The sequence below is a fragment of the Tasmannia lanceolata genome, unplaced genomic scaffold (genome assembly GCF_043159265.1).
Source record: "Tasmannia lanceolata isolate RefF3 unplaced genomic scaffold, GAP_Taslan_0.1 ptg000008l, whole genome shotgun sequence".
Lineage (NCBI taxonomy): Eukaryota > Viridiplantae > Streptophyta > Magnoliopsida > Canellales > Winteraceae > Tasmannia > Tasmannia lanceolata.
The window spans coordinates 43,891,054-45,044,486 of NW_027518685.1; the positions used below are offsets into that span (position 1 = coordinate 43,891,054).

Here is a 1,153,433-nt window from a genome sequence, read left to right on the forward strand (position 1 = left end):
TCAACGAGCATTTAGCCAAGTTTTGGGATAAGAATGAGTGAGTATTGGATCTTAGATTTAGTTGATGAAAGATGGATATTGAAAAAATAAAGAGTTTCTTATTTTAGAAACTTTATAAAATATCAATCTTTTAAACTTAGTAAATCGTAAAGATGGTGTCAATGAGCTTTTTGCTTACTTCTGAGATGAGGATGTGATGGTATTGAATCTTAGATTTAGTTGATGATGGATAGAGATTGAAAAAATAGAAAGTTTGTTATTGTAGAAAGCTTAAAAAACATCCATCTTTTAGACATATGAGACCCTAGAGACGGTGTCAATGAGCCTTTAGCCATGTTTTGGGATGAGGATGAGAGGGTATTGAATCTTAGATTTAGTTGATTAATGATGGAGATTGTAAAAATAGAAAGTTTCTTATTTTAGAAACTTTATCAAACATCCATCTTTTAGACATAAGAAACCCTAGAGAAGATATCAACGAGCATTTAGCCAAGTTTTGGGATAAGAATGAGTGGGTATTGGATCTTAGATTTAGTTGATGAATGATGGATATTGAAAAAATAGAGTCTCCTATTTTAGAAACTTTATAAAATATTAATCTTTTAAACGTAGTAAATCGTAAAGATGGTGTTAAGGAGCTTTTTGCTTAGTTTTGAGATGAGGATGCGATGAGATTGAATCTTAGAATTAGTTGATGATGGATAGAGATTGAAAAAATTGAAAGTTTCTTATTTTAGAAACTTTATAAAACAAACATCTTTCAGATATAAGAAAACCAAGATATGCTGTCAAGGTGCTTTTGTTGGTAGAGATTGAAAAACAGAAAGTTCCTTATTTTAGAAACTTTATAAAACATCCACCTTTTAGACATAGGAAACACTATTGATGGTGTCCATGAGGTTTTAGCCAAGTTTTGAGATTATGATTAGATGGTATTGAATATTAGATTTTGTTGATCAAGGATAGAGAATGTAAAATAGAAAGTTTCTTATTTTAGTAACTTTATAAAACATTCATCTTTTAGACATAGGAAACCCCATAGATGGTGTGAAGGAGCTTTTTACAAAGTTTTGAGGAGGGGATGAGATGATATTGAATCTTAGATTTAGTTGATGAAGGATGGAGATTGAAAAATTGGAAAGTTTCTTATTTTTGAAACTTTATAAGACATCAATAATTTAGACATAGTAAACCCAAAAGATGGTGTCGATTAGCTTTTAGCCAAGTTTTGAGATGTGGATGAGATGGTATTGAATTTTAGAATTAGTTTATAAAGGATGGAGATTGAAAAAATAGAAAGTTTCTTATTTTAGAAACTTTACAAAACATTCATCTTTTAGACATAGGAAACCCTATATACGGTGTCAAGGAACTTTTAGCTGAGTTTTGAGATGAGGATGAGATGATATTGAATCTTAGATTTAGTTGATGAATAATAGAGATTCAAAAAATAGATGGTTTCTTATTTTAGAAACTTTGTAAGACATCTATCTTTTAGCAAAGGAAACCTTAGGGATGGTGCGAAGGAGCTTTTAGCCAAGTTTTGAGATGAGGATTAGATGGTATGAATCTTAGATTTAGTTGATAAAGGATAGAGATTGAAAAAGTAGAAAGTTTGTTATTGTAGAGAGCTTAAACAACATCCATCTTTTAGACATATGAGACCCTAGAGACGGTGTAATTGAGCTTTTAGCCATGTTTTGGGGTTGAGGATGAGAGGGTATTGTATCTTAGATTTAGTTGATTAATGATGGAGATTGTAAAAATAGAAAGTTTCTTATTTTAGAAACTTTATCAAACATCCATCTTTTAGACATAAGAAACCCTAGAGATGATATCAACGAGCATTTAGCCAAGTTTTGGGATAAGAATGAGTGAGTATTGGATCTTAGATTTTGTTGATGAATGATGGATATTGAAAAAATAGAGAGTTTCATATTTTAGAAACTTTATAAAATATCAATCTTTTAAACTTAGAAATCGTAAAGATGGTGTCAAGGAGCTTTTTGCTTACATCTGAGATGAGGATGCGATGGTACTGAATCTTAGATTTAGTTGATGATGGATAGAGATTGAAAAAATAGAAAGTTTGTTATTGTAGAAAGCTTAAAAAACATCCATCTTTTAGACATATGAGACCCTAGAGACGGTGTCAATGAGCCTTTAGCCATGTTTTGGGATGAGGATGAGAGGGTATTGAATCTTAGATTTAGTTGATTAATGATGGAGATTGTAAAAATAGAAAGTTTCTTATTTTAGAAACTTTATCAAACATCCATCTTTTAAACATAAGAAACCCTAGAGAAGATATCAACGAGCATTTAGCCAAGTTTTGGGATAAGAATGAGTGGGTATTGGATCTTAGATTTAGTTGATGAATGATGGATATTGAAAAAATAGAGTCTTATTTTAGAAAGTTTACAAAACATCCATCTTTTAGACATAGGGAACACTATAGATGGTGTCCATGAGGTTTTAGCCAAGTTTTGAGATTATGATTAATTGGTATTGAATATTAGATTTTGTTGATCAAGGATAGAGATTGTAAAATAGAAAGTTTCTTATTTTAGTAACTTTATAAAACATCCATCTTTTAGAGATAGGAAACCCCATAGATGGTGTCAATGAGCTTTTTGCAAAGTTTTGAGGTGGGGATGAGATGATATTGAATCTTAGATTTGTTTGATGAAGGATGGAGATTGAAAAATTAGAAAGTTTCTTACTTTTGAAACTTTATAAGACATCAATATTTTAAATATAGGAAACTCAAAAGATGGTGTCGAAGAGCTTTTAGCCAAGTTTTGAGATGTGGATGAGATGGTATTGAATTTTAGAATTAGTTTATAAACGATGGAGATTTAAAAAATAGAAAGTTTCTTATTTTAGAAACTTTACAAAACATCCATCTCTTAGACATAGGAAACCCTATATATGGTGTCAAGAAACTTTTAGCTGAGTTTTGAGATGAGGATGAGATGATATTGAATTTTAGATTTAGTTGATGAAGAATAGAGATTTAAAAAATATATGGTTTCTTAGTTTAGAAACTTTGTAAGACATCAATCTTTTAGCAAAGGAAACCTTAGGGATGGTGTCAAGGAGCTTTTAGCCAAGTTTTGAGATGAGGATGAGATGGTATTCAATCTTAGATTTAGTTGATAAAGGATAGAAATTTAAAAAATAGAAAGTTTGTTATTGTAGAAAGCTTAAAAAACATCCATCTTTTAGACATATGAGACCCTAAAGACGGTGTCAATGAGCTTTTAGCCATGTTTTGGGATGAGGATGAGAGGGTATTGAATCTTAGATTTAGTTGATTAATGATGGAGATTGTAAAAATAGAAAGTTTCTTACTTTAGAAACTTTATCAAACATCCATCTTTTAGACATAAGAAACCCTAGAGAAGATATCAACGAGCATTTAGCCAAGTTTTGGGATAAGAATGAGTGGGTATTGAATCTTAGATTTAGTTGATGAATGATGAATATTGAAAAAATAGAGAGTTTTTTATTTTAGAAACTTTATAAAATATCAATCTTTTAAACTTAGTAAATCGTAAAGATGGTGTCAAGGAGCTTTTTGCTTAGTTCTGAGATGACGATGCGATGGTATTGAATCTTAGATTTAGTTGATGATGGATAGAGATTGAAAAAATAGAAAGTTTCTTATTTTAGAAACTTTATAAAACAAACATCTTTCAGATATAAGAAAACCAAGATATCCTGTCAAGGTGCTTTTATTGATAGAGATTGAAAAACAGAAAGTTTCTTATTTTAGAAACTTTATATAACATCCACATTTTAGACATAGGGAACACTATAGATGGTGTCCATGAGGTTTTAGCCAAGTTTTGAGATTATGATTAGATGGTATTGAATATTAGATTTTGTTGATCAAGGATAGAGATTGTAAAATAGAAACTTTCTTATTTTAGTAACTTTATAAAACATCCATCTTTTAGACATAGGAAACCCCATAGACGGTGTGAAGGAGCCTTTTGCAAAGTTTTGAGGTGGTGATGAGTTGATATTGAATCTTAGATTTAGTTGATGAAGGATGGAGATTGAAAAATTAGAAAGTTTCTTATTTTTGAAACTTTATAAGACATCAATATTTTAGACATAAGAAACCCAAAAGATGGTGTCGAGGAGCTTTTAGCCAAGTTTTGAGATGTCGATGAGATGGTATTGAATTTTAGAATTAGTTTATAAAGGATGGAGATTGAAAAATTAGAAAGTTTCTTATTTTAGAAACTTTACAAAACATCCATCTCTTAGACATAGGAAACCCTATATATGGTGTCAAGGAACTTTTAGCTGAGTTTTGAGATGATGATGAGATGATATTGAATCTTAGATTTAATTGATGAAGAATAGAGATTTAAAAAATAGATGTTTTCTTATTTTAGAAACTTTGTAAGACATCTATCTTTTAGCAAATGAAACCTTAGGGATGGTGCCAAGGAGCTTTTAGCCAAGTTTTGAGATGAGGATGAGATGGTATGGAATCATAGATTTAGTTGATAAAGGATATAGATTGAAAAAATAGAAAGTTTTTTATTTAAGAAAGCTTAAAAAACATCAATCTTTTAGACATATGAGACCCTAGAGACGGTGTCATTGAGCTTTTAGCCATGTTATGGGATGATGATGAGAGGGTATTGAATCTTAGATTTAGTTTATTAATGATGGAGATTGTAAAAATAGAAAGTTTCTTATTTTAGAAACTTTGTAAAACATCCATCTTTTAGACATAAGAAACCCTAGAGATGATATCAACGAGCATTTAGCCAACTTTTGGGATAAGAATCAGTGGGTATTGGATCTTAGATTTAGTTGATGAATGATGGATATTAAAAAGATAGAGAGTTTCTTATTGTAGAAACTTTATAAAATATCCATCTTTTAAACTTGGTAAGTCGTAAAGATGGTGTTAAGGAGCTTTTTGCTTAGTTCTGAGATGAGGATGCGATGATATTGAATCTTAGATTTAGTTGATGATGGATAGAGATTGAAAAAATAGAAAGTTTCTTATTTTAGAAACTTTATAAAATAAACATCTTTCAGATATAAGAAAACCAAGATATGATGTCAAGGTGCTTTTGTTGATAGAGATTGAAAAACAGAAAGTTCCTTATTTTAGAAACTTTATAAAACATCCACCTTTTAGGCATAGGGAACCCTATAGATGGTGTCCATGAGGTTTTAGCCAAGTTTTGAAATTATGATTAGATGGTATTGAATATTAGATTTTCTTGATCAAGGATAGAGATTGTAAAATAGAAAGTTTCTTATTTTAGTAACTTTATAAAACGTCCATCTTTTAGACATAGGAAACCCCATATATGGTGTGAAGGAGCTTTTTGCAAAGTTTTGAGGTGGGGATGATATGATATTGAATCTTAGATTTAGTTGATAAAGGATGGAGATTGAAAAATTAGAAAGTTTCATATTTTTGAAACTTTATAAGAAATCAATGATTTAGACATAGGAAACCCAAAAGATGATGTCGAGGAGCTTTTAGCCAAGTTTTGAGATGTGGATGAGATGGTACTGAATTTTAGAATTAGTTTATAAATGATGGAGATTGAAAAAATAGAAAGTTTCTTATTTTAGAAACTTTACAAAATATCCATCTTTTAGACATTAGAAACACTATATATGGTGTCAATGAACTTTTAGCTGAGTTTTGAGATGAGGATGAGATGATATTGAATCTTAGATTTAGTCGATGAAGAATAGAGATTTAAAAAATAGATGGTTTCTTATTTTAGAAACTTTGTAAGACATCTATCTTTTAGCAAAGGAAACCCTAGGGATGGTGCCAAGGAGCTTTTAGCCAAGTTTTGAGATGAGGATGAGATGGTATTTAATCTTAGATTTAGTTGATAAAGGATAGAGATTGAAAAAATAGAAAGTTTGTTATTGTAGAAAGCTTAAAAAACATCCAACGTTTAGACATATGAGACCCTAGAGACGGTGTCAATGAGCTTTTAGCCATGTTTTGGGATGAGGATGAGAGGGTATTGAATCTTAGATTTAGTTGATTAATGATGGAGATTGTAAAAATAGAAAGTTTCTTATTTTAGAAACTTTATCAAACATCCATCTTTTAGACATAAGAAACCCTAGAGATGATATTAACGAGCATTTAGCTAAGTTTTGGGATAAGAATGAGTGGGTATTGGATCTTAGATTTAGTTGATGAATGATGGATATTGAAAAAATAGAGAGTTTCTTATTTTAGAAACTTTATAAAATATCAATCTTTTAAACTTAGTAAATCATAAAGATGGTGTCAAGGAGCTTTTTGCTTATTTCTGAGATGATGATGCGATTGTATTGAATCTTAGATTTAGTTGATGATGGATAGAGATTGAAAAAATAGAAAGTTTCTTATTTTAGAAACTTTATAAAACAAACATCTTTCAGATATAAGAAAACCAAGATATGCTGTCAAGGTGCTTTTGTTGATAGAGATTGAAAAACAAAAAGTTTCTTATGTTAGAAACTTTATAAAACATCCACCTTTTAGACATAGGGAACACTATAGATGGTGTCCATGACGTTTTAGCCAAGTTTTGAGATTATTATTAGATGGTATTGAATATTAGATTTTGTTGATCAAGGATAGAGATTGTAAAATAGGAAGTTTCTTATTTTAGTAACTTTATAAAACATCCATCTTTTAGACATAGGAAACCCCATAGATGGTGTCAAGGAGCGTTTTGCAAAGTTTTGAGGTCGGGATGAGATGATATTGACTCTTAAATTTAGTTGATGAATGATGGAGATTGAAAAATTAGAAAGTTTCTTATTTTTGAAACTTTATAAGACATCAATAGTTTAGACAGAGAAAACCCAAAAGATGGTGTCGTGGAGCTTTTAGCCAAGTTTTGAGATGTGGATGAGATGGTATTGAATTTTGGAATTAGTTTATAAAGGATGGAGATTGAAAAAATAGAAAGTTTCTTATTTTAGAAACATTACAAAACATCCATCTTTTAGACATAGGAAACCCTATATATGGTGTCAATGAACTTCTAGCTGAGTTTTGAGATGAGGATGAGATGATATTGAATCTTAGATTTAGTTGTTGAAGAATAGAGATTCAAAAAATAGATGGTTTCTTATTTTAGAAACTTTGTAAGACATCCATCTTTTAGCTAAGGAAACCTTATGGATGGTGCTAAGGAGCTTTTAGCCAAGTTTTGAGATGAGGATGAGATGGTATTGAATCTTAGATTTAGTTGATAAAGGATAGAGATTGAAAAAATTGAAAGTTTGTTATTGTAGAAAGCTTAAAAAACATCCATCTTTTAGACATATGAGACCCTAGAGACGGTGTCAATGAGCTTTTAGCCATGTTTTGAGATGACGATGAGAGGGTATTGAATCTTAGATTTAGTTGATTAATGATGGAGATTGTAAAAATAGAAAGTTTCTTATTTTAGAAACTTTATCAAACATCCATCTTTTAGACATAAGAAACCCTAGAGATGATATCAACGATCATTTAGCCAAGTTTTGGGATAAGAATGAGTGGGTATCGGATCTTAGATTTAGTTGATGAATGATGGATATTGAAAAAATAGAGAGTTTCTTATTTTAGAAACTTTATAAAATATCAATCTTTTAAACTTAGTAAATCGTAAAGATGGTGTCAAGGAGCTTTTTGCTTAGTTCAGAGATTAGGATGCGATGGTATTGAATCTTAGATTTAGTTGATGATAGATAGAGATTGAAAAAATAGAAAGTTTCTTATTTTAGAAACTTTATAAAACAAACATCTTTCAGATATAAGAAAACCAAGATATGCTGTCAAGGTGCTTTTGTTGACAGAGATTGAACAACAGAAAGTTTCTTATTTTAGAAACTTTATAAAACATCCACCTTTTACACATCGGGAACACTATAGATGGTGTCCATGAGGTTTTAGCCAAGTTTTGAGATTACGATTAGATGGTATTTAATATTAGATTTTGTTGATCAAGGATAGAGATTGTAAAATAGAAAGATTCTTATTTCAGTAACTTTATAAAACATCCATCTTTTAGACATAGGAAACCCCATAGACGGTGTCATGGAGCTTTTTGCAAAGTTTTGAGGTGGGGATGAGATGATATTGAATCTTAGATTTAGTTGATGAATGATGGATATTGAAAAATTAGAAAGTTTCTTATTTTTGAAACTTTATAAGACATCAATATTTTAGACATAGGAAACCCAAAAGATGGTGTCGAGAAGCTTTTTGCCAAGTTTTGAGATGTGGATGAGATGGTATTGAATTTTAGAATTAGTTTATAAAGGATGGAGATTGAAAAAATAGAAAATTTCTTATTTTAGAAACTTTACAAAACATCCATCTTTTAGACATAGGAAACCCTATATATGGTGTCAAGGAACTTTTAGCTGAGTTTTGAGATGAGGATGAGATGATATTGAATCTTAGATTTAGTTGATGAAGAATAGAGATTTAAAAAATAGATGGTTTCTTATTTTAGAAACTTTGTAAGACATCTATCTTTTAGCAAAGGAAACCCTAAGGATGGTGCGAAGCAGCTTTTAGCCAAGTTTTGAGATGAGGATGAGATGGTATGGAATCTTAGATTTAGTTGATAAATGATAGAGATTGAAAAAATAGAAAGTTTGTTATTGTACAAAGCTTAAAAAACATCCATCTTTTAGACATATGAGACCCTAGAGACGGTGTCAAAGAGCTTTTAGCCATGTTTTGAGATGAGTTTGAGAGGGTATTGAATCTTAGATTTAGGTGATAATGATAGAGATTGTAAAAATAGAAAGTTTCTTATTTTAGAAACTTTATCAAACATCCATCTTTTAGACATAAGAAACCCTAGAGATGATATCAACGAGCATTTAGCCAAGTTTTGGGATAAGAATGAGTGGGTATTGGATCTTAGATTTAGTTGATGAATGATGGATATTGAAAAAATATAGAGTTTCTTATTTTAGAAACTTTATAAAATATCAATCTTTTAAACTTAGTAAATCGTAAAGATGGTGTCAAGGAGCTTTTTGCTTAGTTATGAGATTAGGATGCGATGGAATTGAATCTTAGATTTAGTTGATGATGGATAGAGATTGAAAAAATAGAAAGTTTCTTATTTTAGAAACTTTATAAAACAAACATCTTTCAGATATAAGAAAACCAAGATATGCTGTCAAGGTGCTTTTGTTGATAGAGATTGAAAAATAAAAAGTTTCTTATTTTAGAAACTTTATAAAACATCCACCTTTAAGACATAGGGAACACTATAGATGGTGTCAATGAGGTTTTAGCCAAGTTTTGAGATTAAGATTAGATGGTATTGTATATTAGATTTTGTTGATCAAGGATAGAGATTGTAAAATAGAAAGTTTCTTATTTTAGTAACTTTATAAAACATCCATCTTCTATACATAGGAAACCCCATAGACGATGTCAATGAGCTTTTTGCAAAGTTTTGAGGTGGTGATGAGATGATATTGAATCTTAGATTTAGTTGATGAATGATGGATATTGAAAAATTAGAAAGTTTCTTATTTTTGAAACTTTATAAGACATCAATATTTTAGACATAGGAAACCCAAAAGATGGTGTCGAGAAGCTTTTTGCCAAGTTTTGAGATGTAGATGAGATGGTATTGAATTTTAGAATTAGTTTATAAAGGATGGAGATTGAAAAAATAGAAAGTTTCTTATTTTAGAAACTTTACAAAACATCCATCTTTTAGACATAGGAAACCCTATATATGGTGTCAAGGAACTTTTAGCTGAGTTTTGAGATGAGGATGAGATGATATTGAATCTTAGATTTAGTTGATGAAGAATAGAGATTTAAAAAATAGATGGTTTCTTATTTTAGAAACTTTGTAAGACATCTATCTTTTAGCAAAGGAAACCCTAAGGATGGTGCGAAGCAGCTTTTAGCCAAGTTTTGAGATGAGGATGAGATGGTATGGAATCTTAGATTTAGTTGATAAATGATAGAGATTGAAAAAATAGAAAGTTTGTTATTGTACAAAGCTTAAAAAACATCCATCTTTTAGACATATGAGACCCTAGAGACGGTGTCAAAGAGCTTTTAGCCATGTTTTGAGATGAGTTTGAGAGGGTATTGAATCTTAGATTTAGTTGATTAATGATAGAGATTGTAAAAATAGAAAGTTTCTTATTTTAGAAACTTTATCAAACATCCATCTTTTAGACATAAGAAACCCTAGAGATGATATCAACGAGCATTTAGCCAAGTTTTGGGATAAGAATGAGTGGGTATTGGATCTTAGATTTAGTTGATGAATGATGGATATTGAAAAAATATAGAGTTTCTTATTTTAGAAACTTTATAAAATATCAATCTTTTAAACTTAGTAAATCGTAAAGATGGTGTCAATGAGCTTTTTGCTTACTTCTGAGATGAGGATGTGATGGTATTGAATCTTAGATTTAGTTGATGATGGATAGAGATTGAAAAAATAGAAAGTTTGTTATTGTAGAAAGCTTAAAAAACATCCATCTTTTAGACATATGAGACCCTAGAGACGGTGTCAATGAGCCTTTAGCCATGTTTTGGGATGAGGATGAGAGGGTATTGAATCTTAGATTTAGTTGATTAATGATGGAGATTGTAAAAATAGAAAGTTTCTTATTTTAGAAACTTTATCAAACATCCATCTTTTAGACATAAGAAACCCTAGAGAAGATATCAACGAGCATTTAGCCAAGTTTTGGGATAAGAATGAGTGGGTATTGGATCTTAGATTTAGTTGATGAATGATGGATATTGAAAAAATAGAGTCTCCTATTTTAGAAACTTTATAAAATATTAATCTTTTAAACGTAGTAAATCGTAAAGATGGTGTTAAGGAGCTTTTTGCTTAGTTTTGAGATGAGGATGCGATGAGATTGAATCTTAGAATTAGTTGATGATGGATAGAGATTGAAAAAATTGAAAGTTTCTTATTTTAGAAACTTTATAAAACAAACATCTTTCAGATATAAGAAAACCAAGATATGCTGTCAAGGTGCTTTTGTTGGTAGAGATTGAAAAACAGAAAGTTCCTTATTTTAGAAACTTTATAAAACATCCACCTTTTAGACATAGGAAACACTATTGATGGTGTCCATGAGGTTTTAGCCAAGTTTTGAGATTATGATTAGATGGTATTGAATATTAGATTTTGTTGATTAAGGATAGAGATTGTAAAATAGAAAGTTTCTTATTTTAGTAACTTTATAAAACATTCATCTTTTAGACATAGGAAACCCCATAGATGGTGTGAAGGAGCTTTTTACAAAGTTTTGAGGTGGGGATGAGATGATATTGAATCTTAGATTTAGTTGATGAAGGATGGAGATTGAAAAATTGGAAAGTTTCTTATTTTTGAAACTTTATAAGACATCAATAATTTAGACATAGGAAACCCAAAAGATGGTGTCGAGGAGCTTTTAGCGAAGTTTTGAGATGTGGATGAGATGGTATTGAATTTTAGAATTAGTTTATAAAGGATGGAGATTGAAAAAATAGAAAGTTTCTTATTTTAGAAACTTTACAAAACATCCATCTTTTAGACATAAGAAACCCTATATATGGTGTCAAGGAACTTTTAGCTGAATTTTGAGATGAGGATGAGATGATATTGAAATCTTAGATTTAGTTGATGAAGAATAGAGATTTAAAAAATAGATGATTTCTTATTTTAGAAACTTTGTAAGACATCTATCTTTTAGCAAAGGAAACCTTAGGGATGGTGTGAAGGAGCTTTTAGCCAAGTTTTGAGATGAGGATGAGATGGTAATGAATTTTAGATTTAGTTGATAATGGATAGAGATTGAAAAAATAGAAAATTTGTTTTTATAGAAAGCTTAAAAAACATTCATCTTTTAGACATATGAGACCCTAGATACGGTGTCAATGAGCTTTTAGCCATGTTTTGGGATGAGGATGAGAGGGTATTGAATCTTAGATTTAGTTGATTAAGGATGTAGATTGTAAAAATAGAAAGTTTCTTATTTTAGATACTTTATCAAACATCCATCTTTTAGACATAAGAAATCCTAGAGATGATATTAACGAGCATTTAGCCAAGTTTTGGGATAAGAATGAGTGGGTATTGGATCTTAGATTTATTTGATGAATTATGGATATTGAAAAAATAGAGAGTTTCTTATTTTATAAACTTTATAAAATATCAATCTTTTAAACTTAGTAAATCGTAAAGATGATGTCAAGGAGCTTTGCTTAGTTCTGAGATGATGATGCGATGGTATTGAATCTTAGATTTAGTTGATGATGGATAGATATTGAAAAAATAGAAAGTTTCTTATTTTAGAAACTTTATAAAACAAACATCTTTCAGATATAAGAAAATCAAGATATGCTGTCAAGGTGCTTTTGTTGATAGAGATTGAAAAACAGAAAGTTTCTTATTTTAGAAACTTTATATAACATCCACCTTTTAGACATAGGGAAGACTATAGATGGTGTCCATGAGGTTTTATCCAAGTTTTGAGATTATGATTAGATGGTATTTAATATTAGATTTTGTTAATCAAGGATAGAGATTGTAAAATAAAAAGTTTCTTATTTTAGTAACTTTATAAAACATCCATCTTTTAGAGATAGGAAACCCCATAGATGGTGTGAAGGAGCTTTTTGCAAAGTTTTGAGGTGGGAATGAGATGATATTGAATCTTAGATTTAGTTGATGAAGGATGGAGATTGAAAAATTAGAAAGTTTCTTATTTTTGAAACTTTATAAGACATCAATAATTTAGACATAGTAAACCCAAAAGATGGTGACGAGGAGCTTTTAGCCAAGTTTTGAGATGTGGATGAGATGGTATTAAATTTTAGAATTAGTTTATAAAGGATGGAGATTGAAAAAATAAAAAGTTTCTTATTTTAGAAACTTTACAAAACATCCATCTTTTAGACATAAAAAACCCTATATATTGTGTCAAGGAGCTTTTAGCTGAGTTTTGTGATGAGGATGAGATGATATTGAATCTTAGATTTAGTTGATGAAGAATAGAGATTCAAAAAATAGATGGTTTCTTATTTAAGAAATTTTGTAAGACATCTATCTTTTAGCTAAGTTTTGAGATGAGGATGAGATGGTATGAATCTTAGATTTAGTTGATAAAGGATAGAGATTGAAAAAGTAGAAAGTTTGTTATTGTAGAAAGCTTAAAAAACATCCATCTTTTAGACATATGAGAACCTAGAGACGGTGTCAATGAGCTTTTAGCCATGTTTTGGGATGAGGATGAGAGGGTATTGAATCTTAGATTTAGTTAATTAATGATGGAGATTGTAAAAAAAAAAGTTTCTTATTTTAGAAACTTTATCAAACATCCATCTTTTAGACATAAGAAACCGTAGAGATGATATCAACGAGCATTTAGCCAAGTTTTGGAATAAGAATGAGTGAGTATTAGATCTTAGATTTAGTTGATGAAAGATGGATATTGAAAAAATAGAGAGTTTCTTATATTAGAAACTTTATAAAATATCAATCTTTTAAACTTAGTAAATCGTAAAGATGGTGTCAAGGAGCTTTTTGCTTAGTTCTGAGATGAGGATGCGATGGTATTGAATCTTACATTTAGTTGATGATGGATAGAGATTGAAAAAATAGAAAGTTTCATATTATAAAAACTTTATAAAATATCAATCTTTTAAACTTAGTAAATCGTAAAGATGATGTCAAGGAGCTTTTTGCTTAGTTCTGAGATGAGGATGCGATGGTAATGAATCTTACATTTAGTTGATGATGAATAGAGATTGAAAAAATAGAAAGTTTCTTATTTTAGAAACTTTATAAAACAAACATCTTTCAGATATAAAGAAAACCAAGATATGTTGTGAAAGTGCTTTTGTTGATAGAGATTGAAAATCAGAAAGTTTCTTATTTTAGAAACTTTATAAAACATCCACCTTTTAGACATAGGGACACTATAGATGGTGTCCATGTGGTTTTAGCCAAGTTTTGAGATTATGATTGAATGGTATTGTATATTAGATTTTGTTGATCAAGGATAGAGATTGTAAAATAGAAAGTTTCTTATTTTAGTAACTTTATAAAACATCCATCTTCTAGACATAGGAAACCCCATATATGGTGTCAAGGAGCTTTTTACAAAGTTTTGAGGTGGTGATGAGATGATATTGAATCTTAGATTTAGTTGATGAATGATGGAGATTAAAAAATTAGAAAGTTTCTTATTTTTGAAACTTTATAAGACATCAATATTTTAGACATAGGAAACCCAAAAGATGGTGTCGAAGAGCTTTTAGCCAAGTTTTGAGATGTGGATGAGATGGTATTGAATTTTAGAATTAGTTTATAAAGGATGGACATTGAAAAACTAGAAAGTTTCTTATTTTAGAAACTTTACAAAACATCCATCTTTTAGACATAGGAAACCCTATATACGGTGTCAAGGAACTTTTAGCTGAGTTTTGAGATGAGGATGAGATGATATTGAATCTTAGATTTAGTTGATGAAGAATAGAGATTCAAAAAATAGATGGTTTCTTATTTTAGAAACTTTGTAAGACATCTATCTTTTAGCAAAGGAAACCTTAGGGATGGTGCGAAGGAGCTTTTAGCCAAGTTTTGAGATGAGGATTAGATGGTATGAATCTTAGATTTAGTTGATAAAGGATAGAGATTGAAAAAGTAGAAAGTTTGTTATTGTAGAGAGCTTAAAAAACATCCATCTTTTAGACATATGAGACCCTAGAGACGGTGTAATTGAGCTTTTAGCCATGTTTTGGGATGAGGATGAGAGGGTATTGTATCTTAGATTTAGTTGATTAATGATGGAGATTGTAAAAATAGAAAGTTTCTTATTTTAGAAACTTTATCAAACATCCATCTTTTAGCCATAAGAAACCCTAGAGATGATATCAACGAGCATTTAGCCAAGTTTTGGGATAAGAATGAGTGAGTATTGGATCTTAGATTTTGTTGATGAATGATGGATATTGAAAAAATAGAGAGTTTCTTATTTTAGAAACTTTATAAAATATCAATCTTTTAAAATTAGAAATCGTAAAGATGGTGTCAAGGAGCTTTTTGCTTACATCTGAGATGAGGATGCGATGGTACTGAATCTTAGATTTAGTTGATGATGGATAGAGATTGAAAAAATAGAAAGTTTGTTATTATAGAAAGCTTAAAAAACATCCATCTTTTAGACATATGAGACCCTAGAGACGGTGTCAATGAGCCTTTAGCCATGTTTTGGGATGAGGATGAGAGGGTATTGAATCTTAGATTTAGTTGATTAATGATGGAGATTGTAAAAATAGAAAGTTTCTTATTTTAGAAACTTTATCAAACATTCATCTTTTAAACATAAGAAACCCTAGAGAGGATATCAACGAGCATTTAGCCAAGTTTTGGGATAAGAATGAGTGGGTATTGGATCTTAGATTTAGTTGATGAATGATGGATATTGAAAAAATAGAGTCTTATTTTAGAAAGTTTACAAAACATCCATCTTTTAGACATAGGGAACACTATAGATGGTGTCCATGAGGTTTTAGCCAAGTTTTGAGATTATGATTAGATGGTATTGAATATTAGATTTTGTTGATCAAGGATAGAGATTGTAAAATAGAAAGTTTCTTATTTTAGTAACTTTATAAAACATCCAACTTTTAGAGATAGGAAACCCCATAGATGGTGTCAATGAGCTTTTTGCAAAGTTTTGAGGTGGGGATGAGATGATATTGAATCTTAGATTTTGTTGATGAAGGATGGAGATTGAAAAATTAGAAAGTATCTTACTTTTGAAACTTTATAAAACATCAATATTTTAAACATAGGAAACTCAAAAGATGGTGTCGAAGAGCTTTTAGCCAAGTTTTGAGATGTGGATGAGATGGTATTGAATTTTAGAATTAGTTTATAAACGATGGAGATTTAAAAAATAGAAAGTTTCTTATTTTAGAAACTTTACAAAACATCCATCTCTTAGACATAGGAAACCCTATATATGGTGTCAAGAAACTTTTAGCTGAGTTTTGAGATGAGGATGAGATGATATTGAATTTTAGATTTAGTTGATGAAGAATAGAGATTTAAAAAATATATGGTTTCTTATTTTAGAAACTTTGTAAGACATCAATCTTTTAGCAAAGGAAACCTTAGGGATGGTGTCAAGGAGCTTTTAGCCAAGATTTGAGATGAGGATGAGATGGTATTGAATCTTAGATTTAGTTGATAAAGGATAGAGATTGAAATAATAGAAAGTTTGTTATTGTAGAAAGCTTAAAAAACATCCATCTTTTAGACATATGAGACCCTAAAGACGGTGTCAATGAGCTTTTAGCCATGTTTTGGGATGAGGATGAGAGGGTATTGAATCTTAGATTTAGTTGATTAATGATGGAGATTGTAAAAATAGAAAGTTTCTTACTTTAGAAACTTTATCAAACATCCATCTTTTAGACATAAGAAACCATAGAGAAGATATCAACGAGCATTTAGGCAAGTTTTGGGATAAGAATGAGTGGGTATTGAATCTTAGATTTAGTTGATGAATGATGAATATTGAAAAAATAAAGAGTTTCTTATTTTAGAAACTTTATAAAATATCAATCTTTTAAACTTAGTAAATCGTAAAGATGGTGTCAAGGAGCTTTTTGCTTAGTTCTGAGATGACGATGTGATGGTATTGAATCTTAGATTTAGTTGATGATGGATAGAGATTGAAAAAATAGAAAGTTTCTTATTTTAGAAACTTTATAAAACAAACATCTTTCAGATATAAGAAAACCAAGATATCCTGTTAAGGTGCTTTTATTGATAGAGATTGAAAAACAGAAAGTTTCTTATTTTAGAAACTTTATATAACATCCACCTTTTAGACATAGGGAACACTATAGATGGTGTCAATGAGGTTTTAGCCAAGTTTTGAGATTATGATTAGATAGTATTGAATATTAGATTTTGTTGATCAAGGATAGAGATTGTAAAATAGAAACTTTCTTATTTTAGTAACTTTATAAAAAATCCATCTTTTAGACATAGGAAACCCCATAGACGGTGTGAAGGAGCCTTTTGCAAAGTTTTGAGGTGGTGATGAGTTGATATTGAATCTTAGATTTAGTTGATGAAGGATGGAGATTGAAAAATTAGAAAGTTTCTTATTTTTGAAACTTTATAAGACATCAATATTTTAGACATAAGAAACCCAAAAGATGGTGTCGAGGAGCTTTTAGCCAAGTTTTGAGATGTCGATGAGATGGTATTGAATTTTAGAATTAGTTTATAAAGGATGGAGATTGAAAAATTAGAAAGTTTCTTATTTTAGAAACTTTACAAAACATCCATCTCTTAGACATAGGAAACCCTATATATGGTGTCAAGGAACTTTTAGCTGAGTTTTGAGATGATGATGAGATGATATTGAATCTTAGATTTAATTGATGAAGAATAGAGATTTAAAAAATAGATGTTTTCTTATTTTAGAAACTTTGTAAGATATCTATCTTTTAGCAAATGAAACCTTAGGGATGGTGCCAAGGAGCTTTTAGCCAAGTTTTGAGATGAGGATGAGATGGTATGGAATCATAGATTTAGTTGATAAAGGATTTAGATTGAAAAAATAGAAAGTTTTTTATTTAAGAAAGCTTAAAAAACATCCATCTTTTAGACATATGAGACCCTAGAGACGGTGTCATTGAGCTTTTAGCCATGTTATGGGATGATGATGAGAGGGTATTGAATCTTAGATTTAGTTGATTAATGATGGAGATTGTAAAAATAGAAAGTTTCTTATTTTAGAAACTTTGTAAAACATCCATCTTTTAGACATAAGAAACCCTAGAGATGATATCAACGAGCATTTAGCCAACTTTTGGGATAAGAATCAGTGGGTATTGGATCTTAGATTTAGTTGATGAATGATGGATATTAAAAAAATAGAGAGTTTCTTATTGTAGAAACTTTATAAAATATCCATCTTTTAAACTTGGTAAGTCGTAAAGATGGTGTCAAGGAGCTTTTTGCTTAGTTCTGAGATGAGGATGCGATGATATTGAATCTTAGATTTAGTTGATGATGGATAGAGATTGAAAAAATAGAAAGTTTCTTATTTTAGAAACTTTATAAAATAAACATCTTTCAGATATAAGAAAACCAAGATATGTTGTCAAGGTGCTTTTGTTGATAGAGATTGAAAAACAGAAAGTTCCTTATTTTAGAAACTTTATAAAACATCCATCTTTTAGACATAGGAAACCCCATATATGGTGTGAAGGAGCTTTTTGCAAAGTTTTGAGGTGGGGGTGAGATGATATTGAATCTTAGATTTAGTTGATAAAGGATGGAGATTGAAAAATTAGAAAGTTTCATATTTTTGAAACTTTATAAGAAATCAATGTTTTAGACATAGGAAACCCAAAAGATGATGTCGAGGAGCTTTTAGCCAAGTTTTGAGATGTGGATGAGATGGTACTGAATTTTAGAATTAGTTTATAAATGATGGAGATTGAAAAAATAGAAAGTTTCTTATTTTAGAAACTTTACAAAATATCCATCTTTTAGACATTAGAAACACTATATATGGTGTCAATGAACTTTTAGCTGAGTTTTGAGATGAGGATGAGATGATATTGAATCTTAGATTTAGTCGATGAAGAATAGAGATTTAAAAAATAGATGGTTTCTTATTTTAGAAACTTTGTAAGACATCTATCTTTTAGCAAAGGAAACCCTATGGATGGTGCCAAGGAGCTTTTAGCCAAGTTTTGAGATGAGGATGAGATGGTATTGAATCTTAGATTTAGTTGATAAAGGATAGAGATTGAAAAAATAGAAAGTTTGTTATTGTAGAAAGCTTAAAAAACATCCATCTTTTAGACATATGAGACCCTAAAGACGGTGTCAATGAGCTTTTAGCCGTGTTTTGGGATGAGGATGAGAGGGTATTGAATCTTAGATTTAGTTGATTAATGATGGAGATTGTAAAAATAGAAAGTTTCTTATTTTAGAAACTTTATCAAACATCCATCTTTTAGACATAAGAAACCCTAGAGATGATATTAACGAGCATTTAGCTAAGTTTTGGGATAAGAATGAGTGGGTATTGGATCTTAGATTTAGTTGATGAATGATGGATATTGAAAAAATAGAGAGTTTCTTATTTTAGAAACTTTATAAAATATCAATCTTTTAAACTTAGTAATTCATAAAGATGGTGTCAAGGAGCTTTTTGCTTATTTCTGAGATGATGATGCGATTGTATTGAATCTTAGATTTAGTGTATGATGGATAGAGATTGAAAAAATAGAAAGTTTCTTATTTTAGAAACTTTATAAAACAAACATCTTTCAGATATAAGAAAACCAAGATATGCTGTCAAGGTGCTTTTGTTGATAGAGATTGAAAAACAGAAAGTTTCTTATGTTAGAAACTTTATAAAACATCCACCTTTTAGACATAGGGAACACTATAGATGGTGTCCATGACGTTTTAGCCAAGTTTTGATATTATTATTAGATGGTATTGAATATTAGATTTTGTTGATCAAGGATAGAGATTGTAAAATAGGAAGTTTCTTATTTTAGTAACTTTATAAAACATCCATCTTTTAGACATAGGAAACCCCATAGATGGTGTCAAGGAGCGTTTTGCAAAGTTTTGAGGTCGGGATGAGATGATATTGACTCTTAAATTTAGTTGATGAATGATAGAGATTGAAAAATTAGAAAGTTTCTTATTTTTGAAACTTTATAAGACATCAATAGTTTAGACAGAGGAAACCCAAAAGATGGTGTCGTGGAGCTTTTAGCCAAGTTTTGAGATGTGGATGAGATGGTATTGAATTTTAGAATTAGTTTATAAAGGATGGAGATTGAAAAAATAGAAAGTTTCTTATTTTAGAAACATTACAAAACATCCATCTTTTAGACATAGGAAACCCTATATATGGTGTCAAGGAACTTCTAGCTGAGTTTTGAGATGAGGATGAGATGATATTGAATCTTAGATTTAGTTGTTGAAGAATAGAGATTCAAAAAATAGATGGTTTCTTATTTTAGAAACTTTGTAAGACATCTATCTTTTAGCTAAGGAAACCTTATGGATGGTGCTAAGGAGCTTTTAGCCAAGTTTTGAGATGAGGATGAGATGGTATTGAATCTTAGATTTAGTTGATAAAGGATAGAGATTGAAAAAATTGAAAGTTTGTTATTGTAGAAAGCTTAAAAAACATCCATCTTTTAGACATATGAGACCCTAGAGGCGGTGTCAATGAGCTTTTAGCCATGTTTTGAGATGACGATGAGAGGGTATTGAATCTTAGATTTAGTTGATTAATGATGGAGATTGTAAAAATAGAAAGTTTCTTATTTTAGAAACTTTATCAAACATCCATCTTTTAGACATAAGAAACCCTAGAGATGATATCAACGATCATTTAGCCAAGTTTTGGGATAAGAATGAGTGGGTATCGGATCTTAGATTTAGTTGATGAATGATGGATATTGAAAAAATAGAGAGTTTCTTATTTTAGAAACTTTATAAAATATCAATCTTTTAAACTTAGTAAATCGTAAAGATGGTGTCAAGGAGCTTTTTGCTTAGTTCAGAGATTAGGATGCGATGGTATTGAATCTTAGATTTAGTTGATGATAGATAGAGATTGAAAAAATAGAAAGTTTCTTATTTTAGAAACTTTATAAAACAAACATCTTTCAGATATAAGAAAACCAAGATATGCTGTCAATGTGCTTTTGTTGACAGAGATTGAACAACAGAAAGTTTCTTATTTTAGAGACTTTATAAAACATCCACCTTTTACACATCGGGAACACTATAGATGGTGTCCATGAGGTTTTAGCCAAGTTTTGAGATTATGATTAGATGGTATTGAATATTAGATTTTGTTGATCAAGGATAGAGATTGTAAAATAGAAAGTTTCTTATTTTAGTAACTTTATACAACATCCATCTTTTAGACATAGGAAACCCCATAGATGGTGTCAAGGAGCGTTTTGCAAAGTTTTGAGGTGAGGGTGAGATGATATTGACTCTTAGATTTAGTTGATGAATGATGGAGATTGAAAAATTAGAAAGTTTCTTATTTTTGAAACTTTACAAGACATCAATATTTTAGATATAGGAAACCCAAAAGATGGTGTCGAGGAGCTTTTAGCCAATTTTGAGATGTGGATGAGATGGTATTGAATTTTAAAATTAGTTTATAAAGGATGGAGATTGAAAAAATAGAAAGTTTCTTATTTTAGAAACTTTACAAAATATCCATCTTTTAGACATAGGAAACCCTATATATGGTGTCAAGGAACTTTTAGCTGAGTTTTGAGATGAGGATGAGATGATATTGAATCTTAGATTTAGTTGTTGAAGAATAGAGATTCAAAAAATAGATGGTTTCTTATTTTAGAAACTTTGTAAGACATCTATCTTTTAGCAAAGGAAACCTTATGGATGGTGCTAAGGAGGTTTTAGCCAAGTTTTGAGATGCGGATGAGATGGTAATGAATCTTAGATTTAGTTGATAAAGGATAGAGATTGAAAAAATAGAAAGTTTGTTATTGTAGAAAGCTTAAAAAACATCCATCTTTTAGACATATGAGACCCTAAAGACGGTGTCGATGAGCTTTTAGCCATGTTTTGGGATGAGGATGAGAGGGTATTGAATCAAGGATTTAGATGATTAATGATGGAGATTGTAAAAAAATAAAAAGTTTCTTACTTTAGAAACTTTATCAAACATCCATCTTTTAGACATAAGAAACCCTAGAGATGATATCAATGAGCATTTAGCCAAGTTTTGGGATAAGAATGAGTGGGTATTGGATCTTAGATTTAGTTGATGAATGATGGATATTGAAAAAATAGAGAGTTTCTTATTTTAGAAACTTTATAAAATATCAATCTTTTAAACTTAGTAAATCGTAAAGATGGTGTCAAGGAGCTTTTTTCTTACTTCTGAGATGAGGATGCGATGGTATTGAATCTTAGATTTTGTTGATGATGGATAGAGATTGAAAAAATAGAAAGTTTCTTATTTTTGAAACTTTATAAAACAAACATCTTTCAGATATAAGAAAACCAAGATATGCTGTCAAGGTGCTTTTGTTGATAGAGATTGAAAAATAGAAAGTTTTTTATTTTAGAAACTTTATAAAACATCCACCTTTTAGACATAGGGAGCACTATAGATGGTGTTCATGAGGTTTTAGCCAAGTTTTGAGATTATGATTAGATGGTATTGAATATTAGATTTTGTTAATCAAGGATAAAGATTGTAAAATAGAAAGTTTCTTATTTTAGTAACTTTATAAAACATTCATCTTTTAGACATAGGAAACCCCATAGATGGTGTCAATGAGCTTTTTGTAAAGTTTTGAGGTGGGGATGAGATGATATTGAATCTTAGATTTAGTTGATGAAGGATGGAGATTGAAAAATTAGAAAGTTTCTTATTTTTGAAACTTTATAAGACATCAATATTTTAGACATAAGAAACCCAAAAGATGGTGTCGAGGAGCTTTTAGCCAAGTTTTGTGATGTGGATGAGATGGTATTGAATTTTAGAATTAGTTTATAAAGGATGGAGATTGAAAAAATAGAAAGTTTCTTATTTTAGAAACTTTACAAAACATCCATCTTTTAGACATAGGAAACCCTATATATGGTGTCAAGGAACTTTTAGCTGAGTTTTGAGATGAGGATGAGATGATATTGAATCTTAGATTTAGTTGATGAAGAATAGAGATTTAAAAAATAGATGGTTTCTTATTTTAGAAACTTTGTAAGACATCTATCTTTTAGCAAAGGAAACCTTAGGGATGGTGCTAAGGAGCTTTTAGCTAAGTTTTGAGATGAGGATGAGATGATATTGAATCTTAGATTGAGTTGATAAATGATAGAGATTGGAAAAATAGAAAGTTTGTTATTGTAGAAAGCTTAAAAAACATCCATCTTTTAGACATATGAGACCCTAGAGACGGTGTCAATGAGCTTTTAGCCATGTTTTGGGATGAGGATGAGAGGGTATTGAATCTTAGATTTAGTTGATTAATGATGGAGATTGTAAAAATAGAAAGTTTTTTATTTTAGAAACTTTATAAAACATCTACCTTTTAGACATAGGGAACACTATAGATGGTGTCCATGAGGTTTTAGCCAAGTTTTGAGATTATGATTAGATGGTATTGAATATTAGATTTTATTGATCAATGATAGAGATTGTAAAATAGAAAGTTTCTTATTTTAGTAACTTTATAAAACATCCATCTTTTAGACATAGGAAACCCCATAGATGGTGTAAAGGAGCTTTTTGCAAAGTTTTGAGATGGGGATGAGATGATATTGAATCTTAGATTTAGTTGATGAAAGATGGAGATTGAAAAATTAGAAAGTTTCTGTGGACCCCGATCCGAGGACTGTGCCGAGGGAACGTGTCCCTAACACCCTCCTCTAGATCTCCACAACGTGAAGGAGAGCTCTGCCAAGGAGCTCTCGAAACGGATGCCACCCTCATAGCATAGCATGAGTGGCGATATAAAAAGAAAGAGATACATCCTGATCCGGAGCCAGGGCTCGAAACCAAGATATATCTAAAAATAACTCAGAGTCGCCATCCATGGACACGCCATGGAACCAAAAACAAATGCTCTGTTTACAATGGATAACCAGAGATACAAAAGGTACGTGCCTGATGACGAATGGAGAAGGTCCGAAGAGCGCCCCCAATTCGCCCGAGTGCGAACACTTGGTCTCTTATGCCATTTTTCATTAACTTCGAAGAAGTTTGGGTAAAAAATCATGTGAAATGGGAACAAATATCCCCGAGTGAACGTCTACCTAATCATGCATGACTCGGAGATGAAATAATAAACACACATAAAGTAAGATAAAAGATGTGCCCCCTAATCACAACTAGGTTATGAGTGACATACCTAACTGGTGTCTAAGTTCTGGTGGGCAAGCACATGCATGCTACAGCTAAAGGTATAGGATCTGCGCATGAAAGTAAGAAAACATAGCAAAACACACAACATAACAAAACAACAAATCCTAAAACTCTAAACGATTTAGCCCGAGTCCTCGGATGGTCTCTCTCTGCAAGTTTCTCTTCCCTTCTCTCTGCTATGGCCGGAGTCCCGGAGGAAATAGAGAAAAAAGACAAGAAAAAGACGGTGGTGGTTGGTGGTCTTCAGAGAATTAGGGGTTGAAACAGAGGGTAAAAACGGTGGGGGTTGGTGGTCTTCAGAGAATTAGGGGTTGAAACAGAGGGTAAAAACGGTGGTGGCGGTCGGTGGCTAGAGGCGGCTAGAGGTGGTTGGAGAAGAAGCTTCTCTTCTTCTTCTTCCCCCTTGTTCTGCTATCCCACTCTCTGCAAACCCTTTTGCTAAAAAAGAAAAGGCCGATGGGAGGAGATGATGGGGATGGAAGAAAATGGGTTTTGGAGGTGGCTGTGGTAGTGGTGGAGGGTAGCGGTGACAGAGGAATGGGAGACGGGTTTGGGAGATTCTGGGTAGAAAATGAGATGGGTTTGACGGGAAGAAGACGGTCGGAGATGATGGGTATTGGCCGGAGTCCGATGGATTTGAAGAGGGTTTGAGAGATGAGATGGTGGTGGGTGGTGAAGAAAGATAAGAAGAGGCTCTTTAATGGAGGTGGGTTTGAGAGTGGCTGCCGGAGATGGTGGCTAGTGGAGGAGGTGATGGGGGTTTACAGAGATGGGTTTTGGGAGGTAAAAAATGAAGAAAAGATGGGTTTGATGGGAAGAAGATGGTCGGAGATGGGTTTGGATATTAGGGGAAATGGTCGGAGCTCCGATGGGGTTGCCGGAGAAGAAGCACTCTCCCTCTCTCTCTTTTCTACGAAAATGAGGCGCCCCTCAAAACCCTAATCGGCTGGCTTTTAATAAGCAAGGCGATAAATTTCGCCCCCCCCCTTTTTCCTCTAGGACAGCCCACTCTTAGCATATTTTATGTACCCTTTGACACACGGGGGGGGGGGGGGTGCCCAAGGAGAAAGCGAGAAATGATGTATTTGATACCCCCAAACCCTCCAGGACAGCTCCCTCGGCAAATTTAAGACAGATATTATTCTATAAGAGGCGGCCCGAGTAGAAAAATAGGGGGAAAAAATTTGCAAAAATATCTTCTTTTGAAAAAAAGATCACAACCATCCAAATCGCCTTTTTATTCAATGGTGAGGATTTGGAGCTCTCCAACCACCTAGGAAGCTTCCAGGAAGCTTCCCAAGATTCTCCCATAACCAATTCTGTTGTACATTAATCCGCATACCCCCTGTTTCTGCCCGGACAACCCATTACAGAAAATTTGAACTGGTTTTCTGGATTCCTGGGCACCCCCGCTTCTGGCGGAATCGCCACCCTTATTCTTACACTACACTGCTCCACAAATGCCGTCCGTTTGCTAGGCAAACCACGACGGATTTTGATGAAATTTTATGGGGATTCTAGTGGGACCCTAAGCTAACCTAGGGCACAATTTGGGACCTTAGAACACTAGTTTATTAGGACAATTATTTAAAATAAAACATGAAAGGGTTTGGTCAAAATGGGGTGTCTACAGTTTCTTATTTTTGAAACTTTATAAGACATCACTATTTTAGACATAGGAAACCCAAAAGATGGTGTCGAGGAGCTTTTAGCCAAGTTTTGAGATGTGGATGAGATGGTATTGAATTTTAGAATTAGTTTATAAAGGATGGAGATTGAAAAAATAGAAAGTTTCTTATTTTAGAAACTTTACAAAACATCCATCTTTTAGGCATAGGAAACCCTATATATGGTGTCAAGGAACTTTTAGCTGAGTTTTGAGATGAGGATGAGATGATATTGAATCTTAGATTTAGTTGATGAAGAATAGAGATTTAAAAAATAGATGGTTTCTTATTTTAGAAACTTTGTAAGACATCTATCTTTTAGCAAAGGAAACCTTAGGGATGGTGTCAAGGGGCTTTTAGCCAAGTTTTGAGATGAGGATGAGATGGTATTGAATCTTAGATTTAGTTGATAAAGGATAGAGATTGAAAAAATCGAGAGTTTGTTATTGTAGAAAGCTTAAAAAACATCCATCTTTTAGACATATGAGACCCTAGAGACGGTGTCAATGAGCTTTCAGCCATATTTTGGGATGAGGATGAGAGGGTATTGAGTCTTAGATTTAGTTGATTAATGATGGAGTTTGTAAAAATAGAAAGTTTCTTATTTTAGAAACTTTATCAAACATCCATCTTTTAGACATAAGAAACCCTAGAGATGATATCAACGAGCATTTAGCCAAGTTTTGGGATAAGATGGAGTGGGTATTGGATCTTAGATTTAGTTGATGAATGATGGATATTGAAAAAATAGAGAGTTTCTTATTTTAGAAACTTTATAAAATATCAATCTTTTAAACTTAGTAAGTCGTAAAGATGGTGTCAAGGAGCTTTTTGCTTAGTTCTGAGATGAGGATGCGATGGTATTGAATCTTAGATTTAGTTGATGATAGATAGAGATTGAAAAAATAGAAAGTTTCTTATTTTAGAAACTTTATAAAACAAACATCTTTTAGATATAAGAAAACCAAGATATGCTGTCAAAGTGGTTTTGTTGATAGAGATTGAAAAACAGAAAGTTTCTTATTTTAGAAACTTTATAAAACATCCACCTTTTAGACATAGGAAACACTATAGATGGTGTCCATGAGGTTTTAGCCAAGTATTGAGATTATGATTAGATGGTATTTAATATTAGATTTTGTTGATCAAGGATAGAGATTGTAAAATAGAAAGTTTCTTATTTCAGTAACTTTATAAAACATCCATCTTTTAGACATATGAAACCCCATAGACGGTGTCATGGAACTTTTTGCGAAGTTTTGAGGTGGGGATGAGATGATATTGAATCTTAGATTTAGTTGATGAATGATGGATATTGAAAAATTAGAAAGTTTCTTATTTTTGAAACTTTATAAGACATCAATATTTTAGACATAGGAAACCCAAAAGATGGTGTCGAGAAGCTTTTTGCCAAGTTTTGAGATGTGGATGAGATGGTATTGAATTTTAGAATTAGTTTATATAGGATGGAGATTGAAAAAATAGAAAGTTTCTTATTTTAGAAACTTTACAAAACATCCATCTTTTAGACATAGGAAACCCTATATATGGTGTCAAGGAACTTTTAGCTGAGTTTTGAGATGAGGATGAGATGATATTGAATCTTAGATTTAGTTGATGAAGAATAGAGATTTAAAAAATAGATGGTTTCTTATTTTAGAAACTTTGTAAGACATCTATCTTTTAGCAAAGAAAACCCTAAGGATGGTGCGAAGCAGCTTTTAGCCAAGTTTTGAGATGAGGATGAGATGGTATGGAATCTTAGATTTAGTTGATAAATGATAGAGATTGAAAAAATAGAAAGTTTGTTATTGTACAAAGCTTAAAAAACATCCATCTTTTAGACATATGAGACCCTAGAGACGGTGTCAAAGAGCTTTTAGCCATGTTTTGAGATGAGTTTGAGAGGGTATTGAATCTTAGATTTAGTTGATTAATGATAGAGATTGTAAAAATAGAAAGTTTCTTATTTTAGAAACTTTATCAAACATCCATCTTTTAGACATAAGAAACCCTAGAGATGATATCAACGAGCATTTAGCCAACTTTTGGGATAAGAATGAGTGGGTATTGGATCTTAGATTTAGTTGATGAATGATGGATATTGAAAAAATATAGAGTTTCTTATTTTAGAAACTTTATAAAATATCAATCTTTTAAACTTAGTAAATCGTAAAAATGGTGTCAATGAGCTTTTTGCTTAGTTCTGAGATGAGGATGTGATGGTATTGAATCTTAGATTTAGTTGGTGATGGATAGAGATTGAAAAAATAGGAAGTTTCTTATTTTAGAAACTTTATAAAACAAACATCTTTCAGATATAAGAAAACCAAGATATGCTGTCAAGGTGCTTTTGTTGATAGAGATTGAAAAACAGAAAGTTTCTTATTTTAGAAACTTTATAAAACATCCACCTTTTAGACATAGGGAACACTATAGATGGTGTCCATGAGGTTTTAGCCAAGTTTTGAGATTATGATTAGATGGTATTGAATATTAGATATTGTTGATCAAGGATAGAGATTGTAAAATAGAAAGTTTCTTATTTCAGTAACTTTATAAAACATCCATCTTTTAGACATAAGAAACCCCATAGACGTTGTCATTGAGCTTTTTGCAAAGTTTTGAGGTGGGGATGAGATGATATTGAATCTTAGATTTAGTTGATGAAGGATGGAGATTGAAAAATTAGAAAGTTTCTTATTTTTGAAACTTTATAAGACATCAATATTTTAGACATAGGAAACCCAAAAGATGGTGTCGAGGAGCTTTTTGCCAAGTTTTGAGATGTGGATGAGTTGGTATTGAATTTTAGAATTAGTTTATAAAGGATGGAGATTGAAAAAATAGAAAGTTTCTTATTTTAGAAACTTTACAAAACATCCATCTTTTAGACATAGGAAACCCTATATATGGTGTCAAGGAACTTTTAGCTGAGTTTTGAAATGAGGATGAGATGATATTGAATCTTAGATTTAGTTGATGAAGAATAGAGATTTAAAAAATAGACGGTTTCTTATTTTAGAAACTTTGTAAGACATCTATCTTTTAGCAAAGGAAATCTTAGGGATGGTGTCAATGGGCTTTTAGCCAAGTTTTGAGATGAGGATGAGATGGTATTGAATCTTAGATTTAGTTGATAAAGGATTGAGATTGAAAAAATCGAAAGTTTATTATTGTACAAAGCTTAAAAACATCCATCTTTTAGACATATGAGACCCTAGAGACGGTGTCAATGAGCTTTTAGCCATATTTTGAGATGAGGATGAGAGGGTATTGAATCTTAGATTTAGTTGATTAATGATGGAGTTTGTAAAAATAGAAAGTTTCTTATTTTTGAAACTTTATCAAACATCCATCTTTTAGACATAAGAAACCCTAGAGATGATATCAACGAGCATTTTGCCAAGTTTTGGGATAAGAATGAGTGGGTATTGGATCTTAGATTTAGTTGATGAATGATGGATATTGAAAAAATAAAGAGTTTCTTATTTTATAAACTTTATAAAATATCAATCATTTAAACTTAGTAAATCGTAAAGATGGTGTCAAGGAGCTTTTTGCTTAGTTCTGAGATGAGGATGTGATGGTATTGAATCTTAAATTTAGTTGATGATGGATAGAGATTGAAAAAATAGAAAGTTTCTTATTTTAGAAACTTTATAAAACAAACATCTTTCAGATATAAGATAACCAAGATATGCTGTCAAGGTGCTTTTGTTGATAGAGATTGAAAAACAGAAAGTTTCTTATTTTAGAAACTTTATAAAACATCCACTTTTTAGACATAGGAAACACTATAGATGGTGTCCATGAGGTTTTAGCCAAGTTTTGAGATTATGATTAGATGGTATTGAATATTAGATTTTGTTAATTAAGGATAGAGATTGTAAAATAGAAAGTTTCTTATTTTAGTAACTTTATAAAACATCCATCTTTTAGACATAGGAAACCCCATAGACGGTGTCATGGAGCTTTTTGCAAAGTTTTGAGGTGGTGATGAGATGATATTGAATCTTAGATTTAGTTGATTAATGATGGAGATTGAAAAATTAGAAAGTTTCTTATTTTTGAAACTTTATAAGACATCAATATTTTAGACATAAGAAACCCAAAAGATGGTGTCGAGGAGCTTTTTGCCAAGTTTTGAGATGTGGATGAGATGGTATTGAATTTTAGAATTTGTTTATAAAGGATGGAGATTGAAAAAATAGAAAGTTTCTTATTTTAGAAACTTTACAAAACATCCATCTTTTAGACATAGGAAACCCTATATATGGTGTCAAGGAACTTTTAGCTGAGTTTTGAGTTGAGGATGACATGATATTGAATCTTAAATTTAGTTGATGAAGAATAGAGATTTAAAAAATAGATGGTTTCTTATTTTAGAAACATTGTAAGACATCTATCTTTTAGCAAAATAAACCCTAAGGATGGTGCCAAGGAGCTTTTAGCCATGTTTTGAGATGAGGATGAGTGGTATGGAATCTTAGATTTAGTTGATAAAGGATAGAGATTGAAAAAATAGAAAGTTTGTTATTGTACAAAGCTTAAAAAACATCAATCTTTTAGACATATGAGACCCTAGAGACGGTGTTAATGAGCTTTTAGCCATGTTTTGAGATGAGGATGAGAGGGTATTGAATCTTAGATGTAGTTGATTAATGATTGAGTTTGTAAAAATAGAAAGTTTCTTATTTTAGAAACTTTATCAAACATCCATCTTTTAGACATAAGAAACCCTAGAGATGATATCAACGAGCATTTAGCCAAGTTTTGGGATAAGAATGAGTGGGTATTGGATCTTAGATTTAGTTGATGAATGATGGATATTGAAAAAATAAAGAGTTTCTTATTTTATAAACTTTATAAAATATCAATCTTTTAAACTTAGTAAATCGTAAAGATGGTGTCAAGGCGCTTTTTGCTTAGTTCTGAGATGAGGATGTGATGGTATTGAATCTTAAATTTAGTTGATGATGGATAGAGATTGAAAAAATAGAAAGTTTCTTATTTTAGAAACTTTATAAAACAAACATCTTTCAGATATAAGATAACCAAGATATGCTGTCAAGGTGCTTTTGTTGATAGAGATTGAAAAACAGAAAGTTTCTTATTTTAGAAACTTTATAAAACATCCACCTTTTAGACATAGGGAACACTATAGATGGTGTCCATGAGGTTTTAGCCAAGTTTTGAGATTATGATTAGATGGTATTGAATATTAAATTTTGTTAATCAAGGATAGAGATTGTAAAATAGAAAGTTTCTTATTTTAGTAAATTTATAAAACATCCATCTTTTAGACATAGGAAACCCCATAGACGGTGTCATGGAGCTTTTTGCAAAGTTTTGAGGTGGTGATGAGATGATATTGAATCTTAGATTTAGTTGAAGAATGATGGAGATTGAAAAATTAGAAAGTTTCTTATTTTTGAAACTTTATAAGACATCAATATTTTAGACATAAGAAACCCAAAAGATGGTGTCGAGGAGCTTTTTGCCAAGTTTTGTGATGTGGATGAGATGGTATTGAATTTTAGAATTAGTTTATAAAGGATGGAGATTGAAAAAATAGAAAGTTTCTTATTTTAGAAACTTTACAAAACATCCATCTTTTAGACATAGGAAACCCTATATATGGTGTCAAGGAACTTTTAGCTGAGTTTTCAGATGAGGATGAGATGATATTGAATCATAAATTTAGTTGATGAAGAATAGAGATTTAAAAAATAGATGGTTTCTTATATTAGAAACTTTGTAAGATATCTATCTTTTAGCAAAATAAACCCTAAGGATGGTGCCAAGGAGCTTTTAGCCATGTTTTGAGATGAGGATGAGTGGTATGGAATCTTAGATTTAGTTGATAAAGGATAGAGATTGAAAAAATAGAAAGTTTGTTATTGTACAAAGCTTAAAAAACATCAATCTTTTAGACATATGAGACCCTAGAGACGGTGTCAATGAGCTTTTTAGCCATGTTTTGAGATGAGGATGAGAGGGTATTGAATCTTAGATTTAGTTGATTAATGATGGAGTTTGTAAAAATAGAAAGTTTCTTATTTTAGAAACTTTATCAAACATCCATCTTTTAGACATAAGAAACCCTAGAGATGATATCAACGAGCATTTAGCTAAGTTTTGGGATAAGAATGAGTGGGTATTGGATCTTAGATTTAGTTGATGAATGATGGATATTGAAAAAATAGAGAGTTTCTTATTTTAGAAACTTTATAAAATATCAATCTTTTAAAATTAGTAAGTCGTAAAGATGGTGTCTAGGAGCTTTTTGCTTAGTTCTGAGATGAGGATGCGATGGTATTGAGTCTTAGATTTACTTGATGATGGATAGAGATTGAAAAAATAGAAAGTTTCTTATTTTAGAAACTTTATAAAACAAACATCTTTTAGATATAAGAAAACCAAGATATGCTGTCAAAGTGGTTTTGTTGATAGAGATTGAAAAACAGAAAGTTTCTTATTTTAGAAACTTTATAAAACATCCACCTTTTAGACATAGGAAACACTATAGATGGTGTCCATGAGGTTTTAGCCAAGTTTTGAGATTATGATTAGATGGTATTTAATATTAGATTTTGTTGATCAAGGATAGAGATTGTAAAATAGAAAGTTTCTTATTTCAGTAACTTTATAAAACATCCATCTTTTAGACATAGGAAACCCCATAGACGGTGTCATGGAGCTTTTTGCAAAGTTTTGAGGTGGGGATGAGATGATATTGAATCTTAGATTTAGTTGATGAAGGATGGAGATTGAAAAATTAGAAAGTTTCTTATTTTTGAAACTTTATAAGACATCAATATTTTAGACATAGGAAACCCAAAAGATGGTGTCGAGAAGCTTTTTGCCAAGTTTTGAGATGTGGATGAGATGATATTGAATTTTAGAATTAGTTTATAAAGGATGGAGATTGAAAAAATAGAAAGTTTCTTATTTTAGAAACTTTACAAAACATCCATCTTTTAGACATAGGAAACCCTATATATGGTGTCAAGGAACTTTTAGCTGAGTTTTGAGATGAGGATGAGATTATATTGAATCTTAAATTTAGTTGATGAAGAATAGAGATTTAAATAATAGATGGTTTCTTATTTTAGAAACTTTGTAAGACATCTATCTTTTAGCAAAAGAAACCCTAAGGATGGTGCCAAGGAGCTTTTAGCCATGTTTTGAGATGAGGATGAGATGGTATGGAATCTTAGATTTAGTTGATAAAGGATAGAGATTGAAAAAATAGAAAGTTTGTTATTGTACAAAGCTTAAAAAACATCAATCTTTTAGACATATGAGACCCTAGAGACGGTGTCAATGAGATTTTAGCCATGTTTTGAGATGAGGATGAGAGGGTATTGAATCTTAGATTTAGTTGATTAATGATGGAGATTGTAAAAATAGAAAGTTCCTTATGTTAGAAACTTTATCAAACATCCATCTTTTAGACATAAGAAACCCTAGAGATGATATCAACGAGCATTTAGCCAAGTTTTGGGATAAGAATGAGTGGGTATTGGATCTTAGATTTAGTTGATGAATGATGGATATTGAAATAATACAGAGTTTCTTATTTTAGAAACTTTATAAAATATCAATCTTTTAAACTTAGTAAGTCGTAAAGATGGTGTCAAGGAGCTTTTTGCTTAGTTCTGAGATGAGGATGCGATGGTATTGAATCTTAGATTTAGTTGATGATGGATAGAGATTGAAAAAATAGAAAGTTTCTTATTTTAGAAACTTTATAAAACAAACATCTTTCAGATATAAGAAAACCAAGATATGCTGTCAAGGTGCTTTTGTTGATAGAGATTGAAAAACAGAAAGTTTCTTATTTTAGAAACTTTATAAAACATCCACCTTTTAGACATAGGGAACACTATAGATGGTGTCCATGACGTTTTAGCCAAGTTTTGAGATTATGATTAGATGGTATTGAATATTAGATTTTGTTAATCAAGGATAGAGATTGTAAAATAGAAAGTTTCTTATTTTAGTAACTTTATAAAACATCCATCTTTTAGACATAGGAAACCCCATAGACGGTGTCATGGAGCTTTTTGCAAAGTTTTAAGGTGGTGATGAGATGATATTGAATCTTAGATTTAGTTGATGAATGATGGAGATTGGAAAATTAGAAAGTTTCGTATTTTTGAAACTTTATAAGACATCGATATTTTAGACATAAGAAACCCAAAAGATGGTGTCGAGGAGCTTTTTGCCAAGTTTTGAGATGTGGATGAGATGGTATTGAATTTTAGAATTAGTTTATAAAGGATGGAGATTGAAAAAATAGAAAGTTTCTTATTTTAGAAACTTTACAAAACATCCATCTTTTAGACATAGGAAACCCTATATATGGTGTCAAGGAACTTTTAGCTGGGTTTTGAGATGAGGATGAGATGATATTGAATCTTAAATTTAGTTGATGAAGAATAGAAATTTAAAAAATAGATGATTTCCTATTTTAGAAACTTTGTAAGACATCTATCTTTTAGCAAAAGAAACCCTAAGGATGGTGCCAAGGAGCTTTTAGCCATGTTTTGAGATGAGGATGAGATGGTATGGAATCTTAGATTTAGTTGATAAAGGATAGAGATTGAAAGAATAGAAAGTTTGTTATTGTACAAAGCTTAAAAAACATCAATCTTTTAGACATATGAGACCCTAGAGACGGTGTCAATGAGCTTTTAGCTATGTTTTGAGATGAGGATGAGAGGGTATTGAATCTTAGATTTAGTTGATTAATGATGGAGATTGTAAAAATAGAAAGTTCCTTATGTTAGAAACTTTATCAAACATCCATCTTTTAGACATAAGAAACCCTAGAGATGATATCAACGAGCATTTAGCCAAGTTTTGGGATAAGAATGAGTGGGTATTGGATCTTAGATTTAGTTGATGAATGATGGATATTGAAAAAATAGATAGTTTCTTATTTTAGAAACTTTATAAAATATCAATCTTTTAAACTTAGTAAGTCGTAAAGATGGTGTCAAGGAGCTTTTTGCTTAGTTCTGAGATGAGGATGCGATGGTATTGAATCTTAGATTTAGTTGATGATGGATAGAGATTGAAAAAATAGAAAGTTTCTTATTTTAGAAACTTTATAAAACAAACATCTTTCAGATATAAGAAAACCAAGATATGCTGTCAAGGTGCTTTTGTTGATAGATATTGAAAAACAGAAAGTTTCTTATTTTAGAAACTTTATAAAACATCCACCTTTTAGACATAGGGAACACTATAGATGGTGTCCAGGAGGTTTTAGCCAAGTTTTGAGATTATGATTAGATGGTATTGAATATTTGATTTTGTTGATCAAGGATAGATATTGTAAAATAGAAAGTTTCTTATTTTAGAAACTTTATAAAGCATCCATCTTTTAGACATAGGAAACCCCATAGATTGTGTCAAGGAGTTTTTTGCAAAGTTTTGAGGTGGGGATGAGATGATATTGAATCATAGATTTACTTGATGAAGGATGGAGATTGAAAAATTAGAAAGTTTCGTATTTTTGAAACTTTATAAGACATCAATATTTTAGACATAGGAAACCCAAAAGATGGTGTCGAGGAGCTTTTAGCCAAGTTTTGAGATGTGGATGAGATGGTATTGAATTTTAGAATTAGTTTATAAAGGATGGAGATTGAAAAAATAGAAAGTTTGTTATTGTACAAAAAACATCCATCTTTTAGACATATGAGACCCTAGAGACGGTGTCAAAGAGCTTTTAGCCATGTTTTGAGATGAGTTTGAGAGGGTATTGAATCTTAGATTTAGTTGATTAATGATAGAGATTGTAAAAATAGAAAGTTTCTTATTTTAGAAACTTTATCAAACATCCATCTTTTAGACATAAGAAACTCTAGAGATGATATCAACGAGCATTTAGCCAAGTTTTGGGATAAGAATGAGTGGGTATTGGATCTTAGATTTAGTTGATGAATGATGGATATTGAAAAAATAGATAGTTTCTTATTTTAGAAACTTTATAAAATATCAATCTTTTAAACTTAGTAAGTCGTAAAGATGGTGTCAAGGAGCTTTTTGCTTAGTTCTGAGATGAGGATGCGATGGTATTGAATCTTAGATTTAGTTGATGATGGATAGAGATTGAAAAAATAGAAAGTTTCTTATTTTAGAAACTTTATAAAACAAACATCTTTCAGATATAAGAAAACCAAGATATGCTGTCAAGGTGCTTTTGTTGATAGATATTGAAAAACAGAAAGTTTCTTATTTTAGAAACTTTATAAAACATCCACCTTTTAGACATAGGGAACACTATAGATGGTGTCCAGGAGGTTTTAGCCAAGTTTTGATATTATGATTAGATGGTATTGAATATTTGATTTTGTTGATCAAGGATAGAGATTGTAAAATAGAAAGTTTCTTATTTTAGAAACTTTATAAAGCATCCATCTTTTAGACATAGGAAACCCCATAGATTGTGTCAAGGAGTTTTTTGCAAAGTTTTGAGATAGGGATGAGATGATATTGAATCTTAGATTTAGTTGATGAAGGATGGAGATTGAAAAATTAGAAAGTTTCTTATTTTTGAAACTTTATAAGACATCAATATTTTAGAAATAGGAAAACCAAAAGATGGTGTCGAGGAGCTTTTAGCCAAGTTTTGAGATGTGGATGAGATGGTATTGAATTTTAGAATTAGTTTATAAAGGATGGAGATTGAAAAAATAGAAAGTTTGTTATTGTACAAAAAACATCCATCTTTTAGACATATGAGACCCTAGAGACGGTGTCAAAGAGCTTTTAGCCATGTTTTGAGATGAGTTTGAGAGGGTATTGAATCTTAGATTTAGTTGATTAATGATAGAGATTGTAAAAATAGAAAGTTTCTTATTTTAGAAACTTTATCAAACATCCATCTTTTAGACATAAGAAACTCTAGAGATGATATCAACGAGCATTTAGCCAAGTTTTGGGATAAGAATGAGTGGGTATTGGATCTTAGATTTAGTAGATGAATGATGGATATTGAAAAATATAGAGTTTTTTATTTTAGAAACTTTATAAAATATCAATCTTTTAAACTTAGTAAATCGTAAAGATGGTGTCAAGGAGCTTTTTGCTTAGTTTTGAGATGAGGATGTGATGGTATTGAATCTTAAATTTAGTTGATGATGGATAGAGATTGAAAAAATAGAAAGTTTCTTATTTTAGAAACTTTATAAAACAAACATCTTTCAGATATAAGAAAACCAAGATATGCTGTCAAGGTGCTTTTGTTGAAAGAGATTGAAAAACAGAAAGTTTCTTATTTTAGAAACTTTATAAAACATCCACCTTTTAGACATAGGGAACACTATAGATGGTGTCCATGACGTTTTAGCCAAGTTTTGAGATTATGATTAGATGGTATTGAATATTAGATTTTGTTAAATTAGGATAGAGATTGTAAAATAGAAAGTTTCTTATTTCAGTAACTTTATAAAACATCCATCTTTTAGACATAGGAAACCCCATAGACGGTGTCATGGAGCTTTTTGCAAAGTTTTGAGGTGGTTATGAGATGATATTGAATCTTAGATTTAGTTGATGAATGATGGAGATTGAAAAATTAGAAAGTTTCTTATTTTTGAAACTTTATAAGACATCAATATTTTAGACATAAGAAACCCAAAAGATGGTGTCGAGGAGCTTTTTGCCAAGTTTTGAGATGTGGATGAGATGGTATTGAATTTTAGAATTAGTTTATAAAGGACGGAGATTGAAAAAATAGAAAGTTTCTTATTTTAGAAACTTTACAAAACATTAATCTTTTAGACATAGGAAACCCTATATATGGTGTCAAGGAACTTTTAGCTGAGTTTTGAGATGAGGATGAGATGATATTGAATCTTAAATTTAGTTGATGAAGAATAGAGATTTAAAAAATAGATGGTTTCTTATTTTAGAAACTTTGTAAGACATCTATCTTTTAGCAAAAGAAACCCTAAGGATGGTGCCAAGGAGCTTTTAGCCATGTTTTGAGATGAGGATGAGATGGTATGGAATCTTAGATTTAGTTGATAAAGGATAGAGATTAAAAAAATAGAAAGTTTGTTATTGTACAAAGCTTAAAAAACATCAATCTTTTAGACATATGAGACCCTAGAGACGGTGTCAATGAGATTTTAGCCATGTTTTGAGATGAGGATGAGAGGGTATTGAATCTTAGATTTAGTTGATTAATGATGGAGATTGTAAAAATAGAAAGTTCCTTATGTTAGAAACTTTATCAAACATCCATCTTTTAGACATAAGAAACCCTAGAGATGATATCAACGAGCATTTAGCCAAGTTTTGGGATAAGAATGAGTGGGTATTGGATCTTAGATTTAGTTGATGAATGATGGATATTGAAAAAATACAGAGTTTCTTATTTTAGAAACTTTATAAAATATCAATCTTTTAAACTTAGTAAGTCGTAAAGATGGTGTCAAGGAGCTTTTTGCTTAGTTCTGAGATGAGGATGCGATGGTATTGAATCTTAGATTTAGTTGATGATGGATAGAGATTGAAAAAATAGAAAGTTTCTTATTTTAGAAACTTTATAAAACAAACATCTTTCAGATATAAGAAAACCAAGATATGCTGTCAAGGTGCTTTTGTTGATAGAGATTGAAAAACAGAAAGTTTCTTATTTTAGAAACTTTATAAAACATCCACCTTTTAGACATAGGGAACACTATAGATGGTGTCCATGACGTTTTAGCCAAGTTTTGAGATTATGATTAGATGGTATTGAATATTAGATTTTGTTAATCAAGGATAGAGATTGTAAAATAGAAAGTTTCTTATTTTAGTAACTTTATAAAACATCCATCTTTTAGACATAGGAAACCCCATAGACGGTGTCATGGAGCTTTTTGCAAAGTTTTAAGGTGGTGATGAGATGATATTGAATCTTAGATTTAGTTGATGAATGATGGAGATTGGAAAATTAGAAAGTTTCGTATTTTTGAAACTTTATAAGACATCAATATTTTAGACATAAGAAACCCAAAAGATGGTGTCGAGGAGCTTTTTGCCAAGTTTTGAGATGTGGATGAGATGGTATTGAATTTTAGAATTAGTTTATAAAGGATGGAGATTGAAAAAATAGAAAGTTTCTTATTTTAGAAACTTTACAAAACATCGATCTTTTAGACATAGGAAACCCTATATATGGTGTCAAGGAACTTTTAGCTGGGTTTTGAGATGATGATGAGATGATATTGAATCTTAAATTTAGTTGATGAAGAATAGAGATTTAAAACATAGATGGTTTCTTATTTTAGAAACTTTGTAAGACATCTATCTTTTAGCAAAAGAAACCCTAAGGATGGTGCCAAGGAGCTTTTAGCCATGTTTTGAGATGAGGATGAGATAGTATGGAATCTTAGATTTAGTTGATAAAGGATAGAGATTGAAAAAATAGAAAGTTTGTTATTGTACAAAGCTTAAAAAACATTAATCTTTTAGACATATGAGACCCTAGAGACGGTGTCAATGAGCTTTTAGCTATGTTTTGAGATGAGGATGAGAGGGTATTGAATCTTAGATTTAGTTGATTAATGATGGAGATTGTAAAAATAGAAAGTTCCTTATGTTAGAAACTTTATCAAACATCCATCTTTTAGACATAAGAAACCCTAGAGATGATATCAACGAGCATTTAGCCAAGTTTTGGGATAAGAATGAGTGGGTATTGGATCTTAGATTTAGTTGATGAATGATGGATATTGAAAAAATAGATAGTTTCTTATTTTAGAAACTTTATAAAATATCAATCTTTTAAACTTAGTAAGTCGTAAAGATGGTGTCAAGGAGCTTTTTGCTTAGTTCTGAGATGAGGATGCGATGGTATTGAATCTTAGATTTAGTTGATGATGGATAGAGATTGAAAAAATAGAAAGTTTCTTATTTTAGAAAGTTTATAAAACAAACATCTTTCAGATATAAGAAAACCAAGATATGCTGTCAAGGTGCTTTTGTTGATAGAGATTGAAAAACAGAAAGTTTCTTATTTTAGAAACTTTATAAAACATCCACCTTTTAGACATAGGGAACACTATAGATGGTGTCCAGGAGGTTTTAGCCAAGTTTTGAGATTATGATTAGATGGTATTGAATATTTGATTTTGTTGATCAAGGATAGAGATTGTAAAATAGAAAGTTTCTTATTTTAGTAACTTTATAAAGCATCCATCTTTTAGACATAGGAAACCCCATAGATTGTGTCAAGGAGTTTTTTGCAAAGTTTTGAGGTGGGGATGAGATGATATTGAATCATAGATTTAGTTGATGAAGGATGGAGATTGAAAAATTAGAAAGTTTCGTATTTTTGAAACTTTATAAGACATCAATATTTTAGACATAAGAAACCCAAAAGATGGTGTCGAGGAGCTTTTTGCCAAGTTTTGTGATGTGGATGAGATGGTATTGAATTTTAGAATTAGTTTATAAAGGATGGAGATTGAAAAAATAGAAAGTTTCTTATTTTAGAAACTTTACAAAACATCGATCTTTTAGACATAGGAAACCCTATATATGGTGTCAAGGAACTTTTAGCTGGGTTTTGAGATGATGATGAGATGATATTGAATCTTAAATTTAGTTGATGAAGAATAGAGATTTAAAAAATAGATGGTTTCTTATATTAGAAACTTTGTAAGACATCTATCTTTTAGCAAAATAAACCCTAAGGATGGTGCCAAGGAGCTTTTAGCCATGTTTTGAGATGAGGATGAGTGGTATGGAATCTTAGATTTAGTTGATAAAGGATAGAGATTGAAAAAATAGAAAGTTTGTTATTGTACAAAGCTTAAAAAACATCAATCTTTTAGACATATGAGACCCTAGAGACGGTGTCAATGAGCTTTTTAGCCATGTTTTGAGATGAGGATGAGAGGGTATTGAATCTTAGATTTAGTTGATTAATGATGGAGTTTGTAAAAATAGAAAGTTTCTTATTTTAGAAACTTTATCAAACATCCATCTTTTAGACATAAGAAACCCTAGAGATGATATCAACGAGCATTTAGCTAAGTTTTGGGATAAGAATGAGTGGGTATTGGATCTTAGATTTAGTTGATGAATGATGGATATTGAAAAAATAGAGAGTTTCTTATTTTAGAAACTTTATAAAATATCAATCTTTTAAACTTAGTAAGTCGTAAAGATGGTGTCTAGGAGCTTTTTGCTTAGTTCTGAGATGAGGATGCGATTGTATTGAATCTTAGATTTACTTGATGATGGATAGAGATTGAAAAAATAGAAAGTTTCTTATTTTAGAAACTTTATAAAACAAACATCTTTTAGATATAAGAAAACCAAGATATGCTGTCAAAGTGGTTTTGTTGATAGAGATTGAAAAACAGAAAGTTTCTTATTTTAGAAACTTTATAAAACATCCACCTTTTAGACATAGGAAACACTATAGATGGTGTCCATGAGGTTTTAGCCAAGTTTTGAGATTATGATTAGATGGTATTTAATATTAGATTTTGTTGATCAAGGATAGAGATTGTAAAATAGAAAGTTTCTTTTTTCAGTAACTTTATAAAACATCCATCTTTTAGACATAGGAAACCCCATAGACGGTGTCATGGAGCTTTTTGCAAAGTTTTGAGGTGGGGATGAGATGATATTGAATCTTAGATTTAGTTGATGAAGGATGGAGATTGAAAAATTAGAAAGTTTCTTATTTTTGAAACTTTATGACATCAATATTTTAGACATAGGAAACCCAAAAGATGGTGTCGAGAAGCTTTTTGCCAAGTTTTGAGATGTGGATGAGATGATATTGAATTTTAGAATTAGTTTATAAAGGATGGAGATTGAAAAAATAGAAAGTTTCTTATTTTAGAAACTTTACAAAACATCCATCTTTTAGACATAGGAAACCCTATATATGGTGTCAAGGAACTTTTAGCTGAGTTTTGAGATGAGGATGAGATTATATTGAATCTTAAATTTAGTTGATGAAGAATAGAGATTTAAATAATAGATGGTTTCTTATTTTAGAAACTTTGTAAGACATCTATCTTTTAGCAAAAGAAACCCTAAGGATGGTGCCAAGGAGCTTTTAGCCATGTTTTGAGATGAGGATGAGATGGTATGGAATCTTAGATTTAGTTGATAAAGGATAGAGATTGAAAAAATAGAAAGTTTGTTATTGTACAAAGCTTAAAAAACATCAATCTTTTAGACATATGAGACCCTAGAGACGGTGTCAATGAGATTTTAGCCATGTTTTGAGATGAGGATGAGAGGGTATTGAATCTTAGATTTAGTTGATTAATGATGGAGATTGTAAAAATAGAAAGTTCCTTATGTTAGAAACTTTATCAAACATCCATCTTTTAGACATAAGAAACCCTAGAGAAGATATCAACGAGCATTTAGCCAAGTTTTGGGATAAGAATGAGTGGGTATTGGATCTTAGATTTAGTTGATGAATGATGGATTTTGAAAAAATACAGAGTTTCTTATTTTAGAAACTTTATAAAATATCAATCTTTTAAACTTAGTAAGTCGTAAAGATGGTGTCAAGGAGCTTTTTGCTTAGTTCTGAGATGAGGATGCGATGGTATTGAATCTTAGATTTAGTTGATGATGGATAGAGATTGAAAAAATAGAAAGTTTCTTATTTTAGAAACTTTATAAAACAAACATCTTTCAGATATAAGAAAACCAAGATATGCTGTCAAGGTGCTTTTGTTGATAGAGATTGAAAAACAGAAAGTTTCTTATTTTAGAAACTTTATAAAACATCCACCTTTTAGACATAGGGAACACTATAGATGGTGTCCATGACGTTTTAGCCAAGTTTTGAGATTATGATTAGATGGTATTGAATATTAGATTTTGTTAATCAAGGATAGAGATTGTAAAATAGAAAGTTTCTTATTTTAGTAACTTTATAAAACATCCATCTTTTAGACATAGGAAACCCCATAGACGGTGTCATGGAGCTTTTTGCAAAGTTTTAAGGTGGTGATGAGATGATATTGAATCTTAGATTTAGTTGATGAATGATGGAGATTGGAAAATTAGAAAGTTTCGTATTTTTGAAACTTTATAAGACATCGATATTTTAGACATAAGAAACCCAAAAGATGGTGTCGAGGAGCTTTTTGCCAAGTTTTGAGATGTGGATGAGATGGTATTGAATTTTAGAATTAGTTTATAAAGGATGGAGATTGAAAAAATAGAAAGTTTCTTATTTTAGAAACTTTACAAAACATCCATCTTTTAGACATAAGAAACCCTATATATGGTGTCAAGGAACTTTTAGCTGGGTTTTGAGATGAGGATGAGATGATATTGAATCTTAAATTTAGTTGATGAAGAATAGAGATTTAAAAAATAGATGGTTTCTTATTTTAGAAACTTTGTAAGACATCTATCTTTTAGCAAAAGAAACCCTAAGGATGGTGCCAAGGAGCTTTTAGCCATGTTTTGAGATGAGGATGAGATGGTATGGAATCTTAGATTTAGTTGATAAAGGATAGAGATTGAAAAAATAGAAAGTTTGTTATTGTACAAAGCTTAAAAAACATCAATCTTTTAGACATATGAGACCCTAGAGACGGTGTCAATGAGCTTTTAGCTATGTTTTGAGATGAGGATGAGAGGGTATTGAATCTTAGATTTAGTTGATTAATGATGGAGATTGTAAAAATAGAAAGTTCCTTATGTTAGAAACTTTATCAAACATCCATCTTTTAGACATAAGAAACCCTAGAGATGTTATCAACGAGCATTTAGCCAAGTTTTGGGATAAGAATGAGTGGGTATTGGATCTTAGATTTAGTTGATGAATGATGGATATTGAAAAAATAGATAGTTTCTTATTTTAGAAACTTTATAAAATATCAATCTTTTAAACTTAGTAAGTCGTAAAGATGGTGTCAAGGAGCTTTTTGCTTAGTTCTGAGATGAGGATGCGATGGTATTGAATCTTAGATTTAGTTGATGATGGATAGAGATTGAAAAAATAGAAAGTTTCTTATTTTAGAAACTTTATAAAACAAACATCTTTCAGATATAAGAAAACCAAGATATGCTGTCAAGGTGCTTTTGTTGATAGATATTGAAAAACAGAAAGTTTCTTATTTTAGAAACTTTATAAAACATCCACCTTTTAGACATAGGGAACACTATAGATGGTGTCCAGGAGGTTTTAGCCAAGTTTTGAGATTATGATTAGATGGTATTGAATATTTGATTTTGTTGATCAAGGATAGAGATTGTAAAATAGAAAGTTTCTTATTTTAGAAACTTTATAAAGCATCCATCTTTTAGACATAGGAAACCCCATAGATTGTGTCAAGGAGTTTTTTGCAAAGTTTTGAGGTGGGGATGAGATGATATTGAATCATAGATTTAGTTGATGAAGGATGGAGATTGAAAAATTAGAAAGTTTCGTATTTTTGAAACTTTATAAGACATCAATATTTTAGACATAGGAAACCAAAAAGATGGTGTCGAGGAGCTTTTAGCCAAGTTTTGAGATGTGGATGAGATGGTATTGAATTTTAGAATTAGTTTATAAAGGATGGAGATTGAAAAAATAGAAAGTTTGTTATTGTACAAAAAACATCCATCTTTTAGACATATGAGACCCTAGAGACGGTGTCAAAGAGCTTTTAGCCATGTTTTGAGATGAGTTTGAGAGGGTATTGAATCTTAGATTTAGTTGATTAATGATAGAGATTGTAAAAATAGAAAGTTTCTTATTTTAGAAACTTTATCAAACATCCATCTTTTAGACATAAGAAACTCTAGAGATGATATCAACGAGCATTTAGCCAAGTTTTGGGATAAGAATGAGTGGGTATTGGATCTTAGATTTAGTAGATGAATGATGGATATTGAAAAATATAGAGTTTTTTATTTTAGAAACTTTATAAAATATCAATCTTTTAAACTTAGTAAATCGTAAAGATGGTGTCAAGGAGCTTTTTGCTTAGTTCTGAGATGAGGATGTGATGTTATTGAATCTTAAATTTAGTTGATGATGGATAGAGATTGAAAAAATAGAAAGTTTCTTATTTTAGAAACTTTATAAAACAAACATCTTTCAGATATAAGAAAACCAAGATATGCTGTCAAGGTGCTTTTGTTGAAAGAGATTGAAAAACAGAAAGTTTCTTATTTTAGAAACTTTATAAAACATCCACCTTTTAGACATAGGGAACACTATAGATGGTGTCCATGACGTTTTAGCCAAGTTTTGAGATTATGATTAGATGGTATTGAATATTAGATTTTGTTAAATTAGGATAGAGATTGTAAAATAGAAAGTTTCTTATTTCAGTAACTTTATAAAACATCCATCTTTTAGACATAGGAAACCCCATAGACGGTGTCATGGAGCTTTTTGCAAAGTTTTGAGGTGGTTATGAGATGATATTGAATCTTAGATTTAGTTGATGAATGATGGAGATTGAAAAATTAGAAAGTTTCTTATTTTTGAAACTTTATAAGACATCAATATTTTAGACTTAAGAAACCCAAAAGATGGTGTCGAGGAGCTTTTTGCCAAGTTTTGAGATGTGGATGAGATGGTATTGAAATTTAGAATTAGTTTATAAAGGACGGAGATTGAAAAAATAGAAAGTTTCTTATTTTAGAAACTTTACAAAACATTAATCTTTTAGACATAGGAAACCCTATATATGGTGTCAAGGAACTTTTAGCTGAGTTTTGAGATGAGGATGAGATGATATTGAATCTTAAATTTAGTTGATGAAGAATAGAGATTTAAAAAATAGATGGTTTCTTATTTTAGAAACTTTGTAAGACATCTATCTTTTAGCAAAAGAAACCCTAAGGATGGTGCCAAGGAGCTTTTAGCCATGTTTTGAGATGAGGATGAGATGGTATGGAATCTTAGATTTAGTTGATAAAGGATAGAGATTGAAAAAATAGAAAGTTTGTTATTGTACAAAGCTTAAAAAACATCAATCTTTTAGACATATGAGACCCTAGAGACGGTGTCAATGAGATTTTAGCCATGTTTTGAGATGAGGATGAGAGGGTATTGAATCTTAGATTTAGTTGATTAATGATGGAGATTGTAAAAATAGAAAGTTCCTTATGTTAGAAACTTTATCAAACATCCATCTTTTAGAAATAAGAAACCCTAGAGATGATATCAACGAGCATTTAGCCAAGTTTTGGGATAAGAATGACTGGGTATTGGATCTTAGATTTAGTTGATGAATGATGGATATTGAAAAAATACAGAGTTTCTTATTTTAGAAACTTTATAAAATATCAATCTTTTAAACTTAGTAAGTTGTAAAGATGGTGTCAAGGAGCTTTTTGCTTAGTTCTGGGATGAGGATGCGATGGTATTGAATCTTAGATTTAGTTGATGATGGTTAGAGATTGAAAAAATAGAAAGTTTCTTATTTTAGAAACTTTATAAAACAAACATCTTTCAGATATAAGAAAACCAAGATATGCTGTCAAGGTGCTTTTGTTGATAGAGATTGAAAAACAGAAAGTTTCTTATTTTAGAAACTTTATAAAACATCCACCTTTTAGACATAGGGAACACTATAGATGGTGTCCATGACGTTTTAGCCAAGTTTTGAGATTATGATTAGATGGTATTGAATATTAGATTTTGTTAATCAAGGATAGAGATTGTAAAATAGAAAGTTTCTTATTTTAGTAACTTTATAAAACATCCATCTTTTAGACATAGGAAACCCCATAGACGGTGTCATGGAGCTTTTTGCAAAGTTTTAAGGTGGTGATGAGATGATATTGAATCTTAGATTTAGTTGATGAATGATGGAGATTGGAAAATTAGAAAGTTTTGTATTTTTGAAACTTTATAAGACATCAATATTTTAGACATAAGAAACCCAAAAGATGGTGTCGAGGAGCTTTTTGCCAAGTTTTGAGATGTGGATGAGATGGTATTGAATTTTAGAATTAGTTTATAAAGGATGGAGATTGAAAAAATAGAAAGTTTCTTATTTTAGAAACTTTACAAAACATCGATCTTTTAGACATAGGAAACCCTATATATGGTGTCAAGAAACTTTTAGCTGGGTTTTGAGATGATGATGAGATGATATTGAATCTTAAATTTAGTTGATGAAGAATAGAGATTTAAAAAATAGATGGTTTCTTATTTTAGAAACTTTGTAAGACATCTATCTTTTAGCAAAAGAAACCCTAAGGATGGTGCCAAGGAGCTTTTAGCCATGTTTTGAGATGAGGATGAGATGGTATGGAATCTTAGATTTAGTTGATAAAGGATAGAGATTGAAAAAATAGAAAGTTTGTTATTGTACAAAGCTTAAAAAACATTAATCTTTTAGACATATGAGACCCTAGAGACGGTGTCAATGAGCTTTTAGCTATGTTTTGAGATGAGGATGAGAGGGTATTGAATCTTAGATTTAGTTGATTAATGATGGAGATTGTAAAAATAGAAAGTTCCTTATGTTAGAAACTTTATCAAACATCCATCTTTTAGACATAAGAAACCCTAGAGATGATATCAACGAGCATTTAGCCAAGTTTTGGGATAAGAATGAGTGGGTATTGGATCTTAGATTTAGTTGATGAATGATGGATATTGAAAAAATAGATAGTTTCTTATTTTAGAAACTTTATAAAATATCAATCTTTTAAACTTAGTAAGTCGTAAAGATGGTGTCAAGGAGCTTTTTGCTTAGTTCTGAGATGAGGATGCGATGGTATTGAATCTTAGATTTAGTTGATGATGGATAGAGATTGAAAAAATAGAAAGTTTCTTATTTTAGAAACTTTATAAAACAAACATCTTTCAGATATAAGAAAACCAAGATATGCTGTCAAGGTGCTTTTGTTGATAGAGATTGAAAAACAGAAAGTTTCTTATTTTAGAAACTTTATAAAACATCCACCTTTTAGACATAGGGAACACTATAGATGGTGTCCAGGAGGTTTTAGCCAAGTTTTGAGATTATGATTAGATGGTATTGAATATTTGATTTTGTTGATCAAGGATAGAGATTGTAAAATAGAAAGTTTCTTATTTTAGAAACTTTATAAAGCATCCATCTTTTAGACATAGGAAACCCCATAGATTGTGTCAAGGAGTTTTTTGCAAAGTTTTGAGGTGGGGATGAGATGATATTGAATCATAGATTTAGTTGATGAAGGATGGAGATTGAAAAATTAGAAAGTTTCGTATTTTTGAAACTTTATAAGACATCAATATTTTAGACATAGGAAACCCAAAAGATGGTGTCGAGGAGCTTTTAGCCAAGTTTTGAGATGTGGATGAGATGGTATTGAATTTTAGAATTAGATTATAAAGGATGGAGATTGAAAAAATAGAAAGTTTCTTATTTTAGAAACTTTACAAAACATCCATCTTTTAGACATAGGAAACTCTATATATGGTGTCAAGGAACTTTTAGCTGAGTTTTGAGATGAGGATGAGATGATATTGAATCTTAGATTTAGTCGAAGAAGAATATAGATTTAAAAAATAGATGGTTTCTTATTTTAGAAACTATGTAAGACATCTCTATCTTTTAGCAAAGGAAATCTTAGGGTTGGTGTCAAGGGGCTTTTAGCCATGTTTTGAGATGAGGATGAGATGGTATTGAATCTTAGATTTAGTTGATAAAGGATTGAGATTGAAAAAATAGAAAGTTTGTTATTGTAGAAAGCTTAAAAAACATCCATCTTTTAGACATATGAGACCCTAGAGACGGTGTCAATGAGCTTTTAGCCATGTTTTGGGATGAGGATGAGAGGGTATTGAATCTTAGATTTAGTTGATTAATGATGGAGATTGTAAAAAATAGAAAGTTTCTTATTTTAGAAACTTTATCAAACATCCATCTTTTAGACATAAGAAACCCTAGAGATGATATCAACGAGCATTTAGCCAAGTTTTGGGATACGAATGAGTGGGTATTGGATCTTAGATTTAGTTGATGAATGATTGATATTGAAAAAATAGAGAGTTTCTTATTTTAGAAACTTTATAAAATATCAATCTTTTAAACTTAGTAAGTCGTAAAGATGGTGTCAAGGAGCTTTTTGCTTAGTTCTGAGATGAGGATGCGATGGTATTGAATCTTAGATTTAGTTGATGATGGATAGAGATTGAAAAAATAAAAAGTTTCTTATTTTAGAAACTTTATAAAACAAACATCTTTCAGATATAAGAAAACCAAGATATGCTGTCAAGGTGCTTTTGTTGATAGAGATTGAAAAACAGAAAGTTTCTTATTTTAGAAACTTTATAAAACATCCACCTTTTAGACATAGGGAACACTATAGATGGTGTCCAGGAGGTTTTAGCCAAGTTTTGAGATTATGATTAGATGGTATTGAATATTTGATTTTGTTGATCAAGGATAGAGATTGTAAAATAGAAAGTTTCTTATTTTAGAAACTTTACAAAACATCCATCTTTTAGACATAGGAAACCCTATATATGGTGTCAAGGAACTTTTAGCTGAGTTTTGAGATGAGGATGACATGATATTGAATCTTAAATTTAGTTGATGAAGAATAGAGATTTAAAAAATAGATGGTTTCTTATTTTAGAAACTTTGTAAGACATCTATCTTTTAGCAAAAGAAACCCTAAGGATGGTGCCAAGGAGCTTTTAGCCATGTTTTGAGATGAGGATGAGATGGTATGGAATCTTAGATTTAGTTGATAAAGGATAGAGATTGAAAAAATAGAAAGTTTGTTATTGTACAAAGCTTAAAAAACATCAATCTTTTAGACATATGAGACCCTAGAGACGGTGTCAATGAGATTTTAGCCATGTTTTGAGATGAGGATGAGAGGGTATTGAATCTTAGATTTAGTTGATTAATGATGGAGATTGTAAAAATAGAAAGTACCTTATGTTAGAAACTTTATCAAACATCCATCTTTTAGACATAAGAAACCCTAGAGAAGATATCAACGAGCATTTAGCCAAGTTTTGGGATAAGAATGAGTGGGTATTGGATCTTAGATTTAGTTGATGAATGATTGATATTGAAAAAATACAGAGTTTCTTATTTTAGAAACTTTATAAAATATCAATCTTTTAAACTTAGTAAGTCGTAAAGATGGTGTCAAGGAGCTTTTTGCTTAGTTCTGAGATGAGGATGCGATGGTATTGAATCTTAGATTTAGTTGATGATGGATAGAGATTGAAAAAATAGAAAGTTTCTTATTTTAGAAACTTTATAAAACAAACATCTTTCAGATATAAGAAAACCAAGATATGCTGTCAAGGTGCTTTTGTTGATAGAGATTGAAAAACAGAAAGTTTCTTATTTTAGAAACTTTATAAAACATCCACCTTTTAGACATAGGGAACACTATAGATGGTGTCCATGACGTTTTAGCCAAGTTTTGAGATTATGATTAGATGGTATTGAATATTAGATTTTGTTAATCAAGGATAGAGATTGTAAAATAGAAAGTTTCTTATTTTAGTAACTTTATAAAACATCCATCTTTTAGACATAGGAAACCCCATAGACGGTGTCATGGAGCTTTTTGCAAAGTTTTAAGGTGGTGATGAGATGATATTGAATCTTAGATTTAGTTGATGAATGATGGAGATTGGAAAATTAGAAAGTTTCGTATTTTTGAAACTTTATAAGACATCGATATTTTAGACATAAGAAACCCAAAAGATGGTGTCGAGGAGTTTTTTGCCAAGTTTTGAGATGTGGATGAGATGGTATTGAATTTTAGAATTAGTTTATAAAGGATGGAGATTGAAAAAATAGAAAGTTTCTTATTTTAGAAACTTTACAAAACATCCATCTTTTAGACATAGGAAACCCTATATATGGTGTCAAGGAACTTTTAGCTGGGTTTTGAGATGAGGATGAGATGATATTGAATCTTAAATTTAGTTGATGAAGAATAGAGATTTAAAAAATAGATGGTTTCTTATTTTAGAAACTTTGTAAGACATCTATCTTTTAGCAAAAGAAACCCTAAGGATGGTGCCAAGGAGCTTTTAGCCATGTTTTGAGATGAGGATGAGATGGTATGGAATCTTAGATTTAGTTGATAAAGGATAGAGATTGAAAAAGTAGAAAGTTTGTTATTGTACAAAGCTTAAAAAACATCAATCTTTTAGACATATGAGACCCTAGAGACGGTGTCAATGAGCTTTTAGCTATGTTTTGAGATGAGGATGAGAGGGTATTGAATCTTAGATTTAGTTGATTAATGATGGAGATTGTAAAAATAGAAAGTTCCTTATGTTAGAAACTTTATCAAACATCCATCTTTTAGACATAAGAAACCCTAGAGATGATATCAACGAGCATTTAGTTGATGAATGATTGATATTGAAAAAATAGAGAGTTTCTTATTTTAGAAACTTTATAAAATATCAATCTTTTAAACTTAGTAAGTCGTAAAGATGGTGTCAAGGAGCTTTTTGCTTAGTTCTGAGATGAGGATGCGATGGTATTGAATCTTAGATTTAGTTGATGATGGATAGAGATTGAAAAAATAAAAAGTTTCTTATTTTAGAAACTTTATAAAACAAAATCTTTCAGATATAAGAAAACCAAGATATGCTGTCAAGGTGCTTTTGTTGATAGAGATTGAAAAACAGAAAGTTTCTTATTTTAGAAACTTTATAAAACATCCACCTTTTAGACATAGGGAACACTATAGATGGTGTCCAGGAGGTTTTAGCCAAGTTTTGAGATTATGATTAGATGGTATTGAATATTTGATTTTGTTGATCAAGGATAGAGATTGTAAAATAGAAAGTTTTTTATTTTAGAAACTTTATAAAACATCCATCTTTTAGACATAAGAAACCCCATAGATGGTGTCAAGGAGCTTTTTGTAAAGTTTTAAGGTAGTGATGAGATGATATTGAATCTTAGATTTAGTTGATGAAGGATGGAGATTGAAAAATTAGAAAGTTTCGTATTTTTGAAACTTTATAAGACATCAATATTTTAGACATAGGAACCCAAAAGATGGTGTCGAGGAGCATTTAGCCAAGTTTTGAGATGTGTATGATATGGTATTGAATTTTAGAATTAGTTTATAAAGGATGGAGATTGAAAAAATAGAAAGTTTCTTATTTTAGAAACTTTACAAAACATCCATCTTTTAGACATAGGAAACCCTATATATGGTGTCAAGAAACTTTTAGTTGAGTTTTGAGATGAGGATGAGATGATATTGAATCTTAGATTTAGTTGATGAAGAATGGAGATTTAAAAAGTAGATGGTTTCTTATTTTAGAAACTTTGTAAGACATCTATCTTTTAGCAAAGGAAACCTTAGGGATGGTGTAAAGGGGCTTTTAGCCAAGTTTTGAGACAAAGATGAGATGGTATTGAATCTTAGATTTAGTTGATAAAGGATTGAGATTGAAAAAATAGAAAGTTTGTTATTGTAGAAAGGTTAAAAAACATTCATCTTTTAGACATATGAGACCCTAGAGACGGTGTCAATGAGCTTTTAGCAATGTTTAGGGATGAGAATGAGAGGGTATTGAATCTTATATTTAGTTGAATAATGATGGAGATTGTAAAAATAGAAAGTTTCTTGTTTTAGAAACTTTATCAAACATCCATCTTTTAGACATAAGAAACCCTAGAGATGATATGAACGAGCATTTAGCCAAGTTTTGGGATAAGAATGAGTGGGTATTGAATCTTAGATTTAGTTGATGAATAATGGATATTGAAAAAATAGAGAGTTTCTTATTTTAGAAACTTTATAAAATATCAATCTTTTAAACTTAGTAAATCGTAAAGATGGTGTCAAGGAGCTTTTTGCTTACTTCTGAGATGAGGATGCGAATGGTATTGAATCTTAGATTTAGTTGATGATGGATTGAGATTGAAAAAATAGAAAGTTTCTTATTTTAGAAACTTTTATAAAACAAACATCTTTTAGATATAAGAAAACCAAGATATGCTGTCCAGGTGCTTTTGTTGATAGAGATTGAAAAACAGAAAGTTTCTTATTTTAGAAACTTTATAAAACATCCACCTTTTAGACGTAGGGAACACTATAGATGGCATCCTTGAGGTTGTAGCCAAGTTTGGAGATTATGATTAGATGGTATTGAATATTAGATTTTGTTGATCAGGGATAGAGATTGTAAAATACAAAGTTTCTTATTTTAGTAACTATATAAAACATACTTCTTTTAGACATAGGAAACCCCATAGATGGTGTCAAGGAGCTTTTTGCAAAGTTTTGAGGTGAGGATGAGATGATATTGAATCTTAGATTTAGTTGATGAAGGATGGAGATTGAAAAATTAGAAAGTTTCGTATTTTTGAAACTTTATAAGTCATCAATATTTTAGACATAGGAAACCCAAAAGATGGTGTCGAGGAGCTTTTAGCCAAGTTTTGAGATGTGGATGAGATGGTATTGAATTTTAGAATTAGTTTATAAAGGATAGAGATTGAAAAAATAGAAAGTTTCTTATTTTATAAACTTTACAAAACATCCATCTTTTAGACATTGGAAACCCTATATATGGTGTCAAGGAACTTTTAGCTGAGTTTTGAGATGAGGATGAGATGATATTGAATCTGAGATTTAGTTGATGAAGAATAGAGATTTAAAAATAGATGGTCTAATTTTTGAAACTTTGTAAGACATCTATCTTTCAGCAAAGAAAACCTTAGGGATGGTGTCAAGGGGCTTTTAGCCAAGTTTTGAGATGGGGATGAGATGGTATTGAATCTTAGATTTAGTTGATAAAGGATAGATATTGAAAAAATAAAAAGTTTGTTACTGTAGAAAGCTTAAAAAAACATCAATCTTTTAGACATATGAGACCCTAGAGACGGTGTTAATGAGCTTTTAGCCATGTTTTGAGATGAGAATGAGAGGGTATTGAATCTTAGATTTAGTTGATTAATGATGGACATTGTAAAAATAGAAAGTTTCTTATTTTAGAAACTTTATCAAACATCCATCTTTTAGACATAAGAAACCCTAGAGATGATATGAACGAGCATTTAGCCAAGTTTTGGGATAAGAATGAGTGGGTATTGAATCTTTGATTTAGTTGATCACTGATGGATATTGAAAAAATAGAGAGTTTCTTATTTTAGAAACTTTATAAAATATCAATATTTTAAACTTAGTAAATCGTAAAGATGGTGGCAATGAGCTTTTTGCTTAGTTCTGAGATGAGGTTGTGATGGTATTGAATCTTAGATTTAGTTGATGATGGATATAGATTGAAAATATAGAAAGCTATTTTAGAAATGGTATTTTAGAATCTTTATAAAACAAACATCTTTCAGATATAAGAAAACCAAGATATGCTGTCAAGGTGCTTTTATTGATAGAGATTGAAAAACAGAAAGTTTCTTATTTTAGAAACTTTATAAAACATCCACCTTTTAGACATAGGGAACACTATAGATGGTGTCCAAGAGGTTTTAGCCAAGTTTTGAGATTATGATTAGATGGTATTGAATATTTGATTTTGTTGATCAAGGATAGAGATTGTAAAATAGAAAGTTTCTTATTTTAGTAACTTTATAAAACATCCATCTTTTAGATATATGAAACCCCATAGATTGTGTCAAGGAGCTTTTTGCAAAGTTTTGAGGTGGGGATGAGATGATATTAAATCATAGATTTAGTTGATGAAGGATGGAGATTGAAAAATTAGAAAGTTTCGTATTTTTGAAACTTTATAAGACATCAATATTTTAGACATAGGAAACCCAAAAGATGTCGAGGAGCTTTTAGCTAAGTTTTGAGATGTGGATGAGATTGTATTGAATTTTAGAATTAGTTTATAAATGATGGAGATTGAAAAAATAGAAAGTTTCTTATTTTAGAAACTTTACAAAACATCCATCTTTTAGACATTGGAAACCCTATATATGGTGTCAAGGAACTTTTAGCTGAATTTTGAGATGAGGATGAGATGATATTGAATCTTAGATTTAGTTGATGAAGAATAGAGATTTAAAAAAGAGATGGTTTCTTATTTTAGAAACTTTATAAGACAACTATCTTTTAGCAAAGGAAACCTTAGGGATGGTGTAAAGGGGCTTTTAGCCATGTTTTGAGATTAGGATGAGATGGTATTGAATCTTAGATTTAGTTGATAAAGGATAGAGATTGAAAAAATAGAAAGTTTGTTATTGTTGAAAGCTTAAAAAACATCCATCTTTTAGACATATGAGACCCTAGAGACGGTGTTAATGAGCTTTTAGCAATGTTTTGGGATGAGGATGAGAGGGTATTGAATCTTAGATTTAGTTGATTAATGATGGAGATTGTAAAAATAGAAAGTTTCTTGTTTTAGAAACTTTATCAAACATCCATCTTTTAGACATAAGAAACCCTAGAGATGATATGAACGAGCATTTAGCCAAGTTTTGGGATAAGAATGAGTGGGTATTGAATCTTAGATTTAGTTGATGAATAATGGATATTGAAAAAATAGAGAGTTTCTAATTTTAGAAACTTTATAAAATATCAATCTTTTAAATTTAGTAAATCGTAAAGATGGTGTTAAGGAGCTTTTTGCTTAGTTCTGAGATGAGGATGCGATGGTATTGAATCTTAGATTTAGTTGATGATGGATAGAGATTGAAAAAATAGAAAGTTTCTTATTTTAGAAACTTTATAAAACAAACATCTTTTAGCTATAAGAAAACCAAGATATGCTGTGAAGGTGCTTTTGTTGATAGAGATTGAAAAATAGAAAGTTTCTTATTTTAGAAACTTTATAAAACATCCACCTTTTAGACATAGGAAACACTATAGATGGTGTCAATGAGCTTTTAGCCAAGTTTTGAGATTATGATTAGATGGTATTGAATATTAGATTTTGTTGATCAAGGATAGAGATTGTAAGATAGAAAGTTTCTTATTTTAGTAACTATATAAAACATCCATCTTTGAGACGTAGGATACCCCATAGATGGTGTCAAGGAGCTTTTTGCAAAGTTTTGAGGTCGGGATGAGATGATATTAAATCTTAGATTTAGTTGATGAAGGATGGAGATTGAAATATTAGAAAGTTTCTTATTTTTGAAACTATATAAGACATCAATATTTTAAACATAGGAAACGCAAAAGATGGTGTCGAGGAGCTTTTAGCCAAGTTTTGAGAAGTGGATGAGATGGTATTGTATTTCAGAATTAGTTTATAAAGGATGGAGATTGAAAAAATAGAAAGTTTCTTATTTTAGAAACTTTACAAAACATCCATCTTTTAGACATAGGAAACCCTATATATGGTGTGAAGGAACTTTTAGCTGATTTTTGAGATGAGGATGAGATGGTATTGAATCTTAGATTCAGTTGATAAAGGATAGAGATTGAAAAAATAGAAAGTTTTTTATTGTAGAAAGCTTAAAAAACATCCATCTTTTAGACATATGAGACCCTAGAGACAGTGTCAATGGGCTTTTAGCCATGTTTTGGGATGAGGATGAGAGGGTATTGAATCTTAGATTTAGTTGATTAATGATGGAGATTTTAAAATTAAAAGTTTCTTATTTAGAAACTTTATCAAACATCCATCTTTTAGACATAAGAAACCCTAGAGATGATATGAACGAGCATTTAGCCAAGTTTTGGGATAAGAATGAGTGGGTATTGAATCTTAGATTTAGTTGATGAATGATGGATATTGAAAAAATAGAGAGTTTCTTATTTTAGAAACTTTATAAAATATCAATCTTTTAAACTTAGTAAATCGTAAAGATGGTGTCAAGGAGCTTTTTGCTTAGTTCTGAGATGAGGATGCGATGGTATTGAATCTTAGATTTAGTTGATGATGGATAGTGATTGAAAAAATAGAAAGTTTCTTATTTTAGAAACTTTATAAAACAAACATCTTTTCGATATAAGAAAACCATGATATGCTGTCAAGGTGCTTTTGTTGGTAGAGATTGAAATACAGAAAGTTTCTTATTTTAGAAACTTTATAAAACATCCACCTTTTAGACATAGGAAACACTATCGACGGTGTCCATGAGGTTTTAGCTAAGTTTTGAGATTATGATTAGAGAGTATTGAATATTCCATTTTGTTGACCAAGGATAGAGATTGTAAAATAGAAAGTTTCTAATTTTAGTAACTTTATAAAACATCCATCTCTTAGACATAGGAAACCCCATAGATGGTGTCAAGGAGCTTTTTGCAAAGTTTTGAGGTCGGGATGAGATGATATTAAATCTTAGATTTAGTTGATGAATGATGGAGATTGAAATATTAGAAAGTTTCTTATTTTTGAAACTTTATAAGACATCAATATTTTAGACATAGGAAACGCAAAAGATGGTGTCGAGGAGCTTTTAGCCAAGTTTTGAGAAGTGGATGAGATGGTATTGTATTTTAGAATTAGTTTATAAAGGATGGAGATTGAAAAAATAGAAAGTTTCTTCTTTTAGAAACTTTCCAAAAACATCCATCTTTTAGACATAGGAAACCCTATATATGGTGTGAAGGAACTTTTAGCTGAGTTTTGAGATAAGGATGAGATGATATTGAATCTATGATTTAGTTGATGAAGAATAGAGATTTAAAAAATAGATGGTTTCTTATTTTAGAAACTTTGTAAGACATCTATCTTTTACCAAAGGAAACCTTAAGGATGGTGTTAAGGAGCTTTTCGCCAAGTTTTGAGATTCGGATGCGTATTGAATCTTAGATTCAGTTGATAAAGGATAGAGATTGAAAAAACAGAAAGTTTGTTATTGTAGAAAGCTTAAAAAACATCCATCTTTTAGACATATGAGACCCTAGAGACGGTGTTAATGAGCTTTTAGCAATGTTTTGGGATGAGGATGAGAGGGTATTGAATCTTAGATTTAGTTGATTAATGATGGGGATTGTAAAAATAGAAAGTTTCTTGTTTTAGAAATTTATCAAACATCCATCTTTTAGACATAAGAAACCCTAGAGATGATATGACGAGCATTTATCCCAGTTTTGGGATAAGAATGAGTGGGTATTGAATCTTAGATTTAGTTGATGAATAATGGATATTGAAAAAATAGAGAGTTTCTTATTTTAGAAACTTTATAAAATATCAATCTTTTAAACTTGTAAATCGTAAAGATGGTGTCAAGGAGCTTTTTCCTTAGTTCTGAGATGAGGATGCGATGGTATTGAATCTTAGATTTAGTTGATGATGGATAGAGATTGAAAAAATTGAAAGTTTCTTATTTTAGAAACTTTATAAAACAAACATCTTTTAGCTATAAGAAAACTAAGATATGCTGTCAAGGTGCTTTTGTTGATAGAGATTGAAAAATAGAAAGTTTCTTATTTTAGAAACTTTATAAAACATCCACCTTTTAGACATAGGAAACACTATAGATGGTGTCAATGAGCTTTTAGCCAAGTTTTGAGATTATGATTAGATGGTATTGAATATTAGATTTTGTTGATCAAGGATAGAGATTGTAAGATAGAAAGTTTCTTATTTTAGTAACTATATAAAACATCCATCTTTGAGACGTAGGATACCCCATAGATGGTGTCAAGGAGCTTTTTGCAAAGTTTTGAGGTCGGGATGAGATGATATTAAATCTTAGATTTAGTTGATGAAGGATGGAGATTGAAATATTAGAAAGTTTCTTATTTTTGAAACTATATAAGACATCAATATTTTAAACATAGGAAACGCAAAAGATGGTGTCGAGGAGCTTTTAGCCAAGTTTTGAGAAGTGGATGAGATGGTATTGTATTTCAGAATTAGTTTATAAAGGATGGAGATTGAAAAAATAGAAAGTTTCTTATTTTAGAAACTTTACAAAACATCCATCTTTTAGACATAGGAAACCCTATATATGGTGTGAAGGAACTTTTAGCTGAGTTTTGAGATGAGGATGAGATGGTATTGAATCTTAGATTCAGTTGATAAAGGATAGAGATTGAAAAAATAGAAAGTTTTTTATTGTAGAAAGCTTAAAAAACATCCATCTTTTAGACATATGAGACCCTAGAGACGGTGTCAATGGGCTTATAGCCATGTTTTGGGATGAGGATGAGAGGGTATTGAATCTTAGATTTAGTTGATTAATGATGGAGATTTTAAAATTAAAAGTTTCTTATTTTAGAAACTTTATCAAACATCCATCTTTTAGACATAAGAAACCCTAGAGATGATATCAACGAGCATTTAGCCAAGTTTTGGGATAAGAATGAGTGGGTATTGAATCTTAGATTTAGTTGATGAATGATGGATATTGAAAAAATAGAGAGTTTCTTATTTTAGAAACTTTATAAAATATCAATCTTTTAAACTTAGTAAATCGTAAAGATGGTGTCAAGGAGCTTTTTGCTTAGTTCTGAGATGAGGATGCGATGGTATTGAATCTTAGATTTAGTTGATGATGGATAGAGATTGAAAAAATAGAAAGTTTCTTATTTTAGAAACTTTATAAAACAAACATCTTTTCGATATAAGAAAACCATGATATGCTGTCAAGGTGCTTTTGTTGGTAGAGATTGAAATACAGAAAGTTTCTTATTTTAGAAACTTTATAAAACATCCACCTTTTAGACATAGGAAACACTATAGATGGTGTCCATGGGGTTGTAGCCAAGTGTGGAGATTATGATTAGATGGTATTGAATATTAGATTTTGTTGATCAGGGATAGAGATTGTAAAATAGAAAGTTTCTTATTTTAGTAACTTTATAAAACATCCATCTTTTAGACATAGGAAACCCCATAGATGGTGTCAATGAGCTTTTTGCAAAGTTTTGAGGAGGGGATGAGATGAAGGATGGAGATTTAAAAATTAGAAAGTTTCGTATTTTTGGAACTTTATAAGACATCAATATTTTAGAGATAAGAAACCCAAAAGATGGTGTCGATGAGCATATAGCCAAGTTTTGAGATGTGGATGAGATGGTATTGAATTTTAGAATTAGTTTATAAAGGATAGAGATTGAAAAAATAGAAAGTTTCTTATTTTATAAACTTTACAAAACATCCATCTCTTAGACATAAGAAACCCTATATATGGTGTCAAGGAACTTTTAGCTGAGTTTTGAGATGAGGATGAGATGATATTGAATCTGAGATTTAGTTGATGAAGAATAGAGATTTAAAAAATAGATGGTTTCTTATTTTAGAAACTTTGTAAGACATCTATCTTTTTCTTAAAGGAAACCTTAGGGATGGTGTCAAGCAGCTTTTAGCCAAGTTTTGAGATAAGGATGAGATGGTATTGAATCTTAGATTTAGTTGGTAAAGGATAGAGATTTAAAAAATAGAAAGTTTGTTATTGTAGAAAGCTTAAAAAACATCCATCTTTTAGACATATGAGACCCTAGAGACGGTGTCAATGAGCTTTTAGCCATGTTTTGGGATGAGGATGAGAGGGTATTGAATCTTAGATTTAGTTGATTAATGATGGAGATTGTAAAAATAGAAAGTTTCTTATCTTAGAAACTTTATCAAACTTCCATCTTTTAGACATAAGAAACCCTAGAGATGATATCAACGACCATTTAGCCAAGTTTTGGGATAAGAATGAGTGGGTATTGAATCTCAGATTTAGCTGATGAATGATGGATATTGAAAAAATAGAGAGTTTCTTATTTTAGAAACTTTATAAAATATCAATCCTTTAAACTTAGTAAATCGTAAAGATGGTGTCAAGCAGCTTTTTTCTTAGTTCTGAGATGAGGATGCGATGGTATTGAATCTTAGATTTAGTTGATGATGGATAGAGATTGAAAAAATAGAAAGCTTATTATTTTAGAAACTTATAAAACAAACATCTTTCAGATATAAGAAAACCAAGATATGCTGTCAATGTGCTTTTGTTGATAGAGATTAAAATATAGAAAGTTTCTTATTTTAGAAACTTTATAAAACATCCACCTTTCAGACATAGGGAACACTATAGATGGTGTCCATGAGGTTTTAGCCAATTGAGATTATAATTAGATGGTATTGAATATTAGATTTTGTTGATCATGGATAGAGATTGTAAAATAGAAAGTTTCTTATTTTAGTAACTTTATAAAACATCCATCTTTTACACATAGGAAACCCCATAGATGCTGTCAAGGAGCTTTTTGCAAAGTTTGAGGTGGGGATGAGATGATATTGAATCTTAGATTTAGTTGACGAAGGATGGAGATTGAAAAATTAGAAAGTTTCTTATTTTTGAAACTTTATAAGACATCAATATTTTAGACATAGGAAACCCAAAAGATGGTGTCGAGGAGCTTTTAGCTAAGTTTTGAGATGTGGATGAGATGGTATTGAATTTTAGAATTAGTTTATAAAGGATGGAGATTGAAAAAATAGAAAGTTTCTTATTTTAGAAACTTTACAAAACATCCATCTTTTAGACATAGGAAACCTTATATATGGTGTCAAGGAACTTTTAGCTTTGGTTTGAGATGAGGATAAGATGATATTGAATCTTAGATTTAGTTGATGAAGAATAGAGATTTAAAAATTAGATTGTTTGTTCTTTTATAAACTTTGTAAGACATCTATCTTTTAGCAAAGGAAACCTTTGGGATGGTGTCAAGGAGCCTTTAGCCAAGTTTTGAGATGAGGATGAGATACTATTGAATCTTAGATTTAGTTGATAAGGGATAGAGATTGAAAAAGTAGAAAGTTTGTTATTGTAGAAAGCTTAAAAAACATCCATCTTTTAGACATATGAGACCCTAGAGACGGTGTCAATGAGCTTTTAGCATTGTTTTGGGATGTGGATGAGAGGGTATTGAATCTTAGATTTAGTTGATTAATGATTGAGATTTTAAAAATAGAAAGTTTCTTATTTTAGAAACTTTATCAAACATCAATCTTTTAGACATAAGAAACCCTAGAGATGATATCAACGAGCATTTAGCCAACTTTTGGGATAAGAATGAGTGGGTATTGAATCTCAGATTTTGTTGATGAATGATGGATATTGAAAAAATAGAGAGTTTCATATTTTAGAAACTTTATAAAATATCAATCTTTTAAACTTAGAAAATCGTAAAGATGGTGTCAAGGAGCTTTTTGCTTAGTTCTGAGAAGATGATGCGATGGTATTGAATCTTAGATTTAGTTGATGATGGATAGAGATTGAAAAAATAGAAAGCTTCTTATTTTAGAAACTTTATAAAACAAACATCTTTCAGATATAAGAAAACCAAGATATGCTGTCAATGTGCTTTTGTTGATAGAGATTAAAAAACAGAAAGTTTCTTATTTTAGAAACTTTATAAAACATCAACCTTTGAGACATAGGGAACACTATAGATGGTGTCCATGAGGTTTTAGCCAATTGAGATTATAATTAGATGGTATTGAATATTAGATTTTGTTGATCATGGATAGAGATTGTAAAATAGAAAGTTTCTTATTTTAGTAACTTTATAAAACATCTATCTTTTACACATAGGAAACCCCATAGATGCTGTCAAGGAGCTTTTTGCAAAGTTTTGAGGTGGGGATGAGATGATATTGAATCTTAGATTTAGTTGATGAAGGATGGAGATTGAAAAATTAGAAAGTTTCTTATTTTTGAAACTTTATAAGACTTCAATATTTTAGACATAGTGAACCCAAAAGATGGTGTCGATGAGCTTTTAGCCAAGTTTTGAGATGTGGATGAGATGGAATTGAATTTTAGAATTAGTTTATAAAGGATGGAGATTGAAAAAATAGAAAGTTTCTTATTTTAGAAACTTTACAAAACATCCATCTTTTAGACATAGGAAACCCTATATATGGTGTGAAGGAACTTTTAGCTGAGTTTTGAGATGAGGATGAGATGGTATTGAATCTTAGATTTAGTTGATGAAGAATAGAGATTTAAAAAATAGATGGTTTCTTAATTTAGAAACTTTGTAAGACATCTATCTTTTAGCAAAGGAAACCTTAGGGATGGTGCCAAGGAGCTATTAACCAAGTTTTGAGATGAGGATGAGATGGTATTGAATCTTAGATTTAGTTGGTAAAGGATAGAGATTGAAAAAATAGAAAGTTTGTTATTGTAGAAAGCTTAAAAAACATCCGTCTTTTAGACATATGAGACCCTAGAGACGGTGTCAATGAGCTTTTAGCCATGTTTTGGGATGAGGATGAGAGGGTATTGAATCTTAGATTTAGTTGATTAATGATGGAGATTGTAAAAAAATAGAAAATTTCTTATTTTATAAACTTTATCAAACATACATCTTTTAGACATAAGAAACCCTAGATATGATATCAACGAGCATTTAGCCAAGTTTTGGGATAAGAATGAGTGGGTATTAGATCTTAGATTTAGTTGATTAATGATGGATATTGAAAAAATAGAGAGTTTCTTATTTTAGAAACTTTATAAAATATCAATTTTTTAAACTTAGTAAATCTTAAAGATGGTGTCAATGAGCTTTTTGCTTAGTTATGAGATGAGGATGCGATGGTATTGAATCTTAGATTTTGTTGATGATGGATAGAGATTGAAAAAATAGAAAGTTTCTTATTTTAGAAACTTTATAAAATAAACATCTTTCAGATATAAGAAAACCAAGATATGCTGTCAAGGTGCTATTGTTGATAGAGATTGAAAATCAGAAAGTTTCTTATTTTAGAAACTTTATAAAACATCCACCTTTTAGACATAGGGAACACTATAGATGGTGTCAATGAGGTTTTAGCCAAGTTTTGAGATTATGATTAGATGGTATTGAATATTAGATTTTGTTGATCAAGGATAGAGATTGTAAAATAGAAAGTTTTTATTTTAGTAACTTTATAAAACATCCATCTTTTAGACGTAGGAAACCCCATAGATGGTGTTAAGGAGCTTTTGCAAAGTTTTGAGGGGAGGATGAGATGATATTGAATCTTAGATTTACTTGATGAAGGATGGAGATTGAAAAATTAGAAAGTTTCTTATTTTTGAAACTTTATAAGACATCAATATTTTAGACATAGGAAACCCAAAAGATGGTGTCGAGGAGCTTTTAGCCAAGTTTTGAGATGTGGATGAGATGGTATTGAATTTTAGAATTAGTTTATAAAGGATGGAGATTGAAAAAATAGAATGTTTCTTATTTTAGAAACTTTACAAAACATCCATCTTTTAGACATAGGATACCCTATATATGTGTCAATGAACTTTTAGCTGAGTTTTGAGATGAGGATGAGATGATATTGAATCTTAGATTTAGTTGATGAAGAATAGAGATTTAGAAAATAGATGGCTTCTTATTTTAGAAACTTTGTAAGACATCTATCTTTTAGCAAAGGAAACCTTAGGGATGGTGTCAAGGAGCTTTTAGCCAAGTTTGGAGATGAGGATGAGATGGTATTGAATCTTAGATTTAGTTGATAAATGATAGAGATTGAAAAAATAGAAAGTTTGTTATTGTAGAAAGCTTAAAAAACATCCATCTTTTAGACATATGAGACCTTAGAGACGGTGTCAATGAGCTTTTAGCCATGTTTTGGGATGAGGATGAGAGGATATTGAATCTTAGATTTAGTTGATTAAAGATGGAGATTGTAAAAAATTGAAAGTTTCTTATTTTAGAAACTTTATCAAACATCCATCTTTTAGACATAAGAAACCCTAGAGATGATATCAACGAGCATTTAGCCAAGTTTTGGGATAAGAATGAGTGGGTATTGGATCTCAGATTTGGTTGATTAATGATGGATATTGAAAAAATAGAGAGTTTCTTATTTTAGAAACTTTATAAAATATCAATCTTTTAAACATAGTAAATCGTAAAGATGGTGTCAAGGAGCTTTTTCCTTACTTCTGAGATTATGATGCGATGGTATTGAATCTTAGTTTTAGTTGATGATGGATAGAGATTGAAAAAAAATAAAGTTTCTTATTTTAGAAACTTTATAAAACAAGCATCTTTCAGATATTATAAAACCAAGATATGCTGTCAAGGTGCTTTTGTTGATAGAGATTGAAAAACAGAAAGTTTCTTATTTTAGAAACTTTACAAAACATCCACCTTTTAGACATACGGAACACTATAGATGGTGTCCATGAGGTTTTAGCCAAGTTTTGAGATTATGATTAGATCGTATTGAATATTAGATTCTGTTGATCAAGGATAGAGATTGCAAAATAGAAAGTTTCTTATTTTAGTAACTTTATAAAACATCCATCTTTTAGACATAGGAAACCCCATAGATGGTGTCAAGGAGCTTATGGAAAGTTTTGAGGTGGGGATAAGATGATATTGAATCTTAGATGTAGTTGATGAAGGATGGAGATTGAAAAATTAGAAAGTTTCTTATTTTTGAAACTTTATAAGACATCAATATTTTAGACATAGGAAACCCAAAAGATGGTGTCGAGGAGCTTTTAGCCAAGTTTTGAGATGTGGATGTGATGGTATTGAATTTTAGAATTAGTTTATAAAGGATGGAGATTGAAAAAATAGAATGTTTCTTATTTTAGAAACTTTACAAAACATCCATCTTTTAGAAATAGGAAACCCTATATATGGTGTCAAGGAACTTTTAGCTGAGTTTTGAGATGAGGATGAGATGATATTGAATCTTAGATTTCGTTGATGAAGAATAGAGATTTAAAAAATAGATGGTTTCTTATTTTAGAAACATTGTAAGACATCTATCTTTTAGCAAAGGAAACCTTAGGGATGGTGTAAAGGAGCTTTTAGCCAAGTTTTGAGATGAGGATGAGATGGTATTGAATCTTAGATTTAGTTGATAAATGATAGATATTGAAAAAATAGAAAGTTTGTTATTGTAGAAAGCTTAAAAAACATCCATCTTTTAGACATATGAGACTCTAGAGACGGTGTCAATGAGCTTTTAGCCATGTTTTGGGATGAGGATGAGAGGGTATTGAATCTTAGATTTAGTTGATTAATGATGGAGATTGTAAAAATAGAAAGTTTCTTATTTTAGAAACTTTATCAAACATCCATCTTTTAGACATAAGAAACCCTAGAGATTATATTAACGAACATTTAGCCAAGTTTTGGGATAAGAATGAGTGGGTATTGGATCTTAGATTTAGTTGATGAATAATGGATATTGAAAAAATTGAGATTTCTAATTTTAGAAACTTTATCAAACATCTATCTTTTAGACATAAGAAACCTTAGAGATGATATCAACGAGCATTTAGCCAAGTTTTGGTATAAGAATGACTGGGTATTGGATCTTAGATTTAGTTGGTGAATGATGGATATTGAAAAAACAGAGAGTTTCTTATTTTAGAAACTTTATAAAATATCAATCTTTTAAACTTAGTAAATCGTAAAGATGGTGTCAAGGAGCTTTTTGCTTAGTTCTGAGATGATGATGCGATGGTATTGAATCTTAGATTTAGTTGATGATGGATAGAGATTGAAAAAATAGAAAGTTTCTTATTTTAGAAACTTTATAAAACAAACATCTTTCAGATATAAGAAAACCAAGATATGCTGTCAAGGTGCTTTTGTTGATAGAGATTGAAAATAAGAAAGTTTCTTATTTTAGAAACTTTATAAAACATGCACCTTTTAGACATAAGGAACACTATAGATGGTGTTCGTGAGGTTTTAGCCAATTGAGATTATGATTAGATGGTATTGAATATTAGCTTTTGTTGATCAAGGATAGAGATTGTAAAATAGAAAGTTTCTTATTTTAGTAACTTTATAAAACATCAATCTTTTACACATAGGAAACCCCATAGATGCTGTCAAGGAGCTTTTTGCAAAGTTTTGAGGTGGGGATGTGATGATATTGAATCTTAGATTTAGTTGATGAAGGATGGAGATTCAAAAATTAGAAAGTTTCTTATTTTTGAAACTTTATAAGACATCAATATTTTAGACATAGGAAACCCAAAAGATGGTGTCGAGGAGCTTTTAGCCAAGTTTTGAGATGTGGATGAGATGGTATTGAATTTTAGAATTAGTTTATAAAGAATGGAGATTGAAAAAATAGAAAGTTTCTTATTTTAGAAACTTTACAAAACATCCATCTTTTAGACATAGAAAACCCTATATATGGTGTCAAGGAACTTTTAGCTGAGTTTTGAGATGAGGATGAGATGATATTAAATCTTAGATTTAGTTGATGAAGAATAGAGATTTAAAAAATAGATGGTTTCTTATTTTAGAAACTTTGTAAGACATCTATCTTTTAGCAAAGGAAACCTTAGGGATGGTGTCAAGGAGCTTTTCGCCAAGTTTTGAGAAGAGGATGAGATGGTATTGAATATTAGATTTAGTTGATAAAGGATAGAGATTGAAAAAATAGAAAGTTTGTTATTGTAGAAAGCTTAAAAAATGTCCATCTTTTAGACATATGAGACCCTAGAGACGGTGTCAATTAGGGGTGGTCAGAACCGAACCAGAACCGAAGAACCGAACCGGAACCGAAGAACCGAACCGGAACCGAACTGTAAAAAAATATTTTTGGTCCGGTTCGGTTCCACTGATGAAGAACCGAAAAATTTCGGTTCGGTTCCGGGTCTAATGTTCTCGGTTCGGTTCCGGAACCGAAGAACCGAACTTTGAATATATATATATACATATATATATAATATTTTTATATTTCTTTTATACATATACTTAATAATACAAATTACTTATAATATTAATAAGTAATAATTAATACTATTCTTATAATAAGAAAGTAACTTATATTATAACTTTAATTAAAAGTTTTTATAAATTATAATTAATAATTAATAATTACCCATTAGAACCGAAGAACCGAACCGGACCGAACCGATTATGTTCGGTCCGGTTCGGTTCGGTCCTACTGTGTAGTACGGTTCGGTTCGGTTCTTACGGTTCATGGATCCGAGAACCGAGAACCGAAAAAAAATAAACCGAGAACCGAGAACCGAACCGATTGGCCACCCCTAGTGTCAATGAGCTTTTAGCCATGTTTTGGGATGAGGATGAGAGGGTATTGAATCTTAGATTTAGTTGATTAATGATGGAGATTGTAAAAATAGAAAGTTTCTTATTTTAGAAACTTTATCAAACATCCATCCTTTAGACATAAGAAACCCTAGAGATGATATCAACGAGCATTTAGCCAAGTTTTGGGATAAGAATGAATGAGTATTGGATCTTAGATTTAGTTGATGAATGATGGATATCAAAAAAATAGAGAATTTCTTATTTTAGAAACTTTATAAAATATCAATCTTTTAAACTTAGTAAGTCGTAAAGATGGTGTAAAGGAGCTTTTTGCTTACTTCTGAGATGAGGATGCGATGGTATTGAATCTTAGATTTAGTTGATGATGGATAGAGATTGAAAAAATAGAAAGTTTCTTATTTTAGAAACTTTATAAAACAAACATCTTTCAGATATAAGAAAACCAAGATATGCTGTCAAAGTGCTTTTGTTGATAGAGATGGTTATAATAAGAAATTAACTTATATTATAACTTTAATTAAAAGTTTTTATAAATTATAATTAATAATTAATAATTACCCATTAGAACAGCAGAACCGAACCGGACCGAACCGATTATGTTCGGTCCGGTTCGGTTCGGTTCTACTGTGTAGTACGGTTCGGTTCGGTTCTTACGGTTCATGGATCCGAGAACCGAGAACCGAAAAAAAATAAACCGAGAACCGAACCGGTTGGCTACCCCAAGTGTCAATGAGCTTTTAGCCATGTTTTGGGATGAGGATGAGAGGGTATTGAATCTTAGATTTAGTTGATTAATGATGGAGATTGTAAAAATAGAAAGTTTCTTATTTTAGAAACTTTATCAAACATCCATCCTTTAGACATAAGAAACCCTAGAGATGATATCAACGAGCATTTAGCCAAGTTTTTGGATAAGAATGAATGAGTATTGGATCTTAGATTTAGTTGATGAATGATGGATATCGAAAAAATAGAGAATTTCTTATTTTAGAAACTTTATAAAATATCAATCTTTTAAACTTAGTAAGTCGTAAAGATGGTGTAATGGAGCTTTTTGCTTAGTTCTGAGATGAGGATGTGATGGTATTGAATCTTAGATTTAGTTGATGATGGATAGAGATTGAAAAAATAGAAAGTTTCTTATTTTAGAAACTTTATAAAACAAACATCTTTCAGATATAAGAAAACCAAGATATGCTGTCAAGGTGCTTTTGTTGATAGAGATTGAAAAACGGAAAGTTTCTTATTTTAGAAACTTTATAAAACATCCACATTTTAGACATAGGGAACACTATAAATGGTGTCCATGAGGTTTTAGCCAAGTTTTGAGATTATGATTAGATGGTATTTAATATTAGATTTTGTTGATCAAGGATAGAGATTGTAAAATAGAAAGTTTCTTATTTTAGTAACTTTATAAAACATCCATCTTTTAGACATAAGAAACCCCATATACGGTGTCAAGGAGCTTTTTGCAAAGTTTTGAGGTGGTGATGAGATGATATTGAATCTTAGATTTAGTTGATGAAAGATGGAGATTGAAAAATTAGAAAGTTTCTTATTTTTGAAACTTTATAAGACATCAATATTTTAGACATAAGAAACCCAAACGATGGTGTCGAGGAGCTTTTAGCCAAGTTTTGAGATGTGGATGATGAGATGGTATTGAATTTTAGAATTAGTTTATAAAGGATGGAGATTGAAAAAATAGAAAGTTTCTTATTTTAGAAACTTTACAAAACATCCATCTTTTAGACATAGGAAACCCTATATATGGTGTTAAGGAACTTTTAGCTGAGTTTTGAGATGAGGATGAGATGATATTGAATCTTAGATTTAGTTGATGAAGAATAGAGATTTAAAAAATAGATGGTTTCTTATTTTAGAAACTTTGTAAGACATCTATCTTTTAGCAAAGGAAACCTTAGGGATGGTGTCAAGGGGCTTTTAGCCAAGTTTTGAGATGAGGATGAGATGGTATTGAATCTTAGATTTAGTTGACAAAGGATAGAGATTGAAAAAATAGAAAGTTTGTTATTGTAGAAAGCTTAAAAAATATCCATCTTTTAGACATATGAGACCCTAGAGACGGTGTCAATGGGCTTTTAGCCATGTTTTGGGATGAGGATGAGAGGGTATTGAATCTTAGAATTAGTTGATTAATGATGGAGATTGTAAAAATAGAAAGTTTCTTATTTTAGAAACTTTATCAAACATCCATCTTTTAGACATAAGAAACCCTAGAGATGATATCAACGAGCATTTAGCCAAGTTTTGGGATAAGAATGAGTGGGTATTGGATCTTAGATTTAGTTGATGAATGATGGATATTGAAAAAATAGAGAGTTTCTTATTTTCGAAACTTTATAAAATATCAATCTTTTAAACTTAGTAAATCGTAAAAATGGTGTCAATGAGCTTTTTGCTTAGTTCTGAGATGAGGATGCGATGGTATTGAATCTTAGATTTAGTTGATGATGGATAGAGATTGAAAAAATAGAAAGTTTCTTATTTTAGAAACTTTATAAAACAAACATCCTTCAGATATAAGAAAACCAAGATATGCTGTCAAGGTGCTTTTGTTGGTAGATATTGAAAAACAGAAAGTTTCTTATTTTAGAAACTTTATAAAACATCCACCTTTTAGACATAGGAAACACTATAGATGGTGTCCATGAGGTTTTAGCCAAGTTTTGAGATTATGATTAGATGGTATTGAATATTAGATTTTGTTGATCAAGGATAGAGATTGTAAAATAGAAAGTTTCTTACTTTAGTAACTTTATAAAACATCCATCTTTTAGACATAAGAAACCCCATAGATTGTGTTAAGGAGCTTTTTGCAAAGTTTTGAGGTGGGGATGAGATGATATTGAATCTTAGATTTAGTTGATGAAGGATGGAGATTGAAAAATTAGAAAGTTTCTTATTTTTCAAACTTTATAAGACATCAATATTTTAGACATAAGAAACCCAAAAGATGGTGTTGACGATCTTTTTGCCAAGTTTTGAGATGTGGATGAGATGGTATTGAATTTTAGAATTAGTTTATAAAGGATGGAGATTGAAAAAATAGAAAGTTTCTTATTTTAGAAACTTTACAAAACATCCATCTTTTAGACATAGAAAACCCTATATATGGTGTCTAGGAACTTTTAGCTGAGTTTTGAGATGAGGATGAGATGATATTGAATCTTAGATTTAGTTGATGAAGAATAGAGATTTAAAAAATAGAAGGTTTCTTATTTTAGAAACTTTGTAAGACATCTATCTTTTAGCAAAGGAAACCTTAGGGATGGTGTTTAAGGGGCTTTTAGCCAAGTTTTGAGATGAGGATGAGATGGTATTGAATCTTAGATTTAGTTGATAAATGATAGAGATTGAAAAAATTGAAGGTTTGTTATTGTAGAAAGCTTAAAAAACATCCATCTTTATATGAGACCCTAGAGACGGTGTCAATGGGCTTTTAGCCATGTTTTGGGATGAGGATGAGAGGGTATTGAATCTTAGATTTAGTTGATTAATGATGGAGATTGTAAAAATAGAAAGTTTCTTAGTTTAGAAACTTTATCAAACATCCATCTTTTAGACATAAGAAACCCTAGAGATCATATCAACGAGCATTTAGCCAAGTTTTGGGATAAGAATGAGTGAGTATTGGATCTTAGATTTAGTTGATGAATGATGGATATTGAAAAAATAGAGAGTTTCTTATTTTAGAAACTTTATAAAATATCAATCTTTTAAACTTAGTAAATCGTAAAGATGGTGTCAAGGAGCTTTTTGCTTAGTTCTGACATGACGATGCGATGGTATTGAATCTTAGATTTAGTTGATGATAGATAGAGTTTGAAAAAATAGAAAGTTTCTTATTTTAGAAATTTTATAAAACAAACATCTTTCAGATATAAGAAAACCAAGATATCCTGTTAAGGTGCTTTTGTTGATAGAGATTGAAAAACAGAAAGTTCCTTATTTTAGAAACTTTATAAAACATCCACCTTTTAGACATAGGGAACACTATAGATGATGTCCATGAGGTTTTAGCGAAGTTTTGAGATTATGATTAGATGGTATTGAATATTAGAGTTTGTTGATCAAGGATAGAGATTGTAAAATAGAAAGTTTCTTATTTTAGTAACTTTATAAAACATCCATCTTTTAGACATAGGAAACCCCATAGACGGTGTCAAGGAGCTTTTTGCAAAGTTTTTAGGTGGGGATGAGATGATATTGAATCTTAGAGTTAGTTGGTGAAGGATGGAGATTGAAAAATTAGAAAGTTTCTTATTTTTGAAACTTTATAAGACATCAATAATTTAGACATAAGAAACCCAAAAGATGGTGTCGAGTAGCTTTTAGCCAAGTTTTGAGATGTGGATGAGATGGTATTAAATTTTAGAATTAGTTTATAAAGGATGGGGATTGAAAAAATAGAAAGTTTCTTATTTTAGAAACTTTACAAAACATCCATCTTTTAGACATAGAAAACCCTATATATGGTGTCTAGGAACTTTTAGGTGAGTTTTGAGATGAGTATGAGATGATATTGAATCTTAGATTTAGTTGCTGAAGAATAGAGATTTAAAAAATAGATGGTTTCTTATTTTAGAAACTTTGTAAGACATCTATCTTTTAGCAAAGGAAACCTTAGGGATGGTGTCAAGGGGCTTTTAGCCAAGTTTTGAGATGAGGATGAGATGGTATTGAATCTTAGATTTAGTTGATAAATGATATAGATTGAAAAAATAGAAAGTTTGTTATTGTAGAAAGCTTAAAAAACATCCATCTTTATATGAGACCCTAGAGACGGTGTCAATGGGCTTTTAGCCAATTTTTGGGATGAGGATGAGAGGGTATTGAATCTTAGATTTAGTTGATGAATGATGGAGATTGTAAAAATAGAAAGTTTCTTAGTTTAGAAACTTTATCAAACATCCATCTTTTAGACATAAGAAACCTTAGAGATCATATCAACGAGCATTTAGCCAAGTTTTGGGATAAGAATGAGTGGGTATTGGATCTTAGATTTAGTTGATGAATGATGGATATTGAAAAAATAGAGAGTTTCTTATTTTACAAACTTTATAAAATATCAATCTTATAAACTTAGTAAATCGTAAAGATGGTGTCAAGGAGCTTTTTGCTTAGTTCTGAGATGAGTATGCGATGGTATTGAATCTTAGATTTAGTTGATAATGGATAGAGATTGAAAAAATAGAAAGTTTCTTATTTTAGAAACTTTATAAAACAAACATCTTTCAGATATAAGAAAACCAAGATATGCTGTTAAGGTGCTTTTGTTGATAGAGATTGAAAAACAGAAAGTTCCTTATTTTAGAAACTTTATAAAACATCCACCTTTTAGACATAGGGAACACTATAGATGGTGTCCATGAGGTTTTAGCGAAGTTTTGAGATTATGATTAGCTGGTATTGAATATTAGAGTTTGTTGATCAAGGATAGAGATTGTAAAATAGAAAGTTTCTTATTTTAGTAACTTTATAAAACATCCATCTTTTAGACATAGGATACCTCATAGATGGTGTGAAGGAGCTTTTTGCAAAGTTTTGAGGTGGGGATGAGATGATATTGAATCTTAGATTTAGTTGATGAAGGATGGAGATTGAAAAATTAGAAAGTTTCTTATTTTTGAAACTTTATAAGACATCAATAATTTAGACATAGGAAACCCAAAAGATGGTGTCGATGAGCTTTTAGCCAAGTTTTGAGATGTGGATGAGATGGTATTGAATTTTAGAATTAGTTTATAAAGGATGGGAATTGAAAAAATAGAAAGTTTCTTATTTTAGAAACTTTACAAAACATCCATCTTTTAAACATAGGAAACCCTATATATGGTATCAAGGAACTTTTAGCTGAGTTTTGAGATGAGGATGAGATGATATTGAATCTTAGATTTACTTGATGAAGAATAGAGATTTAAAAAATAGATGGTTTCTTATTTTAGAAACTTTGTAAGACATCTATCTTTTAGCAAAGGAAACCTTAGTGATGGTGTCAAGGAGCTTTTAGCTAAGTTTTGAGATGAGGATGAGATGGTATTGAATCTTAGATTTAGTTGATAAAGGATAGAGATTGAAAAAATAGAAAGTTTGTTTTTGTAGAAAGCTTACAAAACATCCATCTTTTAGACATATTAGACCCTAGAGACGGTGTAAATGACCTTTTAGCCATGTTTTGGGATGAGGATGAGAGGGTATTGAATCTTAGATTTAGTTGATTAATGATGGAGATTGTAAAAATAGAAAGTTTCTTAGTTTAGAAACTTTATCAAACATCCATCTTTTAGACATAAGAAACCCTAGAGATGATATCAACGAGCATTTAGCCAAGTTTTGGGATAAGAATGAGTGGGTATTGAATCTTAGATTTAGTTGATGAATAATGGATATTGAAAAAATAGAGAGTTTCTTATTTTAGAAACTTTATAAAATATCAATCTTTTAAACTTAGTAAATCGTAAAGATGGTGTCAAGGAGCTTTTTGCTTAGTTCTGAGATGAGGATGCGATGGTATTGAATCTTAGATTTAGTTGATGATGGATAGAGATTGAAAAAGTAGAAAGTTTCTTATTTTAGAAACTTTATAAAACAAACATTTTTAGATATAAGAAAACTAAGATATGCTGTCAAGGTTCTTTTGTTGATAGAGATTGAAAAACAGAAAGTTTCTTATTTTAGAAACTTTATATAACATCCACCTTTTAGACATAGGAAACACTATAGATGGTGTCCATGAGCTTTTAGCATAGTTTTGAGATTTTGATTAGATGGTATTGAATATTAGATTTTATTGATCAAGGATAGAGATTGTAAAATAGAAAGTTTCTTATTTTAGTAACTTTATAAAACATCCATCTTTTGGACATAGGAAACCCCATAGATGGTGTCAAGGAGCGTTTTGCAAAGTTTTGAGGTGAGGATGAGATGATATTGAATTTTAGATTTAGTTGATGAAGGATGGAGATTGAAAAATTAGAAAGTCTCTTATTTTTGAAACTTTATAAGACATCAATATTTTAGACATAGGAAACCCAAAATATGGTGTCGAGGAGCTTTTAGCCAAGTTTTGAGATGGGGATGAGATGGTATTAAATTTTAGAATTAGTTTATAAAGGATGGAGATTGAAAAAATAGAAAGTTTCTTATTTTAGAAACTTTACAAAACATCCATCTCTTAGACATAGGAAACCCTATATATGTAGTCAAGGAACTTTTAGCCGAGTTTTGAGATGAGGATCAGATGATATTGAATCTTAGATTTAGTTGAGGAAGAATAGAGATTTAAAAAATAGAAGGTTTCTTATTTTAGAAACTTTGTAAGACATCTATCTTTTAAACATAGGAAACCCTATATATGGTCTCAAGGAACTTTTAGCTGAGTTTTGAGATGAGGATGAGATGATATTGAATCTTAGATTTAGTTGATGAAGAATAAAGATTTAAAAAATAAATGGTTTCTTATTTTAGAAACTTTGTAAGACATCTATCTTTTAGCAAAGGAAACCTTAGGGATGGTGTCAAGGAGCTTTTAGCCAAGTTTTGAGATGATGATGAGATGGTATTGAATCTTAGATTTAGTTGATAAAGGATAGAGATTGAAAAAATAGAAAGTTTGTTATTGTAGAAAGCTTAAAAAACATCCATCTTTTAGACATATTTGACCCTAGAGACGGTGTCAATGAGCTTTTAGCCATGTTTTGGGATGAGGATGAGAGGGTATTGAATCTTAGATTTAGTTGATCAAAGATGGAGATTGAAAAATTAGAAAGTTTCTTATTTTTGAAACTTTATAAGACATCAATATTTTAGACATAAGAAACCCAAACGATGGTGTCGAGGAGCTTTTAGCCAAGTTTTGAGATGTGGATGATGAGATGGTATTGAATTTTAGAATTAGTTTATAAAGGATGGAGATTGAAAAAATAGAAAGTTTCTTATTTTAGAAACTTTACAAAACATCCATCTTTTAGACATAGGAAACCCTATATATGGTGTCAAGGAACTTTTAGCTGAGTTTTGAGATGAGGATGAGATGATATTGAATCTTAGATTTAGTTGATGAAGAATAGAGATTTAAAAAATAGATGGTTTCTTATTTTAGAAACTTTGTAAGACATCTATCTTTTAGCAAAGGAAACCTTAGGGATGGTGTCAAGGGGCTTTTAGCCAAGTTTTGAGATGAGGATGAGATGGTATTGAATCTTAGATTTAGTTGACAAAGGATAGAGATTGAAAAAATAGAAAGTTTGTTATTGTAGAAAGCTTAAAAAACATCCATCTTTTAGACATATGAGACCCTAGAGACGGTGTCAATGGGCTTTTAGCCATGTTTTGGGATGAGGATGAGAGGGTATTGAATCTTAGAATTAGTTGATTAATGATGGAGATTGTAAAAATAGAAAGTTTCTTATTTTAGAAACTTTATCAAACATCCATCTTTTAGACATAAGAAACCCTAGAGATGATATCAACGAGCATTTAGCCAAGTTTTGGGATAAGAATGAGTGGGTATTGGATCTTAGATTTAGTTGATGAATGATGGATATTGAAAAAATAGAGAGTTTCTTATTTTAGAAACTTTATAAAATATCAATCTTTTAAACTTAGTAAATCGTAAATATGGTGTCAATGAGCTTTTTGCTTAGTTCTGAGATGAGGATGCGATGGTATTGAATCTTAGATTTAGTTGATGATGGATAGAGATTGAAAAAATAGAAAGTTTCTTATTTTAGAAACTTTATAAAACAAACATTTTTCATATATAAGAAAACCAAGATATGCTGTCAAGGTGCTTTTGTTGGTAGATATTGAAAAACAGAAAGTTTCTTATTTTAGAAACTTTATAAAACATCCACCTTTTAGACATAGGAAACACTATAGATGGTGTCCATGAGGTTTTAGCCAAGTTTTGAGATTATGATTAGATGGTATTGAATATTAGATTTTGTTGATCAAGGATAGAGATTGTAAAATAGAAAGTTTCTTACTTTAGTAACTTTATAAAACATCCATCTTTTAGACATAGGAAACCCCATAGATTGTGTTAAGGAGCTTTTTGCAAAGTTTTGAGGTGGGGATGAGATGATATTGAATCTTAGATTTAGTTGATTAAGGATGGAGATTGAAAAATTAGAAAGTTTCTTATTTTTCAAACTTTATAAGACATCAATATTTTAGACATAAGAAACCCAAAAGATGGTGTTGACGATCTTTTAGCCAAGTTTTGAGATGTGGATGAGATGGTATTGAATTTTAGAATTAGTTTATAAAGGATGGAGATTGAAAAAATAGAAAGTTTCTTATTTTAGAAACTTTACAAAACATCCATCTTTTAGACATAGAAAACCCTATATATGGTGTCTAGGAACTTTTAGCTGAGTTTTGAGATGAGGATGAGATGATATTGAATCTTAGATTTAGTTGATGAAGAATAGAGATTTAAAAAATAGAAGGTTTCTTATTTTAGAAACTTTGTAAGACATCTATCTTTTAGCAAAGGAAACCTTAGGGATGGTGTTTAAGGGGCTTTTAGCCAAGTTTTGAGATGAGGATGAGATGGTATTGAATCTTAGATTTAGTTGATAAATGATAGAGATTGAAAAAATTGAAGGTTTGTTATTGTAGAAAGCTTAAAAAACATCCATCTTTATATGAGACCCTAGAGACGGTGTCAATGGGCTTTTAGCCATGTTTTGGGATGAGGATGAGAGGGTATTGAATCTTAAATTTAGTTGATTAATGATGGAGATTGTAAAAATAGAAAGTTTCTTAGTTTAGAAACTTTATCAAACATCCATCTTTTAGACATAAGAAACCCTAGAGATCATATCAACGAGCATTTAGCCAAGTTTTGGGATAAGAATGAGTGAGTATTGGATCTTAGATTTAGTTGATGAATGATGGATATTGAAAAAATAGAGAGTTTCTTATTTTAGAAACTTTATAAAATATCAATCTTTTAAACTTAGTAAATCGTAAAGATGGTGTCAAGGAGCTTTTTGCTTAGTTCTGACATGACGATGCGATGGTATTGAATCTTAGATTTAGTTGATGATAGATAGAGTTTGAAAAAATAGAAAGTTTCTTATTTTAGAAATTTTATAAAACAAACATCTTTCAGATATAAGAAAACCAAGATATCCTGTTAAGGTGCTTTTGTTGATAGAGATTGAAAAACAGAAAGTTCCTTATTTTAGAAACTTTATAAAACATCCACCTTTTAGACATAGGGAACACTATAGATGGTGTCCATGAGGTTTTAGCGAAGTTTTGAGATTATGATTAGATGGTATTGAATATTAGAGTTTGTTGATCAAGGATAGAGATTGTAAAATAGAAAGTTTCTTATTTTAGTAACTTTATAAAACATCCATCTTTTAGACATAGGAAACCCCATAGACGGTGTCAAGGAGCTTTTTGCAAAGTTTTTAGGTGGGGATGAGATGATATTGAATCTTAGAGTTAGTTGGTGAAGGATGGAGATTGAAAAATTAGAAAGTTTCTTATTTTTGAAACTTTATAAGACATCAATAATTTAGACATAAGAAACCCAAAAGATGGTGTCGAGTAGCTTTTAGCCAAGTTTTGAGATGTGGATGAGATGGTATTAAATTTTAGAATTAGTTTATAAAGGATGGGGATTGAAAAAATAGAAAGTTTCTTATTTTAGAAACTTTACAAAACATCCATCTTTTAGACATAGAAAACCCTATATATGGTGTCTAGGAACTTTTAGGTGAGTTTTGAGATGAGTATGAGATGATATTGAATCTTAGATTTAGTTGCTGAAGAATAGAGATTTAAAAAATAGATGGTTTCTTATTTTAGAAACTTTGTAAGACATCTATCTTTTAGCAAAGGAAACCTTAGGGATGGTGTCAAGGGGCTTTTAGCCAAGTTTTGAGATGAGGATGAGATGGTATTGAATCTTAGATTTAGTTGATAAATGATAGAGATTGAAAAAATAGAAAGTTTGTTATTGTAGAAAGCTTAAAAAACATCCATCTTTATATGAGACCCTAGAGACGGTGTCAATGGGCTTTTAGCCATGTTTTGGGATGAGGATGAGAGGGTATTGAATCTTAGATTTAGTTGATGAATGATGGAGATTGTAAAAATAGAAAGTTTCTTAGTTTAGAAACTTTATCAAACATCCATCTTTTAGACATAAGAAACCCTAGAGATCATATCAACGAGCATTTAGCCAAGTTTTGGGATAAGAATGAGTGGGTATTGGATCTTAGATTTAGTTGATGAATGATGGATATTGAAAAAATAGAGAGTTTCTTATTTTACAAACTTTATAAAATATCAATCTTTTAAACTTAGTAAATCGTAAAGATGGTGTCAAGGAGCTTTTTGCTTAGTTCTGAGATGAGTATGCGATGGTATTGAATCATAGATTTAGTTGATGATGGATAGAGATTGAAAAAATAGAAAGTTTCTTATTTTAGAAACTTTATAAAACAAACATCTTTCAGATATAAGAAAACCAAGATATGCTGTTAAGGTGCTTTTGTTGATAGAGATTGAAAAACAGAAAGTTCCTTATTTTAGAAACTTTATAAAACATCCACCTTTTAGACATAGGGAACACTATAGATGGTGTCCATGAGGTTTTAGCGAAGTTTTGAGATTATGATTAGATGGTATTGAATATTAGAGTTTGTTGATCAAGGATAGAGATTGTAAAATAGAAAGTTTCTTATTTTAGTAACTTTATAAAACATCCATCTTTTAGACATAGGATACCTCATAGATGGTGTGAAGGAGCTTTTTGCAAAGTTTTGAGGTGGGGATGAGATGATATTGAATCTTAGATTTAGTTGATGAAAGATGGAGATTGAAAAATTAGAAAGTTTCTTATTTTTGAAACTTTATAAGACATCAATAATTTAGACATAGGAAACCCAAAAGATGGTGTCGATGAGCTTTTAGCCAAGTTTTGAGATGTGGATGAGATGGTATTGAATTTTAGAATTAGTTTATAAAGGATGGGAATTGAAAAAATAGAAAGTTTCTTATTTTAGAAACTTTACAAAACATCCATCTTTTAAACATAGGAAACCCTATATATGGTATCAAGGAACTTTTAGCTGAGTTTTGAGATGAGGATGAGATGATATTGAATCTTAGATTTACTTGATGAAGAATAGAGATTTAAAAAATAGATGGTTTCTTATTTTAGAAACTTTGTAAGACATCTATCTTTTAGCAAAGGAAACCTTAGTGATGGTGTCAAGGAGCTTTTAGCTAAGTTTTGAGATGAGGATGAGATGGTATTGAATCTTAGATTTAGTTGATAAAGGATAGAGATTGAAAAAATAGAAAGTTTGTTATTGTATAAAGCTTACAAAACATCCATCTTTTAGACATATTAGACCCTAGAGACGGTGTAAATGAGCTTTTAGCCATGTTTTGGGATGAGGATGAGAGGGTATTGAATCTTAGATTTAGTTGATTAATGATGGAGATTGTAAAAATAGAAAGTTTCTTAGTTTAGAAACTTTATCAAACATCCATCTTTTAGACATAAGAAACCCTAGAGATGATATCAACGAGCATTTAGCCAAGTTTTGGGATAAGAATGAGTGGGTATTGAATCTTAGATTTAGTTGATGAATAATGGATATTGAAAAAATAGAGAGTTTCTTATTTTAGAAACTTTATAAAATATCAATCTTTTAAACTTAGTAAATCGTAAAGATGGTGTCAAGGAGCTTTTTGCTTAGTTCTGAGATGAGGATGCGATGGTATTGAATCTTAGATTTAGTTGATGATGGATAGAGATTGAAAAAGTAGAAAGTTTCTTATTTTAGAAACTTTATAAAACAAACATTTTTAGATATAAGAAAACTAAGATATGCTGTCAAGGTTCTTTTGTTGATAGAGATTGAAAAACAGAAAGTTTCTTATTTTAGAAACTTTATATAACATCCACCTTTTAGACATAGGAAACACTATAGATGGTGTCCATGAGCTTTTAGCATAGTTTTGAGATTTTGATTAGATGGTATTGAATATTAGATTTTATTGATCAAGGATAGAGATTGTAAAATAGAAAGTTTCTTCTTTTAGTAACTTTATAAAACATCCATCTTTTGGACATAGGAAACCCCATAGATGGTGTCAAGGAGCGTTTTGCAAAGTTTTGAGGTGGGGATGAGATGATATTGAATTTTAGATTTAGTTGATGAAGGATGGAGATTGAAAAATTAGAAAGTCTCTTATTTTTGAAACTTTATAAGGCATCAATATTTTAGACATAGGAAACCCAAAATATGGTGTCGAGGAGCTTTTAGCCAAGTTTTGAGATGGGGATGAGATGGTATTAAATTTTAGAATTAGTTTATAAAGGATGGAGATTGAAAAAATAGGAAGTTTCTTATTTTAGAAACTTTACAAAACATCCATCTCTTAGACATAGGAAACCCTATATATGTAGTCAAGGAACTTTTAGCTGAGTTTTGAGATGAGGATCAGATGATATTGAATCTGAGATTTAGTTGAGGAAGAATAGAGATTTAAAAAATAGAAGGTTTCTTATTTTAGAAACTTTGTAAGACATCTATCTTTTAAACATAGGAAACCCTATATATGGTATCAAGGAACTTTTAGCTGAGTTTTGAGATGAGGATGAGATGATATTGAATCTTAGATTTAGTTGATGAAGAATAAAGATTTAAAAAATAAATGGTTTCTTATTTTAGAAACTTTGTAAGACATCTATCTTTTAGCAAAGGAAACCTTAGGGATGGTGTCAAGGAGCTTTTAGCCAAGTTTTGAGATGAGGATGAGATGGTATTGAATCTTAGATTTAGTTGATAAAGGATAGAGATTGAAAAAATAGAAAGTTTGTTATTGTAGAAAGCTTAAAAAACATCCATCTTTTAGACATATTTGACCCTAGAGACGGTGTCAATGAGCTTTTAGCCATGTTTTGGGATGAGGATGAGAGGGTATTGAATCTTAGATTTAGTTGATTAATGATGGAGATTGTAAAAATAGAAAGTTTCTTAGTTTAGAAACTTTATCAAACATCCATCTTTGAGACATAAGAAACCCTAGAGATGATATCAACGAGCATTTAGCCAAGTTTTGGGATAAGAATGAGTGGGTATTGAATCTTAGATTTAGTTGATGAATAATGGATATTGAAAAAATAGAGAGTTTCTTATTTTAGAAACTTTATAAAATATCAATCTTTTAAACTTAGTAAATCGTAAAGATGGTGTCAAGGAGCTTTTTGCTTAGTTCTGAGATGAGGATGCGATGGTATTGAATCTTAGATTTAGTTGATGATGGATAGAGATTGAAAAAGTAGAAAGTTTCTTATTTTAGAAACTTTATAAAACAAACATTTTTAGATATAAGAAAACTAAGATATGCTGTCAAGGTTCTTTTGTTGATAGAGATTGAAAAACAGAAAGTTTCTTATTTTAGAAACTTTATATAACATCCACCTTTTAGACATAGGAAACACTATAGATGGTGTCCATGAGCTTTTAGCCTAATTTTGAGATTATGATTAGATGGTATTGAATATTAGATTTTATTAATCAAGGATAGAGATTGTAAAATAGAAAGTTTCTTATTTTAGTAACTTTATAAAACATCCATTTTTTAGACATAAGAAACCCCATAAATGGTGTCAAGGAGCGTTTTGCAAAGTTTTGAGGTGGGGATGAGATGATATTGAATTTTAGATTTAGTTGATGAAGGATGGAGATTGAAAAATTAGAAAGTCTCTTATTTTTGAAACTTTATAAGACATCAATATTTTAGACATAGGAAACCCAAAATATGGTGTCGAGGAGCTTTTAGCCAAGTTTTGAGATGGGGATGAGATGGTATTAAATTTTAGAATTAGTTTATAAAGGATGGAGATTGAAAAAATAGAAAGTTTCTTATTTTAGAAACTTTACAAAATATCCATCTTTTTGACATAGGAAACCCTATATATGGTGTCAAGGAACTTTTAGCTGAGTTTTGAGATGAGGATGAGATGATATTGAATCTTAGATTTAGTTGATGAAGAATAGAGATTTAAAAAATAGATGGTTTATTAATTTAGAAACTTTGTAAGACATCTATCTTTTAGCAAAGAAAACCTTAGGGATGGTGTCAAGGAGCTTTTAGCCAAGTTTTGAGATGAGGATGAGATGGTATTGAATCTTAGATTTAGTTGATAAAGGGTAGAGATTGAAAAAATAGAAAGTTTGTTATTGTAGATAGCTTAAAAAACATCCATCTTTTCGACATATGAGACCGTAGGGACGGTGTCAATGAGCTTTTAGCCATGTTTTGGGATGAGGATGAGAGGGTATTGAATCTTAGATTTCGTTGATTAATGATGGAGATTGTAAAAATAGAAAGTTTCTTATTTTAGAAACTTTATCAAACATCCATCTTTTAGACATAAGAAACCCCAGATATGATATCAACGAGCATTTAGCCAAGTTTTGGGATAAGAATGAGTGGGTATTGAATCTTAGATTTAGTTGATGAATGATGGATATTGAAAAAATAGAGAGTTTCTTATTTTAGAAACTTCATAAAATATCAATCTTTTAAACTTAGTAAATCGTAAAGATGGTGTGAAGGAGCTTTTTGCTTATTTCTGAGATGAGGATGCGATGGAATTGAATCTTAGATTTAGTTGATGATGGAAAGAGATTGAAAAAATAGAAAGTTTCTTATTTTAGAAACTTTATAAAACAAACATCTTTTAGATATAAGAAAACCAAGATATGCAGTCAAGGTGCTTTTGTTGATAGAGATTGAAAAATAGAAAGTTTCTTATTTTAGAAACTTTATAAAACATCCACCTTTTAGACATAGGAAACACTATTGATGGTGCCTATGAGCTTTTAGCCAAGTTTTGAGATTATGATTAGATGGTATTGAATATTAGATTTTGTTGATCAAGGATAGAGATTGTAAAATAGAAACTTTCTTACTTTAGTAACTTTATAAAACATCCATCTTTTAGACATAAGAAACCCCATAGATGGTGTCAAGGAGCTTTTTCCAAAGTTTTGAGGTGGAGCTGAGATGATATTGAATCTTAGATTTAGTTGATGAAGGATGGAGATTGAAAAATTAGAAAGTTTCTTTTTTTTTTAAACTTTATAAGACATCAATATTTTAGACATAGGTAACCCAAAAGATGGTGTCGAGGAGCTTTTAGCCAAGTTTTGAGATGTGGATGAGATGGTATTGAATTTTAGAATTAGTTTATAAAGGATGGAGATTGAAAAAATAGAAAGTTTCTTATTTTAGAAACTTTACAAAACATCCATCTTTTAGACATAGGAAACCCTATATATGGTGTCAAGGAACTTTTAGCTGAGTTTTGAGATGAGGATCAGATGATATTGAATCTTAGAATTAGTTGATGAAGAATTGAGATTTAAAAAATAGATGGTTTCTTATTTTAGAAACTTTGTAAGACATCTATCTTTTAACAAAGGAAACCTTAGGGATGGTGTCAAGGAGATTTTAGCCAAGTTTTGAGATGAGGATGAGATGGTATTGAATCTTAGATTTAGTTGATAAAGGATAGAGATTCAAAAAAATAGAAAGTTTGTTATTGTAGAAAGCTTAAAAAACATCAATCTTTTAGACATATGAGACCCTAGAGACGGTGTCAATGAGCTTTTAGGCATGTTTTGGGATGAGGATGAGAGGGTATTGAATCTTAGATTTAGTTGATTAATGATGGAGATTGTAAAAATAGAAAGTTTCTTATTTTAGAAACTTTATCAAACATCCATCTTTGAGACATAAGAAACCCTAGAGCTGATATCAACGAGCATTTAGCCAAGTTTTGGGATAAGAATGAGTGGGTATTGAATCTTAGATTTAGTTGATGAATGATGGATATTGAAAAAATAGAGAGTTTCTTATTTTAGAAACTTTATAAAATATCAATCTTTTAAACTTAGTAAATCGTAAAGATGGTGTCAAGGAGCTTTTTGCTTAGTTCTGAGATGAGGATGCGATGGTTTTGAATCTTAGATTTAGTTGATGATGGATAGAGATTGAAAAAGTAGAAAGTTTCTTATTTTAGAAACTTTATAAAACAAACATCTTTTAGATATAAGAAAACCAAGATATGCTGTCAAGGTTCTGTTGTTGATAGAGATTGAAAAACAGAAAGTTTCTTATTTTAGAAACTTTATATAACATCCACCTTTTAGACATAGGAAACACTATAGATGGTGTCCATGAGCTTTTAGCATAGTTTTAAGATTATGATTAGATGGTATTGAATATTAGATTTTATTGATCAAGGATAGAGATTGTAAAATAGAAAGTTTCTTATTTTAGGAACTTTATAAAATATCCATCTTTTAGAAATAGGAAAACCCATAGATGGTGTCAAGGAGCGTTTTGCAAAGTTTTGAGGTGGGGATGAGATGATATTGAATTTTAGATTTAGTTGATGAAGGATGGAGATTGAAAAATTAGAAAGTTTCTTATTTTTGAAACTTTATAAGACATCAATATTTTAGACATAGGAAACCCTATATATGGTGTCAAGGAACTTTTAGCTGAGTTTTGAGATGAGGATGAGATGATATTGAATCTTAGATTTAGTTGATAAAGAATAGAGATTTAAAAAATAGATGGTTTCTTATTTTAGAAACTTTGTAAGACATCTATCTTTTAGCAAAGGAAACCTTAGGGATGGTGTCAAGGAGCTTTTAGCCAAGTTTTGATATGAGGATGAGATGGTATTGAATCTTAGATTTAGTTGATAAAGGATAGAGATTGAAAAAATAGAAAGTTTGTTATTGTAGAAAGCTTAAAAAACATCCATCTTTTAGACATATGAGACCCTAGAGACGGTGTCAATGAGCTTTTAGCCATGTTTTGGGATGAGGATGAGAGCGTATTGAATCTTAGATTTAGTTGATTAATGATGGAGATTGTAAAAATAGAAAGTTTCTTATTTTAGAAAATTTATCAAACATCCATATTTGAGACATAAGAAACCCTAGAGATGATATCAACGAGCATTTAGCCAAGTTTTGGGATAAGAATGAGTGAGTATTGAATCTTAGATTTAGTTGATGAATGATGGATATTGAAAAAATAGAGAGTTTCTTATTTTAGAAACTTTATAAAATATCAATCTTTTAAACATAGTAAATCGTAAAGATGGTGTGAAGGAGCTTTTTGGTTATTTCTGAGATTAGTATGCGATGGTATTGAATCTTAGATTTAGTTGATAATGGACAGAGATTGAAAAAATAGAAAGTTTCTTATTTTAAAAAGTTTATAAAACAACATCTTTTAGAAATAAGAACACCAAGATATGCTGTAAAGGTGCTTTTGTTGATAGAGATTGAATAACAGAAAGTTTCTTACTTTAGAAACATTATAAAACGTCCACCTTTTAGACATAGGAGACACTATAGATGGTGTACATCAGGTTTTAGCCAAGTTTTGAGATTATGATTAGATGGTATTGAATATTAGATTTTGTTGATCACGGATAGAGATTGTAAAGTAGAAAGTTTCTTATTTTAGTAACTTTATAAAACATCCATCTTTTAGACATATGAAACCCCATAGATGGTGTCAAAGAGCTTTTTGCAAAGTTTTGAGGTGGGGATGAGATGATATTGAATCTTAGATTTAGTTGATTAAGGATGGAGATTGAAAAATTAGGAAGTTTCTTATTTTTGAAACTTTATAAGACATCAATATTTTAGACATAGGAAACCCAAAAGATGGTGCCGAAGAGCTTTTAGCCAAGTTTTGAGAATTGGATGAGATGGTATTGAATTTTAGAATTAGTTTATAAAAGATGGAGATTGAAAAATAGAAAGTTTCTTATTTTAGAAACTTTACAAAACATCCATCTTTTAGACATAGGAAACCCTATATATGGGGTCAAGGAACTTTTAGCTGAGTTTTGAGATGAGGATGAGATGATATTGAATCTTAGATTTAGTTGATGAAGAATAGAGATTTAAAAAATAGATGGTTTCTTATTTTATAAACTTTGTAAAACATCTATCTTTTAACAAAGGAAACCTTAGGGATGGTGTCATGGAGCTTCTAGCCAAGTTTTGATATTAGGATTAGATGGTATTGAATCTTTGATTCAGTTGATAAACGATAGAGATTGAAAAAATAGAAAGTTTGTTATTGTAGAAAGCTAAAAAAACATCCATCTTTTAGACATATGAGACCCTAGAGACGGTGTCAATGAGCTTTTAGCCATGTTTTGGGATGAGGATGAGAGCGTATTGAATCTTAGATTTGGTTGATTAATGATGGAGATTGTAAAAATAGAAAGTTTCTTATTTTAGAAACTTTATCAAACATCCATCTTTTAGACCTAAGAAACCCTAGAGATGATATCAACGAGGATTGAGCCATGTTTTAGGATAAGAATGAGTGGGTATTGAATCTTAGATTTAGTTGATGAATGATGGATATTGAAAAAATAGAGAGTTTCTTATTTTAGAAACTTTATAAAATATCAATCTTTTAAACTTAGTAAATCGTAAAGATGGTGTGAAGGAGCTTTTTGCTTAGTTCTGAGATGAGGATGCGATGGTATTGAATCTTAGATTTAGTTGAAGTTGGATAGAGATTGAAAAAATAGAAAGTTTCTTATTTTAGAAACTTTATAAAACAAACATCTTTTAGATAAAAGAAAACCAAGATATGCTGTCAAGGTGCTTTTGTTGGTAGAGATTGAAAAACAGAAAGTTTTTTATTTTAGAAACTTTATAAAACATCCACCTTTTAGACATAGGAAACACTATACATGGTGTCCATGAGGTTTTAGCCATGTTTTGAGATTATGATTAGATGGTATTGAATATTAGATTTTGTTGATCAAGGATAGAGATTGTAAAATAGAAAGTTTCTTACTTTGGAAACTTTATAAAACATCCATCTTTTAGACATAGGAAACCCCATAGATGGTGTAAAGGAGCTTTTTGCAAAGTTTTGAGGTGGGGATGAGATGATGTTGAATCTTAGATTTAGTTGATTTAGGATGGAGTTTGAAAAATTAGAAAGTTTCTTATTTTTTAAACTTTATAAGACATTAATATTTTAGACATAGGAAACGCAAAAGATGGTGTCGAGGAGCTTTTAGCCAAGTTTTGAGATGTGGATGAGATGGTATTGAATTTTAGAATTAGTTTATAAAGGATGGAGATTGAAAAAATAGAAAGTTTTTTATTTTAGAAACTTTACAAAACATCCATCTTTTAGACATAGGCAACCCTATATATGGTGTCAAAGAACTTTTAGCTGAGTTTTGAGATGAGGATGAGATGATGTTGAATCTTAGATTTAGTTGATGAAGAATAGAGGTCTAAAAAATAGATGGTTTCTTATTTTAAAAACTTTGTAAGACATCTATCTTTTAGCAAAGGGAACCTTAGGGATGGTGTCAAGGAGCTGTTAGCCAAGTTTTGAGATGAGGATGACATGGTTTTGAATCTTAGATTTAGTTGATAAAGGATAGAGATTGAAAAAATAGAAAGTTTGTTATTGTAGAAAGCTTAAAAAACACCAATCTTTTAGACATATGAGACCCTACAGACGGTGTCAATGAGCTTTTAGCCATGTTTTGGGATGAGGATGAGAGGGTTTTGAATCTTAGATTTAGTTGATTAATGATGGAGATTGTAAAAATAAAAAGTTTCTTATTTTAGAAACTTTATCAAACATCCATCTTTTAGACATAAGAAACCCTATAGATGATATCAACGAGCATTTAGCCAAGTTTTGGGATAAGACTGAGTTAGTATTGAATCTTAGATTTAGTTAATGAATGATGGATATTTAAAAAATAGAGAGTTTCTTATTTTAGAAACTTTATAAAATATCAATCTTTTAAACTTAGTAAATCGTAAAGATGGTGTGAAGGAGCTTTTTGCTTAGTTCTGAGATGAGGATGCGATGGTATTGAATCTTAGATTTAGTTGATGATGGATAGAGATTGAAAAAATAGAAAGTTTCTTATTTTAGAAACTTTATAAAACAAACATCTTTTAGATAAAAAAAAACCAAGATATACTGTCAAGGTTCTTTTGTTGATAGAGATTGAAAAACAGAAAGTTTCTTATTTTACAAACTTTATAAAACATCCACCTTTTAGACTTAAGAAACACTATAGATGGTGTTCATGAGCTTTTAGCCAAGTTTTGAGGTTATGATTAGATGGTATTGAATATTAGATTTTGTTGATCAAGGATAGAGATTGTAAAATAGAAACTTTCTTATTTTAGTAACTTTATAAAACATCCATCTTTTAGACATAGGAAACCCCATAGATGTTGTCAAGGAGCGTTTTGCAAAGTTTTGAGGTGGGGATGAGATGATATTGAATCTTAGATTTAGTTGATGAATGATGGAGATTGAAAAATTAGAAAGTTTCTTATTTTTGAAACTTTATAAGACATCAATATTTTAGACATAAGAAACCCAAAAGATGGTGTCGAAGAGCTTTTAGCCAAGTTTTGAGATGTGGAGTATATGGTATTGAATTTTAGAATTAGTTTATAAAGGATGGAGAGTGAAAAAATAGAAAGTTTCTTATTTTAGAAACTTTAGAAAACATCCATCTTTTTGACATAGGAAACCCTATATATGGTGTCAATGAACTTTTAGCTGACTTTTGAGATGAGGATGAGATGATATTGAATCTTAGATTTAGTTGATGAAGAATAGAGATTTAAAAAATATATGGTTTCTTATTTTAGAAACTTTGTAAGACATCTATCTTTTAGCAAAGGAAACCTTAGGGATGGTGTTAAGGAGCTCTTAGCCAACTTTTGAGATGAGGATGACATGGTATTGAATCTTAGATTTAGTTGATAAAGGATAGAGATTGAAAAAATATAAAGTTTGTTATTGTAGAAAGCTTAAAAAACATCCATCTTTTAGACATATGAGACCCTAGAGACGGTGTCAATGAGCTTTTAGCCATGTTTTGGGATGAGGATGAGAGGGTATTGAATCTTAGATTTAGTTGATTAATGATGGAGATTGTAAAAATAAAAAGTTTCTTATTTTAGAAACTTTATCAAACATCCATCTTTGAGACATAAGAAACCCTAGAGATGATATCAACGAGCATTTAGTCAAGTTTTGGGATAAGAATGAGTGAGTATTGAATCTTAGATTTAGTTGATGAATGATGGATATTGAAAAAATAGAGAGTTTCTTATTTTAGAAACTTTATAAAATATCAATCTTTTAAACTTAGTAAATCGTAAAGATGGTGTAAAGGAGCTTTTTGCTTATTTCTGAGATGAGTATGCGATGGTATTGAATCTTAGATTTAGTTGATAATGGACAGAGATTGAAAAAATAGAAAGATTCTTATTTTAAAAACTCTATAAAACAAACATCTTTTAGAAATAAGAAAACCAAGATATGCTGTAAAGGTGCTTTTGTTGATAGAGATTGAAAAACAGAAAGTTTCTTATTTTAGAAACTTTATAAAACGTCCACCTTTTAGACATAGGAAACACTATAGATGGTGTACATCAGGTTTTAGCCAAGTTTTGAGATTATGATTAGATGGTATTGAATATGAGATTTTGTTGATCACGGATAGAGATTGTAAAGTCAAAAGTTTCTTATTTTAGTAACTTTATAAAACATCAATCTTTTAGACATAGGAAACCCCATAGATGTTGTCAAGGAGCGTTTTGCAAAGTTTTGAGGTGGGGATGAGATGATATTGAATCTTAGATTTAGTTGATGAAGGATGGAGATTGAAAAATCAGAAAGTTTCTTATTTTTGAAACTTTATAAGACATCAATATTTTAGACATAGGAAACCCAAAAGATGGTGTCGAACAGCTTTTAGCCAAGTTTTGAGATGTGGATGAGATGATATTGAATTTTAGAATTAGTTTATAAAGGATGAAGACTGAAAAAATAGAAAGTTTCTTATTTTAGAAACTTTACAAAACATCCATCTTTTAGACATAGGAAACCTTATATATGGTGTCAATGAACTTTTAGCTGACTTTTGAGATGAGGATGAGATGATATTGAATCTTACATTTAGTTGATGAAGAATAGAGATTTAAAAAATAGATGGTTTCTTATTTTAGAAACTTTGTAAGACATCTATCTTTTAGCAAAGGAAACCTTAGGGATGGTGTCAAGGAGCTCTTAGCCAACTTTTGAGATGAGGATGAGATGGTATTGAATCTTAGATTTAGTTGATAAAGGATAGAGATTGAAAAAATAGAAAGTTTGTTATTGTAGAAAGCTTAAAAAACATCTATCTTTTAGACATATGAGACCCTAGAGACGGTGTCAATGAGCTTTTAGCCATGTTTTGGGATGAGGATGAGAGGGTATTGAATCTTAGATTTACTTGATTAATGATGGAGATTGTAAAAATAAAAAGTTTCTTATTTTAGAAACTTTATCAAACATCCATCTTTGAGACATAAGAAACCCTACAGATGATATCAACGAGCATTTAGCCAAGTTTTGGGATAAGAATGAGTGAGTATTGAATCTTAGATTTAGTTGATGAATGATAGATATTGAAAAAATAGAGAGTTTCTTATTTTAGAAACTTTATAAAATATCAATCTTTTAAACTTAGTAAATCGTAAAGATAGTGTGAAGGAGCTTTTTGCTTATTTCTGAGATGAGTATGCGATGATATTGAATCTTAGATTTAGTTGATAATGGACAGAGATTGAAAAAATAGAAAGTTTCTTATTTTAAAAACTTTATAAAACAAACATCTTTTAGAAATAAGAAAACCAAGATATGCTGTAAAGGTGCTTTTGTTGATAGAGATTGAAAAACGGAAAGTTTCTTATTTTAGAAACTTTATAAAACGTCCACCTTTTAGACATAGGAAATACTATAGATGGTGTCCATAAGCTTTTTGCCAAGTTTTGAGATTATGATTAGATGGTATTGTATATTAGATTTTATTGAGCAAGGATAGAGATTGTAAAAATGAAAGTTTCTTACTATAGTAACTTTATAAAACATCCATCTTTTAGAAATAGGAAACCCCATAGATGGTGTGAAGGAGCTTTTTGCAAAGTTTTGAGGTGGGGATGAGATGATATTGAATCTTAGATTCAGTTGATGAAGGATGGATATTGAAAATTTTGAAAGTTTCTTATTTTTGAAACTTTATAAGACATCAATATTTTAGACATAGGAAACCCAAAAGATGGTGTCGAGGAGCTTTTAGCCAAGTTTTGAGATGTGGATGAGATGGTATTGAATTTTAGAATTAGTTTATAAAGGATGAAGACTGAAAAAATAGAAAGTTTCTTATTTTAGAAACTTTACAAAACATCCATCTTTTAGACATAGGAAACCTTATATATGGTGTCAATGAACTTTTAGCTGACTTTTGAGATGAGGATGAGATGATATTGAATCTTAGATTTAGTTGATGAAGAATAGAGATTTAAAAAATAGATGGTTTCTTATTTTAGAAACTTTGTAAGACATCTATCTTTTAGCAAAGGAAACCTTAGGGATGGTGTCAAGGAGCTCTTAGCCAACTTTTGAGATGAGGATGAGATGGTATTGAATCTTAGATTTAGTTGATAAAGGATAGAGATTGAAAAAATAGAAAGTTTGTTATTGTAGAAAGCTTAAAAAACATCTATCTTTTAGACATATGAGACCCTAGAGACGGTGTCAATGAGCTTTTAGCCATGTTTTGGGATGAGGATGAGAGGGTATTGAATCTTAGATTTACTTGATTAATGATGGAGATTGTAAAAATAAAAAGTTTCTTATTTTAGAAACTTTATCAAACATCCATCTTTGAGACATAAGAAACCCTACAGATGATATCAACGAGCATTTAGCCAAGTTTTGGGATAAGAATGAGTGAGTATTGAATCTTAGATTTAGTTGATGAATGATAGATATTGAAAAAATAGAGAGTTTCTTATTTTAGAAACTTTATAAAATATCAATCTTTTAAACTTAGTAAATCGTAAAGATAGTGTGAAGGAGCTTTTTGCTTATTTCTGAGATGAGTATGCGATGATATTGAATCTTAGATTTAGTTGATAATGGACAAAGATTGAAAAAATAGAAAGTTTCTTATTTTAAAAACTTTATAAAACAAACATCTTTTAGAAATAAGAAAACCAAGATATGCTGTAAAGGTGCTTTTGTTGATAGAGATTGAAAAACAGAAAGTTTCTTATTTTAGAAACTTTATAAAACGTCCACCTTTTAGACATAGGAAATACTATAGATGGTGTCCATGAGCTTTTTGCCAAGTTTTGAGATTATGATTAGATGGTATTGTATATTAGATTTTATTGATCAAGGATAGAGATTGTAAAAAAGAAAGTTTCTTACTTTAGTAACTTTATAAAACATCCATCTTTTAGAAATAGGAAACCCCATAGATGGTGTGAAGGAGCTTTTTGCAAAGTTTTGAGGTGGGGATGAGATGATATTGAATCTTAGATTCAGTTGATGAAGGATGGATATTGAAAATTTTGAAAGTTTCTTATTTTTGAAACTTTATAAGACATCAATATTTTAGACATAGGAAACCCAAAAGATGGTGTCGAGGAGCTTTTAGCCAAGTTTTGAGATGTGGATGAGATGGTATTGAATTTTAGAATTAGTTTATAAAGGATGGAGATTGAAAAAATAGAAAGTTTTTTATTTTAGAAACTTTACAAAACATCCATCTTTTAGACATAGGAAACCCTATATATGGTGTCAAGGAACTTTTAGCTGAGTTTTGAGATGAGGTTGAGATGATATTGAATCTTAGAGTTAGTTGATAAAGAATAGAGATTTAAAAAATAGATGGTTTCTTATTTTAGAAACTTTGTAAGACATCTATCTTTTAACAAAGGAAACCTTAGGGATGGTGTCATGGAGCTTCTAGCCAAGTTTTGATATTAGGATTAGATGGTATTGAATCTTTGATTCAGTTGATAAACGATAGAGATTGAAAAAATAGAAAGTTTGTTATTGTAGAAAGCTAAAAAAACATCCATCTTTTAGACATATGAGACCCTAGAGACGGTGTCAATGAGCTTTTAGCCATGTTTTGGGATGAGGATGAGAGCGTATTGAATCTTAGATTTGGTTGATTAATGATGGAGATTGTAAAAATAGAAAGTTTCTTATTTTAGAAACTTTATCAAACATCCATCTTTTAGACCTAAGAAACCCTAGAGATGATATCAACGAGGATTGAGCCATGTTTTAGGATAAGAATGAGTGGGTATTGAATCTTAGATTTAGTTGATGAATGATGGATATTGAAAAAATAGAGAGTTTCTTATTTTAGAAACTTTATAAAATATCAATCTTTTAAACTTAGTAAATCGTAAAGATGGTGTGAAGGAGCTTTTTGCTTAGTTCTGAGATGAGGATGCGATGGTATTGAATCTTAGATTTAGTTGAAGTTGGATAGAGATTGAAAAAATAGAAAGTTTCTTATTTTAGAAACTTTATAAAACAAACATCTTTTAGATAAAAGAAAACCAAGATATGCTGTCAAGGTGCTTTTGTTGGTAGAGATTGAAAAACAGAAAGTTTTTTATTTTAGAAACTTTATAAAACATCCACCTTTTAGACATAGGAAACACTATACATGGTGTCCATGAGGTTTTAGCCATGTTTTGAGATTATGATTAGATGGTATTGAATATTAGATTTTGTTGATCAAGGATAGAGATTGTAAAATAGAAAGTTTCTTACTTTGGAAACTTTATAAAACATCCATCTTTTAGACATAGGAAACCCCATAGATGGTGTAAAGGAGCTTTTTGCAAAGTTTTGAGGTGGGGATGAGATGATGTTGAATCTTAGATTTAGTTGATTTAGGATGGAGTTTGAAAAATTAGAAAGTTTCTTATTTTTTAAACTTTATAAGACATTAATATTTTAGACATAGGAAACGCAAAAGATGGTGTCGATGAGCTTTTAGCCAAGTTTTGAGATGTGGATGAGATGGTATTGAATTTTAGAATTAGTTTATAAAGGATGGAGATTTAAAAAATAGAAAGTTTCTTATTTTACAAACTTTAGGGATCGTGTCAAGGAGCTTTTAGCCAAGTTTTGAGATGAGGATGACATGGTTTTGAATCTTAGATTTAGTTGATAAAGGATAGAGATTAAAAAAATAGAAAGTTTGTTATTGTAGAAAGTTTAAAAAACATCAATCTTTTAGACATATGAGACCCTAGAGACGGTGTCAATGAGCTTTTAGCCATGTTTTGGGATGAGAATGAGAGGGTATTGAATCTTAGATTTAGTTGATTAATGATGGAGATTGTAAAAATAAAAAGTTTCTTATTTTAGAAACTTTATCAAACATCCATCTTTTAGACATAAGAAACCCTAGAGATTATATCAACGAGCATTTAGCCAAGTTTTGGGATAAGAATGAGTGAGTATTGAATCTTAGATTTAGTTAATGAATGATGGATATTGAAAAAATAGAGAGTTTCTTATTTTAGAAACTTTATAAAATATCAATCTTTTAAACTTAGTAAATCGTAAAGATGGTGTGAAGGAGCTTTTTGCTTATTTCTGAGATGAGGATGCGATGGTATTCAATCTTAGATTTAGTTGATGATAGACACAGATTGAAAAAATAGAAAGTTTCCTATTTTAGAAACTTTATAAAACAAACATCTTTTAGATATAAGAAAACCAAGATATGCTACCAAGGTGCTTTTGTTGATAGAGATTGAAAAACAGAAAGTTTCTTACTTTAGAAACTTTATAAAAGGTCCACCTTTTAGACATAGGAAACACTATAGATGGTGTACATCAGGTTTTAGCCAAGTTTTGAGATTATGATTAGATGGTATTGAATATTAGATTTTGTTGATCACGGATAGAGATTGTAAAGAGCTTTTAGACATAGGAAACCCCATAGATGGTGTCAAAGAGCTTTTTGCAAAGTTTTGAGGTGGGGATGAGATGATATTGAATCTTAGATTTAGTTGATTAAGGATGGAGATTGAAAAATTAGAAAGTTTCTTAGTTTTGAAACTTTATAAGACATCAATATTTTAGACATAGGAAACCCAAAAGATGGTGCCGAAGAGCTTTTAGCCAAGTTTTGAGATGTGATTGAGATGGTATGGAATTTTAGAATTAATTTATAAAGGATGGGATTGAAAAAATAGAAAGTTTCTTATTTTAGAAACTTTACAAAACATCCCGCTTTTAGACATAGGAAACCCTATATATGGTGTCAAGGAACTTTTAGCTGAGTTTTGAGATGAGGATGAGATGATATTGAATCTTACATTTAGTTGATGAAGAATAGAGATTTAAAAAATAGATGGTTTCTTATTTTAGAAACTTTGTAAGACATCTATCTTTTAACAAAGGAAACCTTAGGGATGGTGTCAAGGAGCTTCTAGCCAAGTTTTGATATTAGGATGAGATGGTATTGAATCTTAGATTCAGTTGATAAAGGATAGAGATTGAAAAAATAGAAAGTTTGTTATTGTAGAAAGCTAAAAAAACATCCATCTTTTAGACATATGAGACCCTAGAGACGGTGTCAATGAGCTTTTAGCCATGTTTTGGGATGAGGATGAGAGCGTATTGAATCTTAGATTTGGTTGATTAAGGATGGAGATTGTAAAAATAGAAAGTTTCTTATTTTAGAAACTTTATCAAACATCCATCTTTTAGACCTAAGAAACCGTAGAGATGATATCAACGAGGATTTAGCCAAGTTTTTGGGATAAGAATGAGTGGGTATTGAATCTTATATTTAGTTGATGAATGATGGATATTGAAAAAATAGAGAGTTTCTTATTTTAGAAACTTTATAAAATATCAATCTTTTAAACTTAGTAAATCGTAAAGATGGTGTGAAGGAGCTTTTTGCTTAGTTCTGAGATGAGGATGCGATGGTATTGAATCTTAGATTTAGTTGATGATGGATGGAGATTGAAAAAATAGAAAGTTTCTTATTTTAGAAACTTTATAAAACAAACTTCTTTTAGATAAAAGAAAACCAAGATATACTGTCAGGGTTCTTTTGTTGATAGAGATTGAAAAACAGAAAGTTTCTTATTTTACAAACTTTATAAAACATCCACCTTTTAGACTTAAGAAATACTATAGATGGTGTCCATGAGCTTTTAGCCAAGTTTTGAGATTTTGATTAGATGGTATTGAATATTAGATTTTGTTGATCAAGAATAGAGATTGTAAAATAGAAAGTTTCTTATTTTAGTAACTTTATAAAACATCCATCTTTTAGACTTAGGAAACCCCATAAATGGTGTTAAGGAGCTTTTTGCAAAGTTTTCAGGTGGGGATGAGATGATATTGAATCTTAGATTTAGTTGATGAAGGATGGAGATTGAAAAATTAGAAAGTTTCTTATTTTTGAAACTTTATAAGACATCAATATTTTAGACATAGGAAACCCAAAAGATGTTGTCGAGGAGCTTTTAGCCAAGTTTTGAGATGTGGATGGGATGGTATTGAATTTTAGAATTAGTTTATAAAGGATGGAGATTGAAAAAATATAAAGTTTCTTATTTTAGAAACTTTACAAAACATCCATCTTTTAGACATAAGAAACCCTATATATGGTCTGAAGGAACTTTTAGCTGAGTTTTGAGATGAGAATGAGATGATATTTAATCTTAGATTTAGTTGATGAAGAATAGAGATTTAAAAAGTAGATGGTTTCTTATTTTAGAAACTTTGTAAGATATCTATCTTTTAGCAAAGGAAACCTTAGGGATGGTGCCAAGGAGCTTTTAGCCAAGTTTTGAGATGAGGATGAGATGGTATTTAATCCTAGATTTAGTTGATAAAGGATAGAGATTGAAAAAATAGAAAGTTTGTTATTGTAGAAAGCTTAAAAAACATCCAACTTTTAGACATATGAGACCCTAGAGACGGTGTCAATGATCTTTTAGCCATGTTTTGGGATAAGGATGAGAGGGTATTGAATCTTAGATTTAGTTGATTAATGATAGAGATTGTAAAAATAGAAAATTTCTTATTTTAGAAACTTTATCTAAAATCCATCTTTTAGACATAAGAAACCGAAGAGATGATATCAACGAGCATTTAGCCAAGTTTTGGGATAGGAAATCTCATAGATGGTGTCAAGGAGCTTTTTGCAAAGTTTTTGAGGTGGGGATGAGATGATATTTAATCTTAGATTTAGTTGATGAACGATGGAGATTGAAAAATTAGAAAGTTTCTTATTTTTGAAACTTTATAAGACATCAATATTTTAGACATAGGAAACCCAAAAGATGGTGTCGAGGAGCTTTTAGCCAAGTTTTGAGATGTGGATGAGATGGTATTGAATTTTAGAATTAGTTTATAAAGGATGGAGATTGAAAAAATAGAAAGTTTCTTATTTTAGAAACTTTACAAAACATCCGTCTTTTAGACATAGAAAATTCTATATATGGTGTCAAGGAAATTTAGCTGAGTTTTGAGATGAGGATGAGATGATATTGAATCTTAGATTTAGTTGATGAAGGATGGAGATTGAAAACTTAGAAAGTTTCTTATTTTTGAAACTTTATAAGACATCAATATTTTAGCCATAGGAAACCCAAAAGATGGTGTCGAGGAGCTTTTAGCCAAGTTTTGAGATGTGGATGAGATGGTATTGAATTTTAGAATTAGTTTATAAAGGATGGAGATTGAAAAAATAGAAAGTTTCTTATTTTTGAAACTTTACAAAACATCCATCTTTTAGACATAGAAAACCCAATATATGGTGTCAAGGAAATTTAGCTGAGTTTTGAGATGAGGATGAGATGATGTTGAATCTTAGATTTAGTTGATGAAGAATAGAGGTCTAAAAAATAGATGGTTTCTTATTTTAAAAACTTTGTAAGACATCTATCTTTTAGCAAAGGAAACCTTAGGGATGGTGTCAAGAAGCTTTGAGTTAAGTTTTGAGATGAGGATGAGATGGTATTGAATCTTAGATTTAGTTGATAGAGGATAGAGATTGAAAAAATAAAAAGTTTGTTATTGTAGAAAGCTTAAAAAACATCCATCTTCTAGACATATGAGACCGTAGAGACGGTGTCAATGAGCTTTTAGCCATGTTTTGGGATGAGGATGAGACGGTATTGAATCTTCGATTTAGTTGGTTAATGATGAGGATTGTAAAAATAGAAAGTTTCTTATTTTAGAAACTTTATCAAACATCCATCTTTTAGACATAAGAAACCCTAGAGATGATATCAACGAGCATTTAGCCAAGTTTTGGGATAAGAATGAGTGGGTAATTGGATCTTAGATTTAGTTGATGAATGATGGATATTGAAAAAATAGAGAGTTTCTTATTTTAGAAACTTTATAAAATATCAATCTTTTAAACTTAGTACATCGTAAAGATGGTGTGAAGGAGCTTTTTGCTTAGTTCTAAGATGATGATGCGATGGTATTGAATCTTAGATTTAGTTGACGATGGATAGAGATTGAAAAAATAGAAAGTTTCTTATTTTAGAAACTTTATAAAACAAAAATCTTTCAGATATAAGAAAACCAAGATATGCTTTCAAGGTGGTTTTGTTGATAGAGATTGAAAAACAAAAAGTTTCTTATTTTAGAAACTTTATAAAACATCCACCTTTTAGACATAGGGAACACAATTGATGGTGTCCATGAGGTTTTAGCCAAGTTTTGAGATTATGATTAGATGGTATTGAATATTAGATTTTGTTGATAAACGATAGAGATTGTAAAATAGAAAGTTTCGTATTTTAGTAACTTTATAAAACATCCATCTTTTAGACATAGGAAACCCCATAGACGGTGTCAATGAGCTTTTTGCAAAGTTTTGAGGTGGTGATGAGATGATATTGAATCTTAGATTTAGTTGATGAAGGATGAAGATTGAAAAATTAGAAAGTTTCTTATTTTTGAAACTTTATAAGACATCAATATTTTAGACAAAAGAAACCCAAAAGATGGTGTCGAGGAGCTTTTAGCCAAGTTTTGAGATGTGGATGAGATGGTATTGAATTTTAGAATTAGTTTATAAAGGATGGAGATTGAAAAAATAGAAAGTTTCTTATTTTAAAAACTTTACAAAACATCCATCTTTTAGACATAGAAAACCCTATATATGGTGTCAAGGAAATTTAGCTGAGTTTTGAGATTAGGATGAGATGATATTCAATCTTAGATTTAGTTGATGAAGAATAGAGATTTAAAAAATAGATGGTTTCTTATTTTAGAAACTTTGTAAGACATCTATCTTTTAGCAAAGGAAACCTTAGGGATGGTGTCAAGAAGCTTTTAGCCAAGTTTTGAGATGAGGATTAGATGGTATTGCATCTTAGATTTAGTTGATAAAGGATAGAGATTGAAAAAATAGAAAGTTTGTTATTGTAGAAAGCTTAAAAAACATCCATCTTTTAGACATATGAGACTCTAGAGACGGTGTCAATGAGCTTTTAGCTATGTTTTGGGATGAGGATGAGAGGGTATTGAATCTTAGATTTAGTTGATTAATGATGGAGATTGTAAAAATAGAAAGTTTCTTATTTTAGAAACTTTATCAAAAATCCATCTTTTAGATATAAGAAACCCTAGAGATGATATCAACGAGCATTTAGCCAAGTTTTGGGATAAGAATGAGTGGGTATTGGATCTTAGATTTAGGTGATGAATGATGGATATTGAAAAAATAGAGAGTTTATTATTTTAGAAACTTTATAAAATATCAATCTTTTAAACTTAGTAAATCGTAAAGATGGTGTGAAGGAGCTTTTTTCTTAGTTCTAAGATGATGATGCGATGGTATTGAATCTTAGATTTAGTTGACGATAGATAGAGATTGAAAAAATAGAAAGTTTCTTATTTTAGAAACTTTATAAAACAAAAATCTTTCAGATATAAGAAAACCAAGATATGCTTTCAAGGTGGTTTTGTTGATAGAGATTGAAAAATAAAAAGTTTCTTATTTTAGAAACTTTCTAAAACATCCACCTTTTAGACATAGGGAACACAATTGATGGTGTACATGAGGTTTTAGCCAAGTTTTGAGATTATGATTAGATGGTATTGATTATTAGATTTTGTTGATAAACGATAGAGATTGTAAAATAGAAAGTTTCGTATTTTAGTAACTTTATAAAACATCCATCTTTTAGACATAAGAAACCCCATAGACGGTGTTAATGAGCTTTTTGCAAAGTTTTGAGGTGGTGATGAGATGATATTGAATCTTAGATTTAGTTGATGAAGGATGGAGATTAAAAAATTAGAAAGTTTCTTATTTTTGAAACTTTATAAGACATCAATATTTTAGACAAAAGAAACCCAAAAGATGCTGTCGAGGAGCTTTTAGCCAAGTTTTGAGATGTGGATGAGATGGTATTGAATTTTAGAATTAGTTTATAAAGGATGGAGATTGAAAAAATAGAAAGTTTCTTATTTTAGAAACTTTACAAAGCATCCATCTTTTAGACATAGAAAACCCTATATATGGTGTAAAGGAAATTTAGCTGAGTTTTGAGATGAGGATGAGATGATATTGAATCTTAGATTCAGTTGATGAAGAATAGAGATTTAAAAAATAGATGGTTTCTTATTTTAGAAACTTTGTAAGACATCTATCTTTTAGCAAAGGAAACCTTAGGGATGGTGTCAAGAAGCTTTTAGCCAAGTTTTGAGATGAGGATGAGATGGTATTGAATCTTAGATTTAATTTATAAAGGATAGATATTGAAAAAATAGAAAGTTTCTTATTTTAGAAACTTTATAAAATATCAATCTTTTAAACTTAGTAAATCGTAAAGATGGTGTCAAGGAGCTTTTTGCATAGTTATGAGATGATGATGCGATGGTATTGAATCTTAAATTTAGTTGATGATGGATAGAGATTGAAAAAATAGAAAGTTTCTTATTTTAGAAACTTTATAAAACTAACATCTTTGAGATATAAGAAAACCAAGATATGCTGTCAAGGTGCTTTTGTTGATAGAGATTGAAAAACAGAAAGTTTCTTATTTTAGAAACTTTATAAAACATACACCTTTTAAACATAGGGAACACTATAGATGGTGTACATGAGGTTTTAGTCAAGTTTTGAGATTATGATTAGATGGTATTGAATATTAGATTTTGTTGATCAACGATAGAGATTGTAAAATAGAAAGTTTCGTATTTTAGTAACTTTATAAAACATCCATATTTTAGACATAGGAAACCCCATAGACGCTGTCAATGAGCTTTTTGCAAAGTTTTGAGGTGGTGATGAGATGATACTGAATCTTAGATTTAGTTGATGAAGGATGGAGATTGAAAAATTAGAAAGTTTCTTATTTTTGAAACTTTATAAGACATCAATATTTTAGACAAAAGAAACCCAAAAGATGGTGTCGAGGAGCTTTCAGCCAAGTTTTGAGATGTGGATGAGATGGTATTGAATTTTAGAATTAGTTTATAAAGGATGGATATTGAAAAAATAGAAAGTTTCTTATTTTAGAAACTTTACAAAACATCCATCTTTTAGACATTGAAAACCCTATATATGGTGTCAAGGAACTTTTAGCTGTGTTTTGAGATGAGGATGAGATGATATTGAATCTTAGATTTAGTTGATGAAGAATAGAGATTTAAAAAATAGATGGTTTCTTATTTTAGAAACTTTGTAAGACATCTATCTTTTAGCAAAGGAAACCTTAGGGATGGTGTCAAGGAGCTTTTAGCCAAGTTTTGAGATGAGGATGAGATGGTATTGATTCTTAGATTTAGTTGATAAAGGATAGAGATTGAAAAAATAGAAAGTTTGTTATTGTAGAAAGCTTAAAAAACATCAATCTTTTAGACATATGAGACCCTAGAGACGGTGTTAATGAGATTTTAGCCATGTTTTGGGATGAGGATGAGAGGGTATTGAAAATTAGATTTAGTTGATTAATGATGGAGATTGTAAAAATAGAAAGTTTCTTATTTTAGAAACTTTATCAAACATCAATCTTTTAGACATAAGAAACCCTAGAGATGATATCAACGAGCATTTAGCCAAGTTTTGGGATAAGAATGAGTGGGTATTGGATCTTAGATTTAGGTGATGAATGATGGATATTGAAAAAATAGAGAGTTTCTTATTTTAGAAACTTTATAAAATATCAATCTTTTAAACTTAGTAAATCGTAAAGATGGTGTCAAGGAGCTTTTTGCTTAGTTTTAAGATGATGATGCGATGGTATTGAATCTTAGATTTAGTTGATGATGGATAGAGATTGAAAAAATAGAAAAGTTTCTTATTTTAGAAACTTTATAAAACAAACATCTTTCAGATATAAGAAAACCAAGATATGCTGTCAAGGTGCTTTTGTTGATAGAGATTGAAAAACAGAAAGTTTCTTATTTTAGAAACTTTATAAAACATCCACCTTTTAGACATAGGGAACACTATAGATGGTGTCCATGAGGTTTTAGCCAAGTTTTGAGATTATGATTAGATGGTATTGAATATTAGATTTTGTTGATCAACGACAGAGATTGTAAAATAGAAAGTTTCTTATTTTAGTAACTTTATAAAACATCCACCTTTTAGACATAGGAAACCCCATAGACGGTGTGAAGGAGCTTTTTGCAAAGTTTTGAGGTGGTGATAAGATGATATTGAATCTTAGATTTAGTTGATGAAGGATGGAGATTGAAAAATTAGAAAGTTTCTTATTTTTGAAACTTTATAAGACATCAATATTTTAGACATAGGAAAACCCAAAAGATGGTGTCGATGAGCTTTTAGCCAAGTTTTGAGATGTGGATGAGATGGTATTGAATTTTAGAATTATTTTATAAAGGATGGAGATTGAAAAAATAGAAAGGTTCTTATTTTAGAAACTTTACAAAACATCCATCTTTTAGACAAAGAAAACCCTATGTATGGTGTCAAGGAAATTTAGCTGAGTTTTGAGATGAGGATGAGATGATATTGAATCTTAGATTTAGTTGATGAAGAATAGAGATTTTAAAAATAGATGGTTTCTTATTTTAGAAACTTTGTAAGACATCTATCTTTTAGCAAAGGAAACCTTAGGGATGGTGTCAAGAAGCTTTTAGCCAAGTTTTGAGATGAGGATGAGATGGTATAGAATCTTAGATTTAGTTGATAAAGGATAGAGATTGAAAAAATAGAAAGTTTGTTATTGTAGAAAGTTTAAAAAACATCCATCTTTTAGACATATGAGAACCTAGGGATGGTGTCAATGAGCTTTTAGCCATGTTTTGGGATGAGGATGAGAGGGTATTGAATCTTAGATTTAGTTGATTAATGGAGATTGTAAAAATAGAAAGTTTCTTATTTTAGAAACTTTATCAAACATCCATCTTTTAGACATAAGAAACCCTAGAGATGATATCAACGAGCATTTAGCCAAGGTTTGGGATAAGAATGAGTGGGTATTGGATCTTAGATTTAGTTGATGAATGATGGATATTGAAAAAATAGAGAGTTTCTTATTTTAGAAACTTTATAAAATATCAATCTTTTAAATTTAGTAAATCGTAAAGATTGTGTCAAGGAGCTTTTTGCTTAGTTCTGAGATGATGATGCGATGGTATTGAATCTTAGATTTAGTTGATGATGGATAGAGATTGAAAAAATAGAAAGTTTCTTATTTTAGAAACTTTATAAAACAAACCTCTTTCAGATATAAGAAAACCAAGATATGCTGTCAAGGTGCTTTTGTTGATAGAGATTGAAAAACAAAAAGTTTCTTATTTTAGAAACTTTATAAAACATCCACCTTTTAGACATAGGGAACACTATAGATGGTGTCCATGAGGTTTTAGCCAAGTTTTGAGATTATGATTAGATGGTATTGAATATTAGATTTTGTTGATCAAAGATAGAGATTGTAAAATAGAAAGTTTCCTATTTTAGTAACTTTATAAAACATCCATCTTTTAGACATAGGAAATCCCATAGAAGGTGTCAAGGATCTTTTTGCAAAGTTTTTGAGGTGGGGATGAGATGATATTTAATCTTAGATTTAGTTGATGAACGATGGAGATTGAAAAATTTGAAAGTTTGTTATTTTTGAAACTTTATAAGACATCAATATTTTAGACATAGGAAACCCAAAAGATGGTGTCGATGAGCTTTTAGCCAAGTTTTGAGATGTGGATGAGATGGTATTGAATTTTAGAATTAGTTTATAAAGGATGGAGATTGAAAAAATAGATAGTTTCTTATTTTAGAAACTTTACAAAACATCCATCTTTTAGACATAGAAAACCCTATATATGGTGTCAAGGAAATTCAGCTGAGTTTTGAGATGAGGATGAGATGATATTGAATCTTAGATTTAGTTGATGAAGAATAGAGATTTAAAAAATACATGGTTTCTTATTGTAGAAACTTTGTAAGACATCTATCTTTTAGCAAAGGAAACCTTAGGGATGGTGTCAAGAAGCTTTTAGCCAAGTTTTGAGATGAGGATGAGATGGTATTGAATCTTAGATTTAATTTATAAAGGATAGAGATTGAAAAAATAGAAAGTTTGTATTGTAGAAAGCTTAAAAAACATCCATCTTTTAGACATATATGAGACCCTAGAGACGGTGTCAATGAGCTTTTAGCCATGTTTTGGGATGAGGATGAGAGGGTATTGAATCTTAGATTTAGTTGATTAATGATGGAGATTGTAAAAATAGAAAGTTTCTTATTTTAGAATCTTTATCAAAAATCCATCTTTTAGACATAAGAAACCCAAGAGATGATATCATCGAGCCTTTAGCCAAGTTTTGGGATAAGAATGAGTGGGTATTGGATCTTAGATTTAATTGATGAATGATGGATATTGAAAAAATAGAGAGTTTCTTATTTTAGAAACTTTATAAAATATCAATTTTTTAAACTTAGTAAATCGTAAAAATGGTGTAAAGGAGCTTTTTGCTTAGTTCTGAGATGATGATGCGATGGTATTGAATCTTAGATTTAGTTGATGATAGATAGAGATTGAAAAAATAGAAAGTTTCTTATTTTAGAAACTTTATAAAACAAACATCTTTCAGATATAAGAAAACCAAGATATGCTGTCAAGGTGCTTTTGTTGATAGAGATTGAAAAACAGAAAGTTTCTTATTTTAGAAACTTTATAAAACAACCACCTTTTAGACATAGGGAAGACTATAGATGGTGTCCATGAGGTTTTAGCCAAGTTTTGAGATTATGATTAGATGGTATTTAATATTAGATTTTGTTAATCAACGATAGCGATTGTAAAATAGAAAGTTTCTTATTTTAGTAACTTTATAAAACATCCATCTTTTAGATATAGGAAACCCCATAGACGGTGTCAAAGAGCTTTTTGCAAAGTTTTGAGGTAGTGATCAGATGATATTGAATCTTAGATTTAGTTGATGAAGGATGGAGATTGAAAAATTAGAAAGTTTCTTATTTTTGAAACTTTATAAGACATCAATATTTTAGACATAGGAAACCCAAAAGATGGTGTCGATGAGCTTTTAGCCAAGTTTTGAGATGTGGATCAGATGGTATTGAATTTTAGAATTAGTTTAGAAATGATGGAGATTGAAAAAATAGAAAGTTTCTTATTTTAGAAACTTTATAAAACATCCATCTTTTAGACATAGAAAACCCTATATATGGTGTCAAGGAAATTTTGCTGAGTTTTGAGATGAGGAAGAGATGATATTGAATCTTAGATTTAGTTGATGAAGAATAGAGATTGAAAAAATAGAAAGTTTGTTATTGTAGAAAGCTTAAAAAACATCCATCTTTTAGACATATGAGACCCTAGAGACGGTGTCAATGAGCTTTTAGCCATGTTTTGGGATGAGGATGAGAGGGTATTGAATCTTAGATTTAGTTGATTAATGATGGAGATTGTAAATATAGAAAGTTTCTTATTTTAGAAACTTTATCAAACATCCATCTTTTAGACATAAGAAACCCAAGAGATGATATCAACGAGTATTTAGCAAAGTTTTGGGATAAGAATGAGTGGGTATTGGATCTTAGATTTAGTTGATGAATGATGGATATTGAAAAAATAGAGAGTTTCTTATTTTAGAAACTTTATAAAATATCAATCTTTTAAACTTAATAAGTCGTAAAGATGGTGTTAAGGAGCTTTTTGCCTAGTTCTGAGATGATGATGCGATGGTATTGAATCTTAGATTTAGTTGATGATGGATAGAGATTGAAAAAATAGAAAGTTTCTTATTTTAGAAACTTTATAAAACAAACATCTTTCAGATATAAGAAAACCAAGATATGCTGTCAAGGTGCTTTTGTTGATAGAGATTGAAAAACAGAAAGTTTCTTATTTTAGAAACTTTATAAAACATCCACCTTTTAGACATAAGGAACACTATAGATGGTGTCCATGAGGTTTTAGCCAAGTTTTGAGATTATGATTAGATGGTATTGAATATTAGATTTTGTTGATCAACGATAGAGATTGTAAAATAGAAAGTTTCTTATTTTAGTAACTTTATAAAACATCCATCTTTTAGACATAGGAAACCCCATAGACGGTGTCAAGGAGCTTTTTGCAAAGTTTTGAGGTGGTGATGTGATGATATTAAATCTTAGATTTAGTTGATAAAGGATGGAGATTGAAAAATTAGAAAGTTTCTTATTTTTGAAACTTTATAAGACATCATTATTTTAGACATAGGAAACCCAAAAGATGGTGTCGAGGAGCTTTTAGCCAAGTTTTGAGATGTGGATGAGATGGTATTGAATTTTAGAATTAGTTTATAAAGGATGGAGATTAAAAAAATAGAAAGTTTCTTATTTTAAAAACTTTACAAAACATCCATCTTTTAAACGTAGAAAACCCTATATATGGTGTCAAGGAAATTTAGCTGAGTTATGAGATGAGGATGAGATGATATTGAATCTTAGATTTAGTTGATGAAAAATAGAGATTTAAATAATAGATGGTTTCTTATTTTAGAAACTTTGTAAGACATCTATCTTTTAGCAAAGGAAACCTTAGGGATGGTGTCAAGAAGCTTTTAGCCAAGTTTTGAGATGAGGATGAGATGGTATTGAATCTTAGATTTAGTTGATCAAGGATAGAGATTGAAAAAATAGAAAGTTTGTTATTGTAGAAAGCTTAAAAAACATCCATCTTTTATACATATGAGACCCTAGAGACGGTGTCAATGGGCTTTTAGCCATGTTTTGGGATGAGGATGAGTGGGTATTGAATCTTAGATTTAGTTGATTAATGATGGAGATTGTAAACATAGAAAGTTTCTTATTTTAGAAACTTTATCAAAAATCCATCTTTTAGACATAAGAAACCCTAGAGATGATATCAACGAGTATTTAGCCAAGTTTTGGGATAAGAATGAGTGGGTATTGGATCTTAGATTTAGTTTATAAATGATGGATATTGAAAAAATAGAGAGTTTCTTATTTTAGAAACTTTGTAAAATATCAATCTTTTAAACTTAGTAAATCGTAAAGATGGTGTGAAGGAGCTTTTTGCTTAGTTCTAAGATGATGATGCGATGGTATTGAATCTTAGATTTAGTTGACGATGGATAGAGATTGAAAAAATAGAAAGTTTCTTATTTTAGAAACTTTATAAAACAAACATCTTTCAGATATAAGAAAACCAAGATATGCTTTCAAGGTGGTTTTGTTGATAGAGATTGAAAAACAAAAAGTTTCTTATTTTAAAAACTTTATAAAACATCCACCTTTTAGACATAGGGAACACTATAGATGGTGTCCATGAGGTTTTAGCGAAGTTTAGAGATTATGATTAGATGGTATTGAATATTAGATTTTGTTGATCAATGATAGAGATTGTAAAATAGAAAGTTTCTTATTTTAGTAACTTTATAAAACATCCATCTTTTAGACATATGAAACCTCATAGACGGTGTCAAGGAGCTTTTTGTAAAGTTTTGAGGTGGTGATGAGATGATATTGAATCTTAAATTTAGTTGATGAAAGATGGAGATTGAAAAATTAGAAAGTTCCTTATTTTTGAAACTATATAAGACATCAATATTTTAGACATAGGAAACCCAAAAGATGGTGTCGAGGAGCTTTTAGCTAAGGTTTGAGATGTGGATGAGATGGTAATGAATTTTAGAATTAATTTATAAAGGATGGAGATTGAAAAACTAGAAAGTTTCTTATTTTAGAAACTTTACAAAACATCCATCATTTAGACATAGGAAACCCTATATACAGTGTCAAGGAACTTTTAGCTGAGTTTTGAGATGAGGATGAGATGATATTGAATCTTAGATTTAGTTGATGAAGAATAGAGATTCAAAAAATAGATGGTTTCTTAATTTAGAAAGTTTGTAAGACATCTATCTTTTAGCAAAGGAAACCTTAGGGATGGTGCGAAGTAGCTTTTAGCCAAGTTTTGAGATGAGGATGAGATGGGATGAATCGTAGATTTAGTTGATAAAGGATAGAGATTGAAAAAGTAGAAAGTTTGTTATTGTAGAGAGCTTAAAAAACATCCAACTTTTAGACATATGAGACCCTAGAGACGGTGTAAATGAGCTTTTAGCCATGTTTTGGGATGAGGATGAGAGGGTATTGAATCTTAGATTTAGTTGATTAATGATGGAGATTGTAAACATAGAAAGTTTCTTATTTTAGAAACTTTATCAAAAATCCATCTTTTAGACATAAGAAACCCTAGAGATGATATCAACGAGTATTTAGCCAAGTTTTGGGATAAGAATGAGTGAGTATTGGATCTTAGATTTAGTTGATGAATGATAGATATTGAAAAAATAGTGAGTTTCTTATTTTAGAAAATTTATAAAATATCAATCTTTTAAACTTAGTAAATCGTAAAGATGGTGTCAAGGAGCTTTTTGCTTACTTCTGAGTTGAAGATGTGATGGTATTGAATCTTAGATTTAGTTGGTGATGGATAGAGATTGAAAAAATAGAAAGTTTTTTATTTTAGAAACTTTATAAAACAAACATCTTTCAGATATAAAGAAAACCAAGATATGCTGTCAAGGTGCTTTTGTTGATAGAGATTGAAAAACAAAAAGTTTCTTATTTTAGAAACTTTATAAAACATCTACCTTTTAGACATAGGGAACACTATAGATGGTGTCCATGAGGTTTTAGCCAAGTTTTGAGATTATGATTAGATGGTATTGAATATTAGATTTTGTTGATCAAGGATAGAGATTGTAAAATAGGAAGTTTCCTATTTTAGTAACTTTATAAAACATCCATCTTTTAGACATAGGAAACCCCATTAATGGTGTTAAGGAGCGTTTTGCAAAGTTTTGAGGTGGGGATGAGAGGATATTGAATCTTAGATTTAGTTGATAAACGATGGAGATTGAAAAATTAGAAAGTTTCTTATTTTTGAAACTTTATAAGACATCAATATTTTAGACATAGGAAACCCAAAAGAGGGTGTCAAGGAGCTTTTAGCCAAGTTCTGAGATGTGGATGAGATGGTATTGAATTTTAGAATTAGTTTATAAAGGATGGAGATTGAAAAAATAGAAAGTTTCTTATTTTAGAAACTTTACAAAACATCCATCTTTTAGACATAGAAAACCCTATATATGGTGTCAAGGAAATTTAGCTGAGTTTTGAGTTGAGGATGAGATGATATTGAATCTTAGATTTAGTTGATGAAGAATAGAGATTTAAAAAATAGATGGTTTCTTATTTTAGAAACTTTGTAAGACATCTATCTTTTAGCAAAGGAAACCTTAGGGATGGTGTCAAGAAGCTTTTAGCCAAGTTTTGAGATTAGGATGAGATGGTATTGAATCTTAGATTTAGTTGATAAAGGATAGAGATTGAAAAAATAGAAAGTTTGTTATTGTAGAAAGCTTAAAAAACATCCATCTTTTAGACATATGAGACCCTAGGGATGGTGTCAATGAGCTTTTAGCCATGTTTTGGGATGAGGATGAGAGGGTATTGAATCTTAGATTTAGTTGATTAATGGAGATTGTAAAAATAGAAAGTTTCTTATTTTAGAAACTTTATCAAACATCCATCTTTTAGACATAAGAAACCCTAGAGATGATATCAACGAGCATTTAGCCAAGGTTTGGGATAAGAATGAGTGGGTATTTGATCTTAGATTTAGGTGATGAATGATGGATATTGAAAAAATAGAGAGTTTCTTATTTTAGAAACTTTATAAAATATCAATCTTTTAAACTTAGTAAATCGTAAAGATGGTGTTAAGGAGCTTTTTGCTTAGTTTTAAGATGATGATGCGATGGTATTGAATCTTAGATTTAGTTGATGATGGATAGAGATTGAAAAAATAGAAAAGTTTCTTATTTTAGAAACTTTATAAAACAAACATCTTTCAGATATAAGAAAACCAAGATATGCTGTCAAGATGCTTTTGTAGATAGAGATTGAAAAACAGAAAGTTTCTTATTTTAGAAACTTTATAAAACATCCACCTTTTAGACATAGGGAACACTATAGATGGTGTCCATGAGGTTTTAGCCAAGTTTTGAGATTATGATTAGATGGTATTGAATATTAGATTTTGTTGATCAACGACAGAGATTGTAAAATAGAAAGTTTCTTATTTTAGTAACTTTATAAAACATCCACCTTTTAGACATAGGAAACCCCATAGACGGTGTGAAGGAGCTTTTTGCAAAGTTTTGAGGTGGTGATGAGATGATATTGAATCTTAGATTTAGTTGATGAAGGATGGAGATTGAAAAATTAGAAAGTTTCTTATTTTTGAAACTTTATAAGACATCAATATTTTAGACATAGGAAAACCCAAAAGATGGTGTCGATGAGCTTTTAGCCAAGTTTTGAGATGTGGATGAGATGGTATTGAATTTTAGAATTATTTTATAAAGGATGGAGATTGAAAAAATAGAAAGGTTCTTATTTTAGAAACTTTACAAAACATCCATCTTTTAGACAAAGAAAACCCTATGTATGGTGTCAAGGAAATTTAGCTGAGTTTTGAGATGAGGATGAGATGATATTGAATCTTAGATTTAGTTGATGAAGAATAGAGATTTTAAAAATAGATGGTTTCTTATTTTAGAAACTTTGTAAGACATCTATCTTTTAGCAAAGGAAACCTTAGGGATGGTGTCAAGAAGCTTTTAGCCAAGTTTTGAGATGAGGATGAGATGGTATAGAATCTTAGATTTAGTTGATAAAGGATAGAGATTGAAAAAATAGAAAGTTTGTTATTGTAGAAAGTTTAAAAAACATCCATCTTTTAGACATATGAGAACCTAGGGATGGTGTCAATGAGCTTTTAGCCATGTTTTGGGATGAGGATGAGAGGGTATTGAATCTTAGATTTAGTTGATTAATGGAGATTGTAAAAATAGAAAGTTTCTTATTTTAGAAACTTTATCAAACATCCATCTTTTAGACATAAGAAACCCTAGAGATGATATCAACGAGCATTTAGCCAAGGTTTGGGATAAGAATGAGTGGGTATTGGATCTTAGATTTAGGTGATGAATGATGGATATTGAAAAAATAGAGAGTTTCTTATTTTAGAAACTTTATAAAATATCAATCTTTTAAATTTACTAAATCGTAAAGATGGTGTCAAGGAGCTTTTTGCTTAGTTCTAAGATGATGATGCGATGGAATTAAATCTTAGATTTAGTTGATGATGGAAAGAGATTGAAAAAATCGAAAGTTTCTTATTTTAGAAACTTTATAAAACAAACATCTTTCAGATATAAGAAAACCAAGATATGCTGTCAAGGTGCTTTTGTTGATAGAGATTGAAAAACAGAAAGTTTCTTATTTTAGAAACTTTATAAAACATCCACCTTTTAGACATAGGGAACACTATAGATGGTGTCCATGAGGTTTTAGCCAAGTTTTGAGATTATGATTAGATGGTATTAAATATTAGATTTTGTTGATCAACGACAGAGATTGTAAAATAGAAAGTTTCTTATTTTAGTAACTTTATAAAACATCCACCTTTTAGACATAGGAAACCCCATAGACGGTGTGAAGGAGCTTTTTGCAAAGTTTTGAGGTGGTGATGAGATGATATTGAATCTTAGATTTAGTTGATGAAGGATGGAGATTGAAAAATTAGAAAGTTTCTTATTTTTGAAACTTTATAAGACATCAATATTTTAGACATAGGAAAACCCAAAAGATGGTGTCGAGGAGCTTTTAGCCAAGTTTTGAGATGTGGATGAGATGGTATTGAATTTTAGAATTAGTTTAGAAAGGATGGAGATTGAAAAAATAGAAAGGTTCTTATTTTAGAAACTTTACAAAACATCCATCTTTTAGACATAGAAAACCCTATATATGGTGTCAAGGAAATTTAGCTGAGTTTTGAGATTAGGATGAGATGATATTGAATCTTAGATTTAGTTGATGAAGAATAGAGATTTAAAAAATAGATGGTTTCTTATTTTAGAAACTTTGTAAGACATCTATCTTTTAGCAAAGGAAACCTTAGGGATGGTGGCAAGAAGCTTTTAGCCAAGTTTTGAGATGAGGATGAGATGGTATTGAATCTTAGATTTAGTTGATAAAGGATAGAGATTGAAAAAATAGAAAGTTTGTTATTGTAGAAAGCTTAAAAAACATCCATCTTTTAGACATATGAGACCCTAGGGACGGTGTCAATGAGCTTTTAGCCATGTTTTGGGATGAGGATGAGACGGTATTGAATCTTAGATTTAGTTGATTAATGATGGAGATTGTAAAAATAGAAAGTTTCTTATTTTAGAAACTTTATCAAACATCCATCTTTTAGACATAAGAAACCCTAGAGATGATATCAACGAGCATTTAGCCAAGGTTTGGGATAAGAATGAGTGGGTATTGGATCTTAGATTTAGGTGATGAATGATGGATATTGAAAAAATAGTGAGTTTCTTATTTTAGAAACTTTATAAAATATCAATCTTTTCAACTTAGTAAATCGTAAAGATGGTGTGAAGGAGCTTTTTCCTTAGTTCTTAGATGATGATGCGATGGTATTGAATCTTAGATTTAGTTGACGATGGATACAGATTGAAAAAATAGAAAGTTTCTTATTTTAGAAACTTTATAAAACAAATTTCTTTCAGATATAAGAAAACCAAGATATGCTTTCAAGGTGGTTTTGTTGATAGAGATTGAAAAACAAAAAGTTTCTTATTTTAAAAACTTTATAAAACATCCACCTTTTAGACATAGGGAACACTATAGATGGTGTCCATGAGGTTTTAGCCAAGTTTAGAGATTATGATTAGATGGTATTGAATATTAGATTTTGTTGATCAATGATAGAGATTGTAAAATAGAAAGTTTCTTATTTTAGTAACTTTGTAAAACATCCATCTTTTAGACATATGAAACCCCATAGATGGTGTCAAGGAGCTTTTTGCAAAGTTTTGAGGTGGTGATGAGATCATTTTGAGTCTTAGATTTAGTTGATGAAGGATGGAGATTGAAAAATTAGAAAGTTTCTTATTTTTGAAACTTTATAAGGCATCAATATTTTAGACAAAAGAAACCCAAAAGATGCTGTCGAGCAGCTGTTAGCCAAGTTTTGAGATGTGGATGAGATGGTATTGAATTTTAGAATTAGTTTATAAAGGATGGAGATTGAAAAAATAGAAAGTTTCTTATTTTAGAAACTTTACAAAACATCCATCTTTTAGACATAGAAAACCCTATATATGAGGTCAAGGAAATTTAGCTGAGTTTTGAGATGAGGATGAGATGATATTGAATCTTAGATTTAGTTGATGAAGAATAGAGATTTAAAAAATATATGGTTTTTATTTTAGAAACTTTGTAAGACATCTATCTTTTAGCAAAGGAAACTTAGGGATGGTGTCAAGAAGCTTTTAGCCAAGTTTTGAGATGATGATGAGATGGTATTGAATCTTAGATTTAGTTCATAAAGGATACAGATTGAAAAAATAGAAAGTTTGTTATTGTAGAAAGCTTAAAAAACATCCATCTTTTAGACATATGAGACTCTAGAGACGGTGTGAATGAGCTTTTAGCCATGTTTTGGGATGAGGATGAGAGGGTATTGAATCTTAGATTTAGTTGATTAATGATGGAGATTGTAAAAATAGAAAGTTTCTTATTTTAGAAACTTTATCAAAAATCCATCTTTTAGACATAAGAAACCCTAGAGATGATATCAACGAGCATTTAGCCAAGTTTTGGGATAAGAATGAGTGGGTATTGGATCTTAGATTTAGTTGATAAATGATGGATATTGAAAAAATAGAGAGTTTCTTATTTTAGAAACTTTATAAAATGTCAATCTTTTCAACTTAGTAAATCGTAAAGATGGTGTGAAGGAGCTTTTTGCTTAGTTCTAAGATGATGATGCGATGGTATTGAATCTTAGATTTAGTTGACGATGGATAGAGATTGAAAAAATAGAAAGTTTCTTATTTTAGAAACTTTATAAAACAAACATCTTTCAGATATAAGAAAACCAAGATATGCTTTCAAGGTGGTTTTGTTGATAGAGATTGAAAAACACAAAGTTTCTTATTTTAGAAACTTTATAAAACATCCACCTTTTAGACATAGGGAACACTATAGCTGGTGTCCATGAGGTTTTAGCCAAGTTTAGAGATGGTATGGAATCTTAGATTTAGGTGATAAAGGATAGAGATTTAAAAAATAGAAAGTTTGTTATTGTAGAGAGCTTAAAAAACATCCATCTTTTGGACATATGAGACCCTAGAGACGGTGTAAATGAGCTTTTAGCCATGTTTTGGGATGAGGATGAGAGGGTATTGAATCTTAGATTTAGTTGATTAATGATGGAGATTGTAAAAATAAAAAGTTTCTTATTTTAGAAACATTATCAAAAATCCATCTTTTATACATAAGAAACCCTAGAGATGATATCAACGAGCATTTAGCCAAGTTTTGGGATAAGAATGAGTGGGTATTGGATCTTAGATTTAGTTGATGAATGATGGATATTGAAAAAATAGAGAGTTCCTTATTTTAGAAACTTTATAAAATATCAATCTTTTAAACTTAGTAAATCGTAAAGATGGTGTGAAGGAGCTTTTTTCTTAGTTCTAAGATGATGATGCGATGGTATTGAATCTTAGATTTAGTTGACGATGGATAGAGATTGAAAAAATAGAAAGTTTCTTATTTTAGAAACTTTATAAAACAAAAATCTTTCAGATATAAGAAAACCAAGATATGCTTTCAAGGTGGTTTTGTTGATAGAGATTGAAAAACAAAAAGTTTCTTATTTTAGAAACTTTATAAAACATCCACCTTTTAGACATAGGGAACACAATTGATGGTGTCCATGAGGTTTTAGCCAAGTTTTGAGATTATGATTGGATGGTATTGAATATTAGATTTTGTTGATAAACGATAGAGATTGTAAAATAGAAAGTTTCGTATTTTAGTAACTTTATAAAACATCCATCTTTTAGACATAGGAAACCCCATAGACGGTGTCAATGAGCTTTTTGCAAAGTTTTGAGGTGGTGATGAGATGATATTGAATCTTAGATTTAGTTGATGAAGGATGGAGATTGAAAAATTAGAAAGTTTCTTATTTTTGAAACTTTATAAGACATCAATATTTTAGACAAAAGAAACCCAAAAGATGCTGTCGAGGAGCTTTTAGCCAAGTTTTGAGATGTGGATGAGATGGTATTGAATTTTAGAATTAGTTTATAAAAGATGGAGATTGAAAAAATAGAAAGTTTCTTATTTTAGAAACTTTACAAAACATCCATCTTTTAGACATAGAAAACCCTATATATGGTGTCAAGGAAATTTAGCTGAGTTTTGAGATGAGGATGAGATGATATTAAATCTTAGATTTAGTTGATGAAGAATAGAGATTTAAAAAATAGATGGTTTCTTATTTTAGAAACTTTGTAAGACATCTATCTTTTAGCAAAGGAAACTTTAGGGATGGTGTCAAGAAGCTTTTAGCCAAGTTTTGAGATGAGGATGAGATGGTATTGAATCTTAGATTTAGTTGATAAATGATAGAGATTGAAAAAATAGAAAGTTTCTTATTTTAGAAATTTTATAAAATATCAATCTTTTAAACTTAGTAAATCGTAAAGATTGTGTCAAGGAGCTTTTTGCTTAGTTCTGAGATGATGATGCGATGGTATTGAATCTTAAATTTAGTTGATGATGGATAGAGATTGAAAAAATAGAAAGTTTCTTATTTTAGAAATTTTATAAAATATCAATCTTTTAAATTTAGTAAATCGTAAAGATTGTGTCAAGGAGCTTTTTGCTTAGTTCTGAGATGATGATGCGATGGTATTGAATCTTAGATTTAGTTGATAAATGATAGAGATTGAAAAACAGAAAGTTTCTTATTTTAGAAACTTTATAAAACATACACATTTTAGACATAGGGAACACTATAGATGGTGTCCATGAGGTTTTAGTCAAGTTTTGAGATTATGATTAGATGGTATTGAATATTAGATTTTGTTGATCAACGATAGAGATTGTAAAATAGAAAGTTTCGTATTTTAGTAACTTTATAAAACATCCATCTTTTAGACATCGGAAACCCTATAGACGGTGTCAATGAGCTTTTTGCAAAGTTTTGAGGGGGTGATGAGATAATATTGAATCTTAGATTTAGTTGATGAAGGATGGAGATTGAAAAATTAGAAAGTTTCTTATTTTTGAAACTTTATAAGACATCAATATTTTACACAAAAGAAACCCAAAAGATGGTGTCGAAGAGCTTTTAGCCAAGTTTTGAGATGTGGATGAGATGGTATTGAATTTTAGAATTAATTTATAAAGGATGGAGATTGAAAAACAAGAAAGTTTCTTATTTTAGAAACTTTACAAAACATCCATCTTTTAGACATAGGAAACCCTATATACGGTGTCAAGGAACTTTTAGTTGAGTTTTGAGATGAGGATGAGATGATATTGAATCTTAGATTTAGTTGATGAAGAATATAGATTCAAAAAATAGATGGTTTCTTATTTTAGAAACTTTGCAAGACATCTATCTTTTAGCAAAGGAAACCTTAGGGATGAGGATGAGATGGGATGAATCTTAGATTTAGTTGATAAAGGATAGAGATTGAAAAAGTAGAAAGTTTGTTATTGTAGAGAGCTTAAAAAACATCCATCTTTTGGACATATGAGACCCTAGAGAATGTGTAAATGAGCTTTTAGCCATGTTTTGGGATGAGGATGAGAGGGTATTGAATGTTAGATTTAGTTGATTAATGATGGAGATTGTAAAAATAGAAAGTTTCTTATTTTAGAAACTTTATCAAACATCCATCTTTTAGATATAAAAAACCCTATAGATGATATCAACGAGCATTTAGCCAAGTTTTGGGATAAGAATGAGTGAGTATTGGATCTTAGATTTAGTTGATGAATGATGGATATTGAAAAAATAGAGAGTTTCTTATTTTAGAAACTTTATAAAATATCAATCTTTTAAACTTAGTAAATCGTAAAGATGGTGTCAAGGAGCTTTTTGCTTACTTCTGAGATGAGGATGCGATGGTATTGAATCTTAGATTTAGTTGATGATGGATAGAGATTGAAAAAATGGAAAGTTTTTTATTTTAGAAACTTTATAAAGCAAACATCTTTCAGATATAAAGAAAACCAAGATATGCTGTCAAGGTGCTTTTGTTGATAGAGATTGAAAAATAAAAAGTTTCTTATTTTAGAAACTTTATAAAACATCCACCTTTTAGACATAGGGAACACTATAGATGGTGTCCATGAGGTTTTAGCCAAGTTTTGAGATTATGATTAGATGGTATTGAATATTAGATTTTGTTGATCAAGGATAGAGATTGTAAAATAGAAAGTTTCATATTTTAGTAACTTTATAAAACATCAATCTTTTAGACATAGGAAACCCCATAGATGGTGTTAAGGAGCCTTTTTTAAAGTTTTGAGGTGGGGATGAGATGATATTGAATCTTAGATTTAGTTGATGAAGTATGGAGATTGAAAAATTAGAAAGTTTCTTATTTTTGAAACAGTATAAGACATCAATATTTTAGACATAGGAAACCCAAAAGATGGTGTCGATGAGCTTTTAGCCAAGTTTTGAGATGCGGATGAGATGGTATTGAATTTTTGAATTAGTTTATAAAGGATGGAGATTGAAAAACTAGAAAATTTCTTATTTTAGAAACTTTACAAAACATCCATCTTTTAGACATAGGAAACCCTATATATGGTGTCAAGGAACTTTTAGCTGAGTTTTGAGATGAGGATGAGATGATATTGAATCTTAGATTTAGTTGATGAAGAATAGAGATTTAAAAAAAAGATGGTTTCTTATTTTAGAAACTATGTAAGACATCTATCTTTTAGCAAAAGAAACCTTAGGGATGGTGTCAAGGGGCTTTTAGCCAAGTTTTAAGATGAGGATGAGATGGTATTGAATCTTAGATTGAGTTGATAAAGGATGGAGATTGAAAAAATAGAAAGTTTGTTATTGTAGAAAGCTTAAAAAACATCCATCTTTTAGACATATGAGACCCTAGAGACGGTGTCAATAAGCTTTTAGCCATGTTTTGGGATGAGGATGAGAGGGTGTTGAATCTTAGATTTAGTTGATTAATGATGGAGATTGTAAAAAAAGAAAGTTTCTTATTTTAGAAACTTTATCAAACATCCATCTTTTAGACATAAGAAACCCTAGAGATGATATCAACGAGCATTTAGCCAAGGTTTGGGATAAGAATGAGTAGGTATTGGATCTTAGATTTAGGTGATGAATGATGGATATTGAAAAAATAGAGAGTTTCTTATTTTAGAAACTTTATAAAATATCAATCTTTTAAACTTAGTAAATCGTAAAGATGGTGTCAAGGAGCTTTTTGCTTAGTTCTGAGATGATGATGCGATGATATTGAATCTTAAATTTAGTTGATGATGGATAGAGATTGAAAAAATAGAAAGTTTCTTATTTTAGAAACTTTATAAAACAAACATCTTTCAGATATAAGAAAACCAAGATATGCTGTCAAGGTGCTTTTGTTGATAGAGATTGAAAAACAGAAAGTTTCTTATTTTAGAAACTTTATAAAACAACCACCTTTTAGACATAGGGAACACTATAGATGGTGTCCATGAGGTTTTAGCCAAGTTTTGAGATTATGATTAGATGGTATTGAATATTAGATTTTGTTGATCAACGATAGAGATTGTAAAATAGAAAGTTTCGTATTTTAGTAACTTTATAAAACATCCATCTTTTAGACATAGGAAACCACATAGACGGTGTCAATGAGCTTTTTGTAAAGTTTTGAGGTGGTGATGAGATGATATTGAATCTTAGATTTAGTTGATGTAGGATGGAGATTGAAAAATTAGAAAGTTTCATATTTTTGAAACTTTATAAGACATCAATATTTTAGACATAGGAAACCCAAAAGATGGTGTCGAGGAGCTTTTAGCCAAGATTTGATATTTAGATGAGATGGTATTGAATTTTAGAATTAGTTTATAAAGGATGGAGAATGAAAAACTAGAAAATTTCTTATTTTAGAAACTTTACAAAACATTCATCTTTTAGACATAGGAAACCCTATATATGGTGTCAATGAACTTTTAGCTGAGTTTTGAGATGAGGATGAGATGATATTGAATCTTAGATTTAGTTGATGAAGAATAGAGATTTAAAAAAAAGATGGTTTCTTATTTTAGAAACTATGTAAGACATCTATCTTTTAGCAAAAGAAACCTTAGGGATGGTGTCAAGGGGCTTTTAGCCAAGTTTTAAGATGAGGATGAGATGGTATTGAATCTTAGATTGAGTTGATAAAGGATGGAGATTGAAAAAATAGAAAGTTTGTTATTGTAGAAAGCTTAAAAAACATCCATCTCTTAGACATATGAGGCCCTAGAGACGGTGTAAATAAGCTTTTAGCCATGTTTTGGGATGAGGATGAGAGGGTTTTGAATCTTAGATTTAGTTGATTAATGATGGAGATTGTAAAAATAGAAAGTTAATTATTTTAGAAACTTTATCAAACATCCATCTTTTAGACATAAGAAACCTTAGAGATGATATCAACAAGCATTTAGCCAAGTTTTGGTATAAGAATGAGTGGGTATTGGATCTTAGATTTAATTGATGAATGATGGATATTAAAAAAATAGAAAGTCTCTTATTTTAGAAACTTTATAAAATATTAATCTTTTAAACATAGTAAATCGTAAAGATGGTGTCAAGGAGCTTTTTGCTTAGTTCTGAGATGAGGATACGATTGTATTGAATTTTAGATTTAGTTGATGATGGATAGAGATTGAAAAAATAGAAAGTTTCTTATTTTAGAAACTTTATAAAACAAACATCTTTCAGATATAAGAAAACCAAGATATGCTGTCAAGGTGCTTTTGTTGATAGAGATTGAAAAACAGAAAGTTTCTTATTTTAGAAACTTTATAAAACATCCACCTTTTAGACATAGGGTACACTATAGATGGTGTGCATGAGGTTTTAGCTAAGTTTTGAGATTATGATTAGATGGTATTGAATATTAGATTTTGTTGATCAATGATAGAGATTGTAAAATAGAAAGTTTCTTATTTTAGTAACTTTATAAAACATCCATCTTTTAGACATAAGAAATTCCTTAGATGGTGTCAAGGAGCTTTTTGCAAAGTTTTGTGGTGAGGATGAGATGATATTGAATCTTAGATTTAGTTGATGAAGTATGGAGATTGAAAAATTAGAAAGTTTCTTATTTTTGAAACAGTATAAGACATCAATATTTTAGACATAGGAAACCCAAAAGATGGTGTCGATGAGCTTTTAGCCAAGTTTTGAGATGCGGATGAGATGGTATTGAATTTTTGAATTAGTTTATAAAGGATGGAGATTGAAAAACTAGAAAATTTCTTATTTTAGAAACTTTACAAAACATCCATCTTTTAGACATAGGAAACCCTATATATGGTGTCAAGGAACTTTTAGCTGAGTTTTGAGATGAGGATGAGATGATATTGAATCTTAGATTTAGTTGATGAAGAATAGAGATTTAAAAAAAAGATGGTTTCTTATTTTAGAAACTATGTAAGACATCTATCTTTTAGCAAAAGAAACCTTAGGGATGGTGTCAAGGGGCTTTTAGCCAAGTTTTAAGATGAGGATGAGATGGTATTGAATCTTAGATTGAGTTGATAAAGGATGGAGATTGAAAAAATAGAAAGTTTGTTATTGTAGAAAGCTTAAAAAACATCCATCTCTTAGACATATGAGGCCCTAGAGACGGTGTCAATAAGCTTTTAGCCATGTTTTGGGATGAGGATGAGAGGGTTTTGAATCTTAGATTTAGTTGATTAATGATGGAGATTGTAAAAATAGAAAGTTAATTATTTTAGAAACTTTATCAAATATCAATCTTTTAGACATAAGAAACCCTAGAGATGATATCAACGAGCATTTAGCCAAGTTTTGGGATAAGAATGAGTGAGTATTGGATCTTAGATTTAGTTGATTAATGATGGATATTGAAAAAATAGAGAGTTTCTTATTTTAGAAACTATATACAATATTAATCTTTTAAACTTAGTAAATCGTAAAGATGGTGTCAAGGAGCTTTTTGCTTAGATCTGAAATGAGGATGCAATGGTATTGAATCTTAGATTTAGTTGATGATGGATAGAGATTGAAAAAATAGAAAGTTTCTTATTTTAGAAACTTTATAAAACAAACATCTTTCAGATATAAGAAAACCAAGATATGCTGTCAAGGTGCTTTTGTTGATAGAGATTGAAAAACAGAAAGTTCCTTATTTTAGAAACTTTATAAAACATCCACCTTTTAGACATAGGGAACACTATAGATGATGTCCATGAGGTTTTAGCGAAGTTTTGAGATTATGATTAGATGGTATTGAATATTAGAGTTTGTTGATCAAGGATAGAGATTGTAAAATAAAAAGTTTCTTATCTTAGTAACTTTATAAAACTTCCATCTTTTAGACATAGGAAACCCCATAGATGGTGTCAAGGAGCTTTTTGGAAACTTTTGAGTTGGGGATGAGATGATATTGAATCTTAGATTTAGTTGATGAAGGATGGAGATTGAAAAATTAGAAAGTTTCTTAGTTTTGAAACTTTATAAGACATCAATATTTTAGACATACGAAACCCAAAAGATGGTGTCGAGATGCTTTTAGTCAAGTGTTGAGATGAGGATGAGATGATATTGAATCTTAGATTTAGTTGATAAAGAATAGAGATTTAAAAAATAGATGGTTTCTTATTTTAGAAACTTTATAAGACATCTATCTTTTAGCAAAGGAAACCTTAGAGATGGTGTCAAGGAGCTTTTAGCTAAGTTTTGAGATGAGGATGAGATGGTATTGAATCTTAGATTTAGTTGATAAAGGATAGAGATTGAAAAAATAGAAAGTTTGTTATTGTAGAAAGCTTAAAAAACATCCATCTTTTAGACATATGAGACCCTAGAGACGGTGTCAATGAGCTTTTAGCCATGTTTTGGGTTGAGGATGAGAGGGTATTGAATCTTAGATTTAGTTGATTAATGATGGAGATTGTAAAAATAGAAAGTTCTTTGTAGAAACTTTATCAAACATCCATCTTTTAGACATAAGAAACCCTAGAGATGATATCAACGAGCATTTAGCCAAGTTTTGGGATAAGAATGAGTGGGTATTGGATCTTAGATTTAGTTGATGAATGATGGATATTGAAAAAATAGATAGTTTCTTATTTTAGAAACTTTATAAGATATTAATCTTTTAAACTTAGTACATCGTAAAGATGGTGTCAAGGAGCTTTTTGCTTAGATCTGAAATGAGGATGCAATGATATTGAATCTTAGATTTAGTTGATGATGGATAGAGATTGAAAAAATAGAAAGTTTCTTATTTTAGAAACTTTATAAAACAAACATCTTTCAGATATAAGAAAACCAAGATATGCTGTCAAGGTGCTTTTGTTGATAGAGATTGAAAAATAGAAAGTTCCTTATTTTAGAAACTTTATAAAACATCCACCTTTTAGACATAGGAAACACTATAGATGGTGTCCATGAGGTTTTAGCGAAGTTTTGAGATTATGATTAGATGGTATTGAATATTAGAGTTTGTTGATCAAGGATAGAGATTGTAAAATAGAAAGTTTCTTATTTTAGTAACTTTATAAAACATCCATCTTTTAGACGTAGGAAACCCCATAGATGGTGTCAAGGAGCTTTTTGCAAAGTTTTGAGGTGGGGATGAGATGATATTGAATCTTAGATTTAGTTGATGAAGGATGGAGATTGAAAAATTAGAAAGTTTCTTATTTTTGAAACTTTATAAGACATCAATATATTAGACATAGGAAACCCAAAAGATGGTGTCGAGGAGCTTTTAGTCAAGTTTTGAGATGTGGATGAGATGGTATTGAATTTTAGAATTAGTTTATAAAAGATGGAGATTGAAAAAATTGAAAGTTTCTTATTTTAGAAACTTTACAAAACATCCATCTTTTAGACATAGGAAGCCCTATATATGGTGTCAAGGAACTTTTAGCTGAGTTTTGAGATGAGGATGAGATGATATTGTATCTTAGATTTAGTTGATGAATAATAGAGATTTAAAAAATAGATGGTTTCTTATTTTAGAAACTTTGTAAGACATCTATCTTTTAGCAAAGGAAACCTTAGGGATGGTGTCAATGGGCTTTTAGCCAAGTTTTGAGATGAGGATGAGATGGTATTGAATCTTAGATTTAGTTGATAAAGGATTGAGATTGAAAAAATAGAAAGTTTGTTATTGTAGAAAGTTTAAAAAACATCCATCTTTTAGACATATAAGACCCTAGATACGGTGTCAATGAGCTTTTAGCCATGTTTTGGGATGAGGATGAGAGGGTATTGAATCTTAGAGTTAGTTGATTAATGCTGGAGATTGTAAAAATAGAAAGTTTCTTATTTTAGAATCTTTATCAAACATCCATCTTTTAGACATAAGAAACCCTAGAGATGATATCAACGAGCATTTAGCCAAGTTTTGGGATAAGAATGAGTTGGTATTAGATCTTAGATTTAGTTGATGAATGATGGATATTGAAAAAATAGAGAGTTTCTTATTTTAGAAACTTTATAAAATATCAATCTTTTAAACTTAGTAAATTGTAAAGATGGTGTCAAGGAGCTTTTTGCTTAGTTCTGAGATGATGATGCGATGGTATTGAATCTTAGATTTAGTTGATGATGGATAGAGATTGAAAAAATAAAAAGTTTCTTATTTTAGAAAATTTATAAAACAAACATCTTTCAGATATAAGAAAACCAAGATATGTTGTCATGGTGCTTTTGTTGATAGAGATTGAAAAACAGAAAGTTTCTTGTTTTAGAAACTTTATAAAACGTCCACCTTTTAGATATAGGGAACATTATATATGGTGTCCATGAGGTTTTAGCCAAGTTTTGACATTATGATTAGATGGTATTGAATATTAGATTTTGTTGATTAAGGATAGAAATTGTAAAATAAAAAGTTTCTTATTTTAATAACTTTATAAAACATCCATCTTTTAGATATAGGAAACCCCGTAGACGGTGTCAAGGAGCTTTTTGCAAAGTTTTAAGGTGGTGATGAGATGATATTGAATCTTAGATTTAGTTGATGAAGGATGGAGATTGAAAAATTAGAAAGTTTCTTATTTTTGAAACTTTAGAAGACATCAATATTTTAGACATAGGAAACCCATAAGATGGTGTCGAGGAGATTTTAGCCAAATTTTGAGATGTAGATGAGATGGTATTGAATTTTAGAATTAGTTTATAAAGGATGGAGATTGGAAAAATAGAAAGTTTCTTATTTTAGAAACTTTACAAAACATCCATCTTTTAGACATATGAAACCCTATATATGGTGTCAAGGAACTTTTAGCTGAGTTTTGAGATTAGGATGAGATAATATTGAATCTTAGATTTAGTTGATGAAGAATAGAGATTTATAAAATATATGTTTTCTTATTTTAGTACCTTTGTAAGACATCTATCTTTTAGCAAAGGAAACCTTAGGGATGGTGCTAAGGAGCTTTTTGCCAAATTTTGAGATGAGGATGAGATGGTATTGAATCTTAGATTTAGTTGATAAAGGATAGAGATTGAAAAAATAGAAAGTTTGTTATTGTAGAAAGCTTTAAAAACATCCATCTTTTAGACATATGAGACCCTAGAGACGGTGTCAATGAGCTTTTAGCCATGTTTTGGGATGAGGATGAGAGGGTATTGAATCTTAGATTTAGTTGATTAATGATGGAGATTGTAAAAATAGAAAGTTTCTTTGTAGAAACTTAATGAAACATCAATCTTTTAGACATAAGAAACCCTAGAGATGATATCAACGAGCATTTATCCAAGTTTTGGGATAAGAATGAGTGGGTATTGTATCTTAGATTTAGTTGGTGAATAATGGATATTGAAAAAATAGAGAGTTTCTTAGTTTAGAAACTTTATAAAATATCAATCTTTTAAACTTAGTAAATCGTAAAGATGGTGTCAATGAGCTTTTTCCTTAGTTCTGAGATGATGATGCGATGGTATTGAATCTTAGATTTAGTTGATGATGGATAGAGATTGAAAAAATAGAAAGTTTCTTATTTTAGAAACTTTGTAAAACAAACCACTTTCAGATATAAGAAAACCAAGATATGTTGTCAAGGTGCTTTTGTTGATAGAGATTGAAAAACAGAAAGTTTCTTATTTTAGAAACTTTATAAAACGTCCACCTTTTAGATATAGGGAACATTATAGATGGTGTCCATGAGGTTTTAGCCAAGTTTTGAGATTATGATTAGATGGTATTGAATATTAGATTTTGTTGATCAAAGATAGAGATTGTAAAATAGAAAGTTTCCTATTTTAGTAACTTTATAAAACATCCATCTTTTTGACATAGGAAACCCCATAGAAGGTGTCAAGGAGCTTTTTGCAAAGTTTTGAGGTGGTGATGAGATGATATTGAATCTTAGATTTAGTTGATGAAGGATGGAGATTGAAAAATTAGAAAGTTTCTTATTTTTGAAACTTTATAAGACATCAATATTTTAGACATAGGAAACCCAAAAGATGGTGTCGAGGAGCTTTTAGCCAAGTTTTGATATGTGGATGAGATGGTATTGAATTTTAGAATTAGTTTATAGAGGATGGAGATTGAAAAAATAGAAAGTTTCTTATTTTAGAAACTTTACAAAACATCCATCTCTTAGACATTGGAAACCCTATATATGGTGTCAAGGAACTTTTAGCTGAGTTTTGAGATGAGGATGAGATGATATTGAATCTTAGATTTAGTTGATGAAGAATAGAGATTTAAAAAATAAATGGTTTCTTATTTTAGAAACTTTGTAAGACATCTATCTTTTAGCAAAACAAACTTTAGGGATGGTGCCAAGGAGCTTTTAGCCAAGTTTTGAGATGGTATGGAATCTTAGATTTAGGTGATAAAGGATAGAGATTTAAAAAATAGAAAGTTTGTTATTGTAGAAAGCTTAAAAAACATCCATCTTTTAGACATATGAGACCCTAGAGACGGTGTCAATGAGCTTTTACCCATGTTTTGGGATGAGGATGAGAGGGTATTGAATCTTAGATTTAGTTGATTAATGATGGAGTTTGTAAAAATAGAAAGTTTCTTATTTTAGATACTTTATCAAACATCCATCTTTTAGACATAAGAAACCCTAGAGATGATATCAACGAGCATTTAGCCAAGTTTTGGGATAAGAATGAGTGGGTATTGAATCTTAGATTTAGTTGATGAATGATGGATATTGAAAAAATAGAGAGTTTCTTATTTTAGAAACTTTATAAAATATCAATCTTATAAACTTAGTAAATCGTAAAGATGGTGTCAAGGTGCTTTTTGCTTAGTTCTGAGCTGAGGATGCGATGGCATTGAATCTTAGATTTAGTTGATGATGGATAGAGATTGAAAAAATAGGAAACCCTATATATCATGTTAAGGAACTTTTAGCTGAGTTTTGAGATGAGGATGAGATGATATTGAATCTTAGATTTAGTTGATGAAGAATAGAGATTTAAAAAATAGATGGTTTCTTATATTAGAAACTTTGTAAGACATCTATCTTTTAGCAAAGGAAACCATAGGGATGATGTAACGGGGCTTTTAGCCAAGTTTTGAGATGAGGATGAGATGGTATTGAATCTTAGATTTAGTTGATGAAGAATAGAGATTTAGAAAATAGATGGTTTCTTATATTAGAAACTTTGTAAGACATCTATCTTTTAGCAAAGGAAACCATAGGGATGATGTAACGGGGCTTTTAGCCAAGTTTTGAGATGAGGATGAGATGGTATTGAATCTTAGATTTAGTTGATAAAGGATAGTGATTGAAAAAATAATAAGTTTGTTATTGTAGAAAGCTTAAAAAATATCTAACTTTTAGACATATGAGACCCTAGAGACGGTGTCAATGAGCTTTTAGCCATGTTTTGGAATGAGGATGAGAGGGTATTGAATCTTAGATTTAGTTGATTAATGATAGAGATTGTAGAAATAGAAAGTTTCTTATTTTAGAAACTTTATCAAACATCTATCTTTTAGACATAAGAAACCCTAGAGATGATATCAACGAGCATTTAGCCAAGTTTTGGGATAAGAATGAGTGGGTATTGGTCTTAGATTTAGTTGATTAATAATGGATACTGAAAAAATAGAGAGTTTCTTATTTTAGAAACTTTATAAAATATCAATCTTTTTAACTTAGTAAATCGTAAAGATGGTGTCAAGGAGCTTTTTGGTTAGTTTTGAGATGATGATGCGATGGTATTGAATCTTAGATTTAGTTGATGATGGATAGATATTGAAAAAATAGAAAGTTTCTTCTTTTAGAAACTTTATAAAACAAACATCTTTCAGATATAAGAAAACAAAGATATGCTGTTAAGGTGCTTTTGTTGATAGAGATTGAAAAACAGAAAGTTTCTTATTTTAGAAACTTTATAAAACATCCGCCTTTTAGACATAGGGAACACTATAGATGGTGTCCATGAGGTTTTAGCCAAGTTTTGAGATTATGATTAGATGGTATTGAATATTAGATTTTGTTGATTAAGGATAGAGATTGTAAAATAGAAAGTTTCTTATTTTAGTAACTTTATGAAACATCCATCTTTTAGACATAGGAAACCCCATAGATGGTGTCAAGGAGCTTTTTGCAAAGTTTTGAGGTGGGGATGAGATGATATTAAATCTTAGATTTAGTTGATGAAGGATGGAGATTGAAAAATTAGAAAGTTTCTTATTATTAAACTTTATAAGACATCAATATTTTAGACATAGGAAACCCAAAAGATGGTGTCGAGGAGCTTTTAGCCAAGTTTTGAGATGTGAATGGGATTGTATTGAATTTTAGAATTAGTTGATGATGGATAGAGATTGAAAAAATAGAAAGTTTCTTATTTTAGAAACTTTATAAAACAAACATCTTTCAGATATATGAAAACCAAGATATGCTATCAAAGTGCTTTTGTTGATAAAGATTGACAAACAGAAAGTTCCGTATTTTAGAAACTTTATAAAACATCCACCTTTTAGACATAGGGAACACTATAGATGGTGTCCATGAGGTTTTAGCCAAGTTTTGAGATTATGATTAGATGGTATTGAATATTAGATTTTGTTGATCAAGGATAGAGATTGTAAAATAGAAAGTTTCTTATTTTAGTAACTTTATTAAACATCCATCTTTTAGACATAGGAAACCCCATAGATGGTGTCAAGGAGCTTTTTGCAAAGTTTTGAGGTGTGGATGAGATGATATTGAATCTTAGATTTAGTTGATGAATGATTGAGATTGAAAAATTAGAAAGTTTCTTATTTTTGAAACTTTATAAGAAATCAATATTTTAGACATAGGAAACCCAAAAGATAGTGTCGAGGAGTTTTAGCAAAGTTTTGAGATGTGGATGAGATGGTATTGAATTTTAGAATTAGTTTATAAAGGATGGAGATTGAAAAAATAGAAAGTTTCTTATTTTAGAAACTTTACAAAACAACCATCTCTTAGACATAGGAAACCCTATATATCGTGTTAAGGAACTTTTAGCTGAGTTTTGAGATGAGGATGAGATGATATTGAATCTTAGATTTAGTTGATGAAGAATAGAGATTTAAAAAATAGATGGTTTCTTATTTTAGAAACTTTGTAAGACATCTATCTTTTAGCAAAGAAAACCTTAGGGATGGTGCCAAGGAGGTTTTAGCCAAGTTTTGAGATGAGGATGAGATGGTATGGAATCTTAGATTTAGTTGATAAAGGATAGAGATTGAAAAAATACAAAGTTTGTTATTTAAGAAAGCTTAAAAAACATCCATCTTTTAGACATATGACACCCTAGAGACGGTGTCAATGAGATTTTAGCCATGTTTTGGGATGAGGATGAGAGGGTATTGAATCTTAGATGTAGTTGATTAATGATGGAGATTGTAAAAATAGAAAGTTTCTTATTTTAGAAACTTTATAAAACCAACATCTTTCAGATATAAGAAAACCAAGATATGCTGTGAAGGTGCTTTTGTTGATAGAGATTGAAAAACAGAAAGTACTTATTTTAGAAACTTTATAAAACATCCACCTTTTAAACATAGGGAACCCTATAGATGGTGTCCATGAGGTTTTAGCCAAGTTTTGAGATTATGATTAGTTGGTATTAAATATTAGATTTTGTTGATCAATGATAGAGATTGTAAAATAGAAAGTTTCTTATTTTAGTAACTTTATAATTATAAAACGTCCATCATTTAGACATAGGAAACCCCATAGATGGTGTGAAGGAGCTTTTTGCAAAGTTTTGAGGTGGGGATGAGATGATATTGAATCTTAGATTTAGTTGAAGAATGATGGAGATTGAAAAATTAGAAAGTTTCTTATTTTTGAAATTTTATAAGAAATCAATATTTTAGACATAGGAAACCCAAAAGATGGTGTCGAGGAGCTTTTAGCCATGTTTTGAGATGTGGATGAGATGGTATTGAATTTTAGAATTAGGTTATAAAGGATGGAGATTGAAAAAATAAAAAGTTTCTTATTTTAGAAACTTTACAAAATATTCAACTTTTAGACATTGGAAACCTTATATATGGTGTCAAGGAACTTGTAGCTGAGTTTTGAGATGAGGATGAGATGATATTGAATCTTAGATTTAGTTGATGAAGAATAGAGATTTAAAAAATAGATGGTTTCTTATTTTAGAAACTTTGTAAGACATCTATCTTTTAGCAAAGGAAACCCTAGGGATGGTGCCAAGGAGCTTTTAGCCAAGTTTTGAGATGAGGATGAGATGGTATTTAATCTTAGATTTAGTTGATAAAGGATAGAGATTGAAAAAATAGAAAGTTTGTTATTGTAGGAAGCTTAAAAAACATCCAACTTTTAGACCTATGAGACCCTAGAGACGTTGTCAATGAGCTTTTAGCCATGTTTTGGGATGAGGATGAGAGGGTATTGTATCTTAGATTTAGTTGATTAATGATGGAGATTGTAAAAACATAAAGTTTCTTATTTTAGAAACTTTATCAAACATCCATGTTTTAGACATAAGAAACCCTAGAGATGATATCAACGAGCATTTAGCTAAGTTTTGGGATAAGAATGAGTGGTTATTGGATCTTAGATTTAGTTGATGAATATGGATATTGAAAAAATAGGGAGTTTCTTATTTTAGAAACTTTATAAAATATCAATCTTTTAAACTTAGTAAATCATAAAGATGGTGTCAAGGAGCTTTTTGCTTAGTTCTGAGATGATGATGCGATGGTATTTAATCTTAGATTTAGTTGATGATGGATAGATATTGAAAAAATAGAAAGTTTCTTATTTTAGAAACTTTATATAACAAACATCTTTCAGATATAAGAAAACCAAGATATGCTGTCAAGGTGCTTTTGTTGATAGAGATTGAAAAACAGAAAGTTTCTTATGTTAGAAACTTTATAAAACATCCACCTTTTAGACATAGGGAACACTATAGATGGTGGCCATGACGTTTTAGCCAAGTTTTGAGATTATGATTAGATGGTATTGAATATTAGATTTTGTTGATCAAGGGTAGAGATTGTAAAATAGAAAGTTTCTTACTTTAGTAACTTTATAAAACATCCATCTTTTAGACATAGGAAACCCCATAAACGGTGTCAAGGAGCTTTTTGCAAAGTTTTGAGGTGGTGATGAGATGATATTGAATCTTAGATTTAGTTGATGAAGGATGGAGATTGAAAAATTAGAAAGTTTCTTATTTTTGAAACTTTATAAGACATCAATATTTTAGACATAGGAAACCAAAAGATGGTGTCGAGGAGCTTTTAGCCAAGTTTTGAGATGTGGATGAGATGGTATTGAATTTTAGACTTAGTTTATAAAGGATGGAGATTGAATAAATAGAAAGTTTCTTATTTTAGAAACTTTAGAAAACATCCATCTTTTAGACATAGGAAACCCTATATATGGTGTCAAGGAACTTTTAGCTGAGTTTTGAGATGAGGATGATATGATATTGAATCTTAGATTTAGTTGATGAGAATAGAGATTTAAAAAATAGATGGTTTCTTATTTTAGAAACTTTATAAGACATCTATCTTTTAGCAAAGGAAACCTTAGGGATGGTGCCAAGGAGCTTTTAGCCAAGTTTTGAGATGATGATGAGATGGTATGGAATCTTAGATTTAGTTGATAAAGGATAGATATTGAAAAAATAGAAAGTTTGTTATTGTAGAAAGCTTAAAAAACATCCATCTTTTAGACATATGAGACCCTAGAGACAGTGTCAATGAGCTTTTTGCCATGTTTTGAGATGAGGGTGAGAGGGTATTGAATCTTAGATTTAGTTGATTAATGATGGAGATTGTAAAAATAGAAAGTTTCTTATGTTAGAAACTTTATCAAACATCCATCTTTTAGACATAAGAAACCCTAGAGATGATATCAACGAGCATTTAGCCAAGTTTTGGGATAAGAATGAGTGGGTATTGAATCTTAGATTTAGTTGATGAATGATGGATATTGAAAAAATAGAGAGTTTCTTATTTTAGAAACTTTATAAAATATCAATCTTTTAAACTTAGTAAATCGTAAAGATGGTGTCAAGGAGCTTTTTGCTTAGTTTTGAGATGAGGATACGATGGTATTGAATCTTAGATTTAGTTGATGATGGATAGAGATTGGAAAAATAGAAAGTTTCTTATTTTAGAAACTTTATAAAACAAACATCTTTCAGATATAAGAAAACCAAGATATGCTGTCAAGGTGCTTTTGTCGATAGAGATTGAAAAACAGAAAGTTTCTTATTTTTGAAACTTTATAAAACATCCACCTTTTACACATAGGGAACACTATAGATGGTGTCCATGAGGTTTTAGCCAAGTTTTGAGATTATGATTGGATGGTATTGAATATTAGATTTTGTTGATCAAGGATAGAGATTGTAAAATAGAAAGTTTCTTATTTTAGAAACTTTACAAAACATCCATCTTTTAGACATAGGAAACCCTATATATGGTGTCAAGGAACTTTTAGCTGAGTTTTAAGATGAGGATGAGATGATATTGAATCTTATATTTAGTTGATGAAGATTAGAGATTCAAAAAATTGATGGTTTCTTATTTTAGAAACTTTGTAAGACATCTATCTTTTAGCAAAGGAAACCTTAGGGATGGGGCTAAGGAGCTTTTAGCCAAGTTTTGAGATGAGGATGAGATGGTATTGAAACTTAGATTTAGTTGATAAAGGATAGAGATTGAAAAAATAGAAAGTTTGTTATTGTAGAAAGCTTAAAAAACATCCATCTTTTAGACATATGAGACCCTAGAGACGGTGTCAATGAGCTTTTAGCCATGTTTTGGGATGAGGATGAGAGGGTATTGAATCTTAGATTTAGTTGATTAATGATGGAGATTGTAAAAAAATAGAAAGTTTCTTATTTTAGAAACTTTATCAAACATCCATGTTTTAGACATAAGAAACCCTAGAGATGATATTAACGAGCATTTAGCCAAGTTTTGGGATAAGAATGAGTGGGTATTGGATCTTAGATTTAGTTGATGAATGATGGATATTGTAAAAATAGAGAGTTTCTTATTTTAGAAACTTTATAAAATATCAATGAGCTTTTTGCTTACTTCTGAGATGAGGATGCGATGGTATTGAATCTTAGATTTAGTTGATGATGGATAGAGATTGAAAAAATAGAAAGTTTCTTATTTTAGAAAGTTTATAAAACAAACATCTTTCAGATATAAGAAAACCAAGATATGCTGTCAAGGTGCTTTTGTTGATAGAGATTGAAAAACAGAAAGTTTCTTATTTTAGAAACTTTATAAAACATCCACCTTTTACACATAGGGAACACTATAGATGGTGTCCATGAGGTTTTAGCTAAGTTTTGAGATTATGATTAGATGGTATTGAATATTAGATTTTGTTGATCGAGGATAGAGATTGTAAAATAGAAAGTTTCTTATTTTAGTAACTTTATAAAACATCAATCTTTTAGACATAGGAAACCCCATAGATGGTGTCAAGGAGCTTTTTGTAAAGTTTTGAGTTGGGGATGAGATGATATTGAATCTTAGATTTAGTTGATGAAGGATGGAGATTGAAAAATTAGAAAGTTTCTTATTTTTAAAACTTTATAAGAAATCAATATTTTAGATATAGGAAACCCAAAAGATGGTGTCGAGGAGCTTTTTTAGCCAAGTTTTGAGATGTGGATGAGATGGTATTGAATTTTAGAATTAGTTTATAAAGGATGGAGATTGAAAAAATAGAAAGTTTCTTATTTTAGAAACTTTACAAAACATCCATCTTTTAGACATAGGAAACCCTATATATGGTGTCAAGGAACTTTTAGCTGAGTTTTGAGATGAGGATGAGATGATATTGAATCAAGATTTAGTTGATGAAGAATAGAGATTTAAAAAATAGATGGTTTCTTATTTTAGAAACTTTGTAAGACGTATATCTTTTAGCAAAAGGAAACCTTAGGGATGGTGCTAAGGAGCTTTTAGCCAAGTTTTGAGATGAGGATGAGATGGTATTGAATCTTAGATTTAGTTGATAAAGGATAGAGATTGGAAAAATAAAAAGTTTGTTATTGTAGAAAGCTTAAAAAACATCCATCTTTTAGACATGTGAGACCCTAGAGACGGTGTCAATGAGCTTTTAGCCATGTTTTGGGATGAGGATGAGAGGGTATTGAATCTTAGATTTAGTTGATTAATGATGGAGATTGTAAAAATAGAAAGTTTCTTATTTTAGAAACTTTATAAAACATCCACCTTTTAGACATAGGGAACACTATAGATGGTGTCCATGAGGTTTTAGCCATGTTTTGAGATTATGATTAGATGGTATTGAATATTAGATTTTGTTGATTAAGGGTAGAGATTGTAAAATAGAAAGTTTCTTATTTTAGTAACTTTATAAAACATCCATCTTTTAGACATAGGAAACCCCATAGATGGTGTCAAGGAGCTTTTTGCAAAGTTTTGAGGTGGGGATGAGATGATATTGAATCTTAGATTTAGTTGATGAAGGATGGAGATTGAAAAATTAGAAAGTTTCTGTGGACCCCGATCCGAGGAGTGTGCCGAGGGAACGTGTCCCTAACACCCTCATCTAGATCTCCACAACGTGAAGGAGAGCTCTGCCAAGGAACTCTCGAAATGGATGCCACCCTCATAGCATAGCATGAGTGACGATATAAAAAGAAAGAGATACATCCTTATCCGGAGCCAGGGCTCGAAACCAAGATACATCTAAAAATAACTCAGAGTCGCCATCCATGGACACGCCATGGAACAAAAAACAAATGCTCTGTTTACAATGGATAACCAGAGATACAAAAGGTTCGTGCCTGGTGACGAATGGAGAAGGTCCGAAGAGCGCCCCCAATTCGCCCGAGTGCGAACACTTGGTCTCTTATGCCATTTTTCATTAACTTCGAAGAAGTTTGGGTAAAAAATCATGTGAAATGGGAACAAATATCCCCGAGTGAACGTCTACCTAATCATGCATGACTCGGGGATAAAATAATAAACACACATAAAGTAAGATAAAAGATGTGCCGCCTAATCACAACTAGGTTATGAGTGACATACCTAACTGGTGTCTAAGTTCTGGTGGGCAAGCACATGCATGCTACAGCTAAAGGTATAGGATCTGCGCATGAAAGTAAGAGAACATAGCAAAACACACAACATAACAAAACAACAAATCCTAAGACTCTAAACGATTTAGCCCGAGTCCTCGGATGGTCTGATGTTCATCCAAAGAAGCCTACGTATCCCCGCCTCCACGAGAATCAAGGCAACGTAGTTCTTCGCGCCTATTCTAAGCTAGGATGCCTAGGATACCTAGACCTCTATCTTAGACTCGATCTAAAAGACCGGACTAGTTATTAAAAGCTTCTTGTACGATTATTTAAATTCCAGTGAATTGTGAATTTTAGGACACCCTATATGCCCTAACTAAATGCTAGTTAGCCCTAAGCTAATGCAAGTGGTTCCTACAACCTATGTGTAACTAGGCTGTGTGTCCTAAGGAAAACAATGGGATCACTAACGCATCCTAGACCTAGTCATCAGTCGGCGATGTGAATCGCCAACTGACCGGACGGAGGCGCTCCTATAACTCTAGGACAAACCCCTAACTCTAAAACAAACACAAACAAGCACACAACAAATCCAAGACAAACTCCTAACTCTAAAACTCTCTATCTAGGACAAACTCCTAACTCTAGAGGAAGATCTTGTTGAAAACAAAGTTTTGAAGAAAAAAGGTTAAAGCATTTATTTACAAAGTTTGGCTGGACTTGGGATATGTATCCCAAGCTGCACTACGTACCTCGTGGAAGAGGATCAAGCCAACGTAGTTCGAAAATCGAACTCTCCTAACTAAAACCTAACACTTCAAATGATTTAACGGTTTTAATATTTTTCAAATGTTTTTGATATTTTAAAAGTTTTCAAATGTTTTTGAGTTTCATATTTCTAATTTTTTTGAGTTTTCAAATATTCCAATACTTTTGGACCTTAAAATGTTTTCAATCTTAAAAGGAACACGCAAGAACACATAAGCATAACCACAAACTAGGGCAAAGCCCTAAATCCAAAGGGGAAACCCCGAACAAGCAACAAACGCCTCAAAGAGACAAACCACAACACGCGAAGAAGTGCCCCAAGAACAGAGAAAAACAATCTAAGATCCCAAGCAGGGAAGGCTCTAATAAGACTGAGTTAGTCTCGAATGGAAAAACTCCTAACTAATGACACCAGGGAGGGAGTACAAATGAGTCGGAGACTCTAATAACACTACCAAGAATGGAGTAAAAATGAGTCAAAGACTCGCTAGAAGAAAGGGATATGAGTCAAAGACTCTAACAATACCAACTAAAAGGATAAATGAGTCAAGGACTCTCTAAAAGAAATGGAAACACGAGTCAAAGACTCCAATAACACCAACTAAAGGATAAATGAGTCAAAGACTCTCTAAAAGAAAAAGAAACATGAGTCAAAGACTCCACTAATACCAACTAAAGGATAAATGAGTCAGAGACTCCCTAAAAGAAAAGGAACAAGAATTTGCACATATGGCAGAGGTAAAACACCCAGCCGGGCCGGACAGCTACTTAGCCCTAGGGTGCAACAAATGTGCGCCCAGTACCCCATAAGGGTAGGAGTATGAAGCCAAGCCGAGTAGGGTGTTCTCCCAAAAACCAAACGACGCACAAAGAGGAGAACTAGCGAGAGAATGAGACCGGGCGGGTCTCCTAAACACACACAAAGATGGGCTCAAAGTAACCTTATCATTGCCCTTGCAAGGGGTAAGCAAGGCTAAGACAACTAATTGACCAAATTGGTCTCTAATTAACAGAGGAACAAATTGAGGTGCAACCTCAGAGAGGATTCTACAAATGAGGCCAAGCAGGCATTCTAAAGGCTAATTACTTACAAAGCCAAGACAGATGACTCCCTAATAACATCAATAAAGATCAAATGAGTCAAAGACTCCCCTGATAACATCACCACACAAACGAATGATTCAAAGGCTCTCTAAATGAGGCAAGGCATGCCTCCTATGGGTACACCATTTATCAAAATCAAAGCAACCTCCTTGAGGTTAAGCTAAAAATGAGGCTCGCCTCCAAAGGAGGATTTTCTAATGAGACAGAATATGCCTCCTAGTATTGGTTCTAGTATCTAAAGAAGTCTAGAAGACTGCGCTAGTCCACCAAGAGAGCAGAAAAGAGCTACTAGGCAATCTCAAATTCCATTCAATTCTTATATAAACAAATCAAGTACTAAGCAAAGAAAGACTTATAACTAAAGAGTACACAACCTGTAATAATAGCAATCATAGCATGATAAACAACATTAATTAGCCCAGACCAGCCGCTAGGTAGCCTAATGAAGTAAAAATAATATCAAACACTTCAAAGCCAACCACAAACCCCAATACGGGGACTCCAATGAAATCAGATGATGCCAAAGTAATCATCTGATTTCCTACACGTATAATATTTCTACAAACCGCCTTGAAATCAGACGATATTCGTGTCAAGGACATCGAATAGTGCAAATCATCTGATTTCCTCCTTCAATTAAACAATTTATTTTAAAATAGAAAATATGTATGATAAGCTTTCAAGATAGTCTCACCTGAACAGTCCATTCATCTTCAGAACCTAACTCAAAACTTAACATAAAAGAAGAATCTTAAATTTTCAACAAATTATACAAATGCATGCAATGATATTTCTGATTTTTATGAATTTTGGTGCATAACAGGGGGCATCAACTTGTGCAGATTCAAGTGCGAAAAACGGTGAGCCACAAAACACAAAGACGGGCTCCAAGTAACCTTATCATTGCCCAGAGAAGGGTTCTTTTTTTTTTTAAATGGTTAAAAGAAATCCAAAAGGTTGGGTAGGCCTACTAAACAAAAGAGGGGAGCACTACTTGGATTGAGGGAGTCCCCTAAGGATGGGCTTGGGCTAGCGCCTTCATCGCCCATCCCTACAAACTCATCTATATCTCTCACCAGCTCATCTCAAATAACCCCACCCAAATCTGATCCTAGGTAGTCTAATTCCTCACCCCTATCTTTTAGCCACCTTTGATAACCTGATTTGTCTATGAACTGGTGACGAAAGGCTGGTTCTAGGGGGGCACGACAATAGTAAAGGATGCATGAAACATAATCTTCACAACAATAAAGGTAGCCCAGCAAGATGGATTTTTAACATTATGTGACTTATCCAAAATCCTCAATGCATAACATAACAGCAATATTCCATGATCCACTACTATTACTAAAGAAGCTCCTAAACATATATAACAAGGGAAAAACGTCGAACAGTTAGAACTGTTAGAACTCAACCCACACCCTCACTTTCATTGGATTCCTGCCTCAAATGATTGGATGAACACAAAGCTCCAAAGTGACACGGTTATCACTATCTCCTACCAGCATGGAATGAGGGATTGAAATTTATAGTCTGAATGCATAATGACCCAAATAATGTGTGAGAAAATCTCAAAGTAGAATTTCTTATAAAAATGTAGCTGTACATGCATTAGCTTATTAAACCAAATCAAAATGTGTCACGCTAATTCAGTGTAATTCATCAAACCGAATTATATAATATTAGAAATGAGCGACCCTGCCAAAGGAACCAACTATGACCAGGATCCACAAAACACTAATCATCTACAAAATACCAATCGATTTATACCTCTATCTCACACCTCAAACATGATAATTTGTATCATTTCTAATCAATTTGGCATATTATCATTTTTATAAGGGATAAAAGAAAATGAACTCGAACCCGCCTGGATGCCAATGCATCAACACATAAATCAAACACCCTGTCATTTAGACACTAAAGGCATTCTAAAAAGTAAGAACGAAATGCATACCCTGCAACCCTATGTTCTAACAACACTAAATTCATCCATGCAACTTTGGCTATACTTTCTTTGGTATTTTAGATGCCCAGGGACTTAGATAAAAAACATGAGAAGCCATATATATATATATATATATATATATATATATATATATATATACAAAAGGTGCAATTAGATCTGGATAGAAACAGAACTAACAACAAAATAACATATCTAACATATTCCAAATCAAGTGATGAATGAACCAAATAATGCTAAGAACCCCAATGGGAAATTCTTCAACACAGAGGTTATCTCATTGACAAACAACCTGAGTTTCACTATCAAAAATACCAAGAAGAGACAGTAATCACAGGAGTTAGCATGAAATTCATCATCAAGTGCTCCAAGGAATCACTAATCGTAAGGATTGAAAGCAGAATTAGAGATCACTACCTGAAGGAAGCTTTTAATTTGAGATATCCCTCACGTATTCAATAAGCTGCCGGTTCTACCTCTAGGAAGGAGATGGGAATTTGAGAAGAGGGTCGGATCTGAGATGGGGTGGAAGAAGATAAGTTTTGATGGGTGGGCTGGAGGAACGAGGGGATGAAAATGGGTTTTAAGGGTTTGAAAGAGTGGAGATGAGAGGTGGCTGGGATATTGGATCTGATGTTGGTGGTCGGAGTTGGGATATTGGCTGGAGAAGGTGGGGTATCGGCCGGATAGTGGAGATGGAGGAAATGAAACGGGTTTTTGGGTTTTGGATTTTGCAGGGAAATGGGTTTGGGGGAAAAGTGACCGACCAGAATTAGTAGGGATGGGGGTAGGAATGAAGTGGGTTTGGTCGGAGATGGTGGAGGAGAGAAGATTAACCGGCAGATGGATTTGCAAAGAAATGGAAAGGGGTTGCAGATGGTGGAGGTAGCGTGAATCTCGGATTCCGGTGAGGTTTGCCGGAGATGGAGGTGGAGCTCGGATTCCGGTGGCTTACCAGAGATGAGGAATGGCCGGGGAGATGACAACTCCTTCTCCTTCTCTCTCTCTCTGCAAGTTTCTCTTCCCTTCTCTCTGCTATGGCCGGAGTCACCGGAGGAAATAGAGAAAAAAGACAAGAAAAAGACGGTGGTGGTTGGTGGTCTTCAGAGAATTAGGGGTTGAAACAGAGGGTAAAAACGGTGGTGGTTGGTGGTCTTCAGAGAATTAGGGGTTGAAACAGAGGGTAAAAACGGTGGTGGCGGTCGGTGGTGGCGGTCGGTGGCTAGAGGCGGCTAGAGGTGGTTGGAGAAGAAGCTTCTCTTCTTCTTCTTCCCCCTTGTTCTGCTATCCCACTCTCTGCAAACCCTTTTGCTAAAAAAGAAAAGGCTGATGGGAGGAGATGATGGGGATGGAGGAAAATGGGTTTTGGAGGTGGCTGTGGTAGTGGTGGAGGGTAGCGGTGACAGAGGAATGGGAGACGGGTTTGAGAGATTTTGGGTAGAAAATGAGATGGGTTTGACGGGAAGAAGACGGTCGGAGATGATGGGTATTGGCCGGAGTCCGATGGATTTGAAGAGGGTTTGAGAGATGAGATGGTGGTGGGTGGTGAAGAAAGATAAGAAGAGGCTCTTTAATGGAGGTGGGTTTGGGAGTGGCTGCCGGAGATGGTGGCTAGTGGAGGAGGTGATGGGGGTTTACAGAGATGGATTTTGGGAGGTAAAAAATGAAGAAAAGATGGGTTTGATGGGAAGAAGATGGTCGGAGATGGGTTTGGATATTAGGGGAAATGGTTGGAGCTCCGATGGGGTTGCCGGAGAAGAAGCACTCTCCCTCTCTCTCTTTTCTACGAAAATGAGGCGCCCCTCAAAACCCTAATCTGCTGGCTTTTAATAAGCAAGGCGATAAATTTCGACCCCCCCCTTTTTCCTCTAGGACAGCCCACTCTTAGCATATTTTATGTACCCTTTGACACATGGGGTGGGGGGGGGGTGCCCAAGGAGAAAGCGAGAAATGATGTATTTGATACCCCCAAACCCTCCAGGACAGCTCCCTCGGCAAATTTAAGACAGATATTATTCTATAAGAGGCGGCCCAAGTAGAAAAATAGGGGGAAAAAATTTGCAAAAATATCTTCTTTTGAAAAAAAGATCACAACCATCCAAATCGCCTTTTTATTCAATGGTGAGGATTTGGAGCTCTCCAACCACCTAGGAAGCTTCCAGGAAGCTTCCCAAGATTCTCCCATAACCAATTCTGTTGTACATTAATCCGCATACCCCCTGTTTCTGCCCGGACAACCCATTACAGAAAATTTGAACTGGTTTTCTAGATTCCTGGGCACCCCCGCTTCTGGCTGAATCGTCACCCTTATTCCTACACTACACTGCTCCACAAATGCCGTCCGTTTGCTAGGCAAACCACAACGGATTTTGATGAAATTTTATGGGGAATCTAGTGGGACCCTAAGCTAACCTAGGGCACAATTTGGGACCTTAGAACACTAGTTTATTAGGACAATTATTTAAAATAAAACATGAAAGGGTTCGGTCAAAATGGGGTGTCTACAGTTTCTTATTTTTGAAACTTTATAAGACATCAATATTTTAGACATAGGAAACCCAAAAGATTGTGTTGAGGAGCTTTTAGCCAAGTTTTGAGATGTGGATGAGATGGTATTGAATTTTAGAATTAGTTTATAAACGAAGGAGATTGAAAAAATAGAAAGTTTCTTATTTTAGAAACTTTATAAAACATCCATCTTTTAGACATAGGAAACCCTATATATGGTGTCAAGGAACTTTTAGCTGAGTTTTGAGATGAGGATAAGATGATATTGAATCTTAGATTTAGTTGATGAAGAATAGAGATTTAAAAAATAGATAGTTTCTTATTTAAGAAACTTTGTAAGACATCTATCTTTTAGCAAAGGAAACCTTAGGGATGGTGTCAAGGGGCTTTTAGCCAAGTTTTGAGATGAGGATGAGATGGTATTGAATCTTAGATTTAGTTGATAAAGGATAGAGATTGAAAAAATAGAAAGTTTGGTATTGTAGAAAGCTTAAAAAACATCCATCTTTTAGACATATGAGACCCTAGAGACGGTGTCAATGAGCTTTTAGCCATATTTTGGGATGAGGATGAGAGGGTATTGAATCTTAGATTTAGTTGATTAATGATGGAGATTGTAAAAATAGAAAGTTTTTTATTTTAGAAACTTTATCAAACACCCATCTTTTAGACATAAGAAACCCTAGAGATGATATCAACGAGCATTTAGCCAAGTTTTGGGATAAGAATGAGTGGGTATTGGATCTTAGATTTAGTTGATGAATGATGGATATTGAAAAAATAGAGAGTTTCTTATTTTAGAAACTTTATAAAATATCAATCTTTTAAACTTAGTAAGTCGTAAAGATGGTGTCAAGGAGCTTTTTGCTTAGTTCTGAGATGAGGATGCGATGGTATTGAATCTTAGATTCAGTTGATGATTGATAGAGATTGAAAAAATAGAAAGTTTCTTATTTTAGAAACTTTATAAAACAAACATTTTTCAGATATAAGAAAACCAAGATATGCTGTCAAGGTGCTTTTGTTGATAGAGATTGAAAAACAGAAAGTTTCTTATTTTAGAAACTTTATAAAACATCCACTTTTACACATAGGGAACACTATAGATAGTGTCCATGAGGTTTTAGCCAAGTTTTGAGATTATGATTTGATGGTATTGAATATTAGATTTTGTTGATCAATGATAGAGATTGTAAAATAGAAAGTTTCTTCTTTTAGTAACTTTATAAAACATCCATCTTTTAGACATAGGAAACCCCATAGATGGTGTCAAGGAGCTTTTTGCAAAGTTTTGAGGTGGGGATGAGATGATATTGAATCTTAGATTTAGTTGATGAAAGATGGAGATTGAAAAATTAGAAAGTTTCTTATTTTTGAAACATTATAAGACATCAATAGTTTAGACATAAGAAACCCAAAAGATGGTGTCGATGAGCTTTTAGCCAAGTTTTGAGATGTGGATGAGATGGTATTGAATTTTAGAATTAGTTTATAAAAGATGGAGATTGAAAAAATAGAAAGTTTCTTATTTTAGAAACTTTACAAAACATCCATCTTTTAGACATAGGAAACCCTATATATGGTGTCAAGGAACTTTTAGCTGAGTTTTGAGATGAGGATAAGATGATATTGAATCTTAGATTTAGTTTATGAAGAATAGAGATTTAAAAAATAGATAGTTTCTTATTTTAGAAACTTTGTAAGACATTTATCTTTTAGCAAAGGAAACCTTAGGGATGGTGTCAAGGGGCTTTTAGCCAAGTTTTGAGATGAGGATGAGATGGTATTAAATCTTAGATTTAGTTGATAAAGGATAGAGATTGAAAAAATAGAAAGTTTGTTATTGTAGAAAGCTTAAAAAACATCCATCTTTTAGACATATGAGACCCTAGAGACGGTGTCAATGAGCTTTTAGCCATATTTTGGGATGAGGATGAGAGGGTATTGAATCTTAGATTTAGTTGATTAATGATGGAGATTGTAAAAATAGAAAGTTTCTTATTTTAGAAACTTTATCAAACATCCATCTTTTAGACATAAGAAACCCTAGAGATGATATCAACGAGCATTTAGCCAAGTTTTGGGATAAGAATGAGTGGGTATTGGATCTTAGATTTAGTTGATGAATGATGGATATTGAAAAAATAGAGAGTTTCTTATTTTAGAAACGTTATAAAATATCAATCTTTTAAACTTAGTAAGTCGTAAAGATGGTGTCAATGAGCTTTTTGCTTAGTTCTGAGATGAGGATGCGATGGTATTGAATCTTAGATTTAGTTGATGATGGATAGAGATTGAAAAAATAGAAAGTTTCTTATTTTAGAAACTTTATAAAACAAACATTTTTCAGATATAAGAAAACCAAGATATGCTGTCAAGGCGCTTTTGTTGATAGAGATTGAAAAACAGAAAGTTTCTTATTTTAGAAACTTTATAAAACATCCACCTTTTACACATAGGGAACACTATAGATAGTGTCCATGAGGTTTTAGCCAAGTTTTGAGATTATGATTAGATGGTATTGAATATTAGATTTTGTTGATCAAGGATAGAGATTGTAAAATAGAATGTTTCTTCTTTTAGTAACTTTATAAAACATCCATCTTTTATACATAGGAAACCCCATAGATGTTGTCAAGGAGCTTTTTGCAAAGTTTTGAGGTCGGGATAAGATGATATTTAATCTTAGATTTAGTTGATGAAAGATGGAGATTGAAAAATTAGAAAGTTTCTTATTTTTGAAACATTATAAGACATCAATATTTTAGGCATAGGAAACCCAAAAGATTGTGTCGAGCCGCTTTTAGCTAAGTTTTGAGATGTAGATGAGATGGTATTGAATTTTAGAATTAGTTTATAAACGAAGGAGATTGAAAAAATAGAAAGTTTCTTATTTTAGAAACTTTACAAAACATCCATCTTTTAGACATAGGAAACCCTATATATGGTGTCAAGGAACTTTTAGCTGAGTTTTGAGATGAGGATAAGATGATATTGAATATTAGATTTAGTTGATGAAGAATAGAGATTTAAAAAATAGATAGTTTCTTATTTTAGAAACTTTGTAAGACATTTATCTTTTAGCAAAGGAAACCTTAGGGATGGTGTCAAGGGGCTTTTAGCCAAGTTTTGAGATGAGGATGAGATGGTATTGAATCTTAGATTTAGTTGATAAAGGATAGAGATTGAAAAAATAGAAAGTTTGTTATTGTAGAAAGCTTAAAAAACATCCATCTTTTTGACATATGAGACCCTAGAGACGGTGTCAATGAGCTTTTAGCCATATTTTGGGATGAGGATGAGAGGGTATTGAATCTTAGATTTAGTTGATTAATGATGGAGATTGTAAAAATAGAAAGTTTCTTATTTTAGAAACTTTATCAAACATCCATCTTTTAGACATAAGAAACCCTATAGATGATATCAACGAGCATTTAGCCAAATTTTTGGGATAAGAATGGGTGGGTATTGAATCTTAGATTTAGTTGATGAATGATGGATATTGAAAAAATAGTGAGTTTCTTATTTTAGAAACTTTATAAAACATCCACCTTTTACACATAGGGAACACTATAGATAGTGTCCATGAGGTTTTAGCCAAGTTTTGAGATTATGATTAGATGGTATTGAATATTAGATTTTGTTGATCAAGGATAGAGATTGTAAAATAGAAAGTTTCTTCTTTTAGTAACTTTATAAAACATCCATCTTTTAGACATAGGAAACCCCATAGATGGTGTCAAGGAGCTTTTTGCAAAGTTTTGAGGTGGGGATGAGATGATATTGAATCTTAGATTTAGTTGATGAAAGATGGAGATTGAAAAATTAGAAAGTTTCTTATTTTTGAAACATTATAAGACATCAATAGTTTAGACATAAGAAACCCAAAAGATGGTGTCGATGAGCTTTTAGCCAAGTTTTGAGATGTGGATGAGATGGTATTGAATTTTAGAATTAGTTTATGAAAGATGGAGATTGAAAAAATAGAAAGTTTCTTATTTTAGAAACTTTACAAAACATCCATCTTTTAGACGTAGGAAACCCTATATATGGTGTCAAGGAACTTTTAGCTGAGTTTTGAGATGAGGATGAGATGATATTGAATCTTACATTTAGTTGATTAAGAATCGAGATTCAAAAAATAGATGGTTTCTTATTTTAGAAACTTTGTAAGACATCTATCTTTTAGCAAAGGAAACCTTAGGGATGGTGCTATGGAGCTTTTAGCCAAGTTTTGAGATGAGGATGAGATGGTATTGAATCTTAGATTTAGTTGATAAAGAATAGAGATTGAAAAAACAGAAAGTTTCTTATTGTAGAAAGCTTAAAAAACATCCATCTTTTAGACATATGAGACCCTATAGACGGTGTCAATAAGTTTTTAGCCATGTTTTGGGATGAGGATGAGAGGGTATTGAATCTTAGATTTAGTTGATTAATGATGGAGATTTTAAAAATAGAAAGTTTCTTATTTTAGAAACTTTATCAAACATCCATCTTTTAGACATAAGAAACCCTAGAGATGATATCAACGAGCATTTACCCAAGTTTTGGGATAAGAATGAGTGGGTATTGGATCTTAGATTTAGTTGATGAATGATGGATATTGAAAAAATAGAGAGTTTCTTATTTTAGAAACTTTATAAAATATCAATCTTTTAAACTTAGTAAATCGTAAAGATGGTGTCAAGGAGCTTTTTGTTTACTTCTGAGATGAGGATGCGATGGTATTGAATCTTAGATTTAGTTGATGATGGATAGAGATTGAAAAAATAGAAAGTTTCTTATTTTAGAAACTTTATAAAACAAACATCATTCAGATATAAGAAAACCAAGATATGCTGTCAAGGTGCTTTTGTTGATAGAGATTGAAAAACAGAAAGTTTCTTATTTTAGAAACTTTAAAAAACATACACCTTTTAGACATAGGGAACACTATAGATGGTGTCCAGGAGGTTTTAGCCAAGTTTTGAGATTATGATTATATGGTATTGAATATTTGATTTTGTTGATCAAGGATAGAGATTATAAAATAGAAAGTTTCTTCTTTTACTAACTTTATAAAACATCCATCTTTTAGACATAGGAAACCCCATAGATGGTGTCAATGAGCTTTTTGCAAAGTTTTGAGGTGGGGATGAGATGATATCGAATCTTAGATTTAGTTGATGAAGGATGGAGATTGAAAAATTAGAAAGTTTCTTATTTTTGAAACTTTATAAGACATCAATATTTTATACATAGGAAACCAAAAAGATGGTGTCGAAGAGCTTTTAGCCAAGTTTTGAGATGTGGATGAGATGGTATTGAATTTTAGATTTAGTTGATAAAGGATAGAGATTGAAAAAATAGAAAGTTTGTTATTGTAGAAAGCTTAAAAAACATCCATCTTTTAGACATATGAGACCCTAGAGACGGTGTCAATGAGCTTTTAGCAATGTTTTGGAATGAGGATGAGAGGATATTGAATCTTAGATTTAGTTGATGACTGATGGATATTGAAAAAATAGAGAGTTTCTTGTTTTAGAAACTTTATAAAATATCAATCTTTTAAACTTAGTAAATCGTAAAGATGGTGTCAAGGAGCTTTTTGCTTATTTCTGAGATGAGGATGCGATGGTATTGAATCTTAGATTTAGTTGATGATGGATAGAGATTGAAAAAATAGAAAGTTTCTTATTTTAGAAACTTTATAAAACAAACACATTCAGATATAAGAAAACCAAGATATGCTGTCAAGTTGCTTTTGTTGATAGAGATTGAAAAACAGAAAGTTTCTTATTTTAGAAACTTTTTAAAACATCCACCTTTTAGACATAGGGAACACTATAGATGGTGTCCAGGAGGTTTTAGCCAAGTTTTGAGATTATGATTAGATGGTATTGGATATTTGATTTTGTTGATCGAGGATAGAGATTGTAAAATAGAAAGTTTGTTATTTTAGTAACTTTATAAAACATCCATCATTTAGACATAAGAAACCCCATAGATGGTGTCAAGGAGCTTTTTGCAAAGTTTTGAGATGGGGATGAGATGATATTGAATCTTAGATTTAGTTGATGAAGGATGGAGATTGAAAAATTAGAAAGTTTCTTATTTTTGAAACATTATAAGACATCAATATTTTATACATAAGAAACCCAAAAGATGGTGTCGAGGAGCTTTTAGCCAAGTTTTGAGATGTGGATGAGATGGTATTGAATTTTAGAATTAGTTTATAAAGGATGGAGATTGAAAAAATAGAAAGTTTGTATTTGTAGAAAGCTTAAAAAACATCCATCTTTTAGACATATGAGACCCTAGACACGGTGTCAATGTGCTTTTAGCCATGTTTTGGGATGAGGATGAGAGGGTATTGAATCTTAGATTTAGTTGATTAATGATTGAGATTGTAAAAAAATAGAAAGTTTCTTATTTTAGAAACTTTATCAAACATCCATCTTTAAGACATAAGAAACCCTAGAGATGATATCAACGAGCATTTAGCCAAGTTTTGGGATAAGAATGATTGGGTATTGGATCTTAGATTTAGTTGATGAATGATGGATATTGAAAAAATAGAGAGTTTCTTATTTTAGAAACTTTATAAATTCTCAATCTTTTAAACTTAGTAAGTCGTAAAGATGGTGTCAAGGAGCTTTTTGCTTACTTCTGAGATGAGGATGCGATGGTATTGAATCTTAGATTTAGTTGATGATGGATAGAGATTGAAAAAATAGAAAGTTTCTTATTTTAGAAACTTTATAAAACAAACATCTTTTAGATATAAGAAAACCAAGATATGCTGTCAAGGTGCTTTCGTTGATAGAGATTGAAAAACAGAAAGTTTCTTATTTTAGAAACTTGATAAAACATCCACCTTTTAGACATAGGAAACACCATAGATGGTGTCCATGAGGTTTTAGCCAAGTTTTGAGATTATGATTAGATGGTATTGAATATTAGATTTTGTTGATCAATGATAGAGATTGTAAAATAGAAAGTTTCTTATTTTAGTAACTTTATAAAACATCCATCATTTAGACATAGGAAACCCCATAGATGGTGTAAATTAGCTTTTTGCAAAATTTTGAGGTGGGATGAGATGATATTGAATCTTAGATTTAGTTGATTAAGTATGGAGATTGAAAAATTAGAAAGTTTCTTATTTTTGAAACTTTATAAGACATCAATATTTTAGACATAGAAAACCCAAAAGATGGTGTCGAGGAGCTTTTAGCCAAGTTTTGAGATGTTGATGAGATGGTATTGAATTTTAGAATTAGTTCATAAAGGATGGAGATTGAAAAAATAGAAAGTTTCTTATTTTAGAAACTTTACAAAACATCCATCTTTTAGACATAGGAAACCCTATATATGGTGTTAAAGAACTTTTTGCTGAGTTTTGAGATGAGGATGAGATGATATTGAATCTTAGATTTAGTTGATGAAGATTAAAGATTTAAAAACTAGGTGGTTTCTATCTTTTAGCAAAGGAAACTCTAGGGATGGTGTCAAGGAGCTTTTAGCCAAGTTTTGAGATGAGGATGAGATGGTTTTGAATCTTAGATTTAGTTGATAAAGGATAGAGATTGAAAAAATTGAAAGTTTGTTATTGTTGAAAGCTTAAAAAATATCCATCTTTCTGACATATGCGACCCTAAGGACGGTGTCAATGAGCTTTTAGCCATGTTTTGGGATGAGGATGAGAGGGTATTGAATCTTAGATTTAGTTGATTAATGATGGACATTGTAAAAATAGAAAGCTTCTTATTTTAGAAACTTGATCAAACATCCATCTTTTAGACATAAGAAACCCTAGAGATGATATCAACGAGCATTTAGCCAAATTTTTGGGATAAGAATGAGTGGGTATTGAATCTTAGATTTAGTTGATTAATGATGGGTAATGAAAAAATATTGAGTTTCTTATTTTAGAAACTTTATAAAATATCAATCTTTTAAACCTAGTAAATCGTAAAGATGGTGTGAAGGAGCTTTTTGCTTAGTTCTGAGATGAGGATGCGATTGTATTGAATCTTAGATTTAGTTGATGATGGATAGAGATTGAAAAAATAGAAAGTTTCTTATTTTAGAAACTTTATAAAACAAACATTTTTCAGATATAAGAAAACCAAGATATGCTGTCAAGGTGCTTTTGTTGATAGAGATTGAAAAATAGAAAGTTTCTTATTTTAGAAACTTTATAAAACATCCACCTTTTACACATAGGGAACACTATAGATAGTGTCCATGAGGTTTTAGCCAAGTTTTGAGATTATGATTAGATGGTATTGAATATTAGATTTTGTTGATCAAGGATAGAGATTGTAAAATAGAAAGTTTCTTCTTTTAGTAACTTTATAAAACATCCATCTTTTAGACATAGGAAACCCCATAGATGGTGTCAAGGAGCTTTTTGCAAAGTTTTGAGGTGGGGATGAGATGATATTGAATCTTAGATTTAGTTCATGAAAGATGGAGATTGAAAAATTAGAAAGTTTCTTATTTTTGAAACATTATAAGACATCAATAGTTTAGACATAGGAAACCCAAAAGATGGTGTCGATGAGCTTTTAGCCAAGTTTTGAGATGTGGATGAGATGGTATTGAATCTTAGATTTAGTTGATAAAGGATAGAGATTGAAAAAATAAAAAGTTTGTTATTGTAGAAAGCTTAAAAAACATCCATCTTTTAGACATATGAGACCCTAGAGACGGTGTCAATGGGGTTTTAGCAATGTTTTGGGATGAGGATGAGAGGGTATTGAATCTTAGATTTAGTTGATGAATGATGGATATTGAAAAAATAGAGAGTTTCTTATTTTAGAAACTTTATAAAATATCAATCTTTTAAACTTAGTAAATCGTAAAGATGGTGTCAAGGAGCTTTTTGCTTACTTCTGAAATGAGGATGCGATGGTATTGAATAGAGATTGAAAAACAGAAAGTTTCTTATTTTAGAAACTTTATAAAACAAACACATTCAGATATAAGAAAACCAAGATATGCTGTCAAGTTGCTTTTGTTGATAGAGATTGAAAAACAGAAAGTTTTTTATTTTAGAAACTTTTTAAAACATCCACCTTTTAGACATAGGGAACACTATAGATGGTGTCCAGGAGGTTTTAGCCAAGTTTTGAGATTATTATTAGATGGTATTGGATATTTGATTTTGTTGATCGAGGATAGAGATTGTAAAATAGAAAGTTTCTTATTTTAGTAACTTTATAAAACATCCATCATTTAGACATAAGAAACCACATAAATGGTGTCAAGGAGCTTTTTGCAAAGTTTTGAGGTGGGGATGAGATGATATTGAATCTTAGATTTAGTTGAAGAAGGATGGAGATTGAAAAATTAGAAAGTTTCTTATTTTTGAAACTTTATAAGACATCAATATTTTATACATAGGAATCCCAAAAGATGGTGTCGAGGAGCTTTTAGCCAAGTTTTGAGATGAGGATGAGATGGTATTGAATCTTAGATTTAGTTGATAAAGGATATATATTGAAAAAATAGAAAGTTTGTTATTGTAGAAAGGTTAAAAAAATCCATCTTTTAGACATATGAGACCCTAGAGACGGTGTCAATAAGCTTTTAGCCGTGTTTTGGGATGAGGATGAGAGGGTATTGAATCTTAGATTTAGTTGATTAATAATGGAGATTGTAAAAAAATAGAAAGTTTCTTATTTTAGAAACTTTATCAAACATCCATCTTTTAGACATAAAAAACCCTAGAGATGATATCAACGAGCATTTAGCCAAGTTTTGGGATAAGAATTAGTAGGTATTGGATCTTAGATTTAGTTGATAAATGATGGATATTTAAAAAATAGAGAGTTTCTTATTTTAGAAACTTTATAAATTATCAATCTTTTAAACTTAGTAAGTCGTAAAGATGGTGTAAAGGAGCTTTTTGCTTAGTTCTGAGATGAGGATGCGATGGTATTGAATCTTAGATTTAGTTGATGATTGATAGAGATTGAAAAAATAGAAAGTTTCTTATTTTAGAAATTTTATAAAACAAACATCTTTTAGATATAAGAAAACCAAGATATGCTGTCAAGGTGCTTTCGTTGATAGAGATTGAAAAACAGAAAGTTTCTTATTTTAGAAACTTTATAAAACATCCATCTTTTAGACATAGGAAACCCCATAGATGGTGTCAATGAGCTTTTTGCAAAGTTTTGAGGTGGGGATGAGATGATATTGAATCTTAGATTTAGTTGATGAACTATGGAGATTGAAAAATTAGAAAGTTTCTTATTTTTGAAACTTTATAAGACATCAATATTTTAGACATAGGAAACCCAAAAGATTGTGTCGAGGAGCTTTTAGCCAAGTTTTGAGATGTTGATGAGATGGTATTGAATTTTAGAATTAGTTTATAAAGGATGGAGATTGAAAAAATAGAAAGTTTCTTATTTTAGAAAATTTACAAAACATCCATCTTTTAGACATAGGAAACCCTATATATGGTGTCAAGGAACTTTTAGCTGAGTTTTGAGATGAGGATGAGATGATATCGAATCTTAGATTTAGTTGATGAAGATTAAAGATTTAAAAAATAGATGGTTTCTTATTTTAGAAACTTTGTAAGACATCTATCTTTTAGCAAAGGAAACCTTAAGGATGGTGTCAAGGAGCTTTTAGCCAAGTTTTGAGATGAGGATGAGATGGTATTGAATCTTAGATTTAGTTGATAAAGGATAGAGATTGAAAAAATTGAAAGTTTGTTATTGTTGAAAGCTTAAAAAATATCCATCTTTTATACATATGAGACCCTAAGGACGGTGTCAATGAGCTTTTAGCCATGTTTTGGGATGAGGATGAGAGAGTATTGAATCTTAGATTTAGTTGATTAATGATGGAGATTGTAAAAATAGAAAGTTTCTTATTTTAGAAACTTTATCAAACATCCATCTCTTAGACGTAAGAAACCCTAGAGATGATATCAACGAGCATTTAGCCAAGTTTTGGGATAAGAATGAGTGGGTATTGAGTCTTAGATTTAGTTGGTGAATGATGGATATTGAAAAAATAGAGAGTTTCTTATTTTAGAAACTTTATAAAATATCAATCTTTTAAACTTAGTAAATCGTAAAGATGGTGTAAAGGAGCTTTTTGGTTAGTTCTGAGATGAGGATGCGATGGTATTGAATCTTAGATTTAGTTGATGATGGATAGAGATTGAAAAAATAGAAAAGTTCATATTTTAGGAACTTTATAAAACAAACATCTTTTAGATATAAGAAAATCAAGATATGCTGTTAAGGTGCTTTTGTTGATAGAGATTGAAAAACAGAAAGTTTCTTATTTTAGAAACTTTATAAAACATCCACCTTTTAGACATAGGAAACACTATAGATGGTATCCATGAGGTTTTAGCCAAGTTTTCAGATTTTGATTAGATTGTATTAAATATTAGATTTTGTTGATCAAGGATAGAGATTGTAAAATAGAAAGTTTCTTATTTTAATAACTTTATAAAACATCCATCTTTTAGACATAGGAAACCCCATAGATAGTGTCAATGAGCTTTTTGCAAAGTTTTGAGGTGGGGATGAGATGATATTGAATCTTAGATTTAGTTGATGAAGGATGGAGATTGAAAAATTAAAAAGTTTATTATTTTTGAAACTTTATAAGACATCAATATTTTAGACATAAGAAACCCAAAAGATGGTGTCGAGGAGCTTTTAGCCATGTTTTGAGATGTGGATGAGATGGTATTGAATTTTAGAATTAGTTTATAAAGGATGGAGATTGAAAAAATAGAAAGTTTCTTATTTTAGAAACTTTACAAAACATCCATCTTTTAGACATAGGAAACCCTATATATGGTGTCAAGGAACTTTTAGCTGAGTTTTGAGATAAGGAAGAGATGATATTGAATCTTATATTTAGTTGATTAAGAATCGAGATTCAAAAAATTGATGATTTCTTATTTTAGAAACTTTGTAAGACATCTATCTTTTAGCAAAGGAAACCCTAGGGATGGTGCTAAGGAGCTTTTAGCCAAGTTTTGAGATGGGGATGAGATGGTATTGAATCTTAGATTTAGTTGATAAAGGATAGAGATTGAAAAAATAAAAAGTTTGTTATTGTAGAAAGCTTAAAAAACATCCATCTTTTAGACATATGAGACCCTAGAGACGGTGTCAATGAGGTTTTAGCAATGTTTTGGGTTGAGGATGAGAGGGTATTGAATCTTAGATTTAGTTGATGAATGATGGATATTGAAAAAATAGAGAGTTTCTTATTTTAGAAACTTTATAAAATATCAATCTTTTAAACTTAGTAAATCGTAAAGATGGTGTCAAGGAGCTTTTTGCTTACTTCTGAAATGAGGATGCCATGGTATTGAATATTAGATTTAGTTGATGATGGATAGAGATTGAAAAAATAGAAAGTTTCTTATTTTAGAAACTTTATAAAACAAACACATTCAGATATAAGAAAACCAAGATATGCTGTCAAGTTGCTTTTGTTGATAGAGATTGAAAAACAGAAAGTTTCTTATTTTAGAAACTTTTTAAAACATCCACCTTTTAGTCATAGGGAACACTATAGATGGTGTCCAGGAGGTTTTAGCCAATTTTTGAGATTATTATTAGATGGTATTGGATATTTGATTTTGTTGATCGAGGATAGAGATTGTAAAATAAAAAGTTTCTTATTTTAGTAACTTTATAAAACATCCATCATTTAGACATAAGAAACCACATAAATGGTGTCAAGGAGCTTTTTGCAAAGTTTTGAGGTGGGGATGAGATGATATTGAATCTTAGATTTAGTTGATGAATGATGGAGATTGAAAAATTAGAAAGTTTCTTATTTTTGAAACTTTATAAGACATCAATATTTTATACATAGGAAACCCAAAAGATGGTGTCGATGAGCTTTTAGCCAAGTTTTGAGATGTGGATGAGATGGTATTGAATTTTAGAATTAGTTTATAAAGGATGGAGATTGAAAAGATAGAAAGTTTCTTATTTTAGAAACTTTACAAAACATCCATCTTTTAGACATAGGAAACCCTATATATGGTGTCAAGGAACTTTTAGCTGAGATTTGAGATGAGGATGAGATGATATTGAATCTTAGACTTAGTTGATGAAGAATAGAGATTTAAAAAATAGATTGTTTCTTATTTTAGAAACTTTGTAAGACATCTATCTTTTAGCAAAGGAAACCTTAGGGATGGTGTCAAGGGGCTTTTAGCCAATTTTTGAGATGAGGATGAGATGGTATTGAATCTTAGATTTAGTTGATGAAGGATATATATTGAAAAAATAGAAAGTTTGTTATTGTAGAAAGGTTAAAAAAATCCATCTTTAGACATATGAGACCCTAGAAACGGTGTCAATAAGCTTTTAGCCATGTTTTGGGATGAGGATGAGAGGGTATTGAATCTTAGATTTAGTTGATTAATGATGGAGATTGTAAAAAAATAGAAAGTTTCTTATTTTAGAAACTTTATCAAACATCCATCTTTTAGACATAAGAAACCCTAGAGATGATATCAACGAGCATTTAGCCAAGTTTTGAGATAAGAATTAGTAGGTGTTGGATCTTAGATTTAGTTGATGAATGATGGATATTGAAAAAATAGAGAGTTTCTTATTTTAGAAACTTTATAAATTATCAATCTTTTAAACTTAGTAAGTCGTAAAGATGGTGTCAAGGAGCTTTTTGCTTAGTTCTGAGATGAGGATGCGATGGTATTGAATCTTAGATTTAGTTGAGGATTGATAGAGATTGAAAAAATATAAAGTTTCTTATTTTAGAAATTTTATAAAACAAACATCTTTTAGATATAAGAAAACCAAGATATGCTGTCAAGGTGCTTTCGTTGATAGAGATTGAAAAACAGAAAGTTTCTTATTTTAGAAACTTGATAAAACATCCACCTTTTAGACATAGGAAACACCATAGATGGTGTCCATGAGGTTTTAGCCAAGTTTTGAGATTATGATTAGATGGTATTGAATATTAGAGTTTGTTGATCAAGGATAGAGATTGTAAAATAGAAAGTTTCTTATTTTAGTAACTTTATAAAACATCCATCTTTTAGACATAGGAAACCCCATAGATGGTGTCAATGAGCTTTTTGCAAAGTTTTGAGGTGGGGATGAGATGATATTGAATCTTAGATTTAGTTGATGAAGTAAGGAGATTGAAAAATTAGAAAGTTTCTTATTTTTGAAACTTTATAAGACATCAATATTTTAGACATAGGAAACCCAAAAGATGGTGTCGAGGAGCTTTTAGCCAAGTTTTGAGATGTTGATGAGATGGTATTGAATTTTAGAATTAGTTTAGAAAGGATGGAGATTCAAAAAATAGAAAGTTTCTTATTTTAGAAACTTTACAAAACATCCATCTTTTAGACATAGGAAACCCTATATATGGTGTCAAGGAACTTTTAGCTGAGTTTTGAGATGAGGATGAGATGATATCGAATCTTAGATTTAGTTGATGAAGATTAAAGATTTAAAAAATAGATGGTTTCTTATTTTAGAAACTTTGTAAGACATCTATCTTTTAGCAAAGGAAACCTTAGGGATGGTGTCAAGGAGCTTTTAGCCAAGTTTTGAGATGAGGATGAGATGGTATTGAATCTTAGATTTAGTTGATAAAGGATAGAGATTGAAAAAATTGAAAGATTGTTATTGTTGAAAGCTTAAAAAATATCCTTCTTTTATACATATGAGACCCTAAGGACGGTGTCAATGAGGTTTTAGCCATGTTTTGGGATGAGGATGAGAGAGTATTGAATCTTAGATTTAGTTGATTAATGATGGAGATTGTAAAAATAGAAAGTTTCTTATTTTAGAAACTTTATCAAACATCCATCTCTTAGAAGTAAGAAACCCTAGAGATGATATCAACGAGCATTTAGCCAAGTTTTGGGATAAGAATGAGTGGGTATTGAATCTTAGATTTAGTTGGTGAATGATGGATATTGAAAAAATAGAGAGTTTCTTATTTTAGAAACTTTATAAAATATCAATCTTTTAAACTTAGTAAATCGTAAAGATGGTGTCAAGGAGCTTTTTGGTTAGTTCTGAGATGAGGATGCGATGGTATTGAATATTAGATTTAGTTGATGATGGATAGAGATTGAAAAAATAGAAAGGTTCTTATTTTAGAAACTTTATAAAACAAACATCGTTTAGATATAAGAAAATCAAGATATGCTGTCAAGGTGCTTTTGTTGATAGAGATTGAAAAATAGAAAGTTTCTTATTTTTGAAACTTTATAAAACATCCACCTTTTAGACATAGGAAACACTATAGATGGTGTCCATGAGGTTTTAGCCAAGTTTTTAGATTTTGATTAGATTGTATTAAATATTAGATTTTGTTGATCAAGGATAGAGATTGTAAAATAGAAAGTTTCTTATTTTAGTAACTTTATAAAACATCCATCTTTTAGACATAGGAAACCCCATAGATAGTGTCAAGGAGCTTTTTGCAAAGTTTTGAGGTGGGGATGAGATGATATTGAATCTTAGATTTAGTTGATGAAGGATGGAGATTGAAAAATTTGAAAGTTTCTTATTTTTGAAACTTTATAAGACATCAATATTTTAGACATAAGAAAACCAAAAGATGGTGTCGAGGAGCTTTTAGCCATGTTTTGAGATGTGGATGAGATGGTATTGTATTTTAGAATTAGTTTATAAATGATGGAGATTGAAAAAATAGAAAGTTTCTTATTTTAGAAACTTTATCAAACATCCATCTTTTGGACATAAGAAACCCTAGAGATGATATCAACGTGCATTTAGCCAGGTTTTGGAATAAGAATGAGTGGGTATTGAATCCCAGATTTAGTTGATGAATGATGGATATTGAAAAAATAGAGAGTTTCTTATTTTAGAAACTTTATAAAATATCAATCTTTTAAACTTAGTAAATCGTAAATATGGTGTCAAGGAGCTTTTTGCTTAGTTCTGAGATGAGGATGCGATGGTATTGAATCTTAGATTTAGTTGATTATTGATAGATATTGAAAAAATAGAAAGTTTCTTATTTTAGAAACTTTATAAAACAAACATCTTTCAGATATAAGAAAACCAAGTTATGCAGTCAAGGTGCTTTTGTTGATAGAGATTGAAAAACAGAAAGTTTCTTATTTTAGAAACTTTATAAAACATCCACCTTTTAGACATAGGGAACACTATAGATGGTGTCCATGAGGTTTTAGCCAAGTTTTGAGATTATGATTAGATGGTATTGAATATTAGATTTTGTTGATCAAGGATAGAGATTGTAAAATAGAAAGTTTCTTATTTTAGTAACTTTATAAAACATCCATCTTTTAGACATAAGAAACCCCATAGATGGTGTTAAGGAGCTTTTTGCAAAGTTTTGAGGTGGGGATAAGATGATATTGAATCTTAGATTTAGTTGATGAAAGATGGAGATTGAAAATTTTGAAAGTTTCTTACTTTTGAAATTTTATAAGACATCAATATTTTAGACATAGGAAACCCAAAAGATGGTGTCGAGGAACTTTTAGCCAAGTTTTGAGATGTGGATGATATGGTATTGAATTTTAGAATTAGTTTATAAAGGATGGAGATTGAAAAAATAGAAAGTTTCTTATTTTAGAAACTTTACAAAACATCCATCTTTTAGACATAGGAAGCCCTATATATAGTGTCAAGGAACTTTTAGCTGAGTTTTGAGATGAGGATGAGATGATATTGAATCTTAGATTTAGTTGATGAAGAATAGTGATTTAAAAAATAGATGGTTTCTTATTTTAGAAACTTTGTAAGACATCTATCTTTTAGCAAAGGAAACCTTAGGGATGGTGTCAAGGAGCTTTTAGCCAAGTTTTGAGATGAGGATGAGATGGTATTGAATCTTCGATTTAGTTGATAAAGGATAGAGATTGAAAAAATAGAAAGTTTATTATTGTAGAAAGCTTAAAAAACATCCATCTTTTAGACATATGAGACCCTAGAGACGGTGTCAATGAGCTTTTAGCCATGTTTTGGGATGAGGATGAGAGGGTATTGAATCTTAGATTTAGTTGATTAATGATGGAAATTGTAAAAATAGAAAGTTTCTTATTTTAGAAACTTTATCAAACATCCATCTTTTGGACATAAGAAACCCTAGAGATGATATCAACGTGCATTTAGCCAGGTTTAGGGATAAGAATGAGTGGGTATTGAATCCCAGATTTAGTTGATGAATGATGGATATTGAAAAAATAGAGAGTTTCTTATTTTAGAAACTTCATAAAATATCAATCTTTTAAACTTAGTAAATCGTAAATATGGTGTGAAGGAGCTTTTTGCTTAGTTCTGAGATGAGGATGCGATGGTATTGAATCTTAGATTTAGTTGATTATTGATAGATATTGAAAAAATAGAAAGTTTCTTATTTTAGAAACTTTATAAAACAAACATCTTTCAGATATAAGAAAACCAAGTTATGCAGTCAAGGTGCTTTTGTTGATAGAGATTGAAAAACAGAAAGTTTCTTATTTTAGAAACTTTATAAAACATCCACCTTTTAGACATAGGGAACACTATAGATGGTGTCCATGAGGTTTTAGCCAAGTTTTGAGATTATGATTAGATGGTATTGAATATTAGATTTTGTTGATCAAGGATAGAGATTGTAAAATAGAAAGTTTCTTATTTTAGTAACTTTATAAAACATCCATCTTTTAGACATAGGAAACCACATAGATGGTGTCAAGGAGCTTTCTGCAAAGTTTTGAGGTGGCGATGAGATGATATTAAATCTTAGATTTAGTTGATGAAGGATGGAGATTGAAAAATTAGAAAGTTTCTTATTTATGAAACTTTATAAGACATCAATATTTTAGACATAGGAAAGTCAAAAGATGGTGTCGAGGAGCTTTTAGCCAAGTTTTGAGATGTTGATGAGATGGTATTGAATTTTAGAATTAGTTTATAAAGGATGGAGATTGAAAAAATAGAAAGTTTCTTATTTTAGAAACTTTAGAAAACATCAATCTTTTAGACATAGGAAACCTTATATATGGTGTCAAGGAATTATGGTTGAGTTTTCAGATGAGGATGAGATGATATTGAATCTTAGATTTAGTTGATTAAGAATCGAGATTCAAAAAGTAGATGGTTTCTTATTTTAGAAACTTTGTAAGACATCTATCTTTTAGCAAAGGAAACTTTAGGGATGGTGCTAAGGAGCTTTTAGCCAAGTTTTGAGATGAGGATGAGATGGTATTGAATCTTAGATTTAGTTGATAAAGGATAGAGATTGAAAAAATAGAAAGTTTGTTATTTTAGAAAGCTTAAAAAACATCAATCTTTTAGACATATGAGACCCTAGAGACGCTGTATTTTGGGATGAGGATGAGAGGGTATTGAATCTTAGAGTTAGTAGATTAATGATGGAGATTGTAAAAATAGAAAGTTTCTTATTTTAGAAACATTATCAAACATCCATCTCTTCGACGTAAGAAACCCTAGAGATGATATTAACAAGCATTTAGCCAAGTTTTGGGATAAGAATGAGTGGGTATTGAATCTTAGATTTAGTTGATGAATGATGGATATTGAAAAAATAGAGAGTTTCTTATTTTAGAAACTTTATAAAATATCAATCTTTTAAACTTAGTAAATCGTAAAGATGGTGTCAAGGAGCTTTTTGGTTAGTTCTGAGATGAGGATGCGATGGTATTGAATCTTAGATTTAGTTGATGATGCATAGAGATTGAAAAAATAGAAAGTTTCTTATTTTAGAAACTTTATAAAACAAACATCTTTCAGATATAAGAAAACCAAGAATTGCTGTCAAGGTGCTTTTGCTGATAGAGATTGAAAAACAGAAAGTTTCTAAAACATCCACCTTTTAGACATGGGGAACACTATAGATGCTGTTAATGAGGTTTTAGCCAAGTTTTGAGATTATGATTAGATGGTATTGAATATTTGATTTTGTTGATCACGGATAGAGATTGTAAAATAGAAAGTTTCTTAATTTAGTAACTTTATAAAAACATCCATCTTTTAGGCATAGGAAACCCCATAGATGGTGTGTCAAGGAGCTTTTTGCAAAGTTTTGAGGTAGGGTTGAGATGATATTGAATCTTAGATTTAGTTGATGAAGGATGGAGATTGAAAAATTACAAAGTTTCTTATTTTTGAAATTTTATAAGATATCAATATTTTAGACATAGGAAACCCAAAAGATGGTGTCGAGGAGCTTTTAGCCAAGTTTTGAGATGTTGATGAGATGGTATTGAATTTTAGAATTAGTTTATAAAGGATGGAGATTGAAAAAATAGAAAGTTTCTTATTTTAGAAACTTTAGAAAACATCAATCTTTTAGACATATGAAACCCTATATATGGTGTCAAGAAACTTTTAGCTGAGTTTTGAGATGAGGATGAGATGATATTGAATCTTAGATTTAGTTGATGAAGAATGGATATTTAAAAAATAGATGGTTTCTTATTTTAGAAACTTTGTAAAACATCTATCTTTTAGCAAAGGAAACCTTAGGGATGGTGTTAAGGAGCTTTTAGCCAAGTTTTGAGATGAGGATGAGATGGTATTGAATCTTAGAGTTAGTTGATAAAGGATAGAGATTGAAAAAATAGAAAGTTTATTATTGTAGAAAGCTTAAAAAACATCCATCTTTTAGACATATGAGACCCTAGAGACGGTGTCAATGAGCTTTTAGCCATGTTTTGGGATGAGGATGAGAGGGTATTGAATCTTAGATTTAGTTGATTAATGATGGAGATTGTAAAAATAGAAAGTTTCTTATTTTAAAAACTTTATCAAACATCCATCTTTTAGACATTAGAAACCCTAGAGATGATATTAACGAGCATTTAGCCAAGTTTTGGGATAAGAATGAGTGGGTATTGAATCTTAGATTTAGTTGATGATTGATGGATATTGAAAAAATAGAGAGTTTCTTATTTTAGAAACTTTATAAAATACCAATCTTTTAACTTAGTAAATCGTAAAGATGGTGTCAAGGAGCTTTTTGCTTAGTTCTGAGATGATGATGCGATGGTATTGAATCTTAGATTTAGTTGATGATGGATAGAGATTGAAAAAATAGAAAGTTTCTTATTTTAGAAACTTTATAAAACAAACATCTTTCAGATATTATAAAACCAAGATATGATGTCAAGGTGCTTTTGTTGATAGAGATTGAAAAATAGGAAGTTTCTAATTTTAGAAACTTTATAAGACATCCACCTTTTAGACATAGGGAACACTATAGATGGTGTCCATGAGGTTTTAGCCAAGTTTTGAGATTATGATTAGATGGTATTGAATATTAGATTCTGTTGATCAGGGATAGAGATTGTAAAATAGAAAGTTTCTTATTTTAGTAACTTTATAAAACATCCATCTTTTAGACATAAGAAACCCCATAGATAGTGTTAAGGAGCTTTTTGCAAAGTTTTGAGGTGGGGATAAGATGATATTGAATCTTAGATTTAGTTGATGAAGGATGGAGATTGAAAAATTAGAAAGTTTCTTACTTTTGAAATTTTATAAGACATCAATATTTTAGACATAAAAAACCCAAAAGATGGTGTCGAGAAACTTTTAGCCAAGTTTTGAGATGTGGATGAGATGGTATTGAATTTTAGAATTAGTTTATAAAGGATGGAGATTGAAAAAATAGAAAGTTTCTTATTTTAGAAACTTTACAAAACATCCATCTTTTAGACATAGGAAGCCCTATATATGGTGTCAAGGAACTTTTAGCTGAGATTTGAGATGAGGATGAGATGATATTGAATCTTAGATTTAGTTGATGAAGAATAGTGATTTAAAAAATAGATGGTTTCTTATTTTAGAAACTTTGTAGGACATCTATCTTTTAGCAAAGGAAACCTTAGGGATGGTGTCAAGGAGCTTTTAGCCAAGTTTTGAGATGAGGATGAGATGGTATTGAATCTTCGATTTAGTTGATAAAGGATAGAGATTGAAAAAATAGAAAGTTTATTATTGTAGAAAGCTTAAAAAACATCCATCTTTTAGACATATGAGACCCTAGAGACGGTGTCAATGAGCTTTTAGCCATGTTTTGGGATGAGGATGAGAGGGTATTGAATCTTAGATTTAGTTGAATAATGATGGAGATTGTAAAAATAGAAAGTTTCTTATTTTAGAAACTTTATCAAACATCCATCTTTTAGACATAAGAAACCCTAGAGATGATATCAACGTGCATTTAGCCAGGTTTTGGGATAAGAATGAGTGGGTATTGAATCCCAGATTTAGTTGATGAATGATGGATATTGAAAAAATAGAGAGTTTCTTATTTTAGAAACTTTATAAAATATCAATCTTTTAAACTTAGTAAATCGTAAATATGGTGTGAAGGAGCTTTTTGCTTAATTCTGTGATGAGGATGCGATGGTATTGAATCTTAGATTTAGTTGACTATTGATAGATATTGAAAAAATAGAAAGTTTCTTATTTTAGAAACTTTATAAAACAAACAACTTTCATATATAAGAAAACCAAGTTATGCAGTCAAGGTGCTTTTGTTGATAGAGATTGAAAAACAGAAAGTTTCTTATTTTAGAAACTTTATAAAACATCCACCTTTTAGACATAGGGAACACTATAGATGGTGTCCATGAGGTTTTAGCCAAGTTTTGAGATTATGATTAGATGGTATTGAATATTAGATTTTGTTGATCAAGGATAGAGATTGTAAAATAGAAAGTTTCTTATTTTAATAACTTTATAAAACATCCATCTTTTAGACATAGGAAACCCCATATATGGTGCGAAGGAGCTTTTTGCAAAGTTTTGAGGTGGGGATAAGATGATATTGAATCTTAGATTTAGTTGATGAAGGATGGAGATTGGAAAAATAGAATGTTTCTTATTTTAGAAACTTTACAAAACATCCATCTTTTATACATAGGAAACCCTATATATGGTGTCAAGGAACTTTTAGCTGAGTTTTGAGATGATGATGAGATGATATTGAATCTTAGATTTAGTTGATGAAGAATAGAGATTTAAAAAATAGATGGTTTCTTATTTTAGAAACTTTGTAAAACATCTATCTTTTAGCAAAGGAAACCTTAGGGATAGTGTCAAGGAGCTTTTAGCCAAGTTTTGAGATAAGGATGAGATGGTATTGAATCTTAGATTTAGTTGATAAAGAATAGAGATTGAAAAAACAGAAAGTTTATTATTGTAGAAAGCTTAAAAAACATCCATCTTTTAGACATATGAGACCCTATAGACGGTGTCAATAAGTTTTTAGCCATGTTTTGGGATGAGGATGAGAGGGTATTGAATCTTAGATTTAGTTGATTAATGATGGAGATTTTAAAAATAGAAAGTTTCTTATTTTAGAAACTTTATCAAACATCCATCTTTTAGACATAAGAAACCCTAGAGATGATATCAACGAGCATTTACCCAAGTTTTGGGATAAGAATGAGTGGGTATTGAATCTTAGATTTAGTTGATGATTGATGGATATTGAAAAAATAGAGAGTTTCTTATTTTAGAAACTTTGTAAAATACCAATCTTTTAACTTAGTAAATCGTAAAGATGGTGTCAAGGAGCTTTTTGCTTAGTTCTGAGATGATGATGCGATGGTATTGAATCTTAGATTTAGTTGATGATGGATAGAGATTGAAAAAATAGAAAGTTTCTTATTTTAGAAACTTTATAAAACAAACATCTTTCAGATATTATAAAACCAAGATATGATGTCAAGGTGCTTTTGTTGATAGAGATTGAAAAATAGGAAGTTTCTAATTTTAGAAACTTTATAAGACATCCACCTTTTAGACATAGGGAACACTATAGATGGTGTCAATGAGGTTTTAGCCAAGTTTTGAGATTATGATTAGATGGTATTGAATATTAGATTCTGTTGATCAGGGATAGAGATTGTAAAATAGAAAGTTTCTTATTTTAGTAACTTTATAAAACATCCATCTTTTAGACATAAGAAACCCCATAGATGGTGTTAAGGAGCTTTTTGCAAAGTTTTGACGTGGGGATAAGATGATATTGAATCTTAGATTTAGTTGATGAAGGATGGAGATTGAAAAATTAGAAAGTTTCTTACTTTTGAAATTTTATAAGACATCAATATTTTAGACATAGGAAACCCAAAAGATGGTGTCGAGAAACATTTAGCCAAGTTTTGAGATGTGGATGAGATGGTATTGAATTTTAGAATTAGTTTATAAAGGATGGAGATTGAAAAAATAGAAAGTTTCTTATTTTAGAAACTTTACAAAACATCCATCTTTTAGACATAGGAAGCCCTATATATGGTGTCAAGGAACTTTTAGCTGAGTTTTGAGATGAGGATGAGATGATATTGAATCTTAGATTTAGTTGATGAAGAATAGTGATTTAAAAAATAGATGGTTTCTTATTTTAGAAACTTTGTAAGACATCTATCTTTTAGCAAAGGAAACCTTAGGGATGGTGTCAAGGAGCTTTTAGCCAAGTTTTGAGATGAGGATGAGATGGTATTGAATCTTCGATTTAGTTGATAAAGGATAGAGATTGAAAAAATAGAAAGTTTATTATTGTAGAAAGCTTAAAAAACATCCATCTTTTAGACATATGAGACCCTAGAGACGGTGTCAATGAGCTTTTAGCCATGTTTTGGGATGAGGATGAGAGGGTATTGAATCTTAGATTTAGTTGATTAATGATGGAGATTGTAAAAATAGAAAGTTTCTTATTTTAGAAACTTTATCAAACATCCATCTTTTGGACGTAAGAAACCCTAGAGATGATATCAACGTGCATTTAGCCAGGTATTGGGATAAGAATGAGTGGGTATTGAATCCCAGATTTAGTTGATGAATGATGGATATTGAAAAAATAGAGAGTTTCTTATTTTAGAAACTTTATAAAATATCAATCTTTTAAACTTAGTAAATCGTAAATATGGTGTGAAGGAGCTTTTTGCTTAGTTCTGAGATGAGGATGCAATGGTATTGAATCTTAGATTTAGTTGATTATTGATAGATATTGAAAAAATAGAAAGTTTCTTATTTTAGAAACTTTATAAAACAAACATCTTTCATATATAAGAAAACCAAGTTATGCAGTCAAGGTGCTTTTGTTGATAGAGATTGAAAAACAGAAAGTTTCTTATTTTAGAAACTTTATAAAACATCCACCTTTTAGACATAGGGAACACTATAGATGGTGTCCATGAGGTTTTAGCCAAGTTTTGAGATTATGATTAGATGGTATTGAATATTAGATTTTGTTGATCAAGGATAGAGATTGTAAAATAGAAAGTTTCTTATTTTAGTAACTTTATAAAACATCCATCTTTTAGACATAGGAAACCACATAGATGGTGTCAAGGAGCTTTCTGCAAAGTTTTGAGGTGAGGATGAGATGATATTGAATCTTAGATTTAGTTGATGAATGATGGAGATTGAAAAATTACAAAGTTTCTTATTTTTGAAACTTTATAAGACATCAATATTTTAGACATAGGAAACACAAAAGATGGTGTCGAGGAGCTTTTAGCCATGTTTTGAGATGTGGATGAGCTGATATTGAATTTTAGAATTAGTTTATAAAGGATGGAGATTGAAAAAATAGAAAGTTTCTTATTTTAGAAACTTTACAAACCATCCATCTTTTAGACATAGGAAACCCTATATATGGTGTCAAGGAATTATGGTTGAGTTTTGAGATGAGGATGAGATGACATTGAATCTTAGATTTAGTTGCTTAAGAATCGAGATTCAAAAAGTAGATGGTTTCTTATTTTAGAAACTTTGTAAGACATCTATCTTTTAGCAAAGGAAACCTTAGGGATGGTGCTAAGGAGCTTTTAGCCAAGTTTTGAGATGAGGATGAGATGGTTTTGAATCTTAGATTTAGTTGATAAAGGATAGAGATTGAAAAAATAGAAAGTTTGTTATTCTAGAAAGCTTAAAAAACATCAATCTTTTAGACATATGAGACCCTAGAGACGCTGTATTTTGGGATGAGGATGAGAGGGTATTGAATCTTAGAGTTAGTTGATTAATGATGGAGATTGTAAAAATAGAAAGTTTCTTATTTTAGAAACTTTATCAAACAACCATCTCTTCGACGTAAGAAACCCTAGAGATGATATCAACGAGCATTTAGCCAAGTTTTGGGATAAGAATGAGTGGGTATTGAATCTTAGATTTAGTTGATGAATGATGGATATTGAAAAAATAGAGAGTTTCTTATTTTAGAAACTTTATAAAATATCAATCTTTTAAACTTAGTAAATCGTAAAGATGGTGTCAAGGAGCTTTTTGCAAAGTTTTGAGGTGGGGTTGAGATGATATTGAATCTTAGATTTAGTTGATGAAGGATGGAGATTGAAAAATTACAAAGTTTCTTATTTTTGAAACTTTATAAGATATCAATATTTTAGACATAGGAAACCCAAAAGATGGTGTCGAGGAGCTTTTAGCCAAGTTTTGAGATGTGCATGAGATGGTATTGAATTTTTGAATTACTTTATAAAGGATGGAGATTGAAAAAATAGAAAGTCTCTTATTTTAGAAACTTTACAAAACATCCATCTTTTAGACATAGGAAACCCTATATATGGTGTAAATGAACTTTTAGCTGAGTTTTGAGATTAGGATGAGATGATATTGAATCATAGATTTAGTTGATGAAGAATAGAGATTTAAAAAATAGATGGTTTCTTATGTTAGAAACTTTGTAAGACATCTATCTTTTAGCAAAGGAAACCTTAGGGATGGTGTGAAGGGGCTTTTAGCCAAGTTTTGAGATGAGGATGAGATGGTATTGAATCTTAAATTTAGTTGATAAAGGATAGAGATTGAAAAAATAGAAAGTTTGTTATTGTAGAAAGCTTAAAAAACATCCATCTTTTAGACATATGAGAGCCTAGAGACGGTGTCAATGAGCTTTTAGCCATGATTTGGGATGAGGATGAGAGGGTATTGAATCTTAGATTTAGTTGATTAATGATGGAGATTGTAAATATAAAATGTTTCTTATTTTAGAAACTTTATCAAACATCCATCTCTTAGACATAGGAAACCCTAGAGATGATATCAACCAGCATTTAGCCAAGTTTTGGGATAAGAATGAGTGGGTATTGAATCTTAGATTTAGTTGATGAGTGATGGATAATGAAAAAATAGAGAGTTTCTTATTTTAGAAACTTTATAAAATATCAATATTTTAAACTTAGTAAATTGTAAAGATGGTGTCAAGGAGCTTTTTGCTTAGTTCTGAGATTAAGATGCGATGGTATTGAATCTTAGATTTAGTTGATGATGGATAGAGATTGAAAAAATAGAAAGTTTCTTATTTTAGAAACTTTATAAAACAAACATCTTTCAGATATAAGAAAACCAAGTTTTGCTGTCAAGGTGCTTTTGTTGATAGAGATTGAAAAACAGAAATTTTCTTATTTTAGAAACTTTATAAAACATCCACCTTTTAGACATAGGGAACACTATAGATGGTGTTCATGAGGTTTTAGCCAAGTTTTGAGATTATGATTAGATCGTATTGAATATTTGATTCTGTTGATCAAGGATAGAGATTGTAAAATATAAAGTTTCTTATTTTAGTAACTTTATAAAACATCCATCTTTTAGACATAGGAAACCCCATAGATGGTGTCAAGGAGCTTTTTGCAAAGTTTTAAGGTGGGGATTAGATGATATTGAATCTTAAATTTAGTTGGTGAAGGATGGAGATTGAAATATTTGAAAGTTTCTTATTTTTAAAACTTTATAAGACATCAATATTTTAGACATAGGAAACCCAAAAGATGGTGTCGAGGAGCTTTTAGCCAAGTTATGAGATGTAGATGAGATGGTATTGAATTTTAGAATTAGTTTATAAAGGATGGAGATTGAAAAAATAGAAAGTTTCTTATTTTAGAAACTTTACAAAACATCAATCTTTTAGACATAGGAAACCCTATATATGGTGTCAAGAAACTTTTAGCTGAGTTTTGAGATGGGGATGAGATGATATTGAATCTTAGATTTAGTTGATGAAGAATAGAGATTTTAAAAATAGATAGTTTCTTATTTTAGAAACTTTGTAAGACATCTATCTTTTAGCAAAGGAAACCATAGGGATGGTGTCAAGGGGCTTTTAGCCAAGTTTTGAGATGAGGATGAGATGGGATTGAATCTTAGATTTAGTTGATAAAGGATAGAGATTGAAAAAATAAAAAGTTTGTTATGGTAGAAAGCATAAAAAACATCCATCTTTTAGACATATGAGACCCTAGAGACGGTGTCAATGAGCTTTTAGCCATGTTTTGGGATGATGATGAGAGGGTATTGAATCTTATATTTAGTTGATTAATGATGGAGATTGTAAAAATAGAAAGTTTCTTATTTTAAAAACTTTATCAAACATCCATCTTTTAGACATTAGAAACCCTAGAGATGATATTAACGAGCATTTAGCCAAGTTTTGGGATAAGAATGAGTGGGTATTGAATCTTAGATTTAGTTGATGAATAATGGATATTGAAAAAATAGAGAGTTTCTTATTTTAGAAACTTTAAAAAATATCAATCTTTTAAACTTAGTAAATCGTAAAGATGGTGTCAAGGAGCTTTTTGCTTAGTTCTGAGATGATGATGCGATTGTATTGAATCTTAGATTTAGTTGATGATTGATAGATATTGAAAAAATAGAAAGTTTCTTATTTTAGAAACTTTATAAAACAAACATCTTTCAGATATAAGAAAACCAAGTTATGCTGTCAAGGTGCTTTTGTTGATAGAGATTGAAAAACAGAAAGTTTCTTATTTTAGAAACTTTATAAAACATCCACCTTTTAGACATAGGGAACACTATAGATGGTGTTCATGAGGTTTTAGCCAAGTTTTGAGATTATGATTAGATCGTATTGAATATTTGATTCTGTTGATCAAGGATAGAGATTGTAAAATATAAAGTTTCTTATTTTAGTAACTTTATAAAACATTCATCTTTTAGACATAGGAAACCCCATAGATGGTGTCAAGGAGCTTTTTGCAAAGTTTTAAGGTGGGGATAAGATGATATTGAATCTTAAATTTAGTTGGTGAAGGATGGAGATTGAAATATTTGAAAGTTTCTTATTTTTAAAACTTTATAAGACATCAATATTTTAGACATAGGAAACCCAAAAGATGGTGTCGAGGAGCTTTTAGCCAAGTTTTGAGATGTGGATGAGATGGTATTGAATTTTAGAATTAGTTTTTAAAGGATGGAAATTGAAAAAATAGTAAGTTTCTTATTTTAGAAACTTTAAAAAATATCCATCTTTTAGACATAAGAAACCCTATATATGGTGTCAAGGAACTTTTAGCTGAGTTTTGAGATGAGGATGAGATGATATTGAATCTTAGATTTAGTTGATGAAGAATAGAGATTTAAAAAATAAATGGTTTCTTATTTTAGATACTTTGTAAGACATCTATCTTTTAGCAAAGGAAACCTTACGGATGGTGTCAAGGAGCTTTTAGCAAAGTTTTGAGATGATGATGAGATGATATTGAATCTTAGATTTAGTTGATAAATGATAGAGATTGAAAAAATAGAAAGTTTATTATTGTAGAAAGCTTAAAAAACATCCATCTTTTAGACATATGAGACCTTAGAGACGGTGTCAATGAGCTTTTAGCCATGTTTTGGGATGAGGATGAGAGGGTATTGAATCTTAGATTTAGTTGATTAATGATGGAGATTGTAAAAATAGAAAGTTTCTTATTTTAGAAACTTTATTAAACATCCATCTTTTGGACATAAGAAACCCTAGAGATGATATCAACGTGCATTTAGCCAAGTTTTGGGATAAGAATGAGTGGGTATTGAATCCCAGATTTAGTTGATAAATGATGGATATTGAAAAAGTAGAGAGTTTCTTATTTTAGAAACTTTATAAAATATCAATCTTTTAAACTTAGTAAATCGTAAAGATAGTATCAAGGAGCTTTTTGCTTAGTTCTGAGATGAGGATGCGATGGTATTGAATCTTAGATTTAGTTGATGATTGATAGAGATTGAAAAAATAGAAAGTTTCTTATTTTAGAAACTTTATAAAACAATCTTTCAGATATAAGAAAACCAAGATATGCTGTCAAGGTGCTTTTGTTGATAGAGTTTGAAAAACAGAAAGTTTCTTATTTTAGAAACTTTATAAAACATCCACCTTTTAGACATAGAGAACACTGTAGATGGTGTCCATGAGGTTTTAGCCAAGTTTTGAGATTATGATTAGATGGTATTGAATATTAGATTCTGTTGATCAAGGATAGATATTGTAAAATAGAAAGTTTCTTATTTTAGTAACTTTATAAAACATCCATCTTTTAGACATAGGAAACCCCATAGATGGTGTGAAGGAGTTTTTGCAAAGTTTTGAGGTAGGGATAAGATGATATTGAATCTTAGATTTAGTTGATGAAGGATGGAGATTGAAAAATTAGAAAGTTTCTTATTTTTGAAACTTTATAAGACATCAATATTTTAGACATAGGAAACCCAAAAGATGGTGTCGAGGAGCTTTTAGCCAAATTTTGAGATGTTGATGAAATGGTATTGAATTTTAGAATTAGTTTATAAAGGATGGAGATTGAAAAAATAGAATGTTTCTTATTTTAGAAACTTTACAAAACATCCATCTTTAAGACATAGGAAACCCTATATATGGTGTCAAGGAACTTTTAGCTGAGTTTTGAGATGAGGATGAGATGATATTGAATCTTAGATTTAGTTGATGAAGAATGGAAATTTAAAAAATAGATGGTTTCTTATTTTAGAAACTTTGTAAGACATCTATCTTTTAGCAAAGGAAACCTTAGGGATGGTGTCAAGGAGCTTTTAGCCAAGTTTTGAGATGAGGATGAGATGGTATTGAATCTTAGATTTAGTTGATAAAGGATAGAGATTGAAAAAATAGAAAGTTTATTATTGTAGAAAGCTTAAAAAACATCCATCTTTTAGACATATGAGACCCTAGAGACGGTGTCAATGAGCTTTTAGCCATGTTTTGGGATGAGGATGAGAGGGTATTGAATCTTAGATTTAGTTGATTAATGATGGAGATTGTAAAAATAGAAAGTTTCTTATTTTAGAAACTTTATCAAACATCAATCTTTTGGACATAAGAAACCCTATAGATGATATCAACGTGCATTTAGCCAAGTTTTGGGATAAGAATGAGTGGGTATTGAATCCCAGATTTAGTTGATGAATGATGGATATTTAAAAAATAGAGAGTTTCTTTTTTTAGAAACTTTATAAAATATCAATCTTTTAAACTTAGTAAATCGTAAATATGGTGTCAAGGAGCTTTTTGCTTAGTTCTGAGATGATGATGCGATGGTATTAAATCTTAGATTTAGTTGGTGATGGATAGAGATTGAAAAAATAGAAAGCTTCTTATTTTAGAAACTTTATAAAACAAACATCTTTCAGATTTAAGAAAACCAAGATATGCTGTCAAGGTGCTTTTGTTGATAGAGATTGAAAAACAGAAAGTTTCTTATTTTAGAAACTTTATAAAACATCCACCTTTTAGACATAGGGAACACTATAGATGGTGTCCATGAGGTTTTAGCCAAGTTTTGAGATTATGATTAGATGGTATTGAATATTAGATTTTGTTGATCAAGGATAGAGATTGTAAAATATAAAGTTTCTTATTTTAGTAACTTTATAAAGCAACCATCTTTTAGATATAGGAAACCCCATAGATGGTGTCAAGGAGCTTTTTCCAAAGTTTTGAGGTGGGGATGAGATGATATTGAATCTTAGATTTAGTTGAAGAAGGATGGAGATTGAAAAATTAGAAAGTTTCTTATTTTTGAAACTTTAAAAGACATTAATATTTTAGACATAGGAAATCCAAAAGATGGTGTCGATGAGCTTTTAGCCAAGTTTTGAGATGTGGATGAGATGGTATTGAATTTTAGAATTAGTTTATAAAGGATGGAGATTGAAAAAATAGAAAGTTTCTTATTTTAGTAACTTTATAAAACAACCCCTTTTAGACATAGGAAACCCCATAGATGGTGTCAAGGAGCTTTTTGCAAAGTTTTGAGGTGGGGATGAGATGATATTGAATCTTAGATTTAGTTGATGAAGAATAGTGATTTAAAAAATAGATGGTTTCTTATTTTAGAAACTTTGTAAGACATCTATCTTTTAGCAAAGGAAACCTTAGGGATGGTGTCTAGGAGCTTTTAGCCAAGTTTTGAGATGAGGATGAGATGGTATTGAATCTTAGATTTAGTTGATAAAGGATAGAGATTGAAAAAATAGAAAGTTTAATTATTGTAGAAAGCTTAAAAAACATCCATCTTTTAGACATATGAGACCCTAGAGACGGTGTCAATGAGCTTTTAGCCATGTTTTGGGATGAGGATGAGAGGGTATTGAATCTTAGATTTAGTTGATTAATTATGGAGATTGTAAAAATAGAAAGTTTCTTATTTTCGAAACTTTATCAAACATCAATCTTTTGGACATAAGAAACCCTAGAGATGATATCAACGTGCATTTAGCCAAGTTTTGGGATAAGAATGAGTGGGTATTGAATCCCAGATTTAGTTGACGAATGATTGATATTGAAAAAATAGAGAGTTTCTTATTTTATAAACTTTATAAAATATCAATCTTTTAAACTTAGTAAATCGTAAAGATGGTGTCAAGGAGCTTTTTGCTTAGTTCTGAGATGAGGATGCGATGGTATTGAATCTTAGATTTAGTTGATGATGGATAGAGATTGAAAAAATATAAAGTTTCTTATTTTAGAAACTTTATAAAACAAACATCTTTCCGATATAAGAAAACCAAGATATGCTGTCAAGGTGCTTTTGTTGATAGAAATTGAAAAACAGAAAGTTTCTTATTTTAGAAACTTTATAAAACATCCACCTTTTAGACATAAGGAACACTATAGATGGTGTCCATGAGGTTTTAGCCAAGTTTTGAGATTATGATTAGATGGTATTGAATATTAGATTCTGTTGATCAAGGATAGAGATTGTAAAAAACCCCATAGATGGTGTCAAGGAGCTTTTTGCAAAGTTTTGAGGTGGGGATAAGATGGTATTGAACCTTACATTTAGTTGATGAAGGATGGAGATTGAAAAATTAGAAAGTTTCTTATTTTTGAAACTTTATAAGACATCAATATTTTAGACATAGGAAACCTAAAAGGTGGTGTCGAGGAACTTTTAGCCAAGTTTTGAGATGTGGATGAGATGGTGTTGAATTTTAGAATTAGTTTATAAAGGATGGAAATTGAAAAAATAGAATGTTTCTTATTTTAGAAACGTTACAAAACATCCATCTTTTAGACATAGGAAACCCTATATATGGTGTTAAGGAACTTTTAGCTGAGTTTTGAGATGAGGATGAGATGATATTGAATCTTAGATTTAGTTGATGAAGAATAGAAATTTAAAAAATAGATGGTTTCTTATTTTAGAAACTTTGTAAGACATCTATCTTTTAGCAAAGGAAACCTTAGGGATGGTGTCAAGGAGCTTTTAGCCAAGTTTTGAGATGAGGATGAGATGATATTGAATCTTAGATTTAGTTGATAAAGAATAGGGATTCAAAAAATAGAAAGTTTCTTAGTATAGAAAGCTTAAAAAACATCCATCTTTTAGACATATGAGACCCTAGAGACGGTGTCAATAACTTTTAGCCTTGTTTTGGGATGAGGGTGAAAGGGTATTGAATCTTAGATTTAGTTGATTAATGATGGAGATTTTAAAAATAGAAAGTTTCTTATTTTAGAAACTTTATGAAACATCCATCTTTTAGACATAAGAAACCCTAGAGATGATATCAACGAGGATTTACCCAAGTTTTGGGATAAGAATGAGTGGGTATTGAATCTTAGATTTAGTTGATGATTGATGGATATTGAAAAAATAGAGAGTTTCTTATTTTAGAAACTTTATAAAATACCAATCTTTTAAACTTAGTAAATCGTAAAGATGGTGTCAAGGAGCTTTTTGCTTAGTTCTGAGATGATGATGCGATGGTATTGAATCCTACATTTAGTTGATGATGGATAGAGATTGAAAAAATAGAAAGTTTCTTATTTTAGAAACTTTTTAAAACAAACATCCTTCAGATATTATAAAACCAAGATATGCTGTCAAGGTGCTTTTGTTGATAGAGATTGAAAAACAGGAAGTTTCTTATTTTAGAAACTTTATAAAACATCCACCTTTTAGACATAGGGAACACTATAGATGGTGTCAATAAGGTTTTAGCCAAGTTTTGAGATTATGATTAGATGGTATTGAATATTAGATTTTGTTGATCAAGGATAGAGATTGTAAAATAGAAAGTTTCTTATTTTAGTAACTTTATAAAGCAACCATCTTTTAGGCATAGGAAACCCCATAGATGGTGTCAAGGAGCTTTTTGCAAAGTTTTGAGGTGGGGATGAGATGATACTGAATCTTAGATTTAGTTGATGAAAGATGGAGATTGAAAAATTAGAAAGTTTCTTATTTTTGAAACTTTATAAGACATCAATATTTTAGACATAGGAAACCCAAAAGATGGTGTCGAGGAGCTTTTAGCCAAGTTTTGAGATGTAGATGAGATGGTATTGAATTTTAGAATTAGTTTATAAAGGATGGAGATTGAAAAAATAGAAAGTTTCTTATTTTAGAAACTTTACAAAACATCCATCTTTTAGACATAGTAAACCCTATATATGGTGTCAAGGAACTTTTAGCTGAGTTTTGAGATGAGGATGAGATGATATTGAATCTTAGATTTAGTTGATGAAGAATGGAGATTTAAAAAATAGATGGTTTCTTATTTTAGAAACTTTGTAAGACATCTATCTTTTAGCAAAGGAAACCTTAGGGATGGTGTTAAGGAGCTTTTAGCCAAGTTTTGAGATGAGGATGAGATGGTATTGAATCTTAGATTTAGTTGATAAAGGATAGAGATTGAAAAAATAGAAAGTTTATTATTGTAGAAAGCTTAAAAAACATCCATCTTTTAGACATATGAGACCCTAGAGACGGTGTCAATGAGCTTTTAGCCTTGTTTTGGGATGAGGATGAGAGGGTATTGAATCTTAGATTTAGTTGATTAATGATGGAGATTGTAAAAATAGAAAGTTTCTTATTTTAGAAACTTTATCAAACATCAATCTTTTGGACATAAGAAACCCTAGAGATGATATCAACGTGCATTTAGCCAAGTTTTGGGATAAGAATGAGTGGGTATTGAATCCCAGATTTAGTTGATGAATGATGGATATTTAAAAAATAGAGAGTTTCTTTTTTTAGAAACTTTATAAAATATCAATCTTTTAAACTTAGTAAATCGTAAATATGGTGTCAAGGAGCTTTTTGCTTAGTTCTGAGATGATGATGCGATGGTATTAAATCTTAGATTTAGTTGGTGATGGATAGAGATTGAAAAAATAGAAAGCTTCTTATTTTAAAAACTTTATAAAACAAACATCTTTCAGATTTAAGAAAACCAAGATATGCTGTCAAGGTGCTTTTGTTGATAGAGATTGAAAAACAGAAAGTTTCTTATTTTAGAAACTTTATAAAACATCCACCTTTTAGACATAGGGAACACTATAGATGGTGTCCATGAGGTTTTAGCCAAGTTTTGAGATTATGATTATATGGTATTGAATATTAGATTTTGTTGATCAAGGATAGAGATTGTAAAATATAAAGTTTCTTATTTTAGTAACTTTATAAAGCAATAATCTTTTAGACATAGGAAACCCCATAGATGGTGTCAAGGAGCTTTTTACAAAGTTTTGAGGTGGGGATGAGATGATATTGAATCTTAGATTTAGTTGATGAAGGATGGAGATTGAAAAATTAGAAAGTTTCTTATTTTTGAAACTTTATAAGATATCAATATTTTAGACATAGGAAACCCAAAAGATGGTGTCGAGGAACTTTTAGCCAAGTTTTGAGATGTGGATGAGATGGTATTGAATTTTAGAATTAGTTTATAAAGGATGGAGATTGAAAAAATAGAAAGTTTCTTATTTTAAAAACTTTACAAAACATCCATCTTTTAGACATAGGAAACCCTATATATGGTGTCAAGGAACTTTTAGCTGAGTTTTGAGATGAGGATGAGATGATATTGAATCTTAGATTTAGTTGATGAAGAATGGAGATTTAAAAAATAGATGGTTTCTTATTTTAGAAACTTTGTAAGACATCTATCATTTAGCAAAGGAAACCTTAGGGATGGTGTTAAGGAGCTTTTAGCCAAGTTTTGAGATGAGGATGAGATGGTATTGAATCTTAGAGTTAGTTGCTAAAGGATAGAGATTGAAAAAATAGAAAGTTTATTATTGTAGAAAGCTTAAAAAACATCCATCTTTTAGACATATGAGACGCTAGAGACGGTGTCAATGAGCTTTTAGCCATGTTTTGGGATGAGGATGAGAGGGTATTGAATCTTAGATTTAGTTGATTAATGATGGAGATTGTAAAAATAGAAAGTTTAATATTTTAGAAACTTTATCAAACATCCATCTTTTAGACATAAGAAACCCTAGAGATGATATCAACGAGCATTTAGCCAAGTTTTGGGATAAGAATGAGTGGGTATTGAATCTCAGATTTAGTTGATTAGTGATGGATATTGAGAGAGTTTCTTATTTTAGAAACTTTATAAAATATCAATCTTTTAAACTTAGTAAATCGTAAAGATGGTGTGAAGGAGCTTTTTGCTTAGTTCTGAGATGAGGATGCGATGGTATTGAATCTTAAATTTAGTTGATGATGGATAGAGATTGAAAAAATAGAAAGTTTCTTATTTTAGAAACTTTATAAAACAAACATCTTTCAGATATAAAGAAACCAAGATATGCTGTCAAGGTGCTTTTGTTGATAGAGATTGAAAAACAGAAAGTTTCTTATTTTAGAAACTTTATAAAACATCCACCTTTTAGACATAGGAAACACTATAAATGGTGTCCATGTGGTTTTAGCCAAGTTTTGAGATTATGATTAGATGGTATTGAATATTAGATTTTGTTGTTCAAGGATAGAGATTGTAAAATAAAAAGTTTCTTATTTTAGTAACTTTATAAAACAACCATCTTTTAGACATAGGAAACCCCATAGATGGTGTCAAGGAGCTTTTCGCAAAGTTTTGAGGTGGGGATGAGATGATATTGAATCTTAGATTTGGTTGATGAAGGATGGAGATTGAAAAATTAGAAAGTTTCTTATTTTTGAAACTTTATAAGACATTAATATTTTAGACATAGGAAACCCAAAACATGGTGTCGAGGAGCTTTTAGCCAAGTTTTGAGATGTGGATGAGATGGTATTGAATTTTAGAATTAGTTTATAAATGATGGAGATTGAAAAAATAGAAAGTTTCTTATTTTAGAAACTTTACAAAACATCCTTCTTTTAGACATAGGAAACCCTATATATGGTATCAAGGAACTTTTAGCTGAGTTTTGAGACGAGGATGAGATGATATTTAATCTTAGATTTAGTTGATGAAGAATAGAGATTTAAAAAATAAATGGTTTCTTATTTTAGAAACTTTGTAAGACATCTATCTTTTAGCAAAGGAAACCTTAGGGATGGTGTCAAGGAGCTTTTAGCCAAGTTTTGAGATGAGGATGAGATGGTATTGAATCTTAGATTTAGTTGATTAATGATGAAGATTGTAAAAATATAAAGTTTCTTATTTCAGAAACTTTATCAAACATCCATCTTTTAGACATAAGAAACCCTAGAGATGATATCAACGAGCATTTAGCCAAGTTTTGGGATAAGAATGAGTGGGTATTGAATCTCAGATTTAGTTGATTACTGATGGATATTGAGAGAGTTTCTTATTTTAGAAACTTTATAAAGTATCAATCTTTTAAACTTAGTAAATCGAAAAGATGGTGTCAATGAGCTTTATGCATAGTTCTGAGATGAGGATGCGTTGGTATTGAATCTTAGATTTAGTTGATGATGGATAGAGATTGAAAAAATAGAAAGTTTCTTATTTTAGAAACTTTATAAAACAAACATATTTCAGACATAAAGAAACCAAGATATGCTGTCAAGGTGCTTTTGTTGATAGAGATTGAAAAACAGAAAGTTTCTTATTTTAGAAACTTTATAAAACATCCACCTTTTAGACATATGGAACACTATAGATGGTGTCCATGAGGTTTTAGCCAAGTTTTGAGATTATGATTAGATGGTATTGAATATTAGATTTTGTTGATCAAGGATAAATATTGTAAAATAGAAAGTTTCTTATTTTAGTAACTTTATAAAACAACCATCTTTTAGACATAGGAAACCCCATAGATGGTGTCAAGGAGCTTTTTGCAAAGTTTTGAGGTGGGGATGAGATGCTATTGAATCTCAGATTTAGTTGATGAAGAATAGAGATTTAAAAAATAGATGGTTTCTTATTTTAGAAACTTTGTAAGACATCTATCTTTTAGCAAAGGAAACCTTAGGGATGGTGTCTAGGAGCTTTTAGCCAAGTTTTGAGATGATGATGAGATGGTATTGAATCTTAGATTTAGTTGATAAAGGATAGATATTGAAAAAATAGAAAGTTTATTATTGTAGAAAGCTTAAAAAACATCCATCTTTTAGACATATGAGACCCTAGAGACGGTGTCAATGAGCTTTTAGCCTTGTTTTGGGATGGGGATGAGAGGGTATTGAATCTTAGATTTAGTTGATTAATTATGGAGATTGTAAAAATAGAAAGTTTCTTATTTTAGAAACTTTAACAAACATCATTCTTTTGGACATAAGAAACCCTAGAGATGATATCAACGTGCATTTAGCCAAGTTTTGGGATAAGAATGAGTGGGTATTGAATCCCAGATTTAGTTGATGAATGATGGATATTGAAAAAATAGAGAGTTTCTTATTTTATAAACTTTATAAAATATCAATCTTTTAAACTTAGTAAATCGTAAAGATGGTGTGAAGGAGCTTTTTGCTTAGTTCTGAGATGAGGATGCGAAGGTATTGAATCTTAGATTTAGTTGATGATGGATAGAGATTGAAAAAATAGAAAGTTTCTTATTTTAGAAACTTTATAAAACAAACATCTTTCCGATATAAGAAAACCAAGATATGCTGTCAAGGTGCTTTTGTTGATAGAAATTGAAAAACAGAAAGTTTCTTATTTTAGAAACTTTATAAAACATCCACCTTTTAGACATAAGGAACACTATAGATGGTGTCCATCAGGTTTTAGCCAAGTTTTGAGATTATGATTAGATGGTATTGAATATTAGATTCTGTTGATGAAGGATAGAGATTGTAAAAAACCCCATAGATGGTGTCAAGGAGCTTTTTGCAAAGTTTTGAGGTGGGGATAAGATGATATTGAACCTTAGATTTAGTTGATTAAGGATGGAGATTGAAAAATTAGAAAGTTTCTTATTTTTGAAAGTTTATAAGACATCAATATTTTAGACATAGGAAATCCAAAAGGTGGTGTCGAGGAACTTTTAGCCAATTTTTGAGATGTGGATGAGATGGTACTGAATTTTAGAATTAGTTTATAAAGGATGGAGATTGAAAAAATAGAATGTTTCTGTGGACCCCGATCCGGAGAGGACGAGTGCGGTGAGGGACGCGAGGTCCCCACAGCAATCCTCTAAGATCTCCACAATGTGAAGGAGAGCTCTGCCAAGGAACTCTCGAAACGGATGCCACCCTCACAGCATAGCACGAGTGGCGATACAAAACGAATGAGATACATCCTGATCAGGAGCCAGGGCTCGAAACCGAGATGTACCTAAAAAGAACTCAGAGTCGCCATCCATGGATAGGCCATGGAACCCTAAAATCAAATCCTCTGTGCAATGGATAACCAGAAATATATATGGGTTCGTGCCTGGTTACGAATGGGGAAGGTCTGAGAGCACCCCCAATTCGCCCGAGTGCAAGCACTTGGTCTCTTATGCCATTTTCATTAATTCCAAAGAAGTTTGAGTAAAAATCATGTGAAATGGGAACAATCCTCAGGAATCGTCTACCTAAGCATGCATTTCCTGAGAATGGAGAAATAAACACGTAAAATGAAATGAAAAATGTGTCACCTAAGCAAAGCTAGGTTATGAGTGACATGCCTAATGGGTGTCTAAGTTTCTGGTGGACACGCACATGCAAGCTACAACCAAAGGTATAGTATCAGTACAAGAAAGTAAGAAAACATATCAAAACATGAGACACAAATCTATGCTATGTATGACGGGACAAGACAAGTCCTAACTCTAATGCAGGACTGGACTCGGACCAGAATGGCCATCCATCCTAGCTGCACTACGTATCCCGGCCTCGGGAAGAATCGGAGCCCACGTAGTTCGATGCCCTATTCAAAATTATGATGCCTAAGACACCTAGACCTCTATCCTAGACTCGATCTAAAAGACCGGACTAGTTATTAAAGCTTCTTGAACTATTATTTAAATTCCAATGAATGGTGGATTTTAGGACATCCTATATGCCCTAACTAAATGCAGATTGATTAGCCTTAAGCTAATGCAGGTGGTTCCTACAATCCTATGTGTAACTAGGCCGTGCAACCTAATGAAAACCACGGGATGACTATATGCCTAGTCTAGCCATCGGTTCGACTAAATGTCTAACCGATCGACTCGAGGCCTCCTAACTCTAGGGACACTCACACGACAGGACATACCATATCAATACAAATCAAGACAAACTCCTAACTCTAGAACACAACCTAAACAGCTAGGACATACTCCTAACTCTAGAGGAAGATCTTTTTGAAAATGGTTTGAATATTTTTGTAACTTTGAAAGATTTAAAATTTTTATTTTTAAAGGTTTGGCTGGACTTGGGATGTGGATCCCAAGCTGCACTACGTACCTCGTGGAAGAGGATCAAGCCAACGTAGTTCGAAACGAACTCTCTACCTATCAAACACTTACGGCAAATCAACTATGCTCTAATAATACTATTATAAGAGCAAATGAGTCAAAGACTCTCTAATGACAGTAACTGGAGAATAAATGAGTCAAAGACTCTCTAATAAAAGCGACTAAAGGATAAACGAGTCAAAGACTCTCTAATAAGAGCAACTGATAACACTGAAATGAGATAACGAAGTCAAAGACTCTCTAATAATACTGCAAATAAAACAGATGAGTCAAAGACTCTCTAAAAACGGAAACACGAGTCAAAGACTCCAATGACACCAACTAAAAGATAAATGAGTCAAAGACTCTCTAAAGGAAAAGAAACACGAGTCAAAGACTCCACTAACATTAACTAAAGGATTAATGAGTAAAGACTCTCTAAAAGAGATGAAAAACACGAGTCAAAGACTCCACTAACACCAACTAAAGGATATATGAGTCAAAGACTCTCTAAAGGAAAAGAAATACGAGTCAAAGACTCCACTAACACTAACTAAAGGATAAATGAGTCAAAGACTCTCTAAAAGAGATGAAAATACGAGTCAAAGACTCCACTAACACCAACTAAAGGATATATGAGTCAAAGACTCTCTAAAGGAAAAGAAATACGAGTCAAAGACTCCACTAACACCAACTAAAGGATAAATGAGTCAAAGACTCTCTAAAAGAGATGAAAATACGAGTCAAAGACTCCACTAACACCAACTAAAGGATAAATGAGTCAAAGACTCTCTAAAAGAGATGAAAACACGAGTCAAAGACTCCACTAACACCCACTAAAGGATATATGAGTCAAAGACTCTCTAAAGGAAAAGAAAACACGAGTCAAAGACTCCACTGACAACAGCTAAAGACAGATGAGTCAAAAGACTCTCTAAAAGATATGGAAACGCGATCGAATCATATAATAGAAGATTGAAAATCTGTGATCAAGATGAGATGAGATAGCATAAGATTGCTTTCAACGGATGGATCATGAATGACTAATCCTATGAGATCTTTGGAAATGAATGGGATTTACATCCTAATCCCAAAGGAAAAGTTTTTTAATCTTCGCACATTTTATCAGTGTTACCTGAAGGCATCAACCCTAACCATAATCTAGCGGAGTGGAGAAAGGATCTCGACTCATGACTTTGTTTGTGTACCTAGGACCGATCGTAGCCATTGGAAGATGGACTACGGCCTAATCTAGACACAAATGGGTAGGATATCCTAAACTAGGCTCACACACGTGATGCACATGTGTTCGTATACTACATGCATGTGTGGGTTAATCTAGGGGTAAGGCCAAGAGTTCCCTTAGCGCGAATCCATGTTCGATATACTGTACCAGTGTCCGGCGTATCAGTACGTGAACAAGAGATCCGTTTACGTACCATAAAGGTACTAGGCTAAGGGTGGAATGCTTCTCTAGCACAGAGGCACCAGGTGATGAAATCCCAGTCAACCATGCTAGAAAACACTCCGGGTTCCTAAAATAGGACGTGTGTGCATGTGAGATGCAGGGGTTTAGATGCAAGTGATGTAAGTGTGTGCAATAAGTTCGCGCAATCTATGATGCCTTCAGGTTTTGTTAGATTAAGTTTGAGTAAATGTGATTTTATCAATTTTAATTTCGAATGTTCAAAATCACTTGGTAGTAATTAATTTCGAATTTTCAATGGATTGTATCAATTTTAAGCATATGAATGATTTTACAAGTGAAATTATTGCAAACGAATTCGAAATGAGTTGAAATTTCTACAGCAGCAAGATGGGAATGTATGTAGCTTAATAGATGAGTTTTGCAGATTTTTACATTAAATTCATATTTAATCTTGATTTAACAATTAAATGACCAGATTGCCAAATTAACACAGAAACTACAAGAAATAGACATATAAATTCTATGAAATTTCTACAGAAATAAGATATCAATAAAATGAGCATGCGGTGAGAATTTCATAAATTATAAAGACTATTTACTACCGATTTCGGATTTTACAATTTTCAGACCAGATTAAGAATTAACACTACATCCCATATGAAAACAGATCCAAATCACTCGAAAATTTTACAGTAACAAGAAATATGGAAGATAAGACTACTGTAAAAATTTTAAGAATTTTAAGGGTGATTTGATGTCAGTAACAAGTCTCACAAAATCTGATAATTTTCAAAGAAAGCATTAAATAATATACCAAATAAACTCCAAAAATCCTTAAAAATTCATGGTAAAATGAATCAGTACCATATTAATTTCCCACGAAATTGCATTAAATTTGGAATCTGTTTGGTATATAATTTAATTTTTCTTCGTCAAAAGATGTTTTTTTGAAGAGTTTTCTATTTTTAAAACACAATTTGCGGAAAAAATCAGAAAAATTCGGAAAAATACAGAAATATTTTGAGAAAAATGCACCTACCTGTGGTGAAGATCTTGCCGCCGCCGATCCGATCCGATCCGCCGTCTTTCGCTTTCTCTTAGAGGGAAGGATTGGGAGGTGATTGGGAGAGATAATGGAAGAAGAATATAGGGAAAGGGATTGGAGGGAGTGATTGGAAGAGATAATGGAAGAGAAAAAGATAATGGAAGATAAATCTCTCCCTCTTTTTCCTCTTTTTTATGGATGGGAAGGAAGATATATATAGGGAGAGAAAGAGAGAGAGAGAGATGTGTTGGTGGAGAGCTCATCATGTTGTCCCTCTTAGTGGAGAATCCATCATCATTCTTCTTAGTGGAGGGCCCATCATGTTTCTTAGTGGAGAATCCATCATCATTCTTCTTAGTGGAGGGCCCATCATGTTTCTTAGTGGAGAATCCATCATCATTCTTCTTAGTGGAGGGCCCATCATGTTTCTTAGTGGAGAATCCATCATCATTCTTCTTAGTGGAGGGCCCATCATGTTTCTTAGTGGAGAATCCATCATCATTCTTCTTAGTGGAGGGCCCATCATGTTTCTTTAGTGGAGAATCCATCATTATTGTTCTTCATAAGAGGCCTCACAAGAGGCCCTACTGAGGCCCCACAATGTGGGCCCCACAACGCGGGCCCCACAACGTGGGCCCCACAATGTGGGCCCTCGGTTGATTCGAATTTTAAACAAATGTTCAATGCGGGCCCACCAAACGGGTCCAAATTCTCCCTCGCTTGGATTCTTATGAATAATCTCTCTCAACCTCTCACGGAAAAATGCGAAACATGGCGGAAATGATCGGATGGGGTTTCTCCCAAGCATAGCGAACTTGGGTCCGGTCAAAATGGGGTGTCTACAGATGCCCCTCTTTGGCAGAGCGTGTGCAACACGCGAATGGCAAAGCTGAATAGACGACACATTTTGACTGACCCGAAAACAAAGCCAATTTTTGGGTTTTCAGTTTTAAAACGATATTCACAAAGATAAAACTCTACCAACAATAGGGAGATAGCCTCTCACTGACTCTTAACTCTGTAACTAAGACATCTCAAAGAGATAGTCTCTCCCTAATACTCATGACTCAACTATCTAAACTAGTTAACAAAAGACGAACGAACGATTGCAAAAAACACAAACACACATTTTTTTTTATCAGGCTAAGCCAAAGTAAACATAACAATTGCTCAAAGAGCATCAACCAAACAAACAAAATAATCATTTTAATTACTCAAAGAGTTTCCATTTTTTTTATATCAGGCTAAGCCAAAGTAAACATAACAATTGCTCAAAGAGCACAAACCAAACAAACAAACCAATCACTTCAATTACTCAAAGAGCTTTCATTTTTTTTCTTTCTTAGAAACCACGTTGCAATTTGTCTAAGACAAGCACAAACTCAAACACTTAAAGAGTTTTTCCTTTTTAGAAACCTGCAAAAATAGGCCAAAGACCAATGTATTGAAACTCGTCCAAAACACGTTCAAAACCAAACACTCAAAGAGTTTTTCCTTTTTAGAAACCTGCAAAAATAGGCCAAAGACCAATGTATTGAAACTCGTCCAAAACAAGTTCAAAACCAAACACTCAAAGAGTTTTTCCTTTTTAGAAACCTGCAAAAATAGGCCAAAGACCAATGTATTGAAACTCGTCCAAAACAAGTTCAAAACCAAACACTCAAAGAGTTTTTTTCTTTTTAGAAACCTGCAAAAATAGGCCAAAGACCAATGTATTGAAACTCGTCCAAAACAAGTTCAAAACCAAACACTCAAAGAGTTTTTTTTTTTTTTTTTTTTTAAATCATGCCGATCAGTCAAAGACTCGACCAATTATTAGGGTAATCGAATATTTAAGCTAAACTCAAACTTCTAATACCCGAGGCGAGACTAAGTCTCAAGCCCAGCGATAGTTATACAGATCATTGCTGAAAATAAATCTGTGTAACTATCCGAGTAACTCTGACTCCTCTCTTTCAAGGTAGCGAATCACTCCGGATCACGCGGTTCTGCTAAACAGTTTCACGTAAATCCAAATTCGTAGGTCCTGCTAAACAGTCCCCTACAAACCTCTTCGCAGATACACATGACTCCTAACACGTTAGGAAGCTGCACATTGCGGGACGATGATTAGGTAAGTCACCACTTGACATTACACTACTAATCATCTGGGTACTAAGTACCAGAGGCGAGACTAAGTCTCAAGCCTAGTGATAGTTATACAGATCATTACTGAAAATAAATCTGTTTAACTATCCGAGTAACTCTGACTCCTCTCTTTCAAGGTAGCGAATCACTCCGGATCACGCGGTTCTGCTAAACAGTTCCACATAAACCCAAATTCGTAGGTCCTGCTAAACAGTCCCCTACAAACCTCTTCGCAGATACACATGACTCCTAACTCGTTAAGAAGCTGCACATTGCGGAACGATGATTAGGTAAGTCACTACTTGACATTACACTACTAATCATCGGGGTACTAAATACCCGGGAGAAGGAAGAAAAGACCAATCCGTGTAACACAGGATCGGAAATATTTTCCTTATTAAAACATTTCAACAAGACCAAACCGTGTAACACAGGTTCGATAATTTCCATCTCTATTAAAATCTTTCAAAAGGACCAAACCGTGTAACACAGGTTCGGTAATTTCTATCTCTGTTAAAAACTTTCAAAACGACCAAACTGTGTAACACAGGTTCGGTAATTTCAAACTCTGTTAAAATCTTTCAAAAAGACCAAACCGCGTAACGCAAGTTCGGTAATTTCAAACTCTGTTAAAATCTTTCAAAAGGAATGAAGAATTTACCATCTTTGATCGATTTCACTAATGGGCCAGTCATCTCTTACCAAGAATAACTAGGAGCGCATGATCTTTGCTGAAAGCAAAACTCAAATAGATTGATGAGATTTTCAGGTGCTGACTCTCTTTAACAGGTGAGAAGCATTTTGATGAGGTTTGAAGGATGCAGGAGTAGATTTTATACTCCGCTGGGAATTAAAGTTTCTGAAACTGACTCCAAAAGAAACAATTGGATCAAGGAATTCAACTCAAAGAGCATGTTCAAGCTTCTCTGCTTTCTATTTGCTAAGAATAGATATCCCAGTTATCATTGTGTAATATCTTTTATGACGTAAGTCATAAAAGATGCCCCTAGTATGATGTGCTTCCATGACAAAGTCTTAAGAAGGCAAAAGCAAGGTAAGTAGAAAAAATTTGAGTTTGCATGGGTTCTTTCTTTGGTATAGTGGTAAAACCATCTCCACAAAGGCTGAATGTAAGAATTCTTCATTTTGCTCAGTGCTTGAGGCTTTGATGTTTCAGGCAGGTCTGAATAACAAATCTCTTGCCCTTCTTTGATTCTTAAACCAGGATCTACTTTGAATTTTCTTTTCACTTTGGAAGGTATACACCCATTCTCTCCAGTGCCAAACACTTTTGATTCTAAAAGAAAAACAATGATAAACCAGAAACAGATTTCTGATGACTCTTTCAAAGAAGACTTACAATATTCAAGGGACTTGACTAAATTTTGATTCACCCTTAGATAAAATGTGTTATTTTGTTATGGTAAGGTTAGCCACTCTTAGAGCACTCTCAAAAACTATGTCAAGATGACCTAATTTCCTCCATCGGGATCTCCGTCATGGTTGTTACCCCTTTCGGATTGCTCGGTCTTAATGCCCCTAGTTTAAAAAGGTGTCAAAATAAGTCTCGCTGACACTACTCGGATTCCAGGATTCTGCCCTGTGCAGAGGTGGCTTCTCCGTCTCCCTGATTTCTCTCTTCAAAAGAAGTCATAACTTTTGCTTTCCAAGCTTTCAGTCTGAAAGACCACTTATCTCAACTTTTGCTTGTACTCAAACTTGGGAATTCTACGTAACTGAGGAACTCCTTCTGCTTCTATTCAACTCAACTGTTCATGGGAAGTCTTTGCCCTTGACTGGATTACCTCTTTAAGTTTTCAATCCAGCAGACCACTACCCTGACTTTTTGCATAAGCTAACTCTTTTGGCTGTTAACTTAGCAAATGTATATCTCTAGGCCGCCCTTTCGGGTTTTCAACCTAGTGGGTCTTCAGACTCTCATTCTTTTCTTTCTGTTTTTCTTTTCATTCGCCTCGAACCTTTGCTTGTTTCACCAGAAGGACTTTCTAGGTGGGCTTGGGTTCGAAAGGGTTGAATACCTAAGGTTCTAAAGATTTGAACCGAATCTGGTCTAGCCAGACTACCTACGTACCCCAAAGATGGAGGATCAGATCCGCGTAGTTCGCTTTGGGATTTTTCAAAGAATGGTTTAGCATTTAGCTTCAAAATTTTCAAAGGGGATTTTATCCCAAGGTTTGACCGAACTTGAATTAATCAAGTTGCCTACGTACCCCTGAAGAGGTGGGGATCAGGTCCGACGTAGTTCGGGTGCATAAATGCCCCGGGTTTATAATGTGTTTGAAAAGAAGTTGTTTTAATTTTGCTTTTGGCCCAAAGGGTTTACAAATGGATTTTAAAACATTAGGATTTTGGCTATAAAAGCTCAAACGATCAAGGATGGCCTCCTGATGTATTTGATGTACAAGCCCTTTTGTTTAAGGTTCAAAGCCTTTGAAATTTTTTTTTTTGAGGAGTCTGGTGGTTTTCTGGCAAAACTTCAACCACTGTGCTCCACTCCCGTCTCAAAGATCTTGAATTTATGCTCAAGATTCCACAACTCTGTCTGAAAATCTTCTCTCAATATCTCATCAGCTCCACAGGATGCCTGACGCTTATCTCTTTAAAATTTTATTCCTCAACTGGATGTCTAAAGCAGATGAAGTCTTGCTTTGATCAACGACAGGGCATTCCCCTGGTTTATCCTTTATAGGATCAAGCAAAACTACCTCAAACCCCTCTAAACAGGTTTATCAATTCTTTGCGCTCCTTAGGAGATAAAGTTTTTCCAATCCATCCATCCCGAGTTTCGGATTTCGATACCACTATCAATGGATTTGATTTCTTCTTTAAGTGGCTATGCTCGACGCTCTTCCTCTCGTTCGACCATCTTTCAGATCTCGAGGTGAATTTCGTCTGCATTCTCATCCGAGAAGGGGGTCTTTAGTTGTTTAAACATTAGATCTAAGAGTGAATCATAGAGTATCAAAGATACGAAATCAACAATTTTATTGAATTGAGGACTGTAAGTACATTGATGATTTTTGACACACCTCGAAGGGCTCTTCATCAGTCCTGATAGAAAACAGAATACTGACTCTGTATAAGAAAGATTGACAGACATGACTTCATTTTCTTTTTTTTTTAACATCTACGTAACTGAACTTTTTCAACTTAGAGAGAAGAAAGTTGATGTACACTCAATGAAAGACAAATCTAAAGATACAGGACACTTCTTCAAAGGTAGTGAACTGACACTGAAAGCTTATAGGTGATACACCTTTCCTCATGATAATGATAACTATAAAGTTCAATCCCGGAGTAGAAATCACAGAAAAGGCAACAAAAGGCTTATGTTGACAATGTGGGTAAAACAATAGACTGCCTGGATCAAGTATGATTAGAAATAGTCAGTCTTTAGAAAAAATGGTCTTTCGCTAAACATAGACTCTTGACTTGGAAGCACACACACTAGATCAATAGTCATGGGATAAAGATTCTGAACAAACAGAGAAAAGAGTAATCTTGAAATACACCAAAGGGTATTTTATTCTAAAAATCAAAGAAATATTGTCTATGAATGTCAAAGCGAAATAGACAGTGATATTATGACCTACATCAACAGGGTTTCAATGAATTCTCAATCCACACCTTGAAGTCTCATTTGAGTATAACTGCTCTTCTTTTTGGGAATGAAAGAGTCAGGAACGATAAACATCCATAATCAAAATAAATTTCGATCTCAGCAATGATCATGCACTCAAAGAATACAGGTAAGATCAAACTTTTCCATTAATGATTTCGATATGATCCAAGGGTAAAAGATATATGATAGGTAAACATGGATCAAAAAATCAATGGCTCAGATAATAGACCATGGCCATAAGAATGACAAAAGTAGGGTCAAAGACCAGATCTAAAATCTGAATGATGGATATCAACAACTGTACGATCAATATGAGATGAAATGATAGACCATGGTCATAAGGACAGCAAACGAGCTATCGGCCAGATCTCAAGACAAACAGGTTGACAAATAAGGATCTAATCCTACTAAATGATGTATACATGAGAATCAAGACAAGGCAGACTGACTCCAAAGGATAGCAATCATGCTTAACATACTTTTGGATAAAATCCAGCAGCATAACGGCTATACGAGGAGGTCAAGGTCCAGACTAAGTAAACTGACTCTAAAGAGTAGCCGTCATGCTCAAAATGTTCTGGATAAAATCCGGCAGCATAACGACTATACAAGGGATCACCCTAGCTCAATCGAAAGGTATGAATAACGGTTACTAGAGAAGGGTGATCAACAGATGGACTAACCAAAGGTGAGAATATACAACAATGGGTCAAACCCTATAATCAACAGATCAAGGGCTAAACTCGGCCAAGGTAATGACGGTCAAAATCCACTGACTAGATCTAGATCTAAATTCGGAATGGATATAACCGACTGAAAGGAATAAGGAATCTCTGACTAAGAGGAGAACCATAATATACATAATCAGTATATATAAGTAAATACACATACACACAAATCCTAACCAGGGGCACCAGCCCTAATTCTAATCTAACGGAGTCAAGGAAGTCTCGACTCAAGACAGACTGGTGAGTGTACTAGGACAGTGTTGTAGCAATGTAAAAATGAGCTACCCTAGTCTACAAATGGGGCAAAGCTCCTCTAGGCTCCACATGTGTAAGCAACAGATGTTCGACCCTATATGAATGCAATATACACACGGGTACTCCCTAGTTGGGCTTCACTAGGTCAGTAAGTATATATATAATATATATAAAACAAAGTAGGGCTCCGGACTCAATCTAATGGGTACTATGCGTATGAAACATACTTAATATGCTGCAGCGCTGGCGCATAGCTTGGAAATAGATTCAACAGTACCATCAGGATGTAATAACATCCCAGTCAGGCACGCATTGAATCTATCCCATGGAGCCAATAATGAAAAACAATGAAAAATAAATTAAAAAAAAAAATAAAAAATAAAAAAAATGACAATGCATGATGTGCAGTGTGTGAATCCTTTGTTTTAATTACGCACCTACCTGGTGCCCCTGGATTCTAACGATAGAGTTCCCATTTAAAATGATTTTAGCTCAAATTTCTCCAAAGTTAATAAAAATGGCATTTTTAAAGAGTTAGGCAATGCTTCAAGAACTCCCCAGCAGAGTCGCCAGCCTGTGGACCCCGATCCGGAGAGGATACGAGTGCGGTGAGGGACGCGAGGTCCCCACAGCAATCCTCTAAGATCTCCACAATGTGAAGGAGAGCTCTGCCAAGGAACTCTCGAAACGGATGCCACCCTCACAGCATAGCACGAGTGGCGATACAAAACGAATGAGATACATCCTGATCAGGAGCCAGGGCTCGAAACCGAGATGTACCTAAAAAGAACTCAGAGTCGCCATCCATGGATAGGCCATGGAACCCTAAAATCAAATCCTCTGTGCAATGGATAACCAGAAATATATATGGGTTCGTGCCTGGTTACGAATGGGGAAGGTCTGAGAGCACCCCCAATTCGCCCGAGTGCAAGCACTTGGTCTCTTATGCCATTTTCATTAATTCCAAAGAAGTTTGAGTAAAAATCATGTGAAATGGGAACAATCCTCAGGAATCGTCTACCTAAGCATGCATTTCCTGAGAATGGAGAAATAAACACGTAAAATGAAATGAAAAATGTGTCACCTAAGCAAAGCTAGGTTATGAGTGACATGCCTAATGGGTGTCTAAGTTTCTGGTGGACACGCACATGCAAGCTACAACCAAAGGTATAGTATCAGTACAAGAAAGTAAGAAAACATATCAAAACATGAGACACAAATCTATGCTATGTATGACGGGACAAGACAAGTCCTAACTCTAATGCAGGACTGGACTCGGACCAGAATGGCCATCCATCCTAGCTGCACTACGTATCCCGGCCTCGGGAAGAATCGGAGCCCACGTAGTTCGATGCCCTATTCAAAATTATGATGCCTAAGACACCTAGACCTCTATCCTAGACTCGATCTAAAAGACCGGACTAGTTATTAAAGCTTCTTGAACTATTATTTAAATTCCAATGAATGGTGGATTTTAGGACATCCTATATGCCCTAACTAAATGCAGATTGATTAGCCTTAAGCTAATGCAGGTGGTTCCTACAATCCTATGTGTAACTAGGCCGTGCAACCTAATGAAAACCACGGGATGACTATATGCCTAGTCTAGCCATCGGTTCGACTAAATGTCTAACCGATCGACTCGAGGCCTCCTAACTCTAGGGACACTCACACGACAGGACATACCATATCAATACAAATCAAGACAAACTCCTAACTCTAGAACACAACCTAAACAGCTAGGACATACTCCTAACTCTAGAGGAAGATCTTTTTGAAAATGGTTTGAATATTTTTGTAACTTTGAAAGATTTAAAATTTTTATTTTTAAAGGTTTGGCTGGACTTGGGATGTGGATCCCAAGCTGCACTACGTACCTCGTGGAAGAGGATCAAGCCAACGTAGTTCGAAACGAACTCTCTACCTATCAAACACTTACGGCAAATCAACTATGCTCTAATAATACTATTATAAGAGCAAATGAGTCAAAGACTCTCTAATGACAGTAACTGGAGAATAAATGAGTCAAAGACTCTCTAATAAAAGCGACTAAAGGATAAACGAGTCAAAGACTCTCTAATAAGAGCAACTGATAACACTGAAATGAGATAACGAAGTCAAAGACTCTCTAATAATACTGCAAATAAAACAGATGAGTCAAAGACTCTCTAAAAACGGAAACACGAGTCAAAGACTCCAATGACACCAACTAAAAGATAAATGAGTCAAAGACTCTCTAAAGGAAAAGAAACACGAGTCAAAGACTCCACTAACATTAACTAAAGGATTAATGAGTAAAGACTCTCTAAAAGAGATGAAAAACACGAGTCAAAGACTCCACTAACACCAACTAAAGGATATATGAGTCAAAGACTCTCTAAAGGAAAAGAAATACGAGTCAAAGACTCCACTAACACTAACTAAAGGATAAATGAGTCAAAGACTCTCTAAAAGAGATGAAAATACGAGTCAAAGACTCCACTAACACCAACTAAAGGATATATGAGTCAAAGACTCTCTAAAGGAAAAGAAATACGAGTCAAAGACTCCACTAACACCAACTAAAGGATAAATGAGTCAAAGACTCTCTAAAAGAGATGAAAATACGAGTCAAAGACTCCACTAACACCAACTAAAGGATAAATGAGTCAAAGACTCTCTAAAAGAGATGAAAACACGAGTCAAAGACTCCACTAACACCCACTAAAGGATATATGAGTCAAAGACTCTCTAAAGGAAAAGAAAACACGAGTCAAAGACTCCACTGACAACAGCTAAAGACAGATGAGTCAAAAGACTCTCTAAAAGATATGGAAACGCGATCGAATCATATAATAGAAGATTGAAAATCTGTGATCAAGATGAGATGAGATAGCATAAGATTGCTTTCAACGGATGGATCATGAATGACTAATCCTATGAGATCTTTGGAAATGAATGGGATTTACATCCTAATCCCAAAGGAAAAGTTTTTTAATCTTCGCACATTTTATCAGTGTTACCTGAAGGCATCAACCCTAACCATAATCTAGCGGAGTGGAGAAAGGATCTCGACTCATGACTTTGTTTGTGTACCTAGGACCGATCGTAGCCATTGGAAGATGGACTACGGCCTAATCTAGACACAAATGGGTAGGATATCCTAAACTAGGCTCACACACGTGATGCACATGTGTTCGTATACTACATGCATGTGTGGGTTAATCTAGGGGTAAGGCCAAGAGTTCCCTTAGCGCGAATCCATGTTCGATATACTGTACCAGTGTCCGGCGTATCAGTACGTGAACAAGAGATCCGTTTACGTACCATAAAGGTACTAGGCTAAGGGTGGAATGCTTCTCTAGCACAGAGGCACCAGGTGATGAAATCCCAGTCAACCATGCTAGAAAACACTCCGGGTTCCTAAAATAGGACGTGTGTGCATGTGAGATGCAGGGGTTTAGATGCAAGTGATGTAAGTGTGTGCAATAAGTTCGCGCAATCTATGATGCCTTCAGGTTTTGTTAGATTAAGTTTGAGTAAATGTGATTTTATCAATTTTAATTTCGAATGTTCAAAATCACTTGGTAGTAATTAATTTCGAATTTTCAATGGATTGTATCAATTTTAAGCATATGAATGATTTTACAAGTGAAATTATTGCAAACGAATTCGAAATGAGTTGAAATTTCTACAGCAGCAAGATGGGAATGTATGTAGCTTAATAGATGAGTTTTGCAGATTTTTACATTAAATTCATATTTAATCTTGATTTAACAATTAAATGACCAGATTGCCAAATTAACACAGAAACTACAAGAAATAGACATATAAATTCTATGAAATTTCTACAGAAATAAGATATCAATAAAATGAGCATGCGGTGAGAATTTCATAAATTATAAAGACTATTTACTACCGATTTCGGATTTTACAATTTTCAGACCAGATTAAGAATTAACACTACATCCCATATGAAAACAGATCCAAATCACTCGAAAATTTTACAGTAACAAGAAATATGGAAGATAAGACTACTGTAAAAATTTTAAGAATTTTAAGGGTGATTTGATGTCAGTAACAAGTCTCACAAAATCTGATAATTTTCAAAGAAAGCATTAAATAATATACCAAATAAACTCCAAAAATCCTTAAAAATTCATGGTAAAATGAATCAGTACCATATTAATTTCCCACCAAATTGCATTAAATTTGGAATCTGTTTGGTATATAATTTAATTTTTCTTCGTCAAAAGATGTTTTTTTGAAGAGTTTTCTATTTTTAAAACACAATTTGCGGAAAAAATCAGAAAAATTCGGAAAAATACAGAAATATTTTGAGAAAAATGCACCTACCTGTGGTGAAGATCTTGCCGCCGCCGATCCGATCCGATCCGCCGTCTTTCGCTTTCTCTTAGAGGGAAGGATTGGGAGGTGATTGGGAGAGATAATGGAAGAAGAATATAGGGAAAGGGATTGGAGGGAGTGATTGGAAGAGATAATGGAAGAGAAAAAGATAATGGAAGATAAATCTCTCCCTCTTTTTCCTCTTTTTTATGGATGGGAAGGAAGATATATATAGGGAGAGAAAGAGAGAGAGAGAGATGTGTTGGTGGAGAGCTCATCATGTTGTCCCTCTTAGTGGAGAATCCATCATCATTCTTCTTAGTGGAGGGCCCATCATGTTTCTTAGTGGAGAATCCATCATCATTCTTCTTAGTGGAGGGCCCATCATGTTTCTTAGTGGAGAATCCATCATCATTCTTCTTAGTGGAGGGCCCATCATGTTTCTTAGTGGAGAATCCATCATCATTCTTCTTAGTGGAGGGCCCATCATGTTTCTTAGTGGAGAATCCATCATCATTCTTCTTAGTGGAGGGCCCATCATGTTTCTTTAGTGGAGAATCCATCATTATTGTTCTTCATAAGAGGCCTCACAAGAGGCCCTACTGAGGCCCCACAATGTGGGCCCCACAACGCGGGCCCCACAACGTGGGCCCCACAATGTGGGCCCTCGGTTGATTCGAATTTTAAACAAATGTTCAATGCGGGCCCACCAAACGGGTCCAAATTCTCCCTCGCTTGGATTCTTATGAATAATCTCTCTCAACCTCTCACGGAAAAATGCGAAACATGGCGGAAATGATCGGATGGGGTTTCTCCCAAGCATAGCGAACTTGGGTCCGGTCAAAATGGGGTGTCTACAGTTTCTTATTTTAGAAACGTTACAAAACATTCATGTTTTAGACATAGGAAACCCTATATATGGTGTTAAGGAACTTTTAGCTGAGTTTTGAGATGATATTGAATCTTAGATTTAGTTGATGAAGAATAGAGATTTAAAAAATAGATGGTTTGTTATTTTAGAAACTTTGTAAGACATCTATCTTTTAGCAAAGGAAACCTTAGGGATGGTGTCAAGGAGCTTTTAGCCAAGTTTTGAGATGAGGAGAGATGGTATTGAATCTTAGATTTAGTTGATAAAGAATAGAGATTGAAAAAATAGAAAGTTTCTAATTATAGAAAGCTTAAAAACATCCATCTTTTAGACATATGAGACCCTAGAGACGGTGTCAATAACTTTTAGCCATGTTTTGGGATGAGGGTGAAAGGGTATTGAATCTTAGATTTAGTTGATTAATGATGGAGATTTTAAAAATAGAAAGTTTCTTATTTTAGAAACTTTATGAAACATCCATCTTTTAGACATAAGAAACCCTAGAGATGATATCAACGAGGATTTACCCAAGTTTTGGGATAAGAATGAGTGGGTATTGAATCTTAGATTTAGTTGATGATTGATGGATATTGAAAAAATAGAGAGTTTCTTATTTTCGAAACTTTATAAAATACCAATCTTTTAAACTTAGTAAATCGTAAAGATGGTGTCAAGGAGCTTTTTGCTTAGTTCTGAGATGATGATGCGATGGTATTGAATCCTACATTTAGTTGATGATGGATAGAGATTGAAAAAATAGAAAGTTTCTTATTTTAGAAACTTTATAAAACAAACATCTTTCAGATATTATAAAACCAAGATATGCTGTCAAGGTGCTTTTGTTGATAGAGATTGAAAAACAGGAAGTTTCTTATTTTAGAAACTTTATAAAACATCCACCTTTTAGACATAGGGAACACTATAGATGGTGTCCATGAGGTTTTAGCCAAGTTTTGAGATTATGATTAGATGGTATTGAATATTAGATTCTGTTGATCAAGGATAGAGATTGTAAAATAGAAAGTTTCTTATTTTAGTAACTTTATAAAACATCCAACTTTTAGACATAAGAAACCCCATAGATGGTGTCAAGGAGCTTTTTGCAAAGTTTTGAGGTGGGGATAAGATGATATTGAATCTTAGATTTAGTTGATGAAGGATGGAGATTGAAAAATTAGAAAGTTTCTTACTTTTGAAACTTTATAAGACATCAATATTTTAGACATAGGAAACCCAAAAGATGGTGTCGAGGAGCTTTTAGCCAAGTTTTCAGATGAGGATGAGATGGTATTGAATTTTAGAATTAGTTTATAAAGGATGGAGATTGAAAAAATAGAAAGTTTCTTATTTTAGAAACTTTACAAAACATCCATCTTTTAGACATAGGAAACCCTATATATGGTGTTAAGGAACTTTTAGCTGAGTTTTGAGATGGGGATGATATGATATTGAATCTTAGATTTAGTTGATGAAGAATAGAGATTTAAAAAATAGATGGTTTCTTATTTTAGAAACTTTGTAAGACATCTATCTTTTAGCGAAGGAAACCTTAGGGATGGTGTCAAGGAGCTTTTAGCCAAGTTTTGAGATGAGGATGAGATGGTATTGAATCTTAGATTTAGTTGATAAAGGATAGAGATTGAAAAAATAGAAAGTTTGTTATTGTAGAAAGCTTCAAAAACATCCATCTTTTAGACATATGAGACCCTAGAGACGGTGTCAATGAACTTTTAGCCATGTTTTGCGATGAGGATGAGAGGGTATTGAATCTTAGATTTAGTTGATTAATGATGGAAATTGTAAAAATAGAAAGTTTCTTATTTTAGAAACTTTATCAAACATCCATCTTTTAAACATAAGAAACCTTAGAGATGATATCAACGAGCATTTAGCCAACTTTTAGGATAAGAATGAGTGGGTATTGAATCTCAGATTTAGTTGATGAATGATGGATATTGAAAAAATAGAGCGTTTCTTATTTTAGAAACTTTATAAAATATCAATCTTTTAAACTTAGTAAATCGTAAAGATGGTGTCAATGAGCTTTTTGCTTAGTTATGAGATGATGATGCGATGGTATTGAATCTTAGATTTAGTTGATGATGGATAGAGATTGAAAAAATAGAAAGTTTCTTATTTTAGAAACTTTATAAAACAAACATCTTTCAGATATAAGAAAACCAAGATATGCTGTCAAAGTGCTTTTGTTGATAGAGATTGAAAAACAGAAAGTTTGTTATTTTAGAAACTTTATAAAATATCCACCTTTTAGACATAGGGAACACTATAGATGGTGTCCATGAGATTTTAGCCAATTGAGATTATAATTAGATGGTATTGAATATTAGATTTTGTTGATCAAGGATAGAGATTGTAAAATAGAAAGTTTCTTATTTTAGTATCTTTATAAAACATTTTTCTTTTACACATAGGAAACCCCATAGAGGCTGTCAAGGAGCTTTTTGCAAAGTTTTGAGGTGGGGATTGAGATGATATTGAATCTTAGATTTAGTTGATGAAGGATGGAGATTGAAAAATTAGAAAGTTTCTTATTATTCAAACTTTATAAGACTTCAATATTTTAGACATAGGACACCCAAAAGATGGTGGCGAGATTTTAGAAACTTTATAAAACATCCACCTTTTAGACATAGGGAACACTATAGATGGTGTCCATGAGGTTTTAGCCAAGTTTTGAGATTATAATTAGATGGTATTGAATATTAGATTCTGTTGATCAAGGATAGAGATTGTAAAATAGAAAGTTTCTTATTTTAGTAACTTTATAAAACATCCATCTTTTAGACATAGGAAACCTCATAGATGGTGTAAGGAGCTTTTTGCAAAGTTTTGAGGTACGGATAAGATGATATTGAATCTTAGATTTAGTTGATGAAGGATGGAGATTGAAAAATTTGAAAGTTTCTTATTTTTGAAACTTTATAAGACATCAATATTTTAGACATGGGAAACCCAGAAGATTGTGTCGAGGAGCTTTTAGCCAAGTTTTGAGATGTGGATGAGATGATATTGAATTTTAGAATTAGTTTATAAAGGATGGAGATTGAAAAAATAGAAAGTTTCTTATTTTAGAAACTTTACAAAACATTCATCTTTTAGACATAAGAAACCCTATATATGGTGTCAAGGAACTTTTAGCTGAGTTTTGAGATGAGGATGAGATGATATTGAATCTTAGATTTAGTTGATGAAGAATACAGATTTAAAAAATAGATGGTTTCTTATTTTAGAAACATTGTAAGACATATGAGATTGTATTGAATGGCTAAAAGCTCCTTCACACCATCCCTAAGGTTTCCTTTGCTAAAAGAACATCCATCTTTTAGACATATGAGGATGAGATTGTATTGAATCTTAGATTTAGTTGATAAAGAATAGAGATTGAAAAAATAGAAAGTTTCTTATTGTAGAAAGCTTAAAAAACATCCATCTTTTAGACATATGAAACCCTGTAGACGGTGTCAATAAGCTTTTAGCCATGTTTTGGGATGAGGATGAGAGGGTATTGAATCTTAGATTTAGTTGATTAATGATGGAGATTTTAAAAATAGAAAGTTTCTTATTTTAAAAACTTTATCAAACATCCATCTTTTAGACATAAGAAACCCTAGAGATGATATCAATGAGCATTTACCCAAGTTTTGGGACAAGAATGAGTGGGTATTGAATCTTAGATTTAGTTGATGATTGATAGATATTGAAAAAATAGGGAGTTTCTTATTTTAGAAACTTTATAAAATACCAATCTTTTAACTTAGTAAATCGTAAAGATGATGTCAAGGAGCTTTTTGCTTAGTTCTGAGAAGATGATGCGATGGTATTGAATCTTAGATTTAGTTGATGATGGATAGAGATTGAAAAAATAGAAAGTTTCTTATTTTAGAAACTTTATAAAACAAACATCTTTCAGATATTATAAAACCAAGATATGCTGTCAAGGTGCTTTTGTTGATAGATATTGAAAAACAGGAAGTTTCTTATTTTAGAAACTTTATAAGACATTCACCTTTTAAACATAGGGAACACTATAGATGGTGTCCATGAGGTTTTAGCCAAGTTTTGAGATTATGATTAGATGGTATTGAATATTAGATTCTGTTGATCAAGGATAGAGTTTGTAAAATAGAAAGTTTCTTATCTTAGTAACTTTATAAAACATCAATCTTTTAGACATAAGAAACCCCATAGATGGTGTCAAGGAGCTTTTTGCAAAGTTTTGAGGTGGGGATATGATGAGATTGAATCTTAGATCTAGTTGATGAAAGATGGAGATTGAAAAATTAGAAAGTTTCTTACTTTTGAAATTTTATAAGACATCAATATTTTAGACATAGGAAACCCAAAAGATGGTGTCGAGGAGCTTTTAGCAAAGTTTTGAGATGTGGATGAGATGGTATTGAATTTTAGAATTAGTTTATAAAGGATGGAGATTGAAAAAATAGAAAGTTTCTTATTTTAGAAACTTTACAAAACATCCATCTTTTAGACATAGGAAACCCTATATATGGTGTCAAGGAACTTTTAGCTGAGTTTTGAGATGAGGATGAGATGATATTGAATCTTAGATTTAGTTGATGAAGAATGGAGATTTAAAAAATAGATGGTTTCTTATTTTAGAAACTTTGTAAGACATCTATCTTTTAGCAAAGGAAACCTTAGGGATGGTGTCAAGGAGCTTCTAGCCAAGTTTTGAGATGAGGATCAGATGGTATTGAATCTTAGATTTAGTTGATAAAAGATAGAGATTGAAAAAATAGAAAGTTTGTTATTGTAGAAAGCTTAAAAAACATCCATCTTTTAGACATATGAGACCCTAGACACGGTGTCAATGAGCTTTTAGCCATGTTTTGGGATGAGGATGAGAGGGTATTGAATCTTAGATTTAGTTGATTAATGATGGAGATTGTAAAAATAGAAAGTTTCTTATTTTAGAAACTTTATCAAACATCCATCTTTTGGACATAAGAAACCCTAGAGATGATATCAACGTGCATTTAGCCAAGTTTTGGGATAAGAATGAGTGGGTATTGAATCCCAGATTTAGTTGATGAATGATGGATACTGAAAAAATAGAGAGTTTCTTATTTTAGAAACTTTATAAAATATCAATCTTTTAAACTTAGTAAATCGTAAATATGGTGTCAAGGAGCTTTTTGCTTAGTTCTGAGATGAGGATGCGATGGTATGGAATCTTAGATTTAGTTGATGATGGATAGAGATTGGAAAAATAGAAAGCTTCTTATTTTAGAAACTTTATAAAACAAACATCTTTCAGATTTAAGAAAACCAAGATATGCTGTCAAGGTGCTTTTGTTGATAGAGATTGAAAAACAGAAAGTTTCTTATTTTAGAAACTTTATAAAACATCCACCTTTTAGACATAGGGAACACTATTGATGGTGTCCATGAGGTTTTAGCCAAGTTTTGAGATTATGATTAGATGGTATTGAATATTAGATTTTGTTGATCAAGGATAGAGATTGTAAAATAGAAAGTTTCTTATTTTAGTAACTTTATAAAACAACCATCTTTTAGACATAGGAAACCCCATAGATGGTGTCAAGGAGCTTTTTGCAAAGTTTTGAGGTGGGGATGAGATGATATTGAATCTTAGATTTAGTTGATGAAGGTTGGAGATTGAAAAATTAGAAAGTTTCTTATTTTTGAAACTTTATAAGACATCAATATTTTAGACATAGGAAACCCAAAAGATTGTGTCGAGGAGCTTTTAGCCAAGTTTTGAGATGTGAATGAGATGGTATTGAATTTTAGAATTAGTTTATAAAGGATGGAGATTGAAAAAATAGAAAGTTTCTTATTTTAGAAACTTTACAAAACATCCATCTTTTAGACATAAGAAACCCTATATATGGTGTCAAGGAACTTTTAGCTGAGATTTGAGATGAGGATGAGATGATATTGAATCTTAGATTTAGTTGATGAATAATAGAGATTTAAAAAATAGTTGGTTTCTTATTTTAGAAACTTTGTAAGACATCTATCTTTTAGCAAAGGAAACCTTAGGGATGGTGTGAAGGAGCTTTTAGCCAAGTTTTGAGATGAGGATGAGATGGTATTGAATCTTAGATTTAGTTGATAAAGAATAGAAATTGAAAAAATAGAAAGTTTATTATTGTAGAAAGCTTAAAAAACATCCATCTTTTAGACATATGAGACCCTAGAGACGGTGTTAATGAGCTTTTAGCCATGTTTTGGGATGAGGATGAGAGGGTATTGAATCTTAGATTTAGTTGATTAATGATGGAGATTGTAAAAATAGAAAGTTTCTTATTTTAGAAACTTTATCAAACATCCATCTTTTGGACATAAGAAACCCTAGAGATGATATCAACGTGCATTTAGCCAAGTTTTGGGATAAGAATGAGTGGGTATTGAATCCCAGATTTAGTTGATGAATGATGGATATTGAAAAAATAGAGAGTTTCTTAGTTTAGAAACTTTATAAAATATCAATCTTTTAAACTTAGTAAATCATAAATATGGTGTCAAGGAGCTTTTTGCTTAGTTCTGAGATGAGGATGCGATGGTATGGAATCTTAGATTTAGTTGATGATGGATAGAGATTGAAAAAATAGAAAGCTTCTTATTTTAGAAACTTTATAAAACAAACATCTTTCAGATTTAAGAAAACCAAGATATGCTGTCAAGGTGCTTTTGTTGATAGAGATTGAAAAACAGAAAGTTTCTTATTTTAGAAACTTTATAAAACATCCACTTTTTAGACATAGGGAACACTATAGATGGTGTCAATGAGGTTTTAGCAAAGTTTTGAGATTATGATTAGATGGTATTGAATATTAGATTTTGTTGATCAAGGATAGAGATTGAAAAATATAAAGTTTCTTATTTTAGTAACTTTATAAAACAACCATCTTTTAGACATAGGAAACCCCATAGATGGTGTCAAGGAGCTCTTTGCAAAGTTTTGAGGTGGGGATGAGATGATATTGAATCTTAGATTTAGTTGATGAAGGATTGAGATTGAAAAATTAGAAAGATTCTTATTTTTGAAACTTTATAAGACATCAATATTTTAGACATAAGAAACCCAAAAGATGGTGTCGAGGAGCTTTTAGCCAAGTTTTGAGATGTGGATGAGATGGTATTGAATTTTAGAATTAGTTTATAAAGGATGGAGATTGAAAAAATAGAAAGTTTCTTATTTTAGAAACTTCACAAAACATCCATCTTTTAGACATAGGAAACCCTATATATGGTGTCAAGGAACTTTTAGCTGAGTTTTGAGATGAGGATGAGATGATATTGAATCTTAGATTTCGTTGATGAAGAATAGAGATTTAAAAAATAGATGTTTTCTTATTTTAGAAACTTTGTAAGACATCTATCTTTTAGCAAAGAAAACCTTAGGGATGGTGTCAAGGAGCTTTTAGCCAAGTTTTGAGATGAGGATGATATGGTATTGAATCTTAGATTTAGTTGATAAAGGATAGAGATTGAAAAAATAGAAAGTTTGTTATTGTAGAAAGCTTAAAAAACATCAATCTTTTAGACATATAAGACCCTAGAGACGGTGTCAATGAGCTTTTAGCCATGTTTTGGGATGAGGATGAGAGGGTATTGAATCTTAGATTTAGTTGATTAAAGATGGAGATTGTAAAAATAGAAAGTTTCATATTTTTGAAACTTTATCAAACATCCATCTTTTAGACATAAGAAACGCTAGAGATGATATCAACGAGCATTTAGCCAAGTTTTGGGATAAGAATGAGTGGGTATTGAATCTCAGATTTAGTTGATTAGTGATGGATTTTGATAGAGTTTCTTATTTTAGAAACTTTATAAAATATCAATCTTTTAAACTTAGTAAATCGTAAAGATGGTGTCAAGGAGCTTTCTGCTTAGTTCTGAGATGAGGATGCGATGGTATTGAATCTTAGATTTAGTTGATGATGGATAGAGATTGAAAAAATAGAAAGTTTCTTATTTTAGAAACTTTATAAAACAAACATCTTTCAGATTTAAGAAAACCAAGATATGCTGTCAAGGTGCTTTTGTTGATAGAGATTGAAAAACAAAAAGTTTCTTATTTTAGAAACTTTATAAAACATCCACCTTTTAGACATAGGGAACACTATAGATGGTGTCCATGAGGTTTTAGCCAAGTTTTGAGATTATGATTAGATGGTATTGAATATTAGATTTTGTTGATCAAGGATAGAGATTGTAAAATAGAAAGTTTCTTATTTTAGTAACTTTATAAAACAACCATCTTTTAGACATAGGAAACCCCATAGATGGTGTCAAGGAGCTTTTTGCAAAGTTTTGAGGTGGGGATAAGATGATATTGAATCTTAGATTTAGTTGATGAAGGGTGGAGATTGAAAAATTAGAAAGTTTGTTATTTTTGAAACTTTATAAGACATTAATATTTTAGACATAGGAAACCCAAAAGATGGTGTCGATGAGCTTTTAGCCAAGTTTTGAGATGTGGATGAGATGGTAATGAATTTTAGAATTAGTATATAAAGGATGGAGATTGAAAAAATAGAAAGTTTCTTATTTTAGAAACTTTATAAAACATCCACCTTTTAGACATAGGGAACACTATAGATGGTGTCGATGAGGTTTTAGCCAAGTTTTGAGATTATGATTAGATGGTATTTAATATTAGATTCTGTTAATCAAGGATAGAGATTGTAAAATAGAAAGTTTCTTATTTTAGTAACTTTATAAAACATCCATCTTTTACACATAAGAAACCCCATAGATGGTGTCAAGGAGCTTTTTGCAAAGTTTTGAGGTGGGGATAAGATGATATTGAATCTTAGATTTAGTTGATGAAGGATGGAGATTGGAAAATTAGAAAGTTTGTTATTTTTGAAACTTTATATGACTTCAATATTTTAGGCATAGGAAACCCAAAAGATGGTGTCGAGGAGATTTTAGCGAAGTTTTGAGATGTGGATGAGATGGTATTGAATTTTAGAATTAGTTTATAAAGGATAGAGATTGAAAAAACAGAAAGTTTCCTATTTTAGAAACTTTACAAAACATCCATCTTTTAGACATAGGAAACCCTATACATGGTGTCAAGGAACTTTTAGCTGAGTTTTGAGATGAGGATGAGATGGTATTGAATCTTAGATTTAGTTGATGAATAATAGAGATTTAAAAAATAGATGATTTCTTATTTTAGAAACTTTGTAAGACATCTATCTTTTAGCAAAGGAAACCTTAGGGATGGTGCCAAGGAGCTTTTAACCAAGTTTTGAGATGAGGATGAGATGCTATTGAATCTTAGATTTAGTTGGTAAAGGATAGAGATTAAAAAATAGAAAGCTTGTTATTGTAGAAAGCTTAAAAAACATCCATCTTTTAGACATATGAGACCCTAGAGACGGTGTTAATGAGCTTTTAGCCATGTTTTGGGATGAGGATGAGAGGGTATTAAATCTTAGATTAAGTTGATTAATGATGGAAATTCTAAAAATAGAAAGTTTCTTATTTTAGAAACTTTATCAAACATCCATCTTTTGGACATAAGAAACCCTAGATATGATATCAACGTGCATTTAGCCAAGTTTTGGGATAAGAATGAGTGGGTATTGAATCCCAGATTTAGTTGATGAATGATGGATATTGAAAAAATAGAGAGTTTCTTATTTTAGAAACTTTATAAAATATCAATCTTTTAAACTTAGTAAATCGTAAATATGGTGTCAAGGAGCTTTTTGCTTAGTTCTGAGATGAGGATGCGATGGTATGGAATCTTAGATTTAGTTGATGATGGATAGAGATTGAAAAAATAGAAAGCTTCTTATTTTAGAAACTTTATAAAACAAACATCTTTCAGATTTAAGAAAACCAAGATATGCTGTGAAGGTGCTTTTGTTGATAGAGATTGAAAAAAAGAAACTTTCTTATTTTAGAAACTTTATAAAACATCCACCTTTTAGACATAGGGAACACTTATAGATGGTGTCAATGAGGTTTTAGACAAGTTTTGAGATTATGATTAGATGGTATTGAATATTAGATTCTGTTGATCAAGGATAGAGATTGTAAAATAGAAAGTTTCTTATTTTAGTAACTTTATAAAACATCCATCTTTTAGAGATAGGAAACCCCATAGATGGTGTCAAGGAACTTTTTGCAAAGTTTTGAGGTAGGGATAAGATGATATTGAATCTTAGATTTAGTTGATGAAGGATGGAGATTGAAAAATTAGAAAGTTTCTTACTTTTGAAACTTTATAAGACATCAATATTTTAGACATAGGAAACCCAAAAGATGGTGTCGAGGAGCTTTTAGCCAAGTTTTGAGATGTGGATGAGATGGTATTGAATTTTAGAATTAGTTTATAAAGGATGGAGATTGAAAAAATAGAAAGTTTCTTATTTTAGAACTTTACAAAACATCCATCTTTTAGACATATGAAACCCTATATATGGTGTCAAGGAACTTTTAGCTGAGTTTTGAGATGAGGATGAGATGATATTGAATCTTAGATTTAGTTGATGAAGAATAGAGATTTATAAAATAAATGGTTTCTTATTTTAGAAACTTTGTAAGACATCTATCTTTTAGCAAAGAAAACCTTAGGGATGGTGTCAAGGAGCTTTTAGCCAAGTTTTGAGATGAGGATGAGATGGTATTGAATCTTAGATTTAGTTGATAAAGGATAGAGATTGAAAAAATAGAAAGTTTGTTATTGGAGAAAGCTTTAAAAACATCCATCTTTTAGACATATGAGACCCTAGAGACGGTGTCAATGAGCTTTTAGCCATGTTTTGCGATGAGGATGAGAGGGTATTGAATCTTAGATTTAGTTGATTAATGATGGAGATTGTAAAAATAGAGCGTTTCTTATTTTAGAAACTTTATAAAATATCAATCTTTTACACTTCGTAAATCGTAAAGATGGTGTCAAGGAGCTTTTTGCTTAGTTCTGAGATGAGGATGCGATGGTATTGAATCTTAGATTTAGTTGATGATGGATAGAGATTGAAAAAATAGAAAGTTTCTTATTTTAGAAACTTTACAAAACAAACATCTTTCAGATATAAGAAATCCAAGATATGCTGTCAAGGTGCTTTTGTTGATAGAGATTGAAAAAAAGAAAGTTTCTTATTTTAGAAACTTTATAAAACATCCACCTTTTAGACATAGGGAACACTTATAGATGGTGTCAATGAGGTTTTAGACAAGTTTTGAGATTATGATTAGATGGTATTGAATATTAGATTCTGTTGAACAAGGATAGAGATTGTAAAATAGAAAGTTTCTTATTTTAGTAACTTTATAAAACATCCATCTTTTAGAGATAGGAAACCCCATAAATGGTGTCAGGGAGCTTTTTGCAAAGTTTTGAGGTAGGAATAAGATGATATTGAATCTTAGATTTAGTTGATAAAGGATGGAGATTGAAAAATTAGAAAGTTTCTTACTTTTGAAACTTTATAAGACATCAATATTTTAGACATAGGAAACCCAAAAGATGGTGTCGAGGAGCTTTTAGCCAAGTTTTGAGATGTGGATGAGATGGTATTGAATTTTAGAATTAGTTTATAAAGGATGGAGATTGAAAAAATAGAAAGTTTCTTATTTTAGAAACTTTACAAAACATCCATCTTTTAGACATAGGAAACCCTATATATGGTGTCAAGGAACTTTTAGCAGAGTTTTGAGATGAGGATGAGATGATATTGAATCTTAGATTTAGTTGATGAAGAATGGAGATTTAAAAAATAGATGGTTTCTTATTTTAGAAACTTTGTAAGACATCTATCTTTTAGCAAAGGAAACCTTAGGGATGGTGTCAAGGAGCTTCTAGCCAAGTTTTGAGATGAGGATCAGATGGTATTGAATCTTAGATTTAGTTGATAAAAGATAGAGATTGAAAAAATAGAAAGTTTGTTATTGTAGAAAGCTTAAAAAACATCCATCTTTTAGACATATGAGACCCTAGACACGGTGTCAATGAGCTTTTAGCCATGTTTTGGGATGAGGATGAGAGGGTATTGAATCTTAGATTTAGTTGATTAATGATGGAGATTGTAAAAATAGAAAGTTTCTTATTTTAGAAACTTTATCAAACATCCATCTTTTGGACATAAGAAACCCTAGAGATGATATCAACGTGCATTTAGCCAAGTTTTGGGATAAGAATGAGTGGGTATTGAATCCCAGATTTAGTTGATGAATGATGGATACTGAAAAAATAGAGAGTTTCTTATTTTAGAAACTTTATAAAATATCAATCTTTTAAACTTAGTAAATCGTAAATATGGTGTCAAGGAGCTTTTTGCTTAGTTCTGAGATGAGGATGCGATGGTATGGAATCTTAGATTTAGTTGATGATGGATAGAGATTGGAAAAATAGAAAGCTTCTTATTTTAGAAACTTTATAAAACAAACATCTTTCAGATTTAAGAAAACTAAGATATGCTGTCAAGGTGCTTTTGTTGATAGAGATTGAAAAACAGAAAGTTTCTTATTTTAGAAACTTTATAAAACATCCACCTTTTAGACATAGGGAACACTATTGATGGTGTCCATGAGGTTTTAGCCAAGTTTTGAGATTATGATTAGATGGTATTGAATATTAGATTTTGTTGATCAAGGATAGAGATTGTAAAATAGAAAGTTTCTTATTTTAGTAACTTTATAAAACAACCATCTTTTAGACATAGGAAACCCCATAGATGGTGTCAAGGAGCTTTTTGCAAAGTTTTGAGGTGGGGATGAGATGATATTGAATCTTAGATTTAGTTGATGAAGGTTGGAGATTGAAAAATTAGAAAGTTTCTTATTTTTGAAACTTTATAAGACATCAATATTTTAGACATAGGAAACCCAAAAGATTGTGTCGAGGAGCTTTTAGCCAAGTTTTGAGATGTGAATGAGATGGTATTGAATTTTAGAATTAGTTTATAAAGGATGGAGATTGAAAAAATAGAAAGTTTCTTATTTTAGAAACTTTACAAAACATCCATCTTTTAGACATAAGAAACCCTATATATGGTGTCAAGGAACTTTTAGCTGAGATTTGAGATGAGGATGAGATGATATTGAATCTTAGATTTAGTTGATGAATAATAGAGATTTAAAAAATAGTTGGTTTCTTATTTTAGAAACTTTGTAAGACATCTATCTTTTAGCAAAGGAAACCTTAGGGATGGTGTGAAGGAGCTTTTAGCCAAGTTTTGAGATGAGGATGAGATGGTATTGAATCTTAGATTTAGTTGATAAAGAATAGAAATTGAAAAAATAGAAAGTTTATTATTGTAGAAAGCTTAAAAAACATCCATCTTTTAGACATATGAGACCCTAGAGACGGTGTTAATGAGCTTTTAGCCATGTTTTGGGATGAGGATGAGAGGGTATTGAATCTTAGATTTAGTTGATTAATGATGGAGATTGTAAAAATAGAAAGTTTCTTATTTTAGAAACTTTATCAAACATCCATCTTTTGGACATAAGAAACCCTAGAGATGATATCAACGTGCATTTAGCCAAGTTTTGGGATAAGAATGAGTGGGTATTGAATCCCAGATTTAGTTGATGAATGATGGATATTGAAAAAATAGAGAGTTTCTTAGTTTAGAAACTTTATAAAATATCAATCTTTTAAACTTAGTAAATCATAAATATGGTGTCAAGGAGCTTTTTGCTTAGTTCTGAGATGAGGATGCGATGGTATGGAATCTTAGATTTAGTTGATGATGGATAGAGATTGAAAAAATAGAAAGCTTCTTATTTTAGAAACTTTATAAAACAAACATCTTTCAGATTTAAGAAAACCAAGATATGCTGTCAAGGTGCTTTTGTTGATAGAGATTGAAAAACAGAAAGTTTCTTATTTTAGAAACTTTATAAAACATCCACTTTTTAGACATAGGGAACACTATAGATGGTGTCAATGAGGTTTTAGCAAAGTTTTGAGATTATGATTAGATGGTATTGAATATTAGATTTTGTTGATCAAGGATAGAGATTGAAAAATATAAAGTTTCTTATTTTAGTAACTTTATAAAACAACCATCTTTTAGACATAGGAAACCCCATAGATGGTGTCAAGGAGCTCTTTGCAAAGTTTTGAGGTGGGGATGAGATGATATTGAATCTTAGATTTAGTTGATGAAGGATTGAGATTGAAAAATTAGAAAGATTCTTATTTTTGAAACTTTATAAGACATCAATATTTTAGACATAAGAAACCCAAAAGATGGTGTCGAGGAGCTTTTAGCCAAGTTTTGAGATGTGGATGAGATGGTATTGAATTTTAGAATTAGTTTATAAAGGATGGAGATTGAAAAAATAGAAAGTTTCTTATTTTAGAAACTTCACAAAACATCCATCTTTTAGACATAGGAAACCCTATATATGGTGTCAAGGAACTTTTAGCTGAGTTTTGAGATGAGGATGAGATGATATTGAATCTTAGATTTAGTTGATGAAGAATAGAGATTTAAAAAATAGATGTTTTCTTATTTTAGAAACTTTGTAAGACATCTATCTTTTAGCAAAGAAAACCTTAGGGATGGTGTCAAGGAGCTTTTAGCCAAGTTTTGAGATGAGGATGATATGGTATTGAATCTTAGATTTAGTTGATAAAGGATAGAGATTGAAAAAATAGAAAGTTTGTTATTGTAGAAAGCTTAAAAAACATCAATCTTTTAGACATATAAGACCCTAGAGACGGTGTCAATGAGCTTTTAGCCATGTTTTGGGATGAGGATGAGAGGGTATTGAATCTTAGATTTAGTTGATTAAAGATGGAGATTGTAAAAATAGAAAGTTTCATATTTTTGAAACTTTATCAAACATCCATCTTTTACACATAAGAAACGCTAGAGATGATATCAACGAGCATTTAGCCAAGTTTTGGGATAAGAATGAGTGGGTATTGAATCTCAGATTTAGTTGATTAGTGATGGATTTTGATAGAGTTTCTTATTTTAGAAACTTTATAAAATATCAATCTTTTAAACTTAGTAAATCGTAAAGATGGTGTCAAGGAGCTTTCTGCTTAGTTCTGAGATGAGGATGCGATGGTATTGAATCTTAGATTTAGTTGATGATGGATAGAGATTGAAAAAATAGAAAGTTTCTTATTTTAGAAACTTTATAAAACAAACATCTTTCAGATTTAAGAAAACCAAGATATGCTGTCAAGGTGCTTTTGTTGATAGAGATTGAAAAACAAAAAGTTTCTTATTTTAGAAACTTTATAAAACATCCACCTTTTAGACATAGGGAACACTATAGATGGTGTCCATGAGGTTTTAGCCAAGTTTTGAGATTATGATTAGATGGTATTGAATATTAGATTTTGTTGATCAAGGATAGAGATTGTAAAATAGAAAGTTTCTTATTTTAGTAACTTTATAAAACAACCATCTTTTAGACATAGGAAACCCCATAGATGGTGTCAAGGAGCTTTTTGCAAAGTTTTGAGGTGGGGATAAGATGATATTGAATCTTAGATTTAGTTGATGAAGGGTGGAGATTGAAAAATTAGAAAGTTTGTTATTTTTGAAACTTTATAAGACATTAATATTTTAGACATAGGAAACCCAAAAGATGGTGTCGATGAGCTTTTAGCCAAGTTTTGAGATGTGGATGAGATGGTAATGAATTTTAGAATTAGTATATAAAGGATGGAGATTGAAAAAATAGAAAGTTTCTTATTTTAGAAACTTTATAAAACATCCACCTTTTAGACATAGGGAACACTATAGATGGTGTCGATGAGGTTTTAGCCAAGTTTTGAGATTATGATTAGATGGTATTTAATATTAGATTCTGTTAATCAAGGATAGAGATTGTAAAATAGAAAGTTTCTTATTTTAGTAACTTTATAAAACATCCATCTTTTACACATAAGAAACCCCATAGATGGTGTCAAGGAGCTTTTTGCAAAGTTTTGAGGTGGGGATAAGATGATATTGAATCTTAGATTTAGTTGATGAAGGATGGAGATTGGAAAATTAGAAAGTTTGTTATTTTTGAAACTTTATATGACTTCAATATTTTAGGCATAGGAAACCCAAAAGATGGTGTCGAGGAGATTTTAGCGAAGTTTTGAGATGTGGATGAGATGGTATTGAATTTTAGAATTAGTTTATAAAGGATAGAGATTGAAAAAACAGAAAGTTTCCTATTTTAGAAACTTTACAAAACATCCATCTTTTAGACATAGGAAACCCTATATATGGTGTCAAGGAACTTTTAGCTGAGTTTTGAGATGAGGATGAGATGGTATTGAATCTTAGATTTAGTTGATGAATAATAGAGATTTAAAAAATAGATGATTTCTTATTTTAGAAACTTTGTAAGACATCTATCTTTTAGCAAAGGAAACCTTAGGGATGGTGCCAAGGAGCTTTTAACCAAGTTTTGAGATGAGGATGAGATGCTATTGAATCTTAGATTTAGTTGGTAAAGGATAGAGATTAAAAAATAGAAAGCTTGTTATTGTAGAAAGCTTAAAAAACATCCATCTTTTAGACATATGAGACCCTAGAGACGGTGTTAATGAGCTTTTAGCCATGTTTTGGGATGAGGATGAGAGGGTATTAAATCTTAGATTAAGTTGATTAATGATGGAAATTCTAAAAATAGAAAGTTTCTTATTTTAGAAACTTTATCAAACATCCATCTTTTGGACATAAGAAACCCTAGATATGATATCAACGTGCATTTAGCCAAGTTTTGGGATAAGAATGAGTGGGTATTGAATCCCAGATTTAGTTGATGAATGATGGATATTGAAAAAATAGAGAGTTTCTTATTTTAGAAACTTTATAAAATATCAATCTTTTAAACTTAGTAAATCGTAAATATGGTGTCAAGGAGCTTTTTGCTTAGTTCTGAGATGAGGATGCGATGGTATGGAATCTTAGATTTAGTTGATGATGGATAGAGATTGAAAAAATAGAAAGCTTCTTATTTTAGAAACTTTATAAAACAAACATCTTTCAGATTTAAGAAAACCAAGATGCATGTGAAGGTGCTTTTGTTGATAGAGATTGAAAAAAAGAAACTTTCTTATTTTAGAAACTTTATAAAACATCCACCTTTTAGACATAGGGAACACTTATAGATGGTGTCAATGAGGTTTTAGACAAGTTTTGAGATTATGATTAGATGGTATTGAATATTAGATTCTGTTGATCAAGGATAGAGATTGTAAAATAGAAAGTTTCTTATTTTAGTAACTTTATAAAACATCCATCTTTTAGAGATAGGAAACCCCATAGATGGTGTCAAGGAACTTTTTGCAAAGTTTTGAGGTAGGGATAAGATGATATTGAATCTTAGATTTAGTTGATGAAGGATGGAGATTGAAAAATTAGAAAGTTTCTTACTTTTGAAACTTTATAAGACATCAATATTTTAGACATAGGAAACCCAAAAGATGGTGTCGAGGAGCTTTTAGCCAAGTTTTGAGATGTGGATGAGATGGTATTGAATTTTAGAATTAGTTTATAAAGGATGGAGATTGAAAAAATAGAAAGTTTCTTATTTTAGAAACTTTACAAAACATCCATCTTTTAGACATATGAAACCCTATATATGGTGTCAAGGAACTTTTAGCTGAGTTTTGAGATGAGGATGAGATGATATTGAATCTTAGATTTAGTTGATGAAGAATAGAGATTTATAAAATAAATGGTTTCTTATTTTAGAAACTTTGTAAGACATCTATCTTTTAGCAAAGAAAACCTTAGGGATGGTGTCAAGGAGCTTTTAGCCAAGTTTTGAGATGAGGATGAGATGGTATTGAATCTTAGATTTAGTTGATAAAGGATAGAGATTGAAAAAATAGAAAGTTTGTTATTGGAGAAAGCTTTAAAAACATCCATCTTTTAGACATATGAGACCCTAGAGACGGTGTCAATGAGCTTTTAGCCATGTTTTGCGATGAGGATGAGAGGGTATTGAATCTTAGATTTAGTTGATTAATGATGGAAATTGTAAAAATAGAAAGTTTCTTATTTTAGAAACTTTATCAAACATCCATCTTTTAGACATCAGAAACCCTAGAGATGATATCAACGAGCATTTAGCCAAGTTTTGGGATAAGAATGAGTAGGTATTGGATCTTAGATTTAGTTGATGAATGATGGATATTGAAAAAATAGAGAGTTTCTTATTTTAGAAACTTTATAAAATATCAATCTTTTAAACTTAGTAAATCATAAAGATGGTGTCAAGGAGCTTTTTGCTTAGTTCTGAGATGAGGATGCGATGGTATTGAATTTTAGAATTAGTTTATAAAGGATAGAGATTGAAAAAATAGAAAATTTCTTATTTTAGAAACTTTACAAAACATCCATCTTTTAGACATAGGAAACCCTATATATGGTGTCAAGGAACTTTTAGCTGAGTTTTGAGATGAGGATGAGATGGTATTGAATCTTAGATTTAGTTGATGAAGATTAGAGATTTAAAAAATAGATGGTTTCTTATTTTAGAAACTTTGTAAGACATCTATCTTTTAGCAAAGGAAACCTTAGGGATGGTGCCAAGGAGCTTTTAACCAAGTTTTGAGATGAGGATGAGATGCTATTGAATCTTAGATTTTGTTGGTAAAGGATAGAGATTAAAAAATAGAAAATTTGTTATTGTAGAAAGCTTAAAAAACATCCATCTTTTAGACATATGAGACCCTAGAAACGGTGTCAATGAGCTTTTAGCCATGTTTTGCGGTGAGGATGAGAGGGTGTTGAATCTTAGATTTAGTTGATTAATGATGGAAATTGTAAAAATAGAAAGTTTCTTATTTTAGAAACTTGATCAAACATCCATCTTTTAGACATAAGAAACACTGGAGATGATATCAACGTGCATTTAGCCAAGTTTTGGGATAAGAATGAGTGGGTATTGAATCACAGATTTAGTTGATGAATGATGGATATTGAAAAGATAGAGAGTTTCTTATTTTAGGAACTTTATAAAATATCAATCTTTTAAACTTAGTAAATCGTAAAGATGGTGTCAAGGAGCTTTTTGCTTAGTTCTGAGATGAGGATGCGATGGTATTGAATCTTAGATTTAGTTGATGATGGATAGAGATTGAAAAAATAGAAAGTTTCTTATTTTACAAACTTTACAAAACAAACATCTTTCAGATATAAGAAAACCAAGATATGCTGTCAAGGTGCTTTTGTTGATAGAGATTGAAAAAAAGAAAGTTTCTTATTTTAGAAACTTTATAAAACATCCACCTTTTAGACATGGGAAACACTTATAGATGGTGTCCATGAGGTTTTAGACAAGTTTTGAGATTATGATTAGATGGTATTGAATATTAGATTCTGTTGATCAAGGATAGAGATTGTAAAATAGAAAGTTTCTTATTTTAGTAACTTTTTAAAACAACCATCTTTTAGAGATAGGAAACCCCATAGATGGTGTCAAGGAGCTTTTTGCAAAGTTTTGAGGTGGGGATAAGATGATATTGAATCTTAGATTTAGTTGATGAAGGATGGAGATTGAAAAATTAGAAAGTTTCTTACTTTTGAAACTTTATAAGACATCAATATTTTAGACATAGGAAACCCAAAAGATGGTGTCGAGGAGCTTTTAGCCAAGTTTTGAGATGTGGATGAGATGGTATTGAATTTTAGAATTAGTTTATAAAGGATGGAGATTGAAAAAATAGAAAGTTTCTTATTTTAGAAACTTTACAAAACATCCATCTTTTAGACATATGAAACCCTATATATGGTGTCAAGGTACTTTTAGCTGAGTTTTGAGATGAGGATGAGATGATATTGAATCTTAGATTTAGTTGATGAAGAATAGTGATTTAAAAAATATATGGTTTCTTATTTTAGAAACTTTGTAAGACATCTATCTTTTAGCAAAGAAAACCTTAGGGATGGTGTCAAGGAGCTTTTAGCCAAGTTTTGAGATGAGGATGAGATGGTATTGAATCTTAGATTTAGTTGATAAACGATAGAGATTGAAAAAATAGAAAGTTTGTTATTGTAGAAAGCTTTAAAAACATCCATCTTTGAGACATATGAGACCTTAGAGACGGTCTCAATGAGCTTTTAGCCATGTTTTGCGATGAGGATGAGAGGGTATTGAATCTTAGATTTAGTTGATTAATGATGGAAATTGTAAAAATAGAAAGTTTCTTATTTTAGAAACATTATCAAACATCCATCTTTTAGACATAAGAAACCCTAGAGATGATATCAACTTGCGTTTAGCCAAGTTTTGGGATAAGAATGAGTGGGTATTGAATCACAGATTTAGTTGATGAATGATGGATATTGAAAAAATAAAGCGTTTCTTATTTTAGAAACTTTATAAAATATCAATCTTTTACACTTAGTAAATCGTAAAGATGGTGTCAAGGAGCTTTTTGCTTAGTTATGAGATGATGATGCGATGGTATTGAATCTTAGATTTAGTTGATGATGGATAGAGATTGAAAAAATAGAAAGTTTCTTATTTTAGAAACTTTATAAAACAAACATCTTTCAGATATAAGAAAACCAAGATATGCTGTCAAGGTGCTTTTGTTGATAGAGATTGAAAAACAGAAAGTTTGTTATTTTACAAACTTTATAAAATATCCACCTTTTACACATAGGGAACACTATAGATGGTGTCTATGAGGTTTTAGCCAATTGAGATTATAATTAGATGGTATTGAATATTAGATTTTGTTGATCAAGGATTGAGATTGTAAAATAGAAAGTTTCTTATTTTAGTATCTTTATAAAACATCCATCTTTTACACATAGGAAACCCCATAGATGCTGTCAAAGAGCTTTTTGCAAAGTTTTGAGGTGTGGATGAGATGATATTGAATCTTAGATTTAGTTGATGAAGGATGGAGATTGGAAAATTAGAAAGTTTGTTATTTTTGAAACTTTATATGACTTCAATATTTTAGGCATAGGAAACCCAAAAGATGGTGTCGAGGAGCTTTTAGCCAAGTTTTGAGATGTGGATGAGACGGTATTGAATTTTAGAATTAGTTTATAAAGGATAGAGATTGAAAAAATAGAAAATTTCTTATTTTAGAAACTTTACAAACATCGATCTTTTAGACATAGGAAACCCTATATATGGTGTCAAGGAAGTTTTAGCTGAGTTTTGAGATTAGGATGAGATGGTATTGAATCTTAGATTTAGTTGATGAAGATTAGAGATTTAAAAAATAGATGGTTTCTTATTTTAGAAACTTTGTAACACATCTATCTTTTAGGAAAGGAAACCTTAGGGATGGTGCCAAGAAGCTTTTAACCAAGTTTTGAGAAGAGGATGAGATGCTATTGAATCTTAGATTTAGTTGGTAAAGGATAGAGATTAAAAAATAGAAAATTTGTTATTGTAGAAAGCTTAAAAAACATCCATCTTTTAGACATATGAGACCCTAGAGACGGTGTCAATGAGCTTTTAGCCATGTTTTGGGATGAGGATGAGAGGGTATTTAATCTTAGATTTAGTTGATTAATGATGGAGATTGTAAAAATAGAAAGTTTCTTATTTTAGAAACTTTATCAAATATCCATCTTTTGGATATAAGAAACCCTAGAGATGATATCAACGCGCATTTAGCAAAGTTTTGGGATAAGAATGAGTGGGTATTGAATCACAGATTTAGTTGATTAATGATGGATATTGAAAAGATAGAGAGTTTCTTATTTTAGAAACTTTATAAAATATCAATCTTTTAAACTTAGTAAATCGTAAAGATGGTGTCAAGGAGCATTTTGCTTAGTTCTGAGATGAGGATGCGATGGTATTGAATTTTAGAATTAGTTTATAAAGGATAGAGATTGAAAAAATAGAAAATTTCTTATTTTAGAAACTTTATAAGACATCAATATTTTAGACATACGAAACCCAAAAGATGGTGTCGAGGATCTTTTAGCCAAGTATTGAGATGTGGATGAGATGGTATTGAATTTTAGAATTAGTTTATAAATGATGGAGATTGAAAAAATAGAATGTTTCTTATTTTAGAAACTTTACAAAACATCCATCTTTTAGACATAAGAAACCCTATATATGGTGTCAAGGAACTTTTAGCTGAGTTATGAGATGAGGATGAGATGATATTGAATCTTAGATTTAGTTGATGAAGAATAGAGATTTAAAAAATAGAAGGTTTCTTATTTTAGAAACTTTGTAAGACATCTATCTTTTAGCAAAGAAAACCTTAGGGATGGTGTCAAGGAGCTTTTAGCCAAGTATTGAGATGAGGATGAGATGGTATTGAATCTTAGATTTAGTTGATAAAGGATAGAGATTGAAAAAATAGAAAGTTTGTTATTGTAGAAAGCTTTAAAAACATCCATCTTTTAGACATATGAGACCCTAGAGACGGTGTCAATGAGCTTTTAGCCATGTTTTGCAGTGAGGATGAGAGGGTATTGAATCTTAGATTTAGTTGATTAATGATGGAAATTGTAAAAATAGAAAGTTTCTTATTTTAGAAACTTTATCAAACATCCATCTTTTAGACATAAGAAACCCTGGAGATGATATCAACGTGCATTTAGCCAAGTTTTGGGATAAGAATGAGTGGGTATTAGATCTTAGATTTAGTTGATGAATGATGGATATTGAAAAAATAGAGAGTTTCTTATTTTAGAAACTTTATAAAATATCAATCTTTTAAACTTAGTAAATCGTAAAGATGGTGTCAAGGAGCTTTTTGCTTAGTTCTGAGATGAGGATGCGATGGTATTGAATCTTAGATTTAGTTGATGATGGATAGAGATTGAAAAAATAGAAAGTTTCTTATTTTAGAAACTTTACAAACCAAACATCTTTCAGATATAAGAAAACCAAGATATGCTGTCAAGGTGCTTTTGTTGATAGAGATTGAAAAAAACAAAGTTTCTTATTTTAGAAACTTTATAAAACATCCACCTTTTAGACATAGGGAACACTTATAGATGGTGTCCATGAGGTTTTAGACAAGTTTTGAGATTATGATTAGATGGTATTGAATATTAGATTCTGTTGATCAAGGATAGAGATTGTAAAATAGAAAGTTTCTTATTTTAGTAACTTTATAAAACATCAATCTTTTAGAGATAGGAAACCAAATAGATGGTGTCAAGGAGCTTTTTGCAAAGTTTTGAGGTAGGGATAAGATGATATTGAATCTTAGATTTAGTTGATGAAGGAAGGAGATTGAAAAATTAGAAAGTTTCTTATTTTTGAAATTTTATAAGACATCAATATTTTAGACATAGGAAACCCAAAAGATGGTGTCGAGGATCTTTTAGCCAAGTATTGAGATGTGGATGAGATGGTATTGAATTTTAGAATTAGTTTATAAAGGATGGAGATTGAAAAAATAGAAAGTTTCTTATTTTAGAAACTTTACAAAACATCCATCTTTTAGACATAGGAAACCCTATATATGGTGTCAAGGAACTTTTAGCTGAGTTTTGAGATTAGGATGAGATGATATTGAATCTTAGATTTAGTTGATGAAGAATAGAGATTTAAAAAATAGATGGTTTCTTATTTTAGAAACTTTGTAAGACATCTATCTTTTAGCAAAGAAAACCTTAGGGATGGTGTCAAGGAGCTTTTAGCCAAGTTTTGAGATTAGGATGAGATGGTATTGAATCTTTGATTTAGTTGATAAAAGATAGAGATTGAAAAAATAGAAAGTTTGTTATTGTAGAAAGCTTTAAAAACATCCATCTTTTAGACATATGAGACCCTAGAGACGGTGTCAATGAGCTTTTAGCCATGTTTTGCGATGAGGATGAGAGGGTATTGAATCTTAGATTTAGTTGATTAATGATGGAAATTGTAAAAATAGAAAGTTTCTTATTTTAGAAACTTTATCAAACATCCATCTTTTAAACATAAGAAACACTGGAGATGATATCAACGTGCATTTAGCCAAGTTTTGGGATAAGAATGAGTGGGTATTGAATCACAGATTTAGTTGATGAATGATGGATATTGAAAAGATAGAGAGTTTCTTATTTTAGGAACTTTATAAAATATCAATTTTTTAAACTTAGTAAATCGTAAAGATGGTGTCAAGGAGCTTTTTGCTTAGTTCTGAGATGAGGATGCGATGGTATTGAATCTTAGATTTAGTTGATTATGGATAGAGATTGAAAAAATAGAAAGTTTCTTATTTTAGAAACTTTACAAAACAAACATCTTTCAGATATAAGAAAACCAAGATATGCTGTCAAGGTGCTTTTGTTGATAGAGATTGAAAAAAACAAAGTTTCTTATTTTAGAAACTTTATAAAACATCCACCTTTTAGACATAGGGAACACTTATAGATGGTGTCCATGAGGTGTTAGACAAGTTTTGAGATTATGATTAGATGGTATTGAATATTAGATTATGTTGATCAAGGATAGAGATTGTAAAATAGAAAGTTTCTTATTTTAGTAACTTTATAAAACATCCATCTTTTAGAGATAGGAAACCCCATAGATGGTGTCAAGGAGCTTTTTGCAAAGTTTTGAGGTAGGGATAAGATGATATTGAATCTTAGATTTAGTTGATGAAGGATGGAGATTGAAAAATTAGAAAGTTTCTTACTATTGAAACTTTATAAGAAATCAATATTTTAGACATAGGAAATTCAAAAGATGGTGTCGAGGAGCTTTTAGCCAAGTTTTGAGATGTGGATGAGATGGTATTGAATTTTAGAATTAGTTTATAAAGGATGGAGATTGAAAAAATAGAAAGTTTCTTATTTTAAAAACTTTACAAAACATCCATCTTTTAGACATAGGAAACCTTATATATGGTGTCAAGGAACTTTTAACTGAGTTTTGAGATGAGGATGAGATGATATTGAATCTTAGATTTAGTTGATGAAGAATAGAGATTTAAAAAATAGATGGTTTCTTATTTTAGAAACTTTGTAAGACATCTATCTTTTAGCAAAGAAAACCTTAGGGATGGTGTGAAGGAGCTTTTAGCCAAGTTTTGAGATGAGGATGAGATGGTATTGAATCTTAGATTTAGTTGATAAAAGATAGAGATTGAAAAAATAGAAAGTTTGTTATTGTAGAAAGCTTTAAAAACATCCATCTTTTAGACATATGAGACCCTAGAGACGGTGTCAATGAGCTTTTAGCCATGTTTTGCGATGAGGATGAGAGGGTATTGAATCTTAGATTTAGTTGATTAATGATGGAAATTGTAAAAATAGAAAGTTTCTTATTTTAGAAACTTTATCAAACATCCATCTTTTAGACATAAGAAACACTGGAGATGATATCAACGTGCATTTAGCCAAGTTTTGGGATAAGAATGAGTGGGTATTGAATCACAGATTTAGTTGATGAATGATGGATATTGAAAAGATAGAGAGTTTCTTATTTTAGGAACTTTATAAAATATCAATCTTTTAAACTTAGTAAATCGTAAAGATGGTGTCAATGAGCTTTTTGCTTAGTTCTGAGATGAGGATGCGATGGTATTGAATCTTAGATTTAGTTGATGATGGATAGAGATTGAAAAAATAGAAAGTTTCTTATTTTAGAAACTTTACAAACCAAACATCTTTCAGATATAAGAAAACCAAGATATGCTGTCAAGGTGCTTTTGTTGATAGAGATTGAAAAAAACAAAGTTTCTTATTTTAGAAACTTTATAAAACATCCACCTTTTAGACGTAGGGAACACTTATAGATGGTGTCCATGAGGTTTTAGACAAGTTTTGAGATTATGATTAGATGGTATTGAATATTAGATTCTGTTGATCAAGGATAGAGATTGTAAAATAGAAAGTTTCTTATTTTAGTAACTTTATAAAACATCCATCTTTTAGAGATAGGAAACCCAATAGATGGTGTCAAGGAGCTTTTTGCAAAGTTTTGAGGTAGGGATAAGATGATATTGAATCTTAGATTTAGTTGATGAAGGAAGGAGATTGAAAAATTAGAAAGTTTCTTATTTTTGAAATTTTATAAGACATCAATATTTTAGACATAGGAAACCCAAAAGATGGTGTCGAGGATCTTTTAGCCAAGTATTGAGATGTGGATGAGATGGTATTGAATTTTAGAATTAGTTTATAAAGGATGGAGATTGAAAAAATAGAAAGTTTCTTATTTTAGAAACTTTACAAAACATCCATCTTTTAGACATAGGAAACCCTATATATGGTGTCAAGGAACTTTTAGCTGAGTTTTGAGATTAGGATGAGATGATATTGAATCTTAGATTTAGTTGATGAAGAATAGAGATTTAAAAAATAGATGGTTTCTTATTTTAGAAACTTTGTAAGACATCTATCTTTTAGCAAAGAAAACCTTAGGGATGGTGTCAAGGAGCTTTTAGCCAAGTTTTGAGATTAGGCTGAGATGGTATTGAATCTTAGATTTAGTTGATAAAAGATAGAGATTGAAAAAATAGAAAGTTTGTTATTGTAGAAAGCTTTAAAAACATCCATCTTTTAGACATATGAGACCCTAGAGACGGTGTCAATGAGCTTTTAGCCATGTTTTGCGATGAGGATGAGAGGGTATTGAATCTTAGATTTAGTTGATTAATGATGGAAATTGTAAAAATAGAAAGTTTCTTATTTTAGAAACTTTATCAAACATCCATCTTTTAGACATAAGAAACACTGGAGATGATATCAACGTGCATTTAGCCAAGTTTTGGGATAAGAATGAGTGGGTATTGAATCACAGATTTAGTTGATGAATGATGGATATTGAAAAGATAGAGAGTTTCTTATTTTAGGAACTTTATAAAATATCAATTTTTTAAACTTAGTAAATCGTAAAGATGGTGTCAAGGAGCTTTTTGCTTAGTTCTGAGATGAGGATGCGATGGTATTGAATCTTAGATTTAGTTGATGATGGATAGAGATTGAAAAAATAGAAAGTTTCTTATTTTAGAAACTTTTCAAAACAAACATCTTTCAGATATAAGAAAACGAAGATATGCTGTCAAGGTGCTTTTGTTGATAGAGATTGAAAAAAACAAAGTTTCTTATTTTAGAAACTTTATAAAACATCCACCTTTTAGACATAGGGAACACTTATAGATGGTGTCCATGAGGTGTTAGACAAGTTTTGAGATTATGATTAGATGGTATTGAATATTAGATTCTGTTGATCAAGGATAGAGATTGTAAAATAGAAAGTTTCTTATTTTAGTAACTTTATAAAACATCCATCTTTTAGAGATAGGAAACCCCATAGATGGTGTCAATGAGCTTTTTGCAAAGTTTTGAGGTAGGGATAAGATGATATTGAATCTTAGATTTAGTTGATGAAGGATGGAGATTGAAAAATTAGAAAGTTTCTTACTTTTGAAACTTTATAAGAAATCAATATTTTAGACATAGGAAATCCAAAAGATGGTGTCGAGGAGCTTTTAGCCAAGTTTGGAGATGTGGATGAGATGGTATTGAATTTTAGAATTAGTTTATAAAGGATGGAGATTGAAAAAATAGAAAGTTTCTTATTTTAAAAACTTTACAAAACATCCATCTTTTAGACATAGGAAACCTTATATATGGTGTCAAGGAACTTTTAACTGAGTTTTGAGATGAGGATGAGATGATATTGAATCTTAGATTTAGTTGATGAAGAATAGAGATTTAAAAAATAGATGGTTTCTTATTTTAGAAACTTTGTAAGACATCTATCTTTTAGCAAAGAAAACCTTAGGGATGGTGTGAAGGAGCTTTTAGCCAAGTTTGGAGATGAAGATGAGATGGTATTGAATCTTAGATTTAGTTGATAAAAGATAGAGATTGAAAAAATAGAAAGTTTGTTATTGTAGAAAGCTTTAAAAACATCCATCTTTTAGACATATGAGACCCTAGAGACGGTGTCAATGAGCTTTTAGCCATGTTTTGCGATGAGGATGAGAGGGTATTGAATCTTAGATTTAGTTGATTAATGATGGAAATTGTAAAAATAGAAAGTTTCTTATTTTAGAAACTTTATCAAACATCCATCTTTTAGACATAAGAAACACTGGAGATGATATCAACGTGCATTTAGCCAAGTTTTGGGATAAGAATGAGTGGGTATTGAATCACAGATTTAGTTGATGAATGATGGATATTGAAAAGATAGAGAGTTTCTTATTTTAGGAACTTTATAAAATATCAATCTTTTAAACTTAGTAAATCGTAAAGATGGTGTCAAGGAGCTTTTTGCTTAGTTCTGAGATGAGGATGCGATGGTATTGAATCTTAGATTTAGTTGATGATGGATAGAGATTGAAAAAATAGAAAGTTTCTTATTTTAGAAACTTTACAAAACAAACATCTTTCAGATATAAGAAAACCAAGATATGCTGTCAAGTTGCTTTTGTTGATAGAGATTGAAAAAACAAAGTTTCTTATTTTAGAAACTTTATAAAACGTCCACCTTTTAGACATAGGGAACACTTATAGATGGTGTCCATGAGGTTTTAGACAAGTTTTGAGATTATGATTAGATGGTATTGAATATTAGATTCTGCTAATCAAGGATAGAGATTGTAAAATAGAAAGTTTCTTATTTTAGTAACTTTATAAAACATCCATCTTTTAGAGATAGGAAACCCCATAGATGGTGTCAAGGAGCTTTTTGCAAAGTTTTGAGGTAGGGATAAGATGATATTGAATCTTAGATTTAGTTGATGAAGGATGGAGATTGAAAAATTAGAAAGTTTCTTACTTTTGAAACTTTATAAGACATCAATATTTTAGACATAAGAAACCCAAAAGATGGTGTCGAGGAGCTTTTAGCCAAGTTTTGAGATGTGGATGAGATGGTATTGAATTTTAGAATTAGTTTATAAAGGGTGGAGATTGAAAAAATAGAAAGTTTCTTATTTTAGAAACTTTACAAAACATCCATCTTTTAGACATAGGAAACCCTATATATGGTGTTAAGGAACTTTTAGCTGAGTTTTGAGATGGGGATGATATGATATTGAATCTTAGATTTAGTTGATGAAGAATAGAGATTTAAAAAATATATGGTTTCTTATTTTAGAAACTTTGTAAGACATCTATCTTTTAGCGAAGGAAACCTTAGGGATGGTGTCAAGGAGCTTTTAGCCAAGTTTTGAGATGAGGATGAGATGGTATTGAATCTTAGATTTAGTTGATAAAGGATAGAGATTGAAAAAATAGAAAGTTTGTTATTGTAGAAAGCTTCAAAAACATCCATCTTTTAGACATATGAGACCCTAGAGACGGTGTCAATGAACTTTTAGCCATGTTTTGCGATGAGGATGAGAGGGTATTGAATCTTAGATTTAGTTGATTAATGATGGAAATTGTAAAAATAGAAAGTTTCTTATTTTAGAAACTTTATCAAACATCCATCTTTTAAACATAAGAAACCTTAGAGATGATATCAACGAGCATTTAGCCAACTTTTAGGATAAGAATGAGTGGGTATTGAATCTCAGATTTAGTTGATGAATGATGGATATTGAAAAAATAGAGCGTTTCTTATTTTAGAAACTTTATAAAATATCAATCTTTTAAACTTAGTAAATCGTAAAGATGGTGTCAATGAGCTTTTTGCTTAGTTATGAGATGATGATGCGATGGTATTGAATCTTAGATTTAGTTGATGATGGATAGAGATTGAAAAAATAGAAAGTTTCTTATTTTAGAAACTTTATAAAACAAACATCTTTCAGATATAAGAAAACCAAGATATGCTGTCAAAGTGCTTTTGTTGATAGAGATTGAAAAACAGAAAGTTTGTTATTTTAGAAACTTTATAAAATATCCACCTTTTAGACATAGCGAACACTATAGATGGTGTCCATGAGGTTTTAGCCAATTGAGATTATAATTAGATGGTATTGAATATTAGATTTTGTTGATCAATGATAGAGATTGTAAAATAGAAAGTTTCTTATTTTAGTATCTTTATAAAACATTTTTCTTTTACACATAGGAAACCCCATAGAGGCTGTCAAGGAGCTTTTTGCAAAGTTTTGAGGTGGGGATTGAGATGATATTGAATCTTAGATTTAGTTGATGAAGGATGGAGATTGAAAAATTAGAAAGTTTCTTATTATTCAAACTTTATAAGACTTCAATATTTTAGACATAGGACACCCAAAAGATGGTGGCGAGATTTTAGAAACTTTATAAAACATCCACCTTTTAGACATAGGGAACACTATAGATGGTGTCCATGAGGTTTTAGCCAAGTTTTGAGATTATGATTAGATGGTATTGAATATTAGATTCTGTTGATCAAGGATAGAGATTGTAAAATAGAAAGTTTCTTATTTTAGTAACTTTATAAAACATCCATCTTTTAGACATAGGAAACCTCATAGATGGTGTAAGGAGCTTTTTGCAAAGTTTTGAGGTAGGGATAAGATGATATTGAATCTTAGATTTAGTTGATGAAGGATGGAGATTGAAAAATTTGAAAGTTTCTTATTTTTGAAACTTTATAAGACATCAATATTTTAGACATGGGAAACCCAGAAGATTGTGTCGAGGAGCTTTTAGCCAAGTTTTGAGATGTGGATGAGATGGTATTGAATTTTAGAATTAGTTTATAAAGGATGGAGATTGAAAAAATAGAAAGTTTCTTATTTTAGAAACTTTACAAAACATTCATCTTTTAGACATAAGAAACCCTATATATGGTGTCAAGGAACTTTTAGCTGAGTTTTGAGATGAGGATGAGATGATATTGAATCTTAGATTTAGTTGATGAAGAATGGAGATTTAAAAAATAGATGGTTTCTTATTTTAGAAACTTTGTAAGACATCTATCTTTTAGCAAAGGAAACCTTAGGGATGGTGTCAAGGAGCTTTTAGCCAAGTTTTGAGATGAGGATGAGATGGTATTGAATTTTAGATTTAGTTGATAAAGGATAGAGATTGAAAAAATAGAAAGTTTATTATTGTAGAAAGCTTAAAAAAAATCCATCTTTTAGACATATGAGACCCTAGAGACGGTGTCAATGAGCTTTTAGCAATGTTTTGGGATGAGGATGAGAGGGTATTGAATCTTAGATTTAGTTGATTAATGATGGAGATTGTAAAAATAGAAAGTTTCTTATTTTAGAAACTTTATCAAACATCCATCTTTTGGACATAAGAAACCCTAGAGATGATATCAACGTGCATTTAGCCAAGTTTTGGGATAAGAATGAGTGGGTATTGAATCCCAGATTTAGTTGATGAATGATGGATATTGAAAAAATAGAGAGTTTCTTATTTTAGAAACTTTATAAAATATCAATCTTTTAAACTTAGTAAATCGTAAATATAGTGTCAAGGAGCTTTTTGCTCAGTTCTGAGATGAGGATGCGATGGTATGGAATCTTAGATTTAGTTGATGATGGATAAAGATTGAAAAAATAGAAAGCTTCTTATTTTAGAAACTTTATAAAACAAAATCTTTCAGATTTAAGAAAACCAAGATATGCTGTGAAGGTGCTTTTGTTGATAGAGATTGAAAAACAGAAAGTTTCTTATTTTAGAAACTTTATAAAACATCCACCTTTTAGACATAGGGAACACTATAGATGGTGTCCATGAGGTTTTAGCCAAGTTTTGAGATTACGATTAGATGGTATTGAATATTAGATTTTGTTGATCAAGGATAGAGATTGTAAAATAGAAAGTTTCTTATTTTAGTAACTTTATAAAACAACCATCTTTTAGACATAGGAAACCCCATAGATGGTGTCAAGGAGCTTTTTGCAAAGTTTTGAGGTGGGGATGAGATGATATTGAATCTTAGATTTAGTTGATGAAGGATGGAGATTGAAAAATTAGAAAGTTTCTTCTTTTTGAAACTTTATAAGACATCAATATTTTAGACATAGGAAACCCAAAAGATGGTGTCGAGGAGCTTTTAGCCAAGTTTTGAGATGTGGATGAGATGGTATTGAATTTTAGAATTAGTTTATAAAGGATGGAGATTGAAAAAATAGAAAGTTTCTTATTTTAGAAACTTTACAAAACATCCATCTTTTACACATAAGAAACCCTATATATGGTGTCAAGGAACTTTTAGCTGAGTTTTGAGATGAGGATGAGATGATATTGAATCTTAGATTTAGTTGATAAAGAATAGAGATTTAAAAAATAGTTAGTTTCTTATTTTAGAAACTTTGTAAGACATCTATCTTTTAGCAAAGGAAACCTTAGGGATGGTGTGAAGGAGCTTTTAGCCAAGTTTTGAGATGAGGATGAGATGCTATTAAATCTTAGATTTAGTTGATAAAGAATAGAGATTGAAAAAATAGAAAGTTTCTTATTGTAGAAAGCTTAAAAAACATGCATCTTTTAGACATATGAGACCCTGTAGACGCTGTCAATAAGCTTTTAGCCATGTTTTAGGATGAGGATGAGAGGGTATTGAATCTTAGATTTAGTTGATTAATTATGGAGATTTTAAAAATAGAAAGTTTCTTATTTTAGAAACTTTATCAAACATCCATCTTTTAGACATAAGAAACCCTAGAGATGATATCAACGAGCATTTACCCAAGTTTTGGGGCAAGAATAAGTGGGTATTGAATCTTAGATTTAGTTGATGATTGATAGATATTGAAAAAATAGAGAGTTTCTTATTTTAGAAACTTTATAAAATACCAATCTTTTAACTTAGTAAATCGTAAAGATGATGTCAAGGAGCTTTTTGCTTAGTTCTGAGAAGATGATGCGATGGTATTGAATCTTAGATTTAGTTGATGATGGATAGATATTGAAAAATAGAAAGTTTCTTATTTTAGAAACTTTATAAAACAAACATCTTTCAGACATTATAAAACCAAGATATGCTGTCAAGGTGCTTTTGTTGATAGAGATTGAAAAACAGGAAGTTTCTTATTTTAGAAACTTTATAAGACATCCACCTTTTAGACATAGGGAACACTATAGATGGTGCCCATGAGGTTTTAGCCAAGTTTTGAGATTATGATTAGATGGTATTGAATATTAGATTCTGTTGATCAAGGATAGAGATTGTAAAATAGAAAGTTTCTTATTTTAGTAACTTTATAAAACATCCATCTTTTAGAGATAGGAAACCCAATAGATGGTGTCAAGGAGCTTTTTGCAAAGTTTTGAGGTAGGGATAAGATGATATTGAATCTTAGATTTAGTTGATGAAGGAAGGAGATTGAAAAATTAGAAAGTTTCTTATTTTTGAAATTTTATAAGACATCAATATTTTAGACATACGAAACCCAAAAGATGGTGTCGATGATCTTTTAGCCAAGTATTGAGATGTGGATGAGATGGTATTGAATTTTAGAATTAGTTTATAAAGGATGGAGATTGAAAAAATAGAAAGTTTCTTTTTTTAGAAACTTTACAAAACATCCATCTTTTAGACATATGAAACCCTATATATGGTGTCAAGGAACTTTTAGCTGAGTTTTGAGATGAGGATCAGATGATATTGAATCTTAGATTTAGTTGATAAAGAATAGAGATTTAAAAAATAGATGGTTTCTTATTTTAGAAACTTTGTGAGACATCTATCTTTTAGCAAAGAAAACCTTAGGGATGGTGTCAATGAGCTTTTAGCCAAGTTTTGAGATGAGGATGAGATGGTATTGAATCTTAGATTTAGTTGATAAAGGATAGAGATTGAAAAAATAGAAAGTTTGTTATTGTAGAAAGCTTTAAAAACATCCACCTTTGAGACATATGAGACCCTAGAGACGGTGTCAATGAGCTTTTAGCCATGTTTTGCGATGAGGATGAGAGGGTATTGAATCTTAGATTTAGTTGATTAATGATGGAAATTGTAAAAATAGAAAGTTTCTTATTTTAGAAACTTTATCAAACATCCATCTTTTAGACATAAGAAACCCTGGAGATGATATCAACGTGCATTTAGCCAAGTTTTGGGATAAGAATGAGTGGGTATTGAATCACAGATTTAGTTGATGAATGATGGATATTGAAAAAATAGAGCGTTTCTTATTTTAGAAACTTTATAAAATATCAATCTTTTACACTTAGTAAATCGTAAAGATGGTGTCAAGGAGCTTTTTGCTTAGTTATGAGATGATGATGCGATGGTATTGAATCTTAGATTTAGTTGATGATTGATAGAGATTGAAAAAATAGAAAGTTTCTTATTTTAGAAACTTTATAAAACAAACATCTTTCAGATATAAGAAAACCAAGATATGCTGTCAAGGTGCTTTTGTTGATAGATATTGAAAAACAGAAAGTTTGTTATTTTAGAAACTTTATAAAATATCCACCTTTTAGACATAGGGAACACTATAGATGGTGTCTATGAGGTTTTAGCCAATTGAGATTATAATTAGATGGTATTGAATATTAGATTTTGTTGATCAAGGATTGAGATTGTAAAATAGAAAGTTTCTTATTTTAGTATCTTTATAAAACATCCATCTTTTACACATAGGAAACCCCATAGATGCTGTCAATGAGCTTTTTGCAAAGTTTTGAGGTGGGGATGAGATGATATTGAATCTTAGATTTAGTTGATGAAGGATGGAGATTGGAAAATTAGAAAGTTTGTTATTTTTGAAACTTTATATGACTTCAATATTTTAGGCATAGGAAACCCAAAAGATAGTGTCGAGGAGCTTTTAGCCAAGTTTTGAGATGTGGATGAGATGGTATTGAATTTTAGAATTAGTTTATAAAGGATAGAGATTGAAAAAATAGAAAGTTTCTTATTTTAGAAACTTTACAAAACATCCATCTTTTAGACATAGGAAACCCTATATATGGTGTCAAGGAAGTTTTAGCTGAGTTTTGAGATGAGGATGAGATGGTATTGAATCTTAGATTTAGTTGATGAAGATTAGAGATTTAAAAAATAGATGGTTTCTTATTTTAGAAACTTTGTAAGACATTTATCTTTTAGCAAAGGAAACCTTTGGGATGGTGCCAAGGAGCTTTTAACCAAGTTTTGAGATGAGGATGAGATGCTATTGAATCTTAGATTTAGTTGGTAAAGGATAGAGATTAAAAAATAGAAAATTTGTTATTGTAGAAAGCTTAAAAAACATCCATCTTTTAGACATATGAGACCCTAGAGACGGTGTCAATGAGCTTTTAGCCATGTTTTGGGATGAGGATGAGAGGGTATTGAATCTTAGATTTAGTTGATTAATGATGGAGATTGTAAAAATAGAAAGTTTCTTATTTTAGAAACTTTATCAAACATCCATCTTTTGGACATAAGAAACCCTAGAGATGATATCAACGTGCATTTAGCAAAGTTTTGGGATAAGAATGAGTGGGCAATAATCACAGATTTAGTTGATGAATGATGGATATTGAAAAGATAGAGAGTTTCTTATTTTAGGAACTTTATAAAATATCAATCTTTTAAACTTAGTAAATCGTAAAGATGGTGTCAAGGAGCTTTTTGCTTAGTTCTGAGATGAGGATGCGATGGTATTGAATCTTAGATTTAGTTGATGATGGATAGAGATTGAAAAAATAGAAAGTTTCTTATTTTAGAAACTTTACAAAACAAACATCTTTCAGATATAAGAAAACCAAGATATGCTGTCAACGTGCTTTTGTTGATAGAGATTGAAAAAAACAAAGTTTCTTATTTTAGAAACTTTATAAAACATCCACCTTTTAGACATAGGGAACACTTATAGATGGTGTCCATGAGGTTTTAGACAAGTTTTGAGATTATGATTAGATGGTATTGAATATTAGATTCTGCTGATCAAGGATAGAGATTGTAAAATAGAAAGTTTCTTATTTTAGTAACTTTATAAAACATCCATCTTTTAGAGATAGGAAACCCCATAGATGGTGTCAAGGAGCTTTTTGCAAAGTTTTGAGGTAGGGATAAGATGATATTGAATCTTAGATTTAGTTGATGAAGGATGGAGATTGAAAAATTAGAAAGTTTCTTACTTTTGAAACTTTATAAGACATCAATATTTTAGACATAGGAAACCCAAAAGATGGTGTCGAGGAGCTTTTAGCCAAGTTTTGAGATGTGGATGAGATGGTATTGAATTTTAGAATTAGTTTATAAAGGATGGAGATTGAAAAAATAGAAAGTTTCTATTTTAGAAACTTTACAAAACATCCATCTTTTAGACATATGAAACCCTATATATGGTGTCAAGGAACTTTTGGCTGAGTTTTGAGATGAGGATGAGATGATATTGAATCTTAGATTTAGTTGATGAAGAATAGAGATTTAAAAAATAGATGGTTTCTTATTTTAGAAACTTTGTAAGACATCTATCTTTTAGCAAAGAAAACCTTAGGGATGGTGTCAAGGAGCTTTTAGCCAAGTTTTGAGATGAGGATGAGATGGTATTGAATCTTAGATTTAGTTGATAAAGGATAGAGATTGAAAAAATAGAAAGTTTGTTATTGTAGAAAGCTTTAAAAACATCCATCTTTTAGACATATGAGACCCTAGAGACGGTGTCAATGAGCTTTTAGCCATGTTTTGCGGTGAGGATGAGAGGGTATTGAATCTTAGGTTTAGTTGATTAATGATGGAAATTGTAAAAATAGAAAGTTTCTTATTTTAGAAACTTTATCAAACATCCATCTTTTAGACATAAGAAACCCTGGAGATGATATCAACGTGCATTTAGCCAAGTTTTGGGATAAGAATGAGTGGGTATTGAAGCACAGATTTAGTTGATGAATGATGGATATTGAAAAAATAGAGCGTTTCTTATTTTAGAAACTTTATAAAATATCAATCTTTTACACTTAGTAAATCGTAAAGATGGTGTTAAGGAGCTTTTTGCTTAGTTATGAGATGATGATGCGATGGTATTGAATCTTAGATTTAGTTGATAATGGATAGAGATTGAAAAAATAGAAAGTTTCTTATTTTAGAAACTTTATAAAACAAACATCTTTCAGATATAAGAAAACCAAGATATGCTGTCAAGGTGCTTTTGTTGATAGATATTGAAAAACAGAAAGTTTGTTATTTTAGAAACTTTATAAAATATCCACCTTTTAGACATAGGGAACACTATAGATGGTGTCTATGAGGTTTTAGCCAATTGAGATTATAATTAGATGGTATTGAATATTAGATTTTGTTTATCAAGGATTGAGATTGTAAAATAGAAAGTTTCTTATTTTAGTATCTTTATAAAACATCCATCTTTTACACATAGGAAACCCCATAGATGCTGTCAATGAGCTTTTTGCAAAGTTTTGAGGTGGGGATGAGATGATATTGAATCTTAGATTTAGTTGATGAAGGATGGAGATTGGAAAATTAGAAAGTTTGTTATTTTTGAAACTTTATGACTTCAATATTTTAGGCATAGGAAACCCAAAAGATGGTGTCGAGGAGCTTTTAGCCAAGTTTTGAGATGTGGATGAGATGGTATTGAATTTTAGAATTAGTTTATAAAGGATAGATATTGAAAAAATAGAAAGTTTCTTATTTTAGAAACTTTACAAAACATCTATCTTTTAGACATAGGAAACCCTATATATGGTGTCAAGGAAGTTTTAGCTGAGTTTTGAGATGAGGATTAGATGGTATTGAATCTTAGATTTAGTTGATGAAGATTAGAGATTTAAAAAATAGATGGTTTCTTATTTTAGAAACTTTGTAAGACATCTATCTTTTAGCAAAGGAAACCTTAGGGATGGTGCCAAGGAGCTTTTAACCAAGTTTTGAGATGAGGATGAGATGCTATTGAATCTTAGATTTAGTTGGTAAAGGATAGAGATTAAAAAATAGAAAATTTGTTATTGTAGAAAGCTTAAAAAACATCCATCTTTTAGACATATGAGACCCTAGAGACGATGTCAATGAGCTTTTAGCCATGTTTTGGGATGAGGATGAGAGGGTATTGAATCTTAGATTTAGTTGATTAATGATGGATATTGAAAAGATAGAGAGTTTCTTATTTTAGAAACTTTATAAAATATCAATCTTTTAAACTTAGTAAATCGTAAAGATGGTGTCAAGGAGCTTTTTGCTTAGTTCTGAGATGAGGATGCGATGGTATTGAATCTTAGATTTAGTTGATGATGGATAGAGATTGAAAAAATAGAAAGTTTCTTATTTTAGAAACTTTACAAAACAAACATCTTTCAGATATAAGAAAACCAAGATATGCTGTCAAGGTGCTTTTGTTGATAGAGATTGAAAAAAACAAAGTTTCTTATTTTAGAAACTTTATAAAATATCCACCTTTTAGACATAGGGAACACTTATAGATGGTGTCCATGAGGTTTTAGACAAGTTTTGAGATTATGATTAGATGGTATTGAATATTAGATTCTGTTGATCAAGGATAGAGATTGTAAAATAGAAAGTTTCTTATTTTAGTAACTTTATAAAACATCCATCTTTTAGAGATAGGAAACCCAATAGATGGTGTCAAGGAGCTTTTTGCAAAGTTTTGAGGTAGGGATAAGATGATATTGAATCTTAGATTTAGTTGATGAAGGAAGGAGATTGAAAAATTAGAAAGTTTCTTATTTTTGAAATTTTATAAGACATCAATATTTTAGACATAGGAAACCCAAAAGATGGTGTCGAGGATCTTTTAGCCAAGTATTGAGATGTGGATGAGATGGTATTGAATTTTAGAATTAGTTTATAAAGGATGGAGATTGAAAAAATAGAAAGTTTCTTATTTTAGAAACTTTACAAAACATCCATCTTTTAGACATAGGAAACCCTATATATGGTGTCAAGGAACTTTTAGGTGAGTTTTGAGATTAGGATGAGATGATATTGAATCTTAGATTTAGTTGATGAAGAATAGAGATTTAAAAAATAGATGGTTTCTTATTTTAGAAACTTTGTAAGACATCTATCTTTTAGCAAAGAAAACCTTAGGGATGGTGTCAAGGAGCTTTTAGCCAAGTTTTGAGATTAGGATGAGATGGTATTGAATCTTAGATTTAGTTGATAAAAGATAGAGATTGAAAAAATAGAAAGTTTGTTATTGTAGAAAGCTTTAAAAACATCCATCTTTTAGACATATGAGACCCTAGAGACGGTGTCAATGAGCTTTTAGCCATGTTTTGCGATGAGGATGAAAGGGTATTGAATCTTAGATTTAGTTGATTAATGATGGAAATTGTAAAAATAGAAAGTTTCTTATTTTAGAAACTTTATCAAACATCCATCTTTTAGACATAAGAAACACTGGAGATGATATCAACGTGCATTTAGCCAAGTTTTGGGATAAGAATGAGTGGGTATTGAATCACAGATTTAGTTGATGAATGATGGATATTGAAAAGATAGAGAGTTTCTTATTTTAGGAACTTTATAAAATATCAATCTTTTAAACTTAGTAAATCGTAAAGATGGTGTCAAGGAGCTTTTTGCTTAGTTCTGAGATGAGGATGCGATGGTATTGAATCTTAGATTTAGTTGATGATGGATAGAGATTGAAAAAATAGAAAGTTTCTTATTTTAGAAACTTTACAAAACAAACATCTTTCGGATATAAGAAAACCAAGATATGCTGTCAAGGTGCTTTTGTTGATAGAGATTGAAAAAAAGAAAGTTTCTTATTTTAGAAACTTTATAAAACATCCACCTTTTAGACATAGGGAACACTTATAGATGGTGTCCATGAGGTGTTAGACAAGTTTTGAGATTATGATTAGATGGTATTGAATATTAGATTCTGTTGATCAAGGATAGAGATTGTAAAATAGAAAGTTTCTTATTTTAGTAACTTTATAAAACATCCATCTTTTAGAGATAGGAAACCCCATAGATGGTGTCAAGGAGCTTTTTGCAAAGTTTTGAGGTAGGGATAAGATGATATTGAATCTTAGATTTAGTTGATGAAGGATGGAGATTGAAAAATTAGAAAGTTTCTTACTTTTGAAACTTTATAAGACATCAATATTTTAGACATAGAAAATCCAAAAGATGGTGTCGAGGAGCTTTTAGCCAAGTTTTGAGATGTGGATGAGATGGTATTGAATTTTAGAATTAGTTTATAAAGGATGGAGATTGAAAAAATAGAAAGTTTCTTATTTTAAAAACTTTACAAAACATCCATCTTTTAGACATATGAAACCTTATATATGGTGTCAAGGAACTTTTAGCTGAGTTTTGAGATGAGGATGAGATGATATTGAATCTTAGATTTAGTTGATGAAGAATAGAGATTTAAAAAATAGATGGTTTCTTATTTTAGAAACTTTGTAAGACATCTATCTTTTAGCAAAGAAAACCTTAGGGATGGTGTCAAGGAGCTTTTAGCCAAGTTTTGAGATGAGGATGAGATGGTATTGAATCTTAGATTTAGTTGATAAAGGATAGAGATTGAAAAAATAGAAAGTTTGTTATTGTAGAAAGCTTTAAAAACATCCATCTTTGAGACATATGAGACCCTAGAGACGGTGTCAATGAGCTTTTAGCCATGTTTTGCGATGAGGATGAGAGGGTATTGAATCTTAGATTTAGTTGATTAATGATGGAAATTGTAAAAATAGAAAGTTTCTTATTTTAGAAACTTTATAAAACAAACATCTTTCAGATATTATAAAACCAAGATATGCTTTCAAGGTGCTTTTGTTGATAGAGATTGAAAAACAGGAAGTTTCTTATTTTAGAAACTTTATAAGACATCCACCTTTTAGACATAGGGAACACTATAGATGGTGCCCATGAGGTTTTAGCCAAGTTTTGAGATTATGATTAGATGGTATTGAATATTAGATTCTGTTGATCAAGGATAGAGATTGTAAAATAGAAAGTTTCTTATTTTAGTAACTTTATAAAACATCCATCTTTTAGAGATAGGAAACCCAATAGATGGTGTCAAGGAGCTTTTTGCAAAGTTTTGAGGTAGGGATAAGATGATATTGAATCTTAGATTTAGTTGATGAAGGAAGGAGATTGAAAAATTAGAAAGTTTCTTATTTTTGAAATTTTATAAGACATCAATATTTTAGACATAGGAAACCCAAAAGATGGTGTCGAGGATCTTTTAGCCAAGTATTGAGATGTGGATGAGATGGTATTGAATTTTAGAATTAGTTTATAAAGGATGGAGATTGAAAAAATAGAAAGTTTCTTTTTTTAGAAACTTTACAAAACATCCATCTTTTAGACATATGAAACCCTATATATGGTGTCAAGGAACTTTTAGCTGAGTTTTGAGATGAGGATGAGATGATATTGAATCTTAGATTTAGTTGATAAAGAATAGAGATTTAAATAATAGATGGTTTCTTATTTTAGAAACTTTGTTAGACATCTATCTTTTAGCAAAGAAAACCTTAGGGATGGTGTCAATGAGCTTTTAGCCAAGTTTTGAGATGAGGATGAGATGGTATTGAATCTTAGATTTAGTTGATAAAGGATAGAGATTGAAAAAATAGAAAGTTTGTTATTGTAGAAAGCTTTAAAAACATCCACCTTTGAGACATATGAGACCCTAGAGACGGTGTCAATGAGCTTTTAGCCATGTTTTGCGATGAGGATGAGAGGGTATTGAATCTTAGATTTAGTTGATTAATGATGGAAATTGTAAAAATAGAAAGTTTCTTATTTTAGAAACTTTATCAAACATCCATCTTTTAGACATAAGAAACCCTGGAGATGATATCAACGTGCATTTAGCCAAGTTTTGGGATAAGAATGAGTGGGTATTGAATCACAGATTTAGTTGATGAATGATGGATATTGAAAAAATAGAGCGTTTCTTATTTTAGAAACTTTATAAAATATCAATCTTTTACACTTAGTAAATCGTAAAGATGGTGTCAAGGAGCTTTTTGCTTAGTTATGAGATGATGATGCGATGGTATTGAATCTTAGATTTAGTTGATGATTGATAGAGATTGAAAAAATAGAAAGTTTCTTATTTTAGAAACTTTATAAAACAAACATCTTTCAGATATAAGAAAACCAAGATATGCTGTCAAGGTGCTTTTGTTGATAGATATTGAAAAACAGAAAGTTTGTTATTTTAGAAACTTTATAAAATATCCACCTTTTAGACATAGGGAACACTATAGATGGTGTCTATGAGGTTTTAGCCAATTGAGATTATAATTAGATGGTATTGAATATTAGATTTTGTTGATCAAGGATTGAGATTGTAAAATAGAAAGTTTCTTATTTTAGTATCTTTATAAAACATCCATCTTTTACACATAGGAAACCCCATAGATGCTGTCAATGAGCTTTTTGCAAAGTTTTGAGGTGGGGATGAGATGATATTGAATCTTAGATTTAGTTGATGAAGGATGGAGATTGGAAAATTAGAAAGTTTGTTATTTTTGAAACTTTATATGACTTCAATATTTTAGGCATAGGAAACCCAAAAGATAGTGTCGAGGAGCTTTTAGCCAAGTTTTGAGATGTGGATGAGATGGTATTGAATTTTAGAATTAGTTTATAAAGGATAGAGATTGAAAAAATAGAAAGTTTCTTATTTTAGAAACTTTACAAAACATCCATCTTTTAGACATAGGAAACCCTATATATGGTGTCAAGGAAGTTTTAGCTGAGTTTTGAGATGAGGATGAGATGGTATTGAATCTTAGATTTAGTTGATGAAGATTAGAGATTTAAAAAATAGATGGTTTCTTATTTTAGAAACTTTGTAAGACATCTATCTTTTAGCAAAGGAAACCTTAGGGATGGTGCCAAGGAGCTTTTAACCAAGTTTTGAGATGAGGATGAGATGCTATTGAATCTTAGATTTAGTTGGTAAAGGATAGAGATTAAAAAATAGAAAATTTGTTATTGTAGAAAGCTTAAAAAACATCCATCTTTTAGACATATGAGACCCTAGAGACGGTGTCAATGAGCTTTTAGCCATGTTTTGGGATGAGGATGAGAGGGTATTGAATCTTAGATTTAGTTGATTAATGATGGAGATTGTAAAAATAGAAAGTTTCTTATTTTAGAAACTTTATCAAACATCCATCTTTTGGACATAAGAAACCCTAGAGATGATATCAACGTGCATTTAGCAAAGTTTTGGGATAAGAATGAGTGGGCAATAATCACAGATTTAGTTGATGAATGATGGATATTGAAAAGATAGAGAGTTTCTTATTTTAGGAACTTTATAAAATATCAATCTTTTAAACTTAGTAAATCGTAAAGATGGTGTCAAGGAGCTTTTTGCTTAGTTCTGAGATGAGGATGCGATGGTATTGAATCTTAGATTTAGTTGATGATGGATAGAGATTGAAAAAATAGAAAGTTTCTTATTTTAGAAACTTTACAAAACAAACATCTTTCAGATATAAGAAAACCAAGATATGCTGTCAACGTGCTTTTGTTGATAGAGATTGAAAAAAACAAAGTTTCTTATTTTAGAAACTTTATAAAACATCCACCTTTTAGACATAGGGAACACTTATAGATGGTGTCCATGAGGTTTTAGACAAGTTTTGAGATTATGATTAGATGGTATTGAATATTAGATTCTGCTGATCAAGGATAGAGATTGTAAAATAGAAAGTTTCTTATTTTAGTAACTTTATAAAACATCCATCTTTTAGAGATAGGAAACCCCATAGATGGTGTCAAGGAGCTTTTTGCAAAGTTTTGAGGTAGGGATAAGATGATATTGAATCTTAGATTTAGTTGATGAAGGATGGAGATTGAAAAATTAGAAAGTTTCTTACTTTTGAAACTTTATAAGACATCAATATTTTAGACATAGGAAACCCAAAAGATGGTGTCGAGGAGCTTTTAGCCAAGTTTTGAGATGTGGATGAGATGGTATTGAATTTTAGAATTAGTTTATAAAGGATGGAGATTGAAAAAATAGAAAGTTTCTATTTTAGAAACTTTACAAAACATCCATCTTTTAGACATATGAAACCCTATATATGGTGTCAAGGAACTTTTAGCTGAGTTTTGAGATGAGGATGAGATGATATTGAATCTTAGATTTAGTTGATGAAGAATAGAGATTTAAAAAATAGATGGTTTCTTATTTTAGAAACTTTGTAAGACATCTATCTTTTAGCAAAGAAAACCTTAGGGATGGTGTCAAGGAGCTTTTAGCCAAGTTTTGAGATGAGGATGAGATGGTATTGAATCTTAGATTTAGTTGATAAAGGATAGAGATTGAAAAAATAGAAAGTTTGTTATTGTAGAAAGCTTTAAAAACATCCATCTTTTAGACATATGAGACCCTAGAGACGGTGTCAATGAGCTTTTAGCCATGTTTTGCGGTGAGGATGAGAGGGTATTGAATCTTAGGTTTAGTTGATTAATGATGGAAATTGTAAAAATAGAAAGTTTCTTATTTTAGAAACTTTATCAAACATCCATCTTTTAGACATAAGAAACCCTGGAGATGATATCAACGTGCATTTAGCCAAGTTTTGGGATAAGAATGAGTGGGTATTGAAGCACAGATTTAGTTGATGAATGATGGATATTGAAAAAATAGAGCGTTTCTTATTTTAGAAACTTTATAAAATATCAATCTTTTACACTTAGTAAATCGTAAAGATGGTGTTAAGGAGCTTTTTGCTTAGTTATGAGATGATGATGCGATGGTATTGAATCTTAGATTTAGTTGATAATGGATAGAGATTGAAAAAATAGAAAGTTTCTTATTTTAGAAACTTTATAAAACAAACATCTTTCAGATATAAGAAAACCAAGATATGCTGTCAAGGTGCTTTTGTTGATAGATATTGAAAAACAGAAAGTTTGTTATTTTAGAAACTTTATAAAATATCCACCTTTTAGACATAGGGAACACTATAGATGGTGTCTATGAGGTTTTAGCCAATTGAGATTATAATTAGATGGTATTGAATATTAGATTTTGTTTATCAAGGATTGAGATTGTAAAATAGAAAGTTTCTTATTTTAGTATCTTTATAAAACATCCATCTTTTACACATAGGAAACCCCATAGATGCTGTCAATGAGCTTTTTGCAAAGTTTTGAGGTGGGGATGAGATGATATTGAATCTTAGATTTAGTTGATGAAGGATGGAGATTGGAAAATTAGAAAGTTTGTTATTTTTGAAACTTTATGACTTCAATATTTTAGGCATAGGAAACCCAAAAGATGGTGTCCAGGAGCTTTTAGCCAAGTTTTGAGATGTGGATGAGATGGTATTGAATTTTAGAATTAGTTTATAAAGGATAGATATTGAAAAAATAGAAAGTTTCTTATTTTAGAAACTTTACAAAACATCTATCTTTTAGACATAGGAAACCCTATATATGGTGTCAAGGAAGTTTTAGCTGAGTTTTGAGATGAGGATGAGATGGTATTGAATCTTAGATTTAGTTGATGAAGATTAGAGATTTAAAAAATAGATGGTTTCTTATTTTAGAAACTTTGTAAGACATCTATCTTTTAGCAAAGGAAACCTTAGGGATGGTGCCAAGGAGCTTTTAACCAAGTTTTGAGATGAGGATGAGATGCTATTGAATCTTAGATTTAGTTGGTAAAGGATAGAGATTAAAAAATAGAAAATTTGTTATTGTAGAAAGCTTAAAAAACATCCATCTTTTAGACATATGAGACCCTAGAGACGGTGTCAATGAGCTTTTAGCCATGTTTTGGGATGAGGATGAGAGGGTATTGAATCTTAGATTTAGTTGATTAATGATGGAAATTGTAAAAATAGAAAGTTTCTTATTTTAGAAACTTTATCAAACATCCATCTTTTGGACATAAGAAACCCTAGAGATGATATCAACGTGCATTTAGCAAAGTTTTGGGATAAGAATGAGTGGGTATTGAATCACAGATTTAGTTGATGAATGATGGATATTGAAAAGATAGAGAGTTTCTTATTTTAGAAACTTTATAAAATATCAATCTTTTAAACTTAGTAAATCGTAAAGATGGTGTCAAGGAGCTTTTTGCTTAGTTCTGAGATGAGGATGCGATGGTATTGAATCTTAGATTTAGTTGATGATGGATGGAGATTGAAAAAATAGAAAGTTTCTTATTTTAGAAACTTTACAAAACAAACATCTTTCAGATATAAGAAAACCAAGATATGCTGTCAAGGTGCTTTTGTTGATAGAGATTGAAAAAAACAAAGTTTCTTATTTTAGAAACTTTATAAAATATCCACCTTTTAGACATAGGGAACACTTATAGATGGTGTCCATGAGGTTTTAGACAAGTTTTGAGATTATGATTAGATGGTATTGAATATTAGATTCTGTTGATCAAGGATAGAGATTGTAAAATAGAAAGTTTCTTATTTTAGTAACTTTATAAAACATCCATCTTTTAGAGATAGGAAACCCAATAGATGGTGTCAAGGAGCTTTTTGCAAAGTTTTGAGGTAGGGATAAGATGATATTGAATCTTAGATTTAGTTGATGAAGGAAGGAGATTGAAAAATTAGAAAGTTTCTTATTTTTGAAATTTTATAAGACATCAATATTTTAGACATAGGAAACCCAAAAGATGGTGTCGAGGATCTTTTAGCCAAGTATTGAGATGTGGATGAGATGGTATTGAATTTTAGAATTAGTTTATAAAGGATGGAGATTGAAAAAATAGAAAGTTTCTTATTTTAGAAACTTTACAAAACATCCATCTTTTAGACATAGGAAACCCTATATATGGTGTCAAGGAACTTTTAGCTGAGTTTTGAGATTAGGATGAGATGATATTGAATCTTAGATTTAGTTGATGAAGAATAGAGATTTAAAAAATAGATGGTTTCTTATTTTAGAAACTTTGTAAGACATCTATCTTTTAGCAAAGAAAACCTTAGGGATGGTGTCAAGGAGCTTTTAGCCAAGTTTTGAGATTAGGATGAGATGGTATTGAATCTTAGATTTAGTTGATAAAAGATAGAGATTGAAAAAATAGAAAGTTTGTTATTGTAGAAAGCTTTAAAAACATCCATCTTTTAGACATATGAGACCCTAGAGACGGTGTCAATGAGCTTTTAGCCATGTTTTGCGATGAGGATGAGAGGGTATTGAATCTTAGATTTAGTTGATTAATGATGGAAATTGTAAAAATAGAAAGTTTCTTATTTTAGAAACTTTATCAAACATCCATCTTTTAGACATAAGAAACACTGGAGATGATATCAACGTGCATTTAGCCAAGTTTTGGGATAAGAATGAGTGGGTATTGAATCACAGATTTAGTTGATGAATGATGGATATTGAAAAGATAGAGAGTTTCTTATTTTAGGAACTTTATAAAATATCAATCTTTTAAACTTAGTAAATCGTAAAGATGGTGTCAAGGAGCTTTTTGCTTAGTTCTGAGATGAGGATGCGATGGTATTGAATCTTAGATTTAGTTGATGATGGATAGAGATTGAAAAAATAGAAAGTTTCTTATTTTAGAAACTTTACAAAACAAACATCTTTCGGATATAAGAAAACCAAGATATGCTGTCAAGGTGCTTTTGTTGATAGAGATTGAAAAAAAGAAAGTTTCTTATTTTAGAAACTTTATAAAACATCCACCTTTTAGACATAGGGAACACTTATAGATGGTGTCCATGAGGTGTTAGACAAGTTTTGAGATTATGATTAGATGGTATTGAATATTAGATTCTGTTGATCAAGGATAGAGATTGTAAAATAGAAAGTTTCTTATTTTAGTAACTTTATAAAACATCCATCTTTTAGAGATAGGAAACCCCATAGATGGTGTCAAGGAGCTTTTTGCAAAGTTTTGAGGTAGGGATAAGATGATATTGAATCTTAGATTTAGTTGATGAAGGATGGAGATTGAAAAATTAGAAAGTTTCTTACTTTTGAAACTTTATAAGACATCAATATTTTAGACATAGGAAATCCAAAAGATGGTGTCGAGGAGCTTTTAGCCAAGTTTTGAGATGTGGATGAGATGGTATTGAATTTTAGAATTAGTTTATAAAGGATGGAGATTGAAAAAATAGAAAGTTTCTTATTTTAAAAACTTTACAAAACATCCATCTTTTAGACATATGAAACCTTATATATGGTGTCAAGGAACTTTTAGCTGAGTTTTGAGATGAGGATGAGATGATATTGAATCTTAGATTTAGTTGATGAAGAATAGAGATTTAAAAAATAGATGGTTTCTTATTTTAGAAACTTTGTAAGACATCTATCTTTTAGCAAAGAAAACCTTAGGGATGGTGTCAAGGAGCTTTTAGCCAAGTTTTGAGATGAGGATGAGATGGTATTGAATCTTAGATTTAGTTGATAAAAGATATAGATTGAAAAAATAGAAAGTTTGTTATTGTAGAAAGCTTTAAAAACATCCATCTTTGAGACATATGAGACCCTAGAGACGGTGTCAATGAGCTTTTAGCCATGTTTTGCGATGAGGATGAGAGGGTATTGAATCTTAGATTTAGTTGATTAATGATGGAAATTGTAAAAATAGAAAGTTTCTTATTTTAGAAACTTTATCAAACATCCATCTTTAGATATAAGAAACCCTGGAGATGATATCAACGTGGATTTAGCCAAGTTTTGGGATAAGAATGAGTGGGTATTGAATCACAGATTTAGTTGATGAATGATGGATATTGAAAAAATAGAGCGTTTCTTATTTTAGAAACTTTATAAAATATCAATCTTTTACACTTAGTAAATCGTAAAGATGGTGTCAAGGAGCTTTTTGCTTAGTTATGAGATGATGATGCGATTGTATTGAATCTTAGATTTAGTTGATGATGGATAGAGATTGAAAAAATAGAAAGTTTCTTATTTTAGAAACTTTATAAAACAAACATCTTTCAGATATAAGAAAACCAAGATATGCTGTCAAGGTGCTTTTGTTGATAGATATTGAAAAACAGAAAGTTTGTTATTTTAGAAACTTTATAAAATATCCACCTTTTAGACATAAGGAACACTATAGATGGTGTCTATGAGGTTTTAGCCAATTGAGATTATAATTAGATGGTATTGAATATTAGATTTTGTTGATCAAGGATTGAGATTGTAAAATAGAAAGTTTCTTATTTTAGTATCTTTATAAAACATCCATCTTTTACACATAGGAAACCCCATAGATGCTGCCAATGAGCTTTTTGCAAAGTTTTGAGGTGGGGATGAGATGATATTGAATCTTAGATTTAGTTGATGAAGGATGGAGATTAGAAAATTAAAAATTTTGTTATTTTTGAAACTTTATATGACTTCAATATTTTAGGCATAGGAAACCCAAAAGATGGTGTCGAGGAGCTTTTAGCCAAGTTTTGAGATGTGGATGAGATGGTATTGAATTTTAGAATTAGTTTATAAAGGATAGAGATTGAAAAAATAGAAAGTTTCTTATTTTAGAAACTTTACAAAACATCCATCTTTTAGACATAGGAAACCCTATATATGGTGTCAAGGAAGTTTTAGCTGAGTTTTGAGATGAGGATGAGATGGTATTGAATCTTAGATTTAGTTGATGAAGATTAGAGATTTAAAAAATAGATGGTTTCTTATTTTAGAAACTTTGTAAGACATCTATCTTTTAGCAAAGGAAACCTTAGGGATGGTGCCAAGGAGCTTTTAACCAAGTTTTGAGATGAGGATGAGATGCTATTGAATCTTAGATTTAGTTGGTAAAGGATAGAGATTAAAAAATAGAAAATTTGTTATTGTAGAAAGCTTAAAAACCATCCATCTTTTAGACATATGAGACCCTAGAGACGGTGTCAATGGGCTTTTAGCCATGTTTTGGGATGAGGATGAGAGGGTATTGAATCTTAGATTTAGTTGATTAATGATGGAGATTGTAAAAATAGAAAGTTTCTTATTTTAGAAACTTTATCAAACATCCATCTTTTGGACATAAGAAACCCTAGAGATGATATCAACGTGCATTTAGCAAAGTTTTGGGATAAGAATGAGTGGGCAATAATCACAGATTTAGTTGATGAATGATGGATATTGAAAAGATAGAGAGTTTCTTATTTTAGAAACTTTATAAAATATCAATCTTTTAAACTTAGTAAATCGTAAAGATGGTGTCAAGGAGCTTTTTGCTTAGTTCTGAGATGAGGATGCGATGGTATTGAATCTTAGATTTAGTTGATGATAGATAGAGATTGAAAAAATAGAAAGTTTTTTATTTTAGAAACTTCACAAAACAAACATCTTTCAGATATAAGAAAACCAAGATATGCTGTCAAGGTGCTTTTGTTGATAGAGATTGAAAAAAACAAAGTTTCTTATTTTAGAAACTTTATAAAACATCCACCTTTTAGACATAGGGAACACTTATAGATGGTGTCCATGAGGTTTTAGACAAGTTTTGAGATTATGATTAGATGGTATTGAATATTAGATTCTGTTGATCAAGGATAGAGATTGTAAAATAGAAAGTTTCTTATTTTAGTAACTTTATAAAACATCCATCTTTTAGAGATAGGAAACCCAATAGATGGTGTCAAGGAGCTTTTTGCAAAGTTTTGAGGTACGGATAAGATGATATTGAATCTTAGATTTAGTTGATGAAGGATGGAGATTGAAAAATTAGAAAGTTTCTTATTTTTGAAACTTTATAAGACATCAATATTTTAGACATAGGAAACCCAAAAGATGGTGTCGAGGATCTTTTAGCCAAGTATTGAGATGTGGATGAGATGGTATTGAATTTTAGAATTAGTTTATAAAGGATGGAGATTGAAAAAATAGAAAGTTTCTTATTTTAGAAACTTTACAAAACATCCATCTTTTAGACATAGGAAACCCTATATATGGTGTCAAGGAACTTTTAGCTGAGTTTTGAGATTAGGATGAGATGATATTGAATCTTAGATTTAGTTGATGAAGAATAGAGATTTAAAAAATAGATGGTTTCTTATTTTAGAAACTTTGTAAGACATTTATCTTTTAGCAAAGAAAACCTTAGGGATGGTGTCAAGGAGCTTTTAGCCAAGTTTTGAGATGAGGATGAGATGGTATTGAATCTTAGATTTAGTTGATAAAAGATAGAGATTGAAAAAATAGAAAGTTTGTTATTGTAGAAAGGTTTAAAAACATCCATCTTTTAGACATATGAGACCCTAGAGACGGTGTCAATGAGCTTTTAGCCATGTTTTGCGCTGAGGATGAGAGGGTATTGAATCTTAGATTTAGTTGATTAATGATGGAAATTGAAAAATAGAAAGTTTCTTATTTTAGAAACTTTATCAAACATCCGTCTTTTAGACATAAGAAACACTGGAGATGATATCAACGTGCATTTAGCCAAGTTTTGGGATAAGAATGAGTGGGTATTGAATCACAGATTTAGTTGATGAATGATGGATATTGAAAAGATAGAGAGTTTCTTATTTTAGGAACTTTATAAAATATCAATCTTTTAAACTTAGTAAATCGTAAAGATGGTGTCAAGGAGCTTTTTGCTTAGTTCTGAGATGAGGATGCGATGGTATTGAATCTTAGATTTAGTTGATGATGGATAGAGATTGAAAAAATAGAAAGTTTCTTATTTTAGAAACTTTACAAAACAAACATCTTTCAGATATAAGAAAACCAAGATATGCTGTCAAGGTGCTTTTGTTGATAGAGATTGAAAAAAAGAAAGTTTCTTATTTTAGAAACTTTATAAAACATCCACCTTTTAGACATAGGGAACACTTATAGATGGTGTCCATGAGGTTTTAGACAAGTTTTGAGATTATGATTAGATGGTATTGAATATTAGATTCTGTTGATCAAGGATAGAGATTGTAAAATAGAAAGTTTCTTATTTTAGTAACTTTATAAAACATCCATCTTTTAGAGATAGGAAACCCCATAGATGGTGGTGTCAAGGAGTTTTTTGCAAAGTTTTGAGGTAGGGATAAGATGATATTGAATCTTAGACTTAGTTGATGAAGGATGGAGATTGAAAAATTAGAAAGTTTCTTACTTTTGAAACTTTATAAGACATCAATATTTTAGACATAAGAAACCCAAAAGATGGTGTCGAGGAGCTTTTAGCCAAGTTTTGAGATGTGGATGAGATGGTATTGAATTTTAGAATTAGTTTATAAAGGATGGAGATTGAAAAAATAGAAAGTTTCTTATTTTAGAAACTTTACAAAACATCCATCTTTTAGACATATGAAACCTTATATATGGTGTCAAGGAACTTTTAGCTGAGTTTTGAGATGAGGATGAGATGATATTGAATCTTAGATTTAGTTGATCAAGAATATAGATTTAAAAAATAGATGGTTTCTTATTTTAGAAACTTTGTAAGACATCTATCTTTTAGCAAAGAAAACCTTAGGGATGGTGTCAAGGAGCTTTTAGCCAAGTTTTGAGATGAGGATGAGATGGTATTGAATCTTAGATTTAGTTGATAAAGGATAGAGATTGAAAAAATAGAAAGTTTGTTATTGTAGAAAGCTTTAAAAACATCCATCTTTGAGCATATGAGACCCTAGAGACGGTGTCAATGAGCTTTTAGCCATGTTTTGCGATGAGGATGAGAGGGTATTGAATCTTAGATTTAGTTGATTAATGATGGAAATTGTAAAAATAGAAAGTTTCTCATTTTAGAAACTTTATCAAACATCCATCTTTTAGGCATAAGAAACCCTGGAGATGATATCAACGTGCATTTAGCCAAGTTTTGGGATAAGAATGAGTGGGTATTGAATCACAGATTTAGTTGATGAATGATGGATATTGAAAAAATAGAGCGTTTCTTATTTTAGAAACTTTATAAAATATCAATCTTTTACACTTAGTAAATCGTAAAGATGGTGTCAAGGAGCTTTTTGCTTAGTTATGAGATGATGATGCGATGGTATTGAATCTTAGATTTAGTTGATGATGGATAGAGATTGAAAAAATAGAAAGTTTCTTATTTTAGAAACTTTATAAAACAAACATCTTTCAGATATAAGAAAACCAAGATATGCTGTCAAGGTGCTTTTGCTGATAGAGATTGAAAAACAGAAAGTTTGTTATTTTAGAAACTTTATAAAATATCCACCTTTTACACATAGGGAACACTATAGATGGTGTCTATGAGGTTTTAGCCAATTGAGATTATAATTAGATGGTATTGAATATTAGATTTTGTTGATAAAGGATTGAGATTGTAAAATAGAAAGTTTCTTATTTTAGTATCTTTATAAAACATCCATCTTTTACACATAGGAAACCCCATAGATGCTGTCAAGGAGCTTTTTGCAAAGTTTTGAGGTGTGGATGAGATGATATTGAATCTTAGATTTAGTTGATGAAGGATGGAGATTGGAAAATTAGAAAGTTTGTTATTTTTGAAACTTTATATGACTTCAATATTTTGGGCATAGGAAACCCAAAAGATGGTGTCGAGGAGCTTTTAGCCAAGTTTTGAGATGTGGATGAGACGGTATTGAATTTTAGAATTAGTTTATAAAGGATAGAGATTGAAAAAATAGAAAATTTCTTATTTTAGAAACTTTACAAACATCGATCTTTTAGACATAGGAAACCCTATATATGGTGTCAAGGAAGTTTTAGCTGAGTTTTGAGATGAGGATGAGATGGTATTGAATCTTAGATTTAGTTGATGAAGATTAGAGATTTAAAAAATAGATGGTTTCTTATTTTTGAAACTTTGTAACACATCTATCTTTTAGGAAAGGAAACCTTAGGGATGGTGCCAAGAAGCTTTTAACCAAGTTTTGAGAAGAGGATGAGATGCTATTGAATCTTAGATTTAGTTGGTAAAGGATAGAGATTAAAAAATAGAAAATTTGTTATTGTAGAAAGCTTAAAAAACATCCATCTTTTAGACATATGAGACCCTAGAGACGGTGTCAATGAGCTTTTAGCCATGTTTTGGGATGAGGATGAGAGGGTATTGAATCTTAGATTTAGTTGATTAATGATGGAGATTGTAAAAATAGAAAGTTTCTTATTTTAGAAACTTTATCAAACATCCATCTTTTGGATATAAGAAACCCTAGAGATGATATCAACGCGCATTTAGCAAAGTTTTGGGATAAGAATGAGTGGGTATTGAATCACAGATTTAGTTGATGAATGATGGATATTGAAAAGATAGAGAGTTTCTTATTTTAGAAACTTTATAAAATATCAATCTTTTAAACTTAGTAAATCGTAAAGATGGTGTCAAGGAGCATTTTGCTTAGTTCTGAGATGAGGATGCGATGGTATTGAATCTTAGATTTAGTTGATGATGGATAGAGATTGAAAAAATAGAAAGTTTCTTATTTTAGAAACTTTACAAAACAAACATCTTTCAGATATAAGAAAACCAAGATATGCTGTCAAGGTGCTTTTGTTGATAGAGATTGAAAAAAAAAAGGTTTCTTATTTTAGAAACTTTAGAAAACATCAACCTTTTAGACATAGGGAACACTTATAGATGGTGTCCATGAGGTTTTAGACAAGTTTTGAGATTATGATTAGATGGTATTGAATATTAGATTCTGTTGATCAAGGATAGAGATTGTAAAATAGAAAGTTTCTTATTTTAGTAACTTTATAAAACATCCATCTTTTAGAGATAGGAAACCCCATAGATGGTGTCAAGGAGCTTTTTGCAAAGTTTTGAGATAGGGATAAGATGATATTGAATCTTAGATTTAGTTGATGAAGGATGGAGATTGAAAAATTAGAAAGTTTCTTATTTTTGAAACTTTATAAGACATCAATATTTTAGACATACGAAACCCAAAAGATGGTGTCGAGGATCTTTTAGCCAAGTATTGAGATGTGGATGAGATGGTATTGAATTTTAGAATTAGTTTATAAATGATGGAGATTGAAAAAATAGAATGTTTCTTATTTTAGAAACTTTACAAAACATCCATCTTTTAGACATAGGAAACCCTATATATGGTGTCAAGGAACTTTTAGCTGAGTTATGAGATGAGGATGAGATGATATTGAATCTTAGATTTAGTTGATGAAGAATAGAGATTTAAAAAATAGAAGGTTTCTTATTTTAGAAACTTTGTAAGACATCTATCTTTTAGCAAAGAAAACCTTAGGGATGGTGTGAAGGAGCTTTTAGCCAAGTTTTGAGATGAGGATGAGATGGTATTGAATCTTAGATTTAGTTGATAAAGGATAGAGATTGAAAAAATAGAAAGTTTGTTATTGTAGAAAGCTTTAAAAACATCCATCTTTTAGACATATGAGACCCTAGAGACGGTGTCAATGAGCTTTTAGCCATGTTTTGCGGTGAGGATGAGAGGGTATTGAATCTTAGATTTAGTTGATTAATGATGGAAATTATAAAAATAGAAAGTTTCTTATTTTAGAAACTTTATCAAACATCCATCTTTAAGACATAAGAAACCCTGGAGATGATATCAACGTGCATTTAGCCAAGTTTTGGGATAAGAATGAGTGGGTATTAGATCTTAGATTTAGTTGATGAATGATGGATATTGAAAAAATAGAGAGTTTCTTATTTTAGAAACTTTATAAAATATCAATCTTTTAAACTTAGTAAATCGTAAAGATGGTGTCAAGGAGCTTTTTGCTTAGTTCTGAGATGAGGATGCGATGGTATTGAATCTTAGATTTAGTTGATGATAGATAGAGATTGAAAAAATAGAAAGTTTTTTATTTTAGAAACTTTACAAAACAAACATCTTTCAGATATAAGAAAACCAAGATATGCTGTCAAGGTGCTTTTGTTGATAGAGATTGAAAAAAACAAAGTTTCTTATTTTAGAAACTTTATAAAACATCCACCTTTTAGACATAGGGAACACTTATAGATGGTGTCCATGAGGTTTTAGACAAGTTTTGAGATTATGATTAGATGGTATTGAATATTAGATTCTGTTGATCAAGGATAGAGATTGTAAAATAGAAAGTTTCTTATTTTAGTAACTTTATAAAACATCCATCTTTTAGAGATAGGAAACCCAATAGATGGTGTCAAGGAGCTTTTTGCAAAGTTTTGAGGTACGGATAAGATGATATTGAATCTTAGATTTAGTTGATGAAGGATGGAGATTGAAAAATTAGAAAGTTTCTTATTTTTGAAACTTTATAAGACATCAATATTTTAGACATAGGAAACCCAAAAGATGGTGTCGAGGATCTTTTAGCCAAGTATTGAGATGTGGATGAGATGGTATTGAATTTTAGAATTAGTTTATAAAGGATGGAGATTGAAAAAATAGAAAGTTTCTTATTTTAGAAACTTTACAAAACATCCATCTTTTAGACATAGGAAACCCTATATATGGTGTCAAGGAACTTTTAGCTGAGTTTTGAGATTAGGATGAGATGATATTGAATCTTAGATTTAGTTGATGAAGAATAGAGATTTAAAAAATAGATGGTTTCTTATTTTAGAAACTTTGTAAGACATCTATCTTTTAGCAAAGAAAACCTTAGGGATGGTGTCAAGGAGCTTTTAGCCAAGTTTTGAGATTAGGATGAGATGGTATTGAATCTTAGATTTAGTTGATAAAAGATAGAGATTGAAAAAATAGAAAGTTTGTTATTGTAGAAAGCTTTAAAAACATCCATCTTTTAGACATATGAGACCCTAGAGACGGTGTCAATGAGCTTTTAGCCATGTTTTGCGATGAGGATGAGAGGGTATTGAATCTTAGATTTAGTTGATTAATGATGGAAATTGTAAAAATAGAAAGTTTCTTATTTTAGAAACTTTATCAAACATCCATCTTTTAGACATAAGAAACACTGGAGATGATATCAACGTGCATTTAGCCAAGTTTTGGGATAAGAATGAGTCGGTATTGAATCACAGATTTAGTTGATGAATGATGGATATTGAAAAGATAGAGAGTTTCTTATTTTAGGAACTTTATAAAATATCAATTTTTTAAACTTAGTAAATCGTAAAGATGGTGTCAAGGAGCTTTTTGCTTAGTTCTGAGATGAGGATGCGATGGTATTGAATCTTAGATTTAGTTGATGATGGATAGAGATTGAAAAAATAGAAAGTTTCTTATTTTAGAAACTTTACAAAACAAACATCTTTCAGATATAAGAAAACCAAGATATGCTGTCAAGGTGCTTTTGTTGATAGAGATTGAAAAAAAGAAAGTTTCTTATTTTAGAAACTTTATAAAACATCCACCTTTTAGACATAGGGAACACTTATAGATGGTGTCCATGAGGTGTTAGACAAGTTTTGAGATTATGATTAGATGGTATTGAATATTAGATTCTGTTGATCAAGGATAGAGATTGTAAAATAGAAAGTTTCTTATTTTAGTAACTTTATAAAACATCCATCTTTTAGAGATAGGAAACCCCATAGATGGTGTCAAGGAGCTTTTTGCAAAGTTTTGAGGTAGGGATAAGATGATATTGAATCTTAGATTTAGTTGATGAAGGATGGAGATTGAAAAATTAGAAAGTTTCTTACTTTTGAAACTTTATAAGACATCAATATTTTAGACATAGGAAACCCAAAAGATGGTGTCGAGGATCTTTTAGCCAAGTATTGAGATGTGGATGAGATGGTATTGAATTTTAGAATTAGTTTATAAAGGATGGAGATTGAAAAAATAGAAAGTTTCTTATTTTAAAAACTTTACAAAACATCCATCTTTTAGACATATGAAACCTTATATATGGTGTCAAGGAACTTTTAGCTGAGTTTTGAGATGAGGATGAGATGATATTGAATCAGAGATTTAGTTGATGAAGAATAGAGATTTAAAAAATAGATGGTTTCTTATTTTAGAAACTTTGTAAGACATCTATCTTTTAGCAAAGAAAACCTTAGGGATGGTGTCAAGGAGCTTTTAGCCAAGTTTTGAGATGAGGATGAGATGGTATTGAATCTTAGATTTAGTTGATAAAGGATAGAGATTGAAAAAATAGAAAGTTTGTTATTGTAGAAAGCTTTAAAAACATCCATCTTTGAGACATATGAGACCCTAGAGACGGTGTCAATGAGCTTTTAGCCATGTTTTGCGATGAGGATGAGAGGGTATTGAATCTTAGATTTAGTTGATTAATGATGGAAATTGTAAAAATAGAAAGTTTCTTATTTTAGAAACTTTATCAAACATCCATCTTTAGACATAAGAAACCCTGGAGATGATATCAACGTGGATTTAGCCAAGTTTTGGGATAAGAATGAGTGGTTATTGAATCACAAATTTAGTTGATGAATGATGGATATTGAAAAAATAGAGCGTTTCTTATTTTAGAAACTTTATAAAATATCAATCTTTTACACTTAGTAAATCGTAAAGATGGTGTCAAGGAGCTTTTTGCTTAGTTATGAGATGATGATGCGATGGTATTGAATCTTAGATTTAGTTGATGATGGATAGAGATTGAAAAAATAGAAAGTTTCTTATTTTAGAAACTTTATAAAACAAACATCTTTCAGATATAAGAAAACCAAGATATGCTGTCAAGGTGCTTTGGTGATAGATATTGAAAAACAGAAAGTTTGTTATTTTAGAAACTTTATAAAATATCCACCTTTTAGACATAGGGAACACTATAGATGGTGTCTATGAGGTTTTAGCCAATTGAGATTATAATTAGATGGTATTGAATATTAGATTTTGTTGATCAAGGATTGAGATTGTAAAATGGAAAGTTTCTTATTTTAGTATCTTTACAAAACATCCATCTTTTACACATAGGAAACCCCATAGATGCTGCCAATGAGCTTTTTGCAAAGTTTTGAGGTGGGGATGAGATGATATTGAATCTTAGATTTAGTTGATGAAGGATGGAGATTGGAAAATTAGAAAGTTTGTTATTTTTGAAACTATATATGACTTCAATATTTTAGGCATAAGAAACCCAAAAGATGGTGTCGAGGAGCTTTTACCCAAGTTTTGAGATGTGGATGAGATGGTATTGAATTTTAGAATTAGTTTATAAAGGATAGAGATTGAAAAAATAGAAAGTTTCTTATTTTAGAAACTTTACAAAACATCCATCTTTTAGACATAGGAAACCCTATATATGGTGTCAAGGAAGTTTTAGCTGAGTTTTGAGATGAGGATGAGATGGTATTGAATCTTAGATTTAGTTGATGAAGATTAGAGATTTAAAAAATAGATGGTTTCTTATTTTAGAAACTTTGTAAGACATCTATCTTTTAGCAAAGGAAACCTTAGGGATGGTGCCAAGGAGCTTTTAACCAAGTTTTGAGATGAGGATGAGATGCTATTGAATCTTAGATTTAGTTGGTAAAGGATAGAGATTAAAAAATAGAAAATTTGTTATTGTAGAAAGCTTAAAAAACATCCATCTTTTAGACATATGAGACCCTAGAGACGGTGTCAATGAGCTTTTAGCCATGTTTTGGGATGAGGATGAGAGGGTATTGAATCTTAGATTTAGTTGATTAATGATGGAGATTGTAAAAATAGAAAGTTTCTTATTTTAGAAACTTTATCAAACATCCATCTTTTGGACATAAGAAACCCTAGAGATGATATCAACGTGCATTTAGCAAAGTTTTGGGATAAGAATGAGTGGGCAATAATCACAGATTTAGTTGATGAATGATGGATATTGAAAAGATAGAGAGTTTCTTATTTTAGAAACTTTATAAAATATCAATCTTTTAAACTTAGTAAATCGTAAAGATGGTGTCAAGGAGCTTTTTGCTTAGTTCTGAGATGAGGATGCGATGGTATTGAATCTTAGATTTAGTTGATGATAGATAGAGATTGAAAAAATAGAAAGTTTTTTATTTTAGAAACTTTACAAAACAAACATCTTTCAGATATAAGAAAACCAAGATATGCTGTCAAGGTGCTTTTGTTGATAGAGATTGAAAAAAACAAAGTTTCTTATTTTAGAAACTTTATAAAACATCCACCTTTTAGACATAGGGAACACTTATAGATGGTGTCCATGAGGTTTTAGACAAGTTTTGAGATTATGATTAGATGGTATTGAATATTAGATTCTGTTGATCAAGGATAGAGATTGTAAAATAGAAAGTTTCTTATTTTAGTAACTTTATAAAACATCCATCTTTTAGAGATAGGAAACCCAATAGATGGTGTCAAGGAGCTTTTTGCAAAGTTTTGAGGTACGGATAAGATGATATTGAATCTTAGATTTAGTTGATGAAGGATGGAGATTGAAAAATTAGAAAGTTTCTTATTTTTGAAACTTTATAAGACATCAATATTTTAGACATAAGAAACCCAAAAGATGGTGTCGAGGATCTTTTAGCCAAGTATTGAGATGTGGATGAGATGGTATTGAATTTTAGAATTAGTTTATAAAGGATGGAGATTGAAAAAATAGAAAGTTTCTTATTTTAGAAACTTTACAAAACATCCATCTTTTAGACATAGGAAACTCTATATATGGTGTCAAGGAACTTTTAGCTGAGTTTTGAGATTAGGATGAGATGATATTGAATCTTAGATTTAGTTGATGAAGAATAGAGATTTAAAAAATAGATGGTTTCTTATTTTAGAAACTTTGTAAGACATCTATCTTTTAGCAAAGAAAACCTTAGGGATGGTGTCAAGGAGCTTTTAGCCAAGTTTTGAGATGAGGATGAGATGGTATTGAATCTTAGATTTAGTTGATAAAAGATAGAGATTGAAAAAATAGAAAGTTTGTTATTGTAGAAAGCTTTAAAAACATCCATCTTTTAGACATATGAGACCCTAGAGACGGTGTCAATGAGCTTTTAGCCATGTTTTGCGCTGAGGATGAGAGGGTATTGAATCTTAGAATTAGTTGATTAATGATGGAAATTGTAAAAATAGAAAGTTTCTTATTTTAGAAACTTTATCAAACATCCATCTTTTAGACATAAGAAACACTGGAGATGATATCAACGTGCATTTAGCCAAGTTTTGGGATAAGAATGAGTGGGTATTGAATCACAGATTTAGTTGATGAATGATGGATATTGAAAAGATAGAGAGTTTCTTATTTTAGGAACTTTATAAAATATCAATCTTTTAAACTTAGTAAATCGTAAAGATGGTGTCAAGGAGCTTTTTGCTTAGTTCTGAGATGAGGATGTGATGGTATTGAATCTTAGATTTAGTTGATGATGGATAGAGATTGAAAAAATAGAAAGTTTCTTATTTTAGAAACTTTACAAAACAAACATCTTTCAGATATAAGAAAACCAAGATATGCTGTCAAGGTGCTTTTGTTGATATATATTGAAAAAAAGAAAGTTTCTTATTTTAGAAACTTTATAAAACATCCACCTTTTAGACATAGGGAACACTTATAGATGGTGTCCATGAGGTTTTAGACAAGTTTTGAGATTATGATTAGATGGTATTGAATATTAGATTCTGTTGATCAAGGATAGAGATTGTAAAATCGAAAGTTTCTTATTTTACTAACTTTATAAAACATCCATCTTTTAGAGATAGGAAACCCCATAGATGGTGGTGTCAAGGAGCTTTTTGCAAAGTTTTGAGGTAGGGATAAGATGATATTGAATCTTAGATTTAGTTGATGAAGGATGGAGATTGAAAAATTAGAAAGTTTCTTACTTTTGAAACTTTATAAGACATCAATATTTTAGACATAGGAAACCCAAAAGATGGTGTCGAGGAGCTTTTAGCCAAGTTTTGAGATGTGGATGAGATGGTATTGAATTTTAGAATTAGTTTATAAAGGATGGAGATTGAAAAAATAGAAAGTTTCTTATTTTAGAAACTTTACAAAACATCCATCTTTTAGACATATGAAACCTTATATATGGTGTCAAGGAACTTTTAGCTGAGTTTTGAGATGAGGATGAGATGATATTGAATCTTAGATTTAGTTGATCAAGAATAGAGATTTAAAAAATAGATGGTTTCTTATTTTAGAAACTTTGTAAGACATCTATCTTTTAGCAAAGAAAACCTTAGGGATGGTGTCAAGGAGCTTTTAGCCAAGTTTTGAGATGAGGATGAGATGGTATTGAATCTTAGATTTAGTTGATAAAGGATAGAGATTGAAAAAATAGAAAGTTTGTTATTGTAGAAAGCTTTAAAAACATCCATCTTTGAGACATATGAGACCCTAGAGACGGTGTCAATGAGCTTTTAGCCATGTTTTGCGATGAGGATGAGAGGGTATTGAATCTTAGATTTAGTTGATTAATGATGGAAATTGTAAAAATAGAAAGTTTCTCATTTTAGAAACTTTATCAAACATCCATCTTTTAGACATAAGAAACCCTGGAGATGATATCAACGTGCATTTAGCCAAGTTTTGGGATAAGAATGAGTGGGTATTGAATCACAGATTTAGTTGATGAATGATGGATATTGAAAAAATAGAGCGTTTCTTATTTTAGAAACTTTATAAAATATCAATCTTTTTACACTTAGTAAATCGTAAAGATGGTGTCAAGGAGCTTTTTGCTTAGTTATGAGATGATGATGCGATAGTATTGAATTTTAGATTTAGTTGATGATGGATAGAGATTGAAAAAATAGAAAGTTTCTTATTTTAGAAACTTTATAAAACAAACATCTTTCAGATATAAGAAAACCAAGATATGCTGTCAAGGTGCTTTTGCTGATAGAGATTGAAAAACAGAAAGTTTGTTATTTTAGAAACTTTATAAAATATCCACCTTTTACACATAGGGAACACTATAGATGGTGTCTATGAGGTTTTAGCCAATTGAGATTATAATTAGATGGTATTGAATATTAGATTTTGTTGATCAAGGATTGAGATTGTAAAATAGAAAGTTTCTTATTTTAGTATCTTTATAAAACATCCATCTTTTACACATAGGAAACCCCATAGATGCTGTCAAGGAGCTTTTTGCAAAGTTTTGAGGTGTGGATGAGATGATATTGAATCTTAGATTTAGTTGATAAAGGATGGAGATTGGAAAATTAGAAAGTTTGTTATTTTTGAAACTTTATATGACTTCAATATTTTAGGCATAGGAAACCCAAAAGATGGTGTCGAGGAGCTTTTAGCCAAGTTTTGAGATGTGGATGAGACGGTATTGAATTTTAGAATTAGTTTATAAAGGATAGAGATTGAAAAAATAGAAAATTTCTTATTTTAGAAACTTTACAAACATCGATCTTTTAGACATAGGAAACCCTATATATGGTGTCAAGGAAGTTTTAGCTGAGTTTTGAGATGAGGATGAGATGGTATTGAATCTTAGATTTAGTTGATGAAGATTAGAGATTTAAAAAATAGATGGTTTCTTATTTTTGAAACTTTGTAACACATCTATCTTTTAGGAAAGGAAACCTTAGGGATGGTGCCAAGAAGCTTTTAACCAAGTTTTGAGAAGAGGATGAGATGCTATTGAATCTTAGATTTAGTTGGTAAAGGATAGAGATTAAAAAATAGAAAATTTGTTATTGTAGAAAGCTTAAAAAACATCCATCTTTTAGACATATGAGACCCTAGAGACGGTGTCAATGAGCTTTTAGCCATGTTTTGGGATGAGGATGAGAGGGTATTGAATCTTAGATTTAGTTGATTAATGATGGAGATTGTAAAAATAGAAAGTTTCTTATTTTAGAAACTTTATCAAACATCCATCTTTTGGATATAAGAAACCCTAGAGATGATATCAACGCGCATTTAGCAAAGTTTTGGGATAAGAATGAGTGGGTATTGAATCACAGATTTAGTTGATGAATGATGGATATTGAAAAGATAGAGAGTTTCTTATTTTAGAAACTTTATAAAATATCAATCTTTTAAACTTAGTAAATCGTAAAGATGGTGTCAAGGAGCATTTTGCTTAGTTCTGAGATGAGGATGCGATGGTATTGAATCTTAGATTTAGTTGATGATGGATAGAGATTGAAAAAATAGAAAGTTTCTTATTTTAGAAACTTTACAAAACAAACATCTTTCAGATATAAGAAAACCAAGATATGCTGTCAAGGTGCTTTTGTTGATAGAGATTGAAAAAAAAAAGGTTTCTTATTTTAGAAACTTTAGAAAACATCAACCTTTTAGACATAGGGAACACTTATAGATGGTGTCCATGAGGTTTTAGACAAGTTTTGAGATTATGATTAGATGGTATTGAATATTAGATTCTGTTGATCAAGGATAGAGATTGTAAAATAGAAAGTTTCTTATTTTAGTAACTTTATAAAACATCCATCTTTTAGAGATAGGAAACCCCATAGATGGTGTCAAGGAGCTTTTTGCAAAGTTTTGAGATAGGGATAAGATGATATTGAATCTTAGATTTAGTTGATGAAGGATGGAGATTGAAAAATTAGAAAGTTTCTTATTTTTGAAACTTTATAAGACATCAATATTTTAGACATACGAAACCCAAAAGATGGTGTCGAGGATCTTTTAGCCAAGTATTGAGATGTGGATGAGATGGTATTGAATTTTAGAATTAGTTTATAAATGATGGAGATTGAAAAAATAGAATATTTCTTATTTTAGAAACTTTACAAAACATCCATCTTTTAGACATAGGAAACCCTATATATGGTGTCAAGGAACTTTTAGCTGAGTTATGAGATGAGGATGAGATGATATTGAATCTTAGATTTAGTTGATGAAGAATAGAGATTTAAAAAATAGAAGGTTTCTTATTTTAGAAACTTTGTAAGACATCTATCTTTTAGCAAAGAAAACCTTAGGGATGGTGTGAAGGAGCTTTTAGCCAAGTTTTGAGATGAGGATGAGATGGTATTGAATCTTAGATTTAGTTGATAAAGGATAGAGATTGAAAAAATAGAAAGTTTGTTATTGTAGAAAGCTTTAAAAACATCCATCTTTTAGACATATGAGACCCTAGAGACGGTGTCAATGAGCTTTTAGCCATGTTTTGCGGTGAGGATGAGAGGGTATTGAATCTTAGATTTAGTTGATTAATGATGGAAATTGTAAAAATAGAAAGTTTCTTATTTTAGAAACTTTATCAAACATCCATCTTTAAGACATAAGAAACCCTGGAGATGATATCAACGTGCATTTAGCCAAGTTTTGGGATAAGAATGAGTGGGTATTAGATCTTAGATTTAGTTGATGAATGATGGATATTGAAAAAATAGAGAGTTTCTTATTTTAGAAACTTTATAAAATATCAATCTTTTAAACTTAGTAAATCGTAAAGATGGTGTTAAGGAGCTTTTTGCTTAGTTCTGAGATGAGGATGCGATGGTATTGAATCTTAGATTTAGTTGATGATAGATAGAGATTGAAAAAATAGAAAGTTTTTTATTTTAGAAACTTTACAAAACAAACATCTTTCAGATATAAGAAAACCAAGATATGCTGTCAAGGTGCTTTTGTTGATAGAGATTGAAAAAAACAAAGTTTCTTATTTTAGAAACTTTATAAAACATCCACCTTTTAGACATAGGGAACACTTATAGATGGTGTCCATGAGGTTTTAGACAAGTTTTGAGATTATGATTAGATGGTATTGAATATTAGATTCTGTTGATCAAGGATAGAGATTGTAAAATAGAAAGTTTCTTATTTTAGTAACTTTATAAAACATCCATCTTTTAGAGATAGGAAACCCAATAGATGGTGTCAAGGAGCTTTTTGCAAAGTTTTGAGGTACGGATAAGATGATATTGAATCTTAGATTTAGTTGATGAAGGATGGAGATTGAAAAATTAGAAAGTTTCTTATTTTTGAAACTTTATAAGACATCAATATTTTAGACATAGGAAACCCAAAAGATGGTGTCGAGGATCTTTTAGCCAAGTATTGAGATGTGGATGAGATGGTATTGAATTTTAGAATTAGTTTATAAAGGATGGAGATTGAAAAAATAGAAAGTTTCTTATTTTAGAAACTTTACAAAACATCCATCTTTTAGACATAGGAAACCCTATATATGGTGTCAAGGAACTTTTAGCTGAGTTTTGAGATTAGGATGAGATGATATTGAATCTTAGATTTAGTTGATGAAGAATAGAGATTTAAAAAATAGATGGTTTCTTATTTTAGAAACTTTGTAAGACATCTATCTTTTAGCAAAGAAAACCTTAGGGATGGTGTCAAGGAGCTTTTAGCCAAGTTTTGAGATTAGGATGAGATGGTATTGAATCTTAGATTTAGTTGATAAAAGATAGAGATTGAAAAAATAGAAAGTTTGTTATTGTAGAAAGCTTTAAAAACATCCATCTTTTAGACATATGAGACCCTAGAGACGGTGTCAATGAGCTTTTAGCCATGTTTTGCGATGAGGATGAGAGGGTATTGAATCTTAGATTTAGTTGATTAATGATGGAAATTGTAAAAATAGAAAGTTTCTTATTTTAGAAACTTTATCAAACATCCATCTTTTAGACATAAGAAACACTGGAGATGATATCAACGTGCATTTAGCCAAGTTTTGGGATAAGAATGAGTCGGTATTGAATCACAGATTTAGTTGATGAATGATGGATATTGAAAAGATAGAGAGTTTCTTATTTTAGGAACTTTATAAAATATCAATTTTTTAAACTTAGTAAATCGTAAAGATGGTGTCAAGGAGCTTTTTGCTTAGTTCTGAGATGAGGATGCGATGGTATTGAATCTTAGATTTAGTTGATGATGGATAGAGATTGAAAAAATAGAAAGTTTCTTATTTTAGAAACTTTACAAAACAAACATCTTTCAGATATAAGAAAACCAAGATATGCTGTCAAGGTGCTTTTGTTGATAGAGATTGAAAAAAAGAAAGTTTCTTATTTTAGAAACTTTATAAAACATCCACCTTTTAGACATAGGGAACACTTATAGATGGTGTCCATGAGGTGTTAGACAAGTTTTGAGATTATGATTAGATGGTATTGAATATTAGATTCTGTTGATCAAGGATAGAGATTGTAAAATAGAAAGTTTCTTATTTTAGTAACTTTATAAAACATCCATCTTTTAGAGATAGGAAACCCCATAGATGGTGTCAAGGAGCTTTTTGCAAAGTTTTGAGGTAGGGATAAGATGATATTGAATCTTAGATTTAGTTGATGAAGGATGGAGATTGAAAAATTAGAAAGTTTCTTACTTTTGAAACTTTATAAGACATCAATATTTTAGACATAGGAAACCCAAAAGATGGTGTCGAGGATCTTTTAGCCAAGTATTGAGATGTGGATGAGATGGTATTGAATTTTAGAATTAGTTTATAAAGGATGGAGATTGAAAAAATAGAAAGTTTCTTATTTTAAAAACTTTACAAAACATCCATCTTTTAGACATATGAAACCTTATATATGGTGTCAAGGAACTTTTAGCTGAGTTTTGAGATGAGGATGAGATGATATTGAATCAGAGATTTAGTTGATGAAGAATAGAGATTTAAAAAATAGATGGTTTCTTATTTTAGAAACTTTGTAAGACATCTATCTTTTAGCAAAGAAAACCTTAGGGATGGTGTCAAGGAGCTTTTAGCCAAGTTTTGAGATGAGGATGAGATGGTATTGAATCTTAGATTTAGTTGATAAAGGATAGAGATTGAAAAAATAGAAAGTTTGTTATTGTAGAAAGCTTTAAAAACATCCATCTTTGAGACATATGAGACCCTAGAGACGGTGTCAATGAGCTTTTAGCCATGTTTTGCGATGAGGATGAGAGGGTATTGAATCTTAGATTTAGTTGATTAATGATGGAAATTGTAAAAATAGAAAGTTTCTTATTTTAGAAACTTTATCAAACATCCATCTTTAGACATAAGAAACCCTGGAGATGATATCAACGTGGATTTAGCCAAGTTTTGGGATAAGAATGAGTGGTTATTGAATCACAAATTTAGTTGATGAATGATGGATATTGAAAAAATAGAGCGTTTCTTATTTTAGAAACTTTATAAAATATCAATCTTTTACACTTAGTAAATCGTAAAGATGGTGTCAAGGAGCTTTTTGCTTAGTTATGAGATGATGATGCGATGGTATTGAATCTTAGATTTAGTTGATGATGGATAGAGATTGAAAAAATAGAAAGTTTCTTATTTTAGAAACTTTATAAAACAAACATCTTTCAGATATAAGAAAACCAAGATATGCTGTCAAGGTGCTTTGGTGATAGATATTGAAAAACAGAAAGTTTGTTATTTTAGAAACTTTATAAAATATCCACCTTTTAGACATAGGGAACACTATAGATGGTGTCTATGAGGTTTTAGCCAATTGAGATTATAATTAGATGGTATTGAATATTAGATTTTGTTGATCAAGGATTGAGATTGTAAAATGGAAAGTTTCTTATTTTAGTATCTTTACAAAACATCCATCTTTTACACATAGGAAACCCCATAGATGCTGCCAATGAGCTTTTTGCAAAGTTTTGAGGTGGGGATGAGATGATATTGAATCTTAGATTTAGTTGATGAAGGATGGAGATTGGAAAATTAGAAAGTTTGTTATTTTTGAAACTATATATGACTTCAATATTTTAGGCATAAGAAACCCAAAAGATGGTGTCGAGGAGCTTTTACCCAAGTTTTGAGATGTGGATGAGATGGTATTGAATTTTAGAATTAGTTTATAAAGGATAGAGATTGAAAAAATAGAAAGTTTCTTATTTTAGAAACTTTACAAAACATCCATCTTTTAGACATAGGAAACCCTATATATGGTGTCAAGGAAGTTTTAGCTGAGTTTTGAGATGAGGATGAGATGGTATTGAATCTTAGATTTAGTTGATGAAGATTAGAGATTTAAAAAATAGATGGTTTCTTATTTTAGAAACTTTGTAAGACATCTATCTTTTAGCAAAGGAAACCTTAGGGATGGTGCCAAGGAGCTTTTAACCAAGTTTTGAGATGAGGATGAGATGCTATTGAATCTTAGATTTAGTTGGTAAAGGATAGAGATTAAAAAATAGAAAATTTGTTATTGTAGAAAGCTTAAAAAACATCCATCTTTTAGACATATGAGACCCTAGAGACGGTGTCAATGAGCTTTTAGCCATGTTTTGGGATGAGGATGAGAGGGTATTGAATCTTAGATTTAGTTGATTAATGATGGAGATTGTAAAAATAGAAAGTTTCTTATTTTAGAAACTTTATCAAACATCCATCTTTTGGACATAAGAAACCCTAGAGATGATATCAACGTGCATTTAGCAAAGTTTTGGGATAAGAATGAGTGGGCAATAATCACAGATTTAGTTGATGAATGATGGATATTGAAAAGATAGAGAGTTTCTTATTTTAGAAACTTTATAAAATATCAATCTTTTAAACTTAGTAAATCGTAAAGATGGTGTCAAGGAGCTTTTTGCTTAGTTCTGAGATGAGGATGCGATGGTATTGAATCTTAGATTTAGTTGATGATAGATAGAGATTGAAAAAATAGAAAGTTTTTTATTTTAGAAACTTTACAAAACAAACATCTTTCAGATATAAGAAAACCAAGATATGCTGTCAAGGTGCTTTTGTTGATAGAGATTGAAAAAAACAAAGTTTCTTATTTTAGAAACTTTATAAAACATCCACCTTTTAGACATAGGGAACACTTATAGATGGTGTCCATGAGGTTTTAGACAAGTTTTGAGATTATGATTAGATGGTATTGAATATTAGATTCTGTTGATCAAGGATAGAGATTGTAAAATAGAAAGTTTCTTATTTTAGTAACTTTATAAAACATCCATCTTTTAGAGATAGGAAACCCAATAGATGGTGTCAAGGAGCTTTTTGCAAAGTTTTGAGGTACGGATAAGATGATATTGAATCTTAGATTTAGTTGATGAAGGATGGAGATTGAAAAATTAGAAAGTTTCTTATTTTTGAAACTTTATAAGACATCAATATTTTAGACATAAGAAACCCAAAAGATGGTGTCGAGGATCTTTTAGCCAAGTATTGAGATGTGGATGAGATGGTATTGAATTTTAGAATTAGTTTATAAAGGATGGAGATTGAAAAAATAGAAAGTTTCTTATTTTAGAAACTTTACAAAACATCCATCTTTTAGACATAGGAAACTCTATATATGGTGTCAAGGAACTTTTAGCTGAGTTTTGAGATTAGGAGGAGATGATATTGAATCTTAGATTTAGTTGATGAAGAATAGAGATTTAAAAAATAGATGGTTTCTTATTTTAGAAACTTTGTAAGACATCTATCTTTTAGCAAAGAAAACCTTAGGGATGGTGTCAAGGAGCTTTTAGCCAAGTTTTGAGATGAGGATGAGATGGTATTGAATCTTAGATTTAGTTGATAAAAGATAGAGATTGAAAAAATAGAAAGTTTGTTATTGTAGAAAGCTTTAAAAACATCCATCTTTTAGACATATGAGACCCTAGAGACGGTGTCAATGAGCTTTTAGCCATGTTTTGCGCTGAGGATGAGAGGGTATTGAATCTTAGAATTAGTTGATTAATGATGGAAATTGTAAAAATAGAAAGTTTCTTATTTTAGAAACTTTATCAAACATCCATCTTTTAGACATAAGAAACACTGGAGATGATATCAACGTGCATTTAGCCAAGTTTTGGGATAAGAATGAGTGGGTATTGAATCACAGATTTAGTTGATGAATGATGGATATTGAAAAGATAGAGAGTTTCTTATTTTAGGAACTTTATAAAATATCAATCTTTTAAACTTAGTAAATCGTAAAGATGGTGTCAAGGAGCTTTTTGCTTAGTTCTGAGATGAGGATGTGATGGTATTGAATCTTAGATTTAGTTGATGATGGATAGAGATTGAAAAAATAGAAAGTTTCTTATTTTAGAAACTTTACAAAACAAACATCTTTCAGATATAAGAAAACCAAGATATGCTGTCAAGGTGCTTTTGTTGATATAGATTGAAAAAAAGAAAGTTTCTTATTTTAGAAACTTTATAAAACATCCACCTTTTAGACATAGGGAACACTTATAGATGGTGTCCATGAGGTTTTAGACAAGTTTTGAGATTATGATTAGATGGTATTGAATATTAGATTCTGTTGATCAAGGATAGAGATTGTAAAATCGAAAGTTTCTTATTTTACTAACTTTATAAAACATCCATCTTTTAGAGATAGGAAACCCCATAGATGGTGGTGTCAAGGAGCTTTTTGCAAAGTTTTGAGGTAGGGATAAGATGATATTGAATCTTAGATTTAGTTGATGAAGGATGGAGATTGAAAAATTAGAAAGTTTCTTACTTTTGAAACTTTATAAGACATCAATATTTTAGACATAGGAAACCCAAAAGATGGTGTCGAGGAGCTTTTAGCCAAGTTTTGAGATGTGGATGAGATGGTATTGAATTTTAGAATTAGTTTATAAAGGATGGAGATTGAAAAAATAGAAAGTTTCTTATTTTAGAAACTTTACAAAACATCCATCTTTTAGACATATGAAACCTTATATATGGTGTCAAGGAACTTTTAGCTGAGTTTTGAGATGAGGATGAGATGATATTGAATCTTAGATTTAGTTGATCAAGAATAGAGATTTAAAAAATAGATGGTTTCTTATTTTAGAAACTTTGTAAGACATCTATCTTTTAGCAAAGAAAACCTTAGGGATGGTGTCAAGGAGCTTTTAGCCAAGTTTTGAGATGAGGATGAGATGGTATTGAATCTTAGATTTAGTTGATAAAGGATAGAGATTGAAAAAATAGAAAGTTTGTTATTGTAGAAAGCTTTAAAAACATCCATCTTTGAGACATATGAGACCCTAGAGACGGTGTCAATGAGCTTTTAGCCATGTTTTGCGATGAGGATGAGAGGGTATTGAATCTTAGATTTAGTTGATTAATGATGGAAATTGTAAAAATAGAAAGTTTCTCATTTTAGAAACTTTATCAAACATCCATCTTTTAGACATAAGAAACCCTGGAGATGATATCAACGTGCATTTAGCCAAGTTTTGGGATAAGAATGAGTGGGTATTGAATCACAGATTTAGTTGATGAATGATGGATATTGAAAAAATAGAGCGTTTCTTATTTTAGAAACTTTATAAAATATCAATCTTTTTACACTTAGTAAATCGTAAAGATGGTGTCAAGGAGCTTTTTGCTTAGTTATGAGATGATGATGCGATAGTATTGAATTTTAGATTTAGTTGATGATGGATAGAGATTGAAAAAATAGAAAGTTTCTTATTTTAGAAACTTTATAAAACAAACATCTTTCAGATATAAGAAAACCAAGATATGCTGTCAAGGTGCTTTTGCTGATAGAGATTGAAAAACAGAAAGTTTGTTATTTTAGAAACTTTATAAAATATCCACCTTTTACACATAGGGAACACTATAGATGGTGTCTATGAGGTTTTAGCCAATTGAGATTATAATTAGATGGTATTGAATATTAGATTTTGTTGATCAAGGATTGAGATTGTAAAATAGAAAGTTTCTTATTTTAGTATCTTTATAAAACATCCATCTTTTACACATAGGAAACCCCATAGATGCTGTCAAGGAGCTTTTTGCAAAGTTTTGAGGTGTGGATGAGATGATATTGAATCTTAGATTTAGTTGATAAAGGATGGAGATTGGAAAATTAGAAAGTTTGTTATTTTTGAAACTTTATATGACTTCAATATTTTAGGCATAGGAAACCCAAAAGATGGTGTCGAGGAGCTTTTAGCCAAGTTTTGAGATGTGGATGAGACGGTATTGAATTTTAGAATTAGTTTATAAAGGATAGAGATTGAAAAAATAGAAAATTTCTTATTTTAGAAACTTTACAAAACATCGATCTTTTAGACATAGGAAACCCTATATATGGTGTCAAGGAAGTTTTAGCTGAGTTTTGAGATGAGGATGAGATGGTATTGAATCTTAGATTTAGTTGATGAAGATTAGAGATTTAAAAAATAGATGGTTTCTTATTTTAGAAACTTTGTAACACATCTATCTTTTAGGAAAGGAAACCTTAGGGATGGTGCCAAGAAGCTTTTAACCAAGTTTTGAGAAGAGGATGAGATGCTATTGAATCTTAGATTTAGTTGGTAAAGGATAGAGATTAAAAAATAGAAAATTTGTTATTGTAGAAAGCTTAAAAAACATCCATCTTTTAGACATATGAGACCCTAGAGACGGTGTCAATGAGCTTTTAGCCATGTTTTGGGATGAGGATGAGAGGGTATTGAATCTTAGATTTAGTTGATTAATGATGGAGATTGTAAAAATAGAAAGGTTGTTATTTTAGAAACTTTATCAAACATCCATCTTTTGGACATAAGAAACCCTAGAGATGATATCAACGCGCATTTAGCAAAGTTTTGGGATAAGAATGAGTGGGTATTGAATCACAGATTTAGTTGATGAATGATGGATATTGAAAAGATAGAGAGTTTCTTATTTTAGAAACTTTATAAAATATCAATCTTTTAAACTTAGTAAATCGTAAAGATGGTGTCAAGGAGCATTTTGCTTAGTTCTGAGATGAGGCTGCGATGGTATTGAATCTTAGATTTAGTTGATGATGGATAGAGATTGAAAAAATAGAAAGTTTCTTATTTTAGAAACTTTACAAAACAAACATCTTTCAGATATAAGAAAACCAAGATATGCTGTCAAGGTGCTTTTGTTGATAGAGATTGAAAAAAAAAAAGGTTTCTTATTTTAGAAACTTTAGAAAACATCAACCTTTTAGACATAGGGAACACTTATAGATGGTGTCCATGAGGTTTTAGACAAGTTTTGAGATTATGATTAGATGGTATTGAATATTAGATTCTGTTGATCAAGGATAGAGATTGTAAAATAGAAAGTTTCTTATTTTAGTAACTTTATAAAACATCCATCTTTTAGAGATAGGAAACCCCATAGATGGTGTCAAGGAGCTTTTTGCAAAGTTTTGAGATATGGAGAAGATGATATTGAATCTTAGATTTAGTTGATGAAGGATGGAGATTGAAAAATTAGAAAGTTTCTTATTTTTGAAACTTTATAAGACATCAATATTTTAGACATACGAAACCCAAAAGATGGTGTCGAGGATCTTTTAGCCAAGTATTGAGATGTGGATGAGATGGTATTGAATTTTAGAATTAGTTTATAAATGATGGAGATTGAAAAAATAGAATGTTTCTTATTTTAGAAACTTTACAAAACATCCATCTTTTAGACATAGGAAACCCTATATATGGTGTCAAGGAACTTTTAGCTGAGTTTTGAGATGAGGATGAGATGATATTGAATCTTAGATTTAGTTGATGAAGAATAGAGATTTAAAAAATAGATGGTTTCTTATTTTAGAAACTTTGTAAGACATCTATCTTTTAGCAAAGAAAACCTTAGGGATGGTGTCAAGGAGCTTTTAGCCAAGTTTTGAGATGAGGATGAGATGGTATTGAATCTTAGATTTAGTTGATAAAGGATAGAGATTGAAAAAATAGAAAGTTTGTTATTGTAGAAAGCTTTAAAAACATCCATCTTTTAGACATATGAGACCCTAGAGACGGTGTCAATGTGCTTTTAGCCATGTTTTGCGGTGAGGATGAGAGGGTATTGAATCTTAGATTTAGTTGATAAAGGATAGAGATTGAAAAAATAGAAAGTTTGTTATTGTAGAAAGCTTTAAAAACATCCATCTTTTAGACATATGAGACCCTAGAGACGGTGTCAATGTGCTTTTAGCCATGTTTTGCGGTGAGGATGAGAGGGTATTGAATCTTAGATTTAGTTGATTAATGATGGAAATTGTAAAAATAGAAAGTTTCTTATTTTAGAAACTTTATCAAACATCCATCTTTTAGACATAAGAAACCCTGGAGATGATATCAACGTGCATTTAGCCAAGTTTTGGGATAAGAATGAGTGGGTATTGAATCACAGATTTAGTTGATGAATGATGGATATTGAAAAAATAGAGCGTTTCTTATTTTAGAAACTTTATAAAATATCAATCTTTTACACTTAGTAAATCGTAAAGATGGTGTCAAGGAGCTTTTTGCTTAGTTATGAGATGATGATGGGATGGTATTGAATCTTAGATTTAGTTGATGATGGATAGAGATTGAAAAAATAGAAAGTTTCTTATTTTAGAAACTTTATAAAACAAACATCTTTCAGATATAAGAAAACCAAGATATGCTGTCAAGGTGCTTTTGTTGATAGATATTGAAAAACAGAAAGTTTGTTATTTTAGAAACTTTATAAAATATCCACCTTTTAGACATAGGGAACACTATAGATGGTGTCTATGAGGTTTTAGCCAATTGAGATTATAATTAGATGGTATTGAATATTAGATTTTGTTGATCAAGGATTGAGATTGTAAAATAGAAAGTTTCTTATTTTAGTATCTTTATAAAACATCCATCTTTTACACATAGGAAACCCCATAGATGCTGTCAAGGAGCTTTTTGCAAAGTTTTGAGGTGGGGATGAGATGATATTGAATCTTAGATTTAGTTGATGAAGGATGGAGATTGGAAAATTAGAAAGTTTGTTATTTTTGAAACTTTATATGACTTCAATATTTTAGGCATAGGAAACCCAAAAGATGGTGTCGAGGAGCTTTTAGCCAAGTTTTGAGATGTGGATGAAAAAATAGAAAATTTCTTATTTTAGAAACTTTACAAAACATCAATCTTTTAGACATAGGAAACCCTATATATGGTGTCAAGGAACTTTTAGCTGAGTTTTGAGATGAGGATAAGATGGTATTGAATCTTAGATTTAGTTGATGAAGATTAGAGATTTAAAAAATAGATGGTTTCTTATTTTAGAAACTTTGTAAGACATTTATCTTTTAGCAAAGGAAACCTTAGGGATGGTGCCAAGGAGCTTTTAACCAAGTTTTGAGATGAGGATGAGATGCTATTGAATCTTAGATTTAGTTGGTAAAGGATAGAGATTAAAAAATAGAAAATTTGTTATTGTAGAAAGCTTAAAAAACATCCATCTTTTAGACATATGAGAACCTAGAGACGGTGTCAATGAGCTTTTAGCCATGTTTTGGGATGAGGATGAGAGGGTATTGAATCTTAGATTTAGTTGATTAATGATGGAGATTGTAAAAATAGAAAGTTTCTTATTTTAGAAACTTTATCAAACATCCATCTTTTGGACATAAGAAACCCTAGAGATGATATCAACGTGCATTTAGCAAAGTTTTGGTATAAGAATGAGTGGGCAATAATCACAGATTTAGTTGATGAATGATGGATATTGAAAAGATAGAGAGTTTCTTATTTTAGAAACTTTATAAAATATCAATCTTTTAAACTTAGTAAATCGTAAAGATGGTGTCAAGGAGCTTTTTGCTTAGTTCTGAGATGAGGATGCGATGCTATTGAATCTTAGATTTAGTTGATTATGGATAGAGATTGAAAAAATAGAAAGTTTCTTATTTTAGAAACTTTACAAAATAAACATCTTTCAGATATAATAAAACCAAGATATGCTGTCAAGGTGCTTTTGTTTATAGAGATTGAAAAAAACAATGTTTCTTCTTTTAGAAACTTTATAAAACATCCACCTTTTAGACATAGGGAACACTTATAGATGGTGTCCATGAGGTTTTAGACAAGTTTTGAGATTATGATTAGATGGTATTGAATATTAGATTCTGTTGATCAAGGATAGAGATTGTAAAATAGAAAGTTTCTTATTTTAGTAACTTTATAAAACATCAATCTTTTAGAGATAGGAAACCCAATAGATGGTGTCAAGGAGCTTTTTGCAAAGTTTTGAGGTAGGGATAAGATGATATTGAATCTTAGATTTAGTTGATGAAGGATGGAGATTGAAAAATTAGAAAGTTTCTTATTTTTGAAACTTTATAAGACATCAATATTTTAGACATAGGAAACCCAAAAGATGGTGTCGAGGATCTTTTAGCCAAGTATTGAGATGTGGATGAGATGGTATTGAATTTTAGAATTAGTTTATAAAGGATAGAGATTGAAAAAATATAAAATTTCTTATTTTAGAAACTTTACAAAACATCCATCTTTTACACATAGGAAACCCTATATATGGTGTCAAGGAACTTTTAGCTGAGTTTTGAGATGAGGATGAGATGGTATTGAATCTTAGATTAAGTTGATGAAGAATAGAGATTTAAAAAATAGATGGTTTCTTATTTTAGAAACTTTGTAAGACATCTACTTTTAGCAAAGGAAACTTTAGGGATGGTGCCAAGGAGCTTTTAGCCAAGTTTTGAGATGAGGATGAGATGGGATTTAATCTTAGATTTAGTTGATAAAGGATAGAGATTGAAAAAATAGAAAGTTTGTTATTGTTGAAAGCTTAAAAAACATCCAACTTTTAGACATATGAGACCCTAGAGACGGTGTCAATGAGCTTTTAGCCATGTTTTGGGATGAGGATGAGAGGGTATTGAATCTTAGATTTAGTTGATTAATGTTGGAGATTGTAAAAATAGAAAGTTTCTTATTTTAGAAACTTTATCAAACATCCATCTTTTAGACATAAGAAACCCTAGAGATGATATCAACGAGCATTTAGCCAAGTTTTGGGATAAGAATGAGTGGGTATTGAATCTTAGATTTAGTTGATGAATGATGGATATTGAAAAAATAGAGAGTTTCTTATTTTAGAAACTTTATAAAATATCAATCTTTTAAACTTAGTAAATCGTAAAGATGGTGTGAGGAGCTTTTTGCTTAGTTCTGAGATGATGATGCGATGATATTGAATTTTAGATTTAGTTGATGATAGATAGAGATTGAAAAATAGAAAGTTTCTTATTTTAGAAACTTTATAAAACAAACATCTTTTAGATATAAGAAAACCAAGATATGCTGTCAAGGTGCTTTTGTTGATAGAGATTAAAAAACAGAAAGTTTCTTATTTTAGAAACTTTATAAAACATCCACCTTTTAGACATAGGGAACACTATAGATGGAGTCCATGAGGTTTTAGCCAAGTTTTGAGATTATTATTAGATTGTATTGAATATTAGATTTTGTTGATCAAGGATAGAGATTGTAAAATAGAAAGTTTCCTATTTTAGTAACTTTATAAAACATCTATCTTTTAGACATAGGAAACCCCATATATGGTGTCAAGGAGCTTTTTGCAATGTTTTGAGGTGGGGATGAGATGATATTGAATCTTAGATTTAGTTGATGAAGGATGGAGATTGAAAAATTAGAAAGTTTCTTATTTTTGAAACTTTATAAGACATCAATATTTTAGACATAGGAAACCCAAAAGATGGTGTCGAGGAGCTTTTAGCCAAGTTTGGAGATGTGGATGAGATGGTATTGAATTTTAGAATTAGTTTATAAAGGATGGAGATTGAAAAAATAGAAAGTTTCTTATTTTAGAAACTTTACAAAACATCCATCTTTTAGACATAGAAAACCCTATATATGGTGTCAAGAAAATTTAGCTGATTTTGAGATGAGGATGAGATGATATTGAATCTTAGATTTAGTTGATGAAGAATTGAGATTTAAAAAATAGATGGTTTCTTATTTTAGAAACTTTGTAAGACATCTATCTTTTAGCAAAGGAAACCTTAGGGATGGTGTCAAGAAGCTTTTAGCCAAGTTTTGAGATGAGGATGAGATGGTATTGAATCTTAGATTTAGTTGATAACGGATAGAGATTGAAAAAATAAAAAGTTTGTTATTGTAGAAAGCTTAAAAAATATCCATCTTTTAGACATATGAGACCCTAGAGACGGTGTCAATGAGCTTTTAGCCATGTTTTGGGATGAGGATGAGAGGGTATTGAATCTTAGATTTAGTTGATTAATGATGGAGATTGTTAAAATAAAAAGTTTCTTATTTTAGAAACTTTATCAAACATCCATCTTTTGGACATAAGAAACCCTAGAGATGATATCAACGCGCATTTAGCAAAGTTTTGGGATAAGAATGAGTGGGTATTGAATCACAGATTTAGTTGATGAATGATGGATATTGAAAAGATAGAGAGTTTCTTATTTTAGAAACTTTATAAAATATCAATCTTTTAAACTTAGTAAATCGTAAAGATGGTGTCAAGGAGCATTTTGCTTAGTTCTGAGATGAGGATGCGATGGTATTGAATCTTAGATTTAGTTGATGATGGCTAGAGATTGAAAAAATAGAAAGTTTCTTATTTTAGAAACTTTACAAAACAAACATCTTTCAGATATAAGAAAACCAAGATATGCTGTCAAGGTGCTTTTGTTGATAGAGATTGAAAACAAAAAGCTTTCTTATTTTAGAAACTTTAGAAAACATCAACCTTTTAGACATAGGGAACACTTATAGATGGTGTCCATGAGGTTTTAGACAAGTTTTGAGATTATGATTAGATTGTATTGAATATTAGATTCTGTTGATCAAGGATAGAGATTGTAAAATAGAAAGTTTCTTATTTTAGTACCTTTATAAAACATCCATCTTTTAGGGATAGGAAACCCCATAGATGGTGTCAAGGAGCTTTTTGCAAAGTTTTGAGATAGGGATAAGATGATATTGAATCTTAGATTTAGTTGATGAAGGATGGAGATTGAAAAATTAGAAAGTTTCTTATTTTTGAAACTTTATAAGACATCAATATTTTAGACATACGAAACCCAAAAGATGGTGTCGAGGATCTTTTAGCCAAGTATTGAGATGTGGATGAGATGGTATTGAATTTTAGAATTAGTTTATAAATGATGGAGATTGAAGAAATAGAATGTTTCTTATTTTAGAAACTTTACAAAACATCCATCTTTTAAACATAGGAAACCCTATATATGGTGTCAAGGAACTTTTAGCTGAGTTTTGAGATGAGGATGAGATGATATTGAATCTTAGATTTAGTTGATGAAGATTAGAGATTTAAAAAATAGATGGTTTCTTATTTTAGAAACTTTGTAACACATCTATCTTTTAGCAAAGGAAACCTTAGGGATGGTGCCAAGAAGCTTTTAACCAAGTTTTGAGATGAGGATGAGATGCTATTGAATCTTAGATTTAGTTGGTAAAAGATAGAGATTAAAAAATAGAAAATTTGTTATTGTAGAAAGCTTAAAAAACATCCATCTTTTAGACATATGAGACCCTAGAGACGGTGTCAATGAGCTTTTAGCCATGTTTTGGGATGAGGATGAGAGGGTATTGAATCTTAGATTTAGTTGATTAATGATGGAGATTGTAAAAATAGAAAGTTTCTTATTTTAGAAACTTAATCAAACATCAATCTTTTGGACATAAGAAACCCTAGAGATGATATCAACGCGCATTTAGCAAAGTTTTGGGATAAGAATGAGTGGGTATTGAATCACATATTTAGTTGATGAATGATGGATATTGAAAAGATAGAGAGTTTCTTATTTTAGAAACTTTATAAAATATCAATCTTTTAAACTTAGTAAATCGTAAAGATGGTGTCAAGGAGCATTTTGCTTAGTTCTGAGATGAGGATGCGATGGTATTGAATCTTAGATTTAGTTGATGATGGATAGAGATTGAAAAAATAGAAAGTTTCTTATTTTAGAAACTTTACAAAACAAACATCTTTCAGATATAAGAAATCCAAGATATGCTGTCAAGGTGCTTTTGTTGATAGAGATTGAAAAACAGAAAGTTCCTTATTTTAGAAACTTTATAAAACATCCACCTTTTAGACATAGGGAACACTATAGATGGTGTCCATGAGGTTTTAGCCAAGTTTTGAGATTATGATTCGATGGTATTGAATATTAGATTCTGTTGATCAAGGATAGAGATTGTAAAATAGAAAGTTTCTTATTTTAGTAACTTTATAAAACATCCATCTTTTAGACATAGGAAACCCCATAGACGGTCTCAAGGAGCTTTTTGCAAAGTTTTGAGGTGGTGATTAGATGACATTGAATCTTAGATTTAGTTGATGAAGGATGGTGATTGAAAAATTAGAAAGTTCCTTATTTTTGAAACTTTATAAGACATCAATATTTTAGACATAGGAAACCCAAAAGATGGTGTCGAGGAGCTTTTAGCCAAGTTTTGAGATGTGGATGAGATGTTATTGAATTTTAGAATTAGTTTATAAAGGATGGAGATTGAAAAAATAGAAAGTTTCTTATTTTAGAAACTTTACATAACATCCATCTTTTAGATATAGGAAACCCTATATATGGTGTCAAGGAACTTTTAGCGGAGTTTTGAGATGAGGATGAGATGATATTGAATCTTAGATTTAGTTGATGAAGAATAGAGATTTAAAAAATAGATGGTTTCTTATTTTAGAAACTTTGTAAGACATCTATCTTTTAGCAAAGGAAACCTTAGGGATGGTGCCAAGGAGCTTTTAGCCAAGTTTTGAGATGAGGATGAGATGGTGTTTAATCTTAGATTTAGTTGATAAAGGATAGAGATTGAAAAAATAGAAAGTTTGTTATTGTTGAAAGCTTAAAAAATATCCAACTTTTAGACATATGAGACCCTAGAGACGGTGTCAATGTGCTTTTAGCCATGTTTTGGGATGAGGATGAGAGGGTATTGAATCTTAGATTTAGTTGATTAATGATGGAGATTGTAAAAATAGAAAGTTTCTTATTTTAGAAACTTTATCTAAAATCTATCTTTTAGACATAAGAAACTTTAGAGATGATATCAACGAGCATTTAGGTAAGTTTTGGGATAAGAATGAGTGGGCATTGGATCTTAGATTTAGTTGATGAATGATGGATATTGAAAAAATAGAGTGTTTCTTATTTTAGAAACTTTATAAAATATCAATCTTTTAAACTTAGTAAATCGTAAAGATGGTGTCAATGAGCTTTTTGCTTAGTTCTGAGATGAGGTTGCGATGGTATTGAATCTTAGATTTAGTTGATGATGGATAGAGATTGAAAAACAGAAAGTTCCTTATTTTAGAAACTTTATAAAACATCCACCTTTTAGACATAGGGAATACTATAGATGGTGTCCATGAGGTTTTAGCCAAGTTTTGAGATTATAATTAGATGGTATTGAATATTAGATTCTGTTGATCAAGGCTAGAGATTGTAAAATAGAAAGTTTCTTATTTTAGTAACTTTATAAAACATCCATCTTTTAGAGATAGGAAACCTCATAGATGGTGTCAAGGAGCTTTTTGCATAGTTTTGAGGTAGGGATAAGATGATATTGAATCTTAGATTTAGTTGATGAAGGATGGAGATTGAAAAATTAGAAACTTTCTTATTTTTGAAACTTTATAAGACATCAATATTTTAGACATACGAAACCCAAAAGATGGTGTCGAGGAGCTTTTAGCCAAGTTTTGAGATGTGGATGAGATGGTATTGAATTTTACAATTAGTTTATAAAGGATGGAGATTGAAAAAATAGAAAGTTTCTTATTTTAGAAACTTTACAAAACATCCATCTTTTAGACATAGGAAACCCTATATATGGTGTCAAGGAACTTTTAGCTGAGTTTTGAGATGAGGATGAGATGATATTGAATCTTAGATTTAGTTGATGAAGAATAGAGATTTAAAAAATAGATGGTTTCTTATTTTAGAAACTTTGTAAGACATCTATCTTTTAGCAAAGAAAACCTTAGGGATGGTGTCAAGGAGCTTTTAGCTAAGTTTTGAGATGAGGATGAGATGGTATTGAATCTTAGATTTAGTTGATAAAGGATAGAGATTGAAAAAATAGAAAGTTTGTTATTGTAGAAAACTTAAAAAACATCCATCTTTTAGACATATGAGACCCTAGAGACGGTGTCAATGAGCTTTTAGCCATGTTTTGGGATGAGGATGAGAGGGTATTGAATCTTAGATTTAGTTGATTAATGATGGAGATTGTAAAAATAGAAAGTTTCTTATTTTAGAAACTTTATCAAACATCCATCTTTTGGACATAAGAAACCCTAGAGATGATATCAACGTGCATTTAGCAAAGTTTTGGGATAAGAATGAGTGGGCAATAATCACAGATTTAGTTGATGAATGATGGATATTGAAAAGATAGAGAGTTTCTTATTTTAGAAACTTTATAAAATATCAATATTTTAAACTTAGTATCGTAAAGATGGTGTCAAGGAGCTTTTTGCTTAGTTCTGAGATGATGATGCGATGGTATTGAATCTTAGATTTAGTTGATGATGGATCGAGATTGAAAAAATAGAAAGCTTCTTATTTTAGAAACTTTATAAAACAAACATCTTTCAGATATAAGAAAACCAAGATATGCTGTCAAGGTGCTTTTGTTGATAGATATTGAAAAACAGAAAGTTTCTTATTTTAGAAACTTTATAAACCATCCACCTTTTAGACATAAGGAACGCTATAGATGGTGTCCATGAGGTTTTAGCCAAGTTTTGAGATTATGATTAGATGGTATTGAATATTAGATTTTGTTGATCAAGGATAGAGATTGTAAAATACAAAGTTTCTTATTTTAGTAACTTTATAAAACATCCATCTTTTAGACATAGGAAACCCCAGCTTTTTGCAAAGTTTTGAGATGGTGATGAGATGATATTGAATCTTAGATTTAGTTGATGAAGGATGGAGATTGAAAAATTAGAAAGTTTCTTATTTTTGAAACTTTATAAGACATCAATATTTTAGACATAGGAAACCCAAAAGATGGTGTCGAGGAGCTTTTAGCCAAGTTTTGAGATGTGGATGAGATGGTATTGAATTTTAGAATTAGTTTATAAAGGATGGAGATTGAAAAAATAGAAAGTTTCTTATTTTAGAAACTTTACAAAACATCCATCTTTTAGGCATAGGAAACCCTATATATGGTGTCAAGGAACTTTTAGCTGAGTTTTGAAATGAGGATGAGATGATATTGAATCTTATATTTAGTTGATGAAGAATAGAGATTTAAAAAATAGATGGTTTCTTTTTTTAGAAACTTTGTAAGACATCTATCTTTTAGCAAACGAAACCTTAGGGATGGTGCGAAGGAGCTTTTAGCCAAGTTTTGAGATGCGGATGAGATGGTATTTAATCTTAGATTTAGTTGATAAAGGATAGAGATTTAAAAAATAGAAAGTTTGTTATTGTTGAAAGCTTAAAAAACATCCAACTTTTAGACATATGAGACCCTAGAGACGGTGTCAATGAGCTTTTAGCCATGTTTTGGGATGAGGATGAGAGGGTATTGAATCTTAGATTTAGTTGATTAATGTTGGAGATTGTAAAAATAGAAAGTTTCTTATTTTAGAAACTTTATCAAACATCCATCTTTTAGACATAAGAAACCCTAGAGATGATACCAACGAGCATTTAGCCAAGTTTTGGGTTAAGAATGAGTGAGTATTGGATCTTAGATTTAGTTGATGAATGATGGATATTGAAAAAATAGAGAGTTTCTTATTTTAGAAACTTTATAAAATATCAATCTTTTAAACTTAGTAAATCGTAAAGATGGTGTTTAGGAGCTTTTTGCTTAGTTCTAAGATGATGATGAGATGGTATTGAATCTTAGATTTAGTTGATGATAGATAGAGATTGAAAAAATAGAAAGTTTCTTATTTTAGAAACTTTATAAAACAAACATCTTTCAGATATAAGAAAACCAAGATATGCTGTCAAGGTGCTTTTGTTGATAGAGATTGAAAAACAGAAGGTTTCTTATTTTAGAAACTTTATAAAACATCCACCTTTTAGACATAGGGAACACTATAGATGGTGTCCATGAGGTTTTAGCCAAGTTTTGAGATTATGATTAGATGGTATTGTATATTAGATTTTGTTGATCAAGGATAGAGATTGTAAAATAGAAAGTTTCTTATTTTAGTAACTTTATAAAACATCAATCTTTTAGACATAGGAAACCCCATAGATGTTGTCAAGGAGCTTTTTGCAAAGTTTTGAGGTGGGGATGAGATGATATTGAATCTTATATTAAGTTGATGAAGGATGAATATTGAAAAATTAGAAAGTTTCTTATTTTTGAAACTTTATAAGAAATCAATATTTTAGACATAGGAAACCCAAAAGATGGTGTCGAGGAGCTTTTAGCCAAGTTTTGAGATGTGGATGAGATGATATTGAATTTTAGAATTAGTTTATAAAGGATGGAGATTGAAAAAAATAGAAAGTTTCTTGTTTTAGAAACTTTACAAAACATCCATCTTTTAGACATAGGAAATCCTATATATGGTGCCAAGGAACTTTTAGCTGAGTTTTGAGATGAGGATGAGATGATATTGAATCTTAGATTTAGTTGATGAAGAATAGAGATTTAAAAAATAGATGGTTTCTTGTTTTAGAAACTTTGTAAGACATATATCTTTTAGCAAAGGAAAGCTTAGGGTTGCTATCAAGGAGCTTTTAGCAATGTTTTGAGATGAGGATGAGATGGTATTGAATCTTAGATTTAGTTGATACAGGATAGAGATTGAAAAAATAGAAAGTTTGTTATTGTAGAAAGCTTAAAAAACATCCATCTTTTAGACATATGAGACCCTAGAGACGGTGAATGAGCTTTTAGCCATGTTTTGGGATGAGGATGAGAGGGTATTGAATCTTAGATTTAGTTGATTAATGATGTAGATTGTAAAAATAGAAAGTTTCTTATTTTAGAAACTTTATCAAGCATCCATCTTTTAGACATAAGAAACCCTAGAGATGATATCAACGAGCATTTAGCCAAGTTTTGGGATAAGAATGAGTGGGTTTTGGATCTTAGATTTAGTTGATGAATGATGGATATTGAAAAAATAGAGAGTTTCTTCTTTTAGAAACTTTATAAAATATCAATCTTTTAAACTTAGTAAATCGTAAAGATGGTGTCAATGAGCTTTTTGCTTAGTTTAGAGATGATGATGCGATGGTATTGAATCTTAGATTTAGTTGATGATGGATAGAGATTGAAAAAATAAAAAGTTTCTTATTTTAGAAACTTTATAAAACAAACATATTTCAGATATAAGAAAACTAAGGTATGCTGTCAAGGTGCTTTTGTTGATAGAGATTGAAAAACAGAAAGTTTCTTATTTTAGAAACTTTATAAAACATCCACCTTTTAGAGATAGGGAACACTATAGATGGTGTCCATGAGGTTTTAGCCAAGTTTTGAGATTATGATTAGATGGTATTGAATATTAGATTTTGTTGATCAAGGATAGAGATTGTAAAATAGAAAGTTTCTTATTTTAGTAACTTTATAAAACATCCATCTTTTAGACATAGGAAACCCCATAGATGGTGTGAAGGAACTTTTTGCAAAGTTTTGAGGTGGGGATGAGATGATATTGAATCTTAGATTTGGTTGATGAACGATGGAGATTGAAAATTAGAAAGTTTCTTATTTTTCAAACTTTATAAGACATCAATATTTTAGACATAGGAAACCCAAAAGATGGTGTCGAGGAGCTTTTAGCCAAGTTTTGAGATGTGGATGAGATGGTATTGAATTTTAGAATTAGTTTATCAAGGATGGAGATTGAAAAAATAGAAAGTTTCTTATTTTAGAAACTTTACAAAATATCCATCTTTTAGACCTAGAAAACCCTATATATGGTGTCTAGGAACTTTTAGGTGAGTTTGAGATGAGGATGAGATGATATTGAATCTTAGATTTAGTTGATGAAGAATTGAGATTTAAAAAATAGATGGTTTCTTATTTTAGAAACTTTGTAAGACATCTATCTTTTAGCAAAGGAAACCTTAGGGATGGTGTTAAGGGGCTTTTAGCCAAGTTTTGAGATGAGGATGAGATGGTATTGAATCTTAGATTTAGTTGATAAAGGATAGAGATTGAAAAAATAGAAAGTTTGTTATTGTAGAAAGCTTTAAAAACATCTATATTTTAAACATATGAGACCCTAGAGACGGTGTCAATGTGCTTTTAGCCATGTTTTGGGATAAGGATGAGAGGGTATTGAATCCTAGATTTATTTGATTAATGATGGAGATTGTAAAAATAGAAAGTTTCTTATTTTAGAAACTTTATAAAACATCAATCTTTTAGACATAAGAAACCCTAGAGATGATATCAACGAGCATTTAGCCAAGTTTTTGGATAAGATTGAGTGGGTATTGAATCTTAGATTTAGTTGATGAATGATGGATATTGAAAAAATAGAGAGTTTCTTATTTTAGAAACTTTATAAAATATAAATCTTTTAAACTTAGTAAATCGTAAAGATTGTGTGAAGGAGCTTTTTGCTTAGTTCTGAGATGAGGATGCGATGGAATTGAATCTTATATTTAGTTGATGATGGATAGCGATTGAAAAAATAGAAAGTTTCTTATGTTAGAAACTTTATAAAACAAACATCCTTCAGATATAAGAAAACCAAGATATGCTGTCAAGGTGGTTTTGTTGGTAGAGATTGAAAAACAGAAAGTTTCTTATTTTAGAAACTTTATAAAACATCCACCTTTTAGACATAAGAAACACTACAGATGGTGTCCACGAGGTTTTAGCCAAGTTTTGAGATTATGATTAGATGGTATTGAATATTAGATTTTATTGATCAATGATAGAGATTGTAAAATAGAAAGTTTCTTATTTTAGTAACTTTATAAAACATCCATCTTTTAGACATAGGAAACCCCATAGATGTTGTCAAGGAGCTTTTTGCAAAGTTTTGAGGTGGGGATGAGATGATATTGAATCTTAGATTTAGTTGATGAAGGATGAATATTGAAAAATTAGAAAGTTTCTTATTTTTTAAACTTTATAAGAAATCAATATTTTAGACATAGGAAACCCAAAAGATGGTGTCCAGGAGCTTTTAGCCAAGTTTTGAGATGTGGATGAGATGGTATTGAATTTTAGAATTAGTTTATAAAGGATGGATATTGAAAAAATAGAAAGTTTCTTATTTTAGAAACTTTACAAAAATCCATCTTTTAAATATAGGAAACCCTATATATGGTGCAAAGTTTTGAGGTGGGGATGAGATGATATTGAATCTTAGATTTAGTTGATGAAGAATAGAGATTTAAAAAATAGATGGTTTCTTATTTTAGAAACTTTGTAAGACATCTATCTTTTAGCAAACGAAACCTTAGGGTTGCTATCAAGGCGCTTTTTGCCAAGTTTTGAGATGAGGATGAGATGGTATTGAATCTTAGATTTAGTTGATAAAGGATAGAGATTGAAAAAATAGATAGTTTGTTATTGTAGAAAGCTTAAAAAACATCCATCTTTTAGACATATGAGACCCTACAGACGGTGTCAATGAGCTTTTAGCCATGTTTTGGGATGAGGATGAGAGGGTATTGAATCTTAGATTTAGTTGATTAATGATGTAGATTGTAAAAATAGAAAGTTTCTTATTTTAGAAACTTTATCAAACATCCATCTTTTAGACATAAGAAACCCTAGAGATGATATCAACGAGCATTTAACCAAGTTTTGGGATAAAAATGAGTGGGTATTGGATCTTAGATTTAGTTGATGAATGATGGATATTGAAAAAATAGAGAGTTTCTTATTTTAGAAACTTTATAAAATATCAATCTTTTAAACTTAGTAAATCGTAAATATGGTGTGAAGGAGCTTTTTGCTTAGTTCTAAGATGATGATGCGATGGTATTGAATCTTAGATTTAGTTGATGATGGATAGAGATTGAAAAAATAGAAAGTTTCTTATTTTAGAAACTTTATAAAACAAACATCTTTCTGATATAAGAAAACTAAGGTATGCTGTCAAGGTGCTTTTGTTGATAGAGATTGAAAAACAGAAAGTTTCTTATTTTAGAAACTTTATAAAACATCCACTTTTTAGATATATGGAACACTATAGATGGTGTCAATGAGGTTTTAGCTAAGTTTTGAGATTATGATTAGATGGTATTGAATATTAGATTTTGTTGATCAAGGATAGAGATTGTAAAATAGAAAGTTTCTTATTTTAGTAACTTTATAAAACATCCATCTTTCAGACATAGGAAACCCCATAGATGGTGTGAAGGAGCTTTTTGCAAAGTTTTGAGGTGGGGATGAGATGATATTGAATATTAGATTTGGTTGATGAACGATGGAGATTGAAAAATTAGAAAGTTTCTTATTTTTCAAACTTTATAAGACATCAATATTTTAGACATATGAAACCCAAAAGATGGTGTCGAGGAGCTTTTAGCCAGGTTTTGAGATGTGGATGAGATGGTATTGAATTTTAGAATTAGTTTATAAAGGATGGAGATTGAAAAAATATAAAGTTTCATATTTTAGAAACTTTACAAAACATCCATCTTTTAGACATAGAAAACCCTATATATGGTGTCTAGGAACTTTTAGCTGAGTTTTGAGATGAGGATGAGATGATATTGAATCTTAGATTTAGTTGATGAAGAATTGAGATTTAAAAAATAGATGGTTTCTTATTTTAGAAACTTTGTAAGACATCTATCTTTTAGCAAAGGAAACCTTAGGGATGGTGTCAAGAAGCTTTTAGCCAAGTTTTGAGATGTGGATGAGATGGTATTGAATCTTAGATTTAGTTTATAAAGGATAGAGATTGAAAAAATAGAAAGTTTGTTATTGTAGAAAGCTTAAAAAACATCCATCTTTTAGACATATGAGACCCTAGAGACGGTGTCAATGAGCTTTTAGCCATGTTTTGGGATGAGTATGAGAGGGTATTGAATCTTAGATTTAGTTGATTAATGATTGAGATTGTAAAAATAGAAAGTTTCTTATTTTAGAAACTTTATCAAACATCCATCTTTTAGACATAAGAAACCCTAGAGATATCAACGAGCATTTACCCAAGTTTTGGGATAAGAATGAGTGGCAATGATCTTAGATTTAGTTGATGAATGATGGATATTGAAAAAATAGAGAGTTTCTTATTTTAGAAACTTTATAAAATATCAATCTTTTAAACTTAGTAAATCGTAAAAATTGTGTGAAGGAGCTTTTTGCTTAGTTCTGAGATGATGATGCGATGGTATTGAATCTTAGATTTAGTTGATGATGTATCGAGATTGAAAAAATAGAAAGTTTCTTATTTTAGAAACTTTATAAAACAAAGATCTTTCAGATATAAGAAAACCAAGATATGCTGTCAAGGTGCTTTTGTTGATAGAGATTGAAAAACAGAAAGTTTCTTATTTTAAAAACTTTATAAAACATCCACCTTTTAGACATAGGAAACACTATAGATGGTGTCCATGAGGTTTTAGCCAAGTTTTGAGATTATGATTAGATGGTATTTAATATTAGATTTTGCTGATCAATGATAGAGATTGTAAAATAGAAAGTTTCTTATTTTAGTAACTTTATAAAACATCCATCTTTTAGACATAAGAAACCCCATAGACGGTATCAATGAGCTTTTTGCAAAGTTTTGAGGTGGTGATGAGATGATATTGAATCTTAGATTTAGTTGATGAAGGATGGAGATTGAAAAATTAGAAAGTTTCTTATTTTCGAAACTTTATAAGACATCAATATTTTAGACATAGTAAACCCAAAAGATGGTGTCGAGGAGCTTTTAGCCAAGTTTTGAGATGTAGATGAGATGGTATTGAATTTTAGAATTAGTTTATAAATGATGGAAATTGAAAAAATTGAAAGTTTCTTTTTTTAGAAACTTTACAAAACATCCATCTTTTAGACATAGGAAACCCTATATATGGTGTCAAGGACCTTTTAGCTGAGTTTTGAGATGAGGATGAGATGATATTGAATCTTAGATTTAGTGGATGAAGAATAGAGATTTAAAAAATAGATGGTTTCTTATTTTGAAACTTTGTAAGACATCTATCTTTTTGCAAAGGAAACCATAGGGATGGTGTCAAGGGGCTTTTAGCCAAGTTTTGAGATGAGGATGAGATGGTATTGAATCTTAGATTTAGTTGATAAAGGATAGAGATTGAGAAAATAGAAAGTTTGTTATTATAGAAAGCTTAAAAAACATCCATCTTTTAGACATATGAGACCCTAGAGACGGTGTCAATGAGCTTTTAGCCATGTTTTGGGATGAGGATGAGAGGGTATTGAATCTTAGATTTAGTTGATTAATGATGGAGATTGTAAAAATAGTAAGTTTCTTATTTTAGAAACTTTATCAAACATCCATCTTTTAGACATAAGAAACCCTAAAGATGATATCAACGAGCATTTAGCCAAGTTTTTGGATAAGAATGAGTTGGTATTGAATCTTAGATTTAGTTGATGAATGATGGATATTGAAAAAATAGAGAGTTTCTTATTTTAGAAACTTTATAAAATATCAATCTTATAAACATAGTAAATCGTAAAGATGGTGTGAAGGAGCTTTTTGCTTAGTTCTGAGATGAGGATGCGATGGTATTGAATCTTAGATTTAGTTGATGATGGATAGAGATTGAAAAAATAGAAAGTTTCTTATCTTAGAAACTTTATAAAACAAACATCTTTCATTTATAAGAAAACCAAGATATGCTGTGAAGGTGCTTTTGTTGATAGAGATTGAAAAATAGAAAGTTCCTTATTTTAGAAACTTTATAAAACATCCACCTTTTCGACATAGGGAACACTATAGATGGTGTCCATAAGGTATTAGCGAAGTTTTGAGATTATGATTATATGATATTTAATATTAGAGTTTGTTGATCAAGGATAGAGATTGTAAAATAGAAAGTTTCTTATTTTAGTAACTTAATAAAACATCCATCTTTTAGACATAGGATACCCCATAGATGGTGTCAAGAAGCTTTTTGCAAAGTTTTGAGGTGGGGATGATATGATATTGAATCTTAGATTTAGTTGCTGAATGATGGAGATTGACAAATTAGAAAGTTTCTTATTTTTGAAACTTTATAAGACATCAATATTTTAGACATAGGAAACCCAAAAGATGGTGTCGAGGAGCTTTTAGCCAAGTTTTGAGATGTGGATGAGATGGTATTGAATTTTAGAATTAGTTTATAAGGGACGGAGATTGAAAAAATAGAAAGTTTCTTATTTTAGAAACTTTACAAAACATCCATCTTTTAGACATAGGAAACCCTATATATGGTGTCAAGGATCTTTTAGCTGAGTTTTGAGATGAGGATGAGATGATATTGAATCTTAGATTTAGTTGATGAAGAATAGAGATTTAAAAAATAGATGGTTTCTTGTTTTAGAAACTTTGTAAGACATATATCTTTTAGCAAAGGAAAGCTTAGGGTTTTGCTATCAAGGAGCTTTTAGCAATGTTTTGAGATGAGGATGAGATGGTATTGAATCTTAGATTTAGTTGATACAGGATAGAGATTGAAAAAATAGAAAGTTTGTTATTGTAGAAAGCTTAAAAAACATCCATCTTTTAGACATATGAGACCCTAGAGACGGTGAATGAGCTTTTAGCCATGTTTTGGGATGAGGATGAGAGGGTATTGAATCTTAGATTTAGTTGATTAATGATGTAGATTGTAAAAATAGAAAGTTTCTTATTTTAGAAACTTTATCAAGCATCCATCTTTTAGACATAAGAAACCCTAGAGATGATATCAACGAGCATTTAGCCAAGTTTTGGGATAAGAATGAGTGGGTTTTGGATCTTAGATTTAGTTGATGAATGATGGATATTGAAAAAATAGAGAGTTTCTTCTTTTAGAAACTTTATAAAATATCAATCTTTTAAACTTAGTAAATCGTAAAGATGGTGTCAATGAGCTTTTTGCTTAGTTTAGAGATGATGATGCGATGGTATTGAATCTTAGATTTAGTTGATGATGGATAGAGATTGAAAAAATAAAAAGTTTCTTATTTTAGAAACTTTATAAAACAAACATATTTCAGATATAAGAAAACTAAGGTATGCTGTCAAGGTGCTTTTGTTGATAGAGATTGAAAAACAGAAAGTTTCTTATTTTAGAAACTTTATAAAACATCCACCTTTTAGAGATAGGGAACACTATAGATGGTGTCCATGAGGTTTTAGCCAAGTTTTGAGATTATGATTAGATGGTATTGAATATTAGATTTTGTTGATCAAGGATAGAGATTGTAAAATAGAAAGTTTCTTATTTTAGTAACTTTATAAAACATCCATCTTTTAGACATAGGAAACCCCATAGATGGTGTGAAGGAACTTTTTGCAAAGTTTTGAGGTGGGGATGAGATGATATTGAATCTTAGATTTGGTTGATGAACGATGGAGATTGAAAATTAGAAAGTTTCTTATTTTTCAAACTTTATAAGACATCAATATTTTAGACATAGGAAACCCAAAAGATGGTGTCGAGGAGCTTTTAGCCAAGTTTTGAGATGTGGATGAGATGGTATTGAATTTTAGAATTAGTTTATCAAGGATGGAGATTGAAAAAATAGAAAGTTTCTTATTTTAGAAACTTTACAAAATATCCATCTTTTAGACCTAGAAAACCCTATATATGGTGTCTAGGAACTTTTAGGTGAGTTTGAGATGAGGATGAGATGATATTGAATCTTAGATTTAGTTGATGAAGAATTGAGATTTAAAAAATAGATGGTTTCTTATTTTAGAAACTTTGTAAGACATCTATCTTTTAGCAAAGGAAACCTTAGGGATGGTGTTAAGGGGCTTTTAGCCAAGTTTTGAGATGAGGATGAGATGGTATTGAATCTTAGATTTAGTTGATAAAGGATAGAGATTGAAAAAATAGAAAGTTTGTTATTGTAGAAAGCTTTAAAAACATCTATATTTTAGACATATGAGACCCTAGAGACGGTGTCAATGTGCTTTTAGCCATGTTTTGGGATAAGGATGAGAGGGTATTGAATCCTAGATTTATTTGATTAATGATGGAGATTGTAAAAATAGAAAGTTTCTTATTTTAGAAACTTTATAAAACATCAATCTTTTAGACATAAGAAACCCTAGAGATGATATCAACGAGCATTTAGCCAAGTTTTTGGATAAGATTGAGTGGGTATTGAATCTTAGATTTAGTTGATGAATGATGGATATTGAAAAAATAGAGAGTTTCTTATTTTAGAAACTTTATAAAATATAAATCTTTTAAACTTAGTAAATCGTAAAGATTGTGTGAAGGAGCTTTTTGCTTAGTTCTGAGATGAGGATGCGATGGAATTGAATCTTATATTTAGTTGATGATGGATAGCGATTGAAAAAATAGAAAGTTTCTTATGTTAGAAACTTTATAAAACAAACATCCTTCAGATATAAGAAAACCAAGATATGCTGTCAAGGTGGTTTTGTTGGTAGAGATTGAAAAACAGAAAGTTTCTTATTTTAGAAACTTTATAAAACATCCACCTTTTAGACATAAGAAACACTACAGATGGTGTCCACGAGGTTTTAGCCAAGTTTTGAGATTATGATTAGATGGTATTGAATATTAGATTTTATTGATCAATGATAGAGATTGTAAAATAGAAAGTTTCTTATTTTAGTAACTTTATAAAACATCCATCTTTTAGACATAGGAAACCCCATAGATGTTGTCAAGGAGCTTTTTGCAAAGTTTTGAGGTGGGGATGAGATGATATTGAATCTTAGATTTAGTTGATGAAGGATGAATATTGAAAAATTAGAAAGTTTCTTATTTTTTAAACTTTATAAGAAATCAATATTTTAGACATAGGAAACCCAAAAGATGGTGTCCAGGAGCTTTTAGCCAAGTTTTGAGATGTGGATGAGATGGTATTGAATTTTAGAATTAGTTTATAAAGGATGGATATTGAAAAAATAGAAAGTTTCTTATTTTAGAAACTTTACAAAAATCCATCTTTTAAATATAGGAAACCCTATATATGGTGCAAAGTTTTGAGGTGGGGATGAGATGATATTGAATCTTAGATTTAGTTGATGAAGAATAGAGATTTAAAAAATAGATGGTTTCTTATTTTAGAAACTTTGTAAGACATCTATCTTTTAGCAAACGAAACCTTAGGGTTGCTATCAAGGCGCTTTTTGCCAAGTTTTGAGATGAGGATGAGATGGTATTGAATCTTAGATTTAGTTGATAAAGGATAGAGATTGAAAAAATAGATAGTTTGTTATTGTAGAAAGCTTAAAAAACATCCATCTTTTAGACATATGAGACCCTACAGACGGTGTCAATGAGCTTTTAGCCATGTTTTGGGATGAGGATGAGAGGGTATTGAATCTTAGATTTAGTTGATTAATGATGTAGATTGTAAAAATAGAAAGTTTCTTATTTTAGAAACTTTATCAAACATCCATCTTTTAGACATAAGAAACCCTAGAGATGATATCAACGAGCATTTAACCAAGTTTTGGGATAAAAATGAGTGGGTATTGGATCTTAGATTTAGTTGATGAATGATGGATATTGAAAAAATAGAGAGTTTCTTATTTTAGAAACTTTATAAAATATCAATCTTTTAAACTTAGTAAATCGTAAATATGGTGTGAAGGAGCTTTTTGCTTAGTTCTAAGATGATGATGCGATGGTATTGAATCTTAGATTTAGTTGATGATGGATAGAGATTGAAAAAATAGAAAGTTTCTTATTTTAGAAACTTTATAAAACAAACATCTTTCTGATATAAGAAAACTAAGGTATGCTGTCAAGGTGCTTTTGTTGATAGAGATTGAAAAACAGAAAGTTTCTTATTTTAGAAACTTTATAAAACATCCACTTTTTAGATATATGGAACACTATAGATGGTGTCCATGAGGTTTTAGCTAAGTTTTGAGATTATGATTAGATGGTATTGAATATTAGATTTTGTTGATCAAGGATAGAGATTGTAAAATAGAAAGTTTCTTATTTTAGTAACTTTATAAAACATCCATCTTTCAGACATAGGAAACCCCATAGATGGTGTGAAGGAGCTTTTTGCAAAGTTTTGAGGTGGGGATGAGATGATATTGAATATTAGATTTGGTTGATGAACGATGGAGATTGAAAAATTAGAAAGTTTCTTATTCTTCAAACTTTATAAGACATCAATATTTTAGACATATGAAACCCAAAAGATGGTGTCGAGGAGCTTTTAGCCAGGTTTTGAGATGTGGATGAGATGGTATTGAATTTTAGAATTAGTTTATAAAGGATGGAGATTGAAAAAATATAAAGTTTCTTATTTTAGAAACTTTACAAAACATCCATCTTTTAGACATAGAAAACCCTATATATGGTGTCTAGGAACTTTTAGCTGAGTTTTGAGATGAGGATGAGATGATATTGAATCTTAGATTTAGTTGATGAAGAATTGAGATTTAAAAAATAGATGGTTTCTTATTTTAGAAACTTTGTAAGACATCTATCTTTTAGCAAAGGAAACCTTAGGGATGGTGTCAAGAAGCTTTTAGCCAAGTTTTGAGATGTGGATGAGATGGTATTGAATCTTAGATTTAGTTTATAAAGGATAGAGATTGAAAAAATAGAAAGTTTGTTATTGTAGAAAGCTTAAAAAACATCCATCTTTTAGACATATGAGACCCTAGAGACGGTGTCAATGAGCTTTTAGCCATGTTTTGGGATGAGTATGAGAGGGTATTGAATCTTAGATTTAGTTGATTAATGATTGAGATTGTAAAAGTAGAAAGTTTCTTATTTTAGAAACTTTATCAAACATCCATCTTTTAGACATAAGAAACCCTAGAGATATCAACGAGCATTTACCCAAGTTTTGGGATAAGAATGAGTGGCAATGATCTTAGATTTAGTTGATGAATGATGGATATTGAAAAAATAGAGAGTTTCTTATTTTAGAAACTTTATAAAATATCAATCTTTTAAACTTAGTAAATCGTAAAAATTGTGTGAAGGAGCTTTTTGCTTAGTTCTGAGATGATGATGCGATGGTATTGAATCTTAGATTTAGTTGATGATGTATCGAGATTGAAAAAATAGAAAGTTTCTTATTTTAGAAACTTTATAAAACAAAGATCTTTCAGATATAAGAAAACCAAGATATGCTGTCAAGGTGCTTTTGTTGATAGAGATTGAAAAACAGAAAGTTTCTTATTTTAAAAACTTTATAAAACATCCACCTTTTAGACATAGGAAACACTATAGATGGTGTCCATGAGGTTTTAGCCAAGTTTTGAGATTATGATTAGATGGTATTTAATATTAGATTTTGCTGATCAATGATAGAGATTGTAAAATAGAAAGTTTCTTATTTTAGTAACTTTATAAAACATCCATCTTTTAGACATAAGAAACCCCATAGACGGTATCAATGAGCTTTTTGCAAAGTTTTGAGGTGGTGATGAGATGATATTGAATCTTAGATTTAGTTGATGAAGGATGGAGATTGAAAAATTAGAAAGTTTCTTATTTTCGAAACTTTATAAGACATCAATATTTTAGACATAGTAAACCCAAAAGATGGTGTCGAGGAGCTTTTAGCCAAGTTTTGAGATGTAGATGAGATGGTATTGAATTTTAGAATTAGTTTATAAATGATGGAGATTGAAAAAATTGAAAGTTTCTTTTTTTAGAAACTTTACAAAACATCCATCTTTTAGACATAGGAAACCCTATATATGGTGTCAAGGACCTTTTAGCTGAGTTTTGAGATGAGGATGAGATGATATTGAATCTTAGATTTAGTGGATGAAGAATAGAGATTTAAAAAATAGATGGTTTCTTATTTTGAAACTTTGTAAGACATCTATCTTTTTGCAAAGGAAACCATAGGGATGGTGTCAAGGGGCTTTTAGCCAAGTTTTGAGATGAGGATGAGATGGTATTGAATCTTAGATTTAGTTGATAAAGGATAGAGATTGAGAAAATAGAAAGTTTGTTATTATAGAAAGCTTAAAAAACATCCATCTTTTAGACATATGAGACCCTAGAGACGGTGTCAATGAGCTTTTAGCCATGTTTTGGGATGAGGATGAGAGGGTATTGAATCTTAGATTTAGTTGATTAATGATGGAGATTGTAAAAATAGTAAGTTTCTTATTTTAGAAACTTTATCAAACATCCATCTTTTAGACATAAGAAACCCTAAAGATGATATCAACGAGCATTTAGCCAAGTTTTTGGATAAGAATGAGTGGGTATTGAATCTTAGATTTAGTTGATGAATGATGGATATTGAAAAAATAGAGAGTTTCTTATTTTAGAAACTTTATAAAATATCAATCTTATAAACATAGTAAATCGTAAAGATGGTGTGAAGGAGCTTTTTGCTTAGTTCTGAGATGAGGATGCGATGGTATTGAATCTTAGATTTAGTTGATGATGGATAGAGATTGAAAAAATAGAAAGTTTCTTATCTTAGAAACTTTATAAAACAAACATCTTTCATTTATAAGAAAACCAAGATATGCTGTGAAGGTGCTTTTGTTGATAGAGATTGAAAAATAGAAAGTTCCTTATTTTAGAAACTTTATAAAACATCCACCTTTTCGACATAGGGAACACTATAGATGGTGTCCATGAGGTATTAGCGAAGTTTTGAGATTATGATTATATGATATTTAATATTAGAGTTTGTTGATCAAGGATAGAGATTGTAAAATAGAAAGTTTCTTATTTTAGTAACTTAATAAAACATCCATCTTTTAGACATAGGATACCCCATAGATGGTGTCAAGAAGCTTTTTGCAAAGTTTTGAGGTGGGGATGATATGATATTGAATCTTAGATTTAGTTGCTGAATGATGGAGATTGACAAATTAGAAAGTTTCTTATTTTTGAAACTTTATAAGACATCAATATTTTAGACATAGGAAACCCAAAAGATGGTGTCGAGGAGCTTTTAGCCAAGTTTTGAGATGTGGATGAGATGGTATTGAATTTTAGAATTAGTTTATAAGGGACGGAGATTGAAAAAATAGAAAGTTTCTTATTTTAGAAACTTTACAAAACATCCATCTTTTAGACATAGGAAACCCTATATATGGTGTCAAGGATCTTTTAGCTGAGTTTTGAGATGAGGATGAGATGATATTGAATCTTAGATTTAGTTGATGAAGAATAGAGATTTAAAAAATAGATGGTTTCTTATTTTAGAAACTTTGTAAGACATCTATCTTTTAGCAAAGGAAACCTTAGGGATGGTGTTAAGGAGCTTTTAGCCAAGTTTTGAGATGAGGATGAGATGGTATTGAATCTTAGAGTTAGTTGATAAAGGATAGAGATTGAAAAAATAGAAAGTTTGTTATTGTAGAAAGCTTAAAAAACATCCATCTTTTAGACATATGAGACCCTAGAGACGGTGTTAATGAGCTTTTAGCCATTTTTTGGGATGAGGATGAGAGGGTATTGAATCTAAGATTTAGTTGATTAATGATGGAGATTGTAAAAATAGAAAGTTTCTTATTTTAGAAACTTTATCAAACATCCATCTTTTAGAAATAAGAAACCCTAGAGATGATATCAACGAGCATTTAGCCAAGTTTTGGGATAAGAATGAGTGGGTATTGGATCTTAGATTTAGTTGATGAATGATGGATATTGAAAAAATAGAGAGTTTCTTATTTTAGAAACTTTATAAAATATCAATCTTTTAAACTTAGTAAATCGTAAATATGGTGTCAAGGAGCTTTTTGCTTAGTTCTGAGATGATGATGCGATGGTATTGAATCTTAGATTTAGTTGATGATGGATAGAGATTGAAAAAATAGAAAGTTTCTTATTTTAGAAACTTTATAAAACAAACATCTTTCTGATATAAGAAAACTAAGGTATGCTGTCAAGGTGCTTTTGTGGATAGAGATTGAAAAACAGAAAGTTTCTTATTTTAGAAACTTTATAAAACATCCACCTTTTACATATATGGAACACTATAGATGGTGTCAATGAGGTTTTAGCCAAGTTTTGAGATTATGATTAGATGGTATTGAATATTAGATTTTGTTGATCAAGGATAGAGATTGTAAGATAGAAAGTTTCTTATTTTAGTAACTTTATAAAACATCAATCTTTCAGACATAGGAAACCCCATAGATGGTGTGAAGGAGCTTTTTGCAAAGTTTTGAGGTGGGGATGAGATGATATTGAATCTTAGATTTGGTTGATGAACGATGGAGATTGAAAAATTAGAAAGTTTCTTATTTTTCAAACTTTATAAGACATCAATATTTTAGACATATGAAACCCAAAAGATGGTGTCGAGGAGCTTTTAGCCAAGTTTTGAGATGTTGATGAGATGGTATTGAATTTTAGAATTAGTTTATAAGGGACGGAGATTGAAAAAATATAAAGTTTCTTATTTTAGAAACTTTACAAAACATCCATCTTTTAGACATAGGAAACCCTATATATGGTGTCAAGGAACTTTTAGCTGAGTTTTGAGATGAGGATGAGATGATATTGAATCTTAGATTTAGTTGATGAAGAATAGAGATTTAAAAAATAGATGGTTTCTTATTTTAGAAACTTTGTAAGATATCTATCTTTAAGCAAAGGAAATCTTAGGGATGGTGTTAAGGAGCTTTTAGCCAAGTTTTGAGATGAGGATGAGATGGTATTGAATCTTAGATTTAGTTGATAAAGGATAGAGATTGAAAAAATAGAAAGTTTGTTATTGTAGAAAGCTTAAAAAACATCCATCTTTTAGACATATGAGACCCTAGAGACGGTGTTAATGTGCTTTTAGCCATGTTTTGGGATGAGGATGAGAGGGTATTGAATCTTAGATTTAGTTGATTAATGATGGAGATTGTAAAAATAGAAAGTTTCTTATTTTTGAAACTTTATCAAACATCCATCTTTTAGATATAAGAAACCCTAGAGATGATATCAACGAGCATTTAGCCAAGTTTTGGGATAAGAATGAGTGGGTATTGAATCTTAGATTTAGTTGATGAATGATGGATACTGAAAAAATAGAGAGTTTCTTATTTTAGAAACTTTATAAAATATCAATCTTTTAAACTTAGTAAATCGTAAAGATGGTGTCAAGGACCTTTTTGCTTAGTTCGGAGATGAGGATGCGATGGTATTGAATCTTAGATTTAGTTGATGATGGATAGATATTGAAAAAATAGAAAGTTTCTTATCTTAGAAACTTTATAAAACAAACATCTTTCAGATATAAGAAAACCAAGATATGCTGTCAAGGTGCTTTTGTTGATAGAGATTGAAAAACAGAAAGTTTCTTATTTTAGAAACTTTATAAAACATCCACCTTTTAGACATAGGGAACACTATAGATGGTGTGCATGAGGTTTTAGCCAAGTTTTGAGATTATGATTAGATGGTAGTTAAAATTAGATTTTGTTGATCAATGATAGAGATTGTAAAATAGAAAGTTTCTTATTTTAGTAACTTTATAAAACATCAATCTTTTAGACATAGGAAATCCCATAGATGGTGTTAAGGAGCTTTTTGCAAACTTTTGAGGTGAGGATGAGATGATATTGAATCTTAGATTTAGTTGATGAAGGATGGACATTGAAAAATTAGAAAGTTTCTTATTTTTGAAACTATATAAGACATCAATATTTTAGACATAGGAAACCCAAAAGATGGTGTCGATGAGCTTTTAGCCAAGTTTTGAGATGTGGATGAGATGGTATTGAATTTTAGAATTAGTTTATAAATGATGGAGTTTGAAAAAATAGAAAGTTTCTTATTTTAGAAACATTACAAAACATCCATCTTTTAGACATAGGAAACCCTATATATGGTGTCAAGGAACTTTTAGCTGAGTTTTGAGATGAGGATGAGATGATATTGAATCTTAGATTTAGTTGATGAAGAATATAGATTTAAAAAATAGATGGTTTCTTATTTTAGAAACTTTGTAAGACATCTATCTTTTAGTAAAGGAAACCTTAGGGATGGTGCCAAGGAGCTTTTAACCAAGTTTTGAGATGAGGATGAGATGGTATTGAATCTTAGATTTAGTTGTTAAAGGATATAGATTGAAAAAATAGAAAGTTTGTTATTGTAGAAAGCTTAAAAAACATCCATCTTTTAGACATATGAGACCCTAGAGACGGTGTCAATGAGCTTTTAGCCATGTTTTGAGGTGAGGATGAGAGGGTATTGAATCTTAGATTTAGTTGATTAATGATGGAGATTGTAAAAATAGAACGTTTCTTATTTTTGAAACTTTATCAAACATCCATATTTTAGACATAAGAAACCCTAGAGATGATATCAACGAACATTTAGCCAAGTTTTGGGATAAGAATGAGTGGGTAATGAATCTTAGATTTAGTTGATGAATGATGGATATTCAAAAAATAGTGTGTTTCTTATTTTAGAAACTTTATAAAATGTCAATCTTTTAAACTTAGTAAATCGTAAAGATGGTGTCAGGGAGCTTTTTGCTTAGTTCTGAGATGAGGATGCGATGGTATTGAATCTTAGATTTAGTTGATGATGGATAGAGATTGAAAAAATAGAAAGTTTCTTATTTTAGAAACTTTATAAAACAAACATCTTTCAGATATAAGAAAACCAAGATATGCTGTCAAGGTGCTTTTGTTGATAGAGATTGAAAAACAGAAAGTTTCTTATTTTAGAAACTTTATAAAACATCCACATTTTAGACATAGGGAACACTATAGATGGTGTCCATGAGGTTTTAGCCAAGTTTTGAGATTATGATTAGATGGTATTCAATATTAGATTTTGTTGATCAAGGATAGAGATTGTAAAATAGAAAGTTTCTTATTTTAGAAACTTTATAAAACATCCATCTTTTAGACATAGGAAACCCCATAAATGGTGTCAAGGAGCTTTTTTCAAAGTTTTCAGGTGGGGATGAGATGATATTGAATCTTAGATTTAGTTGATGAAGGATGGAGATTGAAAAATTAGAAAGTTTCTTATTTATGAAACTTTATAAGACATCAATATTTTAGACATAGGAAACCCAAAAGATGGTGTCGAGGAGCTTTTAGCCAAGTTTTGAGATGTAGATGAGATGGTATTGAATTTTAGAATTAGTTTATAAAGGATGTACATTGAAAAAATAGAAAGTTTCTTATTTTAGAAACTTTACAAAACATCCATATTTTAGACATAGGAAACCTTATATATGGTGTCAAGAAACTTTTAGGTGAGTTTTAAGATGAGGATGAGATGATATTGAATCTTAGATTTAGTTGATGAAGAATAGAGATTTAAAAAATAGATGGTTTCTGATTTTAGAAACATTGTAAGACATCTATCTTTTAGCAAAGGAAACCTTAGGGATGGTGCCAATGAGCTTTTAGCCAAGTTTTCAGATGAGGATGAGATGGTATGGAATCTTAGATTTAGTTGATAAAGGATAGAGATTGAAGAAATAGAAAGTTTGTTATTTAAGAAAGCTTAAAAAACATCCTTCTTTTAGACATATGAGACCGTAGAGACGGTGTCAATGAGCTTTTAGCCATGCTTTGGGATGAGGATGAGAGGGTATTGAATCTTAGATTTAGTTGATTAATGATGGAGATTGTAAAAATAGAAAGTTTCTTATTTTAGAAACTTTATCAAACATCCATCTTTTAGACATAAGAAACCCTAGAGATAATATCAACGAGCATTTAGCCATGTTCTGGGATAAGAATGAGTGGGTATTGGATCTTAGATTTAGTTGATGAATGATGGATATTGAAAAAAATAGAGTTTCTTATTTTAGAAACTTTATAAAATATCAATCTTTTAAACTTAGTAAATCGTAAAGATGGTGTCAAGGAGCTTTTTGCTTAGTTCTGAGATAAGGATGCGATGGTATTGAATCTTAGATTTAGTTGATGATGGATAGAGATTGAAAAAATAGAAAGTTTCTTATTTTAGAAACTTTATAAAACAAACATCTTTCAGATATAAGAAAACCAAGATTTGCTGTCAAGGTGCTTTTGTTAATAGAGATTGAAAAACAGAAAGTTTGTTATTTTAGAAACTTTATAAAACATCCACCTTTTAGACATAGGGAACACTATAGATGGTGTTCATGAGGTTTTAGCCAAGTTTTGAAATTATGATTAGATGGTATTGAATATTAGATTTTGTTGATCAAGGATAGAGATTGTAAAATAGAAAGTTTCTTATTTTTGTAACTTTATAAAACATCCATCTTTTAGACATAGGAAACCCCATAAACGGTGTCAAGGAGCTTTTTGCAAAGTTTTGAGGTGGGGATGAAATGATATGGAATCTTAGATATAGTTGATGAAGGATGGAGATTGAAAAATTAGAAAGTTTCTTATTTTTGAAACTTTATAAGACATCAATATTTTAGACATAGGAAACCCAAAAGTTGGTGTCGAGGAGCTTTTAGCCAAGTTTTGAGATGTGGATGAGATGGTATTGAATTTTAGAATTAGTTTATAAAGGATGGAGATTGAAAAAATAGAAAGTTTCTTATTTTAGAAACATTACAAAACATCCATCTTTTAGACATAGGAAACCCTATATATGGTGTCAACGAACTTTTAGCTGAGTTTTGAGATGAGGATGAGATGATATTGAATCTTAGATTTAGTTGATGAAGAATAGAGATTCAAAAAATAGATGGTTTCTTATTTTAGAAACTTTGTAAGACATCTATCTTTTAGCAAAGGAAACCTTAGGGATGGTGCTAAGGAGCTTTTAGCCAAGTTTTGAGATGATGAGATAGTATTGAATCTTAGATTTAGTTGATAAAGGATAGAGATTGAAAAAATAGAAAGTTTGTTATTGTAGAAAGCTTAAAAAACATCAATCTTTTAGACATATGAGACCCTAGAGACGGTGTCAATGAGCTTTTAGCCATGTTTTGGGATGAGGATGAGAGGGTATTGAATCTTAGATTTAGTTGATTAATGATGGAGATTGTAAAAAAATAGAAAGTTTCTTATTTTAGAAACTTTATCAAACATCCATCTTTTAGACATAAGAAACCCTAGAGATGATATCAACGAGCATTTAGCCAAGTTTTGGGATAAGAATGAGTGGGTATTGGATCTTAGATTTAGTTGATGAATGATGGATATTGAAAAAATAGAGAGTTTCTTATTTTAGAAACTTTATAAAATATCAATCTTTTACACTTAGTAAATCGTAAAGATGGTGTCAATGAGCTTTTTGCTTAGTTCTGAAGTGAGGATGCGATGGTATTGAATCTTAGATTTAGTTGATGATGGATAGAGATTGAAAAAAAAGAAAGTTTCTTATTTTAGAAACTTTATAAAACAAACATCTTTCAGATATAAGAAAACCAAGATATCCTGTCAAGGTGCTTTTGTTGATAGAGATTGAAAAACAGAAAGTTTCTTATTTTAGAAACTTTATAAAACATCCACCTTTTGGACATAGGGAACACTATAGATGGTGTCCATGAGGTTTTAGCCAAGTTTTGAGATTATGATTAGATGGTATTGAATATTAGATTTTGTTGATCAAGGATAGAGATTGTAAAATAGAAAGTTTCTTATTTTAGTAACTTTATAAAACATCCATCTTTTAGACATAGGAAACCCCATAGATGGTGTCAAGGAGCTTTTTGCAAAATTTTGAGGTGGGGATGAGATGATATTGAATCTTAGATTTAGTTGATGAAGGATGGAGATTGAAAAATTAGAAAGTTTCTGTGGACTCCGATCCGAGGACTGTGCCGAGGGAACGTGTCCCTAACACCCTCCTCATCTAGATCTCCACAACGTGAAGGAGAGCTCTGCCAAGGAACTCTCGAAACGGATGCCACCCTCATAGCATAGCATGAGTGGCGATATAAAAAGAAAGAGATACATCCTGAGCCGGAGCCAGGGCTCGAAACCAAGATATATCTAAAAATAACTCAGAGTCGCCATCCATGGACACGCCATGGAACAAAAAACAAATGCTCTGTTTACAATGGATAACCAGAGATACAAAAGGTCCGTGCCTGATGACGAATGGAGAAGGTCCTAAGAGCGCCCCCAATTCGCCCGAGTGCGAACACTTGGTCTCTTATGCCATTTTTCATTAACTTCGAAGAAGTTTGGGTAAAAAATCATATGAAATGGGAACAAATATCCCCGAGTGAACGTCTACCTAATCATGCATGACTCGGGGATGAAATAATAAACACACATAAAGTAAGATAAAAGATGTGCCGCCTAATCACAACAAGGTTATGAGTGACATACCTAACTGGTGTCTAAGTTCTGGTGGGCAAGCACATGCATGCTACAGCTAAAGGTATAGGATCTGCGCATGAAAGTAAGAAAACATAGCAAAACACACAACATAACAAAACAACAAATCCTAAGACTCTAAACGATTTAGCCCGAGTCCTCGGATGGTCTGATGTTCATCCAAAGAAGCCTACGTATCCCCGCCTCCACGAGAATCAAGGCAACGTAGTTCTTCGCGCCTATTCTAAGCTAGGATGCCTAAGACACCTAGACCTCTATCTTAGACTCGATCTAAAAGACCGGACTAGTTATTAAAAGCTTCTTGTACGATTATTTAAATTCCAGTGAATTGTGAATTTTAGGACACCCTATATGCCCTAACTAAATGCTAGTTAGCCCTAAGCTAATGCAAGTGGTTCCTACAACCTATGTGTAACTAGGCTGTGTGTCCTAAGGAAAACAATGGGATCACTAACGCATCCTAGACCTAGTCATCAGTCGGCGATGTGAATCGCCAACTGACCGGACGGAGGCGCTCCTATAACTCTAGGACAAACCCCTAACTCTAAAACAAACACAAACAAGCACACAACAAATCCAAGACAAACTCCTAACTCTAAAACTCTCTATCTAGGACAAACTCCTAACTCTAGAGGAAGATCTTGTTGAAAACAAGGTTTTGAAGAAAAAAGGTTAAAGCATTTATTTACAAAGTTTGGCTGGACTTGGGATATGTATCCCAAGCTGCACTACGTACCTCGTGGAAGAGGATCAAGCCAACGTAGTTCGAAAATCGAACTCTCCTAACTAAAACCTAACACTTCAAATGATTTAACGGTTTTAATGTTTTTCAAATGTTTTTGATATTTTAAAAGTTTTCAAATGTTTTTGAGTTTCATATTTCTAATGTTTTTTGAGTTTTCAAATATTCCAATACTTTTGGACCTTAAAATGTTTTCAATCTTAAAGGGAACACGCAAGAACACATAAGCATAACCACAAACTAGGGCAAAGCCCTAAATCCAAAGGGGAAACCCCGAACAAGCAACAAACGCCTCAAAGAGACGAACCACAACACGCGAAGAAGTGCCCCAAGAACAGAGAAAAACAATCTAAGATCCCAAGCAGGGAAGGCTCTAATAAGACTGAGTTAGTCTCGAATGGAAAAACTCCTAACTAATGACACCAGGGAGGGAGTACAAATGAGTCGGAGACTCTAATAACACTACCAAGAATGGAGTAAAAATGAGTCAAAGACTCGCTAGAAGAAAGGGAATATGAGTCAAAGACTCTAACAATACCAACTAAAAGGATAAATGAGTCAAGGACTCTCTAAAAGAAATGGAAACACGAGTCAAAGACTCCAATAACACCAACTAAAGGATAAATGAGTCAAAGACTCTCTAAAAGAAAAAGAAACATGAGTCAAAGACTCCACTAATACCAACTAAAGGATAAATGAGTCAGAGACTCCCTAAAAGAAAAGGAACAAGAATTTGCACATTTGGCAGAGGTAAAACACCCAGCCGGGCCGGACAGCTACTTAGCCCTAGGGTGCAACAAATGTGCGCCCAGTACCCCATAAGGGTAGGAGTATGAAGCCAAGCCGAGTAGGGTGTTCTCCTAAAAACCAAACGACGCACAAAGAGGAGAACTAGCGAGAGAATGAGACCGGGCGGGTCTCCCAAACACACACAAAGATGGGCTCCAAGTAACCTTATCATTGCCCTTGCAAGGGGTAAGCATGGCTAAGACAACTAATTGACCAAATTGGTCTCTAATTAACAGAGGAACAAATTGAGGTGCAACCTCAGAGAGGATTCTACAAATGAGGCCAAGCAGGCATTCTAAAGGCTAATTACTTACAAAGCCAAGACAGATGACTCCCTAATAACATCAATAAAGATCAAATGAGTCAAAGACTCCCCCGATAACATCACCACACAAACGAATGATTCAAAGGCTCTCTAAATGAGGCAAGGCATGCCTCCTATGGGTACACCATTTATCAAAATCAAAGCAACCTCCTTGAGGTTAAGCTAAAAATGAGGCTCGCCTCCAAAGGAGGATTTTCTAATGAGACAGAATATGCCTCCTAGTATAGGTTCTAGTATCTAAAGAAGTCTAGAAGACTGCGCTAGTCCACCAAGAGAGCAGAAAAGAGCTACTAGGCAATCTCAAATTCCATTCAATTCTTATATAAACAAATCAAGTACTAAGCAAAGAAAGACATATAACTAAAGAGTACACAACCTGTAATAATAGCAATCATAGCATGATAAACAACATTAATTAGCCCAGACCAGCCGCTAGGTAGCCTAATGAAGTAAAAATAATATCAAACACTTCAAAGCCAACCACAAACCCCAATACGGGGACTCCAATGAAATCAGATGATGCCAAAGTAATCATCTGATTTCCTACACGTATAATATTTCTACAAACCGCCTTGAAATCAGACGATATTCGTGTCAAGGACATCGAATAGTGCAAATCATCTGATTTCCTCCTTCAATTAAACAATTTATTTTAAAATAGAAAATATGTATGATAAGCTTTCAAGATAGTCTCACCTGAACAGTCCATTCATCTTCAGAACCTAACTCAAAACTTAACATAAAAGAAGAATCTTAAATTTTCAACAAATTATACAAATGCATGCAATGATATTTCTGATTTTTATGAATTTTGGTGCATAACAGGGGGCATCAACTTGTGCAGATTCAAGTGCGAAAAACGGTGAGCCACAAAACACAAAGACGGGCTCCAAGTAACCTTATCATTGCCCAGAGAAGGGTTCTTTGTTTTTCTTTTTTTTTTTAAAATGGTTAAAAGAAATCCAAAAGGTTGGGTAGGCCTACTAAACAAAAGAGGGGAGCACTACTTGGATTGAGCGAGTCCCCTAAGGATGGGCTTGGGCTAGCGCCTTCATCGCCCATCCCTACAAACTCATCTATATCTCTCACCAGCTCATCTACAAAATCTCAAATAACCCCACCCAAATCTGATCCTAGGTAGTCTAATTACTCACCCCTATCTTTTAGCCACCTTTAATAACCTGATTTGTCTATGAACTGGTGACGAAAGGCTGGTTCTAGGGGGGGCACGACAATAGTAAAGGATGCATGAAACATAATCTTCACAACAATAAAGGTAGCCCAGCAAGATGGATTTTTAACATTATGTGACTCATCCAAAATCCTCAATGCATAACATAACAGCAATATTCCATGATCCATTACTATTACTAAAGAAGCTCCTAAACATATATAACAAGGGAAAAACGTCGAACAGTTAGAACTGTTAGAACTCAACCCACACCCTCACTTTCATTGGATTCCTGCCTCAAATGATTGGATGAACACAAAGCTCCAAAGTGACACGGTTATCACTATCTCCTACCAGCATGGAATGAGGGATTGAAATTTATAGTCTGAATGCATAATGACCCAAACCAACTATATGTGTGAGAAAATCTCAAAGTAGAATTTCTTATAAAAATGTAGCTGTACATGCATTAGCTTATTAAACCAAATCAAAATGTGTCACGCTAATTCAGTGTAATTCATCAAACCGAATTATATAATATTAGAAATGAGCGACCCTGCCAAAGGAACCAACTATGACCAGGATCCACAAAACACTAATCATCTACAAAATACCAATCGATTTATACCTCTATCTCACACCTCAAACATGATAATTTGTATCATTTCTAATCAATTTGGCATATTATCATTTTTATAAGGGATAAAAGAAAATGAACTCGAACCCGCCTGGATGCCAATGCATCAACACATAAATCAAACACCCTGTCATTTAGACACTAAAGGCATTCTAAAAAGTAAGAACGAAATGCATACCCTGCAACCCTATGTTCTAACAACACTAAATTCATCCATGCAACTTTGGCTATACTTTCTTTGGTATTTAGATGCCCAGGGACTTAGATAAAAAACATGAGAAGCCATATATATATACAAAAGGTGCAATTAGATCTGGATAGAAACAGAACTAACAACAAAATAACAGATCCAACATATTCCAAATCAAGTGATGAATGAACCAAATAATGCTAAGAACCCCAATGGGAAATTCTTCAACACAGAGGTTATCTCATTGACAAACAACCTGAGTTTCACTATCAAAAATACTAAGAAGAGACAGTAATCACAGGAGTTAGCATGAAATTCATCATCAAGTGCTCCAAGGAATCACTAATCGTAAGGATTGAAAGCAGAATTAGAGATCACTACCTGAAGGAAGCTTTTAATTTGAGATATCCCTCACGTATTCAATAAGCTGCCGATTCTACCTCTAGGAAGGAGATGGGAATTTGAGAAGAGGGTCGGATCTGAGATGGGGTGGAAGAAGATAAGTTTTGATGGGTGGGCTGGAGGAACGAGGGGATGAAAATGGGTTTTAAGGGTTTGAAAGAGTGGAGATGAGAGGTGGCTGGGATATTGGATCTGGTGTTGGTGGTCGGAGTTGGGATATTGGCTGGAGAAGGTGGGGTATCGGCCGGATAGTGGAGATGGAGGAAATGAAACGGGTTTTTGGGTTTTGGATTTTGCAGGGAAATGGGTTTGGGGGAAAAGTGACCGACCAGAATTAGTAGGGATGGGCGTAGGAATGAAGTGGGTTTGGTCGGAGATGGTGGAGGAGAGAAGATTAACCGGCAGATAGATTTGCAAAGAAATGGAAAGGGGTTGCAGATGGTGGAGGTAGCGTGAATCTCGGATTCCGGTGAGGTTTGCCGGAGATGGAGGTGGAGCTCGGGTTCCGGTGGCTTACCAGAGATGAGGAATGGCCGAGGAGATGACAACTCCTTCTCCTTCTCTCTCTCTCTGCAAGTTTCTCTTCCCTTCTCTCTGCTATGGCCAGAGTCATCGGAGGAAATAGAGAAAAAAGACAAGAAAAAGACGGTGGTGGTTGGTGGTCTTCAGAGAATTAGGGGTTGAAACAGAGGGTAAAAACGGTGGTGGTTGGTGGTCTTCAGAGAATTAGGGGTTGAAACAGAGGGTAAAAACGGTGGTGGCGGTCGGTGGTGGCGGTCGGTGGCTAGAGGCGGCTAGAGGTGGTTGGAGAAGAAGCTTCTCTTCTTCTTCTTCCCACTTGTTTTGCTATCCCACTCTCTGCAAACCCTTTTGCTAAAAAAGAAAAGGCCGATGGGAGGAGATGATGGGGATGGAGGAAAATGGGTTTTGGAGGTGGCTGTGGTAGTGGTGGAGGGTAGCGGTGACAGAGGAATGGGAGACGGGTTTGGGAGATTTTGGGTAGAAAATGAGATGGGTTTGACGGGAAGAAGACGGTCGGAGATGATGGGTATTGGCCGGAGTCCGATGGATTTGAAGAGGGTTTGAGAGATGAGATGGTGGTGGGTGGTGAAGAAAGATAAGAAGAGGCTCTTTAATGGAGGTGGGTTTGGGAGTGGCTGCCGGAGATGGTGGCTAGTGGAGGAGGTGATGGGGGTTTACAGAGATGGGTTTTGGGAGGTAAAAAATGAAGAAAAGATGGGTTTGATGGGAAGAAGATGGTCGGAGATGGGTTTGGATATTAGGGGAAATGGTCGGAGCTCCGATGGGGTTGCCGGAGAAGAAGCACTCTCCCTCTCTCTCTTTTCTACGAAAATGAGGCGCCCCTCAAAACCCTAATCGGCTGGCTTTTAATAAGCAAGGCGATAAATTTCGCCCCCCCCCCCCTTTTTCCTCTAGGACAGCCCACTCTTAGCATATTTTATGTACCCTTTGACACACGGGGGGGGGGGGGGGGGTACCCAAGGAGAAAGCGAGAAATGATGTATTTGATACCCCCAAACCCTCCAGGACAGCTCCCTCGGCAAATTTAAGACATATATTATTCTATAAGAGGCGGCCCAAGTAGAAAAATAGGGGGAAAAATTTGCAAAAATAACTTCTTTTGGAAAAAAAGATCACAACCATCCAAATCGCCTTTTTATTCAATGGTGAGGATTTGGAGCTCTCCAACCACCTAGGAAGCTTCCAGGAAGCTTCCCAAGATTCTCCCATAACCAATTCTGTTGTACATTAATCCGCATACCCCTGTTTCTGCCCGGACAACCCATTACAGAAAATTTGAACTGGTTTTCTAGATTCCTGGGCACCCCCGCTTCTGGCTGAATCGCCACCCTTATTCCTACACTACACTGCTCCACAAATGCCGTCCGTTTGCTAGGCAAACCACGACGGATTTTGATGAAATTTTATGGGGAATCTAGTGGGACCCTAAGCTAACCTAGGGCACAATTTGGGACCTTAGAACACTAGTTTATTAGGACAATTATTTAAAATAAAACATGAAAGGGTTCGGTCAAAATGGGGTGTCTACAGTTTCTTATTTTTGAAACTTTATAAGACATCAATATTTTAGACATAGGAAACCCAAAAGATTGTGTCGAGGAGCTTTTAGCCAAGTTTTGAGATGTGGATGAGATGGTATTGAATTTTAGAATTAGTTTATAAACGAAGGAGATTGAAAAAATAGAAAGTTTCTTATTTTAGAAACTTTACAAAACATCCATCTTTTAGAAATAGGAAACCCTATATATGGTGTCAAGGAACTTTTAGCTGAGTTTTGAAATGAGGATAAGATGATATTGAATCTTAGATTTAGTTGATGAAGAATAGAGATTTAAAAAATAGATAGTTTCTTATTTTAGAAACTTTGTAAGACATCTATCTTTTAGCAAAGGAAACCTTAGGGATGGTGTCAAGGGGCTTTTAGCCAAGTTTTGAGATGAGGATGAGATGGTATTGAATCTTAGATTTAGTTGATAAAGGATAGAGATTGAAAAAATAGAAAGTTTGTTATTGTAGAAAGCTTTAAAAACATCCATCTTTTAGACATATGAGACCCTAGAGACGGTGTCAATGAGCTTTTAGCCATGTTTTGGGATGAGGATGAGAGGGTATTGAATCTTAGATTTAGTTGATTAATGATGGAGATTGTAAAAATAGAAAGTTTCTTATTTTAGAAACTTTATCAAACATCCATCTTTTAGACATAAGAAACCCTAGAGATGATATCAACGAGCATTTAGCCAAGTTTTGGGATAAGAATGAGTGGGTATTGGATCTTAGATTTAGGTGATGAATGATGGATATTGAAAAAATAGAGAGTTTCTTATTTTAGAAACTTTATAAAATATCAATCTTTTAAACTTAGTAAGTCGTAAAGATGGTGTGAAGGAGCTTTTTGCTTAGTTCTGAGATGAGGATGCGATGGTATTGAATCTTAGATTTAGTTGATGATGGATAGAGATTGAAAAAATAGAAAGTTTCTTATTTTAGAAACTTTATAAAACAAACATCTTTTAGATATAAGAAAACCATGATATGCTGTCAAGGTGCTTTTGTTGATAGAGATTGAAAAACAGAAAGTTTCTTATTTTAGAAACTTTATAAAACATCCACCTTTTAGACATAGGAAACACTATATATGGTGTCCATGAGGTTTTAGCCAAGTTTTGAGATTATGATTAGATGGTATTGAATATTAGATTTTGTTGATCAACGATAGAGATTGTAAAATAGAAAGTTTCTTATTTCAGTAACTTTATAAAACATCCATCTTTTAGACATAGGAAACCCCATAGATGGTGTCAGGGAGCTTTTTGCAAAGTTTTGTGGTGGGGATGAGATGATATTGAATCTTAGATTTAGTTGATGAAGGATGCAGATTGAAAAATTAGAAAGTTTCTTATTTTTGAAACTTTATAAGACATCAATATTTTAGACATAGGAAACCCAAAAGATGGTGTCGAGGAGCTTTTAGCCAAGTTTTGAGATGTGGATGAGATGGTATTGAATTTTAGAATTAGTTTATAAAGGATGGAGATTGAAAAAATAGAAAGTTTCTTATTTTAGAAACTTTACAAAACATCCATCTTTTAGACATAGGAAACCCTATGTATGGTGTCAAGGAACTTTTAGCTGAGTTTTGAGATGAGGATTAGATGATATTGAATCTTAGATTTAGTTGATGAAGAATAGAGATTTAAAAAATAGATTGTTTCTTATTTTAGAAACTTTGTAAGACATCTATCTTTTAGCAAAGGAAACCTTAGGGATGGTGTTAAGGGGCTTTTTGCCAAGTTTTGAGATGAGAATGAGATGGTATTGAATCTTAGATTTAGTTGATAAAGGATATATATTGAAAAAATAGAAAGTTTGTTATTGTAGAAAGCTTAAAAAACATCCATCTTTTAGACATATGAGACCCTAGAGACGGTGTCAATGAGCTTTTAGCCATGTTTTGGGATGAGGATGAGAGGGTATTGAATCTTAGATTTAGTTGATTAATGATGGACATTGTAAAAATAGAAAGTTTCTTATTTTAGAAACTTGATCAAACATCCATCTTTTAAACCTAGTAAATCGTAAAGATGGTGTGAAGGAGCTTTTTGCTTAGTTCTGAGATGAGGATGTGATGGTATTGAATCTTAGATTTAGTTGATGATGGATAGAGATTGAAAAAATAGAAAGTTTCTTATTTTAGAAACTTTATAAAACAAACATTTTTCAGATATAAGAAAACCAAGATATGCTGTCAAGGTGCTTTTGTTGATAGAGATTGAAAAACAGAAAGTTTCTTATTTTAGAAACTTTATAAAACATCCACCTTTTACACATAGGGAACACTATAGATAGTGTCCATGAGGTTTTAGCCAAGTTTTGAGATTATGATTAGATGGTATTGAATATTAGATTTTGTTGATCAAGGATAGAGATTGTAAAATAGAAAGTTTCTTATTTTAGTAACTTTATAAAACATCAATGTTTTAGACATAGGAAACCCCATAGATGGTGTCAAGGAGCTTTTTGCAAACTTTTGAGGTGGGGATGAGATGATATTGAATCTTAGATTTAGTTGATGAAAGATGGAGATTGAAAAATTAGAAAGTTTCTTATTTTTGAAACATTATAAGACATCAATAGTTTAGACATAGGAAACCCAAAAGATGGTGTCGATGAGCTTTTAGCCAAGTTTTGAGATGTGGATGAGATGGTATTGAATTTTAGAATTAGTTTATAAAGGATGGAGATTGAAAAAATAGAAAGTTTCTTATTTTAGAAACCTTACAAAACATCCATCTTTTAGACATAGGAAACCCTATATATGGTGTCAAGGAACTTTTGATATGATGATGAGATGATATTGAATCTTACATTTAGTTGATTAAGAATCGAGATTCAAAAAATAGATGGTTTCTTATTTTAGAAACTTTGTAAGACATCTATCTTTTAGCAAAGGAAACCTTAGGGATGGTGCTATGGAGCCTTTAGCTAAGTTTTGAGATGAGGATGAGATGGTATTGAAGATTTAGTTGATAAAAGATAGAGATTGAAAAAATAGAAAGTTTGTTATTGTAGAAAGCTTAAAAAATATCCATCTTTTAGACATATGAGACCCTAGAGACGGTGTCAATGTGCTTTTAGCCATGTTTTGGGATGAGGATGAGAGGGTATTGAATCTTAGATTTAGTTGATTAATGATGGAGATTGTAAAAAAATAGAAAGTTTCTTATTTTAGAAACTTTATCAAAAATCCATCTTTTAGACATAAGAAACCCTAGAGATGATATCAACGAGCATTTAGCCAAGTTTTGAGATAAGAATGATTGGGTATTGGATCTTAGATTTAGTTGATGAATGATGGATATTGAAAAAATAGAGAGTTTCTTATTTTATAAAGTTTATAAAATATCAATCTTTGAAACTTAGTAAATCGTAAAGATGGTGTCAAGGAGCTTTTTGCTTATTTCTGAGATGAGCATGCGATGGTATTGAATGTTAGATTTAGTTCATGATGGATAGAGATTGAAAAACAGAAAGTTTCTTATTTTAGAAACTTTATAAAACATCCACCTTTTAGCCATAGGGAACACTATAGATGGTGTCCAGGAGGTTTTAGCGAAGTTTTGAGATTATGATTATATGGTATTGAATATTTGATTTTGTTGATCAAGGATAGAGATTGTAAAATAGAAAGTTTCTTATTTTAGTAACTTTATAAAACATCCATCTTTTAGACATAGGAAACCCCATAGATGGTGTCAAGGAGCTTTTTGAAAAGTTTTGAGGTGGGGATGAGATGATATCGAATCTTAGATTTACTTGATGAAGGATGGAGATTGAAAAATTAGAAAGTTTCTTATTTTTGAAACTTTATAAGACATTAATATTTTATACATAGGAAACCAAAAAGATGGTGTCGAGGAGCTTTTAGCCAAGTTTTGAGATGTGGATGAGATGGAATTGAATTTTAGAATTAGTTTATGAAGGATGGAGATTGAAAAAATAGAAAGTTTCTTATTTTAGAAACTTTACAAAACATCCATCTTTTAGACATAGGAAACCCTATATATGGTGTCAAGGAACTTTTAGCTGAGTTTTGAGATGAGGATGAGATGATATTTAATCTTACATTTAGTTGATTAAGAATCGAGATTCAAAAAATAAATGATTTCTTATTTTAGAAACTTTGTAAGACATCTATCTTTTAGCAAAGGAAACCTTAGGGATGGTGCTAAGGAGCTTTTAGCCAAGTTTTGAGATGAGGATGAGATGGTATTGAATCTTAGATTTAGTTGATAAAGGATAGAGATTGAAAAAATAGAAAGTTTGTTATTGTAGAAAGCTTAAAAAACATCAATCTTTTAGACATATGAGACCCTAGAGAGAGTGTCAATGAGCTTTTAGCAATGTTTTGGGATGAGGATGAGAGGGTATTGAATCTTAGATTTAGTTGATGAATGATGGATATTGAAAAAAAAGAGAGTTTCTTGTTTTAGAAACTTTATAAAATATCAATCTTTTAAACTTAGTAAATCGTAAAGATGGTGTCAAGGAGCTTTTTGCTTATTTCCGAGATGAGAATGCGATGGTATTGAATCTTAGATTTAGTTGATGATGGATAGAGATTGAAAAAATAGAAAGTTTCTTATTTTAGAAACTTTATAAAACAAACACATTCAGATATAAGAAAACCAAGATATGCTGTCAAGTTGCTTTTGTTGATAGAGATTGAAAAACAGAAAGTTTCTTATTTTAGAAACTTTTTAAAACATCCACCTTTTAGACATAGGGAACACTATAGATGGTGTCCAGGAGGTTTTAGCCAAGTTTTGAGATTATGATTAGATGGTATTGGATATTTGATTTTGCTGATCGAGGATAGAGATTGTAAAATAGAAAGTTTCTTATTTTAGTAACTTTATAAAACATCCATCTTTTAGACATAGGAAACCCCATAGATGGTGTCAAGGAGCTTTTTGCAAAGTTTTGAGGTGTGGATGAGATGATATCGAATCTTAGATTTAGTTGATGAAAGATGGAGATTGAAAAATTAGAAAGTTTCTTATTTTTGAAACTTTATAAGACATCAATATTTTAAACATTGGAAACCAAAAAGATGGTGTCGAGGAGCTTTTAGCCAAGTTTTGAGATGTGGATGAGATGGTATTGAATTTTAGAATTAGTTTATGAAGGATGGAGATTGAAAAAATAGAAAGTTTCTTATTTTAGAAACTTTACAAAACATCCATCTTTTAGACATAGGAAACCCTATATATGGTGTCAATGAACTTTTAGCTGAGTTTTGAGATGAGGATGAGATGATATTGAATCTTACATTTAGTTGATTAAGAATCGAGATTCAAAAAATAGATGATTTCTTATTTTAGAAACTTTGTAAGACATCTATCTTTTAGCAAAGGAAACCTTAGGGATGGTGCTAAGGAGCTTTTAGCCAAGTTTTGAGATGAGGATGAGATGGTATTGAATCTTAGATTTAGTTGATAAAGGATAGAGATTGAAAAAATAGAAAGTTTGTTATTGTAGAAAGCTTAAAAAACATACATCTTTTAGACATATGAGACCCTAGAGACGGTGTCAATGAGCTTTTAGCAATGTTTTGGGATGAGGAAGAGAGGGTATTGAATCTTAGATTTAGTTGATGAATGATGGATATTGAAAAAATAGAGAGTTTCTTGGTTTAGAAACTTTATAAAATATCAATCTTTTAAACTTAGTAAATCGTAAAGATGGTGTCAAGGAGGTTTTTGCTTATTTCTGAGATGAGGATGCGATGGTATTGAATCTTAGATTTAGTTGATGATGGATAGAGATTGAAAAAATAGAAAGTTTCTTATTTTAGAAACTTTATAAAACAAACACATTCAGATATAAGAAAACCAAGATATGCTGTCAAGTTGCTTTTGTTGATAGAGATTGAAAAACAGAAAGCTTCTTATTTTAGAAACTTTTTAAAACATCCACCTTTTAGACATAGGGAACACTATAGATGGTGTCCAGGAGGTTTTAGCCAAGTTTTGAGATTATGATTAGATGGTATTGGATATTTGATTTTGTTGATCGAGGACAGAGATTGTAAAATAGAAAGTTTCTTATTTTAGTAACTTTATAAAACATCCATCATTTAGACATAAGAAACCCCATAGATGGTGTGAAGGAGCTTTTTGCAAAGTTTTGAGGTGGGGATGAGATGATATTGAATCTTACATTTAGTTGATGAAGGATGGAGATTGAAAAATTAGAAAGTTTTTTATTTTTGAAACTTTATAAGACATCAATATTTTATACATAGGAAACCCAAAAGATGGTGTCGAGGAGCTTTTAGCCAAGTTTTGAGATGTGGATGAGATGGTATTGAATTTTAGAATTAGTTTATAAAGGATGGAGATTGAAAAAATAGAAAGTTTCTTATTTTAGAAACTTTACAAAACATCCGTCTTTTAGACATATGAAACCCTATATATGGTGTCAAGGAACTTTTTGCTGAGTTTTGAGATGAGGATGAGATGATATTGAATCTTAGATTTAGTTGATGAAGAATAGAGATTTAAAAAATAGATTGTTTCTTATTTAAAAACTTTGTAAGACATCTATCTTTTAGCAAAGGAAACCTTAGAGATGGTGTCAAGGGGCTTTTAGCCAATTTTTGAGATGAGGAAGAGATGGTATTGAATCTTAGATTTAGTTGATAAAGGATATAGATTGAAAAAATAGAAAGTTTTCTATTGTAGAAAGGTTAAAAAAATCCATCTTTTAGACATATGAGACCCTAGAGACGGTGTCAATAAGCTTTTAGCCATGTTTTAGGATGAGGATGAGAGGGTATTGAATCTTAGATTTAGTTGATTAATGATGGAGATTGTAAAAAAATAAAAAGTTTCTAATTTTAGAAACTTTATCAAACATCCATCTTTTAGACATAAGAAACCCTAGAGATCATATCAACGAGCATTTAGCCAAGTTTTGGGATAAGAATTAGTGGGTATTAGATCTTAGATTTAGTTGATGAATGATGGATATTGAAAAAATAGAGAGTTTCTTATTTTAGAAACTTTATAAATTATCAATCTTTTAAACTTAGTAAGTCGTAAAGATGGTGTCAATGAGCTTTTGCTTAGTTCTGAGATGAGGATGTGATGGTATTGAATCTTAGATTTAGTTGATGATTGATAGAGATTGAAAAAATAGAAAGTTTCTTATTTTAGAAACTTTATAAAACAAACATCTTTTAGATATAAGAAAACCAAGATATGCTGTCAAGGTGCTTTCGTTGATAGAGATTGAAAAACAGAAAGTTTCTTATTTTAGAAACTTGATAAAACATCCACCTTTTAAACATAGGAAACACCATAGATGGTGTCCATGAGGTTTTAGCCAAGTTTTGAGATTATGATTAGATGGTATTGAATATTAGATTTTGTTGATCAAGGATAGAGATTGTAAAATAGAAAGTTTCTTATTTTAGTAACTTTATAAAACATCCATCTTTTAGACATAGGAAACCCCATAGATGGTGTCAATGAGCTTTTTGCAAAGTTTTGAGGTGGGGATGAGATGATATTGAATCTTAGATTTAGTTGATGAAGTATGGAGATTGAAAAATTAGAAAGTTTCTTATTTTTGAAACTTTATAAGACATCAATATTTTAGACATAGGAAACCCAAAAGATGGTGTCGAGGAGCTTTTAGCCAAGTTTTGAGATGTTGATGAGATGGTATTGAATTTTAGAATTAGTTTATAAAGGATGGAGATTGAAAAAATAGAAAGTTTCTTATTTTAGAAACTTTACAAAACATCCATCTTTTAGACATAGGAAACCCTATATATGGTGTTAAGGAACTTTTAGCTGAGTTTTGAGATGAGGATGAGATGATATTGAATCTTAGATTTAGTTGATGAAGATTAAAGATTTAAAAAATAGATGGTTTCTTATTTTAGAAACTTTGTAAGACATCTATCTTTTAGGAAAGGAAACCTTAGGGATGGTGTCAAGGAGCTTTTAGCCAAGTTTTGAGATGATGATTAGATGGTATTGAATCTTAGATTTAGTTGATAAAGGATAGAGATTGAAAAAATTGAAAGTTTGTTATTGTTGAAAGCTTAAAAAATATCCATCTTTTAGACATATGAGACCCTAAGGACGGTGTCAATGAGACCCTAGAGACGGTGTCAATGAGCTTTTAGCCATGTTTTGGGATGAGGATAAGAGGGTATTGAATCTTAGATTTAGTTGATTAATGATGGAGATTGTAAAAGTAGAAAGTTCCTTATTTTAGAAACTTTATCAAACGTCCATCTTTGAGACATAAGAAACCCTAGAGATGATATCAACGAGCATTTAGCCAAGTTTTGGGATAAGAATGAGTGGGTATGGAATCTTAGATTTAATTGATGAATGATAGATATTGAAAAAATAAAGAGTTTCTTCTTTTAGAAACTTTATAAAATATCAATCTTTTAAACTTAGTAAATCGTAAGGAATTCGTCAAGGAGCGTTTTGCTTAGTTCTGAGATGAGGATGCGATGGTATTGAATCTTAGATTTAGTTGATGATGGATAGAGATTGAAAAAATAGAAAGTTTCTTATTTTAGAAACTTTATAACACAAACATCTTTCAGATATAAGAAAACCAAGATATGCTGTCAAGGTGCTTTTGTTGGTAGAGATTGAAAAACAGAAAGTTTCTTATTTTAGAAACTTTATAAAACATCAACATTTTAGACATAGGAAACACTATAGATGGTGTCAATGAGGTTTTAGCCAAGTTTTGAGATTATGATTAGATGGTATTGAATATTAGATTTTGTTGATAAAGGATAGAGATTGTAAAATAGAAAGTTTCTTATTTTAGTAAATTTATAAAACATCCATCTTTTAGACATAGGAAACCCCTTAGATGGTGTCAAGGAGCTTTTTGCAAAGTTTTGAGGTGGGGATGAGATGATATTGAATCTTAGATTCAGTTGATGAAGGATGGAGATTGAAAAATTAGAAAGTTTCTTATTTTTGAAACTTTATAAGACAATGATATTTTAGACATAGGAAACCCAAAAGATGGTGTCGAGGAGCTTTTAGCCAAGTTTTGAGATGTGGATGAGATGGTATTGAATCTTAGAATTAGTTTATAAATGATCGAGATTGAAAAAATAGAAAGTTTCTTATTTTAGAAACTTCACAAAACATCCATCTTTTAGACATAGGAAACCCTATATATGGTGTTAAGGAACTTTTAGCTGAGTTTTAAGATGAGGATGAGATGATATTGAATCTTAGATTTAGTTGATGAAGAATAGAGATTTAAAAAATTGATGGTTTCTTATTTTAGAAACTTTGTAAGACATCTATCTTTTAGCAAAGGAAACCTTAGGGATGGTGTCAAGGAGCTTTTAGCCAAGTTTTGAGATGAGGATGAGATGGTATTGAATCTTAGATTTAGTTGATGATGGATAGAGATTGAAAAAATAGAAAGTTTCTTATTTTTGAAACTTTATAAAACAAACATCTTTCAGATATACGAAAACCAAGATATGCTGTCAATGTGCTTTTGTTGGTAGAGATTGAAAAACAGAAAGTTTCTTATTTTAGAAACTTTATAAAACATCCACATTTTAGACATAGGAAACACTATAGATGGTGTCCATGAGGTTTTAGCCAAGTTTTGAGATTATGATTATATCGTATTGAATATTAGATTTTGTTGATTAAGGATAGAGATTGTAAAATAGAAAGTTTCTTATTTTAGTAACTTTATAAAACATCCATCTTTTAGACATAGGAAACCCCATAGATGGTGTCAAGGACCATTTTGCAAAGTTTTGAGGTGGGGATTAGATGATATTGAATCTTAGATTGAGTTGATGAAGGATGGAGATTGAAAAATTAGAAAGTTTCTTATTTTTGAAACTTTATAAGATATCAATATTTTAGACATAGGAAACCCAAAAGATGGTGTCGAGGAGCTTTTAGCCAAGTTTTGAGATGTGGATGAGATGGTATTGAATCTTAGAATTAGTTTATAAAAGGATGGAGATTGAAAAAATAGAAAGTTTCTTGTTTTAGTAACTTTATAAAACATATAGCTTTTACATATAGGAAACCCCATAGATGGTGTCAAGGAGCTTTTTGCAAAGTTTTGAAGTGGGGATGAGAAGATATTGAATCTTAGATTCAGTTGATGAAGGATGGAGATTGAAAAATTAGAAAGTTTCTTATTTTTGAAACTTTATAAGACATCAATATTTTAGACATAGGAAACCCAAAAGATGGTGTCGATGAGCTTTTAGCCAAGTTTTGAGATGTGGATGAGATGGTATTGAATCTTAGAATTAGTTTATAAAGGATGGAGATTGAAAAAATAGAAAGTTTCTTATTTTAGAAACTTTACAAAACATCCATCTTTTAGACATAGGAAACCCTATATATGGTGTCAAGAAACTTTTAGCTGAGTTTTGAGATGAGGATGAGATGATATTGAATCTTAGATTTAGTTGATGAAGAATAAAGATTTAAAAAATAGATGGTTTCTTATTTTAGAAACTTTGTAAGACATCTATCTTTTAGCAAAGGAAACCTTAGGGATGGTGTGAAGGAGCTTTTAGCCAAGTTATGAGATGAGGATGAGATGGTATTTAATCTTATATTTAGTTGATAAAGGATAGAGATTGAAAAAATAGAACGTTTGTTATTGTAGAAAGCTAAAAAATCATCCATCTTTTAACATAGGAGACCCTAGAGACGGTGTCAATGAGCTTTTAGCCATGTTTTGGGATGAGGATAAGAGGGTATTGAATCTTAGATTTACTTGATTAATGATGGAGATTGTAAAAATAGAAAGTTTCTTAATTTAGAAACTTTATCATACATCCATCTTTTAGACATAAGAAACCCTAGAGATGATATCAACAAGGATTTAGCAAAGTTTTGGGATAAGAATGAGTGGGTATTGAATCTTAGAATTAGTTTATAAAGGATGGAGATTGAAAAAATAGAAAGCTTCTTATTTTAGAAACTTGACAAAACATCCATCTTTTAGACATAGGAAACCCTATATATGGTGTCAAGGAACTTTTAGCTGAGTTTTGAGAAGATGATGAGATGATATTGAATCTTAGATTTAGTTGATGAAGAATAGAGATTTAAAAAATAGATGGTTTCTTATTTTACAAACTTGGTAAGACATCTATCTTTTAGCAAAGGAAACCTTAGGGATGGTGTCAAGGAACTTTTAGCCAAGTTTTGAGATGAGGTTGAGATGGTATTGAATCTTAGATTCAGTTGATAAAGGATAGAGATTGAAAAAATAGAAAGTTTGTTATTGTAGAAAGCTTAAAAAACATCCATCTTTTAGACATATGAGACCCTAGAGACGGTGTCAATAAGCTTTTAGCCATGTTTTTGGATGAGGATGAGAGGGTATTGAATCTTAGATTTAGTTGATTAATGATGGAGATTGTAAAAAAATAGAAAGTTTCTTATTTTAGAAACTTTATCAAACATCCATCTTTTAGACATAAGAAACCCTAGATATGATATCAACGAGCATTTAGCCAAGTTTTGGGATAAGAATGAGTGAGTATTGAATCTTAGATTTTAGTTGATGAATGATGGATATTGAAAAAATAGAGAGTTTCTTATTTTAGAAACTTTATAAAATATCAATCTTTTAAACTTAGTAAATCGTAAAGATGGTCTCAAGGTGCTTTTTGCTTAGTTCTGAGATGAGGATGCGATGGTATTGAATCTTAGATTTAGTTGATGATGGATAGAGATTGAAAAAATAGAAAGTTTCTTATTTTAGAAACTTTATAAAACAAACATCTTTCACATATAAGAAAACCAAGATATGCTGTGAAGGTGCTTTTGTTGATAGAGATTGAAAAACAGAAAGTTTCTTATTTTAGAAACTTTATAAAACATCCACCTTTTAGACATAGGGAACACTATAGATGGTGTACATGAGGTTTTAGCCAAATTTTGAGATTATGATTAGATAGTATTGAATATTAGATTTTGTTGATCAAGGATAGAGATTGTAAAATAGAAAGTTTCTTACTTTAGTAACTTTATAAAACATCCATCTTTTAGACATAGGAAACCCCATAGGTGGTGTCAAGGAGCTTTTTCCAAAGTTTTGAGGTGGGGATGAGATGATATTGAATCTTAGATTCAGTTGATGAAGGATGGAGATTGAAAAATTAGAAAGTTTCTTATTTTTGAAACTTTATAAGACAATAATATTTTAGACATAGGAAACCCAAAAGATGGTGTCGAGGAGCTTTTAGCCAAGTTTTGAGATGTGGATGAGATGGTATTGAATCTTAGAATTAGTTTATAAAGGATGGAGATTGAAAAAATAGAAAGTTTCTTATTTTAGAAACTTCACAAAACATCCATCTTTTAGACATAGGAAACCCTATATATGGTGTCAAGGAACTTTTAGCTGAGTTTTGAGATGAGGATGAGATGATATTGAATCTTAGATTTAGTTGATGAAGAATAGAGATTTAAAAAATTGATGGTTTCTTATTTTAGAAACTTTGTAAGACATCTATCTTTTAGCAAAGGAAACCTTAGGGATGGTGTCAAGGAGCTTTTAGCCAAGTTTTGAGATGAGGATGAGATGGTATTGAATCTTAGATTTAGTTGATAAAGGATAGAGATTGAAAAAATAGAAAGTTTGTTATTGTCGAAAGCTAAAAAAACATCCATCTTTCGACATATGAGACCCTAGAGACGGTGTCAATGAGCTTTTAGCCATGTTTTGGTATGAGGATGAGAAGGTATTGAATCTTAGATTTAGTTGATTAATGATGGAGATTGTAAAAATAGAAAGTTTCTTATTTTAGAAACTTTATCAAACATCCATCTTTTAGACATAAGAAACCCTAGAGATGATATCAACGAGCATTTAGCCAAGTTTTGGGATAAGAATGAGTGGGTATTGAATCTTAGAATTAGTTTATAAAGGATGGAGATTGAAAAAATAAAAAGTTTCTTATTTTAGAAACTTTACAAAACATCCATCTTTTAGACATAGGAAACCCTATATATGGTGTCAAGGAACTTTTAGCTGAGTTTTGAGATGAGGATGAGATGATATTGAATCTTAGATTTAGTTGATGAAGAATAGAGATTTAAAAAATAGATGGTTTCTTATTTTAGAAACTTTGTAAGACATCTATCTTTTAGCAAAGGAAACCTTAGGGATGATGTCAAGGAGCTTTTAGCCAAGTTTTGAGATGAGGATGAGATGGTATTGAATCTTAGATTTAGTTGATAAAGGATAGAGATTGAAAAAATAGAAAATTTGTTATTGTAGAAAGCTAAAAAAACATCCATCTTTTCACATATGAGACCCTAGAGACGGTGTCAATGAGCTTTTAGCAATGTTTTGAGATGAGGATAAGAGGGTATTGAATCTTAGATTTAGTTGATTAATGATAGAGATTGTAAAAATAGAAAGTTTCTTATTTTAGAAACTTTATCAAACGTCCATCTTTTAGACGTAAGAAACCCTAGAGATGATATCAACGAGCATTTAGCCAAGTTTTGGGATAAGAATGAGTTGGTATTGAATCTTAGATTTAGTTGATGAATGATTGATATTGAAAAAATAAAGAGTTTCTTATTTTAGAAACTTTATAAAATATCAATCTTTTAAACTTAGTAAATCGTAAAGATAGTGTCAAGGAGCTTTTTGCTTGGTTCTGAGATGAGGATGTGATGGTATTGAATCTTAGATTTAGTTGATGATGGATAGAGATTGAAAAAATAGAAAGTTTCTTATTTTAGAAACTTTATAAAACAAACAACTTTCAGATATAAGAAAACCAAGATATGCTGTCAAGGTGCTTTTGTTGGTAGAGATTGAAAAACAGAATGTTTCTTATTTTAGAAACTTTATAAAACATCCACATTTTAGACATAGGAAACACTATAGATGGTGTCAATGAGGTTTTAGCCAAGTTTTGAGATTATGATTAGATGGTATTGAATATTAGATTTTGTTAATCAAAGATAGAGATTGTAAAATTGAAAGTTTCTTATTTTAGTAACTTTATAAAACATCCATCTTTTAGACATAGGAAACCCTATAGATGGTGTCAAGAAGCTTTTTGCAAAGTTTTCAGGTGTGATGAGATGATATTGAATCTTAGATTCAATTGATGAAGGATGGAGATTGAAAAAATAGAAAGTTTCTTATTTTTGAAACTTTATAAGACATCAATATTTTAGACATAGGGAACCCAAAAGATGGTGTCGAGGAGCTTTGAGCCAAGTTTTGAGAAGTGGATGAGATGGTATTGAATCTTAGAATTAGTTTATAAAGGATGGAGATTGAAAAAATAGAAAGTTTCTTATTTTATAAACTTTACGAAACATCCATCTTTTAGACATAGGAAACCCTATATATGGTGTCAAGGAACTTTTACCTGAGTTTTGAGATGAGGATGAGATGATATTGAATCTTAGATTTAGTTGATGAAGAATAGAGATTTAAAAAATAGATGGTCTCTTATTTTAGAAACTTTGTAAGACATCTATCTTTTAGCAAAGGAAACCTAAGGGATGGTGTCAAGGAGCTTTTAGCCAAGTTTTGAGATGAGGATGAGATGGTATTGAATCTTAGATTGAGTTGATAAAGGATACAGATTCAAAAAATAGAAAGTATGTTATTGTAGAAAGCTTAAAAAACATCCAGCTTTTAGACATATGAGACCCTAGAGACGGTGTCAATGGGCTTTTAGCCATGATTTCGGATGAGGATGAGAGGGTATTAAATCTTAGATTTAGTTGATTAATGATGGAGATTGTAAAAATAGAATGTTTATTATTTTTGAAACTTTATCAAACATCCATCTTTTAGACATAAGAAACCCTAGAGATGATATCAACGAGCATTTAGCCAAGTTTTGGGATAAGAATGAGTGGGTATTGCATCTTAGATTTAGTTGATGAATGATGGATATTGAAAAAATAGAGAGTTTCTTATTTTAGAAACTTTATAAAATATCATTCTTTTAAACTTAGTAAGTCGTAAAGATGGTGTCAAGGAGCTTTTTGCTTAGTTCTGAGATTAGGATGCGATGTTATTGAATCTTAGATTTAGTTGATGATGGATAGAGATTGAAAAAATAGAAAGTTTCTTATTTTAGAAACTTTATAAAACAAACATCTTTTAGATATAAGAAAACCATGATATGCTGTCAAGGTGCTTTTGTTGATAGAGATTGAAAAACAGAAAGTTTCTTATTTTAGAAACTTTATAAAACATCCACCTTTTAGACATAGGAAACACTATAGATGGTGTCCATGAGGTTTTAGCCAAGTTTTGAGATTATGATTAGATGGTATTGAATATTAGATTTTGTTGATCAACGATAGAGATTGTAAAATAGAAAGTTTCTTATTTCAGTAACTTTATAAAACATCCATCTTTTAGACATAGGAAACCCCATAGGTGGTGTCAGGGAGCTTTTTGCAAAGTTTTGTGGTGGGGATGAGATGATATTGAATCTTAGATTTAGTTGATGAAGGATGCAGATTGAAAAATTAGAAAGTTTCTTATTTTTGAAACTTTATAAGACATCAATATTTTAGACATAGGAAACCCAAAAGATGGTGTCGAGGAGCTTTTAGCCAAGTTTTGAGATGTGGAGGAGATGGTATTGAATTTTAGAATTAGTTTATAAATGATGGAGATTGAAAAAATAGAAAGTTTCTTATTTTAGAAACTTTACAAAACATCCATCTTTTAGACATAGGAAACCCTATGTATGGTGTCAAGGAACTTTTAGCTGAGTTTTGAGATGAGGATTAGATGATATTGAATCTTAGATTTAGTTGATGAAGAATAGAGATTTAAAAAATAGATTGTTTCTTATTTTAAAAACTTTGTAAGACATCTATCTTTTAGCAAAGGAAACCTTAGGGATGGTGTTAAGGGGCTTTTTGCCAAGTTTTGAGATGAGGATGAGATGGTATTGAATCTTAGATTTAGTTGATAAAGGATATATATTGAAAAAATAGAAAGTTTGTTATTGTAGAAAGCTTAAAAAACATCCATCTTTTAGACATATGAGACCCTAGAGACGGTGTCAATGAGCTTTTAGCCATGTTTTGGGATGAGGATGAGAGGGTATTGAATCTTAGATTTAGTTGATTAATGATGGACATTGTAAAAATAGAAAGCTTCTTATTTTAGAAACTTGATCAAACATCCATCTTTTAAACCTAGTAAATCGTAAAGATGGTGTGAAGGAGCTTTTTGCTTAGTTCTGAGATGAGGATGCGATGGTATTGAATCTTAGATTTAGTTGATGATGGATAGAGATTGAAAAAATAGAAAGTTTCTTATTTTAGAAACCTTACAAAACATCCATCTTTTAGACATAGGAAACCCTATATATGGTGTCAAGGAACTTTTGAGATGATGATGAGATGATATTGAATCTTACATTTAGTTGATTAAGAATCGAGATTCAAAAAATAGATGGTTTCTTATTTTAGAAACTTTGTAAGACATCTATCTTTTAGCAAAGGAAACCTTAGGGATGGTGCTATGGAGCTTTTAGCCAAGTTTTGAGATGAGGATGAGATGGTATTAAAGATTTAGTTGATAAAAGATAGAGATTGAAAAAATAGAAAGTTTGTTATTGTAGAAAGCTTAAAAAACATCCATCTTTTAGACATATGAGACCCTAGAGACGGTGTCAATGTGCTTTTAGCCATGTTTTGGGATGAGGATGAGAGGGTATTGAATCTTAGATTTAGTTGATTAATGATGGAGATTGTAAAAAAATAGAAAGTTTCTTATTTTAGAAACTTTATCAAACATCCATCTTTTAGACATAAGAAACCCTAGATATGATATCAACGAGCATTTAGCCAAGTTTTGGGATAAGAATGATTGGGTATTGGATCTTAGATTTAGTTGATGAATGATGGATACTGAAAAAATAGAGAGTTTCTTATTTTAGAAACTTTATAAAATATAAATCTTTTAAACTTAGTAAATCGTAAAGATGGTGTCAAGGAGCTTTTTGCTTACTTCTGAGATGAGGATGCGATGGTATTGAATGTTAGATTTAGTTGATGATGGATAGAGATTGAAAAAATAGAAAGTTTCTTATTTTAGAAACTTTATAAAACAAACATCATTCAGATATAAGAAAACCAAGATATACTGTCAAGGTGCTTTTGTTGATAGAGATTGAAAAACAGAAAGTTTCTTATTTTAGAAACTTTATAAAACATCCACCTTTTAGCCATAGGGAACACTATAGATGGTGTCCTGGAGGTTTTAGTGAAGTTTTGAGATTATGATTATATGGTATTGAATATTTGATTTTGTTGATCAAGGATAGAGATTTTAAAATAGAAAGTTTCTTATTTTAGTAACTTTATAAAACATCCATCTTTTAGACATAGGAAACCCCATAGATGGTGTCAATGAGCTTTTTGCAAAGTTTTGAGGTGGGGATGAGATGATATCGAATCTTAGATTTACTTGATGAAGGATGGAGATTGAAAAATTAGAAAGTTTCTTATTTTTGAAACTTTATAAGACATTAATATTTTATACATAGGAAAACCAAAAAGATAGTGTCGAGGAGCTTTTAGCCAAGTTTTGAGATGTGGATGAGATGGAATTGAATTTTAGAATTAGTTTATGAAGGATGGAGATTGAAAAAATAGAAAGTTTCTTATTTTAGAAACTTTACAAAACATCCATCTTTTAGACATAGGAAACCCTATATATGGTGTCAAGGAACTTTTAGCTGAGTTTTGAGATGAGGATGAGATGATATTGAATCTTACATTTAGTTGATTAAGAATCGAGATTCAAAAAATAAATGATTTCTTATTTTAGAAACTTTGTAAGACATCTATCTTTTCGCAAAGGAAACCTTAGGGATGGTGCTAAGGAGCGTTTAGCCAAGTTTTGAGATGAGGATGAGATGGTATTGAATCTTAGATTTAGTTGATAAAGGATAGAGATTGAAAAAATAGAAAGTTTGTTATTGTAGAAAGCTTAAAAAACATCAATCTTTTAGACATATGAGACCCTAGAGACGGTGTCAATGAGCTTTTAGCAATGTTTTGGGATGAGGATGAGAGGGTATTGAATCTTAGATTTAGTTGATGAATGATGGATATTGAAAAAATAGAGAGTTTCTTGGTTTAGAAACTTTATAAAATATCAATCTTTTAAACTTAGTAAATCGTAAAGATGGTGTCAAGGAGCTTTTTGCAAAGTTTTGAGGTGGGGATGAGATGATATTGAATCTTACATTTAGTTGATGAAGGATGGAGATTGAAAAATTAGAAAGTTTTTTATTTTTGAAACTTTATAAGACATCAATATTTTATACATAGGAAACCCAAAAGATGGTGTCGAGGAGCTTTTAGCCAAGTTTTGAGATGTGGATGAGATTGTATTGAATTTTAGAATTAGTTTATAAAGGATGGAGATTGAAAAAATAGAAAGTTTCTTATTTTAGAAACTTTACAAAACATCCATCTTTTAGACATAGGAAACCCTATATATGGTGTCAAGGAACTTTTTGCTGAGTTTTGAGATGAGGATGAGATGATATTGAATCTTAGATTTAGTTGATGAAGAATAGAGATTTAAAAAATAGATTGTTTCTTATTTAAAAACTTTGTAAGACATCTATCTTTTAGCAAAGGAAACCTTAGGGATGGTGTCAAGGGGCTTTTAGCCAATTTTTGAGATGAGGAAGAGATGGTATTGAATCTTAGATTTAGTTGATAAAGGATATAGATTGAAAAAATAGAAAGTTTGTTATTGTAGAAAGGTTAAAAAAATCCATCTTTTAGACATATGAGACCCTAGAGACGGTGCCAATAAGCTTTTAGCCATGTTTTAGGATGAGGATGAGAGGGTATTGAATCTTAGATTTAGTTGATTAATGATGGAGATTGTAAAAAAATAGAAAGTTTCTTATTTTAGAAACTTTATCAAACATCCATCTTTTAGACATAAGAAACCTTAGAGATGATATCAACGAGCATTTAGCCAAGTTTTGGGATAAGAATTAGTGGGTATTAGATCTTAGATTTAGTTGATGAATGATGGATATTGAAAAAATAGAGAGTTTATTATTTTAGAAACTTTATAAATTATCAATCTTTTAAACTTAGTAAGTCGTAAAGATGGTGTCAATGAGCTTTTGCTTAGTTCTGAGATGAGGATGTGATGGTATTGAATCTTAGATTTAGTTGATGATTGATAGAGATTGAAAAAATAGAAAGTTTCTTATTTTAGAAACTTTATAAAACAAACATATTTTAGATATAAGAAAACCAAGATATGCTGTCAAGGTGCTTTCGTTGATAGAGATTGAAAAACAGAAAGTTTCTTATTTTAGAAACTTGATAAAACATCCACCTTTTAGACATAGGAAACACCATAGATGGTGTCCATGAGGTTTTAGCCAAGTTTTGAGATTATGATTAGATGGTATTGAATATTAGATTTTGTTGATCAAGGATAGAGATTGTAAAATAGAAAGTTTCTTATTTTAGTAACTTTATAAAACATCCATCTTTTAGACATAGGAAACCCCATAGATGGTGTCAATGAGCTTTTTGCAAAGTTTTGAGGTGGGGATGAGATGATATTGAATCTTAGATTTAGTTGATGAAGTATGGAGATTGAAAAATTAGAAAGTTTCTTATTTTTGAAACTTTATAAGACATCAATATTTTAGACATAGGAAACCCAAAATATGGTGTCGAGGAGCTTTTAGCCAAGTTTTGAGATGTTGATGAGATGGTATTGAATTTTAGAATTAGTTTATAAAGGATGGAGATTGAAAAAATAGAAAGTTTCTTATTTTAGAAACTTTACAAAACATCCATCTTTTAGACATAGGAAACCCTACATATGGTGTCAATGAAATTTTAGCTGAGTTTTGAGATGAGGATGAGATGATATTGAATCTTACATTTAGTTGATTAAGAATCGAGATTCAAAAAATAGATGATTTCTTATTTTATAAACTTTGTAAGACATCTATCTTTTAAGAAAGAAAACCTTAGGGATGGTGCTAAGTAGCTTTTAGGCAAGTTTTGAGATGAGGATGAGATGGTATTGAATCTTAGATTTAGTTGATAAAGGATAGAGATTGAAAAAATAGAAAGTTTGTTATTGTAGAAAGCTTAAAAAACATCCATCTTTTAGACATATGAGACCCTAGAGACGGTGTTAATGAGCTTTTAGCAATGTTTTGGGATGAGGATGAGAGGGTATTGAATCTTAGATTTAGTTGATGAATGATGGATATTGAAAAAATAGAGAGTTTCTTGGTTTAGATACTTTATAAAATGTCAATCTTTTAAACTTAGTAAATCGTAAAGATGGTGTCAAGGAGCTTTTTGCTTATTTATGAGATGAGGATGCGATGGTATTGAATCTTAGATTTAGTTGATGATGGATAGAGATTGAAAAAATAGAAAGTTTCTTATTTTAGAAACTTTATAAAACAAACACATTCAGATATAAGAAAACCAAGATATGCTGTCAAGGTGCTTTTGTTGGTAGAGATTGAAAAACAGAAAGTTTCTTATTTTAGAAACTTTATAAAACATCAACATTTTAGACATAGGAAACACTATAGATGGTGTCCATGAGGTTTTAGCCAAGTTTTGAGATTATGATTAGATGGTATTCAATATTAGATTTTGTTGATCAAGGATAGAGATTGTAAAATAGAAAGTTTCTTATTTTAGTAACTTTATAAAACATCCATCTTTTAGACATAGGAAACCCCATAGATGGTGTCAAAGAGCTTTTTGCAAAGTTTTGAGGTGGGGATGAGATGATAATGAATCTTAGATTCAGTTGATGAGGGATGGAGATTGAAAAATTAGAAAGTTTCTTATTTTTGAAACTTTATAAGACATCAATATTTTAGACATAGCAAACCCAAAAGATGGTGTCGAGGAGCTTTTAGCCAAGTTTTGAGATGTGGAGGAGATGGTATTGAATCTTAGAATTAGTTTATAAAGGATGGAGATTGATAAAATAGAAAGTTTCTTATTTTAGAAACTTTACAAAACATCCATCTTTTAGACATAGGAAACCTTATATATAGTGTCAAGGAACTTTTAGCTGAGTTTTGAGATGAGGAGGAGATGATATTGAATCTTAGATTTAGTTGATGAAGAATAGAGATTTAAAAAATAGATGGTTTTTTATTTTAGAAACTTTGTAAGACATCTATCTTTTAGCAAAGGAAACCTTAGGGATGGTGTCAAGGAGCTTTTAGCCAAGTTTTGATATGAGGATGAGATGGTATTGAATCTTAGATTTAGTTGATTAATGAAGGATATTGAAAAAATAGAGAGTTTCTTATTTTAGAAACTTTATAAAATATCAATCTTTTAAACTTAGTAAATCATAAAGATGGTGTCAAGGAGCTTTTTGCTTAGTTCTGAGATGAGGATGCGATGGTATTAAATCTTAAATTTAGTTGATGATGGATAGAGATTGAAAGATAGAAAGTTTCTTATTTTAGAAACTTTATAAAACCAAGATATGCTGTCAAGGTGCTTTTGTTGGTAGAGATTGAAAAACAGAAAGTTTTTTATTTTAGAAACTTTAAAAAACATCCACCGTTTAGACATAGGAAACACTATAGATGGCGTTCATGAGGTTTTAGCCAAGTTTTGAGATTATGATTAGATGGTATTGAATATTAGATTTTTTTTATCAAGGATAGAGATTGTAAAATATAAAGTTTCTTACTTTAGTAACTTTATAAAACAGTCATCTTTTACACATAGGAAACCTCATAGGTGGTGTGAAGGAGCTTTTTGCAAAGTTTTGAGGTGGGGATGAGATGATATTGAGTCTTAGATTCAGTTGATGAAGGATGGAGATTAAAAAATTAGAAAGTTTTTTATTTTTGAAACTTTATAAGACATCAATATTTTAGACAAAGGAAACCCAAAAGATGCTGTCGAGGAGCTTTTGGCCAAGTTTTGAGATGTGGATACGATGGTATTGAATTTTAGAATTAGTTTATAAAGGATGGAGATTTAAAAAATAGAAAGTTTCTTATTTTAGAAACTTTACAAAACATCCATCTTTTAGACATAGGAAACCCTATATATGGTGTCAAGGAACTTTTAGCTGAGTTTTGAGATGAGGATGAGATGATATTGAATCTTAGATATAGTTGATGAAGAATAGAGATTTAAAAAATAGATGGTTTCTTATTTTAGAAACTTTGTAAGACATCTATCTTTTAGCGAGGGAAACCTTATGGATGGTGTCAAGGGGCATTTAGCCAAGTTTTGAGATGAGGATGAGATGGTATTGAATCTTAGATTTAGTTGATAAAGGATAGAGATTGAAAAAATAGAAAGTTTGTTATTGTAGAATGCTTAAAAAACATCCACCTTTTATGCATATGAGACCCTAGAGACGGTGTCAATGAGCATTTAGCCATGTTTTGGGATGAGGATGAGAGGGTAATGAATCTTAGATTTAGTTGATTAATGATGGAGATTGTAAAAATAGAAAGTTTCCTATTTTAGAAACTTTATCAAACATCCATCTTTTAGACATAAGAAACCCTAGAGATGATATTAACGAGCATTTAGCCAAGTTTTGGGATAAGAATGAGTGGGTATTGAATCTTAGATTCAGTTGATGAATGATGGATATTGAAAAAATAGAGAGTTTCTTTTTTTAGAAACTTTATAAAATATCAATCTTTTAAACTTACTAAATCGTAAAGATGGTGTGAAGGAGCTTTTTGCTTAGTTCTGAGATGAGGATGCGATGGTATTGATTCTTAGATTTAGTTGATGATGGATTGAGATTGAAAAGATAGAAAGTTTCTTATTTTAGAAACTTAATAAAACCAACATCTTTTAGATATAAGAAAACCAAGATATGCGGTCAAGGTGCTTTTGTTGGTAGAGATTGAAAAATAGAAAGTTTCTTATTTTAGAAACTTTATAAAACATCCACCTTTTAGACATAGGAAACACTGTAGATGGTGTCAATGAGCTTTTAGCCAAGTTTTGAGATTATGATTAGATGGTATTGAATATTAGATTTTGTTGATCAAGGATAGAGATTGTAAAATAGAAAGTTTCTTACTTTAGTAACTTTATAAAACATCCATCTTTTAGACATAAGAAACCCCATAGATTGTGTCAAGGAGCTTTTTGCAAAGTTTTGAGGTGGGGATGAGATGATATTGAATCTTAGATTCAGTTGATGAAGGATGGAGATTGAAAAATTAGAAAGTTTCTTATTTTTTAAACTTTATAAGACATCAATATTTTAGACATAGGAAACCCAAAAGATGGTGTCGAGGAGCTTTTAGCCAAGTTTTGAGATGTTGATGAGATGGTACTGAATTTTAGAATTAGTTTATAAAGGATGGAGATTGAAAAAATAGAAAGTTTCTTATTTTAGAAACTTTACAAAACATCCATCTTTTAGACATAGGAAACCCTATATATGGTGTCAAGGAACTTTTAGCTGAGTTTTGAGATGAGGATGAGATGATATTGAATCTCAGATTTAGTTAATGAAGAATGGAGATTTAAAAAATAGATGGTTTCTTATTTTGGAAACTTTCTAAGACATCTATCTTTTAGCAAAGGAAACCTTAGGGATGGTGTCAAGGAGCTTTTAGCCAAGTTTTGATATGAGGATGAGATGGTATTGAACGTTAGATTTAGTTGATAAAGGATAGAGATTGAAAAAATAGAAAGTTTGTTATAGTAGAAAGCTTAAAAAACATCCATCTTTTAGACATATGAGACCCTACAGACGGTGTTAATAAGATTTTAGCCATGTTTTGGGATCAGGATGAGAGGGTATTGAATCTTAGATTTAGTTGATTAATGATGGAGATTGTAAAAATAGAAAGTTTCTTATTTTAGAAACTTTATCAAACATCCATCTTTTAGATATAAGAAACCCTAGAGATGATATCAATGAGCATTTAGCCAAGTTTTGGGATAAGAATGAGTGGGTATTGAATCTTAGATTTAGTTGATGAATGATGGATATTGAAAAAATTGAGAGTTTCTTATTTTAGAAACTTTATAAAATATTAATCTTTTAAACTTAGTAAATCGTAAAGATGGTGTCAAGGAGCTTTTTGCTTAGTTCTAAGATGAGGATGCGATGGTATTGATTCTTAGATTTAGGTGATGATGGATAGAGATTAAAAAAATAGAAAGTTTCTTATTTTAGAAACTTTATAAAACAAACATCTTTTCGATATAAGAAAACCAAGATATGCTGTCAAGGTGCTTTTGTTAGTAGAGATTGAAAAACAGAAAGTTTCTTATTTTAGAAACTTTATAAAACATCCACCTTTTAGACATACGAAACACTATAGATGGTGTCCATGAGCTTTTAGCCAAGTTTTGAGATTATGATTAGATGGTATTGAATATTAGATTTTGTTGATCATGGATAGAGATTGTAAAATAGAAAGTTTCTTACTTTAGTAACTTTATGAAACATCCATCTATTAGACATAGGAAACCCCATAGATGGTGTCAAGGAGCTTTTTGCAAAGTTTTGAGGTGGGGATGAGATGATATTGAATGTTAGATTCAGTTGATAAATGATGGAGAATGAAAAATTAGAAAGTTTCTTATTTTTGAAACTTAATAAGACATCAATATTTTAGACATAGGAAACCCAAAAGATGGTGTCGAGGAGCTTTTAGCCAAGTTTTGAGATGTGGATGAGATGGTATTGAATTTTAGAATTAGTTTATAAAGATTGGAAATTGAAAAAATAGAAAGTTTCTTATTTTAGAAACTTTACAAAAAATGCATCTTTTGGATATAGGAAACCCTATATATGGTGTCAAGGAACTTTTAGCTGAATTTTGAGATGAGGATGAGATGATATTGAATCTGGGATTTAGTTGATGAAGAATAGAGATTTAAAAAATAGATGGTTTCTTATTTTAGAAACTTTGTAAGACATCTATCTTTTAGCAAAGGAAACCTTAGGGATGGTGTCAAGGAGCTTTTAGCCAAGTTTTGATATGAGGATGAGATGGTATTAAATCTTAGATTTAGTTGATAAAGGATAGAGATTGAAAAAATAGAATGTTTGTTATTGTAGAAAGCTTAAAAAACATCCATCTTTTAGACATATTTGACCCTAGAGACGGTGTCAATGAGCTTTTAGCCATGTTTTGGGATGAGGATGAGGGCGTATTGAATCTTAGATTTAGTTGATTAATGATGGAGATTGTAAAATAGAAAGTTTCTTATTTTAGAAACTTTATCAAACGTCCATCTTTTAGACATAAGAAACCCTAGAGATGATATCAACGAGCATTTAGCCAAGTTTTGGGATAAGAATGAGTGGGTATTGAATCTTAGATTTAGTTGATGAATGATGGATATTGAAAATATAGACAGTATCTTATTTTAGAAACTTTATAAAATATTAAACTTTTAAACTTAGTAAATCGTAAAGATGGTGTGAAGGAGCTTTTTGCTTATTTCTGTGATGAGGATGCGATGATATTAAATCTTAGATTTAATTGATGATGGACAGAGATTGAAAAAATAGAAAGTTTCTTATTTTAGAAACTTTATAAAACAAACATCTTTTAGATATAAGAAAACCAAGATATGCTGTCAAGGTGCTTTTGTTGATAGAGATTGAAAAACAGAAAGTTTCTTATTTTAGAAACTTTATAGTTTATCCACCTTTTAGACATAGGAAACACTATAGATGGTGTTCATGAGCTTTTAGCCAAGTTTTGAGATTATGATTAGATGGTATTGAATATTAGATTTTGTTGATCAAAGATAGAGAATATAAAATAGAAAGTTTCTTACTTTAGTGACTTTATAAAACATCCATCTTTTAGACATAGGATACCCCATAGATGGTGTCAAAGAGCTTTTTACAAAGTTTTGAGGTGGGGATGAGATGATATTGAATCTTAGATTCAGTTGATGAGGGATGGAGATTGAAAAATTAGAAAGTTTCTTATTTTTGAAACTTTATAAGACCTCAATATTTTAGACATAGCAAACCCAAAAGATGGTGTCGAGGAGCTTTTAGCCAAGTTTTGAGATGTGGATGAGATGGTATTGAATCTTAGAATTAGTTTATAAAGGATTGAGATTGAAAAAATAGAAATTTCTTATTTTAGAAACTTTACAAAACATCCATCTTTTAGACATAGGAAACCCTATATATGGTGTCAAGGAACTTTTAGCTGAGTTTTGAGATGAGGATGAGATGATATTGAAGCTTAGATTTAGTTGATGAAGAATAGAGATTTAAAAAATAGATGGTTTCTTATTTTAGAAACTTTGTAAGACATCTATCTTTTAGCAAAGGAAACCTTAGGGATGGTGTCAAGGAGCTTTTAGCCATGTTTTGATATGAGGATGAGATGGTATTGAATCCTAGATTTAGTTGATAAAGGATAGAGATTGAAAAAATAGAATGTTTGTTATTGTAGAAAGCTTAAAAAACATCCATCTTTTAGACATATGAGACCCTAGAGACGGTGTCAATGAGCTTTTAGCCGTGTTTTGGGAAGAGGATGAGAGCGTATTGAATCTTAGATTTAGTTCATTAATGATGGAGATTGTAAAAATAGAAAGTTTCTTATTTTAGAAACTTTATCAAACGTCCATCATTTAGACATAAGAAACCCTAGAGATGATATCAACGAGCATTTAGCCAAGTTTTGGGATAAGAATGAGTGGGTATTGAATCTTAGATTTAGTTGATGAATGATGGATATTGAAAAAATAGAGAGTATCTTATTTTAGAAACTTTATAAAATATTAATCTTTTAAACTTAGTAAATCGTAAAGATTGTGTGAATGAGCTTTTTGCTTATTTCTGAGATGAGGATGCGATGGTATTGAATCTTAGATTTAATTGATGATGGACAGAGATTGAAAAAATAGAATGTTTCTTATTTTAGAAACTTTATAAAACAAACATCTTTCAGATATAAGAAAACCAAGATATGCTGTCAAGGTGCTTTTGTTGGTAGAGATTGAAAAACAGAAAGTTTCTTATTTTAGAAACTTTATAAAACATCCACCTTTTAGACATACGAAACACTATAGATGGTGTCCATGAGCTTTTAGCCAAGTTTTGAGATTATGATTAGATGGTATTGAATATTAGATTTTGTTGATCAAGGATAGAGATTGTAAAATAGAAAGTTTCTTACTTTAGTAACTTTATAAAACATCCATCTTTTAGACATAGGAAACCAAATAGATGGTGTCAAGGAGCTTTTTATAAAGTTTTGAGGTGGGGATGAGATGATATTGAATCTTAGATTCAGTTGATGAATGATGGAGATTGAAAAATTAGAAAGTTTGTTATTTTTTAAACTTTATAAGACATCAATATTTTAGACATAGGAAACCCAAAAGATGGTGTCGAGGAGCTTTTAGCCAAGTTTTGAGATGTGGATGAGATGGTATTGAATTTTAGAATTAGTTTATAAAGATTGGATATTGAAAAAATAGAAAGTTTCTTATTATAAAAACTTTACAAAAAATCCATCTTTTGGACATAGGAAACCCTATATATGGTGTCAAGGAACTATTAGCTGAATTTTGAGATGAGGATGAGATGATATTGAATCTGGGATTTAGTTGATGAAGAATAGAGATTTAAAAAATAGATGGTTTCTTATTTTAGAAACTTTGTAAGACATCTATCTTTTAGCAAAGGAAACCTTAGGGATGGTGTCAAGGAGCTTTTAGGCAAGTTTTGATATGAGGATTAGATGGTATTGAATCTTAGATTTAGTTGATAAAGGATAGAGATTGAAAAAATAGAATGTTTGTTATTGTAGAAAGCTTCAAAAACATCCATCTTTTAGACAAATTTGACCCTAGAGACGGTGTCAATGAGCTTTTAGCCATGTTTTGGGATGAGGATGAGGGCGTATTGAATCTTAGATTTAGTTGATTAATGATGGAGATTGTAAAAATAGAAAGTTTCGTATTTTAGAAACTTTATCAAACGTCCATCTTTTAGACATAAGAAACCCTAGAGATGATATCAACGAGCATTTAGCCAAGTTTTGGGATAAGAATGAGTGGGTATTGAATCTTAGATTTAGTTGATGAATGATGGATATTGAAAATATAGACAGTATCTTATTTTAGAAACTTTATAAAATATTAATCTTTTAAACCTAGTAAATCGTAAAGATGGTGTGAAGGAGCTTTTTGCTTATTTCTGAGATGAGGATGCGATGGTATTAAATCTTAGATTTAATTGATGATGGACAGAGATTGAAAAAATAGAAAGTTTCTTATTTTAGAAACTTTATAAAACAAACATCTTTTAGATATAAGAAAACCAAGATATGCTGTCAAGGTGCTTTTGTTGATAGAGATTGAAAAAGAGAAAGTTTCTTATTTTAGAAACTTTGTAGTTTATCCACCTTTTAGACATAGGAAACACTATAGATGGTGTTCATGAGCTTTTAGCCAAGTTTTGAGATTATGATTAGATGGTATTGAATATTAGATTTTGCTGATCAAAGATAGAGAATGTAAAATAGAAAGTTTCTTACTTTAGTGACTTTATAAAACATCCATCTTTTAGACATAGGAAACCCCATAGATGGTGTCAAAGAGCTTTTTGCAAACTTTTGAGGTGGGGATGAGATGATATTGAATCTTAGATTCAGTTGATGAGGGATGGAGATTGAAAAATTAGAAAGTTTATTATTTTTGAAACTTTATAAGACATCAATATTTTAGACATAGCAAACCCAAAAGATGGTGTCGAGGAGCTTTTAGCCAAGTTTTGAGATGTGGATGAGATGGTATTGAATCTTAGAATTAGTTTATAAAGGATTGAGATTGAAAAAATAGAAATTTCTTATTCTATAAACTTTACAAAACATCCATCTTTTAGACATAGGAAACCCTATATATGGTGTCAAGGAACTTTTAGCTGAGTTTTGAGATGAGGATGAGATGATATTGAATCTTAGATTTAGTTGATGAAGAATAGAGATTTAAAAAATAGATGGTTTCTTATTTTAGAAACTTTGTAAGACATCTATCTTTTAGCAAAGGAAACCTTTGGGATGGTGTCAATGAGCTTTTAGCCATGTTTTGATATGAGGATGAGATGGTATTGAATCTTAGATTTAGTTGATAAAGGATAGAGATTGAAAAAATAGAATGTTTGTTATTGTAGAAAGCTTAAAAAACATCCATCTTTTAGACATATGAGACCCTAGAGACGGTGTCAATGAGCTTTTAGCAATGTTTTGGGATGAGGATGAGAGCGTATTGAATCTTAGATTTAGTTGATTAATGATGGAGATTGTAAAAATAGAAAGTTTCTTATTTTAGAAACTTTATCAAACGTCCATCATTTAGACATAAGAAACCCTAGAGATGATATCAACGACCATTTAGCCAAGTTTTGGGATAAGAATGAGTGGGTATTGAATCTTAGATTTAGTTGATGAATGATGGATATTGAAAAAATAGAGAGTATCTTATTTTAGAAACTTTATAAAATATTAATATTTTAAACTTAGTAAATCGTAAAGATGGTGGGAATGAGCTTTTTGCTTATTTCTGAGATGAGGATGCGATGGTATTGAATCTTAGATTTAATTTATGATGGACAGAGATTGAAAAAATAGAAAGTTTCTTATTTTAGAAACTTTATAAAACAAACATCTTTTAGATATAAGAAAACCAAGATATGCTGTCAAGGTGCTTTTGTTGGTAGAGATTGAAAAACAGAAAATTTCTTATTTTAGAAACTTTATAAAACATCCACCTTTTAGACATAGGAAACACTATAGATGGTGTCCATGAGCTTTTAGCCAAGTTTTGAGATTATGATTAGATGGTATTGAATATTAGATTTTGTTGATCAAGGATAGAGATTGTAAAATAGAAAGTTTCTTACTTTAGTAACTTTATAAAACATCCATCTTTTAGACATAGGAAACCCCATAGATGGTGTCAAAGAGCTTTTTATAAAATTTTGAGGTGGGGATGAGATGATATTGAATCTTAGATTCAGTTGATGAATGATGGAGATTGAAAAATTAGAAAGTTTGTTATTTTTGAAACTTTATAAGACATCAATATTTTAGACATAGGAAACCCAAAAGATGGTGTCGAGGAGCTTTTAGCCAACTTTTGAGATGTGGATGAGATGGTATTGAATTTTAGAATTAGTTTATAAAGATTGGAGATTGAAAAAATAGAAAGTTTCTTATTTTAGAAACTTTACAAAAAATCCATCTTTTGGACATAGGAAACCCTATATATGGTATCATGGAACTTTTAGCTGAATTTTGAGATGAGGATGAGATGATATTGAATCTGGGATTTAGTTGATGAAGAATAGAGATTTAAAAAATAGATGGTTTTTTATTTTAGAAACTTTGTAAGACATCTATCTTTAAGCAAAGGAAACCTTAGGGATGGTGTCAAGGTGCTTTTAGCCAAGTTTTGATATGAGGATGAGATGATATTGAATCATAGATTTAGTTGATAAAGGATAGAGATTGAAAAAATAGAATGTTTGTTATTGTAGAAAGCTTAAAAAACATCCATCTTTTAGACATATTTGACCCTAGAGACGGTGTCAATGAGCTTTTAGCCATGTTTTGGGATGAGGATGAAGGCGTATTGAATCTTAGATTTAGTTGATTAATGATGGAGATTGTAAAAATAGAAAGTTTCTTATTTTAGAAACTTTATCAAACGTCCATCTTTTAGACATAAGAAACCCTAGAGATGATATCAACGAGCATTTAGCCAAGTTTTGGGATAAGAATGAGTGGGTATTGAATCTTAGATTTAGTTGATGAATGATGGATATTGAAAATATAGACAGTATCTTATTTTAGAAACTTTATAAAATATGAATCCTTTAAACTTAGTAAATCGTAAAGATGGTGTGAAGGAGCTTTTTGCTTATTTCTGAGATGAGGATGCGATGGTATTAAATCTTAGATTTAATTGATGATGGACAGAGATTGAAAAAATAGAAAGTTTCTTATTTTAGAAACTTTATAAAACAAACATCTTTTAGATATAAGAAAACCAAGATATGCTGTCAAGGTGCTTTTGTTGATAGAGATTGAAAAAGAGAAAGTTTCTTATTTTAGAAACTTTGTAGTTTATCCACCTTTTAGACATAGGAAACACTATAGATGGTGTTCATGAGCTTTTAGCCAAGTTTTGAGATTATGATTAGATGGTATTGAATATTAGATTTTGCTGATCAAAGATAGAGAATGTAAAATAGAAAGTTTCTTACTTTAGTGACTTTATAAAACATCCATCTTTTAGACATAGGAAACCCCATAGATGGTGTCAAAGAGCTTTTTGCAAAGTTTTGAGGTGGGGATGAGATGATATTGAATCTTAGATTCAGTTGATGAGGGATGGAGATTGAAAAATTAGAAAGTTTATTATTTTTGAAACTTTATAAGACATCAATATTTTAGACATAGCAAACCCAAAAGATGGTGTCGAGGAGCTTTTAGCCAAGTTTTGAGATGTGGATGAGATGGTATTGAATCTTAGAATTAGTTTATAAAGGATTGAGATTGAAAAAATAGAAATTTCTTATTCTATAAACTTTACAAAACATCCATCTTTTAGACATAGGAAACCCTATATATGGTGTCAAGGAACTTTTAGCTCAGTTTTGAGATGAGGATGAGATGATATTGAATCTTAGATTTAGTTGATGAAGAATAGAGATTTAAAAAATAGATGGTTTCTTATTTTAGAAACTTTGTAAGACATCTATCTTTTAGCAAAGGAAACCTTTGGGATGGTGTCAATGAGCTTTTAGCCATGTTTTGATATAAGGATGAGATGGTATTGAATCTTAGATTTAGTTGATAAAGGATAGAGATTGAAAAAATAGAATGTTTGTTATTGTAGAAAGCTTAAAAAACATCCATCTTTTAGACATATGAGACCCTAGAGACGGTGTCAATGAGCTTTTAGCCATGTTTTGGGATGAGGATGAGAGCGTATTGAATCTTAGATTTAGTTGATTAATGATGGAGATTGTAAAAATAGAAAGTTTCTTATTTTAGAAACTTTATCAAACGTCCATCATTTAGACATAAGAAACCCTAGAGATGATATCAACGAGCATTTAGCCAAGTTTTGGGATAAGAATGAGTGGGTATTGAATCTTAGATTTAGTTGATGAATGATGGATATTGAAAAAATAGAGAGTATCTTATTTTAGAAACTTTATAAAATATTAATCTTTTAAACTTAGTAAATCGTAAAGATGGTGTGAATGAGCTTTTTGCTTATTTCTGAGATGAGGATGCGATGGTATTGAATCTTAGATTTAATTTATGATGGACAGAGATTGAAAAAATAGAAAGTTTCTTATTTTAGAAACTTTATAAAACAAACATCTTTTAGATATAAGAAAACCAAGATATGCTGTCAAGGTGCTTTTGTTGGTAGAGATTGAAAAACAGAAAGTTTCTTATTTTAGAAACTTTATAAAACATCCACCTTTTAGACAAACGAAACACTATAGATGGTGTCCATGAGCTTTTAGCCAAGTTTTGAGATTATGATTAGATGGTATTGAATATTAGATTTTGTTGATCAAAGATAGAGATTGTAAAATAGAAAGTTTCTTACTTTAGTAACTTTATAAAACATCCATCTTTTAGACATAGGAAACCCCATAGATGGTGTCAAAGAGCTTTTTATAAAGTTTTGAGGTGGGGATGAGATGATATTGAATCTTAGATTCAGTTGATGAATGATGGAGATTGAAAAATTAGAAAGTTTGTTATTTTTGAAACTTTATAAGACATCAATATTTTAGACATAGGAAACCCAAAAGATGGTGTCGAGGAGCTTTTAGCCAAGTTTTGAGATGTGGATGAGATGGTATTGAATTTTAGAATTAGTTTATAAAGATTGGATATTGAAAAAATAGAAAGTTTCTTATTTTAGAAACTTTACAAAAAATCCATCTTTTGGACATAGGAAACCCTATATATGGTATCATGGAACTTTTAGCTGAATTTTGAGATGAGGATGAGATGATATTGAATCTGGGATTTAGTTGATGAAGAATAGAGATTTAAAAAATAGATGGTTTCTTATTTTAGAAACTTTGTAAGACATCTATCTTTTAGCAAAGGAAACCTTAGGGATGGTGTCAAGGAGCTTTTAGCCAAGTTTTGATATGAGGATGAGATGGTATTAAATCTTAGATTTAGTTGATAAAGGATAGAGATTGAAAAAATAGAATGTTTGTTATTGTAGAAAGCTTAAAAAACATCCATCTTTTAGACATATTTGACCCTAGAGACGGTGTCAATGAGCTTTTAGCCATGTTTTGGGATGAGGATGAGGGCGTATTGAATCTTAGATTTAGTTGATTAATGATGGAGATTGTAAAATAGAAAGTTTCTTATTTTAGAAACTTTATCAAACGTCCATCTTTTAGACATAAGAAACCCTAGAGATGATATCAACGAGCATTTAGCCAAGTTTTGGGATAAGAATGAGTGGGTATTGAATCTTAGATTTAGTTGATGAATGATGGATATTGAAAATATAGACAGTATCTTATTTTAGAAACTTTATAAAATATGAATCTTTTAAACTTAGTAAATCGTAAAGATGGTGTGAAGGAGCTTTTTGCTTATTTCTGAGATGAGGATGCGATGGTATTAAATCTTAGATTTAATTGATGATGGACAGAGATTGAAAAAATAGAAAGTTTCTTATTTTAGAAACTTTATAAAACAAACATCTTTTAGATATAAGAAAACCAAGATATGCTGTCAAGGTGCTTTTGTTGATAGAGATTGAAAAACAGAAAGTTTCTTATTTTAGAAACTTTATAGTTTATCTACCTTTTAGACATAGGAAACACTATAGATGGTGTTCATGAGCTTTTAGCCAAGTTTTGAGATTATGATTAGATGGTATTGAATATTAGATTTTGCTGATCAAAGATAGAGAATGTAAAATAGAAAGTTGCTTACTTTAGTGACTTTATAAAACATCCATCTTTTAGACATAGGAAACCCCATAGATGGTGTCAAAGAGCTTTTTGCAAAGTTTTGAGGTGGGGATGAGATGATATTGAATCTTAGATTCAGTTGATGAGGGATGGAGATTGAAAAATTAGAAAGTTTCTTATTTTTGAAACTTTATAAGACATCAATATTTTAGACATAGCAAACCCAAAAGATGGTGTCGAGGAGCTTTTAGCCAAGTTTTGAGATTTGGATGAGATGGTATTGAATCTTAGAATTAGTTTATAAAGGATTGAGATTGAAAAAATAGAAATTTCTTATTTTAGAAACTTTACAAAACATCCATCTTTTAGACATAGGAAACCCTATATATGGTGTCAAGGAACTTTTAGCTGAGTTTTGAGATGAGGATGAGATGATATTGAATCTTAGATTTAGTTGATGAAGAATAGAGATTTAAAAAATAGATGGTTTCTTATTTTAGAAACTTTGTAAGACATCTATCTTTTAGCAAAGGAAACCTTTGGGATGGTGTCAATGAGCTTTTAGCCATGTTTTGATATGAGGATGAGATGGTATTGAATCTTAGATTTAGTTGATAAAGGATAGAGATTGAAAAAATAGAATGTTTGTTATTGTAGAAAGCTTAAAAAACATCCATCTTTTAGACATATGAGACCCTAGAGACGGTGTCAATGAGCTTTTAGCCATGTTTTGGGATGAGGATGAGAGCGTATTGAATCTTAGATTTAGTTGATTAATGATGGAGATTGTAAAAATAGAAAGTTTCTTATTTTAGAAACTTTATCAAACGTTCATCATTTAGACATAAGAAACCCTAGAGATGATATCAACGAGCATTTAGCCAAGTTTTGGGATAAGAATGAGTGGGTATTGAATCTTAGATTTAGTTGATGAATGATGGATATTGAAAAAATAGAGAGTATCTTATTTTAGAAACTTTATAAAATATTAATCTTTTAAACTTAGTAAATCGTAAAGATGGTGTGAATGAGCTTTTTGCTTATTTCTGAGATGAGGATGCGATGGTATTGAATCTTAGATTTAATTTATGATGGACAGAGATTGAAAAAATAGAAAGTTTCTTATTTTAGAAACTTTATAAAACAAACATCTTTTAGATATAAGAAAACCAAGATATGCTGTCAAGGTGCTTTTGTTGGTAGAGATTGAAAAACAGAAAGTTTCTTATTTTAGAAACTTTATAAAACATCCACCTTTTAGACAAACGAAACACTATAGATGGTGTCCATGAGCTTTTAGCCAAGTTTTGAGATTATGATTAGATGGTATTGAATATTAGATTTTGTTGATCAAAGATAGAGATTGTAAAATAGAAAGTTTCATACTTTAGTAACTTTATAAAACATCCATCTTTTAGACATAGGAAACCCCATAGATGGTGTCAAAGAGCTTTTTATAAAGTTTTGAGGTGGGGATGAGATGATATTGAATCTTAGATTCAGTTGATGAATGATGGAGATTGAAAAATTAGAAAGTTTGTTATTTTTGAAACTTTATAAGACATCAATATTTTAGACATAAGAAACCCAAAAGATGGTGTCGAGGAGCTTTTAGCCAAGTTTTGAGATGTGGATGAGATGGTATTGAATTTTAGAATTAGTTTATAAAGATTGGATATTGAAAAAATAGAAAGTTTCTTATTTTAGAAACTTTACAAAAAATCCATCTTTTGGACATAGGAAACCCTATATATGGTATCATGAAACTTTTAGCTGAATTTTGAGATGAGGATGAGATGATATTGAATCTGGGATTTAGTTGATGAAGAATAGAGATTTAAAAAATAGATGGTTTCTTATTTTAGAAACTTTGTGAGACATCTATCTTTTAGCAAAGGAAACCTTAGGGATGGTGTCAAGGAGCTTTTAGCCAAGTTTTGATATGAGGATGAGATGGTATTGAATCTTAGATTTAGTTGATAAAGGATAGAGATTGAAAAAATAGAATGTTTGTTATTGTAGAAAGCTTAAAAAACATCCATCTTTTAGACATATTTGACCCTAGAGACGGTGTCAATGAGCTTTTAGCCATGTTTTGGGGTGAGGATGAGGGCGTATTGAATCTTAGATTTAGTTGATTAATGATGGAGATTGTAAAAATAGAAAGTTTCTTATTTTAGAAAGTTTATCAAACGTCCATCTTTTAGACATAAGAAACCCTAGAGATGATATCAACGAGCATTTAGCCAAGTTTTGGGATAAGAATGAGTGGGTATTGAATCTTAGATTTAGTTGATGAATGATGGATATTGAAAATATAAACAGTATCTTATTTTAGAAACTTTATAAAATATTAATCTTTTAAACTTAGTAAATCGTAAAGATGGTGTGAATGAGCTTTTTGCTTATTTCTGAGATGAGGATGCGATGGTATTGAATCTTAGATTTAATTGATGATGGACAGAGATTGAAAAAATAGAAAGTTTCTTATTTTAGAAACTTTATAAAACAAAAATCTTTTAGATATAAGAAAACCAAGATATGCTGTCAAGGTGCTTTTGTTGATAGAGATTGAAAAACAGAAAGTTTCTTATTTTAGAAACTTTATAGTTTATCCACCTTTTAGACATAGGAAACACTATAGATGGTGTTCATGAGCTTTTAGCCAAGTTTTGAGATTATGATTAGATGGTATTGAATATTAGATTTTGCTGATCAAAGATAGAGAATGTAAAATAGAAAGTTTCTTACTTTAGTGACTTTATAAAACATCCATCTTTTAGACATAGGAAACCCCATAGATGGTGTCAAAGAGCTTTTTGCAAAGTTTTGAGGTGGGGATGAGATGATATTGAATCTTAGATTCAGTTGATGAGGGATGGAGATTGAAAAATTAGAAAGTTTCTTATTTTTGAAACTTTATAAGACATCAATATTTTAGACATAGCAAACCCAAAAGATGGTGTCGAGGAGCTTTTAGCCAAGTTTTGAGATTTGGATGAGATGGTATTGAATCTTAGAATTAGTTTATAAAGGATTGAGATTGAAAAAATAGAAATTTCTTATTTTAGAAACTTTACAAAACATCCATCTTTTAGACATAGGAAACCCTATATATGGTGTCAAGGAACTTTTAGCTGAGTTTTGAGATGAGGATGAGATGATATTGAATCTTAGATTTAGTTGATGAAGAATAGAGATTTAAAAAATAGATGGTTTCTTATTTTAGAAACTTTGTAAGACATCTATCTTTTAGCAAAGGAAACCTTTGGGATGGTGTCAATGAGCTTTTAGCCATGTTTTGATATGAGGATGAGATGGTATTGAATCTTAGATTTAGTTGATAAAGGATAGAGATTGAAAAAATAGAATGTTTGTTATTGTAGAAAGCTTAAAAAACATCCATCTTTTAGACATATGAGACCCTAGAGACGGTGTCAATGAGCTTTTAGCCATGTTTTGGGATGAGGATGAGAGCGTATTGAATCTTAGATTTAGTTGATTAATGATGGAGATTGTAAAAATAGAAAGTTTCTTATTTTAGAAACTTTATCAAACGTTCATCATTTAGACATAAGAAACCCTAGAGATGATATCAACGAGCATTTAGCCAAGTTTTGGGATAAGAATGAGTGGGTATTGAATCTTAGATTTAGTTGATGAATGATGGATATTGAAAAAATAGAGAGTATCTTATTTTAGAAACTTTATAAAATATTAATCTTTTAAACTTAGTAAATCGTAAAGATGGTGTGAATGAGCTTTTTGCTTATTTCTGAGATGAGGATGCGATGGTATTGAATCTTAGATTTAATTTATGATGGACAGAGATTGAAAAAATAGAAAGTTTCTTATTTTAGAAACTTTATAAAACAAACATCTTTTAGATATAAGAAAACCAAGATATGCTGTCAAGGTGCTTTTGTTGGTAGAGATTGAAAAACAGAAAGTTTCTTATTTTAGAAACTTTATAAAACATCCACCTTTTAGACAAACGAAACACTATAGATGGTGTCCATGAGCTTTTAGCCAAGTTTTGAGATTATGATTAGATGGTATTGAATATTAGATTTTGTTGATCAAAGATAGAGATTGTAAAATAGAAAGTTTCATACTTTAGTAACTTTATAAAACATCCATCTTTTAGACATAGGAAACCCCATAGATGGTGTCAAAGAGCTTTTTATAAAGTTTTGAGGTGGGGATGAGATGATATTGAATCTTAGATTCAGTTGATGAATGATGGAGATTGAAAAATTAGAAAGTTTGTTATTTTTGAAACTTTATAAGACATCAATATTTTAGACATAGGAAACCCAAAAGATGGTGTCGAGGAGCTTTTAGCCAAGTTTTGAGATGTGGATGAGATGGTATTGAATTTTAGAATTAGTTTATAAAGATTGGATATTGAAAAAATAGAAAGTTTCTTATTTTAGAAACTTTACAAAAAATCCATCTTTTGGACATAGGAAACCCTATATATGGTATCATGGAACTTTTAGCTGAATTTTGAGATGAGGATGAGATGATATTGAATCTGGGATTTAGTTGATGAAGAATAGAGATTTAAAAAATAGATGGTTTCTTATTTTAGAAACTTTGTGAGACATCTATCTTTTAGCAAAGGAAACCTTAGGGATGGTGTCAAGGAGCTTTTAGCCAAGTTTTGATATGAGGATGAGATGGTATTGAATCTTAGATTTAGTTGATAAAGGATAGAGATTGAAAAAATAGAATGTTTGTTATTGTAGAAAGCTTAAAAAACATCCATCTTTTAGACATATTTGACCCTAGAGACGGTGTCAATGAGCTTTTAGCCATGTTTTGGGGTGAGGATGAGGGCGTATTGAATCTTAGATTTAGTTGATTAATGATGGAGATTGTAAAAATAGAAAGTTTCTTATTTTAGAAAGTTTATCAAACGTCCATCTTTTAGACATAAGAAACCCTAGAGATGATATCAACGAGCATTTAGCCAAGTTTTGGGATAAGAATGAGTGGGTATTGAATCTTAGATTTAGTTGATGAATGATGGATATTGAAAATATAAACAGTATCTTATTTTAGAAACTTTATAAAATATTAATCTTTTAAACTTAGTAAATCGTAAAGATGGTGTGAATGAGCTTTTTGCTTATTTCTGAGATGAGGATGCGATGGTATTGAATCTTAGATTTAATTGATGATGGACAGAGATTGAAAAAATAGAAAGTTTCTTATTTTAGAAACTTTATAAAACAAAAATCTTTTAGATATAAGAAAACCAAGATATGCTGTCAAGGTGCTTTTGTTGATAGAGATTGAAAAACAGAAAGTTTCTTATTTTAGAAACTTTATAGTTTATCCACCTTTTAGACATAGGAAACACTATAGATGGTGTTCATGAGCTTTTAGCCAAGTTTTGAGATTATGATTAGATGGTATTGAATATTAGATTTTGCTGATCAAAGATAGAGAATGTAAAATAGAAAGTTTCTTACTTTAGTGACTTTATAAAACATCCATCTTTTAGACATAGGAAACCCCATAGATGGTGTCAAAGAGCTTTTTGCAAAGTTTTGAGGTGGGGATGAGATGATATTGAATCTTAGATTCAGTTGATGAGGGATGGAGATTGAAAAATTAGAAAGTTTCTTATTTTTGAAACTTTATAAGACATCAATATTTTAGACATAGCAAACCCAAAAGATGGTGTCGAGGAGCTTTTAGCCAAGTTTTGAGATTTGGATGAGATGGTATTGAATCTTAGAATTAGTTTATAAAGGATTGAGATTGAAAAAATAGAAATTTCTTATTTTAGAAACTTTACAAAACATCCATCTTTTAGACATAGGAAACCCTATATATGGTGTCAAGGAACTTTTAGCTGAGTTTTGAGATGAGGAGGAGATGATATTGAATCTTAGATTTAGTTGATGAAGAATAGAGATTTAAAAAATAGGTTGTTTTTTATTTTAGAAACTTTGTAAGACATCTATCTTTTAGCAAAGGAAACCTTAGGGATGGTGTCAAGGAGCTTTTAGCCAAGTTTTGATATAAGGATGAGATGGTATTGAATCTTAGATTTAGTTGATAAAGGATAGAGATTGAAAAAACAGAATGTTTATTATTGTAGAAAGCTTAAAAAACATCCATCTTTTAGACATATGAGACCCTAGAGACGGTGTCAATGAGCTTTTAGCTATGTTTTGGGATGAGGATGAGAGCGTATTGAATCTTAGATTTAGTTGATTAATGATGGAGATTGTAAAAATAGAAAGTTTCTTATTTTAGAAACTTTATCAAACGTCCATCTTTTAGACTTAAGAAACCCTAGAGATGATATCAACGAGCATTTAGCCAAGTTTTGGGATAAGAATGAGTGGGTATTGAATCTTAGATTTAGTTGATGAATGATGGATATTGAAAAAATAGAGAGTATCTTATTTTAGAAACTTTATAAAATATTAATCTTTTAAACTTAGTAAATCGTAAAGATGGTGTGAATGAGCTTTTTGCTTATTTTTGAGATGAGGATGCAATGGTATTGAATCTTAGATTTAATTGATGATGGACAGAGATTGAAAAAATAGAAAGTTTCTTATTTTAGAAACTTTATAAAACATACATCTTTTAGATATAAGAAAACCAAGATATGCTGTCAAGGTGCTTTTGTTGGTAGAGATTGAAAAACAGAAAGTTTCTTATTTTAGAAACTTTATAAAACATCCACCTTTTAGACATACGAAACACTATAGATGGTGTCCATGAGCTTTTAGCCAAGTTTTGAGATTATGATTAGATGGTATTGAATATTAGATTTTGTTGATCAAGGATAGAGATTGTAAAATAGAAAGTTTCTTATTTTAGTAACTTTATAAAACATCCATCTTTTAGACATAGGAAAGCCCATAGATGGTGTCAAGGAGCTTTTTGCAAAGTTTTGAGGTGGGGATGAGATGATATTGAATCTTAGATTTAGTTGATGAAGAATGGAGAATGAAAAATTAGAAAGCTTCTTATTTTTGAAACTTTATAAGACGTCAATATTTTAGACATAGGAAACCCAAAAGATGGTGTCGAGGAGCTTTTAGCCAAGTTTTGAGATGTGGATGAGATGGTATTGAATTTTAGAATTAGTTTATAAAGATTGGAGATTGAAAAAATAGAAAGTTTCTTATTTTAGAAACTTTACAAAAAATCCATCTTTTGGACATAGGAAACCCTATATATGGTATCATGGAACTTTTAGCTGAATTTTGAGATGAGGATGAGATGATATTGAATCTGGGATTTAGTTGATGAAGAATAGAGATTTAAAAAATAGATGGTTTTTTATTTTAGAAACTTTGTAAGACATCTATCTTTTAGCAAAGGAAACCTTAGGGATGGTGTCAAGGAGCTTTTAGCCAAGTTTTGATATGAGGATGAGATGATATTGAATCATAGATTTAGTTGATAAAGGATAGAGATTGAAAAAATAGAATGTTTGTTATTGTAGAAAGCTTAAAAAACATCCATCTTTTAGACATATTTGACCCTAGAGACGGTGTCAATGAGCTTTTAGCCATGTTTTGGGATGAGGATGAAGGCGTATTGAATCTTAGATTTAGTTGATTAATGATGGAGATTGTAAAAATAGAAAGTTTCTTATTTTAGAAACTTTATCAAACGTCCATCTTTTAGACATAAGAAACCCTAGAGATGATATCAACGAGCATTTAGCCAAGTTTTGGGATAAGAATGAGTGGGTATTGAATCTTAGATTTAGTTGATGAATGATGGATATTGAAAATATAGACAGTATCTTATTTTAGAAACTTTATAAAATATTAATCTTTTAAACTTAGTAAATCGTAAAGATGGTGTGAAGGAGCTTTTTGCTTATTTCTGAGATGAGGATGCGATGGTATTAAATCTTAGATTTAATTGATGATGGACAGAGATTGAAAAAATAGAAAGTTTCTTATTTTAGAAACTTTATAAAACAAACATCTTTTAGATATAAGAAAACCAAGATATGCTGTCAAGGTGCTTTTGTTGATAGAGATTGAAAAACAGAAAGTTTCTTATTTTAGAAACTTTGTAGTTTATCCACCTTTTAGACATAGGAAACACTATAGATGGTGTTCATGAGCTTTTAGCCAAGTTTTGAGATTATGATTAGATGGTATTGAATATTAGATTTTGCTGATCAAAGATAGAGAATGTAAAATAGAAAGTTTCTTACTTTAGTGACTTTATAAAACATCCATCTTTTAGACATAGGAAACCCCATAGATGGTGTCAAAGAGCTTTTTGCAAAGTTTTGAGGTGGGGATGAGATGATATTGAATCTTAGATTCAGTTGATGAGGGATGGAGATTGAAAAATTAGAAAGTTTATTATTTTTGAAACTTTATAAGACATCAATATTTTAGACATAGCAAACCCAAAAGATGGTGTCGAGGAGCTTTTAGCCAAGTTTTGAGATGTGGATGAGATGGTATTGAATCTTAGAATTAGTTTATAAAGGATTGAGATTGAAAAAATAGAAATTTCTTATTTTATAAACTTTACAAAACATCCATCTTTTAGACATAGGAAACCCTATATATGGTGTCAAGGAACTTTTAGCTGAGTTTTGAGATGAGGATGAGATGATATTGAATCTTAGATTTAGTTGATGAAGAATAGAGATTTAAAAAATAGATGGTTTCTTATTTTAGAAACTTTGTAAGACATCTATCTTTTAGCAAAGGAAACCTTAGGGATGGTGTCAAGGAGCTTTTAGCCATGTTTTGATATGAGGATGAGATGGTATTGAATCTTAGATTTAGTTGATAAAGGATAGAGATTGAAAAAATAGAATGTTTGTTATTGTAGAAAGCTTAAAAAACATCCATCTTTTAGACATATGAGACCCTAGAGACGGTGTCAATGAGCTTTTAGCCATGTTTTGGGATGAGGATGAGAGCGTATTGAATCTTAGATTTAGTTGATTAATGATGGAGATTGTAAAAATAGAAAGTTTCTTATTTTAGAAACTTTATCAAACGTCCATCATTTAGACATAAGAAACCCTAGAGATGATATCAACGAGCATTTAGCCAAGTTTTGGGATAAGAATGAGTGGGTATTGAATCTTAGATTTAGTTGATGAATGATGGATATTGAAAAAATAGAGAGTATCTTATTTTAGAAACTTTATAAAATATTAATATTTTAAACTTAGTAAATCGTAAAGATGGTGGGAATGAGCTTTTTGCTTATTTCTGAGATGAGGATGCGATGGTATTGAATCTTAGATTTAATTTATGATGGACAGAGATTGAAAAAATAGAAAGTTTCTTATTTTAGAAACTTTATAAAACAAACATCTTTTAGATATAAGAAAACCAAGATATGCTGTCAAGGTGCTTTTGTTGGTAGAGATTGAAAAACAGAAAATTTCTTATTTTAGAAACTTTATAAAACATCCACCTTTTAGACATAGGAAACACTATAGATGGTGTCCATGAGCTTTTAGCCAAGTTTTGAGATTATGATTAGATGGTATTGAATATTAGATTTTGTTGATCAAGGATAGAGATTGTAAAATAGAAAGTTTCTTACTTTAGTAACTTTATAAAACATCCATCTTTTAGACATAGGAAACCCCATAGATGGTGTCAAAGAGCTTTTTATAAAATTTTGAGGTGGGGATGAGATGATATTGAATCTTAGATTCAGTTGATGAATGATGGAGATTGAAAAATTAGAAAGTTTGTTATTTTTGAAACTTTATAAGACATCAATATTTTAGACATAGGAAACCCAAAAGATGGTGTCGAGGAGCTTTTAGCCAACTTTTGAGATGTGGATGAGATGGTATTGAATTTTAGAATTAGTTTATAAAGATTGGAGATTGAAAAAATAGAAAGTTTCTTATTTTAGAAACTTTACAAAAAATCCATCTTTTGGACATAGGAAACCCTATATATGGTATCATGGAACTTTTAGCTGAATTTTGAGATGAGGATGAGATGATATTGAATCTGGGATTTAGTTGATGAAGAATAGAGATTTAAAAAATAGATGGTTTTTTATTTTAGAAACTTTGTAAGACATCTATCTTTTAGCAAAGGAAACCTTAGGGATGGTGTCAAGGAGCTTTTAGCCAAGTTTTGATATGAGGATGAGATGATATTGAATCATAGATTTAGTTGATAAAGGATAGAGATTGAAAAAATAGAATATTTGTTATTGTAGAAAGCTTAAAAAACATTCATCTTTTAGACATATTTGACCCTAGAGACGGTGTCAATGAGCTTTTAGCCATGTTTTGGGATGAGGATGAAGGCGTATTGAATCTTAGATTTAGATGATTAATGATGGAGATTGTAAAAATAGAAAGTTTCTTATTTTAGAAACTTTATCAAACGTCCATCTTTTAGACATAAGAAACCCTAGAGATGATATCAACGAGCATTTAGCCAAGTTTTGGGATAAGAATGAGTGGGTATTGAATCTTAGATTTAGTTGATGAATGATGGATATTGAAAATATAGACAGTATCTTATTTTAGAAACTTTATAAAATATGAATCTTTTAAACTTAGTAAATCGTAAAGATGGTGTGAAGGAGCTTTTTGCTTATTTCTGAGATGAGGATGCGATGGTATTAAATCTTAGATTTAATTGATGATGGACAGAGATTGAAAAAATAGAAAGTTTCTTATTTTAGAAACTTTATAAAACAAACATCTTTTAGATATAAGAAAACCAAGATATGCTGTCAAGGTGCTTTTGTTGATAGAGATTGAAAAACAGAAAGTTTCTTATTTTAGAAACTTTATAGTTTATCCACCTTTTAGACATAGGAAACACTATAGATGGTGTTCATGAGCTTTTAGCCAAGTTTTGAGATTATGATTAGATGGTATTGAATATTAGATTTTGCTGATCAAAGATAGAGAATGTAAAATAGAAAGTTGCTTACTTTAGTGACTTTATAAAACATCCATCTTTTAGACATAGGAAACCCCATAGATGGTGTCAAAGAGCTTTTTGCAAAGTTTTGAGGTGGGGATGAGATGATATTGAATCTTAGATTCAGTTGATGAGGGATGGAGATTGAAAAATTAGAAAGTTTCTTATTTTTGAAACTTTATAAGACATCAATATTTTAGACATAGCAAACCCAAAAGATGGTGTCGAGGAGCTTTTAGCCAAGTTTTGAGATTTGGATGAGATGGTATTGAATCTTAGAATTAGTTTATAAAGGATTGAGATTGAAAAAATAGAAATTTCTTATTTTAGAAACTTTACAAAACATCCATCTTTTAGACATAGGAAACCCTATATATGGTGTCAAGGAACTTTTAGCTGAGTTTTGAGATGAGGATGAGATGATATTGAATCTTAGATTTAGTTGATGAAGAATAGAGATTTAAAAAATAGATGGTTTCTTATTTTAGAAACTTTGTAAGACATCTATCTTTTAGCAAAGGAAACCTTTGGGATGGTGTCAATGAGCTTTTAGCCATGTTTTGATATGAGGATGAGATGGTATTGAATCTTAGATTTAGTTGATAAAGGATAGAGATTGAAAAAATAGAATGTTTGTTATTGTAGAAAGCTTAAAAAACATCCATCTTTTAGACATATGAGACCCTAGAGACGGTGTCAATGAGCTTTTAGCCATGTTTTGGGATGAGGATGAGAGCGTATTGAATCTTAGATTTAGTTGATTAATGATGGAGATTGTAAAAATAGAAAGTTTCTTATTTTAGAAACTTTATCAAACGTCCATCATTTAGACATAAGAAACCCTAGAGATGATATCAACGAGCATTTAGCCAAGTTTTGGGATAAGAATGAGTGGGTATTGAATCTTAGATTTAGTTGATGAATGATGGATATTGAAAAAATAGAGAGTATCTTATTTTAGAAACTTTATAAAATATTAATCTTTTAAACTTAGTAAATCGTAAAGATGGTGTGAATGAGCTTTTTGCTTATTTCTGAGATGAGGATGCGATGGTATTGAATCTTAGATTTAATTTATGATGGACAGAGATTGAAAAAATAGAAAGTTTCTTATTTTAGAAACTTTATAAAACAAACATCTTTTAGATATAAGAAAACCAAGATATGCTGTCAAGGTGCTTTTGTTGGTAGAGATTGAAAAACAGAAAGTTTCTTATTTTAGAAACTTTATAAAACATCCACCTTTTAGACAAACGAAACACTATAGATGGTGTCCATGAGCTTTTAGCCAAGTTTTGAGATTATGATTAGATGGTATTGAATATTAGATTTTGTTGATCAAAGATAGAGATTGTAAAATAGAAAGTTTCTTACTTTAGTAACTTTATAAAACATCCATCTTTTAGACATAGGAAACCCCATAGATGGTGTCAAAGAGCTTTTTATAAAGTTTTGAGGTGGGGATGAGATGATATTGAATCTTAGATTCAGTTGATGAATGATGGAGATTGAAAAATTAGAAAGTTTGTTATTTTTGAAACTTTATAAGACATCAATATTTTAGACATAGGAAACCCAAAAGATGGTGTCGAGGAGCTTTTAGCCAAGTTTTGAGATGTGGATGAGATGGTATTGAATTTTAGAATTAGTTTATAAAGATTGGATATTGAAAAAATAGAAAGTTTCTTATTTTAGAAACTTTACAAAAAATCCATCTTTTGGACATAGGAAACCCTATATATGGTATCATGGAACTTTTAGCTGAATTTTGAGATGAGGATGAGATGATATTGAATCTGGGATTTAGTTGATGAAGAATAGAGATTTAAAAAATAGATGGTTTCTTATTTTAGAAACTTTGTGAGACATCTATCTTTTAGCAAAGGAAACCTTAGGGATGGTGTCAAGGAGCTTTTAGCCAAGTTTTGATATGAGGATGAGATGGTATTGAATCTTAGATTTAGTTGATAAAGGATAGAGATTGAAAAAATAGAATGTTTGTTATTGTAGAAAGCTTAAAAAACATCCATCTTTTAGACATATTTGACCCTAGAGACGGTGTCAATGAGCTTTTAGCCATGTTTTGGGGTGAGGATGAGGGCGTATTGAATCTTAGATTTAGTTGATTAATGATGGAGATTGTAAAAATAGAAAGTTTCTTATTTTAGAAAGTTTATCAAACGTCCATCTTTTAGACATAAGAAACCCTAGAGATGATATCAACGAGCATTTAGCCAAGTTTTGGGATAAGAATGAGTGGGTATTGAATCTTAGATTTAGTTGATGAATGATGGATATTGAAAATATAAACAGTATCTTATTTTAGAAACTTTATAAAATATTAATCTTTTAAACTTAGTAAATCGTAAAGATGGTGTGAATGAGCTTTTTGCTTATTTCTGAGATGAGGATGCGATGGTATTGAATCTTAGATTTAATTGATGATGGACAGAGATTGAAAAAATAGAAAGTTTCTTATTTTAGAAACTTTATAAAACAAACATCTTTTAGATATAAGAAAACCAAGATATGCTGTCAAGGTTCTTTTGTTGATAGAGATTGAAAAACAGAAAGTTTCTTATTTTAGAAACTTTATAGTTTATCCACCTTTTAGACATAGGAAACACTATAGATGGTGTTCATGAGCTTTTAGCCAAGTTTTGAGATTATGATTAGATGGTATTGAATATTAGATTTTGTTGATCAAAGATAGTGAATGTAAAATAGAAAGTTTCTTACTTTAGTGACTTTATAAAACATCCATCTTTTAGACATAGGAAACCCCATAGATGGTGTCAAAGAGCTTTTTGCAAAGTTTTGAGGTGGGGATGAGATGATATTGAATCTTAGATTCAGTTGATGAGGGATGGAGATTGAAAAATTAGAAAGTTTCTTATTTTTGAAACTTTATAAGACATCAATATTTTAGACATAGCAAACCCAAAAGATGGTGTCGAGGAGCTTTTAGCCAAGTTTTGAGATGTGGAGGAGATGGTATTGAATCTTAGAATTAGTTTATAAAGGATGGAGATTGATAAAATAGAAAGTTTCTTATTTTAGAAACTTTACAAAACATCCATCTTTTAGACATAGAAAAACTTATATATAGTGTCAAGGAACTTTTAGCTGAGTTTTGAGATGAGGAGGAGATGATATTGAATCTTAGATTTAGTTGATGAAGAATAGAGATTTAAAAAATAGATTGTTTTTTATTTTAGAAACTTTGTAAGACATCTATCTTTTAGCAAAGGAAACCTTAGGGATGGTGTCAAGGAGCTTTTAGCCAAGTTTTGATATGAGGATGAGATGGTATTGAATCTTAGATTTACTTGATAAAGGATAGAGATTGAACAAACAGAATGTTTATTATTGTAGAAAGCTTAAAAAACATCCATCTTTTAGACATATGAGACCCTAGAGACGGTGTCAATGAGCTTTTAGCTATGTTTTGGGATGAGGATGAGAGCGTATTGAATCTTAGATTTAGTTGATTAATGATGGAGATTGTAAAAATAGAAAGTTTCTTATTTTAGAAACTTTATCAAACGTCCATCTTTTAGACATAAGAAACCCTAGAGATGATATCAACGAGCATTTAGCCATGTTTTGGGATAAGAATGAGTGGGTATTGAATCTTAGATTTAGTTGATGAATGATGGATATTGAAAAAATAGAGAGTATCTTATTTTAGAAACTTTATAAAATATTAATCTTTTAAACTTAGTAAATCGTAAAGATGGTGTGAATGAGCTTTTTGCTTATTTTTGAGATGAGGATGCAATGGTATTGAATCTTAGATTTAATTGATGATGGACAGAGATTGAAAAAATAGAAAGTTTCTTATTTTAGAAACTTTATAAAACAAACATCTTTTAGATATAAGAAAACCAAGATATGCTGTCAAGGTGCTTTTGTTGGTAGAGATTGAAAAACAGAAAGTTTCTTATTTTAGAAACTTTATAAAACATCCACCTTTTAGACATACGAAACACTATAGATGGTGTCCATGAGCTTTTAGCCAAGTTTTGAGATTATGATTAGATGGTATTGAATATTAGATTTTGTTGATCAAGGATAGAGATTGTAAAATAGAAAGTTTCTTATTTTAGTAACTTTATAAAACATCCATCTTTTAGACATAGGAAAGCCCATAGATGGTGTCAAGGAGCTTTTTGCAAAGTTTTGAGGTGGGGATGAGATGATATTGAATCTTAGATTTAGTTGATGAAGAATGGAGAATGAAAAATTAGAAAGCTTCTTATTTTTGAAACTTTATAAGACGTCAATATTTTAGACATAGGAAACCCAAAAGATGGTGTCGAGGAGCTTTTAGCCAAGTTTTGAGATGTGGATGAGATGGTATTGAATTTTAGAATTAGTTTATAAAGATTGGAGATTGAAAAAATAGAAAGTTTCTTATTTTAGAAACTTTACAAAGAATCCATCTTTTGGACATAGGGAACCCTATATATGGTGTCAAGGAACTTTTAGCTGAATTTTGATATGAGGATGAGATGATATTGAATCTAGGATTTAGTTGATGAAGAATAGAGATTTAAAAAATAGATGGTTTCTTATTTTAGAAACTTTGTAAGACATCTATCTTTTAGCAAAGGAAACCTTAGGGATGGTGTAAAGGAGCTTTTAGCCAAGTTTTGATATGAGGATGAGATGGTATTGAATCTTAGATTTAGTTGATAAAGGATAGAGATTGAAAAAATAGAATGTTTGTTACTGTATAAGCTTAAAAAACATCCATCTTTTAGACATATGAGACCCTAGAGACGGTGTCAATGAGCTTTTAGCCATGTTTTGGGATGAGGATGAGAGCGTATTGAATCTTAGATTTAGTTGATTAATGATGGAGATTGTAAAAATAGAAAGTTTCTTATTTTAGAAACTTTATCAAACGTCCATCTTTTAGACATAAGAAACCCTAGAGATGATATCAACGAGCATTTAGCCAAGTTTTGGGATAAGAATGAGTGGGTATTGAATCTTAGATTTAGTTGATGAATGATGGATATTGAAAAAATAGAGAGTATCTTATTTTAGAAACTTTATAAAATATTAATCTTTTAAACTTAGTAAATCGTAAAGATGGTGTGAAGGAGCTTTTTGCTTATTTCTGAGATGAGGATGCGATGGTATTGAATCTTAGATTTAATTGATGATGGACAGAGATTGAAAAAATAGAAAGTTTCTTATTTTAGAAACTTTATAAAACAAACATCTTTTAGATTTAAGAAAACTAAGATATGCTGTCAAGGTGCTTTTGTTGATAGAGATTGAAAAACAGAAAGTTTCTTATTTTAGAAACTTTATAGTGTATCCACCTTTTAGACATAGGAAACACTATAGATGGTGTTCATGAGCTTTTAGCCAAGTTTTGAGATTATGATTAGATGGTATTGAATATTAGATTTTGTTGATCAAAGATAGAGAATGTAAAATAGAAAGTTTCTTACTTTAGTGACTTTATAAAACATCCACCTTTTAGACATAGGAAACCCCATAGATGGTGTCAAAGAGCTTTTTGCAAAGTTTTCAGGTGGGGATGAGATGATATTGAATCTTAGATTCAGTTGATAAAAGATGGAGATTGAAAAATTAGAAAGTTTCTTATTTTTGAAACTTTATAAGACATCAAAATTTTAGACATAGCAAACCCAAAAGATGGTGTCGATGAGCTTTTAGCCAAGTTTTGAGATGTGGATGAGATGGTATTGAATCTTAGAATTAGTTTATAAAGGATTGATTTTGAAAAAATAGAAAGTTTCTTATTTTAGAAACTTTACAAAACATCCATCTTTTAGACATAGGAAACCCTATATATGGTGTCAGGGAACTTTTAGCTGAGTTTTGAGATGAGGATGAGATGATATTGAATCTTAGATTTAGTTGATGAAGAATAGAGATTTAAAAAATAGATGGTTTCTTATTTTAGAAACTTTGTAAGACATCTATCTTTTAGCAAAGGAAACCTTAGGGATGGTGTCAAGGAGCTTTTAGCCAAGTTTTGATATGAGGATGAGATTGTATTGAATCTTAGATTTAGTTTATAAAGGATAGAGATTGAAAAAATAGAAAGTTTTTTATTGTAAAAAGCTTAAAAAACATCCATCTTTTAGACATATGAGACCCTAGAGACTGTGTCATGGAGCTTTTAGCCATGTTTTGGGATGAGGATGAGAGGGTATTGAATCTTAGATTTAGTTGATTAATGATGAAGATTGTAACAATAGAAAGTTTCTTATTTTAGAAACTTTATCAAACATCCATCTTTTAGACATAAGAAACCCTAGAGATGATATCAACGAGCATTTAGCCAAGTTTTGGGATAAGAATGAGTGGGTATTGAATCTTAGATTTAGTTGAAGAGTGATGGGTATTGAAAAAATAGAGAGTTTCTTATTTTAGAAACTTTATAAAATATCAATCTTTTAAACTTAGTAAATCGTAAAGATGGTGTGAATGAGCTTTTTGCTTATTTCTGAGATGAGGATGCGATGGTATTGAATCTTAGATTTAATTGATGATGGACAGAGATTGAAAAAATAGAAAGTTTCTTATTTTAGAAACTTTATAAAACAAACATCTTTTAGATATAAGAAAACCAAGATATGCTGTGAAGGTGCTTTTGTTGATAGAGATTGAAAAACAGAAAGTTTCTTATTTTAGAAACTTTATTAAACATCCACCTTTTAGACATAGGAAACACTATAGATGGTGTGCATGAGGTTTTATCCAAGTTTTGAGATTATGATTAGATGGTATTGAATATTAGATTTTGTTGATCAAGGATAGAGATTGTAAAATAAAAAGTTTCTTACTTTAGAGACTTTATAAAACATCCATCTTTTAGACAGACGAAACCCCATAGATGGTGTCAAGGAGCTTTTTGCAAAGTTTTGAGGTGGGGATGAGATGATATTGAATATTAGATTTAGTTGATTAAGGATGGAGATTGAAAAATTAGAAAGTTTCTTATTTTTTAAACTTTATAAGAGATTAATATTTTAGACATAGGAAACCCAAAAGATGGTGTCGATGAGCTTTTAGCCAAGTTTTGAGATGTGGATGAGATGGTATTGAATTTTAAAATTAGTTTATAAAGGATGGAGATTGAAAAAATAGAAAGTTTCTTATTTTAGAAACTTTACAAAACATCCATCTTTTAGACATAGGAAACCCTATATATGGTATCAAGGAACTTTTAGCTGAGCTTTGAGATGAGGATGAGATGATATTCAATCTTAGATTTAGTTGATGAAGAATAGAGATTTAAAAAATAGATGGTTTCTTATTTTAGAAACTTTGTAAGACATCTATCTTTTAGCAAAGGAAACCTTAGGGATGGTGTCAAGGAGCTTTTAGCCAAGTTTTGAGATGAGGATGAGATGATATTGAATCTTAGATTTAGTTGATAAAGGATAGAGATTGAAAAAATAGAAAGTTTGTTATTGTAGAAAGCTTAAAAAACATCCATCTTTTAGACATATGAGACCCTAGAGACGGTGTCAATGAGCTTTTAGCCATGTTTTGGGATGAGGATGAGAGCGTATTGAATCTTAGATTTAGTTGATTAATGATGGAGATTGTAAAAATATCAAGTTTCTTATTTTAGAAACTTTATCAAACGTCCATCATTTAGACATAAGAAACCTTAGAGATGATATGAACGAGCATTTAGCCAAGTTTTGGGAAAAGAAAGAGTGGGTATTGAATCTTAGATTTAGTTGATGAATGATGGATATTGAAAAAATAGAGAGTATCTTATTTTAGAAACTTTATAAAATATTAATCTTTTAAACATAGTAAATCGTAAAGATGGTGTGAATGAGCTTTTTGCTTATTTCTGAGATGAGGATGCAATGGTATTGAATCTTAGATTTAATTGATGATGGACAGAGATTGAAAAAATAGAAAGTTTCTTATTTTAGAAACTTTATAAAACAAACATCTTTTAGATATAAGAAAACCAAGATATGCTGTCAAGGTGCTTTTGTTGGTAGAGATTGAAAAACAGAAAGCTTCTTATTTTAGAAACTTTATAAAACATCCACCTTTTAGACATACGAAACACTATAGATGGTGTCCATGAGCTTTTAGCCAAGTTTTGAGATTATGATTAGATGGTATTGAATATTAGTTTTTGTTGATCAAGAATAGAGATTGTAAAATAGAAAGTTTCTTATTTTAGTAACTTTATAAAACATCCATCTTTTAGACATAGGAAAGCCCATAGATGGTGTCAAGGAGCTTTTTGCAAAGTTTTGAGGTGGGGATGAGATGATATTGAATCTTAGATTTAGTTGATGAAGGATGGAGAATGAAAAATTAGAAAGCTTCTTATTTTTGAAACTTTATAAGACGTCAATATTTTAGACATAGGAAACCCAAAAGATGGTGTCGATGAGCTTTTAGCCAAGTTTTGAGATGTGGATGAGATGGTATTGAATTTTAGAATTAGTTTATAAAGATTGGAGATTGAAAAAATAGAAAGTTTCTTACTTTAGAAACTTTACAAAACATCCATCTTTTAGACATAGGAAACCCTATATATGGTGTCAAGGAAGTTTTAGCTGAGTTTTGAGATGAGGATGAGATGATATTGAATCTTAGATTTAGTTGATGAAGAATAGAGATTTAAAAAATATATGGTTTCTTATTTTAGAAACTTTGTAAAACATCTATCTATTAGCAAAGGAAACCTTAGGGATGGTGTCAAGGAGGTTTTAGCCAAGTTTTGAGATGAGGATGAGATGGTATTTAATCTTAGATTTAGTTGATAAAAGATAGAGATTGAAAAAATAGAAAGTTTGTTATTGTAGAAAGCTTAAAAAACATCCATCTTTTAGACATATGAGACCCTAGAGACGGTGTCAATGAGCTTTTAGCCATGTTTTGGGATGAGGATGAGAGGGTATTGACTCTTAGATTTAGTTGATTAATGATAGAGATTGTAAAAATAGAAAGTTTCTTATTTTAGAAACTTTATCAAACATCGATCTTTTAGACATAAGAAACCCTAGAGATGATATCAACGAGCATTTAGCCAAGTTTTTGGATAAGAATGAGTGGGTATTGAATCTTAGATTTAGTTGATGAATGATGGATATTGAAAAAATAGAGAGTTTCTTATTTTAGAAACTTTATAAAATATCAATCTTTTAACCTTAGTAAATCGTAAAGATGGTGTGAAGGAGTTTTTTGCTTATTTCTGAGATGAGGATGCGATGGTATTGAATCTTAAATTTAGTTGATGATGGACAGAGATTGAAAAAATAGAAAGTTTCTTATTTTAGGAACTTTATAAAACAAACATGTTTTAGATATAAGAAAACCAAGATATGCTGTCATGGTGCTTTTGTTGGTAGAGATTGAAAAACAGAAAGTATCTTATTTTGGAAACTTTATAAAACATCCACCTTTTAGACATGGGAAACACTATAGATGGTGTCCATGAGCTTTTAGCCAAGTTTTGAGATTATGATTAGATGGTAATGAATATTAGATTTTGTTGATCAAGGATAGAGATTGTAAAATAGAAAGTTTCTTACTTTAGTAACTTTATAAAACATCCATCTTTTAGACATAGGAAACCCCATAGATGATGTCAAGGAGCTTTTTACATAGTTTTGAGGTGGGGATGAGATGATATTCAATCTTAGATTTAGTTGATGAAGGATGGATATTGAAAAATTAGAAAGTTTCTTATTTTTGAAACTTTTTAAGACATCAATATTTTAGACATAGGAAACCCAAAAGATGGTGTCGAGGAGCTTGTAGCCAAGTTTTGAGATGTGGATGAGATTGTATTGAATCTTAGAATTAGTTTATAAAGGATGGAGATTGAAAAAATAGAAAGTTTCTTATTTTAGAAACTTTACAAAACATCCATCTTTTAGACGTAGGAAACCCTATATATGGTGTCAAGGAACTTTTAGCTGAGTTTTGAGATGAGGATGAGATGATATTGAATCTTAGATTTAGTTGATGAAGAATAGAGATTTAAAAAATAGATGGTTTCTTATTTTAGAAACTTTATAAAACTAACATCTTTTAGATATAAGAAAACCAAGATATGCTGTCAAAGTGCTTTTGTTGATAGAGATTGAAAAACAGAAAGTTTCTTATTTTAGAAACTTTATAAAACATCCACCTTTTAGACATAGGAAACACTATAGATAGTGTCCATGAGCTTTTAGCCAAGTTTTGAGATTATGATTAGATGGTATTGAATATTAGATTTTGTTGATCAAGGATAGAGATTGTAAAATAGTAAGTTTCTTATTTTAGTAACTTTATAAAACATCCATCTTTTAAACATAGGAAACCCAATAGATGGTGTCAAGGAGCTTTTTGCAAAGGTTTGAGGTAGGGATGAGATGATATTGAATCTTAGATTTAGTTGATTAAAAATGGAGATTGAAAAATTAGAAAGTTTCTTATTTTTGAAACTTTATAAGACATCAATATTTTAGACATTTGAAACCCAAAAGATGGTGTCGAGGAGCTTTTAGCCAAGTTTTGAGATGTGGATGGGATGGTATTGAATTTTAGAATTAGTTTATAAAGGATGGAGATTGAAAAAATAGAAAGTTTCTTTTTTTAGAAACTTTACAAAACATCCATCTTTTAGACATAGGAAACCCTATATATGGTGTCAAGGAACTTTTAGCTGAGTTTTGAGATGAGGATGAGATTATATTGAATCTTAGATTTAGTTGATGAAGAATAGAGATTTAAAAAATAGATGGTTTCTTAGTTTAGAAACTTTGTAAGACATCTATCTTTTAGCAAAGGAAACCCGGTGTCAAAGAGCTTTTAGCCAAGTTTTGAGATGAGGATGAGATGGTATTGAATCTTAGATTTAGTTGATAAAGGATAGAGATTGAAAAAATAGAAAGTTTGTTATTGTAGAAAGCTTAAAAAACATCCATCTTTTAGACATATGAGACCCTATAGACGGTGTCAATTAGCTTTTAGCCATGTTTTGGGATGAGGATGAGAGGGTATTGACATAAGAAACTTTATCAAACATCCATCTTTTAGACATAAGAAACCCTAGAGATGATATCAACGAGCATTTAGCCTAGTTTTTGGGATAAGAATGAGTGGGTATTGAATCTTAGATTTAGTTGATGAATGATGGATATTGAAAAAATAGAGAGTTTCTAATTTTAGAAACTTTATAAAATATCAATCTTTTAAACTTAGTAAATCGTAAAGATGGTGTGAAGGAGTTTTTTGCTTACTTCTGAGATCAGGATGCGATGGTATTGGATCTTAGATTTAGTTGATGATGGATAGAGATTGAAAAAATAGAAAGTTTCTTATTTTAGAAACTTTATAAAACAACATCTTTTAGATAAAAGAAAACCAAGATATGTTGTCAAGGTTCTTTTGTTGATAGAGATTGAATAACAGAAAGTTTCTTATTTTAAAAACTTTAAAAACCATCCACCTTTTAGACATAGGAAACACTATAGATGGTGTCCATGAGCTTTTAGCCAAGTTTTGAGATTATGATTAGATGGTATTGAATATTAGATTTTGTTGATCAAGGATAGAGATTGTAAAATAGAAAGTTTCTTATTTTAGTAACTTTATAAACCATCCATCTTTTAGACATAGGAAACCCAATAGATGGTGTCAAGGAGCTTTTTGCAAAGTTTTGAGGTAGGGATGAGATGATATTGAATCTTAGATTTAGTTGATTAAGGATGGAGATTGAAAAATTAGAAAGTTTCTTATTTTTGAAACTTTATAAGACATCAATATTTTAGACATTTGAAACCCAAAAGATGGTGTCGAGGAGCTTTTAGCCAAGTTTTGAGATGTGGATGAGATGGTATTGAATTTTAGAATTAGTTTATAAAGGATGGAGATTGAAAAAATAGAAAGTTTCTTATTTTAGAAACTTTACAAAACATCCATCTTTTAGACATATGAAACCCTATATATGGTGTCAATGAACTTTTAGCTGAGTTTTGAGATGAGGATGAGATGATATTGAATCGTAAATTTAGTTGATGAAGAATAGAGATTTAAAAAATAGATAGTTTCTTCTTTTAGAAACTTTGTAAGACATCTATCTTTTAGCAAAGGAAACCTTAGGGATAGTGTCAAGGAGCTTTTAGCCAAGTTTTGATATGACGATTAGATGGTATTGAATCTTAGATATAATTGATAAAGGATAGAGACTGAAAAAATAGAAATATTGTTGTTGTAGAAAGATTAAAAAACATCCATCTTTTAGACATATGAGACCCTAGAGACGGTGTCACTGAGCTTTTATCCATGTTTTGGGATGAGGATGAGAGGGTATTGAATCTTAGATTTAATTGATTAATGATGGAGATTGTAAAAATAGAAAGTTTCTTATTTTAGAAACTTTATCAAACATCCATGTTTTAGACATAAGAAACCCTAGAGATGATATCAACGAGCATTTAGCCAAGTTTTGGGATAAGAATGAGTGGGTATTGAATCTAAGATTTAGTTGATGAATGATGGATATTGAAAAAATACAGAATTTCTTATTTTAGAAACTTTATAAAATATCAATCTTTTAAACTTAGTAAATCGTAAAGATGTTGTGAAGGAGCTTTTTGCTTATTTCTGAGATGAGGGTGCGATGGTATTGAATCGTAGATTTAGTTGATGATGGACAGAGATTGAAAAAATAGAATGTTTCTTATTTTAGAAACTTTATAAAACAAACATCTTTTAGATATAAGAAAACCAAGATATGCTGTCAAGGTGCTTTTGTTGATAGAGATTGAAAAACAGAAAGTTTCTTATTTTAGAAACTTTATAAAACATCCACCGTTTAGACATAGGAAACACTATAGATGTTGTCCATGAGCTTTTAGCCAAGTTTTGAGATTATGATTAGATGGTATTGAATATTAGATTTTCTTAATCAAGGATAGAGATTGTAAAATAGAAAGTTTCTTACCTTAGTAACTTTATAAAACATCCATCTTTTAGACATAGGAAACCCCATAGATGGTGTCAAGGAGCTTTTTGCAAAGTTTTGAGGTGGGGATGAGATGATATTGAATCTTAGATTCAGTTGATGAAGGATGGAGATTGAAAAATTAGAAAGTTTCTTATTTTTGAAACTTTATAAGACGTCAATATTTTAGACATAGGAAACCCAAAAGATGGTGTCGAGGACCTTTTAGCCAAGTTTTGAGATGTGGATGAGATGGTATTGAATCTTAGAATTAGTTTATAAAGGATGGAGATTGAAAAAATAGAAAGTTTCTTATTTTTAAAACTTTACAAAACATCAATCTTTTAGACATAGGAAACCCTATATATGGTGTCAAGGAACTTTTAGCTGAGTTTTGAGATGAGGATGAGATGATATTGAATCTTAGATTTAGTTGATGAAGAATAGAGATTTAAAAAATACATGATTTCTTATTTTAGAAACTTTGTAAGACATCTATCTTTTAGCAAAGAAAACCTTAGGGATGGTGTGAAGGAGCTTTTAGCCAAGTTTGGAGATGAGGATGAGATGGTATTAAATCTTAGATTTAGTTGATAAAGGATAGAGATTGAAAAAATAGAAAGTTTGTTATTGTAGAAAGCTTAAAAAAATCCATCTTTTAGACATATGAGACCCTAGAGACGGTGTCAATGAGCTTTTAGCCAGGTTTTGGGATGAGGATGAGAGGGTATTGAATCTTCGATTTAGTTGATTAATGATGGAGATTGTAAAAATAGAAAGTTTCTTATTTTAGAACCTTTATCAAACATCCATCTTTTAGACATAAGAAACCCTAGAGATGATATCAACGAGCATTTAGCCAAGTTTTGGGATAAGAATGAGTGGGTATTGAATCTTAGATTTAGTTGATGAATGATGGATATTAAAAAAATAGAGAGTTTCTTATTTTAGGAACTTTATAAAATATCAATCTTTTAAACTTAGTAAATCGTAAAGATGGTGTCAAGGAGCTTTTTGCTTAGTTCTGAGATGAGGATGCGATGGTATTGAATCTTAGATTTAGTTGATGATGGATAGAGATTGAAAAAATAGAAAGTTTCTTATTTTAGAACCTTTATAAAACAAACATCTTTTAGATATAAGAAAACCAAGATATGCTGTCAAGGTGCTTTTGTTGGTAGAGATTGAAAAACAGAAAGTTTCTTATTTTAGAAACTTTATAAAACATCCACCTTTTAGACATAGGAAACACTATGGATGGTGTCCATGAGGTTTTAGCCAAGTTTTGAGATTATGATTAGATGGTATTGAATATTAGATTTTGTTGATCATGGATAGAGATTGTAAAATAGAAAGTTTCTTATTTTAGTAACTTTATAAAACATCCATATTTTAGACATAGGAAACCCCATAGATGGTGTCAATGAGCTTTTTGCAAAGTTTTGAGGTGGGGATGAGATGATATTGAATCTTAGATTTATTTGATGAAGGATGGAGATTGAAAAATTAGAAAGTTTCTTATTTTTGAAACTTTATAAGACATCAATATTTTAGACATAGGAAACCCAAAAGATGGTGTCGAGGAGATTTTAGCCAAGTTTTGAGATGTGGATGAGATGGTATTGAACTTTAGAATTAGTTTATAAAGGATGGAGATTGAAAAAATAGAAAGTTTCTTATTTTAGAAACTTTACAAAACATCCATCTTTTATACATAGGAAACCCTATATATGGTGTCAAGGAACTTTTAGCTGAGTTTTGAGATGAGGATGAGATGATATTGAATCATAAATTTAGTTGATGAAGAATAGAGATTTAAAAAATAGATAGTTTCTTCTTTTAGAAACTTTGTAAGACATCTATCTTTTAGCAAAGGAAACCTTAGGGATAGTGTCAAGGAGCTTTTAGCCAAGTTTTGATATGAGGATGAGATTGTATTGAATCTTAGATTTAGTTTATAAAGGATAGAGATTGAAAAAATAGAAAGTTTTTTATTGTAAAAAGCTTAAAAAACATCCATCTTTTAGACATATGAGACCCTAGAGACTGTGTCATGGAGCTTTTAGCCATGTTTTGGGATGAGGATGAGAGGGTATTGAATCTTAGATTTAGTTGATTAATGATGGAGATTGTAAAAATAGAAAGTTTCTTATTTTAGAAACTATATCAAACATCCATCTTTTAGACATAAGAAACCCTAGAGATGATATCAACGACCATTTAGCCAAGTTTTGAGATAAGAATGAGTGGGCATTGAATCTAAGATTTAGTTGATGAATGATGCATATTGAAAAAATAGAGAATTTCTTATTTTAGAAACTTTATAAAATATCAATCTTTTAAACTTAGTAAATCGTAAAGATGGTGTGAAGGAGCTTTTTGCTTATTTCTGAGATGAGAATGCGATGGTATTGAATCTTAGATTTAGTTGATGATGGACAGAGATTGAAAAAATAGAATGTTTCTTATTTTAGAAACTTTATAAAACAAACATCTTTTAGATATAAGAAAACCAAGATATGCTGTCAAGGTGCTTTTGTTGATAGAGATTGAAAAACAGAAAGTTTCTTATTTTAGAAACTTTATAAAACATCCACCGTTTAGACATAGGAAACACTATAGATGGTGTCCATGAGGTTTTAGCCAAGTTTTGAGATTATGATTAGATGGTATTGAATATTAGATTTTGTTGATCATGGATAGAGATTGTAAAATAGAAAGTTTCTTATTTTAGTAACTTTATAAAACATCCATATTTTAGACATAGGAAACCCCATAGATGGTGTCAATGAGCTTTTTGCAAAGTTTTGAGGTGGGGATGAGATGATATTGAATCTTAGATTTATTTGATGAAGGATGGAGATTGAAAAATTAGAAAGTTTCTTATTTTTGAAACTTTATAAGACATCAATATTTTAGACATAGGAAACCCAAAAGATGGTGTCGAGGAGATTTTAGCCAAGTTTTGAGATGTGGATGAGATGGTATTGAACTTTAGAATTAGTTTATAAAGGATGGAGATTGAAAAAATAGAAAGTTTCTTATTTTAGAAACTTTACAAAACATCCATCTTTTAGACATAGGAAACCCTATATATGGTGTCAAGGAACTTTTAGCTGAGTTTTGAGATGAGGATGAGATGATATTGAATCATAAATTTAGTTGATGAAGAATAGAGATTTAAAAAATAGATAGTTTCTTCTTTTAGAAACTTTGTAAGACATCTATCTTTTAGCAAAGGAAACCTTAGGGATAGTGTCAAGGAGCTTTTAGCCAAGTTTTGATATGAGGATGAGAAGGTATTGAATCTTAGATATAATTGATAAAGGATAGAGATTGAAAAAATAGAAATATTGTTATTGTAGAAAGCTTAAAAAACATCCATCTTTTAGACATATGAGACCCTATAGACGGTGTCACTGAGCTTTTAGCCATGTTTTGGGATGAGGATGAGTTGGTATTGAATCTTAGATTTAGTTGATTAATGATGGAGATTGTAAAAATAGAAAGTTTCTTATTTTAGTAACTTTATAAAACATCCATCTTTTAGACATAGGAAAGCCCATAGATGGTGTCAAGGAGCTTTTTGCAAAGTTTTGAGGTGGGGATGAGATGATATTGAATCTTAGATTTAGTTGATGAAGGATGGAGAATGAAAAATTAGAAAGCTTCTTATTTTTGAAACTTTATAAGACGTCAATATTTTAGACATAGGAAACCCAAAAGATGGTGTCGAGGAGCTTTTAGCCAAGTTTTGAGATGTGGATGAGATGGTATTGAATTTTAGAATTAGTTTATAAAGATTGGAGATTGAAAAAATAAAAAGTTTCTTATTTTAGAAACTTTACAAAACATCCATCTTTTAGACATAGGAAACCCTATATATGGTGTCAAGGAACTTTTAGCTGAGTTTTGAGATGAGGATGAGATGATATTGAATCTTAGATTTAGTTGATGAAGAATAGAGATTTAAAAAATATATGGTTTCTTATTTTAGAAACTTTGTAAGACATCTATCTTTTAGCAAAGGAAACCTTAGGGATGGTGTTAAGGAGGTTTTAGCCAAGTTTTGAGATGAGGATGAGATGGTATTTAATCTTAGATTTAGTTGATAAAAGATAGAGATTGAAAAAATAGAAAGTTTGTTATTGTAGAAAGCTTAAAAAACATCCATCTTTTAGACATATGAGACCCTAGAGACGGTGTCAATGAGCTTTTAGCCATGTTTTGGGATGAGGATGAGAGGGTATTGACTCTTAGATTTAGTTGATTAATGATAGAGATTGTAAAAATAGAAAGTTTCTTATTTTTGAAACTTTATCAAACATCGATCTTTTAGACATAAGAAACCCTAGAGATGATATCAACGAGCATTTAGCCAAGTTTTTGGATAAGAATGAGTGGGTATTGAATCTTAGATTTAGTTGATGAATGATGGATATTGAAAAAATAGAGAGTTTCTTATTTTAGAAACTTTATAAAATATCAATCTTTTAAACTTAGTAAATCGTAAAGATGGTGTGAAGGAGCTTTTTGCTTATTTCTGAGATGAGGATGCGATGGTATTGAATCTTAAATTTAGTTGATGATGGACTGAGATTGAAAAAATAGAAAGTTTCTTATTTTAGGAACTTTATAAAACAAACATGTTTTAGATATAAGAAAACCAAGATATGCTGTCATGGTGCTTTTGTTGGTAGAGATTGAAAAACAGAAAGTTTCTTATTTTGGAAACTTTATAAAACATCCACCTTTTAGACATGGGAAACACTATAGATGGTGTCCATGAGCTTTTAGCCAAGTTTTGAGATTATGATTAGATGGTAATGAATATTAGATTTTGTTGATCAAGGATAGAGATTGTAAAATAGAAAGTTTCTTACTTTAGTAACTTTATAAAACATCCATCTTTTAGACATAGGAAACCCCATAGATGATGTCAAGGAGCTTTTTACATAGTTTTGAGGTGGGGATGAGATGATATTGAATCTTAGATTCAGTTGATGAAGGATGGATATTGAAAAATTAGAAAGTTTCTTATTTTTGAAACTTTTTAAGACATCAATATTTTAGACATAGGAAACCCAAAAGATGGTGTCGAGGAGCTTGTAGCCAAGTTTTGAGATGTGGATGAGATTGTATTGAATCTTAGAATTAGTTTATAAAGGATGGAGATTGAAAAAATAGAAAGTTTCTTATTTTAGAAACTTTACAAAACATCCATCTTTTAGACGTAGGAAACCCTATATATGGTGTCAAGGGACTTTTAGCTGAGTTTTGAGATGAGGATGAGATGATATTGAATCTTAGATTTAGTTGATGAAGAATAGAGATTTAAAAAATAGATGGTTTCTTATTTTAGAAACTTTATAAAACTAACATCTTTTAGATATAAGAAAACCAAGATATGCTGTCAAAGTGCTTTTGTTGATAGAGATTGAAAAACAGAAAGTTTCTTATTTTAGAAACTTTATAAAACATCCACCTTTTAGACATAGGAAACACTATAGATAGTGTCCATGAGCTTTTAGCCAAGTTTTGAGATTATGATTAGATGGTATTGAATATTAGATTTTGTTGATCAAGGATAGAGATTGTAAAATAGTAAGTTTCTTATTTTAGTAACTTTATAAAACATCCATCTTTTAAACATAGGAAACCCAATAGATGGTGTCAAGGAGCTTTTTGCAAAGTTTTGAGGTAGGGATGAGATGATATTGAATCTTAGATTTAGTTGATTAAGGATGGAGATTGAAAAATTAGAAAGTTTCTTATTTTTGAAACTTTATAAGACATCAATATTTTAGACATTTGAAACCCAAAAGATGGTGTCGAGGAGCTTTTAGCCAAGTTTTGAGATGTGGATGGGATGGTATTGAATTTTAGAATTAGTTTATAAAGGATGGAGATTGAAAAAATAGAAAGTTTCTTTTTTTAGAAACTTTACAAAACATCCATCTTTTAGACATATGAAACCCTATATATGGTGTCAAGGAACTTTTAGCTGAGTTTTGAGATGAGGATGAGATTATATTGAATCTTAGATTTAGTTGATGAAGAATAGAGATTTAAAAAATAGATGGTTTCTTAGTTTAGAAACTTTGTAAGACATCTATCTTTTAGCAAAGGAAACCCGGTGTCAAAGAGCTTTTAGCCAAGTTTTGAGATGAGGATGAGATGGTATTGAATCTTAGATTTAGTTGATAAAGGATAGAGATTGAAAAAATAGAAAGTTTGTTATTGTAGAAAGCTTAAAAAACATCCATCTTTTAGACATATGAGACCCTATAGACGGTGTCAATTAGCTTTTAGCCATGTTTTGGGATGAGGATGAGAGGGTATTGACATAAGAAACTTTATCAAACATCCATCTTTTAGACATAAGAAACCCTAGAGATGATATCAACGAGCATTTAGCCAAGTTTTTGGGATAAGAATGAGTGGGTATTGAATCTTAGATTTAGTTGATGAATGATGGATATTGAAAAAATAGAGAGTTTCTAATTTTAGAAACTTTATAAAATATCAATCTTTTAAACTTAGTAAATCGTAAAGATGGTGTGAAGGAGTTTTTTGCTTAGTTCTGAGATGAGGATGCGATGGTATTGGATCTTAGATTTAGTTGATGATGGATAGAGATTGAAAAAATAGAAAGTTTCTTATTTTAGAAACTTTATAAAACAACATCTTTTAGATAAAAGAAAACCAAGATATGTTGTCAAGGTTCTTTTGTTGATAGAGATTGAATAACAGAAAGTTTCTTATTTTAAAAACTTTAAAAACCATCCACCTTTTAGACATAGGAAACACTATAGATGGTGTCCATGAGCTTTTAGCCAAGTTTTGAGATTATGATTAGATGGTATTGAATATTAGATTTTGTTGATCAAGGATAGAGATTGTAAAATAGAAAGTTTCTTATTTTAGTAACTTTATAAACCATCCATCTTTTAGACATAGGAAACCCAATAGATGGTGTCAAGGAGCTTTTTGCAAAGTTTTGAGGTAGGGATGAGATTATATTGAATCTTAGATTTAGTTGATTAAGGATGGAGATTGAAAAATTAGAAAGTTTCTTATTTTTGAAACTTTATAAGACATCAATATTTTAGACATTTGAAACCCAAAAGATGGTGTCGAGGAGCTTTTAGCCAAGTTTTGAGATGTGGATGAGATGGTATTGAATTTTAGAATTAGTTTATAAAGGATGGAGATTGAAAAAATAGAAAGTTTTTTATTTTAGAAACTTTACAAAACATCCATCTTTTAGACATAGGAAACCCTATATATGGTGTCAAGGAACTTTTAGCTGAGTTTTGAGATGAGGATGAGATGATATTGAATCGTAAATTTAGTTGATGAAGAATAGAGATTTAAAAAATAGATAGTTTCTTCTTTTAGATACTTTGTAAGACATCTATCTTTTAGCAAAGGAAACCTTAGGGATAGTGTCAAGGAGCTTTTAGCCAAGTTTTGATATGACGATGAGATGGTATTGAATCTTAGATATAATTGATAAAGGATAGAGATTGAAAAAATAGAAATATTGTTATTGTAGAAAGATTAAAAAACATCCATCTTTTAGACATATGAGACCCTAGAGACGGTGTCACTGAGCTTTTATCCATGTTTTGGGATGAGGATGAGAGGGTATTGAATCTTAGATTTAATTGATTAATGATGGAGATTGTAAAAATAGAAAGTTTCTTATTTTAGAAACTTTATCAAACATCCATCTTTTAGACATAAGAAACCCTAGAGATGATATCAACGAGCATTTAGCCAAGTTTTGGGATAAGAATGAGTGGGTATTGAATCTAAGATTTAGTTGATGAATGATGGATATTGAAAAAATACAGAATTTCTTATTTTAGAAACTTTATAAAATATCAATCTTTTAAACTTAGTAAATCGTAAAGATGGTTTGAAGGAGCTTTTTGCTTATTTCTGAGATGAGGGTGCGATGGTATTGAATCTTAGATTTAGTTGATGATGGACAGAGATTGAAAAAATAGAATGTTTCTTATTTTAGAAACTTTATAAAACAAACATCTTTTAGATATAAGAAAACCAAGATATGCTGTCAAGGTGCTTTTGTTGATAGAGATTGAAAAACAGAAAGTTTCTTATTTTAGAAACTTTATAAAACATCCACCGTTTAGACATAGGAAACACTATAGATGGTGTCCATGAGCTTTTAGCCAAGTTTTGAGATTATGATTAGATGGTATTGAATATTAGATTTTCTTAATCAAGAATAGAGATTGTAAAATAGAAAGCTTCTTACGTTAGTAACTTTATAAAACATCCATCTTTTAGACATAGGAAACCCCATAGATGGTGTCAAGGAGCTTTTTGCAAAGTTTTGAGGTGGGGATGAGATGATATTGAATCTTAGATTCAGTTGATGAAGGATGGAGATTGAAAAATTAGAAAGTTTCTTATTTTTGAAACTTTATAAGACGTCAATATTTTAGACATAGGAAACCCAAAAGATGGTGTCGAGGTCCTTTTAGCGAAGTTTTGAGATGTGGATGAGATGGTATTGAATCTTAGAATTAGTTTATAAAGGATGGAGATTGAAAAAATAGAAAGTTTCTTATTTTTGAAACTTTACAAAACATCCATCTTTTAGACATAGGAAACCCTATATATGGTGTCAAGGAACTTTTAGCTGAGTTTTGAGATGAGGATGAGATGATATTGAATCTTAGATTTAGTTGATGAAGAATAGAGATTTAAAAAATACATGATTTCTTATTTTAGAAACTTTGTAAGACATCTATCTTTTAGCAAAGAAAACCTTAGGGATGGTGTGAAGGAGCTTTTAGTCAAGTTTTGAGATGAGGATGAGATGGTATTAAATCTTAGATTTAGTTGATAAAGGATAGAGATTGAAAAAATAGAAAGTTTGTTATTGTAGAAAGCTTAAAAAACATCAATCTTTTAGACATATGAGACCCTAGTGACGGTGTCAATGAGCTTTTAGCCAGGTTTTGGGATGAGGATGAGAGGGTATTGAATCTTCGATTTAGTTGATTAATGATGGAGATTGTAAAAATAGAAAGTTTCTTATTTTTGAACCTTTATCAAACATCCATCTTTTAGACATAAGAAACCCTAGAGATGATATCAACGAGCATTTAGCCAAGTTTTGGGATAAGAATGAGTGGGTATTGAATCTTAGATTTAGTTGATGAATGATGGATATTGAAAAAATAGAGAGTTTCTTATTTTAGGAACTTTATAAAATATCAGTCTTTTAAACTTAGTAAATCGTAAAGATGGTGTCAAGGAGCTTTTTGCTTAGTTCTGAGATGAGGATGCGATGGTATTGAATCTTAGATTTAGTTGATGATGGATAGAGATTGAAAAAATAGAAAGTTTCTTATTTTAGAAACTTTATAAAACAAACATCTTTTAGATATAAGAAAACCAAGATATGCTGTCAAGGTGCTTTTGTTGGTAGAGATTGAAAAACAGAAAGTTTCTTATTTTAGAGACTTTATAAAACATCCATCTTTTAGACATAGGAAACACTATAAATGGTGGCAATGAGGTTTTAGCCAAGTTTTGAGATTATGATTAGATGGTATTGAATATTAGATTTTGTTGATCATGGATAGAGATTGTAAAATAGAAAGTTTCTTATTTTAGTAACTTTATAAAACATCCATATTTTAGACATAGGAAACCCCATAGATGGTGTCAAGGAGCTTTTTGCAAAGTTTTGAGGTGGGGATGAGATGATATTGAATCTTAGATTTATTTGATGAAGGATGGAGATTGAAAAATTAGAAAGTTTCTTATTTTTGAAACTTTATAAGACATCAATATTTTAGACATAGGAAACCCAAAAGATGGTGTCGAGGAGATTTTAGCCAAGTTTTGAGATGTGGATGAGATGGTATTGAACTTTAGAATTAGTTTATAAAGGATGGAGATTGAAAAAATAGAAAGTTTCTTATTTTAGAAACTTTACAAAACATCCATCTTTTAGACATATGAAACCCTATATATGGTGTCAAGGAACTTTTAGCTGAGTTTTGAGATGAGGATGAGATTATATTGAATCTTAGATTTAGTTGATGAAGAAAAAATAGATGTTTTCTTATTTTAGAAACTTTGTAAGACATCTATCTTTTAGCAAAGGAAACCTTAGGAATGGTGTCAAGGAGCTTTTAGCCAAGGTTTGAGATGAGGATGAGATGGTATTGAATCTTAGATTTAGTTGATAAAGGACAGAGATTGAAAAAATAAAAAGTTTGTTATTGTAGAAAGCTTAAAAAACATCCATCTTTTAGACATATGAGACCCTAGAGACGGTGTCAATGAGCTTTTAGCCATTTTTGGGATGAGGATGAGAGGGTATTGAATGTTAGATTTAGTTGATTACTGATGGAGATTGTAAAAATAGAAAGTTTCTTATTTTAGAAACTTTATCAAACATCCATCTTTAAGACATAAGAAACCCTAGAGATGATATCAACGAGCATTTAGCCAAGTTTTGGTATAAGAATGAGTAGGTATTGAATATTAGATTGAGTTGATGAATGATGGATATTGAAAAAATAGAGAGTTTCTTATTTTAGAAACTTTATAAAATATCAATCTTTTAAACTTAGTAAATCGTAAAGATGGTGTGAAGGAGCTTTTTGCTTATTTGTGAGATGAGGATGCGATTGTCTTGAATCTTAGATTTAGTTGATCATGGACAATGATTCAAAAAATAGAAAGTTTCTTATTTTAGAAGCTTTTATAAAGCAAACATCTTTTAGATATAAGAAAACCAAGATATGCTGTCAAGGTGCTTTTGTTGATAGAGATTGAAAAACAGAAAGTTTCTTATTTTAGAAACTTTATAAAACATCCACCTTTTAGACATAGGAAACACTATAGATGGTTTCCATGAAGTTTTAGCCAAGTTTTGAAATTATGATTAGATGGTATTGAATATTAGATTTTGTTGATCAAGGATAGAGATTGTAAGGTAGAAAATTTCTTATTTTAGTAACTTTATAAAACATCCATCTTTTAGACATAGGAAACCCCATAGATGGTGTCAAAGAGCTTTTTGCAAAGTTTTAAGGTGAGGATGAGATGATATTGAATCTTAGATTTAGTTTATTAAGGATGGAGATTGAAAAATTAGAAAGTTTCTTATTTTTGAAACTTTATATGACATCAATATTTTAGACATAGGAAACCCAAAAGATGGTGTCGAGGAGCTTTTAGCCAAGTTTTGAGGTGTGGATGAGATGGTATTGAATTTTAGAATTAGTTTATAAAGGATGGAGATTGAAAAAATAGAAAGTTTCTTATTTTAGAAACTTTACAAAACATCCATCTTTTAGACATAGGAAACCCTATATATGGTGTCAAGGAACTTTTAGCTGAGTTTTGAGACGAGGATGAGATGATATTGAATCTTAGATTTAGTTGATGAAGAATAGAGATTTAAAAAATAGATGGTTTCTTATTTTAGAAACTTTGTAAGACATCTATCTTTTAGCAAAGGAAACCTTAGGGATAGTGTCAAGGAGCTTTTAGCCAAGTTTTGAGATGAGGATGAGATGGTATAGAATCATAGATTTAGTTGATAAAGGATAGAGATTGAAAAAATAGAAAGTTTGTTATTGTAGAAAGCTTAAAAAACATCCATCTTTTAGACATATGAGACCCTAGAGACGGTGTCAATGAGATTTTAGCCATGTTTTGGGATGAGGTTGAGAAGATATTGAATCTTAGATTTAGTTGATTAATGATGGAGATTGTAAAAATAGAAAGTTTCTTATTTTAGAAACTTTACCAAACATCCATCTTTTAGACATAAGAAACTCGAGAGATGATATCAACGAGCATTTAGCTAAGTTTTGGGATAAGAATGAGTGGGTATTGAATCTTAGATTTAGTTGATGAATGATGGATATTGAAAAAATAGAGAGTTTCTTATTTTAGAAACTTTATAAAATATCAATCTTTTAAACTAAGTAAATCGTAAAGATGGTGTGAATGAGCGTTTTGCTTATTTCTGAGATGAGGATGCGATGGTATTGAATCTTCGATTTAGTTGATGATGGAAAGAGATTGAAAAAATAGAAAGTTTCTTATTTTAGAAACTTTATAAAACAAACCTCTTTTAGATATAAGAAAACCAAGATATGCTGTCAAGGTGCTTTTGTTGATAGAGTTTGAAAAACAGAAAGTTTCTTATTTTAGAAACTTTATAAAACATCCACCTTTTAGACATAGGAAACACTATAGATGGTTTCCATGAAGATTTAGCCAAGTTTTGAGATTATGATTAGATGGTATTAAATATTAGATTTTGTTGATCAAGGATAGAGATTGTAAAGTAGAAAGTTTCTTATTTTAGTAACTTTATAAAACATCCATCTTTTAGACATAGGAAACCCCATAAATGGTGTCAAAGAGCTTTTTGCAAAGTTTCGAGGTGGGGATGAGATGATATTGAATCTAAGATTTAGTTGATTAAGGATGGAGATTGAAAAATTAGAAAGTTTCTTATTTTTGAAACTTTATAAGACATCAATATTTTAGACATAGGAAACCCAAAAGATGGTGTCGAGGAGATTTTAGCCAAGTTTTGAGGTGTGGATGAGATGGTATTGAATTTTAGAATTAGTTTATAAAGGATGGAGATTGAAAAAAAAGAAATTTTCTTATTTTAGAAACTTTAGAAAACATCCATCTTTTAGACATAGGAAACCCTATATATGGTGTCAAGGAACTTTTAGCTGAGTTTTGAGAGGAGGATGAGATGATATTGAATCTTAGATTTAGTTGATGAAGAATAGAGATTTAAAAAATACATGGTTTCTTAGTTTAGAAACTTTGTAAGACATCTATGTTTTAGCAAAGGAAACCTTAGGGATGGTGTCAAGGAGGTTTTAGCCAAGTTTTGATATGAGGATGAGATGGTATTGAATCTTAGATTTAGTTGATAAACGATAGAGATTGAAAAAATAGAAAGTTTGTTATTGTAGAAAGCTTAAAAAACATCCATCTTTTAGACATATGAGACCCTAGAGACGGTGTCAATTAGCTTTTAGCCATGTTTTGGGATGAGGATGAGAGGGTATTGAATCTTAGATTTAGTTGATTAATGATGGAGATTGTAAAAATAGAAAGTTTCTTATCTTCGAAACTTTATCAATCATCCATCTTTTAGACATAAGAAACGCTAGAGATGATATCAACGAGCATTTAGCCAAGTTTTGGGATAAGAGTGAGTGAGTATTGAATCTTAGATTTAGTTGATGAATGATGGATATTGAAAAAATAGAGAGTTTCTAATTTTAGAAACTTTATAAAATATCAATCTTTTAAACTTAGTAAATCGTAAAGATGGAGTGAATGAGCTTTTTGCTTAGTTCTGAGATGAGGATGCGATGGTATTGAATCTTAGATTTAGTTGATGATGGATAGAGATTGAAAAAATAGAAAGTTTCTTATTTTAGAAACTTTATAAAACAAACATCTTTTAGATAAAAGAAAACCAAGATATGTTGTCAAGGTTCTTTTGTTGATAGAGATTGAATAACAGAAAGTTTCTTATTTTAGAAACTTTATAAAACATCCACCTTTTAGACATAGGAAACACTATAGATGGTGTCCATGAGCTTTTAGCCAAGTTTTGAGATTATGATTAGATGGTATTGAATATTAGATTTTGTTGATCAAGGATAGAGATTGTAAAGTAGAAAGTTTCTTATTTTAGTAACTTTATAAAACATCCATCTTTTAGACATAGGAAACCACATAGATGGTGTCAAACAGCTTTTTGCAAAGTTTCGAGTTGGGGATGAGATGATATTGAATCTTAGATTTAGTTTATTAAGGATGGAGATTGAAAAATTAGAAAGTTTCTTATTTTTGAAACTTTATAAGACATCAATATTTTAGACATAGGAAACCCAAAAGATGGTGTCGAGGAGCTTTTAGCCAAGTTTTGAGGTGTGGATGAGATGGTATTGAATTTTAGAATTAGTTTATAAAGGATGGAGATTAAAAAAATAAAAAGTTTCTTATTTTAGAAACTTTACAAAACATCCATCTTTTAGACATAGGAAACCCTATATATGGTGTCAAGGAACTTTTAGCTGAGTTTTGAGACGAGGATGAGATGATATTGAATCTTAGATTTAGTTGATGAAGAATAGAGATTTACAAAATAAATGGTTTCTTATTTTAGAAACTTTGAAAGACATCTATCTTTTAGCAAAGGAAACCTTAGGGATGGTGTCAAGGAGCTTTTAGCCAAGTTTTGATATGAGGATGAGATGGTACTGAATCTTATATTTAGTTGATAAAGGATAGAGATTGAAAAAATAGAAAGTTTGTTATTGTAGAAAGCTTAAAAAACATCCATCTTTTAGACATATGAGACCCTAGAGACGGTGTCAATTAGCTTTTAGCCATGTTTTGGGATGAGGATGAGAGGGTATTGAATCTTAGATTTAGTTGATTAATGATGGAGATTGTAAAAATAGAAAGTTTCTTATCTTCGAAACTTTATCAATCATCCATCTTTTAGACATAAGAAACGCTAGAGATGATATCAACGAGCATTTAGCCAAGTTTTGGGATAAGAGTGAGTGAGTATGGAATCTTAGATTTAATTGATGAATGATGGATATTGAAAAAATAGAGAGTTTCTAATTTTAGAAACTTTATAAAATATCAATCTTTTAAACTTAGTAAATCGTAAAGATGGTGTGAATGAGCTTTTTGCTTAGTTCTGAGATGAGGATGCGATGGTATTGAATCTTAGATTTAGTTGATGATGGATAGAGATTGAAAAAATAGAAAGTTTCTTATTTTAGAAACTTTATAAAACAAACATCTTTTAGATAAAAGAAAACCAAGATATGTTGTCAAGGTTCTTTTGCTGATAGAGATTGAATAACAGAAAGTTTCTTATTTTAGAAACTTTATAAAACATCCACCTTTTAGACATAGGAAACACTATAGATGGTGTCCATGAGCTTTTAGCCAAGTTTTGAGATTATGATTAGATGGTATTGAATATTATGTTTTGTTGATCAAGGGTAGAGATTGTAAAATAGAAAGTTTCTTATTTTAGTAACTTTATAAAACATCCATCTTTTAGACATAGGAAACCCAATAGATGGTGTCAAGGAGCTTTTTGCAAAGTTTTGAGGTAGGGACGAGATGATATTGAATCTTAGATTTAGTTGATTAAGGATGGAGATTGAAAAATTAGAAAGTTTCTTATTTTTGAAACTTTATAAGACATCAATATTTTAGACATTTGAAACCCAAAAGATGGTGTCGAGGAGCTTTTAGCCAAGTTTTGAGATGTGGATGAGATGGTATTGAATTTTAGAATTAGTTTATAAAGGATGGAGATTGAAAAAATAGGAAGTTTCTTATTTTAGAAATTTTACAAAACATCCATCTTTTAGACATAAGAAACCCTATATATGGTGTCAAGGAAGATTTAGCTGAGTTTTGAGATGAGGATGAGATGATATTGAATCGTAAATTTAGTTGATGAAGAATAGAGATTTAAAAAATAGATAGTTTCTTCTTTTAGAAACTTTGTAAGACATCTATCTTTTAGCAAAGGAAACCTTAGGGATGGTGTCAAGGAGCTTTTAGCCAAGTTTTGAGATGAGGATGAGATGGTATTGAATCTTAGATATAATTGATAAAGGATAGAGATTGAAAAAATAGAAATATTGTTATTGTAGAAAGCTTAAAAAACATCCATCTTTTAGACAAATGAGACCCTAGAGACGGTGTCAATGAGCTTTTAGCCATGTTTTGGGATGAGGATGAGAGGGTATTGAATCTTAGATTTAGTTGATTAATGATGGAGATTGTAAAAATGGAAAGTTTCTTATTTTAGAAACTTTAACAAACATCCATCTTTTAGACATAAGAAACCCTAGAGATGATATCAACGAGCATTTAGCCAAGTTTTGGGATAAGAATGAGTGGGTATTGAATCTAAGATTTAGTTGATGAAGAATAGAGATTTAAAAAATACATGGTTTCTTAGTTTAGAAACTTTGTAAGACATCTATGTTTTAGCAAAGGAAACCTTAGGGATGGTGTCAAGGAGGTTTTAGCCAAGTTTTGATATGAGGATGAGATGGTATTGAATCTTAGATTTAGTTGATAAACGATAGAGATTGAAAAAATAGAAAGTTTGTTATTGTAGAAAGCTTAAAAAACATCCATCTTTTAGACATATGAGACCCTAGAGACGGTGTCAATTAGCTTTTAGCCATGTTTTGGGATGAGGATGAGAGGGTATTGAATCTTAGATTTAGTTGATTAATGATGGAGATTGTAAAAATAGAAAGTTTCTTATCTTCGAAACTTTATCAATCATCCATCTTTTAGACATAAGAAACGCTAGAGATGATATCAACGAGCATTTAGCCAAGTTTTGGGATAAGAGTGAGTGAGTATTGAATCTTAGATTTAGTTGATGAATGATGGATATTGAAAAAATAGAGAGTTTCTAATTTTAGAAACTTTATAAAATATCAATCTTTTATACTTAGTAAATCGTAAAGATGGTGTGAATGAGCTTTTTGCTTAGTTCTGAGATGAGGATGCGATGGTATTGAATCTTAGATTTAGTTGATGATGGATAGAGATTGAAAAAATAGAAAGTTTCTTATTTTAGAAACTTTATAAAACAAACATCTTTTAGATAAAAGAAAACCAAGATATGTTGTCAAGGTTCTTTTGTTGATAGAGATTGAATAACAGAAAGTTTCTTATTTTAGAAACTTTATAAAACATCCACCTTTTAGACATAGAAAACACTATAGATGGTGTCCATGAGCTTTTAGCCAAGTTTTGAGATTATGATTAGATGGTATTGAATATTATATTTTGTTGATCAAGGATAGAGATTGTAAAATAGAAAGTTTCTTATTTTTGAAACTTTATCAAACATCCATCTTTTAGACATAAGAAACCCTAGAGATGATATCAACGAGCATTTAGCCAAGTTTTGCGATAAGAATGAGTGGGTATTGAATCTTAGATTTAGTTGATGAATGATGGATATTGAAATAATAGAGAGTTTCTTATTTTAGAAACTTTATAAAATATCAATCTCTTAAACTTAGTAAATCGTAAAGATGGTGTGAATGAGCTTTTTGCTTAGTTCTGAGATGAGGATGCGATGGTATTGAATCTTAGATTTAGTTGATGATGGATAGAGATTGAAAAATAGAAAGTTTCTTATTTTAGAAACTTTATAAAACAAACATATTTTAGATATAAGAAAACCAAGATATGTTGTCAAAGTGCTTTTGTTGGTAGAGATTGAAAAACAGAAAGTTTCTTATTTTAGAAACTTTATAAAACATCCACCTTTTAGACATAGGAAACACTATAGATGGTGTCAATGAGGTTTTAGCCAAGGTTTGAGATTATGATTAGATGGTATTGAATATTAGATTTTGTTGATCAAGGATAGAGATTGTAAGGTAGAAAGTTTCTTATTTTAGTAACTTTATAAAACATCCATCTTTTAGACATAGGAAACCACATAGATGGTGTCAAACAGCTTTTTGCAAAGTTTCGAGTTGGGGATGAGATGATATTGAATCTTAGATTTAGTTTATTAAGGATGGAGATTGAAAAATTAGAAAGTTTCTTATTTTTGAAACTTTATAAGACATCAATATTTTAGACATAGGAAACCCAAAAGATGGTGTCGAGGAGCTTTTAGCCAAGTTTTGAGGTGTGGATGAGATGGTATTGAATTTTAGAATTAGTTTATAAAGGATTGAGATTGAAAAAATAAAAAGTTTCTTATTTTAGAAACTTTACAAAACATCCATCTTTTAGACATAGGAAACCCTATATATGGTGTCAAGGAACTTTTAGCTGAGTTTTGAGACGAGGATGAGATGATATTGAATCTTAGATTTAGTTGATGAAGAATAGAGATTTACAAAATAGATTGTTTCTTATTTTAGAAACTTTGAAAGACATCTATCTTTTAGCAAAGGAAACCTTAGGGATGGTGTCAAGGAGCTTTTAGCCAAGTTTTGATATGAGGATGAGATGGTATTGAATCTTATATTTAGTTGATAAAGGATAGAGATTGAAAAAATAGAAAGTTTGTTATTGTAGAAAGCTTAAAAAACATCCATCTTTTAGACATATGAGACCCTAGAGACGGTGTCAATGAGCTTTTAGCCAGGTTTTGGGATGAGGATGAGAGGGTATTGAATCTTAGATTTAGTTGATTAATGATGGAGATTGTAAAAATAGAAAGTTTCTTATCTTCGAAACTTTATTAATCATCCATCTTTTAGACATAAGAAACGCTAGAGATGATATCAATGAGCATTTAGCCAAGTTTTGGGATAAGAGTGAGTGAGTATGGAATCTTAGATTTAATTGATGAATGATGGATATTGAAAAAATAGAGAGTTTCTAATTTTAGAAACTTTATAAAATATCAATCTTTTAAACTTAGTAAATCGTAAAGATGGTGTGAATGAGCTTTTTGCTTAGTTCTGAGATGAGGATGCGATGGTATTGAATCTTAGATTTAGTTGATGATGGATAGAGATTGAAAAAATAGAAAGTTTCTTATTTTAGAAACTTTATAAAACAAACATCTTTTAGATAAAAGAAAACCAAGATATGTTGTCAAGGTTCTTTTGTTGATAGAGATTGAATAACAGAAAGTTTCTTATTTAAGAAACTTTATAAAACATCCACCTTTTAGACATAGGAAACACTATAGATGGTGTCCATGAGCTTTTAGCCAAGTTTTGAGATTATGATTAGATGGTATTGAATATTATGTTTTGTTGATCAAGGGTAGAGATTGTAAAATAGAAAGTTTCTTATTTTAGTAACTTTATAAAACATCCATCTTTTAGACATAGGAAACCCAATAGATGGTGTCAATGAGCTTTTTGCAAAGTTTTGAGGTAGTGACGAGATGATATTGAATCTTAGATTTAGTTGATTAAGGATGGAGATTGAAAATTAGAAAGTTTCTTATTTTTGAAACTTTATAAGACATCAATATTTTAGACATTTGAAACCCAAAAGATGGTGTCGAGGAGCTTTTAGCCAAGTTTTGAGATGTGGATGAGATGGTATTGAATTTTAGAATTAGTTTATAAAGGATGAAGATTGAAAAAATAGGAAGTTTCTTATTTTAGAAATTTTACAAAACATCCATCTTTTAGACATAGGAAACCCTATATATGGTGTCAAGGAACTTTTAGCTGAGTTTTGAGATGAGGATGAGATGATATTGAATCGTAAATTTAGTTGATGAAGAATAGAGATTTAAAAAATAGATAGTTTCTTCTTTTAGAAACTTTGTAAGACATCTATCTTTTAGCAAAGGAAACCTTAGGGATGGTGTCAAGGAGCTTTTAGCCAAGTTTTGAGATGAGGATGAGATGGTATTGAATCTTAGATATAATTGATAAAGGATAGAGATTGAAAAAATAGAAATATTGTTATTGTAGAAAGCTTAAAAAACATCCATCTTTTAGACAAATGAGACCCTAGAGACGGTGTCAATGAGCTTTTAGCCATGTTTTGGGATGAGGATGAGAGGGTATTGAATCTTAGATTTAGTTGATTAATGATGGAGATTGTAAAAATAGAAAGTTTCTTATTTTAGAAACTTTATCAAACATCCATCTTTTAGACATAAGAAACCCTAGAGATGATATCAACGAGCATTTAGCCAAGTTTTGGGATAAGAATGAGTGGGTATTGAATCTAAGATTTTGTTGATGAATGATGGATATTGAAAAAATAGAGAATTTCTTATTTTAGAAACTTTATAAAATATCAATCTTTTAAACTTAGTAAATCGTAAAGATGGTGTGAAGGAGTTTTTTGCTTATTTCTGAGATGAGGATGCGATGGTATTGAATCTTAGATTTAGTTGATGATGGACAGAGATTGAAAAAATAGAATGTTTCTTATTTTAGAAACTTTATAAAACAAACATCTTTTAGATATAAGAAAACCAAGATATGCTGTCAAGGTGCTTTTGTTGATAAAGATTGAAAAACAAAAAGTTTCTTATTTTAGAAACTTTATAAAACATCCACCGTTTAGACATAGGAAACACTATAGATGGTGTACATGAGGTTTTAGATAAGTTTTGAGATTATGATTAGATGGTATTGAATATTAGATTTTCTTAGTCAAGGATAGAGATTGTAAAATAGAAAGTTTCTTACCTTAGTAACTTTATAAAACATCCATCTTTTAGACATAGGAAACCCCATAGATGGTGTCAAGGAGCTTTTTGCAAAGTTTTGAGGTGGGGATGAGATGATATTGAATCTTAGATTCAGTTGATGAAGGATGGAGATTGAAAAATTAGAAAGTTTCTTATTTTTGAAACTTTATAAGACGTCAATATTTTAGACATATGAAACCCAAAAGATGGTGTCGAGGACCTTTTAGCCAAGTTTTGAGATGTGGATGAGATGGTATTGAATCTTAGAATTAGTTTATAAAGGATGCAGATTGAAAAAATAGAAAGTTTCTTATTTTTGAAACTTTACAAAACATCCATCTTTTAGACATAGGAAACCCTATATATGGTGTCAAGGAACTTTTAGCTGAGTTTTTAGATGAGGATGAGATGATATTGAATCTTAGATTTAGTTGATTAAGAATAGAGATTTAAAAAATACATGATTTCTTATTTTAGAAACTTTGTAAGACATATCTTTTAGCAAAGGAAACCTTAGGGATGGTGTAAAGGAGCTTTTAGCCAAGTTTTGAGATGAGGATGAGATGGTATTAAATCTTAGATTTAGTTGATAAAGCATAGAGATTGAAAAAATAGAAAGTTTGTTATTGTAGAAAGCTTAAAAAACATCCATCTTTTAGACATATGAGACCCTAGAGACGGTGTCAATGAGCTTTTAGCCAGGTTTTGGGATGAGGATGAGAGGGTATTGAATCTTCGATTTAGTTGATTAATGATGGAGATTGTAAAAATAGAAAGTTTCTTATTTTAGAACTTTTATCAAACATCCATCTTTTAGACATAAGAAACCTTAGAGATGATATCAACGAGCATTTAGCCAAGTTTTGGGATAAGAATGAGTGGCTATTGAATCTTAGATTTGTTGATGAATGATGGATATTGAAAAAATAGAGAGTTTCTTATTTTAGGAACTTTATAAAATATCAATCTTTTAAACTTAGTAAATCGTAAAGATGGTGTCAAGGAGCTTTTTGCTTAGTTCTGAGATGAGGATGCGATGGTATTGAATCTTAGATTTAGTTGATGATGGATAGAGATTGAAAAAATAGAAAGTTTCTTATTTTAGAAACTTTATAAAACAAACATCTTTTAGATATAAGAAAACCAAGATATGCTGTCAAGGTGCTTTTGTTGGTACAGATTGAAAAACAGAAAGTTTCTTATAGTAGAAACTTTATAAAACATCCACCTTTTAGACATAGGAAACACTATAGATGGTGTCCATGAGGTTTTAACCAAATTTTGAGATTATGATTAGATGGTATTAAATATTAGATTTTGTTGATCATGGATAGAGATTGTAAAATAGAAAGTTTCTTACTTTAGTAACTTTATAAAACATCCATATTTTAGACATAGGAAACCCCATAGATGGTGTCAAGGAGCTTTTTGCAAAGTTTTGAGGTGGGGATGAGATGATATTGAGTCTTCGATTTATTTGATGAAGGATGGAGATTGAAAAATTAGAAAGTTTCTTATTTTTGAAACTTTATAAGACATCAATATTTTAGACATAAGAAACCCAAAAGATGGTGTCGAGGAGATTTTAGCCAAGTTTTGAGATGTGGATGAGATGGTATTGAACTTTAGAATTAGTTTATAAAAGATAGAGATTGAAAAAATAGAAAGTTTCTTATTTTTGAAAATTTACAAAACATCCATCTTTTAGACATATGAAACCCTATATATGGTGTCAAGGAACTTTTAGCTGCGTTTTGAGATGATGATGAGATGATATTGAATCTTAGATTTAGTTGATGAAGAATAGAGATTTAAAAAATAGATTGTTTCTTATTTTAGAAACTTTGTAAGACATATATCTTTTAGCAAAGGAAACCTTAGGGATGGTGTCAAGGAGCTTTTAGCCAAGTTTTGAGAAGAGGATGAGATGGTATTGAATCTTAGATTTAATTGATAAAGGATAGAGATTGAAAAAATAAAAAGTTTGTTATTGTAGAAAGCTTAAAAAACATCCATCTTTTAGACATATGAGACCCTAGAGACGGTGTCAATGAGCTTTTAGCCATTTTTGGGATGAGGATGAGAGGGTATTGAATGTTAGATTTAGTTGATTACTGATGGAGATTGTAAAAATAGAAAGTTTCTTATTTTAGAAACTTTATCAAACATCCATCTTTTAGACATAAGAAACCCTAGAGATGATATCAACGAGCATTTAGCCAAGTTTTGGGATAAGAATGAGTGGGTATTGAATCTTAGATTTAGTTGATGAATAATGGATATTTAAAAAATAGAGAGTTTCTTATTTTATAAACTTTATAAAATATCAATCTTTTAAACTTAGTAAATCGTAAAGATGGTGTGAATGAGCGTTTTGCTTATTTCTGAGATGAGGATGCGATGGTATTGAATCTTAGATTTAGTTGATGATGGACAGAAATTGAAAAAATAGAAAGTTTCTTATTTTAGAAACTTTATAAAACAAACATCTTTTAGATATAAGAAAACCAAGATATGCTGTCAAGGTGCTTTTGTTGGTAGAGATTGAAAAACAGAAAGTTTCTTATTTTAGAAACTTTATAAAACATCCACCTTTTAGACATGGGAAACACTATAGATGGTGTTCTTGAGGTTTTAGCCAAGTTTTGAGATTATGATTAGATGGTATTGAATATTACATTTTGTTGATCAAGGATAGAGATTGTAAAATAGAAAGTTTCTTACTTTAGAAACTTTATAAAACATCCCTCTTTTAGACATAGGAAACCCCATAGATGGTGTCGATGAGCTTTTTGCAAAGTTTTGAGGTGAGGATGAGATGATATTGAATCTTAGATTTAGTTGATGAAGGATGGAGATTGAAAAATTAGAAAGTTTCTTATTTTTGAAACTTTATAAGACATCAATATTTTAGACATAGGAAACCCAAAAGATGGTGTCGAGGAGCTTTTAGCCAAGTTTTGAGATGTGGATGAGATGGTATTGAATTTTAGAATTAGTTTATAAAGGATGGAGATTGAAAAAATAGAAATTTTCTTATTTTAAAAACTTTAGAAAACATCCATCTTTTAGACATAGGAAACCCTATATATGGTGTCAAGTAACTTTTAGCTGAGTTTTGAGAGTAGGATGAGATGATATTGAATCTTAGATTTAGTTGATGAAGAATAGAGATTTAAAAAATACATGGTTTTTTAGTTTAGAAACTTTGTAAGACATCTTTCTTTTAGCAAAGGAAACCTTAGGGATGGTGTCAAGGAGGTTTTAGCCAAGTTTTGATATGAGGATTAGATGGTATTGAATCTTAGATTTAGTTGATAAACGATAGAGATTGAAAAAATAGAAAGTTTGTTATTGTAGAAAGCTTAAAAAACATCCATCTTTTAGACATTTGAGACCTTAGAGACGGTGTCAATTAGCTTTTAGCCTTGTTTTGGGATGAGGATAAGAGGGTATTGAATCTTAGATTTAGTTGATTAATGATGGAGATGGTAAAAATAGAAAGTTTCTTATCTTCGAAACTTTATCAAACATCCATCTTTTAGACATAAGAAACCCTAAAGATGATATCAACGACCATTTAGCCAAGTTTTGGGATAAGAATGAGTGGATATTGAATCTTAGATTTAGTTGATGAATGATGGGTATTGAAAAAATAGAGAGTTTCTTATTTTAGAAACTTTATAAAATATCAATCTTTTAAAATTAGTAAATCGTAAAGATGGTGTCAAGGAGCTTTTTGCTTAGTTCTGAGATGAGGATGCGATGGTATTGAATCTTAGATTTAGTTAATGATGGACAGAGATTCAAAAAATAGAAAGTTTCTTATTTTAGAAACTTTATAAAACAAACATCTTTTAGATATAAGAAAACCAAGATATGCTGTCAAGGTACTTTTGTTGATAGAGATTGAAAAACAGAAAGTTTCTTATTTTAGAAACTTTATAAAGCATCCACCTTTTAGACATAGCAAACACTATAGATGGTGTCCATGAGGTTTCAGCCAAGTTTTGAGATTATGATTAGATGGTATTGAATATTAGATTTTGTTGATCAAGGATAGAGATTGTAAAAGAGAAAGTTTCTTATTTTAGTAACTTTATAAAACATCCATCTTTTAGACATAGGAAACCCCATAGATGGTGTCAAGGAGCTTTTTGCAAAGTTTTGAGGGAGGGATGAGATGATATTAAATCTTAGATTTAGTTGATGAAAGATGGAGATTAAAAAATTAGAAAGTTTCTTATTTTTGAAACTTTATATGACATCAATCTTTTAGACATAGGAAACCCAAAAGAAGGTGTCGAGGAGCTTTTAGCCAAGTTTTGATATGTGGATGAGATGGTATTGAATTTTAGAATTAGTTTATAAAGGATGAAGATTGAAAAAATTGAAAGTTTCTTATTTTAGAAACTTTACAAAACATCCATCTTTTAGACATAGGAAACCCTATATATGGTGTGAAGTAACTTTTAGCTGAGTTTTGAGATGAGGAGGAGATGATATTGAATCTTATTATTTAGTTGATGAGGAATAGAGATTTAAAAAATAGATGGTTTATTATTTTAGAAACTTTGTATGACATCAATCTTTTAGCAAAGGAAACCTTATGGATGGTGTCAAGGAGCTTTTAGCCAAGTTTTGAGATGAGGATGAGATGGTATTGAATCTTAGATTCAGTTGATAAAGGATAGAGATTGAAAAAATAGAAAGTTTGTTATTGTAGAAAGCTTAAAAAACATCCATCTTTTAGACATATGAGACCTTAGAGACGGTGTCAATGAGGTTTTAGCCATGTTTTGGGATGAGGATGAGAGGGTATTGAATCTTAGATTTAGTTGATTAATGATGGAGATTGTAAAAATAGAACGTTTCTTATTTTAGAAACTTTATCAAACATCAATCTTTTAGACATAAGAAACCCTAGAGAAGATATCAACGAGCATTTAGCCAAATTTTGGGATAAGAATGAGTGGGTATTGAATCTTAGATTTAGCTGATGAATGATGGGTATTTAAAATATAGAGAGTTTCTTATTTTAGAAACTTTATAAAATATCAATCTTTTAAACTTAGTAAATCATAAAGATGGTGTCAAGGAGCTTTTTGCTTAGTTCTGAGATGAGGATGCGATGGTATTGAATCTTAGATTTAGTTGATGATTGATAGAGATTGAAAAAATAGAAAGTTTCTTATTTTAGAAACAATATAAAACAAACATCTTTTAGATATAAGAAATCCAAGATATGCTGTGAACGTGCTTTTGTTGATAGAGATTGAAAAACAGAAAGTTTCTTATTTTAGAAACTTTATAAAACATCCACCTTTTAGACATAGGAAACACTATAGATGGTGTCCATGAGGTTTTAGCCAAGTTTTGAGATTATGATTAGATGGTATTGAATATTAGATTTTGTTGATCAACGATAGAGATTCTAAAATAGAAAGTTTCTTTTTTTTGTAACTTTATAAAACATCCATCTTTTAGACATAGGAAACCGCATAGATGGTGTCAAGGAGCTTTTTGCAAAGTTTTGAGGTGGGGATGAGATGATATTGAATCTTAGATTTAGCTGATTAAGGATGGAGATTAAAAAATTAGAAAGTTTCTTATTTTTGAAACTTTATAAGACATCAATATTTTAGACATAGGAAACCCAAAAGATGGTGTCGAGGAGCTTTTAGCCAAGTTTTGAGATGTGGATGAGATGGTATTGAATTTTAGAATTAGTTTATAAAGGATGGAGATTGAAAAAATAGAAAGTTTCTTATTTTAGAAACTTTACAAAACATCCATCTTTTAGCAATAAGAAACCCTATATATGGTGTCAAGGAACTTTTAGCTGAGTTTTGAGAGAAGGATGAGATGATATTGAATCTTAGATTTAGTTGATGAACAATAGAGATTTAAAAAATAGATGGTTTCTTATTTTAGAAACTTTGTAAGAGATCAATCTTTTAGCAAAGGAAACCTTAGGGATGGTGTCCAGGAGCTTTTAGCCAAGTTTTGAGATGAGGATGAGATGGTATTGAATCTTAGATTTAGTTCATAAAAGATAGAGATTGAAAAAATAGAAAGTTTGTTATTGTAGAAAGCTTAAAAAACATCCATCTTTTAGACATATGAGACCCTAGAGACGGTGTCAATGAGCTTTTAGCCATGTTTTGGGATGAGGATGAGAGGGTATTGAATGTTAGATTTAGTTGATTAATGATGGAGATTGTAAAAATAGAAAAAATAGAAAGTTTCTTATTTTAGAAACTTTACAAAACATCCATCTTTTAGACATAGGAAACCCTATATATGGTGTCAAGGAACTTTTAGCTGAGTTATGAAATGAGGATGAGATGATATTGAATCTTAGATTTAGTTGATGAGGAATAGAGATTTAAAAAATAGATGGTTTCTTATTTTAGAAACTTTGTATGACATCAATCTTTTAGCAAAGGAAACCTTAGGGATGGTGTCAAGGAGCTTTTAGCCAAGTTTTGAGATGAGGATGAGATGGTATTGAATCTTAGATTCAGTTGATAAATGATAGAGATTGAAAAAATAGAAAGTTTGTTATTGTAGAAAGCTTAAAAAACATCCATCTTTTAGATATATGAGACCCTAGAGACGGTGTCAATGAGCTTTTAGCCATGTTTTGGGATGAGGATGAGAGGGTATTGAATGTTAGATTTAGTTGATTAATGATGGAGATTGTAAAAATAGAAAGTTTCTTATTTTAGAAACTTTATCAAACATCAATCTTTTAGACATAAGAAACCCTAGAGATGATATCAACGAGCATTTAGCCAAATTTTGGGATAAGAATGAGTGGGTATTGAATCTTAGATTTAGCTGATGAATGATGGGTATTTAAAATATAGAGAGTTTCTTATTTTAGAAACTTTATAAAATATCAATCTTTTAAACTTAGTAAATCATAAAGATGGTGTCAAGGAGCTTTTTGCTTAGTTCTGAGATGAGGATGCGATGGTATTGAATCTTAGATTTAGTTGATGATGGATAGAGATTGAAAAAAAAGAAAGTTTCTTATTTTAGAAACAATATAAAACAAACATCTTTTAGGTATAAGAAAACCAAGATATGCTGTGAAAGTGCTTTTGTTGATAGAGATTGAAAAACAGAAAGTTTCTTATTTTAGAAACTTTATAAAACATCCACCTTTTACACATAGGAAACACTATAGATGGTGTCCATGAGGTTTTAGCCAAGTTTTGAGATTATGATTAGATGGTATTGAATATTAGATTTTGTTGATCAACGATAGAGATTGTAAAATAGAAAGTTTCATATTTTAGTAACTTTATAAAACATCCATCTTTTAGACATAGGAAACCCCATAGATGGTGTCAAAGAGCTTTTTGCAAAGTTTTGAGGTGGGGATGAGATGATATTGAATCTTAGATTTAGTTGATGAAGGATGGAGATTAAAAAATTAGAAAGTTTATTATTTTTGAAACTTTATAAGACATCAATATTTTAGACATAGGAAACCCAAAAGATGGTGTCGAGGAGCTTTTAGCCAAGTTTTGAGATGTGGATGAGATGGTATTGAATTTTAGAATTAGTTTATAAATGATGGATATTGAAAAAATAGAAAGTTTCTTATTTTAGAAACTTTACAAAACATCCATCTTTTAGATATAAGAAACCCTATATATGGTGTGAATGAACTTTTAGCTGAGTTTTGAGATGAGGATGAGATGATATTTAATCTTAGATTTCGTTGATGAAGAATAGAGATTTAAAAAATAGATGGTTTCTTAGTTTAGAAACTATGTAAGACATCTATCTTTTAGCAAAGGAAACCTTAGGGATGGTGTCAAAGAGCTTTTAGCCAAGTTTTGATATGTGGATGAGATGGTATTGAATATTAGATTTAGTTGATAAAGGATAGAGATTGAAAAAAGAGAAAGTTTGTTATTGTAGAAAGCTTAAAAAACATCCATCTTTTAGACATATGAGACCCGAGAGACGGTGTCAATGAGATTTTAGCCATGTTTTGGGATGAGGATGAGAGGGTATTGAATCTTAGATTTAGTTGATTAATGATGGAGATTGTAAAAATAGAAAGTTTCTTATTTTAGAAACTTTATCAAACATCCATCTTTTAGACATAAGAAACCCTAGAGATGATATCAACGAGCATTTAGCCAAGTTTTGGGATAAGAATGGGTGATTATTGAATCTTAGATTTAGTTGATAAATGATGGATATTGAAAAAATAAAGAGTTTCTTATTTTAGAAACTTTATAAAATATCAATCTTTTAAACTTAGGAAATCGTAAAGATGGTGTGAAGGAGCTTTTTGCTTATTTCTGAGATGAGGATGCGATGGTATTGAATCTTAGATTTAGTTGATGATGGACAGAGATTGAAAAAATAGAAAGTTTCTTATTTTAGAAACTTTATAAAACAAATACCTTTTAGATATAAGAAAACCAAGATATGCTGTCAAGGTGCTTTTGTTGATAGAGATTGAAAAACAAAAAGTTTCTTATTTTAGAAACTTTATAAAACATCCACCTTTTAGACATAGGAAACACTATAGATGGTGTCCATGTGGTTTTAGCCAAGTTTTGAGATTATGATTAGATGGTATTGAATATTAGAGTTTGTTGATCAAGGATAGAGATTGTAAAATTGAAAGTTTCTTATTTTAGTAACTTTAAAAAACATCCATCTTTTAGACATAGGAAACCCCATAGATGGTGTGAAGGAGCTTTTTGCAAAGTTTTGAGGTGAGGATGAGATGATATTGAATCTTAGATTTAGTTGATGAAGGATGGAGATTGAAAAAGTAGAAAGTTTCTTATTTTTGACACTTTATAAGACATCAATCTTTTAGACATAGGAAACCCAAAAGATGGTGTCGACGAGCTTTTAGCCAAGTTTTGAGATGTGGATGAGATGGTATTGAATTTTAGAATTAGTTTATAAAAGATGGATATTGAAAAAATAGAAAGTTTCTTATTTTAGAATCTTTACAAAACATCAATCTATTAGACATAGGAAACCCTATATGTGGTGTCAAGGAACTTATAGCTGAGTTTTGAGATGAGGATGAGATGATATTGAATCTTAGATTTAGTTGATGAAGAATAGAGATTTAAAAAATAGATGGTTTCTTATTTTAGAAACTTTGTAAGACATCTATCTTTTAGTAAAAGAAACCTTAGGGATGGTGTTAAGGAGCTTTTAGCCAAGTTTTGAGATGAAGATGAGATGGTATTGAATCGTAGATTTAGTTGATAAAGGATAGAGATTGAAAAAATAGGAAGTTTGTTATTGTAGAAAGCTTAAAAAACATCCATCTTTTAGACATATGAGACCCTAGAGAAGGTCTCAACGAGCATTTAGCCATGTTTTGGGATGAGGATGAGAGGGTATTGAATCTTAGACTTAGTTGATTAATGATGGAGATTGTAAAAATAGAAAGTTTCTTATTTTAGAAACTTTATCAAACATCCATCTTTTAGACATAAGAAACCCTAGAGTTGATATCAACGAGCATTTAGCCAAGTTTTGGGATAAGAATGAGTGGATATTGAATCTTAGATTTAGTTGATGAATGATGAGTATTGAAAAAATAGAGAGTTTCTTATTTTAGAAACTTTATAAAATATCAATCTTTTAAAATTAGTAAATCGTAGAGATGGTGTGAAGGAGCTTTTTGCGTAGTTCTGAGAAGAGGATGCGATGGTATTGAATCTTAGATTTCGTTGATGATGGACAGAGATTGAAAAAATTGAAAGTTTCTTATTTTAGAAACTTTATAAAACAAACATCTTTTAGATATAAGAAAACCAAGATATGCTGTCAAGGTGCTTTTGTTGCTATAGATTGAAAAACAGAAAGTTTCTTATTTTAGAAACTTTATAAAACATCCACATTTTAGAGATAGGAAACACTATAGATGGTGTCCATGAGGTTTTACCCAAGTTTTGAGATTATGTAATGGTATTGAATTTTAGAGTTTGTTGATCAAGGATAGAGATTGTAAAATAGAAAGTTTCTTATTTTAGTAACTTTATAAAACATCAATCTTTTAGACATAGGAAACCCCATAGATGGTGTCAAGGAGCTTTTTGCAAAGTTTTAAGGTGGGGATGAGATGATATTGAGTCTTAGATTCAGTTTATGAAGGATGGAGATTAAAAAATTAGAAAGTTTCTTATTTTTGAAACTTTATAAGACATCAATATTTTAGACATAGGAAACCCAAAAGATGGTGTCGACGAGCTTTTAGCCAAGTTTTGAGATGTAGATGAGATGGTATTGAATTTTAGAATTAGTTTATAAAGGATGGAGATTGAAAAAAAAGAAAGTTTCTTATTTTAGAAACTTTACAAAACATCCATCTTTTGGACATAGGAAACCCTATATATGGTGTCAAGGAACTTTTAGCTGAGTTTTGAGATGAGGATGAGATGATATTGAATCTTAGATTTAGTTGATGAAGAATAGAGATTTAAAAATAGATGGTTTTTTATTTTAGAAACTTGGTAAGACATCTATCTTTTAGCAAAGGAAACCTTATGGATGGTGTCAATGAGCTTTTAGCCAAGTTTTGAGATGAGGATGAGATGGTATTGAATCTAAGATTCAGTTGATAAAGGATAGAAATTGAAAAAATAGAAAGTTTGTTATTGTAGAAAGCTTAAAAAACATCCATCTTTTAGACATATGAGACCCTAGAGACGGTGTCAATGAGCTTTTAGCCATGTTTTGGGATGAGGATGAGAGGGTATTGAATCTTAGATTTAGTTGATTAATGATGGATATTGTAAAAATAGAAAGTTTCTTATTTTAGAAACTTTATCAAACATCCATCTTTTAGATATTAAGAAACCCTTGAGATTATATCAACGAGCATTTAGCCATGTTTTGGGATAAGAATGAGTGGATATTGAATCTTAGATTTAGTTGATGAATGATGAGTATTGAAAAAATAGAGAGTTTCTTATTTTAGAAACTTTATAAAATATCAATCTTTTAAACTTAGTAAATCGTAAAGATGGTGTCAATGAGCTTTTTGCTTAGTTCTGAGAAGAGGATGCGATGGTATTGAATCTTAGATTTCGTTGATGATGGACAGAGATTAAAAAAATAGAAAGTTTCTTATTTTAGAAACTTTATAAAACAAAGATCTTTTAGATATAAGAAAACCAAGATATGCTGTCAAGGTGCTTTTGTTGCTATAGATTGAAAAACAGAAAGTTTCTTATTTTAGAAACTTTATAAAACATCCACCTTTTAGAAATAGGAAACACTATAGATGGTGTCCATGAGGTTTTACCCAAGTTTTGAGATTATGTAATGGAATTGAATATTAGAGTTTGTTAATCAAGGATAGAGATTGTAAAATAGAAAGTTTCTTATTTTAGTAACTTTATAAAACATCAATCTTTTAGACATAGGAAACCCCATAGATGGTGTCAAGGAGCTTTTTGCAAAGTTTTAAGGTGTGGATGAGATGATATTGAGTCTGATGGAGATTAAAAAATTAGAAAGTTTCTTATTTTTGAAACTTTATAAGACATCAATATTTTAGACATAGGAAACCCAAAAGATGGTGTCGACGAGCTTTTAGCCAAGTTTTGAGATGTGGATGAGGTGGTATTGAATTTTAGAATTAGTTTATAAAGGATGGAGATTGAAAAAAAAGAAAGTTTCTTATTTTAGAAACTTTACAAAACATCCATCTTTTGGACATAGGAAACCCTATATATGGTGTCAAGGTACTTTTAGCTGAGTTTTGAGATGAGGATGAGATGATATTTAATCTTAGATTTAGTTGATGAAGAATAGAGATTTAAAAATAGATGGTTTCTTATTTTAGAAACTTTGTAAGACATCTATCTTTGTAAGACATCTATCTTTTAGCAAAGGAAACCTTAGGGATGGTGTCAAGGAGCTTTTAGCCAAGTTTTGAGATGAGGATGAGATGGTATTGATTCTTAGATTGAGTTGATAAAGGATTGAGATTGAAAAAATAGAAAGTTTGTTATTGTAGAAAGCTTAAAAAACATCCATCTTTTAGACATATGAGACCCTAGAGACGGTGTCAATGAGCTTTTAGCCATGTTTTGGGATGAGGATGAGAGGGTATTGAATCTTAGATTTAGTTGATTAATGATGGATATTGTAAAAATAGAAAGGTTCTTATTTTAGAAACTTTATCAAACATCCATTTTTTAGACATAAGAAACCCTTGAGATGATATCAACGAGCATTTAGCCATGTTTTGAGATAAGAATGAGTGGATATTGAATCTTAGATTTAGTTGATTAATGATGAGTATTGAAAAAATAGAGAGTTTCTTATTTTAGAAACTTTATAAAATATCAATCTTTTAAACTTAGTAAATCATAAAGATGGTGTCAAGGAGCTTTTTGCTTAGTTCTGAGATGAGGATGCGATGGTATTGAATCTTAGATTTCGTTGATGATGGACAGAGATTGAAAAACTAGAAAGTTTCTTATTTTAGAAACTTTATAAAACAAACATCTTTTAGATATAAGAAAACCAAGATATGCTGTCAAGGTGCTTTTGTTGATAGAGATTGAAAAAACAGAAAGTTTCTGATTTTAAAAACTTTATAAAACATCTACCTTTTAGACATAGGAAACACTATAGATGGTGTACATGAGGTTTTAGCCAAATTTTGAGATTATGATTAGATGGTATTGAATATTAGATTTTGTTGATCAAGGATAGATATTGTAAAAGAGAAAGTTTCTTATTTTAGTAACTTTAGAAAACATCCATCTTTTAGACATAGGAAACCCCATAGATGGTGTCAAGGAGCTTTTTGCAAAATTTTGAGGTGGGGATGAGATGATATTGAATCTTAGATTAATTTGATGAAGGATGGACATTGAAAAATTAGAAAGTTTCTTATTTTTGAAACTTTATAAGACATCAATCTTTTAGACATAGGAAACCCAAAAGATGGTGTCGATGATCTTTTAGCCAAGTTTTGAGATGTGGATAAGATGGTATTGAATTTTAGAATTAGTTTATAAAGGATGGAGATTGAAAAAATAGAAAGTTTCTTATTTTAGAAACTTTACAAAACATCCATCTTTTAGACATAGGAAACCCTATATATGGTGTCAAGGAACTTTTAGCTGAGTTTTGAGATGAAGATGAGATGATATTGAATCTTAGATATAAATGATGAAGAATAGAGATTTAAAAAATAGATGGTTTCTTATTTTAGAAACTTTGTAAGACATCTATCTTTTAGCAAAGGAAACCTTAGGGAAGGTGTCAAGGAGCTTTTAGCCAAGTTTTGAGATGAGGATGAGATGGTATTGAATCTTTGATTCAATTGATAAAGGATAGAGATTGAAAAAATAGAAAGTTTGTTATTGTAGAAAGCTTAAAAAACTTCCATCTTTTAGACATATGAGACCCTAGAGATGATATCTACGAGCATTTAGCAAAGTTTTGGAATAAGAATGAGTGGGTATTGAATCTTAGATTTAGTTGATGAATAAAAAATAGAGAGTTTCTTATTTTAGAAACTTTATAAAATATCAATCTTTTAAACTTAGTAAATCGTAAAGATGGTGTGAAAGAGCTTTTTGCTTATTTCTGAGATGAGGATGCGATGGTATTGAATCTTAGATTTAGTTGATAATAGATATTGAAAAAATATAAAGTTTCTTATTTTAGAAACTTTATAAAACAAACATCTTTTAGATATAAGAAAACCAAGATATGCTGTCAATGTGCTTTTGTTGGTAGAGATTGAAAAACAGAAAGTTTCTTATTTTAAAAACTTTATAAAACACCCACCTTTTAGACATAGGAAACACTATAGATGGTGTACATGAGGTTTGAGCCAAGTTTTGAGATTATGATTAGACGGTATTGAATATTAGATTTTATTGATGACGGATAGAGATTGTAAAATAGAAAGTTTCTTACTTTAGTAACTTTATAAAACATCCATCTTTTAGACATAGGGAACCCCATAGATGATGTGAAAGAGCATTTTGCAAAGTTTTGAGGAGGGGATGAGATGATATTGAATCTTAGATTTAGTTGATTAAGGATTGAGATTGAAAAATTAGAAAGTTTCTTATTTTTGAAACTTTATAAGACATCAATATTTTCGACATAGCCAAAAGATGGTGTCGAGGATCTTTTAGCCAAGTTTTGAGATGAGGATGAGATGGTATTGAATCTTAGATTTAGTTGATAAAGGATAGAGATTGAAAAAATAGAAAGTTTGTTATTGTAGAAAGCTTAAAAAACATCCATCTTTTAGACATATGAGACCCTAGAGACGGTGTCAATTAGCTTTTAGCCATGTTTTGGGATGAGGATGAGAGGGTATTGAATCTTAGATTTAGTTGATTAATGATGGAGATTGTAAAAATAGAAAGTTTCTTATTTTAGAAACTTTATCAAACATCCATCTTTTAGACATAAGAAACCCTAGAGATGATATCAACGAGCATTTTGCCAAGTTTTGGGATAAGAATTAGTAGGTATTGAATCTTAGATTTAGTTGATGAATGATGGATATTGAAAAAATAGAGAGTTTCTTATTTTAGAAACTTTATAAAATATCAATCTTTTAAACTTAGTAAATCGTAAAGATGGTGTGAAGGAGCTTTTTGCTTATTTCTGAGATGAGGATGCGATGGTATTGAATCTTAGATTTTTTGTTGATGATCGATAGAGATTGAAAAAATAGAAAGTTTCTTATTTTAGAAACTTTATAAAACAAACATATTTTAGATATAAGAAAACCAAGATATGCTGTCAAGGTGCTTTTGTTGGTAGAGATTGAAAAACAGAAAGTTTCTTATTTTAGAAACTTTATAAAAAACATCAACCTTTTAGACATAGGAAACACTATAGATGGTGTCCATGGGGTTTTAGCCAAGTTTTGATATTATGATTAGAAGGTATTGACTATTAGATTTTGTTAATCAAGGATAGAGATTGTAAAATAGAAAGTTTCTTACTTTAGTAACTTTATAAAACATCCATCTTTTAGACATAGGAAACCCCATAGATGGTGTCAAGGAGCTTTTTGCAAAGTTTTGAGGTGGGGATGAGATGATATTGAATCTTAGATTCAGTTGATGAAGGATAGAGATTTAAAAATTAGAAAGTTTCTTATTTTTGAAACTTTATAAGACATCAATATTTTAGACTTAGGAAACCCAAAAGATGGTGTCGATGAGCTTTTAGCCAAGTTTTGAGATGTGAATGAGATGGTATTAAATTTTAGAATTAGTTTATAAAGGATGGAGATTGAAAAAATAGAAAGTTTCTTATTTTAGAAACTTTACAAAACATCCATCTTTTAGACAAAGGAAACCCTATATATGGTGCCAAGGAACTTTTAGTTGAGGTTTGAGATGAGGATTATATGATATTGAATCTTAGATTTAGTTGATGAAGAATAGAGATTTAAAAAATAGATGGTTTCTTATTTTAGAAACTTTGTAAGACATCTATCTTTTAGCAAAGGAAACCTTAGGGATGGTGTCAAGGAGCTTTTAGCCAAGTTTTGAGATGAGGATGAGATGGTATTGAATCTTAGATTGAGTTGATAAAGGATAGAGATTGAAAAAATAGAAAGTTTGTTATTGTAGAAAGCTTAAAAAACATCCATCTTTTAGACATATGAGACCCTAGAGACGGTGTCAATGAGCTTTTACCCATATTTTGGGATGAGGATGAGAGGGTATTGAATCTTAGATTTAGTTTATTAATGATGGAGATTGTAAAAATAAAAAGTTTCTTATTTTAGAAACTTTATCAAACATCCATCTTTTAGACATAAGAAACCATAGAGATGATATCAACGAGCATTTGGCCAAGTTTTGGGATAAGAATGAGTGGGTATTGAATCTTAGATTTAGTTGACGAATGATTGATATTGAAAAAATAGAGAGTTTCTTATTTTAGAAACTTTATAAAATATCAATCTTTTAAACTTAGTAAATCGTAAAGATGGTGTGAAAGAGCTTTTTGCTTAGTTCTTAGATGAGGATGCGATGGTATTGAATCTTAGATTTAGTTGATGATGGATAGAGATTGGAAAAATAAAAAGTTTCTTATTTTAGAAACTTTATAAAACAAACATTTTTTAGATATAAGAAAACCAAGATATGCTGTCAATGTGCTTTTGTTAGTAGAGATTGAAAAACAGAAAGTTTCTTATTTTAGAAATTTTATAAAACATCCACCTTTTAGACATAGGAAACACTATAGATGGTGTCCATGAGGTTTGAGGCAAGTTTTGAGATTATGATTAGACGGTATTGAATATTAGATTTTGTTGATCACGGATAGAGATTGTAAAATAGAAAGTTTCTTACTTTAGTAACTTTATAAAACATCCATCTTTTAGACATAGGGAACCCCATAGATGGTGTCAAAGAGCTTTTTGCAAAGTTTTGAGGAGGGGATGAGATGATATTGAATCTTAGATTTAGTTGATTAAGGATGGAGATTGAAATGAGGATGAGATGATATTGAATCTTAGATTTAGTTGGTGAAGAATAGAGATTTAAAAAATAGATGGTTTCTTATTTTAGAAAATTTGTAAGACATCTATCTTTTAGGAAAGGAAACCTTAGGTATGGTGTAAAGGAGCTTTTAGCAAAGTTTTGAGATGAGGATGAGATGGTATTGAATCTTAGATTGAGTTGATAAAGGATAGAGATTGAAAAAATAGAAAGTTTGTTATTATAGAAAGCTTAAAAAACATCAATCTTTTAGACATATGAGACCATAGAGACGGTGTCAATGAGCTTTTAGCCATGTTTTGGGATGAGGATGAGAGGGTATTGAATCTTAGATTTAGTTGATTAATGATGAAGATTGTAAAAATAGAAAGTTTCTTATTTTAGAAACTTTACAAAACATCCATCTTTTAGACATAGGAAACCATATATATGGTGTCAAGGAACTTTTAGCTGAGTTTTGAGATGAGGATGAGATGATATTGAATCTTAGATTTAGTTGATGAAGAATAGAGATTTAAAAAATAGATGGTTTCTTATTTTAGAAACTTTGTAAGACATTTATCTTTTAGCAAAGGAAACCTTAGGTATGGTGTCAAGGAGCTTTTAGCAAAGTTTTGAGATGAGGATGAGATGGTATTGAATCTTAGATTGAGTTGATAAAGGATAGAGATTGAAAAAATAGAAAGTTTGTTATTGTAGAAAGCTTAAAAAACATCAATCTTTTAGACATATGAGACCCTAGAGACGGTGTCAATGAGATTTTACCCATATTTTGGGATGAGGATGAGAGGGTATTGAATCTTAGATTTAGTTGATTAATGATGGAGATTGTAAAAATAAAAAGTTTCTTATTTTAGAAACTTTACAAAACATCCATCTTTTAGACATAGGAAACCATATATATGGTGTCATGGAACTTTTAGCTGAGTTTTGAGATGAGGATGAGATGATATTGAATCTTAGATTTAGTTGATGAAGAATAGAGATTTAAAAAATAGATGGTTTCTTATTTTAGAAACTTTGTAAGACATCTATCTTTTAGCAAAGGAAACCTTAGGTATGGTGTCAAGGATCTTTTAGCAAAGTTTTGAGATGAGGATGAGATGGTATTGAATCTTAGATTGAGTTGATAAATGATAGAGATTGAAAAAATAGAAAGTTTGTTATTGTAGAAAGCTTAAAAAATATCAATCTTTTAGACATATGAGACTATAGAGACGGTGTCAATGAGCTTTTAGCCATGTTTTGGGATGAGGATGAGAGGGTATTGAATCTTAGATTTAGTTGATTAATGATGGAGATTGTAAAAATAGAAAGTTTCTTATTTTAGAAACTTTATAAAATATCAATCTTTTAAACTTAGTAAATCGTAAAGATGGTGTGAAGGAGCTTTTTGCTTATTTCTGAGATGAGGATGCGATGGAATTGAATCTTAGATTTAGTTGATAATGGATATTGAAAAAATAGAAAGTTTCTTATTTTAGAAACTTTATAAAACAAACATCTTTTAGATATAAGAAAACCAAGATATGCTGTTAAGGTGCTTTTGTTGGTAGAGATTGAAAAACAGAAAGTTTCTTATTTTAGAAACTTTATAAAACACCCACCTTTTAGACATAGGAAACACTATAGATGGTGTCCATGAGGTTTGAGCCAAGTTTTGAGATTATGATTAGACGGTATTGAATATTAGATTTTGTTGATCACGGATAGAGATTGTAAAATAGAAAGTTTCTTACTTTAGTAACTTTATAAAACATCCATCTTTTAGACATAAGGAGGATGGTGTCAAAGAGCTTTTTGCAAAGTTTTGAGAAGGGGATGAGATGATATTGAATCTTAGATTTAGTTGATTAAGGATGGAGATTGAAAAATTAGAAAGTTTCTTATTTTTGAAACTTTATAAGACATCAATATTTTCGACATAGCCAAAAGATGGTGTCGAGGATCTTTTAGCCAAGTTTTGAGATGAGGATGAGATGGTATTGAATCTTAGATTTAGTTGATAAAGGATAGAGATTGAAAAAAATAGAAAGTTTGTTATTGTAAAAAGCTTAAAAAACATCCATCTTTTAGACATATGAGACCTTAGAAACGGTGTCAATGAGCTTTTAGCCATGTTTTGGGATGAGGATGAGAGGGTATTGAATGTTAGATTTAGTTGATTAATGATGGAGATTGTAAAAATAGAAAGTTTTTTATTTTAGAAACTTTATCAAACATCCATCTTTAAGACATAAGAAACCGTAGAGATGATATCAACGAGCATTTAGCCAAGTTTTGGAATAAGAATGAGTGGGTATTGAATCTTAGATTTAGTTGATGAATGATGGATATTGAAAAAATAGAGAGTTTCTTATTTTAGAAACTTTATAAAATATCAATCTTTTAAACTTAGTAAATCGTAAAGATGGTGTGAAGGAGCTTTTTGCTTATTTCTAAGATGAGGATGCGATGGTATTGAATCTTAGATTTAGTTGATAATGGATATTGAAAAAATATAAAGTTTCTTATTTTAGAAACTTTATAAAACAAACATCTTTTAGATATAAGAAAATCAAGATATGCTGTCAAGGTGCTTCTGTTAGTAGAGATTGAAAAACAGAAAGTTTCTTATTTTAGAAACTTTATAAAACATTCACCTTTTAGACATAGGAAACACTATATAGATGGTGTCCATGAGGTTTTAGCCAAGTTTTAAGATTATGATTAGATGGTATTGAATATTAGATTTTTTTGATCAAAGATATAGATTGTAAAATAGAAAGTTTCTTACTTTAGTAACTTAATAAAACATCCATCTTTTAGACATATGAAACCCCATAGATGGTGTCAAGGAGCTTTTTGCAAAGTTTTGAGGTGGGGATGAGATGATATTGAATCTTAGATTTAGTTGATGAAGGATGGAGATTGAAAAATTAGAAAGTTTCTTATTTTTGAAACTTTATAAGATATCAATATTTTAGACATAGGAAACCCAAAAGATGGTGTTGAGGAGCTTTTAGCCAAGTTTTGAGATGTGAATGAGATGGTATTGAATCTTAGAATTAGTTTATAAAGGATGGATATTGAAAAAATAGAAAGTTTCTTATTTTAGAAACTTTACAAAACATCCATCTTTTAGACATAGGAAACCCTATATATGGTGTCAAGGAACTTTTAGCTGAGTTTTGAGATGAGGATGACATGATATTGAATCTTAGATTTAGTTGATGAAGAATAGAGATTTAAAAAATAGATGGTTTCTTATTTTAGAAACTTTGTAAGACATCTATCATTTAGCAAAGGAAACCATAGGGATGGTGTCAAGGAGCTTTTGGCCAAGTTTTGAGATGAGGATGAGATGGTATTGAATCTTAGATTTAGTTGATAAAGGATAGAGATTGAAAAAATAGAAAGTTTGTCATTGTAGAAAGCTTAAAAAACATCCATCTTTTAGACATATGAGACCCTAGAGACGGTGTCAATGAGCTTTTAGCCATGTTTTGGGATGAGGATTCGGGTATTGAATCTTAGATTTAGTTGATTAATGATGGAGATTGTAAAAATAGAAAGTTTCGTATTTTAGAAATTTTATCAAATATCCATCTTTTAGACATAAGAAACCCTAGAGATGATATCAACGAGCATTTAGCCAAGTTTTGGGATAAGAATGAGTGGGTATTGAATGATGGATATTGAAAAAATAGACAGTTTCTTATTTTAGAACCTTTATAAAATATCAATCTTTTAAACTTAGTAAATCGTAAAGATGGTGTCAAGAAGCTTTTTGCTTAGTTCTGAGATGAGGATGCGATGGTATTGAATCTTAGATTTAGTTGATGATGGATAGAGGTTGAAAAAATAGAAAGTTTCTTATTTTAGAGACTTTATAAAACAAACATCTTTTAGATATAAAAAAACGAAGATATGCTGTCAAGGTGCTTCTGTTGGTAGAGATTGAAAAACAGAAAGTTTCTTATTTTAGAAACTTTATAAAACATCCACCTTTTAGACATAGGAAACACTATAGATGGTGTCAATGATGTTTTAGCCAAGTTTTGAGATTATGATTAGATGGTATTGAATATTAGATTTTCTTGATCAAGGATAGAGATTGTAAAATAGAAAGTTTCTTACTTTAGTAACTTTATAAAACATCCATCTTTTAGACACAGGAAACCCAATAGATGGTTTCAATGAGCTTTTTGCAAAGTTTTTGAGGTGGGGATGAGATGATATTGAATCTTAGATTCAGTTGATGAATGATGGAAATTGAAAAATTAGAAAGTTTCTTATTTTTGAAACTTTATAAGACATCAATATTTTAGACATATGAAACCCAAAAGATGGTGTTGAGGAGCTTTTAGCCAAGTTTTGAGATGTGGATGAGATGGTATTGAATCTTAGAATTAGTTTATAAAGGATGGATATTGAAAAAATAGAAAATTTCTTATTTTAGAAACTTTACAAAACATCCATCTTTTAGACATAGGAAACCCTATATATGGTGTCAAGGAACTTTTAGCTGAGTTTTGAGATGAAGATGAGATGATATTGAATCTTAGATATAAATGATGAAGAATAGAGATTTAAAAAATAGATGGTTTCTTATTTTAGAAACTTTGTAAGACATCTATCTTTTAGCAAAGGAAACCTTAGGGAAGGTGTCAAGGAGCTTTTAGCCAAGTTTTGAGATGAGGATGAGATGGTATTGAATCTTTGATTCAATTGATAAAGGATAGAGATTGAAAAAATAGAAAGTTTGTTATTGTAGAAAGCTTAAAAAACTTCCATTTTTTAGACATATGAGACCCTAGAGATGATATCTACGAGCATTTAGCCAAGTTTTGGAATAAGAATGAGTGGGTATTGAATCTTAGATTTAGTTGATGAATAAAAAATAGAGAGTTTCTTATTTTAGAAACTTTATAAAATATCAATCTTTTAAACTTAGTAAATCGTAAAGATGGTGTGAAGGAGCTTTTTGCTTATTTCTGAGATGAGGATGCGATGGTATTGAATCTTAGATTTAGTTGATAATAGATATTGAAAAAATATAAAGTTTCTTATTTTAGAAACTTTATAAAACAAACATCTTTTAGATATAAGAAAACCAAGATATCCTGTCAATGTGCTTTTGTTGGTAGAGATTGAAAAACAGAAAGTTTCTTATTTTAGAAACTTTATAAAACACCCACCTTTTAGACATAGGAAACACTATAGATGGTGTACATGAGGTTTGAGCCAAGTTTTGAGATTATGATTAGACGGTATTGAATATTAGATTTTGTTGATGACGGATAGAGATTGTAAAATAGAAAGTTTCTTACTTTAGTAACTTTATAAAACATCCATCTTTTAGACATAGGGAACCCCATAGATGATGTGAAAGAGCATTTTGCAAAGTTTTGAGGAGGGGATGAGATGATATTGAATCTTAGATTTAGTTGATTAAGGATTGAGATTGAAAAATTAGAAAGTTTCTTATTTTTGAAACTTTATAAGACATCAATATTTTCGACATAGCCAAAAGATGGTGTCGAGGATCTTTTAGCCAAGTTTTGAGATGAGGATGAGATGGTATTGAATCTTAGATTTAGTTGATAAAGGATAGAGATTGAAAAAATAGAAAGTTTGTTATTGTAGAAAGCTTAAAAAACATCCATCTTTTAGACATATGAGACCCTAGAGACGGTGTCAATTAGCTTTTAGCCATGTTTTGGGATGAGGATGAGAGGGTTTTGAATCTTAGATTTAGTTGATTAATGATGGAGATTGTAAAAATAGAAAGTTTCTTATTTTAGAAACTTTATCAAACATCCATCTTTTAGACATAAGAAACCCTAGAGATGATATCAACGAGCATTTTGCCAAGTTTTGGGATAAGAATTAGTAGGTATTGAATCTTAGATTTAGTTGATGAATGATGGATATTGAAAAAATAGAGAGTTTCTTATTTTAGAAACTTTATAAAATATCAATCTTTTAAACTTAGTAAATCGTAAAGATGGTGTGAAGGAGCTTTTTGCTTATTTCTGAGATGAGGATGCGATGGTATTGAATCTTAGATTTTTTGTTGATGATCGATAGAGATTGAAAAAATAGAAAGTTTCTTATTTTAGAAACTTTATAAAACAAACATATTTTAGATATAAGAAAACCAAGATATGCTGTCAAGGTGCTTTTGTTGGTAGAGATTGAAAAACAGAAAGTTTCTTATTTTAGAAACTTTATAAAAAACATCAACGTTTTAGACATAGGAAACACTATAGATGGTGTCCATGGGGTTTTAGCCAAGTTTTGATATTATGATTAGAAGGTATTGACTATTAGATTTTGTTAATCAAGGATAGAGATTGTAAAATAGAAAGTTTCTTACTTTAGTAACTTTATAAAACATCCATCTTTTAGACATAGGAAACCCCATAGATGGTGTCAAGGAGCTTTTTGCAAAGTTTTGAGGTGGGGATGAGATGATATTGAATCTTAGATTCAGTTGATGAAGGATAGAGATTGAAAAATTAGAAAGTTTCTTATTTTTGAAACTTTATAAGACATCAATATTTTAGACTTAGGAAACCCAAAAGATGGTGTCGAGGAGCTTTTAGCCAAGTTTTGAGATGTGAATGAGGTGGTATGAAATTTTAGAATTAGTTTATAAAGGATGGAGATTGAAAAAATAGAAAGTTTCTTATTTTAGAAACTTTAATAAACATCCATCTTTTAGACAAAGGAAACCCTATATATGGTGCCAAGGAACTTTTAGTTGAGGTTTGAGATGAGGATTATATGATATTGAATCTTAGATTTAGTTGATGAAGAATAGAGATTTAAAAAATATTTTGGTTTCTTATTTTAGAAACTTTGTAAGACATCTATCTTTTAGCAAAGGAAACCTTAGGGATGGTGTCAAGGAGCTTTTAGCCAAGTTTTGAGATGAGGATGAGATGGTATTGAATCTTAGATTTAGTTGATAAAGGATAGAGATTGAAAAAATAGAAAGTTTGTTATTGTAGAAAGCTTAAAAAACATCCATCTTTTAGACATATGAGACCCTAGAGACGGTGTCGATGAGATTTTAGCCATGTTTTGGGATGAGGATGAGAGGGTATTGAATCTTAGATTTAGTTGATTAATGATGGAGATTGTAAAAATAGAAAGTTTCTTATTTTAGAAACTTTATCAAACATCCATCTTTTAGACATAAGAAACCATAGAGATGATATCAACGAGCATTTGGCCAAGTTTTGGGATAAGAATGAGTGGGTATTGAATCTTAGATTTAGTTGACGAATGATTGATATTGAAAAAATAGAGAGTTTCTTATTTTAGAAACTTTATAAAATATCAATCTTTTAAACTTAGTAAATCGTAAAGATGGTGTGAAGGAGCTTTTTGCTTATTTCTGAGATGAGGATGCGATGGTATTGAATCTTAGATTTTTTGTTGATGATCGATAGAGATTGAAAAAATAGAAAGTTTCTTATTTTAGAAACTTTATAAAACAAACATATTTTAGATATAAGAAAACCAAGATATGCTGTCAAGGTGCTTTTGTTGGTAGAGATTGAAAAACAGAAAGTTTCTTATTTTAGAAACTTTATAAAAAACATCAACGTTTTAGACATAGGAAACACTATAGATGGTGTCCATGAGGTTTGAGGCAAGTTTTGAGATTATGATTAGACGGTATTGAATATTAGATTTTGTTGATCACGGATAGAGATTGTAAAATAGAAAGTTTCTTACTTTAGTAACTTTATAAAACATCCATCTTTTAGACATAGGGAACCCCATAGATGGTGTCAAAGAGCTTTTTGCAAAGTTTTGAGGAGGGGATGAGATGATATTGAATCTTAGATTTAGTTGATTAAGGATGGAGATTGAAATGAGGATGAGATGATATTGAATCTTAGATTTAGTTGGTGAAGAATAGAGATTTAAAAAATAAATGGTTTCTTATTTTAGAAAATTTGTAAGACATCTATCTTTTAGGAAAGGAAACCTTAGGTATGGTGTAAAGGAGCTTTTAGCAAAGTTTTGAGATGAGGATGAGATGGTATTGAATCTTAGATTGAGTTGATAAAGGATAGAGATTGAAAAAATAGAAAGTTTGTTATTATAGAAAGCTTAAAAAACATCAATCTTTTAGACATATGAGACCATAGAGACGGTGTCAATGAGCTTTTAGCCATGTTTTGGGATGAGGATGAGAGGGTATTGAATCTTAGATTTAGTTGATTAATGATGAAGATTGTAAAAATAGAAAGTTTCTTATTTTAGAAACTTTACAAAACATCCATCTTTTAGACATAGGAAACCATATATATGGTGTCAAGGAACTTTTAGCTGAGTTTTGAGAAGAGGATGAGATGATATTGAATCTTAGATTTAGTTGATGAAGAATAGAGATTTAAAAAATAGATGGTTTCTTATTTTAGAAACTTTGTAAGACATTTATCTTTTAGCAAAGGAAACCTTAGGTATGGTGTCAAGGAGCTTTTAGCAAAGTTTTGAGATGAGGATGAGATGGTATTGAATCTTAGATTGAGTTGATAAAGGATAGAGATTGAAAAAATAGAAAGTTTGTTATTGTAGAAAGCTTAAAAAACATCAATCTTTTAGACATATGAGACCCTAGAGACGGTGTCAATGAGCTTTTACCCATATTTTGGGATGAGGATGAGAGGGTATTGAATTTTAGATTTAGTTGATTAATGATGGAGATTGTAAAAATAAAAAGTTTCTTATTTTAGAAACTTTACAAAACATCCATCTTTTAGACATAGGAAACCATATATATGGTGTCATGGAACTTTTAGCTGAGTTTTGAGATGAGGATGAGATGATATTGAATCTTAGATTTAGTTGATGAAGAATAGAGATTTAAAAAATAGATGGTTTCTTAATTTAGAAACTTTGTAAGACATCTATCTTTTAGCAAAGGAAACCTTAGGTATGGTGTCAAGGAGCTTTTAGCAAAGTTTTGAGATGAGGATGAGATGGTATTGAATCTTAGATTGAGTTGATTAAATGATAGAGATTGAAAAAATAGAAAGTTTGTTATTGTAGAAAGCTTAAAAAACATCAATCTTTTAGACATATGAGACTATAGAGACGGTGTCAATGAGCTTTTAGCCATGTTTTGGGATGAGGATGAGAGGGTATTGAATCTTAGATTTAGTTGATTAATGATGGAGATTGTAAAAATAGAAAGTTTCTTATTTTAGAAACTTTATAAAATATCAATCTTTTAAACTTAGTAAATCGTAAAGATGGTGTGAAGGAGCTTTTTGCTTATTTCTGAGATGAGGATGCGATGGAATTGAATCTTAGATTTAGTTGATAATGGATATTGAAAAAATAGAAAGTTTCTTATTTTAGAAACTTTATAAAACAAACATCTTTTAGATATAAGAAAACCAAGATATTCTGTCAAGGTGCTTTTGTTGGTAGAGATTGAAAAACAGAAAGTTTCTTATTTTAGAAACTTTATAAAACACCCACCTTTTAGACATAGGAAACACTATAGATGGTGTCCATGAGGTTTGAGCCAAGTTTTGAGATTATGATTAGACGGTATTGAATATTAGATTTTGTTGATCACGGATAGAGATTGTAAAATAGAAAGTTTCTTACTTTAGTAACTTTATAAAACATCCATCTTTTAGACATAAGGAAGATGGTATCAAAGAGCTTTTTGCAAAGTTTTGAGAAGGGGATGAGATGATATTGAATCTTAGATTTAGTTGATTAAGGATGGAGATTGAAAAATTAGAAAGTTTCTTATTTTTGAAACTTTATAAGACATCAATATTTTCGACATAGCCAAAAGATGGTGTCGAGGATCTTTTAGCCAAGTTTTGAGATGAGGATGAGATGGTATTGAATCTTAGATTTAGTTGATAAAGGATAGAGATTGAAAAAAATAGAAAGTTTGTTATTGTAAAAAGCTTAAAAAACATCCATCTTTTAGACATATGAGACCTTAGAAACGGTGTCAATGAGCTTTTAGCCATGTTTTGGGATGAGGATGAGAGGGTATTGAATGTTAGATTTAGTTGATTAATGATGGAGATTGTAAAAATAGAAAGTTTTTTATTTTAAAAACTTTATCAAACATCCATCTTTAAGACATAAGAAACCGTAGAGATGATATCAACGAGCATTTAGCCAAGTTTTGGAATAAGAATGAGTGGGTATTGAATCTTAGATTTAGTTGATGAATGATGGATATTGAAAAAATAGAGAGTTTCTTATTTTAGAAACTTTATAAAATATCAATCTTTTAAACTTAGTAAATCGTAAAGATGGTGTGAAGGAGCTTTTTGCTTATTTCTGAGATGAGGATGCGATGGTATTGAATCTTAGATTTAGTTGATAATGGATATTGAAAAAATATAAAGTTTCTTATTTTAGAAACTTTATAAAACAAACATCTTTTAGATATAAGAAAATCAAGATATGCTGTCAAGGTGCTTCTGTTAGTAGAGATTGAAAAACAGAAAGTTTCTTATTTTAGAAACTTTATAAAACATCCACCTTTTAGACATAGGAAACACTATATAGATGGTGTCCATGAGGTTTTAGCCAAGTTTTAAGATTATGATTAGATGGTATTGAATATTAGATTTTTTTGATCAAAGATATAGATTGTAAAATAGAAAGTTTCTTACTTTAGTAACTTAATAAAACATCCATCTTTTAGACATATGAAACCCCATAGATGGTGTCAAGGAGCTTTTTGCAAAGTTTTGAGGTGGGGATGAGATGATATTGAATCTTAGATTTAGTTGATGAAGGATGGAGATTGAAAAATTAGAAAGTTTCTTATTTTTGAAACTTTATAAGATATCAATATTTTAGACATAGGAAACCCAAAAGATGGTGTTGAGGAGCTTTTAGCCAAGTTTTGAGATGTGGATGAGATGGTATTGAATCTTAGAATTAGTTTATAAAGGATGGATATTGAAAAAATAGAAAGTTTCTTACTTTAGAAACTTTACAAAACATCCATCTTTTAGACATATGAAACCCTATATATTGAATCTTAGATTTAGTTGATGAAGAATAGAGATTTAAAAAATAGATGGTTTCTTATTTTAGAAACTTTGTAAGACATCTATCATTTAGCAAAGGAAACCATAGGGATGGTGTCAAGGAGCTTTTGGCCAAGTTTTGAGATGAGGATGAGATGGTATTGAATCTTAGATTTAGTTGATAAAGGATAGAGATTGAAAAAATAGAAAGTTTGTCATTGTAGAAAGCTTAAAAAACATCCATCTTTTAGACATATGAGACCCTAGAGACGGTGTCAATGAGCTTTTAGCCATGTTTTGGGATGAGGATTCGGGTATTGAATCTTAGATTTAGTTGATTAATGATGGAGATTGTAAAAATAGAAAGTTTCGTATTTTAGAAATTTTATCAAACATCCATCTTTTAGACATAAGAAACCCTAGAGATGATATCAACGAGCATTTAGCCAAGTTTTGGGATAAGAATGAGTGGGTATTGAATGATGGATATTGAAAAAATAGACAGTTTCTTATTTTAGAACCTTTATAAAATATCAATCTTTTAAACTTAGTAAATCGTAAAGATGGTGTCAAGAGGCTTTTTGCTTAGTTCTGAGATGAGGATGCGATGGTATTGAATCTTAGATTTAGTTGATGATGGATAGAGATTGAAAAAATAGAAAGTTTCTTATTTTAGAGACTTTATAAAACAAACATCTTTTAGATATAAAAAAACCAAGATATGCTGTCAAGGTGCTTCTGTTGGTAGAGATTGAAAAACAGAAAGTTTCTTATTTTAGAAACTTTATAAAACATCCACCTTTTAGACATAGGAAACACTATAGATGGTGTCAATGATGTTTTAGCCAAGTTTTGAGATTATGATTAGATGGTATTGAATATTAGATTTTCTTGATCAAGGATAGAGATTGTAAAATAGAAAGTTTCTTACTTTAGTAACTTTATAAAACATCCATCTTTTAGACACAGGAAACCCCATAGATGGTTTCAATGAGCTTTTTGCAAAGTTTTTGAGGTGGGGATGAGATGATATTGAATCTTAGATTCAGTTGATGAAGGATGGAAATTGAAAAATTAGAAAGTTTCTTATTTTTGAAACTTTATAAGACATCAATATTTTAGACATAGGAAACCCAAAAGATGGTGTTGAGGAGCTTTTAGACAAAGTTTTGAGATGTGGATGAGATGGTATTGAATCTTAGAATTAGTTTATAAAGGATGGATATTGAAAAAATAGAAAGTTTCTTATTTTAGAAACTTTACAAAACATCTATCTTTTAGACATAGGAAACCCTATATATGGTGTCAAGGAACTTTTACCTGAGTTTTGAGATGAGGATGACATGATATTGAATCTTAGATTTAGTTGATGAAGAATAGAGATTTAAAAAATAGATGGTTTCTTATTTTAGAAACTTTGTAAGACATTTATCATTTAGCAAAGGAAACCTTAGGTATGGTGTCAAGGAGCTTTTAGCCAAGTTTTGAGATGAGGATGAGATGGTATTGAATCTTAGATTTAGTTGATAAAGGATAGAGATTGAAAAAATAGAAAGTTTGTCATTGTAGAAAGCTTAAAAAACATCCATCTTTTAGACATATGAGACCCTAGAGACGGTGTCAATGAGCTTTTAGCCATGTTTTGGGATGAGGATGAGAGGGTATTGAATCTTAGATTTAGTTGATGAATGATGGATATTGAAAAAATAGAGAGTTTCTTATTTTAGAAACTTTATAAAACATCTATCTTTTAGACAAAAGAAACCCTAGAGATGATATCAACGAGCATTTAGCCAAGTTTTGAGATAAGAATGAGTGGGTATTGAATCTTAGATTTAGTTGATGAATGATGGATAATGAAAAAATAGAGAGTTTCTTATTTTAGAAATTTATAAAATATCAATCTTTTAAACTTAGTAAATCGTAAAGATGGTGTGAAGGAGCTTTTTGCTTAGTTATGAGATGAGGATGCGATGCTATTGAATCTTAGATTTTTTGTGGATGATCGATAGAGATTGAAAAAATAGAAAGTTTCTTATTTTAGAAACTTTATAAAACAAACATCTTTTAGATATAAGAAAACCAAGATATGCTGTCAAGGTGCTTTTGTTGGTAGAGATTGAAAAACAGAAAGTTTCGTATTTTAGAAACTTTATAAAACATCCACCTTTTAGACATAGGAAACACTATAGATCGTGTCCATGGGGTTTTAGCCAAGTTTTGAGATTATGATTAGACGGTATTGACTATTAGATTTTGTTGATCAAGGATAGAGATTTTAAAATAGAAAGTTTCTTACTTTAGTAACTTTATAAAACATCCATCTTTTAGACATAGGAAACCCCATAGATGGTGTCAAGGAGCTTTTTGCAAAGTTTTGAGGTAGGGATGAGATGATATTGAATCTTAGATTCAGTTGCTGAAGGATGGAGATTGAAAAATTAGAAAGTTTCTTATTTTTGAAACTTTATAAGACATCAATATTTTAGACTTAGGAAACCCAAAAGATGGTGTCGAGGAGCTTTTAGCCAAGTTTTGAGATGTGAATGAGATGGTATTAAATTTTAGAATTAGTTTATAAAGGATGGAGATTGAAAAAATAGAAAGTTTCTTATTCTAAAAACTTTACAAAACATCCATCTTTTAGACATAGGAAACCCTATATATGGTGCCAAGGAACTTTTAGTTGAGTTTTGAGATGAGGATGATATGATATTGAATCTTAGATCTAGTTGATGAAGAATAGAGATTTAAAAAATAGATGGTTTCTTATTTTAGAAACTTTGTAAGACATCTATCTTTTAGCAAAGGAAACCTTAGGGATGGTGTCAAGGAGCTTTTAGCCAAGTTTTGAGATGAGGATGAGATGGTATTGAATCTTAGATTGAGTTGATAAAGGATAGAGATTGAAAAAATAGAAAGTTTGTTATTGTAGAAAGCTTAAAAAACATCCATCTTTTAGACATATGAGACCCTAGAGAGTTTTGGGATGAGGATGAGAGGGTATTGAATCTTAGATTTAGTTGATTAATGATGGAGATTGTAAAAATAGAAAGTTTCTTATTTTAGAAACTTTATCAAACATCCATATTTTAGAAATAAGAAACCCTAGAGATGATATCAACGAGCATTTAGCCAAGTTTTGGGATAAGAATGAGTGGGTATTGAATCTTAGATTTAGTTGATGAATGATGGATATTGAAAAAATAGAGAGTTTCTTATTTTAGAAACTTTATAAAATATCAATCTTTTAAACTTGGTAAATCGTAAAGATGGTGTGAATGAGCTTTTTGCTTAGTTCTGAGTTAAGGATGCGATGGTATTGAATCTTAGATTTAGTTGATGATGGATAGAGATTGAAAAAATACAAAGTTTCTTATTTTAGAAACTTTATAAAACAAACATTTTTTAGATATAAGAAAACCAAGATATGCTGTCAAGGTGCTTTTGTTGGTAGAGATTGAAAAACAGAAAGTTTCTTATTTTAGAAATTTTATAAAACATCCACCTTTTAGACATAGGAAACACTATAGATGGTGTCCATGAGGTTTGAGGCAAGTTTTGAGATTATGATTAGACGGTATTGAATATTAGATTTTGTTGATCACGGATAGAGATTGTAAAATAGAAAGTTTCTTACTTTAGTAACTTTATAAAACATCCATCTTTTAGACATAGGGAACCCCATAGATGGTGTCAAAGAGCTTTTTGCAAAGTTTTGAGGAGGGGATGAGATGATATTGAATCTTAGATTTAGTTGATTAAGGATGGAGATTGAAAAATTAGAAAGTTTCTTATTTTTGAAACTTTATAAGACATCAATATTTTAGACATAGGAAACCCAAAAGATGGTGTCGAGGATCTTTTAGCCAAGTTTTGAGATGTGGATGAGATGGTATTGAATTTTAGAATTAGTTTATAAAGGATGGAGATTGAAAAAATAGAAAGTTTCTTATTTTAGAAACTTTACAAAACATCCATCTTTTAGACATAGAAAACCATATATATGCTGTCAAGGAACTTTTAGCTGAGTTTTGAGATGAGGATGAGTTGATATTGAATCTTAGATTTAGTTGATGAAGAATAGAGATTTAAAAAATAGATGGTTTCTTATTTTAGAAACTTTGTAAGACATCTATCTTTTAGCAAAGGAAACCTTAGGGATGGTGTCAAGGAGCTTTTAGCCAAGTTTTGAGATGAGGATGAGATGGTATTGAATCTTAGATTGAGTTGATAAAGGATAGAGATTGAAAAAATAGAAAGTTTGTTATTGTAGAAAGCTTAAAAAACATCCATCTTTTAGACATATGAGACCCTAGAGACGGTGTCAATGAGATTTTAGCCATGTTTTGGGATGAGGATGAGAGGGTATTGAATCTTAGATTTAGTTGATTAATGATGGAGATTGTAAAAATAGAAAGTTTCTTATTTTAGAAACTTTTTCAAACATCCATATTTTAGAAATAAGAAACCCTAGAGATGATATCAACGAGCATTTAGCCAAGTTTTGGGATAAGAATGAGTGGGTATTGAATCTTAGATTTAGTTGATGAATGATGGATATTGAAAAAATAGAGAGTTTCTTATTTTAGAAACTTTATAAAATATCAATCTTTTAAACTTGGTAAATCGTAAAGATGGTGTGAATGAGCTTTTTGCTTAGTTCTGAGTTAAGGATGCGATGGTATTGAATCTTAGATTTAGTTGATGATGGATAGAGATTGAAAAAATACAAAGTTTCTTATTTTAGAAACTTTATAAAACAAACATTTTTTAGATATAAGAAAACCAAGATATGCTGTCAAGGTGCTTTTGTTGGTAGAGATTGAAAAACAGAAAGTTTCTTATTTTAGAAATTTTATAAAACATCCACCTTTTAGACATAGGAAACACTATAGATGGTGTCCATGAGGTTTGAGGCAAGTTTTGAGATTATGATTAGACGGTATTGAATATTAGATTTTGTTGATCACGGATAGAGATTGTAAAATAGAAAGTTTCTTACTTTAGTAACTTTATAAAACATCCATCTTTTAGACATAGGGAACCCCATAGATGGTGTCAAAGAGCTTTTTGCAAAGTTTTGAGGAGGGGATGAGATGATATTGAATCTTAGATTTAGTTGATTAAGGATGGAGATTGAAAAATTAGAAAGTTTCTTATTTTTGAAACTTTATAAGACATCAATATTTTAGACATAGGAAACCCAAAAGATGGTGTCGAGGATCTTTTAGCCAAGTTTTGAGATGTGGATGAGATGGTATTGAATTTTAGAATTAGTTTATAAAGGATGGAGATTGAAAAAATAGAAAGTTTCTTATTTTAGAAACTTTACAAAACATCCATCTTTTAGACATAGAAAACCATATATATGCTGTCAAGGAACTTTTAGCTGAGTTTTGAGATGAGGATGAGTTGATATTGAATCTTAGATTTAGTTGATGAAGAATAGATATTTAAAAAATAGATGGTTTCTTATTTTAGAAACTTTGTAAGACATCTATCTTTTAGCAAAGGAAACCTTAGGTATGGTGTCAAGGAGCTTTTAGCAAAGTTTTGAGATGAGGATGAGATGGTATTGAATCTTAGATTGAGTTGATAAAGGATAGAGATTGAAAAAATAGAAAGTTTGTTATTGTAGAAAGCTTAAAAAACATCAATCTTTTAGACATATAAGACCCTAGAGATGGTGTCAATGAGATTTTAGCCATGTTTTGGGATGAGTATGAGAGGGTATTGAATCTTAGATTTAGTTGATTAATGATGGAGATTGTAAAAATAGAAAGTTTCTTATTTTAGAAACTTTATCAAACATCCATCTTTTAGACATAAGAAACCCTAGAGATGATATCAACGAGCATTTAGCCAAGTTTTAGGATAAGAATGAGTGGGTATTGAATCTTAGATTTAGTTGATGAATGATGGATATTGAAAAAATAGAGAGTTTCTTATTTTAGAAACTTTATAAAATATCAATCTTTTAAACTTAGTAAATCGTAAAGATGGTGTCAAGGAGCTTTTTGCTTAGTTCGGAGATGAGGATGCGATGGTATTGAATCTTAGATTTAGTTGATGATGGATAGAGATTGAAAAAATAGAAAGTTTCTTATTTTAGAAACTTTATAAAACAAACATCTTTTAGATATAAGAAAATCAAGATATGCTGTCAAGGTGCTTCTGTTAGTAGAGATTGAAAAACAGAAAGTTTCTTATTTTAGAAACTTTATAAAACATCCACCTTTTAGACATAGGAAACACTATATAGATGATGTCCATCAGGTTTTAGCCAAGTTTTGAGATTATGATTAGATGGTATTGAATATTAGATTTTCTTGATCAAGGATATAGATTGTAAAATAGAAAGTTTCTTACTTTAGTAACTTTATAAAACATCAATCTTTTAGACATATGAAACCCCATAGATGGTGTCAAGGATCTTTTTGCAAAGTTTTGAGGTGGGGATGAGATGATATTGAATCTTAGATTCAGTTGATGAAGGATGGAAATTGAAAAATTAGAAAAGTTTCTTATTTTTCAAACTTTATAAAACATCAATATTTTAGACATAGGAAACCCAAAAGATGGTGTCGAGGAGCTTTTAGCCAAGTTTTGAGATGTGGATGAGATGGTATTGAATCTTAGAATTAGTTTATAAAGGATGGATATTGAAAAATTAGAAAGTTTCTTATTTTAGAAACTATACAAAACATCCATCTTTTAGACATAGGAAACCCTATATATGGTGTCAAGAAACTTTTAGCTGAGTTTTGAGATGAGGTTGACATGATATTGAATCTTAGATTTAGTTGATGAAGAATAGAGATTTAAAAAATAGATGGTTTCTTATTTTAGAAACTTTGTAAGACATCTATCATTTAGCAAAGGAAACCTTAGGTATGGTGTCAAGGAGCTTTTAGCCAAGTTTTGAGATGAGGATGAGATGGTATTGAATCTTAGATTTAGTTGATAAAGGATAGAGATTGAAAAAATAGAAAGTTTGTCATTATAGAAAGCTTAAAAAACATCCATCTTTTAGACATATGAGACCCTAGAGACGGTGTCAATGAGCTTTTAGCCATGTTTTGGGATGAGGATGAGAGGGTATTGAATCTTAGATTTAGTTGATGAATGATGGATATTGAAAAAATAGAGAGTTTCTTATTTTAGAAACTTTATAAAACATCTATCTTTTAGACATAAGAAACCCTAGAGATGATATCAACGAGCATTTAGCCAAGTTTTGAGATAAGAATGAGTGGGTATTGAATCTTAGATTTAGTTGATGAATGATTGATAATGAAAAAATAGAGAGTTTCTTATTTTAGAAATTTATAAAATATCAATCTTTTAAACTTAGTAAATCGTAAAGATGGTGTGAAGGAGCTTTTTGCTTAGTTCTGAGATGAGGATGCGATGGTATTGAATCTTAGATTTAGTTGATGATGGATAGAGATTGAAAAAATAGAAAGTTTCATATTTTAGAAACTTTATAAAACAAACATCTTTTAGATATAAGAAAACAAAGACATGATGTCAAGGTGCTTCTGCTGGTAGAGATTGAAAAACAGAAAGTTTCTTATTTTAGAAACTTTATAAGACATCCATCTTTTATACATTGGAAACACTATAGATGGTGTCAATGAGGTTTTAACCAAGTTTTGAGATTATGAATAGATGGTATTGAATATTAGATTTTCTTGATTAAGGATAGAGATTGTAAAATAGAATGTTTCTTACTTTAGTAACTTTATATAACATCCATCTTTTAGACATAGGAAACCCTATAGGTGGTGTGAAGGAGCTTTCTGCAAAGTTTTCAGGAGGGGATGAGATGATATTGAATCTTAGATTTAGTTGATGAAGGATGGAGATTGAAAAATTAGAAAGTTTCTCATTTTTGAAACTTTATCAAACATCCATCTTTTAGACATAAGAAACCCTAGAGATGATATCAACGAGCATTTAGCCAAGTTTTGAGATAAGAATGAGTAGGTATTGAATCTTAGATTTAGTTGATGAATGATGGATAATGGAAAAATAGAGAGTTTATTATTTTAGAAACTTTATAAAATATCAATTTTTTAAACTTAGTAAATCGTAAAGATGGTGTCAAGGAGCTTTTTGCTTAGTTCTGAGATGAGGATGCGATGGTATTGAATCTTAGATTTAGTTGATGATGGATAGAGATTGAAAAAATAGAAAGTTTCTTATTTTAGAAACTTTATAAAACAAACATCTTTTAGATACAAGAAAACCAAGATATGCTGTCAAGGTGCTTTTGTTGGTAGAGATTGAAAAACAGAAAGTTTCTTATTTTAGAAACTTTATAAAACATCCACCTTTTAGACATTAGAAACACTATAAATGGTGTCAATGAGCTTTCAGCCAAGTTTTGAGATTATGATTAGATGGTATTGAATATTAGATTTTGTTGATAAAGGATAGAGATTGTAAAATAGAAAGTTTCTTACTTTAGAAACTTTATAAAACATCCATCTTTTAGACATAGGAAACCCCATAGATGGTGTCAAGGAGTTTTTTGCAAAGTTTTGAGGTGGGGATGAGATGATATTGAATGTTAGATTTAGTTGATGAAGGATGGAGATTGAAAAATTAGAAAGTTTCTTATTTTTGAAACTTTATAAGACATCAATATTTTAGACATAGGAAACCCAAAAGATGGTGTCGAGGAGCTTTTAGCCAAGTTTTGATATGTGGATGAGATGGTATTGAATCTTAGAATTAGTTTATAAAGGATGGAGATTGAAAAAATAGAAAGTTTCTTATTTTAGAAACTTTACAAAACATCCATCTTTTAGACATAGGAAACCCTATATATGGTGTCAAGGAACTTTTAGCTGAGTTTTGAGATGAGGATGAGATGATATTGAATCTTAGATTTAGTTGATGAAGAATAGAGATTTAAAAAATAGATGGTTTCTTATTTTAGAAACTTTGTAAGACATCTATGTTTTAGCAAAGGAAACCTTAGGGATGGTGTCAAGGAGCTTTTAGCCAAGTTTTGAGATGAGGATGAGATGGTATTGAATCTTAGATTTAGTTGATAAAGGATAGAGATTCAAAAAATAGAAAGTTTGTTATTATAGAAAGCTTGAAAAACATCCATCTTTTAGACATATGAGACCCTAGAGACGGTGTCAATGAGCTATTACCCATGTTTTGGGATGAGGATGAGAGGGTATTGAATCTTAGATTTAGTTGATTAATGATGGAGATTGTAAAAATAGAAAGTTTCTTATTTTAGAAACTTTATCAAACATCCATCTTTTAGACATAAGAAACCCTAGAGATGATATCAACGTGCATTTAGCCAAGTTTTGGGATAAGAATGAGTGGGTATTGAATCTTAGATATAGTTGATGAATGATGGAAATTGAAAAAATAGAGAGTTTCTTATTTTAGAAACTTTATAAAATATCAATCTTTTAAACTTAGTAAATCGTAAAGATGGTGTCAAGGAGCTTTTTGCTTAGTTCTGAGATGAGGATGCGATGGTATTGAATATTAGATTTAGTAGATGATGGATAGAGATTGAAAAAATAGAAAGTTTCTTATTTTAGAAACTTTATAAAACAAACATCTTTTAGATATAAGAATACCAAGATATGCTGTCAATGTGCTTTTGTTGGTACATATTGAAAAATAGAAAGTTTCTTATTTTAGAAACTTTATAAAACATCCACCTTTTAGACATAGGAAACACTATAGATGGTGTCAATGAGGTTTTAGCCAAGTTTTGAGATTATGATTAGATGGTATTGAATATTAGATTTTCTTGATCAAGGATAGAGATTTTAAAGTAGAAAGTTTCTTACTTTAGTAACTTTATAAAACATCCATCTTTTAGACACAGGAAACCCCATAGATGGTTTCAATGAGCTTTTTGCAAAGTGTTTGAGGTGGGGGGATGAGATGATATTGAATCTTAGATTCAGTTGATGAAGTATGGAAATTGAAAAATTAGAAAGTTTCTTATTTTTGAAACTTTATAAGACATCAATATTTTAGACATAGGAAACCCAAAAGATGGTGTCGAGGAGTTTTTAGCCAAGTTTTGAGATGTGGATGAGATGGTATTGAATTTTAGAATTAGTTTATAAAGGATGGAGATTGAAAAAATAGAAAGTTTCTTATTTTAGAAACTTTACAAAACATCCATCTTTTAGACATAGGAAACCCTAAATATGGTGTAAAGGAACTTTTAGCTGAGTTTTGAGATGAGGATGAGATGATATTGAATCTTAGATTTAGTTGATGAAGAATAGAGATTTAAAAAATAGATGGTTTCTTATTTTAGAAACTTTGTAAGACATCTAACTTTTAGCAAAGGAAATCTTAGGGATGGTTTCAAGGAGCTTTTAGCCAAGTTTTGAGATGAGGATGAGATGGTATTTAATCTTAGATTTAGTTGATAAAGGATAGAGATTGAAAAAATAGAAAGTTTGTTATTGTAGAAAGCTTAAAAAACATCCATCTTTTAGACATATGAGACCCTAGAGACGGTGTCAATGAGCTTTTAGCCATGTTTTGGGATGAGGATGAGAGAGTATTGAATCTTAGATTTAGTTGATTAATGATGGAGATTGTAAAAATAGAAAGTTTCTTATTTTAGAAACTTTATCAAATATCTATCTTTTAGACATAAGAAACACTAGAGATGATATCAACGAGCATTTAGCCAAGTTTTGGGATAAGAATGAGTGGGTATTGAATCTTAGATTTAGTTGATGAATGATGGATATTGAAGAAATAGAGAGTTTCTTATTTTAGAAACTTTATAAAATATCAATCTTTTAAACTTAGTAAATCCTAAAGATGGTGTCAATGAGCTTTTTGCTTAGTTCTGAGATGAGGATTGTAAACCCAATGGTTTTTACCTTGGCATTCCCATCTTGTTTTGATGATTCCAATACACAAGTGATCATTTATCACTAATGTGTTTGTTTGTCTAAGTTGTAGATCTTGATAAAGTAAGATCAAGGATGCTTGGATTGAAGGCCAAGAAGCCCACATTGGACCACTAATTGGAAGGCCTAAGTCATCAAGCAAGAAGTCATGAAGACTTGAAGACATGAAGAAATTCATATTGAAGACCATTTTTTGTCTTTTAGAATGTATTTGATCCAAACCTAGATTAGCTTTTTAGAGGCATAATTAAGTTAATCTCACACACCCTAAATAAACAAGTGATTGTATTTGTGGAGTTCCAACACCTTGGAACCCTCATAGCAATCCCATCTTGGTTGAGAATTGGAAGCCCAAAACAGAATTGAAAATCTGCCCTGCATAGGCTTCTCGGAACTCCGAGAGTTTTTCTCGGAACTCCGAGAATTCTCGGAACTCCGAGAAATGGTCTAGTAGACTTTTTCCAATTTCTGTGTGGCTTCTCGGAACTCCGAGATTTTTTCTCGGAACTCCGAGATTTTTTCTCGGAACTCCGAGAATTATTCTCGGAACTCTGAGAACACTCCAACGGTCTGAAATAGAGCCGTTTGGAATTTTGCTGGAATTACCGTAATGCCACTGAACGGTCATAGTTTGGTTTTCCTATAAATATGAGTGTTCTAAACATACAAACCATCAATCCTAACACTCTTAAACTTCATTTGAATACCCAAGAGTGAATCAAGCTTCAATTGTGCCTCTCATCACCAACTCTAGGATTTGGATCATAGGCTCTCAATTGTACATCTTTTGTAACCCTTGTGAAGGGATTTTTTAGTTCTTTCTTTCATCTTTCAAGATTTGTATTCGGGCGAGTATTCGGAGAAGCGGTGCCCTTTTTCTCCGTGGTGAGGATTGCCACCAAGGTTAAAGCAATTGTAATTGGCACCGATCTTCGCCAAGGTTAAGAAGATCAAATAGTGAAGCCATCAACGGGTTTGGTTGGTGGAGTGGAGTCGGCCTCGGGCTTGAGGACCGAACCACTTTAAATCTCGGGTGCACTCTTTCTATCTCTTTGCTCTTTCATTTGCATTGCACCATTAGATTTAACTTGTATGCTTAAAATATTGTTTTTGATCCCTTAATCGGTTTAAGTTTTTCAAATTGGTAAATTCTAGTTTTCTTAAACAACCGCATTCTCCCTCCTCATAGTTGCCATTTCTATTATAACTTGGGACCCCCTATATCGGATTTTCACTTGGTATCAAAGCATTGGCTCTTAAAAGATTTTAAAATTTTGTGAAAGTTATTTCAAAATCTAACTAGGGAAAGATTTTATTTGGCAACTTCTAATTGTGAAATGGCACACCAAATTGGAACCGGACTTCCGGAAGGCCATTCCACAACTAGACCTCCTTTCTTCAATGGGTCAAACTATGGACATTGGAAAACAAGGATGCGCATCTATCTTCTTTCGATAGATGTGGAACTTTGGTACATTGTTGAAAATGGATACAATGTACCTTCCATACCTTTTGAAGAATGGAATGTGGTAGAGAAAAGGCAAGCTAATTTGAACTACAAAGCAATAAATTCCTTGTTTTGTGCCTTAGCTACCGAGGAGTTTAATAGAGTTGCTCTTTTTGATTCCGCCAAGACTATTTGGGATACCCTTGCAACTACCCATGAGGGAACATCACAAGTCAAGGATTCCAAAATAAACTTGTTAAAGAGCAAGTATGAAATGTTTAGAATGAGTCCAAACGAGAGTATTTCGGAAATGTATACTCGTTTTTCTATTATTTCTAACGAACTAGCTAATCTTGGTAAATCTTATCCTAACGATGAGCTTGTGAGTAAGTTACTTAGGTCTCTTCCTCCCCATTGGGATCCAAAGGTGACCGCGATTCAAGAGTCAAAAAATCTCAAGACGCTAACCATAGAGGAGCTTATAGGATCTCTCATCACCCATGAGATGCTCCTTACTAGCCGACAAGAGGAAAAGAAGCCAAAGGAGAAGGAGAGGGAATTTAGATCCCTAGCACTCAAGGCTTCCAAGGAAGACTCATCAAGTGAAGCGGATAGTGACGAAGAAGAAGCTTTACGAAGATTCAAGAGCTTGTGGAGAAAGAAGCATAAGAAAGATAAGAAAAAGAAAGAAGAAAGTGATGTTGATGGAGCCTTAAGATGCTTCAATTGCAAGAAGATAGGACACAAAAGACCGGATTGTCAACTTCTAAAATCAACTTCCTCTAAGTACAAGGGTAAGAAGGATTGGAAGAAGCATAAGGCTCTTGCCGCCGGTTGGGATGCGTTAAGCACATCGGGCAAAAGCTCGAGTGAAGGGGAAGAAAATAAAAAAGATGATCTTTGCTTCATGACATTCACCCATGAAGTTGAGGTAAACTCTAACCCCTCATATTCTTCATCTAGTAGTAAAAGTGATAGCATACCTTATGATGAATTATGTGAAACCTTGCATACCCAAATTTCCAAAAACAAAGTTCTTAAAAAATCCATTTTAAAGTTAGAAAAAGAACTTGAATTTTTGAAAAGTGATTTATCTTCTTCCATATCTCAAGAACAAGTTACACTTGAAAATCATAAACTTGAGATTAATACCCTTAAGGGTAGTTTGGATGAGAAAACTTGCCAACTTTTAAAATTTCAAAATATGGCAAGCTCCTCCAATTCTTATGAAGATGAAAGAAATGAGCTTTTAGTTCAAACATCCCATCTTCATAATGAAAATGAAAGACTTAGATTATGTTTACATGGATTTCTAAATGGAAATAAAATTATTGACATAATCCTAAGTAAAACTAGTCTTAGACCTCAACATGCTTATCATGATAGGACTAGTGCATCTAACCCTCTTGTTAGATGCCATTTTTGTGGAATGAATGGTCATTACCAATTCCAATGTGCATCCAAGAGTAGGGCTAGATGTGGGACCAAGAAATCTTGGGTTCCCAAAACCCCCATATGATGATATTCATATTGTGTAAATTAGGGGTTTTTAAACTTAAAATTGAATATATTTCATTTGTATGTTTTTTTGATAACCCCTCTTGTAATTGTAAAATTATTTTAACTAGGGGGAGTTAAAATTGAATCTTTCTTTGAAAAAGGGGGAGCTTTAAAATTGTATATTTTAAACCCTTGTTTTTCTTACCCCTTCTTTTTGTTGATGACAAAGGGGGAGAAGAATCTAGAGTAAAGTCTCTAGTGTAAGAAAAATGTGAAAAGAGTATATGCCTTGATTTGTAAAATCTCTTGTGCTTGTCATCATAAAAAATGGGGAGATTGTAAGCCCAATGGTATTGAATATTAGATTTTCTTGATCAAGGATAGAGATTGTAAAATAGAAAGTTTCTTACTTTAGTAACTTTATAAAACATCCATCTTTTAGACACAGGAAACCCCATAGATGGTTTCAATGAGCTTTTTGCAAAGTGTTTGAGGTGGGGGGATGAGATGATATTGAATCTTAGATTCAGTTGATGAAGGATGGAAATTGAAAAATTAGAAAGTTTCTTATTTTTGAAACTTTATAAGACATCAATATTTTAGACATAGGAAACCCAAAAGATGGTGTCGAGGAGTTTTTAGCCAAGTTTTGAGATGTGGATGAGATTGTATTGAATTTTAGAATTAGTTTATAAAGGATGGAGATTGAAAAAATAGAAAGTTTCTTATTTTAGAAACTTTACAAAACATCCATCTTTTAGACATAAGAAACCCTAAATATGGTGTAAAGGAACTTTTAGCTGAGTTTTGAGATGAGGATGAGATGATATTGAATCTTAGATTTAGTTGATGAAGAATAGAGATTTAAAAAATAGATGGTTTCTTATTTTAGAAACTTTGTAAGACATCTAACTTTTAGCAAAGGAAATCTTAGGGATGGTGTCAAGAAGCTTTTAGCCAAGTTTTGAGATGAGGATGAGATGGTATTTAATCTTAGATTTAGTTGATAAAGGATAGATATTGAAAAAATAGAAAGTTTGTTATTGTAGAAAGCTTAAAAAACATCCATCTTTTAGACATATGAGACCCTAGAGACGGTGTCAATGAGCTTTTAGCCATGTTTTGGGATGATGATGAGAGAGTATTGAATCTTAGATTTAGTTGATTAATGATGGAGATTGAAAAAATAGAAAGTTTCTTATTTTAGAAACTTTATCAAATATCTATCTTTTAGACATAAGAAACACTAGAGATGATATCAACGAGCATTTAGCCAAGTTTTGGGATAAGAATGAGTGGGTATTGAATCTTAGATTTAGTTGATGAATGATAGATATTGAAGAAATAGAGAGTTTCTTATTTTAGAAACTTTATAAAATATCAATCTTTTAAACTTAGTAAATCCTAAAGATGGTGTCAATGAGCTTTTTGCTTAGTTCTGAGATGAGGATGCGATGGTATTGAATCTTAGATTTAGTTGATGATGGATAGAGGTTGAAAAAATAGAAAGTTCTTTATCTTAGAAACTTTATAAAATAAACATCTTTCAGATATAAGAAAACCAAGATATGCTGTTAAGGTGCTTTTGCTAATAGAGATTGAAAAACAGAAAGTTTCTTATTTTAGAAACTTTATAAAACATCCACCTTTTAGACATAGGAAACACTATAGATGGTCTCCATGAGGTTTTAGCCAAGGTTTGAGATTATGATTATACGGTATTGAATATTAGATTTTGTTGATCAAGGATAGAGATTGTAAACTAGAAAGTTTCTTACTTGAGAAACTTTATAAAACATCCATCTTTTAGACATAGGAAACCCCATAGATGGTGTCAAGGAGGTTTTTGCAAAGTTTTGAGGTAGGGATGAGATTATATTGAATCTTAGATTGAGTTGATGAAGGATGGAGATTGAAAAATTAGAAAGTTTCTTTATTTCTGAAACTTTATAAGACATCAATATTTTAGACATAGGAAACCCAAATAGATGGTGTCGAATAGCTTTTAGCTAAGTTTTGAGATGTGGATGAGATGGTATTGAATCTTAGAATTAGTTTATAAAGGATGGAGATTGAAAAAATAGAAAGTTTCTTATTTTAGAAACTTTACAAAAACTTCCATCTTATAGACATAGGAAACCCTATATATGGTGTCAAGGAACTTTTAGCTGAGTTTTGAGATGAGGATGAGATGATATTGAATCTTAGATTTAGTGGATGAAGAATAGAGATTTAAAAAATAGAAGGTTCCTTATTTTAGAAACTTCGTAAGATATCTATCTTTTCGCAAAGGAAACCTTAGGGATGGTGTCAAGGAGCTTTTAGCCAAGTTTTGAGATGAGGATGAGATGGTATTGAATCTTAGATTCAATTGATAAAGGATAGAGATTGAAAAAATAGAAAGTTTGTTATTGTAGAAAGCTTAAAAAATATCAATCTTTTAGACATATGAGACCCTAGAGACGGTGTCAATGAGCTTTTAGCCATGTTTTGGGATGAGGATGAGAGGGTATTGAATCTTAGATTTAGTTGATTAATGATGGAGATTGTGAAAATAGAAAGTTTCTTCTTTTAGAAACTTTATCAAACATCCATCTTTTAGACATAAGAAACCCTAGAGATGATATCAACGAGCATTTAGCCAAGTTTTGGGATAAGAATGAGTGGGTATTGAATCTTAGATTTAGTTGATGAATGATGGATATGGAAAAAATAGAGAGTTTCCTATTTTAGAAACTTTATAAAATATCAATCTTTTAAACTTAGTAAATCGTAAAGATGGTGTCAAGGAGCTTTTTGCTTAGTTCGGAGATGAGGATGCGATGGTATTGAATCTTAGATTTAGTTGATGATGGATAGAGATTGAAAAAATAGAAAGTTTCTTATTTTAGAAACTTTATAAAACAAACATCTTTTAGCTATAAGAAAACGAAGATATGCTGTCAAGGTGCTTCTGTTAGTAGAGATTGAAAAACAGAAAGTTTCTTATTTTAGAAACTTTATAAAACATCCACCTTTTAGACATAGGAAACACTATATAGATGATGTCCATCAGGTTTTAGCCAAGTTTTGAGATTATGATTAGATTGTATTGAATATTAGATTTTCTTGATCAAGGATATAGATTGTAAAATAGAAAGTTTCTTACTTTAGTAACTTTATAAAACATCCATCTTTTAGACATATGAAACCCCATAGATGGTGTCAAGGAGCTTTTTGCAAAGTTTTGAGGTGGGGATGAGATGATATTGAATCTTAGATTTAGTTGATGAAGGATGGAGATTGAAAAATTAAAAAGTTTCTTATTTTTGAAACTTTATAAGACATCAATATTTTAGACATACGAAACCCGAAAGATGGTGTCGAGGAGCTTTTAGCCAAGTTTTGAGATGTGGATGAGATGGTATTGAATCTTAGAATTAGTTTATAAAGGATGGATATTGAAAAAATAGTAAGTTTCTTATTTTAGAAACTATACAAAACATCCATCTTTTAGACATAGGAAACCCTATATATGGTGTCAAGAAACTTTTAGCTGAGTTTTGAGATGAGGATGACATGATATTGAATCTTAGATTTAGTTGATGAAGAATAGAGATTTAAAAAATAGATGGTTTCTTATTTTAGAAACTTTGTAAGACATCTATCATTTAGCAAAGGAAACCTTAGGGATGGTGTCAAGGAGCTTTTAGCCAAGTTTTGAGATGAGGATGAGATGGTATTGAATCTTAGATTTAGTTGATAAAGGATAGAGATTGAAAAAATAGAAAGTTTGTCATTGTAGAAAGCTTAAAAAACATCCATCTTTTAGACATATGAGACCCTAGAGACGGTGTCAATGAGCTTTTAGCCATGTTTTGGGATGAGGATGAGAGGGTATTGAATCTTAGATTTAGTTGATAAATGATGGATATTGAAAAAATAGAGAGTTTCTTATTTTAGAAACTTTATAAAACATCTATCTTTTAGACATAAGAAACCCTAGAGATGATATCAACGAGCATTTAGCCAAGTTTTGAGATAAGAATGAGTGGGTATTGAATCTTAGATTTAGTTGATGAATGATGGATAATGAAAAAATAGAGAGTTTCTTATTTTAGAAACTTTATAAAATATCAATCTTTTAAACTTAGTAAATCGTAAAGATGGTGTGAAGGAGCTTTTTGCTTAGTTCTGAGATGAGGATGCGATGGTATTGAATCTTAGATTTAGTTGATGATGGATAGAGATTGAAAAAATAGAAAATTTCATATTTTAGAAACTTTATAAAACAAACATCTTTTAGATATAAGAAAACAAAGACCTGATGTCAAGGTGCTTCTGCTGGTAGAGATTGAAAAACAGAAAGTTTCTTATTTTAGAAACTTTATAAGACATCCATCTTTTATACATAGGAAACACTATAGATGGTGTCAATGAGGTTTTAGCCAAGTTTTGAGATTATGAATAGATGGTATTGAATATTAGATTTTCTTGATTAAGGATAGAGATTGTAAAATAGAAAGTTTCTTACTTTAGTAACTTTATATAACATCCATCTTTTAGACATAGGAAACCTTATAGGTGGTGTGAAGGAGCTTTCTGCAAAGTTTTGAGGTGGGGATGAGATGATATTGAATCTTAGATTTAGTTGATGAAGGATGGAGATTGAAAAATTAGAAAGTTTCTCATTTTTGAAACTTTATCAAACATCCATCTTTTAAACATAAGAAACCCTAGAGATGATATCAACGAGCATTTAGCCAAGTTTTGAGATAAGAATGAGTGGGTATTGAATCTTAGATTTAGTTGATGAATGATGGATATTGAAAAAATAGAGAGTTTATTATTTTAGAAACTTTATAAAATATCAATTTTTTAAACTTAGTAAATCGTAAAGATGGTGTCAAGGAGCTTTTTGCTTAGTTCTGAGATGAGGATGCGATGGTATTGAATCTTAGATTTAGTTGATGATGGATAGAGATTGAAAAAATAGAAAGTTTCTTATTTTAGAAACTTTATAAAACAAACATCTTTTAGATATAAGAAAACCAAGATATGCTGTCAAGGTGCTTTTGTTGGTAGAGATTGAAAAACAGAAAGTTTCTTATTTTAGAAACTTTATAAAACATCCACCTTTTAGACATAAGAAACACTATAAATGGTGTCCATGAGCTTTCAGCCAAGTTTTGAGATTATGATTAGATGGTATTGAATGTTAGATTTTGTTGATAAAGGATAGAGATTGTAAAATAGAAAGTTTCTTACTTTAGAAACTTTATAAAACATCCATCTTTTAGACATAGGAAACCCCATAGATGGTGTCAAGGAGTTTTTTGCAATGTTTTGAGGTGGGGATGAGATGATATTGAATGTTAGATTTAGTTGATGAAGGATGGAGATTGAAAAATTAGAAAGTTTCTTATTTTTGAAACTTTATAAGACATCAATATTTTAGACATAGGAAACCCAAAAGATGGTGTCGAGGAGCTTTTAGCCAAGTTTTGATATGTGGATGAGATGGTATTGAATCTTAGAATTAGTTTATAAAGGATGGAGATTGAAAAAATAGAAAGTTTCTTATTTTAGAAACTTTACAAAACATCCATCTTTTAGACATAGGAAACCCTATATATGGTGTCACGGAACTTTTAGCTGAGTTTTGAGATGAGGATGAGATGATATTGAATCTTAGATTTAGTTGATGAAGAATAGAGATTTAAAAAATAGGTGGTTTCTTATTTTAGAAACTTTGTAAGACATCTATGTTTTAGCAAAGGAAACCTTAGGGATGGTGTCAAGGAGCTTTTAGCCAAGTTTTGAGATGAGGATGAGATGGTATTGAATCTTAGATTTAGTTGATAAAGGATAGAGATTGAAAAAATAGAAAGTTTGTTATTGTAGAAAGCTTGAAAAACATCCATCTTTTAGACATATGAGACCCTAGAGACGGTGTCAATGAGCTATTACCCATGTTTTAGGATGAGGATGAGAGGGTATTGAATCTTAGATTTAGTTGATTAATGATGGAGATTGGAAAAATAGAAAGTTTCTTATTTTAGAAACTTTATCAAACATCCATCTTTTAGACATAAGAAACCCTAGAGATGATATCAACGAGCATTTAGCCAAGTTTTGGGATAAGAATGAGTGGGTATTGAATCTTAGATATAGTTGATGAATGATGGAAATTGAAAAAATAGAGAGTTTCTTATTTTAGAAACTTTATAAAATATCAATCTTTTAAACTTAGTAAATCGTAAAGATGGTGTCAAGGAGCTTTTTGCTTAGTTCTGAGATGAGGATGCGATGGTATTGAATATTAGATTTAGTAGATGATGGATAGAGATTGAAAAAATAGAAAGTTTCTTATTTTAGAAACTTTATAAAACAAACATCTTTTAGATGTAAGAATACCAAGATATGCTGTCAATGTGCTTTTGTTGGTACATATTGAAAAATAGAAAGTTTCTTATTTTAGAAACTTTATAAAACATCCACCTTTTAGACATAGGAAACTCTATAGATGGTGTCAATGAGGTTTTAGCCAAGTTTTGAGATTATGATTAGATGGTATTGAATATTAGATTTTCTTGGTCAATGATAGAGATTGTAAAATAGAAAGTTTCTTACTTTAGTAACTTTATAAAACATCCATCTTTTAGACACAGGAAACCCCATAGATGGTTTCAATGAGCTTTTTGCAAAGTTTTTGAGGTGGGGATGAGATGATATTGAATCTTAGATTCAGTTGATGAAAGATGGAAATTGAAAAATTAGAAAGTTTCTTATTTTTGAAACTTTATAAGACATCAATATTTTAGACATAGGAAACCCAAAAGATGGTGTCGAGGAGTTTTTAGCCAAGTTTTGAGATGTGGATGAGATGGTATTGAATTTTAGAATTAGTTTATAAAGAATGGAGATTGAAAAAATAGAAAGTTTCTTATTTTAGAAACTTTACAAAACATCAATCTTTTAGACATAGGAAACCCTAAATATGGTGTAAAGGAACTTTTAGCTGAGTTTTGAGATGAGGATGAGATGATATTGAATCTTAGATTTAGTTGATGAAGAATAGAGATTTAAAAAATAGATGGTTTCTTATTTTAGAAACTTTGTAAGACATCTAACTTTTAGCAAAGGAAATCTTAGGGATGGTGTCAAGGAGCTTTTAGCCAAGTTTTGAGATGAGGATGAGATGGTATTTAATCTTAGATTTAGTTGATAAAGGATAGAGATTGAAAAAATAGAAAGTTTGTTATTGTAGAAAGCTTAAAAAACATCAATCTTTTAGACATATGAGACCCTAGAGACGGTGTCAATGAGCTTTTAGCCATGTTTTGGGATGAGGATGAGAGAGTATTGAATCTTAGATTTAGTTGATTAATGATGGAGATTGTAAAAATAGAAAGTTTCTTATTTTAGAAACTTTATCAAATATCTATCTTTTAGACATAAGAAACACTAGAAATGATATCAACGAGCATTTAGCCAAGTTTTGGGATAAGAATGAGTGGGTATTGAATCTTAGATTTAGTTGATGAATGATGGATATTGAAGAAATAGAGAGTTTCTTATTTTAGAAACTTTATAAAATATCAATCTTTTAAACTTAGTAAATCCTAAAGATGGTGTCAATGAGTTTTTGCTTAGTTCTGAGATGAGGATGCGATGGTATCGAATCTTAGATTTAGTTGATGATGGATAGAGGTTGAAAAAATAGAAAGTTCTTTATCTTAGAAACTTTATAAAACAAACAGCTTTCAGATATAAGAAAACCAAGATATGCTGTTAAGGTGCTTTTGTTAATAGAGATTGAAAAACAGAAAGTTTCTTATTTTAGAAACTTTATAAAACATCCACCTTTTAGACATAGGAAACACTATAGATGGTCTCCATGAGGTTTTAGCCAAGGTTTGAGATTATGATTATACGGTATTGAATATTAGATTTTGTTGATCAAGGATAGAGATTGTAAACTAGAAAGTTTCTTACTTGAGAAACTTTATAAAACATCCATCTTTTAGACATAGGAAACCCCATAGATGGTGTCAAGGAGGTTTTTGCAAAGTTTTGAGGTAGGGATGAGATGATATTGAATCTTAGATTGAGTTGATGAAGGATGTAGATTGAAAAATTAGAAAGTTTCTTATTTCTGAAACTTTATAAGACATCAATATTTTAGACATAGGAAACCCAAATAGATGGTGTCGAATAGCTTTTAGCTAAGTTTTGAGATGTGGATGAGATGGTATTGAATCTTAGAATTAGTTTATAAAGGATGGAGATTGAAAAAATAGAAAGTTTCTTATTTTAGAAACTTTACAAAACATCCATCTTTTAGACATAGGAAACCCTATATATGGTGTCAAGGAACTTTTAGCTCAGTTTTGAGATGAGGATGAGATGATATTGAATCTTAGATTTAGTGGATGAAGAATAGAGATTTAAAAAATAGATGGTTCCTTATTTTAGAAACTTCGTAAGATATCTATCTTTTCGCAAAGGAAACCTTAGGGATGGTGTCAAGGAGCTTTTAGCCAAGTTTTGAGATGAGGATGAGATGGTATTGAATCTTAGATTCAATTGATAAAGGATAGAGATTGAAAAAATAGAAAGTTTGTTATTGTAGAAAGCTTAAAAAACATCAATCTTTTAGACATATGAGACCCTAGAGACGGTGTCAATGAGCTTTTAGCCATGTTTTGGGATGAGGATGAGAGGGTATTGAATCTTAGATTTAGTTGATTAATGATGGAGATTGTAAACATAGAAAGTTTCTTATTTTAGAAACTTTATCAAACATCAATCTTTTAGACATAAGAAACCCTAGAGATGATATCAACGAGCATTTAGCCAAGTTTTGGGATAAGAATGAGTGGGTATTGAATCTTAGATTTAGTTGATGAATGATGGATATTGAAAAAATAGAGAGTTTCTTATTTTAGAAACTTTATAAAATATCAATCTTTTAAACTTAATAAATCGTAAAGATGGTGTCAAGGAGCTTTTTGCTTAGTTCGGAGATGAGGATGCGATGGTATTGAATCTTAGATTTAGTTGATGATGGATAGAGATTGAAAAAATAGAAAGTTTATTATTTTAGAAACTTTATAAAACAAACATCTTTTAGCTATAAGAAAACCAAGATATGCTGTCAAGGTGCTTCTGTTAGTAGAGATTGAAAAACAGAAAGTTTCTTATTTTAGAAACTTTATAAAACATCCACCTTTTAGACATAGGAAACACTATATAGATGATGTCAATCAGGTTTTAGCCAAGTTTTGAGATTATGATTAGATGGTATTGAATATTAGATTTTCTTGATCAAGGATATAGATTGTAAAATAGAAAGTTTCTTACTTTAGTAACTTTATAAAACATCCATCTTTTAGACATATGAAACCCCATAGATGGTGTAAAGGAGCTTTTTGCAAAGTTTTGAGGTGGGGATGAGATGATATTGAATCTTAGATTTAGTTGATGAAGGATGGAGATTGAAAAATTAGAAAGTTTCTTATTTTTGAAACTTTATAAGGCATCAATATTTTAGACATAGGAAACCCAAAAGATGGTGTCGAGGAACTTTTAGCCAAGTTTTGAGATGTGGATGAGATGGTATTGAATCTTAGAATTAGTTTATAAAGGATGGATATTGAAAAAATAGAAAGTTTCTTATTTTAGAAACTATACAAAACATCCATCTTTTAGACATAGGAAACCCTATATATGGTGTCAAGAAACTTTTAGCTGAGTTTTGAGATGAGGATGACATGATATTGAATCTTAGATTTAGTTGATGAAGAATAGAGATTTAAAAAATAGATGGTTTCTTATTTTAGAAACTTTGTAAGACATCTATCATTTAGCAAAGGAAACCTTAGGGATGGTGTCAAGGAGCTTTTAGCCAAGTTTTGAGATGAGGATGAGATGGTATTGAATCTTAGATTTAGTTGATAAAGGATAGAGATTGAAAAAATAGAAAGTTTGTCATTGTAGAAAGCTTAAAAAACATCCATCTTTTAGACATATGAGACCCTAGAGACGGTGTCAATGATCTTTTAGCCATGTTTTGGGATGAGGATGAGAGGGTATTGAATCTTAGATTTAGTTGATGAATGATGGATATTGAAAAAATAGAGAGTTTCTTATTTTAGAAACTTTATAAAACATCTATCTTTTAGACATAGGAAACCCTAGAGATGATATCAATGAGCATTTAGCCAAGTTTTGAGATAAGAATGAGTGGGTATTGAATCTTAGATTTAGTTGATGAATGATGGATAATGAAAAAATAGAGAGTTTCTTATTTTAGAAACTTTATAAAATATCAATCTTTTAAACTTAGTAAATCGTAAAGATGGTGTGAAGGAGCTTTTTGCTTAGTTCTGAGATGAGGATGCGATGGTATTGAATCTTAGATTTAGTTGATGATGGATAGAGATTGAAAAAATATAAAATTTCATATTTTAGAAACTTTATAAAACAAACATCTTTTAGATATAAGAAAACAAAGACATGATGTCAAGGTGCTTCTGCTGGTAGAGATTGAAAAACAGAAAGTTTCTTATTTTAGAAACTTTATAAGACATCCATCTTTTATACATAGGAAACACTATAGATGGTGTCAATGAGGTTTTAGCCAAGTTTTGAGATTATGAATAGATGGTATTGAATATTAGATTTTCTTGATTAAGGATAGAGATTGTAAAATCGAAAGTTTCTTACTTTAGTAACTTTATATAACATCCATCTTTTAGACATAGGAAACCCTATAGGTGGTGTGAAGGAGCTTTCTGCAAAGTTTTGAGGTGGGGATGAGATGATATTGAATCTTAGATTTAGTTGATGAAGGATGGAGATTGAAAAATTAGAAAGTTTCTCATTTTTGAAACATTATCAAATATCCATCTTTTAGACATAAGAAACCCTAGAGATGATATCAACGAGCATTTAGCCAAGTTTTGAGATAAGAATGAGTGGGTATTGAATCTTAGATTTAGTTGATGAATGATGGATACTGAAAAAATAGAGAGTTTATTATTTTAGAAACTTTATAAAATATCAATTTTTTAAACTTAGTAAATCGTAAAGATGGTGTCAAGGAGCTTTTTGCTTATTTCTGAGATGAGGATGCGATGGTATTGAATCTTAGATTTAGTTGATGATGGATAGAGATTGAAAAAATAGAAAGTTTCTTATTTTAGAAACTTTATAAAATAAACATCTTTTAGATATTAGAAAACCAAGATATGTTGTCAAGGTGCTTTTGTTGGTAGAGATTGAAAAACAGAAAGTTTCTTATTTTAGAAACTTTATAAAACATCCACCTTTTAGACATAAGAAACACTATAAATGGTGTCCATGAGCTTTCAGCCAAGTTTTGAGATTATGATTAGATGGTATTGAATATTAGATTTTGTTGATAAAGGATAGAGATTGTAAAATAGAAAGTTTCTTACTTTAGAAACTTTATAAAACATCCATCTTTTAGACATAGGAAACCCCATAGATGGTGTGAAGGAGTTTTTTGCAAAGTTTTGAGGTGGGGATGAGATGATATTGAATGTTAGATTTAGTTGATGAAGGATGGAGATTGAAAAATTAGAAAGTTTCTTATTTTTGAAACTTTATAAGACATCAATATTTTAGACATAAGAAACCCAAAAGATGGTGTCGAGGAGCTTTTAGCCAAGTTTTGATATATGGATGAGATGGTATTGAATCTTAGAATTAGTTTATAAAGGATGGAGATTGAAAAAATAGAAAGTTTCTTATTTTAGAAACTTTACAAAACATCCATCTTTTAGACATAGGAAACCCTATATATGGTGTCAAGGAACTTTTAGCTGAGTTTTGAGATGAGGATGAGATGATATTTAATCTTAGATTTAGTTGATGAAGAATAGAGATTTAAAAAATAGGTGGTTTCTTATTTTAGAAACTTTGTAAGACATCTATCTTTTAGCAAAGGAAACCTTAGGGATGGTGTCAAGGAGCTTTTAGCCAAGTTTTGAGATGAGGATGAGATGGTATTGAATCTTAGATTTAGTTGATAAATGATAGAGATTGAAAAAATAGAAAGTTTGTTATTGTAGAAAGCTTGAAAAACATCCATCTTTTAGACATATGAGACCCTAGAGACGGTGTCAATGAGCTTTTAGCCATGTTTTGGGATGAGGATGAGAGGGTATTGAATCTTAGATTTAGTTGATTAATGATTGAGATTGTAAAAATAGAAAGTTTCTTATTTTAGAAACTTTATCAAACATCCATCTTTTAGACATAAGAAACCCTAGAGATGATATCAACGAGCATTTAGCCAAGTTTTGGGATAAGAATGAGTGGGTATTGAATCTTAGATTTAGTTGATGAGTGATGGATATTGAAAAAATAGAGAGTTTCTTATTTTAGAAACTTTATAAAATATCAATCTTTTAAACTTAGTAAATCGTAAAGATGGTGTCAATGAGCTTTTTGCTTAGTTCTGAGATGAGGATGGGATGGTATTGAATCTTAGATTTAGTTGATGATGGATAGAAATTGAAAAAATAGAAAGTTTCTTATTTTAGAAACTTTATAAAACAAACATCTTTTAGATATAAGAAAACGAAGATATGCTGTCAAGGTGCTTCTGTTGGTAGAGATTGAAAAACAGAAAGTTTCTTATTTTAGAAACTTTATAAAACATCCACCTTTTAGACATAGGAAACACTATAGATGGTCTCCATGATGTTTTAGCCAAGGTTTGAGATTATGATTATACGGTATTGAATATTAGATTTTGTTGATCAAGGATAGAGATTGTAAAATAGAAAGTTTCTTACTTTAGAAACTTTATAAAACATCCATCTTTTAGACATAGGAAACCCCATAGATGGTGTCAAGGAGGTTTTTGCAAAGTTTTGAGGTAGGGATGAGATGATATTGAATCTTAGATTTAGTTGATGAAGGATGGAGATTGAAAAATTAGAAAGTTTATTATTTTTAAAACTTTATAAGACATCAATATTTTAGACATAGGAAACCCAAAAGATGGTGTCGAGGAGCTTTTAGCGAAGTTTTGAGATGTGCATGAGATGATATTGAATCTTAGAATTAGTTTATAAAGGATGGAGATTGAAAAAATAGAAAGTTTCTTATTTTAGTAACTTTACAAAACATCCATCTTTAAGACATAGGAAACCCTATATATGGTGTCAGGGAACTTTTAGCTGAGTTTTGAGATGAGGATGAGATGATATTGAATCTTAGATTTAGTTGATGAAGAATAGAGATTTAAAAAATAGATGGTTTCTTATTTTAGAAACTTTGTAAGACATCTATCTTTTAGCAAAGGAAACCTTAGGGACGGTGTCAAGGAGCTTTTAGCCAAGTTTTGAGATGAGGATAAGATGGTATTGAATCTTAGATTCAGTTGATAAAGGATAGAGATTAAAAAAATAGAAAGTTTGTTATTGTAGAAAGCTTAAAAAACATCCATCTTTTAGACATATGAGACCCTAGAGACGGTGTCAATGAGCTTTTAGCCATGTTTTGGGATGAGGATGAGAGGGTATTGAATCTTAGATTTAGTTCATTAATGCTGGAGATTGTAAAAATAGAAAGTTTCTTCTTTTAGAAACTTTATGAAATATCCATCTTTTAGACATAAGAAACCCTAGAGATGATATCAACGAGCATTTAGCCAAGTTTTGGGATAAGAATGAGCGGGTATTGAATATTAGATTTAGTTGATGAATGATGGATATTGAAAAAATAGAGAGTTTCTTATTTTAGAAAGTTTATAAAATATCAATCTCTTAAACTTAGTAAATCGTAAAGATGGTGTCAAGGAGCTTTTTGCTTAGTTCTGAGATGATGATGCAATGGTATTGAATCTTAGATTTAGTTGATGATGGATAGAGATTGAAAAAATAGAAAGTTGCTTATTTTAGAAACTTTATAAAACAAATATCTTTCAGATATAAGAAAACAAAGATATGCTGTCAAGGTGCTTTTGTTGATAGAGATTGAAAAACAGAAAGTTTCTTATTTTAAAAACTTTATAAAACATCCACCTTTTAGACATAGGAAACCCCATAGATGGTGTCAAGGAGCTTTTTGCAAAGTTTTGAGGTGGGGATGAGATGATATTGAATCTTAGATTCAGTTGATGAAGGATGGAGATTGAAAAATTAGAAAGTTTCTTATTTTTGAAACTTTATAAGACATCCCAAAAGATGGTGTCGAGGAGCTTTTAGCCAAGTTTTGCGATGTGGATGAGCTGGTATTAAATTTTAGAATTAGTTTAAAAATAATGGAGATTGAAAAAATAGGAAGTTTCTTATTTTAGTAAATCGTAAAGATTGTGTGAAGGAGCTTTTTGCTTAGTTCGGAGATGAGGATGCGATTGTATTGAATCTTAGATTTAGTTGATGCTGAATAGAGATTGAAAAAATAGAAAGTTTCTTATTTTAGAAACTTTATAAAACAAACATCTTTTAGATATAAGAAAACAAAGATATGCTGTCAAGGTGCTTTTGTTGGTAGAGATTGAAAAACAGAAAGTTTCTTATTTTAGAAACTTTATAAAACATCCACCTTTTAGACATAGAAAACCCCACAGATGGTGTCAATGAGGTTTTAGCCAAGTTTTGAGATTATGATTAGATGATATTGAATATTAGATTTTGTTGATCAAGGATAGAGATTGTAAAATAGAAAGTTTCTTACTTTAGTAACTTGATAAAACATCCATCTTTTAGACATAGGAAACCCCGTAAATGGTGTCAAGGAGCTTTTTGCAAAAAGTTTTGAGGTGGGGATGAGATAATATTGAATCTTAGATTTAGTTGATGAAGGATAGAGATTGAAAAATTAGAAAGTTTCTTATTTTTGAAACTTTATAAGACATCAATATTTTAGACATAGGAAACCCAAAAGATGGTGTCGAGAAAATTTTAGCCAAGTTTTGAGATGTGGATGAGATGGTATTGAATTTTACAATTAGTTTATAAAGGATGGAGATTGAAAAAATAGAAAGTTTCTTACAAAACATCAATCTTTTAGACATAGGAAACCCTATATATGGTGTGAAGGAACTTCTAGCTGAGTTTTGAGATGAGGACGAGATGATATTGAATCTTAGATTTAGTCGATGAAGAATAGAGATTTAAAAAATAGATGGTTTCTTATTTTAGAAACTTTCTAAGACATCTATCTTTTAGCAAAGAAAACCTTAGGGATGGTGTCAAGGAGGTTTTAGCCAAGTTTTGAGATGAGGATGAGATGGTATTAAATCTTAGATTTAGTTGATAAAGGATAGAGATTTAAAAAATAGAAAGTTTGTTATTGTAGAAAGCTTAAAAAACATCTATCTTTTAGACATATGAGACCCTAGAGACGGTGTCAATGAGCTTTTAGCCATGTTTTGGGATGAGGATGAGAGGGTATTGAATCTCAGATTTAGTTGATTAATGATGGAGATTGTGAAAATTGAAAGTTTCTTATTTTAGATACTTTATTAAACATCCATCTTTTAGACATAAGAAACCCTAGAGATGATATCAACGAGCATTTAGCCAAGTTTTGGGATAAGAATGAGTGGGTATTGAATCTTAGATTTAGTTGATGAATGATGGATATTGAAAAAATAGAGAGTTTCTTATTTTAGAAAGTTTATAAAATATCAATCTCTTAAACTTAGTAAATCGTAAAGATTGTGTCAAGGAGCTTTTTGCTTAGTTCTGAGATGAGGATGCAATGGTATTGAATCTTAGATTTAGTTGATGATGGATAGAGATTGAAAAAATAGAAAGTTGCTTATTTTAGAAACTTTATAAAACAAACATCTTTTAGATATAAGAAAACCAAGATATGCTGTCAAGGTGCTTTTGTTGGTAGAGATTGAAAAACAGAATGTGTCTTACTTTAGAAACTTTATAAAACATCCATATTTTAGACATAGGAAACCCTATAGATGGTGTCAATGAGGTTTTAGCCAAGTTTTGAGATTTTGATTAGATGGTATTGAATATTAGATTTTGTTGATCAAGGATAAAGATTGTAAAATAGAAAGTTTCTTACTTTAGTAACTTTATAAAACATCCATCTTTTAGACATAGGAAACCCCATAGATGGTGTCAAGGAGCTTTTTGCAAAGTTTTGAGGTGGGGATGAGATGATATTGAATCTTAGATTCAGTTGATGAAGGATGGAGATTGAAAAATTAGAAAGTTTCTTATTTTTGAAACTTTATAAGACATCCCAAAAGATGGTGTCGAGGAGCTTTTAGCCAAGTTTTGCGATGTGGATGAAATGGTATTGAATTTTAGAATTAGTTTATAGGATGGAGATTGAAAAAATAGAAAGTTTCTTATTTTAGAAACTTTACAAAACATCCATCTTTTAGACATAAAAAACCCTATATATGGTGTCAAGGAACTTTTAGCTGAGTTTTGAGATGAGGATGAGATGATATTGAATCTTAGATTTAGTCGATGAAGAATAGAAATTTAAAAAATAGATGGTTTCTTATTTTAGAAACTTTGTAAGACATCTATCTTTTAGCAAAGGAAACCTCAGGGATGGTGTCAAGGAGCTTTTAGCCAAGTTTTGAGATGAGGATGAGATGGTATATTGAATCTTAGATTTAGTTGATAAAGGATAGAGATTGAAAAAATAGAAACTTTGTTATTGTAGAAAGCTTAAAAAACATCCATCTTTTAGACATATGAGACCCTAGAGACGGTGTCAATGAGCTTTTAGCCATGTTTTGGGATGAGGATGAGAGGGTATTGAATTTTAGTTTTAGTTGATTAATGATGGAGATTGTAAAAATAGAAAGTTTCTTATTTTAGAAACTTTATCAAATATCTATCTTTTAGACATAAGAAACCCTAGAGATGATATCAACGAGCATTTAGCCAAGTTTTGAGATAAGAATGAGAGGGTATTGAATCTTAGATTTAGTTGATGAATTATGAATATTGAAAAAATAAATAGTTTCTTATTTTAGAAACGTTATAAAATATCAATCTTTTAAACTTAGTAAATCGTAAAGATGGTGTCTAGGAGCTTTTTGCTTAGTTCTGAGATGAGGATGCGATGGTATTGAATCTTAGACTTAGTTGATGATGGATAGAGATTGAAAAAATAGAAACTTAGACTTAGTTCTTATTTTAGGGATGGTGTGAAGGAGCTTTTAGCCAAGTTTTGAGATGAGGATGAGATGGTATTGAATCTTAGATTTAGTTGATAAAGGGTAGAGATTGAAAAAATAGAAAGTTTGTTATTGTAGAAACCCTAAAAAATATCCATCTTTTAGACATATGAGACCCTAGAGACGGTGTTAATGTGCTTTTAGCCATGTTTTGGGATGAGGATGAGAGGGTATTGAATCTACGATTTAGTTGATTAATGATGGAGATTGTAAAAATAGAAAGTTTCTTATTTTAGAAACTTTATCAAACATCCATCTTTTATACATAAGAAACCCTAGAGATGATACGAACGAGCATTTAGTCAAGTTTTGGGATAAGAATGAGTGGGTATTGCATCTTAGATTTAGTTGTATAATGATGGATATTGAAAAAATAGAGAGTTTCTTATTTTAGTAAGTCGTAAAGATGGTGTCAAGGAGCTTTTTGCTTAGCTCTGAGATGAGGATGCGATGGTATTGAATCTTAGATTTAGTTGATGATGGATAGAGATTGAAAAAGTAGAAAGTTCATTATTTTAGGAACTTTATAAAACAAACATCTTTCAGATTTAAGAAAACCAAGATATGCTGTAAAGGTGCTTTTGTTAATAGAGATTGAAAAGCGGAAAGTTTCTTATTTTAGAAACTTTATAAAACATCCACCTTTTCTAGCAAACACTATAGATGGTGTCAATGAGGTTTTAGCCAAGTTTTGAGATTATGATTATATGGTATTGAATATTAGATTTTGTTGATCAAGGATAGATATTGTAAAATAGAAAGTTTCTTATTTTAGTAACTTTATAAAACATCAATCTTTTAGACATAGGAAACCCCATAGATGGTGTCAAGGAGCTTTTTGCAAAGTTTTGAGGTGGGGATGAGATGATATTGAATTATAGATTTAGTTGATGAAGGATGGAGATTGAAAAATTAGAAACTTTCTTATTTTTGAAAGTTTATAAGACATCAATATTTTAGACATAGGAAACCCAAAAGATGGTGTGGAGGAGCTTTTAGCCAAGTTTTGAGATGTGGATGAGATGGTATTGAATTTTATAATCAGTTTATAAAGGATGGAGATTGAAAAAATAGAAAGTTTCTTATTTTAGAAACTTTACAAAACATCCATCTTTTAGACATAGGAAACCTTATATATGGTGTCACGGAACTTTTAGCTGAGTTTTGAGATGAGGATGAGGTGATATTGAATTTTAGATTTAGTTGATGAAGAATAGAGATTTAAAAAATAGATGGTTTCTTATTTTAGAAACTTTGTAAGACATCTAACTTTTAGCAAAGGAAACCTTAGGGATGGTGTCAAGGAGCTTTTAGCCAAGTTTTGAGATGAGGATGCGATGGTATATAATCTTAGATTTGATTGAGAAAGGATAGAGATTGAAAAAATAGAAAGTTATTGTAGAAAGCTTAAAAACCATCCATCTTTTAGACATATGAGACCCTAGAGACGGTGTCAATGAGCTTTTAGCCATGTTTTGGGATGAGGATGAGATGGTATTGAATATTAGATTTAGTTGATTAATGATAGAGATTGAAAAAATAGGATAGAGATTGAAAAAATAGAAAGTTTCTTATTTTTGAAACTTTATAAGGCATCCCAAAAGATGGTATCGAGGAGCTTTTAGCCAAGTTTTGAGATGTGGATGAGATGGTATTGAATTTTAGAATTAGTTTATAAAGGATGGCGATTGAAAAAATAGAAAGTTTCTTATTTTAGAAACTTTACAAAACATCCATCTTTTAGACATAAAAAACCCTATATATGGTGTCAAGGAACTTTTAGCTGAATTTTGAGATGAGGATGAGATGATATTGAATCTTAGATTTAGTCGATGAAGAATAGAGATTTAAAAAATAGATGGTTTCTTATTTTAGAAACTTTGGAAGACATTTATCTTTTAGCAAAGGAAACCTTAGGGATGGTGTCAAGGAGCTTTTAGCCATGTTTTGGGATGAGGATGAGAGGGTCTTGAATCTTAGATTTAGTTGATTAATGATGGAGATTGTAAAAATAAAAAGTTTCTTATTTTAGAAACTTTATCAAACATCCATCTTTTAGACATAAGAAACCATAGAGATGATATCAACGAGCATTTAGCCAAGTTTTGGGATAAGAATGACTGGGTATTAAATCTTAGATTTAGTTGATGAATGATGGATATTGAAAAATTAGAGAGTTTCTTATTTTAGAAACTTTATAAAATATCAATCTTTTAAACTTAGTAAATCGTAAAGATGGTGTGAAGGAGCTTTTTGCTTAGTTCTGAGATGAGGATGCGATGGTATTGAATCTTAGATTTAGTTGATGATGGATAGAGATTGAAAAAATAGAAAGTTTCTTATTTTAGAAACTTTATAAAACAAACATCTTTTAGCTATAAGAAAACCAAGATATGCTGTCAAGGTGCTTCTGTTAGTAGAGATTGAAAAACAGAAAGTTTCTTATTTTAGAAACTTTATAAAACATCCACCTTTTAGACATAGGAAACACTATATAGATGATGTCCATCAGGTTTTAGCCAAGTTTTGAGAATATGATTAGATGGTATTGAATATTAGATTTTCTTGATCAAGGATATAGATTGTAAAATAGAAAGTTTCTTACTTTAGTAACTTTATAAAACATCCATCTTTTAGACATATGAAACCCCATAGATGGTGTAAAGGAGCTTTTTGCAAAGTTTTGAGGTGGGGATGAGATGATATTGAATCTTAGATTTAGTTGATGAAGGATGGAGATTGAAAAATTAGAAAGTTTCTTATTTTTGAAACTTTATAAGGCATCAATATTTTAGACATAGGAAACCCAAAAGATGGTGTCGAGGAACTTTTAGCCAAGTTTTGAGATGTGGATGAGATGGTATTAAATCTTAGAATTAGTTTATAAAGGATGGATATTGAAAAAATAGAAAGTTTCTTATTTTAGAAACTATACAAAACATCCATCTTTTAGACATAGGAAACCCTATATATGGTGTCAAGAAACTTTTAGCTGAGTTTTGAGATGAGGATGACATGATATTGAATCTTAGATTTAGTTGATGAAGAATAGAGATTTAAAAAATAGATGGTTTCTTATTTTAGAAACTTTGTAAGACATCTATCATTTAGCAAAGGAAACCTTAGGGATGGTGTCAAGGAGCTTTTAGCCAAGTTTTGAGATGAGGATGAGATGGTATTGAATCTTAGATTTAGTTGATAAAGGATAGAGATTGAAAAAATAGAAAGTTTGTCATTGTAGAAAGCTTAAAAAACATCCATCTTTTAGACATGTGAGACCCTAGAGACGGTGTCAATGATCTTTTAGCCATGTTTTGGGATGAGGATGAGAGGGTATTGAATCTTAGATTTAGTTGATGAATGATGGATATTGAAAAAATAGAGAGTTTCTTATTTTAGAAACTTTATAAAACATCTATCTTTTAGACATAAGAAACCCTAGAGATGATATCAACGAGCATTTAGCCAAGTTTTGAGATAAGAATGAGTGGGTATTGAATCTTAGATTTAGTTGATGAATGATGGATAATGAAAAAATAGAGAGTTTCTTATTTTAGAAACTTTATAAAATATCAATCTTTTAAACTTAGTAAATCGTAAAGATGGTGTGAAGGAGCTTTTTGCTTAGTTTTGAGATGAGGATGCGATGGTATTGAATCTTAGATTTAGTTGATGATGGATAGAGATTGAAAAAATATAAAATTTCATATTTTAGAAACTTTATAAAACAAACATCTTTTAGATATAAGAAAACAAAGACATGATGTCAAGGTGCTTCTGCTGGTAGAGATTGAAAAACAGAAAGTTTCTTATTTTAGAAACTTTATAAGACATCCATCTTTTATACATAGGAAACACTATAGATGGTGTCAATGAGGTTTTAGCCAAGTTTTGAGATTATGAATAGATGGTATTGAATATTAGATTTTCTTGATTAAGGATAGAGATTGTAAAATCGAAAGTTTCTTACTTTAGTAACTTTATATAACATCCATCTTTTAGACATAGGAAACCCTATAAGTGGTGTGAAGGAGCTTTCTGCAAAGTTTTGAGGTGGGGATGAGATGATATTGAATCTTAGATTTAGTTGATGAAGGATGGAGATTGAAAAATTAGAAAGTTTCTCATTTTTGAAACATTATCAAATATCCATCTTTTAGACAGAAGAAACCCTAGAGATGATATCAACGAGCATTTAGCCAAGTTTTGAGATAAGAATGAGTGGGTATTGAATCTTAGATTTAGTTGATGAATGATGGATATTGAAAAAATAGAGAGTTTATTATTTTAGAAACTTTATAAAATATCAATTTTTTAAACTTAGTAAATCGTAAAGATGGTGTCAAGGAGCTTTTTGCTTATTTCTGAGATGAGGATGCGATGGTATTGAATCTTAGATTTAGTTGATGATGGATAGAGATTGAAAAAATAGAAAGTTTCTTATTTTAGAAACTTTATAAAACAAACATCTTTTAGATATTAGAAAACCAAGATATGCTGTCAAGGTGCTTTTGTTGGTAGAGATTGAAAAACAGAAAGTTTCTTATTTTAGAAACTTTATAAAACATCCACCTTTTAGACATAAGAAACACTATAAATGGTGTCCATGAGCTTTCAGCCAAGTTTTGAGATTATGATTAGATGGTATTGAATATTAGATTTTGTTGATAAAGGATAGAGATTGTAAAATAGAAAGTTTCTTACTTTAGAAACTTTATAAAACATCCATCTTTTAGACATAGGAAACCCCATAGATGGTGTGAAGGAGTTTTTTGCAAAGTTTTGGGGTGGGGATGAGATGATATTGAATGTTAGATTTAGTTGATGAATGATGGAGATTGAAAAATTAGAAAGTTTCTTATTTTTGAAACTTTATAAGACATCAATATTTTAGACATAAGAAACCCAAAAGATGGTGTCGAGGAGCTTTTAGCCAAGTTTTGATATATGGATGAGATGGTATTGAATCTTAGAATTAGTTTATGAAGGATGGAGATTGAAAAAATAGAAAGTTTCTTATTTTAGAAACTTTACAAAACATCCATCTTTTAGACATAGGAAACCCTATATATGGTGTAAAGGAACTTTTAGCTGAGTTTTGAGATGAGGATGAGATGATATTTAATCTTAGATTTAGTTGATGAAGAATAGAGATTTAAAAAATAGGTGGTTTCTTATTTTAGAAACTTTGTAAGACATATATCTTTTAGCAAAGGAAACCTTAGGGATGGTGTCAAGGAGCTTTTAGCCAAGTTTTGAGATGAGGATGAGATGGTATTGAATCTTAGATTTAGTTGATAAATGATAGAGATTGAAAAAATAGAAAGTTTGTTATTGTAGAAAGCTTGAAAAACATCCATCTTTTAGACATATGAGACCCTAGAGACGGTGTCAATGAGCTTTTAGCCATGTTTTGGGGTGAGGATGAGAGGGTATTGAATCTTAGATTTAGTTGATTAATGATTGAGATTGTAAAAGTAGAAAGTTTCTTATTTTAGAAACTTTATCAAACATCCATCTTTTAGACATAAGAAACCCTAGAGATGATATCAACGAGCATTTAGCCAAGTTTTGGGATAAGAATGAGTGGGTATTGAATCTTAGATTTAGTTGATGAGTGATGGATATTGAAAAAATAGAGAGTTTCTTATTTTAGAAACTTTATAAAATATCAATCTTTTAAACTTAGTAAATCGTAAAGATGGTGTCAATGAGCTTTTTGCTTAGTTCTGAGATGAGGATGGGATGGTATTGAATCTTAGATTTAGTTGATGATGGATAGAAATTGAAAAAATAGAAAGTTTCTTATTTTAGAAACTTTATAAAACAAACATCTTTTAGATATAAGAAAACGAAGATATGCTGTCAAGGTGCTTCTGTTGGTAGAGATTGAAAAACAGAAAGTTTCTTATTTTAGAAACTTTATAAAACATCCACCTTTTAGACATAGGAAACACTATAGATGGTCTCCATGATGTTTTAGCCAAGGTTTGAGATTATGATTATACGGTATTGAATATTAGATTTTGTTGATCAAGGATAGAGATTGTAAAATAGAAAGTTTCTTACTTTAGAAACTTTATAAAACATCCATCTTTTAGACATAGGAAACCCCATAGATGGTGTCAAGGAGGTTTTTGCAAAGTTTTGAGGTAGGGATGAGATTATATTGAATCTTAGATTTAGTTGATGAAGGATGGAGCTTGAAAAATTAGAAAGTTTATTATGTTTAAAACTTTATAAGACATCAATATTTTAGACATAGGAAACCCAAAAGATGGTGTCGAGGAGCTTTTAGCGAAGTTTTGAGATGTGCATGAGATGATATTGAATCTTAGAATTAGTTTATAAAGGATGGAGATTGAAAAAATATTTTAAAAACTTTACAAAACATCCATCTTTTAGACATAGGAAACCCTATATATGGTGTCAATGAACTTTTAGCTGAGTTTTGAGATGAGGATGAGATGATATTGAATCTTAGATTTAATTGATGAAGAATAGAGATTTAAAAAATAGATGGTTCCTTATTTTAGAAACTTTGTAAGACATCTATCTTTTAGCAAAGGAAACCTTAGGGATGGTGTCAAGGAGCTTTTCGCCAAGTTTTGTGATAAGGATTAGATGGTATTGAATCTTAGATTCAGCTGATAAAGGATATAGATTGAAAAAATAGAAAGTTTGTTATTGTAGAAAGCTTAAAAAACATCCATCTTTTAGACATATGAGACCCTAGAGACGGTGTCGATGAGCTTTTAGCCATATTTTGGGATGAGGATGAGAGGGTATTGAATCTTAGATTTAGTTGATTAATGATGGAGATTGTAAAAATAGAAAGTTTCTTATTTTAGAAACTTTATCAAACATCCATCTTTTAGACATAAGAAACCCTAGAGATGATATCAACGAGCATTTAGCCAAGTTTTGGGATAAGAATGAGTGGGTATTGAATCTTAGATTTAGTTGATGAATGCTGGATATTGAAGAAATAGAGAGTTTCTTATTTTCTTCATAAAATATCAATCTTTTAAACTTAGTAAATCCTAAAGATGGTGTCAATGAGCTTTTTGCTTAGTTCTGAGATGAGGATGCGATGGTATTGAATCTTAGATTTAGTTGATGATGGATAGAGGTTGAAAGAATAGAAAGTTCCTTATCTTAGAAACTTTATAAAACGAACATCTTTCAGATATAAGAAAACCAAGATATGCTGTCAAGGTGCTTTTGTTCATAGAGATTGAAAAACAGAAAGTTTCTTATTTTAGAAACTTTATAAAACATCCACCTTTTAGACATAGGAAACACTATAGATGGTGTCCATGAGGTTTTAGCCAAGTTTTGAGATTATGATTATATGGTATTGAATATTAGATATTGTTGATCAAGGATAGAGATTGTAAAATAGAAAGTTTCTTAACTTAGAAACTTTATAAAACATCCATCTTTTAGACATAGGAAACCCCATAGATGGTGTCAAGGAGCTTTTTGCAAAGTTTTGAGGTAGGGATGAGATGATATTGAATCTTAGATTGAGTTGATGAAGGATGGAGATTGAAAAATTAGAAAGTTTCTTATTTTTGAAACTTTATAAGACATCAATATTTTAGACATAGGAAACCCAAAAGATGGTGTCGAGGAGCTTTTAGCCAAGTTTTGAGGTGTGGATGAGATGGTATTGAATCTTAGAATTAGTTTATAAAGGATGGAGATTGAAAAAATAGAAAGTTTCTTATTTTAGAACCTTTACAAAACATCCATCTTTTAGACATAGGAAACCCTATATATGGTGTCAAGGAACTTTTAGCTGAGTTTTGAGATGAGGATGAGATGATATTGAATCTTAGATTTAGTTGATAAAGAATAGAGATTTAAAAAATAAATGGTTCCTTATTTTAGAAACTTTATAAGACATCTATCTTTTCACAAAGGAAACCTTAGAGATGGTGGCAAGGAGCTTTTAGCCAAGTTTTGAGATGAGGATGAGATGGTATTGAATCTTAGATTCAGTTGAGAAAGGATAGAGATTGAAAAAATAGAAAGTTTGTCATTGTAGAAAGCTTAAAAAACATCCATCTTTTAGACATATGAGACCCTAGAGACGGTGTCAATGAGCTTTTAACCATGTTTTGGGATAAGGATGAGAGGGTATTGAATCTTAGATTTAGTTGATTAATGATGAAGATTGTAAAAATAGAAAGTTTCTTATTTTAGAAAGTTAATCAAACATCCATCTTTTAGACATAAGAAACCCTAGAGATGATATCAACGAGCATTTAGCCAAGTTTTGGGATAAGAATGAGTGGGTATTGAATCTTAGATTTAGTTGATGAATGCTGGATATTGAAGAAATAGAGAGTTTCTTATTTTCTTTATAAAATATCAATCTTTTAAACTTAGTAAATCCTAAAGATGGTGTCAATGAGCTTTTTGCTTAGTTCTGAGATGAGGATGCGATGGTATTGAATCTAAGATTTAGTTGATGATGGATAGAGGTTGAAAGAATAGAAAGTTCCTTATCTTAGAAACTTTATAAAACGAACATCTTTCAGATATAAGAAAACCAAGATATGCTGTCAAGGTGCTTTTGTTAATAGAGATTGAAAAACAGAAAGTTTCTTATTTTAGAAACTTTATAAAACATCCACCTTTTAGACATAGGAAACACTATAGATGGTGTTCATGAGGTTTTAGCCAAGTTTTGAGATTATGGTTATATGGTATTGAATATTAGATATTGTTGATCAAGGATAGAGATTGTAAAATAGAAAGTTTCTTAATTTAGAAACTTTATAAAAAATCCATCTTTTAGACATAGGAAACCCCATAGATGGTGTCAAGGAGCTTTTTACAAAGTTTTGAGGTAGGGATGAGATGATATTGAATCTTAGATTGAGTTGATGAAGGATGGAGATTGAAAAATTAGAAAGTTTCTTATTTTTGAAACTTTATAAGACATCAATATTTTAGACATAGGAAACCCAAAAGATGGTGTCGAGGAGCTTTTAGCCAAGTTTTGAGATGTGGATGAGATGGTATTAAATCTTAGAATTAGTTTATAAAGGATGGAGATTGAAAAAATAGAAAGTTTCTTATTTTAGAACCTGTACAAAACATCCATCTTTTAGACATAGGAAACCCTATATATGTTGTCAAGGAACTTTTAGCTGAGTTTTGAGATGAGGATGAGATGATATTGAATCTTAGATTTAGTTGATGAAGAATAGAGATTTAAAAAATAGATGGTTCCTTATTTTAGAAACTTTGTAAGACATCTATCTTTTCGCAAAGGAAACCTTAGAGATGGTGTCAAGGAGCTTTTAGCCAAGTTTTGAGATTAGGATGAGATGGTATTGAATCTTAGATTTAGTTGATAAAGGATAGAGATTGAAAAAATAGAAAGTTTGTTATTGTAGAAAGCTTAAAAAATATCCATCTTTTAGACATATGAGACCCTAGAGACGGTGTCAATGAGCTTTTAGCCTTGTTTTGGGATGAGGATGAGAGGGTATTGAATCTTAGATTTAGTTGATTAATGATGGAGATTGTAAAAATAGAAAGTTTCTTATTTTAGAAACTTTATCAAACATCCATCTTTTAGACATAAGAAACCCTAGAGAAGATATCAACGAGCATTTACCCAAGTTTTGGGATAAGAATGAGTGGGTATTGAATCTTAGATTTATTTGATGAATGATTGATATTGAAAAAATAGAGAGTTTCTTATTTTAGAAACTTTATAAAATATCAATCTTTTAAACTTAGTAAATCGTAAAGATGGTGTGAAGGAGCTTTTTGCTTACTTCTGAGATGAGGATGCGATAGTATTGAATCTTAGATTTAGTTGATGATGGATAAAGATTGAAAAAATTGAAAGTTTCTTATTTTAGAAACTTTATAAAACAAACATCTTTTAGATATAAGAAAACCAAGATATGCTGTCAAAGTGCTTTTGTTGGTAGAGATTGAAAAACAGAAAGTTTCTTATTTTAGAAACTTTATAAAACATCCACCTTTTAGACTTGGGAAACACTATAGATGGTGTCCATGAGCTTTTAGCCAAGTTTTAAGATTATGATTAGTTGGTATTGAATATTAGATTTTGTTGATCAAGGATAGAGATTGTAAAATAGAAAGTTTCTTACTTTAGTAACTTTATAAAACATCCATCTTTTAGACATAGGAAACACCATAGATGGTGTCAAGGAGCTTTTTGCAAAGTTTTGAGGTGGGGTTGAGATGATATGGAATCCTAGATTTAGTTGATGAAGGATGGAGATTGAAAAATTAGAAAGTTTCTTATTTTTGAAACTTTATAAGACATCAATATTTTAGACATAGGAAACCCAAAAGATGGTGTCGAGGAGCTTTTAGCCAAGTTTTGAGATGTGGATGAGATGGTATTGAATCTTAGAATTACTTTATAAAGGATGGAGATTGAAAAAATAGAAAGTTTCTTATTTTAGAAACTTTACAAAACATCCATCTTTTAGACATTTGAAACCCTATATATGGTGTTAATGAACTTTTAGCTGAGTTTTGAGATGAGGATGAGATGATATTGAATCTTAGATTTAGTTGATGAAGAATAGAGATTTAAAAAATATATGGTTTCTTATTTTAGAAACTGTGTAAGACATTTATCTTTTAGCAAAGGAAACCTTAGGGATGGTCTCAAAGAGCTTTTAGCTAAGTTTTGAGATGAGGATGAGATGGTATTGAATCCTAGATTCAGTTGATAAAGGATAGAGATTGAAAAAATAGAAAGTTGGTTATTATAGAAAGCTTAAAAAACATCCATCTTTTAGACATATGAGACCCTAGAGACGGTGTCAATGAGCTTTTCGCCATGTTTTGGGATGAGGATGAGAGCGTATTGAATCTTAGATTTAGTTGATTAATGATGGAGATTGTAAAAATAGAAAGTTTCTTATTTTTGAAACTTTATCAAACATCCATCTTTTAGACATAAGAAACCCTAGAGATGATATCAACGAGCATTTAGCCAAGTTTTGGGATAAGAATGAGTGGGTATTGAATCTTAGATTTAGTTGATGAATGATGGATATTGAAAAAATAGAGAGTTTCTTATTTTAGAAACTTTATAAAATATCAATCTTTTAAACTTAGTAAATCGTAAAGATGGTGTGAAGGAGCTTTTTGCTTATTTCTGAGATGAGGATGCGATGGTATTGAGTCTTAAATTTAGTAGATGATGGAATGAGATTGAAAAAATAGAAAGTTTCTTACTTTAGTAACTTTATAAAACATCCATCTTTTAGACATAAGAAACCCCATAAATGTTGTCAAGGAGCTTTTTGCAAAGTTTTGAGGTGGGGATGAGATGATATTGAATCTTAGATTCAGTTGATGAAGGATGGAGATTCAAAAATTTGAAAGTTTCTTATTCTTGAAACTTTATAAGACATCAATATTTTAGACATAAGAAACCCAAAAGATGGTGTCGAGGAGCTTTTAGCCAAGTTTTGAGATGTGGATGAGATGGTATTGAATTTAGAATTAGTTTATAAAGGATGGAGATTGAAAAAACAGAAAGTTTGTGATTGTAGAAAGCTTAAAAAATATCTATCTTTTAGATATATGAGACCCTAAAGACGGTGTCAATGAGCTTTTAGCTATGTTTTGGGATGAGGATGAGAGGGTATTGAATCTTAGATTTAGTTGATTAATGATAGAGATTGTAAAAAAAGAAAGTTTCTTATTTTAGAAACTTTATCAAACATCCATCTTTTAGACATAAGAAACCCTAGAGATGATATCAACGAGCATTTTGCCAAGTTTTGGATTAAAAATGAGTGGTTATTGAATTTTAGATTTAGTTGATTAATGATGGATATTGAAAAAATAGAGAGTTTCTTATTTTAGAAACTTTATAAAATATCAATCTTTTAAAATTAGTAAATCGTAAAGATGGTGTGAAGGAGCTTTTTGCTTATTTCTGAGATGAGGATGCGATGGTATTGAATCTTAGATTTAGTTGATTATGGACAGAGATTGAAAAAATAGAAACTTTCTTATTTTAGATACTTTATAAAACAAACATCTTTTAGATATAAGAAAACCAAGATATGCTGTCAAGGTGCTTTTGTTGATAGAGATTGAAAAATAGAAAGTTTCTAACTTTATAAAACATCCACCTTTTAGACATAGGAAACACTATACATGGTGTTCATGAGCTTTTAGCCAAATTTTAAGATTATGATTAGATGGTATTGAATATTAGATTTTGTTGATCAAGGATAGAGATTGTAAAATAGAAAGTTTCTTACTTTAGTAACTTTATAAAGCATCCATCTTTTAGACATAGGAAACCACATAGATGGTGTCAAGGAGCTTTTTGCAAAGTTTTGAGGTGGGGATGAGATGATATTGAATCTTAGATTCAGTTGATGAAGGATGGAGATTCAAAAATTAGAAAGTTTCTTATTTTTGAAACTTTATAAGACATCAATATTTTAGACATAGGAAACCCAAAAGATGGTGTCGAGGAGCTTTTAGCCAAGTTTTGAGATGTAGATGAGAAGGTATTGAATATTAGAATTAGTTTATAAAGGATGGAGATTGAAAAAATAGAAAGTTTCTTATTTTAGAAACTTTACAAAACATCCATCTTTTAGACATAGGAAACCCTATATATGGTGTCAAGGAACTTTTAGCTGAGTTTTGAGATGAGGATGAGATGATTTTGAATTTTAGATTTAGTTGATGAGGAATAGAGATTTAAAAAATAGATGGTTTCTTATTTTAGAAACTTTGTAAGACATCTATCTTTTAGCAAAGGAAACCTTAGGGATGGTGTCAAGGAGCTTTTAGCCAAGTTTTGATATGAGGATGAGATGGTATTGAATCTTAGATTTAGTTGAGAAATGATAGAGATTGAAAAATAGAAAGTTTGTTATTGTATAAAGCTTAAAAAACATCCATCTTTTAGACATATGAGACCCTAGAGACGGTGTCAATGAGCTTTTAGCCATGTTTTGGTATGAGGATGAGAGGGTATTGAATCTTAGATTTAGTTGATTAATGATGGAGATTGTAAAAATAGAAAGTTTATTATTTTAGAAACTTTATCAAACATCCATCTTTTAGACATAAGAAACCCTAGAGATGATATCAACGACCATTTACCCAAGTTTTGGGATAAGAATGAGTGGGTATTGAATCTTAGATTTAGTTGATGAATGCTGGATATTGAAGAAATAGAGAGTTTCTTATTTTCTTTATAAAATATCAATCTTTTAAACTTAGTAAATTCTAAAGATGGTGTCAATGAGCTTTTTGCTTAGTTCTGAGATGAGGATGCGATGGTATTGAATCTTAGATTTAGTTGATGATGGATAGAGGTTGAAAGAATAGAAAGTTCCTTATCTTAGAAACTTTATAAAACGAACATCTTTCAGATATAAGAAAACCAAGATATGCTGTCAAAGTGCTTTTGTTAATAGAGATTGAAAAACAGAAAGTTTCTTATTTTAGAAACTTTATAAAACATCCACCTTTTAGACATAGGAAACACTATAGATGGTGTCCATGAGGTTTTAGCCAAGTTTTGAGATTATGATTATATGGTATTGAATATTAGATATTGTTGATCAAGGATAGAGATTGTAAAATAGAAAGTTTCTTAATTTAGAAACTTTATAAAAAATCCATCTTTTAGAAATAGGAAACCCCATAGATGGTGTCAAGGAGCTTTTTGCAAAGTTTTGAGGTAGGGATGAGATGATATTGAATCTTAGATTGAGTTGATGAAGGATGGAGATTGAAAAATTAGAAAGTTTCTTTGTTAGCCCAAGGGTTCAACAAGTACTCCTATTGAATTGTTTTGATGATTAACAAACTAAATTTGTTTTAAAGGTTTTATACACTAATGATTTCCATTGGCAAAGTTATAATGTTCACAGTGTACCATCCTCAAGAGTGCATGACAAGGTTGAACTCAAGGTTGAACTCGAGGTTGAACTCAAGCACAAGAATGGCAAATCAACTCAAGCATCAATGGAGTTGAGTGAAGACATGTCAAAGCCTCTACAAGGTGCCAACAAGATTGAAGACCAAGTAAATTTAGAATGTAAACGGTCCTCAATGTTTAGTCTAGGTCTATGGCACAAAGGAGAGTTAAAATCAACCTAGATAGAATTTAATGGGTTTGTGAATGTTCATAGTGGTGTCTCAACATTGTTGGACCCTCATGACACTCCATTTATCTTGAAAAATCAAAGTTCCAAAAGCCCAAACAAAATCAGCAAAATATAAGGAAAATCTGCTGGCCGTAGGCTTCTCGGAACTCCGAGAATTGTTCCAGGTTCAAAAAATTAGCCGCTCGGAGCTCCGAGCCCGGAGTCCGAGACGACCGTTGGGGTGCGAATATTTTGTCTTTTTTTGTCCCCTCTATTTATATGAACTTAGGGACTCTTGGGTTTTCTACCCAAGGACATTACAAAGATTTCAAGAGCACAAAAAGTCATTTGTTCTCCTTCTCTTGAAGATCTTCACTCTCCATCTCTCTCTTGTGCCATTTACCTTAGATTATTCTTGAGAGACCTTAGGACCTTCACTTGTTCAATCTTGTTCTTGTGAGAGTGAGTGAGCTTTACCTTAAATTAGCCTATCTAGAGGCAAGCAAGCTTTTTCATTTCATCTTCTTTGTATTTGGCACAAAGGGCGCCGTAGAAGACCCTTGGAGCGAAGAGCTCGATTTGTACAAGGCGGAAGGAACGCCGTATTTAAGTTCCTTGGAGAAGATAGTGGAATCCTCAAGGAGAGTAACTTGAGAAGAGTGGAGTAGGTCTTGAGATAAGACCGAACCACTATAAAAATCTTGGTGTCAAAGCTTCTTTGCCTCTTCACCTCTTCTTGTGTGGTAAGTTTTCACTATTGCTTTGAATACTATTTTTGATTTCCTATTCAATCTAAAACTAGTGCAATCTAAGTTTTCAAAATTCTTAAAATTTGAAAAGAAACCCAATTCACCCCCTCTTGGGTTGCTAAGTGGAATTTCATTCTTATTTTTGAAACTTTATAAGACATCAATATTTTAGACATAGGAAACCCAAAAGATGGTGTCGAGGAGCTTTTAGCCAAGTTTTGAGATGTGGATGAGATGGTATTAAATCTTAGAATTAGTTTATAAAGGATGGAGATTGAAAAAATAGAAAGTTTCTTATTTTAGAACCTTTACAAAACATCCATCTTTTAGACATAGGAAACCCTATATATGTTGTCAAGGAACTTTTAGCTGAGTTTTGAGATGAGGATGAGATGATATTGAATCTTAGATTTAGTTGATGAAGAATAGAGATTTAAAAAATAGATGGTTCCTTATTTTAGAAACTTTGTAAGACATCTATCTTTTCGCAAAGGAAACCTTAGAGATGGTGTCAAGGAGCTTTTAGCCAAGTTTTGAGATTAGGATGAGATGGTATTGAATCTTAGATTTAGTTGATAAAGGATAGAGATTGAAAAAATAGAAAGTTTGTTATTGTAGAAAGCTTAAAAAATATCCATCTTTTAGACATATGAGACCCTAGAGACGGTGTCAATGAGCTTTTAGCCTTGTTTTGGGATGAGGATGAGAGGGTATTGAATCTTAGATTTAGTTGATTAATGATGGAGATTGTAAAAATAGAAAGTTTCTTATTTTAGAAACTTTATCAAACATCCATCTTTTAGACATAAGAAACCCTAGAGATGATATCAACGAGCATTTACCCAAGTTTTGGGATAAGAATGAGTGGGTATTGAATCTTAGATTTATTTGATGAATGATGGATATTGAAAAAATAGAGAGTTTCTTATTTTAGAAACTTTATAAAATATCAATCTTTTAAACTTAGTAAATCGTAAAGATGGTGTGAAGGAGCTTTTTGCTTACTTCTGAGATGAGGATGCGATAGTATTGAATCTTAGATTTAGTTGATGATGGATAAAGATTGAAAAAATTGAAAGTTTCTTATTTTAGAAACTTTATGAAACAAACATCTTTTAGATATAAGAAAACCAAGATATGCTGTCAAAGTGCTTTTGTTGGTAGAGATTGAAAAACAGAAAGTTTCTTATTTTAGAAACTTTATAAAACATCCACCTTTTAGACTTGGGAAACACTATAGATGGTGTCCATGAGCTTTTAGCCAAGTTTTAAGATTATGATTAGTTGGTATTGAATATTAGATTTTGTTGATCAAGGATAGAGATTGTAAAATAGAAAGTTTCTTACTTTAGTAACTTTATAAAACATCCATCTTTTAGACATAGGAAACACCATAGATGGTGTCAAGGAGCTTTTTGCAAAGTTTTGAGGTGGGGTTGAGATGATATGGAATCCTAGATTTAGTTGATGAAGGATGGAGATTGAAAAATTAGAAAGTTTCTTATTTTTGAAACTTTATAAGACATCAATATTTTAGACATAGGAAACCCAAAAGATGGTGTCGAGGAGCTTTTAGCCAAGTTTTGAGATGTGGATGAGATGGTATTGAATCTTAGAATTACTTTATAAAGGATGGAGATTGAAAAAATAGAAAGTTTCTTATTTTAGAAACTTTACAAAACATCCATCTTTTAGACATTTGAAACCCTATATATGGTGTCAATGAACTTTTAGCTGAGTTTTGAGATGAGGATGAGATGATATTGAATCTTAGATTTAGTTGATGAAGAATAGAGATTTAAAAAATATATGGTTTCTTATTTTAGAAACTGTGTAAGACATCTATCTTTTAGCAAAGGAAACCTTAGGGATGGTCTCAAAGAGCTTTTAGCTAAGTTTTGAGATGAGGATGAGATGGTATTGAATCCTAGATTCAGTTGATAAAGGATAGAGATTGAAAAAATAGAAAGTTGGTTATTATAGAAAGCTTAAAAAACATCCATCTTTTAGACATATGAGACCATAGAGACGGTGTCAATGAGCTTTTCGCCATGTTTTGGGATGAGGATGAGAGCGTATTGAATCTTAGATTTAGTTGATTAATGATGGAGATTGTAAAAATAGAAAGTTTCTTATTTTTGAAACTTTATCAAACATCCATCTTTTAGACATAAGAAACCCTAGAGATGATATCAACGAGCATTTAGCCAAGTTTTGGGATAAGAATGAGTGGGTATTGAATCTTAGATTTAGTTGATGAATGATGGATATTGAAAAAATAGAGAGTTTCTTATTTTAGAAACTTTATAAAATATCAATCTTTTAAACTTAGTAAATCGTAAAGATGGTGTGAAGGAGCTTTTTGCTTATTTCTGAGATGAGGATGCGATGGTATTGAGTCTTAAATTTAGTAGATGATGGAATGAGATTGAAAAAATACAAAGTTTCTTACTTTAGTAACTTTATAAAACATCCATCTTTTAGACATAAGAAACCCCATAGATGTTGTCAAGGAGCTTTTTGCAAAGTTTTGAGGTGGGGATGAGATGATATTGAATTTTAGATTCAGTTGATGAAGGATGGAGATTCAAAAATTTGAAAGTTTCTTATTCTTGAAACTTTATAAGACATCAATATTTTAGACATAGGAAACCCAAAAGATGGTGTCGAGGAGCTTTTAGCCAAGTTTTGAGATGTGGATGAGATGGTATTGAATTTTAGAATTAGTTTATTAAGGATGGAGATTGAAAAAACAGAAAGTTTGTTATTGTAGAAAGCTTAAAAAACATCTATCTTTTAGACATATGAGACCCTAAAGACGGTGTCAATGAGCTTTTAGCCATGTTTTGGGATGAGGATGAGAGGGTATTGAATCTTAGATTTAGTTGATTAATGATAGAGATTGTAAAAAAAGAAAGTTTCTTATTTTAGAAACTTTATCAAACATCCATCTTTTAGACATAAGAAACCCTAGAGATGATATCAACGAGCATTTTGCCAAGTTTTGGGATAAGAATGAGTGGTTATTGAATTTTAGATTTAGTTGATTAATGATGGATATTGAAAAAATAGAGAGTTTCTTATTTTAGAAACTTTATAAAATATCAATCTTTTAAAATTAGTAAATCGTAAAGATGGTGTGAAGGAGCTTTTTGCTTATTTCTGAGATGAGGATGCGATGGTATTGAATCTTAGATTTAGTTGATTATGGACAGAGATTGACAAAATAGAAACTTTCTTATTTTAGATACTTTATAAAACAAACATCTTTTAGATATAAGAAAACCAAGATATGCTGTCAAGGTGCTTTTGTTGATAGAGATTGAAAAATAGAAAGTTTCTAACTTTATAAAACATCCACCTTTTAGACATAGGAAACACTATACATGGTGTCCATGAGCTTTTAGCCAAATTTTAAGATTATGATTAGATGGTATTGAATATTAGATTTTGTTGATCAAGGATAGAGATTGTAAAATAGAAAGTTTCTTACTTTAGTAACTTTATAAAGCATCCATCTTTTAGACATAGGAAACCACATAGATGGTGTCAAGGAGCTTTTTGCAAAGTTTTGAGGTGGGGATGAGATGATATTGAATCTTAGATTCAGTTGATGAAGGATGGAGATTCAAAAATTAGAAAGTTTCTTATTTTTGAAACTTTATAAGACATCAATATTTTAGACATAGGAAACCCAAAAGATGGTGTCGAGGAGCTTTTAGCCAAGTTTTGAGATGTAGATGAGAAGGTATTGAATATTAGAATTAGTTTATAAAGGATGGAGATTGAAAAAATAGAAAGTTTCTTATTTTAGAAACTTTACAAAACATCCATCTTTTAGACATAGGAAACCCTATATATGGTGTCAAGGAACTTTTAGCTGAGTTTTGAGATGAGGATGAGATGATATTGAATTTTAGATTTAGTTGATGAGGAATAGAGATTTAAAAAATAGATGGTTTCTTATTTTAGAAACTTTGTAAGACATCTATCTTTTAGCAAAGGAAACCTTAGGGATGGTGTCAAGGAGCTTTTAGCCAAGTTTTGATATGAGGATGAGATGGTATTGAATCTTAGATTTAGTTGAGAAATGATAGAGATTGAAAAATAGAAAGTTTGTTATTGTATAAAGCTTAAAAAACATCCATCTTTTAGACATATGAGACCCTAGAGACGGTGTCAATGAGCTTTTAGCCATGTTTTGGTATGAGGATGAGAGGGTATTGAATCTTAGATTTAGTTGATTAATGATGGAGATTGTAAAAATAGAAAGTTTATTATTTTAGAAACTTTATCAAACATCCATCTTTTAGACATAAGAAACCCTAGAGATGATATCAACGAGCATTTAGCCAAGTTTTGGGATAAGAATGAGTGGGTATTGAATCTTAGATTTAGTTGATGAATGATGGATATTGAAAAAATAGAGAGTTTCCTATTTTAGAAACTTTATAAAATATCAATCTTTTAAACTTAGTAAATCGTAAAGATGGTGTGAAGGAGCTTTTTGCTTAGTTCTGAGATGAGGATGCGATGGTATTGAATCTTAGATTTAGTTGACGATGGATAGAGATTGAAAAAATAGAAAGTTTCTTATTTTAGAAACTTTATAAAACAAACATCTTTTAAATATAAGAAAACCAAGATATGCTGTAAAGGTGCTTTTGTTGGTCGAGATTGAAAAACAGAAAGTTTCTTATTTTTGAAACTTTATAAAACATCTACCTTTTAGACATAGGAAACACTATAGATGGTGTCCATGAGCTTTTAGCCAAGTTTTGAGATTATGATTAGATGGTATTGAATATTAGATTTTGTTGATCAAGGATAGAGATTGTAAAATAGAAAGTTTCTTACTTTAGAAACTTTATAAAACATCCATCTTTTAGACATAGGAAACCTCATAGATGGTGTCAAGGAGCTTTTTGCAAAGTTTTAAGGTAGGGATGAGATGATATTGAATATTAGATTGAGTTGATGAAGGATGGATATTGAAAAAATAGAGATTTTCTTATTTTAGAAACTTTATAAAATATCAATCTTTTAAACTTAGTAAATCGTAAAGATGGTGTCAAGGAGCTTTTTGCTTATTTATGAGATGAGGATGCGATGGTATTGTATCTTAGATTTAGTTGATGATGGACAGAGATTGAAAAAATAGAAAGTTTCTTATTTTAGAAACTTTATAAAACAAACGTCTTTTAGATATGAGAAAACCAAGATATGCTGTCAAGGTGCTTTTGTTGATAGAGATTGAAAAACAGAAAGTTTCTAACTTTATAAAACATCCACCTTTTAGACATAGGAAACACTATAGATTGTGTCCATGAGCTTTTAGCCAAGTTTTGAGATTATGATTAGATGGTATTAGATATTAGATTTTGTTGATCAAGGATACAGATTGTAAAATAGAAAGTTTCTTATTTTAGTAACTTTATAAAACATCCATCTTTTAGACATAGGAAACCCCATAGATGGTGTCAAGGAGCTTTTTGCAAAGTTTTGAGGTGGGGATGAGATGATATGGAATTCTAGATTTAGTTGATGAAGGATGGAGATTGAAAAATTAGAAAGTTTCTTATTTTTGAAACTTTATAAGACATCAATATTTTAGACATTGGAAACCCAAAAGATGGTGTCGAGGAGCTTTTAGCCAAGTTTTGAGATGTGGATGAGATGGTATTGAATCTTAGAATTACTTTATAAAGGATGGAGATTGAAAAAATAGAAAGTTTCTTATTTTAGAAACTTTACAAAACATCCATCTTTTAGACATTTGAAACCCTATATATGGTGTGAAGGAACTTTTAGCTGAGTTTTGAGATGAGGATGAGATGATATTGAATCTTAGATTTTTTTATTTTTTTTATTTTTTGGTTGGCAAGCTGGGGTTAGGCAGGACCCCTACCAGATTCATTAAAAGGAAATAAGAAATACAAACTAAGGAGGCTCAAAAGCCAACAAGAAGGGAACAAGCTCCCAGCACATCAACAGCCAAGAAAAATAATAGAAAAAACAAATGCCATTCGGAGGAGTGACCAAGTTTCCGAAGGGAACATCCTCTCTGCAGTCCAACATCCATAGCATTTGAATTGAGGATTGGATCCATTCGATCCCTTGAGATATGGGAAAGGACCTGCCCGACCAACTAGGGATCCAGCAGGAAGACTCAAAATAATCGACATTGGGACTATGGGAAGGAGCCCAAGAACTGGGAAAATGAGCAGGATCTGCGCCCATGTTACAACCGAGTGTATACCCTCCCGGAGAAGTCATCAGTGAGAATATCAGCAAGACAAGAGGGGATAAGATTGGTATCTATATTTGTTCCTTTGCACGTACAATCCACTTTGGACAAAAAATCAGCTGCTCTATTTGCCTCCCTCCAGACATGGGAGATTTTCCACGCTGTGAAAAAGGAGAGGGAGAGTTTTATAGAATCCAGCGTAGTAAGCATTTTCCAAGGGCAGCGAAGGACTCCCGATATAATTTTTTCAGCAATTGAGGAATCAGTTTCGATCCAGATGTGTTGAATGTTCAATTGAAGGGCAGATTTAAGTCCAAATGCAATAGCTTCCATCTCAAGCACATTTATGGATTCGGGCAGCCTATTGACAGAATACATAACATACGGTTCTCCTTTTTCATTTCGAACAATACCTCCAATTGATCCATAATCCCCGGAGAGCGAAGCATCAGAATTCAGCTTGAGGAAGGGAAGGCTTGGGGGAATCCAGCTACAAAACTTTGGAAAGCATGGGCGAGGAAGCAGACATATCCTGAGATTGGCAGCGATATCTTCGTTCCTCTCAGATTTCAAGTCATATAGCAGCAGGTAGGATATTCTATTTTGGATTACGAATAGGATGTTTCGCAGAACAATTTGCTTGTGGGTCGACTTCTGGTTAAATAATCTGGAATTTCTTTCAGCCCAAATGCTATAAATTGCAGCCGAGAACGCAACTTTAATGGCGGTGGATATCTGATTTTTTCCTTGAAATGTGAACCGCATCCATTCTTCTTCCGCTCTCAGGGAGTTTGCTGGTTTTCTTCTCTGCTTGAACCTCCGTAAAACGTTTCTCCAAATCCAGGAAGAGAATGCACAGTTAAAGAATAAGTGATCATGAGATTCTTGTTCTTGGTTACACAAGATGCACCGAGGATCTCTTGAGCTGCCCAGAAATTGGAGACGATCAATAGTGCTGAGTTTACCTTGAATCGCTTGCCAAGCTATCATACAATGCCGAGGGATATATCCATGGAACCAGATGGATCGAAACCAGCAAGGTTTTTCATTTTTGTGACGAATTTGCTCCCAAGCACTTCGTATAGAGAATGTACCATTCGTCTCTGGTTTCCAAATAACAGTGTTATCAACAGGGGATAGATGATAAATAGCCGAGTTAAGGATGCTACCCAAATTATACGGGGGAGAGATAAGAGCGGTATCCCAAGTTCCATTCAGCCGAACGTCTTCAATGGTTGCATTGCGAGGGATGTTGTAGATCGTCCTTCCCACTGAAGTTTGAGAATCAATTGGACCATTTGGGTGCCAGGGGTCCTTCCAAAAATTTATGCCTTTTCCAGCTCCCACAGCATAACAAATGAACTTTTGAGCCTCTTTTCTGGAATTGAGGATACTTCGAGCCACCGAGGATGGATTTGAGGGAATGGGCATCTGCCAGAAATTCTTTTTTTGAATATATTTCAGATAGAACCATTGAACCCAGGGAGTATTTCTTTTGTCAACGATATGCCAAAGTAACTTGAGCTGAGCTGCAGAATTTAGATCTCCCAGTTTTCTGATGCCCAGACCTCCTTCATCTTTTGGGCAACAGATAGTTTCCCAAGCGATAGAATGATATTTCTTGTGCATAGAAGAGCCAGCCCATAAAAAGTCCCTAAATTTTTTTTCAATGGAGTTCAGCACCCCCACAGGGATATTGAAAGCAGCAGACCAAAACAGCTGGAAGGAATTAAGGACAGACTTGATGAGCTCAATCCTGCCAGCCCTGGAGAGAAATCGATTAGACCAGAGAGATATTCTTTTCCTGATTTTAGATATCAGGGGGGAGCATTCTTTTGCAGTCATCCGAGAGGAGAAGAGGGGCAATCCCAAATATTTTACTGGTAGGGAGCCTTCAGTAATAGTGAGTGAATTACATATTCTTCTTTTCAGGGAGAGGGGCACTGCGGCGAAAAAAACTTCACATTTGCTTCTATTGACATCCAAGCCAGTACTTTTCTTGAATTCAGAGAGGCAGTTGTTGATCTCCGAGACAGCGGTTAGGGAAGCTTCCGAGAACAGCAGCACATCGTCAGCAAACAGCAAATGGGATATGCGAAGAGGGCCTCTAGAGAATGAGGGGGGATTGCTGGCTTGGAGAGCCGAGGCTTCGATAATGACAGAATACATTTCCATAACTATGCAAAACAAAAGAGGGGAGAGAGGGTCACCTTGTCTGAGGCCATTGGAAGATTTGAAGTACCCTTTCGGCGTACCGTTGACGAGGACAGAAAAGCAGGGGGTCGAAATGCATTGTCTGATCCAATTTCTCCGCTTTTCATTAAATCCAATCTTTTTCAGGAAATCAAGGAGGGAATCATGCCTGACATTGTCAAAAGCTTTCCTTAGATCCATTTTAACACACATGGCATTTTTGAATCTTTTACAATGGAATCTGTGGCAGAGGTCATGAGCTAGCAAAATGTTATCTTGGATAAGTCTGCCCTTGATGAATGCGGATTGCGCCGGACTGATGATCAGATTCATGCTCCTTTTTAACCGATTGGCCAACAGTTTGGTTATCACTTTATAAATGAAGTTGCATAAGGAAATAGGCCTGTATTGATCAGGTGAAGAAGCTCCAGAACATTTGGGAATAAGAGAGATAAATGTAGCATTCATTTCAGTGAGCAACTTTCCAGATTTGAAAATATTTTGTATGGCTTCAATGGTGTCATTTCCAACAAGATACCAGAACTTTTTGAAGAAATGACCATTAAATCCGTCAGGCCCAGGGGCTTTGTCCTCCCTTGAAGAGTATACGACTGCTTCAATTTCTTCTGAGGAGAACTCAGCCGTAAGCTCTTCAGCCACAGCAGCAGAGATAGTGCGACTAGGCTCAGGGGTTGAGAGGATCTGGTTGGGAGGCTGAGAATTGAGAATGTTTTTGAAATAGGAAACCAGAATATTGGAGATTTGATCAGGTTCTGTAGTGAATTCACCACTGCCAAAAAGAGTGACAGGGGTGCAACACGAGGACTTCCCAGGAGGTCACCCATCCTAGTACTACTCTCGCCCAAGCACGCTTAACTTCGGAGTTCTGATGGGATCCAGTGCATTTGTGCTGGTATGATCGCACCCTATTAAATCTTAGATTTAGTTGATGAAGAATAGAGATTTAAAAAATATAAGGTTTCTTATTTCAGAAACTGTGTAAGACATCTATCTTTTAGCAAAGGAAACCTTAGGGATGGTCTCAAAGAGCTTTTAGCCAAGTTTTGAGATGAGGATGAGATGGTATTGAATCTTAGATTCAGTTGATAAAGGATAGATATTGAAAAAAATAGAAAGTTGGTTATTATAGAAAGCTTAAAAAAACATCCATCTTTTAGACATATGAGACCCTAGAGACGGTGTCAATGAGCTTTTCGCCATGTTTTGGGATGAGGATGAGAGCGTATTGAATCTTAAATTTAGTTGATTAATGATGGAGATTGTAAAAATAGAAAGTTTCTTATTTTAGAAACTTTATCAAACATCCATCTTTTAAACATAAGAAACCCTAGAGATGATATCAACGAGCATTTAGCCAAGTTTTGGGATAAGAATGAGTGGGTATTGAATCTTAGATTTAGTTGATGAATGATGGATATTGAAAAAATAGAGAGTTTCTTATTTTAGAAACTTTATAAAATATCAATCTTTTAAACTTAGTAAATCGTAAAGATGGTGTGAAGGAGCTTTTTGCTTATTTCTGAGATGAGGATGCGATGGTATTGAGTCTTAAATTTAGTAGACGATGGACAGAGATTGAAAAAATAGAAAGTTTCTTATTTTAGAAACTTTATAAAACAAACATCTTTTAGATAACCAAGATATGTTGTCTAGGTGCTTTTGTTGGTAGAGATTGAAAAACAGAAAGTTTCTTATTTTAGAAACTTTAGAAAACATCCACCTTTTAGACATAGGAAACACTATAAATGGTGTCCAAGAGGTTTTAGCCAAGTTTTGAGATTATGATTAGATGGTATTGAATATTAGATTTTGTTGATCAAGGATAGAGATTGTAAAGTAGAAAGTTTCTTATTTTAGTAACTTTATAAAACATCCATCATTTAGACATAGGAAACCCCATAGATGGTGTCAAGGAGCTTTTTGCAAAGTTTTGAGGTGGGGATGAGATGATATTGAATCTTAGATTCAGTTGATGAAGGATGGAGATTCAAAAATCAGAAAGTTTCTTATTTTTGAAACTTTATAAGACATCAATATTTTAGACATAGGAAACCCAAAAGATGGTGTCGAGGAGCTTTTAGCCAAGTTTTGAGTTGTGGATTAGATGGTATTGAATTTTAGAATTAGTTTATAAAGGATGGAGATTGAAAAATTAGAAAGTTTCTTATTTTTGAAACTTTATAAGACATCAATATTTTAGACATAGGAAACCCAAAAGATGGTGTCGATGAGCTTTTAGCCAAGTTTTGAGATGTGGATGAAATGGTATTGAATCTTAGAATTACCTTATAAAGGATGGAGATTGAAAAAATAGAAAGTTTCTTATTTTAGAAACTTTACAAAAGATCCATCTTTTAGACATATGAAACCCTATATATGGTGTCAAGGAACTTTTAGCTAAGTTTTGAGATGAGGATGAGATGATATTGAATCTTAGATTTAGTTGATGAAGAATAGAGATTTATAAAATAGATGGTTTCTTATTTTAGAACCATTGTAAGACATCTATCTTTTAGCAAAGGAAACCTTAGGGATGGTGTCAAGGAGCTTTTAGCCAAATTTTGAGATGAGGATAAGATGGTATTGAATCTTAGATTTAGTTGATAAAGGATAGAGATTGAAAAAATAGAAAGTTTGTTATTTTAGAAAGCTTAAAAAACATCCATCTTTAAGACATATGAGACCTTAGAGACGGTGTCAATGAGCTTTTAGCCATGTTTTGGGATGAGGATGAGAGGGTATTGAATCTTAGATTTAGTTGATTAATGATGGAGATTGTAAAAATAGAAAGTTTCTTATTTTAGAAACTTTATCAAACATCCATCTTTTAGACATAAGAAACCCTAGAGATGATATGAACGAGCATTTAGCGAAGTTTTGGGATAAGAATGAGTGGGTATTGAATCTTAGATTTAGTTGATGAATGATGGATATTGAAAAAATAGAGAGTCTTATTTTAGAAACTTTATAAAATATCAATCTCTTAAACTTAGTAAATCGTAAAGATGGTGTGAAGGGGCTTTTTGCTTAGTTCTGAGATGAGGATGCGATAGTATTGAATCTTAGATTTAGTTGATGATGGATAAAGATTAAAAAAATTGAAAATTTCTTATTTTAGAAACTTTATAAAACAAACATCTTTTAGATATAAGAAAACCAAGATATGCTATCAAGGTGCTTTTGCTGGTAGAGATTGAAAACCAGAAAGTTTCTTATTTTAGAAACTTTATAAAACATCCACCTTTTAGACATGGGAAACACTATAGATGGTGTCCATGAGCTTTTAGCCAAGTTTTAAGATTATGATTAGTTGGTATTGAATATTAGATTTTGTTGATCAAGGATAGAGATTGTAAAATAGAAAGTTTCTTACTTTAGTAACTTTATAAAACATCCATATTTTACACATAGGAAACCCCATAGATGGTGTCAATGAGCTTTTTGCAAAGTTTTGAGGTGGGGATGAGATGATATTGAATCTTAGAGTCAGTTGATGAAGGATGGAGATTCAAAAATTTGAAAGTTTCTTATTTTTGAAACTTTATAAGACATCAATATTTTAGACATAGGAAACCCAAAAGATGGTGTCGAGGAGATTTTAGCCAAGTTTTGAGATGTGGATGAGATGGTATTGAATTTTAGAATTAGTTTATAAAGGAGGGAGATTGAAAAAACAGAAAGTTTGTTATTGTAGAAAGCTTAAAAAACATCTATCTTTTAGACATATGAGACCCTAAAGACGGTGTCAATGAGCTTTTAGCCATATTTTGGGATGAGGATGAGAGGGTATTGAATCTTAGATTTAGTTGATTAATGATGGAGATTGTTAAAATAGAAAGTTTCTTATTTTAGAAACTTTATCAAACATCCATCTTTTAGACATAAGAAACCCTAGAGATGATATCAACGAGCATTTAGCCAAGTTTTGGGATAAGAATGAGTGGTTATTGAATTTTAGATTTAGTTGATGAATGATGGATATTGAAAAAATAGAGAGTTTCTTATTTTAGAAACTTTATAAAATATCAATCTTTTAAAATTAGTAAATCGTAAAGATGGTGTGAAGGAGCTTTTTGCTTATTTCTGAGATGAGGATGCGATGGTATTGAATCTTAGATTTAGTTGATTATGGACAGAGATTGAAAAAATAGAAACTTTCTTATTTTAGATACTTTATAAAACAAACATCTTTTAGATACAAGAAAACCAAGATATGCTGTCAAGGTGCTTTTGTTGATAGAGATTGAAAAATAGAAAGTTTCTAACTTTATAAAACATCAACCTTTTAGACATAGGAAACACTATACATGGTGTCCATGAGCTTTTAGCCAAATTTTGAGATTATGATTAGATGGTATTGAATATTAGATTTTGTTGATCAAGGATAGAGATTGTAAAATAGAAAGTTTCTTACTTTAGTAACTTTATAAAGCATCCATCTTTTAGACATAGGAAACCACATAGATGGTGTCAAGGAGCTTTTTGTAAAGTTTTGAGGTGGGGATGAGATGATATTGAATCTTAGATTCAGTTGATGAATGATGGAGATTCAAAAATTAGAAAGTTTCTTATTTTTGAAACTTTATAACACATCAATATTTTAGACATAGGAAACCCAAAAGATGGTGTCGAGGAGCTTTTAGCCAAGTTTTGAGATGTAGATGAGAAGGTATTGAATATTATAATTAGTTTATAAAGGATGGAGATTGAAAAAATAGAAAGTTTCTTATTTTAGAAACTTTACAAAACATCCATCTTTTAGACATAGGAAACCCTATATATGGTGTCAAGGAACTTTTAGCTGAGTTTTGAGATGAGGATGAGATGATATTGAATTTTAGATTTAGTTGATGAGGAATAGAGATTTAAAAAATAGATGATTTCTTATTTTAGAAACTTTGTAAGACATCTATCTTTTAGCAAAGGAAACCTTAGGGATGGTGTCAAGGAGCTTTTAGCCAAGTTTTGATATGAGGATGAGATGGTATTGAATCTTAGATTTAGTTGATAAAGGATAGAGATTGAAAAATAGAAAGTTTGTTATTATATAAAGCTTAAAAAACATCCATCTTTTAGACATATGAGACCCTAGAGACGGTGTCAATGAGCAAAAGCCATGTTTTGGTATGAGGATGAGAGGGTACTGAATCTTAGATTTAGTTGATTAATGATGGAGATTGTAAAAATAGAAAGTTTATTATTTTAGAAACTTTATCCAACATCCATATTTTAGACATAAGAAACCCTAGAGATGATATCAACGAGCATTTAGCCAAGTTTTGGGATAAGAATGAGTGGGTATTGAATCTTAGATTTAGTTGATGAATGATGGATATTGAAAAAATAGAGAGTTTCCTATTTTAGAAACTTTATAAAATATCAATCTTTTAAACTTAGTAAATCGTAAAGATGGTGTGAAGGAGCTTTTTGCTTATTTCTGAGAGGAGGATGCGATGGTATTGAATCTTAGATTTACTTGATTATGGACAGGGATTGATAAAATAGAAACTTTCTTATTTTAGATACTTTATAAAACAAATGACTTTTAGATATAAGAAAACCAAGATATGCTGTCAAGGTGCTTTTGTTGATAGAGATTGAAAAACAGAAAGTTTCTAACTTTATAAAACATCCACCTTTTAGACATAGGAAACACTATACATGGTGTCCATGAGCTTTTAGCCAAATTTTGAGATTATGATTAGATGGTATTGAATATTAGATTTTGTTGATCAAGGATAGAGATTGTAAAATAGAAAGTTTCTTACTTTAGTAACTTTATAAAGCATCCATCTTTTAGACATAGGAAACCACATATATGGTGTCAAGGAGCTTTTTGCAAAGTTTTGAGGTGGGGATGAGATGATATTGAATCTTAGATTCAGTTGATGAAGGATGGAGATTTAAAAATTAGAAAGTTTCTTATTTTTGAAACTTTATAAGACATCAATATTTTAGACCTAGGAAACCCAAAAGATGGTGTCGAGGAGCTTTTAGCCAAGTTTTGAGATGTAGATGAGATGGTATTGAATTTTAGAATTAGTTTATAAAGGATGAAGATTGAAAAAATAGAAAGTTTCTTACTTTAGAAACTTTACAAAACATCCATCTTTTAGACATGGGAACCCCTATATATGGTGTCAAGGAACTTTTAGCTGAGTTTTGAGATGAGGATGAGATGATATTGAATCTTAGATTTAGTTGATGAAGAATAGAGATTTAAAACATAGATGGTTTCTTATTTTAGAAAGTTTGTAAGACATCTATCTTTTAGCAAAGGAAACCTTAGGGATGGTGTCAAGGAGCTTTTAGCCAAGTTTTGATATGAGGATGAGATGGTATTGAATCTTAGATTTAGTTGATAAATGATAGATATTGAAAAAATAGAAAGTTTGTTATTGTAGAAAGCTTAAAAAACATCCATCTTTTAGACATATGAGACCCTAGAGACGGTGTCAATGAGCTTTTAGCCTTGTTTTGGGATGAGGATGAGAGGGTATTGAATCTTAGATTTAGTTGATTAATGATGGAGATTGTAAAAAACAGGAAGTTTCTTAATTTAGAAACTTTATAAAACATCCACCTTTTAGACATAGGAAACACTATAGATGGTGTCCATGAGCTTTAACCAAGTTTTAAGATTATGATTAGTTGGTATTGAATATTAGATTTTGTTGATCAAGGATAGAGATTGTAAAATAGAAAGTTTCTTACTTTAGTAACTTTATAAAACATCCATCTTTTAGACATAGGAAACCCCATAGATGCTGTCAAGGAGCTTTTTGCAAAGTTTTGAGGTGTGGATGAGATGATATTGAATCTTAGATTCAGTTGATGAAGGATTGAGATTGAAAAATTAGAAAGTTTCTTATTTTTGAAACTTTATAAGACATCAATATTTTAGACATAGGAAACCCAAAAGATGGTGTCGAGGAGCTTTTAGCTAAGTTTTGAGATGTGGATAAGATGGTATTGAATTTTAGAATTAGTTTATAAAGGATAGAGATTGAAAAAATAGAAAGTTTGTTATTGTAGAAAGCTTAAAGAACATCCATCTTTTAGACATATGAGACCCTAAAGACGGTGACAATGAGCTTTTAGCCATGTTTTGGGATGAGGATGAGAGGGTATTGAATCTTAGATTTAGTTGATTAATGATGGAGATTATAAAAAAAGAAAGTTTCTTATTTTAGAAACTTTATCAAACATCCATCTTTTAGACATAAGAAAGCCTAGAGATGATATCAACGAGTATTTTGCCAAGTTTTTGGATAAGAATGAGTGGGTATTGAATCTTAGAATTAGTTTATAAAGGATGGAGATTGAAAAAATTGAAAGTTTCTTATTTTAGAAACTTTACAAAACATCCATCTTTTAGACATAGGAAACCCTATATATGGTGTCAAGGAACTTTTAGCTGAGTTTTGAGATGAGGATGAGATGATATTGAATTTTAGATTTAGTTGATGAGGAATAGAGATTTAAAAAATAGATGGTTTCTTATTTTAGAAACTTTGTAAGACATCTATCTTTTAGCAAAGGAAACCTTAGGGATGGTGTCAAGGAGCTTTTAGCCAAGTTTTGATATGAGGAATAGATGGTATTGAATCTTAGATTTAGTTGATAAAGGATAGAGATTGAAAAAATAGAAAGTTTGTTATTTTAGAAAGCTTAAAAAACATCCATCTTTAAGACATATGAGACCTTAGAGACGGTGTCAATGAGCTTTTAGCCATGTTTTGGGATGAGGATGAGAGGGTATTGAATCTTAGATTTAGTTGATTAATGATGGAGATTGTAAAAATAGAAAGTTTCTTATTTTAGAAACTTTATCAAACATCCATCTTTTAGACATAAGAAACCCTAGAGATGATATGAACGAGCATTTAGCGAAGTTTTGGGATAAGAATGAGTGGGTATTGAATCTTAGATTTAGTTGATGAATGATGGATATTGAAAAAATAGAGAGTCTTATTTTATAAACTTTATAAAAGATCAATCTCTTAAACTTAGTAAATCGTAAAGATGGTGTGAAGGAGCTTTTTGCTTAGTTCTGAGATGAGGATGCGATAGTATTGAATCTTAGATTTAGTTGATGATGGATAAAGATTAAAAAATTGAAAGTTTCTTATTTTAGAAACTTTATAAAACAAACATCTTTTAGTTATAAGAAAACCAAGATATGCTATCAAGGTGCTTTTGTTGATAGAGATTGAAAAACAGAAAGTTTCTAACTTTATAAAACATCCACCTTTTAGACATAGGAAACACTATACATGGTGTCCATGAGCTTTTAGCCAAATTTTGAGATTATGATTAGATGGTATTGAATATTAGATTTTGTTGATCAAGGATAGAGATTGTAAAATAGAAAGTTTCTTACTTTAGTAACTTTATAAAGCATCCATCTTTTAGACATAGGAAACCACATATATGGTGTGAAGGAGCTTTTTGCAAAGTTTTGAGGTGGGGATGAGATGATATTGAGTCTTAGATTCAGTTGATGAAGGATGGAGATTTAAAAATTAAAAAGTTTCTTATTTTTGAAACTTTATAAGACATCAATATTTTAGACCTAGGAAACCCAAAAGATGGTGTCGAGGAGCTTTTAGCCAAGTTTTGAGATGTAGATGAGATGGTATTGAATTTTAGAATTAGTTTATAAAGGATGAAGATTGAAAAAATAGAAAGTTTCTTACTTTAGAAACTTTACAAAACATCCATCTTTTAGACATGGGAACCCCTATATATGGTGTCAAGGAACTTTTAGCTGAGTTTTGAGATGAGGATGAGATGATATTGAATCTTAGATTTAGTTGATGAAGAATAGAGATTTAAAACATAGATGGTTTCTTATTTTAGAAAGTTTGTAAGACATCTATCTTTTAGCAAAGGAAACCTTAGGGATGGTGTCAAGGAGCTTTTAGCCAAGTTTTGATATGAGGAATAGATGGTATTGAATCTTAGATTTAGTTGATAAAGGATAGAGATTGAAAAAATAGAAAGTTTGTTATTTTAGAAAGCTTAAAAAACATCCATCTTTAAGACATATGAGACCTTAGAGACGGTGTCAATGAGCTTTTAGCCATGTTTTGGGATGAGGATGAGAGGGTATTGAATCTTAGATTTAGTTGATTAATGATGGAGATTGTAAAAATAGAAAGTTTCTTATTTTAGAAACTTTATCAAACATCCATCTTTTAGACATAAGAAACCCTAGAGATGATATGAACGAGCATTTAGCGAAGTTTTGGGATAAGAATGAGTGGGTATTGAATCTTAGATTTAGTTGATGAATGATGGATATTGAAAAAATAGAGAGTCTTATTTTAGAAACTTTATAAAAGATCAATCTCTTAAACTTAGTAAATCGTAAAGATGGTGTGAAGGAGCTTTTTGCTTAGTTCTGAGATGAGGATGCGATAGTATTGAATCTTAGATTTAGTTGATGATGGATAAAGATTAAAAAATTGAAAGTTTCTTATTTTAGAAACTTTATAAAACAAACATCTTTTAGTTATAAGAAAACCAAGATATGCTATCAAGGTGCTTTTGTTGATAGAGATTGAAAAACAGAAAGTTTCTTATTTTAGAAACTTTATAAAACATCCACCTTTTAGACATGGGAAACACTATAGATGGTGTCCATGAGCTTTTAGCCAAGTTTTAAGATTATGATTAGTTGGTATTGAATATTAGATTTTGTTGATCAAGGATAGAGATTGTAAAATAGAAAGTTTCTTACTTTAGTAACTTTATAAAACATCCATCTTTTAGACATAGGAAACCCCATAGATGGTGTCAAGGAGCTTTTTGCAAAGTTTTGAGGTGGGGATGAGATTATATTGAATCTTAGATTCAGTTGATGAAGGATGGAGATTCAAAAATTTGAAAGTTTCTTATTTTTGAAACTTTATAAGACATCAATATTTTAGACATAGGAAACCCAAAAGATGGTGTCGAGGAGCTTTTAGCCAAGTTTTGAGATGTGGATGAGATGGTATTGAATTTTAGAATTAGTTTATAAAGGAGGGAGATTGAAAAAACAGAAAGTTTGTTATTGTAGAAAGCTTAAAAAACATCTATCTTTTAGACATATGAGACCCTAAAGACGGTGTCAATGAGCTTTTAGCCATATTTTGGGATGAGGATGAGAGGGTATTGAATCTTAGATTTAGTTGATTAATGATCGAGATTGTAAAAAAAGAAAGTTTCTTATTTTAGAAACTTTATCAAACATCCATCTTTTAGACATAAGAAACCCTAGATATGATATCAACGAGCATTTAGCCAAGTTTTGGGATAAGAATGAGTGGTTATTGAATTTTAGATTTAGTTGATGAATGATGGATATTGAAAAAATAGAGAGTTTCTTATTTTAGAAACTTTATAAAATATCAATCTTTTAAAATTAGTTAATCGTAAAGATGGTGTGAAGGAGCTTTTTGCTTATTTATGAGATGAGGATGCGATGGTATTGAATCTTAGATTTAGTTGATTATGGACAGAGATTGAAAAAATAGAAACTTTCTTATTTTAGATACTTTATAAAACAAACATCTTTTAGATATAAGAAAACCAAGATATGCTGTCAAGGTGCTTTTGTTGATAGAGATTGAAAAATAGAAAGTTTCTAACTTTATAAAACATCAACCTTTTAGACATAGGAAACACTATACATGGTGTCCATGAGCTTTTAGCCAAATTTTGAGATTATGATTAGATGGTATTGAATATTAGATTTTGTTGATCAAGGATAGAGATTGTAAAATAGAAAGTTTCTTACTTTAGTAACTTTATAAAGCATCCATCTTTTAGACATATGAAACCACATAGATGGTGTCAAGGAGCTTTTTGCAAATTTTGAGGTGGGGATGAGATGATATTGAATCTTAGATTCAGTTGATGAATGATGGAGATTCAAAAATTAGAAAGTTTCTTATTTTTGAAACTTTATAACACATCAATATTTTAGACATAGGAAACCCAAAAGATGGTGTCGAGGAGCTTTTAGCCAAGTTTTGAGATGTAGATGAGAAGGTATTGAATATTATAATTAGTTTATAAAGGATGGAGATTGAAAAAATAGAAAGTTTCTTATTTTAGAAACTTTACAAAACATCCATCTTTTAGACATAGGAAACCCTATATATGGTGTCAAGGAACTTTTAGCTGAGTTTTGAGATGAGGATGAGATGATATTGAATTTTAGATTTAGTTGATGAGGAATAGAGATTTAAAAAATAGATGGTTTCTTATTTTAGAAACTTTGTAAGACATCTATCTTTTAGCAAAGGAAACCTTATGGATGGTGTCAAGGATCTTTTAGCCAAGTTTTGATATGAGGATGAGATGGTATTGAATCTTAGATTTAGTTGATAAATGATAGAGATTGAAAAATAGAAAGTTTGTTATTATATAAAGCTTAAAAAACATCCATCTTTTAGACATATGAGACCCTAGAGACGGTGTCAATGAGTTTTTAGCCATGTTTTGGTATGAGGATGAGAGGGTATTGAATCTTAGATTTAGTTGATTAATGATGGAGATTGTAAAAATAGAAAGTTTATTATTTTAGAAACTTTATCCAACATCCATATTTTAGACATAAGAAACCCTAGAGATGATATCAACGAGTATTTAGCCAACTTTTGGGATAAGAATGAGTGGGTATTGAATCTTAGATTTAGTTGATGAATGATGGATATTGAAAAAATAGAGAGTTTCCTATTTTAGAAACTTTATAAAATATCAATCTTTTAAACTTAGTAAATCGTAAAGATGGTGTGAAGGAACTTTTTGCTTATTTCTGAGAGGAGGATGCGATGGTATTGAATCTTAGATTTACTTGATTATGGACAGGGATTGATAAAATAGAAACTTTCTTATTTTAGATACTTTATAAAACAAACGACTTTTAGATATAAGAAAACCAAGATATGCTGTCAAGGTGCTTTTGTTGATAGAGATTGAAAAACAGAAAGTTTCTAACTTTATAAAACATCCACCTTTTAGACATAGGAAACACTATACATGGTGTCCATGAGCTTTTAGCCAAATTTTGAGATTATGATTAGATGATATTGAATATTAGATTTTGTTGATCAAGGATAGAGATTGTAAAATAGAAAGTTTCTTACTTTAGTAACTTTATAAAGCATCCATCTTTTAGACATAGGAAACCACATAGATGGTGTCAAGGAGCTTTTTGCAAAGTTTTGAGGTGGGGATGAGATGATATTGAATCTTAGATTCAGTTGATGAAGGATGGAGATTTAAAAATTAGAAAGTTTCTTATTTTTGAAACTTTATAAGACATCAATATTTTAGACATAGGAAAGCCAAAAGATGGTGTCGAGGAGCTTTTAGCCAAGTTTTGAGATGTAGATGAGATGGTATTTAATTTTAGAATTAGTTTATAAAGGATGAAGATTGAAAAAATAGAAAGTTTCTTACTTTAGAAACTTTACAAAACATCCATCTTTTAGACATGGGAACCCCTATATATGGTGTCAAGGAACTTTTAGCTGAGTTTTGAGATGAGGATGAGATGATATTGAATCTTAGATTTAGTTGATGAAGAATAGAGATTTAAAACATAGATGGTTTCTTATTTTAGAAAGTTTGTAAGACATCTATCTTTTAGCAAAGGAAACCTTAGGGATGGTGTCAAGGAGCTTTTAGCCAAGTTTTGATATGAGGATGAGATGGTATTGAATCTTAGATTTAGTTGATAAAGGATAGATATTGAAAAAATAGAAAGTTTGTTATTGTAGAAAGCTTAAAAAACATCCATCTTTTAGACATATGAGACCCTAGAGACGGTGTCAATGAGCTTTTAGCCTTGTTTTGGGATGAGGATGAGAGGGTATTGAATCTTAGATTTAGTTGATTAATGATGGAGATTGTAAAAAACAGGAAGTTTCTTAATTTAGAAACTTTATAAAACATCCACCTTTTAGACATAGGAAACACTATAGATGGTGTCCATGAGCTTTAACCAAGTTTTAAGATTATGATTAGTTGGTATTGAATATTAGATTTTGTTGATCAAGGATAGAGATTGTAAAATAGAAAGTTTCTTACTTTAGTAACTTTATAAAACATCCATCTTTTAGACATAGGAAATCCCATAGATGGTGTCGAGGAGCTTTTAGCCAAATTTTGAGATGTGGATGAGATGGTATTGAATTTTAGAATTAGTTTATAAAGGATGGAGATTGAAAAAATAGAAAGTTTCTTATTTTAGAAACTTTACAAAACATCCATCTTTTAGACATAGGAAACCCTATATATGGTGTCAAGGAACTTTTAGCTGAGTTTTGAGATGAGGATGAGATGGTATTGAATCTTAGATTCAGTTGAGAAAGGATAGAGATTGAAAAAATAGAAAGTTTGTTATTGTAGAAAGGTTAAAAAACATCCATCTTTTAGACATATGAGACCCTAGAGACGGTGTCAATGAGCTTTTAACCATGTTTTGGGATGAGGATGAGAGGGTATTGAATCTTAGATTTAGTTTATTAATGATGGAGATTGTAAAAATAGAAAGTTTCTTATTTTAGAAACTTTATCAAACATCCATCTTTTAGACATAAGAAACCCTAGAGATGATATCAACGAGCATTTAGCCAAGTTTTGGGATAAGAATGAGTGGGTATTGAATCTTAGATTTATTTGATGAATGATGGATATTGAAAAAATAGAGAGTTTCCTATTTTAGAAACTTTATAAAATATCAATCTTTTAAACTTAGTAAATCGTAAAGATGGTGTGAATGAGCTTTTTGCTTATTTCTGAGATGAGGATGCGATGGTATTGAATCTTAGATTTAGTTGATGATGGACAGAGATTGAAAAAATACAAAGTTTCTTATTTTAGAAACTTTATATAACAAACATCTTTTAGATATAAGAAAACCAAGATATGTTGTCAATGTGCTTTTGTTGATAGAGATTGAAAAACAGAAAGTTTCTTATTTTAGAAACTTTATAAGAAATCCACCTTTTAGACATAGGAAACACTATAGATGTTGCTCATGAGCTTTTAGCCAAGTTTTGAGATTATGATTAGATGGTATTGAATATTAGATTTTGTTGATCAAGGATAGAGATTGTAAAATTGAAAGTTTCTTACTTTAGTAACTTTATAAAACATTCATCTTTTAGACATAGGAAACCCCATAGATGGTGTCAAGGAGCTTTTTGCATAGTTTTGGGGTGGGGATGAGATGATATTGAATCTTAGATTCAGTTGATGAAAGATGGAGATTGAAAAATTAGAAAGTTTCTTATTTTTGAAACTTTATAAGACATCAATATTTTAGACATAGGAAACCCAAAAGATGGTGTCGAGGAGCTTTTAGCCAAGTTTTGAGATGCGGATGAGATGGTATTGAATCTTAGAATTAGTTTATAAAGGATGGATATTGAAAAAATAAAAATTTTCTTATTTTAGAAACTTTACAAAACATCCATCTTTTAGACCTAGGAACCCCTATATATGGTGTCAAGGAACTTTTAGCTGAGTTTTGAGATGAGGATGAGATGATATTGAATCTTAGATTTAGTTGATGAAGAATAGAGATTTAAAAAATAGATGGTTTCTTATTTTTGAAACTTTGTGAGACATCTATCTTTTAGCAAAGGAAACCTTAGGGATGGTGTCAAGGAGCTTTTAGCCAAGTTTTGAGATGAGGATGAGATGGTATTGAATCTTAGATTTAGTTGATAAAGGATAGAGATTGAAAAAATAGAAAGTTTGTTATTGTAGAAAGCTTAAAAAACATCCATCTTTTAGACATATGAGACCCTAGAGACGGTGCCAATGAGCTTTTCGCCATGTTTTGGGATGAGGATGAGTGGGTATTGAATCTTAGATTTAGTTGATTAATGATTGAGATTGTAAAAAAAGAAAGTTTCTTATTTTAGAAACTTTATCAAACATCCATCTTTTAGACATAAGAAAGCCTAGAGATGATATCAACGAGTATTTTGCCAAGTTTTTGGATAAGAATGAGTGGGTATTGAATCTTAGAATTAGTTTATAAAGGATGGAGATTGAAAAAATTGAAAGTTTCTTATTTTAGAAACTTTACAAAATATCCATCTTTTAGACATAGGGAACCCTATATATGGTGTCAAGGAACTTTTAGCTGAGTTTTGAGATGAGGATGAGATGATATTGAATTTTAGATTTAGTTGATGAGGAATAGAGATTTAAAAAATAGATGGTTTCTTATTTTAGAAACTTTGTAAGACATCTATCTTTTAGCAAAGGAAACCTTAGGGATGGTGTCAAGGAGCTTTTAGCCAAGTTTTGATATGAGGATGAGAAGGTATTGAATCTTAGATTTAGTTGATAAAGGATAGAGATTGAAAAAATAGAAAGTTTGTTATTGTACAAAGCTTAAAAAATATCCATCTTTTAGACATATGAGACCCTAGAGACGCTGTCAATGAGCTTTTAGCCTTGTTTTGGGATGAGGATGAGAGGGTATTGAATCTTAGATTTAGTTGATTAATGATGGAGATTGTAAAAATAGAAAGTTTCTTATTTTAGAAACTTTATCAAACATCCATCTTTTAGACATAAGAAACCCTAGAGATGATATCAACGAGCATTTAGCCAAGTTTTGGGATAAGAATGAGTGGTTATTGAATCTTAGATTTATTTGATGAATGATGGATATTGAAAAAATAGAGAGTTTCCTATTTTAGAAACTTTATAAAATATCAATCTTTTAAACTTAGTAAATCGTAAAGATGGTGTGAAGGAGCTTTTTGCTTAGTTCTGAGATGAGGATGCGATAGTATTGAATCTTAGATTTAGGTGATGATTGATAAAGATTGAAAAAATTGAAAGTTTCTTATCTTAGAAACTTTATAAAACAAACATCTTTTAGATATAAGAAAACCAAGATATGCTGTCAAGGTGCTTTTGTTGGTAGAGATTGAAAAACAGAAAGTTTCTTATTTTAGAAACTTTATAAAACATCCACCTTTTAGACATGGGAAACACTATAGATGGTGTCCATGAGCTTTTAGCCAAGTTTTAAGATTATGATTAGTTGGTATTGAATATTAGATTTTGTTGATCAAGGATAGAGATTGTAAAATATAAAGTTTCTTACTTTAGTAACTTTATAAAACATCCATCTTTTAGACATAGGAAACCCCATAGATGGTGTCAAGGAGCTTTTTGCAAACTTTTGAGGTGGGGATGAGATGATATGGAATCCTAGATTTAGTTGATTAAGGATGGAGATTGAAAAATTAGAAAGTTTCTTATTTTTGAAACTTTATAAGACATCAATATTTTAGACATAGGAAACCCAAAAGATGGTGTCGAGGAGCTTTTAGCCAAGTTTTGAGATGTGGATGAGATGGTATTGAATCTTAGAATTACTTTATAAAGGATGGAGATTGAAAAAATAGAAAGTTCCTTATTTTAGAAACTTTACAAAACATCCATCTTTTAGACATTTGAAACCCTATATATGGTGTCAAGGAACTTTTAGCTGAGTTTTGAGATGAGGATGAGATGATATTGAATCTTATATTTAGTTGATGAAGAATAGAGATTTAAAAAATATATGGTTTCTTATTTTAGAAACTGTGTAAGACATCTATCTTTTAGAAAAGGAAACCTTTGGGATGGTCTCAAAGAGCTTTTAGCCAAGTTTTGAGATGAGGATGAGATGGTATTGAATCTTAGATTCAGTTGATAAAGGATAGAGATTGAAAAAATAGAAAGTTGGTTATTATCGAAAGCTTAAAAAACATTCATCTTTTAGACATATGAGACCCTAGAGACGGTGTCAATGAGCTTTTCGCCATGTTTTGGGAAGAGGATGAGAGCGTATTGAATCTTAGATTTAGTTGATTAATGATGGAGATTGTAAAAATAGAAAGTTTCTTATTTTAGAAACTTTATCAAACATCCATCTTTTAGACATAAGAAACCCTAGAGATGATATCAACGAGAATTTAGCCAAGTTTTGGGATAAGAATGAGTGGGTATTGAATCTTAGATTTAGTTGATGAATGCTGGATATTGAAGAAATAGAGAGTTTCTTATTTTCTTTATAAATTATCAATCTTTTAAACTTAGTAAATCCTAAAGATGGTGTCAATGAGCTTTTTGCTTAGTTCTGAGATGAGGATGCGATGGTATTGAATCTTAGATTTAGTTGATGATGGATAGAGGTTGAAAAAATAGAAAGTTCCTTATCTTAGAAAATTTATAAAACGAACATCTTTCAGATATAAGAAAACCAAGATATGCTGTCAAGGTGCTTTTGTTAATAGAGATTGAAAAACAGAAAGTTTCTTATTTTAGAAACTTTATAAAACATCCACCTTTTAGACATAGGAAACACTATATATGTTGTCCATGAGGTTTTAGCCAAGTTTTGAGATTATGATTATATGGTATTGAATATTAGATTTTGTTGATCAAGGATAGAGATTGTAAAATAGAAAATTTCTTAATTTAGAAACTTTATAAAACATCCATCTTTTAGACATAAGAAACCCCATAGATGGTGTCAAGGAGCTTTTTGCAAAGTTTTGAGGTAGGGATGAGATGATATTGAATCTTAGATTGAGTTGATGAAGGATGGAGATTGAAAAATTAGAAAGTTTCTTATTTTTGAAACTTTATAAGACATCAATATTTTAGACATAGGAAACCCAAAAGATGGTGTCGAGGAGCTTTTAGCCAAGTTTTGAGATGCGGATGAGATGGTATTGAATCTTAGAATTAGTTTATAAAGGATGGATATTGAAAAAATAAAAATTTTCTTATTTTAGAAACTTTACAAAACATCCATCTTTTAGACCTAGGAACCCCTATATATGGTGTCAAGGAACTTTTAGCTGAGTTTTGAGATGAGGATGAGATGATATTGAATCTTAGATTTAGTTGATGAAGAATAGAGATTTAAAAAATAGATGGTTTCTTATTTTTGAAACTTTGTGAGACATCTATCTTTTAGCAAAGGAAACCTTAGGGATGGTGTCAAGGAGCTTTTAGCCAAGTTTTGAGATGAGGATGAGATGGTATTGAATCTTAGATTTAGTTGATAAAGGATAGAGATTGAAAAAATAGAAAGTTTGTTATTGTAGAAAGCTTAAAAAACATCCATCTTTTAGACATATGAGACCCTAGAGACGGTGCCAATGAGCTTTTCGCCATGTTTTGGGATGAGGATGAGTGGGTATTGAATCTTAGATTTAGTTGATTAATGATGGAGATTGTAAAAAAAGAAAGTTTCTTATTTTAGAAACTTTATCAAACATCCATCTTTTAGACATAAGAAAGCCTAGAGATGATATCAACGAGTATTTTGCCAAGTTTTTGGATAAGAATGAGTGGGTATTGAATCTTAGAATTAGTTTATAAATGATGGAGATTGAAAAAATTGAAAGTTTCTTATTTTAGAAACTTTACAAAATATCCATCTTTTAGACATAGGAAACCCTATATATGGTGTCAAGGAACTTTTAGCTGAGTTTTGAGATGAGGATGAGATGATATTGAATTTTAGATTTAGTTGATGAGGAATAGAGATTTAAAAAATAGATGGTTTCTTATTTTAGAAACTTTGTAAGACATCTATCTTTTAGCAAAGGAAACCTTAGGGATGGTGTCAAGGAGCTTTTAGCCAAGTTTTGATATGAGGATGAGATGGTATTGAATCTTAGATTTAGTTGATAAAGGATAGAGATTGAAAAAATAGAAAGTTTGTTATTGTAGAAAGCTTAAAAAACATCCATCTTTTAGACATATGAGACCCTAGAGACGCTGTCAATGAGCTTTTAGCCTTGTTTTGGGATGGGGATGAGAGGGTATTGAATCTTAGATTTAGTTGATTAATGATGGAGATTGTAAAAATAGAAAGTTTCTTATTTTAGAAACTTTATCAAACATCCATCTTTTAGACATAAGAAACCCTAGAGATGATATCAACGAGCATTTAGCCAAGTTTTGGGATAAGAATGAGTGGTTATTGAATCTTAGATTTATTTGATGAATGATGGATATTGAAAAAATAGAGAGTTTCCTATTTTAGAAACTTTATAAAATATCAATCTTTTAAACTTAGTAAATCGTAAAGATGGTGTGAAGGAGCTTTTTGCTTAGTTCTGAGATGAGGATGCGATAGTATTGAATCTTAGATTTAGGTGATGATGGATAAAGATTGAAAAAATTGAAAGTTTCTTATCTTAGAAACTTTATAAAACAAACATCTTTTAGATATAAGAAAACCAAGATATGCTGTCAAGGTGCTTTTGTTGGTAGAGATTGAAAAACAGAAAGTTTCTTATTTTAGAAACTTTATAAAACATCCACCTTTTAGACATGGGAAACACTATAGATGGTGTCCATGAGCTTTTAGCCAAGTTTTAAGATTATGATTAGTTGGTATTGAATATTAGATTTTGTTGATCAAGGATAGAGATTGTAAAATAGAAAGTTTCTTACTTTAGTAACTTTATAAAACATCCATCTTTTAGACATAGGAAACCCCATAGATGGTGTCAAGGAGCTTTTTGCAAACTTTTGAGGTGGGGATGAGATGATATGGAATCCTAGATTTAGTTGATGAAGGATGGAGATTGAAAAATTAGAAAGTTTCTTATTTTTGAAACTTTATAAGACATCAATATTTTAGACATAGGAAACCCAAAAGATGGTGTCGAGGAGCTTTTAGCCAAGTTTTGAGATGTGGATGAGATGGTATTGAATCTTAGAATTACTTTATAAAGGATGGAGATTGAAAAAATAGAAAGTTCCTTATTTTAGAAACTTTACAAAACATCCATCTTTTAGACATTTGAAACCCTATATATGGTGTCAAGGAACTTTTAGCTGAGTTTTGAGATGAGGATGAGATGATATTGAATCTTAGATTTAGTTGATGAAGAATAGAGATTTAAAAAATATATGGTTTCTTATTTTAGAAACTGTGTAAGACATCTATCTTTTAGCAAAGGAAACCTTAGGGATGGTCTCAAAGAGCTTTTAGCCAAGTTTTGAGATGAGGATGAGATGGTATTGAATCTTAGATTCAGTTGATAAAGGATAGAGATTGAAAAAATAGAAAGTTGGTTATTGTCGAAAGCTTAAAAAACATTCATCTTTTAGACATATGAGACCCTAGAGACGGTGTCAATGAGCTTTTCGCCATGTTTTGGGAAGAGGATGAGAGCGTATTGAATCTTAGATTTAGTTGATTAATGATGGAGATTGTAAAAATAGAAAGTTTCTTATTTTAGAAACTTTATCAAACATCCATCTTTTAGACATAAGAAACCCTAGAGATGATATCAACGAGAATTTAGCCAAGTTTTGGGATAAGAATGAGTGGGTATTGAATCTTAGATTTAGTTGATGAATGCTGGATATTGAAGAAATAGAGAGTTTCTTATTTTCTTTATAAATTATCAATCTTTTAAACTTAGTAAATCCTAAAGATGGTGTCAATGAGCTTTTTGCTTAGTTCTGAGATGAGGATGCGATGGTATTGAATCTTAGATTTAGTTGATGATGGATAGAGGTTGAAAAAATATAAAGTTCCTTATCTTAGAAACTTTATAAAACGAACATCTTTCAGATATAAGAAAACCAAGATATGCTGTCAAGGTGCTTTTGTTAATAGAGATTGAAAAACAGAAAGTTTCTTATTTTAGAAACTTTATAAAACATCCACCTTTTAGACATAGGAAACACTATATATGTTGTCCATGAGGTTTTAGCCAAGTTTTGAGATTATGATTATATGGTATTGAATATTAGATTTTGTTGATCAAGGATAGAGATTGTAAAATAGAAAATTTCTTAATTTAGAAACTTTATAAAACATCCATCTTTTAGACATAAGAAACCCCATAGATGGTGTGTCAAGGAGCTTTTTCCAAAGTTTTGAGGTAGGGATGAGATGATATTGAATCTTAGATTGAGTTGATGAAGGATGGAGATTGAAAAATTAGAAAGTTTCTTATTTTTGAAACTTTATAAGACATCAATATTTTAGACATAGGAAACCCAAAAGATGGTGTCGAGGAGCTTTTAGCCAAGTTTTGAGATGTGGATGAGATGGTATTGAATCTTAGAATTAGTTTATAAAGGATGGAGATTGAAAAAATAGAAAGTTTCTTATTTTAGAACCTTTACAAAACATCCATCTTTTAGACATAGGAAACCCTATATATGGTGTCAAGGAACTTTTAGCTGAGTTTTGAGATGAGGATGAGATGATATTGAATCTTAGATTTAGTTGATGAAGAATAGAGATTTAAAAAATAGATGGTTCCTTATTTTAGAAACTTTGTAAGACATCTATCTTTTCGCAAAGGAAACCTTAGAGATGGTGTCAAGGAGCTTTTAGCCAAGTTTTGAGATGAGGATGAGATGGTATTGAATCTTAGATTCAGTTGAGAAAGGATAGAGATTGAAAAAATAGAAAGTTTGTTATTGTAGAAAGGTTAAAAAACATCCATCTTTTAGACATATGAGACCCTAGAGACGGTGTCAATGAGCTTTTAACCATGTTTTGGGATGAGGATGAGAGGGTATTGAATCTTAGATTTAGTTTATTAATGATGGAGATTGTAAAAATAGAAAGTTTCTTATTTTAGAAACTTTATCAAACATCCATCTTTTAGACATAAGAAACCCTAGAGATGATATCAACGAGCATTTAGCCAAGTTTTGGGATAAGAATGAGTGGGTATTGAATCTTAGATTTATTTGATGAATGATGGATATTGAAAAAATAGAGAGTTTCCTATTTTAGAAACTTTATAAAATATCAATCTTTTAAACTTAGTAAATCGTAAAGATGGTGTGAATGAGCTTTTTGCTTATTTCTGAGATGAGGATGCGATGGTATTGAATCTTAGATTTAGTTGATGATGGACAGAGATTGAAAAAATACAAAGTTTCTTATTTTAGAAACTTTATATAACAAACATCTTTTAGATATAAGAAAACCAAGATATGTTGTCAATGTGCTTTTGTTGATAGAGATTGAAAAACAGAAAGTTTCTTATTTTAGAAACTTTATAAGAAATCCACCTTTTAGACATAGGAAACACTATAGATGGTGCTCATGAGCTTTTAGCCAAGTTTTGAGATTATGATTAGATGGTATTGAATATTAGATTTTGTTGATCAAGGATAGAGATTGTAAAATTGAAAGTTTCTTACTTTAGTAACTTTATAAAACATTCATCTTTTAGACATAGGAAACCCCATAGATGGTGTCAAGGAGCTTTTTGCATAGTTTTGGGGTGGGGATGAGATGATATTGAATCTTAGATTCAGTTGATGAAAGATGGAGATTGAAAAATTAGAAAGTTTCTTATTTTTGAAACTTTATAAGACATCAATATTTTAGACATAGGAAACCCAAAAGATGGTGTCGAGGAGCTTTTAGCCAAGTTTTGAGATGCGGATGAGATGGTATTGAATCTTAGAATTAGTTTATAAAGGATGGATATTGAAAAAATAAAAATTTTCTTATTTTAGAAATTTTACAAAACATCCATCTTTTAGACCTAGGAACCCCTATATATGGTGTCAAGGAACTTTTAGCTGAGTTTTGAGATGAGGATGAGATGATATTGAATCTTAGATTTAGTTGATGAAGAATAGAGATTTAAAAAATAGATGGTTTCTTATTTTTGAAACTTTGTGAGACATCTATCTTTTAGCAAAGGAAACCTTAGGGATGGTGTCAAGGAGCTTTTAGCCAAGTTTTGAGATGAGGATGAGATGGTATTGAATCTTAGATTTAGTTGATAAAGGATAGAGATTGAAAAAATAGAAAGTTTGTTATTGTAGAAAGCTTAAAAAACATCCATCTTTTAGACATATGAGACCCTAGAGACGGTGCCAATGAGCTTTTCGCCATGTTTTGGGATGAGGATGAGTGGGTATTGAATCTTAGATTTAGTTGATTAATGATGGAGACTGTAAAAAAAGAAAGTTTCTTATTTTAGAAACTTTATCAAACATCCATCTTTTAGACATAAGAAAGCCTAGAGATGATATCAACGAGTATTTTGCCAAGTTTTTGGATAAGAATGAGTGGGTATTGAATCTTAGAATTAGTTTATAAAGGATGGAGATTGAAAAAATTGAAAGTTTCTTATTTTAGAAACTTTACAAAATATCCATCTTTTAGACATAGGAAACCCTATATATGGTGTCAAGGAACTTTTAGCTGAGTTTTGAGATGAGGATGAGATGATATTGAATTTTAGATTTAGTTGATGAGGAATAGAGATTTAAAAAATAGATGGTTTCTTATTTTAGAAACTTTGTAAGACATCTATCTTTTAGCAAAGGAAACCTTAGGGATGGTGTCAAGGAGCTTTTAGCCAAGTTTTGATATGAGGATGAGATGGTATTGAATCTTAGATTTAGTTGATAAAGGATAGAGATTGAAAAAATAGAAAGTTTGTTATTGTAGAAAGCTTAAAAAACATCCATCTTTTAGACATATGAGACCCTAGAGACGCTGTCAATGAGCTTTTAGCCTTGTTTTGGGATGGGGATGAGAGGGTTTTGAATCTTAGATTTAGTTGATTAATGATGGAGATTGTAAAAATAGAAAGTTTCTTATTTTAGAAACTTTATCAAACATCCATCTTTTAGACATAAGAAACCCTAGAGATGATATCAACGAGCATTTAGCCAAGTTTTGGGATAAGAATGAGTGGTTATTGAATCTTAGATTTATTTGATGAATGATGGATATTGAAAAAATAGAGAGTTTCCTATTTTAGAAACTTTATAAAATATCAATCTTTTAAACTTAGTAAATCGTAAAGATGGTGTGAAGGAGCTTTTTGCTTAGTTCTGAGATGAGGATGCGATAGTATTGAATCTTAGATTTAGGTGATGATGGATAAAGATTGAAAAAATTGAAAGTTTCTTATCTTAGAAACTTTATAAAACAAACATCTTTTAGATATAAGAAAACCAAGATATGCTGTCAAGGTGCTTTTGTTGGTAGAGATTGAAAAACAGAAAGTTTCTTATTTTAGAAACTTTATAAAACATCCACCTTTTAGACATGGGAAACACTATAGATGGTGTCCATGAGCTTTTAGCCAAGTTTTAAGATTATGATTAGTTGGTATTGAATATTAGATTTTGTTGATCAAGGATAGAGATTGTAAAATAGAAAGTTTCTTACTTTAGTAACTTTATAAAACATCCATCTTTTAGACATAGGAAACCCCATAGATGGTGTCAAGGAGCTTTTTGCAAACTTTTGAGGTGGGGATGAGATGATATGGAATCCTAGATTTAGTTGATGAAGGATGGAGATTGAAAAATTAGAAAGTTTCTTATTTTTGAAACTTTATAAGACATCAATATTTTAGACATAGGAAACCCAAAAGATGGTGTCGAGGAGCTTTTAGCCAAGTTTTGAGATGTGGATGAGATGGTATTGAATCTTAGAATTACTTTATAAAGGATGGAGATTGAAAAAATAGAAAGTTCCTTATTTTAGAAACTTTACAAAACATCCATCTTTTAGACATTTGAAACCCTATATATGGTGTCAAGGAACTTTTAGCTGAGTTTTGAGATGAGGATGAGATGATATTGAATCTTAGATTTAGTTGATGAAGAATAGAGATTTAAAAAATATATGGTTTCTTATTTTAGAAACTGTGTAAGACATCTATCTTTTAGCAAAGGAAACCTTAGGGATGGTCTCAAAGAGCTTTTAGCCAAGTTTTGAGATGAGGATGAGATGGTATTGAATCTTAGATTCAGTTGATAAAGGATAGAGATTGAAAAAATAGAAAGTTGGTTATTGTCGAAAGCTTAAAAAACATTCATCTTTTAGACATATGAGACCCTAGAGACGGTGTCAATGAGCTTTTCGCCATGTTTTGGGAAGAGGATGAGAGCGTATTGAATCTTAGATTTAGTTGATTAATGATGGAGATTGTAAAAATAGAAAGTTTCTTATTTTAGAAACTTTATCAAACATCCATCTTTTAGACATAAGAAACCCTAGAGATGATATCAACGAGAATTTAGCCAAGTTTTGGGATAAGAATGAGTGGGTATTGAATCTTAGATTTAGTTGATGAATGCTGGATATTGAAGAAATAGAGAGTTTCTTATTTTCTTTATAAATTATCAATCTTTTAAACTTAGTAAATCCTAAAGATGGTGTCAATGAGCTTTTTGCTTAGTTCTGAGATGAGGATGCGATGGTATTGAATCTTAGATTTAGTTGATGATGGATAGAGGTTGAAAAAATATAAAGTTCCTTATCTTAGAAACTTTATAAAACGAACATCTTTCAGATATAAGAAAACCAAGATATGCTGTCAAGGTGCTTTTGTTAATAGAGATTGAAAAACAGAAAGTTTCTTATTTTAGAAACTTTATAAAACATCCACCTTTTAGACATAGGAAACACTATATATGTTGTCCATGAGGTTTTAGCCAAGTTTTGAGATTATGATTATATGGTATTGAATATTAGATTTTGTTGATCAAGGATAGAGATTGTAAAATAGAAAATTTCTTAATTTAGAAACTTTATAAAACATCCATCTTTTAGACATAAGAAACCCCATAGATGGTGTCAAGGAGCTTTTTGCAAAGTTTTGAGGTAGGGATGAGATGATATTGAATCTTAGATTGAGTTGATGAAGGATGGAGATTGAAAAATTAGAAAGTTTCTTATTTTTGAAACTTTATAAGACATCAATATTTTAGACATAGGAAACCCAAAAGATGGTGTCGAGGAGCTTTTAGCCAAGTTTTGAGATGTGGATGAGATGGTATTGAATCTTAGAATTAGTTTATAAAGGATGGAGATTGAAAAAATAGAAAGTTTCTTATTTTAGAACCTTTACAAAACATCCATCTTTTAGACATAGGAAACCCTATATATGGTGTCAAGGAACTTTTAGCTGAGTTTTGAGATGAGGATGAGATGATATTGAATCTTAGATTTAGTTGATGAAGAATAGAGATTTAAAAAATAGATGGTTCCTTATTTTAGAAACTTTGTAAGACATCTATATTTTCGCAAAGGAAACCTTAGAGATGGTGTCAAGGAGCTTTTAGCCAAGTTTTGAGATGAGGATGAGATGGTATTGAATCTTAGATTCAGTTGAGAAAGGATAGAGATTGAAAAAATAGAAAGTTTGTTATTGTAGAAAGGTTAAAAAACATCCATCTTTTAGACATATGAGACCCTAGAGACGGTGTCAATGAGCTTTTAACCATGTTTTGGGATGAGGATGAGAGGGTATTGAATCTTAGATTTAGTTTATTAATGATGGAGATTGTAAAAATAGAAAGTTTCTTATTTTAGAAACTTTATCAAACATCCATCTTTTAGACATAAGAAACCCTAGAGATTATATCAACGAGCATTTAGCCAAGTTTTGGGATAAGAATGAGTGGGTATTGAATCTTAGATTTATTTGATGAATGATGGATATTGAAAAAATAGAGAGTTTCCTATTTTAGAAACTTTATAAAATATCAATCTTTTAAACTTAGTAAATCGTAAAGATGGTGTGAATGAGCTTTTTGCTTATTTCTGAGAAGAGGATGCGATGGTATTGAATCTTAGATTTAGTTGATGATGGACAGAGATTGAAAAAATACAAAGTTTCTTATTTTAGAAACTTTATATAACAAACATCTTTTAGATATAAGAAAACCAAGATATGTTGTCAATGTGCTTTTGTTGATAGAGATTGAAAAAAAGAAAGTTTCTTATTTTAGAAACTTTATAAGAAATCCACCTTTTAGACATAGGAAACACTATAGATGGTGCTCATGAGCTTTTAGCCAAGTTTTGAGATTATGATTAGATGGTATTGAATATTAGATTTTGTTGATCAAGGATAGAGATTGTAAAATTGAAAGTTTCTTACTTTAGTAACTTTATAAAACATTCATCTTTTAGACATAGGAAACCCCATAGATGGTGTCAAGGAGCTTTTTGCATAGTTTTGGGGTGGGGATGAGATGATATTGAATCTTAGATTCAGTTGATGAAAGATGGAGATTGAAAAATTAGAAAGTTTCTTATTTTTGAAACTTTATAAGACATCAATATTTTACACATAGGAAACCCAAAAGATGGTGTCGAGGAGCTTTTAGCCAAGTTTTGAGATGCGGATGAGATGGTATTGAATCTTAGAATTAGTTTATAAAGGATGGATATTGAAAAAATAAAAATTTTCTTATTTTAGAAACTTTACAAAACATCCATCTTTTAGACCTAGGAACCCCTATATATGGTGTCAAGGAACTTTTAGCTGAGTTTTGAGATGAGGATGAGATGATATTGAATCTTAGATTTAGTTGATGAAGAATAGAGATTTAAAAAATAGATGGTTTCTTATTTTTGAAACTTTGTGAGACATCTATCTTTTAGCAAAGGAAACCTTAGGGATGGTGTCAAGGAGCTTTTAGCCAAGTTTTGAGATGAGGATGAGATGGTATTGAATCTTAGATTTAGTTGATAAAGGATAGAGATTGAAAAAATAGAAAGTTTGTTATTGTAGAAAGCTTAAAAAACATCCATCTTTTAGACATATGAGACCCTAGAGACGGTGCCAATGAGCTTTTCGCCATGTTTTGGGATGAGGATGAGTGGGTATTGAATCTTAGATTTAGTTGATTAATGATGGAGATTGTAAAAAAAGAAAGTTTCTTATTTTAGAAACTTTATCAAACATCCATCTTTTAGACATAAGAAAGCCTAGAGATGATATCAACGAGTATTTTGCCAAGTTTTTGGATAAGAATGAGTGGGTATTGAATCTTAGAATTAGTTTATAAAGGATGGAGATTGAAAAAATTGAAAGTTTCTTATTTTAGAAACTTTACAAAATATCCATCTTTTAGACATAGGAAACCCTATATATGGTGTCAAGGAACTTTTAGCTGAGTTTTGAGATGAGGATGAGATGATATTGAATTTTAGATTTAGTTGATGAGGAATAGAGATTTAAAAAATAGATGGTTTCTTATTTTAGAAACTTTGTAAGACATCTATCTTTTAGCAAAGGAAACCTTAGGGATGGTGTCAAGGAGCTTTTAGCCAAGTTTTGATATGAGGATGAGATGGTATTGAATCTTAGATTTAGTTGATAAAGAATAGAGATTGAAAAAATAGAAAGTTTGTTATTGTAGAAAGCTTAAAAAACATCCATCTTTTAGACATATGAGACCCTAGAGACGCTGTCAATGAGCTTTTAGCCTTGTTTTGGGATGGGGATGAGAGGGTATTGAATCTTAGATTTAGTTGATTAATGATGGAGATTGTAAAAATAGAAAGTTTCTTATTTTAGAAACTTTATCAAACATCCATCTTTTAGACATAAGAAACCCTAGAGATGATATCAACGAGCATTTAGCCAAGTTTTGGGATAAGAATGAGTGGTTATTGAATCTTAGATTTATTTGATGAATGATGGATATTGAAAAAATAGAGAGTTTCCTATTTTAGAAACTTTATAAAATATCAATCTTTTAAACTTAGTAAATCGTAAAGATGGTGTGAAGGAGCTTTTTGCTTAGTTCTGAGATGAGGATGCGATAGTATTGAATCTTAGATTTAGGTGATGATGGATAAAGATTGAAAAAATTGAAAGTTTCTTATCTTAGAAACTTTATAAAACAAACATCTTTTAGATATAAGAAAACCAAGATATGCTGTCAAGGTGCTTTTGTTGGTAGAGATTGAAAAACAGAAAGTTTCTTATTTTAGAAACTTTATAAAACATCCACCTTTTAGACATGGGAAACACTATAGATGGTGTCCATGAGCTTTTAGCCAAGTTTTAAGATTATGATTAGTTGGTATTGAATATTAGATTTTGTTGATCAAGGATAGAAATTGTAAAATAGAAAGTTTCTTACTTTAGTAACTTTATAAAACATCCATCTTTTAGACATAGGAAACCCCATAGATGGTGTCAAGGAGCTTTTTGCAAACTTTTGAGGTGGGGATGAGATGATATGGAATCCTAGATTTAGTTGATGAAGGATGGAGATTGAAAAATTAGAAAGTTTCTTATTTTTGAAACTTTATAAGACATCAATATTTTAGACATAGGAAACCCAAAAGATGGTGTCGAGGAGCTTTTAGCCAAGTTTTGAGATGTGGATGAGATGGTATTGAATCTTAGAATTACTTTATAAAGGAAGGAGATTGAAAAAATAGAAAGTTCCTTATTTTAGAAACTTTACAAAACATCTATCTTTTAGACATTTGAAACCCTATATATGGTGTCAAGGAACTTTTAGCTGAGTTTTGAGATGAGGATGAGATGATATTGAATCTTAGATTTAGTTGATGAAGAATAGAGATTTAAAAAATATATGGTTTCTTATTTTAGAAACTGTGTAAGACATCTATCTTTTAGCAAAGGAAACCTTAGGGATGGTCTCAAAGAGCTTTTAGCCAAGTTTTGAGATGAGGATGAGATGGTATTGAATCTTAGATTCAGTTGATAAAGGATAGAGATTGAAAAAATAGAAAGTTGGTTATTGTCGAAAGCTTAAAAAACATTCATCTTTTAGACATATGAGACCCTAGAGACGGTGTCAATGAGCTTTTCGCCATGTTTTGGGAAGAGGATGAGAGCGTATTGAATCTTAGATTTAGTTGATTAATGATGGAGATTGTAAAAATAGAAAGTTTCTTATTTTAGAAACTTTATCAAACATCCATCTTTTAGACATAAGAAACCCTAGAGATGATATCAACGAGAATTTAGCCAAGTTTTGGGATAAGAATGAGTGGGTATTGAATCTTAGATTTAGTTGATGAATGCTGGATATTGAAGAAATAGAGAGTTTCTTATTTTCTTTATAAATTATCAATCTTTTAAACTTAGTAAATCCTAAAGATGGTGTCAATGAGCTTTTTGCTTAGTTCTGAGATGAGGATGCGATGGTATTGAATCTTAGATTTAGTTGATGATGGATAGAGGTTGAAAAAATAGAAAGTTCCTTATCTTAGAAACTTTATAAAACGAACATCTTTCAGATATAAGAAAACCAAGATATGCTGTCAAGGTGCTTTTGTTAATAGAGATTGAAAAACAGAAAGTTTCTTATTTTAGAAACTTTATAAAACATCCACCTTTTAGACATAGGAAACACTATATATGTTGTCCATGAGGTTTTAGCCAAGTTTTGAGATTATGATTATATGGTATTGAATATTAGATTTTGTTGATCAAGGATAGAGATTGTAAAATAGAAAATTTCTTAATTTAGAAACTTTATAAAACATCCATCTTTTAGACATAAGAAACCCCATAGATGGTGTCAAGGAGCTTTTTGCAAAGTTTTGAGGTAGGGATGAGATGATATTGAATCTTAGATTGAGTTGATGAAGGATGGAGATTGAAAAATTAGAAAGTTTCTTATTTTTGAAACTTTATAAGACATCAATATTTTAGACATAGGAAACCCAAAAGATGGTGTCGAGGAGCTTTTAGCCAAGTTTTGAGATGTGGATGAGATGGTATTGAATCTTAGAATTAGTTTATAAAGGATGGAGATTGAAAAAATAGAAAGTTTCTTATTTTAGAACCTTTACAAAACATCCATCTTTTAGACATAGGAAACCCTATATATGGTGTCAAGGAACTTTTAGCTGAGTTTTGAGATGAGGATGAGATGATATTGAATCTTAGATTTAGTTGATGAAGAATAGAGATTTAAAAAATAGATGGTTCCTTATTTTAGAAACTTTGTAAGACATCTATATTTTCGCAAAGGAAACCTTAGAGATGGTGTCAAGGAGCTTTTAGCCAAGTTTTGAGATGAGGATGAGATGGTATTGAATCTTAGATTCAGTTGAGAAAGGATAGAGATTGAAAAAATAGAAAGTTTGTTATTGTAGAAAGGTTAAAAAACATCAATCTTTTAGACATATGAGACCCTAGAGACGGTGTCAATGAGCTTTTAACCATGTTTTGGGATGAGGATGAGAGGGTATTGAATCTTAGATTTAGTTTATTAATGATGGAGATTGTAAAAATAGAAAGTTTCTTATTTTAGAAACTTTATCAAACATCCATCTTTTAGACATAAGAAACCCTAGAGATGATATCAACGAGCATTTAGCCAAGTTTTGGGATAAGAATGAGTGGGTATTGAATCTTAGATTTATTTGATGAATGATGGATATTGAAAAAATAGAGAGTTTCCTATTTTAGAAACTTTATAAAATATCAATCTTTTAAACTTAGTAAATCGTAAAGATGGTGTGAATGAGCTTTTTGCTTATTTCTGAGATGAGGATGCGATGGTATTGAATCTTAGATTTAGTTGATGATGGACAGAGATTGAAAAAATACAAAGTTTCTTATTTTAGAAACTTTATATAACAAACATCTTTTAGATATAAGAAAACCAAGATATGTTGTCAATGTGCTTTTGTTGATAGAGATTGAAAAACAGAAAGTTTCTTATTTTAGAAACTTTATAAGAAATCCACCTTTTAGACATAGGAAACACTATAGATGGTGCTCATGAGCTTTTAGCCAAGTTTTGAGATTATGATTAGATGGTATTGAATATTAGATTTTGTTGATCAAGGATAGAGATTGTAAAATTGAAAGTTTCTTACTTTAGTAACTTTATAAAACATTCATCTTTTAGACATAGGAAACCCCATAGATGGTGTCAAGGAGCTTTTTGCATAGTTTTGGGGTGGGGATGAGATGATATTGAATCTTAGATTCAGTTGATGAAAGATGGAGATTGAAAAATTAGAAAGTTTCTTATTTTTGAAACTTTATAAGACATCAATATTTTAGACATAGGAAACCCAAAAGATGGTGTCGAGGAGCTTTTAGCCAAGTTTTGAGATGCGGATGAGATGGTATTGAATCTTAGAATTAGTTTATAAAGGATGGATATTGAAAAAATAAAAATTTTCTTATTTTAGAAACTTTACAAAACATCCATCTTTTAGACCTAGGAACCCCTATATATGGTGTCAAGGAACTTTTAGCTGAGTTTTGAGATGAGGATGAGATGATATTGAATCTTAGATTTAGTTGATGAAGAATAGAGATTTAAAAAATAGATGGTTTCTTATTTTTGAAACTTTGTGAAACATCTATCTTTTAGCAAAGGAAACCTTAGGGATGGTGTCAAGGAGCTTTTAGCCAAGTTTTGAGATGAGGATGAGATGGTATTGAATCTTAGATTTAGTTGATAAAGGATAGAGATTGAAAAAATAGAAAGTTTGTTATTGTAGAAAGCTTAAAAAACATCCATCTTTTAGACATATGAGACCCTAGAGACGGTGCCAATGAGCTTTTCGCCATGTTTTGGGATGAGGATGAGAGGGTATTGAATCTTAGATTTAGTTGATTAATGATGGAGATTGTAAAAATAGAAAGTTTCTTATTTTAGAAACTTTATCAAACATCCATCTTTTAGACATAAGAAACCCTAGAGATCATATCAACGAGCATTTAGCCAAGTTTTGGGATAAGAATGAGTGGGTATTGAATCTTAGATTTAGTTGATGAATGATGGATATTGAAAAAATAGAGAGTTTCTTATTTTAGAAACTTTATAAAATATCAATCTTTTAAACTTAGTAAATCGTAAAGATGGTGTGAATGAGCTTTTTACTTATATCTGAGATGAGGATGCGATGGTATTGAATCTTAGATTTAGTTGATGATGGACAGAGATTGAAAAAATAGAAAGTTTCCTATTTTAGAAACTCTATAAAACAAACGTCTTTAAGATATAAGAAAACCAAGATATGCTGTCAAGGTGCTTTTGTTGATAGAGATTGAAAAGCAGAAAGTTTCTAACTTCATAAACCATCCACCTTTTAGACATAGGAAACACTATAGATGGTGCTCATGAGCTTTTAGCAAAGTTTTGAGATTATGATTAGATGGTATTGAATATTAGATTTTGTTGATCAAGGATAGAGATTGTAAAATAGAAAGTTTCTTACTTTAGTAACTTTATAAAACATCAATCTTTTAGACATAGGAAACCCCATAGATGGTGTCAAGGAGCTTTTTGCAAAGTTTTGAGGTGAGGATGAGATGATATTGAATCTTAGATTCAGTTGATGAAGGATGGAGATTGAAAAATTAGAAAGTTTCTTATTTTTGAAACTTTATAAGACATCAATATTTTAGACATAGGAAACCCAAAAGATGGTGTCGAGGAGCTTTTAGCCAAGTTTTGAGATGTGGATGAGATGGTATTGAATCTTAGAATTAGTTTATAAAGGATGGAGATTGAAAAAAGAGAAGGTTTCTTATTTCAGAAACTTTACAAAACATCCATCTTTTAGACATAGGAAACCCTATATATGGTGTGAAGGAACTTTTAGCTGAGTTTTGAGATGAGGATGAGATGATATTGAATCTTAGATTTAGTTGATGAAGAATAGAGATTTAAAAAATAGATGGTTTGTTACTTTTGAAACTTTGTAAGACATCTATCCTTTAGCATAGGAAACCTTAGGAATGGTGTCAAGGAGCTTTTAGCCAAGTTTTGATATGAGGATTAGATGGTACTGAATCTTAGATTTAGTTGATAAAGGATAGAGATTGAAAAAATAGAAAGTTTGTTATTGTAGAAAGCTTAAAAAACATCCATCTTTTAGACATATGAGACCCTAGAGACGGTGTCGATGAGCTTTTAGCCATGTTTTGGGATGAGGATGAGAGCGTATTGAATCTTAGATTTAGTTGATTAATGATGGAGATTGTAAAAATAGAAAGTTTCTTATTTTAGAAACTTTATCAAACATCCATCTTTTAGACATAAGAAACCCTAGAGATCATATCAACGAGCATTTAGCCAAGTTTTGGGATAAGAATGAGTGGGTATTGAATCTTAGATTTAGTTGATGAATGATGGATATTGAAAAAATAGAGAGTTTCTTATTTTAGAAACTTTATAAAATATCAATCTTTTAAACTTAGTAAATCGTAAAGATGGTGTGATGGAGCTTTTTGCTTATTTCTGAGATGAGGATGCGATGGTATTGAATTTTAGATTTAGTTGATGATGGATAGAGCTTGAAAAAATAGAAAGTTTCTTATTTTAGAAACTTTATAAAACAAACATCTTTTAGATAAAAGAAAACCAAGATATGCTGTCAAGGTTCTTTTGTTGATAGAGATTGAAAAACAGAAAGTTTCTTATTTTAGAAACTTTATAAAACATCCACCTTTTAGACATAGGAAACACTATAGATGGTGTCCATGAGCTTTTAGCCAAGTTTTGAGATTATGATTAGATGGTATTGAATATTAGATTTTGTTTACCAAGGATAGAGATTGTAAAATAAAAAGTTTCTTAGTTTAGTAACTTTATAAAACATCAATCTTTTAGACATAGGAAACCCCATAGATGGTGTCAAGGAGCTTTTTGCAAAGTTTTGAGGTGGGGATGAGATGAAATAGAATCTTAGATTTAGTTGATGAAGGATGGAGATTGAAAAATTAGAAAGTTTCTTATTTTTGGAACTTTATAAGACATCAATATTTTAGACACAGAAAACCCAAAAGATGGTGTCGAAGAGCTTTTAGCCAAGTTTTGAAATGTGGATTAGATGGTATTGAATTTTAGAATTAGTTTATAAAGGATGGAGATTAAAAAAATAGAAAGTTTCTTATTTTAGAAACTTTACAAAACATCAATCTTCTAGACATAGAAAACCCTATATATGGTGTCAAGGAACTTTTAGCTGAGTTTTGAGATTAGGATGAGATGATATTGAATCTTAGATTTAGTTGATGAAGAATAGAGATTTAAAAAATAGAAGTTTTCTTATTTTAGAAACTTTGTAAGACATCTATCTTTTAGCAAAGGAAACCTTAGGGATGGTGTCAAGGAGCTTTTAGCCAAGTTTTGAGATGAGGATGAGATGGTATTGAATCTTAGATTTAGTTGATAAAAGATAGAGATTAAAAAAATAGAAAGTTTGTTAGTGTAGAAAGCTTAAAAAACATCCATCTTTTAGACATATGAGACCCTAGAGACGGTGTCAATGAGCTTTTAGCCATGTTTTGGGATGAGGATGAGAGGGTATTGAATCTTAGATTTAGTTGATTAATGATGGAGATTGTAAAAATAGAAAGTTTCTTATTTTAGAAACTTTATCAAACATCCATTTTTTAGACATAAGAAACCTTAGAGATGATATGAACGAGCATTTAGCCAAGTTTTGGGATAAGAATGTGTGGGTATTGAATCTTAGATTTAGTTGATGAATGATGTATATTGAAAAAATAGAGAGTTTCTTATTTTAGAAACTTTATAAAATATCAATATTTTAAACTTAGTAAATCGTAAAGATGGTGTGAAGGAGCTTTTTGCTTATTTCTGAGATGAGGATGCGATGATATTGAATCTAAGATTTAGTTGATGATGGACAGAGATTGAAAAAATAGAAAGTTTCTTATTTTAGAAACTTTATAAAACAAACATCTTTTAAATATAAGAAAACCAAGATATGCTGTCAAGGTGCTTTTGTTGATAGAGATTGAAAAACAGAAAGTTTCTTATTTTAGAAACTTTATAAAACATCTACCTTTTAGACATAGGAAATACTATAGATGGTGTCCATGAGGTTTTAGCTAAGTTTTGAGATTATGATTAGATGGTATTGAATATTAGATTTTGTTGATCAAGGATAGAGATTGTAAAATAGAAAGTTTCTTATTTTAGTAACTTTATAAAAAATTCATCTTTTAGACATAGGAAACCCCATAGATAGTGTCATTGAGCTTTTTGCAAAGTTTTTAGGTGGGGATGAGATGGTATTGAATTTTAGATTTAGTTGATGAAAGATGGAGATTGAAAAATTAGAAAGTTTCTTATTTTTGAAACATTATAAGACATCAATATTTTAGACATAAGATACCTAAAAGATGGTGTCGATGAGCTTTTAGCCAAGTTTTGAGATGCGGATGAGATCGTATTTAATCTTAGAATTAGTTTGTAAAGGATGGAGATTGAAAAAATAGAAAGTTTCTTATTATAGAAACTTTACAAAACATCCATCTTTTAGACATAGGAAACCCTATATATGGTGTCAAGGAACTTTTAGCTGAGTTTTGAGATGAGGATGAGATGATATTGAATCTTAGATTTAGTAGCTGAAGAATAGAGATTTAAAAAATAGATGGTTTCTTATTTTTGAAACTTTGTGATACATCTATCTTTTAGCAAATGAAACCTTAGGGATGGTGGAAAGGAGCTTTTAGCCAAGTTTTGATATAAGGATGAGATGGTATTTAATCTTAGATTTAGTTGATAAAGGATAGAGATTGAAAAAATAGAAAGTTTGTTATTGTAGAAAGCTTAAAAAACATCCATCTTTTAGACATATGAGACCCTAGAGACGGTGTCAATGAGCTTTTAGCCATGTTTTGGGATGAGGATAAGAGGGTATTGAAATTTAGATTTAGTTGATTAATGATGGAGATTGTAAAAATAGAAAGTTTCTTATTTTAGAAACTTTATCAAACATCCATCTTTTAGAAATAAGAAACCCTCGAGATGATATGAACGAGCATTTAGCCAAGTTTTGGGGTAAGAATGAGTGGGTATTGAATCTTAGATTTAGTTGATGAATGATGGATATTGAAATAATAGAGAGTTTCTTATTCTAAAAACTTTATAAAATATCAATCTTTTAAACTTAGTAAATCGTGAAGATGGTGTGAAGAAGCTTTTTGCTTTTTTCTGAGATGAGGATGCGATGGTATTGAATCTAAAATTTAGTTGATGATGGATAGAGATTGAAAAAATAGAAAGTTTCTTATTTTAGAAACTTTATAAAATAAACATCTTTTAGATATAAGAAAACCAAGATATGCTGTCAAGGTGCTTTTGTTGGTTGAGATTGAAAAACAGAAAGTTTCTTATTTTAGAAACTTTATAAAACATCCACCTTTTAGACATAGGAAACACTATAGATGGTGTCCATGAGCTTTTAGCCAAGTTTTGAGATTATGATTAGATGGTATTGAATATTAGATTTTGTTGATCAAGGATAGAGATTGAAAAATAGAAAGTTTGTTACTTTAGTAACTTTATAAAACATCAATCTTTTAGACATAAGAAACCCCATAGAATGTGTGAAGGAGCTTTTTGCCAAGTTTTGAGGTGGGGATGAGATGATATTGAATCTTAGATTTAGTTGGTGAAGGATGGAGATTGAAAAATTAGAAACTTTCTTATTTTTGAAACTTTATAAGACATCAATATTTTAGACATAGGAAACCCAAAAGATGGTCTCGAGGAGCTTTTAGCCAAGTTTTGTGATGTGGATTAGATGGTATTGAATTTAAAAATTAGTTTATAAAGGATGGAGATTGAAAAAATAGAAAGTTTCTTATTTTAGAAACTTTACAAAACATCCATCTTTTAGACATAAGAAACCCTATATATGGTGTTAAGGAACTTTTAGCTGAGTTTTGAGATGAGGATGAGATGATATTGAACCTTAGATTTAGTTGATGAAGAATAGAGATTTAAAAAATAGATGGTTTCTTATTTTAGAAACTTTGTAACACATCTATCTTTTAGCAATGGAAACCTTAGGGATGGTGTCAAGGAGCTTTTAGCCAAGTTTTGAGATGAGGATGAGATGGTATTGAATCTTAGATTTAGTTGATAAAGGATAGAGATTGAAAAAATAGAAAGTTTGTTATTGTAGAAAGCTTAAAAAACATCCATCTTTTAGACATATGAGACCCTAGAGACGGTGTCAATGAGCTTTTAGCCATGTTTTGGGATGAGGATTAGAGGGTATTGAATCTTAGATTTAGTTGATTAATGATGGAGATTTTAGAAATAGAAAGTTTCTTATTTTAGAAACTTTATCAAACATCCATCTTTAAGACATAAGAAACCCTAGAGATGATATCAACGAGCATTTAGCCAAGTTTTGGGATAAGAATGAGTGGGTATTGAATCTTAGATTTAGTTTATTAATGATGGATATTGAAAAAATAGAGATTTTTTTATTTTAGAAACTTTATAAAATATCAATATTTTAAACTTAGTAAATCGTAAAGATGGTGTGAAGGAGCTTTTTGCTTATTTCTGAGATTAGGATGCGATGGTATTGAATCTTAGATTTAGTTGATGATGGACAGAGATTGAAAAAATAGAATGTTTCTTATTTTAGAAACTTTATAAAACAAACATCTTTTAGATATAAGAAAACTAAGATATGCTATGAAGGTGCTTTTGTTGATAGAGATTGAAAAACAGAAAGTTTCTTATTTTAGAAACTTTATAAAACATCCACCTTTTAGACATAGGAAACACTATAGATGCTGTCCATGAGCTTTTAGCCAAGTTTTGAGATTATGATTAGATGGTATTGAATATTAGATTTTGTTGATCAAGGATAGAAATTGTAAAATAGAAAGTTTCTTATTTTAATAACCTTATAAACCATCCATCTTTTAGACATAGGAAACCCCATAGGTGGTCTCAAGGAGCTTTTTGCAAAGTTTTGAGGTGGGGATGAGATGATATTGAATTTTAGATTTAGTTGATGAAGGATGGAGATTGAAAAGTTAGAAAGTTTCTTATTTTTGAAACTTTATAAGACATCAATATTTTAGACATAGGAAACCCAAAACAAGGTATCGAGGAGTTTTTAGCCAAGTTTTGAGATGTGGATGAGATGGTATTGAATTTTAGAATTAGTTTATAAAGGATGAAGATTGAAAAAATAGAAAATTTCTTATTTTAGAAACTTTACAAAACATCCATCTTTAAGACATAGGAAACCCTATATACGGTGTCAAGGAACTTTTAGGTGAGTTTTGAGATTAGGATGAGATGATATTGAATCTTAGATTTAGTTGATGAAGAATAGAGATTTAAAAAATAGATGGTTTCTTATTTTAGAAAGTTTGTAAGACATCTATCTTTTAGCAAAGGAAACCTTAGGGATGGTGTCAAGGAGCTTTTAGCCAAGTTTTGAGATGAGGATGAGATGGTATTGAATCTTAGATTTAGTTGATAAAGGATAGAGATTGAAAAAATAGAAAGTTTGTTACTGTAGAAAGCTTAAAAAACATCCATCTTTTAGACATATGAGACCCTAGAGACGGTGTCAATGAGCTTTTAGCCATGTTTTGGGATGAGGATGAGAGGGTATTGAATCTTAGATTTAGTTGATTAATGATGGAGATTTTAAAAATAGAAAGTTTCTTATTTTATAAACTTTATCAAACATCCATCTTTAAGACATAAGAAACCCTAGAGATGATATCAACGAGCATTTAGCCAAGTTTTGGGATAAGAATGAGTGGGTATTGAATCTTAGATTTAGTTGATGAATGATGGATATTGAAAAAATAGAGAGTTTCTTATTTTAGAAACTTTATAAAATATTAATCTTTTAAACTTAGTAAATCGAAAAGATGGTGTCAAGGAGCTTTTTGCTTAGTTTTGAGATGAGGATGCGATGGTATTGAATCTTAGATTTAGTTGATGATGGATAGAGATTGAAAAAATAGAAAGTTTCTTATTTTAGAAACAATATAAAACAAACATCTTTTAGATATAAGAAAACCAAGATATGCTGTAAAGGTGCTTTTGTTTATGGATATTGAAAAACAGAAAGTTTCTTATTTTAGAAACTTTATTAAACACCCACCTTTTAGACATAGGAAACACTATAGATGGTGTCCATGAGGTTTTAGCCAAGTTTTGAGATTATGATTAGATGGTATTGAATATTAGATTTTGTTGATCAAGGATAGAGATTGTAAAATAGAAAGTTTCTTATTTTAGTAACTTTATAAAAAATCCATCTTTTAGACATAGGAAACCCCATAGATAGTGTCATTGAGCTTTTTGCAAAGTTTTGAGGTGGGGATGAGATGGTATTGAATTTTAGATTTAGTTGATGAAAGATGGAGATTGAAAAATTAGAAAGTTTCTTATTTTTGAAACATTATAAGACATCAATATTTTAGACATAAGATACCTAAAAGATGGTGTCGATGAGCTTTTAGCCAAGTTTTGAGATGCGGATGAGATGGTATTGAATCTTAGAATTAGTTTGTAAAGGATGGAGATTGAAAAAATAGAAAGTTTCTTATTATAGAAACTTTACAAAACATCCATCTTTTAGACATAGAAAACCCTATATATGGTGTCAAGGAACTTTTAGCTGAGTTTTGAGATGAGGATGAGATGATATTGAATCTTAGATTTAGTAGCTGAAGAATAGAGATTTAAAAAATAGATGGTTTCTTATTTTTGAAACTTTGTGATACATCTATCTTTTAGCAAATGAAACCTTAGGGATGGTGGAAAGGAGCTTTTAGCCAAGTTTTGATATAAGGATGAGATGGTATTTAATCTTAGATTTAGTTGATAAAGGATAGAGATTGAAAAAATAGAAAGTTTGTTATTGTAGAAAGCTTAAAAAACATCCATCTTTTAGACATATGAGACCCTAGAGACGGTGTCAATGAGCTTTTAGCCATGTTTTGGGATGAGGATGAGAGGGTATTGAAATTTAGATTTAGTTGATTAATGATGGAGATTGTAAAAATAGAAAGTTTCTTATTTTAGAAACTTTATCAAACATCCATCTTTTAGAAATAAGAAACCCTCGAGATGATATGAACGAGCATTTAGCCAAGTTTTGGGGTAAGAATGAGTGGGTATTGAATCTTAGATTTAGTTGATGAATGATGGATATTGAAATAATAGAGAGTTTCTTATTCTAGAAACTTTATAAAATATCAATCTTTTAAACTTAGTAAATCGTGAAGATGGTGTGAAGAAGCTTTTTGCTTTTTTCTGAGATGAGGATGCGATGGTATTGAATCTAAAATTTAGTTGATGATGGATAGAGATTGAAAAAATAGAAAGTTTCTTATTTTAGAAACTTTATAAAATAAACATCTTTTAGATATAAGAAAACCAAGATATGCTGTCAAGGTGCTTTTGTTGGTAGAGATTGAAAAACAGAAAGTTTCTTATTTTAGAAACTTTATAAAACATCCACCTTTTAGACATAGGAAACACTATAGATGGTGTCCATGAGCTTTTAGCCAAGTTTTGAGATTATGATTAGATGGTATTGAATATTAGATTTTGTTGATCAAGGATAGAGATTGAAAAATAGAAAGTTTGTTACTTTAGTAACTTTATAAAACATCAATCTTTTAGACATAAGAAACCACATAGAATGTGTGAAGGAGCTTTTTGCAAAGTTTTGAGGTGGGGATGAGATGATATTGAATCTTAGATTTAGTTGGTGAAGGATGGAGATTGAAAAATTAGAAACTTTCTTATTTTTGAAACTTTATAAGACATCAATATTTTAGACATAGGAAACCCAAAAGATGGTCTCGAGGAGCTTTTAGCCAAGTTTTGAGATGTGGATTAGATGGTATTGAATTTAAAAATTAGTTTATAAAGGATGGAGATTGAAAAAATAGAAAGTTTCTTATTTTAGAAACTTTACAAAACATCCATCTTTTAGACATAGGAAACCCTATATATGGTGTCAAGGAACTTTTAGCTGAGTTTTGAGATGAGGATGAGATGATATTGAACCTTAGATTTAGTTGATGAAGAATAGAGATTTAAAAAATAGATGGTTTCTTATTTTAGAAACTTTGTAACACATCTATCTTTTAGCAATGGAAACCTTAGGGATGGTGTCAAGGAGCTTTTAGCGAAGTTTTGAGATGAGGATGAGATGGTATTGAATCTTAGATTTAGTTGATAAAGGATAGAGATTGAAAAAATAGAAAGTTTGTTATTGTAGAAAGCTTAAAAAACATCCATCTTTTAGACATATGAGACCCTAGAGACGGTGTCAATGAGCTTTTAGCCATGTTTTGGGATGAGGATTAGAGGGTATTGAATCTTAGATTTAGTTGATTAATGATGGAGATTTTAAAAATAGAAAGTTTCTTATTTTAGAAACTTTATCAAACATCCATCTTTAAGACATAAGAAACCCTAGAGATGATATCAACGAGCATTTAGCCAAGTTTTGGGATAAGAATGAGTGGGTATTGAATCTTAGATTTAGTTTATTAATGATGGATATTGAAAAAATAGAGAGTTTTTATTTTAGAAACTTTATAAAATATCAATATTTTAAACTTAGTAAATCGTAAAGATGGTGTGAAGGAGCTTTTTGCTTATTTCTGAGATTAGGATGCGATGGTATTGAATCTTAGATTTAGTTGATGATGGACAGAGATTGAAAAAATAGAATGTTTCTTATTTTAGAAACTTTATAAAACAAACATCTTTTAGATATAAGAAAACTAAGATATGCTATGAAGGTGCTTTTGTTGATAGAGATTGAAAAACAGAAAGTTTCTTATTTTAGAAACTTTATAAAACATCCACCTTTTAGACATAGGAAACACTATAGATGCTGTCCATGAGCTTTTAGCCAAGTTTTGAGATTATGATTAGATGGTATTGAATATTAGATTTTGTTGATCAAGGATAGAAATTGTAAAATAGAAAGTTTCTTATTTTAATAACCTTATAAACCATCCATCTTTTAGACATAGGAAACCCCATAGGTGGTCTCAAGGAGCTTTTTGCAAAGTTTTGAGGTGGGGATGAGATGATATTGAATTTTAGATTTAGTTGATGAAGGATGGAGATTGAAAAGTTAGAAAGTTTCTTATTTTTGAAACTTTATAAGACATCAATATTTTAGACATAGGAAACCCAAAACAAGGTGTCGAGGAGTTTTTAGCCAAGTTTTGAGATGTGGATGAGATGGTATTGAATTTTAGAATTAGTTTATAAAGGATGAAGATTGAAAAAATAGAAAATTTCTTATTTTAGAAACTTTACAAAACATCCATCTTTAAGACATAGGAAACCCTATATACGGTGTCAAGGAACTTTTAGGTGAGTTTTGAGATTAGGATGAGATGATATTGAATCTTAGATTTAGTTGATGAAGAATAGAGATTTAAAAAATAGATGGTTTCTTATTTTAGAAAGTTTGTAAGACATCTATCTTTTAGCAAAGGAAACCTTAGGGATGGTGTCAAGGAGCTTTTAGCCAAGTTTTGAGATGAGGATGAGATGGTATTGAATCTTAGATTTAGTTGATAAAGGATAGAGATTGAAAAAATAGAAAGTTTGTTACTGTAGAAAGCTTAAAAAACATCCATCTTTTAGACATATGAGACCCTAGAGACGGTGTCAATGAGCTTTTAGCCATGTTTTGGGATGAGGATGAGAGGGTATTGAATCTTAGATTTAGTTGATTAATGATGGAGATTTTAAAAATAGAAAGTTTCTTATTTTATAAACTTTATCAAACATCCATCTTTAAGACATAAGAAACCCTAGAGATGATATCAACGAGCATTTAGCCAAGTTTTGGGATAAGAATGAGTGGGTATTGAATCTTAGATTTAGTTGATGAATGATGGATATTGAAAAAATAGAGAGTTTCTTATTTTAGAAACTTTATAAAATATTAATCTTTTAAACTTAGTAAATCGAAAAGATGGTGTCAAGGAGCTTTTTGCTTAGTTTTGAGATGAGGATGCGATGGTATTGAATCTTAGATTTAGTTGATGATGGATAGAGATTGAAAAAATAGAAAGTTTCTTATTTTAGAAACAATATAAAACAAACATCTTTTAGATATAAGAAAACCAAGATATGCTGTAAAGGTGCTTTTGTTTATGGATATTGAAAAACAGAAAGTTTCTTATTTTAGAAACTTTATTAAACACCCACCTTTTAGACATAGGAAACACTATAGATGGTGTCCATGAGGTTTTAGCCAAGTTTTGAGATTATGATTAGATGGTATTGAATATTAGATTTTGTTGATCAAGGATAGAGATTGTAAAATAGAAAGTTTCTTATTTTAGTAACTTTATAAAAAAATCCATCTTTTAGACATAGGAAACCCCATAGATAGTGTCATTGAGCTTTTTGCAAAGTTTTGAGGTGGGGATGAGATGGTATTGAATTTTAGATTTAGTTGATGAAAGATGGAGATTGAAAAATTAGAAAGTTTCTTATTTTTGAAACATTATAAGACATCAATATTTTAGACATAAGATACCTAAAAGATGGTGTCGATGAGCTTTTAGCCAAGTTTTGAGATGCGGATGAGATCGTATTGAATCTTAGAATTAGTTTGTAAAGGATGGAGATTGAAAAAATAGAAAGTTTCTTATTATAGAAACTTTACAAAACATCCATCTTTTAGACATAGAAAACCCTATATATGGTGTCAAGGAACTTTTAGCTGAGTTTTGAGATGAGGATGAAATGATATTGAATCTTAGATTTAGTAGCTGAAGAATAGAGATTTAAAAAATAGATGGTTTCTTATTTTTGAAACTTTGTGATACATCTATCTTTTAGCAAATGAAACCTTAGGGATGGTGGAAAGGAGCTTTTAGCCAAGTTTTGATATAAGGATGAGATGGTATTTAATCTTAGATTTAGTTGATAAAGGATAGAGATTGAAAAAATAGAAAGTTTGTTATTGTAGAAAGCTTAAAAAACATCCATCTTTTAGACATATGAGACCCTAGAGACGGTGTCAATGAGCTTTTAGCCATGTTTTGGGATGAGGATGAGAGGGTATTGAAATTTAGATTTAGTTGATTAATGATGGAGATTGTAAAAATAGAAAGTTTCTTATTTTAGAAACTTTATCAAACATCCATCTTTTAGAAATAAGAAACCCTCGAGATGATATGAACGAGCATTTAGCCAAGTTTTGGGGTAAGAATGAGTGGGTATTGAATCTTAGATTTAGTTGATGAATGATGGATATTGAAATAATAGAGAGTTTCTTATTCTAGAAACTTTATAAAATATCAATCTTTTAAACTTAGTAAATCGTGAAGATGGTGTGAAGAAGCTTTTTGCTTTTTTCTGAGATGAGGATGCGATGGTATTGAATCTAAAATTTAGTTGATGATGGATAGAGATTGAAAAAATAGAAAGTTTCTTATTTTATAAACTTTATAAAATAAACATCTTTTAGATATAAGAAAACCAAGATATGCTGTCAAGGTGCTTTTGTTGGTAGAGATTGAAAAACAGAAAGTTTCTTATTTTAGAAACTTTATAAAACATCCACCTTTTAGACATAGGAAACACTATAGATGGTGTCCATGAGCTTTTAGCCAAGTTTTGAGATTATGATTAGATGGTATTGAATATTAGATTTTGTTGATCAAGGATAGAGATTGAAAAATAGAAAGTTTGTTACTTTAGTAACTTTATAAAACATCAATCTTTTAGACATAAGAAACCACATAGAATGTGTGAAGGAGCTTTTTGCAAAGTTTTGAGGTGGGGATGAGATGATATTGAATCTTAGATTTAGTTGGTGAAGGATGGAGATTGAAAAATTAGAAACTTTCTTATTTTTGAAACTTTATAAGACATCAATATTTTAGACATAGGAAACCCAAAAGATGGTCTCGAGGAGCTTTTAGCCAAGTTTTGAGATGTGGATTAGATGGTATTGAATTTAAAAATTAGTTTATAAAGGATGGAGATTGAAAAAATAGAAAGTTTCTTATTTTAGAAACTTTACAAAACATCCATCTTTTAGACATAGGAAACCCTATATATGGTGTCAAGGAACTTTTAGCTGAGTTTTGAGATGAGGATGAGATGATATTGAACCTTAGATTTAGTTGATGAAGAATAGAGATTTAAAAAATAGATGGTTTCTTATTTTAGAAACTTTGTAACACATCTATCTTTTAGCAATGGAAACCTTAGGGATGGTGTCAAGGAGCTTTTAGCCAAGTTTTGAGATGAGGATGAGATGGTATTGAATCTTAGATTTAGTTGATAAAGGATAGAGATTGAAAAAATAGAAAGTTTGTTATTGTAGAAAGCTTAAAAAACATCCATCTTTTAGACATATGAGACCCTAGAGACGGTGTCAATGAGCTTTTAGCCATGTTTTGGGATGAGGATTAGAGGGTATTGAATCTTAGATTTAGTTGATTAATGATGGAGATTTTAAAAATAGAAAGTTTCTTATTTTAGAAACTTTATCAAACATCCATCTTTAAGACATAAGAAACCCTAGAGATGATATCAACGAGCATTTAGCCAAGTTTTGGGATAAGAATGAGTGGGTATTGAATCTTAGATTTAGTTTATTAATGATGGATATTGAAAAAATAGAGAGTTTTTATTTTAGAAACTTTATAAAATATCAATATTTTAAACTTAGTAAATCGTAAAGATGGTGTGAAGGAGCTTTTTGCTTACTTCTGAGATTAGGATGCGATGGTATTGAATCTTAGATTTAGTTGATGATGGACAGAGATTGAAAAAATAGAATGTTTCTTATTTTAGAAACTTTATAAAACAAACATCTTTTAGATATAAGAAAACTAAGATATGCTATGAAGGTGCTTTTGTTGATAGAGATTGAAAAACAGAAAGTTTCTTATTTTAGAAACTTTATAAAACATCCACCTTTTAGACATAGGAAACACTATAGATGCTGTCCATGAGCTTTTAGCCAAGTTTTGAGATTATGATTAGATGGTATTGAATATTAGATTTTGTTGATCAAGGATAGAAATTGTAAAATAGAAAGTTTCTTATTGTAATAACCTTATAAACCATCCATCTTTTAGACATAGGAAACCCCATAGGTGGTCTCAAGGAGCTTTTTGCAAAGTTTTGAGGTGGGGATGAGATGATATTGAATTTTAGATTTAGTTGATGAAGGATGGAGATTGAAAAGTTAGAAAGTTTCTTATTTTTGAAACTTTATAAGACATCAATATTTTAGACATAGGAAACCCAAAACAAGGTGTCGAGGAGTTTTTAGCCAAGTTTTGAGATGTGGATGAGATGGTATTGAATTTTAGAATTAGTTTATAAAGGATGAAGATTGAAAAAATAGAAAGTTTCTTATTTTAGAAACTTTACAAAACATCCATCTTTAAGACATAGGAAACCCTATATACGGTGTCAAGGAACTTTTAGGTGAGTTTTGAGATGAGGATGAGATGATATTGAATCTTAGATTTAGTTGATGAAGAATAGAGATTTAAAAAATAGATGGTTTCTTATTTTAGAAAGTTTGTAAGACATCTATCTTTTAGCAAAGGAAACCTTAGGGATGGTGTCAAGGAGCTTTTAGCCAAGTTTTGAGATGAGGATGAGATGGTATTGAATCTTAGATTTAGTTGATAAAGGATAGAGATTGAAAAAATAGAAAGTTTGTTACTGTAGAAAGCTTAAAAAACATCCATCTTTTAGACATATGAGACCCTAGAGACGGTGTCAATGAGCTTTTAGCCATGTTTTGGGATGAGGATGAGAGGGTATTGAATCTTAGATTTAGTTGATTAATGATGGATATTTTAAAAATAGAAAGTTTCTTATTTTATAAACTTTATCAAACATCCATCTTTAAGACATAAGAAACCCTAGAGATGATATCAACGAGCATTTAGCCAAGTTTTGGGATAAGAATGAGTGGGTATTGAATCTTAGATTTAGTTGATGAATGATGGATATTGAAAAAATAGAGAGTTTCTTATTTTAGAAACTTTATAAAATATTAATCTTTTAAACTTAGTAAATCGAAAAGATGGTGTCAAGGAGCTTTTTGCTTAGTTTTGAGATGAGGATGCGATGGTATTGAATCTTAGATTTAGTTGATGATGGATAGAGATTGAAAAAATAGAAAGTTTCTTATTTTAGAAACAATATAAAACAAACATCTTTTAGATATAAGAAAACCAAGATATGCTGTAAAGGTGCTTTTGTTTATGGATATTGAAAAACAGAAAGTTTCTTATTTTAGAAACTTTATTAAACACCCACCTTTTAGACATAGGAAACACTATAGATGGTGTCCATGAGGTTTTAGCCAAGTTTTGAGATTATGATTAGATGGTATTGAATATTAGATTTTGTTGATCAAGGATAGAGATTGTAAAATAGAAAGTTTCTTATTTTAGTAACTTTATAAAACATCCATCTTTTAGACATAGGAAACCCAATAGATGGTGTCAAGGAGCTTTTTGCAAAGTTTTGAGGTAGGGATGAGATGATATTGAATCTTAGATTTAGTTGATGAAGGGTGGGGACTGAAAAATTAGAAAGTTTCTTATTTTTGAAACTTTGTAAGACATCAATATTTTAGACATAGGAAACCCAAAAGATGGTGTCAAGGAGCTTTTAGCCAAGTTTTGAGATGTGGATGAGATGGTATTGAATTTTAGAATTAGTTTATAAAGTATGGAGATTGAAAAAATAGAAAGTTTCTTATTTTAGAAACTTTACAAAACATCCATCTTTTAGACATAGGAAACCCTATATCTGGTGTCAAGGAACTTTTAGCTGAGTTTTGAGATAAGGATGAGATGATATTGAATCTTAGATTTATTTGATGAAGAATAGAGATTTAAAAAATAGATGGTTTCTTATTTTAGAAAGTTTGTAAGACATCTATCTTTTAGCAAAGGAAACCTTAGGGATGGTGTCAAGGAGCTTTTAGCCAAGTTTTGAGATGAGGATGAGATGGTATTGAATTTTAGAATTAGTTTATAAAGGATGGAGATTGAAAAAATATAAAGTTTCTTATTTTAGAAACTTTACAAAACATCCATCTTTTAGACATACTAAACCCTATATATGGTGTCAAAGAACTTCTAGCTGAGTTTTGAGATGAGAATGAGATGGTATTGAATCTTAGATTTAGTTGATAGAGGATAGAGATTGAAAAAATAGAAAGTTTGTTATTGTAGAAAGCTTAAAAAACATCAATCTTTTAGACATATGAGACCCTAGAGACGGTGTCAATGAGCTTTTAGCCATGTTTTGGGATGAGGGTGAGAGGGTAAAAACATCAATCTTAGATTTAGTTGATTAATGATGGAGATTGTAAAAATAGAAAGTTTCTTATTTTAGAAACTTTATCAAACATCCATCTTTTAGACATAAGAAACCCTAGAGATGATATCAACGAGCATTTAGCCAACTTTTGGGATAAGAATGAGTGGGTATTGAATCTTAGATTTAGTTGATGAATGATGGATATTGAAAAAATAGAGAGTTTCTTATTTTAGAAACTTTATAAAATATCAATCTTTTAAACTTAGTAAATCGTAAAGATGGTGTGAAGGAGCTTTTTGCTTATTTCTGAGATTAGGATGCGATGGTATTGAATCTTAGATTTAGTTGATGATGGACAGATATTGAAAAAATAGAATGTTTCTTATTTTAGAAACTTTATAAAACAAACATCTTTTAAATATAAGAAAACTAAGATATGCTGTGAAGGTGCTTTTGTTGATAGAGATTGAAAAACAGAAAGTTTCTTATTTTAGAAACTTTATAAACCATTCACCTTTTAGACATAGGAAACACTATAGATGGTGTCCATGAGGTTTTAGCCAAGTTTTGAGATTATGATTAGATGGTATTGAATATTAGATTTTGTTGATCAAGGATAGAGATTGTAAAATAGAAAGTTTCTTATTTTAGTAACTTTATAAAACATCCATCTTTTAGACATAGGAAACCCAATAGATGGTGTCAAGGAGCTTTTTGCAAAGTTTTGAGGTAGGGATGAGATGATATTGAATCTTAGATTTAGTTGATGAAGGATGGAGACTGAAAAATTAGAAAGTTTCTTATTTTTGAAACTTTGTAAGACATCAATATTTTAGACATAAGAAACCCAAAAGATGGTGTCAAGGAGCTTTTAGCCAACTTTTGAGATGTGGATGAGATGATATTGAATTTTAGAATTAGTTTATAAAGGATGGAGATTGAAAAAATAGAAAGTTTCTTATTTTAGAAACTTTACAAAACATCCATCTTTTAGACATAGGAAACCATATATATGGCGTCAATGAACTTTTAGCTGAGTTTTGAGATGAGGATGAGATGATATTGAATCTTAGATTTAGTTGATAAAGAATAGAGATTTAAAAAATAGATGGTTTCTTATTTCAGAAACTTTGTAAGACATCTATCTTTTAGCGAAGGAAACTTTAGGGATGGTGTCAAGGAGCTTTTAGCCAAGTTTTGAGATGAGGATGAGATGGTATTGAATCTTAGATTTAGTTGATAAAGGATAGAGATTGAAAAAATAGATAGTTTGTTATTGTAGAAAGCTTAAAAAACATCCATCTTTTAGACATATGAGACCCTAGAGACGGTGTGAAGAAGCTTTTAGCCATGTTTTGGGATGAGGATGAGAGGGTATTGAATCTTAGATTTAGTTGATTAATGATGGAGATTGAAAAAATAGAAAGTTTCTTATTTTAGAAACTTTATCAAACATCCATCTTTTAGACATAAGAAACCCTCGAGATGATATCAACGAGCATTTAGCCAAGTTTTGGGATAAGAATGAGTGGGTATTGAATCTTAGATTTAGTTGATGAATGATGGATATTGAAAAAATAGAGAGTTTCTTATTTTAGAAACTTTATAAAATATCAATCTTTTAAACTTAGTAAATCGTAAAGATGGTGTGAAGGAGCTTTTTGCTTATTTCTGAGATGAGGATGCGATGGTATTGAATCTAAGATTTAGTTGATGATGTACAGAGATTTAAAAAATAAAAAGTTTCTTATTTTAGAAACTTTATAAAACTAACATCTTTTAAATATAAGAAAACCAAGATATGCTGTCAAGGTGCTTTTGTTGATAGAAATTGAAAAACAGAAAGTTTCTTATTTTAGAAACTTTATAAAACATCTACCTTTTAGACATAGGAAATACTATAGATGGTGTCCATGAGGTTTTAGCTAAGTTTTGAGATTATGATTAGATGGTATTGAATATTAGATTTTGTTGATCAAGGAGAGAGATTGTAAAATAAAAAGTTTCTTATATTAGAAACTTTATAAAACATCCATCTTTTAGACATAGGAAACCCCATAGATGGTGTCAAGGAGCTTTTTGCAAAGTTTTGAGGTGGGGATGAGATGATATTGAATCTTAGATTTAGTTGATATATGATGGAGATTGAAAAATTAGAAAGTTTCTTAATTTTGAAACTTTATAAGACATCAATCTTTTAGACATAGGAAACCCAAAAGATGGTGTCGAGGAGCTTTTAGCCAAGTTTTGAGATGTGGATGAGATGGTATTGAATTTTAGAATTAGTTTATAAAGGATGGAGATTGAAAAAATAGAAAGTTTCTTATTTTAGAAACTTTACAAAACATCCATCTTTTAGACATAGGAAACCCTATATATGACGTCAAGGAACTTTTAGCTGAGTTTTGAGATGAGGATGAAATGATATTGAATCTTAGATTTAGTTGATGAAGAATAGAGATTTAAAAAATAGATGGTTTCTTATTTTAGAAACTTTATCAAACATCCATCTTTTAGACATAAGAAACCCTAGAGATGATATCAATGAGCATTTAGCCAAGTTTTGGGATAAGAATGAGTGGGTATTGAATCTTAGATTTAGTTGATGAATGATGGATATTGAAAAAATAGAGAGTTTCTTATTTTAGAAACTTTATAAAATATCAATCTTTTAAACTTAGTAAATCGTAAAGATGGTGTGAAGGAGCTTTTTGCTTATTTCTGAGATGAGGATGCGATGGTATTGAATCTAAGATTTAGTTGATGATGGATAGAGATTGAAAAAATAGAAAGTTTCTTATTTTAGAAACTTTATAAAACAAACATCTTTTAAATATAAGAAAACTAAGATATGCTGTGAAGGTGCTTTTGTTGATAGAGATTGAAAAACAGAAAGTTTCTTATTTTAGAAACTTTATAAAACATCCACCTTTTAGACATAGGAAACACTATAGATGGTCTCCATGAGGTTTTAGCCAAGTTTTGAGATTATGATTAGATGGTATTGAATATTGGATTTTGTTGATCAAGGATAGAGATTGTAAAATGCAAAGTTTCTTATTTTAGTAACTTTATAAAAAATCCATCTTCTAGACATAGGAAACCCCATAGATGGTGTCAGGGAGCTTTTTGCAAAGTTTTGAGGTGGTGATGAGATGATATTGAATCTTAGATTTAGTTGATAAAGGATGGAGATTGAAAAATTAGAACGTTTCTTATTTTTGAAACTTTATAAGACATCAATATTTTAGACATATGAAACCCAAAAGATGGTGTCGAGGAGATTTTAGCCAAGTTTTGAGATGTGGATGAGATGGTATTGAATTTTAGAATTAGTTTATAAAGGATGGAGATTGAAAAAATAGAAAGTTTCTTATTTTAGAAACTTTACAAAACATCCATCTTTTAAACATAGGAAACCCTATATATGGTGTCAAGGAACTTTTAGCTGAGTTTTGAGATGAGGATGAGATGATATTGAATCTTAGATTTAGTTGATGAAGAATAGAGATTTAAAAAATAAATTGTTTCTTATTTTAGAAACTTTGTAAGACATCTATCTTTTAGCAAAGGAAACCTTAGGGATGGTGTCAAGGAGCTTTTAGCCAAGTTTTGAGATGAGGATGAGATGGTATTGAATCTTAGATTTCGTTGATAAAGGATAGAGATTGAAAAAATAGAAAGTTTGTTATTGTAGAAAGCTTAAAAAACATCCATCTTTTAGACATATGAGACCCTAGAATCTTAGATTTAGTTGATTAATGATGGAGATTGTAAAAATAGAAAGTTTCTTATTTTAGAAACTTTATCAAACATCCATCTTTTAGACATAAGAAACCCTAGAGATGATATCAACGAGCATTTAGCCAAGTTTTGGGATAAGAATGAGTGGGTATTGAATCTTAGATTTAGTTGATAAATGATGGATATTGAAAAAATAGAGAGTTTGTTATTTTAGAAACTTTATAAAATATCAATCTTTTAAACTTAGTAAATCGTAAAGATGGTTTGAATGAGCTTTTTGCTTAGTTCTGAGATGAGGATGTCTGGACCCCGATACGAGATATGCGGCGAGGGAACGAGTCCCTAACACCCTCTGGATCATCCACGTGTGAAGGAGAGCTCTACCAGGGAACTCTCGAAACGGATGCCACCCTCATAGCATAGCACGAGTGGCGATGTAAAAAGAAGAGATATGTCTTGATCCGGAACCGAGGTTCAAAACCGAGACATACCTAAAATAAACTCAGAGTCGCCATCCATGGATATACCATGGAACCCTATAATCAAATCCTCTGTGCAATGGATAACCAGAAATATATATGGGTTCGTGCCTGGTTACAAATGGGGAAGGTCTGAGAGCACCCCCAATTCGTCCGAGTGCAAGCACTTGGTCTCTTATGCCATTTATTATTAACTCCAAAGAAGTTTGGGTAAAAATCATGTGAAATGGGAACAATCCTCAGGAGTAGTCTACCTAAGCATGCATTTCCTGAGGATAAAAATAATAAACACATATAAAATAAAATGAAAGAATGTGTCACCTAAGCATAGCTAGGTTATGAGTGACATGCCTAATGGGTGTCTAAGTTCTGATGTGCAAACACATGCAAGCTATAGCTAAAAGTATAGGATCAGTACGAGAAAGTAAGAAAACACATCAAAATATGTAATAACAACACAATAAATCCTAAGACTCTAAAACATTAGCCCGAGTCCTCGGATGATCTGGTATTCATCCAAAGAAGCCTACGTATCCCCGCCTCCACGAGAATCAAGGCAACGTAGTTCTTCGCGTCTATTCTAAGCTATGATGCCTAAGACACCTAGCCCTCTATCCTAGACTCGATCTAAAAGACCGGACCAGTTATTAAAGTTTCTTATACGATTATTTAAATTCCAGTGAATTGTGGATTTTTAGGACACCCTATATGCCCTAACTAAATGCAGATTAGCCGTAGGCTAATGCAGGTGGTTCCTACAACCTATGTGTAACTAGGCTGCATTTCCTAAGGAAAACCAAAGGTGGACTAGCGTATCCTACTCTAGTCATCACTCGGCGATGTGGATCGCCGACTGACCGGACGGAGGCGCTCCTATAACTCTAGGACAGACCCCTAACTCTAAAACAACCACACAGCAAACAAACAATCAAACAACCTATCAAAAGAAAAACCCTAACTCTAAAACTCTCTATCTAGGAGAAACTCCTAACTCTAGAGGAAGATCTTTTGAAAACAAGATTTTAAAGGTTTTTGAAGAAGGTTTAAAACATTTATTTACAAAAAAGTTTGGCTGGACTTGGGATGTAAATCCCAAGCTGCACTACGTACCTCGGAAGAGGATCAAGCCAACGTAGTTCGAAACGAACTCTCCTAATTGCTACCTCTAAAACATTCAACACTTTAGATTTTTGATATTTTTTAATGTTTTTGATGTTTTTAAAGTTTTTCCAATATTTTTGAGTTTCAAATTTCTAATGTTTTTGGGTTTTAAAGCTTTTCAAATATTTTTGGATTTCGAATTTCTGATGTTTTTAGATTTTTAATTTCTGATTTCACCCTTTTGGTCAAAGACCTAAGGGAACACACAAAGCAAAACCCTAGGGCTAAACCCTAGGGCAAGAAGGGGAAACCCCTAAACTAGGCAAGCTAACTATCAAAGATGACAAAAGGATCTAAGACCCAGAAGGTAAAGCTCCAATGAGACTGGGCAAGTCTCCAACAAACAAGAATAACGACAACACTAAGGAGAAGTTCCTAAAAACAACTATAGAAAAAAAAGAAAAGGAAAATGAGTCAACGACTCTCTAATACTGCTATCTAAAGGACGAGTGAGTCAAAGACTCTCTGAAAGAAAAGGAATATGAGTCAAAGACTTTAACAATACCAACTAAAAGGATAAATGAGTCAAGGACTCTCTAAAAGAAATGGAAACACGAGTCAAAGACTCCAATAACACCAACTAAAGGATAAATGAGTCAAGGACTCTCTAAAAGAAATGGAAACACGAGTCAAAGACTTCACTAACACCAACTAAAGAATAGATGAGTCAAAGACTCTCTAAAAGAGAAAGAAACATGAGTCAAAAACTCCACTAATACCAACTAAAAGATAGATGAGTCAAAGACTCTCTAAAAGAAAAGGAAACACGAGTCAAAGACTCCACTAATACCAACTAAAAGATAAGTGAGTCAAAGACTCTCTAGAAACACCAATAAGAGAAAGATTGAGTCAAAAACTCTTTAATAACACCACCTGAAAGACAAATGAGTCAAAGACTCTCCTATAACACCACCTAAAAGGCAAATGAGTCAAAGACTCTCTAATAACACAAACTAAAGAGTGAATGAGTCAAAGACTCTCTAATCAAGGGCTGACTCCTATGCGAATGGACTATCGACTAAGGAGAAGCTTACAAGCAAAAGGAATAAGAGACCTTGTGCATATTTGGCAAAGGTAAAACACCCAGCCGGGCCGGACAGCTACCTAGCCTTAGGGTGCAACAAATGTGCAACCCAATACCCATAAGGGTAGGGGTATGAAGCCAAGCCGAGTAAGGTGTTCTCTCAAAACCAAACGGCGCACAAAGAGGACTAACGAGAGAATGAGACCGGGCGGGTCTCCCAAACACACACAAAGATGGGCTCCAAGTAACCTTATCATTGCCCTTACAAGGGGGAAGCAAGGCTAAGACAACTAATTGACCAAATTGGTCTCTAATTAACAGAGTCACAAATTGAAATGCAACCTCAGAGAGGATTCTACAAATGAGGCCAAGCAGGCCTTCTAAAGGCTAATCATTTATCAAAATCAAAGCAACCTCCCTGAGGTTAAGCTAAAAAAGAGGCTTGCCTCCAAAGGAGGATCGCCTAACGAGACAAAGTATGTCTTCTAGTACAGGTTCTAGTATCTAAAGAAGTCTAAAAGAAATCTAGAAGACTGTGTTAGTCTAATCAAACTAGAAAAGAAAAAGGCTATCAGGTAATCTCAAATTTCCATTCAATTATTATAAAAACAAATCAAGTATTAGCAAAGTATGATTTACAACTAAAGAGTGCACAATCTGTAAGAATAGCAATCATAAAATGATAAACAACATTAATTAGTCCAGACCAGCCGCTGGATAGCCTAATAAAGTAAAAACAATATCAAACACTTCAATGCCAACCACAAACCCCAATACGGGGACTCCAATGAAATCAGATGATGCCAAAGTAATCATCTGATTTCCTACACGTATAATATTTCTACAAACCGCCTTGAAATCAGACAGTACTCATGTCGATAATATCGAATAGAGTAGTCATCTGATTTCCTCTTTCAATTAAACAATTTATTGAAATAAAAGAGAGATGAATATAATGAGCTTTCAAGATAATCTCACCTGAATAATCCCTTCATAACCATCTTCAGAACCTAACTCAAAACTTTACATAAAAGAAGAGTATTAAAAATATCAAAAGATTATGATAATTCCAATTCGTATTAATTGTAGTGCGTAGCATAAGGCATCAACTTGTGCAGATTCAAGTGCAAAAAACGGTGAGCCACAAAACACAAAGACGGGCTCCAAGTAACCTTATCATTGCCCAGAGAAGGGTTCTTTTAAAAAAAATGGTTAAAAGAAATCCAAAAGGTTGGGTAGGCCTACTAAACAAAAGAGGGGAGCGCTACTTGGATTGAGCGAGTCCCCTAAAGATGGGCTTGGGCTATCGCCTTCATCGCCCTTACAAACCTTTGCAACTATGGAAACCTCCAGATCATAGAGCAATGAATTAAACCTTGATTTAAAGTTAAATTCTCAAGATAACTTTTCTTTTGAAGCAACTATTCATGAATTCCATAGCTTAAGCTAACAGATTTACATACATTCACATGAGATTAACAAGAGATATGAAGACATTCATATGTACAATTACAGCATGCTCAATCTAAAGATCCAATTAAACAACATCAAGCACATCTAAACAAGCATAGACACACACGCACCATGTTGCTGCCCTGCTACACCTTCACAATAGGAAGGGCACCTGTCCAACTTGTGATCATCTCAACATAATCTTAACCATGGAATATGTCGACATTCCACAACTAAGCCGCATGGTTTTAATCTCAAAAATTATGGGGCTGAAATCACCTTCTAGAGAAGATCAGCCGGGCATATTTCGTCCTATTCAAAAGCCAGGAAACGAATGGCTTGGATCATTCCAAAATAGGGGTAAGCTTATATTGCTGACATAAACACAGAGACTAAAAAAAAAAATTCGACAGTGATGAACGATAGCTGCAAATCCTTTTCCTTTCTACTTTCTAAAATCTGCTAATCTTCTTCTAACAGGTTCTAGAAAATCCTAAAAAATGAGGAACAATCTCCAAAAACTTCATCTCTTCTTTGTAGCCCATCTCCTTTTTCCCCTCTTCTTCTAATTCCCATACAAAACATACAAGAGGGATTAAGGACAATGTCCAGGTAGTAAAAGCAATTGAATATGACAGGGTATAACTCGAAAATGGGCGATGTTGGCCACTTCAATGAACATAGAGAATGAGCAGGATTTTAAAACAGGTGTTAAGCTAGAGATCACTTTCTATGTTAAAACTGATTTGGGCAATCCAAAAGATGATCTACCAATATTGATGTTCCACAGGAAAACAAGCTAAAATACAAAATAGTGGTTCAAATCATTTAATGTACAATTTTAAAAGACAGAAAGATAATGCCAATGGATTACTGCATCTTCAAAAAAATTTCAAAAAAACAAAATGCCAAGAGATTTTCCAAATGTTAAATTCGCTATGGTTACCAAAAATGATGGACGAGTTTACCAAAGCTTAAGGTTGAAGATGCCAGAGAAGGTAATCCAAAGGCCGGAGAGATAGTGCGCAATCCGAACCCTTTTTCCTTCTATTCTTGGATCTAGAATCTACTTTTCTCTGATTTCAACCTCCTCATTCTATCCTTCTCTTCATCCATGCTTGGCATTGCCACCATTAAAACTCCAAATTCCGACTTAGTATTATTGATGGTGACCGATGAAGGGGAAATGAGACAATTGGGATGGATTAGAGACCGGATCTAATGTCGGATTCAATGAAAATTGTCTGGATTCCGGCAAAAATCCTCGGAATCAATGGAGGAGATGGAGAAGAAGATGGGCAGCTAGCTCTCAAAGATGGACAAAGATGAGGACGATGATCATGGCCATGGCTCTCTTCCCTCTCTTTTTTTCTCTCTCTTTTCAGATCTGAGATCTCAGATCTGAGCTTGGAATCTGCCAATGATCGGCCGGAGCTTGGAGGTGATAATGGAGTCGATGCTAGGCCGGATCTCCGGTAGGATTGCCACAGGAAAAAACCACCGGAGAAGATGAAGGAGACAAGATCCAAATCCTCCTCTCTCTCTCTCTCTCTACCTCTTAGTCTCCCTCTCTCTGCTGGAAACAAAATAATGAGGGGAAATCGTCAGATCTGGTTTGGGTTAGGAAATAGAGAAGAACATGGGGAAGGGATTCGGCTAGAGATGGTCGACGATCGCGGTGGTGATCGGAGATGGGAATATGACCAGAGCCTTGGGGAAGATGATCGGAAATCTACCGAAGCTCCAAGGTCTGGCCGGAGATACTAATCGGAGAAGAAAATCCCCCAAAACCCCTTTCTCCCTCTCTGCTTGACGAAAATGAATCTCTCCTTCCCGATCTTTTTAATTATCCTTCTTTTGAGCAAAGAGGAGGGGAAGGCGAGCCGGATTCCGGCCGGGTCTTGCCGGAGAAGAAGATGGGAGAAGAATCCGATCTAGGGTTTAGGTTTTCTTTTTCGCACTCTCTCTCCTTCTCTTTTCTACGAAAAAATGAGATCTCCCCCCTCGATTTTTCATTTGATTTTTTTTATATTAAAAACCAGGTTGTTGATATTAGCACTACCCGTTTGATGGGCGCGCGAATCAAGCGCGGCCCGGACGAGATTATGCACTCCCCTTTTTATATGAAAATGATATATTTGTCTCCCTTTTTCCCGTGGACAATCCCCTTTTCAGATGAATTCACTCCCCTTTTTGGTCTGCATTGCGCTCACTCTCTTGACCTGTTCACGGAGCAAACGCGCTCGAATCTTGACAAAATTTTACGGAGGTCTATGAGAGACCCTAAACTACCCCAGAGTTTAATTTGGGACCCCAGCTCACTGATTTGACGAGGCTTTGTACAAGCAACTCGAACCCGGGTCCGGTCAAAATGGGGTGTCTACAGGAGGCGATGGTATTGAATCTTAGATTTAGTTGATGATGGATAGAGATTGAAAAAAAAAGAAAGTTTCTTATTTTAGAAACTTTATAAAACAAACATCTTTTAGATATAAGAAAACCAAGATATGCTGTCAAGGTGCTTTTGTAGGTAGAGATTGAAAAACAGAAAGTTTCTTATTTTAGAAACTTTATAAAACATCCACCTTTTAGACATAGGAAACACTATAGATGGTGTCCATGAGGTTTTAGCCAAGTTTTGAGATTATGATTAGATGGTATTGAATATTAGATTTTGTTGATCAAGGATAGAGATTGTAAAATTGAAAGTTTCTTACTTTAGTAACTTTATAAAACATCCATCTTTTAGACATAGAAAACCCCATAGATGGTGTCAAGGAGCTTTTTGCAAAGTTTTGAGGTGGGGATGAGATGATATTGAATCTTAAATTTAGTTGATGAAGGATGAATATTGAAAAATTAGAAAGTTTCTTATATTTGAAACTTTATAAGACATCAATATTATAGACATAGGAAACCCAAAAGATGGTGTCGAGGAGCTTTTAGCCAAGTTTTGAGATGTGGATGAGATGGTATTGAATCTTAGAATTAGTTTATAAAGGATGGATATTGTAAAAATAGAAAGTTTCTTATTTTAGAAACTTTACAAAACATCCATCTTTTAGACATAGGAAACCCTATATATGGTGTCAAGGAACTTTTAGCTGAGTTTTGAGATGAGGATGAGATGATATTGAATCTTAGATTTAGTTGATGAGGCATAGAGATTTAAAAACTAGATGGTTTCTTATTTTAGAAACTTTGTAAGACATCTATCATTTAGCAAAGGAAACCTTAGGGATGGTGTCAAGGAGCTTTTAGCAATGTTTTGAGATGAGGATGAGATGGTATTGAAAGAAGATTTAGTTGATAAAGGATAGAGATTGAAAAAATAGAAAGTTTGTTATTGTAGAAAGCTTAAAAAACATCCATCTTTTAGACATATGAGACCCTAGGGACGGTGTCAATGAGCTTTTAGCCATGTTTTGGGATGAGGATGAGAGGGTATTGAATCTTAGATTTAGTTGATTAATGATGGAGATTGTAAAAATAGAAAGTTTCTTATTTTAGAAACTTTATCAAACATCCATCTTTTAGAAATAAGAAACCCTAGAGATGATATCAACGAGCATTTACCCAAGTTTTGGGATAGGAATGAGTCGGTATTGAATCTTAGATTTAGTTGATGAATGATGGATATTGAAAATATAGAGAGTTTCTTATTTTAGAAACTTTATAAAATATCAATCTTTTAAACTTAGTAAATCGAAAAGATGGTGTCAAGGAGCTTTTTGCTTAGTTCTGAGATGAGGATGCGATGGTATTGAATCTTAGATTTAATTGATGATGGATACAGATTGAAAAAATAGAAAGTTTCTTATTTTAGAAACTTTATAAAACAAACATCTTTTAGATATAAGAAAACAAGATATGCTGTCAAGGTGCTTTTGCTGGTAGAGATTGAAAAACAAAAAGTTTCTTATTTTAGAAACTTTATAAAACATCTACCTTTTAGACATAGGAAACACTATAGATGGTGTCCATGAGGTTTTAGCTAAGTTTTGAGATTATGATTTGATGGTATTGAATATTAGATTTTGTTGATCAAGGATAGAGATTGTAAAATTGAAAGTTTCTTACTTTAGTAACTTTATAAAACATCCATCTTTTAGACATAGAAAACCCCATAGATGGTGTCAAGGAGCTTTTTGCAAAGTTTTGAGGTGGGGATGAGATGATATTGAATCTTAAATTTAGTTGATGAAGGATGGATATTGAAAAATTAGAAAGTTTCTTATTTTTGAAACTTTATAAGACATCAATATTTTAGACATAGGAAACCCAAAAGATGGTGTCGAGGAGCTTTTAGCCAAGTTTTGAGATGTGGATGAGATGGTATTGAATCTTAGAATTAGTTTATAAAGGATGGATATTGAAAAAATAGAAAGTTTCTTATTTTAGAAACTTTAAAAAACATCCATCTTTTAGACATAGGAAACCCTATATATGGTGTCAAGGAACTTTTAGCTGAGTTTTGAGATGAGGATGAGATGATATTGAATCTTAGATTTAGTTGATGAAGAATAGAGATTTAAAAAATAGATGGTTTCTTATTTTAGAAACTTTGTAAGACATCTATCATTTAGCAAAGGAAACCTTAGGGATGGTGTCAAGGAGCTTTTAGCCAAGTTTTGAGATGAGGATGAGATGGTATTGAATCTTAGATTTAGTTGATAAAGGATAGAGATTGAAAAAATAGAAAGTTTGTTATTGTAGAAAGCTTAAAAAACATCCATCTTTTAGACATATGAGACCCTAGGGACAGTGTCATTGAGCTTTTAGCCATGTTTTGGGATGAGGATGAGAGGGGATTTAGTTGATTAATGATGGAGATTGTAAAAATAGAAAGTTTCTTATTTTAGAAACTTTATCAAACATCCATCTTTTAGAAATAAGAAACCCTATAGATGATATCAACGAGCATTTAGCGAAATTTTGGGATAAGAATGAGTGGGTATTGAATCTTAGATTTAGTTGATGAATGATGGATATTGAAAAAATAGAGAGTTTCTTATTTTAGAAACTTTATAAAATATCAATCTTTTAAACATAGTAAATCGTAAAGATGGAGTCAAGGAGCTTTTTGCTTAGTTCTGAGATGAGGATGCGATGGTATTGAATCTTAGATTTGGTTGATGATGGATAGAGATTGAAAAAATAGAAAGTTTCTTATTTTAGAAACTTTATAAAATAAACATCTTTTAGATATAAGAAAACCAAGATATGCTGTCAAGGTGCTTTTGCTGGTAGATATTGAAAAACAGAAAGTTTCTTATTTTAGAAACTTTATAAAACATCCACCTTTTAGACATAGGAAACACTATAGATGGTGTCCATAAGGTTTTAGCCAAGTTTTGAGATTATGATTAGATGGTATTGAATATTAGATTTTGTTGATCAAGGATAGAGATTGTAAAATAGAAAGTTTTCTTACTTTAGTAACTTTATAAAACATCCATCTTTTAGACGTAGGAAACCCCATAGATGGTGTCAAGGAGCTTTTTGCAAAGTTTTGAGGTGGGGATGAGATGATATTGAATCTTAGATTTATTTGATGAAGGATGGAGATTGAAAAATTAGAAAGTTTCTTATTTTTGAAACTTTATAAGACATCAATATTTTAGACATAGGAAACCCAAAAGATGGTGTCGAGGAGATTTTAGCCAAGTTTTGAGATGTGGATGAGATGGTATTGAACTTTAGAATTAGTTTATAAAGGATGGAGATTGAAAAAATAGAAAGTTTCTTATTTTAGAAACTTTACAAAACATCCATCTTTTAGACATAGGAAACCCTCTATATGGTGTCAAGGAACTTTTAGCTGAGTTTTGAGATGAGGATGAGATGATATTGAATCTTAGATTTAGTTGATGAAGAATAGAGATTCAAAAAATAGATGGTTTCTTATTTTAGAAACTTAGTAAGACATCTATCTGCAAAGGAAACCTTAGGGATGGTGCCAAGGAGCTTTTAGCCAAGTTTTGAGATGAGGATGAGATGGTATAAATCTTAGATTTAGTTGATAAAGGATAGAGATTGAAAAAGTAGAAAGTTTGTTATTGTAAAAAGCTTAAAAAATATCCATCTTTTAGACATATGAGACCCTAGAGACGGTGTCAATGAGCTTTTAGCCATGTTTTGGGATGAGGATGAGAGGGTATTGAATCTTAGATTTAGTTGATTAATGATGGAGATTGTAAAAATAGAAAGTTTCTTATTTTAGAAACTTTATCAAACATCCATCTTTTAGACATAAGAAACCCTAGAGATGATATCAACGAGCATTTAGCCAAGTTTTGGGATAAGAATGAGTGGGTATTGGATCTTAGATTTAGTTGATGAATGATGGATATTGAAAAAATAGAGAGTTTCTTATTTTAGAAACTTTATAAAACATCCACCTTTTAGACATAAGGAACACTATAGATGTTGTTCATGAGGTTTTAGCCAAGTTTTGGGATTATGATTAGATGGTATTGAATATTAGATTTTGTTGATCAAGGATAGAGATCGTAAAATAGAAAGTTTCTTATTTTAGTAACTTTATAAAACATCCATCTTGTAGACATAGGAAACCCCATGGATGGTGTCAAGGAGCTTTTTGCAAAGTTTTGAGGTGGGGATGAGATGATATTGAATCTTAGATTTAGTTGATGAAGGATGGAGATTGAAAAATTAGAAAGTTTCTTATTTTTGAAACTTTATAAGACATCAATATTTTAGACATAGGAAACCCAAAAGATGGTGTCGAGGAGCTTTTAGCCAAGTTTTGAGATGTGGATGAGATGGTATTGAATTTTAGAATTAGTTTATAAAGGATGGAGATTGAAAAAATAGAAAGTTTCTTATTTTAGAAACTTTACAAAACATCCATCTTTTAGACATAGGAAACCCTATATATGGTGTCAAGGAACTTTTAGCTGAGTTTTGAGATGAGGATGAGATGATATTGAATCTTAGATTTAGTTGATGAAGAATAGAGATTTAAAAAATAGATGGTTTCTTATTTTAGAAACTTTGTAAGACATCTATCTTTTAGCAAAGGAAACCTTAGGGATGGTGTCAAGGAGCTTTTAACCAAGTTTTGAGATGAGGATGAGATGGTATTGAATCTTAGATTTAGTTGATAAAGGATAGAGATTGATAAAATAGAAAGTTTGTTATTGTAGAAAGCTTAGAAAACATCCATCTTTTAGACATATGAAACCCTAGAGACGGTGTCAATGAGCTTTTAGCCATGTTTTGGGATGAGGATGAGAGGGTATTGAATCTTAGATTTAGTTGATTAATGATGGAGATTGTAAAAATAGAAAGTTTCTTATTTTAGAAACTTTATCAAACATCCTTCTTTTAGACATAAGAAACCCTAGTGATGATATCAACGAGCATTTAGCCAAGTTTTGGGATAAGAATGAGTGGGTATTGGATCTTAGATTTAGTTGATGAATGATGGATATTGAAAAAATAGAGAGTTTCTTATTTTAGAAACTTTATAAAATATCAATCTTTTACAGTTAGTAAATCGTAAAGATGATGTCAATGAGCTTTTTGCTTAGTTCTGAGATGAGGATGCGATGGTATTGAATCTTAGATTTAGTTGATGATGGATAGAGATTGAAAAAATAGAAAGTTTCTTATTTTAGAAACTTTATAAAACAAACATCTTTCAGATATAAGAAAAGCAAGATATGCTGTCAAGGTGCTTTTGTTGGTAAAGATTGAACAACAGGAAGTTTCTTATTTTAGAATCTTTATAAAACATCCACCTTTTAGACATAGGGAACACTATAGATGGTGTCCACGAGGTTTTAGCGAAGTTTTGAGATTATGATTAGATGGTGTTTGTGGACCCCGATCCGAGGACGGTGCCGAGGGACGCGAGATCCCTCCTGCAATCCTCTAAGATCTCCACAAAGTGAAGGAGAGCTCTACCAGGGAACTCTCGAAACTGTTGCCACCCTCACAGCATAGCATGAGTGGCGATATAAAAAGAAAGAGATACACTCAGAGTCGCCATCCATGGATGCGCCATGGAACCAAAACAAATGCTCTGTTTGCAATGGATAACCAGAGATACAAAAGGTCCGTGCCTGATGACGAATGGAGAAGGTCCGAAGAGCGCCCCCAATTCGCCCGAGTGCGAACACTTGGTCTCTTATGCCATTTATTATTAACCTCGAAGAGTTTTGGGCAAAAATCATGTGAAATGGGAACAGTCCTCAGGAGTCGTCTATCTAAGCATGCATTTCCTGAGAATAGAAATAATAAGCACACAAAAAATAAATGAAAGAGGTGCCACCTAAATGTTGCTAGGTTATGAGTGACATACCTAACTGGTGTCTAAGTTCTGGTGGACAAACACATGCATGCTACAGCTACAGGTATAGGGTCTGCACAAGAAAGTAAGAAAACACAACACAATATACAACATAACAACACAACGAACCTTAAGACTCTAAACGATTTAGCCCGAGTCCTCGGATGGTCTGATGTTCATCCAAAGAAGCCTACGTATCCCCGCCTCCACGAGAATCAAGGCAACGTAGTTCTTCGCGCCTATTCTAACCTAGGATGCCTAAGACACCTAGACCTCTATCTTAGACTCGATCTAAAAGCCCAGACTAGTTATTAAAAGCTTCTTGTACGATTATTTAAATTCCAGTGAATTGTAGATTTTAGGACACCCTATATGCCCTAACTAAATGCTAGTTAGCCCCAAGCTAATGCAGGTGGTTCCTACAACCTATGTGTAACTAGGCTGTGCGTCCTAAGGAAAACAATGGGATCGCTAACGTATCCAAGACCTAGTCATCAGTCGGCGATGTGAATCGCCAACTGATCGGACGGAGGCGCTCCTAGCTAGGACAAACTCCTAACTCTAACACAAACACACAACAAGCACACAACAAAAGACAAACTCCTAACTCTAAAACTCTCTATCTAGGACAAAGTCCTAACTCTAGAGGAAGATCTTGTTGAAAACAAGGGTTTGAAGGTTTTTGAAGAATGTTTAAAATATTATTTACAAAAGTTTGGCTGGACTTGGGATAAAAATCCCGAGCTGCACTACGTACCTCGTGGAAGAGGATCAAGCCAACGTAGTTCGAAACGAACTCTCTACCTATCAAACACTTACAGCAAATCAACTATTTTTTTATGTTTTAAGTTTCTAATGCTTTTGAGAATTAATGATTTCAATGTTTATGGATTTTAAAATTTCTGATGTTTTCACCCTTTTGGCCAAAGACCGGAGGGAATATACAAAATAACACCCTAGGGACAAACCCTAGGGTGAATAAGGGAAACTATGCTCTAATAATACCGTTATAAGAGCAAATGAGTCAAAGACTCTCTAATAACAGCACAAAGGAAGCAACCAAGTCAAAGACTCTCTAAGAGAGAAGGAAACACGAGTCAAAGACTCCAAAAACACCGACTAAAGGATAAACGAATCAAAGACTCTCTAAAAGAGAAAGAAACACGAGTCAAAGACTCCACTAATGCTAATTAAAGGATAGACGAGTCAAAGACTCTCTAAAAGAGAATGAAACACGAGTCAAAGACTCCACTAACACTAACTAAAGGATAGATGAGTCAAAGACTCTCTAAAAGAAAAGGAAACACGAATTTGCACATTTGGCAGAGGTAAAACACCCAGCCGGGCCGGACAGCTACCTAGCCCTAGGGTGCAACAAATGTGAAACCCAATACCCATAAGGGTAGGGGTATGCTGCCAAGCCGAGTAGGGTGTTCTCCCAAAACCAAACGACGCACAAAGAGGAGGTTCAGCAAGAGAGTGAGACTGGGCAAGTCTCCTATATACAAAGGAGGGGTATGCTACTTGGACTGAGCAAGTCCCCTAAGGATGGGCTTGGGTTAGCGCCTTCATCGCCCTCGCAATGAGAGGGGATTCTAGTATCTAAAGAAATTTAACAGAAATCTATAGGACTGTGTTAGTCTATCAAAGAGAGAAGAAAAGGCTACCAGGTAATCGCAAATTCCATTCTATTCTTATAAAAATAAATCAAGTGCTAAGCAAAGAAGAATTTTCAATTAAAAAATGCACAACCTATAGCAATCATAAAATGATAAACAACATAAATTAGTCCAGACCAGCCGCTGGATAGCCTAATAAAGCAAAAACAATATCAAACACTTCTATGCCCAACCACAAACACCACCCCAATATGGGGATGCAATCAGATGATGCTAAAGTAATCATCTGATATCATAATACACATGATAATATTTCTAATCCCGCCTTGAAATCAGACAGTACTCATGTCGATAATATCGAATAGAGTAGTCATCTGATCTCCTTCTTTCCTAAAACAATTTATTTAAATAAATACAAGTATGATAAGCCTCAAGATAGTCTCACCTGAACAATCCATTCATTACCGTCTTCAAAACCTAACTCAAATGCTTAAGATAAGAAGAGCATTAGATTCTCAATATATTCAATAATATTCCCAATTTGTAAAAAATTTAGTGCATAACAGGGGGCATCAACTTGTGCAGATCCAAGTACGAAGCAGTGAGCCACAAAACATAAAGACGGGCTCCAAGAGAAGGGCTGAGAATATATTCAATAATATTCTCAGCCCTCAAGATAGCCACCTTATCATTGCCCAGAGAAGGTTTCTTTTTTAAAAAAAAATGGTTAAAAGAAATCCAAAAAGTGGGTAGGCCTACTAAACAAAAGAGGGGAGCGCTACTTGGATTGAGCGAGTCCCCTAATGATGGGCTTGGGCTAGTGCCTTCATCGCCCGACCCGACAAAGTGTTCCTAAAATCGAGAGAATCCCGAAACTCAAAAAGGATCCCGAGGGACGCGCAAGAAATGATCTCGAAAGTGAAGGGAACTCCTAAACCCTATAAGAAGAAATGACCTCGAAAAAGGGGAAACCTCTAAGCCCTGCAGAAAATGATGAGATAAGAAAAATGATAAGAAGGGCAAGGGGTTGGCTCAAGAAACATTCCGTCATCGCCTGACATGACAAAGCGTTCTCAAGATTGATGGGACTCCAAAACTGCAAAGAGAATCCCGATGAACATGTGAAGAGAGTAAATGAACGATCCATGGGCAAGGGTAAATGGATACTCAAAATGCCGTGCCATGAATAATTAAGATTCGCAATGATTTACAAATGGGTATATGCTCAAAGGTAAAATTCCCAACAATCAACATTCATCTGAGACAATCTAACGATCGAGATTGAACACAACCATTGAAAGAATTAAAAGGCCCAATGTGATTTAGTACAATACAGGGGGGCTATGAGTCATGCTAAAAGGAGCTTAGGTTTAAGACCCCACAGACCCAAATCTCCAATACATCCAATAAGCACAATAAATTGACAAGGGCAATGGGCTCGGAGGATCAATTGCTATCAGATTCAAAAATCTGATGACCATATAATACTGATAAAGAATGAAAGACAAAATATCTGCTTTATGCCAAGAATCGTCAACCAAAGAAAAATGAAATGGACTTAGTCTCAGCCCTCAAAATCATCTCTGAGATTTTCAAATATAAACTAATCATTCAAATATTCCTATTAACATTCATAAGCCCAGGGGTACAACTGAGTAAGATGACTTACCTGTAATGAATCTCTCAACAACTGATTGATGAATAAAAATATTTGCAGAGGAAAAATGCCCGATCAGAGCTTAAACTTCTCAAAGAAGATGAAAGAAGAAGAAAAAGAATCTTGCTCTAGAACACATCAACTTTGAGAAGAATAAGCAGCCGTAATCTGGCCGGAATCCGGTAATCTGGCCGGAGAAGATGGTGGAGCCGGCTGATGGTGGCTGAGATTCTCTCTTTTCTTCTTCTCTCAAAACTTCTCTCTCTCTCTCTCTCTCTCTCTGCTTTTCTCTTGCAAATGATTTTTTTTTATGGATGGGAAATGGGTTGCAGAGAGGGAGGAGGTGGTCGGAGATGAGAAGAGGGTTAGAAATGAAAAATGGTGGAGGGTTTAGGTGCGAAAATGAGGTGGCTGCCATGGGGAGGTGATTGGCCGGAGTTGGGGGTTGGTCGAAAAGGGGGTTTCTTAGATGGGTTTTAGTTTGGCAAAAAACAGAGAAGGTGAAGGGGAGAAGAAGAAAGTGGAGGAGGTTATGGAGCTAGGCGGTGGGTGGTGGATGGAGATGGTGGAGGTGGAGACAGATCTGGGTTTGGGCGAAATGGAGGGGTAGGGATGATGGCTGTGATGAAGAGGGTTTGATGTTTATAGGGAGTGGCTGTAATGGAGGCAAAAGAGGGTGGAATCGGAAGTTGCTGAGAGATTAGAGGTGCCGGATCTGTGAAAACTTGCCGGATTCCGGTGAACCCCGCCGGAATCAATGGCAGCTAAACTATATCTCTTCTTTTATTTCGGTTCTCTCCACTCTTAGCTATACAAATCAACACAATGGGGTAAAAGGGCTCTTGATGAGAAGGAGGCTGAGGCTAAAACCAATGATAGAGATGGTATTTGAGGAAGGAAATGGTGGCGGGAAGCGGCTGGAGCTCCGGCGGCCTTGCCGGATTCAATGGAGTTGGCCGAGGTAGGTGCCTTGGCCAACGCTCGGTGATGGCGGTGGTGGGAGAGCTTGAGCCTCCTCTGCAAATCTCCTCCTCCTCTCCCTTTAATCTGCTCCCTGTTTTCAACGAAAATCAAGCTTTTCTCCCCTTTTCAAACCCTAATCGATTTGGGTTTTAAAGGAGAAGGGAATCATAAATTTGCACCCCCTCTCCTCTCCTAAGACAGCCCCTTCAAGTGTATTTTACACTTATCCTAACCTACAGGGGGGGCCTCGGGTAAGACATGGGCATAAAATTATTTTCCCTCTACATACTCCTAACCCTATGATTTGATCCAATGGCCCATAACGATTGCTTGCAAAGGAAGCAACATAAATTTCCAAGAATGCCCTCTTGTACATGGGAAATGACATATTTCAACCCCCCCGAACTTGCACCACGACGTTGTCTTAGCTCGTTCGCTCGGCAAACGTGCTCGGGTCCTGACGAAATTTTACAGGGACCCTGGTGGGACCCTAACCTGCTCTAAGGTAGAATTTGGGGTTCCAATTTAATGATTTGATGGGGTTGTGCTCAAACAGGGAGGGATTAGGGTACGGTCAAAATGGGGTGTCTACAGATGCCCCTCTTTGGCAGAGTGTGCTCATCACACGAATGGCAAAGTTGAACAGACAACACATTTTGATCGACCCGAAAACAAAGCTAAGCAAATTTTTTTGGGTTTTAGGTTCTAAAAAAAAAGGTAAGACTACGAAATAACACTACGAGACTCAAAGACTGCAAGCAAAAGGGAGATAACCTCTCACCGACCCTTAACTCGGCAATCACGATATCTCAATGAGATAGCCTCTCTCTGATACTCACGACTCAACTATCTAAATCAAAATGCAAAGGCTTTATTAAAGCAGACACAAACACTCTTTTAAAACGAAGCTTTTAAGAAAACGAACCCAATGAACTTACCTCAGAGAAAGCAAACCATTATCGATGTAGACGTAAATCAATCCTTCAAAGAATATCAAACCAAATTACTCAAAGAGTATGTAATACTCATAGAGTCTCAAATCAAACACTCAGAGAGTCTGTAACACTCGAAGAGCTTCAAACACACACAGAAATATTTATACTCAAAGAGCCTCAACTACCCGAAGAGTCTGTAACACTCGAAGGGTCTCAACTACTCAAGGAGTCTCAAATCAATACAAAACATTTATACTCAAAGAGTCTCAACTACCCGAAGAGTCTGTAACACTCGAAGGGTCTCAACTACTCAAAGAGTCTCAAATCAACACAAAAAACATTTATACTCAAAGAGTCCCAACTACCCGAAGAGTCTGCAACACTCGAAGGGTCTCAACTACTCAAAGAGTCTCAAATCAACACAAAAACATTTATACTCAAAGAGTCTCAACTACCCGAAGAGTCTATAACACTCAAAGGGCCTCAACTACTCAAAGAGTCTCAAATCAACACAAAACATTTATACTCAAAGAGTCTCAACTACCCGAAGAGTCTGCAACACTCAAAGGGCCTCAACTACTCAAAGAGTCTCAAATCAACACAAAAACATTTATACTCAAAGGGTCCCAACTACCCGAAGAGTCTGTAACACTCGAAGGGTCTCAACTACTCAAAGAGTCTCAAATCAACACAAAACATTTATACTCAAAGAGTCTCAACTACCCGAAGAGTCTGTAACACTCAAAGGGTCTCAACTACTCAAAGAGTCTCAAATCAACACAAAACATTTATACTCAAAGAGTCTTAACTACCCGAAGTGTCTGTAACACTCAAAGGATCTCAACTACTCAAAGAGTCTCAAACAAACACAAAACATTTATCGATCTTATATCGAGTTCAATGATAGCATAGCTATCTCCTGCCGAGAATAAATGGGAGCGCATGATCATTACTGAAAACCAAACTCAAGTAACTTGAAAGAATTTTAGGGTATTGACTCCTTTTAACAAGGGAAGTACATTCTGCTGGGTTTGAAAACTGCAAAAGCAGGCTCTAGATTCCGCTAGGGACTAGAATTTCTGAAACATTGACTCTTTCAAAGAATGAGTTCAATGGAGGAAATTGATTCAAGAGAGTGTTCAAGCTTCTGTTGCTTCTATTTGCCGAAAATATTTATCTCAATTATCTTGTATTTGATATCTTTTATGACGCAAGTCATAAAAGATGCCCCTAGTATGATTACTTCCACGACAGGATCCATAGGAGAGGCAAAACCAGGATAGGTAAGAACGTTTAAGCTTGCATGGGTTCTTTCTTTGGTATATGGGTAAAAGGATATCCACAATGGATGAGTCTGAGAATTTTTTCTTTCATTGCTCACTACTTGAGGCTTTGATGTCTCTGGCAAGTTTGAACAAAATGTCTCTTGCCCTTTCCTTGATTTCTAAACCGGGATCTACTCTGAATTTTTTTTTTTTCAGAAGGTGAACTCTCGCTCTTCCAGTGCCAAACGCTTCGGACATTGAGAGAGAGAAAAATGATAAAAATAAGGGAAAGACTTCCAATGACTCAATCAAAGAAGACTCAAATTACTCAAAGGACTTGACTCACTTTTGATTCACCCTTAGATAAAATGTGTTATTTTATTATGGTAAGGCTAGCCACCCTTAGAGTACTCTAAAAAACCATGTCAAGAGGATCTAATTTTCTCCATCAGGATTCCGTCATGGTTATTACCCCCTTCGGATTGCTCAGTCTTAATGCCCCTAGTTTAAAAGGATATCAAAGTAAGTCTTGTCGACACTACTCGGATTCCAGGGTCCTGCCCTGTTTTGAGATTGCTTCTCTGTCTCCTTGATTTCTTTCTTCACAGGAAGTCACAACATTGCCTTCCAGTATTCGGTCTAAAAGACCACTTGTCTCAACTTTCGCTTGCATTAGAAGGACTTTCTAGGAAGGCTTAGGTTCAAAAGGGTGTGATATTATTTAAAGTTCAAACGATTTGGATCGAATCTGGTCTAGCCAGACTACTTACGTACCCCAAAAATGGAGGATCAGATCCGCGTAGTTCGCTTTGGGGTTTTTCAAAGAATGGTTTAGCATTTAGCTTCAAAATTTTAAAAAGGATTTTTATTCCAAGGTTTGACCGAACTTGAATTAATCAAGTTGCCTACGTACCCCTGAAGAGTTGGGGATCAGGTCCGACGTAGTTCGGGCGCACAAAATGCCCCGGGTTTATAATGTGTTTGAAAAGCAATTGTTTAATTTTGTTGTTGGCCCAAAGGGTTCTCAAAAGGATTTTAAAACGTTAGGATTTTGGCTATAAAAGTTCAGACGTCCAAGGATGGCCTCTTGATGTATTTGATGTACAAGCTCTTTTGCTTAAGGTTCAAAGGCTTAGAATTTTTTTCCGAGGAATGTGACGGCATGTTAGGCAAAACTTCGACCGCTGTGCTCCACTCCCATCTCGAAGATCTTGAATTTAAGCTTAAGGTTCCACAACTCCTTGTCTCTTTTTTTTTCTTTTTTCTTTCTTTTTTTTTTTTTAAACATGTGGAATGTCTGCACTCTTGAAATGTTCCACCTTGAAATCATACTGAAAATATGCAGCCCGATTGTTCTTTTTAAAGCTTAAATTTATAATACGAATTCCTTGGATGAAAGCCTTCCCTCATTATCTCATCAGCTCCACAGGATGTCTGATGCTCATCTCTTTAAAATTTTACTCTTCAACTGGATGTCTAAAGCCGATGAAGTCTTGCTTTGCTCAACGACAGGGCATTCCCCTGGTTTATCCTTATAGGATCAAACAAGACTACCTCAAACCCCTATAAACAGGTTTATCAATTCTTTGCGCTCTTCGGGAGATAAAGTTTTGCCACTCCATCTTTCTCGAGTTTCGAATTTCGATACCACTATCAATGGCTTCGATTTCTTCTTCAAGTGGCTAAGCTCGACGCTCTTCCTCTCGTTTGACCATCTTTCAGATCTCGAGGTGAATTTCGTCTGCATTCTCATCCGAGAAGGGGGGTCTTTAGTTGTTTTAAGCATTAAATCCAAGAGTGAATCATAAAACATTGAAGATACAGACTCAAATGCTTTATTGAATTGAAATACTTTGAAGTACATAGATGACTTTGAACGCGCCTCAGTAGGCTCTACATTGAATTTAATCAAAAAGCTAAACACTGACTCTGAACGAGAAAGACTGATTGACATGACACATTTTCTTTTCTTTTTTTAACATCAACATAACTGAACTTTTCCAACTTCGAGAGAAGAAAGTTGATGTACACTCAATGAAAGACGAATCTAAAGACACAGGACACTTCTTCAAAGGTAGTGAACCGGCACTGAAAGTTTATAGGTGATACACCTTTCTTCATGACAATGATAATTACAAAGTTCGATTCCAAAGTAGGAATCCCAGAAAAGGCAACTCCACAAGGTCTAGGTTAAATGGGGCAACAAAAGGCTTATGCTGACAATGTGGGTAAAGCAATAGACTGTTGTATCGAATGAATTCAGAAATGGTCAGTCTTTTGGAAGAAGGGCTTTTTGTTGAACACAGACTTTTGACTTAGAAGCAATCACACTATCTCAATAGTCATGGGATAAAAATTCTAAACAAATAAAGATAAAAGTAATCTTGAACACATCAATGTGCATTTTATCTTTAAAGTCAAAGAGATACTGTCTATGAAGGTCAAGGAAAAAATAGGCAATGATAATACGACCTACATCAACAGGGTCTCCAGGAATTCTCAATCCACTCCTTTAAGTCTTTTTGAGATATGGCTGCTCTCTTTTGAGGTACGAAAAACTTAAGAATGATAAACACCCCTAATCTAAATGAGTTTGGACCTCAACAACAATCATGCACTCGCGACTGATAGGCAAGATTTAGCTAATCCATCAATGATCATGATATAAGAAAGGTAAATCCATGATGGAAAATATGAATCAATCATATGCACAAAAGATATAAAAAAATAGATAATGACCAAAGTCAAGAATCTGATGATAATCCACAAATGGATAAATAGGAATAAACAAAAAGATCACGATACAACAAACTCATGGTCTATCCCTGACTTTGAAGAATAGCAGTTATGCTCAAAATGTTCCAGGTAAAATCCGGCAGCATAACGGCTATACAATAAGGTCGAAGTAAAGTAAACTCATGGTTTAACTAACTCTAAATGATAGCGGTCATGCTCAAAATATTTTGCGAAAAATTTGACAGCATAACGACTAGACAAGAAAGCCAAGGTAAGGTAAACCCATGGTTTAACTAACTCTTAAAGGATAGCGGTCATGCTCAAAATATTCTGGACAAAATCCGGCAGCATGACGACGCTAGGAAGGATTCCCACAACTCAACCAAAGGTATATGAGTAACGGTGGTAAGATAAGCTCAGAATATGGTTACCAGAGAAAGGTGACCAAATGAAGGACCGACCAAAGGTGAGAACATATATAACGGGTCAAATCCTATAAACAACAGATCGAATAACAGATCACGGCCAAGGTAATGGCAAGCAAAAGCCACTGACTAGATCTAGATCTGATTAAAGAATAGATATAACCAATTGAAATGAATAAGGAACTCTAACTAAGAGGAGAACCCTAATATACATAATCAGTATATATAAATATATACACATACACACAAATCCTAACCAGGGGCACCAGCCCTAATTCTAATCTAGCGGAGTCGAGGAAGTCTCGACTCAAGACAGACTGATGAGTGAACTAGGACCGCGCTGTAGCCATATAAAATGAGCTACCCTAGTCTACTAATGGGACAAAGCTCCTAACTCTAGGCTTTACATGTGTAAGCAACACATGTTCGTCCCTATGTGAATGCAATACAGATGTATATAAACACAGGTACTTCCTAGTTGGGTTTCACTAAGTCAGTAAGTATATACATAATATATATAAAACAAAGTAGGGCTCCAGACTCAATCTAATGGGTACTATGCATATGACCATACCCTTGATGTATAACGCCAGCACGCCCAGCATTATACAGAGTATGTTCACCGCTCATCGGCTGCTGTAGAACACCAGCACACCCAGTGTCTACGGCTGCAGCTCCGGCGCATAGCTTGGAAATAGATTCAACAGTACCATCAAGGTGTAATAACATCCCAGTCGGGCACGCATTGAATCTATCCCGTGGAGCCAATAATGAAAAACAATGAAAAACAATGAAAAAAATAAAAAATATGACAATGCATGATGTGCAGTGTGTGAATCCCTTGTTTTAATTACGCACCTATCTGGTGCCCCTGGATTCTAACGATAAAATTCCCATTTAAAATGATTTTAGCTCAAATTTCTCCAAAGTTAATAAAAATGGCATTTTTAAAGAGTTAGGCAATGCTTCAAGAAGTCCCCAGCAGAGTCGCCAGCCTGTGGACCCCGATCCGAGGACGGTGCCGAGGGACGCGAGATCCCTCCTGCAATCCTCTAAGATCTCCACAAAGTGAAGGAGAGCTCTACCAGGGAACTCTCGAAACTGTTGCCACCCTCACAACATAGCATGAGTGGCGATATAAAAAGAAAGAGATACATCCTGATCCGGAGCCAGGGCTCGAAACCAAGATATATCTAAAAATAACTCAGAGTCGCCATCCATGGATGCGCCATGGAACCAAAACAAATGCTCTGTTTGCAATGGATAACCAGAGATACAAAAGGTCCGTGCCTGATGACGAATGGAGAAGGTCCGAAGAGCGCCCCCAATTCGCCCGAGTGCGAACACTTGGTCTCTTATGCCATTTATTATTAACCTCAAAGAGTTTTGGGCAAAAATCATGTGAAATGGGAACAGTCCTCAGGAGTCGTCTATCTAAGCATGCATTTCCTGAGAATAGAAATAATAAGCACACAAAAAATAAATGAAAGAGGTGCCACCTAAATGTTGCTAGGTTATGAGTGACATACCTAACTGGTGTCTAAGTTCTTGTGGACAAACACATGCATGCTACAGCTACAGGTATAGGGTCTGCACAAGAAAGTAAGAAAACACAACACAATATACAACATAACAACACAACGAACCTTAAGACTCTAAACGATTTAGCCCGAGTCCTCGGATGGTCTGATGTTCATCCAAAGAAGCCTACGTATCCCCGCCTCCACGAGAATCAAGGCAACGTAGTTCTTCGCGCCTATTCTAAGCTAGGATGCCTAAGACACCTAGACCTCTATCTTAGACTCGATCTAAAAGCCCAGACTAGTTATTAAAAGCTTCTTGTACGATTATTTAAATTCCAGTGAATTGTAGATTTTAGGACACCCTATATGCCATAACTAAATGCTAGTTAGCCCCAAGCTAATGCAGGTGGTTCCTACAACCTATGTGTAACTAGGCTGTGCGTCCTAAGGAAAACAATGGGATCGCTAACGTATCCAAGACCTAGTCATCAGTCGGCGATGTGAATCGCCAACTGACCGGACGGAGGCGCTCCTAGCTAGGACAAACTCCTAACTCTAACACACAACAAGCACACAACAAAAGACAAACTCCTAACTCTAAAACTCTCTATCTAGGACAAAGTCCTAACTCTAGAGGAAGATCTTGTTGAAAACAAGGGTTTGAAGGTTTTTGAAGAATGTTTAAAATATTATTTACAAAAGTTTGGCTGGACTTGGGATAAAAATCCCGAGCTGCACTACGTACCTCGTGGAAGAGGATCAAGCCAACGTAGTTCGAAACGAACTCTCTACCTATCAAACACTTACATCAAATCAACTATTTTTTTATGTTTTAAGTTTCTAATGCTTTTGAGATTTTTAATGATTTCAATGTTTATGGATTTTAAAATTTCTGATGTTTTCACCCTTTTGGCCAAAGACCGGAGGGAAGATACAAAATAACACCCTAGGGACAAACCCTAGGGTGAATAAGGGAAACTATGCTCTAATAATACCGTTATAAGAGCAAATGAGTCAAAGACTCTCTAATAACAGCACAAAGGAAGCAACCGAGTCAAAGACTCTCTAAGAGAGAAGGAAACACGAGTCAAAGACTCCATTGACAACAACTAAAGGATATACGAGTCAAAAACTCTCTAAGAGATGAAAACACGAGTCAAAGACTCCACTGACAACAACTAAAGGATATACGAGTCAAAGACTCTCTAAGAGATGAAAACACGAGTCAAAGACTCCACTGACAACAACTAAAGGATATACGAGTCAAAGACTCTCTAAGAGATGGAAACACGAGTCAAAGACTCCAAAAACACCGACTAAAGGATAAACGAATCAAAGACTCTCTAAAAGAGAAAGAAACACGAGTCAAAGACTCCACTAATGCTAATTAAAGGATAGACGAGTCAAAGACTCTCTAAAAGAGAATGAAACACGAGTCAAAGACTCCACTAACACTAACTAAAGGATAGATGAGTCAAAGACTCTCTAAAAGAAAAGGAACACGAATTTGCACATTTGGCAGAGGTAAAACACCCAGCCGGGCCGGACAGCTACCTAGCCCTAGGGTGCAACAAATGTGCAACCCAATACCCATAAGGGTAGGGGTATGCTGCCAAGCCGAGTAGGGTGTTCTCCCAAAACCAAACGACGCACAAAGAGGAGGTTCAGCAAGAGAGTGAGACTGGGCAAGTCTCCTATATACAAAGGAGGGGTATGCTACTTGGACTGAGCAAGTCCCCTAAGGATGGGCTTGGGTTAGCGCCTTCATCGCCCTCGCAATGAGAGGGGATTCTAGTATCTAAAGAAATTTAACAGAAATCTATAGGACTGTGTTAGTCTATCAAAGAGAGAAGAAAAGGCTACCAGGTAATCGCAAATTCCATTCTATTCTTATAAAAATAAATCAAGTGCTAAGCAAAGAAGAATTTTCAATTAAAAAATGCACAACCTATAGCAATCATAAAATGATAAACAACATAAATTAGTCCAGACCAGCCGCTGGATAGCCTAATAAAGCAAAAACAATATCAAACACTTCTATGCCCAACCACAAACACCACCCCAATATGGGGATGCAATCAGATGATGCTAAAGTAATCATCTGATATCATAATACACATGATAATATTTCTAATCCCGCCTTGAAATCAGACAGTACTCATGTCGATAATATCGAATAGAGTAGTCATCTGATCTCCTTCTTTCCTAAAACAATTTATTTAAATAAATACAAGTATGATAAGCCTCAAGATAGTCTCACCTGAACAATCCATTCATTACCGTCTTCAAAACCTAACTCAAATGCTTAAGATAAGAAGAGCATTAGATTCTCAATATATTCAATAATATTCCCAATTTGTAAAAATTTTAGTGCATAACAGGGGGCATCAACTTGTGCAGATCCAAGTACGAAGCAGTGAGCTACAAAACATAAAGACGGGCTCCAAGTAACCTTATCATTGCCCAGAGAAGGTTTCTTTTTTTAAAAAAAATGGTTAAAAGAAATCCAAAAAGTGGGTAGGCCTACTAAACAAAAGAGGGGAGCGCTACTTGGATTGAGCGAGTCCCCTAATGATGGGCTTGGGCTAGCGCCTTCATCGCCCGACCCGACAAAGTGTTCCTAAAATCGAGAGAATCCCGAAACTCAAAAAGGATCCCGAGGGACGCGCAAGAAATGATCTCGAAAGTGAAGGGAACTCCTAAACCCTATAAGAAGAAATGACCTCGAAAAAGGGGAAACCTCTAAGCCCTGCAGAAAATGATGAGATAAGAAAAATGATAAGAAGGGCAAGGGGTTGGCTCAAGAAACATTCCGTCATCGCCTGACATGACAAAGCGTTCTCAAGATTGATGGGACTCCAAAACTGCAAAGAGAATCCCGATGAACATGTGAAGAGAGTAAATGAACGATCCATGGGCAAGGGTAAATGGATACTCAAAATGCCGTGCCATGAATAATTAAGATTCGCAATGATTTACAAATGGGTATATGCTCAAAGGTAAAATTCCCAACAATCAACATTCATCTGAGACAATCTAACGATCGAGATTGAACACAACCATTGAAAGAATTAAAAGGCCCAATGTGATTTAGTACAATACAGGGGGGCTATGAGTCATGCTAAAACGAGCTTAGGTTTAAGACCCCACAGACCCGAATCTCCAATACATCCAATAAGCACAATAAATTGACAAGGGCAATGGGCTCGGAGGATCAATTGCTATCAGATTCAAAAATCTGATGACCATATAATACTGATAAAGAATGAAAGACAAAATATCTGCTTTATGCCAAGAATCGTCAACCAAAGAAAAATGAAATGGACTTAGTCTCAGCCCTCAAAATCATCTCTGAGATTTTCAAATATAAACTAATCATTCAAATATTCCTATTAACATTCATAAGCCCAGGGGTACAACTGAGTAAGATGACTTACCTGTAATGAATCTCTCAACAACTGATTGATGAATAAAAATATTTGCAGAGGAAAAATGCCCGATCAGAGCTTAAACTTCTCAAAGAAGATGAAAGAAGAAGAAAAAGAATCTTGCTCTAGAACACATCAACTTTGAGAAGAATAAGCAGCCGTAATCTGGCCGGAATCCGGTAATCTGGCCGGAGAAGATGGTGGAGCCGGCTGATGGTGGCTGAGATTCTCTCTTTTCTTCTTCTCTCAAAACTTCTCTCTCTCTCTCTCTCTCTCTCTCTCTGCTTTTCTCTTGCAAATGATTTTTTTTTATGGATGGGAAATGGGTTGCAGAGAGGGAGGAGGTGGTCGGAGATGAGACGAGGGTTAGAAATGAAAAATGGTGGAGGGTTTAGGTGCGAAAATGAGGTGGCTGCCATGGGGAGGTGATTGGCCGGAGTTGGGGGTTGGTCGAAAAGGGGGTTTCTTAGATGGGTTTTAGTTTGGCAAAAAACAGAGAAGGTGAAGGGGAGAAGAAGAAAGTGGAGGAGGTTATGGAGCTAGGCGGTGGGTGGTGGATGGAGATGGTGGAGGTGGAGACAGATCTGGGTTTGGGCGAAATGGAGGGGTAGGGATGATGGCTGTGATGAAGAGGGTTTGATGTTTATAGGGAGTGGCTGTAATGGAGGCAAAAGAGGGTGGAATCGGAAGTTGCTGAGAGATTAGAGGTGCCGGATCTGTGAAAACTTGTCGGATTCCGGTGAACCCCGCCAGAATCAATGGCAGCTAAACTATATCTCTTCTTTTATTTCGGTTCTCTCCACTCTTAGCTATACAAATCAACACAATGGGGTAAAAGGGCTCTTGATGAGAAGGAGGCTGAGGCTAAAACCAATGATAGAGATGGTATTTGAGGAAGGAAATGGTGGCGGGAAGCGGCTGGAGCTCCGGCGGCCTTGCCGGATTCAATGGAGTTGGCCGAGGTAGGTGCCTTGGCCAACGCTCGGTGATGGCGGTGGTGGGAGAGCTTGAGCCTCCTCTGCAAATCTCCTCCTCCTCTCCCTTTAATCTGCTCCCTGTTTTCAACGAAAATCAAGCTTTTCTCCCCTTTTCAAACCCTAATCGATTTGGGTTTTAAAGGAGAAGGGAATCATAAATTTGCACCCCCTCTCCTCTCCTAAGACAGCCCCTTCAAGTGTATTTTACACTTATCCTAACCTACAGGGGGGGCCTCGGGTAAGACATAGGCATAAAATTATTTTCCCTCTACATGCTCCTAACCCTATGATTTGATCCAATGGCCCATAACGATTGCTTGCAAAGGAAGCAACATAAATTTCCAAGAATGCCCTCTTGTACATGGGAAATGACATATTTCAACCCCCCCGAACTTGCACCACGACGTTGTCTTAGCTCGTTCGCTCGGCAAACGTGCTCGGGTCCTGACGAAATTTTACAGGGACCCTGGTGGGACCCTAACCTGCTCTAAGGTAGAATTTGGGGTTCCAATTTAATGATTTGATGGGGTTGTGCTCAAACAGCGAGGGATTAGGGTACGGTCAAAATGGGGTGTCTACAGTATTGAATATTAGATTTTGTTGATCAAGGATAGAGATTGTAAAATAGAAAGTTTCTTACTTTAGTAACTTTATAAAACATCCATCTTTTAGACATAGGAAACCCTATATATGGTGTCAAGGAACTTTTAGCTGAGTTTTGAGATGAGGATGAGATGATATTGAATCTTAGATTTAGTTGATGAAGAATAGAGATTTAAAAAATAGATGGTTTCTTATTTTAGAAACTTTGTAACACATCAATATTTTAGACATAGGAAACCCAAAAGATGGTGTCGAGGAGCTTTTAGCCAAGTTTTGAGATGTGGATAAGATGGTATTGAATTTTAGAATTAGTTTATAATGGATGGAGATTGAAAAAATAGAAAGTTTCTTATTTTAGAAACTTTACAAAACATCAATCTTTTAGACATAGAAAACCCTATATATGGTGTCAAGGAACTTTTAGCTGAGTTTTGAGATGAGGATGAGATGATATTGAATCTTAGATTTAGTTGATGAAGAATAGAGATTTAAAAAATAGATGGTTTCTTATTTTAGAAACTTTGTAAGACATCTATCTTTTAGCCAAGGAAACCTTAGGGATGGTGTCAAGGAGCTTTTCGCCAAGTTTTGAGAAGAGGATGAGATGGTATTGAATATTAGATTTAGTTGATAAAGGATAGAGATTGAAAAAATAGAAGTTTGTTATTGTAGAAAGCTTAAAAAACATCCATCTTTTACACATATGAGACCCTAGAGACGGTGTCAATGAGCTTTTAGCCATGTTTTGGGATGAGGATGAGAGGGTATTGAATCTTAGATTTAGTTGATTAATGATGGAGATTGTAAAAATAGAAAGTTTCTTATTTTAGAAACTTTATCAAACATCCATATTTAAGACATAAGAAACCCTAGAGATGATATCAACGAGCATTTAGCCAAGGTTTGGGATAAGAATGAGTGGGGATTGGATCTTAGATTTAGTTGATGAATGATGGATATTGAAAAAATAGAGAGTTTCTTATTTTAGAAACTTTATAAAATATCAATCTTTTAAACTTAGTAAATCGTAACGATGGTGTCAAGGAGTTTTTTGCTTAGTTCTGAGATGAGGATACGATGGTATTGAATCTTAGATTTAGTTGATGTTGGATAGAGATTGAAAAAGTAGAAAGTTTCTTATTTTAGAAACTTTATAAAACAAACATCTTTCAGATATAAGGAAAACCAAGATATGCTGTCAAGGTTCTTTTGTTGATAGAGATTGAAAAACAGAAAGTTTCTTATTTTAGAAACTTTATAAAACATCCACCTTTTAGACATAAGGAACACTATAGATGTTGTCCATGTGGTTTTAGCCAAGTTTTGGGATTATGATTAGATGGTATTGAATATTAGATTTTGTTGATCAAGGATAGAGATTGTAAAATAGAAAGTTTCTTATTTTAGTAACTTTATAAAACATCCATCTTGTAGACATAAGAAACCCCATAGATGGTGTCAAGGAGCTTTTTGCAAAGTTTTGAGGTGGGGATGAGATGATATTGAATGTTAGATTTAGTTGATGAAGGATGGAGATTGAAAAATTAGAAAGTTTCTTATTTTTGAAACTTTATAAGACATCAATATTTTAGACATAGGAAACCCAAAAGATGGTGTCGAGGAGCTTTTAGCCAAGTTTTGAGATGTGGATGAGATGGTATTGAATTTTAGAATTAGTTTATAAACGATGGAGATTGAAAAAATAGAAAGTTTCTTATTTTAGAAACTTTACAAAACATCCATCTTTTAGACATAGGAAACCCTATATATGGTGTCATGGAACTTTTACCTGAGTTTAGAGATTAGGATGAGATGATATTGAATCTTAGATTTAGTTGATGAAGAATAGAGATTCAAAAAATAGATGGTTTCTTATTTTAGAAACTTAGTAAGACATCTATCTTGTAGCAAAGGAAACCTTAGGGATGGTGCCAAGGAGCTTTTAGCCAAGTTTTGAGATGAGGATGAGATGGTATGAATCTTAGATTTAGTAGGATAGAGATTGAAAAAGTAGAAAGTTTGTTATTGTGGAAAGCTTAAACAACATCTATCTTTTAGACATATGAGACCCTAGAGACGGTGTCAATGGGCTTTTAGCCATGTTTTGGGATGAGGATGAGAGGGTATTGAATCTTAGATTTAGTTGATTAATGATGGAGATTGTAAAAATAGAAAGTTTCTTATTTTAGAAACTTTATCAAACATCCATCTTTTAGACATAAGAAAACCTAGAGATGATATCAACGAGCATTTAGCCAAGTTTTGGGATAAGAATGAGTGAGTATTGGATCTTAGATTTAGTTGATGAATGATGGATATTGAAAAAATAGAGAGTTTCTTATTTTAAAAACTTTATAAAATATCAATCTTTTAAACAGTAAATCGTAAAGATGGTGTCAAGGAGCTTTTTGCTTAGTTCTGAGATGAGGATGCGATGGTATTGAATCTTAGATTTAGTTGATGATAGATAGAGATTGAAAAAATAGAAAGTTTCTTATTTTAGAAACTTTATAAAACAAACATCTTTCAGATATAAAGAAAACTAAGATATGATGTCAAGGTTCTTTTGTTGATAGAGATTGAAAAACAGAAAGTTTCTTATTTTAGAAACTTTATAAAACATCCACCTTTTAGACATAAGGAACACTATAGATGTTGTCCATGAGGTTTTAGCCAAGTTTTGGGATTATGATTAGATGGTATTGAATATTAGATTTTGTTGATCAAGGATAGAGATCGTAAAATAGAAAGTTTCTTATTTTAGAAACTTTATAAAACATCCATCTTGTAGACATAGGAAACCCCATAGATGGTGATAAGGAGCTTTTTGCAAAGTTTTGAGGTTGGGATGAGATGATATTGAATCTTAGATTTAGTTGATGAAGGATGGAGATTGAAAAATTAGAAAGTTTCTTATTTTTGAAACTTTATAAGACATCAATATTTTAGACATAGGAAACCCAGAAGATGGTGTCGAGGAGCTTTTAGCTAAGTTTTGAATTGTGGATGAGATGGTATTGAATTTTAGAATTAGTTTATAAAGGATGGAGATTGAAAAAATAGAAAGTTTCTTATTTTAGAAACTTTACAAAACATCCATCTTTTAGACATAGGAAACCCTATATATGGTGTCAAGGAACTTTTAGCTGAGTTTTGAGATAAGGATGAGATGATATTGAATCTTAGATTTAGTTAATGAAAAATAGAGATTTAAAAAATAGATGGTTTCTTATTTTAGAAACTTTGTAAGACATCTATCTTTTAGCAAAGGAAACCTTAGGGATGGTGCCAAGGAGCTTTTAACCAAGTTTTGAGATGAGGATGAGATGGTATTGAATCTTAGATTCAGTTGATAAAGGATAGATATTGAAAAAATAGAAAGTTTGTTATTGTAGAAAGCTTAAAAAACATCCCTCTTTTAGACATATGAAACCCTAGAGACGGTGTCAATGAGCTTTTAGCCATGTTTTGGGATGAGGATGAGAGGGTACTGAATCTTAGATTTAGTTGATTAATGATGGAGATTGTAAAAATAGAAAGTTTCTTATTTTAGAAACTTTATCAAACATCCTTCTTTTAGACATAAGAAACCCTAGAGATGATATCAACGAGCATTTAGCCAAGTTTTGGGATAAGAATGAGTGGGTATTGGATCTTAGATTTAGTTGATGAATGATGGATATTGAAAAAATAAAGAGTTTCTTATTTTAGAAACTTTATAAAATATCAATCTTTTAAAGTTAGTAAATCGTAAAGATGATGTCAAGGAGCTTTTTGCTTAGTTCTGAGATGAGGATGCGATGGTATTGAATCTTAGATTTAGTTGATGATGGATAGAGATTGAAAAAATAGAAAGTTTCTTATTTTAGAAACTTTATAAAACAAACATCTTTCAGATATAAGAAAAGCAAGATATGCTGTCAAGGTCCTTTTGTTGGTAAAGATTGAACAACAGGAAGTTTCTTAATTTAGAATCTTTATAAAACATCCACCTTTTAGACATAAGGAAAACTATAGATGGTGTCCACGAGGTTTTAGCGAAGTTTTGAGATTATGATTAGATGGTATTAAATATTAGATTTTGTTGATCAAGGATAGAGATTGTAAAATAGAAAGTTTCTTATTTTAGTAACTTTATAAAACATCCATCTTGTAGACATAGGAAACCCTATATATGGTGTCAAGGAACTTTTAGCTGAGTTTTGAGATGAGGATGAGATGATATTGAATCTTAGATTTAGTTGATGAAGAATAGAGATTTAAAAAATAGATGGTTTCTTATTTTAGAAACTTTGTAAGACATCAATATTTTAGACATAGGAAACCCAAAAGATGGTGTAGAGGAGCTTTTAGCCAAGTTTTGAGATGTGGATGAGATGGTATTGAATTTTAGAATCAGTTTATAATGGATGGAGTTTCAAAAAATAGAAAGTTTCTTATTTTAGAAACTTTACAAAACATCCATCTTTTAGACATAGAAAACCCTATATATGGTGTCAAGGAACTTTTAGCTGAGTTTTGAGAGGAGGATGAGATGATATTGAATCTTAGATTTAGTTGATGAAGATTAGAGATTTAAAAAATAGATGGTTTCTTATTTTAGAAACTTTGTAAGACATCTATCTTTTAGCAAAGGAAACCTTAGGGATGGTGTCAATGAGCTTTTCGCCAAGTTTTGAGAAGAGGATGAGATGGTATTGAATATTTGATTTAGTTGATAAAGGATATAGATTGAAAAAATAGAAAGTTTGTTATTGTAGAAAGCTTAAAAAACATCAATCTTTTAGACATATGAGACCCTAGAGACGGTGTCAATGAGCTTTTAGCCATGTTTTGGGATGAGGATGAGAGGGTATTGAATCTTAGATTTAGTTGATTAATGATGGAGATTGTAAAAATAGAAAGTTTCTTATTTTAAAAACTTTATCAAACATCCATCTTTTAGACATAATAAACCGTAGAGATGATATCAACGAGCATTTAGCGAAGTTTTGGGATAAGAATGAGTGGGTATTGGGATCTTAGATTTAGTTGATGAATGATGGATATTGAAAAAATAGAGAGTTTCTTATTTTAGAAACTTTATAAAATATCAATCTTTTAAAGTTAGTAAATCGTAAAGATGGTGTTAAGGAGATTTTTGCTTAGTTCTGAGATGAGGATGCGATGGTATTGAATCTTAGATTTAGTTGATTATGGATAGAGATTGAAAAAATAGAAAGTTTCTTATTTTAGAAACTTTATAAAACAAACATCTTTCATATATAAGAAAACGAAGATATGTTGTCAAGGTGCTTTTGATGGTAGAGATTGAAAAACAGAAAGTTTCTTATTTTAGAAACTTTATAAAACATCCACCTTTTAGACATAGGGAACACTATAGATGTTGTCCATGAGGTTTTACTTAAGTTTTGAGATTATGATTAGATGGTATTGAATATTAAATTTTGTTGATCAAGGATAGAGATTGTAAAATAGAAAGTTTCTTATTTTAGTAACTTTATAAAACATCCATCTTTTAGACATAGGAAACCCTATATATGGTGTCATGGAACTTTTACCTGAGTTTTGAGATGAGGATGAGATGATATTGAATCTTAGATTTAGTTGATGAAGAATAGAGATTCAAAAAATAGATGGTTTCTTATTTTTGAAACTTAGTAAGACATCTATCTTGTAGCAAAGGAAACCTTAGGGATGGTGCCAAGGAGCTTTTAGCCAAGTTTTGAGATGAGGATGAGATGGTATGAATCTTAGATTTAGTTGATAAAGGATAGAGATTGAAAAAGTAGAAAGTTTGTTATTGTGGAAAGCTTAAAAAACATCCATCTTTTAGACATATGAGACCCTAGAGACGGTGTCAATGAGCTTTTAGCCATGTTTTGGGATGAGGATGAGAGGGTATTGAATCTTAGATTTAGTTGATTAATGATGGAGATTGTAAACATAGAAAGTTTCTTATTTTAGAAACTTTATCAAACATCCATCTTTTAGACATAAGAAACCCTAAAGATGATATCAACGAGCATTTAGCCAAGTTTTGAGATAAGAATGAGTGAGTATTGGATGTTAGATTTAGTTGTTGAATGATGGATATTGAAAAAATAGAGAGTTTCTTATTTTAAAAACTTTATAAAATATCAATCTTTTAAACTTAGTAAATCGTAACGATGGTGGCAAGGAGCTTTTTGCTTAGTTCTGAGATGAGGATGCGATGGTATTGAATCTTAGATTTAGTTGATGATAGATAGAGATTGAAAAAATAGAAAGTTTCTTATTTTAGAAACTTTATAAAACAAACAACTTTCAGATATAAAAAAAACCAAGATATGCTGTCAAGGTTCTTTTGTTGATAGAGATTGAAAAACAGAAAGTTTCTTATTTTAGAAACTTTATAAAACATCCACCTTTTAGACATAGGGAACACTATAGATGTTGTCCATGAGGTTTTAGCCAAGTTTTGGGATTATGATTAGATGGTATTGAATATTAGATTTTGTTGATCAAGGATAGAGATTGTAAAATAGAAAGTTTTTTATTTTAGAAACTTTGTAAAACATCCATCTTGTAGACATAGGAAACCCCATAGATGGTGTCAAGGAGCTTTTTGCAAAGTTTTGAGGTGGGGATGAGATGATATTGAATCTTAGATTTAGTTGATGAAGGGTGGAGATTGAAAAATTAGAAAGTTTCTTATTTTTGAAACTTTATAAGACATCAATATTTTAGACATAGGAAACCCAAAAGATGGTGTCGAGGAGCTTTTAGCCAAGTTTTGAGATGTGGATGAGATGGTATTGAATTTTAGAATTAGTTTATAAAGGATGGAGATTGAAAAAATAGAAAGTTTCATATTTTAGAAACTTTACAAAACATCCATCTTTTAGACATAGAAAACCATAATTATGGTGTCAAGGAACTTTTAGCTGAGTTTTGAGATGAGGATGAGATGATATTGAATCTTAGATTTAGTTGATGAAGAATAGAGATTTAAAAAATAGATGGTTTCTTATTTTAGAAACTTTGTAAGACATCTATCTTTTAGCAAAGGAAACCTTAGGGATGGTGCCAAGGAGCTTTTAACCAAGTTTTGAGATGAGGATGAGATGGTATTAAATCTTAGATTCAGTTGATAAAGGATAGAGATTGAAAAAATAGAAAGTTTGTTATTGTAGAAAGCTTAAAAAACATCCATCTTTTACACATATGAGACCCTAGAGACGGTGTCAATGAGCTTTTAGCCATGTTTTGGGATGAGGATGAGAGGGTATTGAATCTTAGATTTAGTTGATTAATGATGGAGATTGTAAAAATAGAAAGTTTCTTATTTTAGAAACTTTATCAAACTTCCTTCTTTTAGACATAAGAAACCCTAGAGATGATATCAACGAGCATTTAGCCAAGTTTTGGGATAAGAATGAGTGGGTATTGGATCTTAGATTTAGTTGATGAATGATGGATATTGAAAAAATAGTGAGTTTCTTATTTTAGAAACTTTATAAAATATCAATCTTTTAAAGTTAGTAAATCGTAAAGATGATGTCAAGGAGCTTTTTGCTTAGTTCTGAGATGAGGATGCGATGGTATTGAATCTTAGATTTAGTTGATGATGGATAGAGATTGAAAAAATAGAAAGTTTCTTATTTTAGAAACTTTATAAAACAAACATCTTTCAGATATAAGAAAAGCAAGATATGCTGTCAATGTGCTTTTGTTGGTAAAGATTGAACAACAGGAAGTTTCTTATTTTAGAATCTTTATAAAACATCCACCTTTTAGACATAGGGAACACTATAGATGGTGTCAACGAGGTTTTAGCGAAGTTTTGAGATTATGATTAGATGGTATTGAATATTAGATTTTGTTGATCAAGGATAGAGATTGTAAAATAGAAAGTTTCTTATTTTAGTAACTTTATATAACATCCATCTTTTAGACATAGGAAACCCTATATATGGTGTCAAGGAACTTTTAGCTGAGTTTTGAGGTGAGGATGAGATGATATTGAATCTTAGATTTAGTTGATAAAGAATAGAGATTTAAAAAATAGATGGTTTCTTATTTTTGAAACTTTGTAAGACATCAATATTTTAGACATAGGAAACCCAAAAGATGGTGTCGATGAGCTTTTAGCCAAGTTTTGAGATGTGGATAAGATGGTATTGAATTTTGGTATTAGTTTATAATGGATGGAGATTGAAAAAATAGAAAGTTTCTTATTTTAGAAACTTTACAAAACATCCATCTTTTAGACATAGAAAACCCTATATATGGTGTGAAGGAACTTTTAGCTGAGTTTTGAGTTGAGGATGAGATGATATTGAAACTTAGATTTTGTTGATGAAGAATAGAGATTTAAAAAATAGATGGTTTCTTATTTTAGAAACTTTGTAAGACATATATCTTTTAGCAAAGAAAACCTTAGGGATGGTGTCATGGAGCTTTTCGCCAAGTTTTGAGAAGAGGATGAGATGGTATTGAATATTAGATTTAGTTGATAAAGGATAGAGAATGAAAAAATAGAAAGTTTGTTATTGTAGAAAGCTTAAAAAACATCCATCTTTTAGACATATGAGACCCTAGAGACGGTGTCAATGAGCTTTTAGCCATGTTTTGGGATGAGGATGAGAGGGTATTGAATCTTAGATTTAGTTGATTAATGATGGAGATTGTAAAAATAGAAAGTTTCTTATTTTAGAAACTTTATCAAACATCCATATTTAAGACATAAGAAACCCTAGAGATGATATCAACGAGCATTTAGCCAAGTTTTGGGATAAGAATGAGTGGGTATTGGATCTTAGATTTAGTTGATGAATGATGGATATTGAAAAAATAGAGAGTTTCTTATTTTAAAAACTTTATAAAATATCAATCTTTTAAACTTAGTAAATCGTAAAGATGGTGTCAAGGAGCTTTTTTGCTTAGTTCTGAGATGAGGATGCGATGGTATTGAATCTTAGATTTAGTTGATGGTGGATAGAGATTGAAAAAGTAGAAAGTTTCTTATTTTAGAAACTTTATAAAACAAACATCTTTCAGATATAAAGAAAGCCAAGATATGCTGTCAAGGTTCTTTTGTTGATAGAGATTGAAAAACAGAAAGTTTCTTATTTTACAAACTTTATAAAATATCCACCTTTTAGACATAAGGAACACTATAGATGTTGTCCATGAGGTTTTAGCCAAGTTTTGGGATTATGATTAGATGGTATTGAATATTAGATTTTGTTGATCAAGGATAGAGATCGTAAAATAGAAAGTTTCTTATTTTAGTAACTTTATAAAACATCCATCTTGTAGACATAGGAAACCCCATAGATGGTGTCAAGGAACTTTTTGCAAAGTTTTGAGGTGGGGATGAGATGATATTGAATCTTAGATTTAGTTGATGAAGGATGGAGATTGAAAAATTAGAAAGTTTCTTATTTTTGAAACTTTATAAGACATCAATATTTTAGACATAAGAAACCCAAAAGATGGTGTCGAGGAGCTTTTAGCCAAGTTTTGAGATGTGGATGAGATGGTATTGAATTTTAGAATTAGTTTATAAAGGATGGAGATTGAAAAAATAGAAAGTTTCTTATTTTAGAAACTTTACAAAACATCCATCTTTTAGACATAGAAAACCCTATATATGGTGTCAAGGAACTTTTAGCTGAGTTTTGAGATGAGGATGAGATGATATTGAATCTTAGATTTAGTTGATTAAGAATAGAGATTTAAAAAATAGATGGTTTCTTATTTTAGAAACTTTGTAAGACATCTACCTTTTAGCAAAAGAAACCTTAGGGATGGTGTCAAGGAGCTTTTCGCCAAGTTTTGAGATGAGGATGAGAGGGTATTGAATATTAGATTTAGTTGATAAATGATAGAGATTGAAAAAATAGAAAGTTTGTTATTGTAGAAAGCTTAAAAAAATCCATCTTTTAGACATATGAGACCCTAGAGACGGTGTCAATGACCTTTTAGCCATGTTTTGGGATAGGATGAGAGGGTATTGAATCTTAGATTTAGTTGATTAATGATGGAGATTGTAAAAATAGAAAGTTTCTTATTTTAGAAACTTTATCAAACATTCATATTTAAGACATAAGAAACCGTAGAGATGATATCAACGAGCATTTAGCCAAGTTTTGGGATAAGAATGAGTGGGTATTAGATCTTAGATTTAGTTGATGAATGATGGATATTGAAAAAATAGAGAGTTTCTTATTTTAGAAACTTTATAAAATATCAATCTTTTAAACTTAGTAAATCGTAAAGATGGTGTCAATGAGCTTTTTGCTTAATTCTAAGATGCTGATGCGATGGTATTGACTCTTAGATTTAGTTGATGATGTATAGAGATTGAAAAAATAGAAAGTTTCTTACTTTAGAAACTTTATAAAACAAACATCTTTCAGATATAAAGAAAACCAAGATATGCTGTCAAGGTTCTTTTGTTGATAGAGATTAAAAAACAGAAAGTTTCTTATTTTAGAAACTTTATAAAACATCCACCTTTTAGACATAAGGAACACTATAGATGTTGTCCATGTGGTTTTAGCCAAGTTTTGGGATTATGATTAGATGGTATTGAATATTAGATTTTGTTGATTAAGGATAGAGATTGTAAAATAGAAAGTTTCTTATTTTAGTAACTTTATAAAACATCCATCTTGTAGACATAAGAAACCCCATAGATGGTGTCAAGGAGCTTTTTGCAAAGTTTTGAGGTGGGGATGAGATGATATTGAATGTTAGATTTAGTTGATGAAGGGTGGAGATTGAAAAATTAGAAAGTTTCTTATTTTTGAAACTTTATAAGACATCAATATTTTAGACATAGGAAACCCAAAAGATGGTGTCGAGGAGCTTTTAGCCAAGTTTTGAGATGTGGATGAGATGGTATTGAATTTTAGAATTAGTTTATAAAGGATGGAGGTTGAAAAAATAGAAAGTTTCTTATTTTAGAAACTTTACAAAATATCCATCTTTTAGACATAGAAAACCATAATTATGGTGTCAAGGAACTTTTAGCTGAGTTTTGAGATGAGGATGAGATGATATTGAATCTTAGATTTAGTTGATGAAGAATAGAGATTTAAAAAATAGATGGTTTCTTATTTTAGAAACTTTGTAAGACATCTATGTTTTAGCAAAGGAAACCTTAGGGATGGTGCCAAGGAGCTTTTAACCAAGTTTTGAGATGAGGATGAGATGGTATTAAATCTTAGATTCAGTTGATAAAGGATAGAGATTGAAAAAATAGAAAGTTTGTTATTGTAGAAAGCTTAAAAAACATCCATCTTTTACACATATGAGACCCTAGAGACGGTGTCAATGAGCTTTTAGCCATGTTTTGGGATGAGGATGAGAGGGTATTGAATCTTAGATTTAGTTGATTAATGATGGAGATTGTAAAAATAGAAAGTTTCTTATTTTAGAAACTTTATCAAACTTCCTTCTTTTAGACATAAGAAACCGTAGAGATGATATCAACGAGCATTTAGCCAAGTTTTGGGATAAGAATGAGTGGGTATTGGATCTTAGATTTAGTTGATGAATGATGGATATTGAAAAAATAGTGAGTTTCTTATTTTAGAAACTTTATAAAATATCAATCTTTTAAAGTTAGTAAATCGTAAAGATGATGTCAAGGAGCTTTTTGCTTAGTTCTGAGATGAGGATGCGATGGTATTGAATCTTAGATTTTGTTGATGATGGATAGAGATTGAAAAAATAGAAAGTTTCTTATTTTAGAAACTTTATAAAACAAACATCTTTCAGATATAAGAAAAGCAAGATATGCTGTCAATGTGCTTTTGTTGGTAAAGATTGAACAACAGGAAGTTTCTTATTTTAGAATCTTTATAAAACATCCACCTTTTAGACATAGGGAACACTATAGATGGTGTCAACGAGGTTTTAGCGAAGTTTTGAGATTATGATTAGATGGTACTGAATATTAGATTTTGTTGATCAAGGATAGAGATTGTAAAATAAAAAGTTTCTTATTTTAGTAACTTTATAAAACATCCATCTTTTAGACATAGGAAACCCTATATATGGTGTCAAGGAACTTTTAGCTGAGTTTTGAGGTGAGGATGAGATGATATTGAATCTTAGATTTAGTTGATAAAGAATAGAGATTTAAAAAATAGATGGTTTCTTATTTTAGAAACTTTGTAAGACATCAATATTTTAGACATTGGAAACCCAAAAGATGGTGTCGAGGAGCTTTTAGCCAAGTTTTGAGATGTGGATAAGATGGTATTGAATTTTGGTATTAGTTTATAATGGATGGAGATTGAAAAAATAGAAAGTTTCTTATTTTAGAAACTTTACAAAACATCCATCTTTTAGACATAGAAAACCCTATATATGGTGTCAAGGAACTTTTAGCTGAGTTTTGAGTTGAGGATCAGATGATATTGAAACTTAGATTTAGTTGATGAAGAATAGAGATTTAAAAAATAGATGGTTTCTTATTTTAGAAACTTTGTAAGACATCTATCTTTTAGCAAAGAAAACCTTAGGGATGGTGTCAAGGAGCTTTTCGCCAAGTTTTGATAAGAGGATGAGATGGTATTGAATATTAGATTTAGTTGATAAAGGATAGAGATTGAAAAAATTGAAAGTTTGTTATTGTAGAAAGCTTAAAAAACATCCATCTTTTAAACATATGAGACCCTAGAGACGGTGTCAATGAGCTTTTAGCCATGTTTTGGGATGAGGATGAGAGGGTATTGAATCTTAGATTTAGTTGATTAATGATGGAGATTGTAAAAATAGAAAGTTTCTTATTTTAGAAACTTTATCAAACATCAATATTTAAGACATAAGAAACCCTAGAGATGATATCAACGAGCATTTAGCCAAGTTTTGGGATAAGAATGAGTGGGTATTGGATCTTAGATTTAGTTGATGAATGATGGATATTGAAAAAATAGAGAGTTTCTTATTTTAGAAACTTTATAAAATATCAATCTTTTAAATTTAGTAAATCGTAAAGATGGTGTCAAGGAGCTTTTTTGCTTAGTTCTGAGATGAGGATGCGATGGTATTGAATCTTAGATTTAGTTGATGGTGGATAGAGATTGAAAAAGTAGAAAGTTTCTTATCTTAAAAACTTTATAAAACAAACATCTTTCAGATATAAAGAAAGCGAAGATATGCAGTTAAGGTTCTTTTGTTGATAGAGATTGAAAAACAGAAAGTTTCTTATTTTAGAAACTTTATAAAATATCCACCTTTTAGACATAGGGAACACTATAGATGGTGTCCACGAGGTTTTAGCGAAGTTTTGAGATTATGATTAGATGGTATTGAATATTAGATTTTGTTGATCAAGGATAGAGATTTTAAAATAGAAAGTTTCTTATTTTAGTAACTTTATAAAACATCCATCTTGTAGACATAGGAAACCCCATAGATGGTGTCAAGGAGCTTTTTGCAAAGTTTTGAGGTGGGGATGAGATGATATTGAATCTTAGATTTAGTTGATGAAGGATGGAGATTGAAAAATTAGAAAGTTTCTTATTTTTGAAACTTTATAAGACATCAATATTTTAGACATAGGAAACCCAAAAGATGGTGTCGAGGAGCTTTTAGCTAAGTTTTGAGATGTGGATGAGATGGTATTGAATTTTAGAATTAGTTTATAAAGGATGGAGATTGAAAAAATAGAAAGTTTCTTATTTTAGAAACTTTACAAAACATCAATCTTTTAGACATAGAAAACCCTATATATGGTGTCAAGGAACTTTTAGCTGAGTTTTGAGATGAGGATGAGATGATATTGAATCTTAGATTTAGTTGATGAAGAATAGAGATTTAAAAAATAGATGGTTTCTTATTTTAGAAACTTTGTAAGACATCTATCTTTTAGCAAAGGAAACCTTAGGGATGGTGCCAAGGAGCTTTTAACCAAGTTTTGAGATGAGGATGAGATGGTATTTAATCTTAGATTCAGTTGATAAAGGATAGAGATTGAAAAAATAGAAAGTTTGTTATTGTAGAAAGCTTAAAAAACATCCATCTTTTACACATATGAGACCCTAGAGACGGTGTCAATGAGCTTTTAGCCATGTTTTGGGATGAGGATGAGAGGGTATTGAATCTTAGATTTAGTTGATTAATGATGGAGATTGTAAAAATAGAAAGTTTCTTATTTTCGAAACTTTATCAAACATCCTTCTTTTAGACATAAGAAACCCTAGAGATGATATCAATGAGCATTTAGCCAAGTTTTGGGATAAGAATGAGTGGGTATTGGATCTTATATTTAGTTGATGAATGATGGATATTGAAAAAATAGAGAGTTTCTTATTTTAGAAACTTTATAAAATATCAATCTTTTAAAGTTAGTAAATCGTAAAGATGATGTCAAGGAGCTTTTTGCTTAGTTCTGAGATGAGGATGCGATGGTATTGAATCTTAGATTTAGTTGATGATGGATAGAGATTGAAAAAATAGAAAGTTTCTTATTTTAGAATCTTTATAAAACAACCATCTTTCAGATATAAGAAAAGCAAGATATGCTGTCAATGTGCTTTTGTTGGTAAAGATTGAACAACAGGAAGTTTCTTATTTTAGAATCTTTATAAAACATCCACCTTTTAGACATAGGGAACACTATAGATGGTGTCCACGAGGTTTTAGCGAAGTTTTGAGATTATGATTAGATTGTATTGAATACTAGATTTTGTTGATCAAGGATAGAGATTGTAAAATAGAAAGTTTCTTATTTTAGTAACTTTATAAAACATCCATCTTTTAGACATAGGAAACCCTATATATGGTGTCAAGGAACTTTTAGCTGAGTTTTGAGATGAGGATGAGATGATATTGAATCTTAGATTTAGTTGATGAAGAATAGAGATTTAAAAAATAGATGGTTTCTTATTTTAGAAACTTTGTAAGACATCAATATTTTAGACATAGGAAACCCAAAAGATGGTGTCGAGGAGCTTTTAGCCAAGTTTTGAGATGTGGATAAGATGGTATTGAATTTTGGTATTAGTTTATAATGGATGGAGATTGAAAAAATAGAAAGTTTCTTATTTTAGAAACTTTACAAAACATCCATCTTTTAGACATAGAAAACCCTATATATGGTGTCAAGGAACTTTTAGCTGAGTTTTAAGTTGAGGATCAGATGATATTGAAACTTAGATTTAGTTGATGAAGAATAGAGATTTAAAAAATAGATGGTTTCTTATTTTAGAAACTTTGTAAGACATATATCTTTTAGCAAAGAAAACCTTAGGGATGGTGTCATGGAGCTTTTCGCCAAGTTTTGAGAAGAGGATGAGATGGTATTGAATATTAGATTTAGTTGATAAAGGATAGAGATTGAAAAAATAGAAAGTTTGTTATTGTAGAAAGCTTAAAAAACATCCATCTTTTAGACATATGAGACCCTAGAGACGGTGTCAATGAGCTTTTAGCCTTGATTTGGGATGAGGATGAGAGGGTATTGAATCTTAGATTTAGTTGATTAATGATGGAGATTGTAAAAATAGAAAGTTTCTTATTTTAGAAACTTTATCAAACATCCATATTTAAGACATAAGAAACCCTAGAGATGATATCAACGAGCATTTAGCCAAGTTTTGGGATAAGAATGAGTGGGTATTGGATCTTAGATTTAGTTGATGAATGATGGATATTGAAAAAATAGAGAGTTTCTTATTTTAGAAACTTTATAAAATATCAATCTTTTAAACTTAGTAAATCGTAAAGATGGTGTCAAGGAGCTTTTTTGCTTAGTTCTGAGATGAGGATGCGATGGTATTGAATCTTAGATTTAGTTGATGGTGGATAGAGATTGAAAAAGTAGAAAGTTTCTTATTTTAGAAACTTTATAAAACAAACATCTTTCAGATATAAAGAAAGCCAAGATATGCTGTCAAGGTTCTTTTGTTGATAGAGATTGAAAAACAGAAAGTTTCTTATTTTACAAACTTTATAAAATATCCACCTTTTAGACATAAGGAACACTATAGATGTTGTCCATGAGGTTTTAGCCAAGTTTTGGGATTATGATTAGATGGTATTGAATATTAGATTTTGTTGATCAAGGATAGAGATCGTAAAATAGAAAGTTTCTTATTTTAGTAACTTTATAAAACATCCATCTTGTAGACATAGGAAACCCCATAGATGGTGTCAAGGAACTTTTTGCAAAGTTTTGAGGTGGGGATGAGATGATATTGAATCTTAGATTTAGTTGATGAAGGATGGAGATTGAAAAATTAGAAAGTTTCTTATTTTTGAAACTTTATAAGACATCAATATTTTAGACATAAGAAACCCAAAAGATGGTGTCGAGGAGCTTTTAGCCAAGTTTTGAGATGTGGATGAGATGGTATTGAATTTTAGAATTAGTTTATAAAGGATGGAGATTGAAAAAATAGAAAGTTTCTTATTTTAGAAACTTTACAAAATATCCATCTTTTAGACATAGAAAACCCTATATATGGTGTCAAGGAACTTTTAGCTGAGTTTTGAGATGAGGATGAGATGATATTGAATCTTAGATTTAGTTGATGAAGAATAGAGATTTAAAAAATAGATGGTTTCTTATTTTAGAAACTTTGTAAGACATTTATCTTTTAGCAAAAGAAACCTTAGGGATGGTGTCAAGGAGCTTTTCGCCAAGTTTTGAGATGAGGATGAGAGGGTATTGAATTTTAGATTTAGTTGATAAATGATAGAGATTGAAAAAATAGAAAGTTTGTTATTGTAGAAAGCTTAAAAAAATCCATCTTTTAGACATATGAGACCCTAGAGACGTGTCAATGACCTTTTAGCCATGTTTTGGGATAGGATGAGAGGGTATTGAATCTTAGATTTAGTTGATTAATGATGGAGATTGTAAAAATAGAAAGTTTCTTATTTTAGAAACTTTATCAAACATCCATATTTAAGACATAAGAAACCGTAGAGATGATATCAACGAGCATTTAGCCAAGTTTTGGGATAAGAATGAGTGGGTATTAGATCTTAGATTTAGTTGATGAATGATGGATATTGAAAAAATAGAGAGTTTCTTATTTTAGAAACTTTATAAAATATCAATCTTTTAAACTTAGTAAATCGTAAAGATGGTGTCAATGAGCTTTTTGCTTAATTCTAAGATGCTGATGCGATGGTATTGACTCTTAGATTTAGTTGATGATGTATAGAGATTGAAAAAATAGAAAGTTTCTTACTTTAGAAACTTTATAAAACAAACATCTTTCAGATATAAAGAAAACCAAGATATGCTGTCAAGGTTCTTTTGTTGATAGAGATTAAAAAACAGAAAGTTTCTTATTTTAGAAACTTTATAAAACATCCACCTTTTAGACATAAGGAACACTATAGATGTTGTCCATGTGGTTTTAGCCAAGTTTTGGGATTATGATTAGATGGTATTGAATATTAGATTTTGTTGATTAAGGATAGAGATTGTAAAATAGAAAGTTTCTTATTTTAGTAACTTTATAAAACATCCATCTTGTAGACATAAGAAACCCCATAGATGGTGTCAAGGAGCTTTTTGCAAAGTTTTGAGGTGGGGATGAGATGATATTGAATGTTAGATTTAGTTGATGAAGGGTGGAGATTGAAAAATTAGAAAGTTTCTTATTTTTGAAACTTTATAAGACATCAATATTTTAGACATAGGAAACCCAAAAGATGGTGTCGAGGAGCTTTTAGCCAAGTTTTGAGATGTGGATGAGATGGTATTGAATTTTAGAATTAGTTTATAAAGGATGGAGATTGAAAAAATAGAAAGTTTCTTATTTTAGAAACTTTACAAAATATCCATCTTTTAGACATAGAAAACCATAATTATGGTGTCAAGGAACTTTTAGCTGAGTTTTGAGATGAGGATGAGATGATATTGAATCTTAGATTTAGTTGATGAAGAATAGAGATTTAAAAAATAGATGGTTTCTTATTTTAGAAACTTTGTAAGACATCTATGTTTTAGCAAAGGAAACCTTAGGGATGGTGCCAAGGAGCTTTTAACCAAGTTTTGAGATGAGGATGAGATGGTATTAAATCTTAGATTCAGTTGATAAAGGATAGAGATTGAAAAAATAGAAAGTTTGTTATTGTAGAAAGCTTAAAAAACATCCATCTTTTACACATATGAGACCCTAGAGACGGTGTCAATGAGCTTTTAGCCATGTTTTGGGATGAGGATGAGAGGGTATTGAATCTTAGATTTAGTTGATTAATGATGGAGATTGTAAAAATAGAAAGTTTCTTATTTTAGAAACTTTATCAAACTTCCTTCTTTTAGACATAAGAAACCGTAGAGATGATATCAACGAGCATTTAGCCAAGTTTTGGGATAAGAATGAGTGGGTATTGGATCTTAGATTTAGTTGATGAATGATGGATATTGAAAAAATAGTGAGTTTCTTATTTTAGAAACTTTATAAAATATCAATCTTTTAAAGTTAGTAAATCGTAAAGATGATGTCAAGGAGCTTTTTGCTTAGTTCTGAGATGAGGATGCGATGGTATTGAATCTTAGATTTTGTTGATGATGGATAGAGATTGAAAAAATAGAAAGTTTCTTATTTTAGAAACTTTATAAAACAAACATCTTTCAGATATAAGAAAAGCAAGATATGCTGTCAATGTGCTTTTGTTGGTAAAGATTGAACAACAGGAAGTTTCTTATTTTAGAATCTTTATAAAACATCCACCTTTTAGACATAGGGAACACTATAGATGGTGTCAACGAGGTTTTAGCGAAGTTTTGAGATTATGATTAGATGGTACTGAATATTAGATTTTGTTGATCAAGGATAGAGATTGTAAAATAAAAAGTTTCTTATTTTAGTAACTTTATAAAACATCCATCTTTTAGACATAGGAAACCCTATATATGGTGTCAAGGAACTTTTAGCTGAGTTTTGAGGTGAGGATGAGATGATATTGAATCTTAGATTTAGTTGATAAAGAATAGAGATTTAAAAAATAGATGGTTTCTTATTTTAGAAACTTTGTAAGACATCAATATTTTAGACATTGGAAACCCAAAAGATGGTGTCGAGGAGCTTTTAGCCAAGTTTTGAGATGTGGATAAGATGGTATTGAATTTTGGTATTAGTTTATAATGGATGGAGATTGAAAAAATAGAAAGTTTCTTATTTTAGAAACTTTACAAAACATCCATCTTTTAGACATAGAAAACCCTATATATGGTGTCAAGGAACTTTTAGCTGAGTTTTGAGTTGAGGATCAGATGATATTGAAACTTAGATTTAGTTGATGAAGAATAGAGATTTAAAAAATAGATGGTTTCTTATTTTAGAAACTTTGTAAGACATCTATCTTTTAGCAAAGAAAACCTTAGGGATGGTGTCAAGGAGCTTTTCGCCAAGTTTTGATAAGAGGATGAGATGGTATTGAATATTAGATTTAGTTGATAAAGGATAGAGATTGAAAAAATTGAAAGTTTGTTATTGTAGAAAGCTTAAAAAACATCCATCTTTTAAACATATGAGACCCTAGAGACGGTGTCAATGAGCTTTTAGCCATGTTTTGGGATGAGGATGAGAGGGTATTGAATCTTAGATTTAGTTGATTAATGATGGAGATTGTAAAAATAGAAAGTTTCTTATTTTAGAAACTTTATCAAACATCAATATTTAAGACATAAGAAACCCTAGAGATGATATCAACGAGCATTTAGCCAAGTTTTGGGATAAGAATGAGTGGGTATTGGATCTTAGATTTAGTTGATGAATGATGGATATTGAAAAAATAGAGAGTTTCTTATTTTAGAAACTTTATAAAATATCAATCTTTTAAATTTAGTAAATCGTAAAGATGGTGTCAAGGAGCTTTTTTGCTTAGTTTTGAGATGAGGATGCGATGGTATTGAATCTTAGATTTAGTTGATGGTGGATAGAGATTGAAAAAGTAGAAAGTTTCTTATCTTAAAAACTTTATAAAACAAACATCTTTCAGATATAAAGAAAGCGAAGATATGCAGTTAAGGTTCTTTTGTTGATAGAGATTGAAAAACAGAAAGTTTCTTATTTTAGAAACTTTATAAAATATCCACCTTTTAGACATAGGGAACACTATAGATGGTGTCCACGAGGTTTTAGCGAAGTTTTGAGATTATGATTAGATGGTATTGAATATTAGATTTTGTTGATCAAGGATAGAGATTTTAAAATAGAAAGTTTCTTATTTTAGTAACTTTATAAAACATCCATCTTGTAGACATAGGAAACCCCATAGATGGTGTCAAGGAGCTTTTTGCAAAGTTTTGAGGTGGGGATGAGATGATATTGAATCTTAGATTTAGTTGATGAAGGATGGAGATTGAAAAATTAGAAAGTTTCTTATTTTTGAAACTTTATAAGACATCAATATTTTAGACATAGGAAACCCAAAAGATGGTGTCGAGGAGCTTTTAGCTAAGTTTTGAGATGTGGATGAGATGGTATTGAATTTTAGAATTAGTTTATAAAGGATGGAGATTGAAAAAATAGAAAGTTTCTTATTTTAGAAACTTTACAAAACATCAATCTTTTAGACATAGAAAACCCTATATATGGTGTCAAGGAACTTTTAGCTGAGTTTTGAGATGAGGATGAGATGATATTGAATCTTAGATTTAGTTGATGAAGAATAGAGATTTAAAAAATAGATGGTTTCTTATTTTAGAAACTTTGTAAGACATCTATCTTTTAGCAAAGGAAACCTTAGGGATGGTGCCAAGGAGCTTTTAACCAAGTTTTGAGATGAGGATGAGATGGTATTTAATCTTAGATTCAGTTGATAAAGGATAGAGATTGAAAAAATAGAAAGTTTGTTATTGTAGAAAGCTTAAAAAACATCCATCTTTTACACATATGAGACCCTAGAGACGGTGTCAATGAGCTTTTAGCCATGTTTTGGGATGAGGATGAGAGGGTATTGAATCTTAGATTTAGTTGATTAATGATGGAGATTGTAAAAATAGAAAGTTTCTTATTTTCGAAACTTTATCAAACATCCTTCTTTTAGACATAAGAAACCCTAGAGATGATATCAATGAGCATTTAGCCAAGTTTTGGGATAAGAATGAGTGGGTATTGGATCTTAGATTTAGTTGATGAATGATGGATATTGAAAAAATAGAGAGTTTCTTATTTTAGAAACTTTATAAAATATCAATCTTTTAAAGTTAGTAAATCGTAAAGATGATGTCAAGGAGCTTTTTGCTTAGTTCTGAGATGAGGATGCGATGGTATTGAATCTTAGATTTAGTTGATGATGGATAGAGATTGAAAAAATAGAAAGTTTCTTATTTTAGAAACTTTATAAAACAACCATCTTTCAGATATAAGAAAAGCAAGATATGCTGTCAATGTGCTTTTGTTGGTAAAGATTGAACAACAGGAAGTTTCTTATTTTAGAATCTTTATAAAACATCCACCTTTTAGACATAGGGAACACTATAGATGGTGTCCACGAGGTTTTAGCGAAGTTTTGAGATTATGATTAGATTGTATTGAATACTAGATTTTGTTGATCAAGGATAGAGATTGTAAAATAGAAAGTTTCTTATTTTAGTAACTTTATAAAACATCCATCTTTTAGACATAGGAAACCCTATATATGGTGTCAAGGAACTTTTAGCTGAGTTTTGAGATGAGGATGAGATGATATTGAATCTTAGATTTAGTCGATGAAGAATAGAGATTTAAAAAATAGATGGTTTCTTATTTTAGAAACTTTGTAAGACATCAATATTTTAGACATAGGAAACCCAAAAGATGGTGTCGAGGAGCTTTTAGCCAAGTTTTGAGATGTGGATAAGATGGTATTGAATTTTGGTATTAGTTTATAATGGATGGAGATTGAAAAAATAGAAAGTTTCTTATTTTAGAAACTTTACAAAACATCCACCTTTTAGACATAGAAAACCCTATATATGGTGTCAAGGAACTTTTAGCTGAGTTTTGAGTTGAGGATCAGATGATATTGAAACTTAGATTTAGTTGATGAAGAATAGAGATTTAAAAAATAGATGGTTTCTTATTTTAGAAACTTTGTAAGACATATATCTTTTAGCAAAGAAAACCTTAGGGATGGTGTCATGGAGCTTTTCGCCAAGTTTTGAGAAGAGGATGAGATGGTATTGAATATTAGATTTAGTTGATAAAGGATAGAGATTGAAAAAATAGAAAGTTTGTTATTGTAGAAAGCTTAAAAAACATCCATCTTTTAGACATATGAGACCCTAGAGACGGTGTCAATGAGCTTTTAGCCTTGATTTGGGATGAGGATGAGAGGGTATTGAATCTTAGATTTAGTTGATTAATGATGGAGATTGTAAAAATAGAAAGTTTCTTATTTTAGAAACTTTATCAAACATCCATATTTAAGACATAAGAAACCCTAGAGATGATATCAACGAGCATTTAGCCAAGTTTTGGGATAAGAATGAGTGGGTATTGGATCTTAGATTTAGTTGATGAATGATGGATATTGAAAAAATAGAGAGTTTCTTATTTTAGAAACTTTATAAAATATCAATCTTTTAAACTTAGTAAATCGTAAAGATGGTGTCAAGGAGCTTTTTTGCTTAGTTCTGAGATGAGGATGCGATGGTATTGAATCTTAGATTTAGTTGATGGTGGATAGAGATTGAAAAAGTAGAAAGTTTCTTATTTTAGAAACTTTATAAAACAAACATCTTTCAGATATAAAGAAAGCCAAGATATGCTGTCAAGGTTCTTTTGTTGATAGAGATTGAAAAACAGAAAGTTTCTTATTTTACAAACTTTATAAAATATCCACCTTTTAGACATAAGGAACACTATAGATGTTGTCCATGAGGTTTTAGCCAAGTTTTGGGATTATGATTAGATGGTATTGAATATTAGATTTTGTTGATCAAGGATAGAGATCGTAAAATAGAAAGTTTCTTATTTTAGTAACTTTATAAAACATCCATCTTGTAGACATAGGAAACCCCATAGATGGTGTCAAGGAACTTTTTGCAAAGTTTTGAGGTGGGGATGAGATGATATTGAATCTTAGATTTAGTTGATGAAGGATGGAGATTGAAAAATTAGAAAGTTTCTTATTTTTGAAACTTTATAAGACATCAATATTTTAGACATAAGAAACCCAAAAGATGGTGTCGAGGAGCTTTTAGCCAAGTTTTGAGATGTGGATGAGATGGTATTGAATTTTAGAATTAGTTTATAAAGGATGGAGATTGAAAAAATAGAAAGTTTCTTATTTTAGAAACTTTACAAAACATCCATCTTTTAGACATAGAAAACCCTATATATGGTGTCAAGGAACTTTTAGCTGAGTTTTGAGATGAGGATGAGATGATATTGAATCTTAGATTTAGTTGATGAAGAATAGAGATTTAAAAAATAGATGGTTTCTTATTTTAGAAACTTTGTAAGACATCTATCTTTTAGCAAAAGAAACCTTAGGGATGGTGTCAAGGAGCTTTTCGCCAAGTTTTGAGATGAGGATGAGAGGGTATTGAATATTAGATTTAGTTGATAAATGATAGAGATTGAAAAAATAGAAAGTTTGTTATTGTAGAAAGCTTAAAAAAATCCATCTTTTAGACATATGAGACCCTAGAGACGTGTCAATGACCTTTTAGCCATGTTTTGGGATAGGATGAGAGGGTATTGAATCTTAGATTTAGTTGATTAATGATGGAGATTGTAAAAATAGAAAGTTTCTTATTTTAGAAACTTTATCAAACATCCATATTTAAGACATAAGAAACCGTAGAGATGATATCAACGAGCATTTAGCCAAGTTTTGGGATAAGAATGAGTGGGTATTAGATCTTAGATTTAGTTGATGAATGATGGATATTGAAAAAATAGAGAGTTTCTTATTTTAGAAACTTTATAAAATATCAATCTTTTAAACTTAGTAAATCGTAAAGATGGTGTCAATGAGCTTTTTGCTTAATTCTAAGATGCTGATGCGATGGTATTGACTCTTAGATTTAGTTGATGATGTATAGAGATTGAAAAAATAGAAAGTTTCTTACTTTAGAAACTTTATAAAACAAACATCTTTCAGATATAAAGAAAACCAAGATATGCTGTCAAGGTTCTTTTGTTGATAGAGATTAAAAAACAGAAAGTTTCTTATTTTAGAAACTTTATAAAACATCCACCTTTTAGACATAAGGAACACTATAGATGTTGTCCATGTGGTTTTAGCCAAGTTTTGGGATTATGATTAGATGGTATTGAATATTAGATTTTGTTGATTAAGGATAGAGATTGTAAAATAGAAAGTTTCTTATTTTAGTAACTTTATAAAACATCCATCTTGTAGACATAAGAAACCCCATAGATGGTGTCAAGGAGCTTTTTGCAAAGTTTTGAGGTGGGGATGAGATGATATTGAATGTTAGATTTAGTTGATGAAGGATGGAGATTGAAAAATTAGAAAGTTTCTTATTTTTGAAACTTTATAAGACATCAATATTTTAGACATAGGAAACCCAAAAGATGGTGTCGTAGAGCTTTTAGCCAAGTTTTGAGATGTGGATGAGATGGTATTGAATTTTAGAATTAGTTTATAAATGATGGAGATTGAAAAAATAGAAAGTTTCTTATTTTAGAAACTTTACAAAACATCCATCTTTTAGACATAGGAAACCCTATATATGGTGTCAAGGAACTTTTAGCTGAGTTTTGAGATTAGGATGAGATGATATTGAATCTTAGATTTTGTTGATGAAGAATAGAGATTCAAAAAATAGATGGTTTCTTATTTTAGAAACTTAGTAAGACATCTATCTTGTAGCAAAGGAAACCTTAGGGATGGTGCCAAGGAGCTTTTAACCGAGTTTTGAGATGAGGATGAGATGGTATTGAATCTTAGATTCAGTTGATAAAGGATAGAGATTGAAAAAATAGAAAGTTTGTTATTGTAGAAAGCTTAAAAAACATCCATCTTTTACACATATGAGACCCTAGAGACGGTGTCAATGAGCTTTTAGCCATGTTTTGGGATGAGGATGAGAGGGTATTGAATCTTAGATTTAGTTGATTAATGATGGAGATTGTAAAAATAGAAAGTTTCTTATTTTAGAAACTTTATCAAACATCCTTCTTTTAGACCTAAGAAACCCTAGAGATGATATCAATGAGCATTTAGCCAAGTTTTGGGATAAGAATGAGTGGGTATTGGATCTTAGATTTAGTTGATGAATGATGGATATTGAAAAAATAGAGAGTTTCTTATTTTAGAAACTTTATAAAATATCAATCTTTTAAAGTTAGTAAATCGTAAAGATGATGTCAAGGAGCTTTTTGCTTAGTTCTGAGATGAGGATGCGATGGTATTGAATCTTAGATTTAGTTGATGATAGATAGAGATTGAAAAAATAGAAAGTTTCTTATTTTAGAAACTTTATAAAACTAACATCTTTCAGATACAAAGAAAACCAAGATATGCTGTCAAGGTTCTTTTGTGGATAGAGATTGAAAAACAGAAAGTTTCTTATGTTAGAAACTTTATAAAACATCCACCTTTTAGACATAAGGAACACTATAGATGTTGTCCATGAGGTTTTAGCCAAGTTTTGGGATTATGATTAGATGGTATTGAATATTAGATTTTGTTGATCATGGATAGAGATTGTAAAATAGAAAGTTTCTTATTTTAGTAACTTTATAAAACATCCATCTTGTAGACATAGGAAACCCCATAGATGGTGTCAAGGAGCTTTTTGCAAAGTTTTGAGGTGAGGATGAGATGATATTGAATCTTAGATTTAGTTGATGAAGGATGGAGATTGAAAAATTAGAAAGTTTCTTATTTTTGAAACTTTATAAGACATCAATATTTTAGACATAAGAAACCCAAAAGATGGTGTCGATGAGCTTTTAGCCAAGTTTTGAGATGTGGATGAGATGGTATTGAATTTTAGAATTAGTTTATAAAGTATGGAGATTGAAAAAATAGAAAGTTTCTTATTTTAGAAACTTTACAAAACATCCATCTTTTAGACATAGGAAACCCTATATATGGTGTCAAGAAACTTTTAGCTGAGTTTTGAGATGAGGATGAGATGATATTGAATCTTAGATTTAGTTGATGAAGAATAGAGATTTAAAAAATAGATGGTTTCTTATTTTAGAAACTTTGTAAGACATCTATCTTTTAGCAAAGGAAACCTTAGGGATGGTGCCAAGGAGCTTTTAACCAAGTTTTGAGATGAGGATGAGATGGTATTGAATCTTAGATTCAGTTGATAAAGGATAGAGATTGAAAAAATAGAAAGTTTGTTATTTTAGAAAGCTTAAAAAACATCCATCTTTTACACATATGAGACCCTAGAGACGGTGTCAATGAGCTTTTAGCCATGTTTTGGGATGAGGATGAGAGGGTATTGAATCTTAGATTTAGTTGATTAATGATGGAGATTGTAAAAATAGAAAGTTTCTTATTTTCGAAACTTTATCAAACATCCTTCTTTTAGACATAAGAAACCCTAGAGATGATATCAATGAGCATTTAGCCAAGTTTTGGGATAAGAATGAGTGGGTATTGGATCTTAGATTTAGTTGATGAATGATGGATATTGAAAAAATAGAGAGTTTCTTATTTTAGAAACTTTATAAAATATCAATCTTTTAAAGTTAGTAAATCGTAAAGATGATGTCAAGGAGCTTTTTGCTTAGTTCTGAGATGAGGATGCGATGGTATTGAATCTTAGATTTAGTTGATGATGGATAGAGATTGAAAAAATAGAAAGTTTCTTATTTTAGAAACTTTATAAAACAACCATCTTTCAGATATAAGAAAAGCAAGATATGCTGTCAATGTACTTTTGTTGGTAAAGATTGAACAACAGGAAGTTTCTTATTTTAGAAACTTTATAAAACATCCACCTTTTAGACATAAGGAACACTATAGATGTTGTCCATGTGGTTTTAGCCAAGTTTTGGGATTATGATTAGATGGTATTGAATATTAGATTTTGTTGATTAAGGATAGAGATTGTAAAATAGAAAGTTTCTTATTTTACTAACTTTATAAAACATCCATCTTGTAGACATAAGAAACCCCATAGATGGTGTCAAGGAGCTTTTTGCAAAGTTTTGAGGTGGGGATGAGATGATATTGAATGTTAGATTTAGTTGATGAAGGATGGAGATTGAAAAATTAGAAAGTTTCTTATTTTTGAAACTTTATAAGACATCAATATTTTAGACATAGGAAACCCAAAAGATGGTGTCGTAGAGCTTTTAGCCAAGTTTTGAGATGTGGATGAGATGGTATTGAATTTTAGAATTAGTTTATAAATGATGGAGATTGAAAAAATAGAAAGTTTCTTATTTTAGAAACTTTACAAAACATCCATCTTTTAGACATAGGAAACCCTATATATGGTGTCAAGGAACTTTTAGCTGAGTTTTGAGATTAGGATGAGATGATATTGAATCTTAGATTTTGTTGATGAAGAATAGAGATTCAAAAAATAGATGGTTTCTTATTTTAGAAACTTAGTAAGACATCTATCTTGTAGCAAAGGAAACCTTAGGGATGGTGCCAAGGAGCTTTTAACCGAGTTTTGAGATGAGGATGAGATGGTATTGAATCTTAGATTCAGTTGATAAAGGATAGAGATTGAAAAAATAGAAAGTTTGTTATTGTAGAAAGCTTAAAAAACATCCATCTTTTACACATATGAGACCCTAGAGACGGTGTCAATGAGCTTTTAGCCATGTTTTGGGATGAGGATGAGAGGGTATTGAATCTTAGATTTAGTTGATTAATGATGGAGATTGTAAAAATAGAAAGTTTCTTATTTTAGAAACTTTATCAAACATCCTTCTTTTAGACCTAAGAAACCCTAGAGATGATATCAATGAGCATTTAGCCAAGTTTTGGGATAAGAATGAGTGGGTATTGGATCTTAGATTTAGTTGATGAATGATGGATATTGAAAAAATAGAGAGTTTCTTATTTTAGAAACTTTATAAAATATCAATCTTTTAAAGTTAGTAAATCGTAAAGATGATGTCAAGGAGCTTTTTGCTTAGTTCTGAGATGAGGATGCGATGGTATTGAATCTTAGATTTAGTTGATGATAGATAGAGATTGAAAAAATAGAAAGTTTCTTATTTTAGAAACTTTATAAAACTAACATCTTTCAGATACAAAGAAAACCAAGATATGCTGTCAAGGTTCTTTTGTGGATAGAGATTGAAAAACAGAAAGTTTCTTATGTTAGAAACTTTATAAAACATCCACCTTTTAGACATAAGGAACACTATAGATGTTGTCCATGAGGTTTTAGCCAAGTTTTGGGATTATGATTAGATGGTATTGAATATTAGATTTTGTTGATCATGGATAGAGATTGTAAAATAGAAAGTTTCTTATTTTAGTAACTTTATAAAACATCCATCTTGTAGACATAGGAAACCCCATAGATGGTGTCAAGGAGCTTTTTGCAAAGTTTTGAGGTGAGGATGAGATGATATTAAATCTTAGATTTAGTTGATGAAGGATGGAGATTGAAAAATTAGAAAGTTTCTTATTTTTGAAACTTTATAAGACATCAATATTTTAGACATAAGAAACCCAAAAGATGGTGTCGAGGAGCTTTTAGCCAAGTTTTGAGATGTGGATGAGATGGTATTGAATTTTAGAATTAGTTTATAAAGTATGGAGATTGAAAAAATAGAAAGTTTCTTATTTTAGAAACTTTACAAAACATCCATCTTTTAGACATAGGAAACCCTATATATGGTGTCAAGAAACTTTTAGCTGAGTTTTGAGATGAGGATGAGATGATATTGAATCTTAGATTTAGTTGATGAAGAATAGAGATTTAAAAAATAGATGGTTTCTTATTTTAGAAACTTTGTAAGACATCTATCTTTTAGCAAAGGAAACCTTAGGGATGGTGCCAAGGAGCTTTTAACCAAGTTTTGAGATGAGGATGAGATGGTATTGAATCTTAGATTCAGTTGATAAAGGATAGAGATTGAAAAAATAGAAAGTTTGTTATTGTAGAAAGCTTAAAAAACATCCATCTTTTACACATATGAGACCCTAGAGACGGTGTCAATGAGCTTTTAGCCATGTTTTGGGATGAGGATGAGAGGGTATTGAATCTTAGATTTAGTTGATTAATGATGGAGATTGTAAAAATAGAAAGTTTCTTATTTTCGAAACTTTATCAAACATCCTTCTTTTAGACATAAGAAACCCTAGAGATGATATCAATGAGCATTTAGCCAAGTTTTGGGATAAGAATGAGTGGGTATTGGATCTTAGATTTAGTTGATGAATGATGGATATTGAAAAAATAGAGAGTTTCTTATTTTAGAAACTTTATAAAATATCAATCTTTTAAAGTTAGTAAATCGTAAAGATGATGTCAAGGAGCTTTTTGCTTAGTTCTGAGATGAGGATGCGATGGTATTGAATCTTAGATTTAGTTGATGATGGATAGAGATTGAAAAAATAGAAAGTTTCTTATTTTAGAAACTTTATAAAACAACCATCTTTCAGATATAAGAAAAGCAAGATATGCTGTCAATGTGCTTTTGTTGGTAAAGATTGAACAACAGGAAGTTTCTTATTTTAGAATCTTTATAAAACATCCACCTTTTAGACATAGGGAACACTATAGATGGTGTCCACGAGGTTTTAGCGAAGTTTTGAGATTATGATTAGATGGTATTGAATACTAGATTTTGTTGATCAAGGATAGAGATTGTAAAATAGAAAGTTTCTTATTTTAGTAACTTTATAAAACATCCATCTTTTAGACATAGGAAACCCTATATATGGTGTCAAGGAACTTTTAGCTGAGTTTTGAGATGAGGATGAGATGATATTGAATCTTAGATTTAGTTGATGAAGAATAGAGATTTAAAAAATAGATGGTTTCTTATTTTAGAAACTTTGTAAGACATCAATATTTTAGACATAGGAAACCCAAAAGATGGTGTCGAGGAGCTTTTAGCCAAGTTTTGAGATGTGGATAAGATGGTATTGAATTTTGGTATTAGTTTATAATGGATGGAGATTGAAAAAATAGAAAGTTTATTATTTTAGAAACTTTACAAAACATCCATCTTTTAGACATAGAAAACCCTATATATGGTGTCAAGGAACTTTTAGCTGAGTTTTGAGTTGAGGATGAGATGATATTGAAACTTAGATTTAGTTGATGAATAATAGAGATTTAAAAAATAGATGGTTTCTTATTTTAGAAACTTTGTAAGACATATATCTTTTAGCAAAGAAAACCTTAGGGATGGTGTCATGGAGCTTTTCGCCAAGTTTTGAGAAGAGGATGAGATGGTATTGAATATTAGATTTAGTTGATAAAGGATAGAGATTGAAAAAATAGAAAGTTTGTTATTGTAGAAAGCTTAAAAAACATCCATCTTTTAGACATATGAGACCCTAGAGACGGTGTCAATGAGCTTTTAGCCATGTTTTGGGATGAGGATGAGAGGGTATTGAATCTTAGATTTAGTTGATTAATGATGGAGATTGTAAAAATAGAAAGTTTCTTATTTTAGAAACTTTATCAAACATCCATATTTAAGACATAAGAAACCCTAGAGATGATATCAACGAGCATTTAGCCAAGTTTTGGGATAAGAATGAGTGGGTATTGGATCTTAGATTTAGTTGATGAATGATGGATATTGAAAAAATAGAGAGTTTCTTATTTTAGAAACTTTATAAAATATCAATCTTTTAAACTTAGTAAATCGTAAAGATGGTGTCAAGGAGCTTTTTTGCTTAGTTCTGAGATGAGGATGCGATGGTATTGAATCTTAGATTTAGTTGATGGTGGATAGAGATTGAAAAAGTAGAAAGTTTCTTATTTTAGAAACTTTATAAAACAAACATCTTTCAGATATAAAGAAAGCCAAGATATGCTGTCAAGGTTCTTTTGTTGATAGAGATTGAAAAACAGAAAGTTTCTTATTTTACAAACTTTATAAAATATCCACCTTTTAGACATAAGGAACACTATAGATGTTGTCCATGAGGTTTTAGCCAAGTTTTGGGATTATGATTAGATGGTATTGAATATTAGATTTTGTTGATCAAGGATAGAGATCGTAAAATAGAAAGTTTCTTATTTTAGTAACTTTATAAAACATCCATCTTGTAGACATAGGAAACCCCATAGATGGTGTCAAGGAACTTTTTGCAAAGTTTTGAGGTGGGGATGAGATGATATTGAATCTTAGATTTAGTTGATGAAGGATGGAGATTGAAAAATTAGAAAGTTTCTTATTTTTGAAACTTTATAAGACATCAATATTTTAGACATAAGAAACCCAAAAGATGGTGTCGAGGAGCTTTTAGCCAAGTTTTGAGATGTGGATGAGATGGTATTGAATTTTAGAATTAGTTTATAAAGGATGGAGATTGAAAAAATAGAAAGTTTCTTATTTTAGAAACTTTACAAAACATCCATCTTTTAGACATAGAAAACCCTATATATGGTGTCAAGGAACTTTTAGCTGAGTTTTGAGATGAGGATGAGATGATATTGAATCTTAGATTTAGTTGATGAAGAATAGAGATTTAAAAAATAGATGGTTTCTTATTTTAGAAACTTTGTAAGACATCTATCTTTTAGCAAAAGAAACCTTAGGGATGGTGTCAAGGAGCTTTTCGCCAAGTTTTGAGATGAGGATGAGAGGGTATTGAATATTAGATTTAGTTGATAAATGATAGAGATTGAAAAAATAGAAAGTTTGTTATTGTAGAAAGCTTAAAAAAATCCATCTTTTAGACATATGAGACCCTAGAGACGGTGTCAATGACCTTTTAGCCATGTTTTGGGATAGGATGAGAGGGTATTGAATCTTAGATTTAGTTGATTAATGATGGAGATTGTAAAAATAGAAAGTTTCTTATTTTAGAAACTTTATCAAACATCCATATTTAAGACATAAGAAACCGTAGAGATGATATCAACGAGCATTTAGCCAAGTTTTGGGATAAGAATGAGTGGGTATTAGATCTTAGATTTAGTTGATGAATGATGGATATTGAAAAAATAGAGAGTTTCTTATTTTAGAAACTTTATAAAATATCAATCTTTTAAACTTAGTAAATCGTAAAGATGGTGTCAATGAGCTTTTTGCTTAATTCTAAGATGCTGATGCGATGGTATTGACTCTTAGATTTAGTTGATGATGTATAGAGATTGAAAAAATAGAAAGTTTCTTACTTTAGAAACTTTATAAAACAAACATCTTTCAGATATAAAGAAAACCAAGATATGCTGTCAAGGTTCTTTTGTTGATAGAGATTAAAAAACAGAAAGTTTCTTATTTTAGAAACTTTATAAAACATCCACCTTTTAGACATAAGGAACACTATAGATGTTGTCCATGTGGTTTTAGCCAAGTTTTGGGATTATGATTAGATGGTATTGAATATTAGATTTTGTTGATTAAGGTTAGAGATTGTAAAATAGAAAGTTTCTTATTTTAGTAACTTTATAAAACATCCATCTTGTAGACATAAGAAACCCCATAGATGGTGTCAAGGAGCTTTTTGCAAAGTTTTGAGGTGGGGATGAGATGATATTGAATGTTAGATTTAGTTGATGAAGGATGGAGATTGAAAAATTAGAAAGTTTCTTATTTTTGAAACTTTATAAGACATCAATATTTTAGACATAGGAAACCCAAAAGATGGTGTCGTAGAGCTTTTAGCCAAGTTTTGAGATGTGGATGAGATGGTATTGAATTTTAGAATTAGTTTATAAATGATGGAGATTGAAAAAATAGAAAGTTTCTTATTTTAGAAACTTTACAAAACATCCATCTTTTAGACATAGGAAACCCTATATATGGTGTCAAGGAACTTTTAGCTGAGTTTTGAGATTAGGATGAGATGATATTGAATCTTAGATTTTGTTGATGAAGAATAGAGATTCAAAAAATAGATGGTTTCTTATTTTAGAAACTTAGTAAGACATCTATCTTGTAGCAAAGGAAACCTTAGGGATGGTGCCAATGAGCTTTTAACCGAGTTTTGAGATGAGGATGAGATGGTATTGAATCTTAGATTCAGTTGATAAAGGATAGAGATTGAAAAAATAGAAAGTTTGTTATTGTAGAAAGCTTAAAAAACATCCATCTTTTACACATATGAGACCCTAGAGACGGTGTCAATGAGCTTTTAGCCATGTTTTGGGATGAGGATGAGAGGGTATTGAATCTTAGATTTAGTTGATTAATGATGGAGATTGTAAAAATAGAAAGTTTCTTATTTTAGAAACTTTATCAAACATCCTTCTTTTAGACATAAGAAACCCTAGAGATGATATCAATGAGCATTTAGCCAAGTTTTGGGATAAGAATGAGTGGGTATTGGATCTTAGATTTAGTTGATGAATGATGGATATTGAAAAAATAGAGAGTTTCTTATTTTAGAAACTTTATAAAATATCAATCTTTTAAAGTTAGTAAATCGTAAAGATGATGTCAAGGAGCTTTTTGCTTAGTTCTGAGATGAGGATGCGATGGTATTGAATCTTAGATTTAGTTGATGATAGATAGAGATTGAAAAAATAGAAAGTTTCTTATTTTAGAAACTTTATAAAACTAACATCTTTCAGATACAAAGAAAACCAAGATATGCTGTCAAGGTTCTTTTGTGGATAGAGATTGAAAAACAGAAAGTTTCTTATGTTAGAAACTTTATAAAACATCCACCTTTTAGACATAAGTAACACTATAGATGTTGTCCATGAGGTTTTAGCCAAGTTTTGGGATTATGATTAGATGGTATTGAATATTAGATTTTGTTGATCATGGATAGAGATTGTAAAATAGAAAGTTTCTTATTTTAGTAACTTTATAAAACATCCATCTTGTAGACATAGGAAACCCCATAGATGGTGTCAAGGAGCTTTTTGCAAAGTTTTGAGGTGAGGATGAGATGATATTGAATCTTAGATTTAGTTGATGAAGGATGGAGATTGAAAAATTAGAAAGTTTCTTATTTTTGAAACTTTATAAGACATCAATATTTTAGACATAAGAAACCCAAAAGATGGTGTCGAGGAGCTTTTAGCCAAGTTTTGAGATGTGGATGAGATGGTATTGAATTTTAGAATTAGTTTATAAAGTATGGAGATTGAAAAAATAGAAAGTTTCTTATTTTAGAAACTTTACAAAACATCCATCTTTTAGACATAGGAAACCCTATATATGGTGTCAAGAAACTTTTAGCTGAGTTTTGAGATGAGGATGAGATGATATTGAATCTTAGATTTAGTTGATGAAGAATAGAGATTTAAAAAATAGATGGTTTCTTATTTTAGAAACTTTGTAAGACATCTATCTTTTAGCAAAGGAAACCTTAGGGATGGTGCCAAGGAGCTTTTAACCAAGTTTTGAGATGAGGATGAGATGGTATTGAATCTTAGATTCAGTTGATAAAGGATAGAGATTGAAAAAATAGAAAGTTTGTTATTGTAGAAAGTTTAAAAAACATCCATCTTTTACACATATGAGACCCTAGAGACGGTGTCAATGAGCTTTTAGCCATGTTTTGGGATGAGGATGAGAGGGTATTGAATCTTAGATTTAGTTGATTAATGATGGAGATTGTAAAAATAGAAAGTTTCTTATTTTCGAAACTTTATCAAACATCCTTCTTTTAGACATAAGAAACCCTAGAGATGATATCAATGAGCATTTAGCCAAGTTTTGGGATAAGAATGAGTGGGTATTGGATCTTAGATTTAGTTGATGAATGATGGATATTGAAAAAATAGAGAGTTTCTTATTTTAGAAACTTTATAAAATATCAATCTTTTAAAGTTAGTAAATCGTAAAGATGATGTCAAGGAGCTTTTTGCTTAGTTCTGAGATGAGGATGCGATGGTATTGAATCTTAGATTTAGTTGATGATGGATAGAGATTGAAAAAATAGAAAGTTTCTTATTTTAGAAACTTTATAAAACAACCATCTTTCAGATATAAGAAAAGCAAGATATGCTGTCAATGTGCTTTTGTTGGTAAAGATTGAACAACAGGAAGTTTCTTATTTTAGAATCTTTATAAAACATCCACCTTTTAGACATAGGGAACACTATAGATGGTGTCCACGAGGTTTTAGCGAAGTTTTGAGATTATGATTAGATGGTATTGAATACTAGATTTTGTTGATCAAGGATAGAGATTGTAAAATAGAAAGTTTCTTATTTTAGTAACTTTATAAAACATCCATCTTTTAGACATAGGAAACCCTATATATGGTGTCAAGGAACTTTTAGCTGAGTTTTGAGATGAGGATGAGATGATATTGAATCTTAGATTTAGTTGATGAAGAATAGAGATTTAAAAAATAGATATTTTCTTATTTTAGAAACTTTGTAAGACATCAATATTTTAGACATAGGAAACCCAAAAGATGGTGTCGAGGAGCTTTTAGCCAAGTTTTGAGATGTGGATAAGATGGTATTGAATTTTGGTATTAGTTTATAATGGATGGAGATTGAAAAAATAGAAAGTTTCTTATTTTAGAAACTTTACAAAACATCCATCTTTTAGAATAGAAAACCCTATATATGGTGTCAAGGAACTTTTAGCTAAGTTTTGAGTTGAGGATGAGATGATATTGAAACTTAGATTTAGTTGATGAAGAATAGAGATTTAAAAAATAGATGGTTTCTTATTTTAGAAACTTTGTAAGACATATATCTTTTAGCAAAGAAAACCTTAGGGATGGTGTCATGGAGCTTTTCGCCAAGTTTTGAGAAGAGGATGAGATGGTATTGAATATTAGATTTAGTTGATAAAGGATAGAGATTGAAAAAATAGAAAGTTTGTTATTGTAGAAAGCTTAAAAAACATCAATCTTTTAGACATATGAGACCCTAGAGACGGTGTCAATGAGCTTTTAGCCATGTTTTGGGATGAGGATGAGAGGGTATTGAATCTTAGATTTAGTTGATTAATGATGGAGATTGTAAAAATAGAAAGTTTCTTATTTTAGAAACTTTATCAAACATCCATATTTAAGACATAAGAAACCCTAGAGATGATATCAACGAGCATTTAGCCAAGTTTTGGGATAAGAATGAGTGGGTATTGGATCTTAGATTTAGTTGATGAATGATGGATATTGAAAAAATAGAGAGTTTCTTATTTTAGAAACTTTATAAAATATCAATCTTTTAAACTTAGTAAATCGTAAAGATGGTGTCAAGGAGCTTTTTTGCTTAGTTCTGAGATGAGGATGCGATGGTATTGAATCTTAGATTTAGTTGATGGTGGATAGAGATTGAAAAAGTAGAAAGTTTCTTATTTTAGAAACTTTATAAAACAAACATCTTTCAGATATAAAGAAAACCAAGATATGCTGTCAAGGTTCTTTTGTTGATAGAGATTGAAAAACAGAAAGTTTCTTATTTTAGAAACTTTATAAAACATCCACCTTTTAGACATAGGGAACACTATAGATGTTGTCCATGAGGTTTTAGCCAAGTTTTGGGATTATGATTAGATTGTATTGAATATTAGATTTTGTTGATCAAGGATCGAGATTGTAAAATAGAAAGTTTCTTATTTTAGAAACTTTATAAAACATCCATCTTGTAGACATAGGAAACCCCATAGATGGTGTCATGGAGCTTTTTGCAAAGTTTTGAGGTGGGGATGAGATGATATTGAATCTTAGATTTAGTTGATGAAGGATGGAGATTGAAAAATTAGAAAGTTTCTTATTTTTGAAACTTTATAAGACATCAATATTTTAGACATAGGAAACCCAAAAGATGGTGTCGAGGAGCTTTTAGCCAAGTTTTGTGATGTGGATGAGATGGTATTGAATTTTAGAATTAGTTTATAAAGGATGGAGATTGAAAAAATAGAAAGTTTCTTATTTTAGAAACTTTACAAAACATCCATCTTTTAGACATAGGAAACCCTATATATGGTGTCAAGGAACGTTTAGCTGAGTTTTGAGATTAGGATGAGATGATATTGAATCTTAGATTTAGTTGATGAAGAATAGAGATTTAAAAAATAGATGGTTTCTTATTTTAGAAACTTTGTAAGACATCTATCTTTTAGCAAAGGAAACCTTAGGGATGGTGCCAAGGAGCTTTTAACCAAGTTTTGAGATGATGATGAGATGGTATTGAATCTTAGATTCAGTTGATAAAGGATAGAGATTGAAAAAATAGAAAGTTTGTTATTGTAGAAAGCTTAAAAAACATCCATCTTTTACACATATGAGACCCTAGAGACGGTGTCAATGAGCTTTTAGCCATGTTTTGGGATGAGGATGAGAGGGTATTGAATCTTAGATTTAGTTGATTAATGATGGAGATTGTAAAAATAGAAAGTTTCTTATTTTAGAAACTTTATCAAACATCCATATTTAAGACATAAGAAACCCTAGAGATGATATCAACGAGCATTTAGCCAAGTTTTGGGATAAGAATGAGTGGGTATTGGATCTTAGATTTAGTTGATGAATGATGGATATTGAAAAAATAGAGAGTTTCTTATTTTAGAAACTTTATAAAATATCAATCTTTTAAACTTAGTAAATCGTAAAGATGGTGTCAAGGAGCTTTTTTGCTTAGTTCTGAGATGAGGATGCGATGGTATTGAATCTTAGATTTAGTTGATGGTGGATAGAGATTGAAAAAGTAGAAAGTTTCTTATTTTAGAAACTTTATAAAACAAACATCTTTCAGATATAAAGAAAACCAAGATATGCTGTCAAGGTTCTTTTGTTGATAGAGATTGAAAAACAGAAAGTTTCTTATTTTAGAAACTTTATAAAACATCCACCTTTTAGACATAGGGAACACTATAGATGTTGTCCATGAGGTTTTAGCCAAGTTTTGGGATTATGATTAGATGGTATTGAATATTAGATTTTGTTGATCAAGGATAGAGATTGTAAAATAGAAAGTTTCTTATTATAGAAACTTTATAAAACATCCATCTTGTAGACATAGGAAACCCCATAGATGGTGTCATGGAGCTTTTTGCAAAGTTTTGAGGTGGGGATGAGATGATATTGAATCTTAGATTTAGTTGATGAAGGATGGAGATTAAAAAATTAGAAAGTTTCTTATTTTTGAAACTTTATAAGACATCAATATTTTAGACATAGGAAACCCAAAAGATGGTGTCGAGGAGCTTTTAGCCAAGTTTTGAGATGTGGATGAGATGGTATTGAATTTTAGAATTAGTTTATAAAGGATGGAGATTGAAAAAATAGAAAGTTTCTTATTTTAGAAACTTTACAAAACATCCATCTTTTAGACATAGGAAACCCTATATATGGTGTCAAGGAACTTTTAGCTGAGTTTTGAGATGAGGATGAGATGATATTGAATCTTAGATTTAGTTGATGAAGAATAGAGATTTAAAAAATAGATGGTTTCTTATTTTAGAAACTTTGTAAGACATCTATCTTTTAGCAAAGGAAACCTTAGGGATGGTGCCAAGGAGCTTTTAACCAAGTTTTGAGATGAGGATGAGATGGTATTGAATCTTAGATTCAGTTGATAAAGGATAGAGATTGAAAAAATAGAAAGTTTGTTATTGTAGAAAGCTTAAAAAACATCCATCTTTTACACATATGAGACCCTAGAGACGGTGTCAATGAGCTTTTAGCCATATTTTGGGATGAGGATGAGAGGGTATTGAATCTTAGATTTAGTTGATTAATGATGGAGATTGTAAAAATAGAAAGTTTCTTATTTTAGAAACTTTATCAAACATCCTTCTTTTAGACATAAGAAACCCTAGAGATGATATCAATGAGCATTTAGCCAAGTTTTGGGATAAGAATGAGTGGGTATTGGATCTTAGATTTAGTTGATGAATGATGGATATTGAAAAAACAGAGAGTTTCTTATTTTAGAAACTTTATAAAATATCAATCTTTTAAAGTTAGTAAATCGTAAAGATGATGTCAAGGAGCTTTTTGCTTAGTTCTGAGATGAGGATGCGATGGTATTGAATCTTAGATTTAGTTGATGATAGATAGAGATTGAAAAAATAGAAAGTTTCTTATTTTAGAAACTTTATAAAACTAACATCTTTCAGATATAAAGAAAACCAAGATATGCTGTCAAGGTTCTTTTGTGGATAGAGATTGAAAAACAGAAAGTTTCTTATGTTAGAAACTTTATAAAACATCCACCTTTTAGACATAAGGAACACTATAGATATTGTCCATGAGGTTTTAGCCAAGTTTTGGGGTTATGATTAGATGGTATTGAATATTAGATTTTGTTGATCATGGATAGAGATTGTAAAATAGAAAGTTTCTTATTTTAGTAACTTTATAAAACATCCATCTTGTAGACATAGGAAACCCCATAGATGGTGTCAAGGGGCTTTTTGCAAAGTTTTGAGGTGAGGATGAGATAATATTGAATCTTAGATTTAGTTGATGAAGGATGGAGATTGAAAAATTAGAAAGTTTCTTATTTTTGAAACTTTATAAGACATCAATATTTTAGACATAGGAAACCCAAAAGATGGTGTCGAGGAGCTTTTAGCCAAGTTTTGAGATGTGGATGAGATGGTATTGAATTTTAGAATTAGTTTATAAAGGATGGAGATTGAAAAATAGAAAGTTTCTTATTTTAGAAACTTTACAAAACATCCATCTTTTAGACATAGGAAACCCTATATATGGTGTCAAGGAACTTTTAGCTGAGTTTTGAGATGAGGATGAGATGATATTGAATCTTAGATTTAGTTGATGAAGAATAGAGATTTAAAAAATAGATGGTTTCTTATTTTAGAAACTTTGTAAGACATCTATCTTTTAGCAAAGGAAACCTTAGGGATGGTGCCAAGGAGCTTTTAACCAAGTTTTGAGATGAGGATGAGATGGTATTGAATCTTAGATTTAGTTGATAAAGGATAGAGATTGAAAAAATAGAAAGTTTGTTATTGTAGAAAGCTTAAAAAACATCCATCTTTTACACATATGAGACCCTAGAGACGGTGTCAATGAGCTTTTAGCCATGTTTTGGGATGAGGATGAGAGGGTATTGAATCTTAGATTTAGTTGATTAATGATGGAGATTTTAAAAATAGAAAGTTTCTTATTTTAGAAACTTTATCAAACATCCTTCTTTTAGACATAAGAAACCCTAGAGATGATATCAATGAGCATTTAGCCAAGTTTTGGGATAAGAATGAGTGGGTATTGGATCTTAGATTTAGTTGATGAATGATGGATATTGAAAAAATAGAGAGTTTCTTATTTTAGAAACTTTATAAAATATCAATCTTTTAAAGTTAGTAAATCGTAAAGATGATGTCAAGGAGCTTTTTGCTTAGTTCTGAGATGAGGATGCGATGGTATTGAATCTTAGATTTAGTTGATGATGGATAGAGATTGAAAAAATAGAAAGTTTCTTATTTTAGAAACTTTATAAAACAACCATCTTTCAGATATAAGAAAAGCAAGATATGCTGTCAATGTGCTTTTGTTGGTAAAGATTGAACAACAGGAAGTTTCTTATTTTAGAATCTTTATAAAACATCCACCTTTTAGACATAGGGAACACTATAGATGGTGTCCACGAGGTTTTAGCGAAGTTTTGAGATTATGATTAGATGGTATTGAATACTAGATTTTGTTGATCAAGGATAGAGATTGTAAAATAGAAAGTTTCTTATTTTAGTAACTTTATAAAACATCAATCTTTTAGACATAGGAAACCCTATATATGGTGCCAAGGAACTTTTAGCTGAGTTTTGAGATGAGGATGAGATGATATTGAATCTTAGATTTAGTTGATGAAGAATAGAGATTTAAAAAATAGATGGTTTCTTATTTTAGAAACTTTGTAAGACATCAATATTTTAGACATAGGAAACCCAAAAGATGGTGTCGAGGAGCTTTTAGCCAAGTTTTGAGATATGGATAAGATGGTATTGAATTTTGGTATTAGTTTATAATAGATGGAGATTGAAAAAATAGAAAGTTTCTTATTTTAGAAACTTTACAAAACATCCATCTTTTAGACATAGAAAACCCTATATATGGTGTCAAGGAACTTTTAGCTGAGTTTTGAGTTGAGGATGAGATGATATTGAAACTTAGATTTAGTTGATGAAGAATAGAGATTTAAAAAATAGATGGTTTCTTATTTTAGAAACTTTGTAAGACATATATCTTTTAACAAAGAAAACCTTAGGGATGGTGTCATGGAGCTTTTCGCCAAGTTTTGAGAAGAGGATGAGATGGTATTGAATATTAGATTTAGTTGATAAAGGATAGAGATTGAAAAAATAGAAAGTTTGTTATTGTAGAAAGCTTAAAAAACATCCATCTTTTAGACATATGAGACCCTAGAGACGGTGTCAATGAGCTTTTAGCCATGTTTTGGGATGAGTATGAGAGGGTATTGAATCTTAGATTTAGTTGATTAATGATGGAGATTGTAAAAATATAAAGTTTCTTATTTTAGAAACTTTATCAAACATCCATATTTAAGACATAAGAAACCCTAAAGATGATATCAACGAGCATTTAGCCAAGTTTTGGGATAAGAATGAGTGGGTATTGGATCTTAGATTTAGTTGATGAATGATGGATATTGAAAAAATAGAGAGTTTCTTATTTTAGAAACTTTATAAAATATCAATCTTTTAAACTTAGTAAATCGTAAAGATGGTGTCAAGGTGCTTTTTTGCTTAGTTGTGAGATGAGGATGCGATGGTATTGAATCTTAGATTTAGGTGATGGTGGATAGAGATTGAAAAAGTAGAAAGTTTCTTATTTTAGAAACTTTATAAAACAAACATCTTTCAGATATAAAGAAAACCAAGATATGCTGTCAAGGTTCTTTTGTTGATAGAGATTGAAAAACAGAAAGTTTCTTATTTTAGAAACTTTATAAAACATCCACCTTTTAGACATAGGGAACACTATAGATGTTGTCCATGAGGTTTTAGCCAAGTTTTGGGATTATGATTAGATGGTATTGAATATTAGATTTTGTTGATCAAGGATAGAGATTGTAAAATAGAAAGTTTCTTATTTTAGAAACTTTATAAAACATCCATCTTGTAGACATAGGAAACCCCATAGATGGTGTCATGGAGCTTTTTGCAAAGTTTTGAGGTGGGGATGAGATGATATTGAATCTTAGATTTAGTTGATTAAGGATGGAGATTGAAAAATTAGAAAGTTTCTTATTTTTGAAACTTTATAAGACATCAATATTTTAGACATAGGAAACCCAAAAGATGGTGTCGAGGAGCTTTTAGCCAAGTTTTGAGATGTGGATAAGATGGTATTGAATTTTAGAATTAGTTTACAAAGGATGGAGATTGAAAAAATAGAAAGTTTCTTATTTTAGAAACTTTACAAAACATCCATCTTTTAGACATAGGAAACCCTATTTATGGTGTCAAGGAACTTTTAGCTGAGTTTTGAGATGAGGATGAGATGATATTGAATCTTAGATTTAGTTGATGAAGAATAGAGATTTAAAAAATAGATGGTTTCTTATTTTAGAAACTTTGTAAGACATCTATCTTTTAGCAAAGGAAACCTTAGGGATGGTGCCAAGGAGCTTTTAACCAAGTTTTGAGATGAGGATGAGATGGTATTGAATCTTAGATTCAGTTGATAAAGGATAGAGATTGAAAAAATAGAAAGTTTGTTATTGTAGAAAGCTTAAAAAACATCCATCTTTTACACATATGAGACCCTAGAGACGGTGTCAATGAGCTTTTAGCCATGTTTAAGGATGAGGATGAGAGGGTATTGAATCTTAGATTTAGTTGATTAATGATGGAGATTGTAAAAATAGAAAGTTTCTTATTTTAGAAACTTTATCAAACATCCTTCTTTTAGACATAAGAAACCCTAGAGATGATATCAATGAGCATTTAGCCAAGTTTTGGGATAAGAATGAGTGGGTATTGGATCTTAGATTTATTTGATGAATGATGGATATTGAAAAAATAGAGAGTTTCTTATTTTAGAAACTTTATAAAATATCAATCTTTTAAAGTTAGTAAATCGTAAAGATGATGTCAAGGAGCTTTTTGCTTAGTTCTGAGATGAGGATGCGATGGTATTGAATCTTAGATTTAGTTGATGATAGATAGAGATTGAAAAAATAGAAAGTTTCTTATTTTAGAAACTTTATAAAACTAACATCTTTCAGATATAAAGAAAACCAAGATATGCTGTCAAGGTTCTTTTGTGGATAGAGATTGAAAAACAGAAAGTTTCTTATGTTAGAAACTTTATAAAACATCCACCTTTTAGACATAAGGAACACTATAGATGTTGTCCATGAGGTTTTAGCCAAGTTTTGGGATTATTATTAGACGGTATTGAATATTAGATTTTGTTGATCATGGATAGAGATTGTAAAATAGAAAGTTTCTTATTTTAGTAACTTTATAAAACATCCATCTTGTAGACATAGGAAACCCCATAGATGGTGTCATGGAGCTTTTTGCAAAGTTTTGAGGTGGGGATGAGATGATATTGAATCTTAGATTTAGTTGATTAAGAATGGAGATTGAAAAATTAGAAAGTTTCTTATTTTTGAAACTTTATAAGACATCAATATTTTAGACATAGGAAACCCAAAAGATGGTGTCGAGGAGCTTTTAGCCAAGTTTTGAGATGTGGATAAGATGGTATTGAATTTTAGAATTAGTTTACAAAGGATGGAGATTGAAAAAATAGAAAGTTTCTTATTTTAGAAACTTTACAAAACATCCATCTTTTAGACATAGGAAACCCTATTTATGGTGTCAAGGAACTTTTAGCTGAGTTTTGAGATGAGGATGAGATGATATTGAATCTTAGATTTAGTTGATGAAGAATAGAGATTTAAAAAATAGATGGTTTCTTATTTTAGAAACTTTGTAAGACATCTATCTTTTAGCAAAGGAAACCTTAGGGATGGTGCCAAGGAGCTTTTAACCAAGTTTTGAGATGAGGATGAGATGGTATTGAATCTTAGATTCAGTTGATAAAGGATAGAGATTGAAAAAATAGAAAGTTTGTTATTGTAGAAAGCTTAAAAAACATCCATCTTTTACACATATGAGACCCTAGAGACGGTGTCAATGAGCTTTTAGCCATGTTTAAGGATGAGGATGAGAGGGTATTGAATCTTAGATTTAGTTGATTAATGATGGAGATTGTAAAAATAGAAAGTTTCTTATTTTAGAAACTTTATCAAACATCCTTCTTTTAGACATAAGAAACCCTAGAGATGATATCAATGAGCATTTAGCCAAGTTTTGGGATAAGAATGAGTGGGTATTGGATCTTAGATTTATTTGATGAATGATGGATATTGAAAAAATAGAGAGTTTCTTATTTTAGAAACTTTATAAAATATCAATCTTTTAAAGTTAGTAAATCGTAAAGATGATGTCAAGGAGCTTTTTGCTTAGTTCTGAGATGAGGATGCGATGGTATTGAATCTTAGATTTAGTTGATGATAGATAGAGATTGAAAAAATAGAAAGTTTCTTATTTTAGAAACTTTATAAAACTAACATCTTTCAGATATAAAGAAAACCAAGATATGCTGTCAAGGTTCTTTTGTGGATAGAGATTGAAAAACAGAAAGTTTCTTATGTTAGAAACTTTATAAAACATCCACCTTTTAGACATAAGGAACACTATAGATGTTGTCCATGAGGTTTTAGCCAAGTTTTGGGATTATTATTAGACGGTATTGAATATTAGATTTTGTTGATCATGGATAGAGATTGTAAAATAGAAAGTTTCTTATTTTAGTAACTTTATAAAACATCCATCTTGTAGACATAGGAAACCCCATAGATGGTGTCAAGGAGCTTTTTGCAAAGTTTTGAGGTGAGGATGAGATGATATTGAATCTTAGATTTAGTTGATGAAGGATGGAGATTGAAAAATTAGAAAGTCTCTTATTTTTGAAACTTTATAAGACATCAATATTTTAGACATAGGAAACCCAAAAGATGGTGTCGAGGAGCTTTTAGCCAAGTTTTGAGATGTGGATGAAATGGTATTGAATTTTAGAATTAGTTTATAAAGGATGGAGATTGAAAAAATAGAAAGTTTCTTATTTTAGAAACTTTACAAAACATCCATCTTTTAGACATAGGAAACCCTATATATGGTGTCAAGGAACTTTTAGCTGAGTTTTGAGATGAGGATGAGATGATATTGAATCTTAGATTTAGTTGATGAAGAATAGAGATTTAAAAAATAGATGGTTTCTTATTTTAGAAACTTTGTAAGACATCTATCTTTTAGCAAAGGAAACCTTAGGGATGGTGCCAAGGAGCTTTTAACCAAGTTTTGAGATGAGGATGAGATGGTATTGAATCTTAGATTCAGTTGATAAAGGATAGAGATTGAAAAAATAGAAAGTTTGTTATTGTAGAAAGCTTAAAAAACATCCATCTTTTACACATATGAGACCCTAGAGACGGTGTCAATGAGCTTTTAGCCATGTTTTGGGATGAGGATGAGAGGGTATTGAATCTTAGATTTAGTTGATTAATGATGGAGATTTTAAAAATAGAAAGTTTCTTATTTTAGAAACTTTATCAAACATCCTTCTTTTAGACATAAGAAACCCTAGAGATGATATCAATGAGCATTTAGCCAAGTTTTGGGATAAGAATGAGTGGGTATTGGATCTTAGATTTAGTTGATGAATGATGGATATTGAAAAAATAGAGAGTTTCTTATTTTAGAAACTTTATAAAATATCAATCTTTTAAAGTTAGTAAATCGTAAAGATGATGTCAAGGAGCTTTTTGCTTAGTTCTGAGATGAGGATGCGATGGTATTGAATCTTAGATTTAGTTGATGATGGATAGAGATTGAAAAAATAGAAAGTTTCTTATTTTAGAAACTTTATAAAACAACCATCTTTCAGATATAAGAAAAGCAAGATATGCTGTCAATGTGCTTTTGTTGGTAAAGATTGAACAACAGGAAGTTTCTTATTTTAGAATCTTTATAAAACATCCACCTTTTAGACATAGGGAACACTATAGATGGTGTCCACGAGGTTTTAGCGAAGTTTTGAGATTATGATTAGATGGTATTGAATACTAGATTTTGTTGATCAAGGATAGAGATTGTAAAATAGAAAGTTTCTTATTTTAGTAACTTTATAAAACATCAATCTTTTAGACATAGGAAACCCTATATATGGTGCCAAGGAACTTTTAGCTGAGTTTTGAGATGAGGATGAGATGATATTGAATCTTAGATTTAGTTGATGAAGAATAGAGATTTAAAAAATAGATGGTTTCTTATTTTAGAAACTTTGTAAGACATCAATATTTTAGACATAGGAAACCCAAAAGATGGTGTCGAGGAGCTTTTAGCCAAGTTTTGAGATGTGGATAAGATGGTATTGAATTTTGGTATTAGTTTATAATAGATGGAGATTGAAAAAATAGAAAGTTTCTTATTTTAGAAACTTTACAAAATATCCATCTTTTAGACATAGAAAACCCTATATATGGTGTCAAGGAACTTTTAGCTGAGTTTTGAGTTGAGGATGAGATGATATTGAAACTTAGATTTAGTTGATGAAGAATAGAGATTTAAAAAATAGATGGTTTCTTATTTTAGAAACTTTGTAAGACATATATCTTTTAGCAAAGAAAACCTTAGGGATGGTGTCATGGAGCTTTTCGCCAAGTTTTGAGAAGAGGATGAGATGGTATTGAATATTAGATTTAGTTGATAAAGGATAGAGATTGAAAAAATAGAAAGTTTGTTATTGTAGAAAGCTTAAAAAACATCCATCTTTTAGACATATGAGACCCTAGAGACGGTGTCAATGAGCTTTTAGCCATGTTTTGGGATGAGTATGAGAGGGTATTGAATCTTAGATTTAGTTGATTAATGATGGAGATTGTAAAAATATAAAGTTTCTTATTTTAGAAACTTTATCAAACATCCATATTTAAGACATAAGAAACCCTAAAGATGATATCAACGAGCATTTAGCCAAGTTTTGGGATAAGAATGAGTGGGTATTGGATCTTAGATTTAGTTGATGAATGATGGATATTGAAAAAATAGAGAGTTTCTTATTTTAGAAACTTTATAAAATATCAATCTTTTAAACTTAGTAAATCGTAAAGATGGTGTCAAGGAGCTTTTTTGCTTAGTTGTGAGATGAGGATGCGATGGTATTGAATCTTAGATTTAGGTGATGGTGGATAGAGATTGAAAAAGTAGAAAGTTTCTTATTTTAGAAACTTTATAAAACAAACATCTTTCAGATATAAAGAAAACCAAGATATGCTGTCAAGGTTCTTTTGTTGATAGAGATTGAAAAACAGAAAGTTTCTTATTTTAGACACTTTATAAAACATCCACCTTTTAGACATAGGGAACACTATAGATGTTGTCAATGAGGTTTTAGCCAAGTTTTGGGATTATGATTAGATGGTATTGAATATTAGATTTTGTTGATCAAGGATAGAGATTGTAAAATAGAAAGTTTCTTATTTTAGAAACTTTATAAAACATCCATCTTGTAGACATAGGAAACCCCATAGATGGTGTCATGGAGCTTTTTGCAAAGTTTTGAGGTGGGGATGAGATGATATTGAATCTTAGATTTAGTTGATTAAGGATGGAGATTGAAAAATTAGAAAGTTTCTTATTTTTGAAACTTTATAAGACATCAATATTTTAGACATAGGAAACCCAAAAGATGGTGTCGAGGAGCTTTTAGCCAAGTTTTGAGATGTGGATAAGATGGTATTGAATTTTAGAATTAGTTTACAAAGGATGGAGATTGAAAAAATAGAAAGTTTCTTATTTTAGAAACTTTACAAAACATCCATCTTTTAGACATAGGAAACCCTATTTATGGTGTCAAGGAACTTTTAGCTGAGTTTTGAGATGAGGATGAGATGATATTGAATCTTAGATTTAGTTGATGAAGAATAGAGATTTAAAAAATAGATGGTTTCTTATTTTAGAAACTTTGTAAGACATCTATCTTTTAGCAAAGGAAACCTTAGGGATGGTGCCAAGGAGCTTTTAACCAAGTTTTGAGATGAGGATGAGATGGTATTGAATCTTAGATTCAGTTGATAAAGGATAGAGATTGAAAAAATAGAAAGTTTGTTATTGTAGAAAGCTTAAAAAACATCCATCTTTTACACATATGAGACCCTAGAGACGGTGTCAATGAGCTTTTAGCCATGTTTAAGGATGAGGATGAGAGGGTATTGAATCTTAGATTTAGTTGATTAATGATGGAGATTGTAAAAATAGAAAGTTTCTTATTTTAGAAACTTTATCAAACATCCTTCTTTTAGACATAAGAAACCCTAGAGATGATATCAATGAGCATTTAGCCAAGTTTTGGGATAAGAATGAGTGGGTATTGGATCTTAGATTTATTTGATGAATGATGGATATTGAAAAAATAGAGAGTTTCTTATTTTAGAAACTTTATAAAATATCAATCTTTTAAAGTTAGTAAATCGTAAAGATGATGTCAAGGAGCTTTTTGCTTAGTTCTGAGATGAGGATGCGATGGTATTGAAATTTAGATTTAGTTGATGATAGATAGAGATTGAAAAAATAGAAAGTTTCTTATTTTAGAAACTTTATAAAACTAACATCTTTCAGATATAAAGAAAACCAAGATATGCTGTCAAGGTTCTTTTGTGGATAGAGATTGAAAAACAGAAAGTTTCTTATGTTAGAAACTTTATAAAACATCCACCTTTTAGACATAAGGAACACTATAGATGTTGTCCATGAGGTTTTAGCCAAGTTTTGGGATTATGATTAGATGGTATTGAATATTAGATTTTGTTGATCATGGATAGAGATTGTAAAATAGAAAGTTTCTTATTTTAGTAACTTTATAAAACATCCATCTTGTAGACATAGGAAACCCCATAGATGGTGTCAAGGAGCTTTTTGCAAAGTTTTGAGGTGAGGATGAGATGATATTGAATCTTAGATTTAGTTGATGAAGGATGGAGATTGAAAAATTAGAAAGTCTCTTATTTTTGAAACTTTATAAGACATCAATATTTTAGACATAGGAAACCCAAAAGATGGTGTCGAGGAGCTTTTAGCCAAGTTTTGAGATGTGGATGAAATGGTATTGAATTTTAGAATTAGTTTATAAAGGATGGAGATTGAAAAAATAGAAAGTTTCTTATTTTAGAAACTTTACAAAACATCCATCTTTTAGACATAGGAAACCCTATATATGGTGTCAAGGAACTTTTAGCTGAGTTTTGAGATGAGGATGAGATGATATTGAATCTTAGATTTAGTTGATGAAGAATAGAGATTTAAAAAATAGATGGTTTCTTATTTTAGAAACTTTGTAAGACATCTATCTTTTAGCAAAGGAAACCTTAGGGATGGTGCCAAGGAGCTTTTAACCAAGTTTTGAGATGAGGATGAGATGGTATTGAATCTTAGATTCAGTTGATAAAGGATAGAGATTGAAAAAATAGAAAGTTTGTTATTGTAGAAAGCTTAAAAAACATCCATCTTTTACACATATGAGACCCTAGAGACGGTGTCAATGAGCTTTTAGCCATGTTTTGGGATGAGGATGAGAGGGTATTGAATCTTAGATTTAGTTGATTAATGATGGAGATTGTAAAAATAGAAAGTTTCTTATTTTAGAAACTTTATCAAACATCCTTCTTTTAGACATAAGAAACCCTAGAGATGATATCAATGAGCATTTAGCCAAGTTTTGGGATAAGAATGAGTGGGTATTGGATCTTAGATTTAGTTGATGAATGATGGATATTGAAAAAATAGAGAGTTTCTTATTTTAGAAACTTTATAAAATATCAATCTTTTAAAGTTAGTAAATCGTAAAGATGATGTCAAGGAGCTTTTTGCTTAGTTCTGAGATGAGGATGCGATGGTATTGAATCTTAGATTTAGTTGATGATGGATAGAGATTGAAAAAATAGAAAGTTTCTTATTTTAGAAACTTTATAAAACAACCATCTTTCAGATATAAGAAAAGCAAGATATGCTGTCAATGTGCTTTTGTTGGTAAAGATTGAACAACAGGAAGTTTCTTATTTTAGAATCTTTATAAAACATCCACCTTTTAGACATAGGGAACACTATAGATGGTGTCCACGAGGTTTTAGCGAAGTTTTGAGATTATGATTAGATGGTATTGAATACTAGATTTTGTTGATCAAGGATAGAGATTGTAAAATAGAAAGTTTCTTATTTTAGTAACTTTATAAAACATCCATCTTTTAGACATAGGAAACCCTATATATGGTGTCAAGGAACTTTTAGCTGAGTTTTGAGATGAGGATGAGATGATATTGAATCTTAGATTTAGTTGATGAAGAATAGAGATTTAAAAAATAGATATTTTCTTATTTTAGAAACTTTGTAAGACATCAATATTTTAGACATAGGAAACCCAAAAGATGGTGTCGAGGAGCTTTTAGCCAAGTTTTGAGATGTGGATAAGATGGTATTGAATTTTGGTATTAGTTTATAATGGATGGAGATTGAAAAAATAGAAAGTTTCTTATTTTAGAAACTTTACAAAACATCCATCTTTTAGACATAGAAAACCCTATATATGGTGTCAAGGAACTTTTAGCTAAGTTTTGAGTTGAGGATGAGATGATATTGAAACTTAGATTTAGTTGATGAAGAATAGAGATTTAAAAAATAGATGGTTTCTTATTTTAGAAACTTTGTAAGACATATATCTTTTAGCAAAGAAAACCTTAGGGATGGTGTCATGGAGCTTTTCGCCAAGTTTTGAGAAGAGGATGAGATGGTATTGAATATTAGATTTAGTTGATAAAGGATAGAGATTGAAAAAATAGAAAGTTTGTTATTGTAGAAAGCTTAAAAAACATCCATCTTTTAGACATATTAGACCCTAGAGACGGTGTCAATGAGCTTTTAGCCATGTTTTGGGATGAGGATGAGAGGGTATTGAATCTTAGATTTAGTTGATTAATGATGGAGATTGTAAAAATAGAAAGTTTCTTATTTTAGAAACTTTATCAAACATCCATATTTAAGACATAAGAAACCCTAGAGATGATATCAACGAGCATTTAGCTAAGTTTTGGGATAAGAATGAGTGGGTATTGGATCTTAGATTTAGTTGATGAATGATGGATATTGAAAAAATAGAGAGTTTCTTATTTTAGAAACTTTATAAAATATCAATCTTTTAAACTTAGTAAATCGTAAAGATGGTGTCAAGGAGCTTTTTTGCTTAGTTCTGAGATGAGGATGCGATGGTATTGAATCTTAGATTTAGTTGATGGTGGATAGAGATTGAAAAAGTAGAAAGTTTCTTATTTTAGAAACTTTATAAAACAAACATCTTTCAGATATAAAGAAAGCCAAGATATGCTGTCAAGGTTCTTTTGTTGATAGAGATTGAAAAACAGAAAGTTTCTTATTTTACAAACTTTATAAAATATCCACCTTTTAGACATAAGGAACACTATAGATGTTGTCCATGAGGTTTTAGCCAAGTTTTGGGATTATGATTAGATGGTATTGAATATTAGATTTTGTTGATCAAGGATAGAGATCGTAAAATAGAAAGTTTCTTATTTTAGTAATTTTATAAAACATCCATCTTGTAGACATAGGAGACCCCATAGATGGTGTCAATGAACTTTTTGCAAAGTTTTGAGGTGGGGATGAGATGATATTGAATCTTAGATTTAGTTGATGAAGGATGGAGATTGAAAAATTAGAAAGTTTCTTATTTTTGAAACTTTATAAGACATCAATATTTTAGAAATAAGAAACCCAAAAGATGGTGTCGAGGAGCTTTTAGCCAAATTTTGAGATGTGGATGAGATGGTATTGAATTTTAGAATTAGTTTATAAAGGATGGAGATTGAAAAAATAGAAAGTTTCTTATTTTAGAAACTTTACAAAACATCCATCTTTTAGACATAGAAAACCCTATATATGGTGTCAAGGAACTTTTAGCTGAGTTTTGAGATGAGGATGAGATGATATTGAATCTTAGATTTAGTTGATGAAGAATAGAGATTTAAAAAATAGATGGTTTCTTATTTTAGAAACTTTGTAAGACATCTATCTTTTAGCAAAAGAAACCTTAGGGATGGTGTCAAGGAGCTTTTCGCCAAGTTTTGAGATGAGGATGAGATGGTATTGAATATTAGATTTAGTTGATAAATGATAGAGATTGAAAAAATAGAAAGTTTGTTATTGTAGAAAGCTTAAAAAACATCCATCTTTTAGACATATGAGACCCTAGAGACGGTGTCAATGACCTTTTAGCCATGTTTTGGGATGAGGATGAGAGGGTATTGAATCTTAGATTTAGTTGATTAATGATGGAGATTGTAAAAATAGAAAGTTTCTTATTTTAGAAACTTTATCAAACATCCATATTTAAGACATAAGAAACCGTAGAGATGATATCAACGAGCATTTAGCCAAGTTTTGGGATAAGAATGAGTGGGTATTAGATCTTAGATTTAGTTGATGAATGATGGATATTGAAAAAATAGAGAGTTTCTTATTTTAGAAACTTTATAAAATATCAATCTTTTAAACTTAGTAAATCGTAAAGATTGTGTCAAGGAGCTTTTTGCTTAGTTCTAAGATGCTGATGCGATGGTATTGACTCTTAGATTTAGTTGATGATGTATAGAGATTGGAAAAATATAAAGTTTCTTACTTTAGAAACTTTATAAAACAAACATCTTTCAGATATAAAGAAAACCAAGATATGCTGTCAAGGTTCTTTTGTTGATAGAGATTAAAAAACAGAAAGTTTCTTATTTTAGAAACTTTATAAAACATCCACCTTTTAGACATAAGGAACACTATAGATGTTGTCCATGTGGTTTTAGCCAAGTTTTGGGATTATGATTAGAAGGTATTGAATATTAGATTTTGTTGATTAAGGATAGAGATTGTAAAATAGAAAGTTTCTTATTTTAGTAACTTTATAAAACATCCATCTTGTAGACATAAGAAACCCCATAGATGGTGTCAAGGAGCTTTTTGCAAAGTTTTGAGGTGGGGATGAGATGATATTGAATGTTAGATTTAGTTGATGAAGGATGGAGATTGAAAAATTAGAAAGTTTCTTATTTTTGAAACTTTATAAGACATCAATATTTTAGACATAGGAAACCCAAAAGATGGTGTCGTAGAGCTTTTAGCCAAGTTTTGAGATGTGGATGAGATGGTATTGAATTTTAGAATTAGTTTATAAATGATGGAGATTGAAAAAATAGAAAGTTTCTTATTTTAGAAACTTTACAAAACATCCATCTTTTAGACATAGGAAACCCTATATATGGTGTCATGGAACTTTTACCTGAGTTTTGAGATTAGGATGAGATGATATTGAATCTTAGATTTTGTTGATGAAGAATAGAGATTCAAAAATAGATGGTTTCTTATTTTAGAAACTTAGTAAGACATCTATCTTGTAGCAAAGGAAACCTTAGGGATGGTGCCAAGGAGCTTTTAGCCAAGTTTTGAGATGAGGATGAGATGGTATGAATCTTAGATTTAGTTGATAAAGGATAGCGATTGAAAAAGTAGAAAGTTTGTTATTGTGGAAAGCTTAAAAAACATCCATCTTTTAGACATATGAGCACCTAGAGACGGTGTCAATGGGCTTTTAACCATGTTTTGGGATGAGGATGAGAGGGTATTGAATCTTAGATTTAGTTGATTAATGATGGAGATTGTAAAAATATAAAGTTTCTTATTTTAGAAACTTTATCAAACATCCATCTTTTAGACATAAGAAACCCTAGAGATGATATCAACGAGCATTTAGCCAAGTTTTGGGATAAGAATGAGTGAGTATTGGATCTTAGATTTAGTTGATTAATGATGGATATTGAAAAAATAGAGAGTTTCTTATTTTAAAAACTTTATAAAATATCAATCTTTTAAACTTAGTAAATCGTAAAGATGGTGTCAAGGAGCTTTTTGTTTAGTTCTGAGATGATGATGCGATGGTATTGAATCTTAGATTTAGTTGATGATAGATAGAGATTGAAAAAATAGAAAGTTTCTTATTTTAGAAACTTTATAAAACAAACATCTTTCAGATATAAAGAAAACTAAGATATGCTGTCAAGGTTCTTTTGTTTATAGAGATTGAAAAACAGAAAGTTTCTTATTTTAGAAACTTTATAAAACATCCACCGTTTAGACATAAGGAACACTATAGATGTTGTCCATGAGGTTTTAGCCAAGTTTTGGGATTATGATTAGATGGTATTGAATATTAGATTTTGTTGATCAAGGATAGAGATCGTAAAATAGAAAGTTTCTTATTTTAGAAACTTTATAAAACATCCATCTTGTAGACATAAGAAACCCCATAGATGGTGTCAAGGAGCTTTTTGCAAAGTTTTGAGGTGGGGATGAGATGATATTGAATCTTAGATTTAGTTAACGAAGGATGGAGATTGAAAAATTAGAAAGTTTCTTATTTTTGAAACTTTATAAGACATCAATATTTTAGACATAGGAAACCCAAAAGATGGTGTCGAGGAGCTTTTAGCCAAGTTTTGAGATGTGGATGAGATGGTATTGAATTTTAGAATGAGTTTATAAAGGATGGAGATTGAAAAAATAGAAAGTTTCTTATTTTAGAAACTTTACAAAACATCCATCTTTTAGACATAGGAAACCCTATATATGGTGTCAAGGAACTTTTAGCTGAGTTTTGAGATAAGGATGAGATGATATTGACTCTTAGATTTAGTTGATGAAGAATAGTGATTTAAAAAATATATGGTTTCTTATTTTAGAAACTTTGTAAGACATCTATCTTTTAGCAAAGGAAACCTTAGGGATGGTGCCAAGGAGCTTTTAACCAAGTTTTGAGATGAGGATGAGATGGTATTGAATCTTAGATTCAATTGATAAAGGATAGAGATTGAAAAAATAGAAAGTTTGTTATTGTAGAAAGCTTAAAAAACATCCATCTTTTACACATATGAGACCCTAGAGACGGTGTCAATGAGCTTTTAGCCATGTTTTGGGATGAGGATGAGAGGGTATTGAATCTTAGATTTAGTTGATTAATGATGGAGATTGTAAAAATAGAAAGTTTCTTATTTTAGAAACTTTATCAAACATCCTTCTTTTAGACATAAGAAACCCTAGAGATGATATCAACGAGCATTTAGCCAAGTTTTGGGATAAGAATGAGTGGGTATTGGATCTTAGATTTAGTTGATGAATGATGGATATTGAAAAAATAGAGAGTTTCTTATTTTAGAAACTTTATAAAATATCAATCTTTTAAAGTTAGTAAATCGTAAAGATGATGTCAAGGAGCTTTTTGCTTAGTTCTGAGATGAGGATGCGATGGTATTGAATCTTAGATTTAGTTGATGATGGATAGAGATTGAAAAAATAGAAAGTTTCTTATTTTAGAAACTTTATAAAACAAACATCTTTCAGATATAAGAAAAGCAAGATATGCTGTCAAAGTCCTTTTGTTGGTAAAGATTGAAAAACAAGAAGTTTCTTATTTTAGAATCTTTATAAAACATCCACCTTTTAGACATAAGGAAAACTATGGATGGTGTCCACGAGGTTTTAGCGAAGTTTTGAGATTATGATTAGATGGTATTAAATATTAGATTTTGTTGATCAAGGATAGAGATTGTAAAATAGAAAGTTTCTTATTTTAGTAACTTTATAAAACATCCATCTTTTAGACATAGAAAACCCTATATATGGTGTCAAGGAACTTTTAGCTGAGTTTTGAGATGAGGATGAGATGATATTGAATCTTAGATTTAGTTGATGAAGAATAGAGATTTAAAAAATAGATGGTTTCTTATTTTAGAAACTTTGTAAGACATCAATATTTTAGACATAGAAAACCCAAAAGATGGTGTGGAGGAGCTTTTAGCCAAGTTTTGAGATGTGGATGAGATGATATTGAATTTTAGAATTAGTTTATAATGGATGGAGATTGAAAAATAGAAAGTTTCTTATTTTAGAAACTTTACAAAACATCAATCTTTTAGACATAGAAAACCCTATATATGGTGTCAAGGAACTTTTAGCTGAGTTTTGAGAGGAGGATGAGATGATATTGAATCTTAGATTTAGTTGATGAAGATTAGAGATATAAAAAATAGATGGTTTCTTATTTTAGAAACTTTGTAAGACATCTATCTTTTAGCAAAGGAAACCTTAGGGATGGTGTCAAGGAGCTTTTCGCCAAGTTTTGAGAAGAGGATGAGATGGTATTGAATATTAGATTTAGTTGATAAAGGATATAGATTGAAAAAATAGAAAGTTTGTTATTGTAGAAAGCTTAAAAAACATCAATCTTTTAGACATATGAGACCCTAGAGACGGTGTCAATGAGCTTTTAGCCATGTTTTGGGATGAGGATGAGAGGGTATTGAATCTTAGATTTAGTTGATTAATGATGGAGATTGTAAAAATAGAAAGTTTCTTATTTTAGAAACTTTATCAAACATCCATCTTTTAGACATAAGAAACGCTAGAGATGATATCAACGAGCATTTAGCGAAGTTTTGGGATAAGAATGAGTGGGTATTGGGATCTTAGATTTAGTTGATGAATGATGGATATTGAAAAAATAGAGAGTTTCTTATTTTAGAAACTTTATAAAATATCAATCTTTTAAAGTTAGTAAATTGTAAAGACGGTGTTAAGGAGATTTTTGCTTAGTTCTGAGATGAGGATGCAATGGTATTGAATCTTAGATTTAGTTGATTATGGATAGAGATTGAAAAAATAGAAAGTTTCTTATTTTAGAAACTTTATAAAACAAACATCTTTCAGATATAAGAAAACGAAGATATGCTGTCAAGGTGCTTTTGATGGTAGAGATTGAAAAACAGAAAGTTTCTTATTTTAGAAACTTTATAAAACATCCACCTTTAAGACATAGAGAACACTATAGATGTTGTCCATGAGGTTTTACTTAAGTTTTGAGATTATGATTAGATGGTATTGAATATTAAATTTTGTTGATCAAGGATAGAGATTGTAAAATAGGAAGTTTCTTATTTTAGTAACTTTATAAAACATCCATCTTTTAGACATAGGAAACCCTATATATGGTGTCATGGAACTTTTACCTGAGTTTTGAGATGAGGATGAGATGATATTGAATCTTAGATTTAGTTGATGAAGAATAGAGATTCAAAAAATAGATGGTTTCTTATTTTAGAAACTTAGTAAGACATCTATCTTGTAGCAAAGGAAACCTTAGGGATGGTGCTAAGGAGCTTTTAGCCAAGTTTTGAGATGAGGATGAGATGGTATGAATCTTAGATTTAGTTGATAATGGATAGAGATTGAAAAAGTAGAAAGTTTGTTATTGTGGAAAGCTTAAAAAACATCCATCTTTTAGACATATGAGGCCCTTGAGACGGTGTCAATGAGCTTTTAGCCATGTTTTGGGATGAGGATGAGAGGGTATTGAATCTTAGATTTAGTTGATTAATGATGGAGATTGTAAACATAGAAAGTTTCTTATTTTAGAAACTTTATCAAACATCCATCTTTTAGACATAAGAAACCCTAGAGATGATATCAACGAGCATTTAGCCAAGTTTTGAGATAAGAATGAGTGAGTATTGGATCTTAGATTTAGTTGATGAATGATGGATATTGAAAAAATAGAGAGTTTCTTATTTTAAAAACTTTATAAAATATCAATCTTTTAAACTTAGTAAATCGTAAAGATGGTGTCAAAGAGCTTTTTGCTTAGTTCTGAGATGAGGATGCGATGGTATTGAATCTTAGATTTAGTTGATGATAGATAGAGATTGAAAAAATAGAAAGTTTCTTATTTTAGAAACTTTATAAAACAAGCATCTTTCAGATATAAAGAAAACCAAGATATGCTGTCAAGGTTCTTTTGTTGATAGAGATTGAAAAACAGAAAGTTTCTTATTTTAGAAACTTTATAAAACATCCACCTTTTAGACATAGGGAACACTATAGATGTTGTCCATGAGGTTTTAGCCAAGTTTTGGGATTATGATTAGATGGTATTGAATATTAGATTTTGTTGATCAAGGATAGAGATTGTAAAATAGAAAGTTTCTTATTTTAGAAACTTTATAAAACATCAATCTTGTAGACATAGGAAACCCCATAGATGGTGTAATGGAGCTTTTTGCAAAGTTTTGAGGTGGGGATGAGATGATATTGAATCTTAGATTTAGTTGATGAAGGATGGAGATTGAAAAATTAGAAAGTTTCTTATTTTTGAAACTTTATAAGACATCAATATTTTAGACATAGGAAACCCAAAAGATGGTGTCGAGGAGCTTTTAGCCAAGTTTTGAGATGTGGATGAGATGGTATTGAATTTTAGAATTAGTTTATAAAGGATGGAGATTGAAAAAATAGAAAGTTTCTTATTTTAGAAACTTTACAAAACATCCATCTTTTAGACATAGGAAACCCTATATATGGTGTCAATGAACTTTTAGCTGAGTTTTGAGATGAGGATGAGATGATATTGAATCTTAGATTTAGTTGATGAAAAATAGAGATTTAAAAAATAGATGGTTTCTTATTTTAGAAACTTTGTAAGACATCTATCTTTTAGCAAAGGAAACCTTAGGGATGGTGCCAAGGAGCTTTTAACCAAGTTTTGAGATGAGGATGAGATGGTATTGAATCTTAGATTCAGTTGATAAAGGATAGAGATTGAAAAAATAGAAAGTTTGTTATTGTAGAAAGCTTAAAAAACATCCATCTTTTACACATATGAGACCCTAGAGACGGTGTCAATGAGCTTTTAGCCATGTTTTGGGATGAGGATGAGAGGGTATTGAATCTTAGATTTAGTTGATTAATGATGGAGATTGTAAAAATAGAAAGTTTCTTATTTTAGAAACTTTATCAAACATCCTTCTTTTAGACATAAGAAACCCTAGAGATGATATCAATGAGCATTTAGCCAAGTTTTGGGATAAGAATGAGTGGGTATTGGATCTTAGATTTAGTTGATGAATGATGGATATTGAAAAAATAGAGAGTTTCTTATTTTAGAAACTTTATAAAATATCAATCTTTTAAAGTTAGTAAATCGTAAAGATGATGTCAAGGAGCTTTTTGCTTAGTTCTGAGATGAGGATGCGATGGTATTAAATCTTAGATTTAGTTGATGATAGATAGAGATTGAAAAAATAGAAAGTTTCTTATTTTAGAAACTTTATAAAACTAATATCTTTCAAATATAAAGAAAACCAAGATATGCTGTCAAGGTTCTTTTGTGGATAGAGATTGAAAAACAGAAAGTTTCTTATGTTAGAAACTTTATAAAACATCCACCTTTTAGACATAAGGAACACTATAGATGTTGTCCATGAGATTTTAGCCAAGTTTTGGGATTATGATTAGATGGTATTGAATATTAGATTTTGTTGATCATGGATGGAGATTGTAAAATAGAAAGTTTCTTATTTTAGTAACTTTATAAAACATCCATCTTGTAGACATAGGAAACCCCATAGATGGTGTCAAGGAGCTTTTTGCAAAGTTTTGAGGTGAGGATGAGATGATATTGAATCTTAGATTTAGTTGATGAAGGATGGAGATTGAAAAATTAGAAAGTTTCTTATTTTTGAAACTTTATAAGACATCAATATTTTAGACATAGGAAACCCAAAAGATGGTGTCGAGGAGCTTTTAGCCAAGTTTTGAGATGTGGATGAGATGGTATTGAATTTTAGAATTAGTTTATAAAGGATGGAGATTGAAAAAATAGAAAGTTTCTTATTTTAGAAACTTTACAAAACATCCATCTTTTAGACATAGGAAACCCTATATATGGTGTCAATGAACTTTTAGCTGAGTTTTGAGATGAGGATGAGATGATATTGAATCTTAGATTTAGTTGATGAAGAATAGAGATTTAAAAAATAGATGGTTTCTTATTTTAGAAACTTTGTAAGACATCTATCTTTTAGCAAAGGAAACCTTAGGGATGGTGCCAAGGAGCTTTTAACCAAGTTTTGAGATGAGGATGAGATGGTATTGAATCTTAGATTCAGTTGATAAAGGATAGAGATTGAAAAAATAGAAAGTTTGTTATTGTAGAAAGCTTAAAAAACATCCATCTTTTACACATATGAGACCCTAGAGACGGTGTCAATGAGCTTTTAGCCATGTTTTGGGATGAGGATGAGAGGGTATTGAATCTTAGATTTAGTTGATTAATGATGGAGATTGTAAAAATAGAAAGTTTCTTATTTTAGAAACTTTATCAAACATCCTTCTTTTAGACATAAGAAACCCTAGAGATGATATCAATGAGCATTTCTCCAAGTTTTGGGATAAGAATGAGTGGGTATTGGATCTTAGATTTAGTTGATGAATGATGGATATTGAAAAAATAGAGAGTTTCTTATTTTAGAAACTTTATAAAATATCAATCTTTTAAAGTTAGTAAATCGTAAAGATGATGTCAAGGAGCTTTTTGCTTAGTTCTGAGATGAGGATGCGATGGTATTGAATCTTAGATTTAGTTGATGATAGATAGAGATTGAAAAAATAGAAAGTTTCTTATTTTAGAAACTTTATAAAACTAATATCTTTCAAATATAAAGAAAACCAAGATATGCTGTCAAGGTTCTTTTGTGGATAGAGATTGAAAAACAGAAAGTTTCTTATGTTAGAAACTTTATAAAACATCCACCTTTTAGACATAAGGAACACTATAGATGTTGTCCATGAGATTTTAGCCAAGTTTTGGGATTATGATTAGATGGTATTGAATATTAGATTTTGTTGATCATGGATGGAGATTGTAAAATAGAAAGTTTCTTATTTTAGTAACTTTATAAAACATCCATCTTGTAGACATAGGAAACCCCATAGATGGTGTCAAGGAGCTTTTTGCAAAGTTTTGAGGTGAGGATGAGATGATATTGAATCTTAGATTTAGTTGATGAAGGATGGAGATTGAAAAATTAGAAAGTTTCTTATTTTTGAAACTTTATAAGACATCAATATTTTAGACATAGGAAACCCAAAAGATGGTGTCGAGGAGCTTTTAGCCAAGTTTTGAGATGTGGATGAGATGGTATTGAATTTTAGAATTAGTTTATAAAGGATGGAGATTGAAAAAATAGAAAGTTTCTTATTTTAGAAACTTTACAAAACATCCATCTTTTAGACATAGGAAACCCTATATATGGTGTCAAGGAACTTTTAGCTGAGTTTTGAGATGAGGATGAGATGATATTGAATCTTAGATTTAGTTGATGAAGAATAGAGATTTAAAAAATAGATGGTTTCTTATTTTAGAAACTTTGTAAGACATCTATCTTTTAGCAAAGGAAACCTTAGGGATGGTGCCAAGGAGCTTTTAACCAAGTTTTGAGATGAGGATGAGATGGTATTGAATCTTAGATTCAGTTGATAAAGGATAGAGATTGAAAAAATAGAAAGTTTGTTATTGTAGAAAGCTTAAAAAACATCCATCTTTTACACATATGAGACCCTAGAGACGGTGTCAATGAGCTTTTAGCCATGTTTTGGGATGAGGATGAGAGGGTATTGAATCTTAGATTTAGTTGATTAATGATGGAGATTGTAAAAATAGAAAGTTTCTTATTTTAGAAACTTTATCAAACATCCTTCTTTTAGACATAAGAAACCCTAGAGATGATATCAATGAGCATTTAGCCAAGTTTTGGGATAAGAATGAGTTGGTATTGGATCTTAGATTTAGTTGATGAATGATGGATATTGAAAAAATAGATAGTTTCTTATTTTAGAAACTTTATAAAATATCAATCTTTTAAAGTTAGTAAATCGTAAAGATGATGTCAAGAAGCTTTTTGCTTAGTTCTGAGATGAGGATGCGATGGTATTGAATCTTAGATTTAGTTGATGATGGATAGAGATTGAAAAAATAGAAAGTTTCTTATTTTAGAAACTTTATAAAACAACCATCTTTCAGATATAAGAAAAGCAAGATATGCTGTCAATGTGCTTTTGTTGGTAAAGATTGAACAACAGGAAGTTTCTTATTTTAGAATCTTTATAAAACATCCACCTTTTAGACATAGGGAACACTATAGATGGTGTCCACGAGGTTTTAGCGAAGTTTTGAGATTATGATTAGATGGTATTGAATATTAGATTTTGTTGATCAAGGATAGAGATTGTAAAATAGAAAGTTTCTTATTTTAGTAACTTTATAAAACATCCATCTTTTAGACATAGGAAACCCTATATATGGTGTCAAGGAACTTTTAGCTGAGTTTTGAGATGAGGATGAGATGATATTGAATCTTAGATTTAGTTGATGAAGAATAGAGATTTAAAAAATTGATGTTTCTTGTTTTAGAAACTTTGTAAGACATCAATATTTTAGACATAGGAAACCCAAAAGATGGTGTCGAGGAGCTTTTAGCCAAGTTTTGAGATGTGGATAAGATGGTATTGAATTTTGGTATTAGTTTATAATGGATGGAGATTGAAAAAATAGAAAGTTTCTTATTTTAGAAACTTTACAAAACATCCATCTTTTAGACATAGAAAACCCTATATATGGTGTTAAGGAACTTTTAGCTGAGCTTTGAGTTGAGGATGAGATGATATTGAAACTTAGATTTAGTTGATGAAAAATAGAGATTTAAAAAATAGATGGTTTCTTATTTTAGAAACTTTGTAAGACATATATCTTTTAGCAAAGAAAACCTTAGGGATGGTGCCAAGGAGCTTTTCGCCAAGTTTTGAGAAGAGGATGAGATGGTATTGAATATTAGATTTAGTTGATAAAGGATAGAGATTGAAAAAATAGAAAGTTTGTTATTGTAGAAAGCTTAAAAAACATCCATCTTTTAGACATATGAGACCCTAGAGACGGTGTCAATGAGCCTTTAGCCATGTTTTGGGATGAGGATGAGAGGGTATTGAATCTTAGATTTAGTTGATTAATGATGGAGATTGTAAAAATAGAAAGTTTCTTATTTAAGAAACTTTATCAAACATCCATATTTAAGACATAAGAAACCCTAGAGATGATATCAACGAGCATTTAGCCAAGTTTTGGGATAAGAATGAGTGGGTATTGGATCTTAGATTTAGTTGATGAATGATGGATATTGAAAAAATAGAGAGTTTCTTATTTTAGAAACTTTATAAAATATCAATCTTTTAAACTTAGTAAATCGTAAAGATGGTGTCAAGGATCTTTTTTGCTTAGTTCTGAGATGAGGATGCGATGGTATTGAATCTTAGATTTAGTTGATGGTGGATAGAGATTGAAAAAGTAGAAAGTTTCTTATTTTAGAAACTTTATAAAACAAACATCTTTCAGATATAAAGAAAGCCAAGATATGCTGTCAAGGTTCTTTTGTTGATAGAGATTGAAAAACAGAAAGTTTCTTATTTTACAAACTTTATAAAATATCCACCTTTTAGACATAAGGAACACTATAGATGTTGTCCATGAGGTTTTAGCCAAGTTTTGGGATTATGATTAGATGGTATTGAATATTAGATTTTGTTGATCAAGGATAGAGATCGTAAAATAGAAAGTTTCTTATTTTAGTAACTTTATAAAACATCCATCTTGTAGACATAGGAAATCCCATAGATGGTGTCAAGGAACTTTTTGCAAAGTTTTGAGGTGGGGATGAGATGATATTGAATCTTAGATTTAGTTGATGAAGGATGGAGATTGAAAAATTAGAAAGTTTCTTATTTTTGAAACTTTATAAGACATCAATATTTTAGACATAAGAAACCCAAAAGATGGTGTCGAGGAGCTTTTAGCCAAGTTTTGAGATGTGGATGAGATGGTATTGAATTTTAGAATTAGTTTATAAAGGATGGAGATTGAAAAAATAGAAAGTTTCTTATTTTGGAAACTTTACAAAACATCCATCTTTTAGACATAGAAAACCCTATATATGGTGTCAAGGAACTTTTAGCTGAGTTTTGAGATGAGGATGAGATAATATTGAATCTTAGATTTAGTTGATGAAGAATAGAGATTTAAAAAATAGATGGTTTCTTATTTTAGAAACTTTGTAAGACATCTATCTTTTAGCAAAAGAAACCTTAGGGATGGTGTCAAGGAGCTTTTCGCCAAGTTTTGAGATGAGGATGAGATGGTATTGAATATTAGATTTAGTTGATAAATGATAGAGATTGAAAAAATAGAAAGTTTGTTATTGTAGAAAGCTTAAAAAAATCAATCTTTTAGACATATGAGACCCTAGAGACGGTGTCAATGACCTTTTAGCCATGTTTTGGGATGAGTATGAGAGGGTATTGAATCTTAGATTTAGTTGATTAATGATGGAGATTGTAAAAATAGAAAGTTTCTTATTTTAGAAACTTTATCAAACATCCATATTTAAGACATAAGAAACCGTAGAGATGATATCAACGAGCATTTAGCCAAGTTTTGGGATAAGAATGAGTGGGTATTGGATCTTAGATTTAGTTGATGAATGATAGATATTGAAAAAATAGAGAGTTTCTTATTTTAGAAACTTTATAAAATATCAATCTTTTAAACTTAGTAAATCGTAAAGATGGTGTCAAGGAGCTTTTTGCTTAGTTATGAGATGATGATGCGATGGTATTGAATCTTAGATTTAGTTGATGATGGATACAGATTGAAAAAATAGAAAGTTTCTTATTTTAGAAACTTTATAAAACAAACATCTTTCAGATATAAAGGAAACCAAGATATGCTGTCAAGGTGCTTTTGTTGATAGAGATTGAAAAACAGAAAGTTTCTTATTTTAGAAACTTTATAAAACATCCATCTTTTAGACATAGCGAACACTATAGATGGTATCCATGTGGTTTTAGCCAAGTTTCGAGATTATGATTAGATGGTATTGAATATTAGATTTTTTTGATCAAGGATAGAGCCTGTAAAATAGAGAGTTTCTTATTTTAGAAACTTTATAAAATATCGATCTTTTAAACTTAGTAAATCGTAAAGATGGTGTCAAGGAGCTTTTTGCAAAGTTTTGAGGTGGGGATGAGATGATATTGAATCTTAGATTTAGTTGATGAAGGATGGAGATTGAAAAATTAGAAAGTTTCTTATTTTTGAAACTTTATAAGACATCAATATTTTAGACATAAGAAACCCAAAAGATAGTGTCGAGGAGCTTTTAGCCAAGTTTTGAGATGTGGATGAGATGGTATTGAATTTTAGAATTAGTTTATAAAGGATGGAGATTGAAAAAATAGAAAGTTTCTTATTTTAGAAACTTTACAAAACATCCATCTTTTATACATAGGAAACCCTATATTTGGTATCAAGGAATTTTTAGCTGAGTTTTGAGATGAGGATGAGATGATACTGAATCTTAGATTTAGTTGATAAAGAATAAAGATTTAAAAAATAGATGGTTCCTTATTTTAGAAACTTTGTAAGACATCTATCTTTTTGCAAAGTAAACCTTAGGGATGGTGTGAAGGAGCTTTTAGCAAGTATTGAGACGATGATGAGATGGTATTGAATCTTAGATTTAGTTGATAAAGGATAGAGATTGAAAAAATAGAAAGTTTGTTATTGTAGAAAGCTTAAAAAACATCCATCTTTTAGACATATGAGACCCTAGAGACGGTGTCAATGAGCTTTTAGCCATGTTTTGGGATGAGGATGAGAGGGTATTGAATCTTAGATTTAGTTGATTAATGATGGAGATTGTAAAAATAGAAAGTTTCTTATTTTAGAAACCTTATCAAACATCCATCTTATAGACATAAGAAACCTTAGAGATGATATCAACGAGCATTTAGCCAAGTTTTGGGATAAGAATGAGTGGGTATTGGATCTTAGATTTAGTTGATGAATGATGAATATTGAAAAAATAGAGAGTTTCTTATTTTAGAAACTTTATAAAATATCAATCTTTTAAACTTAGTAAATCGTAAAGATGGTGTCAATGAGCTTTTTGCTTAGTTCTGAGATGAGGATGCGATGGTATTAAATATTAGATTTAGTTGATGATAGATAGATATTGAAAAAATAAAAAGTTTCTTAGTTTAGAAACTTTATAAAACAAACATCTTTCAGATATAAGAAAACCAAGATATGCTGTCAAGGTGCTTTTGTTGATAGAGATTGAAAAACAGAAAGTTTCTTACTTTAGAAACTTTATAAAACATCCACTTTCAGACATAGGGAACACTATAGATGGTGTCCATGAGGTTTTAGCCAGGTTTTGACATTATGATTAGATGGTATTGAATATTAGATTTTGTTGATCAAGGATAGAGATTGTAAAATAGAAAGTTTCTTATTTTAGTAACTTTATAAAACATCCATCTTGTAGACATAGGAAACCCCATAGATGGTGTCATGGAGCTTTTTGCAAAGTTTTGAGGTGGGGATGAGATGATATTGAATCTTAGATTTAGTTGATAAAGGATGGAGATTGAAAAATTTGAAAGTTTCTTATTTTTGAAACATTATAAGACATCAATATTTTAGACATAGGAAACCCAAAAGATGGTGTCGAGGAGCTTTTAGCCAAGTTTTGAGATGTGGATGAGATGGTATTGAATTTTAATTAGTTTATAAAGGATGGAGATTCAAAAAATAGAAAGTTTCTTATTTTAGAAACTTTACAAAACATTCATCTTTTAGACATAGGAAACCCTATATATGGTGTCAAGGAACTTTTAGCTGAGTTTTGAGATGAGGCTGAGATGATATTGAATCTTAGATTTAGTTGATGATGAATAGAGATTCAAAAAATAGATGGTTTCTTATTTTAGAAACTTTGTAAGACATCTATCTTTTAGCAAAGGAAACCTTAGGGATGGTGCCAAGGAGCTTTTTGCCAAGTTTTGAGATGAGGATGAGATGGTATGAATCTTAGATTTAGTTGATAAATGATAGAGATTGAAAAAGTAGAAAGTATGTTATTGTAGAAAGCTTAAAAAACATCCATCTTTTAGACATATAAGACCCTAGAGACGGTGTCAACGAGCTTTTAGCCATGTTTTGGGATAAGGATGAGAGGGTAATGAATCTTAGATTTACTTGATTACTAATAGAGATTGTAAAAATAGAAAGTTTCTTATTTTAGAAACTTTATCAAACATCTATCTTTTAGACATAAGAAACCCTAGAGATGATATCAACGAGCATTTAGCCAAGTTTTGGGATAAGAATGAGTGGGTTTTGGATCTTAGATTTAGTTGATGAATGATGGATATTGAAAAAATAGAGAGTTTCTTATTTTTGAAACTTTATAAAATATCAATCTTTTAAACTTAGTAAATCGTAAAGATGGTGTTAAGGAGCTTTTTGCTTAGTTCTGAGATGATGATGCGATGGTATTGAATCTTAGATTTAGTTGATGATGGATAGAGATTGAAAAAATAGAAAGTTTCTTATTTTAGAAACTTTATAAAACAAACATCTTTCAGATATAAGAAAACCAAGATATGCTGTCAAGGTGCTTTTGTTGATAGATATTGAAAAACAGAAAGTTTCTTATTTTAGAAACTTTATAAAACATCCACCTTTTAGACATAGGGAACACTATAGATGGTGTCCATGAGGTGCTAGTCAAGTTTTGAGATTACGATTAGATGGTATTGAATATTAGATTTTGTTGATCAAGGATAGAGATTGTAAAATAGAAAGTTTCTTATTTTAGTAACTTTATAAAACATCCATCTTTTAGACATAGGAAACCCCATAGATAGTGTCAAGGAGCTTTTTGCAAAGTTTTGTAATGGGGATGAGATGATATTGAATATTAGATTTAGTTGATGAAGGATGGAGATTGAAAAATTAGAAAGTTTCTTATTTTTGAAACTTTATAAGACATTAATATTTTAGACATAGGGAACCCAAAAGATGGTGTCGAGGAGCTTTTAGCCAAGTTTTGAGATGTGGATGCGATGGTATTGAATTTTAGAATTAGTTTATAAAGGATGGAGATTGAAAAAATAGAAAGTTTCTTATTTTCGAAACTTTACAAAATATCCATCTTTTAGACATAGGAAACCCTATATATGGTGTCAAGGAACTTTTAGCTGAGTTTTGAGATGATGAAGAGATGACATTGAATCTTAGATTTAGTTGATGAAGAATAGAGATTTAAAAAATAGATGGTTTCTTATTTTAGAAACTTTGTAAGACTTCTATCTTTTAGCAAAGGAAACCATAGGGATGGTTTCAAAGGGCTTTTAGCCAAGTTTTGAGATTAGGATGAGATGGTATTAAATCTTAGATTTAGTTGAAAAAGGATAGAGATTGAAAAAATAGAAAGTTTGTTATTGTAAAAAGCTTAAAAAAATCCATCTTTTAGACATATGAAACCCTAAAGACGGTGTCAATGAGCTTTTAGCCATGTTTTGGGATGAGGATGAGAGGGTATTGAATCTTAGATTTAGTTGATTAATGATGGAGATTGTAAAAATAGAAAGTTTTCTTATTTTAGAAACTTTACCAAACATCCATATTTTAGACATAAGAAACCCTAGATATGATATCAACGAGCATTTAGCCAAGTTTTGGGATAAGAATGAGTAGGTATTGAATCTTAGATTTAGTTGATGAATGATGGATATTGAAAAAATAGAGAGTTTCTTATTTTTGAAACTTTATAAAATATCAATCTTTTAAACTTAGTAAATCGTAAACATGGTGTCAAGGAGCTTTTTGCTTAGTTCTGAGATGAGGATGCGATGGTATTGAATCTTAGATTTAGTTGATGATGGATAGAGATTGAAAAAATAGAAAGTTTCTTATTTTAGAAACTTTATAAAACAAACATCTTTCAGATATAAGAAAATCAAGATATGCTGTCAAGGTGCTTTTGTTGATAGAGATTGAAAAATAGAAAGTTCCTTATTTTAGAAACTTTATAAAACACCCACCTTTTAGACATAGGGAAAACTATAGATGGTGTCCATGAGGTTTTAGCCAAGTTTTGAGATTATGATTAGATGGTATTGAATATTAGATTTTGTTGATCAAAGATAGAGATTGTAAAATAGAAAGTTTCTTATTTTAGTAACTTTATAAAACATCCATCTTTTAGACATAGGAAACCCCATTGATGGTGTCAATGAGCTTTTTGCAAAGTTTTGAGGTGGGGATGAGATGATATTGAATCTTAGATTTAGTTGATGAAGGATGGAGATTGAAAAATTAGAAAGTTTCTTATTTTTGAAACTTTATAAGACATCAATATTTTAGACATAGGAAACCCAAAAGATGGTGTCGTAGAGCTTTTAGCCAAGTTTTGAGATGTGGATGAGATGGTATTGAATTTTAGAATTAGTTTATAAATGATGGATATTGAAAAAATAGAAAGTTTCTTATTTTAGAAACTTTATAAAACATCAACCTTTTAGCCATGGGGAACACTATAGATGGTGTCCATGAGGTTTTAACCAAGTTTTGAGATTATGATTAGATGGTATTGAATATTTGATTTTGTTGATCACGGATAGAGATTGTAAAATAGAAAGTTTCTTATTTTAGTAACTTTATAAAACATCCATCTTTTAGACATAAGAAACCTTATATATGGTGTCAATGAACTTTTAAGTGAGTTTTTATATGAGGATGAGATGATATTGAATCTTAGATTTAGTTGATGAAGAATAGAGATTTAAAATATAGATGGTTTCTTATTTTAGAAACTTTGTAAGACATCTATCTTTTAGCAAAGGAAACCTTAGGGATGGTGTCAAGGGGCTTTTAGCCAAGTTTTGAGATAAGGATGAGATGGTATTGAATCTTAGATTTAGTTGATAAAGGATAGAGATTGAAAAAATAGAAAGTTTGTTATTGTAGAAAGCTTAAAAAACATCCATCTTTTAGACATTTGAGACCCTAGAGACGGTGTCAATGAGCTTTTAGCCATGTTTTGGGATGAGGATGAGAGGGTATTGAATCTTAGATTTAGTTGATTAATGATGGAGATTGTAAAAATAGAAAGCTTCTTATTTTAGAAACTTTACCAAACATCCATCTTTTAGACATAAGAAACCCTAGAGATGATATCAACGAGCCTTTAGCCAAGTTTTGGGATAAGAATGTGTGGGTATTGAATCTTAGATTTAGTTGATGAATGATGGATATTGAAAAAATAGAGAGTTTCTTATTTTAGAAACTTTATAAAATATCAATCTTTTAAACTTAGTAAATCGTAAAGATGGTGTCAAGAAGGTTATTGCTTACTTCTGAGATGAGGATGCGATGGTATTGAATCTTAGATTTAGTTGATGTTGGATAGAGATTGAAAAAATAGAAAGTTTCTTATTTTAGAAACTTTATAAAACAAACATCTTTCAGATATAAGAAAACCAAGATATGCTGTCAAGGTGCTTTTGTTGAAAGAGATTGAAAAATAGAAAGTTTCTTATTTTAGAAACTTTATAAAACATCAACCTTTTAGACATTGGGAACACTATAGATGGTGCCCATGAGGTTTTAGCCAAGTTTCGAGATTATGAGTTGATGGTATAGAATATTTGATTTTGTTGATCACGGATAGAGATTGTAAAATAGAAAGTTTCTTATTTTAGTAACTTTATAAAACATCCATCTTTTAGACATACGAAACCCCATAGATGGTGTCAAGAAGCTTTTTGCAAAGTTTTGAGGTGGGGATGAGATGATATTGAATCTTAGATTTAGTTGATGAAGGATGGATATTGAAAAATTAGAAAGTTTCTTATTTTTCAAACTTTATAAGACATCGATATTTTAGACATAGCAAACCCAAAAGATGGTGTCGAGGAGCTTTTAGCCAAGTTTTGAGATGTGGATGAGATTGTATTGAATTTTAGAATTAGTTTATAAAGGATGGAGATTGAAAAAATAGAAAGTTTCTTATTTTAGAAACTTTACAAAACATCCATCTTTTAGACATAGGAAACCCTATATATGGTGTTAAGGAACTTTTAACTGAGTTTTGAGATGAGGATAAGATGATATTGAATCTTAGAATTCGTTGATTAAGAATAGAGATTTAAAAAATAGATGGTTTCTTATTTTAGAAACTTTGTAAGACATCTATCTTTTAGCAAAGGAAACCTTAGGGATGGTGTCAAGGAGCTTTCAGCCAAGTTTTGAGATGAGGATGAGATTGTATGAAATCTTAGATTTAGTTGATAAAGGATAGAGATTGAAAAAATAGAAAGTTTGTTATTGTAGAAAGCTTAAAAAATATCCACCTTTTAGACATATGAGACCCTAGAGACGCTGTCAATGAGCTTTTAGCCATATTTTGGGATGAGGATGAGAGGGTATTGAATCTTAGATTTAGTTGATTAATGAGGGAGATTGTAAAAATAGAAAGTTTCTTATTTTAGAAACGTTATCAAACATCAATCTCTTAGACATAAGAAACCTTAGAGTTGATATCAACGAGCATTTAGCCAAGTTTTGGGATAAGAATGAGTGGGTATTGAATCTTAGATTTAGTTGATGAATGATGGATATTGAAAAAATAGAGAGTTTCTTATTTTAGAAACTTTATAAAATATCAATCTTTTAAACTTAGTAAATCGTAAAGATGGTGTCAAGGAGCTTTTGCTTAGTTCTGAGATGAGGATGCGATGGTATTGAATCATAGATTTAGTTGATTATTGATAGAGATTGAAAAAATAGAAAGTTTCTTATTTTAGAAACTTTATAAAACAAACATCTTTCAGATATAAGAAAACCAAGATATGCTGTCAAGGTGCTTTTGTTGATAGAGATTGAAAAACAGAAAGTTTCTTAATTTAGAAACATTATAAAACATCCACCTTTTAGACATGGGAAACACTATAGATAGTGTTCATGAGGTTTTAGCCAAGTTTTGAGATTATGATTAGATAGTATTGAATATTTGATTTTGTTGATCACGGGTAGAGGTTGTAAAATAGAAAGTTTCTTATTTTCGTAACTTTATAAAACATCCATCTTTTAAACATAGGAAACCTCATAGATGGTGCGAAGGAGCTTTTTGCAAAGTTTTGAGATGGGGATGAGATGATATTGAATCTTAGATTTAGTTGATGAAGGATGGAGATTGAAAAATTAGAAAGTTTCTTATTTTTGAAACTTTATAAGAAATCAAAATTTTAGACATAGGAAACCCAAAAGATGGTGTCGAGGAGCTTTTAGCCAAGTTTTGAGATGTGGATGAGATGGAATTGAATTTTAGAAGTAGTTTATAAAGGATGGAGATTGAAAAAATAGATAGTTTCTTATTTTAGAAACTTTACAAATCATCAATCTTTTAGACATAAGAAACCCTATATATGGTGTCAAGGAACTTTTAGCTGAGTTTTGAGATGAGGATGAGATGATATTGAATCTTAGATTTATTTGATGAAGAATAGAGATTTAAAAAATAGATGGTTTCTTATTTTAGAAACTTTGTAAGACATCTATCTTTTAGCAAAGGAAACCTTAGGGATGGTGTCAAAGGGCTTTTAGCCAACTTTTGAGATGAGGATGAGATGGTATTGAATCTTAAATTTAGTTGATAAAGGATAGAGATTGAAAAAATAGAAAGTTTGTTATTGTAGAAAGCTTAAAAAACATGCATCTTTTAGACATATGAGACCCTAGAGACGGTGTCCATGAGCTTTTAGCCATGTTTTGGGATGAGGATGAGAGGGTATTGAATCTTAGATTTAGTTGATTAATGATGGAGATTGTAAAAATATAAAGTTTCTTATTTTAGAAACGTTATCAAACATCCATCTTTTAGACATAAGAAACCCTAGAGATGATATCAACGAGCATTTAGCCATGTTTTGGGATAAGAATGAGTGGGTATTGAATCTTAGATTTAGTTGATGAATGATGGATATTGAAAAAATAGAGAGTTTCTTATTTTAGAAACTTTATAAAATATCAATCTTTTAAACTTAGTAAATCGTAAAGATGGTGTCAAGAAGGTTTTTGCTTACTTCTGAGATGAGGATGCGATGGTATTGAATCTTAGATTTAGTTGATGATGGATAGAGATTGAAAAAATAGAAAGTTTCTTATTTTAGAAACTTTATAAAACAAACATCTTTCAGATATAAGAAAACCAAGATATGCTGTCAAGGTGCTTTTGTTGAAAGAGATTGAAAAATAGAAAGTTTCTTATTTTAGAAACTTTATAAAACATCAACCTTTTAGTCATGGGGAACACTATAGATGGTGCCCATGAGGTTTTAGCCAAGTTTTGAGATTATGATTAGATGGTATTGAATATTTGATTTTGTTGATCACGGATAGAGATTGTAAAATAGAAAGTTTCTTATTTTAGTAACTTTATAAAACATCCATCTTTTAGACATACGAAACCCCATAGATGGTGTCAAGAAGCTTTTTGCAAAGTTTTGAGGTGGGGATGAGATGATATTGAATCTTAGATTTAGTTGTTGAAGGATGGATATTGAAAAATTAGAAAGTTTCTTATTTTTCAAACTTTATAAGAAATTAATATTTTAGACATAGGAAACCCAAAAGATGGTGTCGAGGAGCTTTTAGCCAAGTTTTGAGATGTGGATGAGATGGTATTGAATTTTAGAATTAGTTTATAAAGGATGGAGATTGAAAAAATAGAAAGTTTCTTATTTTAGAAACTTTACAAAACATCCATCTTTTAGACATAGGAAACCCTATATATGGTGTTAAGGAACTTTTAACTGAGTTTTGAGATGAGGATAAGATGATATTGAATCTTAGAATTCGTTGATTAAGAATAGAGATTTAAAAAATAGATGGTTTCTTATTTTAGAAACTTTGTAAGACATCTATCTTTTAGCAAAGGAAACCTTAGGGATGGTGTCAAGGAGCTTTCAGCCAAGTTTTGAGATGAGGATGAGATTATATGAAATCTTAGATTTAGTTGATAAATGATAGAGATTGAAAAAATAGAAAGTTTGTTATTGTAGAAAGCTTAAAAAACATCCACCTTTTAGACATATGAGACCCTAGAGACGGTGTCAATGAGCTTTTAGCCATATTTTGGGATGAGGATGAGAGGGTATTGAATCTTAGATTTAGTTGATTAATGAGGGAGATTGTAAAAATAGAAAGTTTCTTATTTTAGAAACTTTATCAAACATCCATCTCTTAGACATAAGAAACCTTAGAGATGATATCAACTAGCATTTAGCCAAGTTTTGGGATAAGAATGAGTGGGTATTGAATCTTAGATAGAGTTGATGAATGATGGATATTGAAAAAATAGAGAGTTTCTTATTTTAGAAACTTTATAAAATATCAATCTTTTAAACTTAGTAAATCGTAAAGATGGTGTCAAGGAGCTTTTTGCTTAGTTCTGAGATGAGGATGCGATGGTATTAAATCTTAGATTTAGTTGATTATAGATAGAGATTGAAAAAATATAAAGTTTCTTATTTTAGAAACTTTATAAAACAAACATCTTTCAGATATAAGAAAACCAAGATATGCTGTCAAGGTGCTTTTGTTGATAGAGATTGAAAAACAGAAAGTTTCTTATTTTAGAAACATTATAAGACATCCACCTTTTAGACATGGGGAACACTATAGATGGTGTTCATGAGGTTTTAGCCAAGTTTTGAGATTATGATTAGATAGTATTGAATATTTGATTTTGTTGATCACGGATAGAGATTGTAAAATAGAAAGTTTCTTATTTTCGTAACTTTATAAAACATCCATCTTTTAAACATAGGAAACCTCATAGATGGTGCCAAGGAGCTTTTTGCAAAGTTTTGAGATGGGGATGAGATGATATTGAATCTTACATTTAGTTGATTAAGGATGAAGATTGAAAAATTAGAAAGTTTCTTATTTTTGAAACTTTATAAGATATCAAAATTTTAGACATAGGAAACCCCAAAGAGGGTGTCGAGGAGCTTTTAGCCAAGTTTTGAGATGTTGATGAGATGGTAATGAATTTTAGAATTAGTTTATAAAGGATGGAGATTGAAAAAATAGATTGTTTCTTATTTTAGAAACTTTACAAATCATCCATCTTTTAGACATAAGAAACCCTATATATGGTGTGAAGGAACTTTTAGCTGAGTTTTGAGATGAGGATGAGATGATATTGAATCTTAGATATATTTGATGAAGAATAGAGATTTAAAAAATAGATGGTTTCTTATTTTAGAAACTTTGTAAGACATCAATCTTTTAGCAAAGGAAACCTTAGGAATGGTGTCAAGGGGCTTTTAGCCAAGTTTTGAGATGAGGATGAGATGGTATTGAATCTTAAATTTAGTTCATAAAGGATAGAGATTGAAAAAATAGAAAGTTTGTTATTGTAGAAAGCTTAAAAAATATGCATCTTTTAGACATATGAGACCCTAGAGAGGGTGTCAATGAGCTTTTAGCCATGTTTTGGGATGAGGATGAGAGGGTATTGAATCTTAGATTTAGTTGATTAATGATGGAGATTGTAAAAATATAAAGTTTCTTATTTTAGAAACTTTATCAAACATCCATCTTTTAGACATAAGAAACCCTAGAGATGATATCAACGAGCATTTAGCCAAGTTTTGGGATAAGAATGAGTGGGAATTGAATCTTAGATTTAGTTGATGAATGAAGGATATTGAAAAAATAGAGAGTTTCTTATTTTAGAAACTTTATAAAATATCAATCTCTTAAACTTAGTAAATCGTAAAGATAGTGTTACGGAGCTTTTTGATTAGTTCTGAGATTAGGATGCGATGTTATTGAATCTTAGATTTAGTTGATGATGGATATATATTGAAAAAAAAGAAAGTTTCTTATTTTAGAAACTTTATAAAACAAACATCTTTCAGATATAAGCAAACCAAGATATGCTGTCAAGGTGCTTTTGTTGAAAGAGATTGAAAAATAGAAAGTTTCTTATTTTAGAAACTTTATAAAACATCAACCTTTTAGACATGGGGAACACTATAGATGGTGCCCATGAGGTTTTAGCCAAGTTTTGAGATTATGATTAGATGATATTGAATATTTGATTTTGTTGATCAAGGATGGAGATTGAAAAATTAGAAAGTTTCGTATTTTTGAAAATTTATAAGACATCAATATTTTAGACATAGGAAACCCAAAAGATGGTGTCGAAGAGCTTTTAGCTAAGTTTTGAGATGTGGATGAGATGGTATTGAAATTTAGAATTAGTTTATAAAGGATGGAGATTGAAAAAATAGAAAGTTTCTTATTTTAGAAACTTAACAAAACATCCATCTTTTAGACATAGGAAACTCTATATATGGTGTCAAGAAACTTTTAGCTGAGTTTTGAGATGAGGATGAGATGATATTGAATCTTAGATTTAGTTGATGAAGAATAGAGATTTAAAAAATAGATGGTTTCTTATTTTAGAAACTTTGTAAGACATCTATCTTTTAGCAAAGGAAACCTTAGGGATGGTGTCAAGGAGCTTTTCGCCAAGTTTTGTGATGAGGATGAGATGGTATTGAATCTTAGATTTAGTTGATAAAGGATAGAGATTGAAAAATAGAAAGTTTTTTATGGTAGAAAGCTTAAAAAACATCCATCTTTTAGACATATGAGACCCTAGAGACGGTGTCAATGAGCTTTTAGCCATGTTTTGGGATGAGGATGAGAGGGTATTGAATCTTAGATTTAGTTGATTAATGATGGAGATTGTAAAAATAGAAAGTTTCTTAATTTAGAAACTTTATCAAACATCTATCTTTTAGACATAAGAAACCCTGGAGATTATATCAACGAGCATTTAGCCAAGTTTTGGGATAAGAATGAGTGGGTATTGAATCTTAGATTTAATTGATTAATGATGGATATTGAAGAAATAGAGAGTTTCTTATTTTAGAAACCTTATAAAATATCAATCTTTTAAACTTAGTAAATCGTAAAGATGGTGTGAACGAGCTTTTTGCTTAGTTCTGAGATGAGGATGTGAAGGTATTGAATCTTAGATTTAGTTGATGATGGATAGAGATTGAAAAAATAGAAAGTTTCCTATTTAAGAAACTTTATAAAACAAACATCTTTCTGATATAAGAAAACCAAGATATGCTGTCAAGGTGCTTTTGTTGATAGAGATTGAAAAACAGAAAGTTTATTATTTTAAAAGCTTTATAAAACATCCACCTTTTAGACATAGGGAACACTATAGATGGTGTCCATGAGGTTTTAGCCAACTTTTGAGATTATGATTAGATGGTATTGAATATTTGATTTTGTTGATCAAGGATACAGATTGTAAAATTGAAAGTTTCTTATTTTAGTAACTTTATAAAACATTAATCTTTTAGAAATAGGAAACCCCATAGATGGTGTCAAGGAGCTTTTTGCAAAGTTTTGAGGTGGAGATGAGATGATATTGAATCTTAGATTTAGTTGATGAATGATGGAGAATGAAAAATTAGAAAGTTTCGTATTTTTGAAACTTTATAAGACATCAATATTTTAGACATAGGAAACCCAAAAGATGGTGTCGAGGAGCTTTTAGCCAAGTTTTGAGATGTGGATGAGATGGTATTGAATTTTAGAATTAGTTTATAAAGGATGGAGATTGAAAAAATAGAAAGTTTCTTATTTTTGAAACTTTACTAAACATCCATCTTTTAGACGTAGGAAAACCTATGTATGGTGTCAAGGAACTTTTAGCTGAGTTTTGAGATGAGGATGAGATGATATTGAATCTTAGATTTAGTTGATGAAGAATAGAGATTTAAAAATAGATGGTTTCTTATTTTAGAAACTTTGTAAGACATCTATCTTTTAGCAAAGGAAACCTTAGGGATGGTGTCAAGGAGCTTTCAGCCAAGTTTTGAGATGAAGATTAGATGGTATTTAATCTTAAATTTAGTTGATAAAGGATAGAGATTGAAAAAATAGAAAGTTTGTTATTGTAAAAAGCTTAAAAAACATCCACCTTTTAGACATATGAGACCCAAGAGACGGTGTCAATGAGCTTTTAGCCATATTTTGGGATGAGGATGAGAGTGTATTCAATCTTAGATTTAGTTGATTAATGAGGGAGATTGTAAAAATAGAAAGTTTCTTATTTTAGAAACTTTATCAAACATCCATCTCTTAGACATAAGAAACCTTAGAGATGATATCAACGAGCATTTAGCCAAGTTTTGGGATAAGAATGAGTGGGTATTGAATCTTAGATTTAGTTGATGAATGATGGATATTGAAAAAATAGAGAGTTTCTTATTTTAGAAACTTTATAAAATATCAATCTTTTAAACTTAGTAAATCGTAAAGATGGTGTCAAGGAGCTTTTTGCTTATTTCTGAGATGAGGATGCGATGGTATTGAATCTTAGATTTAGTTGATGATGGATAGAAATTGAAAAAATAGAAAGTTTCTGATTTTAGAAACTTTATAAAACAAACATCTTTTAAATATAAGAAAACCAAGATATGCTGTCAAAGTGCTTTTGTTGATAGAGATTGAAAAACAGAAAGTTTCTTATTTTAGAAACTTCATAAAACATCCACCTTTTAGATATAGGAAACACTATAGATGGTGTCCACGAGGTTTTAGCCAAGTTTTGAGATTATGATTAGATGGTATTGAATATTAGATTTTGTTTATCGAGGATAGAGATTGTAAAATAGAAAGTTTCATATTTTATTAACTTTATAAAACATCAATCTTTTAGACATAGGAAACCCCATAGATGGTGTCAAGGAGCTTTTTGCAAAGTTTTGAGGTGGGGATGAGATGATATTGAATCTTAGATTTAGTTGGTGAAGGACGGAGATTGAAAAATTAGAAAGTTTCATATTTTTGAAACTTTATAAGACATCAATATTTTAGACATAGGAAACCCAAAAGATGGTGTCAAGGAGCTTTTAGCCAAGTTTTGAGATGTGGATCAGATAGTATTGAATTTTAGAATTAGTTTATAAAGGATGGAGATTGAAAAATTAGAAAGTTTCTTATTTTAGAAACTTTACAAAACATCCATATTTTAGACATATGAAACCCTATATATGGTGTCAAGGAACTTTTAGCTGAGTTTTGAGATGAGGATGAGATGATATTGAATCTTAGATTTAGTTGATGAAGAATAGAGATTTAAAAAATAGATGGTTTCTTATTTTAGAAACTTTGTAAGACATCTATCTTTTAGCAAAGGAAACCTTAGGGATGGTGTCAAGGAGCTTTTAGCCAAGTTTTGAGATGAGGATGAGATGTTATTGAATCTTAGATTCAGTTGATAAAGGATTGAGATTGAAAAACAGAAAGTTTGTTATGGTAGAAAGCTTAAAAAACATCCATCTTTTAGACATACAAGACATATGAAAGTTTGTCAATGAGCTTTTTACCATGTTTTGGGATGAGGATGAGAGGGTATTGAATCTTAGATTTAGTTGATTAATGATGGAGATTGTAAAAATAGAAAGTTTCTTATTTTAGAAACTTTATCAAACATCCATCTTTTAGACATAAGAAACCCTAGAGATGAAATCAACGAGCATTTTGCCAAGTTTTGAGATAAGAATGAGTGGGTATTGAATCTTAGATTTAGTTGATGAATGATGGATATTGAAAAAATAGAGAGTTTCTTATTTTAGAAATTTTATAAAATATCAATATTTTAAACTTAGTAAATCGTAAAGATGGTGTCAAGGAGCTTTTTGCTTAGTTCTGAGATGAGGATGCGATTGTATTGAATCTTAGATTTAGTTGATGATGGATAGAGATTGAAAAAATAGAAAGTTTCTTATTTTAGAAACTTTATAAAACAAATATCTTTTAGGTATAAGAAAACCAAGATATGCTGTTAAGGTGCTTTTGTTGATAGAGATTGAAAAACAGAAAGTTTCTTATTTTAGAAACTTCATAAAACATCCACCTTTTACCCATAGGAAATACTATAGATGGTGTCCACGAGGTTTTAGCCAAGTTTTGAGATTATGATTAGATGGTATTGAATATTAGATTTTTTTGATCAAGGATAGAGATTGTAAAATAGAAAGTTTCTTATTTTAGTAACTTTATAAAACATCCATCTTTTAGACATAGGAAACCCCATAGATGGTGTCAAGGAGCTTTTTGCAAAGTTTTGAGGTGGGGATGAGATGATATTGAATCTTAGATTTAGTTGATGAAAGATGGAGATTGAAAAATTAGAAAGTTTCTTATTTTTGAAACTTTATAAGACATCAATATTTTAGACATAAGAAACCCAAAAGATGGTGTCGAGGAGCGTTTAGTGAAGTTTTGAGATGTGGATGACATGGTACTGAATTTTAGAATTAGTTTATAAAGGATGGAGATTGAAAAATTAGAAAGTTTTTTATTTTAGAAACTTTACAAAACATCCATATTTTAGAAATAGGAAAACCTATATATGGTGTCAAGGAACTTTTAGCTGAGTTTTGAGATTAGGATGAGATGATATTGAATCTTAGATTAAGTTGATGAAGAATAGAGATTTAAAAAATAGATGGTTTCTTATTTTAGAAACTTTGTAAGACATATATCTTTTAGCAAAGGAAACCTTAGGGATGGTGTCAAGGAGCTTTCTGCCAAGTTTTGAGATTATGATGAGATGGTATTGAATCTTAGATTTACTTGATAAAGGATAGAGATTGAAAAAATAGAAAGTTTGTTATTGTAGAAAGCTTATAAAACATCCATCTTTTAGACATATGAGACCCTAGAGACGGTGTCAATGAGCTTTTAGCCATGTTGTGGGATGAGGATGAGAGGGTATTGAATCTTAGATTTAGTTGATTAATGATGGAGATTGTAAAAATAGAAAGTTTCTTATTTTAGAAACTTTATCAAACATCCATCTTTTAGACATAAGAAACCCTAGAGATGATATCAACGAGCATTTAGCCAAGTTTTGGGATAGGAATGAGTGGGTATTGAATCTTAGATTTAGTTGATGAATGATGGATATTGAAAAAATAGAGAGTTTCTTATTTTAGAAACTTTATAAAATATCAATCTTTTAAACTTAGTAAATCGTAAAGATGGTGTCAAGGAGCTTTTTGCTTAGTTCTGAGATGAGGATGCGATGGTATTGAATCTTAGATTTAGTTGATGAAGGATGGAGATTGAAAAATTAGAAAGTTTCTTGTTTTAGAAACTTTATAAAACAAACATCTTTTAGGTATAAGAAAGCCAAGATATGCTGTTAAGGTGCTTTTGTTGATAGAGATTGAAAAACAGAAAGTTTCTTATTTTAGAAACTTTATAAAACATCCACCTTTTAGACATAGGAAACACTATAGATGGTGTCCATGAGGTTTTAGCCATGTTTTGAGATTATGATTAGATGGTATTGAATATTAGATTTTGTTGATCAAGGATAGAGATTGTAAAATAGAAAGTTTCTTATTTTAGTAACTTTATAAAACATCCATCTTTTAGACATAGGAAACCCCATAGATGGTGTCAATGAGCTTTTTGCAAAGTTTTGAGGTGGGGATGAGATGATATTGAATCTTAGATTTAGTTGATGAAAGATGGAGATTGAAAAATTAGAAAGTTTCTTATTTTTGAAACTTTATAAGACATCAATATTTTAGACATAGGAAACCCAAAAGATGGTGTCGATGAGCTTTTAGCCATGTTTTGAGATGTGGATGAGATGGTACTGAATTTTAGAATTAGTTTATAAAGGATGGAGATTGAAAAATTAGAAAGTTTCTTATTTTAGAAACTTTACAAAACATCCATCCTTTAGACATAGGAAAACCTATCTATGTTGTCTAGGAACTTTTTGCTGAGTTTTGAGATGAGGATGAGATGATATAGAATCTTAGATTTAGTTGATGAAGAATAGAGATTTAAAAAATAGATGGTTTCTTATTTTAGAAACTTTGTAAGACATATATCTTTTAGCAAAGGAAACCTTAGGGATGGTGTCAAGGACCTTTCAGCCAAGTTTTGAGATGAGGATGAGATGGTATTGAATCTTAGATTTAGTTGATAAAAGATAGAGATTGAAAAAATAGAAAGTTTGTTATTGTAGACGGTGTCAATGAGCTTTTAGCCATGTTGTGGGATGAGGATGAGAGGGTATTGAATCTTAGATTTAGTTGATTAATGATGGAGATTGTAAAAATAGAAAATTTCTTATTTTAGGAACTTTATCAAACATCCATCTTTTAGACATAAGAAACCCTAGAGATGATATAAACGAGCATTTAGCCAAGTTTTGGGATAAGAATGAGTGGGTATTGAATCTTAGATTTAGTTGATAAATGATGGATATTGAAAAAATCGAGAGTTTCTTATTTTAGAAACTTTATAAAATATCAATCTTTTAAACTTAGTAAATCGTGAAGATGGTGTCAAGGAGCTTTTTGCTTAGTTCTGAGATGAGGATGCGATGGTATTGAATCTTAGATTTAGTTGATGATGGATATAAATTGAAAAAATAGAAAGTTTGTTATTGTAGAAAGCTTAAAAAACATCCATCTTTTAGACATATTAGACCCTAGAGACGGTGTCAATGAGCTTTTAGCCATGTTGTTGGACGAGGATGAGAGGGTATTGAATCTTAGATTTAGTTGATTAATGATGGAGATTGTAAAAATAGAAAATTTCTTATTTTAGAAACTTTATCAAACATCCATCTTTTAGACATATGAAACCCTAGAGGATATCAACGAGCATTTAGCCAAGTTTTGGGACAAGAATGAGTGGGTATTGAATCTTAGATTTAGTTGATAAATGATGGATATTAAAAAAATAGAGAGTTTCTTATTTTAGAAACTTTATAAAATATCAATCTTTTAAACTTAGTAAATCGTGATGATGGTGTCAATGAGCTTTTTGCTTAGTTCTGAGATGAGGATGCGATGGTATTGAATCTTAGATTTAGTTGATGATGGATATAAATTGAAAAAATAGAAAGTTTGTTATTGTAGAAAGCTTAAAAAACATCCATCTTTTAGACATATTAGACCCTAGAGACGGTGTCAATGAGCTTTTAGCCTTGTTGTGGGATGAGGATGAGAGGGTATTGAATCTTAGATTTAGTTGATTAATGATGGAGATTGTAAAAATAGAAAATTTCTTATTTTAGAAACTTTATCAAACATCCATCTTTTAGACATAAGAAACCCTAGAGATGATATAAACGAGCATTTAGCCAAGTTTTGGGATAAGAATGAGTGGGTATTGAATCTTAGATTTAGTTGAGATGATTGATGGATATTAAAAAAATAGAGAGTTTCTTATTTTAGAAACTTTATAAAATATCAATCTTTTTAACTTAGTAAATCGTAAAGATGGTGTCAAGGAGCTTTTTGCTTAGTTCTAAGATGAGGATGCGATGATATTGAATCTTAGATTTAGTTGATGATTGATAGAGATTGAAAAAATAGAAAGTTTCTTATTTTAGAAACTTTATAAAACAAACATCTTTTAGATATAAGAAAACCAAGATATGCTGTCAAGGTGCTTTTGTTGATAGAGATTGAAAAACAGAAAGTTTCTTATTTTAGAAACTTTATAAAACATCCACCTTTTAGACATAGGAAACACTATAGATGGTGTCCACGAGGTTTTAGCCAAGTTTTGAGATTATAATTTGATGGTATTGAATATTAGATTTTGTTGATCAAGGATAGAGATTGTAAAATAGAAAGTTTCTTGTTTTAGTAACTTTATAAAACATCCATCTTTTAGACATAGGAAACCTCATAGATGGTGTCAAGGAGCTTTTTGCAAAGTTTTGAGGTGGGGATGAGATGATATTGAATCTTAGATTCATTTGATGAAGGATGGAGATTGAAAAATTAGAAAGCTTCTTATTTTTGAAACTTTATAAGACATCAATATTTTACACATAGGAAACCCAAAAGATGGTGTCGAGGAGCTTTAACCCAAGTTTTGAGATGTGGATGAGATGGTATTGAATTTTATAATTAGTTTATAACGGATGGAGATTGAAAAAGTACAAAGTTTCTTATTTTAGAAACTTTACAAAATATCCATTTTTTAGACATAGGAAACCCTATATATGGTGTCAAGGAACTTTTAGCTGAATTTTGAGATGAGTATGAGATGATATCGAATCTTAGATTTAGTTGATGAGGAATAGAGATTTAAAAAATATATGGTTTCTTATTTTAGAAACTTTGTAAGACATATATCTTTTAGCAAAGGAAACCTTAGGGATGGTGTCAAGGAGCTTTCTGCCAAGTTTTGAGATTATGATGAGATGGTATTGAATCTTAGATTTACTTGATAAAGGATAGAGATTGAAAAAATAGAAAGTTTGTTATTGTAGAAAGCTTATAAAACATCCATCTTTTAGACATATGAGACCCTAGAGACGGTGTCAATGAGCTTTTAGCCATGTTGTGGGATGAGGATGAGAGGGTATTGAATCTTAGATTTAGTTGATTAATGATGGAGATTGTAAAAATTGAAAGTTTCTTATTTTAGAAACTTTATCAAACATCCATCTTTTAGACATAAGAAACCCTAGAGATGATATCAACGAGCATTTAGCCAAGTTTTGGGATAAGAATGAGTGGGTATTGAAATTTTAGATTTAGTTGATGAATGATGGATATTGAAAAAATAGAGAGTTTCTTATTTTAGAAACTTTATGAAATATCAATCTTTCAAACTTAGTAAATCGTAAAGATGGTGTCAAGGAGCTTTTTGCTTAGTTCTGAGATGAGGATGCGATGGTATTGAATCTTAGATTTAGTTGATGAAGGATGGAGATTGAAAAATTAGAAAGTTTCTTGTTTTAGAAACTTTATAAAACAAACATCTTTTAGATATAAGAAAGCCAAGATATGCTGTTAAGGTGCTTTTGTTGATAGAGATTGAAAAACAGAAAGTTTCTTATTTTAGAAACTTTATAAAACATCCACCTTTTAGACATAGGAAACACTATAGATGGTGTCCATGAGGTTTTAGCCATGTTTTGAGATTATGATTAGATGGTATTGAATATTAGATTTTGTTGATCAAGGATAGAGATTGTAAAATACAAAGTTTTTTATTTTAGTAACTTTATAAAACATCCATCTTTTAGACATAGGAAACCCCATAGATGGTGTCAAAGAGCTTTTTCGCAAAGTTTTGAGGTGGGGATGAGATGATATTGGATCTTAGTTTTAGTTGATGAAGGATGGAGATTGAAAAATTAGAAAGTTTCTTATTTTTGAAACTTTATAAGACATCAATATTTTAGACATAGGAAACCCAAAAGATGGTGTCGAGGAGCTTTTAGCCAAGTTTTGAGATGTGGATGAGATGGTATTGAATTTTAGAATTAGTTTATAAAGGATTGAGATTGAAAAAGTAGAAACTTTCTTATTTTAGAAACTTTACAAAACACCCATCTTTTAGACATAGAAAACCCTACATATGTGTCAAGGAACTTTTAGCTGAGTTTTGAGATGAGGATGAGATGATATCGAATCTTAGATTTAGTTGATGAAGAATAGAGATTTAAAAAATAGATTGTTTCTTATTTTAGAAACTTTGTAAGACATCTATCTTTTAGCAAAGGAAACCTTAGGGATGGTGTCAAGGAGCTTTTAGCCAAGTTTTGAGATAAGGATGAGATGGTATTGAATTTTAGATTGAGTTGATAGAGGATAGATATTGAAAAAATAGAAAGTTTGTTATTGTAGAAAGCTTAAACCCCATCCATCTTTTAGACATATGAGACCCTAGAGACGGTGTCAATGAGCTTTTAGCCATGTTTTGGGTTGAGGATGAGAGGGTATTGAATCTTAGATTTAGTTGCTTAATGATGTAGATTGTAAAAATAGAAAGTTTCTTATTTTAGAAACTTTATCAAACATCCATCTTTTAGACATAAGAAACCCTAGAGATGATATCAACGAGCATTTAGCCAAGTTTTGGGATGATGATGAGATGGTGTTGAATCTTAGATTTAGTTGATAGAGGATAGATATTGAAAAAATAGAAAGTTTGTTATTGTAGAAAGCTTAAACAACATCCATCTTTTAGACATATGAATCCCTAGAGACGGTGTCAATGAGCTTTTAGCCATGTTTTGGGATGAGGATGAGAGGGTATTGAATATTAGATTTAGTTGATTAATGATGGAGATTGTAAAAATAGAAAGTTTCTTATTTTTGAAACTTTATCAAACCTCTATCGTTTAGACGTAGGAAACCCTAGAGATGATATCAACGAGCATTTAGCCAAGTTTTGTGATAAGAATGAGTGGGTATTGAATCTTAGATTTAGTTGATGAATGATGGATATTGAAAAAATAGAGAGTTTCTTATTTTAGAAACTTTATGAAATATCAATCTTTCAAACTTAGTAAATCGTAAAGATGGTGTCAATGAGCTTTTTGAATAGTTCTGAGATGAGGATGCGATGGTATTGAATCTTAGATTTAGTTGATGATGGATAGAGATTCAAAAAATAGAAAGTTTCTCATTTTAGAAACTTTATAAAACAAACATCTTTCAGATATAATAAAACAAAGATATGCGGTCAAGGTGCTTTTGTTGATAGAGATTGAAAAACAGAAAGTTTCTTATTTTAGAAACTTTATAAAACATCGACCATTTAGACATAGGAAACACTATAGATGGTGTCCACGAGGTTTTAGCCAAGTTTGGAGATTATGATTAGATGGTATTGAATATTAGATTTTGTTGATCAATGATAGACATTGTAAAATAGAAAGTTTCTTATTTTAGTAACTTTATAGAACATTCATCTTTTAGACTTAGGAAACCCCATAGATGGTGTCAATGAGCTTTTTGCAAAGTTTTGAGGTGGGGATGAGGATGAGAGGGTATTCTTAGATTTAGTTGATTAATGAGGGAGATTGTAAAAATAGAAAGTTTCTTATTTTAGAAACTTTATCAAACATCCATCTCTTAGACATAAGAAACCTTAGAGATGATATCAACGAGCATTTAGCCAAGTTTTGGGATAAGAATGAGTGGGTATTGAATCTTAGATTTAATTGATTAATGATGGATATTGAAAAAATAGAGAGTTTCTTATTTTAGAAACTTTATAAAATATCAATCTTTTAAACTTAGTAAATCGTAAAGATGGTGTGAACGAGCTTTTTGCTTAGTTCTGAGATGAGGATGCGATGGTATTGAATCTTAGATTTAGTTGATGATGGATAGAGATTGAAAAAATAGAAAGTTTCTTATTTTAGAAACTTTATAAAACAAACATCGTTCAGATATAAGAAAACCAAGATATGCTGTCAAGGTGCTTTTGTTGAAAGAGATTGAAAAATAGAAAGTTTATTATTTTAGAAACTTTATAAAACATCAACCTTTTAGACATGGGGAACACTATAGATGATGCCCATGAGGTTTTAGCCCAGTTTTGAGATTATGATTAGATGGTATTGAATATTTGATTTTGTTGATCACGGATAGAGATTGTAAAATAGAAAGTTTCTTATTTTAGTAACTTTATAAAACATCCATCTTTTAGACATAGGAAACCCCATAGATGGTGTCAAGAAGCTTTTTGCAAAGTTTTGAGGTGGGGATGATGAGATGATATTGAATCTTAGATTTAGTTGATGAAGGATGGAGATTGAAAAATTAGAAAGTTTCGTATTTTTGAAACTTTATAAGACATCAATATTTTAGACATAGCAAACCCAAAAGATGGTGTCAAGGAGCTTTTAGCCAAGTTTTGAGATGTGGATGAGATGGTATTGAATTTTAGAATTAGTTTATAAAGGATGGAGATTGAAAAAATAGAAAGTTTCTTATTTTAGAAACTTTACTAAACATCCATCTTTTAGACATAGGAAAACCTATGTATGGTGTCAAGGAACTTTTAGCTGAGTTTTGAGATGAGGATGAGATGATATTGAATCTTAGATTTAGTTGATGAAAAATAGAGATTTAAAAAATGGATGGTTTCTTATTTTAGAAACTTTGTAAGACATCTATCTTTTAGCAAAGGAAACCTTAGGGATGGTGTCAAGGGGCTTTTAGCCAAGTTTTGAGATGAGGATGAGATGGTATTTAATCTTAAATTTAGTTGATAAAGGATAGAGATTGAAAAAATAGAAAGTTTGTTATTGTAGAAAGCTTAAAAAACATGCATCTTTTAGACATATGAGACCATAGAGACGGTGTCAATGAGCTTTTAGCCATGTTTTGGGATGAGGATGAGAGGGTATTCTTAGATTTAGTTGATTAATGATTGAGATTGTAAAAATAGAAAGTTTCTTATTTTAGAAACTTTATCAAATATCCATCTTTTAGACATAAGAAACCCTAAAGATGACATCAACGAGCATTTAGCCAGATTTTGGGATAAGAATGAGTGGGTATTGAATCTTAGATTTAGTTGATGAATGATGGATATTGAAAAAATAGAGAGTTTCTTATTTTAGAAACTTTATAAAATTAGTAAATCGTAAAGATGGTGTCAAGGAGCATTTTGCTTAGTTCTGAGATGAGGATGCGATGGTATTGAATCTTAGATTTAGTTGATGATGGATAGAGATTGAGAAAATAGAAAGTTTCTTATTTTAGAAACTTTATAAAACAAACATCTTTTAGATATAAGAAAACCAAGATATGCTGTGAAGGTGCTTTTGTTGATAGAGATTGAAAAACAGAAAGTTTCTTATTTTAGAAATTTATAAAAGATCCACCTTTTAGACATAGGAAACACTATAGATGGTGTCCATGAGGTTTTAGCCAAGTTTTGAGATTATGATTAGATGGTATTGAATATTAGATTTTGTTGATCAAGGAAAGAGATTGTAAAAAAGAAAGTTTCTTATTTTAGTAACTTTATAAAACGTCCATCTTTTAGACATAGAAGACCCCATAGATGGTGTCAAGGAGCTTTTTGCAAAGTTTTGAAGTGGAAATGAGAAGATATTTAATGTTAGATTTAGTTGATGAAGGATGGAGATTGAAAAATTAGAAAGTTTCTTATTTTTGAAACTTTATAAGACATCAATATTTTAAACATAGGAAACTCAAAAGATGGTGTCGAAGAGCTTTTAACCAAGTTTTGAGATGTGGATGAGATGGTATTGAATTTTAGAATTAGTTTATAAAGGATGGAGATTGAAAAATTAGAAAGTTTCTTATTTTAGAAACTGTACAATACATCCATCTTTTAGACATAGGAAACCCTATATATGGTGTCAAGGAACTTTTAGCTGAGTTTTGAGATGAGGATGAGATGATATTGAATCTTAGATTTAGTTGATGAAGAATAAAGATTTAAAAAATAGGTGGTTTCTTATTTTATAAACTTTGTGAGACATCTATCTTTTAGCAAAGGAAACCTTAGGGATGGTGTGAAGGAGCTTTCAGCCAAGTTTTGAGATGAGGATGAGATGGTATTGAATCTTAGATTTAGTTGATAAAGGATAGAGATTGAAAAAAATAGAAAGTTTGTTATTGTAGAAAGCTTAAAAAACATCCATCTTTTAGACATATGAGACCCTAGAGACGGTGTCAATGAGCTTTTTGCCATGTTTTGGGATGAGGATGAGAGGGTATTGAATCTTAGATTTAGTTGATTAATGATGGAGATTGTAAAAATAGAAAGTTTCTTATTTTAGAAACTTTATCAAACATCCATCTTTTAGACATAAGAAACCCTATAGATGATATCAACGAGCATTTAGCCAAATTTTGGGATAAGAATGAGTGGGTATTGAATCTTAGATTTAGTTGATGAATGATAGATATTGAAAAAATAGAGAGTTTCTTATTTTAGAAACTTTATAAAATATCAATCTTTTAAACTTAGTAAATCGTAAAGATGGTGTCAAGGAGCTTTTTGCTTATTTCTGAGATGAGGATGCGATGGTATTGAATCTTAGATTTAGTTGATGATGGATAGAAATTGAAAAAATAGAAAGTTTCTGATTTTAGAAACTTTATAAAACAAACATCTTTTAAATATAAGAAAACCAAGATATGCTGTCAAAGTACTTTTGTTGATAGAGATTGAAAAACAGAAAGTTTCTTATTTTAGAAACTTCATAAAACATCCACCTTTTAGACATAGGAAACACTATAGATGGTGTCCACGAGGTTTTAGCCAAGTTTTGAGATTATGATTAGATGATATTGAATATTAGATTTTGTTTATCAAGGATAGAGATTGTAAAATAGAAAGTTTCATATTTTATTAACTTTATAAAACATCCATCTTTTAGACATAGGAAACCCCATAGATGGTGTCAAGGAGCTTTTTGCAAAGTTTTGAGTTAGGGATGAGATGATATTGAATCTTAGATTTAGTTGGTGAAGGACGGAGATTGAAAAATTAGAAAGTTTCATATTTTTGAAACTTTATAAGACATCAATATTTTAGACATAGGAAACCCAAAAGATGGTGTCAAGGAGCTTTTAGCCAAGTTTTGAGATGTGGATCAGATAGTATTGAATTTTAGAATTAGTTTATAAAGGATGGAGATTGAAAAATTAGAAAGTTTCTTATTTTAGAAACTTTACAAAACATCCATATTTTAGACATATGAAACCCTATATATGGTGTCAAGGAACTTTTAGCTGAGTTTTGAGATGAGGATGAGATGATATTGAATCTTAGATTTAGTTGATTAAGAATAGAGATTTAAAAAATAGATGGTTTCTTATTTTAGAAACTTTGTAAGACATCTATCTTTTAGCAAAGGAAACCTTAGGGATGGTGTCAAGGAGCTTTTAGCCAAGTTTTGAGATGAGGATGAGATGTTATTGAATCTTAGATTCAGTTGATAAAGGATTGAGATTGAAAAATAGAAAGTTTGTTATTGTAGAAAGCTTAAAAAACATCCATCTTTTAGACATATAAGACATATGAAAGTTTGTCAATGAGCTTTTTACCATGTTTTGGGATGAGGATGAGAGGGTATTGAATCTTAGATTTAGTTGATTAATGATGGAGATTGTAAAAATAGAAAGTTTCTTATTTTAGAAACTTTATCAAACATCCATCTTTTAGACATAAGAAACCCTAGAGATGAAATCAACGAGCATTTTGCCAAGTTTTGGGATAAGAATGAGTGGGTATTGAATCTTAGATTTAGTTGATGAATGATGGATATTGAAAAAATAGAGAGTTTCTTATTTTAGAAACTTTATAAAATATCAATCTTTTAAACTTAGTAAATCGTAAAGATGGTGTCAAGGAGCTTTTTGCTTAGTTCTGAGATGAGGATGCGATTGTATTGAATCTTAGATTTAGTTGATGATGGATAGAGATTGAAAAAATAGAAAGTTTCTTATTTTAGAAACTTTATAAAACAAATATCTTTTAGGTATAAGAAAACCAAGATATGCTGTTAAGGTGCTTTTGTTGATAGAGATTGAAAAACAGAAAGTTTCTTATTTTAGAAACTTCATAAAACATCCACCTTTTACCCATAGGAAATACTATAGATGGTGTCCACGAGGTTTTAGCCAAGTTTTGAGATTATGATTAGATGGTATTGAATATTAGATTTTGTTTATCAAGGATAGAGATTGTAAAATAGAAAGTTTCATATTTTATTAACTTTATAAAACATCCATCTTTTAGACATAGGAAACCCCATAGATGGTGTCAAGGAGCTTTTTGCAAAGTTTTGAGGTGGGGATGAGATGATATTGAATCTTAGATTTAGTTGGTGAAGGACGGAGATTGAAAAATTAGAAAGTTTCATATTTTTGAAACTTTATAAGACATCAATATTTTAGACATAGGAAACCCAAAAGATGGTGTCAAGGAGCTTTTAGCCAAGTTTTGAGATGTGGATCAGATAGTATTGAAATTTAGAATTAGTTTATAAAGGATGGAGATTGAAAAATTAGAAAGTTTTTTATTTTAGAAACTTTACAAAACATCCATATTTTAGACATAGGAAAACCTATATATGGTGTCAAGGAACTTTTAGCTGAGTTTTGAGATTAGGATGAGATGATATTGAATCTTAGATTAAGTTGATGAAGAATAGAGATTTAAAAAATAGATGGTTTCTTATTTTAGAAACTTTGTAAGATATATATCTTTTAGCAAAGGAAACCTTAGGGATGGTGTCAAGGAGCTTTCTGCCAAGTTTTGAGATTATGATGAGATGGTATTAAATCTTAGATTTACTTGATAAAGGATAGAGATTGAAAAAATAGAAAGTTTGTTATTGTAGAAAGCTTATAAAACATACATCTTTTAGACATATGAGACCCTAGAGACGGTGTCAATGAGCTTTTAGCCATGTTGTGGGATGAGGATGAGAGGGTATTGAATCTTAGATTTAGTTGATTAATGATGGAGATTGTAAAAATAGAAAGTTTCTTATTTTAGAAACTTTATCAAACATCCATCTTTTAGACATAAGAAACCCTAGAGATGATATCAACGAGCATTTAGCCAAGTTTTGGGATAAGAATGAGTGGGTATTGAATCTTAGATTTAGTTGATGAATGATGGATATTGAAAAAATAGAGAGTTTCTTATTTTAGAAACTTTATAAAATATCAATCTTTTAAACTTAGTAAATCGTAAAGATGGTGTCAAGGTGCTTTTTGCTTAGTTCTGAGATGAGGATGCGATTGTATTGAATCTTAGATTTAGTTGATGATAGATAGAGATTGAAAAAATAGAAAGTTTCTTATTTTAGAAACTTTATAAAACAAACATCTTTTAGGTATAAGAAAACCAAGATATGCTGTTAAGGTGCTTTTGTTGATAGAGATTGAAAAACAGAAAGTTTTTTATTTTAGAAAATTCATAAAACATCCACCTTTTACCCATAGGAAACACTATAGATGGTGTCCACGAGGTTTTAGCCAAGTTTTGAGATTATGATTAGATGGTATTGAATATTAGATTTTGTTGATCAAGGATAGAGATTGTAAAATAGAAAGTTTCTTATTTTAGTAAATTTATAAAACATCCATCTTTTAGACATAAGAAACCCCATAGATGGTGTCAAGGAGCTTTTTGCAAAGTTTTGAGGTGGGGATGAGATGATATTGAATCTTAGATTTAGTTGATGAAAGATGGAGATTGAAAAATTAGAAAGTTTCTTATTTTTGAAACTTTATAAGACATCAATATTTTAGACATAGGAAACCCAAAAGATGGTGTCGATGAGCTTTTAGCCATGTTTTGAGATGTGGATGAGATGGTACTGAATTTTAGAATTAGTTTATAAAGGATGGAGATTGAAAAATTAGAAAGTTTCTTATTTTAGAAACTTTACAAAACATCCATCTTTTAGACATAGGAAAACCTATCTATGTTGTCTAGGAACTTTTAGCTGAGTTTTGAGATGAGGATGAGATGATATAGAATCTTAGATTTAGTTGATGAAGAATAGAGATTTAAAAAATAGATGGTTTCTTATTTTAGAAACTTTGTAAGACATATATCTTTTAGCAAAGGAAACCTTAGGGATGGTGTCAAGGAGCTTTCAGCCAAGTTTTGAGATGAGGATGAGATGGTATTGAATCTTAGATTTAGTTGATAAAAGATAGAGATTGAAAAAATAGAAAGTTTGTTATTGTAGAAAGCTTAAAAAACATCCATCTTTTAGAAATATGAGACCCTAGAGACGGTGTCAATGAGCTTTTAGCCATGTTGTGGGATGAGGATGAGAGGGTATTGAATCTTAGATTTAGTTGATTAATGATGGAGATTGTAAAAATAGAAAATTTCTTATTTTAGAAACTTTATCAAACATCCATCTTTTAGACATATGAAACCCTAGAGGATATCAACGAGCATTTAGCCAAGTTTTGGGACAAGAATGAGTGGGTATTGAATCTTAGATTTAGTTGATAAATGATGGATATTGAAAAAATAGAGAGTTTCTTATTTTAGAAACTTTATAAAATATCAATCTTTTAAACTTAGTAAATCGTGAAGATGGTGTCAAGGAGCTTTTTGCTTAGTTCTGAGATGAGGATGCGATGGTATTGAATCTTAGATTTAGTTGATGATGGATATAAATTGAAAAAATAGAAATTTTGTTATTGTAGAAAGCTTAAAAAACATCCATCTTTTAGACATATTAGACCCTAGAGACGGTGTCAATGAGCTTTTAGCCATGTTGTGGGACGAGGATGAGAGGGTATTGAATCTTAGATTTAGTTGATTAATGATGGAGATTGTAAAAATAGAAAATTTCTTATTTTAGAAACTTTATCAAACATCCATCTTTTAGACATATGAAACCCTAGAGGATATCAACGAGCATTTAGCCAAGTTTTGGGACAAGAATGAGTGGGTATTGAATCTTAGATTTAGTTGATAAATGATGGATATTGAAAAAATAGAGAGTTTCTTATTTTAGAAACTTTATAAAATATCAATCTTTTAAACTTAGTAAATCGTGAAGATGGTGTCAAGGAGCTTTTTGCTTAGTTCTGAGATGAGGATGCGATGGTATTGAATCTTAGATTTAGTTGATGATGGATATAAATTGAAAAAATAGAAAGTTTGTTATTGTAGAAAGCTTAAAAAACATCCATCTTTTAGACATATTAGACCCTAGAGACGGTGTCAATGAGCTTTTAGCCATGTTGTGGGATGAGGATGAGAGGGTATTGAATCTTAGATTTAGTTGATTAATGATGGAGATTGTAAAAATAGAAAATTTCTTATTTTAGAAACTTTATCAAACATCCATCTTTTAGACATAAGAAACCCTAGAGATGATATAAACGAGCATTTAGCCAAGTTTTGGGATAAGAATGAGTGGGTATTGAATCTTAGATTTAGTTGAGATGATTGATGGATATTAAAAAAATAGAGAGTTTCTTATTTTAGAAACTTTATAAAATATCAATCTTTTTAACTTAGTAAATCGTAAAGATGGTGTCAAGGAGCTTTTTGCTTAGTTCTAAGATGAGGATGCGATGATATTGAATCTTAGATTTAGTTGATGATTGATAGAGATTGAAAAAATAGAAAGTTTCTTATTTTAGAAACTTTATAAAACAAACATCTTTTAGATATAAGAAAACCAAGATATGCTGTCAAGGTGCTTTTGTTGATAGAGATTGAAAAACAGAAAGTTTCTTATTTTAGAAACTTTATAAAACATCCACCTTTTAGACATAGGAAACACTATAGATGGTGTCCACGAGGTTTTAGCCAAGTTTTGAGATTATGATTTGATGGTATTGAATATTAGATTTTGTTGATCAAGGATAGAGATTGTAAAATAGAAAGTTTCTTCTTTTAGTAACTTTATAAAACATCCATCTTTTAGACATAGGAAACCTCATAGATGGTGTCAAGGAGCTTTTTGCAAAGTTTTGAGGTGGGGATGAGATGATATTGAATCTTAGATTCATTTGATGAAGGATGGAGATTGAAAAATTAGAAAGCTTCTTATTTTTGAAACTTTATAAGACATCAATATTTTACACATAGGAAACCCAAAAGATGGTGTCGAGGAGCTTTTAGCCAAGTTTTGAGATGTGGATGAGATGGTATTGAATTTTATAATTAGTTTATAACGGATGGAGATTGAAAAAGTACAAAGTTTCTTATTTTAGAAACTTTACAAAATATCCATTTTTTAGACATAGGAAACCCTATATATGGTGTCAAGGAACTTTTAGCTGAATTTTGAGATGAGGATGAGATGATATCGAATCTTAGATTTAGTTGATGAAGAATAGAGATTTAAAAAATAGATGGTTTCTTATTTTAGAAACTTTGTAAGACATATATTTTTTAGCAAAGGAAACCTTAGGGATGGTGTCAAGGAGCTTTCTGCCAAGTTTTGAGATTATGATGAGATGGTATTGAATCTTAGATTTACTTGATAAAGGATAGAGATTGAAAAAATAGAAAGTTTGTTATTGTAGAAAGCTTATAAAACATCCATCTTTTAGACATATGAGACCCTAGAGACGGTGTCAATGAGCTTTTAGCCATGTTGTGGGATGAGGATGGGAGGGTATTGAATCTTAGATTTAGTTGATTAATGATGGAGATTGTAAAAATAGAAAGTTTCTTATTTTAAAAACTTTATCAAACATCCATCTTTTAGACATAAGAAACCCTAGAGATGATATCAACGAGCATTTAGCCAAGTTTTGAGATAAGAATGAGTGGGTATTGAATCTTAGATTTAGTTGATGAAAGATGGATATTGAAAAAATAGAGAGTTTCTTATTTTAGAAACTTTATAAAATATCAATCTTTTAAACTTAGTAAATCGTAAAGATGGTGTCAAGGAGCTTTTTGCTTAGTTCTGAGATGAGGATGCGATGGTATTGAATCTTAGATTTAGTTGATGATGGATAGAGATTGAAAAAATAGAAAGTTTCTTATTTTTGAAACTTTATAAAACAAACATCTTTTAGATATAAGAAAACCAAGATATGCTGTCAAGGTGCTTTTGTTGATAGAGATTGAAAAACAGAAAGTTTCTTATTTTAGAAACTTTATAAAACATCCACCTTTTAGACATAGGAAACACTATAGATGGTGTCCATGAGGTTTTAGCCATGTTTTGAGATTATTATTAGATGGTATTGAATATTAGATTTTGTTGATCAAGGATAGAGATTGTAAAATACAAAGTTTCTTATTTTAGTAACTTTATAACACATCCATCTTTTAGACATAGGAAACCCCATAGATGGTGTCAAGGAGCTTTTTGCAAAGTTTTGAGGTGGGAATGAGATGATATTAGATCTTAGATTTAGTTGATGAAGGATGGAGATTGAAAAATTAGAAAGTTTCTTATTTTTGAAACTTTATAAGACATCAATATTTTAGACATAGGAAACCCAAAAGATGGTGTCGAGGTTCTTTTAGCCAAGTGTTGAGATGTGGATGAGATGGTATTGAATTTTAGAATTAGTTTATAAAGGATTGAGATTGAAAAAGTAGAAACTTTCTTATTTTAGAAACTTTTCAAAACACCCATCTTTTAGACATAGAAAACCCTATATATGTGTCAAGGAACTTTTAGCTGAGTTTTGAGATGAGGATGAGATGATATCGAATCTTAGATTTAGTTGATGAAGAATAGAGATTTAAAAAATAGATGGTTTCTTATTTTAGAAACTTTGTAAGACATCTATCTTTAAGCAAAGGAAACCTTAGGGATGGTGTCAAGGAGCTTTTAGCCAAGTTTTGAGATAAGGATGAGATGGTATTGAATTTTAGATTGAGTTGATAGAGGATAGATATTGAAAAAATAGAAAGTTTGTTATTGTAGAAAGCTTAAACACCATCCATCTTTTAGACATATGAGACCCTAGAGACGGTGTCAATGAGCTTTTAGCCAGGTTTTGGGTTGAGGATGAGAGGGTATTGAATCTTAGATTTAGTTGCTTAATGATGTAGATTGTAAAAATAGAAAGTTTCTTATTTTAGAAACTTTATCAAACATCCATCTTTTAGACATAAGAAACCCTAGAGATGATATCAACGAGAATTTAGCCAAGTTTTGGGATGATGATGAGATGGTGTTGAATCTTAGATTTAGTTGATAGAGGATAGATATTGAAAAAATAGAAAGTTTGTTATTGTAGAAAGCTTAAACAACATCCATCTTTTAGACATATGAATCCCTAGAGACGGTGTCAATGAGCTTTTAGCCATGTTTTGGGATGAGGATGAGAGGGTATTGAATCTTAGATTTAGTTGATTAATGATGGAGATTGTAAAAATAGAAAGTTTCTTATTTTTGAAACTTTATCAAACCTCTATCGTTTAGACGTAGGAAACCCTGGAGATGATATCAACGAGCATTTAGCCAAGTTTTGTGATAAGAATGAGTGGGTATTAAATCTTAGATTTAGTTGATGAATGATGGATATTGAAAAAATAGAGAGTTTCTTATTTTAGAAACTTTATGAAATATCAATCTTTCAAACTTAGTAAATCGTAAAGATGGTGTCAAGGAGCTTTTTGCTTAGTTCTGAGATGAGGATGCGATGGTATTGAATCTTAGATTTAGTTGATGAAGGATGGAGATTGAAAAATTAGAAAGTTTCTTGTTTTAGAAACTTTATAAAACAAACATCTTTTAGATATAAGAAAGCCAAGATATGCTGTTAAGGTGCTTTTGTTGATAGAGATTGAAAAACAGAAAGTTTCTTATTTTAGAAACTTTATAAAACATCCACCTTTTAGACATAGGAAACACTATAGATGGTGTCCATGAGGTTTTAGCCATGTTTTGAGATTATGATTAGATGGTATTGAATATTAGATTTTGTTGATCAAGGATAGAGATTGTAAAATACAAAGTTTCTTATTTTAGTAACTTTATAAAACATCCATCTTTTAGACATAGGAAACCCCATAGATGGTGTCAAAGAGCTTTTTGCAAAGTTTTGAGGTGGGGATGAGATGATATTGGATCTTAGATTTAGTTGATGAAGGATGGAGATTGAAAAATTAGAAAGTTTCTTATTTTTGAAACTTTATAAGACATCAATATTTTAGACATAGGAAACCCAAAAGATGGTGTCGAGGAGCTTTTAGCCAAGTTTTGAGATGTGGATGAGATGGTATTGAATTTTAGAATTAGTTTATAAAGGATTGAGATTGAAAAAGTAGAAACTTTCTTATTTTAGAAACTTTACAAAACACCCATCTTTTAGACATAGAAAACCCTACATATGTGTCAAGGAACTTTTAGCTGAGTTTTGAGATGAGGATGAGATGATATCGAATCTTAGATTTAGTTGATGAAGAATAGAGATTTAAAAAATAGATTGTTTCTTATTTTAGAAACTTTGTAAGACATCTATCTTTTAGCAAAGGAAACCTTAGGGATGGTGTCAAGGAGCTTTTAGCCAAGTTTTGAGATAAGGATGAGATGGTATTGAATCTTAGATTTAGTTGATAAAGGATTGAGATTGAAAAAATTGAAAGGTTGTTATTGTAGAAAGCTTAAAACACATCCATCTTTTAGACATATGAGACCCTAGAGACGGTGTCAATGAGCTTTTAGCCATGTTTTGGGATGAGGATGAGAGGGTATTGAATCTTAGATTTAGTTGATTAATGATGGAGATTGTAAAAATAGAAAGTTTCTTATTTTAGAAACTTTATCAAACATACATCTTTTAGACATAAGAAACCCTAGAATTTATATCAACGAGCATTTAGCCAAGTTTTGGGATAAGAATGAGTGGGTATTGAATCTTAGATTTAGTTGATTAATGATAGATATTGAAAAAATAGAGAGTTTCTTATTTTAGAAACTTTATAAAATATCAATCTTTTAAACTTAGTAAATCGTAAAGATGGTGTCAAGGAGCTTTTTGCTTAGTTCTGAGATGAGGATGCGATGGTATTGAATCTTAGATTTAGTTGATGATGGATAGAGATTGAAAAAATAGAAAGTTTCTTATTTTAGAAACTTTATAAAACAAACATCTTTTAGATATAAGAAAACCAAGATATGCTGTCAAGGTGCTTTTTGCAAAGTTTTGAGGTGGGGATGAGATGATATTGAATCTTAGATTCAGTTGATGAAGGATGGAGATTGAAAAATTAGAAAGTTTCTTATTTTTGAAACTTTATAAGACATCAATATTTTACACATAGGAAACCCAAAAGATGGTGTCGAGGAGCTTTTAGCCAAGTTTTGAGATGTGGATGAGATGGTATTGAATTTTATAATTAGTTTATAACGGATGGAGATTGAAAAAGTACAAAGTTTCTTATTTTAGAAACTTTACAAAATATCCATTTTTTAGTCATAGGAAACCCTTTATATGGTGTCAAGGAACTTTTAGCTGAGTTTTGAGATGAGGATGAGATGATATCGAATCTTAGATTTAGTTGATAAAGAATAGAGATTTAAAAAATAGATGGTTTCTTATTTTAGAAACATTGTAAGACATCTATCTTTTAGCAAAGGAAACCTTAGGGATGGTGTCAAGGGGCTTTTAGCCAAGTTTGGGATGAGGATGAGATGGTATTGAATCTTAGATTTAGTTGATAAAAGATAGAGATTGAAAAAATAGAAAGTTTGTTATTGTAGAAAGCTTAAAAAACATCCATCTTTTAGACATATGAGACCCTAGAGACGGTGTCAATGAGATTTTAGCCATGTTTTGGGATGAGGATGAGAGGGTATTGAATCTTAGATTTAGTTGATTAATGATGGAGATTGTGAAAATAGAAAGTTTCTTATTTTAGAAACTTTATCAAACATCCATCTTTTAGACATAAGAAACCCTAGAGATTATATCAACGAGCATTTAGCCAAGTTTTGGGATAAGAATGAGTGGGTATTGAATCTTAGATTTAGTTGATTAATGATAGATATTGAAAAAATAGAGAGTTTCTTATTTTAGAAACTTTATAAAATATCAATCTTTTAAACTTAGTAAATCGTAAAGATGGTGTCAAGGAGCTTTTTGCTTAGTTCTGAGATGAGGATGCGATGGTATTGAATCTTAGATTTAGTTGATGATGGATAGAGATTGAAAAAATAGAAAGTTTCTTATTTTAGAAACTTTATAAAACAAACATCTTTTAGATATAAGAAAACCAAGATATGCTGTCAAGGTGCTTTTGTTGATAGAGATTGAAAAACAGAAAGTTTCTTATTTTAGAAACTTTATAAAACATCCACCTTTTAGACATAGGAAACACTATAGATGGTGTCCATGAGGTTTTAGCTATGTTTTGAGATTATGATTAGATGGTATTGAATATTAGATTTTGTTGATCAAGGATAGAGATTGTAAAATACAAAGTTTCTTATTTTAGTAACTTTATAAAACATCCATCTTTTAGACATAGGAAACCCAAAAGATGGTGTCGAGGAGATTTTAGCCATGTTTTGAGATGTGGATGAGATGGTATTGAATTTTAGAATTAGTTTATAAAGGATTGAGATTGAAAAAGTAGAAACTTTCTTATTTTAGAAACTTTACAAAACACCCATCCTTTAGACATAGAAAACCCTATATATGTGTCGAGGAACTTTTAGCTGAGTTTTGAGATGAGGATGAGATGATATCGAATTTTAGATTTAGTTGATGAAGAATAGAGATTTAAAAAATAGATGGTTTCTTAATTTAGAAACTTTGTAAGACATCTATCTTTTAGCAAAGGAAACCTTAGGGATGGTGTCAAGGAGCTTTTAGCCAAGTTTTGAGATAAGGATGAGATGGTATTGATTTTTAGATTGAGTGATTAGAGGATTGATATTGAAAAAATAGAAAGTTTGTTATTGTAGAAAGCTTAAACACCATCCATCTTTTAGACAAATGAGACCCTAGAGACGGTGTCAATGAGCTTTTAGCCAGGTTTTGGGTTGAGGATGAGAGGGTATTGAATCTTAGATTTAGTTGCTTAATGATGTAGATTGTAAAAATAGAAAGTTTCTTATTTTAGAAACTTTATCAAACATCCATCTTTTAGACATAAGAAACCCTAGAGATGATATCAACGAGCATTTAGCCAAGTTTTGGGATGATGATGAGATGGTGTTGAATCTTAGATTTAGTTGATAGAGGATAGATATTGAAAAAATAGAAAGTTTGTTATTGTAGAAAGCTTAAACAACATCCATCTTTTAGACATATGAATCCCTAGAGACGGTGTCAATGAGCTTTTAGCCATGTTTTGGGATGAGGATGAGAGGGTATTGAATCTTAGATTTAGTTGATTAATGATGGACATTGTAAAAATAGAAAGTTTCTTATTTTTGAAAATTTATCAAACCTCTATCGTTTAGACATAGGAAACCCTAGAGATGATATCAACGAGCATTTAGCCAAGTTTTGGGATAAGAATGAGTGGGTATTGAATCTTAGATTTAGTTGATGAATGATGGATATTGAAAAAATAGAGAGTTTCTTATTTTAAAAACTTTATGAAATATCAATCTTTCAAACTTAGTAAATCGTAAAGATGGTGTCAAGGAGCTTTTTGCTTAGTTCTGAGATGAGGATGCGATGGTATTGAATCTTAGATTTAGTTGATGAAGGATGGAGATTGAAAAATTAGAAAGTTTCTTGTTTTAGAAACTTTTTAAAACAAACATCTTTTAGATATAAGAAATCCAAGATATGCTGTCAAGGTGCTTTTGTTGATAGAGATTGAAAAACAGAAAGTTTCTTATTTTAGAAACTTTATAAAACATCCACCTTTTAGACATAGGAAACACTATAGATGGTGTCCATGAGGTTTTAGCCATGTTTTGAGATTATGATTAGATGGTATTGAATATTAGATTTTGTTGATCAAGGATAGAGATTGTAAAATACAAAGTTTCTTATTTTAGTAACTTTATAAAACATCCATCTTTTAGACATAGGAAACCCCATAGATGGTGTCAAGGAGCTTTTTGCAAAGTTTTGAGATGGGGATGAGATGGTATTGAATTTTAGAATTAGTTTATAAAGGATTGAGATTGAAAAAGTAGAAACTTTCTTATTTTAGAAACTTTACAAAACACCCATCTTTTAGACATAGAAAACCCTACATATGTGTCAAGGAACTTTTAGCTGAGTTTTGAGATGAGGATGAGATGATATCAAATCTTAGATTTAGTTGATGAAGAATAGAGATTTAAAAAATAGATGGTTTCTTATTTTAGAAACTTTGTAAGACATCTATCTTTTAGCAAAGGAAACCTTAGGGATGGTGTCAAGGAGCTTTTAGCCAAGTTTTGAGATAAGGATGAGATGGTATTGAATTTTAGATTGAGTTGATAGAGGATAGATATTGAAAAAATAGAAAGTTTGTTATTGTAGAAAGCTTAAACACCATCCATCTTTTAGACATATGAGACCCTAGAGACGGTGTCAATGAGCTTTTAGCCATGTTTTGGGTTGAGGATGAGAGGGTATTGAATCTTAGATTTAGTTGCTTAATGATGTAGATTGTAAAAATAGAAAGTTTCTTATTTTAGAAACTTTATCAAACATTCATCTTTTAGACATAAGAAACCCTAGAGATGATATCAACGAGCATTTAGCCAAGTTTTGGGATAAGAATGAGTGGGTATTGGATCTTAGATTTAGTTGATGAATGATGGATATTGAAAAAATAGAGAGTTTCTTATTATAGAAACTTTATGAAATATCAATCTTTCAAACTTAGTAAATCGTAAAGATGGTGTCAAGGAGCTTTTTGTTTAGTTCTGAGATGAGGATGCGATGGTATTGAATCTTAGATTTAGTTGATGATGGATAGAGATTGAAAAAATAGAAAGTTTCTTATTTTAGAAACTTTATAAAACAAACATCTTTTAGATATAAGAAAACCAAGATATGCTGTTAAGGTGCTTTTGTTGATAGAGATTAAAAAACAGAAAGTTTCTTATTTTAGAAACTTTATAAAACATCCACCTTTTAGACATAAGAAACACTATAGATGGTGTCCACGAGGTTTTAGCCAAGTTTTGAGATTATGATTTGATGGTATTGAATATTAGATTTTGTTGATCAAGGATAGAGATTGTAAAATAGAAAGTTTCTTATTTTAGTAACTTTAAAAAACATCCATCTTTTAGACATAGGAAACCCCATAGATGGTGTCAAGGTGCTTTTTGCAAAGTTTTGACGTGGCAATGAGATGATATTGAATGTTAGATTTAGTTGATGAAGGATGGAGAGTGAAAAATTAGAAAGTTTCTTATTTTTGAAACTTTATAAGACATCAATATTTTAGACATAGGAAACCCAAAAGATGGTGTCGAGGAGCTTTTAGCCATGTTTTGAGATGTGGATGAGATGGTATTGAATTTTAGAATTAGTTTATAAAGGATGGAGATTGAAAAAGTAGAAAGTTTCTTATTTGAGAAACTTTACAAAACATCCATCTGTTAGACATAGGAAACCCAATATATGGTGTCAAGGAACTTTTAGCTGAGTTTTGAGATGAGGATGAGATGATATCGAATCTTAGATTTAGTTGATGAAGAATAGAGATTTAAAAAATAGATGGTTTCTTATTTTAGAAAATTTGTAAGACATTTATCTTTTAGCTAAGGAAACCTTACGGATGGTGTCAAGCAGCTTTTAGCCAAGTTTTGAGATGAGGATGAGATGGTATTGAATCTTAGATTTAGTTGATAAAGGATAGAGATTGAAAAAATTGAAAGGTTGTTATTGTAGAAAGCTTAAAACACATCCATCTTTTAGACATATGAGACCCTAAAGACGGTGTCAATGGGCTTTTAGCCATGTTTTGGGATGAGGATGAGAGGGTATTGAATCTTAGATTTAGTTGATTAATGATGGAGATTGTAAAAATAGAAGATTTCTTATTTTAGAAACTTTATCAAACATCCATCTTTTAGACATAAGAAACCCAAGAGATGATATCAACGCGCATTTAGCCAAATTTTGGGTTAAGAATGAGTGAGTATTGAATATTAGATTTTGTTGATCAAGGATAGAGATTGTAAAATAGAAAGTTTCTTATTTTAGTAACTTTATAAAACATCCATCTTTTAGACATAAGAAACCCCATAGATAGTGTCACTGAGGTTTTTACAAAGTTTTGAGGTGGGGATGAGATGATATTGAATCTTAGATTTAGTTGATAAAGGATGGAGATTGAAAAATTAGAAAGTTTCTTATTTTTGAAACTTTATAAGACATCAATATTTTAGACATAGGAAGCCCAAAAGATGGTGTCGAGGAGCTTTTAGCCAAGTTTTGAGATGTGGATGAGATGGTATTGAATTTTAGAATTAGTTTATAAAGGATGGAGAGTGAAAAAATAGAAAGTTTCTTATTTTAGAAACTTTACAAAACATCCATCTTTTAGACATACAAAACCCTATATATGGTGTCAAGGAACTTTTAGCTGAGTTTTGAGATGAGGATGAGATGATATTGAATCTTAGATTTAGTTGATGAAGAATAGAGATTTAAAAAATAGATGGTTTCTTATTTTAGAAACATTGTAAGACATCTATCTTTTAGCAAAGAAAACCTTAGGGATGGTGTCAATGGGCTTTCAGCCAAGTTTTGTGATGATGATGAGATGGTATTGAATCTTAGATTCAGTTGATAAAGGATATAGATTGAAAAAATAGAAAGTTTGTTAATATAGAAAGCTTAAAAAACATCCATCTTTTAGAAATATGAGACCCTAGAGACGGTGTCAATGAGCTTTTAGCCATGTTTTGGGATGAGGATGAGAAGGTATTGAATCTTAGATTTAGTTGATTAATGATGGAGATTGTAAAAATAGAAAGTTTCTTATTTTAGAAACTTTATCAAACCTCTATCGTTTAGACATAAGAAACCCTAGAGATGATATCAACGAGCATTTAGCCAAGTTTTGGGATAAGAATGAGTGGGTATTGAATCTTAGATTTAGTTGATGAATGATGGATATTGAAAAAATAGAGAGTTTCTTATTTTAGAAACTTTATGAAATATCAATCTTTCAAACTTAGTAAATCGTAAAGATGGGGTCAAGGAGCTTTTTGCTTAGTTCTGAGATGAGGATGCGATGGTATTGAATCTTAGATTTAGTTGATGATGGATAGAGATTGAAAAAATAGAAAGTTTCTTATTTTAGAAACTTTATAAAACAAACATCTTTTAGATATAAGAAAACCAAGATATGCTGTCAAGGTGCTTTTGTTGATAGAGATTGAAAAACAGAAAGTTTCTTATTTTAGAAACTTTATAAAACATCCACCTTTTAGACATAAGAAACACTATAGATGGTGTCCACGAGGTTTTAGCCAAGTTTTGAGATTATGAATAGATGGTTTTGAATATTAGATTTTGTTGATCAAGGATAGAGATTGTAAAATAGAAAGTTTCTTGTTTTAGTAACTTTATAAAACATCCATCTTTTAGACATAGGAAACCCCATAGATGGTGTCAAGGAGCTTTTTGCAAAGTTTTGAGGTAGAGATGAGATGATATTGAATCTTAGATTTAGTTGATGAAGGATGGAGATTGAAAAATTAGAAAGTTTCTTATTTTTGAAACTTTATAAGACATCAATATTTTAGACATAGGAAACCCAAAAAATGGTGTCGAGGTACTTTTAGCCAAGTTTTGAGATGTGGATGAGATGGTATTGAATTTTTGAATTAGTTTATAAAGGATTGAGATTGAAAAAGTAGAAAGTTTCTTATTTTAGAAACTTTACAAAACATCCATCTTTTAGACATAGCGAACCCTATATATGGTGTCAAGGAACTTTTAGCTGAGTTTTGAGATGAGGATGAGATGATATCGAATCTTAGATTTAGTTGATGAAGAATAGAGATTTAAAAAATAGATGGTTTCTTATTTTAGAAACTTTGTAAGACATCTATCTTTTAGCAAAGGAAAACTTAGGGATGGTGTCAAAGACCTTTTAGCCAAGTTTTGAGATGAGGATGAGATGGTATTTAATCTTAGATTTAGTTGATAAAGGATAGAGATTGAAAAAATAGAAAGTTTGTTATTGTAGAAAGCTTAAAAAACATCCATCTTTTAGACATATGAGACCCTAGAGACGGTGTCAATGAGCTTTTAGCCATGTTTTGGGTTGAGGATGAGAGGGTATTGAATCTTAGATTTAGTTGCTTAATGATTGAGATTGTAAAAATGGAAAGTTTCTTATTTTAGAAACTTTATCAAACCTCTATCGTTTAGACATAAGAAACCCTAGAGATGTTATCAACGAGCATTTAGCCAAGTTTTGGGATAAGAATGAGTGGGTATTGAATCTTAGATTTAGTTGATGAATGATGGATATTGAAAAAATAGAGAGTTTCTTATTAAAGAAACTTTATGAAATATCAATCTTTCAAACTTAGTAAATCGTAAAGATGGTGTCAAGGAGCTTTTTGTTTAGTTCTGAGATGAGGATGCGATGGTATTGAATCTTAGATTTAGTTGATGATGGATAGAGATTGAAAAAATAAAAAGTTTCTTATTTTAGAAACTTTATAAAACAAACATCTTTTAGATATAAGAAAACCAAGATATGCTGTCAAGGTGCTTTTGTTGATAGAGATTGAAAAACAGAAAGTTTCTTATTTTAGAAACTTTATGAAACATCCATCTTTTAGATATAGGAAACACTATAGATGGTGTCTATGAGGTTTTAGCCAAGTTTTGAGATTATGATTAGATGGTATTGAATATTACATTTTGTTGATCAAGGATAGAGATTGTAAAATAGAAAGTTTCTTATTTTAGTAACTTTATAAAACATCCATCTTTTAGACATAGGAAACCCCATAGATTGTGTCAAGGAGCTTTTTGCAAAGTTTTGGAGTGGGGATGAGATGATATTGGATCTTAGATTTAGTTGATGAAGGATGGAGATTGAAAAATTAGAAACTTTCTTATTTTTGAAACTTTATAAGACATCAATATTTTAGACATAGGAAACCCAAAAGATGGTGTCGAGGAGATTTTAGCCATGTTTTGAGATGTGGATGAGATGGTATTGAATTTTAGAATTAGTTTATAAAGGATTGAGATTGAAAAAGTAGAAACTTTCTTATTTTAGAAACTTTACAAAACACCCATCTTTTATACATAGAAAACCCTACATATGTGTCAAGGAACTTTTAGCTGAGTTTTGAGATGAGGATGAGATGATATCAAATCTTAGATTTAGTTGATGAAGAATAGAGATTTAAAAAATAGATGGTTTCTTATTTTAGAAACTTTGTAAGACAAGTTTTGAGATAAGGATGAGATGGTATTGAATTTTAGATTGAGTTGATAGAGGATAGATATTGAAAAAATAGAAAGTTTGTTATTGTAGAAAGCTTAAACACCATCAATCTTTTAGACATATGAGACCCTAGAGACGGTGTCAATGAGCTTTTAGCCATGTTTTGGGTTGAGGATGAGAGGGTATTGAATCTTAGATTTAGTTGCTTAATGATGTAGATTGTAAAAATAGAAAGTTTCTTATTTTAGAAACTTTATCAAACATTCATCTTTTAGACATAAGAAACCCTAGAGATGATATCAACGAGCATTTAGCCAAGTTTTGGGATAAGAATGAGTGGGTATTGGATCTTAGATTTAGTTGATGAATGATGGATATTGAAAAAATAGAGAGTTTCTTCTTATAGAAACTTTATGAAATATCAATCTTTCAAACTTAGTAAATCGTAAAGATGGTGTCAAGGAGCTTTTTGTTTAGTTCTGAGATGAGGATGCGATGGTATTGAATCTTAGATTTAGTTGATGATGGATAGAGATTGAAAAAATAGAAAGTTTCTTATTTTAGAAACTTTATAAAACAAACATCTTTTAGATATAAGAAAACCAAGATATGCTGTCAAGGTGCTTTTGTTGATAGAGATTAAAAAACAGAAAGTTTCTTATTTTAGAAACTTTATAAAACATCCACCTTTTAGACATAAGAAACACTATAGATGGTGTCCACGAGGTTTTAGCCAAGTTTTGAGATTATGATTTGATGGTATTGAATATTTGATTTTGTTGATCAAGGATAGAGATTGTAAAATAGAAAGTTTCTTATTTTAGTAACTTTAAAAAACATCCATCTTTTAGACATAGGAAACCCCATAGATGGTGTCAAGGTGCTTTTTGCAAAGTTTTGACGTGGCAATGAGATGATATTGAATATTAGATTTAGTTGATGAAGGATGGAGAGTGAAAAATTAGAAAGTTTCTTATTTTTGAAACTTTATAAGACATCAATATTTTAGACATAGGAAACCCAAAAGATGGTGTCGAGGAGATTTTAGCCATGTTTTGAGATGTGGATGAGATGGTATTGAATTTTAGAATTAGTTTATAAAGGATGGAGATTGAAAAAGTAGAAAGTTTCTTATTTGAGAAACTTTACAAAACATCCATCTGTTAGACATAGGAAACCCAATATATGGTGTCAAGGAACTTTTAGCTGAGTTTTGAGATGAGGATGAGATGATATCGAATCTTAGATTTAGTTGATGAAGAATAGAGATTTAAAAAATAGATGGTTTCTTATTTTAGAAAATTTGTAAGACATTTATCTTTTAGCTAAGGAAACCTTACGGATGGTGTCAAGGAGCTTTTAGCCAAGTTTTGAGATGAGGATGAGATGGTATTGAATCTTAGATTTAGTTGATAAAGGATAGAGATTGAAAAAATTGAAAGGTTGTTATTGTAGAAAGCTTAAAACACATCCATCTTTTAGACATATGAGACCCTAAAGACGGTGTCAATGGGCTTTTAGCCATGTTTTGGGATGAGGATGAGAGGGTATTGAATCTTAGATTTAGTTGATTAATGATGGAGATTGTAAAAATAGAAGATTTCTTATTTTAGAAACTTTATCAAACATCCATCTTTTAGACATAAGAAACCCAAGAGATGATATCAACGCGCATTTAGCCAAGTTTTGGGATAAGAATGAGTGAGTATTGAATATTAGATATTGTTGATCAAGGATAGAGATTGTAAAATAGAAAGTTTCTTATTTTAGTAACTTTATAAAACATCCATCTTTTAGACATAAGAAACCCCATAGATAGTGTCACTGAGGTTTTTACAAAGTTTTGAGGTGGGGATGAGATGATATTGAATCTTAGATTTAGTTGATAAAGGATGGAGATTGAAAAATTAGAAAGTTTCTTATTTTTGAAACTTTATAAGACATCAATATTTTAGACATAGGAAGCCCAAAAGATGGTGTCGAGGAGCTTTTAGCCAAGTTTTGAGATGTGGATGAGATGGTATTGAATTTTAGAATTAGTTTATAAAGGATGGAGAGTGAAAAAATAGAAAGTTTCTTATTTTAGAAACTTTACAAAACATCCATCTTTTAGACATACAAAACCCTATATATGGTGTCAAGGAACTTTTAGCTGAGTTTTGAGATGAGGATGAGATGATATTGAATCTTAGATTTAGTTGATGAAGAATAGAGATTTAAAAAATAGATGGTTTCTTATTTTAGAAACATTGTAAGACATCTATCTTTTAGCAAAGAAAACCTTAGGGATGGTGTCAATGGGCTTTCAGCCAAGTTTTGTGATGATGATGAGATGGTATTGAATCTTAGATTCAGTTGATAAAGGATATAGATTGAAAAAATAGAAAGTTTGTTAATATAGAAAGCTTAAAAAACATCCATCTTTTAGAAATATGAGACCCTAGAGACGGTGTCAATGAGCTTTTAGCCATGTTTTGGGATGAGGATGAGAAGGTATTGAATCTTAGATTTAGTTGATTAATGATGGAGATTGTAAAAATAGAAAGTTTCTTATTTTAGAAACTTTATCAAACCTCTATCGTTTAGACATAAGAAACCCTAGAGATGATATCAACGAGCATTTAGCCAAGTTTTGGGATAAGAATGAGTGGGTATTGAATCTTAGATTTAGTTGATGAATGATGGATATTGAAAAAATAGAGAGTTTCTTATTTTAGAAACTTTATGAAATATCAATCTTTCAAACTTAGTAAATCGTAAAGATGGGGTCAAGGAGCTTTTTGCTTAGTTCTGAGATGAGGATGCGATGGTATTGAATCTTAGATTTAGTTGATGATGGATAGAGATTGAAAAAATAGAAAGTTTCTTATTTTAGAAACTTTATAAAACAAACATCTTTTAGATATAAGAAAACCAAGATATGCTGTCAAGGTGCTTTTGTTGATAGAGATTGAAAAACAGAAAGTTTCTTATTTTAGAAACTTTATAAAACATCCACCTTTTAGACATAAGAAACACTATAGATGGTGTCCACGAGGTTTTAGCCAAGTTTTGAGATTATGAATAGATGGTTTTGAATATTAGATTTTGTTGATCAAGGATAGAGATTGTAAAATAGAAAGTTTCTTGTTTTAGTAACTTTATAAAACATCCATCTTTTAGACATAGGAAACCCCATAGATGGTGTCAAGGAGCTTTTTGCAAAGTTTTGAGGTAGAGATGAGATGATATTGAATCTTAGATTTAGTTGATGAAGGATGGAGATTGAAAAATTAGAAAGTTTCTTATTTTTGAAACTTTATAAGACATCAATATTTTAGACATAGGAAACCCAAAAAATGGTGTCGAGGTACTTTTAGCCAAGTTTTGAGATGTGGATGAGATGGTATTGAATTTTTGAATTAGTTTATAAAGGATTGAGATTGAAAAAGTAGAAAGTTTCTTATTTTAGAAACTTTACAAAACATCCATCTTTTAGACATAGCGAACCCTATATATGGTGTCAAGGAACTTTTAGCTGAGTTTTGAGATGAGGATGAGATGATATCGAATCTTAGATTTAGTTGATGAAGAATAGAGATTTAAAAAATAGATGGTTTCTTATTTTAGAAACTTTGTAAGACATCTATCTTTTAGCAAAGGAAAACTTAGGGATGGTGTCAAAGACCTTTTAGCCAAGTTTTGAGATGAGGATGAGATGGTATTTAATCTTAGATTTAGTTGATAAAGGATAGAGATTGAAAAAATAGAAAGTTTGTTATTGTAGAAAGCTTAAAAAACATCCATCTTTTAGACATATGAGACCCTAGAGACGGTGTCAATGAGCTTTTAGCCATGTTTTGGGTTGAGGATGAGAGGGTATTGAATCTTAGATTTAGTTGCTTAATGATTGAGATTGTAAAAATGGAAAGTTTCTTATTTTAGAAACTTTATCAAACCTCTATCGTTTAGACATAAGAAACCCTAGAGATGTTATCAACGAGCATTTAGCCAAGTTTTGGGATAAGAATGAGTGGGTATTGAATCTTAGATTTAGTTGATGAATGATGGATATTGAAAAAATAGAGAGTTTCTTATTAAAGAAACTTTATGAAATATCAATCTTTCAAACTTAGTAAATCGTAAAGATGGTGTCAAGGAGCTTTTTGTTTAGTTCTGAGATGAGGATGCGATGGTATTGAATCTTAGATTTAGTTGATGATGGATAGAGATTGAAAAAATAAAAAGTTTCTTATTTTAGAAACTTTATAAAACAAACATCTTTTAGATATAAGAAAACCAAGATATGCTGTCAAGGTGCTTTTGTTGATAGAGATTGAAAAACAGAAAGTTTCTTATTTTAGAAACTTTATGAAACATCCATCTTTTAGATATAGGAAACACTATAGATGGTGTCTATGAGGTTTTAGCCAAGTTTTGAGATTATGATTAGATGGTATTGAATATTACATTTTGTTGATCAAGGATAGAGATTGTAAAATAGAAAGTTTCTTATTTTAGTAACTTTATAAAACATCCATCTTTTAGACATAGGAAACCCCATAGATTGTGTCAAGGAGCTTTTTGCAAAGTTTTGGAGTGGGGATGAGATGATATTGGATCTTAGATTTAGTTGATGAAGGATGGAGATTGAAAAATTAGAAACTTTCTTATTTTTGAAACTTTATAAGACATCAATATTTTAGACATAGGAAACCCAAAAGATGGTGTCGAGGAGATTTTAGCCATGTTTTGAGATGTGGATGAGATGGTATTGAATTTTAGAATTAGTTTATAAAGGATTGAGATTGAAAAAGTAGAAACTTTCTTATTTTAGAAACTTTACAAAACACCCATCTTTTATACATAGAAAACCCTACATATGTGTCAAGGAACTTTTAGCTGAGTTTTGAGATGAGGATGAGATGATATCAAATCTTAGATTTAGTTGATGAAGAATAGAGATTTAAAAAATAGATGGTTTCTTATTTTAGAAACTTTGTAAGACAAGTTTTGAGATAAGGATGAGATGGTATTGAATTTTAGATTGAGTTGATAGAGGATAGATATTGAAAAAATAGAAAGTTTGTTATTGTAGAAAGCTTAAACACCATCAATCTTTTAGACATATGAGACCCTAGAGACGGTGTCAATGAGCTTTTAGCCATGTTTTGGGTTGAGGATGAGAGGGTATTGAATCTTAGATTTAGTTGCTTAATGATGTAGATTGTAAAAATAGAAAGTTTCTTATTTTAGAAACTTTATCAAACATTCATCTTTTAGACATAAGAAACCCTAGAGATGATATCAACGAGCATTTAGCCAAGTTTTGGGATAAGAATGAGTGGGTATTGGATCTTAGATTTAGTTGATGAATGATGGATATTGAAAAAATAGAGAGTTTCTTCTTATAGAAACTTTATGAAATATCAATCTTTCAAACTTAGTAAATCGTAAAGATGGTGTCAAGGAGCTTTTTGTTTAGTTCTGAGATGAGGATGCGATGGTATTGAATCTTAGATTTAGTTGATGATGGATAGAGATTGAAAAAATAGAAAGTTTCTTATTTTAGAAACTTTATAAAACAAACATCTTTTAGATATAAGAAAACCAAGATATGCTGTCAAGGTGCTTTTGTTGATAGAGATTAAAAAACAGAAAGTTTCTTATTTTAGAAACTTTATAAAACATCCACCTTTTAGACATAAGAAACACTATAGATGGTGTCCACGAGGTTTTAGCCAAGTTTTGAGATTATGATTTGATGGTATTGAATATTTGATTTTGTTGATCAAGGATAGAGATTGTAAAATAGAAAGTTTCTTATTTTAGTAACTTTAAAAAACATCCATCTTTTAGACATAGGAAACCCCATAGATGGTGTCAAGGTGCTTTTTGCAAAGTTTTGACGTGGCAATGAGATGATATTGAATATTAGATTTAGTTGATGAAGGATGGAGAGTGAAAAATTAGAAAGTTTCTTATTTTTGAAACTTTATAAGACATCAATATTTTAGACATAGGAAACCCAAAAGATGGTGTCGAGGAGATTTTAGCCATGTTTTGAGATGTGGATGAGATGGTATTGAATTTTAGAATTAGTTTATAAAGGATGGAGATTGAAAAAGTAGAAAGTTTCTTATTTGAGAAACTTTACAAAACATCCATCTGTTAGACATAGGAAACCCAATATATGGTGTCAAGGAACTTTTAGCTGAGTTTTGAGATGAGGATGAGATGATATCGAATCTTAGATTTAGTTGATGAAGAATAGAGATTTAAAAAATAGATGGTTTCTTATTTTAGAAAATTTGTAAGACATTTATCTTTTAGCTAAGGAAACCTTACGGATGGTGTCAAGGAGCTTTTAGCCAAGTTTTGAGATGAGGATGAGATGGTATTGAATCTTAGATTTAGTTGATAAAGGATAGAGATTGAAAAAATTGAAAGGTTGTTATTGTAGAAAGCTTAAAACACATCCATCTTTTAGACATATGAGACCCTAAAGACGGTGTCAATGGGCTTTTAGCCATGTTTTGGGATGAGGATGAGAGGGTATTGAATCTTAGATTTAGTTGATTAATGATGGAGATTGTAAAAATAGAAGATTTCTTATTTTAGAAACTTTATCAAACATCCATCTTTTAGACATAAGAAACCCAAGAGATGATATCAACGCGCATTTAGCCAAGTTTTGGGATAAGAATGAGTGAGTATTGAATATTAGATATTGTTGATCAAGGATAGAGATTGTAAAATAGAAAGTTTCTTATTTTAGTAACTTTATAAAACATCCATCTTTTAGACATAAGAAACCCCATAGATAGTGTCACTGAGGTTTTTACAAAGTTTTGAGGTGGGGATGAGATGATATTGAATCTTAGATTTAGTTGATAAAGGATGGAGATTGAAAAATTAGAAAGTTTCTTATTTTTGAAACTTTATAAGACATCAATATTTTAGACATAGGAAGCCCAAAAGATGGTGTCGAGGAGCTTTTAGCCAAGTTTTGAGATGTGGATGAGATGGTATTGAATTTTAGAATTAGTTTATAAAGGATGGAGAGTGAAAAAATAGAAAGTTTCTTATTTTAGAAACTTTACAAAACATCCATCTTTTAGACATACAAAACCCTATATATGGTGTCAAGGAACTTTTAGCTGAGTTTTGAGATGAGGATGAGATGATATTGAATCTTAGATTTAGTTGATGAAGAATAGAGATTTAAAAAATAGATGGTTTCTTATTTTAGAAACTTTGTAAGACATCTATCTTTTAGCAAAGAAAACCTTAGGGATGGTGTCAATGGGCTTTCAGCCAAGTTTTGTGATGATGATGAGATGGTATTGAATCTTAGATTCAGTTGATAAAGGATATAGATTGAAAAAATAGAAAGTTTGTTAATATAGAAAGCTTAAAAAACATCCATCTTTTAGAAATATGAGACCCTAGAGACGGTGTCAATGAGCTTTTAGCCATGTTTTGGGATGACGATGAGAAGGTATTGAATCTTAGATTTAGTTGATTAATGATGGAGATTGTAAAAATAGAAAGTTTCTTATTTTAGAAACTTTATCAAACCTCTATCGTTTAGACATAAGAAACCCTAGAGATGATATCAACGAGCATTTAGCCAAGTTTTGGGATAAGAATGAGTGGGTATTGAATCTTAGATTTAGTTGATGAATGATGGATATTGAAAAAATAGAGAGTTTCTTATTTTAGAAACTTTATTAAATATCAATCTTTCAAACTTAGTAAATCGAAAAGATGGTGTCAAGGAGCTTTTTGCTTAGTTCTGAGATGAGGATGCGATGGTATTGAATCTTAGATTTAGTTGATGATGGATAGAGATTGAAAAAATAGAAAGTTTCTTATTTTAGAAACTTTATAAAACAAACATCTTTTAGATATAAGAAAACCAAGATATGCTGTCAAGGTGCTTTTGTTGATAGAGATTGAAAAACAGAAAGTTTCTTATTTTAGAAACTTTATAAAACATCCACCTTTTAGACATAAGAAACACTATAGATGGTGTCTACGAGGTTTTAGCCAAGTTTTGAGATTATGAATAGATGGTATTGAATATTAGATTTTGTTGATCAAGGATAGAGATTGTAAAATAGAAAGTTTCTTGTTTTAGTAACTTTATAAAACATCCATCTTTTAGACATAGGAAACCTCATAGATGGTGTCAAGGAGCTTTTTGCAAAGTTTTGAGGTAGAGATGAGATGATATTGAATCTTAGATTTAGTTGATGAAGGATGGAGATTGAAAAATTAGAAAGTTTCTTATTTTTGAAACTTTATAAGACATCAATATTTTAGACATAGGAAACCCAAAAAATGGTGTCGAGGTGCTTTTAGCCAAGTTTTGAGATGTGGATGAGATGGTATTGAATTTTTGAATTAGTTTATAAAGGATTGAGATTGAAAAAGTAGAAAGTTTCTTATTTTAGAAACTTTACAAAACATCCATCTTTTAGACATAGCGAACCCTATATATGGTGTCAAGGAACTTTTAGCTGAGTTTTGAGATGAGGATGAGATGATATCGAATCTTAGATTTAGTTGATGAAGAATAGAGATTTAAAAAATAGATGGTTTCTTATTTTAGAAACTTTGTAAGACATCTATCTTTTAGCAAAGGAAAACTTAGGGATGGTGTCAAGGAGCTTTTAGCCAAGTTTTGAGATGAGGATGAGATGGTATTTACTCTTAGATTTAGTTGATAAAGGATAGAGATTGAAAAAATAGAAAGTTTGTTATTGTAGAAAGCATAAAAAACATCCATCTTTTAGACATATGAGACCCTAGAGACGGTGTCAATGAGCTTTTAGCCATGTTTTGGGATGAGGATGAGAGGGTATTGAATCTTAGATTTAGTTGATTAATGATGGAGATTGTAAAAATAGAAAGTTTCTTATTTTAGAAACTTTATCAAACATCCAACTTTTAGACATAAGAAACCCTAAAGATTATATCAACGAGCATTTAGCCAAGTTTTGGGATAAGAATGAGTGGGTATTGAATCTTAGATTTAGTTGATGAATGATAGATATTGAAAAAATAGAGAGTTTCTTATTTTAAAAACTTTATAAAATATCAATCTTTTAAACTTAGTAAATCGTAAAGATTGTGTTAAGGAGCTTTTTGCTTAATTCTGAGATGAGGATGCGATGGTATTGAATCTTAGATTTAGTTGATGATGGATAGAGATTGAAAAAATAGACAGTTTCTTATTTTAGAAAATTTATAAAACAAACATCTTTTAAATATAAGAAAACCAAGATATGCTGTCAAGGTGCTTTTGTATGGTGTCCAGGAACTATTTGCTCAGTTTTGAGATGACGAGGAGATGATATTGAATCTTAGATTTAGTTGATGAAGAACTGAGATTTAAAAAATAGGTGGTTTCTTATTTTTGAAACTTTGTAAGACATCTATCTTTTAGCAAAGGAAACCTTAGGGATGGTGTCAAGGAGCTTTTAGCCAAGTTTTGAGATGAGGATGAGATGGAATTGAATCTTACATTTAGTTGATAAATGATAGAGATTGAAAAAATAGAAAGTTTGTTATTGTAGAAAGCTTAAAAGATGGTGTCGAGGAGCTTTTAGCCAAGTTTTGAGATGTGGATGAGATGGTATTGAATTTTATAATTAGTTTATAAAGGATGGAGAATGAAAAAGTAGAAAGTTTCTTATTTTAGAAACTTTACAAAACATCCATCTTTTAGACATAGGAAACCCTATATAGGGGGTCAAGGATCTTTTAGTTGAGTTTTGAGATGAGGATGTGATGATATCGAATCTTAGATTTAGTTGATGAAGAATAGAGATTTAAAAAATAAATGGTTTCTTATTTTAGAAACTTTGTAAGACATCTATCTTTTAGCAAAGGAAAACTTAGGGATGGTGTCAAGGAGCTTTTAGCCAAGTTTTGAGATGAGGATGAGATGGAATTGAATCTTAGATTTAGTTGATAAATGATAGAGATTGAAAAAATAGAAAGTTTGTTATTGTAGAAAGCTTAAAAAACATCCATCTTTTAGAGATATGAGACCTTAGAGACGGTGTCAATGAGCTTTTAGCCATGTTTTGGGATGAGGATGAGAGGGTATTGAATCTTAGATTTAGTTGATGAAGGATGGAGATTGAAAAATTAGAAAGTTTCTTATTTTTGAAACTTTATAAGACATCAATATTTTAGACATATGAAACCCAAAAGATGGTGTCGAGGAGCTTTTAGCCAAGTTTTGAGATGTGGATGAGATGGTATTGAATTTTAGAATTAGTTTATAAAGGATGGAGATTGAAAAAATAGAAAATTTCTTATTTTAGAAACTTTACAAACCATCCATCTTTTAGACATAAGAAACCCTATATATGGTGTCAAGGAACTTTTAGCTGAGTTTTGAGATGAGGATGAGATGATATTGAATCTTAGATTTAGTTGATGAAGAATAGAGATTTAAAAAATAGATGGTTTCTTATTTTAGAAACTTTGTAAGACATCTACTTTTAGCAAAGGAAAACGTTAAGGATGGTGTCAAGGGGCTTTTAGCCAACTTTTGAGATGAGGATGAGATGGTAATGAATCTTAGATTCAGTTGATAAAGGATAGAGATTGAAAAAATAGAAAGTTTGGTATTGTAGAAAGCTTAAAAAACATCAATCTTTTAGACATATGAGACCCTAGAGACAGTGTCAATGAGCTTTTAGCCATGTTGTGGGATGAGGATGAGAGGGTATTGAATCTTAGATTTAGTTGATTAATGATGGAGATTGTAAAACTAGAAAGTTTCTTATTTTAGAAAATTTATAAAACAAACATCTTTTAGATATAAGAAAACCAAGATATGCTGTCAAGGTGCTTTTGTATGGTGTCAAGGAACTTTTAGCTGAGTTTTGAGATGAGGATGAGATGATATTGAATCTTAGATTTAGTTGATGAAGAATAGAGATTTAAAAAATAGGTGGTTTCTTATTTTAGAAACTTTGTAAGACATCTATCTTTTAGCAAAGGAAACCTTAGGGATGGTGTCAAGGAGTTTTTACACAAGTTTTGAGATGAGGATGAGATGGAATTGAATCTTAGATTTAGTTGATAAAGGATAGAGATTGAAAAAATAGAAAGTTTGTTATTGTAGAAAGCTTAAAAAACATTCATCTTTTAGACATATGAGACCCTAGAGACGGTGTCAATGAGCTTTTAGCCATGTTTTGGGATGAGGATGAGAGGGTATTGAATCTTAGATTTAGTTGATTAATGATGGAGATTGTAAAAATAGAAAGTTTCTTATTTTAGAAACTTTATCAAACATCCATCTTTTAGATATAAGAAACCCTAGAGATGATATCAACGAGCATTTAGCCAAGTTTTGGGATAAGAATGAGTGGGTATTGAATCGTAGATTTAGTTGATGAATGATGGATATTGAAAAAATAGAGAGTTTCTTATTTTAGAAACTTTATAAAATATCAATCATTTAAACTTAGTAAATCGTAAAGATGGTGTCAAGGAACTTTTTGCTTAGTTCTGAGATGAGGATGCGATTGTATTGAATCTTGGATTTAGTTGACGATAGATAGAGATTGAAAAAATAGAAAGTTTCTTATTTTAGAAACTTTATAAAACAAACATCTTTTAGATATAAGAAAAGCAAGATATGTTGTCAAGGTGCTTTTGTTGATAGAGATTGAAAAACAGAAAGTTTCTTATTTTAGAAACTTTATAAAACATCCACCTTTTAGACATAGGAAACACTATAGATGGTGTCCACGAGGTTTTAGCCAAGTTTTGAGATTATGATTTGATGGTATTGAATATTAGATTTTGTTGATCAAGGATAGAGATTGTAAAATAGAAAGTTTCTTATTTTAGTAACTTTAAAAAACATCCATCTTTTATACATAGGAAACCCCATAGATGGTGTCAAGGTGCTTTTTGCAAAGTTTTGACGTGGCAATGAGATGATATTGAATATTAGATTTAGTTGATGAAGGATGGAGAGTGAAAAATTAGAAAGTTTCTTATTAGAAAGTTAAAAAACATCCATATTTTAGACATATGAGACCCTAGAGACGGTGTCAATGAGCTTTTAGCCATGTTTTGGGATGAGGATGAGAGGGTATTAAATCTTAGATTTAGTTGATGAAGGATGGAGATTGAAAGATTAGAAAGTTTCTTATTTTTGAAACTTTATAAGACATCAATATTTTAGACATATGAAACCCAAAATATGGTGTCGAGGAGCTTTTAGCCAAGTTTTGAGATGTGGATGAGATGGTATTGAATTTTAGAATTAGTTTATAAAGGATAGAGATTGAAAAAATAGAAAGTTTCTTATTTTAGAAACTTTAGAAAACATCCATCTTTTAGACATAGGAAACCCTATATATGGTGTCAAGGAACTTTTAGCTGAGTTTTGAGATGAGGATGAGATGATATTGAATCTTAGATTTAGTTGATGAAGAATAGAGATTTAAAAAATAGATGGTTTCTTATTTTAGAAACTTTGTAAGACATCTACTTTTAGCAAAGCAAAATGTTAGGGATGGTGTCAAGGGGCTTTTAGCCAACTTTTGAGATGAGGATGAGATGGCAATGAATCTTAGATTCAGTAGATAAAGGATAGATATTGAAAAAATAGAAAGTTTGGTATTGTAGAAAGCTTAAAAAACATCAATCTTTTAGACATATGAGACCCTAGAGACGGTGTCAATGAGCTTTTAGCCATGTTGTGGGATGAGGATGAGAGGGTATTGAATCTTAGATTTAGTTGATTAATGATGGAGATTGTAAAACTAGAAAGTTTCTTATTTTAGAAAATTTATAAAACAAACATCTTTTAGATATAAGAAAACCAAGATATGCTGTCAAGGTGCTTTTGTATGGTGTCAAGGAACTTTTAGCTGAGTTTGGGGATGAGGATGAGATGATATTGAATCTTAGATTTAGTTGATGAAGAATAGAGATTTAAAAAATAGGTGGTTTCTTATTTTAGAAACTTTGTAAGACATCTATCTTTTAGCAAAGGAAACCTTAGGGATGGTGTCAAGGAGTTTTTACACAAGTTTTGAGATGAGGATGAGATGGAATTGAATCTTAGATTTAGTTGATAAAGGATAGAGATTGAAAAAATAGAAAGTTTGTTATTGTAGAAAGCTTAAAAAACATCCATCTTTTAGACATATGAGACCCTAGAGACAGTGTCAATGAGCTTTTAGCCAAGTTTTGGGATGAGGATGAGAGGGTATTGAATCTTAGATTTAGTTGATTAATGATGGAGATTGTAAAAATAGAAAGTTTCTTATTTTAGAAACTTTATCAAACATCCATCTTTTAGACATAAGAAACCCTAGAGATGATATCAACGAGCATTTAGCCAAGTTTTGGGATAAGAATGAGTGGGTATTGAATCGTAGATTTAGTTGATGAATGATGGATATTGAAAAAATAGATAGTTTCTTATTTTAGAAACTTTATAAAATATCAATCTTTTAAACTTAGTTAATCGTAAAGATGGTGTCAAGGAACTTTTTGCTTAGTTCTGAGATGAGGATGCGATTGTATTGAATCTTGGATTTAGTTGACGATAGATAGAGATTGAAAAAATAGAAAGTTTCTTATTTTAGAAACTTTATAAAACAAACATCTTTTAGATATAAGAAAAGGAAGATATGCTGTCAAGGTGCTTTGTTGATAGAGATTGAAAAACAGAAAGTTTCTTATTTTAGAAACTTTATAAAACATCCACGTTTTAGACATAGGAAACACTATAGATGGTGTCCACGAGGTTTTAGCCAAGTTTTGAGATTATGATTTGATGGTATTGAATATTAGATTTAGTTGATAAAGGATAGAGATTGAAAAAATTGAAAGGTTGTTATTGTAGAAAGCTTAAAACACATCCATCTTTTAGACATATGAGACCCTAAAGACGGTGTCAATGGGCTTTTAGCCATGTTTTGGGATGAGGATGGGAGGGTATTGAATCTTAGATTTAGTTGATTAATGATGGAGATTGTAAAAATAGAAGATTTCTTATTTTAGAAACTTTATCAAACATCCATCTTTTAGACATAAGAAACCCAAGAGATGATATCAACGCGCATTTAGCCAAGTTTTGGGATAAGAATGAGTGAGTATTGAATATTAGATTTTGTTAATCAAGGATAGAGATTGTAAAATAGAAAGTTTCTTATTTTAGTAACTTTATAAAACATTCATCTTTTAGACATAAGAAACCCCATAGATAGTGTCACGGAGGTTTTTGCAAAGTTTTGAGGTGGGGATGAGATGATATTGAATCTTAGATTTAGTTGATAAAGGATGGAGATTGAAAAATTAGAAAGTTTCTTATTTTTGAAACTTTATAAGACATCAATATTTTAGACATAGGAAGCCCAAAAGATGGTGTCGAGGAGCTTTTAGCCAAGTTTTGAGATGTGGATGAGATGGTATTGAATTTTAGAATTAGTTTATAAAGGATGGAGAGTGAAAAAATAGAAAGTTTCTTATTTTAGAAACTTTACAAAACATCCATCTTTTAGACATACAAAACCCTATATATGTTGTCAAGGAACTTTTAGCTGAGTTTTGAGATGAGGATGAGATGATATTGAATCTTAGATTTAGTTGATGAAGAATAGAGATTTAAAAAATAGATGGTTTCTTATTTTAGAAACTTTGTAAGACATCTATCTTTTAGCAAAGAAAACCTTAGGGATGGTGTCAATGGGCTTTCAGCCAAGTTTTGTGATGATGATGAGATGGTATTGAATCTTAGATTCAGTTGATAAATGATACAGATTGAAAAAATACAAAGTTTGTTACTATAGAAAGCTTAAAAAACATCCATCTTTTAGAAATATGAGACCCTAGAGACGGTGTCAATGAGCTTTTAGCCATGTTTTGGGATGAGGATGAGAAGGTATTGAATCTTAGATTTAGTTGATTAATGATGGAGATTGTAAAAATAGAAAGTTTCTTATTTTAGAAACTTTATCAAACCTCTATCGTTTAGACATAAGAAACCCTAGAGATGATATCAACGAGCATTTAGCCAAGTTTTGGGATAAGAATGAGTGGGTATTGAATCTTAGATTTAGTTGATGAATGATGGATATTGAAAAAATAGAGAGTTTCTTATTTTAGAAACTTTATGAAATATCAATCTTTCAAACTTAGTAAATCATAAAGATGGTGTCAAGGAGCTTTTTGCTTAGTTCTGAGATGAGGATGCGATGGTATTGAATCTTAGATTTAGTTGATGATGGATAGATATTGAAAAAATAGAAAGTTTCTTATTTTAGAAACTTTATAAAACAAACATCTTTTAGATATAAGAAAACCAAGATATGCTGTCAAGGTGCTTTTGTTGATAGAGATTGAAAAACAGAAAGTTTCTTATTTTAGAAACTTTATAAAACATCCACCTTTTAGACATAAGAAACACTATAGATGGTGTCCACGAGGTTTTAGCCAAGTTTTGAGATTATGAATAGATGGTATTGAATATTAGATTTTGTTGATCAAGGATAGAGATTGTAAAATAGAAAGTTTCTTGTTTTAGTAACTTTATAAAACATCCATCTTTTAGACGTAGGAAACCCCATAGATGGTGTCAAGGAGCTTTTTGCAAAGTTTTGAGGTAGAGATGAGATGATATTGAATCTTAGATTTAGTTGATGAAGGATGGAGATTGAAAAATTAGAAAGTTTCTTATTTTTGAAACTTTATAAGACATCAATATTTTAGACATAGGAAACCCAAAAAATGGTGTCGAGGAGCTTTTAGCCAAGTTTTGAGATGTGGATGAGATGTGGATGAGATAGTATTGAATTTTAGAATTAGTTTATAAAGGATTGAGATTGAAAAAGTAGAAAGTTTCTTATTTTAGAAACTTTACAAAACATCCATCTTTTAAACATAGCGAACCGTATATATGGTGTCAAGGAACTTTTAGCTGAGTTTTGAGATGAGGATGAGATGATATCGAATCTTAGATTTAGTTGATGAATAGAGATTTAAAAAATAGATGGTTTCTTATTTTAGAAACTTTGTAAGACATCTATCTTTTAGCAAAGGAAAACTTAGGGATGGTGTCAAGGAGCTTTTAGCCAAGTTTTGAGATGAGGATGAGATGGTATTTAATCTTAGATTTAGTTGATAAAGGATAGAGATTGAAAAAATAGAAAGTTTGTTATTGTAGAAAGCTTAAAAAACATCAATCTTTTAGACATATGAGACCCTAGAGATGGTGTCAATGAGCTTTTAGCCATGTTTTGGGTTGAGGATGAGAGGGTATTGAATCTTAGATTTAGTTGCTTAATGATGGAGATTGTAAAAATGGAAAGTTTCTTATTTTAGAAACTTTATCAAACCTCTATCGTTTAGACATAAGAAACCCTAGAGATGTTATCAACGAGCATTTAGCCAAGTTTTGGGATAAGAATGAGTGGGTATTGAATCTTAGATTTAGTTGATGAATGATGGATATTGAAAAAATAGAGAGTTTCTTATTATAGAAACTTTATGAAATATCAATCTTTCAAACTTAGTAAATCGTAAAGATGGTGTCAAGGAGCTTTTTGTTTAGTTCTGAGATGAGGATGCGATGGTATTGAATCTTAGATTTAGTTGATGATGGATAGAGACTGAAAAAATTGAAAGTTTCTTATTTTAGAAACTTTATAAAACAAACATCTTTTAGATATAAGAAAACCAAGATATGCTGTCAAGGTGCTTTTGTTGATAGAGATTGAAAAATAGAAAGTTTCTTATTTTAGAAACTTTATAAAACATCCACCTTTTAGATATAGGAAACACTATAGATGGTGTCTATGAGGTTTTAGCTAAGTTTTGAGATTATGATTAGATGATATTGAATATTACATTTTGTTGATCAAGGATAGAGATTGTAAAATAGAAAGTTTCTTATTTTAGTAACTTTATAAAACATCCATCTTTTAGACATAGGAAACCCCATAGATTGTGTTAAGGAGCTTTTTGCAAAGTTTTGACGTGGGGATGAGATGATATTGAATCTTAGATTTAGTTGATGAATGATGGAGATTGAAAAATTAGAAAGTTTCTTATTTTTGAAACTTTATAAGACATCAATATTTTAGACATAAGAAACCCAAAAGATGGTGTCGAGGAGCTTTTAGCCAAGTTTTGAGATGTGGATGAGATGGTATTGAATTTTAGAATTAGTTTATAATGGATGGAGATTGAAAAAATAGAAAGTTTCTTATGTTAGAAACTTTACAAAACATCCATCTTTTAGACATAGGAAACCCTATATATGGTGTCAAGGAACTTTTAGCTGAGTTTTGAGATTAGGATGAGATGATATTGAATCTTAGATTTAGTTGATGAATAATAGAGATTTAAAAAATAGATGGTTTCTTATTTTAGAAACTTTGTAAGACATCTACTTTTAGCAAAGGAAAACCTTAAGGATGGTGTCAAGGGGCTTTTAGCCAAGTTTTGAGATGAGGATGAGATGGTAATGAATCTTAGATTCAGTTGATAAAAGATAGAGATTGATAAAATAGAAAGTTTGGTATTGTAGAAAGCTTAAAAAACATCCATTTTTTAGACATATGAGACCCTAGAGACGGTGTCAATGAGCTTTTAGCCATGTTTTGGGATGAGGATGAGAGGGTATCGAATCTTAGATTTAGTTGATTAATGATGGAGATTGTAAAAATAGAAAGTTTCTTATTTTAGAAACTTTATCAAACATCAATCTTTTAGACATAAGAAACCCTAGAGATGATATCAAGGAGCATTTAGCCATGTTTTGAGATAAGAATGAGTGGGTATTGAATCTTAGATTTAGTTGATGAATGATGGATATTGAAAAAATAGAGAGTTTCTTATTTTAGAAACTTTATAAAATATCAATCTTTTAAACTTAGTAAATCGTAAAGATGGTGTGAAGGAGCTTTTTGCTTAGTTCTGAGATGAGGATGCGATGGTATTGAATTTTCGATTTAGTTGATGATGGATAGAGATTGAAAAAAATAGAAAGTTTCTTATTTTAGAAACTTTATAAAACAAACATCTTTTAGATATAAGAAAACCAATATATGCTGTCAAGGTGCTTTTGTATGGTGTGAAGGAACTTTTAGCTGAGTTTTGAGATGAGGATGAGATGATATTGAATCTTAGATTTAGTTGATAAATGATATAGATTGAAAAAATAGAAAGTTTGTTATTGTAGAAAGCTTAAAAAACATCAATCTTTTAGACATATGAGACCCTAGAGACGGTGTCAATGAGCTTTTAGCCATGTTTTGGGATGAGGATGAGAGGGTATTGAATCTTAGATTTAGTTGATGAAGGATGGAGATTGAAAAATTAGAAAGTTTCTTATTTTTGAAACTTTATAAGACATCAATATTTTAGACATATGAAACCCAAAAGATGGTGTCGAGGAGCTTTTAGCCAAGTTTTGAGATGTGGATGAGATGGTATTGAATTTTAGAATTAGTTTATAAAGGATGGAGATTGAAAAAATAGAAAGTTTCTTATTTTAGAAACTTTACAAAACATCCATCTTTTAGACATAGGAAACCCTATATATGGTGTCAAGGAACTTTTAGCTGAGTTTTGAGATGAGGATGAGATGATATTGAATCTTAGATTTAGTTGATGAAGAATAGAGATTTAAAAAATAGATGGTTTCTTATTTTAGAAACTTTGTAAGACATCTACTTTTAGCAAAGGAAAACGTTAGGGATGGTGTCAAGGGGCTTTTAGCCAACTTTTGAGATGAGGATGAGATGGTAATGAATCTTAGATTCAGTTGATAAAGGATAGAGATTGAAAAAATAGAAAGTTTGGTATTATAGAAAGCTTAAAAAACATCAATCTTTTAGACATATGAGACCCTAGAGACGGTGTCAATGGGCTTTTAGCCATGTTGTGGGATGAAAAATGAGATGGTATTGAATCTTAGATTTAGTTGATTAATGATGGAGATTGTAAAACTAGAAAGTTTCTTATTTTAGAAAATTTATAAAACAAACATCTTTTAGATATAAGAAAACCAAGATATGCTGTCAAGGTGCTTTTGTATGGTGTGAAGGAACTTTTAGCTGAGTTTTGAGATGAGGATGAGATGATATTGAATCTTAGATTTAGTTGATGAAGAATAGAGATTTAAAAAATAGGTGGTTTCTTATTTTAGAAACTTTGTAAGACATCTATCTTTTACCAAAGGAAACCTTAGGGATGGTGTCAAGGAGTTTTTACACAAGTTTTGAGATGAGGATGAGATGGAATTGAATCTTAGATTTAGTTGATAAAGGATAGAGATTGAAAAAATAGAAAGTTTGTTATTGTAGAAAGCTTAAAAAACATCTATCTTTTAGACATATGAGACCCTAGAGACGGTGTCAATGAGCTTTTAGCCATGTTTTGGGATGAGGATGAGAGGGTATTGAATCTTAGATTTAGTTGATTAATGATGGAGATTGTAAAAATAGAAAGTTTCTTATTTTAGAAACTTTATCAAACATCCATCTTTTAGACATAAGAAACCCTAGAGATGATATCAACGAGCATTTAGCCAAGTTTTGGGATAAGAATGAGTGGGTATTGAATCGTAGATTTAGTTGATGAATGATGGATATTGAAAAAATAGAGAGTTTCTTATTTTAGAAACTTTATAAAATATAAATCTTTTAAACTTAGTAAATCGTAAAGATGGTGTCAAGGAACTTTTTGCTTAGTTCTGAGATGAGGATGCGATTGTATTGAATCTTGGATTTAGTTGACGATAGATAGAGATTGAAAAAATAGAAAGTTTCTTATTTTAGAAACTTTATAAAACAAACATCTTTTAGATATAAGAAAAGCAAGATATGCTGCCATGGTGCTTTTGTTGATAGAGATTGAAAAACAGAAAGTTTCTTATTTTAGAAACTTTATAAAACATCCACCTTTTAGACATAGGAAACACTATAGATGGTGTCAATGAAGTTTTAGCCAAGTTTTGAGATTATGATTAGATGGTATTGAATATTACATTTTGTTGATCAAGGATAGAGATTGTAAAATAGAAAGTTTCTTATTTTAGTAACTTTATAAAACATCCATCTTTTAGACATAGGAAACCCCATAGATGGTGCCGAGGAGCTTTTTGCCAAGTTTTAACGTGGGGATGAGATGATATTGAATCTTTGATTTAGTTAATGAAGGATGGAGAGATTGAAAAATTAGAAAGTTTCTTATTTTTGAAACTTTATAAGACATCAATATTTTAGACATAGGAAACCCAAAAGATGGTGTCGAGGAGCTTTTAGCCACGTTTTGAGATGTGGATGAGATGGTATTGAATTTTAGAATTAGTTTATAAAGGATGGAGATTGAAAAAGTAGAAAGTTTCTTATTTTAGAAACTTTACAAAACATCCATCTTTTAGACATAGGAAACCCTATATATGGTGTCAAGGAACTTTTAGCAGAGTTTTGAGATGAGGATGAGATGATATCAAATCTTAGATTTAGTTGATGAAGAATAGAGATTTAAAAAATAAATGGTTTCTTATTTTAGAAACTTTGTAAGACATCTATCTTTTAGCAAAGGAAACCTTAGGGACGGTGTCAAGGAGCTTTTAGCCAAGTTTTTAGATGAGGATGAGATGGAATTGAATCTTAGATTTAGTTGATAAATGATAGAGATTGAAAAAATAGAAAGTTTGTTATTGTAGAAAGCTTAAAAAACATCCATCTTTTAGACATAAGAGCCCTAGAGACGTTGTCAATGAGCTTTTAGCCATGTTTTGGGATGAGGATGAGAGGGTATTGAATCTTAGATTTAGTTAATGAAGGATGGAGATTGAAAAATTAGAAAGTTTCTTATTTTTGAAACTTTATAAGACATCAATATTTTAGACATAAGAAACCCAAAAGATGGTGTCGAGGAGCTTTTAGCCAAGTTTTGAGATGTGGATGAGATGGTATTGAATTTTAGAATTAGTTTATAATGGATGGAGATTGAAAAAATAGAAAGTTTCTTATGTTAGAAACTTTACAAAACATCCATCTTTTAGACATAGGAAACCCTATATATGGTGTCAAGGAACTTTTAGCTGAGTTTTGAGATGAGGATGAGATGATATTGAATCTTAGATTTAGTTGATGAAGAATAGAGATTTAAAAATAGATGGTTTCTTATTTTAGAAACTTTGTAAGACATCTATCTTTTAGCAAAGGAAAACCTTAAGGATGGTGTCAAGGGGCTTTTAGCCAAGTTTTGAGATGAGGATGAGATGGTAATGAATCTTAGATTCAGTTGATAAAGGATAGAGATTGAAAAAATAGAAAGTTTGGTATTGTAGAAAGCTTAAAAAAGATCCATTTTTTAGACATATGAGACCCTAGAGACGGTGTCAATGAGCTTTTAGCCATGTTTTGGGATGAGGATGAGAGGGTATCGAATCTTAGATTTAGTTGATTAAAGATGGAGATTGTAAAAATAGAAAGTTTCTTATTTTAGAAACTTTATCAAACATCAATCTTTTAGACATAAGAAACCCTAGAGATGATATCAAGGAGCATTTAGCCATGTTTTGAGATAAGAATGAGTGGGTATTGAATCTTAGATTTAGTTGATGAATGATGGATATTGAAAAAATAGAGAGTTTCTTATTTTAGAAACTTTATAAAATATCAATCTTTTAAACTTAGTAAATCGTAAAGATGGTGTGAAGGAGCTTTTTGCTTAGTTCTGAGATGAGGATGCGATGGTATTGAATTTTCGATTTAGTTGATGATGGATAGAGATTGAAAAAAATAGAAAGTTTCTTATTTTAGAAACTTTATAAAACAAACATCTTTTAGATATAAGAAAACCAAGATATGCTGTCAAGGTGCTTTTGTATGGTGTGAAGGAACTTTTAGGTGAGTTTTGAGATGAGGATGAGATGATATTGAATCTTAGATTTAGTTGATGAAGAATAGAGATTTAAAAAATAGGTGGTTTCTTATTTTAGAAACTTTGTAAGACATCTATCTTTTAGCAAAGGAAACCTTAGGGATGGTGTCAAGGAGCTTTTAGCCAAGTTTTGAGATGAGGATGAGATGGAATTGAATCTTAGATTTAGTTGATAAATGATAGAGATTGAAAAAATAGAAAGTTTGTTATTGTAGAAAGCTTAAAAAACATCCATCTTTTAGACATATGAGACCCTAGAGACGGTGTCAATGAGCTTTTAGCCATGTTTTGGGATGAGGATGAGAGGGTATTGAATCTTAGATTTAGTTGATGAAGGATGGAGATTGAAAAATTAGAAAGTTTCTTATTTTTGAAACTTTATAAGACATCAATATTTTAGACATATGAAACCCAAAAGATGGTGTCGAGGAGCTTTTAGCCAAGTTTTGAGATGTGGATGAGATGGTATTGAATTTTAGAATTAGTTTATAAAGGATGGAGATTGAAAAAATAGAAAGTTTCTTATTTTAGAAACTTTACAAAACATCCATCTTTTAGACATAGGAAACCCTATATATGGTGTCAAGGAACTTTTAGCTGAGTTTTGAGATGAGGATGAGATGATATTGAATCTTAGATTTAGTTGATGAAGAATAGAGATTTAAAAAATAGATGGTTTCTTATTTTAGAAACTTTGTAAGACATCTACTTTTAGCAAAGGAAAACGTTAGGGATGGTGTCAAGGGGCTTTTAGCCAACTTTTGAGATGAGGATGAGATGGTAATGAATCTTAGATTCAGTTGATAAAGGATAGAGATTGAAAAAATAGAAAGTTTGATATTATAGAAAGCTTAAAAAACATCAATCTTTTAGACATATGAGACCCTAGAGACGGTGTCAATGAGCTTTTAGCCATGTTGTGGGATGAGGATCAGATGGTATTGAATCTTAGATTTAGTTGATTAATGATGGAGATTGTAAAACTAGAAAGTTTCTTATTTTAGAAAATTTATAAAACAAACATCTTTTAGATATAAGAAAACCAAGATATGCTGTCAAGGTGCTTTTGTATGGTGTCAAGGAACTTTTAGCTGAGTTTTGAGATGAGGATGAGATGATATTGAATCTTAGATTTAGTTGATGAAGAATAGAGATTTAAAAAATAGGTGGTTTTTTATTTTCGAAACTTTGTAAGACATCTATGTTTTACCAAAGGAAACCTTAGGGATGGTGTCAAGGAGTTTTTACACAAGTTTTGAGATGAGGATGAGATGGAATTGAATCTTAGATTTAGTTGATAAAGGATAGAGATTGAAAAAATAGAAAGTTTGTTATTGTAGAAAGCATAAAAAACATCAATCTTTTAGACATATGAGACCCTAGAGACGGTGTCAATGAGCTTTTAGCCATGTTTTGGGATGAGGATGAGAGGGTATTGAATCTTAGATTTAGTTGATTAATGATGAAGAATGTAAAAATAGAAAGTTTCTTATTTTAGAAACTTTATCAAACATCCATCTTTTAGACATAAGAAACCCTAGAGATGATATCAACGAGCATTTAGCCAAGTTTTGGGATAAGATGAGTGGGTATTGAATCGTAGATTTAGTTGATGAATGATGGATATTGAAAAAATAGAGAGTTTCTTATTTTAGAAACTTTATAAAATATAAATCTTTTAAACTTAGTAAATCGTAAAGATGGTGTCAAGGAACTTTTTGCTTAGTTCTGAGATGAGGATGCGATTGTATTGAATCTTGGATTTAGTTGACGATAGATAGAGATTGAAAAAATAGAAAGTTTCTTATTTTAGAAACTTTATAAAACAAACATCTTTTAGATATAAGAAAAGCAAGATATGCTGTCATGGTGCTTTTGTTGATAGAGATTGAAAAACAGAAAGTTTCTAATTTTAGAAACTTTATAAAACATCCACCTTTTAGACATAGGAAACACTATAGATGGTGTCCATGAAGTTTTAGCCAAGTTTTGAGATTATGATTAGATGGTATTGAATATTACATTTTGTTGATCAAGGATAGAGATTGTAAAATAGAAAGTTTCTTATTTTAGTAACTTTATAAAACATCCATCTTTTAGACATAGGAAACCCCATAGATGGTGCCGAGGAGCTTTTTGCAAAGTTTTGACGTGGGGATGAGATGATATTGAATCTTAGATTTAGTTAATGAAGGATGGAGAGATTGAAAAATTAGAAAGTTTCTTATTTTTGAAACTTTATAAGACATCAATATTTTAGACATAAGAAACCCAGAAGATGGTGTCGATGAGCTTTCAGCCAAGTTTTGAGATGTGGATGAGATGGTATTGAATTTTAGAATTAGTTTATAAAGGATGGATATTGAAAAAATAGAAAGTTTCTTATTTTAGAAACTTTACAAAACATCCATCTTTTAGACATTGAAAACCCTATATATGGTGTCAAGGAACTTTTAGCTGTGTTTTGAGATGAGGATGAGATGACATTGAATCTTAGATTTAGTTGATGAAGAATAGAGATTTAAAAAATAGATGGTTTCTTATTTTAGAAACTTTGTAAGACATCTATCTTTTAGCAAAGGAAACCTTAGGGATGGTGTCAATGAGCTTTTAGCCAAGTTTTGAGATGAGGATAAGATGGTATTGATTCTTAGATTTAGTTGATAAAGGATAGAGATTGAAAAAATAGAAAGTTTGTTATTGTAGAAAGCTTAAAAAACATCCATCATTTAGACATATGAGACCCTAGAGACGGTGTCAATGAGATTTTAGCCATGTTTTGGGATGAGGATGAGAGGGTATTGAATCTTAGATTTAGTTGATTAATGATGGAGATTGTAAAAATAGAAAGTTTCTTATTTTAGAAACTTTATCAAACATCAATCTTTTAGACATAAGAAACCCTAGAGATGATATCAACGAGCATTTAGCCAAGTTTTGGGATAAGAATGAGTGGGTATTGGATTTTAGATTTAGGTGATGAATGATGGATATTGAAAAAATAGAGAGTTTCTTATTTTAGAAACTTTATAAAATATCAATCTTTTAAACTTAGTAAATCGTAAAGATGGTGTGAAGGAGCTTTTTGCGTAGTTCTGAGATGAGGATGCGATGGTATTGAATCTTAGATTTAGTTGATAATGGATAGAGATTGAAAAAATAGAAAGTTTCTTATTTTAGAAACTTTATAAAACAAACATCTTTTAGATATAAGAAAAGCAAGATATGCTGTCAAGGTGCTTTTGTTGATAGAGATTGAAAAACAGAAAGTTTCTTATTTTAGAAACTTTATAAAACATCCACCTTTTAGACATAGGAAACACTATAGATGGTGTCCATGAGGTTTCAGCCAAGTTTTGAGATTATGATTATATGGTATTGAATATTAGATTTTGTTGATCAAGGATAGAGATTGTAAAATAGAAACTTTCTTATTTTAGTAACTTTTTAAAACATCCATCTTTTAGACATAGGAAACCCCATAGATGGTGTCAAGGAGCTTTTTGCAAAGTTTTGAGGTGGGGATGAGATGATATTGAATCTTAGATTTAGTTGATGAAGGATGGAGATTGAAAAATAAGAAAGTTTCTTATTTTTGAAACTTTTTAAGACATCAATATTTTAGACATAGGAACCCCAAAAGATGGTGTCGAGGAGCTTTTAGCCAAGTTTTGAGATGTGGGTGAGATGGTATTGAATTTTAAAATTAGTTTATAAGGGATGGTGATTGAAAAAGTAGAAAGTTTCTTATTTTAGAAACTTTAAAAAACATCTATCTTTTAGACATAGGAAACCCTATATATGGTGTCAAGGAACTTTTAGCTGAGTTTTGAGATGAGGATGAGATGATATCGAATCTTAGATTTAGTTGATGAAGAATAGAGATTTAAAAAATAGATGGTTTCTTATTTTAGAAACTTTGTAAGACATCTATCTTTTAGCAAAGGAAACGTTAGGGATAGTGCGAAGGAGCTTTTAGCCAAGTTTTGAGATGAGGATGAGACGGTATTGAATCTTAGATTCAGTTGATAAAGGATAGAGATTAAAAAAATAGAAAGTTTGTTATTGTATAAAGCTTAAAAAACATCAATCTTTTAGACATATGAGACCCTAGAGACGGTGTCAATGAGCTTCTAGCCATGTTTTGGGATGAGGATGAGAGGGTATTGAATCTTAGATTTAGTTGATTAATGATGGAGATTGTAAAAATAGAAAGTTTCTTATTTTAGAAACTTTATCAAACATCCATCTTTTAGACATAAGAAACCCTAAAGATGATATCAACGAGCATTTAGCCAAGTTTTGGGATAAGAATGAGTGGGTATTGAATCTTAGATTTAGTTGATGAATGATGGATATTGAAAAAATAGAGAGTTTCTTATTTTAGAAACTTTATAAAATATAAATCTTTTTTAAACTTAGTAAATCGTAAAGATGGTGTCAAGGAGCTTTTTGCTTAGTTCTGAGATGAGGATGCGATGGTATTGAATCTTAGATTTAGTTGATGATGGATAGAGATTGAAAAAATAGAAAGTTTTTTATTTTAGAAACTTTATAAAACAAACATCTTTTAGATATAAGAAAACCAAGATATGCTGTCAAGGTCCGTTTGTTGATAGAGATTGAAAAACAGAAAGTTTCTTATTTTAGAAACTTTATAAAACATCCACCTTTTAGACATATGAAACACTATAGATGGTGTCCACGAGGTTTTGCCAAGTTTTGAGATTATGATTTGACGGTATAGAATATTAGATTTTGTTGATCAAGGATAGAGATTGTAAAATAGAAAGTTTCTTATTTTAGTAACTTTATAAAACATCCATCTTTTAGACATAGGAAACCCCATAGATGGTGTCAAGGAGCTTTTTGCAAAGTTTTGACGTGGGGATGAGATGATATTGAATCTTAGATTTAGTTGATGAAGGATGGAGATTGAAAAATTAGAAAGTTTCTTATTTTTGAAACTTTATAAGACATCAATATTTTAGACATAGGAAACCCAAAAGATGGTGTCGAGGAGCTTTTAGCCAAGTTTTGAGATGTGGATGAGATGGTATCGAATTTTAGAATTAGTTTATAACGGATGGAGATTGAAAAAGTAGAAAGTTTCTTATTTTAGAAACTTTACAAAACATCCATCTTTTAGACATAGGAAACCCTATATTTGGTGTCAATGAACTTTTAGCTGAGTTTTGAGATGAGGATGAGATGATATCTAATCGTAGATTTAATTGATGAATAATAGAGATTTAAAAAAATAGATTGTTTCTTATATTAGAAACTTTGTAAGACATCTATCTTTTAGCAAAGGAAACCTTAGGGATGGTGTCAAGGAGCTTTTAGCCAAGTTTTGAGATGAGGATGAGATGGTATTGAATCTTAGATTCAGTTGATAAAGGATAGAGATTGAAAAAATAGAAAGTTTGTTATTGTAGAAAGCTTAAAACCCATCCATCTTTTAGACATATGAGACCCTAGAGACGGTGTCAATGAGCTTTTAGCCATGTTTTGGGATGAGGATGAGAGGGTATTGAATCCTAGATTTAGTTGATTAATGATGGAGATTGTAAAAATAGAAAGTTTCTTATTTTAGAAACTTTATCAAACATCCATCTTTTAGACATAAGAAACCCTAGAGATGATATCAACGAGCATTTAGCCAAGTTTTGGGATAAGAATGAGTGGGTATTGAATCTTAGATTTAGTTGATGAAAGATGGATATTGAAAAAATAGAGAGTTTCTTATTTTAGAAACTTTATAAAATATCAATCTTTTAGACATATGAAACACTATAGATGGTGTCCACGAGGTTTTGCCAAGTTTTGAGATTATGATTTGATGGTATAGAATATTAGATTTTGTTGATTAAGGATAGAGATTGTAAAATAGAAAGTTTCTTATTTTAGTAACTTTATAAAACATCCATCTTTTAGACATAGGAAACCCCATAGATGGTGTCAAGGAGATTTTTCCAAAGTTTTGAGGTGGGGATGAGATGATATTGAATCTTAGATTTAGTTGATGAAGGATGGAGATTGAAAAATTAGAAAGTTTCTTATTTTTAAAACTTTATAAGACATCAATATTTTAGAAATAGGAAACCCAAAAGATGGTGACGAGGGGCTTTTAGCCAAGTTTTGAGATGAGGATGAGATGGTAATGAATCTTAGATTGAGTTGATAAAGGATAGAGATTGAAAAAATAGAAAGTTTGTTATTGTAGAAAGCTTAAAAAACATCAATCTTCTAGACATATGAGACCCTAGAGACGGTGTAAATGAGCTTTTAGCCATGTTTTGGGATGAGGATGAGAGGGTATTGAATCTTAGATTTAGTTGATTAATTATGAAGATTGGAAAAATAGAGAGTTTCTTATTTTAGAAACTTTATAAAATATCAAACATCCATCTTTTAGACATAAGAAACCCTAGAAATGATATCAACGAGCATTTAGCCAAGTTTTGGGATAAGAATGAGTGGGTTTTGAATCTTAGATTTAGTTGATGAATGATGGATATTGAAAAAATAGAGAGTTTCTTATTTTAGAAACTTTATAAAATATCAATCTTTTAAACATAGTAAATCGTAAAGATGGTGTGAAGGAGCTTTTTGCTTAGTTCTAAGATGAGGATGCGGTGGTATTAAATCTTAGATTTAGTTGATGATGGATAGAGATTGAAAAAATAGAAAGTTTCTTATTTTAGAAACATTATAAAACAAACATCTTTTGGATATAAGAAAACCAAGATATGCTGTCAAGGTGCTTTTGTATGGTGTCAAGGAACTTTTAGCTGAGTTTTGAGATGAGCATGAGATGATATTGAATCTTAGATTTAGTTGATGAAGAATAGAGATTTAAAAACTAGGAGGCCATCTTTTAGGCATATGAGACCCTAGAGACGGTGTCAATGAGCTTTTAGCCATGTTTTGGGATGAGGATGAGAGGGTATCGAATCTTAGATTTAGTTGATTAATGATGGAGATTGTAAAAATAAAAAGTTTCTTATTTTAGAAACTTTATCAAACATCCATCTTTTAGACATAAGAAACCCTAGAGATGATATCAAGGAGCATTTAGCCATGTTTTGAGATAAGAATGAGTGGGTATTGAATCTTAGATTTAGTTGATGAATGATGGATATTGAAAAAATAGAGAGTTTCTTATTTTAGAAACTTTATAAAATATCAATCTTTTAAACTTAGTAAATCGTAAAGATGGTGTGAAGGAGCTTTTTGCTTAGTTCTGAGATGAGGATGCGATGGTATTGAATCTTCGATTTAGTTGATGATGGATAGAGATTGAAAAAATAGAAAGTTTCTTATTTTAAAAACTTTATAAAACAAACATCTTTTAGATATAAGAAAACCAAGATATGCTGTCAAGGTGCTTTTGTTGATAGAGATTGAAAAACAGAAAGTTTCTTATTTTAGAAACTTTATAAAACACCCACCTTTTAGACAAAGGAAACACTATAGATGGTGTCCATGAGGTTTTAGCCAAGTTTTTAGATTATGATTAGATGGTATTGAATATTAGATTTTGTTGACCAAGGATAGAGATTGTAAAATAGAAAGTTTCTTATTTTAGTAACTTTATAAAACATCCATCTTTTAGACATAGGAAAGCCCATAGATGGTGTCAAGGAGCTTTTTGCAAAGTTTTGAGGTGGGGATGAGATGATATTGAATCTTAGATTTAGTTGATGAAGGATGGAGAATGAAAAATTAGAAAGCTTCTTATTTTTGAAACTTTATAAGACGTCAATATTTTAGACATAGGAAACCCAAAAGATGGTGTTGAGGAGCTTTTAGCCAAGTTTTGAGATGTGGATGAGATGATATTGAATTTTAGAATTAGTTTATAAAGGATGGCGATTGAAAAAGTAGAAAGTTTCTTATTTTAGAAACTTTACAAAACATCCATCTTTTAGACATAGGAAACCCTGTATATGGTGTCAAGGAACTTTTAGCTGAGTTTTAAGATGAGGATGAGATAATATCGAATCTTTGATTTAGTTGATGAAGAATAGAGATTTAAAAAATAGATGGTTTCTTATTTTAGAAACTTTGTAAGACATCTATCTTTTACCAAAGGAAATCTTAGGGATGGTGTCAAGAAGCCTTTAGCCAAGTTTTGAGATGAGGATGAGATGGTATTGAATCTTAGATTCAGTTGATAAAGGATAGAGATTAAAAAATTGAAAGTTTGTTACTGTAGAAAGCTTAAAAAACATCCATCTTTTAGGCATATGAGACACTAGAGACGGTGTCAATGAGCTTTTAGCCATGTTTTGGGATGAGGATGAGAGGGTATTGAATCTTAGATTTAGTTGATTAATGATGGAGATTGTAAAAATAGAGAGTTTCTTATTTTAGAAACTTTATCAAACATCCAACTTTTAGACATAAGAAACCCTAAAGATGATATCAACGAGCATTTAGCCAAGTTTTGGGATAAGAATGAGTGGGCATTGAATCTTAGATTTAGTTGATTAATGATAGATATTGAAAAAATAGAGAGTTTCTTATTTTAGAAACTTTATAAAATATCAATCTTTTAAACTTAGTAAATCGTAAAGATGGTGTCAAGGAGCTTTTTGCTTAGTTCTGAGATGAGGATGCGATGGTATTGAATCTTAGATTTAGTTGATGATGGATAGAGATTGAAAAAATAGAAAGTTTCTTATTTTAGAAACTTTATAAAACAAACATCTTTTAGATATAAGAAAACCAAGATATGCTGTCAAGGTGCTTTTGTATGGTGTCAAGGAACTTTTTGCTGAGTTCTGAGATGATGATGAGATGATATTGAATCTTAGATTTAGTTGATGAAGAATAGAGATTTAAAAAATAGGTGGTTTCTTATTTTAGAAACTTTGTAAGACATCTATCTTTTAGCCAAGGAAACCTTAGGGATGGTGTCAAGGAGCTTTTAGCCAAGTTTTGAGATGAGGATGAGATGGAATTGAATCTTAGATTTAGTTGATAAAGGATAGAGATTGAAAAAATAGAAAGTTTCTTATTGTAGAAAGCTTAAAAAACATCCATCTTTTAGACATAAGAGCCCTAGAGACGTTGTCAATGAGCTTTTAGCCATGTTTTGGGATGAGGATGAGAGGGTATTGAATCTTAGATTTAGTTGATTAATGATGGAGATTGTAAAAATAGAAAGTTTCTTATTTTAGAAACTTTATCAAACATCCAACTTTTAGACATAAGAAACCCTAAAGATGATATCAACGAGCATTTAGCCAAGTTTTGGGATAAGAATGAGTGGGCATTGAATCTTAGATTTAGTTGATTAATGATAGATATTGAAAAAATAGAGAGTTTCTTATTTTAGAAACTTTATAAAATATCAATCTTTTAAACTTAGTAAATCGTAAAGATGGTGTTAAGGAGCTTTTTGCTTAGTTCTGAGATGAGGATGCGATGGTATTGAATCTTAGATTTAGTTGATGATGGATAGAGATTGAAAAAATAGAAAGTTTCTTATTTTAGAAACTTTATAAAACAAACATCTTTTAGATATAAGAAAACCAAGATATGCTGTCAAGGTGCTTTTGTATGGTGTCAAGGAACTTTTTGCTGAGTTTTGAGATGACGATGAGATGATATTGAATCTTAGATTTAGTTGATGAAGAATAGAGATTTAAAAAATAGGTCATTTCTTATTTTAGAAACTTTGTAAGACTTCTATCTTTTAGGAAATGAAACCTTAGGGATGGTGTCAAGGAGCTTTTACCCAAGTTTTGAGATGAGGATGAGATGGAATTGAATCTTAGATTTAGTTGATAAAGGATAGAGATGGAAAAAATAGAAAGTTTGTTATTGTAGAAAGCTTAAAAAACATCCATCTTTTAGACATAAGAGCCCTAGAGACGTTGTCAATGAGCTTTTAGCCATGTTTTAGGATGAGGATGAGAGGGTATTGAATCTTAGATTTAGTTAATGAAGGATGGAGATTGAAAATTTAGAAAGTTTCTTATTTTTGAAACTTTATAAGACATCAATATTTTAGACATAGGAAACCCAAAAGATGGTGTCGAGGAGCTTTTAGCCAAGTTTTGAGATGTGGATGAGATGGTATTGAATTTTAGAATTAGTTTATAATGGATGGAGATTCAAAAAATAGAAAGTTTCTTATGTTAGAAACTTTACAAAACATCCATCTTTTAGACAGAGGAAACCCTATATATGGTGTCAAGGAACTTTTAGCTGAGTTTTGAGATGAGGATGAGATGATATTGAATCTTAGATTTAGTTGATGAATAATAGAGATTTAAAAAATAGATGGTTTCTTATTTTAGAAACTTTGTAAGACATCTACTTTTAGCAAAGGAAAACCTTAAGGATGGTGTCAAGGGGCTTTTAGCCAAGTTTTGAGATGAGGATGAGATGGTATTGAATCTTAGATTCAGTTGATAAAGGTTAGAGATTGAAAAAATAGAAAGTTTGGTATTGTAGAAAGCTTAAAAAACATCCATTTTCTAGACATATGAGACCCTAGAGACGGTGTCAATGAGCTTTTAGCCATGTTTTGGGATGAGGATGAGAGGGTATCGAATCTTAGATTTAGTTGATTAATGATGGAGATTGTAAAAATAGAAAGTTTCTTATTTTAGAAACTTTATCAAACATCCATCTTTTAGACATAAGAAACCCTAGAGATGATATCAAGGAGCATTTAGCCATGTTTTGAGATAAGAATGAGTGGGTATTGAATCTTAGATTTAGTTGATGAATGATGGATATTGAAAAAATAGAGAGTTTCTTATTTTAGAAACTTTATAAAATATCAATCTTTTAAACTTAGTAAATCGTAAAGATGGTGTTAAGGAGCTTTTTGCTTAGTTCTGAGATGAGGATGCGATGGTATTGAATCTTCGATTTAGTTGATGATGGATAGAAATTGAAAAAAATAGAAAGTTTCTTATTTTAGAAACTTTATAAAACAAACATCTTTTAGATATAAGAAAACCAAGATATGCTGTCAAGGTGCTTTTGTATGGTGTGAAGGAACTTTTAGCTGAGTTTTGAGATGAGGATGAGATGATATTGAATCTTAGATTTAGTTGATGAAGAATAGAGATTTAAAAAATAGGTGGTTTCTTATTTTAGAAACTTTGTAAGACATCTATCTTTTAGCAAAGGAAACCTTAGGGATGGTGTCAAGGAGCTTTTAGCCAAGTTTTGAGATGAGGATGAGATGGAATTGAATCTTAGATTTAGTTGATAAAGGATAGAGATTGAAAAAATAGAAAGTTTGTTATTGTAGAAAGCTTAAAAAACATCCATCTTTTAGACATAAGAGCCCTAGAGACGTTGTCAATGAGCTTTTAGCCATGTTTTAGGATGAGGATGAGAGGGTATTGAATCTTAGATTTAGTTAATGAAGGATGGAGATTGAAAAATTAGAAAGTTTCTTATTTTTGAAACTTTATAAGACATCAATATTTTAGACATAGGAAACCCAAAAGATGGTGTCGAGGAGCTTTTAACCAAGTTTTGAGATGTGGATGAGATGGTATTGAATTTTAGAATTAGTTTATAATGGATGGAGATTCAAAAAATAGAAAGTTTCTTATGTTAGAAACTTTACAAAACATCCATCTTTTAGACAGAGGAAACCCTATATATGGTGTCAAGGAACTTTTAGCTGAGTTTTGAGATGAGGATGAGATGATATTGAATCTTAGATTTAGTTGATGAATAATAGAGATTTAAAAAATAGATGGTTTCTTATTTTAGAAACTTTGTAAGACATCTACTTTTAGCAAAGGAAAACCTTAAGGATGGTGTCAAGGGGCTTTTAGCCAAGTTTTGAGATGAGGATGAGATGGTATTGAATCTTAGATTCAGTTGATAAAGGTTAGAGATTGAAAAAATAGAAAGTTTGGTATTGAATCTTAAAAATAGAAAGCTTAAAAAACATCCATTTTTTAGACATATGAGACCCTAGAGGCGGTGTCAATGAGCTTTTAGCCATGTTTTGGGATGAGGATGAGAGGGTATCGAATCTTAGATTTAGTTGATTAATGATGGAGATTGTAAAAATAGAAAGTTTCTTATTTTAGAAACTTTATCAAACATCCATCTTTTAGACATAAGAAACCCTAGAGATGATATCAAAGAGCATTTAGCCATGTTTTGAGATAAGAATGAGTGGGTATTGAATCTTAGATTTAGTTGATGAATGATGGATATTGAAAAAATAGAGAGTTTCTTATTTTAGAAACTTTATAAAATATCAATCTTTTAAACTTAGTAAATCGTAAAGATGGTGTGAAGGAGCTTTTTGCTTAGTTCTGAGATGAGGATGCGATGGTATTGAATCTTCAATTTAGTTGATGATGGATAGAAATTGAAAAAAATAGAAAGTTTCTTATTTTAGAAACTTTATAAAACAAACATCTTTTAGATATAAGAAAACCAAGATATGCTGTCAAGGTGCTTTTGTATGGTGTGAAGGAACTTTTAGCTGAGTTTTGAGATGTGGATGAGATGATATTGAATCTTAGATTTAGTTGATGAAGAATAGAGATTTAAAAAATAGGTGGTTTCTTACTTTAGAAACTTTGTAAGACATCTATCTTTTAGCAAAGGAAACCTTAGGGATGGTGTCAAGGAGCTTTTACCCAAGTTTTGAGATGAGGATGAGATGGAATTGAATCTTATATTTAGTTGATAAAGGATAGAGATTGAGAAAATAGAAAGTTTGTTATTGTAGAAAGCTTAAAAATCATCCATCTTTTGGACATATGAGACCCTAGAGACGGTGTCAATGAGCTTTTAGCCATGTTTTGGGATGAGGATGAGAGGGTATTGAATCTTAGATTTAGTTGATTAATGATGGAGATTGTAAAAATAGAAAGTTTCTTATTTTAGAAACTTTATCAAACATCCATCTTTTAGACATAAGAAACCCTAGAGATGATATCAACGAGCATTTTGCCAAGTTTTGGGATAAGAATGAGTGGGTATTGAATCGTAGATTTAGTTGATGAATGATGGATATTGAAAAAATAGAGAGTTTCTTATTTTAGAAACTTTATAAATTACCAATCTTTTAAACTTAGTAAATCGTAAAGATGGTGTCAAGGAACTTTTTACTTAGTTCTAAGATGAGGATGCGATGGTATTGAATCTTGGATTTAGTTGATGATGGATAGAGGTTGAAAAAATAGAAAGTTTCTTATTTTAGAAACTTTATAAAACAAACATCTTTTAGATATAAGAAAACCAAGATATGCTGTCAAGGTGCTTTTGTTGATAGAGATTGAAAAACAGAAAGTTTCTTATTTTAGAAACTTTATAAACCATCCACCTTTTACACATAGGAAACACTATAGATGTTGTCCATGAGGTTTTAGCCAAGTTTTGAGATTATGATTAGATGGTAATGAATATTAGATTTTGTTGATCAAGGATAGATATTGTAAAATAGAAAGTTTCTTATTTTAGTAACTTTATAAAACATCCATCTTTTAGACATAGGAAACCCCATATATGGTGTCAAGGAGCTTTTTGCAAAGTTTTGAATTGGGGATGAGATGATATTGAATCTTAGATTTAGTTGATGAAGGATGGAGATTGAAAAATTAGAAAGTTTCTTATTTTTGAAACATTATAAGAAATCAATATTTTAGACATAAGAAACCCAAAAGATGGTGTCGATGAGCTTTCAGCCAAGTTTTGAGATGTGGATCAGATGGTATTGAATTTTAGAATTAGTTTATAAAGGATGGATATTGAAAAAATAGAAAGTTTCTTATTTTAGAAACTTTACAAAACATCCATCTTTTAGACGTTGAAAACCCTATATATGGTGTCAAGGAACTTTTAGCTGCGTTTTGAGATGAGGATGAGATGATATTGAATCTTAGATTTAGTTGATGAAGAATAGAGATTTAAAAAATAGATGGTTTCTTATTTTAGAAACTTTGTAAGACATCTATCTTTTAGCAAAGGAAACCTTAGGGATGGTGTCAAGGAGCTTTTAGCCAAGTTTTGATATGAGGATGAGATGGTATTGATTCTTAGATTTAGTAGATAAAGGATAGAGATTGAAAAAATAGAAAGTTTGTTATTGTAGAAAGCTTAAAAAACATCCATCTTTTAGACATATGAGACCCTAGAGACGGTGTCAATGAGATTTTAGCCTTGTTTTGGGATGAGGATGAGAGGGTACTGAATCTTAGATTTACTTGATTAATGATGGAGATTGTAAAAATAGAAAGTTTCTTATTTTAGAAACTTTATCAAACATCAATCTTTTAGACATAAGAAACCCTAGAGATGATATCAACGAGCATTTAGCCAAGTTTTGGGATAAGAATGAGTGGGTATTGAATCTTAGATTTAGTTGATGAATGATGGATATTGAAAAAATAGAGAGTTTCTTATTTTAGAAACTTTATAAAATATAAATCTTTTTTAAACTTAGCAAATCGTAAAGATGGTGTCAAGGAGCTTTTTGCTTAGTTCTGAGATAAGGATGCGATGGTATTGAATCTTAGATTTAGTTGATGATGGATAGAGATTGAAAAAATAGAAAGTTTTTTATTTTAGAAACTTTATAAAACAAACATCTTTTAGATATAAGAAAACCAAGATATGCTGTCAAGGTCCTTTTGTTGATAGAGATTGAAAAACAGAAAGTTTCTTATTTTAGAAACTTTATAAAACTTCCACCTTTTAGACATATGAAACACTATAGATGGTGTCCACGAGGTTTTGCCAAGTTTTGAGATTATGATTTGATGGTATAGAATATTAGATTTTGTTGATCAAGGATAGAGATTGTAAAATAGAAAGTTTCTTATTTTAGTAACTTTATAAAACATCCATCTTTTAGACATAGGAAACCACATAGATGGTGTCAAGGAGCTTTTTGCAAAGTTTTGACGTGAGGATGAGATGATATTGTATCTTAGATTTAGTTGATGAAGGATGGAGATTGAAAAATTAGAAAGTTTCTTATTTTTGAAACTTTATAAGACATCAATATTTTAGACATAGGAAACCCAAAAGATGGTGTCGAGGAGCTTTTAGCCAAGTTTTGAGATGTGGATGAGATGGTATCGAATTTTAGAATTAGTTTATAACGGATGGAGATTGAAAAAGTAGAAAGTTTCTTATTTTAGAAACTTTACAAAACATCCATCTTTTAGACATAGGAAACCCTATATTTGGTGTCAATGAACTTTTAGCTGAGTTTTGAGATGAGGATGAGATGATATCGAATCGTAGATTTAATTGATGAAGAATAGAGATTTAAAAAAATAGATGGTTTCTTATATTAGAAACTTTGTAAGACATCTATCTTTTAGCAAAGGAAACCTTAGGGATGGTGTCAAGGAGCTTTAAGCCAAGTTTTGAGATGAGGATGAGATGGTATTGAATCTTAGATTCAGTTGATAAAGGATAGAGATTGAAAAAATAGAAAGTTTGTTATTGTAGAAAGCTTAAAAACCATCCATCTTTTAGACATATGAGACCCTAGAGACGGTGTCAATGAGCTTTTAGCCATGTTTTGGGATGAGGATGAGAGGGTATTGAATCTTAGATTTAGTTGATTAATGATGGAGATTGTAAAAATAGAAAGTTTCTTATTTTAGAAACTTTATCAAACATCCATCTTTTAGACATAAGAAACCCTAGAGATGATATCAACGAGCATTTAGCCAAGTTTTGGGATAAGAATGAGTGGGTATTGAATCTTAGATTTAGTTGATGAAAGATGGATATTGAAAAAATATAGAGTTTCTTATTTTAGAAACTTTATAAAATATCAATCTTTTAGACATATGAAACACAATAGATGGTGTCCACGAGGTTTTGCCAAGTTTTGAGATTATGATTTGACGGTATAGAATATTAGATTTTGTTGATCAAGGATAGAGATTGTAAAATAGAAAGTTTCTTATTTTAGTAACTTTATAAAACATCCATCTTTTAGACATAGGAAACCCCATAGATGGTGTCAAGGAGATTTTTCCAAAGTTTTGAGGTGGGGATGAGATGATATTGAATCTTAGATTTAGTTGATATAGGATGGAGATTGAAAAATTAGAAAGTTTCTTATTTTTAAAACTTTATAAGACATCAATATTTTAGAAATAGGAAACCCAAAAGATGGTGACGAGGGGCTTTTAGCCAAGTTTTGAGATGAGGATGAGATGGTAATGAATCTTAGATTGAGTTGATAAAGGATAGAGATTGAAAAAATAGAAAGTTTGTTATTGTAGAAAGCTTAAAAAACATCAATCTTTTAGACATATGAGACCCTAGAGACGGTGTAAATGAGCTTTTAGCCATGTTTTGGGATGAGGATGAGAGGGTATTGAATCTTAGATTTAGTTGATTAATTATGGAGATTGCAAAAATAGAAAGTTTCTTATTTTAGAAACTTTATCAAACATCCATCTTTTAGACATAAGAAACCCTAGAGATGATATCAACGAGCATTTAGCCAAGTTTTGGGATAAGAATGAGTGGGTTTTGAATCTTAGATTTAGTTGATGAATGATGGATATTGAAAAAATAAAGAGTTTCTTATTTTAGAAACTTTATAAAATATCAATCTTTTAAACTTAGTAAATCGTAAAGATGGTGTGAAGGAGCTTTTTGCTTAGTTCTAAGATGAGGATGCGATGGTATTGAATCTTAGATTTAGTTGATGATGGATAGAGATTGAAAAAATAGAAAGTTTCTTATTTTAGAAACATTATAAAACAAACATCTTTTGGATATAAGAAAACCAAGATATGCTGTCAAGGTGCTTTTGTATGGTGTCAAGGAACTTTTAGCTGAGTTTTGAGATGAGGATGAGATGATATTGAATCTTAGATTTAGTTGATGAAGAATAGAGATTTAAAAACTAGGAGGCCATCTTTTAGGCATATGAGACCCTAGAGACGGTGTCAATGAGCTTTTAGCAATGTTTTGGGATGAGGATGAGAGGGTATTGAATCTTAGATTTAGTTGATTAATGATGGAGATTGTAAAAATAGAAAGTTTCTTATTTCAGAAACTTTATCAAACATCCATCTTTTAGACATAAGAAACCCTAGAGATGATATCAACGAGCATTTAGCCAAGTTTTGGGATAAGAATGAGTGGGTTTTGAATCTTAGATTTAGTTGATGAATTATGGATATTTGAAAAATAGAGAGTTTCTTATTTTAGAAACTTTAAAAAATATCAATCATTTAAACTTAGTAAATCGGAAAGATGGTGTCAAGGAATGTTTTGCTTAGTTCTGAGATGAGGATGCGATGGTATTGAATCTTGGATTTAGTTGATGATGGATAGAGATTGAAAAATAGAAAGTTTCTTATTTTAAAAACTTTATAAAACAAACATCTTTTAGATATAAGAAAACCAAGATATGCTGTCAAGGTGCTTTTGTTGATAGAGATTGAAAAACAGAAAGTTTCTTATTTTAGAAACTTTATAAAACACCCACCTTTTAGACAAAGGAAACACTATAGATGGTGTCCATGAGGTTTTAGCCAAGTTTTGAGATTATGATCAGATGGTTTTGAATATTAGATTTTGTTGACCAAGGATAGAGATTGTAAAATAGAAAGTTTCTTATTTTAGTAACTTTATAAAACATCCATCTTTTAGACATAGGAAACCCCATAGATGGTGTCAAGGAGCTTTTTGCAAAGTTTTGAGGTGGGGATGAGATGATATTGAATCTTAGATTTAGTTGATGAAGGATGGAGAATGAAAAATTAGAAAGCTTCTTATTTTTGAAACTTTATAAGACGTCAATATTTTAGACATAGGAAACCCAAAAGATGGTGTCGAGGAGCATTTAGCCAAGTTTTGAGATGTGGATGAGATGATATTTAATTTTAGAATTAGTTTATAAAGGATGGCGATTGAAAAAGTAGAAAGTTTCTTATTTTAGAAACTTTACAAAACATCCATCTTTTAGACATAGGAAACCCTGTATATGGTGTCAAGGAACTTTTAGCTGAGTTTTAAGATGAGGATGAGATAATATCGAATCTTAGATTTAGTTGATGAAGAATAGAGATTTAAAAAATAGATTGTTTCTTATTTTAGAAACTTTGTAAGACATCTATCTTTTAGCAAAGGAAACCTTAGGGATGGTGTCAAGAAGCCTTTAGCCAAGTTTTGAGATAAGGATGAGATGGTATTGAATCTTAGATTCAGTTGATAAAGGATAGAGATTAAAAAATTGAAAGTTTGTTACTGTAGAAAGCTTAAAAAACATCCATCTTTTAGGCATATGAGACATTAGAGACGGTGTCAATGAGCTTTTAGCCATGTTTTGGGATGAGGATGAGAGGGTATTGAATCTTAGATTTAGTTGATTAATGATGGAGATTGTAAAAATAGAAAGTTTCTTATTTTAGAAACTTTATCTAACATCCATCTTTTAGACATAAGAAACCCTAGAGATGATATCAACGAGCATTTAGCCAAGTTTTGGGATAAGAATGAGTGGGTATTGAATCTTAGATTTAGTTGATGAATGATGGATATTGAAAAAATAGAGAGTTTCTTATTTTAGAAACTTTAAAAAATATCAATCTTTTAAACTTAGTAAATCGTAAAGATGGTGTCAATGAACGTTTTGCTTAGTTCTGAGATGAGGATGCGTTGGTATTGAATCTTGGATTTAGTTGATAATGGATAGAGATTGAAAAAATAGAAAGTTTCTTATTTTAGAAACTTTATAAAACAAACATCTTTAAGATATAAGAAAACTAAGATATGCTGTCAAGGTGCTTTTGTTGATAGAGATTGAAAAACAGAAAGTTTCTTATTTTAGAAACTTTATAAAACACCTGCCTTTTAGACATAGGAAACACTATAGATGGTGTCCATGAGGTGTTAGCCAAGTTTTGAGATTATGATTAGATGGTATTGAATATTAGATTTTTTTGATCAAGGATAGAGATTGTAAAATAGAAAGTTTCTTATTTTAGTAACTTTATAAAACTTCCATCTTTTAGTCATAGGAAATCCCATAGATGGTGTCAAGGAGCTTTTTGCAAAGTTTTGACGTGAGGATGAGATGATATTGAATCTTAGATTTAGTTGATGAAGGATGGAGAATGAAAAATTAGAAAGTTTCTTATTTTTGAAACTTTATAAGACGTCAATATTTTAGACATAGGAAACCCAAAAGATGGTGTCGAGGAGCTTTTAGCCAAGTTTTGAGATGTGGATGAGATGATATTGAATTTTAGAATTAGTTTATAAAGATTGGCGATTGAAAAAGTAGAAAGTTTCTTATTTTAGAAACTTTACAAAACATCCATCTTTTAGACATAAGAAACCCTGTATATGGTGTCAAGGAACTTTTAGCTGAGTTTTAAGACGAGGATGAGATGATATCGAATCTTAAATTTAGTTGATGTAGAATAGAGATTTAAAAAATAGATGATTTCTTATTTTAGAAACTTTGTAAGACATCTATCTTTTAGCAAAGGAAACCTTAGGGATGGTGTCAAGGAGCCTTTAGCCAAGTTTTGAGATGAGGATGAGATGGTATTGAATCTTAGATTCAGTTGATAAAGGATAGAGATTAAAAAATTGAAAGTTTGTTACTGTAGAAAGCTTAAAAAACATCCACCTTTTAGAAATATGAGACCCTAGAGACGGTGTCAATGAGCTTTTAGCCATGTTTTGGGATGAGGATGAGAGGATATAGAATCTTAGATTTAGTTGATTAATGATGGAGATTGTAAAAATAGAAAGTTTCTTATTTTAGAAACTTTATCAAACGTCCAACTTTTAGACATAAGAAACCCTAGAGATGATATCAACGAGCATTTAGCCAAGTTTTGGGATAAGAATGAGTGGGTATTAGAGCTTAGATTTAGTTGATGAATGATGGATATTGAAAAAATAGAGAGTTTCTTATTTTAGAAACTTTATAAAATATCAATCTTTTAAACTTGGTAAATCGTAAAGATTGTGTCCAGGAGCTTTTTGCTTAGTTCTGAGATGAGGATGCGATGGTATTGAATCTTAGATTTAGTTGATGATGGATAGAGATTGAAAAAATAGAAAGTTTCTTATTTTAGAAACTTTATAAAACAAACATCTTTTAGATATAAGAAAACCAAGATATGCTGTCAAGGTGCTTTTGTTGATAGAGATTGAAAAACAGAAAGTTTCTTATTTTAGAAACTTTATAAAATATCTACCTTTTAGACATAGGAAACACTATAGATGGTGTCCATGAGGTTTTAGCCAAGTTTTGAGATTATGATTAGATGGTATTGAATATTAGATTTTGTTGATCAAGGATAGAGATTGTAAAATAAAAAGTTTCTTATTTTAGTAACTTTATAAAACATCCATCTATTAGACATCAGAAACCCCATAGATGGTGTCAAGGAGCTTTTTGCAAAGTTTTGAGGTGGGGATGAGATTATATTGAACCTTAGATTTAGTTGATGAATGATGGAGATTGAAAAATTAGAAAGTTTCTAATTTTTGAAACTTTATAAGACATCAATATTTTAGACATAGGAAACCCAAAAGATGGTGTCGATGAGCTTTTACCCAAGTTTTGAGATGTGGATGAGATGGTATTGAATTTTAGAAGTAGTTTATAAGGGATGAAGATTGAAAAAGTAGAAAGTTTCTTATTTTAGAAACTTTACAAAACATCTATCTTTTAGACATAGGAAACCTATATATGGTGTCAAGGAACTTTTAGCTGAGTTTTGAGATGAGGATGAGATGATATCGAATATTAGATTTAGTTGATGAAGAATAGAGATTTAAAAAATAGATGGTTTCTTATTTTAGAAACTTTGTAAGACATCTATCTTTTAGCAAAGGAAACCTTAGGGATGGTGTCAAGGAGCCTTTAGCCAAGTTTTGAGATGAGGATGAGATGGTATTGAATCTTAGATTCAGTTGATAAAGAATAGAGATTGAAAAAATAGAAAGTTTATTACTGTAGAAAGCTTAAAAAACATCCATCTTTTAGAAATATGATACCCTAGAGACGGTGTTAATGAGCTTTTAGCAATGTTTTGGGATGAGAATGAGAGGGTATTGAATCTTAGATTTAGTTGATTAATGATGAGATTGTAAAAATAGAAAGTTTCTTATTTTAAAAACATTATCAAACATCCATCTTTTAGACATAAGAAACCCTAGAGATGATATCAACGAGCATTTAGCCAAGTTTTGGGATAAGAATGAGTGGGTATTGAATCTTAGATTTAGTTGATGAATGATGGATATTGAAAAAATAGAGAGTTCCTTATTTTAGAAACTTTATAAAATATCAATCTTTTAAACTTAGTAAATCGTAAAGATGGTGTCAAGGAGCTTTTTGCTTAGTTCTGAAATGAGGATACGACGGTAATGAATCTTATATTTAGTTGATGATGGATAGAGATTGAAAAAATAGAAAGTTTCTTATTTTAGAAACTTTATAAAACAAACATCTTTTAGATATAAGAAAACCAAGATATGCTGTCAAGGTGCTTTTGTTGATAGAGATTGAAAAACAGAAAGTTTCTTATTTTAGAAACTTTATAAAACATCCACCTTTTAGACATAGGAAACACTATAGATGGTGTCCATGAGGTTTTAGCGAAGTTTTGAGATTATGATTAAATGGTATTGAATATTAGATTTTGTTGATCAAGGATAGAGATTTAAAAATAGAAAGTTTCTTATTTTAGTAACTTTATAAAACATCCATCTTTTAGACATAGGAAATCCCATAGATGGTGTCAAGGAGCTTTTTGCAAAGTTTTGAGGTGGGGATGAGATGATATTGAATCTTAGATTTAGTTGATGAATGATGGATATTGAAAAATTAGAAAGTTTCTTATTTTTGAAACTTTTTAAGACATCAATATTTTAGACATAGGAAACGCAAAAGATGGTGTCGAGGAGCTTTTAGCCAAGTTTTGAGATGTGGATGAGATGGTATTGAATTTTAGAATTAGTTTATAAGGGATGGAGATTGAAAAAGTAGAAAGTTTCTTATTTTAGAAACTTTACAAAACATCTATCTTTTAGATATAGGAAACCCTATATATGATGTCAAGGAACTTTTAGCTGAGTTTTGAGATGGGGATGAGATGATATCGAATCTCAGATTTAGTTGATGAAGAATAGAGATTTAAAAAATAAATAGTTTCTTATTTTAGAAACTTTGTAGGACATCTATCTTTTAGCAAATGAAACGTTAGGGATGGTGTAAATGAGCTTTTAGCCAAGTTTTGAAATCAGAATGAGATGGTATTGAATCTTAGATTCAGTTGATAAAGGATAGAGATTGAAAAAATAGAAAGTTTGTTATTGTAGAAAGCTTAAAAAACATCCATCTTTTAGACATATGAGACCCTAGAGTCAATGAGCTTTTAGCCATGTTTTAGGATGGGGATGAGAGGGTATTGAATCTTAGATTTAGTTGATTAATGATGGAGATTGCAAAAATAGAAAGTTTCTTATTTTAGAAACTTTATCAAACATCAATCTTTTAGACATAAGAAACCCTAGAGATGATATCAACGAGCATTTAGCCAAGTTTTGGGATAAGAATGAGTAGGTATTGAATCTTAGATTTAGTTGATAAATGATGGATATTGATAAAATAGAGAGTTTCTTATTTTAGAAACTTTATAAAATATCAATCTTTTAAACTTAGTAAATCGTAAAGATGTTGTGAAGGAGCTTTTTGCTTAGTTCTGAGATGAGGATGCGATGGTATTGAATCTTAGATTTAGTTGATAATAGATAGAGATTGAAAAAATAGAAAGTTTCTTATTTTAGAAACTTTATAAAACAAACATCTTTTAGATATAAGAAAACCAAGATATGCTGTCAAGGTGCTTTTGTTGATAGAGATTGAAAAACAGAAAGTTTCTTATTTTAGAAACTTTATAAAACATCCACCTTTTACACATAAGAAACACTATAGATGGTGTCCACGAGGTTTTAGCCAAGTTTTGAGATTATGATTAGATGGTATTGAATATTAGATTTTGTTTATCAAAGATAGAGATTGTAAAATAGAAAGTTTCTTATTTTAGTAACTTTATAAAACATCAATCTTTTAGACATAGGAAACCCCATATACGGTGTCAAGGAGATTTTTGCAAAGTTTTGTGGTGGGGATGAGATGATATTGAATCTTAGATTTAGTTGATGAAGGATGGAGATTGAAAAATTAGAAAGTTTCTTATTTTTGAAACTTTATAAGACATCAATATTTTAGACATAGGAAACCCAAAAGATCGTGACGAGGGGCTTTTAGCCAAGTTTTGAGATGTGGATGAGATGGTATTGAATTTTAGAATTAGTTTATAAAGGATGGAGATTGAAAAAATAGAAAGTTCCTTATTTTAGAAACTTTACAAAACATCCATCTTTTAAACATAGGAAACCCTATATATGGTGTCAAGGAACTTTTAGCTGAGTTTTGAGATGAGGATGAGATGATATTGAATCTTAGTTTTAGTTGATGAAGAATACAGATTTAAAAAATAGATGGTTTCTTATTTTAGAAACTTTGTAAGACATCTATCTTTTAGCAAAGGAAACCTTAGGGATGGTGTCAAGGAGCTTTTAGCCATGTTTTGGGATGAGGATGAGAGGGTATTGAATCTTAGATTTAGTTGATTAATGATGGAGATTGTAAAAATAGAAAGTTTCTTATTTTAGAAACTTTATCAAACATCCATCTTTTAGACATAAGAAACCCTAGAGATGATATCAACGAGCATTTAGCCAAGTTTTGGGATAAGAATGAGTGGGTATTGAATCTTAGATTTAGTTGATGACTGATTGATATTGAAAAAATAGAGAGTTTCTTATTTTAGAAACTTTATAAAATATCAATCTTTTAAACTTACTAAATCGTAAAGATGGTGTGAAGGAGCTTTTTGCTTAGTTCTGAGATGAGGATGTGATGGTATTGAATCTTAAATTTAGTTGATGATGGATAGAGATTGAAAAAATAGAAAGTTTCTTATTTTAGAAACTTTTAAAACAAACATCTTTTGGATATAAGAAAACCAAGATATGCTGTCAAGGTGCTTCTGTATGGTGTTAAGGAACTTTTAGCTGAGTTTTGAGATGAGGATGAGATGATATTGAATCTTAGATTTAGTTGATGAAGAATAGAGATTTAAAATATAGGTGGTTTCTTATTTTAGAAACTTTATAAAACAAACATCATTTAGATATAAGAAAACCAAGATATGCTGTAAAGGTGCTTTTGTTGATAGAGATTGAAAAACAGAAAGTTTCTTATTTTAGAAACTTTATAAAACATCCACCTTTTAGACATAGGAAACACTATAGATGGTCTCCATGAGGTTTTAGCCAAGTTTTGAGATTATGATTAGATGGTATTGAATATTAGATTTTCTTGATCAAGGATAGAGATTGTAAAATAAAAAGTTTCTTATTTTAGTAACTTTATAAAACATCCATCTTTTAGACATAGGAAACCCCATAGATGGTGTCAATGAGCTTTTTGCAAAGTTTTGAGGTGGGGATGAGATGATATTGAATCTTAGATTTTGTTGATGAAGGATGGAGATTGAAAAATTAGAAAGTTTCTTATTTTTGAAACTTTATAAGACATCAAGATTTTAGACATAAGAAACCGAAAAGATGGAGTCGAGGAGCTTTTAGCCAAGTTTTGAGATTTGGATGAGATGGTATAAACGAGCATTTAGCCATGTTTTGGGATGAGGATGAGAGGGTATTGAATCTTAGATTTAGTTGAGTAATGATGGAGATTGTAAAAATAGAAAGTTTCTTATTTTAGGAAATTTATCAAACATCCATCTTTTAGACATAAGAAACCCTAGAGATGATATCAACGAGCATTTAGCCAAGTTTTGGGATAAGAATGACTGGTTATTGAATCTTAGATTTAGTTGATGAATGATGGATATTGAAAAAATAGAGAGTTCCTTATTTTAGAAACTTTATAAAATATCAATCTTTTAAACTTAGTAAATCGTAAAGATGGTGTCAAGAAGCTTTTTGCTTAGTTCTAAAATGAGGATACGACGGTAATGAATCTTATATTTAGTTGATGATGGATAGAGATTGAAAAAATAGAAAGTTTCTTATTTTAGAAACTTTATAAAACAAACATCTTTTAGATATAAGAAAACCAAGATATGCTGTCAAAGTGCTTTTGTTGATAGAGATTGAAAAACAGAAAGTTTCTTATTTTAGAAACTTTATAAAACATCCACCTTTTAGACATAGGAAACACTATAGATGGTGTCCATGAGGTTTTAGCGAAGTTTTGAGATTATGATTAGATGGTATTGAATATTAGATTTTGTTGATCAAGGATAGAGATTGTAAAATAGAAAGTTTCTTATTTTAGTAACTTTATAAAACATCCATCTTTTAGACATATGAAATCCCATAGATGGTGTCAAGGAGCTTTTTGCAAAGTTTTGAGGTGGGGATGAGATGATATTGAATCTTAGATTTAGTTGATGAATGATGGATATTGAAAAATTAGAAAGTTTCTTATTTTTGAAACTTTTTAAGACATCAATATTTTAGACATAGGAAACGCAAAAGATGGTGTCGAGGAGCTTTTAGCCAAGTTTTGAGATGTGGATGAGATGGTATTGAATTTTAGAATTAGTTTATAAGGGATGGAGATTGAAAAAGTAGAAAGTTTCTTATTTTAGAAACTTTACAAAACATCTATCTTTTAGATATAGGAAACCCTATATATGATGTCAAGGAACTTTTAGCTGAGTTTTGAGATGGGGATGAGATGATATCGAATCTCAGATTTAGTTGATGAAGAATAGAGATTTAAAAAATAAATAGTTTCTTATTTTAGAAACTTTGTAGGACATCTATCTTTTAGCAAATGAAACGTTAGGGATGGTGTAAATGAGCTTTTAGCCAAGTTTTGAAATAAGAATGAGATGGTATTGAATCTTAAATTCAGTTGATAAAGGATAGAGATTGAAAAAATAGAAAGTTTGTTATTGTAGAAAGCTTAAAAAACACCCATCTTTTAGACATATGAGACCCTAGAGTCAATGAGCTTTTAGCCATGTTTTAGGATGGGGATGAGAGGGTATTGAATCTTAGATTTAGTTGATTAATGATGGAGATTGCAAAAATAGAAAGTTTCTTATTTTAGAAACTTTATCAAACATCAATCTTTTAGACATAAGAAACCCTAGAGATGATATCAACGAGCATTTAGCCAAGTTTTGGGATAAGAATGAGTGGGTATTGAATCTTAGATTTAGTTGATGAATGATGGATATTGAAAAAATAGAGAGTTTCTTATTTTAGAAACTTTATAAAATATCAATCTTTTAAAATTAGTAAATCGTAAAAATGATGTCAAGGAGCTTTTTGCTTAGTTCTGAGATGAGGATGCGATGGTATTGAATCTTAGATTTAGTTGATGATGGATAGAGATTGAAAAAATAGAAAGTTTCTTATTTTAGAAACTTTAAAAAACAAACATCATTTAGATATAAGAAAACCAAGATATGCTGTAAAGGTGCTTTTGTTGATAGAGATTGAAAAACAGAAAGTTTCTTATTTTAGAAACTTTATAAAACATCCACCTTTTAGACATAGGAAACACTATAGATGGTCTCCATGAGGTTTTAGCCAAGTTTTGAGATTATGATTAGATGGTATTGAATATTAGATTTTGTTGATCAAGGATAGAGATTGTAAAATAAAAAGTTTCTTATTTTAGTAACTTTATAAAACATCCATCTTTTAGACATAGGAAACCCCATAGATGGTGTCAAGGAGCTTTTTGCAAAGTTTTGAGGTGGGGATGAGATGATATTGAATTTTAGATTTAGTTGATGAATGATGGAGATTGAAAAATTAGAAAGTTTCTTATTTTTTAAACTTTATAAGACATCAAGATTTTAGACATAAGAAACCCAAAAGATGGAGTCGAGGAGCTTTTAGCCAAGTTTTGAGATTTGGATGAGATGGTATCAACGAGCATTTAGCCATGTTTTGGGATGAGGATGAGAGGGTATTGAATCTTAGATTTAGTTGAGTAATGATGGAGATTGTAAAAATAGAAAGTTTCTTATTTTAGGAAATTTATCAAACATCCATCTTTTAGACATAAGAAACCCTAGAGATGATATCAACGAGCATTTAGCCAAGTTTTGGGATAAGAGTGACTGGTTATTGAATCATAGATTTAGTTGATGAATGATGGATATTGAAAAAATAGAGAGTTCCTTATTTTAGAAACTTTATAAAATATCAATCTTTTAAACTTAGTAAATCGTAAAGATGGTGTCAAGGAGCTTTTTGCTTAGTTCTGAAATGAGGATACGACGGTAATGAATCTTATATTTAGTTGATGATGGATAGAGATTGAAAAAATAGAAAGTTTCTTATTTTAGAAACTTTATAAAACAAACATCTTTTACATATAAGAAAACCAAGATATGCTGTCAAGGTGCTTTTGTTGATAGAGATTGAAAAACAGAAAGTTTCTTATTTTAGAAACTTTATAAAACATCCACCTTTTAGACATAGGAAACACTATAGATGGTGTCCATGAGGTTTTAGCGAAGTTTTGAGATTATGATTAGATGGTATTGAATATTAGATTTTGTTGATCAATGATAGAGATTGTAAAATAGAAAGTTTCTTATTTTAGTAACTTTATAAAACATCCATCTTTTAGACATAAGAAATCCCATAGATGGTGTCAAGGAGCTTTTTGCAAAGTTTTGAGGTGGGGATGAGATGATATTGAATCTTAGATTTAGTTGATGAATGATGGATATTGAAAAATTAGAAAGTTTCTTATTTTTGAAACTTTTTAAGACATCAATATTTTAGACATAGGAAACGCAAAAGATGGTGTCGAGGAGCTTTTAGCCAAGTTTTGAGATGTGGATGAGATGGTATTGAATTTTAGAATTAGTTTATAAGGGATGGAGATTGAAAAAGTAGAAAGTTTCTTATTTTAGAAACTTTACAAAACATCTATCTTTTAGATATAGGAAACCCTATATATGATGTCAAGGAACTTTTAGCTGAGTTTTGAGATGGGGATGAGATGATATCGAATCTCAGATTTAGTTGATGAAGAATAGAGATTTAAAAAATAAATAGTTTCTTATTTTAGAAACTTTGTAGGACATCTATCTTTTAGCAAATGAAACGTTAGAAATGGTGTAAATGAGCTTTTAGCCAAGTTTTGAAATCAGAATGAGATGGTATTGAATCTTAGATTCAGTTGATAAATGATAGAGATTGAAAAAATAGAAAGTTTGTTATTGTAGAAAGCTTAAAAAACATCCATCTTTTAGACATATGAGACCCTAGAGTCAATGAGCTTTTAGCCATGTTTTAGGATGGGGATGAGAGGGTATTGAATCTTAGATTTAGTTGATGATGGATAGAGATTGAAAAAATAGAAAGTTTCTTATTTTAGAAACTTTATAAAACAAACATCTTTTAGATATAAGAAAACCAAGATATGCTGTCAAGGTGCTTTTGTTGATAGAGATTGAAAAACAGAAAGTTTCTTATTTTTGAAACTTTATAAAACATCCACCTTTTAGACATAGGAAATACTATAGATGGTGTCCATGAGGTTTTAGCCAAGTTTTGAGATTATGATTAGATGGTATTGAATATTAGATTTTGTTGATCAAGGATAGAGATTGTAAATTAGAAAGTTTCTTATTTTAGTAACTTTATAAAACATCCATCTTTTAGACATAGGAAACCCCATAGATGGTGTCAAGGAGCTTTTTGCAAAGTTTTGAGGTGGGGATGAGATGATATTGAATCTTAGATTTAGTTGATGAAGGATGGAGATTCAAAAATTAGAAAGTTTCTTATTTTTGATACTTTATAAGACATCAATATTTTAGACATAGGAAACCCAAAAGATGGTGTCGAGGAGCTTTTAGCCAAGTTTTGAGCTGTGGATGAGATGGTATTGAATTTTAGAATTAGTTTATAAAGGATGGAAATTTGAAAAAGTAGAAAGTTTCTTATTTTAGAAACTTTACAAAACATCAATCTTTTAGACATAGGAAACCCTATATATGGTGTCAAGAAACTTTTAGCTGAGTTTTGAGATGATGATGAGATGATTTTGAATCTTAGATTTAGTTGATGAAGAATAGAGATTTAAAAAATAGATGGTTTCTTATTTTAGAAACTTTGTAAGACATCTATCTTTTAGCAAAGGAAACCTTAGGGATGGTGTCAAGGAGCTTTTAGCCAAGTTTTGAGATGAGGATGAGATGGTATTGAATCTTAGATTGAGTTGATAAAGGATAGAGATTGAAAAAATAGAAAGTTTGTTATTTTAGAAAGCTTAAAAAACATCCATCTTTTAGACATATGAGACCCTAGAGACGGTGTCACTGAGCTTTTAGCCATGGTTTGGGATGAGGATGAGAGGGTATTAAATCTTAGATTTAGTTGAGTAATGATGGAGATTGTAAAAATAGAAAGTTTCTTATTTTAGGAAATTTATCAAACATCCATCTTTTAGACATAAGAAACCCTAGAGATGATATCAACGACCATTTAGCCAAGTTTTGGGATAAGAATGACTGGTTATTGAATCTTAGATTTAGTTGATGAATGATGGATATTGAAAAAATAGAGAGTTTCTTATTTTAGAAACTTTATAAAATACCAATCTTTTAAACTTAGTAAATCGTAAAGATGATGTCAAGGAGCTTTTTGCTTAGTTCTGAGATGAGGATGCGATGGTATTGAATCTTAGATTTAGTTGATGATGGATAGAGATTGAAAAAATAGAAAGTTTCTTACTTTAGAAACTTTATAAAACAAACATCTTTTAGATATAAGAAAACCAAGATATGCTGGTAAGGTGCTTTTGTTGATAGAGATTGAAAAACAGAAAGTTTCTTATTTTAGAAACTTTATAAAACATCCACCTTTTAGACATAGGAAACACTATAGATGGTGTCAATGAGGTTTTAGCCAAGTTTTGAGATTATGATTAGATGGTATTGAATATTAGATTTTGTTGATCAGTGATACAGATTGTAAAATAGAAAGTTTCTTATTTTAGTAACTTTATAAAACATCCATCTTTTAGACATAGGAAACCCCATAGATGGTGTCAAGGAGCTTTTTGCAAAGTTTTGAGGTGGGGATGAGATGATATTGAATCTTAGCTTTAGTTGATGAAGGATGGAGATTGAAAAATTAGAAAGTTTCTTATTTTTGAAACTTTATAAGACATCAATATTTTAGACATAGGAAACCCAAAAGATGGTGTCGATGAGCTTTTAGCCAAGTTTTGAGATGTATATGAGATGGTATTGAATTTTAGAATTAGTTTATAAAGGATGGAGATTGAAAAAGTAGAAAGTTTCTTATTTTAAAAACTTTACAAAACATCCATCTTTTAGACATAGGAAACCCAATATATGGTGTCAAGGAACTTTTAGCTGAGTTTTGAGATGAGGATAAGATGATATTGAATCTTAGATTTAGTTGATGAAGAATAGAGATTTAAAAAATAGATGGTTTCTCCTTTTAGAAACTTTGTATGACATCTATCTTTTAGCAAAGGAAACCTTAGGGATGGTGTCAAGGAGCCTTTAGCCAAGTTTTGAGATTAGTATGAGATGGTATTGAATCTTAGATTGAGTTGATAAAGGATAGAGATTGAAAAAATAGAAAGTTTGTTATTGTAGAAAGCTTAAAAAACATCCATCTTTTAGACATATGAGACCCTAGAGACGGTGTAAATGAGCTTTTAGCCATGTTTTGAGATGAGGATGTGAGGGTATTGAATCTTAGATTTAGTTGAGTAATGATGGAGATTGTAAAAATAGAAAGTTTCTTATTTTAGGAACTTTATCAAACATCCATCTGTTAGACATAAGAAACCCTAGAGATGATATCAACGAGTATTTAGCCAAGTTTTGGGATAAAAATGACTGGTTATTGAATCTTAGATTTAGTTGATAAATGATGGATATTGAAAAAATAGAGAGTTTCTTATTTTAGAAACTTTATAAAATATCAATCTTTTAAACTTAGTAAATCGTAAAGATGGTGTCAAGGAGCTTTTTCCTTAGTTCTGAGATGAGGATGCGATGGTATTGAATCTTAGATTTAGTTGATGATGGATAGAGATTGAAAAAATAGAAAGTTTCTTATTTTAGAAACTTTATAAAACAAACATCTTTTAGATATAAGAAAACCAAGATATGCTGTCAACGTGCTTTTGTTGATAGAGATTGAAAAACAGAAAGTTTCTTATTTTAGAAACTTTATAAAACATCCACCTTTTAGACATTTGAAACACTATAGATGGTGTACATGAGGTTTTAGCCAAGTTTTGAGATTATGATTAGATGGTATTGAATATTTGATTTTGTTGATTAAAGATAGAGATTGTAAAATAGAAAGTTTCTTATTGTAGTAACTTTATAAAACATCAATCTTTTAGACATAAGAAACCTATAGATGGTGTCAAGGAGCCTTTTACAAAGTTTTGAGGTGGGGATGAGATGATATTGAATCTTAGATTTAGTTGATGAACGATGGAGATTGAAAAATTAGAAAGTTTCTTATTTTTGAAACTTTATAAGACCTAAATTTTTGAGACATAGGAAACCCAAAAGATGGTGTCGAGGAGCTTTTAGCCAAGTTTTGAGATGTGGATGAGATGGTATTGAATTTTAGAATTAGTTTATAAATGATGGAGATTGAAAAAGTAGAAAGTTTCTTAGTTTAGAAACTTTACAAAACATCAATCTTTTAGACATAGGAAACCCTATATGTGGTGTCAAGGAACCTTTAGCTGAGTTTTGAGATGAGGATGAGATGATATGGAATCTTAGATTTAGTTGATTAAGAATAGAGATTTAAAAAATAGATGGTTTCTTATTTTAGAAACTTTGTAAGAAATATATCTTTTAGCAAAGGAAACCTTAGGGATGGTGTCAAGGAGCTTTTAGCCAAGTTTTGAGATGAGGATGAGATGGTACTCAATCTTAGATTGAGTTGATAAAGGATAGAGATTGAAAAAACAGAAAGTTTGTTATTTTAGAAAGCACAAAAAACATCCATCTTTTAGACATATGAGACCCTAGAGACAGTGTCAACGAGCTTTTAGCCATGTTTTGGGATGAGGATGAGAGGGTATTGAATCTTAGATTTAGTTGAGTAATGATGGAGATTGTAAAAATAGAAAGATTCTTATTTTAGGAACTTTCTCAAACATCCATCTTTTAGACATAAGAAACCCTAGAAATGATATCAACGAGCATTTAGCCAAGTTTTGGGATAAGAATGAGTGGTTATTGAATCTTAGATTTAGTTGATGAATGATGGATATCGAAAAAATAGAGAGTTTCTTATTTTGGAAACTTTATAAAATATCAATCTTTTAAACTTAGTAAATCGTAAAGATGGTGTCAAGGAGCTTTTTGCTTACTTCTGAGATTGGGATGCGATGGTATTGAATCTTAGATTTAGTTGATGATGGATAGAGATTGAAAAAATAGAAACTTTACAAAACAAACATCTTTTAGATATAAGAAAACCAAGATATGCTGTTAAGGTGCTTTTGTTGATAGAGATTGAAAAACAGAAAGTTTCTTATTTTAGAAACTTTATAAAACAACCACCTTTTAGACATAGGAAACACTATAGATGGTGTGCATGAGGTTTTAACCAAGTTTTGAGTTTATGATTAGATGGTATTGAATATTAGATTTTGTTGATCAAGGATAGAGATTGTAAAATTGAAAGTTTCTTATTTTAGTAACTTTATAAAACATCCATCTTTTAGACATAGGAAACCGCATAGATGGTGTCAAGGAGGTTTTTGCAAAGTTTTGAAGTGGGGATGAGATGATATTGAATCTTAGATTTTGTTGATGAAGGATGGAGATTGAAAAATTAGAAAGTTTCTTATTTTTGAAACTTTATAAGACATTAATATTTTAGACATAGGAAACCCAAAAGATGGTTTCGAGGAGATTTTAGCCAAATTTTGAGATGTGGATGAGATGGTATTGAATTTTAGAATTAGTTTATAAAGGATGGAGATTGAAAAAGTAGAAAGTTTCTTACTTTAGAAACTTTACAAAACATCCATCTTTTAGACATAGGAAACCCTATATATGGTGTCAAGGAACTTTTATCTGAGTTTTGAGATGAGGATGAGATGATAGTGAATCTTAGATTTAGTTGATGAAGAATAGAGATTTAAAAAATAGATGGTTTCTTATTTTAGAAACTTTGTATGACATCTATCTTTTAGCAAAGGAAACCTTAGGTATGGTGTCAAGGAGCTTTTAGCCAAGTTTTGAGATTAGGATGAGATGGTATTGAATCTTAGATTGAGTTGATAAAGGATAGAGATTGAAAAAAGAGAAAGTTTGTTATTGTAGAAAGCTTAAAAAACATCAATCATTTAGACATATGAGACCCTAGAGACGGTGTCAATGAGCTTTTAGCCATGTTTTGGGATGAGGATGAGAGGGTATTGAATCTTAGATTTAGTTGATTAATGATGGAGATTGTAAAAATAGAAAGTTTCTTATTTTAGAAACTTTATCAAACATCCATCTTTTAGACATAAGAAACCGTAGAGATGATATCAAGGAGCATTTAGCCAAGTTTTGGGATAAGAATGAGTGGGTATTGAATCTTAGATTTAGTTGATGAATGATGGATATTGAAAAAATAGAGAGTTTCTTATTTTAGAGACTTTATAAAATATCAATCTTTTAAACTTAGTAAATCGTAAAGATAGTGTCAAGGAGCTTTTTGCTTAGTTCTGAGATGAGTATGCGATGGTATTGAATCTTAGATTTAGTTGATGATGGATAGAGATTGAAAAAATAGAAAGTTTTTTATTTTAGAAACTTTATCAAACAAACATCTTTTAGATATAAGAGAACCAAGATATGCTGTCAAGGTGCTTTTGTTGATAGAGATTGAAAAACAGAAAGTTTCTTATTTTAGAAACTTTATAAAACATCCACCTTTTACACATAGGAAACACTATAGATGGTGTCAATGAGGTTTTAGCCAAGGTTTGAGATTATGATTAGATGGTATTGAATATTAGATTTTGTTGATCAAGGATAGAGATTGTAAAATAGAAAGTTTCTTATTTTAGTAACTTTACAAAACATCCATCTTTTAGACATAGGAAACCCCATAGATGGTGTCAAGGAGCTTTTTGCAAAGTTTTGAGGTGGGGATGTGATGATATTGAATCTTAGATTTAGTTGATGAAGGATAGAGATTGAAAAATTAGAAAGTTTCTAATTTTTGAAACTTTATAAGACATCAATATTTTAGACATAGGAAACCCAAAAGATGGTGTCGAGGAGCTTTTAGCCAAGTTTTGAGATGTGGATGAGATGGTATTGAATTTTAGAATTAGTTTATAAAGGATGGAGATTGAAAAAGTAGAAAGTTTCTTATTTTAGAAACTTTACAAAACATCCATCTTTTAGACATTGGAAACCCTATATATGGTGTCAAGGAACTTTTAGCTGAGTTTTGAGATGAGGATGAGATGATATTTAATCTTAGATTTAGTTGATGAAGAATAGAGATTTAAAAAATAAATGGTTTCTTATTTTAGAAACTTTGTAAGACATCTATCTTTTAGCAAAGGAAACCTTAGGGATGGCGTCAAGGAGCTTTTAGCCAAGTTTTGAGATGAGGATGAGATGGTATTGAATCTTAGATTGAGTTGATAAAGGATAGAGATTGAAAAAATAGAAAGTTTGTTATTGTATAAAGCTTAAAAAATATCCATCTTTTAGACATATGAGACCTTAGAGACGGTGTCAATGAGCTTTTAGCCATGTTTTGGGATGAGGATGAGAGGGTATTAAATCTTAGATTTAGTTGATTAATGATGGAGATTGTAAAAATAGAAAGTTTCTTATTTTAGAAACTTTATCAAACATCCATCTTTTAGACATAAGAAACCCTAGAGATGATATCAACGAGCATTTAGCCAAGTTTTGGGATAAGAATGAGTGGGTATTGAATCTTAGATTTAGTTGATGAATGATGGATATTGAAAAAATAGAGAGTTTCTTATTATAGATACTTTATAAAATATCAATCTTTTAAACTTAGTAAATCGTAAAGATGGTGTAAAGGTGCTTTTTGCTTAGTTCTGATTTGAGGATGCGATGGTATTGAATCTTAGATTTAGTTGATGATGGATAGAGATTGAAAAAATAGAAAGTTTCTTATTTTAGAAACTTTATAAAACAAACATCTTTTAGATATAAGAAAACGAAGATATGCTGTCAAGGTGCTTTTGTTGATAGAGATTGAAAAAAAGAAAGTTTCTTATCTTAGAAACTTTATAAAACATCCACCTTTTAGACATAGGAAACACTATAGGTGTGGTCCATGTGCTTTTAGCCAAGTTTTGAGATTATGATTAGATGGTATTGAATATTAGATTTTGTTGATCAAGGATAGAGATTGTAAAATAGAAAGTTTCTTATTTTAGTAACTTTATAAAACATCCATCTTTTAGACGTACGAAACCCATTGATGATGTCAAGGAGCTTTTTGCAAAGTTTTGAGGTGGGGATGAGATGATATTGAATCTTAGATTTAGTTGATGAAGGATGGAGATTGAAAAAATAGAAAGTTTCTTATTTTTGAAACTTTATAAGACATCAATATTTTAGACATAAGAAACCCAAAAGATGGTGTCGAGGAGCTTTTAGCCAAGTTTTGAGATGTGGATGAGATGGTATTGAATTTTAGAATTAGTTTATAAAGGATGGAGATTGAAAAAGTAGAAAGTTTCTTATTTTAGAAACTTTACAAAACATTCATCTTTTAGACATAGGAAACCATATACATGGTGTCAAGGAACTTTTAGCTGAGTTTTGAGATGAGGATGAGATGATATTTAATCTTAGATTTAGTTGATGAAGAATAGAGATTTAAAAAATAGATGGTTTCTTATTTTAGAAACTTTGTAAGACATCTATCTTTTAGCAAATGAAACCCTTAGGGATGGTGTCAAGGAGCTTTTAGCCAAGTTTTGAGATCAGGATGAGATGGTATTGATTCTTAGATTTAGTTGATAAAGGATAGAGATTGAAAAAATAGAAAGTTTGTTATTGTAGAAAGCTTAAAAAACATCCATCTTTTAGACATATGAGACCTTAGAGACGGTGTCAATGAGCTTTTAGCCATGTTTTGGGATGAGGATGAGAGGGTATTGAATCTTAGATTTAGTTGATTAATGATGGAGATTGTAAAAATAGAAAGTTTCTTATTTTAGAAACTTTATCAAACATCCATCTTTTAGACATAAGAAACCCTAGAGATGGTATCAACGAGCATTTAGCCAACTTTTGGGATAAGAATGAGTCGGTATTGAATCTTAGATTTAGTTGAGGAATGATGGATATTGAAAAAATAGAGAGTTTCTTATTTTAGAAACTTTATAAAATATCAATCTTTTAAACTTAGTAAATCGTAAAGATGGTGTCAAAGAGCTTTTTGCTTAGTTCTGAGATGAGGATGCGATGGTATTGAATCTTAGATTTAGTTGATGATGGATAGAGATTGAAAAAATAGAAAGTTTCTTATTTTAGAAACTTTATAAAACAAACATCTTTTAGATATAAGAAAACCAAGATATGCTGTCAAGGTGCTTTCGTTAATAGAGATTGAAAAACAGAAAGTTTCTTATTTTAGAAACTTTATAAAACATCCAGCTTTTAGACATAGGAAACACTATAGGTGTGGTCCATGTGCTTTTAGCCAAGTTTTGAGATTATGAATAGATGGTATTGAATATTAGATTTTGTTGATCAATGATAGAGATTGTAAAATAGAAAGTTTCTTATTCTAGTAACTTTATAAAACATCCATCTTTTAGACATAAGAAACCCCGTAGATGGTGTTAAGGAGCTTTTTGCAAAGTTTTGAGGTGGGGATGAGATGATATTGAATCTTAGATTTAGTTGATGAAGGATGGAGATTGAAAAATTAGAAAGTTTCTTATTTTTTAAACTTTATAAGACATCAATATTTTAGACATATGAAACCCAAAAGATTGTGTCGAGGAGCTTTTAGCCAAGTTTTGAGATGTGGATGAGATGGTATTGAATTTTAGAATTAGTTTATAAAGGATGGAGATTGAAAAAATAGAAAGTTCCTTATTTTAGAAACTTTACAAAACATCCATCTTTTAGACATAGGAAACCCTATATATGGTGTCAAGGAACTTTTAGCTGAGTTTTGAGATGAGGATGAGATGATATTGAATCTTAGTTTTAGTTGATGAAGAATACAGATTTAAAAAATAGATGGTTTCTTATTTTAGAAACTTTGTAAGACATCTATCTTTTGGCAAAGGAAACCTTAGGGATGGTGTCAAGGAGCTTTTAGCCATGTTTTGGGATGAGGATGAGAGGGTATTGAATCTTAGATTTAGTTGAGTAATGATGGAGATTGTAAAAATAGAAAGATTCTTATTTTAGGAACTTTCTCAAACATCCATCTTTTAGACATAAGAAACCCTAGAAATGATATCAACGAGCATTTAGCCAAGTTTTGGGATAAGAATGAGTGGTTATTGAATCTTAGATTTAGTTGATGAATGATGGATATCGAAAAAATAGAGAGTTTCTTATTTTGGAAACTTTATAAAATATCAATCTTTTAAACTTAGTAAATCGTAAAGATGGTGTCAATGAGCTTTTTGCTTACTTCTGAGATTGGGATGCGATGGTATTGAATCTTAGATTTAGTTGATGATGGATAGAGATTGAAAAAATAGAAACTTTACAAAACAAACATCTTTTAGATATAAGAAAACCAAGATATGCTGTTAAGGTGCTTTTGTTGATAGAGATTGAAAAACGGAAAGTTTCTTATTTTAGAAACTTTATAAAACAACCACCTTTTAGACATAGGAAACACTATAGATGGTGTGCATGAGGTTTTAACCAAGTTTTGAGTTTATGATTAGATGGTATTGAATATTAGATTTTGTTGATCAAGGATAGAGATTGTAAAATTGAAAGTTTCTTATTTTAGTAACTTTATAAAACATCCATCTTTTAGACATAGGAAACCGCATAGATGGTGTCAAGGAGGTTTTTGCAAAGTTTTGAGGTGGGGATGAGATGATATTGAATCTTAGATTTTGTTGATGAATGATGGAGATTGAAAAATTAGAAAGTTTCTTATTTTTGAAACTTTATAAGACATTAATATTTTAGACATAGGAAACCCAAAAGATGGTTTCGAGGAGATTTTAGCCAAATTTTGAGATGTGTATGAGATGGTATTGAATTTTAGAATTAGTTTATAAAGGATGGAGATTGAAAAAGTAGAAAGCTTCTTACTTTAGAAACTTTACAAAACATCCATCTTTTAGACATAGGAAACCCTATATATGGTGTCAAGGAACTTTTAGCTGAGTTTTGAGATGAGGATGAGATGATAGTGAATCTTAGATTTAGTTGATGAAGAATAGAGATTTAAAAAATAGATGGTTTCTTATTTTAGAAACTTTGTAAGACATCTATCTTTTAGCAAATGAAACCCTTAGGGATGGTGTCAAGGAGCTTTTAGCCAAGTTTTGAGATGAGGATGAGATGGTATTGAATCTTAGATTCAGTTGATAAATGATAGAGATTGAAAAAATAGAAAGTTTGTTATCGTAGAAAGCTTAAAAAACATCCACCATTTAGACATATGAGACCCTAGAGACGGTGTCAATGTGCTTTTAGCCATGTTTTGGGATGAGGATGAGAGGGTATTGAATCTTAGATTTAGTTGATTAATGATGGAGATTGTAAAAATAGAAAGTTTCTTATTTTAGAAACTTTATCAAACATCCATCTTTTAGACATAAGAAACTCTAGAGATGTTGTCAACGAGCATTTTGCCAAGTTTTGGGATAAGAATGAGTGGGTATTGAATCTTAGATTTAGTTGATGGATGATGGATATTGAAAAAATAGAGAGTTTCTTATTTTAGAAACTTTATAATATATCAATCTTTTAAACTTAGCAAATCGTAAAGATGGTGTCAAGGAGCTTTTTGCTTAGTTCTGAGATGAGGATGCGATGGTATTGAATCTTACATTTAGTTGATGATGGATAGAGATTGAAAAAATAGAAAGTTTCTTATTTTACAAACTTTATAAAACAAACATCTTTTACATATAAGAAAACCAAGATATGCTGTGAAGGTGCCTTTGTTGATAGAGATTGAAAAATAGAAAGTTTCTTATTTTAGAAACTTTATAAAACATCCACCTTTTAGACATAGGAAACACTATAGATTGTGTTCATGAGGTTTTAGCCAAGTTTTGAGATTATGATTAGATGGTATTGAATATTAGATTTTGTTTATCAAGGATAGAGATTGTAAAATAGAAAGTTTCTTATTTTAGTAACTTTATAAAACATCCATCTTTTAGACATAGGAAACTCCATAGATGGTGTCAAGGAGCTTTTTCAAAGTTTTGAGGTGGGGATGAGATGATATTGAATCTTAGATTTAGTTGATGAAGGATGGAGATTGAAAAATTAGAAAGTTTCTTATTTTTGAAACTTTATAAGACATCAATATTTTAGACATAGGAAACCCAAAAGATGGTGTCGAGGTGCTTTTAGCCAAGTGTTGAGATGTGGATGAGATGATATTGAATTTTATAATTAGTTTATAAAGGATGGAGATTGAAAAAGTATAAAGTTTCTTATTTTAGAAACTTTACAAAACATCCATCTTTTAGACATAGGAAACCCTATATATGGTGTTAAGGAAATTTTAGCTGAGTTTTGAGATGAGGATGAGATTATAGTGAATCTTAGATTTAGTTGATGAAGAATAGAGATTTAAAAAATAGATGGTTTCTTATTTTAGAAACTTTGTATGACATCTATCTTTTAGCAAAGGAAACCTTAGGTATGGTGTCAAGGAGCTTTTAGCCAAGTTTTGAGATTAGGATGAGATGGTATTGAATCTTAGATTGAGTTGATAAAGGATAGAGATTGAAAAAAGAGAAAGTTTGTTATTGTAGAAAGCTTAAAAAACATCAATCATTTAGACATATGAGACCCTAGAGACGGTATCAATGAGCTTTTAGCCATGTTTTGGGATGAGGATGAGAGGGTATTGAATCTTAGATTTAGTTGATTAATGATGGAGATTGTAAAAATAGAAAGTTTCTTATTTTAGAAACTTTATCAAACATCCATCTTTTAGACATAAGAAACCGTAGAGATGATATCAAGGAGCATTTAGCCAAGTTTTGGGATAAGAATGAGTGGGTATTGAATCTTAGATTTAGTTGATGAATGATGGATATTGAAAAAATAGAGAGTTTCTTATTTTAGAGACTTTATAAAATATCAATCTTTTAAACTTAGTAAATCGTAAAGATAGTGTCAAGGAGCTTTTTGCTTAGTTCTGAGATGAGTATGCGATGGTATTGAATCTTAGATTTAGTTGATGATGGATAGAGATTGAAAAAATAGAAAGTTTTTTATTTTAGAAACTTTATCAAACAAACATCTTTTAGATATAAGAGAACCAAGATATGCTGTCAAGGTGCTTTTGTTGATAGAGATTGAAAAACAGAAAGTTTCTTATTTTAGAAACTTTATAAAACATCCACCTTTTACACATAGGAAACACTATAGATGGTGTCAATGAGGTTTTAGCCAAGGTTTGAGATTATGATTAGATGGTATTGAATATTAGATTTTGTTGATCAAGGATAGAGATTGTAAAATAGAAAGTTTCTTATTTTAGTAACTTTACAAAACATCCGTCTTTTAGACATAGGAAACCCCATAGATGGTGTCAAGGAGCTTTTTGCAAAGTTTTGAGGTGGGGATGTGATGATATTGAATCTTAGATTTAGTTGATGAAGGATAGATATTGAAAAATTAGAAAGTTTCTAATTTTTGAAACTTTATAAGACATCAATATTTTAGACATAGGAAACCCAAAAGATGGTGTCGAGGAGCTTTTAGCCAAGTTTTGAGATGTGGATGAGATGGTATTGAATTTTAGAATTAGTTTATAAAGGATGGAGATTGAAAAAGTAGAAAGTTTCTTATTTTAGAAACTTTACAAAACATCCATCTTTTAGACATTGGAAACCCTATATATGGTGTCAAGGAACTTTTAGCTGAGTTTTGAGATGAGGATGAGATGATATTTAATCTTAGATTTAGTTGATGAAGAATAGAGATTTAAAAAATAAATGGTTTCTTATTTTAGAAACTTTGTAAGACATCTATCTTTTAGCAAAGGAAACCTTAGGGATGGCGTCAAGGAGCTTTTAGCCAAGTTTTGAGATGAGGATGAGATGGTATTGAATCTTAGATTGAGTTGATAAAGGATAGAGATTGAAAAAATAGAAAGTTTGTTATTGTATAAAGCTTAAAAAATATCCATCTTTTAGACATATGAGACCTTAGAGACGGTGTCAATGAGCTTTTAGCCATGTTTTGGGATGAGGATGAGAGGGTATTAAATCTTAGATTTAGTTGATTAATGATGGAGATTGTAAAAATAGAAAGTTTCTTATTTTAGAAACTTTATCAAACATCCATCTTTTAGACATAAGAAACCCTAGAGATGATATCAACGAGCATTTAGCCAAGTTTTGGGATAAGAATGAGTGGGTATTGAATCTTAGATTTAGTTGATGAATGATGGATATTGAAAAAATAGAGAGTTTCTTATTATAGATACTTTATAAAATATCAATCTTTTAAACTTAGTAAATCGTAAAGATGGTGTAAAGGTGCTTTTTGCTTAGTTCTGATTTGAGGATGCGATGGTATTGAATCTTAGATTTAGTTGATGATGGATAGAGATTGAAAAAATAGAAAGTTTCTTATTTTAGAAACTTTATAAAACAAACATCTTTTAGATATAAGAAAACGAAGATATGCTGTCAAGGTGCTTTTGTTGATAGAGATTGAAAAAAAGAAAGTTTCTTATCTTAGAAACTTTATAAAACATCCACCTTTTAGACATAGGAAACACTATAGGTGTGGTCCATGTGCTTTTAGCCAAGTTTTGAGATTATGATTAGATGGTATTGAATATTAGATTTTGTTGATCAAGGATAGAGATTGTAAAATAGAAAGTTTCTTATTTTAGTAACTTTATAAAACATCCATCTTTTAGACGTAGGAAACCCATTGATGATGTCAAGGAGCTTTTTGCAAAGTTTTGAGGTGGGGATGAGATGATATTGAATCTTAGATTTAGTTGATGAAGGATGGAGATTGAAAAAATAGAAAGTTTCTTATTTTTGAAACTTTATAAGACATCAATATTTTAGACATAGGAAACCCAAAAGATGGTGTCGAGGAGCTTTTAGCCAAGTTTTGAGATGTGGATGAGATGGTATTGAATTTTAGAATTAGTTTATAAAGGATGGAGATTGAAAAAGTAGAAAGTTTCTTATTTTAGAAACTTTACAAAACATTCATCTTTTAGACATAGGAAACCATATATATGGTGTCAAGGAACTTTTAGCTGAGTTTTGAGATGAGGATGAGATGATATTTAATCTTAGATTTAGTTGATGAAGAATAGAGATTTAAAAAATAGATGGTTTCTTATTTTAGAAACTTTGTAAGACATCTCTCTTTTAGCAAATGAAACCCTTAGGGATGGTGTCAAGGAGCTTTTAGCCAAGTTTTGAGATGAGGATGAGATGGTATTGATTCTTAGATTTAGTTGATAAAGGATAGAGATTGAAAAAATAGAAAGTTTGTTATTGTAGAAAGCTTAAAAAACATCCATCTTTTAGACATATGAGACCATAGAGACGGTGTCAATGAGCTTTTAGCCATGTTTTGGGATGAGGATGAGAGGGTATTGAATCTTAGATTTAGTTGATTAATGATGGAGATTGTAAAAATAGAAAGTTTCTTATTTTAGAAACTTTATCAAACATCCATCTTTTAGACATAAGAAACCCTAGAGATGGTATCAACGAGCATTTAGCCAACTTTTGGGATAAGAATGAGTCGGTATTGAATCTTAGATTTAGTTGAGGAATGATGGATATTGAAAAAATAGAGAGTTTCTTATTTTAGAAACTTTATAAAATATCAATCTTTTAAACTTAGTAAATCGTAAAGATGGTGTCAAAGAGCTTTTTGCTTAGTTCTGAGATGAGGATGCGATGGTATTGAATCTTAGATTTAGTTGATGATGGATAGAGATTGAAAAAATAGAAAGTTTCTTATTTTAGAAACTTTATAAAACAAACATCTTTTAGATATAAGAAAACCAAGATATGCTGTCAAGGTGCTTTCGTTAATAGAGATTGAAAAACAGAAAGTTTCTTATTTTAGAAACTTTATAAAACATCCAGCTTTTAGACATAGGAAACACTATAGGTGTAGTCCATGTGCTTTTAGCCAAGTTTTGAGATTATGAATAGATGGTATTGAATATTAGATTTTGTTGATCAATGATAGAGATTGTAAAATAGAAAGTTTCTTATTCTAGTAACTTTATAAAACATCCATCTTTTAGACATAAGAAACCCCGTAGATGGTGTTAAGGAGCTTTTTGCAAAGTTTTGAGGTGGGGATGAGATGATATTGAATCTTAGATTTAGTTGATGAAGGATGGAGATTGAAAAATTAGAAAGTTTCTTATTTTTTAAACTTTATAAGACATCAATATTTTAGACATAGGAAACCCAAAAGATTGTGTCGAGGAGCTTTTAGCCAAGTTTTGAGATGTGGATGAGATGGTATTGAATTTTAGAATTAGTTTATAAAGGATGGAGATTGAAAAAGTAGAAAGTTTCTTATTTTAGAAACTTTACAAAACATTCATCTTTTAGACATAGGAAACCATATATATGGTGTCAAGGAACTTTTAGCTGAGTTTTGAGATGAGGATGAGATGATATTTAATCTTAGATTTAGTTGATGAAGAATAGAGATTTAAAAAATAGATGGTTTCTTATTTTAGAAACTTTGTAAGACATCTCTCTTTTAGCAAATGAAACCCTTAGGGATGGTGTCAAGGAGCTTTTAGCCAAGTTTTGAGATGAGGATGAGATGGTATTGATTCTTAGATTTAGTTGATAAAGGATAGAGATTGAAAAAATAGAAAGTTTGTTATTGTAGAAAGCTTAAAAAACATCCATCTTTTAGACATATGAGACCATAGAGACGGTGTCAATGAGCTTTTAGCCATGTTTTGGGATGAGGATGAGAGGGTATTGAATCTTAGATTTAGTTGATTAATGATGGAGATTGTAAAAATAGAAAGTTTCTTATTTTAGAAACTTTATCAAACATCCATCTTTTAGACATAAGAAACCCTAGAGATGGTATCAACGAGCATTTAGCCAACTTTTGGGATAAGAATGAGTCGGTATTGAATCTTAGATTTAGTTGAGGAATGATGGATATTGAAAAAATAGAGAGTTTCTTATTTTAGAAACTTTATAAAATATCAATCTTTTAAACTTAGTAAATCGTAAAGATGGTGTCAAAGAGCTTTTTGCTTAGTTCTGAGATGAGGATGCGATGGTATTGAATCTTAGATTTAGTTGATGATGGATAGAGATTGAAAAAATAGAAAGTTTCTTATTTTAGAAACTTTATAAAACAAACATCTTTTAGATATAAGAAAACCAAGATATGCTGTCAAGGTGCTTTCGTTAATAGAGATTGAAAAACAGAAAGTTTCTTATTTTAGAAACTTTATAAAACATCCAGCTTTTAGACATAGGAAACACTATAGGTGTAGTCCATGTGCTTTTAGCCAAGTTTTGAGATTATGAATAGATGGTATTGAATATTAGATTTTGTTGATCAATGATAGAGATTGTAAAATAGAAAGTTTCTTATTCTAGTAACTTTATAAAACATCCATCTTTTAGACATAAGAAACCCCGTAGATGGTGTTAAGGAGCTTTTTGCAAAGTTTTGAGGTGGGGATGAGATGATATTGAATCTTAGATTTAGTTGATGAAGGATGGAGATTGAAAAATTAGAAAGTTTCTTATTTTTTAAACTTTATAAGACATCAATATTTTAGACATAGGAAACCCAAAAGATTGTGTCGAGGAGCTTTTAGCCAAGTTTTGAGATGTGGATGAGATGGTATTGAATTTTAGAATTAGTTTATAAAGGATGGAGATTGAAAAAATAGAAAGTTCCTTATTTTAGAAACTTTACAAAACATCCATCTTTTAGACATAGGAAACCCTATATATGGTGTCAAGGAACTTTTAGCTGAGTTTTGAGATGAGGATGAGATGATATTGAATCTTAGTTTTAGTTGATGAAGAATACAGATTTAAAAAATAGATGGTTTCTTATTTTAGAAACTTTGTAAGACATCTATCTTTTAGCAAAGGAAACCTTAGGGATGGTGTCAAGGAGCTTTTAGCCATGTTTTGGGATGAGGATGAGAGGGTATTGAATCTTAGATTTAGTTGAGTAATGATGGAGATTGTAAAAATAGAAAGATTCTTATTTTAGGAACTTTCTCAAACATCCATCTTTTAGACATAAGAAACCCTAGAAATGATATCAACGAGCATTTAGCCAAGTTTTGGGATAAGAATGAGTGGTTATTGAATCTTAGATTTAGTTGATGAATGATGGATATCGAAAAAATAGAGAGTTTCTTATTTTGGAAACTTTATAAAATATCAATCTTTTAAACTTAGTAAATCGTAAAGATGGTGTCAAGGAGCTTTTTGCTTACTTCTGAGATTGGGATGCGATGGTATTGAATCTTAGATTTAGTTGATGATGGATAGAGATTGAAAAAATAGAAACTTTACAAAACAAACATCTTTTAGATATAAGAAAACCAAGATATGCTGTTAAGGTGCTTTTGTTGATAGAGATTGAAAAACAGAAAGTTTCTTATTTTAGAAACTTTATAAAACAACCACCTTTTAGACATAGGAAACACTATAGATGGTGTGCATGAGGTTTTAACCAAGTTTTGAGTTTATGATTAGATGGTATTGAATATTAGATTTTGTTGATCAAGGATAGAGATTGTAAAATTGAAAGTTTCTTATTTTAGTAACTTTATAAAACATCCATCTTTTAGACATAGGAAACCGCATAGATGGTGTCAAGGAGGTTTTTGCAAAGTTTTGAGGTGGGGATGAGATGATATTGAATCTTAGATTTTGTTGATGAATGATGGAGATTGAAAAATTAGAAAGTTTCTTATTTTTGAAACTTTATAAGACATTAATATTTTAGACATAGGAAACCCAAAAGATGGTTTCGAGGAGATTTTAGCCAAATTTTGAGATGTGGATGAGATGGTATTGAATTTTAGAATTAGTTTATAAAGGATGGAGATTGAAAAAGTAGAAAGCTTCTTACTTTAGAAACTTTACAAAACATCCATCTTTTAGACATAGGAAACCCTATATATGGTGTCAAGGAACTTTTAGCTGAGTTTTGAGATGAGGATGAGATGATAGTGAATCTTAGATTTAGTTGATGAAGAATAGAGATTTAAAAAATAGATGGTTTCTTATTTTAGAAACTTTGTAAGACATCTATCTTTTAGCAAATGAAACCCTTAGGGATGGTGTCAAGGAGCTTTTAGCCAAGTTTTGAGATGAGGATGAGATGGTATTGAATCTTAGATTCAGTTGATAAATGATAGAGATTGAAAAAATAGAAAGTTTGTTATCGTAGAAAGCTTAAAAAACATCCACCATTTAGACATATGAGACCCTAGAGACGGTGTCAATGTGCTTTTAGCCATGTTTTGGGATGAGGATGAGAGGGTATTGAATCTTAGATTTAGTTGATTAATGATGGAGATTGTAAAAATAGAAAGTTTCTTATTTTAGAAACTTTATCAAACATCCATCTTTTAGACATAAGAAACTCTAGAGATGTTGTCAACGAGCATTTTGCCAAGTTTTGGGATAAGAATGAGTTGGTATTGAATCTTAGATTTAGTTGATGGATGATGGATATTGAAAAAATAGAGAGTTTCTTATTTTAGAAACTTTATAATATATCAATCTTTTAAACTTAGCAAATCGTAAAGATGGTGTCAAGGAGCTTTTTGCTTAGTTCTGAGATGAGGATGCGATGGTATTGAATCTTACATTTAGTTGATGATGGATAGAGATTGAAAAAATAGAAAGTTTCTTATTTTACAAACTTTATAAAACAAACATCTTTTACATATAAGAAAACCAAGATATGCTGTGAAGGTGCCTTTGTTGATAGAGATTGAAAAATAGAAAGTTTCTTATTTTAGAAACTTTATAAAACATCCACCTTTTAGACATAGGAAACACTATAGATTGTGTTCATGAGGTTTTAGCCAAGTTTTGAGATTATGATTAGATGGTATTGAATATTAGATTTTGTTTATCAAGGATAGAGATTGTAAAATAGAAAGTTTCTTATTTTAGTAACTTTATAAAACATCCATCTTTTAGACATAGGAAACTCCATAGATGGTGTCAAGGAGCTTTTTCAAATTTTTGAGGTGGGGATGAGATGATATTGAATCTTAGATTTAGTTGATGAAGGATGGAGATTGAAAAATTAGAAAGTTTCTTATTTTTGAAACTTTATAAGACATCAATATTTTAGACATAGGAAACCCAAAAGATGGTGTCGAGGTGCTTTTAGCCAAGTGTTGAGATGTGGATGAGATGATATTGAATTTTATAATTAGTTTATAAAGGATGGAGATTGAAAAAGTATAAAGTTTCTTATTTTAGAAACTTTACAAAACATCCATCTTTTAGACATAGGAAACCCTATATATGGTGTTAAGGAAATTTTAGCTGAGTTTTGAGATGAGGATGAGATGATAGTGAATCTTAGATTTAGTTGATGAAGAATAGAGATTTAAAAAATAGATGGTTTCTTATTTTAGAAACTTTGTATGACATCTATCTTTTAGCAAAGGAAACCTTAGGTATGGTGTCAAGGAGCTTTTAGCCAAGTTTTGAGATTAGGATGAGATGGTATTGAATCTTAGATTGAGTTGATAAAGGATAGAGATTGAAAAAAGAGAAAGTTTGTTATTGTAGAAAGCTTAAAAAACATCAATCATTTAGACATATGAGACCCTAGAGACGGTATCAATGAGCTTTTAGCCATGTTTTGGGATGAGGATGAGAGGGTATTGAATCTTAGATTTAGTTGATTAATGATGGAGATTGTAAAAATAGAAAGTTTCTTATTTTAGAAACTTTATCAAACATCCATCTTTTAGACATAAGAAACCGTAGAGATGATATCAAGGAGCATTTAGCCAAGTTTTGGGATAAGAATGAGTGGGTATTGAATCTTAGATTTAGTTGATGAATGATGGATATTGAAAAAATAGAGAGTTTCTTATTTTAGAGACTTTATAAAATATCAATCTTTTAAACTTAGTAAATCGTAAAGATAGTGTCAAGGAGCTTTTTGCTTAGTTCTGAGATGAGTATGCGATGGTATTGAATCTTAGATTTAGTTGATGATGGATAGAGATTGAAAAAATAGAAAGTTTTTTATTTTAGAAACTTTATCAAACAAACATCTTTTAGATATAAGAGAACCAAGATATGCTGTCAAGGTGCTTTTGTTGATAGAGATTGAAAAACAGAAAGTTTCTTATTTTAGAAACTTTATAAAACATCCACCTTTTACACATAGGAAACACTATAGATGGTGTCAATGAGGTTTTAGCCAAGGTTTGAGATTATGATTAGATGGTATTGAATATTAGATTTTGTTGATCAAGGATAGAGATTGTAAAATAGAAAGTTTCTTATTTTAGTAACTTTACAAAACATCCATCTTTTAGACATAGGAAACCCCATAGATGGTGTCAAGGAGCTTTTTGCAAAGTTTTGAGGTGGGGATGTGATGATATTGAATCTTAGATTTAGTTGATGAAGGATAGAGATTGAAAAATTAGAAAGTTTCTAATTTTTGAAACTTTATAAGACATCAATATTTTAGACATAGGAAACCCAAAAGATGGTGTCGAGGAGCTTTTAGCCAAGTTTTGAGATGTGGATGAGATGGTATTGAATTTTAGAATTAGTTTATAAAGGATGGAGATTGAAAAAGTAGAAAGTTTCTTATTTTAGAAACTTTACAAAACATCCATCTTTTAGACATTGGAAACCCTATATATGGTGTCAAGGAACTTTTAGCTGAGTTTTGAGATGAGGATGAGATGATATTTAATCTTAGATTTAGTTGATGAAGAATAGAGATTTAAAAAATAAATGGTTTCTTATTTTAGAAACTTTGTAAGACATCTATCTTTTAGCAAAGGAAACCTTAAGGATGGCGTCAAGGAGCTTTTAGCCAAGTTTTGAGATGAGGATGAGATGGTATTGAATCTTAGATTGAGTTGATAAAGGATAGAGATTGAAAAAATAGAAAGTTTGTTATTGTATAAAGCTTAAAAAATATCCATCTTTTAGACATATGAGACCTTAGAGACGGTGTCAATGAGCTTTTAGCCATGTTTTGGGATGAGGATGAGAGGGTATTAAATCTTAGATTTAGTTGATTAATGATGGAGATTGTAAAAATAGAAAGTTTCTTATTTTAGAAACTTTATCAAACATCCATCTTTTAGACATAAGAAACCCTAGAGATGATATCAACGAGCATTTAGCCAAGTTTTGGGATAAGAATGAGTGGGTATTGAATCTTAGATTTAGTTGATGAATGATGGATATTGAAAAAATAGAGAGTTTCTTATTATAGATACTTTATAAAATATCAATCTTTTAAACTTAGTAAATCGTAAAGATGGTGTAAAGGTGCTTTTTGCTTAGTTCTGATTTGAGGATGCGATGGTATTGAATCTTAGATTTAGTTGATGATGGATAGAGATTGAAAAAATAGAAAGTTTCTTATTTTAGAAACTTTATAAAACAAACATCTTTTAGATATAAGAAAACGAAGATATGCTGTCAAGGTGCTTTTGTTGATAGAGATTGAAAAAAAGAAAGTTTCTTATCTTAGAAACTTTATAAAACATCCACCTTTTAGACATAGGAAACACTATAGGTGTGGTCCATGTGCTTTTAGCCAAGTTTTGAGATTATGATTAGATGGTATTGAATATTAGATTTTGTTGATCAAGGATAGAGATTGTAAAATAGAAAGTTTCTTATTTTAGTAACTTTATAAAACATCCATCTTTTAGACGTAGGAAACCCATTGATGATGTCAAGGAGCTTTTTGCAAAGTTTTGAGGTGGGGATGAGATGATATTGAATCTTAGATTTAGTTGATGAAGGATGGAGATTGAAAAAATAGAAAGTTTCTTATTTTTGAAACTTTATAAGACATCAATATTTTAGACATAGGAAACCCAAAAGATGGTGTCGAGGAGCTTTTAGCCAAGTTTTGAGATGTGGATGAGATGGTATTGAATTTTAGAATTAGTTTATAAAGGATGGAGATTGAAAAAGTAGAAAGTTTCTTATTTTAGAAACTTTACAAAACATTCATCTTTTAGACATAGGAAACCATATATATGGTGTCAAGGAACTTTTAGCTGAGTTTTGAGATGAGGATGAGATGATATTTAATCTTAGATTTAGTTGATGAAGAATAGAGATTTAAAAAATAGATGGTTTCTTATTTTAGAAACTTTGTAAGACATCTATCTTTTAGCAAAGGAAACCTTAGGGATGGTGTCAAGGAGCTTTTAGCCAAGTTTTGAGATGAGGATGAGATGGTATTGATTCTTAGATTCAGTTGATAAAGGATAGAGATTGAAAAAATAGAATGTTTGTTATTGTAGAAAGCTTAAAAAACATCCATCTTTTACACATATGAGACCTTAGAGACGGTGTCAATGAGCTTTTAGCCATGTTTTGGGATGAGGATGAGAGGGTATTGAATCTTAGATTTAGTTGATTAATGATGGAGATTGTAAAAATAGAAATTTTCTTATTTTAGAAACTTTATCCAACATCCATCTTTTAGACATAAGAAACCCTAGAGATGGTATCAACGAGCATTTAGCCAACTTTTGGGATAAGAATGAGTGGGTATTGAATCTTAGATTTAGTTGATGGATGATGGATATTGAAAAAATAGAGAGTTTCTTATTTTAGAAACTTTATAATATATCAATCTTTTAAACTTAGCAAATCGTAAAGATGGTGTCAAGGAGCTTTTTGCTTAGTTCTGAGATGAGGATGCGATGGTATTGAATCTTACATTTAGTTGATGATGGATAGAGATTGAAAAAATAGAAAGTTTCTTATTTTACAAACTTTATAAAACAAACATCTTTTACATATAAGAAAACCAAGATATGCTGTGAAGGTGCCTTTGTTGATAGAGATTGAAAAATAGAAAGTTTCTTATTTTAGAAACTTTATAAAACATCCACCTTTTAGACATAGGAAACACTATAGATTGTGTTCATGAGGTTTTAGCCAAGTTTTGAGATTATGATTAGATGGTATTGAATATTAGATTTTGTTTATCAAGGATAGAGATTGTAAAATAGAAAGTTTCTTATTTTAGTAACTTTATAAAACATCCATCTTTTAGACATAGGAAACTCCATAGATGGTGTCAAGGAGCTTTTTCAAAGTTTTGAGGTGGGGATGAGATGATATTGAATCTTAGATTTAGTTGATGAAGGATGGAGATTGAAAAATTAGAAAGTTTCTTATTTTTGAAACTTTATAAGACATCAATATTTTAGACATAGGAAACCCAAAAGATGGTGTCGAGGTGCTTTTAGCCAAGTGTTGAGATGTGGATGAGATGATATTGAATTTTATAATTAGTTTATAAAGGATGGAGATTGAAAAAGTATAAAGTTTCTTATTTTAGAAACTTTACAAAACATCCATCTTTTAGACATAGGAAACCCTATATATGGTGTTAAGGAAATTTTAGCTGAGTTTTGAGATGAGGATGAGATGATAGTGAATCTTAGATTTAGTTGATGAAGAATAGAGATTTAAAAAATAGATGGTTTCTTATTTTAGAAACTTTGTATGACATCTATCTTTTAGCAAAGGAAACCTTAGGTATGGTGTCAAGGAGCTTTTAGCCAAGTTTTGAGATTAGGATGAGATGGTATTGAATCTTAGATTGAGTTGATAAAGGATAGAGATTGAAAAAAGAGAAAGTTTGTTATTGTAGAAAGCTTAAAAAACATCAATCATTTAGACATATGAGACCCTAGAGACGGTATCAATGAGCTTTTAGCCATGTTTTGGGATGAGGATGAGAGGGTATTGAATCTTAGATTTAGTTGATTAATGATGGAGATTGTAAAAATAGAAAGTTTCTTATTTTAGAAACTTTATCAAACATCCATCTTTTAGACATAAGAAACCGTAGAGATGATATCAAGGAGCATTTAGCCAAGTTTTGGGATAAGAATGAGTGGGTATTGAATCTTAGATTTAGTTGATGAATGATGGATATTGAAAAAATAGAGAGTTTCTTATTTTAGAGACTTTATAAAATATCAATCTTTTAAACTTAGTAAATCGTAAAGATAGTGTCAAGGAGCTTTTTGCTTAGTTCTGAGATGAGTATGCGATGGTATTGAATCTTAGATTTAGTTGATGATGGATAGAGATTGAAAAAATAGAAAGTTTTTTATTTTAGAAACTTTATCAAACAAACATCTTTTAGATATAAGAGAACCAAGATATGCTGTCAAGGTGCTTTTGTTGATAGAGATTGAAAAACAGAAAGTTTCTTATTTTAGAAACTTTATAAAACATCCACCTTTTACACATAGGAAACACTATAGATGGTGTCAATGAGGTTTTAGCCAAGGTTTGAGATTATGATTAGATGGTATTGAATATTAGATTTTGTTGATCAAGGATAGAGATTGTAAAATAGAAAGTTTCTTATTTTAGTAACTTTACAAAACATCCGTCTTTTAGACATAGGAAACCCCATAGATGGTGTCAAGGAGCTTTTTGCAAAGTTTTGAGGTGGGGATGTGATGATATTGAATCTTAGATTTAGTTGATGAAGGATAGAGATTGAAAAATTAGAAAGTTTCTAATTTTTGAAACTTTATAAGACATCAATATTTTAGACATAGGAAACCCAAAAGATGGTGTCGAGGAGCTTTTAGCCAAGTTTTGAGATGTGGATGAGATGGTATTGAATTTTAGAATTAGTTTATAAAGGATGGAGATTGAAAAAGTAGAAAGTTTCTTATTTTAGAAACTTTACAAAACATCCATCTTTTAGACATTGGAAACCCTATATATGGTGTCAAGGAACTTTTAGCTGAGTTTTGAGATGAGGATGAGATGATATTTAATCTTAGATTTAGTTGATGAAGAATAGAGATTTAAAAAATAAATGGTTTCTTATTTTAGAAACTTTGTAAGACATCTATCTTTTAGCAAAGGAAACCTTAGGGATGGCGTCAAGGAGCTTTTAGCCAAGTTTTGAGATGAGGATGAGATGGTATTGAATCTTAGATTGAGTTGATAAAGGATAGAGATTGAAAAAATAGAAAGTTTGTTATTGTATAAAGCTTAAAAAATATCCATCTTTTAGACATATGAGACCTTAGAGACGGTGTCAATGAGCTTTTAGCCATGTTTTGGGATGAGGATGAGAGGGTATTAAATCTTAGATTTAGTTGATTAATGATGGAGATTGTAAAAATAGAAAGTTTCTTATTTTAGAAACTTTATCAAACATCCATCTTTTAGACATAAGAAACCCTAGAGATGATATCAACGAGCATTTAGCCAAGTTTTGGGATAAGAATGAGTGGGTATTGAATCTTAGATTTAGTTGATGAATGATGGATATTGAAAAAATAGAGAGTTTCTTATTATAGATACTTTATAAAATATCAATCTTTTAAACTTAGTAAATCGTAAAGATGGTGTAAAGGTGCTTTTTGCTTAGTTCTGATTTGAGGATGCGATGGTATTGAATCTTAGATTTAGTTGATGATGGATAGAGATTGAAAAAATAGAAAGTTTCTTATTTTAGAAACTTTATAAAACAAACATCTTTTAGATATAAGAAAACGAAGATATGCTGTCAATGTGCTTTTGTTGATAGAGATTGAAAAAAAGAAAGTTTCTTATCTTAGAAACTTTATAAAACATCCACCTTTTAGACATAGGAAACACTATAGGTGTGGTCCATGTGCTTTTAGCCAAGTTTTGAGATTATGATTAGATGGTATTGAATATTAGATTTTGTTGATCAAGGATAGAGATTGTAAAATAGAAAGTTTCTTATTTTAGTAACTTTATAAAACATCCATCTTTTAGACGTAGGAAACCCATTGATGATGTCAAGGAGCTTTTTGCAAAGTTTTGAGGTGGGGATGAGATGATATTGAATCTTAGATTTAGTTGATGAAGGATGGAGATTGAAAAAATAGAAAGTTTCTTATTTTTGAAACTTTATAAGACATCAATATTTTAGACATAGGAAACCCAAAAGATGGTGTCGAGGAGCTTTTAGCCAAGTTTTGAGATGTGGATGAGATGGTATTGAATTTTAGAATTAGTTTATAAAGGATGGAGATTGAAAAAGTAGAAAGTTTCTTATTTTAGAAACTTTACAAAACATTCATCTTTTAGACATAGGAAACCATATATATGGTGTCAAGGAACTTTTAGCTGAGTTTTGAGATGAGGATGAGATGATATTTAATCTTAGATTTAGTTGATGAAGAATAGAGATTTAAAAAATAGATGGTTTCTTATTTTAGAAACTTTGTAAGACATCTATCTTTTAGCAAAGGAAACCTTAGGGATGGTGTCAAGGAGCTTTTAGCCAAGTTTTGAGATGAGGATGAGATGGTATTGATTCTTAGATTGAGTTGATAAAGGATAGAGATTGAAAAAATAGAAAGTTTGTTATTGTAGAAAGCTTAAAAAACATCCATCTTTTAGACATATGAGACCTTAGAGACGGTGTCAATGAGCTTTTAGCCATGTTTTGGGATGAGGATGAGAGGGTATTGAATCTTAGATTTAGTTGATTAATGATGGAGATTGTAAAAATAGAAATTTTCTTATTTTAGAAACTTTATCAAACATCCATCTTTTAGACATAAGAAACCCTAGAGATGGTATCAACGAGCATTTAGCCAACTTTTGGGATAAGAATGAGTCGGTATTGAATCTTAGATTTAGTTGAGGAATGATGGATATTGAAAAAATAGAGAGTTTCTTTTTTTAGAAACTTTATAAAATATCAATCTTTTAAACTTAGTAAATCGTAAAGATGGTGTCAAAGAGCTTTTTGCTTAGTTCTGAGATGAGGATGCGATGGTATTGAATCTTAGATTTAGTTGATGATGGATAGAGATTGAAAAAATAGAAAGTTTCTTATTTTAGAAACTTTATAAAACAAACATCTTTTTGATATAAGAAAACCAAGATATGCTGTCAAGGTGCTTTCGTTAATAGAGATTGAAAAACAGAAAGTTTCTTATTTTAGAAACTTTATAAAACATCCAGCTTTTAGACATAGGAAACACTATAGGTGTGGTCCATGTGCTTTTAGCCAAGTTTTGAGATTATGAATAGATGGTATTGAATATTAGATTTTGTTGATCAATGATAGAGATTGTAAAATAGAAAGTTTCTTATTCTAGTAACTTTATAAAACATCCATCTTTTAGACATAAGAAACCCCGTAGATGGTGTTAAGGAGCTTTTTGCAAAGTTTTGAGGTGGGGATGAGATGATATTGAATCTTAGATTTAGTTGATGAAGGATGGAGATTGAAAAATTAGAAAGTTTCTTATTTTTTAAACTTTATAAGACATCAATATTTTAGACATAGGAAACCCAAAAGATTGTGTCGAGGAGCTTTTAGCCAAGTTTTGAGATGTGGATGAGATGGTATTGAATTTTAGAATTAGTTTATAAAGGATGGAGATTGAAAAAATAGAAAGTTCCTTATTTTATAAACTTTACAAAACATCCATCTTTTAGACATAGGAAACCCTATATATGGTGTCAAGGAACTTTTAGCTGAGTTTTGAGATGAGGATGAGATGATATTTAATCTTAGATTTAGTTGATGAAGAATAGAGATTTAAAAAATAGATAGTTTCTTATTTTAGAAACTTTGTAAGACATCTATCTTTTAGCAAAGGAAACCTTAGGGATGGTGTCAAGGAGCTTTTAGCCATGTTTTGGGATGAGGATGAGAGGGTATTGAATCTTAGATTTAGTTGATTAATGATGGAGATTGTAAAAATAGAAAGTTTCTTATTTTAGAAACTTTATCAAACATCCATCTTTTAGACATAAGAAACCCTAGAGATGATATCAACGAGCATTTAGCCAAGTTTTGGGATAAGAATGAGTGGGTATTGAATCTTAGATTTAGTTGATGACTGATTGATATTGAAAAAATAGAGAGTTTCTTATTTTAGAAACTTTATAAAATATCAATCTTTTAAACTTACTAAATCGTAAAGATGGTGTGAATGAGCTTTTTGCTTACTTCTGAGATGAGGATGTGATGGTATTGAATCTTAAATTTAGTTGATGATGGATAGAGATTGAAAAAATAGAAAGTTTCTTATTTTAGAAACTTTTAAAACAAACATCTTTTGGATATAAGAAAACCAAGATATGCTGTCAAGGTGCTTTTGTATGGTGTTAAGGAACTTTTAGCTGAGTTTTGAGATGAGGATGAGATGATATTGAATCTTAGATTTAGTTGATGAAGAATAGAGATTTAAAATATAGGTAGTTTCTTATTTTAGAAACTTTATAAAACAAACATCATTTAGATATAAGAAAACCAAGATATGCTGTAAAGGTGCTTTTGTTGATAGAAATTGAAAAACAAAAAGTTTCTTATTGTAGAAACTTTATAAAACATCCACCTTTTAGACATAGGAAACACTATAGATGGTCTCCATGAGGTTTTAGCCAAGTTTTGAGATTATGATTAGATGGTATTGAATATTAGATTTTCTTGATCAAGGATAGAGATTGTAAAATAAAAAGTTTCTTATTTTAGTAACTTTATAAAACATCCATCTTTTAGACATAGGAAACCCCATAGATGGTGTCAATGAGCTTTTTGCAAAGTTTTGAGGTGGGGATGAGATGATATTGAATCTTAGATTTAGTTGATGAAGGATGGAGATTGAAAAATTAGAAAGTTTCTTATTTTTGAAACTTTATAAGAAATCAAGATTTTAGACATAAGAAACCGAAAAGATGGAGTCGAGGAGCTTTTAGCCAAGTTTTGAGATTTGGATGAGATGGTATAAACGAGCATTTAACCATGTTTTGGGATGAGGATGAGAGGGTATTCAATCTTAGATTTAGTTGAGTAATGATGGAGATTGTAAAAATAGAAAGTTTCTTATTTTAGGAAATTTATCAAACATCCATCTTTTAGACATAAGAAACCCTAGAGATGATATCAACGAGCATTTAGCCAAGTTTTGGGATAAGAATGACTGGTTATTCAATCTTAGATTTAGTTGATGAATGATGGATATTGAAAAAATAGAGAGTTCCTTATTTTAGAAACTTTATAAAATATCAATCTTTTAAACTTAGTAAATCGTAAAGATGGTGTCAAGGAGCTTTTTGCTTAGTTCTAAAATGAGGATACGACGGTAATGAATCTTATATTTAGTTGATGATGGATAGAGATTGAAAAAATAGAAAGTTTCTTATTTTAGAAACTTTATAAAACAAACATCTTTTAGATATAAGAAAACCAAGATATGCTGTCAAAGTGCTTTTGTTGATAGAGATTGAAAAACAGAAAGTTTCTTATTTTAGAAACTTTATAAAACATTCACCTTTTAGACATAGGAAACACTATAGATTGTGTCCATGAGGTTTTAGCGAAGTTTTGAGATTATGATTAGATGGTATTGAATATTAGATTTTGTTGATCAAGGATAGAGATTGTAAAATAGAAAGTTTCTTATTTTAGTAACTTTATAAAACATCCATCTTTTAGACATATGAAATCTCATAGATGGTGTCAAGGAGCTTTTTGCAAAGTTTTGAGGTGGGGATGAGATGATATTGAATCTTAGATTTAGTTGATGAATGATGGATATTGAAAAATTAGAAAGTTTCTTATTTTTGAAACTTTTTAAGACATCAATATTTTAGACATAAGAAACGCAAAAGATGGTGTCGAGGAGCTTTTAGCCAAGTTTTGAGATGTGGATGAGATGGTATTGAATTTTAGAATTAGTTTATAAGGGATGGAGATTGAAAAATTAGAAAGTTTCTTATTTTAGAAACTTTACAAAACATCTATCTTTTAGATATAGGAAACCTTATATATAATGTCAAGGAACTTTTAGCTGAGTTTTGAGATGGGGATGAGATGATATCGAATCTCAGATTTAGTTGATGAAGAATAGAGATTTAAAAAATAAATAGTTTCTTATTTTAGAAACTTTGTAGGACATCTATCTTTTAGCAAATGAAACGTTAGGGATGGTGTAAATGAGCTTTTAGCCAAGTTTTGAAATCAGAATGAGATGGTATTGAATCTTAAATTCAGTTGATAAAGGATAGATATTGAAAAAATAGAAAGTTTGTTATTGTAGAAAGCTTAAAAAACATCCATCTTTTAGACATATGAGACCCTAGAGTCAATGAGCTTTTAGCCATGTTTTAGGATGGGGATGAGAGGGTATTGAATCTTAGATTTAGTTGATTAATGATGGAGATTGCAAAAATAGAAAGTTTCTTATTTTAGAAACTTTATCAAACATCAATCTTTTAGACATAAGAAACCCTAGAGATGATATCAACGAGCATTTAGCCAAGTTTTGGGATAAGAATGAGTGGGTATTGAATCTTAGATTTAGTTGATGAATGATGGATATTGAAAAAATAGAGAGTTTCTTATTTTAGAAACTTTATAAAATATCAATCTTTTAAACTTAGTAAATCGTAAAAATGATGTCAAGGAGCTTTTTGCTTAGTTCTGAGATGAGGATGCGATGGTATTGAATCTTAGATTTAGTTGATGATGGATAGAGATTGAAAAAATAGAAAGTTTCTTATTTTAGAAACTTTATAAAACAAACATCATTTAGATATAAGAAAACCAAGATATGCTGTAAAGGTGCTTTTGTTGATAGAGATTGAAAAACAGAAAGTTTCTTATTTTAGAAACTTTATAAAACATCCACCTTTTAGACATAGGAAACACTATAGATGGTCTCCATGAGGTTTTAGCCAAGTTTTGAGATTATTATTAGATGGTATTGAATATTAGATTTTCTTGATCAAGGATAGAGATTGTAAAATAAAAATTTCTTATTTTAGTAACTTTATAAAACATCCATCTTTTAGACATAGGAAACCCCATAGATGGTGTCAAGGAGCTTTTTGCAAAGTTTTGAGGTGGGGATGAGATGATATTGAATCTTAGATTTAGTTGATGAAGGATGGAGATTGAAAAATTAGAAAGTTTCTTATTTTTTAAACTTTATAAGACATCAAGATTTTAGACATAAGAAACCCAAAAGATGGAGTCGAGGAGCTTTTAGCCAAGTTTTGAGATTTGGATGAGATGGTATCAACGAGCATTTAGCCATGTTTTGGGATGAGGATGAGAGGGTATTGAATCTTAGATTTAGTTGAGTAATGATGGAGATTGTAAAAATAGAAAGTTTCTTATTTTAGGAAATTTATCAAACATCCATCTTTTAGACATAAGAAACCCTAGAGATTATATCAACGAGCATTTAGCCAAGTTTTGGGATAAGAGTGACTGGTTATTGAATCATAGATTTAGTTGATGAATGATGGATATTGAGAAAATAGAGAGTTCCTTATTTTAGAAACTTTATAAAATATCAATCTTTTAAACTTAGTAAATCGTAAAGATGGTGTCAAGGAGCTTTTTGCTTAGTTCTGAAATGAGGATACGACGGTAATGAATCTTATATTTAGTTGATGATGGATAGAGATTGAAAAAATAGAAAGTTTCTTATTTTAGAAACTTTATAAAACAAACATCTTTTAGATATAAGAAAACCAAGATATGCTGTCAAGGTGCTTTTGTTGATAGAGATTGAAAAACAGAAAGTTTCTTATTTTAGAAACTTTATAAAACATCCACCTTTTAGACATAGGAAACACTATATATGGTGTCCATGAGGTTTTAGCCAAGTTTTGAGATTATGATTAGATGGTATTGAATATTAGATTTTGTTGATCAAGGATAGAGATTGTAAAATAGAAAGTTTCTTATTTTAGTAACTTTATAAATCATCCATCTTTTAGACATAGGAAACCCCATAGATGGTGTCAATGAGCTTTTTGCAAAGTTTTGAGGTGGGGATGAGATGATATTGAATCTTAGATTTAGTTGATGAAGGATGGAGATTCAAAAATTAGAAAGTTTCTTATTTTTGATACTTTATAAGAAATCAATATTTTAGACATAGGAAACCCAAAAGATGGTGTCGAGGAGCTTTTAGCCAAGTTTTGAGCTGTGGATGAGATGGTATTGAATTTTAGAATTAGTTTATAAAGGATGGAAATTTGAAAAAGTAGAAAGTTTCTTATTTTAGAAACTTTACAAAACATCAATCTTTTAGACATAGGAAACCCTATATATGGTGTCAAGAAACTTTTAGCTGAGTTTTGAGATGATGATGAGATGATATTGAATCTTAGATTTAGTTGATTAAGAATAGAGATTTAAAAAATAGATAGTTTCTTATTTTAGAAACTTTGTAAGACATCTATCTTTTAGCAAAGGAAACCTTAGGGATGGTGTCAAGGAGCTTTTAGCCAAGTTTTGAGATGAGGATGAGATGGTATTGAATCTTAGATTGAGTTGATAAAGGATAGAGATTGAAAAAATAGAAAGTTTCTTATTTTAGAAAGCTTAAAAAACATCCATCTTTTAGACATATGAGACCCTAGAGACGGTGTCACTGAGCTTTTAGCCATGGTTTGGGATGAGGATGAGAGGGTATTGAATCTTAGATTTAGTTGAGTAATGATGGAGATTGTAAAAATAAAAAGTTTCTTATTTTAGGAAATTTATCAAACATCCATCTTTTAGACATAAGAAACCCTAGAGATGATATCAACGACCATTTAGCCAAGTTTTGGGATAAGAATGACTGGTTATTGAATCTTAGATTTAGTTGATGAATGATGGATATTGAAAAAATAGAGAGTTTCTTATTTTAGAGACTTTATAAAATATAAATCTTTTAAACTTAGTAAATCGTAAAGATAGTGTCAAGGAGCTTTTTGCTTAGTTCTGAGATGAGTATGCGATGGTATTGAATCTTAGATTTAGTTGATGATGGATAGAGATTGAAAAAATATAAAGTTTTTTATTTTAGAAACTTTATCAAACAAAAATCTTTTAGATATAAGAGAACCAAGATATGCTGTCAAGGTGCTTTTGTTGATAGAGATTGAAAAACAGAAAGTTTCTTATTTTAGAAACTTTATAAAACATCCACCTTTTACACATAGGAAACACTATAGATGGTGTCAATGAGGTTTTAGCCAAGGTTTGAGATTATGATTAGATGGTATTGAATATTAGATTTTGTTGATCAATGATAGAGATTGTAAAATAGAAAGTTTCTTATTTTAGTAACTTTACAAAACATCCATCTTTTAGACATAGGAAACCCCATAGATGGTGTCAAGGAGCTTTTTGCAAAGTTTTGAGGTGGGGATGTGATGATATTGAATCTTAGATTTAGTTGATGAAGGATAGAGATTGAAAAATTAGAAAGTTTCTAATTTTTGAAACTTTATAAGACATCAATATTTTAGACATAGGAAACCCAAAAGATGGTGTCGAGGAGCTTTTAGCCAAGTTTTGAGATGTGGATGAGATGGTATTGAATTTTAGAATTAGTTTATAAAGGATGGAGATTGAAAAAGTAGAAAGTTTCTTATTTTAGAAATTTTACAAAACATCCATCTTTTAGACATTGGAAACCCTATATATGGTGTCAAGGAACTTTTAGCTGAGTTTTGAGATGAGGATGAGATGATATTTAATCTTAGATTTAGTTGATGAAGAATAGAGATTTAAAAAATAAATGGTTTCTTATTTTAGAAACTTTGTAAGACATCTATCTTTTAGCAAAGGAAACCTGAGGGATGGCGTCAAGGAGCTTTTAGCCAAGTTTTGAGATGAGGATGAGATGGTATTGAATCTTAGATTGAGTTGATAAAGGATAGAGATTGAAAAAATAGAAAGTTTGTTATTGTATAAAGCTTAAAAAATATCCATCTTTTAGACATATGAGACCTTAGAGACGGTGTCAATGAGCTTTTAGCCATGTTTTGGGATGAGGATGAGAGGGTATTAAATCTTAGATTTAGTTGATTAATGATGGAGATTGTAAAAATAGAAAGTTTCTTATTTTAGAAACTTTATCAAACATCCATCTTTTAGACATAAGAAACCCTAGAGATGATATCAACGAGCATTTAGCCAAGTTTTGGGATAAGAATGAGTGGGTATTGAATCTTAGATTTAGTTGATGAATGATGGATATTGAAAAAATAGAGAGTTTCTTATTATAGATACTTTATAAAATATCAATCTTTTAAACTTAGTAAATCGTAAAGATGGTGTAAAGGTGCTTTTTGCTTAGTTCTGATTTGAGAATGCGATGGTATTGAATCTTAGATTTAGTTGATGATGGATAGAGATTGAAAAAATAGAAAGTTTCTTATTTTAGAAACTTTATAAAACAAACATCTTTTAGATATAAGAAAACGAAGATATGCTGTCAAGGTGCTTTTGTTGATAGAGATTGAAAAAAAGAAAGTTTCTTATCTTAGAAACTTTATAAAACATCCACCTTTTAGACATAGGAAACACTATAGGTGTGGTCCATGTGCTTTTAGCCAAGTTTTGAGATTATGATTAGATGGTATTGAATATTAGATTTTGTTGATCAAGGATAGAGATTGTAAAATAGAAAGTTTCTTATTTTAGTAACTTTATAAAACATCCATCTTTTAGACGTAGGAAACCCATTGATGATGTCAAGGAGCTTTTTGCAAAGTTTTGAGGTGGGGATGAGATGATATTGAATCTTAGATTTAGTTGATGAAGGATGGAGATTGAAAAAATAGAAAGTTTCTTATTTTTGAAACTTTATAAGACATCAATATTTTAGACATAGGAAACCCAAAAGATGGTGTCGAGGAGCTTTTACCCAAGTTTTGAGATGTGGATGAGATGGTATTGAATTTTAGAATTAGTTTATAAAGGATGAAGATTGAAAAAGTAGAAAGTTTCTTATTTTAGAAACTTTACAAAACATTCATCTTTTAGACATAGGAAACCATATATATGGTGTCAAGGAACTTTTAGCTGAGTTTTGAGATGAGGATGAGATGATATTTAATCTTAGATTTAGTTGGTGAAGAATAGAGATTTAAAAAATAGATGGTTTCTTATTTTAGAAACTTTGTAAGACATCTATCTTTTAGCAAAGGAAACCTTAGGGATGGTGTCAAGGAGCTTTTAGCCAAGTTTTGAGATTAGGATGAGATGGTATTGATTCTTAGATTGAGTTGATAAAGGATAGAGATTGAAAAAATAGAAAGTTTGTTATTGTAGAAAGCTTAAAAAACATCCATCTTTTAGACATATGAGACCTTAGAGACGGTGTCAATGAGCTTTTAGCCATGTTTTAGGATGAGGATGAGAGGGTATTGAATCTTAGATTTAGTTGATTAATGATGGAGATTGTAAAAATAGAAAGTTTCTTATTTTAGAAACTTTATCAAACATCCATCTTTTAGACATAAGAAACCCTAGAGATGGTATCAACGAGCATTTAGCCAACTTTTGGGATAAGAATGAGTCGGTATTGAATCTTAGATTTAGTTGAGGAATGATGGATATTGAAAAAATAGAGAGTTTCTTATTTTAGAAACTTTATAAAATATCAATCTTTTAAACTTAGTAAATCGTAAAGATGGTGTCAAAGAGCTTTTTGCTTAGTTCTGAGATGAGGATGCGATGGTATTGAATCTTAGATTTAGTTGATGATGGATAGAGATTGAAAAAATAGAAAGTTTCTTATTTTAGAAACTTTATAAAACAAACATCTTTTAGATATAAGAAAACCAAGATATGCTGTCAAGGTGCTTTCGTTAATAGAGATTGAAAAACAGAAAGTTTCTTATTTTAGAAACTTTATAAAACATCCAGCTTTTAGACATAGGAAACACTATAGGTGTGGTCCATGTGCTTTTAGCCAAGTTTTGAGATTATGAATAGATGGTATTGAATATTAGATTTTGTTGATCAATGATAGAGATTGTAAAATAGAAAGTTTCTTATTCTAGTAACTTTATAAAACATCCATCTTTTAGACATAAGAAACCCCGTAGATGGTGTTAAGGAGCTTTTTGCAAAGTTTTGAGGTGGGGATGAGATGATATTGAATCTTAGATTTAGTTGATGAAGGATGGAGATTGAAAAATTAGAAAGTTTCTTATTTTTTAAACTTTATAAGATCAATATTTTAGACATAGGAAACCCAAAAGATTGTGTCGAGGAGCTTTTAGCCAAGTTTTGAGATGTGGATGAGATGGTATTGAATTTTAGAATTAGTTTTTAACGGATGGAGATTGCAAAAGTAGAAAGTTTCTTATTTTAGAAACTTTACAAAACATCCATCTTTTAGACATAGGAAACCCTATATATGGTGTCAAGGAACTTTTAGCTGAGTTTTGAGATGATGATGAGATGATATTGAATCTTAGATTTAGTTGATGAAGAATAGAGATTTAAAAAATAGATGGTTTCTTATTTTAGAAACATTGTAAGACATCTATCTTTTAGCAAAGGAAACTGTAAGCCCAAGGGTCTACTCTCCTATCTTGTTTTGATGATTCTAAACATAATTGATTGTGTTTTTTGAATACTAATCAATTTGCTTCGAAGTGTTGTGTTTGAGATAGGATTGATCATTGAAGAAACCAACACACAACATGGTCATGCTTGGAGATATCCCATACAAGAGTCAAAGGAGCTAAGTGAAGCTCACCTCATCTCTCAAGCAAGCATACACAAGATGGAAGATCAATTGAAGACCAAGACTAAAGAGAAGTTGAAGATTGCATAGGTATCATTGTACATCCTTTCTCTTTAGATTTCCAAGTCAAGGCAAAGTGTTTTCAACTTGGTTTTCAAAGAACACTTAAGAACTTAAAATGCATTAGTGAATGGTTATGTGGTGGACCAACATGTTGGGACCCTCATAAACATTCCAAAATAACCATAGGAGTTGAGTTCCAAAAGCTAAAAATCAAATTTGCAATAAAAATCAAAAACTGCGGATTTTTAGGCTTCTCGGAACTCCGAGAATTTTTCTCGGAGCTCCGAGCTCGGAACTCCGAGAGTTCCCTCGGAACTCCGAGAAAAGGTCCAGTAGCATCTGGACACTTTCTCGGAACTCCGAGACAATTTCTCGGAACTCCGAGAAATGGTCCAGTAGAAATTTTATTTCTTCTGGCCGTTGTCTCGGAACTCCGAGAATATTTCTCGGAACTCCGAGAATTCTCGGAACTCCGAGAATGGTTCTCGGAACTCCGAGAACCTCGCGACAGACTAAAAAATAGCCGTTGGGATTCAAATTAATTGTTGGTTTTTGATATGTCCACCCCCAAACGGTCATATTCTTTGGTGTGGTTATATATACAACATGTAGAGAAGTTTTTCACTCTCTCTTGATCTTTGAAAAACATCCATAAGCATCAAAAACATTTGCAATCCATTTTAGCTTGAGATTTTGTTTTTCATCCCAAACTTGCCTTTCACTTGTGAATCTTTTGAGTTTGGATATAGTAGTGCTTTCACTTGCAAATCACCATCTTTGAAGAGCAATCAAGGGTCTACAAAGAGCATCAAGCTTTCAAGAAGAAGCCAAGCTATTCTCTTTCAAATCTTGTATAGGTGGCTAGGGCATTCCTTTTTAATTTCCTAGAGAGCAACCGCTTAGAACTCGGCGGAGAAGGAGAGTCTTTGTAAAGGTGTAAGGGCATCCTTGTTTAATATCCCTTGGATTTGTAACCGCCTCGGAGCCGGGCATCGTGGAGGTCTCCTATAGTGGAATCCCTCAAGTGCGACCTTGAGTAGAGTGGAGTAGGCCGTTGGCCGAACCACTATATATCGGTGTGTCAATTTCTCACTCTTGCATTTCCATTATTATTTTGGTTTGGCATTTCACTTTGTTCTTTCAATTATATTTGCACTAACCAAATATTTAATTAAGTGAAGAAAAATTCCAATTAGGGTTTATAGATAATTTTCAAAAGGCCTAATATTGAGTTAAATTCAATTCACCCCCCCTCTTGTTTATTTCAATTGGTATCAGAGCCTCGTCTCTATTTTTTTTGAAAACCCTAACCGGTTTAGAGTAAAGATTCAAAAATGGCAAACTACCCTCAACATCATGAAGGTTATTCAAACACTAGGCCACCCTATTTTGATGGTACAAATTATGGTTTTTGGAAAACTAAAATGAAAATCTTTTTAACTCAAGACTATCAAATGTGGAGAGCAATTAATAATGAATATATCCTACCCACAAGAAATTTAAATGATTGGACCGAAGCCGAACAACAAGCTTCGAATTATAATGCCAAAGCCATGAATTCTCTCATTTGTGCTCTATCTCCCGGAGAATTCAATAGAGTATCAAATTTGAATTCGGCTAAGGAAATTTGGGAAACTCTAGAAGTCACCCATGAAGGAACCAATCAAGTTAAAGAATCTAAAATGAACCATATTTTTCGGCAATACGAACTTTTTCAAATGACACCCGATGAAACAATTGCCGACATGTACACTAGATTCACCAACCTTGTAAATGGATTAAGGGGACTTGGAAAACAATTTTCCAATAGAGATTTAGTAACTAAAATTCTTAGGTCCCTACCTTTGTCTTGGGAATCCAAAACCTCCGCAATCACCGAAGCCAAGGACATGAACACTTTGAACCTAGATGAACTTATAGGGTCCTTGATCACACATGAAATGATTTTCAAAACAAAAGCACCCGAAATCGAAACTAAAATCGAAAAAGGAAAAGGAATTGCTTTTGCTTGTAATGTAGGTGAAAGTGAAGATGCAAAGGAAGACATCGAGGATGAAGTAGCTCTCCTAACAAGAAGGATCAAGTTCTTGCAAAGAAACATGGGAGGCATGAGAAATAGAAGGACAAATCCTCCATTCAAGAAGAAAGAAGAAGTTGGTGATGGATCTTCTCAACCCCGATGTTACGGTTGCAAGAAGCTTGGACACATTCGCCCGGATTGTCCACTCAACAATGAACCTACTTCAAACAACCGCTTCAAGAGAAGAGAAGGCAAGAAAGGAATGTCCGCCACATGGGATGAGGAGATTGAAAGCGAAGGCGAACAAAATGATGGGGAAGATTGCCTATTAGCAAGAAATGTGTGCTTCATGGCCTCAACAAACGACAACAATGAGGTATGCCTTAAAAGCCACAACAAGAGGAACACATGGTACCTTGATAGTGGATGCTCTAGACACATGACCGGAGATCTCATTCAATTCGCATCCCTATCACTCAAGGATGGTGGAGAAGTTACCTTTGGAGATGACAAGAAAGGAAAAGTCAAAGGTGAAGGCACCATAGGTAACTCTACCTCTCCCATACATGATGTACTCTTTGTTGATGGCTTGTCCCATAATCTTATTAGCATTAGTCAATTATGTGATAATGGTTTTGAAGTTGTCTTCAATCCCGACAAATGCATTGTTAAAAATAAGATAAATGGAGAAGTAAAATTCATAGGGTCTAGAGACAATAACATTTATACAATTGGACTAGATGATCTTAGACTCCAAAAAGTGACTTGTCTAAATGCCATTAGTGAGGATTCTTGGCTATGGCATAGGAGGTTGGGTCATGCCGGAATGGATCTCATTTCGACCCTCTCCTCAAAAGAAAGTGTTAGAGGATTGCCTAAGTTCAAATTCATCAAGGATCACATTTGTAGAACTTGTCAATTAGGAAAACAATTGAAAAGCTCTTTTGCACCTAAAAATATGATTTCAACTTCCTACCCCTTGGAGCTACTTCATATGGATCTTTTTGGACCAATGAAGACTAGTAGCCTAGGTGGAAAGAGGTACGTGTTTGTAGTTGTTGATGACTACTCACGATTCACATGGGTCATATTTCTAGGACATAAAGATGAAACTTATGAAAACTTCCTAACATTATGCAATCAAATTCAAAATGAAAAAGGTGTTGCCATCTCCCACATTAGAAGTGATCATGGAACGGAATTTGAAAATGTACACTTTGACACTTACTGTAATGAACATGGCATTAAACATAATTTTTCCGCACCTAGAACACCTCAACAAAATGGAGTAGTAGAAAGAAAGAATCGAACTCTCCAAGAAATGGCTAGAACAATGTTGCATGAAAATGATCTCCCTAGATATTTTTGGGCGGAAGCGGTTAGCACCGCTTGCTATATCATAAACAGGGTATACTTAAGGCCAATCTCTAAGAAAATACCTTATGAGCTTTGGAAAAACTTGAAACCAAATATAAGCTATTTTAGAGTGTTTGGATGTAAATGCTTTATTTTAAACATCAAAGATAATCTACACAAATTTGATAGGAAATCGGATGATGGAATATTCTTAGGGTATTCTTCTCATAGCAAGGCATATAGAGTATTTAATAGGAGAACCCTAGTAGTAGAAGAATCCATGCATGTGACATTTGATGAAAGAGAGCCAACACCACAAGAAATGCCACATGATGAGGATGAACCCATTGAACATCTTTTTCCAAAATTGAGTGCTCCTCCTCATGCATCAACAAGTCATACATTACCTAATGAGGAAGTAGAAAATGAAAATGATGACTCATTGCCTAGGGATAGGAGAACATTGGTAGATCATCCTGAATCCCAAATTTTAGGTGATGCCACATTGCCAGTAAGAACTAGATCATACTATCGTAGTGTGAGCAATAATTTGGCATTCCTATCCGAATTGGAACCAAAATCCATCAAGGAAGCAGAAAAGGATGAATATTGGTTGATGGCCATGCAAGAAGAATTGAGTCAATTCGAAAGGAACAAGGTATGGAGGCTAGTACCTAGACCTAGTGATCATCCAGTCATTGGCACGAGATGGGTGTATAGAAATAAATTGGATGAAAATGGAATTATCACTAGGAATAAAGCTAGGCTTGTAGCCCAAGGGTACAATCAGGAGGAAGGGATAGATTATGATGAGACATTTGCTCCTGTTGCCCGTATGGAGGCTATTAGGATACTTTTGGCATATGCATCTCATAAAGGATTTAAACTATATCAAATGGATGTCAAAAGTGCCTTCCTAAATGGCTATATCCAAGAGGAAGTGTATGTTGAGCAACCTCCAGGTTTTGAAGACTTCAAACATCCAAATCATGTCTTCAGGCTTGATAAAGCTTTATATGGATTAAAGCAAGCTCCTAGAGCTTGGTATGAGAGGCTTTGCACTTTCTTAGTTGAAAAGGGATTTGAGATGGGAAAGGTGGATAAAACCTTATTTATCAAAAGAGAAAATCATGATATCCTCCTTGTCCAAATCTATGTGGATGATACCATCTGTGGCTCAACTAATCAAAAATTGTGTGATGAATTTGCAACCTTAATGAAAAATGAATTTGAAATGAGCATGATGGGAGAGTTAACCTACTTCTTAGGACTTCAAATTAAACAATACAAAAATGGAATATTTTTAAATCAAGAAAAATATACAAAGGAGTTATTAAAGAAGTATGGCATGGATAGCAGTAAGACATCAAGAATTCCCATGAGTACTACTGCTAAGCTAGAAAAAGATGAATTTGGCAAATCTGTGGATCAGAAACTGTATAGGGGTATGATAGGTAGTTTGCTCTATTTGACAGCCAGCAGACCAGACATTATGTTTACTGTCTGTCTCTGTGCTCGATTTCAATCGGATCCTAAAGAATCTCACCTATCGGCAGTTAAGAAGATCTTCAAGTACTTAAAAGGAACCCAAAGTCTAGGACTGTGGTATGAAAGATCATCTTCCTTCACTCTCATCGGATATTCAGATGCAGACTTTGCTGGATGTAGAGTAGATAGGAAAAGCACTAGTGGGACTTGCCAATTCTTGGGTAAATCACTTGTTTCATGGTTTAGCAAGAAGCAAAATTCAGTAGCTCTGTCCACAACAGAAGCAGAATATGTGGCAGCTGGAGCTTGCTGTGCTCAAGTCCTATGGATGAAAAGCACATTGATGGACTATGCAATCAAAATGGAAAATATTCTCATCCAATGTGACAATACTAGTGCTATAAGCTTAACAAAGAACCCCATACAACACTCAAGAACAAAACACATTGAGATTAGGCACCACTTCATCAGAGATCACTCACAAAAAGGGGATATTTGCTTAAAATATATCAACACTGAAGAACAATTAGCGGATATCTTTACAAAACCCCTTAGTGATGATAGAATTTGCTATATCCGAAGTGCCTTAAACATATGGAGTGCGGATCAAATCAAAGAAATTGCCAAATAAATACTTTGTGCCTTTAACCAGCTTATCTATATAGTATTTATATATATAATCTTTGTTTGGTAGTATCTGCATGAATGAGATGTCAAATTTCTAATCTTAAAAATCACTCAATTGATATTCTTAGCCTTCTTAGTTTTTCTAAGTTGGAGAGGTATCTTCACTTTAATTAAAATACCTAACATCTTGACATATGTCAACATCTCGATCATGAACAGGTATATATGCATTACTTGGTTATATAATTTTATACCATAAGCATTGATTCAGGGGGAGTTATCCACTCCTATTTTTTTTTACACCCTTTCTGTCGATGACAAAAGGGGGAGAAGTTTGAAATTGATTATCTATTCAATTGACTATATGCACCACTTGCTTATAACTTGTATCATTTATATGTGTGCATATATTGAGGGGGAGTTCTAGTATTCACTTGCCTACTATGTCACTCCACACACACCTCATAATCAATTTTGTTTGTCATCATCAAAAAGGGGGAGATTGTAAGCCCAAGGGTCTACTCTCCTATCTTGTTTTGATGATTCTAAACATAATTGATTGTGTTTTTTGAATACTAATCAATTTGCTTCGAAGTGTTGTGTTTGAGATAGGATTGATCATTGAAGAAACCAACACACAACATGGTCATGCTTGGAGATATCCCATACAAGAGTCAAAGGAGCTAAGTGAAGCTCACCTCATCTCTCAAGCAAGCATACACAAGATGGAAGATCAATTGAAGACCAAGACTAAAGAGAAGTTGAAGATTGCATAGGTATCATTGTACATCCTTTCTCTTTAGATTTCCAAGTCAAGGCAAAGTGTTTTCAACTTGGTTTTCAAAGAACACTTAAGAACTTAAAATGCATTAGTGAATGGTTATGTGGTGGACCAACATGTTGGGACCCTCATAAACATTCCAAAATAACCATAGGAGTTGAGTTCCAAAAGCTAAAAATCAAATTTGCAATAAAAATCAAAAACTGCGGATTTTTAGGCTTCTCGGAACTCCGAGAATTTTTCTCGGAGCTCCGAGCTCGGAACTCCGAGAGTTCCCTCGGAACTCCGAGAAAAGGTCCAGTAGCATCTGGACACTTTCTCGGAACTCCGAGACAATTTCTCGGAACTCCGAGAAATGGTCCAGTAGAAATTTTATTTCTTCTGGCCGTTGTCTCGGAACTCCGAGAATATTTCTCGGAACTCCGAGAATTCTCGGAACTCCGAGAATGGTTCTCGGAACTCCGAGAACCTCGCGACAGACTAAAAAATAGCCGTTGGGATTCAAATTAATTGTTGGTTTTTGATATGTCCACCCCCAAACGGTCATATTCTTTGGTGTGGTTATATATACAACATGTAGAGAAGTTTTTCACTCTCTCTTGATCTTTGAAAAACATCCATAAGCATCAAAAACATTTGCAATCCATTTTAGCTTGAGATTTTGTTTTTCATCCCAAACTTGCCTTTCACTTGTGAATCTTTTGAGTTTGGATATAGTAGTGCTTTCACTTGCAAATCACCATCTTTGAAGAGCAATCAAGGGTCTACAAAGAGCATCAAGCTTTCAAGAAGAAGCCAAGCTATTCTCTTTCAAATCTTGTATAGGTGGCTAGGGCATTCCTTTTTAATTTCCTAGAGAGCAACCGCTTAGAACTCGGCGGAGAAGGAGAGTCTTTGTAAAGGTGTAAGGGCATCCTTGTTTAATATCCCTTGGATTTGTAACCGCCTCGGAGCCGGGCATCGTGGAGGTCTCCTATAGTGGAATCCCTCAAGTGCGACCTTGAGTAGAGTGGAGTAGGCCGTTGGCCGAACCACTATATATCGCTGTGTCAATTTCTCACTCTTGCATTTCCATTATTATTTTGGTTTGGCATTTCACTTTGTTCTTTCAATTATATTTGCACTAACCAAATATTTAATTAAGTGAAGAAAAATTCCAATTAGGGTTTATAGATAATTTTCAAAAGGCCTAATATTGAGTTAAATTCAATTCACCCCCCCCTCTTGTTTATTTCAGAAACCTTAGGGATGGTGTCAATGAGCTTTTAGCCAAGTTTTGAGATGAGGATGGGATGGTATTGAATCTTAGATTCAGTTGATAAAGGATAGAGATTGAAAAAATAGAAAGTTTGTTATTGTAGAAAGCTTAAAAAACATCCATCTTTTAGACATATGAGACCCTAGAGACGGTGTCAATGAGCTTTTAGCCATGTTTGGGGATGAGGATTAGAGGGTATTGAATCTTAGATTTAGTTGATTAATGATGGAGATTGTAAAAATAGAAAGTTTCTTATTATAGATAGTTTATCAAACATCCATCTTTTAGAAATAAGAAACCCTAGAGATGATATCAACGAGCATTTAGCCAAGTTTTGGGATAAGAATGCGTGGGTATTGAATCTTAGGTTTAGTTGATGAATGATGGATATTGAAAAAATAGAGAGTTTCTTATTTTAGAAACTTTATAAAATATCAATCTTTTAAACTTAGTAAATCGTAAATATGGTGTGAAGGAGCTTTTTGCTTAGTTCTGAGATGAGGATGCGATGGTATTGAATCTTAGATTTAGTTGATGATGGATAGAGATTGAAAAAATATTAAGTTTCTTATTTTAGAAACTTTATAAATCAAACATCTTTTAGATTTAAGAAAACCAAGATATGCTGTCAAGGTGCTTTTGTTGATAGAGATTGAAAAACAGAAAGTTTCTTATTTTAGAAACTTTATTAAACATCCACCTTTTAGACATAGGAAACACTATAGATGGTGTCCAGGAGGTTTTAGCCAAGTTTTGAGATTATGATTAGATGGTATTGAATATTAGATTTTGTCGATCAAGGATAGAGAGTGTAAAATAGAAAGTTTCTTATTTTAGTAACTTTATAAAACATCCATCTTTTAGACATAGGAAACCCCATAGATGGTGTCAAGGAGCTTTTTGAAAAGTTTTGAGGTGGGGATGAGATGGTATTGAATCTTAGATTTAGTTGATGAAGGATGGAGATTGAAAAATTAGAAAGTTTCTTATTTTTGAAACTTTATAAGACATCAATATTTTAGACATAGGAAACCCAAAAGATGGTATCGAGGAGATTGTAGCCAAGTTTTGAGATGTGGATGAGATGGTATTGAATTTTAGAATTAGTTTCTAAAGGATGGAGATTGATAAAGTAGAGAGTTTCTTATTTTATAAACTTTACAAAACATCCATCTTTTAGACATAGGAAACCCTATATATGGTGTCAAGGAACTTTTAGCTGAGTTTTGAGATGAGGATGAGATGATATTTAATCTTAGATTTAGTTGATGAAGAATAGAGATTTAAAAAATAGATGGTTTCTTATTTTAGAAACTTTGTAAGACAACTATCTTTTAGCAAAGGAAACCTTAGGGATGGTGTCAAGGAGCTTTTAGCAAAGTTTTTAGATGAGGATGAGATGGTATTGAATCTTAGATTGAGTTGATAAAGGATATAGATTGAAAATTTAGAAAGTTTGTTAGTGTAGAAAGCTTAAAAAACAACCATCATTTAGACATATGAGACCCTATAGACGGTGTCAATGAGCTTTTAGCCATGTTTTGGGATGAGGATGAGAGGGTATTGAATCTTAGATTTAGTTGATTAATAATGGAGATTGTAAAAATAGAAAGTTTCTTATTTTAGAAACTTTATCAAACATCCATCTTTTAGACATAAGAAACCCTAGAGATGATATCAACGAGCATTTAGCCAAGTTTTGGGATAAGAATGAGTGGGTATTGGATCTTAGATTTAGTTAATGAATGATGGATATTGAAAAATTCTAGTTTCTTATTTTAGAAACTTTATAAAATATCAATCTTTTAAACTTAGTAAATCGTAAATATGGTGTGAAGGAGCTTTTTGCTTAGTTCTGAGATGAGGATGCGATGGTATTGAATCTTAGATTTAGTTGATGATGGATAGAGATTGAAAAATATTAAGTTTCTTATTTTAGAAACTTTATAAATCAAACATCTTTTAGATTTAAGAAAACCAAGATATGCTGTCAAGGTGCTTTTGTTGATAGAGATTGAAAAACAGAAAGTTTCTTATTTTAGAAACTTTATTAAACATCCACCTTTTAGACATAGGAAACACTATAGATGGTGTCCAGGAGGTTTTAGCCAAGTTTTGAGATTATGATTAGATGGTATTGAATATTAGATTTTGTCGATCAAGGATAGAGAGTGTAAAATAGAAAGTTTCTTATTTTAGTAACTTTATAAAACATCCATCTTTTAGACATAGGAAACCCCATAGATGGTGTCAATGAGCTTTTTGAAAAGTTTTGAGGTGGGCATGAGATGATATTGAATCTTAGATTTAGTTGATGAATGATGGATATTGAAAAATTAGAAAGTTTCTTATATTTGAAACTTTTTAAGACATCAATATTTTAGACATAGGAAACGCAAAAGATGGTGTCGAGGAGCTTTTAGCCAAGTTTTGAGATGTGGATGAGATGGTATTGAATTTTAGAATTAGTTTATAAGGGATGGAGATTGAAAAAGTAGAAAGTTTCTTATTTTAGAAACTTTACAAAACATCTATCTTTTAGATATAGGAAACCCTATATATGATGTCAAGGAACTTTTAGCTGAGTTTTGAGATGTGGATGAGATGATATCGAATCTCAGATTTAGTTGATGAAGAATAGAGATTTAAAAAATAAATAGTTTCTTATTTTAGAAACTTTGTAGGACATCTATCTTTTAGCAAATGAAACGTTAGGGATGGTGTAAATGAGCTTTTAGCCAAGTTTTGAAATCAGAATGAGATGGTATTGAATCTTAGATTCAGTTGATAAAGGATAGAGATTGAAAAAATAGAAAGTTTGTTATTGTAGAAAGCTTAAAAAACATCCATCTTTTAGACATATGAGACCCTAGAGTCAATGAGCTTTTAGCCATGTTTTAGGATGGGGATGAGAGGGTATTGAATCTTAGATTTAGTTGATTAATGTTGGAGATTGCAAAAATAGAAAGTTTCTTATTTTAGAAACTTTATCAAACATCAATCTTTTATACATAAGAAACCCTAGAGATGATATCAACGAGCATTTAGCCAAGTTTTGGGATAAGAATGAGTGGGTATTGAATCTTAGATTTAGTTGATGAATGATGGATATTGAAAAAATAGAGAGTTTCTTATTTTAGAAACTTTATAAAATATCAATCTTTTAAACTTAGTAAATCGTAAAGATGATGTCAAGGAGTTTTTTGCTTAGTTCTGAGATGAGGATGCGATGGTATTGAATCTTAGATTTAGTTGATGATGGATAGAGATTGAAAAAATAGAAAGTTTCTTATTTTAGAAACTTTATAAAACAAACATCTTTTAGATATAAGAAAACCAAGATATGCTGTCAAGGTGCTTTTGTTGATAGAGATTGAAAAACAGAAAGTTTCTTATTTTAGAAACTTTATAAAACATCCACCTTTTAGACATAGGAAACACTATAGATGGTGTCCATGAGGTTTTAGCCAAGTTTTGAGATTATGATTAGATGGTATTGAATATTAGATTTTGTTGATCAAGGATAGAGATTGTAAAATAGAAAGTTTCTTATTTTAGTAACTTTATAAAACATCCATCTTTTAGACATAGGAAACCCCATAGATGGTGTCAAGGAGCTTTTTGCAAAGTTTTGAGGTGGGGATGAGATGATATTGAATCTTAGATTTAGTTGATGAAGGATGGAAATTCAAAAATTAGAAAGTTTCTTATTTTTGATACTTTATAAGAAATCAATATTTTAGACATAGGAAACCCAAAAGATGGTGTCGAGGAGCTTTTAGCCAAGTTTTGAGCTGTGGATGAGATGGTATTGAATTTTAGAATTAGTTTATAAAGGATGGAAATTTGAAAAAGTTGAAAGTTTCTTATTTTAGAAACTTTACAAAACATCAATCTTTTAGACATAGGAAACCCTATATATGGTGTCAAGAAACTTTTAGCTGAGTTTTGAGATGATGATGAGATGATATTGAATCTTAGATTTAGTTGATTAAGAATAGAGATTTAAAAAATAGATGGTTTCTTATTTTAGAAACTTTGTAAGACATCTATCTTTTAGCAAAGGAAACCTTAGGGATGGTGTCAAGGAGCTTTTAGCCAAGTTTTGAGATGAGGATGAGATGGTATTGAATCTTAGATTGAGTTGATAAAGGATAGAGATTGAAAAAATAGAAAGTTTCTTATTTTAGAAAGCTTAAAAAACATCCATCTTTTAGACATATGAGACCCTAGAGACGGTGTCACTGAGCTTTTAGCCATGGTTTGGGATGAGGATGAGAGGGTATTGAATCTTAGATTTAGTTGAGTAATGATGGAGATTGTAAAAATAGAAAGTTTCTTATTTTAGGAAATTTATCAAACATCCATCTTTTAGACATAAGAAACCCTAGAGATGATATCAACGACCATTTAGCCAAGTTTTGGGATAAGAATGACTGGTTATTGAATCTTAGATTTAGTTGATGAATGATGGATATTGAAAAAATAGAGAGTTTCTTATTTTAGAGACTTTATAAAATATCAATCTTTTAAACTTAGTAAATCGTAAAGATAGTGTCAAGGAGCTTTTTGCTTAGTTCTGAGATGAGTATGCGATGGTATTGAATCTTAGATTTAGTTGATGATGGATAGAGATTGAAAAAATAGAAAGTTTTTTATTTTAGAAACTTTATCAAACAAACATCTTTTAGATATAAGAGAACCAAGATATGCTGTCAAGGTGCTTTTGTTGATAGAGATTGAAAAACAGAAAGTTTCTTATTTTAGAAACTTTATAAAACATCCACCTTTTACACATAGGAAACACTATAGATGGTGTCAATGAGGTTTTAGCCAAGGTTTGAGATTATGATTAGATGGTATTGAATATTAGATTTTGTTGATCAAGGATAGAGATTGTAAAATAGAAAGTTTCTTATTTTAGTAACTTTACAAAACATCCATCTTTCAGACATAGGAAACCCCATAGATGGTGTCAATGAGCTTTTTGCAAAGTTTTGAGGTGGGGATGTGATGATATTGAATCTTAGATTTAGTTGATGAAGGATAGAGATTGAAAAATTAGAAAGTTTCTAATTTTTGAAACTTTATAAAACATCAATATTTTAGACATAGGAAACCCAAAAGATGGTGTCGAGGAGCTTTTAGCCAAGTTTTGAGATGTGGATGAGATGGTATTGAATTTTAGAATTAGTTTATAAAGGATGGAGATTGAAAAAGTAGAAAGTTTCTTATTTTAGAAACGTTACAAAACATCCATCTTTTAGACATTGGAAACCCTATATATGGTGTCAAGGAACTTTTAGCTGAGTTTTGAGATGAGGATGAGATGATATTTAATCTTAGATTTAGTTGATGAAGAATAGAGATTTAAAAAATAAATGGTTTCTTATTTTAGAAACTTTGTAAGACATCTATCTTTTAGCAAAGGAAACCTTAGGGATGGCGTCAAGGAGCTTTTAGCCAAGTTTTGAGATGAGGATGAGATGGTATTGAATCTTAGATTGAGTTGATAAAGGATAGAGATTGAAAAAATAGAAAGTTTGTTATTGTATAAAGCTTAAAAAATATCCATCTTTTAGACATATGAGACCTTAGAGACGGTGTCAATGAGCTTTTAGCCATGTTTTGGGATGAGGATGAGAGGGTATTAAATCTTCGATTTAGTTGATTAATGATGGAGATTGTAAAAATAGAAAGTTTCTTATTTTAGAAACTTTATCAAACATCCATATTTTAGACATAAGAAACCCTAGAGATGGTATCAACGAGCATTTAGCCAACTTTTGGGATAAGAATGAGTCGGTATTGAATCTTAGATTTAGTTGAGGAATGATGGATATTGAAAAAATAGAGAGTTTCTTATTATAGATACTTTATAAAATATCAATCTTTTAAACTTAGTAAATCGTAAAGATGGTGTAAAGGTGCTTTTTGCTTAGTTCTGATTTGAGGATGCGATGGTATTGAATCTTAGATTTAGTTGATGATGGATAGAGATTGAAAAAATAGAAAGTTTCTTATTTTAGAAACTTTATAAAACAAACATCTTTTAGATATAAGAAAACGAAGATATGCTGTCAAGGTGCTTTTGTTGATAGAGATTGAAAAAAAGAAAGTTTCTTATCTTAGAAACTTTATAAAACATCCACCTTTTAGACATAGGAAACACTATAGGTGTGGTCCATGTGCTTTTAGCCAAGTTTTGAGATTATGATTAGATGGTATTGAATATTAGATTTTGTTGATAAAGGATAGAGATTGTAAAATATAAAGTTTCTTATTTTAGTAACTTTATAAAACATCCATCTTTTAGACGTAGGAAACCCATTGATGATGTCAAGGAGCTTTTTGCAAAGTTTTGAGGTGGGGATGAGATGATATTGAATCTTAGATTTAGTTGATGAAGGATGGAGATTGAAAAAATAGAAAGTTTCTTATTTTTGAAACTTTATAAGACATCAATATTTTAGACATAAGAAACCCAAAAGATGGTGTCGAGGAGCTTTTAGCCAAGTTTTGAGATGTGGATGAGATGGTATTGAATTTTAGAATTAGTTTATAAAGGATGGAGATTGAAAAAGTAGAAAGTTTCTTATTTTAGAAACTTTACAAAACATTCATCTTTTAGACATAGGAAACCATATATATGGTGTCAAGGAACTTTTAGCTGAGTTTTGAGATGAGGATGAGATGATATTTAATCTTAGATTTAGTTGATGAAGAATAGAGATTTAAAAAATAGATGGTTTCTTATTTTAGAAACTTTGTAAGACATCTATCTTTTAGCAAAGGAAACCTTAGGGATGGTGTCAAGGAGCTTTTAGCCAAGTTTTGAGATGAGGATGAGATGGTATTGATTCTTAGATTGAGTTGATAAAGGATAGAGATTGAAAAAATAGAAAGTTTGTTATTGTAGAAAGCTTAAAAAACATCCATCTTTTAGACATATGAGACCTTAGAGACGGTGTCAATGAGCTTTTAGCCATGTTTTGGGATGAGGATGAGAGGGTATTGAATCTTAGATTTAGTTGATTAATGATGGAGATTGTAAAAATAGAAAGTTTCTTATTTTAGAAACTTTATCAAACATCCATCTTTTAGACATAAGAAACCCTAGAGATGGTATCAACGAGCATTTAGCCAACTTTTGGGATAAGAATGAGTCGGTATTGAATCTTAGATTTAGTTGAGGAATGATGGATATTGAAAAAATAGAGAGTTTCTTATTTTAGAAACTTTATAAAATATCAATCTTTTAAACTTAGTAAATCGTAAAGATGGTGTCAAAGAGCTTTTTGCTTAGTTCTGAGATGAGGATGCGATGGTATTGAATCTTAGATTTAGTTGATGATGGATAGAGATTGAAAAAATAGAAAGTTTCTTATTTTAGAAACTTTATAAAACAAAAATATTTTAGATATAAGAAAACCAAGATACGCTGTCAAGGTGCTTTCGTTAATAGAGATTGAAAAACAGAAAGTTTCTTATTTTAGAAACTTTATAAAACATCCAGCTTTTAGACATAGGAAACACTATAGGTGTGGTCCATGTGCTTTTAACCAAGTTTTGAGATTATGAATAGATGGTATTGAATATTAGATTTTGTTGATCAATGATAGAGATTGTAAAATAGAAAGTTTCTTATTCTAGTAACTTTATAAAACATCCATCTTTTAGACATAAGAAACCCCGTAGATGGTGTTAAGGAGCTTTTTGCAAAGTTTTGAGGTGGGGATGAGATGATATTGAATCTTAGATTTAGTTGATGAAGGATGGAGATTGAAAAATTAGAAAGTTTCTTATTTTTTAAACTTTATAAGATCAATATTTTAGACATAGGAAACCCAAAAGATTGTGTCGAGGAGCTTTTAGCCAAGTTTTGAGATGTGGATGAGATGGTATTGAATTTTAGAATTAGTTTTTAACGGATGGAGATTGCAAAAGTAGAAAGTTTCTTATTTTAGAAACTTTACAAAACATCCATCTTTTAGACATAGGAAACCCTATATATGGTGTCAAGGAACTTTTAGCTGAGTTTTGAGATGATGATGAGATGATATTGAATCTTAGATTTAGTTGATGAAGAATAGAGATTTAAAAAATAGATGGTTTCTTATTTTAGAAACATTGTAAGACATCTATCTTTTAGCAAAGGAAACCTTATGGATGGTGTCAATGAGCTTTTAGCCAAGTTTTGAGATGAGGATGGGATGGTATTGAATCTTAGATTCAGTTGATAAAGGATAGAGATTGAAAAAATAGAAAGTTTGTTATTGTGGAAAGCTTAAAAAACATCCATCTTTTAGACATATGAGACCCTAGAGACGGTGTCAATGAGCTTTTAGCCATGTTTGGGGATGAGGATGAGAGGGTATTGAATCTTAGATTTAGTTGATTAATGATGGAGATTGTAAAAATAGAAAGTTTCTTATTATAGATAGTTTATCAAACATCCATCTTTTAGAAATAAGAAACCCTAGAGATGATATCAACGAGCATTTAGCCAAGTTTTGGGATAAGAATGCGTGGGTATTGAATCTTAGGTTTAGTTGATGAATGATGGATATTGAAAAAATAGAGAGTTTCTTATTTTAGAAACTTTATAAAATATCAATCTTTTAAACTTAGTAAATCGTAAATATGGTGTGAAGGAGCTTTTTGCTTAGTTCTGAGATGAGGATGCGATGGTATTGAATCTTAGATTTAGTTGATGATGGATAGAGATTGAAAAAATATTAAGTTTCTTATTTTAGAAACTTTATAAATCAAACATCTTTTAGATTTATGAAAACCAAGATATGCTGTCAAGGTGCTTTTGTTGATAGAGATTGAAAAACAGAAAGTTTCTTATTTTAGAAACTTTATTAAACATCCACCTTTTAGACATAGGAAACACTATAGATGGTGTCCAGGAGGTTTTAGCCAAGTTTTGAGATTATGATTAGATGGTATTGAATATTAGATTTTGTCGATCAAGGATAGAGAGTGTAAAATAGAAAGTTTCTTATTTTAGTAACTTTATAAAACATCCATCTTTTAGACATAGGAAACCCCATAGATGGTGTCAAGGAGCTTTTTGAAAAGTTTTGAGGTGGGGATGAGATGGTATTGAATCTTAGATTTAGTTGATGAAGGATGGAGATTGAAAAATTAGAATGTTTATTATTTTTGAAACTTTATAAGACATCAATATTTTAGACATAGGAAACCCAAAAGATGGTATCGAGGAGATTGTAGCCAAGTTTTGAGATGTGGATGAGATGGTATTGAATTTTAGAATTAGTTTCTAAAGGATGGAGATTGATAAAGTAGAGAGTTTCTTATTTTATAAACTTTACAAAACATCCATCTTTTAGACATAGGAAACCCTATATATGGTGTCAAGGAACTTTTAGCTGAGTTTTGAGATGAGGATGAGATGATATTTAATCTTAGATTTAGTTGATGAAGAATAGAGATTTAAAAAATAGATGGTTTCTTATTTTAGAAACTTTGTAAGACATCTATCTTTTAGCAAAGGAAACCTTAGGGATGGTGTCAAGGAGCTTTTAGCAAAGTTTTTAGATGAGGATGAGATGGTATTGAATCTTAGATTGAGTTGATAAAGGATATAGATTGAAAATATAGAAAGTTTGTTAGTGTAGAAAGCTTAAAAAACAACCATCATTTAGACATATGAGACCCTAGAGACGGTGTCAATGAGCTTTTAGCCATGTTTTGGGATGAGGATGAGAGGGTATTGAATCTTAGATTTAGTTGATTAATAATGGAGATTGTAAAAATAGAAAGTTTCTTATTTTAGAAACTTTATCAAACATCCATCTTTTCGACATAAGAAACCCTAGAGGTGATATCAACAAGCATTTAGCCATGTTTTTTTATAAGAATGACTGGGTATTGAATCTTAGATTTAGTTGATGAATGATGGGTATTGCAAAAAAAATAGAGAGTTTCTTATTTTAGAAACTTTATAAAATATCAATCTTTTAAACTTAGTAAATCGTAAAGATGGTGTGAAGGAGCTTTTTGCTTAGTTCTGAGATGAGGATGCGATGGTATTGAATCTTAGATTTAGTTGATGATGGATAGAGATTGAAAATATGGAAAGTTCCTTATTTTAGAAACTTTATAAAACAAACATCTTTTAGATATAAGAAAACCAAGATATGCTGTCAAGGTGCTTTTGTTGATATAGATTGAAAAACAGAAAGTTTCTTTTAGATAACAAACACTATAGATGGTGTTCATGAGGTTTTAGCCAAGCTTTGAGATTATGATTAGATGGTATTGAGATGAGGATGAGATGATATTAAATCTTAGATTTAGTTGATGAAAAATAGAGATTTAAAAAATGTTTGGTTTCTTATTTTAGAAACTTTGTAAGACATATATCTTTTAGCAAAGGAAACCTTAGGGATGGTGTCAAGGAGCTTTTAGCCAAGTATTGATATGAGGATGAGATGGTATTGAATCTTAGATTTAGTTGATAAGGGATAGAGATTGAAAAAATAGAAAGTTTGTTATTGTAGAAAGCTTAAAAAACATCCATCTTTTAGACATATGAGACCCTAGAGACGGTGTCAATGAGCTTTTAGCCATGTTTTGGGATGAGGATGAGAGGGTATTGAATCTTAGATTTAGTTGATTAATGATGGATATTGTAAAAATAGAAAGTTTCTTATTTTAGAAACTTTATCAAGCATCCATCTTTTAGACATCAGAAACCCTAAAGATGATATCAACGACCATTTAGGCAAGTTTTGGGATAAGAATGAGTGGGTATTGAATCTTAGATTTAGTTGATGAATGATGGGTATTGAAAAAAAATAGAGAGTTTCTTATTTTAGAAACTTTATAAAATATCAATCTTTTAAACTTAGTAAATCGTAAAGATGGTGTCAAGGAGCTTTTTGCTTAGTTCTGAGATGAGGATGCGATGGTATTGAATCTTAGATTTAGTTGATGATGGATAGAGATTGAAAAAATAGAAAGTTTCTTATTTTAGAAACAATATAAAACAAACATCTTTTACATATAAGAAAACCAAGATGTGCTTTCAAGGTGCTTTTGTTGATACAGATTGAAAAACAGAAAGTTTCTTATTTTAGAAACTTTATAAAACATCCACCTTTTAGACATAAGAAACACTATAGGTTTTAGCCAAGTTTTGAGATTATGATTACATGGTATTGAATATTAGATTTTGTTGATCAAGGATAGAGATTGTAAACTAGAAAGTTTCTTATTTTAGTAACTTTATAAAACATCCATCTTTTAGACATAGGAAACCCCATAGATGGTGTCAAGGAGCTTTTTGCAAAGTTTTAAGGTGGGGATGAGATGATATTGAATCTTAGATTTAGTTGATGAAAGATGGAGATTGAAAAATTAGAAAGTTTCTTATTTTTGAAACTTTATAAGACATCAATATTTTAGACATAGGAAACCCAAAAGATGGTGTCGAGGAGCTTTTAGCCAAGTTTTGAGATGTGGATGAGATGATATTGAATTTTAGAATAAGTTTATAAAGGATGGAGATTGAAAAAATAGAAAGTTTCTTATTTTAGAAACTTTACAAAACATCCATCTTTTAGACATATGAAACCCTATATATGGTGTCAAGGAACTTTTAGGTGAGTTTTTGAGATGTGGATGGGATGATATTGAATCTTAGATTTAGTCGATGAAGAATAGAGATTTAAAAATAGATGGTTTCTTATTTTAGAAACTTTGTAAGACATCTATCTTTTAGCAAAAGAAACCTTAGGGATGGTGTCAAGGAGCATTTAGCCAAGTTTTGAGATGAGGATGAGATGGTATTGAATCCTAGATTTAGTTGATAAAGGATAGAGATTGAAAAAATAGAAAGTTTGTTATTATAGAAAGCTTACAAAACATCCCTCTTTTAGACATATGAGACCCTAGAGACGGTGTCAATGAGCTTTTAGCCATGTTTTGGGATGAGGATGAGAGGGTATTGAATCTTAGATTTAGATGATTAATGATGGAGATTGTAAAAATAGAAAGTTTCTTATTTTAGAAACTTTATCAAGCATCCATCTTTTAGACATAAGAAACCCAACAGATGATATCAACGAGCATTTAGCCAAGTTTTGGGATAAGAATGAGTGGGTATTGAATCTTAGATTTAGTTGATGAATGATGGGTATTTAAAAAATAGAGAGTTTCTTATTTTAGAAACTTTATAAAATATCAATCTTTTAAACTTAGTAAATCGTAAAGATGGTGTCAAGGAGCTTTTTGCTTAGTTTTGAGATGAGGATGCGATGGTATTGAATCTTAGATTTAGTTGATGATGGATAGAGATTTAAAAAATAGAAAGTTTCTTATTTTAGAAACAATATAAAACAAACATCTTTTAGATAAAAGAAAACCAAGATATGCTGTCAATGTGCTTTTGTTGATAGAGATTGAAAAACAGAAAGTTTCTTATTTTAGAAACTTTATAAAACACCCACCTTTTACACATAGGAAACACTATAGATGGTGTCCATGAGGTTTTAGCCAAGTTTTTAAATTTTGATTAGATGATATTGAAAATTAGATTTTGTTGATCAAGGATAGAGATTGTAAAATTGAAAGTTCCTTATTTTAGTAACTTTATAAAACATCCATCTTTTAGACATAGGAAACCCCATAGATGGTGTCAAGGAGCTTTTTGCAAAGTTTTGAGGTGGGGATGAGATGATATTGAATCTTAGATTTAGTTGATGAAGGATGGAGATTGAAAAATTGGATAGTTTCTTATTTTTGAAACTTTATAAGACATCAATATTTTAGATATAGGAAACCCAAAAGATGGTGTCGAGGAGCTTTTAGCCAAGTTTTGAGATGTGGATGAGATGGTATTGAATTTTAGAATTAGTTTATAAAGGAAGGAGATTGAAAAAATAGAAAGTTTCTTATTTTAGAAACTTTACAAAACATACATCTTTTAGACATAGGAAACCGTATATATGGTGTCAAGGAACTTTTAGCTGAGTTTTGAGATGAGGATGAGATGATATTGAATCTTAGATTTAGTTGATGAAGAATAGAGATTTAAAAAATAGATGGTTTCTTATTTTAGAAACTTTGTAAGACATCTATCTTTTAGCAAAGGAAACCTTAGGGATGGTGTCAAGAAGCTTTTAGCCAAGTTTTGAGATGAGGATGAGATGGTACTGAATCTTAGATTTAGTTGATAAAGGATAGAGATTGAAAAAATAGAAAGTTTGTTATTGTAGAAAGCTTAAAAACATCCAACTTTTAGACATATGAGACCCTAGAGACGGTGTCAATGAGCTTTTAGCCATGTTTTGGGATGAGGATGAGAGGGTATTGAATCTTAGATTTAGTTGATTAATGATGGAGATTGTAAAAATAGAAAGTTTCTTATTTTAAAAACTTTATCAACCATCCATCTTTTAGACATTAGAAACCCTAAAGATGATATTAACGAGCATTTAGCGAAGTTTTGGGATAAGAATGAGTGGGTATTGAATCTTAGATTTAGTTGATGAATGATGGGTATTGAAAAAAAATAGAGAGTTTCTTATTTTAGAAACTTTATAAAATATCAATCTTTTAAACTTAGTAAATCGTAAAGATGGTGTGAAGGAGCGTTTTGCTTAGTTCTGAGATGAGGATGCGATGATATTGAATCTTAGATTTAGTTGATTATAGATAGAGATTGAAAAAATAGAAAGTTTCTTATTTTAGAAACTTTATAAAACAAACATCTTTTAGATATAAGAAAACCAAGATATGCTGTCAAGGAGCTTTTGTTGGTAGAGATTGAAAAACAGAAAGTTTCTTATTTTAGAAACTTTATAAAACATCCACCTTTTAGACATAGGAAACACTATATATGGTGTCCATGAGGTTTTAGCAGAGTTTTGAGATTATGATTAGACGGTATTGACTATTAAATTTTGTTGATCAATGATAGAGATTGTAAAATAGGAAGTTTCTTACTTTAGTAACTTTAAAAAACATCCATCTTTTAGACATAAGAAACCCCATAGATGGTGTCAAGGAGCTTTTTGCAAATTTTGAGGTGGGGATGAGATGATATTGAATCTTAGATTTAGTTGATGAAGGATGGAGATTGAAAAATTAGAAAGTTTCTTATTTTTGAAACTTTATAAGACATCAATATTTTGGAAATAGGAAACCCAAAAGATTGTGTCGAGGAGATTTTAGCCAAGTTTTGAGGTGTGGATGAGATGGTGTTGAATTTTAGAATTAGTTTATAAAGGATGGAGATTGAAAAAATAGAAAGTTTCTTATTTTAGAAACTTTACAAAACATCCATCTTTTAGACATAGGAAACCCTATATATGGCATCAAGGAACTTTTAGCTGAGTTTTGAGATGAGGATGAGATGATATTGAATCTTAGATTTAGTTGATGAAGAATAGAGATTTAAAAAATAGATGGTTTCTTATTTTAGAAACTTTGTAAGACATCTATCTTTTAGCAAAGGAAACCTTAGGGATGGTGTGAAGGAGCTTTTAGCCAAGTTTTGAGATGAGGATGAGATGGTATTGAATCTTAGATTTAGTTGATAAAGGATAGAGATTGAAAAAATAGAAAGTTTGTTACTGTAGAAAGCTTAAAAAACATCCATCTTTTAGACATATGATACCCTAGAGACGGTGTCAATGAGATTTTAGCCATGTTTTGGGATGAGGATGAGAGGGTATTGAATCTTAGATTTAGTTGATTAATGATGGAGATTGTAAAAATTGAAAGTTTCTTATTTTAGAAACTTTATCAAACATCCATCTTTTAGACATAAGAAACCTTAGAGATGATATCAACGAGCATTTAGCCAAGTTTTGGGCAAAGAATGAGTGGGTATTGAATCTTAGATTTAGTTGATAACTGATGGATATTGAAAAAATAGAGAGTTTCTTATTTTAGAAACTTTATAAAATATCAATCTTTTAAACTTAGTAAATCATAAAGATGGTGTCAAGGAGCTTTTTGCTTAGTTCTGAGATGAGGATGCGATGGTATTGAATCTTAGATGTAGTTGATAATGGATATTGAAAAAATAGAAAGTTTCTTATTTTAAAAACTTTATTAAACAAACATCTTTTAGGTATAAGAAAACCAAGATATGCTGTCAAGGTGCTTTTGTTTGTAGAGATTGAGAAACAGAAAGTTTCTTATTTTAGAAACTTTATAAAACATCCACCTTTTAGACATAGGAAACATTATATATGGTGTCCATGAGGTTTTAGCTAAGTTTTGAGATTATGATTAGACGGTATTGAATATTAGATTTTGTTGATCAAGGATAGAGATTGTAAAATAGAAAGTTTCTTACTGTAGTAACTTTATTAAACATCCATCTTTTAGACATAGGAAACCCCATAGATGGTGTCAAGGAGCTTTTTGGAAAGTTTTGAGGTGGGGATGAGATGATATTGAATCTTAGATTCAGTTGATAAAGGATGCAGATTGAAAAATTAGAAAGTTTCTTATTTTTGAAACTTTATAAGACATCAATATTTTAGACATATGAAACCCAAAAGATGGTGTCGATGAGCTTTTAGCCAAGTTGTGAGATGTGGATGAGATGGTATTGAATTTTAGAATTAGTTTATAAAAGATGGAGATTCAAAAAATAGAAAGTTTCTTATTTTAGAAACTTTGCAAAACATCCATCTTTTAGACATAGGAAACCCTATATATGGTGTCAAGGAACTTTTAGCTGAGTTTTGAGATGAGGATGAGATGATATTGAATCTTAGATTTAGTTGATGAAGAATAGAGATTTAAAAAATAGATGGTTTCTTATTTTAGAAACTTTGTAAGACATCTATCTTTTAGCAAAGGAAACCTTAGGGATGGTGTCAAGGAGCTTTTAGCCAAGTTTTGAGATGAGGATGAGATGGTATTGAATCTTAGATTCAGTTGATAAAGGATAGAGATTGAAAAAATAGAAAGTTTGTTATTATAGAAAGTTTAAAAAACATCCGTCTTTTAGACATATGAGACCCTAGAGACGGTGTCAATGAGCTTTTAGCCACGTTTTGGGATGAGGATGAGAGGGTATCGAATCTTAGATTTAGTTGATTAATGATGGAGATTGTAAAAATAGAAAGTTTCTTATTTTGGAAACTTTATCAAACATCCATCTTTTAGACATAAGAAACCCTAGAGATGATATCAACGAGCATTTAGCCAAGTTTTGGGATAAGAATGAGTGGGTATTGAATCTTAGATTTAGTTGATGAATGATGGATATTGAAAAAATACAGAGTTTCTTATTTTAGAAACTTTATAAAATATTAATCTTTTAAACTTAGTAGATCGTAAAGATGGTGTGAAAGAGCTTTTTTCTTAGTTCTGAGATGAGGATGCGATGATATTGAATCTTAGATTTAGTTGATGATGGATAGAGATTGAAAAAATAGAAAGTTTCTTATTTTAGAAACTTTATAAAACAAACATCTTTTAGATATAAGAAAACCAAGATATGCTGACAAGGTGCTTTTGTTGGTAGAGATTGAAAAACAGAAAGTTTCTCATTTTAGAAACTTTATAAAACATCCACCTTTTAGACATAGGAAATCCCATAGATGGTGTCAAGGAGGTTTTTGCAAAGTTTTGAGGTGAGGATGAGATGTATTGAATCTTAGATTTAGTTGATGAAGGATGGACATTGAAAAATTAGAAAGTTTCTTATTTTTGAAACTTTATAAGATATCAATATTTTTGACATAAGAAACCCAAAAGATGGTGTCGAGGAGCTTTTAGCCAAGTTTTAAGATGTGGATGAGATGGTATTGAATTTTAGAATTAGTTTATAAAGGATGGAGATTGAAAAAATAGAGAGTTTCGTATTTTAGAAACTATGTAAGACATCTATGTTTTAGCAAAAGAAACCTTAGGGATTGTGTCAAGGAGCTTTTAGCCAAGTTTTGAGATGAGGATGAGATGGTATTGAATCTTAGATTTAGTTGATAAAGGATAGAGATTGAAAAAATAAAAAATTTGTTATTGTAGAAAGCTTAAAAAACATCCATCTTTTAGACATATGAGACCCTAGAGACGGTGTCAATGAGCTTTTAGCCATGTTTTGGGATGAGGATGAGAGGGTATTGAATCTTAGATTTAGTTGATTAATGATGTAGATTGTAAAAATAGAAAATTTCTTATTTTAGAAACTTTATCAAACATCCATCTTTTAGACATAAGAAACCCTAGAGATGATATCAACGAGCATTTAGCCAAGTTTTGGGATATGAATGAGTGGGTATTGGATCTTAGATTTAGTTGATGAATGATGGATATTGAAAAAATAGAGAGTTTCTTATTTTAGAAACTTTATAAAATATCAATCTTTTAAACTTAGTAAATCGGAAAGATGGTGTCAAGGAGCTTTTGGCTTATTTCTGAGATGATGATGCGATGGTATTGAATCTTAGATTTAGTTGATGATGGATAGAGATTGAAAAAATAGAAAGTTTCTTATTTTTGAAACTTTATAAAACAAACATCTTTCAGATATAAGAAAACCAAGATATGCTGTCAAGCTGCTTTTGTTGATAGAGATTGAAAAACAGAAAGTTTCTTATTTTAGAAACTTTATAAAACATCCACCTTTTAGACATAGGAAACACTATAGATGGTGTCCATGAGGTTTTAGCCAAGTTTTGAGATTATGATTAGATGGTATTGAATATTAGATTTTGTTGATCAATGATAGAGATTACGAAATAGAAAGTTTCTTATTTTAGTAACTTTATAAAACATCCATCTTTTAGACATAGGAAATCCCATAGATGGTGTCAAGGAGCTTTTTGCAAAGTTTTGAGGTGAGGATGAGATGTATTGAATCTTAGATTTAGTTGATGAATGATGGACATTGAAAAATTAGAAAGTTTCTTATTTTTGAAACTTTATAAGATATCAATATTTTAGACATAGGAAACCGAAAAGATGGTGTCGAGGAGCTTTTAGCCAAGTTTTGAGATGTGGATGAGATGGTATTGAATTTTAGAATTAGTTTATAAAAGGATGGAGATTGAAAAAATAGAAAGTTTCTTATTTTAGAAACTTTACAAAACATCCATCTTTTAGACATAGAAAACCCTATATATGGTGTCAAGGAACTTTTAGCTGAGTTTTGAGATGAGGATGAGATGATATTGAATCTTAGATTTAGTTGATGAAGAATAGAGATTTAAAAAATAGATGGTTTCTTATTTTAGAAACTTTGTAAGACATCTATCTTTTAGCAAAGGAAACCTTAGGGATGGTGTCAAGAAGCTTTTAGCCAAGTTTTGAGATGAGGATGAGATGGTATTGAATCTTAGATTTAGTTGATAAAGGATAGAGATTGAAAAAATAGAAAGTTTGTTATTGTAGAAAGCTTAAAAAATATCCATCTTTTAGACATATGAGACCCTAGAGACGGTGTCAATGAGCTTTTAGCCATGTTTTGGGATGAGGATGAGAGGGTATTGAATCTTAGATTTAGTTGATTAATGATGGAGATTGTAAAAATAGAAAGTTTCTTATTTTAGAAACTTTATCAACCATCCATCTTTTAGACATAAGAAACCCTAGAGATGATATTAACGAGCATTTAGCCATGTTTTGGGATAAGAATGAGTGGGTATTGGATCTTAGATTTAGTTCATGAATGATTGATATTGAAAAAATAGAGAGTTTCTTATTTTAGAAACTTTATAAAATATCAATCTTTTAAACTTAGTATATCGTAAAGATGGTGTCAAGGAGCTTTTTGCTTAGTTCTGAGATGATTATGAGATGGTGTTGAATCTTAGATTTAGTTGATGATGGATAGAGATTGAAAAAATAGAAAGTTTCTTATGTTAGAAACTTTATAAAACAAACATCTTTCAGATATAAGAAAAACAAGATATGCTGTCAAGCTGCTTTTGTTGATAGAGATTGAAAAACAGAAAGTTTCTTATTTTAGAAACTTTATAAAACATCCACCTTTTAGACATAGGGAACACTATAGATGGTGTGCATGAGGTTTTAGCGAAGTTTTGATATTATGATTAGATGGTATTGAATATTAGATTTTGTTGATCAATGATAGAGATTACGAAATAGAAAGTTTCTTATTTTAGTAACTTTATAAAACATCCATCTTTTAGACATAGGAAATCCCATAGATGGTGTCAATGAGCTGTTTGCAAAGATTTGAGGTGAGGATGAGATGTATTGAATCTTAGATTTAGTTGATGAAGGATGGACATTGAAAAATTAGAAAGTTTCTTATTTTTGAAACTTTATAAGATATCAATATTTTAGACATAGGAAACCGAAAAGATGGTGTCGAGGAGCTTTTAGCCAAGTTTTGAGATGTGGATGAGATGGTATTGAATTTTAGAATTAGTTTATAAAAGGATGGAGATTGAAAAAATAGAAAGTTTCTTATTTTAGAAACTTTACAAAACATCCATCTTTTAGACATAGAAAACCCTATATATGGTGTCAAGGAACTTTTAGCTGAGTTTTGAGATGAGGATGAGATGATATTGAATCTTAGATTTAGTTGATGAAGAATAGAGATTTAAAAAATAGATGGTTTCTTATTTTAGAAACTTTGTAAGACATCTATCTTTTAGCAAAGGAAACCTTAGGGATGGTGTCAAGAAGCTTTTAGCCAAGTTTTGAGATGAGGATGATATGGTACTGAATCTTAGATTTAGTTGATAAAGGATAGAGATTGAAAAAATAGAAAGTTTGTTATTGTAGAAAGCTTAAAAAACTTCCATCTTTTAGACATATGAGACCCTAGAGACGGTGTCAATGAGCTTTTAGCCATGTTTTGGGATGAGGATGAGAGGGTATTGAATCTTAGATTTAGTTGATTAATGATGGAGATTGTAAAAATAGAAAGTTTCTTATTTTACAAACTTTATCAACCATCCATCTTTTAGACATAAGAAACCCTTGAGAAGATATCAACGAGCATTTAGCCAAGTTTTGGGATAAGAATGAGTGGGTATTGGATCTTAGATTTAGTTCATGAATGATTGATATTGAAAAAATAGAGAGTTTCTTATTTTAGAAACTTTATAAAATATCAATCTTTTAAACTTGTATATCGTAAAGATGGTGTCAAGGAGCTTTTTGCTTAGTTCTGAGATGATTATGAGATGGTGTTGAATCTTAGATTTATTTGATGATGGATAGAGATTGAAAAAATAGAAAGTTTCTTATGTTAGAAACTTTATAAAACAAACATCTTTCAGATATAAGAAAACCAAGATATGCTGTCAAGCTGCTTTTGTTGATAGAGATTGAAAAACAGAAAGTTTCTTATTTTAGAAACTTTATAAAACATCCACCTTTTAGACATAGGGAACACTATAGATGGTGTGCATGAGGTTTTAGCGAAGTTTTGATATTATGATTAGATGGTATTGAATATTAGATTTTGTTGATCAATGATAGAGATTACGAAATAGAAAGTTTCTTATTTTAGTAACTTTATAAAACATCCATCTTTTAGACATAGGAAATCCCATAGATGGTGTCAATGAGCTGTTTGCAAAGTTTTGAGGTGAGGATGAGATGTATTGAATCTTAGATTTAGTTGATGAAGGATGGACATTGAAAAATTAGAAAGTTTCTTATTTTTGAAACTTTATAAGATATCAATATTTTAGACATAGGAAACCGAAAAGATGGTGTCGAGGAGCTTTTAGCCAAGTTTTGAGATGTGGATGAGATGGTATTGAATTTTAGAATTAGTTTATAAAAGGATGGAGATTGAAAAAATAGAAAGTTTCTTATTTTAGAAACTTTACAAAACATCCATCTTTTAGACATAGAAAACCCTATATATGGTGTCAAGGAACTTTTAGCTGAGTTTTGAGATGAGGATGAGATGATATTGAATCTTAGATTTAGTTGATGAAGAATAGAGATTTAAAAAATAGATGGTTTCTTATTTTAGAAACTTTGTAAGACATCTATCTTTTAGCAAAGGATACCTTAGGGATGGTGTCAAGAAGCTTTTAGCCAAGTTTTGAGATGAGGATGATATGGTACTGAATCTTAGATTTAGTTGATAAAGGATAGAGATTGAAAAAATAGAAAGTTTGTTATTGTAGAAAGCTTAAAAAACATCCATCTTTTAGACATATGAGACCCTAGAGACGGTGTCAATGAGCTTTTAGCAATGTTTTGGGATGAGGATGAGAGGGTATTGAATCTTAGATTTAGTTGATTAATGATGGAGATTGTAAAAATAGAAAGTTTCTTATTTTACAAACTTTATCAACCATCCATCTTTTAGACATAAGAAACCCTAGAGAAGATATCAACGAGCATTTAGCCAAGTTTTGGGATAAGAATGAGTGGGTATTGGATCTTAGATTTAGTTCTTGAATGATTGATATTGAAAAAATAGAGAGTTTCTTATTTTAGAAACTTTATAAAATATCAATCTTTTAAACTTAGTATATCGTAAAGATGGTGTCAAGGAGCTTTTTGCTTAGTTCTGAGATGATTATGAGATGGTGTTGAATCTTAGATTTAGTTGTTGATGGATAGAGATTGAAAAAATAGAAAGTTTCTTATGTTAGAAACTTTATAAAACAAACATCTTTCAGATATAAGAAAACCAAGATATGCTGTCAAGCTGCTTTTGATGATAGGGATGGAAAAACAGAAAGTTTCTTATTTTAAAAACTTTATAAAACATCCACCTTTCAGACATAGGGAACACTATATATGGTGTGCATGAGGTTTTAGCGAAGTTTTGAGATTATGATTAGATGGTATTGAATATTAGATTTTGTTGATCAATGATAGAGATTACGAAATAGAAAGTTTCTTATTTTAGTAACTTTATAAAACATCCATCTTTTAGACATAGGAAATCCCATAGATGGTGTCAAGGAGCTTTTTGCAAAGTTTTGAGGTGAGGATGAGATGTATTGAATCTTAGATTTAATTGATGAAGGATGGAGATTGAAAAAATAGAAAGTTTCTTATTTTAGAAACTTTATCAAACATCCATCTTTTAGACATAAGAAACCCTAGAGATGATATCAACGAGCATTTAGCCAAGTTTTGGGATAAGAATGAGTGGGTATTGGATCTTAGATTTAGTTAATGAATGATGGATATTGAAAAAATAGAGAGTTTCTTATTTTAGAAACTTTATAAAATATCAATCTTTTAAACTTAGTAAATCGTAAAGATGGTGTCAAGGGGCTTTTTGCTTAGATCTGAGATGATGATGCGATGGTATTGAATCTTAGATTTAGTTGATGATGGATAGAGATTGAAAAAATAGAAAGTTTCTTATTTTAGAAACTTTATAAAACAAACATCTTTCAAATATAAGAAAACCAAGATATGCTGTCAAGGTGCTTTTGTTGATAGGGATTGAAAAACATAAAGTTTCTTATTTTAGAAACTTTATAAAACATCCACCTTTTAGACATAGGGAACACTATAGATGGTGTCCATGAGGTTTTAGCCAAGTTTTGAGTTTATGATTAGATGGTATTTAATATTAGATTTTGTTGATCAAGGATAGAGATTGTAAAATAGAAAGTTTCTTATTTTAGTAACTTTATAAAACATCCATCTTTTAGACATAAGAAACCCCATAGACGGTGTCAAGGAGCTTTTTGCAAAGTTTTGAGGTGGTGATGAGATGATATTGAACCTTAGATTTAGTTGATGAAAGATGGAGATTGAAAAATTAGAAAGTTTCTTATTTTTGAAACTTTAAAGACAACAATATTTTAGACATAAGAAACCCAAAAGATGGTGTCGAAGAGCTTTTAGCCAAGTTTTGAGATGTGGATGAGATGGTATTGAATTTTAGAATTAATTTATAAAGGATGGAGATTGAAAAAATAAAAAGTTTCTTATTTTAGAAACTTTACAAAACATCCATCTTTTAGACATAAGAAACCCTATATATGGTGTCAAGGAACTTTGAGCTGAGTTTTGAGATGAGGATGAGATGATATTGAATCTTAGATTTAGTTGATGAAGAATAGAGATTTAAAAAATATATTGTTTCTTATTTTAGAAACTTTGTAAGACATCTATCTTTTAGCAAAGGAAACCTTAGGGATGCCGTCAAGGAGCTTTTAGCCAAGTTTTGAGATGCGGATGAGATGGTATTGAATCTTAGATTTAGTTGATAAAGGATAGAGATTGAAAAAATAAAAAGTTTGTTACTATAGAAAGCTTAAAAAGCATTCATCTTTTAGACATATGAATCCCTAGAGACGGTGTCAATGAACTTTTAGCCATGTTTTGGGATGAGGATGAGAGGGTATTGAATCTTAGATTTAGTTAATTAATGATGGAGATTGTAAAAATAGAAAGTTTCTTATTTTAGAAACTTTATCAAACATCCATCTTTTAGACATAAGAAACCCTAGAGATGATATCAACGAGCATTTAGCCAAGTTTTGGGATAAGAATGAGTGGGTATTGGATCTTAGATTTAGTTAATGAATGATGGATATTGAAAAAATAGAGAGTTTCTTATTTTAGAAACTTTATAAAATATCAATCTTTTAAACTTAGTATATCGTAAAGATGGTGTCAAGGAGCTTTTTGCTTAGTTTTGAGATGATTATGCGATGGTATTGAATCTTAGATTTAGTTGATGATGGATAGAGATTGAAAAAATAGAAAGTTTCTTATGTTAGAAACTTTATAAAACAAACATATTTCAGATATAAGAAAACCAAGATATGCTGTCAAGGTGCTTTTGTTGATAGAGATTGAAAAACAGAAACTTCTTATTTTAGAAACTTTATAAAACATCCACCTTTTAGACATAGGGAACACTATAGATGGTGTCGATGAGGTTTTAGCCAAGTTTTGAGATTATGATTAGATGGTATTTAATATTAGATTTTGTTGATCAAGGATAGAGATTGTAAAATAGAAAGTTTCTTATTTCAGTAACTTTATAAAACATCCATCTTTTAGACATAGGAAACCCCATAGATGGTGTCAAGGAGCTTTTTGCAAAGTTTTGAGGTGGGGATGAGATGATATTGAATATTAGATTTAGTTGATGAAAGATGGAGATTGAAAAATTAGAAAGTTTCTTATTTTTGAAACTTTATAAGACATCAATATTTTAGACATAGGAAACCCAAAAGATAGTGTCGAGGAGCTTTTGGCCAAGTTTTGAGATGTGGATGAGATGGTCTTGAATTTTAGAATTAGTTTATAAAGGATGGAGATTGAAAAAATAGAAAGTTTTTTATTTTAGAAAGTTTACAAAATATCCATCTTTTAGACATAGCAAACCCTATATATGTTGTTAAGGAACTTTTAGCTGAGTTTTGAGATGAGGATGAGTTGATTTTGAATCTTAGATTTAGTTGATGAAGAATAGAGATTTAAAAAATAGATGGTTTCTTATTTTAGAAACTCTGTAAGACATCTATCTTTTAGCAAAGGAAACCTTAGGGATGGTGTCAAGGAGCTTTTAGCCAAGTTTTGAGATGATGATGAGATGGTATTGAATCTTAGATTTAGTTGATAAAGGATAGAGATTGAAAAAATAGAAAGTTTGTTATTGTAGAAAGCTTAAAAAACATCCATCTTTTAGACATTGAGCCCCTGGAGACGGTGTCAATGAGCTTTTAGCCATGTTTTAGAATGAGGATGAGAGGGTATTGAATCTTAGATTTAGTTGATGAATGATGGATATTGAAAAAATAGAGAGTTTCTTATTTTAGAAACTCTATAAAATATCAATCTTTTAAACTTAGTAAATCGTAAAGATGTTGTCAAGGAGCTTTTTGCTTAGTTCTGAGATGAGGATGCGATGGTATTGAATCTTAGATTTAGTTGTTGATGGATAGAGATTGAAAAAATAGAAAGTTTCTTATTTTAGAAACTTTATAAAACAAACATCTTTGCGATATAAGAAAACCAAGATATGCTGCCAAGGTGGTTTTGTTGATAGAGATTGAAAAACAGAAAGTTTCTTATTTTAGAAACTTTATAAAACATCCAGCTTTTAGAGATAGGGAACACTATAGATGGTGTCAATGAGGTTTTAGCCAAGTTTTGAGATTATGATTAGATGGTATTGAATATTAGATTTTGTTGATCAAGGATAGAGATTGTAAAATAGAAAGTTTCTTATTTTAGTAACTTTATAAAACATCCATCTTTTAGACATGGGAAACCCCATAGATGGTGTCAAGGAGCTCTTTAAAAAGTTTTGAGGTGGGGATGAGATGATATTGAATCTTAGATTTAGTTGATGAAGGATAGAGATTGAAAAATTAGAAAGTTTCTTATTTTTGAAACTTAATAAGACATCAATATTTTAGACATAGGAAACCCAAAAGATGGTGTCGAGGAGCTTTTAGCCAAGTTTTGAGATGTTGATAAGATGGTATTGAATTTTAGAATTAGTTTATAAAGGATGGAGATTGAAAAAATAGAAAGTTTCTTATTTTAGAAACTTTACAAAACATCCATCTTTTAGACACAGAAAACCCTATATATGGTGTCAAGGAACTTTTAGCTGAGTTTTGAGATGAGGATGAGATGATATTGAATCTTAGATTTAGTTGATAAAGAATAGAAATTTAAAAAATAGATGGTTTCTTATTTTAGAAACTTTGTAAGACATCTATCCTTTAGCAAAGGAAACCTTAGGGATGGTGTCAAGAAGCTTTTAGCCAAGTTTTGAGATGAGGATGAGATGGTATTTAATCTTAGATTTAGTTGATAAAGGATAGAGATTGAAAAAATAGAAAGTTTGTTATTGTAGAAAGCTTAAAAAACATCCAACTTTTAGACATATGAGACCCTAGAGACGGTGTCAATGGGCTATTAGCCATGTTTTGGGATGAGGAGGACAGGGTATTGAATCTTAGATTTAGTTGATTAATGATGGAGATTGTAAAAATAGAAAGTTTCTTATTTTAGAAACTTTATCAAACATCCATCTTTTAGACATAAGAAACCCTAGAGATGATATCAACGAGCAATTAGCCAAGTTTTGGGATAAGAATGAGTGGGTATTGGATCTTAGATTTAGTTAATGAATGATGGATATTGAAAAATTCTAGTTTCTTATTTTAGAAACTTTATAAAATATCAATCTTTTAAACTTAGTAAATCGTAAAGATGGTGTCAAGGGGCTTTTTGCTTAGTTCTGAGATGGTGATGCGATGGTATTGAATCTTAGATTTAGTTGATGATGGATAGAGATTGAAAAAATAGAAAGTTTCTTATTTTAGAAACTTTATAAAACAAACATCTTTCAAATATAAGAAAACCAAGATATGCTGTCAAGGTGCTTTTGTTGATAGGGATTGAAAAACATAAAGTTTCTTATTTTAGGAACTTTATAAAACATCCACCTTTTAGACATAGGGAACACTATAGATGGTGTCCATGAGGTTTTAGCCAAGTTTTGAGATTATGATTAGATGGTATTTAATATTAGATTTTGTTTATCGAGGATAGAGATTGTAAAATAGAAAGTTTCTTACTTTAGTAACTTTATAAAACATCCATCTTTTAGACATAAGAAACCCCATAGACGGTGTCAATGAGCTTTTTGCAAAGTTTTGAGGTGGTGATGAGATGATATTGAATCTTAGATTTAGTTGATGAAGGATGGATATTGAAAAATTAGAAAGTTTCTTATTTTTGAAACTTTATAAGACACCAATATTTTAGACATAAGAAACCCAAAAGATGGTGTCGAGGAGCTTTTAGCCAAGTTTTGAGATGTGCATGAGATGGTATTGAATTTTAGAATTAATTTATAAAGGATGGAGATTGAAAAAATAGAAAGTTTCTTATTTTAGAAACTTTTCAAAACATCCATCTTTTAGACATAGGAAACCCTATATATGGTGTCAAGGAACTTTTAGCTGAGTTTTGAGATTAGGATGAGATGATATTGAATCTTAGATTTAGTTGATGAAGAATAGAGATTTAAAAAATATATTGTTTCTTATTTTAGAAACTTTGTAAGACATCTATCTTTTAGCAATGGAAACCTTAGGGATGCTGTCAAGGAGCTTTTAGCCAAGTTTTGAGATGCGGATGAGATGGTATTGAATCTTAGATTTAGTTGATAAAGGATAGAGATTGAAAAAATAAAAAGTTTGTTACTATAGAAAGCTTAAAAAACATCCATCTTTTAGACATATGAGACCCTAGAGACGGTGTCAATGAACTTTTAGCCATGATTTGGGATGAGGATGAGAGGGTATTGAATCTTAGATTTAGTTGATTAATGATGTAGATTGTAAAAATAGAAAATTTCTTATTTTAGAAACTTTATCAAACATCCATCTTTTAGACATAAGAAACCCTAGAGATGATATCAACGAGCATTTAGCCAAGTTTTGGGATAAGAATGAGTGGGTATTGGATCTTAGATTTAGTTAATGAATGATGGATATTGAAAAAATAGAGAGTTTCTTATTTTAGAAACTTTATAAAATATCAATCTTTTAAACTTAGTATATCGTAAAGATGGTGTCAAGGAGCTTTTTGCTTAGTTCTGAGATGATTATGCGATGGTATTGAATCTTAGATTTAGTTGACGATGGATAGAGATTGAAAAAATAGAAAGTTTCTTATGTTAGAAACTTTACAAAACAAACATATTTCAGATATAAGAAAACCAAGATATGCTGTCAAGGTGCTTTTGTTGATAGAGATTGAAAAACAGAAAGTTTCTTATTTTAGAAACTTTATAAAACATCCACCTTTTAGACATAAGAAACACTATAGATGGTGTCGATGAGGTTTTAGCCAAGTTTTGAGATTATGATTAGATGGTATTTAATATTAGATTTTGTTGATCAAGGATAGAGATTGTAAAATAGAAAGTTTCTTACTTCAGTAACTTTATAAAACATCCATCTTTTAGACATAGGAAACCCCATAGATGGTGTTAAGGAGCTTTTTGCAAAGTTTTGAGGTGGGGATGAGATGATATTGAATATTAGATTTAGTTGATGAAGGATAGAGATTGAAAAATTAGAAAGTTTCTTATTTTTTGAAACTTTATAAGACATCAATATTTTTGACATAGGAAACCCAAAAGATAGTGTCGAGGAGCTTTTAGCCAAGTTTTGAGATGTGGATGAGATGGTATTGAACTTTAGAATTAGTTTATAAAGGATGGAGATTGAAAAAATAGAAAGTTTCTTATTTTAGAAACTTTACAAAACATTCATCTTTTAGACATAGCTAACCCTATATATTTTGTCAAGGAACTTTTAGCTGAGTTTTGAGATGAGGATGAGTTGATTTTGAATCTTAGATTTAGTTGATGAAGAATAGAGATTTAAAAAATAGATGGTTTCTTATTTTAGAAACTCTGTATAAGACATCTATCTTTTAGCAAAGGAAACCTTAGGGATGGTGTCAAGGAGCTTTTAGCAAAGTTTTGAGATGATTATGAGATGGTATTGAATCTTAGATTTAGTTGATAAAGGATAGAGATTGAAAAAATAGAAAGTTTGTTATTGTAGAAAGCTTAAAAAACATCCATCTTTTAGACATTGAGACCCTGGAGACGGTGTCAATGAGCTTTTAGCCATGTTTTAGAATGAGGATGAGAGGGTATTGAATCTTAGATTTAGTTGATGAATGATGGATATTGAAAAAATAGAGAGTTTCTTATTTTAGAAACTCTATAAAATATCAATCTTTTAAACTTAGTAAATCGTAAAGATGTTGTGAAGGAGCTTTTTGCTTAGTTATGAGATGAGGATGCGATGGTATTGAATCTTAGATTTAGTTGTTGATGGATAGAGATTGAAAAAATAGAAAGTTTCTTATTTTAGAAACTTTGTAAAACCAACATCTTTGCGATATAAGAAAACCAAGATATGCTGTCAAGGTGCTTTTGTTAGGGCTGGCAATTTCACCCGAAAAAGCGGGGATCCGCCCCGCCCCGCCCCGTTTGGGGAGGGGATTCCCCGATTTGAAAGGGGAAGGGGAAGGGGAAGGGGAATATAAAAATTCCCCGGTGCGGGGAGGGGAAGGGGAAGGGGATGGAGTTGTCCCCGACCCGCCCCTCTCCACCCCCCCCGCCCCGCTACGCCCCGCTAATCAATGCCATTTTTTGTAAATTTTTAAGTGTTTTTTTTAAGGAAAACTACTAGAAGCTCTGTGGATCGGCTACAAGATTCCCCCAAACATAAACTTAGCTTGTCTTTTCCTTTTAATTAGCTTCTGAGAGCATTTTGGGAACTATAATAACCTTTTCACAGATGTTGAAATAATAAAGACAAGCTGAGAGTCTGAGACGCTGAGTGTATGCAATTATCAAAAAATCGTAGTGCCAACAGAATTTTAGGGTTGGATTGCAGGTTTTAATTTTCAACAAGAAAAATTTAGCTACTAGAAATTTGTTTCATGTCAGCACTAGACTGAATTGCAGTTAAAGAAATAAGTCATTTGTTGATTTTGTTCTCTTCTCCATTCTCATTTCTCATGCTCATCTGGGGGTTAACATGCTATACAGAATGAACTAATGAACATTATTTTGCGTGTGTGAGCGCCCACTTATGGACTTTTAAAGTTCATTGTGAATACTGAAATAGTTACTTTTTGCACATTGGCTGCCTGTTAATGAAGGTAATCCTGGTGCTCATTTCCTATTTATCATTCCATAATTTATGCAGAAAATTGCTGAAAGATGAGGTCCTGTTGTTATTTATGTTTGTTGTCTCATCCATGCATTTCTTATTTTGTCTATCTGTTTGTTGATCACATGAATAGAATCATAGCATTCATCACAATATTGTCTGTAATGGACGTAGAAGAAAGAAGCTCTGTTTGCTGGTTTGGTTGGGTTCCAAAGAGGGGGCGGGGCGGGGATTTTGTCCCCGAAGGATGCGGGGAGGGGAAGGGGATTAGATATTCCCCGCGGGGAGGGGAGGGGGATTCCCCACCATCCCCGCAGAGGGGAAGGGGAAGGGGAGGGGGAAAATTCCCCGCAGAGGGGAAGGGGAAGGGGACCCCAACATCCGGCCCCGACCCGCCCCGTTGCCACCCCTAGCTTTTGTTGATAGAGATTGAAAAACAGAAAGTTTCTTATTTTAGAAACTTTATAAAACATCCACCTTTTAGACATAGGGAACACTATAGATGGTGTCCATGAGGTTTTAGCCAAGTTTTGAGATTATGATTAGATGGTATTGAATATTAGATTTTGTTGATCAAGGATAGAGATTGTAAAATAGAAAGTTTCTTATTTTAGTAACTTTATAAAACATCCATCTTTTAGACATAGGAAACCCCATAGATGGTGTCAAGGAGCTTTTTAAAAAGTTTTGAGGTGGGGATGAGATGATATTGAATCTTAGATTTAGTTGATGAAGGATAGAGATTGAAAAATTAGAAAGTTTCTTATTTTTGAAACTTCATAAGACATCAATATTTTAGACATAGGAAACCCAAAAGATGGTGTCGAGGAGCTTTTAGCCAAGTTTTGAGATGTAGATGAGATGGTATTGAATTTTAGAATTAGTTTATAAAGGATGGAGATTGAAAAAATAGAAAGTTTCTTATTTTAGAAAATTTACAAAACATCGATCTTTTAGACATAGCAAACCCTATATATGGTGTCAAGGAACTTTTAACTGAGTTTTGACATGAGGATGAGATGATATTGAATCTTAGATTTAGTTGATGAAGAATAGAGATTTAAAAAATAGATGGTTTCTTCTTTTAGAAACTTTGTAAGACATCTATCTTTTAGCAAAGGAAACCTTAGGGATGGTGTCAAGGAGCTTTTAGCAAAGTTTTGAGATTAGGATGAGATGGTATTTAATCTTAGATTTAGTTGATAAAGGATAGAGATTTAAAAAATAGAAAGTTTATTATTGTAGAAAGCTTAAAAAATATCCAACTTTTAGACATATGAGACCCTAGAGACGGTGTCAATGAGCTTTTAGCCATGTTTTGGGATGATGATGACAGGGTATTGAATCTTAGATTTAGTTGATTAATGATGGAGATTGTAAAAATAGAAAGTTTCTTATTTTAGAAACTTTATCAAACATCCATCTTTTATACATAAGAAACCCTAGAGATGATATGAACGAGCATTTAGCCAAGTTTTGGGATAAGAATGAGTGGGTATTGGATCTTAGATTTAGTTGATGAATGATGGATATTGAAAAAATAGAGAGTTTCTTATTTTAGAAACTTTATAAAATATCAATCTTTTAAACTTAGTAAATCGTAAAGATTGTGTGAAAGAGCTTTTTGCTTAGTTCTGAGATGAGGATGCGATGGTATTGAATCTTATATTTAGTTGATGATGGATAGAGATTGAAGAAATAGAAAGTTTCTTATTTTAGAAACTTTATAAAACATCCACCTTTTAGACATAGGGAACACTATAGATGGTGTCCATGAGGTTTTAGCCAAGTTTTGAGATTATGATTAGATGGTATTGAATATTAGATTTTGTTAATCAAGGATAGAGATTGTAAAATAGAAAGTTTCTTATTTTAGTAACTTAATAAAACATCCATCTTTTAGACATAGGAAACCCCATAGAGGGTGTCAAGGAGCTTTTTGCAAAGTTTTGAGGTGGGGATAAGATGATATTGAATTTTAGATTTAGTTGATGAAGGATGGAGATTGAAAAATTAGAAAGTTTCTTATTATTGAAATTTTATATGACATCATTATTTTAGACATAGGAAACCCAAAAGATGGTGTCGAGGAGCTTTTAGGCAAGTTTTGAGATGTGAATGAGATGGTATTGAATTTTAGAATTAGTTGGTGATGGATAGAGATTGGAAAAATAGAAAGTTTCGTATTTCAGAAACTTTATAAAACAAACATCTTTCAGATATAAGAAAATCAAGATATGCTGTCAAGGTGCTTTTGTTGATAGAGATTGAAAAACAGAAAGTTTCTTATTTAAGAAACTTTATAAAACATCCACCTTTTAGACATAGGGAACATTATAGATGGTGTTCATGAGGTTTTAGCCAAGTTTTGAGATTATGATTAGGTGGTATTGAATATTAGATTTTGTTGATCAAGGATAGAGATTGTAAAATAGAAAGTTTCTTATTTTAGTAACTTTATAAAACATCCATCTTTTAGACATAGGAAACCCCATAGATGGTGTCAAGGAGCTTTTTAAAAAGTTTTGAGGTGGGGATGAGATGATATTGAATCTTAGATTTAGTTGATGAAGGATAGAGATTGAAAAATTAGAAAGTTTCTTATTTTTGAAACTTCATAAGACATCAATATTTTAGACATAGGAAACCCAAAAGATGGTGTCGAGGAGCTTTTAGCCAAGTTTTGAGATGTGGATGAGATGGTATTGAATTTTAGAATTTGTTTATAAAGGATGGAGATTGAAAAAAATAGAAAGTTTCTTATTTTAGAAACTTTACAAAACATCCATCTTTTAGACATAGGAAACCCTATATATGGTGTCAAGGAACTTTTAGCTGAGTTTTGAGATGAGGATGAGATGATATTGAATCTTAGATTTAGTTAATGAAGAATAGAAATTTAAAAAATAGATAGTTTCTTATTTTAGAAACTTTGTAAGACATCTATCTTTTAGCAAAGGAAACCTTTGGGATGGTGCTAAGGAGCTTTTAGCCAAGTTTTGAGATTACGATTAGATGGTATTGAATATTAGATTTTGTTGATCAAGGATAGAGATTGTAAAATAGAAAGTTTCTTATTTGTGTAACTTTATAAAACATCCATCTTTTAGACATAGGAAACCCAATATAGGGTGTTAAAGAGCTTTTTGCAAAGTTTTGAGGTGGGGATGAGATGATATTGAATCTTAGATTTAGTTGATGAAAAATGGAGATTGAAAAATTAGAAAGTTTCTTTTTATTGAAACTTTATAAGACATCAATATTTTAGACATAGGAAACTCAAAAGATGGTGTCGAGGAGCTTTTAGCCAAGTTTTGAGATGTGAATTAGATGGTATTGAATTTTAGAATTAGTTGATGATGGATAGAGATTGAAAAAATAGAAAGTTTCTTATTTTAGAAACTTTATAAAACAACCATCTTTCAGATATAAGAAAACCAAGATATGCTGTCAAGGTGCTTTTGTTGATAGAGATTGAAAAACAGAAAGTTTCTTATTTTAGAAACTTTATAAAACATCCACCTTTTACACATAGGGAACACTATAGATGGTGTCTATGAGGTTTTACCCAAGTTTTGAGATTATGATTAGATGGTATTGAATATTAGATTTTGTTGATCAAGGATAGAGATTGTAAAATAGAAAGTTTCTTATTTTAGTAACTTTATAAAACATCCATCTTTTAGACATAGGAAACCCCATAGATGGTGTCAAGGAGCTTTTTGCAAAGTTTTGAGGTGGGGATGAGATGATATTGAATCTTATATTTAGTTGTTGAAGGATGGAGATTGAAAAATTAGAAAGTTTATTATTTTTGAAACTTTATAAGACATCAATATTTTAGACATAGGAAACCCAAAAGATGGTGTCGAGGAGCTTTTAGCTAAGTTTTGAGATGTGGATGAGATAGTATTGAATTTTAGAATTAGTTGATGATGGATAGAGATTGAAAAAATAGAAAGGTTCTTATTTCAGAAACTTTATAAAACAAACATCTTTCAGATATAAGAAAACCAAGATATGCTGTCAAGGTGCTTTTGTTGATAGAGATTGAAAAACAGAAAGTTTCTTATTTTAGAAACTTTATAAAACATCCACCTTTTAGACATAGGGAACACTATAGATGGTGTCCATGAGGTTTTAGCCAAGGTTTGAGATTATAATTAGATGGTATTGAATATTAGATTTTGTTGATCAAGGATAGAGATTGTAAAATAGAAAGTTTCTTATTTTAGTAACTTTATAAAACATCCATCTTTTAGACATAGGAAACCCATAGATGGTGTCAAGGAGCTTTTTGCAAAGTTTTGAGGTGAGGATGAAATGATATTGAATCTTAGATTTAGTTGATGAATGATGGAGATTGAAAAATTAGAAAGTTTCTTATTTTTGAAACTTTATAAGACATCAATATTTTAGACATAGAAAACCCAAAAGATGGTGTCGAGGAGCTTTGAGCCAAGTTTTGAGATGTGGATGAGATGGTATTGAATTTTAGAATTAGTTTATAAAGGATGGAGATTGAAAAAATAGAAAGTTTCTTATTTTAGAAACATTACAAAACATCTACCTTTTAGACATAGGAAACGCTATATATGGTGTCAAGGAACTTTTAGCTGAGTTTTGAGATGAGGATGAGATGATATTGAATCTTAGATTTAGTTGATGAAGAATAGAGATTCAAAAAATAGATGGTTTCTTATTTTAGAAACTTTGTAAGACATCTATCTTTTAGCAAAGGAAACCTTAGGGATGGTGCCAAGGAGCTTTTAGCCAAGTTTTGAGATGAGGATGAGATGGTTTGGAATCTTAGATTTAGTTGATAAAGGATAGAGATTGAAAAAATAGAAAGTTTGTTATTGTAGAAAGCTTAAAAAACATCCATCTTTTAGACATATGAGACCCTAGAGACGGTGTCAATGAGCTTTTAGCCATGTTTTGAGATGAGGATGAGAGGGTATTGAATCTTAGATTTAGTTGATTAATGATGGAGATTGTAAAAATAGAAAGTTTCTTATTTTAGAAACTTTATCAAACATCCATCTTTTAGACATAAGAAACCCTAGAGATGATATCAACGAGCATTTAGCCAAGTTTTGGGATAAGAATGAGTGGGTATTGGATCTTAGATTTAGTTGATGAATGATGGATATTGAAAAAATCGAGAGTTTCTTATTTTAGAAACTTTATAAAATATCAATCTTTTAAACTTAGTAAATCGTAAAGATGGTGTGAAGGAGCTTTTTGCTTAGTTCTGAGATGAGGATGCTATGGTATTGAATCTTAGATTTAGTTGATGATGGATAGAGATTGAAAAAATAGAAAGTTTCTTATTTTAGAAACTTTCTAAAACAAACATCTTTCAGATATAAGAAAACCAAGATATGCTGTCAAGGTGCTTTTGTTGATAGAGATTGAAAAACAGAAAGTTTCTTATTTTAGAAACTTTATAAAACATCCACCTTTTACACGTAGGGAACACTATAGATGGTGTCCATGAGGTTTTAGCCAAGTTTTGAGATTATGATTAGATGGTATTGAATATTAGATTTTGTTGATCAAGGATAGAGATTGTAAAATAGAAAGTTTCTTATTTTAGTAACTTTATAAAGAATCCATCTTTTAGACATAGGAAACCCCATAGATGGTGTCCAGGAGCTTTTTGCAAAGTTTTGAGGTGGGGATGAGATGATATTCAATCTTAGATTTAGTTGATAAAAGATGGAGATTGAAAAATTAGAAAGTTTCTTATTTTTGAAACTTTATAAGACATCAATATTTTAGACATAGGAAACCCAAAAGATGTTGTCGAGGAGCTTTTAGCCAAGTTTTGAGATGTAGATGAGATGGTATTGAATTTTAGAATTAGTTTATAAAGGATTGAGATTGAAAAAATAGAAAGTTTCTTATTTTAGAAACAGTACAAAACATCCATCTTTTAGACATAGGAAACCCTATATATGGTGTCAAGGAACTTTTAGCTGAGTTTTGAGATGAGGATGAGATGATATTGAATCTTAGATTTAGTTGATGAAGAATAGAGATTCAAAAAATAGATGGTTTCTTATTTTAGAAACATTGTAAGACATCTATCTTTTAGCAAAGGAAACTTTAGGGATGGTGCTAAGGAGCTTTTAGCCAAGTTTTGAGAAGAGGATGGGATGGTATTGAATCTTAGATTTAGTTGATAAAGGATAGAGATTGAAAAAATAAAAAGTTTGTTATTGTAGAAAGCTTAAAAAACATCCATCTTTTAGACATATGAGACCCTAGGTGTCAATGAGCTTTTAGCCATGTTTTGGGGTTGAGGATGAGAGGGTATTGAATCTTAGATTTAGTTGATTAATGATTAAGGTTGTAAAAAAATAGAAAGTTTCTTATTTTAGAAACTTTATCAAACATCCATCTTTTATACATAAGAAACCCTAGAGATGATATCAACGAGCATTTAGCCAAGTTTTGGGATAAGAATGAGTGGGTATTGGATCTTAGATTTAGTTGATGAATGATGGATATTCACAAAATAGAGAGTTTCTTATTTTAGAAACTTTATAAAATATCAATCTTTTAAACTTAGTAAATCGTAAAGATGGTGGCAAGGAGCTTTTTGCTTAGTTCTGAGATGATGATGCTATGGTATTGAATCTTAGATTTAGTTGATGATGGATAGAGATTGAAAAAATAGAAAGTTTCTTATTTTAGAAACTTTATAAAACAAACATCTTTCAAATATAAGAAAACCAAGATATGCTGTCAAGGTGCTTTTGTTGATAGAGATTGAAAAACATAAAGTTTCTTATTTTAGAACTTTATAAAACATCCACCTTTTAGACATAGGGAACACTATAGAAGGTGTCCATGAGGTTTTAGCCAAGTTTTGAGATTATGATTAGATGGTATTTAATATTAGATTTTGTTGATCAAGGATAGAGATTGTAAAATAGAAAGTTTCTTATTTTAGTAACTTTATAAAACATCCATCTTTTAGACATAGGAAACCCCATAGATGGTGTCAAGGAGCTTTTTGCCAAGTTTTGAGGTGGGGATGAGATGATATTGAATCTTATATTTAGTCGTTGAAGGATGGAGATTGAAAAATTAGAAAGTTTATTATTTTTGAAACTTTATAAGACATCAATATTTTAGACATAGGAAACCCAAAAGATGGTGGTGAGGAGCTTTTAGCCAAGTTTTGAGATGTGGATGAGATAGTATTGAATTTTAGAATTAGTTGATGATGGATAGAGATTGAAAAAATAGAAAGGTTCTTATTTCAGAAACTTTATAAAACAAACATCTTTTAGATATAAGAAAACCAAGATATGCTGTCAAGGTGCTTTTGTTGATAGAGATTGAAAAACAGAAAGTTTCTTATTTTAGAAACTTTATAAAACATCCACCTTTTAGACATAGGGAACCATATAGATGGTGTTCATGGGGTTTTAGCCCAGTTTTGAGATTATGATTAGATGGTATTGAATATTAGATTTTGTTGATCAAGGATAGAGATTGTAAAATAGAAAGTTTCTTATTTTAGTAACTTTATAAAACATCCATCTTTTAGATATAGGAAACCCCGTAGACGGTGTCAAGGAGCTTTTTGCAAAGTTTTTAGGTGTTGATGAGATAATATTGAATCTTAGATTTAGTTGATGAAGGATGGAGATTGAAAAATTAGAAAGTTCTTATTTTTGAAACTTTATAAGACATAAATATTTTAGACATAGGAAACCCAAAAGATGGTGTCGAGGAGCTTTTAGCCAAGTTTTGAGATGTGGATGAGATGGTATTGAATTTTAGAATTTGTTTATAAAGGATGGAGATTGAAAAAATAGAAAGTTTCTTATTTTAGAAACTTTACAAAACATCCATCTTTTAGACATAGGAAACCCTATATATGGTGTCAAGGTACTTTTAGCTAAGTTTTGAGATAAGGATGAGATGATATTGAATCTTACATATAGTTAATGAAGAATAGAGGTTTAAAAAATAGATGGTTTCTTATTTTAGAAACTTTGTAAGACATCTACCTTTTAGCAAAGGAAACCTTAGGGATGGTGCTAAGGAGCTTTTAGCCAAGTTTTGAGATTATGATTAGATGGTATTGAATAGTAGATTTTGTTGATCAAGGATAGAGATTGTAAAATATAAAGTTTCTTATTTTAGTAACTTTATAAAACACCCATCTTTTAGACATAGGAAACCCCATAGAGGGTGTTAAGGAGCTTTTTGCAAAGTTTTGAGGTGGGGATGAGATGATATTGAATCTTAGATTTAGTAGATGAAAAATGGAGATTGAAAAATTAGAAAGTTTCTTATTATTGAAACTTTATAAGACATCAATATTTTAGACATAGGAAACCCAAAAGATGGTGTTGAGGAGCTTTTAGCCAAGTTTTGAGATGTGAATGAGATGGTATTGAATTTTAGAATTAGTTGATGATGGATAGAGATTGAAAAAATAGAAAGTTTCTTATTTTAGAAACTTTATAAAACAAACATCTTTCAGATATAAGAAAACCAAGATATGCTGTCAAGGTGCTTTTGTTGATAGAGATTGAAAAACAGAAAGTTTCTTATTTTAGAAACTTTATAAAACATCCACCTTTTAGACATAGGGAACACTATAGATGGTGTTCATGAGGTTTTAGCCAAGTTTTGAGATTATGATTAGATGGTATTGAATATTAGATTTTGTTGATCAAGGATAGAGATTGTAAAATAGAAAGTTTCTTATTTTAGTAACTTTATAAAACATCCATCTTTTAGACATAGGAAACCCCATAGATGGTGTCAAGGAGCTTTTTGCAAAGTTTTGAGGTGAGGATGAGATGATATTGAATCTTAGATTTAGTTGATGAAGGATGGACATTGAAAAATTAGAAAGTTTCTTATTTTTGAAAATTTATAAGACATCAATATTTTAGACATAGGTAACCCAAAAGATGGTGTCGAGGAGCTTTTAGCCAAGTTTTGAGATGTGGATGAGAAGGTATTGAATTTTAGAATTAGTTTATAAAGGATGGAGATTGAAAAAATAGAAAGTTTCTTATTTTAGAAACATTACAAAACATCTATCTTTTAGACATAGGAAACCCTATATATGGTGTCAAGGAAGTTTTAGCTGAGTTTTGAGATGAGGATGAGATGATATTGAATCTTAGATTTAGTTGATGAAGAATAGAGATTCAAAAAATAGATGGTTTCTTATTTTAGAAACTTTGTAAGACATCTATCTTTTAGCAAAGGAAACCTTAGGGATGGTGCCAAGGAGCTTTTAGCCAAGTTTTGAGATGAGGATGAGATGGTTTGGAATCTTAGATTTAGTTGATAAAGGATAGAGATTGAAAAAATAGAAAGTTTGTTATTGTAGAAAGCTTAAAAAATATCCATCTTTTAGACATATGAGACCCTAGAGACGGTGTCAATGAGCTTTTAGCCATGTTTTGAGATGAGGATGAGAGGGTATTGAATCTTAGATTTAGTTGATTAATGATGGAGATTGTAAAAATAGAAAGTTTCTTATTTTAGAAACTTTATCAAACATCCATCTTTTAGACATAAGAAACCCTAGAGATGATATCAACGAGCATTTAGCCAAGTTTTGGGATAAGAATGAGTGGGTATTAGATCTTAGATTTAGTTGATGAATGATGGATATTGAAAAAATAGAGAGTTTCTTATTTTCGAAACTTTATAAAATATCAATCTTTTAAACTTAGTAAATCGTAAAGATGGTGTGAAGGAGCTTTTTGCTTAGTTCTGAGATGAGGATGCTATGGTATTGAATCTTAGATTTAGTTGATGATGGATAGAGATTGAAAAAATAGAAAGTTTCTTATTTTAGAAACTTTATAAAACAAACATCTTTCAGATATAAGAAAACCAAGATATGCTGTCAAGGAGCTTTTGTTGATAGAGATTGAAAAACAGAAAGTTTCTTATTTTAGAAACTTTATAAAACATCCACCTTTTACACGTAGGGAACACTATAGATGGTGTCCATGAGGTTTTAGCCAAGTTTTGAGATTATGATTAGATGGTATTGAATATTAGATTTTGTTGATCAAGGATAGAGATTGTAAAATAGAAAGTTTCTTATTTTAGTAACTTTATAAAGAATCCATCTTTTAGACATAGGAAACCCCATAGATGGTGTCCAGGAGCTTTTTGCAAAGTTTTGAGGTGGGGATGAGATGATATTCAATCTTAGATTTAGTTGATAAAAGATGGAGATTGAAAAATTAGAAAGTTTCTTATTTTTGAAACTTTATAACACATCAATATTTTAGAAATAGGAAACCCAAAAGATGTTGTCGAGGAGCTTTTAGCCAAGTTTTGAGATGTGGATAAGATGGTATTGAATTTTAGAATTAGTTTATAAAGGATTGAGATTCAAAAAATAGAAAGTTTCTTATTTTAGAAACAGTACAAAACATCCATCTTTTAGACATAGGAAACCCTATATATGGTGTCAAGGAACTTTTAGCTGAGTTTTGAGATGAGGATGAGATGATATTGAATCTTAGATTTAGTTGATGAAGAATAGAGATTCAAAAAAATGATGGTTTCTTATTTTAGAAACTTTGTAAGACATCTATCTTTTAGCAAAGGAAACTTTAGGGATGGTGCTAAGGTGCTTTTAGCCAAGTTTTGAGAAACGGATGGGATGGTATTGAATCTTAGATTTAGTTGATAAAGGATAGAGATTGAAAAAATAGAAAGTTTGTTATTTTAGAAAGCTTAAAAAACATCCATCTTTTAGACATATGAGACCCTAGGTGTCAATGAGCTTTTAGCCATGTTTTGGGATGAGGATGAGAGGGTGTTTAATCTTAGATTTAGTTGATTAATGATGGAGGTTGTAAAAAAATAGAAAGTTTCTTATTTTAGAAACTTTATCAAACATCCATCTTTTATACATAAGAAACCCTAGAGATGATATCAACGAGCATTTAGCCAAGTTTTGGGATAAGAATGAGTGGGTATTGGATCTTAGATTTAGTTGATTAATGATGGATATTCACAAAATAGAGAGTTTCTTATTTTAGAAACTTTATAAAATATCAATCTTTTAAACTTAGTAAATCGTAAAGATGGTGGCAAGGAGCTTTTTGCTTAGTTCTGAGATGATGATGCTATGGTATTGAATCTTAGATTTAGTTGATGATGGATAGAGATTGAAAAAATAGAAAGTTTCTAAATTTAGAAACTTTATAAAACAAACATCTTTCAAATATAAGAAAACCAAGATATGCTGTCAAGGTACTTTTGTTGATAGAGATTGAAAAACAGAAAGTTTCTTATTTTAGAACTTTATAAAACATCCACCTTTTAGACATAGGGAACACTATAGATGGTGTCCATGAGGTTTTAGCCAAGTTTTGAGATTATGATTAGATGGTATTTAATATTAGCTTTTGTTGATCAAGGATAGAGATTGTAAAATAGAAAGTTTCTTATTTTAGTAACTTTATAAAACATCCATCTTTTAGACATAAGAAATCCCATAGACGGTGTCAATGAGCTTTTTGCAAAGTTTTGAGGTGGTGATGAGATGATATTGAATCTTAGATTTAGTTGATGAAGGATGGAGATTGAAAAATTAGAAAGTATCTTATTTTTGAAACTTTATAAGACATTAATATTTTAGACATAGGAAACCCAAAAGATGGTGTCGAGGAGCTTTTAGCCAAGTTTTGAGATGTGGATGAGATGGTATTGAATTTTAGAATTAGTTTATAAAGGATGGAGATTGAAAAAATAGAAAGTTTCTTATTTTAGAAACATTACAAAACATCTATCTTTTAGACATAGGAAACCCTATATATGGTGTCAAGGAACTTTTAGCTGAGTTTTGAGATGAGGATGAGATGATATTGAATCTTAGATTTAGTTGATGAATAATAGAGATTCAAAAAATAGATGGTTTCTTATTTTAGAAACTTTGTAAGACATCTATCTTTTAGCAAAGGAAACCTTAGGGATGGTGCCAAGGAGCTTTTAGCCAAGTTTTGAGATGAGTATGAGATGGTTTGGAATCTTAGATTTAGTTGATAAAGGATAGAGATTGAAAAAATAGAAAGTTTGTTATTGTAGAAAGCTTAAAAAACATCCATCTTTTAGACATATGAGACCCTAGACACGGTGTCAATGAGCTTTTAGCCATGTTTTGAGATGAGGATGAGAGGGTATTGAATCTTAGATTTAGTTGATTAATGATGGAGATTGTTAAAATAGAAAGTTTCTTATTTTAGAAACTTTATCAAACATCCATCTTTTAGACGTAAGAAACCCTAGAGATGATATCAACGAGCATTTAGCCAAGTTTTGGGATAAGAATGAGTGGGTATTGAATCTTAGATTTAGTTGATGAATGATGGATATTGAAAAAATAGAAAGTTTCTTATTTTAGAAACTTTACAAAACATCCATCTTTTAGACATAGGAAACCTCATAGATGGTGTCAAGGAGCTTTTTGCAAAGTTTTGAGGTGCGGATGAGATGATATTGAATCTTAGATTTTGTTGATAAAGGATGGAGATTGAAAAATTAGAAAGTTTCTTATTTTAGAAACAGTACAAAACATCCATCTTTTAGACATAGGAAACCCTATATATGGTGTCAAGGAACTTTTAGCTGAGTTTTGAGATGAGGATGAAATGATATTGAATCTTAAATTTAGTTGATGAAGAATAGAGATTCAAAAAATAGATGGTTTCTTATTTTAGAAACTTTGTAAGACATCTATCTTTTACCAAAGGAAGCCTTAGGGATGGTGCTAAGGAGCTTTTAACCAAGTTTTGAGATGAGGATGAGATGGTTTGGAATCTTAGATTTAGTTGATAAAGGATAGAGATTGAAAAATAGAAAGTTTGTTATTATAGAAAGCTTTAAAAACATCCATCTTTTAGACATATGAGACCGTAGACACGGTGTCAATTAGCTTTTAGCCATGTTTTGAGATGAGGATGAGAGGGTATTGAATCTTGGATTTAGTTGATTAATGATGGAGATTGTAAAAATAGAAAGTTTCTTATTTTAGAAACTTTATCAAACATCCATTTTTTAGACGTAAGAAACCCTAGAGATGATATCAACTAGCATTTAGCCAAGTTTTGGGATAAGAATGAGTGGGTATTGGATCTTAGATTTAGTTGATGAATGATGGATATTGAAAAGATAGAGAGTTTCTTATTTTGAAACTTTATAAAATATCAATCTTTTAAACTTAGTAAATCGTAAAGATGGTGTGAAGGAGCTTTTTGCTTAGTTCTGAGATGAGGATGCTATGGTATTGAATCTTAGATTTAGTTGATGATGGATAGAGATTGAAAAAATAGAAAGTTTCTTATTTTAGTAACTTTATAAAGAATCCATCTTTTAGACATAGGAAACCCCATAGATGGTGTCAAGGAGCTTTTTGCAAAGTTTTGAGGTGGGGATGAGATGATATTGAATCTTAGATTTAGTTGATAAAGGATGGAGATTGAAAAATTAGAAAGTTTCTTATTTTTGAAACTTTATAAGACATCAATATTTTAGACATAGGAAACCCAAAAGATGCTGTCGAGGAGCTTTTAGCCAAGTTTTGAGATGTGGATGAGATGGTATTGAATTTTAGAATTAGTTTATCAAGGATGGAGATTGAAAAAATAGAAAGTTTCTTATTTTAGAAACAGTACAAAACTTCCATCTTTTAGACATAGGAAACCCTATATATGGTGTCAAGGAACTTTTAGCTGAGTTTTGAGATGAGGATGAGATGATATTGAATCTTAGATTTAGTTGATGAAGAATAGAGATTCAAAAAATAGATGTTTTCTTATTTTAGAAACTTTGTAAGACATCTATCTTTTAGCAAAGGAAACCTTAGGGATGGTGCTAAGGAGCTTTTAGCCAAGTTTTGAGATGAGGATGAGATGGTATTGAATCTTAGATTTAGTTGATAAATGATAGAGATTGAAAAAATAGAAAGTTTGTTATTGTGGAAAGCTTAAAAAACATCCATCTTTTAGACATATGAGACCCTAGAGACGGTGTCAATGAGCTTTTAGCTATGTTTTGGGATGAGGATGAGAGGATATTGAATCTTAGATTTAGTTGATTAATGACGGAGATTGTAAAAATAGAAAGTTTCTTATTTTAAAACTTTATCAAACATCCATCTTTTATACATAAGAAACCCTAGAGATGATATCAACGAGCATTTAGCCAAGTTTTGGGATAAGAATGAGTGGGTATTGGATCTTAGATTTAGTTGATTAATGATGGATATTCACAAAATAGAGAGTTTCTTATTTTAGAAACTTTATAAAATATCAATCTTTTAAACTTAGTAAATCGTAAAGATGGTGGCAAGGAGCTTTTTGCTTAGTTCTGAGATGTTGATGCTATGGTATTGAATCTTAGATTTAGTTGATGATGGATAGAGATTGAAAAAATAGAAAGTTTCTTATTTTAGAAACTTTATAAAACAAACATCTTTCAAATATAAGAAAACCAAGATATGCTGTAAAGGTGCTTTTGTTGATAGAGATTGAAAAATAGAAAGTTTCTTATTTTAGAACTTTATAAAACATCCACCTTTTAGACATAGGGAACACTATAGATGGTGTCCATGAGGTTTTAGCCAAGTTTTGAGATTATGATTAGATGGTATTTAATATTAGATTTTGTTGATCAAGGATAGAGATTGTAAAATAGAAAGTTTCTTATTTTAGTAACTTTATAAAACATCCATCTTTTAGACATAAGAAATCCCATAGACGGTGTCAATGAGCTTTTTGCAAAGTTTTGAGGTGGTGATGAGATGATATTGAATCTTAGATTTAGTTGATGAAGGATGGAGATTGAAAAATTAGAAAGTTTCTTATTTTTGAAACTTTATAAGACATTAATATTTTAGACATAGGAAACCCAAAAGATGGTGTCGAGGAGCTTTTAGCCAAGTTTTGAGATGTGGATGAGATGGTATTGAATTTTAGAATTAGTTTATACAGGATGGAGATTGAAAAATAGAAAGTTTCTTATTTTAGAAACATTACAAAACATCTATCTTTTAGACATAGGAAACCCTATATATGGTGTCAAGGAACTTTTAGCTGAGTTTTGAGATGAGGATGAGATGATATTGAATCTTAGATTTAGTTGATGAAGAATAGAGATTCAAAAAATAGATGGTTTCTTATTTTAGAAACTTTGTAAGACATCTATCTTTTAGCAAAGGAAACCTTAGGGATGGTGCCAAGGAGCTTTTAGCCAAGTTTTGAGATGAGGATGAGATGGTTTGGAATCTTAGATTTAGTTGATAAAGGATAGAGATTGAAAAAATAGAAAGTTTGTTATTGTAGAAAGCTTAAAAAACATCCATCTTTTAGACATATGAGACCCTAGACACGGTGTCAATGAGCTTTTAGCCATGTTTTGAGATGAGGATGAGAGGGTATTGAAACTTAGATTTAGTTGATTAATGATGGAGATTGTTAAAATAGAAAGTTTCTTATTTTAGAAACTTTATCAAACATCCATCTTTTAGACGTAAGAAACCCTAGAGATGATATCAACGAGCATTTAGCCAAGTTTTGGGATAAGAATGAGTGGGTATTGGATCTTAGATTTAGTTGATGAATGATGGATATTGAAAAAATAGAAAGTTTCTTATTTTAGAAACTTTACAAAACATCCATCTTTTAGACATAGGAAATCCCATAGATGGTGTCAAGGAGCTTTTTGCAAAGTTTTGAGGTGCGGATGAGATGATATTGAATCTTAGATTTAGTTGATAAAGGATGGAGATTGAAAAATTAGAAAGTTTCTTATTTTTGAAACTTTATAAGACATCAATATTTTAGACATAGGAAACCCAAAAGATGGTGTCGAGGAGCTTTTAGCCAAGTTTTGAGATGTGGATGAGATGGTATTGTATTTTAGAATTAGTTTATAAAGGATGGAGATTGAAAAAATAGAAAGTTTCTTATTTTAGAAACAGTACAAAACATCCATCTTTTAGACATAGGAAACCCTATATATGGTGTCAAGGAACTTTTAGCTGAGTTTTGAGATGAGGATGAGATGATATTGAATCTTAGATTAAGTTGATGAAGAATAGAGATTCAAAAAATAGATGGTTTCTTATTTTAGAAACTTTGTAAGACATCTATCTTTTAGCAAAGGAAACCTTAGGGATGGTGCGAAGGAGCTTTTAACCAAGTTTTGAGATGAGGATGAGATGGTATTGAATCTTGGATTTAGTTGATAAATGATAGAGATTGAAAAAATAGAAAGTTTGTTATTGTGGAAAGCTTAAAAAACATCCATCTTTTAGACATATGAGACCCTAGAGACGGTGTCAATGAGCTTTTAGCCATGTTTTGGGATGAGGATGAGAGGGTATTGAATCTTAGATTTAGTTGATTAATGACGGAGATTGTAAAAATAGAAAGTTTTTTATTTTAGAAACTTTATCAAACATCCATCTTTTAGACGTAAGAAACCCTAGAGATGATATCAACGAGCATTTAGCCAAGTTTTGGGATAAGAATGAGTGGGTATTGGATCTTAGATTTATTTGATGAATGATGGATATTGACAAAATAGAGAGTTTCTTATTTTAGAAACTTTATAAAATATCAATCTTTTAAACTTAGTAAATCGTAAAGATGGTGTGAAGGAGCTTTTTGCTTAGTTCTGAGATGAGGATGCTATGGTATTGAATCTTAGATTTAGTTGATGATGGATAGAGATTGAAAAAATAGAAAGTTTCTTATTTTAGAAACTTTATAAAACAAACATCTTTCAAATATAAGAAAACCAAGATATGCTGTCAAGGTGCTTTTGTTGATAGAGATTGAAAAACAGAAAGTTTCTTATTTTAGAACTTTATAAAACATCCACCTTTTAGACATAGGGAACACTATAGAGGGTGTCAATGAGGTTTTAGCCAAGTTTTGAGATTATGATTAGATGGTATTTAATATTAGATTTTGTTGATCAAGGATAGAGATTGTAAAATAGAAAGTTTCTTATTTTAGTAACTTTATAAAACATCCATCTTTTAGACATAAGAAATCCCATAGACGGTGTCAATAAGCTTTTTGCAAAGTTTTGAGGTGGTTATGAGATGATATTGAATCTTAGATTTAGTTGATGAAGGATGGAGATTGAAAAATTAGAAAGTTTCTTATTTTTGAAACTTTACAAGACATTAATATTTTAGACATAGGAAACCCAAAAGATGGTGTCGAGGAGCTTTTAGCCAAGTTTTGAGATGTGGATGAGATTGTATTGAATTTTAGAATTAGTTTATAAAGGATGGAGATTGAAAAAAAAGAAAGTTTCTTATTTTAGAAACATTACAAAACATCCATCTTTTAGACATAGAAAATCCTATATATGGTGTCAAGGAACTTTTAGCTGAGTTTTGAGATGAGGATGAGATGATATTGAATCTTAGATTTAGTTGATGAAGAATAGGGATTCAAAAAATAGATGGTTTCTTATTTTAGAAACTTTGTAAGACATCTATCTTTTAGCAAAGGAAACCTTAGGGATGGTGCCAAGGAGCTTTTAGCCAAGTTTTGAGATGAGGATGAGATGGTTTGGAATCTTAGATTTAGTTGATAAAGGATAGAGATTGAAAAAATAGAAAGTTTGTTATTGTAGAAAGCTTAAAAAACATCCATCTTTTAGACATATGAGACCGTAGAAACCGTGTCAATGAGCTTTTAGCCATGTTTTGAGATGAGGATGAGAGGGTATTGAATCTTAGATTTAGTTGATTAATGATGGAGATTGTAAAAATAGAAAGTTTCTTATTTTAGAAACTTTATCAAACATCCATCTTTTGGACGTAAGAAACCCTAGAGATGATATCAACTAGCATTTAGCCAAGTTTTGGGATAAGAATGAGTGGGTATTGGATCTTAGATTTAGTTGATGAATGATGGATATTGAAAAAATAGAGAGTTTCTTATTTTGAAACTTTATAAAATATCAATCTTCTAAACTTAGTAAATCGTAAAGATGGTGTGAAGGAGCTTTTTGCTTAGTTCTGAGATGAGGATGCTATGGTATTGAATCTTAGATTTAGTTGATGATGGATAGAGATTGAAAAAAATAGAAAGTTTCTTATTTTAGTAACTTTATAAAGAATCCATCTTTTAGACATAGGAAACCCCATAGATGGTGTCAAGGAGCTTTTTGCAAAGTTTTGAGGTGGGGATGAGATGATATTGAATCTTAGATTTAGTTGATAAATGATGGAGATTGAAAAATTAGAAAGTTTCTTATTTTTGAAACTTTATAAGAAATCAATATTTTAGACATAGGAAACCCAAAAGATGGTGTCGAGGAGCTTTTAGCCAAGTTTTGAGATGTGGATGAGATGGTATTGAATTTTAGAATTAGTTTATAAAGGATGGAGATTGAAAAAATAGAAAGTTTCTTATTTTAGAAACAGTACAAAACTTCCATCTTTTAGACATAGGAAACCCTATATATGGTGTCAAGGAACTTTTAGCTGAGTTTTGAGATGAGGATGAGATGATATTGAATCTTAGATTTAGTTGATGAAGAATAGAGATTCAAAAAATAGATGGTTTCTTATTTTAGAAACTTTGTAAGACATCTATCTTTTAGCAAAGGAAACCTTAGGGATGGTGCTAAGGAGCTTTTAGCCAAGTTTTGAGATGAGGATGAGATGGTATTGAATCTTAGATTTAGTTGATAAATGATAGAGATTGAAAAAATAGAAAGTTTGTTATTGTGGAAAGCTTAAAAAACATCCATCTTTTAGACATATGAGACCCTAGAGACGGTGTCAATGAGCTTTTAGCTATGTTTTGGGATGAGGATGAGAGGATATTGAATCTTAGATTTAGTTGATTAATGACGGAGATTGTAAAAATAGAAAGTTTCTTATTTTAAAACTTTATCAAACATCCATCTTTTATACATAAGAAACCCTAGAGATGATATGAACGAGCATTTAGCCAAGTTTTGGGATAAGAATGAGTGGGTATTGGATCTTAGATTTAGTTGATGAATGATGGATATTGACAAAATAGAGAGTTTCTTATTGTAGAAACTTTATAAAATATCAATCTTTTAAACTTAGTAAATCGTAAAGATGGTGTCAAGGAGCTTTTTGCTTAGTTCTGAGATGATGATGCTATGGTATTGAATCTTAGATTTAGTTGATGATGGATAGAGATTGAAAAAATAGAAAGTTTCTTATTTTAGAAACTTTATAAAACAAACATCTTTCAGATATAAGAAAACCAAGATATGCTGTCAAGGTGCTTTTGTTGATAGAGATTGAAAAACAGAAAGTTTCTTATTTTAGAACTTTAGATGGTGTCAATGAGGTTTTAGGCAAGTTTTGAGATTATGATTAGATGGTATTTAATATTAGATTTTGTTGATCAAGGATAGAGATTGTAAAATAGAAAGTTTCTTATTTTAGTAACTTTATAAAACATCCATCTTTTAGACATAAGAAATCCCATAGACGGTGTCAATAAACTTTTTGCAAAGTTTTGAGGTGGTGATGAGAAGATATTGAATCTTAGATTTAGTTGATGAAGGATGGAGATTGAAAAATTAGAAAGTTTCTTATTTTTGAAACTTTATAAGACATTAATATTTTAGACATAGGAAACCCAAAAGATGGTCTCGAGGAGCTTTTAGCCAAGTTTTGAGATGTGGATGAGATGGTATTGAATTTTAGAATTAGTTTATAAAGGATGGAGATTGAAAAAATAGAAAGTTTCTTATTTTAGAAACATTACAAAACATCTATCTTTTAGACATAGGAAACCCTATATATGGTGTCAAGGAACTTTTAGCTGAGTTTTGAGATGAGGATGAGATGATATTGAATCTTAGATTTAGTTGATGAAGAATAGAGATTCAAAAAATAGATGGTTTCTTATTTTAGAAACTTTGTAAGACATCTATCTTTTAGCAAAGGAAACCTTAGGGATGGTGCCAAGGAGCTTTTAGCCAAGTTTTGAGATGAGGATGAGATGGTTTGGAATCTTAGATTTAGTTGATAAAGGATAGAGATTGAAAAAATAGAAAGTTTGTTATTGTAGAAAGCTTAAAAAACATCCATCTTTTAGACATATGAGACCCTAGACACGGTGTCAATGAGCTTTTAGCCATGTTTTGACATGAGGATGAAAGGGTATTGAATCTTAGATTTAGTTGATTAATGATGGAGATTGTTAAAATAGAAAGTTTCTTATTTTAGAAACTTTATCAAACATCCATCTTTTAGACGTAAGAAACCCTAGAGATGATATCAACGAGCATTTAGCCAAGTTTTGGGATAAGAATGAGTGGGTATTGGATCTTAGATTTAGTTGATGAATGATGGATATTGACAAAATAGAGAGTTTCTTATTTTAGAAACTTTATAAAATATGAATCTTTTAAACTTAGTAAATCGTAAAGATGGTGTCAATGAGCTTTTTGCTTAGTTCTGAGATGATGATGCTATGGTATTGAATCTTAGATTTAGTTGATGATGGATAGAGATTGAAAAAATAGAAAGTTTCTTATTTTAGAAACTTTATAAAACAAACATCTTTCAAATATAAGAAAACCAAGATATGCTGTCAAGGTGCTTTTGTTGATAGAGATTGAAAAACAGAAAGTTTCTTATTTTAGAACTTTATAAAACATCCACCTTTTAGACATAGGGAACACTATAGAGGGTGTCAATGAGGTTTTAGCCAAGTTTTGAGATTATGATTAGATGGTATTTAATATTAGATTTTGTTGATCAAGGATAGAGATTGTAAAATAGAAAGTTTCTTATTTTAGTAACTTTATAAAACATCCATCTTTTAGACATAAGAAATCCCATAGACGGTGTCAATAAGCTTTTTGCAAAGTTTTGAGGTGGTTATGAGATGATATTGAATCTTAGATTTAGTTGATGAAGGATGGAGATTGAAAAATTAGAAAGTTTCTTATTTTTGAAACTTTATAAGACATTAATATTTTAGACATAGGAAACCCAAAAGATGGTGTCGAGGAGCTTTTAGCCAAGTTTTGAGATGTGGATGAGATGGTATTGAATTTTAGAATTAGTTTATAAAGGATGGAGATTGAAAAAATAGAAAGTTTCTTATTTTAGAAACATTACAAAACATCCATCTTTTAGACATAGGAAATCCTATATATGGTGTCAAGGAACTTTTAGCTGAGTTTTGAGATGAGGATGAGATGATATTGAATCTTAGATTTAGTTGATGAAGAATAGGGATTCAAAAAATAGATGGTTTCTTATTTTAGAAACTTTGTAAGACATCTATCTTTTAGCAAAGGAAACCTTAGGGATGGTGCCAAGGAGCTTTTAGCCAAGTTTTGAGATGAGGATGAGATGGTTTGGAATCTTAGATTTAGTTGATAAAGGATAGAGATTGAAAAAATAGAAAGTTTGTTATTGTAGAAAGCTTAAAAAACATCCATCTTTTAGACATATGAGACCGTAGAAACCGTGTCAATGAGCTTTTAGCCATGTTTTGAGATGAGGATGAGAGGGTATTGAATCTTAGATTTAGTTGATTAATGATGGAGATTGTAAAAATAGAAAGTTTCTTATTTTAGAAACTTTATCAAACATCCATCTTTTAGACGTAAGAAACCCTAGAGATGATATCAACTAGCATTTAGCCAAGTTTTGGGATAAGAATGAGTGGGTATTGGATCTTAGATTTAGTTGATGAATGATGGATATTGAAAAAATAGAGAGTTTCTTATTTTGAAACTTTATAAAATATCAATCTTTTAAACTTAGTAAATCGTAAAGATGGTGTGAAGGAGCTTTTTGCTTAGTTCTGAGATGAGGATGCTATGGTATTGAATCTTAGATTTAGTTGATGATGGATAGAGATTGAAAAAATAGAAAGTTTCTTATTTTAGTAACTTTATAAAGAATCCATCTTTTAGACATAGGAAACCCCATAGATGGTGTCAAGGAGCTTTTTGCAAAGTTTTGAGGTGGGGATGAGATGATATTGAATCTTAGATTTAGTTGATAAATGATGGAGATTGAAAAATTAGAAAGTTTCTTATTTTTGAAACTTTATAAGAAATCAATATTTTAGACATAGGAAACCCAAAAGATGGTGTCGAGGAGCTTTTAGCCAAGTTTTGAGATGTGGATGAGATGGTATTGAATTTTAGAATTAGTTTATAAAGGATGGAGATTGAAAAAATAGAAAGTTTCTTATTTTAGAAACAGTACAAAACTTCCATCTTTTAGACATAGGAAACCCTATATATGGTGTCAAGGAACTTTTAGCTGAGTTTTGAGATGAGGATGAGATGATATTGAATCTTAGATTTAGTTGATGAAGAATAGAGATTCAAAAAATAGATGGTTTCTTATTTTAGAAACTTTGTAAGACATCTATCTTTTAGCAAAGGAAACCTTAGGGATGGTGTCAAGAAGCTTTTAGCCAAGTTTTGAGATGAGGATGAGATGGTATTGAATCTTAGATTTAGTTGATAAATGATAGAGATTGAAAAAATAGAAAGTTTGTTATTGTGGAAAGCTTAAAAAACATCCATCTTTTAGACATATGAGACCCTAGAGACGGTGTCAATGAGCTTTTAGCTATGTTTTGGGATGAGGATGAGAGGATATTGAATCTTAGATTTAGTTGATTAATGACGGAGATTGTAAAAATAGAAAGTTTCTTATTTTAAAACTTTATCAAACATCCATCTTTTATACATAAGAAACCCTTGAGATGATATGAACGAGCATTTAGCCAAGTTTTGGGATAAGAATGAGTGGGTATTGGATCTTAGATTTAGTTGATGAATGATGGATATTGACAAAATAGAGAGTTTCTTATTATAGAAACTTTATAAAATATCAATCTTTTAAACTTAGTAAATCGTAAAGATGGTGTCAAGGAGCTTTTTGCTTAGTTCTGAGATGATGATGCTATGGTATTGAATCTTAGATTTAGTTGATGATGGATAGAGATTGAAAAAATAGAAAGTTTCTTATTTTAGAAACTTTATAAAACAAACATCTTTCAGATATAAGAAAACCAAGATATGCTGTCAAGGTGCTTTTGTTGATAGAGATTGAAAAACAGAAAGTTTCTTATTTTAGAACTTTAGATGGTGTCAATGAGGTTTTAGGCAAGTTTTGAGATTATGATTAGATGGTATTTAATATTAGATTTTGTTGATCAAGGATAGAGATTGTAAAATAGAAAGTTTCTTATTTTAGTAACTTTATAAAACATCCATCTTTTAGACATAAGAAATCCCATAGACGGTGTCAATAAACTTTTTGCAAAGTTTTGAGGTGGTGATGAGAAGATATTGAATCTTAGATTTAGTTGATGAAGGATGGAGATTGAAAAATTAGAAAGTTTCTTATTTTTGAAACTTTATAAGACATTAATATTTTAGACATAGGAAACCCAAAAGATGGTCTCGAGGAGCTTTTAGCCAAGTTTTGAGATGTGGATGAGATGGTATTGAATTTTAGAATTAGTTTATAAAGGATGGAGATTGAAAAAATAGAAAGTTTCTTATTTTAGAAACATTACAAAACATCTATCTTTTAGACATAGGAAACCCTATATATGGTGTCAAGGAACTTTTAGCTGAGTTTTGAGATGAGGATGAGATGATATTGAATCTTAGATTTAGTTGATGAAGAATAGAGATTCAAAAAATAGATGGTTTCTTATTTTAGAAACTTTGTAAGACATCTATCTTTTAGCAAAGGAAACCTTAGGGATGGTGCCAAGGAGCATTTAGCCAAGTTTTGAGATGAGGATGAGATGGTTTGGAATCTTAGATTTAGTTGATAAAGGATAGAGATTGAAAAAATAGAAAGTTTGTTATTGTAGAAAGCTTAAAAAACATCCATCTTTTAGACATATGAGACCCTAGACACGGTGTCAATGAGCTTTTAGCCATGTTTTGACATGAGGATGAAAGGGTATTGAATCTTAGATTTAGTTGATTAATGATGGAGATTGTTAAAATAGAAAGTTTCTTATTTTAGAAACTTTATCAAACATCCATCTTTTAGACGTAAGAAACCCTAGAGATGATATCAACGAGCATTTAGCCAAGTTTTGGGATAAGAATGAGTGGGTATTGGATCTTAGATTTAGTTGATGAATGATGGATATTGACAAAATAGAGAGTTTCTTATTTTAGAAACTTTATAAAATATGAATCTTTTAAACTTAGTAAATCGTAAAGATGGTGTCAATGAGCTTTTTGCTTAGTTCTGAGATGATGATGCTATGGTATTGAATCTTAGATTTAGTTGATGATGGATAGAGATTGAAAAAATAGAAAGTTTCTTATTTTAGAAACTTTATAAAACAAACATCTTTCAAATATAAGAAAACCAAGATATGCTGTCAAGGTGCTTTTGTTGATAGAGATTGAAAAACAGAAAGTTTCTTATTTTAGAACTTTATAAAACATCCACCTTTTAGACATAGGGAACACTATAGAGGGTGTCAATGAGGTTTTAGCCAAGTTTTGAGATTATGATTAGATGGTATTTAATATTAGATTTTGTTGATCAAGGATAGAGATTGTAAAATAGAAAGTTTCTTATTTTAGTAACTTTATAAAACATCCATCTTTTAGACATAAGAAATCCCATAGACGGTGTCAATAAGCTTTTTGCAAAGTTTTGAGGTGGTTATGAGATGATATTGAATCTTAGATTTAGTTGATGAAGGATGGAGATTGAAAAATTAGAAAGTTTCTTATTTTTGAAACTTTATAAGACATTAATATTTTAGACATAGGAAACCCAAAAGATGGTGTCGAGGAGCTTTTAGCCAAGTTTTGAGATGTGGATGAGATGGTATTGAATTTTAGAATTAGTTTATAAAGGATGGAGATTGAAAAAATAGAAAGTTTCTTATTTTAGAAACATTACAAAACATCCATCTTTTAGACATAGGAAATCCTATATATGGTGTCAAGGAACTTTTAGCTGAGTTTTGAGATGAGGATGAGATGATATTGAATCTTAGATTTAGTTGATGAAGAATAGGGATTCAAAAAATAGATGGTTTCTTATTTTAGAAACTTTGTAAGACATCTATCTTTTAGCAAAGGAAACCTTAGGGATGGTGCCAAGGAGCTTTTAGCCAAGTTTTGAGATGAGGATGAGATGGTTTGGAATCTTAGATTTAGTTGATAAAGGATAGAGATTGAAAAAATAGAAAGTTTGTTATTGTAGAAAGCTTAAAAAACATCCATCTTTTAGACATATGAGACCGTAGAAACCGTGTCAATGAGCTTTTAGCCATGTTTTGAGATGAGGATGAGAGGGTATTGAATCTTAGATTTAGTTGATTAATGATGGAGATTGTAAAAATAGAAAGTTTCTTATTTTAGAAACTTTATCAAACATCCATCTTTTAGACGTAAGAAACCCTAGAGATGATATCAACTAGCATTTAGCCAAGTTTTGGGATAAGAATGAGTGGGTATTGGATCTTAGATTTAGTTGATGAATGATGGATATTGAAAAAATAGAGAGTTTCTTATTTTGAAACTTTATAAAATATCAATCTTTTAAACTTAGTAAATCGTAAAGATGGTGTGAAGGAGCTTTTTGCTTAGTTCTGAGATGAGGATGCTATGGTATTGAATCTTAGATTTAGTTGATGATGGATAGAGATTGAAAAAATAGAAAGTTTCTTATTTTAGTAACTTTATAAAGAATCCATCTTTTAGACATAGGAAACCCCATAGATGGTGTCAAGGAGCTTTTTGCAAAGTTTTGAGGTGGGGATGAGATGATATTGAATCTTAGATTTAGTTGATAAATGATGGAGATTGAAAAATTAGAAAGTTTCTTATTTTTGAAACTTTATAAGAAATCAATATTTTAGACATAGGAAACCCAAAAGATGGTGTCGAGGAGCTTTTAGCCAAGTTTTGAGATGTGGATGAGATGGTATTGAATTTTAGAATTAGTTTATAAAGGATGGAGATTGAAAAAATAGAAAGTTTCTTATTTTAGAAACAGTACAAAACTTCCATCTTTTAGACATAGGAAACCCTATATATGGTGTCAAGGAACTTTTAGCTGAGTTTTGAGATGAGGATGAGATGATATTGAATCTTAGATTTAGTTGATGAAGAATAGAGATTCAAAAAATAGATGGTTTCTTATTTTAGAAACTTTGTAAGACATCTATCTTTTAGCAAAGGAAACCTTAGGGATGGTGCTAAGGAGCTTTTAGCCAAGTTTTGAGATGAGGATGAGATGGTATTGAATCTTAGATTTAGTTGATAAATGATAGAGATTGAAAAAATAGAAAGTTTGTTATTGTGGAAAGCTTAAAAAACATCCATCTTTTAGACATATGAGACCCTAGAGACGGTGTCAATGAGCTTTTAGCTATGTTTTGGGATGAGGATGAGAGGATATTGAATCTTAGATTTAGTTGATTAATGACGGAGATTGTAAAAATAGAAAGTTTCTTATTTTAAAACTTTATCAAACATCCATCTTTTATACATAAGAAACCCTAGAGATGATATGAACGAGCATTTAGCCAAGTTTTGGGATAAGAATGAGTGGGTATTGGATCTTAGATTTAGTTGATGAATGATGGATATTGACAAAATAGAGAGTTTCTTATTATAGAAACTTTATAAAATATCAATCTTTTAAACTTAGTAAATCGTAAAGATGGTGTCAAGGAGCTTTTTGCTTAGTTCTGAGATGATGATGCTATGGTATTGAATCTTAGATTTAGTTGATGATGGATAGAGATTGAAAAAATAGAAAGTTTCTTATTTTAGAAACTTTATAAAACAAACATCTTTCAGATATAAGAAAACCAAGATATGCTGTCAAGGTGCTTTTGTTGATAGAGATTGAAAAACAGAAAGTTTCTTATTTTAGAACTTTAGATGGTGTCAATGAGGTTTTAGCCAAGTTTTGAGATTATGATTAGATGGTATTTAATATTAGATTTTGTTGATCAAGGATAGAGATTGTAAAATAGAAAGTTTCTTATTTTAGTAACTTTATAAAACATCCATCTTTTAGACATAAGAAATCCCATAGACGGTGTCAATAAGCTTTTTGCAAAGTTTTGAGGTGGTGATGAGAAGATATTGAATCTTAGATTTAGTTGATGAAGGATGGAGATTGAAAAATTAGAAAGTTTCTTATTTTTGAAACTTTATAAGACATTAATATTTTAGACATAGGAAACCCAAAAGATGGTGTCGAGGAGCTTTTAGCCAAGTTTTGAGATGTGGATGAGATGGTATTGAATTTTAGAATTAGTTTATAAAGGATGGAGATTGAAAAAATAGAAAGTTTCTTATTTTAGAAACATTACAAAACATCAATCTTTTAGACATAGGAAACCCTATATATGGTGTCAAGGAACTTTTAGCTGAGTTTTGAGATGAGGATGAGATGATATTGAATCTTAGATTTAGTTGATGAAGAATAGAGATTCAAAAAATAGATGGTTTCTTATTTTAGAAACTTTGTAAGACATCTATCTTTTAGCAAAGGAAACCTTAGGGATGGTGCCAAGGAGCTTTTAGCCAAGTTTTGAGATGAGGATGAGATGGTTTGGAATCTTAGATTTAGTTGATAAAGGATAGAGATTGAAAAAATAGAAAGTTTGTTATTGTAGAAAGCTTAAAAAACATCCATCTTTTAGACATATGAGACCCTAGACACGGTGTCAATGAGCTTTTAGCCATGTTTTGACATGAGGATGAAAGGGTATTGAATCTTAGATTTAGTTGATTAATGATGGAGATTGTTAAAATAGAAAGTTTCTTATTTTAGAAACTTTATCAAACATCCATCTTTTAGACGTAAGAAACCCTAGAGATGATATCAACGAGCATTTAGCCAAGTTTTGGGATAAGAATGAGTGGGTATTGGATCTTAGATTTAGTTGATGAATGATGGATATTGACAAAATAGAGAGTTTCTTATTTTAGAAACTTTATAAAATATGAATCTTTTAAACTTAGTAAATCGTAAAGATGGTGTCAATGAGCTTTTTGCTTAGTTCTGAGATGATGATGCTATGGTATTGAATCTTAGATTTAGTTGATGATGGATAGAGATTGAAAAAATAGAAAGTTTCTTATTTTAGAAACTTTATAAAACAAACATCTTTCAAATATAAGAAAACCAAGATATGCTGTCAAGGTGCTTTTGTTGATAGAGATTGAAAAACAGAAAGTTTCTTATTTTAGAACTTTATAAAACATCCACCTTTTAGACATAGGGAACACTATAGAGGGTGTCAATGAGGTTTTAGCCAAGTTTTGAGATTATGATTAGATGGTATTTAATATTAGATTTTGTTGATCAAGGATAGAGATTGTAAAATAGAAAGTTTCTTATTTTAGTAACTTTATAAAACATCCATCTTTTAGACATAAGAAATCCCATAGACGGTGTCAATAAGCTTTTTGCAAAGTTTTGAGGTGGTTATGAGATGATATTGAATCTTAGATTTAGTTGATGAAGGATGGAGATTGAAAAATTAGAAAGTTTCTTATTTTTGAAACTTTATAAGACATTAATATTTTAGACATAGGAAACCCAAAAGATGGTGTCGAGGAGCTTTTAGCCAAGTTTTGAGATGTGGATGAGATGGTATTGAATTTTAGAATTAGTTTATAAAGGATGGAGATTGAAAAAATAGAAAGTTTCTTATTTTAGAAACATTACAAAACATCCATCTTTTAGACATAGGAAATCCTAGATATGGTGTCAAGGAACTTTTAGCTGAGTTTTGAGATGAGGATGAGATGATATTGAATCTTAGATTTAGTTGATGAAGAATAGGGATTCAAAAAATAGATGGTTTCTTATTTTAGAAACTTTGTAAGACATCTATCTTTTAGCAAAGGAAACCTTAGGGATGGTGCCAAGGAGCTTTTAGCCAAGTTTTGAGATGAGGATGAGATGGTTTGGAATCTTAGATTTAGTTGATAAAGGATAGAGATTGAAAAAATAGAAAGTTTGTTATTGTAGAAAGCTTAAAAAACATCCATCTTTTAGACATATGAGACCGTAGACACGGTGTCATTGAGCTTTTAGCCATGTTTTGAGATGAGGATGAGAGGGTATTGAATCTTAGATTTAGTTGATTAATGATGGAGATTGTAAAAATAGAAAGTTTCTTATTTTAGAAACTTTATCAAACATCCATCTTTTAGACGTAAGAAACCCTAGAGATGATATCAACTAGCATTTAGCCAAGTTTTGGGATAAGAATGAGTGGGTATTGGATCTTAGATTTAGTTGATGAATGATGGATATTGAAAAAATAGAGAGTTTCTTATTTTGAAACTTTATAAAATATCAATCTTTTAAACTTAGTAAATCGTAAAGATGGTGTGAAGGAGCTTTTTGCTTAGTTTTGAGATGAGGATGCTATGGTATTGAATCTTAGATTTAGTTGATGATGGATAGAGATTGAAAAAATAGAAAGTTTCTTATTTTAGTAACTTTATAAAGAATCCATCTTTTAGACATAGGAAACCCCATAGATGGTGTCAAGGAGCTTTTTGCAAAGTTTTGAGGTGGGGATGAGATGATATTGAATCTTAGATTTAGTTGATAAAGGATGGAGATTGAAAAATTATAAAGTTTCTTATTTTTGAAACTTTATAAGACATCAATATTTTAGACATAGGAAACCCAAAAGATGGTGTCGAGGAGCTTTTAGCCAAGTTTTGAGATGTGGATGAGATGGTATTGAATTTTAGAATTAGTTTATAAAGGATGGAGATTGAAAAAATAGAAAGTTTCTTATTTTAGAAACAGTACAAAACTTCCATCTTTTAGACATAGGAAACCCTATATATGGTGTCAAGGAACTTTTAGCTGAGTTTTGAGATGAGGATGAGATGATATTGAATCTTAGATTTAGTTGATGAAGAATAGAGATTCAAAAAGTAGATGGTTTCTTATTTTAGAAACTTTGTAAGACATCTATCTTTTAGCAAAGGAAACCTTAGGGATGGTGCTAAGGAGCTTTTAGCCAAGTTTTGGATGAGGATGAGATGGTATTGAATCTTAGATTTAGTTGATAAATGATAGAGATTGAAAAAATAGAAAGTTTGTTATTGTGGAAAGCTTAAAAAACATCCATCTTTTAGACATATGAGACCCTAGAGACGGTGTCAATGAGCTTTTGGCTATGTTTTGGGATGAGGATGAGAGGATATTGAATCTTAGATTTAGTTGATTAATGACGGAGATTGTAAAAATAGAAAGTTTCTTATTTTAAAACTTTATCAAACATCCATCTTTTATACATAAGAAACCCTAGAGATGATATCAACGAGCATTTAGCCAAGTTTTGGGATAAGAATGAGTGGGTATTGGATCTTAGATTTAGTTGATGAATGATGGATATTGACAAAATAGAGAGTTTCTTATTATAGAAACTTTATAAAATATCAATCTTTTAAACTTAGTAAATCGTAAAGATGGTGTCAAGGATCTTTTTGCTTAGTTCTGAGATGATGATGCTATGGTATTGAATCTTAGATTTAGTTGATGATGGATAGAGATTGAAAAAATAGAAAGTTTCTTATTTTAGAAACTTTATAAAACAAACATCTTTCAGATTTAAGAAAACCAAGATATGCTGTCAAGGTGCTTTTGTTGATAGAGATTGAAAAACAGAAAGTTTCTTATTTTAGAACTTTAGATGGTGTCAATGAGGTTTTAGCCAAGTTTTGAGATTATGATTAGATGGTATTTAATATTAGATTTTGTTTATGAAGGATGGAGATTGAAAAATTAGAAAGTTTCTTATTTTTGAAACTTTATAAGACATTAATATTTTAGACATAGGAAACCCAAAAGATGGTGTCGAGGAGCTTTTAGCCAAGTTTTGAGATGTGGATGAGATGGTATTGAATTTTAGAATTAGTTTATAAAGGATGGAGATTGAAAAAATAGAAAGTTTCTTATTTTAGAAACATTACAAAACATCCATCTTTTAGACATAGGAAACCCTATATATGGTGTTAAGGAACTTTTAGCTGAGTTTTGAGATGAGGATGAGATGATATTGAATCTTAGATTTAGTTGATGAAGAATAGAGATTCAAAAAATAGATGGTTTCTTATTTTAGAAACTTTGTAAGACATCTATCTTTTAGCAAAGGAAACCTTAGGGATGGTGCCAAGGAGCTTTTAGCCAAGTTTTGAGATGAGGATGAGATGGTTTGGAATCTTAGATTTAGTTGATAAAGGATAGAGATTGATAAAATAGAAAGTTTGTTATTGTAGAAAGCTTAAAAAACATCCATCTTTTAGACATATGAGACCGTAGACACGGTGTCAATGAGCTTTTAGCCATGTTTTGAGATGAGGATGAGAGGGTATTGAATCTTAGATTTAGTTGATTAATGATGGAGATTGTAAAAATAGAAAGTTTCTTATTTTAGAAACTTTATCAAACATCCATCTTTTAGACGTAAGAAACCCTAGAGATGATATCAACTAGCATTTAGCCAAGTTTTGGGATAAGAATGAGTGGGTATTGGATCTTAGATTTAGTTGATGAATGGTGGATATTGAAAAAATAGAGAGTTTCTTATTTTAGAAACTTTATAAAATATCAATCTTTTAAACTTAGTAAATCGTAAAGATGGTGTGAAGGAGCTTTTTGCTTAGTTCTGAGATGAGGATGCTATGGTATTGAATCTTAGATTTAGTTGATGATGGATAGAGATTGAAAAAATAGAAAGTTTCTTATTTTAGAAACTTTATAAAACAAACATCTTTCAGATATAAGAAAAGGGCGATGATATTTTCACTCCCCCTGCAGTACGCATTCGCTCCCCTTATTAATGCTTTTTGACGTCAAATCAAGTTAAAAGGGGAGCGAATGCGTACTGTAGGGGGAGTGAAAATATCATTGCCCTAAGAAAACCAAGATATGCTATCAAGGTGCTTTTGTTGATAGAGATTGAAAAACAGAAAGTTTCTTATTTTAGAAACTTTATAAAACATCCACCTTTTACACGTAGGGAACACTATAGATGGTGTCCAAGAGGTTTTAGCCAAGTTTTGAGATTATGATTAGATGGTATTGTATATTAGATTTTGTTGATCAAGGATAGAGATTGTAAAATAGAAAGTTTCTTATTTTAGTAACTTTATAAAGAATCCATCTTTTAGACATAGGAAACCCCATAGATGGTGTCAAGGAGCTTTTTGCAAAGTTTTGAGGTGGGGATGAGATGATATTGAATCTTAGATTTAGTTGATAAAGGATGGAGATTGAAAAATTAGAAAGTTTCTTATTTTTGAAACTTTATAAGACATCAATATTTTAGACATAGGAAACCCAAAAGATGGTGTCGAAGAGCTTTTAGCCAAGTTTTGAGATGTGGATGAGATGGTATTGAATTTTAGAATTAGTTTATAAAGGATGGAGATTGAAAAAATAGAAAGTTTCTTATTTTAGAAACAGTACAAAACATCCATCTTTTAGACATATGAAACCCTATATATGGTGTCAAGGAACTTTTAGCTGAGTTTTGAGATGAGGATGAGATGATATTAAATCTTAGATTTAGTTGATGAAGAATAGAGATTCAAAAAATAGATGGTTTCTTATTTTAGAAACTTTGTAAGACATCTATCTTTTAGCAAAGGAAACCTTAGGGATGGTGCTAAGGAGCTTTTAGCCAAGTTTTGAGATTAGGATGAGATGGTATTGAATCTTAGATTTAGTTGATAAATGATAGAGATTGAAAAAATAGAAAGTGTGTTATTGTAGAAAGCTTAAAAAACATCCATCTTTTAGACATATGAGACCCTAGAGACGGTGTCAATGAGCTTTTAGCCATGTTTTGGGATGAGGATGAGAGGGTATTGAATCTTAGATTTAGTTGATTAATGATGGAGATTGTAAAAATAGAAAGTTTCTTATTTTAGACACTTTATAAAACATCCACCTTTTAGACATAGGGAACACTATAGATGGTGTCCATGAGGTTTTAGCCAAGTTTTGAGATTATGATTAGATGGTATTGAATATTAGATTTTGTTGATCAAGGATAGAGATTGTAAAATAGAAAGTTTCTTATTTTAGTAACTTTATAAAACATCCATCTTTTAGACATAGGAAACCTCATAGATGGTGTCAATGTGCTTTTTGCAAAGTTTTGAGGTGGGGATGAGATGATATTGAATCTTAGATTTAGTTGATGAAGGATGGAGATTGAAAAATTAGAAAGTTTCTGTGGACCCCGATCCGAGGACTGTGCCGAGGGAACGTGTCTCTAACACCCTCCTCTATATCTCCACAACGTGAAGCAGAGCTCTGCCAAGGAACTCTCGAAACGGATGCCACCCTCATAGCATAGCATGAGTGGCGATATAAAAAGAAAGAGATACATCTTGATCCGGAGCCAGGGCTCGAAACCAAGATATATCTAAAAATAACTCAGAGTCGCCATCCATGGACACGCCATGGAACCAAAAACAAATGCTCTGTTTACAATGGATAACCAGAGATACAAAAGGTCCGTGCCTGATGACGAATGGAGAAGGTGGCTAGGATATTGGATCTTGGTGTTGGTGGTCGGAGTTGGGATATTGGCTGGAGAAGGTGGGGTATCGGCCGGATAGTGGAGATGGAGGAAATGAAACAGGTTTTTGGGTTTTGGATTTTGCAGGGAAATGGGTTTGGGGGAAAAGGGACCGACCAGAATTAGTAGGGATGGGGGTAGGAATGAAGTGGGTTTGGTCGGAGATGGTGGAGGAGAGAAGATTAACCGGCAGATGAATTTGCAAAGAAATGGAAAGGGGTTGCAGATGGTGGAGGTAGCGTGAATCTCGGATTCCGGTGAGGTTTGCCGGAGATGGAGGTGGAGCTCGGGTTCCGGTGGCTTACCAGAGATGAGGAATGGCCGGGGAGATGACAACTCCTTCTCCTTCTCTCTCTCTCTCTGCAAGTTTCTCTTCCCTTCTCTCTGCTATGGCCGGAGTCACCGGAGGAAATAGAGAAAAAAGATAAGAAAAAGACGGTGGTGGTTGGTGGTCTTCAGAGAATTAGGGGTTGAAACAGAGGGTAAAAACGGTGGTGGTTGGTGGTCTTCAGAGAATTAGGGGTTGAAACAGAGGGTAAAAACGGTGGTGGCGGTCGGTGGCTAGAGGCGGCTAGAGGTGGTTGGAGAAGAAGCTTCTCTTCTTCTTCTTCCCCCTTGTTCTGCTATCCCACTCTCTGCAAACCCTTTTGCTAAAAAAGAAAAGGCCGATGGGAGGAGATGATGGGGATGGAGGAAAATGGGTTTTGGAGGTGGCTGTGGTAGTGGTGGAAGGTAGCAGTGACAGAGGAATGGGAGACGGGTTTGGGAGATTCTGGGTAGAAAATGAGATGGGTTTGACGGGAAGAAGACAGTCGGAGATGATGGGTATTGGCCGGAGTCCGATGGATTTGAAGAGGGTTTGAGAGATGAGATGGTGGTAGGTGGTGAAGAAAGATAAGAAGAGGCTCTTTAATGGAGGTGGGTTTGGGAGTGGCTGCCGGAGATGGTGGCTAGTGGAGGAGGTGATGGGGGTTTACAGAGATGGGTTTTGGGAGGTAAAAAATGAAGAAAAGATGGGTTTGATGGGAAGAAGATGGTCGGAGATGGGTTTTGAAAATCCGATATAGGGGGTCCCAAGTTATAATAGAAATGGCAACTATGAGGAGGGAGAATGCGGTTGTTTAAGAAAACTAGAATTTACCAATTTGAAAAACTTAAACCAATTAAGGGATCAAAAATAATATTTTAAGCATACAAGTTAAATCTAATGGTGCAATGCAAATGAAAGAGCAAAGAGATAGAAAGAGTGCACCAGAGATTTAAAGTGGTTCGGTCCTCAAACCCGAGGCCTACTCCACTCCACCAACCAAACCCGTTGATGGCTTCACTATTTGATCTTCTTAACCTTGGCGAAGATCGGTGCCAATTACAATTGCTTTAACCTTGGTGGCAATCCTCACCACGAAGAAAAAGGGCTCCGCTTCTCCGAATACTCGCCCGAATACAAATCTTGAAAGATGAAAGAAAGAACTAAAAAATCCCTTCACAAGGGTTACAAAAGATGTACAATTGAGAGCCTATGATCCAAATCCTAGAGTTGGTGATGAGAGGCACAATTGAAGCTTGATTCACTCTTGGGTATTCAAATGAAGTTTAAGAGTGTTAGGATTGATGGTTTGTATGTTTAGAACACCCATATTTATAGGAAAACCAAAATATGACCGTTCAATGGCATTGAGGTAATTCCAGCAAAAATTCCAAACGGCTCTTTTTCAGACCGTTGGAGTGTTCTCGGAGTTCCGAGAATAATTCTCGGAGTTCCGAGAATTCTCGGAGTTCCGAGAAAAAATCTCGGAGTTCCGAGAAGCCACACAGAAATTGGAAAAAGTCTACTGGACCATTTATCGGAGTTCCGAGAATAATTCTCGGAGTTCCGAGAATAATTCTCGGAGTTCCGAGAAAAACTCTCGGAGTTCCGAGACGCCTATGCAGAGCAGATTTTCAATTCTGTTTTGGGCTTCCAATTCTCAACCAAGATGGGATTGCTATGAGGGTTCCAAGGTGTTGGAACTCCACAAATACAATCACTTGTTTATTTAGGGTGTGTGAGATTAACTTAATTATGCCTCTAAAAACCTAATCTAGGTTTGGATCAAATACATTCTAAAAGACAAAAAATGGTCTTCAATATGAATTTCTTCATGTCTTCAAGTCTTCATGACTTCTTGCTTGATGACTTAGGCCTTCCAATTAGTGGTCCAATGTGGGCTTCTTGGCCTTCAATCCAAGCATCCTTGATCTTACTTTATCAAGATCTACAACTTAGACAAACAAACACATTAGTGATAAATGATCACTTGTGTATTGGAATCATCAAAACAAGATGGGAATGCCAAGGTAAAAACCATTGGGCTTACAATCTCCCCCTTTTTGATGATGACAAGCACAAGAGATTTTACAAATCAAGGCATATACTCTTTTCACATTTTTCTTACACTAGAGACTTTACTCTAGATTCTTCTCCCCCTTTGTCATCAACAAAAAGAAGGGGTAAGAAAAACAAGGGTTTAAAATATACAATTTTAAAGCTCCCCCTTTTTCAAAGAAAGATTCAATTTTAACTCCCCCTAGTTAAAATAATTTTACAATTACAAGAGGGGTTATCAAAAAAACATACAAATGAAATATATTCAATTTTAAGTTTAAAAACCCCTAATTTACACAATATGAATATCATCATATGGGGGTTTTGGGAACCCAAGATTTCTTGGTCCCACATCTAGCCCTACTCTTGGATGCACATTGGAATTGGTGGTGACCATTCATTCCACAAAAATGGCATCTAACAAGAGGGTTAGATACACTAGTCTTATCATGATAAGCATGTTGAGGTCTAAGACTAGTTTTACTTAGGATTATGTCAATAATTTTATTTCCATTTAGAAATCCATGTAAACATAATCTAAGTCTTTCATTTTCATTATGAAGATGGGATGTTTGAACTAAAAGCTCATTTCTTTCATCTTCATAAGAATTGGAGGAGCTTGCCATATTTTGAAGTTTTAAAAGTTGGCAAGTTTTCTCATCCAAACTACCCTTAAGGGTATTAATCTCAAGTTTATGATTTTCAAGTGTAACTTGTTCTTGAGATATGGAAGAAGATAAATCACTTTTCAAAAATTCAAGTTCTTTTTCTAACTTTAAAATTGATTTTTTAAGAACTTTGTTTTTGAAAATTTGGGTATGCAAGGTTTCACATAATTCATCATAAGGTATGCTATCACTTTTACTACTAGATGAAGAATATGAGGGGTTAGAGTTTACCTCAACTTCATGGGTGAATGTCATGAAGCAAAGATCATCTTTTTTATTTTCTTCCCCTTCACTCGAGCTTTTGCCCGATGTGCTTAACGCATCCCAACCGGCGGCAAGAGCCTTATGCTTCTTCCAATCCTTCTTACCCTTATACTTAGAGGAAGTTGATTTTAGAAGTGGACAATCCGGTCTTTTGTGTCCTATCTTCTTGCAATTGAAGCATCTTAAGGCTCCATCAACATCACTTTCTTCTTTCTTTTTCTTATCTTTCTTATGCTTCTTTCTCCACAAGCTCTTGAATCTTCGTAAAGCTTCTTCTTCGTCACTATCCGCTTCACTTGATGAGTCTTCCTTGGAAGCCTTGAGTGCTAGGGATCTAAATTCCCTCTCCTTCTCCTTTGGCTTCTTTTCCTCTTGTCGGCTAGTAAGGAGCATCTCATGGGTGATGAGAGATCCTACAAGCTCCTCTATGGTTAGCGTCTTGAGATTTTTTGACTCTTGAATCGCGGTCACCTTTGGATCCCAATGGGGAGGAAGAGACCTAAGTAACTTACTCACAAGCTCATCGTTAGGATAAGATTTACCAAGATTAGCTAGTTCGTTAGAAATAATAGAAAAACGAGTATACATTTCCGAAATACTCTCGTTTGGACTCATTCTAAACATTTCATACTTGCTCTTTAACAAGTTTATTTTGGAATCCTTGACTTGTGATGTTCCCTCATGGGTAGTTGCAAGGGTATCCCAAATAGTCTTGGCGGAATCAAAAAGAGCAACTCTATTAAACTCCTCGGTAGCTAAGGCACAAAACAAGGAATTTATTGCTTTGTAGTTCAAATTAGCTTGCCTTTTCTCTACCACATTCCATTCTTCAAAAGGTATGGAAGGTACATTGTATCCATTTTCAACAATGTACCAAAGTTCCACATCTATCGAAAGAAGATAGATGCGCATCCTTGTTTTCCAATGTCCATAGTTTGACCCATTGAAGAAAGGAGGTCTAGTTGTGGAATGGCCTTCCGGAAGTCCGGTTCCAATTTGGTGTGCCATTTCACAATTAGAAGTTGCCAAATAAAATCTTTCCCTAGTTAGATTTTGAAATAACTTTCACAAAAATTTTAAAATCTTTTAAGAGCCAAGGCTCTGATACCAAGTGAAAATCCGATATAGGGGGTCCCAAGTTATAATAGAAATGGCAACTATGAGGAGGGAGAATGCGGTTGTTTAAGAAAACTAGAATTTACCAATTTGAAAAACTTAAACCAATTAAGGGATCAAAAACAATATTTTAAGCATACAAGTTAAATCTAATGGTGCAATGCAAATGAAAGAGCAAAGAGATAGAAAGAGTGCACCCGAGATTTAAAGTGGTTCGGTCCTCAAACCCGAGGCCTACTCCACTCCACCAACCAAACCCGTTGATGGCTTCACTATTTGATCTTCTTAACCTTGGCGAAGATCGGTGCCAATTACAATTGCTTTAACCTTGGTGGCAATCCTCACCACGGAGAAAAAGGGCTCCGCTTCTCCGAATACTCGCCTGAATACAAATCTTGAAAGATGAAAGAAAGAACTAAAAAATCCCTTCACAAGGGTTACAAAAGATGTACAATTGAGAGCCTATGATCCAAATCCTAGAGTTGGTGATGAGAGGCACAATTGAAGCTTGATTCACTCTTGGGTATTCAAATGAAGTTTAAGAGTGTTAGGATTGATGGTTTGTATGTTTAGAACACCCATATTTATAGGAAAACCAAAATATGACCGTTCAATGGCATTGAGGTAATTCCAGCAAAAATTCCAAACGGCTCTTTTTCAGACCGTTGGAGTGTTCTCGGAGTTCCGAGAATAATTCTCGGAGTTCCGAGAAAAATTCTCGGAGTTCCGAGAAGCCACACAGAAATTGGAAAAAGTCTACTGGACCATTTCTCGGAGTTCCGAGAATAATTCTCGGAGTTCCGAGAATTCTCGGAGTTCCGAGAAAAACTCTCGGAGTTCCGAGACGCCTATGCAGAGCAGATTTTCAATTCTGTTTTGGGCTTCCAATTCTCAACCAAGATGGGATTGCTATGAGGGTTCCAAGGTGTTGGAACTCCACAAATACAATCACTTGTTTATTTAGGGTGTGTGAGATTAACTTAATTATGCCTCTAAAAACCTAATCTAGGTTTGGATCAAATACATTCTAAAAGACAAAAAATGGTCTTCAATATGAATTTCTTCATGTCTTCAAGTCTTCATGACTTCTTGCTTGATGACTTAGGCCTTCCAATTAGTGGTCCAATGTGGGCTTCTTGGCCTTCAATCCAAGCATCCTTGATCTTACTTTATCAAGATCTACAACTTAGACAAACAAACACATTAGTGATAAATGATCACTTGTGTATTGGAATCATCAAAACAAGATGGGAATGCCAAGGTAAAAACCATTAGGCTTACAGGTTTGGATATTAGGGGAAATGGTCGGAGCTCCGATGGGGTTGCCGGAGAAGAAGCACTCTCCCTCTCTCTCTTTTCTACGAAAATGAGGCGCCCCTCAAAACCCTAATCGGCTGGCTTTTAATAAGCAAGGCGATAAATTTCGCCCCCCCCTTTTTCCTCTAGGACAGCCCACTCTTAGCATATTTTATGTACCCTTTGACACACGGGGGGGGTGCCCAAGGAGAAAGCGAGAAATGATGTATTTGATACCCCCAAACCCTCCAGGACAGCCCCCTCGGCAAATTTAAGACAGATATTATTCTATAAGAGACGACCCAAGTAGAAAAATAGGGGGAAAAATTTGCAAAAATATCTTCTTTTGAAAAAAAGATCACAACCATCCAAATCGCCTTTTTATTCAATGGTGAGGATTTGGAGCTCTCCAACCACCTAGGAAGCTTCCAGGAAGCTTCCCAAGATTCTCCCATAACCAATTCTGTTGTACATTAATCCGCATACCCCCTGTTTCTGCCCGGACAACCCATTACAGAAAATTTGAACTGGTTTTCTAGATTCCTGCGCACCTCCGCTTCTGGCTGAATCGCCACCCTTATTCCTACACTACACTGCTCCACAAATGCCGTCTGTTTGCTAGGCAAACCACGACGGATTTTGATGAAATTTTATGGGGATTCTAGTGGGACCCTAAGCAAACCTAAGGCACAATTTGGGACCTTAGAACACTAGTTTATTAGGACAATTATTTAATGAAGAATAGAGATTTAAAAAATAGATGGTTTCTTATTTTAGAAACTTTGTAAGACATCTATCTTTTAGCAAAGGAAACCTTAGGGATGGTGCCAAGGAGCATTTAGCCAAGTTTTGAGATAAGGATGAGATGGTATTTAATCTTAGATTTAGTTGATAAAGGATAGAGATTGAAAAAATAGAAAGTTTGTTATTGTAGAAAGCTTAAAAAACATCCAACTTTTAGACATATGAGACCTTAGAGACGGTGTCAATGAGCTTTTAGCCATGTTTTGGGATGAGGAGGAGAGGGTATTGAATCTTAGATTTAGTTGATTAATGATGGAGATTGTAAAAATAGAAAGTCTCTTATTTTAGAAACTTTATCAAACATCCATCTTTTAGACATAAGAAACTCTAGAGATGATATCAACGAGCATTTAACCAAGTTTTGGGATAAGAATGAGTGGGTATTGGATCTTAGATTTAGTTGATGAATGATGGATATTTAAAAACTAAAGAGTTTCTTATTTTAGAAACTTTATAAAGTATCAATCTTTTAAACTTAGTAAATCGTAAAGATGGTGTCAAGGAGACTTTTGCTTAGTTCTGATATGGTAATGCGATGGTATTGAATCTTAGATTTAGTTGATGATGGATAGAGATTGAAAAAATAGAAAGTTTCTTATTTTAGAAATTTTATAAAACAAACATTTTTCAGATATAAGAAAACCAAGATATGCTGTCAAAGTGCTTTTGATGATAGAGATTGAAAAACAGAAAGTTTCTTATTTTAGAAACTTTATAAAACATCCACCTTTTAGACATAGGGAACACTATATAGATGGTGTCCATGAGGTTTTAGCCAATTTTTGAGATGTGGATGAGATGGTATTGAATTTTAGAATTAGTTTATAAATGATGGAGATTGAAAAAATAGAAAGTTTCTTATTTTAGAAACTTTACAAAACATCAATCTTTTAGACATAGGAAACCCTATTTATGGTGTCAAGGAACTTTTAGCTGAGTTTTGAGATGAGGATGAGATGATATTGAATCTTAGATTTAGTTGATGAAGATTAAAGATTTAAAAAATAGATGGTTTGTTATTTTAGAAACTTTGTAAGACATCTATCTTTTAGCAAAGGAAACCTTAGGGATGGTGTGAAGGAGCTTTTAGCCAAGTTTTGAGATGAGGATGAGATGGTATTGAATCTTAGTTTTAGTTGATAAAGGATAGAGATTGAAAAAATAGAAAGTTTGTTATTGTTGAAAGCTTAAAAAACATCCATCTCTTAGACATATGAGACCCTAGAGACGGTGTCAATGAGCTTTTAACTATGTTTTGGGACGAGGATGAGAGAGTATTGAATCTTAGATTTAGTTGATTAATGATGGAGATTGTAAAATTAGAAAGTTTCTTATTTTAGAAACTTTATCGAACATCCATCTTTTAGACATAAGAAGAAACCCCAGAGATGATATCAACGAGCATTTAGCCAAGTTTTGGGATAAGAATGAGTGGGTATTGAATCTTAGATTTAGTTGATGAACGATGGATATTGAAAAAATAGAGAGTTTCTTATTTTAGAAACTTTATAAAATATCAATCTTTTAAACTCAGTAAATCGTAAAGATGGTGTCAAGGAGCTTTTTGCTTAGTTCTGAGATGAGGATGCGATGGTATTTAATCTTAGATTTAGTTGATGATGGATAGAGATTGAAAAAATAGAAAGTTTCTTATTTTAGAAACTTTATAAAACAAACATCTTTCAGATATAAGAAAACCAAGATATGCTGTCAAGGTGCTTTTGTTGATAGATATTGAAAAACAGAAAGTTTCTTATTTTAGAAACTTTATAAAACATCAACCTTTTAGACATAGGGAACACTATAGATGGTGTCCATGAGGTTTTAGCCAAGTTTTGAGATTATGATTAGATGGTATTGAATATTAGATTTTGTTGATCAAGGATATAGATTGTAAAATAGAAAGTTTCTTATTTCAGTAACTTTATAAAACATCCATCTTTTAGACATAGGAAACCCCATAGATGGTGTCAAGGAGATTTTTGCAAAGTTTTGAGGTGGAGATGAGATGATATTGAATCTTAGATTTAGTTGATGAAGGATGGAGATTGAAAAATTAGAAAGTTTCTTATTTTTGAAACTTTATAAGACATCAATATTTTAGACATAGGAAACCCAAAAGATGGTGTCGAGGAGCTTTTAGCCAAGTTTTGAGATGTGGATGAGATGGTATTTAATTTTAGAATTAGTTTATAAAGGATGGAGATTGAAAAAATAGAAAGTTTCTTATTTTAGAAACTTTACAAAAGATCCATCTTATAGACATAGGAAACCCTATATATGGTGTCAAGGAACTTTTAGCTGAGTTTTGAGATGAGAATGAAATGATATTGAATCTTAGATTTAGTTGATGAAGAATAGAGATTTAAAAAATAGATGGTTTCTTATTTTAGAAACTTTGTAAGACAAGATATCTTTTAGCAAAGGAAACCTTAGGGATGGTGTCACGGAGCTTTTAGCCAAGTTTTGAGATGAGGATGAGATGGTATTGAATCTTAGATTTAGTTGATAAAGGATAGAGATTGAAAAAAAAGAAACTTTGTTATTGTAGAAAGCTTAAAAAACATCCATCTTTTAGACATAAGAGACCCTAGAGACGGTGTCAATGAGCTTTTAGCCATGTTTTGGGATGAGGATTAGAGGGTATTGAATCTTAGATTTAGTTGATTAATGATGGAGATTGTAAAAATAGAAAGTTTCTTATTTTAGAAACTTTATCAAACATCCATCTTTCAGACATGAGAAACCCTAGAGATGATATCAACGCGCATTTAGCCAAGTTTTGTGATAAGAATGAGTGGGTATTGAATCTTAGATTTAGTTGATGAATGATGGATACTGAAAAAATAGAGAGTTTCTTATTTTAGAAACTTTATAAAATATCAATCTTTTAGACTTAGTAAATCGTAAAGATGCTGTCAAGGTGCTTTTGTTGAGAGAGATTGAAAAACAGAAAGTTTCTTATTTTAGAAACTTTATAAAACATCAACCTTTTAGACATAGGGAACGCTATAGATGGTGTCCATGAGGTTTTAGCCAAGTTTTGAGATTATGATTAGACGGTATTGAATATTAGATTTTGTTGATGAAGGATAAAGATTGTAAAATAGAAAGTTTCTTATTTTAGTAACTTTATAAAACATCCATCTTTTAGACCTAGGAAACCCCATAGATGGTGTCAAGGAGCTTTTTACAAAGTTTTGAGGTGGGGATGAGATGATATTGAATCTTAGATTTAGTTGATGAAGGATGGAGATTGAAAAATTAGAAAGTTTCTTATTTTTGAAACTTTATAAGACATCAATATTTTAGACATAGGAAACCCAAAAGATGGTGTCGAAGAGCTTTTAGCCAAGTTTTGAGATGTGGATGAGATGGTATTGAATTTTAGAATTAGTTTATAAATGATGGAGATTGAAAAAATAGAAAGTTTCTTTTTTTTAGAAACTTTATAAAACATCAACCTTTTAGCCATGGGGAACACTATAGATGGTGTCCATGAGGTTTTAACCAAGTTTTGAGATTATGATTAGATGGTATTGAATATTTGATTTTGTTCATCACGGATAGAGATTGTAAAATAGAAAGTTTCTTATTTTAGTAACTTTATAAAACATCCATCTTTTAGACATAGGAAACCTCATTGATGGTGTCAAGGAGCTTTTTGCAAAGTTTTGAGGTGGGGATGAGATGATATTGAATCTTAGATTTAGTTGATGAAGGATGGAGATTGAAAAATTAGAAAGTTTCTTATTTTTGAAACTTTATAAGACATCAATATTTTAGACATAGGAAACCCAAAAGATGGTGTCGAAGAGCTTTTAGCCAAGTTTTGAGATGTGGATGAGATGGTATTGAATTTTAGAATTAGTTTATAAAGGATGGGGATTGAAAAAATAGAAAGTTTCTTATTTTAGAAACTTTACAAAACATCCATCTTTTAGACATAGGAAACCCTATATATGGTGTCAAGGAACTTTTAGCTGAGTTTTGAGATGAGGATGAGATGATATTGAATCTTAGATTTAGTTGATGAAGAATAGAGATTCAAAAAATAGATGGTTTCTTATTTTAGAAACTTTGTAAGACATCTATCTTTTAGCAAAGGAAACCTTTGGGATGGTGCTAAGGAGCTTTTAGCCAAGTTTTGAGATGAGGATGAGATGGTATTGAATCTTAGATTTAGTTGATAAAGGATAGAAATTGAAAAACTAGAAAGTTTGTTATTGTAGAAAGCTTAAAAAAAATCCATCTTTTAGACATATGAGACCCTAGAGACGGTGTCAATGAGGTTTTAGCCATGTTTTGGGATGAGGATGAGAGGGTATTGAATCTTAGATTTAGTTGATTAATGATGGAGATTGTAAAAAAATAGAAAGTTTCTTATTTTAGAAACTTTATCAAACATCCATCTTTTAGACATAAGAAACCCAAGAGATGATATCAACGAGCATTTAACCAAGTTTTGGGATAAGAATGAGTGGGTATTAGATCTTAGATTTAGTTGATGAATGATGGATATTGGAAAAATAGAGAGTTTCTTATTTTAGAAACTTTATAAAATATCAATCTTTTAAACTTAGTAGTTCTGAGATGAGGATGCGATGGTATTGAATCTTAGATTTAGTTGATGATAGATAGAGATTGAAAAAATAGAAAGTTTCTTATTTTAGAAACTTTATAAAAACAAACATCTTTTACATATAAGAAAACCATGATTTGCTGTCAAGCTGCTTTTGTTGATAGAGATTGAAAAACAGAAAGTTTCTTATTTTAGAAACTTTATAAAACATTCACCTTTTAGACATAGGGAACACTATAGATGGTGTCCAGGAGGTTTCAGCCAAGTTTTGAGATTATGATTAGATGGTATTGAACATTTGATTTCGTTGAACAAGGATAGAGATTGTAAAATAGAAAGTTTCTTATTTTAGTAACTTTATAAAACATCCATCTTTTAGACATAGGAAACCCCATAGATGGTGTGAAGGAGCTTTTTGCAAAGTTTTGAGGTGGGGATGAGATGATATTGAATCTTAGATTTAGTTGATTAAGGATGGAGATTGAAAAATTAGAAAGCTTCTTATTTTTGAAACTTTATAAGACATCAATATTTTAGACATAGGAAACCCAAAAGATGGTGTCGAGGAGCTTTTAGCCAAGTTTTGAGATGTGGATGAGATGGTATTGAATTTTAGAATTAGTTTATAAATGATGGAGATCGAAAAAATAGAAAGTTTCTTATTTTAGAAAATTTACAAAACATCCATCTTTTAGACATAGGAAACCCTATATATGGTGTCAAGGAACTTTTAACTGAGTTTTGATATGAGGATGAGATGATATTGAATCTTAGATTTAGTTGATGAAGAATAGAGATTTAAAAAATAGATGGTTTCTTATTTTAGAAACTTTGTAAGACATCTATGTTTTAGCAAAGGAAACCTTAGGGATGGTGCTAAGGAGCTTTTAGCGAAGTTTTGAGATGAGGATGAGATAGTATTGAATCTTAGATTTGGTTGATAAAGGATAGAGATTGGAAAAATAGAAAGTTTGTTATTGTAAAAAGCTTAAAAAACATCCATCTTTTAGACATATGTGACCCTAGAGACGGTGTCAATGAGCTTTTAGCCATGTTTTGGGATGAGGATGAGAGGGTATTGAATCTTAGATTTAGTTGATTAATGATGGAGATTGTAAAAATTGAAAGTTTCTTATTTTAGAAACTTTATCAAACATCCATCTCTTAGACATAAGAAACCCTAGAGTTGATATCAACGAGCATTTACCAAGTTTTGGGATAAGAATGAGTGGGTATTGAATCTTAGATTTAGTTGATGAATGATGGATAATGAAAAAATTGAGAGTTTCTTATTTTAGAAACTTTATAAAATATCAATAATTTAAACTTAGTAAATCGTAAAGATGGTGTGAAGGAGCTTTTTGCTTAGTTCTGAGATGAGGATGCGATGATATTGAATCTTAGATTTAGTTGATGAAGGATAGAGATTGAAAAAATAGAAAGTTTCTTATTTTAGAAACTTTATAAAACAAACATCTTTCAGATATAAGAAAGCCAAGATATGCTGTCAAGGTGCTTTTGTTGATATATATTGAAAAACAGAAAGTTTTTTATTTTAGAAACTTTATAAAACATCCACCTTTTAGACATAGGGAACACTATAGATGGTGTCCATGAGGTTTTGGCTAAGTTTTGAGGTTATGATTAGATGGTAATGAATATTAGATTTTGTTCATCAAGGATAGAGATTGTAAAATAGAAAGTTTCTTATTTTAGTACCTTTATAAAACATCCATCTTTTAGACATAGGAAACCTCATAGATGGTGTCAATGAGCTTTTTGCAAAGTTTTGAGGTGGGGATGAGATGATATTGAATCTTAGATTTAGATGATGAAGGATGGAGATTGAAAAATTAGAAAGTTTCTTATTTTTGAAACTTTATAAGACATCAATATTTTAGACATAGGAAACCGAAAAGATGGTGTCGAGGAGCTTTTAGCCAAGTTTTGAGATGTGGATGAGATGGTATTGAATTTTAGAATTAGTTTATAAAGGATGGCGATTGAAAAAATAGAAAGTTTCTTATTTTAGAAACTTTACAAAACATCCATCTTTTAGACATAGGAACCCCTTTATATGGTGTCAAGGAACTTTTAACTGAGTTTTGATATGAGGATGAGATGATATTGAATCTTAGATTTAGTTGATGAAGAATAGAGATTTAAAAAATAGATGGTTTCTTATTTTGGAAACTTTATAAGACATCTATCTTTTAGCAAAGGAAACCTTAGGGTTGGTGTCAAGGGGCTTTTAGCCAAGTTTTGAGATGAGGATGAGATAATATTGAATCTTAGATTTAGTTGATAAAGGATAGAGATTGAGAAAATAGAAAGTTTGTTATTGTAGAAAGCTTAAAAAACATCCATCTTTTAGACATATGAGACCCTAGAGACGGTGTCAATGAGCTTTTAGCCATGTTTTGGGATGATGATGAGAGGGTATTGAATCTTAGATTTAGTTGATTAATGATGGAGATTGTAAAAATAGAAAGTTTCTTATTTTTGAAACTTTATCAAACATCCATCTCTTAGACATAAGAAACCCTAGAGATGATATCAACGAGCATTTAGCCAAGTTTTGGGATAAGAATGAATGGGTATTGAATCTTAGATTTAGTTGATGAATGATGGGTATTGAAAAAGTAGAGAGTTTCTTATTTTAGAAACTTTATAAAATATCAATCTTTTAAACTTAGTAAATCGTAAAGATGGTGTCAATGAGCTTTTTGCTTAGTTATGCGATGCGAATGCGATGGTATTGAATCTTAGATTTACTTTATGATGGATAGAGATTGCAAAAATAGAAAGTTTCTTATTTTAGAAACTTTATAAAACAAACATTTCTCAGATATAAGAAAACCAAGTTATGCTGTCAAGGTGCTTTTGATGATGGAGATTGAAAAACAGAAATGTTCTTATTTTAGAAACTTTATAAAACATCCACCTTTCAGACATAGGGAACACTATAGATGGTGTCCAGATGAAAGATGGAGATTGAAAAATTAGAAAGTTTCTTATTTTTGAAACTTTATAAGACATCAATATTTTAGACATAGGAAACCCAAAAGATGGTGTCGAGGAGCTTTTAGTCCAGTTTTGAGATGTGGATGAGATCGTATTGAATTATAGAATTAGTTTATAAAGGGTGGAGATTGAAAAAATAGAAAGTTTCTTATTTTAGAAACTTTACAAAACATCCATCATTTAGACATAGGAAACCCTATATATGTTGTCAAGGAACTTTTAGCTGAGTTTTGAGATGAGGATGAGATGATATTGAATCTTAGATTTAGTTGATGAAGAATTGAGATTTAAAAAATAGATGGTTTCTTATTTTAGAAACTTTGTAAGACATCTAACTTTTAGCAAAGGAAACCGTAGGGTTGGTGTCAAGGACTTTTAGCCAAGTTTTGAGATGAAGATGAAATGGTATTGAATCTTAGATTTAGTTGATAAATGATAGATATTGAAAAAATAGAAAGTTTTGTTATTTTAGAAAGCTTAAAAAACATCCATCTTTTAGACATATGAGACCCTAGAGACGGTGTAAATGAGCTTTTAGCAATGTTTTGGGATGAGGATGAAAGGGTATTGAATCTTAGATTTAGTTTATTAATGATGGAGATTGTAAAAATAGAAAGTTTCTTATTTTAGAAACTTTATCAAACATCCATCTTATAGAAATAAGAAACCCTAGAGATGATATCAACGAGCATTTAGCCAAGTTTTGGGATAAGAATGAGTGGGTATTGGATCTTAGATTTAGTTGATGAATATGGATATTGAAAAAATAGAGAGTTTCTTATTTTAGAAACTTTATAAAATATCAATCTTTTAAACTTAGTAAATCGTAAAGATGGTGTCAAGGAGCTTTTTGCTTAGTTCTGAGATGAGGATGCGATGGTATTGAATCTTAGATTTAGTTGATGATGGATAGAGATTGAAAAAATAGAAAGTTTCTTATTTTAGAAACTTTATAAAACAAACATCTTTCAGATATAAGAAAACCAAGATATGCTGTCAAGGTACTTTTGTTGATAGAGATTGAAAAACAGAAAGTTTCTTATTTTAGAAACTTTATAAAACATCCACCTTTTAGACATAGGGAACACTATAGATGGTGTCCATGAGGTTTTAGCCAAGTTTTGAGATTATGATTAGATGGTATTGAATATTAGATTTTGTTAATCAAGGATAGAGATTGTAAAATAGAAAGTTTCTTATTTTAGTAACTTTATAAAACATCCATCTTTTAGACATAGGAAACCCCATAGACGGTGTCAAGGAGCTTTTTGCAAAGTTTTGAGGTGGTGATGAGATGATATTGAATCTTAGATTTAGTGGATTATGGATGGAGATTGAAAAATTAGAAAGTTTCTTATTTTTGAAACTTTATAAGACATCAATATTTTAGACATAGGAAACCCAAAAGATGGTGTCGAGGAGCTTTTAGCCTAGTTTTGAGATGTGGATGAGATCGTATTGAATTATAGTATTAGTTTATAAAGGGTGGAGATTGAAAAAATAGAAAGTTTCTTATTTTAGAAACTTTACAAAACATCCATCTTTTAGACATAGGAAACCCTATATATGGTGTCAAGGAACTTTTAGCTGAGTTTTGAGATGAAGATGAGATGATATTGAATCTTAGATTTAGTTGATGAAGAATAGAGATTTAAAAAATAGATGGTTTCTTATTTTAGAAACTTTGTAAGACATCTATCTTTTAGCAAAGGAAACCTTAGGGATGGTGTCAAGGAGCTTTTAGCCAAGTTTTGAGATGAGGATGAGATGGTTCTGAATCTTCGATTTAGTTGATAAATGATAGAGATTGAAAAAATAGAAAGTTTGTGATTGTAGAAAGCTTAAAAAACATCCATCTTTTAGACATATGAGACCCTAGAGACGGTGTCAATGAGCTTTTAGCAATGTTTTGGGATGAGGATGAGAGGGTATTGAATCTTAGATTTAGTTGATTAATAATGGAGATTCTAAAAATAGAAAGTTTCATATTTTATAAACTTTATCAAACATCCATCTTTTAGACATAAGAAACCTTAGAGATGATATCACAAGCATTTCGCCAAGTTTTGGGATAAGAATAGTGGGTATTGAATCTTAGATTTAGTTGATGAATGATGGATATTGAAAAAATAGAGAGTTCTTATTTTAGAAACTTTATAAAACAAACATCTTTTAGGTATAAGAAAACCAAGATATGCTGTTAAGGTGCTTTTGTTGATAGAGATTGAAAAACAGAAAGTTTCTTATTTTAGAAACTTCATAAAACATCCACCTTTTACCCATAGGAAACACTATAGATGGTGTCCACGAGGTTTTAGCCAAGTTTTGAAATTATGATTAGATGGTATTGAATATTAGATTTTGTTGATCAAGGATAGAGATTGTAAAATAGAAAGTTTCTTATTTTTAAAACTTTATAAGACATCAATATTTTAGACATAAGAAACCCAAAAGATGGTGTCGATGAGCTTTTAGCCAAGTTTTGAGATGTGGATGAGATGGTATTGAATTTTAGAATTAGTTTATAAAGGATGGAGATTGAAAAATTAGAAAGTTTCTTATTTTAGAAACTTTACAAAACATCCATCTTTTAGACATAGGAAACCCTATATATGGTGTCAAGGAACTTTTAGCTGAGTTTTGAGATGAGGATGAGATGATATTGAATCTTAGATTTAGTTGATGAAGAATAGAGATTTGAAAAATAGATGGTTTCTTATTTTAGAAACTTTGTAAGACATCTATCTTTTAGCAAAGGAAACCTTAGGGATGGTGTCAAGGAGCTTTCAGCCAAGTTTTGAGATGAGGATGAGATGGGATTGAATCTTAAATTTAGTTGATAAAGCATAGAGATTGAAAAAATAGAAAGTTTGTTACTGTAGAAAGCTTAAAAAATATCCATCTTTTAGACATAAAAGACCCTAGAGACGGTGTCAACGAGCATTTAGCTAAGTTTTGGGATAAGAATGAGTGGGTATTGAATCTTAGATTTAGTTGATGAATGATGGATATTGAAAAAATGGTGAGTTTCTTATTTTAGAAACTTTATAAAATATCAATCTTTTAAACTTAGTAAATCATAAAGATGGTGTCAATGAGCTTTTTGCTTAGTTCTGAGATGAGGATGCGATGGTATTGAATCTTAGATTTAGTTGATGATGGATAGAGATTGAAAAAATAGAAAGTTTCTTATTTTTGAAACTTTATAAAACAAACATCTTTTAGATATAAGAAAACAAAGATATGTTGTCAAGGTGCTTTTGTTGATAGAGATTGAAAAACAGAAAGTTTCTTATTTTAGAAACTTTATAAAACATCTACCTTTTAGACATATGAAACACTATAGATGGTGTCCACGAGGTTTTAGCCAAGTTTTGAGATTATGATTTGATGGTATTGAATATTAGATTTTGTTGAATAAGGATAGAGATTGTGAAATAGAAAGTTTCTTATTTTAGTAACTTTATAAAACATCCATCTTTTAGACATAGGAAACCCCATAGATAGTGTTAAGGAGCTTTTTGCAAAGTTTTGAGGTGGGGATAAGATGATTTGAATCTTAGATTTAGTTGATGAAAGATGGAGATTGAAAAATTAGAAAGTTTCTTATTTTTGAAACTTTATAAGAAATCAATATTTTAGACATAGGAAACCCAAAAGATGGTGTCGAGGAGCGTTTAGCGAAGTTTTGAGATGTGGATGAGATGGTACTGAATTTTAGAATTAGTTTATAAAGGATGGAGATTGAAAAATTAGAAAGTTTCTTATTTTAGAAACTTTACAAAACATCCATATTTTAGACATAGGAAAACCTATATATGGTGTCAAGGAACTTTTAGCTGAGTTTTGAGATGAGGATGAGATGATATTGAATCTTAGATTTAGTTGATGAAGAATAGAGATTTAAAAAATAGATGGTTTCTTATTTTAGAAACTTTGTCAGACATATATCTTTTAGCAAAGGAAACCTTATGGATGGTATCAAGGAGCTTTCAGCCAAGTTTTGAGATTAGGATGAGATGGTATTGAATCTTAGATTTAGTTGATAAAGGATAGAGATTGAAAAAATAGAAAGTTTGTTATTGTAGAAAGCTTAAAAAACATCAATCTTTTAGACATATGAGACCCTAGAGACGGTGTCAATGAGCTTTTAGCTATGTTGTGGGATGAGGATGAGAGGGTATTGAATCTTAGATTTAGTTGATTAATGATGGAGATTGTAAAAATAGAAAGTTTCTTATTTTAGAAACTTTATCAAACATCCATCTTTTAGACATAAGAAACCCTAGAGATGATATAAACGAGCATTTAGCCAAGTTTTGGGATAAGAATGAGTGGGTATTGAATCTTAGATTTAGTTGATGAATGATGGATATTGAAAAAATAAAGAGTTTCTTATTTTAGAAACTTTATAAAATTAGTAAATCGTAAAGATGGTGTCAAGGAGCATTTTGCTTAATTCTGAGTTAAGGATTCGATGGTATTGAATCTTAGATTTAGTTTTCTTATTTTAGAAACTTTATAAAACAAACATCTTTTAGATATAAGAAAACGAAGATATGCTGTGAAGGTGCTTTTTTTTTTTGATGGTTAAGCTGGGGTTGGGCAAGACCCCCACCAGATATATTGAACCAAAAAGAAAATTACATGAAAGGAGGAGAAGTTGTCAAAGGAGAACTAACTCAATGGCTCGGGCTCCATGAGCCAAACAACTAACTCAAGGTGCTTTTGTTGATAGAGATTGAAAAACAGAAAGTTTCTTATTTTAGAAACTTTATAAAACATTCACCTTTTAGACATAGGAAACACTATATATGGTGTCAATGAGGTTTTATCCAAGTTTTGAGATTATGATTAGATGGTATTGAATATTAGTTCTGTTGATCAAGGAAAGAGATTGTAAAATAGAAAGTTTCTTATTTTAGTAACTTTATAAAACATCCATCTTTTAGACATAGGAAACCCCATAGATGGTGTCAAGGAGCTTTTTGCAAAGTTTTGAAGTGGGGATGAGATGATATTGAATCTTAGATTTAGTTGATGATGGATGGAGATTGAAAAATTAGAAAGTTTCTTATTTTTGAAACTTTATAAGACATCAATATTTTAGACATAGGAAGGCCAAAAGATGGTGTCGAGGAGCTTTTAGCCAAGTTTTGAGATGTGGACGAGATGATATTGAATTTTAGAATTAGTTTATAAAGGATGGAGAGTGAAAAAATAGAAAGTTTCTTAATTTAGAAACTTTACAAAACATCCATCTTTTAGACATAGGAAACCCTATATATAATGTCACGGAACTTTTAGCTGAGTTTTGAGATGAGGATGAGATGATATTGAATCTTAGATTTAGTTGATGAAGAATAGAGATTTAAAAAATAAATGGTTTCTTATTTTAGAAACTTTGTAATACATCTATCTTTTAGCAAATGAAACCTTAGGGATGGTGTCAAAGGGCTTTTAGCCAAGTTTTGAGATGAGGATGAGATGGTATTGAATCTTAGATTTAGTTGATAAAGGATAGAGATTGAAAAAATAGAAAGTTTGTTATTGTAGAAAGCTTAAAAAACATCCATCTTTTAGACATATGAGACCCTAGAGACGGTGTCAATGAGCTTTTAGCCATGTTTTGGGATGAGGATGAGAGGGTATTGAATCTTAGATTTAGTTGATTAATGATGGAGATTGTAAAAATAGAAAGTTTTTTATTTTAGAAACTTTATCAAACATCCATCTTTTAGACATATGAAACCCTAGAGATGATATCAACGAGTATTTAGCCAAGTTTTGGGATAAGAATGAGTGGGTATTGAATCTTAGATTTAGTTGATTAATGATGGATATTGAAAAAATAGAGAGTTTCTTATTTTAGAAACTTTATAAAATATCAATCTTTTAAACTTAGTAAATCGTGAAGATGGTGTCAAGGAGCTTTTTGCTTAGTTCTGAGATGAGGATGCGATGGTATTGAATCTTAGATTTAGTTGATGATGGATATAGATTGAAAAAATAGAAAGTTTGTTATTGTAGAAAGCTTAAAAAACATCCATCTTTTAGACATATGAGACCCTAGAGATGGTGTCAATGAGCTTTTAGCCATGTTGTGGGATGAGGATGAGAGGGTATTGAATCTTAGATTTAGTTAATTAATGATGGAGATTGTAAAAATTGAAAGTTTCTTATTTTAGAAACTTTATCAAACATCCATCTTTTAGACATAAGAAACCCAAGAGATGATATCAACGAGCTTTTAGCCAAGTTTTGAGATAAGAATGAGTGGGTATTGAATCTTAGATTTAGTTGAGATGATTGATGGATATTAAAAAAATAGAGAGTTTCTTATTTTAGTAAATCGTAAAGATGGTGTCAAGGAGCTTTTTTCTTAGTTCTAAGATGAGGATGCGATGGTATTGAATCTTAGATTTAGTTGATGATTGATGGAGATTGAAAAATTAGAGAGTTTCTTATTTTTGAAACTTTATAAGACATCAATATTTTAGACATAGGAAGCCCAAAAGATGGTGACGAGGGGCTTTTAGCCAAGTTTTGAGATGTGGATGAGATGGTATTGAGTTTTAGAATTAGTTTATAAAGGATGGAAATTGAAAAAATAGAAACATCCATCTTTTAGACATATGAAACCCTATATATGGTGTCAAGGAACTTTTAGCTGAGTTTTGAGATGAGGATGAGATGATATTTAATCTTAGATTTAGTTGATGAAGAATAGAGATTTAAAAAATAGATGATTTCTTATTTTAGAAACTTTGTAAGACATCTATATTTTAGCAAAGAAAACCTTGGGGATGGTGTCAAGGGGCTTTCAGCCAAGTCTTGAGATGATGATGAGATGGTATTGAATCTTAGATTTAGTTGATAAAGGATAGAGATTGAAAAAATAGAAAGTTTGTTATTGTAGAAAGCTTAAACAACATCCATCTTTTAGACATATGAAACCCTAGAGACGGTGTCAATGAGCTTTTAGCCATGTTTTGGGATGAGGATGAGAGGGTATTGAATCTTTGATTTAGTTGATTGATGATGGAGATTGTAAAAATAGAAAGTTTCTTATTTTTGAAACTTTATCAAACCTCTATCGTTTAGACGTAGGAAACCCTAGAGATGATATCGACGAGCATTTAGCCAAGTTTTGGGATAAGAATGAGTGGGTATTGAATCTTAGATTTAGTTGATGAATGATCGATATTGAAAAAATAGAGAGTTTCTTATTTTAGAAACTTTATTAAATATCAATCTTTCAAACTTAGTAAATCGTAAAGATGGTGTCAAGGAGCTTTTTGCTTAGTTCTGAGATGAGGATGCGATGGTATTGAATCCTAGATTTAGTTGATGATAGATAGAGATTGAAAAAATAGAAAGTTTCTTATTTTAGAAACTTTATAAAACAAACATCTTTTAGATATAAGAAAACCAAGATATGCTGTCAAGGTGCTTTTGTTGATAGAGATTGAAAAACAGAAAGTTTCTTATTTTAGAAACTTTATAAAACATCCACCTTTTAGACATAGGAAACACTATAGATGGTGTCCATGAGGTTTTAGCCATGTTTTGAGATTATGATTAGATGGTATTGAATATTAGATTTTGTTGATCAAGGATAGAGATTGTAAAATACAAAGTTTCTTATTTTAGTAACTTTATAAAACATCCATCTTTTAAACATAGGAAACCCCATATATGGTGTCAAGGAGCTTTTTGCAAAGTTTTGAGGTGGGGATGAGATGATATTGGATCTTAGATTTAGTTGATGAAGGATGGAGATTGAAAAATTAGAAAGTTTCTTATTTTTGAAACTTTATAAGACATCAATATTTTAGACATAGGAAACCCAAAAGATGGTGTCGAGGAGCTTTTAGCCAAGTTTTGAGATGTGGATGAGATGGTATTGAATTTTAGAATTAGTTTATAAAGGATTGAGATTGAAAAAGTTGAAACTTTCTTATTTTAGAAACTTTACAAAACACCAATCTTTTAGACATAGAAAACCCTATATATGTGTCAAGGAACTTTTAGCTGTGTTTTGAGATGAGGATGAGATGATATCGAATCTTAGATTTAGTTGATGAAGAATAGAGATTTAAAAAATAGATGGTTTCTTATTTTAGAAACTTTGTAAGACATCTATCTTTTAGCAAAGGAAACCTTAGGGATGGTGTCAAGGAGCTTTTAGCCAAGTTTTGAGATAAGGATGAGATGGTATTGAATTTTAGATTGAGTTGATAGAGGATAGATATTGAAAAAATAGAAAGTTTGTTATTGTAGAAAGCTTAAACACCATCCATCTTTTAGACATTTGAGACCCTAGAGACGGTGTCAATGAGCTTTTAGCCATGTTTTTGGGTTGAGGATGAGAGGGTATTGAATCTTAGATTTAGTTGCTTAATGATGTATATTGTAAAAATAGAAAGTTTCTTATTTTAGAAACTTTATCAAACATCCATCTTTTAGACATAAGAAACCCTAGAGATGATATCAACGAGCATTTAGTCAAGTTTTGGGATAAGAATGAGTGGGTATTGAATCTTAGATTTAGTTGATGAATGATGGATATTGAAAAAAGAGAGAGTTCTTATTTTAGAAACTTTATAAAATATCAATCTTTTAAACTTAGTAAATCGTAAAGATGATGTCAAGGAACTTTTTGCTTAGTTCTGAGATGAGGATGCGATGGTATTGAATCTTTGATTTAATTGATGATGGATAGAGATTGAAAAAATAGAAAGTTTCTTATTTTAGAAACTTTATAAAACAAATATCTTTTAGATATAAGAAAACAAAGATATGCTGTCAAGTTGCTTTTGTTGATAGAGATTGAAAAACTGAAAGTTTCTTATTTTAGAAACTTTATAAAACATCCACCTTTTAGACATAGGAAACACTATAGATGGTGTCAATGAGGTTTTAGCCAAGTTTTGAGATTATGATTAGATGGTATTGAATATTAGATTTTGTTGATCAAGGATAGAGATTGTAAAATAGAAAGTTTCTTATTTTAGTAACTTTAAAAAACATCCATCTTTTAGACATAGGAAACCACATAGATGGTGTCAAGGTGCTTTTTGCAAAGTTTTGACGTGGCCATTAGATGATATTGAATATTAGATTTAGTTGATGAAGGATGGAGAGTGAAAAATTAGAAAGTTTCTTATTTTTTAAACTTTATAAGACATCAATATTTTAGACATAGGAAACCCAAAAGATGGTGTCGAGGAGATTTTAGCCATGTTTTGAGATTTGGATGAGATGGTATTGAATTTTAGAATTAGTTTATAAAGGATGGAGATTGAAAAAGTAGAAAGTTTCTTATTTGAGAAACTTTACAAAACATCCATCTTTTAGACATAGGAAACCCTATATATGGTGTCAAGAAACTTTTAGCTGAGTTTTGAGATGAGGATGAGATGATATCGAATCTTAGATTTAGTTGATGAAGAATAGAGATTTAAAAAATAGATGGTTTCTTATTTTACAAAATTTGTAAGACATCTATCTTTTAGCAAAGGAAACCTTACGGATGGTGTTAAGGAGCTTTTAGCCAAGTTTTGAGATGAGGATGAGATGGTATTGAATCTTAGGTTTAGTTGATAAAGGATAGAGATTGAAAAATTTGAAAGGTTGTTATTGTAGAAAGCTTAAAACACATCCATCTTTTAGACATATCAGAACCTAAAGACGGTGTCAATGGGCTTTTAGCCATGTTTTCGGATGAGGATGAGAGGGTATTGAATCTTAGATTTAGTTGATTAATGATGGAGATTGTAAAAATATATAATTTCTTATTTTAGAAACTTTATCAAACATCAATCTTTTAGACATAAGAAACCCAAGAGATGATATCAACGCGCATTTAGCCAAGTTTTGGGACAAGAATGAGTGAGTATTGAAGATTAGATTTTGTTGATCAAGGATAGAGATTGTAAAATAGAAAGTTTCTTATTTTAGTAACTTTATAAAACATCCATCTTTTAGACATAGGAAACGCCATAGATAGTGTCACGGAGCTTTTTGCAAAGTTTTGAGGTGGGGATGAGATTATATTGAATCTTAGATTTAGTTGATAAAGGATGGAGATTGAAAAATTAGAAAGTTTCTTATTTTTGAAACTTTATAAGACATCAATATTTTAGACATAGGAATCCCAAAAGATGGTGTCGAGGAGCTTTTAGCCAAGTTTTGAGATGTGGATGAGATGGTATTGAAATTTAGAATTAGTTTATAAAGGATGGAGAGTGAAAAAATAGAAAGTTTCTTATTTTAGAAACTTTACAAAACATCCATCTTTTAGACATACAAAACCCTATATATGGTGTCAAGGAACTTTTAGCTGAGTTTTGAGATGAGGATGAGATGATATTGAATCTTAGATTTAGTTGATGAAGAATAGAGATTTAAAAAATAGATGGTTTCTTATTTTAGAAACTTTGTAAGACATCTATCTTTTAGCAAAGAAAACCTTAGGGATGGTGGCAAGGGGCTTTCAGCCATGTTTTGAGATGATGATGAGATGGTATTGAATCTTAGATTCAGTTGATAAAGGATAGAGATTGAAAAAATAGAAAGTTTGTTACTATAGAAAGCTTAAAAAACATCCATCTTTTAGAAATATGAGACCCTAGAGACGGTGTCAATGAGCTTTTAGCCATGTTTTGGGATGAGGATGAGAAGGTATTGAATCTTAGATTTAGTTGATTAATGATGGAGATTGTAAAAATAGAAAGTTTCTTATTTTAGAAACTTTATCAAACCTCTATCGTTTAGACATAAGAAACCGTAGAGATTATATCAACGAGCATTTAGCCAAGTTTTGGGATAAGAATGAGTGGGTATTGAATCTTAGATTTAGTTGATGAATGATGGATATTGAAAAAATAGAGAGTTTCGTATTTTAGAAACTTTATGAAATATCAATCTTTCAAACTTAGTAAATCGTAAAGATGGTGTCAAGGAGCTTTTTGCTTAGTTCTGAGATGAGGATGCGATGGTATTGAATCTTAGATTTAGTTGATGATGGATAGAGATTGAAAAAATAGAAAGTTTCTTATTTTAGAAACTTTATAAAACAAACATCTTTTAGATATAAGAAAACCAAGATATGCTGTCAAGGTGATTTTGTTGATAGAGATTGAAAAACAGAAAGTTTCTTATTTTAGAAACTTTATAAAACATCCACCTTTTAGACATAAGAAACAATATAGATGGTGTCCACGAGGTTTTAGCCAAGTTTTGAGATTATGAATAGATGGTATTGAAAATTAGATTTTGTTGATCAAGGATAGAGATTGTAAAATAGAAAGTTTCTTGTTTTACTAACTTTATAAAACATCCATCTTTTAGACATAGGAAACCCCATAGATGGTGTCAAGGAGCTTTTTGCAAACTTTTGAGGTAGAGATGAGATGATATTGAATCTTAGATTTAGTTAATGAAGGATGGAGATTGAAAAATTAGAAAGTTTGTTACTATAGAAACTTTATAAGACATCAATATTTTAGACATAGGAAACCCAAAAGATGGTGTCGAGGAGCTTTTAGCCAAGTTTTGAGATGTGGATGAGATGGTATTGAATTTTAGAATTAGTTTATAAAGGATTGAGATTGAAAAAGTAGAAAGTTTCTTATTTTAGAAACTTTACAAAACATCCATCTTTTAGACATAGCAAACCCTATATATGGTGTCAAGGAAACTTTTAGCTGAGTTTTGAGATGAGGATGAGATGATATCGAATCTTAGATTTAGTTGATGAAGAATAGAGATTTAAAAAATAGATGGTTTCTTATTTTAGAAACTTTGTAAGACATCTATCTTTTAGCAAAGGAAAACTTAGGGATGGTGTCAAGGAGCTTTTAGCCAAGTTTTGAGATGAGGATGAGATGGTATTTAATCTTAGATTTAGTTGATAAAGGATAGAGATTGAAAAAATAGAAAGTTTGTTATTGTAGAAAGCTTAAAAAACATCCATCTTTTAGACATATGAGACCCTAGAGACGGTGTCAATGAGCTTTTAGCCATGTTTTGGGTTGAGGATGAGAGGGTATTGAATCTTAGATTTAGTTGCTTAATGATGGAGATTGTAAAAATGGAAAGTTTCTTATTTTAGAAACTTTATCAAACCTCTATCGTTTAGACATAAGAAACCCTAGAGATGATATCAACGAGCATTTAGCCAAGTTTTGGGATAAGAATGAGTGGGTATTGAATCTTAGATTTAGTTGATGAATGATGGATATTGAAAAAATAGAGAGTTTCTTATTATAGAAACTTTATGAAATATCAATCTTTCAAACTTAGTAAATCGTAAAGATGGTGTCAAGGAGCTTTTTGTTTAGTTCTGAGATGAGGATGCGATGGTATTGAATCTTAGATTTAGTTGATGATGGATAGAGATTGAAAAAATAGAAAGTTTCTTATTTTAGAAACTTTATAAAACAAACATCTTTTAGATATAAGAAAACCAAGATATGCTGTCAAGGTGCTTTTGTTGATAGAGATTGAAAAACAGAAAGTTTCTTATTTTAGAAACTTTATAAAACATCCACCTTTTAGATATAGGAAACACTATAGATGGTGTCCATTAGGTTTTAGCCAAGTTTTGAGATTATGATTAGATGGTATTGAATGTTACATTTTGTTGATCAAGGATAGAGATTGTAAAATAGAAAGTTTCTTATTTTAGTAACTTTATAAAACATCCATCTTTTAGACATAGGAAACCCCATAGATTGTGTCAAGGAGCTTTTTGCAAAGTTTTGACGTGGGGATGAGATGATATTGAATCTTAGATTTAGTTTATGAAGGATGGGGATTGAAAAATTAGAAAGTTTCTTATTTTTGAAACTTTATAAGACATCAATATTTTAGACATAGGAAACCCAAAAGATGGTGTCGAGGAGCTTTTAGCCAAGTTTTGAGATGTGGATGAGATGGTATTGAATTTTAGAATTAGTTTATAAAGGATGGAGAATGAAAAAGTAGAAAGTTTCTTATTTTAGAAACTTTACAAAACATCCATCTTTTAGACATAAGAAACCCTATATATGGTGTCAAGGAACTTTTAGCTGAGTTTTGAGATGAGGATGAGATGATATCGAATCTTAGATTTAGTTGATGAAGAATAGAGATTTAAAAAATAAATGGTTTCTTATTTTAGAAACTTTGTAATACATCTATCTTTTAGCAAAGGAAAACTTAGGGATGGTGTCAAGGAGCTTTTAGCCAAGTTTTGAGATGAGGATGAGATGGTATTTAATCTTAGATTTAGTTGATAAAGGATAGAGATTGAAAAAATAGAAAGTTTGTTATTGTAGAAAGCTTAAAAAACATCCATCTTTTAGACATATGAGACCCTAGAGACGGTGTCAATGAGCTTTTAGCCATGTTTTGGGATGAGGATGAGAGGGTATTGAATCTTAGATTTAGTTGATTAATGATGGAGATTGTAAAAAAAGAAAGTTTCTTATTTTAGAAACTTTATCAAACATCCAACTTTTAGATATAAGAAACCCTAAAGATGATATCAACGAGCATTTAGCCAAGTTTTGGGATAAGAATGAGTGGGTATTGAATCTTAGATTTAGTTGATGAATGATAGATATTGAAAAAATAGAGAGTTTCTTATTTTAGAAACTTTATAAAATATCAATCTTTTAAACTTAGTAAATCGTAAAGATTGTGTTAAGGAGCTTTTTGCTTAGTTCTGAGATGAGGATGCGATGGTATTGAATCTTAGATTTAGTTGATGATGGATAGAGATTGAAAAAATAGAAAGTTTCTTATTTTAGAAACTTTATAAAACAAACATCTTTTAGATATAAGAAAACCAAGATATGCTGTCAAGGTGCTTTTGTATGGTGTCAAGGAACTATTTGCTGAGTTTTGAGATGACGATGAGATGATATTGAATCTTAGATTTAGCTGATGAAGAATAGAGATTTAAAAAATAGGTGGTTTCTTATTTTAGAAACTTTGTAAGACATCTATCTTTTAGCAAAGGAAACCTTAGGGATGGTGTCAAGGAGCTTTTAGCCAAGTTTTGAGATGAGGATGAGATGGAATTGAATCTTAGATTTAGTTGATAAATGATAGAGATTGAAAAAATAGAAAGTTTGTTATTGTAGAAGGCTTAAAAAACATCCATCTTTTAGACATATGAGACCCTAGAGACGGTGTCAATGAGCTTTTAGCCATGTTTTGGGATGAGGATGAGATGGAATTGAATCTTAGATTTAGTTGATAAATGATAGAGATTGAAAAAATAGAAAGTTTGTTATTGTAAAAAGCTTAAAAAACATCCATCTTTTAGACATATGAGACCCTAGAGACGGTGTCAATGAGGTTTTAGCCATGTTTTGGGATGAGGATGAGAGGGTATTGAATCTTAGATTTAGTTGATGAAGGATGGAGATTGAAAATTTAGAAAGTTTCTTATTTTTGAAACTTTATAAGACATCAATATTTTAGACATATGAAACCCAAAAGATGGTGTCGAGGATCTTTTAGCCAAGTTTTGAGATGTGGATGAGATGGTATTGAATTTTAGAATTAGTTTATAAAGGATGGAGATTGAAAAAATAGAAAGTTTCTTATTTTAGAAACTTTACAAAACATCCATCTTTTAGACATAGGAAACCCTATATATGGTGTCAAGGAACTTTTAGCTGAGTTTTGAGATGAGGATGAGATGATATTTAATCTTAGATTTAGTTGATGAAGAATAGATATTTAAAAAATAGATGGTTTCTTATTTTAGAAACTTTGTAAGACATCTAGTTTAGCAAAGGAAAACCTTAGGGATGGTGTTAAGGGGCTTTTAGCCAACTTTTGAGATGAGGATGAGATGGTAATGAATCTTAGATTCAGTTTATTAAGGATAGAGATTGAAAAAATAGAAAGTTTGGTATTGTAGAAAGCTTAAAAAACATCAATCTTTTAGACATATGAGACCCTAGAGACGGTGTCAATGAGCTTTTAGCCATGTTGTGGGATGAGGATGAGAGGGTATTGAAACTTAGATTTAGTTGATTAATGATGGAGATTGTAAAACTAGAAAGTTTCTTATTTTAGAAAATTTATAAAACAAACATCTTTTAGATATAAGAAAACCAAGATATGCTGTCAAGGTGCTTTTGTATGGTGTCAAGGAACTTTTAGCTGAGTTTGGGGATGAGGATGAGATGATATTGAATCTTAGATTTAGTTGATGAAGAATAGAGATTTAAAAAATAGGTGGTTTCTTATTTTAGAAACTTTGTAAGACATCTATCTTTTAGCAAAGGAAACCTTAGGGATGGTGTCAAGGAGTTTTTACCCAAGTTTTGAGATGAGGATGAGATGGTATTTAATCTTAGATTTAGTTGATGAAAGATAGAGATTGAAAAAATAGAAAGTTTGTTATTATAGAAAGCTTAAAAAACATCCATCTTTTAGACATATGAGACCCTAGAGACGGTGTCAATGAGCTTTTAGCCATGTTTTGGGATGAGGATGAGAGGGTATTGAATCTTAGATTTAGTTGATTAATGATGGAGATTGTAAAAATAGAAAGTTTCTTATTTTAGAAACTTTATCAAACATCCATCTTTTAGACATAAGAAACCCTAGAGATGATATCAACGAGCATTTAGCCAAGTTTTGGGATAAGAATGAGTGGGTATTGAATCGTAGATTTAGTTGATGAATGATGGATATTGAAAAAATAGAGAGTTTCTTATTTTAGAAACTTTATAAAATATCAATCTTTTAAACTTAGTAAATCGTAAAGATGGTGTCAAGGAACTTTTTGCTTAGTTCTGAGATGAGGATGCGATGGTATTGAATCTTGGATTTAGTTGATGATAGATAGAGATTGAAAAAATAGAAAGTTTCTTATTTTAGAAACTTTATAAAACAAAATCTTTTAGATATAAGAAAAAATAGAAAGTTTCTTATTTTATAAACTTTATAAAATATCAATCTTTTAAACTTAGTAAATCGTAAAGATGCTGTCAAGGTGCTTTTGTTGATAGAGATTGAAAAACAGAAAGTTTCTTATTTTAGAAACTTTATAAAACATCCACCTTTTAGACATAGGAAACACTATAGATGGTGTCAATGAAGTTTTAGCCAAGTTTTGAGATTATGATTAGATGGTATTGAATATTACATTTTGTTGATCAATGATAGAGATTGTAAAATAGAAAGTTTCTTATTTTAGTAACTTTATAAAACATCCATCTTTTAGACATAGGAAACCCCATAGATGGTGCCGAGGAGCTTTTTGCAAAGTTTTGACGTGGGGATGAGATGATATTGAATCTTAGATTTAGTTAATGAAGGTTAGAGATTGAAAAATTAGAAAGTTTCTTGTTTTTGAAACTTTATAAGACATCAATATTTTAGACATAGGAAACCCAAAAGATGGTGTCGATGAGCTTTTAGCCAAGTTTTGAGATGTGGATGAGATGGTATTGAATTTTAGAATTAGTTTATAAAGGATGGAGATTGAAAACGTAGAAAGTTTCTTATTTTAGAAACTTTACAAAACATCCATCTTTTAGAAATAGGAAACCCTATATATGGTGTCAAGGAACTTTTAGCTGAGTTTTGAGATGAGGATGAGATGATATCGAATCTTAGATTTAGTTGATGAAGAATAGAGATTTAAAAAATAAATGGTTTCTTATTTTAGAAACTTTGTAAGACATCTATCTTTTAGCAAAGGAAACCTTAGGGATGGTGTCAAGGAGCCTTTAGCCAAGTTTTGAGATGACGATGAGATGGTATTGAATCTTAGATTCAGTTGATAAAGGATAGAGATTGAAAAAATAGAAAGTTTGTTACTGTAGAAAGCTTAAAAAACATCCTTCTTTTAGAAATATGAGACCCTAGAGACGGTGTCAATTAGCTTTTAGCCATGTTTTGGGATGAGAATGAGAGGGTATTGAATCTTAGATTTAGTTGATTAATGATGGAGATTGTAAAAATAGAAAGTTTCTTATTTTAGAAACTTTATCAAACATACAACTTTTAGACATAAGAAACCCTAAAGATGATATCAACGAGCATTTAGCCAAGTTTTGGGATAAGAATGAGTGGGCATTGAATCTTAGATTTAGTTGATGAATGATAGATATTGAAAAAATAGAGAGTTTCTTATTTTAGAAACTTTATAAAATATCAATCTTTTAAACTTAGTAAATCGTGAAGATGGTGTCAAGGAGCTTTTTGTTTAGTTCTGAGATGAGGATGTGATGGTATTGAATCTTAGATTTAGTTGATGAAGGATAGAGATTGAAAAAATAGAAAGTTTCTTATTTTAGAAACTTTATAAAACAAACATCTTTTAGATATAAGAAAACCAAGATATGCTGTCAAGGTGCTTTTGTATGGTGTGAAGGAACTTTTTGCTGAGTTTTGAGATGACGATGAGATGATATTGAATCTTAGATTTAGTTGATGAAGAATAGAGATTTAAAAAATAGGTGGTTTCTTATTTTAGAAACTTTGTAAGACATCTATCTTTTCGCAAAGGAAACCTTAGGGATGGTGTCAATGAGCTTTTAGCCAAGTTTTGAGATGAGGATGAGATGGAATTGAATCTTAAATTTAGTTGATAAAGGAAGATTGAAAAAATAGAAAGTTTGCTATTGTAGAAAGCTTAAAAAACATCCATCTTTTAGACATATGAGACCCTAGAGACGGTGTCAATGAGCTTTTAGCCATGTTTTGGGAAGAGGATGAGAGGGTATTGAATCTTAGATTTAGTTAATGAAGGATGGAGATTGAAAAATTAGAAAGTTTCTTATTTTTGAAACTTTATAAGACATCAATATTTTAGACATAGGAAACCCAATAGATGGTGTCGAGGAGCTTTTAGCCAAGTTTTGAGATGTGGATGAGATGGTATTGAATTTTAGAATTAGTTTATAAAGGATGGAGATTGAAAAAATAGAAAGTTTCTTATGTTAGAAACTTTACAAAACACCCATCTTTTAGACATAGGAAACCCTATATATGGTGTCAAGGAACTTTTAGCTGAGTTTTGAGATGAGGATGAGATGATATTGAATCTTAGATTTAGTTGATGAATAATAGAGATTTAAAAAATAGATGGTTTCTTATTTTAGAAACTTTGTTAGACATCTACTTTTAGCAAAGGAAAACCTTAAGGATGGTGTCAAGGGGCTTTTAGCCAAGTTTTGAGATGAGGATGAGATGGTATTGAATTTTAGATTCAGTTGATAAAGGATAGAGATTGAAAAAATAGAAAGTTTGGTATTGTAGAAAGTTTAAAAAACATCCATCTTTTAGACATATGAGACCCTAGAGACGGTGTCAATGAGCTTTTAGCCATGTTTTGGGATGAGGATGAGAGGGTATCGAATCTTAGATTTAGTTGATTAATGATGGAGATTGTAAAAATAGAAAGTTTCTTATTTTAGAAACTTTATCAAACATCCATCTTTTAGACATAAGAAACCCTAGAGATGATATCAAGGAGCATTTAGCCATATTTTGAGATAAGAATGAGTGGGTATTGAATCTTAGATTTAGTTGATGAATGATGGATATTGAAAAAATAGAGAGTTTCTTATTTTAGAAAGTTTATAAAATATCAATCTTTTAAACTTAGTAAATCGTAAAGATGGTGTGAAGGAGCTTTTTGCTTAGTTCTGAGATGAGGATGCGATGGTATTGAATCTTCGATTTAGTTGATGATGATAGAGATTGAAAAAAATAGAAAGTTTCTTATTTTAGAAACTTTATAAAACAAACATCTTTTAGATATAAGAAAACCAAGATATGCTGTCAAGGTGCTTTTGTATGGTGTGAAGGAACTTTTAGCTGAGTTTTGAGATGAGGATGAGATGATATTGAATCTTAGATTTAGTTGATGAAGAATAGAGATTTAAAAAATAGGTGGTTTCTTATTTTAGAAACTTTATAAGACATCTATCTTTTAGCAAAGGAAACCTTAGGGATGGTGTCAAGGAGCTTTTACCCAAGTTTTGAGATGAGGATGAGATGGAATTGAATCTTAGATTTAGTTGATAAAGGATAGAGATTGAAAAAATAGAAAGTTTGTTATTGTAGAAAGCTTAAAAATCATCCATCTTTTGGACATATGAGACCCTAGAGACGGTGTCAATGAGCTTTTAGCCATGTTTTGGGATGATGATGAGAGGGTATTGAATCTTAGATTTAGTTGATTAATGATGGAGATTGTAAAAATAGAAAGTTTCTTATTTTAGAAACTTTATCAAACATCCATCTTTTAGACATAAGAAAACCTCGAGATGATATCAACGAGCATTTAGCCAAGTTTTGGGATAAGAATGAGTGGGTATTGAATCGTAGATTTAGGTAATGAATGATGGATATTGAAAAAATAGAGAGTTTCTTATTTTAGAAACTTTATAAAATATCAATCTTTTAAACTTAGTAAATCGTAAAGATGGTGTCAAGGAACTTTTTGCTTAGTTCTGAGATGAGGATGCGATGGTATTGAATCTTGGATTTAGTTGATGATGGATAGAGGTTGAAAAAATAGAAAGTTTCTTATTTTAGAAACTTTATAAAACAAACATCTTTTAGATATAAGAAAACCAAGATATGCTGTCAAGGTGCTTTTGTTGATAGAGATTGAAAAACAGAAAGTTTCTTATTTTAGAAACTTTATAAAACATCCACCTTTTAGACATAGGAAATACTATAGATGGTGTCCATTAGGTTTTAGCCAAGTTTTGAGATTATGATTAGATGGTAATGAATATTAGATTTTGTTGATCAAGGATAGATATTGTAAAATAGAAAGTTTCTTATTTTAGTAACTTTATAAAACATCCATCTTTTAGGCATAGGAAACCCCATAGATGGTGTCAAGGAGCTTTTTGCAAAGTTTTGACGTGGGGATGAGATGATATTGAATCTTAGATTTAGTTGATGAAGGATGGAGATTGAAAAATTAGAAAGTTTCTTATTTTTGAAACATTATAAGACATCAATATTTTAGACATAGGAAACCCAAAAGATGGTGTCGATGAGCTTTTAGCCAAGTTTTGAGATGTGGATGAGATGGTACTGAATTTTAGAATTAGTTTATAAAGGATGGAGATTGAAAAAGTAGAAAGTTTCTTATTTTAGAAACTTTACAAAACATCCATCTTTTACACATACGAAACCCTATATATGATGTCAAGGAACTTTTAGCTGAGTTTTGAGATGAGGATGAGATGATATCGAATCTTATATTTAGTAGATGAAGAATAGAGATTTAAAAAATAAATGGTTTCTTATTTTAGAAACTTTGTAAGACATATATCTTTTAGCAAAGGAAACCTTAGGGATGGTGTCAAGGAGCCTTTAGCCAAGTTTTGAGATGAGGATGAGATGGTATTGAATCTTAGATTCAGTTGATAAAGGATAGAGATTGAAAAAATAGAAAGTTTGTTACTGTAGAAAGCTTAAAAAACATCAATCTTTTAGAAATATGAGACCCTAGAGACGGTGTCAATGAGCTTTTAACAATGTTTTGGAATGAGGATGAGAGGGTACTGAATCTTAGATTTAGTTGATTAATGATGGAGATTGTAAAAATAGAAAGTTTCTTATTTTAGAAACTTTATCAAACATCCATCTTTTAGACATAAGAAACCTATATATGGTGTCAAGGAACTTTTAGCTGAGTTTTGAGATGAGGCTGAGATGATATCGAATCTTAGATTTAGTTGATGAAGAATAGAGATTTAAAAAATAGATGGTTTCTTATTTTAGAAACTTTGTAAGACATCTATCTTTTAGCAAATGAAACGTTAGGGATAGTGCGTAGGAGCTTTTAGCCAAGTTTTGAGATGAGGATGAGACGGTATTGAATCTTAGATTCAGTTGATAAAGGATAGAGATTAAAAAAATAGAAAGTTTGTTATTGTAGAAAGCTTAAAAAACATCCATCTTTTAGACATATGAGACCCTAGAGACGGTGTCAATGAGCTTCTAGCCATGTTTTGGGATGAGGATGAGAGGGTATTAAATCTTAGATTTAGTTGATTAATGATGAAGATTGTAAAAATAGAAAGTTTCTTATTTTAGAAACTTTATCAAACATCCATCTTTTGGACATAAGAAACCCTAGAGATGATATCAACGAGCATTTAGCCAAGTTTTGGGATAAGAATGAGTGGGTATTGAATCTTAGATTTAGTTGATGAATGATGGATATTGAAAAAATAGAGAGTTTCTTATTTTAGAAACTTTATAAAATATAAATCTTTTAGACATATGAAACACTATAGATGGTGTCCACGAGGTTTTGCCAAGTTTTGAGATTATGATTTGATGGTATAGAATATTAGATTTTGTTGATCAAGGATAGAGATTGTAAAATAGAAAGTTTCTTATTTTAGTAACTTTATAAAACATCCATCTTTTAGACATAGGAAACCCCATAGATGGTGTCAAGGAGATTTTTGCAAAGGTTTGAGGTGGTGATGAGATGATATTGAATCTTAGATTTAGTTGATGAAGGATGGAGATTGAAAAATTAGAAAGTTTCTTATTTTTGAAACTTTATAAGATATCAATATTTTAGAAATAGGAAACCCAAAAGATGGTGTCGAGGAGCTTTTAGCCAAGTTTTGAGATGTAGATGAGATGGTATTGAATTTTAGAATTAGTTTATAAAGGATTGAGATTGAAAAAGTAGAAAGTTTCTTATTTTAGAAACTTTACAAAACATCCATCTTTTAGACATAGCAAACCCTATATATGGTGTCAAGGAAACTTTTAGCTGAGTTTTGAGATGAGGATGAGATGATATCGAATCTTAGATTTAGTTGATGAAGAATAGAGATTTAAAAAATAGATGGTTTCTTATTTTAGAAACTTTGTAAGACATCTATCTTTTAGCAAAGGAAAACTTAGGGATGGTGTCAAGGAGCTTTTAGCCAAGTTTTGAGATGAGGATGAGATGGTATTTAATCTTAGATTTAGTTGATAAAGGATAGAGATTGAAAAAATAGAAAGTTTGTTATTGTAGAAAGCTTAAAAAACATCCATCTTTTAGACATATGAGACCCTAGAGACGGTGTCAATGAGCTTTTAGCCATGTTTTGGGTTGAGGATGAGAGGGTATTGAATCTTAGATTTAGTTGCTTAATGATGGAGATTGTAAAAATGGAAAGTTTCTTATTTTAGAAACTTTATCAAACCTCTATCGTTTAGACATAAGAAACCCTAGAGATGATATCAACGAGCATTTAGCCAAGTTTTGGGATAAGAATGAGTGGGTATTGAATCTTAGATTTAGTTGATAAATGATGGATATTGAAAAAATAGAGAGTTTCTTATTATAGAAACTTTATGAAATATCAATCTTTCAAACTTAGTAAATCGTAAAGATGGTGTCAAGGAGCTTTTTGTTTAGTTCTGAGATGAGGATGCGATGGTATTGAATCTTAGATTTAGTTGATGATGGATAGAGATTGAAAAAATAGAAAGTTTCTTATTTTAGAAACTTTATAAAACAAACATCTTTTAGATATAAGAAAACCAAGATATGCTGTCAAGGTGCTTTTGTTGATAGAGATTGAAAAACAGAAAGTTTCTTATTTTAGAAACTTTATAAAACATCCACCTTTTAGATATAGGAAACACTATAGATGGTGTCCATTAGGTTTTAGCCAAGTTTTGAGATTATGATTAGATGGTATTGAATGTTACATTTTGTTGATCAAGGATAGAGATTGTAAAATAGAAAGTTTCTTATTTTAGTAACTTTATAAAACATCCATCTTTTAGACATAGGAAACCCCATAGATTGTGTCAAGGAGCTTTTTGCAAAGTTTTGACGTGGGGATGAGATGATATTGAATCTTAGATTTAGTTTATGAAGGATGGGGATTGAAAAATTAGAAAGTTTCTTATTTTTGAAACTTTATAAGACATCAATATTTTAGACATAGGAAACCCAAAAGATGGTGTCGAGGAGCTTTTAGCCAAGTTTTGAGATGTGGATGAGATGGTATTGAATTTTAGAATTAGTTTATAAAGGATGGAGAATGAAAAAGTAGAAAGTTTCTTATTTTAGAAACTTTACAAAACATCCATCTTTTAGACATAAGAAACCCTATATATGGTGTCAAGGAACTTTTAGCTGAGTTTTGAGATGAGGATGAGATGATATCGAATCTTAGATTTAGTTGATGAAGAATAGAGATTTAAAAAATAAATGGTTTCTTATTTTAGAAACTTTGTAAGACATCTATCTTTTAGCAAAGGAAAACTTAGGGATGGTGTCAAGGAGCTTTTAGCCAAGTTTTAAGATGAGGATGAGATGGTATTTAATCTTAGATTTAGTTGATAAAGGATAGAGATTGAAAAAATAGAAAGTTTGTTATTGTAGAAAGCTTAAAAAACATCCATCTTTTAGACATATGAGACCCTAGAGACGGTGTCAATGAGCTTTTAGCCATGTTTTGGGATGAGGATGAGAGGGTATTGAATCTTAGATTTAGTTGATTAATGATGGAGATTGTAAAAAAAGAAAGTTTCTTATTTTAGAAACTTTATCAAACATCCAACTTTTAGATATAAGAAACCCTAAAGATGATATCAACGAGCATTTAGCCAAGTTTTGGGATAAGAATGAGTGGGTATTGAATCTTAGATTTAGTTGATGAATGATAGATATTGAAAAAATAGAGAGTTTCTTATTTTAGAAACTTTATAAAATATCAATCTTTTAAACTTAGTAAATCGTAAAGATTGTGTTAAGGAGCTTTTTGCTTAGTTCTGAGATGAGGATGCGATGGTATTGAATCTTAGATTTAGTTGATGATGGATAGAGATTGAAAAAATAGAAAGTTTCTTATTTTAGAAACTTTATAAAACAAACATCTTTTAGATATAAGAAAACCAAGATATGCTGTCAAGGTGCTTTTGTATGGTGTCAAGGAACTATTTGCTGAGTTTTGAGATGACGATGAGATGATATTGAATCTTAGATTTAGTTGATGAAGAATAGAGATTTAAAAAATAGGTGGTTTCTTATTTTAGAAACTTTGTAAGACATCTATCTTTTAGCAAAGGAAACCTTAGGGATGGTGTCAAGGAGCTTTTAGCCAAGTTTTGAGATGAGGATGAGATGGAATTGAATCTTAGATTTAGTTGATAAATGATAGAGATTGAAAAAATAGAAAGTTTGTTATTGTAGAAGGCTTAAAAAACATCCATCTTTTAGACATATGAGACCCTAGAGACGGTGTCAATGAGGTTTAGCCATGTTTTGGGATGAGGATGAGATGGAATTGAATCTTAGATTTAGTTGATAAATGATAGAGATTGAAAAAATAGAAAGTTTGTTATTGTAAAAAGCTTAAAAAACATCCATCTTTTAGACATATGAGACCCTAGAGACGGTGTCAATGAGGTTTTAGCCATGTTTTGGGATGAGGATGAGAGGGTATTGAATCTTAGATTTAGTTGATGAAGGATGGAGATTGAAAATTTAGAAAGTTTCTTATTTTTGAAACTTTATAAGACATCAATATTTTAGACATATGAAACCCAAAAGATGGTGTCGAGGATCTTTTAGCCAAGTTTTGAGATGTGGATGAGATGGTATTGAATTTTAGAATTAGTTTATAAAGGATGGAGATTGAAAAAATAGAAAGTTTCTTATTTTAGAAACTTTACAAAACATCCATCTTTTAGACATAGGAAACCCTATATATGGTGTCAAGGAACTTTTAGCTGAGTTTTGAGATGAGGATGAGATGATATTTAATCTTAGATTTAGTTGATGAAGAATAGATATTTAAAAAATAGATGGTTTCTTATTTTAGAAACTTTGTAAGACATCTAGTTTAGCAAAGGAAAACCTTAGGGATGGTGTTAAGGGGCTTTTAGCCAACTTTTGAGATGAGGATGAGATGGTAATGAATCTTAGATTCAGTTTATTAAGGATAGAGATTGAAAAAATAGAAAGTTTGGTATTGTAGAAAGCTTAAAAAACATCAATCTTTTAGACATATGAGACCCTAGAGACGGTGTCAATGAGCTTTTAGCCATGTTGTGGGATGAGGATGAGAGGGTATTGAAACTTAGATTTAGTTGATTAATGATGGAGATTGTAAAACTAGAAAGTTTCTTATTTTAGAAAATTTATAAAACAAACATCTTTTAGATATAAGAAAACCAAGATATGCTGTCAAGGTGCTTTTGTATGGTGTCAAGGAACTTTTAGCTGAGTTTGGGGATGAGGATGAGATGATATTGAATCTTAGATTTAGTTGATGAAGAATAGAGATTTAAAAAATAGGTGGTTTCTTATTTTAGAAACTTTGTAAGACATCTATCTTTTAGCAAAGGAAACCTTAGGGATGGTGTCAAGGAGTTTTTACCCAAGTTTTGAGATGAGGATGAGATGGTATTTAATCTTAGATTTAGTTGATGAAAGATAGAGATTGAAAAAATAGAAAGTTTGTTATTATAGAAAGCTTAAAAAACATCCATCTTTTAGACATATGAGACCCTAGAGACGGTGTCAATGAGCTTTTAGCCATGTTTTGGGATGAGGATGAGAGGGTATTGAATCTTAGATTTAGTTGATTAATGATGGAGATTGTAAAAATAGAAAGTTTCTTATTTTAGAAACTTTATCAAACATCCATCTTTTAGACATAAGAAACCCTAGAGATGATATCAACGAGCATTTAGCCAAGTTTTGGGATAAGAATGAGTGGGTATTGAATCGTAGATTTAGTTGATGAATGATGGATATTGAAAAAATAGAGAGTTTCTTATTTTAGAAACTTTATAAAATATCAATCTTTTAAACTTAGTAAATCGTAAAGATGGTGTCAAGGAACTTTTTGCTTAGTTCTGAGATGAGGATGCGATGGTATTGAATCTTGGATTTAGTTGATGATAGATAGAGATTGAAAAAATAGAAAGTTTCTTATTTTAGAAACTTTATAAAACAAAATCTTTTAGATATAAGAAAAAATAGAAAGTTTCTTATTTTATAAACTTTATAAAATATCAATCTTTTAAACTTAGTAAATCGTAAAGATGCTGTCAAGGTGCTTTTGTTGATAGAGATTGAAAAACAGAAAGTTTCTTATTTTAGAAACTTTATAAAACATCCACCTTTTAGACATAGGAAACACTATAGATGGTGTCAATGAAGTTTTAGCCAAGTTTTGAGATTATGATTAGATGGTATTGAATATTACATTTTGTTGATCAATGATAGAGATTGTAAAATAGAAAGTTTCTTATTTTAGTAACTTTATAAAACATCCATCTTTTAGACATAGGAAACCCCATAGATGGTGCCGAGGAGCTTTTTGCAAAGTTTTGACGTGGGGATGAGATGATATTGAATCTTAGATTTAGTTAATGAAGGTTAGAGATTGAAAAATTAGAAAGTTTCTTGTTTTTGAAACTTTATAAGACATCAATATTTTAGACATAGGAAACCCAAAAGATGGTGTCGATGAGCTTTTAGCCAAGTTTTGAGATGTGGATGAGATGGTATTGAATTTTAGAATTAGTTTATAAAGGATGGAGATTGAAAACGTAGAAAGTTTCTTATTTTAGAAACTTTACAAAACATCCATCTTTTAGAAATAGGAAACCCTATATATGGTGTCAAGGAACTTTTAGCTGAGTTTTGAGATGAGGATGAGATGATATCGAATCTTAGATTTAGTTGATGAAGAATAGAGATTTAAAAAATAAATGGTTTCTTATTTTAGAAACTTTGTAAGACATCTATCTTTTAGCAAAGGAAACCTTAGGGATGGTGTCAAGGAGCCTTTAGCCAAGTTTTGAGATGACGATGAGATGGTATTGAATCTTAGATTCAGTTGATAAAGGATAGAGATTGAAAAAATAGAAAGTTTGTTACTGTAGAAAGCTTAAAAAACATCCTTCTTTTAGAAATATGAGACCCTAGAGACGGTGTCAATTAGCTTTTAGCCATGTTTTGGGATGAGAATGAGAGGGTATTGAATCTTAGATTTAGTTGATTAATGATGGAGATTGTAAAAATAGAAAGTTTCTTATTTTAGAAACTTTATCAAACATACAACTTTTAGACATAAGAAACCCTAAAGATGATATCAACGAGCATTTAGCCAAGTTTTGGGATAAGAATGAGTGGGCATTGAATCTTAGATTTAGTTGATGAATGATAGATATTGAAAAAATAGAGAGTTTCTTATTTTAGAAACTTTATAAAATATCAATCTTTTAAACTTAGTAAATCGTGAAGATGGTGTCAAGGAGCTTTTTGTTTAGTTCTGAGATGAGGATGTGATGGTATTGAATCTTAGATTTAGTTGATGAAGGATAGAGATTGAAAAAATAGAAAGTTTCTTATTTTAGAAACTTTATAAAACAAACATCTTTTAGATATAAGAAAACCAAGATATGCTGTCAAGGTGCTTTTGTATGGTGTGAAGGAACTTTTTGCTGAGTTTTGAGATGACGATGAGATGATATTGAATCTTAGATTTAGTTGATGAAGAATAGAGATTTAAAAAATAGGTGGTTTCTTATTTTAGAAACTTTGTAAGACATCTATCTTTTCGCAAAGGAAACCTTAGGGATGGTGTCAATGAGCTTTTAGCCAAGTTTTGAGATGAGGATGAGATGGAATTGAATCTTAAATTTAGTTGATAAAGGAAGATTGAAAAAATAGAAAGTTTGCTATTGTAGAAAGCTTAAAAAACATCCATCTTTTAGACATATGAGACCCTAGAGACGGTGTCAATGAGCTTTTAGCCATGTTTTGGGAAGAGGATGAGAGGGTATTGAATCTTAGATTTAGTTAATGAAGGATGGAGATTGAAAAATTAGAAAGTTTCTTATTTTTGAAACTTTATAAGACATCAATATTTTAGACATAGGAAACCCAATAGATGGTGTCGAGGAGCTTTTAGCCAAGTTTTGAGATGTGGATGAGATGGTATTGAATTTTAGAATTAGTTTATAAAGGATGGAGATTGAAAAAATAGAAAGTTTCTTATGTTAGAAACTTTACAAAACACCCATCTTTTAGACATAGGAAACCCTATATATGGTGTCAAGGAACTTTTAGCTGAGTTTTGAGATGAGGATGAGATGATATTGAATCTTAGATTTAGTTGATGAATAATAGAGATTTAAAAAATAGATGGTTTCTTATTTTAGAAACTTTGTTAGACATCTACTTTTAGCAAAGGAAAACCTTAAGGATGGTGTCAAGGGGCTTTTAGCCAAGTTTTGAGATGAGGATGAGATGGTATTGAATTTTAGATTCAGTTGATAAAGGATAGAGATTGAAAAAATAGAAAGTTTGGTATTGTAGAAAGTTTAAAAAACATCCATCTTTTAGACATATGAGACCCTAGAGACGGTGTCAATGAGCTTTTAGCCATGTTTTGGGATGAGGATGAGAGGGTATCGAATCTTAGATTTAGTTGATTAATGATGGAGATTGTAAAAATAGAAAGTTTCTTATTTTAGAAACTTTATCAAACATCCATCTTTTAGACATAAGAAACCCTAGAGATGATATCAAGGAGCATTTAGCCATATTTTGAGATAAGAATGAGTGGGTATTGAATCTTAGATTTAGTTGATGAATGATGGATATTGAAAAAATAGAGAGTTTCTTATTTTAGAAAGTTTATAAAATATCAATCTTTTAAACTTAGTAAATCGTAAAGATGGTGTGAAGGAGCTTTTTGCTTAGTTCTGAGATGAGGATGCGATGGTATTGAATCTTCGATTTAGTTGATGATGATAGAGATTGAAAAAAATAGAAAGTTTCTTATTTTAGAAACTTTATAAAACAAACATCTTTTAGATATAAGAAAACCAAGATATGCTGTCAAGGTGCTTTTGTATGGTGTGAAGGAACTTTTAGCTGAGTTTTGAGATGAGGATGAGATGATATTGAATCTTAGATTTAGTTGATGAAGAATAGAGATTTAAAAAATAGGTGGTTTCTTATTTTAGAAACTTTATAAGACATCTATCTTTTAGCAAAGGAAACCTTAGGGATGGTGTCAAGGAGCTTTTACCCAAGTTTTGAGATGAGGATGAGATGGAATTGAATCTTAGATTTAGTTGATAAAGGATAGAGATTGAAAAAATAGAAAGTTTGTTATTGTAGAAAGCTTAAAAATCATCCATCTTTTGGACATATGAGACCCTAGAGACGGTGTCAATGAGCTTTTAGCCATGTTTTGGGATGATGATGAGAGGGTATTGAATCTTAGATTTAGTTGATTAATGATGGAGATTGTAAAAATAGAAAGTTTCTTATTTTAGAAACTTTATCAAACATCCATCTTTTAGACATAAGAAAACCTCGAGATGATATCAACGAGCATTTAGCCAAGTTTTGGGATAAGAATGAGTGGGTATTGAATCGTAGATTTAGGTAATGAATGATGGATATTGAAAAAATAGAGAGTTTCTTATTTTAGAAACTTTATAAAATATCAATCTTTTAAACTTAGTAAATCGTAAAGATGGTGTCAAGGAACTTTTTGCTTAGTTCTGAGATGAGGATGCGATGGTATTGAATCTTGGATTTAGTTGATGATGGATAGAGGTTGAAAAAATAGAAAGTTTCTTATTTTAGAAACTTTATAAAACAAACATCTTTTAGATATAAGAAAACCAAGATATGCTGTCAAGGTGCTTTTGTTGATAGAGATTGAAAAACAGAAAGTTTCTTATTTTAGAAACTTTATAAAACATCCACCTTTTAGACATAGGAAATACTATAGATGGTGTCCATGAGGTTTTAGCCAAGTTTTGAGATTATGATTAGATGGTAATGAATATTAGATTTTGTTGATCAAGGATAGATATTGTAAAATAGAAAGTTTCTTATTTTAGTAACTTTATAAAACATCCATCTTTTAGGCATAGGAAACCCCATAGATGGTGTCAAGGAGCTTTTTGCAAAGTTTTGACGTGGGGATGAGATGATATTGAATCTTAGATTTAGTTGATGAAGGATGGAGATTGAAAAATTAGAAAGTTTCTTATTTTTGAAACATTATAAGACATCAATATTTTAGACATAGGAAACCCAAAAGATGGTGTCGATGAGCTTTTAGCCAAGTTTTGAGATGTGGATGAGATGGTACTGAATTTTAGAATTAGTTTATAAAGGATGGAGATTGAAAAAGTAGAAAGTTTCTTATTTTAGAAACTTTACAAAACATCCATCTTTTACACATACGAAACCCTATATATGATGTCAAGGAACTTTTAGCTGAGTTTTGAGATGAGGATGAGATGATATCGAATCTTATATTTAGTAGATGAAGAATAGAGATTTAAAAAATAAATGGTTTCTTATTTTAGAAACTTTGTAAGACATATATCTTTTAGCAAAGGAAACCTTAGGGATGGTGTCAAGGAGCCTTTAGCCAAGTTTTGAGATGAGGATGAGATGGTATTGAATCTTAGATTCAGTTGATAAAGGATAGAGATTGAAAAAATAGAAAGTTTGTTACTGTAGAAAGCTTAAAAAACATCCATCTTTTAGAAATATGAGACCCTAGAGACGGTGTCAATGAGCTTTTAACAATGTTTTGGAATGAGGATGAGAGGGTACTGAATCTTAGATTTAGTTGATTAATGATGGAGATTGTAAAAATAGAAAGTTTCTTATTTTAGAAACTTTATCAAACATCCATCTTTTAGACATAAGAAACCTATATATGGTGTCAAGGAACTTTTAGCTGAGTTTTGAGATGAGGCTGAGATGATATCGAATCTTAGATTTAGTTGATGAAGAATAGAGATTTAAAAAATAGATGGTTTCTTATTTTAGAAACTTTGTAAGACATCTATCTTTTAGCAAATGAAACGTTAGGGATAGTGCGTAGGAGCTTTTAGCCAAGTTTTGAGATGAGGATGAGACGGTATTGAATCTTAGATTCAGTTGATAAAGGATAGAGATTAAAAAAATAGAAAGTTTGTTATTGTAGAAAGCTTAAAAAACATCCATCTTTTAGACATATGAGACCCTAGAGACGGTGTCAATGAGCTTCTAGCCATGTTTTGGGATGAGGATGAGAGGGTATTAAATCTTAGATTTAGTTGATTAATGATGAAGATTGTAAAAATAGAAAGTTTCTTATTTTAGAAACTTTATCAAACATCCATCTTTTGGACATAAGAAACCCTAGAGATGATATCAACGAGCATTTAGCCAAGTTTTGGGATAAGAATGAGTGGGTATTGAATCTTAGATTTAGTTGATGAATGATGGATATTGAAAAAATAGAGAGTTTCTTATTTTAGAAACTTTATAAAATATAAATCTTTTAGACATATGAAACACTATAGATGGTGTCCACGAGGTTTTGCCAAGTTTTGAGATTATGATTTGATGGTATAGAATATTAGATTTTGTTGATCAAGGATAGAGATTGTAAAATAGAAAGTTTCTTATTTTAGTAACTTTATAAAACATCCATCTTTTAGACATAGGAAACCCCATAGATGGTGTCAAGGAGATTTTTGCAAAGGTTTGAGGTGGTGATGAGATGATATTGAATCTTAGATTTAGTTGATGAAGGATGGAGATTGAAAAATTAGAAAGTTTCTTATTTTTGAAACTTTATAAGACATCAATATTTTAGAAATAGGAAACCCAAAAGATTGTGTCGAGGAGCTTTTAGCCAAGTTTTGAGATGTGGATGAGATGGTATTGAATTTTAGAATTAGTTTATAAAGGATTGAGATTGAAAAAGTAGAAAGTTTCTTATTTTAGAAACTTTACAAAACATCCATCTTTTAGACATAGCAAACCCTATATATGGTGTCAAGGAAACTTTTAGCTGAGTTTTGAGATGAGGATGAGATGATATCGAATCTTAGATTTAGTTGATGAAGAATAGAGATTTAAAAAATAGATGGTTTCTTATTTTAGAAACTTTGTAAGACATCTATCTTTTAGCAAAGGAAAACTTAGGGATGGTGTCAAGGAGCTTTTAGCCAAGTTTTGAGATGAGGATGAGATGGTATTTAATCTTAGATTTAGTTGATAAAGGATAGAGATTGAAAAAATAGAAAGTTTGTTATTGTAGAAAGCTTAAAAAACATCCATCTTTTAGACATATGAGACCCTAGAGACGGTGTCAATGAGCTTTTAGCCATGTTTTGGGTTGAGGATGAGAGGGTATTGAATCTTAGATTTAGTTGCTTAATGATGGAGATTGTAAAAATGGAAAGTTTCTTATTTTAGAAACTTTATCAAACCTCTATCGTTTAGACATAAGAAACCCTAGAGATGATATCAACGAGCATTTAGCCAAGTTTTGGGATAAGAATGAGTGGGTATTGAATCTTAGATTTAGTTGATGAATGATGGATATTGAAAAAATAGAGAGTTTCTTATTATAGAAACTTTATGAAATATCAATCTTTCAAACTTAGTAAATCGTAAAGATGGTGTCAAGGAGCTTTTTGTTTAGTTCTGAGATGAGGATGCGATGGTATTGAATCTTAGATTTAGTTGATGATGGATAGAGATTGAAAAAATAGAAAGTTTCTTATTTTAGAAACTTTATAAAACAAACATCTTTTAGATATAAGAAAACCAAGATATGCTGTCAAGGTGCTTTTGTTGATAGAGATTGAAAAACAGAAAGTTTCTTATTTTAGAAACTTTATAAAACATCCACCTTTTAGATATAGGAAACACTATAGATGGTGTCCATTAGGTTTTAGCCAAGTTTTGAGATTATGATTAGATGGTATTGAATGTTACATTTTGTTGATCAAGGATAGAGATTGTAAAATAGAAAGTTTCTTATTTTAGTAACTTTATAAAACATCCATCTTTTAGACATAGGAAACCCCATAGATTGTGTCAAGGAGCTTTTTGCAAAGTTTTGACGTGGGGATGAGATGATATTGAATCTTAGATTTAGTTTATGAAGGATGGGGATTGAAAAATTAGAAAGTTTCTTATTTTTGAAACTTTATAAGACATCAATATTTTAGACATAGGAAACCCAAAAGATGGTGTCGAGGAGCTTTTAGCCAAGTTTTGAGATGTGGATGAGATGGTATTGAATTTTAGAATTAGTTTATAAAGGATGGAGAATGAAAAAGTAGAAAGTTTCTTATTTTAGAAACTTTACAAAACATCCATCTTTTAGACATAAGAAACCCTATATATGGTGTCAAGGAACTTTTAGCTGAGTTTTGAGATGAGGATGAGATGATATCGAATCTTAGATTTAGTTGATGAAGAATAGAGATTTAAAAAATAAATGGTTTCTTATTTTAGAAACTTTGTAAGACATCTATCTTTTAGCAAAGGAAAACTTAGGGATGGTGTCAAGGAGCTTTTAGCCAAGTTTTGAGATGAGGATGAGATGGTATTTAATCTTAGATTTAGTTGATAAAGGATAGAGATTGAAAAAATAGAAAGTTTGTTATTGTAGAAAGCTTAAAAAACATCCATCTTTTAGACATATGAGACCCTAGAGACGGTGTCAATGAGCTTTTAGCCATGTTTTGGGATGAGGATGAGAGGGTATTGAATCTTAGATTTAGTTGATTAATGATGGAGATTGTAAAAAAAGAAAGTTTCTTATTTTAGAAACTTTATCAAACATCCAACTTTTAGATATAAGAAACCCTAAAGATGATATCAACGAGCATTTAGCCAAGTTTTGGGATAAGAATGAGTGGGTATTGAATCTTAGATTTAGTTGATGAATGATAGATATTGAAAAAATAGAGAGTTTCTTATTTTAGAAACTTTATAAAATATCAATCTTTTAAACTTAGTAAATCGTAAAGATTGTGTTAAGGAGCTTTTTGCTTAGTTCTGAGATGAGGATGCGATGGTATTGAATCTTAGATTTAGTTGATGATGGATAGAGATTGAAAAAATAGAAAGTTTCTTATTTTAGAAACTTTATCAAACATCCATCTTTTAGACATAAGAAACCCTAGAGATGATATCAACGAGCATTTAGCCAAGTTTTGGGATAAGAATGAGTGGGTATTGAATCGTAGATTTAGTTGATGAATGATGGATATTGAAAAAATAGAGAGTTTCTTATTTTAGAAACTTTATAAAATATCAATCTTTTAAACTTAGTAAATCGTAAAGATGGTGTCAAGGAACTTTTAGCTGAGTTTTGAGATGAGGATGAGATGATATTGAATCTTAGATTTAGTTGATGAAGAATAGAGATTTAAAAACTAGGAGGCCATCTTTTAGGCATATGAGACCCTAGAGACGGTGTCAATGAGCTTTTAGCAATGTTTTGGGATGAGGATGAGAGGGTATTGAATCTTAGATTTAGTTGATTAATGATGAAGATTGTAAAAATAGAAAGTTTCTTATTTCAGAAACTTTATCAAACATCCATCTTTTAGACATAAGAAACCCTAGAGATGATATCAACGAGCATTTAGCCAAATTTTGGGATAAGAATGAGTGGGTATTGAATCTTAGATTTAGTTGATGAATGATGGATATTGAAAAAATAGAGAGTTTCTTATTTTAGAAACTTTAAAAAATATCAATCATTTAAACTTAGTAAATCGTAAAGATGGTGTCAAGGAATGTTTTGCTTAGTTCTGAGATGAGGATGCGATGGTATTGAATCTTGGATTTAGTTGATGATGGATAGAGATTGAAAAAATAGAAAGTTTCTTATTTTAGAAACTTTATAAAACAAACATCTTTTAGATATAAGAAAACCAAGATATGCTGTCAAGGTGCTTTTGTTGATAGAGATTGAAAAACAGAAAGTTTCTTATTTTAGAAACTTTATAAAACATCCACCTTTTAGATATAGGAAACACTATAGATGGTGTCCATTAGGTTTTAGCCAAGTTTTGAGATTATGATTAGATGGTATTGAATATTAGATTTTGTTGAGCAAGGATAGAGATTGTAAAATAGAAAGTTTCTTATTTTAGTAACATTATAAAACATCCATCTTTTAGACATAGGAAAGCCCATAGATGGTGTGAAGGAGCTTTTTGCAAAGTTTTGAGGTGGGGATGAGATGATATTGAATCTTAGATTTAGTTGATGAAGGATGGAGAAAGAAAAATTAGAAAGCTTCTTATTTTTGAAACTTTATAAGACGTCAATATTTTAGACATAGGAAACCCAAAAGATGGTGTCGAGGAGCTTTTAGCCAAGTTTTGAGATGTGGATGAGATGATATTGAATTTTAGAATTAGTTTATAAAGGATGGCGATTGAAAAAGTAGAAAGTTTCTTATTTTAGAAACTTTACAAAACATCCATCTTTTAGACATAGGAAACCCTGTATATGGTGTCAAGGAACTTTTAGCTGAGTTTTAAGATGAGGATGAGATGATATTCAATCTTAAATTTAGTTGATGAAGAATAGAGATTTAAAAAATAGATGGTTTCTTATTTTAGAAACTTTGTAAGACATCTATCTTTTAGCAAAAGAAACCCTAAGGATGGTGCCAATGAGCTTTTAGCCATGTTTTGAGATAAGGATGAGATGGTATGGAATCTTAGATTTAGTTGATAAAGGATAGAGATTGAAAAAATAGAAAGTTTGTTATTTTACAAAGCTTAAAAAACATCAATCTTTTAGACATATGAGACCCTAGAGACGGTGTCAATGAGCTTTTAGCTATGTTTTGAGATGAGGATGAGAGGGTATTGAATCTTAGATTTAGTTGATTAATGATGGAGATTGTAAAAATAGAAAGTTCCTTATGTTAGAAACTTTATCAAACATCCATCTTTTAGACATAAGAAACCCTAGAGATGATATCAACGAGCATTTAGCCAAGTTTTGGGATAAGAATGAGTGGTTATTGAATCTTAGATTTAGTTGATGAATGATGGATATTGAAAAAATAGAGAGTTTCTTATTTTAGAAACTTTATAAAATATCAATCTTTTAAACTTAGTAAATCGTAAAGATGTTGTCAGGGAGCTTTTTGCTTAGTTCTGAGATGAGGATGCGATGGCATTGAATCTTAGATTTAGTTGATGATGGATAGAGATTGAAAAAATAGAAAGTTTCTTATTTTAGAAACTTTATAAAACAAACATGTTTTAGATATAAGAAAACCAAGATATGCTGTCAAGGTGCTTTTGTTGATGGAGATTGAAAAACAGAAAGTTTCTTATTTTAGAAACTTTATAAAACATCCACCTTTTACACATAGGAAACACTATATATGGTGTCCACAAGGTTTTAGCCAAGTTTTGAGATTATGATTAGATGGTATTGAATATTAGATTTTGTTGATCAAAGATAGAGATTGTAAGATAGAAAGTTTCTTATTTTAGTAACTTTAAGAAAACATCCATCTTTTAGACATAGGAAACCGCATAGATAGTGTCAAGGAGCTTTTTGCAAAGTTTTGAGGTGGGGATGAGATGATATTGAATCTTAGATTTTGTTGATGAAGGATGGAGATTGAAAAATTAGAAAGTTTCTTATTTTTGAAACTTTATAAGTCATCAATATTTCAGACATAGGAAACCCAAAAGATGGTTTCGAGGAGATTTTAGCCAAGTTTTGAGATGTGGATGAGATGGTATTGAATTTTAGAATTAGTTTATAAATGATGGAGATTGAAAAAGTAGAAAGTTTCTTACTTTAGAAACTTTAGAAAACATCCATCTTTTAGACATAGGAAACCCTATATATGGTGTCAAGGAACTTTTAGCTGAGTTTTGAGATGAGGATGAGATGATAGTGAATCTTAGATTTAGTTGATGAAGAATAGAGATTTAAAAAATATATGGTTTCTTATAATAGAAACTTTGTAAGACATCTACCTTTTAGCAAAGGAAACCTTAGGGATGGTGTCAAGGAGCTTTTAGCCAAGTTTTGAGATAAGGATGAAATGGTATTGAATCTTAGATTCAGTTGATAAAGGATAGAGATTGAAAAAATAGAAAGTTTGTTATTGTAGAAAGCTTAAAAAACATCCATCATTTAGACATATGAGACCCTAGAGACGGTGTCAATGAGCTTTTAGCCATGTTTTGGGATGAGGATGAGAGGGTATTGAATCTTAGATTTAGTTGATTAATGATGGAGATTGTAAAAATAGAAAGTTTCTTATTTTAGAAACTTTATCAAACATCCATCTTTTAGACATAAGAAACCCTAGAGATGTTATCAACGAGCATTTAGCCAAGTTTTGGGATAAGAATGAGTGCGTATTGAATCTTAGATTTAGTTGATGAATGATGGATATTGAAAAAATAGAGAGTTTCTTATTTTAGAAACTTTATAATATATCAATCTTTTAAACTTAGTAAATCGTAAAGATGGTGTCAATGAGCTTTTTGCTTAGTTCTAAGATGAGGATGCGATGGTATTGAATCTTACATTTAGTTGATGATGTATAGAGATTGAAAAAATAGAAAGTTTCTTGTTTTAGAAACTTTATAAAACAAACATCTTTTAGATATAAGAAAACCAAGATATGCTGTCAAGGTGCTTTTGTTGATAGAGATTGAAAAACAGAAAGTTTCTTATTTTAGAAACTTTATAAAACATCCACCTTTTAGACATAGGAAACACTATAGATGGTGTTCATGAGGTTTTAGCCAAGTTTTGAGATTATGATTAGATGGTATTGAATATTAGATTTTGTTGATCAACGATAGAGATTTTAAAATAGAAAGTTTCTTATTTTAGTAACTTTATAAAACATCCATCTTTTAGACATAAGAAACCCCATAGATGGTGTCAAGGAGCTTTTTGCAAAGTTTTGAGGTGGGGATGAGATGATATTGAATCTTAGATTTAGTTGATGAAGGATGGAGATTGAAACATTAGAAAGTTTCTTATTTTTGAAACTTTATAAGACATCAAGATTTTAGACATAAGAAACCCAAAAGATGGAGTCGAGGAGCTTTTAGCCAAGTTTTGAGATTTGGATGAGATGGTATTGAATTTTAGAAATAGTTTATAAAGGATGGAGATTGAAAAAGTAGAAAGTTTCTTGTTTTAGAAACTTTACAAAACCTCCATCTTTTAGACGTAGGAAACCCTATGTATGGTGTCAAGGAACTTTTAGCTGAGTTTTGAGATGAGGATGAGATGATATTGAATCTTAGATTTAGTTGATGAAGAATAGAGATTTAAAAAATAGATGGTTTCTTATTTTAGAAATTTTGTAAGACATCTATCTTTTAGCAAAGGAAACCTTAGGGATGGTGTCAAGGAACTTTTAGCCAAGTTTTGAGATGAGTATGAGATGGTATTGAATCTTATATTGAGTTGATAAAGGATAGAGATTGAAAAAATAGAAAGTTTGTTATTGTAGAAAGCTTAAAAAACATCCATCTTTCAAACATATGAGACCCTAGAGACGGTGTCACTGAGCTTTTAGCCATGTTATGGGATGAGGATGAGAGGGTATTGAATCTTGGATTTAGTTGAGTAATGATTGAGATTGTAAAAATAGAAAGTTTCTTATTTTAGGAAATTTATCAAACATCCATCTTTTAGACATAAGAAACCCTAGAGATGATATCAACGAGCATTTAGCCAAGTTTTGGGATAAGAATGAGTGATATTGAAAAAATAGAGAGTTTCTTATTTTAGAAACTTTATAAAATATCAATCTTTTAAACTTAGTAAATCGTAAAGATGATGTCAAGGAGCTTTTTGCTTAGTTCTGAGATGAGGATGCGATGGTATTGAATCTTAGATTTAGTTGATGATGGATAGAGATTGAAAAAATAGAAAGTTTCTTATTTTAGAAACTTTATAAAACAAACATCTTTTAGATATAAGAAAACCAAGATATGCTGTCAAGGTGCTTTTGTTGATAGAGATTGAAAAACAGAAAGTTTCTTATTTTAGAAACTTTATAAAACATCCACCTTTTAGACATAGGAAACACTATAGATGGTGTACATGAGGTTTTAGCCAAGTTTTGAGATTATGATTAGATGGTATTGAATATTAGATTTTGTTGATCAAGGATAAAGATTGTAAAATAGAAAGTTTCTTATTTTAGTAACTTTATAAAACATCCATCTTTTAGACATAGGAAACCCCATAGATGGTGTCAAGGAGCTTTTTGCAAAGTTTTGAGGTGGGGATGAGATGATATTGAACCTTAGATTTAGTTGATGAAGGATGGAGATTGAAAAATTAGAAAGTTTCTTATTTTTGAAACTTTATAAGACATCAATATTTTAGACATAGGAAACCCAAAAGATGGTGTCGAGGAGCTTTTAGCCAAGTTTTGAGATGTATATGGGACGGTATTGAATTTTAGAATTAGTTTATGAAGGATGGAGATTGAAAAAGTAGAAAGTTTCTTATTTTAGAAACTTTACAAAACATCCATCTTTTAGACATAGGAAAACCAATATATGGTGTCAAGGAACTTTTAGCTGAGTTTTGAGATGAGGATGAGATGATATTGAATCTTAGATTTAGTTGATGAAGAATAGAGATTTAAAAAATAGATGGTTTCTCCTTTTAGAAACTTTGTACGACATCTATCTTTTAGCAAAGGAAACCTTAGGGATGGTGTCAAGGAGCCTTTAGCCAAGTTTTGAGATTAGTATGAGATGGTATTGAATCTTAGATTGAGTTGATAAAGGATAGAGATTGAGAAAATAGAAAGTTTGTTATTGTAGAAAGCTTAAAAAACATCCATCTTTTAGACATATGAGACCCTAGAGACGGTGTCAATGAGCTTTTAGCCATGTTTTGAGATGAGGATGAGAGGGTATTGAATCTTAGATTTAGTTGAGTAATGATGGAGATTGTAAAAATAGAAAGTTTCTTATTTTAGGAACTTTATCAAACATCCATCTGTTAGACATAAGAAACCCTAGAGATGATATCAACGAGTATTTAGCCAAGTTTTGGGATAAGAATGAGTGGTTATTGAATCTTAGATTTAGTTGATAAATGATGGATATTGAAAAAATAGAGAGTTTCTTATTTTAGAAACTTTATAAAATATCAATCTTTTAAACTTAGTAAATCGTAAAGATGGTGTCAATGAGCTTTTTCCTTAGTTCTGAGATGAGGATGCGATGGTATTGAATCTTAGATTTAGTTGATGATGGATGGAGATTGAAAAAATAGAAAGTTTCTTATTTTAGAAACTTTATAAAACAAACATCTTTTAGATATAAGAAAACCAAGATATCCTGTCAACGTGCTTTTGTTGATAGAGATTGAACAACAGAAAGTTTCTTATTTTAGAAACTTTATAAAACATCCACCTTTTAGACATAGGAAACACTATAGATGGTGTACATGAGGTTTTAGCCAAGTTTTGAGATTATGATTAGATGGTATTGAATATTTGATTTTGTTGATCAAAGATAGAGATTGTAAAATAGAAAGTTTCTTATTTTAGTAACTTTATAAAACATCCATCTTTTAGACATAAGAAACCCCATAGATGGTGTCAATGGGCCTTTTGCAGAGTTTTGAGGTGTGGATGAGATGATATTGAATCTTAGATTTAGTTGATGAACGATTGAGATTGAAAAATTAGAAAGTTTCTTATTTTTGAAACTTTATAAGACATCAATATTTTAGACATAGGAAACCCAAAAGATGGTGTCGAGGTTCTTTTAGCCAAGTGTTGAGATGTGGATGAGATGGTATTGAATTTTATAATTAGTTTATAAAGGATGGAGATTGAAAAAGTAGAAAGTTTCTTATTTTAGAAACTTTACAAAACATCCATCTTTTAGACATAGGAAACCCTATATATGGTGTCAAGGAAATTTTAGCTGAGTTTTGAGATGAGGATGAGATGATAGTGAATCTTAGATTTAGTTGATGAAGAATAGAGATTTAAAAAATAGATGGTTTCTTATTTTAGAAACTTTGAAAGACATCTATCTTTTAGCAAAGGAAACCTTAGGGATGGTGTCAAGGAGCTTTTAGCCAAGTTTTGAGATTAGGATGAGATGGTATTGAATCTTAGATTGAGTTGATAAAGGATAGAGATTGAAAAAATAGAAAGTTTGTTATTGTAGAAAGCTTAAAAACATCAATCATTTAGACATATGAGACCCTAGAGACGGTGTCAATGGGCTTTTAGCAATGTTTTATGATGAGGATGAGAGGGTATTGAATTTTAGATTTAGTTGATTAACGATGGAGATTGTAAATATAGAAAGTTTCTTATTTTAGAAAGTTTATCAAACATCCATCTTTTAGACATAAGAAACCCTAGAAATGATATCAAGGAGCATTTAGCCAAGTTTTGGGATAAGAATGACTGGGTATTGAATCTTAGATTTAGTTGATGAATGATGGATATTGAAAAAATAGAGAGTTTCTTATTTTAGAGACTTTATAAAATATCAATCTTTTAAACTTAGTAAATCGTAAAGATAGTGTCAAGGAGCTTTTTGCTTAGTTCTGAGATGAGTATGCGATGGTATTGAATCTTAGATTTAGTTGATGATGGATAGAGATTGAAAAAATAGAAAGTTTTTTATTTTAGAAACTTTATCAAACAAACATCTTTTAGATATAAGAGAACCAATATATGCTGTCAAGGTGCTTTTGTTGATAGAGATTGAAAAACAGAAAGTTTCTTATTTTAGAAACTTTATAAAACATCCACCTTTTACACATAGGAAACACTATAGATGGTGTCAATGAGGTTTTAGCCAAGGTTTGAGATTATGATTAGATGGTATTGAATATTAGATTTTGTTGATCAAGGATAGAGATTGTAAAATACAAAGTTTCTTATTTTAGTAACTTTACAAAACATCCATCTTTTAGACATAGGAAACCCCATAGATGGTGTCAATGAGCTTTTTGCAAAGTTTTGAGGTGGGGATGAGATGATATTGAATCTTAGATTTAGTTGATGAAGGATGGAGATTGAAAAATTAGAAAGTTTCTTATTTTTGAAACTTTCTAAGACATCAATATTTTAGACATAGGAAACCCAAAAGATGGTGTCGAGGAGCTTTTAGCCAAGTTTTGAGATGTGGATGAGATGGTATTGAATTTTAGAATTAGTTTATAAAGGATGGAGGTTGAACAAGTAGAAAGTTTCTTATCTTAGAAACTTTACAAAACATCCATCTTTTAGACATAGGAAACCCTATATATGGTGTCAAGGAACTTTTAGCTGAGTTTTGAGATGAGGATGAGATGATATTTAATCTTAGATTTAGTTGATGAAGAATAGAGATTTAAAAAATAGATGGTTTCTTATTTTAGAAACTTTGTAAGACATCTATCTTTTAGCAAAGGAAACCTTAGGGATGGTGTCAAGGAGCTTTTAGCCAAGTTTTGAGATGAGGATGAGATGGTATTGATTCTTAGATTGAGTTGACAAATGATAGAGATTGAAAAAATAGAAAGTTTGTTATTGTAGAAAGCTTAAAAAACATCCATCTTTTAGACATATGAGACCTTAGAGACGGTGTCAATGTGCTTTTAGCCATGTTTTAGGATGAGGATGAGAGGGTATTGAATCTTAGATTTAGTTGATTAATGATGGAGATTGTAAAAATAGAAAGTTTCTTATTTTAGAAACTTTATCAAACATCCATCTTTTAGACATAAGAAACCCTAGAGATGGTATCAACGAGCATTTAGCCAACTTTTGGGATAAGAATAAGTCGGTATTGAATCTTAGATTTAGTTGATGAATGATGGATATTGAAAAAATAGAGAGTTTCTTATTTTAGAAACTTTATAAAATATCAATCTTTTAAACTTAGTAAATCGTAAAGATGGTGTCAAGGAGCTTTTTGCTTAGTTCTGAGATGAGGATGCGATGGTATTGAATCTTAGATTTAGTTGATGATGGATAGAGATTGAAAAAATAGAAAGTTTCTTATTTTAGAAACTTTATAAAAACAAACATCTTTTAGATATAAGAAAACCAAGATATTCTGTAAAGGTGCTTTCGTTACTAGAGATTGAAAAACAGAAAGTTTCTTATTTTAGTAACTTTATAAAACATCCACCTTTTAGACATAGGAAACACTATAGGTGTGGTCCATGTGCTTTTAGCCAAGTTTTGAGATTATGAATAGATGGTATTGAATATTAGATTTTGTTGATCAAGGATAGGGATTGTAAAATAGAAAGTTTCTTATTCTAGTAACTTTATAAAACATCCATCTTTTAGACATAGGAAACCCCGTAGATGGTGTTAAGGAGCTTTTTGCAAAGTTTTGAGGTGGGGATGAGATGATATTGAATCTTAGATTTAGTTGATGAAGGATGGAGATTGAAAAATTAGAAAGTTTCTTATTTTTTAAACTTTATAAGACATCAATATTTTAGACATAGGAAACCCAAAATATTGTGTCGAGGAGCTTTTAGCCAAGTTTTGAGATGTGGATGAGATGGTATTGAATTTTAGAATTAGTTTTTAACGGATGGAGATTGCAAAAGTAGAAAGTTTCTTATTTTAGAAACTTTACAAAACATCCATCTTTTAGACATAGGAAACCCTATATATGGTGTGAAGGAACTTTTAGCTGAGTTTTGAGATGATGATCAGATGATATTGAATCTTAGATTTAGTTGATTAAGAATAGAGATTTAAAAAATAGATGGTTTCTTATTTTAGAAACTTTCTAAGACATCTACCTTTTAGCAAAGGAAACCTTAGGGATGGTGTCAAGGAGCTTTTAGCCAAGTTTTGAGATAAGGATGAAATGGTATTGAATCTTAGATTCAGTTGATAAAGGATAGAGATTGAAAAAATAGAAAGTTTGTTATTGTAGAAAGCTTAAAAAACATCCATCATTTAGACATATGAGATCCTAGAGACGGTGTCAATGAGCTTTTAGCCATGTTTTGGGATGAGGATGAGAGGGTATTGAATCTTAGATTTAGTTGATTAATGATGGAGATTGTAAAAATAGAAAGTTTCTTATTTTAGAAACTTTATCAAACATCCATCTTTTAGACATAAGAAACCCTAGAGATGTTATCAACGAGCATTTAGCCAAGTTTTGGGATAAGAATGAGTGCGTATTGAATCTTAGAATTAGTTGATGAATGATGGATATTGAAAAAATAGAGAGTTTCTTATTTTAGAAACTTTATAATATATCAATCTTTTAAACTTAGTAAATCGTAAAGATGGTGTCAATGAGCTTTTTGCTTAGTTCTAAGATGAGGATGCGATGGTATTGAATCTTACATTTAGTTGATGATGTATAGAGATTGAAAAAATAGAAAGTTTCTTGTTTTAGAAACTTTATAAAACAAACATCTTTTAGATATAAGAAAACCAAGATATGCTGTCAAGGTGCTTTTGTTGATAGAGATTGAAAAACAGAAAGTTTCTTATTTTAGAAACTTTATAAAACATCCACCTTTTAGACATAGGAAACACTATAGATGGTGTTCATGAGGTTTTAGCCAAGTTTTGAGATTATGATTAGATGGTATTGAATATTAGATTTTGTTGATCAACGATAGAGATTTTAAAATAGAAAGTTTCTTATTTTAGTAACTTTATAAAACATCCATCTTTTAGACATAAGAAACCCCATAGATGGTGTCAAGGAGCTTTTTGCAAAGTTTTGAGGTGGGGATGAGATGATATTGAATCTTAGATTTAGTTGATGAAGGATGGAGATTGAAAAATTAGAAAGTTTCTTATTTTTGAAACTTTATAAGACATCAAGATTTTAGACATAAGAAACCCAAAAGATGGAGTCGAGGAGCTTTTAGCCAAGTTTTGAGATTTGGATGAGATGGTATTGAATTTTAGAAATAGTTTATAAAGGATGGAGATTGAAAAAGTAGAAAGTTTCTTGTTTTAGAAACTTTACAAAACCTCCATCTTTTAGACGTAGGAAACCCTATATATGGTGTCAAGGAACTTTTAGCTGAGTTTTGAGATGAGGATGAGATGATATTGAATCTTAGATTTAGTTGATGAAGAATAGAGATTTAAAAAATAGATGGTTTCTTATTTTAGAAATTTTGTAAGACATCTATCTTTTAGCAAAGGAAACCTTAGGGATGGTGTCAAGGAACTTTTAGCCAAGTTTTGAGATGAGTATGAGATGGTATTGAATCTTATATTGAGTTGATAAAGGATAAAGATTGAAAAAATAGAAAGTTTGTTATTGTAGAAAGCTTAAAAAACATCCATCTTTCAAACATATGAGACCCTAGAGACGGTGTCACTGAGCTTTTAGCCATGTTATGGGATGAGGATGAGAGGGTATTGAATCTTGGATTTAGTTGAGTAATGATTGAGATTGTAAAAATAGAAAGTTTTTTATTTTAGGAAATTTATCAAACATCCATCTTTTAGACATAAGAAACCCTAGAGATGATATCAACGAGCATTTAGCCAAGTTTTGGGATAAGAATGATTGGTTATTGAATCTTAGATTTAGTTGATGAATGATTGATATTGAAAAAATAGAGAGTTTCTTATTTTAGAAACTTTATAAAATATCAATCTTTTAAACTTAGTAAATCGTAAAGATGATGTCAAGGAGCTTTTTGCTTAGTTCTGAGATGAGGATGCGATGGTATTGAATCTTAGATTTAGTTGATGATGGATAGAGATTGAAAAAATAGAAAGTTTCTTATTTTAGAAACTTTATAAAACAAACATCTTTTAGATATAAGAAAACCAAGATATGTTGTGAAGGTGCTTTTGTTGATAGAGATTGAAAAACAGAAAGTTTCTTATTTTAGAAACTTTATAAAACATCCACCTTTTAGACATAGGAAACACTATAGATGGTGTACATGAGGTTTTAGCCAAGTTTTGAGATTATGATTAGATGGTATTGAATATTTGATTTTGTTGATCAAAGATAGAGATTGTAAAATAGAAAGTTTCTTATTTTAGTAACTTTATAAAACATCCATCTTTTAGACATAAGAAACCCCATAGATGGTGTCAATGGGCCTTTTGCAGAGTTTTGAGGTGTGGATGAGATGATATTGAATCTTAGATTTAGTTGATGAACGATTGAGATTGAAAAATTAGAAAGTTTCTTATTTTTGAAACTTTATAAGACATCAATATTTTAGACATAGAAAACCCAAAAGATGGTGTCGAGGAGCTTTTAGCCAAGTTTTGAGATGTATATGGGACGGTATTGAATTTTAGAATTAGTTTATGAAGGATGGAGATTGAAAAAGTAGAAAGTTTCTTATTTTAGAAACTTTACAAAACATCCATCTTTTAGACATAGGAAAACCAATATATGGTGTCAAGGAACTTTTAGCTGAGTTTTGAGATGAGGATGAGATGATATTGAATCTTAGATTTAGTTGATGAAGAATAGAGATTTAAAAAATAGATGGTTTCTCCTTTTAGAAACTTTGTACGACATCTATCTTTTAGCAAAGGAAACCTTAGGGATGGTGTCAAGGAGCCTTTAGCCAAGTTTTGAGATTAGTATGAGATGGTATTGAATCTTAGATTGAGTTGATAAAGGATAGAGATTGAGAAAATAGAAAGTTTGTTATTGTAGAAAGCTTAAAAAACATCCATCTTTTAGACATATGAGACCCTAGAGACGGTGTCAATGAGCTTTTAGCCATGTTTTGAGATGAGGATGAGAGGGTATTGAATCTTAGATTTAGTTGAGTAATGATTGAGATTGTAAAAATAGAAAGTTTCTTATTTTAGGAACTTTATCAAACATCCATCTGTTAGACATAAGAAACCCTAGAGATGATATCATCGAGTATTTAGCCAAGTTTTGGGATAATAATGAGTGGTTATTGAATCTTAGATTTAGTTGATAAATGATGGATAATGAAAAAATAGAGAGTTTCTTATTTTAGAAACTTTATAAAATATCAATCTTTTAAACTTAGTAAATCGTAAAGATGGTGTCAAGGAGCTTTTTCCTTAGTTCTGAGATGAGGATGCGATGGTATTGAATCTTAGATTTAGTTGATGATGGATAGAGATTGAAAATATAGAAAGTTTCTTATTTTAGAAACTTTATAAAACAAACATCTTTTAGATATAAGAAAACCAAGATATGCTGTCAACGTGCTTTTGTTGATAGAGATTGAAAAACAGAAAGTTTCTTATTTTAGAAACTTTATAAAACATCCACCTTTTAGACATAGGAAACACTATAGATGGTGTACATGAGGTTTTAGCCAAGTTTTGAGATTATGATTAGATGGTATTGAATATTTGATTTTGTTGATCAAAGATAGAGATTGTAAAATAGAAAGTTTCTTATTTTAGTAACTTTATAAAACATCCATCTTTTAGACATAAGAAACCCCATAGATGGTGTCAATGGGCCTTTTGCAGAGTTTTGAGGTGTGGATGAGATGATATTGAATCTTAGATTTAGTTGATGAACGATTGAGATTGAAAAATTAGAAAGTTTCTTATTTTTGAAACTTTATAAGACATCAATATTTTAGACATAGGAAAGCCAAAAGATGGTGTCGAGGTTCTTTTAGCCAAGTGTTGAGATGTGGATGAGATGGTATTGAATTTTATAATTAGTTTATAAAGGATGGAGATTGAAAAAGTAGAAAGTTTCTTATTTTAGAAACTTTACAAAACATCCATCTTTTAGACATAGGAAACCCTATATATGGTGTCAAGGAAATTTTAGCTGAGTTTTGAGATGAGGATGAGATGATAGTGAATCTTAGATTTAGTTGATGAAGAATAGAGATTTAAAAAATAGATGGTTTCTTATTTTAGAAACTTTGAAAGACATCTATCTTTTAGCAAAGGAAACCTTAGGGATGGTGTAAAGGAGCTTTTAGCCAAGTTTTGAGATTAGGATGAGCTGGTATTGAATCTTAGATTGAGTTGATAAAGGATAGAGATTGAAAAAATAGAAAGTTTGTTATTGTAGAAAGCTTAAAAACATCAATCATTTAGACATATGAGACCCTAGAGACGGTGTCAATGAGCTTTTAGCCATGTTTTGGGATGAGGATGAGAGGGTATTGAATCTTAGATTTAGTTGATTAATGATGGAGATTGTAAATATAGAAAGTTTCTTATTTTAGAAATTTTATCAAACATCCATCTTTTAGACATAAGAAACCCTAGAAATGATATCAAGGAGCATTTAGCCAAGTTTTGAGATAAGAATGACTGGGTATTGAATCTTAGATTTAGTTGATGAATGATGGATATTGAAAAAATAGAGAGTTTCTTATTTTAGAGACTTTATAAAATATCAATCTTTTAAACTTAGTAAATCGTAAAGATAGTATCAAGGAGCTTTTTGCTTAGTTCTGAGATGAGTATGCGATGGTATTGAATCTTAGATTTAGTTGATGATGGATAGAGATTGAAAAAATAGAAAGTTTTTTATTTTAGAAACTTTATCAAACAAACATCTTTTAGATATAAGAGAACCAAGATATGCTGTCAAGGTGCTTTTGTTGATAGAGATTGAAAAACAGAAAGTTTCTTATTTTAGAAACTTTATAAAACATCCACCTTTTACACATAGGAAACACTATAGATGGTGTCAATGAGGTTTTAGCCAAGGTTTGAGATTATGATTAGATTGTATTGAATATTAGATTTTGTTGATCAAGGATAGAGATTGTAAAATACAAAGTTTCTTATTTTAGTAACTTTACAAAACATCCATCTTTTAGACATAGGAAACCCCATAGATGGTGTCAAGGAGCTTTTTGCAAAGTTTTGAGGTGGGGATGAGATGATATTGAATCTTCGATTTAGTTGATGAAGGATGGAGATTGAAAAATTAGAAAGTTTCTTATTTTTGAAACTTTATAAGACATTAATATTTTAGACATAGGAAACCCAAAAGATGGTGTCGAGGAGCTTTTAGCCAAGTTTTGAGATGTGGATGAGATGGTATTGAATTTTAGAATTAGTTTATAAAGGATGGAGGTTGAACAAGTAGAAAGTTTCTTATTTTAGAAACTTTACAAAACATCCATCTTTTAGACATAGGAAACCCTATATATGGTGTCAAGGAACTTTTAGCTGAGTTTTGAGATGAGGATGAGATGATATTTAATCTTAGATTTAGTTGATGAAGAATAGAGATTTAAAAAATAGATGGTTTCTTATTTTAGAAACTTTGTAAGACATCTATCTTTTAGCAAAGGAAACCTTAGGGATGGTGTTAAGGAGCTTTTAGCCAAGTTTTGAGATTAGGATGAGATGGTATTGATTCTTAGATTGAGTTGACAAAGGATAGAGATTGAAAAAATAGAAAGTATGTTATTGTAGAAAGCTTAAAAAACATCCATCTTTTAGACATATGAGACCTTAGAGACGGTGTCAATGAGCTTTTAGCCATGTTTTGGGATGAGGATGAGAGGGTATTGAATCTTAGATTTAGTTGATTAATGATGGAGATTGTAAAAATAGAAAGTTTCTTATTTTAGAAACTTTATCAAACATCCATCTTTTAGACATAAGAAACCCTAGAGATGGTATCAACGAGCATTTAGCCAACTTTTGGGATAAGAATGAGTCGGTATTGAATCTTAGATTTAGTTGATGAATGATGGATATTGAAAAAATAGAGAGTTTCTTATTTTAGAAACTTTATAAAATATCAATCTTTTAAACTTAGTAAATCGTAAAGATGGTGTCAAGGAGCTTTTTGCTTAGTTCTGAGATGAGGATGCGATGGTATTGAATCTTAGATTTAGTTGATGATGGATAGAGATTGAAAAAATAGAAAGTTTCTTATTTTAGAAACTTTATAAAAACAAACATCTTTTAGATATAAGAAAACCAAGATATTCTGTAAAGGTGCTTTCGTTACTAGAGATTGAAAAACAGAAAGTTTCTTATTTTAGTAACTTTATAAAACATCCACCTTTTAGACATAGGAAACACTATAGGTGTGGTCCATGTGCTTTTAGCCAAGTTTTGAGATTATGAATAGATGGTATTGAATATTAGATTTTGTTGATCAAGGATAGGGATTGTAAAATAGAAAGTTTCTTATTCTAGTAACTTTATAAAACATCCATCTTTTAGACATAGGAAACCCCGTAGATGGTGTTAAGGAGCTTTTTGCAAAGTTTTGAGGTGGGGATGAGATGATATTGAATCTTAGATTTAGTTGATGAAGGATGGAGATTGAAAAATTAGAAAGTTTCTTATTTTTTAAACTTTATAAGACATCAATATTTTAGACATAGGAAACCCAAAATATTGTGTCGAGGAGCTTTTAGCCAAGTTTTGAGATGTGGATGAGATGGTATTGAATTTTAGAATTAGTTTTTAACGGATGGAGATTGCAAAAGTAGAAAGTTTCTTATTTTAGAAACTTTACAAAACATCCATCTTTTAGACATAGGAAACCCTATATATGGTGTGAAGGAACTTTTAGCTGAGTTTTGAGATGATGATGAGATGATATTGAATTTTAGATTTAGTTGATTAAGAATAGAGATTTAAAAAATAGATAGTTTCTTATTTTAGAAACTTTGTAAGACATCTATCTTTTAGCAAAGGAAACCTTAGGGATTGTGTCAATGAGCTTTTAGCCAAGTTTTGAGATGAGGATGAGATGGTATTGAATCTTAGATTGAGTTGATAAAGGATAGAGATTGAGAAAATAGAAAGTTTGTTATTGTAGAAAGCTTAAAAAACATCCATCTTTTAGACATATGAGATCCTAGAGACGGTGTCAATGAGCTTTTAGCCCAGTTTTGGGATGAGGATGAGAGGGTATTAAATCTTAGATTTAGTTGATTAATGATGGAGATTGTAAAAATAGAAAGTTTCTTATTATAGATACTTTATCAAACATCCATCTTTTAGAAATAAGAAACCCTATAGATGATATCAACGAGCATTTATCCAAGTTTTGGGATAAGAATGCGTGGGTATTGAATCTTAGGTTTAGTTGATGATTGATGGATATTGAAAAAATAGAGAGTTTCTTATTATAGAAACTTTATAAAATATCAATCTTTTAAACTTAGTAAATCGTAAATATGGTGTGAATGAGCTTTTTGCTTAGTTCTGAGATGAGGATGCGATAGTATTGAATCTTAGATTTAGTTGATGATTGATAGAGATTGAAAAAATAGAAAGTTTCTTATTTTAGAAAATTTATAAATCAAACATCTTTTAGATTTAAGAAAACCAAGATATGCTGTCAAGGTGCTTTTGTTGATAGAGATTTAAAAACAGAAAGTTTCTTATTTTAGAAACTTTATTAAACATCCACCTTTTAGACATAGGAAACACTATAGATGGTGTCCAGGAGGTTTTAGCCAAGTTTTGAGATTATGATTAGATAGTATTGAATATTAGATTTTGTCGATCAAGGATAGAGAGTGTAAAATAGAAAGTTTCTTATTTTAGTAACTTTATAAAACATCCATCTTTTAGACATAGGAAACCCATAGATGGTGTCAAGGAGCTTTTTGCAAAGTTTTGAGGTGGGGATGAGATAGTATTGAATCTTAGATTTAGTTGATGAAGGATGGAGATTGAAAAATTAGAAAGTTTCTTATTTTTGAAACTTTATAAGACATCAATATTTTAGACATAGCAAACTCAAAAGATGATATCGAGGAGATTGTAGCCAAGTTTTGAGATGTGGATGAGATGGTATTGAATTTTAGAATTAGTTTATAAAGGATGGAGATTGAAAAAGTAGAGAGTTTCTTATTTTATAAACTTTACAAAACATCCATCTTTTAGACATAGGAAACCCTATATATGGTGTCAAGGAACTTTTAGCTGAGTTTTGAGATGAGGATGAGATGATATTTAATCTTAGATTTAGTTGATGAAGAATAGAGATTTAAAAAATAGATGGTTTCTTATTTTAGAAACTTTGTAAGACATCTATCTTTTAGCAAATGAAACCTTAGGGATGGTGTCAAGGAGCTTTTAGTAAATTTTTAGATGAGGATGAGATGGTATTGAATCTTAGATTGAGTTGATAAAGGATAGAGATTGAAAAAATAGAAAGTTTGTTAGTGTAGAAAGCTTAAAAAACAACCATCATTTAGACATATGAGACCCTAGAGACGGTGTGAATGAGCTTTTAGCCATGTTTTGGGATGAGGATGAGAGGGTATTGAATCTTAGATTTAGTTGATTAATAATGGAGATTGTAAAAATAGAAAGTTTCTTATTTTAGAAACTTTATCAAACATCCATCTTTTAGACATAAGAAACCCTAGAGATGATATCAACGAGCATTTAGCCAAGTTTTGGGATAAGAATGACTGGTTATTGAATCTTAGATTTAGTTGATGAATGATGGATATTGAAAAAATAGAGAGTTTCTTATTTTCGAAACTTTATAAAATATCAATCTTTTAAACTTAGTAAATCGTAAAGATGGTGTGAAGGAGCTTTTTGCTTAGTTCTGAGATGAGGATGCGATGGTATTGAATCTTAGATTTAGTTGATGATGGATAGAGATTGAAAAAATGGAAAGTTCCTTATTTTAGAAACTTTATAAAATAAACATCTTTTAGATATAAGAAAACCAAGATATGCTGTCAAGGTGCTTTTGTTGATATAGATTGAAAAACAGAAAGTTTCTTTTAGATAACAAACTCTATAGATGGTGTTCATGAGGTTTTAGCCAAGCTTTGAGATTATGATTAGATGGTATTGAGATGAGGATGAGATGATATTAAATCTTAGATTTAGTTGATGAAGAATAGAGATTTAAAAAATGTTTGGTTTCTTATTTTAGAAACTTTGTAAGACATATATCTTTTAGCAAAGGAAACCTTAGGGATGGTGTCAAGGAGCTTTTAGCCAAGTATTGATATGAGGATGAGATGGTATTGAATCTTAGATTTAGTTGATAAGGGATAGAGATTGAAAAAATAGAAAGTTTGTTATTGTAGAAAGCTTAAAAAACATCCATCTTTTAGATATATGAGACCCTAGAGACGGTGTCAATAAGCTTTTAGCCATGTTTTGGGATGAGAATGAGGATGAGAGGGTATTGAATCTTAGATTTAGTTGATTAATGATGGATATTGTAAAAATAGAAAGTTTCTTATTTTAGAAACTTTATCAAGCATCCATCTTTTAGACATAAGAAACCCTAAAGATGATATCAACGAGCATTTAGCCAAGTTTTGGGATAAGAATGAGTGGGTATTGAATCTTAGATTTAGTTGATGAATGATGGGTATTGAAAAAAAATAGAGAGTTTCTTATTTTAGAAACTTTATAAAATATCAATCTTTTAAACTTAGTAAATCGTAAAGATGGTGTCAAGTAGCTTTTTGCTTAGTTCTGAGATGAGGATGCGATGGTATTGAATCTTAGATTTAGTTGATGATGGATAGAGATTGAAAAAATAGAAAGTTTCTTATTTTAGAAACAATATAAAACAAACATCTTTTACATATAAGAAAACCAAGATGTGCTGTCAAGGTGCTTTTGTTGATACAGATTGAAAAACAGAAAGTTTCTTATTTTAGAAACTTTATAAAACATCCACCTTTTAGACATAGGAAACACTATAGATGGTGTCCAAGAGGTTTTAGCCAAGTTTTGAGAATATGATTACATAGTATTGAATATTAGATTTTGTTGATCAAGGATAGAGATTGTAAACTAGAAAGTTTCTTATTTTAGTAACTTTATAAAACATCCATCTTTTAGACATAGGAAACCCCATAGATGGTGTCAAGGAGCTTTTTGCAAAGTTTTAAGGTGGGGATGAGATGATATTGAATCTTAGATTTAGTTGATGAAAGATGGAGATTGAAAAATTAGAAAGTTTCTTATTTTTGAAACTTTATAAGACATCAATATTTTAGACATAGGAAACCCAAAAGATGGTGTCGAGGAGCTTTTAGCCAAGTTTTGAGATGTGGATGAGATGATATTGAATTTTAGAATAAGTTTATAAAGGATGGAGATTGAAAAAATAGAAAGTTTCTTATTTTAGAAACTTTACAAAACATCCATCTTTTAGACATATGAAACCCTATATATGGTGTCAAGGAACTTTTAGCTGAGTTTTGAGATGTGGATGGGATGATATTGAATCTTAGATTTAGTCGATGAAAAATAGAGATTTAAAAATAGATTGTTTCTTATTTTAGAAACTTTGTAAGACATCTATCTTTTAGCAAAAGAAACCTTAGGGATGGTGTCAAGGAGCATTTAGCCAAGTTTTGAGATGAGGATGAGATGGTATTGAATCATAGATTTAGTTGATAAAGGATAGAGATTGAAAAAATAGAAAGTTTGTTATTATAGAAGGCTTACAAACCATCCCTCTTTTAGACATATGAGACCCTAGAGACGGTGTCAATGGGCTTTTAGCCATGTTTTGGGATGAGGATGAGAGGGTATTGAATCTTAGATTTAGATGATTAATTATGGAGATTGTAAAAATAGAAAGTTTCTTATTTTAGAAACTTTATCAAACATCCATCTTTTAGACATAAGAAACCCTAGAGATGATATCAACGAGCATTTAGCCAAGTTTTGGGATAAGAATGAGTGGGTATTGAATCTTAGATTTAGTTGATGAATGATGGGTATTGAAAAAATAGAGAGTTTCTTATTTCAGAAACTTTATAAAATATCAATCTTTTAAACTTAGTAAATCGTAAAGATGGTGTCAAGGAGCTTTTTGCTTAGTTTTGAGATGAGGATGCGATGGTATTGAATCTTAGATTTAGTTGATGATGGATAGAGATTGAAAAAATAGAAAGTTTCTTATTTTAGAAACAATATAAAACAAACATCTTTTAGATAAAAGAAAACCAAGATATGCTGTCAATGTGCTTTTGTTGATAGAGATTGAAAAACAGAAAGTTTCTTATTTTAGAAACTTTATAAAACACCCACCTTTTAGACATAGGAAACACTATAGATGGTGTCCATGAGGTTTTAGCCAAGTTTTTAAATTATGATTAGATGATATTGAATATTAGATTTTGTTGATCAATGATAGAGATTGTAAAATTGAAAGTTCCTTATTTTAGTAACTTTATAAAACATCCATCTTTTAGACATAGGAAACCCCATAGATGGTGTCAAAGAGCTTTTTGCAAAGTTTTGAGGTGGGGATGAGATGATATTGAATATTAGATTTAGTTGATGAAGGATAGAGATTGAAAAATTGGAAAGTTTCTTATTTTTGAAACTTTATAAGACATCAATATTTTAGACATAGGAAACCCAAAAGATGGTGTCGATGAGCTTTTAGCCAAGTTTTGAGATGTGGATGAGATGGTATTGAATTTTAGAATTAGTTTATAAATGATGGAGATTGAAAAAATAGAAAGTTTCTTATTTTAGAAACTTCACAAAACATCCATCTTTTAGACATATGAAACCCTATATATGTTGTCAAGGAACTTTTAGCTGAGTTTTGAGATGAGGATGAGATGGTATTGAATCTTAGATTCAGTTGATAAAGGATAGAGATTGAAAAAATAGAAAGTTTGTTATTGTAGAAAGCTTAAAAAACATTAATGTTTTAGACATATGAGACCCTAGAGACCGTGTCAATGAGATTTTAGCCATGTTTTGGGATGAGGATGAGAGGGTATTGAATCTTAGATTTAGTTGATTAATGATGGAGATTGTAAAAATAGAAAGTTTCTTATTTTAGAAACTTTATCAAGCATCCATCTTTTAGACATAAGAAACCCTAAAGATGATATCAACAAGCATTTAGCCAAGTTTTGGGATAGGAATGAGTGGGTATTGAATCTTAGATTTAGTTGATGAATGATGGGTATTGAAAAAATAAAGAGTTTCTTATTTTAGAAACTTTATAAAATATCAATCTTTTAAACTTAGTAAATCGTAAAGATGGTGTCAAGGAGCTTTTTGCTTAGTTATGAGATGAGGATGCGATGGTATTGAATCTTAGATTTAGTTGATGATGGATAGAGATTGAAAAAATAGAAAGTTTCTTATTTTAGAAACAATATAAAACAAACTACTTTTAGATAAAAGAAAACCAAGATATGCTGTCAATGTGCTTTTGTTGATAGAGATTGAAAAACAGAAAGTTTCTGATTTTAGAAACTTTATAAAACACCCACCTTTTAGACATAGGAAACACTATAGATGGTGTCCATCAGGTTTTAGCCAAGTTTTGAGATTATGATTAGATGATATTGAATATTAGATTTTGTTGATCAAGGATAGAGATTGTAAAATAGAAAGTTTCTTATTTTAGTAACTTTATAAAACATCCATCTTTTAGACATAGGAAACCTCATAGATGGTATCAAAGAGCTTTTTGTAAAGTTTTGAGGTGGGGATGAGATGATATTGAATATTAGATTTAGTTGATGAAGGATGGAGATTGAAAAATTGGAAAGTTTCTTATTTTTGAAACTTTATAAGACATCAATATTTTAGACATAGGAAACCCAAAAGATGGTGTCGAGGAGCTTTTAGCCAAGTTTTGAGATGTGGATGAGATGGTATTGAATTTTAGAATTAGTTTATAAATGATGGAGATTGAAAAAATAGAAAGTTTCTTATTTTAGAAACTTCACAAAACAGCCATCTTTTAGACATATGAAACCCTATATATGGTGTCAAGGAACTTTTAGCTGAGTTTTGAGATGAGGATGAGATGGTATTGAATCTTAGATTCAGTTGATAAAGGATAGAGATTGAAAAAATAGAAAGTTTGTTATTGTAGAAAGCTTAAAAAACATCAATGTTTTAGACATATGAGACCCTAGAGACCGTGTCAATGAGCTTTTAGCCATGTTTTGGGATGAGGATGAGAGGGTATTGAATCTTAGATTTAGTTGATTAATGATGGAGATTGTAAAAATAGAAAGTTTCTTATTTTAGAAACTTTATCAAGCATCCATCTTTTAGACATAAAAAACCCTAAAGATGATATCAACAAGCATTTAGCCAAGTTTTGGGATAGGAATGAGTGGCTATTGAATCTTAGATTTAGTTGATGAATGATGGGTATTGAAAAAATAGAGAGTTTCTTATTTTAGAAACTTTATAAAATATCAATCTTTTAAACTTAGTAAATCGTAAAGATGGTGTCAAGGAGCTTTTTGCTTAGTTATGAGATGAGGATGCGATGGTATTGAATCTTAGATTTAGTTGATGATTGATAGAGATTGAAAAAATAGAAAGTTTCTTATTTTAGAAACAATATAAAACAAACTACTTTTAGATAAAAGAAAACCAAGATATGCTGTCAATGTGCTTTTGTTGATAGAGATTGAAAAACAGAAAGTTTCTGATTTTAGAAACTTTATAAAACACCCACCTTTTAGACATAGGAAACACTATAGATGGTGTCCATCAGGTTTTAGCCAAGTTTTGAGATTATGATTAGATGATATTGAATATTAGATTTTGTTGATCAAGGATAGAGATTGTAAAATAGAAAGTTTCTTATTTTAGTAACTTTATAAAACATCCATCTTTTAGACATAGGAAACCTCATAGATGGTATCAAAGAGCTTTTTGTAAAGTTTTGAGGTGGGGATGAGATGATATTGAATATTAGATTTAGTTGATGAAGGATGGAGATTGAAAAATTGGAAAGTTTCTTATTTTTGAAACTTTATAAGACATCAATATTTTAGGCATAGGAAACCCAAAAGATGGTGTCGAGGAGCTTTTAGCCAAGTTTTGAGATGTGGATGAGATGGTATTGAATTTTAGAATTAGTTTATAAATGATGGAGATTGAAAAAATTGAAAGTTTCTTATTTTAGAAATTTCACAAAACAGCCATCTTTTAGACATATGAAACCCTATATATGGTGTCAAGGAACTTTTAGCTGAGTTTTGAGATGAGGATGAGATGGTATTGAATCTTAGATTCAGTTGATAAAGGATAGAGATTGAAAAAATAGAAAGTTTGTTATTGTAAAAAGCTTAAAAAACATCAATGTTTTAGACATATGAGACCCTAGAGACCGTGTCAATGAGCTTTTAGCCATGTTTTGGGATGAGGATGAGAGGGTATTGAATCTTAGATTTAGTTGATTAATGATGGAGATTGTAAAAATAGAAAGTTTCTTATTTTAGAAACTTTATCAAGCATCCATCTTTTAGACATAAAAAACCCTAAAGATGATATCAACAAGCATTTAGCCAAGTTTTGGGATAGGAATGAGTGGCTATTGAATCTTAGATTTAGTTGATGAATGATGGGTATTGAAAAAATAGAGAGTTTCTTATTTTAGAAACTTTATAAAATATCAATCTTTTAAACTTAGTAAATCGTAAAGATGGTGTCAAGGAGCTTTTTGCTTAGTTATGAGATGAGGATGCGATGGTATTGAATCTTAGATTTAGTTGATGATGGATAGAGATTGAAAAAATAGAAAGTTTCTTATTTTAGAAACAATATAAAACAAACTACTTTTAGATAAAAGAAAACCAAGATATGCTGTCAATGTGCTTTTGTTGATAGAGATTGAAAAACAGAAAGTTTCTGATTTTAGAAACTTTATAAAACACCCACCTTTTAGACATAGGAAACACTATAGATGGTGTCCATAAGGTTTTAGCCAAGTTTTGAGATTATGATTAGATGATATTGAATATTAGATTTTGTTGATCAAGGATAGAGATTGTAAAATAGAAAGTTTCTTATTTTAGTAACTTTATAAAACATCCATCTTTTAGACATAGGAAACCCCATAGATGGTGTCAAGGAGCTTTTTGCAAAGTTTTGAGGTGGGGATGAGATGATATTGAATATTAGATTTAGTTGATGAAGGATGGAGATTGAAAAATTGGATAGTTTCTTATTTTTGAAACTTTATAAGACATCAATATTTTAGACATAGGAAATCCAAAAGATGGTGTCGAGGAGCTTTTAGCCAAGTTTTGAGATGTGGATGAGATGGTATTGAATTTTAGAATTAGTTTATAAAGTATGGAGATTGAAAAAATAGAAAGTTTCTTATTTTAGAAACTTTACAAAACATCCATCTTTTAGACATAGGAAACCCTATATATGGTGTCATGGAACTTTTAGCTGAGTTTTGAGATGAGGATGAGATGATATTGAATCTTAGATTTAGTTGATGAAGAATAGAGATTTAAAAAAAAGATGGTTTCTTATTATAGAAACTTTTTAAGACATCTATCTTTTAGCAATGGAAAGCTTAGGGATGGTGTCAAGGAGCTTTTAGCCAAGTTTTGATATGAGGATGAGATGGTTTTTAATCTTAGATTTAGTTGATAAGGGATAGAGATTGAAAAAATAGAAAGTTTGTTATTGTAGAATGCTTAAAAAATATCCATCTTTTAGACATATGACACCCTAGAGACGGTGTCAATGAGCTTTTAGCTATGTTTTGGGATGAGGATGAGAGGGTAATGAATCTTAGATTTAGTTGATTAATGATGGAGATTGTAAAAATAGAAAGTTTCTTATTTTAAAAACTTTATCAAGCATCCATCTTTTAGACTTTAGAAACCCTAAAGATGATATTAACGAGCATTTTGCCAAGTTTTGGGATAAGAATGAGTGGGTATTGAATCTTAGATTTAGTTGATGAATGATGGGTATTGAAAAAAAATAAAGAGTTTCTTATTTTAGAAATTTTATAAAATATCAATCTTTTAAACTTAGTAAATCGTAAAGATGGTGTGAAGGAGCGTTTTGCTTAGTTCTCAGATGAGGATGCGATGATATTGAATCTTAGATTTAGTTGATTATAGATAAAGATTGAAACAATAGAAAGTTTCTTATTTTAGAAACTTTATAAAACAAACATCTTTTAGATATAAGAAAACCAGATATGCTGTCAAGATGCTTTTGTTGGTAGAGATTGAAAAACAGAAAGTTTCTTTTTTTAGAAACTTTAAAAAACATCCACCTTTTAGACATAGGAAACACTATAGATGGTGTCCATGAGGTTTTAGCCAAGTTTTGAGATTATGATTAAACGGTATTGACTATTAGATTTTGTTGATCAAGGATAGAGATTGTAAATAGGAAGTTTCTTACTTTAGTAACTTTATAAAACATCAATCTTTTAGACATTAGAAACCCCATAGATGGTGTTAAGGAGCTTTTTGCAAATTTTGAGGTGGGGATGAGATGATATTGAATCTTAGATTTAGTTGATGAAGGATGGAGATTAAAAAATTAGAAAGTTTCTTATTTTTGAAACTTTATAAGACATCAATATTTTGGAAATAGGAAACCCAAAAGATTGTGTCGAGGAGCTTTTAGCCAAGTTTTGAGGTGTGGATGAGATGGTGTTGAATTTTAGATTTAGTTGATGAATGATGGATAAGAAAAAATAGAGAGTTCTTATTTTAGAAACTTTATAAAATATCAATCTTTTAAACTTAGTAAATCGTAAAGATGGTGTCAATGAGCTTTTTGCTTAGTTCTGAGATGAGGATGCGATGGTATTGAATCTTAGATTTAGTTGATGATGGATAGAGATTGAAAAAATAGAAAGTTTCTTATTTTAGAAACTTTATAAAACAAACATCTTTCAGGTATAAGAAAACCAAGATATGCTGTCAAGGTGCTTTTGTTGATAGAGATTGAAAAACAGAAAGTTCCTTATTTTAGAAACTTTATAAAACATCCACCTTTTAGACATAGGGAACACTATAGATGGTGTCCATGAGGTTTTAGCCAAGTTTTGAGATTATGATTAGATGGTATTGAATATTAGATTTTGTTGATCAAAGATAGAGATTGTAAAATAGAAAGTTTCTTATTTTAGTAACTTTATAAAACATCCATCTTTTAGACCTAGGAAACCCCATTGATGGTGTCAAGGAGCTTTTTGCAAAGTTTTGAGGTGGGGATGAGATAATATTGAATCTTAGATTTAGTTGATGAAGGATTGAGATTGAAAAATTAGAAAGTTTCTTATTTTTGAAACTTTATAAGACATCAATATTTTAGACATATGAAACCCAAAAGATGGTGTCGAAGAGCTTTTAGCCAAGTTTTGAGATGTGGATGAGATAGTATTGAATTTTAGAATTAGTTTATAAAGGATGGAGATTGAAAAAATAGAAAGTTTCTTATTTTAGAAACTTTACAAAACATCCATCTTTTAGATATAGGAAACCCTATATATGGCATCAAGGAACTTTTAGCTGAGTTTTGAGATGAGGATGAGATGATATTGAATCTTAGATTTAGTTGATGAAGAATAGAGATTTAAAAAATAGATGGTTTCTTATTTTAGAAACTTTGTAAGACATCTATCTTTTAGCAAAGGAAACCTTAGGGATGGTGTCAAGGAGCTTTTAGCCAAGTTTTGAGATTAGGATGAGATGGTATTGAATCTTAGATTTAGTTGATAAAGGATAGAGATTGAAAAAATAGAAAGTTTGTTACTGTAGAAAGCTTAAAAAACATCCATCTTTTAGACATATGAGACCCTAGAGACGGTGTCAATGAGATTTTAGCCATGTTTTGGGATGAGGATGAGAGGGTATTGAATCTTAGATTTAGTTGATTAATGATGGAGATTGTAAAAATAGAAAGTTTCTTATTTTAGAAACTTTATCAAACATCCATCTTTTAGACATAAGAAACCCTAGAGATGATATCAACGAGCATTTAGCCACATTTTGGGATAAGAATGAGTGGGTATTGAATCTTAGATTTAGTTGATGACTGATGGATATTGAAAAAATAGAGAGTTTCTTATTTTAGAAACTTTATAATATATCAATCTTTTAAACTTAGTAAATCGTAAAGATGGTGTCAAGGAGCTTTTTGCTTAGTTCTGAGATGAGGATGCGATGGTATTGAATCTTAGATTTAGTTAATAATGGATATTGAAAAAATAGAAAGTTTCTTATTTTAAAAACTTTATTAAACAAACATCTTTTAGGTATAAGAAAACCAAGATATTCTGTCAGGGTACTTTTGTTGGTAGAGATTGAAAAACAGAAAGTTTCTTATTTTAGAAACTATATAAACATCCACCTTTTAGACATAGGAAACACTATATATGGTGTACATGAGGTTTTAGCCAAGTTTTGAGATTATGATTAGACGGTATTGAATATTAGATTTTGTTGATCAAGGATAGAGATTGTAAAATAGAAAGTTTCTTACTTTAGTAACTTTATTAAACATCCATCTTTTAGACATAGGAAACCCCATAGATGGTGTCAAGGAGCTTTTCGCGAAGTTTTGAGGTGGGGATGAGATGATATTGAATCTTTGATTAAGTTGATAAAGGATGGAGATTGAAAAATTAGAAAGTTTCTTATTTTTGAAACTTTATAAGACATCAATATTTTAGACATATGAAACCCGAAAGATGGTGTCGATGAGCTTTTAGCCAAGTTTTGAGATGTGGATGAGATGATATTGTATTTTAGAATTAGTTTATAAAGGTTGGAGATTCAAAAAATAGAAAGTTGATTATTTTAGAAACTTTACAAAACATCCATCTTTTAGACATAGGAAACCCTATATATGGTGTCAAGGAACTTTTAGCTGAGTTTTGAGATGAGGATGAGATGATGATATTGAATCTTAGATTTAGTTAATAAAGAATAGAGATTTAAAAAATAGATGGTTTCTTATTTTAGAAACTTTGTAAGACATCTATCTTTTAGCAAAGGAAACCTTAGGGTTGGTGCTAAGGTGCTTTTAGCCAAGTTTTGAGATTATGATTAAATGGTATTGAATATTTGATTTTGTTGATCAAGGATAGAGATTGTAAAATAGAAAGTTTCTTATTTTAGTAACTTTATAAAACATCCATCTTTTAGACATAGGAAACCCCATAGATGGTGTCAAGGAGATTTTTGCAAAGTTTTGAGGTGGGGATGAGATGATATTGAATCTTAGATTTAGTTGATGAAGGATGGAGATTGAAAAATTAGAAAGTTTCTTATTTTTGAAACTTTATAAGACATCAATATTTTAGACATAAGAAACCCAAAAGATGGTGTCGAGGAGCTTTTAGCCAAGTTTTGAGATGTGAATGAGATGGTATTGAATTTTAGAATTAGTTGATGATGGATAGAGATTGAAAAAATAGAAAGTTTCTTATTTTAGAAACTTTATAAAACAAACATCTTTCAGATATAAGAAAACCAAGATATGCTGTCAAGGTGCTTTTGTTGATAGAGATTGAAAAACAGAAAGTTTCTTATTTTAGAAACTTTATAAAACATCCACCTTTTACACATAGGGAACACTATAGATGGTGTCCATGAGGTTTTAGCCAAGTTTTGAGATTATGATTAGATGGTATTGAATATTAGATTTTGTTGATCAAGGATAGAGATTGTAAAATAGAAAGTTTCTTATTTTAGTAACTTTATAAAACATCCATCTTTTAGACATAGGAAACCCCATAGATGGTGTCAATGTGCTTTTTGCAAAGTTTTGAGGTGGGGATGAGATGATATTGAATCTTAGATTTAGTTGATGAAGGATGGAGATTGAAAAATTAGAAAGTTTCTGTGAACCCCGATCCGAGGACTGTGCCGAGGGAACGTGTCCCTAACACCCTCCTCTAGATCTCCACAACGTGAAGCAGAGCTCTGCCAAGGAACTTTGAAACGGATGCCACCCTCATAGCATAGCATGAGTGGCGATATAAAAAGAAAGAGATACATCTTGATCCGGAGCCAGGGCTCGAAACCAAGATATATCTAAAAATAACTCAGAGTCGCCATCCATGGACACGCCATGGAACCAAAAACAAATGCTCTGTTTACAATGGATAACCAGAGATACAAAAGGTCCGTGCCTGATGACGAATGGAGAAGGTCCGAAGAGCGCCCCCAATTCGCCCGAGTGCGAACACTTGGTCTCTTATGCCATTTTTTATTAACTTCGAAGAATTTTGGGTAAAAAATCATGTGAAATGGGAACAAATATCCCCGAGTGAACGTCTACCTAATCATGCATGAGTCGGGGATGAAATAATAAACACACATAAAGTAAGATAAAAGATGTGCCGCCTAATCACAACTAGGTTATGAGTGACATACCTAACTGGTGTCTAAGTTCTGGTGGGCAAGCACATGCATGCTACAGCTAAAGGTATAGGATCTGCGCATGAAAGTAAGAAAACATAGCAAAACACACAACATAACAAAACAACAAATCCTAAGACTCTAAACGATTTAGCCCGAGTCCTCGGATGGTCTGATGTTCATCCAAAGAAGCCTACGTATCCCCGCCTCCACGAGAATCAAGGCAACGTAGTTCTTCGCGCCTATTCTAAGCTAGGATGCCTAAGACACCTAGACCTCTATCTTAGACTCGATCTAAAAGACCGGACTAGTTATTAAAAGCTTCTTGTACGATTATTTAAATTCCAGTGAATTGTGAATTTTAGGACACCCTATATGCCCTAACTAAATGCTAGTTAGCCCTAAGCTAATGCAAGTGGTTCCTACAACCTATGTGTAACTAGGCTGTGTGTCCTAAGGAAAACAATGGGATCACTAACGCATCCTAGACCTAGTCATCAGTCGGCGATGTGAATCGCCAACTGACCGGACGGAGGCGCTCCTATAACTCTAGGACAAACCCCTAACTCTAAAACAAACACAAACAAGCACACAACAAATCCAAGACAAACTCCTAACTCTAAAACTCTCTATCTAGGACAAACTCCTAACTCTAGAGGAAGATCTTGTTGAAAACAAGGTTTTGAAGAAAAAAGGTTAAAGCATTTATTTACAAAGTTTGGCTGGACTTGGTATATGTATCCCAAGCTGCACTACGTACCTCGTGGAAGAGGATCAAGCCAACATAGTTCGAAAATCAAACTCTCCTAACTAAAACCTAACACTTCAAATGATTTAACGGTTTTAATGTTTTTCAAATGTTTTTGATATTTTAAAAGTTTTCAAATGTTTTTGAGTTTCATATTTCTAATGTTTTTTGAGTTTTCAAATATTCCAATACTTTTGGACCTTAAAATGTTTTCAATCTTAAAGGGAACACGCAAGAACACATAAGCATAACCACAAACTAGGGCAAAGCCCTAAATCCAAAGGGGAAACCCCGAACAAGCAACAAACGCCTCAAAGAGACGAACCACAACACGTGAAGAAGTGCCCCAAGAACAGAGAAAAACAATCTAAGATCCCTGTGGATCCCGTCCCGGAGGGGGGGTCCCACGAGGGTGTGTGATTTTTATGATGATAGCGCCTTTGTCCATTAGATTTGAATATGATTGCTTTTTTCATAAATTTAGAATAAAAATCCTAACTTCACGAAAGAAACAACTGACCAGAGTCACCACCTAGATTAGGGATCTAGGACCCATGATTAACTCTGTTAATTTGGTCTACGTTTTGAGTTCTGGGTAAGTTACCTGGTTACGAGGTCGGAAGGTGTACTGCACGAAGTGTACAGCACCGACCTTGCCTAACTTTTAAAAGCTTTAATTATTTAATTTTAACTAAGGAGGGAATGTGAATTTTATTAACCTAAATGCAATCTAATTGTTTAGCCGTTCACAGTTTAGACTCATGCGGGCCAGGAGTGCATCCTACATGCAACTACATGCCTATGTGCCTATGTGAGTGTTTTTGACATTTTATGAGATTGATGAGATTTGGTTTTAGTTGAATTAGATTGATTGATTTGAGGTGAAGTGACCTATGCTATATGAACCTAGATCTAATGCAATGGACCTAAGTTGCATTTTTAGTATATTTGTGAAGTTTGGGCTCTAAGATTCTATTGGGGAACCTAAAGTGCAACCTCTAAGTTTAGAACCTAAAACATTTTTACAATTGATCTTGAATTGTGATTTTCCAATTAGGTGAAAGTTCTTAAGTTCTTTAAGGATTTCAAATTTCAAAGAGTCCCCAATTCAAACAAAATAACTAAACATGCAACATTTTTAAGTGATAAAACATGCAAAGAAACTAAACATGGGAAGCAAAGTAACTAATCATGCAGAATGACCAAAGACCTAAACATGCAAATCATTTGAGAATGGAGAAGGGATAGAAAGAGGGATGGAAGAGACGAAGAAGGGTGTGAGGGAACGGGAAAGATGGAGAAAGGTGCGACTGAACTTGGGAGTGCCAAGTTGCCTACGTACCCCGTGATGGGGATCAAGCCACACGTAGTTCCATGGGATGGTTGAAATTAAGAATTGGAATTGGGATTTGGATTGGCTTTAGAAGTTGGAATTGGGAATTGAAGACTTGGATTGGAAGCATGGATTGAGTCACAAGGACATCATTTTGGGAATTTGAAAGAGGTGGACTTGCGAGATTCGGCCAAACGGATTTCTACATAGGGATGCAATTGGTTAGGGGTTTGGGCGAATGACTCAGGTTGGGTTTGATTGAGTGGGGGTAGGTTAGGTTCAGGTTAGGCTCGGGTTAAGTTGTGGGTCTGAGTTGCGGGCCTGGGTTGCGGATCAGGAAGCGAGTAGGGGTAGGGGTCGAATTGGGTTATAAGTTGGAGTTCATGTGAGCCTGTCGGATTGGGGGAAGGTGAAGACGGTATATCAATTCCACACAGTGCATGGGCTGAAATTGACTACATACACAATACATGTTCACAAAATTGGATCAAATAAAGTGTATACAGGAAGTGCATATCTCATTGTTTTGCATGCATGTGGACAGTATATACAGTGCATATTTGAATTACTTTGCATGTGTAGAAACACTACACTCAAATATAATACACACACCCAAATATAATACACACAGTGCATATTATTTTGCATGCATGTGTTTATCATGGAAAACACACGCATGACAACACGGATTGGATTAGTTATGAGATGGGGATGAGAGTTGAATTCGGTTATGGTTATGGGAAGGGCTAAATTGGTGGGCTGTTTTGAGATGAGATGCGTATTAGTGGGCTCTTAGGACTTCGGATAGCTTTGGGGGGTTCTATAGATGGGTTGGGTTTGAACCGGGTCGAGTCAAGACGTGTTGGGTTCGGGTTGGACTAGGGTCGGCTCAGGTTGGCTTGGATTGTACTCGGGTTGGCTCAGGTTAGCTTGGGTTGAACTCGGGTTGATGCCGGTTGGGCACGGGCTGACTCGGATTAGCTTGGGTTGGACTCAGGTTGACTCGGGTTGAATCCGGTTCGATCCGGGTTGGGTTGTTTGGACGGGTTGAATATCTTAGGAACCAATAGGGCAAAGTGGCTCTTAGGGGGAATGAATTAATTGGGCCGAGTGGGCCCGATGGCCTGGTTAACTGGGTTGACCGGGTCTAGCATATGGGTGTATGAGGGTACTGTTGGGTGGATGAATAAAGGGCATATGGTGTATGATGTGTGGCTATGGTCATGGGGTTTAAGGCTTATGGCTATGGGATGGTGGGGTAGGGCGTGGCTTTAGAGTGAAGGTTGCGGTGCTGATACGGTGTCGGGTTGTGGGCGATTCGTGGGGCTGATTGCGGGTGGAATAGATTGCACCGGGTTGGGACAGGTTGAACCAGGTTGGGTCAGGGCCGAACCAGGTTGGGACAGGTTGAACCGGGTTGAGATCGAGTTGCATATCCGAGTTGAACCGGGTTGACAGGGTATAGTTCAGGGTTGGACCGGGTTGGGTTAGGTTCGAATTGCGGTCCGAACTGGATTCGATTTAGGCTTTGGTTAGTAAGGGTGGGATTCTAAAGGTTCAGGGTTAGGTCAGATGGACGGTAGGGATTTTAGCTTGGGTAGATGAGCCATGGAACTTTGACCTTGAATGGAAGTATTGCCCCTGGCCATGGGGCCCTAATAGGATCTTCGGATTAGATTTGGATATTGTTAGAGTAGATGGGCATGGGAACTAATTCATGGGAATGACATATGGGGATGGAGGTATTGAATATGGGGGAGAGGCATAATTGGTCAAGGTGGATGGGGTACAGCAAGAGAGCATCTTGTTGGGCTTGGGTTAATGGGATGGTAGATCTGATGGTGGTTTCTGTTAAACGAGTATGATAGTTTAAATTAATGGGATGATGGGTCTGATGGGGGTGGGTTATGAGGATGGATGCATGGGCCATGGGAATGGTACTATTGGATATGGAGAGAATGAGAATATAGGGTGTATGGTTTGGATGAGAGTTGATGATTGGAGAGGTGGGGTGATAGCTATGGACGATTGGGATTAATTTTGGTGATGTGGTTGTGATGGCATAGCAAAATAGCTAAGGGAGGTAGGATATTGGGTTCGGCTAGGAGGGTCGCGTTGGGCGAGCCGAGTGGGGTTGGGGTGAAGTGCGGCTTAGGGTGTGGGTTGGAGTCAAGGCCAAGTAGGCCACTGGTTTTGGGTTCGGGGTGCTGGTTTTGCTAATTGGGTTTGAAGATAAAATAAAAATAAAAAAAATAAAAGAGAAAAGAGAGATGAGAGACATGCATGCAAAATTAAATGAATTAGAAATCAATATGAATTCTACTCATAGTATGCACTCTAATCTAAGATGCAATTTAATCCTAACATATATTCTAATTCGAAAGTAATAAAAGGCCAACCTCTTTTCGATGCTTGCTGCCAAGTCCTTGCTTTTGACGAAATTCGCCGCGCCTTGATCCTTTGATGAAATTTGGCCAAAATTGGCGGTGGGAATGGAGTATTGGCCAAGGTGGGGAGAGATAGAGAGAGAGAGAGAGAGAGAGAGAGAGCTAAGATTTTTTTTTATGTAGGCTCTCTTGGAGTATTCAGTTGTGTCTTGGGATGGAGCAATGGAGGGGTATTTATAGGGGAGGGATGAGCCAGGTTGCCATCTTTAGGGCCTAGAGGTGTAGGGTGGAGATTGAGTGATGGAAAAAGGAAGGGGAAAGAATGGCCAAGATCGAATTTTTCTAGAATATTCTCCCTCTTCTTTGGCATCTTCCATTTAAGCCATGGCTATGTTCAAAATGGCAAGTATTTATGTGGCCAGGATCAAGCACTAAAGATTTAAGAACAAATCAAGGTCCAGGATGATGCCACTTGTCCTTGGAATCTTTGTGGATTTGGAAGCAAATTTCAAGACAAGGGAAATGTCCAATTTGGTTGCCTTTGTTGAGAATGGCAACAGCTTGGGTGGCTTAGATTAACTGCAATCTCCATGTGATCGAAAGAACGGGCGAGATCGGGTCTCCAAATATCCTGAAATCTTTGCAAAGATATGGAATAAGATTGGGTGGTTGAGATCAATTGCAATCCTTAGGGGATTAAAAGAATGGATGAGATGATGCCACCAAATCTCCTAGAATCTTTGTCAAAGATTTTCCAAATATTTTGAATGTAAAAATTGAAAAATACGGTTTTCAGGAGATTTTGAAGTCCGATTTTGATAATTCTTTTGCCGTTGGAATCGTTGATTTTTCCTCTTTCATTTGAGCCCAATATTGCCGTAGAAATACTATTTTCAGAATTTTCGACCAATGCGAGCCTCCGATCTCCGTCGGTAGATTGTTTTTCCAAAGATCGAGCAAATCGGTGGTCCGAAGAAACAACTGATTCGATCAACTTTGGGCCAACGGTTAAAACTATTAAACCATGATATTGACAATGATTGAGACATAAACAAGTTCTGTCATCAATGATTTAATGGGATGATTTCGACGGATCTCGCTTAACCCGCCTTGATCCGTGACTTTTCACTAGTTTTTTTACTTAGTTAAGTAACCCAATGTTTAATCTGGATTTGAGATTAACCTTGATTGATATTATTTTGACTAAATGATCACAAATCCTTGGTAAAGAAATACACCCAGGTCAAGGTCTGCCCTCGATCTGAAGATTTACGGAAATCGGGTCTCGGAATGGAATCAGGGCCCGGGCTGTGAAGTGATCCTAGCTTATTTTGTCCCGATTGAAGATCCGTAAAGTCAGATGGAGACATAATGACCTAAAACATATAAATCCATGATAGATGGACTCTTTCATGGATTTAATACTCTAAAGTCATCAATCAGGGTATTTTTTCAATTTTTTGGATCTAATCATCTTACCAGGTACATCTCTTTATCATTTTAGTTTTCAGAAAATTTGAGGATGCATATTTTACCAGTGAAATTCCACGGATCAATATATTAGGTTATTGTTGGTTAAAGTGTAGCAAAATGAGGGTGTCTACAATCCCAAGCAGGGAAGGCTCTAATAAGACTGAGTTAGTCTCGAATGGAAAAACTCCTAACTAATGACACCAGGGAGGGAGTACAAATGAGTCGGAGACTCTAATAACACTACCAAGAAGGGAGTAAAAATGAGTCAAAGACTCGCTAGAAGAAAGGGAATATGAGTCAAAGACTCTAACAATACCAACTAAAAGGATAAATGAGTCAAGGACTCTCTAAAAGAAATGGAAACACGAGTCAAAGACTCCAATAACACCAACTAAAGGATAAATGAGTCAAAGACTCTCTAAAAGAAAAAGAAACATGAGTCAAAGACTCCACTAATACCAACTAAAGGATAAATGAGTCAGAGACTCCCTAAAAGAAAAGGAACAAGAATTTGCACATTTGGCAGAGGTAAAACACCCAGCCGGGCCGGACAGCTACTTAGCCCTAGGGTGCAACAAATGTGCGCCCAGTACCCCATAAGGGTAGGAGTATGAAGCCAAGCTGAGTAAGGTGTTCTCCCAAAAACCAAACGACGCACAAAGAGGAGAACTAGCGAGAGAATGAGACCGGGCGGGTCTCCCAAACACACACAAAGATGGGCTCCAAGTAACCTTATCATTGCCCTTGCAAGGGGTAAGCAAGGCTAAGACAACTAATTGACCAAATTGGTCTCTAATTAACAGAGGAACAAATTGAGGTGCAACCTCAGAGAGGATTCTACAAATGAGGCCAAGCAGGCCTTCTAAAGGCTAATTACTTACAAAGCCAAGACAGATGACTCTCTAATAATATCAATAAAGATCAAATGAGTCAAAGACTCCCCCGATAACATCACCACACAAACGAATGATTCAAAGGCTCTCTAAATGAGGCAAGGCATGCCTCCTATGGGTACACCATTTATCAAAATCAAAGCAACCTCCTTGAGGTTAAGCTAAAAATGAGGCTCGCCTCCAAAGGAGGATTTTCTAATGAGACAGAATATGCCTCCTAGTATAGGTTCTAGTATCTAAAGAAGTCTAGAAGACTGCGCTAGTCCACCAAGAGAGCAGAAAAGAGCTACTAGGCAATCTCAAATTCCATTCAATTCTTATATAAACAAATCAAGTATTAAGCAAAGAAAGACTTATAACTAAAGAGTACACAACCTGTAATAATAGCAATCATAGCATGATAAACAACATTAATTAGCCCAGACCAGCCGCTAGGTAGCCTAATGAAGTAAAAACAATATCAAACACTTCAAAGCCAACCACAAACCCCAATACGGGGACTCCAATGAAATCAGATGATGCCAAAGTAATCATCTGATTTCCTACACGTATAATATTTCTACAAACCGCCTTGAAATCAGACGATATTCGTGTCAAGGACATCGAATAGTGCAAATCATCTGATTTCCTCCTTGAATTAAACAATTTATTTTAAAATAGAAAATATGTATGATAAGCTTTCAAGATAGTCTCACCTGAACAGTCCATTCATCTTCAGAACCTAACTCAAAACTTAACATAAAAGAAGAATCTTAAATTTTCAACAAATTATACAAATGCATGCAATGATATTTCTGATTTTTATGAATTTTGGTGCATAACAGGGGGCATCAACTTGTGCAGATTCAAGTGCGAAAAACAGTGAGCCACAAAACACAAAGATGGGCTCCAAGTAACCTTATCATTGCCCAGAGAAGGGTTCTTTTTTTTTCTTTTTTTTTTTAAAAAAAAATGGTTAAAAGAAATCCAAAAGGTTGGGTAGGCCTACTAAACAAAAGAGGGGAGCGCTACTTGGATTGAGCGAGTCCCCTAAGGATGGGCTTGGGCTAGCGCCTTCATCGCCCATCCCTACAAACTCATCTATATCTCTCACCAGCTCATCTACAAAATCTCAAATAACCCCACCCAAATCTGATCCTAGGTAGTCTAATTCCTCACCCCTATCTTTTAGCCACCTTTTATAACCTGATTTGTCTATGAACTGGTGACGAAAGGCTGGTTCTAGGGGAGGCACGACAATAGTAAAGGATGCATGAAACATAATCTTCACAACAATAAAGGTAGCCCAGCAAGATGGATTTTTAACATTATGTGACTCATCCAAAATCCTCAATGCATAACATAACAGCAATATTCCATGATCCACTACTATTACTAAAGAAGCTCCTAAACATATATAACAAGGGAAAAACGTCGAACAGTTAGAACTGTTAGAACTCAACCCACACCCTCACTTTCATTGGATTCCTGCCTCAAATGATTGGATGAACACAAAGCTCCAAAGTGACACGGTTATCACTATCTCCTACCAGCATGGAATGAGGGATTGAAATTTATAGTCTGAATGCATAATGACCCAAACCAACTATATGTGTGAGAAAATCTCAAAGTAGAATTTCTTATAAAAATGTAGCTGTACATGCATTAGCTTATTAAACCAAATCAAAATGTGTCACACTAATTCAGTGTAATTCATCAAACCGAATTATATAATATTAGAAATGAGCGACCCTGCCAAAGGAACCAACTATGACCAGGATCCACAAAACACTAATCATCTACAAAATACCAATCGATTTATACCTCTATCTCACACCTCAAACATGATAATTTGTATCATTTCTAATCAATTTGGCATATTATCATTTTTATAAGGGATAAAAGAAAATGAACTGGAACCCGCCTGGATGCCAATGCATCAACACATAAATCAAACACCCTGTCATTTAGACACTAAAGGCATTCTAAAAAGTAAGAACGAAATGCATACCCTGCAACCCTATGTTGTAACAACACTAAATTCATCCATGCAACTTTGGCTATACTTTCTTTGGTATTTAGATGCCCAGGGACTTAGATCAAAAACATGAGAAGCCATATATATATATAAAAAAGAAGAAGGTGCAATTAGATCTGGATAGAAACAGAACTAACAACAAAATAACAGATCCAACATATTCCAAATCAAGTGATGAATGAACCAAATAATGCTAAGAACCCCAATGGGAAATTCTTCAACACAGAGGTTATCTCATTGACAAACAACCTGAGTTTCACTATCAAAAATACCAAGAAGAGACAGTAATCATAGGAGTTAGCATGAAATTCATCATCAAGTGCTCCAAGGAATCACTAATCGTAAGGATTGAAAGCAGAATTAGAGATCACTACCTGAAGGAAGCTTTTAATTTGAGATATCCCTCACGTATTCAATAAGCTCCCGATTCTACCTCTAGGAAGGAGATGGGAATTTGAGAAGAGGGTCGGATCTGAGATGGGGTGGAAGAAGATAAGTTTTGATGGGTGGGCTGGAGGAACGAGGGGATGAAAATGGGTTTTAAGGGTTTGAAAGAGTGGAGATGAGAGGTGGCTAGGATATTGGATCTTGGTGTTGGTGGTCGGAGTTGGGATATTGGCTGGAGAAGGTGGGGTATCGGCCGGATAGTGGAGATGGAGGAAATGAAACGGGTTTTTGGGTTTTGGATTTTGCAGGGAAATGGGTTTGGGGGAAAAGGGACCGACCAGAATTAGTAGGGATGGGGGTAGGAATGAAGTGGGTTTGGTCGGAGATGGTGGAGGAGAGAAGATTAACCGGCAGATGGATTTGCAAAGAAATGGAAAGGGGTTGCAGATGGTGGAGGTAGCGTGAATCTCGGATTCCGGTGAGGTTTGCCGGAGATGGAGGTGGAGCTCGGGTTCCGGTGGCTTACCAGAGATGAGGAATGGCCGGGGAGATGACAACTCCTTCTCCTTCTCTCTCTCTCTCTGCAAGTTTCTCTTCCCTTCTCTCTGCTATGGCCGGAGTCACCGGAGGAAATAGAGAAAAAAGATAAGAAAAAGACGGTGGTGGTTGGTGGTCTTCAGAGAATTAGGGGTTGAAACAGAGGGTAAAAACGGTGGTGGCGGTCGGTGGCTACAGGCGGCTAGAGGTGGTTGGAGAAGAAGCTTCTCTTCTTCTTCTTCCCCCTTGTTCTGCTATCCCACTCTCTGCAAACCCTTTTGCTAAAAAAGAAAAGGCCGATGGGAGGAGATGATGGGGATGGAGGAAAATGGGTTTTGGAGGTGGCTGTGGTAGTGGTGGAAGGTAGCGGTGACAGAGGAATGGGAGACGGGTTTGGGAGATTCTGGGTAGAAAATGAGATGGGTTTGACGGGAAGAAGACGGTCGGAGATGATGGGTATTGGCCGGAGTCCGATGGATTTGAAGAGGGTTTGAGAGATGAGATGGTGGTAGGTGGTGAAGAAAGATAAGAAGAGGCTCTTTAATGGAGGTGGGTTTGGGAGTGGCTGCCGGAGATGGTGGCTAGTGGAGGAGGTGATGGGGGTTTACAGAGATGGGTTTTGGGAGGTAAAAAATGAAGAAAAGATGGGTTTGATGGGAAGAAGATGGTCGGAGATGGGTTTGGATATTAGGGGAAATGGTCGGAGCTCCGATGGGGTTGCCGGAGAAGAAGCACTCTCCCTCTCTCTCTTTTCTACGAAAATGAGGCGCCCCTCAAAACCCTAATCGGCTGGCTTTTAATAAGCAAGGCGATAAATTTCGTCCCCCCCTTTTTCCTCTAGGACAGCCCACTCTTAGCATATTTTATGTACCCTTTGACACACGGGGGGGTGCCCAAGGAGAAAGCGAGAAATGATGTATTTGATACCCCCAAACCCTCTAGGACAGCCCCCTCGGCAAATTTAAGACAGATATTATTCTATAAGAGACGGCCCAAGTAGAAAAATAGGGGGAAAAAATTTGCAAAAATATCTTCTTTTGAAAAAAAGATCACAACCATCCAAATCGCCTTTTTATTCAATGGTGAGGATTTGGAGCTCTCCAACCACCTAGGAAGCTTCCAGGAAGCTTTCCAAGATTCTCCCATAACCAATTCTGTTGTACATTAATCCGCTTACCCCCTTTTTCTGCCCGGACAACCCATTACAGAAAATTTGAACTGGTTTTCTAGATTCCTGCGCACCCCCGCTTCTGGCTGAATCACCACCCTTATTCCTACACTACACTGCTCCACAAATGCCGTCCGTTTGCTAGGCAAACCACGACGGATTTTGATGAAATTTTATGGGGATTCTAGTGGGACCCTAAGCTAACCTAAGGCACAATTTGGGACCTTAGAACACTAGTTTATTAGGACAATTATTTAATGAAGAATAGAGATTTAAAAAATAGATGGTTTCTTATTTTAGAAACTTTCTAAGACATCTATCTTTTAGCAAAGGAAACCTTAGGGATGGTGCCAAGGAGCATTTAGCCAAGTTTTGAGATGAGGATGAGATGGTATTTAATCTTAGATTTAGTTGATAAAGGATAGAGATTGAAAAAATAGAAAGTTTGTTATTGTAGAAAGCTTAAAAAACATCCAACTTTTAGACATATGAGACCTTAGAGACGGTGTCAATGAGCTTTTAGCCATGTTTTGGGATGAGGATGAGAGGGTATTGAATCTTAGATTTAGCTGATTAATGATGGAGATTGTAAAAATAGAAAGTTTCTTATTTTAGAAACTTTATCAAACATCCACCTTTTAGACATAAGAAACCCTAGAGATGATATCAACGAGCATTTAACCAAGTTTTGGGATAAGAATGAGTGGGTATTGGATCTTAGATTTAGTTGATGAATGATGGATATTGAAAAACTAAAGAGTTTCTTATTTTAGAAACTTTATAAAATATCAATCTTTTAAACTTAGTAAATCGTAAAGATGGTGTCAAGGAGATTTTTGCTTAGTTCTGAGATGATGATGCGATGGTATTGAATCTTAGATTTAGTTGATGATGGATAGAGATTGAAAAAATAGAAAGTTTCTTATTTTAGAAACTTTATAAAACAAACATCTTTCAGATATAAGAAAACCAAGATATGCTGTCAAGGTGCTTTTGATGATAGAGATTGAAAAATTGAAAGTTTCTTATTTTAGAAACTTTATAAAACATCCACCTTTTAGACATAGGGAACACTATATAGATGGTGTCCATGAGGTTTTAGCCAAGTTTTGAGATGTCGATGAGATGGTATTGAATTTTAGAATTAGTTTATAAAGGATGGAGATTGAAAAAATAGAAAGTTTCTTATTTTAGAAACTTTACAAAACATCAATCTTTTAGACATAGGAAACCCTATATATGGTGTCAAGGAACTTTTAGCTGAGTTTTGAGATGAGGATGAGATGATATTGAATCTAAGATTTAGTTGATGAAGATTAAAGATTTAAAAAATAGATGGTTTGTTATTTTAGAAACTTTGTAAGACATCTATCTTTTAGCAAAGGAAACCTTAGGGATGGTGTGAAGGAGCTTTTAGCCAAGTTTTGAGATGAGGATGAGATGGTATTGAATCTTAGATTTAGTTGATAAAGGATAGAGATTGAAAAAATAGAAAGTTTGTTATTGTTGAAAGCTTAAAAAACATCCATCTTTTAGACATATGAGACCCTAGAGACGGTGTCAATGAGCTTTTAGCCATGTTTTGGGACGAGGATGAGAGAGTATTGAATCTTAGATTTAGTTGATTAATGATGGAGATTGTAAAAATAGAAAGTTTCTTATTTTAGAAACTTTATCGAACATCCATCTTTTAGACATAAGAAACCCCAGAGATGATATCAACGAGCATTTAGCCAAGTTTTGGGATAAGAATGAGTGGGTATTGAATCTTAGATTTAGTTGATGAATGATGGATATTGAAAAAATAGAGAGTTTCTTATTTTAGAAACTTTATAAAATATCAATCTTTTAAACTCAGTAAATCGTAAAGATGGTGTCAAGGAGCTTTTTGCTTAGTTCTGAGATGAGGATGCGATGGTATTGAATCTTAGATTAGTTGATGATGGATAGAGATTGAAAAAATAGAAAGATTCTTATTTTAGAAACTTTATAAAACAAACATCTTTCAGATATAAGAAAACCAATATATGCTGTCAAGGTGCTTTTGTTGATAGATATTGAAAAACAGAAAGTTTCTTATTTTAGAAACTTTATAAAACATCAACCTTTTAGACATAGGGAACACTATAGATGGTGTCCATGAGGTTTTAGCCAAGTGTTGAGATTATGATTAGATGGTATTGAACATTTGATATTGTTGAACAAGGATGGAGATTGTAAAATAGAAAGTTTCTTATTTTAGTAATTTTATAAAACATCCATCTTTTAGACATAGGAAACCCCATAGATGGTGTGAAGGAGCTTTTTGCAAAGTTTTGAGGTGGGGATGAGATGATATTGAATCTTAGATTTAGTTGATGAAGGATGGAGATTAAAAAATTAGAAAGTTTCTTATTTTTGAAACTTTATAAGACATCAATATTTTAGACATAGGAAACCCAAAAGATGGTGTCGAGGAGCTTTTAGCCAAGTTTTGAGATGTGGATGAGATGGTATTTAATTTTAGAATTAGTTTATAAAGGATGCAGATTGAAAAAATAGAAAGTTTCTTAGTTTAGAAACTTTACAAAACATCCATCTTATAGACATAGGAAACCCTATATATGGCGTCAAGGAACTTTTAGCTGAGTTTTGAGATGAGAATGAAATGATATTGAATCTTAGATTTAGTTGATGAAGAATAGAGATTTAAAAAATAGATGGTTTCTTATTTTAGAAACTTTGTAAGACATCTATCTTTTAGCAAAGGAAACCTTAGGGATGGTGTCACGGAGCTTTTAGCCAAGTTTTGAGATGAGGATGAGATGGTATTGAATCTTAGATTTAGTTGATAAAGGATAGAGATTGAAAAAATAGAAAGTTTTTTATTGTAGAAAGCTTAAAAAACATCCATCTTTTAGACATATGAGACCCTAGAGACGGTGTCAATGAGGTTTTAGCCATGTTCTGGGATGAGGATGAGAGGGTATTGAATCTTAGATTTAGTTGATTAATGATGGAGATTGTAAAAAAATAGAAAGTTTCTTATTTTAGAAACTTTATCAAACATCCATCTTTTAGACATAAGAAACCCTAGAGATGATATCAACGAGCATTTAGCCAAGTTTTGGGATAAGAATGAGTCGGTTTAGATCTTAGATTTAGTTGATGAATGATGGATATTGAAAAAATAGAGAGTTTCTTATTTTAGAAACTTTATAAAATATCAATCTTTTAAACTTAGTAAATCGTAAAGATGGTGTCAATGAGCTTTTTGCTTAGTTCTGAGATGAGGATGCGATGGTATTGAATCTTAGATTTAGTTGATGATGGATAGAGATTGAAAAAATAGAAAGTTTCTTATTTTAGAAACTTTATAAAACAAACATCTTTTACATATAAGAAAACCATGATATGCTGTCAAGGTGCGTTTGTTGATAGAGATTGAAAAACAGAAAGTTTCTTATTTTAGAAACTTTATAAAACATCCACCTTTTAGACATAGGGAACACTATAGATGGTGTCCAGGAGGTTTCAGCCAAGTTTTGAGATTATGATTAGATGGTATTGAACATTTGATTTTGTTGAACAAGGATGGAGATTGTAAAATAGAAAGTTTCTTATTTTAGTAACTTTATAAAACATCCATCTTTTAGACATAGGAAACCCCATAGATGGTGTGAAGGAGCTTTTTGCAAAGTTTTGAGGTGGGGATGAGATGATATTGAATCTTAGATTTAGTTGATGAAGGATGGAGATTGAAAAATTAGAAAGTTTCTTATTTTTGAAACTTTATAAGACATCAATATTTTAGACATAGGAAACCCAAAAGATGGTGTCGAGGAGCTTTTAGCCAAGTTTTGAGATGTGGATGAGATTGTATTGAATTTTAGAATTAGTTTATAAAGGATGGAGATCGAAAAAATAGAAAGTTTCTTATTTTAGAAAATTTACAAAACATCCATCTTTTAGACATAGGAAACCCTATATATGGTGTCAAGGAACTTTTAACTGAGTTTTGATATGAGGATGAGATGATATTGAATCTTAGATTTAGTTGATGAAGAATAGAGATTTAAAAAATAGTGGTTTCTTATTTTAGAAACTTTGTAAGATATCTTTTAGCAAAGGAAACCTTAGGGATGGTGCTAAGGAGCTTTTAGCGAAGTTTTAAGATGAGGATGAGATAGTATTGAATCTTAGATTTGGTTGATAAAGGATAGAGATTGGAAAAATAGAAAGTTTGTTATTGTAGAAAGCTTAAAAAACATCCATCTTTTAGACATATGTGACCCTAGAGACGGTGTCAATGAGCTTTTAGCCATGTTTTGGGATGATGATGAGAGGGTATTGAATCTTAGATTTAGTTGATTAATGATGGAGATTGTAAAAATTGAAAGTTTCTTATTTTAGAAACTTTATCAAACATCCATCTCTTAGACATAAGAAACCCTAGAGTTGATATCAACGAGCATTTAGCCAAGTTTTGGGATAAGAATGAGTGGGTATTGAATCTTAGATTTAGTTGATGAATGATGGATAATGAAAAAATAGAGAGTTTCTTATTTTAGAAACTTTATAAAATATCAATAATTTAAACTTAGTAAATCGTAAAGATGGTGTCAAGGAGCTTTTTGCTTAGTTCTGAGATGAGGATGCGATGATATTGAATCTTTGATTTAGTTGATGAAGGATAGAGATTGAAAAAATAGAAAGTTTCTTATTTTAGAAACTTTATAAAACAAACATCTTTCAGATATAAGAAAACCAAGATATGCTGTCAAGGTGCTTTTGTTGATATATATTGAAAAACAGAAAGTTTCTTATTTTAGAAACTTTATAAAACATCCATCTTTTAGACATAGGAAACCCCATAGATGGTGTGAAGGAGCTTTTTGCAAAGTTTTGAGGTGGGGATGAGATGATATTGAATCTTAGATTTAGTTGATGAAGGATGGAGATTGAAAAATTAGAAAGTTTCTTATTTTTGAAACTTTATAAGACATCAATATTTTAGACATAGGAAACCCAAAAGATGGTGTCGAGGAGCTTTTAGCCAAGTTTTGAGATGTGGATGAGATGGTATTGAATTTTAGAATTAGTTTATAAAGGATGGCGATTGAAAAAATAGTAGGTTTCTTATTTTAGAAACTTTACAAAACATCCATCTTTTAGACATAGGAACCCCTTTATATGGTGTCAAGGAACTTTTAACTGAGTTTTGATATACGGATGAGATGATATTGAATCTTAGATTTAGTTGATGAAGAATAGAGATTTAAAAAATAGATGGTTTCTTATTTTAGAAACTTTATAAGACATCTATCTTTTAGCAAAGGAAACCTTAAGGTTGGTGTCAAGGGCCTTTTAGCCAAGTTTTGAGATGAGGATGAGATGATATTGAATCTTAGATTTAGTTGATAAAGGATAGAGATTGAGAAAATAGAAAGTTTGTTATTGTAGAAAGCTTAAAAAACATCCATCTTTTAGACATATGAGACCCTAGAGACGGTGTCAATTAGCTTTTAGCCATGTTTTGGGATGATGATGAGAGGGTATTGAATCTTAGATTTAGTTGATTAATGATGGAGATTGTAAAAATAGAAAGTTTCTTATTTTTGAAACTTTATAAGACATCAATATTTTTAACATAGGAAACCCAAAAGATGGTGTCGAGGAGCTTTTAGCAAAGTTTTGAGATGTGGATGAGATGGTATTGAATTTTAGAATTAGTTTATAAAGGATGGAGATTGAAAAAATAGAAAGTTTCTTATTTTAGAAACTTTAAAAAAATATCCAACTTTTAGACATAGGAAACCCTATATATGGTGTCAGGAACTTTTAGTTGAGTTTCGAGATGAGGATGAGATGATATTGAATCTGAGATTTAGTTGATGAAGAATAGAGATTTGAAAAATAGATGGTCTAATTTTAGAAACTTTGTAAGAGATCTATCTTTCAGCAAATGAAACCTTATGGATGGTGTCAAGGGGCTTTTAGCCAAGTTTTGAGATGAGGATGAGATGGTATTGGATCTTAGATTTAGTTGATAAAGGATAGAGATTGAAAAAATAGAAAGTTTGTTATTGTAGAAAGCTTAAAAAACATCCATCTTTTAGACATATTAGACCTTAGAGACGGTGTAAATGAGCTTCTAGCAATGTTTTGGGATGAGGATGAGAGGGTATTGAATCTTAGATTTAGTTGATTAATGATGGAGATTGTAAAAATAGAAAGTTTCTTGTTTTAGAAACTTTATCAAACATCCATCTTTTAGACATAAGAAACCCTAGAGATGATATCAACGAGAATTTAGCCAAGTTTTGGGATAAGAATGAGTGGGTATTAAATCTTAGATTTAGTTGATGAATGATGGATATTGAAAAAATAGAGAGTTTCTTATTTTAGAAACTTTATAAAATATCAATCTTTTAAACTTAGTAAATCGTAAAGTTGGTGTCAAGGAGCTTTTTGCTTAGTTCTGAGATGAGGATGCGATGGTATTGAATCTTAGATTTAGTTGATGATGGATAGAGATTAAAAAATAGAAAGTTTCTTATTTTAGAAACTTTATAAAACTAACATCTTTCAGATAAAAGAAAACCAAGATATGCTGTCAAGGTGCTTTTGTTGATAGAGATTGAAAAAGAGAAAGTTTCTTATTTTAGAAACTTTATAAAACATCCACCTTTTAGATGTAGGGAACACTATAGATGGTGTACATGAGGATGTAGCCAAGTTTTGAGATTATGATTAGATTGTATTGAATATTAGATTTTGTTGATCAGGGATAAAGATTGTAAAATAGAAAGTTTCTTATTTTAGTAACTTTATAAAACATCCATCTTTTAAACATAGGAAACCCCATAGATGGTGTCAAGGAGCTTTTTGCAAAGTTTTGAGGTGGGGATGAGATGATATTGAATCTTAGATTTAGTTGATGAAGTATGGAGATTGAAAAATTAGGAAGTTTCGTATTTTTCAAACTTTATAAGACATCAATATTTTAGACATAGGAAACCCAAAAGATGGTGTCGATGAGCTTTTAGCCAAGTTTGGAGATGTGGATGAGATGGTATTGAATTTTAGAATTAGTTTATAAAGGATGGAGATTGAAAAAATTGAAAGTTTCTTATTTTGATAAACTTTACAAAACAGCCAACTTTTAGACATAGGAAACCTTATATATGGTGTCAAGGAACTTTTAGCTGAGTTTTGAGATGAGGATGAGATGATATTGAATCTTAGATTTAGTTGATGAAGAATAGAGATTTAAAAAATAGATGGTTTCTTATTTTAGAAACTTTATAAGACATCTATCTTTTAGCAAAGCAAACCTAAGGGATGGTGTCAAGGAGCTTTTAGCCAAGTTTTGAAATGAGGATGAGATGGTATTGAATCTTAGATTGAGTTGATAAAGGATAGAGATTGAGAAAATAGAAAGTTTGTTATTGTAGAAAGCTTAAAAAACATCCATCTTTTAGACATATGAGACCCTAGAGACGGTGTCAATGAGCTTTTAGCCATGTTTTGGGATGAGGATGAGAGGGTATTGAATCTTAGATTTAGTTGATTAATGATGGAGATTGTAAAAATAGAAAGTTTCTTATTTTATAAACTTTATCAAACATCCATCTTTTAGACATAAGAAACCCAAGAGATGATATCAACGAGCATTTAGCCAAGTTTTGGGATAAGAATGAGTGGCTATTGAATCTTAGATTTAGTTGATAAATGATGGATATTGAAAAAATAGAGAGTTTCTTATTTTAGAAACTTTATAAAATTTGCAAATCGTAAAGATAGTGTAAAGGAGCATTTTGCATAGTTCTGAGATGAGGATGCGATGGTAATGAAACTTAGATTTAGTTGATGATGGATAGATATTGAAAAAATAGAAAGTTTCTTATTTTAGAAACTTTATAAAACAAGCATCTTTTAGATATAAGAAAACCAAGATATGCTGTCAAGGTGCTTTTGTTGATAGAGATTGAAAAACAGAAAGTTTCTTATTTTAGAAACTTTATAAAACATCCACCTTTTAGACATAGGAAACACTATAGATGGTGTTCACGAGGTTTTAGCCAAGTTTTGAGATTATGATTAGATGGTATTGAATATTAGATTTTGTTGATTAAGGATAGAGATTGTAAAATAGAAAGTTTCTTATTTTAGTAACTTTATAAAACATCCATCTTTTATACATAGAAAACCCTATAGATAGTGTCAAGGAGCTTTTTACAAAGTTTTGAGGTGGGGATGAGATGATATTGAATCTTAGATTTAGTTGATGAAGGATGGAGATTGAAAAATTAGAAAGTTTCTTATTTTTAAAACTTTATAAGACATCAATATTTTAGACATAGGAAACCCAAAAGATGGTGTCGAGGAGCTTCTAGCCAAGTTTTGAGATGTCGATGAGATGGTATTGAATTTTAGAATTAGTTTATAAAGGATGGATATTGAAAAATCAGAAAGTTTCTTATTTTAGAAACTTTACAAAACATCCATCTTTTAGACATAGGAAACCCTATATATGGTGTCAAGGAACTTTTAGCTGAGTTTTGAGATGAGGATGAGATGATATTGAATCTTAGATTTAGTTGATGAAGAGTAGAGATTTAAAAAATAGATGGTTTCTTATTTTAGAAACTTTGTAAGACATCTATCTTTTAGCAAAGGAAACCTTAGAGATGGTGTAAAGGAGCTTTCAGCCAAGTTTTCAGATGAGGATGAGATGGTATTGAATCTTAGATTTAGTTGATAAAGGATAGAGATTGAAAAAATAGAAAGTTTGTTATTGTAGAAAGCTTAAAAAACATCCATCTTTTAGACATATGAGACCCTAGAGACGGTGTCAATGAGCTTTTAGCTATGTTTTGGGATGAGGATGAGAGGGTATTGAATCTTAGATTTAGTTGATTAATGATGGAGATTGTAAAAATAGAAAGTTTCTTATTTTAGAAACTTTATCAAACCTGTATCTTTTAGACATAAGAAACCCTAGAGATGATATCAACGAGCATTTAGCTAAGTTTTGGGATAAGAATGAGTGGGTGTTGAATCTTAGATTTAGTTGATTAATGATGGATATTGAAAAAATAAAGAGTTTCTTATTTTAGAAACTTTATAAAATATCAATCTTTTAAACTTAGTAAATCGTAAAGATGGTGTCAATGAGCTTTTTGTTTATTTCTGAGATGAGGATGCGATGGTATGGAATCTTAGATTTAGTTGATGATGGATAGAGATTGAAAAAATAGAAAGTTTCTTATTTTAGAAACTTTATAAAACAAACATCATTTAGATATAAGAAAACTAAGACATTCTGTCAAGGTGCTTTTGTATGGTGTCAAGGAACTTTTAGCTGAGTTTTGAGATGAGGATGAGATGATATTGAATCTTAGATTTAGTTGATGAAGAATAGAGATTTAAAAAATATATGGTTTCTTATTTTAGAAACTTTGTAAGACATCTATCTTTTAGCAAAGGAAACCTTAGGGATGGTGTGAAGGAGCTTTTAGCCAATCTTTGAAATGAAGATGAGATGGTATTGAATCTTAGATTTAGTTGATAAAGGATAGAGATTGAAAAAATAGAAAGTTTGTTATTGTAGAAAGCTTAAAAAACATCCATCTTTTAGACATATGAGACCCTAGAGACGGTGTCAATGAGCTTTTAGCCATGTTTTGGGATGAGGATGAGAGGGTATTAAATCTTAGATTTAGTTGATTAATGATGGAGTTTGTAAAAATAGAAAGTTTCTTATTTTAGAAACTTTATCAAGCATCCATCTTTTAGACATAAGAAACCCTAGAGATGATAATAACGAGCATTTAGCCAAGTTTTGGGATAAGAAAGAGTGGGTATTGAATCTTAGATTTAGTTGATGAATGATGGATATTGAAAAAATAAAGAGTTTCTTATTTTAGAAACTTTATAAAATATCAATCTTTTAAATTTAGTAAATCGTAAATATGGTGTCAAGGAGCTTTTTGCTTAGTTCTGAGATGAGGATGCGATGGTATTGAATCTTAGATTTAGTTGATGATGGATAGATATTGAAAAAATAGAAAGTTTCTTATTTTAGAAACTTTATAAAACAAACATCTTTTAGATATAAGAAAACCAAGATATGCTGTAAAGGTGCTTTTGTTGATAGATATTGAAAAACAGAAAGTTTCTTATTTTAGAAACTTTATAAAACATCAACCTTTTAGACATAGGAAACACTATAGATGGCGTCAATGATGTTTTAGCCAAGTTTTGAGATTATGATTAGATGGTATTGAATATTAGATTTTGTTCATCAAGAAGGATAGAGATTGTAAAATAGAAAGTTTCTTATTTTAGTAACTTTATAAAGAATCCATCTTTTAGACATAGGAAAACCCATAGATGGTGTCAGGGAGCTTTTTGCAAAGTTTTGAGGTGGGGATGAGATGATATTGAATCTTAGATTTAGTTGATGAAGGATGGAGATTGAAAAATTAGAAAGTTTCTTATTTTTGAAACTTTATAAGACATCAATATTTTAGACATAGGAAACCCAAAAGATGGTGTCGATGAACTTTTAGCCAAGTTTTGAGATGTGGATGAGATTGTATTGAATTTTAGAATTAGTTTATAAAGGATGGAGATTGAAAAAATAGAAAGTTTCTTATTTTAGAAACTTTACAAAACATCCATCTTTTAGACATAGGAAACCATATATATGGTGTCAAGGAACTTTTAGCTGAGTTTTGAGATGAGGATGAGATGATATTGAATCTTAGATTTAGTTGATGAAGAATAGAGATTTAAAAAATAGATGGTTTCTTATTTTAGAAACTTTGTAAGACATCTATTTTTTAGCAAAGGAAACCTTAGGGATGGTGTCAAGGAGCTTTTAGCCAAGTTTTGAAATGAGGATGCGATGGTATTGAATCTTAGGTTGAGTTGATAAAGGATAGAGATTGAAAAAATAGAAAGTTTGTTATTGTAGAAAGCTTAAAAAACATCCATCTTTTAGACATATGAGACCCTAGAGACGGTGTCAATGAGCTTTTAGCCATGTTTTGGGATGAGGATGAGAGGGTATTGAATCTTAGATTTAGTTGATTAATGATGGAGATTGTAAAAATAGAAAGTTTCTTATTTTAGAAACTTTATCAAACATCCATCTTTTAGACATAAGAAATCCTAGAGATGATATCAACGAGCATTTAGCCAAGTTTTGGGATAAGAATGAGTGGGTATTGAATCTTACATTTAGTTGATGAATTATGGATATTGAAAAAATAGAGAGTTTCTAATTTTAGAAACTTTATAAAATATCAATCTTTTAAACTTAGTAAATCGTAAAGATGGTGTCAAGGAGCTTTTTGCTTAGTTCTGAGATGAGGATGCGATGGTATTGAATCTTAGATTTAGTTGATTATTGATAGAGATTGAAAAAATAGAAAGTTTCTTATTTTATAAACGTTATAAAACAATCTTTTAGATATAAGAAAACCAAGATATGCTGTCAAGGTGCTTTTCTTGATAGAGATTGAAAAACAGAAAGTTTCTTATTTTAAAAACTTTATAAAACATCCACCTTTTAGACATAGGAAACACTATAGATGGGGTCCATGAGCTTTTAGCCAAGTTTTGAGATTATGATTAGATGGTATTGAATATTAGATTTTGTTGATCAAGGATAGAGATTGTAAAATAGAAAGTTTCTTATTTTAGTAACTTTATAAAACATCCATCTTTTAGACATAGGAAACCCCATAGATGGTGTAAAGGAGCTTTTTGCAAAGTTTTGAGGTGGGGATGAGATGATATTGAATCTTAGATTTAGTTCATGAAGGATGGAGATTAAAAAATTAGAAAGTTTCTTATTTTTGACACTTTATAAGACATCAATTTTTTAGACATAGGAAACCCAAAAGATGGTGTCGAGGAGCTTTTAGCCAAGTTTTGAGATGTGGATGAGATGATATTGAATTTTAGAATTAGTTTATAAAGGATGGATATTGAAAAAATAGAAAGTTTCTTATTTTAGAAACTTTTCAAAACATCAATCTTTTAGACATAGGAAACCCAATATATGGTATCAAGGAACTTTTAGCTGAGTTTTGAGATGAGGATGAGATGATATTGAATCTTTGATTTAGTTGATAAATAATAGAGATTTAAAAAATCGATGATTTTTTATTTTAGAAATTTTGTAAGACATCTATCTTTTAGCAAAGGAAACCTTAGGGATGGTGTCAAGGAGCTTTTAGCCAAGTTTTGAGATGAGGATGAGATGGTATTGAATCTTAGATTCAGTTGATAAAGGATAAAGATTGAAAAAATATAAAGTTTGTTATTGTAGAAAGCTTAAAAAACATCCATCTTTTAGACATATGAGACCCTAGAGACGGTGTCAATGAGCTTTTAGCCATGTTTTGGGATGAGGATGAGAGGGTATTGAATCTTAGATTTAGTTGATTAATGATGGAGATTGTAAAAATAGAAAGTTTCTTATTTTAGAAACTTTATCAACCATCCATCTTTTAGACATAAGAAATCCTAGAGATGATATCAACGAGCATTTAGCCAAGTTTTGGGATAAGAATGAGTGGGTATTGAATCTTACATTTAGTTGATGAATGATGGATATTGAAAAAATAGAGAGTTTCTAATTTTAGAAACTTTATAAAATATCAATCTTTTAAACTTAGTAAATCGTAAAGATGGTGTCAAGGAGCTTTTTGCTTAGTTCTGAGATGAGGATGCGATGGTATTGAATCTTAGATTTAGTTGATAATTGATAGAGATTGAAAAAATAGAAAGTTTCTTATTTTATAAACGTTATAAAACAATCTTTTAGATATAAGAAAACCAAGATATGCTGTCAAGGTGCTTTTCTTGATAGAGATTGAAAAACAGAAAGTTTCTTATTTTAAAAACTTTATAAAACATCCACCTTTTAGACATAGGAAACACTATAGATGGGGTCCATGAGCTTTTAGCCAAGTTTTGAGATTATGATTAGATGGTATTGAATATTAGATTTTGTTGATAAAGGATAGAGATTGTAAAATAGAAAGTTTCTTATTTTAGTAACTTTATAAAACATCCATCTTTTAGACATAGGAAACCCCATAGATGGTGTAAAGGAGCTTTTTGCAAAGTTTTGAGGTGGGGATGAGATGATATTGAATCTTAGATTTAGTTAATGAAGGATGGAGATTAAAAAATTAGAAAGTTTCTTATTTTTGAAACTTTATAAGACATCAATTTTTTAGACATAGGAAACCCAAAAGATGGTGTCGAGGAGCTTTTAGCCAAGTTTTGAGATGTGGATGAGATGGTATTGAATTTTAGAATTAGTTTATAAAGGATGGATATTGAAAAAATAGAAAGTTTCTTATTTTAGAAACTTTTCAAAACATCAATCTTTTAGACATAGGAAACCCTATATATGGTATCAAGGAACTTTTAGCTGAGTTTTGAGATGAGGATGAGATGATATTGAATCTTTGATTTAGTTGATAAATAATAGAGATTTAAAAAATCGATGATTTTTTATTTTAGAAATTTTGTAAGACATCTATCTTTTAGCAAAGGAAACCTTAGGGATGGTGTCAAGGAGCTTTTAGCCAAGTTTTGAGATGAGGATGAGATGGTATTGAATCTTAGATTCAGTTGATAAAGGATAGAGATTGAAAAAATATAAAGTTTGTTATTGTAGAAAGCTTAAAAAACATCCATCTTTTAGACATATGAGACCCTAGAGACGGTGTCAATGAGCTTTTAGCCATATTTTGGGATGAGGATGAGAGGGTATTGAATCTTAGATTTAGTTGATTAATGATGGAGATTGTAAAAATAGAAAGTTTCTTATTTTAGAAACTTTATCAAACATCCATCTTTTAGACATAAGAAATCCTAGAGATGATATCAACGAGCATTTAGCCAAGTTTTGGGATAAGAATGAGTGGGTATTGAATCTTACATTTAGTTGATGAATGATGGATATTGAAAAAATAGAGAGTTTCTAATTTTAGAAACTTTATAAAATATCAATCTTTTAAACTTAGTAAATCGTAAAGATGGTGTAAAGGAGCTTTTTGCTTAGTTCTGAGATGAGGATGCGATGGTATTGAATCTTAGATTTAGTTGATGATTGATAGAGATTGAAAAAATAGAAAGTTTCTTATTTTATAAACGTTATAAAACAATCTTTTAGATATAAGAAAACCAAGATATGCTGTCAAGGTGCTTTTCTTGATAGAGATTGAAAAACAGAAAGTTTCTTATTTTAAAAACTTTATAAAACATCCACCTTTTAGACATAGGAAACACTATAGATGGGGTCCATGAGCTTTTAGCCAAGTTTTGAGATTATGATTATATGGTATTGAATATTAGATTTTGTTGATCAAGGATAGAGATTGTAAAATAGAAAGTTTCTTATTTTAGTAACTTTATAAACCATCCATCTTTTAGACATAGGAAACCCCATAGATGGTGTAAAGGAGCTTTTTACAAAGTTTTGAGGTGGGGATGAGATGATATTGAATCTTAGATTTAGTTAATGAAGGATGGAGATTAAAAAATTAGAAAGTTTCTTATTTTTGAAACTTTATAAGACATCAATTTTTAGACATAGGAAACCCAAAAGATGGTGTCGAGGAGCTTTTAGCCAAGTTTTGAGAGGTGGATGAGATGGTATTGAATTTTAGAATTAGTTTATAAATGATGGATATTGAAAAAATAGAAAGTTTCTTATTTTAGAAACTTTTCAAAACATCAATCTTTTAGACATAGGAAACCCTATATATGGTATCAATGAACTTTTAGCTGAGTTTTGAGATGAGGATGAGATGATATTGAATCTTTGATTTAGTTGATAAATAATAGAGATTTAAAAAATCGATGATTTTTTATTTTAGAAATTTTGTAAGACATCTATCTTTTAGCAAAGGAAACCTTAGGGATGGTGTCAAGGAGCTTTTAGCCAAGTTTTGAGATGAGGATGAGATGGTATTGAATCTTAGATTCAGTTGATAAAGGATAGAGATTGAAAAAATATAAAGTTTGTTATTGTAGAAAGCTTAAAAAACATCCATCTTTTAGACATATGAGACCCTAGAGACGGTGTCAATGAGCTTTTAGCCATGTTTTGGGATGAGGATGAGAGGGTATTGAATCTTAGATTTAGTTGATTAATGATGGAGATTGTAAAAATAGAAAGTTTCTTATTTTAGAAACTTTATCAAACATCCATCTTTTTGACATAAGAAACCCTAGAGAGGATATCAACGAGCATTTAGCCAAGTTTTGGGATAAGAATGAGTGGGTATTGAATCTTAGATTTAGTTGATGAATGATGGATATTGAAAAAATAGAGAGTTTCTTATTTTAGAAACTTTATAAAATATCAATCTTTTAAACTTAGTAAATCATAAAGATGGTGTTAAGGAGCTTTTTGCTTAGTTCTGAAATGAGGATGCTATGGTATTGAATCTTTGATTTAGTTAATGATGAATTGAGATTGAAAAAATAGAAAATTTCTTATTTTAGAAACTTTATAAAATAAAAATCTTTTAGATATAAGAAAACCAAGATACGCTGTCAAGGTGCTTTTGTTGGTAGAGATTGAAAAACAGAAAGTTTCTTATTTTAGAAACTTTATAAAACATCAACCTTTTAGACATATGAAACACTATAGATGGTGTCCATGAGGTTCTAGCCAAGTTTTGAGATTATGAATGATGGTATTGAATATTAGATTTTGTTAATCAAGGATAGAGACTGTAAAAATAGAAAGTTTGTTATTTTATAAAGCTTAAAAAACATCCATCTTTTAGACATATGAGACGCTAGAGAACGTGTTAATGAGCTTTTAGCCATGTTTTGGGATGAGGATGAGAGGGTATTGAATCTTATATTTAGTTGATTAATGATGGAGATTGTAAAAATAGAAAGTTCCTTATTTTAGAAACTTTATCAAACATCCATCTTTTAGACATAAGAAACCCTAGAGATAATATCAACGAGCATTTAGCTAAGTTTTGGGATAAGAATGAGTGGGTATTGAATCTTAGATTTAGTTGATGAATGATGGATATTGAAAAAATAGAGAGTTTCTTATTTTAGAAACTTTATAAAATATCAATCTTTTAAACTTAGTAAATCGTAAAGATGGTGTCAAGGAGCTTTTTGCTTAGTTCTGAGATGAGGATGCGATGGTATTGAATCTTAGATTTAGTTGATGATGGATAGAGATTGAAAAAATAGAAAGTTTCTTATTTTAGAAACTTTATAAAACAAATATCTTTTAGATATAAGAAAACCAAGATATGCTGTCAAGGTGCTTTTGTTGAAAGAGATTGAAAAACAGAAAGTTTCTTATTTTAAAAACTTTATAAAACATCCACCTTTTAGACATAAGAAACACTATAGATAGTGTCCATGAGCTTTTAGCCAAGTTTTGAGATTATGATTAGATAGAATTGAATATTAGATTTTGTTGATCAAGGATAGAGATTGTAAAATAGAAAGTTTCTTATTTTAGTAACTTTATAAAACATCCATCTTTTAAACATAGGAAACCCCATAGATGGTGTCAAGGAGCTTTTTGCAAAGTTTTGAGGTGAGGATGAGATGATATTGAATCTTAGATTTAGTTCATAAAAGATGGAGATTGAAAAATTAGAAAGTTTCTTATTTTTGAAACTTTATAAGACATCAATATTTTAGACATAGGAAACCCAAAAGATAGTGTCGAAGAGCTTTTAGCCAAGTTTTGAGATGTGGATGAGATGGTATTGGATTTTAGAATTAGTTTATAAAGGATGGAGATTTAAAAAACAGAAAGTTTCTTATTTTAGAAACGTTACAAAACATCCCTCTTTTAGACATAGGAAACCCTATATATGGTGTCAAGGAAGTTTTAGATGAGTTTTGAGATGAGGATGAGATGATATTGAATCTTAGATTTAGTTGATGAAGAATAGAGATTTAAAAAATAGATGGTTTCTTATTATAGAAACTTTGTATGACATCTATCTTTTAGCAAAGGAAACCTTAGGGATGGTGTCAAGGAGCTTTTAGCCAAGTTTTGAGATGAGGATGAGATGGTATTGAATCTTAGATTTAGTTGATAAAGGATATAGATTGAAAAAATAGAAAGTTTGTTATTGTAGAAAGCTTAAAAAATATCCATCTTTTAGACATATGAGACCCTAGAGACGGTGTCAATGAGCTTTTAGCCATGTTTTGGGATGAGGATGAGAGGGTATTGAATCTTAGATTTAGTTGATTAATGATGGAGATTGTAAAAATAGAAAGTTTCTTATTTTAGAAACTTTATCAAACATCCATCTTTTAGACATAAGAAACCCTAGAGATGATATCATCGAGCATTTAGCCAAGTTTTGGGATAAGAATGAGTGGGTATTGAATCTTAGATTTAGTTGATGAATGATGGATACTGAAAAAATAGAGAGTTTCTTATTTTAGAAACTTTATAAAATATCAATCTTTTAAACTTAGTAAATCGTAAAGATGGTGTCAAGGAGCTTTTTGCTTAGTTCTGAGATGAGGATGAGATCTTAGATTTAGTTGATAATGGATAGAGATTGAGAAAAATAAGAAACTTTATAAAACAAGCATCTTTTAGATATAAGAAAACCATGACATGCTGTCAAGGTGCTTTTGTTGATAGAGATTTAAAAACAGAAAGTTTCTTATTTTAGAAACATTATAAAACATCCACCTTTTAGACATAGGAAACCCTATATATGGTGTCAAGGAACTTTTAGATGAGGATGAGATGAGGATGAGATGATATTGAATCTTAGATTTAGTTGATGAAGAATAGAGATTTAAAAAATAGATGGTTTCTTATTATAGAAACTTTGTAAGACATCTATCTTTTAGCAAAGGAAACCTTAGGGATGGTGTCAAGGAGCTTTTAGCCAACTTTTGAAATGAGGATGCGATGGTATTGAATCTTAGGTTGAGTTGATAAAAGATAGAGATTGAAAAAATAGAAAGTTTGTTATTGTAGAAAGCTTAAAAAACATTAATCTTTTAGACATATGAGACCCTAGAGACGGTGTCAATGAGCTTTTAGCCATGTTTTGGGATGAGGATGAGAGGGTATTGAATCTTAGATTTAGTTGATTAATGATGGAGATTGTAAAAATAGAAAGTTTCTTATTTTAGAAACTTTATCAAACATCCATCTTTTAGACATAAGAAACCCTAGAGATGATATCAACGAGCATTTAGCCAAGTTTTGGGATAAGAATGAGTGGGTATTGAATCTTAGATTTAGTTGATGAATGATGGATATTGAAAAAATAGGGAGTTTCTTATTTTAGAAACTTTATAAAATATCAATATTTTAAACTTAGTAAATCGTAAAGATGGTGTCAAGGAGCTTTTTGCTTAGTTCTGAGATGAGGATGAGATGGTATTAAATCTTAGATTTAGTTGATGATGGATAGAGATTGAAAAAATAGAAAGTTTCTTATTTTACAAACTTTATAAAACAAACATCTTTTAGATATAAGAAAACCAAGATATGCTGTCAAGGTGCTTTTGTTGATAGAGATTGAAAAATAGAAAGTTTCTTATTTTAGAAACTTTATAAAACATCCACCTTTTAGACATAGGAAACACTATAGATGGTGTCCATGAGGTTTTAGCCAAGTTTTGAGATTATGATTAGATGGTATTGAATATTAGATTTTGTTGATCAAGGATAGAGATTGTAAAATAGAAAGTTTCTTATTTTAGTAACTTTATAAAACATCAATCTTTTAGACATAGGAAACCTCATAGATGGTGTCAAGGAGCTTTTTGCAAAGTTTTGAGGTGGGGATGAGATGATATTGAATCTTAGATTTAGTTCATAAAGGATGGAGATTGAAAAAATAGAATGTTTCTTATTTTAGAAACTTTACAAAACATTCATCTTTTAGACATATGAAACCCTATATATGGTGTTAAGGAACTTTTAGCTGAGTTTTGAGATGAGGATGAGATGATATTGAATCTTAGATTTAGTTGATGAAGAATAGAGATTTAAAGAATAGATGGTTTCTTATTTTAGAAATTTTGTAAGACATCTATCTTTTAGCAAAGGAAACCCTAGGGATGGTGTGAAGGAGCTTTTAGCCAAGTTTTGAGATGAGGATGAGACGGTATTGAATCTTAGATTGAGTTCATAAAGGATAGAGATTGAAAAAATAGAAAGTTTGTTATTATAGAAAGCTTAAAAAACATCCATCTTTTAAACATATGAGACCCTAGAGACGGTGTCAATGAGCTTTTAGCAATGTTTTGGGATGAGGATGAGAGGGTATTGAATCATAGATTTAGTTGATTAATGATGGAGATTGTAAAAATAGAAAGTTTCTTATTTTAGAAACTTTATCAAACATCCATCTTTTAGACATAAGAAACCCTAGAGATGATATCATCGAGCATTTAGCCATGTTTTTGGATAGGAATGAGTGGGTATTGAATCTTAGATTTAGTTGATGAATGATGGATATTGAAAAAATAGAGAAGTTCTTATTTTAGAAACTTTATAAAATATCAATCTTTTAAACTTAGTAAATCGTAAAGATGGTGTCAAGGAGCTTTTTGCTTAGTTCTGAGATGAGGATGAGATGGTATTAAATCTTAGATTTAGTTGATGATGGATAGAGATTGAAAAAATAGAAAGTTTCTTATTTTACAAACTTTATAAAACAAACATCTTTTAGATATAAGAAAACCAAGATATGCTGTTAATGTGCTTTTGTTGATAGAGATTGAAAAATTGAAAGTTTCTTATTTTAGAAACTTTATAAAACATCCACCTTTTAGACATAGGAAACACTATAGATGGTGTCCATGAGGTTTTAGCCAAGTTTTGAGATTATGATTAGATGGTATTGAATATTAGATTTTGTTGATCAAGGATAGAGATTGTAAAATAGAAAGTTTCTTATTTTAGTAAATTTATAAAACATACATCTTTTAGACATAGGAAACCCCATAGATGGTGTCAAGGAGCTTTTTGCAAAGTTTTGAGGTGGGGATGAGATGATATTGAATCTTAGATTTAGTTCATAAAGGATGGAGATTGAAAAATTAAAAAGTTTCTTATTTCTGAAACTTTATAAGACATGAATATTTTAGACATAGGAAACCCAAAAGATGGTGTCGAGGAGCTTTTAGCCAAGTTTTGAGATGTGGATGAGATGGTATTGGATTTTAGAATTAGTTTATAAAGGATGGAGATTGAAAAAATAGAAAGTTTCTTATTTTAGAAACCTTACAAAACATCCATCTTTTAGACATAGGAAAACATATATATGGTGTCAAGGAACTTTTAGCTGAGTTTTGAGATGAGGATGAGATGATATTAAATCTTAGATTTAGTTGATGAAGAATAGAGATTTAAAAAATAGATGGTTTCTTATTTTAGAAATTTTGTAAGACATCTATCTTTTAGCAAAGGAAACCCTAGGGATGGTGTGAAGGAGCTTTTAGCCAAGTTTTGAGATGAGGATGAGATGGTATTGAATCTTAGATTGAGTTGATAAAGGATAGAGATTGAAAAAATAGAAAGTTTGTTATTGTAGAAAGCTTAAAAAACATCCATCTTTTAAACATATGACACCCTAGAGACGTTGTCAATGAGCTTTTAGCCATGTTTTGGGATGAGGATGAGAGGGTATTGAATCTTTGATTTAGTTGATTAATGATGGAGATTGTAAAAATAGAAAGTTTCTTATTTTAGAAACTTTATCAAACATCCATCTTTTAGACATAAGAAACCCTAGAGATGATATCATCGAGCATTTATCCAAGTTTTGGGATAAGAATGAGTGGGTATTGAATCTTAGATTTAGTTGATGAATGATGGATATTGAAAAAATAGAGAGTTTCTTATTTTAGAAACTTTATAAAATATCAATCTTTTAAACTTAGTAAATAATAAAGATGGTGTCAAGGAGCTTTTTGCTTAGTTCTGAGATGAGGATGCGATGGTATTAAATCTTAGATTTAGTTGATGATGGATAGAGATTGAAAAAATAGAAAGTTTCTTATTTTACAAACTTTATAAAACAAACATCTTTTAGATATAAGAAAACCAAGATATGCTGTCAAGGTGCTTTTGTTGATAGAGATTGAAAAATAGAAAGTTTCTTATTTTAGAAACTTTATAAAACATCCACCTTTTAGACATAGGAAACACTATAGATGGTGTCAATGAGGTTTTAGCCAAGTTTTGAGACTATGATTAGATTGTATTGAATATTAGATTTTGTTGATCAAGGATAGAGATTGTAAAATAGAAAGTTTCTTATTTTAGTAACTTTATAAAACATCCATCTTTTAGACATAGGAAACCCCATAGATGGTGTCGAGGAGCTTTTTGCAAAGTTTTGAGGTGAGGATGAGATGATATTGAATCTTAGATTTAGTTCATAAAGGATGGAGATTGAAAAATTAGAAAGTTTCTTATTTCTGAAACTTTATAAGACATGAATATTTTAGACATAGGAAACCCAAAAGATGGTGTCGAGGAGCTTTTATCCAAGTTTTGAGATGTGGATGAGATGGTATTGGATTTTAGAATTAGTTTATAAAGGATGGAGTTTTAAAAAATAGAAAGTTTCTTATTTTAGAAACTTTACAAAACATCCATCTTTTAGACATAGGAAACCCTATATATGGTGTCATGGAACTTTTAGATGAGTTTTGAGATGATGATGAGATGATATTGAATCTTAGATTTAGTTGATGAAGAATAGAGATTTAAAAAATAGATGGTTTCTTATTATAGAAACTTTGTAAGACATCTATCTTTTAGCAAAGGAAACCTTAGGGATGGTGTCAAGGAGCTTTTAGCCAAGTTTTGAGAAGAGGATGAGATGGTATTGAATCTTAGATTTAGTTGGTAAAAGATATAGATTGAAAAAATAGAAAGTTTGTTATTGTAGAAAGCTTAAAAAATATCCATCTTTTAGACATATGAGACCCTATAAACTATCAATCTTTTAAACTTAGTAAATTGTAAAGATGGTGTCAAGGAGCTTTTTGCTTAGTTCTGAGATGAGGATGCGATGGTATTGAATCTTAGATTTAGTTGATGATAGATAGAGATTGAAAAAATAGAAAGTTTCTTATTTTAGAAACTTTATAAAACAAACATCTTTTAGATATAAGAAAACCAAGATATGCTGTCAAGGTGCTTTTGTTGATAGAGATTGAAAAACAGAAAGTTTCTTATTTTAGAAACTTTATAAAACATCCACCATTTATACATAGGAAACACTATAGATGATGTCCATGAGCTTTTAGCCAAGTTTTGAAATTATGATTAGATGGTATTGAATATTAGATTTTGTTGATCAAGGATATAAATTGTAAAATAGAAAGTTTCTTATTTCAGTAACTTTATAAAACATCCATCTTTTAGACATAGGAAACCCCATAGATGGTGTCAAGGAGCTTTTTGCAATGTTTTGAGGTGGGGATGAGATGATATTGAATCTTAGATTTAGTTGATTAAGGATGGAGATTGTAAAATTTGAAAGTTTCTTATTTTTGAAACTTTATAAGACATCAATATTTTAGACATAAGAAACCCAAAAGATGGTGTCGATGAGCTTTTAGCCAAGTTTTGAGATGTGGATGAGATGATATTGAATTTTAGAATTTGTTTATAAAGGATGGAGATTGAAAAAATAGAAAGTTTCTTATTTTAGAAACTTTACAAAACATCCATCTTTTAGACATAGGAAACCCTATATATGGTGTCAAGGAACTTTTAGCTGAGTTTTGAGATGAGGATGAGATGATATTAAATCTTAGATTTAGTTGATGAATAATAGAGATTTAAAAAATAGATGGTTCCTTATTATAGAAACTTTGTAAGACATCTATCTTTTAGCAAAGGAAACCTTAGGGATGGTGTCAATGAGCTTTTAGCCAAGTTCTGAGATGAGGATGAGATGGTATTGAATCTTAGACTTAGTTGATAAAGGATGGAGATTGTAAAAATAGAAAGTTTCTTATTTTAGAAACTTTATAAAACAATCTTTTAGATATAAGAAAAGCAAGATATGCTGTCAAGGTGCTTTTGTTTATAGAGATTGAAAAATAGAAAGTTTCTTATTTTAGAAACTTTATAAAACATCCACCTTTTAGACATAGGAAAAACTATAGATGGTGTCAATGAGGTTTTAGCCAAGTTTTGAGATTATGATTAAATTGTATTGAATATTAGATTTTGTTGATCAAGCATAGAGATTGTAAAATAGAAAGTTTCTTATTTTAGTAACTTTATAAAACATCAATCTTTTAGACATACGAAACCCCATAGATGGTGTCGATGAGCTTTTTACAAAGTTTTGAGGTGGGGATGAGATGATATTGAATCTTAGATTTAGTTGATGAAGGATGGAGATTGAAAAAATAGAAAGTTTCTTATTTTAGAAACTTTATCAAACATCACATCTTTTAGACATAAGAAACCCTAGAGATGATATCAACGAGCATTTAGCCAAGTTTTGGGATAAGAATGAGTGGGTATTGAATCTTAGATTTAGTTTATGAATAATGGATATTGAAAAAATAGAGAGTTTCTTATTTTAGAAACTTTTTAAAATATAAATCTTTTAAACTTAGTAAATCGTAAAGATGGTGTGAAGGAGCTGTTTGCTTAGTTCTGAGATGTGGATGCGATGGTATTGATCCTCAGATTTAGTTGATGATGGATAGAGATTGAAAAAAATAAGAAACTTTATAAAACAAACATCTTTTAGATATAAGAAAACCATGACATGCTGTCAAGGTGCTTTTGTTGATAGAGATTTAAAAACAGAAAGTTTCTTATTTTAGAAACTTTATAAAACATCTACCTTTTAGACATAGGAAACACTATAGATTGTGTCCATGAGCTTTTAGCCAAGTTTTGAGATTACGATTAGATGGTATTGAATATTAGATTTTGTTGATCAAGGATAGAGATTGTAAAATAGAAAGTTTCTTATTTTAGTAACTTTATGAAACATCGATCTTTTAGACATAGGAAACCCCATAGATGGTGTCAATGAGCTTTTTGTAAAGTTTTGAGGTGGGGATGAGATGATATTAAATCTTAGATTTAGTTGATGAAGGATGGAGATTGAAAAATTAGAAAGTTTCTTATTTTTGAAACTTTAAAAGGCATCAATATTTTAGAGATAGGAAACCCAAAAGATGGTGTCGAGGAGCTTTTAGCCAAGTTTTGAGATGTGGATAAGATGGTATTGAATTTTAGAATTAGTTTATAAAGGATTGATATTGAAAAAATAGAAAGTTTCTTATTTTAGAAACTTTACAAAACATCCATCTTTTAGACAAAGGAAACCCTATATATGATGTCAAGGAACTTTTAGGTGAGTTTTGAGATGAGGATGAGATGATATTTAATCTTAGATTTAGTAGATGAAGAATAGAGATTTAAAAAATAGATGGTTTCTTATTTTAGAAACTTTCTAAGACATCTATCTTTTAGCAAAGGAAACCTTAGGGATGGTGTGAAGGAGCTTTTAGCCAAGTTTTGAGATGAGGATGAGATGGTATTGAATCTTAGATTTAGTTGATAAAGGATAGAGATTGAAAAAATAGAAATTTTGTTATTGTAGAAAGCTTAAAAAACATCAATCTTTTAGACATATGAGACCCTAGAGACGGTGTCAATGAGCTTTTAGTCATGTTTTGGGATGAGGATGAGAGGGTATTGAATCTTAGATTTAGTTGATTAATGATGGAGATTGTAAAAATAGAAAGTTTCTTATTTTAGAAACTTTATCAAATATCCCATCTTTTAGACATAAGAAACCCTAGAGATGATATCAACGAGCATTTAGCCAAGTTTTGGGATAAGAATGAGTAGGTATTGAATCTTAGATTTAGTTTATGAATGATGGATATTGAAAAAATAGAGAGTTTCTTATTTTAGAAACTTTATAAAATATCAATCTTTTAAACTTAGTAAATCGTAAAGATGGTGTCAAGGCGCTTTTTGCTTAGTTCTGAGATGAGGATGCGATGGTATTGAATCTTAGATTTAGTTGATGATGGATAGAGATTGAAAAAAATAAGAAACTTTTTAAAACAAACATCTTTTAGATATAAGAAAACCATGACATGCTGTCAAGGTTCTTTTGTTGATAGAGATTTAAAAACAGAAAGTTTCTTACTTTAGAAACTTTATAAAACATCCACCTTTTAGACATAGGAAACACTATAGATTATGTCCATGAGCTTTTAGGCAAGTTTTTAGATTATGATTAGATGGTATTGAATATTAGATTTTGTTGATCAAGGATAGAGATTGTAAAATAGAAAGTTTCTTATTTTAGTAACTTTATGAAACATCCATCTTTTAGACATAGGAAACCCCATAGATGATGTCAATGAGCTTTTTTAAAGTTTTGAGGTGGGGATGAGATGATATTGAATCTTAGATTTAGTTGATGAAGGATGGAGATTGAAAAATTAGAAAGTTTCTTATTTTTAAAACTTTAAAAGACATCAATATTTTAGACATAGGAAACCCAAAAGATGGTGTCGAGGAGCTTTTAGCCAAGTTTTGAGATGTGGATGAGATGGTATTGAATTTTAGAATTAGTTTATAAAGGATGGAGATTGAAAAAATAGAAAGTTTCTTATTTTAGAAACTTTACAAAACATCCATCTTTTAGACATAGGAAACCCTATATATGGTGTCAAGGAACTTTTAGCTGAGTTTTGAGATGAGGATGAGATGATATTGAATCTTACATTTAGTTGATGAAGAATAGAGATTTAAAAAATAGATGGTTTCTTATTTTAGAAACTTTGTAAGACATCTTTCTTTTAGCAAAGAAAACCTTAAGGATGGTGTCAAGGAGCTTTTAGCCAAGTTTTGAAATGAGGATGAAATGGTATTGAATCTTAGATTTAGTTGATGATGGATAGAGATTGAAAAAATAGAAAGTTTCTTATTTTAGAAACTTTATAAAACAAACATCTTTTAGATATAAGAAAACCAAGATATGCTGTCAAGGTGCTTTTGTTGATAGAGATTGAAAAACAGAAAGTTTCTTATTTTAGAAACTTTATAACACATCCACCTTTTAGACATAGGAAACACTATAGATGGTGTCCATGAGGTTTTCGCCAAGTTTTGAGATTATGATTAAATGGTATTGAATATTAGATTTTGTTGATCAAGGATAGAGATTGTAAAATAGAAAGTTTCTTATTTTAGTAACTTTATAAAACATCCATCTTTTTAGACATAGGAAACCCCATAAATGGTGTCAAGGAGCTTTTTGCAAAGTTTTGAGGTGGGTATGAGATGATATTGAATCTTAGATTTAGTTGATGAAGGATGGAGATTGAAAAATTAGAAAGTTTCTTATTTTTAAAACTTTATAAGACATCAATATTTTAGACATAGGAAACCCAAAAGATGGTGTCGATGAGCTTTTAGCCAAGTTTTGAGATGTGGATGAGATGGTATTGAATTTTAGAATTAGTTTATAAAGGATGGAGAGTGAAAAAATAGAAAGTTTTTTATTTTAGAAACTTTACAAAACATCCATCTTTTAGACGTATTAAACCTTATATATGGTGTCAAGGAACTTTTAGCTGAGTTTTGAGATGAGGATGAGATGATATTTAACCTTAGATTTAGTTGATGAATAATAGAGATTTAAAAAATATATGGTTTCTTATTTTAGAAACTTTGTAAGACATCTATCTTTTAGCAAAGGAAACCTTAGGGATGGTGTCAAGGAGCTTTTAGCCAAGTTTTGAGATGAGGATGAAATGGTATTGAATCTTAGATTGAGTTGATAAAGGATAGAGATTGAAAGAATAGAAAGTTTGTTATTGTAGAAAGCTTAAAAAACATCTATCTTTTAGACATATGAGACCCTAGAGACGGTGTCAATGGGTTTTTAACGATGTTTTGGGATGAGGATGAGAGGGTATTGAATCTTAGATTTAGTTGATTAATGATGGAGATTGTAAAAATAGAAAGTTTCATATTTTAGAAACTATATAAAACATCCATCTTTTTTAGACATAAGAAACCCTAGAGATGATATCAACGAGTATTTAGCCAAGTTTTGGGATAAGAATGAGTGGGTATTGAATCTTAGATTTAGTTGATGAATGATGGATATTGAAAAAATAGAGAGTTTCTTATTTTAGAAACTTTATAAAATATCAATCTTTTAAACTTAGTAAATCGTAAAGATGGTGTCAAGGAGCTTTTTGCATAGTTCTGAGATGAGGATGCGATGGTATTGAATCTTAAATTTAGTTGCTGATGGATAGAGATTGAAAAAATAGAAAGTTTCTTATTTTAGAAACTTTATAAAATAAACTTCTTTTAGATATAAGAAAACCAAGATATGCTGTCAAGGTGCTTTTGTTGATAGATATTGAAAAACAGAAAGTTTCTTATTTTAGAAACTTTATAAAACATCCACCTTTTAGACATAGGAAACACTATAGATGGTGTCAATGCGGTTTTAGCCAAGTTTTGAGATTATGATTAGACGGTATTGAATATTAGCTTTTGTTGATCAAGGATAGAGATTGTAAAATAGAAAGTTTCTTATTTTAGTAACTTTATAAAACATCCATCTTTTTAGACATAGGAAACCCCATAGACGGTGTCAAGGAGCTTTTTGCAAAGTTTTGAGGTGGGGATGAGATGATATTGAATCTTAGATTTAGTTGATGAAGGATGGAGATTGAAAAATTAGAAAGTTTCTTCTTTTTGAAACTTTATAAGACATCAATATTTTAGACATAGGAAACCCAAAAGATGGTGTCGAGGAGCTTTTAGCCAAGTTTTGAGATGTGGATGAGATGGTATTGAATTTTAGAATTAGGTTATAAATGATGGAGATTGAAAGAGTAGAAAGTTTCTTACTTTAGAAACTTTACAAAACATCCATCTTTTAAACATAGGAAACCCTATATATGGCACATGGAACTTTTAGCTGCGTTTTGAGATTAGGATCAGATGATGCTGAATCTTAGATTTGGTTGATGAAGAATAAAGATTTAAAAAATAGATGGTTTCTTATTTTAGAAACTTTGTAAGACATCTATCTTTTAGCAAAGGAAACGTTAGGGATGGTGTCAATGAGCTTTTAGCCAAGTTTTGAGATGAGGATGAGATGGTATTGAGTCTTAGATTGAGTTGATAAAGGATAGATATTGAAAAAATAGAAAATTTGTTATTGTAGAAAGCTTAAAAAACATCCATCTTTTAGACATATGAGACCCTAGACACGGTGTCAATGAGCTTTTAGCCATGTTTTGGGATGAGGATAAGAGGGTATTGAATCTTAGATTTAGTTGATTAATGATGGAGATTGTAAAAATAGAAAGTTTCTTCTTTTAGAAAGTTTATCAAACATCAATCTTTTAGACATAAGAAACCCTAGAGATGATATCAACGAGCATTTAGCCAAGTTTTGGGATAAGAATGACTGGGTATTGAATCTTAGATTTAGTTGATGAATGATGGATATTGAAAAAATAGAGAGTTTCTAATTTTAGAAACTTTATAAAATATCAATCTTTTAAACTTAGTAAATCGTAAAGATGGTGTCAAGGAGCTTTTTGCTTAGTTCTGAGATGAGGATGCGATGGTATTGAATCTTAGATTTAATTGATGATGGATAGAGATTGAAAAAATAGAAAGTTTCTTATTTTATAAACGTTATAAAATAATCTTTTAGATATAAGAAAACCAAGATATGCTCTCAAGGTGCTTTTGTTGATAGAGATTGAAAAACAGAAAGTTTCTTATTTTAGAAACTTTATAAAACATCCACCTTTTAGACATAGGAAACACTATAGATGGGGTCCATGAGCTTTTAGCCAAGTTTTGAGATTATGATTAGATGCTATTGAATATTAGATTTTGTTGATTAAGGATAGAGATTGTAAAATAGAAAGTTTCTTATTTTAGTAACTTTATAAAACATCAATCTTTTAGACATAGGAAACCCCATAGATGGTGTAAAGGAGCTTTTTGCAAAGTTTTGAGGTGGGGATGAGATGATATTGAATCTTAGATTTAGTTGATGAAGGATGAAGATTGAAAAATTAGAAAGTTTCTTTTTTTTGAAACTTTATAAGACATCAATTTTTTAGACATAGGAAACCCAAAAGATGGTGTCGAGGAGCTTTTAGCCAAGTTTTGAGATGTGGATGAGATGGTATTGAATTTTAGAATTAGTTTATAAAGGATGGAGATTGAAAAAATAGAAAGTTTCTTATTTTAGAAACTTTTCAAAACATCCATCTTTAAGACATAGGAAACCCTATATATGGTGTCAAGGTGCTTTTTGCTTAGTTCTGAGATGAGGATGCGATGTTATTGAATCTTTGATTTAGTTAATGATGGATAGAGATTGAAAAAATAGAAAATTTCTTATTTTAGAAACTTTATAAAACAAACATCTTTTAGATATAAGAAAACCAAGATACGCTGTCAAGGTGCTTTTGTTGGTAGAGATTGAAAAACAGAAAGTTTCTTATTTTAGAAACTTTATAAAACATCAACCTTTTAGACATATGAAACACTATAGATGGTGTCCATGAGGTTTTAGCCAAGTTTTGAGATTATGAATGATGGTATTGAATATTAAATTTTGTTAATCAAGGATAGAGATTGTAAAAATAGAAAGTTTGTTATTTTATAAAGCTTAAAAAACATCCATCTTTTAGACATATGAGACGCTAGAGACCGTGTTAATGAGCTTTTAGCCATGTTTTGGGATGAGGATGAGAGGGTATTGAATCTTATATTTAGTTGATTAATGATGGAGATTGAAAAAATAGAAAGTTTCTTATTTTAGAAACTTTATCAAACATCCATCTTTTAGACATAAGAAACCCTAGAGATGATATCATCGAGCATTTATCCAAGTTTTGGGATAAGAATGAGTGGGTATTGAATCTCAGATTTAGTTGATGAATGATGGATATTGAAAAAATAGAGAGTTTCTTATTTTAGAAACTTTATAAAATATCAATCTTTTAAACTTAGTAAATAATAAAGATGGTGTCAAGGAGCTTTTTGCTTAGTTCTGAGATGAGGATGCGATGGTATTAAATCTTAGATTTAGTTGATGATGGATAGAGATTGAAAAAATAGAAAGTTTCTTATTTTACAAACTTTATAAAACAAACATCTTTTAGATATAAGAAAACCAAGATATGCTGTCAAGGTGCTTTTGTTGATAGAGATTGAAAAATAGAAAGTTTCTTATTTTAGAAACTTTATAAAACATCCACCTTTTAGACATAGGAAACACTATAGATGGTGTCAATGAGGTTTTAGCCAAGTTTTGAGATTATGATTAGATGGTATTGAATATTAGATTTTGTTGATCAAGGATAGAGATTGTAAAATAGAAAGTTTCTTATTTTAGTAACTTTATAAAACATCCATCTTTTAGACATAGGAAACCCCATAGATGGTGTCGAGGAGCTTTTTGCAAAGTTTTGAGGTGAGGATGAGATGATATTGAATCTTAGATTTAGTTCATAAAGGATGGAGATTGAAAAATTAGAAAGTTTCTTATTTCTGAAACTTTATAAGACATGAATATTTTAGACATAGGAAACCCAAAAGATGGTGTCGAGGAGATTTTATCCAAGTTTTGAGATGTGGATGAGATGGTATTGGATTTTAGAATTAGTTTATAAAGGATGGAGATTTAAAAAATAGAAAGTTTCTTATTTTAGAAACTTTACAAAACATCCATCTTTTAGACATAGGAAACCCTATATATGGTGTCATGGAACTTTTAGATGAGTTTTGAGATGAGGATGAGATGATATTGAATCTTAGATTTAGTTGATGAAGAATAGAGATTTAAAAAATAGATGGTTTCTTATTATAGAAACTTTGTAAGACATCTATCTTTTAGCAAAGGAAACCTTAGGGATGGTGTCAAGGAGCTTTTAGCCAAGTTTTGAGATGAGGATGAGATGGTATTGAATCTTAGATTTAGTTGGTAAAAGATATAGATTGAAAAATTAGAAAGTTTGTTATTGTAGAAAGCTTAAAAAATATCCATCTTTTAGACATATGAGACCCTATAAACTATCAATCTTTTAAACTTAGTAAATTGTAAAGATGGTGTCAAGGAGCTTTTTGCTTAGTTCTGAGATGAGGATGCGATGGTATTGAATCTTAGATTTAGTTGATGATAGATAGAGATTGAAAAAATAGAAAGTTTCTTATTTTAGAAACTTTATAAAACAAACATCTTTTAGATATAAGAAAACCAAGATATGCTGTCAAGGTGCTTTTGTTGATAGAGATTGAAAAACAGAAAGTTTCTTATTTTAGAAACTTTATAAAACATCCACCATTTAGACATAGAAAACACTATAGATGATGTCCATGAGCTTTTAGCCAAGTTTTGAAATTATGATTAGATGGTATTGAATATTAGATTTTGTTGATCAAGGATATAGATTGTAAAATAGAAAGTTTCTTATTTCAGTAACTTTATAAAACATCCATCTTTTAGACATAGGAAACCCCATAGATGGTGTAAAGGAGCTTTTTGCAATGTTTTGAGGTGGGGATGAGATGATATTGAATCTTAGATTTAGTTGATTAAGGATGGAGATTGAAAAATTAGAAAGTTTCTTATTTTTGAAACTTTATAAGACATCAATATTTTAGACATAAGAAACCCAAAAGATGGTGTCGATGAGCTTTTAGCCAAGTTTTGAGATGTGGATGAGATGGTATTGAATTTTAGAATTTGTTTATAAAGGATGGAGATTGAAAAAATAGAAAGTTTCTTATTTTAGAAACTTTACAAAACATCCATCTTTTAGACATAGGAAACCCTATATATGGTGTCAAGGAACTTTTAGCTGAGTTTTGAGATGAGGATGAGATGATATTAAATCTTAGATTTAGTTGATGAATAATAGAGATTTAAAAAATAGATGGTTCCTTATTATAGAAACTTTGTAAGACATCTATCTTTTAGCAAAGGAAACCTTAGGGATGGTGTCAATGAGCTTTTAGCCAAGTTCTGAGATGAGGATGAGATGGTATTGAATCTTAGACTTAGTTGATAAAGGATGGAGATTGTAAAAATAGAAAGTTTCTTATTTTAGAAACTTTATAAAACAATCTTTTAGATATAAGAAAACCAAGATATGCTGTCAAGGTGCTTTTGTTTATAGAGATTGAAAAATAGAAAGTTTCTTATTTTAGAAACTTTATAAAACATCCACCTTTTAGACATAGGAAAAACTATAGATGGTGTACATGAGGTTTTAGCCAAGTTTTGAGATTATGATTAAATTGTATTGAATATTAGATTTTGTTGATCAAGCATAGAGATTGTAAAATAGAAAGTTTCTTATTTTAGTAACTTTATAAAACATCAATCTTTTAGACATACGAAACCCCATAGATGGTGTCGATGAGCTTTTTACAAAGTTTTGAGGTGGGGATGAGATGATATTGAATCTTAGATTTAGTTGATGAAGGATGGAGATTGAAAAAATAGAAAGTTTCTTATTTTAGAAACTTTATCAAACATCCCATCTTTTAGACATAAGAAACCCTAGAGATGATATCAACGAGCATTTAGCCAAGTTTTGGGATAAGAATGAGTGGGTATTGAATCTTAGATTTAGTTTATGAATGATGGATATTGAAAAAATAGAGAGTTTCTTATTTTAGAAACTTTTAAAAATATCAATCTTTTAAACTTAGTAAATCGTAAAGATGGTGTGAAGGAGCTCTTTGCTTAGTTCTGATATGTGGATGCGATGGTATTGATCCTCAGATTTAGTTGATGATGGATAGAGATTGAAAAAAATAAGAAACTTTATAAAACAAACATCTTTTAGATATAAGAAAACCATGACATGCTGTCAAGGTGCTTTTGTTGATAGAGATTTAAAAACAGAAAGTTTCTTATTTTAGAAACTTTATAAAACATCTACCTTTTAGACATAGGAAACACTATAGATTGTGTCCATGAGCTTTTAGCCAAGTTTTGAGATTACGATTAGATGGTATTGAATATTAGATTTTGTTGATCAAGGATAGAGATTGTAAAATAGAAAGTTTCTTATTTTAGTAACTTTATGAAACATCGATCTTTTAGACATAGGAAACCCCATAGATGGTGTCAATGAGCTTTTTGTAAAGTTTTGAGGTGGGGATGAGATGATATTAAATCTTAGATTTAGTTGATGAAGGATGGAGATTGAAAAATTAGAAAGTTTCTTATTTTTGAAACTTTAAAAGGCATCAATATTTTAGAGATAGGAAACCCAAAAGATGGTGTCGAGGAGCTTTTAGCCAAGTTTTGAGATGTGGATAAGATGGTATTGAATTTTAGAATTAGTTTATAAAGGATGGATATTGAAAAAATAGAAAGTTTCTTATTTTAGAAACTTTACAAAACATCCATCTTTTAGACAAAGGAAACCCTATATATGATGTCAAGGAACTTTTAGGTAAGTTTTGAGATGAGGATGAGATGATATTGAATCTTAGATTTAGTTGATGAAGAATAGAGATTTAAAAAATAGATGGTTTCTTATTTTAGAAACTTTCTAAGACATCTATCTTTTAGCAAAGGAAACCTTAGGGATGGTGTGAAGGAGCTTTTAGCCAAGTTTTGAGATGAGGATGAGATGGTATTGAATCTTAGATTTAGTTGATAAATGATAGAGATTGAAAAAATAGAAAGTTTGTTATTGTAGAAAGCTTAAAAAACATAAATCTTTTAGACATATGAGACCCTAGAGACGGTGTCAATGAGCTTTTAGTCATGTTTTGGGATGAGGATGAGAGGGTATTGAATTTTAGATTTAGTTGATTAATGATGGAGATTGTAAAAATAGAAAGTTTCTTATTTTAGAAACTTTATCAAACATCCCATCTTTTAGACATAAGAAACCCTAGAGATGATATCAACGAGCATTTAGCCAAGTTTTGGGATAAGAATGAGTAGGTATTGAATCTTAGATTTAGTTTATGAATGATGGATATTGAAAAAATAGAGAGTTTCTTATTTTAGAAACTTTATAAAATATCAATCTTTTAAACTTAGTAAATCGTAAAGATGGTGTCAAGGGGCTTTTTGCTTAGTTCTGAGATGAGGATGCGATGGTATTGAATCTTAGATTTAGTTGATGATGGTTAGAGATTGAAAAAAATAAGAAACTTTTTAAAACAAACATCTTTTAGATATAAGAAAACCATGACATGCTGTCAAGGTTCTTTTGTTGATAGAGATTTAAAAACAGAAAGTTTCTTACTTTAGAAACTTTATAAAACATCCACCTTTTAGACATAGGAAACACTATAGATTATGTCCATGAGCTTTTAGGCAAGTTTTTAGATTATGATTAGATGGTATTGAATATTAGATTTTGTTGATCAAGGATAGAGATTGTAAAATAAAAAGTTTCTTATTTTAGTAACTTTATGAAACATCCATCTTTTAGACATAGGAAACCCCATAGATGATGTCAAGGAGCTTTTTTAAAGTTTTGAGGTGGGGATGAGATGATATTGAATCTTAGATTTAGTTGATGAAGGATGGAGATTGAAAAATTAGAAAGTTTCTTATTTTTAAAACTTTAAAAGACATCAATATTTTAGACATAGGAAACCCAAAAGATGGTGTCGAGGAGCTTTTAGCCAAGTTTTGAGATGTGGATGAGATGGTATTGAATTTTAGAATTAGTTTATAAAGGATGGAGATTGAAAAAATAGAAAGTTTCTTATTTTAGAAACTTTACAAAACATCCATCTTTTAGACATAGGAAACCCTATATATGGTGTCAAGGAACTTTTAGCTGAGTTTTGAGATGAGGATGAGATGATATTGAATCTTACATTTAGTTGATGAAGAATAGAGATTTAAAAAATAGATGGTTTCTTATTTTAGAAACTTTGTAAGACATCTATCTTTTAGCAAAGGAAACCTTAGGGATGGTGTCAAGGAGCTTTTAGCCAAGTTTTGAGATGAGGATGAAATGGTATTGAATCTTAGATTGAGTTGATAAAGGATAGAGATTGAAAGAATAGAAAGTTTGTTATTGTAGAAAGCTTAAAAAATATCCATCTTTTAGACATATGAGACCCTAGAGACGGTGTTAATGAGCTTTTAGCCATGTTTTGGGATGAGGATGAGAGGGTATTGAATCTTATATTTAGTTGATTAATGATGGAGATTGTAAAAATAGAAAGTTTCTTATTTTAGAAACTTTATCAAACATCCATCTTTTAGACATAAGAAACACTAGAGATGATATTAACGATCATTTAGCCAAGTTTTGGGATAAGAATGAGTGAGTATTAAATCTTAGATTTAGTTGATGAATGATGGACATTGAAAAAATAGAGAGTTTCTTATTTTAGAAACTTTATAAAATATCAATCTTTTAAACTTAGTAAATCGTAAAGATGGTGTCAAGGAGCTTTTTGCTTAGTTCTGAGATGAGGATGCGATGGTATTGAATCTTAGATTTAGTTGATGATGGATAGAGATTGAAAAAATAGAAAGTTTCTTATTTTAGAAACTTTATAAAACAAACATATTTTAGATATAAGAAAACCAAGATATGCTGTCAAAGTGCTTTTGTTGATAGAGATTGAAAAACAGAAAGTTTCTTATTTTAAAAACTTTATAAAACATCCACCTTTTAGACATAAGAAACACTATAGATCGTGTCGATGAGCTTTTAGCCAAGTTTTGAGATTATGATTAGATGGAATTAAATATTAGATTTTGTTGATCAAGGATAGAGATTGTAAAATAGAAAGTTTCTTATTTTAGTAACTTTATAAAACATCCATCTTTTAGACATAGGAAACCGCATAGATGGTGTCAAGGAGCTTTTTGCAAAGTTTTGAGGTGAGGATTAGATGATATTGAATCTTAGATTTAGTTCATAAAAGCTGGAGATTGAAAAATTAGAAAGTTTCTTATTTTTGAAACTTTTTAAGACATCAATATTTTAGACATAGGAAACCCAAAAGATGGTGTCAAGGAACTTTTAGATGAGTTTTGAGATGAGGATGAGATGATATTGAATCTTAGATTTAGTTGATGAAGAATAGAGATTTAAAAAATAGATGGTTTCTTATTATAGAAACTTTGTAAGACATCTATCATTTAGCAAAGGAAACCTTAGGGATGGTGTCAATGAGCTTTTAGCCAAGTTTTGAGATGAGGATGAGATGGTATTGAATCTTAGATTTAGTTGATAAAGGATAGAAATTGAAAAAATAAAAAGTTTGTTATTGTAGAAAGCTTAAAAAACATCCATCTTTTAGACATATGAGACCCTAGAGACGGTGTCAATGAGCTTTTAGCCATGTTTTGGGATGAGTATGAGAGGGTATTGAATCTTAGATTTAGTTGATTAATGATGGAGATTGTAAAAATAGAAAGTTTCTTATTTTAGAAACTTTATCAAACATCTATCTTTTAGACATAAGAAACCCTAGAGATGATATCAACGAGCATTTAGCCATGTTTTGGGATAAGAATGAGTGGGTATTGAATTTTAGATTTAGTTGATGAATGATGGATATTGAAAAAATAGAAAGTTTCTTATTTTAGAAACTTTTTAAAATATCAATCTTTTAAACTTCGTAAATCGTAAAGATGGTGTCAAGGAGCTTTTTGCTTAGCTCTGAGATGAGGATGAGATGGTATTGAATCTTAGATTTAGTTGGTGATGGATAGAGATTGAAAAAATAGAAAGTTTCTTATTTTAGAAACTTTATAAAACAAACATCTTTTAGATATAAGAAAACCAAGATATGCTGTCAAGGTGCTTTTGTTGATAGAGATTGAAAAACAGAAAGTTTCTTATTTTAGAAACTTTATAAAACATCCACCTTTTAGACATAGGAAACACTATAGATGGTGTCCATGAGGTTTTAGCCAAGTTTAGAGATTATGATTAAATGGTATTGAATATTAGATTTTGTTGATTAAGGATAGAGATTGTAAAATAGAAAGTTTCTTATTTTAGTAACTTTATAAAACATCCATCTTTTAGAAATAGGAAACCCCATAGATGGTGTCAAGGAGCTTTTTGCAAAGTTTTGAGGTGGGGATGAGATGATATTGAATCTTAGATTTAGTTCATAAAGGATGGAGATTGAAAAATTAGAAAGTTTCTTATTTCTGAAACTTTATAAGACATCAATATTTTAGACATAGGAAACCCAAAAGATGGTGTCGACGAGCTTTTAGCCAAGTTTTGAGATGTGAATGAGATGGTATTGGATTTTATAATTAGTTTATAAAGGATGGAGATTGAAAAAATAGAAAGTTTCTTATTTTAGAAACTTTACAAAACATCAATATTTTAGAGCTAGGAAACCCTATATATGGTGTCAAGGAACTTTTAGCTGAGTTTTGAGATGAGGATGAGATGATATTGAATCTTAGATTTAGTTGATAAAGAATAGAGATTTAAAAAATAGATGGTTTCTTATTATAGAAACTTTGTAAGACATCTATCTTTTAGCAAATGACAACCTTAGGGATGGTGTCAAGGAGCTTTTAGCCAAGTTTTGAGATGAGGATGAGATGGTATTAAATCTTAGATTTAGTTGATAAAGGATAGAGATTGAAAAAATAGAAAGTTTGTTATTGTAAAAAGCTTAAAAAACATCCATATTTTAGACATATGAGACCCTAGAGACGGTGTCAATGAGCTTTTAGCCATGTTTTAGAATGAGGATGAGAGGGTATTGAATCTTAGATTTAGTTGATTAATGATGGAGATTGTAAAAATAGAAAGTTTCTTATTTTAGAAACTTTATCAAACATCCATCTTTTAGACATAAGAAACACTAGAGATGATATTAACGATCATTTAGCCAAGTTTTGGGATAAGAATGAGTGAGTATTAAATCTTAGATTTAGTTGATGAATGATGGACATTGAAAAAATAGAGAGTTTCTTATTTTAGAAACTTTATAAAATATCAATCTTTTAAACTTAGTAAATTGTAAAGATGGTGTCAGGGAGCTTTTTGCTTAGTTCTGAGATGAGGATGCGATGGTATTGAATCTTAGATTTAGTTGATGATGGATAGAGATTGAAAAAATAGAAAGTTTCTTATTTTAGAAACTTTATAAAACAAACAACTTTTAGATATAAAAAAACCAAGATATGCTGTCAAGGTGCTTTTGTTGATAGAGATTGTAAAATAGAAAGTTTCTTATTTTAGAAACTTTATAAAACATCCACCTTTTAGACATAGGAAACTCTATAGATGGTGTCCATGAGGTTTTAGCCAAGTTTTGAGATTATGATTAGATGGTATTGAATATTAGATTTTGTTGATCAAGGATAGAGATTGTAAAATAGAAAGTTTCTTATTTTAGTAACTTTATAAAACATCCATCTTTTAGACATAGAAAACCCCATAGATAGTGTCAAGGAGCTTTTTGCAAAGTTTTGAGGTGGGGATGAGATGATATTGAATCTTAGATTTAGTTGATTAAGGATGGAGATTGAAAAATTAGAAAGTTTCTTATTTTTGAAACTTTATAACACATCAATATTTTAGACATAGGAAACCCAAAAGATGGTGTCGAGAAGCTTTTAGCCAAGTTTTGAGATGTGGATGAGATGGTATTGAATTTTAGAATTAGTTTATAAAGGATTGAGATTGAAAAAATAGAAAGTTTCCTATTTTAGAAACTTTAGAAAACATCCATCTTTTAGACATAGGAAACCCTATATATGGTGTCAAGGAACTTTTAGCTGAGTTTTGAGATGAGGATGAGATGATATTGAATCTTAGATTTAGTTGATGAAGAATAGAGATTTAAAAAATAGATGGTTTCTTATTTTAGAAACTTTGTAAGACATCTATCTTTTAGCAAAGGAAACCTTAGGGATGGTGTCAAGGACCTTTTAGCCAAGTTTTGAGATGAGGATGAGATGGTATTGAATCTTAGATTTAGTTGATAAAGGATAGATATTGAAAAAATAGAAAGTTTGTTATTGTAGAAAGCTTAAAAAAAATCCATCTCTTAGACATATGAGACCCTAGAGACGGTGTTAATGAGCTTTTAGCCATCTTTTGGGATGAGGATGAGAGGGTATTGAATCTTAGATTTAGTTGATTAATGATGGAGATTGTAAAAATAGAAAGTTTCTTATTTTAGAAACTTTTTAAAACATCCACCTTTTCGACATAGGAAACACTATAGATGGTGTCAATGAGGTTTTAGCCAAGTTTTGAGATTATGATTAGATGGTATTGAATATTAGATTTTGTTGATCAAGCATAGAGATTGAAAGAATAGAAAGTTTGTTATTGTAGAAAGCTTAAAAAACATCTATCTTTTAGACATATGAGACCCTAGAGACGGTGTCAATGGGTTTTTAACGATGTTTTGGGATGAGGATGAGAGGGTATTGAATCTTAGATTTAGTTGATTAATGATGGAGATTGTAAAAATAGAAAGTTTCATATTTTAGAAACTATATAAAACATCCATCTTTTTTAGACATAAGAAACCCTAGAGATGATATCAACGAGTATTTAGCCAAGTTTTGGGATAAGAATGAGTGGGTATTGAATCTTAGATTTAGTTGATGAATGATGGATATTGAAAAAATAGAGAGTTTCTTATTTTAGAAACTTTATAAAATATCAATCTTTTAAACTTAGTAAATCGTAAAGATGGTGTCAAGGAGCTTTTTGCATAGTTCTGAGATGAGGATGCGATGGTATTGAATCTTAAATTTAGTTGCTGATGGATAGAGATTGAAAAAATAGAAAGTTTCTTATTTTAGAAACTTTATAAAACAAACATCTTTTAGATATAAGAAAACCAAGATATGCTGTCAAGGTGCTTTTGTTGATAGATATTGAAAAACAGAAAGTTTCTTATTTTAGAAACTTTGTAAAACATCCACCTTTTAGACATAGGAAACACTATAGATGGTGTCAATGCGGTTTTAGCCAAGTTTTGAGATTATGATTAGACGGTATTGAATATTAGATTTTGTTGATCAAGGATAGAGATTGTAAAATAGAAAGTTTCTTATTTTAGTAACTTTATAAAACATCCATCTTTTTAGACATAGGAAACCCCATAAACGGTGTCAAGGAGCTTTTTGCAAAGTTTTGAGGTGGGGATGAGATGATATTGAATCTTAGATTTAGTTGATGAAGGATGGAGATTGAAAAATTAGAAAGTTTCTTATTTTTGAAACTTTATAAGACATCAATATTTTTGACATAGGAAACCCAAAAGATGGTGTCGAGGAGCTTTTAGCCAAGTTTTGAGATGTGGATGAGATGGTATTGAATTTTAGAATTAGGTTATAAATGATGGAGATTGAAAGAGTAGAAAGTTTCTTACTTTAGAAACTTTACAAAACATCAATCTTTTAGACATAGGAAACCCTATATATGGTATCAAGGAACTTTTAGTTGCGTTTTGAGATTAGGATCAGATGATGCTGAATCTTAGATTTGGTTGATGAAGAATAAAGATTTAAAAAATAGATGGTTTCTTATTTTAGAAACTTTGTAAGACATCTATCTTTTAGCAAAGGAAACGTTAGGGATGGTGTCAATGAGCTTTTAGCCAAGTTTTGAGATGAGGATGAGATGGTATTGAGTCTTAGATTGAGTTGATAAAGGATAGATATTGAAAAAATAGAAAGTTTGTTATTGTAGAAAGCTTAAAAAACATCCATCTTTTAGACATATGAGACCCTAGACACGGTGTCAATGAGCTTTTAGCCATGTTTTGGGATGAGGATAAGAGGGTATTGAATCTTAGATTTAGTTGATTAATGATGGAGATTGTAAAAATAGAAAGTTTCTTCTTTTAGAAAGTTTATCAAACATCAATCTTTTAGACATAAGAAACCCTAGAGATGATATCAACGAGCATTTAGCCATGTTTTGGGATAAGAATGAGTGGGTATTGAATTTTAGATTTAGTTGATGAATGATGGATATTGAAAAAATAGAAAGTTTCTTATTTTAGAAACTTTTTAAAATATCAATCTTTTAAACTTCGTAAATCGTAAAGATGGTGTCAAGGAGCTTTTTGCTTAGCTCTGAGATGAGGATGAGATGGTATTGAATCTTAGATTTAGTTGGTGATGGATAGAGATTGAAAAAATAGAAAGTTTCTTATTTTAGAAACTTTATAAAACAAACATCTTTTAGATATAAGAAAACCAAGATATGCTGTCAAGGTGCTTTTGTTGATAGAGATTGAAAAACAGAAAGTTTCTTATTTTAGAAACTTTATAAAACATCCACCTTTTAGACATAGGAAACACTATAGATGGTGTCCATGAGGTTTTAGCCAAGTTTAGAGATTATGATTAAATGGTATTGAATATTAGATTTTGTTGATTAAGGATAGAGATTGTAAAATAGAAAGTTTCTTATTTTAGTAACTTTATAAAACATCCATCTTTTAGAAATAGGAAACCCCATAGATGGTGTCAAGGAGCTTTTTGCAAAGTTTTGAGGTGGGGATGAGATGATATTGAATCTTAGATTTAGTTCATAAAGGATGGAGATTGAAAAATTAGAAAGTTTCTTATTTCTGAAACTTTATAAGACATCAATATTTTAGACATAGGAAACCCAAAAGATGGTGTCGACGAGCTTTTAGCCAAGTTTTGAGATGTGAATGAGATGGTATTGGATTTTATAATTAGTTTATAAAGGATGGAGATTGAAAAAATAGAAAGTTTCTTATTTTAGAAACTTTACAAAACATCAATATTTTAGAGCTAGGAAACCCTATATATGGTGTCAAGGAACTTTTAGCTGAGTTTTGAGATGAGGATGAGATGATATTGAATCTTAGATTTAGTTGATAAAGAATAGAGATTTAAAAAATAGATGGTTTCTTATTATAGAAACTTTGTAAGACATCTATCTTTTAGCAAAGGACAACCTTAGGGATGGTGTCAAGGAGCTTTTAGCCAAGTTTTGAGATGAGGATGAGATGGTATTAAATCTTAGATTTAGTTGATAAAGGATAGAGATTGAAAAAATAGAAAGTTTGTTATTGTAAAAAGCTTAAAAAACATCCATATTTTAGACATATGAGACCCTAGAGACGGTGTCAATGAGCTTTTAGCCATGTTTTAGAATGAGGATGAGAGGGTATTGAATCTTAGATTTAGTTGATTAATGATGGAGATTGTAAAAATAGAAAGTTTCTTATTTTAGAAACTTTATCAAACATCCATCTTTTAGACATAAGAAACACTAGAGATGATATTAACGATCATTTAGCCAAGTTTTGGGATAAGAATGAGTGAGTATTAAATCTTAGATTTAGTTGATGAATGATGGACATTGAAAAAATAGAGAGTTTCTTATTTTAGAAACTTTATAAAATATCAATCTTTTAAACTTAGTAAATTGTAAAGATGGTGTCAGGGAGCTTTTTGCTTAGTTCTGAGATGAGGATGCGATGGTATTGAATCTTAGATTTAGTTGATGATGGATAGAGATTGAAAAAATAGAAAGTTTCTTATTTTAGAAACTTTATAAAACAAACAACTTTTAGATATAAAAAAACCAAGATATGCTGTCAAGGTGCTTTTGTTGATAGAGATTGTAAAATAGAAAGTTTCTTATTTTAGAAACTTTATAAAACACCCACCTTTTAGACATAGGAAACTCTATAGATGGTGTCCATGAGGTTTTAGCCAAGTTTTGAGATTATGATTAGATGGTATTGAATATTAGATTTTGTTGATCAAGGATAGAGATTGTAAAATAGAAAGTTTCTTATTTTAGTAACTTTATAAAACATCCATCTTTTAGACATAGAAAACCCCATAGATAGTGTCAAGGAGCTTTTTGCAAAGTTTTGAGGTGGGGATGAGATGATATTGAATCTTAGATTTAGTTGATTAAGGATGGAGATTGAAAAATTAGAAAGTTTCTTATTTTTGAAACTTTATAACACATCAATATTTTAGACATAGGAAACCCAAAAGATGGTGTCGAGAAGCTTTTAGCCAAGTTTTGAGATGTGGATGAGATGGTATTGAATTTTAGAATTAGTTTATAAAGGATTGAGATTGAAAAAATAGAAAGTTTCCTATTTTAGAAACTTTAGAAAACATCCATCTTTTAGACATAGGAAACCCTATATATGGTGTCAAGGAACTTTTAGCTGAGTTTTGAGATGAGGATGAGATGATATTGAATCTTAGATTTAGTTGATGAAGAATAGAGATTTAAAAAATAGATGGTTTCTTATTTTAGAAACTTTGTAAGACATCTATCTTTTAGCAAAGGAAACCTTAGGGATGGTGTCAAGGACCTTTTAGCCAAGTTTTGAGATGAGGATGAGATGGTATTGAATCTTAGATTTAGTTGATAAAGGATAGATATTGAAAAAATAGAAAGTTTGTTATTGTAGAAAGCTTAAAAAAAATCCATCTCTTAGACATATGAGACCCTAGAGACGGTGTTAATGAGCTTTTAGCCATCTTTTGGGATGAGGATGAGAGGGTATTGAATCTTAGATTTAGTTGATTAATGATGGAGATTGTAAAAATAGAAAGTTTCTTATTTTAGAAACTTTTTAAAACATCCACCTTTTCGACATAGGAAACACTATAGATGGTGTCAATGAGGTTTTAGCCAAGTTTTGAGATTATGATTAGATGGTATTGAATATTAGATTTTGTTGATCAAGCATAGAGATTGAAAGAATAGAAAGTTTGTTATTGTAGAAAGCTTAAAAAACATCTATCTTTTAGACATATGAGACCCTAGAGACGGTGTCAATGGGTTTTTAACGATGTTTTGGGATGAGGATGAGAGGGTATTGAATCTTAGATTTAGTTGATTAATGATGGAGATTGTAAAAATAGAAAGTTTCATATTTTAGAAACTATATAAAACATCCATCTTTTTTAGACATAAGAAACCCTAGAGATGATATCAACGAGTATTTAGCCAAGTTTTGGGATAAGAATGAGTGGGTATTGAATCTTAGATTTAGTTGATGAATGATGGATATTGAAAAAATAGAGAGTTTCTTATTTTAGAAACTTTATAAAATATCAATCTTTTAAACTTAGTAAATCGTAAAGATGGTGTCAAGGAGCTTTTTGCATAGTTCTGAGATGAGGATGCGATGGTATTGAATCTTAAATTTAGTTGCTGATGGATAGAGATTGAAAAAATAGAAAGTTTCTTATTTTAGAAACTTTATAAAACAAACATCTTTTAGATATAAGAAAACCAAGATATGCTGTCAAGGTGCTTTTGTTGATAGATATTGAAAAACAGAAAGTTTCTTATTTTAGAAACTTTGTAAAACATCCACCTTTTAGACATAGGAAACACTATAGATGGTGTCAATGCGGTTTTAGCCAAGTTTTGAGATTATGATTAGACGGTATTGAATATTAGATTTTGTTGATCAAGGATAGAGATTGTAAAATAGAAAGTTTCTTATTTTAGTAACTTTATAAAACATCCATCTTTTTAGACATAGGAAACCCCATAAACGGTGTCAAGGAGCTTTTTGCAAAGTTTTGAGGTGGGGATGAGATGATATTGAATCTTAGATTTAGTTGATGAAGGATGGAGATTGAAAAATTAGAAAGTTTCTTATTTTTGAAACTTTATAAGACATCAATATTTTTGACATAGGAAACCCAAAAGATGGTGTCGAGGAGCTTTTAGCCAAGTTTTGAGATGTGGATGAGATGGTATTGAATTTTAGAATTAGGTTATAAATGATGGAGATTGAAAGAGTAGAAAGTTTCTTACTTTAGAAACTTTACAAAACATCAATCTTTTAGACATAGGAAACCCTATATATGGTATCAAGGAACTTTTAGTTGCGTTTTGAGATTAGGATCAGATGATGCTGAATCTTAGATTTGGTTGATGAAGAATAAAGATTTAAAAAATAGATGGTTTCTTATTTTAGAAACTTTGTAAGACATCTATCTTTTAGCAAAGGAAACGTTAGGGATGGTGTCAATGAGCTTTTAGCCAAGTTTTGAGATGAGGATGAGATGGTATTGAGTCTTAGATTGAGTTGATAAAGGATAGATATTGAAAAAATAGAAAGTTTGTTATTGTAGAAAGCTTAAAAAACATCCATCTTTTAGACATATGAGACCCTAGAGACGATGTCAATGAGCTTTTAGCCATGTTTTGGGATGAGGATGAGAGGGTATTGAATCTTAGATTTAGTTGATTAATGATGGAGATTGTAAAAATAGAAAGTTTCTTATTTTAGAAACTTTATCAAACATCCCATCTTTTAGACATAAGAAACCCTAGAGATGATATCAACGAGCATTTAGCCAAGTTTTGGGATAAGAATGAGTAGGTATTGAATCTTAGATTTAGTTTATGAATGATGGATATTGAAAAAATAGAGAGTTTCTTATTTTAGAAACTTTATAAAATATCAATCTTTTAAACTTAGTAAATCGTAAAGATGGTGTCAAGGGGCTTTTTGCTTAGTTCTGAGATGAGGATGCGATGGTATTGAATCTTAGATTTAGTTGATGATGGTTAGAGATTGAAAAAAATAAGAAACTTTTTAAAACAAACATCTTTTAGATATAAGAAAACCATGACATGCTGTCAAGGTTCTTTTGTTGATAGAGATTTAAAAACAGAAAGTTTCTTACTTTAGAAACTTTATAAAACATCCACCTTTTAGACATAGGAAACACTATAGATTATGTCCATGAGCTTTTAGGCAAGTTTTTAGATTATGATTAGATGGTATTGAATATTAGATTTTGTTGATCAAGGATAGAGATTGTAAAATAAAAAGTTTCTTATTTTAGTAACTTTATGAAACATCCATCTTTTAGACATAGGAAACCCCATAGATGATGTCAAGGAGCTTTTTTAAAGTTTTGAGGTGGGGATGAGATGATATTGAATCTTAGATTTAGTTGATGAAGGATGGAGATTGAAAAATTAGAAAGTTTCTTATTTTTAAAACTTTAAAAGACATCAATATTTTAGACATAGGAAACCCAAAAGATGGTGTCGAGGAGCTTTTAGCCAAGTTTTGAGATGTGGATGAGATGGTATTGAATTTTAGAATTAGTTTATAAAGGATGGAGATTGAAAAAATAGAAAGTTTCTTATTTTAGAAACTTTACAAAACATCCATCTTTTAGACATAGGAAACCCTATATATGGTGTCAAGGAACTTTTAGCTGAGTTTTGAGATGAGGATGAGATGATATTGAATCTTACATTTAGTTGATGAAGAATAGAGATTTAAAAAATAGATGGTTTCTTATTTTAGAAACTTTGTAAGACATCTATCTTTTAGCAAAGGAAACCTTAGGGATGGTGTCAAGGAGCTTTTAGCCAAGTTTTGAGATGAGGATGAAATGGTATTGAATCTTAGATTGAGTTGATAAAGGATAGAGATTGAAAGAATAGAAAGTTTGTTATTGTAGAAAGCTTAAAAAACATCCATCTTTTAGACATATGAGACCCTAGAGACGGTGTTAATGAGCTTTTAGCCATGTTTTGGGATGAGGATGAGAGGGTATTGAATCTTATATTTAGTTGATTAATGATGGAGATTGTAAAAATAGAAAGTTTCTTATTTTAGAAACTTTAACAAACATCCATCTTTTAGACAAAAGAAACCCAAGAGATGATATCAACGAGAATTTAGCTAAGTTTTGGGATAAGAATGAATGGGTATTGAATCTTAGATTTAGTTGATGAATGATGGATATTGAAAAAATAGAGAGTTTCTTATTTTAGAAACTTTATAAAATATCAATCTTTTAAACTTAGTAAATCGTAAAGATGGTGTCAAGGAGCTTTTTGCTTAGTTCTGAGATGAGGATGCGATGGTATTGAATCTTAGATTTAGTTGATGATGGATAGAGATTGAAAAAATAGAAAGTTTCTTATTTTAGAAACTTTATAAAACAAACATATTTTAGATATAAGAAAACCAAGATATGCTGTCAAAGTGCTTTTGTTGATAGAGATTGAAAAACAGAAAGTTTCTTATTTTAAAAACTTTATAAAACATCCACCTTTTAGACATAAGAAACACTATAGATCGTGTCGATGAGCTTTTAGCCAAGTTTTGAGATTATGATTAGATGGAATTGAATATTAGATTTTGTTGATCAAGGATAGAGATTGTAAAATAGAAAGTTTCTTATTTTAGTAACTTTATAAAACATCCATCTTTTAGACATAGGAAACCGCATAGATGGTGTCAAGGAGCTTTTTGCAAAGTTTTGAGGTGAGGATTAGATGATATTGAATCTTAGATTTAGTTCATAAAAGCTGGAGATTGAAAAATTAGAAAGTTTCTTATTTTTGAAACTTTTTAAGACATCAATATTTTAGACATAGGAAACCCAAAAGATGGTGTCAAGGAACTTTTAGATGAGTTTTGAGATGAGGATGAGATGATATTGAATCTTAGATTTAGTTGATGAAGAATAGAGATTTAAAAAATAGATGGTTTCTTATTATAGAAACTTTGTAAGACATCTATCATTTAGCAAAGGAAACCTTAGGGATGGTGTCAAGGAGCTTTTAGCCAAGTTTTGAGATGAGGATGAGATGGTATTGAATCTTAGATTTAGTTGATAAAGGATAGAAATTGAAAAAATAAAAAGTTTGTTATTGTAGAAAGCTTAAAAAACATCCATCTTTTAGACATATGAGACCCTAGAGACGGTGTCAATGAGCTTTTAGCTATGTTTTGGGATGAGTATGAGAGGGTATTGAATCTTAGATTTAGTTGATTAATGATGGAGATTGTAAAAATAGAAAGTTTCTTATTTTAGAAACTTTATCAAACATCTATCTTTTAGACATAAGAAACCCTAGAGATGATATCAACGAGCATTTAGCCATGTTTTGGGATAAGAATGAGTGGGTATTGAATTTTAGATTTAGTTGATGAATGATGGATATTGAAAAAATAGAAAGTTTCTTATTTTAGAAACTTTTTAAAATATCAATCTTTTAAACTTCGTAAATCGTAAAGATGGTGTCAAGGAGCTTTTTGCTTAGCTCTGAGATGAGGATGAGATGGTATTGAATCTTAGATTTAGTTGGTGATGGATAGAGATTGAAAAAATAGAAAGTTTCTTATTTTAGAAACTTTATAAAACAAACATCTTTTAGATATAAGAAAACCAAGATATGCTGTCAAGGTGCTTTTGTTGATAGAGATTGAAAAACAGAAAGTTTCTTATTTTAGAAACTTTATAAAACATCCACCTTTTAGACATAGGAAACACTATAGATGGTGTCCATGAGGTTTTAGCCAAGTTTAGAGATTATGATTAAATGGTATTGAATATTAGATTTTGTTGATTAAGGATAGAGATTGTAAAATAGAAAGTTTCTTATTTTAGTAACTTTATAAAACATCCATCTTTTAGAAATAGGAAACCCCATAGATGGTGTCAAGGAGCTTTTTGCAAAGTTTTGAGGTGGGGATGAGATGATATTGAATCTTAGATTTAGTTCATAAAGGATGGAGATTGAAAAATTAGAAAGTTTCTTATTTCTGAAACTTTATAAGACATCAATATTTTAGACATAGGAAACCCAAAAGATGGTGTCGACGAGCTTTTAGCCAAGTTTTGAGATGTGAATGAGATGGTATTGGATTTTATAATTAGTTTATAAAGGATGGAGATTGAAAAAATAGAAAGTTTCTTATTTTAGAAACTTTACAAAACATCAATATTTTAGAGCTAGGAAACCTTATATATGGTGTCAAGGAACTTTTAGCTGAGTTTTGAGATGAGGATGAGATGATATTGAATCTTAGATTTAGTTGATAAAGAATAGAGATTTAAAAAATAGATGGTTTCTTATTATAGAAACTTTGTAAGACATCTATCTTTTAGCAAAGGACAACCTTAGGGATGGTGTCAAGGAGCTTTTAGCCAAGTTTTGAGATGAGGATGAGATGGTATTAAATCTTAGATTTAGTTGATAAAGGATAGAGATTGAAAAAATAGAAAGTTTGTTATTGTAAAAAGCTTAAAAAACATCCATATTTTAGACATATGAGACCCTAGAGACGGTGTCATGAGCTTTTAGCCATGTTTTAGAATGAGGATGAGAGGGTATTGAATCTTAGATTTAGTTGATTAATGATGGAGATTGTAAAAATAGAAAGTTTCTTATTTTAGAAACTTTATCAAACATCCATCTTTTAGACATAAGAAACACTAGAGATGATATTAACGATCATTTAGCCAAGTTTTGGGATAAGAATGAGTGAGTATTAAATCTTAGATTTAGTTGATGAATGATGGACATTGAAAAAATAGAGAGTTTCTTATTTTAGAAACTTTATAAAATATCAATCTTTTAAACTTAGTAAATTGTAAAGATGGTGTCAGGGAGCTTTTTGCTTAGTTCTGAGATGAGGATGCGATGGTATTGAATCTTAGATTTAGTTGATGATGGATAGAGATTGAAAAAATAGAAAGTTTCTTATTTTAGAAACTTTATAAAACAAACAAGTTTTAGATATAAAAAAACCAAGATATGCTGTCAAGGTGCTTTAGTTGATAGAGATTGTAAAATAGAAAGTTTCTTATTTTAGAAACTTTATAAAACATCCACCTTTTAGACATAGGAAACTCTATAGATGGTGTCCATGAGGTTTTAGCCAAGTTTTGAGATTATGATTAGATGGTATTGAATATTAGATTTTGTTGATCAAGGATAGAGATTGTAAAATAGAAAGTTTCTTATTTTAGTAACTTTATAAAACATCCATCTTTTAGACATAGAAAACCCCATAGATAGTGTCAAGGAGCTTTTTGCAAAGTTTTGAGGTGGGGATGAGATGATATTGAATCTTAGATTTAGTTGATTAAGGATGGAGATTGAAAAATTAGAAAGTTTCTTATTTTTGAAACTTTATAACACATCAATATTTTAGACATAGGAAACCCAAAAGATGGTGTCGAGAAGCTTTTAGCCAAGTTTTGAGATGTGGATGAGATGGTATTGAATTTTAGAATTAGTTTATAAAGGATTGAGATTGAAAAAATAGAAAGTTTCCTATTTTAGAAACTTTAGAAAACATCCATCTTTTAGACATAGGAAACCCTATATATGGTGTCAAGGAACTTTTAGCTGAGTTTTGAGATGAGGATGAGATGATATTGAATCTTAGATTTAGTTGATGAAGAATAGAGATTTAAAAAATAGATGGTTTCTTATTTTAGAAACTTTGTAAGACATCTATCTTTTAGCAAAGGAAACCTTAGGGATGGTGTCAAGGACCTTTTAGCCAAGTTTTGAGATGAGGATGAGATGGTATTGAATCTTAGATTTAGTTGATAAAGGATAGATATTGAAAAAATAGAAAGTTTGTTATTGTAGAAAGCTTAAAAAAAATCCATCTCTTAGACATATGAGACCCTAGAGACGGTGTTAATGAGCTTTTAGCCATCTTTTGGGATGAGGATGAGAGGGTATTGAATCTTAGATTTAGTTGATTAATGATGGAGATTGTAAAAATAGAAAGTTTCTTATTTTAGAAACTTTTTAAAACATCCACCTTTTCGACATAGGAAACACTATAGATGGTGTCAATGAGGTTTTAGCCAAGTTTTGAGATTATGATTAGATGGTATTGAATATTAGATTTTGTTGATCAAGCATAGAGATTGAAAGAATAGAAAGTTTGTTATTGTAGAAAGCTTAAAAAACATCTATCTTTTAGACATATGAGACCCTAGAGACGGTGTCAATGGGTTTTTAACGATGTTTTGGGATGAGGATGAGAGGGTATTGAATCTTAGATTTAGTTGATTAATGATGGAGATTGTAAAAATAGAAAGTTTCATATTTTAGAAACTATATAAAACATCCATCTTTTTTAGACATAAGAAACCCTAGAGATGATATCAACGAGTATTTAGCCAAGTTTTGGGATAAGAATGAGTGGGTATTGAATCTTAGATTTAGTTGATGAATGATGGATATTGAAAAAATAGAGAGTTTCTTATTTTAGAAACTTTATAAAATATCAATCTTTTAAACTTAGTAAATCGTAAAGATGGTGTCAAGGAGCTTTTTGCATAGTTCTGAGATGAGGATGCGATGGTATTGAATCTTAAATTTAGTTGCTGATGGATAGAGATTGAAAAAATAGAAAGTTTCTTATTTTAGAAACTTTATAAAACAAACATCTTTTAGATATAAGAAAACCAAGATATGCTGTCAAGGTGCTTTTGTTGATAGATATTGAAAAACAGAAAGTTTCTTATTTTAGAAACTTTGTAAAACATCCACCTTTTAGACATAGGAAACACTATAGATGGTGTCAATGCGGTTTTAGCCAAGTTTTGAGATTATGATTAGACGGTATTGAATATTAGATTTTGTTGATCAAGGATAGAGATTGTAAAATAGAAAGTTTCTTATTTTAGTAACTTTATAAAACATCCATCTTTTTAGACATAGGAAACCCCATAAACGGTGTCAAGGAGCTTTTTGCAAAGTTTTGAGGTGGGGATGAGATGATATTGAATCTTAGATTTAGTTGATGAAGGATGGAGATTGAAAAATTAGAAAGTTTCTTATTTTTGAAACTTTATAAGACATCAATATTTTTGACATAGGAAACCCAAAAGATGGTGTCGAGGAGCTTTTAGCCAAGTTTTGAGATGTGGATGAGATGGTATTGAATTTTAGAATTAGGTTATAAATGATGGAGATTGAAAGAGTAGAAAGTTTCTTACTTTAGAAACTTTACAAAACATCAATCTTTTAGACATAGGAAACCCTATATATGGTATCAAGGAACTTTTAGTTGCGTTTTGAGATTAGGATCAGATGATGCTGAATCTTAGATTTGGTTGATGAAGAATAAAGATTTAAAAAATAGATGGTTTCTTATTTTAGAAACTTTGTAAGACATCTATCTTTTAGCAAAGGAAACGTTAGGGATGGTGTCAATGAGCTTTTAGCCAAGTTTTGAGATGAGGATGAGATGGTATTGAGTCTTAGATTGAGTTGATAAAGGATAGATATTGAAAAAATAGAAAGTTTGTTATTGTAGAAAGCTTAAAAAACATCCATCTTTTAGACATATGAGACCCTAGACACGGTGTCAATGAGCTTTTAGCCATGTTTTGGGATGAGGATAAGAGGGTATTGAATCTTAGATTTAGTTGATTAATGATGGAGATTGTAAAAATAGAAAGTTTCTTCTTTTAGAAAGTTTATCAAACATCAATCTTTTAGACATAAGAAACCCTAGAGATGATATCAACGAGCATTTAGCCAAGTTTTGGGATAAGAATGACTGGGTATTGAATCTTAGATTTAGTTGATGAATGATGGATATTGAAAAAATAGAGAGTTTCTAATTTTAGAAACTTTATAAAATATCAATCTTTTAAACTTAGTAAATCGTAAAGATGGTGTCAAGGAGCTTTTTGCTTAGTTCTGAGATGAGGATGCGATGGTATTGAATCTTAGATTTAATTGATGATGGATAGAGATTGAAAAAATAGAAAGTTTCTTATTTTATAAACGTTATAAAATAATCTTTTAGATATAAGAAAACCAAGATATGCTGTCAAGGTGCTTTTGTTGATAGAGATTGAAAAACAGAAAGTTTCTTATTTTAGAAACTTTATAAAACATCCACCTTTTAGACATAGGAAACACTATAGATGGGGTCCATGAGCTTTTAGCCAAGTTTTGAGATTATGATTAGATGCTATTGAATATTAGATTTTGTTGATCAAGGATAGAGATTGTAAAATAGAAAGTTTCTTATTTTAGTAACTTTATAAAACATCAATCTTTTAGACATAGGAAACCCCATAGATGGTGTAAAGGAGCTTTTTGCAAAGTTTTGAGGTGGGGATGAGATGATATTGAATCTTAGATTTAGTTGATGAAGGATGGAGATTGAAAAATTAGAAAGTTTCTTTTTTTGAAACTTTATAAGACATCAATTTTTTAGACATAGGAAACCCAAAAGATGGTGTCGAGGAGCTTTTAGCCAAGTTTTGAGATGTGGATGAGATGGTATTGAATTTTAGAATTAGTTTATAAAGGATGGAGATTGAAAAAATAGAAAGTTTCTTATTTTAGAAACTTTTCAAAACATCCATCTTTAAGACAAAGGAAACCCTATATATGGTGTCAAGGAGCTTTTTGCTTAGTTCTGAGATGAGGATGCGATGTTATTGAATCTTTGATTTAGTTAATGATGGATAGAGATTGAAAAAATAGAAAATTTCTTATTTTAGAAACTTTATAAAACAAACATCTTTTAGATATAAGAAAACCAAGATACGCTGTCAAGGTGCTTTTGTTGGTAGAGATTGAAAAACAGAGAGTTTCTTATTTTAGAAACTTTATAAAACATCAACCTTTTAGACATATGAAACACTATAGATGGTGTCCATGAGGTTTTAGCCAAGTTTTGAGATTATGAATGATGGTATTGAATATTAAATTTTGTTAATCAAGGATAGAGATTGTAAAAATAGAAAGTTTGTTATTTTATAAAGCTTAAAAAACATCCATCTTTTACACATATGAGACGCTAGAGACCGTGTTAATGAGCTTTTACCCATGTTTTGGGATGAGGATGAGAGGGTATTGAATCTTATATTTAGTTGATTAATGATGGAGATTGTAAAAATAGAAAGTTTCTTATTTTAGAAACTTTAACAAACATCCATCTTTTAGACAAAAGAAACCCTAGAGATGATATCAACGAGCATTTAGCTAAGTTTTGGGATAAGAATGAATGGGTATTGAATCTTAGATTTAGTTGATGAATGATGGATATTGAAAAAATAGAGAGTTTCTTATTTTAGAAACTTTATAAAATATCAATCTTTTAAACTTAGTAAATCGTAAAGATGGTGTCAAGGAGCTTTTTGCTTAGTTCTGAGATGAGGATGCGATGGTATTGAATCTTAGATTTAGTTGATGATGGATAGAGATTGAAAAAATAGAAAGTTTCTTATTTTAGAAACTTTATAAAACAAACATATTTTAGATATAAGAAAACCAAGATATGCTGTCAAAGTGCTTTTGTTGATAGAGATTGAAAAACAGAAAGTTTCTTATTTTAAAAACTTTATAGAACATCCACCTTTTAGACATAAGAAACACTATAGATCGTGTCGATGAGCTTTTAGCCAAGTTTTGAGATTATGATTAGATGGAATTGAATATTAGATTTTGTTGATCAAGGATAGAGATTGTAAAATAGAAAGTTTCTTATTTTAGTAACTTTATAAAACATCCATCTTTTAGACATAGGAAACCGCATAGATGGTGTCAAGGAGCTTTTTGCAAAGTTTTGAGGTGAGGATTAGATGATATTGAATCTTAGATTTAGTTCATAAAAGCTGGAGATTGAAAAATTAGAAAGTTTCTTATTTTTGAAACTTTTTAAGACATCAATATTTTAGACATAGGAAACCCAAAAGATGGTGTCAAGGAACTTTTAGATGAGTTTTGAGATGAGGATGAGATGATATTGAATCTTAGATTTAGTTGATGAAGAATAGAGATTTAAAAAATAGATGGTTTCTTATTATAGAAACTTTGTAAGACATCTATCATTTAGCAAAGGAAACCTTAGGGATGGTGTCAAGGAGCTTTTAGCCAAGTTTTGAGATGAGGATGAGATGGTATTGAATCTTAGATTTAGTTGATAAAGGATAGAAATTGAAAAAATAAAAAGTTTGTTATTGTAGAAAGCTTAAAAAACATCCATCTTTTAGACATATGAGACCCTAGAGACGGTGTCAATGAGCTTTTAGCCATGTTTTGGGATGAGTATGAGAGGGTATTGAATCTTAGATTTAGTTGATTAATGATGGAGATTGTAAAAATAGAAAGTTTCTTATTTTAGAAACTTTATCAAACATCTATCTTTTAGACATAAGAAACCCTAGAGATGATATCAACGAGCATTTAGCCATGTTTTGGGAAAAGAATGAGTGGGTATTGAATCTTAGATTTAGTTGATGAATGATGGATATTGAAAAAATAGAAAGTTTCTTATTTTAGAAACTTTTTAAAATATCAATCTTTTAAACTTCGTAAATCGTAAAGATGGTGTCAAGGAGCTTTTTGCTTAGCTCTGAGATGAGGATGAGATGGTATTGAATCTTAGATTTAGTTGGTGATGGATAGAGATTGAAAAAATAGAAAGTTTCTTATTTTAGAAACTTTATAAAACAAACATCTTTTAGATATAAGAAAACCAAGATATGCTGTCAAGGTGCTTTTGTTGATAGAGATTGAAAAACAGAAAGTTTCTTATTTTAGAAACTTTATAAAACATCCACCTTTTAGACATAGGAAACACTATAGATGGTGTCCATGAGGTTTTAGCCAAGTTTAGAGATTATGATTAAATGGTATTGAATATTAGATTTTGTTGATTAAGGATAGAGATTGTAAAATAGAAAGTTTCTTATTTTAGTAACTTTATAAAACATCCATCTTTTAGAAATAGGAAACCCCATAGATGGTGTCAAGGAACTTTTTGCAAAGTTTTGAGGTGGGGATGAGATGATATTGAATCTTAGATTTAGTTCATAAAGGATGGAGATTGAAAAATTAGAAAGTTTCTTATTTCTGAAACTTTATAAGACATCAATATTTTAGACATAGGAAACCCAAAAGATGGTGTCGACGAGCTTTTAGCCAAGTTTTGAGATGTGAATGAGATGGTATTGGATTTTAGAATTAGTTTATAAAGGATGGAGATTGAAAAAATAGAAAGTTTCTTATTTTAGAAACTTTACAAAACATCAATATTTTAGAGCTAGGAAACCCTATATATGGTGTCAAGGAACTTTTAGCTGAGTTTTGAGATGAGGATGAGATGATATTGAATCTTAGATTTAGTTGATAAAGAATAGAGATTTAAAAAATAGATGGTTTCTTATTATAGAAACTTTGTAAGACATCTATCTTTTAGCAAAGGAAAACCTTAGGGATGGTGTCAACGAGCTTTTAGCCAAGTTTTGAGATGAGGATGAGATGGTATTGAATCTTAGATTTAGTTGATAAAGGATAGAGATTGAAAAAATAGAAAGTTTGTTATTGTAAAAAGCTTAAAAAACATCCATATTTTAGACATATGAGACCCTAGAGACGGTGTCAATGAGCTTTTAGCCATGTTTTGGGATGAGGATGAGAGGGTATTGAATCTTAGATTTAGTTGATTAATGATGGAGATTGTAAAAATAGAAAGTTTCTTATTTTAGAAACTTTATCAAACATCGATCTTTTAGACATAAGAAACACTAGAGATGATATTAACGATCATTTAGCCAAGTTTTGGGATAAGAATGAGTGAGTATTAAATCTTAGATTTAGTTGATGAATGATGGACATTGAAAAAATAGAGAGTTTCTTATTTTAGAAACTTTATAAAATATCAATCTTTTAAACTTAGTAAATTGTAAAGATGGTGTCAGGGAGCTTTTTGCTTAGTTCTGAGATGAGGATGCGATGGTATTGAATCTTAGATTTAGTTGATGATGGATAGAGATTGAAAAAATAGAAAGTTTCTTATTTTAGAAACTTTATAAAACAAACAACTTTTAGATATAAAAAAACCAAGATATGCTGTCAAGGTGCTTTTGTTGATAGAGATTGTAAAATAGAAAGTTTCTTATTTTAGAAACTTTATAAAACATCCACCTTTTAGACATAGGAAACTCTATAGATGGTGCCCATGAGGTTTTAGCCAAGTTTTGAGATTATGATTAGATGGTATTGAATATTAGATTTTGTTGATCAAGGATAGAGATTGTAAAATAGAAAGTTTCTTATTTTAGTAACTTTATAAAACATCCATCTTTTAGACATAGAAAACCCCATAGATAGTGTCAAGGAGCTTTTTGCAAAGTTTTGAGGTGGGGATGAGATGATATTGAATCTTAGATTTAGTTGATTAAGGATGGAGATTGAAAAATTAGAAAGTTTCTTATTTTTGAAACTTTATAAGACATCAATATTTTAGACATAGGAAACCCAAAAGATGGTGTCGAGAAGCTTTTAGCCAAGTTTTGAGATGTGGATGAGATGGTATTGAATTTTAGAATTAGTTTATAAAGGATTGAGATTGAAAAAATAGAAAGTTTCCTATTTTAGAAACTTTAGAAAACATCCATCTTTTAGACATAGGAAACCCTATATATGGTGTCAAGGAACTTTTAGCTGAGTTTTGAGATGAGGATGAGATGATATTGAATCTTAGATTTAGTTGATGAAGAATAGAGATTTAAAAAATAGATGGTTTCTTATTTTAGAAACTTTGTAAGACATCTATCTTTTAGCAAAGGAAACCTTAGGGATGGTGTCAAGGACCTTTTTGCCAAGTTTTGAGATGAGGATGAGATGGTATTGAATCTTAGATTTAGTTGATAAATGATAGATATTGAAAAAATAGAAAGTTTGTTATTGTAGAAAGCTTAAAAAATATCCATCTCTTAGACATATGAGACCCTAGAGACGGTGTTAATGAGCTTTTAGCCATGTTTTGGGATGAGGATGAGAGGGTATTGAATCTTAGATTTAGTTGATTAATGATGGAGATTGTAAAAATAGAAAGTTTCTTATTTTAGAAACTTTTTAAAACATCCACCTTTTAGACATAGGAAACACTATAGATGGTGTCAATGAGGTTTTAGCCAAGTTTTGAGATTATGATTAGATGGTATTGAATATTAGATTTTGTTGATCAAGCATAGAGATTGTAAAATAGAAAGTTTCTTATTTTAGTAACTTTATAAAACATCCATCTTTTAGACATAGGAAACCCCATAGATGGTGTCAAGGAGCTTTTTGCAAAGTTTTGAGGTGGGGATGAGATGATATTGAATCTTAGATTTAGTTGATGAAGGATGGAGATTGAAAAATTAGAAAGTTTCTTATTTTTGAAACTTTATAAGACATCAATATTTTAGACATAGGAAACTTAAAAGATGGTGTCGAGGAGCTTTTAGCCAAGTTTTGAGACGTGGATGAGATGGTATTGAATTTTAGAATTAGTTTATAAAGGATGGAGATTGAAAAAATAGAAAGTTTCTTATTTTAGAAACTTTACAAAACATCCATCTTTTAGACATAGGAAATCCTATATATGGTGTGAAGGAACTTTTAGCTGAGTTTTGAGATGAAGATGAGATGATATTGAATCTTAGATTTAGTTGATGAAGAATAGAGATTTAAAAAATAGATGGTTTCTTATTATAGAAACTTTGTAAGACATCTATCTTTTAGCAAAGGAAACCTTATGAATGGTGTTAAGGAGCTTTTATCCAAGTTTTGAGATGAGGATGAGATGGTATTGAATCTTAGATTTAGTTGATAAAGGATAGAGATTGAAAAAATAGAAAGTTTGTTATCGTAGAAAGCTTAAAAAACATCCATCTTTTAGACATATGAGACCTTAGAGACGGTGTCATTGAGCTTTTACCCATGTTTTGGGATGAGGATGAGAGGGTATTGAATCTTAGATTTAGTTGATTAATGATGGAGATTGTAAAAATAGAAAGTTTCTTATTTTAGAAACTTTATAAAACAAACATCTTTTAAATATAACAAAACCAAGATATGCTGTCTAGGTGCTTTTGTTGATAGAGATTGAAAAACAGAAAGTTTCTTATTTTAGAAACTTTATAAAACATCCACCTTTTAGACATAGGAAACACTATAGATGGTGTCCATGAGGTTTTAGCTAAGGTTTGAGATTATGATTAGATGGTATTGAATATTAGATTTTGTTGATCAAGCATAGAGATTATAAAATAGAAAGTTTCTTACTTTAGTAACTTTATAAAACATCCATCTTTTAGACATAGGAAACCCCATAGATGGTGTCAATGAGCTTTTTACAAAGTTTTGAAGTGGGGATGAGATGATATTGAATCTTAGATTCAGTTGATGAAGGATGGAGATTGAAAAATTAGAAAGTTTCTTATTTTTGAAACTTTATAAGACATCAATATTTTAGACATAGGAAACCCAAAAGATGGTGCCGAGGAGCTTTTAGCCAAGTTTTCAGATGTGGATGAGATTGTATTGAATTTTAGAATTAGTTTTTAAAGGATGGAGACTGAAAAAATAGAAAGTTTCTTATGTTAGAAACTTTACGAAACATCCATCTTTTAGACATAGGAAACCCTATATATGGTGTCAAGGAACTTTTAGCTGAGTTTTGAGATGAGGATGAGATGATAGTGAATCTTAGATTTAGTTGATGAAGAATAGAGATTTAAAAAATAGATGGTTTCTTATTTTAGAAACTTTGTAAGACATCTATCTTTTAGCAAAGAAAACCTTAGGGATGGTGTCAAGGACCTTTTAGCCAAGTTTTGAGATGAGGATGAGATGGTATTGAATCTTAGATTTAGTTGATAAAGGATAGATATTGAAAAAATAGAAAGTTTGTTATTGTAGAAAGCTTAAAAAACATCCATCTCTTAGACATATGAGACCCTAGAGACGGTGTCAACGAGCTTTTAGCCATGTTTTGGGATGAGGATGAGAGGGTATTGAATCTTAGATTTAGTTGATTAATGATGGAGATTGTAAAAATAGAAAGTTTCTTATTTTAGAAACTTTTTAAAACATCCACCTTTTAGACATAGGAAACACTATAGATGGTGTCCATGAGGTTTTAGCCAAGTTTTGAGATTATGATTAGATGGTATTGAATATTAGATTTTGTTGATCAAGCATAGAGATTGTAAAATAGAAAGTTTCTTACTTTAGTAACTTTATAAAACATCTATCTTTTAGACATAGGAAACCCCATAGATGGTGTCAAGGAGCTTTTTGCAAAGTTTTGAGGTGGGGATGAGATAATATTGAATCTTAGATTTAGTTGATGAAGGATGGAGATTGAAAAATTAGAAAGTTTCTTATTTTTGAAACTTTATAAGACATCAATATTTTAGACATAGGAAACCCAAAAGATGCTGTCAAGGAGCTTTTAGCCAAGTTTTGAGATAAGGATGAGATAGTATTGAATCTTAGATTTAGTTGATAAATGATAGAGATTGAAAAAATAGAAAGTTTGTTATCGTAGAAAGCTTAAAAAACATCCATCTTTTAGACATATGAGACCCTAGAGACGGTGTCAATGTGCTTTTAACCATGTTTTGAGATGAGGATGAGAGGGTATTGAATCTTAGATTTAGTTGATTAATGATGGAGATTGTAAAAATAGAAAGTTTCTTATTTTAGAAACTTTATAAAACAAACATCTTTTAGATATAAGAAAACCAAGATATGCTGTTAACGTGCTTTTGTTAATAGAGATTGAAAAACAGAAAGTTTCTTATTTTAGAAACTTTATAAAACATCCACCTTTTAGACATAGGAAACACTATAGATGGTGTCCATGAGGTTTTAGCCAAGTTTTGAGATTATGATTAGATGGTATTGAATATTAGATTTTGTTGATCAACCATAGAGATTGTAAAATAGAAAGTTTCTTATTTTAGTAACTTTATAAAACATCCATCTTTTAGACATAGGAAACCCCATAGATGGTGTCAAGGAGCTTTGAGGTGGGGATGAGATGATATTGAATCTTAGATTTATTTGATGAAGGATGGAGATTGAAAAATTAGAAAGTTTCTTATTTTTGAAACTTTATAAGACATCAATATTTTAGACATAGGAAACCCAAAAGATGCTGTCATGGAGCTTTTAGCCAAGTTTTGAGATTAGGATGAGATAGTATTGAATCTTAGATTTAGTTGATAAAGGATAGAGATTGAAAAAATAGAAAGTTTGTTATCGTAGAAAGCTTAAAAAACATCCATTTTTTAGACATATGAGACCCTAGAGACGGTGTCAATGTGCTTTTAACCATGTTTTGAGATGAGGATGTGAGGGTATTGAATCTTAGATTTAGTTGATTAATGATGGAGATTGTAAAAATAGAAAGTTTCTTATTTTAGAAACTTTATAAAACAAACATCTTTTAGATATAAGAAAACCAAGATATGCTGTCAACGTGCTTTTGTTGATAGAGATTGAAAAACAGAAAGTTTCTTATTTTAGAAACTTTATAAAACATCCACCTTTTAGACATAGGAAACACTATAGATGGTGTCCATGAGGTTTTAGCCAAGTTTTGAGATTATGATTACATGGTATTGAATATTAGATTTTGTTAATCAAGCATAGAGATTGTAAAATAGAAAGTTTCTAATTTTAGTAACTTTATAAAACATCCATCTTTTAGACATAGGAAACCCCATAGATGGTGTAAATGAGCTTTTTACAAAGTTTTGAGGTGGGGATGAGATGATATTGAATCTTAGATTTAGTTGATGAATGATGGAGATTGAAAAATTAGAAAGTTTCTTATTAATGAAACTTTATAAGACATCAATATTTTAGACATAGGAAACCCAAAACATGGTGTCGAGGAGCTTTTATCTAAGTTTTGAGATGTGGATGAGATGGTATTGAATTTTAGAGTTAGTTTATAAAGGATGGAGATTGAAAAAATAGAAAGTTTCTTATTTTAGAAACTTTACAAAACATCCATCTTTTAGACATAGGAAACCCTATATATGGTGTCAAGGAACTTTTAGCTGAGTTTTGAGATGAGGATGAGATGATATTGAATCTTAGATTTAGTTGATGAAGAATAAAGATTTAGAAAATAGATGGTTTCTTATTTTAGAAACTTTGTAAGACATTTATCTTTTAGCAAAGGAAACCTTAGGGATGGTGTCAAGGAGCTTTTCGCCAAATTTTGAAATGAGGATGAGATGGTATTGAATCTTAGATTCAGTTGATAAAGGATAGAGATTGAGAAAATAGAAAGTTTGTTATTGTAGAATGCTTAAAAAACATCCATCTTTTAGACATATGAGACCCTAGAGACGGTGTCATTGAGCTTTTACCCATGTTTTGGGATGAGGATGAGAGGGTATTGAATCTTAGATTTAGTTGATTAATGATGGAGATTGTAAAAATAGAAAGTTTCTTATTTTAGAAACTTTATAAAACAAACATCTTTTAGATATAAGAAAACCAAGATATGCTGTCTAGGTGCTTTTGTTGATAGGGTTTGAAAAACAGAAAGTTTCTTATTTTAGAAACTTTATAAAACATCCACCTTTTAGACATAGGAAACACTATAGATGGTGTCCATGAGGTTTTAGCCAAGGTTTGAGATTATGATTAGATGGTATTGAATATTAGATTTAGTTGATGAAGAATAGAGATTTAAAAAATAGATGGTTTCTTATATTAGAAACTTTGTAAGACATCTATCTTTTAGCAAAGGAAACCTTAGGGATGGTGTCAAGGACCTTTTAGCCAAGTTTTGAGATGAGGATGAGATGGTATGGAATCTTAGATTTAGTTGATAAAGGATAGATATTGAAAAAATAGAAAGTTTGTTATTGTAGAAACCTTAAAAAACATCAATCTCTTAGACATATGAGACCCTAGAGACGGTGTCAATGAGCTTTTAGCCATGTTTTGGGATGAGGATGAGAGGGTATTGAATCTTAGATTTAGTTGATTAATGATGGAGATTGTAAAAATAGAAAGTTTCTTATTTTAGAAACTTTTTAAAACATCCACCTTTTAGACATAGGAAACACTATAGATGGTGTCCATGAGGTTTTAGCCAAGTTTTGAGATTATGATTAGATGGTATTGAATATTTGATTTTGTTGATCAAGCATAGAGATTGTAAAATAGAAAGTTTCTTATTTTAGTAACTTTATAAAATATCCATCTTTTAGACATAGGAAACCCCATAGATGGTGTCAAGGAGCTTTTTGCAAAGTTTTGAGGTGGGGATGAGAAAATATTGAATCTTAGATTTAGTTGATGAAGGATGGAGATTGAAAAATTAGAAAGTTTCTTATTTTTGAAACTTTATAAGACATCAATATTTTAGACATAGGAAACCCAAAAGATGCTGTCAAGGAGCTTTTAGCCAAGTTTTGAGATGAGGATGAGATGGTATTGAATCTTAGATTTAGTTGATAAAGGATAGAGATTGAAAAAATATAAAGTTTGTTATCGTAGAAAGCTTAAAAAACATCAATCTTTTAGACATATGAGACCCTAGAGACGGTGTCATTGAGCTTTTAACCATGTTTTGGGATGAGGATGAGAGGGTATTGAATCTTAGATTTAGTTGATTAATGATGGAGATTGTAAAAATAGAAAGTTTCTTATTTTAGAAACTTTATAAAACAAACATCTTTTAGATATAACAAAACCAAGATATGCTGTCTAGGTGCTTTTGTTGATAGGGATTGAAAAACAGAAAGTTTCTCATTTTAGAAACTTTATAAAACATCCACCTTTTAGACATAGGAAACACTATAGATGGTGTCCATGAGGTTTTAGCCAAGGTTTGATATTATGATTAGATGGTATTGAATATTAGATTTTGTTGATCAAGCATAGAGATTGTAAAATAGAAAGTTTCTTATTTTAGTAACTTTATAAAACATCCATCTTTTAGACATAGGAAACCCCAAAGATGGTGTCAAGGAGCTTTTTGCAAAGTTTTGAGGTGGGGATGAGATGATATTGAATCTTAGATTTAGTTTATGAAGGATGGAGATTGAAAAATTAGAAAGTTTCTTATTTTTGAAACTTTATAAGACATCAATATTTTAGACATAGGAAACCCAAAAGATGCTGTCATTGAGCTTTTAGCCAAGTTTTGAGATTAGGATGAGATAGTATTGAATCTTAGATTTAGTTGATAAAGGATAGAGATTGAAAAAATAGAAAGTTTGTTATCGTAGAAAGCTTAAAAAACATCCATTTTTTAGACATATGAGACCCTAGAGACGGTGTCAATGTGCTTTTAACCATGTTTTGAGATGAGGATGTGAGGGTATTGAATCTTAGATTTAGTTGATTAATGATGGAGATTGTAAAAATAGAAAGTTTCTTATTTTAGAAACTTTATAAAACAAACATCTTTTAGATATAAGAAAACCAAGATATGCTGTCAACGTGCTTTTGTTGATAGAGATTGAAAAACAGAAAGTTTCTTATTTTAGAAACTTTATAAAACATCCACCTTTTAGACATAGGAAACACTATAGATGGTGTCCATGAGGTTTTAGCCAAGTTTTGAGATTATGATTACATGGTATTGAATATTAGATTTTGTTGATCAAGCATAGAGATTGTAAAATAGAAAGTTTCTAATTTTAGTAACTTTATAAAACATCCATCTTTTAGACATAGGAAACCCCATAGATGGTGTCAATGAGCTTTTTACAAAGTTTTGAGGTGGGGATGAGATGATATTTAATCTTAGATTTAGTTGATGAATGATGGAGATTGAAAAATTAGAAAGTTTCTTATTTATGAAACTTTATAAGACATCAATATTTTAGACATAGGAAACCCAAAACATGGTGTCGAGGAGCTTTTATCCAAGTTTTGAGATGTGGATGAGATGGTATTGAATTTTAGAGTTAGTTTATAAAGGATGGAGATTGAAAAAATAGAAAGTTTCTTATTTTAGAAACTTTACAAAACATCCATCTTTTAGACATAGGAAACCCTATATATGGTGTCAAGGAACTTTTAGCTGAGTTTTGAGATGAGGATGAGATGATATTGAATCTTAGATTTAGTTGATGAAGAATAAAGATTTAGAAAATAGATGGTTTCTTATTTTAAAAACTTTGTAAGACATTTATCTTTTAGCAAAGGAAACCTTAGGGATGGTGTCAAGGAGCTTTTCGCCAAGTTTTGAGATGAGGATGAGATGGTATTGAATCTTAGATTCAGTTGATAAAGGATAGAGATTGAGAAAATAGAAAGTTTGTTATTGTAGAATGCTTAAAAAACATCCATCTTTTAGACATATGAGACCCTAGAGACGGTGTCATTGAGCTTTTACCCATGTTTTGGGATGAGGATGAGAGGGTATTGAATCTTAGATTTAGTTGATTAATGATGGAGATTGTAAAAATAGAAAGTTTCTTATTTTAGAAACTTTTAAAACAAACATCTTTTAGATATAAGAAAACCAAGATATGCTGTCTAGGTGCTTTTGTTGATAGGGTTTGAAAAACAGAAAGTTTCTTATTTTAGAAACTTTATAAAACATCCACCTTTTAGACATAGGAAACACTATAGATGGTGTCCATGAGGTTTTAGCCAAGGTTTGAGATTATGATTAGATGGTATTGAATATTAGATTTAGTTGATGAAGAATAGAGATTTAAAAAATAGATGGTTTCTTATATTAGAAACTTTGTAAGACATCTATCTTTTAGCAAAGGAAACCTTAGGGATGGTGTCAAGGACCTTTTAGCCAAGTTTTGAGATGAGGATGAGATGGTATGGAATCTTAGATTTAGTTGATAAAGGATAGATATTGAAAAAATAGAAAGTTTGTTATTGTAGAAACCTTAAAAAACATCAATCTCTTAGACATATGAGACCCTAGAGACGGTGTCAATGAGCTTTTAGCCATGTTTTGGGATGAGGATGAGAGGGTATTGAATCTTAGATTTAGTTGATTAATGATGGAGATTGTAAAAATAGAAAGTTTCTTATTTTAGGAACTTTTTAAAACATCCACCTTTTAGACATAGGAAACACTATAGATGGTGTCCATGAGGTTTTAGCCAAGTTTTGAGATTATGATTAGATGGTATTGAATATTTGATTTTGTTGATCAAGCATAGAGATTGTAAAATAGAAAGTTTCTTATTTTAGTAACTTTATAAAACATCCATCTTTTAGACATAGGAAACCCAAAAGATGCTGTCAAGGAGCTTTTAGCCAAGTTTTGAGATGAGGATGAGATGGTATTGAATCTTAGATTTAGTTGATAAAGGATAGAGATTGAAAAAATAGAAAGTTTGTTATCGTAGAAAGCTTAAAAAACATCAATCTTTTAGACATATGAGACCCTAGAGACGGTGTCATTGAGCTTTTAACCATGTTTTGGGATGAGGATGAGAGGGTATTGAATCTTAGATTTAGTTGATTAATGATGGAGATTGTAAAAATAGAAAGTTTCTTATTTTAGAAACTTTATAAAACAAACATCTTTTAGATATAACAAAACCAAGATATGCTGTCTAGGTGCTTTTGTTGATAGGGATTGAAAAACAGAAAGTTTCTCATTTTAGAAACTTTATAAAACATCCACCTTTTAGACATAGGAAACACTATAGATGGTGTCCATGAGGTTTTAGCCAAGGTTTGATATTATGATTAGATGGTATTGAATATTAGATTTTGTTGATCAAGCATAGAGATTGTAAAATAGAAAGTTTCTTATTTTAGTAACTTTATAAAACATCCATCTTTTAGACATAGGAAACCCCAAAGATGGTGTCAAGGAGCTTTTTGCAAAGTTTTGAGGTGGGGATGAGATGATATTGAATCTTAGATTTAGTTTATGAAGGATGGAGATTGAAAAATTAGAAAGTTTCTTATTTTTGAAACTTTATAAGACATCAATATTTTAGACATAGGAAACCTAAAAGATGGTGTCGAGGAGCTTTTAGCCAAGTTTTGAGATGTGGATGAGATGGTATTGAATTTTAGAATTAGTTTATAAAGGATGGAGATTGAAAAAATAGAAAGTTTCTTATTTTAGAAACTTTACAAAACATCCATCTTTTAGACATAGGAAACCCTATATATGGTGTGAAGGAACTTTTAGCTGAGTTTTGAGATGAGGTTGAGATGATATTGAATCTTAGATTTAGTTGATGAAGAATAGAGATTTAAAAAATAGATGGTTTCTTATTATAGAAACTTTGTAAGACATCTATCTTTTGGCAAAGGAAACCTTATGAATGGTGTTAAGGAGCTTTTAGCCAAGTTTTGAGATGAGGATGAGATGGTATTGAATCTTAGATTTAGTTGATAAAGGATAGAGATTGAAAAAATAGAAAGTTTGTTATCGTAGAAAGCTTAAAAAACATCCATCTTTTAGACATATGAGACCCTAGAGACGGTGTCATTGAGCTTTTACCCATGTTTTGGGATGAGGATGAGAGGGTATTGAATCTTAGATTTAGTTGATTAATGATGGAGATTGTAAAAATAGAAAGTTTCTTATTTTAGAAACTTTATAAAACAAACATCTTTTAAATATAACAAAACCAAGATATGCTGTCTAGGTGCTTTTGTTGATAGGGATTGAAAAACAGAAAGTTTCTTATTTTAGAAACTTTATAAAACATCCACCTTTTAGACATAGGAAACACTATAGATGGTGTCCATGAGGTTTTAGCCAAGGTTTGAGATTATGATTAGATGGTATTGAATATTAGATTTTGTTGATCAAGCATAGAGATTGTAAAATAGAAAGTTTCTTACTTTAGTAACTATATAAAACATCCATCTTTTAGACAGAGGAAACCCCATAGATGGTGTCAATGAGCGTTTTACAAAGTTTTGAGGTGGGGATGAGATGATATTGAATCTTAGATTCAGTTGATGAAGGATGGAGATTGAAAAATTAGAATGTTTCTTATTTTTGAAACTTTATAACACATCAATATTTTAGACATAGGAAACCAAAAAGATGGTGTCGAGGAGCTTTTAGCCAAGTTTTGAGATGTAGATGAGATGGTATTGAATTTTAGAATTAGTTTTTAAAGGATGGAGACTGAAAAAATAGAAAGTTTCTTATTTTAGAAACTTTACGAAACATCCATCTTTTAGACATAGGAAACCCTATATATAGTGTCAAGGAACTTTTAGCTGAGTTTTGAGATGAGGATGAGATGATATTGAATCTTAGATTTAGTTGATGAAGAATAGAGATTTAAAAAATAGATGGTTTCTTATTTTAGAAACTTTGTAAGACATCTATCTTTTAGCAAAGGAAACCTTAGGGATGGTGTCAAAGACCTTTTAGCCAAGTTTTGAGATGAGGATGAGATGGTATTGAATCTTAGATATAGTTGATAAATGATAGATATTGAAAAAATAAAGAGTTTGTTATTGTAGAAAGCTTAAAAAACATCAATCTCTTAGACATATGAGACCCTAGAGACGGTGTCAATGAGCTTTTAGCCATGTTTTGGGATGAGGATGAGAGGGTATCGAATCTTAGATTTAGTTGATTAATGATGGAGATTGTAAAAATAGAAAGTTTTTATTTAAGAAACTTTTTAAAACATCCACCTTTTAGACATAGGAAACACTATAGATGGTGTCCATGGGGTTTTAGCCAAGTTTTGAGATTATGATTAGATGATATTGAATATTAGATTTTGTTGATCAAGCATAGAGATTGTAAAATAGAAAGTTTCTTATTTTAGTAACTTTATAAAACATCCATCTTTTAGACATAGGAAACCCCATAGATGGTGTCAAGGAGCTTTTTGCAAAGTTTTGAGGTGGGGACGAGATGATATTGAATCTTAGATTTAGTTGATTAAGGATGGAGATTGAAAAATTAGAAAGTTTCTTATTTTTGAAACTTTATAAGACATCAATATTTTAGACATAGGAAACCCAAAAGATGCTGTCAAGGAGCTTTTAGCCAAGTTTTGAGATGAGGATGAGATACTATTGAATCTTAGATTTAGTTGATAAAGGATAGAGATTGAAAAATTGAAAGTTTGTTATCGTAGAAAGCTTAAAAAACATCCATCTTTTAGACATATGAGACCCTAGAGATGAGGATGAGAGGGTATTGAATCTTAGATTTAGTTGATTAATGATGGAGATTGTAAAAATAGAAAGTTTCTTATTTTAGAAACTTTATAAAACAAACATCTTTTAGATCTAAGAAAACCAAGATATGCTGTCAACGTGCTTTTGTTGATAGAGATTGAAAAACAGAAAGTTTCTTATTTTAGAAACTTTATATAACATCTACCTTTTAGACATAGGAAACACTATAGATGGTGTCCATGAGGTTTTAGCCTAGTTTTGAGATTATGATTAGATGGTATTGAATATTAGATTTTGTTGATCAAGCATAGATATTCTAAAATAGAAAGTTTCTTATTTTAATAACTTTATAAAACATCTATCTTTTAGACATAAGAAACATCATAGAGGGTGTCAATGAGCTTTTTACAAAGTTTTGAGGTGGGGATGAGATGATATTGAATCTTAGATTTAGTTGATGAATGATGGAGATTGAAAAATTAGAAAGTTTCTTATTTTTGAAACTTTATAAGACATCAATATTTTAGACATAGGAAACCCAAAAGATGGTGTCGAGGAGCTTTTAGCCAAGTTTTGAGATGTGGATGAGATGGTATTGAATTTTAGAATTAGTTTTTAAAGGATGGAGACTGAAAAAATAGAAAGTTTCTTATTTTAGAAACTTTACGAAACATCCATCTTTTAGACATAGGAAACCCTATATATGGTGTCAAGGAACTTTTAGCTGAGTTTTGAGATGAGGATGAGATGATAGTGAATCTTAGATTTAGTTGATGAAGAATAGAGATTTAAAAAATAGATGGTTTCTTATTTTAGAAACTTTGTGAGACATCTATCTTTTAGCAAAGAAAACCTTAGGGATGGTGTCAAGGACCTTTTAGCCATGTTTTGAGATGAGGATGAGATGTTATTGAATCTTAGATTTAGTTGATAAAGGATAGATATTGAAAAAATAGAAAGTTTGTTATTGTAGAAAGCTTAAAAAACATCCATCTCTTACACATATGAGACCCTAGAGACGGTGTCAATGAGCTTTTAGCCATGTTTTGGGATAAGGATGAGAGGGTATTGAATCTTAGATTTAGTTGATTAATGATGGATATTGTAAAAATAGAAAGTTTCTTATTTTAGAAACTTTTTAAAACATCCACCTTTTAGACATAGGAAACACTATAGATGGTGTCCATGAGGTTTTAGCCAAGTTTTGAGATTATGATTAGATGGTATTGAATATTAGATTTTGTTGATCAAGCATAGAGATTGTAAAATAGAAAGTTTCTTACTTTAGTAACTTTATAAAACATCTATCTTTTAGACATAGGAAACCCCATAGATGGTGTCAAGGAGCTTTTTGCAAAGTTTTGAGGTGGGGATGAGATGATATTGAATCTTAGATTTAGTTGATGAAGGATGGAGATTGAAAAATTAGAAAGTTTCTTATTTTTGAAACTTTATAACACATCAATATTTTAGACATAGGAAACCCAAAAGATGGTGTCGAGGAGCTTTTAGCCAAGTTTTGAGATGTGGATGAGATGGTATTGAATTTTAGAATTAGTTTTTAAAGGATGTAGACTGAAAAAATAGAAAGTTTCTTATTTTAGAAACTTTACGAAACATCCATCTTTTAGACATAGGAAACCCTATATATGGTGTCAAGGAACTTTTAGCTGAGTTTTGAGATGAGGATGAGATGATAGTGAATCTTAGATTTAGTTGATGAAGAATAGAGATTTAAAAAATAGATGGTTTCTTATTTTAGAAACTTTGTAAGACATCTATCTTTTAGCAAAGAAAACCTTAGGGATGGTGTCAAGGACCTTTTAGCCAAGTTTTGAGATGAGGATGAGATGGTATTGAATCTTAGATTTAGTTGATAAAGGATAGATATTGAAAAAATAGAAAGTTTGTTATTGTAGAAAGCTTAAAAAACATCCATCTCTTAGACATATGAGACCCTAGAGACGGTGTCAATGAGCTTTTAGCCATGTTTTGGGATGAGGATGAGAGGGTATTGAATCTTAGATTTAGTTGATTAATGATGGAGATTGTAAAAATAGAAAGTTTCTTATTTTAGAAACTTTTTAAAACATCCACCTTTTAGACATAGGAAACACTATAGATGGTGTCCATGAGGTTTTAGCTAAGTTTTGAGATTATGATTAGATGGAATTGAATATTAGATTTTGTTGATCAAGCATAGAGATTGTAAAATAGAAAGTTTCTTACTTTAGTAACTTTATAAAACATCTATCTTTTAGACATAGGAAACCCCATAGATGGTGTCAAGGAGCTTTTTGCAAAGTTTTGAGGTGGGGATGAGATGATATTGAATCTTAGATTTAGTTGATGAAGGATGGAGATTGAAAAATTAGAAAGTTTCTTATTTTTGAAACTTTATAAGACATCAATATTTTAGACATAGGAAACCCAAAAGATGCTGTCAAGGAGCTTTTAGCCAAGTTTTGAGATAAGGATGAGATAGTATTGAATCCTAGATTTAGTTGATAAAGGATAGAGATTGAAAAAATAGAAAGTTTGTTATCGTAGAAAGCTTAAAAAACATCCATCTTTTAGACATATGAGACCCTAGAGACGGTGTCAATGTGCTTTTAACCATGTTTTGAGATGAGGATGAGAGGGTATTGAATCTTAGATTTAGTTGATTAATGATGGAGATTGTAAAAATAGAAAGTTTCTTATTTTAGAAACTTTATAAAACAAACATCTTTTATATATAAGAAAACCAAGATATGCTGTCAACGTGCTTTTGTTGATAGAGATTGAAAAACAGAAAGTTTCTTATTTTAGAAACTTTATAAAACATCTACCTTTTAGACATAAGAAACACTATAGATGGTGTCCATGAGGTTTTAGCCAAGTTTTGAGATTATGATTAGATGGTATTAAATATTAGATTTTGTTGATCAAGCTTATAGATTGTAAAATAGAAAGTTTCTAATTTTAGTAACTTTATAAAACATCCATCTTTTAGACATAGGAAACCCCATAGATGGTGTCAAGGAGCTTTTTGCAAAGTTTTGATGTGGGGATGAGATGATATTGAATCTTAGATTCAGTTGATGAAGGATGGAGATTGAAAAATTAGAAAGTTTCTTATTTTTGAAACTTTATAACACATCAATATTTTAGATATAGGAAACCCAAAAGATGGTGTCGAGGAGCTTTTAGCCAAGTTTTGAGATGTGGATGAGATGGTATTGAATTTTAGAATTAGTTTTTAAAGGATGGAGACGGAAAAAATAGAAAGTTTCTTATTTTAGAAACTTTACGAAACATCCATCTTTTAGACATAGGAAACCCTATATATGGTGTCAAGGAACTTTTAGCTGAGTTTTGAGATGAGGATGAGATGATATTGAATCTTAGATTTAGTTGATGAAGAATAGAGATTTAAAAAATAGATGGTTTCTTATTTTAAAAACATTGTAAGACATTTATCTTTTAGCAAAGGAAACCTTAGGGATGGTGTCAAGGACCTTTTAGCCAAGTTTTGAGATGAGGATGAGATGGTATTGAATCTTAGATTTAGTTGATAAAGGATAGTATTGAAAAAATAGAAAGTTTGTTATTGTAGAAAGCTTAAAAAACCTCCATCTCTTAGACATATGATACCCTAGAGACGGTGTCAATGAGCTTTTAGCCATGTTTTGGGATGAGGATGAGAGAGTATTGAATCTTAGATTTAGTTGATTAATGATGGAGATTGTAAAAATAGAAAGTTTCTTATTTTAGAAACTTTTTAAAACATCCACCTTTTAGGCATAGGAAACACTATAGATGGTGTCCATGAGGTTTTAGCCAAGTTTTGAGATTATGATTAGATGGTATTGAATATTAGATTTTGTTGATCAAGCATAGAGATTGTAAAATAGAAAGTTTCTTATTTTAGTAACTTTATAAAACATCCATCTTTTAGACATAGGAAACCACATAGATGGTGTCAAGGAGCTTTTTGCAAAGTTTTGAGGTGGGGATGAGATGATATTGAATCTTAGATTTAGTTGATGAAGGATGGAGATTGAAAAATTAGAAAGTTTCTTATTTTTGAAACTTTATAAGACATTAATATTTTAGACATAGGAAACCCAAAAGATGCTGTCATGGAGCTTTTAGCCTAGTTTTGAGATTAGGATGAGATAGTATTGAATCTTAGATTTAGATGATAAAGGATAGAGATTGAAAAAATAGAAAGTTTGTTATCGTAGAAAGCTTAAAAAACATCCATTTTTTAGACATATGAGACCCTAGAGACGGTGTCAATGTGCTTTAAACCATGTTTTGAGATGAGGATGTGAGGGTATTGAATCTTAGATTTAGTTGATTAATGATGGAGATTGTAAAAATAGAAAGTTTCTTATTTTAGAAACTTTATAAAACAAACATCTTTTAGATATAAGAAAACCAAGATATGCTGTCAACGTGCTTTTGTTGATAGAGATTGAAAAACAGAAAGTTTCTTATTTTAGAAACTTTATAAAACATCCACCTTTTAGACATAGGAAACACTATAGATGTTGTTCATGAGGTTTTAGCCAAGTTTTGAGATTATAATTACATGGTATTGAATGTTAGATTTTGTTGATCAAGCATAGAGATTGTAAAATAGAAAGTTTCTAATTTTAGTAACTTTATAAAACATCCATCTTTTAGACATAAGAAACCCCATAGATGGTGTCAATGAGCTTTTTACAAAGTTTTGAGGTGGGGATGAGATGATATTGAATCTTCGATTTAGTTGATGAATGATGGAGATTGAAAAATTAGAAAGTTTCTTATTTTTGAAACTTTATAAGACATCAATATTTTATACATAGGAAACCCAAAACATGGTGTCGAGGAGCTTTTAGCCAAGTTTTGAGATGTGGATGAGATGGTATTGAATTTTAGAATTAGTTTTTAAAGGATGGAGACGGAAAAAATAGAAAGTTTCTTATTTTAGAAACTTTACGAAACATCCATCTTTTAGACATAGGAAACCCTATATATGGTGTCAAGGAACTTTTAGCTGAGTTTTGAGATGAGGATGAGATGATATTGAATCTTAGATTTAGTTGATGAAGAATAGAGATTTAAAAAATAGATGATTTCTTATTTTAAAAACATTGTAAGACATTTATCTTTTAGCAAAGGAAACCTTAGGGATGGTGTCAAGGACCTTTTAGCCAAGTTTTGAGATGAGGATGAGATGGTATTGAATCTTAGATTTAGTTGATAAAGGATAGTATTGAAAAAATAGAAAGTTTGTTATTGTAGAAAGCTTAAAAAACCTCCATCTCTTAGACATATGATACCCTAGAGACGGTGTCAATGAGCTTTTAGCCATGTTTTGGGATGAGGATGAGAGAGTATTGAATCTTAGATTTAGTTGATTAATGATGGAGATTGTAAAAATAGAAAGTTTCTTATTTTAGAAACTTTTTAAAACATCCACCTTTTAGGCATAGGAAACACTATAGATGGTGTCCATGAGGTTTTAGCCAAGTTTTGAGATTATGATTAGATGGTATTGAATATTAGATTTTGTTGATCAAGCATAGAGATTGTAAAATAGAAAGTTTCTTATTTTAGTAACTTTATAAAACATCCATCTTTTAGACATAGGAAACCACATAGATGGTGTCAAGGAGCTTTTTGCAAAGTTTTGAGGTGGGGATGAGATGATATTGAATCTTAGATTTAGTTGATGAAGGATGGAGATTGAAAAATTAGAAAGTTTCTTATTTTTGAAACTTTATAAGACATTAATATTTTAGACATAGGAAACCCAAAAGATGCTGTCATGGAGCTTTTAGCCTAGTTTTGAGATTAGGATGAGATAGTATTGAATCTTAGATTTAGATGATAAAGGATAGAGATTGAAAAAATAGAAAGTTTGTTATCGTAGAAAGCTTAAAAAACATCCATTTTTTAGACATATGAGACCCTAGAGACGGTGTCAATGTGCTTTAAACCATGTTTTGAGATGAGGATGTGAGGGTATTGAATCTTAGATTTAGTTGATTAATGATGGAGATTGTAAAAATAGAAAGTTTCTTATTTTAGAAACTTTATAAAACAAACATCTTTTAGATATAAGAAAACCAAGATATGCTGTCAACGTGCTTTTGTTGATAGAGATTGAAAAACAGAAAGTTTCTTATTTTAGAAACTTTATAAAACATCCACCTTTTAGACATAGGAAACACTATAGATGTTGTTCATGAGGTTTTAGCCAAGTTTTGAGATTATAATTACATGGTATTGAATGTTAGATTTTGTTGATCAAGCATAGAGATTGTAAAATAGAAAGTTTCTAATTTTAGTAACTTTATAAAACATCCATCTTTTAGACATAAGAAACCCCATAGATGGTGTCAATGAGCTTTTTACAAAGTTTTGAGGTGGGGATGAGATGATATTGAATCTTCGATTTAGTTGATGAATGATGGAGATTGAAAAATTAGAAAGTTTCTTATTTTTGAAACTTTATAAGACATCAATATTTTATACATAGGAAACCCAAAACATGGTGTCGAGGAGCTTTTAGCCAAGTTTTGAGATGTGGATGTGCTGGTATTGAATTTTAGAGTTAGTTTATAAAGGATGGAGATTGAAAAAATAGAAAGTTTCTTATTTTAGAAACTTTACAAAACATCCATCTTTTAGACATAGGAAACCCTATATATGGTGTCAAGGAACTTTTAGCTGAGTTTTGAGATGAGGATGAGATGATATTGATTCTTAGATTTAGTTGATAAAGAATAAAGATTTAGAAAATAGATGGTTTCTTATTTTAGAAACTTTGTAAGACATTTATCTTTTAGCAAAGGAAACCTTAGGGATGGTGTCAAGGAGCTTTTCGCCAAGTTTTGAGATGAGGATGAGATGGTATTGAATCTTAGATTCAGTTGATAAAGGATAGAGATTGAGAAAATAGAAAGTTTGTTATTGTAGAAAGCTTAAAAAACATCCATCTTTTAGACATATGAGACCCTAGAGACGGTGTCATTAAGCTTTTACCCATGTTTTGGGATGAGGATGAGAGGGTATTGAATCTTAGATTTAGTTGATTAATGATGGAGATTGTAAAAGTAGAAAGTTTCTTATTTTAGAAACTTTATAAAACAAACATCTTTTAGATATAACAAAACCAAGATATGCAGTCTAGGTGCTTTTGTTGATAGGGTTTGAAAAACAGAAAGTTTCATATTTTAGAAACTTTATAAAACATCCACCTTTTAGACATAGGAAACACTATAGATGGTGTCCATGAGGTTTTAGCCAAGGTTTGAGATTATGATTAGATGTTATTGAATATTAGATTTTGTTGATCAAACATAGAGATTGTAAAATAGAAAGTTTCTTACTTTAGTAACTTTATAAAACATCCATCTTTTAGACATAGGAAACCCCATAGATGGTGTCAATGAGCTTTTTACAAAGTTTTGAGGTGGGAATGAGATGATATTGAATCTTAGATTCAGTTGATGAAGGATGGAGATTGAAAAATTAGAAAGTTTCTTATTTTTGAAACTTTATAACACATCAATATTTTAGACATAGGAAACCCAAAAGATGGTGTCGAGGAGCTTTTAGCCAAGTTTTGAGATGTGGATGAGATGGTATTGAATTTTAGAATTAGTTTTTAAAGGATGGAGACTGAAAAAATAGAAAGTTTCTTATTTTAGAAACTTTACGAAACATCCATCTTTTAGACATAGGAAACCCTATATATGGTGTCAAGGAACTTTTAGCTGAGTTTTGAGATGAGGATGAGATGATATTGAATCTTAGATTTAGTTCATGAAGAACAGAGATTTAAAAAATATATGGTTTCTTATTTTAGAAACTTTGTAAGACATCTATCTTTTAGCAAAGGAAACCTTAGGGATGGTATCAAGGACCTTTTAGCCAAGTTTTGAGATGAGGATGAGATGGTATGGAATCTTAGATTTAGTTGATAAAGGATAGATATTGAAAAAATAGAAAGTTTGTTCTTGTAGAAACCTTAAAAAACATCAATCTCTTTGACATATGAGACCCTAGAGACGGTGTAAATGAGCTTTTAGCCATGTTTTGGGATGAGGATGAGAGGGTATTGAATCTTAGATTTAGTTGATTAATGATGGAGATTGTAAAAATAGAAAGTTTCTTATTTTAGAAACTTTTTAAAACATCCACCTTTTAGACATAGGAAACACTATAGATGGTGTCAATGAGGTTTTAGCCAAGTTTTGAGATTATGATTAGATGGTATTGAATATTTGATTTTGTTGATCAAGCATAGAGATTGTAAAATAGAAAGTTTCTTATTTTAGTAACTTTATAAAACATCCATCTTTTAGACATAGGAAACCGCATAGATGGTGTCAAGGAGCTTTTTGCAAAGTTTTGAGGTGGGGATGAGATGATATTGAATCTTAGATTTAGTTGATGAAGGATGGAGATTGAAAAATTAGAAAGTTTCTTATTTTTGAAACTTTATAAGACATCAATATTTTAGACATAGGAAACCCAAAAGATGCTGTCAAGGAGCTTTTAGCCAAGTTTTGAGATGAGGATGAGATGGTATTGAATCTTAGATTTAGTTGATAAAGGATAGAGATTGAAAAAATAGAAATTGTTATCGTAGAAAGCTTAAAAAACATCAATCTTTTAGACATATAAGACCCTAGAGACGGTGTCATTGAGCTTTTAACCATGTTTTGGGATGAGGATGAGAGGGTATTGAATCTTAGATTTAGTTGATTAATGATGGAGATTGTAAAAATAGAAAGTTTCTTATTTTAGAAACTTTATAAAACAAACATCTTTTAGATATAACAAAACCAAGATATGCTGTCTAGGTGCTTTTGTTGATAGGGATTGAAAAACAGAAAGTTTCTTATTTTAGAAACTTTATAAAACATCCACCTTTTAGACATAGGAAACACTATAGATGGTGTCAATGAGGTTTTAGCCAAGGTTTGAGATTATGATTAGATGGTATTGAATATTAGATTTTGTTGATCAAGCATAGAGATTGTAAAATAGAAAGTTTCTTATTTTAGTAACTTTATAAAACATCAATCTTTTAGACATAGGAAACCCCATAGATGGTGTCAAGGAGCTTTTTGCAAAGTTTTGAGGTGGGGATGAGATGATATTGAATCTTAGATTTAGTTGATTAAGGATGGAGATTGAAAAATTAGAAAGTTTCTTATTTTTGAAACTTTATAAGACATCAATATTTTAGACATAGGAAACCCAAAAGATGCTGTCAAGGAGCTTTTAGCCAAGTTTTGAGATGAGGATGAGATGGTATTGAATCTTAGATTTAGTTGATAAAGGATAGAGATTGAAAAATAGAAAGTTTGTTATCGTAGAAAGCTTAAAAAACATCCATCTTTTAGACATATGAGACCCTATATATGGTGTGAAGGAACTTTTAGCTGAGTTTTGAGATGAGGATGAGATGATATTGAATCTTAGATTTAGTTGATGAAGAATAGAGATTTAAAAAATAGATGGTTTCTTATTATAGAAACTTTGTAAGACATCTATCTTTTAGCAAAGGAAACCTTATAAATGGTGTTAAGGAGCTTTTAGCCGAGTTTTGAGATGAGGATGAGATGGTATTGAATCTTAGATTTAGTTGATAAAGGATAGAGATTGAAAAAATAGAAAGTTTGTTATCGTAGAAAGCTTAAAAAACATCCATCTTTTAGACATATGAGACCCTAGAGACGGTGTCATTGAGCTTTTACCCATGTTTTGGGATGATGATGAGAGGGTATTGAATCTTAGATTTAGTTGATTAATGATGGAGATTGTAAAAATAGAAAGTTTCTTATTTTAGAAACTTTATAAAACAAACATCTTTTAAATATAACAAAACCAAGATATGCTGTCTAGGTGCTTTTGTTGATAGGGATTGAAAAACAGAAAGTTTCTTATTTTAGAAACTTTATAAAACATCCACCTTTTAGACATAGGAAACACTATAGATGGTGTCCATGAGGTTTTAGCCAAGATTTGAGATTATGATTAGATGGTATTGAATATTAGATTTTGTTGATCAAGCATAGAGATTGTAAAATAGAAAGTTTCTTATTTTAGTAACTTTATAAAACATCCATCTTTTAGACATAGGAAACCCCATAGATGGTGTCAAGGAGCTTTTTGCAAAGTTTTGAGGTGGGGATGAGATGATATTGAATCTTAGATTTAGTTGATTAAGGATGGAGATTGAAAAATTAGAAAGTTTCTTATTTTTGAAACTTTATAAGACATCAATATTTTAGACATAAGAAACCCAAAAGATGCTGTTAAGGAGCTTTTAGCCAAGTTTTGAGATGAGGATGAGATCGTATTGAATCTTAGATTTAGTTGATAAAGGATAGAGATTGAAAAAATAGAAAGTTTGTTATCGTAGAAAGCTTAAAAAACATCCATCTTTTAGACATATGAGACCCTAGAGACGGTGTCAATGTGCTTTTAACCATGTTTTGAGATGAGGATGTGAGGGTATTGAATCTTAGATTTAGTTGATTAATGATGGAGATTGTAAAAATAGAAAGTTTCTTATTTTAGAAACTTTATAAAACAAACATCTTTTAGATATAAGAAAACCAAGATATGCTGTTAACGTGCTTTTGTTGATAGAGATTGAAAAACAGAAAGTTTCTTATTTTAGAAACTTTATAAAACATCCACCTTTTAGACATAGGAAACACTATAGATGGTGTCCCTGAGGTTTTAGCCAAGTTTTGAGATTATGATTACATGGTATTGAATATTAGATTTTGTTGATCAAGCATAGAGATTGTAAAATAGAAAGTTTCTAATTTTTGTAACTTTATAAAACATCTATCTTTTAGACATAGGAAACCCCATAGATAGTGTCAATGAGCTTTTTACAAAGTTTTGAGGTGGGGATGAGATGATATTGAATCTTAGATTTAGGTCATTAATGATGGAGATTGAAAAATTAGAAAGTTTCTTATTTTTGAAACTTTATAAGACATCAATATTTTAGACATAGGAAACCCAAAACATGGTGTCGAGGAGCTTTTAGCAAAGTTTTGAGATGTGGATGAGATGGTATTGAATTTTAGAGTTAGTTTATAAAGGATGGAGATTGAAAAAATAGAAAGTTTCTTATTTTAGAAACTTTACGAAACATCCATCTTTTAGACATAGGAAACCCTATATATGGTGTCAAGGAACTTTTAGCTGAGTTTTGAGATGAGGATGAGATGATAGTGAATCTTAGATTTTTTTGATGAAGAATAGAGATTTAAAAAATAGATGGTTTCTTATTTTAGAAACTTTGTAAGACATCTATCTTTTAGCAAAGAAAACCTTAGGGATGGTGTCAAGGACCTTTTAGCCAAGTTTTGAGATGAGGATGAGATGGTATTGAATCTTAGATTTAGTTGATAAAGGATAGATATTGAAAAAATATAAAGTTTGTTATTGTAGAAAGCTTAAAAAACATCCATCTCCTACACATATGAGACCCTAGAGATGGTGTCAATGAGCTTTTAGCCATGTTTTGGGATGAGGATGAGAGGGTATTGAATCTTAGATTTAGTTGATTAATGATAGAGATTGTAAAAATAGAAAGTTTCTTATTTTAGAAACTTTTTAAAACATCCACCTTTTAGACATAGGAAACACTATAGATGGTGTCCATGAGGTTTTAGCCAAGTTTTGAGATTATGATTAGATGGTATTGAATATTAGATTTTGTTGATCAAGCATAGAGATTGTAAAATAGAAAGTTTCTTACTTTAGTAACTTTATAAAACATCTATCTTTTAGATATAGGAAACCCCATAGATGGTGTCAAGGAGCTTTTTGCAAAGTTTTGAGGTGGGGATGAGATGATATTGAATCTTAGATTTAGTTGATGAAGGATGGAGATTGAAAAATTAGAAAGTTTCTTATTTTTGAAACTTTATAAGACATCAATATTTTAGACATATGAAACCCAAAAGATGCTGTCAAAGAGCTTTTAGCCAAGTTTTGAGATAAGGATGAGATAGTATTGAATCTTAGATTTAGTCGATAAAGGATAGAGATTGAAAAAATAGAAAGTTTGTTATCGTAGAAAGCTTAAAAAACATCCATCTTTTAGACATATGAGACCCTAGAGACGGTGTCAATGTGCTTTTAACCATGTTTTGAGATGAGGATGAGAGGGTATTGAATCTTAGATTTAGTTGATTAATGATGGAGATTGTAAAAATAGAAAGTTTCTTATTTTAGAAACTTTATAAAACAAACATCGTTTAGATATAAGAAAACCAAGATATGCTGTCAACGTGCTTTTGTTGATAGAGATTGAAAAACAGAAGGTTTCTTATTTTAGAAACTTTATAAAACATCCACCTTTTAGACATAGGAAACACTATAGATGGTGTCCATGAGGTTTTAGCCAAGTTTTGAGATTATGATTAGATTGTATTGAATATTAGATTTTGTTGATCAAGCATATAGATTGTAAAATAGAAAGTTTCTAATTTTAGTAACTTTATAAAACATCCATCTTTTAGACATAGGAAACCCCATAGATGGTGTCAAGGAGCTTTTTGCAAAGTTTTGATGTGGGGATGAGATGATATTGAATCTTAGATTCAGTTGATGAAGGATGGAGATTGAAAAATTAGAAAGTTTCTTATTTTTGAAACTTTATAACACATCAATATTTTAGATATAGGAAACCCAAAAGATGGTGTCGAGGAGCTTTTAGCCAAGTTTTGAGATGTGGATGAGATGGTATTGAATTTTAGAATTAGTTTTTAAAGGATGGAGACGGAAAAAATAGAAAGTTTCTTATTTTAGAAACTTTACGAAACATCCATCTTTGAGACATAGGAAACCCTATATATGGTGTCAAGGAACTTTTAGCTGAGTTTTGAGATGAGGGTGAGATGATATTGAATCTTAGATTTAGTTGATGAAGAATAGAGATTTAAAAAATAGATGGTTTCTTATTTTAAAAACTTTGTAAGACATCTATCTTTTAGCAAAGGAAACCTTAGGGATGGTGTCAAGGACCTTTTAGCCAAGTTTTGAGATGAGGATGAGATGGTATTGAATCTTAGATTTAGTTGATAAAGGATAGATATTGAAAAAATAGAAAGTTTGTTATTGTAGAAAGCTTAAAAAACATCCATCTCTTAGACATATGATACCCTAGAGACGGTGTCAATGAGCTTTTAGCCATGTTTTGGGATGAGGATGAGAGGGTATTGAATCTTAGATTTAGTTGATTAATGATGGAGATTGTAAAAATAGAAAGTTTCTTATTTTAGAAACTTTTTAAAACATCCACCTTTTAGACATAGGAAACACTATAGATGGTGTCCATGAGGTTTTAGCCAAGTTTTGAGATTATGATTAGATGGTATTGAATATTAGATTTTGTTGATCAAGAATAGAGATTGTAAAATAGAAAGTTTCTTATTTTAGTAACTTTATAAAACATCCATCTTTTAGACATAGGAAACCCCATAGATGGTGTCAAGGAGCTTTTTGCAAAGTTTTGAGGTGGGGATGAGATGATATTGAATCTTAGATTTAGTTGATGAAGGATGGAGATTGAAAAATTAGAAAGTTTCTTATTTTTGAAACTTTATAAGACATCAATATTTTACACATAGGAAACGCAAAAGATGCTGTCATGGAGCTTTTAGCCAAGTTTTGAGATTAGGATGAGATAGTATTGAATCTTAGATTTAGTTGATAAAGGATAGAGATTGAAAAAATAGAAAGTTTGTTATCGTAGAAAGCTTAAAAAACATCCATTTTTTAGACATATGAGACCCTAGAGACGGTGTCAATGTGCTTTTAACCATGTTTTGAGATGAGGATGTGAGGGTATTGAATCTTAGATTTAGTTGATTAATGATGGAGATTGTAAAAATAGAAAGTTTCTTATTTTAGAAACTTTATAAAACAAACATCTTTTAGATATAAGAAAACCAAGATATGCTGTCAACGTGCTTTTGTTGATAGAGATTGAAAAACAGAAAGTTTCTTATTTTAGAAACTTTATAAAACATCCACCTTTTAGACATAGGAAACACTATAGATGGTGTCCATGAGGTTTTAGCCAAGTTTTGAGATTATGATTACATGGTATTGAATATTAGATTTTGTTGATCAAGCATAGAGATTGTAAAATAGAAAGTTTCTAATTTTTGTAACTTTATAAAACATCTATCTTTTAGACATAGGAAACCCCATAGATAGTGTCAATGAGCTTTTTACAAAGTTTTGAGGTGGGGATGAGATGATATTGAATCTTAGATTTAGGTCATTAATGATGGAGATTGAAAAATTAGAAAGTTTCTTATTTTTGAAACTTTATAAGACATCAATATTTTAGACATAGGAAACCCAAAACATGGTGTCGAGGAGCTTTTAGCCAAGTTTTGAGATGTGGATGAGATGGTATTGAATTTTAGTGTTAGTTTATAAAGGATGGAGATTGAAAAAATAGAAAGTTTCTTATTTTAGAAACTTTACAAAACATCCATCTTTTAGACATAGGAAACCCTATATATGGTGTCAAGGAACTTTTAGCTGAGTTTTGAGATGAGGATGAGATGATATTGAATCTTAGATTTAGTGATGAAGAATAAAGATTTAGAAAATATATGGTTTCTTATTTTAGAAACTTTGTAAGACATTTATCTTTTAGCAAAGGAAACCTTAGGGATGGTGTCAAGGAGCTTTTCGCCAAGTTTTGAGATTAGGATGAGATGGTATTGAATCTTAGATTCAGTTGATAAAGGATAGAGATTGAGAAAATAGAAAGTTTGTTATTGTAGAAAGCTTAAAAAACATCCATCTTTTAGACATATGAGACCCTAGAGACGGTGTCATTGAGCTTTTACCCATGTTTTGCGATGAGGATGAGAGGGTATTGAATCTTAGATTTAGTTGATTAATGATGGAGATTGTAAAAATCGAAAGTTTCTTATTTTAGAAACTTTATAAAACAAACATCTTTTAGATATAACAAAACCAAGATATGCTGTCTAGGTGCTTTTGTTGATAGGGTTTGAAAAACAGAAAGTTTCTTATTTTAGAAACTTTATAAAACATCCACCTTTTAGACATAGGAAACACTATAGATGGTGTCCATGAGGTTTTAGCCAAGGTTTGAGATTATGATTAGATGGTATTGAATATTAGATTTTGTTGATCAAGCATAGAGATTGTAAAATAGAAAGTTTCTTACTTTAGTAACTTTATAAAACATCCATCTTTTAGACATAGGAAACCCCATATATGGTGTCAATGAGCTTTTTACAAAGTTTTGAGGTGGGAATGAGATGATATTGAATCTTAGATTCAGTTGATGAAGGATGGAGATTGAAAAATTAGAAAGTTTCTTATTTTTGAAACTTTATAACACATCAATATTTTAGACATAGGAAACCCAAAAGATGGTGTCGAGGAGCTTTTAGCCAAGTTTTGAGATGTGGATGAGATGGTATTGAATTTTAGAATTAGTTTTTAAAGGATGGAGACTGAAAAAATAGAAAGTTTCTTATTTTAGAAACTTTACGAAACATCCATCTTTTAGACATAGGAAACCCTATATATGGTGTCAAGGAACTTTTAGCTGAGTTTTGAGATGAGGATGAGATGATATTGAATCTTAGATTTAGTTGATGAAGAATAGAGATTTAAAAAATATATGGTTTCTTATTTTAGAAACTTTGTAAGACATCTATCTTTTAGCAAAGGAAACCTTAGGGTTGGTGTCAAGGACCTTTTAGCCAAGTTTTGAGATGAGGATGAGATGGTATGGAATCTTAGATTTAGTTGATAAAGGATAGATATTGAAAAAATAGAAAGTTTGTTATTGTAGAAACCTTAAAAAACATCAATCTCTTAGACATATGAGACTCTAGAGACGGTGTCAATGAGCTTTTAGCCATGTTTTGGGATGAGGATGAGAGGGTATTGAATCTTAGATTTAGTTGATTAATGATGGAGATTTTAAAAAATAGAAAGTTTCTTATTTTAAAAACTTTTTAAAACATCCACCTTTTAGACATAGGAAACACTATAGATGGTGTCCATGAGGTTTTAGCCAAGTTTTGAGATTATGATTAGATGGTATTGAATATTTGATTTTGTTGATCAAGCATAGAGATTGTAAAATAGAAAGTTTCTTATTTTAGTAACTTTATAAAACATCCATCTTTTAGACATAGGAAACCCCATAGATGGTGTCAAGGAGCTTTTTGCAAAGTTTTGAGGTGGGGATGAGATGATATTGAATCTTAGATTTAGTTGATGAATGATGGAGATTGAAAAATTAGAAAGTTTCTTATTTTTGAAACTTTATAAGACATCAATATTTTAGACATAGGAAACCCAAAAGATGCTGTCAAGGAGCTTTTAGCCAAGTTTTGAGATGAGGATGAGATGGTATTGAATCTTAGATTTAGTTGATAAAGGATAGAGATTGAAAAAATAGAAAGTTTGTTATCGTAGAAAGCTTAAAAAACATCAATCTTTTAGACATATGAGACCCTAGAGACGGTGTCATTGAGCTTTTAACCATGTTTTGGGATGAGGATGAGAGGGTATTGAATCTTAGATTTAGTTGATTAATGATGGAGATTGTAAAAATAGAAAGTTTCTTATTTTAGAAACTTTATAAAACAAACATCTTTTAGATATAACAAAACCAAGATATGCTGTCTAGGTGCTTTTGTTGATAGGGATTGAAAAACAGAAAGTTTCTTATTTTAGAAACTTTATAAAACATCCACCTTTTAGACATAGGAAACACTATAGATGGTGTCCATGAGGTTTTAGCCAAGGTTTGAGATTACGATTAGATGGTATTGAATATTAGATTTTGTTGATCAAGCATAGAGATTGTAAAATAGAAAGTTTCTTACTTTAGTAACTTTATAAAACATCCATCTTTTAGACATAGGAAACCCCATAGATGGTGTCAATGAGCTTTTTACAAAGTTTTGAGGTGGGGATGAGATGATATTGAATCTTAGATTTAGTTGATGAAGGATGGAGATTGAAAAATTAGAAAGTTTCTTATTTTTGAAACTTTATAAGACATCAATATTTTAGACATAGGAAACCCAAAAGATGGTGTCGAGGAGCTTTTAGCTAAGTTTTGAGATGTGGATGAGATGGTATTGAATTTTAGAATTAGTTTTTAAAGGATGGAGACTGAAAAAATAGAAACATCCATCTTTTAGACATAGGAAACCCTATATATGGTGTCAAGGAACTTTTAGCTGAGTTTTGAGATGAGGATGAGATGATATTGAATCTTAGATTTAGTTGATGAAGAATAGAGATTTAAAAAATAGATGGTTTCTTATTTTAGAAACTTTGTAAGACATCTATCTTTTAGCAAAGGAAACCTTAGGGATGGTGTCAAGGACCTTTTAGCCAAGTTTTGAGATGAGGATGAGATGGTATGGAATCTTAGATTTAGTTGATAAAGGATAGATATTGAAAAAATAGAAAGTTTGTTATTGTAGAAACCTTAAAAAACATCAATCTCTTAGACATATGAGACCCTAGAGACGGTGTCAATGAGCTTTTAACCATGTTTTGGGATGAGGATGAGAGGGTATTGAATCTTAGATTTAGTTGATTAATGATGGAGATTGTAAAAATAGAAAGTTTCTTATTTTAGAAACTTTTTAAAACATCCACCTTTTAGACATAGGAAACACTATAGATGGTGTCCATGAGGTTTTAGCCAAGTTTTGAGATTATGATTAGATGGTATTGAATATTTGATTTTGTTGATCAAGCATAGAGATTGTAAAATAGAAAGTTTCTTATTTTAGTAACTTTATAAAACATCCATCTTTTAGACATACGAGACCCCATAGATGGTGTCAAGGAGCTTTTTGCAAAGTTTTGAGGTGGGGATGAGATGATATTGAATCTTAGATTTAGTTGATGAAGGATGGAGATTGAAAAATTAGAAAGTTTCTTATTTTTGAAACTTTATAAGACATCAATATTTTAGACATAGGAAACCCAAAAGATGCTGTCAAGGAGCTTTTAGCCAAGTTTTGAGATGAGGATGAGATGGTATTGAATCTTAGATTTAGTTGATAAAGGATAGAGATTGAAAAAATAGAAAGTTTGTTATCGTAGAAAGCTTAAAAAACATCAATCTTTTAGACATATGAGACCCTAGAAACGGTGTCATTGAGCTTTTAACCATGTTTTGGGATGAGGATGAGAGGGTATTGAATCTTAGATTTAGTTGATTAATGATGGAGATTGTAAAAATAGAAAGTTTCTTATTTTAGAAACTTTATAAAACAAACATCTATTAGATATAACAAAACCAAGATATGCTGTCTAGGTGCTTTTGTTGATAGGGATTGAAAAAAAGAAAGTTTCTTATTTTAGAAACTTTATAAAACATCCACCTTTTAGACATAGGAAACACTATAGATGGTGTCCATGAGGTTTTAGCCAAGGTTTGAGTTTACGATTAGATGGTATTGAATATTAGATTTTGTTGATAAAGCATAGAGATTGTAAAATAGAAAGTTTCTTACTTTAGTAACTTTATAAAACATCCATCTTCTAGACATAGGAAACCCCATAGATGGTGTCAATGAGCTTTTTACAAAGTTTTGAGGTGGGGATGAGATGATATTGAATCTTAGATTTAGTTGATGAAGGATGGAGATTGAAAAATTAGAAAGTTTCTTATTTTTGAAACTTTATAAGACATCAATATTTTAGACATAGGAAACCCAAAAGATGATGTCGAGGAGCTTTTAGCCAAGTTTTGAGATGTGGATAAGATGGTATTGAATTTTAGAGTTAGTTTATAAAGGATGGAGATTGAAAAAATAGAAAGTTTCTTATTTTAGAAACTTTACGAAACATCCCTCTTTTAGACATAGGAAACCCTATATATGGTGTCAAGGAACTTTTAGCTGAGTTTTGAGATGAGGATGAGATGATATTGAATCTTAGATTTTGTTGATGAAGAATAGAGATTTAAAAAATAGATGGTTTCTTATTTTAGAAACTTTGTAAGACATTTATCTTTTAGCAAAGGAAACCTTAGGGATGGTGTGAAGGAGCTTTTAGCCAAGTTTTGAGATGAGGATGAGATGGTATTGAATCTTAGATTTAGTTGATAAAGGATAGATATTGAAAAAATAGAAAGATTGTTATTGTAGAAAGGTTTAAAAACATCCATGTTTTAGACATATGAGACCCTAGAGACGGTGTCAATGAACTTTTAGCCATGTTTTGGGATGAGGATGAGAGGGTATTAAATCTTAGATTTAGTTGATTAATGATGGAGATTGTAAGAATAGAAAGTTTCTTATTTTAAAAACTTTATCAAACATCAATCTTTTAGACATAAGAAACCCTAGAGATGATATCAACGAGCATTTAGCCAAGTTTTGGGATAAGAGTGAGTGGGTATTGAATCTTAGATTTAATTGATGAATGATGGATATTGAAAAAATAGAGAGTTTGTTATTTTAGAAACTTTATAAAATATCAATCTTTTAAACTTAGTAAATCGTAAAGATCGTGTCAAGGAGCTTTTTGCTTATTTCTGAGATGAGGATGCGATGGTATTGAAACTTAGATTTAGCTGATGATGGATAGAGATTGATAAAATAGAAAGTTTCTTATTTTAGAAACTTTATAAAACAAACATCTTTTAGATATAAGAAAACCAAGATATGCTGTCAAGGTGCTTTTGTTGATAGAGATTGAAAAACAGAAAGTTTCTTATTTTAGAAACTTTAGAAAACATCCACCTTTTAGACATAGAAAACACTATAGATGGTGTCCATGAGGTTTTAGCCAAGTTTTGAGATTATGATTAGATGGTATTGAATATTTGATTTTGTTGATGAAGGATAGAGATTCTAAAATAGAAAGTTTCTTATTTCAGTAACTTTATAAAACATCCATCTTTTAGACATAGGAAACCCCATAAATGGTGTCAAGGAGCTTTTTGCAAAGTTTTGAGGTGGGGATGAGATGATATTGAATCCTAGATTTAGTTGATGAATGATGGAGATTGAAAAATTAGAAAGTTTCTTATTTTTGAAACTTTATAAGACATCAATATTTTAGACATAGGAAACCCAAAACATGGTGTCGAGGAGCTTTTAGCGAAGTTTTGAGATGTGGATGAGATGGTATTGAATTTTAGAGTTAGTTTATAAAGGATGGAGATTGAAAAAATAGAAAGTTTCTTATTTTAGAAACTTTACAAAACATCCATCTTTTAGACATAGGAAACCCTATATATGGTGTCAAGGAACTTTTAGCTGAGTTTTGAGATGAGGATGAGATGATATTGAATATTAGATTTAGTGATGAAGAATAAAGATTTAGAAAATAGATGGTTTCTTATTTTAGAAACTTTGTAAGACATTTATCTTTTAGCAAAGGAAACCTTAGGGATGGTGTCAAGGAGCTTTTCGCCAAGTTTTGAGATGAGGATGAGATGGTATTGAATCTTAGATTCAGATGATAAAGGATAGAGATTGAGAAAATAGAAAGTTTGTTATTGTAGAAAGCTTAAAAAACATCCATCGTTTAGACATATGAGACCCTAGAGACGGTGTCATTGAGCTTTTACCCATGTTTTGGGATGAGGATGAGAGGGTATTGAATCTTAGATTTAGTTGATTAATGATGGAGATTGTAAAAATAGAAAGTTTCTTATTTTAGAAACTTTATAAAACAAACATCTTTTAGATATAACAAAACCAAGATATGCTGTCTAGGTGCTTTTGTTGATAGGGTTTGAAAAACAGAAAGTTTCTTATTTTAGAAACTTTATAAAACATCCACCTTTTAGACATAGGAAACACTATAGATGGTGTCCATGAGGTTTTAGCCAAGGTTTGAGATTATGATTAGATGGTATTGAATATTAGATTTTGTTGATCAAGCATAGAGATTGTAAAATAGAAAGTTTCTTACTTTAGTAACTTTATAAAACATCCATCTTTTAGACATAGGAAACCCCATAGATGGTGTCAATGAGCTTTTTACAAAGTTTTGAGGTGGGAATGAGATGATATTGAATCTTAGATTCAGTTGATGAAGGATGGAGATTGAAAAATTAGAAAGTTTCTTATTTTAGAAACTTTATAAGACATCAATATTTTAGACATAGGAAACCCAAAATATGCTGTCAAGGAGCTTTTAGCCAAGTTTTGAGATGAGGATGAGATGGTATTGAATCTTAGATTTAGTTGATAAAGGATAGAGATTGAAAAAATAGAAAGTTTGTTATCGTAGAAAGCTTAAAAAACATAAATCTTTTAGACATATGAGACCCTAGAGACGGTGTCATTGAGCTTTTAACCATGTTTTGGGATGAGGATGAGAGGGTATTGAATCTTAGATTTAGTTGATTAATGATGGAGATTGTAAAAATAGAAAGTTTCTTATTTTAGAAACTTTATAAAACAAACATCTTTTAGATATAACAAAACCAAGATATGCTGTCTAGGTGCTCTTGTTGATAGGGATTGAAAAACAGAAAGTTTCTTATTTTAGAAACTTTATAAAACATCCACCTTTTAGACATAAGAAACACTATAGATGGTGTCCATGAGGTTTTAGCCAAGGTTTGAGATTATGATTAGATGGTATTCAATATTAGATTTTGTTGATCAAGCATAGAGATTGTAAAATAGAAAGTTTCTTACTTTAGTAACTTTATAAAACATCCATCTTTTAGACATAGGAAACCCCATAGATGGTGTCAATGAGCTTTTTACAAAGTTTTGAGGTGGGGATGAGATGATATTGAATCTTAGATTTAGTTGATGAAGGATGGAGATTGAAAAATTAGAAAGTTTCTTATTTTTGAAACTTTATAAGACATCAACATTTTAGACATAGGAAACCCAAAAGATGATGTCGAGGAGCTTTTAGCCAAGTTTTGAGATGTGGATAAGATGGTATTGAATTTTAGAGTTAGTTTATAAAGGATGGAGATTGAAAAAATAGAAAGTTTCTTATTTTAGAAACTTTACAAAACATCCCTCTTTTAGACATAGGAAACCCTATATATGGTGTCAAGGAACTTTTAGCTGAGTTTTGAGATGAGGATGAGATGATATTGAATCATAGATTTAGTTGATGAAGAATAGAGATTTAAAAAATAGATAGTTTCTTATTTTAGAAACTTTGTAAGACATTTATCTTTTAGCAAAGGAAACCTTAGGGATGGTGTGAAGGAGCTTTTAGCCAAGTTTTGAGATGAGGATGAGATGGTATTGAATCTTAGATTTAGTTGATAAAGGATAGATATTGAAAAAATAGAAAGATTGTTATTGTAGAAAGGTTTAAAAACATCCATGTTTTAGACATATGAGACCCTAGAGACGGTGTCAATGAACTTTTAGCCATGTTTTGGGATGAGGATGAGAGGGTATTAAATCTTAGATTTAGTTGATTAATGATGGAGATTGTAAGAATAGAAAGTTTCTTATTTTAAAAACTTTATCAAACATCAATCTTTTAGACATAAGAAACCCTAGAGATGATATCAACGAGCATTTAGCCAAGTTTTGGGATAAGAGTGAGTGGGTATTGAATCTTAGATTTAATTGATGAATGATGGATATTGAAAAAATAGAGAGTTTGTTATTTTAGAAACTTTATAAAATATCAATCTTTTAAACTTAGTAAATCGTAAAGATGGTGTCAAGGAGCTTTTTGCTTATTTCTGAGATGAGGATGCGATGGTATTGAAACTTAGATTTAGCTGATGATGGATAGAGATTGATAAAATAGAAAGTTTCTTATTTTAGAAACTTTATAAAACAAACATCTTTTAGATATAAGAAAACCAAGATATGCTGTCAAGGTGCTTTTGTTGATAGAGATTGAAAAACAGAAAGTTTCTTATTTTAGAAACTTTAGAAAACATCCACCTTTTAGACATAGAAAACACTATAGATGGTGTCCATGAGGTTTTAGCCAAGTTTTGAGATTATGATTAGATGGTATTGAATATTTGATTTTGTTGATCAAGGATAGAGATTCTAAAATAGAAAGTTTCTTATTTCAGTAACTTTATAAAACATCCATCTTTTAGACATAGGAAACCCCATAAATGGTGTCAAGGAGCTTTTTGCAAAGTTTTGAGGTGGGGATGAGATGATATTGAATCCTAGATTTAGTTGATGAATGATGGAGATTGAAAAATTAGAAAGTTTCTTATTTTTGAAACTTTATAAGACATCAATATTTTAGACATAGGAAACCCAAAACATGGTGTCGAGGAGCTTTTAGCGAAGTTTTGAGATGTGGATGAGATGGTATTGAATTTTAGAGTTAGTTTATAAAGGATGGAGATTGAAAAAATAGAAAGTTTCTTATTTTAGAAACTTTACAAAACATCCATCTTTTAGACATAGGAAACCCTATATATGGTGTCAAGGAACTTTTAGCTGAGTTTTGAGATGAGGATGAGATGATATTGAATATTAGATTTAGTGATGAAGAATAAAGATTTAGAAAATAGATGGTTTCTTATTTTAGAAACTTTGTAAGACATTTATCTTTTAGCAAAGGAAACCTTAGGGATGGTGTCAAGGAGCTTTTCGCCAAGTTTTGAGATGAGGATGAGATGGTATTGAATCTTAGATTCAGATGATAAAGGATAGAGATTGAGAAAATAGAAAGTTTGTTATTGTAGAAAGCTTAAAAAACATCCATCGTTTAGACATATGAGACCCTAGAGACGGTGTCATTGAGCTTTTACCCATGTTTTGGGATGAGGATGAGAGGGTATTGAATCTTAGATTTAGTTGATTAATGATGGAGATTGTAAAAATAGAAAGTTTCTTATTTTAGAAACTTTATAAAACAAACATCTTTTAGATATAACAAAACCAAGATATGCTGTCTAGGTGCTTTTGTTGATAGGGTTTGAAAAACAGAAAGTTTCTTATTTTAGAAACTTTATAAAACATCCACCTTTTAGACATAGGAAACACTATAGATGGTGTCCATGAGGTTTTAGCCAAGGTTTGAGATTATGATTAGATGGTATTGAATATTAGATTTTGTTGATCAAGCATAGAGATTGTAAAATAGAAAGTTTCTTACTTTAGTAACTTTATAAAACATCCATCTTTTAGACATAGGAAACCCCATAGATGGTGTCAATGAGCTTTTTACAAAGTTTTGAGGTGGGAATGAGATGATATTGAATCTTAGATTCAGTTGATGAAGGATGGAGATTGGAAAATTAGAAAGTTTCTTATTTTTGAAACTTTATAAGACATCAATATTTTAGACATAGGAAACCCAAAATATGCTGTCAAGGAGCTTTTAGCCAAGTTTTGAGATGAGGATGAGATGGTATTGAATCTTAGATTTAGTTGATAAAGGATAGAGATTGAAAAAATAGAAAGTTTGTTATCGTAGAAAGCTTAAAAAACATAAATCTTTTAGACATATGAGACCCTAGAGACGGTGTCATTGAGCTTTTAACCATGTTTTGGGATGAGGATGAGAGGGTATTGAATCTTAGATTTAGTTGATTAATGATGGAGATTGTAAAAATAGAAAGTTTCTTATTTTAGAAACTTTATAAAACAAACATCTTTTAGATATAACAAAACCAAGATATGCTGTCTAGGTGCTTTTGTTGATAGGGATTGAAAAACAGAAAGTTTCTTATTTTAGAAACTTTATAAAACATCCACCTTTTAGACATAAGAAACACTATAGATGGTGTCCATGAGGTTTTAGCCAAGGTTTGAGATTATGATTAGATGGTATTCAATATTAGATTTTGTTGATCAAGCATAGAGATTGTAAAATAGAAAGTTTCTTACTTTAGTAACTTTATAAAACATCCATCTTTTAGACATAGGAAACCCCATAGATGGTGTCAATGAGCTTTTTACAAAGTTTTGAGGTGGGGATGAGATGATATTGAATCTTAGATTTAGTTGATGAAGGATGGAGATTGAAAAATTAGAAAGTTTCTTATTTTTGAAACTTTATAAGACATCAATATTTTAGACATAGGAAACCCAAAAGATGATGTCGAGGAGCTTTTAGCCAAGTTTTGAGATGTGGATAAGATGGTATTGAATTTTAGAGTTAGTTTATAAAGGATGGAGATTGAAAAAATAGAAAGTTTCTTATTTTAGAAACTTTACAAAACATCCCTCTTTTAGACATAGGAAACCCTATATATGGTGTCAAGGAACTTTTAGCTGAGTTTTGAGATGAGGATGAGATGATATTGAATCATAGATTTAGTTGATGAAGAATAGAGATTTAAAAAATAGATAGTTTCTTATTTTAGAAACTTTGTAAGACATTTATCTTTTAGCAAAGGAAACCTTAGGGATGGTGTGAAGGAGCTTTTAGCCAAGTTTTGAGATGAGGATGAGATGGTATTGAATCTTAGATTTAGTTGATAAAGGATAGATATTGAAAAAATAGAAAGATTGTTATTGTAGAAAGGTTTAAAAACATCCATGTTTTAGACATATGAGACCCTAGAGACGGTGTCAATGAACTTTTAGCCATGTTTTGGGATGAGGATGAGAGGGTATTAAATCTTAGATTTAGTTGATTAATGATGGAGATTGTAAGAATAGAAAGTTTCTTATTTTAAAAACTTTATCAAACATCAATCTTTTAGACATAAGAAACCCTAGAGATGATATCAACGAGCATTTAGCCAAGTTTTGGGATAAGAGTGAGTGGGTATTGAATCTTAGATTTAATTGATGAATGATGGATATTGAAAAAATAGAGAGTTTGTTATTTTAGAAACTTTATAAAATATCAATCTTTTAAACTTAGTAAATCTTAAAGATGGTGTCAAGGAGCTTTTTGCTTATTTCTGAGATGAGGATACGATGGTATTGAAACTTAGATTTAGCTTATGATGGATAGAGATTGATAAAATAGAAAGTTTCTTATTTTAGAAACTTTATAAAACAAACATCTTTTAGATATAAGAAAACCAAGATATGCTGTCAAGGTGCTTTTGTTGATAGAGATTGAAAAACAGAAAGTTTCTTATTTTAGAAACTTTATAAAACATCCACCTTTTAGACATAGAAAATACTATAGATGGTGTCCATGAGGTTTTAGCCAAGTTTTGAGATTATAATTAGATGGTATTGAATATTAGATTTTGTTGATCAAGGATAGAGATTCTAAAATAGAAAGTTTCTTATTTCAGTAACTTTATAAAACATCCATCTTTTAGACATAGGAAACCCCATAAATGGTGTCAAGGAGCTTTTTGCAAAGTTTTGAGGTGGGGATGAGATGATATTGAATCCTAGATTTAGTTGATGAAAGATGGAGATTGAAAAATTAGAAAGTTTCTTATTTTTGAAACATTATAAGACATCAATATTTTCGACATAGGAAACCCAAAAGATGGTGTCGAGGAGCTTTTAGCCAAGTTTTGAGATGTGGATGAGATGGTATTGAATTTTAGAATTAGTTTATAAAGGATGGAGATTGAAAAAATAGAAAGTTTCTTCTTTTAGATACTTTACAAAACATCCATCTTTTAGACATAGGAAACCCTATATATGGTGTCCATGAACTTTTAGCTGAGTTTTTAGATGAGGATGAGATGATATTGAATCTTAGATTTAGTTGATGAAGAATAGAGATTTAAAAAATAGATGGTTTCTTATTTTAGAAACTTTGTAAGACTGATATCTTTTAGCAAAGGAAACCTTAGGGATGGTGTCAAGGAGCTTTTAGCCAAGTTTTGAGATGAGGATGAGATGGTATTGAATCTTAGATTCAGTTGATAAATGATAGAGATTGAAAAAATAGAAAGTTTGTTATTGTATAAAGCTTAAAAAACATCAATCTTTTAGACATAAGAGACCCTAGAGACGGTGTCAATGAGCTTCTAGCCATGTTTTGGGATGATGATGAGAGGATATTGAATCTTAGATTTAGTTGATTATTGATGGAGATTTTAAAATAGAAAGTTTCTTATTTTAGAAACTTTATCAAACATCCATCTTTCAGATATAAGAAACCCTAGAGATGATATCAACGAGCATTTAGCCAAGTTTTGGGAAAAGAATGAGTGGGTATTGAATCTTAGATTTAGTTGATGAATGATGGATATTGAAAAAATAGAGAGTTTCTTATTTTAGAAACTTTATAAAATATCAATCTTTTAAACTTAGTAAATCGTAAAGATGGTGTCAAGGAGCTTTTTGCTTAGTTCTGAGATGAGGATGCGATGGTATTGAATCTTACATTTAGTTGATGATGGATAGAGATTGATAAAATAGAAAGTTTCTTATTTTAGAAACTTTATAAAACAAACATCTTTTACATATAAGAAAACCAAGATATGCTATCAATGTGCTTTTGTTGATAGAGATTGAAAAATAGAAAGTTTCTTATTTTAGAAACTTTATAAAACATCCACCTTTTAGACATAGGAAACACTATAGATTGTGTCCATGGGCTTTTAGCCAAGTTTTGAGATTATGATTAGATGGTATTGAATATTAGATTTTGTTGATCAAGGATAGAGATTGTAAAATAGAAAGTTTCTTATTTTAGTAACTTTATAAAACATCCATCTTTTAGACATAGGAAACCCCATAGATGGTGTCAAGGAGCTTTTTGCAAAGTTTTGAGATAGGGATGATATGATATTGAATCTTAGATTTAGTTGATTAAGGACGGAGATTGAAAAATTAGAAAGTTTCTTATTTTTGAAACTTTATAAGACATCAATATTTTAGACATAGGAAACCCAAAAGATAGTGTCGAAGAGCTTTTAGCCATGTTTTGAGATGTGGATGAGATGGTATTGAATTTTAGAATTAGTTTATAAAGGATGGAGATTGAAAAAATCGAAAGTTTCTTATTTTAGAAACTTTACAAAACATCCATCTTTTAGACATAGGAAACCCTATATATGGTGTCAAGGAACTTTTAGCTGAGTTTTGAGATGAGGATGAGATTATATTGAATCTTAGATTTAGTTGATGAAGAATAGAGTTTTAAAAATAGAGGGTTTCTTATTTTAGAAACTTTGTAAGACATCTATCTTTTAGCAAAGGAAACCTTAGGGATGGTGTCAAGGAGCTTTTAGCCAAGTTTTGAGATGAGGATGAGATGGTATTGAATCTTCTTAGATTTAGTTGATAAAGGATAGAGATTGAAAAAATAGAAAGTTTGTTACTGTAGAAAGCTTAAAAAACATCCATCTTTTAGACATATGAGACCCTAGAGACGGTGTAAATGAGCTTTTAGCCATGTTTTGGGATGAGGATGAGAGGGTATTGAATCTTAGATTTAGTTGATTAGTGATGGAGATTGTAAAAATAGAAAGTTTCTTATTTTAGAAACTTTTTCAAACATCCATCTTTTAGACATAAGAAACCCTAGAGATGATATCAACGAGCATTTAGCCAAGTTTTGGGAGAAGAATGAGTGGGTATTGATCTTAGATTTAGTTGATGAATGATGGATATTGAAAAAATAGAGAGTTTCTTATTTTAGAAACTTTATAAAATATCAATCGTTTAAACTTAGTAAATCATAAAGATGGTGTCAAGGAGCTTTTTGCTTAGTTCTGAGATGAGGATGCGATGGTATTGAATCTTAGATTTAGTTCATGATGAATAGAGATTGAAAAAACAGAAAGTTTCTTATTTTAGAAACTTTATAAAACAAACATCTTTTAGATATAAGAAAACCAAGATATGCTGTCAAGATGCTTTTGTTGATTGAGATTGAAAAACAGAAAGTTTATCAAACATCCATCTTTTAGACATAAGAAACCCTAGAGATGCTGTCAAGATATGCACTCATTCTTATTTTAGAAACTTTATCAAACATCCGTCTTTTAGACATAAGAAACCCTAGAGATGATATCAATGGGCATTTAGCCATGTTTTGGGAGAAGAATGAGTGAGTATTGAATCTTAGATTTAGTTGATGAATGATGGATATTGAAAAAATAGAGAGTTTCTTATTGTAGAAACTTTATAAAATATCAATCTTTTAAACTTAGTAAATCGTAAAGATGGTGTCAAGGAGCTTTTTGCTTAGTTCTGAGATGAGGATGAGATGGTATTGAATCTTAGATTTAGTTGATGATGGATAGAGATTGAAAAAATAAGAAACTTTATAAAACAAAAATCTTTTAGATATAAGAAAACGATGACATGCTGTCAAGGTACTTTTGTTGATAGAGATTTAAAACCAGAAAGTTTCTTATTTTAGAAACTTTATAAAACATCCACCTTTTAGACATAGGAAACACTATAGATTGTGTTCATGAGCTTTTAGGCAAGTTTTGAGATTATGATTAGATGGTATTGAATATTAGATTTTGTTGATCAAGGATAGAGATTGTAAAATAGAAAGTTTCTTATTTTAGTAACTTTATGAAACATCCATCTTTTAGATATAGGAAACCCCATAGATGATGTCAAGGAGCTTTTTGTAAAGTTTTGAGGTGGGGATGCGATGATATTGAATCTTAGATTTAGTTGATGAAGGATGGAGATTGAAAAATTAGAAAGTTTCTTATTTTTGAAACTTTAAAAGACATCAATATTTTAGACATAGGAAACCCAAAAGATGGTGTCGAGGAGCTTTTAGCCAAGTTTTGAGATGTGGATGAGATGGTATTGAATTTTAGAATTAGTTTATAAAGGATGGAGATTGAAAAAATAGAAAGTTTCTTATTTTAGAAACTTTACAAAACATCCATCTTTTAGACATAGGAAACCCTATATATGGTGTCAAGGAACTTTTAGATGAGTTTTGAGATGAGGATGAGATGATATTGAATCTTAGATTTAGTTGATGAAGAATAGAGATTTAAAAAATAGATGGTTTCTTATTATAGAAACTTTGTAAGACATCTATCTTTTAGCAAAGGAAACCTTAGGGATGGTGTCAAGGAGCTTTTAGCCAAGTTTTGAGATGAGGATGAGATGGTATTGAATCTTAGATATAGTTGATAAAGGATAGAAATTGAAAAAATAGAAAGTTTGTTATTGTAGAAAGCTTAAAAAACATCCATCTTTTAGACATATGAGACCCTAGAGACGGTGTCAATGAGCTTTTAGCCATGTTTTGGGATGAGGATGAGAGGGTATTGAATCTTAGATTTAGTTGATTAATGATGGAGATTGTAAAAATAGAAAGTTTCTTATTTTAGAATCTTTATCAAACATTCATCTTTTAGACATAAGAAACCCTAGAGATGATATCATCGAGCATTTAGCCAAGTTTTGGGATAAGAATGAGTGGGTATTGAATCTTAGATTTAGTTGATGAATGAAGGATATTGAAAAAATAGAGAGTTTCTTATTTTAGAAACTTTATAAAATATCAATCTTTTAAACTTAGTAAATCGTAAAGATGGTGTCAAGGAGCTTTTTGCTTAGTTCTGAGATGAGGATGAAATGGTATTGAATCTTAGATTTAGTTGATGATTGATAGAGATTGAAAAAATAGAAAGTTTCTTATTTTAGAAACTTTATAAAACAAACATCTTTTAGATATAACAAAACCAAGATATGCTGTCAAGGTGCTTTTGTTGATAGAGATTGAAAAACAGAAAGTTTCTTATTTTAGAAACTTTATAAAACATCCACCTTTTAGACATAGGAAACACTATAGATGGTGTCCATGGGCTTTTAGCCAAGTTTTGAGATTATGATTAGATGGTATTGAATATTAGATTTTGTTGATCAATGATAGAGATTGTAAAGTAGAAAGTTTCTTATTTTAGTAACTTTATAAAACATCCATCTTTTAGACATAGGAAACCCCATATATGGTGTCAAGGAGCTTTTTCCAAAGTTTTGAGATAGGGATGAGATGATATTGAATCTTAGATTTAGTTGATGAAGGACGGAGATTGAAAAATTAGTAAGTTTCTTATTTTTGAAACTTTATAAGACATCAATATTTTAGACATAGGAAACCCAAAAGATAGTGTCGAAGAGCTTTTAGCCATGTTTTGAGATGTGGATGAGATGGTATTGAATTTTAGAATTAGTTTATAAAGGATGGAGATTGAAAAAATCGAAAGTTTCTTATTTTAGAAACTTTACAAAACATCCATCTTTTAGACATAGGAAACCCTATATATGGTGTCAATGAACTTTTAGATGAGTTTTGAGATGAGGATGAGATGATATTGAATCTTAGATTTAGTTGATGAAGAATAGAGATTTAAAAAATAGATGGTTTCTTATTATAGAAACTTTGTAAGACATCTATCTTTTAGCAAAGGAAACCTTAGGGATGGTGTCAAGGAGCTTTTAGCCAAGTTTTGAGATGAGGATGAGATGGTATTGAATCTTAGATTCAGTTGATAAATGATAGAAATTGAGAAAATAGAAAGTTTGTTATTGTAGAAAGCTTAAAAAACATCCATCTTTTAGACATATGAGACCCTAGAGACGGTGTAAATGAGCTTTTAGCCATGTTTTGGGATGAGGATGAGAGGGTATTGAATCTTAGATTTAGTTGATTAATGATGGAGATTGTAAAAATAGAAAGTTTCTTATTTTAGAAACTTTATCAAACATCCATCTTTTAGACATAAGAAACCCTAGAGATGATCTAATCGAGCATTTAGCCAAGTTTTGGGATAAGAATGAGTGGGTATTGAATCTTAGATTTAGTTGATGAATCATGGATATTGAAAAAATAGAGAGTTTCTTATTTTAGAAACTTTATAAAACAAACATCTTTTAGATATAACAAAACCAAGATATGCTGTGAAAGTGCTTTTGTTGATAGAGATTGAAAAACAGAAAGTTTCTTATTTTAGAAACTTTATAAAAACATCCACCTTTTAGACATAGGAAACACTATAGATGGTGTCCATGGGCTTTTAGCCAAGTTTTGAGATTATGATTAGATGGTATTGAATATTAGATTTTGTTGATCAAGGATAGAGATTGTAAAATAGAAAGTTTCTTATTTTAGTAACTTTATAAAACATCCATCTTTTAGACATAGGAAACCCCATATATGGTGTGAAGGAGCTTTTTCCAAAGTTTTGAGATAGGGATGAGATGATATTGAATCTTAGATTTAGTTGATGAAGGACGGAGATTGAAAAATTAGAAAGTTTCTTATTTTTGAAACTTTATAAGACATCAATATTTTAGACATAGGAAACCCAAAAGATGATGTCGAGGAGCTTTTAGCCAAGTTTTGAGATGTGGATAAGATGGTATTGAATTTTAGAGTTAGTTTATAAAGGATGGAGATTGAAAAAATAGAAAGTTTCTTATTTTAGAAACTTTACAAAACATCCCTCTTTTAGACATAGGAAACCCTATATATGGTGTCAAGGAACTTTTAGCTGAGTTTTGAGATGAGGATGAGATGATATTGAATCTTAGATTTTGTTGATGAAGAATAGAGAGTCTTGAGATTTTTTGACTCTTGAATCGCGGTCACCTTTGGATCCCAATGGGGAGGAAGAGACCTAAGTAACTTACTCACAAGCTCATCGTTAGGATAAGATTTACCAAGATTAGCTAGTTCGTTAGAAATAATAGAAAAGCGAGTATACATTTCCGAAATACTCTCGTTTGGACTCATTCTAAACATTTCATACTTGCTATTTAACAAGTTTATTTTGGAATCCTTGACTTGTGATGTTCCCTAATGGGTAGTTGCAAGGGTATCCCAAATAGTCTTGGCGGAATCAAAAAGAGCAACTCTATTAAACTCCTCGGTAGCTAAGGCACAAAACAAGGAATTTATTGCTTTGTAGTTCAAATTTGCTTGCCTTTTCTCTACCACATTCCATTCTTCAAAAGGATTGGAAGGTACATTGTATCCATTTTCAACAATGTACCAAAGTTCCACATCTATCGAAAGAAGATAGATGCGCATCCTTGTTTTCCAATGTCCATAGTTTGACCCATTGAAGAAAGGAGGTCTAGTTGTGGAATGGCCTTCCGGAAGTCCGGTTCCTATTTGGTGTGCCATTTCACAATTAGAATTTGCCAAATAAAATCTTTCCCTAGTTAGATTTTGAAAAAACTTTCAAAAAATTTTAAAATCTTTTAAGAGCCAAGGCTCTGATACCAAGTGAAAATCCGATATAGGGGGTCCCAAGTTGAATTAGAAATGGCAACTATGAGGAGGGAGAATACGGTTGTTTAAGAAAACTAGAATTTACCAATTTGAAAAGCTTAAACCGATTAAGAGATCAAAAACAATATTTTAAGCATACAAGTTAAATCTAATGGTGCAATGCAAATGAAAGAGCAAAGAGATAGAAAGAGTGCACCCGAGATTTAAAGTGGTTCGGTCCTCGAACTCGAGGCCTACTCCACTCCACCAACCAAACCCGTTGATGGCTTCACTATTTGATCTTCTTAACCTTGGCGAAGATCGGTGCCAATTACAATTGCTTTAACCTTGGTGGCAATCCTCACCACGGAGAGAAAGGGCTCCGCTTCTCCGAATACTCGCCCGAATACAAATCTTGAAAGATGAAAGAAAGAACTAAAAGATCCCTTCACAAGGGTTACAAAAGATGTACAATTGAGAGCCTATGATCCAAATCCTAGAGTTGGTGATGAGAGGCACAATTGAAGCTTGATTCACTCTTGGGTATTCAAATGAAGTTTAAGAGTGTTAGGATTGATGGTTTGTATGTTTAGAACACCCATATTTATTGGAAAACCAAAATATGACCGTTCAATGGCATTGAGGTAATTCCAGCAAAATTCCAAACGGCTCTTTTTCAGACCGTTGGAGTGTTCTCGGAGTTCCGAGAATAATTCTCGGAGTTCCGAGAAAAAATCTCGGAGTTCCGAGAAGCCTCACAGAAATTGGAAAAAGTCTACTGGACCATTTCTCGGAGTTCCGAGAATAATTCTCGGAGTTCCGAGAATTCTCGGAGTTCCGAGAAAACCTCTCGGAGTTCCGAGAAGCCTATGCAGAGCAGATTTTCAATTCTGTTTTTTGGGCTTCCAGTTCTCAATCAAGATGGGATTGCTATGAGGGTTCCAAGGTGTTGGAACTCTACAAATACAATCACTTGTTTATTTAGGGTGTGTGAGATTACTTTAATTATGCCTCTAAAAACCTAATCTAGGTTTGGATCAATTACATTAAGAAATGGTCTTCAATATTAATTTCTTCATGTCTTCAAGTCTTCATGACTTCTTGCTTGATGACTTTGGCCTTCCAATTAGGGTCCAATGTGGGCTTCTTGGCCTTCAATCCAAGCATCCTTGATCTTACTTTATCAAGATCTACAACTTAGACAAACAAACACATTAGTGATAAATGATCACTTGTGTATTGGAATCATCAAAACAAGATGGGAATGCCAAGGTAAAAACCATTGGGCTTACAATCTCCCCCTTTTTGATGATGACAAGCACAAGAGATTTACAAATCAAAGCATATACTCTTTTCACATTTTTCTTACACTAGAGACTTTACTCTAGATTCTTCTCCCCCTTTGTCATCAACAAAAAGAAGGGGTAAGAAAAACAAGGGTTTAAAATTTACAATTTTAAAGCTCCCCCTTTTTCAAAGAAAATTCAATTTTAACTCCCCCTAGTTAAAATAATTTTATAATACAAGAGGGGTTATATAAAAAAAACATACAAATGAAATATATTCAATTTTAAGTTCAACAACCCCTAATCTACACAATATGAATATCATCATATGGGGGTTTTGGGAACCCAAGATTTCTTGGTCCCACATCTAGCCCTACTCTTGGATGCACATTGGAATTGGTAATGACCATTCATTCCACAAAAATGGCATCTAACAAGAGGGTTAGATACACTAGTCCTATCATGATAAGCATGTTGAGGTCTAAGACTAGTTTTACTTAGGATTATGTCAATAATTTTATTTCCATTTAGAAATCCATGTAAACATAATCTAAGTCTTTCATTTTCATTATGAAGATGGGATGTTTGAACTAAAAGCTCATTTCTTTCATCTTCATAAGAATTGGAGGAGCTTGCCATATTTTGAAATTTTAAAAGTTGGCAAGTTTTCTCATCCAAGCTACCCTTAAGGGTATTAATCTCAAGTTTATGATTTTCAAGTGTAACTTGTTCTTGAGATATGGAAGAAGATAAATCACTTTTCAAAAATTCAAGTTCTTTTTCTAACTTTAAAATGGATTTTTTAAGAACTTTGTTTTTGGAAATTTGGGTATGCAAGGTTTCACATAATTCATCATAAGGTATGCTATCACTTTTACTACTAGATGAAGAATATGAGGGGTTAGAGTTTACCTCAACTTCATGGGTGATTGTCATGAAGCAAAGATCATCTTTTTTATTTTCTTCCCCTTCACTTGAGCTTTTGCCCGATGTGCTTAACGCATCCCAACCGGCGGCAAGAGCCTTATGCTTCTTCCAATCCTTCTTACCCTTGTACTTAGAGGAAGTAGATTTTAGAAGTGGACAATCCGGTCTTTTGTGTCCAATCTTCTTGCAATTGAAGCATCTTAAGGCTCTTTCAACATCACTTTCCTCTTTCTTCTTCTTATCTTTCTTATGCTTCTTTCTCCACAAGCTCTTGAATCTTCGTAAAGCTTCTTCTTCGTCACTATCCGCTTCACTTGATGAGTCTTCCTTGGAAGCCTTGAGTGCTAGGGATCTAAATTCCCTCTCCTTCTCCTTTGGCTTCTTTTCCTCTTGTCGGCTAGTAAGGAGCATCTCATGGGTGATGAGAGATCCTACAAGCTCCTCTATGGTTAGAGTCTTGAGATTTTTTGACTCTTGAATCGCGGTCACCTTTGGATCCCAATGGGGAGGAAGAGACCTAAGTAACTTACTCACAAGCTCATCGTTAGGATAAGATTTACCAAGATTAGCTAGTTCGTTAGAAATAATAGAAAAGCGAGTATACATTTCCGAAATACTCTCGTTTGGACTCATTCTAAACATTTCATACTTGCTCTTTAACAAGTTTATTTTGGAATCCTTGACTTGTGATGTTCCCTCATGGGTAGTTGCAAGGGTATCCCAAATAGTCTTGGCGGAATCAAAAAGAGCAACTCTATTAAACTCCTCGGTAGCTAAGGCACAAAACAAGGAATTTATTGCTTTGTAGTTCAAATTTGCTTGCCTTTTCTCTACCACATTCCATTCTTCAAAAGGATTGGAAGGTACATTGTATCCATTTTCAACAATGTACCAAAGTTCCACATCTATCGAAAGAAGATAGATGCGCATCCTTGTTTTCCAATGTCCATAGTTTGACCCATTGAAGAAAGGAGGTCTAGTTGTGGAATGGCCTTCCGGAAGTCCGGTTCCTATTTGGTGTGCCATTTCACAATTAGAATTTGCCAAATAAAATCTTTCCCTAGTTAGATTTTGAAAAAACTTTCAAAAAATTTTAAAATCTTTTAAGAGCCAAGGCTCTGATACCAAGTGAAAATCCGATATAGGGGGTCCCAAGTTGAATTAGAAATGGCAACTATGAGGAGGGAGAATACGGTTGTTTAAGAAAACTAGAATTTACCAATTTGAAAAGCTTAAACCGATTAAGAGATCAAAAATAATATTTTAAGCATACAAGTTAAATCTAATGGTGCAATGCAAATGAAAGAGCAAAGAGATAGAAAGAGTGCACCCGAGATTTAAAGTGGTTCGGTCCTCGAACTCGAGGCCTACTCCACTCCACCAACCAAACCCGTTGATGGCTTCACTATTTGATCTTCTTAACCTTGGCGAAGATCGGTGCCAATTACAATTGCTTTAACCTTGGTGGCAATCCTCACCACGGAGAGAAAGGGCTCCACTTCTCCGAATACTCGCCCGAATACAAATCTTGAAAGATGAAAGAAAGAACTAAAAGATCCCTTCACAAGGGTTACAAAAGATGTACAATTGAGAGCCTATGATCCAAATCCTAGAGTTGGTGATGAGAGGCACAATTGAAGCTTGATTCACTCTTGGGTATTCAAATGAAGTTTAAGAGTGTTAGGATTGATGGTTTGTATGTTTAGAACACCCATATTTATAGGAAAACCAAAATATGACCGTTCAATGGCATTGAGGTAATTCCAGCAAAATTCCAAACGGCTCTTTTTCAGACCGTTGGAGTGTTCTCGGAGTTCCGAGAATTCTCGGAGTTCCGAGAAAAAATCTCGGAGTTCCGAGAAGCCTCACAGAAATTGGAAAAAGTCTACTGGACCATTTCTCGGAGTTCCGAGAATAATTCTCGGAGTTCCGAGAATTCTCGGAGTTCCGAGAAAACCTCTCGGAGTTCCGAGAAGCCTATGCAGAGCAGATTTTCAATTCTGTTTTTTGGGCTTCCAGTTCTCAATCAAGATGGGATTGCTATGAGGGTTCCAAGGTGTTGGAACTCCACAAATACAATCACTTGTTTATTTAGGGTGTGTGAGATTACTTTAATTATGCCTCTAAAAACCTAATCTAGGTTTGGATCAATTACATTAAGAAATGGTCTTCAATATTAATTTCTTCATGTCTTCAAGTCTTCATGACTTCTTGCTTGATGACTTTGGCCTTCCAATTAGGGTCCAATGTGGGCTTCTTGGCCTTCAATCCAAGCATCATTGATCTTACTTTATCAAGATCTACAACTTAGACAAACAAACACATTAGTGATAAATGATCACTTGTGTATTGGAATCATCAAAACAAGATGGGAATGCCAAGGTAAAAACCATTGGGCTTACAGAAACTTTGTAAAACAAACTTCTTTTAGATATAAGAAAACCAAGATATGCTGTCAAGGTGCTTTTGTTGATAGCGATTGAAAAATAGAAAGTTTCTTATTTTAGAAACTTTATAAAACATCCACCTTTTAGACATAGGAAACACTATAGATGGTGTCCAAGAGGTTATAGCCAAGTTTTGAGATTATGATTAGATGGTATTGAATATTAGATTTTGTTGATCAAGGATAGAGATTGTAAAATAGAAAGTTTCTTATTTTAGTAACTTTATAAAATATCCATCTTTTAGACATAGGAAACCCCATAGATGGTGTCAAGGAGCTTTTTGCAAAGTTTTGAGGTGGGGATGATATGATATTGAATCTTAGATTTAGTTGATCATGGATGGAGATTGAAAAATTGGAAAGTTTCTTATTTTTTAAACTTTATAAGACATCAATATTTTAGACATAGGGAACCCAAAAGATGGTGTCGAGGAGCTTTTAGCCAAGTTTTGAGATATGGATGAGATGGTTTTGAATTTTAGAATTAGTTTATAAAGGATGGAAATTGAAAAAATAGAAAGTTTCTTATTTTAGAAACTTTACAAAACATCCATCTTTTAGACATGGGAAACCCCATAGATGGTGTAAAGGAGCTTTTTGCAAAGATTTGAGGTGGGGATGAGATGATATTGAATCTTAGATTTAGTTGATGAACGATGGAGATTGAAAAATTAGAAAGTTTCTTATTTTTGAAACTTTATAAGACATCAATATTTTTAGACATAGGAAACCCAAAAGATGGTGTCGATGAGCTTTTAGCCAAGTTTTGAGATGTGGATGAGATGGTATTAAATTTTAGAATTAGTTTATAAAGGATAGAGATTGAAAAAATAGAAAGTTTCTTATTTTAGAAACTTTACAAAACATCCATCTTTTAGACATAGGAAACCTTATATATGGTGTCAAGGAACTTTTAGCTGAGTTTTGAGATGAGGATGAGATGATATTGAATCTTAGATTTAGTTGATGAAGAATAGAGATTTAAAAAATAGATGGTTTCTTATTTTAGAAACTTTGTAAGACATCTAACTTTTAGCAAAGGAAACCTTAGGGATGGTGTCAAGGTGATTCTAGCCAAGTTTTGAGATGAGGATGGGATGGTATTGAATCTTAGATTCATTTGATAAAGGATAGAGATTGAAAAAATAAAAAGTTTGTAATTGTAGAAAGCTTAAAAAACATCGACCTTTTAGACATATGAGACCCTAGAGACGGTGTCAATGAGCTTTTAGCCAAGTTTTGGGATGAGGATAAGAGGGTATTGAATCTTAGATTTAGTTGATAAATGATGGATATTGAAAAAATAGAGAGTTTCTTATTTTAGAAACTTTATAAAATATCAATCTTTTAAACTTAGTAAATCGTAAAGATGGTGTCAAGGAGCTTTTTGCTTAGTTCTGAGATGAGGATGCGATGGTATTGAATCTTAGATTTAGTTGATGATGGATAGAGATTGAAAAAATAGAAAGTTTCTTATTTTAGAAACTTTATAAAACAAACATCTTTTAAATATAAGAAAACCAAGATATGCTGTCAAGGTGCTTTTGTTGATAGAGATTAAAAAACAAAAAGTTTCTTATTTTAGAAACTTTATAAAACATCCACCTTTTAGACATAGGAAACACTATATATGGTGTCAATGGGGTTTTAGCCAAGTTTTGAGATTATGATTAGATGGTATTGAATATTAGATTTTGTTGATCAAGGATAGAGATTGTAAAATAGAAAGTTTCTTATTTTAGTAACTTTATAAAACATCCATCTTTTAAACATAGGAAACCCCATATATGGTGTCAAGGAGCTTTTTGCAAAGTTTTGAGGTGGGAATGAGATGATATTGAATCTTAGATTTATTTGATGAAGGATGGAGATTGAAAAATTGGAAAGTTTCTTATTTTTGAAACTTTATAGGACATCAATATTTTAGACACAGGAAACCCAAAAGATGGTGTCGAGGAGCTTTTAGCCAACTTTTGAGATGTGGATGAGATGGTGTTGAATTTTAGAATTAGTTTATAAAGGATGGAGATTGAAAAAATAGAAAGTTTCTTATTTTAGAAACTTTACAAAACATCCATCTTTTAGACATATGAAACCCTATATATGGTGTCAAGGAACTTTTAGCTGAGTTTTGAGATGAGGATGAGATGATATTGAATCTTAGATTTAGTTGATGAATGATGGATATTGAAAAAATAGAGAGTTTCTTATTTTAGAAACTTTATAAAATATCAATCTTTTAAACTTAGTAAATCGTAAAGATGGTGTCAAGGAGCTTTTTGCTTAGTTCTGAGATGAGGATGCGATGGTATTGAATCTTAGAGTTAATTGATGATGGATAGAGATTAAAAAAATAGAAAGTTTCTTATTTTAGAAACTTTATAAAACAAACATCTTTTAGATATAAGAAAACCAAGATATGCTGTCAAGGTGCTTTTGTTGATAGAGATTAAAAAACAGAAAGTTTCTTATTTTAGAAACTTTATAAAACATCCACCTTTTAGACCTAGGAAACACTATATATGGTGTCCATGTGGTTTTAGCCAAGTTTTGAGATTATGATTAGATGGTATTGAATATTAGATTTTGTTGATCAAGGATAGAGATTGTAAAATAGAAAGTTTCTTATTTTAGTAACTTTATAAAACATCCATCTTTTACACATAGGAAACCCCATATATGGTGTGAAGGAGTTTTTTGCAAAGATTTGAGGTGGGGATGAGATGATATTGAATCTTAGATTTAGTTGATGAACGAAGGAGATTGAAAAATTAGAAAGTTTCTTATTTTTGAAACTTTATAAGACATCAATATTTTAGACATAGGAAACCCAAAAGATAGTGTCGATGAGCTTTTAGCCAAGTTTTGAGATGTGGATGAGATGGTATTGAATTTTAGAATTAGTTTATAAAGGATGGAGATTGAAAAAATAGAAAGTTTCTTATTTTAGAAACTTTATAAAACAAACATATTTTAGATATAAGAAAACCAAGATATGCTGTCAAGGTGCTTTTGTTGATAGAGATTAAAAAACAGAAAGTTTCTTATTTTAGAAACTTTATAAAACATCCACCTTTTAGACATAGGAAACACTATAGATGGTGTCCATGAGGTTTTAGCCAAGTTTTAAGATTATGATTAAATGGTATTGAATATTAGATTTTGTTGATCAAGGATAGAGATTGTAAAATAGAAAGTTTCTTATTTTAGTAACTTTATAAAACAACCATCTTTTAGACATAGGAAACCCCATAGATGGTGTGAAGGAGCTTTTTGCAAAGATTTGAGGTGGGGATGAGATGATATTGAATCTTAGATTTAGTTGATGAACGATGGAGATTGAAAAATTAGAAAGTTTCTTATTTTTGAAATTTTATAAGACATCAATATTTTAGAAATAAGAAACCCAAAAGATAGTGTCTATGAGCTTTTAGCCAAGTTTTGAGATGTGGATGAGATGGTATTGAATTTTAGAATTAGTTTATAAAGGATGGAGATTGAAAAAATAGAAAGTTTCTTATTTTAGAAACTTTACAAAACATCCAACTTTTAGACATAGGAAACCCTATATATGGTGTCAAGGAACTTTTAGCTGAGTTTTGAGATGAGGATGAGATGATATTGAATCTTAGATTTAGTTGATGAATGATGGATATTGAAAAAATAGAGAGTTTCTTATTTTAGAAACTTTATAAAATATCAATCTTTTAAACTAAGTAAATCGTAAAGATGGTGTCAATGAGCTTTTTGCTTAGTTCTGAGATGAGGATGCGATGGTATTGAATCTTAGATTTAGTTGATGATGGATAGAGATTGAAAAAATAGAAAGTTTCTTATTTTAGAAACTTTAAAAAACAAACATCTTTTAGATATAAGAAAACCAAGATATGCTGTCAAGGTGCTTTTGTTGATAGAGATTGAAAAACCGAAAGTTTCTTATTTTAGAAACTTTATAAAACATCCACTTTTTAGACATAAGAAACACTATATATGGTGTCCATGAGGTTTTAGCCAAGTTTTGAGATTATGATTAGATGGTATTGAATATTAGATTTTGTTGATCAAGGATAGAGATTGTAAAATAGAAAGTTTCTTATTTTAGTAACTTTATAAAACATCCATCTTTTAGACATAAGAAACCCCATATATGATGTCAAGGAGCTTTTTGCAAAGTTTTGAGGTGGGTATGAGATGATATTGAATCTTAGATTTATTTGATGAAAGATGGAGATTGAAAAATTGGAAAGTTTCTTATTTTTGAAACTTTATACGACATCAATATTTTAGACATAGGAAACCCAAAAGATGGTGTCGAGGAGCTTTTAGCCAACTTTTGAGATGTGGATGAGATGGTATTGAATTTTAGAATTTGTTTATAAAGGATGGAGATTGAAAAAATAGAAAGTTTCTTATTTTAGAAACTTTACAAAACATCCATCTTTTAGACATAGGAAACCCTTTATATGGTGTGAAGGAACTTTTAGCTGCGTTTTGAAATGAGGATGAGATGATATTGAATCTTAGATTTTGTTGATGAAGAATAAAGATTTAGAAAATAGATGGTTTCTTATTTTAGAAACTTTGTAAGACATCTATCTTTTAGCAAAGGAAACCTTAGGGATGGTGTCAATGAGCTTTTAGCCAAGTTTTGAGATGATGATGAGATGGTATTGAATCTTAGATTCAGTTGATAAAGGATATAGATTGAAAAAATAGAAAGTTTGTTATTGTAGAAAGCTTAAAAAACATCAATCTTTTAGACATATGAGACTCTAGAGACGGTGTCAATGAGCTTTTAGCCATGTTTTGGGATGAGGATGAGAGGGTATTGAATCCTAGATTTAGTTGACTGATGATGGAGATTGTAAAAATAGAAAGTTTCTTATTTTAGAAACTTTATCAAACATCGATCTTTTAGACATAAGAAACCCCAGAGATGATATCAACGAGCATTTAGCCAAGATTTGGGATAAGAATGAGTGGGTATTGAATCTTAGATTTAGTTGATGAATGATGGATATTGAAAAAATAAAGAGTTTCTTATTTTAGAAACTTTATAAAATATCAATCTTTTAAACTTAGTAAATCGTAAAGATGGTGTCAATGAGCTTTTTGCTTAGTTCTGAGATGAGGATGCGATGGTATTGAATCTTAGATTTAGTTGATGATGGATAGAGATTGAAAAAATTGAAAGTTTCTTATTTTAGAAACTTTATAAAACAAACTTCTTTTAGATATAAGAAAACCAAGATATGCTGTGAAGGTGCTTCTGTTGATAGTGATTGAAAAATAGAAAGTTTCTTATTTTAGAAACTTTATAAAACATCCACCTTTTAGACATAGGAAACACTATAGATGGTGTCCAAGAGGTTATAGCCATGTTTTGAGATTTTGATTAGATGGTATTGAATATTAGAATTTGTTGATGAAGGATAGAGATTGTAAAATAGAAAGTTTCTTATTTTAGTAACTTTATAAAACATCCATCTTTTAGACATAAGAAACCCCATAGATGGTGTAAAGGAGCTTTTTGCAAAGTTTTGAGGTGGGGATGAGATGATATTGAATCTTAGATTTAGTTGATCATGGATGAAGATTGAAAAATTGGAAAGTTTCTTATTTTTTAAACTTTATAAGACATCAATATTTTAGACATAGGGAACCTAAAAGATGATGTCGAGGAGCTTTTAGCCAAGTTTTGAGATGTGGATGAGATGGTATTGAATTTTAGAATTAGTTTATAAAGGCTGGAAATTGAAAAAATAGAAAGTTTCTTATTTTAGAAACTTTAAAAAACATCCATCTTTTAGACATGGGAAACCCTATATATGGTGTCAAGGAACTTTTAGCTGAGTTTTGAGATGAGAATGAGATGATATTGAATTTTAGATTTAGTTGATGAAGAATAGAGATTTAAAAAATAGATGGTTTCTTATTTTAGAAACTTTGTAAGACATCTATCTTTTAGCAAAGGAAACCTTAGGGATGGTCTCAAGGAGATTTTAGCCATGTTTCGAGATGAGGATGAGATGGTATTGATAAAGGATAGAGATTGAAAAAATAGAAAGTTTGTTATTACAGAAAGTTTAAAAAACATCCATTTTTTAGACATATGAGACCCTAGAGACGGTGTCAATGAGCTTTTAGCTATGTTTTGGGATGAGGATGAGAGGGTATTCATTCTTAGATTTAGTTGATTAATGATGGAGATTTTAAAATTAAAAGCTTCTTATTTTAGAAACTTTATCAAACATCCATCTTTTAGACATAAGAAACCCTAGAGATGATATCAACGAGCATTTAACCAAGTTTTAGGATAAGAATGAGTGGGTATTGAATCTTAGATTTAGTTGATGAATGATGGGTATTGAAAAAATAGAGAGTTTCTTATTTTAGGAACTTTATAAAATATCAATCTTTTAAACTTAGTAAATCGTAAAGATGGTGTCAAGGAGCTTTTTGCTTAGTTCTGAGATGAGGATGCGATGGTATTGAATCTTAGATTTAGTTGATGATGGATAGAGATTGAAAAAATAGAAAGTTTCTTATTTTAGAAACTGTATAAAACAAACATCTTGTAGATATAAGAAAACCAAGATATGCTGTCAAGGTGCTTTTGTTGATAGAGATTGAAAAACAGAAAGTTTCTTATTTTAGAAACTTTATAAAACATCCACCTTTTAGACATAGGAAACACTATAGATGGTGTACATGAGGTTTTAGCCAAGTTTTGAGATTATAATTAGATGGTATTGAATATTAGATTTTGTTGATCAAGGATCGAGATTGTAAAATAGAAATTTTCTTATTTTAGTAACTTTATAAAACATCCATCTTTTAGACATAGGAAACCTCATAGATGGTGTTAAGGAGCTTTTTGCAAAGTTTTGAGGTGGGGATGAGATGATATTGAATCTTAGATTTAGTTGATGAAGGATGGAGATTGAAAAATTGGAAAGTTTCTTATTTTTGAAACTTTATAAGACACCAATATTTTACACATAGGAAACCCAAAAGATGGTGTCGAGGAGCTTTTAGCCAAGTTTTGAGATCTGGATGAGATGGTATTGAATTTTAGGATTAGTTTATAAAGGATGGAGATTGAAAAAATAGAAAGTTTCTTATTTTAGAAACTTTACAAAACATCCATCTTTTAGACATAGGAAACCCTATATATGGTGTCAAGGAACTTTTAGCTGAGTTTTGAGATGAGGATGAGATGATATTGAATCTTAGATTTAGTTGATGAAGAATAGTGATTTAAAAAATAGATGGTTTCTTATTTTAGAAACTTTGTAAGACATCTATCTTTTAGCAATGGAAACCTTAGGGATGGTGTCAAGGAGCTTTTAGCTAAGTTTTGAGATGAGGATGAGATGGTATTGAATCTTAGATTCAGTTGATAAAGGATAGAGATTGAAAAAATAGAAAGTTTGTTATTGTAGAAAGCTTAAAAAACATCCATCTTTTAGACATATGAGACCCTAGAGACGGTGTCAATGAGCTTTTAGCCATGTTTTGAGATGAGGATGAGAGGGTATTGAATCTTAGATTTAGTTGATTAATGATGGAGATTGTAAAAATAGAATATTTCTTATTTTAGAAACTTTATCAAACATCAATCTTTTAGACATAAGAAACTCTAGAGATGATATCAACGAGCTTTTAGCCAAGTTTTGGGATAAGAATGAGTGGGTATTGAATCTTAGATTTAGTTGATGAATGATGGTTATTGCAAAAAAAATAGAGAGTTTCTTACTTTAGAAACTTTATAAAATACCAATCTTTTAAACTTCGTAAATCGTAAATATGGTGTCAAGGAGCTTTTTGCTTAGTTCTGAGATGAGGATGCGATGGTATTTAATCTTAGATTTAGTTGATGATTGATAGAGATTGAAAAAATGGAAAGTTTCTTATTTTAGAAACTTTATAAAACAAACATCTTTTAGATATAAGAAAATCAAGATAAGCTGTCAAGGTGCTTTTGTTGATAGAGATTGAAAAATAGAAAGTTTCTTTTTTTAGAAACTTTATAAAGCACCCACCTTTTAGACATAGGAAACACTATAGATGGTGTACATGAGGTTTTAGCCAAGTTTTGAGATTATAATTAGATGGTATTGAATATTAGATTTTGTTGATCAAGGATAGAGATTGTAAAATAGAAATTTTCTTATTTTAGTAACTTTATAAAACATCCATCTTTTAGACATAGGAAACCTCATAGATGGTGTTAAGGAGCTTTTTGCAAAGTTTTGAGGTGGGGATGAGATGATATTGAATCTTAGATTTTGTTGATGAAGGATGGAGATTGAAAAATTGGAAAGTTTCTTATTTTTGAAACTTTATAATACACCAATATTTTACACATAGGAAACCCAAAAGATGGTGTCGAGGAGCCTTTAGCCAAGTTTTGAGATGTGGATGAGATGGTATTGAATTTTAGGATTAGTTTATAAAGGATGGAGATTGAAAAAATAGAAAGTTTCTTATTTTAGAAACTTTACAAAACATCCATCTTTTAGACATAGGAAACCCTATATATGGTGTCAAGGAACTTTTAGATTAGTTTTGAGATGAGGATGAGATGATATTGAATCTTAGATTTAGTTGATGAAGTATAGAGATTTAAAAAATAGATGGTTTCTTATTTTAGAAACTTTGTAAGACATCTATCTTTTAGCAATGGAAACCGTAGGGATGGTGTCAAGGAGCTTTTAGCTAAGTTTTGCGATGAGGATGAGATGGTATTGAATCTTAGATTCAGTTGATAAAGGATAGAGATTGAAAAAATAAAAAGTTTGTTATTGTAGAAAGCTTAAAAAACATCCATCTTTTAGACATATGAGACCCTAGAGACGGTGTCAATGAGCTTTTAGCCATGTGTTGAGATGAGGATGAGAGGGTGTTGAATCTTAGATTTAGTTGATTAATGATGGAGATTGTAAAAATAGAATATTTCTTATTTTAGAAACTTTATCAAACATCAATCTTTTAGACATAAGAAACTCTAGAGATGATATCAACGACCATTTAGCCAAGTTTTGGGATAAGAATGAGTGGGTATTGAATCTTAGATTTAGTTGATGAATGATGGTTATTGCAAAAAAAATAGAGAGTTTCTTACTTTAGAAACTTTATAAAATACCAATCTTTTAAACTTCGTAAATCGTAAAGATGGTGTCAAGGAGCTTTTTGCTTAGTTCTGAGATGAGGATGCGATGGTATTGAATCTTAGATTTAGTTGATGATGGATAGAGATTGAAAAAATGGAAAGTTTCTTATTTTAGAAACTTTATAAAACAAACATCTTTTAGATATAAGAAAACCAAGTTATGCTGTCAGGGTGCTTTTGTTGATAGAGATTGAAAAATAGAAAGTTTCTTATTTTAGAAACTTTATAAAACATCCACCTTTTAGACATAGGAAACACTATAGATGGTGTCCATGAGGTTTTAGCCAAGTTTTGAGATTATGATTAGATGGTATTGAATATTAGATTTTGTTGATCAAGAATAGAGTTTGTAAAATAGAAAGTTTCTTATTTTAGTAACTTTATAAAACATCAATCTTTTAGACATAAGAAACCACATAGATGGTGTCAAGGAGCTTTTTGCAAAGTTTTGAGGTGGAGATGAGATGATATTGAATCTTAGATTTAGTTGATGAAGGATGGAGATTGAAAAATTAGAAAGTTTATTATTTTTGAAACTTTATAAGACATCAATATTTTAGACATAGGAAACCCAAAAGATGGTGTCGATGACTTTTAGCCAAGTTTTGAGATGTGGATGAGATGGTATTGAATTTTAGAATTAGTTTATATAGGATGGAGATTGAAAAAATAGAAAGTTTCTTATTTTAGAAACTTTACAAAACATCCATCTTTTAGACATAGGAAACCCTATATATGGTGTGAAGGAACTTTTAGCTGAGTTTTGAGATTACGATGAGATGATATTGAATCTTAGATTTAGTTTATGAAGAATAGAGATTTAAAAAATAGATGGCTTCTTATTTTAGAAACTTTGGAAGACATCTATCTTTTAGCAAATGAAACCTTAGGGATGGTGTAAAGGAGCTTTTAGCCAGGTTTTGAGATGAGGATGAGATGGTATTGAATCTTAGATTCAGTTGATAAAGGATAGAGATTGAAAAAATAGAAAGTTTGTAATTGTAGAAAGCTTAAAAAACATCCATCTTTTAGACATATGAGACCCTAGAGACGGTGTCAATGAGCTTTTAGCAATGTTTTGGGATGAGGATGAGAGGGTATTGAATCTTTGATTTAGTTGATTAATGATGGAGATTGTAAAAGTAGAAAGTTTCTTATTTTAGAAACTTTATCAAACATCCATCTTTTAGACATAAGAAACCCTAGAGATGATATAAACGAGCATTTAGCCAAGTTTTGGGGTAAGAATGAATGTGTATTTAATCTTAGATTTAGTTGATGAGTGATGGATATTGAAAAAATAGAGAGTTTCTTATTTTAAAAACTTTATAAAATATCAATCTTTTAAACTTAGTAAATCGTAAAGATGGTGTCAAGGAGCTTTTTGTTTATTTCTGAGAAGAGGTTGCGATGGTATTGAATCTTAGATTTAGTTGATAATGGATGGAGATTGAAAAAATAGAAAGTTTCTTATTTTAGAAACTTTATAAAACAAACATCTTTTAGTATAAGAAAACCAAGATAAGCTGTCAGGGTGCTTTTGTTGATGGAGATTGAAAAACAGAAAGTTTCTTATTTTAGAAGCTTTATAAAACATCCGCCTTTTAGACATTTCCACTATAGATGGTGTCTAAGAGGTTTTAGCCAAGTTTTGCGATTATGATTAGATGGTATTGAATATTAGATTTTGTTGATCAAGGATAGAGATTGTAAAGTAGAAAGTTTCTTATTTTAGTAACTTTATAAAACATCTATCTTTTAGACATAGGAAACCCCATAGATGGTGTCAAGGAGCTTTTTGCAAAGTTTTGAGGTGGGGATGAGATGATATTGAATCTTAGATTTAGTTGATAAAGGATGGAGATTGAAAAATTAGAAAGTTTCTTTTTTTTGAAACTTTGTAAGACTCCAATATTTTAGACATAGGAAACCCAAATGATGGTGTCGAGAAGCTTTTAGCCAAGTTTTGAGATGTGGATGAGATGGTATTGAATTTTAGACTTAGTTTATAAAGGATGGAGATTGAAAAAATAGAAAGATTTCTTATTTTAAAAACTTTACAAAACATCCATCTTTTAGACGTAGGAAACCCTATATATGGTGTCAAGGAACTTTTAGCTGAGTTTTGAGATGAGGATGATATGATATTGAATCTTAGATTTAGTTGATGAAGAATAGAGATTTAAAAAATTGATGGTTTCTTATTTTAGAAACTTTGTAAGACATCTATCTTTTAGCAAAGGAAACCTTATAGATGGTGTCAAGGAGCTTTTCGCCAAGTTTTGAGATAAGGATGAGATGGTATTGAGTCTTAGATTCAGTTGATAAAGGATAGAGATTGAAAAAATAGAAAGTTTGTTAATGTAGAAAGCTTAAAAAACATCCATCTTTTAGACATATGAGACCTTAGAGACGGTGTCAATGAGCTTTTAGATATGTTTTGGGATGAGGATGAGAGGGTATTGAATCTTAGATTTTCTTGATTAATGATGGAGATTTTAAAATTACAAGTTTCTTATTTTAGAAACTTTATCAAACATCCATCTTTTAGACATAAGAAACCCTAAAGATGATATCAACGAGCATTTAGCCAAGTTTTGGGATAAGAATGAGTGAGTATTGAATCTTAGATTTAGTTGATGAATGATGGATATTGAAAAAATAGAGAGTTTCTTATTTTAGAAACTTTATAAAATATCAATCTTTTAAACTTAGTAAATCGTAAAGATGGTGTCAAAGAGCTTTTTGCTTAGTTCTGAGATGAGGATGCGATGGTATTGAATCTTAGATTTAGCTGATGATTGATAGAGATTGATAAAATAGAAAGTTTCTTATTTTAGAAACTTTATAAAACAAACATCTTTTAGATATAAGAAAACCAAGATATGCTGTCAAGGTGCTTTTGTTGATAGAGATTGAAAAACAGAAAGTTTCTTATTTTAGAAACTTTATAAAGCATCCACCATTTAGACATAGAAAACACTATAGATGGTGTCAATGAGCTTTTAGCCAAGTTTTGAGATTATTATTAGATGGTATTGAATATTAGATTTTGTTGATCAAGGATAGTGATTGTAAAATAGAAAGTTTCTTATTTTAGTAACTTTATAAAACATCCATCCTTTAGACATAGGAAACCCCATAGATGGTGTCAAGGAGCTTTTTGCAAAGTTTTGAGGTGTGGATGGGATGATATTGAATCTTAGATTTAGTTGATAAAGGATGGAGATTGAAAAATTAGAAAGTTTCTTATTTTTGAAACTTTAAAAGACATCAATATTTTAGACATAGGAAACCCAAAAGATGGTGTCGATGAGCTTTTAGCCAGGTTTTGAGATGGTATTGAATTTTAGAATTAGTTTATAAATGATGGAGATTGAAAAAATAGAAAGTTTCTTATTTTAGAAACTTTACAAAACATCCATCTTTTAGACATTGGAAACCCTATATATAGTGTCAAGGAACTTTTAGGTGAGTTTTGAGATGAGGATGAGATGATATTGAATCTTAGATTTAGTTGATGAAGAATAGAGATTTAAAAAATAGATGGTTTCTTATTTTAGAAACTTTGTAAGACATCTATCTTTTAGCAAAGGAAACCTTAAGGATGGTGTCAAGGAGCTTTTAGCCAGGTTTTGAGATGAGGATGAGATAGTATTGAATCTTAGATTCAGTTGATAAAGGATAGAGATTGAAAAAATAGAAAGTTTGTAATTGTAGAAAGCTTAAAAAACATCCACCTTTTAGACATATGAGACCCTAGAGACGGTGTCAATGAGCTTTTAGCAATGTTTTGGGATGAGGATGAGAGGGTATTGAATCTTAGATTTAGTTGATTAATGATAGAGATTGTAAAAGTAGAAAGTTTCTTATTTTAGAAACTTTATCAAACATCCATCTTTTAGACATAAGAAACCCTAGAGATGATATCAACGAGCATTTAGCCAAGTTTTGGGATAAGAATGAATGGGTATTGAATCTTAGATTTAGTTGATTTGTGATGGATATTGAAAAAATAGAGAGTTTCTTATTTTAAAAACTTTATAAAATATCAATCTTTTAAACTTAGTAAATCGTAAAGATGGTGTCAAGGAGCTTTTTGCTTATTTCTGAGATGAGGATGCGATGGTATTGAATCTTAGATTTAGTTGATGATGGATAGAGATTGAAAAAATAGAAAGTTTCTTATTTTAGAAACTTTATAAAACAAACATCTTTTAGTATAAGAAAACCAAGATAAGCTGTCAAGGTGCTTTTGTTGATGGAGATTGAAAAACAAAAAGTTTCTTATTTTAGAAGCTTTATAAAACATCCGCCTTTTAGACATTTCCACTATAGATGGTGTCCAAGAGGTTTTAGCCAAGTTTTGCGATTATGATTAGATGGTATTGAATATTAGATTTTGTTGATCAAGGATAGAGATTGTAAAGTAGAAAGTTTCTTATTTTAGTAACTTTATAAAACATCCATCTTTTAGACATAGGAAACCCCATAGATGGTGTCAAGGAGCTTTTTGCAAAGTTTTGAGGTGTGGATGAGATGATATTGAATCTTAGATTTAGTTGATGAAGGATGGAGATTGAAAAATTAGAAAGTTTCTTATTTTCGAAACTTTATAAGACATCAATATTTTAGACATAGGAAACCCAAAAGATGGTGTCGATGAGCTTTTAGCCAGGTTTTGAGATGTGGATGAGATGGTATTGAATTTTAGAATTAGTTTATAAATGATGGAGATTGAAAAAATAGAAAGTTTCTTATTTTAGAAACTTTATAAAACATCCATCTTTTAGACATTGGAACCCCTATATATAGTGTCAAGGAACTTTTAACTGAGTTTTGAGATGAGGATGAGATGATATTGAATCTTAGATTTAGTTGATTAAGAATAGAGATTTAAAAAATAGATGGTTTCTTATTTTAGAAACTTTGTAAGACATCTATCTTTTAGCAAAGGAAACCTTAGGGATGGTGAAGGAGCTTTTAGCCAGGTTTTGAGATGAGGATGAGATGGTATTGAATCTTAGATTCAGTTGATAAAGGATAGAGATTGAAAAAATAGAAAGTTTGTAATTGTAGAAAGCTTAAAAAACATCCATCTTTTAGACATATGAGACCCTAGAGACGGTGTAAATGAGCTTTTAGCAATGTTTTGGGATGAGGATGAAAGGGTATTGAATCTTAGATTTAGTTGATTAATGATGGATATTGTAAAAGTAGAAAGTTTCTTATTTTAGAAACTTTATCAAACATCCATCTTTTAGACATAAGAAACCCTAGAGATGATATCAACAAGCATTTAGCCAAGTTTTGGGATAAGAATGAATGGGTATTGAATCTTAGATTTAGTTGATGAGTGATGGATATTAAAAAAATAGAGAGTTTCTTATTTTAGAAACTTTATAAAATATCAATCTTTTAAACTTAGTAAATCGTGAAGATGGTGTCAAGGAGCTTTTTGCTTATTTCTGAGATGAGGATGCGATGGTATTGAATCTTAGATTTAGTTGATGATTGATAGAGATTGAAAAAATAGAAAGTTTCTTATTTTAGAAACTTTATAAAACAAACATCTTTTAGTATAAGAAAACCAAGATAAGCTGTCAAGGTGCTTTTGTTGATGGAGATTGAAAAACAGAAAGTTTCTTATTTTAGAAACTTTATAAAACATCCACCTTTTAGACATTTCCATTATAGATGGTGTCCATGAGGTTTTAGCCAAGTTTTGCGATTATGATTAGATGGTATTGAATATTAGATTTTGTTGATCAAGGATAGAGATTGTAAAGTAGAAAGTTTTTTATTTTAGTAACTTTATAAAATATCCATCTTTTAGACATAGGAAACCCCATAGATGGTGTCAAGGAGCTTTTTGCAAAGTTTTGAGGTGGGGATGAGATGATATTGAATCTTAGATTTAGTTGATGAATGATGGAGATTGAAAAATTAGAAAGTTTCTTATTTTTGAAACTTCGTAAGACACCAATATTTTAGACATAGGAAACCCAAAAGATGGTGTCGAGGAGCTTTTAGCCAAGTTTTGAGATGTGGATGAGATGGTATTGAATTTTAGAATTAGTTTATAAAGGATGGAGATTGAAAAAATAGAAAGTTTCTTATTTTGGAAACTTTACAAAACATCCATCTTTTAGACATAAGAAACCCTATATATGGTGTCAAGGAACTTTTAGCTGAGTTTTGAGATGAGGATGAGATGATATTGAATCTTAGATTTAGTTAATGAAGAATAGAGATTTAAAAAATAGATGGTTTCTTATTTTAGAAACTTTGTAAGACGTCTATCTTTTAGCAAAGAAAACCTTAGGGATGGTGTCAAGGAGCTTTTCGCCAAGTTTTGAGATGAGGATGAGATGGTATTGAATCTTAGATTCAGTTTATAAAGGATAGAGATTGAGAAAATAAAAAGTTTGTTATTGTAGAAAGCTTTAAAAACGTCCATCTTTTAGACATATGAGACCCTAGAGACGGTGTCAATGAGCTTTTAGCCATGTTTTGAGATGAGGATGAGAGGGTATTGAATCTTAGATTTAGTTGATTAATGATGAAGATTGTAAAAATAGAAAGTTTCTTATTTTAGAAACTTTATCAAACATCCATCTTTTAAACATAAGAAACCTTAGAGATGATATCAATGAGCATTTAGCCAAGTTTTGGGATAAGAATGAGTTGGTATTGAATCTTAGATTTAGTTGATGAATGATGTGTATTGAAAAAATAGAGAGTTTCTTATTTTAGAAACTTTATAAAATATCAATCTTTTAAACTTAGTAAATCGTAAAGATGGTGTCAAGGAGCTTTTTGCTTAGTTCTGAGATGAGGATGCGATGGTATTGAATCTTAGATTTAGTTGATGATGGTTAGAGATTGATAAAATAGAAAGTTTCTTATTTTAGAAACAATATAAAACAAACATCTTTTAGATATAAGAAAACCAAGATATGCTGTCATGGTGCTTTTGTTGATAGAGATTGAAAAACAGAAAGTTTTTTATTTTAGAAACTTTATAAAACACCCACCTTTTAGACATAGGAAACACTATAGATGTTGTCATGAGGTTTTAGCCAAGTTTTGAGATTATAATTAGATGGTATTGAATATTAGATTATGTTGATCAAGGATAGAGATTGTAAAATAGAAATTTTCTTATTTTAGTAACTTTATAAAACGTCCATCTTTTGGACATAGGAAATCCCATAGATGGTGTTAAGGAGCTTTTTGCAAAGTTTTGAGGTGGGGATGAGATGATATTGAATCTTAGATTTAGTTGATGAAGGATGGAGATTGAAAAATTGGAATGTTTCTTATTTTTGAAACTTTATAAGACACCAATATTTTACACATAGGAAACCCAAAAGATGGTGTCGAGGAGCTTTTAGCCAAGTTTTGAGATGTGGATGAGATGGTATTGAATTTTAGGATTAGTTTACAAAGGATGGAGATTGAAAAAATAGAAAGTTTCTTATTTTAGAAACTTTACAAAACATTAATCTTTTAGACATAGGAAACCTTATATATGGTGTCAAGGAACTTTTAGCTGAGTTTTGAGATGAGGATGAGATGATATTGAATCTTAGATTTAGTTGATGAAGAATAGAGATTTAAAAAATAGATGGTTTCTTATTTTAGAAACTTTGTAAGACATCTATCTCTTAGCAAAGGAAACCTTAGGGATGGTGTCAAGGAGCTTTTAGCCAAGTTTTGAGATGAGGATGAGATGGTATTGAATCTTAGATTTAGTTGATAAAGGATAGAGATTGAAAAAATAGAAAGTTTGTTATTGAAGAAAGCTTAAAAAACATCCATCTTTTAGACATATGAGACCCTAGAGACGGTGTCAATGAGCTTTTAGCCATGTTTTGAGATGAGGATGAGAGGGTATTGAATCTTAGATTTAGTTGATTAATGATGGAGTTGAAAAAATAGAATATTTCTTATTTTAGAAACTTTATCAAACATCAATCTTTTAGGCATAAGAAACTCTAGAGATGATATCAACGAGCATTTAGCCAAGTTTTGGGATAAGAATGAGTGGGTATTGCAAAAAAAATAGAGAGTTTCTTACTTTAGAAACTTCATAAAATATCAATCTTTTAAACTTAGTAAATCGTAAAGATGGTGTCAAGGAGCTTTTTGCTTAGTTCTGAGATGAGGATGCGATGGTATTGAATCTTAGATTTAGTTGATGATGGATAGAGATTGAAAAAATGGAAAGTTTCTTATTTTAGAAACTTTATAAAACAAACATCTTTTCGATATAAGAAAACCAAGATAAGCTGTCAAGGTGCTTTTGTTGATGGAGATTGAAAAACAGAAAGTTTTTTATTTTAGAAACTTTATAAAACATCCACCTTTTAGACATTTCCACTATAGATGGTGTCAATGAGGTTTTAGCCAAGTTTTGCGATTTTGATTAGATGGTATTGAATATTAGATTTTGTTGATCAATGATAGAGATTGTAAAGTAGAAAGTTTCTTATTTTAGTAACTTTATAAAATATCCATCTTTTAGACATAGGAAACCCCATAGATGGTGTCAAGGAGCTTTTTGCAAAGTTTTGAGGTAGGGATGAGATGATATTGAATCTTAGATTTAGTTGATGAAGGATGGAGATTGAAAAATTAGAAAGTTTCTTATTTTTGAAACTTTGTAAGACACCAATATTTTAGACATAGGAAAGCCAAAAGATGGTGTCGATGAGCTTTTAGCCAAGTTTTGAGATGTGGATGAGATGGTATTGAATTTTAGAATTAGTTTATAAAGGATGGAGATTGAAAAAATAGAAAGTTTCTTATTTTAGAAACTTTACAAAACATCCATCTTTTAGACATAGGAAACCCTATATATGGTGTCAAGGAACTTTTAGCTGAGTTTTGAGATGAGGATGAGATGATATTGAATCTTAGATTTAGTTGATGAAGAATAGAGATTTAAAAAATAAATGGTTTTTTATTTTAGAAACTTTGTAAGACGTCTATCTTTTCGCAAAGGAAACCTTAGGGATGGTGTGAAGGAGCTTTTCGCCAAGTTTTGAGATGAGGATGAGATGGTATTGAATCTTAGATTCAGTTTATAAATGATAGAGATTGAAAAATAGAAAGTTTGTTATTCTAGAAAGCTTAAAAAACGTCCATCTTTTAGACATATGAGACCATAGAGACGGTGTCAATGAGCTTTTAGCCAGGTTTTGGGATGAGGATGAGAGGGTATTGAATCTTAGATTTAGTTGATTAATGATAGAGATTGTAGAAATAGAAAGTTTCTTATTTTAGAAACTTTATTAAACATCCATCTTTTAGACATAAGAAACCTTAGAGATTATATCAATGAGCATTTAGCCAAGTTTTGCGAAAAGAATGAGTGGGTATTGAATCTTAGATTTAGGGTATGAAGGATGGATATTGAAAAAATAGAGAGTTTCTTATTTTAGAAACTTTATAAAATATCAATCTTTTAAACTTAGTAAATCGTAAAGATGGTGTCAAGGAGCTTTTTGCTTATTTCTGAGATGAGGATGCGATGGTATTGAATCTTAGATTTAGTTGATGATTGATAGAGATTGAAAAAATAGAAAGTTTCTTATTTTAGAAACTTTATAAAACAAACATCTTTTAGTATATGAAAACCAAGATATGCTGTCAAGGTGCTTTTGTTGATAGAGATTGAAAAACAGAAAGTTTCTTATTTTAGAAAGTTTATAAAACAAACATCTTTGAGTATAAGAAAACCAAGATATGCTGTCAAGGTGCTTTTGTTGATAGAGATTGAAAACAGAAAGTTTCTTATTTTAGAAACTTTATAAAACATCCACCTTTTAGACATTTCCACTATAGATGGTGTCCAAGAGGTTTTAGCCAAGTTTTGCGATTATGATTAGATGGTATTGAATATTAGATTTTGTTGATCAAGGATAGAGATTGTAAAGTAGAAAGTTTCTTATTTTAGTAACTTTATAAAACATCCATCTTTTAGACATAGGAAACCCCATAGATGGTGTGAAGGAGCTTTTTGCAAAGTTTTGAGGTGGGGATGAGATGATATTGAATCTTAGATTTAGTTGCTAAAGGATGGAGATTGAAAAATTAGAAAGTTTCTTATTTTTGAAACTTTGTAAGACACCAATATTTTAGACATAGGAAACCCAAAAGATGGTGTCGAGAAGCTTTTAGCCAAGTTTTGAGATGTGGATGAGATGGTATTGAATTTTAGAATTAGTTTATAAAGGATGGAGATTGAAAAAATAGAAAGTTTCTTATTTTAAAAACTTCACAAAACATCCATCTTTAGACATAGGAAACCTTATATATGGTGTCAAGGAACTTTTAGCTGAGTTTTGAGATGAGGATGAGATGATATTGAATCTTAGATTTAGTTGATAAAGAATAGAGATTTAAAAAATAGATGGTTTCTTATTTTAGAAACTTTGTAAGACATCTATCTTTTAGCAAAGGAAACCTTAGGGATGGTGTGATGGAGCTTTTAGCCAAGTTTTGAGATGAGGATGAGATCTTAGATTTAGTTGATAAAGGATAGAGATTGAAAAAATAGAAAGTTTGTTATTTTACAAAGCTTAAAAAACATCCATCTTTTGGACATATGAGACCCTAGAGACGGTGTCAATGAGCTTTTAGCCATGTTTTGGGATGAGGATTTGAGGGTATTGAATCTTAGATTTAGTTGATTAATGATGGAGATTGGAAAAATAGAAAGTTTCTTATTTTAGAAACTTTATCAAACATCCATCTTTTAGAGATAAGAAACCCTAGAGATGATATCAACGGGCATTTAGCCAAGTTTTGGGATAAGAATGAGTGGGTATTGAATCTTAGATTTAGTTGATGAATGATGGATATTGAAAAAATAGAGAGTTTCTTATTTTATAAACTTTATAAAATATAAATCTTTTAAACATAGTAAATCGTAAAGATGGTGTCAATGAGCTTTTTGCTTAATTCTGAGATGAGGATGCAATGGTATTGAATCTTAGATTTAGTTGATGATGGATATATATTGAAAAAATAGAAAGTTTTTTATTTTAGAAACTTTATAAAACAAACATCTTTTAGATATAATAAAACCAAGAGATGCTGTTAAGGTGCTTTTGTTGATAGAGATTGAAAAACAGAAAGTTTCTTATTTTAGAACCTTTATAAAACATCCACCCTTTAGACATAAGAAACACTGGAAACACTATAGATGGTGTCCATGAGCTTTTAGCCAAGTTTTGAGATTATGATTAGATGGTATTGAATATTACATTTTGTTGATCAATGATAGAGATTGTAAAATAGAAAGTTTCTTATTTTAGTAACTCTATAAAACATCCATCTTTTAGACATAGGAAACTCCATAGATGGTGTGAAGGAGCTTTTTGCAAAGTTTTGAGGTGTGGATGAGATGATATTGAATCTTAGATTTAGTTGATGAAGGATGGAGATTGAAAAATTAGAAAGTTTCTTATTTTTGAATCTTTATAAGACAACAATATTTTAGACATAGGAAACCCAAAAGATGGTGTCGATGAGCTTTTAGCCAAGTTTTGAGATGTGGATGAGATGGTATTGAATTTTAGAATTAGTTTATAAAGGATGGAGATTGAAAAAATAGAAAGTTTCTTATTTTAGAAACGTTACAAAACATCAATCTTTTAGATATAGGAAACCCTATATATGGTGTTAAGGAACTTTTAGCTGCGTTTTGAGATGAGGCTGAGATGATATTGAATGTTAGATTTAGTTGATGAAGAATAGAGATTTAAAAAATTGAAGGTTTCTTATTTTAGAAACTTTGTAAGACATCTATCTTTTAGCAAAGGAAACCATAGGGATAGTGTCAAGGTGCTTTTCGCCAAGTTTTGAGATGAGGATGAGATGGTATTGAATCTTTGATTCAGTTGATAAAGGATAGAGATTGAAAAAATAGAAAGTTTGTTATTGTAGAAAGCATAAAAAACATCCATCTTTTAGACATATGAGACCCGAGAGACGGTGTCAATGAGCTTTTAGCCATGTTTTGGGATGAAGATGAGAGGGTATTGAATCTTAGATTTAGTTGATTAATGATGGAGATTTTAAAATAAAAAGTTTCTTATTTTAGAAACTTTATCAAACATCCATCTTTTAGACATAAGAAACCCTAGAGATGATATCAACGAGCATTTAGCCAAGTTTTGGGATAAGAATGAGTGGGTATTGAATCTTAGATTTAGTTGATGAATGATGGATATTGAAAAAATAGAGAGTTTCTTATTTTAGACACTTTATAAAATATCAATCTTTTAAACTTACTAAACTTATTGAATTTTAGAATTAGTTTATAAAGGATGGAGATTGAAAAAATAGAAAGTTTCTTATTTTAGAAACTTTACAAAACATCCATCTTTTAGACATAGGAAACCCTATATATGGTGTCAAGAAACTTTTAGCTGAGTTTTGAGATGAGGATGAGATGATATTGAATCTTAGATTTAGTTGATGAAGAATAGAGATTTAAAAAATAGATGGTTTCTTATTTTAGAAACTTTGTAAGATATCTATCTTTTAGGAAAGGAAACCTTAGGGATGGTGTCAAGGAGCTTTTCGCCAAGTTTTGAGATGAGGATGAGATGATATTGAATCTTAGATTCAGCTGATAAAGGATAGAGATTGAAAAAATAAAAAGTTTGTTATTGTAGAAAGCTTAAAAAACATCCATCTTTTAGACATATGAGACCCTAAAGACGGTGTCAATGAGCTTCTAGCCATGTTTTGGGATGAAGATGAGAGGGTATTGAATCTTAGATTTAGTTGATTAATGTTGGAGATTTTAAAATAAAAAGTTTCTTATTTTAGAAACTGTATCAAACATCAATCTTTTAGACATAAGAAACCCTAGAGATGATATCAACGAGCATTTAGCCAAGTTTTGGGATAAGAATGAGTGGGTATTTAATCTTAGATTTAGTTGATGAATGATGGATATTGAAAAAATAGAGAGTTTCTTATTTTAGAAACTTTATAAAATATCTATCTTTTAAACTTAGTAAATCGTAAAGATGGTGTGAAGGAGCTTTTTGCTTAGTTCTGAGATGAGGATGCGATGGTATTGAATCTTAGATTTAGTTGATGATGGATAGAGATTGAAAAAATAGAAAGTTTCTTATTTTAGAAACTTTATAAAACAAACATCTTTTAGATATAACAAAACCAAGATATGCTGTCAAGGTGCTTTTGTTGATAGATATTGAAAAACAGAAAGTTTCTTATTTTAGAAACTTTATAAAACATCCACCTTTTAGACATAGGAAACACTATAGATGGTGTCCATGAGGGTTTAGCCAAGTTTTGAGATTATGATTAGATGGTATTGAATATTAGATTTTGTTGAACAAGGATAGAGATTGTAAAATAGAAAGTTTCTTATTTTAGTAACTTTATGAAACATCCATCTTTTAGACATAGGAAACCCCATAGATGGTGTCAAGGAGCTTTTTGCAAAGTTTTGAGGTGGGGATGAGATGATATTGAATCTTAGATTTAGTTGATGAAGGATGGAGATTGAAAAATTAGAAAGTTTCTTATTTTTGAAACTTTATAAGACATCAATATTTTAGACATAGGAAACCCAAAAGATGGTGTCGAGGAACTTTTAGTCAAGTTTTGAGATGTGGTTGAGATGGTATTGAATTTTAGAATTAGTTTATAAAGGATGAAGATTGAAAAAATAGAGAGTTTCTTATTTTAGAAACTTTACAAAACATCCATCTTTTAGACATAGGAAACCCTATTTATGGTGTCAAGGAACTCTTAGCTGAGTTTTGAGATGAGGATGAGATGATATTGAATGTTAGATTTAGTTGATGAAGAATAGAGATTTAAAAAATAGATGGTTTCTTATTTTAGAAACTTTGTAAGACATCTATCTTTTAGCAAAGGAAACCTTAGGAATGGTGTCAAGGAACTTTTCGCCAAGTTTTGAGATGAGGATGAGATGGTATTGAATATTAGATTCAGTTTATAAAGGATAGAGATTGAAAAACTAGAAAGTTTGTTATTGTAGAAAGCTTAAAAAATATCCATCTTTTAGACATATGAGACCCTAGAGACGGTGTCAATGAGCTTTTAGCCATGTTTTGGGATGAGGATGAGAGGGTATTGAATCTTAGATTTGGTTGATTAATGATGGAGATTGTAAAAATAGAAAGTTTCTTATTTTAGAAACTTTATCAAACATCCATCTTTTAGACAAAAGAAACCCTAGTGATGATATCAACGAGCATTTAGTTAAGTTTTGGGTTAAGAATGAGTGGGTATTGAATCTTAGATTTAGTTGATGAATGGTGGATATTGAAAAAATAGAGAGTTTCTTATTTTAGAAGCTTTATAAAATATCAATCTTTTAAACTTAGTAAATCGTAAAGATGGTGTCAAAGAGCTTTTTGCTTAGTTCTGAGATGAGGATGCGATGGTATTGAATCTTAGATTTAATTAATGATGGATAGAGATTGAAAAAATAGAAAGTTTGTTATTTTAGTAACTTTATGAAACAAACATCTTTTAGATATAAGAAAACCAAGATATGCTGTCAAGGTGCTTCTGTTGATAGAGATTGAAAAACAGAAAGTTTCTTATTTTAGAAACTTTAAAAAACATCCACCTTTTAGACATTGGAAAAACTATAGATAGTGTCAATGAGGTTTTAGCTAAGTTTTAAGATTATGATTAGATGGTATTGAATATTAGATTTTGTTGATCAAGGATAGAGATTGTAAAATAGAAAGTTTCTTATTTTAGTAACTTTGTAAAACATCCATCTTTTAGACATAGGAACCCCCATAGATGGTGTCAAAGAGCTTTTTGCAAAGTTTTGAGGTAGGGATGAGATGATATTGAATCTTAGATTTACTTGATGAAACACTATAGATGGTGTTTCATCAACTAAATCTATAGATGGTGTCCATGAGGTTTTAGCCAAGTTTTGAGATTATGATTAGATGGTATTGAATGTTAGATTTTGTTAATCAAGGATAGAGATTGTAAAATAGAAAGTTTCTTATTTTAGTAACTTTATAAAACATCCATCTTTTAGGCATAGGAAACCCCATAGATGGTGTCAAGGAGCTTTTTGCAAAGTTTTGAGGTGGGGATGAGATGATATTGAATCTTAGATTTAGTTGATGAAGGATGGAGATTGAAAAATGCGAAAGTTTCTTATTTTTGAAACTTTATAAGACATCAATATTTTAGACATAGGAAACCCAAAAGATGTTGTCGAGGAGCTTTTAGTCAAGTTTTGAGATGTGGATGTGATGATATTGAATTTTAGAATTAGCTTATAAAGGATGGAGATTGAAAAAATAGAACGTTTCTTATTTTAGAAACTTTACAACACTTCCATCTTTTAGACATATGAAACCCTATATATGGTGTCAAGGAACTTTTAGCTGAGTTTTGAGATGAGAATGAGATGATTGGAATCTTAGATTTAGTTGATGAAGAATAGAGATTTAAAAAATATATGGTTTCTTATTTTAGAAACTTTGTAAGACATCTATCTTTTAGCAAAGGAAACCTTAGGGATGGTGTCAAGGAGCTTTTCACCAAGTTTTGTGATGAGGATGAGATGGTATTGAATCTTAGATTCAGTTAATAAAGGATAGAGATTGAAAAAATAGAAAGTTTGTTATTGTAAAAAGCTTAAAAACATCCATCTTTTAGACATATGAGACCCTAGAGACGGTGTCAATGAGTTTTTAGCCATGTTTTGGGATGAGGATGAGAGGGTATTGAATATTAGATTTAGTTGATTAATGATGGAGATTTTAAAATTAAAAGTTTCTTAGTTTAGAAACTTTATCAAACATCCATCTTTTAGACATAAGAAACCCTAGAGATGATATCAACGAGCATTTAGCCAAGTTTTGGGATAAGAATGAGTTGGTATTGAATCTTAGATTTAGTTGATGAATGATGGAAATTGAAAAAATAGAGAGTTTCTTATTTTAGAAACTTTATAAAATATCAATCTTTTAAACTTAGTAAATCGTAAAGATGGTGTCAAAGAGCTTTTTGCTTAGTCTGAGATAAGGATGCGACGGTATTGAATCTTAGATTTAGTTGATGATGGATTGAGATTGAAAAAATAGAAAGTTTCTTATTTTAGAAACTTTATAAAACAAACATCTTTTAGATATAAGAAAACCAAGATATGCTGTCAAGGTTCTTTTGTTGATAGAGATTGAAAAGCAGAAAGTTTCTTATTTTAGAAACTTTATAAAACATCCACCTTTTAGACATAGGAAACCCTATAGATGGTGTCAATGAGGTTTTAGCCAAATTTTGAGATTATGATTAGATGGTATTGAATATTAGATTTTGTTGATCAAGGATAGAGATTGTAAAATAGAAAGTTTCTTATTTTATTAACATTATAAAACATCGATCTTTTAGGCATAGGAAACCCCATAGATGGTGTCAAGGAGCTTTTTGCAAAGTTTTGAGGTGGGGCTGAGATGATATTCAATCTTAGATTTAGTTGGTGAAGAATAGAGATTTAAAAAATAGATCGTTTCTTAGTTTAGAAACTTTATAAGACATCTATCTTTTAGTAAAGGAAACCTTAGGGATGGTGTCAAGGAGCTTTTCCCCAAGTTTTGTGATGAGGATGAGATGGTATTGAATCTTAGATTCAGTTGAGAAAGGATAGGGATTGAAAAAATAGAAAGTTTGTTATTGTAGAAAGCTTAAAAACATCCATCTTTTAGACATATGAGACCCTAGAGTTGGTGTCAATGAGCTTTTAGCCATGTTTTGGGATGAGGATGAGAGGGTATAGAATCTTAGATTTAGTTGATTAATGATGGAGATTTTAAAATTAAAAGTTTCTTATTTTAGAAACTTTATCAAACATTCAGCTTTTAGACATAAGAAATCTTAGAGATGATATCAATGAGCATTTAGCCAAGTTTTGGGATAAGAATAAGTTGGTATTGAATCTTAGATTTAGTTGATGAATGATGGATATTGAAAAAATAGAGAGTTTCTTATTTTAGAAACTTTATTAAATATCAATCTTTTAAACTTAGTAAATCGTAAAGATGGTGTGAAGGAGCTTTTTGCTTAGTTCTGAGATGAGGATGCGATGGTATTGAATCTTAGATTTAGTTGATGATGGATAGAGATTGAAAAAATAGAAAGTTTCTTATTTTAGAAACTTTATAAAACAAACATCTTTTAGATATAAGAAAACCAAGATATGCTGTCAAGGTGCTTTTGTTGATAGAGATTGAAAAACAGAAAGTTTCTTATTTTAGAAACTTTATAAAACATCCACCTTTTAGACAAAGGAAACACTATAGATGGTGTCCATGAGCTTTTAGCCAAGTTTTGAGATTATGATTAGATGGTATTGAATATTAAATTTTGTTGATCAAGAATAGAGATTGTAAAATAGAAAGTTTCTTATTTTAGTAACTTTATAAAACATCCATCTTTTAGACATAGGAAACCCCATAGATGGTGTCAAGGAGCTTTTTGCAAAGTTTTGAGGTGGGGATGAGATGATATTGAATCTTGGATTTAGTTGATGAAGGATGGAGATTGAAAAATTAGAAAGTTTCTTATTTTTGAAACTTTATAAGACATCAATATTTTAGACATAGGAAACCCAAAAGATGGTGTCGAGGAGCTTATAGCCAAGTTTTGAGATGTGCATGAGATGGTATTAAATTTAAGAATTAGTTTATAAAGGATGGAGATTGAAAAAATAGAAAGTTTCTTATTTTAGAAACTTTACAAAACATCCATCTTTTAGACATAGGAAACCCTATATATGGTGTCAAGGAACTTTTATCTGAGTTTTGAGATGAGGATGAAATGATATTGAATCTTAGATTTAGTTGATGAAGAATAGAGATTTAAAAAATAGATGGTTTCTTATTTTAGAAACTTTGTAAGAAATCTATCTTTTAGCAAAGAAAACCTTAGGGATGGTGTCAAGGAGCTTTTCGCCAAGTTTTGTGATGAGGATGAGATGGTATTGAATCTTAGATTCAGTTGATAGAGGATAGAGATTGAAAAAATAGAAAGTTTGTTATTTTAGAAAGCTTAAAAAACAACCATCTTTTAGACATATGAGACCCTAGAGACGGTGACAATGGGCTTGTAGCCATGTTGTGGGATGAGGATGAGAGGGTATAGAATGTTAGATTTAGTTGATTAATGATGGAGATTGTAAAAATAGAAAGTTTCTTATTTTAGAAACTTTATCAAACATCCATCTTTTTGACATAAGAAACCCTAGAGATGATATTAACGAGCATTTAGCCAAGTTTTGGGATAAGAATGAGTGGGTATTGAATCTTAGATTTAGTTGATGAATGATGGATATTGAAAAAATCGAGAGTTTCTTATTTTAGAAACCTAATAAAATATCAATCTTTTAAACTTAGTAAATCGTAAAGATGGTGTGAAGGAGCTTTTTGCTTAGTTCTGAGTTGAGGATGCGATGGTATTGAATCTTAGAATTAGTTAATGATGGATAGAGATTGAAAAAATTGAAAGTTTCTTATTTTAGAAACTTTATAAAACAAACATATTTTAGATATAAGAAAACCAAGATATGCTGTCAAGGTGCTTTTGTTGATAGAGATTGAAAAACAGAAAGTTTCTTATTTTAGAAACTTTATAAAACATCCAACTTTTAGACATAGGAAACACTATAGATGGTGTCCATGAGGTTTTAGCCAAGTTTTGAGATTATGATTAGATGGTATTGAATATTAGATTTTGTTAATCAAGGATAGAGATTGTAAAATAGAAAGTTTCTTATTTTAGTAACTTTATAAAACATCCATCTTTTAGGCATAGGAAACCTCATAGATGGTGTTAAGGAGCTTTTTGCAAAGTTTTGAGGTGGGGATGAGATGATATTGAATCTTAGATTTAGTTGATGAAGGATGGAGATTGAAAAATGAGAAAGTTTCTTATTTTTGAAACTTTATAAGACATCAATATTTTAGACATACGAAACCCAAAAGATGTTGTCGAGGAGCTTTTAGTCAAGTTTTGAGATGTGGATGTGATGATATTGAATTTTAGAATTAGCTTATAAAGGATGGAGATTGAAAAAATAGAACGTTTCTTATTTTAGAAACTTTAGAACACTTCCATCTTTTAGACATATGAAACCCTATATATGGTGTCAAGGAACTTTTAGCTGAGTTTTGAGATGAGGATGAGATGATATGGAATCTTAGATTTAGTTAATGAAGGATAGAGATTTAAAAAATAGATGGTTTCTTATTTTAGAAACTTTGTAAGACATCTATCTTTTAGCAAAGGAAACCTTAGGGATGGTGTCAAGGAGCTTTTCGCCAAGTTTTGTGATGAGGATGAGATGGTATTGAATCTTAGATTCAGTTGATAAAGGATAGAGATTGAAAAAATAGAAAGTTTGTTATTGTAGAAAGCTTAAAAACATCCATCTTTTAGACATATGAGACCCTAGAGACGGTGTCAATGAGTTTTTAGCCATGTTTTGGGATGAGGATGAGAGGGTATTGAATCTTAGATTTAGTTGATTAATGATGGAGATTTTAAAATTAAAAGTTTCTTATTTTAGAAACTTTATCAAACATCCATCTTTTAGACATAAGAAACCCTAGAGATGATATCAACGAGCATTTAGCCAAATTTTGGGATAAGAATGAGTTGGTATTGAATCTTAGATTTAGTTGATGAATGATGGATATTGAAAAAATAGAGAGTTTCTTATTTTAGAAACTTTATAAAATATCAATCTTTTAAACTTAGTAAATCGTAAAGATGGTGTCAAAGAGCTTTTTGCTTAGTTCTGAGATAAGGATGCGATGGTATTGAATCTTAGATATAGTTGATGATGGATTGAGATTGAAAAAATAGAAAGTTTCTTATTTTAGAAACTTTATAAAACAAACATCTTTTAGATATAAGAAAACCAAGATATGCTGTCAAGGTGCTTTTGTTGATAGAGATTGAAAAACAGAAAGTTTCTTATTTTAGAAACATTATAAAACATCCACCTTTTAGACATAGGAAACCCTATAGATGGTGTCCATGAGGTTTTAGCCAAATTTTGAGATTATGATTAGATGGTATTGAATATTAGATTTTGTTGATCAAGGATAGAGATTGTAAAATAGAAAGTTTCTTATTTTAGTAACATTATAAAACATCCATCTTTTAGGCATAGGAAACCCCATAGATGGTGTCAAGGAGCTTTTTGCAAAGTTTTGAGGTGGGGCTGAGATGATATTCAATCTTAGATTTAGTTGGTGAAGAATAGAGATTTAAAAAATACATCGTTTCTTAGTTTAGAAACTTTATAAGACATCTATCTTTTAGCAAAGGAAACCTTAAGGATGGTGTCAAGGAGCTTTTCACCAAGTTTTATGATGAGGATGAGATGGTATTGAATCTTAGATTCAGTTGAGAAAGGATAGGGATTGAAAAAATTGAAAGTTTGTTATTGTAGAAAGCTTAAAAACATCCATCTTTTAGACATATGAGACCCTAGAGATGGTGTCAATGAGCTTTTAGCCATGTTTTGGGATGAGGATGAGAGGGTATTAAATCTTAGATTTAGTTGATTAATGATGGAGATTTTAAAATTAATGTTTCTTATTTTAGAAACTTTATCAAACATTCAGCTTTTAGACATAAGAAATCTTAGAGATGATATCAATGAGCATTTAGTTAAGTTTTGGGATAAGAATAAGTTGGTATTGAATCTTAGATTTAGTTGATGAGTGATAGATATTGAAAAAATAGAGAGTTTCTTATTTTAGAAACTTTATTAAATATCAATCTTTTAAACTTAGTAAATCGTAAAGATCGTGTCAAGGAGCTTTTTGCTTAGTTCAGAGATGAGGATGCAATGGTATTGAATCTTAGATTTAGTTGATGATGGATAGAGATTGAAAAAATAGAAAGTTTCTTATTTTAGAAACTTTATAAAACAAACATCTTTTAGATATAAGAAAACCAAGATATGCTGTCAAGGTGCTTTTGTTGATAGAGATTGAAAAACTGAAAGTTTCTTATTTTAGAAACTTTATAAAACATCCACCTTTTAGACAAAGAAAACACTATAGATGGTATCCATGAGCTTTTAGCCAAGTTTTGAGATTATGATTAGATGGTATTGAATATTAAATTTTGTTGATCAAGAATAGAGATTGTAAAATAGAAAGTTTCTTATTTTAGTAACTTTATAAAACATCCATCTTTTAGACATAGGAAACCCCATAGATGGTGTCAAGGAGCTTTTTGCAAAGTTTTGAGGTGGGGATGAGATGATATTGAATCTTGGATTTAGTTGATGAAGGATGGAGATTGAAAAATTAGAAAGTTTCTTATTTTTGAAACTTTATAAGACATCAATATTTTAGTGATAAGAAACCCAAAAGATGGTGTCGAGGAGCTTATAGCCAAGTTTTGAGATGTGCATGAGATGGTATTGAATTTAAGAATTAGTTTATAAAGGATGGAGATTGAAAAAATAGAAAGTTTCTTATTTTAGAAACTTTACAAAACATCAATCTTTTAGACATAGGAAACCCTATATATGGTGTCAAGGAACTTTTATCTGAGTGTTGAGATGAGGATGACATGATATTGAATCTTAGATTTAGTTGATGAAGAATAGAGATTTAAAAAATAGATGGTTTCTTATTTTAGAAACTTTGTAAGACATCTATCTTTTAGCAAAGGAAACCTTAGGGATGGTGTCAAGGAGCTTTTCGCCGAGTTTTGTGATGAGGATGAGATGGTATTGAATCTTAGATTCAGTTGATAAAAGATAGAGATTGAAAAAATAGAAAGTTTGTTATTGTAGAACGCTTAAAAAACAACCATCTTTTAGACATATGAGACCCTAGAGACGGTGACAATGGGCTTGTAGCCATGTTTTGGGATGAGGATGAGAGGGTATTGAATGTTAGATTTAGTTGATTAATAATGTAGATTGTAAAAATAGAAAGTTTCTTATTTTAGAAACTTTATCAAACATCCATCTTTTTGACATAAGAAACCCTAGAGATGATATCAACGAGCATTTAGCCAAGTTTTGGGATAAGAATGAGTGGGTATTGAATCTTAGATTTAGTTGATGAATGATGGATATTGGAAAAATCGAGAGTTTCTTATTTTAGAAACCTTATAAAATATCAATCTTTTAAACTTAGTAAATCGTAAAGATGGTGTCAAGGAGCTTTTTGCTTAGTTCTGAGTTGAGGATGCGATGGTATTGAATCTTAGATTTAGTTAATGATGGATAGAGATTGAAAAAATAGAAAGTTTCTTATTTTAGAAACTTTATAAAACAAACATCTTTTAGATATAAGAAAACCAAGATATGCTGTCAAGGTGCTTTTGTTGATAGAGATTGAAAAACAGAAAGTTTCTTATTTTAGAAACTTTATAAAACATCCACCTTTTAGACATAGGAAACACTATAGATGGTGTCCATGAGGTTTTAGCCAAGTTTTGAGATTATGATTAGATGGTATTGAATATTAGATTTTGTTAATCAAGGATAGAGATTGTAAAATAGAAAGTTTCTTATATTAGTAACTTTATAAAACATCCATCTTTTAGGCATAGGAAACCCCATATATGGTGTCAAGGAGCTTTTTGCAAAGTTTTGAGGTGGGGATGAGATGATATTGAATCTTAGATTTAGTTGATGAAGGATGGAGATTGAAAAATGAGAAAGTTTCTTATTTTTGAAACTTTATAAGACATCAATATTTTAGACATAGGAAACCCAAAAGATGTTGTCGAGGAGCTTTTAGTCAAGTTTTGAGATGTGGATGTGATGATATTGAATTTTAGATTTAGCTTATAAAGGATGGAGATTGAAAAAATAGAACGTTTCTTATTTTAGAAACTTTACAACACTTCCATCTTTTAGACATATGAAACCCTATATATGGTGTCAAGGAACTTTTAGCTGAGTTTTGAGATGAGGATGAGATGATATGGAATCTTAGATTTAGTTGATTAATGATGGAGATTTTAAAATTAAAAGTTTCTTATTTTAGAAACTTTATCAAACATCCATCTTTTAGACATAAGAAACCCTAGAGATGATATCAACGAGCATTTAGCCAAGTTTTGGGATAAGAATGAGTTGGTATTGAATCTTAGACTTAGTTGATGAATGATGGGTATTGAAAAAATAGAGAGTTTCTTATTTTAGAAACTTTATAAAATATCAATCTTTTCAACATAGTAAATCGTAAAGATGGTGTCAAAGAGCTTTTTGCTTAGTTCTGAGATAAGGATGCGATGGTATTGAATCTTAGTTTTAGTTGATGATGGATTGAGATTGAAAAAATAGAAAGTTTCTTATTTTAGAAACTTTATAAAACAAACATCTTTTAGATATAAGAAAACCAAGATATGCTGTCAAGGTGCTTTTGTTGATAGAGATTGAAAAACAGAAAGTTTCTTATTTTAGAAACTTTATAAAACATCCACCTTTTAGACATAGGAAACCCTATAGATGGTGTCAATGAGCTTTTAGCCAAATTTTGAGATTATGATTAGATGGTATTGAATATTAGATTTTGTTGATCAAGGATAGAGATTGTAAAATAGAAAGTTTCTTATTTTAGTAACATTATAAAACATCCATCTTTTAGGCATAGGAAACCCCATAGATGGTGTCAAGGAGCTTTTTGTAAAGTTTTGAGGTGGGGCTGAGATGATATTCAATCTTAGATTTAGTTGGTGAAGAATAGAGATTTAAAAAATAGATCGTTTCTTAGTTTAGAAACTTTATAAGACATCTATCTTTTAGCAAAGAAAACCTTAGGGATGGTGTCAAGGAGCTTTTCACCAAGTTTTATGATGAGGATGAGATGGTATTGAATCTTAGATTCAGTTGAGAAAGGATAGGGATTGAAAAAATAGAAAGTTTGTTATTGTAGAAAGCTTAAAAACATCCATCTTTTAGACATATGAGACCCTAGAGACGGTGTCAATGAGCTTTTAGTCATGTTTTTGGATGAGGATGAGGATGAGAGGGTATTGAATCTTAGATTTAGTTGATTAATGATGGAGATTTTAAAATTAAAAGTTTCTTAATTTAGAAACTTTATCAAACATTCATCTTTTAGACATAAGAAATCTTAGAGATGATATCAATGAGCATTTAGCCAAGTTTTGGGATAAGAATAAGTTGGTATTGAATCTTCGATTTAGTTGATTAATGATGGATATTGAAAAAATAGAGAGTTTCTTATTTTAGAAACTTTATAAAATATCAATCTTTTCAACATAGTAAATCGTAAAGATGGTGTCAAAAAGCTTTTTGCTTAGTTCTGAGATAAGGATGCGATGGTATTGAATCTTAGATTTAGTTGATGATGGATTGAGATTGAAAAAATAGAAAGTTTCTTATTTTAGAAACTTTATAAAACAAACATCTTTTAGATATAAGAAAACCAAGATATGCTGTCAAGGTGCTTTTGTTGATAGAGATTGAAAAACAGAAAGTTTCTTATTTTAGAAACTTTATAAAACATCCACCTTTTAGACATAGGAAACCCTATAGATGGTGTCCATGAGGTTTTAGCCAAATTTTGAGATTATGATTAGATGGTATTGAATATTAGATTTTGTTGATCAAGGATAGAGATTGTAAAATAGAAAGTTTCTTATTTTAGTAACATTATAAAACATCCATCTTTTAGGCATAGGAAACCCCATAGATGGTGTCAAGGAGCTTTTTGCAAAGTTTTGTGGTGGGGCTGAGATGATATTCAATCTTAGATTTAGTTGGTGAAGAATAGAGATTTAAAAAATAGATCGTTTCTTAGTTTAGAAACTTTATAAGACATCTATCTTTTAGCAAAGAAAACCTTAGGGATGGTGTCAAGGAGCTTTTCACCAAGTTTTATGATGAGGATGAGATGGTATTGAATCTTAGATTCAGTTGAGAAAGGATAGGGATTGAAATAATAGAAAGTTTGTTATTGTAGAAAGCTTAAAAACATCCATCTTTTAGACATATGAGACCCTAGAGATGGTGTCAATGAGCTTTTAGCCATGTTTTTGGATGAGGATGAGGATGAGAGGGTATTGAATCTTAGATTTAGTTGATTAATGATGGAGATTTTAAAATTAAAAGTTTCTTATTTTAGAAACTTTATCAAACATTCATCTTTTAGACATAAGAAATCTTAGAGATGATATCAATGAGCATTTAGCCAAGTTTTGGGATAAGAATAAGTTGGTATTGAATCTTCGATTTAGTTGATTAATGATGGATATTGAAAAAATAGAGAGTTTCTTATTTTAGAAACTTTATTAAATATCAATCTTTTAAACTTAGTAAATCGTAAAGATCGTGTCAAGGAGCTTTTTGCTTAGTTCTGAGATGAGGATGCGATGGTATTGAATCTTAGATTTAGTTGACGATGGATAGAGATTGAAAAAATAGAAAGTTTCTTATTTTAGAAACTTTATAAAACAAACATCTTTTAGATATAAGAAAACCAAGATATGCTGTCAAGGTTCTTTTGTTGATAGAGATTGAAAAACAGAAAGTTTCTTATTTTAGAAACTTTATAAAACATCCACCTTTTAGACATAGGAAACACTATAGATGGTGTCCATGAGGTTTTAGCCAAATTTTGAGATTATGATTAGATGGTATTGAATATTAGATTTTGTTGATCAAGGATAGAGATTGCAAAATAGAAAGTTTCTTATTTTAGTAACATTATAAAACATTCATCTTTTAGGCATAGGAAACCCCATAGATGGTGTCAAGGAGCTTTTTGCAAAGTTTTGAGGTGGGGATGAGATGATATTCAATCTTAGATTTAGTTGGTGAAGAATAGAGATTTAAAAAATAGATCGTTTCTTAGTTTAGAAACTTTATAAGACATCTATCTTCTAGCAAAGGAAACCTTAGGGATGGTGTCAAGGAGCTTTTCACCAAGTTTTATGATGAGGATGAGATGGTATTGAATCTTAGATTCAGTTGAGAAAGGATAGGGATTGAAATAATAGAAAGTTTGTTATTGTAGAAAGCTTAAAAACATCCATCTTTTAGACATATGAGACCCTAGAGACGGTGTCAATGAGCTTTTAGCCATGTTTTTGGATGAGGATGAGGATGAGAGGGTATTGAATCTTAGATTTAGTTGATTAATGATGGAGATTTTAAAATTAAAAGTTTCTTATTTTAGAAACTTTATCAAACATTCATCTTTTAGACATAAGAAATCTTAGAGATGATATCAATGAGCATTTAGCCAAGTTTTGGGATAAGAATAAGTTGGTATTGAATCTTAGATTTAGTTGATTAATGATGGATATTGAAAAAATAGAGAGTTTCTTATTTTAGAAACTTTATTAAATATCAATCTTCTAAACTTAGTAAATCGTAAAGATCGTGTCAAGGAGCTTTTTGCTTAGTTCTGAGATGAGGATGCGATGGTATTGAATCTTAGATTTAGTTGATGATGGATAGAGATTGAAAAAATAGAAAGTTTCTTATTTTAGAAACTTTATAAAACAAACATCTTTTAGATATAAGAAAACCAAGATATGCTGTCAATGTGCTTTTGTTGATCGAGATTGAAAAACATAAAGTTTCTTATTTTAGAAACTTTATAAAACATCCACCTTTTAGACAAAGGAAACACTATAGATGGTGTCAATGAGCTTTTAGCCAAGTTTTGAGATTATGATTAGATGGTATTGAATATTAAATTTTGTTGATCAAGAATAGAGATTGTAAAATAGAAAGTTTCTTATTTTAGTAACTTTATAAAACATTCATCTTTTAGACATAGGAAACCCCATAGATGGTGTCAAGGAGCTTTTTGCAAAGTTTTGAGGTGGGGATGAGATGATATTGAATCTTGGATTTAGTTGATGAAGGATGGAGATTGAAAAATTAGAAAGTTTCTTATTTTTGAAACTTTATAAGACATCAATATTTTAGACATAGGAAACCCAAAAGATGGTGTCGAGGAGCTTATAGCCAAGTTTTGAGATGTGCATGAGATGGTATTGAATTTAAGAATTAGTTTATAAAGGATGGAGATTGAAAAAATAGAAAGTTTCTTATTTTAGAAACTTTACAAAACAACCATCTTTTAGACATAGGAAACCCTATATATGGTGTCAAGGAACTTTTATCTGAGTTTTGAGATGAGGATGAGATGATATTGAATCTTAGATTTAGTTGATGAAGAATAGAGATTTAAAAAATAGATGGTTTCTTATTTTAGAAACTTTGTAAGACATCTATCTTTTACAAAGGAAACCTTAGGGATGGTGTCAAGGAGCTTTTCACCAAGGTTTGTGATGAGGATGAGATGGTATTGAATCTTAGATTCAGTTCATAAAGGATAGAGATTGAAAAAATAGAAAGTTTGTTATTGTAGAAAGCTTAAAAAACATCCATCTTTTAGACATATGAGACCCTAGAGACGGTGTCAATGAGGTTTTAGCAATTTTCTGGGATGAGGATGAGAGGGTATGGAATCTTAGATTTAGTTGATTAATGATGGAGATTTTAAAATTAAAAGTTTCTTATTTTAGAAACTTTACCAAACATCCATCTTTTAGACATAAGAAACCCTAGAGATGATATCAACGAGCATTTTGCCAAGTTTTGGGATAAGAATGAGTGGGTATTGAATCTTAGATTTAGTTGATGAATGATGGATATTGAAAAAATAGAGAGTTTCTTATTTTAGAAACTTTATAAAATATCAATATTTTAAACTTAGTAAATCGTAAAAATGGTGTCAAGGAGCTTTTTCCTTAGTTCTGAGATGAGGATGCGATGGTATTGAATCTTAGATTTAGTTGATGATGGATAGAGATTGAAAAAATAGAAAGTTTCTTATTTTAGAAACTTTACAAAACATCCATCTTTTAGATATAGGAAACCCTATATATGGTGTCAAGGAACTTTTAGCTGTGTTTTGAGATGAGGATGAGATGATATTGAATCTTAGATTTAGTTGTTGAAGAATAGAGATTTAAAAAATAGATGGTTTCTTATTTTAGAAACTTTATAAGACATCTACCTTTTAGCAAAGGAAACCTTAGGGATGGTGTCAACGAGCTTTTAGCCAAGTTTTGAGATGAGGATGAGATGGTATTGAATCTTAGATTCAGTTGATAAAGTATAGAGATTGAAAAAATAGAAAGTTTGTTATTGTAGAAAGCTTAAAAAACATCCATCTTTTAGACATATGAGACCCTAGAGACGGTGTCAATGAGCTTTTAGCAATGTTTTGGGATGAGGATGAGAGGGTATTGAATCTTAGATTTAGTTGATTAATGATGGAGATTTTAAAATTAAAAGTTTCTTATTTTAGAAACTTTACCAAACATCCATCTTTTAGACATAAGAAACCCTAGAGATGATATCAACGAGCATTTAGCCAAGTTTTGGGATAAGAATGAGTGGGTACTGAATCTTTGATTTAGTTGATGAATGATGGATATTGAAAAAATAGAGAGTTTCTTATTTTAGAAACTTTATAAAATATCAATATTTTAAACTTAGTATATCGTAAAGATGGTGTGAAGGAGTTTTTTGCTTAGTTCTGAGATGAGGATGCGATGATATTGAAAATTTAGTTGATTATGGATAGAGATTGAAAAAATAGAAAGTTTCTTATTTTTGAAACTTTATAAAACAAACATCTTTTAGATATAAGAAAACCAAGATATGCTGTCAAGGTGCTTTTGATGATAGAGATTGAAAAACAGAAATTTTCTTATTTTAGAAACTTTATAAAACATCCACCTTTTAGACATAGGAAACTCTATAGATGGTGTCCATGAGCTTTTAGCCAAGTTTTGAGATTATGATTAGATGGTATTGAATATTAGATTTTGTTAATCAAGGATAGAGATTGTAAAATAGAAAGTTTCTTATTTTAGTAACTTTATAAAACATCCATCTTTTAGACATAGGAAACCCCATAGATAGTGTCAAGGTGCTTTTTGCAAAGTTTTGAGGTGGGGATGACATGATATTGAATCTTAGATTTAGTTGATGAAGGATGGAGATTGAAAAATTAGAAAGTTTCTTATTTTTGAAACTTTATAAGACATCAATATTTTAGACATAAGAAACCCAAAAGATAGTGTCGAGGAGCTTTTAGCCAAGTTTTGAGATGTGGATGAGATGGTATTGAATTTTAGAATTAGTTTATAAAGGATGGAGATTGAAAAAATAGAAAGTTTCTTATTTTAGAAACTTTACAAAACATCCATCTTTTAGACATAGGAAACCATATATATGGTGTCAAGGAACTTTTATCTGAGTTTTGAGATGAGGATGAGATGATATTGAATCTTAGATTTAGTTGATGAAGAATAGAGATTTAAAAAATAGATTGTTTCTTATATTAGAAACTTTGTAAGGCATATATCTTTTAGCAAAGGAAACCTTAGGGATGGTGTCAAGGGGCTTTTAACCAAGGTTTGTGATGAGGATGAGATGGTATTGAATCTTAGATTCAGTTGATAAAGGATAGAGATTGAAAAACAAGAAAGTTTGTTATTGTAGAAAGCTTAAAAAACATCCAACTTTTAGACATATGAGACCCTAGAGACGGTGTCAATGAGCTTTTAGCCATGTTTTGGGATGAGGATGAGAGGGTATTGAATCTTAGATTTAGTTGATTAATGATGGAGATTTTAAAATTAAAAGTTTCTTATTTTAAAAACTTTACCAAACATCAATCTTTTAGACATAAGAAACCCTAGAGATGATATCAATGAGCATTTAGCCAAGTTTTGGGATAAGAATGAGTGGGTATTGAATCTTAGATTTAGTTGATGAATGATGGATATTGAAAAAATAGAGAGTTTCTTATTTTAGAAACTTTATAAAATATCAATCTTTTAAACTTAGTAAATCGTAAAGATGGTGTCAAGGAGCTTTTTGCTTAGTTCTGAGATGAGGATGCGATGCTATTGAATCTTAGATTTAGTTGATGATGGATAGAGATTGAAAAAATAGAAAGTTTCTTATTTTAGAAACTTTATAAAACAAACATCTTTTAGATATAAGAAAACCAAGATATGCTGTCAAGGTGCTTTTGTTGATAGAGATTGAAAAACAGAAAGTTTCTTATTTTAGAAACTTTATAAAACATCCACCTTTTAGACATAGGAAACACTATAGATGGTGTCCATGAGCTTTTAGCCAAGTTTTGAGATTATGAGTAGATGGTATTGAATATTAGATTTTGTTGATCAAGTATAGAGATTGTAAAATAGAAAGTTTCTTATTTTAGTTACTTTATAAAACATCCATCTTTTTGAAATAGGAAACCCAATAGATGGTGTCAAGGAGCTTTTTGCAAAGTTTTGAGGTGGGGATGAGATGATATTGAATCTTAGATTTTGTTGATAAAGGATGGAGATTGAAAAATTAGAAAATTTCTTATTTTTGAAACTTTATAAGACATCAATATTTTAGACTTAGGAAACCGAAAAGATGGTGTCGAGGAGCTTTTAGCCAAGTTTTGAGATGTGCATGAGATGGTATTGAATTTTAGAATTAGTTTATAAATGATGGAGATTGAAAAAATAGAAAGTTTCTTATTTTAGAAACTTTACAAAACATCAATCTTTTAGACATAAGACACCCTATATATGGTGTCAAGGAACTTTTATCTGAGTTTTGAGATGAGGATGAGATGATATTGAATGTTAGATTTAGTTGATGAAGAATATAGATTTAAAAAATAGATGGTTTCTTATTTTAGAAACTTTGTAAGACATCAATCTTTTAGCAAAGGAAACCTTAGGGATGGTGTGAAGGAGCTTTTCACCAAGGTTTGTGATGAGGATGAGATGGTATTGAATCTTAGATTCAGTTGATAAAGGATAGAGATTGAAAAAATAGAAAGTTTGTTATTGTAGAAAGCTTAAAAAACATCCATCTTTTAGACATATGAGACCCTAGAGACGGTGTCAATGAGCTTTTAGCAATGTTTTGGGAAGAGGATGAGAGGGTATTGAATCTTAGATTTAGTTGATGAATGGTGGAGATTTTAAAATTAAAAGTTTCTTATTTTAGAAACTTTACCAAACATCCATCTTTAGACATAAGAAACCCTAGAGATGATATCAACGAGCATTTAGCCAAGTTTTGGGATAAGAATGAGTGGGTATTGAATCTTAGATTTAGTTGATGAATGATGGATATTGAAAACATAGAGAGTTTCTTATTTTAGAAACTTTATAAAATATCAATCTTTTAAACTTAGTAAATCGTAAAGATGGTGTCAAGGAGCTTTTTGCTTAATTCTGAGATGAGGATGCGATGGTATTGAAAATATAGATTTAGTTGATGATGGATAGAGATTGAAAAAATAGGAAGTTTCTTATTTTAGAAACTTTACAAAACATCCATCTTTTAGACATAGGAAACCATAAATATGGTGTCAAGGAACTTTTAGCTGTGTTTTGAGATGAGGATGAGATGATATTGAATCTTAGATTTAGTTGTTGAAGAATAGAGATTTAAAAAATAGATGGTTTCTTATTTTAGAAACTTTATAAGACATCTACCTTTTAGCAAAGGAAACCTTAGGGATGGTGTCAAGGAGCTTTTAGCCAAGTTTTGAGATGAGGATGAGATGGTATTGAATCTTAGATTCAGTTGATAAAGGATTAAGATTGAAAAAATAGAAAATTTGTTATTGTAGAAAGCTTAAAAAACATCCATCTTTTAGACATATGAGACCCTAGAGACAGTGTCAATGAGCTTTTAGCAATGTTTTGGGATGAGGATGAGAGGGTATTGAATCTTAGATTTAGTTGATTAATGATGAAGATTTTAAAATTAAAAGTTTCGTATTTTAGAAACTTTACCAAACATCCATCTTTTAGACATAAGAAATCCTAGAGATGATATCAACGAGCATTTAGCCAAGTTTTGGGATAAGAATGAGTGGGTACTGAATCTTTGATTTGGTTGATGAATGATGGATATTGAAAAAATAGAGAGTTTCTTATTTTAGAAACTTTATAAAATATCAATATTTTAAACTTAGTAAATCGTAAAGAGGGTGTAAAGGATTTTTTTGCTTAGTTCTGAGATGAGGATGCGATGATATTGAAGATTTAGTTGATTATGGATAGAGATTGAAAAAATAGAAAGTTTCTTATTTTAGAAACTTTATAAAACAAACATCTTTTAGATTTAAGAAAACCAAGATATGCTGTCAAGGTGCTTTTGTTGATAGAGATTGAAAAACAGAAAGTTTCTTGTTTTAGAAACTTTATAAAACATCCACCTTTTAGACATAGGAAACTCTATAGATGGTGTCCATGAGCTTTTAGCCAAGTTTTGAGATTATGATTAGATGGTATTGAATATTAGATTTTGATAATCTAGGATAGAGATTGTAGAATAAAAAGTTTCTTATTTTAGTAACTTTATAAAACATCCATCTTTTAGACATAGGAAACCCCATAGATGGTGGCAAGGAGCTTTTTGCAAAGTTTTGAGGTGGGGATGAGATGATATTGAATCTTAGATTTAGTTGATGAAGGATGGTGATTGAAAAATTAGAAAATTTCTTATTTTTGAAACTTTATAAGACATCAATATTTTAGACAAAGTAAACCCAAAACATGGTGTCGAGGAGCTTTTAGCCAAGTTTTGAGATGTGCATGAGATGGTATTGAATTTTAGAATTAGTTTATAAAGGATGGAGATTGAAAAAATAGAAAGTTTCTTATTTTAGAAACTTTACAAAACATCCATCTTTTAGACATAGGAAACCCTATATATGGTGTCAAGGAACTTTTATATGAGTTTTGAGATGAGGATGAGATGATATTGAATCTTAGATTTAGTTGATGAAGAATAGAGATTTAAAAAATAGATGGTTTCTTATATTAGAAACTTTGTAAGACATATATCTTTTAGCAAAGGAAACCTTAGGGATGGTGTCAAGGAGCTTTTCACCAAGGTTTGTGATGAGGATGAGATGGTATTGAATCTTAGATTCAGTTGATAAAGGATAGAGATTGAAAAAATAGAAAGTTTATTATTGTAGAAAGCTTAAAAAACATCCATCTTTTAGACATATGAGACCCTAGAGACGGTGTCAATGAGCTTTTAGCCATGTTTTGGGATGAGGATGAGAGGGTATTGAATCTTAGATTTAGTTGATTAATGATGGAGATTTTAAAATTAAAAGTTTCTTACCAAACATCCATCTTTTAGACATAAGAAACCCTAGAGATGATATCAACGAGCATTTAGCCAAGTTTTGGGATAAGAATGAGTGGGTATTGAATCTTAGATTTAGTTGATGAATGATGGATATTGAAAAAATAGAGAGTTTCTTATTTTAGAAACTTTATAAAATATCAATCTTTTAAACTTAGTAAATCGTAAAGATGGTGTTAAGGAGCTTTTTGCTTAGTTCTGAGATGAGGATGCGATGGTATTAAATCTTAGAGTTTAGTTGATGATGGATAGAGATTGAAAAAATAGAAAGTTTCTTATTTTAGAAACTTTACAAAACATCCATCTTTTAGACATAGGAAACCCTATATATGGTGTCAAGGAACTTTTAGCTGTGTTTTGAGATGAGGATGAGATGATATTGAATCTTAGATTTAGTTGTTAAAGAATAGAGATTTTTAAAAAATAAATAGTTTCTTATTTTTGAAACTTTATAAGACATCTACCTTTTAGCAAAGGAAACCTTAGGGATGGTGTAAAGGAGCTTTTAGCCAAGTTTTGAGATGAGGATGAGATGGTATTGAATCTTAGATTCAGTTGATAAAGGATAGAGATTGAAAAAATAGAAAGTTTGTTATTGTAGAAAGCTTAAAAAACATCCATCTTTTAGACATATGAGACCCTAGAGACGGTGTCAATGAGCTTTTAGCCATGTTTTGGGATGAGGATGCGAGGGTATTGAATCTTAGATTTAGTTAATTAATGATGGAGATTTTAAAATTAAAAGTTTCTTATTTTAGAAACTTTACCGAACATCCACCTTTTAGACATAAGAAACCCTAGAGATGATGATATCAACGAGCATTTAGCCAAGTTTTGGGTTAAGAATGAGTGGGTATTGAATCTTAGATTTAGTTGATGAATGATGGATTTTGAAAAAATAGAGAGTTTCTTATTTTAGAAACTTTATAAAATATCAATCTTTTAAACTTAGTAAATCGTAAAGATGGTGTAAAGGAGCTTTTTGCTTAGTTCTGAGATGAGGATGCGATGGTATTGAATCTTAGATTTAGTTGATGATGGAAACTTTACAAAACATCCATCTTTTAGACATAGGAAACCCTATATATGGTGTCAAGGAACTTTTAGCTGTGTTTTGAGATGAGGATGAGATGATACTGAATCTTAGATTTAGTGGTTGAAGAATAGAGATTTAAAAAATAGATGGTTTCTTATTTTAGAAACTTTATAAGACATCTACCTTTTAGCAAAGGAAACCTTAGGGATGGTGTCAAGGAGCTTTTAGCCAAGTTTTGAGATGAGGATGAGATGGTATTGAATCTTAGATTCAGTTGATAAAGGATAGAGATTGAAAAAATAGAAAGTTTGTTATTGTAGAAAGCTTAAAAAACATCCATCTTTTAGACATATGAGACCCTAGAGACGGTGTCAATGAGCTTTTAGCAATGTTTTGGGATGAGGATGAGAGGGTATTGAATCTTAGATTTAGTTGATTAATGATGGAGATTTTAAAATTAAAAGTTTCTTATTTTAGAAACTTTACCAAACATCCATCTTTTAGACATAAGAAACCCTAGAGATGATATCAACGAGCATTTAGCCAAGTTTTGGGATAAGAATGAGTGGGTACTGAATCTTTGATTTAGTTGATGAATGATGGATATTGAAAAAATAGAGAGTTTCTTATTTTAGAAACTTTATAAAATATCAATATTTTAAACTTAGTAAATCGTAAAGATGGTGTGAAGGATTTTTTTGCTTAGTTCTGAGATGAGGATGCGATGATATTGAAGATTTAGTTGATTATGGATAGAGATTGAAAAAATAGAAAGTTTCTTATTTTAGAAACTTTATAAAACAAACATCTTTTAGATATAAAAAAACCAAGATATGCTATCAATGTGCTTTTGTTGATAGAGATTGAAAAACAGAAAGTTTCTTGTTTTAGAAACTTTATAAAACATCCACCTTTTAGACATAAGAAACTCTATAGATGGTGTCCATGAGCTTTTAGCCAAGTTTTGAGATTATGATTAGATGGTATTGAATATTAGATTTTGATAATCAAGGATAGAGATTGTAAAATAGAAAGTTTCTTATTTTAGTAACTTTATAAAACATCCAACTTTTAGACATCGGAAACCCCATAGATGGTGTCAATGAGCTTTTTGCAAAGTTTTGAGGTGGGGATGAGATGATATTTAATCTTAGATTTAGTTGATGAAGAAGGATGGAGATTGAAAAATTAGAAAGTTTCTTATTTTTGAAACTTTATAAGACATCAATATTTTAGACATAGGAAACCCAAAAGATGGTGTCGAGGAGCTTTTAGCCAAGTTTTGAGATGTGGATGAGATGGTATTGAATTTTAGAATTAGTTTATAAAGGATGGAGATTGAAAAAATAGAAAGTTTCTTATTTTAGAAACTTTACAAAACATCCATCTTTTAGACATAGGAAACCCTATATATGGTGTCAAGGAACTTTTATATGAGTTTTGAGATGAGGATGAGATGATATTAAATCTTAGATTTAGTTGATGAAGAATATAGATTTAAAAAATAGATGGTTTCTTATATTAGAAACTTTGGAAGACATATATCTTTCAGCAAAGGAAACCTTAGGGATGGTGTCAAGGAGCTTTTTCCCAAGGTTTGTGATGAGGATGAGATGGTATTTAATCTTAGATTCAGTTGATAAAGGATAGAGTTTGAAAAAATAGAAAGTTTGTTATTTTAGAAAGCTTAAAAAACATCCATCTTTTAGACATATGAGACCCTAGAGACGGTGTCAATGAGCTTTTAGCCATGTTTTGGGATGAGGATGAGAGGGTATTGAATCTTAGATTTAGTTGATTAATGATGGAGATTTTAAAATTAAAAGTTTCTTATTTTAGAAACTTTACCAAACATCCATCTTTTAGACATAAGAAACCCTAGATATGATATCAACGAGCATTTAACCAAGTTTTGGGATAAGAATGAGTGGGTATTGAATCTTAGATTTAGTTGATGAATGATGGATATTGAAAAAATAGAGAGTTTCTTATTTTAGAAACTTTATAAAATATCAATCTTTTAAACTTAGTAAATCGTAAAGATGGTGTCAAGGACCTTTTTGCTTAGTTCTGAGATGAGGATGCGATGGTATTGAATCTTAGATTTAGTTGATGATGGATAGAGATTGAAAAAATAGAAAGTTTCTTATTTTAGAAACTTTACAAAACAAACATCTTTTAGATATAAGAAAACCAAGATATGCTGTTAAGGTGCTTTTGTTGATAGAGATTGAAAAACATAAAGTTTCTTATTTTAGAAACTTTATAAAACATCCACCTTTTAGACATAGGAAACACTATAGATGGTGTCCATGAGCTTTTAGCCAAGTTTTGAGATTATGAGTAGATGGTATTGAATATTAGATTTTGTTGATCAAGTATAGAGATTGTAAAATAGAAAGTTTCTTATTTTAGTAACTTTATAAAACATCCATCTTTTTGAAATAGGAAACCCAATAGATGGTGTGAAGGAGCTTTTTGCAAAGTTTTGAGGTGGGGATGAGATGATATTGAATCTTAGATTTTGTTGATAATGGATGGAGATTGAAAAATTAGAAAATTTCTTATTTTTGAAACTTTATAAGACATCAATATTTTAGACATAGGAAACCCAAAAGATGGTGTCGAGGAGCTTTTAGCCAAGTTTTGAGATGTGCATGAGATGGTATTGAATTTTAGAATTAGTTTATAAAGGATGGAGATTGAAAAAATAGAAAGTTTCTTATTTTAGAAACTTTACAAAACATCCATCTTTTAGACATAAGAAACCCTATATATGGTGTCAAGGAACTTTTATCTGAGTTTTGAGATTAGGATGAGATGATATCGAATCTTAGATTTAGTTGATGAAGAATAGAGATTTAAAAAATAGATGGTTTCTTATTTTAGAAACTTTGGAAGACATCTATCTTTTAGCAAAAGAAACCTTAGGGATGGTGTCAAGGAGCTTTTCGCCAAGGTTTGTGATGAGGATGAGATGGTATTGAATCTTAGATTCAGTTGATAAAGGATAGAGATTGAAAAAATAAAAAGTTTGTTATTGTAGAAAGTTTAAAAAACATCCATCTTTTAGACATAGGAAACCCTATATATGGTGTCAAGGAACTTTTATCTGAGTTTTGAGATTAGGATGAGATGATATCGAATCTTAGATTTAGTTGATGAAGAATAGAGATTTAAAAAATAAATGGTTTCTTATTTTAGAAACTTTGGAAGACATCTATCTTTTAGCAAAGGAAACCTTAGGGATGGTGTCAAGGACCTTTTCGCCAAGGTTTGGGATGAGGATGAGATGGTATTGAATCTTAGATTCAGTTGATAAAGGATAGAGATTGAAAAAATAGAAAGTTTGTTATTGTAGAAAGCCTAAAAAACATCCATCTTTTAGACATATGAGACCCTAGAGACGGTGTCAATGAGCTTTTAGCCATGTTTTGGGATGAGGATGAGAGGGTATTGAATCTTAGATTTAGTTGATTAATGATGGAGATTTTAAAATTAAAAGTTTCTTATTTTAGAAACTTTACCAAACATCCATCTTTAAGACATAAGAAACCCTAGAGATGATATCAACGAGCATTTAGCAAAGTTTTGGGATAAGAATGAGTGGGTATTGAATCTTAGATTTAGTTGATGAATGATGGATATTGAAAAAATAGAGAGTTTCTTATTTTAGAAACTTTATAAAATATCAATCTTTTAAACTTAGTAAATCGTAAAGATGGTGTCAAGTAGCTTTTTGCTTAGTTCCGAGATGAGGATGCGATGGTATTGAATCTTAGATTTAGTTGATGATGGATAGAGATTGAAAAAATAGAAAGTTTCTTATTTTAGAAACTTTACAAAACATTCATCTTTTAGACATAAGAAACCCTATATATGGTGTCAAGGAACTTTTAGCTGTGTTTTGAGATGAGGATGAGATGATATTGAATCTTAGATTTAGTTGTTGAAGAATAGAGATTTAAAAAATAGATGGTTTCTTATTTTAGAAACTTTATAAGACATCAACCTTTTAGCAAAGAAAACCTTAGGGATGGTGTCAAGGAGCTTTTAGCCAAGTTTTGAGATGAGGATGAGATGGTATTGAATCTTAGATTCAGTTGATAAAGGATAGAGATTGAAAAAATAGAAAGTTTGTTATTGTAGAAAGCTTAAAAAAATCCATCTTTTAGACATATGAGACCCTAGAGACGGTGTCAATGAGCTTTTAGCAATGTTTTGGGATGAGGATGAGAGGGTATTGAATCTTAGATTTAGTTGATTAATGATGGAGATTTTAAAATTAAAAGTTTCTTATTTTAGAAACTTTACCAAACATCCATCTTTAAGACATAAGAAACCCTAGAGATGATATCAACGAGCATTTAGCAAAGTTTTGGGATAAGAATGAGTGGGTATTGAATCTTAGATTTAGTTGATGAATGATGGATATTGAAAAAATAGAGAGTTTCTTATTTTAGAAACTTTATAAAATATCAATCTTTTAAACTTAGTAAATCGTAAAGATGGTGTCAAGTAGCTTTTTGCTTAGTTCCGAGATGAGGATGCGATGGTATTGAATCTTAGATTTAGTTGATGATAGATAGATATTGAAAAAATAGAAAGTTTCTTATTTTAGAAACTTTACAAAACATTCATCTTTTAGACATAGGGAACCCTATATATGGTGTCAAGGAACTTTTAGCTGTGTTTTGAGATGAGGATGAGATGATATTGAATCTTAGATTTAGTTGTTGAAGAATAGAGATTTAAAAAATAGATGGTTTCTTATTTTAGAAACTTTATAAGACATCTACCTTTTAGCAAAGAAAACCTTAGGGATGGTGTCAAGGAGCTTTTAGCCAAGTTTTGAGATGAGGATGAGATGGTATTGAATCTTAGATTCAGTTGATAAAGGATAGAGATTGAAAAAATAGAAAGTTTGTTATTGTAGAAAGCTTAAAAAAATCCATCTTTTAGACATATGAGACCCTAGAGACGGTGTCAATGAGCTTTTAGCAATGTTTTGGGATGAGGATGAGAGGGTATTGAATCTTAGATTTAGTTGATTAATGATGGAGATTTTAAAATTAAAAGTTTCTTATTTTAGAAACTTTACCAAACATCCATCTTTTAGACATAAGAAACCCTAGAGATGATATCAACGAGCATTTAGCCAAGTTTTGGGATAAGAATGAGTAGGTACTGAATCTTTGATTTAGTTGATGAATGATGGATATTGAAAAAATAGAGAGTTTCTTATTTTAGAAACTTTATAAAATATCAATATTTTAAACTTAGTAAATCGTAAAGATGGTGTGAAGGAGTTTTTTGCTTAGTTCTGAGATGAGGATGCGATGATATTGAAGATTTAGTTGATTATGAATAGAGATTGAAAAAATAGAAAGTTTCTTATTTTAAAAACTTTATAAAACAAACATCTTTTAGATATAAGAAAACCAAGATATGCTGTCAAGGTGCTTTTGTTGATAGAGATTGAAAAACAGAAAGTTTCTTGTATTAGAAACTTTATAAAACATCCACCTTTTAGACATAGGAAACTTTATAGATAGTGTCAATGGGCTTTTAGCCAAGTTTTGAGATTATGATTTTGTTAATCAAGGATAGAGAGTGTAAAATAGAAAGTTTCTTATTTTAGTAACTTTATAAAACATCCATCTTTTAGACATAGGAAACTCCATAGATGGTGTCAAGGAGCTTTTTGCAAAGTTTTGAGGTGGGGATGAGATGATATTGAATCTTAGATTTAGTTGATGAAGGATGGAGATTGAAAAATTAGAAAGTTTCTTATTTTTGAAACTTTATAAGACATCAATATTTTAGACATAGGAAACCCAAAAGATGGTGTCGAGGAGCTTTTACCCAAGTTTTGAGATGTGGATGAGATGGTATTGAATTTTAGAATTAGTTTATAAAGGATGGAGATTGAAAAAATAGAAAGTTTCTTATTTTAGAAACTTTACAAAACATCCATCTTTTAGACATAGGAAACCCTATATATGGTGTCAAGGAACTTTTATCTGAGTTTTGAGATGAGGATGAGATGATATTGAATCTTAGATTTAGTTGATGAAGAATAGAGATTTAAAAAATAGATGGTTTCTTATATTAGAAACATTGTAAGACATATATCTTTTAGCAAAGGAAACCTTAGGGATGGTGTCAAGGAGCTTTTCACCAAGGTTTGTGATGAGGATGAGATGGTATTGAATCTTAGATTCAGTTGATAAAGGATAGAGATTGAAAAAATAGAAAGTTTGTTATTGTAGAAAGCTTAAAAAACATCCATCTTTTAGACATATGAGACCCTAGAGACGGTGTTAATGAGCTTTTAGCCATGTTTTGGGATGAGGATGAGAGGGTATTGAATCTTAGATTTAGGTGATTAATGATGGAGATTTTAAAATTAAAAGTTTCTTATTTTAGAAACTTTACCAAACATCCATCTTTTAGACATAAGAAACCCTAGAGATGATATCAACGAGCATTTAGCCAAGTTTTGGGATAAGAATGAGTGGGTATTGAATCTTAGATTTAGTTGATAAATGATGGATATTGAAAAAATAGAGAGTTTCTTATTTTAGAAACTTTATAAAATATCAATCTTTTAAACTTAGTAAATCGTAAAGATGGTGTCAAGGACCTTTTTGCTTAGTTCTGAGATGAGGATGCGATGGTATTGAATCTTAGATTTAGTTGATGATAGATAGAGATTGAAAAAATAGAAAGTTTCTTATTTTAGAAACTTAATAAAACAAACATCTTTTAGATATAAGAAAACCAAGATATGCTGTGAAGGTGCTTTTGTTGATAGAGATTGAAAAATAGAAAGTTTCTTATTTTAGAAACTTTATAAAACATCCACCTTTTAGACATAGGAAACACTATAGATGGTGTCCATGAGCTTTTAGCCAAGTTTTGAGATTATGAGTAGATGGTATTGAATATTAGATTTTGTTGATCAAGTATAGAGATTGTAAAATAGAAAGTTTCTTATTTTAGTAACTTTATAAAACATCCATCTTTTTGAAATAGGAAACCCAATAGATGGTGTCAAAGAGCTTTTCGCCAAGGTTTGTGATGAGGATGAGATGGTATTGAATCTTAGATTCAGTTGATAAAGGATAGAGATTGAAAAAATAGAAAGTATGTTATTGTAGAAAGCTTAAAAAACATCCATCTTTTACACATAGGAAACCCTATATATGGTGTCAAGGAACTTTTATCTGAGTTTTGAGATTAGGATGAGATGATATCGAATCTTAGATTTAGTTGATGAAGAATATAGATTTAAAAAATAGATGGTTTCTTATTTTAGAAATTTTGGAAGACATCTATCTTTTAGCAAAGGAAACCTTAGGGATGGTGTCAAGGAGCTTTTCGCCAAGGTTTGTGATGAGGATGAGATGGTATTGAATCTTAGATTCAGTTGATAAAGGATAGAGATTGAAAAAATAGAAAGTTTCTTATTTTAAAAACTTCATAAAACAAACATCTTTTAGATATAAGAAAACCAAGATATGCTGTTAAGGTGCTTTAGTTGATAGAGATTGAAAAACAGAAAGTTTCTTATTTTAGAAACTTTATAAAACATCCACCTTTTAGACATAGGAAACACTATAGATGGTGTCCATGAGCTTTTAGCCAAGTTTTGAGATTATGAGTATATGGTATTGAATATTAGATTTTGTTGATCAAGTATAGAGATTGTAAAATAGAAAGTTTCTTATTTTAGTAACTTTATAAAACATCCATCTTTTTGAAATAGGAAACCCAATAGATGGTGTGAAGGAGCTTTTTGCAAAGTTTTGAGGTGGGGATGAGATGATATTGAATCTTAGATTTAGTTGATGAAGGATGGAGATTGAAAAATTAGAAAGTTTCTTATTTTTGAAACTTTATAAGACATCAATATTTTAGACATAGGAAACCCAAAAGATGGTGTCGAGGAGCTTTTAGCCAAGTTTTGAGATTTGGATGAGATGGTATTGAATTTTAGAATTAGTTTATAAAGGATGGAGATTGAAAAAATAGAAAGTTTCTTATTTTAGAAACTTTACAAAACATCCATCTTTTAGACATAGGAAACCCTATATATGGTGTCAAGGAACTTTTATCTGAGTTTTGAGATGAGGATGAGATGATATTGAATCTTAGATTTAGTTGATGAAGAATAGAGATTTAAAAAATAGATGGTTTCTTATATTAGAAACTTTGTAAGACATATATCTTTTAGCAAAGGAAACCTTAGGGATGGTGTCAAGGAGCTTTTCACCAAGGTTTGTGATGAGGATGAGATGGTATTTAATCTTAGATTCAGTTGATAAAGGATAGAGTTTGAAAAAATAGAAAGTTTGTTATTTTAGAAAGCTTAAAAAACATCCATCTTTTAGACATATGAGACCCTAGAGACGGTTTCAATGAGCTTTTAGCCATGTTTTGGGATGAGGATGAGTGGGTATTGAATCTTAGATTTAGTTGATTAATGATGGAGATTTTAAAATTAAAAGTTTCTTATTTTAGAAACTTTACCAAACATCCATCTTTAAGACATAAGAAACCCTATAGATGATATCAACGAGCATTTAGCAAAGTTTTGGGATAAGAATGAGTGGGTATTGAATCTTAGATTTAGTTGATGAATGATGGATATTGAAAAAATAGAGAGTTTCTTATTTTAGAAACTTTATAAAATATCAATCTTTTAAGCTTAGTAAATCGTAAAGATGGTGTCAAGGAGCTTTTTGCTTAGTTCCGAGATGAGGATGCGATGGTATTGAATCTTAGATTTAGTTGATGATGGATAGAGATTGAAAAAATAGAAAGTTTCTTATTTTAGAAACTTTACAAAACATTCATCTTTTAGACATAGGAAACCCTATATATGGTGTCAAGGAACTTTTAGCTGTGTTTTGAGATGAGGATGAGATGATATTGAATCTTAGATTTAGTTGTTGAAGAATAGAGATTTAAAAAATTGTTGGTTTCTTATTTTAGAAACTTTATAAGACATCTACCTTTTAGCAAAGAAAACCTTAGGGATGGTGTCAAGGAGCTTTTAGCCAAGTTTTGAGATGAGGATGAGATGGTATTGAATCTTAGAATCAGTTGATAAAGGATAGAGATTGAAAAAATAGAAAGTTTGTTATTGTAGAAAGCTTAAAAAACATGCATCTTTTAGACATATGAGACCCTAGAGACGGTCTCAATGAGCTTTTAGCAATGTTTTGGGATGAGGATGAGAGGGTATTGAATCTTAGATTTAGTTGATTAATGATGGAGATTTTAAAATTAAAAGTTTCTTATTTTAGAAACTTTACCAAACATCCATCTTTTAGACATAAGAAACCCTAGAGATGATATCAACGAGCATTTAGCCAAGTTTTGGGATAAGAATGAGTAGGTACTGAATCTTTGATTTAGTTGATGAATGATGGATATTGAAAAAATAGAGAGTTTCTTATTTTAGAAACTTTATAAAATATCAATATTTTAAACTTAGTAAATCGTAAAGATGGTGTGAAGGAGTTTTTTGCTTAGTTCTGAGATGAGGATGCGATGATATTGAAGATTTAGTTGATTATGAATAGAGATTGAAAAAATAGAAAGTTTCTTATTTTAAAAACTTTATAAAACAAACATCTTTTAGATATAAGAAAACCAAGATATGCTGTCAAGGTGCTTTTGTTGATAGAGATTGAAAAACAGAAAGTTTCTTGGTTTAGAAACTTTATAAAACATCCACCTTTTAGACATAGGAAACTTTATAGATAGTGTCAATGGGCTTTTAGCCAAGTTTTGAGATTATGATTTTGTTAATCAAGGATAGAGAGTGTAAAATAGAAAGTTTCTTATTTTAGTAACTTTATAAAACATCCATCTTTTAGACATAGGAAACTCCATAGATGGTGTCAAGGAGCTTTTTGCAAAGTTTTGAGGTGGGGATGAGATGATATTGAATCTTAGATTTAGTTGATGAAGGATGGAGATTGAAAAATTAGAAAGTTTCTTATTTTTGAAACTTTATAAGACATCAATATTTTAGACATAGGAAACCCAAAAGATGGTGTCGAGGAGCTTTTAGCCAAGTTTTGAGATTTGGATGAGATGGTATTGAATTTTAGAATTAGTTTATAAAGGATGGAGATTGAAAAAATAGAAAGTTTCTTATTTTAGAAACTTTACAAAACATCCATCTTTTAGACATAGGAAACCCTATATATGGTGTCAAGGAACTTTTATCTGAGTTTTGAGATGAGGATGAGATGATATTGAATCTTAGATTTAGTTGATGAAGAATAGAGATTTAAAAAATAGATGGTTTCTTATATTAGAAACTTTGTAAGACATATATCTTTTAGCAAAGGAAACCTTAGGGATGGTGTCAAGGAGCTTTTCACCAAGGTTTGTGATGAGGATGAGATGGTATTTAATCTTAGATTCAGTTGATAAAGGATAGAGTTTGAAAAAATAGAAAGTTTGTTATTTTAGAAAGCTTAAAAAACATCCATCTTTTAGACATATGAGACCCTAGAGACGGTTTCAATGAGCTTTTAGCCATGTTTTGGGATGAGGATGAGAGGGTATTGAATCTTAGATTTAGTTGATTAATGATGGAGATTTTAAAATTAAAAGTTTCTTATTTTAGAAACTTTACCAAACATCCATCTTTTAGACATAAGAAACCCTAGATCTGATATCAACGAGCATTTAACCAAGTTTTGGGATAAGAATGAGTGGGTATTGAATCTTAGATTTAGTTGATGAATGATGGATATTGAAAAAATAGAGAGTTTCTTATTTTAGAAACTTTATAAAATATCAATCTTTTAAACTTAGTAAATCGTAAAGATGGTGTCAAGGACCTTTTTGCTTAGTTCTGAGATGAGGATGCGATGGTATTGAATCTTAGATTTAGTTGATGATGGATAGAGATTGAAAAAATAGAAAGTTTCTTATTTTAGAAACTTTATAAAACAAACATCTTTTAGATATAAGAAAACCAAGATATGCTGTTAAGGTGCTTTTGTTGATAGAGATTGAAAAACAGAAAGTTTCTTATTTTAGAAACTTTATAAAACATCCACCTTTTAGACATAGGAAACACTATAGATGGTGTCCATGAGCTTTTAGCCAAGTTTTGAGATTATGAGTAGATGGTATTGAATATTAGATTTTGTTGATCAAGTATAGAGATTGTAAAATAGAAAGTTTCTTATTTTAGTAACTTTATAAAACATCCATCTTTTTGAAATAGGAAACCCAATAGATGGTGTGAAGAAGCTTTTTGGAAAGTTTTGAGGTGGGGATGAGATGATATTGAATCTTAGATTTTGTTGATAATGGATGGAGATTGAAAAATTAGAAAATTTCTTATTTTTGAAACTTTATAAGACATCAATATTTTAGACATAGGAAACCCAAAAGATGGTGTCGAGGAGCTTTTAGCCAAGTTTTGAGATGTGCATGAGATGGTATTGAATTTTAGAATTAGTTTATAAAGGATGGAGATTGAAAAAATAGAAAGTTTCTTATTTTAGAAACTTTACAAAACATCCATCTTTTAGACATAAGAAACCCTATATATGGTGTCAAGGAACTTTTATCTGAGTTTTGAGATTAGGATGAGATGATATCGAATCTTAGATTTAGTTGATGAATGATAGATATTGAAAAAATAGAGAGTTTCTTATTTTAGAAACTTTATAAAATATCAATCTTTTAAACTTAGTAAATCGTAAAGATGGTGTCAAGTAGCTTTTTGCTTAGTTCCGAGATGAGGATGCGATGGTATTGAATCTTAGATTTAGTTGATGATGGATAGAGATTGAAAAAATAGAAAGTTTCTTATTTTAGAAACTTTACAAAACATTCATCTTTTAGACATAGGAAACCCTATATATGGTGTCAAGGAACTTTTAGCTGTGTTTTGAGATGAGGATGAGATGATATTGAATCTTAGATTTAGTTGTTGAAGAATAGAGATTTAAAAAATAGATGGTTTCTTATTTTAGAAACTTTATAAGACAACTACCTTTTAGCAAAGAAAACCTTAGGGATGGTGTCAAGGAGCTTTTAGCCAAGTTTTGAGATGAGGATGAGATGGTATTGAATCTTAGATTCAGTTGATAAAGGATAGAGATTGAAAAAATAGAAAGTTTGTTATTGTAGAAAGCTTAAAAAAATCCATCTTTTAGACATATGAGACCCTAGAGACGGTGTCAATGAGCTTTTAGCAATGTTTTGGGATGAGGATGAGAGGGTATTGAATCTTAGATTTAGTTGATTAATGATGGAGATTTTAAAATTAAAAGTTTCTTATTTTAGAAACTTTACCAAACATCCATCTTTTAGACATAAGAAACCCTAGAGATGATATCAACGAGCATTTAGCCAAGTTTTGGGATAAGAATGAGTAGGTACTGAATCTTTGATTTAGTTGATGAATGATGGATATTGAAAAAATAGAGAGTTTCTTATTTTAGAAACTTTATAAAATATCAATATTTTAAACTTAGTAAATCGTAAAGATGGTGTGAAGGAGTTTTTTGCTTAGTTCTGAGATGAGGATGCGATGATATTGAAGATTTAGTTGATTATGAATAGAGATTGAAAAAATAGAAAGTTTCTTATTTTAAAAACTTTATAAAACAAACATCTTTTAGATATAAGAAAACCAAGATATGCTGTCAAGGTGCTTTTGTTGATAGAGATTGAAAAATAGAAAGTTTCTTATTTTAGAAACTTTATAAAACATCCACCTTTTAGACATAGGAAACACTATAGATGGTGTCCATGAGCTTTTAGCCAAGTTTTGAGATTATGAGTAGATGGTATTGAATATTAGATTTTGTTGATCAAGTATAGAGATTGTAAAATAGAAAGTTTCTTATTTTAGTAACTTTATAAAACATCCATCTTTTTGAAATAGGAAACCCAATAGATGGTGTCAAAGAGCTTTTCGCCAAGGTTTGTGATGAGGATGAGATGGTATTGAATCTTAGATTCAGTTGATAAAGGATAGAGATTGAAAAAATAGAAAGTATGTTATTGTAGAAAGCTTAAAAAACATCCATCTTTTACACATAGGAAACCCTATATATGGTGTCAAGGAACTTTTATCTGAGTTTTGAGATTAGGATGAGATGATATCGAATCTTAGATTTAGTTGATGAAGAATAGAGATTTAAAAAATAGATGGTTTCTTATTTTAGAAACTTTGGAAGACATCTATCTTTTAGCAAAGGAAACCTTAGGGATGGTGTCAAGGAGCTTTTCGCCAAGGTTTGTGATGAGGATGAGATGGTATTGAATCTTAGATTCAGTTGATAAAGGATAGAGATTGAAAAAATAGAAAGTTTCTTATTTTAAAAACTTTATAAAACAAACATCTTTTAGATATAAGAAAACCAAGATATGCTGTTAAGGTGCTTTTGTTGATAGAGATTGAAAAACAGAAAGTTTCTTATTTTAGAAACTTTATAAAACATCCACCTTTTAGACATAGGAAACACTATAGATGGTGTCCATGAGCTTTTAGCCAAGTTTTGAGATTATGAGTATATGGTATTGAATATTAGATTTTGTTGATCAAGTATAGAGATTGTAAAATAGAAAGTTTCTTATTTTAGTAACTTTATAAAACATCCATCTTTTTGAAATAGGAAACCCAATAGATGGTGTGAAGGAGCTTTTTGCAAAGTTTTGAGGTGGGGATGAGATGATATTGAATCTTAGATTTTGTTGATAATGGATGGAGATTGAAAAATTAGAAAATTTCTTATTTTTGAAACTTTATAAGACATCAATATTTTAGACATAGGAAACCCAAAAGATGGTGTCGAGGAGCTTTTAGCCAAGTTTTGAGATGTGCATGAGATGGTATTGAATTTTAGAATTAGTTTATAAAGGATGGAGATTGAAAAAATAGAAAGTTTCTTATTTTAGAAACTTTACAAAACATCCATCTTTTAGACATAAGAAACCCTATATATGGTGTCAAGGAACTTTTATCTGAGTTTTGAGATTAGGATGAGATGATATCGAATCTTAGATTTAGTTGATGAAGAATAGAGATTTAAAAAATAGATGGTTTCTTATTTTAGAAACTTTGGAAGACATCTATCTTTTAGCAAAAGAAACCTTAGGGATGGTGTCAAGGAGCTTTTCGCCAAGGTTTGTGATGAGGATGAGATGGTATTGAATCTTAGATTCAGTTGATAAAGGATAGAGATTGAAAAAATAAAAAGTTTGTTATTGTAGAAAGTTTAAAAAATATCCATCTTTTAGACATAGGAAACCCTATATATGGTGTCAAGGAACTTTTATCTGAGTTTTGAGATTAGGATGAGATGATATCGAATCTTAGATTTAGTTGATGAAGAATAGAGATTTAAAAAATAAATGGTTTCTTATTTTAGAAACTTTGGAAGACATCTATCTTTTAGCAAAGGAAACCTTAAGGATGGTGTCAAGGACCTTTTCGCCAAGGTTTGGGATGAGGATGAGATGGTATTGAATCTTAGATTCAGTTGATAAAGGATAGAGATTGAAAAAATAGAAAGTTTGTTATTGTAGAAAGCCTAAAAAACATCCATCTTTTTTAGACATATGAGACCCTAGACACGGTGTCAATGAGCTTTTAGCCATGTTTTGGGATGAGGATGAGAGGGTATTGAATCTTAGATTTAGTTGATTAATGATGGAGATTTTAAAATTAAAAGTTTCTTATTTTAGAAACTTTACCAAACATCCATCTTTAAGACATAAGAAACCCTATAGATGATATCAACGAGCATTTAGCAAAGGTTTGGGATAAGAATGAGTGGGTATTGAATCTTAGATTTAGTTGATGAATGATGGATATTGAAAAAATAGAGAGTTTCTTATTTTAGAAACTTTATAAAATATCAATCTTTTAAACTTAGTAAATCGTAAAGATGGTGTCAAGGAGCTTTTTGCTTAGTTCCGAGATGAGGATGCGATGGTATTGAATCTTAGATTTAGTTGATGATCGATAGAGATTGAAAAAATAGAAAGTTTCTTATTTTAGAAACTTTACAAAACATTCATCTTTTAGACATAGGAAACCCTATATATGGTGTCAAGGAACTTTTAGCTGTGTTTTGAGATGAGGATGAGATGATATTGAATCTTAGATTTAGTTGTTGAAGAATAGAGATTTAAAAAATTGTTGGTTTCTTATTTTAGAAACTTTATAAGACATCTACCTTTTAGCAAAGAAAACCTTAGGGATGGTGTCAAGGAGCTTTTAGCCAAGTTTTGAGATGAGGATGAGATGGTATTGAATCTTAGATTCAGTTGATAAAGGATAGAGATTGAAAAAATAGAAAGTTTGTTATTGTAGAAAGCTTAAAAAACATCCATCTTTTAGACATATGAGACCCTAGAGACGGTGTCAATGAGCTTTTAGCAATGTTTTGGGATGAGGATGAGAGGGTATTGAATCTTAGATTTAGTTGATTAATGATGGAGATTTTAAAATTAAAAGTTTCTTATTTTAGAAACTTTACCAAACATCCATCTTTTAGACATAAGAAACCCTAGAGATGATATCAACGAGCATTTAGCCAAGTTTTGGGATAAGAATGAGTAGGTACTGAATCTTTGATTTAGTTGATGAATGATGGATATTGAAAAAATAGAGAGTTTCTTATTTTAGAAACTTTATAAAATATCAATATTTTAAACTTAGTAAATCGTAAAGATGGTGTGAAGGAGTTTTTTGCTTAGTTCTGAGATGAGGATGCGATGATATTGAAGATTTAGTTGATTATGAATAGAGATTGAAAAAATAGAAAGTTTCTTATTTTAAAAACTTTATAAAACAAACATCTTTTAGATATAAGAAAACCAAGATATGCTGTCAAGGTGCTTTTGTTGATAGAGATTGAAAAACAGAAAGTTTCTTGTTTTAGAAACTTTATAAAACATCCACCTTTTAGACATAGGAAACTTTATAGATAGTGTCAATGGGCTTTTAGCCAAGTTTTGAGATTATGATTTTGTTAATCAAGGATAGAGAGTGTAAAATAGAAAGTTTCTTATTTTAGTAACTTTATAAAACATCCATCTTTTAGACATAGGAAACTCCATAGATGGTGTCAAGGAGCTTTTTGCAAAGTTTTGAGGTGGGGATGAGATGATATTGAATCTTAGATTTAGTTGATGAAGGATGGAGATTGAAAAATTAGAAAGTTTCTTATTTTTGAAACTTTATAAGACATCAATATTTTAGACATAGGAAACCCAAAATATGGTGTCGAGGAGCTTTTAGCCATGTTTTGAGATGTGGATGAGATGGTATTGAATTTTAGAATTAGTTTATAAAGGATGGAGATTGAAAAAATAGAAAGTTTCTTATTTTAGAAACTTTACAAAACATCCATCTTTTAGACATAGGAAACCCTATATATGGTGTCAAGGAACTTTTATCTGAGTTTTGAGATGAGGATGAGATGATATTGAATCTTAGATTTAGTTGATGAAGAATAGAGATTTAAAAAATAGATGGTTTCTTATATTAGAAACTTTCTAAGACATATATCTTTTAGCAAAGGAAACCTTAGGGATGGTGTCAAGGAGCTTTTCACCAAGGTTTGTGATGAGGATGAGATGGTATTGAATCTTAGATTCAGTTGATAAAGGATAGAGATTGAAAAAATAGAAAGTTTGTTATTGTAGAAAGCTTAAAAAACATCAATCTTTTAGACATATGAGACCCTAGAGACGGTGTCAATGAGCTTTTAGCCATGTTTTGGGATGAGGATGAGAGGGTATTGAATCTTAGATTTAGTTGATTAATGATGGAGATTTTAAAATTAAAAGTTTCTTATTTTAGAAACTTTACCAAACATCCATCTTTTAGACATAAGAAACCCTAGAGATGATATCAACGAGCATTTAGCCAAGTTTTGGGATAAGAATGAGTGGGTATTGAATCTTAGATTTAGTTGATGAATGATGGATATTGAAAAAATAGAGAGTTTCTTATTTTAGAAACTTTATAAAATATCAATCTTTTAAACTTAGTAAATCGTAAAGATGGTGTCAAGGACCTTTTTGCTTAGTTCTGAGATGAGGATGCGATGGTATTGAATCTTAGATTTAGTTGATGATAGATAGAGATTGAAAAAATAGAAAGTTTCTTATTTTAGAAACTTAATAAAACAAACATCTTTTAGATATAAGAAAACCAAGATATGCTGTGAAGGTGCTTTTGTTGATAGAGATTGAAAAATAGAAAGTTTCTTATTTTAGAAACTTTATAAAACATCCACCTTTTAGACATAGAAAACACTATAGATGGTGTCCATGAGCTTTTAGCCAAGTTTTGAGATTATGAGTAGATGGTATTGAATATTAGATTTTGTTGATCAAGTATAGAGATTGTAAAATAGAAAGTTTCTTATTTTAGTAACTTTATAAAACATCCATCTTTTTGAAATAGGAAACCCAATATATGGTGTCAAAGAGCTTTTCGCCAAGGTTTGTGATGAGGATGAGATGGTATTGAATCTTAGATTCAGTTGATAAAGGATAGAGATTGAAAAAATAGAAAGTATGTTATTGTAGAAAGCTTAAAAAACATCCATCTTTTACACATAGGAAACCCTATATATGGTGTCAAGGAACTTTTATCTGAGTTTTGAGATTAGGATGAGATGATATCGAATCTTAGATTTAGTTGATGAAGAATAGAGATTTAAAAAATAGATGGTTTCTTATTTTAGAAACTTTGGAAGACATCTATCTTTTAGCAAAGGAAACTTTAGGGATGGTGTCAAGGAGCTTTTCGCCAAGGTTTGTGATGAGGATGAGATGGTATTGAATCTTAGATTCAGTTGATAAAGGATAGAGATTGAAAAAATAGAAAGTTTGTTATTGTAGAAAGCTTAAAAAACATCCATCTTTTAGACATATGAGACCCTAGAGACGGTGTCAATGAGCTTTTAGCCATGTTTTGGGATGAGGATGAGAGGGTATTGAATCTTAGATTTAGTTGATTAATGATGGAGATTTTAAAATTAAAAGTTTCTTCTTTTAGAAACTTTACCAAACATCCATCTTTTAGACATAAGAAACCCTAGAGATGATATCAACGAGCATTTAGCAAAGTTTTGGGATAAGAATGAGTTGGTATTGAATCTTAGATTTAGTTGATGAATGATGGATATTGAAAAAATAGAGAGTTTCTTATTTTAGAAACTTTATAAAATATCAATCTTTTAAACTTAGTAAATCGTAAAGATGGTGTCAAGGAGCTTTTTGCTTAGTTCTGAGATGAGGATGCGATGGTATTGAATCTTAGATTTAGTTGATGATGGTAGAGATTGAAAAAATAGAAAGTTTCTTATTTTAGAAACTTTATAAAACAAACATCTTTTAGCTTTAAGAAAACCAAGATATGCTGTCAAGGTGCTTTTGTTGATAGAGATTGAAAAACAGAAAGTTTCTTATTTTAGAAACTTAAAACATCCACCTTTTTGACATGGGAAACACTATAGATGGTGTCCATGAGCTTTTAGCCAAGTTTTGAGATTATGAGTAGATGGTATTGAATATTAGATTTTGTTGATCAAGTATTGAGATTGTAAAATAGAAAGTTTCTTATTTTAGTAACTTTATAAAACATCCATCTTTTTGAAATAGGAAACCCAATAGATGGTGTCAAGGAGCTTTTTGCAAAGTTTTGAGGTGGGGATGAGATGATATTGAATCTTAGATTTTGTTGATAAAGGATGGAGATTGAAAAATTAGAAAATTTCTTATTTTTGAAACTTTATAAGACATCAATATTTTAGACATAGGAAACCCAAAAGATGGTGTCGATGAGCTTTTAGCCAAGTTTTGAGATGTGCATGAGATGGTATTGAATTTTAGAATTAGTTTATAAAGGATGGAGATTGAAAAAATAGAAAGTTTCTTATTTTAGAAACTTTACAAAACATTCATCTTTTAGACATAGGAAACCCTATATATGGTGTCAAGGAACTTTTAGCTGAGTTTTGAGATGAGGATGAGATGATATTGAATCTTAGATTTAGTTGATGAAGAATAGAGATTTAAAAAATAGATGTTTTCTTATTTTAGAAACTTTGTAAGACATCTATCTTTTAGCAAAGGAAACCTTAGGGATGGTGTCAAGGAGTTTTTCGCCAAGTTTTGTGATGAGGATGAGATGGTATTGAATCTTAGATTCAGTTGATAAAGGATAGAGATTGAAAAAATAGAAAGTTTGTTATTGTAGAAAGCTTAAAAGACATCCATCTTTTAGACATATGAGACCCTAGAGACGGTGTCAATGAGCTTTTAGCCATGTTTTGGGATGAGGATGAGAGGGTATTGAATCTTAGATTTAGTTGGTTAATGATGGAGATTTTAAAATTAAAAGTTTCTTATTTTAGAAACTTTACCAAACATCCATCTTTTAGACATAAGAAACCCTAGAGATGATATCAACGAGCATTTAGCCAAGTTTTGGGATAAGAATGAGTGGGTATTGAATCTTAGATTTAGTTGATGAATGATGGATATTGATAAAATAGAGAGTTTCTTATTTTAGAAACTTTATAAAATATCAATCTTTTAAACTTAGTAAATCGTAAAGATGGTGTCAAGGAGCTTTTTGCTCACTTCTGAGATGAGGATGCGATGGTATTGAATCTTAGATTTAGTTGATGATGGATAGAGATTGAAAAAATAGAAAGTTTCTTATTTTAGAAACTTTATAAAACAAACATCTTTTAGATATAAGAAAACCAAGATATGCTGTCAAGGTGCTTTTGTTGATAGAGATTGAAAAACAGAAAGTTTCTTATTTTAGAAACTTTATAAAACATCCACCTTTTTGACATAGGAAACACTATAGATGGTGTCCATGAGCTTTTAGCCAAGTTTTGAGATTATGAGTAGATGGTATTGAATATTAGATTTTGTTGATCAAGTATAGAGATTGTAAAATAGAAAGTTTCTTATTTTAGTAACTTTATAAAACATCCATCTTTTAGAAATAGGAAACCCAATAGATGGTATCAAGGTGCTTTTTGCAAAGTTTTGAGATGAGGATGCGATGGTATTGAATCTTAGATTTAGTTGATGATGGATAGAGATTGAAAAAATAGAAAGTTTCTTATTTTAGAAACTTTATAAAACAAACATCTTTTAGATATAAGAAAACCAAGATATGCTGTCAAGGTGCTTTTGTTGATAGAGATTGAAAAACAGAAAGTTTCTTATTTTAGAAACTTTATAAAGCATCCACCTTTTAGACATAGGAAACACTATAGATGGTGTCCATGAGGATTTAGCCAAGTTTTGAGATTATGATTAGATGGTATTGAATATTAGATTTTGTTGATCAAGGATAGAGATTGTAAAATAGAAAGTGTAGACACCCCATTTTGACCGTGCCCTGCACCTCCATATTTTTGTGCATAACTTTTTCAAATTATTGTGTTACGACCCCAAATTACACCCTAGGCTAGCTTGGGGTCCCACCAAAGTCCCTGTCAAATTTCGTCAAGATCTGAGCTGATTCGCCTAGTGAGCAGGCCTCGATAGTGTCGCGGTGCAAATTCAGATAGGGGGTTAAGTCATCCAAGAGGGGGTGCCATGTTAGTGAATTAAAGGAGGAGAAGATAGTTTGCAAAGTTTTTCCTCCCCTATTTTCTACTTGGGCCACCCCTCTGCTAGTATAACAATTATTATAAATAGAATAGGTGGGCTGTCTAGAGCAAGGAAAGGGGGGGGGGGTCAAATGTATCATTTCCCTTTGGGTCTGTTTTGCCCAGCCGCCCCCCTGTTGAGTACAGAGTAGTTATAAATATGCATAGAGGGGGGCTGTCCCGGAAGAAAAGAGGTCGAATTTATCAATGCCCTAAATAGGCCTAGCGAATTAGGGTTTGAGGGAGAGCCCCATTTTCTAAAAAGGAGGGGGAGAGGCGCCTCATTTTTTTTTTTTCTCTAGAAAAAGAGAGGGCGGCAGCACAGTAGAGGGAGGGAGAGAGAGAAAGAGAGAGAGAGAGAGAGCAAAGGGAAGAAGAAGAAGAGAAGCCTCTTCTCCGACTACCTCCTACCGGATTCCGACCAACCCCCATCCCCATCTTCAATACCCCTTGTCGTCTCCCCCATTAGCGCCACACCAAAACCCCCTTTCATTTACCCAGTCACTCCCAACCTCCATGGATTCCGGTGGCCTTGCCGGAATCCGGTCATCCCCCTCTACAGAACCCCCAATCTAACCTAAACCCCATCTCTTACTCTCCGCGAATCTCACCACCTTCTTCCACCTCTTCTTCTCCACCGCACCCACATCTCCCCATCAAACCCCTTCTCAACCATACCACCTTCATTGATTCCGGCAATCTTGCCGGAATCCCACCATTTCCACCCATTTCTGCAATCCGCCCCTATCTCCGGTCCCCACCTTCTACACCTCCCTCCGGCCATCTTCAACCTCCAAACCCATTTCCAAATCCCATTATTCCCAACCCATATCCCATCTTCTTCTCACATTTTATTAAACCCTAACCACCACCATCTTCTATTCCCATTCTATTCCCGCCGGAGCTCCGGCCGAATCCAACAACCTTCTTCTACCACTTCTTCTCCACCATCTTCTTCAACCCCCATCTCAAACCCATCTCAAACCCATCAACCTCCCCTGTTTTATTTTATTTTTTCTCTTCTTTTTCTGCCTTCTTCTCCACTCTTCCATCGGCCATCACCTCTTCATTTTTTTTTTAAACCCAAAACCCCAATCGCTCCGTCCATCTTCTTCGGGCACCTAGCCGGAATCCGGCCAAGCATCCATCGAATCCGACCATCCTCCTGCCGGTCGAGCACTACAATCATTTCACTCCTCCACCTTCACCGATCTTCACCTCTGCAACCCGCAACGTTCCCCCCTCCGGACCAAAACCTAGCGATATTAGTGCAAGCTCCGATCGGCCACCTCTTGTTGCTCATCGTTGATCATTGTCCGACTATCATCCTCTCTATATTCCAGCCAGCAAGAGGCATAGAAGGAGAAAATTCCACAAAGGAGGTTCCCTTGAATATGCTAAAGGAGGTCATGAAGGGGTCTGTGGGGGTTTAAGGTAGAGAAAGAGAAGAGCATGGAAAGGGAATTAAGCTAAGAGGTCTAGCTTCTTCAATAATCAGCCCCATCTTCTCCAATTTTGCCCGGCAATCACTGATCTGGATCATTGCAAATCCTCGACCATCATTTCCGATACCATCGCCTAAAAGCTCCAGAGAGTCCTCAACGATTGCAATTTGCCCAATACAAGTAATGCTATCCTATGATATTTTCACCCCAAAGATCTACAAATTGCGTGAGATGTTAGCCATTTTCTCATAGTAATGCTGGAATTGGTAGTGCTTCATGGTTTTTCATTTTTCCTTTCACTGTTAGCAGAATTGGAGTGAGTAGATGTGGGTATTGAAATAGATTATATGTGTGTATCAGCGCTAGCATTACCGTGCTCTCTTAATTGTACAAACTTGGGTTTGTCTCTTCTACTTCAGTTGGTTTTCTAATTCCCTCTAACAATTCTCATTGATCCATAGAGCAAGTTCTGATAAAAAAAAATGGGATGAACTGGGTCTAACTATTTTAACATGGAGGTGTTGATGTCAGCTTCCATTCATTAACACCGCTATCTTTTGCTAACTGGACCAATTCAGTTTATCTTTTCTTTTCTTAGCTGATTTGAGAAAACTCTATGGATTGTGAGAGCATTTGAGGATTCCATAAGTGATAAGGGACAGGATTGGAATGTACAATTAAGTTAGCATGGTTATGCTAATGTCATTTCCCTGCGTCATAGGAGGCTGGTATTTTGATGATTTGATGAGTATACCCTGTTTCGATAAGTGCGCCAAATACTGTTGGAACTATCTTGTTTGCTAAGTGCACTTATCTCAGCTTATCATTTCTGTTAGAATGGTTGTCTTAAATTTTCGTTGAAAAGTGATGATTTTTTAATGTTATATCGGATGGAAGAAGCAAGATAAGCTGGTGTATCTTTGGAAAATACACTTGAGGTGATATTATTGCTCTGAGAGGGTGTTAAAGGGCTGATATCTATGCTACTCTATCAGGATAATAGCATCGTTATATTGTTTAATACTCATCAGGTTTAATGATTGATTCACTTACATGGCATGTCATTCATATAATCAACATTTAAACAGATGAGTGTATGGCAATGCTAACAGTGACTTTATCCAAATATTGTAGTACGGATAATGGTGTCATAGGATGATATTGGCATTGCTTCATTCTAATGAGTATATCAGATTCACCTTTTGGTTAGGATATTCATGGCCCATATTATCACCTCAATAGTAGATTCCATTACCATGGACAAATCCTAATCGCTGCCTCTCGATTTCCAAGTGTTGGCTTTTCCTTTTTATCTTTGGTTTTTGGGAATCCTTTTCTCTTCTTTGTCCCTCGGGATCACTTTCGAAGTTTAAGATTCCATCGATCTTGAGAGCACATCTTGTCGGGTTTGGGCGATGACGGAATGTTTCTCGAGCCAACCCCTTGCCCTTCCTATCATTTTTCCCATCTTAGGGTCTTCACAAGGTTTGAGGGGTTTTCTTTCCTTTTCGGGACTATTCTTTGCACGTTCCTTGGGATCCTCTTCGAGTTTCGGTGTTCCATCATGTCTTGAGATCACTTTGTCGTGCCAGGCGATGACAGAATATTTCTTGAGCCACCCCTTTGCCCTTCGTGTCCATTTTCCTATCTCATCATTTTCTACAGGGCTTAGAGGTTTCTCCTTCTCCGAGATCATTACTTCTTATAGGGTTTTGAAGTTCCCTTCACTTTCGAGATCATTTTTTGCGCGTTCCTCGGGATCATTTTCAAGTTTCAGGATTCTATCGATTTAGTAGTTCTTATTATAAGGTTTTTGTCTGGCTCTTCTGTTTAGAAGTCTACTCTTAGGGTTAGAAGCTTTTCATCTCTCGTTTGTTCAGGGTCTTCCCTCGAAGGTTAGTTTCGTTTTCGTCTCTTTGAGATTGTTTTCTCGTATCGGATTTTTAGTTCCCTCATATATTTTCTTTCCCCCAAGGCTTTAGGGATCCCGTTTCCCTCTAAATTACTCTACCGCGATATGGTGGGTAAGGAGGCTCTTCTATCAGATCCCCTTTAGCTGAAGGGTGTTAACACACTTTTTAATCGTCAAAAATATAAAAGCACTTAAAAAACATTTGAAAACCTTAAAAAAATAAATATAAAGTGTTTCTTTTAGAAGCGTAGTTTGAGAGTTCGTTTCGAACTATGTTGGCTTGATCCTCTTCCACGAGGTACGTAGTGCAGCTTGGGATCTTTATCCCAAGTCCAGCCAAACTTTTGTGAATAAACTTTGAAAATCTTTCAAAAACCTCTGAAAATCTTGTTTTCCAAAGATCTTCCTCTAGAGTTAGGAGTTTGTCCTAGATAGAGAGTTTTAGAATTAGGAGTTTGTCTTTTATTTGTTGTGTGCTTGTTTGTGTTGTTTTAGAGTTAGGAGTTTGTCTTTTGTTGTGTGCTTGTTGTGTGTTTGTGTTAGAGTTAGGAGTTTGTCCTAGCTAGGAGCGCCTCCGTCCGGTCAGTTGGCGATTTACATCGCCGACTGATGACTAGGTCTAAGATGCGTTAGTCAACCCTTTGTTTTCCGAAGGAAATATAGCCTAGTTACACATAGGTTGTAGGAATCACCTGCATTAGCTTAGGGCTAACCTGCATTTAGTTAGGGCATATAGGGTGTCCTAAAATCTACAATTCACTGGAATTTAAATAATCGGTCAATAAGCTTTAAGAACTAGTCCGGTCTTTTAGATCGAGTCTAAGATAGAGGTCTAGGTGTCTTAGGCATCATAGTTTAGAATAAGTGCGAAGAACTACGTTGCCTTGATTCTCGTGGAGGCGGGGATACGTAGGCTTCTTTGGATGAATATCAGACCATCCGAGGACTCGGGCTAAATCGTTTAGAGTCTTAGGATTTGTTGTGTTGTTATATTGTATATTTTGTAGTGTTTTCTTACTTTCTTGTGCAGACCTATACCTTTAGCTGTAGCACGCATGTGTTTGCACATCAGAACTTAGACACCAGTTAGGCATGTCACTCACTATCTAGTTGTCATTAGGGGACACATCTTTTATCTTACTATTGTGTGCTTATTATTTCATCCCCTGGTCATGCATGATTAGGTAGACGTTTTTCGGGGGATATTTATTCCCATTTCACATGATTTTACCCGAAATTCTTTGGAGTTAATGAAAATGGCATAAGAGACCAAGTGTTCGCACTCGGGGGAATTGGGGGCGCTCTTCAGACCTTCTCCATTCGTCATCAGGCACGGACCTTTTGTATCTCTGGTTATCCATTGCAAACAGAGCATTTGTTTTGGTTCCATGGCACATCCATGGATGGCGACTCTGAGTTATTTTCATATATATCTTGGTTTCGAGCCCTGGCTCTGGATCAGGATGTATCTCTTTCGTTTTATATCGCCACTCATGCTATGCTGTGAGGGTGGCACCTATTTCGAGAGTTCCTTGGTAGAGCTCTCGTTCACGTTGTGGAGATCCTGAGGGTGTTAGGGACTCGTTCCCTCACTCGTCCTCGGATCGGGGTCCACAGGCTGGCGACTCTGCTGGGGAGTTCTTGAAACATTGCCTAACTCTATAAAAATGCCATTTTTACTAACTTCGGAGAAATTTGACCTAAAATCATTTTAGATGGGAATTCTATCGTTAGAATCCAGGGGCACCAGATAGGTGCGTAATTAAAACAAAGGATTCACACACTGCACATCATATGTTATCATATTGTTTATTCTTTACTTATTTCATTGTTTTTCATTATTATTGGCTCCACGGGATAGATTGAATGCGTGCCCGACTGGGATGTTATTACACCCTGATGGTACTGTTGAATCTATTTCCAAGCTATGCGACAGCGCTGCAGCCGTAAACACTCGGTGCACTTGTGTTTACAGCAGCCGATGAGCAATGAAGCATACTATGTATAACACTCGGTGCACTTGAGTTATACATATTAAGTATGTTTCATACGCATAGTACCCGATAGATTGAATCCGGAGCCCTACTTTTTTTTATATATTATGTATATACTTACTGACTTAGTGAAACCCAACTAGGAAGTACCCGTGTTTATATAAGTATATTGCATTCATATAGGGTCGAACATGTGTTGCTCACACATGTGAAGCCTAGAGTTAGGAGCTTTGTCCCCTTTGTAGACTAGGGTAGCTTATTTTATATGGCTACAGCACGGTCCTAGTACACTCACGAGTCTGTCATGAGTCAAGACTTTCTCGACTCCGTTAGATTAGATTAGGGCTGGTGCCCCTGGTTAGGGTGTGTATATATATATATGTATATATATGTGTGTATAGTGTATTATTCTTAGATTAGGGCTTATCCTTTCGAATAAGGTTTCTTTATCTATTTCAGTCATACCATTCTTTCAGACCCGGTCGATGACTCTTGCTCTTGCTTGGTCATCATCCAGATCGCGGTCTACCCTATCATCTTTATCATATGATCTCAGTATCTATCCGTTTTGTCGGCTGTCAAATCGGGGCCTGCTTTCTACAGAGATTTTCTGATCTATTATCGCCAATTAGAGTTTGTTCACTATTTCAGCCTTGGATCAGGCCGATGGTTCTTGTTCACCACCTTTTATGACCATGATCCATTTCTCGATTCCTCGTTATCCGTTTCATTTAAAATTTGTGAACCTAATCATTCCTTGCTAGCTGTTAGACCAGGGCCTGTCTATCAATGAAGTTTTCTGTTCTATCCATTAGCCACATTGTTTCATTCCCCAGCCTTCGGACCCGGTCAGTAATTTTCCTATATCGTTATTTTGACCATGGTCTGTCTTTTGTCTCTCGAGTGTACAGTTGTGTCGTTCCTTTGTACATGACTTATTTGCTGAGTCGATTTGTAGTTACCTTCTTGTAACTACACCATTTGTTGAGTTGATTGTCCAGATTAGGACCCATTTTCAGTGGGTATTCCTGGTCTAATTTATCCTATCTACATTCTCTTGATTTGGTTGGTGGCATTTCCCTTGCCATTGTTGAAACCATAATCTGTCATCTCGTCCTCAGATTGTACATATCTCTTGTGTGTATATGATTCTGTCGGTTGATTAGATTAGGACCCATTTCTAGTGGGGATTCCTGGTTTAATCAATTATATGCGCATTCTTTCAGATTCACCTGACGGGTGGCATGTACTTGTCACTCTCATGGCCACAGTCTATTTGCCGTCTTTTGATTGTATATCCATTCTTTTGTTGTGTCTTAGATCTGGTTGATGGCTTGTCCGGTGTCTCTATAGCCAGGATATATCTTTTGGTCGCAAATCCAACCCATGACCAAGCGTCGTCATTCATGGTCAGTCCTTCATGTGATTATATCTCTGTGGTGACCATATTCTGCTTACTGGTTGTGTGCTTATCTTGCCATCATTATTTGAGTGCAAGTATCCTTGCTGAGAGTCCTACATTACTGAGTTTCTATTCATTTACCCTTATGTTGAGTTATGGGGATCACCCTATATAGCCGTCATGCTGCCGGATTTTATATAAACACCTTGAGCGTGATTGCTATTTTTCCAGAGTTATTGATAAGCCATGAGTTTACTCTACCACGATCCTTTTAGGGCCGTCATGCTGTCGGATTTTACTCAACTCATTTTCAGTATGATCGCTATCCTTTAGGATTATTGATAAGTCATGTGCTTACCCTAAGAGCTTACAGTTCTGCTGTTAGTTTTATCCAAGGGAGAGATGCGTTTGTATTATCTCTTGTTTCAACTTGTGTATATCATTTTCATGAGATTGCCTCATACTAAAATAAGTGTTTTCAATTCCATGGCAGGAGTCTGACCTAATTGACCCCACCCATTTGTTGAACCGGTTTTCTTTCATTTCACCTAAGCAAGTTAACAGGACTTATATAAGAGTTGAACCCCAAGTCATTGACATCATGGAAGAAGGTGTACTACTCATATATTTTCAGTGCCAGTTCATCATTATCGAAAAAAAAAAAATGTGTCCTGTGTTGTTAAGGTTTTTGTCTTTCATTAAGTTTGTACCAACTTTCTTTTCTTGGAGTTGGTAAGTCTTACTATGTTAGTGTCAAAAAAAAAGGGATGTGTGTCATGTTTGTCAGTGTGTTCATTCAGAGTCTGTAGTTTACGTCTTTTGTCAAGTTCAATGAAGAGCCCATTGAGGTGCGTCAAAAAAAAAAAAAAAAAAGAGTTACTGATGTACAAAAGAGTCTTCAATTCAATAAAGTTGTTGGTTTCGAATCTTTGATGTTCTATGATTCACTCTTAGATTTAATGTTTAAATAACTAAAGACACCCTCTTGGATGAGATTGCTGACGAAATTCCCCTCTAGATTTGAAAAGGTCAAACGAGAGGAAGAGCGTCTAGCATAGCCACTTGAAGAAGAAATTGAAGCTATCGATAGTGGTATCGAAATCCGAAACTCGGGAAAGTTGGACTGGCAAAACTTTATCTCCCGAGGAGCGTGGAGAATTGATAAACCTATTTAGAGGGTTCAAGAAAGTCTTGTTTGATCCTACAAGGATAAACCGGGTGAATGCTCTGGTGTGATGCAAGACAGGGCTCCACCATCTTTAGACATTAAGTTGAAAGTAAAAATTTTAGAGAGTGAAGCATCAGACATCAGTGGAGCTGATAAGATATTGAGAGAAGACTTTCGGAAAATGAAGTCACTGATTTGAGCCCTAAAGAAAAGAAACACTTGGTCTATGTGTATTCAACGAGATTCTGAGTCGCAACATCTCAAGCGTATGGACATTTCTAATGTATAAAAAAAAGTGAGAGAAAAAAAAAAGAAAGAGAAGTGATTGAGTCTCTAAGACAACTCCTTAGAAATATCAATGACCCAGATGATGGAGTCAGTGAGATAAACTGAATATGATTATTGTCTTCAACATTTGGAGACTCAAGAGAGTTGTGGAATCTTAGACATGGATTCAAGATTTTCAAGGCAAGAGACGGGCACTGTGGTTGAAGTCTCACCAGGAAACCGCCAGACTCCTCAATAAAAATATTCAATGCCTTCGAACCTTCTTCACTCAAAAGAGCTTGTACATCAAATATATCAGGAGGCCATCCTTGGACGTTTGAACCTTTATTAGCCAAAATCCTAACGTTTTAAAATCCATTTGTAAACCTTTTGGGCCAAAAGTCAAATCAAACCCTTTCTTTCTAGCCACAATATAAATCAGGGGCATCTTTTATGACGCAAGTCATGCGTCATAAAAGATATCATGTTTGAACTACGTTATGACATGATCCCCACCTCTCCAGGGGTACGTAGGCGTTTGATTAATTCAGATTCGGTCAACCTTGGGGATAAAAGCTAAATCATTCTCCTTTCAAAATTTTGAAGCTTAAAGCTAAACCATTCTTTGTTAAACCCCATGGCGAACTACGCGGGCCTGATCCTCCATTTTTAGGGTACGTAGGTAGTCTGGCAAGACCAGATTCGGTCCAAATCGTTTGAACTTTAAATATCCCACCCCTTTTGAACCTAAGCCTTCCTAGAAAGTCCTTCTGGTGAAACAAGCAAAAGTTTAAGGCAAATGAAAGCAAAAAACAGAAAAAGAACGATAGTCTGAAGACCCACTAGGTTGAAAACCCGAAAGGGCGGCCTAAATGAAATCATGTGCTTGCTAAGTCAATAACCAAAGAAGTTGGCTTATGCAAAGGCAAGGGTAGCGGTCTGCTGGATTGAAAATTTGAAGAGGCAATCTAGTCAGAGTCAAAGAATTTTCATGAAGAGAGAAATCAAGGAGACAGGGAAGCATTCTCAAACAGGGCAGGATCCCGGAATCCGAGTAGTGTCGATAAGACTTACTTCGTTATCCTTTTAAACTAGGGGCATTAAAACCGAGCAACCCAAAGGGGTAATAACCATGACGGAAATCCCGATGAAGGAAGGTAGTGCCTGTTGACATGGTTTTCGAGATTACTCCGAGGGTGGCTGACCTTACCATTTAAAAAAATAACACATTTTATCTAAAGGTGAATCAAAAGTGAATCGAGTTCCTTGAATAATGTACATCTTCTTTGATAGAGTCCTTGGAAGTCTGTCCCTCATTTATATTTGTTTTCTTTCAAGGTCTAAGTTGTCCGGCACCGAAAGGAAGGGGTGTATAGCTTCCAAAATGAAAGATCCTGGTTTAGGTATCCTGTTCGGACAGGTTGAATATGTCAAGTTTCAAGCAGTTGATGGTGGAAAGAACAAACCTCAAATAGTGGTCAATGAAAGGAGAAGTCTTTGAGCTTAGCCATTTTCCCATCTTTATTCCAAAGAAAGAACCTATGCAAATCCAAAAATTTCCTTATCTATCCTTGTTCTACTTTCCTTGAGACTCTTGTCATGGAAGTACAATACACTAGGGGCATCTTTTATGACGCAAGTCATAAAAGATATCAAGCATACAAAGGCAATCAGTGCCAGTGTTTACAACAAGTTGAAGTAAGAGAGATGCGAGCACGTCATGAGCCAAATCTTTGAACTCTTCAAGTGAGCCCTCTTTTTAAAAGAGTCAATTTCCAAAGAATATTAATTTCCCCAGCGGAGTTTAGAATTTGCTCATGCAACTTCAAACCTTAGCAGAATGGTTTTCATCTGTTAAAGAAGGGTCAATATCAAAATCCCTACAAGTTACTTGAGTCCGATCCTCAGCAAGGAACTCGTATTCCCATTTTTCTCGGTAAGAGACATTTAATCCCAGAAAAATCAATTCTCCAATCAGTAAGTCCTTTGTGTAGGTCTTATGCATTCTTGGCTCTTCGTGGTTTACCATTCAAGTATACCATGGACCCTTGCTTCCCGCCTGGTTCTTCGAGATCTGCCTTTCAAGTTGTATCATGGACCCACTATCCATACTCATTCTATTCATCTCCAGTGCTTGTCATTATCCTTGTTCATTCTTGGCTCTTCATGGTCTACCAGTCAAGTACACCATGGACCCTTGCTCTATGAGTGGCTCTTTGTGATATATCCTTTAATATATCATGGACCCACTATCCATTCGTTTTCATTACTTATCTTTGTTCCTTTTGGGCTCTTCGTCGCTTATTGCTGCAGACCCCGGATTTAATGCTTGGCTCTTCACAGTTTATTGTCGTGAACCCTCGATTCCTTTTCAGCTGGGCTCTTCGTGGCTAATTGCCATGGACCTCGGATTTATTGCTATGCTCTTCATACTCGATTTCTGTTTGCTTAACTCTTCGTGGTATAATGCCACAGACCTTGGATTTCCTGCGTGGCTCTTCATGGTTATTACTATGGACCCTCGATTTCCAGTTTCTTTTCAAAAAAATAAAAAAAATAAAAAAAAAATCCAATCCTCATTGGAATTTGGAATTCAGTTTTGCAATTTTCAAGATATAGGCAGAGTTTTTGATTTACTTATCTAAAGAGGCCAATGCCCGCAAGATTTCATCAAATTTCTTCGAGTTATACCTTGGTAAAAGTCATGTTTTCCTAACCGTTTCCAGCTATGCTATGTTTTAACTCTTTTTCCTCCTCTCTGACCTTTAGGAGGTTATGTTAGGAGCGATCTGACCGTCATTTTCAGAATAAAAAACTCGAGATATCATCACCCCATCCGGTATTGAAAGTTTGAGTCTCCTCAAACATTCTTTACCCGTTTTGTAATCCGGTATCGAAAGTTTGAGTCTTCTCAAACATTCTTTACCCGTTTTGAAATTCGGTATTGAAAATTTGAGCCTTCTCAAATATTCTCTACCCGTCTTGTATTCCGGTATTGAAAGTTTGAGTCTTCTCAAACATTCTTTACCCGTTTTGAAATTCGGTATTGAAAATTTGAGCCTTCTCAAATATTCTCTACCCGTCTTGTATTCCGGTATTGAAAGTTTGAGTCTTCTCAAACATTCTTTACCCGTTTTGAAATCCGGTATTGAAAATTTGAGTCTTCTCAAATATTCTCTACCCGTCTTGTATTCCGGTATTGAAAGTTTGAGTCTTCTCAAACATTCTTTACCCGTTTTGAAATCCGGTATTGAAAATTTGGGTCTTCTCAAATATTCTCTACCCGTCTTGTATTCCGGTATTGAAAGTTTGAGTCTTCTCAAACATTCTTTACCCGTTTTGAAATCCGGTATTGAAAATTTGAGTCTTCTCAAATATTCTCTACCCGTCTTGTATTCCGGTATTGAAAGTTTGAGTCTTCTCAAACATTCTTTACCCGTTTTGAAATCCAGTATTGAAAATTTGAGTCTTCTCAAATATTCTCTACCCGTCTTGTATTCTGGTATTGAAAGTTTGAGTCTTCTCAAACGTTCTCTACCCGTTTTGTATTCCGGTATCGAAAGTTTGAGTCTTCTCAAATATTTCTTTACCCGTTTTGAATAATCTGGCTCTCGATTCCAGGATAAAAACTCGATGTATCCGGTATTGATAGTTTGAGTCTTCTCAAACATTCTCTACCCGTTTTGTAATCTGGTATCAAAAGTTTGAGTCTTCTCAAATATTCTTTACCCGTTTTGAATGATCTGGCTCTCGATTCCAGGATAAAAACTTGATGTATCCGGTATTGAAAATTTGAGTCTTCTCAAATATTCTCTACCCGTCTTGTAATCCGGTATTGAAAGTGTGAGTCTTCTCAAATATTCTCTACCCGTCTTGTAATCCGGTATTGAAAGTTTGAGTCTTCTCAAACATTCTCTACCCGTTTTGTAATCCGGTATTGAAAGTTTGAGTCTTCTCAAACATTCTCTACCCGTTTTGTAATCCGGTATCGAAAGTTTGAGTCTTCTCAAATATTCTTTACCCGTTATGAATGATCTGGCTCTCGATTCCAGGATAAAAACTCGATGTATCATCATCTTATCCGGTATTGATAGTTTGAGTCTTCTGAAACATTCTTTACCCGTCTTGTATTCCGGTAATGAAAGTTTGAGTCTTCTCAAACGTTCTCTACCCGTCTTATATTCCGGTATTGATAGTTTGAGTCTTCTCAAACATTCTCTACCCGTCTGGTATTCCGGTATTGATAGTTTGAGTTTTCTCAAACATTCTCTACCCGTCCTGTATTCCGGTATTGATAGTTTAAGTCTTCTCAAACATTCTCTACCCGTCTTGTATTCCGGTATTGATAGTTTGAGTCTTCTCAAACATTCTCTACCCATCCTGTATTCTGGTATTGATAGTTTGAGTCTTCTCAAACCTTCTCTACCCATCTTGTATTCCGGTATTGATAGTTTGAGTCTTCTCAAACCTTCTCTACCCGTCTTCTATTCCGGTATTGAAAGTTTGAGTCTTCTCAAACATTCTTTACCCGTTTTGAAATCCGGTATTGAAAATTTGAGTCTTCTCAAATATTCTCTACTCGTCTTGTATTCCGGTATTGAAAGTTTGAGTCTTCTCAAACGTTCTCTACCCGTTTTGTATTCCGGTATCAAAAGTTTGAGTCTTCTCAAATATTTCTTTACCCGTTTTGAATGATCTGGCTCTCGATTCCAGGATAAAAACTCGATGTATCCGGTATTGATAGTTTGAGTCTTCTCAAACATTCTCTACCCGTTTTGTAATCTGGTATCGAAAGTTTGAGTCTTCTCAAATATTCTTTACCCGTTTTGAATGATCTGGCTCTCGATTCCAGGATAAAAACTTGATGTATCCGGTATTGAAAATTTGAGTCTTCTCAAATATTCTCTACCCGTCTTGTAATCCGGTATTGAAAGTGTGAGTCTTCTCAAATATTCTCTACCCGTCTTGTAATCCGGTATTGAAAGTTTGAGTCTTCTCAAACATTCTCTACCCGTTTTGTAATCCGGTATTGAAAGTTTGAGTCTTCTCAAACATTCTCTACCCGTTTTGTAATCCGGTATCGAAAGTTTGAGTCTTCTCAAATATTCTTTACCCGTTTTGAATGATCTGGCTCTCGATTCCAGGATAAAAACTCGATGTATCATCATCTTATCCGGTATTGATAGTTTGAGTCTTCTCAAACATTCTTTACCCGTCTTGTATTCCGGTAATGAAAGTTTGAGTCTTCTCAAACGTTCTCTACCCGTCTTATATTCCGGTATTGATAGTTTGAGTCTTCTCAAACATTCTCTACCCGTCTTGTATTCCGGTATTGATCGTTTGAGTCTTCTCGAACATTCTCTACCCGTCCTGTATTCCGGTATTGATAGTTTGAGTCTTCTCAAACATTCTCTACCCGTCTTGTATTCCGGTATTGATAGTTTGAGTCTTCTCAAACATTCTCTACCCGTCCTGTATTCTGGTATTGATAGTTTGAGTCTTCTCAAACCTTCTCTACCCGTCTTATATTCCGGTATTGATAGTTTGAGTCTTCTCAAACCTTCTCTACCCCTCTTGTATTCCGGTATTGATAGTTTGAGTCATCTCAAACCTTCTCTACCCGTCTTCTATTCCGGTATTAAAAGTTTGAGTCTTCTCAAACATTCTTTACCCGTTTTGAAATCCGGTATTGAAAATTTGTCTTCTCAAATATTATCTACCCGTCTTGTATTTCGGTATTGAAAGTTTGAGTCTTCTCAAACGTTCTCTACCCGTTTTGTATTCCGGTATCGAAAGTTTGAGTCTTCTCAAATATTTCTTTACCGGTTTTGAATGATCTGGCTCTCGATTCCAGGATAAAAACTGGATGTATCCGGTATTGATAGTTTGAGTCTTCTCAAACATTCTCTACCCGTTTTGTAATCTGGTATCGAAAGTTTGAGTCTTCTCAAATATTCTTTACCCGTTTTGAATGATCTGGCTCTCGATTCATGGATAAAAACTCGATGTATCCGGTATTGAAAATTTGAGTCTTCTCAAATATTCTCTACCCGTCTTGTAATCCGGTATTGAAAGTGTGAGTCTTCTCAAATATTCTCTACCCGTCTTGTAATCCGGTATTGAAAGTTTGAGTCTTCTCAAACATTCTCTACCCGTTTTGTAATCCGGTATTGAAAGTTTGAGTCTTCTCAAACATTCTCTACCCGTTTTGTAATCCGGTATCGAAAGTTTGAGTCTTCTCAAACATTCTTTACCCGTTTTGAATGATCTGGCTCTCGATTCCAGGATAAAAACTCGATGTATCTTCATCTTATCCGGTATTGATAGTTTGAGTCTTCTCAAACATTCTTTACCCGTCTTGTATTCCGGTAATGAAAGTTTGAGTCTTCTCAAACGTTCTCTACCCGTCTTATATTCCGGTATTGATAGTTTGAGTCTTCTCAAACATTCTCTACCCGTCTTGTATTTCGGTATTGATAGTTTGAGTCTTCTCAAACATTCTCTACCCGTCCTGTATTCCGGTATTGATAGTTTGAGTCTTCTCAAACATTCTCTACCCGTCTTGTATTCCGGTATTGATAGTTTGAGTCTTCTCAAACATTCTCTACCCGTCCTGTATTCTGGTATTGATAGTTTGAGTCTTCTCAAACCTTCTCTACCCGTCTGGTATTCCGGTATTGATAGTTTGAGTCTTCTCAAACCTTCTCTACCCGTCTTCTATTCCGGTATTGATAGTTTGGGTCTCCTCAAATGTTCTCTACTCGTCTTGTATTCCGGTATTGATAGTTTGAGTCTCCTCAAACGTTCTCTACCCGTCTTGTAGTCCGATATTAAAAGTTTGAGTTTTCTCAAAATCTTTTCTTCCCGTTTTGGTAATTTCATAATCCGGTTTTGAGTCTTCTCAAGTATTCTTTATCCGTTTTAGCTCCCGATAATTAGCCAAGTGATTCTTGGTTTAAATTGTCAATCAAAAGCTTCATTCTTCAATGCAAGCACCGAGTTAAGAGTCAGTAAGAGGTTGTCTCCTTTTTGTTTTCAGTCTTTGAGTCTCGTAGTATTATTCTGTTGTTTTACCCTTGTCAATATCATTTTAGAGTCAAAACCCAAAAACTTATTTTACTTTGTTTTCGGGCCGGCCAAAATGTGTTGTCTGTTCAGCTTTGCCATTCGTGCGACAAGCACACTCTGCCAAACAGGAGCATCTGTAGACACCCCATTTTGACCATGCCCTGCACCTCCATATTTTTGTGCATAACTTTTTCAAATCATTGTGTTAGGACCCCAAATTACACCCTAGGCTAGCTTAGGGTCCCACCAAGGTCCCTGTCAAATTTCGTCAAGATCTGAGCTGATTCGCCTAGTGAGCAGGCCTCGATAGTGTCGCTGTGCAAATTCAGATAGGGGGTTAAGTCATCCAAGAGGGGGTGCCCTGTAAGTGAATTAAAGGAGGAGAAGATATTTTGCAAAGTTTTCCTCCCCTATTTTCTACTTGGGCCACCCCTCTGCTAATATAGCAATTATTATAAATAGACTAGGTGGGCTGTCCAGAGCAAGGAAAGGGGGAGTCAAATGTATCATTTCCCTTTGGGTCTGTTTTGCCCAGCCGCCCCCCTGTTGAGTACAGAGTAGTTATAAATATGCATAGAGGGGGGCTGTCCCTGAAGAAAAGAGGTCGAATTTATCAATGCCCTATATAGGCCTAGCGAATTAGGGTTTGAGGGAGAGCCCCATTTTCTAAAAAGGAGGGGGAGAGGCGCCTCATTTTTTTTTTTTTTTTTCTCTAGAAAAGGAGAGGGCGGCAGCACAGTAGAGGGAGAGAGAGAGAGAGAGAGAGAGAGAGAGAGAGAGAGAGAGCAAAGGGAAGAAGAAGAAGAGAAGCCTCTTCTCCGACTACCTCCTACCGGATTCCGACCAACCCCCATCCCCATCTTCAATACCCCTTGTCGTCTCCCTCATTAGCGCCACACCAAAACCCCCTTTCATTTACCCAGTCACTCCCAACCTCCATGGATTCCGGTGGCCTTGCCGGAATCCTGTCATCCCCCTCTACAGAACCCCCAATCTAACCTAAACCCCATCTCTTACTCTCCGCGAATCTCACCACCTTCTTCCACCTCTTCTTCTCCACCGCACCCACATCTCCCCATCAAACCCCTTCTCAACCATACCACCTTCATTGATTCCGGCAATCTTGCCGGAATCCCACCATTTCCACCCATTTCTGCAATCCGCCCCTATCTCCGGTCCCCACCTTCTACACCTCCCTCCGGCCATCTTCAACCTCCAAACCCATTTCCAAATCCCATTATTCCCAACCCATATCCCATCTTCTTCTCACATTTTATTAAACCCTAACCACCACCATCATCTTCCACCTCCCTTTACCCTAATCCGAGCCTTATATCAGCCGCCAAGAGAGAGACAGAGAAAGAGCTAAGGGAGGGAGAGAGCCATTGATTCCCATTCTATTCCCGCCGGAGCTCCGGCCGAATCCCACAACCTTCTTCTACCTCTTCTTCTCCACCATCTTCTTCAACCCCCATCTCAAACCCATCTCAAACCCATCAACCTACCCTGTTTTATTTTATTTTTTCTCTTCTTTTTCTGCCTTCTTCTCCACTCTTCCATCGGCCATCACCTCTTCATTTTTTTTAAACCCAAAACCCCAATCGCTCTGTCCATCTTCTCCGGGCACCTCGCCGGAATCCGGCCAAGCATCCATCGAATCCGACCATCCTCCTGCCAGTCGAGCACTACAATCATTTCACTCCTCCACCTTCACCGATCTTCACCTCTGCAACCCGCAACGTTCCCCCCTCCGGACCAAAACCTAGCGATATTAGTGCAAGCTCCGATCGGCCACCTCTTGTTGCTCATCGTTGATCATCGTCGGACTATCATCCTCTCTATATTCCAGCCACCAAGAGGCATAGAAGGAGGAAATTCCACAAAGGAGGTTCCCTTGAATATGCTAAAGGAGGTAATGAAGGGGTCTGTGGGGGTTTAAGGTAGAGAAAGAGAAGAGCATGGAAAGGGAATTAAGCTGGGAGGTCTACTTCTTCAATAATCAGCCCCATCTTCTCCAATTTTGCCCGGCAATCACTGATCTGGATCATTGCAAATCCTCGACCATCATTTCCGATACCATCGCCTAAAAGCTCCAGAGAGTCCTCAACGATTGCAATGTTGCCCAATACAAGTAATGCTATCCTATGATATTTTCACCCCAAAGATCTACAAATTGCGTGAGATGTTAGCCATTTTCTCATAGTAATGCTGGAATTGGTAGTGCTTCATGGTTTTTCATTTTTCCTTTCACTGTTAGCAGAATTGGAGTGAGTAGATGTGGGTATTGAAATAGATTATATGTGTGTATCAGCGCTAGCATTACCGTGCTCTCTTAATTGTACAAACTTGGGTTTGTCTCTTCTACTTCAGTTGGTTTTCTAATTCCCTCTAACAATTCTCATTGATCCATAGAGCAAGTTCTGATAAAAAAAAAATGGGATGAACTGGGTCTAACTATTTTAACATGGAGGTGTTGATGTCAGCTTCCATTCATTAACACCGCTATCTTTTGCTAACTGGACCAATTCAGTTTATCTTTTCTTTTCTTAGCTGATTTGAGAAAACTCTATGGATTGTGAGAGCATTTGAGGATTCCATAAGTGATAAGGGACAGGATTGGAATGTACAATTAAGTTAGCATGGTTATGCTAATGTCATTTCCCTGCGTCATAGGAGGCTGGTATTTTAATGATTTGATGAGTATACCCTGTTTCGATAAATGCGCCAAATACAGTTGGAACTATCTTGTTTGCTAAGTGCACTTATCTCAGCTTATCATTTCTGTTAGAATGGTTGTCTTAAATTTTCGTTGAAAAATTGTGATGATTTTTTAATGTTATATCGGATGGAAGAAGCAAGATAAGCTGGTGTATCTTTGGAAAATACACTTGAGGTGATATTATTGCTCTGAGAGGGTGTTAAAGGGCTGATATCTATGCTACTCTATCAGGATAATAGCATCGTCATATTGTTTAATACTCATCAGGTTTAATGATTGATTCACTTACATGGCATGTCATTCATATAATCAACATTTAAACAGATGAGTGTATGGCAATGCTAACAGTGACTTTATCCAAATATTGTAGTACGGATAATGGTGTCATAGGATGATATTGGCATTGCCTCATTCTAATGAGTATATCAGATTCACCTTTTGGTTAGGATATTCATGGCCCATATTATCACCTCAATAGTAGATTCCATTACCATGGACAAATCCTAATCGCTGCCTCTCGATTTCCAAGTGTTGGCTTTTCCTTTTTATCTTTGGTTTTTGGGAATCCTTTTCTCTTCTTTGTCCCTCGGGATCACTTTCGAAGTTTAAGATTCCATCGATCTTGATAGCACATCTTGTCGGGTTTGGGCGATGACGGAATGTTTCTCGAGCCAACCCCTTGCCCTTCCTATCATTTTTCCCATCTTAGGGTCTTCACAAGGTTTGAGGGGTTTTCTTTCTTTTTCGGGACTATTCTTTGCACGTTCCTTGGGATCCTCTTCGAGTTTCGGTGTTCCATCATGTCTTGAGATCACTTGGTCGTGCCAGGCGATGACAGAATATTTCTTGAGCCACCCCTTTGCCCTTCGTGTCCATTTTCCTATCTCATCATTTTCTACAGGGGTTAGAGGTTTCCCCTTCTCCGAGATCATTACTTCTTATAGGGTTTTGAAGTTCCCTTCACTTTCGAGATCATTTTTTGCGCGTTCCTCGGGATCATTTTCAAGTTTCAGGATTCTATCAATTTAGTAGTTCTTATTATAAGGTTTTTGTCTGGCTCTTCTGTTTAGAAGTCTACCCTTAGGTTAGAAGCTTTTCATCTCTCGTTTGTTCAAGGTCTTCCCTTGAAGGTTAGTTTCGTTTTCGTCTCTTTGAGATTATTTTCTCGTATCGGATTTTTAGTTCTCTCATATATTTTCTTTCTCCCAAGGCTTTAGGGATCCCGTTTCCCTCTAAATTACTCTACCGCGATATGGTGGGTAAGGAGGCTCTTCTATCGGATCCCCTTTAGCTGAAGGGTGTTAACACACTTTTTAATCGTCAAAAATATAAAAGCACTTTAAAAACATTTGAAAACCTTAAAAAAATAAATATAAAGTGTTTCGTTTAGAAGCGTAGTTTGAGAGTTCGTTTCGAACTACGTTGGCTTGATCCTCTTCCACGAGGTACGTAGTGCAGCTTGGGATCTTTATCCCAAGTCCAGCCAAACTTTTGTTAAAAAACTTTGAAAATCTTTCAAAAACCTCTGAAAACCTTGTTTTCCAAAGATCTTCCTCTAGAGTTAGGAGTTTGTCCTAGATAGAGAGTTTTAGAATTAGGAGTTTGTCTTTTATTTGTTGTGTGCTTGTTTGTGTTGTTTTAGAGTTAGGAGTTTGTCTTTTGTTGTGTGCTTGTTGTGTGTTTGTGTTAGAGTTAGGAGTTTGTCCTAGCTAGGAGCGCCTTCGTCCGGTCAGTTGGCGATTTGCATCGCCGACTGATGACTAGGTCTAAGTGCGTTAGTCAACCCTTTGTTTTCCTAAGGAAATATAGCCTAGTTACACATAGGTTGTAGGAATCACCTGCATTAGCTTAGGGCTAACCTGCATTTAGTTAGGGCATATAGGGTGTCCTAAAATCTACAATTCACTGGAATTTATATAATCGGTCAATAAGCTTTAAGAACTAGTCCGGTCTTTTAGATCGAGTCTAAGATAGAGGTCTATGAAATCCAAGTAGTGACTTGGTTTGGCAACCTAGAGGGGGGGTGAATAGGATGTTTATAAAACTTTTACCTTTTGAAAACTTTTACTAAAATTTCACCCAAGACTTATCCCTTGTTTAATTAAGTTTGAAATAGTTGAACTTAAACAATATTACAAATTAATATAAGTTCAAAAACCCTTGTTGATTAGCAAACTTAATTAGGTGATTTATAGCCTAGTTAGCAAGGTACCAATATTCAATCAAAACCAAAATGCTAACTACTCACTCAATTCCAAATATGTAAGAATGCAAGCACAAATAAATAAGAAAGTGAGAGGGAGAGAAAGATAGAGAAATACCAACACAAGTGACACAAAGATTTATAGTGGTTCGGCAAACGGCCTACTCCACTCTACTCAAGGTTGCACTTGAGGATTTCCACTATTGAGACCTCCACGACGCCCGGCTCCGAGGCTTTTACACTCCAAGGGAATTAGATAAGGATGCCCTTCCACCTTTACAATGACTCTCCTTCTCCGCCGAGTTCTAAGCGCTTTCTCCCAAGGGAATTAAACACGGATGCCCTTGCCACCGATCGAATAAAGAAGAAGATAAAAGCTTTGCCTCTATGTAGGCTACAATGCAAGTTGAAGCTCCAAGGATGCTCTCAAGAATAAACAAGTTTAAGCCTAAACCAATCTCAAAAGATTTTCTCAAATCAAGGCACAAAGAGTTTGGTTGGTGAGAGAATTTAACCAAAAATAGTTCACAAATGATTTTCTATGGTTTGTTGAAGTTGGACAATGTTCCTCTAGTGTTTTGGACCCTTGAATGGGTATATATAAAGTCCCAACTCCATGTGACCGTTTGGGGGGTAAAACAGTCAAAACTGGGTCAAAAAATCAACTAGCCGTTGCACCCCAACGGCTATATTTTTTTGAAGAAAAACATTTCTCGGAGTTCCGAGAAAAATTCTTGGAGTTCCGAGCAAATCTCGGAGTTCCGAGAATTCAAACAAAGCCTTTAAATTTAGAATCTCGTGCATTTCTCGGAGCTCCGAGAATGTTCTCGGAGTTCCGAGCTCGGAGCTCCGAGAATAATTCTCGGAGTTCCGAGACTGGTTTCCAGCAAACAGTGTCGAACTTGTAAAATTCATATCTCCCTCATTTCTCGTCGGATTTTGACGTTTCTATACTCTACGGATATGAGAAAAATGAGAGCTATCTGTTAAAAATATTTTCAAAAATATTTGAAAATGTTTTAAATAAGTTTTGATAGGATTTAGTTGCTGGTCCAGGTTGTTGCTTCGGAACTCTGTTTTGTTCATTCTTGTGTTGAATGCCATATGGGTCCCAACATGTTGGTACACCACCATGGCCATTCACTTATCCATTTAAGTCCTTAAAGGGTGTGTTAGTCTCTTTGAAAAACATATTTTAGGGGTTTTAAGATGTGCCTTGATCAAGAGAAAACACAAGAGAGAAAGGTGATACATACTACCCTTTTGAACACTCTCTTGAATGAACTCTTGAGCCAATCTTCATTTGATCTTCAATGTGATTCTTGGATTGCTTGTGGGATCTTCACTTGAGCTCCTTGCTTTAACATCTTCCAAGGATGATGCCACCAATGTGTTCAAGCTCCTTTGCATGTTGATCCTCAAGCATGTGTTGTGTTGCATTGTGTAATGGCGATATGACATGTCAAGCATGTCAAGTTCCTGTCTAAGACACAACACTCAAGGCAACTGATCAGTCCATAAACGACTAATCAATTTGTATTTGTTAATCATCAAAACAAGGTGATTGACTGAACCCATGGGGAACCCTTGGGGAACCCTTGGGCTTACAATCTCCCCCTTTTTGATGATGACAAACCAAATTGATTAGATAGGTGGGAGGAACCTCTTATGAGGATTAGATGGACAATTTAATCATGACTACTCCCCCTCAACATATGCATGAGATATATTCAACAAGGTATAATACAAGAATGCATATGATAATGGATCTAATCAATTATACAAATTCTCCCCCTTTTGGCATAAGCAAAAAGGAAGAATTAAGCACTTAAGCACAATACATAAAGCATCAAGATATACAATGAGAATATGATGCTCCCCCTAGTTTCTTATCATGATTTACCAATTAAATTAATGTATATATGGCATGATAAGAGACACTCAACATAGGAAATGAATAATCACAAAACAAATCAAGCCTATGTTGGCAAAACAAAGAGACATTTCAATTTTAGCACAAATTTTTAGGGTGTATCTTAGTATATATATATTCAATATAATTCTACCCTATGACCCATAATATAATAATAGATTAGCAAGTTAAAGCTTATATTTTACTTATCATGAAAGAAAACAAGAAAGTTTAAAGTTTAGCATGATAAGCCCCCCTTTTTTTTTTAATTTAATGATATGCAATTTTTACCATAATTAGTGGGAAAATGTTTGAATGGATAGTGTAAGCATCTTACAATGATCCATATAAACATAAAGATAGCAACAATTAGCTCTTCCCCTTAGTATTTGTCATTGGCCTTAGATAAACCTAAGATTTAAGACATGACATGACATAATAGGCCAAAGATATGACAATGGAATACTTGGCCACCAAAACTTATTCTTGGAATAAATGATATCATATTAGACCATCCAAGATAAGTCAAGAAGCCTAGAAGAATATGTCACTAAGACCTAGGCTATGGGCTTCTTGTCTTAAACTCTAAAACACAAATAAAATCACAAGACAAGCCCGAACACCCCATATGGAGCAATCATGCTCCAAATGAGTGTACTTATCATATATGAGGTGATAACCACATTCGGAATCATATGATAAGTAATTAAGGACAAATTTACCTTTAAGCTCCCCCTTTGAAAATGAATCATGCAATGCATGAATCCAAAGGGATGTCCTTGCATAGACTCCAAAGGTTTTTGGATTTTCCAAAAGATGACATGTTAGACTCAACCCTTGGGCTACAATGACACTTACTCTCCAAGTGTCGGTTTATCATGATAAAATGATAGCCATAGTTTAGCTCATCATGATAAACATCCATAGCACAAAAGATTTTCAATCTTTGGCTCATGCTCCCCCTAAATGTGATATCATATTTTCAAATTCACGCTTTACTTCCCTAAGTATGTAACATACATAACTAGCTAGGGAGATCACATATAAATGTATACCTATTCATGTTTGAGATGTTGGCACAAGGCCAATTTGTTAGATATTTTAATTAAGGTGAATGTACCATCTCCCTCTTAGAATCTAAGAAGGCTAAGGGCACCAATTGAGTGACTTTTAAGATTAAGGTTTAACATCTCATACGTGTAGATATTATCAAACAAGGGGTGATACCTATAGAATATATATAAACCAATTTGAGTTCAATTCTATAGGTAAGACATAATGAGAATGGTCAATAAAGTACCATGTCTTAGAGAGACATCCATGAATCATGAAGGTGAGAGTATACCTTACAAGAAGGATATGATCCATATCAAGGCCTTCATGGATAGTCTACTATGTTTCGACAAAGTGAACATGACAAATGAAGTACAAGGTCCAAACATTACATCTACATCCACAACCACATGTAAAATGACAAGGCATTAGGCACAAGGTGCATAAGCCCTATTGAAAACCAAAAATGTGTGGGAGGCACATGTTCCCATCATAATCTAATGTATACAACCACCTTAATGAATTTTAATTTTACTCAAGTGAGTAAATGCCCAAATATGATTCTAGATATTTATGATATTGTCATTTCAAGTCATACATTGAATCTAGATTCATGTTTCAACTTCCCTACATATTATATCATTTTGTGATTCTAGGGAAAGATCCAAGGAAAATAGAGTTTAAAGAATAATATTTTGGCATATTCACAACTTTCACTCAAAAACTATTTAATTGCCAAAAAAAATTTCATTTAAGTTCAAGTCTTTAAACCTATGGGTTTCTTCTCTTTTTGGTTTTGCTAGAGAGATGTGATAGATCGTATAACCTAGCTTCTAGCAACTACCAAAATAATGTTCAAATATGATGATATACTTGTGAGTACAATTTGAACACAAGGGCACAAAGGTGTGGTTGAATATCCTGTAAGCACAATTTATGGTTTTCACATTAATGCTCTATTGTGGTTGTCATGTGGATGAAAGACATATTCTAAGTGCGATAAGATTTAAGTCATAGTGTGTGCACTTAGCAAAAATACATATAGATACATACAAGTCAAACAATATAAGTATATTGTATATATAGGTTGTTTCGTCACAAATGATTTGATCATGAAGCACATATCAACTAGATATTAAACATAAAATATCTAGGGGACCTTTTCCAATAGATATAACATTTTAGTGCAAGATATCAAAGCCTTATCAAGTTTCAAGCATAAAGACTTTGGATTTTCAAGGATGATCATTTGAAGCACAAAATATGGATACATGGCATTCAAGCAAGACAAGTATATTGTATCCAAACAAATTTTCATATGATATAAAATTAAAGCACATCCCCTAATCTAAGATAAACACAATACATATCATGTTGGGGTTTTTGGAACCCAAACTATCTTGGTTCCAAGCAAGTTTACTCTAGGTGATAAGTCCTTTTTAACCCAAACAAACTTACTGCTTTTTACAAATCTAAACATACATTTAGATTTGTAATGTCCAAATCTACCACAAAAATCACAAGATATATATGAGTAGGTAGATGGACTGGATGAACATGATGATCTACAAGAATGGTCATGGTGGCAATTATGTTTTACACTTTCTTGTAGTTTGTAATTTTCCAACTCAAGTTTCTCATTTTTGATTTTCAAATCATTGATTTCCATTTTGAAGTTATTTGTTTCAAGAGATGAGGAATTCTTGATTTTATCTTCTTCTTCTTTAAGGAGTTCATTTTCTTCTCTTAGTGATTTAATGGTTTCACTTAGTTCGATAAAATTATTTTCAAACATTTCATTCTCTTCACTAAGATGTGCATGGTCTATTTCTAGTGACCTAAACTCCTTGTGAATATTAGCTAAATTATTTTTCAAGTTTGAATTCTTAGTTAGTTGATCCTCAAGTTTTTTATTCAAATCTTGAAAAGCACAATGTAGTTCTTCAAATGTGAAATCAATATTTTCCAAAGCATTTTCATTAGATTTCTCAATTATTCCACTTAAGCATAGGATTTCACTTTGACAAGATTTTTCAAGTTTGTTTAAAATCTCTTTAGCATTAGTACATGAGGATACCTTCTCATAAATGTGTGGTGGTAATGCACAACATGTTGCAATTAGGGCTTTTGTATTTAATAAAGATAATTTTTTATTATATTCATTTAATCCTTTAGATTTAGCATTTAAAATAAATCCATTTTCAATTATCTTTACCATATCTTTATCTAGACCTTTTAAGTATGTCTTCATATGGATCAACCATGATCCATAATCCGAACCATCCAAAATAGGTAGTCTAGATCCCATCTTTTAAGTTGCCAAAAAACTAGATCGTTCAACTCTTAACCGGTTAGGGTCTTAATCAAGAGCCCATGCTCTGATACCAATTGAAATCCAAGTAGTGACTTGGTTTGGCAACCTAGAGGGGGGGTGAATAGGATGTTTATAAAACTTTTACCTTTTGAAAACTTTTACTAAAATTTCACCCAAGACTTATCCCTTGTTTAATTAAGTTTGAAATAGTTGAACTTAAACAATATTACAAATTAATATAAGTTCAAAAACCCTTGTTGATTAGCAAACTTAATTAGGTGATTTATAGCCTAGTTAGCAAGGTACCAATATTCAATCAAAACCAAAATGCTAACTACTCACTCAATTCCAAATATGTAAGAATGCAAGCACAAATAAATAAGAAAGTGAGAGGGAGAGAAAGATAGAGAAATACCAACACAAGTGACACAAAGATTTATAGTGGTTCGGCAAACGGCCTACTCCACTCTACTCAAGGTTGCACTTGAGGATTTCCACTATTGAGACCTCCACGACGCCCGGCTCCGAGGCTTTTACACTCCAAGGGAATTAGATAAGGATGCCCTTCCACCTTTACAATGACTCTCCTTCTCCGCCGAGTTCTAAGCGCTTTCTCCCAAGGGAATTAAACACGGATGCCCTTGCCACCGATCGAATAAAGAAGAAGATAAAAGCTTTGCCTCTATGTAGGCTACAATGCAAGTTGAAGCTCCAAGGATGCTCTCAAGAATAAACAAGTTTAAGCCTAAACCAATCTCAAAAGATTTTCTCAAATCAAGGCACAAAGAGTTTGGTTGGTGAGAGAATTTAACCAAAAATAGTTCACAAATGATTTTCTATGGTTTGTTGAAGTTGGACAATGTTCCTCTAGTGTTTTGGACCCTTGAATGGGTATATATAAAGTCCCAACTCCATGTGACCGTTTGGGGGGTAAAACAGTCAAAACTGGGTCAAAAAATCAACTAGCCGTTGCACCCCAACGGCTATATTTTTTTGAAGAAAAACATTTCTCGGAGTTCCGAGAAAAATTCTTGGAGTTCCGAGCAAATCTCGGAGTTCCGAGAATTCAAACAAAGCCTTTAAATTTAGAATCTCGTGCATTTCTCGGAGCTCCGAGAATGTTCTCGGAGTTCCGAGCTCGGAGCTCCGAGAATAATTCTCGGAGTTCCGAGACTGGTTTCCAGCAAACAGTGTCGAACTTGTAAAATTCATATCTCCCTCATTTCTCGTCGGATTTTGACGTTTCTATACTCTACGGATATGAGAAAAATGAGAGCTATCTGTTAAAAATATTTTCAAAAATATTTGAAAATGTTTTAAATAAGTTTTGATAGGATTTAGTTGCTGGTCCAGGTTGTTGCTTCGGAACTCTGTTTTGTTCATTCTTGTGTTGAATGCCATATGGGTCCCAACATGTTGGTACACCACCATGGCCATTCACTTATCCATTTAAGTCCTTAAAGGGTGTGTTAGTCTCTTTGAAAAACATATTTTAGGGGTTTTAAGATGTGCCTTGATCAAGAGAAAACACAAGAGAGAAAGGTGATACATACTACCCTTTTGAACACTCTCTTGAATGAACTCTTGAGCCAATCTTCATTTGATCTTCAATGTGATTCTTGGATTGCTTGTGGGATCTTCACTTGAGCTCCTTGCTTTAACATCTTCCAAGGATGATGCCACCAATGTGTTCAAGCTCCTTTGCATGTTGATCCTCAAGCATGTGTTGTGTTGCATTGTGTAATGGCGATATGACATGTCAAGCATGTCAAGTTCCTGTCTAAGACACAACACTCAAGGCAACTGATCAGTCCATAAACGACTAATCAATTTGTATTTGTTAATCATCAAAACAAGGTGATTGACTGAACCCATGGGGAACCCTTGGGGAACCCTTGGGCTTACAGTCTAGGTGTCTTAGGCATCATAGTTTAGAATAAGTGCGAAGAACTACGTTGCCTTAATTCTCATGGAGGCGGGGATACGTAGGCTTCTTTGGATGAATATCAGACCATCCGAGGACTCGGGCTAAATCGTTTAGAGTCTTATGATTTGTTGTGTTGTTATATTGTATATTTTGTAGTGTTTTCTTACTTTCTTGTGCAGACCTATACCTTTAGCTGTAGCAGGCATGTGTTTGCACATCAGAACTTAGACACCAGTTAGGCATGTCACTCACTATCTAGTTGTCATTAGGGGACACATCTTTTATCTTACTATTGTGTGCTTATTATTTCATCCCCTGGTCATGCATGATTAGGTAGACGTTTTTCGGGGGATATTTATTCCCATTTCACATGATTTTACCCGAAATTCTTTGGAGTTAATGAAAATGGCATAAGAGACCAAGTGTTCGCACTCGGGGAATTGGGGGTGCTCTTCAGACCTTCTCCATTCGTCATCAGGCACGGACTTTTTGTATCTCTGGTTATCCATTGCAAACAGAGCATTTGTTTTGGTTCCATGGCACATCCATGGATGGCGACTCTGAGTTATTTTCAGATATATCTTGGTTTCGAGCCCTGGCTCCGGATCAGGATGTATCTCTTTCGTTTTATATAGCCACTCATGCTATGCTGTGAGGGTGGCACCTGATTCGAGAGTTCCTTGGTAGAGCTCTTCTTCACGTTGTGGAGATCCTGAGGGTGTTAGGGACTCGTTCCCTCACTCGTCCTCGGATCGGGGTCCACAGAAAGTTTCTTATTTTAGTACTTTATAAAACATCCATCTTTTAGACATAGGAAACCCCATAGATGGTGTCAAGGAGCTTTTTGCAAAGTTTTGAGGTGGGGATGAGATGATATTAAATCTTAGATTTAGTTGATGAAGGATGGAGATTGAAAACTTGGAAAGTTTCTTATTTTTGAAACCTTATAAGACATCAATATTTTAGACATAGGATACCCAAAAGATGGTGTCGAGGAGCTTTTAGCCAAGTTTTGAGATGTGGATGAGATGGTATTAAATTTTGGAATTAGTTTATAAAGAGTGGAGATTGAAAAAATAGAAAGTTTCTTATTTTAGAAACTTTACAAAACATCCATCTTTTAGACATAGGAAACCCTATATATGGTGTCAAGGAACTTTTAGCTGAGTTTTGAGATGAGGATGAGATGATATTGAATCTTAGATTTAGTTGATGAAGAATAGAGATTTAAAAAATAGATGGTTTCTTATTTTAGAAACTTTGTAAGACATCTATCTTTTAGCAAAGGAAACCTTAGGGATGGTGTCAAGGAGCTTTTCGCCAAGTTCTGAGATGAGGATGAGATGGTATTGAATCTTAGATTCAGTTGATAAAGGATAGAGATTGAAAAAATAGAAAGTTTGTTATTGTAGAAAGCTTAAAAAACATCCATCTTTTAGACATATGAGACCCTAGAGACGGTGTCAATGGGCTTTTAGCCATCTTTTGGGATGAGGATGAGAGGATATTGAATCTTTGATTTAGGTTATTAATGATGGAGATTTTAAAATTAAAAGTTTCTTATTTTAGAAACTTTATCAAACATCGATCTTTTAGACATAAGAAACCCTAGAGATGATATCAACGAGCATTTAGCCATGTTTTGGGATAAGAATGAGTGGGTATTGAATCTTAGATTTAGTTGATGAATGATGGTTATTGAAAAAATATAGAGTTTCTTATTTTAGAAACTTTTTAAAATATGAATCTTTTAAACTTAGTAAATCGTAAAGGTGGTGTCAAGGAGCTTTTTGCTTAGTTCTAAGATGAGGATGCGATGGTATTGAATCTTAGATTTAGTTGATGATGGATAGAGATTGAAAAAATAGAAACTTTCTTATTTTAGAAACTTTATAAAACAAACATCTTTTAGTTATAAGAAAAACAAGATATGCTGTCAAGGTGCTTTTGTTGATAGAGATTGAAAAACAGAAAGTTTCTTATTTTAGAAACTTTATAAAACATCCACCTTTTAGACATAGGAAACACTATAGATAGCGTCCATGAGGTTTTAGCAAAGTTTTGAGATTATGATTACATGGTATTGAATATTAGATTTTGTTGATAAATGATAGAGATTGTAAGATAGAAAGTTTCTTATTTTAGTAACTTTATAAAACATCCACCTTTTAGACATAGGACACCCCATTGATGGTGTCAAGGAGCTTTTTGCAAAGTTTTGAGGTGGGGATGAGATGATATTGAATCTTAGATTTAGTTGATGAAGGATGGAGATTGAAAAATTACAAAGTTTCTTATTTTTAAACTTTACGAGACATCAATATTTTAGATATAGCAAACCCAAAAGATGGTGTCGAGGAGCTTTTAGCCAAGTTTTGAGATGTGGATGAGATGGTATTGAATTTTAGAATTAGTTTATAAAGGATGGAGAATGAAAAAATAGAAAATTTCTTATTTTAGAAACTTTACAAAACATCCATCTTTTAGACATAGGAAACCCTATATATGGTGTTAAGGAACTTTTAGCTGAGTTTTGAGATGAGGATGAGATGATATTGAATCTTAGATTTAGTTGATGAAGAATAGAGATTTAAAAAATAGATGGTTTCTTATTTTAGAAACTTTGTAAGGCATCTATCTTTTAGCAACGAAAACCTTAGGTATGGTGTCAAGGAGCTTTTCGCCAAGTTTTGAGATGAGGATGAGATGGTATTGAATCTTAGATTCAGTTAATAAAGGATAGAGATTGAAAAAATAGAAAGTTTGTTATTGTAGAAAGCTTAAAAAATATCCATCTTTTAGACATATGAGATCCTAGAGACGGTGTCAATGAAGTTTTAGCCATGTTTTGGGATGAGGATGAGAGGGTATTGAATCTTAGATTTAGTTGATTAATGATGGAGATTGTAAAAATAGAAAGTTTCTTATTTTAGAAACTTTATCAAACATCCATCTTTTAGACATAAGAAACCCTAGAGATGATATCAACGAGCATTTAGCCAAGTTTTGGGATAAGAATGAGTGGGTATTGAATCTTAGATTTAGTTGATGAATGATGGGTATTGCAAAAAAAATAGAGAGTTTCTTATTTTAGTAACTTTATAAAATATCAATCTTTTAAACTTAGTAAATCGTAAAGATGGTGTCAAGGAGCTTTTTACTTAGTTCTGTGATTAGGATGCGATGGTATTGAATCTTAGATTTAGTTGATGATGGATAGAGATTGAAAAAATGGAAAGTTTCTTATTTTAGAAACTTTATAAAACAAACATCTTTTAGATATAAGAAAACCAAGATATGCTGTCAAGGTGCTTTTGTTGATAAAGATTGAAAAACAGAAAGTTTCTTATTTTAGAAACTTTATAAAACGTCCACCTTTTAGACATAGGAAACACTATAGATGGTGTCCATGAGGTTTTAGCCAAGTTTTGAGATTATGATTAGATGGTATTGAATATTAGATTTTGTTGATCAAGGATAGAGATTGTAAAATAGAAAGTTTCTTATTTTAGTAACTTTATAAAACATTCATCTTTTAGACATAGGAAACCCCATAGATGGTGTCAAGGAGCTTTTTGCAAAGTTTTGAGGTGGGGATGAGATGATAATGAATCTTAGATTTAGTTGATGAAGGATGGAGATTGAAAATTAGAAAGTTTCTTATTTTTGAAACTTTATAAGACATCATTATTTTAGACATAAGAAACCCAAAAGATGGTGTCGATGAGCTTTTAGCCAAGTTTTGAGATGTGGATGAGATGGTATTGAATTTAAGAATTAGTTTATAAAGGATGGAGATTCAAAAAATAGAAAGTTTCTTATTTTAGAAACTTTACAAAGCATCCATCTTTTAGACATAGGAAACCCTATATATGGTGTCAAGGAACTTTTAGCTGAGTTTTGAGATGAGGATGAGATGATATCGAATCTTAGATTTAGTTGATGAAGAATAGAGATTTAAAAAATAGATGGCTTCTTATTTTAGAAACTTTGTAAGACATCTATCTTTTAGCAAAGGAAACCTTAGGGATGGTGTCAAAGAGCTTTTAGCCAAGTTTTGAGATGAGGATGAGATGGTATTGAATCTTAGATTCAGTTGATAAAGGATAGAGATTGAAAAAATAGAAAGTTTGTTATTGTAGAATGTTCAAAAAACATCCATCTTTTAGACATATGAGACCCTAGAGACGGTGTCAATGAGCTTTTAGTCATGTTTTGGGATGAGGATGAGAGAGTGTTGAATCTTAGATTTAGTTGATTAAAGATGGAGATTGTAAAAATAGAAAGTTTCTTATTTTAGAAACTTTATCAAACATCCATCTTTTAGACATAAGAAACCCTAGAGATGATATCAACGAGCATTTAGCCAAGTTTTGGGATAAGAATGAGTGGGTATTGAATCTTAGATTTAGTTGATGAATGATGGGTATTGCAAAAAAAATAGAGAGTTTCTTATTTTAGTAACTTTATAAAATATCAATCTTTTAAACTTAGTAAATCGTAAAGATGGTGTCAAGGAGCTTTTTGCTTAGTTCTGAGATGAGGATGCGATGGTTTTTAATCTTAGATTTAGTTGTAGAGATTGAAAAAATGGAAAGTTTCTTATTTTAGAAACTTTATAAAACAAACATCTTTTAGATATAAGAAAACCAAGATATGCTGTCAAGGTGCTTTTGTTGATAGAGATTGAAAAACAGAAAGTTTCTTATTTTAGAAACTTTATAAAACACCCACCTTTTAGACATAAGAAACACTATACATGGTGTCCATGAGGTTTTAGCCAAGTTTTGAGATTATGATTATATTGGTATTGAATATTAGATTTTGTTGATCAGGGATAGAGATTGTAAAATAGAAAGTTTTTTATTTTAATAACTTTATAAAACATCCATCTTTTAGGCATAGGAAACCCCATAGATGGTGTTAATGAGCTTTTTGCAAAGTTTTGAGGTGGGGATGAGATGATATTGAATCTTAGATTTAGTTGATGAATGATGGATATTGAAAAATTAGAAAGATTCTTATTTTTGAAACTTTATAAGACATCAATATTTTAGACATAGGAAACCCAAAAGATGGTATCGATGAGCTTTTAGCCAAGTTTTGAGATGTGGATGAGATGGTATTGAATTTTAGAATTACTTTATAAAGGATAGAGATTGAAAAAATAGAAAGTTTCTTATTTTAGAAACTTTACAAAACATTCATCTTTTAGACATAGGAAACCCTATATATGGTGTCAAGGAACTTTTAGCTGAGTTTTGAGACGATGATGAGATGATATTGAATCTTAGATTTAGTTGATGAAGAATAGAGATTTAAAAAATATATGGTTTCTTATTTTAGAAACTTTGTAAGACATCTATCTTTTAGCAAAGGAAACCTTAGGGATGGTGTCAAGGAGCTTTTAGCCAAGTTTTGAGATGAGGATGAGATGGTATTGAATCTTAGATTCAGTTGATAAAGGATAGAGATTGAAAAAATAGAAAGTTTGTTATTGTAGAAAGCTTAAAAAACATCCATCTTTTAGACATATGAGACCTTAGAGACGATGAATGAGCTTTTAGCCATGTTTTGGGATGAGGATGAGAGGGTATTGAATCTTAGATTTAGTTGATTAAGGATGGAGATTGAAAAATTACAAAGTTTCTTATTTTTGAAACTTTATAAGACATCAATATTTTAGATATAGCAAACCCAAAAGATGGTGTCGAGGAGCTTTTAGCCAAGTTTTGAGATGTGGATGAGATGGTATTGAATTTTAGAATTAGTTTATAAAGAATGGAGAATGAAAAAATAGAAAATTTCTTATTTTAGAAACTTTACAAAACATCCATCTTTTAGACATAGGAAACCCTATATATGGTGTTAAGGAACTTTTAGCTGAGTTTTAAGATGAGGATGAGATGATATTGAATCTTAGATTTAGTTGATGAAGAATAGAGATTTAAAAAATATATGGTTTCTTATTTTAGAAACTTTGTAAGACATCTATCTTTTAGCAAAGGAAACCTTAGGGATGCTGTCAAGGAGCTTTTAGCCAAGTTTTGAGATGAGGATGAGATGGTATTGAATCTTAGATTGAGTTGATAAAGGATAGAGATTGAAAAAATAGAAAGTTTGTTATTGTAGAAAGCTTAAAAAATATCCATCTTTTAGACATATGAGATCCTAGAGACGGTGTCAATGAAGTTTTAGCCATGTTTTGGGATGAGGATGAGAGGGTATTGAATCTTAGATTTAGTTGATTAATGATGGAGATTGTAAAAATAAAAAGTTTCTTATTTTAGAAACTTTGTAAGACATCTATCTTTTAGACATAGGAAACCCCATAGATGGTGTCAAGGAGCTTTTTGCAAAGTTTTGAGGTGGGGATGTGATGATATTGAATCTTAGATTTAGTTGATGAAGTATGGATATTGAAAAATTGGAAAGATTCTTATTTTTGAAACTTTATAAGACATCAATATTTTAGACATAGGTAACCCAAAAGATGGTGTCGAGGAGCTTTTAGCCAAGTTTTGAGATGTGGATGAGATGGTATTGAATTTTAGAATTAGTTTATAAAGGATGGAGATTGAAAAAATAGAAAGTTTCTTATTTCAGAAACTTTACAAAACATTCATCTTTTAGACATAGGAAACCCTATATATGGTGTCAAGGAACTTTTAGCTGAGTTTTGAGATGAGGATGAGATGATATTGAATCTTAGATTTAGTTGATGAAGAATAGAGATTTAAAAAATATATGGTTTCTTATTTTAGAAACTTTGTAAGACATCTATCTTTTAGAAAAGGAAACGTTAGGGATGGTTGAAGGTGATTTTAGCCATGTTTTGAGATGAGGATGAGATGGTATTGAATCTTAGATTCAGTTGATAAAGGATAGAGATTGAAAAAATAGAAAGTTTGTTATTGTAGATAGCTTAAAAAACATCCATCCTTTAGACATACGAGACCATAGAGATGGTGTCAATGAGCTTTTAGCCATGGTTTGGGATGAGGATGAGAGGGTATTTAATCTTAGATTTAATTGATTAATGATGGAGATTGTAAAAATAGAAAGTTTCTTATTTTTGAAACTTTATCAAACATCCTTCTTTTAGACATAAGAAACCCTAGAGATGATATCAACGAGCATTTGGCCAAGTTTTGGGATAAGAATGAGTGGGTATTGAATCTTAGATTTAGTTAATGAATGATGGGTATTGAAAAAATAGAGGGTTTCTTATTTTAGAAACTTTATAAAATATCAATCTTTTAAACTTAGTAAATCGTAAAGATGGTGTTAAGAAGCTTTTTGCTTAGTTCTGAGATGAGGATGCGATGGTATTGAATCTTAGATTTAGTTGATGATGGATAGAGATTGAAAAAATAGAAATTTTCTTATTTCAGAAACAATATAAAACAAAAATCTTTTAGATATAAGAAAACCAAGATATGCTGTCAATGTGCTTTTGTTGATCGAGATTGAAAAACAGAAAGTTCCTTATTTTAGAAACTTTATAAAACATCCACCTTTTAGACATAGGAAACACTATAGATGGTGTGAATGAGGTTTTAGCCAAGTTTTGAGATTATGGTTAGAAGGTATTGAATATTAAATTTTGTTGATCAAGGATAGAGATTGTAAAGTAGAAAGTTTCTTATTTTAGTAACTTTATAAAACATCCATCTTTCAGACATAGGAAACCCATAGATGGTGTGAAGGAGCTTTTTGCAAAGTTTTGAGGTGGGGATGAGATGATATTGAATCTTAGATTCAATTGATGAAGGATGGAGATTGAAAAATTAGAAAGTTTCTTATTTTTGAAACTTTATAAGACATCAATATTTTAGACATAGGAAACCCAAAAGATTGTGTCGAGGAGCTTTTAGCCAAGTTTTGAGATTTGAATGAGATGATATTTAATCTTAGAATTAGTTTATAAAGGATGGAGATTGAAAAAATAAAAAGTTTCTTACTTTAGAAACTTTACAAAACATCCATCTTTTAGACATAGGAAACCTTATATATGGTGTCAAGGAACTTTTAGCTGAGTTTTGAGATGAGGATGAGATGATATTGAATCTTAGATTTACTTGATGAAGAATAGAGATTTAAAAAATAGATGGTTTCTTATTTTAGAAACTTTGTAAGACATCTATCTTTTAGCAAAGGAAACCTTAGGGATGGTGTCAAGGAGCTTTTAGCCAAGTTTTGACATAAGGATGAGATGGTATTGAATCTTTGATTTAGTTGATAAAGGATAAAGATTGAAAAAATAGAAAGTTTGTTATTGTAGAAAGCTTAAAAAACATCCATCTTTTAGACATATGAGACCCTAGAGACGGTGTCAATGAGCTTTTAGCCATGTTTTGGGATGAGGATGAGAGGGTATTGAATCTTAGATTTAGTTGATTAAAGATGGAGATTGTAAAAATAGAAAGTTTCTTATTTTAGAAACTTTATCAAACATCCATCTTTTAGACATAAGAAACCCTATAGATGATATCAACGAGCATTTAGCAAAGTTTTGGGATAAGAATGAGTGGGTATTGAATCTTAGATTTAGTTGATGAATGATGGATATTGAAAAAAAAAAGAGTTTCTTATTTTAGAAACTTTATAAAATATCAATCTTTTAAACTTAGTAAATCGTAAGGATGGTGTGAAGGAGTTTTTTGCTTATTTCTGAGAAGAGAATGCGATGGTATTGAATCTTAGATTTAGTTGATAATGGACAGAGATTGAAAAAATAGAAAGTTTCTTATTTTGAAAACTTTATAAAACAAACATTTTTTAGATATAAGAAAACCAAGATATGCTGTCAAGGTGCTTTTGTTCGTAGAGATTGAAAAACAGAAAGTTCTTATTTTAGAAACTTTATAAAACATCCACCTTTTAGACAAAAGAAACACTATAGATGGTGTCAATGAGGTTCTAGCCAAGTTTTGAGATTATGATTAGAAGGTATTGAATATTAGATTTTGTTGACCAAGGATAAAGATTGTAAAATAGAAAGTTTCTTACTTTAGTAACTTTATAAAACATCCATCTTTTAGACGTAGGAAACCCCATAGATGGTGTTAAGGAGCTTTTTGCAAAGTTTTGAGGTGCGGATGAGATGATATTGAATCTTAGATTCAGTTGATGAAGGATGGAGATTGAAAAATTAGAAAGTTTCTTATTTTTGATACTTTATAAGACATCAATATTTTAGACATAGGAAATCCAAAAGATGGTGTCGAGGAGCTTTCAGCCAAGTTTTGAGATGTGGATTAGATGTTACTGAATTTTACAATTAGTTTATAAAGGATGGAGATTGAAAAAATAGAAAGTTTCTTATTTTAGAAACTTTACAAAACATCCATCTTTTAGACATAGGAAACCCTATATATGGTGTCGAGGAACTTTTAGCTGAGTTTTGAGATGAGGATGAGATGATATTGAATCTTAGATTTAGTTGATTAAGAATAGAGATTTAAAAAATAGATAGTTTCTTATTTTAGAAACTTTGTAAGACATCTATCTTTTAGCAAATGAAACCTTAAGGATTGTGTAAAGGAGCTTTTAGCCAAGTTTTGAGATGAGGATGAGATGGTATTGAATCTTAGATTTAGTTGATAAAGGATAGAGATTGAAAAAATAGAAAGTTTGTTATTGTAGAAAGCTTAAAAAACATCCATCTTTTAGACATGAGACCCTAGAAACGGTGTCAATGAGCTTTTAGCCATGTTTTGGGATGAGGATGAGAGGGTATTGAATCTTAGATTTAGTTGATTAATGATGGAGATTGTAAAAATTGAAAGTTTCTTATTTTAGAAACTTTATCAAACATCCATCTTTTATACATAAGAAACCCTAGAGATGATATCAACGAGCATTTAGCCAAGTTTTGGGATAAGAATGAGTGGGTATTGAATCTTAGATTTAGTTGATGAATGATGGATATTGAAAAAATAAATAGTTTCTTATTTTAGAAACTTTATAAAATATCAATCTTTTAAACTTAGTAAATCGTAAGGATGGTGTGATGGAGCTTTTTGCTTATTTCTGAGAAGCGGATGCGATGGTATTGAATCTTAGATTTAGTTGATGATGGACAGAGATTGAAAAAATAGAAAGTTTCTTATTTTAAAAACTTTATAAAACAAACATCTTTTAGATATAAGAAAACCAAGATATGCTGTCAAGGTGCTTTTGTTGATAGATATTGAAAAACAAAAAGTTTTTTATTTTAGAAACTTTATAAAACATCCACCTTTTAGACATAGGAAACACTATAGATGGTGTCCATGAGATTTTAGCCAAGTTTTGAGATTATGATTAGATGGTACTGAATATTAGATTTTGTTGATCAAGGATAGAGATTGTAAAATAGAAAGTTTCTTATTTTAGTAACTTTATAAAACATCCATCTTTTATACATAGGAAACCACATAGATGGTATCAAGGAGCTTTTTAGAAAGTTTTGAGGTGGGGATGAGATGATATTGAATTTTAGATTTAGTTGATGAAGGATGGAGATTGAAAAATTAGAAAGTTTCTTATTTTTGAAACTTTATAAGACATCAATATTTTAGACATAGGAAACCCAAAAGATGGTGTCGAGGAGCTTTTAGCCAAGTTTTGAGATGATGATGAGATGATATTGAATCTTAGATTTAGTTGATAAAGGATAAAGATTGAAAAAATAGATAGTTTGTTATTGTAGAAAGCTTAAAAAACATCTATCTTTTAGACATATGAGACCGTAGAGACGGTGTTAATGAGCTTTTACCCTTGTTTTGGGATGAGGATTAGAGGGTATTGAATCTTAGATTTAGTTGATTAATGATGGAGATTGTAAAAATAAAAAGTTTCTTATTTTAGAAACTTTATCAAAAATCCATCTTTTAGACATAAGAAACCCTAGAGATGATATGAACGAGCATTTAGCCAAGTTTTGGGATAAGAATGAGTAGGTATTGAATCTTAGATTTAGTTGATGAATGATGGATATTGAAAAAATAGAGAGTTTCTTATTTTTGAAACTTTATAAGACATCAATATTTTAGAAATAGGAAACCCAAAAGATGGTGTCGAGGAGCTTTTAGCCAAGTTTTGAGATGTGGATGAGATGGTATTGAATCTTAGAATTAGTTTATAAAGGATGGAGATTGAAAAAATAGAAAGCTTCTTATTTTATAAACTTTACAAAACATCCATCTTTTAGACGTAGGAAACCCTATATATGGTGTCAAGGAACTTTTAGCTAAGTTTTGAGCTGAGGATGAGATGATATTGAATCTTAGATTTAGTTGATGAAGAATAGAGATTTAAAAAATAAATGGTTTCTTATTTTAGAAACTTTGTAAGACATTTATCTTTTAGCAAAGGAAACCTTAAGGATTGTGTCAAGGAGCATTTAGCCAAGTTTTTAGATGAGGATGAGATGGTATTGAATCTTAGATTTAGTTGATAAAGGATAGAGATTGAAAAAAATGAAAGTTTATTATTGTAGAAAGCTTAAAAAACATCCATCTTTAGACATATGAGACCCTAGAGACGGTGTAAATGAGCTTTTAGCCATGTTTTGGGATGAGCATGAGAGGGAATTGAATCTTAGATTTAGTTGATTAATGATGGAGATTGTAAAAATAAAAAGTTTCTTATTTTAGAAACTTTATCAAAAATCCATCTTTTAGACATAAGAAACCCTAGAGATGATATGAACGAGCATTTAGCCAAGTTTTGGGATAAGAATGAGTAGGTATTGAATCTTAGATTTAGTTGATGAATGATGGATATTGAAAAAATAGAGAGTTTCTTATTTTTGAAACTTTATAAGACATCAATATTTTAGAAATAGGAAACCCAAAAGATGGTGTCGAGGAGCTTTTAGCCAAGTTTTGAGATGTGGATGAGATGGTATTGAATTTTAGAATTAGTTTATAAAGGATGGAGATTGAAAAAATAGAAAGTTTCTTATTTTAGAAACTTTACAAAACATGCATCTGTTAGACATAGGAAACCCTATATATGTTGTCAAGGAACTTTTAGCTGAGTTTTGAGATGAGGATGAGATGATATTGAATCTTAGATTTAGTTGATGAAGAATAGAGATTTAAAAAATAGATGGTTTGTTATTGTAGAAAGCTTAAAAAATATCCATCTTTTAAACATATGAGACGCTAGAGACGGTGTCAATGAGCTTTTAGCCAAGATTTGAGATGAGGATGAGATGGTATTGAATCTTAGATTCAGTTGATAAAGGATAGAGATTGAAAAAATAGAAAGTTTGTTATTGTAGAAAGCTTAAAAAACATCCATCTTTTAGACATATCAGACGCTAGAGACGGTGTCAATGAGCTTTTAGCCATGTTTTTGGATGAGGATGAGAGGGTATTGAATCTTAGATTTAGTTGATTAATGATGGAGATTGTAAAAATAGAAAGTTTCTTATTTTAGAAACTTTATCAAACATCCATCTTTTAGACATAAGAAACCCTAGAGATGATATCAACGAGCATTTAGCCAAGTTTTTGGATAAGAATGAGTGGGTATTGAATCTTAGATTTAGTTGATGAGTGATGGATATTGAAAAAATAGACAGTTTCTTCTTTTAGAAACTTTATAAAATATCAATCTTTTAAACTTAGTAAATCGTAAAGATGGTGTCAAGGAGCTTTTTGCTTGGTTCTGAGATGAGGATGCGATGGTATTGAATCATAGATTTAGTTGATGATGGATAGAGATTGAAAAAATAGAAAGTTTCTTATTTTAGAAACAATATAAAACAAACATCTTTTAGATATAAAAAAACCAAGATATGCTGTCAAGGTGCTTTTGTTGATAGAGATTGAAAAAATAGAAAGTTTCTTACTTTAGAAACTTTATAAAACAAACATCTTTCTGATATAAGAAAACCAAGATATGCTGTGAAGGTGCTTTTGTTGGTAGAGATTGAAAAACAGAAAGTTACTTATTTTAGAAACTTTATAAAACATCCACCTTTTAGACATATGAAACACTATAGATGGTGTTCATGAGGTTTTAGCCAAGTTTTGAGATTATTATTAAATGGTATTGAATATTAGATTTTGTTGATTAAGGATAGAGATTGTAAAATAGAAAGTTTCTTACTTTAGTAACTTTATAAAATATCCATCTTTTAGACATAGGAAACCCCACAGATGGTGTGAAGGAGCTTTTTGCAAAGTTTTGAGGTGGGGATGAGATGATATTAAATCTTAGATTCAGTTGATGAAGGATGGAGATTGAAAAATTAGAAAGTTTCTTATTTTTTAAACTTTATAAGACATCAATATTTTAGACATAGGAAACCCAAAAGATGGTGTCGAGGAGCTTTTAGCCAAGTTTTGAGATGTGCATGAGCTGGTATTAAATTTTAGAATTACTTATAAAGGATGGAGATTGAAAAAATAGATAGTTTCTTATTTTAGAAACTTTACAAAACATCCATCTTTTAGACATAGGAAACCCTTTATATGGTGTCAAGGAACTTTTAGCTGACTTTTGAGATGAGGAGGAGATGATATTGACTCTTAGATTTAGTTGATGAAGAATAGAGATTTAAAAAATAAATGGTTTCTTATTTTAGAAACTTTGTAAGACATCTATCTTTTAGCAAAGGAAATCTTAGGGATGGTGTCAAGGAGCTTTTAGCCAAGTTTTGATATGAGGATGAGATGGTATTGAATCTTAGATTTAGTTGATAAAGGATAGAGATTGAAAAAATAGAAAGTTTGTTATTGTACAAAGGGTAAAAAACATCCATCTTTTAGACATATGAGACCCTAGAGACGGTCTCAATGAGCTTTTAGCCGTATTTTGGGATGAGGATGAGAGGGTATTGAATCTTAGATTTAGTTGATTAATGATGGAATTGTAAAAATAGAAAGTTTCTTAGTTTAGAAACTTTATCAAACATCCATCTTTTAGACATAAGAAACCCTAGAGATGATATCAAAGAGCATTTAGCCAAGTTTTGGGTTAAGAATGAGTTTGTATTGAATCTTAGATTTAGTTGATGAATGATGGATATTGAAAAAATAAAGAGTTTCTTATTTTAGAAACTTTATAAAAGATCAATTTTTTAAACTTAGTAAATCGTAAAGATGGTGTGAAGGAGCTTTTTGCTTAGTTCTGAGATAAGGATGCGATGGTATTGAATCTTAGATTTAGTTGATGATGGATAGAGATTGAAAAAATAGAAATTTCTTATTTTAGAAACTTAATAAAACAAACATCTTTTAGATTTAAGAAAGCCAAGATTTGCTGTCAAGGTGCTTTTGTTGGTAGAGATTGAAAAACAGAACGTTTCTTATTTTGGAAACTTTATAAAACATCCCCCTTTTAGACATAGGAAACACTATAGATGGTGTCAATGAGGTTTTAGCCAAGTTTTGATATTATGGTTAGATGGTATTGAATATTAGATTTTGTTGATCAAGGATAGAGATTGTAAAGTAGAAAGTTTCTTATTTTAGTAACTTTATAAAACATCCATCTTTTAGACATAGGAAACCCCATAGATGGTGTCAAGGAGCTTTTTGCAAAGTTTTGAGGTAGAGATGAGATAATATTGAATCTTAGATTCAGTTGATGAAGGATGGAGATTGAAAAATTAGAAAGTTTCTTATTTTTGAAACTTTATAAGACATCAATATTTTAGACATAAGAAACCCAAAAGATGGTGTCGAGGAGCTTTTACCCATGTTTTGAGATGTGGATGAGATGGTATTGAATTTTAGAATTAGTTTATAAAGGATGGAGATTGAAAAAATAGAAAGTTTCTTATTTTAGAAACTTTACAAAACATCCATCTTTTAGACATAAGAAACCCTATATATGGTGTCAAGGAACTTTTAGCTGAGTTTTGAGATGAGGATGAGATGATATTGACTCTTAGATTTAGTTGATGAAGAATAGAGATTTAAAAAATAGATGGTTTCTTATTTTAGAAACTTTGTAAGACATCTATCTTTTAGCAAAGGAAACCTTAGGGATGGTGTCAAAGAGCTTTTAGCCAAGTTTTGAGATGAGGATGAGATGGTATTGAATCTTAGATTTGGTTGATAAAGGATAGAGATTGAAAAAATAGAAAGTTTGTTATTGTAGAAAGCTTAAAAAACATCCATTTTTTAGACATATGAGACCCTAGAGACGGTATCAATGGGCTTTTAGCCATGTTTTGGGATGAGGATGAGACGGTATTGAATCTTAGATTTAGTTTATTAATGATGGAGATTGTAAAAATAGAAAGTTTCTTATTTTAGAAACTTTATCAAACATCCATCTTTTAGACATAAGAAACCCTAAAGATGATATCAACGAGCATTTAGCAAAGTTTTGGAATAAGAATGAGTGGGTATTGAATCTTAGATTTAGTTGATAAATGATGGATATTGAAAAAATAGAGAGTTTCTTATTTTAGAAACTTTATAAAATATCAATCTTTTAAACTTAGTAAATCGTAAAGATGGTGTGAAGGAGCTTTTTGCTTATTTCTGAGATGAGGATGCGATGGTATTGAATCTTAGATTTAGTTGATGATGGAGAGAGATTGAAAAAATAGAAAGTTTCTTATTTTAGAAACTTTATAAAACAAACATCTTTTAGATATAAGAAAACCAAGATATGCTGTCAAGGTGCTTTTGTTGATAGAGATTGAAAAACATAACGTTTCTTATTTTAGAAACTTTATAAAACAACGACCTTTTAGACATAGGAAACACTATAGATGGTGTCCATGAGGTTTTAGCCAAGTTTTGATATTATGGTTAGATGGTATTGAATATTAGATTTTGTTGATCAAGGATAGAGATTGTAAAGTAGAAAGTTTCTTATTTTAGTAACTTTATAAAACATCCATCTTTTAGACATTGGAAACCCCATAGATGGTGTCAAGGAGCTTTTTGCAAAGTTTTGAGGTGGAGATGAGATAATACTGAATCTTAGATTCAGTTGATGAAGGATGGAGATTTAAAAATTAGAAAGTTTCTTATTTTTGAAACTTTATAAGACATCAATATTTTAGACATAGGAAACCCAAAAGATGGTGTCGAGGAGCTTTTAGCCAAGTTTTGAGATGTGGATGAGATGATATTTAACCTTAGAATTAGTTTATAAAGGATGGAGATTGAAAAAATAGAAAGTTTCTTATTTTAGAAACTTTACAAAACATCCATCTTTTAGACATAGGAATCCGTATATATGGTGTCAACGAACTTTTAGCTGAGTTTTGAGATGAGGATGAGATGATATTGAATCTTAGATTTAGTTGATGAAGAATAGAGATTTAAAAAATATATGGTTTCTTATTTTAGAAACTTTGTAAGACATCTATCTTTTAGCAAAGGAAACCTTAGGGATGGTGTCAAGGAGCTTTTAGCCAAGTTTTGAGATGAGGATCAGATGGTATTGAATCTTAGATTTAGTTGATAAAGGGTAGAGATTGAACAAATAGAAAGTTTGTTATTGTAGAAAGCTTAAAAAACATCCATCTTTTAGACATATGAGACCATAGAAACGGTGTCAATGAGCTTTTAGCCATGTTTTGGGATGAGGATGAGAGGGTAGTGAATCTCAGATTTAGTTGATGAATGATGGATATTGAAAAAATAGAGAGTTTCTTATTTTTAGAAACTTTATAAAATATCAATCTTTTAAACTTAGTAAATCGTAAATATGGTGTCAATGAGCTTTTTGCTTAGTTCTGAGATGAGGATGCGATGGTATTGAATCTTAGATTTAGTTGATGATGGATAGAGATTGAAAAAATAGAAAGTTTCTTATTTTCGAAACTTTATAAAACAAACATCTTTTAGATATAAGAAAACCAAGGTACTTTTGTTGATAGAGATTGAAAAAGATAAAGTTTCTTATTTTAGAAACTCTATAAAACATCCACCTTTTAGACCTAGGAAACACTATAGATGGTGTCCATGAGGTTTTAGCTAAGTTTTGAGATTATGATTAGATGGTTTTGAATTTTAGATTTTGTTGATCAAGGATATAGATTGTAAAATAGAAAGTTTTTTATTTTAGAAACTTTACAAAACATCCATCTTTTAGACATAGGAAGCCCTATATATGGTGTCAAGGAACTTTTAGCTGAGTTTTGAGATGAGGATGAGATGATATTGACTCTTAGATTTAGTTGATGAAGAATAGAGATTTAAAAAATAGATGGTTTCTTATTTTAGAAACTTTGAAAGACATCTATCTTTTAACAAAGGAAACCTTAGGGATGGTGTCAAGGAGCTTTTAGCCAAGTTTTGAGATGAGGATGAGATGGTATTGCATCGTAGATTCAGTTGATAAAGGATAGAGATTGAAAAAATAGAAAGTTTGTTATTGTAAAAAGCTTATAAAACATCCATCTTTTAGACATATGAGACCCTAGAGACGGTGTCAATGAGCTTTTAGCCATGTTCTGGGATGAGGATGAGAGGGTATTGAATCTTAGATTTCGTTGATTAATGATAGAGATTGTAAAAATAGAAAGTTTCTTATTTTAGAAACTTTATCAAACATCCATCTTTTAGACATAAGAAACCCTAGAGATGATATCAACGAGCATTTAGCCAAGTTTTGGGATAAGAATGAGTGGGTATTGAATCTCAGATTTAGTTGATGAATGAAGTATATTGAAAAAATAGTGAGTTTCTTCTTTTAGAAACTTTATAAAATATCAATCTTTTAAAAATAGTATATCGAAAAGATAGTGTCAAGGTGCTTTCTGCTTAGTTATGAGATGAGGATGCGATGGTATTGAATCTTAAATTTATTTGATGATGGATAAAGATTGAAAAATAGAAAGTTTCTTATTTTAGAAACTTTATAAAACAAACATCTTTTAGATATAAGAAAACCAAGATATGCTGTCAAGGTGCTTTTGTTGATAGAGATTGAAAAACATAACGTTTCTTATTTTAAAAACTTTATAAAACATCCACCTTTTAGACATAGGAAACACTATAGATGGTGTCAATGAGGTTTTAGCCAAGTTTTGATATTATGGTTAGATGGTATTGAATATTAGATTTTGTTGATCAAGGATAGAGATTGTAAAGTAGAAAGTTTCTTATTTTAGTAACTTTATAAAACATCCATCTTTTAGACATAGGAAACCCCATAGATGGTGTCAAGGAGCTTTTTGCAAAGTTTTGAGGTAGAGATGAGATAATATTGAATCTTAGATTCAGTTGATGAAGGATGGATATTGAAAAATTAGAAAGTTTCTTATTTTTGAAACTTTATAAGACATCAATATTTTAGACATAGGAAACCCAAAAGATGGTGTCGAGGATCTTTTAGCCAAGTTTTGAGATGTGGATGAGATGGTATTGAATTTTAGAATTAGTTTATAAAGGATGGAGATTGAAAAAATAGAAAGTTTCTTATTTTAGAAACTTTACAAAACATCCATCTTTTAGACATACGAAACCCTATATATGGTGTCAAGGAACTTTTAGCTGAATTTTGAGATGAGGATGAGATGATATTGACTCTTAGATTTAGTTGATGAAGAATAGAGATTTAAAAAATAGATGGTTTCTTATTTTAGAAACTTTGTAAGACATCTATCTTTTAGCAAAGGAAACCTTAGGGATGGTGTTAAGAAGCTTTTAGCCAAGTTTTGAGATGAGGATGAGATGGTATTGAATCTTAGATTTGGTTGATAAAGGATAGAGATTGAAAAAATAGAAAGTTTGTTATTGTAGAAAGCTTAAAAAACATCCATTTTTTGGACATATGAGACCCTAGAGACGGTATCAATGAGCTTTTAGCCATGTTTTGGGATGAGGATGAGAGGTTATTGAATCTTAGATTTAGTTGATTAATGATGGAGATTGTAAAAATAGAAAGTTTCTTATTTTAGAAACTTTATCAAACATCCATCTTTTAGACATAAGAAACCCTAAAGATGATATCAACGAGCATTTAGCAAAGTTTTGGGATAAGAATGAGTGGGTATTGAATCTTAGATTTAGTTGATGAATGATGGATATTGAAAAAATAGAGAGTTTCTTATTTTAGAAACTTTATAAAATATCAATCTTTTAAACTTAGTAAATCGTAAAGATGGTGTGAAGGAGCTTTTTGCTTATTTCTGAGATGAGGATGCGATGGTATTGCATCTTAGATTTAGTTGATGATGGAGAGAGATTGAAAAAATAGAAAGTTTCTTATTTTAGAAACTTTATAAAACAAACATCTTTTAGATATAAGAAACCCCATAGATGGTGTCAAGGAGCTTTTTGCAAAGTTTTGAGGTAGAGATGAGATAATATTGAATCTTAGATTCAGTTGATGAAGGATGGAGATTGAAAAATTAGAAAGTTTCTTATTTTTGAAACTTTATAAAACATCCATATTTTAGACATAGGAAACCCAAAAGATGGTGTCGAGGAGCTTTTAGCCAAGTTTTGAGATGTGGATGAGATGGTATTGAATTTTAGAATTAGTTTATAAAGGATGGAGATTGAAAAAATAGAAAGTTTCTAATTTTAGAAACCTTACAAAACATGCATCTTTTAGACATAGGAAACCCTATATATGTTGTCAATGAACTTTTAGCTGAGTTTTGAGATGAGGATGAGATGATATTGAATCTTAGATTTAGTTGATGAAGAATAGAGATTTAAAAAATAGATGGTTTCTAATGAGACCCTAGAGACGGTGTCAATGAGCTTTTAGCCAGGTTTTGGGATGAGGATGAGAGGGTATTGAATCTTAGATTTAGTTGATTAATGATAGAGATTGTAAAAATAGAAAGTTTCTTATTTTAGAAACTTTATCAAACATCCATCTTTTAGAGATAAGAAACCCTAGAGATGATATCAACGAGCATTTAGCAAAGTTTTGGGATAAGAATGAGTAGGTATTGAATCTTAGATTTAGTTGATGATTGATGGATATTGAAAAAATAAAGAGTTTCTTATTTTAGAAACTTTCTAAAATATCAATCTTTTAAACTTAGTAAATCGTAAAGATGGTGTGAAGGAGCTTTTTGCTTATTTCTGAGATGAGGATGCGATGGTATTGAATCTTCGATTTTGTTGATGATGGACAGAGATTGAAAAAATAGAAAGTTTCTTATTTTAGAAACTTTACAAAACAAACATCTTTTAGATGTAAGAAAACCAAGATATGCTGTCAAGGTGCTTTTGTTGATAGAGACTGAAAGACAGAAAGTTTCTTATTTTAGAAACTTTATAAAACATCCACCTTTTAGACATAGGAAACACTATGGATGGTGTCAATGAGGTTTTAGCCAAGTTTTGAGATTATGATTAGATGGTATTGAATATTAGATTTTGTTGATCATGGATAGAGATTGTAAAATAGAAAGTTTCTTATTTTAGTAACTTTATAAAACATCCCTCTTTTAGACATAGGAAACCCCATTGATGGTGTCAATGAGCTTTTTGCAAAGTTTTGAGGTGGGGATGAGATGATATTGAATCTTAGATTTAGTTGATTAGAGGATGGAGATTGAAAAATTAGAAAGTTTCTTATTTTTGAAACTTTATAAGACATTAATATTTTAGACATAGGAAACCCAAAAGATAGTGTCGAGGAGCTTTTAGCCAAGTTTTGAGATGTGGATGAGATGGTATTAAATTTTAGAATTAGTTTATAAAGGATGGAGATTGAAAAAATAGAAAGTTTGTTATTGTAGAAAGCTTAAAAAACATCCATCTTTTAGACATATGAGACCCTAGAGACGGTGTCAATGAGCTTTTAGCCATGTTTGAGATGAGGATGAGATGATATTGAATCTTAGATTTAGTTGATGAAGAATAGAGATTTAAAAAATAGATGGTTTCTAATTTTAGAAACTTTGTAAGACATCTATCTTTTTGCAAAGGAAACCTTAGGGATGGTGTCAAGGAGCTTTTAGCCAAGTTTTGAGATGAGGATGAGATGGTATTAAATCTTAGATTTAGTTGATAAAGGATAGAGATTTAACAAATAAAAAGTTTGTTATTGTAGAAAGCTTAAAAAACATCCATCTTTTAGACATATGAGACCCTAGAGACGGTGTCAATGAGCTTTTAGCCAGGTTTTGGGATGAGGTTGAGAGGGTATTGAATCTTAGATTTAGTTGATTAATGATAGAGATTGTAAAAATAGAAAGTTTCTTATTTTAGAAACTTTATCAAACATCCATCTTTTAGAGATAAGAAACCCTAGAGATGATATCAACGAGCATTTAGCCAAGTTTTGGGATAAGAATGAGTAGGTATTGAATCTTAGATTTAGTTGATGATTGATGGATATTGAAAAAATAAAGAGTTTCTTATTTTAGAAACTTTCTAAAATATCAATCTTTTAAACTTAGTAAATCGTAAAGATGGTGTGAAGGAGCTTTTTGCTTATTTCTGAGATGAGGATGCGATGGTATTGAATCTTCGATTTTGTTGATGATGGACAGAGATTGAAAAAATAGAAAGTTTCTTATTTTAGAAACTTTACAAAACAAACATCTTTTAGATGTAAGAAAACCAAGATATGCTGTCAAGGTGCTTTTGTTGATAGAGATTGAAAAACAGAAAGTTTCTTATTTTAGAAACTTTATAAAACGTCCACCTTTTAGACATAGGAAAAGTATAGATGGTGTCCATGAGGTTTTAGCCAAGTTTTGAGATTATGATTAGATGGCATTAAATATTAGATTTTGTTGATCATGGATAGAGATTGTAAAATATAAAGTTTCTTATTTTAATAACTTTATAAAACATCCATCTTTTAGACATAGGAAACCCCATAGATGGTGTCAAGGAGCTTTTTGCAAAGTTTTGAGGTGGGGATGAGATGATATTGAATCTTAGATTTATTTGATGAAGCATGGAGATTGAAAAATTAGAAAGTTTCTTATTTTTGAAACTTTATAAGACATTAATATTTTAGACATAGGAAACCCAAAAGATGGTGTCGAGGAGCTTTTAGCCAAGTTTTGAGATGTGGATGAGATGGTATTGAATTTTAGAATTAGTTTATAAAGGATGGAGATTGAAAAAATAGAAAGTTTATTATTTTAGAAACTTTACAAAACATCCATCTTTTAGACATAGGAAACCATATATATGGTGTCAAGGAACTTTTAGCTGAGTTTTGAGATGAGGATGAGATGATATTGAATCTTAGATTTAGTTGATGAAGAATAGAGATTTAAAAAATAGATGGTTTCTTATTTTAGAAACTTTGTAAGACATCTATCTTTTTGCAAAGGAAACCTTAGGAATGGTGTCAAGGAGCTTTTACCCAAGTTTTGAGATGAGGATGAGATGGTATTGAATCTTAGATTTACTTGATAAAGGATAGAGATTGAACAAATAGAAAGTTTGTTATTGTAGAAAGCTTAAAAAACATCCATCTTTTAGACATATGAGACCCTAGAGACGGTGTCAATGAGCTTTTAGCAATGTTTTGGGATGGGGATGAGAGGGTATTGAATCTTTGATTTAGTTGATTAATGATGGAGATTGTAAAAATAGAAAGTTTCTTATTTTAGAAACTTTATCAAACATCCATCTTTTAGACATAAGAAACCCTAGAGATGATATCAACGAGCATTTAGCCAAGTTTTGGGATAAGAATGAGTGGGTATTGAATCTTAGATTTAGTTGATGAATGATGGATATTGAAAAAATAGAGAGTTTCTTATTTTAGAAACTTTATAAAATATCAATCTTTTAAACTTTGTAAATCGTAAAGATGGTGTCAAGGAGCTTTTTGCTTAGTTCTGAGATGAGGATGCGATGGTATTGAATCTTCGATTTAGTTGATGATGAATAGAGATTGAAAAAATAGAAAGTTTCTTATTTTAGAAACTTTACAAAACAAACATCTTTTATATATAAGAAAACCAAGATATGCTGTCAAGGTGCTTTTGTTGGTAGAGATTGAAAAACAGAAAGTTTCTTATTTTTGAAACTTTATAAAACATCCACCTTTTAGACATAGGAAACACGATAGATGGTGTCCATGAGGTTTTAGCCAAGTTTTGAGATTATGATTAGATGGTATTGAATATTAGATTTTGTTGATCATGGATAGAGATTGTAAAATAGAAAGTTTCTTATTTTAGTAACTTTATAAAACATCCCTCTTTTAGACATAGGAAACCCCATTGATGGTGTCAAGGAGCGTTTTGCAAAGTTTTGAGGTGGGGATGAGATGATATTGAATCTTAGATTTAGTTGATGAAGGATGGAGATTGAAAAATTAGAAAGTTTCTTATTTTTGAAACTTTATAAGACATCAATATTTTAGACATAGGAAACCCAAAAGATGGTGTCGAGGAGCTTTTAGCCAAGTTTTGAGATGTGGATGAGATGGTATTAAATTTTAGAATTAGTTTATAAAGGATGGAGATTGAAAAAATAGAAAGTTTGTTATTGTAGAAAGCTTAAAAAACATCAATCTTTTAGACATATGAGACCCTAGAGACGGTGTCAATGAGCTTTTAGCCATGTTTTGGGATGAGGATGAGAGGGTATTGAATTTTAGATTTAGTTGATTAATGATGGAGATTGTAAAAATGGAAAGTTTCTTATTTTAGAAACTTTATCAAACATCCATCTTTAAGACATAAAAAACCCTAGAGATGATATCAACGAGCATTTAGCCAAGTTTTGGGATAAGAATGAGTTGGTATTGAATCTTAGATTTAGTTGATGATTGATGGATATTGAAAAAATAAAGAGTTTCTTATTTTAGAAACTTTCTAAAATATCAATCTTTTAAACTTAGTAAATCGTAAAGATGGTGTGAAGGAGCTTTTTACTTATTTCTGAGATGAGGATGCGATGGTAATGAATCTTCGATTTAGTTGATGATGGACAGAGATTGAAAAAATAGAAAGTTTCTTATTTTAGAAACTTTACAAAACAAACATCTTTTAGATATAAGAAAACCAAGATATGCTGTCAAGGTGCTTTTGTTGATAGAGATTGAAAAACAGAAAGTTTCTTATGTTAGAAACTTTATAAAACATCCACCTTTTAGACATAGGAAAAGTATAGATGGTGTCCATGAGGTTTTAGCCAAGTTTTGAGATTATGATTCGATAGTATTTAATATTAGATTTTGTTGATCATGGATAGAGATTGTAAAATATAAAGTTTCTTATTTTAGTAACTTTATAAAACATCCATCTTTTAGACATAGGAAACACCATAGATGGTGTCAAGGAGCTTTTTGCAAAGTTTTGAGGTGGGGATGAGATGATATTGAATCTTAGATTCAGTTGATGAAGGATGGAGATTGAAAAATTAGAAAGTTTCTTATTTTTGAAACTTTATAAGACATCAATATTTTAGACATAGGAAACCCAAAAGATGGTGTCGAGGAGCTTTTAACAAAGTTTTGAGATGTGGATGAGATGGTATTGAATTTTAGAATTAGTTTATAAAGGATGGAGATTGAAAAAATAGAAAGTTTCTTATTTTAGAAACTTTACAAAACATCCATCTTTTAGGCATAGGAAACCCTATATATGGTGTCAAGGAACTTTTAGCTGACTTTTGAGATGAGGATGAGATGATATTGAATGTTAGATTTAGTTGATGAAGAATAGAGATTTAAAAAATAGATGGTTTCTTATTTTAGAAACTTTGTAAGACATCTATTTTTTAGCAAAGGAGCTTTTAGCCAAGTTTTGAGATGAGGATGAGTGGGTATTGAATATTAGGGATGGTGTCAAGGAGCTTTTAGCCAAGTTTTGAGATGAGGATGAGTGGGTATTGAATCTTAGATTTAATTGATTAATGATGGAGATTGTAAAAATAGAAAGTTTCTTATTTTAGAAACTTTATCAAACATCCATCTTTAAGACATAAGAAACCCTAGAGATGTTATCAATGAGCGTTTAGCCAAGTTTTGGGATAAGAATGAGTGGGTTTTGAATCTTAGATTTAGTTGATGAAAGACGGATATTGAAAAAATATAGAGTTTCTTATTTTAAAAAGTTTCTAAAATATCAATCTTTTAAACTTAGTAAATCGTAAAGATGGTGTGAAGCAGCTTTTTGCTTATTTCTGAGATGAGAATGCGATTGTATTGAATCTTAGATTTAGTTGATGATGGACAATGATTGAAAAAATAGAAAGTTTCTTATTTTAGAAACTTTATAAAACAAGCATTTTTAGATATAAGAAAACCAAGATATGTTGTCAAGGTGCTTTTGTTGATAGAGATTGAAAAACAGAAAGTTTCTTATTTTAGAAACTTTATAAGACATCCTCCTTTTAGACATAGGAAACACTATAGATGGTCTCCTTAAGGTTGTAGCCAAGTTTTGAGATTATGTTTAGATGGTATTGAATATTAGAGTTTGTTGATCAAGGATAGAGATTGTAAAATAGAAAGTTTCTTATTTTAGTAACTTTATAAAACATCAATCTTTTAGACATAGGAAACCCCATAGATGGTGTCAAGGAGCATTTTACAAAGTTTTGACGTGGGGATGAGATGATATTGAATCTTAGATTTAGTTGATAAAAGATGGAGATTGAAAAATTAGAAAGTTTCTTATTTTTGAAACTTTATAAGACATCAATCTTTTAGACATAAGAAACCCAAAAGATGGTATCGAGGAGCTTTTAGCCAAGTTTTGAGATGTCGATGAGATGGTATTGAATTTTAGAAACATAAAGGATGGAGATTGAAAAAATAGAAAGTTTCTTATTTTAGAAACTTTGCAAAACATCCATCTTTTAGACATAGGAAATCCTATATATGGTGTCAAGGTACTTTTATCTGAGTTTTGAGATGAGGATGAGATGATATTGAATCTTAAATTTAGTTGATGAAGAATAGAGATTTTAAAAATAGATTCTTATTTTAGAAACTTTGTAAGACATCTATCTTTTAGCAAAGGAAACCTTAGGGATGGTGTCAAGGAGCTTTTAGCCAAGTTTTGAGATGAGGATGAGATGGTATTAAATCTTAGATTCAGTTGATAAAGAATAGAGATTGAAAAAATAGAAAGTTTGTTATTGTAGAAAGCTTAAAAAACATCCATCTTTTAGACATATGAGACCCTAGAGACGGTGTCAATGAGCTTTTAGCCATGTTTTGGGATGAGGATGAGAGGGTATTGAATCTTAGATTTAGTTGATTAATGATGGAGATTGTAAAAATAGAAAGTTTCTTATTTTAGGAACTTTATCAAACATCTATCTTTTAGACATAAGAAACCCTAGAGATGACATCAACGAGCATTTAGCCAAGTTTTGGGATAAGAATGAGTGGGTATTGAATCTTAGATTTAGTTGATGAATGATGGCTATTGAAAAAATAGAGAGTTTCTTATTTTAGAAACTTTATAAAATCTCAATCTTTTAAACTTAGTAAATCGTAAAGATGGTGTCAAGGAGCTTTTTGCTTAGTTCTGAGATGAGGATGCGATGGTATTGAATCTTAGATTTAGTTGATGATGGATAGAGATTGAAAAAATAGAAAGTTTCTTATTTTAGAAACTTTATAAAACAAACATCTTTTAGATATAAGAAAACCAAGATATGCTGTCAAGGTGCTTTTGTTGGTAGAGATTGAAAAATAAAAAGTTTCTTATTTTAGAAACTTTATAAAACATCCACCTTTTAGACATAAGAAACACTATAGATGGTGTCCATGAGGTTTTAGCCAAGTTTTGAGATTATAATTAGATGGTATTGAATATTAGATTTTGTTGATCAAGGATGGAGATTGTAAAATAGGAAGTTTCTTATTTTAGTAACTTTATAAAACATCCATCTTTTAAACATAGGAAACCCCATAGATGGTGTCAAGGAGCTTTTTGCAAAGTTTTGAGGTGTGGATGAGATGATATTGAATCTTAGATTCAGTTGATAAAGGATGGAGAATGAAAAATTAGAAAGTTTCTTATTTTTGAAACTTTAAAAGACATCCCAAAAGATGGTGTCGAGGAGCTTTTAGACAAGTTTTGAGATGTGGATGAGATGGTATTGAATTTTAGAATTAGTTTAAAAAGTATGGAGATTGAAAAAATAGAAAGTTTCTTATTTTAGAAACTTTATAAAACAAACATCTTTCAGATATAAGAAAACCAAGATATGCTGTCAAGGCGCTTTTGTTGATAGAGATTGAAAAATAGAAAGTTTCTTATTTTAGAAACTTTATAAAACATTCACCTTTTAGACATAGGAAACACTATAGATGTTGTCAATGAGGTTTTAGACAAGTTTTGAGATTATGATTAGATGGTATTGAATATTAGATTTTGTTGATCAAGGATAGAGATTGTAAAATAGAAAGTTTCTTATTTTAGTAACTTTATAAAACATCTATCTTTTAGACATAAGATACCCCATAGATGGTGTCAAGGAGCTTTTTGCAAAGGTTTGAGGTGGGGATGAGATCATATTGAATCTTAGATTTAGTTGATGAAGGATGGAGATTGAAAAATTAGAAAGTTTCTTATTTTTGAAACTTGATAAGACATCAATATTTTAGACATAGGAAACCCAAAAGATGGTGTCGAGGAGCTTTTAACCAAGTTTTGAGATGTGGATGAGATGGTATTGAATTTTACAATTAGTTTATAAAGGATGGAGATTGAAAAAATAGAAAGTTTCTTATTTTAGAAACTTTACAAAACATCCATCTTTTAGATATAGGAAACCCTATATATGGTGTCAAGGAACTTTTAGCTGAGTTTTGAGATGAGGATGAGATGATATTGAATCTTAGATTTAGTCGATGAAGAATAGAGATTTAAAAAATAGATGGTTTCTTATTTTAGAAACTTTGTAAGACATCTATCTTTTAGCAAAGGAAACCTTAGGGATGGTGTTAAGGAGCTTTTAGCCAAGTTTTGAGATGAGGATGAGATGGTATTGAATCTTAGATTTAGTTGATAAAGGATAGAGATTGAAAAAATAGAAAGTTTGTTATTGTATAAAGCTTAAAAAACATCCAGCTTTTAGACATATGAGACCCTAGAGACGGTGTCAATGAGCTTTTAGCCATGTTTTCGGATGAGGATGAGAGGGTATTGAATCTTAGATTTAGTTGATTAATGATGGAGATTGTAAAAATAAAAAGTTTCTTATTTTAGAAACTTTATCAAACAACAATCTTTTAGACATAAGAAAGCCTAGAGATGATATCAACGAGCATTTAGCCAAGTTTTGGGATAAGAATTAGTGGGTATTGAATTTTAGATTTAGTTGATGAATGCTGGATATTGAAAAAATAGAGAGTTTCTTATTTTAGAAACTTTATAAAATCTCAATCTTTTAAACTTAGTAAATCGTAAAGATGGTGTCAAGGAGCTTTTTGCTTAGTTCTGAGATGAGGATGCGATGGTATTGAATCTTAGATTTAGTTGATGATGGATAGAGATTGTAAAAATAAAAAGTTTCTTATTTTAGAAACTTTATCAAACATCCATCTTTTAGACATAAGAAAGCCTAGAGATGATATTAACGAGCATTTAGCCAAGTTTTGGGATAAGAATTAGTGGGTATTGTTGATGAATGCTGGATATTGAAAAAATAGAGAGTTTCTTATTTTAGAAACTTTATAAAATCTCAATCTTTTAAATATAGTAAATCGTAAAGATGGTGTCAAGGAGCTTTTTGCTTAGTTCTGAGATGAGGATGCGATGGTATTGAATCTTAGATTTAGTTGATGATGGATAGAGATTGAAAAAATAGAAAGTTTCTTATTTTAGAAACTTTATAAACCAAACATATTTTAGATATAAGAAAACCAAGATATGCTGTCAAGGTGCTTTTGTTGGTAGAGATTGAAAAACAGAAAGTTTCTTATTTTAGAAACTTTATAAAACATCCACCTTTTAGACATAGGAAACACTATAGATGGTGTCCATGAGGTTTTAGCCAAGTTTTGAGATTATGATTAGATGGTATTGAATATTAGATTTTGTTGATCAAGGATGGAGATTGTAAAATAGGAAGTTTCTTATTTTAGTAACTTTATAAAACATCCATCTTTTAAACATAGGAAACCCCATAGATGGTGTCAAGGAGCTTTTTGTAAAGTTTTGAGGTGGGGATGAGATTATATTGAATCTTAGATTCAGTTGATAAAGGATGGAGAATGAAAAATTAGAAAGTTTCTTATTTTTGAAACTTTAAAAGAGATCCCAAAAGATGGTGTCGAGGAGCTTTTAGCCAAGTTTTGAGATGTGGATGAAATGGTATTGAATTTTAGAATTAGTTTATAAAGGATGGAGATTGAAGAAATAGAAAGTTTCTTATTTTAGAAACTTTATAAAACAAACATCTTTTAGATATAAGAAAACCAAGATATGCTGTCAAGGTGCTTTTGTTGATAGAGATTGAAAAACAGAAAGTTTCTTATTTTAGAAACTTTATAAAACATCCACCTTTTAGACATAGGAAACACTATAGATCGTGTCAATGATGTTTTAGACAAGTTTTGAGATTATGATTAGATGGTATTGAATATTAGATTTTGTTGATCAAGGATAGAGATTGTAAAATAGAAAGTTTCTTATTTTAGTAACTTTATAAAACATCTATCTTTTAGACATAAGATACCCCATACATGGTGTCAAGGAGCTTTTTGCAAAGTTTTGAGGTGGGGATGAGATGATATTGAATCTTAGATTTAGTTGATAAAGGATGGAGATTGAAAAATTAGAAAGTTTCTTATTTTTGAAACTTTATAAGACATCAATATTTTAGACATAGGAAACCCAAAAGATGGTGTCGAGGAGCTTTTAGCCAAGTTTTGAGATGTGGATGAGATGGTATTGAATTTTACAATTAGTTTATAAAGGATAGAGATTGAAAAAATAGAAAGTTTCTTATTTTAGAAACTTTACAAAACATCCATATTTTAGACTTATGAAACCCTATATATGGTGTCAAGGAACTTTTAGCTGAGTTTTGAGATGAGGATGAGATGATATTGAAACTTAGATTTAGTTGATGATGGATAGAGATTGAAAAAATAGAAAGTTTCTTATTTTAGAAACTTTATAAAACAAACATCTTTTAGATATAAGAAAACCAAGATATGCTGTGAAGGTGCTTTAGTGGGTAGAGATTGAAAAACAGAATGTTTCTTATTTTAGAAACTTTATAAAACATCCACCTTTTAGACATAGGAAACACTATAGATGGTGTCCATGAAGTTTTAGCCAAGTTTTGAGATTATGATTAGATGGTATTGAAAATTAGATTTTGTTGATAAAGGATAAAGATTGTAAAATAGAAAGTTTCTTATTTTAGTAACTTTATATAACATCCATCTTTTAGATATAGGAAACCCCATAGATGGTATCAAGGAGCTTTTTGCAAAGTTTTGAGGTAGGGATGAGATGATATTGAATCATAAATTTAGTTGATGAAGGATGGAGATTAAAAATTAGAAAGTTTCTTATTTTTGAAACTTTATAACACATCAATATTTTAGACATAGGAAACCCAAAAGATGGTGTCGAGGAGCTTTTAGCCAAGTTTTGAGATGTGGATGAGATGGTATTGAATTTTACAATTAGTTTATAAAGGATAGAGATTGAAAAAATAGAAAGTTTCTTATTTTAGAAACTTTACAAAACATCCATATTTTAGACATATGAAACCCTATATATGGTGTCAAGGAACGTTTAGCTGAGTTTTGAGATGAGGATGAGATGATATTGAATCTTAGATTTAGTTGATGATAAATAGAGATTGAAAAAATAGAAAGTTTCTTATTTTAGAAACTTTATAAAACAAACATCTTTTAGATATAAGAAAACCAAGATATGCTGTCAAGATGCTTTTGTTGGTAGACATTGAAAAACAGAAAGTTTCTTATTTTAGAAACTTTATAAAACATCCACCTTTTAGACATAGGAAACCCCATAGATGGTGTTAAGGAGCTTTTTACAAAGTTTTGAGGTAGGGATGAGATGATATTGAATCTTAGATTTAGTTGATGAAGGGTGGAGATTGTAAAATTAGAAAGTTTCTTATTTTTGAAACTTTATAAGACATCAATATTTTAGACATATGAAACCCAAAAGATAGTGTCGCGAAGCTTTTAGCCAAGTTTTGAGATGTGGATGAGATGGTATTGAATGTTAGAATTAGTTTATAAAGGATGGAGATTGAAAAAATAGAAAGTTTCTTATTTTAGAAACTTTACAAAACATCCATCTTTTAGACATAGGAAACCCTATATATGGTGTCAAGGAACTTTTAGCGGAGTTTTCAGATGAGCATGAGATGATATTGAATCTTAGATTTAGTTGATGAAGAATAGAGATTTAAAAAATAGATTGTTTCTTATTTTAGAAACTTTGTAAGACATCTATCTTTTCGCAAAGGAAACCTTAGGGATGGTGTCAAGGAGCTTTTAGCCAAGTTTTGAGATTAGGATGAGATGGAATTGGATCTTAGATTCAGTTGATAAAGGATAGAGATTGAAAAAATAGAAAGATTGTTATTGTAGAAAGCTTACATCCATCTTTTAGACATATGAGACCCTAGAGACGGTGTCAATGAGCTTTTAGCCATGTTTTGGGATGAGGATGAGAGGGTATTGAATCTTAGATTTAGTTGATTAATGATGGAGATTGTAAAAATAGAAAGTTTCTTATTTTAGAAACTTTATCAAACATCCATCTTTTAGACATAAGAAACCCTAGAGATGATATCAATGAGCATTTAGCCAAGTTTTGGGATAAGAATGAGTGGGTATTGAATCTTAGATTGAGTTGATGAATGATGGATATTGAAAAAATAGAGAGTTTCTTATTTTAGAAACTTTATAAAATATCAATCTTTTAAATTTAGTAAATCGTAAAGATGGTGTAAAGGAGCTTTTTGCTTAGTTCTGAGACGAGGATGCGATGGTATTGAATCTTAGATTTAGTTGATGATGGATAGAGATTGAAAAAATAGAAAGTTTCTTATTTTAGAAACTTTATAAAGCAAACATCTTTCAGATTTAAGAAAACCAAGATATGCTGTCAAGGTACTTTTGTTGGTAGATATTGAAAAACAGAAAGTTTCTTATTTTAGAAACTTTATAAAACATCCACCTTTTAGACATTGGAAACACTATAGATGGTGTCCATGATGTTTTAGACAAGTTTTGAGGTTATGATTAGATGGTATTGAATATTAGATTTTGTAGATCAACGATAGAGATTGTAAAATAGAAAGTTTCTTATTTTAGTAACTTTATAAAACATCTATCTTTTAGACATAGGATACCCCATAGATGGTGTCAAGGAGCTTTTTACAAAGTTTTGAGGTAGGGATGAGTGATATTGAATCTTAGATTTAGTTGATGAAGAATGGAGATTGAAAAATTAGAAAGTTTCTTATTTTTGAAACTTTATAAGACATCAATATTTTAGACATAGGAAACCCAAAAGATGGTGTCGATGAGCTTTTAGCCAAGTTTTGAGATGTGGATGAGATGGTATTGAATTTTACAATTAGTTTATAAAGGATAGAGATTGAAAAAATAGAAAGTTTCTTATTTTAGAAACTTTACAAAACATCCATCTTTTAGACATAGGAAACCCTATATATGGTGTCAAGGAACTTCTAGCTGAGTTTTGAGATGAGGATGAGATGATATTGAATCTTAGATTTAGTCGATGAAGAATAGAGATTTAAAAAATAGATGGTTTCTTATTTTAGAAACTTTGTAAGACATCTATCTTTTAGCAAAGGAAACCTTAGGGATGCTGTCAAGGAGCTTTTAGCCAAGTTTTGAGATGAGGATGAGATGGTATTGAATCTTAGATTGAGTTGATAAAGGATAGAGATTGAAAAAATAGAAAGTTTGTTATTGTAGAAAGCTTAAAAAACATCAATCTTTTAGACATATCAGACCCTAGAGACGGTGTCAATGAGCTTTTAGCCATGTTTTGGGATGAGGATGAGAGGGTATTGAATCTTAGATTTAGTTGATTAATGATGGAGATTGTAAAAATAGAAAGTTTCTTATTTTAGGAACTTTATCAAACATCCATCTTTTAGACATAAGAAACCCTAGAGATGACATCAACGAGCATTTAGCCAAATTTTGGGATAAGAATGAGTGGGTATTGAATCTTAGATTTAGTTGATGAATGATGGATATTGAAAAAATAGAGAGTTTCTTATTTTAGAAACTTTATAAAATCTCAATCTTTTAAACTTAGTAAATCGTAAAGATGGTGTCAAGGAGCTTTTTGCTTAGTTCTGAGATGAGGATGCGATGGTATTGAATCTTAGATTTAGTTGATGATGGATAGAGATTGAAAAAATAGAAAGTTTCTTATTTTAGAAACTTTATAAAACAAACATCTTTTAGATATAAGAAAACCAAGATATGCTGTCAAGGTGCTTTTGTTGGTAGAGATTGAAAAACAGAAAGTTTCTTATTTTTGAAACTTTATAAAACATCCACCTTTTAGACATACGAAACACTATAGATGGTGTCCATGAGGTTTTAGCCAAGTTTTGAGATTATGAATATATGGTATTGAATATTAGATTTTGTTGATCAAGGATGGAGATTGTAAAATAGGAAGTTTCTTATTTTAGTAACTTTATAAAACATCCATCTTTTAAACATAGGAAACCCCATAGATGGTGTCAAGGAGCTTTTTGTAAAGTTTTGAGGTGGGGATGAGATTATATTGAATCTTAGATTCAGTTGATAAAGGATGGAGAATGAAAAATTAGAAAGTTTCTTATTTTTGAAACTTTAAAAGACATCCCAAAAGATGGTGTCGAGGAGCTTTTAGCCAAGTTTTGAGATGTGGATGAAATGGTATTGAATTTTAGAATTAGTTTATAAAGGATGGAGATTGAAGAAATAGAAAGTTTCTTATTTTAGAAACTTTATAAAACAAACATCTTTTAGATATAAGAAAACCAAGATATGCTGTCAAGGTGCTTTTGTTGATAGAGATTGAAAAACAGAAAGTTTCTTATTTTAGAAACTTTATAAAACATCCACCTTTTAGACATAAGAAACACTATAGATCGTCTCAATGATGTTTTAGACAAGTTTTGAGATTATGATTAGATGGTATTGAATATTAGATTTTGTTGATCAAGGATAGAGATTGTAAAATAGAAAGTTTCTTATTTTAGTAACTTTATAAAACATCTATCTTTTAGACATAAGATACCCCATACATGGTGTCAAGGAGCTTTTTGCAAAGTTTGGAGGTGGGGATGAGATGATATTGAATCTTAGATTTAGTTGATGAAGGATGGAGATTGAAAAATTAGAAAGTTTCTTATTTTTGAAACTTTATAAGACATCAATATTTTAGACATAGGAAACCCAAAAGATGGTGTCGAGGAGCTTTTAGCCAAGTTTTGAGATGTGGATGAGATGGTATTGAATTTTACAATTAGTTTATAAAGGATAGAGATTGAAAAAATATAAAGTTTCTTATTTTAGAAACTTTACAAAACATCTATATTTTAGACATATGAAACCCTATATATGGTGTCAAGGAACTTTTAGCTGAGTTTTGAGATGAGGATGAGATGATATTGAAACTTAGATTTAGTTGATGATGGATAGAGATTGAAAAAATAGAAAGTTTCTTATTTTAGAAACTTTATAAAACAAACATCTTTTAGATATAAGAAAACCAAGATATGCTGTGAAGGTGCTTTTGTTGGTAGAGATTGAAAAACACAATGTTTCTTATTTTAGAAACTTTATAAAACATCCACCTTTTAGACATAGGAAACACTATAGATGGTGTCAATGAAGTTTTAGCCAAGTTTTGAGATTATGATTAGATGGTATTGAAAATTATATTTTGTTGATAAAGGATAAAGATTGTAAAATAGAAAGTTTCTTGTTTTAGTAACTTTATATAACATCCATCTTTTAGATATAGGAAACCCCACAGATGGTATCAAGGAGCTTTTTGCAAAGGTTTGAGGTGGGGATGAGATGATATTGAATCATAGATTTAGTTGATGAAGGATGGAGATTAAAAATTAGAAAGTTTCTTATTTTTGAAACTTTATAACACATCAATATTTTAGACATAGGAAACCCAAAAGATGGTGTCGAGGAGCTTTTAGCCAAGTTTTGAGATGTGGATGAGATTGTATTGAATTTTACAATTAGTTTATAAAGGATAGAGATTGAAAAAATAGAAAGTTTCTTATTTTAGAAACTTTACAAAACATCCATATTTTAGACATATGAAACCCTATATATGGTGTCAAGGAACGTTTAGCTGAGTTTTGAGATGAGGATGAGATGATATTGAATCTTAGATTTAGTTGATGATGGATAGAGATTGAAAAAATAGAAAGTTTCTTATTTTAGAAACTTTATAAAACAAACATCTTTTAGATATACGAAAACCAAGATATGCTGTCAAGATGCTTTTGTTGGTAGAGATTGAAAAACAGAAAGTTTCTTATATTAGAAACTTTATAAAACATCCACCTTTTAGACATAGGAAACCCCATAGATGGTGTTAAGGAGCTTTTTACAAAGTTTTGAGGTGGGGATGAGATGATATTGAATCTTAGATTTAGTTGATGAAGGGTGGAGATTGTAAAATTAGAAAGTTTCTTATTTTTGAAACTTTATAAGACATCAATATTTTAGACATATGAAACCCAAAAGATAGTGTCGCAGAGCTTTTAGCCAAGTTTTGAGATGTTGATGAGATGGTATTGAATGTTAGAATTAGTTTATAAAGGATGGAGATTGAAAAAATAGAAAGTTTCTTATTTTAGAAACTTTACAAAACATCCATCTTTTAGACATAGGAAACCCTATATATGGTGTCAAGGAACTTTTAGCGGAGTTTTCAGATGAGCATGAGATGATATTGAATCTTAGATTTAGTTGATGAAGAATAGAGATTTAAAAAATAGATGGTTTCTTATTTTAGAAACTTTGTAAGACATCTATCTTTTAGCAAAGGAACCCTTAGGGATGGTGTCAAGGAGCTTTTAGCCAAGTTTTGAGATTAGGATGAGATGGAATTGGATCTTAGATTCAGTTGATAAAGGATAGAGATTGAAAAAATAGAAAGATTGTTATTGTAGAAAGCTTACATCCATCTTTTAGACATATGAGACCCTAGAGACGGTGTCAATGAGCTTTTAGCCATGTTTTGGGATGAGGATGAGAGGGTATTGAATCTTAGATTTAGTTGATTAATAATGGAGATTGTAAAAATGAAAGTTTCTTATTTTAGAAACTTTATCAAACATCCATCTTTTAGACATAAGAAACCCTATTGATGATATCAACGAGCATTTAGCCAAGTTTTGGGATAAGAATGAGTGGGTATTGAATCTTAGATTGAGTTGATGAATGATGGATATTAAAAAAATAGAGAGTTTCTTATTTTAGAAACTTTATAAAATATCAATCTTTTAAACTTAGTAAATCGTAAAGATAGTGTCAAGGGGCTTTTTGCTTAGTTCTGAGATGAGGATGCGATGGTATTGAATCTTAGATTTTGTTGATGATGGATAGAGATTGAAAAAATAGAAAGTTTCTTATTTCAGAAACAATATAAAACAAACATCTTTTACATATAAGAAAACCAAGATATGCTGTCAATGTGCTTTTGTTGATAGAGATTGAAAAACAGAAATTTTCTTATTTTAGAAACTTTATAAAACATCCACCTTTTAGACATAGGAAACACTATAGATGGTGTCCATGAGCTTTTAGCCAAGTTTTGATATTATGAGTAGATGGTATTGAATATTAGATTTTGTTGATTAAGGATAGAGATTGTAAAATAGAAAGTTTCTTAGTTTAGTAACTTTATAAAACATCCATCTTTTAGACATAGGAAACCTCATAGATGGTGTTAAGGAGCTTTTTGCAAAGTTTTGAGGTGGGGATGAGATGATATTGAATCTTAGATTGAGTTGATTAAGGGTGGAGATTGAAAAATTAGAAAGTTTCTTATTTTTGAAACTTTATAAGACATTAATATTTTAGACATATGAAACCCAAAAGATAGTGTCGAGGAGAGTTTAGCCAAGTTTTGAGATGTGGATGAGATGGTATTGAATGTTAGAATTAGTTTATAAAGGATGGAGATTGAAAAAATAGAAAGTTTCTTATTTTAGAAACTTTACAAAACATCCATCTTTTAGACATAGGAAACCCTATATATGGTGTCAAGGAACTTTTAGCGGAGTTTTCAGATGAGGATGAGATGATATTGAATCTTAGATTTAGTTGAAGAAGAATAGAGATTTAAAAAATAGATGGTTTCTTATTTTAGAAACTTTGTAAGACATCTATCTTTTAGCAAAGGAAACCTTAGGGATGGTGTCAATTAGCTTTTCGTCAAGTTTTGTGATGAGGATGAGATGGTATTGAATCTTAGATTCAGTTGATAAATGATAGAGATTGAAAAAATAGAAAGTTTGTTATTATAGAAAGCTTAAAAAACATCCATCTTTTTGACATATGAGACCCTAGAGACGGTGTAAATGAGCTTTTAGCCATGTTTTGGGATGAGGATGAGAGGGTATTGAATCTTAGATTTAGTTGATTAATGATGGAGATTTTAAAATTAAAAGTTACTTAGTGTAGAAACTTTATCAAACATCCATCTTTTAGACATAAGAAACCCTAGATATGATATCAACGAGCATATTGCCAAGTTTTGGGATAAGAATGAGTGGGTATTGAATCTTAGATTTAGTTGATGAATGATGGATATTGAAAAAATTGAGAGTTTCTTATTTTAGAAACTTTATAAAATATCAATCTTTTAAACTTAGTAAATCGTAAAGATGGTGTCAAGGAGCTTTTTGCTTAGTTCTGAGATGAGGATGCGATGGTATTGAATCTTAGATTTAGTTGATGATGGATAGATATTGAAAAAATAGAAAGTTTCTTATTTTAGAAACTGTATAAAACAAACATCTTGTAGATATAAGAAAACCAAGATATGCTGTCAAGGTGCTTTTGTTGATAGAAATTGAAAAACAGAAAGTTTCTTATTTTAGAAACTTTATAAAACATCCACCTTTTAGACATAGGAAACACTATAGATGGTGTCCATGAGCTTTTAGCCAAGTTTTGAGATTATGATTAGATGGTATTGAATATTAGATTTTGTTGATCAAGGATAGAGATTATAAAATAGAAAGTTTCTTATTTTAGTAACTTTATAAAACATCCATCTTTTATAAAACATCCAGCTTTTAGCACAGTTTTGAGATGTGGATGAGATGGTATTGAATTTTAGAATTAGTTTATAAAGGATGGAGATTGAAAAAATAGAAAGTTTCTTATTTTAGAAACTTTACAAAACATCCATCTTTTAGACATAGAAAACCATATATATGGTGTCAAGGAACTTTTAGCTGAGTTTTGAGATGAGGATGAGATGATATTGAATCTTAGATTTAGTTGATGAAGATTAGAGATTTAAAAATAGATGGTTTCTTATTTTAGAAACTTTGTAAGACATCTATCTTTTAGCAAAGGAAACCTTAGGGATGGTGTAACGGAGCTTTTAGCCAAGTTTTGAGATGAGGATGAGATGGTATTGAATCTTAGATTCAGTTGATAAAGGATAGAGATTGAAAAAATAGAAAGTTTGTTATTGTAGAAAGCTTAAAAAACATCCATCTTTTAGACGTATGAGACCCTAGAGACGGTGTCAATGAGCTTTTAGCCATGTTTTGGGATGAGGATGAGAGGTTATTGAATCTTAGACTTAGTTGAATAATGATGGAGATTGTAAAAATAGAAAGTTTCTTATTTTAGAAACTTTGTCAAACATCCATTTTTTAGACATAAGAAACCCTAGAGATGATATCAACGAGCATTTAGCCAAGTTTTGGGATAAGAATGAGTGGGTACTGAATCTTAGATTTAGTTGATGAATGATGGGTGTTGCAAAAAAAAATAGAGAGTTTCTTATTTTAGAAACTTTATAAAATATCAATCCTTTAAACTTAGTAAATCGTAAAGATGGTGTCAAGGAGCTTTTTGCTTAGTTCTGAGGTGAGGATGCGATAGTATTGAATCTTAGATTTAGTTGATGATGGATAGAGATTGAAAAAATAGAAAGTTTCTTATTTTAGAAACAATATAAGACAAATATCTTTTAGATATAAGAAAACCAAGATATGCTGTCAAGGTGCTTTTGTTGATAGTGATTGAAAAATAGTAAGAAACTTTATAAAACCCCCACCTTTCAGACATAGGAAACACTATAGATGGTGTCCATGAGGTTTTAGATCAGTTTTGAGATTATGATTAGATGGTATTGAATATTAGATTTTGTTGATCAAGGATAGAGATTGTAAAATAGAAAGTTTCTTATTTTAGTAACTTTATAAAACATCCATCTTTTAGACATAGGAAACCCCATAGATGGTGTCAAGGAGCTTTTTGCAAAGTTTTGAGGTGGGGATGAGATGATATTGAATCTTAGATTTAGTTGATGAAGGATGGAGATTAAAAATTGGAAAGTTTCTTATTTTTGAAACTTGATAAGACATCAATATTTTAGACATAGGAAACCCAAAAGATGGTGTCGATGAGCTTTTAGCCAAGTTTTGAGATGTGGATGAAATGGTATTGAATTTTAGAATTAGTTTACAAAGGATGGAGATTGAAAAAATAGAAAGTTTCTTATTTTAGAGACTTTACAAAACATCCATCTTTTAGACATAGGAAACCCTATATATGGTGTCAATGAACTTTTAGCGGAGTTTTGAGATGAGGATGAGATGATATTGAATCTTAGATTTAGTTGATGAAGAATAGAGATTTAAAAAATATATGGTTTCTTATTTTAGAAACTTTGTAAGACATCTATCTTTTAGCGAAGGAAATCTTAGGGATGGTGTCAAGGAGCTTTTCGCCAAGTTTTGAGATGAGGATGAGATGGTATTGAATCTTAGATTTAGTTGATAAAGGATAGAGATTGAAAAAGTAGAAAGTTTGTTATTGTAGAAAGCTTATAAAACATCAATCTTTTAGACATATGAGACCCTAGAGACGGTGTCAATGAGCTTTAGCCATGTTTTGGGATGAGGATGAGAGGGTATTGAATCTTAGATTTAATTGATTAATGATGGAGATTGTAAAAATAGAAAGTTTCTTACTTTAGAAACTTTATCAAACATCCATCTTTTAGACATAAGAAATCCTAGAGATGATATCAACAAGCATTTAGGCAAGTTTTGGGATAAGAATGAGTGGGTATTGAATCTTAGATTTAGTTGATGAATGATGGATATTGAAAAAATAGAGAGTTTCTTATTTTAGAAACTTTATAAATATTAATCTTTTAAACTTAGTAAATCGTAAAGATTGTGTTAAGGAGCTTTTTGCTTAGTTCTGAGATGAGGATCCGATGGTATTTAATCTTAGGTTTTGTTGATGATGGATAGAGATTGAAAAAATAGAAAGTTTCTTATTTTAGAAACTTTATAAAACAAACATCTTTTAGATACAAGAAAACCAAGATATGCTGTCAATGTGCTTTTGTTGATAGAGATTGAAAAACAAAAATTTTCTTATTTTAGAAACTTTATAAAACATCCACCTTTTAGGCATAGGAAACACTATAGATGGTGTCCATGAGCTTTTAGTCAAGTTTTGAGATTATGATTAGATGGTATTGAAAATTAGATTTTGTTGATCAAGGATAGAGATTGTAAAATAGAAAGTTTCTTATTCTAGTAACTTTATAAAACATCCGTCTTTTAGACATAGGAAACCCCATAGATGGTGTCAGGGAGCTTTTTCTAAAGTTTTGAGGTAGGGATGAGATGATATTGAATCTTAGATTTAGTTGATGAAGGATGGAGATTGAAAAATTGGAAAGTTTCTTATTTTTGAAACTTTATAAGACATCAATATTTTAGACATATGAAACCCAAAAGATGGTGTCGAGGAGCTTTTAGGCAAGTTTTGAGATGTGGATGAGATGGCATTGAATTTTAGAATTAGTTTATAAAGGATGGAGATTGAAAAAATAGAAAGTTTCTTATTTTAGAAAGTTTACAAAACATCCATCTTTTAGACATAGGAAACCCTATATATGGTGTCAAGGAACTTTTAGGTGAGTTTTGAGATGAGGATGAGATGATATTGAATCTTAGATTTAGTTGATGAAGAATACAGATTTAAAAAATAGATGGTTTCTTATTTTAGAAACTTTGTAAGACATCTATCTTTTAGCAAAGGAAACCTTAGGGATGGTGTCAATGAGCTTTTAGCCAAGTTTTGAGATGAGGATGAGATGGTATTGAATCATAGATTCAGTTGATAAAGGATAGAGATTGAAAAAATAGAAAGTTTGTTATTGTAGAAAGCTTAAAAAACATCCATCTTTTAAACATATGAGACCCTAAAGACGGTGTCAATGAGCTTTAGTCATGTTTTGGGATGAGGATGAGAGGGTATTGAATCTTAACTTTAGTTGATTAATGATGGAGATTGTAAAAATAGAAAATTTCTTACTTTAGAAACTTTATCAAACATCCATCTTTTAGACATAAGAAATCCTAGAGATGATATCAACAAGCATTTAGGCAAGTTTTGGGATAAGAATGAGTGGGTATTGAATCTTAGATTTAGTTGATGAATGATGGATATTGAAAAAATAGAGAGTTTCTTATTTTAGAAACTTTATAAATATCAATCTTTTAAACTTAGTAAATCGTAAAGATTGTGTTAAGGAGCTTTTTGCTTAGTTCTGAGATGAGGATCCGATGGTATTTAATCTTAGGTTTTGTTGATGATGGATAGAGATTGAAAAAATAGAAAGTTTCTTATTTTAGAAACTTTATAAAACAAACATCTTTTAGATATAAGAAAACCAAGATATGCTGTCAATGTGCTTTTGTTGATAGAGATTGAAAAACAAAAATTTTCTTATTTTAGAAACTTTATAAAACATCCACCTTTTAGGCATAGGAAACACTATAGATGGTGTCCATGAGCTTTTAGTCAAGTTTTGAGATTATGATTAGATGGTATTGAAAATTAGATTTTGTTGATCAAGGATAGAGATTGTAAAATAGAAAGTTTCTTATTCTAGTAACTTTATAAAACATCCGTCTTTTAGACATAGGAAACCCCATAGATGGTGTCAGGGAGCTTTTTCTAAAGTTTTGAGGTAGGGATGAGATGATATTGAATCTTAGATTTAGTTGATGAAGGATGGAGATTGAAACATTGGAAAGTTTCTTATTTTTGAAACTTTATAAGACATCAATATTTTAGACATAGGAAACCCAAAAGATGGTGTCGAGGAGCTTTTAGCTAAGTTTTGAGATGTGGATGAGATGGCATTGAATTTTAGAATTAGTTTATAAAGGATGGAGATTGAAAAAATAGAAAGTTTCTTATTTTAGAAAGTTTACAAAACATCCATCTTTTAGACATAGGAAACCCTATATATGGTGTTAAGGAACTTTTAGCTGAGTTTTGAGATGACGATGAGATGATATTGAATCTTAGATTTAGTTGATGAAGAATAGAGATTTAAAAAATAGATGGTTTCTTATTTTAGAAACTTTGTAAGACATCTATCTTTTAGCAAAGGAAACCTTAGGGATGGTGTCAAGGAGCTTTTAGCCAAGTTTTGAGATGAGGATGAGATGGTATTGAATCTTAGATTCAGTTGATAAGGGATAGAGATTGAAAAAATAGAAAGTTTGTTATTGTAGAAAGCTTAAAAAACATCCATCTTTTAGACGTATGAGACCCTAGAGACGGTGTCAATGAGCTTTTAGCCATGTTTTGGGATGAGGATGAGAGGGTATTGAATCTTAGATTTAGTTGATTAATGATGGAGATTGTAAAAATAGAAAGTTTCTTATTTTAGAAACTTTATCAAACATCCATTTTTTAGACATAAGAAACCATAGAGATGATATCAACGAGCATTTAGCCAAGTTTTGGGATAAGAATGAGTGGGTATTGAATCTTAGATTTAGTTGATGAATGATGGGTGTTGCAAAAAAAATAGAGAGTTTCTTATTTTAGAAACTTTATAAAATATCAATCTTTTAAACTTAGTAAATCGTAAAGATGGTGTCGAGGAGCTTTTTGCTTAGTTCTGAGGTGAGGATGCGATAGTATTGAATCTTAGATTTAGTTGATGATGGATAGAGATTGAAAAAATAGAAAGTTTCTTATTTTAGAAACAATATAAGACAAATATCTTTTAGATATAAGAAAACCAAGATATGCTGTAAAGGTGCTTTTGTTGATAGTGATTGAAAAACAGTAAGAAACTTTATAAAACCCCCACCTTTCAGACATAGGAAACACTATAGATGGTGTCCATGAGGTTTTAGATAAGTTTTGAGATTATGATTAGATGGTATTGAATATTAGATTTTGTTGATCAAGGATAGAGATTGTAAAATAGAAAGTTTCTTATTTTAGTAACTTTATAAAACATCCATCTTTTAGACATAGGAAACCCCATAGATGGTTTCAAGGTGCTTTTTGCAAAGTTTTGAGGTGGGGATGACATGATATTGAATCTTAGATTTAGTTGATGAAGGATGGAGATTAAAAATTGGAAAGTTTCTTATTTTTGAAACTTGATAAGACATCAATATTTTAGACATAGGAAACCCAAAAGATGGTGTCGATGTGCTTTTAGCCAAGTTTTGAGATGTGGATGAGATGGTATTGAATTTTAGAATTAGTTTACAAAGGATGGAGATTGAAAAAATAGAAAGTTTCTTATTTTAGAAACTTTACAAAACATCCATCTTTTAGACATAGGAAACCCTATATATGGTGTCAAGGAACTTTTAGCGGAGTTTTGAGATGAGGATGAGATGATATTGAATCTTAGATTTAGTTGATGAAGAATAGAGATTTAAAAAATATATGGTTTCTTATTTTAGAAACTTTGTAAGACATCTATCTTTTAGCGAAGAAAATCTTAGGGATGGTGTCAAGGAGCTTTTTGCCAAGTTTTGAGATGAGGATGAGATGGTATTGAATCTTAGAATTAGTTGATAAAGGATAGAAATTGAAAAAGTAGAAAGTTTGTTATTGTAGAAAGCTTATAAAACATCCATCTTTTAGACATTTGAGACCCTAGAGACGGTGTCAATGAGCTTTAGCCATGTTTTGGGATGAGGATGAGAGGGTATTGAATCTTAGATTTAATTGATTAATGATGGAGATTGTAAAAATAGAAAGGTTCTTATTTTAGAAACTTTATCAAACATCCATCTTTTAGACATAAGAAACCCTAGAGATGAAATCAACGAGCATTTAGCCAAGTTTTGGGATAAGAATGAGTGGGTATTGAATCTTAGATTTAGTTGATGAATGATGGATATTGAAAAAATAGAGAGTTTCTTATTTTAGAAACTTTATAAAATATCAATCTTTTAAACTTAGTAAATCGTAAAGATGATGTCAATGAGCTTTTTGCTTAGTTCTGAGATGAGGATGCGATGTTATTGAATCTTTGATTTAGTTGATGATAGATAAAGATAGTGATTGAAAACGAGAAAGTTTCTTATTTTAAAACTTTATAAAACATACACCTTTTAGACATAGGAAACACTATAGATGTTGTCCACGAGCTTTTAGTCAAGTTTTGAGATTATGATTAGATGATATTGAATCTTAGATTTAGTTGATGAAGGATAGAGATTGAAAAATTGGAAAGTTTCTTATTTTTGAAACTTTATAAGACATCAATATTTTAGACATAGGAAACCCAAAAGATGGTGTCGATGAGCTTTTAGCCAAGTTTTGAGATGTGCATGAGATGGTATTGAATTTTAGAATTAGTTTACAATGGATGGAGATTGAAAAAATAGAAAGTTTCTTATTTTAGAAACTTTACAAAACATCCATCTTTTAGACATAGGAAACCCTATATATGGTGTCAAGGAACTTTTAGCGGAGTTTTGAGATGAGGATGAGATGATATTGAATCTTAGATTTAGTTGATGAAGAATAGAGATTTAAAAAATAGATGGTTTCTTAATTTAGAAACTTTGTAAGACATCTATCTTTTAGCAAAGGAAACCTTAGGGATGTTGTCAAGGAGCTTTTCGCCAAGTTTTGAGATGAGGATGAGATGGTATTGAATCTTAGATTCAGTTGATAAAGGATAGAGATTGAAAAAATAGAAAATTTGTTATTGTAGAAAGCTTAAAAAACATCCATCTTTTAGACATATGAGACCCTACAGACGGTGTCAATGAGCTTTAGCCATGTTTTGGGATGAGGATGAGAGGGTATTGAATCTTAGATTTAGTTGATTAATGATGGAGATTGTAAAAATAGAAAGTTTCTTATTTTAGAAACTTTATCAAACATCCATCTTTTAGACATAAGAAACCCTAGAGATGATATCAACGAGCATTTAGCCAAGTTTTGGGATAAGAATGAGTGGGTATTGAATCTTAGATTTAGTTGATGAATGATAGATATTGAAAAAATAAGGAGTTTCTTATTTTAGAAACTTTATAAAATATCAATCTTTTAAACTTAGTAAATCGTAAAGATGGTGTCAAGGAGCTTTTTGCTTAGTTCTGAGATGAGGATGCGATGGTATAGAATCTTAGATTAAGTTTATGATGGATAAAGATTGAAAAAATAGAAAGTTTCTTATTTTAGAAAATTTATAAAACAAACATCTTTTAGATATAAGAAAACCAAGATATGCTGTCAAGGTGCTTTTGTTGATAGTGATTGAAAAAGAGAAAGTTTATTATTTTAAAACTTTATAAAACATCCACCTTTTAGACATAGGAAACACTATAGATGGTGTCCATGAGATTTTAGTCAAGTTTTGAGAATATGATTAGATGGTGTTGAATATTAGATTTTGTTGATTAAGGATAGAGATTGTAAAATAGAAAGTTTCTTATTCTAGTAACTTTATAAAACATCCGTCTTTTAGACATAGGAAACCCCATAGATGGTGTCAGGGAGCTTTTTGCAAAGTTTTGAGGTAGGAATGAGATGATATTGAATCTTAGATTTAGTTGATGAAGGATGGAGATTGAAAAATTGGAACGTTTCTTATTTTTGAAACTTTATAAGACATCAATATTTTAGACATAGGAAACCCAAAAGATGGTGTCGAGGAGCTTTTAGCTAAGTTTTGAGATGTGGATGAGATGGCATTGAATTTTAGAATTAGTTTATAAAGGATGGAGATTGAAAAAATAGAAAGTTTCTTATTTTAGAAAGTTTAAAAAACATCCATCTTTTACACATAGGAAACCCTATATATGGTGTCAAGGAACTTTTAGCTGAGTTTTGAGATGAGGATGAGATGATATTGAATCTTAGATTTAGTTGATGAAGAATACAGATTTAAAAAATAGATGGTTTCTTATTTTAGAAACTTTGTAAGACATCTATCTTTTAGCAAAGGAAACCTTAGGGATGGTGTCAAGGAGCTTTTAGCCAAGTTTTGAGATGAGGATGAGATAGTATTGAATCTTAGAGTTAGTTGATAAAGGATGGAGATTGAAAAAAAGGAAGTTTGTTATTGTAGAAAGCTTAAAAAACATCCATCTTTTAGACATATGAGACCCTAGAGACGGTGTCAATGAGTTTTTAGCCATGTTTTGGGATGAGGATGAGAGGGTATTAAATCTTAGATTTAGTTGATTAATGATGGAGATTGTAAAAATAGAAAGTTTCTTATTTTAGAAACTTTATCAAACATCCATCTTTTAGACATAAGAAACCCTAGAGATGATATCTACGAGCATTTAGCCAAGTTATTGAATCTTAGATTTAATTGATGAATGATGGGTATTGCAAAAAAAATAGACAGTTTCTTATTTTAGAAACTTTATAAAATATCAATCTTTTAAACGTAGTAAATCGTGAAGATGGTGTCAAGGAGCTTTTTGCTTAGTTCTGAGATGAGGATGCGATGGTACTGAATCTTAGATTTAGTTCATGATGGATAGAGATTGAAAAAATAGAAAGTTTCTTATTTTAGAAACTTTATAAAACAAACATCTTTTAGATATAAGAAAACCAAGATATGCTGTCAAGGTGCTTTTGTTGATTGAGATTGAAAAACAGAAAGTTTCTTACTTTAGAAACTTTATAAAACATCCATCTTTTAGACATAGGAAACACTATATATGGTGTCAATGACGTTTTAGCCAAGTTTTGAGATTATGATTAGATGGTATTGAATATTAGATTTTGTTGATCAAGGATAGAGATTGTAAAATAGAAAGTTTCTTATTTTAGTAACTTTATAAAACATCCATCTTTTAGTCATAGGAAACCCCATAGATGGTGTCAAGGAGCTTTTTGCAAAGTTTTGAGGTGGGGATGAGATGATATTGAATCTTAGATTTAGTTGATGAAGGATGGAGATTGAAAAATTAGAAAGTTTCTTATTTTTGAAACTTTATAAGAGATCAATATTTTAGACATAGGAAACCCAAAATATGGTGTCGAGGAGCTTTTAGCCAAGTTTTGAGATGTGGATGAGATGGTATTGAATTTTAGAATTAGTTTACAATTGATGGAGATTGAAAAAATAGAAAGTTTCTTATTTTAGAAACATTACAAAACATCCATCTTTTTGACATCGGAAACCCTATATATGGTGTTAAGGAACTTTTAGCTGAGTTTTGAGATGCGGATGAGATGATATTGAATCTTAGATTTAGTTGATGAAGAATAGAGATTTAAAAAATAGATGGTTTCTTATTTTAGAAACTTTGTAACACATCTATCTTTTAGCAAAGGAAACCTTAGTGATGGTGTCAAGGAGCTTTTCGCCAAGTTTTGAGATGAGGATGAGATGGTATTGAATCTTAGATTCAGTTGATAAAGGATAGAGATTGAAAAAATAGAAAGTTTGTTATTGTAGAAAGCTTAAAAAACATCAATCTTTTAGACATAAGAAACCCTACAGATGATATCAACGAGCATTTAGCCAAGTTTTGGGATAAGAATGAGTGGGTATTGAATCTTAGACTTAGTTGATTAATGATGGATATTGAAAAAATAGAGAGTTTCTTAATTTAGAAACTTTATAAAATATCAATCTTTTAGACATAAGAAACCCTAGAGATGATATCAACGAGCATTTAGCCAAGTTTTGGGATAAGAATGAGTGGGTATTGAATCTTAGACTTAGTTGATGAATGATGGATATTGAAAAAATAGAGAGTTTCTTAATTTAGAAACTTTATAAAATATCAATCTTTTAAACTTAGTAAATCGTAAAGATGGTGTGAAGGAGCTTTTTGCTTATTTCTGAGATGAGGATGCGATGGTATTGAATCTTAGATTTAGTTGATGATGGATAGTGATTGAAAAAATAGAAAGTTTCTTATTTTAGAAACTTTATAAAACAAACATCTTTTAGATATAAGAAAACCAAGATGTGCTGTCAAGGTGCTTTTGTTGATAGAGATTGAAAAACAGAAAGTTTCTTATTTTAGAAACTTTATAAAATATCCACCTTTTAGACATAGGAAACACTATAGATGGTGTCCATGAGGTTTTAGCCAAGTTTTGAGATTAGGACAATATGGTATTGAATATTAAATTTTGTTGATCAAGGATAGAGATTGTAAAATAGAAAGTTTCTTATTTTAGTAACTTTATAAAACATCAATCTTTTAGACATAGGAAATCCCATAGATGGTGTCAAGGAGCTTTTTGGAAGGTTTTGAGGTGGGGATGAGATGATATTGAATCTTAGATTTAGTTGATGAAGGATGGAGATTGAAAAATTAGAAAGTTTCTTATTTTTGAAACTTCATAAGACATCAATATTTTAGACATAGGAAACCGAAGAGATGTTGTCGAGGAGCTTTTAGCCAAGTTTTGAGATGTGGATGAGATGGTATTGAATTTTAGAATTAGTTTATAAAGGATGTAGATTGAAAAAATAGAAAGTTTCTTATTTTAGAAACTTTAGAAAACATCAATCTTTTAGACCTAGGAAACCCTATATATGGTGTAAAGGAAATTTTAGATGTGTTTTGAGATTAGGATGAGATGATATTGAATCTTAGATTTAGTTGATGAAGAAAAGAGATTTAAAAAATAGATGGTTTCTTATTTCAGAAACTTTGTAAGACATCTATCTTTTAGAAAAGGAAACCTTAGGGATGGTGTCAAGGAGCTTTTCGCCAAGTTTTGAGATGAGGATGAGATGGTATTGAATCTTAGCTTCAGTTGATAAAGGATAGAGATTGAAAAAATAGAAAGTTTGTTATTGTAGAAAGCTTAAAAAACATCAATCTTTTAGACATAAGAAACCCTACAGATGATATCAACGAGCATTTAGCCAAGTTTTGAGATAAGAATGAGTGGGTATTGAACCTTAGATTTAGTTGATGAATGATGGATATTGAAAAAATAGAGAGTTTCTTATTTTAGAAACTTTATAAAATATCAAACTTTTAAACTTAGTAAATCGTAAAGATGGTGTGAAGGAGCTTTTTGCTTAGTTCTGAGATGAGGATGCGATGGTATTGAATCTTAGATTTAGTTGATGATGGATAGAGATTGAAAAAATAGAAAGTTTCTTATTTTAGAAACTTTATAAAACAAACATCTTTTAGATATAAGAAAACCAAGATATGCTGTGAAGGTGCTTTTGTTGCTAGAGATTGAAGAACAGAAAGTTTCTTATTTTAGAAACTTTATAAAACATCCACCTTTTAGACATAGGAAACACTATAGATGGTGTCCATGAGCTTTTAGCCAAGTTTTGAGATGGTATTGAATATTAGATTTTGTTGATCAAGGATAGAGATTGTAAAATAAAAAGTTTCTTACTTTAGTAACTTTATAAAACATCCATCTTTTAGACATAGGAAACCCCATAGATGGTGTGAAGGAGCTTTTTGCAAAGTTTTGAGGTGGGGATGAGATGATATTGAATCTTAGATTCAGTTGATGAAGGATGGAGATTGAAAAATTAGAAAGTTTCTTATTTTTGAAACCTTATAAGACATCAATATTTTAGACATAGGAAACCCAAAAGATGGTGTCGATGAGCTTTTAGCCAAGTTTTGAGATGTGCATGAGATGGTATTGAATCTTAGAATTAGTTTATAAAGGATGGAGATTGAAAAAATAGAAAGTTTCTTATTTTAAAACTTTACAAAACATCCATCTTTTAGACATAGGAAACCCTATATATGGTGTCAAGGAACTTGTTAGCCCAAGGGTTCAACAAGTACTCCTATTGAATTGTTTTGATGATTAACAAACTAAATTTGTTTTAAAGGTTTTATACACTAATGATTTCCATTGGCAAAGTTATAATGTTCACAGTGTACCATCCTCAAGAGTGCATGACAAGGTTGAACTCAAGGTTGAACTCGAGGTTGAACTCAAGCACAAGAATGGCAAATCAACTCAAGCATCAATGGAGTTGAGTGAAGACATGTCAAAGCCTCTACAAGGTGCCAACAAGATTGAAGACCAAGTAAATTTAGAATGTAAATGGTCCTCAATGTTTAGTCTAGGTCTATGGCACAAAGGAGAGTTAAAATCAACCTAGATAGAATTTAATGGGTTTGTGAATGTTCATAGTGGTGTCTCAACATTGTTGGACCCTCATGACACTCCATTTATCTTGAAAAATCAAAGTTCCAAAAGCCCAAACAAAATCAGCAAAATATAAGGAAAATCTGCTGGATATTCTCGGAGCTCCGAGCTCGGAACTCCGAGAATTGTTCCAGGTTCAAAAAAATAGCCGCTCGGAGCTCCGAGCCCGGAGTCCGTGACGACCGTTGGGGTGCGAATATTTTGTGTTTTTTGTCCCCTCTATTTATATGAACCTAGGGACTCTTGGGTTTTTTACCTAAGGACATTACAAAGATTTCAAGAGCACAAAAAGCCATTTGTTCTCCTTCTCTTGAAGATCTCCATCTCTCACTTGTGCCATTTACCTTAGATTATTCTTGAGAGACCTTAGGACCTTCACTTGTTCAATCTTGTTCTTGTGAGAGTGAGTGAGCTTTACCTTTAAATTAGCCTATCTAGAGGCAAGCAAGCTTTTTCATTTCATCTACTTTGTATTTGGCACAAAGGGCGCCGTAGAAGACCCTTGGAGCGTGGAGCTCGATTTGTACAAGGCGGAAGGAACGCCGTATTTAAGTTCCTTGGAGAAGATAGTGGAATCCTCAAGGAAAGTAACTTGAGAAGAGTGGAGTAGGTCTTGAGCTAAGACCGAACCACTATAAAAATCTTGGTATCAAAGCTTAGGCTCTTACATAGGAATTCTCTTTGAAAACCTACAAGGGAAAGATTCAAATGGCAACCTTTTCTCATAGCAATGAGGGGCAATCCACCACTAGACCTCCCTTCTTCAATGGCTCAAACTATCCATATTGGAAAGCTAGAATGAGAGTGTTTTTAAAATCTTTGGATTTTGATGTTTGGAGAAGTATCCAAAATGGATATAATGAACCTAGTGTTGATATGGAACTATGGGATGAAAATGAAAGAAGAGAATCCACTATCAATGCAAAAGCAATGAATGCCTTGATTTGTGCCTTATCTCCCGAGGAGTTCAATCGAGTTTCTACTCTTGAAACCGCTAAGGAGATTTGGGATATGCTAGAGGTAGCTCATGAAGGGACAAATCAAGTGAAAGAGTCCAAGATGAATCTTCTCTTTAGAGAGTATGAGCTATTCATGATGGACCCAAATGAAACCATTGCCGAAATGCATACTAGGTTCACAAACATAACAAATGGGTTGAGATCCTTAGGTAAACAATTGTCTAGCAAGGACTTAGTTACCAA

At 31.0% G+C, this 1,153,433-nt stretch overlaps 1 non-coding gene across 1 annotated transcript; it reads right to left on the bottom strand.

Annotated features, from left to right (window-relative positions):
- Positions 1–468,875: 468,875 nt before the first annotated feature.
- Positions 468,876–468,994, bottom strand: LOC143885720 (5S ribosomal RNA). The gene has a single exon (XR_013253574.1). It is a non-coding gene; the product is annotated as a 5S ribosomal RNA (ribosomal RNA).
- Positions 468,995–1,153,433: the final 684,439 nt, after the last annotated feature.